At 46.8% G+C, this 1,126,666-nt stretch overlaps 2 protein-coding genes and 1 pseudogene across 7 annotated transcripts; all 3 read left to right on the top strand.

The window, feature by feature from the left end:
• Positions 1-247: 247 nt before the first annotated feature.
• Positions 248-688,173, top strand: LOC147707339 (ribonuclease H1-like). 4 transcript variants are annotated; one of them, XM_086926384.1, is made up of 8 exons: positions 248-442; positions 70,718-70,839; positions 119,706-119,900; positions 180,393-180,492; positions 281,414-281,468; positions 385,343-385,427; positions 600,659-600,783; positions 687,642-688,173. In XM_086926384.1, exons 1-8 carry the CDS (start codon positions 312-314, stop codon positions 687,732-687,734), a joined length of 906 nt encoding a protein of 301 aa, XP_086782510.1. In that variant the 5' UTR covers positions 248-311; the 3' UTR covers positions 687,735-688,173. The 4 variants fall into 4 exon arrangements, with proteins under 4 accessions (XP_086782510.1, XP_086782508.1, XP_086782511.1 ...); XM_086926382.1 differs by lacking the exons at positions 600,659-600,783; positions 687,642-688,173 and adding an exon at positions 422,399-423,463; XM_086926385.1 differs by lacking the exon at positions 119,706-119,900 and having other exon boundaries at positions 257-442.
• LOC147707340 (uncharacterized) lies at positions 306,483-317,197 on the top strand (annotated as a pseudogene). The gene is made up of 2 exons (XR_015296421.1): positions 306,483-306,701; positions 314,848-317,197. The product of XR_015296421.1 is annotated as an uncharacterized LOC147707340 (transcript).
• A 222,450-nt stretch (positions 688,174-910,623) lies between the features above and the next one.
• ADI1 (acireductone dioxygenase 1) lies at positions 910,624-1,070,994 on the top strand. Of its 2 annotated transcripts, XR_015296614.1 has the most exons (5): positions 910,624-910,827; positions 955,066-955,185; positions 970,436-970,615; positions 1,066,187-1,067,968; positions 1,070,803-1,070,994. XR_015296614.1 is itself a non-coding variant. In XM_086926386.1 (4 exons), the coding sequence occupies exons 1-4, from the start codon at positions 910,708-910,710 to the stop codon at positions 987,497-987,499; spliced, it is 540 nt and encodes a 179-aa protein (XP_086782512.1). In that variant the 5' UTR covers positions 910,652-910,707; the 3' UTR covers positions 987,500-989,765. The 2 variants fall into 2 exon arrangements, 1 of the variants encoding a protein (XP_086782512.1); XM_086926386.1 differs by lacking the exons at positions 1,066,187-1,067,968; positions 1,070,803-1,070,994 and adding an exon at positions 987,380-989,765 and having other exon boundaries at positions 910,652-910,827.
• Positions 1,070,995-1,126,666: the final 55,672 nt, after the last annotated feature.

A 1,126,666-nucleotide genomic window follows, 5' to 3' on the forward strand; every position in this document is an offset into this window, starting at 1 on the left:
CTCCGGAGAAGGCCAAGACTCAGGGCGCACACCATTCTGAAACTTGGAACGACATTAGCGCGTCATAGTCACCTGTCCCCATTACTGGTACCCACCTACCCTTCAATACTAGGCAAATATGGCCGATACTGTGTTCAGCGGTTGTGATGTAAATCCTCGACTCAGTGGATCTGGGCGTGCCTAACATGTTGGACCAATCAGCGCCATCTCCGTGGGGGCGGGGCCGTTTTGGATTAACCGGATGTTTAGGCTGGGAGAGAAGGGTAGTAAGAGAAGCGGCTGGGACATGCATGTGCTTGTGATCTTATCCCATGTTGAGTTTCGTTAAGGCTAGACTCAGCTATTGCTCCCTTGTTTGCGGTCTTTCGCGCGTCTCTCTGCTCGGCAGGATGTTTTACTACGCTGTGCGTGCTGGACGGAAGCCCGGGGTGTACAAAAACTGGTGAGAAGGATATAATGTCAGGGTTTCACTTACTTACAAAGTAGAAGTAATTCATATTAAGTGTATGTTAACAACGTAGTAAAATTAACACATTACATCGCAAGAGACCGATGCAAACGATTTTTGAAGTCGAAATGTCTTTTATTTTAGCTGTCTGTTGTGTTACTTTATTACACTGTCTTCCGCCAAAAATTGCTTCTGCTTTAATGTAAGTCCATGGGGAATACATATACCTCTTCCCAGTTTTAAAGTGGCACGCATGCAACACCTTCAACTCAACAATGTGTAACATTAAAGAGTGGTCTGTTTTTGGAAAAATTGCACTGTATCGACTCTTGGGACTTGCTGAGGACAACCAATTAAAAAAATATATATATTTGTTTTAAACACAAAAAAGTGATAAAAGTTCACCATGGGAATTTCCTAAAGCTACCCCAAACGAGCAAGAAACAAGCTTTGGCATAGCCAATAGGTCTCGCTTTTGGGACCTTATAAGTATTTAGCTACGCAGCACAATTTCCTTGGTACAACAACAACTGTTGCATGGCTAAACATTTATAAGGTCCCAAAGGTGAGACCTATTGGCTATGCCAATGCTTGTTAACTTTGTTAATTACCCTCCCTGATCAATTACACACCTGTTTTCTCAGACAGAGCCAAATGACAACAAATATTCGCTTTGAAAAAGTCCGTAGATGCTAACACTATTAAAAAACATTAGCCAAACCACCAATACTATTTCAGAAATGTTTTGTGCATAAGTGAAATCACCCCTTTTGGTCCTACATAAACGTTTCCGTGTCTGCTACTCGATGACATGCTCTTCACCTTTGGGGGAAGGTTTTTAGGTTTCACCTATTATCATTCGCTTGCGAATGTAATAGGCGAAAATTCAAGTGCTCGATCGACTCGTCAAACCACTGCGGTTTCTTCACAGTGCATGTGAGTCACGTGACCACAAAAGCGGGTCACATGACCACACAAGCACGCGCATCTCCCTAATCTCCTGCCACACTTCTCCCCTCACTCGCATTCCTGCCCCCCCCCCCCCACCGGGCTCTCCTGCCCCCATCCAGCTTCCCTCTGGCATGCTACCAGTTCACAATGTTTCCTTTCCCACTAACTATATTTGACGGGCGGCCATGTATCCGGTTTCAGGTATTCATTGTATTTATTTATTTTTTGGCTAAGCATTATTTCATTTAGGTCAGCAGTTTCCCTGGATTTAATGGCGCTGCTCAGACTCTTCGTTTTCCCCGACGCCGACATTTTTCGGGCTGCTGTGTTGTCATCTACCCTGACCCGGCGCGCCAATTTTTGTGTCAGTCTTTCAACATGCGCAATCAAACGTCTGCAAGAAAGTTTCTATGGGGCGCAGGATCTTTCATATCCCCTGTGCACGAGGCGTTTCTGGGCCAGCCTTCCCTATCGCCCGAGTCCCCTCTGCAAAGATCAGAGCTGCTCCGCGCGGCAGCGGCATGCATTAAACATTGTGATTTGTTTGAGCTGAAAGTTTAGTCATTTTTTGTCATTTGCTTCTTGGGATTTGTATATATTTACAGCTGTGTGCGTTTAATGGCGGCATGCCTTCTTTTCACAGATGGCCAGTAAAAGAGTTCTTAGAGGCGCTCTGCTACATTTGTCACCGTGCCACTGCTCGCAGCTAATGAGTGCCCACGCATGGTACAGAGTGATTATGGCGCATGCATGTGGGAATGATTCTCTAACAAATGCTATCTTTCAATTTCGAAAGTGAAAAAGGAAATCTGTTTTAGCGGGCCATACACGTTGTATTTGTTGCTGCCTGTGCTGGTGGTGTTTGCAAGGTCATTCATGAACAGAATGGAGTTTACATCTCATCTTCTTGTGTGTTGTTGGTCCCTGTTTGGCTGCACACACTGATACAGCCCTCAGATGCATGGCATAGCTCCTGTGCAAACACACTTTGAGTGCTGACTTTCAAGAACCTCTCTCCCTCTTATCACATGCTTTACAATCAGCCATAAATACCGTTCAGTTGTCTGCAGAAGAATCCGAAAGACCTCTGGGTCACAGTTTTACGATACCAAAGAGACAATCTGCTTGTCATCCTTCTGAAGCATTTGAGATCAGAACAAATTGTACCTGGAAAGAAAGGACCATGACAGTGTGCGGCCTCAGTTGGCCAATTTGTACCCAGTCCAGGCGGCGTTGGCTCCTGTGGCTTCGTCCCCGTGTGTAGTCGAAGGTCAAAGGAAGGCGTCTAAGAGACATGTAATGAGACGCCTCTGATGCACAATGATGGGGGGCACGCCTGGTTTGCATGCTTCAACTTGCTATTAGAATTGGCTGGGTCGCAGATATGGTTTCTCACAGATATTACAATGCTCGTGACTATGTGTTAACACACTCAGTAAATTCAATTCATGCATCAGTCGTGATGTTAGTGCTGTGGGCAGGTATTTCTATCGCTTTTCAGTCAGTGCAGCAAGTGCTGTAAAGGTACTTTAAAGAGCGTATGGCGAGACAAAGCATGGGTGTGAATCATCTGAGAATAAACGTGACATCATCATGGTGGGCCTTCCTAGCGCTAAACGTAGGGACATATATATCAGTGGCCTAGCAGGTAGAGAGGCTGGGGTCCAGGGCTCCGAGAGTCCCACTACACCACAATCATATGATGGGGTCCATTTGCCTTCTATGTATTATGCCCCATGCCACCCTTGCTCTGTCACTAGCCATTAAACCTTCGAAGCGCTTGAGCATAATGTGATGTAGCGTGAAATGCCATCATATAACATTTCTTCTTTTGCATAGTCATTTAAAGGGCAGCCTGTGACAACAATGTGAATCGGAACCTTGTTCCACAGCATGCCATTCTGCAGAGCATACACACATAAAAACACAATGTAATCAATAAAGGGCCAAAAATAAGAAGCATTTATTTTAAAGATTCATATATCGCCTGTGGGCGGACTGTTATTTCATATAAACAGCGATCTTCGATAAGCAGGAGAAAAGTGCATGGCTGAGGGGTGTCTAATACATTGTTTCTACATTCTTTCGCTACTCCAGCACCAAAACAAAAAAATCCTGCTGATAAATCGCTATAACATTATAAATATTGTTTCATCTTCTTTGGTGGTTTCTGCAAGTTGGATAGTTGGACTTGGAAGAGTAAAACTCTTTTTGTTTTGCTTATTTCTTTTTATTGGTACAGTAGAAGAGTTTGGAAAAGAATCAGCCAAAAGTGGTTTAACTTGTGCTTTGTCAGGTCATAGTCTTCCTCCATGTATCAAACATTTTCCTGTGCTAAACAGCTGCACAGCTGCTATGTTCGAAAACGGATGTGGGAGCAAGTGAGCAGCCTCTGCTTGCTGCCTACATTAAAGATATATAATTATGTATATGCAGACTGAATACATAGCAGTCACTAAATTCCTCCCAAACCCTCACAAAAAGCCAGCCCCAGATTGCATGCATTGGTCTTGCCTGAATGTGCGTCTGTCGTTGAAAGGGTTTCATTGCCTTTGCACAAGATCTTCTTGTGGGCTTATCGGAGAGGAACTGCTGCAGCTCCTCGTGCCTTACTCAGAAAGGTTGGCCCTTATAGCTTTTGCCAGCTATGGAGGTGGTGGTTACAGTCAGCAGTCATATATTGTTGAGTTGTTCATTCTGATTAAGGGTTCTCACCTCTGCCCTGTCCACTTGCCTTGGGATGTGCTTACATGTATGTTTGTAGATGAATCAGGGAAAATGGACTATCGGTGTTCCTGGGGGAGAGTAGTAAACAATACTTCCACTCCAGGGCACGTGGGCTGCCTTCTGGAAAACCATTTGGAACCTTTAGGGAAACTACGCTTGCAGTATTCAGGTTTTTGGGCTTATGTGTCCATTGGTCATCTGGGGTGAGGTGTCCTCTCTCGACAGTCACTTCAGGTCATCTTATTTACTTAAGTGTTATTAGAGGTATATACTCCAAACCCACAGTGTTCATAAATTTTAATGTGCTGATGTTCACCAAAGGATTTCTCACTATAAACAAAAAATGGCTTCTTGCCTTATTTTGGCCATTGATTGCTCCCTGATATGCTTTGTCCTGAATGTCCCCACAAGGTGGATCTTTTTATGGGCTATTGTCTTCATCTAGTTTGCCAGGAGACTGCCCTGAACTTTAACCAATAGTGTACATTTGGTGGGACCGTCCAACTGATGCCCTGGTGTGAATAACTATGCTTCTAAGAATACCGTAAGGGAACTCTCCCATTACTGGATCAGTCTAGTACGTTATTTTCAATAGTATTTTGAAATAGGCAGCCTGTCTGAACTGGGTAAGGAATACTGCAGTTTCTGCTGAGTATTGCATGGGTGAAAGGATGTTAGCTGATGAGTTTTTAATCCATGCCACATTTTCTGAATGACCACATCTAATGATTTGTGTACTTTTTTTAATGTGGGTATCAAGAAAATGTGCCACGGTTACAGTCATTTCATTTCAACGTGGCACCCCTTGTTAAGCATGTCGTGGGGTGCTTCTAGGATGCCCACGGCTGTGACTAATTTCCCTGGCAGTATCTTGGCCTATGCTCAGTTATTTTATCTGCTATGACACTTTAACGCCTTATTGAAGAACAGATGTATCTCATGGGCTAGTACTTGGAGCATGGGTGTTATATAAGGGTCATGGGGCAATTTCAATGCCATTGTCGTATGTCTTTAACTGTATGACTGGAAGGTTGTCTGCATTTGCACTCCCTAGCAATAATGGAAGGGGCGATATTTTATACCTATAGTTGTGGCTTCCTCTCCCGCTGTCACTAGCCACGAATGGATTACAAGGCCTTTGAGGGACTATAACTGATGGCACGACTTTCATTGACCAGTTGCAGAAGGCAGCATATGCAATCAGTGTGCACCACGTCACAACCGTCTCACTTTTATCTACTTTTGTAGGATCTCAAAGCTATTATTAGGTTTACTGCAGATAGTGTTTTTTATTCTAGAACTGAGCAGTTTGATGAGGATTAAGATTGTAGTGTGGGGTTAAGTGTCATGTGATGTCACTTCATGTGTTGCTACCAGTGATCAAGCGTGTGTGATATCCGTTCAGCTCCCCATGCGACTGTGGTGACGTGGTGAACGCGACTTCCAGACGAGCACGCAAGTATTATTTAGGCTGCTTGCAGAGCATCAGCACCGACATTGGAACCACGAGTCTAGGGTTCCTCTTGTAACTGCTGAGAGCATCTATTCATCAGTTGAACTGATTTCAAATGCAGTGACTTGCAAAATACCACATATTCTTCCTGGCTTGTTTATTTGCACCTGTAACTTGCGTATTTGGGGGATAGCGCCAATCCTTTGGTAATGACTATCTCAGGGTAGTAACTGTGATAAATGCACGGGAGTAGGTCGATGCTTAATCGAGTTGTATCATCCTTATGAGCTGTGCACGCCGGTGGACAGATGTGCTGGCCGCCGTCTTTCATTCTCAGGGGGGTTCATGAAGACAGAGCAGACATTCCCAACATTTATTTTATCAGAGATACAGCTTGGTAGTCATCTGAGGAAGGGCTTCTTGGTTTTCCCGCTCGTTTTCATGAACACTTTCAAACAATCTGAAACTGACCCTAGTTGCCCTCCTGAACCTTCAGGTGCTGCCCTGGAAAGGCTCTCCGCTGTGCCTCTCTTAACACTCATTCGCCAAAGCTCCATGGTGAACAAATCCTGCTGCAAGCTCTCGGGCCTTTCTTTTCTTAAACCCAAAATATTCTCAACCGCGTGACTCCACCTAGCAATAAAAAAAATAACTGTGAAGCAAAACGTCCCATTTTAATCTCCGCATCTGAATCCTCAGAAGGTCCGAGTCACAGCTGTGAAACAAAGGAGCGCGATCAGCGAAGGACGTTTTCCGAGCGCAGTTCCATTTCTCTTGCTCTCTGACAGGCTTGTAAAACAAGCACTGGCGTTGCAAATAGGTTTCGCATTTGGAAAGTTGGAGCTATTGGTTTTGTAAATGACATTTTATATTTATATATTGTTATTGACAATGCCAATAACGATATATAAATATAAAATGTCATTTACAAAACCAATAGCTCCAACTTTCCAAATGCGAAACCTATTGGCAACGCCAGTGCTTGTTTGTTGTTGTTGTAAATCTCTCTAGTTTTCATTAATCTGAAATCTGGGGAAGAGCTACTTTCCAAAAAAGCATTTAATTTGCTTAAGGTACAACAGCAGTGATGACACTGAGGATCAAGCACAGAGAGAAAGAGGGGTGCACCCCATGACTCCCCTTTTTTCGCTGAAGTGCTTCGGAGGTCTCCATGTTTATGAAAATTGATTTTCGCATATGGACTCAGGTCCTCAGTGGAGCTTGCCGCGCAGGGCGTTCCAGAGGTCTTGTGGTGAAGAGGGTACTGCTCCCTGCCCATGTGCATGCAAGTCTATATATTTTAGGAGGGTGTTCCCAGGAGGCTCCTTTGGCGGGCTCACGTTCTCGAAGGAGGCCGAGCTGTGGCCCTTGCCATCCTCGGCGCAGGGCAGTGTGCGGCTGCACGGGCGGTACTCGACCCTGGTGAAGGTGCTGAGGCCAGAGCCCTGGCCTGGCAGCCAGGCAGGGGGTCACAACAGGTCAGTGTCTCCAAACGTCAGATGGAGCGGGTTGGGGAAAGCAACATATATTTCCGGTGCACTCCGTGTACATTGCTTATGTTGAGACCTCATACGAATTTCACTATCTTTGTGGTGATGTCAAAAGTAGAAACGTGACTGATAGGAGAAGGTTTCTTAACAAAGGCCTGTTTAAAGGAAGGAGGCACCTTTCTAGGCACATTAGGGTCAGGGCCCCTTTAAGGATGCTGGGTTATAAATACAGGCCAGGCGGGCGGGACTCACCTTAGCTCTGGCGGAATGGATTCAGCTGAGATGGTGAGAGCATGTCAAAAGAGGCCTGTCTTCCCGCTGCTGTGAGAGGGCCATTAATGATTTCGTATTCCATTGTTGTTTGTATAGTGCTTACTACCGGAGACGAGGCGCTGACTGCCTGTCCCCAGCTGTGGAAGACCTGTTGCTGCTTTCTGCCCTAACGCTGCGTGCGTCAATGCAGAAAACGCCCTTCTTCTGACCCCTGAGGGTGGCTTGTCTCTCCTACCCTCACCCCTTGTGACCCTGCACATCTGTGGCACCGGATTCCTCTTTGCCTCGGGCCGATCCTACAGTCGCTTGTGGGCATGGCATTTTTTAAATTCCTGCATAGATTTATCCTCTTCTGCCCACGATTTTTAATTTATGGCGGTCAGTAGCACTGTTTGATGTAGGAAAGGGTACTGAGCTTTTCACCTTCCACCTGGAGTGCAAGCAGTTGGCGGGTCTCGCCACAACACTACCTGCCTAGCCAGGCCACCCGCCCCCAATAAACCTTTCGTGGCGTGGAATCATCGCTTTCCCAGGCTGCCCCGCGAGTCTGGGCCTAGTAAGCTGACGCGAAGTGCTCCTGAGCCCTGAATCCCATATTCCCTCATCCCCTCGGCGCGATGCCCACCAGATCTCGGACTCCTCGGCTACCTTGTGTTGTGTAACTTGCATGAAATAGTTCAGTAACGTGAATAAAAACAACCTGAAATAGCTGTTAACATACTAAATGTCGGTGCTGCGGCTGCACGGAAGTAACTTGTATGGTACAGGCGTGAACAGCAGCAGGCCCGACGAGGCCCTCGGGTGCAAGTACAAAATGTAATTGAAGGTTCCTTGGCCTACGAGCCCTCGCTGTGCGCTCTTCGGTTAATGTATTATTTTGCCCCGAATACCTCTTTCTGTGCTTGGAGAACTCAATCGTCACGCATTGAATATTCCTGTTATGGCTGGTGGGGGGTTTGCACCCCGTGGTTTGAGGGGCCCATAGCTTCTAGTTCACTGGGCAACATCGATTAAACGTCACCTGATAACCCGAGGACGCAGTAACGCTTCTTCGGCCCTGGGGTAGTTTATTTTCTAAAAGCAGGGCGTTCATCTTGCCAAGCTTTAACAAGCGCTCGCCAGCCAGCCACGGTTTATTTTTGCATCTCACTTTAAAGTGAAAGCCAGATGCAAACATAAACACGCCGCAGAGCTTGTCTTTATGGGGCCATGTGTTTGAAACACATGGCCCCATAAAGATAACAAAGCGTTTACGACCAACGCAGATCAGACGAGCCCGTCCAAATGGGCCGTCTGAAAAAGAGAAAAGAATACATCACCAAGAGCTCATTCCCAATGGCTAACCACCGTTTAGCATAAACTGTGACGCCGGCCATTGGGAAAGAGGCTTAAAGCCAGATACTCAAAGCTACTAAAAAAACAATCTCGCCAGCGAGGCTGCGCATGTGCGAAGCCCGCGCAGCCCACGCAGGCGAGACCTAAAAAGGAGGCATGAATCACTTATTTCAGCAGGGAGAATACAGGTAACTTAATCCCCAAAACTGTAGTTACAATTCCAAAACTGGCTTTGAAAGCACACACCAGATACACGGCCTATTGGAAAATGAGATAAATATGACCGCCAAGTGCAAAAATTATTCAGATCGGAAACTGTATGAAGGTGAATTAAACATAGATATGCTGAAGGTAGTAGTAGTCTTTAGAGTGTCTCAGTCAGTCGTTTTTCCTTCACACCACTTCATTCTGTCACTCAATCACTTATATATTTTTTTCTGCCATGTTTCTCCAATACTCCATCTGTATATTTGGCACGTTATCTCCTGTCACTTCATCACTATCTTTCATTCTGTCCTTCAGTAGGTGCTTTTTAGTTCACCACCTACTAGGACCTGAGAATGCATTCTGCCCATGGCTTGTGCTTTGTGGTTTGTAACTCATGTTTTCTGGCTTTATTTGCTTTACAAGCAGTCACAAGTGAAGTTACCTTGCAGGCACTAGGGCAATTCTTTGACTGGTGCTGTGGCACAGTGGCCAAAACGTCTAGGAAGTCCACTGAACACCGATTATTTTTATATTTTACTACTAAACAAGCAGTCACAAGTGCAGTTACCTAGTAGGCACTCTGGCTATGATTTGGATGGTGCAGCAGGTGCAATGGCACAGGGGCCAAAAGGTCTAGGAATCCCATTGTACACAGATTGTTGCTATATGTTACTACTAAAAAAGTAGTCACAAGTGCAATTACTTTGGTGGTAATAGTACCATGATTTGAATGAATGATGCAGCAGGTGCACTGGCACAAGGGTCAAAAGCTTCTAGTAAGCCCACTGAACACTAATTATTGCTATATTTTACTATTAAACATGCAGCCAGGGGTGCTTTTTTATGTTCTTTGTAGACATTGCACCCAAAGTAACACACAGCCTAAAGCATCACTGTAATAAAAGCCGTAACCTGCTGGACTTTTCTGTCTACCTACACCTTCTGTTTCATTCAGCGCATTTATATAGCACATATCGCAGTTTTTGGATGGACCTAAAATGCTTCTGAATGTAGACACACTTAACACATTGGCAAGGGCATTCTCCATCCTATAACATTAGCACTTCTTCGGGGGGTGTGAAATTTAATAAAATATCTACTTGTGTTTGGGGCAGGTTGCTTCATAAAACCACTTGTCCCTTTGGTGCCATGAAGTGTGGCGATAAATTATGACAGCAATGTCATTAAATAAGAGCTCTAATATAGCCTCTCTGATTATGGCAGGGCTCCTACCATAGTAGTGTTTGAATACTTGCAATCCCCTTATGTTGACACGTTTCTGCAGATCTATATACTGGGGCTGAAGTTAGTGGTAAGCAATAGTTCTAGGGTTAGAATGCCCTTTTGATTCTGTGCAAACCTACTAACTTGCATGTTTAAGGGTTTTCAACAACTCTTCTCTAATCTTTTCCCATACTGAGAAATGTTGGAAATTTACTCCTGACAATATCGGACTTAAATATTCTTCCAGAATGAGGGAAAAAGTGGTGGAAGGGAAAGTAAACTTGAAAATACTCAGATTTTCGCATGAGCAAATCTACACATGCACATTTGCTCATGCTAAAATGCAGTTCTCAAATATTTTCTACAAATACTATTTCTTGCCCTACTTGTGTCAATTCTTGGGAATTCACGAAAACTGAATAGTTGCACGTAATACAAGGACATATACAATGGGTGCACGTTTGAGACTTTCTTTAACCACATCGCTGCTGTGGTTATTTTTCCCCTGTGCTGGAAATTATTATTCTGCTGCTTTCATGACGAGCTCAGCTCGTCATCAGCACAGCTCAACTGTGCCTCATGACGAGCTGAGCTCGTCATGAGCATGGAAGGGGTTAATAATATGGCCCCTAATTTGGTCTTGCGTTGACCGTGACCTTTTCCCCACTGTGAGAGACAGCATTCTGCTCTTTCACAGGGAGCATATCAGCAGACATAGTAGTTTTGTTCAGTGCCAGTAACTACTGTGGCAGTGTGTGCTTTTTGAGACCCCAAATTCTTTTAGCTTACACCAATGTTTGTTATAATGGTGAGGGTCTGGCAGCTCCCACACCAATAGGGATTTACAAAAACCATGCCAAAACAAGTGACCCATTGCCAAAACTAAAAATCTGACCAATTTCAGACCTACTGGCATTGCCGATGCTTGTTTATTTTTGTTTCCCATAATCTTATTGAAAGTGGTTACACTGATTTTTCCATTATGAATATTTTTGGGAAATACTAGAATGCATCTACACCTTACTAAATGATGCTGCAAAGAAATGGTACCTGAAATTGTACAGTAGGTTAATACTTTTTTTTCCTCCTGCTTTCATTTTTCTATGAACAATTTATTTGGAAAGTAAAGACTCATCAGTGTTGCTTTCAAGCTTCTGCATATATTTGCATCAAATCAGAGAGCATTCTGGGAACATTATACACATCCTCATATTGCTAAACATTGAAAACCTCTGTACACATGTTTATACTGGAACCACTGTCAGTAGTACAGTCAGAGTTTACAACATTTACCTTGAGTGCTCACCCTAATAAGAAAGGCTTTCAATTAATGAACCATAAATACAAGTTTCAACCGCATTAACATAGGGACAAAAATATTAACTTAAGTGCATACAGTGCCCTTCCCTGATCCATGATGTGTTACTGCAAACTGGCAGCTTGTGCTACAGGGGGTTGGGCCTACTTGTCCCTAGGACAAAACACATATGAAAACTTGTTGCCCTTGACCCCAAAACTATAGTACTACGTTGTATTGAAAAAGCAAACAGTTTTATGGAATGCAAGATGTGGAATGTGTACGAGACTGCATTCTGGCATGACTTCTGAGTTCTTGTATTTAGTGGCATTTATACCATCGCTGTTGAGAAATCACTGTGTTTTTAGCTGTAAAGGACATTAGTATAGGATCTAGAATGGACCAGTTTCAAAGTTAGTTTTTGATTACTGGTAGGTGTGAGACTTGTCAGGACTCGCCCACTTGAAGTCTCAAAGGTAGTTATACTTAAAGTCCTATCACCTAATGTCAACATCTATTTTGCAACTTTACAAGACCTCAAGTCCTAGGGTAAGTCCTTTGACCCACCTCACACTGTCCAAGAAGGACAAGGCAGCGTCCTCTCAAAGAATCAGATGTTCCTTTGAGTGTTTTTAGGTTTCGCTGGGGGACGGAGCTGTAAAGCTCCGCCTCCAGAGAAATCTGTAGTTTCTAGTATGAGTGCCTTGAACACGCCCCTCTGTCTCATTGGCTAGCTCCATAAATGGAGGCTAGCCATTGGAACAGAGAGGCGTCCGTCATGGCTGGACCAGATTCGGGGGCGTTCCCGAGAATCTTTGGCTTTTGGCTACGTCATGATACGTCAGCCAAAAGCCGGGAAAGCCCCCGAATCTGGTCCGGCCGGGCCGTGCTTGCTGCTGTCCTGCCTTACTCTGTGTCCCTCCTCCCGCCGCCCCCCCTCCTCGCTGTCCTGTGCACGTTTCCCGCCGGCCGTCCGTGTCCCCTTCCCCTCCCACAGAAGTTTAACAACCCTTGTGTCCCATTGTCTTTGCAGCATTCCCTCCCCTCCCACAGCAGATTCCCGAGCCGCAGCTGATCCCCGCTCTCCCCGCCTCCCTCTCCCCTCCCACAGCAGATCCCCGCCTCCCGAGCCGCAGCTGATCCCGATGTTTCGGAAAATGTGTGCAAGCGGAAGAAGTGCAGGTGAGTGCCCATTCCTGCTTCCCGCTGTCTGTGTGCCGTTCCCGCCCCCCCCTCTTCCCGCTGTCCGTGTGTGGTTCCCGCCCCCCCCCCTCCCGTTGTCCGTGTGCGGTTCCCGCCCCCCCCCCCCCCCTCCCGCTGCCGCAGCTCCCGGAGCCCCGAAATTCCTCACCTCCCACTCGGATGGGACTGTCAGGCAGGCTCCGCCAGGCGTCTCCGCTCCTCCGCCTCTCTCTGTCTGTGGGCCCCAACTGGGTCTACGGCGGGGCCTACCCTGCGACTCCTCTTCGTCCCGGTGTAGGGCTCAGGTAAGATCCTGGATCAGAGTTAGGAACCCTCCCGGAGCCCGCTGTCGCAGGCCGTTTCCAGCATCCGTGGGCCACTCTACCGGGGCATTGCTCACCACAGCCATTATCTTTTTCTCTGCGAACCTTGGTTAGATGCAATCACCGTTTGTTGTGGGTTTCGGTACCAGTGCTTTACTATCCTCTTCCCGTCAGAATGTATCCGGCCGCCATCTTGTTTGGCTTTAAAATTCTGGTCACCCTAGCCAGAATGCAAATGGAAGCCCTAAATGAGCATCTCGCCCGTCCACTTGGCTTCAGAGAGTTGGCGGCAGGCGCTGAGAAAGTAAAAGCAGAGGGCTCGCGCTGATTGGTCACGTCAGGAGGACGTTCACGAGGGCAGGCATGGGCGCAGCCGCGTAAATTCGATCTGCAGAGCGTGTGTTTGTTCAAGGGTGTCAAACGCAGCCCTTCGGTCCCCGGTGATCTTTGTATTCGCGCGCAGATACGCTATCTCATTCGTCTCCTCCTGTTCAGTCATTTCCTCCCGCCCCAACCATTTGTCATGTTCACCTCAACTGCGCGGTGTAAGACATCTTCGTTATATCAGTTACTGTGTTTGCCATATCTGATCAGCGTGATTGATCATTGCTCCAGCCACAGGTTGGTAATAAGCTGGTTTGAGAGACTCCCACATTTCCCATAGGGCAAAACGGGCATGACAGCATTATAAACTGGCCATTTATCAAGCTGTTCGCGCCGGTCATGGTCTGAGCATTGCTAGGCAGGCCGGCCTCCCAGCTCGCTGGAGCAGCCCCGAGCACGCCTGGGCGGCCGGGCAGATTGCTGCGTCATGGATTCATAACGATTGGACATCCGAGCTGAAGTAAGAGCACATAATCGAAGTAAAACCGAGCAAGACAAACATATTTTGATAGTGGAGTTATTTGTTTGTGCTGAGATCGGCTGAATATCTGTTCTTTGATTGCCTGCTGGGAACATTTCACTCCAGTGTTGTATTAGGTTGAAGCGAGTTACAGCTTAATTTGTGCCGGGGTTGCCGGTGGTAGGCACTAGGACTCGTTTCTTTAAGCACTGTGACTTATTTTTCTTCACACTTGGACCTAGAGCAACAGATGCAATCAGAAGAGGGGATGATAAGGAGAAAGATGGGAAAACCGTGGCAAATGAGAACATATGAAAGAGAAAATAGAAAAAAGAGGCAAGAAGTGGAGGGGGTGGTAGAAAGAGTCATGAGGTGGAATCAAGACTAGCCAGCATTAGCGCTCTTCCACCCGAGCAATTCTGTAGCACCAGCTACAGAATCTTAAGAAAAACTTTGGGCGCCTGCACTTACTTACTTATTTATTTATTTTTGTAAATCAAGCAATGAACGAGCTCATGCACGACCCACTGTAAACCGTGCAGGTGTATTTTATTCTTTCACATTCAAAGGGGATTTCTTGTTTACCAAGCTTTATGAAGCTATAAGTGGGGAAACCTAGTTGATCTCTGGTACAGTCATCACATTGACGAAGAGTAAATTTAATATAATCTGAGAAGAATTTTGAGCAGGATCGGCAGTTTCTGTATATGCTTCCTGATGCTTCCATCGCTGCTCACCACTCATTACAGAACACTGAGTGGCACGTCCCATACCCGTGTTCAACCCCTTTCTCTTCCAATTTAGTATCCGTTCTCCCCTTCTATTTTCTTGATTTTACCTCTTGTCTTGTAGACTTGCAAGTATGGGTGTTTGTCCAATGTTGATAAGCGCAGGGTATTATCACAGCATCCACTGTGGGCATAGAAATATTGCTAGACAATCCATTGTGAGTGTGTCATTCCCGCAACTCCTCCTTACACATTTGAGTATCACCTTACTCCATCCAGTATGGCAAGTAACTCTTGCCATCCAGTATGGCAAGTAACTCTTGCCATTCCATCCAAATCAGTTACATGGGTGTTATTACAGCCTTCAGTGCTTATAAGAATTGATTTATAGTCAATTGTAGCTGAATGACTACATCTCTATCAGCTAACGGAGCCATTATCTATTGCTTTACTTGGGGCCAGCATCATATTATGTTAATGAATGGAAGCCACCTTATAGCAATATACTAAAGGTGCACATGATTGCAACTAAAAGTCTCAAATATGGCTCCTTAATTAGGAAGGGGGAGCACCTAAATAGCAAAATGTCATTTTTCCTGAGCCTCTGGAATACTTGCATTGGAGCCAAGGCCGGACATACCTTTTATTCCATCAGGCATTTCCTCAGTTCAGCTGGAGGCAGGTTTTGAAAGGCCATGACCACTTCTTGTGCATCTGTCACTTTCCATAGCTCCATAAGGTTAATTAAAGAGGGCACAGGATGGCTTCAAGAGAGAAAAAAGAGAGGGAGGGGAGGGAAAGAAAGCGAGAAAGTGATCCGAGAGGGAGAAGAAAGAGAGGAAGGAAGGAGAAAGAATGGATGGATGTAAAGAGAGAGAGTTATTGAGAAGACAAAGGGAGAGGGGCTGGTTTGAACATTATTACCAGGGCTGATTTTGGTTCCCAGCTTGGCCTTGATTATAGCTGGCTAAATAATCCATTGTGAGATTGTTACCATTGTTATACGCACAAATGGGGCATGTCACTATTGCTTTACAGTCCATTACAGATGTAGGAATTTTGATATATCATCCATTGTACGTTTGTGATCTTTTTGCTTTATATGGAGGGCATTTCATTATTGCAATACTGCTCACTACAGACCTGTGTCTAGTGCTTCACCATACATTGTGCTAAGAGGCCATTTTAACAGCCCCTTTTAGGTCTTATCCAGAGTCAGCTATAGCTATCTCACCAGCCTCATGTTAAAACATCAGAATAAAAACTACATGCAAATATTCATACTCAGGGGGTTTCAGTCAGCTCTCTACATCCTTTGGTCTATTCAAGCATTCACATTTGCTTCTGCCCGCCACAGCACACAGCATGGAGCAGTGACCTTCCCACTTCATTCAATGGCTCGCTTGCACTGTGCTTGTACACATAAATGGGAAACGTTTACCACGCAACACAGCATAACGCAGTAGTTTACAACGCGCTTGTTCCAACGACTGCGTTGTTACCACGCATGTCATTACATCGCAAGTCGTTTCAACAACTTTCTTTAAGGGCATGCAACACCAAGGAATGTGTTGGATTTTAAATCCAACACCTTCCCTGCTGTTCTGCAAACTGGAGTAGGAATAGTAATTAACACTATTCCTAAGTCCAGCGAGCCCTCAGAACAAGTCATTGAAACAACTTGCGATGTAATGACATGCTTAGTAATGTGGTCGTTGTAACGACCGCATTGTAAACTACCGTGTTGTCAAAGCACACGTTGTAACATGCTATATTCCATATAAACATAGTCTCCTGAAAGGTGTGCACTTCTGTACCAGAGCTACTGTGTTTGGAGTGCTAGGCCGCTCCTTTTTTGTTATATGTTTTTATGTTTGCATTTGTTTTGCATGCTGCATGTTTGCAAAAAATAATTAAAAAAAATTGGGGGCCTGGAAAAGTTATACCAATTGGCTTTACCAATGCTTGTTTAGGATGAGCTTATTTCCATACTGTCCATTGTGGGAGAGTGATTTCTGCCACCCTCAGGGTTCACATGAATATTGACCTAATTGTTGAGGATGTCTGAATATTGAATTACCCGCAGATCTATACTTTGGAATGTACCATTCGGCCCTTTCTGCATAAATTAATATCCCTCTTGAGAGGTCTACCATTATGTACATATGTTGACCACATGAGTTTTCAAGTTCTCATACATAGGCATCATGATGAGAGTGACATTTTTAGGTCTCGCCTACCAGATAGAGCAAGCTGTCTCTCTGTGAAAAAATTAATGACAAGGTACAGTGGGCTTAGAGCCAACCCATTGCTTACCATTAGTTGACTTTATTATCACTCTCATATGCCTACTATCTATTTGTTAGCTTATGTAAGCATACCTTTATGTTCATGTGTTTGTTCGTCTCCTTGAGCATAACATTGTTACGTGTGTCTTATTACTTGTGTCCTTCCACTGCTTACTTTTCAGGCACTACTTTTTAGGTTTCGCCTGGGGCACGGAGCTTTAGCTCCGCCCCCAGAGAAATCTTATGTCTCTTACAGTGTACTCTTAGTCCCGCCCTCTGTTCCATTGGCTAGCTCCATAAATGGAGGCTAGCCATTGGAACAGAGATCTGTCCGTCAAGGCCGGACCAGATTCGGGGGCGTTCCCGAGATTTTTTCCATGGGCGGAGTTTCGTTTTTTCCCGTTCCCTCCCCTTTCACTGAAAGTGATTTGTTTCTGGAGCTCGGGTCAGATGCGCTGTCCATTCCCGCCCCCCTCCGTGTGCCTCCCCGCCCCCCTCCCGCTGTCCGTGTGCTTTCCCACCCCCCCTCCCGCTGTCCGTGTCCTCGTAGGTGCTTGTTAAGATTTATCGTTTAAATGTTCATTTACATAATCATTCTTTCAATGGCTCAACCTATGTTTTGGTTTCCCACCTCAAGCGTCTCATGGCTCTCCCGGACGTCTTTATGAGTGACAGTTGCCCTGGCCTATCAGCGTACTGAAAATCTCTGCGCACACTAATCATGGAAAGGGAAGTGGCTGCTGGGCGGGGCTTGGGTGCGTCATGCTAGGTAAGGGCAGTTCCTGCTGGAAGGCTTGCTCTGCTCCCACGGTGCTTTGCCCGGGACTTGCACCGCACTTAGAGCTTCTGGCAGCACGGGAGCAGCGGCGGACATGACACAGGCCGGGTCCGAGCTGCTGCCCGACGGCTTCGAAGATGAGATAGATTCCGTAATCCCGCGGTCTCCTGTGCCCGCCCAAGGGTCTGCTGCTCTCAGGCTCTTCGGTGACGCTGGGAACGACCGGCTGGACTTTAAGCTGGCGGCTGCTGTGCTATCCCCGGGAGGATGTGGGGGCTCCGGGAGTAACGAGGAAGAAGTGTCTGAGGTGAGCAACCCCTTGATATGGCTGGGCCAGAGGCGGTCTCTCTTTCGGGCCTGCCCCCCAACACCGGGCACTGCCCCCTGCATTAGTTACCACCCACCCCTCACTCCAAGGGCAGTCATGGAAAGGGAAGTGACTGCTGGGCGGGGCTTGCGTGCGTCATGCTAGGTGAGGGCAGTTCCTGCTGGAAGGCTTGCTCTGCTCCCACGGTGCTTTACCCGGGACTTGCACCGCACTTAGGGCTTCTGGCAGCGCGGGAGCAGCGGTGGACATGACACAGGCCGGGTCCGAGCTGCTGCCCGACGGCTTCGAAGATGAGATAGATTCCATAATCCTGCGGTCTCCTGTGCCCGCCCAAGGGTCTGCTGCTCTCAGGCTCTTCGGTGACGCTGGGAACGACCGGCTGGACTTTAAGCTGGCGGCTGCTGTGCTATCCCCGGGAGGATGTGGGGGCTCCGGGAGTGACGAGGAAGAAGTGTCTGAGGTGAGCAACCCCTTGATATGCCTGGGCCAGAGGCGGTCTCTCTTTCGGGCCTGCCCCCCCGACACCGGGCACTGCCCCCTGCATTAGTTACCACCCACCCCTCACTCCAAGGGCAGCCATGACCTGTTTACAGCATTGAGCACACAGTCCTAATCCCTTCAATAACATTGAGTACATCATCTCCTTAGGCCACTGCCACCATACACTGTGTTGTGACCCTCACATCTGTCACACCAGTTACAGTTGTGACCCTTCCCAAAATCACCGCTCACTCCCCACTGGCACCCACTTCCACCAGGACCTCCTCAGGATTCAGCAGTCATCCACCTGGGCATGATTGCAGTGACTACAGCCAGGCACGATTTGCAACTCTACACCTCTTACTCAATATTGCGTAAAGCCACACACCCCTAATTTAACTCTGGGCACAGCTCTCCTGATCACAGTTGCACAGCATGTAGCCACAATACTCCGACATAACATTGCTCTTTTCTGCACGCACGTTAATTACTCATGTCATACCAGATACAACTACAGGTACAACTGTGGCCGTTGATCTCGCATACAACAGAGCACTGACCTCTGACACCGTGTGTGGTTCTTTCTCACCTTAAAACTGGCACTTGATTGTCACCACACAGCAGTAAAAGCATCTGTGCAGAGCTACTCCCCAGTCTCTCTACCCTTACTTGGTACAGTTCTAATCACTCCGTCTACTTCACCTGGCACAGCTCGTTGACATAGGGTATGGAACTTGTTCCTGCTAAATCAGGCACAACTGTGACCCTTTATTCAGTCCTCCAAACCATTCAGGTATTGGTTTCTGGCACAGGAATGAGCTTTACCCACTGGATTTGCCCAGGACAGCAACCCTCTTTTAATTGTTAATCATTGGTGCCTTGTTGGTTTGTGGTTGATGGAGACTTAAGTTAAATATCCAGTGTTGTTTCCATGGAATGACTTGTGAACAATACAAACCGTCTTAAATTGTGAGTTTTCTTTAATTGGTGTGTTGTGAAGGCATGTGTAGTGTTATGTGATTGCTGCATTGTGGGCTGTGTGGGCTGTGAGAGCTGTGTGGGCTGTGAGAGCTGTGTGGGCTGTGAGAGCTGTGTGGGCTGTGAGAGCTGTGTGGGCTGTGAGAGCTGTGTGGGCTGTGAGAGCTGTGTGGGCTGTGAGAGCTGTGTGGGCTGTGAGAGCTGTGTGGGCTGTGAGAGCTGTGTGGGCTGTGAGAGCTGTGTGGGCTGTGAGAGCTGTGTGGGCTGTGAGAGCTGTGTGGGCTGTGAGAGCTGTGTGGGCTGTGAGAGCTGTGTGGGCTGTGAGAGCTGTGTGGGCTGTGAGAGCTGTGTGGGCTGTGAGAGCTGTGTGGGCTGTGAGAGCTGTGTGGGCTGTGAGGGCTGTGAGAGCCGTGTGGGCTGTGAGAGCCGTGTGGGCTGTGAGAGCCGTGTGGGCTGTGAGAGCCGTGTGGGCTGTGAGAGCCGTGTGGGCTGTGAGAGCCGTGTGGGCTGTGAGAGCCGTGTGGGCTGTGAGAGCCGTGTGGGCTGTGAGAGCCGTGTGGGCTGTGAGAGCTGTGTGGGCTGTGAGAGCTGTGTGGGCTGTGTGGGCTGTGAGAGCTGTGTGGGCTGTGAGAGCTGTGTGGGCTGTGAGAGCTGTGTGGGCTGTGAGAGCTGTGTGGGCTGTGAGAGCTGTGTGGGCTGTGAGAGCTGTGTGGGCTGTGAGAGCTGTGTGGGCTGTGAGAGCTGTGTGGGCTGTGAGAGCTGTGTGGGCTGTGAGAGCTGTGTGGGCTGTGAGAGCTGTGTGGGCTGTGAGAGCTGTGTGGGCTGTGAGAGCTGTGTGGGCTGTGTGGGCTGTGAGAGCTGTGTGGGCTGTGTGGGCTGTGAGAGCTGTGTGGGCTGTGAGAGCTGTGTGGGCTGTGAGAGCTGTGAGAGCTGTGTGGGCTGTGAGAGCTGTGTGGGCTGTGAGAGCTGTGTGGGCTGTGAGAGCTGTGTGGGACGTGTGGGCTGTGAGAGCTGAGCAAGCTGTGTGGGCTGAGAGAGCTGTTGGCAATGTAAATAACAATGCCATTTATTTATAAGTAAACAAAAAAAAAAGAAATGTCACGAGCAATGCCAATAGCTCTAACTTTTCCAAAGGCGAAACCATTGCATTGTAAATGCTTGTTTTTATTTTTCATCCATCATTATTTGTCACCATTATAATCCTTGCAGAATACCACAACACTGCATCGTGGTACAATTGTACAAACTTTTCTCATATGTGAGACATCTTGTGCCTCTCTGCTCTGTAAATCGGAACCCTGTTGCTGTGCTTCAGTTTCCTGAGAATCACTGCCTTGCTTGTCACACTCTTCTCTTCAATAAAGTCTCTGCACTGAAGTGCTTGTTTGAATCTGTCTCTTCTCCAGAAAGTACACTAAACAGGAAACATGCTCCGACCATATATGTGAAGGTTTCACCATCCTGAATATAGGATACTCTCAGAATCCTCATACTGCCAGAGAGGACCTGGGCTTCAGAATCTCCCACTTTTGTATCCAACTGCAGAGTGAAGTAAATTACATAAGCTTTTATAGAAGCGTAGAAACTTTCACCTTGAGCAGATCATTTTATCAGAAGATTCACTTAATCCACGTTGCACGTTGTCCACCGTCTGTAATTAATTTCCGTTCTATATTGCATAGTCTTGCCTAAACTGATTTACTGAATCATTAACAACAATTTCTGCCTGAGAGACTGCTTCCTGTCCGTTCTTGTCACAAGAAGGGTTCTGACTTCAATTTTAATGGGTAAGTTGAGGTTTTTTGAAAATTGGTTTCATTTGTAAAAGACAAACCGACATGTTAAATTCTCCTGCACCACTTTGTCTTCTTTTTCCTAATGCATACAATTATTTTGTCCACACATGGAGGTGCTTCAGTTGAGGCCACTCATTGTCTATGCTACTATTTGATGCATTCACAAATCAAGCTAAGGACACCAACTTACTATTTAGCGTCTTATTCAATTTTTCCACATGTGTAGTTTTTTAAATGTAAGTTTTATATTTTGCTTATTTATGTATACATATATTTTAATCTGTTAATATTTAATTTTCTAAATAGTCGCATACTCCATGGTTAAAACCGTTGGTCTTGAGAATTGCTGTAGCAACTTTACGTGCAAGTACTCTGTTGATTTCTCGAAATGTTAGTTTAAATAAATCCAGATTATAGTCCTGGTCCAGTGCTTAGGTTGCTAGTTGAGGATCAACACGTTTGCTCTCCGCTTGATCGCATTGTGTAAGACTTGGACAAATGAATTAATCTCAGTGTCCCTCAATTCCATTGATTGCTAGAATTCTGACAATTTGTTTTTTGAGTGGAGTTTTATATTGCACAAACTAGAACCAAAGGTATCGGAGCTGTGTACATGATCACCGGTTACGTTAGACAACACATTCATTTTTGTTAGGCATGGGGAGATTGAGTGAATTGACCAGAATCACAGAATGTTTAACGTCCCTGCCGAGACTCGAACCCGGTTCCCCAACTCCTAGGTCGATCGCCATAGCAGTTAGGCCATATTCTCTCCACAATGTATTACCTGCATTTTATTCTTATTATCCATGCATTAACACCCTTCTTGCTATTCTCTCTTCCCGGTCTCTGTCCTTCTCGTTTGCTCTTGCGCTCTGTATGGCGCATAACATTTATGCCCCTGCTTAAGCCTCCTCACCACAGTGGAACACAGCAAGGCCCGCTCTCTCTGGTAAATTCTCCCATCTCTGTGCAATGGGAGCATGCTTGCCTCTGACAGTACAGAAGAACTCTGTGGAGTGGGAGAGGGATGCGGGTGTGCCAGTTCTTCCACTACAGGCAGCGTCTCTGCTATCTAAAACGTTGCACAATGGCTGATGAGTCTCTCTCATAAGTGGACAGTACCTTAGAGAGCTCACAGATGTCGGAGAGGTTGGGCCAGGATAGATATGATCATGAACTGAATGTTCATTAGATAGCCGTCTTTGATTTCAGCCAGCACCTCCCTCCCTCCTGATTCTTGAGTCCTGAAGGGCCAGAGCAGAGGCCCCATCACAGAAAACGTTTTGTGCGCAACCTGTACAGTGCTCTGTCTTCCTCATCTGAATTTCTCCTTTAGTCTAGTGAGGCTTTTGCTCCAGCTTCCGTTTTTCTGGGCTAAGTCTGTCAGGCACACAAACCTTTCCCTTGTTTGGAGCTTTGCCTCGGTGTGCATGTTCAGTCTTGCTTTTCTCACATTGTCTATTGGAATATCATCTGTACTCTTGTTACAGTTGCTATTTGGGATAGTGCTCATCAAAATACAGAAACCTGACGGCATGTTTAATATTTGTATGAGATCTCAGTTGGTAACCTCCCATGAGATTCACCTTTATGGTAGTACAGTGGTGTTCTACCACTAGATCTTCCATGGGCTAGGGATATAGCCTTGCGGGTCATCTTCAGTTACTGTTTCTTTCCTTTGGAGCACCCATCTGTTTTCATTTTCAGTTTTTAACTATAATTTGGAGGAGGATGTTCCTGATAATCTTCCCATAGATGGGTATATTTGAGATAATAATTTCAATAATTCCGCTGTCTGATTTAGAAAGATTGCAACGAGTATCTGGCATATGGCCAGAGAGTTGAGTCCTGCTTAATGTGGTGTTTTTTTGGGGGGGGTAACTAGTTTTGTTTGCTTTCAATATAACAGCCAAGGACATTTAGTTTACATTGCATTTGCTGCAGTTGTTATTTTGTATGACATTTCTCAGTCTTCATAAACAGCATAAGTATTTAACGTGTGTCTCTCTTAATATTACTAAGAATTATTTCAACACTTATCTGGATGTTTCCAAAATTTGACTCGAAGATAGACTGCAAGAGAGTCGCCTCACTCTGCCTTTGATTGTTTAAGCACCTCTGGTAGTACATCTAGGGACGGGGTGCAGTTTATGGTGGTGTAAACCGTAACGAAGATGCTACCCCATGTAGTGCATTGCTGTGTTGTCCATACAGCTCCTAACAAAGGCACATAGTCCTTATTCTGTGCTTCTCTTGTGGGTTTGTGTTTGAGCAGCGAGTATGGATACACTGAGTCTAGCTGGTATATGTTTAAACACAACCCTAAAAAGGATATCAATGCGTTTGATTGGACATTTTCCCATGACAGCATTTTTGATGGTTTATAGTCTGTCTGTATTTTCAGAGAAGTCCAACCCTCCAATGCCCCCCCCCCCCCCCATCCCTCCCCCCCACCCGCCTGCAAAACGTACTGTCTTGGAAGTCACACAAAACAACACTTCCTGGCTCTCAGTAAAAGTACTCTTTCCTGGCAGTAGATGGGTTTCTTACGGTCTGCATTCCCAACATAGGGAATTTCAGCTTATCCAACAAGTCTAATTGATTGAATCTAATTAAAGGTCTTTGTTATGGAATGGGCTCTGCACATGTAGGAGTGACTGTAATACACTTTCTGCAGAAGTGGTCTTTGTGGTCTTTAATGTCAAACAAACGAAGTAGTACGCTTTACAGTGCAAAACCTGTCCACAAATAAAGCATTCTACAATTGTGGTACCACTGCTCCCCATCTCCAAATCAAATACTATAGTATGATATGATGTTTGTCTGTTTTCTCCAGTAGTTAAATATAAATAAATATTGTTAGCTGAGCTGGTTAAATTGTTTATTTTATGTTGGTGTGGCCAAAACAGCAGGTCACGGCTCGCATATTTGCTATAGCTTGATATTGACATAGGCACTTGCTGAGGTGGGCGCACGTTTCCAATTCTAATGCCACTTTAGGCTTTAAATAATGGTTTTAAATTATGGTACACCATTGATGAGGGAACTCAGTGGGCTTTGAGTGGCAGGACTTGTTTAATTGAACCGTACTCCTTATATGATGCTGTTTAGTGTTAAAAATGTATGTCAAAACTTACCTGAAGGTTAGAGTCCACATGATCAGTAAAGTCTTGCTCTGGTACAGGATTTGTATCTCACCTGCACAGTCTAAGCTAGATTGCAAGTAATCCAGAAATGTATTCTGTGTTTGGCTGATTACTGAAGGTTGACAAACGCATGGCAGAGGCAGATCCTCTAGGAATTAGTGATTTACAACAAATTGGCAGTTTTGGAAAAGGCCAGTGCTTTTTACACAAGTGCCCGTGAAAAAAAAAAAAATATATATATATACACGTTTGCCTCCTTTTATTTGCCTAGCAATCACCGCTAGGCCAATAAAAGGAGGGTAAGCAGGTAGGCAAGCAAGGTGTTCGTTTATTTACTTCTTGTCGCCTACCTACCTGCTCCCTCTCCGTACTATGCAATGCCATTTCGTTGAAAACTGCCACCCACATGAGAAGAGGACTTTCTGACCCTGCACCGGACTGGAGGAGAGACAGAAGACTGCTCTGAGACCAGGACAGAAGATAAGGTAGGTCATTACCACGGTCTCCTGCAGTATGCTCTGACTCCTGCCTGTGCGCCCCTTTCCATTTCCTCACCCAGCCTTCAGGGCATCTAAGGTGTGGATATGTAAGGGAGCATGGACTTGTATGGTCCAGCTGCCAATGTGGCAGGTGGAGGTTTGTAAGGTGGGGAGTAAGGGATAGACGGGACCAAAAAAAGAGGATTTTGCCCGCTGCCCATGGTGCGCATAGCGGTCCCTGGGTGGCTATATGAAAGTAGCACAGGGACCGCCGCCCACAAGGCATGTGATGGGCAGCGGTTAACAGATACGATAAAGGACGTTCCTTAGTTTAGTATATCAGTCTAAGTCTCCCTTTTAGGGGTATGAATACTTCCGCTTATTATCGTTTATTCGGACATGAAGCCTCACTACTAGGGTCCAAACACAGATCAATAACAGTCCCCACTACAAACATACAATGTCACTATTCCTATTTATGTGGTTCCTAGTTGAAAAACACAATATACTACTAAACAAAAATGCAATAAACAAAAATGTAGTTCTAAGTACGTCAGTAGAGCTCTGCACAAAGACAGATATTACTTAAAAACATAACATTTTATTATAAAAAAGAGGGATTAGCCTCCACATATTAAAAAAAATAATAAATACATTTCATATAAAGGAAAATCAAACAGTCGACGCAGCTTTTCGGTGATTTCAAGATGTAACACCTTCAGGACGGTTATCTTTACAAAACACACTTTTCAATTAATCACAGGCTCCACATAATGACCTACACTACATTGTAATATTATTACAAGCATTGGAAATGCAACAGGTCTCGCAGCATTAGAGTTAGTGCTTTTAGAATTGTTTATGGGTTTTTTTGTAAATCTTTAGCATTTTTGTTTCCTGTAGCCAATGCTAAAGAATTAAAAAAAAAAAGCCATAAACATTTCTAAAAGCTCTAACTCAAATGCTCCGAGACCTATTGCACTGTGTGAGGGTGAGGGGTTGAGTGAGGGTGGGTGAGGGTGGGTGAGGGTGGGTGAGGGTGGGTGAGGGTGGGTGAGGGTGAGTGAGGGTGAGTGAGGGTGAGTGAGGGTGAGTGAGAGTGAGGGTGAGTGAGGGTGAGGGTGAGTGAGGGTGAGGGTGAGTGAGGGTGAGGGTGAGTGAGGGTGAGGGTGAGTGAGGGTGAGGGTGAGGGTGAGGGTGAGTGAGGGTGAGGGTGAGTGAGGGTGAGGGTGAGTGAGGGTGAGGGTGAGTGAGGGTGAGTGAGGGGTTGAGGGTGAGTGAGGGTGAGGGTGAGTTAGGGTGAGGGGTTGAGGGTGAGTGAGGGTGAGGGGTTGAGGGTGAGTGAGGATGAGTGAGAGAGGGTGAGTGAGGGTTTGAGGGTGAGTGAGGGTGAGTGAGAGTGAGGGTGAGGGGTTGAGGGTGAGTGAGGGTGAGGGTGAGTGAGGGGTTGAGGGTGAGGGGGTGAGGGTGAGTGAGGGGTTGAGGGTGAGGGGGTGAGGGGTTGAGGGTGAGTGAGGGTGAGGGGGAGTGAGGAGTGAGAGTGAGGGTGAGTGAGGGGTTGAGGGTGAGTGAGGGTGAGGGTGAGGGGTTGAGGGTGAGTGAGGAGTTGAGGGTGAGGGTGAGTGAAGGGCGCCAAAGGGATTGGGGGGATGGGGCACCAACGCAGGCAGCCACAGAAGACCCGGCGTAAGGGGTAAGCACACAACATATCAAACTGAATTTTAGAAGACGGCCATATGAAGGGACCCTTGCTTCTTTTGCGCCCCTTGCACTGCACCTGCTGAGCTGTTGATAGCTTCACCCCGAAAGTGTTTCATGTAAGCATATTTTATGCCTGCATTTGTTTAAATGCTAAATTAAAAAAATGACTGCCAAAGAATAAAAAACTCGTTTGTTGGATAGTGTAACTATTTAAAATATAAAACAGCGTATAGGCCAGAATACATCTCCTATAAACCCAGCGTGGTTTTAAAGAGCAGCCCTCTCACGGGTTAATAGCGCACGAGCTGCCTCGATCTGACGATGAAATGCCAGAGCTATTTTCACCCTCCTCGGCAGGAATATGCCTCGGGGGAGGGGGTAGTGAGAGCGTCTGGGCTGTGCTGACTGCAAACCTCTGCCAGATTTTTAGAAGCGATTTGCATCGGAAATTCTTTTCAAAATATCCTTCTAGCGTTAAAAGTGTGCCTGGAAGCGTGCAACACAAGTTTAGTTTTGGCGTTTTAATAATCCAACTGAGAGAAACCGGCACAACGATGATCGTAATTTCTCCGTCTCACGTAAACATGCGTTTGAGGACAGCCTTAGCTCGAAATTACAACATTACCCGGCACATTTGCAGTGTTTCGTTACCTTCCGGTAGCTTCGAGGTGCTAAGTGCAGTATTGTAACAACTTTAAACTATTCTTTTAGTCACCAGTCGCTGACGTGTAAACATTGTAACTTTAAAAAACGTACACTCACGACGTTGGGATCATTGCAGATGTATTTTACATCTTACATGATCTGTGGGACCCAAGAAACGACCCGTACGTTATTAAAACTGCGTTCTTGACACATTGGAAGAAGGGCTGCTGAAGGAAAGGCCTAGCAGTAAGAAGCCTGTCTCTTTTCTCCTCGCAGAATGGCTCCTGCTCGCCAGAGCCGCACAAAGATAATCACTCAGGAAGTGTTTCGGCCAATCCGTTGACGTTTCACATCCGCACACATGGGAGCAGCCTATGTACGACGAGCTTCTATCAGCAGGCCTGATCATCAAGCCGAAGTGCCAAGCCCTTTCTGTCTGAGAACAGAGTCTGGCCTCCATGTTTTCTAAGTATTGACATAACACTCTTTTAACAATGCATCCACAGAGGTAAGCGTTTTATTTTTTCGTATTTGCTCAGAAATATGTGAATTGTATCGGCAGGAGAGAAAGAAAACAAGACGGACGGACGGAAGAGAGGGGAGGGGGGAGGAGAAATGCGACACGGCGGGAAGGGGAGGGGGCGGAGCGGGTTAAATTAAACAAACAGGACGGACGGAGGGGAGGGGGGAGGAGAAATACGACACGGCGGGAAGGGGAGGGGGCGGAGCGGGTAAACAAAGACGGACGTGCCCGCGCTTTTAAGCTCAATGCGCATGCGCATAGAGCTTAAAAGTCACGGGCACTGCAAGGAATCGCCACGATTCCTTGCAGTGTGGATAAAGAGCGGATAAGTGCCAATACTCTCGCCTTGCTCGATGCGCATGCGCATCGACAGGCGAGACCTAAAAAACAAATGGGCAAACCCAAAATGCCCTACACATGCTTCTTGATCTGGTAATTGATTGACTATACAAGAAATCACAGAATTGCATACATGATCTATTCTTCAACATCAATTGTATTCAGAGATGATCATTATACATATCATTCTACCACTGTGTTCATCATTGCTAGGTGAAGTCATACTAGCATTAATTTAATAATGTGCTCTCAAGCCAGTGAGGACCAATAAAAGATATAGCTCTAGTCTTGACTTGTAATCAGGCTTTAGTTTAAAAACCCACAAGTCCGCTTTATAGTTAGCGTTGTTGCCGGTCCCGTTTTGGATAAAATACAGTAACCTATCAAAAACATAAGTGAACAGCACCAACTCTTGTATTGACATTCTTGATAATACTCATTAGTTGTATAACTGTACATTTCAACATCTATGTGTCATATCACGTACCTGCTATATAACAGTCAAAAGCGATATATATGCTGTACGTGGGGTGGCCGCTGTATATAATATCTGGATATGCACATCACAACGAAATAGACAGAAATAAAGAGCTTTTGTAAATATTGACAGATCGCTCACAATCTCATCAGTGATTCATACTCAATGACCAGTATCTTAGTGAAAATCAAAAAGATTCATATAGTCCTTACTCTTATCATTAAGGATTTTATCCAGGTATGTGGTATTTATCTTCTTCTTGGTGATAATGATTACACCTCCTTGAGAAATTCCACACTGTCTTGACCTCTTTTAATCATTAAGGGTCTATAAAGGAAATATGTAACCTTTGTTTTAGTATTAGTAGAACTCTAAATCTTTTCTTACTATATTTATCGAGTCATTTTGATCTCCTCTATTTAGTATGAGTTTTCTCCTAAAATTAGAAATTGAAATGTGCGCTGTACTAAAACTCACCGATAATAAGGTTAAAAGTGTTCTTAGTCGGATTAACCCCAGAATATCACACCCGTATCTCCCTATGTTTATTTTGATTTTCAGGCATTTATTCAGCATTCTTACTTTCTGGTGCGTATAAGACGCATGGAGTATAAGACGCATGGTATCCTTCACTGCAATAGACATCACGGTAAAGTTGTCCCTCTAGTCTTTTAAGGAATATGGGTTGCTGTCATTATTGTGTGAATCCCCGAATCCTACTCTTACCTCTTAGTTTAGCATATTGCAGCCTAAAGTTTCCCTTTTAGAGGTATGGATATTACCGCTTATTATAGTTTATCCGGGCATGAAGCCTCACTACTAGGGGGCTAAAATTATTAACGCGGTTAACAGAGACGATAAAGGACGTTCCTCTTCCGTACCTTCAAACAAACTGAAGGCCTCCCTGCCATCATCCATGTTCAGCTTCCGGGGTCAGGATATGGAGCCATATTTGATACAAGCCTATTTATGTATGAATGCATCCGGGGTCAAAGGTCGAGCATGGTGTTTTTTTACATTAAACAAAATTATTTGTTACTTGCCTGGCATATATTTTTTTTGATAGAAGTCATTATTTATTTAGTATTTCTATCTATTATACTCTTGACATTATTTTACCAATGTTATTCGGCGTCTATTAAGTTACCGCTGATGTTACAGGACTGCAGTTGTCGGCCATCTTGGAGTGGACTATCTGTTTCATTACTATATACTTGGTTTTGTTGCTGGTATCTATGGTATATATGCGGCCTACAGCCATATTTCGGTCCTGTTAAAAAAATATGACTGTTTCATTGCTATATCCTTTATTTTATTGCTAATATAAACAGTATAGCTGCATCCTACAAGCATATTTCGGTCCCGTTTAGGACATATAATCCTAATATGTTGGCCATCTTGGGACGGGATGCCTACCCCTTACTAGTATCGTCTTTTTAAGGAAAAGTTACAATGTATTAACAAATCTTGTATGAATATTATTTATCAATGTTTCAGGGGTCAGAAGATACTTTAGTACAGCTAGCCGACTCCCGTAAATAATTGGCACACACATTCATTAAAAAAATGTTTTAGAAGTTAAAAAATGAACCTCATCTTAGCGTAATGCGCTTAATTTATTTTGGGCATTAGAGACATTTATTAAATCCTGCTTTACGATCAGCAGGCATATTCTTTGCAATCATGTGCTACTTCCTATAAACCTAATGGTAAAGAATTAATGCTAACTCTACTAATAGATACAGGTTACACGGGCTAGATTCCTCCCCGTGTACAGCTTTGTAAATGTATGACTAAAGCATAAATGTGTACTTAAAGTCATCTATGACTTCTTATACTTGTCTAAATGGGATTGTGTCGAGATACTACCCCTACATCTTATTTACTACTACTTAGTTTTACTATCTTTCTCAACACACAGCGGTTGAAATTATATATTTTTTTATATATCATCTCAGAACACCAATGAGTTAGGAGCAAAATACCTCACTACTCTGAGCCTTAGTGAGGGCCCAAACTCAAATCAAATCTAGTAACAAATCAGTTTTTCCCAATCTTCCTTACTATTTAATCCCTTGCGGAATGTATTAAATTGCGACATGAAGACTGTTCTCTCTTTTTTTTTCTTTAGAGTGTAGTCCCCTCCTCTGTAACTCATAGTGACAGACTCTATCACGCACCAAGTAAGATCTTCCACTCTGTTTTTCTTTCTCCCAATGCTCCACCAGTGGTGCAGACTTTTTAGACAATCTAGGGGCCGATCTGTGCTCGTTTATTCTCGCTCTGACCTCTCTCGAGGTCTCTCCTATATATCCCAGTTCACAGGGACATCTAATGTGATATAATAGATTTTTAGATCAACAGTTGAAAAAGTCTTTGAATTTATAGGCATGGCCATTGAGAGTGATCTCGGAGCCTTTGATGATATATTTACAAATGCTGCAGCATGCAAATGTACCTTTGGGAAGGGGAGTGTTCATAATCCCAGTTTGTTGGGGTATACTTTGATTGCTAAAGATCTTCACTGGACAGTTTCTTATTGTTCTATTGCGTCTGAAAGAACATTGGTTTGGGTAAAACAACATTATTATTATTATTCGTCACTAAATGGCAATTTCTATTCACTATATTTTTAATCTTGTTACTTGTATTGCTGTGATTAGTAACAAAAATCAAGGGTAAATTCTCCGGGCCATTCTTTGTACTGTTCTCAAAAAAAGATTCCTTATTGAAATACTTTTCTCTCTTGTAAGCTCGTCTCATGAGTCTCTTAGGATAACCCCTATCAATGAATCTGAGTCATGTTTATCATAATCTATGTTGCTAGTACAATTTCTTCTCAACCTAAGAAATTGTCCATAGGGGATATTATCCTTTTGACACGTTGGGTGATAGCTATTGTAGTGCAGCATGGTATTTCTATCAGTAGGTTTGGTAAAAAATTCTACCTTCAAAATACCATCTACATGTTTAATCACTTTGTCTAGAAACTCACACTAATTTCTATTTATAGAAGAAGTGAAGTGTAGATTCTTATCTCCCAGATTGAGCCATTTTATGAAAACCGTAAGGTCCTCTTCTTTTCCTGTCCAGATAAAAAACACGTCATCCATGTAACGTGAGTAATGTTTTCAAAAAAGGGCGCCAAGGGATTAAAAATGTGCCTATCTTCAAAATTCGCCACATTAAGGCAGGCCAGACTGGGAGCACAGGTGGCTCCCATGCTGGTCCCCTTCACTTTTCTAAAGAATACATTTTCAAATAGGAAGATGTTGTTCTTATGGATAAATGTTACACAATCCACTATAAAGGTTGCATGTAGTGAAAGATCTTGTTCATCCACCCTCAATAACTCCTCCACCATTTCAATGGTACTATCTTGGGGAATGTTAGTGTATAGTGCCTCGATGTCTAAGGTCACTAGTAATTGAGTTGATGGATTAAAAGCTAATTGCTTAACCTTTTGTATCATGGAGGTCGTGTCTTTGATATAAGCTTTTTGTTGGGTAACTAGCTGTTGTAGAAATAAATCTGCATATTTGCTTAGGGGTTCTGTCATCGAGTTAATACTTGAGACGATCGGTCTCATTGGCGGATCAAGGATATTTTTATGGATCTTAGGTAACCCATAGAGGGCAGGTATTGTTTATCTTTCTTTAAAAAAACTATACTAGTCTTGACAAATGACGCCTTCATCTCTAGCTATTTTCAGCATATTATTAATAGTTTTTAGGTCTCGTGACCTATCAATGCGCATGCGCATTGATAGAGAAGCGAGACTATAGGGCTTTAAACAAACTTTAACTAACTGGGCGATTTGGTGCTGTGCCAAAAAAGTGCAAGCGCATTGACCTAAAATGCGCGTGCACATCACCAAATCGCCGTCTGTTCCCTCAGCCGCACTCCAGGCCCCTGCTGCTTTCACACCCTCTCCCCGCTCCGCCCCCTCCCCTGCCCGCCGTGTCGCATTTCTCCCCTCCCCCCCCCCCCCCCCCCCCCCCCCCTTCTCAGACTGTGATCTTGGCCCGATGCCGGCTACGGCTCATTTTTGGTCTGCTGGCAGCGTTCTCTGTTTATAGTCCCAATTCCACTGAAGCTGCCCTGTCCTGCTGCAAGTATCTGTGTGAAGCTGTGACGTTTCCCTTTCCTTCAACGGGTGCAGCTAGTGTGTCATTGGTTTTCCCCGGCAGCGCCATAACTGAAGAATACGTTTCAACAGCTTAGTTAGCCGTTAACTCTGTGATAATGCTGATGTGTCCAACGTTCACGGTTTGATGGCAACAGTTTGATCATTGTTACTACTTGCCTTCCCTCCGTCGCTCGGCCCCCTCCCCTGCCTGCCGTACGTGATCTACCAAGACTTCAAACAGACAAAGTGTCACAACTATATAGGTTAATGCCGGCCGTGCTTTCAGTTTCACGGCCGGCCGCCGTGAAAGCATTTTCTTTTAACTTGTTTACGATGGCGCTTTCCAAAATGGCCCAATGGTAAATATGTTTATAAGGGGTGACGTCCGACGACACCTTCAAGCCGGCTCCATATTGCTGTGACACGAGCGTTTAATTATTGCTTTAAATAACGTGCAGTTTTGCATTTCTGTAGAATGTAAACAAAAATGAATTTCTTCTGCGCACTGGATAATCATATCAACTGTATTTGAAGAATGCTAGGCAATAGTTTAATTTCTAGATAAGTTAATGTAAATTATCAGGAATATAGGCGTTGAATTGAGTGTCCGCAGAGGATGCTTGTTCTTGTATGCTCTTTGGCGCTCAGTTTATCGACACCGTGAAGCTGAAAAGCTGAGTTAGCCCCCCCAGGCTTTGAAGTCGTGACTGCACACAAGAGAGGTTTTAACTTGCTGACACAGTTTCCAGCCTTTTTTGTATGCTTTACCAGTGTTTTGTTAATTATTTGGGTTCTATAAATAATGTCATGTCTTAAAACACACAAACATATATATAGTGGAATTCATTGTAGAACGATCACAGCCTCCCGTCCTCTCCACCCCTGTCCCTCCTCCTTGATGCGGCCACCCCACCCCACCCGTTCCTTTCCCATCCCACATCAAAGATTTCCTAATTGCAGTGGGGCCATGGGGACAAGCTCCAGTGATTTCCCCTGGTTCCCCAGTAAACACGCACCGGCCCTGCCCTGGTGTTGCCAAGTGTGAAACTCCGACCTCTTCTCTGAAACCTCTCTCTGTGTCGAAGGCAAACTTTAACCGAGTGGATCCTTTCCAGGGAGGGTCGAGGTCCGACCCCAGAGGCTCCCAGGTAAAGAACACTCGTATCTGGCAGGCTGCCATGCCCTCCTGGTCGGTCAACGACCTCGAGAGTGAATGACAAAGACTCAGGGCAAACATTATAAATATATAGCAATCTTTGCGATACACCTGGTGAGGCAAAGAAAATACGCAGAGTTCAATAAACCCCACCCACCACTGCTCCTTCTGGAAGGTAACTAACTATTTGTGAAATAAAGCAACCAACAAAACCCGGAGCACACCTCAAACTACCCAGTACAGAGTGAGAGTTTGAAAGCTTACATGTCAGCCAGATACTCTGAACACATTCTCATCTGGTGAGTCTCGTTCGCTGCCCATCTTACCTGGACCCCAAAACATAAAAGAACAAAACCCAGGCTGATATCATTTCAGCAGTAAAACATACCATAACAAAACACAGCACAACACGACACAACCTAGACTAACACAACATAATACAGCCTAGCCTAACACAACATAATACAGCCTAGCCTAACACAACATAACAGAGCCTAGCCTAACACAACATAATACAGCCTAGCCTAACACAACATAACACAGACTAGCCTAACACGACATAACACAGCCTAGCCTAACACATCATGACATAAGAGATATGTTCAGATGGCATTATAAGTAGAGCTGGAAATAAAAGAAAATATAAATAGCTGTAAGTTTAGAAATCGTGCTTTGATCGCAAATATAGGGAGTGACGAATGGATGCTGGTACTTTCGTACATTTGCTGCTGGAGGACGTTGGCCCTGAGGGCTCTGTTGGTGGGGTGCTGTGTTCAGAGACTGTTAATTCATTACTAACAAATGGCAAACGCTTGGTTATCAGACAGTAAACAAATGCTGGAGGGCATGCGTCTTTCCCGTAAGAAGTATGTGTTGGAAGAGGTAGCAGGTTGGTGTTAGGGAGGATGAAAACGTTTACAGGATGTCCCTAGACGGTGCCTGCTGCTATGTGTCTTACATTGGGTGCCCTCTGCTCTCTTCTCTGTATTCTAAAAGCGTCCAGAACATCGCAGTACCCAATGCATAGCTAAACCTTAACTATAAAGCAAAAAAAAAAGTACCATAGTACCACAGTGGTGGAAAAAAGGATACAATTTTTTTGAAAGTGGTGCAATCAGACAATGTGCATAAGCTCCTTCTCTGTGTAACTCCTGCAGAAAGCGCACACACTTATGGTATTTTTTTCACCTACATACTGCTTATTAAACAAAAGTTTGCTGGGATTGCGTTAATATCATTGAGCACACACCTGTTTTAGAAGTTACACGCTGCCCGCGGTTACACGCTACCTGCGGCGGAGTGTCCAGCAGTGTGCCCCCTCTTTTGCATTTTCTGTTTTCCAAAGGCGCCCACAACACCGCAGGAGCTAATGCAGTACTAACGTTTAACTACACAGTAAAAAGTAGCGTAATACCACCCAGGTGGGGAAAAAAATAACTACGTGAAGTAACAAACATGTACTGAACAGGATGGACGGAGTGTACAGCGTTGGTCAGGTGTTTGTGGGGCTGTCTTAAACATGGTTTTATGGATAGACATAATTTTGTAATGTGCACAAGCCCTTTCTGTCTGTAAGTCCTGGCAAACAGTGCATAGACCTATCTATTCTCTTTTACCCAATTACTCCCTATTAAACAAAACATTTAGCGTGATGTGCCTAGATCGTGCTTGTTATAATTTGGCACAGTTGAGTAAAGTTGGTTGGTTTGTGATTACCTGTGTAGCCTATTTAACTATAAAAGAAGTAGGGGCTTGCACAGTTGTGACTTGGAAAGATTCCCACTTACCATTTTAAAAGATATATATTTTTAGGTCTTGCTTACTGACTGATTTAGTTGTCTGTTGGCAGACAGACCTGTTGTATCCAGTATAGATTTAGAGTGGGCTTTGTGTCAGCCCCCTGCTTAAGAATCATTGGCTTTCATGGGGGGTGGGCTGCCACCCCACGCATGAGCAAGTGCCCCTCCTCCCCCGAGGAAAAATGGAACAGTCTTTCTGCCCTCTCCCCCAAAGGGGACAGAAACCCCTCTAGACACCAGAGGGAAACAAGCGTTTGCAATGCAACGGGCCTCGCATTTTTATATGCGTTGTCTCTATGGCCTAGTTTGTAATCACATATCTTTTGTTTACCAACAACGAACTCCCATTGCTCTGTCATCTGTGTGTGCATTTTGTGCCATAGTGGCATAGTTAGGTCTCACATTACTAAAAATTACAGCTATTGGTGTTGCATTATTATAAGCCATTAAGATTTTTCATATCAATACATGTAAGACAGGGGAATACTAAACATCTAGCTTTAATAATGCTATAGGTGTCACATTTGCTAATTCTATAAATATTGGCATTTACAATAACAAAATAAATACATTTGCTATTATAAAAACATAAACATAATTCAAAAAATTATTACATTTACAAGACCAATAGCTCCAACTTTTCTAATGCGAGACCTATTGCATTTCCAATGCTTGTTGATAAAGTAGTCCATGCCTCTTCCTGGCTGTAGCTTGTTCATCCCAGGGTGCTCCGTCCATACGCAAGCCCAGTCTCTCTCACATACATACACCCTTTTCCACAACTAGCGCACCAAAAGTAAGTACCCCCAGGATTGGAAGTTTGCTCTTAAAGCGAGCTTTTCTTTTTCAGCCCAGCTCCATCCTGCTCAGTAATAGAGTTTAACAGGATCAATTAACAAAACAAACTCCTCTGAAACAGTCATCTTCATAATTCTAATTGTTTGACCAGAAGAGAGATCATACGAGCTCAATATAATTTGTTTTGATAAAAAGAGAGACTCAATGAAGCGAACCATTAAAAGCACAGCCTCATACAGTGGCAAGTATAACATGGAGGGTGGTGGAGAGACAAGGCACAAGGTTATGAGGAGTTCAGAAGTGTAACATTTCAGAAGTTTGGAAAGACTTCACACAAAGATAGTGTGATAATGTATACTGTAAGAGAGCACATGATGAACAGAGTGGGCATTTCTCTAAACAGTGCTTGGATAAGAGGTGTAAGCATAACGTTCATTGTTGTCAGACTTACTCATTTATTTACAACGGTGATTTCACACCTTTTCTCTAGTGAGAGCTAATTCTGATCAGTGAAAATCGTTGTGAGCCACTGAAGGCCAAGCCACTCGCACAATGTGTTTTTCCAGACTCTCTCCTCCCCACCTCCTACCTAATTTAATTGAATTTAAGCCTAATGGCCATAGAGCCAAAGACTACGTTTTGAACAAATTACTTTGACAAGGGGCACTATGACAGTGCTGCCATGTGTGTCCGTGAGAGCGTAGTCTTTGGGGCTGTATGAACATGTGTGCAAATGAATGGGATATATGTGTTTGGGTGCATGAGTGTATATATCATGTGTATTTGTGGCACAGGACATAACTTTCTCCATATGTGGCACTGTTACATGTATAACACAAACATACGACCATTTTTTTTTAAATTGGAGAAATTTAAAATGCAGAAAAATGTTCTGCAAAAAATGTTCATAATATGAAACCTTTGTCTGCACTTTAAATTTCTCCCACTTAAAATAAATGTCTGTATTTTTCTGTTATAAAAATGACACCATGTCTCCCAGTCACTGGGAGCGAGATACCTGCTGTGTGTAAATGTAACGCTTTGAAATGGTTTGAAAATGAAACTGAAGAGTTAACTTTGTTTAAATGGATTCGGTAAAACTCACCTTTTTACATTTTCTCCCATTTCAAAGTGTTGTGTTTACAGACAGCAGGCATCTTGCACCCAGTGGCCTGTAGACACGGTGCCCAATAAAAAAGCACTGACGCAGCCAGTATTGACTGCGTTGTAACACTTTTGTTTTCCACTTTCGGCCATGCTGTAGAGCATCCAGCTGCTGTACAACATGGCTTAAAAAATTGACAATGTCAATAGATCTTGCATAGGCAATAGGATAGGGTGTCTAGGTGTGGCAGGTCCCTGACGCTTAGTCGAACAACCAAGACTTGAGGGCCATTTGGAACTCCAAAAGTGAGGTGATGGTCCGGATGTGCATGGGGAGTCTGTTCCAGGTCTTTGCTGCAATGTGGCAAAAGGATCACTGAAATAATATCTAGGTACATAATATCGACCAGCAAGAATATCGTTGAAAAAATATCGACAGTCAAAATATCGAGTTTCTATCTACAAACAGGTAAGTACATAAATATCGAGTTAAAAATATCGTTTACTAAAATATAGTTTTAAAAAATATCGACTTTACTAAAAACAATGTTAAATTAAATTAATTACTAAAATAAACTTAAATACTTAAATTAACTTATAATAATAAAAAAAATAATTTTTTATTTCATATTTGTTAAAACATATATAGTAACAAAATATAATTAAATAATAGCCAATATTACTACCGTACAATAACAAAAGTGTAAAAATTACTATTCCCACTCCAAAGAGTGCAAGCGTAGGGAAAGCGTTGGATAGCGTAGGGGTTAAAATTACTATTCCCACTCCAGTGGTTGCAACAGTAGGGAAAACGTTGGATAGCGTAGAGGTAAAATTTACTATTCCCACTCCAAAGAGTGCAACAGCAGGGAAAGCGTTGGATAGCGTAAGGGTAAAAATTACTATTCCCACTCCAGTGGGTGCAACAGTCGGGAAAGCGTTGGATAGCGTAGGGGTTAAAATTACTATTCCCACTCCAATGGGTGCAACAGTAGGGAAAGCGTTGGATAGCGTAGGGGTTAAAATTACTATTCCCACTCCAGTGGGTGCAACACCACTGAGTCCGCCCTGACTGTCGTCACCAATAACATCCGTGCTAAGGTCGACAGTGGCCAGGCTACACTTCTGGTCCTGCTCGACCTTACTGCCGCTTTTGACACCCTATCCCCCTCCATCTTAGTTGAACGGCTCAAGGAGATAGGAGTGGACGGACCTGCACCCAGTCTCTTAAAATCTTTCCTGGATGGCCGTGCACAGAGGGTCAAGCTGGGTGACTTTTTTTCCCTAGCCAAGCCTGTGCAGTGCGGGGTGCCTCAGGGTTCGTCCCTGAGCCCCACGCTCTTTAACATTTACGTTACACCTCTTGCCAGGCTTGTAAGATCGTTTGGGCTAGAAGTTCTCTCCTATGCTGAAGACACTCCGATTATGGTCTCCCTTTCTCAAACGGTTGAAATTACATCTCGAAACTTCAGGAATTGCTTGGAAGCAGTTGCAAACTGGATGGTGAGGAATTCCCTTAAATTGAATGGGGAAAAAAACGGATGTGTTGATCTTCGGAGGCAAGGAGGAGATCTGGTCAATGAACTGGTGGCCTCCCTCCTTAGGAACCTGTCCATTGCCCTCTCAATCTGCCCGGAACCTAGGCGTCATTTTTTTATACCAAACTCGCCTTTCAAAAACAAGTCAGCAGAACGACCTCTACCTGCTGTGGTGTTCTCAGAACCTTGAGGAGATTAGTTCATTATCTTTCCACCAATGCCCGTAAATTGGTTACGACGGCCCTAATCTCCTCAAGGCTAGACTATTGTAATTCGCTGTACCTGGGACTTAACAAATCCCAGATACGGCGTTTGCAAACAGTTCAAAACTCAGCAGCTCGGTTTGTCACTGATGCCCCGAAACTCGCCTCAGCCACTCTTATTAGGAAGGACCTTCACTGGCTTCCTATCCAGGCCAGAATAGAGTTCAAGGTTTTATGTCTCACCCATCGTGCCTTGCACGGGCTTGGCTCTGAAGACATTAAACCCCTGGTAACCCCGTATGTCCCCGGCAGGGCACTTCGTTCAGCCAATAAACACCTTTTGTTTGTTCCTAAAACCAGCAAAGCCAGATGGGGCGACAGAGCCTTCAGCTCTTGTGCTCCTAAAATTTGGAAAACTCTTCCTGCTGAGATTAAGGAATTTACCTCCCACCCCCTCTTCCGAAAGGCTTTGAAGACTTGGCTCTTCAGGCAGGCCTACCACTGATCTTCCCTCCAGTCTTCCACCATACAGCTCTTCATTCCATCTCTAGCGCCTTGACGCCCTTGGGCAAAGTAGCACTCTACAAATTCTCCCTCAACTCAACTCAACAGTAAGGAAAGCGTTGGATAGCGTAGGGGTTAAAATTACTATTCCCACTCCAAAGAGTGCAACAGTAGGGAAAGCGTTGGATAGCGTAGGGGTAAAAATTACTATTCCCACTCCAGTGGGTGCAACAGTAGGGAAAGCGTTGGATAGCGTAAGGGTTAAAATTACTATTCCCACTCCAGAGAATACATTAGGGAAAGTAAATACTTCATATATTATTTAATAATTTAAAAATGAATATCAATAATTAATTAAAAATAAATAAATTGTATATAATGATAATTAATATATTACAATTACTAATTAACAATAATTATTTCAATTGATCACCTATTAATACAAATTAATTAAACATTAACAATTATTTAATAATTAAAAATTATTTACCAATTATTCCCAATTAAATACATTTATATAAATTTAATTATTTAATTAATAAATTACTTCCCACCCTTTTCCCTATAAACCCACAACCCGCTACAGAAAATAAATTAGTAACATTTACATAATTACCAATTAATTAATTAAAATTAATTACCAATTCAAATTTAATTAACAAATATAAATTAACAATTAATTAAAAATTACTATCAATAATTAAATTTACATATTTAATTAATAATTAAATTACTTCCCACCCTATTCCCCTATAAACCCACAACCCGCTACAGAATTAAATTACGCAATAATTATAAAAACAAAATTCATTAATTAAAATTAATTATAACATAAATACACACTTTTCACACATATTAAAACAATAAAATACACTATAAAAAATTAGATATTATTAAAAAATCGATATTTTTAACGATCTATATTATATACTTCAATATTTTAACTTTCTATATTTTTAACACTCGATATTAAATCACTTACCTTAAAAACTATATTTTGGTTATCTACATTCTGTCCTGTCGATATTTTGTTCAGTCTATATTTACTACTCGATATTATGTCCAATCGATTTTTTGGAGTCGATATTATGTCTGTGCACCGTGGCAAAAGGAGCGTCCTCCTCTTTTCTTATTTGGTAGATGCAGAAGATATGGGAAAGTGAAAGGGAGGCGGAGCTTAGTCTTCTCGACGTTTGGTAGAAGTTCAGGCTGTGGTTATTGTAGGCAGGTCCTTGGTTGTGTAGAGCCCTGCATGCGTGGGTCAGCAGCTTGAATTAGCATATCTTCTGTACGGGGAGTGAGTGGAGTTGCCTGAGGTGGGGTGGGGTGTGATGTGGGTTCGTCGGGGAAGGCCGAGGATGAGTCCGGCTGTGGCTTTCTCTATGGTCTGATGTCTCTATAGGAGTTGTGCATCGATTTCTTACATAGAGGGCCTTGCTGTAGTCCAGTCGACTGATGAGGGCTTGTCATGGTGCGTCTCGTGTGTAGGGGTAGCCACTTGAAGATCTTACATAGCATGCGCATAGTGAGGAAGCAGGTGGAGGAGATGGCAATAATCCGTGATTTCATGGTGAGTTTGTTGTCCATGATGATTCTCAAATATCTGGCGTGGTTGGAGGGAGTGGGTGTTTACCCTAGGTCTGATGGCCACCAGGAGTCGTTCCATGTGTTGCTGCTGTTGCTAAATATAAGTACTTCCGTCTTTTCTGTGTTCAGCCTTCCAGTCTGCAATGTTTGTCCTACTTCTGTGATAGTTGGTTCTGGTGGGGTCGTCTGAGTGAGAGAATGAGTTTGGTGTCATCTGTAAAACAAATTCTATTGAGACTGTGGGATCTGACAATGTTGGCCTGCGTAGTCCTATATACATTGAAGAGTGTGGGGCTGAGGGATGAGCCTTGGACGATATCAAAGGTGATCTCCTTGGGTTCATAGGTGAAATGAGGGAGGTGGATCCTCTGGGTTCTTCTGATGAGAAAGGAGGCAATACATCTGAGTGTGTCCCCTTGGATGCTGATTTGGTGGAGTCTTTTTTTCTGCGTGTGGTGGAATATGGTGTCGAAGGCTGCTGAGAGGTCGAGGAGGATCAAAGCTGCTGACCCTCCTCTGTCTAGGAGGGTTCGGATGTCGTCCGTGGCTGTGATCAGGGCGGTTTCGATGCTGTGATTGCTGCGGAAGCCGAATTGGGAGGCATCAAGTAGCTGGTTCTGTTCCGGGTGTGTCATGAGTTGATCTTTTCTAGTACCTTCAATGGGAATGGGGATAGGGAGATTAACCGGTAGGTTTTGAATTTGCTGGGATCACAAAGGGTTTTTGGAGTAGTGGTCTGATTTTGGCGTGTAACCAGGCATCGGGAAATGCTGCAGTAGTGTTGGAGGTGTTGAGTAGGGTGGTGAGTTCCTGGCTAATCTTTTTGTTTCCGAGGTTGAAGATGTGGCGCGGGCATGGGTCTGTAGGAGCTCCTGAATGTAGGAATCTAGCTCTGTTTATACTATACCAAAGTGACTTATAGTGTGCACAGAGTCCAGTGGAACCTCAAAGGTAGGCAGAGGTAAAGTTACATAGCACCTCACTCTCTATTTGTGGTAGTATGGGCGAGCAGTAAGGCAGTATCAGAGGACAGTGTTAAGCATTTGTTGTACACACTCAGTCAGCAATGAACTCGCAGACTGAACTTCAGATCAATTGTTTTTGTATGAAAATATTCTTTTAGTTATTTTATTTTCTAGAACCAAGCAAGCCTGGCACAGGTGAGCAATAAATAGTTTACACTAGTAATGCAGTTTGTAAAACAGTTTGAATTGTAATGGCAAATGCACTTTGTTTTGACTTACAGTATGGTTGCAGAGAAATGCAATACTTTGTAAATACAGTACATAGACTTGAATGGTCTTTTCAGTAAAATACCAGGTAAGTTACTTTTCAGTTTACTTTTCTTACGCAGAATAGTATACCTGGATACTACTCTGGGACATTTCCTGTAAACAGGTAAGTAAAATCATTTTGGTTAGTTAGTACAGTTTTAAAAAAAAATTCTTTAGGTTTTCAAACTCCACACTTAAGAACTTTACCAAGAAAATCAGTAAATGTTATCCTATGGAGGAAAATAGTGTTACTGCTTTTAGGCTAAGTATTTGGTAGTGGGAGTTGAGGTTCTGGGGGTAGGCTCAGGGGTCCCCCAGGGTCAGGGATGCACTCTTGTTACAGCCTCAGCGGCACTAGGGCAGCTGGGTGCAGAGTGCTGGGGCCCAGTGTTATTAAATGGGGGATAGGGGGCCACCGGTTGGTGGCGGCTGGCGAGGAGGCCACAAGGTTGTGGGAGCTAAGCTCCTGGTGCTAGGCTCAGGGCAAACAGGAATCCGGTTTAGCACAAAGTGCACCCATAGCGGCGCAGGGGCGGCTGGGTGCAGGAGGCTGTTTTGGTGTTGGGTGCCCTGTTGTTCTCAATGGGAATTTCTAGTTTTGTTTTTTTAGCTGCAGGCTTGGTCCAGGAAGACTTCCGGGAGGAACCAACAGCTGGGCAGATAAGTTGGAGGGCTCTGGGACGTAGGTGCAACTCTGGTTCCTTTCTCCATGGCACAGGGCGGCTGGATTTCACCTTAACGGGCCACTCGCGGTTGGGGGTTCTCCATGCAGAGGCTGCAGACTACGTCGGGAGTCCTGGAGGGGTCAACCCACGTTGGACTCAGAATCTGGAGCGCTGGGGGACTTCTCTGTGATCGGTGGGCCACTCTAACTCGGGCTGTAGGCGACTGGTGCAGTGGTGGTTCCAGGCGTCTGGTTTCCTTTTCCTCTGCAGGGTTCGGAGTCTTTCTTTGGTGTTTCTTCTGAACAGATCTGCTGTTCACAGGAGATCCGGTCTCTGCTGCAGGCAGTCGGTCCTCCCAGGAGTTCTGGAGGTTGCTGGCTGCAAGACAAGACTATTTGTGGCACAGGATCTCTGGAAACTGCAGACGGATAGGGAGGGCTGGGGTCAAGTCTGATGTTCTCTGCAGTCTCCTTTGCTGGGAGTCTTCTTTCGTCCTTTTTTTCTTAGGTTATGGGAATCTGCATTCTTGGTTCAGGGCTGCCCCCTAAATACTGTATTTAGGAGGCGTTTTAGGGGTATCGAGGTCAGAAACCAATGGGCTACTCACCTTAGGGTGATTACACCCTGGGTGTGCTCACCCTACCTGGAGGAGTGAGCACAATTCCTAATCCTGATTGGGGAGTGCTTGCCATCTGCAAGATGGCAGCCACTGAAGAGAGGGCTTCACCTCACCTCCCCCACCTGAGGGGTGGAGTTGGCAGAGGTGGTCACACTTCCTGCTCTGGCTAGTTTTTGCCGCCTGTCTTCCTGCTGAAAAGGAGGAAGGCAGGAAGGGGGCCTGCTCCTGATGTCAGGAGAGGCTGAAGGACGCATTACAGAGGCTACCAGGCCTTTGAAGCTCCCCTGCCACAGATGGCTCTCCTTGGCCTAGGGGAGGTGTGGACACCTTCGCCCAGGAAATGCTTTGTTTCTGGGCTCAGGGATCGAAGGCTCCAACCCTAGGGGTCCAGAAACATGTTTCATTGTGGCAGGCTGGAGTGTACCAGTCAGGAAACCCACGAGAGGCTGGTTGTTTTTCAGGGGGCATCTCGAAGATGCCCCCTGTTTGCAATTTTCATTAAATCCCACACTGGCATCAGTGTGGGTTTAATATGCTGAGAAGTTTGATACCAAACTTCCCAGTTTTCAGTGTAGCCATTGTGGTGCTGTGGAGTTCGTAATGACAAACTCCCAGCACCATATACTCTTAATGGCAGCACTGTCTAAGAATGGACTTAGACACTGTAGGGGTACCGGGCTCATGCACCTGTACCCTCGCCACTGGTATAGGGCATCCAGTTAGAGGTGTGACTGATCTAAGTCATCAATGGGTTGTAGGCATGGCACACAGGGATTAGTGCCATGTCGAGACTTCACTTTGTTCTGCACCAAAACACACAGCCTTCAGAGGCTGTATGTGTGTATATCTAATGGCACAGGGCTTTTAAAGGTGGCACAATAAGTGCTGCAGCCCTCAGAGGTCTTCCCTGGTCACTGTGCCCTGGCTACCTGTGGTACCATTTACCAGGGACTGACCTGCAGCTAGCGATGCCAATTGAGTTAGTTTTAGGGAAAGAACAACAGCCCTGGGAACCTGATTGGCAGGTATCCTGGGCACATCAAGTCAAAGTGCATCAGTAGGCTGGCAAAAAGGGAGGAGGGAGTTTTTTTTTTTACTGCAACAGAAACCAACTTTCCTACACTGAGTGGATGAATTTCATGGTGCAGGTGGGGTCCTGGGTGGAGAGGATGTTCTAGGTGGTCAGTGTGTGCTTTGGGTCTGTGTATGGTGGTAGCGTAGCTGTCAAGGAAGTCCGAAGGTGTGGGTTGGGGTTCGAAGTTTCTGTATAAGGATGCAATCTTTTTGTGGAATGGAAGAAGTGGGCGAGGTTGTCGCATTGCTCCTGTGAGGGTATGCTGTTTTTGCTGGCAGTCAGGTTGGAGAATTCCTTAACAATGTTGAAAAGTTCCTTGGTGTTGTTGGCACGGCTTTCATTGCATTCTGCAAGGGTCTTCTGTCTTCTTTGTTGCCCTCAGCAGGGGGTGTTAGGTGTGGAGGGAGGTCTTGAAGGCTGCCCTGTCTGAGGTCCTTGCTGGTGGCCGATCTCTTCTCCAAATGTTTACTGTCTCGTTTCACTGTTCTGAGTTCTTGGGTGTACCAGCTGGCCATTTTGGGGGATTTTCTCTGGATGTTGCTCTCGATGGGGACAATGCTTTCTGCACAATTGTTGATCCAGGCGTTTTCACTCTCTGTTCAAGGTTGGTTGTGGTAGTAGGGTTGAAGGTGGTGAGGGCGTTCATTCTTCTGGTCTCTGAAATTTTGTTGGTCATCTTGGGGGTGGCGGTGCTGGAGCTGGAGATGTTTTTGGGAACGATGGAGAGGATATAAAGCTGTAAGTGGCTATGTAGTGTAGTTCCTATATTCCCAATAGGCTCTGCGCATTGTAATAACATAAACAGCAGTGTCGACGTAGGACTGAGGTCATCTAGGTCTCTACTGACTATGTTAGACTTAATTAGTTTTGCCAGCTAGCTCAGAGGTCACTAGAAACTTTCTCGAATGAATAGGGAGGGGTTAACCTCCCTGATTTAGACAAGAAGGGATTAGCTTCTGACAACCATATAACATGACAACTTTGCTCCCCTAGAATAAGGAGTGTATCTCCAGAGTTGTGTGAAAACAATAGACAGCTATTTCACTCCGTCAATCGTGCATGCTTAGTTTCACCAGAGTGCAGAGAAATAGAGAGACGGGCGTTTTCAATAAAAGGTGTTATTTTATTGAGCAGTCTTCTTTCTCATGCAAGAGAAATGAATTGCCACAATTGCAATACTTATCATGAAGTAAAGTGCGTACAGTAAAAGGAGTATTATGAAATAATACTGTAAAAGCATTGATATGGTTTCTTAGCCATATGATACTTTAAAATGGATAAAATATTTACATACACAAAAACATTGACTAACTAACTCAACTGGTGCTTCTAAGATATGCCTACCCCGGTGTACCTGACCTAAGCCTAATACGTGGGAAGGAGTAAGTAAGTTGCAGTTTTTTTTCCAGAACAAAATTTTATTATGTTGTTGATGAATTACATATGGGACACTGTCCCCCGAGAAACCGGAGGACCAGTGAGCAAATAATGAGTCATCGTATACAGTTAGTTCAATCAACATTTGGATATAAAATAGCCCTCCCGACCTCCCTCCCCCTACCCTCCTTCCCGGGTCCCACCCCCATCCCCGCACAGTGTCTACATAGTCCAAGAGCAAAAGTTATCAAATCACAAACAGTGTGTACTCCTTTTCACCCGGGTTCATCAAGTAATTGTTCTACATCAACGTCCTGTTGCGCAGGTGGTTCCAGCCACAGCCCTCTATAGTTCGCCCATTGCTTCCATATCTTAAAATGTTTCCGGGGGGAAGCCCCTGGCCTCGAATACCGGGCGCTCCAGTCCCATGCAAAAGTCTAACCCCCTCCTCCACACTTCCAGCAAGGGGGCCCTGGGGTCCTTCCAGGCTCGAGCTATATCTCTTTTGGCCACTGTAAGTCCCAGGACTAGTAGGTAGCGTTTATATATGTTTCCTCCCACCTGCTCCATAATATGCAGAAGGCCCAGCTGAGGCGAGCGGGGAAGGTCCCAGCCCAGCACCTCAGACAAGCAATTCCTTACACCCATCCAAAACCTCGACAGCTTCTCACATGACCATACCGTGTGTATAAATGTGCCCACCGCACGCTCGCACCGCAAGCACTCGGGGCAGGCAATCAAACCAGCCCTCCACAGTCGGTCCCTGGTATAATCGTCCCTATGTAGGTATTTGAATTGAATGAAACGTAAGCGCACGGCTATTGCTGCTCCTCTCGAAGCTTCCAGGGCTTCCCTCCAGTCCTCCTCCTCAAAGGCCCCCATGTCTCCCTCCCACACAGAGCGCAATTTACCTAATGAAGGGGAGCAATGTGTGACCAGGGTCTGATATGTTAGAAATTTTCTTTTCCTCCAGTTCCCCATAAACACCTTAGCCTCAAGGGGGCTGAATTCGGGCAGTGAGTCCAGGCCTACCAGGGAGGGGGATAGGGCGTGTCGCAGCTGCAGGTACCTAAAAAAAATTGGGTTTGAGGCATATCGTATTCTTCTCTCAATGCTTGAAATGACTTGAGGGTCGTGCCTTTCATGACGTGCCCCAATGCCGAAATGCCGATGGCATCCCAGCCCCGGAACCCTTGCAAGGACGCTAGGGCCGGCAGTTGTCCGTTCTGCCACAGCGGAGTCTCTCTTGTTAATTTATTCCACCACCCCATGCGGCGTAGAGCTCCACGCCACACTCGGAAGATCACCTGGGTAACCATGGGAAGCCTCTTTCTGACGGTCGCCGAATACAAGATGGTATGTAGTGTATCCGGATCCATCATGTATCTCTCAAGGCCATAGGCCGGATCACCCCGGTCCCCAAACCACCATTCGCTCAGCACCAGCAAGTGGGACGCTTGGTAGTAGGACAAGATGTCTGATGTTGCTAGGCCCCCACAATACATGGAGAGAAAGCAGGTACGGAGTGCCACTCTCGCCACCCTTCTGGCCCAGAGAAACTGGCTTAGCGCCGAATTCACTTGTCGAAACCACTGCGGCGCTATGGGATATGGGTGATTTTGCAGCTGATATAGGAGGCGCGGGAGGGCCACCATCTTAAATATTGCCGAGCGACCATATACGTTTAGGGGCATTCTGGACCATGTTTTCATATCAGATCGCACACGGTCACAGACAGGCACCACATTGCGTGCCCATGCTACTCCAGGTACATCGATCAAGAAGACGCCCAGGTATTTAATACCGCCAGCCACCTCCTGCAGCGCTGACGCCCAAGGTCCCCTCCTCTCACGTCCCCCCAGCACCTACAGCGTGGATTTCCGTACGTTTAAGTGTAAGCCTGATACCTCCCCGAATATATGCATTATCTCAAGGACTCTAGGCCCTGACCTATTTATGTCGGTAAGAAAGAAGAGGACGTCGTCAGCGTAGAGTGCAATACGATCAGACGGTCCCATCTCCCATTCAAGTCCCCGCAACTGCGCGTCCATCCGCACCCACGCCGCCAACGGTTCCATGGCCAATGCGAACAAATAGGGTGAGAGAGGGCAGCCCTGCCTGGTACGCCGGCCGATAGAGAAGGGGTCCGACACCGCTCCCGCCACTCTCACAGATGCCGTCAGATCTGTGTACAGCAACTGTCAGTATGAGAGAAAGCGAGGCCCAAGATTCAGGCGGGACAGGAGCGCTCGGAGATAGACCAAGCTAATTGAGTCAAATGCTCTATCTATGTCGGCCAGAAGGAGGGCCGCCGGGATCCCGGCAGCCCGGGCCGCCTCCACTATCACCTGCGCGTGTCGCATGTTGTGTCTCATCGCCCTATGGGGCATAAACCCGGCTTGATCAGGGTGGACTAAATCTGTAATATAAAGGAGGAGACGGTTGGCCAGGGCTTTCGCCAAAATATTTGCTTCAAAGTTTAGGAAGGATATTGGCCTATATGAGGAATGATTTTCGGGGGGCCTCCCGGGCTTACAGAAGACCACGATTTCAGCATGTCGCCAGTCCGCCGGAAGGTGACCACGCTCCCTGGCCGCCTCTAATGCTCTTCTATAACGCACCCCCAGCTGGAGATGAAAAGTCTTCATGAATTCACAGGGGAACCCATTAGGACCAGGGGCCTTCCCAGTGTTCAGCTCCCCAAGCACCGTACCCAGGTCCTCCAGTGATATAGGGAGCTCCAGCCGGTCGCGACCCTCATCCGGAGGTCTGCCAAGAATTTGTCTACGTCCTCTGCTGTGAGAACTTCTTGGGGGGCATACAGGGCCGCATAATACTGTGCAAAGCTGGCTGCCAAGTCCTCCGGGGCCGTCATAGGGTCCCCCATCTCATCGCGAAGTCCTGGCAGGGACTGCGCCTGGAAGGCATTCTGGCAGAGTCTGTAGAGCATGGTACTGGATTTATCTCCCCACTGATAAATTCTACTCTGCGTGGCCAACCACAGCTGGCGCGCCTCGTTCAGTAACGGGGACGTATAAGATTTCTGCGCCAGCAGCAGCTGCCCGACGGCCTCAGCCGTGTCCCCAGCACTACTCTCCCCCTCCAAATCCCGGACCCGCCCTGCTGCCTCCTCTATGTCCTTCTTACGGGTCCTGCGGGCTCCCGCACACCAGGCAATATCAACTCCCCGGATCACGGGTTTTAAAGCTTCCCACAGGGTAACAGCATCAGTTTCTGGCCTATCGTTGCCATCCCAGTATTGAGATAGGGCCTCTCGTATATGCGATTGGTAGCTGTCTTGTTGCAGGTGCCACGTAGACAGGCGCCATCTAAAGGGCTGCCGCTTCTTATCTAATTGTAGGTTTAGTGCCACAGGGCAGTGGTCCGATATGCCACGTGGGAGTGTAGACGTAGAGGCTACCCTCCCTATCCAGGTAGAAAGAATGAACAGATAATCCAGTCTGGAAAGGACCGGTGTACAGCAGAGACATAGGAGTATTCACGGCCATGGGTATGCTGGTACCGCCATGTATCAATCCATCCCATTCCCTGCACCATGCCGCTCAGTTTAGTGGGGGTGTTTGCTATAGGCCCGTTTGCTATAGGCCCCCCTCCGGGCCTATGTCGGTCCACTCGTCCATTCATCACATCATTCCAGTCGCCACCCACAATCGCCAGCACATTCGGGATATCAGCCCATACCTCAAACAACTTTTCAATGAGTGCCTCCTGCAATGGGGGTGGGGCGTACACGCTACCAAAGACCATCGGCTCATCCCCCACCATACCTTTAACGAACACAAATCTACCATGGGCATCAATCCATTGCGTTTCATGTACATAGGGGAGTCTGCGATGCACTAGGACTGCCACCCCTTGAGACTCTCTCACAAAACCCGCATGAAACACTTGTTGATAGCCATACCGCTGCAAGCTGAGGGTTTTAGTGCCTTGGAGATGCGTCTCCTGCAAGAGGAGGACATCCGCCTGTTCCCTCTTCCCTAGCCGCAATACCGCCCCTCGTTTTATTTTATCGAGCATTCCCCGGACTTTCCAACTCACCACCCTCAATAACGCTTGTGGAGGGCCTGTTCCCTGGACGTCAGCCATCATCGATGGGAAGGAAAAGCAATGTTCTGGGCTTTTGGAGCCACACACATACATACATTTGCAGCCGAAGTCGCGCAGACACTGTGTCAAAACTAACTACCCCCCCCCGATCACACCCCTAGCTCTCCCTCTCCCCCCATCCTGCACAACTGCACCCACAACACCCCCCCCCCTACCTCCCCATTGTTAACTACCCCCAAAACACCCCCTCCTCCCCCCACCCCATACCTCAGCAACATTGAAGTACCTGTCGCGGTATAGATCGTCGCCGGCCCCCAACGGGAGGTCCGGGACCCACTATCCCAATGGATCCCCAAGAACTACCCACTCAGTCCCAACTTACCCCCCACTAACAAACCCTTCCGAACTGAGGGGCTGAGTTCGCCCTCCCTATGTCATCCCCCAATCCGCGCTCCCAAACCACAAAGTTACTTGTTCAGCTGAAGTCTCAAACAGCAATCTGCAAAAGTTGTCCATGCTCAGGAGGAGTGTAGTCTCCTCCCCGGATCATGATCTGAAGTCCGCCACACACCTCGGAGGCTATGATGCCGGATTTTGGGAGTCTGTAGCCTCAGTGGCCTCTGCAACTCAATTCCTGTCCAGGAAAATACTTCTTCTGAGTGTTGAAGAATTGGGTCTTGGACTGAAAAACCACACGCAGGCGGTCTGGGTAAAGCAAAGCATACTGGATATTTAAGCCCCGCAGTCGCGCCTTGGCCTCGGTTAAGGATTGGCGCTGTTGCTGTACCAGTCTGGTATAGTCTGGAAATATCAGGATTTTGTGATTTTCAAACAGCAGAGGCTCCTTCATGCGCGCTTTCCGCAGGATCGTGTCTCGGTCGTGATAGTTGAGTAGCTTGGCTATCCCTGGTCTGGGACGTGCTCCAACGGGCGGCTTTTGGATCAGTGCTCGGTGCGCACGTTCTATAATAAAACAGCGCAATAGGGATTCCGGAGGGAGACAACCTTTCCAGCCAGCGAGTCAGGAAGGCCTCCATGTCGCCCTTCTCACAGCCCTCCGGAAATCCCACAAAGCGTAGATTGTTTCTTTGAGCACGCCCTTCTGCATCCTCAGCCCGCAGGGCAAGGCCCTTCTGGATCCCCTCCATGTTGGCCACTCTCTTTTTCAGGGTCGCCACATCGTCTTCTACTCCCGTGATCTTTGTCTCCGCTTCTGTAATGCGAGCCACCGCGTTGCGCAGGTCTTGGCGCAGTAATGTAACGTTGGCTCCAACCGCCCCAATTTTTGCGTCTAGCATGTCTCTGGATTGAGTTATCGCCGCCATGAGGGCGGCGTTGTCGGGGCCGGATGTTGGAGGGCCCCTCGCCGCTCCGGCACTCCCGGTCGGCCCCGTAAACTTGTCTATCGTGCCTTGCTTCGAAGTGTGCCCACTGTTGCCACCCCACGTCATGGCGGCCTGTGAATACAGGTACTGGGTCCAGGGCGTCACAGGAGTAGTGATCGGGGTATGGGTGTCTACCCCCAGGCCAGTTTGCGTGGCCGCCTGTGTCGTTTAGCCTCCCCGCGCCAGCGGCACCGCAATGGATTAGCACCCTCTTCCAACCCAAGGCCGGCAGGTGCGCTACGGTCAGTGCCGGGGTTGCGTTGATCTCACCGTCTTGTAGGCTTCACTTCAAGGGCCCCACCACCAGTCCGCCGAGGACCATCATCATGGGGCCAGGCTACGGAATGCAGTCTGTCACGGGGGTAGCTCGCCTCCGCTTCCGAGCACCACCGCGTTGCCGCCCATGGTCGCCCACTTCACGACCGGCCAGCAAGTTCCCGGCCCCCCACCTTAGGGTGATCTCTTTAGTGGCCTCACAGTGTCGCTGAACCGGGGGGAGACCCCAGCACGCCGCGCAGGAAGCACCGTCTGAACGCGGCGGGCAGCCTCAGCCGAGGTTCCTCTCCCCCCGTGCATTAAGCGCCAGGGTTATTTGTCAAGTTCCATTAGGGGGCATGGGGGAAAACGGGGGGAGAGGTGTTCTGCTGCACTCACAGACCAGCCGCGTCCCCCGGTCCGATTCGACGGCCGAATGGGGCTTGTTCAGTCTCTGCCGCCACCTCACCTCGTCAGCACTGAAGGTTGGGGCAATGCAGCCGCGTCGCCAGCCACTGCGCCTTTCCCCCGCCGTGTCGTGAAGCACACTGCGATTGTTCAGGCACCTGAAGTGCCGGGGCGCCCCCTGCTCCTTTGCTATGCCGGCAGCGCCACACTTCCGCCTGGCGGTGTTAAACTCGAGGTCCCGGCTTTTCACGTGTCAGCAGGCCGCACCACCTCGGAACCCGGACCTCCGCCCAGCAGTCGACTTCAGCTTCCAAATTGCAGTCGGGGCACCGCAGCCGGTTCCGACAGCTAAATACTCTGATTAGGGCGTCTTAGGGTCGGGGAGACGCAGGATTCTCGCCGGATATCTGGTCGGCGGGACGGAGCTCGCTTAGGCTGCGTCTGCCATGCTCGCCGCCTTAGCCACGCCCCCAGTAAGTTGCAGTTTTAAGTTGAGTTGGGTTTTTTGCCAAGAATCTGAATCAAGAATTCTCTCTAAGGTTTTAGTCAGCTACGTACCTTGGTTATAGAATGAAGGAGGTCTTGTATCTCGTTTCGCAGGACTCGATCTCCCAGTAACCCGCAAGGATGACTGGAAACACCGGAGCTGGATTTCTCGGCGTGAGAAAAGGCAGCTTCTCCAGTGTGTCAAAGGGGAGGGGCGGCTTCCTTCGGCTCTCGCATCAGCTGGGCTTCGGATAAGTAGATAGCCGCTCTGCTCCACACCACCGTGTGTTTGCTTAAGGCAAGTGTTGGTATATTTATACCTGGATGGTGCCGTGTTTGACGTAAGGTTGGACATAAGACGTCAATAAAAGATGTCACTAAGAACTGACTGTTCCTTTAGTGCTCGCAGGAGTTCAATTACAAATCAAAACAAAGACATGGGGAATTCCCAGGTTGCTGAAGGTTTGGTGTGTCAAAAGAACTCGTTGTGCTCTCTAGGAATCTAAGGAAGTAGCCTTGCCGTATTTGGGCTGCGTGGGCTATGACTGAATATGGGTAAGATTCGTATGCCTTCATTAGGACATGATTTATCATGACCGCATAAGGGCATGAATCAGGAATATTTAATTAGGGTCCTAGATACATTCACAACAGCTAAGGGCATGCTAGAAGGGAGTCCCATGCTCATTTCCACTGTAATCAAGCTGCAATCGGCTGAAGAGCCCCAGTCAGGGAGAAACTGGTCTTGGGTTGCTTGTGTTCCGGTTCAGGGACAACCTGGCCTGACCGTTCAGGTTGACTGTTCTATTGGAGCCGGGTCAAGATTGATTTGCATATGGCTGGATCTAAACTGAAGTTACATGTTGGGCATAAGAATGCTGGATTGTAATGCTACCTGTGTGATTGCCAGTAGTTAGACTTATTGCAAGCATCCCTTCCATTGCCTTTTGAGTGTTTGATGTAATGCACTGATTGGCCAGTGCTCTGTCCACCCACGGCTGTGTGTGATTATCAATTTCTAGGCCATTAAGAGTGTCATGTAAATCTCACTAATTCTTAAGCCACTAAAAATGCATGAAACATCCAAACTTTATTGCTGTCCCAGACAGCCCCACATTTGTAAAGTTTTTTTCATTCATTATGCTCCTTGAAAGGAGTTAAAATCCATGCAATTGTCTTTGGGTGAATCTCTAGTGCTTTTTGGATCGAATGTGTTGAACCAGGAAGGGTTTGTTTTATGTATTAGTCAACTGAGATTGGTTTTTATTTTGAGCAAACGGTTTTTCATTATATTTTTATATTGAGACACAGAAGTCTTGACCAGGCACCTAAATAAAATATTAACACTCAGTTGTAATGAGAAGTAATGTTAAGAATATTTTAAGTACTATTGTCCTGGTGACAACTATCATACTGAAAGTATTAACAGTTGTGCAGGAAACTACTGCTACTGTCTCATTTCATGCCCAAACGTGGTAAGGAGGAATTGGGGCTCTGCCTCTTTCTAGGCATTGTATTACTGTAAATACTAGGTTATCTGATTGTAAACTTTGCAGAGAATGTATAATTCCCCAGCAATCATGACAAAGTTTCAATTCTAGTAAGGAGGATTTTGTTAATTTCTTTTGTCCCAAACTTCAGCAGCAGTGAAAGTATCTTAAATAAAACCATTATTCTCACGAGAACAACAAGAATCACTGAGAAGCATACTAAAAAATACATTTCCCAAAACGGTGTGTATCAAGCTCCATCCAGTCTGGGCCACCACCCTCCTTAACAGCTACAACTTTGTCTAAAAGGTCCTCTTTTCTTCAAACGGCGACGCAGATAATTTGATTCCAAGTCATGAATCCTGTTTGGCCCCGGAGTGTTCTAAAATGAACTAATTCAGTAGACTGGCCTCAAAAGTTAAATTCATCAAAGCTAGAAAAGCAGATCTACATTAATACCTCATAGCCAAAGAGATACTTGGACCCTATTCTGTACATTGGGTAAGAAAACGCTGCCAAGAAGCCAGGTGGGATAATCCTCACCTCTGTGTCCTTAATAAATAGAATGTAAAATTTCCTAGCCATCACGACAGACCGTTTCAATTCTGTATCTGGACCAGAGGCAAAGATTGTGCGACTTTAAAGCTTACTTGTCACCTGAGAATCCACTACCGACCTAAAATAGAATTGCTTCAAGATAGATTCGGCAGACCACCAATTTGCTGCAAGCATAATCTCTCCCCATCTACCTCCACGTGCAAAGGCCATCTATGCCATTGCGCCTCTTGGTGAATCTGCACCAAAACATGCCATATCAGTGCCCTTTTCACACATAATCCGGTGGACTCGCCTATCAGTTATTAGGAAATAAATTTGTCTCATAGGGTTTCTTAATGGAAATTAGGAGTTGGCTTTCCTCTGTAGGGTGGAATTCTGCCATCTTCTCCTTGTAAGCTTTTAGGAAATTTACAACATAAAGTTTAGGAGGGTCCAGAAAAGAAAGGTAAGTAATTGTCTTGGTATTGGACTTCGTTTTCCTTGGGAGCACAAAGGTCACCCCATTCGGGATAAACATCCTGCCGGACACATCCAAGTCCCTCAAATCAGTAGGAAAATTAACATTGAAAATTTCTTTGTATGCTCCTTACTAGACCGGAGCTTAATCGAGGCTCATGCTACGAAAAGATTGAGGACCACATTAATGTCCCATAAAATGAGTACTTGGGCTTCAGAGGTCTGGAAAGATTAACTCCTCACATCAGCTTGAAGTCCAAGGGATGTTTTTACAAGGCGGACCATTCCAGGGGCAAATGATCCACCAAGATACCAGAACTAGCAGATTTGCCCAAGCTCTTCTATGATAGATCAGTCAGGAATTTCACAATGTGAACAAGTCCTACCTCATAGGATCCAAACCATGTCCCAGAACCAGCTAGACTAAGATCCGCATGTGGAACATTAGTGTTTGCTGGTATTGTCAACCCAAACCCTGCAGATAAAGAAGACCCCTGCTTATTATAAAACACCTGGAATTGATCAGTATCACCTGAAATCCTCCACGCCATGAGGCATTAAGACCTTTTCCATAATTCAGATCGTCCAGGTATCCAGAATTCCAATCATCCGCCATACTGGGAAAACCTGTGAGATGCTCTGCTGGCACTGAAATTACACTGACTAGGCAGTAATGCCAGAAATCTTTGGTCAACGCCGCCAGTGCCATGGACTTAGCACTGCTCAGTCTGTTGATGTAGCAGACTACAGTTATGTTGTCCAACTGTAATAGAACCCTGAATGCAGACAGCCTCTTTGCCTGAGATTTCACCATGAAGGATCCTGTCAAAAGCTCAAAGCAGTTGATATTCAGATCCAATTCCTCTGCTTGTTGAAACATCACAACACCCGGTGCCCCAGCCCAAACCTTTTGCGTCACTCTATAAGGAGGTCCAGGGCATTGCCAAAAATCACTTTGCTATTCAAGGCCTCCACGTTGTAGAGCCACCACTGCATCTCTATCCAGGCCTCTTCTGAAAAGTGAACCAGTTTGGCATACCCAAGCCCCCTCCGAAGTTGGGCAGCCTTCAACCTCTAATGCAGCGGACGAGGGAAAAGTGCCTGGACTTAGGTCAGGAGACCCACGAGGTACACAAGCTTGCACAGCAAGATTTGGTGCAGAGAATCCCACAGTGTTTTCATGATTGCCAGTATCTTGACTCTTCGGAGATGTAAAGAGGCAAAGGTTGTCGTGATCATGAAAAAGGCTCCCTGTTTTCAGTTTTTACTGATTTTACAGATAAATACAGACATAAAATATGTATTTTCTCGTTTGTGTTTATTTTTAAATGTGGATAAAAACGGAAATTGGGTTTCTTTTTGAGTAATTCTCAGTACTGTCTGCCCTGACTGCCAGTCCAATAGCTGTTTGGACTGATAGGAAAGGGGGCTAAAAAAGAAAGGACTTTTAGTTAAGAGGCTTTAACAGCAGTAGATATGCACAAGGTTGATACTGAAATCTGCAAATTTTCTTATGAATGCATTGATTTATCTTCTGTGGGTGTTTACAGCATTGAAACTAAGTAGGCATTCAAACATGAGTGCTTATTTACAGTTTAAATGAATGTTGAAATATACTCATTTCAGCTTAATTTTGCCACAAAACCCAGCATAAATATGGATAAATACAGCTAAAATTAGCACAAAATAAATATGGATAAATACAGATGGAAATGTCAAAAAAATAAATACCCTAAAACCGGTAGCCCTAATCATGAATCCCCAAAAGTTCATGAATTGGTGCTCAAAAAACTGAGACCAAGACGCGTAGTAATTGTGATCCCCAGATAGGGCTGCAGCCATTCTTGTATCTGAACCAAAAGAACCAGGTCGTCTAGATACACAAACAGCCTTTCTCCTTGAGCCTCAAAGAATTCTGCCACTGGTCTTCTGAGGTCGCTGAATCGCCAAAACTCTGAGCATACCTGACCCCACCGCAGGAAGTGGTAGTGAGGATATAATACAAGCAAGTTCGGCATCTTCTCAATCAAGCTCGACCATCTATCAATCTGCTGAAGATTGTCCCTAAGTAGATGGCGCCTCTCTTTTTTGAAATGATGATATATCAGCCAACCATTAAAAGCCTTTAGGCTGATTACTGGCTGAAATCCTTTCTCCTTGTTCACCACCAGGTAAGGTTTGCTAAGCAGCCTACTGTAATGGCGAAGAAGACTTGACAATGGCTACCTTCATCTCAACATTTGCATTCTCCACTATTTATTCATTTTCAAAAACAGTAGACTAGGGCAGTGCTCTTGGCTTGGTGCACACTAGAAATCTATTTGCAACCTCATTTACCCCTGCTCGACCCAGGCATCTTGTTTGAAAGCCCTCCAGACTGAGAACAAGCTTGCTAGTCTCCCCCTAGCCCTAAGATATTAAATAAGGCTTACCTGTAACCCCTCCTAGAGCATTACTTGCTCCTCCACAGCCTTGACTTCCTCCAGAGGGGGAGAAAACACTGAACCTAGAGCGGTGCTCTAGTTGGCAGGATCTTCTGGATGATTGGCCTCTATGGAAGCCTTGAGAAAACTAACTTTTGGCCAAGTGCCCCATACTTCTTCCATCCCAGGCAATCATCCTAAGCATAAACACTTGTCTCATGGCAGACTTCACTTTATCCAGGGAAGCAAAAGTCGTGGCAAATCAACTTATTTAGGAAGGGTTCTGCAAATAGTCTCCCATCAGTGGCTCCACCAGCCTCCAATCTCACTACCTGCCTGTGACAGGGTGAGTTCCCCCGGGGGAGGAACCGAACTCAGAACTGGACTGGTGGTCCGCCACCCCCCTCTTACCTGCTTCCCTTCCCTCTCAACAGCCCCCTGATTACCACCCCGACTGGGATATCACAGAATCTGAGTCCTGTTGGCCGAACGAGAAACCCCGGGTACAAGGCCCCTTTAAGTCTGATCCCTCGGAAGGCCTGGCTCCGCCCATCTCCTGCGTCACGAGCACTTCAAAAGAAGGCTGGAACCAGGAAGCGAAGGACGGCGTTTCCCTGGAGGATCAAGGAGTCAGCTGTAGCGGAGAGCGTGGAGTGTACTGAGGAGGAGAGCGTGAGGAGAAAGAAGCGTTCGAGACTGGAGAGACCGGAGCTGCGTTGCAAAAGCCAGGAGGGCAACCTATCCACGCTTCGCCACGCTCCCACGGGAGGAGCGTGGCTCCAACAGGTACGGGGCAGAGTGGTGGGCTGGGTGGGACGCCGGGTCCAACCTCCTGATTAGTCAACTGTATAGCCCCGTGTATAGTCATTAATCCCCTCCCCTTTTCCTCACGAGCACTCTACCACTCACGGACTGTGTATACTGCACCATTGCACTGGTTTCCCTCACTCCCGGTCAGGGACAGCCACTTGGAAGAAGTTAAGAAAGCGGGTAAAGTGAGAGTTGCCTCCACCCACCACCAGGAGTAAATTTGGAAAAGCAAAAATTATTAATTAGGGAGTCCGCTAGGAGAAAACTCCAGATGTAGGTCTGTAGTGTACACTGAGCTACTGTTGGAGGGACGCAAGTACAAGCTAGTATCCCACCACTGATCACCAATTATCTTAGACCTGGAGTTACCAGTCTACATCGGGTAGCATAACACAGAGTGGCAAGGCCTATCCCCAGAGCAATTGTGTAGTACCTGCGTCACACTCCCACAGTAAGACAGCGCCCATCCACGAAAAATGACACTACACCAGTTTTAGAAAAATACGAATGGTTTATAAAAGAAATCTCTGGTCTCTTTTTGACTCGCAGTAAGGAAGTACATTATCACAGGAAATATTTCTACATTGGTATTCTTTTACATTCACAAAGCTTTACATTCCTTTCATTGAATTCATTTCCCCTTTAGATTGGAAGAATTTTCACAGAAACCCTGTTACCTTAACTTCTCAATACTAGAACCACAATTTACGTGAGCTAAACAGCCAGAATGACACTTTCCTGGAAGGAAATCAATTTGTACATTACCCTCGGAACTGCTAGGCAACAATAGCTGGAAATTACAGATGTGCGAAAAATAGGTCCCTCAATGGCGTAATTGTAAACTGTATTAGGCAGCTGCTTATCTAAAAGGAGACAGGTAGGTTATTTCAACATTACACTTAGCCAAGGAGTTTTCTCTATGCTCACATGAGTTGGCCTGAATACTCTAATAACATTTTCCTGCTCAGCGATAGCCTCCATATACCGTTTACACTATCTCCTGCATTAGTTCTTTGACCTGACTTCTCGCAATTGTTGCCCACACTTATACTTGAGTTCTCCCCTTCTACTTGCAACCCACTTGTTGTAAGGTAGTCTTTAGGCTGAACCAGTTCGGGGCTTAAGGGACACTGTCCGGAAAGCAATTAGTCAAGTTCAGTTAGAACGCAGGTTGAAGCATCTCTGCGTAGGTTATTATCACCGTCAATACTCTGGGCTTGGATGCGTTTTCTCTCACCGCCCACACCAAATTAGATTCCCCAGCTTACTTTGGTCAATGGCACTGTCCTCCGGTTTCTCGTCAGCGCTCTCTCTCCGGCTCTTCCGTCAGGTGTGGTTTTAGCTCCCTGCTGTCTTGACGCGCCACACTTCACCAGGCAGAAATCGTACGTACTTTCCTCTGCTGCCCTGGGGTGTCCGATATAGCTTCCGCGATGCTCTTCCGACTGGCTTCCCTCACGCAGGACTCAGCCTCCGCCCGGCCTCCTCAGCGTCCGTCGGCTCCTTCCACTGCTGCCGCCGGCTTCTCACGCCAAAGCTCCGCCCTAGTACTGCCTCTCCCTCGACGTCACCGCAGACTCTCCTTCCGAGGTCAGGATACCTCCGCTGACCTCCTGCTGCACTTGCCGGTCCTCGCTCTCTCACACAGCGGGGGAACCAGCGTCAAAGGGAACACCGCTGCACAGAAGGATCGGCTGTCTGGCAAAAAAACGACCTTCTCTCGGTGAGTTCCGCTTCTCTTGCACAGCTTGTCCACAGAGCCTTCGGCTCACAGCGCGGCCGATTAATTCTTTACTAGCAGGATTGGGGAAGTTTCTGTTTCCACTGTTGCGATGAGGCTCCTCACAGCAACGCAAACTCGTTTAACCAGGCAGTATGATTTCAAAGGGGGTATCTTGGAACTAGTTATGGTTCCCCATGGCAGGGCTCGGTCAACAGAAGAGGGGTCACGTCAATATAGAAGTGCAGCTGGCCCACAGGGCAATCTAACTCCTCTTAATGTGCCTTCCTCCTCACTAAGTTGCCTCACTCCTTTCCAGTTCCACCCCACAACCTCTGGTCACTCTTCTAAAATGGCCGCCCTGACACTGGCCTTTTATAGACTGGCCTCAGGCTTTCAGAACCATCTGGAATGTTCTAGAGCTTTTCCCTTCCACTCCTATGGCGCCAGTGCCTGAGGTAAAAATAGGTGACAGTTACAAGACACCATTTTGTGAGTCGTATGTATTCAGTTCTCTTGTGTGGGCAACTAGGCCTAAAAAAATAAGAGGGGCAAGGTAGAACCTAACCCCAAGGACAACACCAAAAAAAAATTCTAGTAGACATAAAGAATAGAAAATTTAGGAGGCAGAAAGGAACAAAATAAATAAATAATAGGAAGGACCACCCAAAGGGCTGACAGATCTAACACCCGTGTATAGTCGTTAATCCCCTCCCCTTTTCCTCACGAGCACTCTACCACTCACGGACTGTGTATACTGCACCTTTGCACTGGTTTCCCTCACTCCCAGTCCTACTTAAGTGTTTTGGTCCCATACCACGATCTAACACCACCCTCTCTCTCCCTTTCTCCCTACTACCTCGGAACCGGAGGGAACGTGCTGACCACGGAACAAGCTGGAGCCAGCCCAGAAGTCTACCTTTGACCCGGCCGCCTTTGCAAGAGAGAGGATTACAAGCCGCAGAAGGAAGTCTTATATGCAAATAAGGCCTTCGCTTAAAACCTATTTCTCGAAGTCCGAGTGTCTGTCTACGGCCCCTTCCTCCCATTCACCGGGTGTGTTAGACTCTAGTTCTACGTCCCTCCCCAACCTGGGACACTGCCCTAACCTATTTTCATTTTTAATCCAGAGGGAACATCTGTACTGTACTCAGTGCAGGGTTTGCAGTTGGCATTGCCTACGAGACAAACTGCAGCCAACTAGATAAGATCTCTGGGCAATGATATTCCCTGTCACTATGGCTTCCTCTGCTATATCTTACATTTTTATGAGAGAACCTGCCCTTCTTGGGATCCTTCAAAAATTCGGAGAGGAAAGGGGCATTTTATCATTGATTTCCAGTCTGGCTGCACCTTCCCCCTCAAAAGAAGTGTTGGACTTGGCCCTCCTGGCAGATTCACCCCTGAAGTTTTTGTTTGTTATATGTAACCTGGGGATGGTGATTCCCACTCTGAGTGCGTGTGGTGAGAGAGACCTGCCCTTCCATAGGAATGCATGGGGAATGTATGTGTCCCTGGTAGTTCCAGATGCGTAGGGTGTGCAGGGTCGAGTCTGGTATGTGTGAACTCGTGAGATTGAATGCTGCGCAACGGTATATGCGGTATGATTGTGTCCAGTGCAGAAGCGCCACTTTTAGAAGTTGGCATATTTGTGTAATGTGTGTCTGGTGTGTGATTGGCTGAGGCTGGCTGGTGAGCCTGGCTCCAAGAGTCTGGGAGGGTCTGCCCCGGTGGTGAATGGAGTGTTTAGCATGCTGATGTGAGGGGAAGAGTGAGCCTGGGCCTGTTTGTGGATTGACTGTCTGGTTTGAGGGTCCTGAATGAGGCTGGGTTTTCCCCACACAATGCTGGCTCCACCCCCTGGGGTGCGTCTGATGTCCCTAGCCTGGCCAGTGAAAAGAATTCCCCATAACCAGTTCTAGCTGGTTCTCCCCCTGCCTGCCCCCTTAGACAAAGAATGTTGTGTATATAAAGGGTGCTGTGACACTCTGAAAATGTTCTTGTTCCCAACTTGAATCTACCAGGGGTGTGCTGCTGCTTGGGCTCAGGGGAAGGCTTGCCTCCCTGGGCCCTGCCCTGCTCCTGGACATCTGATGGACTTTCCTTTCTAGGAGCTGCTGTGCTCCACCTGAGGTCCTGGATTCCTTATGGACTTTGCTGTCTTTCTGTGCACCTAGCGCTTGGGAGCGCTTTCCTTTGACCCCCAGCGCTTGGGAGAGCTGTTCCTCCTACCTAGCGCTTGGGAGCGCTGGTTCTTGCCCTCTAGCGCTTGGGAGCGCTTTATCCCTGATACGAGCGCTGGGAGCGCTTTATTCATCAAGCCGGTGCCCACCCGGCATTGCCCCGTGCTCGTGAAGGTCCCCGAGCCCCCAGCAAGTGCCTACCTCGCTTATCCCTTCCATTGCCGGAATTTCGAGGGAGCCCACCCCTCGCTACCTCCCCGAGTTCACCGCCGCAGCCCGGAGTCCGCTGTGGAGGCGCTGCGCTCGCCTCCCTATCCAGTGCCGCCCTGCCTTTGGCGGCCCCGGAGAAAGTATTGCCGCACATCTATTGGTTCTGACCGCCGGGACTCCTGCTGCGTCATTGCTGGGCCGCGCAGGGATTGGCCCGACCGTGAGAGCTTCCCCACCCGCACCCGGAAGTCCCGGGAGCCCTGCCACCTCGTCAGAGCAGAAAGAAGAAAGGGAAGAACAGGTAGCGGCGGAAGCCTACTCCGTGCTCCTGCATTGCCACCAGATGCCGCCGAACTCCCCCGGGGCTCCCGAGATTGAGGGAGAGCCCCGCCAAGCAAGAGACCAGCGGAGCTGAGGAGACCAGCGCGCCGATCCGGTGAGTGCCGAGAGGGAGAGGGTGCGTCGGGGCACATTGCCGGTGCCCGCCCCTTCTCTTCAGTGAAGCCCTTGATGCGTGCAGAGGCCCGTGGGGCCTCCCCTGATTGCGAGTCCCCCGAGAGGGACTCTACCAAGCCCCCCCCGTTATTCACGAGCCCGAGAGGCCCAAGGGCACCCTGGGTGTTTCCCGAGCCTCGCATTGTTTTAAAAAGCCACGAGGGGCTCGAGGCCCTAATTGTCCCCAGAGCCCCGGAGCTCTAGGAGGTCCCCTAGTAAAATCGAGTCCCACAGGAAGGACTCCAACGTTGGCCGCATCATCTACAGCTGCCCAGCACTTCGTGGGCAGCTGCCACGTGTAGGTTCGTTCCTGGCTACTTGTTAGCTGTCGAGACATTGGGTGTCCTTAGCCCAGAGAGGCCAGTTGGCCTGTTGAAAGTATTGGCCAATGTTAAATTTACTTCTTGAGTTATTCTGTATTTCCTCCCTGCAGGTGCTTCAAATGCGTTACGTGCCTTGCTAATTTTCCCTTCTTGAATCCCCTTGCCTCATGTATGTACTGCTGGTTAGAATGAGTTCTAATGCTAGTTCTGTGAAGCTTCCAGTTGTTATATGTTCAAAATGCCCATTCCATCAAGTGCATATTCCTAGCAGTGGACCCTTGGCCCTGCCCTGTACATAGTCCCTTGTAAATCCTGCCCGTGCCTCTGGCACCTTGTAAAGTATGTGTTCCTATGTGTCCTTTTTAATACAAAGACTATTTTCATATATACCTTGTGTGGAGTTCCTTTTGTGGGGGCCATGGATGTTGTTGCTGGTGGGTGCGTGCGCAAATACTTAACCTACATAGCCTCCGAGTTTAGCCTTGCTGTTCCCGCCACGTTACCTAGAGGGTGAGCAGGGATTATCTTTGCGTGTAACCCCCTTGCCCTGACTTGGGAGTGGTGACCTCTGACTGACCTTGGCGCAAGCCCTCGCCGGCCAGGGATCCCATTTCTCACAAGAAGGATGCAGGCATCCTACTTTCAGCTCGCCTCTGATCTCCTTGTTAGGTTTTCTTTTCTTTCTCCAACCTCTGTGCCACATATTGCCCCGGTTACTTACCGGTAATCTTCATTACTCCAAGTATAGTCTTCCTCGCCACATGAGTTACATAGTGAGCTTCAGCTCCACACCAGAACCCTCCAAAGCAAAAAGTTAGCCTCCCATGCCTCCCATCCCTTCCCAAGATGGCTGACCCATTACCACCTGACCTCTATAAGAGGCGGGCCGGCCCAACCCATCAGCCTGAAACAACCAAGCACAAACATGAAGCCGATAGCCAGACAGGGAGGGAGGGATGGGAACTCATGTGGCGAGGAAGACTATACTCTGAGTAATGAAGATTACCGGTAAGTAACCGGGGCATTACCACCTCGTTAGTCTTCCTCGCCACATGACTTATATAGTGAGCATATACCAAAGCCAAGCAGCTTCATGGAAAACTCACAAGAAACCAACAGATCAGAAGGGGATGTCCACAAAGAGGGCAAACCCAACAGACCAGGATGAGTGGAAGGACCACCCAGGAGAGAGGCCACCACGAGCAGGAGAACCAACCCGGGACCGAAGACACCGGGAAGGCCGAAAAACAAACCGGACCCCAGAGACACCAAGTGCCGCCAGGAAAACCGCCCCAATCGAAGGAAGGCAGAGACAGGCACGGGACCGGACCGCACGGAGCCAAAAGGGCAACAGCAACCAGGGACAGAACAGGAAAAGGGCAGGCCCGACCAACACACCAGGGCAGCCCAACAGGCAGCACAAAGCGAGAGGGGAGCAAAAGGCCAAAGAGAGGAACCGAACGAACCGAGGACATCCCCACCACAGCGACCTAGCAAAAAAAACACCAGTGGAAAGAGACAACCAGTCCGCCCAACACAGCAAAACCGCAAGGGCGGCCACAACCCGCGAAAGAGCCGAACCAGAAAAACTGGGAAGCGGCACCAGAGCCATCCCACAGACAGGCAAGAGCCGGAAGAATGAAAAAGGGAGCCGAAAAGAAACATCAGGGGAACAACCCCCGACACAAAAGGACCCCCGGAAAGGACCGCGACTTCAATGAGAGAACCCAGGCAGGCACCAGGGAAAACGAACCCAGGAAGGAGCCGGACACGCCACCGAAGAGACCCGGAGGAGAACCAACCGGGCAAAGGCGAAAAAACGAAAACCCACAGGCCTGCCCACGGCCAGAAGGGAGAAGAAGAGGCAGAAGCAGCCAACCGGCCAGGGACGGAAACACCCCGCACAGTGACCAAGAAAACCGGCCCAGTGGAAACACAAGAAGTGTGCGAGCTGCCGAAGAGAGCACCGAGGCGACCAATCAAACAGCCAGCCCACAACCAGGCCCAGCCCAGCGATACAAAGAAGAACCGACTGACACAGGAGCGCGGCAGCAACACACCAAAGGCGCGAAGAACCGAAGGGCAGGGCGAAGACGAGTCCGAGCCACGACAAGAAACCCAGGGAGCCACCAGAGCCAACAGGACCGGGACCCCAAAACCAGGGGAAAGAAAACGAGGAACACCCACAACGGAAGCGCAGGGCCCCGCCAGGATGCCCCACAGCACCGCCAGAAACAAAAACCAGCAAGGGAAAGAGAAAGCAGGGGCAGGACACAAAACCCGCGCCCCAAGAGGCAAAACAAGGACCAAGAGTAGCAGGGTCCAAGCCAACAACCGCCGACAGCAGACGGAGACGCACCCAGGGGAGCAAAAAAGGGACCCCAGGAAGCGCAAAACCGGGAGCCCGGACAAGAAGGCCGAAGAGCCAAAACCGGAGACTCCCGAACCAGGCACCAAAACGGCCCGACCCGATGAGAACAAGAGCACGCAGGGCCAGAAAGGCCGGAGCCAAAAAATTACCCAGGCAAGGACAGCACCAATGTGCAATGTCAACAGGGGCGAACCCCGCACACACCCCGGAGCACGAGGCAGGGGACAAACCCACCAGAAATGCAACCAACAAGCCCTAGCAAGGCAGGGGAAAAACCCCAGAGAAGCCAAGGAACGGCAAAAAAACGCCCACAGGGAAAACCACCGACCCAGCACAGACCGGGAACCCAAGCATGCACCCAGGAAGGCAACACCAACACATGGGAAGTAGGCAACCAGCCATACCAGGCGACAGAGGAGGAACGGCCGGGGGCAAAAAGAACTAAGGAAGGGCCAGATCAAAACACGACCAGAGGAAGGCCCCATCAAGGCAGCTCGACACAGAAGGGCCAGCGAGACCACCAAAAAACCACCCCGCAACAAAACAGGGAAGAACGCACACCCCACCAGAGAGGGGCGTCGAACCCCCGGACCAAGCAGAGCAACCGAAAAGCCACAGCCCCCGGAAACGAAGCCAAAAGCAATAAGTCCAGAAAAGCTTGACAGCACCGAAAGGACACGAACCTACGCCCCAAAAGAGGCAGAGGCACCAGAGACACAGAACCAACCAAAGAGACACAGCCCCATGGCAGGAAGAAAGCACACCCCAACAAGGGGGAAACCTAAACCGAAACCCCGGCAAGCCAAGAAAGCACCACCCAAAGCAGAGCACCACAGCCCCATGGGCAGGAGCAGGGCAGCCCTAGACCCGACAACCGGAGCGGGCAGGCAGAAGAGGAAAAAGAGGGGGGCGCAGGAGTCACCCGCCAAGACAGAGCGGACCCCAGAGACGGACAGACCAGGCCAACCGCAGGCCGGCCAAAGCAGACACACTCCGGAAACACCCGAGGATGGCCACGAAGGAACAGGTCTTATCTCAACGGCAGGAACAGGAGACCCGAGGAAATAAGGGAACGCAGGCCAGCAAGGCAGGAAGGAGACGGGGACACACAGCAAACAACGAAGCCGAGACCCTGCAAACCAACACCACAAGTGCCGACTAACCGAACGTGTCAACGAAACCCAAGCCAAACAGAGACCCAAAGGGACCAGCCGAGGGCAACAGAAACACAACGTGCATGGCCAAAGCGCACGCAAACCGTTGAACAGACGGCCAATGCCACCCAACTCAATGGAACCCACATCAACAACCTCAGAAGGATGAAAAGGCCGAGCGGACCCGCCGGAAGCCGAAGCAACAGACAAGAGACCGTACACAGGCCATTCGAACAGGATGCAGGAGTACACCGAATAATTCGAGAATGTACCAACGAAGGATACACAAAGCAACAACAGGAACCGACCCCAGCCCGGGCAAACCACCGAGACCACAGGCACAAAAAAAAGAACAATGACGGACCAAGCCCCACTCCAGGAAGGGCACAGGATCCAATGCCCCAGCGTGCAGCCCCCCGTACCAGTGGGGCAAAACAAAACAAGCCCTGCATAGCGCTCAAAACCACCACGTGTGAGACAGAAGCACCGACCCGCAGAGAATAAGCCACACCACGTAGCATGGATGGACGAGGGGTCGAGGCCAGAACCAATGCAGGAAGAACATGTCCGCGAAGACTGCCACAGCGCCAAAGCGTACTGACATTGAAGGGCCCATGCAGCACGAATACAGGCGGAGAAACACATGGCTCAGAAGACGAAGCCAGAATATCAACGCAAGAGGGACACGAACCGAAGATAAAAAAACGAATCCGAACCATAGACAAGCACAGGGCCAGACTGGCATACAAGGGCATAAGGCAGCGCCCAAAGGGCAGGTCCGACAAGCCAGAAAAGGGGACACACACAGTCCGTATGCGGGCCAACAGCACGGCCCAAGTGGCATATACTGGTGACATCCCGGAAACACAGAAAGAGTGCGTCACTGCAAGGCCACACCAGACACAGCGTACAACAAGAGCCGCCCTACAGCCAACACAATCGCCAATGGATGGCCCACATGTAAATGTAAATGTAAATGTATAGGCATTTATATAGCGCACTACTTACCCGGAGGGTCCCAAGGCGCTTCGACCGCTGCGAAACCCTTCCTGGCTTTCCTGAGAGATCGTCCCTTAATGGGTATCTCCAGGGTGAGACCAGGCATCCCCGGCGGTCTAGTGGGGCCGTTAGTGAAGATGAGGCAAGCTAATGCCCAGAGTTGCCGAGTGTGATCGCTGATCAGAGTGGGCACCGAGGCGAGAGAATTATCGAGTCCGCTGACCCTGGTCCAGAAACCTGCCGCGCCGGGAATCGAACCCTGGTCCCGGGCCGTCCTCTGCTCTCGGGTCTGCCGCCTCTAACCAGTGAGCCACACTACTTCACAAGTGAGCCACACTACTTCACATCACGGAGACGTAGACATCGATTGCAGATGAACGCATCAACAACACACAACTGACAAAGAACATACGAAAGAAAATAAAGAGTATGCAAGTGATAAACCACATATTCAACCAAGCCGCCTGAACGGGGACCCGAACCCAGGGCCCTCAGAGTAAAAGACTGACGCCCTACCGACTGAGCCATCCAGGCTCTGGGAAAAGCGAATGCAGTAGAAGCGAGAGGCCCCAACAGAACCCAAACACAGGCACTGAGCAAGTCAAAAAGACCAGGGAAACCGACCCGCTGCACAGAGCGCATGCGCGAGAGCAAGACACCCACGGTCGGCCCAAGGAAAAGAAGAGACCGCGGCCCCCAACGGACGCGCAGAACAAAAAAAACAGGCTGATGGGTTGGGCCGGCCCGCCTCTTATAGAGGTCAGGTGGTAATGGGTCGGCCATCTTGGGAAGGGATGGGAGGCTAACTTTTTGTTTCGGAGGGTTCTGGTGTGGAGCTGAAGCTCACTATGTAACTCATGTGGCGAGGAAGACTAACGAGGAGGTAATGAACAGCTCTGAGGACCTGGAGTGATAGAGATCATCTGGCTCCAACATATCCGATTCCACAGGGGAGTGCCAGGTTTGAAGTTTTGAGTTACAAGGTGAAACATGCTGCCATGGGCATCTGGGTCCTGCTTCCTCATCACAGGTCCCTTCTTCCGAACTTGAGTCAAACAAAAACTCCTCCTCAATCAATCGGGTTAGAGCCACAACAGCATCTGGTACAGAGTAGGATATCTGTGGGGCATGAGAGTTTGAGAAAAGCATCTGGCAGATGCTCATGAGATGTGATCTCTGGCTAGATTTGATTTCACTCATATCTTCTTAGGGTCCAATGAATAAATGTGAGCCATCTTGGGTTCAGGGTTTGAGGAAATCTGATGGTCTTCTCCCCCTATGAAGAGGTTCAGGATATGACTCTGCGAGTTTCGGCGACTGTCTGCCCTGGGGCTGCAAGTGGGCTTATACTCCCCTCCTAATAGACATAACAGTGCCTCCTTGAGGGAGCCATCCAGAAAGTAGGGATCCTAAATGAGTTCCTCAAATAGATCCTCATTGAAAAAACAGTCTTATTCAGAGCACGAATAAGGACACTCAGTCCTTAACTGATCATTTATGAGAATATGGACACTGCAATGTTTTCAGTGGGAGATATAAATAAAATCTCTTAAGTACTGACAGTAGAAGCACTGATACAGCTTTACGATGCCGCCACTTGGGTTCAGCAGGTGACAAACCTTGCATCTGACTGTTGTCGAAGAATATCTGCTGACGTTTACTTTACTAGTTGAAGTGATCTAGACAGTAAGCTGCACTGCCGTATGATATGAAAATTGAGCTCCAACTGGTGTATTCACAAAGAAAATCCCTAATGGCAGCGCAGTGAGCAATGTTCGACCACTCAGCGTTGCGAGGCAAGTTTATTCCTGTGTAAGAGCGGCACCAGTCCAAGCCCGATCTTCTGCACCCCCAGACGGTGTGAATACTGCACCGTGGTACACAGATGTAGCTTCCCGCTAAACCAAACCACAATGGGAAGGAGGAATAAGCATGTGCCCAAATTACACCATTCCTGAGAAATACTTCACTTGCTCCGAGAGCAGGAAGAAAAGAGGGACCTCGGGTTAAGTGGTTAGTATGTCGGAGGGTGTTGGACTCCTGATTGAGGAGGCTTGATGCAGTTTGTTTTGGGATGCATAGCTTTTAGCCAGTTTCTCACTGATACTTTCAATGCTGCTGGAGTTTGGAATTAAAGAAATTAATGCATAATCCTCTCCTCTGGCCCTGACATAGAAGTGCTGTTCTTTCTAACAACAAAAATGGTTCTTTCAAAGTCACAGGCTGTAATGAATATCTTTCCAATAAGTAAAGATCTTGTAAAGTTGGCGATCAGTTTGACTGTTCATATGAAAGAAGATTTTATTTATCACACTACTTTAAGCAGAGTTTCCTGCGTTAACAATACATTTTCAATTTTGAGATGTCCTGAAGTGTACTGATTGGATTTGGTAAAAGAGTGGATTGCGGAAGGTACGGTCACAAAATGTACATGATTCCGGGGAGTCTTTCCAGACGAGTACATTTTGGGAACTGCTTATAGAAAGACTGTTATTTGACATGCTACTTGCTCTTGTATAGGTTCCTTCATGTACAAATGTTTGAGTGGTTCAAAGAAGCAGTAGTTGGTAGACGAATAGTTAGCAGCACTCAACAGGGTAACTGGTATTCATGCTCTCTAAATATGAAGTACTTCTGTTGTGTTTCAGGGACGAATGCAAGGCACAGGTTGATAAATTTCCTTCTGCAAGGTATAAAAAGTTTGCTTCAGAAGAAGATGCTTGGGCCTTTGTGGGAATCGAACAAAACCCCCGACCTGCTGCGCAACCAGGTAATTTTCTAAAAGTAACTGCTTTTTTAATTGAAGTCATACAAAAAGAGAACCGCATATTTGTTTCATATATCCTCTTATTTATTAGTATTTGCATTTCACTACATAATGTATACATCAAATAATTTGAGTCTTTCAAACAGCTCTGCTGTAAAAAGGAGGACCAGTACACAGGGTTCAGAGAACAACTATATTATTTTTTTCAAAACCCTTGAGTCGTTCTCGGAAGGGAACATTTGTGTTAGTATGAATCTTGTCTATATATACCCGACCTATTAAGAACAGACGTACTGCTTAGGCCTGCTATATTGTTTCCCAATGTCTTTATAAACATGCAGAATGGTGCTAGATTTTCTCAAATTTATTTGGATAACAGCTAATTTTTCTGTGCCATATAATAACCACATTTTAGACCACCACATATTAATCGAAGGTGTGATGTAACTTCAAAGTGTGGGTGACAGTGATCCAAGCTGTTTTCAGCATGTGGGAAAGTAATTTTCCTTGCTTGTGTGTTGATATTTTGATTCATCCTCTGTCTTTCCAAAAAGCAATGCGAGTGTAAGAGTCCTGCTTCCAAAATGTTTGTATTTTCGTACAGGACTGCAAACTTTGAGCAATTCCCTCGATCATCGGCACGTCTGGGAGGTGCCAATCATTGCATGCGAACATACTGGGGTTACGTTCCACCTAAAAACGCTCATTTACACAAAGTAAAATGGGTAGCAGAAAAAGGCCTGACATTGTTGCCCCCAAGGACAGGCCATCACTATATTCGGATGTTATTCAGCGTAGAAACATTTTAGCAGATGGGGAAACTCCTATATATTGCTTATGTAGAGTCCCTGTGTTTTCACGCAAATCTAGGTCTTTCGCATCTTCCTAGATCAAAATTAAATTAAGATAGAGTAAGATACGAAATAATTGGTTTTCTACAACTTGTATGTGAACTGTAGGGGCCAGATGTACGACCATTGGATTTAGCACCTTGCAATTTGCGACAAATTGCAAGTTGCGAGGCACTAAATCCAATGTACAACAGTGTCGGAGACACTGTTAGCGATTCTCAATGGGGTCACAAAATGCGAGCTCATCAATATTCATGAGCCACTGGCAATTTGCGACCCCATTGGGAATGGCCAGCCTCACAGGGATGGTGGCCTGCTGGGGTCAGAAGACCACCATGTCTGTGACTGCTTTTCAATAAAGCAGTTTTTTTTAAAATTCATCCCCTTTTCCTTAATAGAAAACGGGATGCATTTAAAAAAGAAAACATTTTACGTTTTAGTTTAATTTTTTAAGGGCAGGTAGTAGTTCCTGGGACTACTGCCTGTCCTTAAAAAATATTTTCCCCTGCTTTCACAAAGGGGAAGTGGGCCCCTGGCTTTACCACCCTTCTGAGAAGGGTGGTAAACGGCGACTGTTTTCCGACCGCAATTGCGGTTGCAAAAGAGTCGTGCATACCTGGTGGACTCGCTATTAGGAAGGGACGCCCTCAGAACGCCCCTTCCTAATAGCAACTCGCTATTCCTATTTTGCGAGTTGCAAATAATTAGCGACTTGCAAAATGGAAATAGTATATGGGCAACTCGTTTTTTGCAGTCGCAAGGGGTCTGAAACACCTGTGACCGCAAAAAACGGTTGTACATTTGGCCTCAAATAAGCAATGAGTTAATTTACCCATTTGCTAAAAAGATTTTGCACCTGATTTGTAGACAATGCTTTTAACCACAATTAGTCTTCTTTTTCTAGCTTTAGTTAAGTGTTCCATTTGGTTGTGTTTTTTTTTTTTTAAATGAAAGATTGGTAGGTTGTTTTTCCCAGTACCTTTCCAGTTTCTTTGTCCCACCCAGAGGGGCATTTGATTATATTTATAAACAGCTTAATCTGTCATTTCTGAGTCGGCAAGGGGAGGCTTGTGAGTTTACCATTTTCATATGTCACCTAGTGTACCTTAACTGTCATGAAACCAATTGCTGAACACTCTTTTCTGAATAACCGAGGGTTGAATCTGGATTATGTAGTATAGATGAGGGATATTTCTTTAGCACACCTCTTTAGACCGCTGTGTTCCTGTGATATACCAAAGTTTTGGTCAATCGCAGTTATTTGTCATCTTTAATTCATGTTGGCAGCCAGGCAAATACATGTATTGATAGTTTTTGCCATTAATACTCCAAGTTTCTTGCTGCTTGAATTTTAAGTTGCATTAGTGTTAACAGTTGCGTGGCCTGTACATATCCCTCAATATTAGAAAAGGCTCAGACTCCTTTTATGAAGTGTTGCATTAGAAACCCTAGGAGCGTTATGTCCCGAGGCGAGGGCTGCTTGAATACATTTTTGTTGTTGGAACTTCAGCACTACAGCAGCCTATGGAGCAGCCTCGGGTTGCAATTCATTTTGATGCCGTTAATTCGGTGAAAACAAAGAGATTTCGAGTTTATTCAACCCATCTGTATAAATCTTTATATAGGTTGTTTAAAACGAGACGGATATTTGACTTCTATAATTCAACAGGTGTATTAGGAAACTTAATTAATCTATCGAATTTGACGATATAATGAGGTCATGAAATTGCATTGTGCCTTCCATTTTCTCTGTATTAATTGAAATGCCCACTCCCATAAACTTAGAATAATTGACCTTGAACCCTGATACTTTTTTTTTTGTAGAAAACAGATTTTATTAGTCAAATTGCATATAACGGTCAGCACCCTTCAAGCCAGGGGCAACTGCAACAGCATTTCAGAGCATCTACAACAGCAAAGGACTTCGTTTCATATTCTTTCATCCCCCCCCCCCCCCCCCCATAAGCAACTGCCCCGTGTGCTGGAGCATAAAGCAGTTACCCACCCCATCCCCAACTCTCCAATCCCCCAACCCCCCCCCCCCCCCCCCCACTCCCCCCAAACACCCCCCCACAGTCACACAAGTCCACAGTTCCATGTTCACAATTATGCATAGTAGATACATACAGAAAAGCACCCAAGGTCCCTTCCATCACCCCCTCTGTCCGCTCCTACATGTCCATACATAGCCTTCCATCTAACCTGGCAACAAGGGCTTTTCCATCACAGGATGATCTAGCCACAGACCACGATACTCTGCCCACCGGTTCCAGATTTTATAGTGTTTGTGCAGGCACCCCCTGGCCACAAATATGGGCTGCTCCAGGCCCATGCAAAAATCAAGGCCATTTTTCCAGACCGCAACTGATGGAGCTCCCGTTGCCTTCCAAACTTGTACAATATCTCGCTTTGCTAAGGTAAGCCCCAACAACAAGAGGTGTCTTTTATATATGTTGCCCCCCACCCCCTCCATCACATGTAATAGTGTCAACTGTGGTGTGCAGGTGAGCACCCAGCGCAGAACCTCCGAGAAGCACGCAAATACCCCCCTCTAATGATGTACAGTGCCATATCGTGTGAATAAATGTGCCTTCCGCCTGATCACAGTGCAAACATACCGGTGAGGAGATCATCCCCGCCCGCCTTAAGCGCGTTCTAGTAAAGTAGACCCTGTGGAGGTACTTAAATTGGACTGGGCGAAGTCACATTGCGATAGCCGCCCCATGCGGGCACGCCAGGGCTTCCACCCAGTCCTCTTCTTCCAACTCGCCAACATCAGCCTCCCAATCCCCTGGAGCTTCTGAATTGTGGAGGAGCAATGGATCACCATGGTTTGGTATATACGCGATATCTTGTTTTCTCCTAAGGCCTCCTTAAAGAGTTTGGCCTCAATAGGGCTGAACTCTGGAATGCTCTCCAGGCCCTGCAGACTAGGGGTAAGCGCGTGCCGCAGCTGCATATACTTATAGAACTGTGTCAGATGCAATTGATACTCCTCCTGAAGGTCCCGAAAGGATTTAAGAGTTGTATCGGCCACTACATCACCCAGTGTGGATATGCCGATGGCATCCCACCCTCTAAGTCCAGGTAGAACCGCCTACTGGGGCAGCCGCCCATTGTTCCGTAAGGGGGTTTCCCGTGTCAAAACACCCCACCAACCCATGCGCCGGAGCGCCTGTTTCCAAATCATGAACACCACCCTAGTAGCCGGCGGCAGTGCGTTACGCAACCTAGCCGAGTACAGTATTGTGTGCAGCGTGTGTTGACCCTATTAGACAACGCTCCAGCACGTAAGCTGGGTCCCCTCTGTTGCTGTACCACCAGTCGTTGAGGACCAGCAGGTGCGAAGCCTGATAGTACGAGAGGAGGTCCGATGAAGCCAATCCCCAACTGTAAGTAGAGAGGAAGCAAGTATGCACTGCCTCCGCACCCTCCCATAGGAACTGCCCTAACACAGAGTTTACCATTCGGAACCATCGAGCTGGGATCGGATATGGGTGGTTCTGTATTTGATATAGAAGGTGGGGAAACGCCACCATTTTAAAAATTGCCGATCTATCGAACAGCGTCAAGGGCATGCGAGACCAGCACTTAATATCTACCTGCACCCTCTTCCACACTGGTGCCACTTTACGCTCCCAGGCCACTGTTGGTACTTCCGAGCGCACCACCCCAGTTACATCAATCCCCCAGCCGCCGACTGGACCTTGGATGTCCACGATCCCACCCCCGTCTGCCCACCCAGGACCTATAGTGTAGATTTGCAGGGATTCGTGTAGAGACCCAACGTCTCCCCAAAGATCTGCATAATACGCAGCAGCCGTGGACCTGTTCTATCTAGGGCCGTTAAAAAGAAGAGAACAACATCAGCGTATAGCGCTATTCTATCGGAGAGACCCATGGCCCTCTCAAACCCATGCACCTGAGCATCTATGCGGACCCAAGCCGCCAGGGGCTCCATAGCTAGATCAAATGGATACGGCGACAGGGGGCAGCCCTGACGCGTGCTCCTCCGAATCTCAAAGGCAGAGGAGACCGCGCCCGCAACCCTGACCGTTGCTGTTAGGCCAGTGTATAACAATTTTATGTATGAAAGGAATCGCGGGCCCAGGTTGAGTTTAGGCCTCAGGGCAAACAGGTAAACCCAGCTCAGAGAATCGAACGCCCTATCCATGTCAGCTAAAAGTAAAGCTGCTGGTTCCCCTAGTTGCCGGATCGCCGCAACTGCCACCTGCACCCTTCTGATGTTATGTCGAGTAGCCCTCTGGGGCATAAATCCCGCATGGTTGGGGTGGATCAAGGAAGCTATGTGTGGCAACAGCCGATTGGCCAACGACTTTGCCAAAACCTTGGCTTCCACATTTAAAAGGGAAATGGGGCAGTAGGACGCGTGGCTCTCCGGTGGGCGCCCGGGTTTATGGAACACCACTACCTCCGCATGTCTCCAGTCCAGAGGAAGCACCCCCTTGTCCCAGTTAACCTCCACCACAGCCCTGTAATGTCGGGCCAGCTGCAAGTTGTAGCAACAGAAAAACTCGCTCGGGAACCCGTTTGGTCCATGCGCCTTCCCTTAACTCAGTTCCCCCAAAGCCGCCCCCAGTTCCTCCTCCGATAGGGACTGTAAGCGGGATAGAGGAACGCGCAGATACTGGTAAAGGTTTTAAACAGGCCTTCATTGGTTTCTTCCGTCTGAGGCTTTGTCTATAGTATGGTAACATGGCTTTGGGGTCTTTGTCTGGGGTTGCCTGTCCTCTCAAAAAGGATCTTCCTTTCTTCTTCCACTCCAGGGTGATCCTGAGTCAGCCGCCGGTCCGGAAAGCAAGTAAAATAAAAGAAAAGGACTTGGTTTCAGTCGGTTGACTTGCGCAGTCAATACTAGGGAAGGGGAGTGAGGGAGCACACAGTGCACAAACTAGTCAAAACAAAACAAGCAACTGGTAACGGTTGTCGCGTGCCAAAAAGTGCTCAGGGGAAGGGGTGGTGAGTGGGTATTGCCGGAGTGAGTTTTACGGGAATTTGAATCCCTTCCTCCCTGCCCACCCCGAGACTTGCGGCCGTACCTGGGTGAGCCACACCTCTCCTGACGAGTGGCTGGGCGATACGTGGTAACATTGGCCTCCTGGCTCTGCCGTCTGGTGCAGGGTTCCGTCTCTTCCGGATTCCTTCGTCGGACCTTCATCGGCTCGTCCCGCAGCTTCTCCGCACTCTCCTGCTCTTGCTCGCGTCGGGTCCGCCTCCTCCTCCGTTCTTCCGGGTTTTGGAGCCTCTCAAACCATGACGTCCCAGTGGGCGGGGTCTTCCGAGAACTCAGCCCAATTAAAGTAACACGGTCCCGATTCCTCTGGCGGTCGAAAGAGGGTTGTTCCTGCTGTGTTTCGGGTTGCTGTGAGGAAAGAGGTAAGACCGGCATAGTCCTGTCAATTAAGTCGGTGTTTTCTAAGGTCCCGGACTGGCCGCTCCTGGGACATACCACCCCCACTGGATTCTCCCGATTGGGGAGAGGAAACCGAGAAAGGTAGACCGCATTGGCATTATTTGTTCCCTTCCGATGGCATACAGTGAACGAAAAGGGTTGCAATGATCAGAACCATCTCATGACCCGTGGATTCGGGGAGATGTTCTGGCTCATCCACTTAATGGGGGTGTGATCTGAATAGAGCGTAAAAGTATGACCTTCCAAATAATATCTTAGCTTGTCCACTGGCCACTTTATCACGAGAAACTCCTTCTCAATGGTTGGGTATTTTAACTACCGAGGAAATAATTTCCTACTTATGTAAAGTATAGGGTGTTCCACCCCCTCAGGAGTTAGCTGGCAAAGGACCGACCCCATCCCGTACTCGGATGCATCCGTGTGTAGCAGGAAGGGACGTGTAAAGTCGGGAGGTGTTAATACCGGACTGCTGGTGATGGCTCGGTTGAGTGTATTAAACGCATTCCACATGGCAGGGGTAGGGGAGTGGTAGGTTGTATTTTTGGACTCTTTTTTTTTTTTTTTTTTTTTTTTTTTTAGGGCGTCTGTTAGAGGGGCTGCTATTTCTGAGAAAGCCGGGATGAATCGGCGATAACAGCCAATAAGACCTAGGAAGGACCTCATTTCTTTGTTGTTCTGGGGAAAGGGTGTTTCAGCAATTACTCGTACCTTCTTTATTTGGGTTTCAATGACGCCATGTCCCAGATATTTCATCTTCTGATAGCCAATGCGTGATTTTTTTGAGTTGATGTGTCGGCCAGCTTTTTCCAAGGAACCGAGGACGGTTTGAAGGTGCTTCATATGACTCTCCCAAGGTGGACTGAAGATTATGATGTCATCTATATATGCTGAACTAAACGATTGGTGTTCCCGTAGTACCTCGTTCATAAGGCGCTGAAACGTTGCAGGTGCCCCGTGCAGGCCGAAGGGGTGTACGTTGAACTCATGGAGCCCGTCGGGTGTTACAAAGGCTGTCTTTTTCCTGTCCTCTTCTCTTGAAAGGCACTTGCCAGTAGCCTTTCGTCAAGTCTAATGTGCTGATATATTGGGCTTCTCCAAGTTTCTCTATGAGCTCATCGATGTGGGTTATCGGGTAAGCATCAAAAGCGGAGATATGGTTCAGGGCCCTAAAGTCCATACAAAACCTGGTGCTACCATCGGGTTTAGGAACCATCCCTATTGGCGAGGACCATTCGCTCCTGGATGGTCTGATCATCCCCCAGACGCAACATCTCCTGTACCTCTCTACGTACATCCGCTCTTTTGGCAGCTGGTATCCGATGTGGCTTCTGATTTACCACAGCCCCGTCGGTGTTTCTATTCGATGTTCCACTACATTGGTTTTCCCTGGCAGATCGGAGAATAAGGGGGAAAAAGGGCACAGGGTGGTCTGTATATCTTCTTGTTCTTCTTTTCTTAGCTCCTCATTGATAACCAACATCTCTAGCGTTGACGTACAGGAAGGCTTTGTGGGTACGACAAGAGGAGAGCTCGTGGGTATAGGGGAACAGGGGGTATATCCTGAGCTCCAAGACAAGTATTGTAGTCCATCAGTTCAATTCAATAAAACGATTAGTCATCATTTCATCTTGATTTATTTCAGTCTTCTTCAAACGAACACACACTAGCCGCCAACACGTGTTTCGTCTTGGTGTGGTAACCAAACGACTTCTTCACGGCTAAAAAATTACAATACACATGATCACAGAGGTGTAAATCCAAAACAAATTATTAATTTGAGTAAAACTCAAACTTACTGGAAATAAATGTTACATGTAAAACCACAGTACCCATAAAAAATTCACAGCAACAGAGTGGCCTGGGTATGACGTCAAAATATTAGTCAATCATATTGTGACCTCACCCCCTAGTTGTTAACACGGTCAATACACCTATAAGGCATCAGCAGTAACAGTGTTATCGTAATTTACAAAATCGTAATACCTCAAAATTGGATCAAACATCCTATCTTCTAAGAGGTAATACCATTATAATTGCCAGTTAGAGTATTGGACCACTGAAGTGTAAAACAAGGTGAGAGGACTAGAAATACTAAATCACGTGACCGAAACGGCATGCAAAGATTAGTGATGTAATAAGTAAACCACAAACGTGAGTATGTAAGCATGATACCATCGACCCATACATTTTATAAAGAAACAGGTCAGACATTCAATTATAGAATCAGAAGTGCTAAATGTGCAAATAGTGATCCGAACCACATAGAGAAGTGAAACAGAACCAATTAAAGATGGAGTAATAAGAAAAACTCAAAAACGAAGGGCTCACCCAAGGCTAGATTCAGTATGTCAAGATGCATAAACAGTGGGCCTTCATGAATACACACCAAAGACACCAGAGCAGACTGGGGCAGAGAAAATGCAAAAACGGAAATCTAAATTGTATCTTTCCTCACATATTGTGCAAAATAGTACACAACATGAACTATTCAATTACCAATGAAAACCATATCTAATCCGTACAAGCGTTAAAGACTCACTGTTAATGTATAAATTCCAATTATAGTACAAGGATTCAGTATTCTTTCAATTTGTGATGTCGGTCTCCAATCTTCCAATATTCTCAAATATCAAACACCAGCCTTGTCGTGTGAAGGCGTTCCATAATAAAACCAATATTACAAGCGTCCTATAAAAACACAACATATGGTGATCACATATAGTTGTCCGTATTTCATGATCCTCAAATCACCCCAAAGTAACTATACAGAAATAAAAAAGAAACACGCCCGAGACAGTGGGCATATTGGGACACCCATGATTACGATATTAACTTTCAATATAAAAATGTAAATAATACACCCTTAGTGCAAGCTATTACTACGGGGCAACCAATTATGCATAAGGTGCAAGATAGATTAAATTCTCAGTTAAGTGAGCCGCGGGGTAAGCAATATTAAAAATATAACTCCCCTCCGAGTACGGGGAAGGCAAATTACAACTTTTCGGGTATCGGCGGTTTGCATCCGCACCATATTGAATTACTCTTTAAAAGCAGGTTTACATGGTAATAAACATAAAAGATGGACTAACGGAGTCCTCGAAGGTTGGTCAAGGCATGTATAGTTAATGTAGCAACCATCTTGTAGTATGGGTGCTGAAGCCAATATCCGTATCAGTGTATCTTTGTTATATCATTTTAAGTCTATATTTAATTGATAATTGACTGAAAATAAACAGTTAGATTAAGATAAAATCGTAACATGATCACCAGTTCCTATTTCTGTCTGAGACTACAAAGATCACATACTCGCTAGAAGTTTAAAGTGCACAGGAATAATACTACTACTGCGCTTCAAAACCCCACGGATAGTATCCCAGTCGCTCATGATTAAATTCTAAACGCCTCGACAAATCCCGATGTATCCTATCAACTCATAAAGGTTGACAGTGATTCAAAGTTCTAAATTCAGTCTAGAATTCTATCATAATATACCGGTCGCATTATGCTGCAAGATACCTAGCGTTGTAAGAATATAAGTTGGAAGGGAAAGCAAAAGAGAAGAGTAGCCAAAAGTGTATATGTTGTCGATATATAGCTAGATCAAAGCACAAAAGGAAGAGTAGAAATCCCAACAGTGTTACCCCCCACCTGTGAGAGGACATTGAGAACATTTTGTTAATTTAAGCTATTACACAAAACAAATTTACATAAGAGTACGGAATCCATAGATTTTTAACTGGCAAGATATAATTTTCAAGCATGTTTCTTGTCTTGTACATCATAGCATTAAACATATTTGTTTATAGGTAATACAATCGCTCAGATTCTGAGTCCTTTCAATTTTCCAAGCTATATATTCTAAGTTTATTCATAATAGTCAAACTTTAGAAGTATTCACTACTTGGTAACCATAAACTCTATCCGTTAATGGACAGTAGATATCAAGATGACATTCATACGATTACTGCAGATAAAATAGAGTTCATATTTGTATCCAAAAAGAGATTTCCTTAAATTATCATCACATGTTCATAGTTAGATGTAAACAAGTGAAAGTGGGTGGTGTGGCACTCTGTTTTTTAATTCTAGTTCAATTCAATCCTAGAATGACTCAGGTGCTGACCGGTTTGCTCCCTCTGACCGTTGGGGAGTTAGATGTAAAACATCCTAGTGATTGATCAGGCTAGAAAGGTATTGCATTTCATCATCAAAATTTAAACCCCTCTCCACCGCATGAACCCGCATGATCCAGCGTGCTTCCTGTTGCCTCAATTTCAATTCACGGTTCCCACGCCTGTCATCCCTAGAAACTGTTTTTATACCATGAAATGACATTGTTAAATGGTCAGTCTGAGACGTACAATTTAAAGCATGTGCTGCTATAGGAACTTTGTCATCCCTATTTTTGAGAGCTCTAAAATGTTCAGCAACCCTGTCCTTAAGTCTCCTGATGTTACTTCCTATGTAAACCTTATTACATTTGCATAGGATGGCATAAATAATATAGGTGGTGTTACAATCTATGTGTGTCCTGATGTGGTAGGTCCCAGAATCATTATACTCAAAAGAACTGGTGCCATGAAGGGACAGTCTGCACATACTACAATTACCACATCTGAAGGAACCCTTATTTAAGGTATTCAGCCATGATGGTTTGCGATTGATCTTGGGGTAAATAGGACTGATCATATTTCTAATTGTTACACCCCTACGGTAGGTAATCGATGGGTGGGATAGTATATGTTCTTTTAAGGAGAGATCCGAGGTAAGCATGAACCAATATTTCTTTAGAATCTGATAAATCTGTGTAGACCAAATATTATAGCCTGTGATAAGTCTTATTGGATTCTTTGGTTCAGTAGACTTGGATTTATGTTGAAGCGTATCAGTTCTTTTTAGTTTCAAGGCTCTGTTTTTAGCCCTATGTACCACATGTCTGTAACCTCTTGACAAAAATCTACTCTCAATGTCAGAAGCACATATCAAAAATTCAGTATCCTCGCTACAGTTACGTTGCGCTCTGTAAAGTTCACCGTAGGGGATTGCATTGATTTGAGATTTCGGATGTGAGCTGCTGCCATGTAGCACAGCGTTACAGGAGGTCTCCTTCCTGAATAGTTTGCTACATAATCTGCCATCATGTACATATAATGTTAAGTCAAGAAATGCTATTTCCGTTCTACTGTAATTGATGGTAGAAGGTCATATTATATGTGTTACTGTTCATATATGAGAAAAAGTCCAAGAGTTGTGTTTCGCTACCGGTCCAAATAAACAGGAGATCGTCAATATACCTTCCATAGTAATTAATGTATGGATGCCAGCGGGAACCACCTGGGCCCCAGATATGCACCGTCTCCATCCACCCCATATAGAGGCAGGCAAAAGACGGCGCAAATCTGGAACCCATGGCTACCCCGCATTTCTGGCGATACCATCTGTCATTAAAGAGGAAAACATTGTTATCAAGAATGAGTTTAGACATTGCCAACAACATGTTTGTATGATCTTAAAGTTCCACTGGTCTTCTGTATAGGAAATACTCTAGTCCTAGAATACCCTCATGTCCAATGTTGGTAAATAATTGTCAGATATCCATAGTGACCAGAATCATTTCTGATTCCCAGTTGAAATCATGTAGGATGTTTAGAACATCCTTTGTGTCTCTAATGTAAGACGCCAAACCCACTACATAAGGCTGTAAATAAATATCCACGAACTCTGCCAATTTTTCGGTTGGCCCTCCTACACCTGATACTATAGGCCTCCCAGGGGGACAGGTAGCATCTTTGTGCACCTTCAGTAGGGTGTAAAGGCATGGATAACGTGGATGAACTAATGTGAGATATTTATATTCATCATCAGTTAAAATAGTTTCATGGTGGCATTGTTTCAAATAGTCATTGATTTTCGTTATAAAGGAAAAGATTGGATTAAATGGTAATTCAGCATACCAGACTTCGTTGTTTAGTTGACTGAGAATCTCCTGATCGTATTTAGACTTATCCATAACGACAACATTTCCTCCCTTGTCAGCCTCTTTGACTACAAGGGAGGAATCCTCTGTCAGTGCTTTAAGTGCCGATGTTTCACGTGAGGTCAGGTTATTAACATGTGGTGTTAATTTTGATTTCTTAATCTTACCCTCTATTAAATTGAGTTCTTGAATAATGATTTTAGGCAACACATCTATATTATTGCTACTAGCTAGATGTGGAGTGCATTTAGATTTACTTTTCAGTCCACTATCTTCGCAAAAATTTGTACAATAGTCTAGTTCTTGCAAGACCTGTTGTAGCGTACCAGGATCGTTCTCATTCTCTGTAATGGAGAGTAATAATTTTGTTGCTTGAACATCATGAATAGTCACATCCCCACATACTTTTTTAGAAGATTGATTTCTATCAACACCATTTGCTGCAAAAAACTTTTTTTATTTTAATTGTCTGATGAACTTATAGACATCGATCTTGACATCAATTACATCACATTTACCCGTAGGGCAGAAATTCAAACCTTTTTTAAGTGCTGACATAGTATCTTGAGGGAGATCCCTATTTGATAAGTTAATTATCTGGATATCATTGGTGGTATTCATCTCCCCTGGTTCGCCTTCCAAGATCTGGTCTGATACTGTGTTCTTTCGCTTGCATTTGCGGCCGCCCCTTTTACCTCTCTTGGACCTGCAGTTCCTTCCCCCCCCCCTTTGATCCCGCTGTCTCGAATCGCCAATCCTAATGCGTTGTACCTCCTTTAAAAAAGAGGAAGAAGAGGATATGCCCCCAGCCGTTGGATCTTTACTTGCATTGCTTGCCCCTTCATCTTCACTAACAGATATATTGCTGGATGAAACAGTATTGAGACTGCTGGTTGATGACATCTTTTTATCCTTGCTAAGTGTATCGCTGTTGACCAGTGCATCGAATCGCTTAGCAAAGGTAATGAATGAATGACTACTCATTTATATAGCGCGTGGTTACCCGGAGGCATCCCAGCCCTGCAGTGGTCCCATTCATCCCGCGAGAGATTACAGAAATAGGAAGGTTTTTAGCATTTTCCTAAACCTAGGATGGTTCTCCGCCATCCGATTAGGGTCCGGCAGGTTGTTCCAAAGTTTGGCTGACTGGACAGAAAAACGTCTGCCACCCATGCGGCTTCTCCTTATTCGTGGGACTGCCAGAAAGTTCTTACTGCTAGATCTAAGGGTCCTATTGGTTTGGTAAGGGCGAAACATAGGTTGAGTTAGACCAGGTCCTGTCTTAGTCAAGGCTTTATGGACTATCGTCATAGCCTTAAATTCGACCCTTTGTTGTATTGGCAACCAATGGAGTTGCCGAAGAGCTGGTTTGGCAGAAGTTCTACGTGATATCTTTAAAAGCATCCGGGCTGCACAATTCAGTACAGTCTGTAGAACCCTGAGTGTCCCTAATGGTGCCCCTAAATATACTGCGTTTGCATAGTCCAGGCGCGTTAAGATTAGGGCCTGGACTAATATCCGCCTTGCTTCGAACGGAAGCAGTCCAATGATTTTTCTAAGAGATCTCATCAGGGCATAGCAGGTTGCTGCTACCTTCTGAGCTTGCACCAAAAAGTTAAGTGCTGGGTCCAACCAAACCCCTAGACTTTTGATTTTCTTTTTGGGGGAAGGGGGATGACCCAAAATAGTAGGCCACCATCCGTCCACCGCGGAGGGAGCATCATGCCCAAGATCATGATAAAAACCCTGCCTGTGGTGTAGTCAAGTTCGTCACGTTTAATTTTACCTGCTTTTGGAGGAGGAGCTACGCAACAACCAAGATGGCCGCATAGGCTCCCGGCTCCGCCGACCTCCGTCTGCTGCTTGATGATCCTGCCAGATATCCTGATTTTACGCCCGAACCCCGTGTGGATGAACTGTTGCTGAATCTGACGGTGCGGTCCCGAGAATTTTATCGCCCAGATTGTGGAGTTGTCGTGTTTAAGATCTCGACCTAACCCAGCTTCTGAGCCAGGGCCTAGAGTACTTGCCCAGCCGGGTTGCAGTTGAAAAACATCGGCCATGGGACTCAGACAGGTCTCTTGCAGTGGAGGTTATCCTGGCCTGTTCTTGGTGGCGAGCGTCTGGTCGGTTTTATACAGAGTGGTGATAGGCTTTGTCTGTGGCTGTGGGGGGAGTCCCCGTCCCCGGCGACCCGGTCGCCACCCCCCGGGTCTGCTGGGCCGGGGCCCTTGCTCGCAGTGGCGTACTGCTGGCCGATGGTGCGCCCTCCGTTGCCGTCCGCTCTGCTCTTTCCTCTTCTCCCGGAGAGACCCGGCTCTTTGAGGAACCCGCCCATGCTTGGAACCGAGCGAATGGAGGCGGATCGGACGAACTGTGCGCCGTCTTTGAGGACCGCGGTGGCCGCCATCGGGGCACTTCAATTGCATCTGGAGACCAATATCCATAAAATGATCGCTGGTGACATCGTAACTGGGCGACCGAGCCTGGGCTCTGTTCTACTGCATGACTTTCAACAAACTGATTCTCCCACAATGCCCGTAGTAAAGGAGGATGGAGACCCCGTGCGTGATAAAGTTTTGACGCCATTGACCTGTTTACAGAATACTTGCGGAATTGTTTCTCTGGGGGTATCGCTGCATGTACCATCGTAGCCGATTATTGTGGAGCTACCTGGTTCTTCACTCCTTGAGACTACGACTAGTAAAAACCTAAAGTCACTACCGTCCCTTCCCGCCCTTGTAGTTCTTTTACATCTACGGAGGAAAGGATATCTGGACTGCATGTTGGTGAGGGAGATCTTACCGGTGGGAGATGCTCGCAGAGACTCGATGTGTTCGACTGGTCTCATATTAATCTTAATTGAACTTCCTATGAACTTTGACTCTCCTGGGGCAGTGATGGTGTTACCGGACAGTCCGCATGAAAGATCGGAGAGGTCAAGGATGAGACTGTTGGTCTGGGTCTGATTTCGGGGCTTTAGAATATAAGGGATTCGCTAACGTAATGCTTGCGGGAGGTTGGGCAGTGTTCAACGTCTCCCCTGTCTGGCATAATATTTTTGAGTACTCTGTGGTCTTAGGACAGGGGTTGTTCGTTTCAGGTGGGGGGGAAAGGTGACCGGGAGTTTGTATGACATTCTCCTCCTCCATTCTTCTTTTACTTTTTGTAGTTTAGTTAGTCGGGGTGACAGGCACGCTGCTAGTTGGGGTTAGGCGAAAGCCACATGCAGGGGTGCATGGTGGGGGGATGGGTCTATAGTTTTGTTAGTTAGTTTAGTTTTTATGGTTTCTTTATCTCACGCTTTCCTTTCGCTCTCCTTTCATAACGTTGGGGTATTATCCTGATCTCGTATGTATTCCAGTATCTGGTAACCGTAATTCTTTTTCTAGCCTGGCGTAAATGGGTGGGCGGGGTCTGTGTGCGGGCGACTGCATTCGGTTATTGATTGCTTTGTCGTACATCCTTTTTTGTGCTTGCTAGCGCAGGCGTCTCGGTCGTTCCCTTTAAATTGATTTGTGATTATTCTATTTTTGTACCTGCTCGCTTTATTATAGTGTTTAAATGTACGGCACCAGATATGTCTGTTTCTTTTTCCTTGCTTTTTAGGTTGGGGGGGGGGGGTTAAACATACAATGAAACCTTCGTCTTATCCTGTAACGTGTTGTGAGTTCAATACAATGTTTATCCTGATTTTCTGCCGGACCTCAGGGTTGTCGGCTGAAGAGCTGTGTCATTTGATAATATAGTGGGTCTTATTCTTGTGTTGCGGCCGGCCCCTGCGGTTGTTGGCCTGTGCTTGTAATTTTATTGAACTGCTTAATGTCTTCCTCATATTTGTCTAAAATCTGATTCAGAATTTCATAATTCTTTTTGGTCCCTTCCACCTTCTGTAAATCTGCTTTCTCCTTTTCCAAACTGTTGACCTCCTGAATGGTCTTGGTAACTTTTCTTTCAGAATTTTCTATAAGTAAATTCATCGCCCTCATAGAATTATCTGTTAGTTCTTTTTCCCAAATTAGAAGAAGATCCTCCTCCAGATCACCGAACGTGGGAAAAAGTTGCGAGCGGAGCCCACGTGTAATTCTATCTAGTCTTTGGTATTCCTTAAGTGTAGCTCCGGCCCACCATTTACTAATCTCTTGTTTCTTCAGGCGTTCCAATCTTATGAATTTGGATTTTAACCCATCATTTAATTTGGTTGTGCCTTGGGCCACGGCTTTGTTAACCGAAGCGCCAGCATTTAGACTTTTAAACAAATCATCAGCCACTTTGTTGCGGTCGTTTCTAGAACACATCTTGAATAATAATTGGCACAATTGCCAGTAACTCCCCTGCTGCACACTCAAATTTGAACAACAGAAAAGACAGGTGAGTAAGTGTTAATTGCGGTGGGAAGAAACAAAGGTAAACCTTAAAAATTTGTTGACCTCTAAGGATAAGATCCTGGTCACCCTCCACGGATCAAACACTGTGATTCAAGATGAAACACAGATGTAAAACAGAAAAACAAGGGGTATATCCTGAGCTCCAATACAAGTATTATAGTCCATCAGTTCAATTCAATAAGACGATTAGTCATCATTTCATCTTGATTTATTTCAGTCTTCTTCAAACGAACACACACTAGCCGCCAACACGTGTTTCGTCTTGGTGTGATAACCAAACGACTTCTTCAGGGCTAAAAAATTACTATACACATGATCACAGAGGTGTAAATCCAAAACAAATTATTAATTTGAGTAAAACTCAAACTTACAAAAGATAAATGTTACATGTAAAACCACAGTACCCATAAAAAATTCTCAGCAACACAGAGTAGCCTGGGTATGGAGTCAAAATATTAGTCAATCATATTGTGACCTCACCCCCTAGTTTTTAACACGGTCAATACACCTATAAGGCATCAGCTCTAACAGTGTTATCGTAATTTACAAAATCGTAACACCTCAAATTTGGATCAAACATCCTATCTTGAATGTCTGACCTGTTTCTTTATAAAATGTATGGGTCGATGGTATCATGCTTATATACTCACGTTTGTGGTTTACTTATTACATCACTAATCTTTGCATGCCGTTTCGGTCACGTGATTTAGTATTTTTAGTCCTCTCACCTTGTTTTACACTCCGGTGGTCCAATAATCTAACTGTCAATTGTAAAGGTATTCCCTCTTTGAAGATAGGATGTTTGATCCAATTTTGAGGTATTCAGATTTTGTAAATTACGATAACACTGTTACTGCTGATGCCTTATAGGTGTATTGACCGTGTTAACAACTAGGGCGTGAGGTGACAATATGATTGAGTAATACTTTGACTCCATACCCAGGCCACTCTGTGTTGCTGTGAATTTTTTATGGGTACTGTGGTTTTACATGTAACATTTATCTTCAGTAAGTTTGAGTTTTACTCAAATTAATAATTTGTTTTGGATTTGCACCTCTGTGATCATGTGTATTGTAATTTTTTAGCCCTGAAGAAGTCGTTGGTTACCACACCAAGACGAAACACGTGTTGGCGGCTAGTGTGTGTTCGTTTGAAGAAGACTGAAATAAATCAAGATGAAATAATCGTCTTATTGAATTGAACTGATGGACTATAATACTTGTCTTGCAGCTCAGGATATACCCCTTGTTTTTCTGTTTTACATCTGTGTTTCATCTTGAATCACAGTGTTTGATCCGTGGAGGGTGACCAGGATCTTATCCTTAGAGCTCAACACATTTTTAAGGTTTACCTGTGTTTCTTCCCAGCGCAATTAACACTCACTCACCTGTCTTTTCTGTTGCTCTTGGGTATAGGACTTATCCACTTTTTCAAAGAGTTGATGTGATAGATTTGGTTTTTCTGGGTGGAGAGCTGGATTTTATAGCTTGTCTTTCCCACTGTTCCAGTCACCTTGTAGGGTCCCATCCATTCTGATTGGAATTTTTTTGTACTGGAGGGAAGTACGACTAGAGGAAGATGTTGTCAGGTGGCCCGCTGGCGACACCCGATCACCTGATGGCGGTGTCAATGCCCCCTTGTCGGCAGTACTGGCTATAATAGGCCCTCCTTTTGTTGGTCCGAGGAAGGCTGTTTTGCCGGAATTGATATGCTGGGGCCTTGCATTGTGCCCTTTTTGCAATCCTTCTATCAGAGAGAATACTATTTCAGAAAGAGCTGACCGTTTATCGATGATAGGCCCACAGCCCACAGCTAGTAAGACTAGCCCACAGATAGTAAGACTAGAGCCCAATCCCCCACTTCTAGTTTCCTCCATCGTTTCCCTTTGTCGTAGATGTTCTTTTGTTTCTCTTGGTTTTTCGCCAAGCTGGAGTAGGCCAGTTCTCTTATCTTACTTGGTTGGTTTTTTAAGGATTGGCTGTATTCCAAGACCGTGCGGTCTTCTCCGGCTTCTTCGGTTTCCCAGGCCTCTTTAGTCATCTCAAGGAGTGTTCTTGGTTGCAGGCCATACAATAATTCAAATGATGAACACCCGAGACTGTTTTGGGTTTGTCCCCTGATGACATAAAGGGCTAAGGGTAGTATGCGGTCCCACTCTGTCCCGTTTACTGATAGCATCTTCCTGAGATGAACGTGAGAGTGCCGTTGTAGCGCTCAACAAGTCCGTCAGTTTGCGGGTGATATGCTGATGTTTTAATGTGACGGAGGTCTAGCATCTTACAAACTTCCCGCATCAACCGGGAGACGAAGGGTGTTCCCTGGTCAGTTAGGATTTCCTGCAGGAACCCTACCCGGGAGAATAGTTCGATCAACTTCTCAGCTATGACTCAGGATGTTGGGGTTTTCAGGAGGAAGGCTTCGGGGAACCGGGTGGCATAATCTACGATGACCAATGCGTACAGGTTACCCCTCTGGGTTCTAGGTAGGGGCCCTATCAAGTCCATTCCCACCCTTTCAAATGGGGTGCCTATTATTGGATGGGGTTGTAGGGGAACGGCGGGTGGACGGTGTGCATGTCGTTGACAGACATTACAGGATTGGCAATGGGTCTTGATGTCCTTATAAATACCAGGCCAGTAAAAATGTTTAAATATGTTCTGGGTTGTTTTTTCGCTCCCTATGTGTCTGGCCAATAAATGTGTATGTGCATAAAACATGATCTGTTCTCTGAAACAGACTGGTATGAGAAGCTGATGGGGGGGCCTCCTTGTCTGTATAGGAGCCCTTCTTTAATAAGAAAACGGGGAAATTTGGGGTGTGACATGAGCCTGTTCCCACGCATTGAAGAGAGAGTTGTTGTTAGCCTGCGCAAACTTAAAGCTTCTATCAGTGGCCCAGCGTTAAGGGGAAAGCAAAGCTGGTACAGAGGGGGAGATGAGGATTTTCTTGCGGTTTTGGTGCGCAGTTAGTTGGAGGGTGTTAGTGAACAAACCTATGAAGTTGGGGTTGTTTGTCCCTATTATTTCCTCAGGGAGAGTCTCAAGTACCCCCACCTTCACAGTATTGATTGTTTCCTCGTCGACTATGTCTTCATCGACGACGTCGTCGGCACACTCTCCGTCGACACTGTCGTCGACGACCCCTTCTTCGACGGACCTTTCGTCGTCGACCTTCCCACTGACGAGCCCGTCGACGGGACCAATTGGATTTTGGGCTTCATTTTCGTCGTCGACGGAGCCACCGTCGACGAAGTCTTTGTCGTAGAGGACTTGGAACTCCTCTCTGAAGAATGTGAGGAGGGTTTTTTGAAGGCTGGGTCTGTCTTCTCACCCTTAGGAGGCGAAACCAGTTCTGCCTTATCCGTCCCACTGTGGTGGGGGGGGGACTTCCTGAACCCCGGCCATCAGACTCTCTGGGGGTCTTCTTTGAAGCCTTTGAGGGGCGCCCAACAGAGGAAGATGGGGAACCTCTACCCCTTTTCACTGACCTTTTTGAGGAAGCAAATGAAGAAGATTCCTCCTCATCACTGGAAACTCCATGTTTCCTTTCCTTCTGCTTCTGCAGCCATCTAAGCAGTCTTCCAGCACGATCTCTCAAGGTCTTGGTGGAGAGAGCGTGGCAAATCTTGCAGTCCTCTGCCTTGTGATCTGGATAAAGGCAGTAGATGCAATCCTTATGTTTGTCCTCCACAAACAGCCTTTTCTTTCCACAGGTGGAACAGGGCTTGAAAAGGGCTTTCTTTTTCTCAACCACAGACATCTTGAAGAAAAAGAGTTTTCTGAAGTAATCAGAAGAAATTCCTGAAGAAATAACTGTAGAAATCTACTAGAAAGAGATGAAAATAGAGCAGAGCTCAATGGAGACTCCCTAGCACAACGTGCGGTAGAAAATCTGAGGCTCTGAGGTTCCTTCAGGAAGGTTCCAGGGGTGAGGCTCTTCTGATTGGCTGATGCCTAGAGTTTGGTCTCTTTTACAAAAAGAGGCTGATATGCTACAAAAGGGAATGAGGCCTAGGCCTTTCCTTTCTCTTTTGTACCTACTACTATGGTATTTTTTATTACCGAGACTTCCATTCCGACGACGGGGAATGATACAAAGCATGGGAATCTATGAAAGTTACCAATACTGGGGAACCAAAGTTACAGGTAAGTAACTTGTTTTCGTACCCCCACCTTCACAGTATAGGCCCTTGCCCAGTCATGTCTAGAGTAATGTGGGCTACGGGATACTCTTATATCCCCATGGACACACTTAATATACACCCATGTATTGGGGAGGATCTGGTTTGCCCTGACGAATACCTCTTTTATGACAGTGTTTGCAGCCTGAATCCAGCAGCGCCCTAACTTCTTCCCCGTTTACCCTTACGCTCACATGATATTCTCCTCCCAGTTCTGCTGAGTATAGAACAGTCTTAGGGAGATATCCCACTTCCATGGGCTCTTCCGGCGTCTTTCTTTGAGGGCATAGTTGGGCGATGTGGCCCCATGTTCCACATACAAAACATTGTGGCCCCCTGAAGCTGGGTATCTCTGGTTTATGAGGACGGGGCTGGTACGACTCTCTGCTCGGTCTGGGTTTCTTTTCCGTTCTAGGTGCGACTCCTCTGGTGGGTTTGTCTGGTTCGGAAGGGGGTAACTGTGGTTGAGCTCTCGCGAATGTTACCGCCATCTCTACTGCTTGTTCTGTTAGGCCGGGATGCTGCCGCAGCCATTTCTGGGTGTTGTTTGGTAGTGCCTCCAAGAACTGCTCCAAATAGATTGTGTCCATTATCTCTTCCTTGGAGAACCCTGTCGGGGTGAGCCATTTGTTAGCCGCCCATCAGGAAACAAGACAGACTAGCCTCCATGCCATTAGTGTGAGAAGTTGGCCTGATATGCAGTGCTCACTATTCTAGTGATCACTATGTATCAGTCCAAACGACCCTTATTGATGATTGGCTGTAGGTCAACCTTTTAGACCAGCTATCCTAGTAGCATGGACAAGAGCAGTCTTTAGGCTAAACTCTAGAGGGCATGTTAAGCCAGCTGTTATACCATCACATATACCCCTTGAACACCAAGTGAAAGGACACCACACAAGTTGTTATGAAAATAAAAGGATATTTATTTAGAACACAACAGCCCTGGACTCTTTATGAGGACAGGGCGCTAAGCACAATACAAAGCTCTTAAAGAAATTCTGAAAGTCGCACAATTTACACAAATGCCCGAGGGGCACGGAAAACCATATACTACAAAAGTGGAATGCGAAATTACTAGCAGGTAAGTACTACTCTCAAAGACTTTAGAAACGCTAGGCCTACAATGCTGAACCCTTGGATTAGAAGCAGGAGGCCTAGGGACGTCGTGTGCAGAGTGGAAACTCTCACGCGTAATGCGGGATAAAGTCTATGGTTGCTAGAATTTACAAAGTTAGTGTTCTCGGGCGAACCCGACTAGGTGAGTCAAAAACTAAAGTGGATCTAGACACTTAGAGAGTTGGTCTACGCTGGAGCACCGTGGTACTCAGTTTACCTAGCCCAGGGGCTGCGGCTGCATAGGGTTCAAGTGTCGTCGGGTTTCTTCGTTGACGAACCAGGAGCCTGAAGTGGAAGTTGCTGGCAGGCGACCAGTGAAGATGTTCCGGGCCGATCCAAGGACTGGATCAGCTGAAGAGGGTACCTGTAAGCAGAGGGGACCAAGTTCTGAATCACTAACCAGTGATTAGATGGGCACCAGGATGGCACCGGATGAAGTCACCTCGACCAGGTAAGTGGGCGACGCTGGGCTCTGCAGTCTCTCGGACCAGGAGGCGTTGTCGGCGACCAGGATGGAGGTGCGAGCTGTCCCACGAAGGTATCTGCTGTCGGCGATGCTGGACCCAGGATTGGGGCAACAACTCTTGGCAAATGCAAGCCCACGCGGTGGACTCAAAATGGCGTCTGGAGTGGACCAGGAGGGTGCGGGGTACTCCTCTGTTGGAGGGTGGCAAGGGCCAGCCTGGAGCAACCAGACCAGCGATGGAAGTGTCGTCGTTCGTCGTCAATAGGGCTACAAGCCAGCAGGCAAGTGGCCGGACAACGCGGTGAGCAGCAAAGAGCAGAAGGGCCCCACGCAGATCTCGTGGATGCTGGGGGGCTGGACTTCGGTGCTGGAGCTGCTCAGGGTTAGGTCTTCTCAAACCCCAAAGCACTCACTCGAGGATCCCTCGGCGGTCGTGCTGGATAAGCGTCGTGCAGTTCTGAAGATGGCCGGTCCCTCGAGGTCTCGTCACACCCACGGATCTCAGCTGGGCTGATGATGTAGGTAGAGGTCAGAGGTGCCAGGGAAGCCAGGTCTCGTCGTGCTGGTCGGTCAGATTCCGGAGGAAGGACGTGCAGCAAACCGCAGTGTTCTTAGTTGGTGCCCGCAGATGCAGGGTGACTACTCCTTAGTCACAAGGGAGAAATCTTGAGAAGAAGTCTTGAGTTCCTTTCGTAGAAAGTAGTTTCAGGATTCAAAGATGATCTAATTTGGAAGGGTCCCCGCTCCCACCTTTATACTAAAGAAAGGGGCTGGTACGGGACTAGGTCCTGCCCATGGGTGGGACCAGGAAGGGGGGTGGTTACACCCCTCTCCCATGCCGGACTTTCCCCAGCTCAGGGGCTGGTGTGCCCCTGGAACTGGTTCAAACTGGCAGATGCACAGTGAGCACCGGGGTGCCACTTGCAGTCACCTTCCTATTCAGCCCTGCCTACCTTGGATACACAAAACCCTGTCTGGGATGGTGCTAGCACCGCCCCTGACAGGAAACCCTTTGTCCAAGCTCCCCTCGCTGGAAGGACTCCCAGCTGCAGGGGGTCAGACTTGTGTCTGTGGTGGCAGCATCCATTTTGTGATGTTGAGGCTCGAGTTAACTTTAACCGGGGTTCACAATTACATACATGTCGTTTCCCTCTAGAAGGGTGGAATGCTAACCCCGTCGCCAGAATTGGCGAGGGGTTAGTATTCCAATTCGTATGACACCTTACTCGACATGTTTTGATAAAGCGATACCAAAGATAGCAAATAACCGCGAGGATTATAATGCACTTAAGAGTATATGGTACGCGTTATCATGGAACAGCTATTAGGACTTGGTTCCGCAAGCTGCAGACGGCTCAGCTCATGCCAGAGCACCATCTCACATAATTCCAAGCACTCTGCCTTCAGGATTGTTAAGGCCTGCCATAGGAGTGACTGATAGGAATCTATGTGTCTATTTTAGGGTTAGATATAGGTATACTATATCTAAAGCAAAGGGTGATTACACCACCTTGCCCCAGCTGTCGTGCAGCCAGTTGTGTCAGATTTAGATGGCCATCCAGGGGTGGCATAATACATGCTGCAGCCCCTGGTAGGCCCTGGGTACACCTATGCCCTGAGTTACAGGGTCTGATAAGGTGGCCCAGTACCAATTGGTAAATGCACCTAAGGTACACGTGTCAATTTAGTGAGAGAACAGCAAGGCTGTGGGTCTGATTAGCAGGCCCACAGCCAGAGAAGTCGTAAACCAGTGAAGCAAAAAGCAAAAATCTGGGGTGATCATAGGATTGCAGACCCTACTCTCCTACAATTAGTTCACAGAGATAAAGCAGGCAGGCACATATCTGAGCAGTTAGGCAGGTCTCCTAGGAGTCCCGATATAGAACAGGCAAACACACCGCCCAGCAGGTCGCATAGGTAGAACACAGAGGCACTCGTTTCAACAAATCACGGAGATACAGCAGGCAGGTAATCCTCACAGCAGTACATGTAAGTAGAGCAAGCAGCTTCGCGCCTATCATTTTACAGATATAAAACAGACAGGCACGCTCCCAGAAGGTCGCAGAAACAGGGCGGATATGCGCACACTCCCAGAAGTTCACAATGGCAGAGCAGGCAGAGACACACCCCAGCATTTCACAGCGGCAGAACAGACAGGCACACACTCCCAGCAGCGCACATAAGTAGTGCTTGCAGGCACGCATCTTTAGCAGTGCACAGAGGTACGGCATGCAGGCGTACACCCCCAGCAGTGCACAGAGGTACAGGCGTACAGCATGCAGGCGTACACCCCCAGCAGTGCACAGAGGTACAGCATGCAGACACAGTCCCCCAGCAGCTCACAGCGGCAGAGCAGGCAGGCATAAACATATCTTAACAGCGCACATAGGTAGTGCTTGCAGGTACGCATCCCTAGCATTGCACAGAGGAATGGCATGCAGGTGCACACACACATACCCAGCACTGCATAGAGGTACATCACGCGGGCACACCCCAGCCGTACAGCGATACAGCATTCAGACGCACACCCCCAGCAGTGCACAGAGGGAGACCATGCAGGCGCACACTCCCAGCAGTGCACAGAAGTTGAGAAAGTACGCAGGCTCACCCCCTGAAATGCACAACGCCCCCCCCGCCCCCAAGAAGTGCACGCTGGCACCCCCGCAGCAGAGCAGAGATGAGGCATGCATGCAGGCGCACACCCCCAGCAGTGCACAGAAGTAGAAAATGCACGCACGCTCACCCCCAGAAGTGCACGCTGGCACCTCCCAGCAGAGCAGAGATGAGGCATGCATGCAGGCTCACCCACCCCCAGAAGTGCATGCAGGCACCCCCCCCCCAGCAGTGCACTGAGGTACATCAGGTAGGCGTGCAGAGCGGAGATAAGGCAAGCATGCAGACACACCTCAGCAATGCACAGAGGTACTGCACGCAGGCACCCTCCCCTCCCCCACAAGTGCACTCAGGCACCCCTCAGCAGCACGGAGACGAGGCAAGCATGCAGGCGCACACCCCCCATCGGCGCACAGAAGTAGAGAATGCATGCAGGCACTCCCCTCCTCCCCCCAGTAGTGCGCGCAGGCACCTCCCAGCAGAGCGCAGACGAGGCACGTATGCATGCAGGCAGCACTCCCCGCCGGCGGGTGCACTGGGCTCTCCGGGGCTGCCTTTGGGCAGGAGTGCTTCGGGCACCAGCTCTCCCTCAGAGTAGGAGCCCCCGGCCGTGCCGTTGCATAGCAGCGCCCTCCGGCCGCCATTGGCTCCCGCCGGGGCAGAGGGCATGGAGGGGGTCCGCTCTGCCAGGGTGGATGAGGTGGAGGAGGATGCGGAGGAGCCGGGCAAGAGAGGACCTGAGGGAAGAGCACAAAACTGACATGGCACTCCCGGATTTTTTGTAATTGTGTGACACACTCGCACGGCGAAACCACGCCGCCGCCGTGACCTGCTGCCCCCACCCTTCCCCATGCGCAATCAACCTAGTGTTCATGAAGATTTGATGAGTCTTGTTGTATAATTTTGCAACGGTCCATGCCGTTTTTGTCATGTTTGTTTCAAATGTCAATACAGATATATAAAAAATAAAAAAAAACATTTAGAATGCATTTACTTTAATTTGTTGAATAGCACAACTCAATCCAATGTAGGGTATCAGGGTGTTTTACACTACACATATATTATACAGAGAATGAATAATACAAGTGTGTAAATCAATGTACAGAAAACATTACGCAAGACTACAAGAAGTCGCATGTCACCCATTATGGTAGTATTCTGTGTTAAGAATGACTGGTCTTGAGAAACACAATGTCGGGATTTAGATCATAACACAGTGGTTAGCGGTGTCTGTATTTAATAAGGCTTATATACTTTTCAAAGGAACCCTTTTTAGAAACCTTAGGATAATTAAAGGTATAGAAAACAATAAGGTTCTAAACCTTTGTCTTTCAGTTTGCAAGCAGCTCTATGATGCTGGTACATTGCACACTATGCTTTATTAGACGAACTATAATTTATTAACTCAAAAACAGAAAGCTCTTCAAAAGCAGTAAACCACTGAGCTAACTAAATAAAATACAAATCTGTGATCTGCATGCCAGAGTTTGTTCTTTGCAGTAGACACATTAACACTGTTACATTATGAGTCAAAACTGTGACTCTACAAAGCCCAGATCTCTACATCGAGTGCATTACCACTAGGGTTCGGCACACAAAGATCTCAACACATGTGCCTTAAAACTAAGACGTTTTCAAATGCTGCGCGTTTGTGACCCATTAAATAAACCAGAACAGATTTACTGTCACACTTAACCTTGTCGCCAAATTATTTACGGTAGAGTTTAACAAAAGAAATCTTTATGAATTGACTGTCATACTACACTTTTCATGACTCTCGAGACTCAACCGCCTTACTGCTATCATAACTTGCCCCCCAATTTATGAAATATCGAAAAACATTTCCAGCACTGGCCTATGCACTAAAACATACAACCCTTAGAACTTGTGCAGTAAAATGAACCGATCACAGGGCCAGTGGATTAAAGCCCATCACGTCTACGCCTTATGGGGTAATCCATCATCACAAAATTCAACATATTGAGATGAAGGGAACCAGTGCCAGGGTCTTTTAGTAGAACTTATCACATCTACAGACTACAGTCAATGTATTAAAGTCTTCACCACTGATAGAAAGCACAACTCAAGAGTCTGCTCATGAAATACACCATCCCAGATGACTAGACAACGCATCATAATCCGGTGAATGACTATACTGGTCAAAATTGTTTTTATTTTTGCAATTGTTGTCGCTCTCGCCTCAAAAAATCCATATTCCGTACAAAGTCAATGGGAAAATGTGTACACTATTTCGGACATCAAACCTTCGGCTTTGAAAATGTAAAACGCTGACTACTATACACTAAACAGCCGACGCACAAAACACTCTATTCTTCTAGAAGCCAACGTCCAATCATATGCGGGTTATCAAATATGCCGATGCCCACTGTTAGAAAAACACACTTTTGCTGTACCTTTTAAGACCAGGCAGACTGCATGCACTATACATAGACAGGCAATTGAGAAGAACAGTACATCACGTGCAGTACACACGTATCAAATTATAGGGATTGACTTACTTTTTAAACATACTGGCGGCCGCGAAATGGCCACGGGTGCTGAGGGGCGGAGAACGCCCCGGCTCAGTGGGGCTGGGGGGAAAGGAACGGGAGTGCAGCAATTGAGGCGCAGTGATAAATGCACCCCACTCCCTTCACAAGCACATGAAGCGTCTGCTCTTCGAACAAGCCGGATGTCACCCGCTTTACGGCAGTCTTCAGCAACAAGCCGAGGTGCCGTGACAGCGGGGGGGGGGGGGCGGGAACGGACAGCGGGATGGGGGCGGGAACGGGCACACGGAGAGCGGGGGGGGGGGGGACAGGAACGGGCACACGGACAGCGGGAGGGGGGGGCGGGGCGGAACATCGTGAACCCACCCCTGAAAGCGACACTTCCAAAATGGCGAAATCGAAGCTTTAAAAAAAAAATAAATAAACACACCCACAGCCGCATGACGTGGGCAAAAGCCTAAAATTCTCGTGAACGCCCACGAATTTGCTCCGGCATTGACGGACAGATCTCTGTTCCAATGGCTAGCCTCCATTTATGGAGCTAGCCAATGGAACAGGGGGCGGGACTACACACACATACTCTAGACAAAAGATTTTGCCTGCGCGAAATGCTGCTTGCCCAGCTTTCGAAACCTAGAAACAGGAAGGGGGAGGTAGAGTAAATAAGAAGGATTCTTACTCCACAGATGTACTTGTATAAACAAAAGGAATCCAACTTAAGGTATAGGGGAAGTGTTCACCACAGTGGTGTGGGAGCACTTGGTGTTTTGTAAAATACCACTCACACACCAAAAGGCCCCTTGGTGTCATGCTTCAACATAGGGGTCTTCACACCCCTCTAACGGAATGCGGCGTGCTACGACCTACGATTACGCAGGAGCACTTTTTTTGGTTTTGACTGTGTGGTGCATGTGGTGCATGTGGGATATTTTATGTGAGTGGTGGGACGTGGTGAAAAAAGTACCTGGCCTGTGGGTATATATCTAAAAAAATGTATTCTTAACCCCGGCTGATACTGTTAAAAGAAGTGCAGTGTGAGGTGGATTCTGTTGTGTTAATGGACAGTACCTCGTGTGTGCGTCGACATGTTTCGGAGACAGAGCTCCTTCTTCTGGACGGGGGCACAACTTCCCCACCATACTAACTTTTCACTAGTATTATTACAAAAATTTATTAATGTTAATAACAAAAAGTGAAAAAGGAAAATATCTATGTGTATAGTAATAAAGGCTACAATGTGCCTACAGCGGTATTACTCGGGTGCAATGCCTGAGAAAAGAAAAAGAACAAAATGTAATGGTTACCCATGTACTGGGTAGTTCAGACAGGTACAATCACCTGGAACCTAACCATGCGCTTTTATAAGCCCTGTAAAGGAAAGACACTGACAAAACACACAACATAGAAACATACTCTAGTAATGTAATGGAAGCTTTTGTCATACTTGTCAAGTATTGCTTGCTTCATGAGCATTCGGAACGTCTGGTGTGTGATTGCTAATATGCAAACTAAGTAAGAAACGTTTCAGGTATTAGTATGGTTCCTTACTTGCTTTCTAGGTCTTAGAAATGCTTGTTTGCACACTTTATACTCACAAACTCGGGATGAGTTATTCTCCGTCTTACCCCACACGCTGCTCCGCCGAAGTGAGGACAGCTCAGGGCGATCGGTATTTATACCCTGTTCTCTGTTAATTGTTTGCCTCGTTAGCGGAACAGAAGTTGGTAAATGCGCAAAAAAGGGTTTTCCGCCTTTAATTGAGCCCAAATGATGTTAATTGAATCATTGCAAGCCGCTGTATGGGACGTCCGAACGGACTCGGTAAGTATTTCGGCCACCTTTTGATGGTGTGAGAGCTGTGCGCCTGCGTACTGCTCTACCGCTTCTTGGTGCATTATCAGTATGGCGCATGCGCGTAGCTGTACATGCTGTCACCCGCGCATGCGTATAGTTCTTGAAATATAAACTGGAGAATGGAGACTCGTAAGTATTCAGCCCCGTTTGATGGTGTGAGAGCTGTGCGCTTATGTACTGCTCTACCGCTTCTTGGTGCGTTATCAGTATGGCGCATGCGCGTTGGTGTACATGGTGTCCCACGCGCATGCGTCTAGTTCCGAAAATATAACCTGGAGATTGGAGACTCGTTTAGAGATTGAATAAATGATTTTGTCAGACATAACCCTGAAAAACGAGGAGAAAGTCATCATGTGCAAAAGTACTTGTGAATCAAACACTAGGACACATTGTTGGGTAGAAATGAAGTCATAATTCCCAGGATACTAATGCCCAGCCGAGTGAGATTGCAGTACTGATTAGCCCCTATCAAAGTACTTTCTAAAGTTGGGGCGTACGTTTGTTAATCAATCTATGTGTTGGCTATATGTAAAATATATGTAAAATGAGGGGCATCGTGAGATCAGTTAGTAGGACAGGTGTCCCCAGGGAACATCATCGTTCAGACCCGTAATGTGGGTTCCCAGACGAACAACCTTCTTTGTTCTTTGTGAAAAAGGCCCACATCTGATGGCAGTTGTTCAATCACTGTCCACCTTAAATCATTGACGCAGTGTTGAGCATTGATACATGTAATAATATGTTCGAGGCATGTAAGCTTTAGATCACATGCTTTGCATACTACTGCCATCTAGTGTTGGGTTCGGATGTTTGTAAGTTGTTTTTCTTCGAAGAAGTCTTTCCAGTCACAAGCTAGCCTTTCGGTGACAATCTAACACTGGAGTCGATGCCCATGCACATTGTTTTTTTCCGCCATCGGGTTTGGACGTGAATTGCTGCGCTCTGATTCGACATTGTTTCTCCGGTTTCCCTCGGTGCGCAAGACACTCATCCTCGACGTTATTATTTTCGATTGCGTAATCCCCTTCTCCGCGTATCGTATTTACTGCAAAAGACCCTCTTTCGATCAGGTAGCTCGTGGAAGGCTGTTGGGCCTACCCGCTTCTGTAGATGGAACTGACTTCATTTAAATATTGGCATCAGTGCCATGCGAATTGTCCGCATACTGACTGACACGAACTGTGCAACCTGTGCTTGTCTCCGGAGCACAGCGAACAGGACTGCGACGCATGTAAGGCGTTCCGATCGAAGAAAACACTTTGCGCCCGTCGGGCTCAACTTCTCGACATGCAGAGGCAACACACAAGTTTCATTCTGGACCTCTTCAGAGAAGAATTTAAACAAAAGGCCGGAGACGCCATGGAGCCAAGGAGGACCAAGACCCCGATTTCCCTCTCAGGCTACAGCTTCGAGGGGGACTAAGACAACCCGCAAGGGCAGCATACAGGGAGTACAGATCTTCCCTTGTCCCAAAGTCCACCTCCTGCCCAAGAAAAAGAATCTGGTCCAATCCCCGCCTCCGGACCACAGTCGGCACCAAGAACATGTTTTTGACGCCCCGCCCTCTGGCTTGGCACCGAAATGTATCCAAAAACCTTCTGGCTCCGAACAGAGCAGTTAAAAAATGGGCACGGAGCCGAAAGTTTCGGGATTGAAGTCAAAGACCGACTCTGCCCCACCCCCTTCGAAGCTGAAAACTTCTTTGGATCGAAATCGGTGGCATCTAAAGCCTCTGCATCCAAAACACCGGCGCCGAAGGCATCGGCACCGAAACAAACGGATGGAACTATTCCATCCACAGAGCAACATTTCGATGCTCTTCCCTCCAAACCGGTTCTGAAACAGTGCAAGCTATATATTCACCCAACAACTGAACATATTACCACAAAGTTGACAATAAAACGCAAACCCGAGACCAAAGAGGTCTACCACATTCCTTTAAAAAGGAAAAATGTTGGTACTGATCCTTCTCCTCCTCTTCCATCGCCTCGTTCTCCTCAGTTTCAACCATTACTAATTTCACCTGGGCACTCACCACCTCATACACCTGAAGATCAAGATGATGGGGCTGGGGACAATGAGCCAATACCTGCAAACTCCTGGCCAGATTACAACACCAATTCCCCCACAGGGAATGATCCTGATCTGTACCCTACCAAGCCTTCTCCACCGGATGATAGTGTAGGATACATGGAACTGTTGGGGAGAGTTGCTAACTGCCATGGGGTTCAGCTGCATAAGGAATCCCTGGAAGAGGATTTCATTTTCATGACTCTTAGTAGTACATAAGTCCTTGCACAAACTCCCCATGCTCAAGGGTATGATCAGACACGTAGACGATATTTTTAATGATCCCGTCAGGGCACGTATCCTCATTCCTAGGGTAGACAAAAAATATAAGCCGCCACCTTCAGATCCAGCATGCATACGGGTCAGTTACCATTTAATTCCTTGGTAGTTTCCAACGCACACAAAAGGGAAAATTCACAAACAGGAGATGCTCCTCCCCCAGACAAAGAATCTAAGCTGCTAGACGCTAAAGGGAAAAGAGCAGCCTCCCAGGCTGCGAACTTTTGGTACATCTCCACTAAACAAGCACTGTTAGCTAGATATGACAGGGCGCATTGGGATGACATGGAGCAGTTGCTCAAATTTCTACCTTTGAGCACAAGTCCAAGGCGCAAGACCTAGTGCAGGAGGGACTGCTCATTTCGAAAAATTCTATCCGGTGTGCCCTAGACGCTGCAGACACTTCAGCCAGAGCTGTCCACACCAGCGTCCTTTTAAGAAGGCATGCCTGGTTACTTATTTCAGGATACAAACCAGAGGTTCAAACTTCTATGCTGAACACACCATTTGACAAGGAACACCTCTTGGGCCCTGTGGTAGATTCCTCACAAGAAAAAATGAATAACACAGAAGTGGCCATATCTATGGGATCCCTTCAGTTAACCCCAGGACGTGGTTCCTTTCAGCCTCCTTTTACTGCAGTGGGTCCAAAAATACCTCCTCAGATAATTCCACCACCACCTACAAAGGCAACAATCAACCCTCTGCCTCTAAGGGTTACTTCAGAGGGGGTTACAGAGGAAACAATGGCAAAGATCGAGGTCCGGGTTGCGAACCTGACAGTACATCCCCCTCCCATCAAAGGCCCAGCATCGGGCGGGCTTTAGCAGGGTGCTTCTTGTGGAACGCTGCCACCAATCACAGAGCGTGCACTCCCGAAGCAGGTTCCCACGACTGCTCCTCAGGGCCATAGCCCTTACACGCCACCAGATACCACAACTTGCCCCTGCACCACTTCGAGTCACATATCCCTTCCACTTCGTATTCAGTCTACGCGTCCACCACCACCGGACTCGGGACCTTCCGCCTGACAGACGTTGAAGGCTTGAGCAGCGAAACATGGAATACCGGGTGGATACGCAAATGAGAAAGTAGGCGCAGCCGCACATTCACCGGGCTGACACATTCCGTGATGCGGTACGGACCCACGTAGCTCGGGTGGAATACGCTGTGTTTCCGGAAGCGCAGGTTCTTGATTGACACCCAGACATGATCCCAAACCCGGTACAGCGGCCCCGGCCTCCGGTGTTTATTGGCGAAGACCTTGTATGCCTCCTTGGCTTTGTGCATGTTCTTTCGCAGGTGCAGGAGAGTGCCTTTCATGTGAGCCACCCTCCGGGTCGCCTCTGGTGGACCGTGGATTTGTGTCGGATGCAGGAACGGCAGAAACCACAGATGCTGTCCTTAGTTGCTGTAGAACGGGGATGCCTTTGTTGAGCTGTGCGAGGCGTTGTTGTACGCGACTTTAGCAAGCCACAAGAGATCAACCCATTCCTCCTTGCCCTGGTCCACAAAAAACCGCAGGTATTTCTTAAGGGACTGGTTGAGACGCTCCGTTTTACCGTCCGTATGTGGATGGTAGCTTGTGGAGAGCGCAGTGCGGACGTGGAGGGAAGAACACCACGCCTTCCAGAACTGTGCTGTGAATTGAGAACCCCTTTCGGATACAATCACGCTTGGCAGTCCGTGCAGCTGTACCACATGCTTCAATAGCAGCTTGGCCAGTTGTCCTGCAGAAGGCACTTGCCTACAAGCCACGAAATGCCCCACCTTGGTGAGGTAGTCCACAACCACCAGGATCGCGGTACAGCCTTGATCCAACGGTAGCCCCACTATGAAGACCAACGAAATGTTCTCCCATGGCCTTGAGGGTGTTGGAAGTGGTTGCAACAGACCCTGAGGGCGGCGATGATCGGATTTCACAGAGGCACAGGTATCACATTCCTTAACCCATTCCGTAGCATCCGCTCGTAAGGAAGGCCACCAGAACTGCCTGGAGAGGTATTCAATCGTTTTTTCCACCCCTGGATGACCCGCACTGGGTGCCTCGTAACACCAGCGTAAAGCCAGCTTCTGCAGATGCAGGGTGGGAACCAACAGCTGTTGTCCGTGGAGGGGTATCCCATCCTTCACCTGCCATTCCCTGTGGCATCGCAGCCAGGTCTTCATGTAAAGGACTGGGCTCCCCGTTGCACTCCTTGTAGTAAAGCGGCCTATTGTATTGCCCCCAACACCTTGGCAGGGTGAATGATGGGACCAATCGTCGAGGAGGGATGTGTTGCTCGGTCTGATTGACGCGACAGTGCGTCTGCTTTCCTGTTCTCCGCTCCCGGTCTATAGGATATATTGAAATGAAACCCAGAGAAGAACAGCATCCACCGCAACTGGCGGGGAGTGAGGAGTCTAGCTGCTGTCATGTATTGGAGGTTCCGGTAGTCCGTGAACACCGTCACCACATGCCTAGCTCCCATCAACAGATGCCTCCATTCTGTGAACGCCTCCTTTATGGCCAGGAGCTCCTTGTCTGAGATGTGGTAGTTTCTCTCGGCATCATTCAGCTTTCGCGACATGAAAGCCACCGGGTGCAGCACGCCTGTAGATGCACGTCCCTGGGACAAAACGGCCCCTACAGCCACAGCTGAAGCGTCCGCCTCCACGATGTAGGGTTGTTCCGGGTCCGGGTGTGCGAGGATTGGAGCCGTTATGAAAGCCTGCTTCAGTTCCTGGGAGGCTGCTTGTACATCAGAGGACCAAAGAAAAGGCTGTGCCTTACGTAGTAGCTGAGTGATCGGAGCAACGAGACCAGAGAAACCTTCGCTAAATCTCCTGTAAAAGTTGGCAAAGCCGATGAAGCACTGCACATTCCTAACACACTGTGGAGCCGGCCAGTCTTTCACCGCCTTGATCTTCCTCTCTGCCATCTCCTGCCCGTCTGGGCATAGCATCACTCCCAAGAACTCCACCGTTGTGACGTGGAAATCGCACTTGGTGAGTTTACAGAACAGCTGGTTCTCTTGCAGGATCTTCAGGACTGTCGACACGTGCCCAACGTGGGCTTCCACTGTATCCGAATATATCAGGATGTCGTCTATGCACACCACTACATAGACGTCCAATATCTCCCTTAGCACATCGTTCAAAAAGTACTGGAACGCAGCAGGGGCGTTACAGAGCCCAAAGGGCATCACCAGGTACTCGAAGAAACTGTATCTCGTCTTGAACGCTGTCTTCCACTCGTCCCCTGTCCGCATGCGAACCAGGTGATACGCTTCCTTGAGGTCGAGCTTAGTGTAAATCCTAGCTGTCTTTACTTGCTCTAGTAGGACGTTGATGAGCGGAAGGGGATAACGGTTCTTGACCGTGATGGCGTTGAGGGCCCTGTAGTCCACACAAGCGTGCAGCTCCCCGTTGGCCTTTGGGATGAAAAAGAGGGGGGATGCCGCCGGAGACTTGAAAGGCCTGATGAACCCCAGGTCCAGCAGTTTGTCCAGATATGAGCGTAGGTGGAGGTTCTTGGTTTCGGTTAGAGCGTATAAACGCCCATTTGGTACACACGCTCCTGGTACCAAGTCGATTTGGCAATTGTACTGCTGATGTGGGGGTAGCACCTCTGCCTGGACTTCATCAAATACACTTTGATACACATGGTACTCGGCCGAAAGGCTCTCCGTCTTTTCTGCTGCCGTGGCGACTTCCTGGAACGGGGCTTGTGTGTGCCTTCCCATGTTCAGTAATAGCCCGCAATGCCGTAGACAAAAAGGTGAATCCAGGACGACCTCTCTGGTGATTCAGTCTATCGATGTATTGTGTTTTTGTAGCCAGGGCAAGCCCTGGATGACTCCGTACTGTGGGGCTCGTATGATGCCGAAGTCTATCGCTTCTTGGTGTCTTCCCTTGTACCTGACTTGTAGCTCTCTTGTGTGTTGGCCGATCGGTCCTGAGACCAGTTTGCGCCCATCCACGGCGTACACGTCTTCCGGTACTTCCTTCCGTAACAGGCAAATGCCCAGGCGACGTGCCTCCTCCGTATCCATGAACAGGCCCGTGGCCCCTGAATCGATCATAGCCGCCGAAACCTATTCGTTCTGCACCAGCAGTTTCAGGGGGATGAAGAGGTGCCGTTGGTTCAGTGGGTTTAGTGTTGAGCAGTGAAGGGATGTAACTGCGACTCCGAGAAGCCCCTTCTCTATTCCGGGAGTCCTTTAGTTTTCCAACTGGGGGTCTACCACCGCTGTGACTAGCCTTCCAGAACAGAATCTACTGGCCTTAGGTTTCGCCGGACATTCGTGCACGAAGTGGCCTTTCTTCCCGCAGTACAGGCAAAGGCTCTGTTTGCGACGGGATTCCTTCTCCATGGCGGTAAGACTGGCTCTGGCTCTGATGGCTCCTATATCCATCTGTTCAGGCCCCTGAGATGGAGAGGCCTCGGACAACCCTAGATGGCTTCTCACAAGCGGGGTTTTGTCCCCCTTTTTATGGACGCTGCGTCGCTCACCCATCCGGTGCTCCAGCCGCAAGGCCAGACCGATCAGACCCTCACATGTATCCGGCTGGGGGTCTATTTGCGCGATGACGTCTTTCAGCTCATCGCTTAGTCCCTGGTGGAAGAGCGATACCCTCTTGGAGTCAGGCCAGTTGGTTTCCGCTACCAGGCATCTGAAAGCGTTCAGGTAATGTAGCAGCTCCTGGCTGCCCTGTCGTAGCTCCAATAGTTCGCTATCTGCCGTGTAGGAGTCGGCCCTGCGATCGAACACCTTAATGAACGCCACCCGGAACGCTTCCCAATCGTGCAGGAGAGCATCGTCTCTGCTCACAAAAGGCACAGCCCACTGAGCAGCATCTCCTGCCAAGTAGGAGATCATGAATGCGACTTTGGCTTGGTTGGTGGGGAAGGACTTGGGTTTGCACGAGAAGTGCAACGCCACTTGTGTCAGAAACACCTGCACTTTGCTCCGGCGTTGCCAACGGGATGGAAACCGGCATTTCTACTACCAGCGCTGCTGGTGTGGTGGTGTGTTCAGCCCCTGCACCAAACGGGTTCCTTTGGCTCCCATACATTCGTGCCCTGAGATCCGCGGTTTCTTGACGTGATGCGTCCAGCTCGGCTCTGACTGCAGCCAAAGCCACCAGTACATCCTCCATTGTGGCCATTGCGTGATCAAGCCGACCAGGAAGACGATTGTTTATAGGTCGGATATTATGTGAACCTCTGGGTCTTCAGGGTCGACCTGATGCGGGTGAGGACCTACACAGAAAGACTCGCATGAGTTCTTTACGCGCTTCCAAGCTACGCGTATAGCACGCACAAACACGCAGCAAACCTTTGCGTAAAGAAATGGTGGGATGTTTAACGGCACATCCAAGAAAGAGCGTAAATCCTATAAAGCCACAGAAAGGAAACTTAAGGTCAACTATACCCTTTACCGGTCAGCAACTTCTTCGCGGAACTCCTCCTTGGCCGACAGTGCCGAGCGAACCGTAGGGACCAACCGTCCTCCGCAAGAGCACCCGTCCCGGTAGCTCACCAACGGAGGGCACCGTGCAAAGAAACGGCCGACAATGCCTCTCGAGTCCCGCTTGCTGCGGTAGGGTTAAGGTCAAGCTGCAGGGTTGGGGAGCCCACGGTTAATGTCGCCAATGAGAACCCCCTATAAACGTCTCTTATGGTAATCTGCGTGGGAGGGCAGCTAACAGTCCTCGCTGCTCCTTTATACCCCCTTTGCAGTAGTCAGGCAGCCACTGGGGTGCTCCTCGCAGGGTAGAACGCTCCGCGAGCGTAGCGTGTGGAAAGGTTCCTGGAAGTGATTCAAGGGTCCAAACAAAAAAAGGGGAGACGAGCGCTGGCCGTGCGCTTCTCCCGAGGAAAGCGAGTCTCTGCTAGCTTCCGGCAATATCCGACGGCATTCCTCCCTGGCGGCTGTCCATTTAAAAATTCTTTTTTTTTTTTATAAAGTTCAACAGATTTTATTGAATATTACACATGTACCACAGCTGCGTGCCTACAACCCGGGGGCCGGCAGCGTATATCAAAAGGAACAATCTTCAATGAGACACAGCCCATCCGCTGACATCCCGGGGGTCCGGCGGCGAATTAGGAAAAGGCATCCCAAGTGGACGCTGTACATGATGGATGAAGATGACATAGCATTTCCAGTTGAACTTTGTTTTTGTTTTTTTCCAGTTAACCAATAAGGTAAAAACAAAAATAGCAGCACAGGCATGTAGACAATCTAACAGAGCAATCAGCATGCAGTTTCTCAGATACCAAATACCTCTTCCTGGAAACTGTTCAACACAGCAAGTGTAGCAGAGCAGACATAAAGAAAGGGAAAGTGGTCAGCGTGCGCGGGCCATCCACTCATCCACGTAACCCTCTCGCATCTAAGAACTTCCTACACGTATGATTCAGCCTCCAGAAGCGTATCGGGGTCAGCCGCAGGAGCCACCTCCACTGAGCCATCCCACTCATCAGTAGTCACAGCAGTCTCAACAGGCACTTCAATATGAACCGCACCCTCCAGTACTGGCGCCCAGAAGTTCTTAGGTCTATTCTTGGGAGGCATCAGGTCACTATAGAGCTCAGTCTGGGTGCAGCAATAAACCAGTTCCCGCTTCCACACTCGCACCGTAGGCGGGGGGCCTCTCATCCAGGCCCTGGCAATACAACGCTTGGCCATCAGAAGCGCCATATCCACAATACGTCGCTGGGAGGAGCGCAAGGGTTTGGAGTAGCCCAGGAGAGCCAGTAAGGGTTCCGGGGTTAGTGTCAATTTAACCGTTTTATTAATCTCAGCAAAGACCAATTGCCAAAAAGAAAAGACCGTGGGACATGACCATGCAACGTGGAGGAGATCTGCCAGAGGGGTCCTGCACCTCTCACACTTCTGGGATTAGCGGAGCCCATATCTATGAAGCCTCTCCGGAGCCCATATCTATGAAGCCTCTCCCTCGTATAGTATGTCCTGTACAGGAATTTAAAATGCATGAGCCTATGGCGACCATGAAGAGATTTTGCGGACGCTGGCGCAGCAATAGCCCCAGAGGTCCTCTGTCATTTCGGTGGCCAGGTCATGCTGCCAGGCCAATCGTGGCTTGGTTTAATACGCATACAGCTCTGTCTGGGCTATCCGATAAAGATTGGAATTCAATCATAGTGGAGTCTTGGCCGTGACCACATAATCAAAGGCAGTGACCGTCACCGGCTCCGCCATATCCGGCACCAGAAATTCACGCAAAGTGCTACGCACCCTATGGAACTGGAAGGGGGGGTCCTTCACAGCGTTATTCACCTCGGCCCACATCCGCGCCGTGCCTCCAGAGAACAAGTCACCCATAGTATGGATGCCGTTCCAGTGCCCGAATCACTCCTTTTTCCCTACAGGGACTCAACCAGTAGCACCGGTATGCAACTCTTACCACCAATTTTTTACCACGCATACCATTACCACGCAGAACCCTTCACCACGCATACCTTTACCACGCATTACACTACAACTCACATACCATTACAACGTAAGTATAGGTAAGTATATCATTTAATTTTATATATAGGTTTTAGGGCTGGGTTTTGGGGTACAGGGGTATTTTTAGGTTTTAGGGCTGGGTTTGGGTTTTGGGGTACAGGGGTATTTTTAGGTTTTAGGGCTGGGTTTGGGTTTTGGGGTACAGGGGTATTTTTAGGTTTTAGGACTGGGTTTGGGTTTTGGGGTACAGGGGTATTTTTAGGTTTTAGGGCTGGGTTTGGGTTTTGGGGTACAGGGGTATTTTAGGTTTTAGGGCTAGGTTTGGGTTTTGGGGTACAGGGGTATTTTTAGGTTTTAGGGCTGGGTTTGTTTTTTGGGGTACAGGGGTATTGGGTTTTAGGGCTGGGTTTGGGTTTTGGGGTACAGGGGTATTTTTAGGTTTCAGGGCTGGGTTTGGGTTTTGGGGTACAGGGGTATTAGGTTTTAGGGCTAGGTTTGGGTTTTGGGGTACAGGGGTATTTTTAGGTTTTAGGGCTAGGTTTGGGTTTTGGGGTACGGGGTATTTTTAGGTTTATGGGCTGGGTTTGGGTTTTGGGGTACAGGGGTATTAGGGTTGGGTTTGGGTTTTGGGGTACAGGGGTATTAGGTTTTAGGGCTGGGTTTAGGTTTTGGGGTACAGGGGTATTTTTAGGTTTATGGGCTGGGTTTGGGTTTTGGGGTACAGGGGGGTATTTTTAGGTTTTAGGGCTGGTTTTGGGGTAGAGGGGTATTTTTAGGTTTTAGGGTTGGGATTGGGTTTTGGGGTACAGGGGTATTTTTAACATATTTACAAATAATAAAATTTAAATTATTTTTATTAATTAAATTATTTAATAATTAAATAATAAATAATTAAATATAATAATTAAAACAAAATTATTTACATTATATATATATATATATATAAATATCATATACTTACCTATACTTACGTTGTAATGGTATGCGTTGTAATAGTATCTGCGTTGTAGTGTTTTGCGTTGTAAAGGTTTTCGTTGTAACATGACCTGCGTTGTAAAAAATGTGTGGTAATGGTATGCGTGCTAAAAGTACGCGTGGTAACGTCATATATCCAGTAGCACCACGCAAGATTCGCGCTCGGGGAGTATAGTAGTGAACACGCCTAGGCGTTCGCCATGAAGTGCCAGGCGTGGGTAACCGACAGCAAGGAGTCGACCAGACCAGTGCGGTGATCCCGAGCCTGTGTTAGCAGGGCCGCAGAGGGGTCAGGTCAGCGACAATCCGTTCAATACGGACGTAAGGGGCGTCCTGTGGGCCGTGGATCCACAAGTAAGCATGAGCAGCCTGCGCTGCACGATAATAGAGCTCCAAGTCCGGGGCGTTGAGCCCACCCGCCGCATATGGTCGTAGTCGAATATGCCACGAGACCCTGGATTGTTTACCCGCCCAAGCAAGTCTCACTAGCAGCGATTGGAGCCTGCGGAAGAACTGAACAGACAGGACCATAGGGATAGTATTGAATAGAAAAAGAAAATGCGGGAGTACCACCATCTTCATTAAGGCGATGCGCCCCAAGAGAGACGGCGGAAGAGAAATCCATCTCTCCACATCATCCTCCAACTTCGAAACCGCGCAGCCGTAATTTTCCCGGAGAACGATCCCCGAATCAGTATGGAGCCGGATGCCAAGGTATCGCACCGCCTTGGTAGACCACTGTAGTGGAAACTCAGGCTCAAACTGCACCGTAGCCGCTGTAAGCAGAAACATAATCGACTTCGTCCAGTTCACCCGGATGCCAGAAAGAGCGCCAAACAGGACCACCTCTCGCAATACCGGGGAAAGATTATTCTCGGGGTCTCGAACGTAAAGAAGCGTATCGTCCGCGTAAGTAGAAACAATGAGCTTATACGTAGGGAAGCGGATACCCCGATGTCCATGGTACTCACAAAGGGCGCAGGCAAGGGGCTCAGCCACCAAAGTGTAAAGTATCGGGGAGAGCGGGCATCCTTGTCTCGTGCCCCTGCCAACTTCAATGGGACCAGAGGTCAGAGGAACAATAAGGGTCCGGGCCCTCGGTTTGGTGTACAGGACCGACAATAGCTGCAGGAAGTGAAGGCCAAGACCCATCCTGCGAAGAACATGATGTAGAAAAGTCCACTCAACAGAACCAAATGCCTTCTCCATATCTAAAAATACGGCCACAGCCGACACGTCTGGACGAGTATGTTGAAAATCGGCAAAGACGTCCTAATGTTGTAAACAAGATTGCGTGTGGGGACAAAACCAGACTGCTCTAGGGCCACTGGGTCGTGACCAGAGGATGTAAACAGTTCGAAAGCACTTTAGCAAAGATCTTCGTATCTATGTTCATCAGGGAGAGTGGGCGATACGAGGCACAGTCATTCAGGTCCTTGCCCAGTTTAAGGATTGCCACAATTATAGCCTCACGCATGGAGGGTGGCATAGAGCCTGAATTGGCCATATCATCGAACAGGCAGAGCAGATGAGAAAGCAGCAAATCAGAGAAAGCCTTATAGAAAGCCACCGTAAGGCCATCGCTGCCCGGGGCGCTACCACCCCTCATGGAGGACGGGGCTAACACCACCTCCTCTCTTTCAAAGGGGCGGGCCATACAATTACGGTCCATATCAGATAGCAACGGAAGTTCTATGTGTGACAGGTAGTCCACTATACCTTCCTCCAGAGCGGGTCCTCTGGAGGCATACAAAGCCTCGTAGTAGTCCCTAAAGCGCTCAGTTATCTCGTTGTTAGAGAGGGGGAGCCCGGAGTCGCCAGATCTCATTATCGGAACGGAAGAGCGCTACCTGCCCCGCTTAGCCAAGCGGGCCAGCACTGCGCCCGGACGCTCACCCTCACAGTAAGTCCTGGCAACGGCATACTTCCCTAAGTATTTAATTAACAAATCCACCTCGTCGTTGTACTCCTGGAGGGTCCCAGCGATCTCTCGGTCAACAGAGCTGTCGCCAGACCAGAGGCGCAGCTCCTCCAGGTCCCGAAGTTTCCGCTCCAAGAGGTCAAGGCGGCCCCTGATCGACTTTAACACGCCTCCTTGCTTAGAGATAGTAACTCATCTAGCATAAAGTTTAAACGCTTCCCAAACCGACTGGAACGAATCAACAGAGCCCACATTGGTCTCGAAGAAAATCTCCAGCCCCGTAAGGAGTTCCTCCTTGAAGAGGGGGTCGAGCAGAGAATAAGGGGGAAAACGGCAGGAAAAAGGCGGTATCCGTCGTACTGGCACCGAGCAGGAGAGCAGTAAAGGCGAATTGTCCGAGTAGGTCCGCGGTAGGATCTCGCAAGATCGCACGTCCCGCAGGTAAGCAGAGGAAACAAACCAGTAGTCTATCCTCGTGTGAATATTATGAGGAGCTGAGTAGTGTGTGAACCCTCCCTGCAATGGGTACCTATGTCGCCAGACATCAAGCAGATCGAGATTAGTCAATTGTGTAGCTAGTGTGCGTGCAGAGGCCGAAGGCATCTGGGACGGGCCATCCGACCTGTCCAGCGCTGGACATAGTCAGGTTAAAATCACCTCCCCAAAAAACAATCCTGTCTGCAAGCGCATATACCTTCTGAGCCAGTGTCATGTAAAATTCAGGAAGATCAAAATTGGGACCATATGTGTTCACTATACACATGTCAAGACATTTGCCAAAACAGGTTGTAATCGTGAATCGTCCCTCGCTATCAGTGGTCGCAGGCGTCCAAGCGAGGGAGGACTTAGGAATAAACCAAGTGAGGACCCCCCGGGCGCGAGTAATAAAACCTGCAGCATGGTTATTATCACGGAGCCCTCTATAACCAAGGATAGGACTATGTGCCGTTAGGTGTGTCTCCTGCAAGATCGCAATGTCTACCCTGTGCTTCGCTAAATACTGGAGAACTCTAAGGACCTTGCGATGGTCATTTAAGCCCCGCACATTCCATGTCCGGAATCGCAGTGTATCAGGAGTCGTCACCCCACCTGTCCTCTCCCCTGCCATATGGGCATAAAATAAATCACATCTGTCGCATACTGCTTAGCAACTTGTAAGATTGCACGTCCATCGCTGTCATCCTCACCAGTTGATACACATGCCTCAAACAACAATCGCTCCGCACCGCAAAGCAACAAAAAAGTCTCTGAAACAGAACAATCCCATCCCCCCCACCCACGCTTGCCCAACCCCAACTAAGCCGCTTTCATCCATCCACCCCAACAAGCAGCCCCCCTCCCCATGCATCCCCCAGCACCACAACAGTCACAGACAGGCTGCAACCTGCTGTCATTTATGCTGTGTCCGATGCGCGACGCGCACGGCTTCCTGAGTAATGTAGTTCTTGGCGGCATTGATGCTGTTTGTTCTCCGTGCCGCCGGTCGCATGGCACAGGTTCGGGGCTGTGGCAAGCGCTGGTCGCCTGGCTTCGGTATCAGGTGGGGGGGGGGGGGGGGGTCCAGTTTGCGAACCTGACACAAACAGTGCAAGGCCTGTGGAGTCAACATTAAAAATCTCTCCACATAAACCCTCTAGGGCTGCTAGCAGTCTTTAAAGCGCTGAAAGCATTTCAGACTCACCTGTTTGGCAAAGCTGTCCTAGTTTGTACAGACATGACAGCTATGTTTTACATACAGAGACAGCAAATACACAAATGGGAACTTCACCCTCAAGTTCTCCTCCCATACTTGCAAAGTTGGGGAGTTCCTTAAATAGATTTTTTTGCCACACACCAAAATGCAAAAAATGCTTAAACTTCGCATCCAGGTACCCACACCTGCTGTCCAAAGGCAATGCACTGTGGATGAACTGGTCAGGGATATTTGCCTACGCTTTTCCGCCTCACCCACTCATTCCATTAGAGGTTTGGAAACTCAGGCAAACCTCCCTCATACTGATCCTAGTATCTCCCACATTGACCCGTCAACCGTGGTTCACAGCCCTGTTGGAGGTATCACTAGTTCCACATCACAAGCTGCACCTCGCATCCTGTCTCCTCACACACAGCCATGTAGAATCAGACACCCAGATCCCAAACAACTGAATCTCGCGATCTGGCTCCTGAAGTCATAGTTTGGTTATCTAATACCAGACTGTATTCACATCATCAGAGGGGCTTGAAGGCCTACTACAAAAGCATGTTATGCAGCCAAATGGAAACATTTTGTTATCTATTGCAATAACCACAACATCCACCCTCTTGATGCTTCAATATAAAAAATATCATTTGTTACCTGTTACACTTGCAGCAGTCAGGATTATCTTACACTTCTATCTGACTAGATCTTGCTGCAAGAGCTGCGTGTCTACAAAATAGGCAGCATTTATCGGTTTTCAGAGTTCCAGTAATCAAAGCTTTCATGGAAGGACTCAAGAGTTCTACCACCAAGTCTTCCAACAGTCCTCACAAGATTAATGGGCCCACCGTTTGAACCCAAGCATAAATGTGAGCCACAGTTTCTCTCCAGGAAAACTGCCTTCCTCATTGCAATCACTGCACTGAGGAGAGTTGGTGAACTACAGGCACTAACTATACAAGAACCCTTTTTCCAACTTCACAGAGATAAAGTGGTTCTTCGTACTAACCCCAAATTTCTACCTAAGGTAGTATATGCCTTTCACATCAATCAGTCAGTTGAATTACCGGGATTCTTCCCTCAACCTGATTCTGGCAGAATGAGCTCTACACACCTTAGATGTCAGAAGACCCCTTTTATGTTACATTGAAAGAACAAAATCATTTCGTAAGACTAAATAACTTTTCGTTGCTTTTGCACTACCACACAAGGGCAATCCCATATCCAAGTCGGGTATTGCCAGATGGATTGTTTAATGCATTCAAACTTGTTATGCAAAAGCAAAGAGGACGTTAATAATACCCCCTAGAGCGCATCCCACTTGAAAAATAGGTGCTACTATTGCTTTCGAAGGAAACATGCCCTTAGTTGACATTTGTAAAGCTGCAACATGGTTTACACCGCACACATTCACCAAACACTATTGTGTAGATGTGTTAGCGAGACAACAAGCTAATTTGGGACAGGCAGTACTTAGAACACTATTTCAGACAATTACAACAGCTACAGGTTAGTCACCGCTTTGGGAGAATACAGCTGTATAATCTATGCAAAGCATGTGATCTACAGCTCACATGCCTCGAACGGACTGCTTACCCAGTAAGCATCTGTTCTTGGCATGTAGAGTTGCAGATTCACATGCGCCCACTCTCCTCCCCGGGTACCTGTACCTGTTGCAATTCTCTCTCTTACTCTATATACAAATGCATGGACATATCTATTCTCACCCTCAGCAGGAAAACAATCTAACAAAGGAGTTGATGCCCATGCGCACTATCACCGAAGGGAGGAGTCACCTACCTCGTGACTGGAAAGACTTCTTCGAAGAAAAGCGACTTGCAAACATCTGGACCCAACACTAGACAACAGGAGTAAGCAAAGCATGTGACTCTACAGCTCTACATGGCAAGAACAGATGCTTACTGGGTAAGTAACATTATCCTTACTCTGTGATGGACCTCACTGTCTAACTCTTTTTTGAGAAGATCGCCAAGTTCTCCCAAACATTCGACCCTTGGCACACTGAGCTGAACCTCCTCGACCAGCCGGACTCCACCACCAAACAGAAGATCAACAATTGGAGACCCCTCTCGAACATAAACACCACCAGCCTGATGAAAACCATCCACTCAGGAGCCCCCACTTAATCTACAACCTAGGAAACCGCATATTCTCTCTTGCTGTCACCGCAATCATCTACTCTTCCCTAACCTCTGCCACATTCCCAGAAAACTGGAAAATGCAAGTCACCGCCCTGTTAAACAGTCACTGGACCCAAACACCCTCGGCAACGACAGACCCATCTCACTCCTATCTGGAGAAAGCCCTCATACTTCAACTCTGTGACCATCTAGAGCGCCACAATATCCTCAACAGATCTCAATTAAGCTACCGCCCAACCACAGCACTGAAACCGTCCTTGTCACAGCCACCGATGACATCAGAAGCATCCTTGACTGAAAAAAAAACAGCCAACCTGATTCTCCTCCCTTCTCTGCATCCTTAGACACAGTCTCCCACAAAACAATCATCAGAAGACTTCACATTCTGGTCATCCATGGGCCAGCCCTTCAGTGGATAGCCTCCTTCCTCACAGAAAGAACACAATGCGTGATCCTACCACCCTACACCTCAGAACTCCAAACTCTCATCTGTAGGGTTCCTCAAGGCTCCCACCTCTGCACATGCTTTTCAGTGTAAACATGGCACCCCTCGAAGGCCTTTTCAGATTGCACATCATAAGCATAATCTTATACGACAAAGACGTTCAGCCCATTTTCTCCCTAACTGACCGATCCAACACCACCAAAACCAACTACACCCAACTGCATGAGCAACGTTGCATCATGGATGAGTAATATCTGCCTTCAGCTCAAGTCCTACAAAACAAAAGTCTTGATTTTCGGAAACAACCACTCCCCCTGGCATGCCTCATGGCAGCCATCTGAAATGGGCTCCCTACCCACCCCTACTGATCATGTCAAGGACGTTGGGTTCATCCTAAATACCAACCTCACCCTGAATAAACAGATCAACGCTGCCTTCTCATCATCTTGTGACTGATATGCAACAACTTCAAATGGATCCTATGAACACCAGACTAACTTTCACCCAAACTCTAATCACAAGCACACTCTAATCTGGAAATGACCTGTGCACTGGAATCATAGTCCTTGTCCTACGCTGATTCCAAACCACTCGGAAAATCTCTGCCAGACTTATTTTGGACATTCCACGAAACTGCCACAGCACCTCAACACATTCCATTGGCTCCCAGTCCAGAAAAGATGTAATACAAGCTGCACACGTAGGTCTACCGAGTCCTACACAAATTCAGACCAGCATACTTCATCCACTACCAACCCACCAAGCACCTTATTTCGGTCTTCTAGGCTTACACATGAACCCCCTGCATCAAGAATACCAGATGTGTGGGACGATCCTTCTCGCACCTTGCAGCCAAAGCCTGGAACGACTTCCCTGTACACCTCACAACCACCTCCCCCTTCATGGACTTCCGAAAGAAGCTCAAGACCTGAGTCTTCCTGAAAAAACATGCATGATGCCATCCGCCCTCCTTTCTTGGGCCCTCGCCCTACTTCGCGCCTGGGCACCTTCGCAGGTGATTACCTGCACTTTACAAATCCACAGAACATAATTTGGTAAATTTAAAAAAATCATTATCAAGAGTGGAGTGAAGTATGCTTTTGACCTATTCGACTGGCCTCTATCCATGAATCAGTGAAAATGGTTTGGTCCAAGCTTTTTTTCAAAGCGGAGTGAGGACGGTTAATGAGGCTGGTACTCCTCCATTTGCATAGTAGAGCCTGCTATTGTTGTGTAGTTCATACTAATCCGAGGGACCTGCACATTTGTTGGACAACATAAACTTTGGGTGAGGTGCCTAGACTGATTCCTAGCACCCACGCAGGATATGTTGGCTACCGACCAGCTAGTTCACAGTGCAACCGTAAGCCCCCTAACTACCAGGGAGCAAATGGTTTCTAGCAACCACTGAACATGATTACCCTGACTCCTCGGGATCGTGGAAACAGATCAGAACCCTTTGCTCGGTCACTCGTGCATACTTGTGCTCTGAGAAGTATACAGAGAATACACGCTGGGACGTTTTCAACAGATTTATCGAACCAGCGTTATTCTTGTATAAAATATATGTGCTTGGATGATCAGTAGAAAGAGGCAGATGCAAGGTATTACAAGCTCCAAAAGAGTAAATAGTTGATACAGTTCTACCATGGTACTCAAACAGTGTTTCTATGCAGGAATACAAACAAGGCAGTAATCTGGCGTACTCCTACTATGCAACCCCTACTCAGAGTGAACCTAGAGTGTGTGTAGGTGTGAAGCCAAGAATCCCCCTAAGGGACAATCCGACCCCATTACCAGGCTGGAGAGAATTTAGGAGCCCGTACTGGTCACAAACTGGACTCCCCTCAAGGAGATGTGTGGTGAAGTCTCAGCAGGCAGGGAAACTGTCATCTGAAGTGCCTCCTCTGCTAATCTTTGGGATGCTCATTATTTATAATAGAAAGCATTCTTGTGACGTGCGTATAGATTAGCAATGGTATTGTAGATAGCCCTGTTGCCCCGTGGATGAAGTTAGAATATTTGAACTAGCTGTGTAAATAAAGTAGTTTCAGAGAAAGTAATCAAACATTGTTGTGCAATCAAATATGTGCAAAAGATCACAGCAGAAAAGTTGTTGTGCAAAATTAGGACAATGTAAGAAAAATGTGTAGACCCGTCCTTGGGCCTACCCCGAGCACATAATACTAATTACTGTGCTGTGGCAGGATTTCTAAATGGGGCACACAAGCAAGAAAGCTTGGTATATTCCCTCTTTACCCACTTAAATTCAGCCCTTGACCCACAAAAGGGTGGTTGTGCAGGAGCGTCTTGAAGTAGCCTTTTGAGTGGTGTATTTTGCAGTTTACTATAGTATTCTTTATTTTTCTAAGCTGTTTTTTTTTAATTGAATGCAAACGTATTGACTTTGACTTGAGTAGATTTAACATTCATTAATGAGTTATTAAATTGTACAGAAACACTTTTTCAATTTGTGTTCAGTTCAAGAAACAAATGATGTTCACCTGCCTGTAAAATGTGAAAAGAAGGATATAAAAATTGAAAAGTCCAGTCCAAAGAAGAGAACACATGGCCAGATTTCATCTTTACCTGAAGTGCAATCCGAACCGAAACGTCCTCGGTGCATCAAACTTTGTGATGTACCACAGCTTGATGAGAATAAGTTTACTTACATGGGTATGTATTAATGGCTTTTGTTTCACATCAAAATGCCCACTCGAAGCCTTTGTTACACTTGTAATTAAAAAAGTAGAACTTTGATAATGCTGCACAAACAAATTACAAAATGTTAGTTTAGGAAGTCAAATAATGTATTTATGTAATTTACCCTATATGTAATTTAGAATGACAGACCATATGCGTAACAAGTGCATAATTTCACAATGGGAACATCTTTCCGTCCTCACAAAACTTTGTAAATCAAACTGGTTGGTAAGTGTGGCATAGAATGAATGTAGATTCAGCAGAGAATGGGATAGTGTAAATAAGAATTCGCTTTACAGCATCTTGTAGAATTGCAGACTGATGACTCTAATGTTGCAATAGCATGTTCAGTTCCTGGAATGATGGCTCACTGCTCATTTCCAAAAAAATGCAAAGCACATTGCACTGAATGCTTCAAGGATGTGGAATCTAATAACATATCTACTTGTCCATGGAATGGGTAGCTTCATAAATCTACTTGTCTCAGCGAGTTCACAGAGCAAGGAAAGCCTTCAGTCGCCTCCAGCGCCGATAATCCACACAGCAAACAACAGGTATCCAATGAGGAAACGGACTCCACGTTCTTTTGGCAGAATGCAGGGGGGCGTGTCCACCAGGGAGAGCGGCACCAGGTGATTCCGGTGAGTGGATGAACAGGGACTCTTGGGAAACCGAGTCCTGCTCTCAACACGCTCGCAGCCCTGTGGTGGTGATGCCCTCTGCAAATGATGCCGGTCAGCACAGCACAGTAGCGCGAAGCGGGACCCGCGGAGCGGGTCCGGCGAGATGTAGCGTCTTTCTGTGGGTCTTTTTGTGCCTCAGCGAGTTCACAGAGCAAGGAAAGCCTTCAGTCGCCTCCAGCGCCGATAATCCACACAGCAAACAACAGGTATCCCTTAGCAAACAACAGGTAAAAAAGACCCACAGAAAGACGCTACATCTCGCCGGACCCGCTCCGCGGGTCCCGCTTCGCGCTACTGTGCTGTGCTGACCGGCATCATTTGCAGAGGGCATCACCACCACAGGGCTGCGAGTGTGTTGAGAGCAGGACTCTGTTTCCCAAGAGTCCCTGCTCATCCACTCACCGGAATCACCTGGTGACGCTCTCCCTGGTGGACACGCCCCCTTCACCACCCTGTCCATATTACTCCAGTTACACTCCCGCAGCGCGGGAAGCGCCCGGGAGAAGGGCGGGCCCTCTGAGGCCCTCAGAGGCACGAGAAGGCTAGGCTAGGCCAGTCCTCCAACATCTGGGTTTGCACATATTGTATTGTCCTCTATGACCTATTTGTGAAAAGTTATAGAATTTTTGCGCTACCTACATAGACTCTGTAGATATAGACTGCTTGAAATAGGTTTAGTTTATGAAATTTAGATCTGTCTGTGATGATGACAAAGAAATTAAGGTCTGGGAGAATACTGGTAGGAAGATCAAGCTCAAAAACCAGATCGAATCCCCTCCGAAATAAACTTAGTCAGGCCACTAATCTGAAAAGCACCTGCCAGCTTTTCAATCTCTGGGATAAGGGCAAGAACAAAGCCATAGGGGTGGACACTAAGGTAATGGACACTAAGGATTCTGGAGCTATCCATTTGGACATTGTACCCAATACCTTGCGAGAGATGCCTGAAATTAGCAAGGTAATTGTGGACAATAGTTCAGTGGCAACAAGAGTAGCTCCATTATCCTCCGAGTGTGGTTTCTCTCCTCCCCTATTCTCCACAATGAAAAACAAAATCGATCTTGTACCTGAGGTAGTTATATAAACAAAAAAAGACATAGAACAAGATAACTTGCATACCGGGATAATTCCACATGATGATGCCCTCCAGACAGTAAATATATCACTAACAAAAGTGTCTTTTAACAATGGGCTGTCTCCAATGATTCTGGATAAAGACCTATGTCAAAGGTATCTAGAGACTGATCCGGCCAAAGCCGAGATAGACCAGAATACCCCGGTAATGTCGAATCATGCTGGCTTACATCTTTACAGCAGTACCCCTTCCAAGTCCTCACACTCAAATTTTTCCACGAGTCCAAATTTAAATTTGACCGGGATAAATGCACTTCAATGTAAGGGAACTGACAAACCTTTTTCTGATTCCCTCCATATACTAGAACACTTACTGTCGTCTATCTTACAACTACTGGAAAAATTTGTGGGGGGATCTGACTGCGTACTTGACACAGTGACCCGAATTTTAAAAGTCTTGCTGGGGATTCAAAAAGAGAAGGATGCAGTCCCGAAGGAGATGTCCTCTTCCTCTTTAGATCTAGATGAGGTAGGAATAAAAGATCAATCACTAGCAGTTAACAATGTTACAAATGGAGAACATGAGGATGTAAAAACAAGTGCTATCCAGCCTTCCCCTACCCCAAACTGTTCTTTAGTTAACGACTCTGAAATTAAAGTTCATGGGGAACTCCCGCTAAAAACTGGGAATGACCTCTTCCCTATTTTTAAGAAACAACAAGGAGAAGGGGACAGAGAGGCGGACGCTATCCCGGAAGAGAATAGCAATAAAGGGAAGTTTGAGATAATAAAAAAGACCGGAACGAATAAGAGGAAATTACTGAGACGGATAGAAAAAAATAGGCGGAGGAAAATCCTCTTTAGAAATCATCTAAATTCCCCCATACAGAACGAGGTATATCAAATTCAGGTGGCAGCTGAAAAAGATAAAAACCCAGAAAATAAGACTACTAAAGAAAATATCGCCCCTCCGCCTCTGATTACTCCTGCATTACTACCTATTCCCACCCCCCTTCCATCATTAACAACCGATATAAATACCCTTTGTCACCAAGTTTCCAACAACAGGGATATAATTGGGCCTAAAAATCTAACATGTTCAGGACAGGAGCAAAATCCTCTCGGCCAAGTAGCTCCATTACTTAACCCCCTTGCAACATCTTTCCTGGGAGCAGCCGCAAGAGGTGTGTCTTCAACAGAATCTAAGGAGAAAAATATAGACACCATATGGGTAGAATTTTCTCCACTTTTTGATGCTGAATGCATCCTGAATAGATCCCTCCTGCTTAAATATTTTCAAGAATCTGCCAACCTGAAACTCATACAATCAGCTGATCTAGATAGGGTTCAATTATTAAAATCAGAAGTAGGGACGATAACCAGGGTGAAGTTTCATTCTAAGTTAGTAGCCAATTTAATTCTGCAACGCTCAGAAGATCTGCAGAGCAGAGGAATAGATGTAATTCCGGTGTTAGGGCATTCCAGACAAAACAATGTTCCCAAATTCCAAACTCAACAGAAGCCCCCCTTTTCTTTGCTGCAAGCAGCAACAGGTAATATAAATAAGGTGGGAGAGATCACAGAGTTAAAGATATGTAAGTCTAAGGATTCCCGTGTAGTATCCTATGTTAACTCTACCTTGCTTTCTCATCAATCTGCTATTGGAGAGGAAAATGCCCAATGGAACTGGCTTCCCAGAGTTCTCGCTGAAAAATCCTTAAGTCAACAACTATCTAATCCGCACCTTTAGCAAAGAATTATCTATAATTTCCTGGAATGCAGCCGGTTTAAAAAATAGTCCGGAGAAAATAGCATTCCTTTTGTCCCTAGAGGCAAATATAATATGCCTCCAGGAGACATGGTGTACAGATAATATTCAAATAGGGAAAGACTATTATGTATTGGAAGGTAGCGCTACTCCAAATAAAAAAGGACACGCCAGCGGGGGTGTAGCTTGCCTCTTATCAAACCGAAAAAACTGGGACTACGAACATTTTATGGACCCGAGTAACCTCTTTCAGGTCGTAATTTTATTTGTCTCTAATCCCACAGCTGGTAATTGTCTGGCTCTGATAAATGCTTATATACCTCCAGAAGCTGGTTTTAACGCAATCTTAAAAAAGGTCTTCCTTCTTATTCAGAATATTAGGGAGAAAGATCCAAGAACGGTTATAATTCTAGTTGGGGACATGAACTGCAAGATCTCCACCTCTAGCTTAACCTTATTCTGTGACAAAATAAGAGAAGAAACTCTCCATATTCCTCGAGCAACATTCCCTGAAAATATGAAAACAAATAAACGTGGCAAACTATTACTAAATGAGTTGGCAGAAACGGATGGGATTATTGCAAATGGGAGACTCCCTTCGGATTCCCCAGCTAATTTCACGCATAAATCCTACCAAGGGGAATCAATTCTTGATTATGTAATACTGGGGACCCAATCATTTGAGTTGCTGAAGGACATCAATGTGATCGATACACCGTTAAGTGACCATAGAATCCTTTTCTTCTCGATAAATGTAAAGTCTTCTAAATGTGATCAGTGGTCTCTGAATAGTGATCAAACAAACTTTGGTACTAAATCAGGAAGGTGCTACTGGAATGCAAGGGCACATCGAAATTTGGAAGCAATGCTCGATGTAGCAATATCAGAGCTTCCTTCCTGGTACGGCTATGAAATTGAAAATTTCTCCCTGTTTTTGAAGTCGGTGATAACAGGGGCAAAAAAGCTGAATAAGAAAAAGTCCATTGGTATATTCCCCTGCCCTCTGAGACTGCTCAACATAGAAATCAATAAATTAGTAAGGGCCCAATATTTAAATAGAACAGGTGTTATAGCACAACAAATAACAATGCTAAAAAGGAAAAGGAGAAGGCTTTTAGCCTCACTACGTAAAGAAAAGGAGGATGCGATCTGGGTAAAAATAAGAGAAGCTGCTATTAACGGGGAAATTAGGCAATTTTGGTCCCTTATAGGTGAGGGGTGCGGACTGAGAACAAGCCCTCTACCCATCCCTATTGAGGAACAAATATGGAGGTATTTTGTCTCTAACCTTTATGCAAGCAATAATACTGTTTCCCCAAGAATGTCCAGCTGAAATGAGTTTACCTTTAGAGCCTTTTACTGAAAAGGACATAGACTTAGCTATCGGGGAAATGAGGCGTTCAGGGGCTATGGGCCCAGATGAATTGTCCATTAACGTACTAAAACAGAACAGGGCTAAATGGAGTACGCTTCTCTGCCCAATTTTTAACATTTGTTTACTAAGAGGTAAGGTCTTACCCTCCTGGAAGGGAAGTATCCTGGTTCCATTGTTTAAAAAGGGAGATCGTCTATCCCCTCAGAACTACCGCCAGATTGCATTGCTGGATGCAATCGGCAAAGTTTTTACAAGATGTATGCTCAAACGAATAAACGCATGGGTGGAGTCTTCAAATATTCTTCCACTCGAGCAGACAGGCTTTAGGAAAAACCACGGGACCATGGACAACTTAACCGCCCTCCAGGTAATAATCGACAAATACATTGGAGCCAGAAAGGGGAGAGTCTATGCGGCATTCATAGATTTCTCCACGGCCTTTGATAAAGTCGACCGACAAGTATTGTGGAGAAAACTACATGCCTTGGGAATGCCTCATAGACTCCTACGTTTGGTACAGGATCTGCATGATAACACGTGGTGCAAAGTGCTGTTGGGGGGAGGAAGGGGCCTATCCCAGCTCATTCCATCGGCGAATGGCCTTAAACAGGGCTGTCTTTTAGCTCCCCTCTTATTTTCTTTTTACGTTAGCGATCTCCCCCTTACTATATCTGCATGTGAAGGAATTGCGCCACGCCTGGGAGACAGACATATCTCTTGTTTAATGTATGCGGACGATATATTAATTTTAGACCTTACCCCAAAAGGTCTCAACAACCGTCTGCACTCATTATACACTTTCTCCGAAGAGCATTTCCTGAAAATAAACATCTCCAAAAGCAAGATAATGTGTATGGAGGGGCGGAAAAAATTGAAGTTGGAGCACATTAGCTGGGAGGCCAAAAACTAGAAAGAGTAAAAACTTATGTATTCCTGGGCAAGGTTGTTAACAGCAACTTGAGCAACAAATCCCACATAGAAAATAGCTCCCGTAAGGCAAAGTCTCAGGGAAATGGCTTAAGAGCATTGTACAAATCAACCGGCAAAAGACATTTTGTTCACCTGCTGGAGGCTTTCCGGGCAAAAGTCCCCCCAACTCTGCTTTACGGCGTAGAATTAATCGACTCAGCCGAATGGGGCTTCTTGGACACTATCGAGGGCATCCTCTTGAGAAGCCTAACTTCGGTTAATAATAATTGCAGTGCAGCAGCCCTTCGCTTAGAATTTGATCTAAGAAGTAGCTGGGCACAGGGCCTAGCAGGAGTTATTCGCTGGGTTATCTGTTTAATCAAAGGAAAGTCAGCCACTCTAAGATCCCTAATTACAAAAGAGTTGATGGGCCCCCTAAAAGAGCATTCGACTCTTATAAAGAATTATAGGAAGGCCATTACACTCTTGGACTTGGAGGAAGCTACTCTTTTAGACCTTTCCATGCACCAACTAAAACTAACATTAAAACAAGCCACATGGAAGCTAAGCTATGAAAGGGATCGCAACTTGATTATACAAAAGAAGGGGGCTACGCAAGCTGTTGATTCTTGTTTATTTAGACAAATACAACCTTACGTTTCCTGGAACATACCCCACGGTTTACGCCGTTTTTGGCTACTTCTTAGACAGGATCTCCTTCCCCTGAATAAGTTGTTGGCCAAATGGCATGGCATATCTAATGTATGTAACTTCTGCAATGTCTCAGTTCAAGACTCTATGCACGTCCTGCTAGTTTGTCCAGCATTAATGGCTTATCGCCGTCTCTGGGTAAAGCCCGTATGTGTCCAGTTTGGTATCTTATCTGCAAGATCCCTGATAGATGCAATGTTTAGTCCTCCAAATGAAATTTTTTGCAACAGAATCTTTAACTTCTTTAAATGTTTTTTAGAATTGTATTAGATGAATGGTATGTTAATTCTGAATATTTTTTGCTAGTATAAGTTGTTTATATACGGTTACATTTTATCATATTTTGTTTGTTATTATGTAATATGTGGATCTCCACGGAGTTCCAAAATCATATTTAAATAAATAAAAATAAAAAAATAAAAAAAATACTTGTCCTGTAAAGAAAATAAAATTCACTCGTCCCTTTGGTGTCCTGTAGCGCGATAACAAATTGTGGCTGCAATCTCATTATATAAGAGCTCCAATAATAATCTCTCTGATTATGCCACGCATTGAATGTTAGCGGTTCTCTTATTTTTCCACCTTTCTGGGGCTAGAGTATCGGTAAGCAATAGTTCCAGGCTTGAAATAATCTTTTGGGTCCTATTTAACTACTAACTTTGCATGATTTATGATTTTTCACCAGCTCTTCTTTAATCTTTTCCCATATTGAGAAAGGTAGGAAATTTACTCCCAATAATAGCAGAAGTAAACCGTCTTCAGGTATGGGGAAAAAAGTGGTTGACTGGAAAGTGAACTTGTAAATATCCTACAGATTTTCGCGTTAGCAAATATACAAATGCATATTTACTCGTGCTAAAATGCAGTTTCACAAACCTTTTCTGGGAGTACAATTTCCTGGCCTGCTTCTGTTAATTCTTTTGAATTCATGAAATCTGCATTAATACCAGGACATATACCATGGGTGCACTTTTGTGGCTTTCTGAACGAATAGGTCTCTTATTAAGTCCGGTGTTAACTAAGACTTTTGTGTTTATCTATCGTCTGGCTTTACTATGAGTGACCACATTCAGCTCATTCATAAGGAGCATATCTACATACCAAGTAGTTTTGTTGAGCGCCAGAAACTACTGCGACAGTATGTGCTTTTTGAGACCAAATGCGATTTTTGTCAGTGTTTGTTACAATGTTGAGGGCCTGGCAGCTCCCAGAACTAGAACGTTTTACAAAAAATTGTCAAAGCAAAAAATGTATTCACAAAACAAAAATTCTGTGACCACCAGTGTCAGACCTATTTGCTTAGCCAATTGTTTCTTTTTGTTTCCCATAATCTCAATTATGAGGTTTTTTTTCGCAGTAGCCCTTTGGGCGTGGCTCACTGGCTGGTAGGTCTTTCAGTATGTCTCCAAGGCCTTGTCCTCCTTCTGCGGTGGGCGCCGGCTCCCCCCGGGTCAGGTGCCCCCGCCTGGCGCCTCTCTACCCGCCGTTTGCCGGCGCGGAGGCGACTAGGGCCCAAATGACAGCCTACGCTGCGGCACTGCAGGCTTCATTGGTCTGTGGATCCCTTGTGCGGGGACTTAAGCGGCGTCGCCCGCGGCTCCGGCGCCCTGGTCTGTGGATCCCTTGCGCGGGGACTTAAGCGGCGTCGCCCGCGGCTCCGGCGCCCAATGTTTCGGCTTCAGGTTGTAGGAGGGTGGCGTCGTCGAGGTGTAGTCCTTCGGGGCTTCCCTCGTCGATGCCTAGCGTCCCTGCCTCGCCGCAAATCCCTACAAGGCTCCCTGTGGTGTCGCAGGTGATCTGCGGGACTCCGGGTTTGTCCCCGAGTCCCTCTTGATTCTCTGAGCAGGCGGCTGCCTCACCAGAGGTCGAGCCGGCGCGGTTTCATCACCGGGAGCCTTCCTCCCCCCTCTCGGTCCACGGCGCGGGCGGCTGCCCCGTCTGATGTCGGGCCGGCGCCGTTTGTGCGCCGCGCCTTCGCCGGTCCGGCGTCTGCTTCGCCCCATTCTCCTGGAGGGCACGTGGTGGCAGGAGTCGGCCCGGCGCCACGTAGGCTCACTCCGGCACCGGTCAATGCTGATCAGGCGTCGATGGCGGACTCCACGGAGCCACGCTGGCGCCGGGTTCTGGATTAATCTCCTGAGGTACCTTCTTCTCCTGAGGTCTGTCACTTGCTGGTGTGTTCCTCCCCGGAGACAGGGCGCCGTGTAGTTGCCATTTCACCGGCATCTTCCAGGGAAGGCTCTTCGCCATCCCCACGGCCTAAATCCTCGAACCCTTACTTCCGTGGCTCGCGGCTGGCTTCTCCACTGGCAGCTCCGCCCTCCCCTGGGGCCCCTCCAGTTCCCCATTCCTCTGTGGATCCTCCTATATGCCAAGGCTGGCTGCTTCCCCCTGGACTTTGGGAGGGGCGGTTCAGTCTGCAACTGTCACCCACGGAGAAATTACTTTTACCTCCGTGGCGTTCTACTGAGGCCAGTGTTGCCTTTGTTCGGGCTATTTCCATGGCAGCTGGTATTTGTAGGAAATGGAGTGACAGGTTCACCCATCCTCAGGACAACCTCTTGGAGATTCTCCACCAGGGCTCTGGTGGACGGGAGTTGTTCCTTCCCTTTGAAGTGTCACTCCATAATTCTCTTATGGAGGCTTTGGGGCGCCCTGCCACAGGCGATCCGGTGCCTCAGACACTACTGCACCGTCATCATCCTGCTCCCCACAACCCGGTCTATCATTCTTTCCACCCTTCTACTCAAGGCGCTCTACTGCTCAATGCCTTTCCATGTTTGCCTGTGGTGTTGTTCTCTCTGTCTCGGGAGGCCCGGTGGTTAGATTCATGGGACGTAATGTTTTTGCTACTTCCAGTGCTGCCTTGAGGGCGCTTAACAATTTGTGTGTGCTGACCAGGGCTGCTTCTAGCCTGTGGGATTCTGTGAGTCCCTTCTTTCTCATGTCTCTCATGAGGGGGCCCCTGCTGATCTGCGGGGCCATGTGTTGGATGGTAGAGAGTTGGCCGCATTTATTCTTCGGACGGCTTTGGATGTTGCACATGCTGTTGGCCGTGCTATGGCCACTTCTGTGGCTCTTCGTCGCTATGCTTGACTACGCGATGCTGTTTTCCTTGAAAATATTAGAGAGCGTCTGGTCGACCTCCCTTTTTACGATGTCCTGTTGTTTAGTATTCATGCAGACTCCGCCATTCAGCATCTTCTTGCGGGGCTCCGTCCTCCTCCTCCTCAGTAGGTTGGTTTGCTGATCTCCGGGGCTTGGTGGGAGACGTTATCCCACTTGCTCCTGATATTTGGTTTTTGGGGGCTGTTAAACTTTCTGTGAGGGATACTGTGCCCTCGGAGTCCTTGGTTGGCCCGTTCTTCTGTTGGCTGCTGGTTCAGCCCCTTTTTTTGTACAAATGTGTTTTCTGGCTGACTACTAAGCCTTCTGTAGTTTGTGCCGCAGGTCTATGATTTTGCCCTCTGATGCGGGATTGTTTTTTCCTAAGAGTGGTTCCTATGCTTTCTTGGGACGGGTCTTACCCTATGTGGGGTATATGTAGCTATCCTATATCTCTGTCTTATGCAGGGAGGGTGTGGACTCCCCCCTCGGGGGTTCATCGCCCTTCCTGTTGTTGCTGTATTACGAAGGTGCTGTCTTTGGTCCTTACTGGGGCGTGGCTTGGCCATCTACGGCGTTGCGCCGCAGTGTTTTGCCCCTTCCTGCCGTTTGGTCTGGGCCTTTGTCTGGTGTTTCTGAGGGCAGAGTTTCCTGTGTTGACGGCCTGGTCCGTCCTACTTGTTACTCCTCTCATATTCTAGCTGCTCTCACTACTGAGTGGATCGGTTCTGTCCAGGGCGGTCCCCTTTAGGGATTGTTCGGGACGGTTTACTAGCCTTGCCCTTGTTCTGAGGCTGACGTGGTCCGGGCGTTTAGTTTCATGGCGTTGTCAGCAGCTGGCTGCCCCTGCCTGTTCTTCTGTTCTGTGTCCGGCGGCCTTGGCTTGGGCCCTGGCGCTCCTGTTTTTTGTCCTATGGGCCATTGTGAGATCTTGTTCTTATTCTTCTGCCTGCCTTATTGCTGAGGCGCTGTTCTGTCTTAACTTCAAGCTGTGAGGGGCTCAGCTGCCCTCTTCACTGGGTTGTGTCCCAGTGGAGGGCTTTGCTGTTCTTCTGCCCCTTCTCCTTGGAGACTTCAGGTGGCACTTCTTCCTCTGCGTTGTCTGTACCTTGGGGCTTCCAGTGGAGGTCTCTGGTACGTTGACTGGGCTTGAGGTGGTCTGGCCTCCTTCGTATTACCCTTGCTTCTGCTGGTGAAGGCTGGGTTGCTTCTTTGTTATGACACATCCCCTGTGGGGCTGGTTTTCCTCCACAATGCTGAGGTTCTCTTCAGCTCAGGGCCTGTGACTCATCCACTGTTGCGGTGGACTGGGCTATTTTTCCCTGTCCCCATGACTGGTCCCCTGTTGGGGGTCTTGTGCTCTTCTGAGTTGGAGTGGTCCTCTCGCAGACCCTCCTCCCCTTTGGGTATTGCTAGGGTATCTATTGTGCGTCTGCGGCTAGTACTCTCTATCAGATGTATGAGTTACTTCCCTTCGGTAACGATGTATCTGGTAGAGACGATTCTAGCCGCAGATTCCTTCACAACCCACCCTTCCTCCACGTTTCTGCGAGGACCCTTCTCGGTCTTTTGTACTCGCCTGTTCTGCTAGTGCCTTTTTCTTACTCCCGCCCTAGATGGATGCTGTCCTTGTTGCTCCATTCTTTCCTTTCTGGTGATTGGTGGGCGAATGCTTGTGTACTTCTGCGCCCATGCATTTGATCTCCAATGTAGGGTTTGTTCTGTCATGCTTCCTTGTGTTGCTTACACTTCTGACTTCTACAGTCCTTGGGGTGGAGGTCCCCTGGCTGGGCCTCGACCCGCAGTTCCTTTTGGGAGAACCCCCCTCCCTTGCTGGTGTTGTTGGGGGATGACTTGTCATTGATCTTCCATCCTGGCCTGGAACCCTACTGGCTCTGGGCGGTGGTTGCAACCTTCTTCGTCTGCTGTGTCCTTTCTTTTTCATATGCTTTCTTCCTCCAGGGAGGCTGTTAAGTTGGTTGCAAGCTTGCTTGCAACCAGTAGTAGCTGTACTCTATTCTTTCATTTCATGACTTAGTGCCTTGGTACCTGGCACTATTCTGGATGGTGCTGTTCCTCACCATTCGTTTCTTTCCCTTCTGTATAGCTGGGTCTTGGCACACTGTTCCAGTGTTTGTGATGGCTTCACGTTGTGGCGCGGAAAAATTATCTAAAGAAAACTGACGTAGGCGCGCCAGTGTGGGACTTATGTATCCTCGCTGATGTCACGAACGCGGACGACGGCAGGGCGGAGTCACTTGGTGCCGTCCCCCCGGTGCGCAAGAATGCTGTGGCAGAAAAGTTTTCCAGATCCAGTCTCATGCCTGGGGGTAATTCTACGTTAAGGAATCTGCGGCTAGAATCGTCTCTACCAGATACATCGTTACTGAAGGTAAGTAACTCCTACTTTATTTCCACACCCAACAGCAGTGCTTTTTAGACCTACAAATGCTTAGACTAGTGTGGTGTAAACCTTCAGCATATACTAAGCAAGTACAGTACGGGCAGCAGGGCAACCTACATAAACACATACTTTCCTTCTAGACACAGCAAAGTTATCACAGGTAACACAAGGTTCCCTTACACACTGAAGAAGTACAGACGCATGCTGGTGGAGTACAATGTATTTCATTGCTTCATGTTGACAAAAACATTGAATCTTGTCTGAACGAGGACCTGTGTGGTAAAGATTAAATGCTAGTAGTAAACACTATAATGTTCTACGTGTAAGTAAATTATTTTTCTTTTAGTACATTATGAAAATACATTGCTTGTCTTTGTGTACATGGCTCATTTGTGTTTTGTCAAGCAGTGAAGTATGTGTGCTGCAGTAGAAGTGCTACATCAGCTGAATTATAACAATCACTGCTGTTACAAAATCTACACCAGTCACTGTCAGCAGGACTGTGTTAGGTCAGTCAGCATTCGTTGGTACAAGACTTGCATCGGGCAACAATTTGGTCAATGAATTTCCTCCACATTTGTTCCAGAGCCCTCCTTCAAACTCCTACTTTGAATGTTGGTTGTGCCTTGCTCGGTTCCCTGGTTATACCAACCATTTTTGCTTCAAATATTTTTGACCCAAGCAAAATCCCACACATATATTTAGACTCCATAGTAGAATGCTTCAACAGTGTCTAGAAGAAGTACATGCATGTGATAAAGCTACTGCAACAGGGCTATACTGTAACACCTGGCCAAGCTCTTGCTCACTGAATTCACTCTGAAAAGGACAAGGAAGGTGTCTTCTGCAGTATCGCCTCCATTTAAAATACACTGGACTGGAGGCATTGTGCCTATACGATAGGAGATGTTGAAAGTCGATTAATGAATTCTAAGACTAACTCCCTTTTTAATGTTGTCCAAACATATTTATTGGTTAAGCACCCTAAAGGGCATGCTACTTAAAGTAGCATATTTCATGCAGGGTTAAAGAAACGATCATATCACACCATCCTGATGGAACTCTACTGTTTCCCTTGCTTGCCCCCACCATCTTCAAAATTGACTGCATCATTTACAATGCCATCATGCATCAGCACCTGCGCATATTTAGCTGACAAACTGTTTATCTACTGAGACGCTTTTCACACTGGCTGCCATAAAATCATTAATTGGAGGTAGAGATGTGGAAAAAAAAAGACGACAGGCCTTCTCCATCTTTGCACAAGGATCTGGAATAATACCCCAATACAGGATCGCCTCAAACATGCTTCAGTTTAGGAAAGACCTAAAAATGCACCTTTTTTTATTTATAAAAACTAGTCAACCACACCGGGGATCCCCTGGTGGTTCTTAGAGACCAATGGACTGCTGATGGATTGATCCTAGATGATGAAGACTGGAGGGAGGCTGGGGCCCCTCCAAGGGCAGTTGCAATTCAAATGAGACTCCTGCTGGTTCAATTGAAGATCCTTCACCGCTGCTACGTTACTGGCCCACGAATGGTACGAATGGGTTTGGCTGTGAGCGATGGGTGCAAGAGGTGTGCTAAAAATTAACCTCTCCCAATTAAATATAATGCAAATGTAATCCCACCACGGAGTACCATACTGAGCCCTCATTTTCAGAATGGGCAGCATTGCAGACTATTCCCTCTGAAGAAAGGAATGGCCCGGTGATGTGAATTATGAGCTGATCAACAAGTGAAAGGAGGGCAGGATGTGGTGAATGTTGTAATTAAGCTGGTTATTTTTGACTTCTTCAAACATAACTGCGCCCACCTCACTCTTCCAGCCCCTAGCTTTCCCAAAAGTGGCTCCAATACAAGGCACAAAAAAAATGGAAGCACGAAAACCTGTCCACATGCCTTCGGTTTAGAGGGGATTTGCTATTGCAGTTTGTTTTGAGAAAGTATAATAAAAATACATCTCTTTTCTTTAAAAAACCATACAAATGAAGCTATGAAAACTACTATAAAGTATAGGTTCAGCCAATTTCAAAGTATACTGGAAAAGGATAATCAAACAGTAGGCATAGGGTTGAGAACATTGTAGAATGTATATATACAGCAAGCGAAGTTAGTGGGCCAAGGTCTATAGGAATCTAAAAGTTTCTCTCATTTTTATAAAGCGACCTAGTTCTTCAGCAGTATTCATGTTGCCCGTAGTGAAGAGTGGGTCTACAGTATTTATTCTACTAGATTCACAAATTTGATTAGGTCTAAATTATACTAAAACATAGAAATCCTATTTGTGATCACTACCAGCCACAGTAACATTAGGTTCTGTTATGAATAATTGAGTAAGCTATTTGGCTTACAAGTATGAACTAAAATCAAGTTGAAAGAGTGCAATCAAACTTTCTCCAAAACCGAGTATAGTTTCATTAAAAAGGCTTTTATGCTTTCCTTGCAACAAATTTCTTATTACTTTGCTTGATTATGAGGGAGACTGTTATGTTAAGCTATTACTCCATAAAGTAGAGCTTTAGGCAGTGTTTAATCTTTTATTTTTCTCAGACTGTTTTCCAACATAATTTCAGAATTACTGCAGTGTTTTTAATTCTAGAATCCTGTTTGGGCCTCAGAAGCGCGGCATAGGTCCAGTTTCGCCTAGAATTTAATTTACATAGTGTGCAGCCATACTATTCATAACATTTCATGTTTATGACATCAGACATGTATAAACTATTTTACTGTGAGCAACCAATTTGCTAAGAGGAAACCGAGGTAAACATTATGGGGAGGGGTAGGGTAAAGAGGGGTGGGAATGAAGGGCAAACGAGGAGGTTTCACTATCTCGCAATACAATTCCTATTCGCCGTGAGTAAGTTACCATCTTCACAATGAAAGTCAGACATCACTAAGTACACCTCATTATATACACAATCGAACAGCACAGAATTTGATAGTATAATATGTGTAAATGCAAACCCAGCATATTATAACCTAAGTGATCATTCAGCTATTTCTGCCGTGAGTCTTTCTTCAGGGTATGATCTTTTGAGATTCTCCAGTTGCCTGTATCCAGTTGAATGAGTCTATCTTTTATTCTTTCATTTGTTCCAAAAGTTAATCTGACTGTTATCCTTCGTATTTTTCTCAACTTGTGTCCCCAAAGGGGTGTCTTTTTGGCTTTTTTCATTCTGAATCCCTCCCATTTCCCTTGAAGGACCATCGATTGAGCCAGTCCATGCTGCCTCTGCTCCCAAAAAAGCCACATTTTTCTTTCGGCCATAAACTTCAATTTAACATAAAAGAACATCACGTATTTGAGGTATTTACTTTGAAGTCTCTTTTGCCTGCATAAAGTTCGAAAATCGGAGCACTTTGGAGTTCTCATATTCAATGGACTCCGGTCTCATAGCCACATGAAAGATACCATCTTGTTCCCAATAATAGTTTGGGGGTGGGGGAGAGGGGGGTGGGAGTGGTAGCTGGAAAGAGATTTATTACATGTGGGCTCTCTTCCCAAAGAAAAATGATAATCATTTTGATTTGAGCACTACTTTAATCCAGTCTTCCAGAAAGAGTCCATGGCTGGTCCTTTGAGTTTTCAAGAATTAGAAAGAAGTGCACATTGTTGCGTCTTGGTCTGATTTCGGTAGATTTCAGGTGCTATCGTATCACCAAAGCATCTTTTATCAACTGTTTTACATAGCCTTCAAGTTGCTTGGTTTCAGATGCTGCCTCTAAAAGATCCCTTTTAATAGTCTTGTTTCTCTCGTTTATTGTTTTTAAAGACTACCTGAAGCGGTTTTATTTCACTGTTAACTGTAGATGGTCATCCCGGCATAGACCGGTAATAAAAGAGAAGCCTGAGAGAAAATGAGCTATGACGCTTTAACAATGATGGCTGCAGCTAGAAAAATGTGAATGACAAAATTATTTTAGTATGTGTGTGAATACCAAAACCAGTACCAGAAAACCCATTACAGTCAAAATACGTTGGCATCAGGTTACAGAGTAAATTGGGAAGGTGTTTACCCAGGTCCTTATGTCATGAACAAGTTTGGTCAAATGGGTGGTAATAACACTGCCATAGACACAGGGATGGTTCAGAGACCCAGATCTCTATTTGTATTACCTATGTGCCCAAGCACACACTCCCCACTATTGGTATCACTCTCCTGAATATATACCACACTTAGCAGTCGAATCGGATGACACACACCCCTTTCTGCTCACTTCTATTCTGACGCAAAAGAGAACAAGTATCCCTCACTCAAAGACCAACACTGTAAAGTTCACAACAGTGGCTTGACAGACTCTTAGCACCTGGGCCCAAAAGTCACAGCTCCCGGCACCTGCTCTTCCCCTCACGCACCATATGGACTTATCAGTCACACATGACACCGGGACCCTGACCCTATTAAAAGATATCGCCCGCCAAACAATGGGAGATGTGTTCCCATGCAGGTCCATTATATCACTCCTAGAGTTTTCCTCTGGACAACCACAAACCCCTCTCCTTCATTTTACATACTTTTGTCAGCAGGGAGCTATGAAAAAGCTATACCCGTCCTTTCCTGCAGAGCCCGCCACTCTTGGATCCCTCCAAGCTATGCTTACCAGCTCCCCTCGTAAACACCTTACTGTACAATGCAACTGCAGTGGATGACAAACGGTGCCCAGCCCGTGGCGTTAAGTGCACAAATTGTGGGATTGTTGGACACTTCCTAAAAGTTTGCTATAGACGTAGTGCAAACAAAGTGAAGGTGGTCTAGTGCGACGAGACAACCAGACGAGATACACCTGAGGTCAACGATGAAAACATGTTCATATTGAACATAGAAGAGGAGTGCTTCACAAGTGTAGATGCTGAGAAGAAAACAAGAACTAAGAAGCCGGTATGCGAGATGACAATAGGGGGAATTGAAATCAGCATTGTGGCGGACTCAGGGTCATGTACACAATAGTAAATAATGAGGTATGGAAGGAGAAGTTTGCACCCCAGTTAGGTAAACACTTGGATAAAGCAGATATCGTAATAAGGACATTCACAGGTGCGCCTATCGAGGTGTGTGGATACAGAAAGTTGAATTTTACATACAAAGGAAGAGAATCGGTTTGCAAACTCTATATGTCAGCGGTGGGACCCTCTGTCTTGGGCTGGATGGACCAAGGAGACCTGGGAATAAAACTTGATCACAGCAAGGCTGACCCAGTCCTAGTTGTACACGATAGTGAAAGTTACAGCAAACCTTGTTGGAAAAATTTCCAAGTGTCTTCAATGGTAAGATAGGGACACTCAAGGGGTATACACACAAAATAGTAGTTAAAAGTGGTTCCATTCCAGCAATGCACAAAGTGTGCAACTTGCCGTTTTCCATGAAGGAGCAATTGGACAAACTTCCTAAGGAAGGTGTAATAGAACGAGTCGAGGCCTCTGAATGGGTAGCTCCATTAGTCGTGGCAAAACGGCCCAATGGCACTTTGAGACTGTGCATAGATTTGCACGATCTAAATAAAAACATTGTTGTGGAACAGTATCCCTTGCCAAGGATCAACGAAATGCTGGCCAAGCCAAAGGGGTGAAGTGATTTTCGACCATAGATTTGAAATCCGCGTATCACCAGGTTCCCCTCCACCATGAGAGCAAGAAACTTACCACATTTGTAACACATTTTGGGTGTTACCGTTTCAACAGAGTCCCTTTTGGATTAGCGTCTGCGGCCGCAATATTTCCGAGACTAATGCAGAACATTTTCGCAGACATCCTGGACCTGTTGACGTTCCAAGATGACATTCTCATCATGGAAAAAACCAGGCAGGAACATGATAAGAAGGTAAATCGAGTTCTGGAAACACTTGCAACTAAGGGCTTGACGGCGGAGTACGAGAAGTGCGGATTTGCCTGCTGCAAAGTTAATTACCTGGGTCACGAAATAACAGGCGAAGGAGTTTTCCCCAAAAAGGAACTTTTGGAAGCAATCAACGATGCACCTGAGCCAAAGAACAAGGAAGAGCTGTGATTCTTCCTAGGATTGGTTGAATTCTATGCAAAATTTGTAAAGAATTTCTCCCACAAGACTTACCCTCTAAGACAGTTAATAAAAACCAGTAACAAGTTTCTATGGGATGATGACTGCCAAATAATCTTTAATGCTTTAAAGAAGGACCTGTGCTCAACCGTCCCATTGCAAGGTTTTGACCCAATGTTACAGAATATAATTACGACGGATGCTAGCTGCAGGGGTTTGGGGGCAGTTCTAAACCAGAGAGATGCTAAAGGTAATGAATGTACTATTGCCTTTGCCTCGCGCTCCTTGACACCGAGTGAAGAGAAATTTTCAGTCATCGAGCGCGAGGTGCTGGCATGTATATGGGCCCTTGAACACTTCCGGCAGTTTGTTTGGGGCGGCAAAAGGTTGTTCTACGCAGCGACCATACGCCGTTGACTAAGGTATTTACTACCTAGGGATTGTACACTGCATCACCAAGGCTTGCACGTTTGTCAATGAGACTGCTTCAACATAACTATGATGTAGAGCAGCGTTTCCCAAACTGTGGTCCGCGGACTCCCAGGGGTCCGCGACACATTCCCAGGGGGTCCGCAGGACTTTATTGCCTACTGTCCTTGTCAAAAACGAAACGCCCATGCGCCCTCACAGCACTTAAGAGGTGTGAATGTTGCTTGCGCCAGGGTGTTAAGATACAATACAATGCAGCAACACCACAGTGGCCAATCACCATTCCGCTTTTGGTGCAAGCTAAAGGATTGCCCTTATTTTACTATTTGCTTCTGCCCGTCACCCAAAGCAGTACATGCGTTTCCTCCTCTGTTTGTGGCCAGGCCCAGGGTATTTTGCATATGTCCCCATTTGTGCTGAAAGTGAAGCACAGCTGTGCCTCGTCTGCCGAGACTGAAGAGCATTAGAGGCTGGAGCACCTCGAACGGGCAGGAGGACGTGTTTGGAACTTCATGTAAGGGTTTCACTGTTGTGTACGTATTTACAGTAAAAACGCACGCTCGCCTTTGGGACCTTATAAGTCAGGGTTAGTCCTGCAGCACATTACCAAGTTACGCTACGTTAGACGAGATTAATGCACTTTTGATAACGTACTGATGTCTTCAGGTTTAGTAATGGCAGCTGCAGCGTGGCCTAGCAGGTCACATTATCATTCAATCACCCAGCTCTCAATACCGAGGTATTCCAGCCTCCTAATCGGCCTGATGGGAATCTGGTTATTTTAAATACGAGCGCCAGGATGAAGATGAGCAGAGCTGTAGTCACTACAAATAGCATCATGGGACGGCATGTTTGTATATTTATGCAAGGGAGTTAGGCTAAGTGACTGTAATAACTAAAGGGAATAATTGCTGTTTAAGTCTAAGAGGAGCACTTGCAAAAGGCAGCAAGATGTTTTATGCTTCAACTGTTTGAAGGTTTACTGGTCTGAACCTGGAGGAACCAGTGGCTAGGGTCTTCAGGGAACTACGAGCTGCCCCTGTGTAAAACACCTATTTGTGTATACCTGAATGGTTGTGGTATATGCTCCCTTATCAGGACCACTTAATAGACCCTGACTTCGAAGAAAAGGCACCGTAAAACATTTAAAGTGGGCCCCCCAGCCTTCATCAAGAGGAAGCTAGAAGAACCAAGCAATGTCATAGTCAGTAGGTCCGGCACTGTCTGCGAGTCTTGTTTGTCATTGCTTATTTTGTTCTCTGCAAAACTTTGTTAGGGGGCTACCGGGGGACAAGTCAATATTAAAAAATCTTTGGTTGGAGACTTTTGTGTCAAGAAATACACATGTATTAGAGTCCCTGGAAATAAGTACTATGTGCAAATTACAGCGTGAGATTAGCTAAAGTGGGCTGGCACACTTACTTGTGAATAGCAGAACTGTCCAAAAAAAGTATTACTACAACCAAAATCTTTGCAAATGCGAGACCTAGAAGGCATTAAAGACTGCAAGAAAGAGGGGGGGGAGAAAAGTGAGAGGTAAGTAAGTATTATGAAAGAAGGTCGACTTTGTCAATAGACGGAAAGGTGGGCGAGTAGTGTCTGGGGAGAAGGGAAACAAGGGCATAAAGGGACAAAGGGTGAACAGAAGAAGATAATGACGCACAATCACGGCCGAATTTCAGTGTAATTTTGAGTGACATTCAAATACTATGAGTGACACTTCAAGCATTCAAAGGTTATCACAAGCACTTACCTACTTTAAACTGCATCAGTGTGAGTTCCTGGCGCTAGGCTCCAGCCTCAGGCCATTCCTTCTGCAGTGCACACCAGGCGCGCAACGCCCATTGGGCTCAAAGTGCTTAAGTCCCCACCTCCCCTGTTGTGTGTGGCAGCCCTGGCAGAGCCCGCTTCCCGGGCTTACACACAGCCGCACCCAAGTACTTCACAGGTCTTTAAAAAACTATTTGCTTGTTAATGAGGCCGAGGTGCAGCACCATCCTTCCCATTAAAAAGTTTTGATTTTTGCATATTTTTCAATATATAATAATAAAAGCTTAAGTAATGGAAACATTTATTTGGTGTGTACTTGTTTGTGTATTTTTTGCGAATTACTGTTTTAATTTTTTGAAATTTAAATTGTACAAATTGCTTGGGGGTCCCCGGCTTTCAGTAGTGACTCAGTGGGGGTCCTCAGGAGTCAAAAGTTTGGGAACCACTGATGTAGAGTATGTCCCTGGGTTAAAGAATGTAGTTGCGGACTTTTTAAGTCGCATGCCACTACCTGGATGTGAAAAACATGATGAGTGCGAGGGAGTGAGTGTCACCAGTGAGAGAGAAGAATTGGAGGGAATCTCTCTCGGGGAATTGAACTCTGAACAGGTGAAGGATGTGACGTTATGTGAAGAGATTGAGATGATAAGAAAAGGATGGAGTGCAAAGAATACCTTACCTAAAACCTTTCTGGGAGGTGAAGCACAAACTCTCCCATGAAGATGGGTTGTTGTTAAGGGGGGGAAAGTAGTACCTCGAAAAACACTGAGAAGAAGAATGCTTGACATGTGCCACTAAGGGCATCTGGGAATTGCAAAAACAAAGAATAGGGTGAAAAACAGTTACTGGTGGCCTGGTGTAAGTCTAGAAGTTGAAAGGGTGGTCAGGGACTGCACCTCATGCCTCAACTCTGATAAGACGCAAGTGACCTTTAGACCACCATTACAACCCTTACCCTGTCCTACCATGCGATGGGAAAGAGTATGGGTGGACATCATGGGGCATGTAATGGACGATGGAGAACAAGTGTACGTAGTGGTACTTATCGACCACTTCTCCAAATGGCCTGAGATAAAAATTTTGACACAACTAGATTCAGGCAATGTGGTGAATTCCTTGATAAAGTTTTCACACGGGAGGGTCTCCCCAAAACTATTGTCAGTGATAATGGCCCACAATTTACCTCTGACATCTTTAAGAGCTACATTCTGAGAAACCGTTTGTCACAAAACAACCTCAGTTTACCACCCTACAGGAAACGGGGCAGTGGAGAGGTTTAATAGAGTTATTAAAGGAATTGTACAACTAGCTAAAGGCAATTAAAAGAAATGGAAACTAGAAGTGTCCAAAATGGTATGGGCGTATCGAATCACACCATGTAATACCACTGGTCACAGCCCGTTCGAACTGATGCGGGGCAGTACTCCTTTGTGCAAGGAGAATGTAGGTTGGGTCAAAGCAGCGAAAAGAGTGATCTGGTCTAATGAGCTGGTTGTTGATAAATTGAAAACAGCACAAGCCAGCTGTAAGGAAAGGTATGACTTGAAACACGGGTGCAGACCAGTCAAGCTTGAGGTTGGGAACATGGTGAGGGTGAAGAGAAGCGGACACATTAGCAAAGGCAGTAATAGATACACCGAGCCCCTTACTGTACGTGAGGTGTACTGTAATTCAGCCTTGCTTAGCGATGGCAAAGTGTGGCACTTCAGTCACTGTGTAAAAACTCAACTGATAAGCCTGACAACAAGACCCATGACCATACACAGGGTTACAACAGAGTGTTTACTGAATGGTCTGATGAGGAGATGGAATGTGAGCTTCAAACATGCAACCCAGCAGGGCAATCGACTCGTGAGCTTGGCGATACTTTTCGTAGACACAGTGAGCCGTTTGACTCGGGCACTGGTAGGGCTAGTAGAAGGTTACCACCCACACCTGTGTCAAACCATGTTTCTAACCATGCTACCAGCAGGACAGGAAGGAGGTTATTGCCACCTGTAAAATTGTCAGATTATGTTTGCGAATAACTTTGCAATGTGCCTCCAGTTCATCCCTTTTGTTCTCCGCAGTGGTCTCCTCCTATCTTACCTCTATCTATCTATCTATCTATCTATCTATATCTCTCTCTCTCGCCTTTCTCCCCCTCTATCCTGTTCTTCCCGTATGGAGGAGGATGTGTTGTGATTGCGTGTTGTCCCTTCTAGGACACCGTACTCGTGTCGCCTACGTCACCAGCTGTAATTTTTGGAATGTTGACAGATGACAGCTGGTGGCAGGCTGTTAAGATGTGTACGCTCCGTTCCCACGAAGCATGTTTTGGTGCTCATTTTAATAAAGAAGAATACTTACTTCTACCCTGACTAAGTTATTTATGCAACAGAGCGGGAACTCTGGAGCGACAGTGAGCAAGTGGTGAGCCCAGCTGATCCATCCGACAACCGGCGGAGGACCTGGAGAACTGGTCAGAACCGTAACCGCAACCAGCACAGTTAGAGTGATGCATCACAACCGGGAGAAGTCGTTCTGAGGTCCGTTAGGAGCAACCAAGCCAGTCCGGGATCTATACACAGAGGGCGAGAGGAGCAATGCAACAAACAGGCTGCTGAAGCACAGGTGAGCTCCCGGCTGCACAGCGGGGGGAGCGATCGCTCTCTGCTTGAGTGGCGCCCGGCTTGGGCTTGCAAAGGAGGCTGGGCCCATTCTTCTGCGGCTGGGGAGCGGAAGCTGAAGGCGCACAAGGCCTGACGCCCCCAGGAACGAGGGCAGCAATAAACTGTGAGTGGCTGCCTAAGAGATGACCTAATGAAAGGAGAGTATTGGAAGGATTTGCTTGCGGGGCCACCGGATGCATAACAAACCAATGTGAAAATGGCGTGAGGGCACAGTGCCAACAAGAGGGAGAAAAGAGCGCCTGCCTGCTTCAGGGAGGTGGTAGAAAGTAATGAGAGCCTGCAAAGGGGGCAGAAGGAGCTACGAAGGCCCCGGGATGTCAATGGGCCTGAACAGTATTGCGATCTGGAGGTCATCTTGGAGAGGGCCAGGGCCTTGGTGGCCCTAAAAGGCGAACAATGGATGGACGAGCACATAGAGGGACCAGGGAAGAATAAAAAAAGATCAGGGCTGGCGCCAGTACCTCCCCAAGGCCTGGCAAGAAGGGCTTGCCGCCAAAGCGGCGGACCCATCACAACCCGGCATGAGGGGATCAAGGAAGGGGCGAAAGCCTCCTGCCTCAGCTTCAGGCTAAGGACCAACTGGCTCCAGGCCAGGAGTTGGTGGACAAGCGATACCAAAGGGGATGATGGACAGAGCGTTTGAGCAAATCAAACACTCACCCCCCCCAGCCAACTGATCTGGGTTTAATCCATTATCATTCTTTAGCTCACTCCACCACCCCAGTTCAGACATGGCCATATGCAAATCAGTCTTTGACCCTGTGCCTCATGGGAACAGTCCAGCCTGAACTGCCAAGCCATGTCTTCCCTGGACCGTAAACAAGCATCCTGGGACTGGTTTCTGGCTAATCAGCCGTCAACATCCAGGCTAGCTTGAATCCAGTGGCAAAGGGAGCAAGGGACCCACGTCTGGGCATACCCTGCCAACTTATGGCGAACAAGCGATACCAAAGGGGATGATGGACGGAGCGTGTGAGAAAATCAAACACTCACCTCCAGTCAACTGACCTGGGTTTAATCCATCATCATTCTTTAGCTCACTCCACCAGTTGGTGGACGATACAAGAGCGGTCGAGCGAGACCAGAGGCAAGGGGAAGCGGACACGGAGAATGGCAGCCGCGAGGATTAAGTGTCTGTGGCCAACATGGCGACCCCCAGGGAACCACGCAGCATGTCACGATCCAATGAAGACGACAGCGATGGTGAGAGCCAAGCGTAAGGGGAAGCCACGCACAAAGGGACAGGGGTAAAACAGTGCTAATGAGGATTGGCGGGGACAAATAGTCAACTTCGGCACACAGGTTCATACGTGACGCAGACCCCTTGGGTCCCACTGCCCCACTTGGCAACATACCAGATAGCAGGCCAAAATTCGTTCAGTGGGAAGCTTGGGGACAAGTACCGCCTCATCCAGGGGCTTGGGGGCCATGGTGGACATGGCCACTGCCAGAAGCTTCTGCTGGCGGGGAACCTAGGATAGGAGCAAGTTGCACCAGATACATAGTAAAGCGGGCTAATTTTCTTCATCTGGCCTAGTCATCCCCCCTGTCAGCCACTTCTGGACTGAGGTAATAGATGACCTCAAAGTTATGGTGTCGAGGTTGGTCCACCATACGCCACAGCTCAGCCTTCTAGGTCATATTAAACCGATTCAAACCTCAAATCGGCGTTTTGTGGCGGCAGCATTGTTGCCCGCAAAGCGAAAAGTGGCTATGAATGGGGGCAGAAATGTATCCGTAAGTTAGAACGCTGGATTCAAGATATGGTACATTGAAAAGAGCAATTAAAACTTTTTTTTCTGAGGAATTACCATCATTATCACTCCCAAAAGAAATTTGGAGCCCGTCCACAACCTATCTGTTATCCTCCTCGGAAGCGCCATAATTGATTGATATATGCCCTACTGTACTGATATTAACGGGAGGACTGGATATGTGGGTTGTATACTAAATGATTATGTGACCATGTTGAGCTGTATATGTGACATGTACTAACATTCCTTCCAGCTGCCTCTGTGAATGTGAGTTCAATGAATAAAACTTGATAAATAAAAGTTTTAAAAGAAAAAAATACGTTTGGTGCCAAAAATTGCCAGTGCGCAGCAGTCTGGCTAGAGCTCCTCACTGTACAAACTGCTAATGTGTCCAGTTTCAGGATGACACGATTCTTGACTTTTGGCAGTAGGCTCAGTGGTGTCCAAGCCTGATGCTGAAACCTATTTCTCTTCTAGTTTGTGTGCTCTTTACTCTGTTTCTTCCTCATCATTGAGCTCTTGCGATTTTTTTTCTCCCCCTTGTTCAGTGCACTAGTTCGTTTCACCTTCTGTTACATCCTTTATTTGTTCCTCCTTGTTTTTTCCACGTTTATCTTTCCCTTAATAAAAAGCCAAACACAAGGTGTCAATAGGTTCTCTGGGTGCTCCTCTCGGTTCCAAGAGTTACTCTTTCTGATTTTACTTTTCAGGAGCCGCGATGTATGCCTGCTTGTAGGTCAATATACTTTCGGATGGACTTTAATTACTGTGCAACTTTCAGTGGATCTTTATTACATTAGCAAAAGTAATTAAGTAATTGGCCTCTAATGCCTATAATAGACTCGCACTTCTTTATCCCACTTCGGTTCGTCACACTAGTCCCTACCTGTCATACCAGGAGAGTCTCAATCCAACGTGAAATCGGCCCCAGCGATTCTTGTTCCTTGGTGCTGTTCTCAAGCTCCATCTCCCTCAAGTCTTCCTTGATGTCGCCTCGATCTTCAGGGCCGCTCCCGACTCTCTCCCCTCTGAAGGGCCGGTGGCTCAGCTGCAGATTGCACGTGGCACCTCCACTCTGTCACTTGCTCTTGAGACCCCCGTGCCTCCTGTCGGTGGCATCCAGTCTGGAAGGCTCCTCTTTCAATGGTTGATCAACTGTGCCGCATCAGGTAGGCGACACTGACCGAGACCACACCACTTGGCACTAGAAAAAGCAATCTGCAGCGCCAACTGCGTATCGAACAGCCCTGTGTATTTCCCTCACTTCATCGCCTGTTTCTGGACTGTTTGTTATTGAGACTCCTCATACGACGGCCCCCAGACTCTTCTTCAGGATTCTTTGTCCCACTACACTCCTCTGTAACTACCAACAGATACACTTTGTTTATAAACGCTGTAAGTGCACTTGAATGTAGAGGACTCATAATGGTCCTAGTACATAATAAAAAAGCGAATAGTGGCACATCGTGCTGTCATGCTTAATTATAAGATCTCTATGGATCTCCTTAAATTGTATTCCATCCTGCAAGTGATAAAAGATGATGTATTGCTTTGCTCTGTTTGCTGTTTGACATTTGGTAATGGAGCATTGTAAAGGAATAGCACAAATCCAAAGACAGAGGGCCACCAAGTATCTGCATCTCTATGGTAATGAAATGCCGATGGTTTAATTTTAAGTCACTTTGGATTTGTTGTGTTTCTTGTTTTGTGTGGCAGTGAAGACGCTAGATCATAATCTGCGGTCACGTCATGGTCACTTCTTGCCCGTTAAAAACATCTAGCAGTTCAAGCTCCCTGGTGGTGTTTCCGGGATTGAGGTACTAGAGAGACCCTGCCCCCTCGGTTATAGGTATGGTTGGCTGTGTACCTTTCTCCCCCACAATCCGAGTGGAAGTGGATAATTCTCTGCTACCAACGTGATGTTTAGAATTTACTGTAGTATATTTTAAAGGTGTGCTGACTAATCGTATTTTCCTCACCTGTGCTGTATTACTGATAGTACCACAAGGATGCTGTGGGCATTTGCACCCATTTCTTGCGCCCAAGGGTACTTTGATTTTATTGTACGTTATCAAAAACAGTGGTCCTTGACTCAATTCAATTCCGAGATTTACTCACGCTAATATTCATTAGTTCCTTAGTTTGAGCCTACATTAAATTGCTCCTTGAATAAAATCCAAAATTATTTATGTTAATACAGGACCCAACAAAAATTATATATTTCTAGTAAAATTAATACATTTTATTTTTACCAAGCATGTATGTCCTTTTGTACTTCAAAGGTTCAAAACAGTTTTTACAATATTTACAATATTTAGGTACGAAATTCAGGGTGCTCATAGGAACGTGCATAAAAGTAGTGCCCAGGAATTGACACGTGTGATTGAAAGAAGGTAGAAAAGAAGGAATTAGTGACAATGTTTTAAAAAACAATACTTGTTCGGTAATTTCAAGCAGTATCAGCTTGTCCACATACAAAATTCAACGCCTAGTGTTTAAGAATCTGATTCATTTATTTTACACGTTGTCACACTAGGGTTCTTAGTGGTCCAAGGGGGTTCAGTAGCGGTGTCGACGTTTCGACCCGACTTAATGCTTATGGGTTAATTGATAGCCTCTGCTTGCGGGTCTTCTTCAGGACAAGGGAGCACCCTCCGTACCTGACGAGTTAAGTTCCTAGGGTTAAGAATAAATAGTATAAGGGTCCTGTATGTGGGATGGTTGCTCATGTTTAACAGTTCGATCAGGAATAGACCATTGAGCCGGCTACGACGTGTGCTGGAATTGGGAAAGCCATTAAGAGCAAAAACTAGAGGTAAGACGGAGTTTTAAACTCGCTGGAATCAGTCTATAAGATATCGCTATTGACAGGATACCAATTGCTAACAAGGGGAGATTAATAAACGTTGGCCATATCTCTCGTTTTAATTGCAGTGACCTAATCGGCACAGTTTGAACAGACCCCAAAAGTCAGAGTAAGTGTACTCAGTACACATTTTATATGTCCAGATAATATGGTGATGGTAATATGTGGGGTGACTTAGTAACTCTCTTATTACAGATGAGTCAACTGATCCCAACTCCACAAAAGGATTTTCTCCCATAAAAACTTAATGACTAGTAGATGGATATCACAACCATTAAAATTGGGTAAGTGATGATCAACCTAATGAATTATTCCACCATGTGGTGTATATAATCGGTAAATACAGGTTTTAATTGTAATTATTGCACACAGATTAACCCTTATGGTGCAAGCAATCTCTGGGACATGGAATCATAGATCCCTGGTCGGATATTGAACACGACGACCTCCTGAATTACCATCCGGGTGAGTCCATCTTACAACTGTTAAACATGAGCAACCATCCCACATACAGGACCCTTATACTAATTATTCTTAACCCTAGGAACGTAACTTGTCAGGTACGGAGGGTGCTCCCTTGTCCTGAAGAAGACCCGCAAGCAGAGGCTATCAATTAACCCATAAGCATTAAGTCTGGTCGAAACGTCAACACCACTACTGAACCCCCTTGGACCACTAAGAACCCTAGTCTGACAATGTGTAAAATAAATGAATCAGATTCTTAAACACTAGGCGTTGAATTTTGTATGTGGACAAGCTGATACTGCTTGAAATTACCGAACTAGTATTATTTTTTAAAACATTGTCACTAATTCCTTCTTTTCTCCCTTATTTCAATCACACACGTCAATTCTTGGGCACTACTTTTATGCACGTTCCTATGAGCACCCTGAATTGCGTACCTAAATATTGTAAAAACTGTGTTTTGAACCTTTTTTTTTTTTAAACCTTTATTTGGAGACAAGCAGGTACAAGGGAAGTGTACATTCAAAACATACAATCACATTCGGCTATTACAGTGGTACGTCAGTGCCTAGAAAGCATACAAAAAATATATAAGGAGACACGAGGAAGTACAGGGCAGGGCATCAGTCAAAACAAGGAGCAACAACGAAATGTGCAGGAGATAGTAAAATACAATGATCCAGCATGGGCAGGCGAGCCAATAAGACAATGCAATATAAATACAGTACAATAGCGGAGAACACGTGAGCCAGAGGGGACACAAGTATGAGGAGCACAGGAAAGAAGGGTGCCGCATAGGGATACAATCTGGATTCCCGATAAAATACCTGTCCGAAGGGAGACTCCCACCCCTCAATAGCTCGCAGGAAAAGGAGACAGTCAGCCCCCCCCCCGATATCGGAAGAACAGCAGGTGTCGTGTAAAATCCCAGCCCATCACATTGTCATCAACCTATCCCCTCACGGTCCTCAGGTTCAGAATCAGAGTCCCGCGCAGCCCTGGTCAGGAGGTACACCTGGAGCGGACTCCAAAAATCCTTTGGTCTGCATCGAACAGGCATCAAGTCAGAATAGATATTATACTGATCCTGACAGTAAATGAGGTCAGTCACCCAGTCTTGAAAGCGCGGCACCCTACCACGACCCCAGCAACAAGCAACCCTACGCTTAGCCAACAACAGGGCCACGTCAACAAATCTACGGTGAGAGGCAGGTACGTCCTTAGAGAAGCCAAGTAACATCACTAAGGGGTCAAACGCCACCCCATCCTCCGCCATAACCTGCAGGGCTTCATGAACCTGAGTCCAATATTCCAAAACCCCCGCACAGCTCCAAGCCAAATGCAAAAAGTCAGCGCCTTCCGCCCGACACCTAGCACACCTGTCATCCTCCGCCAGATGAAACCGCAGTTTCCTCGCCGGGGTATAGTAGTACCTCTGAACAAACTTGTAATGGATAATTTTAAGGCGACAACTAGAAGAGACATTGGCCGTGAGCCCGCAACAATATTTCCACTGCTCGTCTGTAATAGGAGCACCCAATTCGGCAGCCCACTGCTCGCGCACCCGATTGGTCGGGACCAATCGCTGTCGGCGAATAGCCCCGTATAACTTCGACACCAGGTGTCGCCCATCTGAAACCAGCAGCACATGGAGGGGGAGGGTTACCCCAGGCTCCGAAGGGTAGTCCGGTAGCAGAGCACGCATGCCCTGCCGCAGGCGGACAAAGTAGAACAGGTCCAGAGGGGAGCAAGCAGCCGAACCGAAGAAATGAGCCTGCGTACGGAAGGCACCTTCATGAAACAAGTCGCCCCACGTGAGGATACCTAGCCGCTTGCACATTCGCTGAAACCCCGTCTCCAACAACAGCGACAGATCCGGATGATAAGACAGTGGCAAGGCCGGCGAGTAGAGAAAGGAAACGCCTAGCAAATGAGCCATCCGCTTCCAAGCATCCACCGTGCATGTCACCGTCGTGCGGGGCGTTTCCACATCTGACACCTTGCCCAAAACCATCCCCTCCAGTGGGAGCGGGTGGGCGACCCAATGCTCAGCAGCAATCTGGGGCATGAACGGCGTGGGGCGCATCCAATGATAGGCATAATGCGCCTGAGCGCTGAGATAATAAAGTTCAAAGTCAGGGACGTCGAAACCGCCATCAGCATAAGGCAACGTAAGGGTAGCCCAGGCCACCCGTGGCTGCTTGCCCCCCCAGAACAATCGCAGAAGCTCAGAACGAAGTCTACGAAAGAAATAAGCACCAGGATGATATGGGAGGTTTTGAAAGAGATAAAGAAAGCGGGGCAGAACTACCATCTTGATAAGAGACGCCCTACCGGCCATGGAGAGAGGTAAAGACATCCACCTGGTGACATCATCCGCCAGTTTAGTAATGGCCACACCATAGTTGAGCCGAACCGCGTCTCCCCTATCCAAGGATACGACAATACCGAGATATCGCAACTCCGAGTCACACCATTCCAGAGGGTAGTCAAGGGGAAACCTGGCCACCGCAGCTGTGAGGGGGAAAAATTGAGATTTCCGCCAGTTGATATGAACCCCGGAGACACCTCCAAAAGCGACCAGCTCCCGCAGGAGCGAATTAAGGTTGTTCTCAGGGTCCTTGACATAGAGTGTGACATCATCGGCGTATAAAGAAATGCCGACCTGCCGCTGAAGACAATTAAAGGCACTCTGCTGATGAAACTGACGTATCCTACAGGCTAGCGGCTCAATGGCGATAGCAAACAAGAGGGGTGAGAGGGGGCAACCCTGTCGGGTCCCTCTCGTGAGAGGGAACGAGGGGGACAGCACCCCATTCACTACTACCCTCGCCATCGGATCAGTATATAAAAGCTTAACCCAAGAGATGAAAATCCTGGGGAAACCCATCCGACAAAGAACATCAATAAGATAGCCCCACTCAACAGAGTCAAACGCCTTAGTGGCATCAAGAAAGATAGCGGCAACCGGGACAGTGGGATCGATGGTCGACACAAGCGAAAACAAAGTGCGAAGATTGTGAGAGGTGGCGCGGCCGGGCACAAATCCCGACTGATCAGGCAACACGATAACGGGCATGAGTTCGGCTAATCTCACCGCCAAGACCTTCGCGAGAATTTTAACATCGCAGTTGAGCAATGAGAGGGGCCTGTAGGAGCCCACATCCAGTGGATCCTTACCCGGCTTGAGCAGCGACGTGATGGCGACTTCCCGCATGGAGCCCGGTAGGCGTCCCTCCTCCAGAGACTCCTCAAACACCTCACGGAGCACAGGGGCCATGATGTCAATATAACACTTATAAAATTCAGCAGGAAGGCCATCCAGCCCGGCGGCCTTCCCATTAGAAAGAGACATGATGGCATTCCTGACCTCCTCCACCTCTAGGGGCCTGCCTAAGAACTCCCGATGACCATCCGATAGCCAACAAAGCGCCAACTCATCGAGGAAGCCATCCTTATCGAGTCTCACCCGTCTGCTGTGTCGTGTAAAGGTGTGCATAGTGATCAATAAAAGTGCGCTGAATCTCCGAAGTGTCTCGACAGCGAGTGCCATCCGGAGACACCAATTCCAACACGTCCGACCCATGCCTAGGACGTCTAGTAAGGGCAGCGAGGACCTTACCGGGTCGCTCCCCTTCGCAGTATCGCCTCGACGTCCAGTATTTCCCCCTATGCTTAGCCTCTCGAGCAGCCTCCTCCTCATACTCGGAGAGCTTAGTGCGGAACTGTGCCAAAAGAGCGGGGTCCGAATTCACCTGCATCCTGCGCTCCAAGTCTCGCAAATCAGCCTCCAACCTCTCGAGGGTCCGAACAATCAGACGGAGTACTCCACAACTTTTAGAAATAGTGACACCCCGGATCGTAACCTTGAATGCCTCCCAAATGACCTCAATGCTTTCCACAGAGCCCTTGTTTCTAGGGAAGAACGCCTCCACCTCCGCACCGAGTTCCTCCTTGAACACCGGGTCAAGCAAAGCAGTCGGAAACAAACGCCAAGGCGGGCGCGGCCTGTGTAACCCGGGGACGGACAAATCAACCTTCACCGGACAGTGATCTGAATACGTCCGAGCCAGATGTGTAGCCCCCCTTAGGCCAGCCATCAACCCTCTAGAGAGAAATACATAGTCCAGTCTTGCCCATGAGCGAGCATGTGTGGTGTAATGAGTGCCCTCCCTAGTGGCAGGGTGGGTGTACCTCCAGCTGTCAACCATCCCAGCCTCCTCCACTATCCCCCGCAGCACATCCCTAGCCTGTACATTGTACTGAGGGCTACCCTCCGATCTGTCCAACTGGGCCTGAAATGCAAAATTAAAATCACCCCCCCACACAATGTGAGTAGCATCCACTGCAAGGACATGACCCCACAGAGTGACAAAAAAGATTGGCGTATCAACATTGGGAGCATAGCAATTAACAAAGAGTATAGTGTTCTGCCCAAGCCGTCCCCACAGCAGCACATAGCGCCCCTCAGGGTCCCCCATAGATCCAAGTTCCTGAAATGCAAGCGACCTCTTAACAAGGATGACAACCCCGTGAGCATAAGAAGAATATGAAGCAAACCCCCTGGCCGCAGCCCACCTCCCGCCGAAAGTGGGGGAGGGAGCGGGGCGCAGATGCGTCTCCTGGAGAAAAGCAACATGAATAGCATGCCTGTCCAAATACTGGATCACACTGCGACACTTCCTGGCATCATTAAGGCCCCGTACATTCCAGGACAAAATCGAGATCTGATCTACAACAGCAGTCGACATCACATAAAGTAAGGGCCCCACGGGACCCTATGACCAAATACAGGGCATCCAACCACCAGCAACAGCCAACGATAGGTCCATGCCCCAGGGCACGGGCAGACCCCCACATACACTCCATACATTTCCCAGTCATCTCCAAAACAACCAAACAAGAACACAACAACTCCCCCCCCAACCGACCCATCCATGCAGCAAGCACTCAGGACAGACTACGCGCCACGCGCCGCCAAGCCATCCCACACGGCCCACATCTCGCACACGTGCTACGCTCGCAGAGTGCGCCCCGGCACGTGGCAGCCTAAAATGGCGGCCGGCGCACTCGGGCCCAAAATGGACGGGAGCACGGGTCCCAGAACCCGTCCCGTAAGATAGGAAAGTGGAACAGCCTGGATAGCGGGCGCCACGACATTTCCGTGCACTCAAACAACAGTAGCAGCTACCAAAGCGAACCAGAAGTCCCAGGCAAACAGACATGGACAGCTTCATCCCCCCCCCCATCCACCCACCTGACACCTCCCCAACTATCAGGCCACGTACACCCCCCCCCCCATCCCTCAACACACATCCAGTCAACCAACATAGGACTAGAATCCAAACAAAAGGTAAACATGGGGCACACCCTCCGGGGAACCTTCCAGAGGTGCACGACGCCACTCCCTCACGCCACGCCAGTGTCCGCGCCAACGAGTATCAGGCGGCCCCAGGCGCAGCGCGGGGGGGGTGGGTGCCCAGAGCGCGACATCCCATAACACCATTGTAAGGGTACTAAGCACAAACCAAAACTCTTACAAAAATACTTAAGTTAGCACAGTATATACAAATGCCCGAGGGGCACGGAAAACCATATACTCTGAAAGTGGAATGCGAAATTCCTAGCAGGTAAGTACAGTATTAATAGCTTTTGGAATCGCTAGGACTTGACTAGGGAATCGTTAGATTATGTCTAGGAGGCCTAGGGGACTCGGGTGCAGTGTGTGCACTCTCACGCGAGATGCGGGACAAAAGTCTATGGTAGCTAGGAATTAGAAAGTTAGTGTTCTCGGGCATTTGTATATACTGTGCTAACTTAAGTATTTTTGTAAGAGTTTTGGTTTGTGCTTAGTACCCTGTCCTCATAAAGAGTACAGGGCTGTTGTGATCTTTAAATAAATAACTGTTTATTTTCATAACACTTGCGTGGTGTCCTTTCACTGGGTATTCAAGGGGTATATGTGTGGTAAACAGCTGGCTTAACACGCCCTCTCGAGTCTTTAGCCTTAGACTGCTCGTATCCATGCTACTAGGATAGCTGGTCTATAAGGTTGACTTACAACCAATCATCAATAAGGGTTGCTGGACTGATACATAGTGGGCACTAGAATAGTGACCACTGCATATCAGGCCACCTTCTCACAACCATCCTGCGGTGCCACCCCAACCCCACAAAAATAGCAAAACGCACTCACTCATCACAATACAGACACGACCCACGCATCAGCAAAAAAATCAAAAACGGACAATAGCTAGGCCGCAAATACTGAGAAGGAAGCCAGCAGGTCTCAATACAAAAGATACATGTCCACAATACTCCAAAAACCGGTAAGAAGATAGACAAAGTCACCAGAATCAGGCGACCTCCTCCTCAGCAGCCGAATGTTCACCCTCCGGATCTCGATCGTCACCACGATCCGCAGCAGCGCGCTCGCGCTGGAGGCGCTTCGCAAAGTCCTCAGCATGCTGTGGGTTGGTGAAAAAATGTTGTTTAGCCTGATGCGTCACTCTAAGTTTAGCCGGATAAAGCAAGGCATAGTCCACTTGAAGGTCCCGAAGCTTCCTTTTCACCCCCAAGAACTTCCGACGCTGGTCCTGCACCATCGGTGTGAAGTCGGGGTACATGGTGAAAGACACCCCTTCGAAGGAGAGAGCCCTGTTAGTGCGGGCAGCCTGAAGAGCAGCGTCTCGATCACGATAATTCAAGAGGCGCGCAATGATGGGACGCGGTGCAGCCCCAGAGGCCGGACGAGGTCCCAACGTCCGATGCGCTCTCTCGACGATGAACTGGGACGAGAAAACTTCCGTCCCAATGGCGCCCACCAGTAGCCTCTCCACATAAGTCTCCATCTTGCCCACATTCGTGGACTCCGGTACACCTACAATGCGCACGTTGTTGCGCCTACTCCTCGCCTCCAACTCCTCGTTCTTGGCGGCAATGACACGCAAGATATTGTCCATTCTCGCCAGTTGGGTGGTATGGGTGGCCGCCGTGTCATCATGGTCCGAAATGCGCTGTTCTGCCGCCGTCAAGCGCTCCTCATGCACGTCCAATTTCTGAACGACCGCATCCATGCGCGACGATATCTTGTCCACTTTGTCCACTATAGTGGCGAACCCCTGCCTCATCTCCTGCATCATTTGGGCGAAGTCCGGTGGAGGTGGGTGCGGGACACTCTCAGCGACATTCGGGGGGGGGGGACCGCGAAGTCCCAGCTTCCTGGAGCGAACGCGCCCCACGCCTGGCCCCTCCAGAGTCAAAGGACAGTTTGGACTGTTTAGTGTCCGGCTTCCCCATAACGGTGGTACAGTAGGGGAACGAGGCAAATGGGAGTCAGGATACAGGTCGGACAAGGGTCCCGGCCAAGCAGAAAGCAGCTCGAATCGTGGGGGCACGAGCAGGCCAGCACGCCCCGCCACTCCCAACGACGAGCAATGGCCGTCTTCGTTCCCAGCCCAAGGGGGCAAACCCTCAGAATCCAAGTATAAAATCCGTTGCGCCTCCGTGGGCGATGGTATCTGGACAGGCAGATGAGAGAGCCGAGAGATAAGTCCGACAACAAGGAAGAGCCAAGCGTCTCGCCCGGCCAGCGATCGGGCCTGGTGGAGAAGGGCGGAGCTAGGCCTACACCCCACGTGCAGAGCCCCGGACTGGCATGAACAGTGACGCCGGGCAAGAGGGCACCAGACTTCCAGAGCGCGAGTCGGAGAAACCTGGGACCCTCGTAACTTCGGCCAGCAACCTTCGAATGGCTCAGGAGTTGGACCGTGGGTGGACAGCCGATATCCCAACCGAACCGTGGGGTCAGTTCAGGGCGCAGCGATGGTAATCAGGATACCTAGGCGGATAATAGCTCCGGGCAGCGGGAGCCTCACGACAGTGCGGCCATTCCGCAGTGCGCCCTCTAGCGCTCCCTGTTTTGAACCTTTGAAGTACAAAAGGACATACATGCTTGGTAAAAATGAAATGTATAAATTTTCCTTGAAATATATAATTTTTGTTGGGTCCTGTATTTACATAAATAATTTTGGTTTTTATTCAAGGAGCAATTTAATGTAGGCTCAAACTAAGGAACTAATGAATATTAGCGTGAGTAAATCTCGGAATTGAATTGAGTCAAGGACCACTGTTTTTGATAACGCACTGTACCCAGGTCCAGGACCGTTTTTGGGTCACCCCATTCTTGATATTGATTTTATTGTATGCGCCACAGATGCTTATAAAGCCACTTCCATGATTTAGATTTCACCACTGCACATATTGTGCCTGTATAATGACCAGGGGGCATTCCTTAGTTTGCATGGGGGCATGGCCACATGGAAAGAAGGTGTCCTATGCCATTGTGCCTGCACCATTTTACAACTCGGTGGCAAAGAAGTTGTCAACTGGTGCACTGACCGAAGGTACCCCTTGCAAGGGTGGAAAGCCAGTCCTATGGGCCATTCCCTCCCAACCCCATCATCCTGCCAGGAGTCACCCCTCTTTAAACAAAGGCTGGTTTCCCCCTGTCGGACACTGCGCAGCAGTTTCAAACTGGTCTTTTGTTTCACCAATGCATTCTCCTCAGTGCAGGCAAGGACTGTTGGAGTATACATCTGCACTAATTATTTTATAGCATAATCAGGCACACTGTCTCCAACTGCGTCGGCTGCACTAGGAAGGGTGTGCAGTGGCTTTAACTGGGACAGTGCATCTGGATGACCATTCTGGCACTAGACCTCTGTAGCTTAAGACAGAAGTTTTACTTGTGCGAATTATCATGCACCTTTTCTCCTGCTTCTGTTTTATAGACTATGCTTGGCTGCTTTTATGATCCTCAAGAAAGACTCTAAAGGTCTGAACTAATGGATATCATTAGCAGGCAGACTACATCAAGTTTTGCACTAAGTTACCCTACCCAATTCGAAAGGGTGAAACTAAGTGTCTATACTGGTATGGACCCAATCATGCTAAGTTCTAAAACGTATTACATTCTCACACTATACTAAATGCTAATCCGATATGGAACTGTTTTCTATCCACATCACACGTTAGATTAATTACACACCCTTCCTGAAAAGCAACCTGAATCTGGGAAGTTTTACATTAGAATTTCGTGATTTATTGAAAGCTTGGAAGTATAAGAGTCTGCCCCATTAACAGGGCCATTTACCGACACTATCCATCTCATGAAAGCATCCTGTAAACTCTTTACGAGTTAAATCAGTGTTCTGTCTTTACTCCTCAGACTCCCCTAATCCAGGAGTCACAAAATTGAGTTTCTTCTCATGTGCACAGACTTTTCACAGTAATTTTTAACGCTTTGCCCAAATAGTTTAGTGCCTTCTTCTGCACACAAGCTTGTTCTGTAATTTGTTGCACTTAAGATCTACTATAATCTGTTGCGCTTTTTCCTAAAATCTACTGCACTGTCCAAAATATTTCCCAGTGATATATCATTATCAGTTGCTAATGGTGGTGACTAATATACCAAGTATGCTATAACTGGGATACTTATTTTTTGGAAATACCTGCCTCTGGAATAACGTTTTGTATGGTCACCTTAGCAGCTCTCTTTTGTTTCTTTCTAGACATAAAGTATGGTGCAGTTGATCTGTTCAGCTTCCCAAGCTATTGCGCCTCAGCATATAATGCAAGGAAAATGTTGGTATTGATTCAGTAATTGTTGAGGGTCTGAATCTAGGGATACACCGTTTTAATTTTTGTACGTCACCTACGTCCAAGCAGAACCAAATGCACGTTTCAAAAATCAATTAATAAAGCTGCTAACTAAAGGAAACCTAAAGTTCTAGTTCCTTTCCTGGACACCCAAGTGGAATCTTTAGCCAGACCTGATCAAGATAGAATAGAAATCTTTTTTTTGTTTGGTGGAACAATCTTCAGTACTTTTAAATCTCCAGGACTTGCGAGCTTGCTGAGATGAAAGAGGTAGCTCAGAAAAGGTAGTCTTTCAAATGCGTCTTTATTATTTTTAAGGGAGCAGGATCTAAATTTACTGAGTTCTCCTGAGCAACGGTTTCCAACTCTGTGATGAGGATTGCTATTACGTTCTACCAACTCAGTGCAGGACTGTGCACAAGGCCACATGTCTGTTCTGTAGTTGAAGTGCAAGTAAAATCACTGCCTGAATGTTTGTATCTACATTTCAATTGTAAGCAGAAAAGGTAGGCGCCAACCCTTCAAAATATTGCCATATCAGCCAAGTTCTTCTTTGAGGAAGTTACTCAGCCCCAGGTCACTCTTCTGTTAAGTCTTGAGGCCTGTCTTGCTCTCTCCTGTTGTATATTGTGTGCCCTCTGTCAGCATTTCTACCTTCTGATAAAGGTATTCAGCCCTCCTTCAGGCTGTTTAAAAGCACGGACCAGCATGTGAGCAGAACTTCACAAACGTTTCTTTATTTCTTTTCTTATTATTATGTTTCCCTGCCTTAACTCATGTGAGTGCCTCAAACATAGGAGTTGTATCAGTTTAATATGTAATGGCCAAATTAGTTTTTCTGTAGAACTTGACAAAGAAATTACTCCGAGGATACTATAAAAGATCCTACAGAGGAAATAATTCCTGAGGCGGAGGTGGTTTCACTGAATCATCAGCTGCAGCCAAGAAGCCTTGCCTTACCTGTCATTCCCCCACTCATATTACACCTGTCGGGGTAAGACACCAAAAGTGCTTTCCCACAATGTGGACTATTACCTCCGACCAGTAGGTGTTGGATATTATACATGTTTATTGCTTGGGGCTCACTTCAACTTCTCCAAACAGTCCACCCCACACACACAGACTGTCAACATACCATTAACAGCTGCTTAAACAGGAAGTAAGAACACTTCTTCAAAAGGGAGAAATGGATCATGTGCCACTAAACCAATAGGGCACAGGTGTTTACTCCATTTACTTTCTCATTCCCAAAAAGGATGATTCTCTCAGGCCAATCCTAACAGGTACATTCTCTCAGAGGACTTCGATATGGTCACTTTACAAGATGTAATTCCACAGCTACAACAAGGCAACTTCATGTCTGCATTGGACCTAAAGGACGTCTACTTTCACATTCCAGTTCACCCAGCACATCCACAGTACCTCAGGTTTGTATTGCACGGAAAACACTTTCAATTCAAAGTAGATCCATTCGGGGGTCACTACAACCCTGAATGTGTTCACCAAATGTCTAGCAGTAGTAGCAGCTCATCTACACAGAAAAAACATAGTTTTTCACATATCTGGGCGATTGGCTCATCAAAAGTTCATACTATCAGAGCTGTTTTCAACACGCTCAAACTACTATAAACCTACTCCATCGTCTAGGTTTCACAGTCAATGCAATCAAGTACCACTTGCATCTATTTCAAATACAACCTTCACTCAGAGCCATCCTCAGTTCTGAAACGGAGATAGCTTACCTAAATATGGCAAGGATTCAGTCCTTTCAAACACTTATCCCACAGTTTCAGCCTCATCAACCGGTAAAAGTAAAAACAGTAATGCGCCTCCTAGGCACCAAGGCATCATGTACAGCCATAGTATCTTATGCCAGACTCAATATGTGCCCTTTGCAAGAATGCTTAGCGCATCAATGATCTCAAGTTACCACTCGCAGCGGCAAGGGAATTCAAACAATCTTCTAAATGGATGTCCTTTCCTAGATACAGTTCCGCAGAGGACCATAACGGACTCCTCACTCACAGGTTGGGGAGCACACTCGTTGGAGATGACTGTTCAGGGCCACTGGACACTCAGTCAGACTCATCTCCATGTCAATCGCTTAGAGCTGCTAGCTATTCATCTAGCACTGAAAGCGTTCCTTCCACACCGCACAGGCGAAGTAATTCTCATTAAAACAGACATGATTACCATTTATTATTTTTATCTATCTTAGCACAGGCCACCTGGAGGTATGCTCTGACACAACTTTCACCAATTAGCAAAGTACATACCGGTAGTAGCTAATGACTTTGCAGATCTCCTCAGCAGGAGACTACAACAAGTTTGGATTGGGAGCTCTACCCACAAGCCCTCCACCTATTCTTTCAATAATGTGCTTGCCCAGACATGAACCTTTGCCACCGCAGAAAATGCCAAATGCCTGGACTTCACCTCCAGGTTCCGATACATGCTATAAAACATAAAATATTACTTACCTAGTAAGCATGTGTTTGTTTCATCTAGTGGTGTAGATTTAAATGTGCCCACCTCCTCCCCAGGCACCTTTGTTGGTTGCAGTTACCTACATTAAACATTACACTATTATTGCATGGTCATCTCAGTCTGATACATCATCATTCACACTCCATCCTCAGCCGCCAAGCGGAAAACGATCTAGCACTGGAGTAGAGGACCATGCGCATTGCAAGCAAGGAGTCACTACACCTTGTGACTCCAAATAATTTTTTGATGAAAAACATTTACACATTTCCGAGCCCAACGCTAGATGGAGAATTCACATGCCAAGCATGTGAATCTCTAGCACTACATGCCACACACAGATGCTTACTTGGTAAATAACATTTTCCTTATTCATGCTTGTTTGTTTTGTAGTTTCCCTTTGCAATCAATGACCCTTGAGATCAATTGTCTTATGTTCCCTTTCTAGGAGCATGCTTGTTGTTTAGCCAACTTTTGGCCCACTGTACAATTTTTGTCATCCGGTCAAATACTTGTCAAGTCTACCACACTGTTCATTGTACATATGTTTTTTAGGTCCCACCTAGCGGGGCTGCGCACATGCGTAGCTCGCTCGGCGATATTTATTGTCTATGAGGAGTGTCAGTGCCCCTCATTTCCAATGGCCGGTGCCCCTCATTTCCAATGGCAGGCGTTGCCGTTTATGCTAAACAGTGGCCAGCTATTGGAGATGAGCTATCTGTGTTGCCTCCCTTTGGCTTTTTGGGACGGCCCACCTGAACTGGCTCGCCTACATTACGGCTGTCGTAAGCGATTTCTTATCTTTATGGGGCCATGTGTTTAAACACATGGCCCCATAAAGACAATAGATCCTCATACTCAGGCTGCATCCAGTCCTGATGGGCCTCCCAAAAGGAGACAGGGCACCGCGTGTTTATTTTTGCATCGTGCTTTCGCTGAAAGTGAAAGCGTGATGCAAATATAAACAGCGCTATTGTGAGCGCTTGTTCACTAAGCCCAGGGAGACAGCTCTCCACACCATCCCTTCTTTGCTCAGAGAAGTGTTTCTCATAGTGTCTGTGCTTTGACACTACCATGCCACCTTTGTGTTTGCCCCACATCTCTTTAGTGTTCCCGGAGTGTCATTTGTATGGCAGGAAAATGGGCCGCTGCATGGGCTGGAAGTACAAGCATGTCCATCACGTACCCTGCCAGAGTGCTGGAAGGGGTCTTAGGGGCAGATTTCTGTAGGCATGGCGCTCTCACCCACGTCTATGAAACGCAATGCTTCTGCGATAGGACCGCGCAGCCATGTTGGAAGAGGGAGACACAAACGTGTTACTGATGGAGTCTGGGGCACTCCTGCCGAAATCCTTATCGTGCATTTACCTCTTTCCAGCTCCTAGCCTGCCCTTCCTTAGACGAGCGGCGTTATCACCTGGCGAGGCCTGGCGAGAACTGCAGCAGCACAAAAGAATAATATTGCATAACACGCCTTGAAGTCACTCATTCGGACTCTGTGCGCATGGCTGCTTATACACAATCTCAGAGCCATACTGAAACTGGGTACGTGGGAACAGTGGGCGCATCGCCGTTCATAATAATAACAACAACAATTTATACAGTGCGCTTTACAACTCAAAAAAGCTCTGAGAGCGTAAATAACTGTTGGGATTAGCAAGTTTGATGCAAACTTCAGAAGGATTAAGCGCGGAGTCTGCCCGCAGGCACCAATGTACATGATTGCAGTAGGCTCTCATGTAAGTCTATGCTTAAGGCCTGCACTGAGCTGCTGACAAGCGGACACGGGTGACACTAATCGCCACGGGGGGTGGTGGAGGAAGTGGTGGCGGGGGTGTCACTAGTAGTTAGCCTCAGCCCGCAGAAAGCCTCACCTCTCGTCCTTCCTTAAGGGGCTGGCATGCCAGCGGCACGGGTCAGCCTGCACCTAGGGCATGGCCAGAGACCGCTGGTGCATCGAGGGAAGGGGCTTCAACGAGCATCTCGGGGGCACACGGGGGCATGTGACGCAGGCTGTATGAATACACTGCACCCCACAAACACCAAAGGGAGGCAGGAGCGGCTCCAAAGAGCAGCCTGCAGTGACCTCTGTGTACTACTCAGAGAGCGAAGGGTGCGCACACCTCACACACAGTCCATCTGAAGTACTCTCTCCCAGCAGCCCCCATCCTTGAAGCTGGGTGGTTCGAAGGGGCTAGTAGGACCAGGGACGGCCACGCCTAGTGATGGCAGTCACCGCTCATCTCCAGGTAATGCCAGTGCAAGAGCACCAGTGGTAGAAGTGGGTTGGATCGGAAGGGCACGGCGTTCCCTTACTATTTAAATGCAACACAGTCCGTTACCCTACTTCTGTATTTTAAAAATGCGTCCCAGGACGGCAGGCAATTGTCCGAATTTAAACAATATTGCGTGATCGTCTAGCCCTGTGTTTTGCACATTAAGGAAGGCGTCTGCAGTTGCCACAACCTCCTCCCTCTTCTCCACTGAATCTGGGGCAGGTGCCTGGAAAGCAACACTGTAGGAGTAATTAACCAGCACGCGACAACAACGGCAACCTTTGGTGGCCACTACAGTGTGATTTACACCTAATTTAGCGAGGCGGCCCCCTGCCTGCCCCCACTGTGACCTACAATAGTCACATCAGGATGCATTTTAGGCACCACACGACCTCATCTGCCCTTTATTTTCGGCTCACACAGACTGACGACGCCACACAGAAAGGAAAAACACTCCAGTGTAGAATTCCTGGTAGACTATGCCCAAACCTAGGCACTTTAAAAAAACAAGCATTTACAATGCAATTGGTCTCGCATTTTCTAAACTTTGATGTATTGGTATTGTAAATGACAATACCTTATTGCAGGTTTTTTTAAACGTAAATAAAAGGCATTGTCTTTTACACTCAATAAACAAACGAGAGGTACCTGGTCAAATTGCTTAACTAAGAGTTGTGTCGTGCCAAGGAGACCACTACACCAAACTGACCTCCCAATGACAATACTCGGTTAGAAAAAGTCCCATCAGCCCACCCTTATTGGTGGAGTGTCGTCATGTGGGATATGGACCATGAACCAAGATTTTCTCCTAATGCATCTAGTAATGATGCAGAGGTAGGTTCTGGAAGGTGGTCTTCTTAACCCAAGTATTGCCGAGGTAGGACCAATGGGGTGCAGTGCTAGTGAAAACAACAGATAAGGGTGATTTTAAAATTGGCTCCTGTGACAAAAAATATGTTTATTCAGCATTGTCCAGGGTCAAGGGTAAAAACAACGCCTATAGTTTTAAAAAATGACTATATCACGGCGTAGTGCGTAGTGGTCGACATGTTTCAGCTCATAGGACAACTGGTCCGAGCTTTCTTCAGGACCTAGAGATGTTTATGCATCTGCACTATTAGAGACACGTGGTGTGATTAACATATTGGATTAGTCCTACCGGATCTTTGAGCCCAAAGTTTTCCTTGGTAGTCATCCAATTAGTCCGGATTTTCCTAAATGAAAAGTGAGAGGCAATTGGTGAAGAAGTGGCACTTCAAAGAAGACACAACACAACTAAAAATAAGCAATGGCTGCAAAAGACTTTTCTCAGCCCTTCAGAAACTGCATATGTCTTCTGATTTGTAAACAAAATAGCTACACATAGCTCGTAGATTTATGTTCTACTCACCCAGCAATCTCTGGGAAAGCGCCTCACCTCACCCGGCACCCACTCGGGAAAGAAGGAGGCCCCGCTCTGTTAGGAATGGAAAAGTATAATGACCTCTAATGAACTAATCTATTGAGGTACAGAGTATATGTGCTCAACTTGTCCATATATATGTATTTAAACACTAACTTGCGTCTACACTTCTTTTTTAAAGATAGAACTGAATCTCCAGACAGCAGCAGTGATGAACCCAGGAATACCGGGTTGCGACCAAAATCCACCTTCACCCCCCTGAGTCATCAAGTGCCATCACTTGTAACCACATTCGAACAAGCAGTCAGACATGAGGTTTCACTAATACAAGACATGGAGTCCACAACCTTCAACAATTTCTCCAAAGCAGAAAGACAAGCCGTCACTAGTCTTACTAAAGATCCCACTATCATTATAAAACCGGCGGATAAAGGGGGTGCGACGGTAGTGTTAGACATGGTCCAATACCGACAAGAATGTCTTAGACAACTGGACATTCAGCAATTCTATCGCCGCCTGACTGAAGACCCCACTCCCCGCCTCTTGTTAACGATCAAAAATCTGGTAGATGAAGGATTGAATGAAGGTTGGATTACATCGCAGGAGGCAAGATTTTTGGTAACAGAGAACCCTGTAACTCCTGGGTTCTACTGTTTACCCAAGATCCACAAGGCCACTAGACCACCCCCGGGACGTCCCATTATCTCCGGGATCGGCTCCCTATTGGAACCTTTGTCCACTTTTGTGGACGTTTTTCTTAGACCTCTGGTCAAGAAAATGCCCACATATTTGGAAGACACTGCCGATGTACTACGCCTACTACCCAACATCGAGTTTAATGTGGAGACCGACATATTAGCCAGCTTTGATGTCGAGTCTCTTTATACCTGCATACCTCAACAGGAAACCCTTGACACCATCAGACATCTTCTATCACTAGAAGAATTAGATAGCATCACTCCTGTTAATTTCATTCTTGCATGCGCAGAACTAGCTATGAAAGAAAACTTCTTTAAATTTGAGGACCAACTATTCCTTCAGATCTCAGGGACCTCAATGGGGAGCGTTTTCGCCCCCAGCCTCGCCAACCTCTATGTCCATCAATTTGAGCAAGATCTTGTCCTCCACCATAGCAACCCCTTTTTCCACCAAGTGGTGCTATGGAGGAGATATATAGACGATATATTGATGGTATGGCGAGGGACTGAGAATGAGATCGAGTCCTTTCACCAATGGCTGAACGACCGGAACCAGTTTCTGAAATTCACATTAGAGCATAGCCGTGTCAGACTCGCATTCCTAGACCTGTCTATTTTTCCTGAGGCTGGTAGCCTACAAAGTGAACTATATACCAAGCCAATGGCGAGAAATTCTCTGCTTCTTTTCAACAGCCACCATCCACGATCGTTGAAAGAAAATCTTCCCGTGGGTCAATTTCTCAGAGTGAGAAGAAATTGTTCATCCCTAACACTATTTAACCAACATGCTGAGACCCTTTCAAAACAACTAAAGGAACGGGAATATCCTAAACACCTGGTAAAAAGGGCATGGAAAAGGACCTCCAACAACAACCGAGAGGCACTGTTGGATAGACGTCCTCCTAAACCACCTCTTGAGAGACTCACATTTGTGAGTACCTTCAACACACAATCCAACAGACTCCAGAAAGCAGTGCGTAAACACTGGGGGATTCTCAACACCACCAATGCCAACATCCCCTTACCACTCTTCTCATTTAAAAGAGCCCAAAGCTTACGTGACACATTGGTCCATACAAGACCAAGGTTACAAACCACTGCAGTACCAACTACCTTATGGAACCTTCCACCTGTCACGGGGCATCACCCATGTGGCTCTTGTAGTGTCTGTCCCCAGACTAGCAAAACCAACACCATCGATTTGGGTACGGGGAGGACTTGGGTACTCAAAAAACACACTAACTGCAACACAGAGAACGTGATATATATGATCACCTGCCCTTGTTCCCTCAGATATATTGGCTACACAACCCGGAAAATCAAAATCAGGATTGGTGAGCATAAGAGCACTATCAGGCGACACAAACAGGCAACCAAACTGACCAACCACTTCTTAAGCACCAAACACACAGCAGAAGACATGAGATGGGTGGTCTTAGAACACCCATACATTCCCACTCACATAAATGACATCTCCAAATTCCTTTTCAAAAAGGAGCAGAAATGGGTATTTCAGCTACAAAGCGATTCCAAGGGGCTCAACGACGACATCCCATGGTCATCTTTATAGTAAACCATGGCTATGTTCACAGCACATGACCTACCGTTGAGCAATTATGTGTAAGGACCTTCTCCACCTCTCTTTATTGGTATTTTCCCTATTTAGGATTGCCTTACACAGCACCCTCTTCTGTCTGTACAAATATACCTAGTTCATGTCCAAGGTGCCCATTGGTGTCACTATCTGGCCATGTAGTGTTAATAACACTAGGTGAGGCTCTGGTTGTATAACCCTATCTGAGTAAGCATCTCATGAGGATTAACATCTCTTGTATATTTTTCCTCTACACATCTAACTTTCGTCGTACTACAGAGTAAACAGTGCCAGACACGCACTCTTTTCATCTCAAATGCGCATCATAACGCTAGCGCGATCTTTGCACGCACATCATTATATCCAAGCTTGGCGCTGCTGTAATAGTAAACACACGATCGGTGTGAGTTACCTGCGCATGCGCAGAGCGACCAAATCGGCGCTCGCGCGTGCAGATTCTAAATCCTTTCGGCACACACGCATGCGTCTGTACATGTCCTGACACAGCGCTATATTCTTAGTGCATGCGCAGGAACATCTCTTTAGAGCGCTAATCTTCAGCGCGTGCGCGCTTACATTCCAGTATCTTGTAATAGCGCTAAACCTTAGCGCATGCGCGTCTTACCCCAGCTTCCACTCTTAACACTGGCCGGATAGTTAAGACCAATTGGGCGGTCATTTTCATGAAAAAAACGCTGTTTTTTCGCGCGTTTTTTACAAAAATTAACCAATTAGAGGGTGTATTTAACCCAGCTTCCCACAGTTGATATCACCTTCACTCCCACTCGGACGCTGGCCACAGGGGAACCGATGGACAGGTATGGATTCAGCTGACCATGATATTCTGGAATTTGTAGTACTAAGCTGTGTCATTATCTAAATTAACTTGCAACTGTGCAGCTGACTGGATGCTAGTCTGTTAGTCTTACTGCCATTAAATTAGCCTTTTGTGCTCCCTCCTATTTTTCTGCATGAGGGTTCAGCTTAAATCTATAGCCCACCCATAGAACCCATTTTTTACATTAAGTTCTATTCCCTAGCCAAGTCACCTACCATGTTTCTTTGTCTGGGTTGAGTCTCTTTTTAGTCAACTAGTTTTAAGTTAGTGTTTAAATACATATATATGGACAAGTTGAGCACATATACTCTGTTCAATAGATTAGTTCATTAGAGGTCATTATACTTTTCCATTCCTAACAGAGCGGGCCTCCTTCTTTCCCGAGTGGGTGCCGGGTGAGGTGAGGCGCTTTCCCAGAGATTGCTGGGTGAGTAGAACATAAATCTACGAGCTATGTGTAGCTATTTTGTTTACAAATCAGAAGACATATGCAGTTTCTGAAGGGCTGAGAAAAGTCTTTTGCAGCCATTGCTTATTTTTAGTTGTGTTGTGTCTTCTTTGAAGTGCCACTTCTTCACCAATTGCCTCTCACTTTTCATTTAGGAAAATCCGGACTAATTGGATGACTACCAAGGAAAACTTTGGGCTCAAAGATCCGGTAGGACTAATCCAATATGTTAATCACACCACGTGTCTCTAATAGTGCAGATGCATAAACATCTCTAGGTCCTGAAGAAAGCTCGGACCAGTTGTCCTATGAGCTGAAACATGTCGACCACTACGCACTACGCCGTGATATAGTCATTTTTTAAAACTATAGGCGTTGTTTTTACCCTTGACCCTGGACAATGCTGAATAAACATATTTTTTGTCACAGGAGCCAATTTTAAAATCACCCTTATCTGTTGTTTTCACTAGCACTGCACCCCATTGGTCCTACCTCGGCAATACTTGGGTTAAGAAGACCACCTTCCAGAACCTACCTCTGCATCATTACTAGATGCATTAGGAGAAAATCTTGGTTCATGGTCCATATCCCACATGACGACACTCCACCAATAATGGTGGGCTGATGGGACTTTTTCTAACCGAGTATTGTCATTGGGAGGTCAGTTTGGTGTAGTGGTCTCCTTGGCACGACACAACTCTTAGTTAAGCAATTTGACCAGGTACCTCTCGTTTGTTTATTGAGTTGATGAAAGGGGTTTGAGTTACCGTGGTCATTAAACTTTCCCCAGTTGACCCCCCACCCTCTTTTTTCAGTATTGTCTTTTACACTGCCAATAGCTCAAAATCTTGTGAATGCGAGACCTATTGCTTTGCAAATGCTTGTAAAGTTTGATAAAATCTACAAGTTATCGATTATGTGGGGTCACGGTCAACTACATTACTACTCAATCCAGTTCCTTTTTTTCTGGCTACTAGTAGTATGTGATTGTGCTGGTGTGGTGATTTCCCTCATAATTATGAATATGCTGTACTTGCATAATATACAGCTGTGACCCAAAACTATTTTGTTTCTAGCTCGAGCTGATGTGAGAATCGTAAGAGAAAGCGCCCAATGTGGTGTTGCAAAGTATTAGACATATATTGGAAAGCTTAACCAATCAACCTTAGTTAATGATTGCAGTGATTATATTACACTGGTACTAATGAGGGGAAATGTACGCTCTGGCAGTATTCATTAGTGTTAAAATAGCATGGGGGCGTGGCTAAGGCGGCGAACATGGCGGACGCAGCCTAAGTGAGCTCCGTCCCGCCGACCAGCTATCCGGCGATAATCCTTCGTCTCCCCAACCCCAAGATACCCAAAACCAACATATTTGGCTGTCGGAACTGGCTGCGGTGCTCCGTCTACACTTTGAGCGCTGTGGCCGGCTGCTGGGCGGAGGCTTGAGCTCTGGGGTGGTGCGGCCTGCTGCCACGCGCAAAGCCGGGACCTCGAGTTTGGAGTCGCGGGACGGGGGTGTGGCGGAGGAGCGGTGGCCGGCCCCGCACTTCCGGAGCCTCAGCGGACACGGTGTGCTGTACGACACGGCAAGGGACTGGTGCAGAGGCCGACGGCGCGGCTGTAGGGGGCCCGCTCTCCAGTGCCGGCTAGGTGAGGGGTACGACAGCATTTGGCCGAGCCCCACTAGGCGGTCGAATCGGACCGGGGGGACGCGACTGGCCTGTGGGGCAATGGAACACCCCTCCCCCAGTATTTCCCCCCCTGTCTCCTACTAGATCTCGGCAGCTAACCCCAGCGCTTGCTGAGGGGGGGGGGGGCGAGACATCTGACTGAGGCCGACCGCCGGCGCTTCCTACGCGGCATTCTGGGGTCTTTCCCCCCCCCGGTTCAAGGACACTGTGAGGCCATTGAAGAGACTCTCCTGAGGCGAGGGGCCGAGAATCTGCCAGCCGGTCGTTGAGTGGTGACCGCGGGTGGCAGCGGGCTGGTACACGGAGGTCGGGGCGAGCTACGCCAGCAACAGACTGCATCCTGTGGCCTGGCCCCGCGGTGATGGTCCTCGGAGGCGTGGTGGTGGGGCCCCTGAGGTGAAACCCACAGAACGGTGCGGTCTATACTGCCCCGGCCCTGATAGTGGCCCATCTGCCGGACTTGGGTTGGAGGGGGGAGCGAACCCATCAAGGTGCCACTGGTGAGAGGAGGTGATACGACGCCGGCGGACACGCTAACTGATCTAGGGGTGAACATCTATACCCCGATCACTACTCCCGTGACGCCCTGGACCTAGTACCTATATCTACAGGCAGCCATGACGAGGGGTAGCAACAGTGGGCACACTTCTAAGCAAGGCCCGATAGACAAATTCACGGGGCCGCCTTGTGGTGCCTGTGCAGCCGGGGGCCCACCTACATCTGTCCCCGATAATGCCGCCCTCATGGCGGAGATAACTCAATCCAGGGACATGCTAGATGCTAAAATAGGGGCGATTGGAGCCGACGTTACATTATTGCACCAGGATCTGCGCAACGCTGTGGCTCGCATTACTGAAGCGGAGACAAGACTTACTGGAGTGAAAGACGATGTCGCGACTCTAAAAAAGAAGGTGGCCAACATGGAGGGGATCCAGAGGGGCCTAGCTCTGAGGGCTGAGGATGCAGAAGGGCGTGCTCGGAGGAACAATGTACGCTTTGTGGGATTTCCGGAGGGCTGTGAGAAGGGCGACATGGAGGCCTTCCTGACCCGCTGGCTGGAGGGTGGATCCCTCCGGAATCCCTATTGCGCTGTTTTATTGTAGAACGTGCGCACCGAGCGCTGACCCAGAAGCCGCCGGTGGGGGAACGCCCTAGACCAGTGATAGCCAAGCTGCTCAACTATCACGACCGCGACACGATCCTGCGGCAAGCACACACGAAGGAGCCTCTGCTGTTTGAAAACCACAAAATCCTGATCTTTCCGGACTATACCAAGTTGGTACAGCGACAACGCCAATCCTTCACCGAGGCCAAGGCGCGACTGCGGGGCCTAAATATCCAGTATGCTTTGCTTTATCCGGCCCGCCTGCGGGTGGTGTTCCAGTCCAAGACCCAATTCTTTAACACCCCAGAAGAAGTCTTTGCCTGGACGACGAGACGGTCCGGATCAGGGTGCACACTCCCCCGGGTCGGGATTCGGACACATCCTCCACTACTGGGCCCCCTCGGACCCCACGACGGTCGCGTAGCAGAAGTAATTGGAGATCGCGTCCTAAGAAGAATCCTCCTTCGGAGACTAGCGCGGCGGGGGCCGCTGAGGCTACAGACTCATAATATCCGGCATCTTAGTCACTGCGTTGGGTGGCGAACTTTTAACCAGGATCCGGGGAGGAAAATACGCTCTTCCTGAACATGGACAACTTTTGCGGAATGCAGTTTGAGACTTCAGCTATACAAGTAACTTTGTGGTTTGGGGATCCGGGTTGGGTGACGACATAGGGAGGGCGGACTCAACCCCTCAGTTCGGAAGGGTTTGTTGGTGGGGGGTAGGTTGGGACTGTGTGGGTAGTTTTTGGGGATCCATTGGGATAGTGGGTCCCGGACCTCCCGTTGGGGGCCGGCGACAATCTATACCGGGACAGGTACTTCAATGTTGCTGAGGTATGGGGTGGGGGGAGGAGGGATTGTTCTGAGGGTAGTTAGCAGTGGGGTGGTAGAGGGGGAGTGTGTTGTGGGTGTGGGTGGGCAGGGTGGGGGGCGGGAGAGGGATATGGATGCGGTTGGGGTTGTAGTTAGTCTTGACACAGTGTCTGCATGAGTTCGATTGCGAATGTCTGAGTGTGTGTGGCTCCAACAGCCCAGGACCTTGCTTTTTCTTCCCATTGATGATGGCTGACGTCCGGAGTACAGGCCCTTCACAGGTGCTACTGCGGGTGGTGAATTGGAATGTCCAGGGAATGCTCGATAAAATTAAAAGAGGGGCGGTATTACGGCACGGGAAGAGGGAACGGGCGGATGCCCTTCTTTTGCAAGAGACGCATCTTCAGGGCACGAAAATCCTTAGCTTGCAGCGGTATGGCTATCAACAAGTATTTCATGCAGGATTTGTGAGGGGGTCTCGAGGGGTGGCGGTACTGGTACATCGCAGACTCCCCTATGTACATGAGACGCAATGGTAGATTCGTGTTTGTTAAAGGTATGGTTGGGGATGAGCCGATGGTGTTTGGTAGCGTGTATGCCCCCCCCCCCCCCCCCTCACCCCCCCCCCCCCCCCCCCCCATTGCAAGAGGCACTTGTTGAAAGGTTGTTTGGGATATGGGCCGATATTCCAAATGTATTGGCCATTGTGGGTGGTGACTGGAATGATGTGATGAACGGACGGATGGACCGACATAGGCCCGGAGGGGGGCCTATAGCAGACACCCCCACTAAATTGAGCAGCATGGTGCAGGGGATGGGATGGATTGATGCATGGCGGTACCAACATACCCATAGCAGGGAGTACTCCTATGTCTCCGCTGTGCACCTGTCTTTTTCCAGACTAGATTACCTGTTTGTTCCTTCTAGCTGGATAGAGAGGGTGGCCTCCACGTCCATACTCCCGCGTGGCCTGTCGGATCACTCCCCTGTGGCGTTAGACCTACAATTAGATAGGAGGCGACAGCCCTTTAGATGGCGCCTGTCTACGTGGCACCTGCAACAAGATAGGTTCGAGGCATGTGGGCTCCTGAATTCATATCTGTGCATAGATCGCCGCCTAGTGTTGGGTCAGGATGATTGCACATTGTTGTCCTGGAAGAGTCTTCGAAGTATCACGAGATAGGTGGCTCCTCCCCTGGACTACAGTGCGCATGGGCATCGACTCCATCCTCAGATTGTTTTTTTCCACCATTGGTTCGGATGTCTTTGAATTCCCTCTTGTCGGAATCTATAAAAAACTTACTTGAGACCAAAAGGTCTTTAGTCTAATACGCCGGTATAGTCTTGCGTTCGGTCTTAGCTCTTCCAGCTCGGTCCCGAGCCGTATTCCCTACACCCGCGTGCTTTCGACGCGGAAGGCCCAGTCGATGCTTCAGACCCTGTCGACGCTTCAGACCCTATCGACCGCTCATCATGGACCGTAGACCACCCGGTGTGCAACAAGTGTCTGTCGCAGGACCATGATGAAGCCAAGTGTATGGCTTGTTCCCGCTTCAGGTCCAAGAAGACGCTTAAGCTTCGACGAGCTGCGCGCCAGGAGGCCCAGCATGCTGCACAGGCGCCTGTGGACATCTTCAATGCAGGGGATGTCGAGGAAGAATCTATCCAGGACATTAGTGAGTCGAACCCTGCATCGGACGTCGACTACGGCTACGACGCTGATGCTGAGATGTTCGAGGCCGAAGAAGTCGTCGACTAGGTAGTAGACGACGACGGGGCCCTCTGGGCCATGGAGGATAGCTCGGACGAAGAGCTTCCTCAAACTGACTCTGGGGCCGTGCCAATTCATAAGGCTCAGGTCGAGGGATCGCCATTAGGCCTTACCCAAGATCTTACAATGGTTTCTACGGCCCCGCCTTCGGGCTCGGCCACGGACATTGCTGCTGAGCCGCACCCTGGCAAATCGAAACAGAAAGTCAAACCTACGGTCTCGACACAAGAACTTGCGCAGGTGCCGTCCTCGACACCGAAAGTGCGCATCGCTTTGGTCGGATCCAAGGCCTCGGAGCCCTCGGCGCCGAAGAAGCAGAAGGGTGCTGTCGAGCCGAAGGCTCAAGTCAAGGGCGTCGAGACAAAGTCTGCCGCGCCGAAGACAAAAGTCAAAAGTCAAGGTGGTCGAGCCGAGCGCGTCGGCGCCGAAGACAGTCTGCACCGGCAAGGGACTCGGTGACCCGAAGAAAGGACTACATGACCCGAAGGTTCTCGTGACTCCGCGTCAACAAGACAGGGCCAAAAGCGGCGCACCCCGAGAGTCTACTCCTGGTGAGGCCTCAAAGGATTCTGTCGAACCGGCGCGTCCATCCGCCGCTTTCACCAAGAAGGTGACGGACTCCCTACAGCGCATCAGGGACAAGAAATTATCGGTCGGACCAAAGGATCCTCCGCCTCCGAAGCCGGTTGAGAAACCTCATAAGGCGTCCACGCCAATTCATTTTACGGCGCCGAAGGCTTTCGCTCCTAAGGCGGTCGCCACCGTCCCCGAGAAGGTTTCCTCGGCATCGAAGTCGTCAACAGTGGTCCCCGGCCCACTGCCTCGACGACCTTCAGTGGACGAGCATCAGGGACACTTCATTGATGCCGGAACGGGCAGGCTTTCCCTCCACAAGCGGAAAATTGCCCCAGAACGTCCAATGGAGTCCTACAAGATTCCTCAAGAAAAAGGACTCTGCTTTCACTCCTGTCTTGGTGGAACCACTTTCTCCACAGACTCATAATGTTTCGCCCACTTACTCTGATGTGGACGCTGGGGAGGGCGATGATGAGGATGAGTACAGCTATCCTGTCTATACAGACCCTGAGGATACCAACGAACCCTGGGCCGCTGGTGCTGACCCGGGTGATCCTCAATCAGGACAAGACCCTCAACTATTTTCTGAGAAAACGTCTCCTACAGAAGACTTTGCAGCTTTCAATGCCCTCATTGAATGGGCAGCTAACAATCACAACGTCCAGCTCCATGCTGACCCTGTTGATGTCGACTTCCTTTTTGATACCTTCTCAGTCTCTGAGAGAACTGTCAAGATTCTGCCTATGCTGAAAGGTGTTTTGAAACATGCTGGCGATATCTTTAAAGAGCCTACCAGGGCGAGGGTTATAAACCCTAGGATTGAAAAGAAATATAAGTCAGCGCCTACTGATCCTACCTACATCAAAGGACAGTTGCCCCTGGACTCCCTTGTCGTCTTGAATGCCCGGAAGAGAGCTAATTCTCAGACTACGGGTTCTGCTCCTCCCCCAGACAAAGAATCTAAGGTCTTTGAGGCATCGGGGAAGAGGGTAGCAGCACAGGCAGCCAACATCTGGCGCATTTCGAATACACAAGCGCTTCTGGCAAGGTATGACAGGGCACACTATGACACACTGGAGACCCTGTTGCAGCACCTGCCTGATGAATACAAGGAGGCAGCGGAGATGCTTATCCAGGAAGGGAAGCTGATCTCTAATGCTTCGATTAAGTGCGCTCTGGACACGACTGACACCGCAGCCAGGGCCGTCAATACTAGTGTTATGCTACGACGACATGCCTGGCTGAGAATCTCTGGATTTAAGCCGGAAATACAAACCACCATCCTTAATCAAACAGTGAATCCAGATCGGCTGTTTGGCCCGAGGTTGACACCACCTTAGAAAAAATTAAAAAGGACACGGAAACTGCTAAATCCATGGGTGCCTTACAGTCCCAGCAGTTTCGGGGTGGGTCTTTTCGTCGCTCAAGCACTAGAGGCGTTTCCAGGGGCCAGCTCTCCCAATCCACGCAGTACTACAAAGGCAACACTCAGTCCACATACACCAACAAGAGTCGAGGTGGATATCGTGGTAACAGCGCCAAGGGCAGAGGTCGTGGAAACAACTCCTCCAGATCCTCTGCCACCAACAAACAGTGACGCCTTGTCACTGCCCCCTGACCACACAACACCGGTCGGGGGAGACTCCAGCAGTTCCTGCCAGTCTGGAAAACCATCACCACAGACAGGTGGGTCAGAAAACTTATACAATACGGTTATTGTCTGGAGTTAACATCCACTCCACCCAACATACCCCCAAGACACCGTCCTATGTCTGCTGAGCATTTGCATTTATTGCAGCCGGGGGTCATCGTCATGCTGCAAAAAGGAGCAATAGAGCTCGTGCCTGTGCAGGAAAGAGGCACAGGGGTCTTCTCCCTGTACTTCTTAATACCAAAAAAGGACGGGTCCCTCAGGCCCATCCTGGACCTCAGGCCACTCAACCACTACATCCTGTCGGAGCACTTCCATATGCTGACCCTGCAGCAAGTGCTCCCGTTGCTCAGTCAGGGGGATTTTCTCGCAACTTTAGACCTAAAGGATGCGTACTTTCACATTCCACTGCACCCTTCACACAGGAAGTACCTCCGGTTCACCATCCAAAACCAGCACTACCAGTGCAAGGTTTTGCCTTTCGGAGTCACCACGGCACCCAGGGTGTTTACTAAGTGCCTGGCGACAGTGGCGGCGCACCTAAGGAGACAGAACATCCATGTCTACCCTTATCTGGACGACTGGCTCATACAGGCGAAGTCAGCCCAGCAGTGTGCCGCCCATATGTCCCACACCATTCACCTCCTTCACGATCTGGGATTCTCACTGAATTACCCAAAATCCCACCTCCAACCCGCCCACATACGGCAGTATCTGGGTGCAACCATAAACACTCTGGCGGCCACAGCACAGCCGAATTCAGTGAGGGCCCGCAGCATTCAATCGCTGATACAGAAGTTCAGACCTCAGCACTCGCTTCCAGCACGAGTGTTCATGCAGTTGATAGGCATGATGGCCTCCTGCATCTCCATAGTCCCGCAGGCGAGACTACATATGCGTCCGCTTCAGGAGTGCTTGACACGTCAGTGGACTCAGGCTCATGGGCAGTTGAAAGACCTAGTGTTGGTGAGCGGTCGGGCATACAACTCTCTGCATTGGTGGAATCCACGAAACCTTTGCAAGGGCCGACCGTTCCAAGAGCCTGTGCCACAGATCATCCTGACGACGGACGCTTCTCTCCAGGGATGGGGAGCTCATGTACTCCATTTCACTGTGCAGGGACTATGGACACCACAGCAAAGGAAGATGCACATCAATGTTCTGGAACTGATGGCGATCTTCATGGCACTAAAAGCCTTCAAAGTACATCTGTGCAACAAGGTCGTGTTGATCCGGACGGACAACATGACGGCCATGTACTACATTCAAAAGCAGGGAGGGACACACTCTCCACAGCTGTCTCATCTGGCTCAGAGCATGTGGAAGTGGGCCATTCAGAGGAACATCTTCCTCATGGCAGAACACCTCCCAGGCAAGGACAATCAGATGGCGGACCTGCTCAGCAGGTACAGCCACCAAATGCACGAGTGGGAGATACACCCATCAGTACTCCAACCGTACTTCCAAAGATGGGGTCATCCAGAGATAGACCTGTTCGCCACAAGGGAGAAAGCAAAATGCCAAAGCTTCGCTGCCAGGTTCCCACACCCACAGTCGCAGGGCAATGCGATATGGATGAACTGGTCAGGCAAATTTGCGTATGCTTTTCCCCCAGCACCTCTGATACCGCTGGTGGCACGCAAGCTCAGGCAGCACTCGATGACTCTCATCCTGGTTGCTTCAACGTGGGCTCGCCAACCATGGTACACCACGTTTCTGGAACTGTCCGTGGTACCGCATCAGAGGCTACGCCTCACACCCAGCCTTCTGACGCAGAGCCATGGCGCCATTCAGCATCCAGATCCGCAACAGCTCAACCTGGCGATCTGGCTCCTGAGGTCTTAGAATTTGGCTACCTCAACTTGCCTCCTGACTGTATGGATATCATCCGGGAGGCGAGGAAGCCCACCACAAGAGCATGCTATGCGGCAAAGTGGAAGCGGTTTGTCATTTATTGTGCAGACCACAACATTAACCCGCTAGATGCATCTATTCAGAACATCATTTGTTATCTTTTCCATTTGTACAAATGAAGGGTAGCTGGATGATGGATGAGGTGAAAGATGGATGAGGGGAAGGATAAATGGATGGAAAGGATAAATGGATGGAAAGGATAAATGGATGGAAAGGATAAATGGATGGAAAGGATAAATGGATGGAAAGGATAAATGGATGGAAAGGATAAATGGATGGAAAGGATGGATGATGGATGAAATGAAGGATGATGGATGAAATGAGTGATGGATGATGGAAGAAATGAGGGATGGATGAGGGGGAGGATGGATGGATGGATGGATGGATGGATAGATGGATGGATGGATGGATGAGGGGGAGGATGGATGGATGGATGATGAGGGGATGGATGGATGGATGTATGAGGGGGTGGGTGAAAGGATGGATTATGAGGGGAAGGGTGGATGATGAGGGGGTGGGGGAAAGGATGGATGGATGGATGGATGGATGGATGGATGATGAGGGAAAGGATGGATGGATGATGGGGTGGGTGAAAGGATGGATGGATGATGAGGGGAAGGATGGATGGATGGATGAGGGGAAGGAAGGATGGATGGATGGATGGATGATGAGGGGAAGGATGGATGGATGGATGGATGGATGGATGGATGATGAGGGGAAGGATGGATGGATGGATGATGAGTGGGTGGGTAAAAGGATGGATGGATGGAGAGTTTGTGGGTGAAAGGATGGATGATGAGTGGGTGGGTGGGTGAAAGGTGGATGGATGAGTGGGTAGGTGGAGGGTAGGTGGGTGAAAGGATGGATGAGAGTATGGGTGGATGTTGGGTGGATGGTGGGTGGGTGGAGGGTGGGTGGGTGGATGATGGGTGGGTGGGTGAGTGAAATGATGGATGGATTGTTAAGTGCTAGGGTGAATGAATGGACGTATGAGTGAAAGGGTGGATGTAAGGATGGATGAGAAGAGTGAAATGGAGGGTAGATGGACAAAAGGAAGAATAGATGTGTGAAGGAGTGAAATGATAGATAGATGGATGAGTGATAAGGTCAATGTATGGGTTCATGAGTGGATGAGTAGATGGATGGGTGGGTGGGTGGATGGATGGATGAATGGAAGGAAGGATGGCTAAGTGAAAGGGTCGATGGAGAGAGAAAGGGAGAATGGATGGATGACTAAAAGAGTGGATGGGTGGAAGGATTAGTAAGTGAAAGGATGGCTGGATTGGTGAAAGGGTAAGTGGCTGGATGGATGAGTGACTGGATGGATGGGATGAAGAGTGGATGGATAAGTGTACAGATGGATATGGTGAAAGGGTGGATGGATGGATGGATGGATAATGGATGGATGAGTGAAAGGATGGATGAAAGGATGGATGAGTGAAATGATAGATGGAAGGATACATGATGGATAGGTTTGCAAATGGTTGAATATGTTTGGAAATGATTGGGCTTACTTATATACTATTCAGCAACCTTGGATGTGCCTGTAAAACTTACCTATTGTCCTGAAGTTTTGTTCTGAATTTTGACCTCCTGACCTGAATTTGTGTCCTGAATTCTGACCCTTTGTCCTGAATTTTTACACTCATAGTCCTGAATTTGCACCAATGCCAGTTGGTCACCCTAGTTCAACCTGTTGTGCTGTTTCCCAAACGGACCGAGCATCGACACCACCTGTTCCTCGCGCTGTTTCAGTGAAAAGGTGTTAAACGCTATAAGGAGGCAGACATGCGCTTTACTGAAAATACACCAAGCACCCTAGCAAAATTGGGGAAATTTACGAGCCTCATTTGCCTCTCTCATTGAAGCCAAGATAAGAGATAACAATCACTGGCAACATAACCCAGGCCAAGCACTTAGCAGAGCCACTATCTGATACTGATAATCTCAATGGACATATGCTGCACTCTACACTGTGATGCGGCCGTGTTAAGGTGACAGAATACATCTGCTACTGACCCTCACCCGTTGAGTGTAGGGGCGCCCCAGCAGCCATGACAAAACACCATAGGGTGCAGAGTCATTAGCAACCCAAGCCCTCACAGCAGGGAGACGTACTAGTGTGCACATGACCCCATACCTCTACCTTTAAAAACCTCTGATACTGCTTTTATCGGAATTATTCTGGCCATTTTTTTCTGTTTCACACCAATAAAACATTACAGTTGTCATTGTTTTTAATTCCCTGCAATTCTATTTCGGCTGTATTGGCTGTTTTATTTGAATTTTAAATGCAATGCATAGCTCTTAGACATGTAATGGTTTGAATTAATTGAAATAAACTAAAAAAGTATAGAAAATCATTTTTTTTTTTTCGAACTTTACGCAAGCAACCCTATTGGCAATAGAAATACCCATCAAAAAATTGCTTCCAAGACATGGAATCGTTTCTGCCAAGCTATATCCCGCACACCTACGGATTGGCTACAAAGAGCAGATCTTCACACCACAAATATCTAATATCAAAATTCCTGAAAATAGGTCGAACATCAGCACCAACATTTTTAAGTAAACAACGACATGAACAGCGGCACTAATTGATAAAATAGTGCTGTGGCACTCGTTTATAGAATAAAAACAAGCTTTGAAAATGCAATAGGTCTCGCCCTTGATTAAGTTAAGGCCATTTGCTTTGCTAATAGTATTGTATAGCAAAGCAAATGGCTTTAACTTAATCAAAGACGAGACCTATTGCATTTTTAATGCTTGTTCTCCTTAGTTATCTGTTGAGTTTTGGTCTGTGCACTACATTCGTTTCATACTCCTATTTATTGAGCGTGGCTTCCAGCACATGTGACCGAGCAGTCATTCTTGGATTTACAAATATTTCCCATCTAATATTTGGGCTTCTTAGTAAATGTCTTGGGATCGAAGTTGTTTGGATCCAGCTACTTATTATCCTTCAATTGACCAATATGAATTATTTAGGAAGCAATTTGTTGGGGAATTTATATTTTGTTTTGGGGATTTATAGGGCTGTTGGCGCTTCAGCAGCTGCCTCTAAGGCATTTCCAGGTAACCATGAAGAGTTTTTTTGGTGCACCCCCCAAACCTAAAACGTCTCCTTTAAGACTGAGTGTGAGGAAATTCCAGACAAGTGAGCAAGTAAATGGAAATATCCTTGCCAGACCTTTTGTGATTCACTGGGCTAATGACCAGCAGGTTATGGTAGGACTCAGTCTTGAGCATTTGATTAGATAAGGGAAAATAAACCTGCTGTGATAGCCAAGGCTATGTTGGTGGACAAAATTGTTCACAATGGAGTTTGTTCCAAAGTGCCTCAGGTCACCCTCCGGAAGCCAGTGAAGAAACGTCATGATAGGTGCTATGAACATGCTGCTTAAGACCGAAAAACAGGTTGAAGACCTGTTTGTGTATATATAGCTTGCTGTATTCTAGAAGCTGTTTTGAATATTTTGGATTGGTACTTTAACACAAGTATTGTATATTTATTTGCTTGAATTTTCTTTACAGGAGACTCCACAGTGGTGTATACAGATGGGTGCTGTTCAAGTAATGGAAAATCAAAGGCTCGGGCTGGAATTGGTGTCTATTGGGGACGTGGTCACCGTCTGTAAGTAATTCGTAATTCTCAACTTTCTATTTGTCAGACTAAGTTCTTTTTGTATATAAGTGCTGCATGTTTACATTCTTTTGTCTTTCATAATTACTTATTGTTTAGCTTATGTCCAGGGCCAGTGGAAATATGCTGCAATGCAGAGCCATTATATCGTCGGGGGTTAGCTGAAATTTGGGAAAAGGTAAAATCGGTTTCTGCAGCATTTTGTGCAGTTAGAGCATATTTGTAACACATTATGTGCTCTTAATAGGGTGTCTTATTATTCCTATGCATTTACACATATATACCATATACAACACTAAATGGTTTGAGATCTGTGAATACTTTTGTCCTGCTTTGAAAAAACGTGTCCTGCTTTTAGACACAGGGAAGTGTATTTTACTGTACACAAAAAATATACATAGCCGATACATGAGATTTTTGCAGTTTTCAAAGCAATTATACTGGTGACCATTCAGGGATCCAATGTTAATGAGGTTTAGCACATGCAGATTTTATTAATTGTCTTAAGAATCGATTTCCATAAACCTTGATCAATAAGATGTGATCCCCGCATCTCTTAATGTGTGTGTATATATAGTTCTGTAGTAGGGGATCTCTGTGTATAGTCATAATCTAGTGAATAGTCCCGCCCATGTGCGTGGACCCCGGCAATCAAAAATAATCTCTTAAGTTGTCAAATCATGCAAAAACTGCAAAGACACTTAAGAGAGAATTTAAAGACAAATAATGCAGCCTATATCCACAGGCTACAATGTCCAGTACTTCAACTAGCAATTCCACCAAATAACACCACACATAATACAGCCAGCCCAGTTTCTACCATAGAGAAACTTGCCTCCACCATTAAAAAGACTCTGGAATGATAGAGAGGAAGGCATGGACAGACAAGCCCCATAGGCTGCCATTATGTGGCTTAAATAGGATACTGTACCTTTAAGAGAGCCTTCTAGAACTTTCTCCCAGTATCCCAGAATGCATAGCAGGTCCCTCTACTTTCAGTTCTTTTTTCCGGCTTCTGCTTACAGGACCCTGGCATTGAGCTCTCCCTTGTTTCAAGGGTTTATTGGATATTTTGGCACTTTTGTGTTTTAAAAGTGTTTCAGTTTACTTTCTTGGTGCTCTCTTTCTCTTTTGTGTGCTGGTTCAGGCGTTTTAGGGCTCTAAAATGCCTGGTCTTTTTGATAAGTGTCCAGCATGTGGGAGGAAGAAGGCCAAGAGTGATCCCCACGATGTCTGCATCGTCTGCCTCCCTGAAGATCATGTACCTGAGTACTGTGTCATCTGCCAGCAGTTTACTGCTCGGACTCTGAGGGACAGGTTGAAGATTAGGCTTTCTGGCCTTGAGGAGAGGCGTCTGCAGGTTGCAGGTGGGTCTGGGCAGGCTGGGAAGGTTCCCTCTGCCTCTGCTGAGGCCTCTGGGGGGCTCCCCAGAGGCAGGAAGTCCAGCAAACGGTCCCGGTCTCCGTCGACGTCGATTGCATCGACGACAACGTCGAGAGGGATGACGGCGGTGTGCTCCCCTTCTCCCCGGGGCTCCGGGTTGAGACGGCGTGACGACTCGACGTCGAAGGGCCTGGAGAGGTCGCCGTCGAAGCCACCGTCGACGTCATCGTCGATGTCAAGGTCTTCCTATCGATGTCGGAGACGAAGTGACAAGCATCGGCGCTCGCCGTCGAGGCGACACCGCCGATCGCCGTCGAAGCACCGGTCGACGTCGAGGGGCTCCTCGACGTCGAGAGCATCAAGACGGAGGAATCGACGCTCGTCGTCGAGGACGGAACGTTCAATGTCGCGGAGGCGGCGTACGACGTCACGGAGGAAGAGGTCGACGTCGCGGGGACGGCGTTCGACGTCGAAGAAGAGGAGGTCGATGTCGCGGAGGCGGCGTTCGACGCCGGAGTCGCGGAGGCGACGTTCGACGCTGGAAAAGCGACGCTCAGCGTCTAGAAGGAAAAGGTCGGCGTCTAGGAGTCGTTCTGCCTCTCCAAAACGGCGCAAAAGGGATTCTGGTCCCAAAAGCCACACTGCCTCTAGTGGAGGACGCAAGAGGAAGCGATCACCTGCTGATGGGGCTGGATCGCAGCCCCCTTCGCCTAAGGGGTCGCCGGGCTCGGCGTACTCAGAGGTGTACACGCCATCTCGGCCTAGGTCGCCACCTCCGCCTGTACCTAAAGAGGATCCTCCACCCAACCCTCCGCTTCCATCAGGAGACCCTCCGCCTCCAGTTCCTCCGCATGGGCCCGCCCCTCGGTCGGTGGTTCCTTCGCGGAGGTCCACTTCGTTGCCTTCTCTACCTGTACCTCCTAAGGGGACCCCGAAACCTAAACCCCGAGAGGAACCAAGGAAGACCCCACCACGGAAACTGGTGGAGCGGCCACAGGCTGGCAGGTCTCACTCTCGCTCTGGGAGGAGGGAGAGATCGAGACACAGATCCTCCACGCGGTCGAGACGCCGCCATAGGAGGCGCCACTCTCGCTCTCGTACAAGGTCCTCTGGTACCAGGGACTATTCTCCGACCTTGTCGGGGTCACCAGACACGAGGGTGTCCCCGATTGATGACCTGGTGGCGTTCCATGATGTCCTTTTGAGGGGCGCTGCGAAGTTGGGCATATTCTTGACGGTGCCTACCCCTAAGACTTCAGTCATTTTTGAGACATTGCATCAGAAACACCTGTCTCGTCCACTCCTGCCTCTGGTGCCGGGCCTGGAGGAACCGGCTATGGCCCTTTTTCTCACCCCTGCGGTGACGAAGGCGGCTCCATCGAGGTTGCTGAAAAAGTACCGGGCTCCCGATTCGGATCCGGTCTTTCTGAGGGCGGAACCCCCTCCGGACTCTGTAATTGTGACAGCGGCCCGCAAACAACATGCCACCACCCCGTCATCCACGGTTCCCCCAGATAAGGAGTCCAGATGGATGGATTCGGCAGGGAGGAAAGTGTGTGGAACATCCGCTACCTCCATGAAAGCTGCGAGTGCCACGGCGCTGTTGGGCCGCTACGACCGCGCCTTCTGGGACTCCCTCGAGCAGTTTGCGGAGCACTTACCTCGCGAGAAGCGCGAGGACTTCCAGAAAGTTCTGAATGAAGGGATGCTGGTGGCGAACCGGATTATCAGCGCTGCAGCGGACTCTTCCCTGTTGGCTGCTCATGGGTTTTGCCATGGAGTCAACCAACGACGTCACGCCTGGCTCCGTCTTACGTCCCTGAAACCGGACGCACAGCAGAGGGTAGCCAACCTGCCATTCTCCGGCGAGACCCTCTTCGGGAAGCATGCGGACGATGAGATGGCCCGCATGAAGGCGGAGGCCGAGACGCTCACGGCTGTGGGCCTGGAGAAGCCTAAAGATACGAAGAAGACGTACCGCCCTTTCCAACAGCGGTTCGGTGGGCAAGGCAGAGGACGTGGCCAGGCTTCGGGACAGTCGCAACATCAACAACAGTTCCGCCAGAAGGGCAGAGGAGGCCAGCAGTCTGCTCCGGCGCCCAAGGGCCAGGCTGGGTCTAGGCCCTAGGAACCTACTTCCCCCGGATCTGTTACCCACTCCGGTAGGGGGAAGCATTCCATTTTTTCTGGCAGAGTGGAGAAAAATTACTCAGGACAAGTGGGTGCTGAATATTGTTTGCAATGGATACAGTCTTCGATTCACAAGCCTGCCTCCAGCGATCCCTCCGGTCAGCTCGCAGTTTCAGCTGCACGAGCTTCATGCGGAAGCGGATATCCTGTTAAGGAAAAGGGCGATAGAAGACGTACCTCTGTCTCAGAGAGGAAGAGGTCTGTACTCCCGTTTCTTCCTGGTTCGCAAGGAGGACAAGAACGAGTTCAGGCCCATTCTGGACTTGCGACAGGCAAACAAATGGATTCGCAGGGAAAAGTTTTGCATGCTGTCGTTGCATCAGATTTATTCTCAGTTGCAACAGGGAGACTGGCTATGTGCTATAGACCTACAGGATGCTTACTTCCATGTGCCCATTGCACACAAACACAGGAAGTTCCTGCGGTTCCAAGTCGGCGCCAATCATGATCAATACACAGTACTCCCATTCGGACTGAAGTCTGCGCCGAGAACATTCTCGAAGTGCATGGCGGTGGTAGCAGCCCACCTGAGGAAGAACAAGGTGTTTGTCTACCCGTACCTGGACGATTGGTTGATCAAGGCATCCTCCTTCTCGGAAGCGCGAGCACACTTCCAGAAGACGTGCGTTCTCTTGAACAAGCTGGGGTTGCACATCAACATGGCCAAGTCTGTCCCGACTCCGGTCCAATGCATACAGTACTTGGGAGCCTCCATCAATACGCTGTCAGCAAGCGTGTCTCCTTAGGAAGAGCGACGATTATCTCTCCTTCGGAAGGCTCAGGCTCTTATGACGACTCCATCTACAACAGTGAGGACGGTGTCTTCTCTACTGGGATCGATGGCCTCTTGTATCTTCCTGACGCCACACGCACGACTGCACATGAGACCGCTGCAGGAGTGCTTGGAAGACCAGTGGGATCAGAGGAAAGGATCCTGGGACGACAGGATACGACTGTCTCTGCATGCTCTTCAGTCTCTGAAGTGGTGGTGTTCGGCGGAGAATCTCCTGAGAGGGGTTCCCTTCCACAAGGACATTCCCTCGCAGACTGTCGTGACGGATGCGTCTCTCCTGGGATGGGGAGCGCATTCCGGGAACCTACAGATTCAAGGAACGTGGTCGCCGACGGAGGCCACGTATCACATCAGTTTCCTGGAACTCAGAGCTGTTCACTTGGCACTGAAGGCCTTTCTTCCGTCCTTCCAGACCAACTCCCTGCTTGTACAGACGGTCAATACTACCACGATGTACTACCTCAACAAGCAGGGGGGCTCGAGATCACGCACTCTGTCACAGGAGGCGAAGGCGATCTGGCACTGGCTCCTAGCCAGAGGATTGACGATAACGGCTACCCATCTGCCAGGTGTGCAGAATGTTCAGGCAGACGCACTGAGCAGGCTGGTTCAGGAAAACCACGAATGGGTCATAAACGACGAAGTACTAGGAGAAGTCTTCACAAGGTGGGGAACTCCCGACGTAGATTTGTTCACCACCGCCGAAAACAGCAAGTGCAGAGACTTCGCCTCCAGGTACTACTAGCAGGGGACGCTGAGGAATGCGTTATGGATCAACTGGACGAACAGCTTTCTGTACGCCTTTCCTCCCATTCCCCTGATTCCGGCGGTGCTCATCAAGCTGGCCCGGTCCAGGGCTCGGATGATACTCATTGCCCCGGAGTGGCCCAGGCAGTGGTGGTTCACGGACCTGCTTCACCGGTCTTTCCTTCCTCACATTCGGCTGCCGTGCAGGCCGGACCTTCTCACGAAGTTCGGGGGACGGATGTTACACCCTAACCTCTCGTCTTTGAGTTTGGCGGCATGGCTCCTGAGATAGTGCAATATGGCCATCTGAATCTGCCCGAGGATTGCATGGACATACTGAAGGAGTCTAAGAGGCCTTCCACTCGGACTTCATATGCTTACAAGTGGGAGAGGTTTTGTATCTGGTGCCAGTCTAAGAACCATGACCCTACGACCTGCAACGAAGATGTCCTCCTTCCTTACCTTTTACATTTGGCGCAGTCTGGCCTTAATGTTCATTCCATTAAGGTTCATCTTGCTGCATTGACTGCCTACAGTAAATGCCCTTCACAGACTTCCTTTTTCCAGATCCCTGTGATCAAAGATTTTCTGGAAGGATTGAAGAAAGTATTCACTCCTGTCAGGCTTCCTTCGCCTTCATGGGAATTGAATGTGGTGCTGTCCAGATTGATGAAGGAGCCTTTTGAACCTATTCATAAGGCTTCGTTGCAGCACCTGTCCTGGAAGGCGGCGTTCCTCGTGGCCATTACATCGGCCCGCAGGGTGAGTGAAATTCAGGCGTTGTGTTGTACTGAACCTTATACTGTCTTTCATGCTGCTAAGGTTGTTATGCGTACTCACCCTCAATTTCTTCCCAAGGTTATTTCTGATTTTCATGTCAACCAGACCATAACTTTGCCTACGTTTTTTCAGAATTCTTCGTCTCCAGCGGAAAGGTCTCTCCATTCCCTGGATGTTAGGAGGGTGTTGAAATGTTATCTGGATAAAACCAAAGATATTCGTAGGTCTGACCAATTGTTTATTAATTATGGATCAGTCAGGACGGGTCTTGCTACCTCTAAGCAGTCCATCTCTAGGTGGATTGTGTCCTGCATACACAATTAGGTTACCAAAAGGCTAATAAGACCTTAGGAGGTAAGCCTAAGGCTCATTCCACCAGGGGCAAAGCTGCCACGAAGGCCTTGCTCCGTAACGTGCCGATTGCTGAAATCTGCAAGGCAGCCACTTGGAAGTCGGTCCATAACTTTGCTAAGCATTACTGTCTGGACACTGATGCCAGAGCAGATGCTCAGGTTGGGTAGGCTTCGCTGCGGAACTTGTTCGCACAGTAGTGGCGTTATTTTCTTTCTCCACCGCCGCTTTGGTGTGGGGATGGGCTTGTCATTCTATTCACTAGATTATGACTATACACAGAGATCCCCTACTACAGAAGGAGTAGTTTCTGTCCTGTAACTCCAGTTCTGTAGTAGGGGTATCTCTGTTATAGTCATAAGCGCCCGCCCTCCTCCCCGGTGGAGATATATATTCATGTAAGGAATGCTACAGGTCTGGCGTGCTACGCCTGTCAAAAAGAACTGAAAGTAGAGGGACCTGCTATGCATTCTGGGATACTGGGAGAAAGTTCTAGAAGGCTCTCTTAAAGGCACAGTATCCTATTTAAGCCACATAATGGCAGCCTATGGGGCTTGTCTGTCCATGCCTTCCTCTCTATCATTCCAGAGTCTTTTTAATGGTGGAGGCAAGTTTCTCTATGGTAGAAACTGGGCTGGCTGTATTATGTGTGGTGTTATTTGGTGGAATTTCTAGTTGAAGTACTGGACTTTGTAGCCTGTGGATATAGGCTGCATTATTTGTCTTTAAATTCTCTCTTAAGTGTCTTTGCAGTTTCTGCATGATTTGACAACTTAAGAGATTATTTTTGATTGCCGGGGTCCACGCACATGGGCGGGACTATTCACTAGATTATGACTATAACAGAGATACCCCTACTACAGAACTGGAGTTACAGGACAGAAACTACTCCTTAATTACATTTCCTTATCAAAATTGCAGTTAGTTGCTGCTCTTCCCCTGTAAAGGTGGAGCACTCATGAAGTCACAGCTCTCACACTAGTGGTTACATCTGCAAAACAACCAACATTCCCTCAGAAGCATGGCACGGTAGGTTTGACACGTTTAAGCTTTGTGCAGGTGGCTAGCATGAGGCACCAGTGTTTCAACTGGAATGTCTGCTGAACAGTTTTTGTCGATTATTGGTGGTGTTTGAGATTTAAGTAAGAGCAGCTCAACACCCATGCTGTGCTGGTCAGGTCTACTGGAGGTACTGGAACCAGAATCTACTTTTCACTCGTAACCTGTTTTTAATGGAGTTACATTGGTGATATATATATATATACTGGGCAATTTTATTATTTATCAGTTAATTGGAAATCAACAATTGCTTTGAAATCACTCTAAAGTTATATGGTAGCTGATTTTATTGGTATTTTCAGTCCGCTATATTTCTCTGTCCTTTCGATTACATACAGAATGTTCGCAAGTATAAATATGCATTGGCAAAATCAACAGGTCCTGGTGTTCAATGACTTAAAGCCTTTTGGCTTTGCTAAATCATCATCATCAAGAAAGCTTTATTCGACTGTTACAAGTTTACAATCATAAAAGCACAAATAAAAAAAAGTGTACATTACTTCAAAAAAAGGAGTTACGGAACAGCAGCAGTATTATAAGGCAAACACGTTCATAAATAGAATTCATACAAAAAAATTTAAAAATCTTAAAAAAAAAAAAGTTAAAATTCATCTGTAATAGTTAGACTTTTCCTTAAACGGAGTACTCTTTAGAAATATAGCAAGCCTCCATACTACATGTTAGTTATCCAACAGCTGGAGTTTTAAAAAAGCAGGGCGACCTTGTCGTAGCCCCTGGGTTTTTAAGAGTGGAATTAACCACACTTTCCTTAACTCTGAATAAAATTTGCAAAAGAGAACGGAGATAATGGTCGACTGACATGATTGGTTATCGCAAGGGCATGATGGAAGCTGTCTCGACCAATCATTCATTTTAGGCCATGCCACCAATCTGTGAAAACATATTAAACCTGAATCTGGCCAATAACATTCTATCATACGTTACAAGAACATATGACAAATATGGCTCCATTCAAAATGTAGTTGAAATAGATTGGTGTTGGTTAACGGTGGGCTTCAAAAGTTCACCAGACAGTCTGACATCTTCCAGCATACAAAGCACCTCCCTTTTTAGGTCTCGCCTGACTCATCGCTTGCAATGGTATGACCAGACCTTAAGTAAAAGGGGCTTCAAGAAATGCTACCCAAAAATGCGCTGGCTAGAGCTTGCAGTGCATGTGAGCGGGAGCGGGAGCGTGCGCACCACTCTCATGCTTCCCCCGCAATCACTTTCCCTGCTGGCATCCCCCCTCCCTTCTCGCCCAGTCCTTCTTGTTTGAGTCTGTCTTGCCCTTTGCCCTCTTCCTTCCTCCTCCATTTGTCCTGGCGCCTCCATTTCTCACCCCGCTTGGCTGCACCTCTTGACACCTCCCGGCTCCTGCTCATATCTCTGCTGTAACGCGTTAGACCCACAATGGGTATTCACCGATTCATCGCTTTCCTGCCTCTTAGACTTCGAGTTCCAGCGCTTAAAAGCCTCTTTTCCCCCCCAACGCCGTCTTGTCAGGCCTCCATCGCGTTCTTTCTATTGTCATTGTTATGACTCCATGGCGTCTTTCCACATAGGTGTTCTTTCAGTCAGAATCTCTGCCTCCAGTTTTTCCCCATCCTCCGAGTCTACTTTACGGATTGCAAAACTCACCGATATTAGCTTTTTTCGTCAGCCAAATGGAGAATGCTATGCAGACAGCACGTCATGCCAGCCTTGCTGGCTTCTGAGCACTATCCTTTCAATATCAAACTGTGGAACCCTGAACCTTGAATGTGTTGTTTCTCGTTTGCTTCCTTTCGTCTTTGTTTCACTTATTTGTGAGCTCGGGCACTGCTTTTGGCTGCCCACGAATGACAATGTAAATGTGGTGCCCGTAAGGTGACCACCTCACTCCAGATCACTGCAGACACGGTCTTCCTACAAATCATTGATTTCCTGTTTGCTAGTCTAATTAGTTGCAGACCGCACACATTCCTGGATGAAAGGTCAACTCAGCCCTTCATCCTTCCGAGGTCTTGTATTTACGGTGATTGGTAAAAACAAAAACTGAATATATGCAAGCAGTAGCCATAAACAACCAGGACGAAATTAGGGTTCTCTAAACAGACGTCTACTTTTTCTTGTTTAATCTTTATATTGTTATGTTTGCTATGGGCCTATTCCTGATAAGCATGAAACACCAATACAAAGAGTTATTTAAAAAAAAAAAAAATGAAAGAACAAAAACCTTGGCATTACGTACTCTATCAAAACACGTTAATGTAATGGTCATTCTATTTTCTTGGAGGACTCCACTTCTGGTCCGTTTGACAGTCTTCCTATTAGCCCTGGATATGGCCTAACGTCCAGAGCTGCCGATTTTGGAACTGGGGAGCCAGGTTCGAGTCTGGGCGTCTGCTAACATCCTATGATTTTGGGCAAATCACTTAACCTCCCTGGGCCAACCAAAACCAGCATTTGCAAGGCAATAGGTCTCACATTTGCGAGACTTTGAGCTACTTGTATTGTAAATGACAAACCTTTTTTCTATGTGTTGGTTTTGAAAACATAAATAAAAGGCATTGTCATTTATAATGCCAATAGCTTAAAATTTCGCAAATGTAAGACCAATTGCATTGCAAATGCTTGTATTGCAGTTTTATTTAGGGTGAACTTGAGCACTGTCTTCCCCTGCTTACTACTCTGCCTGCCACATTGGGTTCTGGTGTGCCCCTCTTTCAGGGAAGAGGCAGCACCACGCTGCGTGTTCCGAACCTAATAAAATCCATTTGTTCAACAGTATAGATTGTCACGTTGTGCGAGGGGCCTTTGATCGCTGTAGCAATGTTTGGCTAGAGGTGGTCTTCCTCGCTCCCGTTTTGTGTGGCTGCAGTTCAAAATGGGTCAATGCCTACCTCATACCTTTTACCCACCTCCCTTTTCTGTACACAAGCTCCCTTGAGTGTGGACTGCAGAGATTGGCGCAGAGACTGAAATATAGGGAATGTTGACTAGTATTTTTTTTGTTGCAGTTTTATATAGCACGAACTTGAGCCAAAGGTATCGGAGCCCTTTACATATGCACCAGTTGCAATACAGATGGACACCCACTCCACAGCTCTGGCTCCCTGTACATTGATGTAATCTTGTTTCTTGCAGCACGAGAGTGCTCTCTCTAGTTATGTAATCAGAATGCTTTTGGAGTAGTAGTGTCTACAGTTACAATAGAGAAAAATAAAGTAGTCTGCCATCTGAGTAAGTGCCCCACTCACCACTCAGCATATTTCCAGCAATAACTGCCTGGTAGATACTGTTGCCATATGTGCACTACTGCCCAGTGGTGTAATAATGCTTGAGGGGGCCCTCCTGCAAACTACATGGAGGGGCTCCCCTCTGGGCTCACTCAGGGACTCTCTGGCCAGGTTATTGTGCTAAGGGGGCCCCCCGCACTGCAGGGGCTGCGGGGGGCTTTGTTAGGCAACTGCCACTGCTTCTTTTCACCAAGGCATAGATTCCAATCCTGACACATTACTATTGCTTGCCATAACACTGAGGTAAGTTCATATTATCCACTAAGTTACTTACTTTACTTTCGGAGCATGTCCCGTACAATGCACTGGAGAGGAAGAAACAGACCGAGGACTGCCTCATTGTTGGACATCATGGAGAGATGCCACAACAGTCATAGTGAACTAGCCTTTAACTTTACATGACTATGAGCTTATGTGCAGCGTATTGTTGCTGCTACCTGAAAGGTCCGGCTCTGACCTTTCAGGTAGCAGCAACACCTGTTCCCACAGCTATGGCTCTATTCTATGGTGTAGTTTCTGCTCAAAAAAGGTGTTTGGTGTACTACCGACCTTGAGGAATCTTTATTTAGTAGTCCACTTTTCTTCCCTCCTGTTTTTAAAGCAAACTATAAAGCACAGTGTTTGCTGTCATTTTGGAACTGTTAGAGAGAGTGGATCAGTTCTACTGGTTGTGCAGTTATTATTAAATTGCTGAAACACAGCTGGGTTCACAAGTACAGAAAGACAAAGCCTCATACTTCTGCCAAACTCACAGGAAATTGTAGGAAAGCACTACAAGCAAGGCAGCATTAAAGCACGTTTACTGCTGAGTCAGCTGTCCAGACCGTTGGTATATGCACTCTACTCTGCATTACAGTAGACGGAAACCAACATTTGCAATTTCAATAGCTCTCGCCTTTGGGACCTTGTAAGTGTTTAACCATGCAACGGTTGGTGTTGTTGCACCAAGGATATTGTGCTCCATAACTAAATACTTATAAGGTCCCAAAAGCGAGACCTATTGGCTATGTCAATGCATGTTATGGTTTCCCTTGAAATCATCTGTAAGGAGCTTGGATCAGTAAAATATTCTGGGTGCCCTAAGTCGTTCATGAAATCATGAACAAATCTAACCCATGGTTGGATTTTTAAGGCACCGTCAAATTTAAGACAATCGGCAAGAATATCTGTTTAACTGTGTCTGCTCCTTAATCCACATACTATGCCACGAGTATCGGTTCTATTTTAGACCAGAAATAAAGGGGAGACCCAGTTCTTCATGGCAAACAAAAGGTGATGTGCTAGGGGGGGACAGATAATATAAATCTTAGAAAAGAATTCTCAACTTGTTGCAGCTGCATGGTATTTGCTAGCCCCCACACCCCAGCTCCGTACAATGTGGAAGTGATACAATTTGATTTGTAGATTTGTATCAACTCCCCAGGAGGTTTCTGGCCCAATTTCTTAGAAAATGTTACCAGGGCGTTCGATGACCGAATAAACATAAGTATTTTGGCAATTATAGTTTGAGCCCACGATTCGTTTTGATTCAACAATACACCCAAATACGAAAAGCTCTTAGATGAGGTTAGCTTCTGCCCCTCTACAAAGTTATCTTTCGCTCTCCCAGACCCTCGGCCACATCTCATTACATATGTCTTAGAAATGTTAATACTGGTCCTAAATCCTTCATAAACACAGAGAATCCATTAAGGACCCTTTGGAGAGCAATTTGGGTTCTTGCCAACATAACTGCGTCATCCGCATAAAGGAGTGCAGGAATAGGTCGGCCTGCAACTTGGGGGAAGTCAAGTGTAGATCTTACTAATGCTTCCCCTAGCCTGTTGGTATACAAGTTGAAAAGAAAGTGGGACAGCACGCAACCCTGTCTCACCCCCCTTTTAACGGGAAAAGTAGCTGTACGTTCACCCCCTGTTCCAAAACGCACACTAGCTGACGCCCTACTATAAAGGTTCCTTAGGAAAAAAATAATTTCGGGGTTTACTCTCAGATCCTCAAGGACCTCCCACAGTCTTGCATGTTTCACAGAATCAAAAGCCGCGGTTAAGTCTACAAAGACCATGTACAATCTGCACATTTTTGCCTTGGTATACTTTCCTATAAGCAGGGCCAGATGTAAACACTGCTTCTTGGTTCCAAGCCCCTTTTGAAAACCTTATTGTAGGTCTGTTAAAATATTATTTTCTTCTGCCCAATCCTGCAGGCGCTCTAAAATCACGCGTCCCACCACTTTCACCATTGAATCTAGTAAGAAGATTGGTCTATAGCAACCTTGATTATGGCGATCCCCTTTTTTAAAAAAATGAGAACTATTAGTGACACTCCCCAAGTTTCAGGTACTTGAGTTTGACAACTGGCATTAATGACCTGTGTTATAATGGGCCCCATTACGAAATATTAAATTTAAACCGGTCTACTGGGATGCCGTCCGGACCGGGTGCTTTTCCAGTCTTACTCAAATGCAAATCTCTATTCACTTCCTCTAAGGTGAGATTTAAATTGACATTCGAGTAATTACTTGAATAAATTATCATCAGATACAATACATGAAGTGCAATGTCATTATATACCTGTGAGAAATACCTAATCCATTCCTCCTCTGAGATAGCAATTGCTATTAATTGGCCATCCGGAGTGGATAGGAATGTTGTCTTCAGGGCCCTCCAAAAAGCTGCACTATCTTTCAATACTGATGCTGTGTGTAGGGCTTCCCAAGCTTCATCTCTCAAAGTATTCTTTCTTTCCTTTATTGCCTGTCTATATTCCAATCTTGCAGATCTGAAGTTACTCGTTATTCTAGGTTGCCTGTGTAATTCCACTTTCAGATTGGAATATGCTTGGGTACATCTTGAATTAAACCAGCCTGAGTCCTTATGTTTCTTACGGTATTGTGCTGATAATAATTTCCTAAGCGCATTCGATATTTCGACATAGGATGCTACGATACTTGCACTAGGTGCTGACTCAGAGAGGCAGACCTCAATCGCTGACTTACAATTTACCACAAGGTATCTAGTTATTTCTACGGGGTCCACCTTTGACCATTTTAGTGTGTAACCATTAGTTTTATCTAATTTTAATTTGCTCGTGTCCTCTCTGTCCTTATTAATCTTGGAGACTTTTTTTAAGGGCAAAGTAACTATCAAGCAAAGCGGAAAATGATCACTCGAGGGATTCTGGTCAACCTCAAAGCAAAGTAATCTAAAAGCATAGTTGTATGAAACTAATATGTAATCAATTGTAGAAATTGGTATAGGTATAGGGCATTATTACTTGGGGCTCCATAAGCTCATTTACAAAGCCTAATTCGTTTGTAACTAAAAATTCATTCAACAACTCTACCGCTGGGGAATGACAAAAATCAGTTGTAGGAGTACCTTCTTCATATATATGGCCACATAGTCTGTTATCCTCCGTGGGGCACATAGTACGGTTAAAATCACCCATCATTATTATCATTACATCTGCTGGGCTAACATTACAGATTTAATTTAAATCCTCACTTAAATTTCTAAAGACCTGACAGAGTTCATCAACTGAAATAATGTTATTATAAAAATTTACCAATACTACACATTGTTCCGTACTTATAAACACTTTAATTATCTGATAAAACTGTTCCTCAAAAATGCCTGTATTTTGGTAATTTCTAGTTTGTTGGAGATGTACATGCTCAGGCCACCCTTAAGCCTACCCCCAAGGCCCTTCGCGGCCAGTGTGTTAAGTTTTTAAAACCATTAATATGGAATGAATCGTTAGACCAGGTTTCCTGTAGGCCTATTATATCTCTATTTTGAATACATTTATACCATGCTGGGTTATCTATTTTTTACCGCAACCCAGCAATATTCCATGAAATAATGTCACAAGTGGGCACGTCACTATTCTGTAGTGGTTGGGGTGGGGCAAACCTACAATTATTAATTACACCAGAACAGGTCAAATTTAGTGTTTTCACCTCTAAATCGTAATCCCTTTGTGCAAACAGTAATCCCTTTGTGCAAACACCTCATTACTGGAATCTAGGCCCCTCACTTGCTCACACCCTACTCTCTGCTAGTTACTGACATCAGACCCCTTGTCGCTTATCTCCAATGGTGATGTATCCTCACCACTGGCCGTTCCTGGCCCAGGATTCTCGGCCAGGCGGTGAGCCCCAAGAGTCAGTCAATCAATATCACCCAAGGAGCTTAAAGCATCACATCAATTGCTAATTGGAATAGGGAATCTTTGTTGAACACCCCCTAGCGAGTTCTCTATCTCTTTGGGGTATTGTAAGCACCTGGGTGGTTGGTAAAAGAAACCCAGAGGTAGGATGGTTATCCCCCTAGGAATGATAGGTCTCGATCCAGCTCTCTTCAGTATGGTTTGAATCGTATTAGGTGATCTAAATGTTAACACTATGCAATATCCAGGCATAGATTTGCTAGATCTTCCTACCAAGGCAATTCTTCTAGCCATCTTGAACTCCGCAAATAATGTGTTAGTAATACCCGTCTATATCCCCAGGAAGTGAAGGGACTTGTTTCTCAACGTTGTCCAATACTCCACTTTACCAAATGGTAGTGGGGGAACGTTCACTATGACAACAGTATATGGAGTTGCTTCTGGGGGAAGATGCAAATTCTTGGTTTCCGATAAACCTTCCGGCCTCGATGTTGCGTGCCCTGTCATATTTACGGGCTTATCCTTACCTAGTTGTACTTGCATGTCTGTCATTGCGACCGTCTGCGTGAAATAGTTTGCCGCCTTCCTTCTCCCTGATGATATGCCCTGTCTAACATGAGTTGCCTGGGATTGATTTTGGGAGGGGTATGGTACACTCTCTCTCAACAACTTTGGCCTTATCAGGGTTTTTGAAATATTCAGATTTAATTGTGTCTGCTGCTGATGGACAAACCCACTTTCGCGATTATCTACGAGTTGGCTACTTGACATAGCTCTTTTTGTACTAGGTTGCGCTACTTGCGTACTGCAGCTGCACACCGTGGTAGTAGTGTTCGTTAAACTCTCTTATGTTATCGACCTGCTTTCAATTTGTGTAAGCATTTGTTTTAGTGTGTTAAGCAGGGTCCCTACAGTAGATTCTAGTTTTTTCCAAAATTCCTCCCGCCCATTGTCTGCCTGAAGACCTAGACGGTCGTGAGCACTCTGGGTTAAGGTCTGCTCCTGATAAGGTACCTTTCCACTGGCTTACTCTTACAAACCTGTCCTTTTGCAGTTTGTCTTGGTTTGTTTATACCCTGCCCGTTCCTGTTTTTAGATGGGGGAGTAAGACTACCACAATCAATGGATTTTGCCTTTTGGCCTCTGGTGGTCAAATTCAGCCTGGGCCTTTTGTTACTGGTCTCTAGGGCCTCAGATGAAACAACATCCTTCATATCGGACACTATCAGCTGGGGCGCTGACGTCGAACGCGGAAGCCGCGAGCGGAGAGATACATCGAGTGCCAAACATCTAGCAGACACCCGGCAGGCAGGATTACGAATGAACATCCCCCTGACAATCATTTTTTTTTTTTTTTTTTTTTTGTGTAAGACATTTATTGCACATTGTCATAGAAATAGTACAAGCATATCGCCTACAACCTTATAAGGCCGGCTGTCCATGTAACCAAAGAACCGAAACAGAAGGTCGTCCATACACAGCCCATCAGCCGACAACCATAGGTCCGGCGGCGCAGTTTCTGTGCTGTTGTAGGCTTATTATTTGACAATGCATCAGTATGGTATATATGCTCTGTCAGTCTCACGTTTTTCAGTTTTTTTTTCCCCTCAGAACCCCCGTAACCTAGGGGAGTGACATAACATCAAAACAGTAACCCCCTTAATACTCAAATTACTGTGTCACAACATTCTCCCCCCCTCATTGCCCCATCATGTATCTCACAGAGTAATAGATGACCTGTAGTAAGTGTGTGCTCAGCACGTTTCATCAGAAGCCACTGACACCAGGTATTGTCTGAAAGTTTCCCAATAGTCTCTGTGGCGGGACCCCATAGGCAGCTCCTCCTCGTACGTGACCAAAGTATCTCTGCAATAGGTCAAGTCCTCTAGCCAGTTTTTCACCTTTGGTTTCCGCTTACTGTTCCAATGTAAGGATATTCTCCTCTTCGCCATCAGTAGTGCGACCATACACAGTTTGCGTCGCCTCGCTCTCAATTGTGGCACCAACCCCAGTAGGCAAATTTTAGCTGTGCATGGTAAAGTGGCCCCCAAGATAGTGTTGATAGTCTGTACCACCTGATCCCAGTATTGTGCCACCGCATCACAATGCCAAGCCAAGTGTAGGAAATCTGCGTGTTCCTGACCGCACCTAGTACAGTTGGAGTTATCCCTCAGACCATATCTATATAGTCTTTCAGGCGTATGGTACATGTGGTGTAAATATTTATAATGGATCAGTCTAAGATTTCCATTTGGTGTCAGCATCCCCGTTAGCATGCAGGAAGCCTCCCATTCCTCTTCTGTGAGGGTGTCCCCCAGTGCTGTGCTCCATTTTTCCCTGGCTTTTGTAGCGTTACCCCCGAAGCTAGTTTGCGCGCTGCGGTACAGTCGAGACACCAAGTGAGATGCCGAGGGGGTGGTGAGGACGAGTTTCAGCGGTTCAAGTGTTTGTGGTTCTGCTGGGAATGTCTGAAAATGTTCTTTCACCGCCCTCTGCAATCTGTAATAGTTGAAACTAAACAACAGGGTTGGATTTTGGATGTATGTCAGTTTGTCTAGCGTTATAAATTGACCATCTTTATTCAAATCGCCTAGGGTATCTATGCCAGCACTTTTAAGAAGATCCATTCCCACCTGTTCTTGTGTGACAGATAGTGCCGGGTGGTGAGCTAAGGGGAGTGTTGGGGCGTAGATTGGTGTGCATTGTGCCTTCCTACTTAGTGTCCTCCATGCTTCTACCGTGGTGTTCACTGGGTAATGTCGTGGTCGTGTAACCTGGGACGTTTATGTGTTAGAATACATGACAGTGGGATGGGATCAGCGTCCCCTTTTTCTACCGCTACATGCGTTAAAAACGGAATCTCATGAAACCAATAATGCGCGAATTGCGCCTGCACGCACAGATAGTACAGGTAAATGTCTGGCACCTTGAAACCCCCTTTTGCGTATGGCAGTGTCAGAGTTTGTAGTTCTAGCCGAGCTTGCTTCCCCGCCCAAATTAAGGTGAGCATGAGGGATTTTATGTTACGAAACACCTCCGCCGGGGGCTTGATAGGTATGTTATTGAAGAGATATAAGAATTTAGGCAGGAGTACCATTTTCACTATGGCGAGTCTGTCTGCAAGTGATAACGGTAGCCCAATCCATCTCTTGACCTTATCCTCTAGCGCCGATATGGTTCTCCCGTAATTGGTGCGGATGACCAGTTCCGGGTCTCTGTGGAACCAAATGCCCAAGTATCTCGTCGGCTCTTCTTGCCATTCCAAGGGGTAGTCTAGCACCATGGGCTGGGTACCATCCGTCAGTGGGAGTATGAGGGATTTGCTCCAATTGATGTGGAGACCGGAATAATGGCCGAATTTAATGTATTCCCGCAGTAGCGGGTTGAGATTCGTCTCTGGGTTTTTTACGTAGAGGACCATGTCGTCAGCGTACAAAGCTATGTGTATGGGCCGCGTGGGTAGCTGAATAGCTGAATAGTGGTGGTGTTGCCGTATTTTACACGCCAAAGGCTCCAGTATGAGGGCAAACAGCATTGGCGATAGAGGGCATCCCTGTCTAGTGCCACGCTTGATGTCTATTGGGGCTGATAGATGTTTGTTCACCCTTATGCGTGCTGTCAGGCCCGAGTACAACATTGTGATCCAGCCAATGAACAATGGCGGGAATCCCATTCGGATTAGGACCGCGAGGAGAAAGGGCCAGTCAATAGTATCGAATGCCTTGGCCGCATCCAATAAAACTGCAACCGCCTTTATGGTTGGGGCCAAGTAGTGTGCCAGGGCAAAGAGGGTGTGAGTGTTGTGGGTGGTCGACCTATCTGGAATGAAACCAGCCTGGTCCGGCCTTATTAGTAGCGGCATGAGCGGTTTTAGTCTGTCCGCTAAAATGCTCGCTAATATTTTAGTGTCCACGTTGATTAACGAGAGGGGGAGGTAGGAGTCACAGCTCTCTTCGTCTTTGCCTGGCTTCAGGAGAGCGATGATCAACGCCTCTCTCATTGATGGAGGAAGCGTTTGGGCCTCGTGCGCGGTTTCATACAAATTCACCAAATGTGGCGCTAGTGTGTTGGCATATGTTTTGTAAAATTCTATGACGAAACCATCCGGTCCCGGCGCTTTGCCGTTAGGAAGTCTTTTGATGGTATCTATAACTTCTTGTGTCGTGATAGGCCGTGCTAAATAGTTTCTGTGGCCGTCTGCCAGCCAGGCGATCTCCACGTCAGCCATGTATTCCAATATCTCCTCCCGCGGTATTTGTGTCCTTGCCTCGTACAGTGCCCCATAGGTATCTCTGAATTCTCCCATAATGGTCTGGATATCATGTGCGCGTGTGCCATCTTTAGTTCGTATCGCCGTTATGTGCTGTGGTGCCCTGCCTGAGCAAATCTTTTCCGCTAGCGCGTTGCCCGGCCGTCCCCCTTCCCCATATCTCCTAGCCATTGTTCTCTTGAAGATGTATTTTAGTTCATCGTCAGCAAATGTGTTGTATTTCGATAGTAGTACCTGAATGTCACTCAGTAGTGCTGTGTCGCCAGTGTTTGTGTATCGCTGCTCCAGTTCCTGAATCATCTCCTCCCTCCTCTTTAGCTGGTGACGGATGTCTTTTAGTATTCCCGAGGATGTGCTAATGCAGACGCCCCGTATCGTCGCTTTAAATGCTTCCCACAGGAGGCACGGGTCCTCCGTAGTGGGGGAATTCAGCTCAAAATAGTCTGTGATCGCTTTCATGACAGTGTCAACATATAGCGGATCACTCAAGGCCTGCGCATTAAATCGCCAGGTGTAGGGCGGTGGGACATAGTGTGGGATTCGTAACCTTAGGAGCACTGGGCCGTGGTCTGATAGCGTTCTCGGGAGATGTGTTATCTGCTCTACCCATGTGATAATATCCTGCGTGGCCAACCAATAGTCCAACTTGGACCAGCTCCTATTCGCCGCATTAACGTGTGTGGCTACCTGTTCCCCTGGGTGCAGTATCCTCCACACATCGCTTACATGTAAATCAGACATCGCATCTAGTAGCATTTCCCTTGCTTTGGTATGTTGCTCAAGTGTGTGTGGAGCTCTGTCGAGCCCGTCGTGGAGTGTGACGTTAAAGTCCCCCCCCCCATATTATATTGTCCGCCTGAATATCCGCTATTCTGTGCCATATCTTTTCGAAAAAACCTGCATCATCTACATTCGGGCCATAGACATTCACTAGTGCCATTAATTAATTAATTAATTGTGGGTTTATATAGCGCTAGGATAGACTCCCGGAGGAGTATCTCCGCGCTTCGACCGCTGCGAAACCCTTCCTGGCTTCCCTGAGAGAAGGTCCCTTAATGGGTATGTTCAGGGTGAGACCAGGCATCCCCGGCGGTCTGGTGGGGCCGTTAGTGCAGATGAGGCAAGCTTATGCCCAGAGTTGCCGAGTGTGATCGCTGATCAGAGTGGGCACCGAGGCGAGAGAATTATCGAGTCCGCTGACCCTGGTCCAGAAACCTGCCGCGTCGGGAATCGAACCCTGGTCCCGGGCCGTCCTCTGCTCTCGGGTCTGCCGCCTCTAACCGGTGAGCCACACTACTGCACATTCTTTGCTGCCTCACCTCGCCCACCACTATTACATATCGTCCCCCTGTGTCGGTGTACACGTCTTTGATTTTAGTGAGTCCCCTTCTTTATTAAGATACTGACGCCCCGTGAGTACGTCGAGTAGTATGAGCCAGCGGTGGATTCCGCCCATTTGTTCCCCAGCCTGGAAGTAGTAGTGGGTGCCATGTGCGTTTCTTGTAGAAATGCCACATCTACTTTAAGCCTGTCAAAGTATGCAAACATTTGTCTTATCTTTCTGGGATTCCCTAGTCCCCTGACATTCCATGTTAGAAAGTTGAGTGAGTCAAAACGTGCCATTACCATGAGGTCGGTTGAAAGCTTATGCCGTGCGAGCTGTGTGGCCTTCTGTCAAATAGTGCTCTTTTAACATTATCTTTACAGGCAACAAGCGAGGTCGCAATGTTTCTCAGACACAGTGTGAACATATGAACCATACTCAGCTTCCCTGCCCCCCCCTCCACCCACTTCAGCACCCAAACTTTACCAAAGCCATTCCCCCCCGAATTTCAAAACTGTAATCAAACTTGTTTTGGGGTACACCCTCCTGAGGGTGTCGCCCGAAGCACACATCTCCACCCACATAGTGGATGTGGACGGGTGCGGTTTTACACAATGACAGTGTCGAATTTGTACACCCTCCTCTTCCCCTCCCGTCCCCCCACATGTGTGTAGGACAATCCGTACTTCCCCTGTTTCCCGTCGTGGTTTCAAGCACTCATATACATTGCCACCCGCCCCAGAGTCAGTGTTTCGGGACTACACAAAGGTGGCGCATTTAGTATAGTTGCTGTCCGCACGCCCTGATGCAATCATCACATGGTCCTTGTGTGTGGGCCCATCCACAATGCTCCCCAAGTGTACTCACTGCGTTACTGCCAGACATGGCCCCCTCCTAACGTTCGTCTGCAGCAACGTCTGCACCCTCGTGGAGTGCAAATCATAGTCTTGTGCCAAAGGAATCGTCCGTTTCCAGCAGCCATCTCTGAAAAAAAACAGTTCAGTAATCCGCATAGGTTCGCCATTCGCGTTGTCAGTCGTTGTCGCTCATTCTGCCTGCATTCTCCCGTTCCTTTCGGCGTTTGGTAAGGATTCTGACGTAATCTTGCGCAGCTTGCACCGTCGTGAGTACCACCGGCTTGCCATCTGCTAGGATTTTGAGTTTTGCTGGGTATAGCATCGCATACCCGATTTCCAGCTCTCGAAGTTTCTTTTTCACGGGAGCGAACTCCTTTCGCGCCTGCTGCACCGCCATGGTATGGTCAGGGTGAAACTCCAGCGTGTTGCCCTGATGGTTGATAGCGCCTTTTTCCCTTGCCAGTCGAAGTATAGTATCCCTGTCTCTGTAGTTAAGTACCCTGGCAATGATTATTCGAGGTGTAGCCCCTGGTTTTGGAGTGGGGGCCAGGGAACGATGCGCGCGTTCGATCAGGAAAACCTCGGAGAAGCTCCCAGCGCCGAATATATCCTTCAGCATGTTCTCCACGTACGTCTCCATCCTGCCGGTGTTGGTGGATTCCGGCAGGCCCGAGATGCGCACGTTGTTTCGGCGTGACCTCGCTTCCTGGTCCTCCACCTTCGCTTTCAGGGTTTCCAGGGTCTTTTCGATGGCACTGCATGTTTTCGTGGTGTCTTTGGAGTGATCTTCCACCGCGGAGATCCGTTGTTCTGCCTCCACCAGTCTCTCCTCGTGGTTTTCCAGTTTGGCCGTCAGGGTGTCCACCCGTGCCACGACGTTGTCCATTTTGTTATTCATATCCTGGAGGCTCTGTTGTATAGCCCGTAGTACCGTCTCCATGCTGGCGCCGTCCCCCAGTACCTGCTCTCCGTCCGCCTCTGAAGCAGCTCCTGTTTTCGTCGCTTGCTTCTTGGTTTCGAAGGGCAGTTTCGATTGCTGCTTGTCAGGTTTCCCCATGGCACCAGGAGATACAGCAGGGCTAACAACCTGTGGGCTCGTTGGGGTCGCTGGCTTGATCGCCGTCCGTCTGCGCCGTAGTTGTGCTCCGACCACCCCCAGCGCCGTGGGTCTATTCATTGGATGGTTCGCCTAGCCTCATACTTGCTCAGCACGGCGTTCGGTGCGAGTGTGCCCTGTGTGCCCTGCGTTGTTGTAGCTGCTGTGGGATCTTGTCACCGCTGGGGTACCCCCTGTTGTGTGGGCATGGACCTGTGGGAGACGGTGGTCCTGTTTCGCGCCTTTCGAGTCAGCAAGCGGCAGTGCCTCAGAGCCTCACACTGCGCCACGCTTTCCGGTTCACCCCCTGCTGCTCTGCTCTCCTTTTTACTATTGCTTGCATGCAGTTCAGCGTGTCTACACCGGATCCCACACTGTGCCAATGTTATAGGGCGCCGTCAGCGTCTTTTGCGGGTTCGCCGATTGTGCGTGTCACTGCCGCCGCCATTTTGGCCGCCCTGGAACGCATATGCTCCGCTGCGATATCCCCACGCAGATCAAGCATTTCGTACCTGATTTTCGCCGGCGCTTAGTGCACGTTGTGGACCGGTTAGGTTCCGTTCCGTCTTGAGAGCCGCTGGGGGCGATACCGGTCATTCGTGTCCGTGGTCGCTACAATCGCGCTCCGCCATTTTGGATAGCCTTGCAGCGTGGTGCGGTTTTCCGCCGATTTCTCCTCCGTGCCTCACTCCATCTGGCTGTTACTCCTACATCACGGAGTCGGGGCTTTTAGACGTCCATTCAGCCACTTTGCGCAGTATTTGGGGTAGGTTAGGGGCCAAGGGTGACGATTTTACCGCTCCCGTCCGGCGGAGCCGACTCAGCAGCCAGCCATCCCGCAGTGCGCCCTCCATCCCCCTGACAATCATGATTTAATCGCGCTATCTCCATCTGTAAGCACCGGGCATCACCTTTAAAAAATCTGAATCATCTGAGGACACTTCTACCGCAAGAAATACAGAACTACAGTGCCCCCGAGAGAGATAATACAGTCGCTCCGTCAAGGCTACATGTCAGTACAGGACAGTTTTCCAGTCCAGGTCCTGAGAACCCCTTAAAAAACACGTGGGTTCTCTATGTTGGAACGAGATTCAGGAAGGGCATATCAGGACTGTAAATGCAGACAAAGTCTACCTGAGTTTTGACCCTTGGATTTAGAAGGTTCCTGTGGAGTTGTGGGTTGGGCGGACCGGAATAACAGGCTGGGAGGCCGGATGTAATGAGCTATGGTTTCGGATTTTATTCAGGGGTAAGGCACACAGTAGTATTCCACAGAGGTATAGGGGAGGAAGTCCGGAGAGAACGTCGTGACGGGTGGGTTCTGTTGTAGGGTTGATGTCTTTGTCCCGGGTACTCTGTAGGTTGTTGTCATCAGATGACGGTCGGTTGATGGGTCTCCTCGGAGATATGTAAGAGAGAGAACAAATTGGGGTTAGTCCGGTCCGATGAGGACTATCGAGTACTGTCACCTTCACCGAGAGTGAGTTGGCCAGGAAAGGAAACGTGTGGGAGGGGAGGTGGGAAGGGTAGAGGGGGATAAGGTCAATTGCAAGCGGGAGGGGTATAGTGGTTGGGGTGTCCGGGTCAGTGCAAGGATAGTGATATATACAAGGTGCTCGTGATACTTCGTTTATCTATACTGACAGTGCAGGGTGCTCGTGACGCTCTATGTACAGGCTTTACAGGTATTTACACTATATTTACAAAGGGACACGGAGAAAGGATAGAGTGTACTCACGTGCCCCGCCGCAACTCTCATCCGAGTTGCGGCCGCTCTCCAGCCACCTCCGGAGGTCGCCACCAGTCCTCCGACCACAGGTCTTCTTCCTCCTCCTGCTCTCTGCTTTCCGCCTTCTCTACGATCTCCTCTCCTCTTCCGCTCTCCGTCGGGGGTTCCGCGCCGTTCGCTTTCTCCTGCCACGAGTCCGCTGGGCTGAACGAGGTCTTGACTGCTCTCCCGTCTTTTCTATGTTCCTGGTGGAGCGTAGTTGACGCACTTCCGCTTCCGGATGGTTCGGGTTCCGGGTCACCAGTAGGGACTTCACTTCCGGTTTCCGGTTTGCCGGGTTCCGGGTCGTCAATGGTTAGCGGATCCTGTGGGTGAAGAGAGGAATTCCGATGACCTAGGGATGCTGTTTGTGCCGGCGTGGGGGTGGGAGACCCCTGTCGGTTCCGCCCTTCTGATGAGGTAGGGACCCCTGATTTTCCACAGTTCCAGCATAGTCAAGCAAGCAGGCCAGCTAAAAAACTGAACGGCCCCTTGCTTGTTTTATATCAGGACTGGTGCCTCAAACATTGAGTGAAGATAGGCATCTTCTGTCTGTGTTTTTGTATATATGGTGTAAATGTAAATTTGTCTCATTTATAGTGTTCGTAAAATTTGTGTTGTGAATATTGTATTTTATGTGAATTTTGCTACTGAAATGGTACAAATGTTCGGACATATATGAATGTTTTTTTGAAAATGAAGGACTAAGTAAAAATTACTAAATGAAAAGTGTGTCCGCTTAGATCTATTGGATAAGTGGTACTTGATTAGGTTTTTACCAACAATCTACCTGGCCATTTGTTTTGCTGTTTCAACTTAGAGTGGTCTAGGCCGGTTAGTATATAGACCCAAGCCTTCTTTGGTTTTCTCGGGGTTATACATAAAGCACTGCTCTGAGACCTGTTTACTACCGGGGAAGTTGCTACAGGACAAACTGGGGGATATTGAGGTTCCAGCGAGGGCCTACGCTTGATAAGCTGTATTTCATGAATTAGCGCTGTCTGTGCCGTGGTTAAAAACGCATCTAAAGTTCCCACTCCCCCTGCCCAGTAAGGGATTTTTGCCTGTTCATACTTGATTGCAATCCCTCCACTATAACTTGCATATACAAGTACAGCACTACTCAGTTTGTTACCACCAATAGAATGTCAATACCCCGCCCGGCCTCCACCAATCCTGGTCTCAAACGGGTTCAAACTGATGAGTTACTGCCTCGGTATATATGGTCCCAGACAGAAGAGATAAGTCACTTGACACAGTACCTTGCTTTTGGGCTGTAGATTGTATATGGCACAGTCTGGCAAGTCGGTGTAAGGAGGGTGGCCCTGCCTCTTCCTGGCGATGACCGGCAAGGACGGGCACGCCCTTGGCCCGGGTGCGCCCGCACGTGTCCCTCAAAGCGGGAGCTGCGGTTGCCTTTATGCGCCTCCGGGCACATATGATTGACGGCCCCTCTGGGCGCGAAAGGTGTCAGCAGCAGCAGGGCAGTGTGGGGGCTAAAGTCCCTCCTCCAACCAAGGTGTTTGCGGTTCCCGCGAAGCGGGAGCAGCGGATGCCTTTTTGCGCCTCCGGGCGCAGATGATTGACAGCGCCTCCTGGCACGAAAGGTGTCGGCAGCAGCAGGGCAGTGTGGGGGCTGAAGTCCCCCCTCCAACCAAGGTGTTTGCTAAATATTTTGCAGAAGCTGCTCTGCATTGCCTGCAAAGCCAGTTATCCGATCTCTTGCTCCTGTACCGATAAAGGTTTCTCCCTACACCAAAAAGCAAACGACGGGAAGCGTAGAAGAAAAAGCTGCAATACTCTCCAAAAAGAAGTTGAGGAATCTACTTATTTTAACCATCACACAGCAAGTTATCTATTGCTACCAGATCACATTGTTCTGAGCTTCCAGTGACTACGGGACCAAAATCTACTCTCTTCAACCTTCCTGGTGCTGTATGTATTCTTGCCTTAAACTACAGCTGCAAAAGTGCATTTTCTGACAAAGTTACACTTATAAATATATAAATTGATAACCACGCAAAGGCAATACCTAAAACATCACTATGAATGCAAGCTATAGCTGACCCCCTGGAAAAGTTCTTTTTTTCTCTTTTTTTTTTTTTAAACAAGTCTCCATTTGGTATTTTATAATTGAAAAACATTTCCCCAAAATATAACGAGCAAGTGTAGTAAAATAGTCAGATTGACCTTCGCTCACCTTTCTCCTAAATTTGCTTTGTAGGTCCTGTTAGATCTTACTAATTCCTCAGTATTGTTTATCATTAAGGCCTTCCTGTTATTGGTTGGCCAATGCCCAAGTACGGCATTCAGCTTCAGCAGGCAATCTAGAAGTGCCACCTGACTCTCAAATTAATTAATCAAATAACCTGGGGATTGCGACCAGAGAATCACCTACATATGCTAGGATAACATACACAAAAAAGAGGTTAGAATTAAAGACCTTGTACCACTGTAACTCTCATTTATGGATCTCCTGTTATCCAGCAGGGTAAGGTTTCCAGTATTGGTGTAAAGATCAGTGGTGATGGTATCCCTGCCTTGCCACCTCTTTATCCCAAAATAAGCCAATAATTCTATGTTTAAATGTCTGTCATATCACACTTAACTGGACAAGATATATACAGGCTGAGTCAGGTGCCCTATTTTGGCAGGCAGGCTGCCTGCGCTTAGCTCTCCAGCACGACAACAGTCCCTCTACCTTAACAACGACCACCATAAAGACATATATTGGCTTTACCAATATCTTGACCCCCCCCCATAACATGTCTATGTATTAAAATGGGAGAGGGAACTGATTATTGAGAGATGAAACAACAATTTTGGGTGGGGCATGTGCAGAGAGCGGCTCCATCATTGTTCTGTATCCGCGACAAGGAGAACGCATACAAACTATTAAACTGTTGGTATCTTAAACCGGTTAGACTTGTTTGGATTTGTGTTGGAAGGGATGTGGAGAAGGAGGCACCTTTTTACACACTTGATGGTCATGCCCATCGATCCACACATTCTGAGTGGAGATTCAGTGCACGTACAGGCCATCACAAATGTTTAACTACCGCTAGATCCAGTTATGATCTTCTTAGGTAACCCGGGGGCAGATAGAATTCTTCCAACGACGACCCCTCCGGCTGATTATTTTCTCACCTACTCTTACCGGAATGTGGAAACTGCCACCACCTCCTTCTTAAAAACGTGGTAGCAAAGGGTTGGTCTATCTACACCATGGAAAAATTGACCATCATCCATGGCAGAGTGGCTAAATTTGACGTTACAGGGCTCCCATCCACTATCTACGTTAAGCATTTGCAGCGGTTAGGAGGGCTACATATGACAATGTCTAAAACACTAAGCACATGTGACATACACATAATGTTCTCCTCTGTCCCTGAAGAAGGTTCTGCATAACCGTAACTTCTCCGTCAATGATCAGCTTGACATTTGTTGCTTTCTTTTCCCTTTCCTTTTCCTCCTTCTCCCCCTGTTTCCTCCCTGTGGGATGGTTTGAGGTGATACTGGGAGACTTTTTTCCAGTGCCCAACTCGGGCGAGATCTTGCTTCAAATTAACTTTATCATTATAACCAGGTGTATGCAATCTGCGTTTCCCATTGTCATTGAATAAGGTTTATTGTTCCTAGTGGCACTTTATTGTGTGTTATGCCACTTGTTTTCTTTCGAAAATTCAAAATGAAATTGTTTAAAGAAATAAGTCTATTCGATCAGTATGTAACCATCTCACCCAGCTCTGTAAACTAGAGTAGAAATTACTATTCCGACGAATGCCAAATCCTTTATTGGTATCCTACAATATTATTGAGAAGGGTATGTGTTCTGCATGGGCATTACTAAAAATCCTTCTGTGTTCAGCCTAGTTGAATACTGCAACATTAAACCAACCTGGTCCTGGTGTACTAGAGTAGAGGTCAACTCACCAGCCTTTGTACTGTATCTACCTCTCCTTCAACAATGCAGTTGTTTAGTAGGACGAGCTTTCCACCTCGGATTTTTTTTTCTTCTTTAGGCAACAATGCTATAGCCACCATTCTCAATGCTTGCTCAGTGTTCTCACTACCTGATCTGCTGATGTATCTTTCCGCAGTTTTTATTGTGGCGTTCTACACTGGTAGACCATTAGACCCTAGTGTCCTAATCATCTGCAGTTGAGCTAATGTTTCCTGTGCTTCTTTTGTTATCTCTTTAGTAGTCCATGTCTTGCAAGTGTAACAGTGGAATGTCTTTTAGAAATAGTTTGGTAAGTTTGTTATCTTTCCTGTTTTTGGAGGCATCTATGTCCCTGTAATAGTCTGCAAATATGTTTTGGGGTATCTTTATTTTGTGACTTTCCCTTTTTGTTTTAATTAAACTAGTCTATCGCTCGTTCCTGCTCAACCTGTCTCTTGTAATTTGTTCAGGGATCAAATTTGTTGCACTCTGACTGCCACTACTAGGGTCTTGTGTTGTTCTCTTTACTTCTGTACCTTTTTTTTTAATGATCTACCTGTGTTTAAGGAAACCCATCGAATACCTAAATAAAATGCACAACTGCCTCCTGCACACTTGTTTTAGATCTCATCCATAATTCTGGGTATTTCAGATATCATGAATTTAACATCCATATGTCCCTGTTCCCCAGGTTTTCTCATCTTCATGTGAATGGTCTGATTGCCCCCTCATCTGGAAATCCATTCATGCACCCCTCGAACAAAGAATAATTCCATTTTGGAGATAGTCAAGTGTGCCCCAGTGAAAAATATTGTCTTTCCTTCTTGTGTCTCAATCAACACCATAAATCTTTTAGTTCCACTGCATCATGAAATCTCCTTGGCTTTGTTGATCCGTGTACAACCTTTTACTGTCTGGCTTGATTACTCTCACTTTTCATCTATAACTGCATTTTAGTTTAATGGCTACTTGTCACCCCTTACCAAGTGGACAGTTGGTTTCTCTGCTAGTAACTGTGAGAAGTTGGCCCGATATGCAGCGTTCGCTATTCTAGCGACCGCTATGTATCGTTCCAAACGACCCTTATGATGTTTGGTTGTAAGTCAACCTATAGACCAGCTATCCTAGTAGCGTGGATACGAGCAGTCTAAGGCTAAAGACTCGAGAGGGCGTGTTAAGCCAGCCGTTTACCACACATGTACCCCTTGAACACCAAGTGAAAGGACACCACACAAGTGTTATGAAAATAAACAGGAGGGCACCGGTTGGCCGTCACCTCGACTAGGTGAGTGGGCGACGCTAGGCTCTGCAGTCTCACGGACCAGGAGGCGTTGTTGGCGACCCGGATGGAGGTGCGAGCTGTCCCACGAAGGATGATGCGGTCGGCGTCGCTGGGCCCAGGATTGGGGCAACAAGCCTTGGCAGATTTCAGGGCCACGTGGTGGGCCTAAAATGGCGTCTTGAGGGGACCAGGAGGGTCCGGGGTGCTTCTCTCAAAGATAGAAGCAAGGGCCAGTCTGGAGCAACCAGACCAGCAGCGTTGGTTGTCGGATGTCGTCACAGGAGGGCACAAGCCAGCGGCTAGTGACCGGACAACGTGTTGAGCAGCGAGCAGAGGGGCCCCACGCAGATCGTGGAGATGCTGGGAGACTGCACTTCGGTGCTGGAGCGGCTCAGGGTCGGGGCTTCTCGGACCCCAGAGCACTCACCAGGGAATTACTTCGATGGTCGTGCTGGTTAAGAGCGTGCAGGTTTTGATGATGGCTGGTCCCTCGAGGTCTCGTCGCACCCACCGACCACAGCTGAGCTGATGACGTGGGTAGAGGTCAGAGGTGCCAGGGAAGCCGGTTCTCGTCGAGCTGGGCCGTCGGATTCCTTGAGGAAGGACTTGCAGCAAACCGCAGAGTTCTTAGATGGTGCCCGCTGATGCAGGGTGACTACTCCTTAGTCACAAGGGAGAAATCTTGAGAAGAGTCTCGAATGTCCTTTCGTAGAAAGTAGTTCTTGATTCAAAGATGATCTAATTTGGAAGGGTCCCCGCTCCGGCCTTTATCCTAAAGAAAGGGGTGGGTACATGACTAGGTCCAGCCCTAAGGGTGGGACCAGGAAGGGGGGTAGTTACACCCCTCTCCCCTGCCGGACTTTCCCCAGGCCAGGGCTGGCGCCCCTGGAACTGGTTCTGACCGGCAGATGCGTAGTGAGCACCGGGGTGCCACTCCGCAGTCACCTTCTCGCAAAAGCCCTACCTACCCAGAATACACAAACCCTGTCTGGGACGGTGCGAACACCGCCCTTGACAGGAAACCCTTTGTCCAAGCGCTCCTCGCTGGAAGGACTCCCAGCAGCAGGAGGTCAGACTCGTGTCTGTGGTGGCAGCATCCATTTTGTGGAGCTGAGGCTTTAGTTAACTTTAACCGGGGTTCACAGTTACGTACATGTCGTATCCCTCTAGAAGGGCGGAATGCTAACCTCGCCGCCAGAATTGGTGACGGGGCAGCATCCCGATTCGTATGACACCTTACTCGACATGTCTTGATAACGCGACACCGAAGTTACCGATGTGGTACGCGTTATCATGGAACAGCCATTGGGTCTTTGTTCCGCAAGCTGCAACCGGGCTCGGCTCGGGCCAGAACCTAGTTCACACGAGCCCACGCACTCTGCCTTCAGGATTGTCAAGGCCTGCCATAGGAGTGACTGATAGGAACTCGGGCGTCCATTGTACGGTTAGATATAGGGCTACTATACCTAAAGCAAAGGGTGGTTACACGGCTTTGCCCCAGCTGTCATGCAGCCAGTTGTGTCAAATTTAGGAGGCCAGCCGGGGGTGGCATAATACATGCTGCAGCCCCTGGCGGCCCTGGGTACACCTATGCCCTGCGTTACGGGGTCTGATAAGGTGGCCCAGTACCAATTGGTAAATGCACCTAGGGTACATGTCGTAATTTAGAAAGCGAACAGCCAGGCTGTGGGTCTGATTGGCAGGCCCACAGCCAGAGAAAGTCGTAAACCAGTGAAACAAAAGCAAAAAATCTGGGTGATCATGGGATTGCAGACCCTACTCTCCTACATGACCCCCCCCCCCCCCCCCCAAACGTTGGGACAATAAGCTAACCTTGATCAGGTGAGTCTTCTTGTTCTAAGTGGAAATATCTGGAGAGCCCATCGGCATTGCCATGATCAGTGCCAGGTCTATGTTCCACTGTAAAGTCCATCCCCTGTAGGGAAATGGACCACCTAAGCAGTTTGGGGTTTTCACCCTTCATCTGATTTAGCCACAAGAGGGGCTTATGGTCGGTCTGAATCTTGAAGTGAGTGCCAAACAAGTATGGCCTCAGCTTCTTCAGGGCCCAAACCACAGCAAAGGCCTCCCTCTCAATGGCTGACCAATTCTTCTCTCTAGGGGTCAGCCTTCTGCTTATAAAAGCAATGGGCTGGTCTTGACCATCAAAATTCAGCTGAGAAAGAACAGCTCCCACACCCAACTCAGAAGCATCTGTTTGGACAATGAATGGCTTGGAGTAGTCCGGACTCTTAAGGATAGGCGCTGTGCACATGGCCTGCTTTAGGTCATCGAATGCTTTTTGACAGCCTGCTGTCCACTGAACCTTTTTTGGCATTTTCTTACTTGTCAGTTCATTTAATGGTGTCACAATGGAACCATAGTTCCTGACAAACTTTCGGTAGTAACCAGTCAGGCCCAAGAAAGCTCAAACCTGAGTCTGGGTGGTTGGAGGAGCCCAGTCCCTGATTGACTGTATTTTGCTCTCCAGTGGCTGAACCTGGCCTCCACCTACAAGGTGGCCCAGGTATACAACCTGTGTCTGCCCTATCTGGCACTTGGTGGCCTTGATAGTGAGGCCTGCTGCTTGCAGAGCCTCTAACGCTTTCCGCAGGTGGACCAGGTGATCCTCCCAGGTGGAGCTAAAGACAGCAATATCATCTAGATACGCTGCACAGAAGTCATCCAGCCCAGTAAGGACTTGATTCACCAACCTTTGGAAGGTGGCAGGTGCATTTTTCAGACCAAAGGGCATCACCACGAACTGATAATGCCCACCAGGGGTAGAAAATGCGGTCTTAGGCTTGGCGTCCTCAGCTAACCTGATTTGCCAATACCCAGCTGTCAGGTCAAACGTACTTAGGTAGTTGGCCGAAGCCAATCTATCGATAAGCTCGTCTGCCCTTGGTATTGGGTGGGCGTCAGTCTTAGTTACTGCATTGAGACCCCTGTAGTCTACGCAGAACCTCATCTCTTTCTTACCGCCCGGGGTGTGAGGTTTCGGCACTAGAACTACGGGACTAGCCCAAGGGCTATCCGAGGGTTCAATGACTCCCAGCTCCAACATTTTCTGCACTTCACTCTTGATGCAGTCTCTAACGTGATCAGGCTGCCGGTAGATTTTACTCTTGACGGGCAAGCTGTCACCAGTGTCAACCTCATGGGTGCACCAATCGGTCTGACTGGGTGTTAGAGAGAACATATGTCTGAAAGACTGAAGAACCTGTTTACAGTCTCTCTGTTGATGTTCGGAGAGGCTGCCACAAAAGACAACACCATCTACCGATCCATCGTCAGGATTCTGAGTGAGCAGGTCGGGGAGAGGGTCACTCTCCTCCTCCTGTCCCTCATCTAGGGCCATGAGCAAACTCATGTCCTTCCTGTCGACATATGCCTTGAGCCTGTTGACATGAAGCACCCTGTGGGGGCTCCGGGGAGTTCCCAGGTCGACCAGGTAGGTGACCTCTCCCTTTTTCTCCAGGATGGTGTAGGGCCCGGACCATTTGTCCTTGAGTGCTGCTGGGGCCACTGGCTCCAACACCCACACCTTCTGTCCGGGCTGGTAAACAGTCAAGACAGCCTTTTGGTCATGCCAAGCTTTTTGGAGTTCTTGGCTGGCCCTAAGGTTTTCGGATGCCTTCTCCATGTATTCAGCCATCCGCGAGCGGAGGCCAAGCACATAGTCCACTATGTTGGTTGCAGGCTTTTTGAGAGGTCTCTCCCATCCTTCCTTCACCAAACACAGGGGTCCTCTTACAGGATGCCCGTACAAAAGTTCAAAAGGGCTGTAGCCAACCCCCTTCTGTGGGACTTCTCTGTAAGCGAATAAAAGGCAGGGGATCAGGACGTCCCATCTACGCCGAAGCTTTTCAGGTAGTCCATGAATCATCCCTTTTAGGGTCCTGTTGAATCTCTCAACAAGCCCATTGCATTGTGGATGATAGGGTGTAGTGAACTTGTAGTTGACACCACATTCCTTCCACATAGCAGTTAAGTAGCTCGACATAAAGTTTGCACCTCTGTCGGAGACGACCTCCTTAGGGAAGCCCACCCTGGAGAATACTCCAACTAGGGCTCTTGCCACAACAGGTGCTGTAGTGGTCCTAAGGGGAATAGCTTCGGGATACCTGGTGGCATGATCCACTACCACCAGTATAAACTTGTGCCCTGATGCTGTTGGTGGTTCCATGGGACCGACGATGTCAATCCCCACCCGTTCAAAGGGCACCCCCACCACAGGCATTGGTATAAGGGGGGCCTTTGTTGTGCCACCTGACTTACCACTGGCTTGGCAAGTGACACAGGAGCGGCAAAACTCCTTGGTATCCTCGTTCATATGAGGCCAGTGAAAGTGTGAGACAAGCCTGTCCCACGTCTTCGTCTGGCCTAAGTGACCTGCTAAGGGAATCTCATGGGCCAAGGTAAGGAGGAAACCTCGCTGAGACAAGGGTACAACCAGCCTCCTGGTCATGCCAGGCTTGGGGTCTCTTGACTCAGTGTACAGGAGTCCATCTTCCCAGTATACCTTGTGGGTACCTGTGGCGTTCCCAGCAGCCTCAGCAGCAGCCTGCTGTCTGAGGGGTTCAAGAGAAGGGCAGTCTAACTGGTCCTTCCCCAGGTCTTCCCTTGAGGGTCCCCCTGAACCCAAGAATTCAACTTGATCAAGTTCGAACTCTCTCGGCTCAGTTTCCCTCAATTCCTGTAGGTCAGCCTCCTCTGAGACTTGATCCACGACCTGGGGCAAGGGGGAAGGCGCAGCCTTAACCCTACCGCTCTTTTTCTTGGGAGGTGTCTGGTCCGTTGTTCCAGGATCCAGCACCTGTTCAGTGGGGCATTTCCTGACCTGTGACCTGGTCACAGCGAACACATGTGCTGGCAAGCCTAACATTTCCATGTGAGTCCGGTGCTCCACTTCTGACCATTGTGATGACTCCAAATCATTGCCCAACAAACAGTCCACTGGGAGGTCTGAACTAACTACAACCTTCTTTTGGCCAGTTACCCCTCCCCAGGAGAAAGCTACAATTGCCATACTGTGATTGGTAGTGACATTGCTTGCATTGGTCACCAGGAATTCTGTACCTGGCATGATCTGTCCAGGGTCCACAAAGTTAGGTGTCACCATGGTGACACTGGCACAAGTGTCCCTATAGGCCTGAGCCATTTTTCCATTTATGAAAGGTGTCTGTCTGTATTTGCCCAAAGTATTGGGACTTACGTCAGGGGACATATCCACATCCCCTGTACTGACAAGGACAGCCTGAGTGAGTGTACCAACTAAGTTGTCACGCCCCTCAGAACCCAGGGTTAACCCTACTAAACCCTTGGGAGGTGCATTACCACTGCTGGCTGTACTAGGGGGCACAGGTGCCTTGGGGGTTGCAGTGGCAGGAGTCTGCCCTCCTCCTTTCTTGGTGCACTCACTAAACCAGTGAGATTTACTTTTGCAGTACTGGCACCATCTTTTGGATTGGCCTTCTTTCTTCTTTTGGGGAGCCTGACCCCCACCCTCTTTGGGTTGTTGGGGACCTGTCGAAGACTTCTGGTCATTTTGTTCCCCCTTACAATCTTTACCCTTCTGGTCTGCTTTCTTCTGACCACCTTGATTCTGGCCCTGGTTCTGTTTAACTCTTGTACGAACCCATCTGTCTGCCTTCTTTCCCATTTCTTGGGGAGAGGTCAGATCCGAGTCGACAAGATGCTGATGCAACAACTGGTTCTGACAATTGTTTAAAATTTGTTCTCTCATCATCAAATTATACAGTCCTTGGTAATCAGTAACCTTACTGCCCAGCAACCAGCCCTCAAAAGCCTTAGTGGCACAATCGACAAAGTCAGACCAATCTTGAGACTGCGTTTTCTGGGTATCCCTGAACAGCACCCTGTACTGCTCAGTGGTTAGGCCAAACCCTTCAACCAGTGTATTCTTCAAGACGTCGTAATTATTAGCATCCTCTACCCTTGTGGTGAGGAGCTTGTCTCTTCCTTTACCTTCAAAGGAGAGCCACAAGATAGCTGCCCACTGACTCTGGGGAACTCCTTGCACAGTGCAGGCCCTCTCCAAAGCAGTAATCCATTTGTGGATGTCGTCCCCTTGTTTAAAGGGGGGCACTATCTTACCAAGGTGTTTTGTATCAAAACTCCTTTCCCTATTACTAGGTACAATGCTGCCACCAGTGGGGACTACCCCACTTAACTGTTGCTCTCTAGCAAAGGCAAGCCTTTCTTTGGCCAGGGCAAGTTCTTCCCTTTCAATCCTCAGATTAGCTGCCCTTTCCTTAGCTTCGTACACTCTCCGCTGAGGGGACGTCATCCCTCTTTGAGAAGAGTTGTGAGAGCCATTGGTTTGAAGGGATCTGCCAGAGTCTCTTGACAGAGATCTGGCTCGTCCATTCCCAATGTTAAGCTGACCTGATAGTGGCCCCAGGGGTCCCCCAGTACCACTGTCATGTTTGCTTAAGTTGGACCTGCTTAGTCTACCGACTTCTACCTGTCCCTTATCCGCCTCATCCCCAGAGGGATCCTCATTCTCATCATCCTCTACATCTTCAGTCTCAGTTGAGAGGTGGATGAGGTCAGGATCGTCTCTGGTTCCCTCAAGGGGAGGCATGTCTCCTTCTGGATTAGAAGAGCTAAGAAGGGTCTCAGCTTTTCTGGCATCATAAGTCTCCAAGAGACCAATCAGAAAGGAAGTTGTGGGGTTAGACCCCTGCTTGATCTTCCTGGAGTGACACACTTGTCTTAACTCCTTGAAGCTCAGCACAGTATATCTTGAAGGGATGCCCTGTGGAGGGTCAGCTGACACAAGGGGAGACTCAGAGTTTCCTCCTTTGTCCGACATACTGTTTCTAGTGTGGTGTAAGTGATGCACCTACCTACACTATGTGTTTACCTACTGATCCCTTGCTAAGAGTTGCAGCCAAGGTGTGCTAGGCCTTGAGGAGCTGCAACAGCTGGTTCAGTAGAACTCAGAGTATTCTAAGCTTAGTTATATGTACTAACAGTACTTATGTGATCTTTCAACAAGATATCCTTAGGATACGTGTGGTAAAACAACAGCAAGCTCAAATCCCAACCGCTGCTCACCAATGTGAGAAGTTGGCCCGATATGCAGCGTTCGCTATTCTAGCGACCGCTATGTATCGTTCCAAACGACCCTTATGATGTTTGGTTGTAAGTCAACCTATAGACCAGCTATCCTAGTAGCGTGGATACGAGCAGTCTAAGGCTAAAGACTCGAGAGGGCATGTTAAGCCAGCCGTTTACCACACATGTACCCCTTGAACACCAAGTGAAAGGACACCACACAAGTGTTATGAAAATAAACAGGATATTTATTAAGATTCACAACAGCCCTGTACTCTTTATGAGGACAGGGTACTAAGCACAAACCAAATCTCTTAGGAAAATACTTCAAGCGCACAATTAAAGCAAGTGTCCGAGGACACGGAAAGTTTAGAAGTCTCGGGCGGACCCGATAAGGCAAGTCGGAAGCGAGGGACTCAGGACCCTAGAGTAAAGAGGCTATGCAGGCACCGAAATGCCGAGTTACCTAGCCACAAGGGCTGCGGCTGCACAAGTCTTACAGGCGTCGGGGTCTTCGCTGACGAGCCAGGAGCCGGACGAAAAGGAGTTGCTGGCCGGCGACCAGTGATGAATAGTTCGTAGAGATCCAAGCCTGGATCAGAGATCGTTGATACCTGAAAGCAGAGGGGACCAAGTTCGTACTACTAGCCAGTAGTCAGAGGGTACCAGGAGGGCACCGGTTGGCCGTCACCTCGACTAGGTGAGTGGGCGACGCTAGGCTCTGCAGTCTCACGGACCAGGAGGCGTTGTTGGCGACCCGGATGGAGGTGCGAGCTGTCCCACGAAGGATGATGCGGTCGGCGTCGCTGGGCCCAGGATTGGGGCAACAAGCCTTGGCAGATTTCAGGGCCACGTGGTGGGCCTAAAATGGCGTCTTGAGGGGACCAGGAGGGTCCGGGGTGCTTCTCTCAAAGATAGAAGCAAGGGCCAGTCTGGAGCAACCAGACCAGCAGCGTTGGTTGTCGGATGTCGTCACAGGAGGGCACAAGCCAGCGGCTAGTGACCGGACAACGTGTTGAGCAGCGAGCAGAGGGGCCCCACGCAGATCGTGGAGATGCTGGGAGACTGCACTTCGGTGCTGGAGCGGCTCAGGGTCGGGGCTTCTCGGACCCCAGAGCACTCACCAGGGAATTACTTCGATGGTCGTGCTGGTTAAGAGCGTGCAGGTTTTGATGATGGCCGGTCCCTCGAGGTCTCGTCGCACCCACCGACCACAGCTGAGCTGATGACGTGGGTAGAGGTCAGAGGTGCCAGGGAAGCCGGTTCTCGTCGAGCTGGGCCGTCTGATTCCTTGAGGAAGGACTTGCAGCAAACCGCAGAGTTCTTAGATGGTGCCCGCTGATGCAGGGTGACTACTCCTTAGTCACAAGGGAGAAATCTTGAGAAGAGTCTCGAATGTCCTTTCGTAGAAAGTAGTTCTTGATTCAAAGATGATCTAATTTGGAAGGGTCCCCGCTCCGGCCTTTATCCTAAAGAAAGGGGTGGGTACATGACTAGGTCCAGCCCTAAGGGTGGGACCAGTAAGGGGGGTAGTTACACCCCTCTCCCCTGCCGGACTTTCCCCAGGCCAGGGCTGGCGCCCCTGGAACTGGTTCTGACCGGCAGATGCGTAGTGAGCACCGGGGTGCCACTCCGCAGTCACCTTCTCGCAAAAGCCCTACCTACCCAGAATACACAAACCCTGTCTGGGACGGTGCGAACACCGCCCTTGACAGGTAACCCTTTGTCCAAGCGCTCCTCGCTGGAAGGACTCCCAGCAGCAGGAGGTCAGACTCGTGTCTGTGGTGGCAGCATCCATTTTGTGGAGCTGAGGCTTTAGTTAACTTTAACCGGGGTTCACAGTTACGTACATGTCGTGTCCCTCTAGAAGGGCGGAATGCTAACCTCGCCGCCAGAATTGGTGACGGGGCAGCATCCCGATTCGTATGACACCTTACTCGACATGTCTTGATAACGCGACACCGAAGTTACCGATGTGGTACGCGTTATCATGGAACAGCCATTGGGTCTTTGTTCCGCAAGCTGCAACCGGGCTCGGCTCGGGCCAGAACCTAGTTCACACGAGCCCACGCACTCTGCCTTCAGGATTGTCAAGGCCTGCCATAGGAGTGACTGATAGGAACTCGGGCGTCCATTGTACGGTTAGATATAGGGCTACTATACCTAAAGCAAAGGGTGGTTACACGGCTTTGCCCCAGCTGTCATGCAGCCAGTTGTGTCAAATTTAGGAGGCCAGCCGGGGGTGGCATAATACATGCTGCAGCCCCTGGCGGCCCTGGCTACACCTATGCCCTGCGTTACGGGGTCTGATAAGGTGGCCCAGTACCAATTGGTAAATGCACCTAGGGTACATGTCGTAATTTAGAAAGAGAACAGCCAGGCTGTGGGTCTGATTGGCAGGCCCACAGCCAGAGAAAGTCGTAAACCAGTGAAACAAAAGCAAAAAATCTGGGTGATCATGGGATTGCAGACCCTACTCTCCTACAGTAACCATACCAGTTAAGCCATTACAATGTTAAAAAATGTTGGTATGCATATATTCGAATAATTGTCTACTTCTAAACTCTTAACCATACGTCCCATCATTTAAGCATCAGATGGATCTTCTTGTGTCTTTTTCCTTTCCTAGGACCATTGGTTACCTCGTCTGTCTCATATCTCATGAAACAGGTGCTATCAATTTATAGTTGAACCTTCCCAAAAATTGGTAACTGTTCCCCACTAAGTGAGGCTTACGCCATCTGAGTAACTGTATTATTGTAACCATTTTACTATAGGCCCATATTTATTAATGAAACATAGATGTTTCTGCTGTTTCATTTCCTCATCATCCATTATTACCTACGCATGTGCACCTTAGTAGTCCACTTCCCCATGTCGTCTTCGATGTCGCTTGTAATTGTTGATTGGTCTTAGCACCTTTTCTCCCTTGCACAGGGCTAATCTATTATTGTACTTCTCCCTCCCTCCCCTTTCAGTGCTTCTCTTTTCCTGCCTGCATGTCTCATTTTTATTTTGCAGCTCAGTTCTGAGCCTCTAAAGGACATTCTGGTTTGAAATATCAATGTATATTTGAGCTGCAGATCAGTTAATTTCCTTGTCAACCTCTTGAAGGTGCTCCATACTTTCTGCAAAGAAGGAACATCTCCGTTGGCTTGATCAAACTTTAGATGTCATAGCTTCCTTGCACCTCGTTATATTTATTCCTGTCCTGGTGATTAAGATTGTGAACTATTATTGAACTTTTGGGAGCACATGGTGGGGGGAGGCTTCGATTGCTAACGACCTGGGTTCTTTATGCTTTATGTATCACTTAAATATTTAACTCCAATCTTAGAAAATCAGAACCATTGCTTCCATGTCTTTTCTAAATATTTTCCTTCTCAGCTTTCCGAGACCATCAACACTTATATGTTATTTATTCAAGACCTTCTGTCTACGAATGTACTTTCGGAGAATCTTAACCCTTCCATAGAGCTGTTAAGGGCACCATCTTGTTCTACTATCCTTTATCTGCAGAAGAGATTCAATTTTCTGCCTCTGTGAAAATTGAGTTGGGTCTTTCTCTTTTACTGAGCCAAACGTCATTTTAAGCATAGCTCTGAACTGGCTTTTAACAGGAAGCTCTTTGAGTACCTCATGCTCTACACTTTTCTTTAGGGATGTGCAGGTCTTTTATTCCACTGGGCATTTCCCTGGTACACTGAAGCCCTTGGAGGATAGTAGTGAAAGTCCAGGGCTGCTCCTGGTGCTTTGCCACTTTCCTCATCTCCCGAGGTAACTTGTAGCAGGCACAGGATGCTACAGAGAGAGAGATGGAAAGAGGGGGGAAGGTTGAGGCAAAGAAATCAGGGAGGGCAAGGAGAGAGCAGATGGGATGATGGAATGAGTAAGGTAGCACAAGGAAATGAAGAGAGCGAAGCTAGTTTGATCATGTTTTGCCATGGCTGCTTTTAGTTCCCTAGTCCAGCCCTGTTTCCTTCCCCCTTTGTCCTACTTCTCCCAACCTTTTTCGTTTTTTTGTGCATTTTCCCACTTTGGGTTGTTTTTACCATTGCTTTCTGCTTAACTTAGTGCAAATACCCACATGTGCACCTGCTCTTGTCATGTACAAATGCTCTTTTATATGAGGGAGCTTCATTCCTATGTGGCTAAGACGTACCGGTCTCCTACATCAGTATTTTCGCTTACACCTTTAGTTTAGAGCCCAAAGTCAGTGCCTCCTCTTATATCTCATAACTTCGCTTCTGTGTTACACTGCACAGTGCATCTGTCACCTCTTGAGACCCAGAAGTAGACCTCTAAGTTCCTTTGGCTTTCTTTTCTCAGAAGGGCCCATTACTAATAGAGCTCTGTAGCTTTCTCCAACGACTCACTGCCTCTCCTGGTGCCTCAATCCTCTTTCTGTCTCCTCAAAATCACATTCATGGGGCTGCATCCATGGCACTAAAATAACTGCATCCTCCTCAAACCACAGGTGTTCAGATTCTTACCCACTAATGCTTCATTTTCACTCTTGTATGGCCCTTACTACCATTCGTCTCAACTAAGAGTAGTTACTGCCTACGCCAACAGCAATTAATACGCTAACTTTCCTTTTCCGGGTACTCTAGGTTTTCTGTTTGTGCCTCCTAGTGCCATTTAAAAGTTGTCGAGAGCCTACCGTTTATGCCACCTTTGGTCCACTTCGGTGGTGGGTTTAGCCTCTCCCTTGCTGTTTTCATCACTGTCTTCAGCTTTCTGGAGATGCTGTCACCCCTCAGATCAGTCTCCATAATAACTTGTTTTCTTATGTACAGCACTTCATTGGGTTGTAGTGTATGGTAATTACTTGTTCGAGGCATATGAGCTGTAGATCATATGCTTTAGTATAGATCGCCATCTGGTGTTGGGTCCGGATGTTTGCACTTTGTTTTTCTTCGAAGAAGTTATTCCAGTCACCAGGGAGGTGTCTTCTCCTTTCGGTGATAGTGTGCATCGACTCCATCCCCAGATTGTTTTTCTCCGCCATCGGGTTTGATGTGTATTGTGACGCTTCGGTTCGGTATCGTTCTCAAACTTCTTGGACGCACAATCCTCTATGGTATTGTCTTCGATCGCTGTTTCCCATTCGTCACGCATAGTTTCAATTGAGAAAACCTTTGATTGGGGAAACTTGAGGCGGGCCGTTGGGCCTACCTGTGCTGACCGCGCTAGCAGTCGATTGAACTGACTCCATTTAATCTATGTCCCGGGTGTTGTGCTAAGTTTCCATCCACCGATTTGCCTGAGGTCTGCAACCTCTGCCTATCCTCTGAACCCAACGAAAAGGACTGTGAGACATGTTGATCGTTCCAATCGAAAAAGACAATTTGTGATTGTGGGCTCAATACCACGAGATGCAACACCACAGCGGCTCCGTTCTGGACATCTTCGGTGAAGATTCCGATATCCACCACCCAGCTGAAGGAGCTGAGGAACAGCTCTGTGTCCAAAGCAGACTCCTACATGGAAGAAGAACAGTACATCACTCCGGGTCAGCGTACCGTGAGTACTAACTCCCCTGAATCCAGTGAACATAAGACAAAGGTTCTGATACCTCCTTTGCCTTCGGGCTCAGGTTGGCACAGATACAAAGTTTCAGACTCCCGCCCTCCAGACTGGCTAAGAAACATAAAGAGAAACCTTCCAGCTCGGGCTGAAGCCAGCCCCATTCTGGTGCCAAACCAACACCTTCGGCACCGAAACATAAGTCAAAGCATACACCTGCACCCAAGACTACACCTTTTGCACCGAAGACTCAGGATCCAAAGTCCCCCGTACCTAAAGGGTTGGAGCCGAAATCCTCCACACCTACAGGTTCGGAGCAAAAACTTCCAGCACCAAAACATTTGGAGCTGAACTCAGTAACACCGAAAGGCTCGGAGCCGAAGCCTGCCAAGCACAAAGACTCTCAGCCAAAACCTTCCACACCAAAAGGGTTGGAGCCGTAACCTTCGGCACCGAAATTGACACATAAAGAAAAGGACACTCCAGCCAAAGAGCCTCAGTCCGATGATCCACCTTTGGATCCTAAACAAAAAAGACTTGTCATTAACCCTCAAACAGGTCATATTCATGCCATTCTTCCCAAGAAACGGAAGATTGATCTCTCAGAGGACCCTCCTAAACCTCTCAAAAAGACCAGGAGTAATAGCCCTTCTCCCTCTTACATTACATCTCCTTCTAATCCTAGTTTGCTTATCTCACCAGCAAATTCACCACCACCTCCTCTTTCACCTACCACACAGGAAGATGATTATGGGGATGGGGATGGAGATACAGACGGAGAACAGGACATACCACAAGATCAAATTATACCACAAGGCACTGACCCTTGGTAAAATTATGACAAGGAACCAGATGCAGATAACAACCCTGACCTGCATCCCTCTAAACCCTCTCTGCCTGATGATAACATTGGATACGTTCAGCTCATTAATAGAGCTGCCCAATATCACAGGTAGGAACTCCATTAAGAGCCTTTCGATGAGGACTTCCTCGTTGAAACACTTACCTATTCACAAAAATCTACTCATGCTTTACCTATGCTAAAAGGCATGTTAAAGCACACAGATGAAGTATTCCAAGACCCAGTTAGAGCAAGCATATCACACCCAGAGTAGACCAGTGTAACAACAGGATAATTTGCCCTATTTGGATTAGTGATGACTAGTAGTCCACTGCCATCTCAGTATATTGCTATGAATCCTTTATTTCAGCCTATTTGTAGGGTTTAGCCTATTGGCTTTGGCATGCCATCTCAGTATATTGCTATGAATCCTTTATTTCAGCCTATTTGTAGGGTTTGCCTATTGGCTTTGGCATGCCATCTCATTATATTGCTATGAATCCTTTATTTCAGCCTATTTGTAGGGTTTGCCTATTGGCTTTTGCATGATTCTATGCCTATTTTGCCTCTTTTCGGGCCTAAAGGCCTAAACTAGAGAGCAGCCCTCTTGTCTTCCTGTCTCAGTTGTCTGAGGCGTTCTTAGGTCAGAAGTGCTATTTAGAGTTGAGTTGTTATTTCACTAGTTAGGAACCGGTGAGGACCGGCCCTTATCAAAGCAATGTGTTTTTCCTCGGGCTTTAGACGCAACCACAGCCGGCCACTGTGGGATCGAAGGGAGCGCGGGGCTTGGGACAGGAATTCGGTGGGAGGCCGGGTGCTTGCTGGAAATTTCCATGAGCAGAGAGCCTCCCATATTATCAGAGAACAGAAGAGCAGAGTGGTCAGATGGTTTTTGGAACTGAAGAGAACGGTCAGTTGTTCTTTGGAGTTGAAGCAGTCGGAAATGATCTTTGGAGTTGGAACTGTCAGCTGGAGCTGGCAGTTTGTCAGAATGTATTGAAGCAGTTGCCAGTCAGATGGAAGAGTTGGAGCTGCCAGTTGGAGCTTTTGGAGCAGTTGAACCAGTGGAGTGAAGTTAGCACGTTGGTGATGTGTGTGTGTGTGTGTGTGTGTGTGTGTGTGTGTGTGTGTGTGTGTGTGTGTGTGTGTGTGTGTGTGTGTGTGTGTGTGTGTGTGTGTGTGTGTGTGTGTGTGTGTGTGTGTGTGTGTGTGTGTGTGTGTGTGTGTGTGTGTGTGTGTGTGTGTGTGTGTGTGTGTGTGTGTGTGTGTGTGTGTGTGTGTGTGTGTGTGTGTGTGTGTGTGTGTGTGTGTGTGTGTGTGTGTGTGTGTGTGTGTGTGTGTGTGTGTGTGTGTGTGTGTGTGTGTGTGTGTGTGTGTGTGTGTGTGTGTGTGTGTGTGTGTGTGTGTGTGTGTGTGTGTGTGTGTGTGTTTGTGTGAGAGATCTGTTCACAATTAATCACTTTTCTTTCAGCTATCTATTTGTATGCCACGATTAACCATCTGTTCGAGGCATATGGGCTGCAGATGGTACATTATGAATAGATCGCCATCTGGTGTTGGGCTCGGATGATTGCACTTTGTTTTTCTCTTGGAGAGTCTTTTGTATCTTGGTGACTCCTCCTTTGGTTGGTAGTGCGTAGTACACTGTAACAGTAAGCACATCAACCCTCTGGACGCATCCACTAAACAGATCATTTGCTATTTACTACACTTGCAGCAATGTAACCTAGCATATACCTCTATCAGGGTTCATCTAGCAGCCATAGCGGCGTACCTACAAAACAGGCAACATCTTTCCCTGTTTAAAGTACCAGCAATTAAAGCTTTCATGGAGGGACTCAAGAGTCATTCCACCAAGACGACCACCTTCCCCAGTCTGGAATCTCAACATAGTACTTACCAGACTAATGGGGCCACCATTTGAACCTATGCATAGGTGTGAAATACAATTCCTCAAATGGAAGGTGGCCTTCCTTACAGCTATCACGTCACTTAGAAGAGTAAGTGAGTTGCAGGCTTTTACGATTCAAGAACCATTCATGCAGTTACACCAAAATAAAGTGGTTCTTAGAACAAACCCAAAATTCCTACCAAAGGTAATTTCTGCATTCCACATCAATCAGTCAGTGGAATTACCGGTTTTCTTTCCAAAACCACAAACAGTAGCGGAAAGGGCCCTACATACATTGGATGTCAGAAGGGCAATATTGTACTATATAGAAAAAACACAAACTTTCCGAAAGACAAAACCGCTATTTGTTGCGTTTTCTCCTACACATAAGGGCAATCCCATCTCTAAAGCGGGCATTGCCAGATGGATTGTAAAATGTATTTAAATATGCTACTTAAAAGCAAAGAGAACATTAACTGTTCCTCCTAGAGCTCACTCTACACGTAAACATTGGAGCATCTATGGCATTTTTGGGAAACATTCCACTAGATGACATATGCAAAGCAGCTACCTGGGTTACACCGCACACCTTCACAAAGCACTATTGTGTAGATGTGCACACAACACAACAAGCTAGAGTGGGACAAGCTGTATTAAAGACTTTATTTCAGACAGTTGCAACAGACACGGGCGACCACCGCTAGGGAGAGAACTGCTGTATAGTCTATTAATAATGTACCATCTGCAGCCCATATGCCTCGAACGGAATATGCTACTTACCAGTATGCATCTGTTCTTGGCATAGAGGGCTGCAGAGTGGTACATGCCCTCCCAGCCTCCCCGGAAACCTGTGTCTGTTCCAACATGATCTTATTTAGATACACTTACATGGGCATTCCTATCTGTATTCTATCATACTACTCCATCTAACCCTGCTATGGCAAAACAATCTAAGGATGGAGCCGATGCCCATGCGCACTACCAACCAAAGGAGGAGTCACCAAGATACAAAAGACTCCAAGAGAAAAACAAAGTGCAATCATCCGAGCCCAACACCAGATGGCGATCTATTCATAATGTACCACTCTGCAGCCCTCTATGCCAAGAACAGATGCATACTGGTAAGTAGCATATTCCTTACTTTTCAGTTCTTTATATAAATGTATGTGTTGATTGAATTCTATCATTGCGCTATATAGTGCATTAGTCGTTTAGATCCTTGTAATTTTGTCATTGTAATAAAAAGACCCCAGTTTGCAATCCTGTTTGTTTATGGTCTCTGAGAGAGAGTAAAGGGTTCCTTTTTGACCAGATGCTGATGTATAGATGGCTGGGAGACACCTCCACTTGCAGGTAACTGTTGATAACTAGGTACACTACTCAGGTTCAGGGATGGATGCAATCTCCTAAGCAGGAATGCCCAAATTGTTGATAGAGCTACCCCACATAGCATAGACAGTCGTGAGACTATAAAGAGATCATCGGGTGACGTTAAAGATAAGATGAAGATAAAGATATCGTCGGGTGACGTTAAAGACATCGTCGGGTGACGTTAAAGACATCGTCGAGTGACGTTAAAGGCATCGTCGGGTGACGTTAAAGGCATCGTCGGGTGACGTTAAAGGCATCGTCGGGTGACGTTAAAGGCATCGTCGGGTGACGTTAAAGGCATCGTCGGGTGACGTTAAAGATCTCGTCGGGTGACGTTAAAGAATATAAGATGAGGTAATTCTACGATAAGATATGGAATTCCTTAGATGTTAGTAGTATGTTTGACTACATAGGCTTGTAAATAGCTTTTTTTTCATTTTCTCAGGTGAGTATTCTAGATATCTTGTAAATAGTGGCCTGAGAAGAGTGTTGTTACGTGACGACTGGGTTAGCCACGGTTGGTGAGCTGCCTGTCCTGAGAATCCGGTCATTACAACAAGAAATAAAAACCCACTCCTACCGATCCTGCTTTCATCAAAGGTCAGTTGCCTTTGGACTCTCTTGTAGTCTCTAATACTTACAAGAGAGCTAACTCCCAGACTACAGGTGAGGCACCCCCTCCTGACAATGAGTCCAAACTCATTGATGCCTCAGGTAAGAGAGTAGCTACACAGGTGGCAAATTATTGGCGTATTACAAACACTCTGGCTCTACTAGCACGCTACGATAGGGCTCATTACGATGAGTTAGAACAGCTAATGCAACACTTACCTGATCAGTACAAAGCAAAGGCTAATGACCTAATCCAGGAAGGCAAACTCATCACTAACACTTCCATTAAATGTGCACTTGATGCAGCAGACACAGCAGCTCGTGCAATAAATAGTAGCATGCTACTGCGCAGACACGCATGGCTTAGGATCTCAGGATTTAAACAAGAGGTACAATCCTCCATACTTAATCAACCCTTTGATAAGGAACCTCTTTTCTGACCATTTGTCGATACCTCGCTCGAAAAAATGAAAAAAAGACACTGAGGTCGCAAAGTCTATGGGGTCTTTACAGTTACCTACTAACAGGGGTTCCTTTCGCCGTTCCTTTTACAGGGTTGGATCAAAGATTGCATCCACAGAGAATCCCTCTACCTCTTACAAAGGGACTAATGAATCCACCTCCCCAGTGGCGATTTTAGAGGAAATTATAGAGGGAACAATAATAGGGGAAGAGGCAAGGGCAACTCCACCCTCACTTCCCCGCAAACAAACAGTGACTTCCCTCCACTACCCCCGATCATTCCACATCTGTCGGGGGACGTCTCGTTCAATTTCTGCCTGTCTGTAACACGATCACCTCAGACAAATGGGTCCTACAAATGATCCAGTATGGTTATTACCTAGAGCTTACAAACACTCCCCCAACTATTCTTCAAAAACCACGTACAATGTCACCAGAACGTCTCATTCTCCTAAAACAAGAGGTTCTTTTGCTATCGGAGAAACATCCAATAAAACCAGTTACATTTTAGCATCAAGGGACAGGAGAATACTCCCTGTACTTCCTAATCCCCAAAAAGGACGTCTCTCTCAGGCCTATATTAGACCTCATACAGCTGAATCTCTACATTCAATCAGACACATGGTCATGCTCCAACAGATGCTTCCACTACTTCAACAGGGCGACTTTCTATTCACTCTGGATTTAAAGGACGCCTACTTTCATATTCCCATTCACCCGACTCACAAAACATATCTCTGGTTCATGGTGGCTGGACAACATTACCAATTCAAAGTTCTCCCGTTCGGGGTAACTCCAACACCCAGAATTTTCACTAAGTGTCTGGCAGGAGTCGCAGCTCATTTAAGCAGACCACACATTCACGTCTTCCCTTACCTGGAAGACTGGCTAATAAAAGCCATCACAACACAGCTGTATACATCATACTTACAACACAGGTCAGCTGCTTCACGACTTAAGATTCACTGTACACCTCACCAAGTTTCACCTCCAGCCATCCAACATGCAACAGTACCTAGGAGCCAGCATAGACATTTGCAAAGCTGTAGCATACCCCAACCCAGTCAGGATATGCAACATGAAAAATCTGAAATCCCAATTTCAACCTCCACGCTTATTACCAGCCCGAGTGTTCATGCAGTTGATAGGCATGATGGCCTCTTGCATTATCATCGTTCCTTATGCAAGACTTCGAATGCATCCCCTGCAGGAATGCTTAACTTGTCAGTGGAACCAGGCTCAAGGTCAGTTAAAAGATCTGGTGTTGGTGGAAGGCTTCACCCATCGCTGTCTGCAGTGGTGGAATACACAAAACCTTTTCAAAGGGCGGCATTCGTCTACCCGGTTCCACAAATAGTGCTAACAGCAGACACATCGCTCACTGGTTGGGGAGCTCACCTTCAAAAACATACCATTCAGGGCTTGTGGACCCTACAATAAAAACAACTCCACATAAATCACTTGGAGCGACTATCAATTTTTCTAGCGTTGAAAGCCTTTAAACTTCATCTAATAGGCAAAGCTGTCCTAGTTCGTACAGACCACATGACAGCAATTTACAATATACAAAAACAGGGGGAACACACACTCTACAGCTTTCACAACTAGCTCAAGGCATATGGAGATGGGCTATTCCGCAAAAAATATATCTCCTTGCATAACACCTCCCAGGAGTAGACAACCAAATTGCAGATCTGCTCAGTCACCAAAGACAACAGATTCATGAATGGGAACTACATACTCAAGTTCTCCTCCCATTCTTCCAGATATGGGGCTACCCAGAAATAGATCTCTTCACCACACACCTCAATGCAAAATGTACAAACTTCGCCTCCAGGTATCCTCGCCCATCGTCCAAAGGCAATGTGCTATGGTTGAATTGGTCAGAACAATTTGCTTATGCTTTTCTACCTGTCCCTCTAATCCATTATTGGTTCGGAAGCTCAAACAACATTCCCTACCAATGATCCTAGTTGCTCCCACATAATTATTTTTATTTATTTGAGTTTTATATAACGTTGGCTAGACCCAGGGGTATCGAAGCGCTTTACATAAGGAACAGCGAGTTACAAAGTAAAGAAAAAACTGTGTTGCACAATAACATTAGTTAGAATAAAATAGCAGAAAATATAGAACTGTCCAAAGGGGTTAGAAGGTAGGGGGGAAGGAAAAAGTGGAGGAAAAGGATTGGACGAAGTAGAAAAAGCAGGGAGGCTCCAAGGGGACCAAAAGACAACAGGAACAATCGAAAAGGGGGATCAATAGAAATAACGTCAGGAGGCGTGGTGACTGAAAAGGAAAGGAGGGAGACCAAAGGCGTGGAGGTCAGGACAGGGTAAAGGAATTGTCGGAGGACAAAGGGCTTAGTCCAGCAGCAAGTGAGGCAGGCTAATCCTCCGAGATGGATAACCCGGGAAATGGGCACCGATTGCAAAGTCACAAAATGGCGGGGCAACGCACAAGATCAAACTCGGAAAATAACAAGGGTGCTGGAATTACAGAGCAGAGTAGGGGGGCAGTCACAGGAGCAAGGAGGGAAAGGGATTGAGGGATCGCCGAAACACAAACGGTCATTTAGGTTTAAAGCATTTTATTAAGCATTTACAAAAAGAAATTAGAGACAGTCGTAGCTTAAGTCAGTGCAAGGATACAACCATACAGGAGCGCAACCAGTGCGTAGAAGTTCTGCCATAAGAATGTCCATTAAGGCATGGTATCTGGTGCGTATGCTACAACAACAATCTCAGCTAAAAGAGAAAAAAAAAACCACACCCCTACCAATAACCCCCCCTCCCTCCCCGTCCCCTGAACCCCCGTCCACCCTCCCCCCGTACAGTACTAAGTTCGCTCTCCCGCAGCACCTCCCACAAATCATCCTCCCTTCACTGCCGACCATAACGCCAAACTCAGCGGGCAGTGGGGTCTGTTTGCGTCGTTAATCTCAATAGGCGGAGATAACGAGGGCATGTAAGTTCTCTAAACTCTGTCACAAGTAGTGAGTGAAACGGCTGCCACAGGTCAACAAACTGCTCCACCTCCCCCGCTACCATGAGAGACAACTTCTCCATCCCTAGAACATGCCACAATCTGTGAAGCCAGCCTGTAGTAGAGGGAAGTGTGGTGGTGCGCCAATGAATGAGTATGTTTTGAACAGCCGAACCCAGTGCGATCGCTATCTGCCGACCCCTACGAGACTTCAAAGGGTACATCAGTCCGTTGGGCAAGCCCAACAGGACGTATGCGGGGAAGCGCTATATCGAAACAGGAGTCAATCTCGTCCAAGACATCTTTCCAATAGGAGTGCAGCAGAGGGCAGTCCCACAAAATATGTGTAAGTGTGCCTATCTGCCCACAAGCCCGCCAGCAAGTGTTCTCAATGTTACGGTTCATTTCATGTAGTCTCTCCGGCGTGTAGTACCAATATGTGGATACCTTAGTGAATGTCTCCGTGAGACCTGTGTGGTACGCCGAATGTCGTGCCCGGTAAGAAATGTGGTCCCATTCTGTGTGACTCAAGGCCCTCCACAATTCCCTTTCCCAGCGTTCCCTACCAGGGTTGTAGATATGAGAGGAAGAGGGCTGCAAAAACGTATAAAGGTCCGAAATGAGTTGCTTATCAGAGGCGCGTGTCACCAGCCATTTCTCATACGGTCGAAGCATCCTGTCTGCCGATTCGCGCAGCTGGGGCTGGAGCGCCCAATGGCGCACCTGCATGTACCGCATCCTCTCCGCCTCAGGCAATTGGTAGTCTCGCCTGAAATCTTGAAACGGAATGACGCCTTCTGGGGTGTACATATGAAACAGCGTGCTGCAGCCTGCAGTCCGCCTTCGCCCGAAAGCCCCTAGTTCCATCCCCGGATGAAAGTCAAGTTTTCCAACCAGAGGTGTGAATGGCGAGGGAAAAGTAGTGAGATCGTGCGTGACAGAAGTTGCGTCCCACACTCTCATCGGAACTCGCGTGACAAAGGACACATACAGATTGGGGGGGCGGTGAGCTCTGCGTAAGAAGGGTACCTCCTGCAAGGTCCGGCCCGCGACCGCTTGATCCTGAAAAAGCCAGTGCTTATCTGACTCCCATTTACTCCACTCTACCAGGTATCGCAATTGCACCGCCTGAAAGTACTTGCGTAAGTCCGGAATGCCCAGGCCCCGGCTTCAGGGGCCAGCGTGGATAAGGCTCTTTTGAGTCTGGGTTTACGACCTTGCCAGATGAAGCGGGCAATGTCCGCTTGAGTCTGCTGAACCCACCCTTTCGGCGGCTGCAGCGGTAGAGCTCGGAACAGGTATAGCACCTGCGGCAGTAGAGTCATCTTCACTGCAGCTATTCGGCCTAACCAGGACAGCGTTCCTCTACTCCAGCGATTCAGTTCTTCCCTGATTTTTTTACTCAGGGCTGCGTAATTGGCGGTCACCATAGCAGGTAGGGTGGGCGCCAGTAGAATGCCCAGGTATGGCACCAGGTCCGTAGACCAGTGCATGGGGAAGAGATCCTGCAATTCAGTTCTAGTGGCCGCAGTCAGCGAAACATCAAGGGCCGCTGACTTCCCCATACTCATCTTAAAGCCCGCGACAGCAGCGAAGTCCTCTAGCTCCGCGATACACGCTGGAAGTGCCCTCCTCGGATCTGCGAGCGTCAGTATAATGTCATCTGCATAGAGGCTAATGGTGTGTGTGTATTTCCCCATCTTTATGCCGGCCGCGTTCGCGTTTTGGCGTATCCGTTGGGCAAGGGGCTCCATATAGAGCGCGAAGAGCAGCGGAGACAGAGGGCACCCCTGTCTGGTATCCCGCTCTATCGCAAATCTCTGAGCGCTACAGCCATTAACCCGCACCACCGCAGAAGGAAATCTATAACCGTTGAGCACCAAAGTGCGGAATTTCTCTCCTATGCTCGCTTTCAAAAGAACCTTCTCCAAGTACGGCCAATGTACCCGATCGAAGGCCTTCTCCGCATCGACCGACAGCAGCATTATCTCCCCTGGAATCCGGGAGGCCTTCTCTATGATATTAACCACTCTCTTGGTATTGTCCACCGTTTGCCTCCCCGAGACAAATCCCGCCTGATCCGGGTCTATCAAACCCGGCAGATGAGGTGCCAAACGGGCTGCCAAGATCCCGGTGTATAACTTGAGGTCGATATTCAAAAGCGATATCGGTCTATACGAACTACATTGAGTCCGGTCCTTTCCCGGTTTGGGGATGACAGACACCGTAGCTTGGAGCAAATCCGGAGGGATAGCGCCAGGGGCGGAGAACGAGTTAAAAAGGCGCGTGAGGATAGGTGCTAACACAGGACAAAATGTTTTATAGAAGAGGGACGTGTAGCCATCCGGACCTGGAGCCTTCCCGTGCTTAAGCCTGGAAATGGCTGTAATCACCTCCTCAACCCGGAAATCACGTTCCAGATGCTCCGCTTGTTCCGTGGTGAGGGAGAGAAAAGCCACCGAATCCAGATATTCCACCTCTGCCTGCTCCGATGGGGGCTCGCCTGCATACAGGTCTGCATAGAATCGGCGGAAACCTTCAGCGATCTGGCTATCTTCTGTAGCGGTCTCTCCAGCAGAGATCGACAACTCTTTCACTAAGTGTCGTTGATGCGCCACTCTGATCTTATGCGCTAGAAGTCGGCCACACTTATCGCCGCCTGTGTAGTATGCGTGTTTCAAACGCAACGCCGCATATTCCGCTCTGTCCATGTCTAATGCTGACAGGAGTTTCCTCTCTGCCTTAAGTTGCCTCCATACTCTGGGAGCCCCTGTTCTCTGGTGTACCAATTCCAGCTCACGTACCTTGCGGGTGAGCTCATCCCTTTTTTGCTGCCGTTCCTTATTCTCCCCGGAGGAGATAGCAATGAATTCTCCTCGGATCACCGCCTTCAGAGCTGCCCACTGTGTCGCCTGGGTAGTATCAGCATTATCATTGTGCGTCTGATAGTCACGGATCGAGTCCTGTATGTGCTTCACCACCGTTTTCTTATGCAGGAGTGTATCCCTAAGGCGCCAAACCCCACGGGAAGGGGACATCTCGGGCAGCCGAAACGTACCCCTGACTGGGGCATGGTCCGACAATGAAAGAACCCCTATTTCAGAGTTCGTGGCCAGATCCCAGACTGGCCCCGTGACCAGAAGGTGGTCCAGGCGCGCATACGTTTTGTGTGTGTTTGAATAGTAGGAGTAGTCACGGGTGGTGGGGTGAAGGCGACGCCAGAGATCGTGGAGATCCAGGTCGGCCAATTGGGATCTACCCACCTGCGAGATTTCCCCTGTCTGAGGGCGCCTCTCCGCTGACCTGTCCAAAGACGAATCAAAGACCATATTCAGATCTCCCCCTATGATTATGTGCCTGTCCGGGGTGGCCGTAATGTCCACCAGGGCCGAACTAAGAAAACGTTCTTGGCGGTCGTTTGGGCTGTATATCGACCCCACCTTGAACCCCAAGCCACCCAACTTCACTCTGTATGCTAGTAGCCTCCCCTTCTGTTCCGCTAATTTATGTAAGACCTCTCCCTTGAATGTTTTGGACACCAGGATCGCTACCCCCGCTGTTTTGGTGGTACTGGAAGAGAAAAACTGTGTTGGGAATTTGTGGGACCGCATCCTCTGACAGTCTCGGGCCAAGAGGTGTGTCTCCTGTAAAAGACAAATATCAGCATTCGTGTTTTCAAGTAACGATAGCACTGCCCTCCTCTTTACATGATTATTCAATCCTTTCACATTAAGAGTAACGACCTTAAAATCGGTCATCGATGTGGGTAGAAGTGAAGCTCATTCCATGGGTCACGGCCCCGAATGGGCAGTTCCAACTCAAGTAGTGTGCGGAAGTGATGTAGAAGCCAAGCTAATGCAACTAAAGTACTGTACGGTCCCCACCCCTGTTCCCCCAACTTCCCGTGAACAACCCCAAAACTGCCCGTCCCACCCCACCCCACCCCCTTCTCCCTCTCCCCTGCAACAAACCAGTCACCCCAACCATCAGTCTCTTCCCTTCAACGCCTCCCTTCCTTGCCCTCGCAGGCTGCCCTCTCAATGTCTCAGGAACACTGCCAACCCCCCCCCCCCCCCCCCCCTACCCCCCCTGGCAACAACCCCTCAAACCTCATAGTCCCAGTCCGGCTCCAAATGGAACAAGTCAAGTCCGGCCACTACGTCTCCCCCGCTGACCCCCCAGTCCCCGGTGCAGCAATAGAAACTATGCAAGAAAGGTGATCTCCCCCCGGAATCAACCTAGGCCACATATCAGGCTGTGAGGGCCACTGAACTTGGTGCCCCACCCCTGCCCTCCCTCACTGTAGGTGAAGCTGGTCTGGAGCCCTGTCTAGAACCTCGCCGTCGCGGGATATGCTGCCAGCCATCCCTGGTCATCCTCCGCCTTTGAGTTGCCTGCTCTCCCTCCTCCGCCATATCAATGCCCAGCACTTCACACGTGTCTCTGAGCGAGCGAAGCTGATGCAGCGTCCCATTCCAACGAAAAATGATGCGGAATGGGTGCCCCCACGAGTACGATGTTTTCTTTTCCCGTAGAAAATCCGTGGCCACCTTGAATGCACGTCGTTTCCTGAGAGTAATCGCTGAGAGGTCCTGGAAGAGGGCCACCGGGTAATCCCTTATCTGCAAAGGTTCCCGCTTCCTTGCCTCTCGGAGGATACGTTCCTTAAGCGCGTAGTCAGGCAGGAAGGCAAGAATGTCCGGCGGCGGGGCTGGAGGATTCCGAACCTGGCCCACCCTGTGGGCCCTATCGATCTGAATCGGAAACGCCGCATCCTCTCCCAGGATCTCTCTAAACAACACCTGGAGAAACCCAGCCACATCCGCACCTTCCTCCTTGGATGGCATTCCCCGGACCCGTATGTTTCGCCGGGATCTGTTCTCGAGGTCCTCGTTATGTGCCTGGAGGTCCAATTGTTGGTCATGTAACCGCAGGACTTCCTGTTGCAGATGAGCAATTTCTTCATCTCGAGAGTGTCCAGCAGTCTCCATTGTAGACACTCGTTCTCCGAGGCTGTCCACCTCACGTCGCACCTCTGACTTCCCCCGCTACCTCTTGCTTCAGCGTGTGGAAGTCCTCACGCAGGGAGTTGAAGAGGGTCTCCAAGAAGGACCTGGTGATGAGGACTTCTCCTCACTCCGCTCCCCGCGCGGCTCCGGATGTGCCCGGGGAGCTGGGCCCCTTCTCTACTCTCGGTTGTCCCCTGGCCAACAGCTCTGGGAGGGTTCGATCTCTTTTCTTTCCACGTTGCCCTGCCATTGCGTTCCCCACACTGCCGTCGCTCCTCACGCAGGTACGCTGCTACGGTCACCCGCCTGCAGTGCTGCAGATCTCCGGCCTGCACCAATATCCGCAACCTTGGGTGTGTTAGAGAGATAGCACTTCTACTCTGATCCGTTTCAGTGTAGGCCGTCGGGCCCTTGATAGTCGTGGCTTCACCACCGGGGCTCCGCCCAACCAACAAGTCTCCCTCCTTTCTGAAGGCCTCCGGTATGCTTCGGGGTTCACAGTACCCCTATCAGGGTTCCGCTACTTCTCCTCGGCTGTGGGGTTGAACCAGGGGCCCCTCAACCGCACCGGACCATCAATCTATGGCGCAGAGGAGGCCACGAGAGTCACGCCAATGCTGGTGGGTTGGGGGGGCGAAGGACCAGTCCAGTGGTCAGCCGAGCCGCTGCAATCCCGCTGCACCCTCATCAAAGTCCAGACCTCCCTCCCCGGTGAAGCGCTGTCTGCCGGTCCTCAGCGGAGCCCGCTGTCCACCTCGAGCCACCCCACCTCCAGGTCACGCGGGGGGCCGCCACCACCTCCGGGGCTCACCTCTGTCGATACCGGGTCCGTCGCAGGAGCTACCTGGTCCCGATCTCTGGTTCCCGTTTCACCGGAAGCATAGGCCGCAGTACCGGCCTCGAGTAGGCGCCCTCCGGTTTTGTCGCCCTTCCACTCCGGGCCGCTGCAGGGCAGTTTCCTCACTCAGCTCCGCGACCCCTGCTTCTCATCGGCAAGGCCCACACTCCGCCTCCGCTCTTCCGGTCTCACCGGGCCTCTCGACCGCTTCACCTCGGCCCTAGGCTCGCGCCCGAAGCTGGCGCAGACACAGGCCGCCGCGCACCTCGGTGCCGCCTCACACTGGTCGCTGTTTCCACCTCTCCGCCAGCCGCTCCGTTCGCGGGCCCTGTACAGGTGGCTCCGGTGATCAGTCCTAGCAGGCCCCCAGCCAGTCAGCGGAGGAAGGACGCAGTCCCCGTCCTCGCTTCGGCTCTTGGGCTGACAAGACTCCTCCCCGCTCCGGCCCACTTCGGGCGCAGTAACACAGCGGGGACAACCAGCGGCAATCCAAGCCACCTCAGCAGGCAATTCTGCCGTTTCTTCAGTCTACTTGCTGCCACACGGTGCTCAGCGTCCCCGGCCCCCACTAGAAGCGCCGGGGGGTGGGGGGTGATCGCGCTGCTTAGAGGCACCCGGACGGTCGGGAGCGGAGGAGCTCGCAGGGGACACGTCCTCTCACTCCGCCATCTCGGCCACGCCCCCACAAACGGTCATTTAGACTGGCAAACGCTCAGGGTTTCTGGGGAAGCAGAGTCGTTCAGGCTGCACGCTGAATGTCTGGGGAAATCCGCCTGGGTGCCAGGGGCAGCGGTCGCAAACCAAGGTATACCGAAACACAGTCCGGGAGGGCACGCCCCCTTGGCTCAGAATGCAAAGAAAAGCCCGGGGCGTCACGCCGTAGTGCCGATATTATCCCCGCAACTGCACCCCATACCTGGCAATAAGACTCGCTGGTCCGGGTCGTCCCCCGGTAGGCGTAGCAGGAGGGCAGGCCATGAGGGAAGCGGCAGTAGTCGAAACTGGAATGCATCGGGTGGGGAGACCTCATCCCAGTTCTTTAACAGCAAGCCGGAGAAAACGCCCCAAGGCATCAGCACCACTGAGAGTGGAGACCGACAATGGCCGGTTATCACCATAGCGCCAGTAGGCAGGGGGAGGAAAGGCAACAGCAGCAGAAAAAACGCAAAGCAACTATGCCAGATGCCCGGCTGGGAAGGTGACGACCAGGGCGGTGTGCCAGCGCCAATCTCCCCTCAGCCGACGATGCAGCTCCACCGGTCATCGGCCATGCCTCTCTGGCTCTGCAGGTCAGGGAAATGCCTCAGATCCAGAAGTCAGAATCCAGAATCCAAAGAGCTCAAACCAGATGGCAGCAGTCCGTGTACGATCCTGGTGAGTAAAGAGGGTTCAGGGGGTGAAGATTAGGGGATTTTCGCCCAAAAAGGCAACCTCTGGCCAGGAGCTCCTGGACTGAGCCCCTCACCTGTCTACCACCTTGAATGCTTTTGACTGCTCTTGAATGCTGAACAACCACATTTCACAGCCGTGTTGGAACTATCAGTAGTTCCTCACAAAAAACTGCACCTCTCCCCTAAGCTTCTCACTCAGAACCATGGAGAGATTAGACATCCCGATCCCAGTCATCTCAACCTTGCGATCTGGCACCTGAACTCTTAGAGTGTGGCTACCTCATTCTTCAGCCAGACTGTATGAAAATCATTAAAGTCAATCAATCAATCAATCAAAACACTTAACCTACTAGTTACTAGAGTTAACTAGTAGGTCGAGGAATCTCAATATTATCCTAATAGAGAATGCAGATAGAAAAATCAAAAAATTACTCATGGAAATATAAACTATAGAAGACGAGATTAAGGCACTTAATTCTCCAGAAGCTACAATGAAAAACTATGCAGTTTTGGATGAAATATTGGCTGAATTACAGACAGATATTAAGAGAAGGAAAGCTAAAAAATTAAAAAGAGATGAGAATGACTATCGTACAGGCCGTATATTTACGTTTGAACGTCGATTCGATCATTTAATGAATAAAACTCCACACCCCAAGAAGAAGGGTGAGACCTCGAGCACTAGTGACCCCTATTCCTCCTCAAGTAATATTTCCACGAGTGAAAATGAAGATTTAGTTGATACCACAGGTGCAACAGCAGGAGGCAATAATAATTTTTTTTTAGTACGTCGGATAAGGTTTGGAAACGGACGAGACCCAGGGAACGTAAGACCAGGAGAGGAACCAGAGGCAAAGGGAGAAACAAGAATAAGACAAGGCATGAGGACTCTGTCATGGAAGAATCAGTAGAGAATGTATCTGACACCAATGCAATTGAGATTGTTAATCTTTCTTCACTTACTTTGACAGTGGATATGGTTTCTTTGCTCAAAAAAGGTTTGAGTTTTTGTCCAGCTAATAAAATTGATTGGAACCTAGCAAAAATTGATCTGTATAAATTTGCAAGGATGTTGAAAATAAAAAAGCACTTTACAAACCATCCTAAATTACCAAGTACTGTGAATAAACCTGACCTTAGCAACCTCTCAATTCAAGAGGTACAAGACACTAAACTGTTATTGTCACTTACAGAGAGTGAGGAAGACCCATTAACTATGTCACAATTACTTATAGATCTAGAGATTAATCCGATCACTATAGAGAGTGGTTTAAAAAATAAATCACGTTGGACCCCACAGTTATCCTCGGGCAATGTAATTGATGCCTTCTTTAAGGCAGTCAACCTAGATATTGATAGGTTTATTAATAAAGACATCAGACATAATAATAGGTATCCCAAATGTAACAACTTGACAACCCAAGAACGCATAGCGTTGAAGACTTTAACACCAGACCCCAATATAGTTATCAAAATGGCAGATAAAGGAGGGAACATAGTTATTCAGAATACTTTGGATTATGAAAATGAAGTCTTCGCACAACTGAACAACAGTCAATATTATGAGAAGGTGACCTCTAATCCGCTAGTTTCTGTAATACCTTTGATTAATGAGAAATTGAAAACTTGGTATGACAAATCCTTGCTGGACTTTGATGAATATATGTATTTGAAAATTACATCACCTCGCTCTCCCTGTCTGTACTGCTTACCTAAAATTCATAAAAACAGAGACCGACCTCCTGGGAGACCAATTATCTCAGGTATTAATGGACCAACTGAAAGAATATCACATTATATAGAGATATACTTAAGACCATTTGTCCATAATTTACCTTCACATATCAAAGATATGAGACATGTACTTAATCTCATGAATGATATAACATGGTATAATGATCTCGTTCTAGTGACATTAGACGTTGTCTCCCTGTATAGTAACATTGATCATGATTTGGGGATAGCAGCTTGTAAGGGTGGGTCAGGAACGGGCTGTACACGGTGTTTGGGTAAAGCGGGTTTTATTTTTACATACAACTTCTTTTTACGAAAAGTTAGTCTCTCTTTAGCAAACTCTGCAGAATCCGTGGTGTCGGCTGGGGTGAATTCTCTCTTCTAGGCTGTCTTGGTCTGGACGGCGCTTCTCCCACCGGGCCTCTCTCGCAGTGTGTACCGGGAGACAAATAAACCAAAGAAAAGGACCAATTACTTTCTCGTCCTCTACGTTTTCAACTCCAGGGGTATCAGGGAGTGAGGGACATCTTCTAGTGCTCAGGCTTTACCGCTTTCTAGTGCTTTGACGTGAGGAAAGGTAACTTTACAGGGTAAGGGGTGTGCAGGGAAACTAGGAGGTAGAGGGTCTTTTAACTGCGGGTAGATAACCCCGCCGTCCCACCCAGCTCGAGAACCTGTCCCGTACCTGTCGTAGCCACACTCCTCCCTCGGGAGTGTGGCACGGCGCAGCGCGGTCTCGTTGGCCTCCTGGCTCGTCTTCTTCGGCAAGCAGCGCTTCGCCTTCCCCAGCTTCGTCTACTTCTCGTCCTGGCTTGGCGTTCTCCTCTTCTCCTTCCCGGCGTTCTTCCTCCGCGTCTTCTTCTCCTCGGCACACTCCAAGTTCGGTGACGTCACACGCCGACTTCCAAAGTTCCGGGTCTTTATCCAATGCGAGGAAGGATACGTCACGGTGGGCTGTCCTTGCATCCAGGTCGGACTGCCAGTTAAAGGGGCCTGCTTGCAATTCATCTGAGGGTATTCGCCACGAACAGGGCTCGTCCTGTGAGGAAGGATTAAGTAACTCTTCAGCATTGAAAGACCACCAGTCCATTTCCTTGTCGCTGCCCTGATTACCAGTCACCTGGTTACACAGCTAAAGAAACTTTTCTGAGAAAAGGACCAGCTGAACAATATGATCACACTATGATGTTACTTGAAATGACAAGATTGGTCCTTGAGAATAACTACTTTATTTTTAGGGATAAGTGGTACAGACAGAGACATGGAAATCCGATGGGTTCCAGGTTCGCTCCGTCTTTTGCCAACCTATTTATGGGCTGGTTTGAGGCGGAGTGGATTTGGGGCCCTAAAGGCAGCAAATGGATCGACCACCTGTACTACTGGGGTCGATTACAAGAATGTTTTGACCATCTTAATAATAATCAAGTATACATGACATTTAAAACTGAATACAGTTTTGAGAAGTTTACTTTCCTTGATGTAGAACTATTCATCAATAATGATAGATTATGCAGCAGGATGTTTCGTAAAACTACTAGTTGCAATGCAATACTATCAGCGGAAAGTTGTCACCCATCATGTCAGATTAATTCCATTCCATATGGAGAAATGTTAAGAGCACGTAGAAACTGCTCAGATGATGTGGACTTTGAGAGTAACTTGGCTGATATGAACAAAAGGTTTAAAGCTCGAGGCTACTTGGAAAAGGTCATAGATAGAGCCTCAAAAAGAGCCAGAAATGTGGCACTATTAGATACTCTGAAATCCAAACCGAGTCCCAGTAAGCCTAAAGATGACAAGGAATTGGTGAGATTGGTAACTAATTATGGAGAAGGAAGTTACCAGTTATATGGGATTTTGAAGAAATATTGGCATTTGTTATTAAGTGATCCAGATATCAAGGGGATGTTGAATGACAGACCCAATATTACATATAGGAAGGGTAAGGCACTATCCAGTAAACTTTGCCCTAGCTATCAGTGTACCAGATAAATCCTCTTGGCTAGGACGCCAACCGCAAGGTTTCTTCCATTGCGGTAATTGTAGTTCGTGCAGATGGGCCATTAAAAGGATTAAGGAATTTAACCACAACCAAATGGGGCTCTTTAAAATCAACTCTTTCATTACCTGTGAGACTACGTATGTAGTCTATGTGATTGTATGTTCTTGTACTAAAATCTGTGTCGGTAGCACTACTAGGAGACTACGTGATAGGATGATAGAACACTTCAGAGCACTTAAAAATGGATATACAAGATACACCATAGCAGCACATTTTATTCAAACTCAAAATGAAAGGATGAAACATCAGTTCCATTACCATGGTATTGACGCAGTAAATGTAGACAAGAGGGGAGGGGATAGAACCCTCCAGTTAAGACACAGAGAATGTATGTGGATCATGAAGCTTAGGGCCGTAGAAGAGGGTCTCAATTTAGATTCAGAATTACAATATTTCTTGGGTCACTGATTATGAAATATTACACTACGAAGTTACTGTACTTATATAAGAATCATTTTTGATGTATACTCCTTGGGCCCATATTATAAGAAGTTTGTATATAACTAGTGAAGATCTACTATCACCTTGTTAATGGTATATCCTAAGAGTGACAATTTTGTATTTCTGATTTTTATCTGTAAATTGTTGCTGATGAATTTATATATGCTTGAAATGTAAACTTTGTTCATGCAACTATAGGGGATATAATTTGTTATAGATTTGAGGAATTTCTTTCTCACTTTGTCACTATTTCCTCTATTATCTGGTCATTGGATATTTGGGTGCTTGACTCGACTAATATGCCTTACACTTTTGGTATATTTTCATAATTAGTCCTTTACTTCCTAGACTTGACTCTACCTAACTTTACTCCGTGCCATATTACTTTATTGATAATATAAATCCCTCCCTGTCCATTAGACCCACCAGTAGCACAGAGCATAGGAGGACGCTCAACGTATACGTTGATAAAGGTTCAAAACTGTTATACGATGATCCTGTTTTAAGATCTGAATTTTTCTAATTCTTTTATTTCAATGATAAAGCAATAGGAAGAATTAATAATATTTTGATTTTATTTATAACTAAATTCCCCGTGAAAAGAGAAGGGAATATAGGATAATATATGTAAATACAACGTCGAGAAAATCGGACCGTTACCTATTGAGAGGTCGTATTTAGGGCTGGTGCCTTAGAGAAGATTAATTTGTATAAAACAGGTGTTTTTGATATACACAACCTGACAATTGGAGTTTATTTGAGATTCTAGACACACTCAAGGATAATTGCACATTACAATATGGCGCTCATGTATGCTGCGGTATAAATTGACATACAAACATGGGGACCGCGCTGCACGCCCGATTCCGAAACGGAGGATACTCTACGTTGCTCTGGTGAGTTAAGATCGTCAGTGGACGGTTTACCTGTAGTTTATAAACTACGAGTTACTAGATAAGTTTAACACATGTTATTGATATTTGTCGTGATCAGGATAGTCACGACAATTAAACTGATATTGTAATTTTGATTTCGAATGATAATGAACGTATTTAAATAAGCTCTATTTTTGTTAATTTTCTTACCTCCCATCATTTCTTCTTTATTACGATCTCCCGGTATCACCGAACAGGTCCTCTTCAGATGTGGAAATAGTGGGTGAGTACCCGTTGTGGGTTTATATATACAGGTGATATCATTCACTTTATGGGAGTTAGCTGATTATATTTATCTTCATTATTCCCAGGCCAGTTATGACAAAGATCTAGCCTGAGGTAAGACTGTTTGTTATATATTAGGTATAGATATGGAACACTGGATAGCTAATACTTAGTCCGAACCTTATAAAATATTGCTCTCTCTCACTCAGACCGTGTTAACTTTACTGAAATATTTCATTATCCACACTATCGTGAGATATATCAGAATAACAGAAAGAGACGACCTGGTAAGGTTGATTTATAGGGAGAGCTTAAATAAGCGTTTATATGTTTGTTGTTAGATTATTACTGACATACCGAATTTTCTGCTGCAGGTTATTATTACCATACGTGCAGCTAGGAGTTGACTTTAATTCGTATCACCTTGGGGAATTGACTAATGAGGAGATGAATATATATTATTGATGAGTGAAGATGGTCATTATATTATCGGACTATATGTGGCGTGATTAATAAAGTGGGGTATTGTAGTTGAACTAGAATGACTACTGATCACCTTTATTTTACTATTTAAAGGACAGGATGACCGTACTATTAGTCTAAAGGATGAGAAGAATCTTCTGTGACGCTATTTCATTTACATTTTGAGGTGATTACAATCACATTTTAACTAGATCTTGGGCAATATGGTGTGCACAAGGGTGGCCCTATGACCTTGGTGGCGTAATACACTTTCTTTTATATTCCTCTCAAAACACTGGTACTTACTAGGTGTATTTTTACTATTCCTATTTACCTTTGGTTAGTACACTAATAACAATAGTATACTGATGTATATTTATTTGATGTTTATAATGCAGCCCTGATTAAGTCATTGACCGTTATATCGGGCCAGACGAAACACGTGTTGGCTGTTAATTGACTGTATTGGAATTTGACACACCAATCAACAAAAGCTAAAAAGAATAAAGAAGAATACTACAATCAAACATACAGTTGCGGACATTAACTTTGCATTTTGATTTTGGACACATTGAATTTTCTGACCAGGATTGGAGGAATGATTACTGTCCATTTTTGACTAGTCACTTATGGTCATAACAAGATTATTATAAATTTGTTTGTTATTATAATTTTGTGATTTGAGATTCTATTGTCAGTTGAACCTATACTTGGTCTACTTTAACTTAGATTTTTGGAGCGCAGGTGAGATCCCCCATTGTATAGCAGCATTTGTCTTGTGTTTTGAGTGCCCGCTGTCAAAGCTTTTATGGAAGAACTCAAAGGAATCATTCCTCCTAGACTCCCACCTTCCCCAGGGCGGAATCTTAATATAGTTCTTACAAGACTAATGGGTCTACCATTTGAACCGTTACACAAATGTAACCTACAATTTATCACCTTGAAAGTAGCCTTCCTTCTAGCCATCACATCTCTTAGAAGAGTTGGTGAGCTTCAGGCAGTAACCATACAAGAACCATTTTTGCAAATACACCAAAACAAAGTGGTACTTAGGACTAATCCCAACTTTTTACCCAAAGTAGTCTCCGCCTTCCATATCAACCAGTCTGTTGAGTTACCCGTGTCCTTACCTCAACCAGACTCCATGGCAGAGTGTGCTCTTCACACACTAGATGTCAAAAGAGCCATACTATTTATATTGAGAGAACTAAACCCTTTAGGAAAATAAAACAACTTTTTGTATTGCTTTTGAATGACCGCATAAAGGCAGTCCCATATCAAAAGCAAGTATTGCACGGGGGCGTGTCTAGCCACCTAAGATAGCGGTCGTGAACTGGTAGAGCTCCGGACCTGTGGGGGGCTTTAGTCATCCTGTACCGTTGTCCCTGACCGTTCCTCGACTGGGGACATCATTATTGAGGCACCGGAGTCCCCAGCCTCGCGGAGTGCCTTGAATGTGCCCCAAGACCGTGAAAAAACAGAGACCTGACCTGGGGCCTACCCGCCACTGACACGGGCGAAGGCCGGGACCTGCGGTAAGGAGCGGGCCCGCGCGCGGCGCAGACAACCCTGTGCGCTGCTGCAGAGAGCCCAAATTGAGTCAGGGGGCACCGGGACTCCATCACCCTCCGGTGGCTCCATGTAACTGAAGAGATCTGCGCTGCAGAGGAACGTGCACGCCACGCGGCGGACCCCTGTGAGCTGACTGTGGGCCACCACACGGTCTAGTGGCAGTGGTGCCCCGGGGGCTCCCGGCAGGAGAGTGGAGCCGACGCGCCTGGAGAATCCATCGTTGAATGGTGCATTGAGTGTTGCGCCACTTTTTCTCCCGCTGGACAGTATGCCTTGCTCACTGTGTCTGGCTGTCTGCTGGGATGCACTGCGTGGTTTTTCCCCTGAGACTCGAGGCCCGGTGGGGCCAGGACAATGCAAATGCCTGTGGAGTGCCCCGGGAATATAATAACGTACATAGGATGGTTCTGCATTGTAAATGCAGTGGACTTCCTCCCCCTCCACAGTGAAGGGTATTACCTAGCCTGATGTATTAGAATTAATGACGTTAACCCTTGCAGCATTGCGACAGAATAGTGGTTGTCTTCCTGAGTGGCGCATACCCCACTGATATTGAGCGACAGAGGAGGCTGAGAGGAGGCTGAGAGGGACTCCACTGTGTGTGTGTTGCATAGTTCGGTGCACACGCAGGAAAGGACACGACCGGTCGCAATCAATCGGTGCTTTCGCCCACTAGGAGTCACTACGCCACTAACTGTCGATACTGGGCCTTAGGACCTACATCGGCCTTCCTGTTGCCGTGTCCTGCTACCAGTCCACCCTGTTGAACACATATGTGAGGATGGAAGTCATGTGCTTTGGCTCCAGTCAGCTCAGCCACTTCAATTCATCATCACAGGGCACAGACCGGTTCCCTAAATTGGCTCTCGTCAACTTCAGAACTCACACCAGAGCAAAGGCGGAGCCGGCCCATCACGAGAACAACAACGTCGTGACCAGGAAGGGGCCCTGGCTGTGGCCGGTGCTTTCCGAGAGGACTCAAAAAAATATCTACGGACTCGGAGGACATTACCCTGAATTCAGACTATGAACACAGCAGAACTCTCTTCCCCACAATTACGCCCCGGGCAGCAGACGACATTATTGATAACTAAAAACTAAAGGCGAATCTGCAATGACTATGGAAATATTATTTGGTACTCGCACTCCCGGACAGCACAGCCTCCTAATCTTTGAGCCCATCATATCCTTTTTTTTATTTTTGTAAATGTGAACATACTGTCATAGCCTGAGTATTAACATGGACATTGCGAATTGTTTGTTGCAGTGATACATATTGATCACCTCTGTCGATATATGAATAAGGCTCTGTTTGTGCGGGGACTCCGGCTATCTCGTTCCAATGTGTCTTTGACATATCTAATTGTAACACCCCCCCCCCCACGCAGGGTTCCGTAGAGCCGCCAAGTTGTGGATCTTTCTACGACTAAGGGCGGCAGCCTCCCTGCTAGCGTATGCACCGTTATCTGTTATGTAATTCTTGAGCGTTACTGTTGGGCCCAGCGTAGTTCGGGCGCTGAGCCAGGTTTTGTTACTGTTTTGGGGAAAGGGGACTCCTGGTCGAGATCGGTCTACTGGATCCATGTAAGCTGGAGCTCCACAATTCACACGGGGACATGCCCAGAACAGTTAATACTCTAGGGTCTTACAACCTAGAGTCTCGAGCTAGGAGAGGAGCGAAGCTTTCCAAATCGTGTTTGAAGCTGTGAGAGTCTGTCTCTTGCTGGAATCTGTTATCTCCCTTCCTGCAGTATAACAACTCCCTATGGGCGCAGTGAAGACCTTTGGCCAAATTCAGGAGCGCACACTCCTTCCCCCTACCCGCTGCCGTGTTCCTGGTGGGCCTAATCCGTCTTGCAGCTTTACCTCCACATACCCAGGATTCGGGCTTGTCGTGAAGCACCCGGCCTCTGAAGCTGACCCTGTATGCTGGTCGTCTGAGCCCCGCACGGGGGAGAAGTAAGGAGCGCAGCCACATCCCCCAGTCCCGCTACCGTGATCCTGTGATGCCGGGAACAGAGGGTCCGATTCGCCCCTTCTGTCCTGCCCCAAGGAGGAAAATCACAGCCCCCGCCCGGGTTGGAGCACTGAAACTGAAGCGCTGCACACGTCTTTAGGCGCTAGGGTCGATCCACTTTGTGATACTGCCACACAGCTCTTCAGAGCACACTGCGGATGCGAAGCACTGGAGGGAGAATGACACCGTAGGAGCAGAATTCGTCCTAGATCGCAGTAAACAGAGCTGATCCAGAATGGGACCTCCGTTGGAGCTTTGCTGCCCCTTCAACTGTAGGGGAAGTACTCAGCTGGCGAGGGACATCACGGACACACAGAGGGATCAAAGGGTCTTTGGAGCAAGGTGAGCCTTTCCCCCCTTAACCAGACTCTTCACACCGAGCCACACAGAACTTGCAGCCCCAGATGAAGCTGCAGCATAACTCTGCATTGGGGCAAGACACATTTCATTTAAATATTGGAGTCATCTTCAAGCACACAGGAAGTAGAGCGCTCCATTTCTCACCACTTTATATTTATTTTTATTATCTATTGGCAGCATCGGCTGTGTGTTACCAAAACTACAAAATGGCGGCCCACATGATTACCTTTACTGTGGGGTCCACCTCCAACTTGCGCTTGCTCTAGGGAAAGTAAAACTTCGAGCCCAGTTGAAAGCTAACAAAAATAACTGAAAAAGGACCAAAAAACCCCAATAAGAGACACAGAAATTGAAATAAGAATTGTTCTACACAGCCCGATTAATGGAAATAGACACAGGACTACTCTGATGGATATAATGTCCATTCCAAGGAGGTGGCCATCTTGGACTGTCTCCATCTCTATCTATACAGATAGTCTGGCTCTAATGCTGCCAAGTTGGAATCTGGCGGTCTAAAAAGGGCCGAAAATCAAAAGGCAGGTGTCCTTGAGCGAACAGCTGCTACCTGGGCCCTAACTACTGCAGATGCTGGAAACATCTGCGTATTCGAAAGCTACAGATGTTCACACTGGCAATGAGTTGAACTTGAAGATCGATCACTATCCCTGCCTCAATGCGCTCTTCCCTTATCCTCACACTCTCTCCTTCCCTACCCCCCCACTACTTTCTCTCCTCCTCTAATGTATTGCTAACTGTTTGATTTAATGTTTACTTGTTGTTCTTTTTCTGGTATATTGTTGAACCACATTGTTGCGCTTCCTTTCGTCTCCCCTATCGTCTCCTCCCGCATCCTCCCTCTATTTAGGTCTCTCCCTCCCTCCTCTCTCAATGTATTGAGACCGAACTATTTTGTCTGATGCCCGATGGAGCTACCTCGTTTAGCTATAAGGGAGATGGGCCGTGGATTCCCTCCTTGGTCGTCACCTTCCCAGTCGGTCTTTAGACAGACTTCTTTTCATCTCTACGGTTGTCTCTTCATTTATCCTTTCCCTCCTCCCCTATCCCCCACTACTCTCTCTCTCTTTTCTCTCCTCCCCTAATGTATTGCTGATTGTTTGATATATTGTTTACTTGTTGATCTTTTTCTGGTATATTGTTGAACCACATGGTTGCATTTCCTTTCGTCTCTCCTGTCGTCTCCTACCGCATCCTCCCTCATTTTATGTCTTTCCTTCACTCCTCTCTCAATGTATTGAGACTGAACTATTTTCTCCGATGCCCGATTGAGCAACTTGGTTTAGCTATAGGGGAGATGGGCCGTGGACTTGCTCCTTGGTCGTCACCTACCCAGTCGGTCATTAGGCAGACTTCTTTTCGTCTCCCCTTATTGTCTCTTCCCTATCTCCTATCCCCTCTCCCCATAATATCTCCCCATGCCTGCTACTCAGCCTATCCCCCTGTCCTTTGTGCCCTTTGACTAGGCACTCATCCTCCCCTTGTTGGGGAAAGATCCAATATTTATACTCTGGAGTCTCAGCGAACCCGCTGAGTGAGTCCACTGCGCCAAGGGAGCCACTCACACTTGAGGTATGGTATGGCACCCCTTGCCAAAGCACTCCCTCTCCCTTTTTTGGGGAAGGATCCAGTGTGTAGGCCTTGGAGTCTCAGAGACCCCTCTGAGAGAGTCCACTGCCTAAAGGGAGCCTCTGGCAACAGAGATAGGGAAGTGATACCACTTCCCCTGGGATCACAGCTTACTGGACTTTGGACGTTGCCTTGACTCGTCTACCGGTTTGTGTCCCCGTCACCCTTCCTCTCCTCTTCCCATGCTGTCTCTCACCCTCCCCTCCTCCTTACCGCCTTCATTATCTGTCTACTTCCCCTGCTCCAACCCCCCCTCCCCTGAATCTCTTACCTTGCCTGCTGTACCCCTTACTTATTTGTGCTTATTGTTTATCTTGACCCTACATTTAACTATGTTGTCATGCTCTAAGAACTGTGTAACCTTTGTAACGATGTAACCTGTAACTATGATCTGATGCTCATGCAAAGCGGTCTGATACCTCAGGGTCTAGCCAGCGCTATATAAAACTTTTTAAAATTAAAAAAAAAAAAACATGGGTTGGGGCGATTCAGAAACGTCATTGCATACATGCATATCTCCTTAGGTGTAAGGCAAATGTAGCTTTTCTGCAGGAATCCCATTTGACTGAGTCTAAAACACAAACACACAAAAAATGGAGGGGACAGATTTACCCTACTAACTATTCTGCATTTGCAATGGGAACGACCATTTGGATACCTCACAGGGTTCCATTTCTTGAACTGGAGCGCCGAGTTGATGACCAAGGGAGATGCATACTATTGAAGGGTGCACTAGATGGTTCCCCAGTAGTCCTCGGCAGCGTTTGTGCCCTTACCTCTGACCAGGACCGCTTCCTACATCGACTGGGAGCGGCATTGATAGACTGGGATGGTATGCCCTGGGTGCTGGGAGGAGATTGGAACGCTGTATTGGACACTACTCTAGACAGATCACATCCTCCCATTCATGGCACGAGCGCTAGCAAACTGGCCGAACTGTTCACCACTTGGGCTGACGGATGGGTACTCTGACGCATGGCGATGCCTACACCCTACTCATAAAGAATACTCCTTTTATTCTCCAGTACATAGTCTCCACTTCAGAATCAATAGATTCCTCTGCTCTAGATCAAGTATCCCTCAGGTTCCAGTCCACATACCTAGCAAAAACCTTCTCAGATCATAACCCACTAGGGCTCACACTTAACTGGGTTAATGTGCCCACCACAGTGCCCACCTTGAAGTTGCACCCGCAATTACTAGAAGATGCCCCATTTCGTACAATCCTGTCCACTACTATAACTAACTATCTAGCTGAAAATTGGAACACAGCCTCCTCTAACCTAATCGAGTGGGACGCCCTGAAAGTGGTGATAAGGGGGGCATTGATAGGACAGTTGGTGGTGGCGCGACAGGAGACACACCTGCGTTTACTGAGTCGAACAACAAATGGACACTCTTGAACAAGTGGCAGTGACAGACCCTGGGTAAAAAGAAGCATTGCAGTCTGCCCATATAGAGCTCCCTGAAACCCTAGAGACACTGCGAACAATAGACCATAGAGCATTCCTACAATGCATTCACTCAGAAGCGGACAGGTCCGGTACATTGCTGGCTCGCATAGTTAGGGATAGACCCGATCCGCCAATAACTAGAATCCGTACACCTGCGGGACATATAGCCCATACCCAACGTGAAATAAACGCAGCCTTTTATGATCACCATAATGCGCTTTACGCACCACCTCCTCCTGTGGAGGGCTCCTCTATAGCAGAGTTTCTACAGGATCTCCCCATTCCGGTAATCCCCAAAGATGTACAAAAGGACCTAGATGGCCCCATAACCCAGCAGGAAATCTGAACGGCGATTAAGGGTCTGAACCGTAACGAGGCACCGGGGATGGATGGTCTACCAGTTGAATTCTACCATACATACTTAGAGACCTTAGTACCCACATTAGAGTCAGTATACCAAGTTGCCTTTGAGATGGGTCGTTTACCACATTCCACCATGCAAGCATTGGTCACATCGATACCCAAACCAGGACGCGATGGCTTAGAACTGTCTAATTATAGACCTCTTTCCTTATTAGCGACTGAATATAAGATTTTAAGTAAGGCCCTTGCAAATCGTATACAGCCCTATCTTAATACACTCATACACAGTGACCAATGCGGTTTCTTGCCGAACCGTAGCACATCCCTTAATATCAGATGGTTACACTAAGTCATGAAGGCCACTCCACAGGTTTACCAGTCTGCGGGATGCATAGCACTAGACCTTAGACAGGCCTTTGATTCCCTCTCCTGGGACTTTGTTTGCGGCTCTACAACGCTTTGTATTCCCGGACACATACCTCAAATGGGTACGCTTATTATACACATCCACCACAGCCAGAGTACGTACAGGCTGTTACATCTCAGACCAATATAAGATCCATAGGGGAACAAGACCGGGATGCCCGCAATCCCCCCTGCTGTTTGTTCTCACACTGGAGCTCCTAGCTATAGCCCTTCGAAGATCAGCGGACCGGCTGGGCATCCCTATTGATGGTGCGAACCATCTAATTTCCATTTACGCAGACGACATTCTCTTGTATCTGTGGGACCTGACAGCTGACAATGCCCCTATTCCCGAGGTGTTTGCGAATTTTGAACGTCTCTCGGGTTTAGCTATAAACCCTGGAATATCTACTGCCTATTTCTTCCAGGAAACACTAAACCCACATAACCTGCAGTTTGGGGACTTCAGCCTACCGGTAGCCTCCACTACCTTCAAATATTTAGGCATTCAGGTCTACAGAACGCAGACGGATCAAATTGAAAGCAACTTAGTGCAGGCTATTATGGCCCTTCGTGCTAGTGTGGTTTTTTGGTCCTCTCTGCCGCTATCGGTAATGGGGCGGATCGCCATCTCGAAAATGGTGATGCTCCCACACCTACTATACTATTTTGTGAACTTGCCCGTTGTTATTCCACAGTCCATTTTCAACACACTGAATACTATATTGGTGAACCTTATTTGGGACGCAGGCCGCAGGCGACTGAGCCTGCGGAAGCTCCAACTGGAGACCCCGAGTGGCGGCCTAGGAGTTCATGACTTCAGGGCCTACTATTCCGCCAGTCAGCTCCAGTGGTTATTGTACTGGACTGCTGGGAGGAATTTACAGGAAATTGGGTACACACCTCGAGAGATACACCGGGGCGTGCTGTTCTCGCTACTATTGACTAAAGCCAAGATTCCCCTAGATAGCCCCCCATACTGAAGACTGCACTAATATACTGGAGGAAGGCATTATTATATACCTCCTTGGCGACCCCTTACGCCATGAACATACCCCTCTTATGCATTTCCACATCACAAGGCAGACTCACAAGGGCCAGGATGCAAGACTGGATAGACGAGGGGTGGAGGACATTGGAGAGTTCTTCGGGGATGGTACCATGCTTGATCATGACTTCTTCCTTCAGGCTACAAGCGCCTCCCCATGCCTCTACTTACTATACGCCGCAGTGTCTCATTACATTAGGAACACTTGGGTCCCACAGCGTAGTGAAACCCTCACAACATGGCCTGGTACACCTCTTATACTACATGGGAAATGGGGGGGCACTTGGCTCGTTGGTTATATACCAGTATCCGGACACATGTAGCAATTACACTCACGTCCCTTAGAGTGCCCTGGTCTGAGGATTCTAATATTGAAATCACTGAAAAGGCCTGGAAATGCATACTAGAACACCCCAAATAAGTTTCACGTAACGCAAAACTAATGTTTATCCAGACGATGGTCCTTCATAGATCGTACCTCACCCCAAAGAGGATTCATCAAATGTTCCCAGACTCCTCACACTGCTGCCCCCGCTGTAAAGAAGATGAGGCGGACTTCTTTCATATGCTATGGTCCTGCCCCTGCCTTCGAGACTACTGGGTGGGAATCCGTCCCTCTCTGAGTGAAGTCACGCAAATCCCGGTCTCGGATGACGCTCTGAACTGTCTCATGGGTCTCCGTAGACGCACTAAGGTACAGAAAGTACGATTGAGGTTTTTAGTCTTGGCCCTCATTCTAGCTGTAAGAGCCCTCACCATGAGGTGGAAGTCCCCCAGATGTCCCGTAGTATCAACTTGGCAAGCCGACATTCTTCAGTGGGGGAAGGTGAAGCTCTTCGCAGGGAAGAAGAGAGGGGACTGAGAAAGCAATCTATCTCGATGGACTGGGAGATTATGCTGATGGCACTGGAATCACTTGACCTATTACTTCCACAGGGTACCTTAACCCCATAACATATAAAGTCGCTCTCTAACCCTTTGTCTTCGGGTTCCGAGACCCTGGCACTTGCCATATAACCCAAGGGCACTAAAGTCCTCCCAGGGTCCTGCCTATAACGTACTACTTTAATTATGGCGACAGCCAAATTCAGACAGACCAGGAGTCTGGATTAGGTGGGTTAGGGAGGGAAGGAATACTGTTGAACAAGTTTCGATTGATAATCTGAAATGTAAAGGCTTTATGTTGACCGGAATTGTGAAACAATTGACAGTTATTTTACTCGGTCAGTTTTGTGCAGATTACTTTAACCAAAGTGCAGAGAATAGAGAGACGGGCGTTTTCAATAAAAGGTATTATTTATTGAACAGTCTTTCTTCTCATGCAAGAGAAATGAATTGCCACAATCGCAATACTAGTCATTATAAAAAGTGCGTACAGTAAAATGAGGATTGCGAAATAATACTGTAAAAGCATTGATATGGTTTCTTAGCCATACAATAGTTAAAATGAATAAAATATATACATTCATATATACATTCAGCTAACGTACTCAACTGGTGCTTTTAACTACGCCTACCCCAGTGTACCGGACCTAAGCCTAATACGTGGGAGGGAGTAAGTAAGTAGCAGTTTTAGTTAAGTTGGTTTTAACAAGGTTTGCTTCAAGAATTCTCTCTAAGGGTTTAGTCAACACCATACCTCTGGAACAGAATGTTGGAGGTCTTGTATCTCCTTCCAGGACTCGATATCCCAGTCACTCGCAAGAGTGGGCTGGAAACGCCAGAGCTGGATTTTCTCGGCAGGAGAAAAGACAGCGTCTCTCTCAGCGCGCTGAGGAGGAGGAGGGGCAGCGTCCGTGGGCAGCTTGCATCTGCTGGGCTCTGTAAGGGACAGCTGTTCTGCTCCTGTGTTCACCACACCATCGCTATCATCGATGTTGTTGAGGCAGCGTTTGCTTAAGGCAACGTTGGTAATATTTATACCTGAAAGGTGCCTTGTTTGACGTAAGTTTTTGGACATAAGACGTCAATAAAGATGTCACTAGGAAGTGATCGTCTCTCAGTGCTCATTAGAGTTCTATTACTAATCAAAACATAGCAAGCGGGGCTTTCCCAGGTTGCTGAGTTTTATCTTGTTGAAGAACTCTGAGTGTAATCTAGGAATCTTAGATAGTGGCTTCTGCTTTGTCATTTGCTCTAATGAGCTGCAGAGGAAGAGATTCTGAAATGTGGCTCTGATCGTGTTAGGCCAGGGACGAGTTTCTGAAGTATCACTCTTGATCGTTTATGCCATTATAGGGGTATAAAGGGATTATAGCCGTATAGGGGCATAAGGTCACAGTATTGATCGGGGTCCTAGATTAGAATGCGACACCCACTCCACGAATTTATGTCCATCAAATTACTAAAATCTATAGCAAAAAGATGCATGTGTAACATTACCCACCCCAAAATACATATTTGCATTTGAAATGGCGTATTTTGAAATACATGGAAATATTGGTACCGTACGTCTTTTAAGCATAGAAATCATTCAAAATTATAGCATATGTAATCAGTGAACGATTTTGCTAAAAAATTGCACATGAAATATCTCTTTATACAGAAAAGAAGGGCGAGATAATTTCATCACATATAAATGCATTTGCTGTAACATGTGCTAGAGGCTGATGTAACGTTATTATGTCTCTAGATTTACCTAAAAATAGAAGTTTCTGTTCTTTATGAATAGGTCTACTTTAAGCAAAGAATTTCGTGCCATAAAAAGGTAAATATTTTGAAAAAGTGTTCAATTAAAAAAAAAAATTTTTTTTTGGTGAACTGGGGAATAGAGTTCCAACATTTTTTCAGTAGTTTTTGTTGATCAAGACTGAAGGCCGAATTCAGAGTTCATGGGAACGCTGTGTGTCTGAATGCTTTTCTAAAATTATTGTTTCTGTTCGGGGCAGAACATCATATCAGACAGGCTCTCAAAGAATTGGTCTACAAAATCAGGTGACAGTTCGACCAAGTTCGATAGTGCTGTAACTTGCCAGGTGTGAGAATGATTGCTATCATCAAAGTCTGGATCAGCAATGCTCACAGAAGGTCGTACCTGGGTGATGTTGCTTTTATTTCTCGCTCCACTGTTACCACCTAGTCGTAGCACAGGAGTCTCAACGAATGCCGTCATCAGGATTGGTAGCCGCTGGGGATAACACACTGCGTGAGCCGTTACAGGACTTAGCAAAGTATCGATATCCATTGGTACTGCTGATGGAAGTGCAAGACAATGTCCAACACGCACTCATCTCCGCATAGCATACATCGAAGCACAGGTAAGATGCAGGTCTGCCATATAGGTCTGAATGAAAGAAACCAGGTCATGTTCAGATCTCTCAGCCTGGCCAATCCAAGGACTCTAGTTATTCGGTCCCGGTAGCGTATTGCTAGGATCGTTTATTCCATTCCTGCCGGAGTCATGTCTGAGTTTTGGCTTACCATATCGGAGCAGGAGGGTCAAAAATAAAATGCCTGCTACAAGTCCCAAAATCAGGTCTATGCCGCCAAAGACTGAATGGACAAAATTGGGAATGATTCCCAGAATTGCTTTGAATGGTGTTAACAGTCCCGTAAAAATGGTCTTAAATACGCCTGGGATGCCTATGGCACTAGACATGTTAAGAATTTGGCTAAGCATTTCTGTGAAATGCACGGGGTAAATTGTTGATAAAAGGTCATGTATCTCCGAAGCCGTCCTTGCAACTTGGAGATCATACGTCTCTTTTGATGACGTGATAGGCACTGTTGTCTGCAAAAGCACAGACTTCATTCTGCTTAAAGTATCAATTCGTATAGAAGAGAAATTCAAATGAGGCCATATGGGAGTCTCTTTGTCTCCAGGGCCGTTTGGAAACAATGCTTGCATACAGCATTTGACCATGGAAGTTACGCTTACGAGATATGCTTTCCCTGGCAAAAGGCCACAACAGCTGTGATCCGTTATTAGAATGTAACTCCCCTTCGAGAGCTGCTTAAAGAAAGGCTCTATCTGCGTTGCAGGTGTGACATGTTGGTGGCATGAAAGGTTGTTAGAATTTCCTTCACAGGCTCCGTGTAAATTAATACCTTGGCACAAAAGTATACCGCTTAGTGAATGTTTGCAGTATTCACCACTAAGAAATACATTTTTGTTGCTGTCACTGTAGCATGTGTGTGTGTGTATGGTAATTTCCATGCTGACTTAATGTACCCTTTACCCAATCGTTCATTTTGGCCAGTAGGTATGTATTCAAGGCAATTTTTAAATCGGAAAGTTGTTATCGGAATTGTGATAATCCTGTGTATTATCCATTCAATGACAGGACTTTCTGACATTGTCAATGGTAATCTCTCACGTTTTTCGATGCTCCGGATTGTATAGTCTGCTGCTTTCTGTGCGAAGCTGATTTGTTTATCAGTAAGGTTAAAGATGGAAAACTATGACGTTGTGTTGATTAAACGCCAAGGCACATAGCCTGAAAGAAGATTTTGCAGCGTCCAGCCTAACTGTACAATAGAACGCAATTGTGACTGGCCATGCTGTAACATTAGCAAGTCTTTGTCTATTATATCTATGGCAGATGATACAATATTGTCCAGCGAATATATTCTGGAGGACAGTCATTAACCCATTGTCCACTACAGAAAGTGATTTTTCCAAATTAATACGATCAATTTCTCTTATTTTTTCAGCTGTTTCAATTTGTGTTATTTTCCAAGCCTCGTTGTAAGCCGCATATATACTGGTCGCTATGAAGCGCTTTTGACGCTGTTTGCGTGGTCCCAGAATGAAATCGCGCAAATCAACACCATTTTTAAGTAAAGATAAGTGTTGCTTAATTTCAGCCAGTGTGGATGATTCTAGCCATTCAAGGCACAGCTTCCATACACTGTATGTTGTTACTATCCCTGGATGTTGTCTCTGGGAGTATCTAGGGTCTGCTCTGGTCATTTTTAACCCCTGTGTTTTATTCAGGAATCTATCTTGACAGTTGTTTGTGTCAGTAGGCCAGATTAACCACTTTTTCCAATCAGGATGTGTTCTGTTTAGATGTAAAATTTTGGATACGTCTATTTCAATATCTGTTGTTGCATTATCAGGTATTGGCTTTGGAATAGACGGTTTGTTAAGGTCTTTGATCTTAGCTAGGCCAAGACAGGTTGTTTGTTGAATTGTGTCATTTAAGAACATTATTTGCTCTGGGATCATGCAGGCTCGAAATAGTGCTTCTAGGCCTTGTACCCGCCACTCTTTTGTACCGCAGATGGTTTTTGTTTCAATGTTATTTCTCCAATAATCAAAACCAAATGTCATCATTTTTTCAAAAAATGCTTCTGAATATATCAATTTAGTATTTGTCAGCATAGTTTTCAACCCTGTTTTATCCAACAGTTTATAATAAAACGTTTCTGCATCACTGGCGTTAAACCCTGAGAAGTACTGAAATTTCTCATAGAATGTTTTAGAACTGCTTTTAGGTGGAGTAGCACAATGTTCCCATTGGTTATACTTTAAAACATTTCTAGGTTGTGCAGATTTATGCAAGTAATGATCACCATAATGTGAGAAGCAGTACATCTGTTCATAACTAGACGAACCTTGTAAATAATCATGATCTGTAAATCTTGCTGACAACACTAAATCAGACATCATATTATTAATACTTCCAAAATCCCAATCATCAGAAAATGTACTTGGTTTTACAAAGTCACTTAAGGAAACCTTGAATTGATGAGGATATTTAAGGATTTCGACCGGACCATATATTTCATAGTCAGTTTTGTCCCATACTACCCCATCGGGTATTGGAATGGCTGTGACATTTACTGTTGACAGTTCTCTCTTCTTCACGTGGGATGATCTATGTGGTTTGAGGACTAAGTTGATGTTCTGACTTGCTGTGTCCCTTGAACTGTATTTTCCCTCAATTAATTTTCCCAAACATAGTACCATGATGAGCCAAAGCAGGAGGAAAAATATACCTAGACCAAACCAGAACTCTAACCATGGAGAAACAAGATAAATTTCCTTGAGTTGATGAAAGCGTTCCGTTGCTTTTTCTTTAAAAGTCTTTTTTGTTTCTGGCGTCACTTTGGGGTCGTTTTGATCTTCAGAAAAGTTATCGAAGTTGATGAAGTAGCCAGAGGCAGTTCTGTCAATTGCTGGGATTGTTCTCTCAATTTGTCTTTCGGTAGCACATTCTGATGCCACATCATTGTAGACTGGTGTTTCATGACGAACTGTTTGAATCTGTGTTTCAAGAGGCACGAGTTCCATGGCATTATTGCATAGTCCCCCTCTGTGCACTGCAGGGTAATCAAATGTGATTAGTCTTTCAGTTTGAACCTCTTGAATAGTGCAAGTTTGGGTATTCTGTTATTTCTCGGGAGTCCACTGGACCTAGTGTTGATTATAGGCCACATGCTTGTGGTTTTACCAGGTTGATTGATACAACTCTGTTCTCCTTTTTACCAGCAAGGGGCGGTAGTACTACTGATCTTGTTCCGTTGATTGCTAAGACAGGTACTGCTTTTCTGTAAGAAGGCCCAAATTCCTTCTTCACCGCTATTTTTTCTCTGACTAGATCCGCAAACTTTGGAATCCAGACAGGCCTTGCTGGGGCTGGTGGTGCCTCGTCGGTGGTAGCTGGCTGTTGCTTTAACTTTATGTTGCTTAAGGATTTTCTTGTTTCATTCAAGTCCTGTAAAACAGCCAAACGGTCTTTGATGTCAAAGTCTGTATTCTTATCTTTTACCACTGATACCTGACTATCTAAGTCTTGAATGTGCATTCTCGTTCCGAACAATAGTTCGTATGGGCTGAAACCTTTTAGAGAATTTCTTGGCAAATTGTTAAGACTTAACTGGACACTTATTAAATGTTTGACCCACCCATCACCCGAACCGAATACCTTCGCTGTTATAGTTTGCTTTATGTCCCGGTTTTTTCTTTCTACCACACTGTTCCCTTCGGGGTGTGACGGACAAGAATACCGCAAGCCAACTCCCATGCTGGCCATGGCCTCCTTATAAGCTCGAGAGCTGAAAGCAGGACCCTGGTCAGAATGGAACATGGCAATTGCGTATGTGCCGATAAAGACTCGCAGATCTTTTATAACCGTTCTAGCGTCAGCCGAGCGCTGGGGCCACATTTTTTAAGTGGATTTTGTCTTAATAATTAATAGGATGCTGGATGGCATGAAGGCAACATTATGCTGTTTCTAATTGGTAGCCGGGCAACAGACTGGACCAGTTCACTACTGCGATCCCTGTCACAATTGGGACAGTTCTTTACATATATTTGATGTTGCACGCTCATTCCTGGCCACCAGTATACTGATTGTAATTCAGTGTGAGATTCCTTGATCTTTTTGTGCCTAGGACCCAATCCCATGTGTGCGTCTGCTATTAAAAATATTCTCCTGTTCATGTTTGGAATCATCCTATCCCCCACTCCAGGGATTCGTGCAAAAGGAACGGAGTTTGCATCAATTACGTATGCATAATTGAGTGGATAGTTCACGGGTAGCGCTGCACAGTCGCCTTTTACGGACGTTTTGACTGCTAGCATGTTTTCCCCGTCTATGTATTTTTCTGAACGCATTTTTGTGGCTACGGAAGCCGGTTTAGTTGCTTCTGCTGTGGCTGTATTAGCCAATGAATTCCCTGCAACGTGAACGCCATCACGTTGATGACTCAGAGTGCATCACATGAGTCTTTTGTAGTTCTTTCTGTAAAAGAGCTACCTGTTTCCAAATCATTTTTTGCTTTATTGTGGCACCTGTGTCATCTTTGTAATCATTTTTAATCCAGCTCTGCAACCTATTATTGTAAGAGTTGACGCAAAAATGCGAATCGCACACGATTAGTGTCGGGAATTCACGTTCTGCATTTTCAAGCGCTATCTTTAAAGATCTGATTTCAGCTCTCTGAGCCGAACAGTTTCTTACTGATTCAGTTTTTGTTATTTTCGGTCTGAATTTACCGCACAACCAGCGACCTTTAACAATCGCACAGGCTGCATCATAGGATACGTTCTCTACGTTGAAATGCTGTACAAATCTATCTGTATAGATTATACAGGCGTACTGTGGGAGAGGCAGAAGTTCGATTGGCAGAGGATATTCTTCTTCATATTTTAAATCATTTAGTTCTTCGAATTGCGGGGCGTAATAGTATTTCACATCTTCCGCTCCAAGAGAATCTACATACTGTATCCATGTTGGATCCAGTGACACTGTAGGCAGGTTTACTGGGCTGAATAGCGCCTCGAAGGCGGATTCCGCTGTGAGGATATTGATCCTTCTGCCATGTGCTAGTTCTCGTTCATTCGCTAATGCAGTTTCTACTGCTTTCACAGTATTTTCTGTTGGACTGAATGTTTTTTCTGCTTGTGTGTACAAGTGAGATTTAATTGAAATTGGTACCTTTTCTCCCTCATTAGAGGTCAGGTACGTGAATCCGCATCTTCCTGGGATTACTCGGATTACAAGATTGCGTGTGTTGTCATGTGTACCTAATTTTGTTTTTGCTAACATGTCTGTTTGCAGTGATCTCAAAATTTCTGTGTGTTTTTGAGTCCAGTTGATTGGTTTAAAATCAAGTTTAATTAGTTCGTAGAGAGGTTTAACCCTCTCTGCGAAATTTAGAATGTAAGTTCTACCGAAATTCAGGAAGCCTAGAATCGATTGTAAGTTCTTCAGCGTTTTCGGTGCTTGGAGTACAGCGCACTTCTCTAAGAAGTGGTCCGCTAGGCTTTTTCCTTCACTTGATAATTCGTATCCTAAAAATAATACTGTCAGATGGGCAATTCGAGACTTTTTAAAGTTGAATTTGTAACCCTCTGCTGTGAACCCAAGTATAATGGTTATCACCCTTTTCAAGTGAGTCTCCAAGTCGTCGTCTGTTAGATAGATATCATCTACGTAAGATAATGCCTCATCATACATTTGTAGTAACTCTGTTACTCTGGCTGAGAATAGTCCTGGGCTGTTCTTGAATCCCTGTGGGAGCCTACAGAAATTTTTCTGAGACCCCATTACTGAGAAAGCGGTCAAATACCTGCTTTCTGGTGCAATATTTTGACAAAAGAAACCATTAGATATGTCTAATGTTGTTTTATATTTTTTACGAACTATGTTATTCATTAGTGCAGCACTATGCGAATTTTGTACTGCAAATGTTTTGCAACATGCGTTAAGGTGTCTGTAGTCCAAAACTAGACGATATGAATTGTCTGGTTTGGAGACAGGAAACAAAGGATTGTTCATTTGAGAGGTGCATGTTTCAATCACCCCCTGGTATTCAAGTTGATCTAAAATCTCCCTGACCTGTTTTTTAGCTTCTTGCTTAATTGGGTACTGCCTTTGTGCAGTCGGTTGACTTTTTAACTGGATTTTGTGAGGAGGAGAGTCCTCATCCCATCCTACATGATTTTTATATAATGCTGGTGCCTGGGCTACTGCCCATTTCCTTGCATATGTATACTTTTTGTGAATCGGAATGTGATTCGAGAAGGCAGGCATAATCATTTCTTCGCCACGAGGGCACTCCCTGACAAACTCTGGGGGCCAGTCTTTTCAGCTAACAGAATGTCATAGCCTTTTGAGAGTTTATCCCAAAATAGACCCTTCATTTTCCTAGTCTTATCACCCTCTATACGCAGTGTTATTTCGTATATCTTATGAGGTTCGCTTACTCTGGTGTCGGCAGTTTCTAGCTGGGTGTATTCATTTGTGTCCACTGTCTCCAGATGACTCATCAGGATCTTGCGAGCTATACTGATTTCTGCTGCACTGTCTAACATTGTCTGTGCCCACTCCCCGTTTTTCAACTGTGTCCTCAGTATTCTCGGCATGTTCGATTACTCTAATAATGGCTACCTTCTTTTTCGGAAATTGTAACTTTTTACTTTGAGCAGGTTCCTTGTCTTTGGACTTGGTGTGCTCTCCTGGGTCTGACCGTCCTCTTCTTTCCGATTTCTGCGAAAAAGATCGAGAGGGACGTGTATCAATACTTTGATATCTATCAGGCTTCTTCAAATTATCCCTATTTCTAAGGTTATATCTTTTCTCAGAGGGCTCCCTCTGGGGAGACTGATGTTCTCGAGTCGGAGTTCTTTCCCTCCGTCGAGGAGACCATTCTCTGGACTGGAAAACTTTTTCTTTGGGGAGTGGATTGTTTATTTCCATCCCAGCTCTTTTTGGGAGTATTTGAATTATTTTTAATAAAGAATTTTTCAGGATTTTCGAGCAGTTGGGGCTTTACTGGTTTTCCACCCAAGCTGTCTCTACCTAGTTCTTCATAGCATTTTTCTATGATTCTGTCAAGCTCAATTGGTTGATCTGTTATATCTGTTTCCTTCAACTTCTGGCGGATCGCCACAGATGCTGCTTCTCCTTTTATATTGGCTAGTAATATAGCCGAGACCTGCTTGAAGTCTTTCAGTAATTTCATACCAAGAGTTAAAGCAGGTTCTGGACCGTATTCATTCTGAATCTGTTTTAGCACATCTGGTATTACCGCTATTGACGGAACACCATGTGTTTTCATGTAAATGGAAGCAAAGACTGTACCCCAAGTGTCAGTCCTCCACGTGTGGTGCGACCCCCATTGGAAGGCAGATGGTCAAAATTCTGTGTTTCTCAATCGGGGTAGTATTTGGAAATACTGCCTCTATTTGAGTAATTTTCTGCGCTAACCAGAAAGGAATTTGTTCCTGTTTTATGGGTGTTTTACCAAGACATGATTGTATGTTCTGTGGTGTAATTTTATTTGTGTTCCCCTGATGAGGGGTCAGCTGTGGTACATTAACATCTGTTTGGACTGTTGCAGTCCGCATTACATATTGGACTAATTGTCTATGTATTTTAATTAATGTTTTTAGCTGTGCTAACAGCTCTTCTCTTGACATTTTTGCAATGTCCGGATGTGGTGTGTAGCTGGCTAGAACCGGCCACGTTGCTCCTGGTCTACCTAGTGGACCGAGCCTGGTAATATGATCATTATGTTTTAGGGCGTCTTTAAACCAGAGCAGATGCTCTTGGAATTTTAATGGGATTTCAATCTCCTCGAAAGGAGCGTACTCTTCCGGTGGATCCCCTATTTTGTAATAGTGGGGCTCGTGTGTTGCGGCGTTCGCCGCTGGAAATTTTATCCATGAATAGAATACCTCTGTCTGCCGATATTCGTGTGCCTCTATCACGAAGACGACTGTGCCACCTTGTGTGGTCAGTCCATTTTCTATAAGTTTTGACGTTATAGATTTTCTTAAATGTGCCGGGATGATTATTGCACCCGGTTCAGAAGTACTGTCGGGACCCTGCTCAGTCGCATTTACTGCGGGTGCAGCGGTTCCGTTTTCTCCTGGCATTGTATAAATGCAAGGTTCGCAGAGCGGGTCTCCAAGGAGACCAAGATTAGGTGCACAATATTTTGGAACACTGTATCCTTCAACGTTGAATAAACCAGAGCTTTACATAGGAATCTCTTCCTACTAAGTTCGGGCGGATTTTAACCTTTCACCCACTCCAGACGTCTATTGGAGTATTTACGGTAAAAAGGGGTCTGTGTGAAAAATGCACGACTGAGTTACTCTAACGTCTTGCGTTAGTTTTATTGCCTTACCAAATGTTGGGCGCCATGTAGTGTAGTTCCTATTTTCCCAATAGGCCCTGCGCATTGGAATAACATAAACAGTAGTATCGACGTAGAAGTGCGGGTCTTCCAGGTCTCTACTGACTATGCTAAACTTAATTGGGGTTGTTACCAACTAGCTCAGAGGTCACTGGAAACTTTCTTGACTGAATAGGAAGTGATCAGCTTCCCTGGTACAGACAAGAAGGGATTCAGTTTTCCAACAACCGCATAAACATGACAACTTTGCTCCTTAGAATAAGAGTCAATCTCTAGAGTCGTGTGAAACAATAGACAGTTATTTTACTCAGTCAGTTTTGTGCAGATTACTTTCACCAAAGTGCAGAGAATAGAGAGACGGGCGTTTTCAATAAAAGGTATTATTTATTGAACAGTCTTTCTTCTCATGCACGAGAAATGAATTGCCACAATTGCAAGACTAGTCATTATAAAAAGTGCGTACAGTAAAATGAGGATTGCGAAATAATACTGTAAAAGCATTGATATGGTTTCTTAGCCATACAATGGTTAAAATGAATAAAATATATACATTCATATATACATTCAGCTAACGTACTCAACTGGTGCTTTTAACTACGCCTACCCCAGTGTACCGGACCTAAGCCTAATACGTGGGAGGGAGTAAGTAAGTAGCAGTTTTAGTTAAGTTGGTTTTGCCAAGGTTTGCTTCAAGAATTCTCTCTAAGGGTTTAGTCAACACCATACCTCTGGAATAGACTGTTGGAGGTCTTGTATCTCCTTCCAGGACTCGATATCCCAGTCACTCGCAAGAGTGGTCTGGAAACGCCGGAGCTGGATTTTCTCGCCAGGAGAAATGAAAGCGTCTCTCTCAGCGCGTCGAGGAGGAGGAGGGGCAGCGTCCGTGGGCAGCTTGCATCTGCTGGGCTCTGTAAAGGGCAGCTGTTCTGCTCCTGTGTTCACCACACCATCGCTATCATCGATGTCGTTAAGGCAGCGTTTGCTTAAGGCAACGTTGGTAATATTTATACCTGAAAGGTGCCTTGTTTGACGTACGTTTTTGGACATAAGACGTCAATAAAGATGTCACTAGGAAGTGATCGTCTCTCAGTACTCATTAGAGTTCTATTACTAATCAAAACATAGCAAGCGGGGCTTTCCCAGGTTGCTGAGTTTTATCTTGTTGAAGAACTCTGAGTGTAATCTAGGAATCTTAGATAGTGGCTTCTGCTGTGTCATTTGCTCTAATGAGCTGCAGAGGAAGAGATTCTGAAATGTGGCTCTGATCTTGTTAGGCCAGAAACGAGTTTCTGAAATATCACTCTTGATCGTTTATGCCATTATAGGGGTATAAAGGGATTATAGCCGTATAGGGGCATAAGGTCACAGTATTGATCGGGGTCCTAGATTAGAACGCGACAACACCCCCTCTCTGTTTACGGTAAGGTGTATATTCTCGAATGCCTGACTATCCACAACAAACCATTCTACTTTCGCTCTCAATGACTTTTACAGGATTGTGAGTGGTGACTTGAAAATGAACTAAGCCCAAATAAACCCCCTTTTCCAAAGCATTGTATAGTTGACACGCACGTGTGAGAGTGTGTACTCATATACAACAGAATGGGTAACATATGTGCCTGTAACACTTTACATGTGATATCAATGCATAGCGTGGTTGCAAGTGGGTTTGGTCAGACTTTTTAGCTATAACCATATGTCGAATAATTGCAGATTTTTGCTACGATCTACAGTGGGGTGGATATTTTCCTGACCAGCTGGTATAAGAGGACATGGCTGGTTTAGGGTAATAATTCCACTCTATACAATAATGGAGATGAGAATGGTCCAGATTAGTTTTTAAGTGAGGCTTGTTTTTCAACTCGACAGTTTCTATAAAGATGTCCAACACTGGTGCGGTGACCGAGTGGTGAACCCTGATGAATCTTCCATAAAATTTATCGGGCAGTGAAACATGTCTGTTACAGGTAGTGGTATGCGACAGTAAGCTACCAGCCTTTTTATTTCACCAGTACACACCAGAGTTAGTAATAAAGTTGTACAATTGGTGTGTCTGTTGATTTTGTCACACCAGGGAGCTATTTTTCTAGCTTCTTGTTCAGCTCTTTTCTGTACGCACCTTTTGCTTTTGACACTGTCTTCTTCTTGGAAAAGGAATGGCAACCGATGATGAGAAAGGGGCATAGAATTGGTAACATCTGCCAAGTTCCCAGAGGGTTGTTCGCCCGTGAGGTGCCTTCCTCTCCACCACACATTTTTTCACTTATTTATTATTTTTTGAGTGTGGGTGGATGGACTGTCTCCGTGGGGCAGACCGCATTGGACATGTCGAGTTGAACCTTGCCCGGAATCTCCTGTTTTAAGTGACAAACAGTGGTTTGTTGTGGACAGTCAGGCATTAGAGAATATACACCTTACCGTAAACAGAGAGGGGGTGTGTCTGGATTTAGACAGTATATCTTCCAGACAACTTTGTACTCATGTCTACTAGACGTGTGCTAATCAACGTCCAGGGTACAAGGATCTTTTTGTATTGAATTTGACTGAGTGGAGGGCGATCCCAATGGTACCTCGTTTTCCCTCTTAACTCCTTTGTGATATTATATGTGCTTCAAGATGCAACCAGAACGTACACTATTCCCTGGCAATAGAGCACCTATGTAGGCTTCTGGCTTCTTCCCCCCCTGAAAGGTTGTGCTTTTCGTTTTTGCCCAATTTAGAAGGTCTCAGTGCTATGTAGCAAGTGCAGGTGGCTAAGCGGATTCCCACTTGACAGTAATGGCCAGCTTAGCACTTAGAAGTACAATATTGAGGAAACTGTTCTTTGGCCACTTAAAGATTCCCAATTAACAGGCTTCACATGATACCAATCTGGGTACTCCCGTTAGGTCTGCCAAATGCTGAAGAAGGTCTGACTAGAGGGGTGCTAATTTGGGAAAAGCCCCTCATTTGGTGGCAGAAATGTGCCTATTGGATCTCACAAGGGAACAGTGTGTGTTGGCTGCAAGAATAAAAGATTGATTTTTGTCAGAGAGGTAAAATCTGTTAAGGATGTAGAATTGTATTCCATGAAAACCAGCATTGCGTGATTCATAGATTTCCGAGGGCTTTGAGCCATTGTTTTTTCATGTAATGCTCTTAGGAACAATAAACACAAAAGGTATCAAAGGGTCTACAGAGAGTGCCTGGAGTGAAATTTTTATAGGCTGCCTATGACTTTTTAACATTGGTGGAGTGAGTCACACCAGAATAAAATTGTTTCAGGACTTCCTCACCCAATTTTAAACACACTTTTTTCTCTCACGTTTGATTTTTCTGCAATGCAACTTTAGTCACCCTCACACTCAGATTGGTAGGATTCCATTGACATCTAGCCAAGCAGATGAGGGTCATTTTCATCTCTTCCTCATTTTGCAGGGACAGGAGTTCCACCTTTGGGTCAAAATAAGAATCCCAAATGATGAAGGGCGGATCTGTGTGGTGACTGATGGATATCTTCTTGACCGGTCCCCCTCCCTTTGAGGTTAGGTGACCCATCTAGGAGATTAGAATAGACGTAGTGTTCACATTAGGTGGTTCTTTCACTCCAGGCACTCTCTGTAGACCCTTTGATACCTTTTGTGTTTATTAGTCATACGAGGGAACGTGTCAAAGCTTGGTCTTTAAACTCCCTGGGGCCACAAACCCACCGTATTGTTATTAATGCTCTTAGGAACTCCATGTTCTAGGCATGTGTAGATGTGAGCAAAAGCTATTAACAACAAAAGAGAGCCTACAATTGTGAATTGTTAAACGACAGTATGTCTCAAGTGAGGAACAACAACACAGTGAATAAATTAAATTAAGTGGTCAAAAAACAAGGACCAAAGTGAAGAAGAAGAAATCATTTTCTAAAACAACCCTCACTCACCCTAGTGGTGACATGCTTCATCATGGGGTTCAGTCACAGATGGGGCCGACTATCCCCACCTGTTTGCTTTGACGCCTGCAAATGCAGCGGAGCAGATATGTGTGAAAAGAAGTGGTGCGTGTGATCAGTGACAGGAAAGTGTATTAAAAGATCACAGCTGTGCCTCAACAAACTTTATTAGGGGCCAGTTGTTCATAGTAAAAACAGTGAAGTTACTGGGATTTATATTAGAATTCCAGTGACTGTGTGGGTGGTCAACATGTTTCTGCTGGTTAACGCCATTTTAGCTCAGTTTTCATCAGGACCAAGAAAACAAAAGAAACCGTCCTACGGGGGTCCACGCACGCTAAGGCGTGCCCACACCGTTAGGACTATAGAGAAAAGACAAGGAATTTATACTCTCCTCTTTACACTCACGGTTTTACCCGTCGTCAATGTTCCTGCTAATCGTCAGGATGTACTCTGTAAAATGATCAGAAAACAGACATATGTATTAGATGTATCCTTTATAGTTAATTGACCAGCTAAGTAAATCTTATTCCAGATACTCTATTTCTTGCCCATTCAAATAATTTGGCAAATATAGACGCTATTTTGGCAAATGCACACGCTATTCTGAATCTACATAGCATCTCAACTCCAGTGGAGGCATGTATCTTTTTGATTCGAAATTTATGAGTTCGAGGCATGTGGGCTGCTGAATTCATATCTGTGCATAGATCGCTGCCTAGTGTTGGGTCCGGATGATTGCACATTGTTGTCCTGGAAGAGTCTTCGAAGTATCACGAGATAGGTGGCTCCTCCCCTGGACTACAGTGCGCATGGGCATCGACTCCATCCCCAGATTGTTTTTTTCCGCCATTGGGTTCGGATGTGTTTAGGTTCCCTCTGTCGGAATCGATAGTTGTTTAACTTACTTTGCTCGAGATCAAAAGGTCTTTAGGACTCGCGTCGGTATCGTCTATCGTTCGGGTTCGTTTGTTTCATCGGCTCCGAACCAACTCTGCCCTTCCTCGTGCTCTCGGCGCGGACGGGCCTACACGACGCTCCAACCTACATTCATCATGGAACGAAGTCCATTTAAACGGTGCCCGGTGTGTGCCTCGAAGTACCCACATATCGACGTGCACCCGGTGTGCAATAAGTGCTTGTCGCCGGACCACGACGAGGCCAAGTGTATGGCCTGCTCCAAGTTCCGGTCGAAGAAGACACTCAAGCTCCGCCGAGCTGCGCGACTGCAGGCCCAGCGATCGGCACCCCCTCCGGCAGACATCTTCGGCACGGAGGATGTCGGCGACGACACTATCCAGGATATCACTGAATCTAACCCGGCGTCGGAGGTCGAGGAAGACTACGACGCGGAAGACGAGGATTTCGATGAAGTCGTCGAGGAGGTAGGGGACGACGACGGGGCCCTTGCCACCGTAGAGGATAGCTCGGACGAGGAGCTTCCTCACACTGACTCCGGGGCCAGCCACCATTCTAAGGCCCAGGCCGAGGGATCGCCTTCGGGCCTTACCCAAAGCCTTGATTCCCGCCCCACGGCTCCGCCTTCCGACTCGGCCACGGACATTGCTACGGCACCACTCACGGTACAAAAACCGAAAGTGAAACTATCGGTCTCGACGCCAGACGTATCGAAACCGAAAGCGCTAGTCGCGCAGGTCGGGTCGAAGACTTAGGAGTCCTCGGCGCCGAAGAAATCCAAGATTTCCGTCGAGCTCAAGGGCCACGCCAAAATGGCCGACCCGAAGACTACGGTATCGAAGCCGAAGGTTAAAACGGCCGACGCGACTGCATCGGCGCCGAAGATGGTCGACACACTTAAGAGTCGCATCGATACCAAGAAGGCCGAAGACCATAAGAAGGCCACTCTCAACACGAAGAAGCGGCAGGACGACCCCAAGTCTCTCACTGCCCCGCTTCCACTCGACAAGGCCAAGGGGGCAACTGCGTCGGCTCCGAAGACTGCGTCGTTGGTCACCATCCCAAAACCAGCTTCAGAAGACTCTCTCGAGCCGGTGCGTCCCTCCGCCTCGTTCACTAAGAAGGTCACGGAGTCCCTTCAACGTATTAGGGAGGGGCCGCAGCAGTCGAGCCGAAGGACCCTGTGCCGCCCAAGCCTCTTCAGAAACCGGCAAAGACTCAAACGCCGATTCTGTTCACGTTGCCGCTCAAGACGGCGCCAAAAGCTTTCACTGCAAAACCTGGGGCCGGAGTGCCCGTAAAGTTATCTTCGGCGCCGAAGGCATCGTTGGTGGTTCCAAACCCACGGCACCAACCGCTGGCAGAAGAAGAGCGTCAAGAAGTGATCATCGACGCCAACACAGGCAAGCTCTCTCTCCTTAAAAGGAAGATCACCCCTGAAACACCATTGGAGCATTTCCAAGTTCCACTTAAGAAAAAGATGGACTCTGCTGGTGCCTCTGCCTCTATGGAGCCTGTGTCACCACAAGCCCATGAACTTTCACCCACTCATTCTAATGTGGAGGAGGGTGATGGCAACGACGAGGATGAGTATTCCTATCCAGTATACTCAGACCCAGAAGATGTAACTGAACCGTGGTCTGCTGGTGGCGATCCTGGGGACCCGCATTCAGGGCAGGAGCCTCAGCTTTTTTCAGCCAAGACTTCCCCAACAGAAGACTCTGCAGCTTTCAATGCTCTAATTGAAAGAGCGGCAGCCAATCATGACGTCGATCTCCATGCTGACCCAGTAGACGTCGATTTTCTTTTTGACACCTTTTCAGTCGCTGAAAAAACTGTAAAGTCTTTGCCAATGTTAAAAGGGGTGTTGAAGCATGCGCCAGAAGTCTTCAAGGAGCCCACCCGAGCAAGAGTCATCAACCCTCGTATCGACAAAAAGTACAAGGCAGCGCCCACTGATCCTACTTACATCAAAGGACAGTTGCCTCTGGATTCCCTGGTTGTCTCCAATGCACGCAAAAGAGCCAACTCACAGACTACGGGTGATGCTCCTCCCCCAGACAAGGAATCAAAAGTATTTGAGGCTTCGGGGAAAAGGGTGGCTGGGCAGGCAGCCAACATATGGCGCATATCAAACACACAAGCGCTACTGGCGCGTTATGACAGGGCACACTATGACACTCTAGAGACCCTTCTACAGCACTTACCCTATCAATATAAAGAAGCAGCAGAAATGTTGATACAGGAGGGGAAGCTTATCACCAATGCTTCAATTAAGTGCGCTCTGGATGTGGCTGACACCGCCTCAAGAGCAATCAACACTAGCGTGCTACTTCGTAGACATGCATGGCTCAGGATATCCGGTTTCAAACCAGACATTCAAACTACCATCTTGAACCAAACAGTCAACCCAGACCACCTGTTTGGCCCAGAGGTTGATACCACCCTCGAGAAGATGAAGGACACCGACACTGCGAAGTCTATGGGTGCCTTGCAGTCCCAGCAGTTTCGGGGTGGGTCCTTTCGTCGCTCCAATAATAGAGGCACCTCGAGGGGTCAACTGTCACAGTCGACGCAATTCTACAAGAGCAACACCCAACCTTCCTATACCAACAAGGGTCGGGGTGGATACCGTGGCAACAACGTCAAAGGCAGAGGATGTGGAAATAACAGCTCCAGGTCCTCCACCGCCAACAAACAGTGACGCCTTGTCACTGCCCCCCGACCACGCAACACCGGTCGGGGGGAGACTCCAGCAGTTCCTGCCCGCGTGGAAGTCCATCACCACGGACAGGTGGGTCAGATCTCTTATCCAATACGGTTATTGTCTGAAGCTCACATCCACTCTACCCAACATACCCCCAAAGAGCCGTCCTATGTCCTGCGAGCACTTGCACTTGTTGCAGCAGGAAGTCAACGTCATGCTGCAAAAAGGAGCAATAGAGCTCGTGCCCCTGCAGGAAAGAGGTACAGGAGTTTACTCCCTGTACTTTCTGATTCCAAAGAAGGACGGATCCCTCAGGCCCATCCTAGACCTCAGACCTCTCAACTTTTACATTCTGTCAGAACATTTCCATATGCTCACGCTGCAGCAGGTTCTCCCACTGCTTCGGCAGGGGGACTTCCTAGCAACTCTGGACCTCAAGGATGCGTACTTTCACATTCCACTGCATCCTTCACACAGAAAGTACCTCAGGTTCACCATTCAAAACCAGCACTACCAGTTCAAGGTTTTGCCTTTTGGGGTCACCACAGCGCCCAGGGTTTTCCCAAAGTGCCTGGCGACGGTGGCGGCGCATCTGAGATGTCAAAACATCCACGTCTACCCCTATCTGGACGACTGGCTCATTCAGGCGAAGTCGGCCCAGCAGTGCGCCAACCACGTGTCCTACACCATTCACCTTCTGCACGATCTGGGGTTCTCACTGAATTATCCAAAATCCCATCTCCAGCCCGCCCACATACGGCAGTATCTGGGTGCGACCATAAACACTCTGGCGGCCACAGAGCAGCCGAATTCAGTGAGTCAACAGCATTCATTCGCTGATCCAAAGATTCAGACCTCAACACTCGCTTCCAGCAAGAGTGTTCATGCAGTTGATAGGCATGATGGTCTCCTGCATCTCCATAGTCCCACACACGAGACTACATATGCGTCCGCTTCAGGAGTGCTTAGCACGTCAGTGGACTCAGGCTCACGGGCAGTTAAAAGACCTAGTGTTGGTGAGCGGTCGGGCATACAACTCTCTGCATTGGTGGAATCCACTAAACCTTTGCAAGGGCCGACCGTTTCAAGAGCCTGTGCCGCAGATTGTCCTGACAACGGACGCTTCTCTCCAGGGATGGGGAGCGCATGTACTCCAATACACTGTGCAGGGACTATGGACACTACAGCAGAAGAAGATGCACATCAATGTACTGGAACTGATGGCGATCTTCATGGCCTTAAAGGCATTCAAAGTACATCTGTGCAACAAGGTCGTGTTGATCCGGACGGACAACATGACGGCCATGTACTACATTCAGAAACAGGGAGGCACTCACTCTCCACAGCTGTCTCATCTGGCTCAGAGCATGTGGAAGTGGGCCATTCAGAGGAACATTTTCCTCATGGCAGAACATCTCCCAGGCAAGGACAATCAAATGGCGGACCTGCTCAGCAGGCACAGCCACCAAATGCACGAGTTGGAGATACATCCATCAGTACTCCAACCGTACTTCCACAGGTGGGGTCATTCAGAAATCGACCTGTTCGCCACAAGGGAGAACGCAAAATGCCAAAGCTTCGCCGCCAGATTCCCACACCCGCAATCGCAGGGCAATGCGATATGGATGAACTGGTCAGGCAGATTTGCGTACGCTTTTCCCCCAGCACCTCTGATACCGCTGGTGGTGCGCAAGCTCAGGCAGCACTCGATGACCCTCATCCTAGTTGCTCCAACGTGGGCTCGCCAACCATGGTACACCACGTTTCTGGAACTTTCCGTGATACCGCATCAGAGGCTTCATCTCACACCCAGCCTTCTGACGCAGAGCCATGGCGACATTCAGCAACCAGATCCGCAACAGCTCAACCTGGCGATCTGGCTCCTGAAGTCCTAGAATTCGGCTACCTCAACCTTCCTCCCAATTGCATGGACATCATTCGGGAGGCTAGAAAGCCCACTACTAGAGCATGTTATGCGGCAACATGGAAGCGGTTTTTCATCTATTGCGCAAACCACAACATTGATCCGTTAGATGCTTCTATTCAGAACATCATCTGTTACCTGTTCCATCTATACAGGTGTAATCTGGCATATACTTCCATTCGCATTCACCTGTCTGCAATGGCCGCATACCTCCAAAATAGACAGCACCTTTCACTTTTCAAGGTGCCTGCCATTAAAGCTTTTCTGGAAGGCCTCAAAAGAGTCATTCCGCCACGGACCCCACCAGCTCCTGAATGGAACCTCAATGTGGTTCTTACAAGACTGATGGGTCCTCACTTTGAGCCACTACATTCCTGCGAACTTCAGTTCTTGACATGGAAAGTGGCTTTCCTTGTAGCAATTACATCGCTACGGAGGGTTAGTGAACTGCAAGCCCTCACAATCCAAGAGCCTTTCTTCCAAGTTCATTCAAACAGGGTAGTGCTACGCACTAACCCGAAGTTTCTACCCAAGGTTGTGTCTCAGTTCCACATCAACCAAACCATTGAGTTCCCGGTGTTCATTCAAAATCCAGAGTCACTGGCGGAGCGGATGCTCCACACCCTTGACGTTAAGCGGGCCCTGATGTATTACATTGATAGGACCAAGGATTTTAGAAAGACTAAGCAGCTTTTTGTTGCCTTTGCGCCACATCACAAAGGTAACCCTATTTCCAAGGCTGGTATTGCTAGGTGGAACGTGAAATGTATTCAAATCTGCTATGCTAAGGCAAAACGCACTCTTACCATTCCACCAAGAGCCCACTCCACCAGAAAGTTGGGGGCCTCTATGGCTTTCCTTGGAAACATTCCATTAGAGCATTACTGTGTAGACGTGCACTCCAAACAGCAGGCAGCTGTAGGGCAGGCTGTTCTCAAGACACTTTTCCAGACTGCTGCAGCTGGCACGGGCGGCCGCCGCTAATGGAGGGACTGCTATGTATTCTATGCACAGATATGAATTCAGCAGCCCACATGCCTCGAACTGCAAATGCTACTTACCAGTATGCATCTGTTCTTGGCATGTAGGGCTGCTGACATTCATATCGCCCGCCCTCCTCCACGGCGCCTGTAGCAGCTGCAGTGTTCACATTTCATTTCATGGCATGGTCATCATTCACTGAGTTTCACTCCATCTTGGCCACAATGGCTAAAAAACAATCTGGGGATGGAGTCGATGCCCATGCGCACTGTAGTCCGGGGGAGGAGCCACCTATCTCGTGATACTTCGAAGACTCTTCCAGGACAACAATGTGCAATCATCCGGACCCAACACTAGGCGGCGATCCATGCACAGATATGAATGTCAGCAGCCCTACATGCCAAGAACAGATGCATACTGGTAAGTAGCATTTGCATTACAATACCAGCTATGCATACCATAAAAATCTAGTCCTCAAAGCCGACTTTCGAAGGCCACAGAGGCCAGATACCAGACAGAGGTAGAGCAGACTTAGTCATTTCTAATGCACTTACGGTGCTTGCAAAATCAGCATGCCTCATGGGCTCGCAGTGTTCGGCATATTTTCACTTCCAGCTCCGTCTGATAAAAAACCCAAACAGAACGTCTTAAAAAGAGCGAGTGATTATCGCTACGATTTTAGTATGCCTGATGTGAGGACTGCCCTTCCGTGAAGCGAGGCACATTCTCACAGAAACATTGCGCATAGACTTACTATGTGCCGGAAGACTCGCCGCCAGAAACCTGTTTTTTCTCTCTACTGCAGCCCGGATCTTCCCATACGGGCTGTCTTCCTGGTTTTTAAAGTTCCGTGTTTTGGCGCATTAGCGCGTCATCGGTCATGTGATCATGACGGTGTCACGTGATCGCGGTATTAATACATGCAATATTTCGTTGTATCAGATGTTTGAAAAATCGATTGTTTAATTAGATATAGATCAGCCGATCTAATAATAGTATCATTTGTCACTCTAGACATTGAAATGAATATTTTATATCAAACCCTTTGTAGCGAGAATACACTTCCGGTATTTTCAGATCGGAAGACTAGACCGCTAACCCATTGACAGTGGTAAAGTTGAATTTTAGTGATTCCTGCAAGGTGTTTAATGCGTACTATGGTGTCACAAAGTTGATAACTTTATAAGCTGACAATGATGTGAAAGGATTCAAATTCAGAAATTTAAATAAATGATCATGTAAATTATTTAATTTCTTGAGATAAAGAAATATTATGATCAGAAGAATCAGAGGAGTTATTTGAGTACACTTCCCCACGGGATATCATCATTTAGTCCCACCTGGTGAGATGCTAAACGATGAACCCATCTCTGTTCCTGTTAAAATAGTCTTTGCTCGTTCCCACTCTGTAAATGTTCAATTACTGTCCAGTGGAAATTATCGGGGGAATGTTTATGGTCTAGAAAGTGTGTGGTCATCTTGGTGTTACTCTTGCCACATCGTATATTGCTCCTATGTTCGCATATACGGAGTTTGACCATTCTCTTTGTCATCCCCACGTATTTTAAACCACATGGGCAGGTTATTAAATAAACAACATTCGTTGTATTACAGTTAGTGTGGCTTCTTTGTTCCCAGATATTATTGGGTTCCAAGGTCAGTGTTTTTGAGCTGCTTGTAAAGGGACAAACACTACAGCTGCCGCACGGGTAGTGGCCCACTACCGGTGGTAGACCCCACAAATTTAGGACGCTTCTAATCGGTTCTGGTGTTTTACGGGGGCGTGTATGTACCAAAGCATCTTATAGGCTTTTTGCTCTTTAGTAAGAGAACATAGGTTTGTCCCAATTACAGGTGTTGGATGTGAGAATCCTCCAATGTTTGTTAATACTACGAGCCACCACATTCGAGGCTGTGTTAAATGTTGTTACGCAAGTAAGTGGTACTTCCTTATTCTCAACTGGGGGCTTATATTCCAAGAGGGAATCTCGATTCTGATTTCGAGCCCTTTTGTAGCTTTTTGTTAAGAGATGTTTAGGGTACCCCCGGATTTGCATCTTCTCAGTGAGATCTCTGGCGTGTGCCTTGTAGTCTTGAACATCAGAGCAGTTTCTCCGGATGCGGAGGTACTGCCCAAATGGCAGATTCTCCCTCAGTAGTCAAGGAGGGAAACTGGTGTAATGTAACAGATTGTTTTTGTCGGTGGGTTTGTAGTGGGTTTTAGTTTTTAACTCGTTGGCAACCCTTGTAATGGTAACATCCAGAAACACTACCGACGACTCATTGTACTCGTGTGTAAATTTGAGATTTGAATCACAGTTATTGATCCAGGTGAAAAAAGAAACCAAAGTTTCTTCATTTCCTCTCCAAATCAAAAGCACATCATCTATGTACCTTTGCCATAGAATGATGTTTTCACAGAATGGGATATCAGGGGGTAAAATGTGTTGCTTTTCAAAATTAAATACATACAAACCCGCTACACTGGGGGCAAAGGTGCTGCCCATAGGAGTACCAGTAGCTTGTAAATATAACCGGTCTTCATATTGAAAGAAATTTCTTTTAAGGGCCAGAGAGGCACATTCAACCACAAAGGATTTTGATGTGTTATAATCCCACATGCTGGTTTCTAATGTGTGGGCAATTACCTCAATGGTTGCATCTTGCGGAATGCAAGTATAAAGGCTTTCAATATCTAGTGTAGCCAAAAAACATTGTCCATCAGGCAAATTAACAGATTCCAACATAGCTAATAAGCTTTTGGTGTCCTTGATGTACGTACTAGTGGTTTCAACTATGGGTCTTGAGAAGAAATCACAGTATTTAGACAGGGGCTTAAGCAAAGAGCCCAAACCGGAGACAATTGGTCTCCCTGGTGGTGGTAGAATCCCTTTATGTGTTTTCGGGAGACTATAAAAATATGGAATTTTACCCTCTGATGTTGTTAGAAAGTCAGCTTCCTGTTAGGTGATCAAGCCTTCATGTTCAGCTACCATTACAAGTTCCGCTATTTCAGATTTTAAACTCTCAGACGGATCCTCTCTTAGTAGAACGTAGTTGGTCTCATTACTCAACAAGCGTCTACATTCTTGGTCATAGGCATTCTTGTGTTGAATGACAACACCTCCCCCTTTATCTGCACTTTTTATTACAATGTCAGTATTCTTCTGCAAAGTTTGTATGGCCTTAAATTCACCCGCTGTTAGATTTTTGTAAGGATTTGGGGGTGCCATGGATTTAATTTCTTTGACCACGGCTTGTTCGAAAGCCAGTATTTCTGGTGCAACACTGTGTGGGGTGGGGGTTGAAGGTAGATTTTAGTCTAAAATTCGTGTCCTCCTGTGTCCTCTGCATTGAGTCTGTTGCTTGTCTCTCAAAAAAACTCTTGAGTCTTAATTTTCGAAAAAAATCAGTTAATTCACAACGTAGTCTAAAGATATCAAGGCTTGGGGTTGGGACAAACCCAAGACCCTTTTCAAGAATTCTTTTCTCATCCTCTGTTAGGATTACATTAGTCAGATTGGAAACTATACTTTCTGGTTGCTTGGGCCTGCTCTCTGGTCCGCAGTCTTGCTTCTCGTGTTGTCGCCCACTGAGTCCGTCTGATCCCAATGGACCCGATTGTGCCCCTTTCGTTTTCCCCTTGTACCCCGACGCCTCCCTAAAAAAGGAGGTTGGAACATTGGGGGCTGATAGAAAGGAGGTTGCATGTGGCCAAAGGGCTGATTCCAACCCATCATTGGAGGAAAAGGAGTCTGAGGGGGAAATGCATTTTGAAAGCGTGGACCATTTTGTTGGTATGACTGCCAATTCGGATTAAACATACCTCTACCCCTTCCTTTATTCCTCCTATTAGCACTCCCAGTACTAGAGCCACTCGATTGAGAATCATCAGAGGTATCAGAATTGTAACCCGCTTTCGTTGGTGGGGTATAATCAGCTACCGAGTAAGGATATACCTTCTCATATGCCCATTTTTTAAGGTCTTTCTGCAATTTCTGTCCCTTCGACTGGGCTAAATTTTCTTTATAATCATTCAGCTCTTTACTTAGATCATCCAATCTTTTCTTGTAACCCATCAGGGTTGCTTTAAAGTGTGCTTCGGTGGTTTGTATTTTTAATTGGATGGCCTCCGATAGTCGCAGAGCAGTTATGATTATAAGGATCGGCCAATCCCTGGTGCAGTGCCAGGCTATTTGCGCCCATTCCTTACGGAAAACTGCATCCTCCAGAAAAATTCTTGGAGCGTTGGTCACCAATAATCCTTTGGGTGCTGTATTTTTCAATAAATATTGCTTTAGCATCGTACCATTTAAGATTGCTCTGATACGGCTTCTTTTTAATTCACCCAATTTGTCCCACTCCGTTGTTTAGGAGATAGTTTGAGATATAGAGGCGTCTGCGAATAAATTTGCATCTCCTAGGAGCGCATCAACCTCTTCTCTACTGTAGGAAAGACCCTCTTTAATCTAGCTTTTGATGGGGAACATCTTTTTGGCACACAGGTGGATACTTTATCAGGAAAATGAAACTGCGAAAGCAATGGGTGTCCTTTAGACCCCTTCTCTTTGCGGGTCCTTTCGCTACTCATCATACTGTGGAGGTTCCAATACCACTTCACCTGAAGCCTCCACATCATACCAGTGACCACAAGCCCAAAACGCCTCTTCCAGGGGTTATTTTCGAGGCTCCTGCAGAGGAAACCATTCAAAGGGCAGGTTTAAATGGGGATCCCCCAAAGGATCTGCCACCACCAATAAGCCCGAGCTTACCTCTCATTCCCCCGATCATTAAACACCAGCTGGGGGTCATCTACAAGGTTTCTTTCCCGCTTGGCGGAACATCACCACCGACCAGTGGGTGTTTGATATTATACAGCATAGTTATGGTCTGAAGCTCACATCCACACATCCCAGTATTCCACCTCACAAACACAAACTCTCTGCACAATACCTGAAGTTTCTCAGGGAAGAGGTTCAAGTGCTCCTCCAAAAAGGAGCCATAAAACCTGTCCCTCACCATCAACAGGGTATGGAAGTTTACTCGCTACACTTCATTTTCAAAATGAATGATAGCACCACTTACTTCTGCTGCCTATTTTGGCTAGTTACTGTCTTCCTGCAGAATGTCAAGAGTAGCCCTTGCACTTTTCCATCTTTTGATGTTGCCCAGCTCCAACAATGTATGAATCTTCACTGTGTTTCATCAACAAGGGATCTCCGTTCCCTTTAGTAACTCACTTACCTCCTTCCATATTTGTGGAACTGCACTGTTTGTTGCCTTGGATAACATTTACCAATTCCTGCTACTTTCCTGTATTTATGGTACTGAGTGTCCCTTGCTTTCCTAGATTACACGTTATTGTAAGCTGTTTTGTAGGCACCCTGTGTTTCTTGTAGTTTAGCTGGTGGTCTTCTTATTTACAGTTTACAGCCTGTTTTCCATTTAGAACCGGTCTCTTTGTACTTTGATTGGATTCATTCTCCGTTTATTTGGGTTTCTTTATTGCTTCTTTTTCTGTTGTCTTGTATTTCTCTCTACTTATCTCTGCCGTATTCACCTTTTGAACAGTCACCTGAGCAGTATTTCTACCCGTACAAAGGCAGAAGATGATTGGTTTCCTCATGGATAGGGAGTGCTAGAATGGTTGCTACTGGGCATATCATATACAAGAAAGAACAGGGCTTCTATTCCACCGAAGTGTCATGAGTAGATTTCTGCAGAAAGAATTATTTAAGATGGTACCCCTCCACAATCTACTTTGTGAACTTTAGGAGCACGACCAATTGGTTTTAGTAGAACTCCAAAATGTTTACTTTTACATCACCAATCAAAACATGTCACCGAAAATATAGATAATTAATAGCATTCAACACTACTGTTTATCGTTCCTCTTTGTAGCGTTCGCCAACCCTAAGATTTATTCTATTTATTTATTTAAAGTTTTATAAAGCGCATAGCTGCCCCAGTGACGGGGCGTCCCAGCGCTAACTAAGCCATGGCTGAAACACTTCCAATGGAAAAGGGGCCTAAGCTAGAAAGAGCCAGGTCTTTAACGCCTTACGGAAAGCCAGATGGTTGGTTCTGGAGTCCTAATCGGGGTTGGAAGAGAGTTCCAGAGGCGTGCGCCGAGTATTTGAAGATCGTTACAGTAGAAGTTACTCTCCTCCACAAGCAAGGAATTAATGTGCAAAATGGTGCATACATCCCAGAAAATAGTGCTTCACCCCTTTGCATGAATTGGGATTTTCAATCACATAAAGCAAGCCCTTAATGATCTTTTCAAGGAGAATGCAATTTATAGTTGTGGTACCTATACATTTATATGTGACCTTGTTGGCTCAGGATAACATTTGGTACATTCCCTTCTGTCTGGATTGTATTAAGACAGCCAGGTCTCTGCTGAGGCTTTGACCTCGTCCGTTTTTCCGTAGAGCATGCATGTCTGCTTTTATAAAGGACCCTTTCAGTGGAATCAGCTGCTTAAATGAAATTAGTTCAACAACCCGTCCAGCAGTGTTGGAATGCCTTCTGAGTTGGCTAACTGACTACATTAGTGATAAGGAAATAGTTTGGGACCGTTTGCCTAAGACGCATAGTTTCTAAGTGGGTTACCGAGCCCAATAACCCAATACTATTAAATGAGATTGCTTATCCCTTGCTTATTTTAGATGGCTGTTAGTGATGATCTGTGGTTTGTTTCTTCAATATAGAATCCGACAAACGAAATCTGATTGTTTTCCATGCCTATCTATGTGCTAGTTGCAATTTTAAAAGCAATATTCACTTTCAGAGGAAAATATGCATTTACATATGGGCATTGTTTTTGTTTTTTTGCAGCAATGTTGGCGATAGACTCGATGGAAGACAAACTAACCAAAGAGCAGAAATACAGGTACAATTCCATTTTGTCAACTCATGGTTCTCTGGGTTGATGTGTATGGAAATTACTTTGGGAGTGCATTTATACATTGCATGGTTAATATTTTTGCATTAAATATAACATTTCCTAGCGCCGATAATGGAAAGTTAAAATATATGGGAGGACACAGAGGCAGGGATTATGTTCTTCTTTCTCCACTTTATTTATACAGCAGACATAAAACAAAATAATGAAATCATTTACATTTCCCATAAACCATTGTGAAAGGAAACTAGAGGTATTAATTAAGTGCCTGAGGTTGCAGTGAACTGCAGATGCTTGTGCGGTCCCTTCTGTGATATTAATACTGCTGGTGCACATAAAACCATAGGAGGAGCTCGCTCCTTCTACATGCACTTTTTTACACGTTTTTCACTTTCAAGTCCCTAGGTCAGGGTGAGCCTTAGAGTGCGCATACCACCAGGGTTTAGTTCACTTTTGTCCTGATTAATGCCTGGTAAATTCACACTGTTTCAAGGTAGAAACATGTTGACTGAATATTAATCTATTGGAAATAACCAAACAATTTATTTGGACTATTTTCCACACTGTTTTTAATCTGTCCAAGTGATCAAATAATAAAACATTTTTTTGAGACACTTAAGATTTTTTTTTATCATCACTATCACTTCTAAATCACTCACTTCACGTCTATTTCACAAAAACCTGCTCCGCAGTAGATCTGGTGTTGAAGCACACTGGGGAGGCACTCTTCCTCTCCAGTGGGGCCCTATGATGAAGCATGTCACCAACCAGGGTGGTGAGTGAGGGCTTTCTATACTGACCTGACTGGGGTCATATACTCATTGTTTTTTGCTCCATTTGTATTCAAGCTGTGTTTTTGGACAATCTTTTTTTTAAATAAGTATAACCGGGGACTAAGAGGGTTTCCTCATTCTCCCTACCTCTCTTTTTGTTGTTGGGTGCAGGTAAAACACCAGCGCTATCTTCAGTGGTTGTTCCCTCATTTGCATGAGCCACCCCATTTGCCTCTGCGCCAGCGCCAAATTGCAGATCTGGGTGCAGGGGCAAAGAGCTCTCAAGAGGCACACTGACAGTGTGCCATCTAAAAAGTGGAGCACTGTGAAGTGGTGATGATAGAAATTAACAGCCAGTCAGGAGGTTAGAGAACCAGTAGGTTTATTGTAAGATCCAAGTCAAAGAGACCTCATCCTTCAGAGTCCAGGAGAAACTGTCCTTGGGTTTGAGGCTAAACATTCTCATATAAACACATTCTACAATAGAAGCATGAGAGAGTGCATGAGCCACAGAATGTTAACACACCAATATCATTTCATGTCTTCATCACATTCTTTTTTTTCACACCAACTATTCCGCATAAAATCAATCACACATTGTAGGCAGGCATCATCCCTCAGACCAGTAAGCCACTCTTCTTCAGTTATGACACCTTCAGTTACTACACAAACCCTAATATCTTCTGAAGGATCTTCACCCATAAAGAAGTCTTCATCTTCAGGTTCATCAAATGAATCTCCACACAGTCTTGACAAACAATCTGCCAAAATATTGCTGGAACCAGGTAAATAGGAAACAGAAAATTCAAAATCTTGCAATGCTACCACCCATTTCCTTATCCTGTGTGAAACGCAATCAATGCCATTTTCCCCAAAAACTTCCTTTAGAGGTTTGTGGTCAGACACAACAGTAAACCGTTTACACCACAAGAATGTTTTCAGTTTGCGGGTCGCCCAATATACTGCCAAGGCCTCTTTTTCCACTACAGAGTAATTACACTTGGCTCCCCTTAGAGGTCTTGAAATAAAAAGAATGGTGTTATCAATTTCTTCACCTTTCTACAAAAGGACTGCACCTATGCCCTTGTTACTCGCGTCAGTCATTATATAGGAATCTTTACTGGGGTCAAAACTCGAAAGACTCTGAGCGTGATTAAGACAATCTTTGATCAAGTCAAATTCCTCGCTGCAAAGTTTATCCCAAATAAATTATTTACCTTTTTTTTTAGCAAAGCTCTCATCCTCTCGGTTTTCTGGGCAAAACCAGGGACAAACTTATTGTAGAATTCAGCCATGCCAAGAAACGTAACTAACTCGTCCCTGTTTACAGGATATTTGAGACTATTGATTGCCTCAACTAGAGAAGGCTTAGGTTTAATTCCAGACCCAGACACCAAATGCCCAAGATATTCTATAACTTTCACATCAAATGTTCCCTTGCCCAGTCTGAGCGGGAGACCTGCCTCCTCTAACCTGGACAAAACCTTGTGTACTTTAGGATCATGCTCTTCCTAATGCCCTCCATGCACCAATACATCATCCTAATATATCTTCAACCCCTGAAGGCCAACCAAGATGCTCTCCATAACCCTTTGAAACACGGAGTTGGCCGAAATCAAACCGAACGGCATTCTAAGAAACGTAAACGTGCCGAACGGGGTAATAAATGCTGTAAAATCTTAGCAAGAGGGATGTTACCTGACCTGATGATAGGCCGATAATAGATCCAGAGTGGTGAAATGCGTAGCCACATCCAACGAAGACAACATCTCAGCTATGTTGGGAAGTGGATAATGATCTACAACCACAGCTTTATTAAGCTCTCTCATGTCTATGCATAATCTTGGCTCTCTGTTGGCTTTTCGGGCCATAACGACCGGAGAAACCCACTCTGTGCCCTCAACTACTTGTATGACACCATTAGACAAAAGTTTGTCTAATTCTAACTTCATTTTGTCTCTAACTAAAAGAGGAACATTCCTGACTTTTGCTACTTTTGGTACCGAAGCAACCTTCAACTTAATAAGATGTAGATTTTTCTTGAAACAACCAAGTTTCTTATCAAACACACTTGGAAATTTTGTAATCCACTCACCACATTCTGCAACTACATCAATCTTTGAAATATCTCTCAAACATACAGAAGGGACCTGATCGGGATCAAGGTAGACTCCAAGATCTTGTTGATGTGCCCAACTGATAAGTGAGTCTCCTTTCATGGACACATAAATCTTCCCTGCTGTGATCCTTCCTTTAAAATCTATAGTACCCATAAAGTATCCCCAAAGATTTATTATTTGACCACCATAACCTCTGGGAATAATGTCTGGTTTAAATAGCTTAACCTTGTTCTAAAGATTCTTAGAAAAGAAAGTTTTGGGCACCAGTGTAATTTTGGCTCCTGAGTCAAAAAGCATGTCAACATCAGTCATTAATAAAAACTTTTTCTATAGGACCTTCAGTTTTGGGATTAGTGACTTGACATATCACAGATTCTTCCTCACCTTGATCGTATATATCAACTTCCCTTATCTTTTTCTGAATCCTGCTGGACCTACAACACTTAGAGAGGTGCCCCTTTCTCTTACAGATAGAACAAGTTGCTTTCCATCCAGGACACTCTTTAGAATTCGCCAAATACCCCATATTTCCACACCTGAAACACTTGAAAGTGGAAGGTTTGGCATTAGATACTGAGGCGTTAATGTTGGCAGCACTCTCTGGATTGGAGACTTTATATGGGATGACCGAAGTAGACGTTTTAATCTCTTTAACTTCAGTAGAGTTCTTTTTCTCATCAGAGACATTCTTGCGAATAGTTTCTGCACATGTATTTGAATATGACTTCTTGTAAGGAAGGATTATCCTTTCGACACAAACTATCTTTTGCTTTTTCTAAAGAAGAACCTAACATGAGCTGGTCTCGGAGACGCTCTTCCAAATTGATTCCAAAAGAACAAGTAGAAGCAAGTTTACGAAGCGATGTGACATATTGTTCTACAGATTCATCTTGTCTTTGAACTCTTTTCCCAAAAAGAAATCGCTCTAAAACCCTGCTCATCTTGGGAAGATAATGTATGTCCATTTTTTTATACATATTTCGTATTCATTAAGGGAACCACCTTCCGCATTAGAAAGTTCAGGAAGATTTTCAAACAAATTTCGCCCCTCTGAACCAAGGCAGTGCATAAATAAAGAGGCTTTTCTCTCCGCGCTCTAAAGAGGTGCCACACACCTTTGCATAATGAGCAAAGACTTTTCTCCATTTGAGCCAGGGTATCGTTGGATAACCAGGCTCAGAGAGAAAAAACGGTGGAGCTGTAACATTTTGCATTGTGAAAATAAAAACACGACAAGCCTAAGGTTCCCTAAAATAAAAACAAAAGAATCAGAAAAGAATGTGTATAAAGAAATAACACTAAAAATGAGTAAAACAAGAAAACCGAAAGTATACCCTTGAGATAGTTAACCTTCTTAAAATGTGAAAAAACTACTTGCACATTTTCTTTGAACGAAGCAATGATTAGAGTAGATACAACATGTGTGCACCAAGATAACACACCTCAAACAAGTTATTGCATTGTAATAAAATTACATGAACAGTATTGAAATGTCTGATCTACAATATGCTGGGTAGATCAGCGAGACAGGATTAGAGTACCTTACAGGGTTGCCAGAAGACAGCAAACACAAATTGGTTGTGCCGATAAACGAAGTGATGTTTTTCTGATCAGTATGAAAGAAAAAGGCTGCGAAAATCAGCGGCGCTTCTCAAAAGAAGACCAGGATCAGAGTCGAGATATTTGAACTCTCCGCGAGTTAAATAAAAGCAGGGAATAAAATGATCATCTTTGCTGATCAGTGCAGTGAACTTTTGCTGACCAGCGTCCAAGAAAAGGCTGTGCCGATCAGCGACGCTGTGTAGGCTTGCAAAGGAGATCCAAGATGGCGCTTTTGAACGTAGCGCGATGACGGAGACGTCCGGTATTGACGAGAAGACGCTGCGGGATGACGTTGTTCAAAGGAGAGTTCTTCGGAGAAGAAGAAGTCGGGAAACAGACAAAGATTCCAGGAGATGCGTCACAACGATGGTGGCAGTGCGGGCGCAGAACCTTGTCACGAGGAGTTTCAAGGTGAGAATTCTAAAATATCCAACGTCGGTACACAATGACTTCTTTTGAAAGTCCAGTCTTCCTCCTTTTTAAAGCTGCAAACCTTTCCTTTCCACACGGGAGAGAAAGCGAATGCTTGTAGAAGCGGCAGTAAACCATAAAAATTAAAAACAATATTTTTTTTGGGTGAAAGTTCCTTCTAAGATATTCTTCTCTCCAGGATACTGTTTAAATAACAGCTGTAAGGATCCAAACTCTAGTACTCCGAGTGAAGGAGATAAGAAGCAAGTCAGTGTGACTTATTAGAAGCGGAAGATTTAAACTTGCACAAAGAGATTGAGTTGAGGTCTCTTGCTGTGGGTGTCTCGCTGTGGGTGAGATCCAGTTAAAAAGTCGCCAAATGAACTAGTGATGATAGAAATTAACAGCCAGTCAGGAGGTTAGAGAACCAGTAAGATCCAAGTCAAAGAGACTTCATCCTTCAGAGTCCAGGAGAAACTGTCCTTGAGTTTGGGGCTAAACATTCTCATTTTTTTTTTTTTTTTAAATATATTTTTATTGCAGGAATCAGTAAATCGTTACATAATCGACCAGCATTATAGCACAAGCAAAATCAATGAGATACAACCCTCCGTCCCCCCGCCGTAAGTTTCTTACACAGCCAGTCGGCCCACAACCCTGGGGGCGGGCGGCGAAATTCAATGGGGGTTCAGAAGGATGTCGAAGCTGGTCCGGATGATCCACTGTCCGTCATCTGCTTTTCCAAACAAGCCTATAAACCCAGAAAGAAAAACCCCACCCACAAAACGCTACAAACCAAAGAAAACCCCACCCAACCCCGCCATCAGCGCCCGGTAAAAACCGCAACAGGATCTGCTAAGGGACCCATGGGGAAAGCAACAGGTCTGAAAATGTAATCGTTTATCGGGACATGGGGCGAGCCGCTTCCTCACCTTCAGAGTCGCTGGGGGCGCAATAATCCCTAAGGGCCTGTACTAACGTCTCCCACTCCAACGCTGCCTCCTGCGCCTTCTCATTACGCTGCCTCCAAGCTAACTGGTATCTTAGCGTGCTCTCCCCCGCCGCCCACTTCAGGAGTTCGCTGTGCCATCGGCTCCCTGTCGGACCAACTCGTGCCTTCCAGTTCCTGGTCACCTCTCGTTTAGCAAGGAGTAGCCCTAAGTCGATGAATTTGCTGGATATTTTGTTCTTGGGGGTATGAGGGAACCAGTGCAGGAGTCCCACCGCCGCGTCAAACGATAAGGACCTCCCCGTCACCTCCTCCAGGGTCTTCCCCACTTCTACCCAGTAGGATGACAATCCCGGGCAGGCCCACAGCATGTGGAGAAGGTCCGCCTCCTGGGCCGGGCACCTGGGGCAGTCCGCCGCATTCGTAGCAAAATATCGCCTGATTTTCACCGGGGTCAGATATGCTCTATGGAGTACGTAATAGTGGACCAGATGAAAGCGGGTGTGGCGTGTGCCCTTCCAGGCTCGCCGCACCAGCTGGGACCAGGTCGTCTCCGGGATCTCCTTGCCAATGTCCTCCTCCCAGCGGTTTCTCAAAGTAGTGGGGGGAGCCAGCCCCTCGTTGATCAGTCTGCCGTAAAGGCAAGTGACCGCCCTCACCGTGCCCGCAGACATCATCACGTATTGGCACACCGGAGATAAAGTGGGTTCCTCCTGCCCGCTTTTCCAGTGCGCCTGGATCGCTCGGAGAAGGGCGGAGTGCAGCAGAAAGTCGCCGCGGGGGATCTCGAAGCGATCAATGAGCTCCTGAAAGGGCAAGAGCGCCCCATCCTCATACAGGTCTCCCATTAGCTGTAAGCCGGTGTCTTCCCAGTTCGCCAATCGTGACCAATCGCCGCCATGGGGCAAGGCCGTCAGCATCCCCAAAGGTATTTCGGGCGCATACGGTGTTCTCAGATGGCCCCGGGCGTGAGCTTGGTTCCAACACAGGCGAACGGTCCGCTCCTCCAGCGACAAGTCCCGTAGGGTCAAACGTTGTCGCAGCGCTATGAAGGAGAGAACATGCCTGGCCATACCCGTCCCCCTCCTGTCTTCTGGGCCCCGGAATTCCCGGGCTATCTCCTGGGTGAAGGTCTGGAGCTGCGCCGCTAAATAATACTTTTCAAAGTCCGGCACCGCAAGCCCACCCTCATCCTTCGGCCTCATCAGGGTCTTGAGGGCCACCCGTCGGCGGCCCGAGCCCCAGAGGAATCTGACTATCATTGATCGTAGTAGTCGAAACGTGGCCGGTGGGACCCAAATCGGTAGTGTCCGGAAATAATATAACAACCGGGGAAGCGCCACCATTTTAAGCAAAGCAATCCGCCCTGCCACCGAGAGCGGTAGCGTGGCCCAGAAGTCCATACAGCCTCGAAGTGCTCGAGTGCTGCGGGCAATGTTCCCATCTAGAAGGTCGGATGGTTCGTGATAGACGTACACCCCCAGGTACTTAAAGCAGTCGGGTTCCCATCTAATCTCCCTACTTAGAGTAGGGGCGGGGGTGCCCTTGCGAACCGGGAAAAGACAGGTCTTAGTCCAATTCACCCGGAGGCCCGAGACCTCCCCAAACTCCGTGAGCGCCGTCGCAGCTCCATGTAGGGCGGCGAGCGGGTCCTCTAAGAAGAGCAGCAGGCCGTCTGCATACAGCGAAATGTAGTGCGGGCCCGAAGGAGTCCACAGGCCCGTATAATGGGTTCCCGACCGGAGATGCAACGCGAGTGGCTCCACCGCCAGCGCAAAGAGGAGTGGGGATAACGAACATCCCTGCCTCGTGCCCCGTTCCACTGGATATTGTGAGGAAATCAGTGGTCCCGCCCGAACCCTGGCCGATGCAGAGGCATAGAGAACCGTGGTCCATCTGATGAAGCCCTCACCGAGGCCGAACCTCCGTAGCACAGTGCAAAGGTAGTCCCATTCCAGGCTGTCAAAAGCCTTCTCTAGGTCTACCGATAAGACAACCGGGCACGGGGCATCCACAAGCGGCTCCCCTAGCAAGCGGAACAACCTGCGAATGTTCATGGTCGTGTTACGCCTAGGGATAAAGCCAGCTTGGTCCTCATGCACCAGGGAGCTCATGTGTCCCAGCAGCCTCGAGGCCAAGATACTGCTCAGTATTTTATAGTCAACCGTCAGCATTGATAAGGGACGGTAAGACCCCGGGTCGGACGAGTCCCTTCCGGGCTTGAGGAGTGGAACCACCAACGCCTCGCACATCGAGCTCGGGAGTCGCCCGAGCCTCTTCGCCTCTCTGTAGACTACCAATAACCTAGGGGCTAGGAGGTCAACATAAGCTGCATAAAACTCCACAGGAAGGCCGTCCAGGCCCGGGGTCTCATTCCTCGCCATCCTTTTAATGGCGCTACGGATCTCTCCCAGTTCTATGTCGGACTCCAGGGCTTTCGCCACATCCTGCTCCACTGTTCGGAGCTCCAGTGGCCGTAAATAATTATCGAGCAGGTCAGGGTTTCAGGCTGAGCGACTGCGATACAAACGTCCATAATATTGCCGGTAGCAGCTCAGAATCTCAGGCTGAGTGTACACCTCGGTTCCGTCTGCCGTGCGCATAGATGTCGTCAATGAGGACTGACGCGTAGGGTTGGCCAGCCATGCCAGCAACGCGCTCGATCTATCCCCCTCTGCGATGGACCGAACCGTATAGGCCTTGTAGTCAAAACAGCGAAGCCGTTCGACCTCCGCCGCCACCGCCTCCTTCGCCTCCGCCGTGCGTACCTGTAATTCAGGGCGCCCGGGGCGGCGAATTTCCAGCTCGCGGAGTTTCCGGTCCGCTGCATCTAGGTCGGCGAGGATAACTCGCCTCATGCCTACCTTTTTAGAAATACAGTAACCCCTCACCACCACCTTAAAAGCGTCCCACTCTAACGCTCTCGTGCTCGCGGTGCCCCCGTTGGACGCAAAGTACTCTGAGACCTTATCACCTAGGTCCGCCCTGAAAACACTGTCCTCAAGGATCTCAGGCCGTAATTTCCAGGTGGGCACCGCAGGCGCCCCGGGGAACCAACGAAGGTCCAGCAGGAGGGGGTTATGGTCTGATATGGTTCTGGTCAAATATTCAGACCGGACTGCTGCCGAAACCAGTTCGGGCGAGCCAAGAAATCCGTCCAGTCTAACGTGCAACTCATGGAGGCTCAAAGTAGGAATAGTCCCTAGATGTGGGGTGTTGCGCCCTCCAGATATCCGTTAGACCCCAGTGGGTCTGCCAGTCCCTACGACCCTTAGCCATGCGACGAACCGGAGAATCGGGAAGGGGTGGATGCGAGCGGTCAGTGTCTACATCCACTACTGAGTTGAAATCTCCGCCGAGCAGAAGGGGCCCGGAGAAGAAGTGGGCCAACGAGCCCGATAACCTGGAAAGGAAGGCAGTCTGGTCTATATTAGGAGCGTACACACAGCAAACGTTTAAGTCCCTCCCTCCCAAAGTGCCCGAGATAGCCACATAACGCCCCTCTGGATCTATCACTGTTTCCGTGACCTGGAAGGGAACCCCAGCTCTAACCCAAATCAGCGCCCCTCTGGCATACGCGGAGTACGAAGTGCAAAAGACCTGCCCCCTCCATCTACGCTGTAGCGCCGCCCCTTCCGCCTTGTTCAGATGGGTCTCCTGCAGCAGCGCCATTTGTACCCCCCTACGCACTAAATAAGCGTGGACTTTGTGGCGCCTGGACATAGTATGGAGCCCCCGCACGTTCCAAGTAACATATTTCAGATTAGCAACATCAGCCATTGTCCCATAATGTTCTCGCAAAGTCTCCCCATCTGGGTCCCAACAAAGAAAGGATATCAATCATCTCAGCACTGATGGCGGCCATTTTCCCCAACCAAAACTGAACAACCCAAGAATGAACAAAACCCCCATCCACCCTCCCCAGAACAGGACCCAAATAGCACCATCTAGTTCCCATCCAAACCATACCCATCAACAACCCACTAACCCCTACTAATCCTGCGGTCGCCACCGTAGGAAGGCCTTAAGGGCCAGGTGCGGGCCGGGCGGAGGCAGTGGGCCCTCGACGCTCAGGCTACCAGGGCTAAAGCAAGCCCAAAACAGTGCCAAAAACCCTCGGGGCAAAAACAGGGCACCCCACCCTCCCTGCCCCGGGAGTCAACAGCAATCGTCGGCACCCGCCACCCCCCTGCCGGGCCCCCTCCCAAAATGGAGTAGCTCCCCCCTTTACCCCTGTCCATCCAGAAGGTCTTCCACCGATTTCGGTGTGATCACCGGTGTATGGACGCTATCAGTCACCGATTCCTCGGAGTCCGTTGGTGCCCCCTCGTCACCAGGGTCTGCTTCCTCCTCAATGGCATCGTCCCGTGAGCCAAATAGCGCAGATAACACCTCCAGCACTCCCCTCCGCTCCGTCGATGTCTCTGCAGTTGAGGGCCCCCCCGAGCGGCCACGGCGACTCCGAATCCTCCTGGATCGCCGTCTCTGCTCCGGCTCCGCCGCCTGCTGGGATGAGGAGCCAAAGCCATCTTTCCCTGCTCTATAGAGTTCGAGCCAGGCACAGACATCCTCCGGGGTATCAAAGAATTGAGTTTTGTCATCGACAATTATGCGGAGCCTTGCAGGATAGAGGAGCGAGTACTGGATGCCCTCGCTCCTGAGCTCGCGCTTGACCGCCAGGAAGGAAAACCGTCTGCGTTGAGTTTCGTAGGTGTAATCCGGGAAGATGTTCACCTGGCTGTTCGCCACTTTGAATGGACCATTATGTCTGGCGGCATTGAGGATGAAGTCTCTGTCCCTAAAGTGCAATAACCGCGCCACCACTGGTCTCGGGGCACGTCCCTGCTGCGGTGGCCTCGCCGGGACTCTATGGGCACGCTCCAGGGTGTGGAAGGAGGATAGACCCTCCGGGGCCACCGTGTCACGGAGCCAGGCCTCCAAGTAGGCCACCATGTCGCCATCCTCAATCTTTTCCGGCAGGCCCACCACGCGGATGTTGTTCCTCCTGTTGCGGCCTTCCGCATCCTCCGCTCTCTGCTCCAGGGCCGTAATCCGGGATAAAGCATCCTTCATAGTCTCATCCAAGGTTCGCTGCGCCGGCTCCAAGGTTTTCACCGAGCTCTCCACTTCCTTGACCCGGTCCGAAAGTTTGCCGTGGTCCGCTCTAAGGAGACCTAGGCTCGTCGCTACTTGGGCAATGTCCTGCTGAAGGGCCGAGCGCGTGGTCGCTATCGCCTCCAAGACACGGTCAAATTGCTGTTGCATCGATGCACCACCAGAACTCTCTGGGTCCCCACGTTCCTCTTTGTCCTGGGTCTCCGAGTCTGAGGCGGCTGGGGTAGTCCCCTTGGCTCCTCTAGGTTTCCCCATGTCGCCGGGAGCACACCGTGCGGGTCCAGGAGCAGGCGTCTCCGAGTGCAGGCTCCGGCTAAGACTCTCCTGGTTGCTGGGCCTCAAGTCGAGTGCCGGAGATCTCCGTCTCCAGGGCCTGTTGGAACTTCTCCGCTTCGGCTCGCGCCACCACCACGTCGTCCGAGGGCACCGAGGAGGAGGCGGAGACAGCCGCCGCCAGGTCGGGCAGGCCCGCACGGCCGATAAAGTCCCGGGGCGAGGGTCACCAACTCCACCGGACGATTTGCGGCGCCAGAGGGTTGCGCCTCCCATGGAAGGGGGTCGGCCAGGAAAAGGTAGCTAAGTGCGGTGTCGTGAGTGGGGCCACCACCGGGAACTCCAGACGTCCGCGTGCGGGATCCACTATAGCGTGGGCATCCGCCCAGTCACCCATCCGAGTGCAATCCTCGTTGAAAAAGTCCGATCTGACCGATATCCAGAACACAGATCACTGGGAGATGGCAGAGCCGGGGGTGTGCCGCCGCCGGCGATGCCCCTCCAGCCTAATGGATCCGGCCAGGGGGACAATGAAGTCCGGGCGCCATGTTGGGTCGCACTCCGCAACTCCGCAAACTTCGATTTTTCGCCGGGTCACCACTCGTTCAGACCTCGCCAAGGGCCCCGGCAGGTCTCCGTCGGGCCGGTCAGCAGAATGCGGGGGCTGGGGTGCCCCGCGGCCTCCGATTTACAGGATAATCACAGGCTCAGTCCCGGAGGCGAGCTCTCAGGCGACCATCTCCATCGGCGCCCAAGCCACGCCCCTCGGGGCTAAACATTCTCATATAAACACATTCTACAATAGAAGCACGAGAGAGTGCATGAGCCACAGAATGTTAACACAAGGAAAACCTAGTCCACAGACTAGGACACTACACACTGTTAGTGTGCCCCCAAGAGCAGCCCTCTGAAGGGAGAAAAAGCCCCCCACCCCGACATTCCCTCGCAGGCGGGTGCAGTCAGTGACAGCACCCGCCTGCAAAGGAATGTCTATCCCCCTTTGAAAGTGCAGGCAGGTTAACGCCTGCACTGTGAAAGTACAGCCGCTTTGTGTTTTCACAGACATGCTCTGCCCGCAGGGCAGCACGAGTTTGCGGCTGCCCTGGGGGCAGCTCATCCTTTGTAATAGGACCCACTATCACTTATCTTGTGCCTGGCACAGCTATTTTAAGTAGCGCTGGGCGCAAACAGGGAAAGTGGACCTTTTACATAGTAGGGCTTCAGGAACTTCAACCAATCTCATTCCCTCAAGTCCTTTATACTCTGTCATTCTTCTCTATGACCCTCTTTTCTCAAGCAACTGTTTCCTATATCTCTGTACTTCTCATTGTTGTTTGGAAGTCTCACTCCCTGCAATGATAAAAACACACACCAATTTCACATCCCTACATAATCAGTCAGTGTCACGCCAAGAATATCAAACATGCTTCATATAGAAAAGTTCGGACAGCACATTATTCATTAAAATTAATCTATTTAAGTAGTATAACCTGATACTTATGATGTATGAGGATTTGTTGCAGCAACCTTTCTTTTCCTCTCCCTGTATGTCCCCTAAAGAATGGGCAGGGTGCAAACCTGCATGATCGTTGGGTGAGAAAATCCTCACCTAGAACTGAAGTTTTATGTTACGAAAGCTAGGAAGTTTTACATTCTATCATGACAGTACACCTTGCTTCAACAGGTTGCCTTCCTAGTGGGTCTAATAACGTCCTTGATACAAGCCTTCTTTCCCATCTTTAATTGGGAAGAAGGGAGAATCTAACTGAATTAGCTTCATGCAGGTGGCCACAGGGGTTGGCACTGCCCCTACAGTGTTTCTGGAAGCCTTTGGAGGGTAAGAAGTTTCAGAATCTGGTTTTATCTAGCCAATGGCCCGTCAAGTGCCTTGGCCTCTTGGTGGGGTTTGAGAGAAGAAGCAGCTGGTCAGGCGCCCTCTTCCAAGATCGGCCCATTCGAAAACCTTTGGGGCGAAGATTTTCTTCATGGAGGCTTCAGCCTTCTCTAGTAATGCGAAGGTGGAAAGAAACTACATAATAAATAGGTCCCCAATTTGCCCTCTTGTGCTATTGCACCTGCCTCTGGGGTCGCAAAGTCCCCAAGTTTTAAGTCCAACTTTGTCAGAAAAGATTGTTGTAGCTGTAGATAAGGCACAGTTCGCATTATCCAATAAAGTGACAGCTCTTTAGGCCCACCCCAACAACACCTCAGGAGTAATCAAGGAACCAGACTGCTCGGTCTCCTTGACCATATCCAGAATTTTGGTAAGGGGCCCAGTAGTATCCAACAATTTGTCCTGGCTTGACCTCCAAATATGGTTGGTGCCTTTCTTCAGCTCCCTAATGTATTTCCTAAGCAATGTGGCCATCCTCGTATCAATTTCGGGTGTCATGGCTGCCTTCCCCTCCAGAGACTGGTAGGGGCACTCTGCCCAAATTTGGTCTGAAGCATCTTTCTACACAGGTTTTCAAAGGTGACTCGCCATATAGGTCTTAACTTTTTCTGCAAGAAACCATTCGGAGGAGTTTGGGTCTATTTGATCCTCTGGTTCAAACATGTCAGAAACATTGTTCCTACCACATTGTGGGGTATGCTCTGATTTTTGGGATTGTACTTCCCAGGTCAGGGGCCAGGGTCTAGAAGGGTCTGATTCCCAACCAGAGTCTACTTTAGTCAATCCGGTCTGTGGTGTAAGAAAGTGAAATAGGGTCACCCGAGATGTTGGGATCCGACCCAGAGAATCCCTCGTCTAGGCCTTCATGCATAGGAAACGTGGGACAGCAAGGCCCATTTCAGCCTATCAAAGGCATACATCTCTACACCCTGCTCATGTCTCCTTTTTATGTCTCGCCTAGCGTTGCAGCACGCGTGTGCTGCTCGCTCTGCGAGACATATTGTGGATGAGGAGATTTGAGAAAGGGACTAGAAGCCCTGCCCCTCATTTTCATTGGCCAGCGTCATCGTTTATGGAAAACTCAGGCCTTTGATTGAAACTGAGCCTTTTTGGTTGCTGGCCTTTTTCCTTTTCATCCAGCCCCTCCGGACTGGATCGTCTGCTTTTCGGCTGTCGTGAAGCAATTTCTTATCTTTAGGAGGCCATCAGTTTTTAATTAGCGTGGCGTTAGCGCAGTCGCTTTCACTTTCGTGATTATTCACATAGGGCTGGGCGTGTTTCAGTGGGAACGGGTTTATGATGCTTTTAAAGTGTACGGGGCTCAGCTTACATTTCCTGCTCCTTGGTCACTTCAGCCGCCAGTTCCTTAGTGCAGTTGCTTTCACTTTCGTGATTATTCACTTAGGACCGGGCGTGTTTCATTGAGGACGAGTTTATAATGCTTTTAAAGTGTACGGGGCTCAGCTTACATTTCCTGCTCCTTAGCCACTTCAACCGCCAGTTCCTTCCTGGAGCACGTGCGGGTCTCGGACAGGGCGAAGGCTGGCGGCAGCACAACCCCCCTCTGCGCGCAGGTCTCTGGTGACAGACAGGAGCAGGAGCTGAGCATGGTTGCACAGAGCCATGCTAGGGGCTGATTGGTGCTGGGTTCAGTCCTGGGATGAGCACGCGCATTTCGATGACTGGATTCTTTCTCGGATGTTTTGTGTCCTTTTCACTGGGTGCATATGTTGCTGAAACTTGTGCTTGCCACTGTTATTGTTGCTGCACAAACAGTGTGACTTTAATAGTTACATGTTTGTACCTAAAACATTTTTTCAGTGTATCATTTGTAAGTAACGTTGACTTTTCAGTTGAGGGCTTGTCCTGGTGGCAGATGTCATAAAACATTGAATGCTCGATTTAAATAGTGCAGCGGGATTCATATCGTAATGTTTAGAATAGGGGCGCGAGCCAAGGACGGAATGGAAAACAGACAAAACATTCCTACTTGACAGAATAGGGGGCATAGTTAAAGTCCCAGCATCGTCTCAACAAAACGTGATAATTTTCCCGGACTAATACAAGGTTGTGCAAATTAGAACCAATCAGTCCCTTAATAAAGTGGAAAAGACAAAGCTAAAAAAAATATGGTCAACATGTTTCTGCTTTAAGAGCATTACTCCGCTCAGCATTCGTCATGACCAGGTATGAAATTTTTTTATACCGCTCACTGATCAGAGCACGCTAAAGCGCTCGGACCCAGTGGTGGTAGTAAGGACCAATACGACCTGTAATTGTCGAAGCTCCTTTAGGAAATTCTTCCTCAGTTTGAACACACTCCTTATTGTAGGAGAAACGGTAATAATTATATATCGTCAGGTGGTGTGCCCCATGGGCATAGCGGCGGGAGGAATTCTTCACGTTTGGCTCTTTGTCTCCAAACGGCTCCCCGCTGAATAACCTACACGCGGCCACGTCCGCCGCCCGTATAAGGAGTGTGTTCAAACTGAGGAAGAATTTCCTAAAGGAGCTTCGACAATTACAGGTCGTATTGGTCCTTACTACCACCACTGGGTCCGAGCGCTTTAGCGTGCTCTGATCAGTGAGCGGTATAAACATTTTTCATACCTGGTCCTGACGAATGCTGAGCGGAGTAATGCTCTTAAAGCAGAAACATGTTGACCATATTTTTTTAGCTTTGTCTTTTCCACTTTATTAAGGGACTGATTGGTTCTAATTTGCACAACCTTGTATTAGTCCGGGAAAATTATCACGTTTTCTAAACACTGTTTTTAATAGAGTTAGAGCTACCCTCCTATTAAACTAATTTTGAGGAGTAGTCCACACTCTTTTTAATTCACTTTCACCTTCTCTAGCTAATAATGGGAACCCAATGAAGACAACTGGCTACCAGTGTTTCACTGGGGCCTGAGGGTTCTTTTTAGCTAGTTCTTTGAGCATGTGCACTCTATCTTCTCCCACTGATAATAACATTCTCTTCTGCAAGTTCAGTAGTGCCTGAATAAATTCTTTTCTTGCCTACTGAGTTGGATGTTTGTATTAACACTCTCTTGTTGTTTGAAATATTGATTTGATGAGGGGCATGGGAGTGTTGATTTCGATCCTTACTCTCTTGTTGATTGAACCATTATCAGACTGGCCCGTCTTGCCAGTGCTGTGTAGCACACCTAAAGGAACTGCGTCGAGAAATTCAACAAAATTGGTGACAAACCCGGGATAGAAACATTATCAAAATAAGGGCCCTGCTGTGGCCTCTTTGGGGTCAAGATTGCTCATTCTGCTCACTCGTTTGCAGAAAAGGCCACTTTCTTGGAAGCAAGCAGAGTTCCCATTATTATAACCCTCAGTTTAGCTGCAAATGTATTCTAACAACACATATAACAATACCTCCCTGACCCCACTCCTAATCATTGCCTTCCCCACAGAGAGAGGATGTGACTTAATGGCCAGAGTGGCATCTTTGAAGCTCCGGAACCCAGTTCGAGTCTAGCGAGAGGCTCAAACATCCTGTGATTCTGGGAAAATCACTTAATCTACCCGAGCCTACAAAATGGATGCGTTCGTCTGTAACGTAACTGGTGCTCATGTAAAGCGCGCTGATAACTTTGGGCCGAGTTTGCGCTATATAAAAGTGCAAAAAAGTCTACTCTTCTACCCCTTTTACAATTTAATATCACTTTAAATACATTTAAAAAACAAAACTTGGGGGCTTGGCCAAGGTGGCGGCAGAGTAGGACGTTCTTTCCAGTCCCTCCAGCGCCGCCTGAAGAAAGCTTTGTCTATCGCCCCTTCTGATGCCCATCTGCGCTGGCCGCGGGGGTCTGCTGTCCCCCCCCCCCCTCACACTTCGTAATCTAGAGGGGTCTCTATTTTTGCGCTCCGGGGCTGCTCTCTGCCCATTCTAGACGGCCTGGCCCCGATTCGGCGGAGGCCCGGTGGATCTGGCTAACTGGGGCTGCGGGGGCCGCCTACTGCTCTGTGTCCCCCCTGTGGTGCCCCGGTTGGTTGGTGGGGCGCCTGCCGACACGACAAGAGCTGCGGAGTACTAGATTGAGCGGCGGATCCGGGAGTGGAGCAGTGGCACGGTGGGAGCGTTGACAGGCCCGGGTAGTGGCCCCCATTTTGACACTCCGAGGCCCTGGGCTGCGTGAGGAGGTGAGCGGGACCCGGCAGCGGCCGCGACCTGGTGCAGTGAGGCCCAGCAGTCCCGGTTATGTAACGGCGGCTGTTGAACCCCCTGGTGACCGTCTAAGTACTCCTGGGACGCTGAGGTGCGAGCCGAGGAACGGGGGCCAGTGAACCACGAGGTGAGGAGCGGAGGGAGGGCTGGTGTGGGGCCGTGATCTCAGTCCACGGACGGTGGGAGGCCTAGCGGACCGTGGGTGAGTAGAACCTTGCTCCCTTCAATGAAGCTCTAGCGCTGTGATGGTGACTGGGACGCCCTGTGGGCCCTCCTCAACTGCCTGAGAGAGGGGCGGCTCTATGTGTGTGGGAGCAACATGGTGCATCTTCCCGGAGAGACTGTAGCAGCGAGGCCTGCAGGGCGGGGGCGGGTGCTGGCGCCCCTCTTCTAGGGTGAACAGCGCGTGAGCCTTGCTTGCATTGCTGGGGCCTGAGAGCCTGCGGGGAGTGGGAGGCCTACCATCAGCCCGGGGGTCAGTGGGCGCTGCCTCCGCATCAGGGTTTGAGCCCCGCTTTGGATGAGAGCTACGGGCGGAGTGCGGAGAGGGACAGCTGCCATGAGTGGGGCCTAGAGTTCTTCCACTGTTCGGACGTGCTGGGGGCGGCGTGTGGAGAGCCTCGGCCGCCTGCTCGGTCCGTACATTGGCAGACGGCGGTTTAGTGCAGCCCAGCAGCGGGAGATGACGTTGTCGTGGGGGGCTCCGCTGCGGATGCTGTGGAGTGCCCCCCCCCCTCGCATTCGGCTGTGCCTGCTGTCAGGATTCCCAGTTGTGCCCTCCCCTACTTGATGAGCCAATACCACTGTCCTGAAATATATGGAGCCTCTAAAGGACTGGGTGGGGGCCCGACCATGCTGTCTTTCTTTCTTCCGAACGGCCACGTGGTCTGCATAGTGTTGTGGCGAGAGGAACTATTGTCTGGGCTGGCGTTTGTGCCCTGACATGAGGGGGCTCCAGCTGTGCCCCCAAGGGACTGATTGCACCTTTGCCCTGTATTCAATTTCAATCTTTATTATGCTTTGGAACTCGTTAGAGGTCCACATAAAGAAAAAGTACAATACAAAATACCATTCTCAGTGAAAGTAGGCAAATCATAGCAATGACAATTACTGGAACACAGAGTGACACATTATTAAGCATGCCGGTCTTCAAAAAATTTCTAAAAAACATTTAAAAAAGTTAAAAATATGAAAACAAAATCTCTCATTGGGGGGGATTATATAAAGCATACATAAAGGAATTCACATTTAGAATACCCATTTGCAAACATACTTGTCTTATCCACTTACTGCGATGAGAACGCAACGCTGGGCATATCAAAAGTACATGTATTCGGTCTTGGGTAGAGAGATGACAAAAATTGCAAATTGCAGATACTCCGTGCCATTTAGACAAAAGATTATTTAGGGGTAACAAATCTTGTCTCAATAAAAACCAAAATCTCCTAATACCATGAGGTAAGTTCCAAGTGGCGTAAGGTTGGGCGGATTTTCTTGCAAATGAATCAGTAAGAAGATTGACACCCTTCTTATCAAAAGTAGCAGTAAAGTCTAGTCTAAAACTAAGGTCCCAAGTGGCTTCCTTCAGGACAGACTTTAACTGGGATGCAGATAAAGAAAAGAGAGTACTCTTCCAATTGCAAGAGGGATACAGCCTTTCTAAAGTTGCTAACAATCAAGGAGTGTTCCCCTAAACCTCCCAATAATTCAGTCCTTAAGAGGAACCTCATAGTCCCCTCTTCTCCTCTGGCTATGCTTGCGACCCAGCGCACCACAGCTGCCAAGCCTTGCACCCAGCTGCTGCGCAGACCGAACTCAAGTCTGCAGGCTGCCACGGAGCTGGCGGAACTGACTGAAGAAATACTTCTTAGCAATTTCCCCTCCACCTTATTTAAGAAATCCCAGTGCTTTATATCAATTAATTCTAAACCATATAGAAGGGTGGATGGGACCTTTGCCCTAAAGACCTCCAGTAAATGAGAAAAATGCCTTTTTCCCAGTGCCGAGTACAGTGAATTTAGACTTCTTCCTTGAGCTAATGCCTTTCGGACACTGTTGTCGGTGTGGGATTTGGCACTTAAATTATCACAAATTACTTTTCCAAGAAAAACATAATTCTTTACAACCTCCAGTTTGTCATCTCCCACAGACCAGGAAAAATTCCTGAATTTATGTTTTTTCCGGCCTGTGATGCACATAATTTTACTCTTACTTGCATTAATTTTTAGGAAATGAACAACTGCATACTCATGTAGAGCAAGGAGGCGTTTGGCAAGACCTTTGGGCATAAGATCCATTATTATGATATCATCCGCATATAACATACATGAGATGTGTTTTCCGCCCAGAATTGGAGCTATACCATCGCAAGAGGAGAGAGAGGCGGGTAAATCAGCAATATATAACGAAAAGAGTAACGGGGCAAGTAAACAACCTTGCTTAAGACCATTGCAAGAAGGAATAATCTTAGAAAGCCCCCTGTCTCCTCCTTGCAACACCTGGCACCAGGTGTCTGTATGCAACAGCCGAATCATATCTAATAGATATGTCGGCATTCTCATAGCCGCGAGCTTTCTCCACAGCAGTGGACGGTCAACCTTGTCAAATGCTGTGGAGAAATCTATAAAGGCCACATAGACTCTTCCGCCACGTACCCCTATGTATTTATCAGTAATTGTCTGAAGAGCGGAAAGATTGTCCAGCGTTCCGTGGCCCTTACGAAAGCCTACTTGTTCTAGGGGAAGGATTTGTTTTAGCGCCACCCAATCATTAATTAGTGATAATAGACATTTACAAAACACTTTCCCGATAGCGTCTAGAAGAGCTATTTGGCGATAATTGATAGGCAAATTCCTATCACCCTTTTTAAATAGCGGAACCAGAATACTCCCCTTCCAGGATGCTGGAATATATTTTTTAAGGTAACAAATCCTAAAAAGAGGAAATAGGATTTTGCTCCAGGATACTGGATTTTGTTTTAAGACTGATATCGGGAGTTCATCAGGACCCATGGCACCTGAAGAACGCATGTCTTATAGCTAATTCTATGGATAGTACTGAGGGGTATTCAGTTATGGGGGTAGTATTTTCCTCAATTCCCCTAAGTTGCACAAGCCGATCATTTTTTGCATACAGACTTAAGATGTAATTAACCCAGGTTTGTTCGGAGATAGGAATTGGAGATGGGCGCACTCTAGAACCACATCCTTCCCCAATAAGGGTCCAGAATTGTCTAGCGTTCCCATGGACAGCGGCTTCTCGCAATCCAATCCATAACATGTCCTCTTTTTCTCTTTTCATTTTTTTCTTTAACCTGCTCCGCCTCCTTTTAAGAAGGGATATTTTCTGTGATCTTTCTACCGCACCACATATATATTGTTCCCTCACCAATTTATTTATTTCCTTATTAAGGGAAACAACCGCTTTTGGGAGGATGTTTTTTTTCCTAGTTAGGTTCGATTTTTTAACAGCAGAAATGACCTCCTTTATAAAAACATCAAAAGAGCACTGTTCCACCCCCTGTCAATTATTTAAATTGGACACAGTTTTTTCAAGAAGGGGTTCTAGATCCTTCATGGCTTTATAATCCCAAAAACATCTTCCTGTTTTTTGAAAGGAGACCACCTCCCTATCCAACACCCAGGTATCAGAATTCGGAGGCACTACAGAGAGCGTTAGTACCATAACATTATGGTCACTAAGGCTAGTGTCCATGACCACCAAATCCCTTAACAAGGGGAAAATAGGTTGGTCAACAATTATATAGTCTAAAATTGATTTGCTGTTGAAGGAGCTATGGGTATAGTTTGCAGGGACATCAGAAGGAAGCCTACCATTAACTATGAGTCCCTCCGTACTATATAATTCTTCCAGCAGCAATTTGCCCCTTTTGTTTGTTTTTATTTTATCCGGAAAAATGGCTTGGGGTATCAATAAAACCTCCTCTTTTTCTTTATTCCTAAATAATTCTAGACTATAATTGGACACTTTACAATTTAAGTCGCCAACTAACAAAAAATTAGAGAGAGGGGTTGTTTTTTTAATTTGTCTAATAAAAGTAAAAATTTGCTTCATCAAGGTGTTAAAAGGATCACCAGGCGGAATATAGGCATTTATTATAACTAAAGAGTGACTCTCCCCAATTTTGTCTAAGTTGGAGAGGGTCACAGCCTGAAAAAGGTTGCTGGGATCTGTATAATGAGAAAAACTCCACTTTATTGTATTTGATAAAAGACAGGCAATTCCCCCTTTTGCATGACCTCTGCTAGAGGGGGTTGCCGCCACCTCCAATACATAATAATCCTTCACTATATTCAATTTATCAGTACACCAAGTTTCCTGAATGCAGATTATATTAGCATTCAAGGAAAAAAGATATGACAATTTTTCAGGATTATTATTGATGCCAGCTGCATTCCAGGAGATGACAGAAAAACTATTGCTAAAGGTGAGAGAACAATCTAGGGTTGTCCGTCACCTTAGTCACCAGGGCACCGGGTAACCAGTTCCATTGCTGATCATTTTCAGATAAACCTCTGTTTATTGTTATAGGGGAGAGAATGGGATGCGTTACTATCCTTTTAGTTTTTGACACTCGAATTTTTAAGTCATCAAAAGGTTGAGAGAGACCAACCGAACTCAATCCCCTAAGAAGACCATTCGCCATGTGATTATCTCCACTAATGGCGGTAAATGGCACCACATCAATCCCCTGGCTCTGAAAAAGTTCAGCTTTATTTAATATTAGATTTACTATCAAATTTGAGTAAAATCTTACCCTAGTAAATGACGTGGACCCTGATCCCAATACTGTTACTAGGTCAATGTCGCTAGATTTGATTAGATTCAGTCCCTCAATAACCTTACAACATTTCAACAGAAAAGATCTGTTCAGACTTAAATCATTATCAAATAATGGGACAAAGTCCAAAAACAAAGAATCAGTACAGAGTTCCGTGGATTTATGAACGGTGTTTTGGCCCACAATTGCCCCCTCTATCCGGGTCTGGAAAGAAGGTGCAGAAGGATTTAAAGAAGTGGTAGCCACCAAGGTGGAACGTCTTTCTTCTTCAACTAAACGGTGGGGCAAAGATTTTTCTTTTCCTATACCCTGATCAGTTAGATTTAATTTAGAGCAGTTCATAATAGTTTCATCAGAATCAAGGGAGCGCCCCAAAGAATCAGAGGATGGCCTAATTGGATCAAGCTTCAGAAATACCTTATCCTTGTCCTTGTTATCTTCAACCTCCACAGAGGGGGACTTAAAGGAAACTTTGGGATTCTCAAAGAGAATTTGTCTCTGCCTCCTTTTTTGGAATCTGCGGAGAGCCTTCCTCTTTTTCCCCCCCTTGGGTTTTACCTGTTTTTCCGCTTTTTCCTCCAATTCCAACCCCTTAGATTCGAGATCGAAAATAGGGTATACTGCCACTTCGGCAATAACATTAGGAATTACCAAATTATTTTCCTCAGCAACAATACCTGGGATGGAATCACTTATACAATTATAAGCGGAGGATTTCAAATTAGGACACACGTCCTTCACTACAGGAGCCACCGGCGTATTCTCAATCACCAGGCAAGATGTATTAGCCCGAACATTAATGGGAGGTATTAAAGTGGGAGGATCAGAGCCACAACTCCTTTCACAGGTCTTTGTTAATAAAACCTTTAAAATTTGGGTAACAGAGTCCAGTACGCAATCCGAGCTACCCACGAATTTATTAAGTAGCGTAAGAATTGAGGATAGCAACTGTTCCAAAGAAAGTAAATATTCAGATATAGGTTTCTCTGAACATTTCAGGCTAGGATCATTGATGACCTCAATCCCGGTTATATTGAGCAATGGACTTGAAGACATGTTTGTTTTAAATGAAAGATCTTGCGAGTTGAGAGAAGGAGTACTACTAAAAAGATGGAGGCCAGAAGGAGTTGCGCCCATAGGAGACTTTACAACTTCTGATAATGCCCTAGGGACATCACCCAAATAACGTTTGCACAGCACAGGGTCAATAATCAGGGGCTGTGATTCTTCATTTATATCCTCCCTCAGCTTAGTGAAGGACGAGGACCCGTTGTGCAAAACATTTACAGAAGTTAATAAAGTCTTAGAGTTACTGGGATTAACTTGACTGGAAATTAAGCATTTCTCATTCTCCAGGAGTACAGAAGTCGTAGATGAAATATCCCCAGAAATACATGGGCTTAGACCAGGAGTTCCCAGTTCCACCACCTTCTTTTGGCAAGCCAAAGATGTGATAGGGGTTGAGACCAGGGAGGAGCTTTTATCAGAGACAATATCTTCCTGGGAAACACCATCTAACGCTTTCTCCCAGAGCTGGAAAATCTGGGTTTGACCTTTCAACTGAATCGTTGAAATATTCTTATTTCGAAGGGGGTTTGATCTAGTCTTAGCTGTAGATCTTCCCCCCAACACTCTTCCAGATCTCAACTTTTTGGCAGTCATACTATAACAAGGATCGAACTATAATAAAGTGGGGAATATAAGATGCCAATACACAAGTAATAAATAAGAAAAAAATAGATACTATCTAATCACACAAGCAAACAATCATAGGCAAGAATAAAGTCACTCGATAAACAGCAGTTGCCTACTTTAACACGCATTCAATGGGATTAATCGAAAATAATATCTCTGTTTAAAAGAAAATTAGGTAGTGGGCCCAGCCCAGCCTACTTCAGCCCACTGAGGGCCACAGAGGGCCCGCCCTTGTCCCGGGCTTCTCCCGGCGCGCTCCCGCGCGCTCCCGCTTTGCGGTACCAAGTAAGAAAATATAGCTGGGCTGAGGTGTGGGAGGAGCCAGCAGGGAGAGCGGGTCAGCTGGTGAAGAGGCCGAGGGTAAGGCGCTCCTGGGACTGGAAGTCCTGCGCCTCCCCTCGCTCGCAGCCCTGCTTTCCCCAACACCTCAGAAGCCCAAGCGCTAGAGTTTCCAAAGCGCTATGCCGGAAAGTGCAGGCGAAGCGGGTTCCACAACTAGTGAAGGCTTAAAAACCGAACAGCCGTCAGGAAGAGCGAGTCCTTGATGCTCGCAGTCCGAAACGCCTTCAATGAAAAAGAAATCAGCAGGTGAGCAATCAACCAAGGCAGCTGACGAGCAGGCTTTAGCTGCGCTGAGGTGTGGGAGGAGCCAGCAGGGAGAGCGGGTCAGCTGGTGAAGAGGCCGAGGGTAAGGCGCTCCTGGGACTGGAAGTCCTGCGCCTCCCCTCGCTCGCAGCCCTGCTTTCCCCAACACCTCAGAAGCCCAAGCGCTAGAGTTTCCAAAGCGCTATGCCGGAAAGTGCAGGCGAAGCGGGTTCCACAACTAGTGAAGGCTTAAAAACCGAACAGCCGTCAGGAAGAGCGAGTCCTTGATGCTCGCAGTCCGAAACGCCTTCAATGAAAAAGAAATCAGCAGGTGAGCAATCAACCTTTGCCCTGTATGCGCGCTGCTGTGCACGGGTTCTTGCCTGAGGTACGATATCGTCTGCTAGCAACCGGAGGGATAAACCCTTATCGACCTGCTTCAGAAGACGACGGATCAAGCTGCCTCTCAGCCAGATGACAAATCCCTACGACCTGAGGACTACGAGCTCCCGGCAACCAAAGCTTTCATGATAGAGCTGTTTTCTGCCATAAAGAGGACATCTCGGAGCTTCGTTCACAGCTCTCCTCAGACTTACGCAAGATGCGGAGCAATGTAGATGCCATCGGGGAGCGGGTGGCGACATTGGAGGAGCATGACCTGGGAGCTGCGGATGAAATCCACCAACTCCAGCAAGATGTCCTAGGGCTCACGGAACAAAACCTAGATCTCCAGGCCCACGCTGAGGATTGGGAGAACCGGTCCCGGCGGAACAATATTCGAATCTGGGCGGTTCCGTGGAAGGGGAGGGAGATAGCCTGCGTGAGTACGTTGGTGCGCTTTTCCGACAGATCCTTGGTGACGAGGAGGATCAAGAAATCCAGATGGACCGTGTCCACCGTGTTGGCTTACCGCTCGGTGCTAGGGCCCCTCCCACTGATATATTGGTGTGTGTCCACGACTTCCAGATCAAAGAGAAGATTCTCCGGAAGACCCGTGAACTTAACCCCATACAATTTCAGGGCCATCAACCAGCGCTTTTCCAGGACTTGCAGCCTCCAGCCTTGTCAAGCGTAGGGACATAAACCCATCACTAATCACCTTCGTGAGCAAGGCATCCCCTACTTGTGGGGCCACCCTTTTTGGCTTATCTTCAAAATAATGGCAAGCTTATACAGGTTAATTCACTGGATACTGCCTTTGAGATCTTGGGGCTGGAGCGGTCCGCCCCTCCGCCTGGGGGCGTCGGATCTCCTGCTAGACAGAGCAGGCGCTCCACCGAATGGCAGCGCGTTGGGAAGTCCCCTCCGCCTGTGAAACCAGATGTGTCTGCAAGTCTGCTGGAGAGGGAGGCTGCTGTTACCTCTGTTGGGCTGATGACCGACAACTCAGGGGTTTCTTCAGGTCTACAAGACTGGCATTAGTTGGGTCTTTATCCGGCGCCTGAGGCAGGTTGTTATCTGATGAGAAGTTGTTGATTATCTCAGTGTTTGTAAGATAAAGTATCCTGTATTGGGAACGAGAAGTGTTACACGATGGCGCCATGTTCCCCTGCTAGTTGGAAAAACCACAGTTGATGGACAGAATGCAGAACAATGTCATACATTCACACCAGTACAGAGATCTGGACCTAAATCTATCATTATTTTGCACTCCACACCACCCCAGTTCAGACATGGCTATATGCAAATCAGTCTGACCCTGTGCCTCATGGGAACAGTCCAGCCTGAACTGCCAAGCCATGCCTTCCCTGGACCGGAAACAAGCTTCCGAGGACCGGTTTCTGGCATTTCAGCCGTCTTCAGCCCGGCTTGCTTGAATCCAGTGGTGTGGAGTGCATGGGACTCACGTTCTGCATTCTGTCCATCAACTGTGGTTTTTGCATTTGTCACCCCGAGTGGGATGGGTATGCTCAGACGTGAATCCCATGCACTCCACACAACTGGATTCAAGCAAGCCGGGCTGAAGACGGCTGGAATGCCAGAAACAGGTCCTCAGAAGCTTCCCCCTGCTTGCACTGCCCATGTGGCCAGACACTGGTGTTCCGAAGACATTTCTCCTTCCCTTTTCTCTTTTCCTACCTTCCCTGTTTGGTCCTGAGCTCTTTTTCTGTTACCAGAAGCCTCTCCCTGAGGTACTCTCCCAACATTACTTTCTCTTCACCCCTTGCCTTTCCACCATTCCTCCTAAACCCCCATCACCCCTACCAGGTGTGTCTTGTTCCCTAGTACCCTCAAGTGTTCCCCATGAAACAATTTAGGCTATACCCACAGGATCAAACCCCTCCTATACCCTGCTCCACAGAATGTGGAGATTTCTCTGTGTTCCTCCTTCCTTGCCTAGATTCCCCATCCTTGCACCCCCTCCATTGCCTCTTTGGCAAGGACCATGCCCACATTCTGTGTCGACCCACACTGGTCCTTTACCATCAACCTATTTTTTTAAACCAGAGATCATTTTTTTTTATTTTACAAACACAAGTGATTGCAAATGCCTTATTGAAATGATAAGATTAGCCCTGGATAAAGTAGAGGGAAGCCCCTGTCAGGGTGGCATTGGCACTGCCGTGCTGGGTGCAGCACTCCAGGCTCTCTCCAGTTAGTCACCACAGGGCTCTGCCCCCCAACACACACTTTTATTATAAAAAATATTTTTACTTTAATAAGTGCTGCACGGTCTTCTCAGACACCGCGCTGTGCAATGCAATAGGTGTTGCTTTTAGTATTGTAAATAACAATGCAGTTTAATTTTTTTAAAGACATTGCCATTTACAATGTCAATAGCTCAAAATTATGTCATTGCAAAAGCTATTGCATTGTATATGCTTTTTCTAGCTGTTTTGTGGATGGTTTCTCTTGTCTCCCTATATTTCGGAGGGGGCATAGGTCCATTGGCTCTTGTAGCCCTAAGTAAAAGGAATCGGGGAAAAACCAATTGCATGCTTTCACTCCCAGCAGCTCAGTGTGGGAGGCAATTGCATGATGGATGTAGGCATCTACTGCCTCGTAGAATTCATCATCCAGAAGAAGGACAGACAGATTCCTCCTCAGCGTAGGAGCCTTCTGCCCTTGACAAGGTAGCAATAGCTGTGGTACTATGTGACATCAACACTGTAAGTAATAACCGAAAATAACCAAAAGAGCTGTCACACTTAAATGAAGGCTGCTGGAGCAGCGAAGAAAGAGGGGTTGTAGAGAAGGCTAACAGAGCATAAAGGAATTGAGGGATTGTGATTGGTTTAAGTTACTGGTTTCTTTTACTGATAGTCTATCGAAAAGATAGTTTTGTGATTGTTTTTTGAAGGCTACTGTACAAGTAAAGTGGATAAAGAACAACATAATCCTGACATCCGTCCTGACATAGAAATAAGTATCGAAGTCAGAGTGAGTCTGTATATGAACATTTGTTTCATCAGAATCAACTGGTGGTACTTCTGTCGTTGATTTGGTAAGGGTATTATAAAATTCCAATATGGAATTGTGAGATGGGTACACTGCTAGCTTTTTTAAAAAAAAATTATTTAAGAAAGGTGTGCTTTAAAGGCAACTCTGAAGTTTTCAGTTAGCTGACTCATTTGTGACAAAACTTGCTGTAGCCCCTGGCAAATTCAGTGTTGAGTTTCTCTCTTTTTCCAAAATAAGGCTTTCGTAAAATGTTTAAACCAACAAGTCTCCTGATGTCGTTCACTATTACTATTTTCATTTAGATATCGATTTGCTCATTTATTGCCACCTAATTTTTCACATTTCGGTTGATACCCTTGGCCATTTTCCGAAGCTTCATCTGATATGCAATTTAACTTTTTGTGAAGTGTGCAGCAAGCAGCACGAAAGTGTACTTCTGAATGGCTATCCTGAAGTTGATTGTCTGGAGAAGAAAGTGGAGGATATAGGTAAAAGGAGTTATTGGCTTGCTTGATAGAAAAAGGATTGTTAGGAGAGGAATATCTTCACATTCCACCATTAAAATGTGATTGTTAATGGTTTCAGTTAATCTGACCTCCCAAAGCATTGGACCTAGAACAACCGTTTCTTCCCTTCCTGAATTTGGATTTTTTTGTGGTTGGAGTGAGGAGGAAATTAGCCTAGCTGGATGTGAGGATCATGACTGGGAGATACTTTTGGAAGCATGTACCGAAGTTGATTGCAGGTGCTTCAGTGCCTCTTTGCTGGTGAGGAGTCATCAAGTGTGTATGATGGCTATTGTTTGGAGACAAATAGAGACTTTTCGTAGTATTCTCATTTTTGACAGTGTATTGCTTTTTTTTATTGCACTTGCGGAAATCCACTGATAAAGAAGGCAAGATGATGGCCCATTTTAGTGCTGCTCCATGATTTGCTGAAAAATTGGTCATTTAACAGTGATTCACAGATGTAAACCTGTGGGGATGATAATTATTATGGGCACTTCACTGCCACCTCTCTTCCCCCTTGGAAAAATACAGATCTCATCTAGTTCGATTTGTTTTTTTTGTTGCTTTATGGTGCCATTATAGCTACAGGATTATAAGTCCCAGAATGTAAGGAAAACAAGCCTCAATTAGCTAATTATGTGTCACATGAGAACCTTGGAGCGCAGTTTCTTTCATGGCTATTCTAGGATTTTGAAATATTCACTATCTTTTGAAACACTTTTTTAAATATGTTTTTTTTTATAGGTTTGTGGAACATGGCTGGGTAGTTCTCCTATATTGTCTGTTTTGTTATTGTGATCCTTCAACATCCAATGTAGGTGCTGATATTTAGTTTTGTTTTTATATCTGGGGCTGTCCCAATTTTACGGAGGAAGTACAGGAGATGGTAAAAAGAAAGGAAGGCGAATGGGACTAAGTAAAGATGGAAAGCAGAAAGAAATATTGAACATGAATATAAGGAAAGACTGAGAGTTCAAAAGACACCTGAAAACAATGGACAGAACAATAGATGGAAAACTGAATGAGAGGAGAATGAAAAGGGAGGAAAGAAATAAACAAAGTAGGAAATAAAGATGAGAAAAACGAAGGAATCAATCACAGAAAGATATTAGTCAACTCTGGTAAATGTGCAGTTTTTCGCCACCTTCTGTTCAAATCATGCTATAAAAATGCATCATTTTGAAGCTTTTTCCTCTGGGCAACAATGTGTAATATCTCCTCCATAGAAAGGGTCTGGTTCACTCACATTGCTCGGACATTTCGTTTCATGTTTGTAGGAAGCTGGCTCTGTATATACTATCATACAAACAAAGAGAGAGAAAGGGAGTTAGTTGTGCAGCTACTCTTGGTCCCCTTAACTAAAATCAATAAACAAAAGAAGAGTGATTCCAAATAGAAAATATTGCCTGAGGAGTCCGAGTGTTTTAAGAAGAACCCTCACTCACCAACCTTGTTGGTGACATGCTTCATCATTGGGTTCCCACCCGAGGGGCCGAGTGCCTCTCGGGTGTGCTACGACGCCTGATTACAGCAGAGCAGGTTGGTTGGACAGTGCAGGGAGTGAGAAATATCGTGGAGTTTAAAATTACCTTTACTTATTCCTAAAAAGTTTTAATAGTTGAGAAGTAAGGTAAGCTTAAAAGGTGATAAGTGTGGATGTTACAACTGGCTTTATTGGCCAAAGACATCCAAAGTGAATCAATAGGGGCCAGTCTACATGTTTCAGCCTCCTCCTGCAGTTTGCAAGGCTTTCGTCAGGACCAGGAGAGCCACGGGGATATGAACGCACGAAGGTGCACCCTCACCTGTGGCCGGTTTTACCGTAGACTTACGGTTTTGGAGCCTTCAGTGTTTTCTGAAGGAAAAAGCATCTGAAAGAAAAAGCACAGATCAAAGTACTTACGCCATTAGTTGCGTTTGACCAAGGTGCTATAACGGAAAGGATGCAGTGACACACATGTTCTACTATGTGCTATACATCTGTTGACTCAACCGGCTGCGATACCTCTCGTGACGGTCGTAACATGTATAAATTAGAGCACTATTCATTCATTCGGCTTGGGTAATGTGTATTTGCACCCAATCATGCGTACATTCAGCAATTTTGTTTATGTACCATGTTGAAGCACAATTCAGAAACCACTCGTGGGCGTTGTGTGGTTTAGCTAATCTCACTGAGATTAAGAGGGGATGGTAATAAACCAAAGTCAAGGCGGTGGGGACTCGAGAACAATAAAAACATGTGGGAGAAATATTGAAGCAAGGCTTACTTAGTAGTAGAAAGGGTGGTGCACCATGGATCCCGGCGGGGGGCGGTGGACTATTGTCACACACTAAAATTGAGGTTGAACAGTATGTTAGATACAAGTTGGACTAGCAGTAAGTACAGAGAATACCTTGATAGCAGAAGTGTCCAGTTGGGAATACTCACTACGCCAAATCCAAGCGCCCACTCTACACCTGGTAACAACCCCGTGGATGTAGGGGAGTACCTGACGGTCGTCTTTATGCTGCATCATCACGCGATGCGTGACCCTGTGCACGTGATCATGTCAAACTTGGGGTTGCCGTGATCTCGGAAAGAAAGCTGTAGCGCTAACCTTTTTGGCATGTAGTCAATTTAGAGCTTTATTAGGGGCTTCCTGTGCTGTATGTGAATTCCTACAACATCTCGAGTTTAGCATAAAGAAAGTGTGTGTGTGGGGGGGGGGGGTAATTCCATTGGCGAGGAGTCTATTGTGTGCTTTATTCAGCTCAAGTGTACAGAATTTAATGGCTACGAGCACAATGGTGCTGTGTATGAAAATATTCTCTTGTGAGTATTTGAACAGGGAAGTGCACACATTGATCAATTTGGGAGCGATGTCTGGGATAAAAAAAAATCCTGTATGTGGAAGTTGGTATTTAACAAATCCGTGGGAATCCCCACATGGAATGGAGCGTAATCATTATTAAGTGGTTGTCACATGTCCAGTCAATCTCTCATTGCCCAAAACCTGTAATTTTAGATGTGTTGCCCGCAAACTTAAGGTAAACCATTGTGAAATAATCAGTTTAAGGGCATGGTGGAATCAATGCATGGGTGGGTGCTTGGTAGTGGTATCAAGTTACCTATTGGTAAAATCAGCAGGGGATCTCCGTACAGCCGGGGCTAGTACCAAAGGAGAGGTATCCAGAAGGGAGTAGTTGGATCCCCTTATTTGCGCATAACAGAATTCCATGGGATATTATCATTAAGCCCATGTTGGTGTGGAAAGCCTATAAATCCAGGGCTGTTCTTTCTCGAACAAGAATTTGGAGGTGGATTTAACCTGTTCGATTATGGTCCATTTCATATCGTTGGTTGTATAGTTGTTCTGCAGGAAATGTTCTGTCTTGCGAGTAGTGTTTTTCTCAAATCGGATGTTGCTCTTGTGCTCGCAAATGCGCTGCTTCACTTTCCTTGTGGTCATCCCCAGGTATCTGAGGGCGCAGGGACAAGTGATCAGGTATACCACATTAGTGGAATTACAATTTGTGTGTGATCTTTGCGTTCAGGTTTTGTTGGGCTCAAGGTCCAAGTGTTGAGTAAGGCATGTCAAGTGACACACACTTCAATTCCCACATGGAAAATGCCCTATCACGCCGGGGAGTCCCCGTGTATTCACGAATGAGGGGTTATGGTTGCGGTCAGTAGTTCTGGGACGGGTGGAGACCAGGGAGTCCTTCAGGGCTTCTGGCCCTCTTGAAAGAAAAAAGAAGCTTCTCCCATTTCCTGTTGTTGGTCTGTCTCCAGTGCTTGTTAATTGATTTAGAGACTGAATTTGTTGCCGTGCTAACAGTGGTAACTCAGGTCAAAGGGATTTCCTTTGTGTCTTTAGAAGTGTCTTCCAAGAGGGAATCCCGGGGTTGGTTTCTGGCTCGTTTCTGACTTCTGTTCAGAATTGTGACTGGATATCTGCGGTTCTTCCGTTTAGCAGTTAAATCCTTGGCTTGGGTTTGGTGGTCCTCAAGTTTACTGCAATTTCTTCTTAAACTGAGGTATTGTCCGTAAGGCAGATTTTCTCTCCGTGCTCTGGGGTGGAAACTGGAGAACTCTACTAAGTAGTTCTTGGCAGTAGGTTTTCTTTTTTTAATAAATTTATATAGCGCGTAAATCACCGATAGGTCTCATAGCGCTTGCAGAAATTCTTGAGAAGATTGGGGTAGGAGGTTGACCGGGGTCTAAAAGAGCCATGTTTTCAGATTCTTGCGGAATGTTTTGTGGTATGTAGTATGTTCTGGTCTCGAGTTTGCCGTTTTCTTTGGCGATGGTTACATCCAAGAAGATAATTTCTTTTTTGTTGCAGGAATGGGTAAACTTCAAATTGGTGTCCCGAGTGTTGAACCATTACAGAAAGTCCTTAAGTGTCTGTTAAGTTCCTTGACAAATAACAAGGACGTCATCAATGTATCCCTTCCAAAAAGAGATACATGTGACAAAGGGTTGCTGGGGTCTAAGATGTATTTTTGTTCAAAATCATGGACATACAACCCTGCCACACAGGGGGCAAAAGTGTTGCCCATTGAAGACCCTGCGGTTTGTAGGAACAACTCACCCTCATACTCCAAAAAGTTTTGCAGCGTGAATCTTTCTGGATTCACTATGCTGTGCATTATTCCGCGGTCTAGTGGTTGGGTCCGGAATTGTAGTCTTTGCTTAATTTATTTGTAGTCCAGGTGGACATCAACGTCTCACCTTCTGGTGTACTTCCTGTGACGTCGGCACACTTCCTGCGGAAGCTCCCACCTTTGGGCGCCATCTTCAGATTCTGTTTCCCGCCGTTGGGTATGGATCTTCACTGAGGCGCTCCAGAGTTTTCGGAGAAAAGAATACGAAAAAGACGAATTTTACACTGAAAAGTTAGGAGAAGATACTGAGGAACAAGATCACCAAGCCGGGATTACGAAGAAGGAGGAGAACTTCAAGATCTTCGACATCCAACGGAGAATGCGCACGCAGGGGGCCCCCTGAGCGCAGGAATGGACAAAACACCTTTTAAATTCTGCCGTAACTGCCACCACAAATACGCGTAGAAGGACCAGCACCCGGTCTGCAAACTCTGCCTGCCGGTCAACCATGAGAGCACGGATTTCAACGCCTGCTCCGCCCTCACCCCGAAGACACTCAGGGTTAGAGAGAGACAAAGAAGAGCCAACTACACCATGCAAGGAAAAGGCCAACCTCCATTGCTTCAGGACCTGGGCCTCTCCAGCGATGAAGAGGACAACAAAGCCGAGGGACCAGATGACTACACGGTCGTGGAGACCGATTAGAAAACATCTAAAGAGGTAGGAGAGACGTCGACCCCTAACCCCCGACAGACTGTCGAAAGCCTGAGTCTGACTCTGGAAAAACAGATTCTAAGTCCTCGAAGGGAGCACTGGTGCCGAAAATCTCGACGGCCGCATCTGCATCCAAGGACAAACAGTCCAGCGGATCCTTCGAAAAGGACTCCCAAGCGGCGAAGACCGGTGAAAAGCCAAGGTCGTCAAAGCACGTCCCCGAAAAGGACTGCTCGACTTCGAAGGAGAAGGAGCCGAAGGTTGCTTCGACGTCGACCACTACGTCGAAGAGATCGGCCGAAACGCTTGACGCCGAACATGCCGCCGAGATGGAGAGAAAAAAGAGAAGGCTCGAGGCCGAAATGGAGACCATCCTGCAAAGGAAGAGAGAGTTCGACAAGAAAATGAAAAGGTTCACGATTCCGTCGAAACCGCCGATGACGATGGTAGAAATAGTAGAGGGAGAGGAGTTTGACGCCGAAGAACCGCCGAAAACTCCCGAGCCCCAGGAACACCTAGAGGAAGAGTGCCTATACTATGAGGAAGAAGAAGACGATGAACAGAGAACATGTTTCGGCTCGGCATCCTCAATGGCACAGCACCTGGATTGGCAGGACCTCGACGCCGAAAACCCGGAAGAGGCCGTGGGGACGTATCCTTCGAGGCATTCGACGCCAGATGACATTCGGGCCTATAACATGGTCATCAGGAACACAGCAGTGACTTATGGAGTCAAGCTGGAGGAGGAAAAACCAAAGGCATGCTTCCTCTTAGGGACCCTGCTCCCCACTCAAACAAGGAGTCAATTCCTCCCCATGCTTCAGAGTGTCATGGACCAAGGGAGGGAGGCGTTCAAAGACCCAGCGATCTGCAGGTCTGTCACGCCTAGGACGGAGAAGAAATACAAGCACTTCTCGAAGGACCCTCCCTACATCCAGGGATCCAACACGGCGGACTCCATTATTGCTGCAACAGTCAGGAAAAGGGCAAACGTCCCACCAACATCAGGCCCACCACCAGACAAAGAAAGTAGGAGGATGGACCTAAATGGGACGAAAATAGAGAGGAATGCAGCGGTACACTGGCACATGGTGAACTCCAATGCCCTACTAAACAGACACCAGTACCAGCATTTGGACGAGGTCGAACTGTTGCTCAAGTACCTCCCCGAGCAATACCAACAAAGAGCATCACACCTGATGGAGGAAGGAAAAAATATAGCAAATTCTTGCCTGAAAACAGCCTTGGATGGGGCTGACACATCCAGCAGGCTTATGATGATAGGAATCACAGAAAGAAGGCATGCCTGGCTCAGGATCTCAGACTTCAAGCCTGAAGTACAGAACAACATTCTGAGCACCCCTTTCAATAGAGAAACACTTTTCGAGGCACCGGTGGATGAAAAACTCACCCAGCTCAAGAAAGAAAATGAAACTGCAAGGTCCATGGGGGCCTTACAATTCAGAGGGATGAGAAGGGGTACCCAGACACGGAGACCAAACGGAAGGGGAGGAAACCAGCGGGGAACGTCACACCAGACATTCCAGCAGGCCCACCAGGGCGACAATCAAGCACAGCAGGGACAGCAAAAACAAACCTGGCAGTACCAGCCTCGGGGCCAGTCCTTTTGCGGGAGGGCGAATGGACGAGGGCAAACAAGAAGAGGGGCCAGCAACCCACCTCAAAGTGACTCCGTCCGGCAAAGTGTGCCCACCCACACGAGCCCTCCGAGGGTGGAGCACAACAAGGTCAACAAGAGAGGGTTACACGGACCAAACATCAACAAACATGTAACACCGGTAGGAGGCAGGCTAAGACATTTCTTCCAGGAATGGAAGAAGATAATTACAGACAAATGGATACTCAACATCATACAGTTTGGATACAGCATAGAACTGGAAAAGAAACCACCGAACAGAAAACCAAAAAGGAAGTCGCATTCAGGAAAAGAACTAGTGCTACTCCTAGAGGAAGCACAAGAACTCCTCCAAACGGAAGCCATCGAACCAGTTCCATTCAGAGAAAGGAACAAGCGAGTGTACTGAAACTATTTCCTAGTACCAAAAGTGGACGGAACGCTAAGACCCATCCTGGATCTAAGGTTCCTAAACAAATACATAAAGACACAAAAATCCAAAATAACATCCCTACAAGAGGTCATTCCTCAGATAAGGGACGGAGACTTCATGTCCACCTTAAACCTTCAAGATGCCTACCTGCACATTCCCATGAATAGGCAGCACACACCTCTACTAAGATTTACCATCAACAAAGAACACTACCAGTTCACAGCCCTAGCCTTCCGATTAAAATCCGCACCAAGGATCTTCACCAAATATCTCGCGGCCGTGGCAGCATACCTGTGGAGGGAAGGGATTCATGTATACCCTTACTTCGACGACTGGCTTATAAAAGCAAGTTCTCACAGGGCATGCAAGGAACACGCACAGCGAGTCACAGAAACGCTGACAGACCTGGGATTCTCCATACACTGGGGGAAATCCTCAATGGAACCAGAGCAAGTGAAGATCTTCCTGGGTACACATATCAACACCATACAGAGCAAGGTGTTCCCCAGCGACAAGAGAACACTGGCCCTGCTGAAGGAGACACGCCACTACCAGAAGGGGCGAGCTCTGACAGTGAGGACAGCGAGCAAGATCATGGGGATGATGGCGTCCTGCATACACCTGGTCCCCAATATACAGCTCCATATGAGACCAATCCAGGAATGGCTGCAACAACAATGGTCACAAGCTACAGGAAGTTGGGAAGATCTAGTGGTTGTAACACACGCAGTGCAGGAGGAGATAACGTGGTGGAACAAGGAGAGCATAACAAAACCGAAGCATTTAACACCACCACCCCCAATGGTGACCTTCACCACAGGCGCATCCCAGATGGGATGGGGAGCACACATGAACAAGCTCAAGGTGAGGGGTCTGTAGACTCCAGCAGATGCGGTCAGACACATCAACTACCTGGAACTGAAGACAGTGTTCCTCGCCCTGAAGGCCTTCCAAAAACAACTGTACAACCAGAGAGTGTTGATACAAACAGACAACACAACAACGATGTTCTACATCAACAAACAGGGAGGAACACAATCAGTCCCACTATCCAACCTAGTACAGGAAATATGGAGATGGGCTTTCCCACTCAAAATAGATCTGCTAGCCATACACCTACCACGGAAGGACAATGTGGAAGCAGAGTGGCTCAGCAGACAGACATCAGCATCCCACGAGTGGGAGCTCAATGCAAAGGAATCGCAAAAGCTATTCAGGAGGTATGGAACACCGACGATACACCTATTTGCAACACACCAGTATGCAAAATGCCGATACTTTGCATCCAGGAAACCAGGGGAATGATCTCAGGGGAATGCCCTATGGATAAACTGGTCGAAAACATTTGCCTATGCTTTTTCCCCGATACCACTGATACACAGGTTACTCACCAAGTGCAGAACTGGAAACATGACACTGATCCTGGTGGCACCACAGTGGGCAAGGCAGACCTGGTACTCACAAATAGAAATGGCACAGGGACCACCCCACAAGTTCGGGGAAAGAAAAGACTTACTCTCCATGCAGAACGGAGAAGTAATACACCCAGAGCCAGAGAGCCTCAGCCTAGCTGCATGGCTCCTGAAGACATAGTTTGCACACCCAAGGCTACTGGAGAGCACCCTGCGGGTGCTACGAGAGGCAAGGAGACCTACCACACGAAGGTGCTATGTGGCAAAATGGAAGAGGTTCACACAATGGGGCAGCAAGAAAAAACTACACAAGAAGATGACAAGGAATCAAAGCTGCTAAGATATCTCACACACCTGCTGAAAGCAAAACTAAGTTCATCCTCGCTAAGAGTACACCTAGCAACGATTGTAGCCTACACAAGAGGAGAGACCGGAAAGAGCTTCTTTACATCACAAGTAGTAAAGAGATTCCTGGAAGGGGCAAAAAGGATGGCACCACCTAAGAGGATGCCGCCACCGGCATGGAACCTCAATTTAGTCCCAACAGATAAAAAAATCCCAGCTGGCCTCCGCCAAGAGGTTGTTGATGACTTTTATTGTGTCATCTTATGTGATGCTGGTGCACAGACTCTCGATATCGAGAGTAACTAGAATCATAGAGTCTTCATCCACTGGCAGCTCCTGTAGCATTTTGAGTAGGCATTTGGTGTCCTTTTAGGTAGGTCTGGGTTTGTTGTATGAGAGGTTTTAGAAAGAAGTCACAAAAGCGAAACATGGGTTCCAACAGTGACCCGATCCTTGAGACAATTAGATGACCAGGGGTAGGGGTCCTGTTTTTATGTGTTTTGGGTAGAGTGTAAAAATATGGGGTTTTGTTGTCCCCTGCTGTTAGGAAATCTGCCTTGTGTTTAGTGATGTGGCCATTGGTTTCTGCGTAATCAGCCAGGTTTTTAATCTTGTTTCTTTAATTCTGTAGTGGGGTCATTACTGAGAGGAGTGTAATTGTTATGGTCATTTAAAAACACGCCTACATTCTTGTTGGTAGTCAGATTTATCCTGTGTGACCACCCCTCCCCCTTTGTCCGCTGGTTTGATCACAATAGTTGTCTTGTCTCGTAAATGTTGTAGGGCCTTTGTCTCTTCCTTACTTAAGTTCTTAAAGCTACCCTTGTCCTCAACTGCTTCTATGTCATTGAATACTGATCGCCAACATCGGACTCCGACAACTCGTCACAACACCCACCCACTCCGCCGGCCACACAGTCGACCCCATCTTCTCAGCAAGCCCCCACGTCTTCTTCAACCGCACCACCGAACTCCACTGGACCGACCACCGCTGCATCCACTTCACCTTCCGGAAACCCACCACACATCACCGCAGAAGCCTTGCCGCCGCTGGAGCAAGGTCACCGAGGACCAGCTAACCACCGCCCTCGCCCTGAACCCAACCGCAGACCCGACCAACCCGGACGCCACAGCCCGCAGCCTCAGGCAATGTATCGATGACTGCGCCAACACCCTCGCCCCGCTCAAGAAGCCCCCCAACACCCACACCAGCAAAAGCGCCAGCTGGTTTATCAAAGACCTCCAGGCCTCCAAGCGAACATGCCGGAAACTAAAAAAACACTGGATCCGTGAACGAACACCGGAAAGCTACACAGCCCACAAGAACGCCCCCCCGCAGACACCACCACCTCATCAGATCCGCCAAAAGGACCTCCTTCACAGACTGCCTAGACAACAACGCACACAACAGCAAAGAGCTCTTCAGCATCGTGAAGGAACTCTCCAACCCCAGCTCCAGCACCAACGACATCCCACCGTCACAAGACCTGTGCTACTCGCAGGCCACCTTCTTCCAAAGGAAGATCGCAGACATCCACGACCGCTTCAACACCGTCACCACCCCGGCAACCGCCGAGACCCCCGCTCCCACGACCACCAACCCCCTGTCCGCCTGAACCAACATCAACAACGACGACGCCATCAAGATCATGAACACCATCCACTCTGGATCCCCGGAAGACCCCTGCCTACACCACATCTTCGACAAAGCCAGCAGCACCATCACACCCCATCTCCGGAAAACCTTCGACATTTCCTTCGAGACAGCGACCTTCCTGGAGAGCTGGAAGCACGCAGAGATGATCGCCTTACTCAAGAAACCCAAGACAGACCGAAGGACCTTAAGAACTTCCGAACCATCTCCCTGCTCCCGGCAAAGGTCATCGAAAAGGACGTCAACAAACAACTGACCAGCTTCCTCGAAGAGAACAGCATCCTTGACCCATCCTAGTCCGGGTTCCGCAGCAACACAGCACCGAAACTGCCCTCATCTCCGCCACCGACGACATCAGGACCCTGCTGGACAACGGAGAAAGTCCGGCCCTCATACTCCTGGACCTGTCCGCTGCCTTCGATACGGTCTGCCACGCACACTAAGAACACGCCTCCACGACGCCTCGAATGGACCACCTCTTTCCTCTCCGGCAGAACTCAGAGCGTCCGCCTCCCCCCTCTTCCGCTCCGAAGCCACCGAGATCATCTGCGGCGTACCCCAAGGCTCATCCCTCAGCCTAACGTTCAACGTCTACATGCCACAACTTGCCCACGTCGCACGACGGCACAACCTCAACATCATCTCCTACGCTGACGACACCCAGCTGATCCCCTCCATCACCAAAGACCCCCACACCAGAAAAACCAACCTCAATGAAGGCCGTCGCCAACTGGATTAGAAACAGCCGACTGAAGCTAAACTCAGACAAGACGGAGGTCCTCATCCTCGGACCCACCCCCTTGGCCTAGGACGACTCCTGGAGGCCAACTGCACTAGGAGCCCCCCCTACATCCACCGACCACGCACGCAGCTTAGGGGTCATCCTCAACTCCACCCTCTCCATGACAAAGCAGGTCAACGCAGTCTCCTCCTCCTGCTTCAACACCCTCCGCATGCTCCGCAGAATCTTAAAGTGGATCCCCACCGAAACCAGAAGGATGGTCACCCAGGCCCTCCTCCGCAGTAGACTGGACTATGGCAGCGCACTCTACGCAGGAGCCCCGGCCAAACTCCTCAAATGGCTTCAACGCATCCAGAATGCCTCCACACGCCTGATCATCAACATCACTCGCCGCAGCCACATCACACCCCACCTGAGAGACCTGCACTGGCTACCCATCAATTAAAGGATAACCTTCAAACTCTTCACTCACGCACACAAGACACTCTACGACACCAGACCAGCTTACCTCAACAGCAAACTCCGCCTCTACACGCCCACCAGCCAGCTCCGCTCCGCAGACCACGCCCTCGCCACCGACCCCCACATCCCAAGAGTGACCACCGACGGCAGATCATTCCCACCTCGCCGCCAAGACATGGAACACCTTCCCCATCCGCCTGCGGCAGACTGAAGACCTCCTAACCTTCAGGAGACTCCTCAAAACCTGGCTCTTCGAACGGTAGCAGCGTTCATACCCCCTCCCTCCCCCCACGCCTTGAGACCCTCACAGGTATGTAGTGCACTTTACAAATGCCATGATTGATGATTTATTGATTGATTGAATACTGCCTGCTCAAATGTGAGAATCTCTATAGGTGTGGTATATGGAGGAGGGCAAAACGTGGATTTCAAACGTAGGCCAGTCTCTCCCGTAGGATTGGTGTCCTCCCTGACTTCTGGTTTCTCAAACTAAGCCTTAAATTTCAATTTCCTAAAGAATTCAGATAACTCACAATGCAAGTTACATTTATCGAGGCAGGCAGCTGGTACAAAGCCCAAACCTCGATTGAGTACTTTTTTCCCTCTGTGGGTGTGAGGGTCATAGAGAACAGATTGGTAATCGGACTCTCTGGTTGCTTGTGCCTGCCTGTTGTTCCCGTGATTTGCTGTGGGTGATGCTCCCTCCTGGGTCATCTTCCTCCCAATGAACTTGGTTCACCCCTCTTCTCCTTCCTCTGCCTCTCCCTAAAAAAGGCAGTCTATATGTGTTTAGGTGGAAAGGAGGTGGTTGTGGGTCATGTAACCCGGCTGGATTCCAGCCCATCATAGGGTACTGATGGTGGGGGTGGAACTGATTCAGGAAACCTCCAAGTCCCGGTGCAGGGTACTGGGGCCACTTCTGTTGTGCGTTATATCTGTTCCTGTCCTTTTGTCTGGATTTCGAGCTGCCTCCACTGGACCCACTGTTGGTGGAAGAATCATCCTCAGAGATGTCTGAGTTGTAGGTGCTTTTAGTGGGGGAGCATAGTCTGGACTAGCATAGGGATACATTTTATCAAAGGAAAAACGTTTCAGATCCTTCTGAAACTTCAAAATCTCAGACTGTGTTAAGTTCTCCTTATACTCATTGATCTTTGTTCAGCTCGTCCAACTTTTTTTTTAAATGAAGTGATGGTAGTTTTAAAGTGGGGTTCAGTGAGCAGAACACCAGCATCGTATCTGAAAGTCTCAATGCTGTTTTGATTATGAGAACGAGCCAGTCACGTGTACAAAGCCATGCGATCTGGGCCCACTCCTTCCTTAAAGTGATGTCTTCCAAGAAGATGTGGTGGCATTTGTTACTAGTAGGTCTTTAGGTGCTGTGCTGTTCCAGAGGTATTCCATTAGTATTGTGCTGTGTAGGATGGTTCTAATCCTCGTGCGTTTCTGCTCAGTCAATTTCTCCCATTCAGTTGTCTGGGAAATAATCTGAGCTATGCTAGGATCAGCAAAAATTGAGGGTCCTGCTAGAATAGCATCCACCTCCTCGTCCTTGAAAGTTAAGCCCTGGTTCTCCCCCATGTTTGTGTTCCAAATGGTCAATGGTTGAGTTCACCTCAGGGGAAAGGACTTTCGCAGCTGTGCGCTGCCTCAATCATACAAACAAAGAGTGAGAAAGGGAGTTAGTTGTGGAGCCACTCTCAGCCCCCTTAACACAAATCAATAAACAAAAGAAGAGTGATACCAAATGGAAATATTGCCTGAGCGGTCACAGTGTGTGTTAAGAAGAACCCTCACTCACCAATCTAGTTGGTGACATGCTTCATCATAGGGTTCCCACCCAAGGGGCCGTGTGCCTCTTGGGTGTGCTACTACGGTTGGACAGCGCAGGGATTCCAGGGGCTCCCCTATTACCACGGTGTCCCTGATCAGGTTGTTACCAGGTGTCGAGTGGGTGCTTGGATTGGCGTAGTGAATATTCCCAACTGGATGCTTCTGCTATCAAGGTATTCTCTGTACTTACCGTTGGTCCAACTTGTATCTAACATACTGTTTTAACCTTCATTTTAGTGTGGGACAATAGTCCACCGCGCCCCGCCGGGACCCATGGTAACACCCTTTCTATTACTAAGTAGGCCTTGTTCTAGATTTCTCCCACATGTTTTATTGTTCTGGAGTCCCCACCGACTTGGCTTTGGTTTATTACCATCCCTCTTAATCTCCGTGAGATTAGCGAAACCACACAATGCCCTCGAGTGGTTTCTGAATTGTACATCAACATGGCACACAAACAAAACTGCTTAATGTAAGCATGATTGGGTGGAAATACACATTACCCTAGCCGAATGAATGAATAGTACTCTAATTTATGCACGTTACGACCGTCAAGAGAGGCATCGCAGCCGGTTGAGTCCACAGATGTATAGCTCCTAGTAGAACATGTGTGTCACTGCATCCTTTCCGTTAAAGCACCATGGTCAAACGGAACTAATGGCGTATGTACTTTCATGTGTGCTTTTTAATTCAGATGCTTTCCCCTTCAGACAATACTGAAGGCTCGAAAACCGTAAATCTACAGAAAATCCGGCAACAGGTGAGGGTACACCTTAACGCGTGCATACCACAGTAGTTCTCCTGGTCCTGATGAAAGCCTCACAAACTGCATGAGGAGGCTGAAACATGTAGGCAGGCCGCTATTGGTTCACTTTGGTTGTCTTTAGCAAATAAAGCCAGTTGTAAGATCCATACTTATCGCCTTTTAATCTTACCTTACTTCTCCACTATTAAAACTTTTGAGGAATAAGTAAAGGTAATTTTATACTCCACAATATTTCTCACTCCCTGCACTGTCCAACCAACCTGCTCCGCTGTAATCCGGTGTCGTAGCACACTCGAGAGGCACTCAGCCCTTCGGGTGGGAACCCTATGATGAAGCATGTCACCAACTATGTTGGTGAGTGAGGGTTCTTCTTAAAACACACTCTGTGATTCCTCAGGCAATATTTTCCATTTGGAATCCCTCTTCTTTTGTTTATTGATCTGTATATACAATTCCAAAGTGGGGTATCGTGTGCACAGAGTCCAGTGGATCCCCAAAGGTAGGCAGAGATTAAGTAAGATAGCACCTCACTCTTTATTTTTGGTAGTGTGGTCGAGCAGTAAGGCAGTATCAGAGGACATTGTTAAACATTTGTTGTACACTCTGTCAGCAAATGAATCCACACACTCAGACTGAACTTCAGACCAATTGTTTTTGTATCAAAAATATTATTTATTTTATTTCCTAGAACCAACCAAGCCTGGCACAGGTTAGTGATAAGTACTTTGCAGTAAATATACAGAATGCAACACAGTTTGGTTTGGAAGTGTACATGTACTTTGATTTGATTACAGTAGTGTTAATGATAATGCAATGCTTTTCAGAATACATGTACTTTGAATGGGACTTTCAGAAAGATTACAGGTAAGTTACTTTTGGATTACTTTTCTTACTCTGAGTACTATACCTGAATACTACTCTGGGACATTTCCTGTAAACATGAATGTAAAATCGTTTTTGTTAAATAGTATCATTTTAAAGAATGTCTTTAGGTTTTCAAACTTCACACAAACTTTTCACAGAAAAATAGTCAATGTTATCCCATGGAGGAAAATAGTGTTATCGGTTTTGAGGTAAGTATTTGGTAGTGGCAGTTGAGGTTCAGGGGGTAGACTCAGGGGTCCCCCAGGGTCAAGGATGCACTCTAGTAACACCCTCAGCGCCACTCAGGTGGCCAGGTGCAGAGAGCTGAGGTCAAATGTTATCCAATAGGGGAAAGGGCGCCTCTGGTTGGTTGCTGCTGACAAGCAAGCAACTTGGCTGTGGGAGTAAAGCTCCTGGACTTAAGCCCGGGCAAATGGGAAACAAAGTAGCATCAAAGGTGCATCCTCAGCAGCACTAGGGCGGCCGGGAGCAGGGTGCTGTTTCAACGTTTGGTGCCCGGTGCTGTTTCAACGTCGGGTGCCCTGTTGTTTTCAATGTGGATCCTCAGGTTTGCAAAGGCACTGCAGGCTTGGGGACGAAGGTCTTCTGGGCGCGACCACCACTTTGAGAGGTAAGTTAGGGGTTGGTTAGGCACCGTCGGTTTGAGCACCAAAGGCCATGGGGAGTCGGGTGCAGGGGTGCCTTTTGGGGTTGGATCTTCTTACCAGCTCCTAGTCACGGTTGGGAGGACCTTCTGGATTTAGGCTGCAGGTGTTGGCTGGAGGCAAGTCAGGGGTCGCCAGATCTCACGTCAGGATCGCCAGTGTGACCTCCTTGTGGTGTTTGCCCACTCAAGCTCGGGCCATGAACGGCGGGTGCAGAGTGGGGCGGATTTGCAGTGTGTCTGGCCAAAGCCAGATAGTGCAGATGAACAAATCCGGTGTTCACGGGAGACAAAGTCTTTGGGGTTGAAGGCAAGCATGTCCCCCGGGGGTTTTTGAGGTTGCTGGCTGCAGGACACACCGGGATTTCGCAGGAGCAGGTTCGAGGTAGAAACAGACCGGTAGGGATAGGGCCAAGTCAGTGGGCGTCTTCCTCTTGTTAGCTGCTGAACGGCTGTTTGGTCCTTCTTTTTCTTGTAGTTTCTTATTGTCTGAGGGAGCACGGTTCAGGGGTGCCCCTAAATAGATTTTAGGGGTCTTACAGGTAGGTAAAAAGGCAGGGACCAATGGCTCCCTTCCCTGGGTTGGGTACACCCCCTATTATGCCCCCTCCAGCAGGAGGGGCCATGAGCCTGTCCCTGGTTAGCTGAGTCCCCCCATCTGCAAGATGGCGGGAAACAAGAGTTGTGCTTCACCTCGCCTCCCCCAACTGAGGGGTGGAGTTGGCAGAGGTAACCACACCACTCTTCCTCACTTGGTTTTCTCGCCGGTTCTCCCACCCAAAGTGGGGGTCAGAACCAGCGGGGACCAGTAGCTGAGAGCAGCAAGGGGTCTGGGAAAGCTCACAAAGGCGGCATGCCTTTCAAGTTTCTCCTTGGTGAATCCTGCCCGTCCTGGGAGAGGGTCCCAGAATGTCCTTTGTATCCGGCAACAGGGGGTCCAGAAACATATCTTGTGGTGGCAGCTGAAAGCAGCCACTCAGCCTGGACACTAGTGGTAGGTTAGTTTTCAGGGGGCATTTCTAAGATGCCCTCTGTGTGCATTTTTCATTAAATCCCACACTGGCATCAGTGTGGGTTTAATGTGCTGACTCATTCAATACCAAATTTCTGTTTTCAGTGTAGCCATTATGGTGCTGTGGAGTTCGTAATGACAAACTCCCAGCACCATGTACTCTTAATGGCAGTACTGCACTTACAATGTCTAAAGAATGGCCTTAGACACTGTAGGGGTACAGGGCTCATGCACCTGTACCCTCACCACTGATATAGTGCACCCACCTAGAGAGGTAACTGATCTGTGCCAGGGCAGTGGTTGTAGATATGGCACACAGATGTGTGCCATGTCGACTCTTCACTTTGTTCTGCACCAAAACACGCAGCCTGCAAAGGCAGTGTGTGAGTGTTAGGGTACTGGACCTCTAAGGATATCACAATAAGTGCTGCAGCCCTCAGAGGCCTTCTCTTTTCACAGTGCCCTGGGCCAGAGATGCAAATTGGGTTTAGGCTTCAATGCAGTTTTAGGGAAGTAGATCAGCAAAAAGTGGGGGCAACCATGAGGAAAAAAGGGCACTTTCTCACTATGTTGCTCAAAGCGGGGGGTATTCTTATGGCTACTCCCTTGTCGTGACTGCCCTGCTCCAGGAGACCCTTTATTACTTTCTTTCCATCCTTCTCCTGAAAGCCTGGTCTGGCTCCTCACTACAATTGACTGGTACCCTCGGGAGAGTGTCCCCTCAGACATAGTCATAATGCTTGGAGACCAGAGGGAAATAGACCTTTTCTGCGAAGAGCACAGCTTTGAAGTCTCTGACCTTACGCTTCTTTGTAACATGCTACTCCCATGTTCCATGGCTCAGATGGGGACTCCTCACATACCAGAAAAGATGAGGGCACACTTCCAAGATGTGGGGCAGGATTGCCAGAATGCATCACAACACATAATAAAATCTGGACTGGAGACTCGGACCCACCCCCTCAGCCTGGGACAACTCCTGGTGGCCGACCACACTGGGAACAGCACCAACACCCACCGACCGTGCACGCAACCTAGGATTCATCCTCGACTCCTCCCTCTCCATGTCTAAACAGGTCAACGCAGTCTCCTCCTCCTGCTACAACACCCTCCGCATGCTTCGCAGGATCTACAAGTGGATCCCGACCGAAATAAGAAGAACGGTGACACAGGCCCTCGTCAGCAGCAGACTGGACTACGGAAACGCACTCTACGCAGGAATCCCAGCCAAACCCCTACAACGACTAAAACGCGTCCAAAACGCCTCCGCCCCACTGATCGTCAACGTCCGCAGCCACATCACCCCCCTCCTGAGAGACCTACACTGGCTCCCAGTCGACAAGAGGATCCCCTTCAAGCTCCTCACCCACGCACACAAAGCACTCGACAACGCCGGACCAGCCTACCTGAACAGCAGACTCAGCTTCCACACCCCCACCCGCCAGCTCCGCCAGCTTCACCCTCGCCACTGTCCCCCGCATCCAAAGAACGACCTCCGGCGGCAGATCCTTCTCCTACCTCGCCGCCAAGACCTGGAACACACTCCCTACACACATACGGCAGACCCAAGACCTTCTCGCCTTCAGAAAACTCCTCAAGACCTGGCTCTTCGAGCAGTAGCAGCACCCCTCCCCTCAGCGTCTTGAGACCCTCACGGGTAAGTAGCGCGCTTTTCAAGTACTCTGATTGATTGATTGCTGACTCAGTGGCTCGATCTGTGGTTACCTCTTTCTCGATCAGCAGGCATGTTCGGATCCATGCATCCAACTTTTCTTCTGATGTTTAGACAAACCTCCTGGACCTCCCATTTGACAGCGTATGTTTGTTCGGAGATCAGCTAGATCCATCGTTGGTGAGGTTCAGGGCCAGCAAAGCTGCAATCTGCTCCTTGGGACTTCTTTTGCTGACACCTATGAGGGATTATCACCAATTGAATTGTTTTTGTGGCTTCAAGAGGATTTTTCTTAAAACTGCATCAGCCCTACCAACCCAAATCCCAACAGCAGCACATCCTGCTGGTCAAGCACTATAGAGCAGAGGTCTTGTGTGGGGCATGCCCCCCTGTGGGACCATGGAAGTGTTCCCAGTGGGGAGCTAATGGATCTGCAATTACATGTAAATGAAGATAACCGGAAAGTGCGAAAGGTATTTTCTAGGCTGTCTTAATTTATATGCAGCAGTTAAAGCCCATCAAAAACATGTGAGGACGGTAGTACTGAGTGGCATGATGCAGGGTCAGTGAGTGTGAAGTGGGGGTCAAAGAAAAAAATCAGCATTTTTTCACCTTTGCATATAAAAACATGAACGTACCTCAAATGAAAAATAAATGCAGGTTAAGCTAATTTTTTTTTTGATAACCAACTTTACTGGCATTTTTAGAAATAACAACAACTTAGACACAACACCATACTTGATATATAAGGCATTGCAACATATTTACAAGTGATTTCTCCATTCTGTTCGTGTGAAGTATCAGTCCACCCGTACCACAGACAATCAAGCCATCAGCCACAACTATTTGCCCCATACACGTTCATGCTTAGCTGGGCCTTCCCCTTTCACTTCGTAGATGTTTTTTTCTAGGGTGCCGCACCAGTCTACGCCCCTGCACCATTTGGTTAGGAAGGGAGACGTGGAGTCCTTCCAAGCTGCTTCTATATCTCTTTTGGCTACAAGAGTGGCTGTCCCCAGCAATAATTTATTAGCCCGGGAGCCATCCAGTCCCTCCATCGCCTCCAGAAGAAGGACCCAAGGATTGAGGGGGACCTTCCACCCCAGCACTTCACTCAACTTGGCCACAATGGATGCCCAGTATTTGGCGAGGACGACACAGGACCAGAGCATGTGATAGAGGTTGGCTGCTTCTGCTTTACAGCGTGGACAGTGTAGGGTCGGGAGGAAGCCTGCCCTGTGGAGCCGCACTGGGGTAAGATATGCACAATTAAGTTAGTAGATCTAAATAAGGCGGAGCCTAGTGGAGATTGTGCGTGTCCTATGGGCCATCAGGGCATCTCTCTAGTCTGGCTTCTCAGGACGACCACACCATCAGTCCCAACGGGCCTTGAGAGGTTCTAGTGTGGATGGGGTATTGTTGATCAGAGAGATTTGGTATATTCGCCCCCTTTCCCAGGTTCCCCATAAGAACTTTGGCCTCTAAGGGGCTGAATTCAGAGACAGTTGTGTGGTCAGGGCGTGCCGCAGCTAAAAGCTAGCGAAAGAATTGGACAGAGTGCAAGGAATATGTCTGCTGGAGGACGTGGAAGGAGGACCGGTGTTCCACCTTCCAGATATCACGCAAATATGTTATGCCAATTAAATCCCATTTCTGGAACCCTAGTAATATTGCGCCCTCCTGCAACCAGGTGCCATGCCAAAACGATGTCTGCAGTGTGAGTTTGGTGTCCGAAGGAACGTGGCGCCAGGAGGACTGTGCGGGTAACTGCAGGTAAGGTGCGTAAAATTGTGATTCTGTGAAGTATGGCTTGGATTTGGGAGAATCAGAGGCTCTCCAGCTCTTGGTGGTAGGTTGGGTCTGACCATCCACCACTGAACCAGTCGTGGAAAGACAAGTAACTAGATAGTACAAGAATGGGTTTGTCATCCCCATACCCCCGTTGTAAGCGGGTCGTTGACACATTGTGAGGGCCAGACGTGATCTTGCAACGCCCTAGAGTAAGATCAGGATTACCCTGTTCAGGTCACGGAACCAGCTGCAAGGGAGAGGCAGCAGAAGATTTTGAAATGGTGTACAAAAGAGGGGGAGAACAACCATCTTAAAAAGTGAGACTCTGCCCAGGGGATTCAGCGTAAGGGTCTGCCAGCGGTGGTGGTCATCCTTGACACGCTTGAGGAGTGAGGTGAGATTAAGGGACCAGGCCAATTCCGGAAGGAGTGCCACCCAGATACTGAGATATTTGAATGAGAGCCTACGCAGGGGAATGATAGTTTGCCAATACAAGAAGGGTGGGGGTGCACTGCTAGATTATATGAAATCCTTATAGGTTATTAAAAGATGGTTTGATCTTTTGAAGGGATGGGTGCACTCTCAGGTGGCGTTACCGTCTGACGCCTATGAATATCTAGAACAAGTTTTATGCGCATAAGAAATGCGTGTACATCCCTGGGAGAGGCACTCCGGGGTGGATCAAAGTAACTGATTCCAATGTTCTTAGAAAAATCCTTTTATTTTTAGATGATTATCATTGGTAGTTTCTTCGTGATATTGTCGTCATATCAACAAAGTTAGTGGGTTAGATCAACATTTTAGCTGTTGGATGAGAACTCCGATGCATTTCGGGCGGAGCGCCCCTTGTCAAGGAGAGCTGAACGAAGGGGAGACAAGCCGAAATTAGGGTGAAACTTCTGCCTTATTCCCAAATGTTACGTGTTAAACGCATAGTCTCCGACGAAAACTTTCTCGACATCAGGATCAAAGAAATGCACGATCGCTTTAAAGATAGAGGCTACCCTGAAAGCATCCTAGAGGACGCCAAAACTCGAGTCGCAAACATCAGTAGGCACGAAAGCCTCACTGAAAAAGTCAAACAAACTGACCAAAGCATGGTATTGGTGTCTAAATTCTCCACGGCAAGCACAACATTTAAAAGAATCATCCTCAACCACTGGCCCATTTTACAAATGGAACCCGATTTCAGGGACATCTTTCAAACTCCTCCATTGTTCGCATATACTCGCAACAACAACATCAAGGAAATCCTTTCCAAAAAGAACCCCACTCCCAAAGATCACAAAGGAACATTGCCGTGCATGAAATGCAACAACTGCAATTGCATTATCACAGGTAACACCATGAGACACCCTATGAAAGGCCATCCCGTCAAACTACACGTTAACGCAACTTGCGACTCCACCAACCTGATCTATGCCATTAAATGCCCCTGCGGTAAACTGTATGTGGGCAAGACTGAAAGAAAAATCAAAGTGCGTATAAATGAGCACAAATCTAACATTCGAACAAGGCACGAGAAATCCAACGTCGCTACCCATTTCCACGAATTTCATCACACCATTGCCCAACTTTGATTTATAGTACTGGAAATGATTACAAAAACTGAAGGCACTGACAATCGCAAATTCCTCCTTAAAAGGGAACTTGAATGGATGTATTGTCTACAGACACTGAAGCCACACGGACTCAACGATCGTGTTGAATTTAGTTATTTATAAAGCTGATTTTGTGCCATACATCTACTGACAAACATACGGCATTGCTCTTTATGTTTTCTTGTATTTATGTTTTTATTTTTTTCAACTGGGGTCTTTAACTCTCCGACCTTTCCAACATGGCCGCCTTTCCATTTCGCATCCCACCCCTTTTCTATGTTCATCCCACACACCATCCGTGAGTCCGTCCTTAACCTCCACGCCCACTTATTGATATTCACGCTCTCTTCCCGGTTTCCTCACTCAGAACCGAACTACTCGTTGACTGACCCAGCGCACCGTGGCGCTTTAACTCTGAAGTAATTTTTTCTTTTACCGAGTAGGTTGCTAACTGCGCACCGCGTGTAACTTTGTTACTCTTAGTCACGCTATGTAACTTGGACACGTCTTTCACACTCGGCATATTTTGTCAATCACGCTCCCGCATTACTCCATGATCCTGTAACTCTCCCCTCACCCGTGTTTATCTTCTTAACCCACCATGCGATTTACCGTTCACAATCCACATTTAATCCTCTGGCACTATTTTTTCCCGTTTTTTTACACCCCGTACTAATATGGTGTACATTAGATTCACCCTCTGCATCTCCCTCACCCTAATTTTGGCTCGTCTCCCCTTCTTTCAGCTCTCCTTGACAAAGGGCGCGCCGCCCGAAATGCATCAGAGTTCTCATCCAACAGCTAAAATGTTGATCTAACCCACTAACTTTGTTGATATGACGACAATATCACGAAGAAACTACCAATGATAATCATCTAAAAATAAAAGGATTTTTTCTAAGAACATTGGAATCAGTTACTTTGATCCACCCCGGAGTGCCTCTCCCAGGGATGTACACGCATTTCTTATGCGCACACAACTTGTTCTAGTTTGCCAATACACCCATTCCCTAGAAACATGGAGATGAACCACCGTGGATTTTGCCGGATTGAGACGTAGTCCAAACGCCTTCTCGAACAAATGGAGGATATGGAGAGCCCTTAGTCCCGACAGGACCTGGTCCGACATATAGAGGAGGACGTCGTCGTCATATAAGGCAATCAGGTCTTCTTGGGACCCCTGCCAGCGCCAATCCTGGATCAGGTCATCATTCCGGATGCGACATGCCAAGTGCTCAGTTGCGAAGGCGAATAAGAGGGGAAAGCGGGTATGGCTAAACTAATTTAAAGAAAATCTACTATTTTAACTTATGAAACCTCATTTGACTAATGTGGTCACTGCAGATGTCTTGGTGTGTGACCAGAGAATCACAGAATTAAATCCGGATAGGTGCAGTGAGGAATCGTGACTTGATTATAGGGCTACAAATACTTGTCACCATGAAGCTGAGTGACTCAATTATTGAAAACTTCAGTGGCTCCAAAGCAGCCTTTGTATTTAGTGATTAACCATTGCAGGTTTAATTTTTAATGCTCTATTACAGTACATCCCACCCCTCGTGAGTGGGCATTAGACCCCTGTTATGGCAGTATTTCAATGGAAAAGGACATGGGATGCATTTTCCTTGCTAGCATTAGGGCCCACGTCCCTATTGTGTACCAAACATATCCCCCACTCAAGCCCATGTGGATACTTCCCTGGAATTCTTTGACATCCCTATGGAGGACTCCTTCAATCTTTTTGCCCAAAGTGTGTCTTCAGGATCTCCCTTAGGCCCTCTCCCACATAAAATCTGGAAATCATTTGGCCAAGAAACCTTTTCCTGGCTGTGGCAGATTTGCTGTCAGTCTATGGAGGAAGGAGAGGTGCCAGAGGCATGGAAGCAAGCAGTGGTGACACCCCTGCTAAAAAAAAACTTCTCTGGATCCCACAACTCCTGCGAATTTCAGACCCATATCCCTCCTGCCCTAGCCCATCAAAATACTGGAAAAGACAGTTAGTAAAATCCTGTCATGTTATCTGGAAGACTATCTGTTGCTGGACAAGGACCAATTTGGTTTTCGTCCAGGACACGGCACTGAAACCACCTTGACATCAGTAATTGACAACCTCCGAATGCGTGCTGACAATGGGAACTCCTCTGTTCTAGTATTACTAGACATGTCAGCCGCATTTGATACGGTGAGTCACACATTGCTAGTGGAAAGATTGAAAAGTATAGGGGTTAAAGGACGGGCCCTGTAGTGGCTTCAATCCTACCTGTCAGGAAGACAACAGGCTGTGTCCATGAGGCCATTTTCTTCTGATAAAACTATAATACATCATGGAGTACCACAGGGCTCGGCGATCAGCCCCATCCTCTTCAATATATACCTGCGCCCCCTGTTCCCCATTATTGCATATGCATATGACACTTAACTGGTGTTCTCTCTGGAAGGGAAACAAGCAATGTCCATGGATACCTTTCAGGAGTGCATGCACCAGACCGCTGGTTGGCTTAGGAAAAACACACTACAGTTTTATGGGGGGGGGGGCGCAAACAGAGGTGTTGGTCTGCCCGGCTACTAGAGTATCGCACCCTCTGCCGACATAGTTCAGGCTTACTTCTGAGGATGAACCTTTGTCTCCTGTCAAAACGGTGCATTACTTGGGTGTCTGGCTGGATGGAAACCTCCAAATGGAATCACAGGCCAATAAAACCATCAGGCCAATAAAACCATCAGCCGCCGAGCCGCCCCAGTCCCCCTTCCCGCCACAGACCTTTGTCAGACCTCCGTCGACCCCGCCCCCCTCCTGCCCATTGGCCGGCCGCCCCGCCCCACCCAGCTGACCCGCCCTCCCGGCTCCTTCTTAAGGGGACCGAGCGCAGGGACAGGGAGTGATCGCTGAGCCTGTCCCAGGCAAGGTCACCCCACTCCGCTGCTCCTGTCCGCTGCTCTGCTGCCTCGCTGCCGCCTCCTGGTACTCCCCCCCCCCCCCACCCTCTGCTGCCTCGTTGCTGGCTCCAGTGCCGCCTCTGTGTTTTTCCCCCGTGTTAGCCTCGTTGTCCTTTGTGATTAGCCTTTTTGCCTCCTGTGCTGCCTTTTACCTTTTGTGTCGTCTTTTGCCCCCTGTAGTAGTCTTGCCTCCACTGCCCCCTGCTCCCCCCTCTGCTTCCCTCCCCCTACCTTGGGTGCCGCTCCCTGCCGCCGAGCCGCCCCAGTCCCCCTTCCCGCCACAGACCTCCGTCGACCCCGCCCCCCTCCTGCCCATTGGCCGCCCCGCTCCCGCCACCCAGCTGACCCGCCCTCCCGGCTCCTTCTTATGACTCCCCCAGAGCGACCGCGCAGCGGACGCGCGCAGCGGGAGCACCGAAGGTGCGCCAAAGGTAAGCCTGTCTGTGCCCGTCCGCGCCTGGAACGCGCCCAGCGCCAAGACCCCTGGCCCCCGCAGACCCCAGCCCACCCGTCGGATGTACGCCGCCGCCACCCTCATCGCACTCAACACCGGCCGCATCCCGGGTTGCTACCGAGCCACCCCAAGACGCACCCACGGACCCTTCAGCTGCCACTCCTGCAAGTTCACCTGCATCCGGACCTGCACTGCACCAGCGCCCACCCAGCCGAACACCAGCAGCAACCACCTGAAGTGCATCCTGCTCAACACCCGCTCCGTCCACAGACACGCCGTCCAACTCTGGAACCTGCTCGACACCACATCTCCAGACGTTGCCTTCCTCACGGAAACATGGATGAACGCCTCCTCAGGGCCCGACATCGCCATCGCCATCCCGGGGGGCTACAAGATCACCCGGAGAGACCGCGCCAACCAGACGGGAGGAGGCATCGCCATCATCCACAGGAACACCATCCGCATCACGACCAACACTGACGACACCCTGTCAGCCGCCGAACACCTGCACTTCCAGATCCACACAGACCCCAAGACCACCCTCAGAGGCACCCTGATCTACCGACCCCCGGGACCATGCACACAATTCAGCGAAGACATCGCCGGCTTCATCAGCCCGCATGCCCTCCCCTCCGCCGACTACATCCTCATCGGGGACCTCAACTTCCACCTAGAGAACAACAACGACCGCAACACCACCACCCTGCTTGACAACCTCGCCAACCTCGGACTCAAGCAGCTGGTGACCCACCACTACGCCGGACACACACTCGACCCCGTCTTCTCATCCAGCAAGGACATCGCCTTCAGCCACGCCACCGGACTCCACTGGACGGACCACAGCTGCGTCCACTTCAGCTTCAGAAGGACCACGATCTACCACCACCAGCAACAGGTTGCACGAAGAAGCTGGAACAAGATCACGGCCGACCAACTCGCCACATCCCTGAGCCAGCACCCTCCCGCCAGCTCAACGAACCCCAGCCAGGCCGCCGACAACCTCACGAAGTGGATCAGCAACTGCGCAGACGACCTCGCCCCACTGAGGACCCCGTCCAGCAGACCCGGCAGCAAGAAGGCACCATGGTTCACCGACTAACTCAAGAGCTCCAAGAAGAACTGCCGAGCCCTCGAGAGAGCCTGGAGAAGAGACCCAACACCGGACAACATGACCACCCTCAAGCTCGCCACCCGAAAGCACCATCAACTGATCCACGCCACCAAGAAATACAGCATTCAAGGAGCGGCTGGACAACCACGCACACAACACCAAGGAACTCTTCAACATCGTGAAAGAGCTCTCCAACCCCAACGCCTGAAACAACGACATCACCCCATCGCAAGACCTCTCCAACTCCCTCGCCTCCTACTTCCACGACAAGATCGCTGACATACACAACAGCTTCAGCACACAAACAACGCTCCCCACGACCGCACCAACGCCTCCCACCACCACCCTCAGCGCCTGGACCCCGATCAGCACCGAAGACACCATCCGCACGATGAACTCGATCCACTCCGGATCTCCGACCGACCCCTGCCCTCACCACGTCTTCAACAAGGCCGACGCTGTCATCGCACCCCACCTGCGGAACATCATCAACACCTCCTCTGACACCGCCTCCTTTCCTGAGAGCTGGAAGCACGCCTAACTCAGCGCTCTACGAAAGAAACCAACAGCGGACCCCACCGAACTCAAAAACTACCGCCCCATCTCGCCCCTCCCGTTTCCAGCCAAAGTCAACGAGAAGACCGTCAACAAGCAACTGGCCGCCTTCCTCGACACGAATGGATCCCTCGACCCCTCACAGTCGGGCTTCAGGGCCAACCACAGCACCGAGACCGCCCTCATCGATGCCACCGATGACATCCGCGCCCTGCTCGACAATGGAGAAACAGCGGCCCTCATCCTCCTAGACCTCTCCGCAGCATTTGACACTGTCTGCCACCGCACCCTAGTGCAGCGCCTCAGCAACGTTGGAATCCAGGAGAAGGTACTGGAGTGGATCATCTCCTTCCTCGCTGGAAGGACATAGAGTCCGCCTACCCCCGTTCAGGTCAGAGGCCACCGAAGTCATCTGCGGCGTTCCTCAGGGCTCCTCGCTCAGCCCCACCCTCTTCAATGTCTACATGAGCCCCCTTGTGGCCATCGCACGCCAAAACAACCTCAACATCATCTCCTACGCCGACGACACACAGCTGATCCTCTCCCTTACCAACGACCCCGCCACCGCCAGAGCCAACCTACACGAAGGGATGAAAGACGTAGCCGAGTGGATGATGACCAGCCGCCTGAAACTGAACTCAGACAAGACGGACGTCCTCATCCTGGGCTCCTCGCCCTCCGCCTGGGACGACTCCTGGTGGCCCCCCTCCCTGGGCACCGCACCCAAACCGACAGACCACGCACGCAACCTGGGCTTCATCCTGGACTCCTCCCTCTCCATGACCAGACAAGTCAACGCCGTCTCCTCGTCGTGTTTCAACATCCTGCGCATGCTACGCAAGATCTTCTGGTGGATCCCCACCGAGACCAGGAAGACGGTCACCCAGGCCCTAGTCACCAGCCGTCTGGACTGCGGCACCGCCCTCTTCGCCGGAACAACCGCCAAGCTCCAGAAGAGACTCCAGCGAATCCAGAACGCCTCAGCGAGACTCATCCTCGACATCCCCAGACACAGCCACATCTCCGGACACCTGAGAGACCTGCACTGGCTCCCGGTCTACAAGAGAATCACCTTCCGGCTCCTCACCCACGTACACAAAGCTCTACACAACCAAGGCCCGAGTTACCTCAACAGCCGCCTCAACTTCTACGCTCCCACACGCCAGCTCCGATCGACCAGCCACGCCCTCGCCGCTGTCCCCCGCATCCGAAGAGCCACAACAGGATGTATGTATGTATAGGCATTTATATAGCGCACTACTTACCCGTAGGGTCCCAAGGCGCTTCGACCGCTGCGAAACCCTTCCTGGCTTCCCTGAGAGATGGTCCCTTAGTGGGTATCTCCAGGGTGAGACCAGGCATCCCCGGCGGTCTGGTGGGGCCGTTAGTGAAGATGAGGCAAGCTAATGCCCAGAGTTGCCGAGTGTGATCGCTGATCAGAGTGGGCACCGAGGCGAGAGAATTATCGAGTCCGCTGACCCTGGTCCAGAAACCTGCCGCGCCGGGAATCGAACCCTGGTCCCGGGCCGTCCTCTGCTCTCGGGTCTGCCGCCTCTAACCAGTGAGCCACACTACTTCACTAAGGGTGGAAGGTCCTTCTCCCACCTGGCAGCCAAGACCTGGAACTCCCTCCTGACCCACCTCCGCCTGACCCAAGACCACCTTGCCTTCAGGAAGCAGCTCAAGACCTGGCTGTTCGAGCAGTAGCGGACCCCCCTCCCCAAGCGCCTTGAGACCCTCCGGGTGAGTAGTGCGCGATATAAATGTCTTTGATTGATTGATTGAGTATCTGCCTCTCCTTGCTACGCATGCTACGGAAGATTCTCCCACTACTTCCAAACGATAATCGCTCCTTGGTAGTAAGTAGACTGGATTATTGTAACTCTCTATATTTAGATGCACAGCAATATATTGTGCAGGGGCTGCAGACAGTCCAGTCTATGGCCGCAAAGTTGGTGCTTAACAGACAGCGTAGGTCCTCTACAGCTATGGCTTTGAGTGATCTTCATTGGCTACCCATTAAGGAGAGAATTTGTTTTAAATCTCTCTGTATTGTTTACAAAGCGGTTCACCGTTTGGGACCTGTTCCTCTACTAGAGAGGTTCACCTGATATAACCCCAGGCGGCAACTTCGATCCTCTAATGCTAACTTGATAACGGCTACTAAATTTAAGAAATCTAGGTTGGGGGGGCAGAGCCTTTGGTGTGGTGACTGCGCGCCTATGGAATGAGCTGCCTCAGAACCTTAGACAGATCAATTCGCTGACCTGTTTTAGGAAGAGTCTGAAAACCTGGCTGTTCCCTAGGAGCGAATACTAGATCGTATCTCTAACAGCTGTTTCCATTGTTATACTGGCTTCTTCGATCTAAGCGCCAGGATACCCTTAGGGTGACAGTCATGCGCTATATAAGCACCTTCTTTCATTTCATTTCATTTCAAGCTACCCTTTAGACTGGACCTTCTCTCCGAGTTGAGTGAATGGTTCTGCATCGTAGGATCTTCATTGATGGTCCTAAACCTTGAATAATTCCCTGCTGCATGCACGGACCTCGGATACCTTATTCAATATATGTAGAATATCCAGGAAAAAGATTTCCATAGTATTTATCACTGATAGACATTTTTCATTCATTTGTAGTGTAGACTGTCAGTTATATTTTCCTGGAGCATACAGGTAAAGAATGCAAGAGGCAGAAAAAGAGGCAGAAAAAGGACTGTGCCAGAAAGCCTAGAATGCAAAGGAAAAAAACCCAGACTGATATGAAAGTACAAAATGTGAACTGTACCTTTAAGAATCCCAAATGGGCCCCATTCCACAATGCCCTGCAGTGGCAGTTTGCCTTTGAAAGTCAGTTCTTTTTTCTGGCTATTTCTGACAGGATCACCTTTACCACTCTTTTAAAATACAACTTTGCTTTTCAAAGTCTTTTTTTCTTGACATTTGACCATCTCTTCTGTCAAGTGAATTACTTTTGTAGTTTTTTCGAAGGCATATCCTGCCTAAAATTCTTCATAAAGTGCCCTTCCTGTGGCAGAAAGAAAGCTTCCTCAGATGCACACAAGGTTTGTATGGTATCTATCTCCTCAACACCTCCCAAAAGATTGTGACATTTGCAGTAAAGTGTTGAAAAGGATACTTAAAAATAGAGAAGGCATCAAAATTTGTGGTTGGATGGAGGGTCTGAAAGCAGACAAAGGAGAAAATAGGGGGAACATTGACAAGGTCGTCCTTTCTTCATTCCTCTCAGAAAAGGCACAAGACTGATAAATACTCACTTAAGAGGAGATCTAAATTTAAAAGAATCTCATTCTCACCACCACCCTCTGCATCATCCTGCATATACATCGATGCTGAGAAGCCTACTACCATCGTGCTTGCTTTCGAAAGGCCAGCTCAATGTCGATGACGCACCGCCACCATTCGACATCCTTATCGACTGCAAAATTTACCTTAACGCCGAAAACAGGTATGCCCGCCTTCTTGCTCAGCGCCAGGATCTACTGCAAGACCTCGATTGACGTGTCTTTCTCATACTTTGCATCACAGTCTTATCATTCGATGTCAAGATCCCACCACTCTTCGGCGTCGAAACACTCACATACCATGTCTCTCCTCCAAGATCCCCAGTGCTATCTAAGAGACAGCATAGGACATCAAACACCCCTCTCTCAACGTCAAACATCATTCAGATGGAGCTCTTTGCGCTTTTCTTGCTGGTCTGGTTCACCCAAGCATATGGATCCTTTCTCGCCGGAGCAGTATGTAGGTCTTCCACCAATATATCCTGTTATTCCTCCTTCTGATCTTCAGGTTCCTTTAGAGCCTCTTAGTATTTCTTCTGTGCAATGGCACTCAATAGCTACGTCAATGTTACCTTGCAGCAAATGGAAAGCTCCTTCACCTATAAAATCTCCCATGAGAGCTAGAGCTCCGAGCCGCCCACTATTCCCGTCTGCTTCATCACAGACAGGATCACCAGATTCCTCTTCTTCTTGTACACCAAATCCGCCTCGCTGCCTGTCTTTTCCTGTTGGTGATCTTGTCTCTTTTCAGGATGCCTAGCCAGAGGAGCCTGTAAGCTCAACATCCAAGATGATACCCAACCTCTTTATCGCTTATACTGGAAACTCTCCAACCTAGAGCTACACCAAGGACTCCTTTACCTCTCCTTCCAGGCCCCATAGACATCATGCTGAAAACGTTTCTGATTTCAGCCACTGTTAAATCTGCAACTCTGAGGCTATTAAAGAATTACAAGCCTCCTCTTCAGGATCTAGACCTACTCAAAGCTGATCCTAAACCAGACTCTGTAATTTTCTCAGCAGTTTGCAGGTTTCGGCTCCTGAGACCACTGCTCCACCTGACCAAGAAATCAAACGTATGGATGCATTTGGAAAGATGTGTGGTACAAAATCTTAACATTAACACAATGCCAATTCAGCAGCACTATTGGGCAGATATCAGGAGATTTGAGAAGGAATTAAGGTGTTCATACCTGATCTACCAGTTAACAGACAACAGGGTTATATAGAAAAAAACAGAGAGAGCTCAAACCAATCCGTCAGCACTGCAGTTGACTCTATTGATCTGTCCACTACTGCCTTTTGCCATGGCATTTCCCTGAGACATACGTTCTCGTTGAGAATTTCATCTTTAAAACCAGACACACAACTGAAGATAGCTAATCTGCCTTTTTCCCCTATCCTCCTCTTTGAACAGCACATGGAACAGAAATGTTACGTATGAGAAATGAAGTGGAAACGCTTAAGATAGTGTGTTTAGAAGAACAGAAAAAAATCTTCAAACAATTCAAACCTAAAGACAAACTCCTAGGTGGCCTTGCCAATAGCAACAGCAACAGAGACAACTTCAACAATCTTTTCATAGTCGATACCAAAACGAAGATCTTCACACAAACCCTCACAAAGCAAGGGAAAAGTTCTCAACCAAAGCAAGGGAGAGGATGTGGCCTAATGGCTAGAGCGGTCGACCTCAGAACTGGGGAACCAGGTTTGAGTCTCGGCAGGGATGCTCAACACCCTGTGATTCTCTGCAAATCACTTAATCTCCCCGTGCCTAACAAAAAAATTAATGTGTCAGTCTGTGACTCAACTAGTGCGGAGGAAGAGCGCTCTGATACCTCCGGGTCTAGTTTGCGCTATATAAAACAAAAAAATAAATAAATAAAGCACTGATGATCACATACTCTCGCTGCAGTTACCCACTCCAGTAGGAGGACCGGTAAAGTCTCATTGGGAAGAGTGGACAAAAATTACAACGGGCAAATGGGTCCTAAATAATAATAATAATAATAATAATAATAATAATAAAAACATGTATTAAGCGCCTGATTACACTAAGACATTGCGTCTCCGCGCTAGGATGCATTCCCACCTGAAATTAAACATAGATCACCTCATACTAAGGGGCAAGGACAGGGAGGGAGGGCGCTGAGTTAATACTAAACTACAGGAAACAAATAGGTCTTAAGTTTTTGTCGGAACCTCGTTTCCGACGGTTCCATACAAAGCTCAACAGGGATATTGTTCCATATGCTTACTAGCCAAGAATCTAAAAGAATGCCCCCCCCCCCCCCCCCCCCCCCCCATCCGTACTTTGTAGATGCGGGGAACCGAGAACTGCATACTACCCATAGATCTCAAAAGGCGTTTAGGACGATATATGGCTAGCAACCTATGGAGATCAGTCGGGCCCTTTCTGTGTGCAATCCGATGACTTATGCACATGGTCTTGAACCGGATGCGTTCCCGCATGGGGAGCCAGTGCAAGGTCTGTAATGCACATTTCCCCGAGGACTTCCTCAGCAACTTTAAAACCAGCCTGGCCGCGCATTTTGAACACATTGCAGCTGGTTCAGGCCCTTATTGCTAAGGCCACAGAGCAGGGAATTCCCATAGTCAAGATGGGACGTGACCAAGGCATGTACTAATTTTTCCTAGCTGTGATAGGTAGGAGATCCAAGATTTTGCGCAGGACCTTCAATATGCCATAGCATTTCCCCGCTATCTTGGCAATATGTTGGGAATAAGAAAGATTGGAGTCCAAAAGAACACACAGGTTCTTCACTATATTTGAGGGGACAGATGTAGGACCCAATTCCGTGGGCCACCATGCAGATGTCCAAATAGATGGAGAAGAACCAATCACCAGATGTTCGGTATTATTGCCATTAAGGCAGAGGCAATTGATATTCATCCATGCTGCGAGTGATACAAGACAGGCATAGAAATTATCCACCGTATCTACTGGGTTGTGGGAAAGAGTAACCACCAGTTGCGTATCATCCACATAAGATAAATTAAATAAATTTAAATTTCGCGGTACTTATATAGCGCACGGCTACCCCTGACGGGGTGTCCCGGCGCTTTTTGCATTGGGAACCCGTCCTGGCCTTTCCCTGTGAGATAGCCCCTACAGGGCATCCCCAAGGTGAAAGCCAGGCATCCCGCCGCGGGGGGCCGTTGTGGAGATTAAGCAAGCTAATGCCCAGAGTTGCAGAGTGAGAACCCATGACTAGAGCAGGCACCGAAGCGAGAATTATCGAGTCCGTGGACGTTTTGAGCTCAAGACCCTGCCGCGACGGGAATTGAACCCTGGTCCCGGGTCTGACCTCAGCTTCTGGGTCTGCCTGCTCTACACCGTGAGCCACACTTCTCCACATGTCCACCCGTAGGATTCCATCATCCTAGCCAGGGGTTCCATATATAGATTAAACAACGTAGGGCTCAAAATAGAGCCCTGCGGGACCCCTTGTTTCAAAATTCTAGGCGTGGACCTAAAGGGGGGACAGTGTATTTGGAATTTTCTGTCCGCCAGAAAGGAGACCATCCATTCATAGGCTGGCCCGTCAATCCCCAACTCGCTCAGACAGGCCAGAAGTCTAGAGTGCGACACGGTATCAACTGCCGCACTTAGGTCCAGCAATATTAAAGTGGCGGTCTGTCCTTCATCTACTTTCTGACGGAGCAGTTCTGTAGAAAAGAGGAGGGCTATCTCTGTGGAATGTTTGGCCCTAAAATCAAATTGGGAGGGATGTAGGAGATGATTGTCCTCCACAAATTTGACCAACTGGTTATTCACCAATTTTTCCACCACTTTGGCACAGAATGGTAGAAGAGAAATGGGCCGGAGGTTATCCAATTGGGAAATATTCAGGTTAGCCTTCTTTTTAATAGGGACTACCTGTGCCAGTTTCCATTCCTCCGGTACATGTCTTTATTGAAAGGAGAGAGTAGCCAAATTGCCAATGTACTTCCATAGGAGATTAACATGCTCCCGCAGAATTTTAGGCTGAACCACGTCCATAGGAGATCCTGACTGGATACTCATAATTAGCTTGATCAGTTCCTCCTCCGGAGGCACCATGAATTCCTTAAGATATGCTTTCTTTGTGGGCTTTTGTCCGTTATCCCGCACAGAACTTACTTCGGTTGAACTTTGCTGAAAGGACATATATATCAGTTCCACTTTGCTTACAAAATGATCTGCGATTGATTCGCATATCTCAGTGGAATAGAGATCTTTAGTCTCTATCCTTGTAAGCACCGTGAGTTCCTTATAAATTAAAAAGAGCTCTTTGGAGGAGTTTTCGGCAGATTCGATCCTCTCTTGGATAAATTTTCTTTTAGCCTTATTAATCCACTCATGGTACTCCTTCAAACTGTTCCTCTATAACTCTTTCCGAACATTGTCATAGTCTTTGCGCCACAGGCGTTCCAGTCTTTTACATCTGTCTTTAGCAGCGGGCAATTCATCGTTATACCAAGGGGCAGACCTAGTCTTGCGTACTGGGGCTTTTTGGGTCCATGGGGCCACCTTGTCTAAGGCCTTAGATATCCATTCTTCATACTCCTTCCACGCATCCTTAAAAAATTTACTAACCGGCGGCCTGCATTAACATAAATTCGAATGCCTTCTGGGTGAATTTTTTCTAGTTCCTGCTTTTAGGATGGGTGGGACTCTTACATATTTCTCTTACAGACGTGTCTGTTATAATGAGTGGGATATGATAATGATCAGACCACATAATCCTAATAGGAGTAAGCACACTCACCCCATTCCAGTTAGCAAATATGAGATCTAAAAGATGACCCGCCTGATGGGTTGGCACCTCACCTAAAAGTGTAAGCATCAGTGATTTTAGAGAGACAATCATAGATTGTGCCTCAGTACAATTAACATCCTCTAAGTGTAGGTTAAAATCACCTAATATGAGGAATTTCTTGTAACGTAGGGCCTGTTGAACAATCAATTCCAGTAGGCTCTCAGCAAACTGTTTAGCGCTGCCCGGGGGGGCGGTATAAGAGATAACCCATAATAGTACATTCGGGGATACCTTGATGGAGAAGAGGCCGGCTTCACAATTACTAATTTTTATGTTCTCTAATGAGCACACACGCTTAGTATTGTACACCATTGCAATGCCCCCCCTCTTTGGACCCCCCTGTCAGGAACCACAGGATAGCCATCCTTAGTACTCCTAAATTCTATGCTCGGAGACGTCCCTTGGTCAAATCCAATAAGGTAGGGGTCTGGTTTCCTTATTCCCCAGTCAGGACCTCCTCCCAAGATGGCCGCTGCAAAGGCCGTCTTGCTCTCAGCAGAGTTAGTGCAGTCTAGAGTATTTGAAACGTTCGCGCGTTGCAAACTGCGCACTTCAATAACGTTCCGTTCCGAGTCAGTCATAGTTTGCCGTTTCTCCTTGTCAACTTTCTGTGATAAGGAAAAAATGGAGTTTTGGAAGCAGAGAGTAAATTCAGAGTAATTCATAGTCAGTGACTTTGGGTTCTGTCAGAGTTAATACTCTATTTCGACTCTGAATAGGAATTCTGCAGAGGGTGCTGTGGAGTATCTTTGAGAATATTTCTCCTCAGTGTGTCCGACAGCTTCGTCCTCAAGACTTGAGACGTCGAATTCGTCGTCCTACTCTACTAGCTTCAGCGAAGAACTGGAAGAATCCTCCGTTTTGCTAGAAGCCGTGAGTGAAAACCAAACTGCCAGCAGAGACAGTAAGACATGCGCACCTGCGCTTAAGAGATGTACAATATTCCCCTTGTTGACTCCTTATTGTGCTTACCCTGGCTTTCCCTTCCTCTTACCCTCCCTTGAACCTTTTTGCGCGCTTCTTATGGACCTCTGGAGTTTGGACCAGATATTGTTGCTTTGAACTGCCGAATCCAAGGAACCCCAGTATCAAGGAATCTGCAGGAGAGCATTCCGGTATAGAGGTTAAGACTTAGTATTAGCAAAAGATAGAATACATAAAACTATATTAGATAAAGCCTATACCCTATTCCTTTTCTATTCCAGCTCTACGCTCCCTGTAGCAAGTACTATCAATAAAAGAGAAGCATTGCCCTGAGAATTCCTGGTAGGATCAGCTTCAGTTGTTTCATAGAAATCCAGTAGTAGAGAAGATTGTGTTCTTATGTTCCCTTGTTCTGTGCATTAGGTATCCCAAAAGATTGGTTGCAGAGAATCTACACTTTCCTGTGACGACCCAGAGGATACCAGCGATTGTCAAGGTTTTCTCTTTTCTGTCCACTTCCCCTTTTCCCCCTTGCTAGTTAATCAGCTTCTAAAGTGGAGGCACTGGGAGGTGGGCAATTGGGACCAGCATCCATACTGCTCCTGCCAAGGTTCTGGAGACTTCTGACAGATTGAAGTGCCCACGTTAATCACTTCGCCTGGGCAGTATGGCTGAAGGAATGGACTTAAAGTCTTTAGGTAACATTCTGGAAGGCATCCAAAGGGAAATCCTAGCGGTCAGGGACGAAAATAAATATTTTAAACCGGAGTTAGTGGCCTCTCGTCAAGAGACGAGAGTGTTAGCACAGAAGGTGGAGGATTTGACCTTGGGGAATCCTGTTGAAAATCTTTCAAGTCCCAGTACTAGTCTTCCACCCTCAGACCCCAAGGCGGTAGCACAGGTCATTCATTCAGTCTCTCCGTTAATTCCTCTGGCCGCTCCTGAAAGGTTTTCGGGAGATCCCCAAAAGGCGCAGATTTTTTTGACCCAGTGTTCTTTACACTTTGTGTTGTCCTACCCTTTTTCCCCGATGTGCAGTCTAGGGTGGCCTTTATCCTATCTTACCTAAGTGGGGATGCAGCTATTTGGGCTATGCCCTTAGTTAGTAGGGATGATCCCTTATTAAGTGATTTTGCCAAGTTCAAGTGTGAATTCCTTAGAATTTTTGACAGGAGAAGGATTTCCCAGGCTACCGATAACGAGCTCTTAGAATTGCGCCAAGGTTCCAAGTATTTAATCACTTATCTTACCCAATTCCATAAACTCATTTTGGAGACTAATTGGCCTGAGGAAAAGAGAACCGCCCTGTTCTATCGGGGACTAGGAGATGAGATCAGAGACGTTTTAGCACAAGTTCCGAATCGTCCCACAGAGTTGACGGCCATGGTTGATCTAGTGTTAGAATTAGATTTTAGAAATTCGGAGCGTAAAGGAGAAAAGAAGAAGGATTGGAAAATAAATTTCCCTCGATTTGATCGGATGCAAAGTGAGAAGTGAACTGGAGTCCAGAATGAAGGTGAACCCATGCAAATAGGGGCCGTGAGAGATCCTTTAAGTCAAGAGGAGAAGGAGCAGCGACGTCAGAAGAAATTGTGTCTTTACTGTGGAGGCGCCGGCCATTTTGTGAAAGAATGCCCCAAGCGTCCAAAGACTCCGTTGAAGGGAAATGATTCGAGCCATCAGTAGGCGGAGTCGCTCTGGTGGTAACGGATGGCAAGACGGCTCCTGCACCTCATTTAATCTTGAATACATTACAGACCATGACCCCGCATGTGATTTTGCACATGACTATCAAGTTTCGAGAACATCATATTACTGGAGTTGCCATTATGTTAGATTCTGGAGCGACTGTCAATTTTTGCGACATTAAATATGCTCGCAGAATGGGCATACAAGCCATTCGGAAAGAGAAAAAAGAACCAGTACGTGCCGTAGATGGTACCTATTTATCTTCAGGACCCATCACTAGCCACACGGAGGAATTAGAGTTGGTTCAAGCCGATGGCCACAGAGAGCTGTTGCAATTCAACTTGATTGATGCCCCACAGTTCCAGTTGATTCTGGGACTGCCTTGGCTAGCCACGCACAATCCCACTGTTGACTGGGAAAAGCGTACAGTGAGTATGCAATCTGATTATTGTCGGGATCATTGTTACCAGTCTGAAAGAAGCACACCAGAACCTTCAGTAGCATTGTTGTTATCCTTTGGGGGACAATCCATTGGAGTCATTCATACTGGAGGGATTCCGAAAGAATATCAAGACTACAAGGAAGTATTCAGTGAACAAGAAGCAGAAGTATTACCACCTCATCGGGTATATGACTGTACCATTGATCTGGAGCCTGGAGCTAGTCTTCCGTGCAGTCAAATTTATGCCTTGACGGAGGCGGAGAATGTTCATTTGGAAAAATACTTGGATCGTTATTTGGCTAACGGGTTCATTCGACCATCGCAATCACCAGTATCCTCACTGCTCTTTTTTATACCCAAGAAGCAGGAAGGAAGTTTGAGGACATGCATCGATTATAGAGCATTGAACCAAGTTACCATCAAGAATCGCTATCCTTTACCCCTGATCTCAGTGTTATTGGATCAAATCAAGGAAGCTCAAGTGTTCACTAAACTCTATTTGCGTGGCGCCTACCACCTTATTCGCATGAAAGAAGGGCACGAATGGAAGACAGCTTTACGCACCAAATTCGGACTTTACGAATATTGTGTAATGCCCTTCGGGTTGTGTAACGCGCCTGCAATGTTCCAACACTTTATAAACGATGTGATGGGAGATCTTATTGACAAGATTGCCATCATTTATTTGGATGACATTTTGATTTATTCTAAGAATGTTCAAGATCATCCCAATCATGTTCGAGAAGTGTTGGAGAGATTGCAAACTCACCGGTTATTTGTGAAATTGGAAAAGTGTATCTTCCATGCTACCAAGGTTGAATTTTTTGGGATTTGTCCTTTCCCCTAACGGAATTACAATGGATCCTGGAAAGGTGCAAGCGGTGAAAACTTGGCCGTCTCCCCAGAACGTCAAGGAAATTCAGAGATTCCTGGGATTTGCAAATTTCTATTGACGCTTTATCCAGGGGTTTTCGCAGTTAATTGCACCAATTACTCGCTTGTTGAGGAAAGGGATCAAATTTGAGTGGTCCACGGAGGCCGAACAAGCTTTCCTTGATCTCAAGGGTCAATTTGTGACGGCTCCCATTCTCTTGCATGCCGATCCTGAAGAACCCTTCTTTGTGGAGGCGGATGCTTCCGATCAAGCCATTGGAGGAGTTCTTTCACAGCGTCATCGCAAAACTGGACAACTTCACCCGGTGGCTTATCGCTCCAGAAAATTGAATGCGGCAGAATTAAATTACACAATCGCCGAAAAGGGACTGTTAGCAGTAAAAGATGCATTCGAAGACTGGTGATATTATCTGTTGGGTGCTAAACACACAGTCACGGTGTTCACGGATCACAAGAATCTTCAGTTTCTCAAGTCTGCCAAGGCTCTTACTCATCGACAATTACGGTGGTCACTTTACTTTGCAGATTTCAATTTTGTGATCACGTATCGCCCAGGGACCAAGAATGGCAAAGCAGATGCTTTATCCCGCCTGCATACAGAAGACTCTGAACACTCAGTAGATCCTCGGCCAATCATTCCAGAAGACAAGATTGTATGTACCATCTCTTTAGAAAACTTTCATGAGGAAGTCCGGAAGAGTTTATCTGAGGAAGAAATTCAGCAGTGGGTCCTTCAAGGTGAAGAAAGGCGTTTACATCAGCAATTACCCTATTTTAAGGAAGCCTTATATCTACCTACACCAACATTCTAGCAGAAGGCCTAACAAAGTTGTCATGATCACCCTCTGGCAGGACACAAAGGAATAGCTAAGACCTTGGATCTGGTGCAACGATATTTTTGGTGGCCTGGGTTGTCCTCTCATGTCAAACAATATGTGCAATCTTGTGAATTATGTGCCAGGGGTAAATCTACTAGACAAGCCCCTCAGGGATTTTTACAGCCACTTCCAACGCCAAAACATCCATGGCATACCATTTCCATGGATTTCATTGTAGATCTACCCTTGAGTAAAGGTTTTGACACCATTTTGGTGATTGTGGATACTTTCACCAAGATGAGCCACTTTATTCCTATGTCAGGCACACCCACAGCCCCGGAGCTAGCTAGAATTTTTGGAGAAAATATAGTGAACATTCATGGAATTCCAAAGGTAATAGTATCCGACTGAGGCCCTCAGTTCATTTCTCATTTCTGGCAGGCTTACCTTAAGGGGTTAGGAATTGAGAGTAGACTATCTACCAGCTATCATCCAGAATCAGATGGTCAGACGGAAAGAGTCAATCAGGAGTTAGAACAGTACCTCCGTTTGTTCCTTATTGATCAGGGTGGAGAGTGGTCAGAAAGGCTGTGGATGGCCGAGTTTGCTTGTAATAACGCCAGGAGTACTTCCACAGGTTACTCCCCGTTTTACTTGAACTTCGGTCGTCATCCAAACCATTTGGTTACTAGAGAAGATCTGGAGGTGCCTGCAGTTCAAAATTTGATGACGGATTTACTATCCCTTCATAAATCTGCAGAGCAAAATTTACTTTAGTCCAAAAGTACATATAAAAGTTGTGCTGATCGTCGTCGACGGGCAGCTCCGGAGTATCAAGTGGGAGATCATGTGTGGTTATCCACTAAGAATTTGCATTTGAAGGGGAACAGAAAGTTTCAATCAAGATTTGTGGGTCCGTATTCTATTGTGAAGGTGTTGGGGCCAGTCGCAGTGAAGTTGAAATTACCAGCTAAGTTAGGTATCCACCCAGTCTTTCATGTATCTATATTGAAGAAAACTAGATCCCAAACGAGGCTGAGTAAACCCCCAGATCCACTAGAAATTCAAGGACACTCTGAATATGAAGTTAAAGACATACTTGATTCCAAGTTAAAAAGAGGAAAACTTTTTTATCTGGTAGACTGGAAGGGGTATGGCCCAGAGGAGAGATCTTGGGAACCTGTGTCTAACATTCATGCCCCACAGTTACTACAAAGATTTCATTCACAGAAACCATTCAAACGAGGACCGATAAATCGGTCTTTGAGAGGGGGTAGTGTTAGGAACCACAGGATAGCCATCCTTAGTACTCCTAAATTCTATGCTCTGAGACGTCCCTTGGTCAAATCCAATAAGGTAGGGGTCTGGTTTCTTTATTCCCTAGTCAGAACCTCCTCCCAAGATGGCCGCTGCAAAGGCTGTCTTGCTCTCAGCAGAGTTAGTGCAGTCTAGAGTATTTGGAATGTTCGCGCGTTGCAAACTGCGCACTTCAATAACGTTCCGTTCCGAGTCAGTCATAGTTTGCCGTTTCTCCTCGTCAACTTTCTGTGATAAGGAAAAAACTGAGTTTTGGAAGCATAGAGTAAATTCAGAGTAATTCATAGTCGGTGACTTTGGGTTCTGTCAGAGTTAATACTCCATTTAGACTCTGAATAGGAATTCTGCAGAGGGTGCTGTGGAGTATCTTTGAGAATATTTCTCCTCAGTGTGTCTGACAGCTTCGTCCTCAAGACTTTAGTGAGACGTCAAATTTGTCGTCCTACTCTACTGAGCTTCAGCGAAGAACTGGAAGAATCCTCCGTTTTGCTAGAAGCCGTGAGTGAAAACCAAACTGCCAGCAGAGACAGTAAGACATGCGCACCTGCGCTTAAGAGATGTACAATCTTCCCCTTGTTGACTCCTTATTGCGCTTACCCTGGCTTTCCCTTCCTCTTACCCTCCCTTGAACCTTTTTGCGCGCTTCTTATGGACCTCTGGAGTTTGGACCAGATATTGTTGCTTTGAACTGCCGAATCCAAGGAACCCCAGTATCAAGGAATCTGCAGGAGAGCATTCAGGTATAGAGAGTAAGACTTGGTATTAGCAAAAGATAGAATACATAAAAGTATATCAGATAAAGCCTCTACCCTATTCCTTTTCTATTCCAGCTCTACGCTCTCTGTAGCAAGTACTATCAATAGAAGAAAAGCATTGCCCTGAGAATTCCTGGTAGGATCAGCTTCAGTTGTTTCATAGAAATCCAGTAGTAGAGCAGATTGTGTTCTTATGTTCCTTTGTTCTGTGCATTAGGTATCCCAAAAGATTGGTTGCAGAGAACCTACACTTTCCTGTGCCGACCCAGAGGATACCAGAGATTGTCAAGGTTTTCTCTTCTCTGTCCACTTCCCCTTTTCCCCCTTGCTAGTGAATCTGCTTCTAAAGCGGAGGCACTGGGAGGTGGGCAATTGGGACCAGCATCCATACTGCTCCTGCGAAGGTTCTGGAGACTTCTGGTCACGTGCGGATTTGGTCGCGCGCATGCTCACGGCGCCAGCGTCTCCGCCGTGCGCCGATGACTGCTCTCTCACTGTTTTTTTTACCATCAGTTGCTTCAGACACACGAGGAAAAGTTGAAGTTGCACTGCGCGGCCGCCGGTTCTGGTCAGTATATGGCTCGTATTTCAGTCGCTGACCCCTCATACCCCCGGGAGCCTGTCTGCACTCCCTCTCCAAGAGCTTCAGTGGTGCTCCGAATTCGCTCATGAACCGGCAGCACCAGGGTCCGACCTCCATACTCATCCGTCTGTGCCTCTGTAACCGCACCATCGTCACTCCCGCGCCCTCTCTGAGCTCCACGGATCCACCCAGCCTCAGTCCTCCTCACCCTTGAGCAGCTCTGCAGCCCCAGGTCCGTTGAGCCTGCTCCAGCCTGGGAAACCCTCCTCGGCCCTGCTCTCCTCCTCCAAAGTCTTGCGCTACCTCTGCAGCCCCAGAGCTTCTGTTGGACCCCTCTATACTCTGTGGCGTCAATTGTTATGTGGCCCTTTATTGCTACTTGGGAAATGCTCCTTTTGCATCAGGTTACACCTGTGAACTCTTGGTATCTCTGTACACAGCTTCTTGCTGCTCTGTGCAGTGGTATTTTAATTTGTGTTTGACTGCTATTTCTAAATATATTTGCCAGTGTATTTAAGTGGTTCCTCCGATTGTGTCACTCTGTGCATGCTGCTCCCTATAACTTGTACTATTTATTCATGTAAGTGATTTCTGATAGGCCGATCATTCCAGTTACTGAGCACATCGAAACTAATGGGCTACCTTATCGACAGTTTTAAAGTCTATTTAAATGAACAAAAAACTTCAAGAACCAGTGCCTGAATTAGAAATAGATTTTGCTGGTTACTTTCTCTAAAAAAAAAAGTTACCTCTGGATGGAGTAAATACTCTAGAAAACATGAAAAAGTTCAAAGCGGAATTAGGCTATAGCTAATAGTTGGAAAGCCAGAGGGCACTTGTTATATTTCTGGACGTCATTTAGGTGTCATAGAAGACCTCTGATCAACCACTTGCGACCCCTGACACATTATCCGCGACCCCAGTAAACCAAAATAATTGGTTAACAAGCAGTGTTGGAATGGCTTGGGCACCTGGGCTTCTTGATTATTACTGCTCAGTTAGCTAAGCTACTTTTCTATCAGAACCTTCTCAATTTTGGGGCGATACGAGCCATAATAAGCCTCAGTTCACGTCTTTTTCCTCTCTGCGATTGCCAGTCTAGGTAGTGTAGGGACATGGAAAAGAGGTGCACAGACAGTACCAGAAGACTAAATCAAGCGGCATGTGTTAGAGGGAAACTTCCAATCTGCTTTGAAATGTTTAACAGGATTGCAGGTGGGGCAGGAGGAGGAAAAAGGGGGAGGTGTGTGCAAACTGCAAGCAACGTGCAGATCTTGGCATCTCCGAGCCACACCAGTTTCAAGGGTTGCACTTTTTAAGATGCCCATGACTTCAGCTCACACATAACTATGAAAATGAATATAATGTCTGTCGAAATATCACAAGCTGCATGCACCTCACTGGGATACAGTAGTTCAAACAGCGGTTACTTGGAGTCTCTGACAATATTCGGGAGCTGACTGATTTAATGTCTTATATACAAATTGCATGAAAGCTGCATTTTGAGTCCACTAAAATTAGATTGAAAAGGGCAAATGTGTGAAATCACGTAAGGTAACACTTTCATGCATAGCATGCCAGTGCTCATGCCTGAGGAATATTTGCAATCCCATGGTCTCAGATAAATGCTAAGTTCCAATGTGGTCTTGTATCTTAGTGCAGTCACTTCACGATAAAAAATGAATGCATTTTTCAGTCTAACGCTAACCATTTCAGAAATTAGACATAGCTCCCTGGAGTAGTAATATCGCACTTTTTATTGCTTTATAACCCATTGAATGAGACCTTTCCATTTCTGTACAATTCTGAAGGGGCATGTCCCTGCTAATTATATTAGCAAACTCATACTTCATGCTTCGGCTGTATTGTTGTTCTACATAATGAATTTTTCCACACCTCAGAGTAGAGCACAGTCTATTGTCCTTGCTTTGTAGAGAAGTCAAATAAAGAAAGTATTTTACAGAGTCACTATTTACCGCTGTCTGATTTATAGATGTCGATACAAAGCTGCAACAAGACCTGCCGAACCTTCCTTTGGACGACAGAACCTGCTCTCTTTTTCTGCTGCATGTTGTGATAGTTGACAGTGGTCACCAGAGGCAACCCTTTCCATGTCCGAATCTGTCTTACGTGGAAACCTACATCATCCTGACAGCTCATTACGTAACATACCACTTTACATTTCTGAGTGTCATTGGTAGAGTTTTTACCAGTCCTCACAGCATGTAAAATTAGGAAGCCTGTTTCTTCCTGCAGTGCATGTTGTCTGCTTCTGAGTGCATTCATAGGTGAAGGTAAAGTGGGATTTGTAGCATTATTTTTGTGTTAAGTGTTTAATGTATCCCTGCAACAGTTAGATCTTCTGGTAGTAATTTCCCATCCACTTACATGATGGCACTTGCTGTGATTTAGTTTTGTTACAATGTCCAACAGTGCCGCTTCCAATTCTGTAATCGGCTCGCAGAGCCATATGATGTCACTTTCTATCATGTCATTACAGGGATCGAAGGGCACATGCCAGTTTAGCTACCTCTGGCATTTTGGTAAATCGAGGTCCATAGTTATATTCTTAAACGTTAAGAACAATGGCCTCAAAGCTAAGGCTTCACCATATGGAAAAAAGTTGCGTCTGCTGTCAAGATCCCCAAAAACATGCAAGGCCAAACTCAAAAGCTTTTTCTGTGGTTGCGTATTACTCCTGCCTAATCATGCATAGGTCAGGAGTGAGTAAGACAACTCCTGAAGGAAATACAGCTTTTAGAAACACGTCCTTGGGGAAGAGATGCATCCTAGTGCTTACTGGCTATGAGGAAATGTTAGATTCAATTCAGTCTTTCCCCCTTAATCACTAAGGTCCTCCTTCCTAGTATTTCTGTGTGGGTGGCTCTGTATGTATGTGTGTGTGGGTGGCTTTGTGTGTGTGACTCGCTTTGTGTGGGTGTAAATGCAATAGGTCATGCATTTGCGAGCGATTCAGCTATTGGCAATGTAAATGACAATGCCATTTATTTATGTTTTTTAAAAAAAAAAGTCATGAGCAATGCCAATAGCTCTACCTTTAATAATGCCGAGACCATTGCATTGTAAATGCTTGTTTAAAAGAGCAACAGTTTACTAGGAACATAGTAAGTTGGTCCCCCCCTTAGAGTTCACCAAAGCTAATGACTGGTCAAAATGACATATACTGCATTTCTGCGCCATATTATCAGGTAGCAGACTATAAGTACATGCGGTGTTAGGTGTAGGGCGAAGGTAGATCGGTTGGTCTCTAGTATAGCTTCTACTTCCTACCATTTCACCAGGCCGCGTTCGGGCGCAGACGGGCTTGCCTTGTGCGCGCCTGCTACTCTCTACATTTCACCAGTGCCCCACCACCAGCCCCTCCACAACACACCATAATGGCCCATTTGCACAATCTCAAGCTAGAAACCTCTATACTACTGCATAAAAAAGCCATAGAGTTTGTTCCACTACAACAGAAGAGTTTATTCGAGATACTTCTTGGGCAAGAAGAAAAATTACCTACACCAGTTTCAGCCAATCCTGGACCTATTGTTCCTCAACAAACTTATAAAGAGAGAGAAGTTGAGGATGTTTTTGCTGCACCAAATGCTCCCGCACTTGGTTCTGTGCACTAGATCTACAGAATGCGTATTTTCATATTCTCATACTTTCGCGTCACAAACAATTTCTCAAAATTCCAGTGGGCTCTTACCACTTTCAATACGTGGTGCTACCCTTTGGTTTCAAATCAGCACCACAAACCTTTTCCAAATGTATGGCAGTGGTTGCAGCTCAACTAATAAAACAAGTTATTTTCGTATATCTATACCTGGATGACTGGCTCATCAGGGCAGAGTCTTTTAAAAAAGCAAAGGAGGACTATTCCACTACATTTCCTTTCTTGGCAAAACTAGGTTTCCAGGTCAGTCCACAGAAGTCCATTGCAACACGCTACAGTGCCTCACATTTCTAGGAGCTACTCTGCACAATTCAAAAGAAAGTGTGTATCCTTCGGAGGAGAGTGTTTTCAGTTCAAATGAAATGTTCCCAAATTCTACAACAGACCAGTCCCACGGTTCGAAAGGTAGTGTCTCTACTAATATCGATGGCGTCCTGCATCAATTTTGTACCAAACGCTTTCCTGTACATGAGACCTCTACAGGCATGTCTGGAATATCAATGGTCTCAAAGAACAGGTCTTTGGGAAGATGGAATTCTCCTGACATAAATGCAATCCCTTACATGGTGGACCAACTCGAACAATCTGCTGACGAGGGTTCCATTTCAAAAACTAACCACCATCTCAGACAATACTCACAGGTGCATCACTAACAGGATGGAGTGCCCACATGAAGATCTGACCATCCAAGGTCTAGGATCTCAAAAAGAGAAGAAATGCCACATAAATCTTCTAGAACTGAAAGCAGTGTTACTGGACCTCAAAGCTTTTCTTCCATCTCTGCAATCGAAGGACCTCATGATTTAAACAGACAACACGACCACAATGCTTTACATCAACAAACAGGGTGGAAGAAGGTCCAGGCAGTTGTCTTATGGGTATGGTGAGAAGACTCTCCATTAGAGCCGTTCACATCCCTGGAGTTCTAAACATGGAAGCAGATTTCCTCAGCCGCTTCAATGAAGAAAACCAAATTTGGTCCTCAATTATGAAGTCGTAGATGCGGTCTTCCAAGAATGGGGCACCCCAACTCTGGATCTGTTCGCTTCCACCCTAAACTCAAAATGCCAAGACTTTGCATCCAGTGCTCCCGAACCGAAGTCTCTGGGCAATGCCGTTTTGATATGCAGGTCGACTCCATTTGTCTATGCCTTTCTGCCAATTCCACTAATTCGGAGTATGATCCAAAGGCTTCTGAGATCACGCATCATAATGATCCTCATAGCTCTGGACTTTCCGAGACAATGGTGGTACACCGACCTACTCCACTAATCTATAACACTACCACAAGTGTCTCCCGCTCAGATCAGACCTTCTCTCCAAATATCAGGGTAGAATTCTCCATCCTTCAATCCAATCATTGAATTTGGCAGCATAGCTCCTGAGGTCATCCAGTACGGACATCTAAATCTTCCAAAAGATTGCATGAACATTCTTAAAAGCGTAGTAAGCCCATGTGAAAGGGTGCTTCACAACTTTAAGTGGAAACTCTTCTGCATATGGTGGTATGATCTCACGGCTTGCCAAGTCTGGCCTACAGCTGTTCTTTATAAGAGTTCACTTAGCAGCTATCACTGCATATCCTAAATCTCCAACACAAGAATCTTTTTCAAGATTCTAGTCCGGGAAAAGGTTTTTCCTCCCCTCGGAAACCCCTCTCCTCCTTGGTACTGGAATATAGTGCTATCCAAATTAATGGGTCCGTCCTTTGAGCCTATTCATAGTGCATCGCTGCAACACTCATCATGGAAAACAGCCTTTTTGGTTACAATTACCCCTGCTCGTATAGTCATTGAATTGCAAGCTCTATCTTCTTTAGAACCCTTTACAGTTTTTCACCACAATAGTTTTTTTTTTACATACACACCCACCTTTTTTGCCCAAGGTAGTCTCAGATTTCAATCTCATTCTGTCACTCCACCTACCTTTTTTCCAAATCCTACTTCTGCAGTGGAGAGAACATTACACTAACTGGAACTTAAGACACCTTCGTTTTTACTTGGATCAAAACTATTAGAAAATCTGCTCAACTTCTCATAAATTATGGGGCCACGAGGCAAGGTTTACCTACCTCAGAGCATTCCATAGCAAGGTTGATAATTTCAAACATTATCCTATGTTACCAGATTGCCAATAAGCCTTTACCAGACAAACCTAGGGCACACTCAACAAGAGGAAAAGCTGGAACCACAGCTTGGGTGAGGCAAGTACCTATTCAGGACATTTGCAGGGCAGCAACTTGGAGTTCTGAGCACTCATTCACAAAGCATTACTGTTCAGAATCGGATACTCAAGCCGACTCTAAGTTTAGGCAAGAGACTTTAAGAAACTTCTCCAAATAGGTTTTTCTTGTCTTTCTAGTCTATTCTACTCCTTGTTCATGACAAACCTCCCTTGTGCGATCTTTACGGTCTCACAGGAGACACAGACACACACACACACATGCACACCCACACACGCACAGACGCACACACATACACGCACACACATACACGCACACACATACAGAGACACACAGACACACACACAGAGACACACAGACACACACACCCAGACACACACCCAGGCACAAACACACACACAGATGCACACACATACACACATACACGCACACACATACAGAGACACGCAGACACACATACTCCCATACAGAGACGCACACTCCCATACAGAGACGCACACTCCCATACAGAGACGCACACTCCCATACAGAGACGCACACTCCCATACAGAGACGCACACTCCCATACAGAGACGCACACTCCCATACAGAGACGCACACTCCCATACAGAGACGCACACTCCCATACAGAGACGCACACTCCCATACAGAGACGCACACACGGAGAGACACATTCTCTGTCTCTCTCTCTCTCTCTGTTATGCGCTATACAGAGTTTGAACTTGCTATTATATTCAAGGTTTATGACTAGCAATGAAGATCCAATGATGCAGAAAGAAAAGTTGCACACCTGTAGATATAGTTCTGAGAGTGGTGGCCTGGCCAAATGTTTGCGACTGTCAAGAATGCGAAGTCTCCAACCTTCTGTGCGTTGGAGTTCCTGAAAAAGCTCTCTCTAGGAGATGCATTTCAGCTGGAGTTGATCAGGGAACTCCTGTACGCCTTTCTTCCTCTGCCTCAAGTTCTCTAGAAAATCAAGAACGACTGGGCCAAAGTCAGACTAACGGGTACAGATTGGTCCAGGACTGCATGGTACTCAGATCTTCTAGACATGCGTGCCTGTCCTGGATCTGGACCCCGTTTCAGGAGGATCTCATGTCGCAGCAGGGCACGTTACTGCACCCGAACCTGCACAATATGCACCTCCATGCATGAAGATTGATTGGTGATAGTTGATTGTATTTGATCAAGTTCTGAAGTTGGGCTTGTCATCCTGGTTGCTTCTGCAAAGTCTGTCTATGCAGGGTGCTGGGACAAGTTTGTAGCCTGATGTGGCACCCGTAATACTGCTACATTACAGTCCAAACTGTTGTATATCGTATTATTTGTTTAATGTCTGGTCCAGCAAGGAGTTGAGGTGGGCACTGATAAAGGTTATCTATTTGGCCTTTTGCGCTTTCTATGATTTCTGCACCAACTGTCCTTGTTCATATCACCTACTGTGATGAGGTTTCAAAAAGGTTTGAACTATTTGTTTCCTCCAAAACACTTTATAATGCTTCAGTGGAATCGTAATGGCATACCCAGACGTGGGTCCCTAGCTCACTTTGCCACTGGATTAAACCTAGCCTGGCTGATGAGGGGTTTAACCCCGAAACTGGACCCAGGATGCTTGTGTCCAGTTCAGGGAAGACCTGGCTTGGCAGTTCGTGCTGGACTGTTCCCATGAGGCACAGGGTCAAGACTGATTTGCTTATAGCTGGGTCTGAACTGAGGTGGCAATGTGAGCCATATAACGAGGATGGATGAACCCCAGCTCTGTGACTGGGGGTGAGTGTTTGAAAAGGTTCAGAGCTCTGTCCATCATCTCCTTGTGTTTGTTGTACTAATTTAGTTCGCACTTTGCTCATGCGGACGCCAATTGAACAAGTGCCCAACTGTTAGTATGCTATGTCTTCTGACTCCGAAGACGGTAGTCCTGGTCACAGTAACTTATGCTTGCCACACCACTGAACATCAAGCTTTCTCATTGCAGCTGCCTTACATCACCTTTTCCCCAGATACATTTGTGTTGAAGACCAGGGTGTCCTTTTTTTACTAAACCGAGTGATTGCTTTTCATGTTGGGCAATACATCACTGTCCCAAAGCTTCTTTCTCAGCTTTACCCCTCTAGAGAGGAGGAGAGACTGCATCATTTGAATCCCAAAAGCATTTCAAGGTTCTGCATCAATCGCACCAAAGACCATTGGGTGGAGGATCAACTCTTTTTGACGTTCTCTGGGACAAAGTAAGGCAAGTCAGGACAGAAACGGACTCTTGCTGTGGATAGTCCTCTACATTAAGCAGAACCTCCAGGATTTCGCGGTTCGCCGCGAAATCAGCACTTTTGTATAAATGCCGCGATTTTTACAAAAGTGCGTGCGAAATGGACCCAAGTTCATTAATAATGAAAAGTAGACAAGCTGGCCAGAAAGAGCTATGTTACCAACCATGAGATGGAGCACCCCACCTTCAGCAGAACTGGCTGGCAGAATAACGAAAAAGTTGCATTTTGAAATAATTCAGAAATAGCATACGATATGCCTTCTCATACACAGCAGCCAAGAAATGCATGCATAAGAAGGGTCACAAGAACAATACGAGGGATACAGATGACCGCTTTTAAATTGAATCTCGGCATAGGCCTGTCACCACTACCACCAGTTCCTCATAATGCAAATGTAACTCCACCTCTAAAGGATAATACGTTTGGGAAAAAGAAATGTGGAGGATCCTTGACATTAAGAGGCATGTTATATTACAAGACCTTCAAATGTTTCGACAAATACATAACAAATTACAAGTAGATGAGCATAAAAGATTAAGGATCTGATTTAATTCTTTGCAGCATTCAATTACAATTGCTAGGCAGTCCCTCCTACCAGTAAAGGTCTGACTTCCTGCAGAGCTGCTTCGGGTTATGATGAACTCAGTTACAAACTGCAGGTGTAGTATTGGCCACACAGTTAGATCTTGTATTGGGATAAGCAAACGGAGCACACTTGTGCATTTCTCTCACGTATGCGGAAGTATTTCCATTGAATCTTTCTTTACAAGTTCTTAGACCTCAGTTTGCAGAACCTGCATCTGATCCCTTCTGAATCTTTCTTGTACTGATGGTATTGAAGTTTTTTTCTCTTTTGTTAAAAACTGAATACAATACCCATGTCGTAATAAATGCAGCATCCATTTGTCTCTTATGAACTCCTAGATGCAGAGGAAGTCCCGTATTACCCCTCTATAATGATTGTGGGTGCTGGGCAACAGAGTCATTTGGATGGCTGTCAGGCTCCTCTTCAAGAAGCCCTACCCCTAGACTAGCTCCTGCCTTGAGAAAATACGTTTTACTGTTGGGGTTACTGATACTGTGCATTGCAGGTGTACTGACTTCCTATAAGTTTGAGGAATGCAAAGTAGCTTACCCTGCCTTAGTCTCTCTGGGATGCCGCCTCTTTGAAGGGAAGGTTTGAAAATTTGCAGACACCCCATGGCGTTCGCTGTGGTTCTCCTAATGGACCCTATTGTCTGATCAACTCTGTTCCATATCCCAGATTGCCTATTTCAAAGGAGAATAATCTGCTAAAACACTTTCCATTGATTTAAGGCTGAGAATGAATGATTATGAGTAAAATAATGTGCAGCAAAAATGCAGCTAAATTTCCATATTTGTGCTGCTAAATTTGCTAATCCATGGCGCTATATCCTGGGGGGTCTGATTAAGTTCTGCTGGCCAAGAATCAGCCTCTGGGGGGATTGAAGGCCCATGCCACCAGGACCAAGGCTGTTGCCACTGTGCAAGCAGGTGTAGTGCCTGTCCTTAGCATCTGTTATGCTGTGACATGGGTGTCAGTACACATTTCACTAAGCACTCCTGCCTTTGCAGTCAGGGCCACAGGGATGGGTATTTTACCTGTTTGGTCTTATCCATTCCACAGACCGCCACCTTAGAAGGTACTTCTTTGGTATCTACTCTAAAGGTGAGGCATCCTTGGTTAGAAGCTTTCATCAGAAGAACAAGTTAACTTTGGTAATGTTCTTCTTGTGGTTACTCTGTCCAACTGCATATTCCTCACAACCCTCCCCCATCACTCCCACGTTATGTTGCATGGTTTCTTTTCAAATTTAACAAGGTACCAATTTAAGAATTGAAACACTGGTACCTCTGAGCATTATTAGGCTCGGTGCCTGAAGAGCACAGACAAAGGTGGTGCTTATATGCTGCTCCATCATAACTTCTGGGGCGGAACAAAGGCATCACGGAGCCAAATGGCATGACCTATTGGCATGCAGGATCAGTCTTCTGAAACCAGTCTGGTGCCTGGGAGTTTTCTAAAGGTGAGGAATCTGGGATTAGATAGTTACCACCAGAAAAAAGCTTTACCAAAGGTAAGCAACTTGTTAATTATTAGCTTTCTGCCACTCATTAGGCATTCTAAGTGCATCTCTGCTTTGATGGTATGCAACTTTGTCAAACTTAATGCCAAAATTGCTGAAGTTGTTTTTTCTTCCTGCTTTACTATAGCTTCTTTTGATATGTGTCCAATGTCTCATTTGGTCTTTCTCAATTTCTTTTAATAGCCTTGGTTTCATACTCAATGTATACCTGCATTGTCTCTAAAGTTTATTTTCATATTTATAGCATTCATAGGAATAAACCCTTTTTTTCCCCTTGGCTTGATTGTCCAGGCTTTGGTTATCTCTGGTCTAATTTATAGCTGTGCCCTGTATGTTGGTTTGCTCAATATTGTAACAGCACCATTTTGGGTTGTTCAGAATTCTTTCTGCAATTGCTATGTGTCCTTCCCTATTAATGAGTCATGTCTTCATATTTCTTTCAACTCTGTTACCAATGGTTTTTTTTGGTTTCTGGCTTTATTATCTCTGTTCTGTATGAAAGATTTAGACCAGCTTTCAACTCCATTTATTTCCCTTTTCCCAGCTTAACAATCTTTTACCTGTTCTTCAGTTTCCTTTAGCTTCTTTTCAATTACTTTCCTCTTATTTTTTTAGATAATTGTATAGCGAGGTCCCAGTCCAATATGTGGTTATTTTCTTCATAGATGTAAATGTTTTTTTTATTTAAATATAAAAGGCTACTTACTTCTTACCGCAGATCCTTCACGTTGTGAATAATCTGCAGGTGTTAAACTTGATCCGTAATCTTTTAGGTCAGCTCTCCTGCATGTCGCTAAGTGGCAGTGTGCAGTATTGCACCAACAGTGTTCTGGTGTGGTCGTTATAAGCAGAGTCACATACTAATGCCAACCATTTGTGCTGATAAAATTATAGGGTTCAAGCCGTGCAGGGCCTATCGCATACAAATGTCCATGACGGACCCTCGCAAAGCCTGTCTATGGTGCCTAGGGTCGAATCACAACTCCAAGTCCTGTGCCGACTTCATCCGGATGCATTCAAAAGCCATACAGGAACGCAAAGCCAAACTCTACGTCACAGGGTTTCCGTTCTCTCACAGAACTGCGCATAGAGATCTAGAACCTCAGTGAGTTAGGATGATCCAAAACTCATCTCAGTATCAGAAATCCCCTTACCTAGCTAGCTACAGTGTCTCATGGCTCATTATGGAATGATCCATGTCTTAGACAAACCAGAACATGAACTTTAGAATACCTCAGGAATCGTGGAACACATGAACACTCTTTCGTTATATAATCATTTCAAACCAAAACTGAGAGTCAAAGAACACAAGTGCAAGTTTGAAATATTTATTATTCAATGCAAAGTTCTCAAACGCAGTATCTTGTATAATACCAAAATGCAGATTATAAAAATCAGAGTCAGCAGCATAGTCACTAATCCATAGTAAGCAAAAGGTGCTAGCATGTTATAATGCAAAATCTATAGAAATCTATATCACCTATATTTCGCGCACCCTATCTAGCATATTATTTTATATCTAAGAAGGTCTCATTCGGGCTTTAGCAGGGCGGCCCCATACCTCTCAATGTCAGTAGGAGCAGATCACATCAACAGCTACCCGCTCTCTTCATGCGCAGCACCAAGTGTCTACGTTCATTCCGTGTAACTCTATCTTAAACCCCCGTAGAGCCCAAAATGTTGGCATCAACATTATTTGTGTTATGTCTAATGTGGTGCGAGGATCAGGCCTCCCAGCAACCTTGTGTTAGGTTAATCTTAGAGTGTGCAGCTCTCAGTGTGCAGACAGTTGTACCAAGCAAAGCTGATAGCATAGAAATAACATATTATTCTCAAATAAACCACCTCACCGCTTCTAGGGTGAAAGCGACAACAACAAGTATGTGTCGTGTGCAAAACTGAAGCCGAAGGAAAAAAGGCTGTTTAAACATGTAATGCACTCATGCTAACTTAACGCAATATATGTAACGAAGTATCCATATGACACCCCCCCATTGGTCCGAGCACCGTCAAACATAAGGGAAAAGGCAATACTAAATCAGATATAAAAATTGAAAGCAAAGTTCAATAATCTTGAGCTAAAATAAGCTAAAAATGTGTATGAATGAATATGTATGAATGCCTACAGTGGCCTCAAGTCTAAAAATAAAAACAAAACTTTCGAACCAAAAGTTATCCGCCAGGTCTCAAAAATATGAAATGTAGGACCAGGCCGCATCAATTCAAATGTCTGTAAGAGAAAAAACAAGGCACTTATCCGATATCCAAAGTCATGTGCCACATTGACGTTATCCTCAGCGACATCACGTGATTGAACTCTCCATCAGCTGAACACAGTCCATCCCTCCAATTCAGCGAGGGGAAAGTCATATTTCACAACAAAGCACTCCTCCCAGGCATGTCATGATTGGAAAGTATATGCAAAGAAAGTTGCAACAGCCTCCAGTATGAAATCACTGCCATCATCCGAAAATAGTTCAGCAATCCAATTCAGCAATGGGAAAGAACATACATGCTCCTCCAGCATCGGATCCTCCTGTAACGTCAGAGGACAACTCGGTGGGTTCACCAGATCGCTGTGTGTCAGAAAGGCATCCGCCGCTGCAGAGATCTCCCATTGGCCCAGAACTCCATTCATCGCTGCCAAGGCCATAACTCTTTCGCCAGAACAGATCAGCTCGTGAGCCACCACGGGACGCATTAGCTGATCAAAATCGACGTCAGGAGCAGTCCTCAAGCATAGGCACAAATCAATGGCCCAATCGAACTCGCAGCTCAGGCAGTGAAACACAGGTTGGACACACGTGAAGTCGGTGAACCGAAATGACAATCTATAGGCCGTGCTTAATGCTGCAAGCGGCAATGTTCCATAGTAATTGAGCATCCGATTACGGCACAGTGTCAGGAGGCGTTGAACGGCTTCTTGTGCAGGATGGGCATCCATGTTTTATGAAGAAAAACACCAATAAAATGCCAGCGGCTACAGCCAGCAACACAGGTAGTCCGCCAAACAAACTCGAAAAAATAGAGTGGAAAAACGTGGGAATGATACCAAAAACTTTTTCAAACGTAGTCACGAGGCCACTGCTTACCAATTTAAAAAAATGTGCGAGCCCAGTCGTGGAAGAAGCATTAAAAATCTGGTGCACTAGCTCACAGAAATGAAACGGCAAATCAGTATTTAAAAGCGCCTGCACCTCTGTGCGGGTGTTAGCTATGTGAAGGACATAAGTTTCCCGGGCCGAACTCAGGGTCACTTGTTTTTGAGACAAAAGGGCCCTTATTCTGCTTAAACCATTGAACTTCGCTTCCAAGGTTGGAATCCGTGGCCAGATGGAGACATCTGAAGACCCATGCGTGGGTGGGTATAGAACATTCTTGCAACACACCACACGCTCTGATACAGTTACCACATAAGCCACACCAATTAATAACCCACAACATAACTCGTTGTTTAAAAGCAAATAACTACCATTAGCCAATAATGTATATGTGGGAACCACTGCTGGAACTGGCGTGCCCTTTAAAACGCATGCTAAATTTGGGCGGTCCTGATTACAAGAACCGTGTAACTGAATGTGTCTGCATATTAATGAATGGTCAGGTGACTGTGTGCATTCCTCACCATTAAGATTCACTTCTTTTCCATCCTTCAGACATCTGTATGTGTATGGTAAGGACCATGCCTCATGTAGGAATGCATTGCCTAGTGGTTCATAACGTCCTATAGCAATATACCGCATACAGTTAGTAAATTTATATAAGGGAAATGGTAATGTAATCAATCCATGAATAAGCCACGTGGCAGTAGTGGTTTCAGCAACAGAGAAAGGTAAGGATTCTAGCTTCTCAATATGTAACATAGAAAATGAAGCATCACGCATTGAAAGCATGCGCTGTTTTTCAGTCAGATTAAAAGGGGCGAAAAGGGATGAAACGTTCAATGAGGTCCAGGGAACTCGACCAGCCTTAAGTGTCTGTAAGGTCCAGGCAAACTGCATTACAGAACGCAATTGATTCTGACCATGGTATAACGTGGACACTTCATCATGTACAATATCAACAACAGAAGAAACAATATTATCCAATGTGTAAATTCTGGAAGAAAGCATGTTAATACTGTTATCGACCACTGCAAGCACTTTTTCTAAATTTGCTTGATCAATAGCCCTCAGGCGTTTAGCTGCCTCAACTTGTGAAAATTTCCAAATTTCATTGTAAACAGCATAAATAAAGCGTTTAGATCTACCCCTAGCCGGGCCTTTCATAAAATCATTCAGGTCTATATTCTCATTCAAACGTGACAGATGCAGTTTAACTGCAGCCAAAGTGGAATGTTGCAACCAGGTCTGACACAATTTGCCTACTGAATAAGTAGTAACTGTGTGATCTGTTTCAAAACGGGGATCCGGCCTGATGTGTTTAAAACCTTCAGACAAACCCAAAAAACGACGTTGGCAAGAATCAGAGCTTCTTTGCCACAAAAGCCACCCCTCTGGATCAAAACTGGAAATATTAAAGGAGGAATTGTGCAATAGGTCTCGCATCTCACTTATGGACAATGTAGTGAAATTATTCCAACCTGAATATTCTTCCAAATCAGGGATGGTTGGTGCATTTAATTTTTTAGATGTAGCCAATCCAAAACATGTTGTCTGGGAAATAGTAGAATTTAAAAACAACATGTGATTCGGGATGAGACATGCACGATGCAAAGCCTCAGTGCCTTGTACCTGCCAATCTTTGGTACCCCAAACCGATTTAAGGTCAATAGCTTCCTTCCATAACTCATAGCCCTCTACAGCTAACCTGTCAAGAAAGGACTTTGAATCCAGCAATTTTGTATCGGTAAGTCTAACCTTGGACATGAATTTCTGTTTCACTTTAAAATAAAACGACTCGGGATTTGATTGATTAAAATCTGTAAAATATAAGTATTTTCCTAGAAATGTACTCGAGCTTCCTTGCAAAGGCGCAGGACAATGTTCCCACTGTGTGTAGTTTACCGGAACCCTCACGGAACTCGTTTTGTGTAAGAAATGATTCCCATAATGTTGATAGCAAAACAAATCACCATAATTAACAGAATCCAAGTACAAATCCTCAGCATCAAAGGCCGCATAATATTTCAAATCAGAGAACAATGCTTCTACGGCCTGAAGATCCCAATCATCCGAACGAATATTTTGCTTAATCACATCTCCCATGTTTACTCTAAGTACATTAGGAACATTAATAACTTCTGTGGGGCCATGTATCTGAAACCTAACCGCATCCCACACAATCCCATCAAGGACAGGCCAAGCAGTAATCTCTACTGAATGTAAGTCTCTCTTTAGTCTGTGTGCTGAATGTGAGGAGGAAAGAGGGGCCAATGTTCCATTAAGGTACCGAATTCCTGTTCTTTCTTTCACATAATGGCCATCGATCAGGCGGAAAAAATAAAACACAAAACCAATTGACATAAAAAGATAAAATGAAAATAGCATCAGCCAAATGTATGTCCAAGGTGGAATTAAAAAATGTTTTTTAAACAACGTGGCATATTTTGCAATAGTCGATGGTTTCTTTGAAAGTTCCGAATCAGAGTCAAAAGAGAATCTGGATTGGTTAGCCAAACGAGCTTGTAAATCGGACATAGATAAATCAGCAGGATCTGCATAGGTCACCTCATCAATGTTAGTAACAGGAATAGTATTTAATAAAGGACTTGATATAGCAGGCATTTCGAGGGACACCTCCTGATCTGCACCAGATGTAATAGCCAGCCTCACCATGGAAGGACAGGATACAGCCGGTGTCATACTATGAAGAATCGGCCACCCTGTGTGTCTTGACATTGTCAATAGAAATAAATCTGTTTTCTTTACGACCTGGAAGTGGTGGTAAAATGACTGTTCTTGTGCCCTTCACTCCAAGGACTCGAACCGGCGCTCGATATGAGGGACCAAACTCTTTCTTGTTATCGATCTTCTCTCGAACCAGTTCTCCAACTTGGGGTAGCCAGCCAACTACCGGGATCTGCAACGCATCATCCGACGTGGAGGGCAAGTGTTCCTTTGCAAGACTGTCTCTGGTCTTTTGTAGATCCTGTAAAACATTGCAATGTTCATCTACGTCAAAGGCCGCGGCCTGGGCCTGGCAGTCTGCACCATCGAGGTCAGGGACGTACATCTTGATACCAAAGAGCATTTCGTATGGGGTCCGCCCACCCAGAGACCTTCTAGGGAGATTATTAAGCGCACGCTGCACGCCATAGAGGTGGGTCAGCCAGTTTCTACCAGTGCCTATAACACGGGCTGTCAAAGATTGCTTTAAGTCGCGGTTCATTCTTTCTACTACAGAATTGCCCTCAGGCCTGTAGGGACTTGAAAACTTCACCTGTACTCCCAACGAAACCATAGCATCCTTATACGCCTTAGAGGCGAAAGCCGGACCCCGGTCCGAATGGAAAGCACCACAAGCAAAGATTCCCACAAAGACACGCAAATCCTTAATGACAGTTCGCGAATCAGCGCTTCGATGCGGCCATACCCATACAAAGCGTGTGCATGAGTCAACTGCTACTAAGATGTATTTATACGCAGTATCAGAAGAAAAAGGACCGCAGTGATCCAAATAAACACAACCAAGTGGTTTATTAGAGATGTACAACTGTGTCTGAGGCGGACGCGCAGCAGTAGAAGGCTTGATCTGCTGACAAATGTCACACATAAGGACATAATCGCGCGTCTGTTTGTACAGTCCCCGCCACCAGAACCTCTGTTGTAGCTGAGATACAGTGGCTGAGACGCCCGCATGCGCAGACGCCACACCTTCATGAGCCGCTGTAATCAGAGAAGCTCTGCGATCCGAGTTGGGAACTAGACGCTCTCCAACTTCAGGAATTTTCACATAAGGAACCTTATCGGGACTTAAGTGGTATGTGTACTTCGAAGGGAACCCCGCAGGATATTTACCTCCCTTCTCCGTGGCAGCAACAGCCGCCAAGATGTCATCATCTATTCTGCTTTTGGACCTCGTGACTGCTGCAACTAAGTATTTTGATACCGCTGACTTCGCTGCTTCATCAGCAAGCGAGTTGCCAACAGCGTGGACCCCCACGCGCTGGTGGCCAAGAGTATGAATCACAAACACGAGCGGCAGTTTCTCTTTAAGTTCCGCCACTCGGACCCAGATCATTTTATGTTTTATTGTGCTACCCTTGGAATCACGAAAATCATTCTGAATCCAAAAGAACAAGTTCTCATTGTAAGACTGGACACAGTAGTAAGAATCACTTACGATTAAAGTCGTCACACAAGGATCAGCGTACTCCAATGCGAGCATAAGAGCACGAAGCTCAGCTAATTGTGCGGTGCAGTCCCCTAGTGTTTGCGTGTGCACAACACTGGACTTGAACTCATCGTTCACCATGGCACCGACTACAATGGCGCAAGCGGAAACGTAGGCATGTTTAGAGCCATGCGCAACCTGCGCCGAACCATCCGTGTAAATGATACAATGGAAATCCTCCAACGGCCGCATTGCTAAAGGAGCAGGATGAACAAATTCATACTGTAAATACTCCTGCGACCGTAAAGCGGCGTCAAAAATAAACGTGACATCCTGAGATGTCAAGGATGTAGCCCACTGAATCCACCGAGGGTGCAAAGCTTTAGAATTCGGTACACTGGCTTTCGTGACCGCCTCCAAGGCAGGACACGGGGTAACCACCAACATGCGCTTTCCCTGCGACAGGGCACGTTCCTTAAGAATTGCCATCTGCACAGCCGTTAAAACTTTCTCCACAGTGGAAAAACGCAGTTCAGCCGAAGTGTACAAGTGTGACTTGTAAGCAATAGGTACAGTATCCCCTTCATTAAAAGTCAGGTACGTGAAACCCACCGTCCCAGGGATAATTCTTATCACCAGGTTGGTCTGGTTATCACGAGTCTGTAAGTAGTCAGAAGCGAGCATATCAGCCTGCAAGGACTGCAGAATGGCTGAATGCTCAGGCAGCCAGCATGATTTGGAAAAAGATGGTTGTACCAAGGCATATAAAGGCTTGATACGCTGGGCATATTCCGGAATGTATGTCCTCCCGAAATTTAAAAAACCCAGTAAAGACTGTAATTTTTTCAGCGTTGTCGGAGAGCGCAACTGCGCGCATTTCTCCAGGAATTGAGGAGCCAACCCCTTTCCTTCGTGGTTAAGTTCATAACCCAGAAACAACACTGTGTACTCCGCAATGTGTGATTTTGCAAAGTTAAACTTGTAACCCATGTCTGCAAAGTTACAAATTATGCTGTTTACTCGACACAGATGCACCCAAAGTTCGTCGTCTGTGAGATAAATGTCATCCACATACGAACATGCAACTGGATCGAAACTCTCCAAAAGAGAGACTATGCGGGCGGAAAACACTCCAGGACTATTTTTATATCCCATTGGGAGTCGTTTAAACATTTTTTGTACGCCGCTGCACGTAAAACTGGTCCATTGGGAACTTAGACCATCTAATCTATGTGCATAAAAACCATTGGAAATGTCAAGCGTGGTTTTGAACCGTTTACGCTCAAGACTATTTACTAGGGCAGAGCCGTGAGTATTCTGTACTGCACAGTTACGGCAATGCGAGTTCAAATGCCGGTAATCCAAAACCAGACGATATGAGCCGTCCGGCTTGTTAACAGTAAAAAGGGGATTATTCATTGGTGACACACACGTTTCAATTACACCTTGATATTCCAATTGTTCAAGGATAGCCGCGACCGAAGCTTTAGCTTCACGCCGTATGGGATACTGGGGTTGTGGCTGCGGCTGTGACCGTAAAGGAATCTCATGGCTAGGGGACAATTTATCCCAGCCACACTGATTTCGGTACACAGCCGGCGCAAGCGCCAGAGCCCACTCTTCTGCAAAATGCAGCGTTTCCACTCTCGATACAGTGTGCGCGAAACTGGGGAGGATCACCTCCTCCCCTCGCGGAGCTGCGAGAACAAAAGGTGGGGGCCAGTCAGCCTCCGAAAGCAAAATGTCATACGTATCCGAAAGATTTTCCCAAAATACCCCTTTTACAGTTCGCTGCATGTCACCTTCAATTAACAGGACAATTTCAAAAAGTCTTTCAGGGGGAGCAACATGTGTATCAGCTGTTTAAATCACAATAAAAGTCTCAGTCGCTGTCACCTTCAACAGTGGACGGAGGGCCTCTCTCACTATGGTAATCTCCGCCGCGCTGTCCAGCAAGGTCAGAGCCCACGTCAGATTCCGAAGCCGCGTTCTCACTATCTGGGGCATATCGATGCGCCGTTAAGGCTGCGACTTTCTTCTTGGCAAACTGCGGTCTCTTTGGCGTAGAGTCGTCCCGCTGATCCCCTTCACTTCGCGTGCGGGGCTGGCCACGTCCTTGCTGGCCACCCCTGCCCCTGCCGCCCCCTCCACCACCGGTTGACGGAGCCGATGAGTCCTGAAAGGAACGAGGAGAGCGTTGGTCAGAAGCCTGAAATCTCTCAGGCGATTTAATCGTCGCGCGATCGCGCAAATCATAAACTCGATCTGACTGCGCAGGCTGCGAAGGCGTAGGACTAGAAACCTGTGTCTGCTGTTGTTGTTGCTTACCCTGATTCTGCTTTTTAGGCCAATTTTGTTTTTTGGACTTGGGTTGTCCACCCGTTTCCGAAGACTGTCCCTGGGGCTGCTTCTTCTCTTTTTCAGAAAAAGCTTTTAAACCCTTAGAAGTGCGGCCAACCATTTTATAAGCCGCCACAATAATTCTTGCCAGCTGACGGGGTTTCTCGGCATCGGGAATTAACGCCAGAGCATTGGCCACCTGAAAGTTCACTGCATCCCCCTTGACATTTGCAAGGATAAGACCGCAAACCGTCTCAAACGAGCCGCTCAGGCGCATACCCAATTCAACCGCCGACTCTGGTCCGTGATCATCCTGAACACGTTTAAGGACCGCAGAAAGGTTTGACACAGACGGGGTGCCATAGCACCTCGAGTAAACCGCTGCAAAAGTCTTACCCCATGTTTCACAGTCAGCAAGTTCAGGGGCTAAATCTTTCGGTAAACTAAGCGTAAGAATCCGGTGTTTTTCACCCGGAGTCGTATTAGGAAACACAGCCTCCAGCTGGTCGAATTTCTCGGCAAGCCAGTAAGGAAAATCATCCTTATTCTCTGGCTTTCTGCCCATAACGGAATTCACCAAGACAGGACTGATTTTCAAACCAGCCTGTTCTGCCCGAAGCTGCGCACCTGCGGGGGCTGCGCCATGAATATTACGACCAATGTAATGAACAAGCGCTCTAATCACTCCAACCGCGACATCATGAAGACGCCGCAGGTCACCTGTAGGAGAGTAGGGTCTGCAATCCTATGATCACCCAGATTTTTTGCTTTTGTTTCACTGGTTTACGACTTTCTCTGGCTGTGGGCCTGCCAATCAGACCCACAGCCTGGCTGTTCTCTCTCTAAATTACCTCCTGTACCCTAGGTGCAACTACCAATTGGTACTGGGCCACCTTATCAGACCCTGTAACTCAGGGCATAGGTGTACCCAGGGCTGCCAGGGGCTGCAGCATGTATTATGCCACCCCTGGCTGGCCTCCTAAATTTGACACAACTGGCTGCATGACAGCTGGGGCAAAGTCGTGTAATCACCCTTTGCTGTAGGTGTAGTATACCTATACCTAACCCTAAAATGGACACACAGATTCCTATCAGTCACTCCTATGGCAGGCCTTGACAATCCTGAAGGCAGAGTGCTTGGAATCGTGTGAGATGGTGCTCTGGCATGAGCTGAGCCTGTCTGCAGCTTGCGGAACCAAGTCCTAATAGCTGTTCCATGATATCGCATACCATATACTCTTAAGTGCATTATAATCCTCGCGGTTAAATGCTAACTTTGGTATTGCTTTATCAAAACATGTCGAGTAAGGTGTCATACGAATTGGAATACTAACCCCTCGCCAATTCTGGCGACGGGGTTAGCATTCCACCCTTCTAGAGGGACACGACATGTACGTAACTGTGAACCCCGGTTAAAGTTAACTGAAGCCTCAGCTCCACAAAATGGATGCTGCCACCACAGACACGAGTCTGACCCCCTGCAGCTGGGAGTCCTTCCAGTGAGGGGAGCCTGGACAAAGGGTTTCCTGTCAGGGGCGGTGCTAGCACCGTCCCAGACATGGTTTTGTGTATCCTGGGTAGGCAGGGCTTTACAGGAAGGTGACTGCTGAGTGGCACCCCGGTGCTCACTACGCATAGGCCGGTCTGAACCAGTTCCAGGGGCACACCAGCCCCTGGCCTGGGGAAGTCCGGCATGGCTGAGGGGTGTAACCACCCCCCACCTAGTCCCACCCATAGGCAGGACCTAGTCACCGGGTCAGCCCCTTTTTTTAGTATAAAGATAGGAGCGGGCCCCCTGTTCAAATTAGATCATCTTTGGAATCAAGATACCACTTTCTTCGAAAGGACTTCACGATTTCTTCTTCAAGATTCTCCCTTGTGGCTAAGGAGTAGTCACCCTGCATCAAGCGGGCACCATCCTAAAGAACACTGCGGTCTGCTGCAAGTCCTTCATCACGAATCCGACGACCCAGCTCGACGAGACCCGGCTTCCCTGGCACCTCTGACCTCTACTCACCTCTACAGCCCAGCTGAGAACCGTGAGTGCGACGAGACCTCGAGGGACCGACGATCGCCAAGACTGCACGACATCTTTACTGCAAGCCCACTGTGTCCTCCACTGGTGAGTGCTTTGGGGTCCGAGAAGCCCCAACCCTGCGCAGCTCCAGCACCCAAGATCAGCCTCCCTGCATCTCCACGATCGGCGTGGGGCCCTTCTGCTGTTTGCTGTGCACCGCGTTGTTTGGCTACTAGCCGGCTGGCTTGTGGCCTTCTGAACGACGCCCAACGACTTCACGACTGCTGGTCTGGTTGCTCCAGGCTGGCCCTTGCTTCCTTCTTCAAGAGAGGCACCCCGGACCCTCCTGGTCCACTCCAGACGCCATTTTAGGTCCACCGCGTGGGCTTGAATTTGCCAAGGCTTTGTTGCCCAATCCTGGGTCCAGCGACGCCGACAGCTTCTATCTTCGTGGGACAGCTCGATCCTCCATCCTGGTCGCCGACAACGCCTCCTGGTCCGTGAGATCTTCGAGTCAAGCGTCACCCACTCACCTTGTCGAGGTGGCTACCATCCGGTGCCCTCCTGGTGCCCACTGACTACTGGCTAGTAGTCTCGAACTTGGTCCCCTCTGCTTTCAGGTGTCATCTATCTTCAAGATCCAGGCTTGGATCCGACTGAACTTTCTTCACTGGTCACCGGCCAGCATCTTTTCTTCCGGCTCCTGGTCCGTCTACGAGGATTCCCGACGTCTCTTCAGACCTATGCAGCTGCAGCCCCTGGGCTAGGTAACTTCGGCATTTCGGTGCCCCAGCATAGCCTCACTATCCAAGGGTCAGAATCTACTTTCGTTTTCTCCCTACCAGGTCGGGTTCACCCGAGAACACTAACTTTCTAATTCCTAGCTACCATAGACTTTTGTCCGCATCTCGCGTGAGAGTGCACACACTGCACCCGAGTCCCCTAGGCCTCCTAGAAGTAATCTAACGATTCCCTAGTCAAGTCCTAGCGATTCCAAAAGCTATTAGTACTGTACTTACCTGCTAGGAATTTCGCATTCCACTTTCAGAGTATATGGTTTTCCGTGCCCCTCGGGCATTTGTATATACTGTGCTAACTTAAGTATTTTTGTAAGAGTTTTGGTTTGTGCTTAGTACCCTGTCCTCATAAAGAGTACAGGGCTGTTGTGATCTTTAAATAAATAACTGTTATTTTCATAACACTTGTGTGGTGTCCTTTCACTTGGTATTCAAGGGGTATATGTGTGGTAAACAGCTGGCTTAACACGCCCTCTCGAGTCTTTAGCCTTAGACTGCTCGTATCCACGCTACTAGGATAGCTGGTCTATAAGGTTGACTTACAACACATTACAAGTGGCGCGATTAGGATGAGGAGTAAATCCACCCAAAGCGGGCCAATTTGTGCCCGGAATGGACAAAGGACCTAACCTCGGAGCCGTTAAAGAATGGGGTAGGGCGCCACCAAACCAAACTCCGTGCTGCCAAGCGTCGATAGGTACTTCCAGTGCCCTGTACGGAGCATAAGCCGCCGGTACATCCGAGGCAGTGTATGAATGGAAGACACCCGAATTAGCGTCCACTGCCGGAAATGTCACCCAGGAATAAAACAATTCGTACGGGTACGCATGTTCCGCACTCACCACTAGAACCACAGCCAAGCCTTCCGCAGGTACATTATATGCCCGCAAGTGGTCGCGAACCGCGACGCGGCTATGCTGCGCTATGTCCACGGCCATGTTAGCACAGGAAGTGAAAAGAGACAAAGAGCAGTTTGTAGCACAACTGGGTAGTAATTCAAAGAAACCGTTTTTAGAAGAATTCAAGCTTGAAAAGACCTATATAAAAAATAGGTAGGTTTTTCCGACACCACCGTTTACCGGAAACGGGAATGAAGGTGTCAAGGTATGAATGATATACTACTCGAGTGTCATGTTTAAGGCCAACAACGTACGGGCGCCATGTAGCAGGGTTTCCGTTCTCTCACAGAACTGTGCATAGAGATCTAGAACCTCAGTGAGTTAGGATGATCCAAAACTCATCTCAGTATCAGAAATCCCCTTACCTAGCTAGCTACAGTGTCTCATGGCTCATTATGGAATGATCCATGTCTTAGACAAACCAGAACATGAACTTTAGAATACCTCCGGAATCGTGGAACACATGAACACTCTTTCGTTATATAATCATTTCAAACCAAAACTGAGAGTCAAAGAACACAAGTGCAAGTTTGAAATATTTATTATTCAATGCAAAGTTCTCAAACGCAGTATCTTGTATAATACCAAAATGCAGATTATAAAAATCAGTCAGCAGCATAGTCACTAATCCATAGTAAGCAAAAGGTGCTAGCATGTTATAATGCAAAATCTATAGAAATCTATATCACCTATATTTCGCGCACCCTATCTAGCATATTATTTTATATCTAAGAAGGTCTCATTTGGGCTTTAGCAGGGCGGCCCCATACCTCTCAATGTCAGTAGGAGCAGATCACATCAACAGCTACCCGCTCTCTTCATGCGCAGCACCAAGTGTCTACGTTCATTCCGTGTAACTCTATCTTAAACCCGCGTAGAGCCCAAAATGTTGGCATCAACATTATTTGTGTTATGTCTAATGTGGTGCGAGGATCAGGCCTCCCAGCAACCTTGTGTTAGGTTAATCTTAGAGTGTGCAGCTCTCAGTGTGCAGACAGTTGTACCAAGCAAAGCTGATAGCATAGAAATAACATATTATTCTCAAATAAACCACCTCACCGCTTCTAGGGTGAAAGCGACAACAACAAGTATGTGTCGTGCGCAAAACTGAAGCCGAAGGAAAAAAGGGTGTTTAAACATGTAATGCACTCATGCTAACTTAACGCAATATATGTAACGAAGTATCCATATGACAAGCAGAAGACGACTCCACGAGGTGACCGGTCGAAGTGAAAACCAAGGTGTTGTTCCAGCTTCAGGTCTTCATCACGGTCGGAGTCTTTGGATGAGTCTATGAAAAAAACATAAGAAATCTAAGCGGGAAACAACCCCTTCCTCTTATTCTTGTACACAAGAGTGTGTCAGGAGCTCATTGTGATTCCTGGTCTCTCTCTCCATCGGAACAGATTCTGAGTCTGGTCCCAACGGACCTGAGTTCCCAAATCCATTGTTGACTTTGATGCCTAGCCCTTACCACCACTTGGTAGGGCACAGGCTATGTAATTTATTTTTAGCGCAGACCCTGAAAATAATAACTATGATTAGGCGGGCAGTTAAGTTCAATAATATGAGCAATACTATTGGTATTAAGAGCTGTTAGGCTCTACAGGACACACAATACTGACATAGTGTCTCCTATGGGTCTGCTTATACGAGTTTATAATAGCGAAAATACCTAACTGAGAAACTAGGATCTGCTCGATCCACAGCCAAAAGGACCAAAATAGACAGTCCGTGAGAATCTGGCAGCAAAAATAAAAAATATTAAAATGAAATACCTGGAACTTGTAAAGACAACCTACACAGTTGGGGGACCATAGCCAGCAGGTAACCCATGACTCTTCTGCCCAACTCTAAAATGTAATTATATTCTGTACAGCCAAGTTTTTAGATCCTTTCTGAAATATAAATGCAGTAATATTTACGCAGTGTAATAGGGAAGGTATTCCATAATTTTTGTCCACCGCCACTGAAAAAGCACTCCCACATGAACAGGCTTGCGGGAATTTGGGAACTAATAGAAAAGAGACATCCAGTTATCAGAGTGTCCTTCTCTGGATATAGATATTACATTTCTTCCTTAATTATAATGGACCAGAACTGTGTATGCTCAATGAAAAATTTATAAAGGCTTAAAAGTAATCATTTTAGCAACAGGAAGCCAGTATAGCACGTGCTGTGCCGAATAAGAAAAAGTATGCCAGGGCTGGCCAGAGCATAGCTTGGCTGCTATGTTTGAATGTGTTGGAACATTATTTGTGCAGCCTGGGTGGGCTCCCACTGAGCCTCTGTTGCCATTTAAGGAGGCGCTTACTGACATTCTTCTGGGCTCCTGGGCCAAGTCTTGTTCTGGGCCACACCTCAATAGACAGGTTGCTTGTTGCCTGTGCCCATTGTCTGGTGATAGGGAATTTGGTGCTCCACATCCTATTGTGGAGAAACCGGTGATACAAAATTCCACTAGTAGGGTCAACTGTAATGCTTTTTCTACTACTCCTGACCGCGAGTCCTAAGGAATAAAGATATTTGGTAAAATAATTTTCTTCTCCAGGAGCCTTGATCTCAGATTGGTCAATGCCATTGGCTCCTTTTCCACTATTCCCATGCCTTTGTGATACAATGGTTCAAATTTTACCAGCTGTGACTTTCTTTCATGCGTGCTATCCAGGACAACCACAATGTCCCAAAATATGAGCGGGCTCAGGACTGGACATCACTGATTACATAGGATGTGCCGTGGGCACCAGAGTGGCTCTCCGACGTCACACCTGGATGAGGTCCACAGGCTACTACGAAGCATCCAGGCATCTTTAATGGACATGCCTTAAACGTTTTACCTTTTTTTGGGTAAAGCAGACTCAGCTCTGTAGCGTTTTGAAGAGAGTAGGGCCACGTCACGTTCCTTGGAACTTTCTGCTTCCACCAGCAATTTCAAACTCTTCCTGGTTATGTTAGAAGTTTCCTGTCCGTCTATGCCAAACCCCTTCTCCAGCACATCCGGCTCTTCAGTTCTCTGTTGGCCGAGGTCATGGTTCCCAGATACCACAAGGATAGCAGGGACAGAATGGGGGGAGACTTTAACAGTTTAATTGTGCATCTAGACCGGTCTCACCCCCCACTATGAGATTCCCTGACAGCACGTGCATAGCAGGCATTCAGCAACTGGGGACATTGATGGGGACTGTTCAGAATCCTTCATACTAGGGACAGGAATTATTCTTACTTTTCGGCGGTACATGAGCTCCACGCGAGATTAGATGCTTTCCTTTGCAATGCAGACATACAAAGTCTAGTACACACTGCAGAATATTTATCGCTGACAATTTCAGATCATAACCCACCGATATTAAGTCTTAAGTGGGCGTGCTCTAGACCAGCGTTACCTACCTGGAGACTCCACCCAGACGTCCTTTAAGATCAGGTGTTTCGAGGCAGAAAAGCACAATACCTCACAGATAATGGCGGGATGGCTTCTTCCCTACAGACAGAGTGGGACACCTTTTAGGTGATACTGCGAGGCCAATGTATAGCAGAAACCACAGGGGTCAGGGGTACAAACATCAGGGAGGTTGATGAGGCAGAAAAGACTCTGAGGGTTAGAGCGCTGATGCCCAGGACACCAAGAACTCCAGCAGACAGTTCATGAGATTAAAGAGGAGGTAGCGAAACAGGCAGAGAGGCTCGGGTGCTTTGATTATTAACATTATCTAGAGCGAATGCATGCAGAGAGGGACAAATCACTGGCCATTCTGGCACGGTTGGCAAATCGCAAAGGCAAGGGTTCCCCAATGGTGGAGTTGGATGACGAAGAGTGCATCAGACAATATACATAGGGAAAGAGGAATGATATCTTTGCTAAGTACTCTGCTGGGCTATATAAGAGCTCGGCACAGAATGACGGCCCGAGAATATTTGGAGGGGCTAAGGTTATGGCGCCTAGATCCAGAAGAGACTGAAGAGTTAGGGTTGGACGTTACACTGCTGGAGGTGCGGGCAGCCATCAAACATATGGCATATAATAAGATGTTGCGCACTGACGGATTGCTGGCGGAGTTCTATGCCACATACTTGGAGAACTAGCCCCGAGATAAATCTTGCTATATGCGGTAGCCTGAGAAACAGGGATGTTGCCGGAAAGTACCAGAAAGCCCTTATAGTTCTGGTGCTGAAGACCGGAAAACCTGCCCATTATCACACGGCCTACAGGCTATTATCCATGTTGAACATGGATTACAAGATGTTGGCAACCTAACTTTTACCACACATGCCGACATTGGTTTACCCGGATCAGGCCAGATTTATACCGGGGCAGAACACCGCCATAAACATACGGCGACTCCTAATTGTTATGGATGCAAAGGACTACAGTAGGCCAGAAGCAGCGTTGTTCACTGTATACATTGAGAAGGCCTTCAATAACCTTGAATGGCACTTCTCTATGAAGTAATGGCCGCAATGTTCCTAGGAGGGTTTTTATTGGCATTAGTAAATCTGCTCTACACAAACCTAACGAGTAGGGTGCGTATGGGGAAGACTATTTCCCTGCGACAGGCAGTGGAGCGGAGCACCATCCTGGGGCACCCACTATCCCCTCTGCTGTTTGCCCTTGCTATAGACCACTGGGTTGCCGGGTAAGAAAATGGCAGTACTACAGAGGTTTGATGATTAGAGAGACACGCTACCACATAGCCCTGTATGCAGATGACCTACCGCTGTTCCTCCGAGATACGACAACGGATCTCGAAAAGACACAGTCCATGCTGGAACAATTTGGTAGGATACCCTGCCTCAAGGTCAACAGGCTGAAATCGAAGTTGTTCCCTGTGAAACCTAACAGACCCCCACCAGCCGATCTGGGTGGACTTCATTGGGATCCCAGCTGTTTGACATACCTAAGGGTAAAAGTGTATCATGGTCCCGCTGAGGCAATGTGGGTGGAACAATACGCTCTATTCGATCCTCTATGGACTTCTTGAAGTTTCTGTCGAGGGGCGAGTAGCCATACTGAAGATGGTGGTGCTTCTACGGATACTGTACTTCTTGGAACGCTTCTGGTGTGTATTCCCCGAGCGATATTCAGAGACCTGGATCCGATGAATATATCCTTCATATGGGGAGCGGGCCACAATGCTGCGAGCCACAACAGAGGGTCAGTTTGCTGTTCCGGATTTTGAAGCATATTACATAGCAGCTCAACTTAACTGGATGATCCAGTGGCTAGGTGCTGGGAGGAATCCGGACAGAGTGCAGCACCCATTTGCGCCAACCGCCCGATACTTGCGAAAACATTGATGGCGCAGAGGAGCTCTGCGGGTACCCAACTGAAATCAAGGTGGTGATGCGATGCTGGGTAAGGTATTTGAGACGTGCTTGTAGCCGAGTACTCTACTCTCCTGATCTACCCATAACCCTGCTCCGACATCTCCTACAGGGGACGCTGGACGAGACTAGAGGCGTGGGAGGAGGCGGGAATGAGGGTAATGGGAGATCTCTATTGTGACTCTGAACTGCTCCACTGCGAACAACACAGAATATGACCTGCCAGGAGGTAACTTCCTAATGCACAGCGCTCTCACACTGGCAGTGCGGAAGCACTGGGGTACGGGCAGTACAGTACCCCAAGTGCTTGATGGCTGTCGATATGTCGCACTCTTGGCAGGGAAGATCAAAACGGTTTCCTGCCTCTATAGGGCAAATCGTCAGGATGTACAGAAACGCTTAGAGCGGCTACGGTTGCAGTGGAAGGAGGACTAGGGAAGGCCGGTCCCTGAAACGGACTGGGAGATTATAGTGGGGAGGACTCCAAATGTTTCCAGGAACACGTGGTTCAAAGGAATAAACTATTATGTTCTCCATAGGGCATACCTTATCCTGATGCGAATTAGAAGATATTTTGGAGTAAAAACAGCAACTTGCCCTAGATGTGGGAAAAAGGAACCACATATATACAAATGGTTTGAATTTGCCCTACTCTGCGCACGTACTGGGAGGAGATTCAGCACGTAATAGGAGATATCATTGATAGAGAGATACCACAAATTCCAGGACACTATTTGCGAGGATGGTTTCCGCATACAGCCAAAACAAAAATGCCCGGGAAATTCCAGGACCTGGCCTATGTCCTGGTTAAACGGGAGATCACTAGGAATTGGAAAGCACCAGGCGGACCGGGAGTAGGAGCATGGAAAAAGGAACTTCAAAAATGGGCGGAGGCGGAAGAGAGATTACTGCTTGGAGAAGTGAGACAAGGCATCAGCAAAATAGACAGGGTAAGAGCATGGGAACGACTAATAGGAGAACTGGCAGCCAATGGGCATGAAGAGGAGAGGGCAGAACCATTGCAGCCCATAACTCCTGACTGGGGAGAGGGGGGACAAGGCTAGACAGAATAGAGGACAGCCTGCAAGAGGACATTAACTCTGCTATATGTGTAACCACAGTGACAGAGGACATGAAGAGGCCCATGCCACGCGAACACTGACCGCCTAGACAATTATCCAGAAGCGAGTGCAACTCAAGGGGGGTAGAGGGAAGGGAAGAGTTTCTATTATTTTGTACACAAACTATTTTATTTAAAGGCAGTACTACATGTAAAATACTGAATATGTAAAGTGTGATATACAAATCGTAGTCAATAAAATCTGGTTTGAAAAAAATAAACAAGGGTAGCAGGGACAGCATGCTGCTCAGTTCTCCACCCCTCTAGCAACTACAACTGCAAACCCCAATTAGTGTGTCCTTGCTAGCACAGTCAAGCTGTCAGAGTCTGGATCCTTTTTCCTCCAGCGGCTGAGAGAGGACCAACCTTCCATCTTACACCAAGAATTGCAGACCCTTTTGGGCAAATGAGACATAGAGAGGGTTCAAGACTCTTAAGTCGGAACTGGGTTTTACTCTTGCTACTTCCTTGTGTCAAAGAAGGATGAGGACTTTCTTCCTATTTAGGTTCTTGCTCTCTCAACGCCTTTCTGTGGAATGACAAATTCAAGATTGTCAAGCTAGCCCAGGTCCTGTCTGCCCCAGAAACTGGATGATGACATTGGACCTGCAGTTCACAGTTGGCCTGGAGCATTTTCAGTTTGAAGTGCTTCCTTTTGTCCTCACTAGAGCCCCTTGATGTTCACAAAAGTGATGGTTGTGGTCGCAGCAAACCTTTGGAGGTCAGGGTTATCCTACCTCGACAACTTGCTGCTGAAGGCTACCTCATCCCAGGAAGTTGCCAACCACCTCCAGACGACGATAAACCTCCTAACATTGTTTAGGTTCACCATCAATGTGCCAAGTCACACCTGACTCCTTTGCAGACATTCTTGTTCATTGTACCTATTCGGTCTATGGCAGAGAGTCCAGGAAATTCAGACTTGATCCTAATAGAGTCAGCTACTGACCTGGATATCAGTGCAGATGTCTCTGAGTCTGCTCGGATTGTTGGTCCCCCTGCATCTTCCTGGCCAAGCATACCGGCTGTCACGTGTGGGCTCTGCTGTAGGATCTTAAATCCCAGTGGGTACAGCACTATGATAAGCTGTTTGATTATATTCAGATGTCGGAGAAGACTACAAAAGAGCTGCAATGATGGCTGCTGGACCATGAGTGGGTCAGTGGCATACAGTTCTCCCTACACCATCCAGATTTGGCAGTGCAGATTGATGCATGACGTCTGGGTTGCAGAGGCCATTTGAGAGCGGTGGAGATCAGATGTCTCTGGTCTCCAACTGAGGGCCGATTCCAAATCAGGTTGTTGGAGTTGAGGGTAATTTGCAGGGTGTTGAAGACCTTTCTGCCCTCTATCAAAGGTAGGCTGGCGCAGGTGCTCATGGACATCACTACCTCCGTGTGGTATTTCAACAGAGAGGATGGAGTGGGTCCTTGGGCCCTGTGAGTCAGGTCATGTGAGTTGTTATGCTTCTGGAATCAGCTGAACCACCAGGGATTTTTTTCTGTTGGTGAACCGGCTAGCTGGATCGTTGAATGCCAGGGTGGAACAGCTCAGCCGCTGATGCTTAGTGAATCACAAATCCTACATGCCCATACCAGCTACCTGCAATTCACAGTGAGCCAGGATAATTTTCAGTTTCCTGTGCTCCCCTTTGCCATCACCAGTACCCTTTGGGTTTTCACTGAAGTGATGGCGATTGTCGCACCACATCTACAGTGGTTGAGGTTACCGGTCTTTCCCTACCTTGATTACTGGCTGTTGTAGTCTGACTAGCCACAGAATGTTGTTAACAAGCTCCAGATAATGGCTAACCTAATATTGTTAAGAGTTCACTATAACAAGGTGAAGCCACACCTGAATTTGCAGATGCTACTTTTCATCCAAGTCTTTCAACTGAGCCATTCTGGACTCTGGTATGGTTTCCTGCCTTTCCCCTCAAACGGAGAGGCAGGAAAATCAGGCTATAATTCGGATGTTTCAGCCGGTCTACTGGATCTCTGTGTGGATGTCACTGAATCTGCTGGGATTCCTGGCTTCCTACACCATGATAGTGCCCCATGCCAGATGGCTCATGCAGGACCTTGGGAGGTACTGCTTTTGCATCTGCTCACAAGATGGGGAATCTGTGGTTAGAAGTATCCATCAAGAAAAGAAGTTACTTACCTTCCGTAGCAAACGTTCTGGTTGATTCTCTAACTGCAGATTACTCTCTGACACACTCTCCTCCCTGTTCTGTGCATTGTTTACTTTAACACCAAAAAAAGACCCAATCTAGAGATCTGCACAGTGGCCATACCAATTTGCTGATGGGCTCTGTGCCTCAGGGCTCCGGCAGCCTAGAAAGCAATGGATGTCCGTGCACATGGAGGCCGCTTATAGCCAGCTCCTCTGTGACTTCCAAAGTGGAACAATATCGCACAGAGCCACACAATTCGACGAGTGGCATGCAGGAGAACTGCTCTGAAACTTTTTGGATCCTATATGGCGCCTGTGGATTATTTACAAGGTAAGGAATCTACAGCTAGCTATGGTATCCACCAAAAATATCATTACTGAAAGTAAGTAACTTGTTATTTTGCAACAGCACACTTACCTTGACCTTGTCATTTATTTGTTGTGTAACCATTTTCCCATTTTGTGATATTGTTACTTTGTGTATAACACTTTATTTTTATAATGAATAAAAGGCACCTCACCCAGAATTTATGTAATTTGTCTTACTGCTTTCCATTATTTATTCTTTATAGGCTGCTTGCAGAGCAATAGAACAGGCAAAGAGCCAAAACATCAGCAAACTTGTCCTGTACACGGATAGTAAATTCACCATTAATGGTGAGTTCATTTATACAATCCAAATCTTTGATGCTATATATGAAAAGTATTGCCTCTAAATATTGTACATTTCATGTACTTTAAGGAATGGTAATGACTGGCAGTTCATGTGGGTAAACATTTAAGCATAAAATCCATAACTGTAGTTTTTATATTTGTGCGTAAAGTTGTTTTATTTTCACTGATGAGACGTTTTGTGAATAATAATCATAATTCCATCATTCAATACTCCCCTTTGGGTGTTTTTTTGCTAAGTCAATATTGTATGATCTGTGTGCTAAAGCCTAAAGCTGCAGCCTCTCCTGCCCCTGGAGGAACTGGAACAGCTTTTTAGGTCTGATGCTAGCTAAGACTGTTTGACTTTATTAACTCCTTGCATGCTGATGAGGAGCTCAGCTCGTCGTGCAGCGCGGTGGCCGTGTGCTGGTGACGAGCTCAGCTCCTCATGGCCTCCGCGGAACGCCCACGCGGGGATAATTACCCCGCTGTGCTGGGCGTTCCATTGAGCGGGCGTGGCCATGACAGGCTCAGCTCGTCATCAGCACACGGCCACCGTGCTGCATGATGAGCCGAGCTAGTCATCAGCACCGCGGCGCCGCGCGGGCCCCCCTCCCCACCGCACCGTGGGGGAATTAACCCCGCAGCAATGGGGTTAAAACCATATGTATAATATGCTTTCTTGTAGGTGTTTTGGTCAGACCTATTAGTCCATTGGTCTGTTGTGCCATTCACATTTTCAGGTCTCTGCTAGTCAGCACTTGCGCTGTCTCGTAGAGACATGTTGCGTCTACTTTGTGGGCTTCAGCCCGCCCATTAGCTTCCTACTTGCTGGGTCCATTGTTGCTCTGATATTTTTTTCTCCCCATTTGTCCATGGCATGCATGCATCATGCCTCTTCCTGTGATAAGCCCTCCCCGAGAGCATGGACCTATTACTATTATCCTTCCTTAGCTGCCATTTTAGCAACCCTATTGAAACAACTTTTTCCCTTAATTTGGAGCATTTGAGAGAGGCGCTCGTGGTTTGCCTGGCTCCGAGGTATACAGGGCTGTAAATCTTGTTATCTTGTCACATTTGTTGTGCATTCAAACACCGAGATCTAGTGTCAAACGCTGTTTCATCTGCGGACTGCTCTCCTATACAATTTCTACTTCCTGTGTTCTGCTCCTGGCTCTCTCACCCCTTTCACCGTTACCTGAGCCCGCAGTGCTTGTGCACCTCACAAAGCGCATGACAACTGAAGACCGAGATCAAATGTTAGATGCTATCTCATCTGCTAACTTTTCTCATATACCCGGACACTAAACAAAGCATGGCACGAGGCTGCAAAAAAAAAAAAAGGAACAAAACTCATGCGGCTCTCCCCATCGTAGCGGGAGAGTGAGCCGTTCCTACCATATTCACTGCTTTCTCAGGAATTTGCCCTGTAATTCCTTGCGGAGCCTTGCTGTTTGAACATTTGTGGCCCATATTTCTGCTTGTGGTGGTCCCAGGACGAGGGGACTACCACATTTCAAGTCAGCATAACACAGCATTTCCTTTAAATGTACTTTTGGAGTCCTCACCCTAAGTTTGGGGGGACTCCAAAATTATCACATCCCTTGGATTTCAATTTCTTTTCAAACTTTCCCACGGCTGTAGCTTTTGCTCTAAAGCCGGGAGTGTTTAGGCCTTTAGAGGCTATGTGTATGGTAAGATTTAATTAGTCCTGGAAGGCATGAAAATGCACAAATGTAATGTTAATGTTGTTGTGCTCCCCTGGGGCTGACTATATGGTTGCATGCAATGCTTTTTTAATGTGATGCCATCTAGGGCTGCTTTTAGCATTGCAACTTTGATATCAAACCCATGAAAGAATACACAAACTCAAGGTTTATTCCTGATGCATGCTTTATGGCGTAACCGTAATGATTGTGAATGTTTAATTGAGTATCACAATAGCACTTCCTGTTACGGAAAGCTGTGGAGAGCTGTTTGTTGGACCTCGGTGCTCGGAACTCGGTCCGTGGTGTTCGGTGTTGAAATTGTGGCAGAGCCAGGGTGTAGATGACGGTTTAAGCATCCCAGAGCGACACGAAGGTCCTAACACTAGGACTAGGTACGGCTTGCAGAGGCCCCACGAGGTGCCCCCGCCGCACCCGCTTTCCTCTCCTCGCTTTGGACAACTTTTTTGCGGCTCCACCTTCCAACTTCACATTCCAGCGGCCCATGAGCGGAGCGGAGACAGGTTGCAGCTGGCACACGCAGCCGGTTTAGTCGGCCAGCTGGAGGGAAGCAGGTGAAAGGACATCTGTGGCAAGTGGGTGAGGGGTCGGCTTGTTGCAGTGCTGTAGCTTTTCTCCTTTTCAAGGAGAAAAGTGCAGGAGCACTGCACAAGGAGAGTGAAAGGGGGCTTGTGGGCTAGTGGTGCAAGCGGAGACTGCTTGTTGCCCTCCCCTCATTATCTGCCCCTTGCTCTCTTTGTCTGCGCAGTTGGCAGTACCTATGAAGAAGCTGACTAGTATCAGTCTCAACGGAAACAGGAGATAGGGTAGCTCTAATTGAACTCTAGTTGGACTAATTGAATTAAACTAAAAGGAACTACAAGGAAAAAGGAAAACAAGGATACACGTAGAACACGCTTTGACCAGGCGAAGGGAAAGTTTCCGGAATCTCTGGCATTGACCGGTTTTCCAGCACTACTCGTTGCATCCTGACACCGATCCTGATTCGGTGTTTTTCGAGTTGACGGATGGCTGGCTGGTTGGTTGCAGTGAGCGAGTGAGAGAGGACGAGGAGGACTCTTCGCTGCTCACCGTTGTTTTTTCTGCCGTTCCTCTGCTCTTCAAGTAAGGCTTATACTGGATCTATACAGCTTGTCTTTTTCCTGTGGCGAACCAGGGGCCTGAAGAGACGCCCAGTACGGGTGAACGTTGTTTGCTGTTGGCCCTCTTCTGTGGTTTGTTGCCCCATTTGAAGCGGGGGTGTTCTCATTGTCGTATTATAAAAAAAAATAAAGTAAGAGGGGAGTGGCTACTGGAAGAATATACTGTAGTTTCTATAAAGACTTCTGTGGCATTAGGTATTGGCAACTACTAGAGGTTCCGTGGTAACTAATTAAGGGCAGGAGACAGCAACTAACACATAAGATACTGCATTTTAATTTGTGGACGGTTCCTCTTCATATACAGTTCACTGCTTTTACATCTTGACATTAAAAGGACTGTAACTAGCCTACAACAAATATATAAGAAAAAGTGTACAACAAATATAATTGAGACTGGTTCCCTATGCAGATTTATTTCTTGAGCAGGCCTTAAATAAAAATGACGGCAAGAAAACTTAGGTTGGGACGATTGCTTGTGGGTTGGATCTGTGCAAAAACTAAATCAAATCCCTTACGTAACAAGGTTATTTCAGGCATGCTGTCGAAAGGAAAAAGTCAATTATTTGGTCTATAGAAAAGGGGAAAGGAAAAATCTTCAAGTTGAAACAAATACCTCGACCATTTGAAATGGGGGGGAATAATGTGATCAGGAGTTATGATATAATAGTTAATACTGTCACTGGTATGGTTGAGGCCATTGAGTCACATACTATTGATAGTAAGCATGGAGGAGAGCCCCTAGAATGCCAGAGGCATCCAGTTCGGTGCCCTGAGGCCCTGATTGGCTCTCCAATCCTACTGTTATCTGTAGGATTTACCTTACCATCTCCCAAGATGGCAGATGGAATTCCACACAGAACATCACATGTAAACATAGAAGAGCCCATTGGTCCTTACTTAATTGAGGCCCAAAATAAAGATTTTACTCTCCCCGATTTGGATTTAGAGTTTTGCAGGAGGTATATTTCTCATGATACTGGCAAGATCACGGATCTAGCAAATACCCCAGCAATATCAGTTCCTGTAGGACTGAAATTATACAGTGGTACCCCCTCTAATAAATCTAATTATTCACTTCTGCAATCACAGGATGTAATAGTCTCAGATTAATTAATATCCTTTACATTTACTATCCTCTACCCTAAAGCTGCTCGAAAAATTTGTAGGAGGTTCTGTATGTTGGAAACTCAAATATTAAAGGTATTGTTAAAAAGTAATCAGGCGAGGGAGACTAGTCCAAGTGTACATACTGAACAAGTAGAAGCGAAAGTAAAGGAGGAAGAAGTTCTAGAGAATATGCTTGATGGACTAGTAGGCAATCAATTTGTACTGCTCACGATGGCAATCCCTAAAATGATAAGATAATGGAAAAAGTTGTGATATTAGAGAAGACCTCTGAACTTATACCTGAACCCATACAAGTTGTCTCTGATTCAGCTCAAAAAGTAAAAAGCTTGGGGGGCTCACCCAGAAGGATAGATCGGGAAGCATTTCCTATTTTTAAAACCCAGTTAAATGGTGAGAAAGACTATGTTTTGGAAAAAATGGGAGAAAAGAATAGAGGGAAAAAGATGAAATCAATACGAAGATTCTCAAAAAAGAAGCAAAGGAGAATTTGTTTTGAAGAAAACATTGAGGTTTTAGTTAGTACTAACATCCTCTTAACCCCTGCAAAATACATCCCAATATATGAAGTTGGAAAATGAAATTGATTTTGTGAACAATCAGAATAAAGAATTAATAACCGAGCCGATAGTAGCCTAGGAGGCCTCCTTCTCGAACATTCTGTACTCCACAGGAGATTGTGTTAATACCGTAGTAGAGGGGCCTCCATTACCTATAACAGTGGAGCAGTCAGGGCAGTTAGCCATTTCCATCATTACTTAACCCACTGGCTATCCCCTTCCCTGACACCGTAAAAATGAGAGGTAAATCCGAAATAACTGGTGCTGAACATTTCTGGGAAAATATGGACACACTACGTTTAGATTTTATTCCTCTGTTTTATGCAGATTTAATATTAAATAGGACTTCATTACTTAAATGTCTTTCGGAGATCGAAAGTTTGGAACTTATACAATGTAGTGATATAACCCTAGTCTCCATCTTAAATACAGAAGTTAGTTATAAGTCGAGGGTAAGGTTTAATTCCAAAATTATTGCATATCTTATATTACAATGGTCAGAAGGCCTTCAAAGCAGGGGGATTGATGTTATTCCATTCTTTGAGATACCCCGAAATAGAGCCCTCGACAATCGGTCTCTGTCAATTCAATCACATTCAGACAGTATTTTCTTTGCATGAAACTGAGGAACTAAAAAATGTTATTAATAAAAATGTTAGAGAAGTGAAACTTGGAGAATGCCCCCTCCATTCTTTTAAATGGAACTCTAAAGAAGAGAGTCCAAAATTGAATTGGTTACCTAGTGTACTATTGAGCAGTAAACCTCTACAAGAGCCATCCTTCTAGCGATTAACTAAAAATTATATCCTGGAAGCTGCAGGAATAAAGAATAGTAGGGAGAAGTTACTACATTTAAGTACGTTCGATGCAAACGTAATCTGTCTTCAGGAGACCTGGTGCACAGAGGAACTGATATGTAGGGATTATCTCACTTTAGATTGTAAAGCAACCCCATCCAGGAGGGGACATGCAAAGGGAGGGGTGGCTTACCTTCTGTCTAATAAGGTAAAAAGGAATTATGATTACTATAAATATCCTAGTAATCTTTTTCTGGCAGTAAGGTTGTGCAATCTTAATAGTAACGTAAAAAGTCCACCACTAATGTTAATAAATGTCTATATTCCGCCAGATGCCTCTTTTGATCTCTTAAAGGCTGTCTTTTCCTTCATTAATAAAAGCTAATGATGTAGAACTTCCCCCTCATATAGTTCAGGTAGGAGATCTGAATTGTAAATTCTCTAACTCTACTTTGGATAGATTCTGAAATAAAAAAAAAAGAAGAATCCATGCAGATTCCACAAGCTCGCTTTCCACAAAATATAAGAACTAATCAGAGAGGGAAATGTTTGCTGATGAATTAATGAAGGTTGATGGCATTATAGTAAATGGAGGATTTCCAGCTGACACACCAGCAACTTTTACTTGTAAAACCTATAGTGGAGAATCTATTTTAGACTATGTGGTTGTGGGAAGTTCCTCCTTTTTCTTATTAAAAGACCTAAAGGTTTTAATTCTTTCTGTAGTGACCATAAATTGCTAACTCTTTCTATAAATTTAAATTTGTTTTTGCATGATTCATGGGCATTAGATGGTGAATCTGTTAGTTTTTCTAAGAAAACAGGGAGATGTCATTGGGATGACAAGGCCATCTTAGGCCTTGATTGTATCTTAGAGATCACCTTAGAGAAATTGCCTAGTTGGACTGGAACACAAATTGCAAGTTTTAATACATTCATAAATTAAGCGATAGAAATTGCGAAGAAGATAAACCAAAGAAAAAGCATTAAAGTACTCTTCCGGAGTGGGACCTACCTGGACGCGCTCTATCGGAAGGGTAGACGTAGATTGCCCCGCTGCCTCAGACAGCTGCAGTGGTGGGAGCCTGGAGGAAGGCGTAAAAATGGCTAGGTTGGGAAGCGAAACTCGCGGCTCAGACTCCGCTATGGGTCGGGGACTATCTTCCCGAAGTGACTAAACTGAAGGGCCTCGGCAGGTGGAGACTGATAGGTATTGACGTGCTCGGAGACCTCTGGAAAAGAGTAGATGTGCTAGAGTTCGCTGCTTTGCAGGAGGAATTCCAGATGGGAGGAGGGGAGTTCCTACACTATCCGCAAGTCCGGCATGCGGTCCTGCAGCATCTCCAGAGGGGGGGATCAGCTACCAGAATATGCCCCACTAGAAGACAGATTGCTGCTGGACCTGATGATAGATAAGGCCATCTCACTCACATACAAGAAGCTCATTAATAACATCCCTGATCCCCTGGAACTGATCCGAGAAAAATGGGAGTCTGATGTAGGGCTGTTGGAGGAGGATGACTGGCAGGAGGCGCTACAGAGCCCTAGGGAAGTAGCAATCCGGGCACGGTTTAGATTGGTCCAACTGCGCATCCTGCACCACTCTTAAACTCCCCGCACAACGCAATATCGTATTGGTTATGCTGACTCTAGGTTCTGTCTGCGAGGTTGTGGGGAGGAGGGCTCCTTTTTCCACATCCTTTGGGACTGCGCCAGGATCCGGGCATACTGGTCTAACCTGGCTGCCATAATGTCTTAGGTGATTGGGGTGGAGGTCCCGATGGAGGCCAAATGGCATATCTTAGGAGTTACGAATGACATCACCTGGCCGAAATAGGATAAGATCTGGCTGGCGCTGGCAAGCATGGTCGCCAAGAGAAACATAGCCCGCCTGTGGGGTAGCGATCTCCTACCGACTGTGGAAGAATGGGAACATGACCTGGATTGGTGCCAAAGGACGGAAAGAGTGGTTTATAAGAGCAGGGGGTGTCCTAGGAAATGGGAAGAGATATGGGGGGCGTGGAGGAGGTATAGAGGGGGAGTGATGGACACCCAGGCTGCCTCATTACAACCCTGAGGCTTTTTTATGACTTCTGAACTGTCTCTGTTGAATCATGATGTTCATATTGATTGGTATGCATTTGTCTGCTATATGCATGTCCACCTACCATTACGTGCAATGTATAATGCCATTTTCATGAGAGCCTATATTCTGAATAACTCTTCCGACTCCTCCTGCCATTAAATCTTGAAATAAATAAAATAGTTGGGGAACATTACTTAAATTACTCCTTGGAAAGATATTATAGAATATCACTATCACTATTCAAAAGGAGAAGGACCCGGGTAAAGGTTAAGTTAAGAAAAGAGAGGGAAGAAAACCTTCGGATTACACTGAGAGAAGCAGCCTTTAAAGGCCAGGTAAAAATCTTATGGTCTTATCAGGGAGGGATGTGGAGCTAGATCTCGATCACTTCCTGTGGCCATTTAAGAACGTAAATGGGTTAGCTTTATTCAGGATTTATATGCAGATAATGCAATGGCAATTAAGTACATTGCACCGAAGGAAGATCCCTCTTTGTATGGATCGCCTTTTGAAAAAGAAATAGAAATGGCGATCAGGGGGATGCGTTCCTCAGCTGCAATGGGCTGGATGAATTACCAATCACAGTTCTAAAACAAAATGGTATACTGTGGGGTAAAATTCTTTACCCAGTGTTCAAGTATTGCTATGAAAACAACATGGTTCCCCCCTCTTGGAAGGGGAGGTATAATAATCCCTCTGTACAAGTAAGGAGATCGAGACCTTCCTCACAACTATCGTCAAATTGCCCTCCTTGAGGTAGTGGGTAAAGTTTTTGCTAAATGCCTCTTGACTCAAATTAATGACTGGCTGGATGCGGTTAAAATGTTACAGTTGGAGCAAACCGGGTTTAGGACAAAACATGGAACAATTGATAACCTAACTGTGCTACAGGTGATAAATGAAAAATTTTAAAATCAGAGGAGGAAGGGTGTATATAGCCTTTATGGATTTCTCTGCAGCATTCTACAAAGTAGATTGTCTCCTGCTGTGGAGAAAACTTTTAGGTTTGGGTACGCCGGTCACCCTCTTGTAGTTAGTTTGTGCTCTCCATACGGATACTTGGTGCAAAGTCCTAATGGGAGGGGAAAGAGGTCTCTCACAAGCCATCCCTACTGCAAATGCCCTAAAACAAGGATGTTTATTGGCTCCCCTACTTTTCTCCCTATATATTTTTGATCTTCCTCACATTTTGGCCCAAAGTGAGGGCATTGCCCCGTTATTGGGGGGATAACCGATTGTGTGTCTACTTTAGGCAGACAACATAATATTGGATCTAACACCTAGGGGATTAAATAGTAGTCTGCAGGCACTTCATGAATTTGCAAAATCGTGTGTATGCGCAGAAGGAAAAAGTTGCAGAACAGGAATTTTGTATGGTCTGTGGGTGGCCAAAAATTGGAACTTGTAAAATCTTACACTTTTTTGGAAAAATAGTGTGTAGCAACCTAAGTGACAAAGCCCATATAGAAAATGACATTTGTAAAGCTACTACGCAGGGGAAAAGCTTGGGCTCCCTTTACAAATCTACTGGAAAAAGACATTGTACACTTTTATCGGAGGTGTTTCATGCAAAAATCCCTGCTTCGCTCTTGTATGGTATTGAATTGCTCACTGTAGAGAAATGGGGTTTCTTAAATACAACAGAAGGCCGAATTTTAAGGAGCATAGCCTCAGTTAACTTTGTTTGTCCTGTGGCTGCCCTCAGGTTATAATTTGGTTTAAGAAGTAGTTGGGTACCGTGTCTTGCGGTAATAGTGCGCTGGGTTGTAAGCCTGGTAAAGGGTGATCCTGGTACATTAAGATTTATAATTCAGAAAGAAATATTAGAACATTTAATAGAACAGTCTTTAAGTTTTAGAAATGTAAGACTGCGGTTGATTTGCTGCAATTGGATGAGTCTCTACACCCTATTGTCATATCAATTAAGGGCCACTTTGAAACAGGCCACTAGGGAATTAAGTTTCACAAGGGATAGGAAAGCTTGCATTTTAAAGAGACATCTCCACCCAGCCATTGACTCATGTATGATAAATAAAATACAGGCCTATATTTCCTGGAACCTGCCTCATGGAGTGCAACGCTTTTGGCTATTATTGAGGCAGGGTATTAAATACTGTACTGTCTAAATGGTATGGTTCTTCCCCGATCTGTAATTTGTGTAATAATATCATTCAGGATGTTAATCGTTTATTTATTTGCCCCGGTTTATTATTGTCGGCGTACATGGATGAGACCAATTTGTTTACAATTATCCATTCTCTCTGCCTCTGCGCTAATTGATTTTATTTATGAGCCACCAAATGAAATGTTCCGTCATAGGATTTTCAACTTTTTAAAGTGTTGCGTAAATTTGTATCAAGGCTCATAACATGAAGGAAGCAATTGTTAACTTTGGTTTTTAACCCGTCGTTATACAACACTAAGGGCATAAATGATATTTTAGTTCTTTTTTTATTGTAGAAAATATTATAATGTTTATATTTAGAGATTTTTACTGTCGGCTCTCACTTAGGGTTGTAGAAATTATGTTGGATAAAAATTCATATATGTTGTTGGTCTTTCAGTTAATGTGGATCTCTATGGATTTCCGAGATTATAAATAAAATGAACTTGAACTGGAGTATCACGATAGTGACAATGATTTCTGCAAAAGTAATGTGTTTAGTACAAAATAAATGATTGAAATCACTTGGGATATTTGGGGGACCCCTCTAGGGGGTCACTAGTGATTACCCAATGTCATCTATGGTATGTTTTATCTGCTAATGTACATATTTTTTAAATTACTTCATAGTATTAAGTAAGTGTGTGTGTAATAAATGTAGTTCTCCTTTTTCTGAAGAAAAAGTACTGACTGAACAATCAGTTATTGGGTGTTATTATTACATGCCAGTGAGTGGTGATTACTAGCCCACATCACCTCTCTTGAGTAGGCCTTCGAATGCTCCGCTTAGCTACCCTATGTGAGTCAAGTGCTACAGTGGTGGTTTGGTTCCCAGTGAGGACAATTGTGAACAAATCTTTAGACAAGCCTGACTGCTCTGCGCCACGCTACCAGTGGGTGAGCACAGGTTATCTTTTAGAGTGTATCTAGCTAACCCTGAGTAGAGTGGTGGTTCTTGCCTTACCTGGGTACATACCTCCACAGGTTTCCAACCAGGAATCCTATTTCTAACTTTCTAGCAACCATCATAAATTAGCTATTGAGGGTCAACATACCTCATACAGAACTTTGTATATAACATGGATATCAACATTTCAGAGCAGTTTGGAGAATGAAAGCCACAAAAGCAGATCTTTGAACACAGCAACCTCACAGGAAGTGACCATTACATTGTCTTTGAGTCCGTGACCTCACATAACCTTTGACCAAGTAACCACAGGAATGGACATCACATGGTCTTTGTGAGATAACTTACACCCTCATTACATGTGGTAGACCAGTCCACTGAGTCATAATTAGTTGGGTGTGATAAATACCACCCAGTGGATTTTTCATACCATGTTTGTAAAACACATTTTAAAAACAGGAGCCAGTCAAAAGTCCTTAGCTAAAAGAAATTCTCATTACCAAGCCTAAACCTATTGGCTTTATCTGAATGAAACACGTTAGTTATAGATTCCTTACCTTAGAATTACCCCAGGCATCAGACTGGATCCGGAAAGCATTTTCGTCAGCAGTACCTCTGCGCGTCGGAAGGTGGTGTCGGTCGGCTTCACGTCCGTTGTTGGTGTCGTGGTCGCTGGAATATCCTCGCGGTAGCTACTTAGATGAAACCCTCACGTGCTGACGTAAGTTCTTTCTTTTTCCCTGCCAGCCAACGCAGATCCGGGAAGAGCGGTACCTCCAGTCTCTTCTTGACAGATTCGTTCTTCGACGACTTCTCGACTGTCGGCCGACCTAATGAGGGACGCGGGTGGTGCATCTCCTGTGGCTCTGCGTGCGGAGCCGGAAGAGTAGACTCCGCGTTTCCCTCCCTTTCCTGGACCCGGAGCGACACCCGTCCAGCTTCTTACGTTCTGAGGCAATGCACGTCATCTTTAGGCTGCCCATACCCGCTGGCACGCCTTCAGGCCCCCTGGACTCGGTTGTGGTGCCTAGGCCTTTGCTGACGCCCAGGCGCCGCAGGCTCCCCTTGGATCGAGGCCTGGATCCAGATCAGCGCCTGTTGACCTGATTACACTTCCTCCCACATCACTACCGCGTTCGATGCCGGTCGGCCACCCGGCCAGCATCGACCCCGGCCTCCATCCCGACATGGACCCTGAGCAGGACCAGCAGCGTTTGACGCCGGATCCAGCACCGAGAGGGGTTTTGATGCCCTTGCTCACTCCTGGGGCACCTTTTCAACCAGAATAGCGCTCAGAGGATGAGGAGGAGGACTGGGAGGGGTCAGGTGACCCTCTAGCGGACCAGTTAGACAGTGAACAGAACTAGGGAGCGGAACTGGGGGATGCCAGTGGTTTGGACACCTCCACTGACCTTGGCATGTTGTCTCCTCCTACCGTGGCTACAGAGGAGGGAGCGTCATACGCAGTGGTGTTGCGTAGGGTGGCCGAGGCTCTCAACCTCAAGCTTCCTACGGTGGCGGTCAGGACTAACCTCCTGACAGAGGTGCTTCAACCGGCTGCAAGCTCTTTGGAGCCCTTGCTACCGTTTAATGAGGTCCTCACCGACGTCCTTTTGGGCACGTGGCCCAGGCCCAACACAGGGGCTCCCGTGGACAGGATGATTGCCCTACGCCACTGCCCGGCTCTGGGCAACCCTGCTTTCCTTTCCCAACACTTCACCCCGGATAGCTTGGTGGTCCAAGCCTTCACTCCCAAAAGTACCTTCCCTACTGCTCCACCCGAAAGGGAATCCAAGAAGCTGGACTATCTTAAAAAGAAAATGTTCTCTTCCACCAGCTTAGGACTGAGGCCCGTCCGTAAACACTGCATGTCTCTTGGGCCGGTATTCCCACTCGGTGTGGGATACTGTTTTGCAGGTGCTGCCTCAGTATCTGGAGGAGGCCCGGGCAGTGCTCTCCCAGGCTGTTGCTGCTGCTAGTGATGCGGCATAGTTTACGCTATGTTGTGGGCTGGACACCGCCGACTCTCTGGGCAGAACCATTTCGACATCGGTAATGCTTCGTCGCTACGCCTGAATGAGGTCGACTGGTTTTTCAGGGGATGTCCAGAACACCTTGATGGTCATTCCCTTTGATGGCCATCACCTTTTTCGCAACAAAGTAGACAACGCTATAGAGCGGTTCAAGGACTCACGGGTTACGGCCAAGTCCTTGGGCCTCTCCACCCCGCCCTGCACAGTCTGTTTCTCCAGTATTAGGGTGTCTTTCATAGATTCACATGCTTGAATATTCCCCGTCGTCGAAGTGGGAGTCCCACGGTAAATAAAATAGCAATAACATACCAATAACATATGTATGTAAATACATAACACATAAAATAATACTAGAAAAATACATAGTAAATACTCAAAACAATTCCTACATAGGAATACATGGTAGAGAGAGAAAACACTTGTAACATATTCCTGTCATTATGTTAGTCCAAACTACAGCCAATCAGGCGCCAGCACCCTTCCAGAACCTTCTCCTCAGAGCTCAGACCCTCAGATTTTCTACCGCACGTCGTGTGAAGGGAGTCTTCCTGAGCTCTGCTCAGTTTTCTCAATTTCTTCAAGTTTTCCAGTCTTCTCAGCATGTCTTCAAGTAAGAAGTCTTTATTTAGACCTTGTTCTTCTTGTGGGAAATTGCGTCTTTACTCTGAAGACCCCCAAAAGAATTGCATTTATTGTCTTTATCCCGACCATGAGGTTGGTAAATGCAAGTTTTACAGGATATTCTCTACAAAGACTCTTAAGGACAGAGAAGGCCGTCTCCTCATTTGGCTTCAGAGACTCAAAGATAAGGATTCGGCACTGTCGGATGCAGAAAGTTTGCTATCTGGACCTTCTAAAGCAGCCTCCAAGCGTAGTAGTGTGCAGGATATGCCTTCTCCTTTTCTGAAAAGGAAGAAACTTTCCCTGTCTGTCGCTCCTGCGGTGTCTTCACCACCTCCTACTACCTCTCCGCCCACGATACCTGGCTCTCAGGCGTCTTCTGCTGCCTCTCATCATGTTTCTGTTCCGAAACATGTCTCATCGTCGACGGGAGCGTCGACGATCGTCCCGGCGACGAGATCTGCAGTCTCCGGATCGTCAACGGCGACGACAACATCAGCCTCTGGATCGTCGTTGACGGCAACGTCGACGTCTTCCATGTCGACTAAGGTATCGCTTAGCTTGAAGACTGTCTCATCGACGATACCTATTGCCTCGTCGTCGATGAAGAAATCTGCTTCGTCGTCAGCAAAAGCGTCCTCAACGAAAGTTCACAAGAAATCTTTGTCGGTCCTGTCGACGACCACTCCGTCGACGACCACTCCGTCGATGGCGGCTTCATCAACGCCGACGACTTTGTCGACGAACTTACCGTCTACTATGGTTTCGTCGACGGCGGCTCAGTCTACGGTGGATCATTCTGCAGCGACTTCGTCGACGCCTCTGCCATCGTCGTCGACGGCACCGTCAACTGTGGTTCCTTCATTTGCATCATTGCCTTTGGTGCCCTTGTCTTCCACCGGTCTGGCTCTTCCGCCGCCGACCCCTTGCACCATCGTCATCAGCGGCCAGTTGACCAGCTATCCATCCCAGATCCACAGCCTCCATCGCCCATGTGTGCCACGGGCTCTGAGCAGGACTCTGACTCTGACAATGATGTGGGTGATCCCTTCAGAGTGGCACGCAGTCCTTCGGATTTGATTATCAAGTGCCAGGATTATGGTGGTGATGATGACGACCAGTGTTCTCAGGCAGAGGAACATTCTGTTCAGGTTCCAACTGCGACACTGCCTTTGTCGCTGATCTCAAATCTCCAACATATGTTGGATGACTACAACCGGCGTTTCCCGCCCTCCCCACAGGGTTCGCCTGTGCCTCATGTGCCTGCGGCTGCAGCAGCTCTTGTCACTGTTATCCATCCCAGATCCACAGCCTCCATCGCCCATGTGTGCCACGGGCTCTGAGCAGGACTCTGACTCTGACAATGATGTGGGTGATTCCTTCAGAGTGGCACGCAGTCCTTCGGATTTGATTATCAAGTGCCAGGATTATGGTGATGATGATGATGACGACCAGTGTTCTCAGGCAGAGGAACATTCTGTTCAGGTTCCAACTGCGACACTGCCCTTTGTCGCTGATCTCAAATCTCCAACATATGTTGGATGACTACAACCGGCGTTTCCCGCCCTCTCCACAGGGTTCGCCTGTGCCTCATGTGCCTGCGGCTGCGGCAGCTCTTGTCACTGTTCCACCACCACAGCCCACCAACGCCTTCTCCACAAGTTCAGACCTCAGTGAAAATACACACTACGGTGTAACCTGTTGATGATGACAACGTCATTCCAGAACGGGAAGATGGAGAAGTTCACAATGATGATGATGACGATGACGATGATGACGATGACGATGACGACGACACCGACACCCACATGGCGAAGTGGGACGACTACCAAATCCAGACGCCTTCCCCCATTTCCGGTGGAGCCCGGGGATTCGCCTCCGGTGGACATTGCAAGTTTCCATCAGCTGATGGATAGAGCGGCCCAGCGCTTCAAGCTGCCAAGAGCCCAGAGGGAGGAGGACTGTTTCCTCTGATTTTTAAAATCAACCATTTAAGCAAGTCCACACTATACCCATCATAGATTTTATATGGACTGAAGGGGTGAAATTAATGCAAACTCCAAATTCACTACCAGCACAACTGCCTAGCCTTGAGAAAAAATACAAGGCGCCCATCGGTACTCCAGCGAGCCTTGTTGCTCATCCAAAGCCTGACTCAGTGGTCACTCAAGCTACACAACGTCGTTCCCGTAATACGACATCTCCAATTACGGCTCCTCCGGATCGAGAGGGTCGTCGCCTGGACGCTATTGGAAGCAAATTCTCCACTATGGCATCCACTACGGTGAGGGCGGCTAATGCTTTAGCCATCTTAGGCCGCTACGACCGCCAGATGTGGTCGGACTTGTCTGTCCTGGTGGCCCTCATCCCTGATGCTTCCAAGACAGAAGCCTTAAAGATTCTGCAGGACGGAGCGAGGACATCGGAGGATTTTTTTTTTTTATTATTAATTTTTATTCAGAAAACCTCATAGACATCGTTTCAGACCAATACAGGCATGGGCCTACAACCTCTCGGGCCGGCCGCTAGATAGAATCAAAACCTTGCAAAGCAAAAATAACACAGCTCAGCATCTCTAGGGCCGGAGTCATAGTAAATCGAAAAAGCAGGATTTACATGTAAGCGTGTCCACGAAATATCAGGATTTGAGAGGATTCAATTTTTTAATATGGGAAGAAGGATCCAATGACATACAATCAAGCAAAGTCTTATTCGAAGCAAGTCGTGGAACAGGATATTTGCCTTCTATATAAGCGTGATTAAAAAGTTGCCTTGAACGTGCAAATCAGAATATGCCAGCTTACAATAACTACGCGCTAACTCGATGTCCTACTCGTAGGATCAACAAACATTGTAAGAAAAACGCAAGCGCATATTGCAAGATTCTGTCTCAAAAAGATCAAGACTTGACCCCCATCTGAGTGAAGGTATATAAGAAACAAACAAAGAAAATACGAAGAGAAAAAGAAAAAATTAAAGGCCATAGAAACGAAGGAGAAACTGAAACAAACCCCATCCCCCAATCCCACACCCTGCATACCAGCAGAAGGCTACGGCCCATCCCCCCCTATAGGCATGCCTGTCACCCCAACAACTGAAACCCCATTTACGAGAAAAAGGAGGAGGACCCTTGCACCCGCCCCCATCCCACCGCATCCCAGAAGAGAATGTAAGCTCCCCGAAAAGGAAGCAGTCATCATCATGTGTCCATCTCACTCCCCCCCACAATCACAATAACGAGCCAAGTCCTGCATCACCACCGGAATCACCAACTCAGTAAAACAATCATGTAATGCTCATCCCTGGCCAGTTCGAGCAAGAGTAAGCAAACTCTCCAACCCAACAGTTCCACAGGCAGACGAGCCTGGTGACCAAACTTGCTTCTTAGGAGCCACCCAGGTGTTCAGCGGAGGCAGAAGAACAGTGACAAGACCGCTGCGCCAGTAGCCACTTTCCAATAGTGCGAGGACCCAGCGTTGCTGTTTGGTGGCGAGCACATATGTCGGAAAATCAAAAGGAATGTCAGTCGTGCAAATCCGTCCGGCAAGCTCACTGTTCTCAAAATCCAGCACTTTACGCCCCAGGGAGTCCACGGTGACCAATAACTGAGCGTTGACAGGCGCCCGACCTATCATACTCCCATTTGCGCCCCCATGTCCCATTTCAGGAACGATAGACGCCAGTGAGTCATGGAGGGCCAACAATCTACAGCTCAGGGAGGAATGAAAATCATTGACAGCCAAAAGGACATCTCTGTGTGTACTCCCTTTCTCCGCTGTCAGCGATTGCAATGCTCCTCGCCCCTGGGGACCCCCCATGCAAGACAGTAAACATCGTATCAGGCATCCGGGGTCGCATTGTCACCTGGTAGTCTAGATTGGGGTTAGAGCGGAACCATTTAGAACCCTCATTAGTACAGCGTCACCAACCTCTTACACGCCACTTCCGGGGGAAGGCTCCATGTTCCGACACCGGCCACGGCCGGCGGACGATCACACTGAGGGCCAGGTCGCCCTGGGCAGCCCACCAAAGAAGACCGATGTGGGCGGCAGGACTGTCCCTGGACCTCCAGTGCTGAGAAAAACAGCCAAATGCGTGCTGTGAGGCTCTGGGCACTCGCATCGTACTCCGCTCGTGTCCGCCAGCAAAATTGCGCACGCTGTGACTTCCGTCGGGGTCCACCGGTCCTCTCTGCTCGGCCGCGGCCGCTGTTGTTCAATTCCTCTCCGGCCACGTCACAGCTCGAGGTCCCAGATTACAGCTGGCACAGGCCACAATCTTTGCGTCGACGTTTCTCAGCCATCCGAGGTGACCGCGACCTCGGAGTTACACAGTCGGGCATCGCGCCACCTTAGCTATGCGGGGGCATGGTGCAGACACAGGATCAATGTCAGGATGTTAGGGAGGGAGAGGGCGAGCGGCGGAGCCGGGCTCCTAAGCTGCCATTTTGGACGCCGTCTTGGCTCCTTCTCCTCAGGAAATTTTTGATTGCGCAGTTGACATTGCGTGAACCGGCTTTCGTCAGCTTGCTGGGGCAGCGGTCTTGCGGAGGCAGGGTGGTTACGGTCCACCTCTTTCCGCCAGGAAGTACAAGCGAAAATCCTTGATATGCCGTATGACGGTGAGTCGCTTTTTGGGGCGCATGTAGATGAGGCATTACAGTCCATTAAGAAGGACACTGATACTTCTCGCTCATTGGGGACTTTACAGTTTCGGAAGCAGCCTTTTCGTGGTGCACGCGGACGCGGCACCTCCTCAACTTTTCGTGGAGGAAACACTCAATATCGCTCCTACCACCAAGGTAATCAACGTTACTCATCCAACCAACAGCAGTCCACCCGACAGCAGTCGTCCAAATCCTACAGGGGAAAATCCTCATATAGAGGATCCACTCCCAAACGACAATGACTTGTGTATCCCCCCCCAGTGATGGAGGTCGATTCTCCCTGTTCTTTTCTCAGTGGTCCTCCATCACCCCGGACCAACGGGTTCTGGACATTGTGGCAAAGGACCATGCTCTAAAGTTCATCAAGATTCCTCCTCCCACTCCACTGTCTGGCCCGCCTCCTCCCTACCTCAAGGAGCTTTTCCATCAAGTTCGTCTTCTAATTCAAAAAGGTGCCATCGAAGGGGTTCCAAAGTCTCAGAGGGGAAAGGGTTTCTATTCCCGTTTTTCCTAATACTCAAGAAGACGGGAGACTGGCGACCGATCCTGGATTTGCGAGCACTCAACAGGTATCTCAAGAGCCAATCCTTCCGCATGCTTACACTAGTAGAGATCTTGCGTCTTCTCTACATGGGCGTCTTCATGACCTCCATTGACCTTCATGATGCTTACTTCCAATTCTCCAAAGGCATCGGAAGTACTTGCGCTTCCGGGTGGGACGGAGAGACTTTCAGTTCAAGGTGTTGCCTTTCGGCCTCCGGTCCGCCCCTCGTGTCTTCACGAAAGTATTGGCTCCAGTAGTGGCTTACCTGCGTCTCCAGGGCGTCCAAATTTTTCCATATCTGGGCGACTGCCTTCTCAAGTCACAGTCTCTCAAACAGCTGCTTCAAGACACTCGTCTTTGTCAGGACATGTTTCGATCTCTCGGCCTAGCTATCAATGCCGACAAGTCCCAGGTCGAACCGGCTCCCCGCAGAATTTTCTGGGAGCCACTTTAGACACAATGCTTACAAAGGCATTCGTGTCCCAAGAGCGTCAACAAAAAATCCTCCGCTTGGTGTCTCTGATTCGGGCAAAACTGTCAGTTTCAGTCCGGATCTTAGTCATTTCTAGGGATGGCATCGTCTTGTATTGCACTAATCCCAAATTGCAGACTACGGACTCGCCCCATTCAGGAGGAATTGGATGTACAGGGGCGTCAGGTCAACGGTTCTTTCAACAACCTCGTTGGTGTCAGCGCTCACATGAGAACAGCGCTCCAGGGGTGGGCGCAACCATCCAACCTTGCGACAGGGACTTATTTCTTCTTCACCACTCCAGAACTCACACTAACAACGGACGCCTCCTTAGAAGGCTGGGGTGCTCACCTTTAAGGCCTCTCCATCAAGGGCAAATGGTCTCTGCTTCAGTGTTCTTGGCACATCAACAGGCTGGAGTTGATGGCCATTTTTCTGGCACTCAAGTCGTTCCATCCTGTGATTCAAGGGGAATCGGTGCTCATTCAGACGGACAATACCACCAGTATGCACTATGTCAACAAGCAGGGCGGAACCAGGTCTCCACTCTTGTCTCGGCTGGCTCAGTCGATCTGGGATTGGGCAATCCGTCATCAAGTTACCCTGACGGCAGTACATCTGCCGGGCGTCTCCAACCTCCTAGCAAATTCCCTCAGCAGGTCCACGTCGTCGACCCATGAGTGGGAGTTGCATCAACCAACTCTCGACCTCGTTTTTCAACGGTGGGGTCGTCCGTCTCTGGATCTCTTTGCAACCCCAGAGAACCGGAAATGCCCATCCTACGCAAGTTGGCATCCCCACCAAGGGTCGTGCAGGAATGCCCATTTGATGAATTGGTGCGATCTATTCGCCTATGCTTTTCCTCCGATCCCGTTGTTGCCTTCTGTGCTGTGGAAGATGTGGAGGCAGCCCTGCCTCATTCTCCTGATCGCCCCAGATGGCCTCAACAGGCGTGGTTCTCGGAGTTGCTTCTTCTGTCCCTGTGCGAGCCCATCCTCCTCTATCCTCGACCGGACCTCCTCACGATGGACAAGGGTCAGATTTGCCATCCGAACCCCTCCTCTCTACAATTGTCGGCCTGGAACCTGAGCACTTTGAAGTTGCGCATTTAAATATCTCACCGGAATGCAAAGACATTCTCGCTCAGGCCAGAGCTCTGTCTACCATTAAGACTTACAAGCTCAAATGGAGGAGGTTCTGTCATTGGTGCGCGGCTACTAATATCCATCCTATCCATTCCACTACAGACCAGCTACTTCCGTTCTTTTTGTACCTGGCTCAATCAGGGCTTTCCCATGCTACTTTGAGAGTTTTCTTGGCGGCAATCTCTCGTTTCCGGCAGGATGGCTCCTCCTCTCTCTGCTCTTCCAGAGTTATTCGTTAGTTTTTCAAACGGCTGTTCCGTAAGTTCCCACCTCTTCGGCATCCGCCTCCCACTTGGCATCTCAATGTCGTCTTGGCCCAACTAATAAAGTCGCGATTCAAGCCTATCCATAGGGCGGACTTAAAGTTTCTGACCTGGAAGGTAGCCAATCTCCTTGATCTGACATCATCTCGCCGCGTGAGTGATCTTCACGCTTTCACTATTAAACCTCCTTTTCTCCAATTCAAACCTGACTGTGTGGTGCTTCGCACCAACCTAACTTTTCTGCCAAAGGTGCCTACGGACTTCCATCTAAATGAACCTGTTTTCTTAAAGACTTTCTTTGCCGATCCTCAATCTCCGGCAGAGCAATTATTTCACTCTTTGGACATCAAATGATGCCTTAAATTTTACATCAACAGGACAGCCCCTTTTCGCAGTCCGATCAACTATGTATTGCCTATGGACGCATGCGTAAAGGGCGCCCTGTTACCAAGCCAACTATTGCACGTTGGATTTCTTCAGCCATTGTCTTCTGCCATCAGCAAGCCTTTACAATCTTCAGTGAGGGCTCATTCCACCAGGGCAATGTCATCCTCTACCGCCCAGTTTGCTGGTGTGCCGCTTCATCAGATCTGCCGAGCAGCCACGTGGTCCAACAGGCACACGTTCACGAAGTACTACTGCCTGGATGCCATCAACGAGGCGGATACAGCAGTGGGACAGCCAATACTTCGTCATCTTTTTAACTATGGTGAGCCTCTGTCTTCCCTCCTCCACTATAGTTTTATATGATTGCTATCAGTACTTACATGACTGTATTATTGTCTCATTGATTTTCTCCATGCTGTTACTTAACAATCGGGCCTCTTCGGCTGTTACTGCTCTCTATTCTATTCAAGCATGTGAATCTATGAAAGACACCCTAATACTGGAGAAGAACAATTGTTACCTACCTGTAAACCGGTGGTTCTCCAGTATTGGTGTCTTTCATAGATTCACATGCGACCGACCAACCTCCCCTCAGAGGCTCACTTCTCCTCATCGACTCTTTTGTCACTCTTGTGCTACGAAAATCTGAGGGTCTGAGTTCTGAGGAGAAGGTTCTGGAAGGGTGCTGGCGACTGATTGGCTGTAGTTTGGACTAACATAATGACAGGAATATGTTACAAGTGTTTTCTCTCTCTACCATGTATTCCTATGTAGGAATTGTTTTGAGTATTTACTATGTATTTTTCTAGTATTATTTTATGTGTTATGTATTTACATACATATGTTATTGGTATGTTATTGCTATTTTATTTACCGTGGGATGCCCACTTCAACGACTGGGAATATTCAAGCATGTGAATCTATGAAAGACACCAATACTGGAGAACCACCGGTTTACAGATAAGTAACAATTGTTCTTTTCACCCCTTTTGTGGCTACGGAATGGGTGCCCCGCTACGTCCCGCCTAGAGCCACAGGCCGCAGCAAGTTACCAACCTTCGCGTGGCAGGGGACACGGGAACATCGGTCGTGGTTCCGGGGGCCAGCGGGCAGGCCAGTCCACCAACCCCCCTAGTCTGACCTTTCAGACCCATCAAAATCCAGTGAGTGGCAGGATTCCCCATCACCTCCCCCACTGGGGCATCATCACGTCGGACAGGTGGGTTTTGCAAATAGTCCGAAGGGCCTACTCCCTCCCCTTCGAGACTACCCCTCCAGCCATGCCACAGAGATATCACCGCATGTCGGAATATTATCTGGCCCTTCTCCAACAGGAAGTTACAGCTCTCCTAGCCAAGGGAGCCATCAAGAGCGCTCCTGTCCCAGAAGTAGGTCATGGTTGCTATTCACATTACTTTCTGGTCCCCAAGAAGGACAAGGGCCTGCGTCCTATCTTGGATCTCAGGGACATCAACCAGGTTCTTTCTGCCCTCAACCCGGCAGACTGGATGGTAGGGTTGGACTGCGCTTATTTTGACATCCCCTTCCTGCCTTCCCACCGGCGCTACCAGCGGTTCACGGTAAGCCACATGCCTTTTCCGTTTACTGTGATCCCCTTTGTCTCACCAGCACCCCTCGGGTGTGCATGAAAGTGATGGCGGTGGTCGCAGCTAATCTGCGCAGATCAGGGGTTTCAGTCTTCCCCCTATCTCGACGACTGGCTGTTGAAAGTGAGCTCGCCCCAGGCAGTCGTCTCCCACCTCCAGACTACAGCCGACCTCCTGCATTAGTTGGGGTTCTCCCTCAATGTGCCAAAGTCTCACCTGATTCCCTCTCAGAAGCTCCTCTTCATCGGAGCGGTTCTGGACATGACGCAGTTTCGGGTCTATCCTCCCGAACAGCGAGTCTGGGATATACAGGCTAAGATTCCGATCTTTCAGCCTCTATCCCAGGTTTCAGACAGAATGACCCTGAGGCTGCTGGGCTTCTTGGCCCCCTGCTTCCTGCATGTCGATCATGCTAGGTGGCATATACGGGCTCTGCAGTGGGACCTGCAGTTCCAGTGGGCGCAGCCTCTGGGGAACCTGTCTGATTGCGTCCAGATCTAAGAGGGCACTGCACGACAATTGCAGTGGTGGCTCACGAACCTGGATTAGGTCAACGGCAGGGCCCTCTCCCTTCCCCAAACAGACCACACAATGTGACGGACGTGTCCCTTCTGGGATGGGGCGGCTACATTGGGAGGCGGAGATCAACCTTCAGGAGCTCTGGGCGATTAGTCTTGCACTGAAAGCATTCCTTCCCTCTGTCTGGGGAAGGGTAGTGCAGGTGTTCACGGACAACACCACCGCCATGTGGTACTTCAACAAACAGGGCGGGTGGGGTTGTAGACCCTATGTCAGGAGGCCCTCCGCCTCTGGACATGGCTGGAACATCAGGGCATATCCCTGGTGGTTCAACACATGGCAGGTTCTCTGAGCGCCACGGCGGATGAACTCAGCCGCAGGTGCATGATGGATAACGAATGGCGTCTTCACTCAACGGTGGTGCAAGGCTTCTTTCAACAGTGGGGAGAGCCTTGGTTAGATCCATTAGCCACCGAATAGAACGCGCAATGTCAGCAATCCACGCGTTGGAATTTCCAAGGCGGCACTCGCTAGGTGACAATTCAGAAACTAGCTAGCATAGAAAATGGCTATTTGTCACTTAACCTGTCTGCAGAGAGATTAGACAATCAAAATTGCTGTGTGCATTAGGAAGAGTGTGCTCCCAGGTGATGTGGGGGCAGAGGTGGCCTCGAACTCTCACACTCACGCAGATCAGTCTTTCTTCTTGTCAGCATTGTAATGTTCACTGATAAGGACATGCGTACAGACGAGGCACTGTCTGGCATTGGTGTGGAATGAAAAGGAAAACATACATAATGCAGATTCTGCCATCGCACATCAACTAGTGCCCCCGATGAAAGTGGCCACTCTGTGTCCTAGCCACTCATATACGTGTGGAGTTCTTCTGGTGTGCAAAGGGCCCCCTCTGTAGAAGTAAATATACAGTTGGAAATGGTGCTGCGGATGAGTGGATGTCTCGCAAAGTGACTCGCTGCAAAATGTATCAAACTAGAATTAGAAGCAAGATTTTTCACAGCGACACTGGCTAAAGTGTGCAGCAAGACACATTGGAGTTAGCTAAGAAAAATTGAGATTGGTAGGTATGCGATGGAAAAACACTGTTGCATCCACATCTACATTGTTGGTAGCTGTGTACGCCAGTGATCCATTGTATTATGGAAAATGTACTGGCTGTTGAGTTGACCGTGTGTACACTTCTCTCTGTGCCTTTTGTTTCTAGTGGGAAGGCTGAGCCTGCGATGACCACAATACAAAATGATGAGTCAAAAATGTAGGAGCGATTACATTTTCAAAACTTCACGTTTTGAAAGTGATTGTCTTTGGAATGATATGTTTATCACTATTTTGAGAAGGTCGTTACTTGGTTGCAAATGTGTACAGCTCTTCACTAGTAGTTGAAAACTTGAAAAAACAGCAGTAGATGGTTAATGTAGGTTTGAAACTGGGGACTAATAAAATAACTTGGTGCTCAAGTGCACCCCCTGCATAGACGTGAGGACAAATGTGACTGCTGCAACGGAGGTTGTAGTGGCTTTGAGAAATGGAGATAATGCACCTTAAAAGCAACCAGGTATGTAAATACTCCAGAGCATCAACTTGCTCTCACCTCACAACATATTTGTTTTAATCCAATTAGTTTATTTTCTAGCTTTCTTGAGATTGTAAGCTTGCACTTGCAATTGGAAGTGCAGAATCACTAGATGGAGATCAAATTATTCATCCCACATAAGCAATGTGACTATGTTGAATGGCTACATTGCACAAGTGAATGCAGTCGTCAATGGCATAAGCTACATATAAAGACTGTCAATCAATCGTATTCAATTCAGCTAAAATATTACCACATAAGAGTTTTCATTTCCGTGAGGTAAACACAATACTTAATTAGGGGTCCAATCCAAACGTTTTCTTTTTTCCCAAATCTTGGGTTCAGTAATGGTTTACTAAATTCTCTGTTAAAACATTTCCAGTCTTATACTTGACTGTATCCCAAGGGATTCTACTATTTACAGTTGCTTTGGCTAGAAAGAGCTGAAAGGAAAAGCCTGGTTTGCTGATTTTTCTGGAAACCGGAACTCAAGCCATCGATCTACCTGCCACCATTTAAATCCAAGGTCATTATTTCTTCATGCGGGGTGCTCCAGGGGTTCTCCTTGAGCCCACTCTTTTTAATGTTTATGTGGCACCGCTAGCTAAAATTGGTAGGGGCCATGGATTTGAAAAACTGTGTTATGCCGATGACAGACCGCTTGTGGTGGAAAACTATCAACCCGAATTAGATTCTGTGAATGCCTGAGAGTGGTTGCTCTCTGGATGCAGCGGAGTTATCTCCAATTTAATGTGAGTATGTACCCACAGAGACCAACCCTATAAGCCAGCAGTTAGGGTACATCTATAATGATAATTGCAAACTCCAGTGGGACTCTTTTTCTATGGTAGTAACTACAAAAAATAAATTAGAGGTACCTTGACTGAAACAACCTAATCAATCGTAGTAAATACAATATGCAGGTCTTTATTGTAGAAACACAATTCTTTTTATATATATTTTACATCCCATTGGCAAAAAAAATACATAAATTGTGTAATGTCACGAAGTGCCGATGACGCGGTGTAGTTGATGTCCCTGGTCATAAATTTAGGAGATTGGTGTCTAAAAGACTTGTGATTGGAAACAGGACTGGGGCTCAATCATTTAATGTTGCTTTTTAACTGTGTACAATCACATGTGCACGTGCACTTCACCTTCATTGCATTGTCTGCACTTATTACACAATTTATGCCTGTGATTTTTGCCCACATGATGTCAAAACATATGGGCTAAAGGTTTACGTCTCAGTCTAAAACCCAATCAAAGCCAAATAATGGCCCTAAGGATTTAATACTTTATTTTGTATTCTGCAACAGTTAAGAACTTCTTTTACTGTTCTCAAATAGCAACCCCAAACAACACACATTGATCAGTCGAGTCTAGACAACTCAATCTCACAATGGCACATAAAAAGTAGGAAACATCACATAGAAGGTGATCATTAGGAAGTAGCTGCAGATACAGAAGTGCCGGACGTACTTGCTTAAAGTTCAGGGGCTTTCTAGGCACAGTAAAATATTTATGAAACATTTCAAAATGTAAGGTGTCCTTCAGAGACATTGTCGCAGCCGCAGGGCAACATGGTGCCAGTATGGAACCAGCCACTGGGAGATACCAGAAGATGGTGTACCAAATTTAACCTGAACACGGCCAAAGCAAATCTGTCCCTCCCTTCTGAAACCTGTGCTAAATATGGCTCTGGGCCCTGAACTGTTTTCAAACACATTTTGTGGAACCTCATGCAAAGCGCTCTGATACCTCCGGGTCTAGCCAGCGCTATATAAAACTCTTAAATAAATAAAAATAGATGACGTGACTGGCTCAAGAAAAAAAGTTCTAACTCTTCTCAATTCTAAGAGATGGCGAGTGGGGTTTCAGAAATGTCTGCCCGGCATAGGTTGGTGAAAACGGTCTTCACATACGTGAACCAAGAAATTCTTTTTGCTTGGTCAAGGGACAGGCAGTCTGAAAAGGTCTGTCTGTTTAACTTGAGTCCCTCTCTAGTCCAAATCTTAATCCAGCACATCAAAGGACTATGAGCTACTATATCTGCTACATATCTTAATCCAAGCTCCTCCTGGACAGAGAAGGCCAGGACGCTGCACCAGCCTTCTTAAAAATAGTTTTTGGGTGGACTGTATTTTGTCAGACTTCACATTCCCCCATTCCTCGCTACCATATAGGACCTACCAAATATATTTAGCCCGATAGATCTTGAGTTAAGTAAGTGGCAACCAAGACCCCAACCTAATCGCTAAGCTGGTCACAACCCAGTGGCCTTCAAGAGTTCACATTTTCCTCCCATTGTCTAGGGGCTTCTAATTTTGATTTACATCAAATAACACACCTAGATAGGAGAAGGCCAAGACTTTAGCTAGGGTGTGATTGGCAACCTTAAATGTCTTCGAATTAGTGGACCAACTACCTTGACATACAATTTTGTCAAATTTACTGCCTAAACCAGGCTACCCATAAAGGGAACAGATTTGTCCAATAGTAACTCCAACCCCACGGCAGTACCGGCTAAGATAAACTGCATCATCTGCAAATAATACCAGAAGTGATCTCATTCCCACTCTCTGACTGGAGGGAGAGAAGAGCTTGCTCAAGACCACTAATGTAGAGTGCGAATAGGAAGAGAGGGTGCAGTCTGTGCCTTGCAAGAACTGCATTAATGCCAAGGTCCCAGAATGCTGGTTTGATAGTAAAGCCACAATATTCGAATCAACCCCATCCCCACAAGCAGCACTCCCAACTTCACCCAGTTAACACCATCAAAGGCTGGCGTAAGGTCCATGAATGCCAAGTGGAGAGATTCCGGCTGAGCGACCATGTACTTCCAGCTTGTCCAAAAAGAACGCCAACTGTTTAGAGGTACTGTTCTCTGCAGTACAGACCTTCCGATTAAGGACCCCCATGTGACTAACAACCTTCTTGAACAATTAACCTCTAAGTGTAAAGCATGATACTTATTTAGTTATTGGAGATTTTAACTTGCACTTTGAAAAGAAAGGCGAGGATGAGGTATGTAAACAATTGGAGAATGACATGAGTATACTTGAACTCAAGCAATGGATTAGTGGCCCTACACATAGTGCAGGCCATACACTACATCTTGTGATGTGATGTGAAAATGCACTTATATAGCGCACTACCACTCCAAGGAGTATTTTGGCGCTTCAAAACCTTATTACAGTACGCAGCAGAGTATCCATGGCAAACCTAACAGTCTGCGGGGGGATCAGATTAACGCTAAGCATCCAGAATCTGATAATGAATATATCCATGTTTTTAATAGTTTTCTGAAGATTTGCTCTGTTGCAGATTGACGCAGGGATGGAGGCAATTTGTTCCATGCCTTGGCGCCAATAACTGCTATGGATTTTCTTCCTCTGGTCATCATCCTAAACCTGGGAACATGAAGCAGATTTGCAGTAGATGACCTGAGTGCTCTTGCCGGATGGTATGGTCTAAAGTACTTACGCAGATACAATGGGCCTTGATTTTGGAAAGCTCTGTATGTAATGTTAAGAACCTTAAACAGGATGCGCTTATGTACTGGAAGCCAGTGTAAGGCATCCAAGGCTGCCGAGGACTTTCTGGGCAGTCTAAGGACTAACCTGGCAGCTGCATGCTGGACCATTTGAAGTCTGTGCAGGGCCGATTTATTCAGCCCTGCATACAGACTATTGCAGTAATCCAGCCTGGATGTTATTAATGCTACAGCAACTGTGCGTCTGGCACTCATAGGAAGAAGGTCAAAAAACTTTCTGAGACCTCTAATGATATTAAAACAGACCCCTGCTACTTCTTTGGCTTGTTGGTTAAAAGACAAGGTACTGTCGAATTCAATGCCCAGGTTTGGTGCTGCATTAATAGTTTTGGGGGGGGGCTTCTACTTTTTCGGGCCACCAATCTTGTGGAGAAAAACAGTTGTTAAGACTAAAAGGCACGATCTCTGTTTTAGCAGAATTACATTTTAAGTGGTTGTCATCCACTCAAAAGTTGCTGCCAAGCATTCTCTTAATGTCATTTCCACATTAGATTGATTTTTGTCCAGTATCAGGACCAACTGAGTGTCATCCGCATAGGCAATTGTGCTGATGTTAAAAGAAGAAACTAGTTTTAACAGGGGGACCATATATATGTTAAACAAGGTGGGGCTCAGGCTTGAGCCCTGTGGAACCCCTGTTATCATAGTTTTTTCTTCAGAGCAGAATTTACCCAGCATAACGATCTGACGCCTGTGCGCCAGGTAGTTTTTAAACCATTAGAGCACGGTTCCTGCTATGCCTGCCGTAGCAAGGCGATGTAAAAGAATAGCATGGGAAACAGTGTCGAATGCTGCAGAGAGATCTAATAGGATCAGGACAGCCATCTTTCCCTGATCCAGTGCAGCACGAATGGTTTCGGTGGATGACAGATGTGCAGATTCGGTCGAGTGGTGGGTCCTGAAACCTGCTTGACATGGGTGCAAGATGTCATTTTCGTCCAGAAATGCTGTCCGTTTATTGACAAATGTTTCTGTGATATTACAAATGGCGGGAAGAAGAGAAATGGGACATAGATTGGACAGGGTTGTAGGGTCCTGTATAGCCTTTTTTTGCAATGGTCTCACTGCCTCCACCTTCCATTGTAGGGGAATCTCCCCTGATTGGAGGGACGAGTTAATGATGGAATTTATGCAGGGATTGACCTCATAAATTATAGATTTAAGCAAAACAGGGGGGCAGGGGTCAAAAGGCGATCCTGATTTAAGGGCAGATATTCCCTGAAGGGAATCTTTTAAGTGGTCCATTTCATCCTCAAGCTCTTCTTTCTCAAATTGGGGAAAGTCTTTAGTGAGGATGTCTATTTCTTGGGTTAAGTAGATGGCTATATCATTACACAGGGTCTGGGAGGGGGGGGGTCTCTTGGGTTAGACATTTGGGCTTAGTGAAGCTATTAACCTCATAGATGCTATTAAACATTCCTCCCCAGTGCTGCGCTGTCCATTGGAACTAGTGCTGAATGGACGTCCAATGGTCGTGCGCAGCACTGGGGAGGTAGTGCTGCCGTCGGCCAATGCACCGAGGCAGCACTTAAGGGGTTAACGATTTTAAAAATGTCTTTTTGTTTGTTGTTTGATGCTTCAATGCGGGCGGTAAAATATTTAATGTTTGCAGTTTTAACAGAGGCACAATATGATCTCCTAGCACTCTTATATATCTCTTTTGCTTTATTTTCGTAACACCGTCGCCATTTTCGCTCTAAAAGTCTAACTTCCCCCAATTGCTCTTTGAGTTTGCCTGAGTACCAGGGAGCAGATAGTTTCCTTTTTCCTCTGGTGCCAGTTCTCTGTGTTTTTTGATCTTATTCCCGATCTCTGTCACCCAGCTCTCAAATCTCTGATAGTCCATCGTGGTGTTCCCTGAGAGAGTTGGTTTACTCTCCTTGGCCCATCTACCTAGGTCAGGGTGCTCCACAATTTTCCCCCAACTTGGTAGGGTTCTTCCCTTATTATCTGCCTCTTTAGAAGTCTTCTCATTCCCCTTTAATGCAATGTTAAATTTGATATAGAAATGATCTGTCCGAACTTGTGGTGCGGGGCTTTTAACCGTCATTTCATCAGATCTTCTATTCTCCAATATTGAAACTATTACAATTTTGGACACATTTCCACTAATTTGGTTGGGCCATTTTTTTGTTGCGTTCTTAGTCACTCTTCGTAATGATCAAAATAATTTGTTAGACTCTTCTTCTATCCTGAAGAGACCCTGGAGTCGCAAAACTGAGGAAACTTTCTCCAGTCATGTAATTCTTTCCTGGAATTATAAGGAGAAACCTTTCTGTAAACAGATTGAATCTTCAAATGTGGCTATTAATTTCACTAGATAAATGTGCTCCTTTGGATGTCAATAAATCCTTTAGAAGCCAGCCTTCTGAAAAAATAGTCCACTGTGGAACTCAAAATAACTAAAATGAAATGCAAAAACCTTGAACAGAAGTGGAGGTTTTCGAGAAATAATACAGATCATCTAAAATATAAACGACAACTGAATTAATATCCTAAAGCTCTTAGGGGAGTTAAGAAGGATTATTTTATTAAAATAGTTGAGGAAAACAGCAGTTCCACCAAATAATTATTTTAAATTGTGAAAGAACTTGCTCAGCCAACTTGTTTATCTCAATCAGTTCCCCCTACTGAAGCTCTCTGTGAAGCAATCGGAAATTACTGCACTGATAAATGTTGAAATGATATATTCATCTTTCAAGGCCCAACCACCTCTAGAGGAATCTCTTTGGTTTTCTATGCGACCTAACCCAGATGGTACCACCCTTCTGGGAGTCTTTGAACATGTCATGGAAGAAAAAGCCTTAAAGTTGATGAAGGAGGTCAAATCCGGTTCACCTTTGGATCCGTGCCAGAATTTTTTTTACTCTTCGTTAGCCGCAACACTAGCCCGCATTTTACTCAGATTTGCAGAGGCAACTTATCCTAATGTTCGAAATAAAGCGGCACTTACCCCCAGCCATAAAACCTAAAATCGATATGTCAATACTTTCCAATTACCAGCCGATATCGCTTCTTCCATGTCTGTCAAATATTCTGAAAAAATTTATGAATAGGCAGCAAAGTTTTTTAGAATATAACAATTCATTAGATCCTTCACAGTCTGGTTTCAAAGCTAAAAATAGTACAGAGTGTACATCGTTAGCTGCACTGGATTAAACTAGGTTAGTAATTGATCAGGGCAAGGCCGCTGCCCTGGTCCTACTAGATCTTTCGTCTGCATTTGATACTGTCTCACACAGTATGCTGATTGACAAACATTTTGATATTGGCACATATTCTAAAGTACTTCAATTGTTTGGTTCTGTTTTTTAAAGCATAGATCATTCACAGTTCAGCTGAGCACGCTTAGATCCTGTTCTCACATATCTGAGTGGGGAGTTCCATAAGGCTCTTCTTTAAGTCTTGCTCATTTTAATGTTTATGTGGCTCCACTAGCTAAAAATGTGTAGGAATGGAGCTTTATGGACTACACTTTTGCTGATGAAACACAGTTGATTATTTCTCTTGGTATGAAACAAATTGAAATCCGAGGCAATCTACATAAATGCCTCACCGAAGTGGCAGGATGGATCACCAATCATTGTCTAAAACGTAATGTAGACAAAACTGAGATCCTGCTTTCCGGTGGAGCACACTTGATTTGGGATGCCTCCTGGTCGCCAGACTCTGGTGGACATGCCTACCCCCAAAAAAAGCTGAAAACATTCTCGGAATCCTTATCGATGATTCCCTTTCTATGCAAGAACATGTCAAAGTGACCTGCAGGAAAATGTTTTGGCATTCTCAAACTATTGATTCCCCTTCATAAAAGCAGTACAATAGCCGCCGTAGATCACGAGGGCAGCGTCCCCAACCAGGTAGCAGCATTCAGGACTGGTTCCACATTTTCCATGAACAAGTTGGATGGGATCCCATCAGGTCCAGGAGCTTTATTGCACAAGAGCTTGCAAATGCCCTGAGAGACTTCATATAATGTGGAAACCACCCTGTCTCTATTCCTACTCCTGTCCCTTCCAGCACCATCAGACCCAAAAGTATAATACCTTGGAAATGGTCAATCCATTGTTAATCAGAGAAATTATAAATTACTGGTCCAGGTACCTCTGCAAGACCAGGCCTATTTATTACCCTCCAAAAAAGAGAGCGATCTCTAAGGTCACAAGCCTCGCCTAGCTCCTCCTCAGCATTTTCCCGCAAGATGGTTTTAAGTTTGGCCAAGACCTTTTTGTATGCCAACATACAAGAGGCGGCCAAGACTGTTTGTGGGAACCTGCTTAAGAGCTGCCTTCAAACAACTGAGGCTCCAGGAGCAATCCTGGTCAAACCATTTAGGATCCCGCAAGCGAGCTCTTGTCACCAGAGCCATCAGTAATGCTAATGCATTCTGAGCAATATCGGCAAATGCTGACGGAACAGCCCTGTGCAGGTTCAAGAGTTCAGTTAAGTGGCTAACATATGCTCTCCATGCCACTGGAGTCAAGCTATCCCGGCTGATGAGGGCTGAAAAACCCAAAACTGGTCCTAGGATGCTTGTTTCCAGTCCAGGGAGGACCTGGCCTGGCACTTCAGGCTGGACTGTTCCCATTGGGCGCAGGGTTCAGACTGATTGGCATATGACTGGGTCCAAACTGGAATGTCATGGGGAGCAAAAAAGTGATGGATGTAGGCCCAGATCTCTGTACTGGGGTAAATGTATGACGGTGTTCTGCATTCTGTCCATCAATTGTTCCTTTTACATTTAACTTATGCTTCCAGCGTGAGAAAAGGGACGCCTTCATTTGCAACACCTCCTCCTGGCACCATTTGAGTCTCCTACCTTGATCAACAAGGGAGAGCCCCCTTTGCACCTCGCCACAGGTACTCCTTCAATGACCAAAAACGGGGTTGTAATCACTAAAAGGGCTCTGAGTTACATCAAAATTAGAAACAAGCAAAAGCAATGGAGCTGAGAGAAATATAAACTCTACGATGAAACTATCTTCCCTCTCTTTGAGTGATGGAAGAATGAGTGGATGAGGGGAGCAAACTAGCTTCTCTAGTGTGAAAACAAGGTTGTGAGTACCTAAAATGGAGTTAAGCTCCCAACCCACCTTGGTGTGAGCCATATGGAGTCCCTCATCCAACGTGCATTTGAACTTGGCTTACGCTGACGGGCTGTCACATAGTGACAATTAAAGTCCACAGATGGTATTATCATTTCCCTTCCAAGACCATACTCCATCAGAGAATCGATGACGGAGCCTAAACATTGGAGGCTAGACACCCCAGCAGAACCTGCCTTTGCATTGTAAAAGTTAACAAATACAATTGTGATAAAGCCACGAATGGATATCTTCTGACCCTGCATCATATGCCCGCCCCAATCCAGATCCTTTACATACCCACATAATTACACATAATTACACTGCAATAAAAGTTATCAAGCCCCCACTAGCCCTCCCCGCCACCGAAGGCACAGCGTGGGAAAAATAGTTCTTATATCCTTCTAAAAGAAGGTGTTTTTCCCCTCCCGGGACTCCTGAAGGCAAATGATCTGGTAAGACAAACTGCACCCAATTCAGGTCATGAAATGTGGCAGATAATCCTGAAGATGAGAGTAGGGTACTTAGTCACATGACTCAAGGTCACTCAGAGAAGCAAATCCGTTCCATAAACCCAGGGTTGGGGGCTTCAGCCTGGCCGAAGGTAAGCTACCCCTGGAATCCCTCCCCTGCCACATCTGGTGCCCCAAAGAATGGCAGACCTTATTGGGCTTGTAAATCCTAGAGGGAGTGCTTGAATACTTGTTGATCATGGGGTGAGCTCAGGGTGGCCAGGACACAGGCAGCAATGGTAGGTTTATTAAAATTTACCTCAACGCAGTACTCTGCCCATAGTTTACTGACTGGTCCTAACCAGCTAACCTTCTGGACCATATTAATAGAGGGAAAAATCTCCATACCACTGTTTGAGTGCAGGTTTAGCCGGAGAGCCACTTTTTATTTTTTACTCTTCATAGGCTTCGGATCAGAATTGGCCCATTGGGGAAAGCTACGTCATTAGGGGGCACACTGGGTCTACCTGATAAGGCTAGGTCAGAGGGGCTGGTTGTGGCTGGTAGGGTGTCTGGCCCTGGCTGGGTAACCACAGCCCTTTTCCCCTCTTCCAGGATAATCAAGACTCTAGGTTCAATCTGAGTTAGCCTGGCAGGATGGGGTCTAATTTTGTGTCCAGAAACAGCCATTAACTCAGAGTTCATATCATACTTGGAGGGGACTAACTGTGGGGGATAGCATCACAACGGTTCAGTTTGTGTACCTGCGCTGATTAAAATGCTCCTTGGTTTAGGCACCACCCCCGCCCACATCTCCTCTGCTTACACCTGGGGCTGACAATGGGCCTTTCAGAGCATGGGTTCCTGGTTTAGATCGTCAGACCCTGATGAACCACCCTGGTCTCCTTCCATCTCTCAGGGGTTGCTTATAACACCTGACTCCACCACCCAGTGAGAACATCGAAAAAACAGGGGTACCAGGGAGGGCAAGGTGAGACAGAGGGAATGTCATCCCTAGTTAAGGACAACCTTCTCTTGGCCAGCTCAATCTCCTTGGAGACAACCCCAGCAGCTTGAGTAAAAAACAAGCCTGCAATAGTGGAAACACTTGTAGCGACATGCAGTGACCTGAATAAAACAGCACGCGCTTTTCTCTTCCTCCTGATCACAACAGTCAAAGTGCAATGCTAGTGTGAGGGAGAGTCCATTATGCCAATCCTAAAATCAAATTCACTGATGAACCCTAATTATCAGCAGTATACAAGAGAGCAACACAACCCCCCCCCCCCGCCCCCACACCGATAGCACCATGCAAACAAGTTATATGCTGAAATCTTTATTTTTTTAATCAAAAAAAGCCCCCAACACTAGAGCTCCTTCACATCCTGGTATATGTCACAGCTACTCCACACCCAGTTCCGGGAGAGAGCAATAGGCCGTAGAACGTGTGTCACCCAATCATGGCCACAGTCCATGATAAATACACCAGTCCAAGGCGACAAAAAGAAAGCCCAAGCAACAGCCGGGGAGAAATAAATGTACCTTTTACGCACAGCAAATGTACAGGGGAGTAGTAGACGAACCTGATGGCAGCAGACAGATCTGCCAAGGGGGGTGCCCGCGCCCCACCTCTTCCTGGCGCAGGACGGGCCCGACCTTTGTGGGACTCCCACCACACGCTTTCAATCGCTAATGCCCGTCAGGTGCATGTAGGGCCTCCTCCTCTGGCGCTTTCAATCGCTAATGCCCGTCAGGTGCATGTAGGGCCTCCTCCTCTGGCTGCACAAACTTGGGGCGCCTGGGACAAATGAAGATCCCTTTTCACCATTTCAAACCTGCCCTAATAGAATGCTTCTTTTTGGCTAATATTCATGAATGCTGTACCTGGGTCTGAATGATTTTCTTGAAAACTATTTTACCACCATCTCCCTTTTTTTAAAACACAAACTATGATTGACGGGGACCAATAATAGTATGCATACTTCACAAGATTAGGTGCATTAGTTGTGACGGCCACACACTGATCTAGATAAATTAGATGAAAAATGATTAAGGGGAACCCTGTCCGGCACAGTAGCTTTCCCGGAGTGTCTCATTTATATAGCCTTTGGCACCTCAAACAGTAGGAAGAGCACATTCTTTCTAGGTGCTCATGAATGTTCTTCCACATGTATATCTCCTTTTTCATTATAAATGCCAGAAAAGTATATGACCCAGTGCTCTACTTTGATTCTCATTTCTAAAATAAAGTGACAGGCATTCGGAACGGATTAGCATTTATAATTCTTCAAAAAGGACAGTGAAACTTATCAGGGCACACGCCTTTGGCAGATGCTCCCAGACCTTAGCCCTGTTAATTAACCGCTTGCTTGAACTCTTATACATGAAATGACGTCATCTTAGTTTAGAAGGGAACCCTTTACTGCACAACATAACTTTTCGTTTACTTTACTACAGAATTTATCAACACATTTGTTGATGTAAAGTTAGACCACTTTATCATAGGGCCTTTCAGTGCACCAGAAATAGTTACCCAAGTTGAATTGAAGGCAATCAAAACCCGCATATGCTCAATCTCCTCCTCTAAACACTAATATATATTCTGGAAGAAAGCTACCTTCTAGCTTTAACATTCCGTCGGGATCCAGAGTACCCCATCTTAACCTTAAATCACCATTAGTCATGGTTTCTACTCGTGGAATAATAGTTGCTTCATGAATTGCACCTAATAGCCAATACTCAAATGTTTGTGGCCACTAATTTGGATATAATTGTGTAATCTGAAATCCTGCCCAGCTCATATAATGTGACTAAAGCATAGTTGATAATGCTAGAACAATTGCTAACAGATTAAATTGGTAATAACTTCTGATGCAGATAATTGCGATTAGCATTCATTAAATTCAATTTTTTAATACATTGTATAAAGCCTCCATTCGAGTATCAACTTTCCTGTGCTCGGCATTGAAAGTAGCTGTAGAATTGTTGGAAGAATCTGAAACCAAAATTATAACGCAAGATGACCCAATGGTAGCATGCATCTGTCTCACTGAGATCCTCTAACACTTTCTGTATATGAAGGAATTTTATTAAAAAATATGTAGAATTGCTTCTCCTTTTGTACATCCACATGGCCCATACAATCTGGCAAAATACTTTGATGCCCTTTGCCCCAAAATGCTTTAAAGCACACTTCTGTCCCATGAACAATTGCCCGTCTTCATTGTTTGTGTAATTGGTAACACTGTATGTCTCAGATGGACATTCAAAGTGTACTGCAAATCCTGTATTGATCACCAGCTACTACTGCTGCTTTCTCATTTAACATGTGCACAGTGTCAACAAAAATATGATTTCGTAGTCTAAAGTCATTCAACATCATGTCTCACAACTGTGATATAGTATCATGCCAGGCGTAGTGTGGTTTTTGCCTTTCTTTGATATGCAACATATGTACTTTATGTTTGAGTCACATCATGTACCACTGTTGTGTGCCCTGACAAATGTTTGCATGTCCCCTCCATAGGGCAAAGTTCTGAGAACCAGAATGTGCCTTCCTTGGGCACAAGTGAAAGGGACACTCAACTGATGGCCACACTACAGAATACCATCAGTGAAGAGGAACTAGATGATGGGGATGAAGATCAGACAGACTGTAAGGTGGAGGGCCAGAACCCCAGCCTAGTGAAGGTGAAAGATGAAGCCTCCCATGGGAATGTGCAAACTGGCGTGGGGACCTACGGAGGAGATGAGATTGATGAACGTTCCCTGGATTACTGCCATAGCACAGTTCCTGCACATTTAAGACATTCTTGTCGTGCACCTGTGAATGTGATAAAAGGGCAAGTTGGAGGTGGCCTTGTGCCCTGTACTTCTTTAACCTCTGGGACACCACAGCACAGGGCACAGGAAAGTACTTCTACACATGTTTGGGGGAAGGGTGCAGAATCTCTGCTGGGGGAACACAGACAACAGCAGTCTCTCAATGAATCCTTTGAAGGGGATGAAATGACAAAGCATGAGGAAATGCTTCAGGCTGTGAACTCCATTGCTCAGGGCCAGTTGCAGTTAATTGCTGTGGTTAAGGAAATGAGCAGCACCTTCCATAAGAGTGCCAAAATGCAAACTGAACAGATCAGGGAGATGATCAGTGTGATGCATGCTCAGACCAATGCCATTCATCAGTCCCTGAGCTCAAAGGTCCCCTCTTGTAGCCCCATTAGCAGTGTAGTAACACCACATAGTGAGACTTTCCACCCACCCAAAACAAATTCATTAGGACCTGGCCCATTCACTGCCCCCTTAAGTGCTTTGCACACATCTCTACAACAGGCTCCTACACCAGGTGGATCCGTTATAAATTCCCGTCCACAAACTCTGTCCCCAGAGCATAGACGGAGCAGCCCAAGAATTTGGCTTCAGAGCAAGAAACCGCATCCGAGTGGACAATAATGATGTCCACTTAAACACTACCTGACAGTTCCTTCTTAAGGCTTTTGTATTTGTATTTTACCGTTACTATGTGATAACCCTGTTACCCTTTTAATGCCACCCTCCATTGTTGTGATACGGATTAAAAATATTTTTTCTAGCCATGCCGCATGTGTTTTTTTGTTTGTAGTAACATGCCATATGACTTCATGGTGGCTAACACTACTGCTGTATAATACGTGTATTTGTTAAGTTGTATGACTGTCAGTAGCTGGTAACCAGCCTCTGGTTGCGTCTATTACAAAAAGGTACCAAGTTACTATTGACAAATTGGCCTCCCATGCAGCCTCAGCTGAAAAAGTGCATGTGTTAGGTTTATTTAAATGTGTGAAAGGTCTGTTGGGTTAACTGGGTTTGGAGACATTTTAGACTTTCCTGAAGAGATGTGTTATTTCTCTAAAGCAGACATCTAGAGGAGTTACTGGGAGTTTGTCACTGTCCAAATGGTAACCCAGTATACCAGTATAGAGGAACTTTAACATCAGAATTCCTAGATGTAAAATATTGTTCTTACTATGAGTCTACCATTGATGAAATCCCTCCTCCCTTGGCTTGCTTGTAAATTGGACATCCAGTTCAGATTTAAGACTCTACCAATGAAGCAGTTCTGTAGTAAGTGGACATCGGATTCTGGTTGAGGATACCTTTGCCCGCATGTCTGTAGGCAGTCAAAACTATTACCCACATATTATTTTTCTGTCCGATGTATCGTACCCAGAGAGCAGAATTGGTGGTTCCACAATGCAGGAATTTGGGCACCAGACACCACATAGACATTTCGAATTTTTTTAATTGTTTTTATATATACTCAATTTATTTGTTTTATCTTTTTATAACAACAGTACAGCAAACATACATTACAACAGCTAAAAGCACGGGCCCCACGTGATAGACCTGTCCTGCTAGATTTCTCTTTACTCCAGGGTCGTTATTCAGTTCACTAATGTCCATCAACACTTTTCCTCCTGCTACTTTCTATCTCGTGGCAAGGGTGACCAAATCTATCCCTGTTCTTATGATAATTTCCCCTATGTTCACCCCCAAATTCTTATCCCATTCTCCCTATATTTTTTTCACATTTTTTCATGCATCCACGCACTTAATAAATTTCCCTTTCCATCCCTTTTCCAAATTCCATACCAGTTATCCAGTTTTGATGTGTTGGACCCCTGCACCCCAGCTCTGCACAGTGTCACTCTTCACGACTAGACAGCTAATGTATATCAGTTGCTTTGATATCCTAAGTAGTCATTTGGGTCCCATACCCCCAGAAGTGCCTGCTTTGGCGTTAAATCCAATGGTAACCCTGCTGCTGCCTGCAGTGATGTTCCTGTCGCCTCTCTGTACCTATTTTGTACAGTAGAGTGTGCGTATATTGTACTCTGTCTATAATCTTTATCTAAATCAATCTAAAACCCTTTATTGCCACCAGTGCAGGGCATTCCAATACCACTCCCCAGTCATCTTCCTCTGTAAGGTCCTCAGGGAGATAAGGTGTTTCTCATGAATGTGCCGTAGGTTAAGGAGATACATTTTTTTGGCAACTCGCCCATCCAGAAGTGTGGACTCCAGGGGAATGGGGGTGGGGGGCTGAGGGTAGGAGTCTTGTGTTTTCTCTCCCATTGACACACATTCCTTAAGGATGTGGCGTAGTCTAGCATAGTTTAGCCAATGTTTTTCTAACATCTTTTATTTATTTGTTAAGTGTACAAAGGGGACCACTCCATTGGCGTCCCACACATCAACCAAGTGGGATAATCAATCCCATCCCAGTCCTGAAACCCCTGTAATATAGACAGTGGCTGAAGTCTGGAGCCCTCCCACAGCGATATTTTAGGACTAAGTCGGTGCTGCCAGCCCATTTCCCTGATTAAAGTTTTCCATATGTGCACCACTGTCTGTTTTGCCAGTAGGTGCTATTTTTACTACTTACAGTGAGATGCAAGTAGCTCTGCATTCCCATTTCTGCCCTATTGATTTTAAAGGCCGGGCCCTCCCAGTCTGTGTAAGCTCAGTTGTTCACTACACTGACTTGTGCGGCCTCATAATATTTTCATATATTTGGCAGGGCAATACCCCAATCATATTTTGACAGTGGGAGAACTCTCAGGGCTCTCCGGGTTTGAACTCCTGAGCAGAGTTCAGACCACTGTGTCTCGCCTGGCAAAATCCCCCCTCTTGAATTTTGTATGGGCTATTTTGAAGGATATATGAAAGCCTCGGGAGTGCCACCATTTTGAGCATCGCCACACTCCCCAATAATGAAATTGGTAGTGATTGCCAATGTTTCACTTCCTGTTCTAATCATTTGAGCTGGGGTTCTTGGTTAGCCTCATAGAATGTGTCTTAAGTCTGGGTTATCCAGAGATCCAGATATTTAAATCCTGAAGTTTCCACCCTTAATGGTAGGGATAGCACTTTCCTCCCACCCCTAAAATATTATATTATGTTTTGTAGAGATGTTCTTTTTCTATTTCTTTTTACCATATTTTTAACCTTTTAACGGTTTACCTGCAGGAACATGTGCAATGACTTCCATGCATTACCAGGTGCACCATCATGGTTTTAAGCATTTGTTACTCTTGAATGCGCGTAAGACTTTAATATGAGTCTATCTAAGACCTTTCACTGAGATGAAATAACAGAGCAAGAACTATAATTGGGCAGTCCCAACACTGAACACAAGAGATTAGACTAAAAGACCTTGTTGTTCCAAAGCTATTTCCTTAGTACAAGCTCTGGAATCTATTGGTTAAGCAATTCTTAATGGGCGATATCTGCAAGACTCTTCTCCAGAATGAACTCATTACACCAAGTTCTCAAATTCTATTTTAGATTATATGCTAGTATCTCTTCTGCTCATACAACAAGTGGTATCTTTCAGAATACAGAAGACAACTAAAAGTGATCACAACAGATAATACAAATTAAGGCTGAAAATTCTTTCCATCAAAAAGCGCCTTTTATTCCCGGAGAACTTATAACAATCAACTATAGGAAGCTGATATGGTCGTAAGATACACAAGCAAGAATAAAAGATGCAGCAGAAACTATAGTCAATGAAATTTTCAATAAGGACCTATCAAATCCAATAGTAAAATGGTCAAATTTCACTGAAAAGTTAACTTCTAATCACCAAATAATTAGGAACGTAAAGTTGACCAGCAATAAATACAACTTGCATGACCAAAGGAGAATCAACATATGTGTACATTGCCATGCAATTAAAACACAGCGGAATCGACTAAGATTAGTTAGATTTCCCTTGAATGAAGAATACAACAGAACTTTTAATGTTATAAATAAAAACTACAGAAGGTCAGTATGGAAAGAAAGAATGAGGAGAAAAACCTTTTTGGGCGCAAGTTCTATTTCTTTTCAAGAAAAGAAATATAAGAGATGTCTGGCAATTGATTAACAGCTTAAACTGATCATCATCTTGAGCAACCAGCTGAGATGTTCCAGAAGATATGTGGGCAAAATATGTGACAGCCCATTTTAAACGCTCTCCTCTCTCTCTATAGAGCAATCTAATGAGAAAATAATACAACGGAACATACAAATTTCGGATTTACGGAGGATCAAATCAAAAAAGTAATACAAATAAGTAGGAATGATGGGACACCTAGACCGAATGGGCTGCCTCAAGCACTTGTTAAATCAGGTATATAATTTTTGTCAAATTAGCTAGTTTAGGTATACTACTACGCATTGCTGCAGGAGACTGTTCCTGACTCATAGAGGGGAGCGATAATAAACCCAATTATTAAGGAGGGTAATAGGCAACAGCCGGAGAATAATTGCCTAATTATCCTGCAAGATGTTGAGGCTAAATATTTAGTAAATTTGCTTCTTACTGAGTTACTAGAATGGTCGAATGATAACAACATTGTCCCTCCTAACCAAATGGAGTTTTTCAAATCTCAAGGTACAGAAACCAACCTGCTGGCGGTATCAATAATAATGGATAAAATGAAAAATAAGAACCAGCAACTTTTTGTGCTATGTGTATTACAGGGCTGCTTCTGACTCAGTGAATCAAAATCTCCTATGGCATGAGTTATCCCTTTGGGGTATACCGCCTTCTTGCTTAAAGGCAATACAGCTACTTGGGTAAGAGTAGGAGATGGAACTAGCCTATCAAAGAAAATTGAGACAAAGCAGGGCCTAAAGCAGGCTGAGTCCTTGCACCATAACTATTGAATCTATTTCTAGCAGATCTCTCGACCGTTCCAGATAGTTAATTCCCACAATCCAAATTAGGGCTCTATGCCCATATCTAATCTTCTATATGCAAATTATGTCATACTATTGAGTCAGACAAAAATTGGTTTACAGAGACTTATAAAGTAACCTTTCATGTATTCCACAAGAAATTATTTGACAGTCCATTTAAAAAAAGAAATAAATATGCGAATTAGCAGGAAAATAAAGAAGTAATGGTACTTAGGAAAAAATTAGGTGGAGAAGATAACTACATATAAATATCTTGGGGTTCTTTTTGATCATCGTGCAACCTTTAAACCACATAAAATAGACCTGAAAGAACCGCTATATAGACTTATTGCATTTTACAAAGAATCCTAGAAGGTCCCAGCTATGCACCACTATTGAAAGCGATTGCAGCAAGGCTGTTACCAGCTATTTCATATGGTAGTGAAGTTCTCCGTGGCAGGATACAGCTCTCTTAAATTTGATCCTCTCCAACGTATAATTAATAAAATAACAAAGAAAGTATCTGTTTTAAAGGATAAGGAGAAATTAGCCATTGGAGCCCATGCCTGGTCAGTAATTAATGACTATGAAAACCTTAAACTTCAACCATACTTAGAATCTGGCTGGTCCAGATAATTGACTTTATGCAGTACCATTTACGCAAACCCTGGGGAGAAGAAAATGAATGGACTAAGGCATCTACAAGAACATGCTGCAAACTTTGCAATAAAGGGCTTGAGAATATCGTCCACAATGAGAGAGAGAATGTGTGTGTGTGTATGCATGTATGTCCAGGATTGATAAAAGAAAGAACATTTTTTAAAACTTCTATTTTAATGACCAGGGAATTCGTACCTGCAGGCAAGCTGTCATTGGGACACGTAATACTTGGATCGATCTGAAGAGATGTAATGTAATGTAATGTCACACTTATATAGCGCTACTATCACTCCAAGGAGCATCTTGGCGCTCAAGACCAACCCATCTGGAATAGGTTGGTGGACTGGAGGCAACTCAGAACACATTACAAACTTTACACCAGTGCCCTACAGGCCGCGTTGGTGAGGGAGAAAATCCATGTCTTCAGGGATTTCCTAAAGTGACTCTCCTTCGACATAAGCCGAAGCTGGGGTGGCAGTTTGTTCCAGGCCATAGAGCCTAAGACAAAGAGAGATTCCCACCCTTTAGTGGCCAATCTAAATCTGGGGGTTACCAAAAGATTTTGATTTGCGGACCTCAAGCAACGTGCTGGCAGATAGCGTTTAAAGCCATTAGACAAGTATCTGGGTCCTTGTGACTGGAAGGCTCTAAAGGTGATAACAAGGACCTTAAATAAGACACGCTTGTGAATAGGTAACCAATGTAGGGTCTTGAGCGCGGCCGAAGCCGATGACCTTCTTGGCCAGCGAAGTACTAGACGGGCAGCAGCATGCTGGACTAGCTGCAGCCTGTGGAGCACTGCTTTGTTGGTACCTGCGTACAGGCTGTTGCAGTAGTCCAGTCTAGATGTTATCAATGCTACTGCCACCGTCTTATTTTTATATGTAATTGGTTCCTTGCTGTCACACTATAAATACCCTTCACGCTTGAATCGAAGTAATGGCATTTGAATTAATTTTGGGGTATCCTTCTAATAACTCTTTGCATTATGCACTTTCTCTCTGGCACTATATTGATGTTGAAGTATGTCACTTACCAAAAAATGATGCTTTGAAATTGACTTTTTAATCGATCTGCCTACTTTTTTTTTAATAGTGTTAATGATTAATGACTCCTGTTTATACTGAGATGTTGGTTTGTTATTAAATTAAATTCAAATACTCTTGAATATTTTTAACTTGGCTCTTCTTGGTTTATTCATGGGTGCTCAATGAGGCTTCGAGTTAGGATAATTTCCTGGGACATTTATCAGTGTTCCGCTTTGGGGAAAATGTAACCAGTGGAAAATCTGTGGATGATCGTGTTTACTTTGAAGATTAGAGGCGGGCGTGGGTCTTTTAGAACCCTTGTGTTCTTGTTTCAGGTGATTGGGTGAAATTGGGAGCAGTCTCTAAATTTCGATAGGTGTATTGGGGAGGTGTTTCGGGCAAGTATTGAGCCTTATTTTAGATTTGATGTGGTAATTTGTGAATGAGATTTTAGAACAAAAGAGGTTTACATGGTTGTAGAGAAAGTTGTGATGCGGATCAAGCAGCTAGTTTTTTTATCTTGTGAAAGTCTGGAGTTATTTGCTTGGGAATTTGGCTTTCAATGTACTGTCAAAGTGAAATGTGTTTTGGCTTTTTTTTATACTGCAGTAGTCTGGGCTCACTTCTTTTATTTGTTTGAGGTAAAGTTTCCTGCAATTCAATTCAAGGACCCTCTTTTCATATGATTTTTCTCAAGTCCGTGTTGCACAAGTTTTTAGTTTTCTCTTGTTCTTATGGTAGCAGGTGATAGGCACCAGGGTGTTGAAATCTTTAGTGAGCGTTCTAATAGGTGTGTTGATGCTATATGATATTGATTAGGAGTTTGATATTCGTTTGGGGCGGGTATTTATTTTTAATGTGTCAGATGTTTTTCTTAGAGTTCCTTCCGTGGACTTGAGTTAGCAAGGGTTGAGAAAATTGTTTTTGTGTTCAATCTATGTCGAATATTATATTATCGATTACTGCAATGGCCTTTTCCTAAATGCCCAGGAAAAAGTCTTGAACAAATTGCAGTCAGCCCAAAACGCAGCAGCCAGAATATTGTCAGGCACCCCCAAGTACAAATCTATTTCCTCGGTAATACGTCAGCTCCACTGGTTGTCAATTAGGAATCAAATTAAATTTAAAGCACCATGTATTGCATACAGAGCACTAATCAACTCTGGCCCTGCATTCCTAAAGAACTCATTATGCCTGTACACCCCTAAAAGAACACTGCGTTCCTCCTTAAACCGACTCTTAACTGTCTTACGGACTAAGAAATCATCATGGGGAGACAGATGTTTCTCAGTGGCCACGGCCAAACTGTGGAATACCTTGCACCCTTACATCAAGGCCAGTCCCTTCCTTCTTACTTTTAGGAAGCTACTAAAAACATGGCTCTTTAACCAGTAAGCAACTATTCCATCAGCCCTGCTCTGTCTTTCAGCGCCGAGACACCTCCGGGTATTTGCGCGCTATATAAATTTCACAAATAAAATAAATAAATAAATAGTAGCTGCAGCATTGCTGAGTTTTTTTGTGATCATGCTCTGGTGCTCTGTGTATTAGGAAAAATTTAAACGGCCACGTTTGGGGTAAAGTTTCATTTAAAAAGGAGGGCTTCATTCACAATCTGCAGCGCATGTGGCGCTCGCTCTGCGAGGGCTATTGTGATCAAAAGGGGACTTGAAGCCCCGCCCATCATTTTCATTGGGTCGGGTCAGCGTTTATGCTAAACGCTGGCTTCCCATTGAAAGGATACTTCTTGGTTACCGCCCTGTCTCCCTTTTGGACGGCTCATCTGGACTGATTCGTCTGCTTCACGGCTGTCGTGAAGCAATTTTTTTATCTATAGGGGGCGTGTAGTGAGGATCACATCTACGAAGTCTTGTTTTCCCAGCTTGTTTGATTCGCCTTTGTCAAAGGCTTCCACGTGTTTATTTTTGCATCGTGCTTTCACTTGAAGTGAAAGCGCGATGCAAATATAAACAAGCGGCTGCCTTGGCTGGAGCGCGGTCCGCTAACTTCAGCGGACGCGCTTGGTTTATGCATGTGTTTTCCGAAGCAAAGCTGTGGGCTGCTACAAGGCAATCAAGGAAGTTGGGCTTGTGCTCCTAGTGTGTCATGGCTGCCAAGGTCTTGTTTTCTCCTCTCCACAAACCTCCGTCAAAGCGGGTGACTGGAGCGTGTGAAAAATGCGTGTGTGCAGCGGAGGGGAAGGCATTGTGCGCCGGGCTCTGCTGCTGAAGCTGCATGGGAGGCGGGAGCGTCAGGGTGCCGGCGGCTTGCTGCTGCTGGAGCCGGGGCACGGGGGGCTGCGTGCATGGCTGCGACCGGGGCCATGAGTTGCCACCCGGAGTTCTGCCTGCTGCTGCTACTACTCTGTGCCCGGCACATAGGGACAGGAGCTGGGCTGCTGCTACCGTCCACAGCTACCAGTATGTGCAGGACACCCTGACCTCCGCGGGACACCAGCAGCCCCAGTCTGCCGCCCCCACCTCCACGTGCATAGAGTTCTTACCCTTGTACCGCTGACCCCTGGCAGCCCCTATGTGGTGCCCCCAGTGTTGTACAAAAGGGGGTGCTGATGGACAGAGCATCTGAATCAATCAAACACTCACACCTAGTCAAAAGATCTGGGTTGACTGGGTGTGAGTGTTTGATTGGTTCAGATGGTCCGTCCATCAGCACCCCCTTTTGTACCGCTTTTTGGCCGCCATAAGTGTGGCAGGGTATGCTCAGACGTGAGTCCCTTGCTCACTTTGCCACTGGATTCAAGCAAGCCGGGCTGAAGATGGCTGGAATGCCAGAAACCGGTCCTCGTAAGCTTGTTTCCGGTCCAGGGAAGGCATGGCTTTGCAGTTTGGGCTGGACTGTTCCCATGAGGCACAGGGTCAGACTGATTTGCATATAGCCATGTCTGAACTGGGGTGGCAGAGTGGACTAAAGAAAGGTGATGGATCAAACCCAGATCTTTTGACTGGGTGTGAGTGTTTGATTGGTTCAGTTGCTCCGTCCATCACCACCCCCTTTTGTACCGCACAGTGTTGACACAGGCAGACTCGCACATCCAACTGTGGCGGCCACAGTGTGTGGTGTCCCCAGTACTGAGAGACTGCCCTAATCCTTGCAGACAGGCAGACCCGTGTATCACTGTACCCTCTCTTGGAGGCAGCCACTGTGTGCTGCCACACACTTGGGTTATTAAGCCGTGCCTGCGCACAGCCTGAGCCCCAGTTTCCCCTGTGTGCTACTTCACATCTCTGACCTCACAAGTCCCAGTTTCCTGCCCCACACATTTAACATAGGCATTCTGTCTGTTCAGCTTAACGCCTCTATCACAAGTTGCCCAGCCCTCTGACAAGGCAACCCCAGTTCAGGTATCCATTTTCTCCTGCCCCACACTCTGACTGGGAGCCCATACCCGCACATAGCTCGGAAAGACCTCTGTGTCCCCTGCACTCCTTGTGCTCAGATTACAGACTGGCTAGATTAGGCTGGCCTCTGACGTGAAGCACCAGGCAGCTCCCATGTGTACAGCCCTCCCCCAGAAATCTTTGGCAAAACCCCCACGCGCCGCTGGACAGGCATCATGATGGTTTAAGGGTTGAATCAAAAACTTATCAACAAGAGTCCAGTATGTACCACAAAACAAGTATTAACACACCATTAGTGTGCACCCCCCTTTGTAGTCAGATGTGGCGCCCCTGCAAGTGCTCCCCCGTTATATCTAGCACAGTCTGCACACACTTATTTTACAGCGGGCAGCACACTTATTGCACACGCAGCTTCAGTTACTCGTAACAAGGACTAATTTAAATTCACTTCTGTGTGACAAGCCACTGTGCAGCAGCGTCCAGCGAGTCCTTTCACAGTCAGTGTTCTGAATCCTCAGATCACCTTTGAATAGCCCACTTTCACTGCGAGTCTCCCTGCCTCGCACCGTCACTATGATGAGACCTCGAATCACCTCTGTATTACTCTGCCAGTGTTCAGCAGCCTCAAATCACTACACAGCATGATGCCTTAAAGTACCATCAGTCACTGTGTGCAGCCACACAGCGACTGCAAATACAGCCACTGCAGCAACCTTAGATTCATTGTGCACCATGTAGTCACTGGGCAGCACCGCAGAAAATCCCCATGCATTGCACAGTCACTCACTGTGCAGCAGCTTTAGATTGCCGCTTCGTTACACAGTCCTTTTGCAGCAGCATCGGATTACCCCTGCATCCCACATTTACTGTGCATCAGCCTCGTATTACCCGTGCAAATCACTTTCACTGTACATCAGCCACAGATTATCCAAGTATCATACATTCACTGCATCAGCCTTGGATAACCCCTGCATGGTTCATCTGAACTAGGCTGTGCCAGCGGCCCCTATGTCTGCTTGTGGTGGCACAGAGCAGAGTGCCCAAGGTGGTATTTGGAGGCATTCGGCGCCCTCTCTCCTGCTGCTCCATTTATGGGGACATCCGAGGTCTCAGCCCAGAGAGTGGGTCCATGTTTGAGTGATTTGTTGGGGGCGGGAAGGGGTTGTTGTGCCTACCCACCTCCGATCTGCACACTTCATCCTGGCTCTCTTCTCTGCATCTTAGTGTGTACGTGATTACATGTGTGCACGTGTTCTGTTGTGCCTCGAGTTGCTTGTCTGTTTGTGTCTGTGTACGTATAAAACTATGTCTGTTTACCCTTATGTAGGTGGCAGTGCCTATGCGGTGTGTACACCTGTGTGTATGTCTTTGTGTGTTTGGGTATATGGTCACATGTCTGTGTGTATGTAATGTCTATGTAGAAGTATCTGTGTGTGCCCATGGTCATGTGTCTGCATGCCTCTGCACATGTTTTTGAGTGAATTTGGCTCTGTAGTTGTGTGTATAAACCAGTATTAATGTGTGTGTGTATGTTTTAGTCAGTGTGTCTCTGCGTGTTTTCTTTGTGTGCCTGTGTATGCATTCATGTATGTGTGTCTGTGAGAGCTGGACTGAGCGCATGGAGTGTGTCTATGTGCATCTGAGGTACTAAGGTTGTTGTATGTGCATGTGCATGTGATGCCTGTTGTGCATGTGATGTCTGTTGTGCGTGACTGGTGAATAGAACATACAGGGCAGCATTAAGCCGATCCCTCCTCATTGATTGTATCTTTCTCCTTTGTTGCACCTGCGTCAAATGTATACATCATCTGCAAAGGCTGCCTGCATACAGTGAATGTCTGCAGTTCAACTCTGTTGTCCATAATTGGACTCTAAATAGCGTTTACCATGGATACGTGTACATTGACCAGTTACTTTAACATGGCCCTAGTTTTACTGTATAGTTGCTAGAAAAGCTTATAATATGGTATAGCACGCACCTTTTTCTTTAGATAATTACTCCACTGCAGACACAACAAAGCCATTTACAATACGAGACCTAATGCATTGCAAATGCTTGTTTATTATTGAATTAGTAACATGGTTAGTATTTCTTTGTTGAACAGCGGTTAAAGTGCCTGCTCTTTTGTCTTTTTCTGGTGTTTTGGGCAGATAGGATGTTGTAGCAGATAGTTAAACTAATAATTCCTCTGCACTAAGAGTGGGGGAGGGTTCCTACCGTTTAGATGTTTGGGCTGTGGAAGCTTGCGTGGAAATGTAAACTTTTTGAGTAGGTTATATTTGGACTTCGATGGCTGTCCTTGGTGCGATTTTACCAGTATGTCGCGTTAGCGGACTCGGGAGCATTTTGTGAAGATGTGGAGAGACGGTATGTAATGACAGGTAGGGTTGTTTTGAGAGGCTCAGGTGCATGTCGTTGGAAGCCGGCTCTGTATATGCTATATCAAAAAGAGGTATAGTGTTCACAGAGTCCAGTGGTACCCCAAAGGTAGGCAAAGGTAAAAGTAGATAGCACCTTACTCCCGATTTGTGGTAGTGTGGGCGAGCACGAATACTCAGAGTAGTGTTAAGCATTTGTTGTACACACTCAGGCAGCAAATGATGTCACACACTCAAAGACTGAACTCAGCCCAATTTGTTTGTATAAAAAAAATATTATTTAATTACATTTATTTTCTAGAACCAAGCAAGCCTGGCACAGGTAAGTGTAAATTATACGTTTCAAGGCAAGCTGAACAATACAAGCAAATTAAATGAAAATGACTTTGTTACAGGTATGTAAATACAGTGGAAATTACTGGTTCGAGGCATATGAGCTGCATATTGTACACCGTGCATAGATCGCCATTTGGTGATGGGCTCGGATGCTTGCACCTTGTTGTTGTCTTGGAAGAGTCTTTTGTAGTCACGAGATAGGTGACTCCTCCTTTGGACGATAGTGCGCATGGGCATTGACTCCATCCTTAGATTGTTTTTTTCCGCCATCGGGTTCAGATGTAACTTCTGCACTCCGGTTCGGCACCATGTTCTCCAAACCTTTTCGACGTGAAAACTATCTTAAGCTCGACGGTATTGTTTTCGATCGCGTGGTCTTCGATGTGCTCCTCAAATCCTCTATTCCGGTCGTCGCCACGGGCCGCTGGGCCTATCAACGCCATTTGGGCCTACGGCTCATGAAAAGGACTTCATTTAAAAAATTCCCCCAGTGTGGAACTAAATTCCCCCACAGGGACCACCACAAGGTCTGTAACCTGTGTCTCTCTCCTTAGCACGACGAGAATAATTGCCAGGCCTACGATCCAAAAAGACCATCCGTGATCGCCGGGCCCGCAACACATCATGGCGCAACGAGCAGCTCCGGTACTGGTGGACATCTTCGATGAAGGCCCTGATGGCCCGGAGGAGGATTCTGAGGATCTGGAAATTGTGTCCAAAGCAGACAACTCAGACTCAGACGACCACATCACTCCTGGTCAACGAGTGAGTACAATTGCCCCTACCCCAACCTCACCTGAAAGAAAGAAGGCCTTGGTCAAGACTTTGCCTGCTGGCCCCAGTCGCAACTAAATTCAAGCTTCAGAAGCCCCGCGGCCGGGCCGGGCTCCGAAGATAAGGGACAAGCCTTCCGGCGGCTCAGGACCGAGCAAGCCGCATGTCAGGGTTCCACAGGCACCATCGAAACCGAAGCCGGGCGTGCAACCTACTCCCAAAAAGACGCCTGCACCGACTACCTCGGCACCGAAAGAAAAGGCATTGGATCCGAAACCAAAACATTCAGAACCGAAAAAGATTCCTGCCACCACATCAAAGCCGAAGGACCCAAAACCACTTCCCAAGGCTCCAGAGCAGAAATCCAAAACTCGCTCGGACCCGAAGAAATCAGCGCCGAAAGCGTTTACCGGAGAGGCGTCTGGTTTTCTTACCAGCTCGGTCACGGTTTGGGGGGGGGGGGTGCTCCAGAAAGCGACTGCTGGCCTCATTTGGTGATTTAAGGCAAGTCAGAGATAAACAGATCTCAGGTCAGGATCGCAGAGGAGGCCTCCTCGTGGTGTTGGGCCACTCGAACTTGGGCCATGGGCGTCTGGTGCATAGTGGTGCAGACTCTCGGTTTTGGCTAGAGTCTGTGTATGAGCAAATCCCGTGCTCACGAGAGACAGTCTTGGGTTTGGAAGGCAGGGTAGGTCCTTTGGGTTTCTGAGGAGGTTTGCTGCATGATACCCCGGGATATCGCTGTAGCTGGTTCGAAGTGGGGGCAGGCAGGGCTGGGGCCACGTCAGTGGGCATCCTCCTCTTCTTAGTTTCAGCACAGCTTCTTCAGTCCTTCTTCTCTTCTTGTCGATTCTTGTCTCAGGAGGCAAGGTTCAGGGTTTCCCCTAAATACTAGATTTAGGGGCGTTACAGGTAAGTAAAGGTTGGGTTTCCCCTAAATACTAGATTTAGGGGCGTTACAGGTAAGTAAAGGTTGGGTCCAATTGGTCCCTTCCTTAGGGTGAGTACACCCCATATTATGCCACCCTCTAGTGGGAGGGGGCATATGTCTCACTCTGGTTGGCTGGGTCCCCTCATGTGCAAGATGGCGGGGACTGAGAGTTGTGCTTCACCTCCCCCCCCCCCCCACCTGAGGGGTGGGGTTGGCAAAGGTGGGCACACCTCCCTTCCTCACTTGGTTTTCCTGCCAATTCTCCCGCCCAAAGTGGGGTTCAGAACCGGTGGGGGGCAGTTACTGGAAGCAGCAAAGGCCTGGGTTAATTCACAATGGCGGCAAACCTTTTAAGCTTCCCCTTCATGGACCCTGCCCATCCTGGAGGAGGAGGCTTGGCACCTCGTCCCAGGATGTGCATTGTTTCAGACCCCCGAGAGCAGCAGGCTCTCAGCCCAGGGGTCCAGAAACCTGTTTGGTGGTGGCAGCTTGTGAACAGCCACGGCCTAGACACTAGAGTTAAGTCGTTTATTCAGGGGGCATCTCGGAGTGCATTTTTCATTGTTTAAATCCTATACTGGCATCAGTGTTGATTTAATGTGCTGAGAAGTTTGATACCAAACTTCACAGTTTTCAGTAAAGCCATCATAGTGCTGTGGAGTTGGTAATGAGACACTCCCAGCACCATATACTCTTAATGGCAGTGCTGCACTTAGAATATCTAAGAATTGGTTTAGACACATTAGGGGTACAGGGGTACGGGGCTCATGCTCCTATACCCTTACCACTGGTTTTGTTCACCCAGCTAGAGGGGTGGCTGACCTACGCCAATGCAATGGGTTGTAGGCATGGCACACAGGGATGTGTGCCATGTTAACTCTTCACTTTGTTCTGCACCAAGACTCACAGCCTGCAATGGCAGTGTGTGTGTTTTTGTGTGAGAAAAGGTACAGGACCTCCTAGGGCGGCACAATAAGTGCTGCAGCCCTTAGAGGTCTTCCCTTGCCACAGTGCCCTTGGTATCTATAATACCATTTACAAGGGACTGACATGTGGCCAGAGTTATATTTAATTGCAGTTTTAGGGAAAGAACATAGGCCCTGGCTACCTGTTTGGCAGGAACCTAGGGCATACTCAGTCAAAGTACATCAGCAGTTTAGCAAAAAGTGGGGGCAACCATGCAGAAAGAGGGCACTTTCTTACACATATGTTGTCTTCGTCTAATAATCTTCTCTTTGGGTTACCCAATGTGGTTCCAGTAAGCTTTAATTTTACGCAGTTTACCGATTTCCATTGGAACACGTGGTGTCTTTTTGATGGCTTGTTATTGGTGTTTGCAAAGCTTGCTCAAAGGGTTGTGCATCAGCTCTTGAGTGGGTGGTGCTAATGAGGGAATTGGGGTTTGCAGTTTGCCCAACGCTTTTTAATGTTTACATGAGCCCCTTGCTGAGATCGTCCGCCCCTTTGGGATAAAAATAATCCCCTATGCGGATGATACTCAGCTAGTGGTGGCTCTGAGTCACTCTTATACTGAGCCTAACAAACTCAGGGATTGCTTAGAAGCAGTGACCTCATGGATGACTTCTTCAAGTCTCAAACTAATCGGAGACAAGACCGAGCTGATGCTACTAGGCCATCCCCCCACCCCCAACATCGACTCCCTATGGCCTACCTGCCTTGGACTTCCCCCCATGCCCAAGGATTCAATCAAGAGCCTGGGCATCTGGCTGGACAAGTCCCTCAATTTCAACCACCAAGCAGCCAAACTCTCAGCCACCTGCTTTGGCCTACTCAGGCTCATTTGAAAAATCATCCCCCTACTATCCTTTCAAGCTAGACAGATCATGATCCAGGGTCTAATCTTGTCCCGTTTGGACTTCGGGAATTCTCTCTACCTAGGGGCCCCACAGGCCACCTTAAATAAGCTACAAGTCATCCAGAACTGTGCAACATGTACCCTGCCCCAAATCCCCTGTCGCACCTCAGTTAAAACCGAACTCAGAAAGCTCCATTGGCTCCCTGTTAGGGAAAGAATCCTATTAAAGAGCCTGCGCATCGCCCACCGAGCCTTCTGGAAATCGGGCGCCACCATCAATCCTTCTCTAGTCACCCACTACCAACCGAACAGACAGCTTAGATCGACCTCCTCATACCTCCTCACAGTTCCCAGAATCAAGAGAGTCAGAAGTGGGGGACACTCTTTTTGTCACAACACGGCCAAACTCTGGAACTCCCTTCCTCTCCACCTGCGCTCAGAACACAATCTTCTTTCCTTCCGAAAACAGCTTAAAAGCCAACTCAGACTAGGCTCCGCTCTTCTACGAGCGTTTGTCCGCAGCGCTAGCATGCCTCAGGGTAGCTACCACGCTTTACAAATGTTATTTTCATTTAATTTCTTTTCATTGCATGTCAAAGGTTTTGCAAAGTTGGTTTGAGGAAGAGTTGGTGGATATTAGAGTCTAACTTGCATTAGTCAGGAATGCTCAAAGTTAAAAAGAAGGGGTTTCAGAGTTGTTTCTTGGTGTGTGCGATTATTGTAACTGAGCTTCACAGAGCAGTGAGCGAAAAGATGTGTTGTAGAGTTAATTGAGTGAGGTTAGGAGTTTGTGTCTTTGAGTTTCAGCATTGCTGTTTTTTTTGTTTGTATTATTTGGCAGCTTAGATTGCTTTGAATAGTCTATGTGCGCACATTAGAATGAGAGGGTATCATTTTTGCCTCTTTGTCGATGTGTAATTCATTATTAAATGGTAGTAGTGATGGTAGTATTGAGGCTTTTTCCTGGTGGGGGATGACTTTGGGTTGCTAGTGGTTAAGTAGGACAAAGATGTAGCATGAGAGTTAACATTGTTGGTGATGGGTGTGGCACAGTGTGTTGATGGCAACCTGTAATTGGATAGGTTTGTATTTTTTTCTTTTGCATGGCATGTGATGCTTGCCCTGCTTGAGGGGTGCAAGGGGGTGTAATGCAAAATGTCTCTGGCATGTGGGACTTATTTTGAGGGAGAAGAAATAGAGAGTGATTGAAGCTGAGCTGCTGTTGCTTATACAACATCAGAGGTTGATACCTTTCTTTGTGGATGTGCTAGTATTTGGCATGTCTAAATGTTGGTGTGGTAATCTCGGGGCATATTTTTGTATCAGTGCACTCGGATTTCTATGCATTCTTATAATGTGCATGCAAGTCATCATCTTGTGTGTCAGTAATTATGTCTCTCATGGAGGTTGATTTCCTCTATTGATTGAATAGTCTTTCGGGTTGCGTTTGTGATAAGTGCTGCAAAATGTCTCTTATGATCATGTTTGACACGCTTTGGCGTTTGAATCTGTTCCTCGGATAGTTCTCTTTAAAGTATTAGCTGATATGAGAAGGTGTGGTTGATTAAAATGTGGAGCATTCTGACAGTTATGTAGATTCCTTGGGAGATGCAGTAAAGAGAGGCCTTGTAAATCTGGAAGTTTTAGTTACATAGCGTTTGATTGTTCATTGGTTTCGATAGTAGGTGTTGAGATTTAGGTGAGTTTCTGTCCAGGTTTAGCAGTTTGCTTTATGGAGGAGTGATTGAAAGCCTGTTTGAATACACAAATGAGTTATTAATCCACTTGAAGGGCTAGATTTTTTTTTTTTTTGTAATCTCCTTGGATTGCAGGGTGTCACATCTAATGCTCTGTCAGTCGTCAAACCTTTTCTAGTTTTCCACAGATTCCATTTTCCTAAACAAAGTATTCTGAAAAGCTCATCTGAAATGGTCTAGCAGTTTTGTTGTCTTACCAAACTATATCACACTATTTCACTCTCTTCTGCAGCACCATCATGTCTATACACAGCAAATAGTCCAATGCAATACGACTGGACTGGCGCACCCTTTTGACCATTGAACGTGTTACGAAAGGTGTCGTTGTTCGCACAGTAAACCCATAGTCTCACCAACATGAATGAGCCAACCTGATAGGTATTAGTCTGCACCTTGCACCACTTCAGTAGTACCAAAACGAATTCTCAATGCGCTGATACAACCTGATGTACTAAAGGGAAACTGTTCTGCATGTTAATGAAATATACTTTTTGAATTTTGAAGAGACTTTATCATATTTTTACACTTTTGCTACAAGATGTCTTGCAGATGTTCCTAAAGTTATGCTGTGCAGGACTCCCTAGTCACTTATTTCCTTTCACATCAATTAACCTTTAAATAAAGACTTGCCTGTTTATTTAACATGTTTTTATGGTTCAGTGCTTAGTCGATGGGCTTTTTCCTTGTCCGTTTACGAGGGATCCAAGTTGAGTGGGACTCATATGAGGGCGTAATAACATAAAGCATACCCCCAGAGAGTACCAAAAAAAGATCTACTTCCCCGTAGCAAGTCTGTCATTGTGCGTTATAAGGCTAAGAAGTGAAAATAGTCTTAGCACAGTCAGGCTGTTTGTCTATAATATTGACTGGTGTAATGACAAGATTTACAAAATAATTGTTACAGTGATATGGTTTTAATGTTGTTGTTTATTTATTTTTGCCCATAATTTTGTTATTGGATAAGAAAATTATGTTCTGAAGAATGAAATGTGTAACCTCGAATGCATTAAGTATGAATAAGTGTTGTTTAAAGGTTATTGCAATAAGGTATAACTGTCAAAGTAAGATATAATGACTAAACTGGAGGCTAGGTGATTTCTATTTTTATAGTCAATGTAAACAGCAGATAAGTGCTGAAGTGGACCTGGGAGTCGCATGTAAAGGTCAGGAGGGCCTCATGCGGTCCCTGGGCCTTACTTTGAGTATCAATGGTATAGGCCATTAAGAGCATACAGGTCTCTACAAAAGAGATGGGTTGCTGTCCCCACTATTTCCTCATGCCAAAGAAGAACGGAGGCCTTTGTTCTGTTTTGGATCTTTGTCCTCAAATTGCTTCCGGAAGGACAAATTCAAAATGCTTACTTTGGCCCAAGTCCTATCTGCCCTGGATCTGGTCAACTAGATGGTTGCCTAAGGCCTGCAGGAGCCATACTTTTATATTCTTGTACTGTGGTCCCACAAATTTCACTTGTGTATCAAGTTCGCCCAGAATAATTTCAAGCATTCTGCACTCCACTTTGGCTTTACTTGCACCCCTTGGTTGTTCTCTAAAGTGATAGTAGTGGCTGCTGTCAATCTTCAGAGGTTGGGAGTACCAGTTTTCCTCTACCTCGACGACTAGCTGTTGAAAGAGGATTTGCCACAGTTAGTCAAGGACCTCCTCCAGGTGACGGCGAGCTTCCTGAAATTGTTGGGGTTCTTGATCGATGAGCCAAAGTGGCACCTGGTCTTATAGAAGCTGTTCTGTTCATGGTGCAGTTCAGGACCTTCATTCTGTCCCAAAGAATCCTGGACATTCAGGTTGTGAACCCAGTATTTCAGCCTGGGTCCTGGATCCCTGTGAGAGTAGCTCTGAGGCTTCTGGGCCTCTTGCCCTCATGCATTTTGCTTGTTGTATTCGTTGGGTGGCATATGCAGTCTTTGCAGTAGGATCTGAAGTCTTATTTACCTCAATGCTCCCACATAACACACACACACTATACAAGCATGAACAACGCCTACACTCCCACCGTATACCACACAGCATAGTGAACCCTCAGGTCAACTCCCATTTACAGGCTTATTCTCAACACATGATCGCTCAGCAAACACACAACCGAAATATGAGACCTGAGCAGCGACGCACCGACATCCTGTTTACCAGAGAGATGTGGTAGCAGTAAACAAAATCTTCTCCAAAGTATAAATATGAAAAGACTACGTTTATGATAAAATTGTACCATTCATCAGACCAGTGTTAATAATTCTTTTTTTTTTTTATTTTTTTTTTTATAAACAAATTTCTATTGATTTCAACAGAAAGATACCAGCCAATCATCAAGGTTCCATGATAACAAATGGATGTGTACAATAGTCTGGGCAATCTAAAGGTAAAGTACATGTAAATCAAAAGGACAGCATCTGGAGAATCCCCTACAAAACTAAACCAAGCCCCCCAACCACTTCCCCCCAAAACCTACGGTACCTCTTGGGGCAACCACGCGCTGCATACATTGTTTTTTCCTATGCAGTGCACCAGTCTACCCCGGCCCGCCATTTCCCCACAGTGGGAAGTTCAGGACTTTTCCAAACAGAGGCTATATCTCTCTTGGCCACCGCTATTGCTGTAGTGTAAAACAATTTTTTATATCTGGGCCCATCCAACCAGTCTGTGATGCCCAGGATCGCATGCTTCGGGTTGTGAGGAATCTCTCACCCCAGCACCTCTGTGAGTTCCATCTCAATGTCTCCCCAAAATCGCACAGGCGGGGGTCGGCTGGAACTCCGCTCAGTGCAGACGTGCCGGTGTCAAATAGGCAGCATGTAAGAAGTAGAGCTGGATCATACGCAGTCTGGCAGAGGCCGTGACTGTCCTAGGTGCCATAAGGGCGTCGCACCAGTCCTCCTCTTCCAGGGAGCCCACCCATTCCTCCCATTGGGACCGCAACTGCTCAAGTGAGGTGGGGGTATTGGTAAAGATAGATGCGGGAGGTGCCCCCCCTTCCCAGGTCCCCCAGCATGATTTGCTCCTCAGGCGGGCTGTCGTCCGGTAGACGTGTGCCAGTCGTGAGGTGCACCTGAAGGGCGTTACGCAGCTGTAAATATCTGTAAAACTGAGAGTGATGTAAGGAATATCTTGCCTGAAGGTCCTGGAAGGAGCGCATATGATCAACCACCCAAACGTCGCCCAGCTGTGAGATTCCTATCAGGTCCCACGACCAGAAGCCCTGTAGCCCGTTGACTTCCATGAGGCAGTTCCCCTGCCACAAGGTTGTGCATTGGATTAGAGTGCGGGTCTATTTGGTGTGGTGGAGCGCATCCAGCCTTGCCAGGAACGCAGAACGAGTCATTTCGGGCACACGAGACGGGACAGGTCCCCATACATCATCGATTGGAGGATGGACAAACCCAATTCATTGAGTTCCAACCTGTATGCCGGATCAGACCAACCCCCGTTGAACCAGTCATGCAGCACAAGCAATAAAAATCTAGGTATAAATGGGTCTTCCCTAGACCCCCGTCAAAGGAAGGTAGCTGGCAGATGCCCAGGGCCAATCAGGACATGCCCCTCCCCCAAAGGAATTTGGAAGGCAGGCTGTCAAGCTCCCGGAACCACGCTCTCGGAAAATTAAGGGAAGCATGTAAAGGAATCTCGGCAGAATCATCATTTTAAAAAGCGCTACTCTACCCATGGGATTCAGAGACAGTGGCTGCCATTTCAACAGATCATTCCTAACCAGCTTCACCGGGGGAGTGACATTAAGAGCTCAATGTGCAAAGACACCCATATCCCTAATTACTTAAACGACTGACGGCGAAGCTGTATGGTGGACTGCCACTCAAAACACTCTGGCGATGTGGAGGGGGACCAAGACCGACTTACCCGGATAAAGCCAGAGGCTTGCTTGAAAGACCGAAGGATCCGTAGACAGTGAGGACCCGAACTCATGGGATCTGCCAGACAAATCAGGACATCCTCCACGTAGAGGGCGATTTTGTCTGCTTCTATATTGGGCTATTCCCAACCCTGCACCTGTCGGCTAGAGCCTATCAGGACTGCCAGGAGCTTTATCACCAGTGCAAAGAGCAGGGGAGAGAGGAGGCAGTCCTGCCTCGTTCCCCTACAGATCTGGAAGGGTTCGTATAGAACCCCATTCACCAGGACACTAGCCTTCGGGTGAGCATACAATACGCGGGCGAGAACACTAAAGCGGGGTCTGAAGCTATCACCGCCAGGACGTCGTCCAAAAACCCCAATCCACCGAATCGAAGGCTTTCGCACAGTCTACCAGGAGAAGTGTGAGGTAGTGGGTGAGTAAATTACAGTGGGCCAGGGACGAGTGGAGCCTCCGAGGACAGTGACGGGTACCACGGGATGTCTGAGAGTGACCGGGAGGGAGTCCGGGCCATATAGAGCTGGCGATAATACCGAGCAAAGGCCTGGGCCATGCCGGCAGAGGAGTTACATACTGAGCCATCTTGATCTATGATTTCGGAGATTATACGGTTCGCTCTGGGATATGTGGCCAATCTGTGGAGGAGGGAGCCGTTCTTATCTCCCCATCCGTACACCCTAGCAATAGAAGAGCGTCAGAGGAGTTTAGCCGCATCCATCGGCAGTTGCTGAATCTCTTCGCATATGTGGGCGAGGAGTCTCACATCTGAGGCGTCAGGGTTCAGGGCGGTGGACCGTTCAAGGCGTAAGGCCTGTGCCTCACGTGAAGTGAGCTGGTCCAGCTGCGCACGCCGTTGGGCTATGAGTTGCCCCTTGTCCACTCCACGGATCGTAGCCTTGCCAGCCTCCCACAGAGTACCCAGCGACGACACCGACCCCTCATTGGTTTGGAAGTAATGTTGGAGTTCCTGTCCTACCACTTTCTGGAAGCCCTTGTCTTGGAGGAACCATGCATTCAACCTCCAGGTCTGACGCATTGAGGCAGGAGGGGGGCCCATAGTGAGCATCACCGGAGAGTGGTCGGATATACCCCGCAGAAGGCAGTCGGTCGAGGTAATGTAAATGATGTCTATACGCGCGCGCGCGCGTGTGTGTGGTGTGCGGCTGAAGTGAGTGAATTGCCTGGATCGCGGTTGCCGCGTACGCCATGCATCACGAAGACTTAGGGATTCGGCCTAGCTTGCTAAGTACTTCACATGCGCCAGTCTGCCGCAGGAGGGGATCCCAGTCGTATCCAGATCAGTGGAAGGGACCGCGTTGAAGTCTCCCCTCCCCCCACCCCCAGGAAAATGGAGTCCGGGGGCAAGGAGGCCAGGATTCCGACGGCTGCGCCAAGGGTCACGGCCAGCCGCGCTGGAGGGGAGTATAATGACACCAAGTTAAGGGGTATGCCGTTCAGAGTGCCAGACAGGGCCATGAAGGTGCCCTGGTGCCCTGGTCGTCATGAATGACACGTTTCCACGAAAGGAAGGGAGCATTGTACCAGGATCCCAACCCCACGGGATCCACGTGCAAAGCCAGAGTGCCAGACCTTGTCATACCCATAGAGTGTTTATTGATATTTTTTTTATATACACAGCGTTAATTTTTTGGGGTTATTTTTTTGGGGGGGGGGGGGACAAATGTAATATTTAACAATGATGAACACATGTACAATTTGTGAGCAGTTCCATCACAAATGAGCCAAATCCTCACAATGAAAACAAAGACTTTTAAGCACTAAACTCATGCATGTGGTGCCACAGTACTTTTCACACACACGGCAGCACATTGTGTCCTCTTTATTCAGTCAGTTTTCTACCATCTCCTACCCCCTCACTCTTTTTTTCATAATAATTTATATTTCAGACCAGTAATTGAAGAATGTTGTGAGCCTTCTATACATGCTTTCTCATTGAGTGCAGGTTGGATGGCAACTGCCACAGAACAATATATATATATATATATATATATATATATATATATATATATATATATATATATATATATATATATATATTCCGCCACTCCACTTCGCAAGCAGGACGCAGGCGCTCTCTTCTCCCGAAGAGACACATGGAGCACAGACCCAAGTAAGTGGAAAAATCGTCGGTTTATTGAGCTGTTTACTCAGTCGGCCATTACGCGTTTCGGTACTGACGTACCTTGATCACATGACACAGTAAATGGTCACCTGGTTTCTTATATACCAACATTTACATTTTTTTCTCTTTTGTTAGTGATGCAATTTAAAGTGACCGTGCTCTAATAACGACAAATCTGTACATTGGTTGTTATAACAATAGTCGGCTCCATGTTGCATTTTAGCGCGCATTTCATGTCGGTATAAATACCATAAGATACATTTACATAGTACCGTATTTTCCGGCGTATAGGACGACCCGGCGTATAAGACGACCCCCTACTTTCATTGACAGACTGTAGGTTTAATGCTATATTCGCCGTATAAGACGACCCCCACTTCCTAACGTCCTACAGTCCACTTTCTATCTCCATGGACTGAGATCATGTGGTACTGACGCTCCTCTCCTTCCGATGAGCGTAAGAATTACGGAAGGAGAGAGAGATCAGCACACGTGGAGGAGCGCCTCGTCTGCCTGGGGGATGTGCAGCTGCAGTCTAGGTAGGGCTCACGGCGCCATTTGTTTTACCGTACTTTAAACCTTGCGCAGCGTTTGAGTTGCCTCTGGCTGGCGACGGGCTGTAACTGTACAAGTACGGTACCGGTAATTTATTTTCAAGACCGCCGACGGGCTGATTTTGTGTTGTTGCACAGTGCAACCATCGCCTACGTTCTTTGTTGTTGTGCTGGAGTTCCCTAAGCGCCACCATTTTCAACTGAGGAGCGGTCTGACACCTTCGGGTGAAGTCCGCGCTATGTGAAATAAACCGCCAATTTTTGTATCCGGCGTATAAGACGACCCCCGACTTCCCAGAAAATTTTAAGGGGTTAAAAGGTCGTCTTATATGCCGGAAAATACGGTAATATATACATGTTCACTTCATATTTACATGTGTTCTTGTGCAAAATTTGCAATAAAGTGCATTTGATCACGGTATAAATACCCTTGAGCAGATCCCTAAAGAGTGTTATAAATATATAAATAAATTAATATATATACATTTCTTAAAAAACTCAATTTCTTTACAGCTCTATCACACTTTATACAGAACGTGCAAATTCGCATGTGCAAAATAATGCTTCTTCACATTTTCATATTACATATGTGTAGTATCTTTGAGATTGATTTGTCGGAGCCACTTGTATACTCAGGACAGATTATAATGTGGTTTAAAAGATCCTATTCAGAAGCCTCTGATAAGGATGGTTTTAAAAGAAGAAAAAGTGTTGTTGTGTAAACCCTGATGACAGAAAAAAGAAAAGAAAACTCCCTGAAAAAGTGTTGCAACATACAATTCATAATTTTTTATGTCTATGAATTGTTTTTTTTAAAAACCGTTACCAATAAAAGCTTTTTTATTTTCTATTTCTTGTTTTATGTTGAGGCTATGTTTGTCGTGACACACTAAATTTTATTTGGGCTTACCAGGGGATTTGTTTGTGGGTATATGTTTTTATTCTGTTTGTTTTAATATATTCCGTTTTGACAATATCATTACTACATACTTCTTGACTGTTCTTATAGGCTCGTATACAGATCTTCAGTTATATTAAGCCCATATGGTTGTTTAGAATCTAGCTTTAATATATAGCTAGTTTCCAGCCTTCTTAATTTTTCATCCCGATCTCCCCCTCTCTTGCTTGGGGGTATTGTGTCAATGAGGTAGTATTTAAGTAATTTGACATCTCCCTGGTGTTTTTCATTAAAATGGCGGGCAACTGGGTAACACTGGTCTTTGTTTTTAATTGCACGTATATGTTGCAATATTCTTTTATGTCCCTGCAATTTTGTGCTTCCCACATATCTTAAATTGCAGGGACACTCGAGGATATAGACCACATATTCCGTTTTACACGTTAGCATATGTTTGATTTGTTGGTCACCTTTCCCAAATGCTAGTGTAAAACTCTTTTTGTTCACACCATTTAAGCAAGCTTTACACGTTTGACATTTGTAGAAACCTTGTCTCTGGTTGAGCCAGTTCTTTTTAGGGATTTCTATTGGATTGTTCACTACTAATCTGTCTCTCATGTTTGGTGCTCTTCTGTGAGTGACTGTTGGTTTGTTTGGTAAATGTGGACCTAATATTGGGTCATTCTTTACCAATGGCCAATTTTTTCGGATGATTCGGCCAATTTCTTTATTTTGTTTGTTGTAGCTTACAATCATTCTGAAATCGTCATCTTGTGGTATCTCATTTTTTGATACTTTCGTGTTTGTCTTTGCTAAGGCTGTTTCTAAAAGGGAACTTCTGTCTACCTCGTTGCTTTTTGTTATTGCCTTTTCAATGCATGTTTTTGAATACCCTCGTTCTAAAAATCTGTTCTTACTTGATTCTTGTGCTTTAGATAGTTCTTCTGGTGTGCTACATATGCGTTTAATTCGTAACATTTCACCATATGGAATGCTTTCTATTAGATGTTTCGGGTGATGGCTGGTTGCGTGTAAAATGGAGTTTACAGCTGTTGGCTTTCTGTGTATTCTTGTCTCCATGTTGCCATTCTCTATGTAGACCTCTACATCTAGGAATGTTACTTTTGTGGGGCTAATATCTGCAGTAAAGTTCAAGTTGATGTCATTTTGGTTAAGCTTATCGATGAATGTTTCAGCCTCTGATTTAGTGCCTCGCCATATAATAAACAAATCATCGATATATCTCCACCAACATTTTACATGGTCACTCAGTATGTTAATGAAGTTACGATGGAGAATCAATTCCTCCCACCCCCCCTTATGGAGACAGGCGTAGCTAGGGGAGAAACTAGCTCCCATAGCTACGCCTCTTATCTGTTGGTACAGGCTATGTTGGAAGAGAAAGATGTTGTTGTATAAACAAAATTCCATCATATCTAATAACATTTTGCTGTGTTCAGCATAAACAGTGTCCCTTTGATTTAGATAGAATTGTGTAGCCCGCAAGCCATCTCTGTGACTGATGCTCGTATATAACGAGGTGATGTCCATTGTTATCAACAGGAAATCTGATTGCCACTTTATATCTTTTATTTTGGCCAAGAAATCTCCTGTGTCTCTCAGATATGAGGGTAAATGTTGGACATGTTCTTGTAGAAAGTGGTCGATATATTGCGACATGTGTTCTGTTAGGCTGTTTATTGCAGAAATGATCGGCCTGCCAGGTGGATTTAGATTGTTCTTATGAAGCTTTGGTATGAAATATAGCACCGGTGTTGTTGGGGTGTTATTTTTCAAAAATAGAAATTCCTCTTTATTTATCAAACCTTTGCTTTTCCACGCAAGTAGCTTGGCATACAGTTTTTCATTTGTTAGTTTCAAAATATTTTGGTCACATCTGCGGTAACAGTCCTGATCCATCAGTTGCTTCTGGGCTTCTAGTAAATAGTCTGTTTTTTTCCAGATAACTAGATTGCCTCCTTTATCAGCATTTCTTATCACCACTTGTCTATTTTTAGATAGTTTGCTCATTAGTTGTTTATATCTTTTCTCCATATTTCTTTTCTTCCTGTTTTTTGGTTTGTTTATAGCCATGTTAAGGTTTTTCAATTCTTTCGTGATTTGTTCATGGTAGATGTCTATCCCATCTCTTGGCATTATTGGGACAAACTTTGATCGAGGTTTGAAATTAGTGGTACAAGTTTTATTCATTTCTGTTACATTTTCTGACTCAGTATGTAATTCACCGTCTTGTGTTTGTGTCATTTCCATTTCCGCCAATTCCTCAATAAATTGTCTTTCTTGGGTATTAAACATTAGATCTCTTACATTTTGTTCATTTTGTTCATTTGTCAAAGGTGTTTCGGGTATTGGTATTTCTTTTCCGCTTCTTATTAGATGGTGTTTTCGCAGTTTTAATTTCCTTATCCCTTTGTAAATATCCATTCGCGTTTTTGCGTAGTCAAAGGTACTTTCAGGGGCAAAGGACAGACCCAAAGACAGGAGTTGTAATTCAGCCGTGTTTAAAGTTATGTCCGATAGGTTCGTGACTGTGATGTTATTCATTGCTGTTAACGCTGTCATTGCGTTGGGGGATTCTATTTTCGATTCCACCTGCGCGTTTGATATCTCCTTGTCGGTTCTCCTTTTCCTTGCCCATCTCCTTTCTCTTCGTTTGCGGCTTTGGCTTTTGATTTTCCCGGCGGTTTTGATGTTTGGCGCTTTGGCCGAAGGATTTGTTTTTGTTCCTCGACTAAAAAATCAAGCTCTTCCACCATTGTTATGTTAGTTGGTACTCGTCCAGATCTTATGTCAGTCACTTTCGATTGCCGAGCTTAAGCTAGAGGTTGATGATCCTCCCTGAATGTCCTGTCGGGAGTCTTTATTCGCCCCTCTTATGCCACTGAACTTTGAGATTTTCATGTTTTCATACTTTTTGGCAAAAGTGAAAATTCTGCCACACTCATAATCGTTTTTGCCTCGGTGATACTTGTACGTTTTGCGCTCTCTTATTTTTTCTTCCTCTTTTTGAAGCCTGTTAGTCATTTCTTGTCTTAATTTAGTTGCTTCGTCTGTTTGTCCCATATTTTTTATTTCTTCATTCAAGTCATCTATTTTTTCTTGTAGTTTTGCGCGGTCCAATTCCGCGTACTTAACCAAAATTATCATCAACTTTCTCGATGACTCCAGATTGGCCTGCGCCCATTCTCTGAGCATGTTTGGGTCGGGGGTCTCATAACTGGGTGCCAGGAGGATACGCAGACCCCTTGGTACTCGTTTTACATCCAGATATCTTTGTAATGACCTTCCCTCCCACCATTTACTTTGCTCCTGTTTGCACATTTTCTCCAGTGCCCGAAATTTATCCTTTAGTGTGTCACTTTTAGCGTTTGATGTCCCAGGTGCATTCTGGGATTTGGTGTTTAATCGCGGCGTCACAGCTTCATCAAACATTTCCACCGCTTTAGCCTCTCGATCTTTTAACGTGTCTGACGACATTGTAACAGCTCTTGTAATTTGCCGAGTTTGGCGTTTGATCACTACCGTTTCTGAGTGTTCGTTGTGTCCAAACACTACGGTCGCGTGACGACGCTCACTTTCCTCGTCACCCAACTTGTTGATGCCGTGCTTTGTTTGTTCTTACCTTCAGCTTTTCGCCGGCACGTCTCGCGTCCTCCGACCCGGGACTTCCGCTACTCCGCTTACTCCGTAAGAGACTTGCTGCACGTGTGGCACCGTTGGGGGGCTTTCCGTAGATTTGTAATCCTCCAGGATAACTTGTGGTTTTTTCTGTCCGTTGCCAGACGCCTCCTCTGTACTCCGGAAAAAGCCCTTTCTGTTTTAGGCGAGGGGTCTGTGTAATACCGGTAAAGGAAGGACACCGGTCATCAATATTTCCGCCACTCCACTTCGCAAGCAGGACGCAGGCGCTCTCTTCTCCCGAAGAGACACATGGAGCACAGACCCAAGTAAGTGGAAAAATCGTCGGTTTATTGAGCTGTTTACTCAGTCGGCCATTACGCGTTTCGGTACTGACGTACCTTGATCACATGACACAGTAAATGGTCACCTGGTTTCTTATATACCAACATTTACATTTTTTTCTCTTTTGTTAGTGATGCAATTTAAAGTGACAGTGCTCTAATAACGACAAATCTGTACATTGGTTGTTATAACAATAGTCGGCTCCATGTTGCATTTTAGCGCGCATTTCATGTCGGTATAAATAAGATATATATATATATATATATATATATATATATATATATATATATATATATATATATAATTTTTTTTTATATATATGTATATCTAAAGGTTGATGGAAGAATAAATGGGTAAATAAGTGTCTAAATGTTTTTTTTTGTAAAATTGATTGTATAACTGACTTATTAAATATATCTTAGTGAATACATGTATTAGCGAGTAATGTTTAAATATGTAAATATGTGTATCAGTGTCTCAATTTGGGTATAAGTGGCTGCATGGGTTAGTGAGTAGCTACATGAGTGTCTATATGGGTTATTAGTTGGTTTTTTGAGTATCAGAATGAGTGTCTGTATGGTTTGATGGGGGTTTTAGCGCACAGATACATGAATGACTGACTCACTGTTTGTATGTGTTTTGAAGACAGCATGTGTGCAGGACTATGGGTGGATGAGTGTGTGTATGGGTGTGTTAGTGAGTGAATGACTGCCTCAATAGTGTCTTTATGAGTAAGTACATATGTGAGTATTGATTTTTTTTTTTTTAAATATATTTTTATTGCAGGAATTAGCCAAAGTTACATGACAGATCAGCGATATAGCTTCAGTGGAAAAGAAAAACAACCAATCCCCCAAGAGGAAACACCTTGTATACACAGCCATTCAGCCCACAACCCGAGGGTCGGGCGGCGTCTGCTATAAAAACGCATATGGGGATCCGGTATATTGCTGAGACTGATCCGGATAAACGAGCGACCTTCATCTGCTTTTCTAAATCAACCTAAAAGAACAAACCCCCCCCCCCCCCCCAACACCCACTCCACCCAATCCCTCCCCCCACCCAGCTCCGTCATCAGTGTGTTGTATGTGCAAAAAGAGCTTATGGGAAGAACCCTGAAGTAACTGCGTAGAGATCAGTGTTATGGACGCCTAACGGGACTCAGGTTGTGCTGCGTCATCACTCTCAGAATCGCTGGAAGCGCTGTAATCTCGCAGGGCCTGCACTAGCGTCTCCCATTCCAATGCGGCTTCCAGCGCCCTCTCATTCTGCTGTCGCCTCGCCAGCTGGTAGCGCAATGTGCTCTCCCCTGTGGCCCATTTCAGGAGTTTGTTGTGCCATTTAGCTCCCGCTGGACCAACTCTCGCCTTCCAATGTCTGGTTATCTCCCTTTTAGCAAGAAGAAGCCCTAGGTCGACAAATTTACTTGAGATTTTATTTTTAGGGGTATGAGGGAACCAATGTAGGATCGCGACCGCCGCGTCGAAAGTCAAGGCTCTCCCAGTGACTCCATTGAGGGTGTCCTTTATCATGAGCCAGTAGGAGGACAGCGCTGGGCAAGACCACAGCATGTGAATAAGGTCTGCCGCGGGTGCTCGGCATCTGGGACAAGCCGCCGTGTCTGCGGCGAAGTATTGTTGGATTTTCGCCGGAGTCAGGTAGGCCCTGCGAAGTATATAAAAATGTACCAATTGAAACCGGGCGTGGCGCGTGCCTTTCCAGGCTCGACGCATCAGTTGTGCCCACGCGGGTCCGGTATATCTTTCCCTATGTCGGCTTCCCATCGGTTCCGCAGTATGGCAAGCGGGGGCAGACCCTCATTAATTAATCTGTTATATAAACACGTGACTGCCTTGACCGTCCCCGCGGACATCATGACATATTGGCACACTGATGATGTTGGGGGCTCCTCCATACCCCTCTTCCAGTGCGTCTGAATTGCCCTGATTATAGCTGTATGAAGGAGGAAGTCGCCTCGGGGGACGTCAAAGCGGTCCAGAATCTCCTGGAAGGGCAGTAGCACCCCATCCTCATAAAGATCTCCCACCAACTGCAACCCTGCATCTTCCCAATGCCTTAAGCGCGACCAGTCTCCACCGTGCGGCAAGGCCGTTAACATTCCCAATGGAATCTCCAGGGCATACGGGAGTTTCAGCTCCCCCCGGGCGTGGGCCCGATTCCAGCACAGCCGTACATATGTGAGTATTGATGTATATAAGTAAGGATATTTGACAGTGACAGATTGGAAGAGTTCCTGTATAAATAAGTATGTGTTTCTATAACTAATTGTTTAAGAGAGTAAGTATGTGTACGTTTCTGTAGAAATAAGTGTAGTGGTGTGTGTAGAGCTGTATATGCAAGTAAATGGATGTTTGATGTTTATTTGCATGTGTGAGTATATGTGTGAATAACTCTATGTATAAATGTAGGTGTGTAACAGGATGTATAGGTGTATGAGTACATATGATGAGTGAGTACATGTATGAGTGACTATATAGAACTATTTGTGAATGAGTAGATCTGTATGTAGATTTTGGAATTACTGAATAGGTTGTTCTAACTGGTATTGGTATCTCCATTTTTTTGAAAATGTTAGGTTCTATTTTTGAATGTGTGTATCAAAGGTTATATTCGGGTGAGAGGAGGTCTGCCACAAGGATGATCTCATCAGTTATGTCAATTGAGATGTCATCAGTGATGTCATGAGTGATGTCACTGACCATGTCATGAGTGATGATAACGGGTGAATTTCAATGGTTTTGTATGAGTGAAATGCCCAGCTAACTATAACGTGTGAAACCTATTTTTTTTCAGTGAATTTCGAAGGTTTTTTAAATGCTAATTCCTAACTATAACGTGGCTGAAACGTATGTTTTTTTCAGTGAATTTCGAAGGTTTTTTAAATGCTAATTCATAACTATAACATGGCTGAAACCTATGGTTTTTTCAGTGAATTTCAAAGGTTTTGTAAATGATAAATTTTAAATGTATTAATTGTTATTTTTTTTATACTAATTTACTACATTGTTTTAAAGTATTTTTAGATATTTAATTTTTTTAATTACATTACATATTTTTAATATAAATTGAAAAAAATGTTTTTAAAAATATTGAAATTGTAATATATATTTTTTTAATATTTTAAACAAATTTTTAAATAAATATTTTTTTAATTTATATATATTTTATATAGCAGGCAATGATATCATATGGAAGGAAATTCAAGTTACTGGTAAGTACAGATAAATTTACTTTTCAGGAATAGTAGTGAGCTGAAAGATGCAGCACTGAGGTATCTCCTGATAACAGGTGAGTAAATTAGAATTCGTTGTTAGACTGATTTTTGAGGAATATTTTTAAGTTCCAAAACTCCACACTTTATTTATTTATTTTTAATATTTATAAAGCGCAGCAAATACCCTTGGGCGTCTTGGCGCTAATAAATCATTTGTTTACATACGGAGCATGATGCTTTGGACCGGATGAAGAAGCAAGCTGGCAAGGTGATATAGTTATTGAATAAACAACCAGGTCTTCAGGAGTTTACGGAACTGAAGGAGAGTGGTGCTTTGCCTGATGTTGAGCGGCAAGGTGTTCCAGAGTCTGGGTGCCGCCACCAGAAACCGACGGTCTCCCCAGGTAACGGTTTTGGTGCGAGGTACAACCAATTGATGAAGAGTGGCTGATCGTAAAGCTCTGGTGGGTTTGTGGAGTTGCAATTGTTCCTTGAGAAAGTGTGGTCCTTGATTGTTGAGAGCTTTAAACACAATGCAGAGGGATTTAAAGTGAATTCTTTTTTGTACAGTGAGCCAGTGAAAGTCTGTTATATTTTTGGAGATGGATTCGAACTTTGTTTTACCTGAAAGCAGGCGTGCCGCTGCGTTTTGTATTGTTTGTAGTTTTGTGATTACTCTAGTTTGAGCATTAAGAAATAGCCCATTGCAATAGTCCAGGGATGAGAGGACAAGGGCAGTGACTAGTGTCTTAATGGCAGAATCAGGGAGAAAAGGACGTATCTTCCTGATCATTTTTAATTTCAGGTGTGCCGTAGACACTGTTTTATTAGCATGGTCCAGAAAAATGAGACCGTCATCGAAGATGACTCCGAGGTTCCTAACCTTGGTAGTAGGTGTGGGAGGGGTACCAAAGGTTTCAGGCCACCAACTGGTTGGCCAGGCTGGTGACAGGGGTCCAAAAATGAGTACCTCGGTCTTTTCTGAATTTAACTCTAGGCAGTTGGTAGCCATCCATTCTCCTATGTCTAGGAGCCCCTTCTTAAATTTATCGGCTATTTGTTCTCCGTTCCCTTTGATTGCCAACACTAGTTGGGTGTCGTCGGCATAGGAAGTTAGGCTCATCCCATGTGCCTTGATGGTATTGGCAAGGTCCGACACATAGATGTTAAAAAGTGTCGGACTCAGGGATGAGCCTTGGGGAACTCCACAGGGAGCGGAGAGTTGGGCCGATTGAAAGGGACCTAGAATGACAGCTTGTGTTCTTTTGTCAAGGAAGGACGCAATTAGGTCTTTGGCAGTGTGGCCAATGCCACATCCCTGGACACGGTCGACCAAGGTGTTGTGGTCGACCGTGTCGAAGGCCGCCGATAGATCTAGCAGAACCAGTATGGCAGTGCCACCTTGGTCTCTGATTACCCTGATGTCGTCGGCGGCTTTGATCAGGGCTGTTTCTGTGCCATGGTGTTTCCTGAACCCAAACTGCGTGCTGTCAAGGAGCTGGTGTTTTTCGATAAATTCAGAAATCTGGATGTTCATGATTTTTTCGGTCACTTTTGCCATAAAAGGGAGGCTAGCAATGGGACGATAGTTTTTTAGCTCACTTTTGTCTAGGGAGGGTTTTTTTAACAGGGGTTTTAGTAGGGTGTTTTTGAGGGAATCCGGGTAATTGCCTGACAAAAGAATCAAATTGCAGACCTGCGTGATTGCTGGTATGATAGAGTCCATGACCGGTCGAAGTACGGAGAGAGGGCAGGGGTCCAAAGAAGATCCTGATTTGATGGTGGATAATATATTTTTTATTTGGTCAGGGGTGACTGGTTGAAAAGTGAGAAACATATTAGCTGAGGAAATAGTAGGTGTAGTTACAATTGGAGATGATTTGGTGGAGAAAGCCTGGTAAATATCATCTACTTTAGTGAAAAAAAAGGAAGCAAGAGAGTCACACATAAGTTGCGACGGAGGGGGGGTAAGGTCGGGGGAATTCCCTGAAAGTGCTTTGGTGATTTGGAAAAGTTGTTTACTGGAGTTCTTAGCTCTCTCAATTTGGTCACTGTAATATTGTTTTTTGGCTTTTGCTATCATGACTTTGTAAAGTGCCAGGGCTTCCTTGTAGACTAGTCTACTGGCAGTGTCGTAGTCTTTTCTCCAATTTCGTTCCTTGCTACGATTAATCTGTTTTTGTGCCCTTAGTTGTTCGTTATACCAGGGGGCTGTAGGTTTAGATCTATTTTTGGAGTGTTCTTTGGAGGGGGCAGATTGATCCGTAGCCTGGCTCAACCAGTCGTAGAGTTGCTGGAGAGCTAAGTTAGGGTCCGAGGCAAACGCAGGACGGGTTTGTTCCAATATAAGTTGCAGTTCATCATGATTTATGTTTTTCCAGTCTTTAAAAGACTGTTTGGGCGTGGGACATGGATTGATGCTGGCCAGGTTATTGATGGGTATATTTGCGAAAATTGCAAAATGGTCAGTCCACGTCATAGGGAGGATGTTGGTAATTTGTAGGCCTTCTAAATTAGAAAAGATGGGGTCCAGGATATGGCCCGCTTGATGAGTGGAGGACGTTATAAGTTGTCTTAGCCCTAGGGTATCTAAATCAGAGATGAGGGCAGCGGAGTCGGTAAGGTGACCTTGATCTAGGTGGAAGTTTAGGTCACCTAGAACCGTAAAGGTGCTTTCCGTTGCTACCGATTCCATCATGGTGTTAATGCTGGATAGGAAAGCCGTCTTGGATCCTGGAGGGCGATATATTAGTATTCCCTTAAAATTAAACAAAGGGGAAACGTTAATGGCAAATTGCATAGCCTCACAGGAGGTTGATGGAGTGGAGGTTGTTCTGACAGGATACAAGTCTCTGGCAATAATGGCCAGCCCACCCCCTCTTTGTTTGGGCCTATCCTGGCAGTGGGCTTTATATCCCTCTGGGACTGCTATGACTAGGTCTGGCTGTGAAGTGTCATCCGTCCAGGTTTCAGTAATAAACAGTATATCTAATTTAAAATCAGTTATTAGATCGTGGATTTCCTGCCTATGCTTACAGAGAGAGCGCGCATTTATGAGGGCTATTGAGATTGCAGCTCCCAACTCCTGTTTTGTAGTAGTGCTTTTGCTGTTGGAGGTTATGAGAGGAATGGTATCATAACAGCAGGGACAGGAGGTGGCGGAATCCTTGTGGATCTCCGAAGGATTAATGTCTAAGCAATTGGCCATGATGGGTGGTCGAAGCGCGAGTAGGCTTTGGCTGGAAAATGTCTTAATAGTTCCAGACAAATTTTGGGCAGGGGTTGTGGCCCTGGGCCCGGTCCCGGCGCGGACGGGCGCAGACGGGCTTGCCTCCGGCGCGCCTCCGGCGCGCCGCCGGCGCGCCCGCTGCGCCCGCCCGCTGCGCGGTCGGGAAGATGTGTTGCTTTTATGCATGGGGCAAGAGGGAGGGCGTGAGGTTTCGAATCACTGCACCGCCACCCTTCCCTCACTCAAGATGTCTGCTGAGGTGGGTGGGGTGATGTGTCAGCGCGTGTGAGCAGCGCTGTGAAACTGTCAAGCCAGTCTGCAGCCTCGGCGCGACGCTGATCTCGAACCGAGGTGAGGGCTGGGCAAGTAAACACGGACTGTTTAAAATCACTACCAAATGTTAAAAACGAAAATAATGTTCACTTGAAAGAATTTCCAAGTGAAACAAGTCAATGTTAGCCTATGGAAGGAAATTCAAGTTACTGTAACTACGATTAGAATTACTTTTCATGATCAGTAGTGGGCTGAAAGATGCAGCACTGAGGTCTCTCCTGATAACAGGTGAGTAAATCTGAATTCGTAGTTCGGCTGATTTTAGAGGAATATTTGTACGTTTCAAAAATAGACACCTTGAAACTTTTCTGGTGACAACCACACAATAGATTCCAATGGAAGGAAATACAAGTTACTGGTAAGTATGCTTAGATTTACTTTTCAGGGTCCAGTACGGACCCTGAAAAGTAAATCTAAGCATACTTACCATCAGGGCTCAAAGATGCAGCACTGATGTCTCTCATGATAACAGGTGAGTATATCGGAATTTGTAGTTCCGCTGATTTTAGAGGAATATTGTGCTCAATAGTGAAGGAAGGGGCAGGGCCTGAGGTGACATGTGTGCAAACACGCCCTGTGACGCGTTTTAGATTGGGGAATTAATTCCTCTTCAATCCTGAGGTCCCCTGTGAGCCAACTAGCCCACCAGGTACCCCCAGTATGAGCCAGGGAGCTGTGTTGCAGAGAGGTGTTCAGAGGGCACACCCCATTTTTACAACACGCTGCAACGCAGCTCCGTGGCGCTTAATGGAGGTACCAGTTAAACTAGTTGGCCCCTAGGGGACTAGTTGGCCCCTAGGGAACCTCTGGATTGAAGAGGAATTAATTCCCCAACTTAAAACGCGCCACAGGGCATGTTTGCACACATTTCACCTCAAGCCCCGCCCCCTACCTTCACCACTGTGCAAACGCGCCCCGTAGCGCGTTCTAAGTTGGGGGATTAAGTCCCCTTACATACTGGGGGTCCCTGGAGGCCAACTAACCCACCAGGAACCTCCGGTATGCGCCAGGGGGCTGCGTTGCAGAGAGGTGTAAAAAGGGGCATTGCCTCATTTTGGGGGGGGGGGGGATCGGCAGTGTACGCGTACCTTGCGATTTTTTCCCAAAAAAGAAAATCATCTTTTTTTGGGCCTTGGGGGTCTTTGTGGGACCCCCAGAGCAGGCCTAGGGGGTCAGGGTGTTTCTACCCTGCCTCCTTTTCTTAATTTTCACCTTTGTTTCCCTGTTTTCTTGTGACTCGGTTCTACAGAGGCACAAGATGGCTGCCAACACTTCCTGGTTTGGAGTGTTGACAGACAGTTGACAGCCAATCAGCATGAAGCTCGCGCTCGTAATTGAACGGATCTCTGTACGGGTGTAGAACTCCGTCTCTAGATATCGCTATGATTTTACTTTTAATTTTCTCAAACTACTGAACGGATTTACACCAGTTACTCTTTACCTCCCTGCCAAATTTGGTGTAATTCCGTTCAGCCGTTCAGGCTGTAGCCCTGGGTAAAGGTACCTATGGAAAATTGCATGGGGGGAAACACGTTTTGGGATTCCCCTTTTTTCTTGGCCCCCACTTGACGAATCACCCCCAAACTTTCAGGGAAGGAGCGGAACCGAGCAGGCCATTTTCTTGGAGAAATTCACGAAGATTCGTCCACCAGCAACAAAGTTATTCCAAATAGAATGTTGTGGATTTCCTATGGAAACTAGGTCCTAACTATAACTACCTACTAGCGACCGCCAGTAGGTAATATATATATATATCTATACTACTATTATAAAGGAAGAACTTTGAGGCGGGTAAACTCTGGAACCACAGTGCCAATCCACACACCCGATACATCGTTGGAATCCTCAGGGTGTGCAGATGGACATAGGCTATATAAAGTAAAAAAATACATTATATTTAAAAAATTTACATTATAAAAAAAGTAGTCCCCTCGAAGTAGCGCCGGCCGCGACCTGCTTGAAGACGTCAGGAGCACGGGGAGGAGCGGCGGACATGGCACGGGGGAGGAGCGGTGACGAGCGGTGGACTGAAGAGCGACGGCTGAGGTAAGGCAGCGGGGGTCGGGGCAGGCGGGGAGACGGGGTGATGTAAGGCTCCACACTACCACGATCACGCTCATTAGTTTTACCTCAAACACAGCTCAGGAAGTTGAACTGCAGAGTGCCAGCGTTTCACTGTTTCAGCTTTAAGGGTTTAGGTTGACACGCGGGCATTATGTTACCATGCTGGAATCTCGGCACGCCGAGCTCCGTCAAGGGTAAACCCCGCTCAAAGAGACCCCACAGGTGAAAGTGATCCATCAACCTCGGAGCCGTGTTTAAATGCGCCCTCTTTTCGTGGTACTTTTCATGTGGATGGGGAAAGCAAACAGCCCGAAGCGCACTGCTGTGACTGTCATATGTCGCCTTTTTAAGGCTCCGGGGGACAATGTCGGGGCAGGCGGGGGACCGGGCGGGGATGGGGACACATGGAAATGGTAATTTCCAGGCGAAGGCTGGAGTAATAGCTGCAATACAGTGAGACGGTTTTACATTATAGTGCACTGCTGTGACTATCATATGTCGCCGTTTTAAGGCTCCAGGGGACAATGTCGGGGCAGGCGGGGGCCCGAAATGCTGAACAATGTCTGGGCAGGCGGGGGTCGGGGAAGCCTGATTGCTCCCGGACAAGGTCGGGACGGGCTGCTAGTATGTGTGTGTGTGTATATATATATATATATATATATATATATATATATATATATATATATATATATATATATATATATATATATATATATATATATATTTTGCACTGTGTACAGTACTTTATGTAAATACTATTTGCACATTTGCACGAACTAACATCGTATTCATGACAATTTGATCTGTCTAAATTGATTGTAGATACTGATATATTTGTAAATTTTGATACCCGTTTTTTAACACATTTTTAACACTCTTTTCTACACTTTTGATACTACTTTTACCTTTCATGACATCGATTGCCTATATGTATTTATGACCTATTTTAATTCAGGGCTCTGAATTTAGTTATATTTGCTGATTTGGCTTCCGTTGTTTGGTCACGAGTGAGAGGCTGCAAGTTGGAACTGTGCCATACTTGAATGACAGCATTTCAGAGGAATGTAAAATATAAACGGGCTCAGCAAACATGACCCATTGGAGGGGAACAACATTTTCCAAAAAATGAACTTTTAAAAGGTCATGCACGAGGCAGCACCTACTGGAAGGTAATGAATTACTCTGATGGGGACTACAAATCCTAGCATGCTTGGAGGGAGTGACGTAAACAGCAAGGCTCACTGGGAGTGTAAAAGGAGGCCAAGTTCATGCAAAGGTCCATGATTAAGAGGCAGGAGCCTTGAAACGCGTCGGACGGAAATGAAATGCCAAGATGAATGCTGTTGCTCGTTTTCTCATTTAAATAAACTCTAGACAATCATAATCTGTCCCTGAAACTAGCAGAGCTCAATGAGCTTAAGAATAACTTGTCCTCGTTAATGGAGAAACGAGTTTTGCAAAAATGGGAGACAAGCAAACTCTCATTTCCAGTATGGTGAGGGAGCGGGAAGGTTGTTGGCCTGGAAAGTTAAATCAGACCGGGTTCGGAATAATATCGCCTCAGTAACATCGGATAAGGGTACCTTCACCAGTGACGCTGAAATTAGAGAGACCTTTAAATCATTCTTCCAGTCAATATATCAGGGAAATCTTAATATCAATACCAACGATATTAGCAACTGGTTCGAGGGTATTTCCCTTCCCTCTCTGTCAATAGAACAGAGCAAATCTTTGGAAGAGGAAATAAGTCTTGCCGAGGTAGAACAGGCCATAAAAGGTTCTAAAGGGGGAAAGGCGGCAGGAACCGACAGGTTACCGAGCGAGGTATACAAACATCTGATCTCCTAGATATCCCCAATTCTAACAGTTTTGTTTAACCAAATATTGAGGGAAGGGGTAGCACCGCCAGCCTCCTGGGATAAAGCCACTATAACGCTTATTCTAAAGCCAGGGAAGCCCCCTTCCGACTGTGGCTCATATCGGCCTATCTCAATCTTAAATGCCGACTATAAAATCTTTGCCACTATATTAGCCAAGCGGCTTGGCCAGGTTGCCCCTAATATACTTCATTTGAACCAAAAAGGGTTTATAAAAGGGAGACAACTAAATGAGCTTACATACAAGTTAATTGGATCTATCGATGTGGCGATAAAGGAGACTCTCCCTTTGTCTGTTCTGACGTTGGACGCCACCAAGGCCTTCGACAGGGTAAATTGGTTATACCTGTCGGAGGCCTTGAGGGGGTTCAACGTTGGCGAAAGATTTCGTAGGGCAATAGATCTGTTATATAGAAGTCCTTCTGCTTCAATTTTGATCAATGGGGGCCTTACAGCGCCATTCGATATAACCAGAGGAACCCGGCAGGGTTGTCCCTTGTCTCCTCTCCTTTTTGATTTATACATAGAACCTTTTGCACAAACTTTAAGAGACAGCACACTTATTAAACCTTTTATTTTTTGTGAGTGGGAAAAAAAGGTGGCACTCTATGCCGACGACATAATGATTTTCACGTCAGACATTAATACAGCCTATCCAGAAGCGATAGATCTTGCTCTTAAATTTGGGAAAGTTTCTGGATACGAAGTTAATACTTCTAAGACAGAATCCATGACCTGGAATGCAGTCTTGGATACGGTTAACGAGTCATCTAGACCTCATTTACGTTACTTAGGGGTAAATATAGTTAAAGACATTGATCGAATCGCTTCATTAAACTTTTCTACAATAGCAGCACAGTGTCGTAAAAACATGAGGGATTGGTCGCATCTTCCACTTACCATCCTAGGCAAAGTTAATCTAGTAAAAATATGTATCTTACCTAAGGTTTCCTTTTTATTCAATTCAATCCCACTCTTTTTTGATCCCAAATTCATTTCTAAACTACAAAGTGCGATTTCAACTTTCATTTGGAACAGTAAAAACCCAAGAATTTCCTGGAAGAAAATACGACGCCACAGAGGGAAGGGAGGGCTAGCGGGACCGGATCTTCAGATCTATGCGTGGGCTTTTCAGCTCACACACACTCACATGTTGCTAAAAGTGCCAGCAGCAACAGGGGTAGGCCAAAAGTTCTCTATGCTATTGAACTCGAAGGGTATTGGACAGAGCAGTTTCTTGTTTAAATTTGGAGACCCAAATTTAAAAAAATAAATAAAACTAAAGACCTTAAAGGGGATAGCTACTACATGGTATAGAATGAGGCAGGCAATTAAACTAGGTTATTATTCAGAGAGAACTCCAATATGGGATTTACCATCTCCCCCAGCCTGGGCAGAAGATACATTAACCCAACCATTAAGAGTAGCTGGCATCAACACCTGGGATGATTTGTTTATGGACGGTATACTACTACCTTGGGACTACTTAATAAATAAGGTGGGGCCAAATTTGTCCAGATTCAAATTTATACAAATTTCAAGCTGGTCCCAAATATATAATACACAGACATCCCGAAATAGCAGTTTACCTATTGGAGCCATCAGTGATTTAGTAACGTGTCTGCTAGATAGCCCCCCTGCAAAAAAAGAAATATCCTTGTGGTACAAGAAGATCATGGAGGAAATAGATGGTAACTTTTGCCTCCCAGTAACATTATGGGCCGACGCACTGCCGGATGTAGATTTGGAGGAGCTTTGGTTAGCTTCATGTGAAGCACTGTGGGACCTGGTGAAGCCAGCCTGGCTGCGTCGGAATCACATCTTCACTATTGACAGGGCCTATTATTCTCCTTTGAGACTGTCAAAATTTTCATCGACAGGTCCGGTTTCGTGCCCAAGATGTCAAATGGTCGCCGCATCTGATATTCATATGTTTTATGAATTCCCAGAAATTACATCATACTGGGAGTCAATAGGAAATGATTTATCCCTGGCTTTGGGTTCTCATCTTTCCATAGATCTTGCACTTGTCATTTTTGGCCTGAAGAACAAAGTACGGAATGCAGCTTCAAACCTCATATTCTACTCCATCTTGGCAGCCCGTAGAGAAATCTGTAGGCATTGGAAGGATGCCCAGCCTCCCACAATTCACGGATGGCGAACCTCGGTGCTCCAGATCTCTAAATTAGATCTAGCTAGAGGTGGAAATCCAAGTCGAAGAGCTTTTTGGTTACAGTTGGCACGGTCATGTTGAGCCTGGGGTTTTTTTTTTTTTTTCCCCAGGAGTCCTATGATTAATGCGAGCATTGCCAACCATTGTTTTTAATAAGGAACAAATGCGGCTACGGTGTCACGGGCACTATCTTCCAACGAACAGCCCTATATGGGAATTTCCAGGTCTGTGTGAATGAACTGATGGGATTTGGCCTTCACTCCCCCTAACTAAGATTTCCCTCCCAGCTTACGCTGAGACGGTACTAATGCACAGCCGGTTCTTCCTATCTCTGTGGCATATTACAGATTAGATAGATTGGAGCTATGCACGCAAATGAGGATATAAAACAAAACCGAAAAAAAAAAAACAACACACACCACTGAACCCCATCTTCACCACAAGCGACAGCATCAAAAACAGCTCCACCACCCAGCTCACCTGGGCTGACCACGCCATATCATCCACTTCCAAATCAACACACCTCAAGTTAACACCCCTACCATGTTCAGCACCCCAAGCTGTAGCTAGAGCAAAATTACAAAAGTAGACTGCTTCAGCGTCCTCTGCACTGATCAGCTTAGATCCATAGGCATCCTCGACAAGGACATCAACAACCGGATCAAAACTGCGTGAGCTCCCTCATGCACACCAAACCCAACAAGCATAGTAGATAAATCAAGCAGGCCAGCTGGTTCCCAGAATACCTCTGAGACACCAAAACAGCTGTCAACAGCTAGAAAAGAAAGACAGATCTACCTACAAGCTTGTACTCAGATCCTGTCACCAGAAAATTAGAGGCAGCAAGAAAAAAGCACTAGTGGACTGCATCGAAGGATGCTCCAACAGCTGCAAGGAGATCTTATTGATTGTCAAGGATTCCGCCTCGCTCTCCGCCACTGTAAACGCTGCTGTCTCCCATCAACTCTGTAACAACCAATCCATCTTCTTCTACAGCAAAATCACAAACATCTACACTAACTTGCACACCAACCCAACCCCAGAGAGCTTATTGCTGACCTACCCACCACCAACCAAGACTGCCACCTGATCGAATGGATAATCTTAACCAGAAACGAGACGGCGGCAATCATCTGGACCATCCAGTCACTGGCCCCAATGGAACCATGCCCCAGAACCACATCTACAACCTGGGAATATTGACAATCCGCACCACCCTGACCCACATCACCTCCATTACGTCCGCCACTTTCCCAGATGAATGGAAACTTGCTGAAATCAACTGTTATGTACCCCAATCTAGGCCTAGTTAGCTACATGACGTTTTACCTGCATTTCTCTCACCTTGCTCTGCATAATGGTTCTAGCACTGACCTTTTACCCAGTTATGTGCTAAATAAATGTCGATCGGTTTCCTTGAAACTACCCTAATTTATTATGCATGAGGATTCTTAGAAAAGTCCCTGCACATGACATACTTAACGGGATTAACATACTCTGACCAAAAGTTATGGCCATTTTCATCCTAGGGCAAAAGAAATACTTTGCATAATTGCACATATTGATTTAGGCTCATTTACATAATCGTACCAACAACATATCGATTGTCTAAGGAACCTAAGGCTATCTTTATGGTATAAAAGAGCCATATCAAGATTAGAGAGGCAGAGGAGAAGCTTCCATGCTACTAGACGCTGAGGTCCCGGCCTGCGGGTGTCTGACTCTGACCTAGAAGGGGTCCTTCATTCTCTCCCATCAGGTTATGGGCTTGACTCTTTCCTAGGGGATTCTTGGCTTTACCCTTGCATACATACTAGGTACACTTGGGTAGGGTTGCATCATAGGAGTATGCCTGATTACTGTATATGCCTGCCCATGTTCACTTTTTTAGCACCATGGTAGAATTCTACCTTTTATTTACTCTATTGATCCTTGTAATATTATACATGTGTTTCTGTCGAATGGTTGTCGCAGAAAACATGTTTTATACTTGGATGACGCTGGTTCAATAAATGCTTTTTGAAAAGGTCCCCATCGTTTATTCTGTGCATCTTTCTGAGACTAAGTAAGCAAGATTTACTGAGCAAAAAGTACTGTACTATGTTCACGTTCTCCGACGGATCAAGGGTTGTCATGTTCGATAGTTGCCAGAAACTATATGCTCCTTGGTAAGGTTAGGGGGCTTATGGTGGCATTGTGGGCTAGCTGGTCTAATAGGCTAACATATCCTTTGCGGGTGTCTGGAAACAGTATGGACACCAATCCCTTAGTTTATGTGGTCTAAATACACAGATTCTATGTAGTTTAGGAACTACACTACACAACGTCCGCCTAAAGAAGCCCATAGCCACCCTGAATCAACTGAGCAACATCCCAGCCATCCCCTTGCTCCCCCGTCCAGCCAAAATGATTTGGAAGGCCATTGACAACTCACAACCCACCTCGACCTTCCTCTTCGAGACAACACACAATCAGGATTCAGAAAGAACCACAGCATCGAAACAGCACTCATTGCGACCACTGACAGCATTCTAAACACCCGCGGAGAAACAGCAGCCCTCATCCTGCTTGACCTTCCTTCTGCCTTCAATCAATCAATCAATCAGTGACACTTATAAAGCGCGCTACATACCCGTGGGGTCTCAAGGCGCTGGGGGGGGGGGGAGCCGCTACTGCTCGAACAGCCAGGTCTTCAGCTTCTTCCTGAAGGAGAGGTGGTCTTGGGTCAGGCGCAGGTCGGTCGGGAGGGAGTTCCAGGTCTTTGCGGCCAGGTGGGAGAAGGACCTTCCTCCTGTAGTCGCTCTTCGGATGCGGGGGACGGCGGCGAGGGCGTGGTTGGCTGATCGGAGGTGGCGTTTGGGAGCGTAGAAGTTGACTCGGCTGTTGAGGTAGCTCGGGCCTTGGTCGTGTAGGGCTTTGTGTGCGTGGGTGAGGAGGCGGAAGGTGATTCTTTTGTTGACGGGGAGCCAGTGAAGGTCTCGCAGATGTCCGGAGATGTGGCTGGTTCGTGGGATGTCGAGGATGAGTCTGGCTGAGGCGTTCTGGATCCGCTGGAGTCTCTTCTGGAGCTTGGCGGTGGTCCCGGCGTAGAGGGCGTTGCCGTAGTCCAGTCGGCTGGTGACGAGGGCCTGGGTGACGGTCTTCCTGGTCTCGGTGGGGATCCACCGGAAGATCTTCCGTAGCATGCGTAGGATGTTGAAGCATGCCGAGGAGACGTTGTTGACTTGCCTGGTCATGGAGAGGGAGGAGTCCAGGATGAAGCCCAGGTTGCGTGCATGGTCTGTCGGTTTGGGTGCGGTGCCCAGGGCGGGAGGCCACCAGGAGTCGTCCCAGGCGGAGGGAGAGGAGCCCAGGATGAGGACCTCCGTCTTGTCCGAGTTCAGTTTCAGGCGGCTGGTCGTCATCCACTCGGCTACCTCTTTCATCCCTTCGTGCAGGTTGGCTCTGGCGGCGGCGGGGTCGTTGGTCAGGGAGAGGATCAGCTGGGTGTCGTCGGCGTAGGAGATTATGCTGAGGTTGTGTTTGCGTACGATGGCCGCGAGGGGGCTCATGTAGACGTTGAAGAGGGTGGGGCTCAGAGATGATCCTTGGGGGACGCCGCAGATGACTTCGGTGGCCTCTGACTTGTACGGTGGTAGGCGGACTCTCTGTGTTCTCCCGTCGAGGAAGGAGGTGATCCACTCCAGCGCCTTGTCCTGGATTCCGACGTTGCTGAGGCGCCGTACTAGGGTGCGGTGGCAGACCGTGTCGAATGCCGCGGAGAGGTCTAGGAGGATGAGGGCCGCTGTTTCTCCATTGTCCATCAGGGCTCGGATGTCGTCGGTGGCGGCGATGAGGGCGGTCTCGGTGCTGTGGTTGGCTCGGAAGCCGGACTGTGAGGAGTCGAGGGATCCGTTCGTCTCGAGGAAAGCGGCCATCTGCTTGTTGACGGTCTTCTCGATGACTTTGGCTGGAAACGGGAGGAGCGAGATGGGGCGGTAATTCTTGAGGTCGGTGGGGTCCGCTGTTGGTTTCTTGAGTAGGGCGCTGAGTTCGGCGTGTTTCCAGCTCTCGGGGAAGATGGTGGTGTCGAGGGATGTGTTGATGATGTCTCGCAGGTGGGGTGCGATGACAGCGTCGGCTTTGTTGAAGACGTGGTGAGGGCAGGGGTCGGTCGGTGATCCGGAGTGGATGGAGTTCATCGTGCGGATGGTGTCTTCGGTGCTGATCGGGGTCCAGGCGCGGAGGGTGGTGGTGGGGGGTGGTTGTTCGGTCATGGTGTGCGTTGGTTGGTTGTTGAAGCTGTTGTGTATGTCCGCGATCTTGTTGTGGAAGTATGAAGCCAGGGAGTTGCAGAGTTGCCTTCAGCACTGTCTCCCCCAATACCCTCATCGGAAGTCTCCACAAGATTGGCGTACAAGGATCTGCTCTCAAATGGATCTGTTCTTCCTCACAAGAAGAACCCAAAGGGACAAGCTGCCACTCTCCACATCAGAGACCAAGAAACTGGTATGTGGGGTCCCACAAGGATTGCTCCTCAGCCCCACTCTTTTCAACATATACATGATGCTGCTCGCCAACATCATCCGATCCCAAGACATCGCCATCATCTCCTATGCAGATTGCACCAACTCATTCTCTCCCTGACGGACAAGTCAAACACCACTGGAACCAACTTCAACAACTGCATGACCATGGTAGCGGACTGGATGCCAACCAACTGCGTGAAACTACACTCCGACAAGATTGGAATACTGGTCTTCATGAACAAAACCTCCCCATGGGATTCCACCTGGTTGCCATCAGAGTTAGGACCAACACCCACAGACCATGCAAGAAATCTAGAGATCATCCCAGATGACCAGCTTAACATGACTGCTCAAGTCAGAGAATGTGCACCTCCTGCTTCCACATCCTGCACATGCTGTGAAAGACCTTCAAATGGTTGCCTCAAAACACCAGACGGACCGTCACACAAGCACTCATCACCAGCAGACTCTGTACGCCAGAATCTCCAAGTAACTCCTACACAGACTCCAGACCATCCAGAACGCAGCTGCAAGACTCCTACCTGACCTCCCATTTTTTTTATTTTGTGGTGACGCCCTCGTCAACCCACGTCTGTAATACAGTCAGTGTTCAGTCCCGATCGTGTAGGGATACCCAGTAACAGAATTGTAGGAGCATGCGGTGTCGTCCAACCAGTGTATCTCACTGCATTTTTCCAGTAAGTAATGGCTATCTTTAGCAAGTGGGGTGTTGGTCGGTAAGGGGGCCTGAGGTAGTAAGAGTCTGTGGAAAACCCCCTTGTCCCTATCCCATAATGACATATCCAGCTCTTGCAAATTACGCCTGCAAGCCAATACGCTAGCCACTGCAATTGGCCAGCATAGCAATACGCTTTCAAATTCGGAACTCTCATTCCCCCCTTGCTTCGTACTCAATTGTAATTTCGCTAGGCTTATACGCCTGCGCCCTGTGCCCCATAGTAGGTCTATCATCAGAGAGTTCAATACTTAAAAAATTCTTGAGGGGACTAGTATAGGTAGATTGGTAAAATAATAAAGTAGCCGCAGCGGTAGCACCATTTTAGTGATGGTTACTCTGCCCTCCATTGATAGGGGCAGCAAAACCCAGAATTGGATTTGAGATTTGAGAGCATTGATTGCGCGTGTCAAGTTGCCATCTAGGAGGTCCGTGGCAGTGCGATAGATCTGTATACCGAGGTATTTAGAGGTGTTGGGCGCTATGTGGAAGGTCCAGGGGCCGAAGATAAAGTGACTGCTTCTCGCCGAATTATCAAAGAAATATACATACGACTTGACAGCATTAATAGCCAGGCCAGAAAGGTCCTGGAATGACTCAAAGATGGAGGGTATCAGGTGTGGATCTACGTCCATGTCCTTGATCTAAAGAATAAGATAATCCGCATATGCGGAGACAGTGTGAGATACACGACCCCTCACTATTCCCCTACAGCCTGCAAAAGAATGGAGTCTGTGTAGAAGCGGTTCCAGCTCTAGGATAAACAACAATGGGGACAAAGGGCAGCCCTGTCTTGTTCCCCGGGCCACTGTGTATTGCCTCGATATATTTGCTGACCCGGGCGCTTGCGCAGTGAAGTTCGTGTACAGCAGGCTCACCCACGCAATATATTCATCAGGGAAACCAAATCGTGCGAGGGCATATAACATATAGTTCCAACGCAAAGAGTCTAATGCCTGCCTCAAATCAAGTGATATGCAACCTTCCTTAGTACCCGTGTCAAGTGTGCCCAACATGACCTGGTGCAGACATCTGATAAGTGCCGTGTTCCTACCAGGCACAAATCCACATTGATCAGTGTGTGTTAGCGTGGGGATAAACTGACAAAGGCGAGTGGCCAATAACTAACTCAGAATTTTATAATCCAGGTTAAGGATTGATAAGGGCATATAACTCTAAATGAGCACTCTATCCCTCCCAGGCTTTAGCAAAGAAACCACTAGCGCTTGCAGTGAAGTAGTGGGGAGCCCACCTCCCTCCAATGACTTGTGATATATTCACTTTAAATGAGGAGTCAACCAGTCGGAATATACAGCGTAAAACTCGACCGGTAGGCCATCATTCCCCGGGTTTTTATTACGCGGCAAAGCTTTAATCGCCTGTCTGATTTCGGCCCCTGTTATTGGCCGTGCTAATTAATCGCGCTGTTGTTGTGTGAGCTGCGGTAAGCCTAGTCCGTGGAAGAAGGGTTCAAAATCAGTGTTGGCAAGTTCTGGCAATGGACCATAGAGGTGCTCATAATAGTCCCTAAACGGGGTATTAATGTCTATTTGCGTGTTTACCACAATACTTTCCCTATTGCGAATTTACAATATGGGTGTGGGCGAGGGAAGTTTTCGGACCAACCGTGCCAATAACGGCCCTGACCTGTCAGCCTGTGTGTGTTGCTTCTGCGTCTACAGTCGGTGATCAACAATGGGTAGCTCTTCAAGTAATTCTACGTACTAAATGTTAGCCTCCCGTAATTGCGTCATGTGCTCATTTGTGCCTGAAGCCTCCCCTTCCAACGCAGCCAAGCTACCCTCTACCTCCGCTATTCGTTCCATCAGAGCTAGTCAAACCCCAGTCTTAGTGCTAATTGCCACTCCCCTGATGACCGTTTAAAAGGCATCCCATTCCATCTGGCGAGTACTAGAAGTCCCCATGTTTTCTGAGAAATAATGTGCAATCGCCTCCGAGAGGACATCACAGAAGACTGGGTTCTCCAACAACATGGGCTGTAATTTCCAAGTCGATAGGAGTTGGAACCTTGCCCCACCGTAGTGTTAATTCCATCGGATTGTGAACCAATAGGGTTTTGCCCATATAGAGCACAGAAGTAACGGTCCCCATCAGAGTTCAGGAGCAGAGGAACTGATCTATCCTAGTGTGTAGTCTGTGTGGTGGTGAGTAAAAAGAATATTCCCTGTGTCATGGATGTTTTACTCGCCATGCATTATGAATTTTCCATCCCTCTGTCCACCCTTTTGAGTGCTTCAGCAATTTCTTTGCTTACCGTAGCGTGTAGTGGGGGGTGAGACCTGTCTAAGTCAACGTTTAATTCCGCATTAAAGTCACCCCCTAGCACCCAGGGGTATTCGGCCCAGTCTGTCAGTGCTATACTCAGTGTAGCCAAATATTTATCCTGGTCGATATTCGGTGCATATATACCACCCATAACCACATGAGCCCCATCCAACAAGCCATGAAGTATCACATATCTGCCGTTGACATCTATTTTCTTCTCTAGAAGCCTAAAAGGAACATTATTCCGCACCCACACCGCCGCTCCCCTGGAGAAAGCTGAGTAACTTGTGGCAAACTGTTGCCCCCTCCATTTCTTCTGCAGCTTGGCAGCCACAGCAGCATTAAGATGAGTTTCCTGCAGGTAAGCAATAGCAACCTTCCTTCTATTAAGTTGTGCCAGGATACGGTGTCTTTTATGAATAGAACCCATGCCCCTCGCGTTCCAGGTGCAGTAGGTGTACTTATTATGTGCTGCCATCATGGGGCAGACAGTGTAGTTGCCATGTGACATGTGGAGACTGAATTCCTGTAAACATGGACTGCCTATAAGTGGAGCGTGTGAAAACATATGAATACCCCAATACTAGGTTCCCCCATAAAATATCAGAGGACCAAACCTGAAACAGAAATCCAACATGGATTATGAACAAGACCTGCCATATCGCAATCGCCTGGGGGGAGAAGGCCTGAACTGCGACAGTTCGTATAAACAACACAATGCCCATTTGAAACTGTCTCGGTTACATTTACATATTTCCCTATATAGCTTCTTCACTCCGGACCCACTCGAGCAGCCACCCTCAGTAATATACATTGTATAACCCCTTTATACGTTATCGCTCCCAGATATCATGGAACGCAGCATTAGAAGTCTCTGGCAATCTGAGCTGTAATCGAAGGGAATAGCATTATGCTAGTCTGAGTCAGAGCGCACTGTGTCCGCATCCGATAAGTGCACCGCAGCTTGGGCATCGTGAGCAGCCAACGCTGCCGCCGTCAGTAGTGCATCCTTTTGGCTGTTTGTGATCTGTTCCAATGTTGGGCCAGTGTCCATATTGTTCCCACAACTGTCATGTCCCGGTCCAGGTATCCCAGTAGCTCGTATCGGGGAGGCCCAGCGTAGCTGTCCTGATGGAAGTGAGGTCTGAGTGGTCTCCGGAGTAAAAGTTATTTCAAGCCAGTCCGCTGCTTCCTCTGGGTGTTCAAAGAAATATGATTTTTGACCGTAAACTACTTTCAGCCGCGCTGGGAAAAGCAATGCATATTTCAAGTTGCGTGCAAATAGGTTCTTCTTGACTCCTAGAAAACTAGCTCTGGCCTTCTGGACTGCCGGGGTAAAATCTGGGTAGAGAGAGATTGTCTTGTTCTCAAAGCGTACGGGAACATTCTCTCTGGCTGCCCGTAGGATTGTGTCACTGTCCTTGTAATGTAGTATGCTTGCTATCAGCGGGCGGGGTGATGCACCCGGCTGAGGAGGTCTGAGAGGTACCCGGTGCGCCCTTTCAAAGCTGTACAGGGGTGTGAGGCCCTCTTTCGCCACATGGTCCCTTAACCACTCCTCTACAAACTGCATGGGGTTAGATCCCTCACTTCGCTCCGGTATTCCAAGTATGCGGACGTTATTGCGCCAGGACCTCCCTTGCGCATCATCCACTCTGTTCTGTAAAGCCCTCAGTTGACGTTGGAATTGTTCCAGTTGAGTAGAATGCATGGTCTGTTGGGGTATTAGATCGTCCAGCGCCAGTTTCTTCGATTTGACCTTATCTGCAAGTTTTTTATGGTCCGCTTGCAATAAACCAAGATTGGTAGACAATGTTTCCATTCGCGCCTCCAGTGCCGTCCATGAGTCACGTATTTCCTTCAGGATTAGATCCAGCTTGGCATCATGGGGGTCCGTCCCAGTGGGTGGTATCACATCATTGTCAGAGGCGTTGGAGGGGTCACTACCTAATGCAAGCTGTCCTTCTCCATCTGCGGCTGTATCTGCTTGTTTTTTGTTTTTGGGGTGCGCCCCATTGTGCCACGACGTCCACCCGTCCGTTTCTGCTCCAGGATGTTCACTTGGGGGGGCCACCAGGGCACGTCTGTGTACAACAGTATGCTCACAGTAGGCACAGGACAGCTGCGCGAGCAAACTATTCCCGCAGGCGTAAGTTCGGCTATGCACCACACTCCCAGCCACACACCAGCCATCAACTACCAGCGTTCACCTCTAGGAATGCTGTTCACCGCATCAACAGTAGGTGTCAGAGCAGTCCCAACAGTGGTAGGGTCACGGTACCCTCTGTCTGGATTCAGGCGTGTCTCCAGTGGTGGAGGGCGTCAATTTCGCTGGCATGTGTTGTCGGTAATCACAAGGGCAGTGGGTGCAATCGTCCAAAAGTACCCCTCATATTAGTGCAATACGTAGGTCTCCATATTGGATGTCCAATGCATGTCACACTAGGTTGGTATAGTGTGCGCAGAATGCCCCAGGGTGTCTCCTCGTAGATCGCAGCCTCCCGCCATCAGCGGAGAACACAGCCAGCCCAGTGTAGAAGCGTAGGGTCCCACTCGGGCTCATTCACAACCTCTCCCCTGTAGGCTCGCTCTATAAGTGCCAGATCACAGCTCAGTTGAGGGGGCGCCCGCAGGTCCAGCGCTCTGCAGCAGTAATACTTGCTACGATCGTTCACTAACTCAAAGCGGCGCCTCCTGTAGTCTCCTTCCTCTGCGCCATTCAGAGTCTCAATCTGCTGCATCTGCCATTTTGAATCCTGTGGCTGTCAGCAGGGTTCAGCAAACAGGCAGACAAGCATCCGCTATAGGTGCCCCCGCCTCTTCGCAGAACCAGGACAGTGTCCGTAGATCGGCCATCAATGCCTCCCACAATTACCCGATTCACGGCAGGAGTCGAGGTATCTAGCGAGCTCTCCTCGAATCGCATGTGGCTCCACCCCTCGTCTCTCTTCAATGCCGGTGCCGTCCAGGAGCAGCACACGATCAAATTAGGGATCTGCGAGGATTACAGCATTCAAAATGCAGCTGCCGGGTCCAGAAGCATTTTGCTACAGGAATATGGGTGACCCAATCGAGCAGGTCCGGAGAAATGCAGGATATTTTAGCGTATTGTCAGGGCAGAGAACGGAGCTCTTTCAGCTTACGTTCTCCATGCCCGGCAGTTGGCCACGCCCCCCCATACCTGACCTCCCATGTCGCACCTCAGGAAGCTTCACTCTCTGGCTCCTCATTCACAAGCGCATCCAATTCAGACTTCTCCTTCACACATGCAAAGCCTTACACAAGACATGACAAGAATGCCTGAAAAGCTACATACACTTTTGCCTACCCACCAGACACCTACGCTCTGCCTCACTCTCTCTTGCACAAGTCACGCATCCTCAAAAGCAAAACTGGAAGTCGCGCATTCTCTTACATCGCACCCAAGACATGGAAAGACCTCCACATCAGAACCTCCTCACTTCTTGATTCCTGCAAGAAGCTGAAGACCTGGCTCTTCATATAAACACTTTGGGAACCACACACCTTGCCCAAGCACCTGGATCCCCCCTTGGGTGCTTAGTGCGCTAAACAAATCAACATAACATAACTTAACATTGGGCCCAGCACCAAGGAAATCTGTTGAATGTTATCCATGTTTCTAAAGAAACTTCACAAGAAGTGCAATGGTGTCTGTTCGACCGCACCCTAACCATTGACAGAACCTGCTCCATTGTCCCTCAGAGCGGACAGTGGTGACTAATGAGTCCCTGGTGGGCGGGTGGGCAGAGGAGATCAAAAGGCTCTACTCTCTGGCAGAATCCAGCTCCACATAAATCTGTTAGAATTCCGGGCCATTTGTTCTGCGATCAAAGGTCTGCCTACAGTCCATCGAAGGCTGGTGCAGGTTCTCTTGGACAACACCACTGTTGTATTGTACTACAACAAGCAGGGCCGAGTGAGGTTTTTTATCCTGTTCCGTGAGGGAGGCATTTCACCCCAAGAGATGAGCATCAGGGCATTTCCCTGATTGTGACCTACCTGGCAGGATCTTTGAATGGCAGGGAGAACAAGCTCAGGCAGCGGCACCTGCCAGATTAAAAATGTTTTTTACATCCCAACATGGTGCAGGACCTCTTTCCACAGTGGGGAGAGCCCTAGCAAGATCCATTTGCCACAGTCGAGTATTTTCAGTGTCAACGCTTCTGCGCATTAGAGCTCACAAGAGCATTTTCTTTGAGATGCATTCAGACTACAGTATAGTAAGGTACTCCTGTATGTCTTTCACTTACTGCCTCCTCTGCACCGAGGTCTGAACAAGATCAAGAACAACCGGCCCCAAGTCATTCTATTAGCTCCAGATTAGGCTTGGAGAGTGTGGTACCTGAAATTTCTGGACATGAACATTTGTCCTCTAATCAGGCTACCAAAGCATGAGGATCTTCTGTCACAGCAGAAAGAAAGGATTCTTCCACCTGAGGTTGTCATCCTTGTATCCGTCTATGCTGGACACTGGGACCGAAGTATGGCTTGGTGTAAAGTCTGTAACCCCGAACAAGCCAAACTGTGTTTTGTCTTTGGCTCAGGAATGTAAAGGTTATTTGTTGGCCCTTTCAGCTTTTTGCATTTGCCAGACCAACTTCTTTTAAATTACCTTTTGGGAGGCATTTTAGTAAAGATTTGACACATGTTTTCTCCCAAGTGGTTTGTGATGCCAAAGTAGGGTTTCAGTTTGGTCCTGATTTTCTTTGTGTACCCCCTTCAGGTCTATACACAGCTCCTTGCTTTTTCTTCTCATTATCAAAGCAGTCTTTCTCATTGCAATCCCTTAAGCTCAGTGCATGAGTGAGCGCTAGGCTGTTATCGGTGCAACTGACCTACACTACCTTTTTCCCAGATAAACTGTTGTTGAGGCCCAAGAATGCTTTCTTGCTGAAAGTTGTGAAACCATTTCACATTGGGAAATCCATTACCCTTCTAGCGTTCTTTCCTCCATCTCTTCTCTCAAAGGAAGAAGAGAGACTCTATTGACTAGATACCAAGAGAAATGCTGAGTTTTTATATTGATCACACCAAAGGCCATCAAGTTGACGATCAGCTATTCGTGAGATTCTCCAAAGCAAAGAAAGCAAAGGTGGTACAGAATGGGTATTCTATTTAACTGCAGATTCTTCACTGCCCTCCCACCTCCCCGTTCTGTCTAGTGGCCTATTTTTGGCATTCAAAAAGGCCTCAAATTGGAGATCTGCCCACTGGTTCTCTGCATCGGTGGGTCGTCTGAACAAAAGAAACACAAAGTTGGATGGAATGCGGAATAAATCAAACTTTCACCCCCAGTGAAGAATTAAAGGTTAAACCCATCTTTCTTTCAGTCTCAACCCTGTGCCTCATTGTCCAGCCCAAACTACCTAGCCAGCTCCTCCTTGGACCAGAAACAAGAATCCTGGCACAAGTTTCGGGGTATCACCCCTCATCAACCAGGCTAGCTTGAATCCAGTGGTGTGGAACCTGAGCCCTTTTTTAGGGCGAGCTGACGTAGCTTGCAATGCGAAGCATTGCAAGCTGTCAGCGAAGACAACTAATGTTGCCCGTATTTGGGAGAGTGGACACGAGAGGGGCACGAGCGCAGACGCGGATTTCACCTCGTGGGCGCGCACGTCGCCTTGCCCCTCTCGTGTCTCATTCCCTGCGCAAACACACTCCACAGTCACGCATGCGCACATACCCAGCCACACACACTGCATACACACACTGCATACACACACGCAGACCCACGCGCACACACGCAGACCCACACAGACACATTCGAACAGACACACACGCGTACACCCCCCTCCCCTCCCACTCACCGGGGTCTTTCGGCGTGTTCCGTGTCTTCATCTCAGCGCTGGTCGGAGTCGGCCGGCTTCACTGCTTCCTCGGCGGCGGCGGGCGGAACTTCCTGCTGGATTGCAGGCCCCGCCCCCGTCTCGGCCAAAAGTGCCTGACTTCCGGTTTTCACGGAGCAGGGCTGCGGCGGTGATTTCTTTTGGGGGCAACAGCGGTAGGCACCCTCGAATTCGCAATGCAATATTAGTATTGGCAAAAATGTGTAACGAGTCGCCACAATAATATATATATTTTTTTTTTGCTAGCAGACGTCCAGTGGATTTTTGCACGACAGACCTAGAAGGTAGGGGTTAGCCATGATTTTCATTCAGGCAAGTGGTAGGTTATGAAAACAAACGACCTGTCGTATTCGTCAGAGGCTATTTTCAGGCTTTCACATTCGTCAGGTAGCCATTGCGCTGGAATGTATTCTTCCCGCAAATGTGAATCTGTTTTTTTGATAAAACATTCCATGCAGTAATAATCCCCAGACTTACTTTGAAAAGATTCGCAGAACTATATGCTCTTTGTGTTAGATGCCTTTGTTGGGAAGGGTTTTTGGGTTTCATGCAGGTGAATCAGTTCTAAGGTCAAAAGGGCAAAGTGTCTCATACCCAGATGGCTCACAGTTAATCTAACTCATCGGCCATTTGTGTTTCAGAGATAAGTGTTCGAAAGAATGCGGCCTTCTGAGCATCACATCATTATTGAACACCTTTGTACACACAGAGAGGATAAATAGTACAGCACTTGAATAGTTTCTGTTTGTTTGCAGAATATTCAGTTACTGTTAACACTATATATAGCAAGTTTTACTTTTCAGAATTGGTATACATGGTTCTGCTTTTCAGAAGTAATGCACTAAAATATTATGTGGGAAACGCCATTTGCCATTTTTCAGATTCCGCTCGTGTGCATTTTTTGTTTATCGAATTGTTTATTTTCATTTTCTTTTTCTGCAGTTCCCAAACTCTTTCATTTGACTGATTTGCTGGTGTGGTTCTAAAGCTTTTACCTTCTCCCCTACTCGCTCTTGCAATAATGCCACTAGATTAAAAAACGGGTTTTATTTTCCCTGCCAGAGTACTAATCTTTGCACCTAAAACAAGACTACAAGCTAAATAAAGATTTGTTTTTACAATTTTTATTACCAAGTATTTTCCAGGCTTATTACTGCGTTTCGGCTATATTTTTCAACAAAGCAGTGTTTTTTATCCATTCCAGGGAAGCATTCAGAAAAGCAAAGAAGGCAGTCAAAAATAATGGCGAACAAATAAGTTAATGTAATAGTCCATTACTTTCATAAGAAACATGTAACTGATCCTAAACGCTTTTTAGCACTTATGGGGAAAAAGGGCCAGTAACTGTGAGGTCTTATGGCTGGTGACTGGGGGTGGAGTGCAAACATTGTTTCTTTTAAAGCAATAGTCTACCTTCTGGAGCCAATCCTAATGTTTGTTTGCCTATAATGTTATTACACTCATTAAATAGATAGTTTCTATTTTAACATGTCTTAAAATTTAAGAAGCAAATCGAGTTGTGAATTATAGATTGGAATACAAATTGAGGGAGATCAGTGACACATGTCCGTATCAGTTTACATTATACAGGCTTCCAATATAGCCATGATGGTGACTTTACATTATGCGCAAAGGATGTAGTGTCTACAAGTTTCATCAAACAGAATCCTAAGAGTAGGTCAGCACACCTGTAAACAAAGAATGCTGTGGTGTCCGAGTACTCCCGGGGCATTTAAAAATAAATACAAATTCTAACTCCTATATTAGAGCAATAAAAGAGTGTTTCTTTAATTAAAATCGCATAAAAACCACTGAATTAATCAAAAGAATACATTTATACATTTCATAAAATCATTTAAACACATATTTCACTATTTCATACACATAAAAAAACATACAAACAAATTTGACAAGAGAAAACACAAGTTTAGACTCCTAAGTTAGTCATTGGCCAGGACATATCATCTAAATCTGTGCATACATGGTCTAGTCAAACTTCTATTTGTCAAGTATTACGACCATATGCCCTTAAAGATTGTCATTTACAAAGCGTCACCAATACCACTCATTGCCACATAATTACACGCCACATAATTACACTCTACTGATTAGACTGCGCTCAATGCAACATACACTCCAAATACAGTTCAGTGCCACATAATTACACACCACATAATTACACTGCACTCAATGCAACATACACTCCAAATACAACTCAGTGCCACATAATTACACACCACATAATTACACTGCACTCAATGCAACATACACTCCAAATACAACTCAGTGCCACATAATTACACGCCACATAATTACACTGCACTCAATGCAAAATGCACTCCAAATACCACTCAGTGCCACATAATTACACTGCACTCAACATCTAAGTTACGTAAATACAACACATATTGCATTACAAATGCTAGAGGTGTCACATTTGCGAAAGTTAAAACTATTGGCATTGTAAATGACAAAGCTATTAATTTTGGTATTTTCAAAACCAAGAGATAAATATAAAATTTGTCATTTACAATACCAACAGCTCAAACTTTCCTAATGCGAGACCTATTGCATTGCAAATGCTTGTTGATCATTGTGCTGTGTGTCATCTGAGGGCGCAGTGCGATGATCCTAGATAAGAGGAGTTGGGTTGCCCAAGAAGGTATGGAGACCATGCAGCGCTGCTTAGTCTGCTCTAGAAGCATTTGCAGGCTTGTGTTTCTGTTGCTGAGGCGGGACCCCCTGAAGTGAGCTTTTGTGCTCTGTCGCACTTGCCAGGTTGGGCAGCCAATGCTGGGTCATGAAGCGCTGGTGAATAGTAACTGATCTTTTTTGGATAGTCAGCTGCCTGCCCAGTGGAGAACAATGTGATATTGGTGGGGATGCCAAACTGTATATTTCAGGAAACTGTACTTGACCACCCTCTGCCTACATGTCTGATCCACTATTAAATACTGTTTGTGTCTCCTCGATGGCTAATGGCGGACTGTATCCACTGGCATTTCCACTATTGTTGCACTAGACAGTGCCATCATAGGCACATCGTCTTTAAAGCTAGCCAGTATTTGATTTTGGGCTCTGTGCCTGATCGTCTGAAAAGGACCAAGGTGTGCCTGTGGGTGATTAATTCAGTGTCATGCCAGCAAGGGATCACAACATTAAGTGTGTCATGGAAGTTATAAGGCACAGTTTACGAACAATTGATGGGAAAATAGACATGTCTACAATATGGATAGATTGTATATCTGAGCGACTTGACAAACAGGTTTTCAGGATTGATCTTGCTGAACGCTGCATTTCAGATTTTGAGTTGTGCTGCAGAGCCACCAACATCTGGATTGCAGGCATATAGGAAACCAACGATACAGAGACCTTTGTAAAGACCTTCCTTTCTGATTTATTTGGTAAGAATATGTTCTCGACTCTCTTTATTGTTGTGTGTGCACACAGGTCTCTCGTGCCAAGGCTGTTGCCTGAAACATCACTGCATCCTATAATCCCCTATCTTCTAAATTGTGGGGACAGTGATCACAGACCTAAGACTTGCCCATGAAAATTACTATCTTAATTATGATGTGGCAACTCTTGTGCCATTTCCAGTCTTTAGAGCTACCATGCAGAGGCTCTTAAATCATTCACAAGAGTCAAGAAAAAATTGCGGTCTTTAAATGTATTATTACTGTTATATGTCATGTTATACTTTGATCAATCAATCAGTGTATTAATAAAGCGCAATACTTACCCGTGTGGGTCTCAAGGCGCTGAGAGGAAGGGTGTGCCGCTACTGCTCGAAGAGACAGGTCTTGAAGAGTCTTCTGAAGGTGAGTAGGTCTTGGGTCTCCCGTAGGTGGGTAGGGAGGGTGTTCCAGGTCGTGGCCGCGAGGAAGTAGAAGGATCTGCCGCCAGAGGTAGTTCGTTGGATGCGTGGGACCGCGACGAGGGCGAGGCTGGCAGAGCGGAGCTGGCGAGTGGGGGTGTAGAAGTTGAATCGCCGTTGAGGTAGGCTGGTCCGGTGTTGTGGAGGGCTTTGTGTGACTGGGTCAGTAGCTTGAAGGCGATCCTCTTTTCGACGGGAGCCAGTGTAGCTCTCTCAGGTGAGGGGTGATGTGGCTGTGGCGAGGGACGTTGAGGGTCAGTCTGGGGGAGGTGTTTTGAATGCGTTGCAGTCGTCGTAGGTGCTTTGCCGGGATGCCTGCATAGAGTGCGTTGCCGTAGTCCAGTCTGCTGCTGATGAGGGTCTTGGTGACCGTTTTTCTTGTTTCGGTGGGGATCCACTTGTAGATCCTGCGAAGCATGCGGAGGGTGTTGGAGCAGGAGGAGGATACGGCATTGACCTGCTTGGACATGGAGAGGGAGGAGTCGAGGATGAATCCTAGGTTGCGTGCGTGGTCGGTGGGTGTCGGTGCAGTTCCCAGCGTGGTCGGCCACCAGGAGTCGTCCCAGGCTGAGGGGGTGGTTCTGAGGATGAGGACCTCTATCTTGTCCGAGTGCAGCTTCAGTCGGCTGTTCCTCATCCATTCGGCGACGACCTTCATTCCCTCGAGGTTGGTTTTGGCGGTGTGCGGGTCTTTGGTGAGGGAGATGATCAGCTGGGTGTCGTCGGCGTAGGAGATGATATTGAGGTCATGCTGGCGGGCGACATGTGCAAGGGGGCCATGTAGACGTTTAACATTGTTGGGCTGAGGAATGATGCTTGGGGTACGCCGCTGATGTTGGTGGCTTCGGAGCGGAAGGGGGGAAAGGTGGACGCTCTGGGTTCTGCCGGAGAGGAAGGATGTGATCCAGTCCAGGGCCTTCTCTTGGATTCCGGCTTCTTGGAGGCGTGTCTTTAGTGTGCGGTGGCAGACCGTGTTGAAGGATGCCGACAGGTCCAGGAGGAGAGGGCTGATGTTTCGTTGTTGTCGAGTTGGACCCTGATGTTGTCTGTGGCGGCGATGAGGGCTGTCTCGGTGTTGTGGTTTCTTTGCAATCCGGACTGGGATGGGTCTAGGATTGTTGTTGTCCTTGAGGAAGCGGGTCAATTGCATGTTGATGACTTCCTCGATGACCTTCGCCGGGAACGGGAGCAGGGAGATGGGCCGGAAATTCTTCAGGTCCTTGGGGTCCGCCTTTGGTTTCTTATGAAGGGCATTGATCTTGGCGTGCTTCCATCTTTCCGGGAATGTTGGTGTCTCGAGGGAGATGTTGATTACTTTCCGTAGTTGAGGTGCAATGGTTGAGTCTGCTTTGTTGAATATGTGGTGTGGGCAGGGGTCTGACGGTGAGCCTGAGTGGATGGAGTTCATGATCTTGCGTGTTTCGTTAACGTTGGTCCAGGAGGTCAGGCGGTTAGTGCTGGTGAAGTTAGCAGGGGGGGTGGGGTCTGGCGTTGTCGGGGCGGTTGAGATGTTGAAGCTGTCATGGATATCAGCGATCTTGCGATGGAAGAAGGTGGCCAGCGAGTTGCACAGTTCTTGTGAGGGCAGGATGTCGCTGATGTTGGCCCTGGGGTTGGAGAGTTCTTTCACGATGCTGAAGAGTTCTTTGCTGTCGTGAGCATTGTTGTCCAGGCGGGTTTTGAAAGACGATCTCTTGGCTGATCTGATGTGCTGGTGATGTCTGCGGGTGGCGTTCTTGTGGGCTGCGTGGCTGTCCAGTGTTCGTTCGTGGAGCCATTTCTTCTCCAGTTTCCGGCATGTTCTTTTGGATGTCTAGAGCTCTTTGGTGAACCAGGTGGCTTTCTTGCTGGTGAGGCTGTTGGAGGGTTTCTTGAGCGGGGCGAGGGTGTTGGCGCATTTGTCTATCCATTGTCTGAAGCTGTGGGCGGCGGTGTCTGGGTCGGTGGGGTTGGTGGCTGGTTTCTGGGCGAGGGAAGTGGCTAGCTGGTCTTTGGAGACTTTGCTCCAGCAGCGGCAGGGGGGTTGTTGGGTGCGATGGTGCGTGGTGGGCTTCTTGTAGGTGAAATGGACGCAGCTGTGGTCGGTCCAGTGGAGTTCGGTGATGCAGTCGAAGGAGACGTGTGTGCTTGTGGAGAAGATTGGTTCAAGCGCGTGGCCGGCGGTGTGGGTGGGTGCGATGACTAGTTGTTTGAGGCTGAGGTTGTCGATCGGGGTGGCGATGTTGGCATCGTTGTTCTCGAGGTGGCAGTTCAGGTCCTCGAGGAGGATGTAGTCCGTGGAATAGAGTGTGTGGGTGCTGGCGTGGTCGGCGATGGGGTTGCTGAACTGTGGGTGGGATCCGGGGGGTCTGTAGATGAGGGTTCCCCTGAGGGTGGTGTTGGGGTCGGTGTGGATCCGGACGTTCAGGTGTTCGGCGGTGCTGAGGGTATCGTCTGAGTGTGTGGAGACCTTGAGGGAGGATTTGTGGACAATGGCAATTCCTCCTCCGATTCCGGTGGTGCGTTCCACCAGGTCTCGTTCAAGAAGGCGACGTCTGGGGCAGAGGTGTCGAGCAGGTCCCAGAGCTTGATGTTGTGTTTGTGTGCGGAGCGGGTGTTCAGGAGTATGCAGTGGAGATGGATGGGTTCTTTCTTTGGTGGATTGGCGGTTCTGTCATAAGTGACGCTGGATTTGCTGTAGGTAAAAGGTCCATGGGTGCGTTTCGGGGTGGCCTGGAAGCAGGTGGGGTGTCGTCCGGCGTTGAGTGCAAGGAGAGTGCTGGCGTCGTATCTGAGTCTGGCGTCGTGGCATATGCGGGTCCAGGGGGTCAGGCACTGGGCGCGGTCCGGGCGCAGTCCAGGCGCAGACTGGCTTGCCTCTGACGCGGCCGCCATTTAAGGCAGGGAGGGAGGGAGGAGCTGCTGGGAGGCAGGAGCGTACCCGGGCCTCAGATGAGCAGCAGCGGGAAAATGGGCAGAGGGTACAGAGGAGGGAGGAACAGAACGCGAGGGCAGAAAGGCAAAGAGCAGGTGCAGACAAATACAGAATATACCAAAATGCACAGATAGTCAAAAAACTGTGGCAACAATGGGAACAAATATAGGGTCAGGCGGCAGTCAGCACGATCAGGGGCACAGCAGGATCGAACTAGCGATCAGCAGCAGCTAGGGGGCGCAGGCAGGTGGAGCTGTGCCGCAGTAGGGGAGTGACCTGGCCTGACCTTGATCGATTTAGGTTCTCAGTGGACGCCAAAACCCATATATTTGGCGATCCACAAGCAGCAGCTTTGTTAACTAAATACCATGCTAAGTGTGGACCAACATTGCTCTCCAGTGTGGAGAGCTGTGAAGACAACGTTGGCATGACTGACATGAATAATGATTAACATTCCTTTTTAGGTATCCTCTTTATAAGCTGTTGTGTTGTGTGTCTGACGTTCTCATTGCTGGGCTCCTTGCTTGATTTCCTAGGAGAGGGGTGTAATGCTGTTGTGACCGTTATATTCACGGCGGCTCTGGCGATGAAGCTGGAACCATGCCCTGGGCTCCTATATTTCCATCTCTTTCCTGGGGTATAGTTTAGTCCTTTTGGATGTTGCTACTCTTCTTTTTGGGTGGAGCTATTTTGTATGCTGGCCCGCCTGCACTTCTAATTGAGTGGCCACCACTACTTATTTGTAGTAGGTGGCAAGGTTGGCCTTTTGGCTTGTTCCAAATTTGTCATCTGTTAATGGTGTTATCTCTGTAAATGTATTCTTTTTTTTGGAGGTGGAGATCAGATTCACTACTTGTTCTGTACTGCAATGTTGTAGTGGTTGGTGGGGTGGTTCACATGCAGCACAGGTTTACTTATTATGCACTACTGCATGCACTTTCGCAGTGTTCTTAAATTCTCTGCTCATTCACTTACTTATCACCACACACTTGGTCCGATGGCGAGACTGCAGTGAGGTTAAGCAATTTGAATGCTGATCTAGATGTGCATGGTCTGAATGACCCATATAAGGTGAAGAAGCTATCTGCCTATTTAAACACTCATTAGGTTGATATAGCCTTCATGGCGGCTCTGGCGATGAAGATGGAAAGATGCCATGGGCTCCTATATTTCCATCTCTTTCCTGGGGTATAGTTTAGTCCTTTTGAATGTTGCTCCTCTTCTTTTTGGGTGGAGCTATTTTGTATGCCGGCCGGCCTGCACTTCTAATTGAGTGGCCGCCACTACTTAATTGTAGTAGGTGGCAAGGTTGGCCTTCTAGCTTGTTCTAAATTTGTCATCTGTTAAAGGTGTTATCTCTGTAAATGTATTCTTTTTTTTTTGAGGTACAGATGAGATTCACTACTTGTTCTGTACTGAAGTGTTGTAGTGGTTGGTGAGGCTGGTGGGGTGGTTCACATGCAGCACAAGTTTACTTATTGTGCACTACTGCATGCACTTTCGCAGTGTTCTTAAAATCTCTGCTCATTCACTTACTTATCACCACACACTTGGTCCGATGGCGAGACTGCAGCGAGGTTAAGCAATTTGAATGCTGATCTAGAATGTGCATGGTCTGAATGACCCATGTAAAAAGGTGAAGCTTGATATAACCTTCTTACAGTAGCCACACATGACTTCTAATATGGAAAGGCCAAGACTGTATGAATAGTAGTACAGTACTCGTAAAAAAGGGGTTATTTTCTAGAGGGGAAAGTGTTTTCCTCTGTTCTCCTTCAGGGGGAGATGAAAGGATTATTGGTAACATTTATTAATTACTATGATCCTAACTTTGATTGACCCCACTTCTATACTGATCTCCGCTCTCTTTACCAAAGCCTGGATTCCCAGATCGAATTATCAATTAATCAGTGGGTCTTGTAGGGTGCAATTTGTTACACCGGCGAGGGGTTTCCAGGTGATGGGTGATTGTGCGATCCTCAGTCGGTGAGGTGCTGATAGAAAAGCCAGGTCTTGAGCAATGGGGGATGCCGCATATGATGTCTTTGGGTGTGGAGGAGAACGGTGGTAGGTGGATCCTCTGTGTTCGGCTGGGTAGGAAGGCGGAGATCAAGTCCCATCCCAAGCCCTCTGCGTCTCTCTATCAAACTACTTTCACCGGGGATCTCTTGGTTGAAAGTAGTCTGAAAGAGAGTCGCAGAGGGCTTGGGATGGGAAGCTTGTGTTCTCAGTGGCGGAAGGGCAGGAGAATTTTCGGACCATGATAAGTTCCTTGGTGTGGTTGGCACTCGCCTCAAAGTGGGTGGTGAGGGCTTCTTTCTTGGTTTTTCTGGGCTGGTGGTGGTAGTTGTTGAGGACGGTCCTGAAGGAGTCAAGGTTGGCGGTGATCTTGTTGAAGCGCCATTGTCTCTCCAGTTTTTCAGTGACACTTGCGAGTCAATAGTTCTGGTGTGAACCGGCTTGCTTGGCGGGTCTTCTGCTGTTAGTGTTCTTCCAGGGGGCGATGGTATTAGCGGTCCAGGAAATCCCGCTGGAGAAGTATTGGACGTCTGGCTCGATGGAATCAGTATGAACCGGTCTTGCTTAATTAAGGGCGGCAGTTCAGAAGGGTTTGGTGACTTTGCTCTAGTTACTTTGAGGGAGGGATTGGTGTTCAGTCAGGAGTTCTAACGGGTTGTCGATGGAGAATTGAACAATGCTGTCGTCTGTCCAGGTCAGCTCGATGGTGTGGGAGAACTTGCTGTGGTCGTTGGTGGAGATTGGTGGAGAAGATGGGGTCCAGGGTGTGTCCAGCACTGTGCGTGGGGGTGGTAACAAGTTGTGAGGGGACAATGATGCTCATATTTTCGAGAAGCGGTGGAGCTGGTGTTGTTTGGGTCCTCTAGGGTGCAGTTCAGGTCTCCCAGGAAGATTTAGTGGTTGGAATCTATAGCCAGGGGCGCAATGAAGTCCAGGATGGTGCTACAGGAACTGGAGCGGGGACCTGGCTGTCTGTAGGCGAGGGTTCCTTTGATGGTCATTTTGGTGTTGGGTTTTATCTGGAAGTTGAGGCGTTTCATGATCCGTGTTGCGTCGTCATCCAGAATCTTTTGGATGATGGCGATGCCTCTGCTGGGTCTGTGGGATCGGTCGCAGTGGATCATCTTATATTTGTGGGGTGTAGCGGTGGCTATGTGTGGTGCAGACACGGGGTGAGCCAGGTTTCATTGTTGAATATCACGTTGGGGGTGAGGGTGGATATGGTGTCCCAGATGTTTGTGCCGTTCTAGCAGAGGGATCTGATGAGTAGCACGCAGTGGAGCTGTTGTCTCTTGTAAGTGTTTGTTGCTGATTGGAGGATGTGGGGGTTCTAGCAGGAGAAGCGGCAGGTGAAGGGTCCTTTGGAGGAGAGGCGTTGCTACAGTTGTCTCATGGCTTGTGTTTGAGATTTCTGATTTCTTTGGCAGAACAACAGCGTTGGGCTGAAGATCCAGAGGTTCTGGCACTGGGCGCGGGACACGCGCAGACAGACACAGATAGGCCTGCGTTTGGCGTGCAAGTGGTGTGGCCTTACAGCGGCCTCCATTAAGTAGCCCTCAGATGTGGGGGGGTAGTCAGTGAGGCGGGAGGGCAGGGGCTGAGTGGGTAGGCGCGACCAGGCTTGAACTGCTGCTGCTCAGCTGGAGGGCCAGGAGTGGTCTCTCTGTACTGTGGCAGTGGCGGGGGAAGTGGCTGACCAGGTCAGATGAGGGGTCTATGTATGTGGTGTTGACTTGAACACTACTCTTATTATTGATCTGGGTTCCAGGGGGTTATTTCTCATAATGGAACAGAATGACCTGGTTGACATTCGTAGACGTCGGCTGCAGGAATCACCTAGCTACTCACGTTTTGGCCATCATTACACAATTGTACTCCTGCATGGTCTTTTAACCTGTCACACGACATGTTTGCAGTTGGGTGCGCATTTGGTCTACTCTCATGAACTCTTTCAGACTGTGCCATGGTGGTTTTATATTTGGAATTTCCACTGTGGACTCCGCGGGTATGTCTTCAGCAGTTTCCTGCAGGTGCCTCACTTGTTTCGGTTTTCAAAACTGAAGTAATACTATAGTGGAATATTTTCACAACAGTGTGGGTTGAATCTTAATTTATATTCTGGCTATGTAATCTGATATTCTCTGGTAGCCTCATATTAACCTAGAATGTATGGAGAGACAGATTTCAGGGATTGGACCTGCCCCGTGCATCGTCGGTGTTAGTTTATTAGGTGAGAGTCACATGAGGCCAAATACTTCGAGAAATGTGCATTAGGCATGACCTGTAGGTAAGGACAGCAGCTGAGTAAGAAACAGCCTAGGGTGTTGAAACACAGGTGGGATTTCGATGACAGCAAAGCCATTGAAGCTGCCAAACAGTTTATGCAGTACGATGCCTCTAGTATTTTGGCCCAGTTAATGGAATTTTGTGAACGACCCTTCGACTCTGGTATCCTACTCCTATGTCAGTTTTATAGCATTTTGATACATTTGGCCATGGCATGGCTGAATGATGGAGAGTGGGAAGACTTACTACCAATCACAGTGAACAAAATTAAAAGGTAGTGAGTGAGATGCTGTATTACCTTGGCCGAATGATTTTTCAACAATATTTTATAAAAACGTATTGAGTTTTTGGCTCTGCGTATTTTAATCACAGCTCCTGTCCACCATCACTTAGGGAAGTGCTGATCAGTACACTATTAAAACAGTGCAAGCCGCAGCACTCGTATGCATCGTAAAGGCCCCTATTTTTACTCAATATCAACACAAAAATCTTGGATTTTAGCTAATTGTCTTTTCCCGTTAATGCCCGGACTGTTACATGACCAGGCTGGTTTTGTTCCTGGTGATTCAAGTCTGTTCAGTTTACACTTATTTATTGTCTCTGACTCCGTTTTATCCACACATGGAAGCAGAATGTGTTTGATTCGTTGGAGTGGAGAGATATGCTGGGTTTCCTGGAGAGGCTGGGGGGTACTCTTTTCCTGGGTGTTGTCGTTTATGCACACCCATTTGCTAGAGTCAGACTTAATGGGAACCTGTCGGACCCATCGGCCAATGAACTGGATCCCTGACAGTTCTGCTATCTTTCCCCATTGTTGTATGCTCTTGACTACTGCGCTGTTAGCACACACGATGCCACATCATTCTTAGAAGGGCATTACATTCTTGGGCCAGCCTACAATAATGTCGGTATATGTGATGGACCAGGATAGCAATCTTTTAAAGCAAACACAAGGAGTTGATGGACGGAGCGCTGAAACTTTTCAGACACTCCGCCCCAGTCACAGATCTGGGTTGAATCCATCATCGTTCTTTAGCTCGTTTCGCCACCCTAGTTCAGAGACAGCTATATGCAAATCAGCCTTGACCCTGTGCCTCATGAGAACAGGCCAGCCCGAACTGCCAAGCCATGTCTTCCCTGGACCGGAAACAAGAATTCTGGGACTGGTTTTGGGGTAACACGCCTCATCAGCCAGGCTAGCATGAATCCAGTGTCAAAGTGAGCAAGGGACCCACGTCTGGGTAAACCCTGCCAACTTAGGGCGAACACAGCAAACAGCAGGCGATGATGGACGGAGCTCTGAAACTTTTCAGACATTCACCCCTAGTCACAAATCTGGGTTGAATCCATCTGAGTTCTTTAGCTCACTTCGCAATTCAGCACTCCATCCATCATCTCATTGTGTTTGCTTTGTTCGCCCTAAGCATGGCAGGTGAATGCCCAGAAGTGAGAGAAAAGCTAGTGTTTCTTTGCATAAATGTATCTTATGTCTATTTACGGCAAGTCTGTTATAGATGCAACCTACTGTAGGCACCACCTGCAGCTACTCGCCCACTAGTGCACCGAATATTAATTTAACACTGAAGTTTGAGACCGCTCCACTGTTGGGTGTCTTTGATGTTTTCAGGCCTCTAGCCTATTCCCAATTTATGGAAACTGTTGCTACTTTGGTGCTGGACTGGAAACTGGGTTTTTTAAATTCATTTTATTGCACAAGTATGAGATACAAAACGCCATGTAGCAACAGTGGGCAAAACATTCTGGCAAATTTCAAAATAGTCCAAATGCACCTCCCCTTTAGGTCTCGCTTAGGCAGCGCTTGCATTGTCTCTTCGAGACATGCTGTATCTAGGATATGGGCTTTAAAAAACACCCATCTTTTTCATTGGTTCCCGTTTCTGTCCTTTAGAAATGCTGGTTTTCATTCGTGAATAATTATTCTATTTACTAGTGCAATTAAACATTGGTTGAATCATTTGCTTGCGGTCGCTTTATCTCCCCCATGCCTGCCCCAACACTGCTTCAGTTGCTTCATATCCCTCAATCTCCCTGTGCCTCCCCCATCCCACAACTCTGCTTATAGGCCCCCACCCTCCATCTGAGGCCACTCCTATTTTGCTTGTTTTTTTGTTACTTTACAAACACTTTTATTTATATAGCGCACCTAGCCATGGGATTGGGGAAATTAAACAGCCCATTATCACAGGATGTTGAGCCTGACAGCAGACTCGAACATAGATCCCCAGCTCACCAGTTGGCAGATCTCACCCCTGCACCATATCCTTTGCCTAGCAATGTTTCAGGATGCAGGATCAAATATGGCTAAAAGAGGTCCAAAGGGAGATCTATTGACAGCCTGTAATACTGCACCCTCACATCACTGCTTGTTTTAACATGGAGTTAGAACTGCCATTTTCACTCACACCACTACGGCACCATTGTAGGTGTACTGCATAAAAAAACACAACAGAGATTTTTACTGTATTAAGGTGGGACGGGCATATCTATTGCATAGGTAAAAAAGTTGGCATTTAAAATGCCAATAGCTCCAACTACAACAAATGCAAGACCTATTGTATTTCCAATGCTTGTTTTGCATGCAGAGTGGAATGGAATCTCATATGCTGCACCGTAGGTGGGAATAAAAAAAGTTTAAAGCCCAACAGGTTTACTTAAATGAGCACAGAGGGCAGGCGGGAAATCTGTTTATTTGAATTGCATTAAAGCAAATGTTTTGCCGGACTCTTGATTGTTCTCTTCAAAGCTACTTTCCCAGCAGGGAAGCCTATGCGTAGCACCTGCCCACAGCCTCCTTCTAGTGCTCGTCGCGCAGGTGGTACACTCCGCTTTCCCTGCTGTGAAACCTTATTTCATGTGCTCTCAGGGGTCGAGTGCTCTGCCTGTGACTGTGCTGGATGGGATCACGCATTCCTCGCTCCTTACATTCCTCCCTGCACAGATGAAGTCTTATGCTGGATGGCGTCCTCCCTCATTCCACATTTTTTCAACATCTGGGGAAGCAGATAGATGAAACACCGGAGTGAATTTGGCGAAATTGGCTGCAGGTTCACATCTGCTTACTGCGTGTTTAAAAACAGGGAATTTGCCTACCCACCATTTGGTTACCATGCAGAATATCTCACCTACCTTGCTTAACTCATTTACAGTCCTGGAAATCACTTCTTCCATAATTATAAGTTGGTAACGTTCTTGAATGTGTTGGTTATTGCTTGAGGATGAGTTGTAAACCGGAATGGTAGAAACTGCCTTTATAGGTCCCACTTAAGAGGAGTGTTTTGCTGAGGGGAAAAATCCTGTATTTCAGGGAGTCTTTTAGGGAGCTTTTGCCTAGGGTGCACAGATACTGGTTTACTGACATGTAAAGTAATATATATATATATATATATATATATATATATATATATATATATATATATATATATATATATAATTTTTTTTTGCAATACAATTTTTATTGGGTTGAAATCTCAATAAAACATCATATCAGAAAATTAATATCAGACAGAATCGTCGGCACACCACAGGGTAGGCACTGAGTGAAGTTCATTGTCCATCAGGAGAATATTTTCACATGCGCAGGTAGCTTCTGGCAGTAGTGTCAGTGCAAACCAAGTGTGGATGTTTGAACAAAACCCCCTAAGCGATTCCCCCCCCCCCCCCCCAACCCTCTACAAACTACCCCAACTATACCTCCCTCCTTCCTCTCTCAATACATCCCCCCCCAGGCCTGTCCTAGTGTATCCCTGCTGGAATGTAAATGGGCCTACTACTCTGGTCGTACCTAGCAATGGATACTATGTGGTATGAATCGACTCACTTTACACGAAGGGGCAGCAGTTTCTCATCCGGACAAGACGAGGTTTCCTGCGACCACCTTGATACACTATAGTGGGTGTGTCCCAGGGCTATTTGTGGGGCCTCCTCATCCGCGGGAAGTGTGAGTTCCATGACCAATCTTTCCCAGGCTCTCGCCCTCTAACGCCTGTTATCAAGTAATATACTCATGATGTTGGTCTCAAGACATTTGCATCATAAGATAAAGCTCAATGTTATATTGCTTATGTTTCATTCAATCCATTTTCCAATTCTCCAGCATTGGATCTTTCATAGATTCACATGCTTTACTAATACACCATTGTCAGACTGGGAGCCACTGATGTTGAACAGCTGTCTTTCTGCTGCGACATGTAACATTGAACATTTCCATAGAACACATACAGCTTAGATACCAAAGCTGGAGAACTGCAGTTACAGGTAAGTAATTTTTTTCTTCTTCAGCATTGGATCTTTTCATTGATTCACTTGCCTTAATACAGATTATCAAAGCAACCCACAGTTAGCATTAAGAAACAGTAGCTTTTCCCTAAGTAACCAATAATTAAAGTTGAAATAGGATACCATAAATTATACATTGATTTGTTTCTCTAAGCTGAACAGACTTTTATTTAGTTTCTATAATTTTTACTTGACCTGCCCCAACACAAAGGCCCACCCATTAAATACATGTATGTGAAAAAAAATGAATGTCACCCTCGGAATTCTCAATAATTAGAGAACTCTAGTGAAATAATTAGAGAAATTAGAGAATTTTGTATCTGTCAGTAGTCTGCCCACATCAACGTCCGATTTGTCTTAAACATTCCTACTACTCTGCAGTACACCACAGTTTGAGTCTTTTTTGAGTTACGGTGTCTTAGGAGTGTGTGAAGTGTTGTGGGAGTCAGGGGTCAGTGTCTGCACATCTCCACCTCTACCTGACCAATTGGGCAGGTTAGGATTTGACCTATACATTAAGTTTGAAACAATTGGTAAAACGTGAGGTGTCCCACGTGTTGCACGCCCTTAGGACGTCATTTCTGTGTCACTCTGCAATATTAGCAGGTTTTGAACTTACCTCCAATTTGGGGAGAAATCACAGTGGGAGATCTGGGGATTACGCCTCAGCAGTTTTGGTACGTATAAAGCATTGTTTCCAGCAGTACCTCGCTGTGTGCCGTTGGGAACATTATGTGGATCCAATGACCTCTTCAGCACAGATGCACATGAGGTATTTAGGCTCTTCCGCGTGGAAGTTTGCAAACCACCTAGCCATCGCTCCTTCCCCTCACCCCATTAGTGCGGCCCCATCGATTAATACCTTTCACGATCTCTGTTTCTTGTTCGTATTAAGCAATTTGCAGATTCTGCAGAAAAATGCTGCATCTACATGTACCACACATCATTTTTTTTGCTGCATGTACATTTGTGTGAAAACGTTCTTGGGGAGTTTCACCGGTATTGTAAAATAGTACAGGAAGTGCAGCAGTGCAGTAGTTTTTCTGGGGCAATCTACTCCTTAGTGAAAATAGGAGCTTCTTCAATAGTTAAATGGATTCTTTGGTCCTCAAAATCACTTTGGATATATTCTCTTATAAGATTTCTGTACCACCATGAACTACATGGACCGTAGCCACCTGGAGGTAGGCGGTTTCCCTCTTAAGAGCAGGGCAGACAAGCCCAAGCCATCTCGGGGAGTTTGCTGGTGCAAATATAATATACATGACTTGCTATTCTTTACCTGCAGAGCAGATATTCTGCTGCAGTGCTAAATAAACATCAGGGCCATTAGAGTTGCACCCTCGTTACAGAGGTATAGCAAAGCACCATTGGCATATGTGGAAATTATATGTGGGTGGCTGCTGATTGTCATTCTGTTCATGTCTTTCCTTCCTGACCATTTATACCATAGGTTTCATGGCCGTGGCAGACAGGAGTGGCAATAGTGAGTATCCATGTCTCACCCCTACTCCACCCCTCATAAGTTATAGATGAATCTACTATTGAGCACCTGGGCCATTTGGTGGGAACAGCAGCCGCATCCTTTCCCTAATTTGAAAGCCAGACATGTGGGGATGTCAAAACTTAGATTGTCTGATCGCTAAGACTTTACCAAGGGTTTTGCAGCCTTGGTTCAGCGTTATATTGAATAATAAGCCATTTCAAGTGGGTACCAGAGTGGCTTTGGGGGCAGCAGTGGTTTCTTCGTGAGGGCGGCGGACCATCGCCACCGCCACTGCAGCCGCACTAAACATGAAAAATAAAATAGCAATGAAATGCTGCCAGCCTGCCCCCAGCCTATTGGCAGCATAGCAGACTGGAGTAGCCTGGTTTGCTGGACGCTCCAAAGTAGTCATGTCAGTTTGGCCGGCCAAAGTGACATGCACAATTTGAATCTCTCCACCTAGCTGTCTTACACAGCTGGGTGGACACCAAGCACATACATACAAGGCCTGAAAGAGCGTCCAGCCAGCCTTCTCCATCCAATCCTGGTGCTTCTCTCCTGCTGGTTAACAGCTTGAGAGTAGCGCTAGGATTGTTTAAGGAAATTGCGTGAAGGCTGGAGCTTGCAGAGCAGACATAACAGGGACCGGAGCAAGGAGTATGTCGAACGTGCAGCCAGCAAAGTAAGTGACTATCTTTTTTTAATTATTTGCCACTCCCCTTGCTTGCATGCACACACCCACCCTCCCACCACTAAGTTGCCTGCCTCACCTATCCATGTACTTGCCAGACAACCTTGCTTTGGCAGGCACATCTGTTATTGTCTGCCTGATGGTGCAGAGTAAGGTCTCTGCTAAGTTTGTCGCAAAGTACATTTTTAATAGGTTTGGGACAAGGAAATTATGGTAGGTTGCGTTAAATTCAGTTGAGAGACCATTACAGCCTGTTGTCTTACAACTAGCCTGGTCTCTGATGCCTGTTTTATTATTCCAACTGAGGGAGGGATGCCAAGCTGTGTATTAAACTTCCAGGGTGGTGCAATTAACCTGAGTCAAATTTTGCTGTTCAAAATCAGTAGTACATTGGAGCCTGTTTCTTTCTTCTTGAGTAGCATAACTCAAATTGAGAAATAGTAAAATGTATTTGCCTGTGAACTGAAGATCTTCTTTCACGGCGATCTCGAGGACGATCTTCCCTGCGAGGCAGTAGTCATTTTCAACAAGACAATGCCTCTTCCAGGTGTTTTCATCACAGATCTCCTGTCCGCATTCTGGGATCCTGAGGTATCACCAGCATAACTTGATTTTCAGTTCCCATGATGGCAGTATCCTCATGCCTTCCTACCAGGCAGTTTGAGGTCCTCCCAGCACCCTGGGTTTTGCATTGCTGACAATGTTTTCTAGGTAATCCATCCATTTGCTGAGCTTGGCCACTATGGTGCTCATCGCAGTTTCGGAACTTGATGTGGTCCTCCCAAAATTGCTTCTTCATCCAGTGCATTTATCAAGTGCAGAAACATTATTCTTCTTCCTGGATGTACACTCAGTGGCGTCACTAGGGTTGGTGTCACCCGGTGCGGGTATCTCATGGTGTCACCCCCTCACGACTTACCGCATGGACCTCCTTCGCTCCGAGTCCGCCAGTCGACACAGATGGCAAATAACGGGACCATACAGAATCCTTAGTAACGTTTGTAAATGTAGTTCCTATATTTACAAAGGCCATAGAAGAAAAATTTAATTCAACAAGGTCGGAGGTAAAAGATTGTAAGCTGTACTCTTATGGCATCCCTATCACAAGCTTCCACCTCATGGTACCACAGAACAATGTAAGCTTCCTCGTGAAGCTTGAGTGGTGACATAGTACCATGAGGAGGAAGCTTGCGAGTTTCCCAGAGTACTGAAATGAGGATGACCACCACAGCATTTTCATGAAAAGTTACGGCTGGCCAATCAGAACGTCCATTACGGTACCATACCAGGTTTTGCAGTACCCCATTGGCTGACTGCTCCCTTAGCAAGTATTTTTTTTATTTTTAGTGCATAACAGTCTAGACATATCACTAACTTTTCTGAAAAATGTACCCCTTCATAAGCACACCAAGGACTTATTTCAACAAATATTTCTTAAAACTACTAAACAGATTTACCATAAGTAATAGCTTTCTTTCTGAGTAAAATCCTAACTTCTGCCAAGTTGTTTTTACTTTTTTCAGAATAGTTTCCAATGGGAATTAAAATGGAAAATCGTTGTTTTTAGACTTGCCTTTTTTTTTTCTTGTACCACGTTTTTACAGATCAGTGGGAAACTTTCTAAGAAAGAGCCAAAGCAAGGGAGCTTGTTTTTTTGGGTACATTTTGTGCAGTCACACATAAATGTAGCGAACACCAGCTGTCATGCCTGCCGACTGGGTTGGCAGGCAGAAGACGGACGTGGTTGGCAAAATCCCGATATCCCCTACATAGCGCATGTGCAAGAATCTGCGCATGTGTCTGGAACTGTGATAGGGATTTAATCCCGCCTCTCTTACCCGTAAACGCTTTGCGTTTAGCCAGGTTCCAGCTTCCTCGTTCCGGGTCACGGTGGTTTGGCGACCGAGGAATATAGGATTGTGGCGTCTCAGCTTTGCCTCCTGTTATTGAAGTATCTTGAAGAGCGGTGTTTGTTGTGAGTAACACTGCTCATTTCTATGTAATTTATCACTACCTGTATTACGCTAGAGCTTCATCTAGCATGTTGTTCCGTTTCGTTTTCTCGAGGCTCATTTGTGAAGTCTTCATTTCCGGTGATGTGATCTATATGATTCTGTCGTGTTTGGGCTAACGGCAGCATTTTGGTAATTCCTGAAGTTAAGGAATCAATCCTCAAGTCCAACGGGCATTTATTGTTATAGTCTGTGATGCTGAACAGACTCTCAACTCCTAATTACTAATAGAGCGTTTTTTGAATATGGAGATGGAGTATCCTATGTAGCGCTAAGTTCCTTGAAGAATTCTTTTATTGTTTCGCTTATCTGTTCACAAGGTGAGCCATAGAGATAGGCATACGATATTTGTTATTGCCCTCACTACCACAACTAATTCCTGTTCTCTATTTATAGAGTCATAGGTTCATCATATTGCAAACACTCTTCGTATGCACGTGTTTTTACAAAACAAAGAGAGACAAGAAAAGAAAGATACACAAGGTGCATAAAGGTATGTCTGAATAGAGAGATAGACACTATAGGAGAGCATAGGTAGGGATTAGTATTAATGATATGTTCTTTCTTTATGCAGCATTGGTGTTCTGAAGCATTGCAAGAATCCTGACCTTAGTGAAGACTGAAGACTTCTGGAAAGGGGCGACCATTCGGTCCCCCCGAACGTATGGCGGAGTACCACGATCCCCCCGGGAAGCCATCTTGGGCGGGAGGCGAGTCTCGGCTGGTATGCCCGTAGCGGCGTAGCCGGGGCGCGCCTTTTTCCCGCCCTGGAGTGGGCTGGCCTAGACACTGACGCGGCAGGCCACGCCCTTGGGGCAGGCAGGGGCGGGTTTACGCCCGCCCTGAAGACGGATAAAAGGAGCAACAAGCCAAGAAAGCATCCTCTTGTTCCTGTGCTCTGAAGCTGCACCTCCTCGCTGCACGTGAGCTCGAGACGGAACGAAGAGCCAATTTTGAGCGTGGTAATCTTTCTTTTTTGTCTTACAGATACTTTGTCTGAGAATGCCCAAGAAAGTCGGAAAGCGAGTTACTACCGATCAGATGCTCCGTATGCTCATGAAAGAAGTAACCGATCTGAAGAAGCAGATGGCGGCTAAAGACGGGGAAGGGGGACCGAAACGACCTTTGTCGGGAGCAGCTCCCGGAGGGAAAGGCAAGAGGTCCAGAAGGGGGGCATCTGGGGGGGACACCCCGGTTCCCGATACCCCACTTGAAAAGCCAACTCCAGTGCCGAGGGAGGGGAATCCGATTCCCGTGGTGGTCACTCCTGTGTCCGGGGAGGATATGCCTCCTGAGTTAGCAGCACAATTGGCAGCGTGGTTGGGGAAAGATAGCGAGGGCGCCACGGCTGACGACGCACGGGTGTTAATGAAACAACTGCGTGAAACTAGGGAGGTGGTGAAGGCACCATCGCCAGTTACCCCGCTGCCTCCGGCGGTGGAAAAAGCAACAGGATCAGGTCCAGCGGCAGATGCAGCTTCTGGTTCAGGTAAGCGGCCATTGCCGATTGCGAGGGAAGGGTCTGCACCTTCACGAAGGGAAAAGGTGGGTCAGCATGTTCCTCTGGCAATTAAGGAAAAGATGTGGGCAGATGAGTATGTAAACATTTTCTCTTTGCTTACCGACCATTATGAGATGGAGCATGTTAAGAGCCAAAAGGAGCTCATGCATCCGAGTGTTTGGCGCGCAAAAATGGCCGCCTTTAAGGTTGACGAAAACATTGGCACTTGGGGCAGGGCATGGGGAATCTTTACCTCCATCATGGGCGAACGTAGGCCCGAGTTACTGACCGAATTGCCTATTTATCAGTCACGGATCATGGAGTATTATGGATCATATGGGGGCAATCAGTGGTTCTGTTACGATAATTTTTTTAGAAAAGCGAAAGAACACGACAAAAACTTGACTTGGAATTGTTACGACTCTGTTTCATGGTCAAAAATGGAGAGTACAGGTATGTTGAAGGTACCATTGGTAGGGAGTAGCGGGGGTGAATCCTCCCGGCAATATGCTGGGACACCCTTTCGATCGGGTACAGGTAACGACTACCACTCGAAGCCGAACGGCAACGCAGGTAAAAGGGGGATTTGTTGGAATTTTAACAGGGGTAAATGTACGAGGCCCCAGGGGTCATGCAAGTTTAGACACGAATGTGGAGGGTGTGGGCAGCCATCCCATCCTGAGTCCATGTGCAGAGCCAAAACGGGTGATAACGGTGGTAGGGGAAGCGCCAAACAGGTCTGAAATGGTCCGAGGGGCGCCTTTACCTACTCCGATTGATTCCATGGCAATGATTCCTTGGCTCAACGAATACCCGGATCATGCTTCCGCTGGGGTGTTGCGGAACGGGTTTTCATATGGTTTCCGCATCCCAGTGGGGGATTTTCAGGGTGTAGCAAAATGTAAGAACCAACTGTCGGTCCTGCAACATACGACCGTGGTACAGGAAAAGATTGGGAAGGAGGTTACTCGAGGTCGAGTCGCCGGTCCATTTGATGTGCCACCATGTGCTAACTTTGTTTGTTCCCCTTTGGGGGTGGTCCCCAAGAAGGACCCGGGTGAGTTTCGGCTGATACATAATTTATCAGCCCCACGTGGTCTGTCCGTGAATGATGCGATAGACCCGGAAGTGTGTTCGGTGCGGTACGCATCTTTTGATGAGGCCGTTGCCATGTTGAATCGCCTAGGGCCCGGTGCGCTGATGGCAAAATCTGATATTGAGTCAGCGTTCCGGTTGCTCCCGGTACACCCAGACGATCAGCGTCTCCTTGGTTTTATGTTTCAGGGTCACTATTACATGGATAGATGTATGCCAATGGGATGCTCTATATCTTGTGCCTATTTTGAAAAGTTCAGTTGTTTTCTGCAATGGGTCTTCACAAAGAAGACGGGTTTTCAACATGTTATGCATTATCTCGATGACTTTTTGTTTCTGGGGGCAGCCGGGGATCCAGAATGTGGACAGGCTTTGAATGAATTTTGTGTCTTAATGAAGCATTTTGGTGTGCCATTGGCACCAGGTAAGACTGTGGGTCCCTCGACTTGCCTCGAGTTCCTAGGGATCGAGCTCGACTCAGAGGAAGGTTGTTTTCGATTACCAAGAGAAAAGGTGTTAAGATTCAGGGCATCCCTGGAAACGTGTATTAGTGAGTCTAAGGTCAAACTGCATCAATTACAACAATTGGTGGGCCAGCTGAATTTTGCCCCGAGGGTAATGCCGATGGCCCGCCCCTTTTCCCGCTCGATCGCTCAGGCCATGGTCGGCCTGAAGGAGGGTCATCATCGCACGAGGCTATCGGCAGAGGTTCGCCAGGACATGCGCATTTGGTTGGCATTTCTGGCGGAGTTCAATGGTCGAATCGTCTGGAATAAACCGGCGGTGTCCTCCGAAGAACTGGGGCTGTGGACAGATTCGGCTGGGAGCATTGGTTTTGGTGCCATATTCGGCACACAATGGTCGGCTCAAAAATGGCCGTTATGGTGGCATGAGTGTGGGCTGACAAGTAACATTGCCTTTCTTGAACTTTTTCCCATTCTGGTGGCCCTGAAAACTTGGCCTGAGGGATTCAGAGATCACTCTGTGGTGTTTTGGTCTGATAACATGACCGTGGTTGAGTGTATCAATAGCCAGGCAGCACGATGCAAATGGATTCTGAGATTGCTCAAAGAAATTGTGTTATTATGTATGCAATTGAACGTGCTATTTAAGGCAAGACATGTGCCGGGGGTAATGAATCAAGCGGCTGATGCGCTTTCTCGTTTTCGTATGCAGGCCTTCTGGTGTTTTCTGCCCACAGCGGACCCGGTGGCGGCACCCTTTCCCGAAGCTCTCTGGTCTCTCGGTGCCCCGAACTACAGATCCTCGTTGGAGAGAGTTTAGCACCCAGGACGAGGAAGGCATATGAAGGGGCGTTCCGATCCTATTGGGCCTTTTTGGGGACTGCTAGGGGAGAGCTTTGGGGCCAGGAAGAGCTAGTGGTAAAATTTCTGCTGTCCTTACATCGGGCAGGCAAATCAGTGGCTACGGCCCAGAGGCATCGGGCCGCCATTTCCTTTATGGCAAGGGCTCATGGGATCCAGGACCCGACTGCGTCTTTCGTTGTGCAAAAAGCGCTACGTGGGTGGCAACGCCTTGAGGGTCGCAGAGTAGATGAAAGGCGCCCGATAGGTCTGGGTAGGTTGGCCCTGTTATTTTCTGTACTTCCTGCAACGTGTTCATCCCAGTATGAAACAGTGTTATTCCGAGCCGCTTTTGTGCTAGCATTCCATGGGGCTATGCGGGTAAGCGAACTAGTGGCGAAGAACAAGCAGGATGCCATGGGGGGACTGTGCCGAGAGCACGTTCAGGTCAGGGGGGAGACAATGACTGTCTCGTTTGTCAGGTCCAAGACCGATCAGGGTGCGATTGGGGACTGCATAATCATACAAAGGATTCCCGGGTCTCCCATGTGCCCTGTGGTGTGCGTGGAGGAATATTTAGCACAAAGGGTGGCATCATGGGGGGGGACCTTGTTGAGACACGCTGACGCCACCCCACTGACGAGGTTTCAGTTCCAGCGGGTGCTTGCGATGTCGATTTCGGCCGCGGGCTTGAACCCCGGCGAGTTTGGGACCCATTCCTTTCGGATAGGGGCTGCTACAGAGGCTACAGCCAGGGGTCTGAGTGTTGAACAAGTAAAACGTGTGGGGCGTTGGTCCTCGAACTGTTATAAGAGGTATGTGCGGTTGCACATGTTGTGAAGCTGTAATGATGTACTCACGCTTCTTGTTTTTGTTTGGTTTTCAGTTGCGCGAGCCTGCGAGGCGGGGCGGACTGTGCAGTCGACCAGACACCGGGGGGCCAGCGGTCAGACATCACCGGCTGTGAAAAAGGAGGTGTGGGTCGTGGGCCACTCATACGTGAGGCGTGCCGCGGACGTATTCAAAGCAGGTGACATGATTCACGTGGCTGGGGAATACGGGTACAGTGTGTCTTTCTACGGAAAGGGCGGGCTCTGTATTGACCAGTTTCAATCATTTTTCGAGGGTTTGTTAGGGCGGACGAGGTCACCGCCGTCTGTAGTCATAGTACATCTTGGGGGCAACGATTTGGTGACCACTGGTAGACGACTTCTTCTTGAGGGGATGCTTTCCACTGTAAGTTGGTTAGCGAGAAGAGTTCCAGGGTGCACAATTGCATGGTCCCATATGATTCCACGGAAAGTGTGGCGGGGGGCTATTTCGGTTTCTGCTCTGAATCATTCAGTAAGGAAAATTAATAATAAAATGAGTAGATTGTTCCGTTCAAGTACACTGCATTCTGTGTCGCATGGTTGTATTAAAGGGGACAGTATGTATTTGGGGGATGGTGTTCATTTGTCCCGGATGGGGAACGAGTTACTCATAGGAGACCTGATAGCTTGGCTAAAGACTTTATGACATGACCTTTAGGCAGGAGTGCTGTGGGGGGTCCGGATAGCCGGTCAACTATCCGGCCTGTGGCGGTAAGGTCATGATCGGTGAGCAGTAATTGGAAGATCCCTATGGGTGGGCGTCACCCATTACGGATGGGAGCGCTCGAGGGAGGTGGTCATTGGCCCCTCAACGGGGAGGCGGTCCCTTCTAAGGATGGGCCGCCGAAAAGAAAGGAAAGGCGGTCAAGGCCCCTTCCTGGGTAGGAGGGGCTACAGCCCCCTCCTGGGGAATTTCCCGGGGCCAGGACATCTGCGACGGCAGATGTGGTAAGTTGTGTGGGGTTTGGGAGGGGGTTTACGCTACCTTCTAGACACCTCACACGAGTCCTCGGACGACCTTTAAATGGCGTCGAGTTTATTGGGGCCCCCGTCAAGTCAAGGGAAATTGGTAGATGCACGTGAGGTACACCTCTGTGCGGTCGCCCCTCACAAGTGAGGGGGATATTTCTGGTTTAGGGATCTGACACCGGTTACGACCTTGCCGTTGGCCCTTAAACGTTAGGATGTACAATTTCAAGTTAAATGTTTTGTAGGATGTTAGTTCGGCTAGGTGAACCTTTGTATTAGAGAATATGTTAAGGTTAGCCAAACATCGCAATGTGGAAATGAAATTGTACATAATATGAAACTGTTATTTTAATGTTTTAATTTTGTTTCATATTTTAATAAATACGGCCGGGAGGGTCACTCCCTCCCGTCTTCCAAAAGTTCAGAACCGTTTCCGGTTTCCCATTCCTTGGGGATTGTGTTGAGAGGGGGTGGCGGGTATCTCAGCCATATTGTTTTCCCCTTCAACCCTCGTTATGTTTCCCTCTTTCCCCCTGGTCACCATAGGATAAACCAGTTTGCAATCTGACATCTGGTGGTGACAGGGTGAGGTTGGGACCTATCTTCTTCTCCGTGACACTCCTGAGACAACCAGGTGAGAGCACGACACCAGCTCTGAAATAAGTCCTGATTAGAGATCGCTCGCCTTGACGCTCCTTGACACGTCTCTTTTAACCTGAAGCACTGCGTGTGTGTGTGACTGTCTGTTCTCTTGGGCCGGCCTTCCTTCGGGACTGTCTCTGGGAATAATGTGATTGATTGCGATCAGAAGATAATCTGATTGTTTGCCTGCACTGCCACATTTTAACTTCATTGAGAGTTCATCATAAATGATATTTCTCTCTCTCACCGTGACCGATTGCCTCCGGATTCAAGAAGTCAGTCCCACTGTGAAATTTGAAGGGGAGACGACCGTGCTGAGCGCTCCGCTCGCGATCTCAAAGAAGATGATGGTGACCGTGACTTCACATTAATTCTTTATTCTAGCAGCGCACCCACACCGCACGCACTCCCCTGCGCTGCCGTCTCGTCTCCTCCCTGGCGCGTGACCCCGACGCGTCAGAGGAGCACAGCGCGCAGGGGCTGTCCCAGGGCCGTCATTGGTAGCGCTAAAGATTGACGGCCCTGGGACCCACAAACTGGGTACGCCGCCCCGCGCATCCGCATCGCACCAGGCCCAGCATCATCACATCGACATAACCACCGGTGCGTGCATGGCGACGTGCTGCAGTGCACACTCACTGCACTGACTGCAGAGTGTATTTTAATTTTGTAAGCAGGTGCCGGCGCAACTGCGCATCGTGGCGTGCGCTTGTGGCGGCACTACAAATAAAAAGCAGAGCAGAGAGAGGTGAGGGCGGTGAGGCTCAGGCTGCACACCACTGTGCAGTGCAGAGCGAGAGCGAGCCAGCGAGCGCAGTGTAACTACCAGATTGGTGTCACCCCATGATGGGGTGACACCCGGTGCGGTCCGCACCCCCTTAGTGACGCCACTGTGTACACTGTTTTAACTCCTCCAGCATATTCTCCATAGTAGATGCCTTGAGTATGAACCAAGTTTCTTTTCAAACAGAAGCACCTCGTCTTTACTGTACAAGAGAAGCTAAGCATGGGTCCTCTGATTTATGGTCTCCATGGCATGTTGAATAGCGAAGGCCTATGCGGTGTAAAAAAACAAAACTACCTTTTATTGTTGGGCCTTGCTGTTTACTCTCCTTTGGAGGTATCTTAAAGTAAAGACCACCGTCAGTGTTGTGTGCATGTCACTTAGAAAGAACTGGCCTACCATTGTAGAACCAGCCTGTGACCTGCTGCGTTTCACATAGATAGAGCGGAACTCTGTCAGGCAGCCACACAGATCCTCCAGATCAGCCGATCTAGGCTCCCACATCATGTCTTCCGGTAACACTCACAGGAAGCCCCTGCTGCACACTAACAATGAGGGCCCCTTTGACAGAGCCTAGTTAACTGTAGGGCTTCTACATACAACAGAGGACTTGTCTGTTTGAACACCAACAGTTGAGCAACACCTGCATTTCCTCCATAAAGAACCAATGCCTTCAATCTCAGGCCTGATGTGGACTGGTTCTGACTTGATGCCATATTGTCCTGGCACTGTAAGCTGAATTTGCTACCCCTCCAACCCCCTTGGATTCAACCCTGCTCATGCTATTGACTATCCTCAACCTAGCAACACAAGCTGTGTCCGACCATTGGCCCTTCCAGCTAAACCTCCCCTTCATCACCCTCGAAATAAGAGTTTTTGCCAATGTCCAAGTCTTCTAAGGTTTTTTATCCCCTGATTTTTATTCTCGGTCTTTAAAAAATATGAAGCAAACACAAAGAGATGATGGACGGAACTCACCCCCAGTCACAGATCTAGGATGAATCCATCATCGTTCCTTAGCTCACTTCGCCACCTCAGTTCAGACACAGCTATATGCAAATCAGTCTTGGCCCTGTGCCTCATGGGAACAGGCCAGCACGAATTGCCAAGCCATGTCTTCCCTGGACTGGAAACAAACATCTTGGGACCGGTTTTGGGGTACCACCCCTCATCAGCCAGGCTAGCTTGAATCCAGTTGCAAGGTGAGCAAGGACCCACGTCTGGGCATACCCTGCCAACTTAGGGCGAATAAAGCAAACGCACGGTGATGGACAGAGCACTGACATTTTTCAGACTCTCACCCCCAGGGTATGCCAGTAATTTCCAGCTATTATCACATTACTCAGACTTATTTATGCATATTTAAATATGTTAAAAATAGACTTTAGTACACCATCCTTAAAATATAGTGTATTACAGTGTATTTCTAATGTTTTAACTTTTGTATTTTTTGGTACCATGGTACTTTCGAGGTATTATTTTTCCTTCCCTATTACCGCTTTACTAAAATAGTAGGTAGGGGAAAAATACCACACCTAATACCTAGATATGAAAACATAACGCAGAATACAGGCAAACTGTACCTGAAAACAAGATGGCTGCTTTTAACTTTCATGAAGGCAGTCATTAGGCAATCACCTAATGAATTGTCATCACTATGCACTATACACCAAGGTATTGTTGCGAAATATTGTGAAACTTTGTGAAAATATAGAGACATTAGATATCACAAAGGTAAAATGTCTTCTAGCTTTAAACATACTTACACCTCCCAAAAGAATCATCCGCTCACCAAAATGTTACATCCTGCCAAATTTCATGTAAATCCGTTGAGCCATTTTGTGCGGTAAATAAAATGCAAAAGTCTATGTAAAATGCATGGAAGTGCAAGTGTGTTGTGAGACTTCCTTTTTTCTATGCACTCCCTTGACCAAACGGCACAAAACTTTCAATTCTCCAACAATGTAATGGGTACAACAGGTCTACAAAGTTTCACAGAGATTTGTTAAATGGGCACAAAATTATTAAGGGTCAAGTATCCGAGAAATTCCTATTTCTGTGAACCCTAACTATAACTACAGAGTGGCTACTGCCACTATATGTGTCTTTGTGTGTGTGTGTATGTATATATACATATATAACGGATCTTCATGCTCAAAACCGCACTGAATTTTCGCAACGATCTTCAGACAGTCAAATCTCTAGCCAATCCACCAAAGCGACCGCTGCAACTCCTTTCAAGAACAAATCCAAGTTCAATCCCATCATGCCACGAGATGGAATCGACATTTATAATGAAAATGTGATTAATGAACTGAAAAAACTGAATCACAAAACCTGCACTATGAAAAACAAAATATCCAGACGCAATAGAACGTATGACAATCTGGTGGCCAAAATACAACAAAACAATCAGATTCTCATCCGAAATTCGGATAAAGGAGGCAATGTGGTATTATGGGATAAAAACCAATATATGACTGAAGCCATGTCCCAACTCAACGATCGCAAATGTTACAAAATTAGCAGTGCTTTGGCAGTCAAAGAGACTTCTAATTCATTCTATTTGAAGCTTCTAGCTTGGAAAAGTGCTGGCCTAATTACAAAGGACGAATACCTGTACATGAAAATTGATTATCCTACCATCCCCAACATTTACTTTATTCCAAAAGTTCACAAAGACCCTCTGCATCCTCCCGGAAGGCCCATCATTTCCGGTAGGAATAGTTTGTTGGAACACACTTCGTACTACATTGACTTTTTTTTACAGGACTGTGTAACCGGATTGGCCTCCTACCTAAGAGACACCAGTGATTTTCTTGATAAAATCAAGGACTTTGTTTGGGATCCTGGGTTTCTTTTACTTACTTTGGATGTATCATCCCTTTATACCTGTATAGATCATAAAGATGGTATAAGAGCTTTGGATTACTTTCTCACCAAGAACAGACCCACTTCCCCTGAACACAGCAATATGCTGTTAGATATGGTGACTTTTTGTTTACATCATAATATGTTCATCTTTAATCAAACTTTCTACCAACAAATGAGGGGGGTGGCAATGAGGGCCAGCTTCTCCCACAGCTATGCCTGCATCTTTATGGGCTGGTGGGAGGAGCTGGTCCTGAAGGGCACACTAGGTGAATGGTACCATAAACATGTCAAAATGTATTACAGGTACATTGATGACCTTATCTTTGTCTGGAATGGCACCAGGGAAGAGGCCCAGGAGTGGGTTAACCTCTTGAACACTAATAATATCAATTTGGATTTTACCTGTACCATGAGTCATACCAGCATTCATTTTCTAGACATAGAATTATACATTTCTGACAACACATTGGAAACCAAGCTCTACAGAAAGGAGACAGCTGGTAATTCCATCTTACATTATACCAGTTTCCATCCCAAACACCTTATTCGCAGCATCCCCTATGGGGAAATGTTGCGAATAAAAAGGATTTGCAGCAATCCGACCGATTTGGTGATGGCACAAAATGAATGTAAGGAGAGATTCCTCGCCAGAGGATACCCTATCCATATCATTCAAACAGCCATTAACAAAACTGCGGAACTGGACAGAACCCTCCTCCTTGTTCCTAAAACAACCAAAAACCCCACCCATATCTGAATCTATCAAATCACCAGAGTCCAGTACGGTCAGACTCATTGTGCCCTATAGTGCCCAAAAAGGTGCGATAAACAAAATCATTAATCAAAACTGGGCCCTCATTCGCTCTGACCCAGTAATAGGCCACACCATGCCAGCCAAGCCCAGTATCACCTATAAGAGAGCTACTTCTCTGCACAACAGCCTGGTATCTAACTGTCCTGAAGTTACACCGTCCAAAGATTGGCTGAAAACCTCACGGGGGTTCACAAAATGTAATTCTTGTAAAGCATGTACTTACGGTATCAACAAAACCAGTTACCGTACAGCCTTCAGTAGTAAAGAAATTAAAATCTCCAAATCCCTCCACTGCAAAACTGAGTCCGCCATTTACATCTTGGAATGTACATGTCCCTTACGGTACGTGGGAAGTACCAAATTACCAGCTAATGTAAGGATATTGCAGCATATTAGGGCAATCACCAACTCTGATCCTACCTACCCAGTGGCGAGACATTTTCGGGAGGTCCACAATAACAACTTAATGGATCTCAAGTACTATGTCATAGACACGATTCCAAAAACCAAACAGGGAGGTGATCGTGAGCAAAAAATGCGCAAGTTGGAGACAAGGTATATCCTGAACTTCAACAGCAAAAGCCCTGGAGGTCTAAATAACACTGAAGATTTACATACCTGTCTATGATTACTACCATTTCACTGAGCCCCCCTGGAAGTGATTATTTTCTTTCCTCTCCCCTGACATTTTGATAACCTACCCCTTGCGTCCTTTCCCTCCCTGTTTTCCTTGTGATTTACTGTTCACAGATCAAACTTTCTAGCTAGATCATCTTGTCAGACGGCATGCAAATACTGTAAAAACCAAATTCTTTGGCGTTTTGTCCTATGTGGCTGCCTTTTGCTTCTCCTAAACCACAACCCTCATATTGGGGTTGTTTTTTATACATTTGCACTTTATTCACTTTCGGCACCCAATTGCACTTTAATCAATATTTTCCCTAAACCACCAACTGTTTCTGACTATGGGTCATCACACACCCATGAGGGTTTCTTATAATATAGTATACTCGGACATACTACAATCAAGCATTTATGCTAAAATCATGTTATGACCTACAAGCTTTAACCGTTGTGTATATTTAGCAAGGACCCCCTGAAAGTATGAATCATATGATTCCTAGGTCAGGGAAAGCAATGTATATGTAAAGTAACAACCTAGGCAATCAACATTATTGAATATCTTATTGATAAAGGGTAATAAACAATTGGCTACAACTGGCTAAAAGACATCATATTTTATTCATTAATTAAAACAGTAAACATTTCATTCATATAACACAAAATTAAAAATCACACAGTATTGTATCATAAGTAACAGTCAAAAATTAGTGAACAGTAGACAATAAATTCTTAATCTAGAAAGGATGAGTGGCGAAATTATATGACTCTACGCGCGTTTCAGCGGCCAGCGCCTTCTTCCTGGAGTAGCCACGTAATATCTACAAAAATAAAAATGTATATCAAACTCACATATTCATACAGTTTAATAAAGATGCAATCTGACATCTAAAGGTTTGTCTTTTAGCAGTCGTTGTTTAACAAAACATGCATGATTTTAAGAAGCAATCCAATTTACATTTTCCTCTATTGTTGTCATTTCCTTATATTGTTCTGGATGGTGAGGGGAACCAAAAATTCAATAATGATAGGTGGGGAAATTAACATGGATATCTGTCAATTCCACTAAGACAAATGAGAATATTTCAGGTTCATGTGTTTAATATAGATTATTACTGGGTCAGATTCAGTAATTGATCCTTCCGATACACAAAAGGGGTTTCTGTATTGAATTAAAAAATACAGGGATAGATATATGATAAAAACTGACATTATTATCTTTCATCTATTAAAAGTTAGTGCATCTTGCAGTACTTATAATATCTCGTATCTTGTTAGGTAGGTACTTACTCCTAGAGATAATTCCTCTTTAAAGAAACGACCAAGTTAAGATGTCTGCTTCTTTTTATGATTTCTTTAGCGTCAGGAGTCGCCTAAGCTACAAAGAGGGGAGGAGGGGAGAGGTAATATTAAGTATTAATTTTTGAGTAATCTAGTTATCATTGGTGTTTGAGGGGATCTTTTTTGGGGGAATTTTACCTCGATAATGTAAAGAACGGATATTGAACGTCCGCCACCGGAACCCTTAATGTGATTTCGAGTTCTGTAGAGTTCCCAACTTAGCTTTTCTCAAGGTATCCTGGGAAGCTAGCTTTCAAGAGATACATATAAAAGGGGAGATAAGAAGATATTCCTTTCTTCAATGGTGGTAGTAGATACAGGGTTTCTCATGAGCTTAAGACAACTGGAATTCCATTATTTGTAGTTGGCTTTGGTCTTACCTATTTATAGTTATGCTGTTCTCATACTCTTTCGGATGTATTCTTCAATTTTTAAAAAGTAATCAGTCGGCAAGGTTTTAGTCTATGGAACTTCCTCTTTGCCTATAAAAGAGGAGTCAATACAGCGATTAATTATCCATCTTCTATCTTGTAGAGTCTAACTATCTAAATATATTATTTGGCCATCTTACCTATAGGCATGATTTTCTTTTGCTTCAGATATTGCGATGAAATAATGTGAGAGATTTTAGAAATGCTGGATAAAAGGATGGTGTTTAAAAGATCTCCCTGCCTGTGAAAGAAAATTAGAAAAAAATATAAGGTAGAAGAATATATTCTCTATTATTAGGTATGATTGGAATGGGACTTATTTAAGGGGCTTGAATCAGTTCCAAGGCTTACCTGAGGATAGTCGGCAGGGCTCTGTATGTCCGGTGGCGGGTTAATTCGATACGGCAACTGCGAGCGCGGGAAAGTGATGAACCGACGCTAGTTTGAAGCTCTGGTATATATACCTGACTTGATTGGTTCAGATTGTTGTCACCTGTGTTGAGTTCTGTTGATAGAGGAGCGGCGATATCCTCGCGGAGTTAACATTGTGTTCACGGAGTTTTGCATCAACCTCCCTGATTGGTGGATTATCTATGCAGAGTTTAGGCTTTCTTCTGACGATTGGTTGACATCCATTCACTAATTTTTATATATATAAATAGATCGTATTTTATACATGGTATTCGCCCTTTTTCCATGCATTTGCGGATTTTTAAAATGCCATTACTAGTTGATGGATTGTATATGTACAATTTTACCTGCCCTCTAATGATTTAATGATTTCCGTTCGCCGGTTTTATTTTTGAAAACTAACCGTATTTTAAATATAATATTGGCATTTTGTGTCAATAGTATATTATTATATTTCATTTGTACTAGGGGCATATTATTGTGTTGTCCTGGTATAAGGGGGCGGTAATCTCATCATTTAGTTATCAGTGCAGTTGCGGAATTTTGACTCGACTTCACTGAATGGCGAATTTCGTGTGCGGAGTTTTGTATGGGCTCTTGCGATAGGATAGAACCCATGTGTTAAGCTTTATATAGATCTTAATCCGGACCTGATATTTATACTATATATAGATGACATATTTTCTTACAATGATGTTATAAAACATATAGACGGAACTTTAAGTCAGGTTCTAGAATAGAAGATCTTTATTACCGGAACATTATAAGAACCCCAATGATTGGAGACTCAACATTTACAGATAAAGAGGATGAGAGATAACCAATATGTATTTTCAGTAGTCTTTGATTTCGATATCTTTAGAAAAGTTAAAAAACTTGTGCATTTTTATATATAAGAAATAGGGGGATTTATTTATTTATCATTTAATTTGATTGACACTTATTATCTCAACTCTTGCTAATGAGACAGCAATTTACAAGAAATCTCTTGAGGAGAGATATAAAGAGCAGAAGTTATTATTATTCTTATGGACTTGGTGTTTTCTATTTTCTGGGTGTGTTGTTGCATATATGGGGTCATGATCTAAGGATTTAGTAGACAATTCGAGTCTCTTAATTCAGAAGTCTAGAGATATTTGACAAGGGGTATGTGTATACAGTTAGTGTGTACAGTATTCATTTTTCAGCAAATAGCGTGCTCCCACGGTATTTCATTATTTAAACCTTGACGAAAGGTATTAAAAACAAAAATCCAGAAAACCTCTCTTTTCTTTCGGATAGTAGTGCCTCCTTTGGAGTCTGCAGTGTGGATTTTCTCTAAGATCCTTTGAGGATCGCTATTTGCTGAAAAATGAATACTGTACACACTAACTGTATACACATACCCCTTGTCAAATATCTCTAGACTTCTGAATTAAGAGACTCGAATTGTCGAACAAGTCCATAAGAATAGTAATAACTTCTGCTCTTTATATCTCTCCTCAAGAGATTTCTTGTAAATTGCTGTCTCATTAGCAAGAGTTGAGATAATAAGCGTCAATCAAATTAAATGATAAATAAATAAATCCCCCTATTTCTTATATATAAAAATGCACAAGTTTTTTAACTTTTCTAAAGATATCGAAATCAAAGACTACTGAAAATACATATTGGTTATCTCTCATCCTCTTTATCTGTAAATGTTGAGTCTCCAATCATTGGGGTTCTTATAATGTTCCGGTAATAAAGATCTTCTATTCTAGAACCTGACTTAAAGTTCCGTCTATATGTTTTATAACATCATTGTAAGAAAATATGTCATCTATATATATAGTATAAATATCAGGTCCGGATTACGATCTATATAAAGCTTAACACATGGGTTCTATCCTATCGCAAGAGCCCATACAAAACTCCGCACACGAAATTTGCCATTCAGTGAAGTCGAGTCAAAATTCCGCAACTGCACTGATAACTAAATGATGAGATTACCGCCCCCTTATACCAGGACAACACAATAATATGCCCCTAGTACAAATGAAATATAATAATATACTATTGACACAAAATGCCAATATTATATTTAAAATGCGGTTAGTTTTCAAAAATAAAACCAGCGAACGGAAATCATTAAATCATTAGAGGGCAGGTAAAATTGTACATATACAATCCATCAACTAGTAATGGCATTTTAAAAATCCGCAAATGCATGGAAAAAGGGCGAATACCATGTATAAAATACGATCTATTTATATATATAAAAATTAGTGAATGGATGTCAACCAATCGTCAGAAGAAAGCCTAAACTCTGCATAGATAATCCACCAATCAGGGAGGTTGATGCAAAACTCCGTGAACACAATGTTAACTCCGCGAGGATATCGCCGCTCCTCTATCAACAGAACTCAACACAGGTGACAACAATCTGAACCAATCAAGTCAGGTATATATACCAGAGCTTCAAACTAGCGTCGGTTCATCACTTTCCCGCACTCGCAGTTGCCGTATCGAATTAACCCGCCACCGGACATACAGAGCCCTGCCGACTATCCTCAGGTAAGCCTTGGAACTGATTCAAGCCCCTTAAATAAGTCCCATTCCAATCATACCTAATAATAGAGAATATATTCTTCTACCTTATATTTTTTTCTAATTTTCTTTCACAGGCAGGCAGATCTTTTAAACACCATCCTTTTATCCAGCATTTCTAAAATCTCTCACATTATTTCATCGCAATATCTGAAGCAAAAGAAAATCGTGCCTATAGGTAAGATGGCCAAATAATATATTTAGATAGTTAGACTGTACAAGATAGAAGATGGATAATTAATCGCTGTATTGACTCCTCTTTTATAGGCAAAGAGGAAGTTCCATAGACTAAAACCTTGCCGACTGATTACTTTTTAAAAATTGAAGAATACATCCGAAAGAGTATGAGAACAGCATAACTATAAATAGGTAAGACCAAAGCCAACTACAAATAATGGAATTCCAGTTGTCTTAAGCTCATGAGAAACCCTGTATCTACTACCACCATTGAAGAAAGGAATATCTTCTTATCTCCCCTTTTAGATGTATCTCTTGAAAGCTAGCTTCCCAGGATACCTTGAGAAAAGCTAAGTTGGGAACTCTACAGAACTCGAAATCACATTAAGGGTTCCGGTGGCGGACGTTCAATATCCGTTCTTTACATTATCGAGGTAAAATTCCCCAAAAAAAGATCCCCTCAAACACCAATGATAACTAGATTACTCAAAAATTAATACTTAATATTACCTCTCCCATCCTCCCCTCTTTGTAGCTTAGGCGACTCCTGACGCTAAAGAAATCATAAAAAGAAGCAGACATCTTAACTTGGTCGTTTCTTTAAAGAGGAATTATCTCTAGGAGTAAGTACCTACCTAACAAGATACGAGATATTATAAGTACTGCAAGATGCACTAACTTTTAATAGATGAAAGATAATAATGTCAGTTTTTATCCTATATCTATCCCTGTATTTTTTAATTCAATACAGAAACCCCTTTTGTGTATCGGAAGGATCAATTACTGAATCTGACCCAGTAATAATCTATATTAAACACATGAACCTGAAATATTCTCATTTGTCTTAGTGGAATTGACAGATATCCATGTTAATTTCCCCACCTATCATTATTGAATTTTTGGTTCCCCTCGCCATCCAGAACAATATAAGGAAATGACAACAATAGAGGAAAATGTAAATTGGATTGCTTCTTAAAATCATGCATGTTTTGTTAAACAACGACTGCTAAAAGACAAACCTTTAGATGTCAGATTGCATCTTTATTAAACTGTATGAATATGTGAGTTTGATATACATTTTTATTTTTGTAGATATTACGTGGCTACTCCAGGAAGAAGGCGCTGGCCGCCGAAACGCGCGTAGAGTCATATAATTTCGCCACTCATCCTTTCTAGATTAAGAATTTATTGTCTACTGTTCACTAATTTTTAACTGTTGTTACTTATGATACAATACTGTGTGATTTTTAATTTTGTGTTATATGAATGAAATGTTTACTGTTTTAATTAATGAATAAAATATGAGGTCTTTTAGCCAGTTGTAGCCAATTGTTTATTACCCTTTATCAATAAGATATTCAATAATGTTGATTGCCTAGGTTGTTACTTTACATCTACAAGCTTTAACCGTCGGGCTAAAATATCTGTGTAAATCTATTTTTGTATGAATAAAACTATTTTTATAAGAGGTACTCCTATATTTCTATATGCACTTGATTAATTTTTCCTTAAATTCAATGTTGTGCAACGGTCTAGGTATTTATACTGTTATTGATGCATTTATGCTATGAGTTTTGTTTCTTGTAAATCTCGATTGTTAATAACCTTGGTCATTATATGTATCTTTCACTAAGACTCCTTCAAATCAGTTGGTGAATGCGTTTGCTTTTAATAGCTTCTTTTTTTTGTAAAGCAAGTCTTTTTTCAAAAGAAGGAAAATATGTTGTATTTCACTTTTTCTTTATGTCTATCACTTTCACAGTCACGTGCATAGGGTGCTAGCTGTCTTAATGGTCCATTCAATGTTTGAACGTTGTCATGTGATCAAGCCACTCCGGTGGTGAAACGCGTTATGGCTGACTAACGAGAAATAAACGCTACTGCTTGCACTCAATCTGGGCTTGTGTCTGCTTTTCGTTGCATGCTGGAGACAACACGCTACATCCGATTTCCTCAAGCGGCTCTTGATATATATATATATTATATATATATATATATATATATATATATATATATATATATATATATATTGTCCCGACCACCAGCTCCTCTCCTGACAGGGTCGGTGCGAGTTCCGGGCATCGGGACCCGGTTTGTAAATAAAAGAAGATCCAGCTATTCGCCAGCAGAAAAGAAGCCTTTTGGTTTGTGAAGAAGAGCGCTCGCTCGAAACGCGTCGCCACTAATACACCTTTTGAAAAACGAATCCTGGTGTGCGAGTCTTCTTTCCTGCTGGCGAATTACTAGCTGGATCTTCTTTTATTATCACCTCCTTTGCTTGCGTTACTGCTGCCTCCACCAGAACAGAGGGCGACGACGCGCCCTCTGTTCTGGCGGAGGCAGCAGTAATGCAAGCAAAGGAGGTGAAGTGTTTGCTGCCTCTCCCCTCGTGCTATTTATTGGGATAAGCTGGAGAAAGCTATTTGCGATATTGCCGTATGCTGTCCTGAATCTGTAGCAAAAAGAGTGAAGTCGGAATTGAGACACTAATCACTGACATAGGAGGCTTTTGTTACTTCGCATCGAGGAAGAGGGAAAGTCAGCGAGGAAGTGATATTGTCTTGTGTATATCCAGCACACGACTGCTGACGGTTGGTGAAACGGAGTGTGGCACATTCCGTGGTAATATATATAATGTCGCTCGAGAAAATGAAAGAAAGAGAAGAGGCAGCTCTATCAGTCTTTGATGACCCAAAAGCGAGCACCTATAAAAATGGTGGCTCGAGTGTACCCGGCAAGCAGAAAACATCGGATGTCATGGCCCGCTTAAAACACTTAGAAAAACTGAAGCGGGGAGAACTATCTAAATGGTGGGAATCAAAATCGCTCCAGAAGTATCTGGAAGTCTGTAGGATTCCAAGGGGCTTGAGGATACTTGTGGCCCCCACCTAAGAGGACCCAAACCCAAATATGCTTCGAAAGTGGGCGGACAATAACCAAGAGTCATCGAGCAGAATTCTCGGGATACTGATAAAGTATGTAGAGATTGGTCGCATAAAAATGTTGGAGGAAAACAAACAAATTAATGAGATGTTGGATAAAGAAGCCAACCAAGAAGTGATATCTAAATATAAAAAAGAGATGTCTGACAGACTTAAGAAATTTGAGAAGTCCATTAAAGAGAGAAAAACCCAGACGTTCCAACGAGATAAAGGGGACTACGAACGTGGGCAGATCTACACGTTCGCAATAAAGTTTGAACATTTTCGGAGACTAAAAATGACTAACAGTGCCAAAATGTCAAAAGAAGCACAATCGGGCCTGAGCAGTATTCAAAGCTCTGAGATGGAAACTTGGGCGGACGAAGGACAAAGTACTGCAAATCTGGATAGATTTCCTTCTGTAATCAAAGAGTTTGTTTTTTACAGGAAGAACGAAGATTTAATCTTCACCCAAGAGCCCCAATGAATTGCGCAAAACCACCAAGGGGAAAAGGCAAAGGCGCCAGAGGCGCAAAGGGGCCAAACAACGAAAACTAAAGGATAGCAGTAAGGAATTGCAGTCCGTATTAACAAAGAATACCAATGAGACATCCAATTTGGCCAACACACAATTGTCTTCAGAAGAAGAGAACATTTTGAATCTAGGTTTATCCTTCTGTCAAGTAGCGGAATTTAATTATGTCCAGACAAGGCTTGACTTTTTTAAATATACTAGGCTACTGAAACTCAAGAAACATTTTGCGATCAATCAAAGAGCACAAAGTGGTGATTTGACCACAGGAGCAGGTGAGGCTTTACCTGGAACGCTGCAGGTCAATTATATGGATTTAATGCTTGAAATTCGGCAAATGACATCCGGAGTAGAACTATTAGAGAACGATGGAGATGGTATGACTAATGATCAGATCAATTCATTGGCATTGGAGGAAGGAATTGAGATTGATGCGAGTGAAGCAACTACTTTCAGACAGAGTTCCTGGTATATTCCTACAACAGCAAGAGATGCCATTGATGTATATAATGATTTGGTGATCAATGATCTTAAGAACCTAGAGAAATGCACAAGTGTGAATAATAAAAAACTAACTAAGCAAGAAAAAGAACAGACTGCCCTAATTACTAAATTGAAAAAAGACGAGAATTGTCTTGTACCTAATGCAGACAAAGGTGGAAATGTGGTGTTGTGGGACAAGAAAAAATATCTTTATGAGGCATATAAAGAGTTAAATAACAAGAAGTGTTACTCGAGAATAACATCGGATACAATTCTGAGTTGTGATTGGTATGGGCAAGAGATGCTCACTAAAGAGGAGTACAAGTTCTTGAAAATTATCAACCCAGTTACACCTGTTTTTTTATCTATTACCGAAAGTGCAGAAGGACATTCTCAATCCCCCAGGTAGGCAGATTATTTCCGCCATTGGGAGTGGTCTAGAGAATACCTCCAAATTTGTTGATTCCTTCCTAAATCCTTTAGTTAGATTGCTCCCTTCCTTTATACAGGATACCGGTGTCTTTCTGAAAATGATTTATGATCTATCTTGGGAGGAAGATTTACTGCTAGCAACTATTGATGTCACCACGTTATACACAAGCATTAAGCATAGTGACGGATTGAATGCCGTAAGACACTTTTTGTGAAAATGGGGAGATAGGTCCTGTGACGTGGGGTCAGCTGGACAAAGTGCCGACCCTACAGTTCGTTTTCGGAAGCTCATGGATTTGAGCAACAAATCAGTCTTATTTCTAGATTTGTTCGGTATAATTTATTTATACCCTTTACTTTTTCATTTGTTCAAAATTAGAATTTGATTTTGTGTGAGAAAGACACTACATTTGGACATTACACATATACAAAATTCTTAACAATACACATACAAACACTAGTACATTCAATGAACATTACATAAACATTGCACCATTGTTATGCAGCAAATATTCAATCTTTGCATTATATTTCATCACATATTTAAAGGATAAAGTCACGTTCGAAAGGAAAAGAAAACAAAATTGATGAAGACAACTAGATTTGACTAGGCGTATTGGTCAATGTTCTAGTCAATCCAAGCATTAATTAACTCCTTTTTGCCAACAGTTAATTTGCTTCTTTCTGCCGACGCGTTTCGAACTCGTTATCTCATTTTACGGGTTCTCATCAGGGCTTTATCACTTGTTATCTTTGATACAATTTGTAGCAGTTTTTCGGGGTTCACTCTGTATCTTTGTCTGTGTTCAAGGTTCTTTTTAATGGGGTCGTTTCTATCTCTGTGTCACTTTTCTTAGTTGTGTCGACACGGCAAGAATGTATTTTTATGCGTCTGTCGCAAGTTCGTGGATGCCCACAGGGTTCCTATACATCTCAGTATACCGAACAAATCTAGAAATAAGACTGATTTGTTGCTCAAATCCATGAGCTTCCGAAAACGAACTGTAGGGTCGGCACTTTGTTTCTTATAAAGTAAGACACTTTTTGGGCAGCAGAACAATTAAACTTTGGTCACATACCCAAATGCTCCTGTCTATGGTCTCCATCTGCCTAAAAAATATTTTGTTATCTTCAATGATGAGTTATTTCATCAAACATGTGGTACTGCAATGGGCACCTGCTTCGCCCCCAGCTATGCGAATCTGCATATGGGCTGGTGGGAGGAGCAGGTGGTCCGGAAGCAGTACCAAGCGGAATGGGACCACAATATTCTTCACTGGAGTCACTATATAGACAACCTTTTCATTGTATGGAAACTCACAACAACATCCCTTAATGCTTTTATCTCCAAATTGCAAGTTAACGATCTGAATCTTAGATTCACTAGTACAGTCAGTACAGAGTCCGTTAATTTATTGGATTTAACTATCTATATTAAGGATTGTAAGGTACACACCAAGCTTTTTAGGAAGGAGACGGCTGGGAACACATTGCTTCATGCAAGTAGTTTCATCCGACAAATTTGGTGAACAGTATTCCGTATGGAGAATGCTTAATGGGTATTACGCAATTGTAGTGAACCAGAAGTTAAGGATAAAGAAATTATGAAATTGAAGAATCTATTCTGCTTAAGTACATCAATAGAGAGAGTGAAGAAGCAAACAAGGGAAGAAGTCCTTTTTAAGGTGAAAGATAAAAAGAATACTAAGAATGAGTGTAGATTATTCACAGACTACAATAAACTCCATGGTCCAGTTAGAAAAATCATAACGAAACATTAGCATGTGATTAAGAATGAGCCGATATTAGGAGCACTAATTCCTAAAAGACCTCTGATTACTTTCCGTAGGGCAAGATCTTTTAAACAGATGTTAGTAAGTAACACTTTGACCAAAAAGAAAAGTACAGCTAGTTGTTCGTGGTTAACACGTAAAGATGGCTTTTTAAGATGTACAAAATGTAAAGCGTGCGAACATGGTATGAATGTCTCGACATACAAACCTGGGTTATCAAAAAGAGTAAAGAAAATCAAGGGACAATACAATTGCAAAACTGAATTTGCCATTTATGTTTTAAGGTGTGCATGCAATTTACAATTCGTTGGTAGCACTATTCTACCTGTGCACAAACGCATCTTGCAACACCTTAGAGCAATTAAGAATGGGGACAGGACGTACCCAGTAGCACGCCACTTCGAAAGTTTTCACAACAAGGATGTTCGGAGTTTGGTGTACTCCGTGTTTGATGCCCCACCACCCCACCCCCCCTCCCCCCACCCGAGTACAAGAGGGGGATAGAACAAAGAAACTACGGAAACTATAATCTTGGTACATTGTTGAACTAAACTCTAAAGGCCCTGCTGGTTTGAATATAGAAGAGGACTTATATACTCATTTGTAGAAATAGAGGGGACAGGTACTGATTAATTGTAGATGTTTATGCTTTAAATTTAGACTTGTAAATAGATTGCTGCGTAGAATCTTTCTTTCTATTTTAGTTTTCGTGCAACCTCACTTGGTTTTATCCTTCTTTTTTGTTTATTGTAGTATGCTACACTAAGTGATGAGCCAAGATTCTATTGCCCACTTGGGCTATATTTTCTCGTGTAATGCATTTGGTATAGAAGTGCTGTGAACCCACTTTTAACTGTTCGCCCACTGGGGCTAAATTATAGTGTTTCATGGACAAGGCACTTTTGTTAGAAGGGACAAATTAATTATTGAATTATTTTTGTTTTAGCCAGAAACCGAAGCGCACTTTGGGATGTATGAATTTTTACTCAAGGTGTTTGAGAATCTTCTACCAAGTTCGCAATGATATTAGTGGTCTTGGACATAAGAAGAGTGTAAATAATTTACGAACTGTACTAGCTGGGTAAAAGTAAAAAGCATGTATTTGAAAGTTGCAATTGTACAAATGTTTCCTGACTTGTAAAAGAACTGCAAGTCTGTTGTTGAGTTCTATCACTGTGTAGTCTCAAGTGCTTTTTGTTAATAGAAAACTTTATTTGTGAACAAGCCTGCTGGGACAGGCGAAACGGGTTTAAGAGCGACATTAAATATTGATTTATATCACCACATGACGTCGTCTTTCCTCATGTTTTATGGGGTTGAGGTTGGATATGGATATATATATATATATATAATCCGATCCACTGAATTAAGACAAGCCCACAGTTCACCTGAAAGAGTTCTTTATTCGGCAGGCACAGAGGTCATATATAGTCGCCAGTAGGTATATATAGTTAGGATTTTTTTTCCTATGGGATTTCTGAAAATTCTATGTCAAATAACTTTGGCGTTTGTGGACGGAATTGGCTGAAATTTTCAGGAAAATGGCACATTTTGTTTCAGAGCAGCCCCTGAAAATTTGGGGGGGTTTCGTCAAGGGGGGGCCGAGAAAAAAGGGGGGTCCCAAAACGCGGTTTTCCCATTCATTTTTCCATAGGGCGGTTGGAATCACTTAGATCGAACGGCTGAATGGATTTACACGAAACTTGTCAAAATTGTAGATATGGTTTGCCCGACGTGCCTTTGCTATGTCTCAATATAATTGCTCCAGTGGATTTTGAGAAATTTACGTTTTAAAAAACAGATATATCTGTGACAGCGCTCCGGTTAGCGTACCTGACGCGTAACGGAACTTCGCGAGGAGAAGCGGATTGACTCCCCGGTGACTGTGAACATTCTAAACAGTTCGGAGCGGCCGCCATCTTGTGTCTCTGTAGGATCGAGACACAAGAGGTGGCAAAAACAAAGGGGGAAATGAGCATAAGGGGGCAGAGTACATCCTCCCTGACCCCCTACGTTTGATGAGGGGGCTTTAAAAGGGCCCCGCGGGGCAAAAATAAATACATTTTATCATCGTTTTTTTGCGGGGGGAGCGCTCGGTACGCGCACCGGGAAGCGGTCCGGGGAGCGTGATATAGGGAAAATAGAATGAAGGAATGTTCAAATAATGTATGTTTATTGATTGTTCTTTTTTTTTATTTTTTTTTATTTTTTATTTAAGTACCAACATGTAGGTACCAATGCAGAGTCTAAAAATAAATATACACCGTTTCCGTTAGATATCTTGCATGTTGTTTCAGAAGTTATTGTGGTATATGGAATTCATAGCATAGTCTGTGAGGAAAGCGGAAAGAATATGGAGCCAGGAGATGATAAAGAGATGTTAAATACACATTGGAGATAAAATAGTGGGAGAAAGGAAGTAACTATGAGCAATAGTGGGAGAAAGGAAGTAACTATGAGCAAACTTACTTTGTAACACAAAAAAGTTGCACAGTATATTTAAAGTCTGACTTTACATTATAATCAATTTGGTACTAGTTTAAAAAATACATATAAAAATGAATAATGTCTCAAACAATTTTTGAATTATTAAATATACATTTATTTTTCAGATTCTTTTTCAAAATTTAACAGAACTTCTAATATTTGATTGTCAGAAATGTCCTCATTTTCAAACAGGAAATCTACTGATTGTACACATTGAAGTAGTTCATAGTCCCGTGATTCATCCATGAATTCTGAATCATTGGGTTCAATAACTTTATCATTGTTGGTTTCCAGAACAATTTCGATGGAATTTTTTTGCTCTCCTTACATTTTTGTGCTGTAATTTGCATTTTAAAAAAATATATCAGTAGAGATAGGGCACTGTTGGGTTTAAGTTCAAACAGGTACTTTGGTTTTTTTTAACAGTGATTTTATCTTTGGGCAGTGTATGGTATCAGAGTGGAAGTAAAAATATAAAAAAGTGTATGTGATAAAGCATAAGTAAATTCATAATTATACAAGACAAACCTAACTCCATCCATAACTATAACAGAGAAGTCTATCTTATTCTATAAGTATTACAGAGGGATAATATATGACTATCAGAAAATGTTTTCCAAATTAACTTAAAGTGCCCAACGTTCTACAGTTTTTAAAATAACATCTTACCTTTCAAAAAGAAGTTTAAGTTGTTAGTGGAAATGCACTTGAAATGTACTTCAGGAAGTAGTAGTCAAAATGGCTGTGTTTCTCTCTCTTTCTTTATATATATTCAGGTACATAACCAATCAAATGTCATGAAATAATAGAAGATAATGAAAGTAGCATTTTAATTAGTTGTCAATTCTAACACTTCATCAGTGTTTTTGTTATGTAATTTACCTCAGGATATTTAGTCAGGCCTACAGCATAATTTTCTCAATGGAATTCCATCAAATTTGGGTAAATGGTAGGGACTGCTATGTAGTAGGGCCTATTCTATATTTGATGAAAGTGTCTCCAGTGGTTTTTCTGTAAATTACTTTCCCACCTTTTTTTAGCGAGCGCTCACCGGTGCGCGCCCCGGTACGCGAACCGGCAGCGTTACGGGAGTCCTCCATTTTGTGTATCGAAAGAATTGAGACACAAGATGGAGGACAAACAATGTTCGGAATGGGTAGAAGGGGGCACGGTAGACACTTTGTGACCCTCTAGGTTTTCTGAGGGGGGCTTAGGATGCTCATATAGGCAAAAAAAAAAAAAATTAAATAATCGCGTGGGAAGCGCCCGGTACGCGCACCGGTAAGCGAACCGGGGAGCGTACTTTGGTGAAAAAAAGAAAAAAAAAAGTTAGAAAAAGATAAACGTTTTGAATGATCAGAGGTAGGGTAGCTATGAAAAGAGCTATTGGGTTCTGTGGCTAATTTAGGTACCTACAAGTAGGTTCCAATGCACAGTTTTAAATTCAGGAGGAATATTCTATTCCCCTCATCGGAGAAGTGCACACCATCTCCTCTGTAGATGTCTTGCATGTTGTAACACAAGTTATTGTTGTATATTAAACCCATTGTAAATTCTCTCATGTAAGCAGAAACAGATTTATTCACATGTTTCCGTGCTTTCTCAAATTGTGGAAAAAATTGGTTGGACCACTTCCATTTCTGTCATTGGCATATATTGGAATATACCAAGGCAGTTGGGGAAAAAGTGTCATCAATTGATCAAAGGTGTCCTTTAAAAGCATTTCCAGACCAACCCCAGTCATAGTCCCAAAATCAATTCCCCAAAGTGCACTATTAAGAGGTTAGGGTTTGGCAGATGCATAAAAAAATTATATTAAAAACATATAAAATATATTTTTCATTTAAAAGAATAATACATTTAACAGCTTTTGATATTTGCTATAAAAAAACATTGAAATTCACTGAAAAAACCATAGGTTATAGACCATATATAGTTAGGAATTAGCATTTACAAAACCTTGAAAATTCACTGAAAAAACCATAGGTTATAGACCATATATAGTTAGGGATTAGCATTTACAAAATCTTATTTTACTCACACAAAACTATTGAAATTCACATATATAGTTAGTTGCACTAACTATATATCGCGCACCCGCAATCCACTGCTGATGATGTCACATATTACATCATTCATGACATGGTCATATATATATATATATATATTCCTTCCGGAAACACTGGGACCCTTGAGAAGAGGCACACTTGCCAGCAGAGCGTACCAGCAATAAACACAACCAAAAGTCCAACACTGTGTGTGCTCTCAGGAAAAATCTGAATCCACGACCTGAAATCTTGGCAGAAGCGTTTATTTACACAAAAAAAGCTTCTGCCGAGATTTCAGGTCCTGGATTCAGATTTTTCCTGAGAGCACACACAGTGTTGGACTTTTGGTTATATATATATATATATATATATATATATATATATATATATATATATCTTATATATTTTTATTACCTACTGGCGGTCGTCAGTAGGTAGTTATAGTTAGAACCTATTTTCCATAGGAAATCCGCAACATTCTTTTTGGATTAACTTTAGCGCCGGTTGACAAATCTTCACAAAATTTTCAAAACTGGTGGGGCGCTCCGGTCTGCTCCTATCCTGAAAGTCTTGGGGTGATTCGTGAAGCGGGGGGCTGAGAAAAAAGGGGGTCCCGAAACGTGTTTTCCCCCTGCATTTTTCCATAGGAACCGTTCATCGTGGCCGTTCGGGCTGAACAGAATTACACCAAATTTGGCAAAGTGGTAGGCCTTGGTTCAGACACGTGCCTTTTGCTTAAATGGTGTAAGTCCGTTCAGTAGTTCTTATTAAAATTAAAAGTACATATATATCTATGGCCTCGGTGGATCCACACATCTTGCGCGCACTGTAAGTGCACCATCCCGATCACGCGCTGAATGCTGATTGGCTGTCAAGTGGTTGCCAACATTCGAAACCAAGAAGTGTTGGCAGCCATTTTGTGCCTCGGTAGAAGCAAGGATCTAGAAATTAGTGGAACAAGTATTCAAAACTTATAAAGAGGGAAGGCAAGAAATATTTTGACACCCTAGACCTGCTTAGGGGGTCCTACAAGGACCCTAGGTCCCAAAAAAAAAATGTTGGTTGAAAAAAAAGAGAAATGTGCGGTGGGTGCATGGATCCGCTGTAAAAAAAATAAAACCGAAGCGTGGGCTCCTTTGCTTGTTTAAAAATTAGCTATATGGGAAGGACAAATTCCGGTGTCTAAACTATTGCATTTGAAGCGGGGGCTTAGAAAAAGGGGGGGTTCCAAAACTTGTTTTCCCCATGCAATTTGCCATAGGAACCGTTCGTTGCGGCTACAGCCTGAACTGCTGAACGGAATTATACCAAATTTGGCAAAGAGGTAGTTCTCGGTTCAGACTCGGGCCTTTTGCCTAAATGGTGTAGATCTGTTCAGTACGGCCTCGGTGGATCCGCGCATCTTGAGCGCAACATCCCGATCACGCGCTAATTGACTGTCAAGTGGTCGTCAACATTCGAAACCAGGAAGTGTTGGCAGCCATTTTGTGCCTCGGTAGAAGTGAGGATCTAGAATTTAGTGGAACAAGTGTTCAAAATGTATAAATGGGGCAGGTAAGAAATATTTTGACCCTCTAGACCTGCTAAAGGGGTCCCACTAAAACCCCTAGGGCCCGGAAAAAAAAAAAAATTGTTGAAAAAACGGACAGATGTGCACTGGGTCCATGGATCCGCCATAATAAAAATAAAAACGAAGCGCGGGCTCCTGTGGTTGTTTCAAAATGAGCTACCTTGGAGGGCCAAATCCCGGGGTCTAAAATATTACATTTGATGGGGATTCCAAGGGGCCCTGTAGGACGGGGGTCGCCATTCCTGGGTGCTACAAAATAAATGGGTGAGGCAGCTCAAAGGTCTGCCTAAGCCCCGGGGATTACTATCCTCCGGGGCTTTTTATATTTTGGGAGGGGGGGCCGCGAGGTCTGCATTCTGGAGCAGTCGAAAGCCTTGGGGAACACCACCCCCCAGGAGCGACTTTTGCTGTGTCTTGGGGCGTCTACCCCGGGACACTGCTGTTTGCTATGGCAGGGCGGGAGTCGAGGTTCCCTCTGTATCATAGCAAACTTGAGGGCATATTAACAAGTGCCATTTTGCCGCAATTTTTTTAAAAAGCCAAAAATGCTCTGAAAATTATATTGCCCGTTTTACTAGGCGACGCTAAGATTGTTAGCAGCCGGTTTGCTAACGGCTCGCCTCGTATCTCCAATGAGTTGCAATGTACGCGTTCCCAGTGGCAAGGTAGGTGTTCCTATGACAGTACAACATGGAAGAGACCCCCATAAACAGAGAGTAGGTTTTCGTGTTCTTTCTTTCAAAATTCAAACCAAGTTTGCTATGGCAGGACGGAAGCCTCCGCTTTCACCGTGCCATAGGAAACAGCAGTGTTGAAAAAATCTTCCGGTAAGACACAAGGATTTTGAAGTCCATTATAGCCGTTTAAGCTGTAGTTTACTGCTGTTAAAGCGGCGATCATTTTAATGCCGTCCTTGTAAATATGCCCCTAAGTTTTGTAATGTCGACAATCCCGTCTCCCATTTAAATAGGCATGAAGTATTTAGTCAAGTGCACACTGTGAATCGTGAAGCAACACAGTCTAATTGTGATCGATAAAGAATTGCCCATTGTTGATTACAGAGTAGGTAAATTATACATGGGGGGTTTGTAACGTCAGTGGCTATTCCTCCAGCCCTGTTTTGAGGTTAATTCGAAGTGGTGTGTAGTTCTTTTGCTCGTAATGTACATAGGGACAGATTTACAAGTCCCTTGCTCCACCATTGCATCACTTTTAACATGGGGAAAGTGGTGCAAAGGGCTTGTAAATCTGCTCCACAGTGTTCTGTCATCTTAGTTTGCTTTCCCCTCTGTCATGTAGAGGATCCTGGGTAAAGATAACGGTTTCTGTACAGCCAGTACCTTTCAACCCTACCCCCAAACTTCTTACTGCCTGTTACCATAGAAACAGTTCATGGAAGACTTAAGTGAGCACACAGGTCACAAGTTCACCACACAATGTTGCTAATCCAAACAGTAACTGTGCTGGAGTTTTTTTAAATTTTCATAGGAAACGGTAATCGCAGCTACAGACTCGGGTAAAGAGTTAGCCTCAGTATTCTACTTCTAGTTATAAACATCATTTGTACTTTTTATTGTTAAATGGTCTAAGCATATGATTATCACACTAAATAATAGTGAAATGTCAGAAAAAGAAGATGTGTAAACTTATGTTTATTAACTTTTATTACAACAAAAATAAATAACTAGAAACTTAACTTTAACATAACAATATAATAAACAAAATGTGAGGAGGGTAGGTAACCTGCAAAACAAAAATGAAAAGAAGGGTTTAAAATTAGATCGATGTGACTGAATGAGGTCAAAGATCACAAATTAATATAGCACTAGGCAATATTTGGTTATTTACACGTCTGCAGTGTGCCTGATACATCTCACCCCTCTCATAGGCCAGCGTTGAAGAGGTGTCTGTAGGGAAGGGCCTACTGCGTCAGATCTACAGAATGATCCAGCAGGTCTTTAAAATGATTCAGAAATGAGACAGAAATAGGTGAGAGATCAAGTCATTTTTTTTTTTTTTGAGACCAACGGTCCCAGATTTTATTTAATTTCACAAATCAAAACGTAGAACAAGCCAATAGATCATACAATGTCATATAAACGACAGTCATTACCCAGTCGGTAACATTTTCGACATTTCGGTCGTATATAGGTGAAAATAAACAGTAGCCAGGGAAGATGCATTAGTCCGCAATTCTCAGTCTCAGGAGAAATCTTAGGTTGCAGTGCCTGCAGCGTATGTCACTGCAGAAGGGCCAAAGTGTTCATGATAGTCAACAGCAGTTGTTCCAGGCTGTGTTCCCTGGGTGGCACGGACGATGTCAGAGACAGGAATCACATCCCACATTACCATATGGGATACAGGGCTATAGTCGTGTGATCATGGCAGTATTTAATAAACATTGAAGAAAAGTTAAATGGAACGGGAGAGATCAACATCATCATGAGCGCAGCAGAAACAATGCCAACTGCCAATCAAGAGAATAAAGTAGAAAAATAAATAAATAAATAAATAATAGGGAAATAACGGAAGTAGGAGGGAAAACACATCAACAACAATCGGACTAGTGTTTGGGTGTACAGCAGTGTATCAGTGACACTAATGTTTTATGTAACGCTGTATGTGGACAGTGTGGGGACGGGAATGGTCGTGGATTGAGGATCGCTGCGGCCATGTGGCGGTAGGTGGGAATAATAGCAAGCAGACTTTGTTGGGCGTTACCCCAGCGGCCGGGGGGGCAGGGGGGAGAGGTATGTCGGGGAGGGGGGGGAAGCAACAGGGGGGGGAGAGGTCTGACTCCGGAAATGTAAGGATGACGGGTCTATCACCGCTCCATAACTAAGCGTTCATGTGATACCAGCCTGGATACAAGCCTGATGGTATGCAGTCAGAGTAGTGTCCCACTCTTGGGCAATTGGGTACATTCGAAGTCTCGCCGTCTCCTCTCTGTGTAATGTCACGCTCTCTGCGCTAGCCCAGTTGGCAAATGAGCGACGCCAGTCCACCGGTCGCGGGGGGCATTATTTTCCAGCGTTTTGTGATGAGCCGCTTGGCTGTAATGATTCCCAGAAACGTGCCTGCAGTTTGGTCTGCTTGGTCCTCTTGTAGAGCCCCAGTAGGCATGCCTCCCACGTCTTAGGAAGAGTGTCGCCCGTGGCTGCCGCTAATGTGTCAGTGACCGCCGACCAATACACGGTAAGGTGAGGGCAACTCCAGAGTGCATGTAGCAGATCCGAGTTCAGGAGTCCGCACCTGGGGAACGCTGAAGAGGCAAGGCCGAAGTAGCGATTTAGTTTGTCCGGGGACAAATACGCGCGGTGTATTATGTAATATTGGATGATCTTAAATCTCGCATTACGAGGAATGTTCCTTGTGCCAGCCAGCACTGCGGCCCATTGTTTGTCCGACCATTCACTACCCCGGTCGGCCGTCCACTTCTCTCTGTCGTTGGGAGGAGAACTGAGTATGATGGTGCAGCGCCAGTGCACCAGATGGGAACCATCGCCCATCACATGCAGGTACTGTATTAACATATGTGTGGTCGGTTCCTGAGTCAGATCCCCCCCACGTCCCCGTCAGCACTCGGAGAAGCTTAGCGTGTGTCAGGAACTGCCCCGCCGGCAGATCTGTGTCGGCGGTCAGAGTCTCAAAGGACAGTAGCTCCCCATCACTATATGTCACCTAGACTGTCCAAGTCCGCCGCAGTCCAACTGCCTAGCACGGATGAGGACATCACGCCACTCCCCCAGGGGGTCCCCAGCAGCGGCAGGTTCGGGGCATACGGCACCGTGCCTTTAGTAAGTCAGGCTTCGCACAAAGCACTGTCTTGCGACAGCTAAGTAGATCTGGTCGGGAGGCCGGCCCGCGTCAGGGGGTGGAAGAGCGTTAGCACCTGAGTCAGGGTCAGGGTAGTGTCTTCCGTGGCCGTGTCCATCAGGTTCCTGCCACTAAGCCAGGGGTACTCATAGTACGGCCCGCGGGCCGTCAGCGGCCCGGCAAGCCTTCCCTGGCGGCCCGCGGACCTTGCAGACAATTTACCCATGGTTAAAATAAAAAAAAATAAGTGTGTCTGCAAACAGTGCGTGCCGAGACTTTGCTGCTCTGTGGCTCTGTGGGGGCCCGGCATTCCAGTCTTAGTCCGATCGGAGCTGCAGGGGCGCCAAGAGGTGGAATAAGAAAAAAGCCTCATTAACATAGGAATGGTCTTTTAACGACCTGTGAAGTGCTCGGGTGCGGCTCTGATGAAACCTGATTGACAGTTACCTTGGGCTGCCTAAGGCTGATGCTGGAGTGCGTTCAAATGGGGTGGGGGTCTAGGTGTGTGAGACCCCCGAGGCCAGGGCTGGGACTTTGCTTAATTCTGCCGATCTCTGAAGTGCTCCGTCGAAATACTTTCAGCTTTATAAGTGAAATCGAGTTAAAAGTGAAATCGAAAATCATACTGCCATTGTGCGGCGTTGTGACAAGAGTCTTTTGAGTTAATCATATACCCTTAAGGGAGCATCCCTAATGCACTCTATCATCAGTGCGCGCGCTCTGCATTCAATGCCTTGTTGTAAAATTGCATAAACAAGGCCTCCGTTTAATCCTGACTGTGGGTGTCCCTGCTGATCCAGATCTCGTGTGACATTCCCGGGGAACAGGGGGTTAAAACAGAGGCTGTTTGTAGCAGAGAGCCTCTCCAGCTCTTGCCTGAGCGCTGCGCTACTCCGAGGCCCGGCTGACGACATCGAGTGATGTGCACTTTTCACAAGTGCATCTGTACGGTGACCCCGTTCCTCAGCAACAGCACCCCACATGGCCTGCCAGGTAATCTTGTACATGGCATCCGCGTGCAGCCAGGGAGGGAGGGAAAGGAGGGAGGGAGTTAAAGGGAGGCAGACAGAGGGAGAGGGAGGGAGGAAAAGGGAGACAGAAAGAGGAAGGCAGAGCAAGGGAAACAGAGAAAGGGAGAGGGAGACGTACAGAGGGAGGGAGAAAGACGGAGACAGACAGAGGGAGGGAGACAGACAGATGGAGGGAGGAGGGAGTGGGAGGGCGACAGAGGGAGGAGGGTGACAGTGAGGAGGGAGACACGAGTGAGGAGGGAGACACGAGTGAGGAGGGAGACAGAGTGAGGAGGGAGACAGAGAGGGAAAGAGAGAGAGGGAGACAGAGAGGGAGAGGTAAGGAGAGAGAGACAGACTGAGTGAGAGAGGGAGACAGAGAGAGAGGGAAACAAAGAGAGAGAGAGGGGGACAGAGAGATAAAGGGACTGAGGCAGTCGGAGTGAGTGAGACAGGCAATCAGGGAGACAAAGAGAGAGGGAGTTAGAGGGAGTGAGACAGTCTGAGGGAGAGTGAGACAGGTAGGGAGACAGTGGGAGGGAGACAAACAGAGGGAGGGAGACAGATAGATGGAAACAGACAGAGGTCGACTGACAGATAGACAGAATGAGGAGGGAAGCAGAGGGAGGAGAGGGACAGAGGAAGGGAGACAAAGAGAGGGAGACAGACAGAGGGAGACAAAGAGAACGAGAGGGAAGGAGACAGAGAAAGGGAGAGGGAGGGAGACAAAGAGGGGAGAGGGTTGCAGGGAGGGAGACAGAGAAAGGGAGAGGGAGGGTGACAGAGAAAGGGAGAGGACGACAGAGAAAGGGAGACGGAGGGTGACAGAGAAAGGGAGAGAAAGACAGAAAGGGAGACGGAGGGAGACAGAGAAAGGGAGAGGAAGACAGAGAAAAGGAGACAGAGGGTGACAGAGAAAGGGAGAGGAAGACAGAGAAAGGGAGACAGAGGGTGACAGAGAAAGGGAGAGGAAGACAGAGAAAGGGAGACAGAGGGAGACTGAGAAAGGAAGAGGAAGACAGAGGAAGGGAGACAGAGGGTGAGAGAGAAAGGGAGAGGACAACAGAGAAAGGGAGAGGAAAACAGAGAAAGGGAGACAAAGAGAGGGAGAGGTTTGGAGAGACAGACAGAGAGAGAGAGAGAGAGAGAGAGGGAGACAGAGAGAGAGAGAAAGAGGGAGTGAGACAGAGTGAGTGAGACAGAGGGAATCAGGAAGAGAGAGACAGATTGAGACAGTCTGAGGGAGAGGGAGAGAGAAAGGGAGAGGGAGAGAGAGAGGGGGAGAGAGGGGGAGGGAGTGTGAGAGAGGGAGAGAGAGGGAGAGAGAGAGGGAGGGGAGAGGGAGAGAGGGAGAGAGAGGGAGAGAGAGGGAGAGATAGGGAGAGAGGGAGAGAGGGAGGGGGAGGGAGAGGGAGAGGGAGAAAGAGAGAGGTATGTGTGTATGCGGGGTCTGGTGGCTCAGTGGATGAAGCCGTCCGCTGCAGGGACCTGTGTTCAACCTCATGGTCACAGTTTTTTTTGTTGCTCTAGCCCCGCCCCCTCCCCCAATGATCCCGCCCCCACTGGTGCGGCCCTCGGACACAACCCATACTGTAAATTTGGCCCCCGAGAGAAAGTTTGTGAGTACCCATGCACTAAGCCAATAGGCAACCCACTGCAGTTGGGCCGCTAGGTAATATAGTTCCTGATTGGGAACCGCCAGGCCTCCAGATTCCGTAGCCGCATAGAGGGTCCTCAATGCCACCCGGGGGCGCCCTTTATTTCAAATCAGGCGCCTGGTGAGGGCTTCCAATCCCTTGAATATACGCGTCGGCACATACACCGGAAGGTTAGCATAAAAGTAGAGGAGCCTGGGGAGCATTATCATCTTTGTCAACGCTACTCGAGCCGGCACATTCAGTGGGAGGGAGTTCTAGAACGTGGCCTGGGCCGATAACGAGGAGATGGCTCTTACGAGGTTGCCCTCTAGGAGATCAACGGGGTCCCGATATATGAGGATCCCTAAGTACCGGAAGACCGTCGGGTGCCACCGAAGCTCCTCGCCCATCATTTGCACTTCACATTGTGGCATAGTTTCACTGAACGCATAGACCCCTGATTTTGACCAGTTGACACGGAGCCCCGACTTATATCCCTGAACACCCGAAAGATGTCTGTGAGTGCCGCAGGTATGCAGGTGAGGTCCCTGACATATAACAGCAAGTCATCGGCATATAGAGACACCGAGTGTGTCTCATCTGCCAGTGGGATGCCCCAGGTGGCTCCGGAGGTCCGGAGCAGCGCTGCCAACGGCTCCATTACGAGCGCGAATATCAGGGGAGAGAGGGGACATCCCTGTCTGGTGCCTTTCCCGATCCTTATTCTGTCAGAAAATAGCCGCCCGGTCCGGACTCGCACCTCGGGCTCTTGGTACAGGAGCTCCACCATCTGGATATAGGCGTCGCCCAGCTCATACTTTTCGAGCACCTGGAGCAGAAAGGGCCATTCCACCGAATCAAACACCTTTTCCAGATAGAGTATTATACACCCTGAGCAACGCCAGTTGGAGATCGCGTAGCGTTGGACTCTAAAGAAGCGATGTATGTTGTAAGACGTGCTGCGGGTGATCACAAAGCCGTTCTGGTCAGAGTGCACCAGTGTGGGAACTAGGGGCGCAAGCCTCCGAGCCAATGTCGCCGCCAAGATCTTGTAGTCTGTATTAAGGAGCGCTAACGGTCTGTACGATCCCAGCTCGCACGCTTCCCTGCCTGGTTTCAGCAGGTGATCACATTGGCCTCGTTCAGAGACGCCGGAAGTTCAGCATCTTCAAATGCCGCCTTGTACACTCTTAACAGTTCCGGTATTAATAACAAGGAATAGGCCTTGTAAAACTCGGCCGGGAGCCTGTCCGGGCCCGGCGCCTTGCCATTAGAGAGGGAAAAAATCACCTCTCGTAGCTCTTCACTAGTAAGATCCGCTCCCAGCTCCGCCTGTTGGGCGCGAGTGGCCGCAGGTAGCTGCAGTGTCGCTAGGTAGTCTGCAATCTCCACCTCAGTGGCTCTCAGTCGTGAGCTGTATAAGGACCTGTAATGTGCTGTGAACGCCTCATGTATCAGTTTTTGAGTGAAGACTTCAGCGCCCTGAGTCGTACGGATCGACAGCACCGACGCCGATTGAGTATCCTGACGTATCAGCCATGATAGGAGTCTGCCTGGCTTGTCACCTGTGTTGTGGGTGCGTGCAGAGTGTGCCGCAAAATTAAGGTTCTTCAGCCTCTCCATCAAAAGGGCGTGATCTGCCCTGGCAGTAATCAACTGGGAGTCATCGCCCTCTACCGCTTCCCGCTCTTTGTCTAGTAAAGTCGCCTCCGCTTTCATCAGATCCTGCTCCACCTGTCCCCGCAGGCCTGCCTGCACACCGAGACAGCTCCCTCGGGTCACTGTCTTAAAGGCGTCCCACTCAATTTTCGGGGACGAGGCAGAGTCGCCATTGTGCTCAAAGTATTGTATTATCCTCCTGGACATCTCCTCTCTGAATGGCGTATCGAGTAAGAGATCCGGCTGCAGGCGCCATGTGGGCACAGGCGGGCGTGGGCGTTTCCACCCGTAATCCAAAGTGTGTGGGTTGTGATCAGAGTGTGTCCGCCCCAGGTAATCTGTTTCTGTCACGTGAGGAATCAAGTCACGGGACATCATATACCTGTCTAATCTGACGTGCAATGAGTGGGCCCCAGAGAAGTAGGAGTATACCCGGGCGTTAGGGTTCCTGACTCGCCAAGCATCCTGCAGGTTCCACTGTGTCGCCCAATCAAGAAGGGCCCTGGAGGTTGCTTGGGGTGGGGCGACAACCGCCGGAGGACACGAGCGATCGAGGGAGACATCTAATACGCTGTTATAATCGCCACCCAATAATAGTTCAGCACCCGCATAAGCATTGGTCTGGGGTTGGAGCCCTCCAGGGGTGGACGGGATGGCACCCGGTGCGCCCTCTCCACTACAAAGTGTGGTGACAGCGTGCCCTCCGGTAACAGGTCGCGGAGCCAGTCCTCCATATGTTCCGCCGCTTCCCTCCGCTCCCAGCGTTCCGGTAGGCCCACTATGCGTATATTGTTCCTCCGGGCACGCCCTTCCGCATCCTCCGCCCTGTCCTCGAGAAACTCCACTCGATTGAGGAGGTCATGTATGTGCTTATCCGTCTGTACCAACTTGGACGAGGCCTCCGCCATAGTCTGTTCCAGGACCGAAGTTCGTTAGGATAGTTTCTTGTGGTCCGCCCTGAGGTGCGTCAAGTCCACTGCCACCTTGTCTATCTTGGTCTCCAGGGATGTACGGGTCAACTGCATGGACTCTTCCAATCGCTCCATGGCCGCCAGCATGGTGTCCAGTTTGGAGGCAGTCTGGTCAGCCTCGGGGTTCTTCGCCATCTTCCCCTTGTTTTGCGCCCCTCCGGTTCCGGTCCTCGCTCTAGTCCCTCCTGACATGGGACTGGTCAGCACTGCAAGGCGGCCGGGACGGCAGGCCTCCACAACCAGCACTGCAGGGTCTTGGGCGTGTTGGTCACGGGGTCCGGCACTCCGTGTCGCCCACTCCGGACGTTGTATAACTGGTGAGGAGATCACAATCCCGCCAGGGCACCCGGGATCCCGCTCAGTGATACCGCCTAGGGAGGGTACAAAGGTTGCGCCGCAGTTGGTGTAGGAGTGTCTGTGCGCTATTGGACGTCGCTTCAGATTGCGCAATGGTGACTCTCCTCCTGGTAGGCCACGTGTAGACTAGTTAATCCAGGCCACACGGCCACTCTGGCTGCCCTTGTTCCTCCGGGTTCGGGAGGATCAGTCTGTCCGGGTGGCACAGGATAACACCAATGGCGGTGCAGGGCGTCGTGTCCCTCGGCGTGGGGTGGATCACGGGGCGCTACGCCTGGGTATTCACGGGATCCGCACCTGCGTAGCCGAGTTCAGCACCCCCGGTGTGCACTGCGCCACCATAAGTACGGCGGAATCGCCTTCCAGCAGGGCTTCACGAGTGTGGCTGTGGCTGTTGCTAAGTGTGGGCCGGGTCCCCGGACTCGGGCCAGGCCCGCCGCTGGCCGGAAACCACCCCAGGGTAGAGAGAGGACAGGGGCCCAGTTCGCTCGAGGGCGCCGCCTCCACCGTCTATGGCAAGGGCTCTCGGGCAGCAGGGTCACTGGTGGCCCCAATCGGTGCGGTGCGGTCCTTTCCTGTGCACCGTGTGGCCCAGCGGGGTGTCCCTGGCACAGCCGACTATGTGGGCCAATTTTCCAGGCCAGAGTGGCCGAGGGTGCCAACTTCGCCACTAAATGTAGGGGCTCCCGGGCAGTGGGGTCGCTTGAGGCACCAGACGCTGTGGTGCGGTCCTGTCCCCCACCCCGTGCAGCCCGGGGGTGGGTGTGCGCGGTGCGGCATACCTCGAAGGGATGGATCCCCGGGCTCGAGTAGCCGGTGCTGCCGGCCAGGTAACTGCAGGGGCTCCCGCCGGCCGGAGGGTCCGTGTCACCGATCTCCCCCAAAGTCTCTCGGGCGGCGGATCAGGCTCCCGGGCACACTCGGTGCGAGTGTGAGCCGGCTGCAGTGGAAAATGCCGGAGAAATGGCCCGTGGTAGGGGTGCTTCACTCGGAGCTCAGCCCGGGCACGTCCGACTACATCGCGTGCTAAGCCACGCCCCTCGTGAGAGATCACGTCATTATGCAGGACAATATCGTTTATTTGCAACGCATTTAATTGGAGGCATTGTATATCTAGGCCGCTCTGCTTACATTTTGTAAATACTGTGTTCAACAGAGCTCACAACTTGAGTTCTGCTTTGTTTCGACACTGCAGACTGTATTAAATTCAACCTTGATTTATTTATCTGCAGAGTGGGCAGCAGCGTCCATAACTTGAAAAGAGAAAGAGAAACAATGTGAGAGGGAGAGAGAGAAAGAGAGAAAAAACAACATTGAAAGTGTTAGAGACAGAAAGTAATAGATGGAGCAGGAGAGGTGGTGTTATTACTGGAGCAAATCTTCGTAGCTCTACTTTTTGCCTACGTTGTGTGTCCAAGCACATGCCGGTTCATAGTGCACCCTCAAGTTTAGTGATCTGAAAGATAGTATAGAGTTAGTAATAGCAGAGTACATACAATTGCACAAGTTTATTTCTGCTTTATGCCTTTAGACACTCAAGATACTGTGTTACATCAACTTCCACTGCATGGTGGTGTCTGTGCGCTCTTTTTCTCTGAGTACTATACCCCCTGCACTCCCACTGCATATCGGTTCGTTCTTATTACTGCATACCCAGCCTGTTGCACCCCATTGACTCCCAGAGTCCGGAGGTGAGTGCTTTTTCTTGCGCACCCAGACTGTTCCAACCTATCCATTCTCACTGCCCGTAGGTAATTGTACATTCCTACGCAGTTAAGCTGCTGCACACTACCCACTCTCTCCGCAAACAGGTGACTTCTCGTTGCTTCGGAAACTAGCTTCTTTGCTCACCTTGTGCCATTGGCGTGAATCAAAGAGAGTCCACCATGTGTCGAAGCAACCTTCTCAGGTGTTGTTACGATGGCCATGCATCATCTCAGAATCCTCAAACGTTGAGCTTTGGAGGTGTTGTGGGGGGGGGGGGGGCAATTTGTAAAACACAACCTGTTTGATAAAAAGGAAGATAAGATTGTGTGTCATTTGTTTATCAAAGAAGAGAGGTAGTGAGAGAGTGACTGAAACGAATACTCGCAGCTCACCTTTCTGTCACTGGTGTATCTTCCACTACGTGCCGGGACATAGTGCACCCTGAAGCTCTATATCTAAATGATAGTAAAAGAAAGATTTTATGATTGGTAATTGTCACTATGTTAATGTGGAGTAGAATAACATCGCCCTTTCACACACCTTCCCTCCCGCATTAAAAATACAACTATTTGTACAGTTCCAATTTGTTTAATGGGCTTCGGTTTATGAACAACTAGCAGCCCGTACCGACGTTGTCTGGGTATGAAATAGAATGTGTGCAATGTGTGTAATAGGCAAGGGAAATGTATTTTAAAATCTCACGGTAGACAACATTTTTAGCTTGAAGTGTCACAATAGGCATGTGTGTGCAGATACTGTGTGTACCTCGGAGTGTGAAGTATTAGCAGATGTCTCTAGTGTGTATGTTCTCCACTTCCGTAGGTAAGCGTGTGTGAAAGTGCATTCAGTTGTAAATTTCGTGTCCCCGCAGGCACGCTGAATCGCGACGTCCCCCACTTGAGGCCCGGCTCCAGTTTTGTTTGATGTTGTGCTTGTGGTTTAAAGTAGTTGATGCAGAGAGTTCAGTGGGTGACAGCACGCGCTGGAGACGCTGCGCGTGTGGGAAAGTGCAGTCAGTTCAAAGGTTAGTGTCCCAGCAGGCACGCTTACTCGCGTCATCCGCCGCCTGAGCCCGGCTCCAGCCCTGGTTTATGTTGTGCGCCTGGTGTCAATTCATTTATGAAGAGAGTTGAGTGTGTAACAGTGTGCAGGAGACGCTGCAGTTAGTGTCCTCGCAGGCACGGTCCTTTATGCAGAGAGTTGACTGGCTGACAGCGCGCAGGATACTGTGCAGTTATTGTCCCCGCAGGCACGATCAGTCGCGTCTGCCCCCGCCTAAGCCCCGGCAATTACTGCGCTCATTGGCCACGCCCCTGCTCCAGCACAATTGCCGCACCCATTGGCCTTGGCCACGCCCCCGCCCAACGCACACGTTTGTTTTCCACACACCCTCAAGGCCCGTTTTTTTGGGGGGATGTGCAGCGCGATTGTTGCCGTTGTCGCGCCCATTGGCCACACCCCTTGGTGCCGTGCAATTGCAATTGCCGCGCCCATTGGCCTTGTTCATCACGCCCCCAGCACAACGCACACGTTTAAGGAACGCTTTTTTTGTCGTCATGCCGCGCCACGCCCACAAGGGACTACTTTGCCGGTAAGGTTCTTTTACATTTCTAATGTATATGGTGGGCAGCTGTATAGCCTTTGTCCGTCTGCTGCAACTGTCCTTTCCAATGTTGTATTGGGTGTTGTGATTGGTGCTGTGGTTCCTGAGATTACCTGCCTCAAAGGTTTGGGCTGTCTCTTTATTATATTAGTATAGATTAGTAGATTAGTAATGTTTTCCATCCGGTTGCGAAAACAAGTGATACGCAGTGATACACGTGGTTTCAATCATCACGAGCGACGGACTTTTGACCGACTATAAACTTTCCTGCTATAGGAAAAAAAATACAAATGCAATAAGATACGGTATATAGGACTGTGTACGCCTAAATCGCTGAGTCGCTTTTTTGTATCCAGTCTGCTGCACCCCATCTACTCCGTCCGCTGCGCACCCAGGCCTCACTGCACACCTTTTCGCAGACAGGGTATGTTCTACATCATGCTGTCCCGCTCTGCCACCATCAAGTCTCCGATTTGGTGCTGAGTCTTGATATCACTATGGCAAAGGACATACTCGTGCACCTATCTTCATCGCAGGTTCCTCACCCGCTCGGTCCTTGCAGTACCACTAACTCAGTGACCAAAGAGGCCACGCACGTGGTAGTGGGCCCTCCTGTTCGGTAGTTCAGGCCTACATGAGGCGTCCGAACCACTAGGACGGGCCATCACAGCGCTTGCGATGGTAGCAACTCTAAAATGGCGTAGAGCACGTGCTCCCCGTCTTTTTTATCGGTAGGGTCACGTGTGTAGTGACGCATGAGCTGGATTGGTCTGGGTGTATACCAGCCATGAGAGAGTGTGTGTGTGCTGTTCTGACAACTAGACCTGGAGGTAAGAAATCAATACAATAAATATCTGGGTCATGTAGCGTTGTTATGTTTTCCTGGTAGCGTAAGCGGAGTGGGCTGCACTGACGTATGCCAGTGCTGCGCGAGGCTGTGAACGATGACTCTGGAGCTATGGGCGTGGTTCCGTTGTGAGCTATATGAGAAATCAACTGATTCGGGTGTCCGTGTTGTAGTGCTGCCATCACCCGGGTCTTAAACGCAAATGTGTCATTATGTTTGTAAAGTCCCACAACATGGCAACATTTAGGTATGGGGTATCACTGACCCTATATTCATCCATAGTTGCACACATAAAAGATGGGGGACATGACGCATTTTTACAAATATGAATGTTGTACATTCAGTGGAGTGTTGTAGCTGTAGCAATACAGGGCTGTGAAAGCTTTAGGTTGCAGTTTTTGGCACATGAAGGGCAGTTAATATATATATATATATATATGTATGTGGTCATTCAGGTATACTGTCGAACTTGGTGCTGGAAATCAGTGTTTGAGGCGCATCCACATCCTGTTATTGTAGAGAATTGACTTAATCTACGCGTGCCTGAAAATGTACTGTAAATATGGTGCTCATGTAAATTGCTGATATAGTTTTGGGTCGACTTCGCCCTATATAAATATGCTAAAAAAACGAGAAATAGCACACTTCTACATTTACTATACACTTTCTTTGAAGTATTGCAGTGATCCAGTTTGTACGTTCGTATTTGTAGAATGAGCGAGAGAAAGTTATATAATAGAAGTTTTTGTTACTGGCAGAGGTAAGATGGTTGCATACGCTGTTTACAGCACAATATAATGTGGTAGGGAGCAGGAGCAGCATTTTACAAACATAATAAGTACACAGACACAGATAGATAGTTGAAGTGGGTATGTGCACGTGTGCTCGACTCCATTTTATTACGTTGCTATTGGTAACAAGTAGAATAGTAATCATGATATCATACACAGATATTCAATCAAAAAAGGTTTATGACTTCTGCTGTAGAAAGGTAGGAACACTATATGTGAAATAATACACAGAAGATTCTATCGTAAAGGGTTCACGAGTTGTGGTGCACTAAGGTAGGGTTGGTTTGTGTGGAGCCTGCAATGATGCATGGTTCAGGCAGAGCGCACAGGTAAGAATGTCTTTTGGCTACTGAATTTTGCATTAATAAGGCCACATGGCAATTATTTATGGTGCACTGAGTTAGTGGTACGTCTGGTGCTCAGCGTGTGCTCACCCTGCGATGATGCGTGGTTCGAGCGGTCTGTACTCAAAGCATTGACTGTTGCATACTGGACTGCATGAACGTTGAGGGAAAAAAAACTACTATTGATGGTTATCAATTGCTCTGCAAACTCGGTCTACTGATTGCTCCCCATGATAAATTAAACTATTGCATTTCACGCAGTGCATTCTAACTTTCTCAAAATGGGGACGTATGTCTGATGGCGATGTTAAAGGTGATGCCTCAGAGGTAATTGGTATTGCGGGTGGTTGAGGTACATTTTGGCTCAGTGTTCTACATTCTTTGTGAGCATAGTTCACATGATGCAGCGATTAAAGGTGCTTGCGCTTACCAGCAGTCCCACAGGAGTATTTTTTGTCTCTGCTTTAAATAAATCAAGGCTGAATTCCCTACAGTCTGTAGTGCAGATCCAACGCTGAATTAAAGTTGTAAACCCTGGTGTCCGCAGCGTAGATCTTAGGCTGGACTGCATTATCTGTAATCACGATTGAAATAAAAGATTAAACATGTATGGAATACATTGCCGAAATGTGTATGTTTCAGGGACATTATATTTCAAGTTGTGACCTGTGCTGTCTGCAGTGTAGACTGCCATTGAGTGTGCCTTTTTCAATTTGCATTTTGTTTTTCAACTAAACCTAGAACTGATATAAAATAAGTTTTTGAAGGAAGGCTACTAAAGGGATATTGTGTATATTTGAGGGGCGGTATACTTCGTTTGGTACTGCACTCTACAAATGATGAATGAAGAGTCAGTTGAATTCTGCCTGAATACGGCCACATGGCGATGAATTATGGTGCACTGAGTTAGAAGTACCTTTGGGACTAAGCGTGTACGTAACCTGCGATGATTCGTGGTCCGGACAGCACGCACTGGTGGTAATGTTTTTTGACTACTGAATTTTGCCTTAATAAAGCCACGTGGCGATTATTTATGGTGTACTGAGTTAGTGGTACGGGGATGTTTAGCTTGTGCTTACCCTCTGATGATGCGTGGTCTGAACGGGCTGCACTCAAAGCATTGACTGTTGCATACTGGATTGCATGCGGCTGGCTAAATTTACTGAATCTTTAGAATTCTTTTTACCTTCCCTGGCCTCTATACTCAATCTTTCCTTTTCTTCGGCCAGTGTCCCGACGGTTTGGAAACAAGCATGGGTCTCCCCCATTATTAAGAAGCCCACCCTAGACCCCTCCAAACTGGAAAATTTCAGACCCATCTTGTTGCTCCCATGGGTGTCTAAACTTGCGGAGGCTCATGTAAACAACGTCCTGTCCCAACATATGGATCAAAATAACATCTTGGACCCATCTCAAAACGGGTTCAGGCCGGGCTACAGTACTGAGTCTGCCCTCCTGTCCACGACTGAACACCTCCAGACAATTCTCGATGCCGGTCAGAGTGCTGGGCTGATTTTGTTAGATCTCAGCGCAGCCTTTGATACGGTTTCTCATAACATCCTGTTAAATCGTCTGGCGGCAGTAGGGATCACCGGTCTTGCCCTGGAATGGTTCCGCTCATTTTTGAAGGACAGATCCTTCCAGGTGTCAGCTCCCCGTTTCTCTCCCAGCCACATTCCATCGGCCAGGGAGTCCCTCAAGGCTCTGCATTTAGCCCATCCCTCTTTAATCTATATGTGCAGCCACTTGCGGCAGTGGCTAAGGAGTGGGACCTAACGATGGTGTCATATGCAGATGACACGCAGCTGGTCATCACTCTCACCGAGGGTCCTTCTACTTCGGCCTCGAGATTTAGGGATGGCCTGGCTGCAGTAGCCCAGTGGATGACAGACAACTGCCTGCAGCTTAATGCAGGCAAGACAGAGGTGCTGCTCCTCGGGAAGAATACCAGCTATTGGAATGAGCACTGGTGGCCCTCTTCATTGGGCACCATTCCACCACCTAAACCTTTGGTCAAAAATCTGGGCGTCTGGATGGACTCCTCGCTTAGCTTCCAGACCCACACAAAAAAAGTGGCAGCTACTTGTGTGGGCCTGCTGAGGAGTCTTAACCCGATACTCTGCTTTTTTGACTCTAAAGTCCGCCAACTCATTGTTCAATCCACAATTCTCTCCCGTTTGAACTATGCCAGTGTTTTACTTCTGGGTGCCAACAAAGTGGAGATAGCGCAATTGCAACGCGTGCAGAACTCTGCGGCAAGAGCCTTGGTAGGGCTTCCCCACAGATGTTTGGTCAGAGCTACCATTCGAAAATTGCATTGGCTGCCCATTGAATCTCGGATTCAGTTCAAAACCCTCACCATGGCATTTAAGATCCTCAAATCCGGATGTCCAGAACTCTTATGCCCGCGTCTAACACCCTACGTCCCACAGCGCAAATTGCGCTCATTAGGCCAGCACCTAGTGACTGTACCCCGTACTAAGCTTTGCCGCATTGGCGGTCGCTCCTTTAGGGTTTTGGGAGCAAAGCTCTGGAATTCTTTGCCACTGAACATTCGTTCTTTGGAAAACCTGTCTGCCTTCCGGAAAGCTATTAAGACCCATCTGTTCCCTTCTCCTTAGGATTTCCTGTCCTTTCCTTCTCGTTCTGTAATATAGCTCCTGTGGTTCTTCAGCGCCGGGACGCCTCTTTGCTGGGGCAGCTGTTGCGCTTAATCAAAATGTTAACATAACATAACATACCATGCGCTTTGAGGGGGAAAAAAACAAACTACTATCGATGGTTATCAATTGTTCTGCAAACTAGGTCTACTGATTGCTCCCCATAACAAATTAAAAGATTGCACTTCACGCAGTGCATTCTAACTTTCTCAAAATGGGTAGGTATGTCTGGTGGCGATGTTGCAGATTGGGATCGTTTGGTTTTCTTAACCGATTATAGTCTCTTACACAATTTGCATCCGTACTAATCTTGAATTGTGAGCCCTACTGTCCGCAGTATAGACCGGAGGCAGTCGTCCGGAAGGACCACAGCCATGTGGCATTGACTTGAGATGTATAGAGTTAGTGGTAGGTGTGGCTCTCAGCATCTATGCAGCCAGCGATGATGCGTGGTGTGGGCCAGCCACACTGGGAGAAAAGTTTTTTGCATAGTGAATTCTGTCTTAAGGCCACTGGGAGCTGACTTGTGGTGCAGTGAGTTAGTGGTACCTGAAGAACTCAGCGTGTGCGCACCCTGCGATGATTCGTGGTTCGGGCGGGTCGCACTTGTACAATGTCTCTTGCCTACTGGAATGCGTCATGTGCAATCGCCATTCCACCTGAATCGTGAGCCCTCACAATGTAGATCGAAGGCAGTAGTCAGCACAGATATTGAGGAATGTTTTTGTCATATCCTTAAACAAAATCTGAGGACATTGAGTACAATTGTCTCTGCCTTAAATAAATCCAGGCTAAATTCAATGCTGTCCGTAGTGTAGATCCAAAGCTGAATTAAAGTTGTGAACCCTGCTGTCCGCACTGTAGATCGAAAGCAGTATTCAGCACAGATATGGACGAATTATTTTTGTCACTTATTTTAACAAAATCGGAACACATACAGTACAATTGTCTCTGCATTAAAAAAAATCAAGGCTGAATTTCCTACTGTCCATAATATAGATGCAAAGCTGAATTCAAGTTGTGAGCCCTGCTGTCCGCAGTGTAGATCGTAGGCAGTAGTCGACACAAACATTGAGAAATGCTGTTTGTCACATCCTTTAACAAATTCTGAACACATACAGTACAATTGTCTCTGCCTTAAATATATCGAGACTGAATTCAATGTTGTCTGTAGTGCTAATGCGCTCCTGGTATCAAGAGGTAAGCTCTGTTGATCGCAGTGTACATTTGAAGGCAGTACTCAGTACGGACATTGAGGAATGTTTTTTGTTACATCCTTTAACAAAATTGTCTCCACCTTACATAAATCAAGGCTAACTTCAATGCTGTCCGTAGTGTAGATCCAAAGCTGAATTCAAGTTGTGAACCCTGTTGTCTGCAGTGTAGATAGAAGGCAGTAGTCGATACAGACATAAGTCTGCTGTGCTGTGGCGCTCATTTAGCAATCGGCCTGTATCGAGGAGGAACGTGCTCATGGCCGTAGCCACGAGGCAGGGTGAGGACCTTCGCTGTGGCAGAGTCTTTTCTCTTTGCAGAAGTGAAGCACGCCCAAGGCGTAGACTAATTATTTATACTCTTACGCTGGAGTTGCATACGTTAGACCAGCCCACTCCTCTTCTGCTTCAAGGGGGGGGGAGAAAACACAGCTACATGACCGAAATATTCCCCAGTATCTTAGATAATATGGTTGCGTCAGGGCGTGGCTTGGATGCCGAGCGGACTGGCGACGTGAGCCCGGAGCTCCGCTCCCGATCCCCGCTTTTATCCTGAAAAACTGCACAAAATCCACCCTAAAGTGAATTATTCGACCACGTAAGGACGCCTGAACAGCAAAGGACCCCCAGGCCACGGACTCGGGGTGCCCACGGCGCTCATCGGCTCGTGAGAAGCACGAAGAAGCGCCGAAGGAGCGATGGCACAAGATGGCGTCGGGAGCTGGCTCTCGAGACCCTTGATGGCAGGGTCCCCTTAGCGGCTCTTTGGGGGGACGGCCTGAGACGAAGGGGTTGTCACCTGAGCCCGCTTGACTATTTCACTGTGTGTGAGCAGGGGAACTTGCCGTACCTACAGCCTGGGTGGGCCGGGTCTCCTACGAACAAAGATTGAGGAGCGTAAGATGGCGGCCGCCCTGGCACCGAGGGGCCGCGGGGGGCTCAGCGCCTGACAGTGGTGCGGGAGGCGAGAACATCCTGGCTCAGAGGCGCACTGGGCGCGCATCCGGACGCATCCTGGGAGAGGCCTTGGACTCCACGACGACGAGGCGAGAAGCGACTCCCCTGAGTTGTCGCCCTACGGAGGGGTCGAAGTGCGGGCCTAGTCGCCGGATCGACACCAGCGAGAGGGAACCGGATTCGGAAGACCAGAGAACTCCGGGACGACATTGACTGGAGCCAACAGAGGCTGCACTGGCGAACTGAACCCCACTCTCCCTGAGGGGTCTGATGGCCTGGGGTCAGGGCTGACTTGAGCCTGTTGGTGACGGAGCGAGGGCTTGGGCTGCCACGCTGATCGGGCTGCGGCACTCCCTGCCGATTTCGAACATTGAATATTTTAGGCGCCCTCCACTGAGTGGCCGAAGAGAGCTCCGAAGTTTCTTCCCCCCCCCCCCCCCCTCCTTTTCTACAGTGAACGAAATGGGGAAACCTAGGGGAAAAGTGGAGGAGGCTGCGATCTCGGGAGCGGCGGAAAGCCCACCACAATCCCCGACGGACCTGCAGCAGCTGCAAAATTGCATCCTGGAAGCCATACAAGCCACCAAGGAAGAGCTACAGCAAGATATTGCCCAAGTGGAGACGGGCCTGGGACTATTGTGAGCTGACCACGACAAACTGAAGGATAGGTTCAAAGCTGCGGAAAACACCCTCAAGGAGATGCTGCCCGGGCACAAGACTATGGAGGGGAGACTATGAGACGCACTGGACCGCATCCAGGCCTTGGAGAGGAGGGCGGAGGATGCCGAAAACCGTAACAGACGCAACAACGTGCGCTTAGTGGGCCTTCCGGAACAGAAAGAGGGGGGCGATATGGTGGGGTACCTCGAACATTGGCTGAGGACGGAGGTGGCACCATAGGGCCTTTCTCCCTTCTTTACGTTGGAACGGGCGCATAGGGTCCCAGCTCGTCCTCCTAAACCAGGCCAATTGCCCCGCCCGATAGTGATAAAATTGCTGCATTACAGGGACCGGGACTGGTTGTTACAACGGGCAAGGGATATGGGTCCTTTCCAAGTGGACAATAGCAGGGTGACGCTTTTCCCTGACTACACGTACGAGACGCAGAAACTACGGGCCTCGTTCCTGTCGCTCAAAAAAGAACTTCGAGCTGAGGGTCTGGCGTATTTACTTTTGTTTCCGGCCAAACTCAGGGTGGTGGTGGACGATAAGGCGCTATTCTTCCACAACTCGGCAGATGCCTGGGCGTGGTGGGACACGTACAAAGCCGGCACCGATGGGGCGAAGCACAGGGCTGAGGACGAACGCACCCAGCAGCCGACTAGAAAATCACAGAGGATCCGGTAGCGCCGACAGCGAGCCAAGAAACCGACGGAATCGCAGACTGAAGGCGAGAGAAAGGTCGCGCTGCAAGCTGTAATGGAACTGTCTGGGACTACGAGATCCAGATCGTGCGACAGCTCGGAGACGTAGGGCCTAGTTACTGGCTCAGAAGCTGAACAATCGGACTTGAACAGTGGTAAGGGCCCCGACGTCACGCCACAGACGTCGGGAGGCATTATGGACAAATGAGACCCTGTGTGCCAGGCTGAACGCCGCTACTGGACTTTGCAGTGTAACGTGTAATTATGGCTAATAATGGACAAGTGAAGTGTATAACCTGGAATGTGAGGGGTCTGCACACGATGGCACGGAGGCATAAAATACATGCATACTTGGTTCGGAGAGGGGTGCAGATTGCGCTACTGCAGGAAACGCATCTGACGAAACAAGAGGGTATAGCGCTACAGAGAAGGTGTAGGGGACAATTATTCCACACCACATATTCCGCATTTGCCAGAGGGGTGTTGATTTGGGTGCGGGCGGGGACTCCTTTTCAAGCCAATAAGCACATCATAGACCCGGAGGGTAGGTTTGTAGCAGTGGAAGGGAAACTGAAAGGCAAGGACATAGCGCTCTGCAGTGTGTATGCGCCTAACATAGACCAGGCGTCCTTTTTCACCAAACTGTCTGGGGCTCTGGCGGGGTTTTTAGCTGGCCCCATTATAATGGGAGGGGATTTCAATTTGGTGACCGATGTGGAACTGGATAGATCTCATCCTCCGCTAGGGACGTCTCCTATGCACCAGCTGGCGAAGCACAGGGTGCATTGGCAGGAGAGTTGGGAACTCCAGGACGCCTGGCGGGTGCACCACCCAACGGTGAGGGATTATTCCTTCTACTCTGGGTTGCACAACCTCCATGTACGCCTAGACACTTTCGTGTGCTCCTCACAGGTGCTACCAGCGGTATCCAACTCGGAATACCTTGTACGCACGATCTCTGACCACAATCCCCTACTGCTGACCCTCAATTGGATGACTGAGACTTCGCGGGTATCGACGTGGCAACTAAGGCCGGACACGCTGGATGACTTGGTGTTCAGGGAGGCGCTGGGGGACCTGGTCATGTGCTACTTCGAGGGGAATGAGGGCACGGCATCGACTAGAGCATATGAGTGGGATGCCTTTAAGACAGTTATCAGGGGCCATTGTATGGGAAAGTACACAGGGGCTCGTAAATTTTTGCTAGACGATCTGGACAGAGCAGAAACAACATTGCGCGCTGCCGAGAAGGAGCGCCCCAACCGCCCGGAGTTACAAGAGACGGTGAATGCTGCCAAAGAAGCGGTGGCTGTGGAGATGGAACGGCTTCGCTGTTTCGACCATAAATCCTACTCAGTAAGGGCGCACGCGGAGGGGGATAAAGCGGGAGTGCTGCTGGCCTGGTTGGCCATCCCTACAAGGCAAAGCCACCCTATTTTAGCCATTGAAGGGGAGGACGGCCTAGTCCGCCACACCCAGGCGGAGATTTTGGAGCGCTTCCGCTCGTACTACGAGACGCTCTACGAGAGCGCGCTCGAGGGGCGGGAGACAGAGATAACCGCTTTCTTGGAGGGCCTGCATCTGCCGCGGTTGGAACCAGAACAGGCGGAGGCTATGGGCAGGAGTATAGAACTGGGCGAGATAAGGATAAGGAGTGCGGTAAAGAAAATGGCCAGAAACAAAACCCCGGGCCTGGATGGGCTTCCGGTCGAATTTTATAGCAAGTATATTGATCTACTCGCCCCAAGGCTTCAGGCGGTGTACAACGAGGCTAAGGCTCGGGGGGGCTGCCTGCTTCCATGTGCGAGGCACTCATGATTCCGCTCCTGAAGCCGGGTAGAGAGAGCAAACATCCAGCCTCCTACAGACCACTGTCCATGTTGACGGTGGACTACAAGATCCTGAGTACCATCTTGGCGACCAGGTTGCTGCAGCACATGACGGTGTTGGTCCACAATGACCAGTCTGGCTTCATTCCAGCGCGCAATACGACTGCTAATATAAGTCGATTGATTCGCCTGCTGGGGGAACAGTGGCCTGCCACGCACACGCCGGTTGTCTTGTCGATCGACATAGAAACAGCATTCGACAGCCTGGAGTGGGAGTACCTATACAAGGTTATGCAACACTTCGGCCTCGGGGACGGGTACATAGGTTGGATGAAAGTCCTATACGCCTCGGCGGTTGCACGGGTGCGGGTGGGTCTCCTTGTGTCGGACCCGTACCCAGTTAGCCGAGGCACCAGGCAGGGATGTTCCCTATCTTCCCTGCTGTTCGCTTTGGCGATCGAGCCTTTCGCAGCGGAAGTCAGGAAGGGGCTCTCCTTCGCGGGCCTGACTTATCGGGGACAACCACACCTTGTCTCGCTATATGCAGACGATCTCCTTCTATATCTAGAAAACCCAAGGGAGGCACTGGAGGGGGCGGAAAGACTACTGGTGGCCTTTGGCCGGTTATCTGGGCTGCGGGTGAATTGGCCTAAGTCGTGCCTATTACCGTTACGTCACGGTGAACAGGAACCCATCATCCGTACACAGTTGGCCTGGGCGCCAGATTGCCTGAATTATCTGGGAGTGTACATATATCACAAGGCTGCGGACCTGCTAGAGGGCAACGTAGGTCGCTGTATACGGGCGCTACGTGGTAATATGACCTTCTGGTCTACTCTCCCGCTATCGGGACGCATATCCCTGGTAAAAATGATAGCCCTGCTGCGCCTTCTCTATTACTCACGCGTGCTGCCGGTATGGATACCTAGATCGGTCTTCCGACAGCTGAGATCATTATTGATCTCCTTCCTTTGGGGTACGGGCAGGCGTAGAATTGCTCTGACAACGCTGATCCGGCCGAAGGATGAGGGGGTATGGCGGTCCCAGACTTTAAACGATACTACCTGGCTGCGCAACTGCAGACCTTCACGCAGGAGGTGGCGCGGGCGTACCGTGGACCGGAGGAGGACAGAGAGGCGGGCACCCCCGCCATGTACTAGCCTTCATCGCCTTACAGCAAAAACTGTTTCTTAGGGATCTGTCGCTGGAAGAGCAGACGTACAGACTCTGCTGGAACCTAGCGCAGAAGCGGGCCGGGGTGCGACGCATGTATGCGCCTGAGATGCCCCTCTGTATGGTAACGGCGCTCCCGCATGGGGGCGATTGGTCGAGGCTACAGGGATGGGAGGAGGCTGGACTGCAGGTACTGGGAGACCTATATGAGGACGGGGAATTGATCCCCTACCAAACGCTGCAAGACCGCTTCGACCTTCCGAAGGGGGACTTTTTAATGCACGCAGCTATAACACGCGCGATGCAGGCACACTGGGAGGAAGGCACTCAAGAGCCCCCGACGTCAATGGCTTGTCAATACACAATGATGGTGGCCGGTACGTACAAAGCAGTGACGTGCCTCTACTTGCGAATGTCACGTGAAACGCTGCAACACCTAACCACGCTGAAGGAGGCTTGGGAGCTGGAACTGGGGATTGAGATCCCCGACACCACCTGGGCACAGATAGTGCGGCGGGCGAGAGAGTACAAGGAACGCCCGTTTTCAGCTGATCCACTTCTATGTACTGCATAGGGCCGATCTCACACCCAGGAGGATTGAAAAGTGCTTCGGAGTGGCGGATCCGGCGTGCCCCAGGTGCAATACAGTGATGGGCGGACCTGGGCCATATGCTCTGGGACTGCGCTCACTTGCGGGACTACTGGAGGGAGGTTATTGAGACCTTGAATACGGTTACTGACCAGGAATTGCAAACCTCCAAGGCTGTGGGCTTATTGCACTGGTTCCGCACACGCCCAAGAACAAAATTTCTAGCAAGTTTGTGGATATGGGTCTGATCTTAGCTAAAAGGGAACTAACGAGGAATTGGAAGTCGAAACGATGCCTAACGCTGCGAAGGTGGATTAACAAGATGCTCAAATATGCTGCGAGCGAGAGCACGCTTAGGTATCAATTGGCCCGCCGCAGATCAGACGATGAAGTGCTGGAAGCGGCCATGGAATGGGAGATGTTAGTGCAGGCACTCAGGGACAGCGCGTTAGAAGAGGAGGACAGCCTCTCTGAGTCGAGTATAGTGGTACCCAATCGCTAACCAGTTCCACATTCCCAACACGACACTATCACTCCTGACTGCACACACACAGGAACTTTGAGGCAGAGCTTAGGCGCAGGGTCAAGCACTTGGGGGGGGGGGTTTAGGTTTAAGTTGGGGTTGGTGGGTAGTCGGGCAGAAGGGGAGGGATTGGGGGGGAGGGATGACTAGAGGGGCGTGGGGGCGAAAATGTTAAAAGCAGGTTCGATTACTCCGAATGAAACAGCAATCATTTGTGTACGATGGCATGCCGGTTGACCCGTTCACTGACGCTGCCCGACCCCTGGGTTGTGGGCTAAATGGCTGTGTATGTCTTACCATTGAAGAAAGTCGGCGAGGCGACGCCCGCGGGGTTGTAATATTGTACATATGTGAATTGCATTTTTTCCTGCAATAAAAACGGTTTTAAAAATAAAAAAAATATGGTTACGCCCACTATGCAGTACACTACACGTATCAATAGTAGATCTAAAGTTTTTGGTTTGTATAGTGAGTTGTGTATAGCATTGTGTACATTATTGTTGATGTGAGAGTTCCTTCCCTTATACATAGCATATATTATTTTGGGAAGGTCCATTGTCCTGTTTTGCGCTGCCTGTGAGGTAGTAGAGGGGGAGGGGTCAGAAGGGGTGGTTGTAGTGGTGGTGGCGCTAGGTCTTGTGATTTTGTTGGGTATTGGAAGTGCATAATTAGTACCTCTATTACATATTTGTCTTTAGATATGGGTGTGAGTTGGATGTAATTCACACAGTACATAGTCGACGTCCTTACACTAGTTAAATGTTGATATTAATTTGATATTGGTAAATGGAACTATGGGCTGTTTTTTTTAGGTAGCATTGTAGATTTGGTTTGTTGAAAGTATGGGAAGTGGTGTTTTTTTTCTACGAGAATGCCTACTTTGTATATTATTAACGTTATTTGTGGTTCTGGTTTGTAGCTATTTTCTTGGAGGGAGGAATGAATTGAAGAGTGGTAATATTTGCACTTTTTACTAGGTTGAGAATGAGATGATAATAAAAAAAAGATAGACAAAAACAGATATGCTTAATGAACATTATAATTAGGAATTATCATTTAAAAAACCTTTGAGATTCACTGAAAAAAACATAGGTTTCAGGCAGTGTTAGACCTGGCACCATTGGCGTCGGTCTCCCTTCCATTTTTGCTGTTGCCTCATGCTGTCCAGTGCCACAGTGCAAGTGCTCCCTATTGTAAAGTGATGTATTAATCAGTGGTTCCATGTTTGGCTATTTGGTTTACTTGTCAGACCGTAGTCTAGTGCACTGAGTGTGCCCAGGGCGTGTACATCCAAATGCTGCTGTGGGGTTGCAGCACTGGTTGTGCCACCCACAGAAGCAGCCTTTTAAAATGTGTCTAAGGTCTGCCATTGCAGAGCCTGCGTGCAGTCTGGTACTGTCATGCTGACTGGGCAAGTGCACCCTCTTGCCAGTCCCTAAACTTTCTCTTTTCTTCATTTCAGTCACCCCTATGGTAGGCCCAAGGGCAGGGTGCATTGTAATTATAAGGTAGGACAAGCCATGATGTGTGTGGTATGTCCTAATAGTGAATTACAGCCATTTTCGTTTTTTCACTATTGCAAGGCTACCTGTTCTCCATAGGCCAGAATGGGCTGTTAGAATTATTACATTTTATAAGCCTAACTGTCTCAGAGAACTGGGTAGAAATTCGAGTTTAGTATGCCTGGACTCAGAATGATAGAATGCATCTTTTAGTGAAGTTGGTTTTAACATTCTGTGTTTGTAAATACCACTTTTAGAAAGAAGGTATTTGCTTGTCTAACCTTTCAAGCCTGCCTCTGCTAGGTTGTGTATTTCTTTGTCTGGTTTTGTGAGTTACAAGGCGGGGGATTCCAAGAGACGGGATGAGTCAGCCCAGTTGTGAATAGAGAGATCTGCATCTAGATGGGAGGGAGGAGTTGCACCTGAACCTTGAATAGGGCTGTGCCTGCCTTCCACAATGCTGGCTCCACCTCCTGGGGAGCGGCTGATGTCTCTGCCCTGCACACTGAAAGAAGAGAAGAAGTCCTTAAACAAAGTGCTCCAGGACTGTACTTGCCTTCCACAATGCTGGCTCCATCTCCTGTGGGGCGTCTGATGTGCCTGCCCTGCACTGTGAAAGGAAAGGAGAAGTCTGGTAAACAGCGTGCCTCAGAACTGGGTTGCGCTGGGCAAAGGCCCCTCTCCCCTCAGAGAACAAAGGATTTTGGGGTATAAATATTGGGACCCTGATCCCAAGAAATTAGATCACTTTTGACTACAAGAAGAAACCTTTACTGAGGAGAAGAAACTGAGAAGAGACTATTCCCAAGCTGAAGTGCTGCTTGGGGGATTTGCCTTCAGTGGTTGCCTTACTGCCAAAGGAAGGAGAAAGGTACTTTGCTTTCAACTTGTGAAGGATCTCTAAGGGCTTGGAAAAGAGCTTGCCTCCTGCTGAAGTCTCAGGGACAACAGACTTCAACCCCCAGCTCCCCAGCGTTCTTTTGGAAGTGCCTGCTGCTGATTTGGGCCTTCTGAGGAACTGCGTTTCACAAGGAGCTGAAAGCGCGACTCATCGAGGAAGAATCGTGTCGCCGTCGCTGTGCCTGCCGTCGCAACTCCGAAGGAGTGTGTCACCGCTGGAACTGTCGCCCTGCACCGCATCGAGAGAAGTGTGCCGCAACGAAGAGGATGCGCTTCGCCGTCGCTGCTGCCGTCGCAACTCCGAAGGAGGGTGTCGGCGCTGTCGCATTGCACCGCATCGAGAGAAGAGTCTCGCATCGAGGTCGGAGCGTGTCGCCGTCGCTGTGCCTGCCGTCGCAACTCCGAAGGAGGGTGTCGCCGCTGGAACTGTCGCACTGCACTGCATCGAAGAAATGCGCCTCACATCCCCAAGAAGCGCGCCGCCGTCGGAGCTGGTGCCGTCGCATCGTGGATGTCGCTGCTGTAGTTGTTGAATCGTGCGGAAGCTTCACGCATCGCGGGAGAAGAGTGTCGCAAGTGGAGCTGCTGCCGTCGCATCGCGGAACAAGGGTGTCGCCGCTGCAGTCCACGCATCGAATCGAGAACTTCTTGCATCCCCGGAGAAGCGTGCCACATCTGGAAGATCTTCAAGTCTTTATTTCTTTGTACTTGAACTTTGCTGCATTTCCCTCGCTGCAACATTGCTTGTCGTGGAAGCGCAACGCAACCTAAGGTACTGTAGTATGGTTTATGGGCCTCTTTTTGCGTGCATGTTAAGTTAGCATGGTTTATTAGAAGTTTAAATGCCATTTTACCTTTTGCTGCTTTTTGCACACAACACTACTTAGCTGTTTTTGCAGTTAGCTTTCACGAAGGTCTATACATGAGAAAAGGTTTGTTTTTCGACATCTCTAGACATACATTGTGCCCCCAGTCTGTACATTGAGTGCTGAGTCTCCAAGGTTATCATAACATATGAGCCTGTTTATCGGCGTGTCCGTGTAACACATTCTAGACAAAACATTTTGGCAGCTGCAAGCAGAGTAGGATTCTGGCGCCTTTATCATAGCACACTTGCCAGAATTGAACACACTTGGAATATTCCAGGCATGCAGAGACTAGCCGGTCCAGATGTAATTTACACTTATTGAGCGGACAGGTAATGGGGTTCCCCAAAACAAGCTCAAGAGACCTTCTATAGTTTTATAATACATAGTTCCTATATAGGAATGGGTGTTTAAACTAGGCGCTTTTATCACCTGTTTGCACTATCATTGTAATATGATTCCTCCTTTTGTATTTTATGGAGTTGTAACCATGCTGACCATATTATTTTTAATCATATGTATGCTTATGTTGACTAAAATACTACGCTTGAGATCACGTTTTTAAAGTAAATATTTTAATCTTACCATGTCTCTTTTTTACTCCTGTTGTGGACTGGTATGAGAGTATAACAAAAGAGTGTTCTCACTTCCCACCATTCCTCAGATGGTCCTAAGTCGCATGTTCTAGGTTGTCTAATCATTGGTTACTTTGCTATAGGACGAAGAGCTAATGTGACACTGATTGCCAGCTGGTTGGGATTTCTAGGTACTGAGTTTCTGGTACACCACAATTCACTAATGTCCTATGTCTCTGTACACCGTTCTGTGTATGAGCCCAAATCCTTGCAACATGGCGCCGCCAACGAGTGTGGTCTTATTGTGAGACACTTGAGTTGTGCTTGTATCAGTCTACGACCCCCTTACTATTGTTTCCAGTTGACGGTGGTGACAAATAAAAAACCTACCTATAGTTACATAGGTTATTTCAAGCTTGATAATTATCAAATGTTTACTGTTTGAATTACTACCCAGTTATGCCTTTATAGTATTGTATTGTACTTCTCTGTTACTGTTTTGATATGGCTGCGGTTGATATCCCATCACACAGTCGTGTGGCTGTGCGAAATCATTTGCAGGAATAACTGGTTTCTTTGGTGGGACGGGCAATGGTTTTTGTGGTCTCAGCTGACTCGGTGTACCAGTTTGAGTTGTATTACTCATGGGTTAAGTTTTCCGCAGTAGATGCGGGTACTGGTGTTTTTTACACTAATATCCCTGCTGATGCTCCTGCAGCTTACGCTCCATATCGGACAGTAGAAATTCCGATTTCGGCTTGGCAGCATGCCGTTTGGTTTAATGGTGCCCTCCCCACGTTTTTACAGTGGTTAGACAAGGGCCGTTGTCCATTCCAGGCGCTACTTGGCTGCTTCCACCCCGCATCCTCAGGCGGATACGATGACAGCTCAACAACTGAGGCCCCTTTATGCCTATTCGGTAGCAGTTATTAGGGGTCTGGTCACTACATTACTCGCAGCTCCCGGGTGGTGCGGCGCATCCGGGTGGCAGTGGCGGTCTCAAACTTAGTTCCGTCTTGGTTAATGCGGTCACGGACAAGCGTCCCCAGGATAAGGAAGAGATGCCTTTTTGGCTTGCCGAAAAATTTAACCAACTGGAAACAGTGTTCCCGAATACTAGTCCTGTTGAGAAACACCGATCCTCACAGTTAGTTTGCAGAAAGACTTAGTGCATGACGTAAATGAGTGTACAACTTGGGGGGGTGATTTTTGCGGCAGTCTATACTAGGTGCTTTGGCACCCCGTCAATGACTGGTCTGCCCTCTGTGATCAAGCGTGTTCAGGAGGAACACAGACCAGAGGCGGCTGTGGAGTTGGGAATACAGCTTGTGGGAGCATTTGATATGGTACGCGATCTTGTCCTTGCAAATGTCAAGGGGGATGCTGTAAGTTTCTAGGTCTCTAATGCTCTGCGCGTAGTCCCTGATGCCGACAAACCCCGTCAGTTACCGAAAATTATTACAGAGGCTTATAAGACTGTGGGCAAACTCAACAAGGGTCATCTGATAAAGATGATCGCCGGAAAGTTCAGAAACAAAATTGTTGTAAAAACAAAAAACATGGAAAGCAGCAGAAACAGGGTTCCCGTCCGGCTTCACCTACACCTGCCCCTGTTGAGCATAATTATGATTTGCGCGACCGCAGTACTATTAAGTCACCTGATAGGTTTCAGGTTCCTGAACAACGTTCTCCTCGCTCTTTGCAGGCAACATCGGTAACAGCCACCGGTGGAGGAGGCGGCGGCAGAAGTCTAGGTGCCCAACAGAGACGTGAGCAGCCTCGTAAGACTGACGGAAAAGGCAAGCAGGACGAGACACCGCGTCAAAGACCCCAGTTTCAGAAGAAGAAAGTTGCTGCTTTAACAGCGAGATATGCCACAGATTGTGAGAACGCAGCTTCGGAATCTGACATGGGCGCTGACGCTGTTGGACAGGGCGGCGGAGATTACCATTGTTCGAGAGTTGCTGCGTCCACTACTGAGGGTGACAGCGACTGACACCTTCGTCGTAGTGGAAACAGCTGACACTAGAGTGGCTCCCTCTGAAAGACTTTATGAAATTGTCCTTGTAATTGAAGGTGACATAGAACATACCATAAAAGGTTTTTTGGGGGAAAATCTAACAATTCCTTATGATATTTTGTTGGCGGAGGTCGATTGGCCCCCACCTTTTGTGTCTTGGCCGCCCCACAAGGGGAGGAGGTGATCCTCCCCGCTTTCGCGCACACAGTGCTGAAGGAGCAGGCGCTGCAGTTTGCAGAAGATTGGGCTAAGGCGCTTGCACCGGTGTTGTACCGTACTCAGTGTGGATGGGACAAATTATCCCCTCGACATGAGATTCCATTGCGTTCGATGCCACAGCCTCAACCCCAATACCCCATACAGCGAGAGGCGAAAGCCTCCGTTTCCGAAAACCTTGAACAATTGGAATATCATGGTGTAATGGAAACGTCTGTGTCTCGGATGAATAACCCACTTTTTACTGTGACCAATCCAGATGGCTTGTACCGTTTGGTATTGGATTACCGCCACTTAAACTCACACTGTCGTACGTGTGCGGTGCAGAATACTCACAGTTCTGCTCTTGTGGATAGTCTAGTGCGTAAATGGTTTAAAACCACACTTTACATATCCAATGGCTTTTTTGCCCATAATTTTCACATGTGGTGGCAAACAGCGCCAATTCCGTCGATTTGGCTATGGGCTACAAAAATAGTCCAGGCGTGTTTGCCGCCCGAATAGTCTCTCTTCTTGAGAGGCTCGACGCAGATGCATGTTCGTATGTGGATGACATTTATCTCACAGACGACGACTTATGGCGCATCTGTGCAGTGTTGACTGCATAATTTGCCGTTTTGCGGACTTTGGTTATAAATTTAACTTTGCGAAATCACACATTGCAGAGTACACAGTGTTGTTCCTGGGCTACGAGCTCAACAATGAAGGTAGAGGTTTGGCTCATCACTTCTTGGAGAAATGCGCACTTTTGCACGCTCCCACAACACTGAAAAAGCTACAATCCTTACTGGGCTTTTTGAATTTCGGACGTACATACATTCCGGAATATGCCCAGTGTATAAAGCCGCTTTCTGCATTGATACAACCTACTTTTTCCAAATCGTGCTGGCTGCCAGAACATTCAGTCATCTTGCAATCTTTGCAGGCTGACCTACTTGAATCTAAATTCTTGTTGACTCTTGATAACCACACCAACCTGGTGATAAGAATCGTGCCAGGGGTGGTGGTTTCATGTATCTCACTTTTAATGAGGGAGACACAGTCCCTATCGCTTACAAGTCACATTTGTACACTTCGGCTGAGTTGCGTTTTTCCATTGTGGAAAAAGTTTTGACAGCAGTGCAGATGGCGATTCTTAAGGAACGTGCACTGTCGCAGGAAAAGAGCATTGTGGTTGTTACTCCATATCCTGCCTTGGAGGCAGTGACTAAGACCAGTGTACCAAATTCCAAGGCTTTGCACCCTCGGTTGATACAATGGGCTACATCCTTGACATCCCCGGATGTAACGTTCATTTTTGATTCCTCTTTGCCGACTCAAGAGTTCTTGCAGTATGAATTTGTTCATCCTGCTCTTCTGACTATGCGCCCACTTGAGGATTTTCATTGTATCATTTACAATGTGGGAAGTGCGCAAGCGGCTACGGGTTCTAGACACGCGTATCTCGCGGCCTGCACAATTGTGGTTGGTACTATGGTGGATGGTGAATTCAAGTCTGATGTCGTGCATACACAGACATTAGGGGACTGTACCACCCAGTTGGCAGAACTGAGTGCTCTGATGCTTGCGTTGGAGTACGCAGACCCCAGTGTGACTACTCTTATTGTGAGTGACTCTTACCACTGTGTACAGTCTTTCAATGACAATCTACCTTTTTGTACTCAAAATGATTATCGTGACTCCAAAGGACGCACAATAAAACATAAAATGATCTGGATTCGAGTGGCTGAGCTCAAAGAACGACTCACACTCGTTTTTGTAATTCATACTCTTGGTCATCAGCGTGTTGGGGTTCACTCTGTGGGCAACTGTCTCGCGGACGAGGTTGCGAAGACAGCAGTAGCAACATTTGCAGTGGCAGCAGTTACACGTTCCAAAAGTAAGATTGATGATGACATCTTGGCAGCTATTGCCACAACTGAGAAGGGAGGTAATAATCCTAAGGGTTTCCCTTTGAAGTACTCATCATTTAAGTCCTGGTAAAGTTCCTTATGTGAGAATTAACAACATTCTTGACAGATTGATTCCCAACCTGGACCGCAGACGGGCTTTGATTACAGCATCCCATGCCGGAATAGCTTCGGCGCATGCCCGCATGTCAGCTACTTTATCTCTCCTCCAGCAACAATATTGGTGGTGGGGTTTGTACAACCAGACACGTGATTTTGTCCTTCAATGTGGCATTTGTTTGCAAATTAAACCTTCTGTTGCACGCCCGCCCCAAACTCAGTTGTACATTTGTAACAAACCACTTGCGTGTGTTTATCTAGATCACTGCGGTCCTTTCTCCTCTGATACTGTGTATAAGTACATCTTAGTAGCAGTTGACTCTTGCACGCGCTTTGTCTGAGTGTGGCCTCAAAGGAACGCTGATGCCCGAACTGTCGTAAGGGATTTGCGTGTCTTTGTGGGAATTTTTGCATGTGGTACCTTCCATTTGGACCAGGGTCCAGCGTTCGTCTCTAAGGCGTACAAGGATGACATGGCTTCATTGGTGGTCCAGGTCAAATTTTCGTCTCCATACCGACCTGAGGGTAATAGTGTTGTGAAGCGAATGAACCGTGACTTAAAGCAATCCTTGACAGCAAAGGTTTTAGGTGCTGGGAGAGACTGGCTTACCCACCTCAATAGCGTACAACGTGCACCAAATAATCTCCCTAGAATGTCTCTGGTTGGGCGGACCCCATAAGAAATGCTCTTTGGCATCAAGATGTTTGTTCCGGACCTTGATGGTCTAGACTTGGCGGCGGGAGCCGCATCCTTTGACGTAGATGAACATTCTAATATTTTGCAGAACCTACAAAAGAACAGAGACCGTCTTGCAAAGGAACACTTGACCTCCACATCTGAAGCTGCGTTGCAGATTCTGGTAGTCGGCTGGCTACCCCAAGTTGGAGAACTGGTCCGAGAGAAGATCGACAACAAAAAAGAATTTGGTCCTTCCTATCGAGCTCCAGTTGCTGTGCTTGGTGTGAAGGGTACAAGAACAGTCATTTTACCCCCTCTTCCTGGGCGAAAGGGAAACCAGTACATTTCAATTGACAATGTCAAAGGACTCAGGGTGGCCGAATCTCTATACTATGACACCTGCGGTTTCGTGTCCAGCAATGGTGCGACACTCTGTTTTGGCCCCGGATCCTGCCATCGGGCCTGAGGTTGCTGTTGAAATGAGTCCACTTACGAATCCTTTATTGAACTTTGGCTCCCCACTCCTCTCCGCACATCATGAAGAGGGACCAGACATTTGTGAATATAACTGCTTGGCCCGTTTTAGATGGGATTGTATGCGATGCTGTAAAGTTCCAGATACATGGTCCCACAGAGGTTATTAATGTTCTCAATGTACTCCGTGGGACGTGGTTAAACAAAATGTTAAAGCTGTAGAGGCTTTATTTACTGATTTGAAAATTATGCTGCTTTCGATGCTGAAGATTTATATTTGGAATCCGCGAATTATGGTGATTTGTACTGTTACCAGCATTTTAGCAACCACTTTCTGCATAAAACTAACTCATTTAGAAATATGGTTAATTACACACAGTGGTAGCATTGTCCTGTGCCAGTAGAAGGCAGCTCGAAAACATTTTTGAAAAAGTTTTCCTATTTTACTGATTTTGAACAATTAAACCCTAATGCATTTTATTTTAAGTTGACTGAAAAGTTCTTTACCAAGGTTAAACTTACCCACACAAAATTACTGTATTCTAATTCCTTTATTGACCAGTTGACTTTGGGGGCTATGAACTGTGGCGAGATACTATTGATCTTAAATCTGTTTGGGGTTCTAAATGTCGGCAAGTGCGAGGCACTGAGGCTTTGCATCGTGTATATCTCATCCCAAACCATATGTTGTTTCTGAATGACACTATTTCACAAACCACCTGCTTTGGATTGGCTACTTCTAAAAAATTAAATGCTCCTCCATTTCCTGATTTGGGTGAATTTCCCCATTGGAATAATTATACCAGTACTTCCCTGAGTGACTTACAGGCACTGTTTAGAAATTCCTCTTTTAATGATTCCAGCATTAATCCCGAAGGCTGGTTGCTATGGCAAAAAAGTGCAGATTCCTGCCAGCACCATTTTCTGGGTTTGACCCCTGGCTATACAGATGTCAGATTTGATCCCTGTTTTCAGACTCACCATTCAGTCACGACCTATTCTGTAGGCAAATTGTACCAGAGTTGGCTCAGACATTCATCCTTAGCGTCTGTCAAGCTACATTTGTCCAAGCTCACTGAAACTGTTGACTTAAATGATTTTGTAAAAGGTCCTGCAGCGGGCAGATCAAAAAGATGGATATATGCTGCTTACAATGAGGTTTGGAAACTGTCGTAAATTGAAGCTGCTTCTATGCTTGGAGCTATTGCTCAGGCCAATTTAGAAAAAGTGCTTGCCGTTGTAGATAAAAGCATTAACACCTTTTCTTCCCGGATTTTCATTCTAAATAATATGGTGTCATCTATGGTTGATATTGTACAAGAAGATTGCACCACGACACCAGATCATTCATTAACATGCAGAAATCTTCAATTGCACGGCTCTTGTAATGTGCTTGCACCGAATTTAGCGTATGTTCTCAAAGGTACTCCAGTTCCGGCCATTACTCAGACATTCATATTGCTTGCTAACTGTAATTATTTATTATTAAATAATAAAGAGTGTTGTGGGATACATGCAGGAATCGCTTATATCGTTACCTTTTCCCAGCGTTTAACTTGCTGCAAGAATGTGCTGTTCCCTCCTCCGCATGGCAGACTTGATGTTTCCATCTGGGCCTCGATTCCGACCTTGGAAGCAGAGTTCAACAAGATGAGCAGAATAAGAGCTCTTTTGTCCCAGAAGGAAGTCCCCTTTACATCTGCGCGTGAGACATTCGTCCTTCACGTTGCAAATACTCATACTGAGGTAAATGCCTTATTAAACACAGACCTGCCCCTGCATTTCGGTGCTTTGATTCACACAAACTTAAATGCCTCGTCGACTACTGGCCTGGCACATTTTTTTAAAGTAATATGCTCTGGCCTTGTGACCTCATTTCAGTCTATATTCGGTGTGATCCCTGCATTTTTTCATTTGATTTTTTCGAGTGTCTTTGGAGGTTTCCCCTTGCTCCTGGCTTTAGGCGCCGGCATTCTGCTGCTGTTTTGTTTACTGTAAAATGTATGCACAGTTTGTGCCCCACGACGTACTGTCCCGGCTGCTCCACCTTGGTAACTGAATGCTAGAATGCTATTTATCGCTGCATTGGCGACGCTAAGTGTGGCGTATGGTTTATCTTTCCGGTTCTCTTTCTTCACTTGCGTGCAGCCTGTTTTCCATTGCCTGGATTGTGATTTTGAATGGGCCGTGGATTTGTGTCTCTGCAACAAGGTGTCTCCTGACCTGGATTTTAATCTACTAATGAGTCCCTTAGTTGCTCATGAAATAGATTGTTCTAGTACCAGGATTATGGCCTGCGCGGTGGCACATGGGGTTCTAGGCAATTGAAACATTTGGACTGCGGCCAATGATTTTCTGGATCGCAGTTATCTTGAAATAAGCCAGAGTTGTCCTCTGATGATGCTAGAGGCTCAGGCAATTGAGGAACATGTATGTTCTTTCCCTTTACTTAATTGGATGGCTGAAATGTTCAGGAATGAAAACAACGACTTCCTATTGGAGGCAGTTGAAACATGGTGCTTACAGGTTGTTAGACTGAATTACGGATGTTATTTGTTTTTGCTTCATAAACACGTGCTGAACTCGTGAATATTTTTAATATTTATGTCTTGATTTTTACTTACAAGTTTGAGGTCTTTTTTACACACCATGGCCATGTGTGATTTTCAATAGCTTGGTTTTTTCATTCCCTATTTTCAAGTTTGGCAATATTTCTGAACTTGGTTCTGTCTCATTCGAACTTCAACTCTGCGTTCTATGAAGTTTGCCCAGATTGCTGTGTGTTGCCCGAACATGGGGGGGAGGGGGGGGGGGGGGGGGGATGGGGGTAGTATGGTTTATGGGCCTCTTTTTGCGTGCATGTTAAGTTAGCATGGCTTATAGAAGTTTAAACGCCATTTTACCTTTTGCTGCTTTTTGCACACAACACTGCTTAGCTGATTTTGCAAAGTTAGCTTTCACGAAGGTCTATACATGAGAAAAGGTTTGTTTTTCGACATCTCTAGACATACATCGTGCTCCCAGTCTGTGCAGTGAGTGCTGAGTCGACAAGATTATCATAACTAATGAGCCTGTTTATCGGCATGTCCGTGTAACACATTCTAGACACAACATTTTGGCAGCTGTAAGCCGAGTAGGATTCTGGCGCCTTTATCATAGCACACTTGCCTGAATTAAACACACTTGGTGATTCTAGGCATGCAGAGAGACTAGCCAGTCCAGATGTAATTTACACATACTGAGCAGACAGGTAATGGGGTCCCCCAAAACAAGCTCAAGAGACCTTCTATAGTTTAATAATGCCATAGTTCCTGTACAGGAAGGGTATTTAAACTAGGCACTTTATCACCTGTTTGCACTATCATTGTAATATGATTCCTCCTTTTGTATTTTATGGAGTTGTAACCAAGCTGACCATATTATTTTTGATCATATGTCTGCTTATGTTAGCAAAAATACTGCGCTTGAGATCACGTCGTTAAAATAAATATTTTAACCTTACCGTGTCTATTTTTTACTCCTGTTGTGGACTAGTATGAGAGTATAACAAAATAGTGTTCTCACTTCCCACCATTCCTGAGATGGTCCTAAGTCGCATGTTCTAGGTTGTCTAATCATTGGTTACTTTGCAATAGGGCGAAGAGTTAATGTGACACGGATTACTAGCTGTTTGGGGTTTCTAGGTACTGAGGTGAGTTTCTGGTACACCACAATTTACTAATGTCCTAGGTCTCTGTACACAGTTCTGTGTATGAGCAGAAATCCTTGCAACAGTACATTGACGCAAAGTGTTGCATCTTAAGAACTGAACTAAACTAAGCTAAACCTACCATCTTAAAGTAACAGTATTGTTTATTTTTGTAGTTTATGCTCTTGTGGTAACTCTATATAAAGTATGCTTATTTTTTATATAAAAACCTTGTGTGGTGTCCATCTGTAGTGTTGTCACTGGGTTTATGTATGTGATCACAAATGATTTACACACTGACTCTGAGATAAGTATGTCTGCTTGTGCCAAGCTACCAAGGGGGTGAGCAGGTGTTATTTTAGGAGTGTAATCCCCTTATCCTGACTAGAGGCAAGGTTCACTATTTGTCACAAGTACCTAACTGTGCCAACTAGAGACCCCAAATTTAACAGGCAGGTTATAATTGGGAATTATAATTTAAAAAACCTTAGAAATTCACTGAAAAAACATAGGTTTCAAGCAGGTTATAGTTAGGAATTATCATTTAAAAAACCTTAGAAATTCATTGAAAAAACCATAGGTTTCAGGGGTGTTATAGTTAGCTGGACATTTCACTCATACAAAACCATTGAAATTCCTCCATTATAGTTAGTTGTACTAACTGTAACTCTCGCACCCGCAATCCACTGGTGATGATGTCACATATTACATCATTCATGACATGGTCAGTGGCATCACTGATGACATCATCCAGTGAATAGGGTTTGGTTTGTTATTTAAGTATGTATTCTATATACACACCAATCTGCATTGAAGAATCAGTGGATATATAAATATCTGGATAGAGGATTTAGTAGCAGTGTAATTGGTTGTTTACTTGAGTAATTTATAGTATCTCACTAAATATATTGGATAGTGACTAAACTGTGTGAATATCTGTATTACGTTGTCAGTAGTTGTGTAAACTGCTGCACCAGTTGGTTACTAGCTCCCTCTCTTCAGTGGTCTTCCTCGGAGGCTCGAGATTTGAGCAAGAAAGGAGCAGTCAGTCAGTGTTTTTGTGGTGGCTCAGAAAAACTTGCACCCTTTACCTCACCTGCCCTGTGCCGAAATTCCAATTCAAAGAAGAAAGTGTAATATATACAAACGAAAGGAGAGGTAAGGCAAGAACTAAAGAAAATAGGAAAGACAAAACCTGGAATGCTTCTTCACAGGTTAGCCTTATATGGCAATTGGGGATCCTGCTTTCTCAATCAGCAGCTCCCCTGGTTTGACAATAGGGATGTGCTTTAGCCCCTCTGGTGTGGGTCTCAAGGTAGTATACCACAGGGCCTCAGGGAAAGAGTGGCGTGAGGGTGACCAGCATTTCATGCAGAGTGCCCGTGATCATGCTTTTGTTCCCCTCCCGTTCCCCTCTATCCCTTCCCGCCACCCTCTGTCTCTTCTCCCTGCTCACACTTCCTGTCATCACTTACCGACTCCACCGCTCTCCTGCATCCTCCAGAGGTTTCCACCACTCCTCACTCCACCGCTCCTCTTCTGCCTCTCCTTCTGCTTCCTCATCTCTGCTTCCGCCTCCTGAGTCTTCCACCCGATCTGCTTCTCTCCTGTACTCTCCATCCGTCCGACTCGCCACTCCTCCTTTCTTCATACAGTCCTTTTTCTCTTGTGGCTTACTGGTACTTCCGGGGTCAGCTCCGCCTTCTACCGCCGTTACATACCAGTGTCTCTCCTCCCCCATGTGAACACATGAAATGGGGGCGGGTTTACCTTCTCGTTTATCCTGATGTTGGGGTTTCGAATCTGGGTCCCTCTCTGCTGTCGGACGTTGGATTGAACAATGTCATCCCGAGGGTTAGGTGGATCCCAGGGTTGGGATGGGGCCCTCTCACCCCCCCTTCCTTTGCTGTCTTTCTAGTAGTGCGCGGTTCCTGGGAATATCTAGACAGAAAGTCTACCTTGACCTGGTCTACCCCTCTTCGATGCTGGATGTGAGACCTATATGGCTGTAGGGCCAGAAACCACCTCAAAACCCTCATCAGGGTGGGCGTGGTCTGTGTATAAAATGAACTCTGGTCCCTCCAGGTAGTACCACAGGGTATCAATGGCCCATTTGATGGTGAGGGTTTCCTTCTCTATGAGAGCATAGTTATTTTCCCTAGGGAACAATTTGTGACTTATTAATAGAATGAAGTGATACCAAAGGGAATTATGGACGGAGCGTATGAGCAAATCAAACACTCAGCCCCAGTCAACTGATCTGGGTTTAATCCATCATCATTCTTTAGATCACTGCACCTCCTCAGTTCAGACATGGCCATATGCAAATCAGTCTGACCCTGTGCCTCATAGGAACAGTCAAGCCCAAACTGCCAAGCCTTGTCTTCCCTGGACTGGAAACCAACATCCTGGGACCGGTTTCTGGCTAATCAGCCGTCATCAGCCAGGCTAGCTTCAATCCAGTGGCAAAGTGAGCAAAATACCCATGTCTGGGCATACCCTGCCAACTTAGGGCGTACATAGCTACACCAAAAGGGGTGATGGACGGAGCGTTTGAGCAAATCAAACACTCACATCCAGTCAACCTATCTGGGTTTAATCCATCATCATTCTTTAGCTCACTCCACCACACCAGTTCAGACATGTCCCTATGCAAATCAGTCTGACCCTGTGGCAGACTGATATGCAGATAGCCACTCATTTGTTGTTTTGTGGTTTGATGACTCCGTCCCGTAACATGTACCCCAGAAAATGGACCATTTGCGCCGCCTGGTGACTTTTGCTGAGCTTGATTTTTAACCTGTGCATCCCAAAGGCCTGTATTACCGCACATAGGTGGTCCTAGTGGAGATCCCATGTATCACTATAGGTGATTATGTCATCTATATAGGCCGCTGAGTACCTTTCATGTGATTGAAGGATTAGGTTCATTGTAAGGTGACGGGGACCCCTGCAACCCGAAAGGCAACACCGTAAATTGGTACAGCCCATCCAGGGTGGAAAAGGCTATCTTCTCTTTATCCTGGTGTCTTAGCGGGATTTGCCAATACCCTTTGCACAAATCCAGGGTGCTGATGTACTTGGTTTTACCCATACGTTAAATCATTTTGTCTACTCTTGTTAGCGGATTGGAGTCAAACTCTGAAATCTTATTGACTTCACGGAAGTCTATGCAGAAACGTACCGAACCGTCCTCCTTCAGTACCAGAACAATGGGCGAGCTCCATTCGCTCACCGATGGCTCAATGATAAACATATGCAGCATTTGCTGGACCTCCTCTCTGATAGGGGCTCCATGTGCCTCTGGTATCCTATAGGGTCTGAGGCATACTATTTTTCCAGGAAATGTTTTTATTATGTGCTCTAACAAGGACGTCTTTCCTGGTGTGAGGGAAAATACCTCTTGTAATGGGTTAAGGGTGACAACCAGGTTCAGTTTCAAATTGGGAGATAGCTCCTTATCTTTAAACTGGTCATACAAAGGGATTTGTCCTAACGACATCCCTACCAATGCTGGATTGGGCCCCTCTCGTTTCTTAAGCAAATTTATGTGGTATATCTGCATTGGGTTCAATACGGTAGGTCACAGGGGTCACCTTTGCAAGCACGGTATAGGGGCCCTGCCACTGGCCTAACAACTTGTGATCAGAGGAAGGTATCATAAGTAATACTAGATCCCCTACTTTGAAGGACCTCTCTTTGGCTTTTTTATCATATTGGACCTTCTGGGCAGTCTGGGCCTCTTCCATGTTGTTTTGGACGATGGTCCGGATTTGACCCAAATTAGTTCTAAGATTGGAGACATATTATACCAAGGGTTTGGTTTTATTTGCTTCGTTCTCCTAGTCTTCGTGAGCCATCTTCATGAGCCATCTCTAATAGAGAACGAGGTTGGTGACCGTATAACAAATCAAATGGGAAATAGCCCGTGCTTTTTTGTACCTTACCTCGGATGGCGAATAATGCTAGGGGCAACATATCCTCCCACTTTCTGGTTTCAGATCCAGGAGTTTCTTCAGGGTGCTCTTTAGGGTAGGGTTGTACTGCTCCACTAAACCGTTCGTTTGTGGATGGTACACGGCTGTTCGGATCTGCTTAATACCAAGCTGGGCACACACTTGCCTCATCAATTTGGAGATGATGGGGGTACCTTAGTCCATTAAGTTTCTTTTGGGAACCCCACCCAGGAAAAGATGTTCACCATGGCTTTGGCAATACAGGTAGCATTTGGGTGAAGTAAGGCTACAGCCTCGGGAAAACGGATGGCATAGTCGACCAAGACCAGCACGTATCTACACCCGCTTCGTGAGGGCAACAAGGGACCTACAATGTCCATGCCTATTCTAACAAAAGGTTCGTCTATGATAGGGAGGGGATGGAGGGGTACGCGTGGAGGTCTATATCCGCTATTCCTCTGCCAAATCGGGCATTTGCGGCAATATGATTTCACCTGCTGATATAGCCCAGGCCAATAGAATTTCTCCAATATTGCTTTTTCATTTTTTTCGTTACTGAAGTGTTCCACCCAAGAGGTAACTGTGTGCTAGATAAAGGACCTTTGCACGGAATGGTTCAGGGACTAATAACCGGGTATGTTGTGTGGGGCCTCCTTTTCTATACAACAACCCATTCTTTACAAAGAAATGGGGACCTACTTGAAAGGGGTCCTCCTGCTCTTTTGCTCTAATCCATGCTTCCCGTAGAACAGGTTCTTCCCTCTGAGCTGCAAGGAAATTCCTGTCCGTTTCCCATGGGTTCTCCTCCTGTAGAACAGGAAAGACGGGGACCGGTTGTCTCTTTTCCTCTCTTCTGTCTCTGGCTCTTCCTGGCCTTGGTGGTAGGCCATTCCGGGTTGTCTTCTCGAGAAAAGGGTGCCGTTTTCCACCTCTTCTCCTCCTCATCCTGTATTTCTTTAAGCAACCTAGGCAGGTTCTGATAATCGTTTCCAATGATTTTTTCGTTCAGGTAATTGTAGCATACGCCCGACCCGTTGAGAGGAAACAGGAGCATCTAGGTGTTGGATGTTTACATTGGCAGTAGGGTATTGCTTTTTATCCCCATGTACGCATTGTATTTTACTCAAACAAAAAGGGGGACAAATGGGGCTGTTTAACGGGGTCCAGCGTACATGCCCTGGAAGTGTACAGAAATAAGGGTACTCTGTTCCCCAAGTGGATGGACAGCAAGTGGAAAGGGCGACAGGAGGGGAATTCTCCTTGTCGGAACTAGAGTCCTCACACACCCAGCAAGCTAGGTGTCATGCTTCATCATATGGACTCGCTCCTCGTCGGGTCGGCGGTGCAATACCCGACGGGCACCCATAAAGGGGTTCTTTAGCGGAGATCTTCTGTTCCTGCCGTATGGTGCTGTGGGAGTGAGGGCCCTAGGCGAAGGTGTAAATGTGACGTGAGTGAATGATATATTAAAAAAGGTTGGATAATCCAGAAAACTGGGGTGGTTATCCACCTTTATTAAAAGTAGAATAGAGCGGCTGCTCGCTGGCCTAATGTTCCAGTGGAGCAATGCTCAGCTCTAGAAAAGTGATCAACATATTTCACGCAATGAGTTTAAAACTAATACTCTACATTTCATCAGGACCTATATACAACAACTATCTACACAGGTGGGCGGAGGAGTTCCTACCTACCGCTATTCTTTAGTGCGAGCACGTAGTCCCGCCAGATCTAGTGGTGACCTGGAAGGAGGATGATAAAAAACACAACAGAAATGAACGTATTGATCTAAGTGCCAAGGTACAGTCATCCTCGCAGCCCGACCCTGGAGTCCATCACGTGAGTGCATTAGTGTATTGTAATGCACTCGAACTACTATGAAAATGTAATCTAAGACATGGTGGGATGCCTCACCTAACTAGAAGATAGCGCTTGTTTCATGTGGTCTTCTCTACTCGTGATTCCTCAGTTGATGGTATCCTGTGGAGTGGGGGATAAAACAGAGCGTAGTGACAGTCGTGACCAGTCGACCCACTCTGGTGATGTAAGGTTGAAGCAGGTCCTAACCGGGTAGTCACAAGTCCCCGGGATCACCCAAACTCTAGCGCAGTGAGCATGTGCACCGGATAACCATCATGAGGTGGCTGGACACTAATGGCACCGGCAGCGGGAAACCCCAAGGGGGGAGAGAGAGATATTCAACAGGTGTTACCTTGTCAAGCCCGGCCACTGCTGCCCTCAACCCAGAGTAGTACTCAGGCCAAGCTGCTGACAGCACCTGGAGCCCGGGAATATATCAGGAGTGAAGCCACCATAAAGGAAGGCACTCACTCAGTCCCACCGAAACACACACCAAACAACAGCACAAGTTATCACTGCGCCTGCAAATTCACCTTTCCATTACGGATGCCAGCCGGAAACCTGACACACGCGCTGAGCCGAGAAGCCGGATAGAGGAGATGCCGGTATTCGGAGTTTAAATATACTGCTCTCCTGTTACCCGCGCTCAGTCAGGGGCAGAAGTCGGAGTGGCGTCACGTCGAGTCACGTGGTGCTCACTGCGTGCAAGCAAGTAATGTGCATCGGTATCCGCTCAGTAGCTGCCATCTTGGAGTGTGTTAAATTAACGTAGGTCAAAAGCGCCCGTAGACGCCAAATATGAGTGGTGTGGGCAGAAGTCAGTGTCAGTAAACTGTCTGTCAGCCAAACCCAAATGGGGCGACTAAATCAATCAAGAGTAAAAGGATAAAACTTAGTATGCACAGCAGGTCATGTCAACAGATAACATTTTAGTAGTACTCATTAGGCAACGTACATCAACAAAAGTACAACGGTGGTCTCTTATACAGGCAACGAATGACAAAGTGGTAGTGAAGCCATTCCGTGTACATGCAAAAGGTGGGCCAGTACATACAATGTTGGTTAATCAAAGTGGATCCCAAGCAGTACAGAAAAAGCAACAACAGACACCGTCTAGCAATGGGGATTAACCTATCCTTTGGTGGTACCAGAGGGTACTCAATGTGGAATCAACCCCTTTCAGGACAGGGTGGCCAATTATCTCTTCGTCAGGACAGCCCAGGGTATATTATCATTAGGGCCAAGTGAGTCCCCATTGTATTGTTACCATCCCATCTGTGTGGCTAATCCCCTGTTGCTTTCTTGGGGTCGTAAGACACCCTGGAGGCACCACTTAGCCACCAAGGCGGAAACGGATTTCCCATTCACCGCCAGCCTACAGTGATAAGGGGGTGGTTTTCCTTCGGAAGGGGAACAGTAGTAATTCTGTACCACTCTGACCTGCATGGGTTCTTCCTTCTGTGGGCTGAATCTTGCTATGTGCCCTATACCATCGCGATTGAAACACTGTGGTCCCGCTAGTGGAGGTCTGAAGATGGGTGGACCAGGGATCCCTGTGACTGATTCTGGTTTCTGCACGGAAGGGGGTCGGGTGGATGATGACCTCCACTACCTCCGGATCTCCAGGGTGGGTCATCACGTCCCCTCTGTGTGCGATCTCGAACAGCTGACTCCAGGGTGAGGCGTGCATGCTGTCGGGCCCACTTCTGGATAGGAGGATGCAGGGACAAGAGGTATTGTTCTAAATATATTTTGGACATTATCTCTTCTTTGGTGGTAGCGGCAGGTTTCAACCAGCGGTCAGCCATGTATTTTACCCTGAAATATAGTGCTCTGTGTCTCTTGCGGCCCTTCCTTCATCTGGCTGAGTCTTATCCTGTATGTCTCGTCATCGACCCCCAATCGCTCCAGTATACACTGTTTAATGTCTGCATACGGGGTTAGTCCTTGCAAATTTACTGCTTGCTAGGTGGCCTGTAGGTCACCGGATAACAATGGACCCAAATACTGTACTCATTTGTCTGCGGGCCAGGCTGCTTGAAGTTGTTAAAAAAATTATCTTGATATTTTCCGCTCATGTACCTCTGCATCACCACAGAGTGAAGAGTTGTAGGCCCCCTGTGATGTCCTAGCGCCTCAGCAAGCTTTTCAATAGCGGCTTCTTGGGTTTGGCTTTGGCCAGTTAATACTTGTTGAAGCTTTCCCCGATCCTCTTCGACCATCGCTAGGAAACGTTCCATGACCTTTTCTAGGCTTCCCTGGCTTTCCGCCATTTTGGTGAAGGCAGCATCCATGTCTCCGGATGAACCGATTTCTGACACCACCTGTGGGAGCGCAGGCTGGATAAATGGACGTGGAGGGTGTATATACTTAATGGTAGCGGTTTTATTAGGGTCAGAGAAGGGTCCAGATATAGGTGGGGTGTTTGTTTCTCTGTCCTTCAGGATTTCCTCCTCTGGCTTCACTGGTCTCGTGTCCTCTGTTTCGCCTTTGCTCCCTCTCTTCAGTGGTCTTCCCCGGAGGCTCGAGATTAGAGAAAGAAAGGAGTGGTCAGTCAGTGATTTTTTTGTGGGGGCACAGAGAAATGTGCACCCTTCACCTCATCCATCCGGGGCCCAAATTCGAATTCAAAGAAGAAAGTGGAATATATATATATATATATACAAACGAAAGGAAGGGTAACACAAGAACTAAAGAAAAAAAGGACACAACCTTGAATACTTCTGCACAGGTTAGCCTGGTATGGCAATTGGGGACCCTGCTTTCTCAATGAGTCCTGCTCTGCTGTCAGATGTTGGATTGAACAATGCCATCCGGAGGGTTAGGTAGATCCCTTGGTTGGGTTGGGGCACTTCCACAGTGGACCAGCACTTGACTGTTGGTGTGTTTACGCTTGGGCTTGGCTGGCGTAGTGCATAAACTGGGGATTGGCTGGCAGTGTGCGTGGTCTGGTGGTGTGTTGGTGGCTGGTAGTCAGTATGTGTATTGATGTGCTTGAGGTGTTTTTGTCATTTGTCTGATATTTGGGTTCTTGGTGGTGCGATTGGTACTTGTGCTGTTGGTATATGAGAGTGATGGGCCCTTGAATGGCATTTTTAAATGTAAATATTGTATTGCACCAATGCAGAAGAAAGTTCCCAGCTCTGCATTGCTGCTGTCTTTCATTGGACGCAATCCAACCATCTGAAATGCAACACCTATAAACCCGAGATCATGTTGCTTGGTAAATATAACACCTTTTCGCCCAGCCGGTGGTAGCCGAATGACATTCTCCCTCCGCCAAACACAGTGTATGAAGTGAGGAATTTCGGAATAAAATTTGATACCTTACTATCTTTCCATCTACAAGCTCTCTCTGTGGCCGGAACACGCTTCCATCTGATAAAGGCTCTTAAAGCGTTTTTTGAACTATTACCGGGTGGAGCCAGAAAAGCAGTGGCAGTAGCTCTAATCACATCTACACTAGACTACTGTAACAGCTTAAACGCAGGAGCCAATAAGTCTGTCTTAAAGAAATTATAGATAGTTCAAAATGTGGCAGCTCGCCTTGTTTTAAACTACCTTGAGGTTCTTCTGCCTCAAAATCTTTACACTGGCTGCACGTACATAGAAGAATTATTTTCAAGATCCTGTTAGGTCCTGGTGACCTAAAAGCTCTGTAAGTGACTGAGTAGTTTAGAACCAGAATCAAACCGTATGTGGCAGAGCGCCAAACTCACCAGCAAATCTCCTCCGCCACCCAGTTTCAGTCTCGTTTCTAAAGGGGGCAAATCAATGGCAGTCCTAGAAACCAAAGCCTGGAACTCTCTACCCATCCATCTCTGGTTCTCTCCAACAGAATTTATTTCAATAGCTAAAACTTTCTTGAACATGAGACCTATTGCATTGCAAATGCTTGTTCTCATTTTTAAAGGAAATGCTTCAGGTTTTACAGGGTTGACTTCTGGTGTGCCGCAGTTTTGTAATAAATACAGATTGTTAGCAATCTAGTTGTTTATTAGAACTCGAGGCAGAGGTTAGGGGCACGGACATGGACAATCGAGGGTGGGGAGGAGGGGACAGATGTAGCAAGTTGACCATGCTGGAGAGGCAGGGGCAACACAATGGACCATGTAGGGGAAGGAAAAGGGGGAGGCAGGTGTAGCATACCAAACTATGCAGGACAGACAAGAGACTCTGTGGCTACACAATGGACAATTGAGGGCAGAAAAGAGAGGCAGTGGCAGCACAACCATACATGCCAATAGACCCGATTTGGGCAGGAGACTCCAGATTTGTCTTAAGCCCAAAAGGGCTTCAGTCTAGCTGTCTCACACCTTAAAAGCTCCTATTTTTTAATGTAAGTTGTAGGACTTTGCCCTTTTTGCAGGGTTAGCCTCAAACGTTTTGCTTCTTCGTCCTACTTTTTCCTGACCTGTGTTTGTTGGCTGTAGTACTCTGGGTACTTTACCACTGCTGATCAGTGCTAAAGTGCATATTATCTCTGGGTAAATTGTGTTAACAATTGGATCTCCCTGATTGACATATTTGATTTACTGGTAAGCCCCTAGTAAAATGCACTGTGTGTGCCAGGGCTTGTAAATGAAATGCTACTAGTGGGCCTGCAGCACCTATTGTGCCACCCACTGAATAGCCCTGGAAAGGAATCTCAGACCTGCCACTGCAGTGTCTGTGCTCAGTTGTTAACTGCCATGTTGACCTGGCAAGTGCACCCACTTGCCAGGCCCTAACCTTACCTTTTCTTATATGTGAGTCGCCCCTAAGGTAGGCCCAAGGTACCCCTGTGGGCAGGGCGGAGTGTATGTGAAAGGTGAGACATGCCCTGATCTGTGTGGCATATCCTGATAGTGAAATACTGCCAAATTCATTTTTCACTATTGAAAGGCTATCTGTCCCATAGGATAGAATGGGTGTTAATTTATAACTTCTCATAAATATAACTTCCCATTGGGACAAGATCGAAAGATGCAGTTTAGTATGCCAGAACTGAGAATATAAAACATTATCTTTTAGTATATATGATTTTTGAAAATACCACTTGCAGAAAGTGGGTATTTTCTGGCTTAGCCATCCTGTGTGCCCCTGCTGTTTTGTGGATTGACTTTCTGGCTTTTAAATGACAGGGGCTGGGGATGTGCATTCTCTCAGACGGTCACGGTTGGGGGGGTGTTGGCGGGGTTGATATGTGTCCTGCCTTTCCTGAATGAGTCAGGGCTGGGCTGAATAGAGCCGGGCCTGAACTCAGAGTCAGGGGTTGACCAGCAGTAGCAGGTTCTGCCAAGGAAATAACAAGGACTTTGCTGTGTCCTCCTGCTTGAGGAAGATCTCCATGGGTTTGAGTAGAGCTTGCCTCCTGTTCTGTAGTCTCAGGAAAACAAAGACTTCACCCCAAGCTCCCCTGACCTTCCTTGCTGGGAGTTGTGACCTGCCAGTAGGTGCCTGTGACTGTGTCTTGCCTCTGGAGGTTCCTGCTTTTGGGAGCTGGAAAAGCAACGCAACTACAAGAAAATCGGCGCACCGCTCTTCTCATGGCTTTTTTTCTGACGCACCACTGTTGTGCGAGAAGAATCTCCACACATCGCAGTATTGCTGTGGGAACCTACACAGCACCTGTCGCCGCTGCATGAACCAACGCATCGAGGGATCACGGCTGAAGGAACAGTCGCAGCCCCGCTCAATGATGCCAAATTGATCGCCGACGCACCCCAGATTTCTACGCATCATACCTGTGCAGCAAGTATTCCCAACGCATCACCCGCGGACCATCACTTCCCCTTACAGACTTGATTCAACGCATTACTTCTGCTGCATGCAGCAGAACTGTCGCATCGCTTCCCCATGGTCTCAGGAACCTATGCATCTCTTTGTGATCTCAACACTTCCCATCTCAGCTGCATCTCTGCCACTGTTTGGCCTTGTGAATTTTGTTGCAACTACAAGTACTTTGAGAGAAATCACGCATCCATAGTTTTCTATGGACCCAGTTGCTTAAAACCTTTTTAAAGTCCTATTCTTAATATTTGTATGTTGGATTTTTGTTGCTTTGGTCTTGTTGAGTTTAGATAGACTTATTTTTTTCTAAACTGATGTGGTGTCCATTTGTGGTGTTATCACTGTATTACTGTATGTTTTGAGTAAAAATACTTTACACATTGCATTTGGGATAAGTCTGTCTGCTCGTGCCAAACTACCCAGGGGGTGAGCAGGGGTTATTTAAAGTGTCTATCCCCCTTACTCTGACTAGAAGCAAGGGTCACTATTTGGAGAAAGTTACCTACCTCTGCCAATTAGAGACCCCTATTTCTGACATAAGTCAATTGTGAAAAACAATTGCCCCGATATTCTTTTCAAAATCTACCTCTTAACAAGATTGAAATGTTGGCAGGTATCGAACTATGGACGTTGAAGGCAAGATTAATGAGGTAGGGACATATGCTCAGACAAATAGAGGTCAGGAGGGAGGTGGCATGGGCACCAAACTTGTCCAATCACCACGTGTTGTGGCAGTGCAGCACATGGAAAGCAATAGGGTCTTGCACACAGACAGCAGAGAGCGGGGGAAGGAGGCAAAAGTAGCAAGCTGACCATACAGGGCAGACAGGAGGGGCAGTTGCAGCTCAACGGACCATGTAAGACTGGAGGAAGGGAATAGGGGCACGCAGATTGACAACAGAGGGATGGGCGGAAGAGGACAGGGCGGGAGAAGCAAGCCTGCCATGCAGGGCAGGCAGGATGGGCACTGAAAGCACAGCATAACATGGAGGCCTAAAGGGATAAGGGCTTACATACTGACGCCCCTCCCACCTTCTCTCTGACATCAGAGAGAAGGTGGGAGGGGGTCAGGGGCAACAAGCTGACCACACATGGAAGATGGGGGGGACAGTGTCAGAACTAAAGACCATCGTGAAAAGGGGGTGGTGATGGACAGAGTATCTGAGTTAAACAGAACACTCATACCCAGTCAACAGATCAGGGCTTGATCCATCACCGTTTTTTAGTTCACTGCACCATCCCAGCTCATAACCTGGCTATATGCAAATTAGTCTGTCCCTGGCCCAGTGCATAATGGGAACAGGGCAGACCAAACTACCAAGCCAATTCTTATACTGGGAAGGAAACAAGCTTCCGGGGACCGGTTTCTGGCATTACAGCCGTCTTCGGCCCGGCTTGCTTGAATCCTGATGGTGCAATGTGCAATCAGCCGACGACGGCTGAAATGCCAGAAACCGGTCCCCCGAAGCTTGTCTCCTTTCTGGTGAAGAATTGGCTTGGTAGTTTGGTCTGCCCTGTTCCCATGATGCACTGGGCCAGGGACAGACTAATTTGCATATAGCCAGGTTCTGAGCTGGGATGGTGCAGTGAGCTAAATAACGGTGATGGATCAAGCCCTGATCTTTGGACTGGGTAAGAGTGGTCTGCTTAATTCAGACACTCTGTTCATCACCACCCCCTTTTCTGAATCGTTTTTGGCCACTATAGGTGTGGCAGGGTATACTCAGACATGAGTCCCTTGCTCACTGCACCATCAGGATTCAAGCAAACCGGGCCGACGACGGCTGAAATGCCAGAAACCGGTCCCCGGAAGCTTGTCTCCTTTCTGGTGAAGAATTGGCTTGGTAGTTTGGTCTGCCCTGTTCCCATGATGCACTGGGCCATGGACAGACACATTTGCATATAGCCAGGTTCTGAGCTGGGATGGTGCAGTGAGCTAAATAACGGTGATGGATCAAGCCCTGATCTTTGAACTGGGTAAGAGTGGTCTGCTTAATTCTGACACTCTGTTCATCACCACCCCCTTTTCAGAACTAAAGACCATGCCGGACTGGTGGGAGGGTTTTTTTGTTTTTTTTAAACTGTTTATTAGCGAATGCGGAGAAAGTAAAGTATCACATTACAGTGGTATGCAATATCAAAAGTTTACAGTCTTTTCTGTTTTCTCCCCAATAGCCCTGCAATCCCACGGCCATGAGGGTTATAATCATCATACAGCAGAACTGCAGTATTCTATACATTTCGATCAATTCACGCCCATTCAACAGTATCCCAACAGACCCCAACAGTTGTTCCCCTCCCTCCCCCTCAGTGACTGGTGGGAGGGTTTGTGAGTGGTAGTACAACATCCATGGATGGCAAGAGGTAGAGGGTAGGGGCATGCACAAAGGACCATGGAGGGCAGAAGGGAGCGGGAGGGGCTGGACACAGACAACAGAGGGCAGAGGAAGCGGCTTTATACCAGATCATGCAGGGCGGGTAGGAGGAGGAGGTGCAACACAACAGAGAGCATGAAGTGCAAAAGGGAGCTGCAGCAAAATGGACCATTAAGGGCAGGAGGGAGGACACAGGGGCATGGAAGGCAGGGGGCAGGTATATGCAGCCATCTGACCATGTTGGGCAGGCAGAAGGGTCAGTGGAAGCGCAACTGAATGCTCAGAGTAGACAGGAGGGGCAGCTGCAGCTCCATGGAACATGGTGGGCAAAAAGGAGGGAACAGGTGCATGCGCACAGACATCAGAGGGCAGGGGGGAGTAGAGTAGGGACAGCAGGGCAGTGACGGGTAATAGTCTCGGGCAATGAAGGGCAGGAGGAGTGCGCAGGAGCAGCGAGCTAATTGGAGCGCAGTGTCATCACATCGGACCATGCAGGGCAGCAGGCAAGTGCATGCACTGGGACAACGTAGAGCAGGGAGGAGGTGGATACGGGCAGTATTCTAACCATGCAGGGCAGGCAGAAAGGGTCATGGAAGAATAAAGGCCATAAGGGCTGGAATGAGAGGGCAGGAGCTTGGACAATTGAGTGCAAGAAGGAGGGTGGGAGGGGCATTACGTTTTGGTGCAGACAGTGCCAGGTCAGGCCATGCATCCAACTCCCCCTCCATGCATTGAGAGGGACATCCTTCTTTACTTTTATAAAGCCCTAGAAAAAAACTGGGAAAACCAAAGGTTAAAGGGATGTTATAGTTGAAAATGTTATACAAAATACCGTTCGAAACCAACAAAATCACTAAAATTCACCCGTGTCTCAAGTGACCTTAACTTGTGCCATGGAGTAACTATAACTTGTTCCCCAGCTATGCTCAGTATTGTCAAGAATGATGGCATTTCAGATGTGATTAGGGATGTTATAAATATAGTCAATGAGTATGTCATAAGTGATTTAATATGCAAGGGTAAAAGCAAGGGGATGGAGTCACCTGGGCCAATTAAAGTTTGGGGAGGGGGGCTGCACCCCTTCCTTTCCCCTTAATATATATGTTTTGGCCCCAGGGGATGAGATTCCAGGACCAGAAGGCCAACCCAACCCTACGCTGCTCATGCCAAAGTCTGTGCCAGATGCTGGCAGCCCGCTGGGGGTTTGGCCACAAGGGTAAACTGTGTCTTGCAGTAGGTATCAGCTCTGCTGCTCCTGGGGGGGGGGGGGGGCTAGTTTCACGTGAAACTAGTTAATTTTGAGAAGCTGTCATGCAGTGGGTTGTACCTGGGTTGGTCCTGGGCTGACTGTCTTAGATTCTTAACTATTGGGAGGTTCGTGAAGCGGCATTCAAGTGATTGCACCTGTGCCCTTCCACAGCTCACGGCGTTACACCCCTGTCATTCTTCATAGATCATAAATTAACACCAGTTGGGTTTGGAAAGTCATCTGCCATTACAAGATGGACTCTAGTTGTTTAATAGGTGACCTCCAATCTGCCTTCTATCTTTAGCTCGTCCTTTACTATTTCCCTCAACAGAAGGAAACCTCTCTAAACTGTTCAGTGCTCCAGCATGCGCTCCAGCTTCCTGTAGAGCTCATTCCCCATCCACCAGACCCCCCCCCCCACAATCCCTTTACTTCATATTATAGACTGACTTTCCTTTCACTGTACATTTAACCTTTGCTGCTTCCTCTCCACTGTACCTCACTGACTTCCACTCTTTCCTCTTCCCTGTGCCTTCCTCACCCCTACCTCCACCATTCCCATTTCCCCTCTTCTACCTGTCCTAGATCTCCCACTATCAATACATGTAACCTCCTCCTATCTTTCCTCTAGCTTGCTCTCATCATCCCATCACTCCATATCCTTAGAACACCCAACTCGCATCTGTTCCCTCTCTGCCTTTAAATGAACACAGCTAGTCTCTGCCTGCCACCTCCACACTCCCCTTAGTCATGCCTGTCCTGTGAACTATTGAGGTACTGAAAAAGGCGGTGGGTAGAATGCTCGAGTTAATCTCAGCCATTAGTAATTACTCTGGATCACATTTCGGCCCATTCTTTCGGCCACTATGCCACTAGTGACAGCAGACAGCCATATGCAAATCGGTCTTGATCCTGCTCCAATAGGAACAGTCTAGCACTAACTGCCAGGCCCAGCTCCCTCTAAATGGGGACACAAGCAGCCAAGACTGGTTTTAACCTATTCGGGCCTCTTCAATCTTGTGTAGGTTGAGTCCTCTTGCACAGTGAACACAGGACCCACATCTGGGCATAAGGTATTCCTTATAGTTTGTGTCCTTGTGAATACTAATCGACACAAACTATAGAAGGTAATTTGAATTAGATGATGGCAGATCTTTGTACTATTATGTGTATGGGTGGGTGTGTCAAAGCGCTGTAACGTTTTCCTGCATTGGGAGGTTGGTTTTCTGTTGCCTGTTCGGAGCAACAATTGATAACAAAACCTGTTACGCACTGCTGTTAGGTTATAAAGGTCTTCCAGACCAGGCTGACAGGGCTCTCTGAGAGCAGGGAAGGTGGTGGAGGAGGGTTAAGTATGGCAGGTGAGGTATTTATTTTTTACATTCGGGTCAGGCGGGAGAGGTCAAATTATGTATGGCTCCCCCATTACTCTTCTGCCCCTGAGTAGCAGTCTAAAGCAGGGGCAGTGGATTTTTAGTGGCCTTGCATAACATAAAACTATAGCCCTATAGAAAGTGAATTACTAGGCTTTTTTTCACCTTGTGAATCTGAGTGACATCTTAGACAACTCAAGCTTCGCTTTTGTTGTCTATTTGATGTCACTAAAAAACACCTTCGTGAAAACATCCCCATAATTCTCTATTACCCATCTATAATTTTATGTATAATATCAGCCATCAAAAGAATAAGGGAACATACTTCTTGTTAAACCTTTTCTTAAACTACATGTTGCAAACTTTGAGTGAGTGCTCTTATCACACAGTTCAGATGTAAGGAATGACTGTTTGCACAGCTACTCTAACCACATCTAAAGGTAGCAAGATGTATGGATGGTAGATCACGGTTGACCAAATTGCAATTCTAGTATACAGTGGTCATATACATACATAATCCTGCACGTTTATGTTTACTTTAATGACAAATTTGTGGATGCACAACAATACCCCATTTGCTACCATTGTAATAGTTAGAAAGGGGACACTAGTGAGGGGTCTTAGAGCATTTGTGAGACAATGCAGGAGCCTTTCTGAAATGACTTGTTTTACTAATCTGACTCAGTCATCATACTGGAGCTAAAACAAATAGACCGAGTTTTAGGTCTCTTTTGCTACAAATTAAGTTTATATCACACAGGAAGATGTGCCAACACATGTTTTGTGACTACTCATGTCGCTTCATCAGGGCCAAAGAATAAATGAATGACAATATATTACAAAGAAGATCGGTTTGTCAATAAAGCCATTAGACACAAACACAAAATGTCCAATACCAGTATTGGGTAGAGAGAAAGGGAAAAACTGAACAAAGCAAAGAGACAAAAAAACATATTTAGAATATAATATAATTAAAATTAATAAGCAGTAAACAATTGAGGCCGTCTCTAAAGTCGTTATGACTCAAAAGTTTGTCTAGAGATCATCCACAGCCCACGACGTACTGCAGAGCGAAAAAGAGAGAAGAACCCCAAGGAAAATAGTAAGAAATCACAAGGAAAAATTGTTCCCTTTCTTTAGTATTGACTCCTCTAGCTGTGTTTTGTATCCCGGGGAGTCTGAACACCATTGTGGATGTGAATATATAGAACGCAGAGCATTAGAAAAGAGATACAAAATGCTGAACCAAGATAAAATAAAATACAGATAGTCACTTTCAGACGAGGTAACTCATTAACAGATGTATTGTGCCAAGTGGCACTATTGGGTACTCGTTGGTGAAACATAGAAAATAAACTATCTGACATATCAGGGTTCTTTAAATGTGCTAACTGTATTGGTTGTGACTTTACTAATGGTAAACAGACAACGTTCTCTCAATGTTTAAGGAACAAGTTACCCTATTGAAGAATTACTGAATTGTAACATTAGGTTTTTTCATATAAGTAATAATTTGTGCCAATCTTAAAATGTATGTTTTCTCTGCTATCCATCGTGTGAGAGATGGAAGGGACATCTAAGAGGATTTAGAAATCCCTCAGAAAAATACCCTATGTCTTTGTATCGGAGGGACTCCATATGTTATAACTTGAAGGAAATGAGATTTGTGACCATTGAAAGCATTAAGCCTCATAGAAGAAGTGGTCGTGGGATCCAAAAGTTACGTGAAAGAGTGAGTATTTTTATTTTTTAACAAGGAGCATACAAATATGGTTTTAACAAAGATGACGAGTTGCATTATCTACTGTTATGATTATGGTCATAAGTAGTCAGGGTAGAATGCGATCTTAGGCTCAGCCTTGAACAGGGCCCTTTTAAGGCAATAAATTGGTATATGAATATGTGGTTTTTAAGGTGCATATGATTTAGATGTACACTGACAGTATTTATGTGATGATACGGGCAATATTATATTGCCTAGCATGCTAGCATTGCGTAAGACGTGTTGAGTTAACTATTGTACGTTTGTGGCAAAAGTTAATTAAGATAGAATAGTCAGAGAAAGACGTGGTAATTGATACTGACTGTTGCTGTAAGTCGAAGGTTAGCCTTCTAGTTACTTGAGATAAAATAATTAATGTTTTTCCAAGGATTTCCTCGGTTTTAAAAAAGCTCACGAGAAAACTGGCAGTTTTCTTTTGTTGATGCAGATCCAGGGTTAGCGCTATAGTTGTTTTTGTGGTTTTTGATTTAGACCTCGGACGGAAGTACATATAGGCCGAAAGAAAGCCTTAAATGGGGACTTTGAGAGAGTTGGGAACAAGGGTGTTTGATTTGGTTCTCATGCGGGCGAGTCTGCTTTCTGTGAAAAATTGCAGATGTCACTTACTAGTATTGTTTGCATATGGATTCTTTGCTGGAGGGCACATTAAGGATGTGTGTTAAGGTTTTTAAACTGCAGCATAGTTACAATTGACAAGTGAAGCGAAGGATGCATATGGATTAGTCAGTAGTGGTTAGTTTAAGAATCGAAGTTTGGAGCCTCAGTATGCGCATTTGTGTTAGCAGTTGAAGACATCAGGTGATGGACATTATACTCATAAGTAAAGAAAATGGTTAATATTCTCTGCAGTACAAAGGCATGGGGGGAATTTTTGTCCAGCCTGATCTGTCTTTTTAATAGATGAAGCATAGCTCCACTATATAGCAGGCTAACAATGCCCTTTTGCAACAAATAGTTCTTTGAGTGCATGTAGAGAGCTATACTATAATAAGTTCGTACAACTCGTACTGATATTTTTTGCATGTTAACATACATTCCCTATGCCTCATTAATGTAGGTTCTTGTACATTTGGGTCACAGTAAAATTACTTTGGATGCATGCATGAAACCGTGAGTTTGTAAAACCGTATATGAATAGATTTTTCAAAATGTTATTGCACATTTTAAATTTAGAAAGTAATGTTGGTTCCTACACCTTTTGTCCATAGCGAATAAACTTTAGTTACATGAGTGAAATGTCAGCTTCTCAATTCTAATTCATCCTGCATATAATTATTTAAGAGGTATGTTTTATATTCTCACGAATTACGAAAAATCTGTATTGATAGGCCACAAGTGATTGAGTACTTGACATGTTCTTTTGCTGCTCTGTTCACCTTTAGATTAATTCATTCCTTATTGAAGTGTTGCTCTAATTGACTTGACAACTGACTATTGTGAAAAAGGTTAGGTATTGGAGCATTGTACTGATATTGACATTTCTATTTTTTTGAAAATATATTCTTTAATTATTAGTAATCAATTCGCTGGGTGTCAGGCTCGCCTTTACCTGTATCTTGTTCTATCTTGATTTAGCAGTTAGTTTCTCTTTTCTATATCGTCTTGCATCTATATAGTCACTTCCACAAGGGTGTTAACTCTACCTGGGCTGAAAGCACCTTTAGAGGAGTCAATAAGTGAATAGTAATTGAAGGGAACTATTTTTCCTGTTGGTTTCTCTCGATTTTTCTTGGAGTTTTCTTTTTTCGCTCTGCGGTACATCAGACTTTGGATGGTCTCTAAATTTAACACATGTTTGGGACATAAGATCTTTAGAGATTACCTAAATTGTTTATTTTTAATTGATTTAATGATATCATATTCAAAATATATTTTTTGTTGATTTTTTGTTCTGTTTTTTCCTTTCTCTCTATCCAATACTTGCTTTGGACATTTTGTGTCTAATGGCCTTAGTGACAAACAGATCTTCTTTGTAGTATATAGTCATTCATTTTATCTTTGGCCCTGATGAAGCGACATTGGTACTTATGAAACACCTTTTGACCCATCTCACAGTGTCATTTAAACTTAATTTGTGGTAAACAAAATTATTCTTAATAAAGATATTAAGACAATTGAGGATTTACATAAGTCTCCAGTGTGGTGCCTACAAAAAAAAGTAACCTCAAACCCTGTTTGTATTTTGTGGAAGGTTGTCGCAGAGTGGAAGGTATGACCATACTCCTTTAGGACGAAACTCTGTGATCCATAGAGCCTAATCTCCCCTCAAGTAGGTTTTTTAGACATACTAGTGCTAATGTCTGTGGTCTTTACTTTGAAAACGCACTCATTGCATAGAGAGAAATACATTTCTAGTAGTCTTTTACATTGGGATGCAAGGCAGCACCAACCTCCTCTGTTTTCTATCTTGCATTTTTGGTTTGTAATTTCACACTTTCTGAGAGCGATCTCCTAAAAGCGCAACCACACTGAGTGTGCAACTTATAGTTAGAAAAAGTTCCACTCTGTCTCCACATAGCAAACACGTAGAGCTCAATTAGACAACTTGGAAGTGGGTGCCTCATATCTGGTTTCCTTTATTTCTTCTGTTCTCAACCGGTTCTTGTACCTAACGTGCTGACTACGACAATCCCTAATGCTGTTCTCCCAACTAATTCCTCCATATAATTTAAAACAATAACTACCCAGTGAAAGTGGTGGTACTAGCTTAGCAGTGCTGTTGCTCCTCTCCTTCTTTTCCTTTACAGAGTAGGGAAGTTTACACTCTTGCTCAGGTGCTGGACCTTCTGATTGAGAAGACCATAGCACTACTCCACAAATGCGCTTTGTAATTGCTCTGCTTGGATGCAGGTTTCTTTGCACACATAGCTTTACCTTGTGGTGCTTGGTGCTGCTAGAAACCCCTCTGTTAAAAGGAGAATAAGCAGTTAAGTTTCTTCTAGTTGCTCTTTCGAGTAGATTATGCACTTCCAGATATGGCATTGAATGAGCAGTGTAGTAGGAGTTCATGTAGATACATGCCAGCCTAGCTTGACTGCTTTTGGTGTATAGAAAAACTGAGAAGAGGCTTTTTCTTTTTTTTACTTCAAATAGGCATTACAATGTTACCCTATTAGTCGCCGTCTTAGTTTTCCCATGACCAATGTCTTTGGTCAGTGACTTACAAGCCTGGACCTGTGTCATACATAGACTAACCTATGGTCTCTTATGAGCCTAAACCTCTTACCCTAAAATACTGATTCTTTGTGACAATAACTTCTGTCAGATCCCTCTATGGGCTCCAGTTGCTTAACTGTTCTACTGATTGCTTCATAAACTAAAGGATTCAAAATGCTAAATGTGCAAATAAAGAATTCTATACAATTCTCAATGAATTTCGTAAACCAAATTGCTTAGCAGCAGTTTATCCCATTACTCAAGAGTTCACAGAGAAACTGACAAATCATAACACGGACAAAGCAGACTCACTGGACTCTTATTTAAAACAGACTAAGCATCAGCACTAACCCTTATACAAAGCTACAATCCACGAATACTCTAACTCAGCCTCTCTGTTCCTTCCAACACATTTCACACAATGAATTTATAGACCTGGTCAAAGCAAGCAGGCCTGCCGGCAACCTTCTTACCCATGTTCCCCTGCAAACCTTCACAACAATCCGTCTAACAATCTCATCTGCCACTCCAGTAAGGAGAATCTTCCACGAACTCCTCAAATACTAGATTATTTCCAGAAGAAATCAAAGTCATTCATACGCCCATTACTGAAGAAAATAAACTTGAACCCGCTGATCCCTACAGACCTAATTCAAATCAACCTTTCCTGGGCAAACTGATAGGAAGAGCAGCTTTCACCCAGATGTCAAAATTCATTGCATGGAATGCCATACTTTCAGACTTCTAGACTGGAGTCTGTCCAGAAAGAGACACAGAATCTGCCCTCCTTGCATTCTGGGAGGACCTGAAGAACACAGTTGACTGCAACAGGTTTGCTGTGCTACTTCTCTTGGACCTCTTGGCTGCCTTTGACAAGGTTGACCATGACACTCCGCTACAAAGACTCTATAAAGCTGGCATAGTGGGGACTGCTGTACACTGGATCAGGTCCTACCTTGGCAACAGAGCTAATGCCATCCATAACCCACCTTTCTCATCCAAACCGTGTTTCACAAAAGTAGGGATACCTCAAGGCTCTATTATCTCGCCCATGCTTTTCAACATCTCCATGAAGTCATTACCTGAACTGATCAATCAATTTCACCTCACGTGCAATAGCTATGCAGATGATATGCAAAGACTCCTTCAACTGCATTGCTCCAAATACATTGGAAACTGTCCAGTTTTCAGTTGTTTCAGAGCCGTGGATCAATGGATGACGTGGAGCCATCTTAAATTGAATGCTTCAAAAACAGAAATACTCAAGTGTGGCGGTTGAAAACACTATGACCCGCTCACCGCATGGCCTGATGATCTGGAAACACAGCCTAAAAAATCAAAGGAAGGAGGAAACCGCGCAAATGCCATGGACTCCAAGCTATCGATGAATGCCCAAGTGGACACACTAGCAAGATTAAGCATTGTTACTATAAAAATCTGTGACACATCTTCCCCCATTTGGGATTGCCAGACAAGGTACATCACCATTGTTTTGTCCAAACTTGATTACGCCAGTAGCCTCTACCACAGATTACCTTCAACGACCATGAAAAGACTACAGCTGATTCAGAACTCGGCGGCCAGACTACTCTTACATATAAAACAGCAAGACCATATCTCCCCTGCATTGGTTACCGGTTGCCAGATGATCCACGTTCAAACTGCTTTGTATCACCCTAAAAGCAATACATAAAAAGGGACCACTCTTCATCAGGAATAAATTCACAAAATACATTCAACAAAGGAATCACCGCTCTAGAGTGGCACTTTGCCTTAAAATCCCATGATACAAGAGAAAAACAAAGGGAGGTGCATTATTCTCTGTTCAAGCACCCAAACTATGGAACTCTTTGCCCCCCCCAATATAAGATCCACAGATAACCACTTTATCTTCTGAAAACTACTCAGAAAATTGGCTCTTCCACGCATAACCATCATACATAAACAGATAGAAATAAACAGCATATCTTTCTGTATATAAGCATTTATTTATACTATATACCTATGTGTATTGCTTTGTATAAACATGTAGAATACTTGTTTATTTTTTTTTAAATATATATAGATATTCATTAGTTCTGCTTAACAAACGTACATATTTCTGATAGTTAAATTATTTTTAACATGTATATATAAGTGACTGCATAAATAAGTAAATCTTTTTTTATCATAAATATATATATATTCCACACATAAAGAATTGTCGTGGCACACTTCTTGGTAGTTTCACAGTTGGTTTATTTCAGATCGTGAAAAACTCCTACGCGCTTAGAACCGTAGTTCCTGTTCACGGCAGTGTTTAACAATTGTCCCTTTTCAGTTTCACTATTTATATCATTACACCCTCATTTTAATTGTGGTGCATGCTGGGCCATGTAGTGTTTGTTTCAATAAACTTTATTGAGCGATGATATTTACGCGCTTTGTGAACAGGAAATACGGTTCGAAACGCGTAGGAATTTTTCACGATCTGAAATAAACCAACTGTGAAACTACCAAGAAGTGTGCTGAGACAATTCTTTTTGTGTGGAATATTGACGAGACACTGCCCTGGTCTTGACGTGGGCACCGACTGATCAGTGCTCCCTCAGCTACAGGACAAATTGAGTTAAAGTAACTAACGGACAGAGGAGAGCCTGGCATGCAGACCCGTGAACCCGACAACAAAGATATGTAAGCTGGCAAGAACAGCCACCAAAGGTATTACCTGCAGAAGCACCAAGATCTTGTAAACCAGCTAACGGGAGACAGAGAAACAAAACGGCACATCACCTCGCAGACACCTGGTAGAGAACCGACGAGCTGGGTCGGAGGACGCAGACACAATCGGGAGTCTCCCAGGTAAGGGAATGCTTGCGAGAGTATGTTGAGCATGCTACAGTAAGGAAAAATGCACGGATATTGGCTACTGTGAGGCCCTGCAACCTCTGAAAACAATCACCTGTCATCAGACGAACCTTTCTTGGTAGTGGCAAACAGATCGTGTTTTGGGGTAAATTAAGTTACTGCCCCTCTCTATGAAAAGAACCCTCAGTGTTTTGAACATTGTCCCAAACAACTGTAAATCAAACAACAAGCAACGTCTAACAAGCGGTGACGAACCCTAGGAGGCGGTGCACGAACAATAATTACTGATGGGAACGTGACGTAAGAATGGAGGAAAGAACAGCCAAAAGAATGACAAAAACAGACAGCATGTTCCAAAGAGGTACGAAAACAACCAAAAATGTGGAGGAGGCTGGCAAGGCAGCACGACCTACGGTGACTACAAGTAAACAGCTTTTCATGCAATTAGAAAAACTAATGCGCAAGGAAATATCTCGAGGGTGGGAAATCATTACCCTAGAGAAAAAAAGTGGAATGCAATATGGTACCGAGAGGGCTCCGCATATTCACGCTCCCAAACCATCCGGACACCAAGCTGTAATGACTGATTTTTCCGCTTCTTCAGGTGTTTCGGTTAGTTATACAAGCAGCCATTACTTATCCATGTCCCTTTCCAGATTACTCTCAAGACACCTCACTTCAGAATACTCACCTGGGAACAAAGAAATAGAACTAACTACAAAAGATGAAAGGAGTCATAGCTCTGAGGGTATGTATAGCAACATCTCCCGACGAACAACGCAAATCTACGCGAGCAACGCACCCTGGTGCGAAATCAACAACGTCTCCTGACGAGCAACGCAAATCTACGCGAGCAACGCACCCTGGTGCGAAATCAGCAACGTCTCCCGACGAACAACGCGCATCTACACGAGCAATACACCCTGGTGTGAATCAGCAACGCCTTACGACGAACGCAAATCTACCCGAGCAACGCACCCTGATGCGAAATCAGCAACGTCTCCCGACGAACAACGCACATCTGCACGAGCAACACCTTCCGGTGAAAAATCAGTACATCCCTTATACGCTATGTTGGGTTGATCTACTTATACTTTTGGCATTCTTGCTTAGGAGCCGATTTCCCTCCCATATCAACAACTAATCGGTAGAGGGGAAATAACACATCCCTCTGTAAGCACTTGGTAAAAAAGGGGCCCGACGTTCCTTTACAAAGGATAAGAACCAAATTCACACTCCAAGGGTCTTTATTACATGATAAGAGTGGTGGCAAGAAAGAAATAATAATGGTTAAACATCAACACACATATACACATAAAACCTGAAAATAAAAGGCAAAATTAGATAGAATTAGATATACATGGAACATCTCACCATAGTGGAGTTCATCTGTGTCTTGAAGAAGGGTCCAACTCTCTCTCTGTCCCTCTCTGGTTGGGACAAGACTCCCTGCTCCACAAGCACAACTGCACGTCTGCACGTGAAGTTTCGTCAGACCATCAAAGCCGCCAGACTGTCGTCTCACAGGCCATCAATTCATCTCCCTCCGCTTGGACCCGCTTTCACTAATATTGAATCGAACCCTTTATCGAAGCTTCTAGAAGAACCCGCCTACCATTCTCACAGGATTCCTGTACCGCCTCGTACCAGGCACACAACAGCAGCTGGCCAAGCGTTTGTTGCGTCTCTGGCACGAAAAGAGCATATTCCACCGATAAGAACCGGTCCGTGCTAGTTTACTGCTAGCAAATAGCACCTCGAACATAAAACATTACCCTTCACCTAGAGAGGCTCAGCAAGATGGTGTCAGAAAAGAGCATGGCTTCGCTCGAGCTTAGGCCCGAAAAGGAGCAAAAATAGTGTAAAATACAGCATAAGGTTGTCAAAGTCTATTGGTAAGCTCTACAAATAGGTGCAGTAAGAGCCAAAACTACATCATATATTGAGATGGTGGTGGGCATTGGTCATAACCACGCCAATCAGAACCGATATCTCAGTCATTACACAAGCCAGAGATGCTTGATGAGTGGGGCAAGAATAAAATGGACTACTCGAGAAATATGATGCTAACCATCAAATCAAAAAGTCATCATAAAGTATGCCTGAAAGGAAGTAGAGGAGCTTCATCAGAGAATATCAGATATTGAGAGCCAAAAAACAGCAACTAACGAAGACAGTGGTGTAATGAAAAAACTTAGAGCTGATATGGAACAGAACTTGGACAAACATGAAGACGAAGTGCAAAATAGGAAACAACGCAAATTCTGCAGGGATGAGGATGATTATGAGTTTGGAACAATCCCCACATTTGCGAGAAGATTTGAAGTCTTCAAACAACAGTGGAACACTAACACGGACCAAGTAACCCGACAAATGAGTGGGTCGGAATCGGACCTGAGTGAGGGGGAGCAGAGACCAATATGCTTGAGAAAGTTCTCTTTTTTAGAGGAGATGAAGCTGCTCTATCAGGAGCAGCAAACACCCCGGGCCAACACAAGAGGTCGCGGGCAGGGACGAACAAGAGCAAGGGGAAGGGGATTCTTTCCCTCAAGAAATCAAGACGAAAAACAAGAAGAGGCACGCGACAAAGGAGGCAGATACAATCTGCGAACCCGAACAGTGGTGAGGATAGGTGTCAACAGCTGGACAACCCCAGATTTAGTCATCAATTTATCGAGATACAATCTAACAAAAGCTGAAATAAAACTCCTCAAAAAAGGACTCTCATTCTGCCCTGAAATACATCAAGACCCTGTTGATACCAAAATAGACCTCTACAAATACATAAGAAAATTAAAACTAAAGAAATTCTTTGCAAAAACTCCACTGAATAGACCATTTGGTCAAGATCCTGACACACAAGTGGAAGACTCAGGTACATACAAAATAGCAGAAGTACCACAGCTTCGAGTTGCATATGAATTGGCGAATGAAACAACAGATTCCCAGATATCCAACACTCAGATTCTGGAAGAAATGGGAATACAAACAGACAGACTAATAGCCACTGGATTAAAAAAGAAATCCAAAGTTTGCCCTGCCCTTCACCCAGGCAACAAGATCGATATTTGTTATGCTCTAGTAATGGGAGATCTTGACAAAATGCAAAATAATGTCACTCAAATGATGAGGAGAATTTAACCAAAAAAGAACGCATGGCAATACAAACTTTCAAGAACAACAACACCATTGAGATCAAACCCGCCGACAAAGGCGGAAACATAGTTGTGATGGAAAAACAGCATTACATAGAGGAGGCCATGCGACAACTAAATGAAACCAGGAACTATAAAGTTTTGTTAAGGAATCCCATCCATGACCTTATGATGGATCTGAGTAAGAAATTAGATTTGTGGCAATCAAAGGGACTGCTAACGGAAGATGAAAAGAAATTTCTAATGGTTGACAATCCAATCACTCCGACATTATACTTTCTTCCGAAAGTCCACAAGACATTGAACAAGCCACCAGGACGGCCGATCATTTCTAGCTGTGTCAGTCTATATGAAAACATCTCAACTTATGTAGACCATTTCATAGCCCCAATTGTTCCTATGCTCAGCTCGTACATAAAGAAGACAGGCGATTTTCTGCGCATACTTATGAATACCCAATGGCAACCCACCTACCTGCTAGTGACAATTGACTTGGTGTCATTGTACACCTCCATTGACCACGAGATAGGGTTACAGGCAATCCGGCACTTTCTCCAACAATGACCAATCAATGAGCTGGAACACTCGAAGATGCTGATCGAGATGATAACGATGTGCTTATATAACAACGTATTCCTTTTTAACAAGAAGAGCTATGAACAGTGTTGCGGTACAGCTATGGGAGTTTCCTTCTCTCCAAGCTATGCTAATCTCATGATGGGGTGGTGGGAGAGGAGCATAGCTTGGAGAGAGGAAAACGACCACCACATGGCAAACGTAGCGCTATGGTTGCGCTTTATCGATGATTTGTTCCTTTTGTGGAAAGGAACATAGTCGGAGTTTCACACCTTCTTTTCAATCCTCAATACTAATGATGTTGGGACTAAGATTCACATCACAGTAAGTGCCAAGGAAATTGAGTTCTTGGATACCAAGGTCTATGTTAAACCCAACAAAATACCAACCACTGTTCACAGAAAGAAAACTGCTACTAACTTAGTTTTCACCCTCAAAATTTAAAAAAGAGCATACCGTATGGGGAACTATTACGAATGGGAAGAAATTGCTCAGAGGATCTGGAAATGGAAAAGAAATTTGCAGAAACCAAAATGCGTTTCTTACAACGTGGATATAAACACACAGATATAAATAGAAGTGAAACTAAGGCAAGGAAAAAAACAAGAGCTGAAACACTGTTGAGCAAAGAAGAAAGAACCGAATACAAAAGAATTGAAAGAGAGACTCAAGCAACCAGCAATCAAACAGCATCAAAGGAAGACCAGCCACGGATGATAATAACTCTCAACAAAGAAAGTTGTTACAAAATCCAAAAGATACTTATGAAATATTGGCACGTACTTCAAAAGGATCCTGACATAGGAATTAACATCGGAAAACGCCCATTAGTCTTGTACTGAAGAGCACCAAACCTTTCAGACCATCTGGTGTGAAGTCATTTTGAAATAAAAAAAACAGAATCCTGGCTCCAAACCAGAAGTAAAGGCTTCACAAAATGTATGACGTGTAAAGCCTGTAAAATAGGCCGCAACATCAAAAGTCTCAAAGATCCGGCAGGAAAGAACTTTGAAATTAGGGACAACATAACTTGTGAATCTTCTTTTGTGGTCTATATGCTGCAATGCTGCTGTGGAAAACAATATATCAGGAGCACGGTATGTCCCCTAAAGAAACGGATATTAAAGCACATTCGTGCCATACAAAATGGGGACCATACCTATGCCATGGCCAAACACATCATCATCCACCAAGGAAAAACTTGGCTAGACGTCAAATACTCCGGCCTGGCAACCATCCCACTGCACGAACGAGGTGGGAATCGGACACAGAAGCTTAGAAGATTGGAGTCGAACCTCATAATGAGATTCAGAACAAAACAACCGTCAGGCTTGAAGGGAGATGAGGAAATGTACGTCCATTTATAGGAGACAGACTGCCAGCCAGACACGGATCAGCAATATCCCAAACCAAGATCATATCCTCTAGAACAAAGAAAGGATAAAAGACAACTGAGAGGACATTGATAACCATCAGAGAATATCCAAATGTGGACATAATGCAAAGACTTCCTTCTTAACATGACCAACGGAAATGACAACAAAAGTATTGTTTATTGCACAACTGTAGAAATAATGGTACGTCATCAATGGCCATATCAATATATATAGATATAGGGCATGTATTCCAGAGGGTGGTAAGTGCACAGCGGGGGCCAAGTGCACTCAGCCCTAGATAAGCCAACAGACACTTAATCACTAGTTACCTACACTATCAATGTAATAGCTACCACAACATTGATCTAATCATTCATGGCGCTGCCATGAATTGAGTAAGCGTTGTTCGTCTAACCTTAGAGAAGCGCAAAGTGTTAGGTAACACAGATATTACCCCGTTGTCTGACACCACCACCATCAGAATGCAGAAGCGCGTAAATATCATTGCTCAATAAAGTTTATTGAAACAAACACTACATGGCCCAGCATGCACCACAATTAAAATGAGGGTGTAATGATCTAAATAGTGAAACTGAAAAGGGACAGGAACTACGGTTTGAAACGCGTAGGAGTTTTTTTTTAACGATCTGAAATAAACCAACTACCAAGAAGTGTGCCGCGACAATTCTTTTTGTGTGGAATATTGACGAGACACTGCCCTGGTCTCGACATGGGCACCGACTGATCAGTGCTCTCTCTGCTACAGGACAAATGGGGTTGAAATATATTTCACATTTCAAAACAAAATCGATGTTACAAACAACTGATCGCGAAACTACAGAAGGATCATAACATCATTGTGAAACAGGCCGATAAGGGCGGAAACGTGGTCCTTTGGCCTAAAGACATGTATCTCCAACAAGCGGAATTACAACTAAATGATACTTCATGTTACCGCAGAAGCAATATCCAGATTGTCAAGAACACGTGGGCTGACCAACATCAGAAACTCGAAGCATGGAGAAGTGCTGGACTGCTTACACATGAGGAGTTCAGATACTTAAAGAAAGATCACCCGGTTATACCCTCATTTTATTTGATCCCAAAGATCCATAAAGATATTGATATACCACCGGGCCGTCCCATCATTTCGGCCATTGACAGCTCTTTGGAACATGTTTCCAAATATATAGACTTCTTCTTACAGAGCCATGTCGAGAATCTCAATTCTTATGTTAGGGATTCTTTTGACTTTCTAGGCAAGATTGAACATTTTGTTTGGGAAGAGAACATGGTACTAATGACTTTGGATGTTTCATCCCTTTATACCTCGATTAGACATGGCGATGGACTCAAGGCCTTGGACTATTATTTAAACAAGGGCTCACCTCAATCGACACACAATAAGATGCTATTGGAAATGACCAGAACTTTTTTATCTTCAATGGCGTAATCTACCATCAGGTTAGAGGTGTGGCGATGGGGGCCTGCTTCTCACCTAGCTACGCGTGTTTACACGTCGGGCTATGGGAGGAGCAGGTCCTAGTCGGCCAACACCATGATTTCATTTCCAACAATATTGTTTTGTATTTGCGTTACATTGATGATATTTTTCTTATTTGGAGAGGCAGTTATGATAGTGCCAAGGCTTTTGTTGATTTGATCAATGTGAATACTGTTAATTTAAATTTTACTTCCAATATGAGTTCCAAATCCATTTGTTTTTTAGATGTCGAGGTATTTGTGGAAGGCACCACCCTAAATACGAGACTCTACAGGAAGCCCAGTGCAGGAAACACTATTTTACACTCTAATAGCCAACATCCGGCCCACTTGATTCGGAGCATTCCTTTTGGAGAAATGCTCCGAATAAAAAGAATCTGCAGTACGGATGCCGAATGTGCGGCTGCACAGGAGGCATGCAGGTTACGTTTCCTGGCTAGGGGCTATTCAACTGAGAATCTCACCAAAGCGATCAGGCGTTCTAATTCAGTTAGCAGACAGGAGGCATTGATTCCTAAAACTAGAAACATCCATTTGGATGTCTCCTTGGCAGGGGAGGTTTAAACTAGTTCCCCACGAGTCATTTTGACATATAATAGTCAACATGGGGCTCTTCGGAAAATCATAAACAATAACTGGAATCTGGTTCGAAGTGATCCAGTGATTGGTCACAATATAGACATCAAGCCAGTATTGACATTCAGAAGATCCCCTTCGATGTCTAAGGCTCTAGTTAGCAATACCTTGGAGCCCAAAGCCTCAAACATTTGGTCAGCACTAAAGAAGGGCTTTAAGGTGTGTCCACAGTGCAAAGCCTGTCGATTTGGCAGCAATAGAACACACTTTAAAAGTCCCTTTCATGAACATCCTATCGCCATTTCCAAGTGGCTTACCTGCAAAACTGATTATGCCATTTATGTGTTGGAGTGTCCGTGTGGGCTTCAATATATGGGCAGTACTAAACTGCCCGCCCACAAACGGATACTCCAACACATACGCGCAATATCGGGGCACGATCAAAATTATCCGGTTGCCAGGCATTTTCAGGATAAACATCTAGGCATTCCTGATAAGCTCCAATTCTTTTTAATTGATTGTGTCGAAGTCTCAAGGAGAGGAGGTGACCGTGAGACCAAACTCCGTCTCCTTGAGACGAGATACATTTTGGAGCTTAATACGAAAAATCCTAATGGCCTTAACGACAGGGAAGATCTCTATACTTGTCTTTAGGATCAATCAGTATGCCCATAAGACCTGTCCGGATTCATTAAGTAATTTGTGTTCCCCACGTGTTGTTTCTATCTTGTATATAATGATGTATAATTTTTAAACAACAAAATTATGTACCTTTTTTAGAAATACTTTTCTATGACTATATTCTCGAATTATCTGTCATAACACTTGCACTTTATTGCTAATTTTGCACTATCACTATAAGCACTTTTCATATTTTTGGCAGACATTGTGACTGGCCCACTTGGGCTCTATTTAGATTGTGTGCAAACGTTGTCTCATGATTTTGGACTGACGCTGCTGTTTTGAATATGAGCATATTATTTCGACTTTTTACACAAACTGGATATTTAGATTTGATACAGAGTAATAGGCCAACGCTTATGTACATAGATACAATTATTTGTCGTGTATATACATTGTTTTTCCACCGGTTTGTGTCTTGTAAATATGCTCTTTCATTTATAAATTGTACATCTGATTTTATTAATTATGAAACAGCACTGAGCAAAAACTAGGTTTTTCATTAGGGCATTCTTTGATTGCACAAACGCAGCGTTTTAATGTAAAGTATGTTTTCCATTTCCATGATACATTTCAATGCACTGTCACTTTAAATGTTCTGCTCACTGTCATGCAGTTTGTCATGTGATCAAGACTTCTCAAAGGCGAAACGCGTCATGGCGGCGCGCTGGCTTTATCGAATTAAACCACCCTTGCACCAGCACCTTTGGTTCGACTCTTTGTTGCTTTTTATCCGGCATTTTTGTCTTCTAAGTGACAAGCTTCGTCATATATATATATATATATATATCTCTAAGTGAAAGTGCAACACTTGAAATCCAGAGTTTATTTAATTCATCTTTAATCTACACATGCTACCTTCCTTTATGCATCTATATGTCTTCCATGTACTTATTGATCTATATCTTTGTTACTTTTGGATCTATATATTTATTACTTTTACATATTTATTACTTTTCTTCCATTTCAGCATATCCAATGCACTACCCTATTTTTCACCCTATACTGCTCTCAATATATCCTCTACCTTAACTCTCTGGCTCATCTCAAACCTCTTTCTACAATTTCCAATGCACTAACTTATTTTTCACCCTATACCTCTATCAATATATCCTTTATCTCCACTGCCTCATTCATTCCAAACCCCATACCACTACTATGATCCTCAAAATACCCCTTTCGAGACTCATCCCTACTCCACTCATTCCAAAGCTCCTCCTACTGCTATGAGCTCCAAAACATACCAAAACAATATTCTAAATCCTTCCCATGTATCCCTCCATTATCCTTTTCAATCCATATAACAGACTTACATATCCACCACTCTAATTTCATAATTCCCTATTCTTATTCACCACTAATCCTTTATGGGTTCCGGAGTAGCGTGCTACTCACCTAAAATGCACTTCAACACCTCATCAGGGGTAGCAAGCGCTCTATAAGTAAAAACCTTTTTACCTCTTCTACCCCTTCGCTGTCCTTCTCAATCCAAATAACTGACTAACATATCCATCACTCAAATTACTTTTATATTTCACTATACCAATTCATCACTAACACTGTATGCATTTCAGAGTAGCAGGCTACTCGCCAAAAAAGCACTTCAACACCCCATCAGGGGTATAAAGCGGTATATAAATGCAAACCTTTTTCCCTTATAGGAAATAGAAAACCTTTTTCCCTCTTCTATCCCTCCACTATCCTTCTCAATCCAAATAACTGGCTAACATCCACCGGTCAAATTACTTTCATATTTTCACTGTACTAATTCAAAAGCGCTTCAACACTCCATCAGGGTAGCAAGCACTATATAAATGCAAACTTTTTTCCCTCTTCTATCCCTCCACTATCCTTCTCAATCTAAATAACTGACAATCATATCCACTGCTCAAATTACTTTCATATTTTCACTATACTAATTAACCACTAATCCTTTATGGGGTCTGGAGTAGCGAGCTACTCGCCAAAAATGTGCTCCGACGCCTTGTCAGGTGTAGTAATCGATATATAAATGCAATACAATACCTCTGCGCCCATACATTAGGCATCCACGGTTGCTTCATGAACTACAACTGGCCCCATACATCAGACATTCAAGGTGTACATTGAAAGCTGGATAATATCCTGAGAACCTGATTAAAAAAGGTTACACTTTTATATTACTTTCCTAAGACGTCCTACTAAGGAACACTGAAAGATTCTAAGAGTATAATACCTCCGTTTTTTTTACAAGGGTTAGGGATCTATTTTACAGGTAAGATGCAGTTTAGTATTTTACACTTATATACGCTCTGTTCATTATCGGGTATGTAAGAAAATGTCTGCAGCACCAGGTCCGAGTTATTAACGAATACAACTTGCATGGGAATGCCCTTATTTTTTTATTAATTTATATAATGTAGTTATTTATTTTAGTTGTATATAGCGCTAGCTAGACCCGAAGGTGTCGGAGCGCTTTACATGGTCGGGAGCGAATCCAGTGGAACAGGAATACAATAAACATATGGGGATAGATACAGTAGATAAAAGTGCTCAGCACAATAACAAACAAGCAAATAGCCAACTATGACATAACTTTCAGTCCTGCGCACAAGATAATAGACCAAGACGAGTAGTCTGAGAATTTAAGCATTTATTGAGGAGAAGGAGGTTTTGGTCCCTTTTGAAGCCAGGGAAGAATGGGTTGCGTCGCAGATCGCAGAGAGTTCCATATGCTCGGAGCATTTCCAGAAAAAGAGCAATACTTGGTAGCATATTTTTTTATAGATTGGGGTGTAGGAGCAAAAGTGTGTTGGAGCTTCTCAGCGATCTAGAAGTCCCTGCTTTCGTAAGTTAGTTTTCTAAGTATTTTGGGGAATGTGACTGGAGGGCTTTGTGGATGATACAGGCAGTCTTGAAAGTACATCATCCTTCAGTAGGAAGCCAGTTGAGGCGCTTGAGAGCAGGAGTGATGTGTTCTAACAGTTTGACATCAGTAATGAGCCGTAGTACCATGTTTAGGACTGATCTCAGTGGTGCGAGGTGAGATTTTGGCGTTCCAGTGAGAATGACATTGCCGTAGTCTAGTTTGGAGAAGACCAGAGATCACACCACAATCTTGAAATCATATGCAGGGATGATTGGTTTGAGCTTTTTTGAGGTGTTTAAGGGCAGAAAGCACTCCTAAAGCACTCCTTTGGCCGAGTTTTTTATGTGTTCTTTCATTGACATGATGTTGTCCAAGCAGAAGCCCAGTGATTTAGCGGAGGTGGATGGAGAGAGAGAGAGAGACAGAGAGAGAGAGAGAGCAATTTAAGGCGCTCCGGTCTCTGATCCATTCGTGAATAGGAAGATGGTTGCATTTGGGGGAGAATAGGACTATTTCTGTTTTGTTGGGGTTTAGCTTAAGGTGATTAGAGTGAAACCAGGAATTAATCTTGTTCAGAGTGACGTTTAAATGTCGAATGTCCCTGGGTGATTTGTTTTTGTGATAAATTGGAGTATCATCTGCATAGAGTTGATATTTGATCTCTGCTTGCTTTAAGATGACCAGGTTCCTTGAAGAGATTGAACTGGGAGGGGGGAGAATAGAGCCCTGTGGCACTCCCAAGGTGAGCCGTGTGGGTTTTGATAGGTTTGAGTTGATTTGTTGCGCACAGTGTCTAAATCCTTAAAAAAAGGAAAATCCTGTTTTAGTTGCAGCAGTAGAGTTTAGTGTAGAGTAACTTGAAAAAAAAGCCAGGTAAAATAAAGAGTGTAAAGATGGGGAATAATTATTTTATCAAGTTTAATCTCTGAATTTCTCACCCTTTTAAAATTATTATACTATACAGGTATAACAAAGTGGGTGAAAAACTGGAAGAAAAATGACTGGAAATTGACCACGGGTAAACCGGTAATTAATAAGGAAGACTTTGAGAAACTCGATGAGCTGGTCCAGGATATAGATGTCACGTGGGTGAGTATTTGAAGTATTTTCTGTTATCTCTGTAGCCCAAGCGATTGGAATTAAAATGCACCATATGTTTAAGGTACTCAGTTGTTTTGCAGTCTCGTAAATTCAATAAAATAAATATAGTTATTTGGATAGACACACACTGGGAGCTTCCTCTGTCACTCGAAAAAAATGGCAGCCTAATATTGAGCTCACTGGCCTTCTTAAGCCCTAGCTCCTAAAAGAGTGGCATTGAATCGCTTAAACTGGTGACAGAGGAGGCCGGAAGACAGTGGCACTGCCAGCACAAAAAATAATGATTAAAATCACCAGTTGGGAACGTGGCAAATCCAGTGAAGCTGACCGCACCCTTCCCACTCACTGGGAATGTGGGCTTCACTACCTTATGAGAAGAGTGGCGTAGGCATGCTGCATGACTGGAAGGTGCCAATTCGTAGCTAGAGCATATAATCTGGGAGCAGTAATTCCAGAATATGCCATGTAGAGGTAACAGGATAACATGCTTGCTTACTTGCACACAGATGGTATTGCCTGTATTAATTTAAATCACGCCCTTGTGTTTGCCCATTCAATCAAGGAATACAATACAACACTTTAAAAAATATTTTGCAGGAGGTTAGTTTTAGCAATTGCTGGACCTGTACGAGCCACATCATAGAATGCGTCATTACTTACTGATAATGGCATTACTCTTAGCCCTACTTCCTCACCTTCCTTCTTAACATGTGAGGTCCTTCGCCTCCCCCCAGACCCACCCCCAACTTATAAAAACACTGCCCGCCTCCTGTACGTAAACAAGCCAAGCCTAGAACTCGGTTTGACTACACCGTAAGGGGGGGTGGGTCCTAGAAGGAAGGGGATGGAGTTGGACTAGGAGAAATGCCATTATTAGTAAGTAGTGGACGCATTACCTCCCATCCCTCCCTCGCCTTCCTTCTTAACATGTGAGGAAATCGCAAGCAGAAACAAAAACGAACAACTGAGTAAAAAAGAACAACATTTCAATAACGTGCCCAATTCACAACACAAAAACACCCTATTCCTTCATAGAGGACCAGACTCTGTGGCCCAGGACATTATCCAAACGTTCCAGACCAGCAATCCGATAGTGGCAGACAAAAGGGGAAGACCAAGTCGCAGCCCTACAGATTTCCACCACAGAGGTACCTTGCAATTCAGCCACAGTTGCCGCCATACTGCAGGTAGAACACCCCTGCACTCCCACAGGATGATCAAACCTCTTTCACCTTGTAAGCCAAAAAGACCGAATCCAGTGACTCAAAGGAGCTGTGGAAGGCTTCTCACCCTTCTTAGCAGGACCAAAGTTAACAAACAAAGCGTCCCACTTCTGGAAGGACTCCACCACGCGAAAATACCATAACAAAGTCCGCCGTATATCCAAACAGTGCAAACAACAGTCTTCAGCCTAGGAAGGATCCGGTCAAAACTCAGGTAAAATCACCTCCTGACTGAGATGAAAAGTTGAATTAACATTAGGGACAAAGGACGGAACCGGAACCAGCACCACCCAGTCCGAAAAGACCTTGCAGAAAAGATACTTACAGGACAAGGCCGTAACTCCCCCAACCTTCTAGCCGAAGTGATGGCGACCAGGAAGCAAGCCTTGAAAGTCAAGAGCTTCAATTCCAGCCCCTCGAGGGGCTCAAAAGGAGGACCCAAAAGGACATCCAAGACCAACTGCAAATTCCAAAAGGGAAAGGATTAAAAAGGCAGAGGAAAAAGGTTCAAACGACCCTGGAAAAATCAGGGCATCTGGCCCCCATCATCCTGCAAATAATGCCAAGAGCCCCGAAAAGCCTGAATGGCTGACCACTGCACCCGCAGACAAGCAACCGACAGACCCAACTGGGCCCCATCCTCCGGAACCGCATAACCAAAAAGAGGTGAGCCACAGTAGGATCCACCTCCTTACGAGCACACCAGGCCGAAAAAGCTCCCCAATGCATAGCATAAGAGAGAAGCATAGAGGATCTACGAGCAGCCTGCAACATCACAGCCAAATGGTCAGGTACTTTTTTTTTGCAAAGTTTTATATAGCGCTGGCTAGACCCAGAGGTATCAGATCGCTTTACATGAAGATCAGCGAGTTACAGGTTACATAGTTATATCAGTTGGATCAGCGAGTTACGGTTACAAAGTTACAACAGTTTGAATCAAATAAAGAGAGGGGAGGTGGGGGGGGGGGGAGACACAAATGGGGAGATGAGGAAGACAATGGCAGATGACCATCTGGGTAGGTGACGGCCAAGGGGCCAGACTCCTCTATAGCTGCATAGGACAGCTCCACCGGGCATCGGCCAAGGTTGCTCAGGCTCCGCTGTAGGTATCTACATCAGTTGAATCAGTGAGTTACAGGATACATAGATACATCAGTTAGCATCAAGAGAATCAGAGAGGAGGGGGAGGGAAGGAGACCAAACGAGGAGACACGGAAAACAATATCAAATGTCCGACTGGGTAGGTGATGGCCGAGGGGCCAGACTGCTCTATAGCTGCACAGGACAGCTCCATCGGGCATCCGCCAAGGTTGTTTGGGCTCCGCAGTAGGTATCCACATCCGTTAAATCCGCAGGTAAGTACAAAACTTTATCCCTTTCTTCCCACGGGGCATCGTCCAAGATCAGACTCATTAGAGGACGTCGGGAGAGATCGAAGGAGGTGGAAAAGGAAATGGCTACCTGGAGGAGGGTGATGTAGAATCGTCTTGCTCAGGGGGGGAATTATGTGCAACCACAAGGCACCAGGCACAAAGGAGGCAGATGGGACGCTGTGCAAGCTGTATGGGATCCTGCTGACATATTGCATCAAATGCTGCTAGAGAGACCAAGTCAGATAAGGTATGACCTCAACATGTGCTGTCACCGGTGGAGCTTTAATGCATGTGTTGTGAGGTCTGTTCCTCTGTTCCCCTCATTGGTGTGTAGCTTTTGTTATTTCACCCTTAGGGAGAGGATTGAACTGCCCTTGTTTTTACTTCTGGGCCCCAGTCTTGTAGTTACTCCGTGCCTCTTTTTATTATCAGCCTTGCACGCCATCTCTGGCACTCGCTGGGTTATTGAAGCCTGTGGTTGTCTCAAACGGCCGACATTTTGAAGTCAGGCAGGTCGCTGGGGGCTTTCTTATTTGTTCAGATGCCGCTGGGGAGCCCTGATCCTGTAGTCCCCTATGCTCTTGGTGACAATGCTCACCAGTTGGCTGTGGCGGCCCCAAAGCTCCTCTCCGTTGTTGTGCTCCGCTCTACGAGGCTCCACCTCCGCCTGTCTTGATGTCAGCGTCCCCCACTTCTTTTTTTTTAGGACTTGTGCCCTGGTTGTGAGGGACTCACTGTACCGCTCTGGGTATTGGGACCCATTTTCATGCTTACATAAGGGCCCCCTGACACACCTGCTCTGCTTGGGCACATGTAGCATCGGCTAACCCTCTGCCACCTTCATTACTTCCTCTGCCTTTCTCCTCCCCAAACCAGCTAAGTTCCACTGTTCAACCGCCATGCCGCCAAGTGTAACTTCCTTAATGTGCCCAGGGCAAAAACTAGAAAAAGCAACGGAGACTGAACCACAGGAAGGACCCACTCCGGACAACAACCCAAGGCCACTGTGGTGCAATCAATACCACCTGCGCCCTTTCCCTCTGTATCCGGACCAGATGAAACAGAGGGAAAGCATAAAGAAGGTCCTGAGGCCAAAGACAAGTCAAGCTGTCGACTCCCCACTCCAAGGGACACCGACCCAGTGAACAAAACAGCTCCACTTTGGCATTCCCCTGGAACGTAAACAGGTCAACCTCCAGGAGGCCCCAACAAACCACCAACTGGCTGAACAAACAGGGAAGCAGGGAGAAATCCTTGGACGATGGAATATCCCTGCTCAAACGATCGGCACAAACATTCTCTACCCCCTAATGTACAGAGCAGACAGTCCCAGAACCCAGCTCTGAGCCCGCAGGAAGATGTTGCTGGCCACCAACTTCAAAGATCGGGACCTGGTCCCCGCCCTCTCAGTTAACTTAGGACTAGACACCAGATTGTCTGTCTGAAACACCACCTTCTGACCCTGCAGAGAGTCCTGAAAATGGAGCAGAGTGAGTCAACTTGCACGTAGCACTCCAGATAAATGACATCCGGGAGTCCCTCAGAGACCATTACCACTGAACCTTCTCCAAACTCAGACAAGACCCCCAACTGGACAGGCTGGCATCTGAAGTTACCACCAGCGGGCCAGGCGTGACAACGAGATCTCAGACAGAAGATGACGGTAAAAGCACCAGGAGAGGTCCTCTCTGATCCAGTCTGTCATCCGCAGCGGAGTCAATCGATCCCGAGTCCCTGGAGACCATCCTGCCAGAATCCAGTTGACTAGGCAAAGAAGGTGAAATCGGGTCCACTGCACAAGAAACACCACAGAAGCCAAATCCCCCTGCATCCTCAACCACTCCACTGCCGGAGGAGCCTCATGGGACATCAAGGCTGAACCTGCATAGTTAAGGAGACCAGGTGCCTTTCGTACAGAGTAACACGGACCTCCAAAGTCTGAAAACGAGCCCCGATGAGGGGGCCAAAGAAGATTTTCCCCAGTTCACCAAAAACATGCATCCCTGAAGAACCTCCAAGACTTTCTCGACCTGAGCGAGCTACAGAGACTCCTCCACTGCATGAATCAAAAGATCATACAAATAGGAATAAAGAAACACCCCTTCCTCATGAAGGATAGCCATGAGGGGAACCAGGCCCCTTCGTAAAGAGAGGACTTGAGGCCGAAGGGAAGAAGACCAAACTGAAAATGGGCGTCTCCTACCTACCGCAAACCTCAGAAATCGCTGAAAGGAGGGTGCGACAGGGACGTGAAGATAAGAGTCCTCGAGATCCAAGGAGGCCCAAAAATCTCCCAGCTGGACCAGTGGAATGAGGGCTTGAATTGTCAACATTCAGAAGTGAACAGTACAAACCCAGGAGTTGACACACTTTAGATCCAGCACAAGCCGAAAACCTCCAGAGACCTTCTGTACTAAGAACAAAATGAAGGAGGCCCCTGTGCCAATTTCTGACACCGGCACCCTGCAAGTGGCCCTTCGAGCAGTTCCAACCTTCGCAGACTGGCGGTCGGTACAGGAGTCAGCCACACACCCGTATTGGGGAAAATGCAGAAAATCGATCTCATAACAATGTTCCACAATGCCCAGGACCCAGCGATCTGACACATCCAGAAGTCAAAGGGAATGAAATGCCTGAGCCTGCCATCCACAGGCATAGATCCTTCCTCTGTGACTCCATCAATAGCTACTTTATTGAAAAGATAATCACAATTAAAACTAGCATCCCCACTGTTGCCGCCCTACTGAATTCCACAGTGGCCTCTCCCAACCCCGCCCAGTATCTCAAGTTCCCCACGCTCACTGAAGAAATCTTCTTCTCTCTTCTTAGGAAAATTAAGTTTGTCTCCCCCCCCCACGATAGCTGCCCCCCCCCATATTAGTCTGGAGATCTTTCTCAACATTCCTATGCCTCCCTTTCTCTTTTGAACAACTCCCTCTCCTCTGGGGTGGCCCCTCTCTCCTTCAAAACAGCTGTAGTTTCACCCATCCTTAAGAAACCTGGAGCAGACCCCGGCACTCCCTCTAACTTCCGCCCAATCTCCCTCCTCCCCTATTTGGGTAAAGTCCTGGAGGCCTTTGTGGTTAACTGTCTGAGCACCTTCGTTGAATATACTCACTTTCTTGATCCTCACCAAGCTGGTTTCAGACCTCAGCATTCCACTGAATCAATTGCCCTGGCCGTTCACGAGGAGCTAAGAAAGGGGGCAGACCAGAACATCTCTCAGGCATTGGTGGTCCTGGATTTGTCGGCGGCATTCAACACCGTCGACCATACCATCCTCCTCGAACGTGTCGATCACGCTGGCATCCGGGGGCTACCACTGAGATGGATCACCTCCTTTCTCCAAGATCGAGTCCAGGCAGTCTCCCTCCCCCCCTTCTCCTCGGTGGGAAAGCGTCTCACCTGTGGAGTCCCGCAGGGCTCCTCGCTCTCACCACTTCTCTTCAATCTTTACATTCGTCCCCTAATCTCGGAGCTTCAGCAAAAATCTGTGACCATCTTCAATTATGCTGACGATCTTCAGCTCATCTTTAACATCTACCCCTCCCCGTCTTCCATCCAAAACGTCCACTCTGTCATGACCTTCATTAGCTCCTGGATGAACCTAAATCAGCTTAAACTCAACCCGACAAGACCGAGTTAGCCCTCATTGGGCCCCATGGTAACCCCTGGAATTCCTCCTTTTGGCCCCTCTCACTTGGCCCCTCTCCCTCCCCTGTTGACTCTGTCAAGAGCTTAGGCATCACCGTTTGCAAGGACCTCTCCATGAGGGCTCAAATCAACTCAGTTGTATCCGTCTGCTTCTTCCATCTGCGTCTCATTCGGAAAATTAGCAGACTCCTCTCCCACGAAGCTCTTGTTCAGGTCACTCAGGGACTAGTCATGTCTCGCATAGACTATGCGAACTCCCTATATGTGGGCATACCTGCATATCAATCCCAACGCCTCCAACTCATCCAGAATCAGGCAGCCAGGCTGATTTATGGCCAACCAAGATCTAGTCACACCAAGACTCTCCTTAAGAAACTTCATTGGCTCCCAGTAGCCCAGCACAGCCTCTTCAAACTTGGCTCCCTAATTCACCAAGCCGTCTCCTCTCCGGGGCCTTCTTTCATTTCCTCTCTCTTACACCGCTATGTTGCCCAACTTGCTTTACGCTCCTCGAACTCTAATCTTCTGACCCCCTGCTCCTTCAGACCTAAGAAACATGGAGGCCTGAGATTCTCTACCTAGGCTCCACTCCTTTGGAACTCCCTCCCCCCAGCACTCCGCCTTCTCCCCTCCTATGCTCACTTCAGAAAATCACTTAAAACTTGGCTCTTCTCATTAGCTCACGGCTAGTTTCGCCCTGCTATGTACCTCTCAGCCCTCCCACTCCAGCGCCAAGAAACCGTAGGTGAACGTGCGCTCTACAAATCCCATTTATCATATCATATCAACTGTGATAGTCAGGGGCCCTTCTCGGCAGACCCTTTAGGAGTAGGAGCAGAATGCTTGGGAAAAAAACTAGTCTGGAATCTTCTCCTCCGGAAAAATTGATGAGACTCGCCCCTTCGGGGACGACCTGGAGGACCTATTCCAAGGTTTGCCAGAAGATGAAGCACCACGTTTATAAGGTAGGGCATGTTTCCGCTCCTTGAAAGCCTTAGAAATCATGGTTGGCAACTGATCCCCAAAGAGAGCTTGACCCTCAAAGGGCAACGTCAGTAAAGCCGTTTTCTTCCCAGGATCAGCCTTCCACTGTCTGAGCCTTAAGGAATGGTGTGCAGCCACCAAAGCCCCAGTGGACAGAGCTGAAGCACGAATAAGACCGTAAGAAATGTCAGCCAGCAGCTTAGCCTGTTGGTCCATGGCCGCCAACAGCTCTGAGCACACTGAACCATCCTGGACCGCCATGGCCAACTTGTTAAAACCCTGCACCAAGGACTGAGCAGAATAAGCAGAAAATAGGCTTGCCCTCAGGGCCAAGTTCTTAGCAGCAAAGGCCTTCTTAAGGCCTGAGTGAACTTTCTTGTCTGTGGCATCAGTCAGGGTACAATCCTCCGGCTGAATGGCAGTCTTACCAATCCGAGTAGCCAGAATTGATTCCAATCGCACAGTGTGGGGCAAGGGGTCATCCCCCTCCAAAAGATATAGTTTCTGGAGAAAGTGAGGGACCTGAACCTTGTTCATCTCCCTCCATTCCCTCATCACCATCTCCTTCACTGAGCCCTGAAAAGGCATGCCCAACTGGGAGGGCTTCACGTGCTTGGAAAAAGGTCCCTTCCATCCTCTCCCTGCTGGAAAGGAGGAAACCCCAAGTTGTGCCGCTCATGAGCCAAAACGTTACACATTTCATCCCTGGAGACATTTTTTCTGCCAGAGGAAGTAGAGGGCCCTTACCTATCTGAAGGGCACAACTCAGCACCGGTATCCACAGTCAGACGCTGGGAAGGACCAACAGGCAAAGGTCGAGCCTGCAGGGTTTTGGAAACGGCCGCCTGCATCGAGCCCTGAACATCCTCACTGGACATGAGATGCACGTCACTCCCATCACGGCCCGGCAACCTAGGTCTCTTTAGAGGGACCAGAGAGCCATCCAAAGAGGAGGACACCCAGTTGTTCCTCTTAAAAACCACTTGCGACCCATGGCAGTAGAATAATCCCCACCAATACAGCAGTCCAGAAATAGCTACAGGGAACTCTAGCAGAAAACCAATAAGGCCAAGCCACAAATATCCCACCCAATCAGGAACAAGCATTTGCAATGCAATAGGTCTCTCATTAGGAAATTTTGAGCTATTGGTATTGTAAATGACAAATATTTTATTTATGTTTTTGTTTTCCCACTGCTTCACAATTATAAATGTTTTACTATAAAAAGTGGGCATGGGGGCTCATTTTCCTTGCTAGCCTTGGGGTAGATGGTGCCCTTGGTGCAAACAAGGGGGGGGACAGCATGCAGTACTCATTTTTCTTTCAGAAAGAGACCGGACCTGTTTCCAGATAGAAGTGCTGGTCCGACATGGTGGGGAAGGAGTGAATGAAGAGGAGATAGCCTGCTTCTCACGGCTACAACCATCATTAGTGCAGCAGGTGGAGTGGATTGGGGCCAGCAGCACTCCAATTATGGGCAGTATTGTTGTTCAGTTCTTGTTTTAGGCTGTTTTTTTTATTTTTATATATGTCTGACCCCTGAAAAGAACTCATGATCCCCACCCCCTGTGATCATCCCGCCTCACCCCACCCCCTTGCCAAATAGTTTTGGAGCGGGGTCCAACAGCAAAATATTTTGCTTAGGGGGCTCAGAGCAAAAAAAAATCCCCTGTGCTAGGGACAGGGATGTCCGCATGAACATACACTGTTGTCGAGTCCACTGTTTAAAAAGCAAGTGGCCAACATTTTAACAAGCTATTCCGTATTTAAATCTGGGTATCTTTTTGAAAACGCAAATATTGGGTGCGGAAAAGCAGTTACCGATTAATGGTATCACCACACATTTGACCACAGTCTTTGAATGTCCAGATTTCTGATTGCCGTTGTCCTGACGGAGGTGGGGTGAGGTGTTTGCCACTACTGTTCTGATTTTAAACTACAAATGGTGCAGGTCATGTGGAATTTGGTGCCTGATGTATCAAATGGTTTAACCCATTCTGCGACTATAGGAAAATGTGTTAGTACATATGGGTCTTGGTACCTATCCCATCTGATTCTGAGTGCCTTGTTAATTGCCAGGCACTTTTACACTTGTAAAATTTGACAGAGTTGGCATGGAAATAAATTCTTGGGTGCACAGGTATGAAATTAAGCTCTAGCTTTGTACTCCTGGCCACTGTGCATAATACACACAGTACTCCCTCCATGGTGTGCTCACTCCCTTCATGGTGTGCTCACTCCCTCCATGGTGTGCTCACTCCCTCCATGGTGTGCTGTCACCCCTAAAACGCACTCACCTTCTGCATCTAAAGGCTTCCTCTCGCCCGGTAATAGATGAGTCTGTGTACACCCCGACATGTGCATACCCTTGTAATCGCTGCTTTAGGGTAACTCTGGAAACTAAAGTATCATTCGTAAGTGACACGTTGTTGGATGATGGTGCGAGCTAATTCTTTATGATCGTTTACACTCCTGTCACCTTTCCTAATACCGATGCTAGGTCTGTGATCACCGTGTAAACGTCAATGTCCCTTTCCATCTTTTGGGCCTGCGAATGGACGCTAACAGTTGACTGCTGCAACCTACTTTTTAGGGCAACATTCCATGAAGTTGGTGTTTGCAACCCTGACCTCACCGAAGCTGTGTGTTTCATTCTGCTAAAGAGAGCAGGTGCTGTTCTGATTGTGCTGGCTTAAGGGGGGGGTTTGCGGGGGGGAGGAGTCTGTTATTGCGAAATCGCATCGGGCCCCTGGCGTCGCCTGATTGTTATCCTATTTCTTTACTGAATTGTGTCATGAAGATTCTAAAGTTCGCGGGTATTCCTAACGGTGCATTATTAACCTATAACGTTATAATGCTAAACGAGCATGTTCAGTACAGACAGTACACTATGCACATTTTGTGGAATGCCCCTTGGCTGTAGCCCCGCGCCAGCAGAACCCTGAGCCTCCAATTGGAGCTGCCCTAATGTGAGCTCTTCCTGTTCCTGCTGTCTAGGACAGGGCATCAGACACACAGCAACCCCTGCCAAGAGATCCAAGTGAAGCATCGTTGCCATGGTAACAGCATGCTACTTTTCACGCAGTCCTGTATGTAGCCCACATTGCACCTATTTTGACGTTTGCAATTTCGAACTACTACTGATCAGCTGTCTTATAAATGATTTGTGCCTTTATCAAACGTTTTAGATAACCCTAAAAAGTAGGATTCTAGTCCTACACTGAGTAGACAGATTGAAGACATTTTCACAACACAGCTCTCTAATACTGGAATTTCAAAAAGTACTCTGTCAATATGAAATTTGGATGCAAAATAACTATCTGGAGCTTAAGTGTACCAAGACAGAGAAAACTATTTTGGTATAAGGGAGAGGCAGGCTGTTCTCACTTTCACCTCCCAAGATGTTAATTCACAACCTACTTGTGACAAGACAATTAACAACAGTATTTCAGTGTAGGAAACAAGACCGTGTATCCCCATGAGAACCAAGCTAAGCAATGATTTTACAGTTAGTTGGGATACAAGTTGCACTCATCAAATGGAAGACCTTGAAGGGGTTGTATGGAGAAACTGCCTGGTCAGATTTTTCGGCTTCACTCTGGCCTTTGAGAAAATGATGCATCCTTATGAGCACAAAAGTAAACTATAATTTGACTCCAAGTCAGATTCATCAATACAACAGGTAATACTGCAAAAAGAAGCTCAATCTTGTGAAGGTGGTCCTGAGATTGGCCAATCTCTCTAGATTTACCCAGTACCAGTGGAAGCCTTAGAAGCACCACTGGCTAGGGAAGAAATTATGGCAGCAATGCTTCTGGCAACGCATAGTATGCTAGAAGGTAATGTGCCGAACACTAATGACCTTCCTAAAGAGTTTTAGCTCACACAACCTGGCTCGTTAAGTCGACCAACTTCTGAGATTGTATACAAAGGCCATGTATGATAGGGGAATCTTTAATCAGTGTTATGTTCAAGCACTGTAAAGACACAAAGGACTCTACGGCATATAGATCCCTCTTGAAGTTAAATACTAAATTGCTGATCAAAGGCTTTGCAAATAGGTCAATGAGGGTAATGGCCGTAAAATGGATTCACAAAATTCTAAACCACGGGTAGCTCAGACATAAAATGTACCAGTTGTGTAATGATACTGGAAAGCTGCATCAGTGTTGCTTGACATTAAAAAGGCTCTTTAGATGGTCAGTTTGCAGTTTTATGCAAATGGTCCATTGTTTGAACTTTAGAAATAATTTTATAGATAAAAGTATTAGGCCCTGTCTCTTTTCAAGAGTAAAAACAAGAAGCATCCGTCGGATACGGGGAGAGAGATGGCGGTGGACATTTGTTGCATTCCACTGGATGATACCCCTTAGGGGCAGTCAGGTGTACTGGGGGTCCTGCTCTTTCTTGCCCGACCGTTATCGCTGCGGGATTAGTCTCCTACATACACCTGAGGCCGAGTCGAGTCCCGATGAGTCTCCATGTAGCTCTTCATGCCATAACTGGTCCCGCACTCAGTAAAGCAATGGTTAATGTATTCCTTTTCAGATAGCTGCTCTTTAGTTTGATTGATCAGTACGTTAATTTAGATAAAATATGCTTTATTGATAGGTCTGTTGTTATTATCATTTATCACCACTTTTTCCTCTTCGGCAAAGCCCGCTCTGCTGCAATATTGAGCAGGCCACATGTATGGATCTTCGCGCCTAATAACGTTGTGCTTAATTGGACACAAAGGACTTAAATACTGCAGATGAGGTTGACCCATGCAATTAGCAGCATCTCCCTCTGTTCCCCCCCCTCAGCATAGATATTTGGAGGCTGTTGAGATATGTGGTGGGCAGGCGGCCGCAACAATGTATGAGAAACTGTCTAATAAGCTAATATGAGATTGTGCATGTGAAATTGTGCTGCGGCAGTAGGAGCATCTAGTTACTCTAATGTCGATCTGATGAGGATTGTGTGCTGATGTTTATATTGCATCCTGCACCTTCTTTGCTTTGCCATGTATTGTAAGGAAATGGAATAACATGAAAAATACCAATAAAGATATTTAAAAAAAAAAAAAGAAGCATCCTATCGGATCAGTGGTATCCGACAAAGGGCACACAACATGGTTGCCACTAGTCCTCATTGCTCTTGGCCCTGCTGCTGTACTCGAGGACAAATTAAGTTTCAGGTTTATGAATCGGGGTGATGACTAGTGTTCTGTCTATATATGCTGATGATATCCATGTCTATTTCTAAAAATCCAGAAAACTGTCCGGCAGCGTCTCAAACTCAGTTTAGCCTAGCGTCTGGACTGAAATCCAATTGGGATAAGTTGACCAAATGTCCACTTGGATGTTTAACTCCGCTAACTCTTGTTCGGCTGCAACACGTGTACTTCAGCTGGAGGACCGACAAATTCAGGTAACTGCGGATAGAAACTAATCATGAGGTGGGACGCTTAATGTGTTATAATATACAGAGTGCCCTGAAAGGACTTACAAAAGTCATACCTTTCTGGATTACCCTTTTTGTATCTGTAATGGATCTTTCAACATTGGCAACAATGTATTAAAAAAATTATACTTTTGACACGAGGTGTGATTAAAAAAATTCTGTGTTGAAATAGGCAGTTTAAGTGGTGTTACTGCGAGAGTAGTATATTTGCAGTCCACGAAATACCAGTTGGGATTGATCTCTTAACCAGGGAAAGTTGAAATGAAACATAAAGACTCATCATTGGGCTTTTTAACTGCTAAGGGTTGTTTAGTCACACCTAGACTCCAACTATTTAAAATCTACATTTGACACTGGGCATTAGCAAATGAGACCTTTTTGGAAACAAACAGATATGAGAGTAGTCTGTCTGAAGACTTCACTCAATTGAAGGAGTATATGCAACTAGTGTTATTTTCCACCAATACCAGACTTCTGTGAGGAGAAGTAAAGGAGGACTTTTGCTGCAAAACCTGATCAGCTAGTGTCTCTTGTGCATGTTATATGTTCTATATTGCATCCAAATTGCTCTCATGTGAAGCTATGGAATAAATTAAGCTGCTGTCAAAACTCCCCATCAAAGGTTCATTGGGTTGATTGGGTGAGCCTTCTCTGATATGGCACATTAACTATTTTTGGGGGGGAAAAGACGTAGAGCAGTGACTCAGCTATATAAAGCACTTTGGAAACGAGTTGCTGTGTGTAGTTATAACTCCAGGTTAGGTGGGCGGAGCAATTCAAGGGGAATGAATGGGACAGAATCATAGGCTTCCCAATGACCATGTCTAGGAATACTAGATTTAAATATATACAGTTCAGTTTCCTACATCCGGTATACCTAACCCACCCCAAGAGGTTGTACCACATTTTCCCCAATGTACCAGACACCTGCCCTACATGTGGGGAGGGTACCTTCTTTCATCTGCTGTGATCATTCTGCAAACAGATATATTGCTGTAAATCTGTTACAGCAGCCTTGGCTGTACTGGCCAACCGGAATAATTTATATGAACTGGTGACTTGCCTCTTGGAGGTAATGGAAAGATCTAAGATGACCAAAGTTTGGTGAAAATTCATTGATGTGTCGATCCTACCGTCTAGTTGTCTTTTATCTAGAAGCTGAAAATCGCCCATACCTCCAGAGGTGACTAGTTGGTTGACTGAAACAGTAAGATGGAGTGAAGCGGAAATCAGTATGGTTAGCAGGCAATGCAGGAAAATGGGCAACACTGACGGCGCAGGCATGGGATATACTTTTGATGCACTTTCCCAAAGGTGACCATTTATATTCATGAAATACTGATAGACATGGAGCACATTGCTAATGTTCCAAAGCATGGAGCACCACCTGCACAATATGATATGCTTCTTGAGCGTGACAGCTGAGTAAACAAGCATTAGTAAAGCAAATTAGTCTCGCCTCTGTAATAGTTATTGGCGTTGCCAATGTCTTTTACCCATGTTTTACAGTGACCTGGCATACTCCAGAATGGCGTACTGTGGAGTGATGTAAAGTAGTACAGTTGTGGATATAAGTAACTAACAACTCAATAGAGGTGGCAGATTGGGTGAAAACCACATAAATAAGGAGCTGTATCTCGGTTTTAAAGATTAGGAAAGCACATTGCACGTCCAGGAATGAGGAAGAACAAAGGCGAGGAAGAACACATGTACTTGGTCCATGCTTCAGGGAGGAGCTAACATAAGAAAGGAAAGGCAGCCTATGGGAGCTAAGAAATCGAAAGACTGAAAATGAGTGTGAAAACAAAAACTCCTAATGGTATGGCTGCGCATGGCTTGTAAGCAGATTGAAATGTATACAATAAGTCTCACAGCATAATGCATGCGCTGTGTAGCCAAGACCTAAAAAGGAGCCTGGGTGAGGGTGTATGATCTGATAATCGTTTACGGATTGTACAGACCGCTGTGGGCATGTGGGAGCCCGTATTAATAAACTGGATTAATTGATTAAAGATGGTTGTGGCTTAGATGGATTGTTTGGGGAATTATGACATCTACTTTAAGACCACTTGATTCCAATTGTTAACAAAAATATATTTGTTATAGAAAAATCTTTATAAATAAAAAGTAAAAAAAGAAAATATATTTGTTAGACATGCCTGAGGATAATTACACTTATCCAACTGCACACGTGCAACCAGTGGCACTTTTTGCTACTAATGAAATGTCACAGAAGATATATAAAAAAAAGAACTATTTAAAAAATGACGACTGATATGGTGTTGACCAAAACATCTTTTCTATGAACAAATGAACAATGTGGTCTAACTACCTTACGATTTCATTATTATTTTTTATTTAAAGTTCTTAAAATTAAATTCATTTTTTGTTTTTGAAATGTATTTTTATACGCTTTTCAACTTTAAATTTATTTAAGCAATGATGCCACAGTGTTAAACAAGACTCCAGTTTTTGGGCACATAAGGATATAGCATAAGTCATTTACATTACTGGTTGGTTTTTCATCATTAGAGTTTGGGGTGTAGAGACAAAGATAATTTGTCAATATCTACGCGGTGTCCTGTAATATGCCTATTTACCAGCGTACACTTTTATGTGTACCAAGTAATCACCCATGCAACCCTTCATGTATCCTTATTCGTTGGGGATATTAGCCTCACTGGGTAAGAATCTGTGGGAGTTGGCCTTTGAACAAACTACAAGCAGTGTAAACTCTAAGAATCTTTTGCAGGAAATGTGTGGGTCCTAGAAGCAAGAAATTGGTCAATATGAAGGCGGGCGAGAGGATCCCACAGTCAACATCTTATTCTATGATTGGATTCATGTATCTTTTGGTAAGGGGATGGAATGAGTTGAGAGCTACTTTTACTAGTATTTTACTTTGTGTTAGGGCGTGATGGCTGTACCTTCTCCCACCTCTTTGACCTTAAGCTCATCACTGCTCTCAGGCAAAATCCCTTCAGCATGTTCCCAGGCATTAGATATTTCAGCCCACAGTCCCGCTATGGGGTGCTGTCAAACTCCTTGAGCTTCTTCGTGAGCTAGGGCTCTCCCTTCTGCTGCCGCCCATTGTGATACATCTTTCATCCAAGTCCCCAATACTGGCCCGGAACCTGATTTTCAACTCATTGCGATTCTTCTTTTAGCCAAGACCAGTGCCAGATTCTATGAACCTTGTGCCTACTTTTTTTTTTTCTAGGGGGGTTTGGATAGTCTCAGCAGGCAGACCTCTACATTGGTGACCAGGGTCCGCTCCAGTACGGTAACAAGGGCAAGCATGACCCCGTTCCTGAAGGGACGTAGTGTCCTGCAGCCCCATTTCATACGCAAAAAATCTATATCTGCCATTTTGCAGCGAGGACAGTGGTGAGGTTCGCCTCCATATGCAATTTTCAACCTATGAGTGGTCATATAAGTCATGTAGAGATAATTGAATTGAGTGTATTTTAATCTAATTATATTTTTTTAGACTTTTTTAGGATAAGCCAGGATTTTAGTCCTTTCAAAATCAGTGAGCTCCCGCTCTGGGGTTGCATCCCCCTTGGAGCGTAATTTGGATAGGTTTTTACTGGTCATATCCAATAATGAGTTATGTAACCACTTCACTAGATGTCTTGCCTTACCCAGAATTAGTAGATGTTGTAATACTACATGTGTTTTAGGTTCTACACGGCTTGCACCCCAGAGTGTTTTAAAAGTGGATTCTAGTGCTCTATAATTGAGGAATTAGCCAGCTGATAGCCCAGAGTCTGCCATTAGATCCACGAACGGGAGTAAAGCTTCCTGGTTATAAAAATCACCTGCCGTTACTAGGCCCACGGCAGTCCAAGCTGTCAATTTAGGGGCCATAAAGAACCTTAGTGGATTCCCATGTGGAAGACCCACCAATGGTAGTGCAGCACCATATAGAGGTGTCCCTGTCGTTTTAGCTATGTATCTCCTCCAACACTGCATCGCCATGGACAACAATAGGGATGGGCGCAGGATTTCCACCACCCGGTTTAGCAATTTTGCCAACAAAACCCACATATGCGGAGAGTAACTCGCCACTCCCAATTCCTCTTCTTAAAAATATATTTATGACAAGTTGTTCAACAATTTAGTGCTTTTAATTATTCCAATATTGTGTTTTAAAAATCAGTGTGCCTGGTAGTACCATTTCAAATGCAGCAACATCTTAATTAGTGTGCTTCCTCAATTCCAGAGTACTTCAATTGGTAGGCAGACTAATCTACTTTGTCAAATCTCTATAAGAAATACTGTAGATGATTGTTGCTCTTTGAAGTCAAAATCATTGGTTAACCGAATAAAACTATTTTTGAGACCCGATTCTTCAATGAATTATCTTGAGTTGTTGCTAGACCCAAAATTACATGACGCACTTTTGGGATGGGCATTTAAAGTCCACCCTCTGTTGGAGTCGTAGGGTTTCAAATAAAATTATGAGAACAAATTCTGGTGTTTCCACATGTAAATGTACTACTATGTATATTGTTTTAGACTGTTAGAGATTTTTAAAATTGCATCATACTTTATCTCCAATCTTTGAAAAGTGTGGCCGTTTCAATCACATAATGCAATTCAGCGTTTGTTTGTTGCATTTGTATATTTTAGGGCCTCGACTCCTGAAAACAGAATACAACATACATTGCCTTATCCAGCATAAGATATGTTTTTTTTGTTTCAGTAGTCACCAAAAATTCCACAGGGCCTGCAGAGATGCATAGAAGCCAGCTGATGTAAATTAGGTTTGTGATATCTGTAGGAAAGTGCCCCTTTTTGTATGGTTACCCACTACTTTTTGCCTGACACATGATGCTCTTTGACTGGTTTTCCCTGGATCCCTGCCAATCAAGTTCCCAGGACCTGTGTTCTTTCCCAAAACTGTACCTTTGTACCTACATTTGGCACATCTCTGGCCACAGGTAAGCCCCTTGTAAAAGGTACCAAGGGCACTGTGAACAGAGAAGGCCTCTAAGGGCTGCAGCCCCCATTGTGCCACCCTTTGAGGCCGGAACCTTAACACCCACATACTGCCATTGCAGGCTGCGTATTTTGGTGCAGAGAAAAGTGAAGTGTCAACATGGCACCCATCCCTGTGTGACATGCCTACAACCCACTGTCTGAGACCTAGGCAATCCACCTCTAGCAGGGTGCACTAGCCTTCAGGTGAGGGTGAGGTGAGGGTACAGTGGTATGATCCCAGTACTCCTACAGTGTCGAAGTCCACTATTAGTCATTATAACTGCAGTAAAACCATAAAGAGAATATGGTCTGGGAGTTTGTCATTACAAACTTTACTAAAACCTGGGAAGTTTGGTAGCAAACTTCTCTGCACATTTGGTACAAATTGTCCCTGCTGTCAGGCTGGCAATTAATGTAAAATGAACTCAGAAGGCCTCTCAGAGATGCCACCTGAAAAACGACCAGCCCTGGTGTGGTTCCTGAATGGCTGTGCACCATTTTCCACCACCAGACAGGTTTCTGGACCCCAGGGTAAAGAGCCTCGGCTCTCTGGGTCCAGAAACAAAGCCCATCCTGGGCAGAGGTGTCTTGCCTCCTCTCCCAGGATGGACTGGGTCCACGAAGTGGAAGCTTCAAAGGCCTGCCGCCTTTGTAAGTGTTCCTGCCTTTTGCTGCCCCCTTTAACTGGCTCCCACCAGTTCTGCGCCTCACTTTGGGAGAATCAGCAGGAAAACCACGCTAGGAGGAGAGGTGTGCCCACCTTTGCCAACCCCATCCCACAGGAGTGTGAGGCGAGGTAAAGCACACATCTCAGTCCCCTCCGTCTTGAAGATGAGGGCAACCAGCCAATTACGGAGTGGCTCATGCTCCCTCCCACTGGAGGGTGGCATAAAAGGGGGTCTACCAACCCCAAGGAAGTGACCCATTGGTCCCGACCTACGCACCCCTTTAATGCCCCTAAATGTAGTATGTAAGGGCACCCCTGAACTTTGCCTCGAGTAAGAAAGAAGGACTGAAGAGCCGTGCTGAACCAGGAAGAAGAGGACACCTACTGACTCTCTCATGAGCACCGGGATTGCACAAACAAAGACTCACTCACAGAATCCGGATCCTGGCTGCTCCGTGATTCTGCACGACTCACTACCCAATGCCCATGGCCCAAGTTCGAGTGGCCCAACACCACAAGGAGGTATCCCCAGTGATATTACACCAGGATCTGGTGATTCCAACCTCACTTAAGCTCCAAGACGACGCCTGCAGCTTCAACATGAATGGTCCCCCGACCACAACCAGAGCTGGTAACAAGACCAGAAATTAGAAGACAGCCATGCACCTGATGCCACACAGCCTAGGGTGGCCCAACCAAATGGTGTCCAGGCATCCCCCAAGAACCCAACTTACCTTTCCAGCCAGTGGTCGCCTTCAGGAAGTCTCCTTGCCCAAGCCTGCACCCTCTTTGCCGAACCGAAGGTCTCCATTGGGATCCACAGGGTCCCCTACATCTTCTTGGCACACTGCACCCGGCGCCCCTGTACTGCTAGTGGTGCAACTCCTGTACTAATTGTTGGCCCCTACAGTGCTGACCTTAACCCCAGGGGCTTTGCCCCCACATCTGAGTGGCCTTCTTGTAAGCAGTACCTGACCAAAGACCCCCTCAGCCCCATTGGTTAACACTGGGCTCCTGCACCTGTCCGCCCCACGGCAGCTGTTGGTGCAACTTGAGTGCCTACCTAGACCTTCGGGAACCTTGGTCCTAACTCCCAAAACCCCCACACGTAAGATGTTTACTTACCTGTGAAACAGATTATCCATTTTTCTCCCTCAGGAATCCATGTTATGAGGTTTGGGGCCTACAATGTTCTATGTATTGAATTGCTGCTTTGTATGAAGGACAAAGTATCTATAACATAGACCAGCAAAGTCTTACTTACCTTGTATTGTGAGATCCTTCGGTGTGGTATCTAGGCATACCACCCCAAGTAGTCGATGTAATCTGAAAGTAATGAAAAAGTATTCTAAAAATAATTACTGTGTAATTTAAACTGCATCTTCAAACCATACCAACCTCCAACTATTGCTAATCCATTGCCAGTTGCATTTCTGAGAGGCACCCCTCATCGCCTACAGATTTTTTAAATGTACTTCAGCTGGGAATAGCTGCCTTGTGCCCGCATCCCTGCCTCTCATCTGGTTCTGGCGTGAAATGGCGGCACTGCCTTGCACTCCCCAATGGCCTACCTGCTGAGCTGCTGCGGTCCTGCTTTTGATTGCGGTGCTTCTCCGGCTGTGAGGCGGTGTGCCCCCTGTGGCGCTGTGGAGCTGTGATCGGGCTGTTCCGGAGGCCGCTGCCCTGCGGTGCTGTGTACTGCTGGAGGTTGAAGCCCTGTGGTTCCCCGCCCATCCAGCTCCCGGTGTGCGGCCGCGATCCCCGGCTGGTGGCGGAGGGGCTGTGATGGAGATCGGAGGGCCCTCTTCTGCTGTTCTTGGCGGCTGCTGCGTGCCTTGGCGGCTGTGCTATCCCCGGCCAGCCGCGGCTGCCGCTCCGCACTTACTCATCATCGCTGAGGTGAGGTGGATGTTCCCCTGAGGCCTGGTCGGCATGCTCTGTTGCCGCCAGGGTTGCTGCATGTCACCGCGCTGCCCCTCAAAGTGATTCTGGGACTTTTGCACTGTGCCTTAAAAGTTTGCCTTCAACCCATCCTCCAATCTGGGGCCGGCAACTCTCTGGGCTTTGCTGCCGCCTGCTGCCGCTCAGCTTTCCGCCTCACTGAATGTTCCAAACGTGGGGCCTGCTGTGTGGGATTATGGACATTGGCGCTAAACGCGTGTGATGAACTTTGGCTTGCCTGGTACCGCGATCTTCAGCCGCACGGTGTGGGTGCTTGCAGAGGGTGGGCCTCACATGGTGCCTACATTTTATTACCCCCATAGTGTGTGCTCCCCTGACGCCTGTCTTGTGCTGTAGTCTTTATCCTGCCCTCGGACTGCTATGACTCTGAGAGGACCGGTCTGTGGACACTTGGCTGTGCTGTGTTGTGGCTTGCATTCTGTGGTTCCTGGTGTTGGCGCCATTACATTGTCCACCACTAAATTTAACCCCCTGGTGTCCTACTTTACAACTACGGGGTTTTGATCAGGACACTCGGGGACATTGGCTGATACCGGCAGGCGCTATCTGACGGTACCTGCTCCCCCTGGGCACGCCTGGCAGCTCTCCTGACTGGCCCTGGGGCTTAAAGACAAGCAAAAAGGCAAGCTTAATTTTGAAGCTAGGAAAAACCCTAAATCTCGTACTCCCAATGCCTCCGACACCAAAACTGACCCTGAACAGGGTTCAGGTGCAAAGCTGGAACGTTTGATGCTGTCCATGCAGCAGTTCCTCCACACCATTGATGCGAAAATTGATAATCTGAACTTGCGTATGGACACTATGGCGTCCAAACTGGACAAACATGGCGCACAGCTTGCCAAGGCTGAACCACACATTTCCACCACTGAGGATCGGGTTGAGGCAGTCAGTACTTCGTGTGCGAGTATGGAAAAGCTCTTAGAAGTCATCAGTGCTAAAAATGAGGACATTGAAGCCAGGTCCCAAAGGAACAACCTTCAAATAACTGGTATTTCGAAGTTGACCAACACCGGGCCCATGGAGCTTTACGTTGAGACGCTTCTCACCTCTCTGTTAGGGGCGGAACATTTTTCGAAAGTACTTATTGTTGAAAGAGCTCATCGCTCCTTAGCTGCCCGGCCCATTCCGGGTGTGCTACCCCGACCTATTATAGCCCGACTGCTGAATTACAGTGATCGGGACACTGCGCTACGTCTGGCGCGGGCGAAGGGCAATCTAAATTATCAGGGAATGAAGGTGGAGCTGTTTCCTGGTTTTACAGTGGCGGTTCTGCAGGCGCGTAGGGAATTCCATACTGTGAAGAAAAAGCTGCAATCGCTGCACATCCAATATGCAATGCTTTACCCTGCCCACCTACGCATTCAACACGACGGGAAGGCCCGCATCTTCTCGCCGCCTAAGCAGGCACTTCAGTACACTAGGCAGCTGGAGCGTCGCTCACCGTGAAAAAGTGGGAGACTCTGATGGCTGAGTGGATGAGCTCGATATCCCTTTGCATTATCTACGGTTCTTTTGTCATACATGTTACTGGTTTTGCTGTCTCCACATGTTAGCTTAGCATGCCTCCATTGATCTGATGTGCAAGTTATATGTACCATCGTGACCTATTATGACTGCCTTGTTTTCTTAATTTACATTGTCTTTGCTGATTAGAATTAACCGATTGTTGGGAAGTATTGCTGGTGATTTGAGGGCCCTCTTTGTAGTTTATACTGTGCGGGGACTCCTTGCTGCTCATGACTCATGCTTTGAATGGCCTAACACTTTCAGTTTCGGCCCACCCTGTACTTCAATCAATCAGAGTACTTGTAAGGCGCGCTACTTACCTGTGAGGGTCTCAAGGCGCTTAGGGGAGGGGGTGCTGCTACTGCTCAAAGAGCCAGGTCTTGAGGAGTCTTCTGAAGGCGAGTAGGTCTTGGGTCTGTCGTAGGTGGGTAGGAAGGGTGTTCCAGGTCTTGGCGGCAAGGCAGGAGAAGGATCTGCCGCCGGAGGTTGTTCGCTGGATGTGGGGGACAGCGGCGAGGGCGAGGCTGGCGGAGTGGAGCTGGCGGGTGGGTGTGTAGAAGCTGAGTCTGCTGTTCAGGTTGGATGGTCCGGCGTTGTGGAGTGCTTTGTGTGCGTGGGTGAGGAGCTTGGAGGTGATCCTCTTATCGACGGGGAGCCAGTGTAGGTCTCTCAGGTGGGGGGTGATGTGGCTGCGGTGGGGGAAGTTAACGATCAGATGGGCGGAGGCATTTTGGATGCGTTGTAGTCGTCGTAGGTGTTTGGCGGGGATTCCTGCGTAGAGTGAGTTGCCGTAGTCCAGTCTGCTGCTGACAAGGGCCTATGCCACCGTTCTTCTTGTTTCGGTCGGGATCCACTTGTAGATCCTGCGGAGCATGAAGACGGTGTTGTAGCAGGAGGAGGAGACCGCGTTGACCTGTTTACACATGGAGAGGGAGGAGTCGAGGATAAATCCTAGGTTGCGTGCATGGTCGGTGGGTGTTGGTGCTGTTCACAGTGCGGTCAGCCACCAGGAGTTGTCCCAGGCTGAGGGGGTGGGTCCTAGGATAAGTACCTCCGTCTTGTCCCAGTTCGGCTTCAGACGGCTGTTCCTCATCCAGTCGGCGACGGCCTTCATTCCCTCTTGGAGGTTGGTTTTTGCGGTGTGCGGGTCCTTGGTGAGGGAGAGGATGAGCTGGACGTCGTCGGCGTAGGAGATGATGTTGAGGCCGTGTTGGACTGAGGGATGAGCCCTGGGGGACGAAGCAGATGATGTTGGTGGCCTCGGATAGGAATGCCGGGAGGCGGATGCTCTGGTTTCTGCCGGAGAGGAAGGACGTGGTCCAGTCAAGGCCCTTCTCTTGGATTCCGGCTTCTAGGAGGCGTGTCTTTAGAGTGCGATGGCAGACCGGGTCGAAGGCGGCTGACAGGTCCAGGAGGATGAGGGCTGATGTTTCGCAGTTGTCTAGTTGGCGCCTGATGTTGTCTGTGGCGGCGATGAGGGCTGTCCCGGTGCTGTGGTTTCGTCTGAACCTGGACTGGGACGAGTCCAAGATGATGTTGTCTTCCAGTTGGCGGGCCAGTTGCATGTTGCCGATTTTCTCGATGACCTTCGCCGGGAACAGGAGCAGGGAGATGGGCCGGAAGTTCTTGAGGCCCTTGTGGTCCGCCTTGGGCTTCTTGAGGAGGGCGTTGATATCGGCGTGTTTCCAGCTTTCCAGGAATGTCACTGTTTCGAAGGAGATGTTGATGACCTTCCGTAGTTGGGGTGCGATGGCAGCGTCTGCTTTGTTAAATACGTGGTGTGGGCACGGGTCTGACGGAGATCCTGAGTGGATGGAGTTCATGACCTTGCGTGTTTCGTCGTCGTTGGACCAGTAGGTTATGCGATTGGCGCTGGTGGTGTTCACAGGGGAGGTGTGGTCTGGCATAGTCGGGCGGTTATGATGTTCAGGCTGTCATTGATGTCAGCGATCTTGCGGTGGGGTTGGAGAGTTCCTTTACGATGCTGAAGAGCGCTTTGCTGTTGTGTGCATTGTTATCCTGGCTGTTTTTGAAGGAGGATCTCTTGGCTAATCTGATGAGGTGGTGATGTCTGCTGGTGGCGTCCTTGTGGGCTGCGCGGTTGTCCGGAGTGCATTCCTGGAACCATATCTTCTCCAGTTTCCAGCAGGCGCGTTTGGAGGTCTGCAGCTCGTCGGAGAACCAGGTGGCTCTCTTGCTGGCGTGGTTGTTGGAGAGTACTTTTGAGCGGGGCGAGGGTGTTGGCACAGTCGTCGATCCACTGTCTCAGGTTGCAGGCTGCGGCGTCTGGGTCAGCTAGTCTTCGGTGACTTTGCTCCAGAAGCGGCGAGGCAGTTGTTTGGTGCGGTGGTGTGTGGTTGGTTTTGAAGGTGAAATGGATGCAGCGGTGGTCGGTCCAGTGGAGTTCGGTGGTGTTGTCAAAGGCGACCTGGGTGCCTGTAGAGAAGATGGGGTCCAGTGTGTGGCCAGCGGTGTGGGTGGGTGTGGAGACAAGTTGTCTGAGGCCGAGGTTATCAAACAGCGTGGCGGTGTTGGCATCGTTGTTGTTCTCGAGGTGGAAGTTCAGGTCCCCGAGGAGGATGTAGTCCGTGGAGGCAAGTGCGTGGGTGCTGGCGAGGTCGGCGATGGAGTCGCTGAATTGAGCTCGGGGTCCGGGTGGTCTGTAGATGAGTTTTCCTCTGAGGGTGGTGTTGGGGTTGGTGTGGATCCGGAAGTGCAGGTGTGCGGCGGTGTTGAGGGTGTCGTCTGCGTGGGTGGCGACCTTGAGGGTGGACTTGTGGACGATGGCTATTCCTCCTCCGATTCCGTTGGCACGATCCCTGCAGGTGATCTTGTAGCCGTCCGGGATGGCTATGGCGATGTCGGGCGCCGAGGAGTCTATCCACCAGGTCTCGGTCAGGAAGGCTACGTCTGGGACGGAGTTGTCGAGCAGATCCCAGAGCTCGACAGCATGTTTGCGTGCGGAGCGGGTGTTGAGGAGTATGCAGCGGAGGTGGTTGGGTCCAGTCCTTGGAGGTTTGGTGGTTCTATCGCAGGTGTGGCAGGAGAAAGGTCCGTGAGTCCGTTTCGGGCGGCTTGGAAGCTGGTGTGGTTTCGGCCGGCGTTGAGTGCGTAGAGGGTGCTGGCATCGTAGCGAAGTCAGGTGTTGTGGCGTTCGCGGGGTTCTGGCGCTGGGCACGGTCCGGGCGCGGCCTTCGGCGCGCCCGCTGCGCAAACTCCATAAGAGCTGGAAAGGGAGGGAGGAGCAGCTGGGAGGCGGGAGCAGGGTGGCCGATGAGGATCAGGGGGCGGGGCCACAGGGACGCAGCCGCGGGAAGGAAGGATCGGGAGACGGCGACAGGCAGCAGGGAGACAGCGGCAGGCAGCAGGAGGAAACGAGGCAGCTGGCGGCTGTGTGGTGGTGTGGGGAGCGACCTGCCTGCGAGCAGGGCCAAGGGTCAAAGTATGAACAATACAGCAGAGTCAACAGTTACCGCAATGCAGCAGGCAGGCTGCAGCAGCCATGAACCCCCAGGCTGGGGGCTCAGCTGCAGTGATGGAGCGCCTGGAGCTCCCGGGGTGAGTGCAGGCCTGTGACCGAGGTCCAGGTCTTACCGGCGCTTCCCCGCAGCGGTCGGCAATTTGTATGGGAGGGGAGGGATGCTCAGCTGGGAGGCGGGAAATGGGCAAGGGCAGGAGGGAGGGCCGCGGGTCAGCAGCAGGGGAAATCCTGGAGAGGGAACAGCGAGGGGAGCGAGAGGCAGTGGGTACAGAGGATGTATGGGTAGAGGAAGAAACACAAGAGAGAGCACAGTAAAAGGGCAAACAGATGCACAGAATGGGCAGGGAAACAAAAACACAGTGAAAGGGGCGAGAAGCACAATTATAACAATACTGCGAAGTCCAGCCTAGCAGGGGGATACACAGTGAGAGGGTGAACAATGAACAGAGTGGACAGGGAATAACGCAGTGAAATGGGAAAGACAAAGCACAATGTGAGCAAGAATTTCAACTATACAGCAGAGTCAACAGTTACCGCTATGCGGCAGGCAGGCTGCAGCAGCCACGAACCCCCAAGCTGGGGGCTCAGCTGCAGTGATGGAGCGCCTGGAGCTGGCGGGAGAGTGCAGGCCTGTGACCGAGGTCCAGGTCTTACCGGCGCAGCGGTCAGCAATTTGTATGGGAGGGGAGGGACGCTCAGCTGGGAGTTGGGTATACGGGCGAGGGCAGGAGGGAGGGGCCACGGTTCAGCAGCAGGGGGAATCCGGGAGAGGGAACAGCGAGGGGAGCGAGAGGCAGTGGGTACAGAGGATGAATGGGTAGAGGAAGAAACGCAAGAGGGAGCACAGTAAAAAGGCAAACAGATTCACAGAATGGGCAGGGGAAACAAAAACCCTAGCACGGGGTGCCAGGGGCCTCTAGCACTTCTCTGAATGGGAAATCCCCACAAAGTTGTTTCCTCTGTTATGGCACATTTCTGTGTCCTGGTTGCATTGTTTTTTGATTGGAGATCCTACTATGTTTTGTCAACTATGCAACGTATTCTGGGATTCTTTTTTCTATGTTCCATTTGGGATTATCACAGCAGGCTTATGCTGCTGGAGTGGGAGGAAAGGGTTGTTCGGGATCACTGTTACGGATTGTACATTAGCAGTACACTGCGGTTACGGTACATTATGGTAGGAGTTTGCATTTAATGGACAGGACATGACCGACTCAAACGCCAAGACGATATCTTGACTTAGTTGGAATGTAAGGGGGCTCAATAATCCTAAAAAAGTGCGCCAGGTGCTTTCCTATCTTGATCGTCACCATATCCGAATTGCTCCCCTACAGGAAACACATCTTACCAAACAGGCGGCGTCAACTGTTGCCACCAGATCGGTTGGGGTACTGCTAGCGGCCTCCTATTCCTGCTATGCTCGGGGGGTAATGATTCTGGTTAAAAAGGCACCCCCTTTGTACCACTCTCCATAGAGGAGGAGGATGGTGGGAGATATATAATAGTGCAGGGGACATTGTACGGTAAGTCTCTGGTGTTAGTTAATGTATACGGTCCCAATATTGATGATCCCGCCTTCTATGACATCCTATGGGGGAAACTCTACAAGCTGTCCCTATCCACTGTTATATGTGGGGGAGATTTTAATGTGACACTGGACCCCACTATGGACAGACTGTCTATGACAGACCTACCTCCCAAGAAGGCAGCAAGTGCGCTGCAGGACAGTATGCTGACTCTGGGGCTTGTGGATGTCTGGCGGTTACGCCATCCTTGTAACAAGCATTTACAATGCAATGGTTTCGCCTTTGGAAAAGTTTGAGCTATTGGCATTGTAAATGACAAAGTTTGTATTTATGTGTTGGTTTAAGAAATAGAGAAGTAAATGGCATTGTTATTTACATTGCCATTTGCTTAATTTCTCTCAAATGTGAGACTTATTGTATCCTACGGACGAGTTTAGCAGACAGCAATTACTACCACACACACACCTAGAGCCACACACACACACAATGCGGCCACACATACACAGACACCCAGAGAAACACACACACACATACACACCCAGAGTCCCCCCCACACACACACACCTAGAGCCACATACACACACCCAGAGCCACACACATACAGACACACATCCAGAGCCACACAAACACACACCCCGAGAGCCATACACACACTCAAAGTCACACATAGACCCAGAGCTACACACACCTAGAGATACACAAACACACACACCCAGAGCCACACAGACATCTAGAGCCACACATACACTTAGAGCCACATACACACACTCAGAGCTAGCCACACATACACACCCATAGCCAGCCACACACACACACACTAAGACTCACACACTCACCCAGAGCCACACACACACATACACTCAGAGCCACACACACACACACCCAGAGCCACACACATATACACACCGAGAGCCACACACACACACACACCCAGAGCCACACACACACATACACCCAGAGCCATACAAACACACATACTCAGAGCTACACACTTACACCTAGAGCCGCACACACACTCAGAGCCACACACACACACTCAGAGCCAGCCACACACACACACCCAGAGCTAGCTACACACACACACACTAAGAGCCACACACACACACACCTAGAGACACACACACACACACCCAGAGACAGCCACACACATACTAAGACCCACACATACCCCCAGAGCTATACACACACACACCCATAGCCACAGACACACACTAGAGCCACACACACACACACTCACTCAGAGCCACACAGACACACACTCACTCAGAGCCACACAGACACACACATCTAGAGCCACAAAAACACACACACACATACCTAGAGCCACACATACAACCTGAGTCACACACACATACCCAGAGCCACTCATACACATACCCCGAGCCAGCCACAAACACACACCTAGAGCCATACACACCCAGAGCTACACATACACTCAGAGCCACACACACTCAGAGCCACACACACACTCAGAGCCACACACACACTCAGAGCCACACACACACCAGAGCCACACACACACATACACACCCAGAGCCACACACATACACACACCCACTGCTTCACACACATACACACCCAGAGCCACACTTGCACCTAGAGCAACGCAAACACACATACCCAGAGCCACACACACACTCAGAGCCACACACACACCCAGAGCTACACACACACACACACACACACACCCATAGCCACACACACCCATAGCCACACACACACACACATGAGACTCAAGCGAGGGGAGAGCTTCTGGTATGTGTTCGCCGGGAGCCCTTCCTCGTGCCCTCAGTATGCAGCCAACCAGAAGAACTACTGGAAGCAGATCGCGTGCGCTTTGAAGAAACAGAAGAACCTGTGTCAAGACCCCAAGGCGGTCTTAAAGTCAAAGGAGTGCAAAAAGGGGCCCAAGGAGGCGCTCCTCAGCTTCTCCAGCTCCAGCCTTATAGAAGCTGCCTCTGGGAAGGAGAAAGTAATTCACCCCGGTAAAAAGCCCTCCCGCCCTTCTAACGCGACTGCTGAGGTGAAGCAGGACGCTGAGACGAGCAGCAAAGAATGCGTGGAAGACGAGAGCGTCGACCAGAAAAAGGTCGCGGAGGAGTACTGCGGGGAGTCGTGGGGCTCGCTCTGCGCATTCTTCTTCTCCATGGTGCAGGATAAAAAGTGCTGAAGAAGTACTAACTTTTCCATAGGCGCCTGTTGGCCCCTGTGTGACGTTTGTGATACTTTCTGCTGCTTGGGTCTCGTTTTTTTTAGACAACTGAATGATGCATTCTGGGACTTGTAATTTCACTTTTAATATCGCATTTATAGACTCAAAATATCCAGCGAGCAAATAATGTAGACTTAAAATCAGGGCAGACATACGATGCCACGTGTGCTATAGGGCGATGTAACAGCTATACTTCTTCACTGGGGAAGTATACTGTGGTTTACTAGCAACTGTGTATTTACTACACAGTACCGTGTGCTATGCGCAGGGTGCTCGATGTAAATACTGTAATTATAAAAACAGAGCTGTGTATTTAAACATCTTTAACAGTCTTGTAAAAAACGTGTTTCTTTTCTATGTTGATATACCGTAAATTTTATTCTGTACATATTTTTTATCTGTGAACACTGGTGCAAAGTGCACAGCCAAATACTTGCTTAGTGTTCTTTGAGCGATTTTTAAAACGGAACAAATTTAATACCTTCAGTGCTATGCACTTGTGTAGTGTCTATGATTTTAATTGGTCAATTAGAATAAACGCTTTTGAGACTCTTTGAAATAAATGCATCGGTGCATTCGTCTTTGGGCGTGGGGTATATGTGGAATGTGTAAATGCTAAATTACAAATGGTTGCGTGGACAAGCGTCACTGGGAGCTCAGTGCTGCATTTTTTAACGAGACCCTGCACGTTGAGATCCGAGCTACCGCGGGCACTTTAGTTTCATTTGAAGACCAATTAGGGAGAGAGTTGCAGCATTCTCACTGCATGTAGTACACCACGGTTCAAATGAATGACCTCTGCTTCTCATGCTCACAGGCAGCTCAGCTGAAAGACGGTCTGGTTGACCAATGCCATTTAAAAGCGTACCCGTACTTAAGAGCATTTCTCGCAGAAAAAAACAACAAATTAAATGTAGTGTTCCTAAATGGTAATTACATTCGCCTCGAGGGTAGGGGCAACATAAAAGCCACTCACACTTAACATTGTATTCGCTTTATTAACATGAGAATCACTTATAAAGTCCCTGTCTCCGGGCGTTCAGCGCGCACTTCTCTCCCACACAGGGTCAAATTGCAGCTTCCGAGTTCCTCACAGCCCTCTGTAGGCAGCCAGGGCTCCATGTTTTAGCCCATTTATTGGGGCGGCCACTTCCTTCATAAACCGCACGTTATGCCGTCATGCACCAGCACATATCCTTTTACCACCTCCTTAGTTCTGGTTACAGGGAGCACCCCACTGGCAGGGACCCACTCACACTGGGACATCAACAATTAGCGCCACAGACTGCCTGATGTGGGCGTGGCGAAAACAGACAACAGCAACAAGACACAGAAATACGTGAAACAAACATGAACAAGTAGACGTCACCAACAGCAGAGCTGACGCTCCCCCCTGGGTCGGTAGGTACTCACACGGGTCAGCGTGAGAGGCACAGCCTTGCAAGCGCTATGTTACACAGTCTAACTAACTACAAAACAAAGCGCTATGTTACAAAGTCCAACTAAATACAAAACAAAGCGCTATGTTACATGGTCTAACTAAATACAAAAGTAAGCGCTATGTTACACAATCTAATTAAATAGAAAACAAAGCGCTATGTTACACAGTCTAGCCAAATAAGAAACAAAGCGCTATGTTACAAAGTTGGGATCTCTCTGGGGGCAGTGGATAAATAGAGCTTCGGATGGGGGCATCCTTTAGAAGGGTTTCTAGCACCGGGAAGGGGCGTGAGATAGAGCCTCGAATCGAGATGCGACATGACTGGGGGGTAAGACCTGGGCCATGGGTGAGGGGAATAATACTTAAAAGAAATCTCAGCCTGTGGAGGAGAAAAACTGTAAGAGTTGGGAGGGTAGAGGAAAGGGCGCATGGCAGAGCTTGTCACTTGAGGCCGTGGTATATGGTTCCAGAAAATCGGGGTTCACCGTAGAGATTTTTGCTTTCGGCAGAAAGGGTAAGACACGCCAGGCCTGGGGTGGCCAGAAACCCTTTCTGATGTTTCATAGTTCTAGAGGGAAAGGTGCTCTGGGAAGAGCAGGGAGTGCACGGACGCAGCCCCTGGTGGCTTGGTTCCCTCGCTGGCTCTGCTGGGGGAATGGGATATGTGCAGATGTGGGTATGAAAAGGTGGCATTGTCCACGCGGCCACGGAATATACGTGCAGTGGGATTTATTGAGCTGTCTTGTGACATCTCGGGTGTTACATAGTTGTGGAGGGGGGCGGATTGTGGTTCGGGGGAGGGTGCTGCCGAGTTCCTAGACTCGGGCTTGTGCTTTCTATTAGAAACTGCAGCTTTCCAAGGGTTCCAGGTCCGTATGCTGGTGTTTTTAGCAGTGCTCGTCATACAGGGGAAAGTGCCAATTCTGAAGCCCCACACACACTCATGCCCGATGTGCCTACCTTCACTTCCAGCAGTTACCCGAGTGGGGAAGCTTGTTTTCCATGCGCAGACTTCCAGCGCTCGCCGTGGCTCCTCTTCTCGCGCTGGGCGGCGGGGGGGGGGGGGGCGGGCACTTCCGGCCGGCCGCGCTGGGATTGGCCGGCCGGCTGAAGAAACCCCCGGGCGGGACGGGATACCAATATTTGTTTGTGAGGACAGGGGGGGGCGGGCGGGAGTTCCTAGACTCGGGCTTGTGCTTTCTATTAGAAACTGCAGCTTTCCAAGGGTTCCAGGTCCGTATGCTGGTGTTTTTAGCAGTGCTCGTCATACAGGGGAAAGTGCCAATTCTGAAGCCCCACACACACTCATGCCCGATGTGCCTACCTTCACTTCCAGCAGTTACCCGAGTGGGGAAGCTTGTTTTCCATGCGCAGCGCAGACTTCCAGCGCTCGCCGTGGCTCCTCTTCTCGCGCGGGGGGGCGGGCACTTCCGGCCGGCCGCGCTGGGATTGGCCGGCCGGCTGAAGAAACCCCCGGGCGGGACGGAATACCAATATTTGTTTGTGAGGACAGGGGGGGGCGGGAGAGGACGAGGGGGGCGGGCGGGAGAGGACGAGGGGGGCGGGAAAGGACACGGACGTCGGGAGGGAGGAGGGAAACGTGGGGACGGCGGGAGGAGGGACACAAGGCAGGACAACAGCAAACACGGCCCGGCCGGACCAGACACGGGGGCGTTCCCGGCGTCGCGTGACGTCGGCAAAAGCCAAAGAATCTCGGGAACGCCCCCGTGTCTGGTCCAGCATTGACGGACGCCTCTCTGTTCCAATGGCTAGCCTCCATTTATGGAGCTAGCCAATGAAGCAGAGAGGCGTCTTCAAGTCACCCATACTAGAAACTACAGATTTCGCTGGAGGAGGAGCCTGACGGCTCCGCCCCCCAGCGAAACCTAAAAAGGAGGATACCTGTCACTCTTATGCTAGTCATGCTTGGTCCCGTATAGATTTCTGGTTGGTGACCCGAGACGCAAATGACTGGATAGTACATTTGAACACTTGCCCAGAACGCTATTGGATCATTCCCCCGCACATCTTCGTATAGCTCTGCCGGCTTCCACTCCCCTCCCCCCCCCCCCCCCCACTCCCCCCTTCCAGTGGCTGCTCCAGCCCTCCTCTTTGCTAGACCTTGTGTTTTGTGAGGGGGTTCGGGAGGCCATTGCTGACTAATTCACACACAACAATGGATCGGTTGATACAGTGGGGACATTATGGGAGGCCTTCAAGGTGACTATACGCGGTGTTTGTATTGGACTTCAAATAGGGGTTCTTCGATCACTCAGGATCACCATGTCTACCCTGGAGTGTGAGTTAAAGGGGTTGAACCAGCAATATGAGAGCTCAGCCGACCCTTCGGTGCTTACACTCATTAAAGAGAAAGTTGCAGAATATAACGAAGTGGCAGACCAGGAGATAAGCCACATGTCCCGGAGAAGTAAGGCCAGATATTATGGGGAAGGTGGCAGACCTGTCAGAGCAATAGCTGCTCGTATTATGGAGCTCAGGGGTAGAGCATACACGGTTAGTTCAATCACAGTTGACGATGACACCCATCACGATACCTCCAATATCTTACAAGCATTTAGCAATTACTACACAGACATGTATGCTTATCGCCCAGCTGCGGATGCAGCAATATTTTAATGATATAGCGCTAGTCTGGCTCTCTCGGGGGCAACAGGAATTCTTAATGCACCCTATCACCCTAGGTGAAATACAAGACGCTATTGCAGCTCTTCCCAATGGTAAATCAGCTGGCACTGACGGTCTCCCATCTGAGTTTTATAAAACTGATGTTGATGTTCTTGACCCTTGCTTACTCCAGGTCTATGAGGAAGCCTAAAATACTCAATGCCTACCTCCAACGTTACGCGAGGCGCTGGTGGTCATGCTCCTCAAGCCTGGCAAACCGTCTTACAGGTGTGAATCCTACCGACCACTGTTCTTAATTAATACAGATGTTAAAATTTTGGCTAAAGTCCTGCTGACCAGACTGCAGCTGCTTCTTCCGGTCATGGTACTACTGGCTCAATCTGGTTTTGCGCCCGCCCGTTCCACCTCCCATAATCTTAGGACGCTATTTGCGGTTATGCACGTCCTGGAACCTACGTTGCCAGCGGTGGCAGTGCTTCTTGATGCCGCCAAGGCCTTTCATTCGGTCTCCTGGTCCTACATGCTTACGATTTTACATTGTATGGGGGTGCCCTTTGTCTTCACCAATGGGATAAAACTGCTCTACACTCGCCCTACTGCACGAGTGAGGGTCAATGGCAACTTATCTAAATTATTCCCTATTCATCGAGGCACACGACATGGCTGCCCGATCTCCCCATTACTATTTACACTTATTCTCGAACCTCTGGCCTGTATCCTGCAGCAACGCTATTCCCAGGCAGCCTTGCGGTTCCTCCAGCGCCCTCTGACAGTTTCCATGTACGCAGACAACATGGTGCTGTATGTGCGGGAGACTGCCCTCCATCTGCCTCCCCTCCTCCGGGAATACATTTGCTTTGAATGGTTCTCCAGACTAGGAATTAATTGGTCCAAATCTGTGATCTTGCCCCTTACGGATTGTACATCTCCCATTGACTTAGACTTTCCCTTGGTGCGGTGTTCTGATACAGTAAAATACTTGGGTGTATGGCTGCACCGAGACCCTGAGGTGGTATTGTGAACCAACTATGGAACAGCAATTAATCGCCTCGAGGAGCAAGTCAACCGCTGGATTAAACTGCCTCTCCTTTGCTGACCGTATAGCGTTAATAAAAATGGTCATACTCCCCCCATCCACCCCCTCCCGCTTTCTGTATTTATTTTTAATTATTCTGATACATTTGTTGCATCACTTTTTTAACTCCCTTTGATCACTTTTAATTACATTAGCGTGCGTGGGGGGGGGGGGGGTAAAGAGCCCCGCCTCAAGTGGGAAACACTCATGCTCCCTTACGAGCAGGGTGGTTGTACAGCACCTGACTTCCATTTATACTATTTGTGCACACAAGCCCACTATGCATACTATTGGCAGCATGACCCCGCCTACATTCCCCATGTGGCGGTCGAGGCTGGAACAGTACACCTCATACCACTCAAGGCCATGATTGTTAACACCCACACAATTTTCGAAAAGGGGGAGTTTGATACAGTTCAGACCACAGTTAAAGCGTGGCAGGAATTGGGTAGGTGGGCACAGAAACTACCACTTTATGCACCCAGTATGCCTCTACTTCATCATACGGGTCTCTCGGTCACCACTGAGGTTGGTGCTCTGCGGACCCTCAAAGACATGAATATGTTGACCATGGGGGATGTGTATCCTGGAGGCCAGTTCATTACCTCGGCATCACTGGTTGCTGAAGGCCCCATCAGTGCTATGCACCTCTTCATTTACACCAGACTGAGGTCGGCCATGCGTGTGCTGTAATCACAGTTTCCTGCTGAGCCCCCACCCTAGAAGCACTGCAACTTTTATACACCACTCTCCCTCTAGGGTGAAACTGTTTACTAGATTGTATCAGATATCACAGAAGGAGGTAGCTACCTCCGATATAGCGGCTTTGAATAAATGGAATGTAGTTTTACCACACACTTTGGCTGAGGACGAGTGGGCGGACTGTTGCCGCCTGACAGGGCACTTAACCGCTAATGGAAATCTGCGAATGGTTCATTTTAGGTATATACATCAGCTATATTATACACCTGCCCAATTGTATAAATATGGTCTGCGAGACTCTGCCGCCTGTAGACGCTGTGGGGCCTGACGCTGATTTTTATCACCTGGCATGGGCTTGTCCCAAGGTGTTCTCGTATTGGGAATCTGTTGTAAAAATGGTATGCCTGATGGTGGAGCTTCCTTTGGATTGTACCCCTCAACTATGTCTCCTAGGTCTTGTTGCCTGTGTCAAGGCCTCCTGCAGAAGATTTGTGGCTATTGCGTTGCTGATGGCCTAGCGGAGGGTCTCTGTGTTGGGAGAGTAGATTAGCCCCTACTACCAAATTATGGCTGCAGGATTTAACCTATTGTCTGGATCAGCTGGTCTTTTATGCTGAAGAGTTGCCTGCACCATCGAGACCACGGGACATTTGGTCTCCCCTCACAACCTACTTGCTGTCTGTGCCCACTTTCTAACCTCCTGTTCTTTCTGGTAATGTGATGGGCATGCCTACTATATGACTAGGTTGCACTGTACTCCCTTGTTCCTGTCCATTCTCCTTATATTCCAAATTAAATGCCTTTTATATGATTTTATGTGTAGTCCTGATCTGCCCCGAATGGATTCTTCATCATTGTGTAATGTATAGATACCGACCTGTATGCCATGTACTGTACCTTCTTGTTGTGTTTGTTTCTTCCTGTTGAAAAATTATCAATAGTAAAAAAAAAAAAAAAATAAAGTTTTACAATTAAAATACATTTTACCTACCTGTACCAAGTCCTGCTCGGTTCTAGAAATAAAATAAAAGTATACCTTTTATATAATTACCCAATTGGTCTGGATTCTGTCTCTGATTGTGTGTAATTAGTCCTTGAATGAGTTAATACAATAAATGCTTAACACACCCTCTGGATAAACCAAACTGCTCTCCCACACTACCACAAAGAGAGCTGTTAGTACTTACCTAATTTAGACTCTGCCCTACCTCTGAGGACTCCCTGGACTCTGTGCACACTATACCTTACCTTGGTATAATATAAACAGAGCCATCTTCCTACAATATCCCGCACTCATCTTCCTCTCTGTATATGCTCTATATTGCATCTAAATTGCTCTCATTTGAAGCTACGAAATAAACTGAGCAGCTGTTAAAACTTCCCTTGAAATGTTCATTAAATTGAGAAGGCAAACAAAATTTAATACGGCTAAGGGTGTGACCTAAGAGGGGATAAGAGCATCACCCTGATCAGACCTGCACCATACCAAACGCTTTCCACATAGTCTTCATTGCAAGTACCACAACCTTCCAACAAAGCACTTCCTGATGGTGTAGCATGCTAGCCATCCGATAATGCACTTTGGTTGTGTGAAATGGGAGTTGAAGGGCTGTACAAATAGGATTACAAGTAGCAATTGTATTCTGATGCCCCAGAAATATGCAGAAGGGGATTCTGTGATCCTCACCCATGACACACAGATGATAGGCTAGGAACCAGCCTGGTATGCTGTGACTTCTAAGGGTTGAAGGCTTGCTTCAGTACATGGAATAGGGTCCGTACTGATGTAGTCGTGTGCCCATTAGTGTCCTTGGTACGAGGAATGCCTGATTGGGTCTAGCCACCAGCTACAGGTGTAGAATATGGGCATTTAGACCTCTCAAGGGACTAATTGCTTTCTTTGTTAGGGAGCATTGGACTGACTGACTTCACCTGTCCATGGATTAGTGTTTGAATATTCTTGCTCTGTATCTCTGCTGAAACAGTGGCAGCGCCACATGCACTTAATACCCCACAGACTAATGTCTTTAGGTTCTCTGTGGTGAAAAGCATGTTGTTGAACAATGTGTTCCCTGGGCAAGTTGTTGAGCACACATCCTGACCAATATATTTCTGGAAGGCTACCTAGGAACTCGCAAACCCACTGACATAGGCAAAACCCCACAACAGAGCACACACCAATTTCCTGTTGATTATTTACATGCAGACTTTGCCGAATACAGGATGGGCAGAGACAGGAGAACAAAGCCTCAGTACTTAATAGGGGGCAGAATGTTGCGGATATTAGCCCATTAGATTTGGAAGCCTCTGTCAGAAATTTGCTGACGGCTGTAAAAATTTGCAAGATTGCCTTCTGAAAATTATACTTACCCTATAAATATGGACTTGAATCTGCCAAAGGCAGACCTAAGGATGTTTTAGACAAAGGTGGATATGAAGAAGGAGGTGACTAAAACTTAAAGAAATTGCTTGAATTGACAAAGCACCCATGTATTTTTCCAAAAGAAGAAAGGTGCAGATGGATACTCTAGCTTCATAGCCATGCCTGTTTTCTTGGTAACCCAGAGAAGTCCAAAAGTCCAAATCTAGTACTGTTCATTGAGTAATGGGTGATGATAATCCTTAATGAAAGAGTAACTCATGTCTTTCTGATCAGTGGACAGAGTCCCTAGAGCTCCCATTCCCCGAATGCGTTTCACTATTGACAGTTTTCTTAATTATAGGATCAGAGATCCTGTCCTACAAGTTATAGTAAAGAAGAGGCCTGATCAGGTATGCAAACCACACAGTATTACTATTGCTGGCCATTATATCAGTTTCCCTGTGGTAGAGAGACTTTGAGATGGTAATCGTAGACCGAGTTGGACCTGAAATACCTTCAATGCTGTTCCTGGATATTTCACTACTAAGGGGTCGACCTGGCACTTTATTAACCCCGAGGAGAAAAGCAACTGGTTGGAATGATGGCCAAGTGACCAACTGAATAGTATTGTTAATTGTAAGATCTGATCACTTTTGATATAAAAGCTTCTACGGATCAACATTTCCAAAGATATGAAGCCTCATAAGGGTTACTTTTAAGGCACAGTCGTTTTCCTGAAATACTTTTAATTTTGGAAACTTCTTGTTGGGGGGGGGGGGGGGGGGATGTTGGAAGGGAAGTATATTCAGGTTATAGTAGATCCTTCATCACAAATGTGGCAAAGTCAAACGTGGAGGTGTCTGAGAAAGTTTAGATTGAGTGAAAGTGAGGCAAAATACACTTTATGCATTGAATTGTTGGGTAGTATGTATGTATGCATTATTTCTAGAGTGCAAACCATGCCAAAAGGCAGCAAAGTGCTGTTCATGGTCAAAGGCAACCTTAAAGTCCACAAGTGATAGGAGAGGAAACTGAGTTCTGGACGGTTAATGCATTGTGATGTAGTGCTCTTTAAAGGGATGATTGTTCAACTCTTTTTACGTTCAAGCAGCATTGGGATGTTTTTCCAGATCCTGGGTGCTCAGATGAAAAATACCTGTTTTGTTTTTTTCTCTTTTACACTTCTTAGCCTACAGTATGATGAAGCCCTGGCTGCAGTTATGCTAAGAACCACCAGAGATGGTGAACTCATCTGCAATATAAGCTGGGGTGCTGATTGTGATGGCTTTGTAAATAATATGGCTGGTTTTGAATATGGTTCAGGGTGGTAAAGGGATCCAATAGGTGCCTGATTGTATGTCTTCAGGCTTTTTATGAAACTTGCTTCGGCATTACATTACTGCCCTCTAGATGCAAGAGTACAAGCGCTTAAACAGCTGTTCTGATATTCCTTTCTGGAAGAGACAGTTTGAGACTCTATTAACCCCTTGCCTGCTTATGACAGAACCACGCCACGGGCGGCGTGGTTCCTTCAAGCGGCTGCTGCTCCGCCCAGGAGGCATTAATTGCCCGCCTGTGCAGGCGAATCGATGAGAACCACGTCATCATGAGCACACGCCGCCCGTGACTCATGAAGGTGTGGTTCCGTCACGAGCATGGCAGTGCCGCGCTCAGTACCTCTCCATCACCTCCCGCTGCGCCTTGGCGAAGTTCGTGCGGCAGCAAAGGGGTTAAAGAGAGAGTTGGTACCATGCATTATTTTTTGGCTCTCATTGATGGAGAGCTTGGTGTCCAAGGTGAATCCAAGTGATTTGGCATTTAGTGGAAGTTGGGGTTCGAAGCCATCAAGGTTCTTGTCATTGAGGCAGTTTAGGACTGTATCTTGTTGTTTGTACTTGGCAAACAATAGGAATCCTGTCTTGGTTTGAGTGAGTTTCACAAAGGCACTGCACATCCAGGTCTGGAGGAAATGTAAGCTGTGTTTGAGGCACTGGATGTCTAAAGCAGAGGAGACTTTCAAGTAGAGTTGTGTATCATTTCCATATTGGTGAATCTTGATGCTATTATCTGTGAGTAGAGCACCTACCAGCTTCATGCAAAGGCTGAAGATGTTAAGAGTGAGTATGTAACACTGAGGGACTTCACATGTGATAGAGACCTTTTGTGACCTGGTGGTGATGAACAAACTTATGTTGGTTGTAAAGGTAGGAGGACAGCCAGTAAAGGACATTGGCTGTAAATCCCATCCCCAACTTGAGGGTACGTATCAGGGTGAGATGGTTGACTGTGTCTAAGGCAGCTGAGAGGTCCAGCAATGTCAGGAGGCAGGGGTCATCTACATCTGTGGTCAAGAGGGCATCATCTAGAATACAATGTGTAAGGTGGCGATCTTCGTTCTGCAGCATGATATGAAACCAGACTGGTAGTTGTTAGCATCGATGTGAAGTTGGAGTTGAACATAGACTGTTTTTTTAAATTACCTTGCCAATAAATGGTAGGTGAGTGATGGTCAGATACTGGGTGAGGTCATCCAGGTCTTGTGTAGCTTTAGGAGGGGAAGGATCTGACCAGAGTTGAGAGCTTCTTGGAAGATACCTTGAGTGAGGGAGGCATTGCCAGCGGTAAGTAGGAGTAAGAGAAAGATCTTTGATAAAGCACAATGGTAAGACATCATCTTCATAAAAAATGATTTTTAGGGACTGGAGTATGTCAGCCTGATGTTAGAAAAAGAGGGCTTTGAAGGCTGTCCATTTCAGGATTCGGTGGGAGGGGTGGTTATGAAACCTGAAAGCAGACTTAATATGGTCTACGTGCTGTCAAATCTGCTGTATTTTGTCACTGAGGAGATTGCTGCCATTTCACTCTTCTATTGAGTGAGATATCGGTGTGTCTGGCGGAGGGGTTGATGCAGTGCTTGCTTGTTTTGAACCCTGTTCTGCTTCTGTTGGTGACTTCATTGTTGATGATGGCATTATACCTTATCTTTGGCTGATGTAATGAGATGTCTGTGTGCTGTGTGGAGTGCCTTCAGAATCAAGGTCCTCTGAAGTTATGTTTTTTCTTGCATTCGCTTTCATGTCTGCGAACAGATAGTTTGTCATCAAGATCTTTAGAATACCAGGGTGCTGAAGGCTTTGACTCGCACTTGCATGTTGTAATCTAGGCATGGGCGTTAACGTAGCTTTCCAAAAAATTGTTGCTGTTTAGAAGTTTGTGTCAACTGGCATGGAGTTTATGGGGTGAGAGATGAGTTGAAGTATAAAGTTGTCAATGGAGAAGTCTTTGAAGAAATTGAAGGTTTGGTCTTCTCTTTTGTGTTGACCTTAGTTTTTGTGGGAGATCGGGTGAGAGTGGTCAGTCCAGTCCAAGGGTATGGGTAGTTTGCATTGGATTATTGGTGATCTTGAATAGATAAGATAGAGGCTGTAGACTTTGGCGTGTGTTGATTGTGTGACACGCTTACCCACATTGAGTGTATCGATGAGGTGGAAGAAGTGTAGTGAGGATACGGTTCTGCCTGCACACATTGCTATGTTAGCATAAGTGCGTTATTTGCTCAAACGCCATTTTGCTGCTTTGCACACAACACTACATGTCTCAGTTTATATAAAGACAAACTGCTGTCTTACTTTCACATGAACGGTCTGTTTTTCACATCTCTAGACTCTCTGTGACATCAAGTCTGCACGAAGTGTTCAAGGTTCAATAAAACTGTATGCTGTTGATGCAGGGTGATCGGCCCGAGCTCTAGACACAACACACACACAGCTGCTCATTTCTGAAACTATGGTGCTTTTAATATTGCATTGCATGCGACTTGCACTTGGAGAAAACCTTTCAATCGACAAAGAGCTGTGCTGATCGGGATGTGATTCACTTCACCTGACTTTGGAGGTATGGGGTTCCCCGTTTTAACCTAGAGATCTTCTATTATTATAATACGTAGCTCCTAGCAAGGGAGGGTGGTACACAAGGCACTATAGACCTGGTTCCACTATCATTATAACATCATTTCTCCCTTTGTTTTTTATGGAATTGTAACAATGCTGATTGTATTGATTTTATGCACTTGGTTGAAATAAACATTTTAAACTATACCGTGTCTCTGATTACTCGCTTTGTGGACTTATGAGAATAAAAACATAATTGTTCTTGATTCCCACTATTCCTGAGAGATCCCGATGTTGCTTGTTCTGTGTTGTCTAATCATTGGTAGCTTCGCTGTAGTACGGAGAACGAATGAGACACTGATGCTAGTCGGATAGGGGTTCGGGGCACTGAGGTGGGTTTTTGGTACAACAGAATACACCGAGGTCCTTGTTTCCTGTGCATAGTTCTGTGCATGTGCAGAATTCCCACAACATGGCGCCCAAGGTGGGGCGCGATTTTGTGGCGATTCTGCGTATGCATAGAAAAATACACCAATGTCCTGGTTTCCTGTGCATAGTTCTATGCATGTGCAGAATCCCCGCAACAGAAGATGTCTATTTTATTTTTCACCCTGCATTGTCTGGGAGGTTGAAGTTACTGAAGAGGGTGATGGGCTGGTCGGATGCATGTTGTGCTGTGAAGGTCTGAGACTTCATTACTGAAGTCCTTCTTCTGCCCTGGAGTTCTTTAGATAAGATAGAAGGTGGGTTGGGGTCCTGGACCATGAGGGAGGTGGGGGGGTAAGGGGTTGGAGATGCGGGAATGTTGCTCGATACTGACATGCTTATTGTATGTTTTTCCTTGCTGCAAAAAAATAAAAATGTATTTTTTTTTTTTAAAGATAGGTGGGACCCTTTATTGCAGAGAGAGGGAAATGGATTGTCATCAGTCCCATGCAGTTGGGTGTTACTTGATTGCATGGAATGCAGGACCAGGAAGACTTATGGATGTCAGCGAGCCCTCCTCCCTTCTTATGTGTGTGGTCCACATGGGGGGCGTGGATAACCGCCAAAGATGGCGGAAGCTTATTCGAGCGGCTCCTCACCGGGGCCTGACATCTCTTCCACACCGACCCATTCTGTAGAGCATCGGCCCAATCTTGCACTATGAACCCATGGTGCGGACCATGGGGCTGCGGAGGAGTGATTCGCCTGCAAATAGAGGCTGGTAGCCAATAAAAGCTGCAGGAAGATAGCACATTACGGCACTCCCGGCTCGCAAGGTCTGCAGGGACAAAGCTGTTGCCTACGCACGACATGCAGGCTGCCGCTGGGAAGTTGCAATGGACCGGGGAACATAGAGCGGCACCCTACACCGGTTGCTGTGAGATTGGCAGAAGAACCGAGACAAAGGCCACATTCCTCGTGTGCAATTGCAGCATCAGTTCACCTCTCCCCCAACTGTGTCCCTGCTGTCTCCGGGGGGGGTAATTGCACCCCCGGACGAAGCGGTGAATGACCTCCCGATCCCAAGTACCTCGGGCAGTTGCCAACGTCGAACCGTCATCTGCACTGAATGTAACTGACAGTGACCAATGGTCGACTGGTGCTGTGGGTGGCCATTTCATTTTAGCAGCTCGGCGAAATGCCCATCTCACCAACAAGTGTGGCCTGAGACTGCCGCAACAAAGATCGAGGTGGTGAGTCTGCAATACCAGACGGGAATCCTAAACAATCACTGACACAATGCAAGAGCTGCGAGTCCAAGCATCATGTCGTCAGCTTACTGCACTGGGCTTCCGCAGCAAGGGATCACGGACAGCACTCTACATATAGCCCCCACTGTGACCCTCACCTGTTACTCGCAACATATCCTGTGCGGGGACGCCTTGCACCTACCTGAGACAGCAGGGTGAGTTTTCGCACTGGAACCTAGGGGATTTTTGTGTGGGGCGAGCATGGGGATGGAGACGCCAGCGGGGCACACACACGCCACAGGCTGACCCATGCGACCGTTTGAATGATTGTGGCCACCTCGCTACATTTCTTCACCAGCGAGATGATTGGGGAAGCAGAGCGTGGTGATGTCTGCGAGGAGTCCTGTGGGCATCCTAAGATCCTGGTGCGGAGCTCCTTGGCCCCCGCACGAAAATGGTGCTTTGATGTCAGAGTTACGCACTGTTGAGGCCCGGTTATCAATTTCTCCTGAGGAGGTGGCAGTGGTTGCACGTCCTCAGCACAGTGTCTAGAGGTGCAGCGGGAAAACACAGGTTGCAGTGCTCCCTAAATTGTACACCTGCTGAGACTGTGTTTGTGAGAGGAATCTGCTGAGAGGCAATACGGAGCACGATAGAGGGACACCTCTGGCCAAACAAGACTGCCGCCCAGGCTTGTGCAGACAATACCAAGCTACAGTCTTGCTGTAGTATTCACCACACAGAACTCTGTTTCTGGCCTGCTCCTAGCGCCCCATTACGATATACCAGGAAACCATATCTAAGCCGAACATTCATACTTCGAGTCTTGCTCGGCCGGCATTGCCTGGCCTAGACTGGTGGAGCTGGACCGTGGTGAACCTGGTACAATACTGCAAGAGGGACCTAGCCACTAATGCCTACCATCGTGCAGTAAAACAGTCCTCAATAGTCTGCAACTCAGTGTACTATACAGTCTAAGATAAAAAATGGCCCGCACCAAGGGAAAGAAGCAAGATACAGGTGAGGCATACGATTGTCAGCATCCTCCATTCCCGGTAGTATACTATCAAAAGAGGCGGCCCGACATCGGACAGCTGTAATCCAGTCAAGCTGGATATGATACTGCAAGAAATTAGAAATTCACGAAAGGCTATGGAAGCACAATTGGGAAAACTGACCACAGAAATTACCCTAATCAGAGCCATCAAAAGAAACTGTCAGACAAGGTAACCACCAATACTGCCATGCTTCAAGAGCTGACACCATGGTGGAAAGAACAAAACAAAACAGTTGAACGTCATGGTACTCCAAGAAAGAATGGAAGATGCTGAGGGGCGCTCGTGCCCCACCAATATATGGATAATAGGCTTGCTTGAACGCAGTGAAGTTCAAAATGCCACTAACTACCTAGAGGACTGGCTCCGAACAATAACGCACCTGGGAGAACTCTCTAAAGCTTTCTGTGTTGAAAGGGCCCATCGAGTCCCCACCAGAAGGAGTGCACCAGGATCCCCTCCTTGACTGATAGTTGCACGTATTCTCAAATATTGGGGCCGGGATCGCATTCTGCAAACTGCCCAAGAAAAAACACCAATTACTCATGAAAACGTGAGAATCTCCCTATTTCCCGATTACACTTCAGGTCCAAAAGAAGCGTGCATCATATCAAAGAATCAAACAACAACTACAATCACTCAATATGAAATATGCCCTCTTATTCCCTGCAAAGCTCAAGATACTTCATGACCAACAAAGCCACTTTTTTGACACACCAGCAGATGCCTGGGAGTGGCTTGAACACACCTTCCCGGAATCGGCAATAGAGTGGACCCATAACCGTGAAAAGGCTCCTGGAAAAGCGAAACAGCCACCTAAACCTCGAGATCCAAACTTACGTAGAAAAGATGAAGATCTAGGACCCACACCCGCACAAATGCTAGATGAGCAATGGTCAGCGATGCTTTCAGCTGCCTCGTTACGTGATTCCCGACAGCGAACGGATGATGAATCCTCTAATGGGACACAGCTCAATCGGAGACAGATCATAGTCAGTTACTTTTCCCCTCAATTACGCCGCGAAGGACTTCCTGACTTAAGATTCAGCGGAAATAACAGATGGCATATAGGTAGCCTGGTCGGGCCACCCCCAACATATCATATCAAGGAACTGCCTGGACACGATGCTAGATACGTAAGTGAACAGAAATGAGATGGCTGTCCCATGTGAAGGTGAGACCCCCCTTTCTTTTAGTAGCGTGGGACCCATAAGGGTAACGTCAGATTGGAGGGGGTGCGGCAGTGACTGTTGCAGCTCCAACTTCTGGCGTCCCGTCCCATTGCTCCCACTGTCTGCCATACTGTGGTGTAAACTAGATACGGACAAATGGTATTGAGACTGATACTTTGTAAATGTATCTTTCATCCGTTTGGCTATCTTACGAGGCAGGGGGTGGGCCCTGGTGGGTTGCATTCACCCCCATGAACAGAGTTTCAGATTCCGATGGCCATGGAAGCACAAGGATGGTTAAGCCACAATTACCCCTTTTGCAATGACACAAATAGCCGGTCTAACTGGGTCTGAGGTTGTTTTTATTGTTTGGTTGAATAACGTTCTGCAGTTGGACCGTGTATTGGGAAGTTTTATAGGGACGCTGACGGGATATGAAAGCCATCCCAAAAGAGTGAAACACCATAGTATTGGGACAGATAGCATTTGTGAGAGAAAAACACATGGCGACAGTTACTCAATATAATTATACTTCATGGAATATAAGAAGCATGGGGTTGTTGCACAAAAGGCATAGGATTCATGCCCAGTTATCTAGACGCAAGGCACAAACAATATTTTTACAGGAAACACATTTATTCTCATCAGAAGCTATTAGATTTCAGAAAAGATGGAGGGGTCAATTATTTAGCACAACGTACTCTGCATTTGCACAAGGAGCAGCAATTTGGGTCCGAGCAGGGATCCTATTTGAAGTGCTCGAAACACGAATTGACAAGGAAGGTCATTATATATTAGTCCGTGGCAAACTGGATGGTATCCCGTTAGTCCTGGGTAGTTTATACATGAGCCAAGAAACATTCTTTAAGCAGGTAGGGGCAGTGTTAGCTGATTGGACCATCTATCCCTGGATTTTGGGGGGGTGATTTAATGCTGTCTTAGACAACAATCTATATATGTCCCACTCTCCGCTCCCTGGAGTGCCCTCCACGAGACTGGCAAAGTCTCTGAGAGAATGGGCCCTGGGCCTGGTCACTGCATGAAGTATGGCATAGTCATAATGAGGGTATGAGAGAGTACTCATTCTGTTCACCAGTACATGACCTACATACTCGTATAGACCACTTCTTCTGTACCCCAGAACTACTCACACAGTTGATGCACACAACATACATAGGAAAAACAATCTCAGATCACAGTGCACTAGAAGCCACTTTCTTCTGGGGGTGGGCTCCCTCACATGGAGGCGAAATCCAACTCTATTAGAGGATGTTGTGTTTCATACTACTATAGCCTCCGTTGTCGGCTCATACTTTACCGCCAATACAGGAACTGCCTCGTCAGTAGAGGTTGAGTGGGAGACATTTGAGGTGGTGCTCTCCAAATCTGCACTCAGATTGACAGTAGGGGCCCGCCAGAACACAGGAAACTTAAACAAGTTGAAGACTCCTTGGCCACGCTGAACGTGAAGCAACCCAAAATGACACAACGAAAACTGACCTTCAGGAATCCTGCATCAAATATGCGGAATTACTAGACCAATTGAGGATACATGATTATCGTACATAAACTCAAAATATACATATGGAGGCAGGCAGAGAGGGCACACTATTGGCCCGGATACGCACGGATACCCACCGTCGACACCAATTCTAGAAATTCACCCACAACAACTCCGGGTGACAACCCAATGAGACATAAACAAAGCCTTTTACCCACATTATAAGGCACTTTACACAGCCCCATTTCCAGTAGACCTGCTGGAGATCAAAGATTTCTTTAGCACAGTTCAAATGCCACAGGTGTCTGCTGACATGCAAGAGCAGTCAGCAGCACCCATTTCAATTGCTGAAATAAATGCGGCAATAAAAGCCCTCCCTGAAAATAAAACCCCTGGATTAGATGGAATGCCGTTGGAACTTTATACCATATTTGCTAGTTCCTAGGCTTGATAAACTGTATCAAGAGGCATTCACAACCGGGTACTTATCCCCAGCGACGGTACAGGCCTTAATAACTTCTCTACCCAAGCCTGGCAAAGATTACGCCAATCTATTCTCTTATAGACCACTCTCGCTCCTAAATACTAAATATAAAATACTCTGTAAGATCCTGGCCGCTCGACCCCAGCCGCTCCTCCCTAAATTAGTCCATTATGATCAATGTGGATTTATAGCTGCGTGCAACACGTCCCTCAACATCCGTAGGCTATGGAGAAGTGTGGCTCAATGATTAGAGCGGCAGACCCTGATGCAGAGGTCTAGTCGGGACCAGGGTTCAATTCCCCGCCTCGGCGGGTCTTGGGCTCAAAATTCCACGGACCTGATAATTCTCGCCTCGGTGCCTATTCCATTCATGGAGTCCCACTCTGCAACTCTGGGCAATAGCTTGCTTAATCTCCACAACGGCCCCCACAACGCTAAGGATGCCTGGCCTCCACCTTGGGGGTGCCCAGGAGTGGACGCCTCGCAGGAAAAGCCAGTATGGGTTCCACAGCGGTATTCATACAAGCGCCTTGAGACCCTTGCGGGTGAGTAGTGCGCTATACACGTATCAATTTACATTACAACGTCATGTTTTTTTGCCCTGAAACTATGCCACGAGCTGGATGTATATCAGTCAAGCATTTCATACCTTCGATTTGGCATACATGTTAAACACTCTGCAGCGATACGGAATTCCACTTGAGTTCATACGCTGGGTAAAAATCCGGTACAGGCCCCCACTGTCCGTGTTAGGACAGAGACACACATCTTGCCGGCATTCACTATACAGAGGGGAATGAGACAGGGCAGCCCTCGTCGTGCTGACTCCATTGCATGGGGGATTGAAATTAACTACATTCATCACACACGAATCCTGGGCACACATACAGCGGTGTGTTTAGAAAACAATCTTGTTACGTAAGTCCATGTAAAAGTTCAATAAAGTTTGCAGAAGAGTTGTTCCTTGTTCTTTTTCATTTAATTCATGTAGAAAGTAATCAGCACAAAAACAACCAGCCAACACGTGTTTCGTCTAGGAGAATACTCCCATGACTTCTTCAGTGCTGAGATACTGGAAACAATAGCAGTGTGATGGAGATGCCGGTGATAATTCCAACCCGGCAGCAGGATTCTGTAGGGTGAGTGGAAACATGCAAGTTCTATGGCGCAGTCTGGTCACAGTAGTATTAGGAATTTTAAGAGGCCACGGATGAATACACAGGTAAGTGTAAGGTATTAGGTGAATCGGGTAGGCATGACAGAATCTTTCCCCAGTTCATGTAAATCCACGTGATATGGGGATAGCAAGTAAAAACACTGGTGTGATGGCTATTGATGCTTCGGGAGTGGCAGGAAGCGTCCTCCATGGCTCGTGTCCAAAACAGCATGTGGACTTACGTAACAAGATTGTTTTCTAAACACACCTCTGTATGTGTGCCCAGGATTCAGGTGTACAATTTGGTTGTAGGTTTTCCTACACTCACATAGGGGTTATAGGGATCTCCCCTACCTGGCTAGCACCATATTTATTTGAACTTTTACTTCACACATACGCAAATATAGCAGAGCGCCACTTCCTCCTATCTACTGAAAACCCTCCCTTTTGAATATACACATTCATCACGCAGTTTCACTGTACGCGGACGACATGATACTATACTCTAGGGATTTGTGCAATAACCAGAACACAGAAGCACAACTTTTCAAACGGTGTGAGCGAATAGCGGGGCTGGCCATCAATCACTATAAATCTTATGCATTTCCCTTTAAGGCAGAGTTGAACAGTCAAGTAATTCCATTTTGGGATCAGGCCATCTCGGTAGCACAGTCCTCCTTCCGGTATCTGGGAGTACAAATATATAGGAAAGCGCAGGACCTTTTAGATGGCAACATAAAAAAGGTTATTTGCTCCCGGTGCACTCAAATCTCATTTTGAAAACATATGTTATTTGTCAATTTGCATATGTTGCGCAGGGCTGTTCACACCAGAGTCATCTGCCGAAGCAAACCAAAGAGAACCATGACAGTAAACAACTTTTTGCAGGATCAACAATACAGTACACATGAGCATTTAATGATAATTCACCCCCAACTCCCACCCACCCACTCCTCCCCCCCCTAAAGATCGCACTAAGCCCACACAATCTTGTCCGCAACCTGAAAAGGAGATCAAGTTGTCCCAATCCAGACCCACACACCCTCCCTGTCCCCCCCTCCTCCCCTCTATAGTGGCCCAGAAGACTCAATCAGGTAGCGAGGGCTCCTCCATTGCGGGGGGCTACAGCCAGAGGCCTCCGCCCATCGTTTCCATATTTTATAGTGTTTACGCGTGCACCCCCTGGCCACAAATATGGGTTGCTCCAGACCCATGCAAAAGTCCAGACCATTCTTCCAGGCAGCCCCCAAGGAGGCCCTCGTCGCCTTCCATGCCTTAGCAATGTCTTGTTTTGCCAGCGTAAGGCCTAGAAGTATGAGATGGTGTTTATAAGCATTGCCACCCACTCCCTCCATGACATGGAGTATCGCCAGCTGTGGTGTGCGTGTAAGCTCCCAGCCCAGGACCTCAGACAGACAGGCGAATACCCCCCTCCAGAAGCAATCCAGCAATGTGCACTGCCATAGCCTGGGTATAAACGTACCCTCAGCCCGTCCACAGTGAAGATACTCTGGGGAAGCAATCAGCCCCGCCGGCCACAGACGTGCCCTAGTGAAGTAGACCCTGTGAAGGTATTTGAACTGGACCAGGCGGAGCCGTACCGCTATGGCCGACCCACGCGGGGCTGCCAGGGCCTCCATCCAATCCTCCTCCAGGTCACCCACATCCGCCTCCCAATCCCCTCGGAGTTTCTGAAGAGTAGGGGAGCAGTATGTAACCAGGGACTGATAAAACGAGAAATCTTCTTTTCCTGCAGATCCCCATAAAGTCTTTATCTTCAATAGGACTAAATTCAGGTACAGACTCAAGGACCTGCAGGCTAGGGGACAGTGTGTGGCGTATCTGCAAAGATAGATAGAATTGTGTCTGGGGCATATGAAAATCCTCCTGAAGATCCCGGAAGGATTTAAGTGTCGTGCCCCACAACACATCACCCATGGTGGAGATACCAATGGCGTCCCATCCCCGAAACCTCGGGAGGGCCGCCAAGTGGGGCAGGCGCCCATTGTTCCATAATGGGGTCTCTCAGGTCAGAACATTCCACCAGCCCATATGCCACAGTGCCAGCCTCCAAACCATGAACACAACCTGTGTGGCTGATGGCAGAGCGCTACGTAGCCACGCTGAGTACAAAAGTGTATGCAGTGTGTGATGTCCCATTAGGCAACATTCCAGTGCGTACGCCGGGTCCCCCATATCGCCATACCACCACTCATTGAGGACCAGCGGATGTGAGGCCTGATAATACGAGAGGAGATCCGGGGATGCCAGACCTCCACAGTAGGTGGATAAAAAAACATGTACGTATAGCCACGCACATCTTCCCCCACGCCCATAGAAAATGCCCCAGCACAGAATTCACTAGAACCATTTAGGCTGGATCGGGTATGGGTGATTCTGCAGCTGGTAAAGAAGTCGGGGGAGTGCTACCATTTTGAAGATTGCCGATCTGCCATACAGTGTCAGGGGCATGCGGGACCAGGACTTAATGTCTGCGCAAACCCGCTCCCACTCATGTGTCAGATTACGCTCCCAGGCAATGACCGGTACATCCGAAAGCACCACTCCTAAATATTTCAAACCACCTATAGCCGACTGGACCGCAGATGCCCACAAGCCCACTCTCATCTGATCTCCTAACGCCCATAGTGTGGATTTGCGGGGGTTCATGTACAGACCCGACGTCTCCCCGAAGATCTGCATGATACGCAGGATCCATGGCCCCGTCCTGTCTATTGCCATCAGAAAGAATAGAACGTCATCTGCATACAGCGCAATTCTATCGGAAAGGCCCGTGGCCCATTCAAATCCCTGTACCTGGGCGTCTATGCACACCTAGGCAACCAAGGGCTCCACGGCCAGGGCTAAGAGATATGGGGACAGGGGACACCCCTGCATCGTGCCTCTCTGAACAGAGAAGGTGGAGGAGGCAGCGCCCGCGACCCGCACTGACGCCGTAAGACCCGTATAAAGGAGTTTCACGTAGGAAAGGAAGCGCGGGCCCCGGGTTGAGTCTATGGAGCAGAGCGAACAGGTATACCAAGCTCAGGGAGTCGAACGCCCTGTCCATGTTTGCCAAGAATAGCGCCGCCCGTTCCACAATTTGTTGAATCGCCACAACCGCCACCAGAGCTCTCCGAATATTGTGCCAGGTTAACCGCTGGGGCATAAACCCCGCCTGATCGGGGTGTACGAGCGATGTGATATGGGGTAATAGGCGATTGGCCAGCACCTTCGCCAGGATTTTGGCCTCCACATTTAAGAGGGAAATGGGGCGTTAGGAGGCATGTTGTTCCCGGGGACGTCCAGCTTTATGAAACACCACCACCTCTGCGTGTCTCCAGTCTTGGGGAAGCACACCCTCATCCCGGGCCTCCTCCCACCACCGCCCGTTAATGCTGGGCCAGCTGCACATTGTACCGACGAAAGAACGCACTCGGAAACCCATTGGGTCCGGGCGCTTCCCCAGGGTTAAGCTCTCCCAGGGCCGATCCCAGTTCCTCATCAGTCAAGGGAGCCTCTAACTGGTCCCGCGCTTTGGGTGGCAGATCTGTAATAAATGTATCAATCGTAGCGGCTGACCGACATTCCAGAGGGCATAAAGATCCGCGTAGTATGCAGCGAAACTCTCAGCAATGGCAGGGGGGTCCGTAATCGGAATTCCCGCTGGGTCGAAAATTCCTGGTAGAGCCTGAGAATGAAACGTTCCTTGACAAAGGTCATGTAACATCTTACTAGACTTGTCCCCCCATTGGTATACTCTACTGCGCGTCGCCAGCCAGACTCGACGTGCCTCGTCCATCAGCCGAGCGGCACACTCCTGCTGGGCCAACAGTGAGCAACCTCACCCCTAGATCACTCCATGCCTCACGATTCTGTCGCTCGAGCATCTCTATGTTCGCCTCAGCGCGAGTCAGCTCCTCTCTACGCTTCCTGCGGGCCACCGCACACCAGGAGATGTTCACCTCTCGCTGAGTGGGCTTCAGCGCCTCCCATAAGGTGGCCCCACTGGAAACTGACCCCACTTTTGCAGACAAATACTGGGCAATGGTTTCACCCAAATGCGCTGTGTATTCCACGTTCTGAAGGTGACACACTGCCATGCGCCACCGAAACGGCTGTCTTCCGCTGCCCGTATACAGGTCTACGAACCGAAAGGCCCCGGGGCAGAATATCTGCTGCCACCACCTAGCTAGCCATCACTCGGGGAACAAAGATATAATCCAGTCTAGAAAAGGATTTATGGACCGCTGAGAGATAGGTGTATCCCTGAGCCGCACCGTGGGTGCGCCGCCAGGTGTCAACCCAGTCTAGCCCCATCACCAGAGAATGTAGTTTTGTAGGAAGAGTGCTCCCATGGCCGCCCCCAACCCTGGTCCTATCCTTTGCTATGTCCATAACATCGTTCCAGTCCCCGCCCACCACAGACAATACATCGGGCATAATGGCCCACAGGGATTGCCGCCTCCTAATAAAAATCCACTGCAAGGGGGAGGGGCATATACACTACCTAAAACGAGAGGGTCCTCACCAACCTTACCCCGAATAAACAAGTAGCGCCCCTGAGTGTCGATCCACTGCTGCTCGTGTGTGTAGGGGACCCTGCAATGTACCAGGATAGCCACACCTCGCGACCCCCTCATAAAACCAGCGTGGAAAACCTGTTGAAACCCATAGCGCTGCAGGCAAAGGGCCTTTGTGCCCATGAGATGTGTCTCCTGTAACAGGAGGATATCAGCCTTCGCCCTCTTCGCGTGTTGGAGAATTGCACCCCGCTTGATCTTGTCTAGGGCCATGTGGACATTCCAGCTCAGGATACGGAGGCTGCTCTGCGTCCCCTGCCCACAGTCAGGTATTCTAGCCATAGTTCAGCATTATTAATGAGCCTCGGTGGTGTGCACACAACCTGTAGTGTAAGTGCGACCTACAACCCTGAACAACCCCCCCAACATACCTCCCACCCCATACCTCAAAAACACTGAAGTATCCATTGCGGCAGGGCTGGTCCCCAATTCCCAACAGGGGATGGGCATTGCCCCAACCAATGGAGAAGTGGAGAAGTGTGGCTCACTGGTTAGAGCAGGCAGACCCTGAAGCAGAGGTCAGACCCGGGACCAGGGTTCAATTCCCGACGCGGCAGGGTCTTGAGCTCAAATGTCCATGGACTCGATAATTCTCGCTTCGGTGCCTGACCTAATCATGGGTTCACACTCTGCAACTCTGGGCATTAAGCTTGCTTAATCTCCACAATGGCCCCCTGCGGCGGGATGCCTGGCTTTCACCTTGGGGATGCCCTGTAGGGGCTATCTCACAGGGAAAAACCAGGACGGGTTCCCAAGGCAAGCGCGGAGATACCCCTTCGGGGGTTGATTCAGGCGCTATATAAGAAACATAATAATAATAATAATAATAATAATGAATCCCCAACTCACAGCCCATAAACGCCTAGCAGGGCTCCCGCCAGCCCAAACCTGACGGTAAGACAAGCCCAGTTCAGGACATCCCAGAAGTCACTAAATGTAGTTCCGCAACACCTCACCAGGATTCTCTGTTAGGCTTCCAATGTTTGGCCACCCCCCCCCGGGAGGAGGCGCCACAGGACGGCGAGTGCTGCAGAGACCGCAATCTTCTGTTGCCCCTCGTCTGTTGAGTACGAGGGCCTACCCGGACCGCATCAATCAAGGATGAGTCTGACTTTCTTCCAGGTGGTGTGTGGGGCCTCACCCGAACAGTTTCGCCCGTCCACTTGTAGGCCGACTGGCATTCTTAGACATGGTAGTGCTACCCCGACTGCTTTATAACTTCCTGAACCTGCCGGTTACAATCCTGGGTGCTATATTTAAGACCCTGAATTCACTGCAACTGATCTTTTATGGGGAACAGGCCGCAGATGGCTTAGCCTAGTTAATCTGCAACTGACGTCAGATGCTGGGGGAATAGGAGCACACAATTTCTATGCGTATTGCTTTGCGAGCCCACTGCAGTGGCTGTCTTACTGGTTATCTTACTGGTTAGCAGGCCGAAACTTATACGAAATCGCGTACACAACCCAAATGATAGACCGTGGCAAATTGCATGCCCTTGTATCCGCAGGCAGAAGTGCCCCAGACGATACACCCCTCATCCTCAAGATTGCGTTGGAATATTGGAAGTGCACTATTAAATACACAGCCCTATCTAGCAGTGATGTACAATGCACAGGACAGATTTTATATGACCCGTTTTAGACTTAATATGTTACATCATCTACTGCCTGTCCCCTCTGGATTTACTCTATCATTGGAGTTGAAGGGTACCTGCGGCTGCGACAGTAGGTCTCCGCAGGATACCCTTCACTTTGTACTGTTATGCTCATTTTATTCAGCCCCCAGACGCAAGTTCTTGGTGGGGATTCTTAAAAAAGCTAAATTTAAACAGGCAAAAGCAGCTCTACTGTTTTTGCAGGAAGCTTCAGATGCTCACACACTGTTTTGTATAATAAGTTTTATCAAGGTGGCTATGAGGTTAAGGAACACAAGAGAAGTAAATGATTGTAATGTCCTGTAACTAGAGACTGATATCAGAACAGTTTTTACATGAATTTAATGCCCCTCCTCTTCTCTTAATCATTTTAATGTGGTTTTTAAATGTTTTTATGTACTTTTATGGTATCTTTTTAAGTGCCGAATAAAGATATTTGATTTGATTTTGATTTGAAATACACAGCCCATACCTCCACCTATGATCTAAATATTCCCATCCTAGGAATACCAGCTAACACAGGGATACTCCCAAAATGCAGGATAACACATTGGACACAAATAAGGAGTTTCTGAGGTCAGAGATCTGTTCGGAGATGGCATGTTCCTAACACAGTGATTTCGTCCATGAACACAGGGTCCCAGGTTCTGTATTCCTAGTACATGCTAACCTAACATACTTCATCAAACACCATTGGGCACCCCATGGGATTGAGCCCACCACAAATGAGCTGTTACATCGAATATATCTCATGGGTACAGAGTGACATCTAATTAGATGGTTTTACAAAGGGATTAGAGCTCACCAACCCACTCCTTTAACTATGGTATGAAATAAGTGGGAAAGGGATTTGCAAAAACAACTTACGGATAAAGAATGGCAGACAGTGCTCGAATATCCCAAATGTGTGTCCCGACACACACGTTTCAAGTTTATACAATATATGGTGTCACTGCAAGCGTACCTGACGCCATACAAATTACATGTGATTTCCCCTAGAATAACAGCTTCCTGCCCCCGTTGCAAAGTACAAGACACTGACTTATTACTTTTGATTTAGAACTGCCCCAGCATTCACAAATATTGGGAATCGGTCACTACCACATTGAAGAGGGTGGCGGGGGACGCAGGTGGTTATTCTGCTGCAACTTCTATACTCTGGCTATATGCTCGTCATAAGGGACCCGAGGTCCAGTTCAAATTTATAGACTTAGCCCTACCTGTAGCAAAAAGAGGAATCTTCTTCTGAAAGTCCAAAGTTCCCCCCAGTCTACAAGGATGGAAGGAGGACATAGAGATGTGGGGATTAGCAGAAAGCAGCGCTCTCAGACGTGAAGAGCGCAGAGGGCTCCGTAAGCGGCCTGTAGCCATGCCGTAGGACCTAATACTAGCATCTTTTTAAGCTTTAGACATAGCTGATCTGCGGACCCCACAATCCCACACCTGACATTGCAACACAGTACGTTACTCTTAGATACCACACTAGACATAGTTATAACCAGCTGTAAAAAGTCATGTCTCGCACACCGACCCTATTGCTAGTACAATAGGAACCAACTGTTGGTGCAGCCCAAAGGCGCTCCTCGGTCTCCTATATGAATATTCAATGGGACACCAGCATCACACTTGAAACCCCTAGATAAAACAGTCAAGGCTGCCCTCTAAGGAGGTACATACATGACCACACCCGTCAGCGTGGAGGGGAGGGGGGTAAGTTAGTTACAGAGCTGTCTGAAACTGTTATAACATATTAATTCCGAAGTTAATTGAATGAGCATTGGCTGCATGATGCCAGGGACTCGCTGACCCCAACAGTGGGATGAGAATCCACATTATTTTGGGATCGCGATGTATCACCAAACTGATGACAGAAGTATAATATGATAAGATGACAGAAGTATAATATTAGCAATCATACCTGGGAAGTGTTCCGCAAGACATTAATGCCATGTAACTGTTTTTTCATGTAAGAAAAGCTGAATAAAATGTGTTAAAAAAAAAAATGTGTGTGGTCCCCAAGATGAATTCAGTAATCTGTGTGAAGAAGTCTGTATAGTATGTGTGAAGATGTTGGGGTGAACCATATTTCTGTGGTGAAGAGGGAGTCAGGTTTCTGGTAGATGATTACGTATGCAATTTCTGGTGTCTAGAGTACTGCAGACTGAGCATTAATGAGCCGGAGTCAGAATGTGCGTTTTGTTTTTTGAGGGTGTGTAGTACTTAGTGGGATGCATATGAAGCTGGGTTTCTTTGTATTGTGATAGTGCTCAATCCTAAAGACTTAAGGAGAAGCATGTCTCTTATTGCCCTGCTTCTCAATTAATTAGAAGGAGAAGGTTCTGGCAAATATGTTGTTTAATACACTCCAGGAAATATTTGAGAAGGCGCTAAACCCAGATCTGCCTGGATTTATATCCTAGAGGTCATACAACTGATTATTCCTCGGCTGTTTAACTGTTTGGCACTTGCCAGGGTGATTTCAGAACTCATTTCACTTCTGTAACTGTCTTTCAAAATGGCATCTGAGTTTGTAGCACTTAAGAAAACTGATTTGATTTGCACATTGCTAGACCACACAAGATAGACCCCTCTAGGCCTCATAATTGCTCATGATGCGGAGTAGAATCAGCTGATTGGTTTCATCTGGACTGGAGCGGCCCACCGATCCTACAGTATTAGCAAGAGATTTTTCACACGCTGCAAGACATGATTGAAAATAGGCTACCACCCAGAAATGGCACTCCTTATCTATGTAAAATAACTCCAAAAAGACCAATAGATGTGTGGATATGGAGCTTTTGCTCGCTAAGCGGTGAGTGACTATGCATTGGTGTAGACTGCTAGCCCAGAGTAAAGATAAGTGGCCTTGGGACTTGGCTTCTTGCAATGACCGTTCAGAAACCTATGCATGCATTCTTTCAGTTCCAGACCCAGAGATATATGGACCTCTTGAGGGCGTACCTTACACAACTGGACCAAGACAGCCCAGATACACAGCCTGTAGCGCCACAAGGGACGGGGGACCTAGAATTATACAACAGACCACCACACACTGACTGATGTCATCTCTTGTGTACATGCTGGGGTAGTTCGTGTTTATCGACTATACGGCTAGGTTAAGGCCAACAACTGCCCTAAAGATACACAATTGATTGCTATGTACCTATGTAGTTGTAATCCTTTTTCTACAAAAAAACATGTAACTGTATGGATATTTTGATGCTGTGTGATATGTTAAAAATTAAGAAAAGTAAAAAAAAGTAAAAAAATAAAAAATTATTTGAGTCTAAAGTATCTGAGTTTGAACTGGTTGCTATACAATGAACCATTAGCAAGTGTGAACGTGAAGGGACAGCTATTCTGTGTCTTTACTTTGACATTGAGTACTAGACAAGGCTACCTTCTGATTAGATTGATGAATCAAGAAGGATTTTTTGATTTTGGAGCTAAGATCGTGTGTACACTGATGACATCACCATGACCTGGCAGATCCTGAATCCATGATAGGTAGGCTAATCCTTGTTTTGCTGATTCAAGAATGCACTTCATAGCTATTCTGAATCTTGGAATGTTGTTGGGTTTTAGGAACATAACTGGGAACTTAGAACATGATGTGGGCTGTAAGAAACATGGAAAGTCAATCAGAGAAGCTCACTGCTTTAAGGCATATTTGATCTGAGAAAAAGTGGAGATCTGTCAGGAAACATAGATTCATTAGAAGAAATACCAAGTTGACGCTGGCTGCAAAGAGCACTAAAATGGCTGAATGGTGCAGATAAGGGGAGAGCAAACCTTGATGAAATGCCTCACGGCTAAATGTCCACTCATGCTCAGATGGCATGAAATAGCAGGAAGCTCAAAAATTAATGGGGATGCCTAAATGCTTACAGTCAGCCCCTTTTAAAAAGCGGCAAATATTTTGTTGGGCAATGAACTCTGGAAAGATCTAATCAAAGCAAACAGGAAATGTCTCGAGGCCAGGGCATAGAATGTGGTTCAGTTGAGATATGAAGAAACTTGGAACTTCAAAAAGCAGGGTGTAGGTGGACGTTCCCTTAAGGCTAGGAGTTAACTCAAGATAAAGAAGCAGCACATTCAGTTTCACAGAGCAAATCTCATTGGCCCAGGTCAAAAAGTCAACATAAGTCTTGAGTTGGCTCCTGCATCAGGAATGACTAGATGGAAAAGTCTTCTGGTAGAATGGGCATGACACATGATCTCAGAGACTGACATGAGGCTACCTCTGTTATGGCTACAACAAATGAACAAGAAGGAACAGCAAAAACAATAAGGTGATGGTTGTAATGCTTGAATTAATCTCAGCCACTGGCAATCTCTCGGGCTGCATCCCAATCCATGATTTGATTTTTTTTGTCCACCATACCACCTCAATTTGGAATTAGCCATATGCACATCAGTTGTGACTCTTTTCCTCATGAGAACAGTCCAGCCCGAAGTGCCAGGCCAGAGGGAAACAGCTGCACAACAAGAAAATCATTGAAAAGAGTCTGAATTATCACACAATTAATCTGGATGCCGTGCAGCTAAAGGAATTGATGTATCACCTGTCTGGAGTGAAAATCAACGCAGCTGCTGTTTCGCTATTGCATTGACCCGCAGCACTTGGATTTTCTCATGCACCTTTGCGTCAAGTTTCCAGCGCATCCCCTCGCTGAAAGGAATCGCCTCCGGAAACCTACGTATTGCTTCTTCTTGCATTAAGGTATTAACACAACACTTCTCCTGTGTGCAGCAGACTTGGCGCATCCACTTCCTTGGTACTCAAGAACCGACGCATCGCTGTGTTTTGAGACGCTTTCCTCCTTTGCGGCTATTTTTCTACTTGAATTTTTTTTATTTCCAAATCAGTTTGATTTTCAAGTATTAAGGCTCCTAACGGATGCATGATAACACAGCCTTAAGCCTACAACCCTAAGAAGGGCCGGCCGCGAAGAATAGAGTCCAGCAGTAGGGCCCAGGGCCCTGTACAGAGAAACAGGGTTTACACAGCGTTTTGCCTACAACCCGCTGTGGCCGGCCGCGTTTAATGCTGTAAGCAGTTGCATCCATCGGAGTTGCAAGTAGCCCATGTGTCACGTTTCATTTATAAAAGGCAATCTGGTAACTAGTCCAACAATTAAAGGCAGCCCAACGGGGCTCCGTATTCATATGCGAAACCAAGAGTGTGAAAGGAGAGAAAGAAGAAAAGAGAGAGATGTACTAGAAAGAGGAGAAGCAAAGAGTGTAGCAGAGACGAAGGGGGTGTACGTCACGGAGGGGGGCAACTGGGGAGAAGGGCTCAACGTGTTGTCTGTGTTTCCAGCAGTGTCTAAGGCAGCAGTCTATCGGGGTTGGGCGGGCCATAGCATCATCGAAGAGGCGCAGGGTCCTGAGCCTGGTGGGCATGTGGCTTGCATGCTCTATACTGCAAAGATAGCTAACTAGAGGCTTCCAGACAGCCCCGAAGCGCGTTGTGCATGCAATCGCGCTGTGAGGAGTTCCATTGTTATAACATGCCAGAGTTTTACAAACCAAGTTGCTATGGGTGGGGCTTCGGTCCTCTTCCAGTATAGGGCTATGAGCTGCCTAGCTGCTCCCAGCATATGGAGCGTCAGAATACAGTCGCTGCGGGTAAGTGCCTTAAGGTTGGCAGGTTTAATGCTAAGTAAGATCGTGCTCGCTTCTTCAGGCAAGGGGAACCCCAGCACTCCCTTTATGTGGCTAAGAACCTCCTTCCAGAAGATGGACAGCACTGGACATCCCCACCAAATATGGACAAAGTCCCCTGATGCAGATCGACACCTCCAGCACAAGGGAGAGACCGCAGGAAACATCTTATGAAGGCGTTGGGGTGTGTAATACCACTGGGTCAAGAGTTTGTAGGCGTTTTCCCGCTGCGGGATACTCGGTATATCTTGGGGATATCTTGCCAGAGTCTATCCCACTGCGGGGGCTCAATATCTGCGCTGATCTCCAGCTGCCATTGGCGTTGGTATGTGTGAGATGGCAAGCTCGTCGGATGCTGCAGAATGTGATAGATCTGGGAAATAGGTCCCTTTAGTCTCCCAAGGGAGCGCGCCAATTTCTCAAAAGGAGTAAATTCTCGCGTGGCTGCCTGCGACATACCCTCCTCAGAGACCCAGTGTCTTAGCTGTGCGTATTGCAATCTCGTCTCCCGCGGTATACGAAATTCGTGCCGGCAATGCTCGAATTTTTTGAGTGTGCCCCCGTCAAATAGGTCGCCGATCACCCTGCAGTCGCCATGTGTCCATTTGTCGAAGGCGCGGGATTGGTGGGCCGGCGGGAAGTGTGGGTCCCCGGCTAAGGGAGTTTGTGGGGATGGGAACATGGTGAGGCCTTTGGCACGGCTACATTGTCCCATATGTCCAAGACTGTCTTCGTGGGAACTGCCATATAGGTACTTCTGGAACGGTCCGTGCGATGCAGCCATGGTAGATCCCAGATGGTTCGCCCCGTCACTACTCGATCCATGTGCAGCCATCCCTTCTCGCTCTGTGACTCCCCACTCCACCACGAAGCGGAGATGAGAGGCCCAATAGTAATGCACCAAGTTAGGACAGGCTAAACCCCCCCCTATCCCGCGGTGACATGAGGAGCTTTTGCGAGAAGCGGGGCCTTTTTCCGCCCCATATAAAGGATGTGAGTTCTCGTTGTAAGCTTCGTATGCAATGAAGTGGGACCGGAGTGGGAAGGCATTGGAATAAATACAGGATTTTGGGGAGGATCAACATCTTGACAGTGTTAAGTCTACCCAGCCATGACAGCATCAGGGGCCTCCACCTCCGCAAGTCTTCGAAGACCGCCATCCGACATTCCCGCCAATTAACCAATGTCCATATGTCCAAGGAGGGGGTGAGCAGGAGGCCCAAATAGCGGACACGGCGCTCGGCCCACTGGTAGGGCGCCGCATCTTTAAGAGCGGGCATTTCTTCATTCGGGATGGCAAGATTAAGGGCCCAGGACTTGTCATGGTTGATCTTGAGGCCAGAGGCGCCCTCGTAGAGACAGAGCACCCTGTGCAAGGCCGGAAGGGATTCCCGGGGACGCGTCAGGGTAAGGATAAGGTCGTCTTCAAAAAGCGCCACCTTGTTGTTCGGACCGCCATGGGCGATGCCATGTATGTCTGGCGCTCGGCGGATCATTTCTGCAAGCGGTTCCACCGCGAGGGCAAACAGCAGGGGCGACAGAGGGCACCCCTGCCTTGTACCCCTGCAGATGGAGAAAGGCGCCGTCAGTGTGCCGTTAACCCGGATTCTAGACTGCGGCCCCACATACGAAGCCATGATCCTCATTATCACCTAAGGGCCCAATCCAAATTTTTGCAGGATCGCCCAAAGGAAGGTCCAGTCCACCCGGTGGAAGGCCTTCTCCGCATCCAGCGACAGAAGACAGGCCGGGATTTTCCATTGGTAAACCTTCCCGACGAGGTGCGCGATCTTGCGCACATTGTCTGTTCCCTGTCGGTCGTGGATAAAGCCGGCCTGATCCGGGTCCACGAGGCCTGGCATACATGGATCGAGGCATTTTGCAAGAAGCTTGGTGTAAATTTTAAGATCCGTATTCAGTAGAGCTATAGGACGGTAGGATGCACAGAGCGTGGGGTCCTTCCCAGGCTTCGGTATCAATGCGATCTCTGCCATACCGATATCGGGGGATGGCCCCATGCTATCCGTAAAGGAGTTAAACATCCTCAGATGAGGCCGGAGTTGGGACTGGAACAGGCGATAAAAGGACAAGGGCAAGCCGGCCGGTCCCGGAGTCTTCCCCAGAGGAATGTCCCTCATTGCTTCCGTAATCTCCTCCTCAAGTATGGGGCCCTCCATAGCCTCCGCACACGCTGGAGACAGCGGCGTCCCTTCATAGCCATTTAGGACGGCCTCTACCGCTTCCGCCTGGGTCGGCTCCCTCTGGTATAGGGCGGCATAGTATTCTTGAAACGCCTCACGCTTGTCCCTCTCCGAGACAGCCCTATTCCCGCCTGAGAGCCGGACATTGGCTATATGGGCCTTGGCCGCCCGAACTCGCAGCCTCCCCGCCAATAAGCGTCCTACCTTGTCCCCTCCCTCAAAGTAATTCTGTTTCAACCGCAGGAGAGAGTGCTCTGCCTTGTTGGTGCGTAGAAGCCTGAGTTGTCCTCGCAGGTTGGCGAGTCGCCTCCTGGATTCCAACGAGGAGTGTTCTTGATCGTGCCTTTCCACCTGTTTTATCTCCTTCGTCAGGCCGTCCTCCAATTTACAAGCCTCGTGCCGCCTCGCAATCGACAAAGAGGTAATGTGGCCCCGGATTGTGGCCTTAAAGGCGTCCCATACCACGGGGAATGGCGTTTCCTGGATGTCGTTATTAGCAAAATAAGTCTATTGCGTCTCGGATGCTTTCCACATCAGCCGAGTCCCGGAGGATACTTGGCGGTTGACGCCAGCGTGCCTCCCTTGCAAGCAAGCGTTCGGGTCCTGCAGTAGCAGCTCGATATGAGCATGGTCAGACAATGAGATATCCGACATAGAGGCCTTCAGCACATCCCGCAGCAAATCATGCGAGATAAAGAGGGGATCTATGTGAGAGTACGACCTGTGCGCGTGGGAGTAAAACGAGTAGTCCCTCAGCCCCGAATTCTGATAGTGCCATGTATCTATTAGCCCCAGTTCTGCTATCTGTGTGCGCAATGCAGCAGACATGGCCCCGGCACTGCTAAACGAGGCGTCGCTGCGGTCTAGTTCCGGGTCCCAGACCAAGTTGAAGTCCCCTCCTAATATCAGCGACGAGTCGTCACACGCAATCTGTTCCCGTAAGAACGTTTGGAGGTATCTATCCTGCATCTGGTTGGGTGCATATATGTTGCATAAAGTAAACTGACGCCGCCCCATTCTTACCGTGACCTTAAGGAAGCGTCCATCTACCCCCCGAATAGGCCCAGATTCCCACCGCCTGAAGCCACTCCTGCACATGTTATGTTATGTTATGTTAAAAACACTTTTATAGCGCGCAGCTGCCCCAGCCAAGGGGCGTCCCGGCGCTTCATAGAAAGTACCCAAACACAACATAGCAGCTGCGGATAGACGCACACAGATCGGAAAAACTAAACTGTGTGAGGGAACAGATGCGTTTTAATGGCCTTCCATTTCACGAATGTAGGGCGGAAGAGAATTCCACAATTTTGCAGCCAGCACCCTGAAGGACCGACCTCCAGCCCTGCAGAGCTTAAACCGTGGAACTACTACCAGATTCTGCCCTAAAGACCTAAGAGGGCGTGAGGGCACATAAGGCACCAAAAGATTATCAAGAATCTGGGGGGAGGCCAACTTGAGGATCTTAAAAGAGAGGCACAAGGTCTTGAAATGAATCCTCTGTGCCATAGGCAGCCAGTGCAACGAACGGATGGTACTATCCACAGAACAGAACCTAGGTAAGCCCACCAGGGCTCTGGCTGCGGCGTTCTGGACACGTTGCATCCGAGCAATCTCGGCCTGATTAGCTCCCAACAGGAGCGAGCTGGCATAATAAAGCCAGGATAAAATAGACGCCTGAATGATCAGCTGCCTGGTGGAGGCATCAAAGAAGCTCAAAATAGGTCTCAACCCTCGTAAGATGCCAAAACAAGTGGCCGCCACTTTTTTAGTGTGGCCACAAAAACTGAGGGCAGGGTCCAACCAAACCCCTAAGTTTTTTACCTCTAGCACAGGAATGGGAGTCACATCTGTAGGAGAGTAGGGTCTGCAATCCTATGATCACCCAGATTTTTCGCTTTTGTTTCACTGGTTTACGACTTTCTCTGGCTGTGGGCCTGCCAATCAGACCCACAGCCTGGCTGTTCTCTTTCTAAATTACCTCATGTACCCTAGGTGCATCTACCAATTGGTACTGGGCCACCTTATCAGACCCTGTAACTCAGGGCATAGGTGTACCCAGGGCTGCCAGGGGCTGCAGCATGTATTATGCCACCCCTGGCTGGCCTCTTAAATTTGACACAACTGGCTGCATGACAGCTGGGGCAAAGTCGTGTAATCACGCTTTGCTGTAGGTGTAGTATACCTATACCTAACCCTAAAATGGACACACAGATTCCTATCAGTCACTCCTATGGCAGGCCTTGACAATCCTGAAGGCAGAGTGCTTGGAATCGTGTGAGATGGTGCTCTGGCATGAGCTGAGCCTGTCTGCAGCTTGCGGAACCAAGTCCTAATAGCTGTTCCATGATATCGCATACCATATACTCTTAAGTGCATTATAATCCTCGCGGTTAAATGCTATCTTTGGTATTGCTTTATCAAAACATGTCGAGTAAGGTGTCATACGAATTGGAATACTAACCCCTCGCCAATTCTGGCGACGGGGTTAGCATTCCACCCTTCTAGAGGGACACGACATGTATGTAACTGTGAACCCCGGTTAAAGTTAACTGAAGCCTCAGCTCCACAAAATGGATGCTGCCACCACAGACACGAGTCTGACCCCCTGCAGCTGGGAGTCCTTCCAGCGAGGGGAGCCTGGACAAAGGGTTTCCTGTCAGGGGCGGTGCTAGCACCGTCCCAGACATGGTTTTGTGTATCCTGGGTAGGCAGGGCTTTACAGGAAGGTGACTGCTGAGTGGCACCCCGGTGCTCACTATGCATAGGCCGGTCTGAACCAGTTCCAGGGGCACACCAGCCCCTGGCCTGGGGAAGTCCGGCATGGCAGAGGGGTGTAACCACCCCCCTCCTGGTCCCACCCATAGGCAGGACCTAGTCACCGGGTCAGCCCCCTTTTTTAGTATAAAGATAGGAGCGGGCCCCCTGTTCAAATTAGATCATCTTTGGAATCAAGATACCACTTTCTTCGAAAGGACTTCACGATTTCTTCTTCAAGATTCTCCCTTGTGGCTAAGGAGTAGTCACCCTGCATCAAGCGGGCACCATCCTAAAGAACACTGCGGTCTGCTGCAAGTCCTTCATCACGAATCCGACGACCCAGCTCGACGAGACCCGGCTTCCCTGGCACCTCTGACCTCTACTCACCTCTACAGCCAAGCTGAGAACCGTGAGTGCGACGAGACCTCAAGGGACCGACGATCGCCAAGACTGCACGACATCTTTACTGCAAGCCCACCGTGTCCTCCACTGGTGAGTGCTTTGGGGTCCGAGAAGCCCCGACCCTGCGCAGCTCCAGCACCCAAGATCAGCCTCCCTGCATCTCCACGATCTGCGTGGGGCCCTTCTGCTGTTTGCTGTGCACCGCGTTGTTTGGCTACTAGCCGGCTGGCTTGTGGCCTTCTGAACGACGCCCAACGACTTCACGACTGCTGGTCTGGTTGCTCCAGGCTGGCCCTTGCTTCCTTCTTCAAGAGAGGCACCCCGGACCCTCCTGGTCCACTCCAGACGCCATTTTAGGTCCACCGCGTGGGCTTGAATTTGCCAAGGCTTTGTTGCCCAATCCTGGGTCCAGCGACGCCGACAGCTTCTAACTTCGTGGGACAGCTCGATCCCCCATCCTGGTCGCCGACAACGCCTCCTGGTCCGCGAGATCTTCGAGCTACAGCGTCACCCACTCACCTTGTCGAGGTGGCTACCATCCGGTGCCCTCCTGGTGCCCACTGACTACTGGCTAGTAGTCTCGAACTTGGTCCCCTCTGCTTTCAGGTGTCATCTATCTTCGAGATCCAGGCTTGGATCCAACTGAACTTTCTTCACTGGTCACCGGCCAGCATCTTTTCTTCCGGCTCCTGGTCCGTCTACGAGGATTCCCGACGTCTTTTCAGACCTATGCAGCTGCAGCCCCTGGGCTAGGTAACTTCGGCATTTCGGTGCCCCAGCATAGCCTCACTATCCAAGGGTCAGAATCTACTTTCGTTTTCTCCCTACCAGGTCGGGTTCGCCCGAGAACACTAACTTTCTAATTCCTAGCTACCATAGACTTTTGTCCCGCATCTCGCGTGAGAGTGCACACACTGCACCCGAGTCCCCTAGGCCTCCTAGAAGTAATCTAACGATTCCCTAGTCAAGTCCTAGCGATTCCAAAAGCTATTAGTACTGTACTTACCTGCTAGTAATTTCGCATTCCACTTTCATAGTATATGGTTTTCCGTGCCCCTCGGGCATTTGTATATACTGTGCTAACTTAAGTATTTTTGTAAGAGTTTTGGTTTGTGCTTAGTACCCTGTCCTCATAAAGAGTACAGGGCTGTTGTGATCTTTAAATAAATAACTGTTTATTTTCATAACACTTGTGTGGTGTCCTTTCACTTGGTATTCAAGGGGTATATGTGTGGTAAACAGCTGGCTTAACGCGCCCTCTCGAGTCTTTAGCCTTAGACTGCTCGTATCCACGCTACTAGGATAGCTGGTCTATAAGGTTGACTTACAACCAATCATCAATAAGGGTTGCTGGACTGATACATAGTGTTCACTAGAATAGTGAGCACTGCATATCAGGCCACCTTCTCACATTGGTGAGCAGCGGTTGGGATTTGAGCTTGCTGTTGTTTTACCACACGTATCCTAAGAATATCTTGTTGAAAGATCACATAAGTACTGTTAGGTACATATAACTAAAGCTTAGAATACTCTGAGTTCTACTGAACCAGCTGTTGTAGCTCCTCAAGGCTTAGCACACCTTGGCTACAACTCTAGCAAGGGACCAGTAGGTAACACATAGTGTAGGCAGGTGCATCACTTACACCACACTAGAAGCAGTATGTCGGTCACAGGAGGAAACACTGAGTCTCCCCTTGTGTCAGTTGACCCTCCACAGGTCATCCCTTCAAGATATACTGCGCTTAGCTTCCATGAGTTACGACAAGTATGTACCTCTAGGAAGATTAAGCAGGGGTCTAACCCCACAACTGCTTTTCTGATTGGTCTCTTAGAGACTCATGATGCAAGGAGGGCTGGTAACCCAGACCCTTCTACTTCAGAAGGCAATATGCCCTCCCTACAGGGACCCTTTGATAACCAGGACCCTCCACATCAGGAAGCAGATGATGCTGATGATGAGGATGATGACTTGGAATCTAAGGGTGAGGCAGATCAGGACCAGGTAGAAGTCGTCAGACTAACCAGGACCAACTTAAGCAGACATGAGAGGGACTCTAGGGGAGCCCTGGGGCCACTCTCAGGTCAGCTTAACATTGGGAATGGACGAGTTAGATCTCTGTCAAGAGGCTCTAGCAGATCCATTCATACCAATGGCTCTCAACATTCCTCTCAGAGGGGAATGACATCTCCTCAGAGGAGAATGTATGTAGCTAAGGAAAAGGCAGCCAATCTGAGGATTGAAAGGGAAGAACTTGCCCTGGCCAAAGAGAGGCTTGCCTTTGCTAGAGAGCAACAATTGAGTGGGACAGTCCCCACTGGTGGCAGCATTGTACCTAGCAATAGGGAAAGGAGTTTTGATACAAAACACCTTGGTAAGATAGTGCCCCCCTTTAAACAAGGGGATGACATCCACAAATGGATTACTGCTTTGGAGAGGGCCTGCACTGTGCAAGGTGTTCCCCCAAGTCAGTGGGCAGCTATCTTGTGGCTCTCCTTTGAAGGTAAAGGAAGAGACAAGCTCCTCACCACAAGGGTAGAGGATGCTAATGATTACCAAGTCTTGAAAAGTGCACTGGTTGATGGGTTTGGCCTAACCACTGAGCAGTACAGGGTGCTGTTCAGGGATACCCAGAAAACTCAGTCTCAAGATTGGGCTGACTTTGTAGATTGTGCCACTAAGGCTTTTGAGGGCTGGTTGCTGGGCAGTAAGGTTACTGATTATAAAGGATTGTACAATTTGATGATGAGAGAGCAAATTTTAAACAATTGTCAGAACCAGTTGTTGCATCAGCATCTTGTTGACTCAGATCTGACCTCTCCCCAAGAATTGGGAAAGAAGGCAGACAGATGGGTTAGAACAAGAGTTAAACAGAACCAGGGCCAGAATCAAGGTGGTCAGAAGAAAGCAGACCAGAAGGGTAAAGATTCAAAAGGGGAACAAAATGACCAGAAGTCTTCGACAGGTCCCCAACAACCCAAAGAGGGTGGGGGTCAGGCTCCCCAAAAGAAGAAAGAAGGCCAATCTAAAAGGTGGTGCCAATACTGTAAAAGTAAAACTCACTGGTTTAGTGAGTGCACCAAGAAAGGAGGAGGGCAGACTCCTGCCACTGCAGCCCCTAAGGCACCTGTGCCCCCTAGTACAGCCAGCAGTGGTAGTGCACCTCCCAAGGGTTTAGTAGGGTTAACCCTGGGTTCTGAGGGGAGTGACAACTTAGTTGGCACCCTCACTCAGGCTGTCCTTGTCAGTACAGGGGATATGGATATGTCCCCTGACATAAGTCCCAATACTTTGGGCAAATACAGACAGACACCTTTCATTAATGGAAAAATGGCTCAGGCCTATAGGGACACTTGTGCCAGTGTCACAATGGTGACACCTAGCTTTGTGGACCCTGGACAGATCATGCCAGGTACAGAATTCCTGGTGACCAATGCAAGCAATGTCACTACCAATCATAGTATGGCAATTGTAGCTTTCTCCTGGGGAGGGGTAACTGGCCAAAAGAAGGTTGTAGTTAGTTCAGACCTCCCAGTGGATTGTTTGTTGGGCAATGATTTGGAGTCATCACAATGGTCAGAAGTGGAGCAGAGGACTCATCTGGAAATGTTAGGCTTGCCAGCACATGTGTTTGCTGTGACCAGGTCACAGGCCAGAAAATGCCCCACTGAACAGGTGCTGGATCCTGGAACAATGGACCAGACACCTTCCAAGAAAAAGAGCAGTAGGGTTAAGGCTGTGCCTTCCCCCTTGCCCCAGGTTGTGGATCAAGTCTCAGAGGAGGCTGACCTGCAGGAATTGAGGGAAACTGAGCCTAGAGAGTTTGAACTTGATCAAGTTGAATTCTTGGGTTCAGGGGGACCCTCAAGGGAAGACCTGGGGAAGGACCAGTTAGACTGCCCTTCTCTTGAACCCCTCAGACAGCAGGCTGCTGCTGAGGCTGCTGGGAACGCCACAGGTACCCACAAGGTATACTGGGAAGATGGACTCCTGTACACTGAGTCAAGAGACCCCAAGCCTGGCATGACCAGGAGGCTGGTTGTACCCTTGTCTCAGAGAGGTTTCCTACTTACCTTGGCCCATGAGATTCCCTTAGCAGGACACTTAGGCCAGACAAAGACTTGGGACAGGCTTGTCTCACACTTTCACTGGCCTCACATGAATGAGGATACCAAGGAGTTTTGTCGCTCCTGTGTCACTTGCCAAGCCAGTGGTAAGTCAGGTGGCACAACAAAGGCCCCCCTTATACCAATGCCTGTGGTGGGGGTGCCCTTTGAAAGAGTGGGGATTGACATTGTTGGTCCAATGGAACCCCAGACAGCATCAGGGCACAAGTTTATACTGGTGGTAGTGGATCATGCCACCAGGTATCCTGAAGCTATTCCACTTAGGACCACCACAGCACCTGTGGTGGCAAGGGCCCTAGTTGGAGTGTTCTCCAGAGTGGGCTTCCCTAAGGAGGTTGTCTCTGACAGAGGTGCAAACTTCATGTCAAGCTACTTAACTGCTATGTGGAAGGAGTGTGGTGTCAATTACAAATTCACTACACCCTATCATCCACAATGCAATGGGCTTGTTGAAAGGTTCAACAGGACCCTAAAAGGGATGATTCATGGACTACCTGAAACACTCAGGCGTAGATGGGATGTCCTGATGCCCTGCCTTCTGTTTGCTTACAGAGAGGTCCCACAAAAGGGGGTTGGCTACAGCCCTTTTGAACTTTTGTATGGGCATCCTGTGAGAGGCCCCTTGTGTTTGGTGAAGGAAGGATGGGAGAGACCTCTCAAAAAGCCTGCAACCAACATAATGGACTATGTACTTGGTCTCCGCTCCAGGATGGCTGAGTATATGGAGAAGGCATCTGAAAACCTTAAGGCCAGTCAAGAACTTCAAAAAGCTTGGCATGACCAAAAGGCTGTCCTGACTGTTTACCAGCCTGGACAGAAGGTGTGGGTGTTGGAGCCAGTGGCCCCAGCAGCACTCAAAGACAAATGGTCTGGGCCCCACACAATTCTTGAGCAAAAGGGAGAGGTCACCTACCTGGTAGACCTTGGAACTCCCAGGAGTCCCCACAGGGTACTCCATGTCAACAGGCTCAAAGCATATGTCGACAGGAAGGACATGAGCTTGCTCATGGCCATAGATGAGGGACAGGAGGAAGAGAGTGACCCTCTCCCAGACCTGCTCACTCAGAATCCTGATGATGGGTCAGTAGATGGTGTTGTCTTTTGTGGCAGCCTCTCTGAACATCAGCAGAAAGACTGTAAACAGGTTCTTCAGTCTTTCAGACATATGTTCTCTCTGACACCCAGTCAGACCAATTGGTGCACCCATGAGGTTGACACTGGTGACAGCCTGCCAGTCAAGAGTAAAATCTACAGGCAGCCTGATCATGTTAGAGACTGCATAAAAACTGAAGTGCAGAAAATGTTGGAATTGGGAGTCATTGAACCCTCAGATAGCCCTTGGGCTAGTCCAGTAGTTCTAGTGCCAAAGCCTCACACCCAAGATGGTAAGAGAGAGATGAGGTTTTGCGTAGACTACAGGGGTCTCAATGCAGTCACTAAGACTGATGCCCATCCAATACCAAGGGCAGATGAACTTATAGATAGATTGGCTTCTGCCAACTACTTAAGTACATTTGACTTAACAGCTGGGTATTGGCAAATCAGGTTAGCTGAGGATGCCAAGCCCAAAACAGCATTTTCAACCCCTGGTGGGCATTATCAATTTGTGGTAATGCCCTTTGGTCTGAAAAATGCACCTGCCACCTTCCAAAGGTTGGTGAATCAAGTCCTTACTGGGCTGGATGACTTCTGTGCAGCATATCTAGATGATATTGCTGTCTTTAGCTCCACCTGGGAGGATCACCTGGTCCACCTGAGGAAAGTGTTAGAGGCTCTGCAAGCAGCAGGCCTCACTATCAAGGCCACCAAGTGCCAGATAGGGCAGACACAGGTTGTATACCTGGGCCACCTTGTAGGTGGAGGCCAGGTTCAGCCACTGGAGAGCAAAATACAGTCAATCAGGGACTGGGCTCCTCCAACCACCCAGACTCAGGTTCGAGCTTTCTTGGGCCTGACTGGATACTACAGAAAGTTTGTCAGGAACTATGGTTCCATTGTGACACCATTAAATGAACTGACAAGTAAGAAAATGCCAAAAAAGGTTCAGTGGACAGCAGGCTGTCAAAAAGCATTCGATGACCTAAAGCAGGCCATGTGCACAGCACCTATCCTTAAGAGTCCAGACTACTCCAAACCATTCATTGTCCAAACAGATGCTTCTGAGTTGGGTGTGGGAGCTGTTCTTTCTCAACTGAATTTTGATGGTCAGGATCAGCCCATTGCTTTTATAAGCAGAAGGCTGACCCCCAGAGAGAAGAATTGGTCAGCTATTGAGAGGGAGGCCTTTGCTGTGGTTTGGGCCCTGAAGAAGCTGAGGCCATACTTGTTTGGCACTCACTTCAAGATTCAGACCGACCATAAGCCCCTCTTGTGGCTAAATCAGATGAAGGGTGAAAACCCCAAACTGCTTAGGTGGTCCATTTCCCTACAGGGGATGGACTTTACAGTGGAACATAGACCTGGTACTGATCATGGCAATGCCGATGGGCTCTCCAGATATTTCCACTTAGAACAAGAAGACTCACCTGGTCAAGGTTAGCTTATTGTCCCAAAGTTTGGGGGGGGGGGTCATGTAGGAGAGTAGGGTCTGCAATCCTATGATCACCCAGATTTTTCGCTTTTGTTTCACTGGTTTACGACTTTCTCTGGCTGTGGGCCTGCCAATCAGACCCACAGCCTGGCTGTTCTCTTTCTAAATTACCTCATGTACCCTAGGTGCATCTACCAATTGGTACTGGGCCACCTTATCAGACCCTGTAACTCAGGGCATAGGTGTACCCAGGGCTGCCAGGGGCTGCAGCATGTATTATGCCACCCCTGGCTGGCCTCTTAAATTTGACACAACTGGCTGCATGACAGCTGGGGCAAAGTCGTGTAATCACGCTTTGCTGTAGGTGTAGTATACCTATACCTAACCCTAAAATGGACACACAGATTCCTATCAGTCACTCCTATGGCAGGCCTTGACAATCCTGAAGGCAGAGTGCTTGGAATCGTGTGAGATGGTGCTCTGGCATGAGCTGAGCCTGTCTGCAGCTTGCGGAACCAAGTCCTAATAGCTGTTCCATGATATCGCATACCATATACTCTTAAGTGCATTATAATCCTCGCGTTTAAATGCTATCTTTGGTATTGCTTTATCAAAACATGTCGAGTAAGGTGTCATACGAATTGGAATACTAACCCCTCGCCAATTCTGGCGACGGGGTTAGCATTCCACCCTTCTAGAGGGACACGACATGTATGTAACTGTGAACCCCGGTTAAAGTTAACTGAAGCCTCAGCTCCACAAAATGGATGCTGCCACCACAGACACGAGTCTGACCCCCTGCAGCTGGGAGTCCTTCCAGCGAGGGGAGCCTGGACAAAGGGTTTCCTGTCAGGGGCGGTGCTAGCACCGTCCCAGACATGGTTTTGTGTATCCTGGGTAGGCAGGGCTTTACAGGAAGGTGACTGCTGAGTGGCACCCCGGTGCTCACTACGCATAGGCCGGTCTGAACCAGTTCCAGGGGCACACCAGCCCCTGGCCTGGGGAAGTCCGGCATGGCAGAGGGGTGTAACCACCCCCCTCCTGGTCCCACCCATAGGCAGGACCTAGTCACCGGGTCAGCCCCCTTTTTTAGTATAAAGATAGGAGCGGGCCCCCTGTTCAAATTAGATCATCTTTGGAATCAAGATACCACTTTCTTCGAAAGGACTTCACGATTTCTTCTTCAAGATTCTCCCTTGTGGCTAAGGAGTAGTCACCCTGCATCAAGCGGGCACCATCCTAAAGAACACTGCGGTCTGCTGCAAGTCCTTCATCACGAATCCGACGACCCAGCTCGACGAGACCCGGCTTCCCTGGCACCTCTGACCTCTACTCACCTCTACAGCCAAGCTGAGAACCGTGAGTGCGACGAGACCTCAAGGGACCGACGATCGCCAAGACTGCACGACATCTTTACTGCAAGCCCACCGTGTCCTCCACTGGTGAGTGCTTTGGGGTCCGAGAAGCCCCGACCCTGCGCAGCTCCAGCACCCAAGATCAGCCTCCCTGCATCTCCACGATCTGCGTGGGGCCCTTCTGCTGTTTGCTGTGCACCGCGTTGTTTGGCTACTAGCCGGCTGGCTTGTGGCCTTCTGAACGACGCCCAACGACTTCACGACTGCTGGTCTGGTTGCTCCAGGCTGGCCCTTGCTTCCTTCTTCAAGAGAGGCACCCCGGACCCTCCTGGTCCACTCCAGACGCCATTTTAGGTCCACCGCGTGGGCTTGAATTTGCCAAGGCTTTGTTGCCCAATCCTGGGTCCAGCGACGCCGACAGCTTCTAACTTCGTGGGACAGCTCGATCCCCCATCCTGGTCGCCGACAACGCCTCCTGGTCCGCGAGATCTTCGAGCTACAGCGTCACCCACTCACCTTGTCGAGGTGGCTACCATCCGGTGCCCTCCTGGTGCCCACTGACTACTGGCTAGTAGTCTCGAACTTGGTCCCCTCTGCTTTCAGGTGTCATCTATCTTCGAGATCCAGGCTTGGATCCAACTGAACTTTCTTCACTGGTCACCGGCCAGCATCTTTTCTTCCGGCTCCTGGTCCGTCTACGAGGATTCCCGACGTCTTTTCAGACCTATGCAGCTGCAGCCCCTGGGCTAGGTAACTTCGGCATTTCGGTGCCCCAGCATAGCCTCACTATCCAAGGGTCAGAATCTACTTTCGTTTTCTCCCTACCAGGTCGGGTTCGCCCGAGAACACTAACTTTCTAATTCCTAGCTACCATAGACTTTTGTCCCGCATCTCGCGTGAGAGTGCACACACTGCACCCGAGTCCCCTAGGCCTCCTAGAAGTAATCTAACGATTCCCTAGTCAAGTCCTAGCGATTCCAAAAGCTATTAGTACTGTACTTACCTGCTAGTAATTTCGCATTTCACTTTCATAGTATATGGTTTTCCGTGCCCCTCGGGCATTTGTATATACTGTGCTAACTTAAGTATTTTTGTAAGAGTTTTAGTTTGTGCTTAGTACCCTGTCCTCATAAAGAGTACAGGGCTGTTGTGATCTTTAAATAAATAACTGTTTATTTTCATAACACTTGTGTGGTGTCCTTTCACTTGGTATTCAAGGGGTATATGTGTGGTAAACAGCTGGCTTAACGCGCCCTCTCGAGTCTTTAGCCTTAGACTGCTCGTATCCACGCTACTAGGATAGCTGGTCTATAAGGTTGACTTACAACCAATCATCAATAAGGGTTGCTGGACTGATACATAGTGTTCACTAGAATAGTGAGCACTGCATATCAGGCCACCTTCTCACAACACCCAACTCAGGGAGGCACCATGTGTCACCCCAAAGATCAGTCCGCTTGCCCACAATCATGACCTCAGTTTTCTTGGCATTTAGCTGGAGACAGTTGGTATTCATCCAGCTAGCCACCGCCAAAAGTCCATTCCGGAATCTGGGGGCGTCAAGGTCTGAGTCACCACTCAGGACGACTTCCAGCTGTGTGTCGTCAGCATACGAGACCATAGTAATGCCCCACTGCTTGACGACAGCCGCCAGCGGTCTCACATAAAGATTGAATAATGTGGGATTCAACGACGAACCCTGCGGCACACCCAGCTCCAACGGATAGGACTTGGACTCATAAGGCGGGGTGACTACTTTAAAGGTTCGCTCGGCAAGGAAGAACCTGAACCAGTCGAGTGCAGTGCCTGATACTCCGGCCTCACCAAGTCGTTGGAGCAGAATCCTGTGCGAGACAGTGTCAAACGCAGCACTGAGATCCAATAATATCAGTGCCGCAGTCTGACCAGAATCAAGCACAGAACAAAGGTGTTCTGTCATAGAGAGCAGTGCCGTCTCAGTGCTGTGACCAGCCCGAAAACCGTTCTGGGATGGATCCAGAATGCCTGCCCTCATAAGATGTTCAGACAGTACCCCGTTCACAAAGGCCTCAGTGATTTTAGCAGCCCAGGGAAGGAGAGAAATCGGGCGATAGCTCTCGAGTTTGAGAGGGTCCAAAGTGGCCTTTTTCAATATAGGTGTCACAACAGCCTGTTTCCATTTAATTGGAACGACACCCGAGGCAAGAGAGAGATTTATAAGGTGGAGCACTGGAGGGAGACAGATGGCCGCAGAGACTTTGAACTGAGGTGGACGCAGAGGATCAATAGGCGAGCCAGATTTTACCTTGCCGACCAACTTAACATTATTGCCACACCCGCTGTTTTATAGTCCGCTGTAGCCCAAAACTGGAGAGGGTATTTAAGGTGTGCCATGCGCTTCATGTCCGCGCGTAGCAGGTGGGTTTCCTGTAGGAATATTATATCAGGGTTCTGCTGGAGGAGGTAGCGCCATGTTTCTCTCCACTTGTTGGGGAAATTTAAGCCCTTAACATTAAGGGTTAGAATCTTTAGGGGTTTAGGCACGCATGCAGTCATGTTTCATAGCATTCGGGCCCCGCTCGTGTCCTCCACCCTCGCCTCAGTAAGGGGATATAAGCAAAAGAGACTTCCCGGTATTCACCCAGCCAAGGAGCTGCCACCGCCTAGTCCCCCCCCCCCCCCCTACCGCACACCGAAGAGGAAAGGCAGGAGAAAGAAAGAGGTAGAGAAGAGTCAGGAGAAAAGCGAGAGATTAAGAGTTCCATTAGCGGCCAATCAGGCCAACTGACAACAGAAGCTACCAAAGGCCAACAGGGCCACATCGTACTGCCCCAATCACAAGGCATCCTCTACCCAAGGGTTCAGATGCATTTCGACATGTCACTCCCTAGGGGCCAGCCAAGGGAGTCTAAAGGTGGTTCAAGAGTTGGTATCATCAGGGCCCCGGTACCCCTGCCACCCAAAGTGGAGACTGGGGCATGTATGCAAGGTGAAGAGCCCAGGATGTAGTCAAGGAGGGGGGGAATTTTCGTCTGCCGGAGCGCAGGCATTTGTGTATAGCACACCGCTGGGTGGACGATCACGTGGTGGGTGGATGTGGCGGCGAACCTTCTCTGTCTCATTCGAGGGATTTATTATGCGCTATAATGTCTTGTTTGGTCTGTGAGGCAGATGCTTCATCTACCGGAGGCGAACGGCGGCGGCGCCGCACAGTAGCCCAGGATGGCCTAGACGGGATCCGTTCTGGACACCGTTGTCGAGAAGGGCTATGTGTTGGCGAGTCTGGTATTTCGAGCAATTGTGCCGCCTCTCGATAAGATCGTAGGACTCGTCGCCGGCCTTCCCACTGGAAGATAAGGGCAAAGGGATGTCCCCACTGGTAGGCGATGCAGAGAGCCCGTAGCTTTTCCGTCACCGGCTTGAAGACTCGTCGTCTGTGCAGGGTGTTAGGCGCCAAGTCTTGAAAGATCTGAATATTGTGGCCCTCGTATTGTAGGTCAGGTTTGTCCCTCGCCGCCTTTAGTATCTCCTCCTTCTCGGTGAAGAAGTGCACCCGCGTCAGTATATCTGGAAGAAGACCCGGTCGTCCCGCGGGTCCGGAGACTCTATGGGCTCGGTCCAGGGGCGGAGGGGAGGCTTCCTCATCCCCCCAGACCTGTGGAGGAGCTGCGCCACATAGGGCATAATGTCCTTCCCCTCTGCTCCAGCAGGGACCCCCCGGATACGGAGGTTATTCTGGCGGCTTCGGTTTTAGAGGTCCTCCTGCTTGACCTACAGCTCTATATTTTGCTCCTTCAGCACCGCCAGGCGTTGCCACAATTGCTCCTGGTCCTCCGTACGGGCGTCCATCATCTTTAGCCTGTCTACTCGGTCGCCAAGGTCGGTTACCTCTCTCCGCAGCTCCTTTACACATGTGAGGACCTCCAAACGTAGAGAGTCTATCTCCAGCTTGAGCTCTGACATGAAGGAGGTCATGAAGGCTTGAGTCACTGGCAGCGCGTCTCCAGCAGCTTGTGATGACCCCTCAGCAGGTGTTGCCGTCCCGGCCTTACCCCACATTGCCAACACCGAGTTATCCCTGGTGGCCTCTGCCGATCCGGCCTTTCCCCCTCTGGATCGTGTCATCGCCAGTGCTGCCGCAGTGGCCGTTAATGTGCTCTGCACCCACCAAGTGTCACTTGCTCAGAGAGTATTCAATGTCACCCCCCATGCTCCAAAAGGCCTAGCCGACAGGGAACAGGGGAGAAGCCAGTGGGTCAAAAGCGTTGACTTTCTCCGTCGCCCAACCCCCCTGGGGCTAACGATATCAGGGGGCCGCTATACAGGTTTCAGTTACCCCCCGCCATGCAGTAGGCGCCTCCCCGGCCTCTAGCTACGGCAAGCAGACAGCACAAGTACAATATAGTGATCCTGCAGGAGAGTCCCGGGGTACACCACCCATCCGATCCCCGTGTCCCTTCCTTACCCTGGATGTTGTCCGCAAGCCACCATGACAGGAGGGGGTGTCTCTGCGCTCCGGGTGCTGTTGTGCAGTCGCTGCCTCACCATAGCAAGCACCGCAGCGCACCGTTAAATCCCACCACAACGAGGCGCAGGGGTTGCTCCGGGCAGGGGAAAAGCTCCAGTCGACGCCGCCCACCCCCACGGGCAGCCTCACTGGTTAGAGCAGGCAGACCCTGAAGCAGAGGTCAGACCCGGGACCAGGGTTCAATTCCCGATGCGGTAGGGTCTTGAGCTCAAATGTCCATGGACTCGATAATTCTCGCTTCGGTGCCTGACCTAATCATGGGTTCACACTCTGCAACTCTGGGCATTAAGCTTGCTTAATCTCCACAACGGCCCCCGCGGCGGGATGCCTGGCTTTCACCTTGGGGATGCCCTGTAGGGGCTATCTCACAGGGAAAAGCCAGGACGGGTTCCCAAGGCAAGCGCGGAGATACCCCTTCGGGGGTCGATTCAGGCGCTATATAAGAAACATAATAATAATAATAATAATAATTGCTGTCTTATCCACTCTTCACCAACCTGCTTCAAGGTCACCTCAAATCCCCAGCTGACCGCCCTGGCTCCACAGTGTCAGTCACCAGAGTGCGGCTGGGCCTGGGTCTCAAAATGGCAGCGCTCGTCCAGGAGGCCTCAAGCGCCTGCCACACCTTCCCAAGGGTCAGTGCGTACCAAGTGGGATATGCCCCAATATGGCGGTGTTCGCCTGTAAGGCCCGGGGGTAGCCCACCACGTTGCGCAGTATTCCGGTCAATCAATCCTCAGTATAGAGCGGTCAGGGGTCAGAGTTCTGGGGCCAGCAGCAGGCAGTCGTTACTCTCTTAGTTATAGTCCTCGACCCCCCTCAGCGTCCTTCCCGTGGAGACCCACCACCAAGGCAGACCCAGCCCGGGTCAATCTCCTCAGTCGGGTCTGCAAGCGGGCCGAAACTCAGGACGCGGGGCAGTCCCGCGCTCAGGCGTCACAAAATGGTGGGCGCCGCTCGCCTAGAAGCTGTATGCGGCCTGACGGCTTACAACTCTGCCACTCCACAGTCAACTCCTCCCCACAAGTGCCCCAACAGCTAGGGCATGTCTCAGTCCTGGGGTCGCGGATCAGTACCCCATTTTCGCTTAAAAAAGGCTTAGAAAGGCGGTGGGGGACCGGAGCTCAGCAGGAGCACGTCTCACCACATCGCCGCCTAAGCCACCTCTACTTGAATTTTGACGCATCAAAGGTACTTTGTGCTAAAATCAACAAATTCATAGATTCTAATGACAGAATTGCTTAAATCTTTAAAAAGTGATATTTTGGGTTATGTATGTTAGATTTTTGTCGTTTTGTTCTTGTTTGGTTTAGATAAAGAACGTTTATTTTTCTAAACTGATGTGGTGTCCATTTTTGTGTTTTCACTGTGTTATTGTGTGTGTTATGTACAAATACTTTACACGTTGCCTCTGGGATAGGCCTGATTGCTCGGGGGTGAGCAGGGGTTATCTTGGGTGTGTAACTCCCTTACCCTGACTAGGAGGAAGTGTCCCTACTTGGACAGGGTGAAAACCACAGCCAACATGAGACCCCCATTTCTAACACACCTATCTCAGGTCATGACAGCCTCCAGACGTGGGTGCTGTAATACACCTGGATGACCCGACAGGTAGGCTGCTGGCCAAATGTCTTGTTTGCAAACTGTTTTCTTTGCATGTTTAAAAAGTCTGCTGGTTTTCCACGGACTGCTGAATACTCGTAGGTTGCTGATTCTCGTCTCCATTCACCAGCAAGAGTTACGTGCCATGAGCATGGAACTGCGGCATCCTCAGCTTACCTACAAAAGCTGAGTGGCCGAAAGATGCCTATGGGGTTAAAAGCCTTTTATTAATCTCTTCAGCATTTCACTTGTCTGTTCGAACCGTGGAAGTGTTCACACAGGAAAAAAGTATGATTATTTGATTCTGTTTGTGTACTAAGTAAATATGGATTTCTATGAAGATTACTGATTGTATTACCAAATAAATTGCATATAATTGTATTTGTTACAGTTCAAGACCGTAGAATGTGCCAGATATTTTGGGTTGGTAGAGGTTGAGCTAATCAACAAGGATCAAACAGTTAAGTGTAGAAGCAAATGGGAATATAATTATAATGATATCGATACCGGTTAATTTCCAAACTGAGAAACTATCAGAAATTATCAAATAAGAGAACCTCTATACTGACCTATCTAATTTCAACATTGGCAAAAGGCTCAAACCCAAAACATCCCCCCATAAACACAATCTTGTCACATGTATTTTCTTTATAAATTAGTATTTTATTATGTATCAAAAAAGTATTTATTTATTTTTATATATGTATTTTCTTCTTTTTGTGCTCTTAAGGTCATAAAATCATACATATGTTAACAAGTTCATATGAGTGAAGTCAATATTCACTTTAACACGTTTACCACGTTGGCAATTCCGCCGCGGTGCGGGCGTTAGATTGGGCGGGGCCGCCGTGGCCAACAGGCGTGCACAGCACTACTGAGGTAGTGCTCGCGACGGCCGACGAATGCATGCAAGGGGTTAAAGACATAAACCACAAAGTTGTGAATACCCCCACAAAGCAACCATCATACCTAAATTCTCACCTATCAAACTCTTTACTCCTACTATCATACATACTGGCAACACCGAAAGTAACATTAAAATACAAAGCGTGTATAGGATCCTATATAACGTTTACATTCTGAAAAAAGACATTCAAGAGTTTGATTAGTCTTCTCGACAGGTTCTCTTCTTATCTGTGTCTCTGGTAGGATTCCCAAGTGTCTTTAAAGTGCATATTGACTTAACTTGTGCCTTTTGTGGACATAACAGGAGTAGCAGCGGGGTCACGATCTGGTGGAGAACCACGCTCCTCCATTCGCATTGTTAATTTTGGAAAACTTCTCGCGTTTCCTGCTTCGCGGGAAATGCTCGCAGCTGGGGGCTCCAGTGCCAGGAAAGGAGGGGAACTACTGCGCCCAAATCCCTCAGGGCAGAGAAACACCCTCCCGCCACGCCTCCCACAGGTGATTAAAACCGGCAGCAGCATCCCGCATCGCGGGAAAACACTTGTGCCTTTTGTGGACATAACAGGAGTAGCAGCGGGGTCCCGATCTGGTGGAGAACCACACTCCTCCATTCGCATTGTTAATTTTGGAAAACTTCTCGTGTTTCCCTCTTCGCGGGAAACGCTGGGGGCTCCAGTGCCAGGAAAGGAGGGGGAACTACTGCGCCCAAATCCCTCAAGGCAGAGAAGCACCCTGCCGCCACGCCTCCCACAGGTGATTAAAATCGTCAGCAGCATCCCGCATCACGGGACGCGCCGGGCGAAGCCCGGGCACGTTTTAGCCCTTCCGAGGCAGTTGGAGTCCGGGCCGGGCCACCCCTCTTACTCGTGCCACCCGTACATATATAACATCAAGCTGAATTGTAAGTACCTGTTGGGTTGTTTGATAACACTGCAAGATGTTGGTACCCGAAAGCAGCAGAAGTAAGGGTGTGAATCAGAGCGGGACCTTAAAGGGGACACTTGACAACTTTATTACTCGGGCTAACTCAGTTATAGATCAAGGGATTATCCTTATGGAGCGAAGGGTTTCACAAGATCTTGCCTTTGCGAAGAGATCATCCAAGGGACATCTTGCTAATGCCCGCACCCCAGAGCCATCTCCACGAACGAACATCTTAGAGGCATCCGTGACAGTTCACAATCCTCCGACCACGCTGGCCCTGGATACCATCTCAATATATGACCAGCTTCAATTACCCACGTCTGCACAAGCTGGTATAGTGTGTAATCATAACTCTCCAGACAGACCGCAGACCAAACAAATGCGAGGGAAGCTACAGGGAGCAATACCGAAGAGGAAGCGGGGGGCAAATGAGCCTGCTGGAGGAAGAAGGCCCAGAGTCACCAAACAATCTAGTAACAGCAATACATTATTATTGGGTTTGAGAAATGTGTCTGTGAACCAGCTAGTGTCACCTGGGAACTCATTGCCGCCTACACCGATTCCGTGCGTATCTAAACCTGCTGGTACAGTTACGGTGTTGGAGGACTTTGATCTCGATAAACTGGGCTCTCTATTAAAGTCTTCTTTTAAATCTTTTGAAGACAGGCTCTTACAAATTGTACTCCGGCTAGCCAAGATCGAGGATGTGACATTGAATATTGCGGCCAATACCAGGCTAATTGGGTTGTCTCCAGGTACTGGCCAACAGAATTCTGTACAGGGGAGGGGGGGAGTGGGGGGGGGGTCGCACGCTATGATTTCATCCCAAGTTACATCTTCTTTAAGGGGGAACATAGCTAAGCCGTTAGCTCCTCTGTTATTACCTGTTGTTATAACTATTGAGGTTGATGCTGCTAAATCCATTGTTAAGCCTATTGAAATTCCCCGGGGCGTACCTGATTCTGATCCACCTAGGAAGCTGAGAGTTGATTTACCCACAGAATCAAGCCTGTACAGAGTTGTTTTAACTGGGGTACCTGAGCTGAGTAATCCTAATAAGGAATCATTTATGTCCCTAAAAAATAAGGCAACTAACGGGCTGAAGAGAAATAGACCCCTCCCTCATATTGTCACTTGCGAAATCCGGAAGGTGCGTAGGGTGCCATGGGTAGGGCACACTGCAAAAAATATACAAGGTGATTGTGTGCTCTTAAACCTCAGGGACCCTCGTATCGTAGGTCATATTTGCAATGGGGCACCTCCCAGTAATGGCTCTTCAATTCAACCTCTCCCATTGTCTTATTTTTACCCCCCCATCTCATAATTTAGATATGGAAGGGGACTGGTCTCTAGTAAGGTGTCGGGGCAGAGGGAGGGGGGCTGTTGATTTGTTCGAGCACCCATGTAGCTTCAGTCAAATACCTACACAAAACCGGTACAGTGGTTTAGAGATGGTGGATTGACTCTTTCTCCCTGGTGATATCCCCCCGGAGTCTCTGACAACGGGAGTATAGTACATCTTGAGAGACCGACCAAGGTGGGAAGTGTTCGAACATCAAGTGCCCCCCTTTTAGTCGTAAGGGATAGTACTGAGGTTATCAATGTTGCCCGCTTTGGAAGTGCAATAGGGGCTCAAGTTCTGGCCCCAGTAGAATCCAAGGTCTTGAATTATAATGTGATTTCCTGGAACATTGCTGGGGTAGCTGGAAAAGTCAAGGATCCAATCTGGATAGCTTTTATAAGATCCTTTTCGGTGATATGCCTGCAAGAGACCTGGCTGGTAGAGAATGATATATTTATAGAAGGCTATAAAAGTTTTTTTGTACCAGCAGAACCGTCACGAAGTGGCAGAGCTAAAGGGGGATTGGCTGTGTACATTGATTTAGCATTGTCCTGTACCGTCAAAATGATACCTACTTGTAATACTAAATGTCCAGGTAGGAATCATTCAAAACAACCACTTTATATTTATCAGTGTCACATGAGTGATCACACAAATCAATAGAGTGACCCAAGGGTTTATATCAAAAATATATTCAATTTATTTTTGATTATGCAATTTAGATTTTTTCTATACACGGAAAAAGTATCAAAACTGGCAACAGACAGACTAACATAACATGTAAACTGAATGCTAGTCTACATACACCTACAGCAAAGTGTGTGGCTACGTACTCTAAACCACAGCAAAGTAAGTATTTACACATAGAAATTCACAAATCAATTTGCACAGTGAATTATACAGTGTATTGCATGTCAGGTGTTAAGCGTCGACGTTTCGGTCCATGCTGGTCAAGTAGATCCGTCGGACCATCTTCAGGACAAAGACGTTGCACAGCAATGTGAGAAATAAAACGCCACTCAGGTCGTTATGTCAAAATGTCGCCACGTAATTTAAACAGCAGCTATGCGCCGGCTCTTCAAAGTCCGTGCTCGTTCACCGGTAACTACTCGAGTAGTTACCGGTGAACGAGCACGGACTTTGAAGAGCCGGCGCATAGCTGCTGTTTAAATTACGTGGCGACATTTTGACATAACGACCTGAGTGGCGTTTTATTTCTCACATTGCTGTGCAACGTCTTTGTCCTGAAGATGGTCCGACGGATCTACTTGACCAGCATGGACCGAAACGTCGACGCTTAACACCTGACATGCAATACACTGTATAATTCACTGTGCAAATTGATTTGTGAATTTCTATGTGTAAATACTTACTTTGCTGTGGTTTAGAGTACGTAGCCACACACTTTGCTGTAGGTGTATGTAGACTAGCATTCAGTTTACATGTTATGTTAGTCTGTCTGTTGCCAGTTTTGATACTTTTTCCGTGTATAGAAAAAATCTAAATTGCATAATCAAAAATAAATTGAATATATTTTTGATATAAACCCTTGGGTCACTCTATTGATTTGTGTGATCACTCATGTGACACTGATAAATATAAAGTGGTTGTTTTGAATGATTCCTACCTGGACATTTAGCTTATCTATCTGATATTACCCAGTCCCGGTGGGATTATTGGGTGGCTCTATTCTATATATTGTTACTTGTAATACTGGCATTCAAGCACTGACGGTTAAAAGAGGGAAGGAAACGTTATCCTTGATTAACTTCCATAACGCTGTAAACCCAAAAGGGGATTGTAGGCTTTCTGATCTGGGCAACTTTGTCAGGAACCGTTGTGAGAGCCTCTCCCATCGAATCCTCATTACAGGGGACTTTAATGTACGCCCTTGTGGGAATCCAAAGAACACTGTAATTGGATCAATGAGTTGTCATAGGTTGAGGGGCCTTCATTTTGAACATATTTGCCGGGGTGATTTGTTGAACCATCTCACAAATGAATTTGACTTAATTCCTGCCATGTCCTTGGTAGATGATTGTATCCTTCAAGTAGTACCTACATATAAAGGCTATACGGGGGGGGATCTTATATTGATCATATTCTTCTCTCTTGTGGCCTCAATACATCTATATTAGGTTTTAAAATTCAGGAGAACCAATACAGTGACCACAACCCAGTTTGTATTTTATTAGGTGGTAACCTTCTAAAACTACGGGAAACCAGGGCTAATGTAAGGTATTCTCAGGACCTAAGGGTGTCTAGGGACTTTGGTGTACACCGGGAAGTCAGGCAGGGCTGTATTTTGGCCCCGTTCCTTTTTAACTTGTATATTAACAATTTGGAGGAGACCCTATTAAATACTGGTGCTGATTACCCTTATGTTGGGCACAAGGAGTTACCTGTTTTATTATACGCGGATGACGCCGTCTTATTGGCTAGCGCCGCAAGAGGGCTTCAATCTTTACTTGAAGCTTTTTATAGCTTTATGAAATCCTGTGATCTATCTATTAACAATACAAAATCCTTTGTAATGCAGGTCGGACAACGTAATAAGAAGCCGTTTTCTTTTCGGGTTAATGAGGAGAAGATCCCTACAACAAAAACCTTCTCATATTTGGGCGTCCTTTTTGATGACCAGCTAAAATGGGGCCCTGCAGTTCAGAGGAAAAGGGGGGAGATAACCCGGGCAAACACAGCCATTTTTAATTTTGCCAGGAAAATGGGCAAACGACCGATTGCTGCACTGTTAAAAATCTACCAGGCTAAGAGTGTGGCGATAGGCTGTTACGGAAGTGAACTCTGGGAGTATGTGGCAGCTAATGACCTCGTGGTGGCAGAAAATAATTTTTGAAACAGCTGTTAGGGGTCCCTAGGGGAACTTCCAACTTAATAGTGCACTAAGAATCTGGTATCCCCTTTCTAAGTGATACCATAGCACTACGACTACTAATTTGTTGGTTTAAAGGCTGGCTAAACAAAGACCTGCCTTTAAATCACCTACTCCTGAGAGAAGCCTTATCCCCGGACAATATGCTTAAAATTCTGTGGCTAAAGTATTTGAAAGACTGTTTTTTTGGTATGGGGCGTCCAGAACTCTTTCTAAGACCAGACTCTATTAGGGCTGCTGACCTAGAGTTTGTGAGGAAAACGTTCTCCCTCTCACAATACTTGATTCGTGAAGAGGTGGAATTAAATAAATGTAGTGTCCGGAAATATGTTATTTTGAAAACTACACCATGTATGGAACCTTATTTATCCTGGCCCATGGCAGGCTTTGAACGCTATCTGTTAACTAGGTTCCGCCTGGACCTTTTCCACCTAATGTTAGCTGTCCCAAAGGGCTACCACCGAGGCCAGTTGCTACCGCCCTGCGGCTGCGACAATGAGTCTCCGCAGGACTTGGTGCACTTTTTATTTATCTGTTATTTTTACGATTTACCTCGGAGGTTTTATCTTAAGCCCCTCCTTAAAAAACTGAACTTCACCCGGTTAGACCTGCACTCTGTTATCTGCAACTGCTAAATCACGAAAGCATTTTATTTGTAATTGGCTTTTTAAAATCAGCCCTAAAATTTAGAAACAGCATGGAGGGTTAATTGCTTAGCACTGCTATTATTACTTTATTCGCCTAACTGTGGTTGTTATTTTTAAACATGTGTTTTTAGATCCTTCTTGTTTTATTGTGAGATTTTATCAAATGTGCTTTTGTGGTTGTTTCTATCTGAATAACCGAATAAAGATTTTGATGATGATGACTTAACTTAATGAACTTGTTAACATATGTATGATTTTATGACCTTAAGAGCACAAAAAGAAGAAAATACATATATAAAAATGAAAAACGACTTTTTTGATACATAATAAAATAATAATTTTGAAATTAGATAGGTCAGTATAGAGATTCTCTCTTATTTATTTGTTGCTTCCCCCTCCTCTTGGACCTGAAAGCAAATAGGGGGTACCTTCCTTCCTACATGCTATCAGAAATTATACCATAACAATGTCACGGTAGTGAAAACATTACTTAATAGCACTCATTTTCTTTCTTGTTTTAAACTTAATTGGTGGAGAAAACCCTCTTTAAAGAATACTATTTTCTTTAACAGATGCATATTCCAGGACACGCAGGATTTGCAGGAAATGAAGAGGCTGACCGACTTGCAAGGGAAGGAGCCAGCAAAAAAATAGAGGACCAGTAACTTTCTATATTAGAAAAGTTACTTAATGTAACACCAGACACACCTGTTTTGCAAGACGGCTTACATAATATTGTAAACCATAATGTAAAATAAGCGGAGTAAAGATGATTCTTGCTTTGTTTTTATTTACCTTTGTGATGCAATTGTCGTATTTATGTCTTATTTTGTAACACATTGGATAACAAGTATCTTCTGTTTGCTTTTTTAATTTGTCAGTTAATAATATATTTCCATTTAATAAACGTTACAACTCTTTGAATCATAAACATTTTTAAAATACACAATATATTAATAAAATGCTGTGCATGTAGGTCTTTTGTGTTCTGTATATCAATAGTTTCCCAGAAAAGCCTTTTGGGTTTTTATGCAGCTATTGACAATTTCTGACAGAACGATTTTGTAAAGTATTTTGTTGCAGATATAAAGGTAAATATACTTAAATGTGTTGGAGTTTGCATTTTGTGCTTTTGACTTTATGGTCTTTGTTTCAAGGATATGGTCTTTTAAAAACTCTCTGTGGTATTCGGGTATAACTGGTCAAAATCCTCCCTAGCTCTATACGTACCATGTGTAGCAGCTTAATATTTGAGCATCAGTGAAGAGGCCACAGAATGCTGCAAATGTTACTTGGTCTAGTTCAGAAGGTAACATCCAACAACAAAAGCCGTTTGTCAACTATTTTTGTTTGTATCAATTATTTATTGGTAGTGGTCGCTAAGCAATAGGTGTGGTTGACTTAAATTGCATGATTTCCCTTGATTACAGCCGCTCTTTCAAAACTGCCACATTTGAATATACTCAACATCCCTACCTCAAACTTTTATTAAATCTTAAAGTAATATCCCATAGAACACCTGCTGTACTGCAAACAACTAATTGTGACATTCGACAAAAGTCCTGTCCACACGTGATGGTAGGTACATATAAGTGTCTGACATCAAAAGCGAAAAAAATTCATAGGGAATGAAACAAGGTACACACAATTGAGTGGTTTCTTTCAAAATGAAATTTATTAGACCTTCCTTTCGTGAAGGATGACATCAAAGAAACAACCAGCCGACACGTGTTTCGTCAAGCGGGCAGTGAACCCGTGACTCTTCAGGACTGGGGGTAGAACAAAAAAACCATGGTACAGTATGGAAATATACATATGAAGCGTTGGATACAAAGAGGTGAATGGCACCGAAAACACCACCTTTGAGTGGAAACCCTATAAAAGTGAAAACGACATATGGAAAATGGCAATGGTGACATCACGCAATTAATAGAATAAAGCCATAGTGTGGTGATTCAAGACTGATAAAATACCAAAAAGGCACTGCGAAGAAAAAAAGATCGAACAACTCAGAACGTAGTGGAACAGAAACACCTGACATAGATACAACTCAGCTAATGCAGCACTATAAGAAAGTGCAAAATTGTGTCGTGGCGCATGAGTAGGTAAAACAATTTGGAATATGACATGAGTGAAAAATAATAGATCATAAATAAGACAGGCATATCATCTGGACGTTCAAACTTTCTAACGTATATACAAATGATGCTAGCATACGGAACCTCAATAAATGCCAGACAATGCTAAAAAAAAGCAAAATTGTCTGTGCGGAGCGATTAATCGTACTAAAGGTCAAGAACCTGAAATTTTGTAGATAGTAAACAATGTACAACCAATTCAGCATGCAGAGTCATTTTAGAGAGTGAACAATCCAATGTGTTTGAAGTCAAGACATTAAAACGGCAGTTTCAATATTATCATGGAGTAGACTGAATAACCGCTAATGAAAATAATTGTGTAAGAAGTGAAGACATTAAAACTGCAGTTTCAATATTAACATCGAGAAGACTGAATAACCGCTACTGAACAAAATGTAGCAAGAAATGTAGAAAGAAAGTAGAGAAAAACTTTGTGTGAGCTAGCGTGCAAGGTAGCGCGGCGGTGGGATGGGCATAAATACCTGTATTACGTCAATTCAAAATTTGCAAACATTCGTGACAAGAATTTTCAATTCTATTAAGGACTAGGAGGCGAGGATTATGCTAGTCTCATTTCTTTATTGAAATGCTCAGCAGCCAAGTAAAAAACCACATTACCCAGAAACACTTGGGTAATAACCATAGAGTCTTGTAGTATAAATAAGCGTACAGACAATCCCACTTCCTCTTTCTTTGGTGAGGAGAATCCAGGAAACAGTAAACAATCCAAAACAGTCAATGCAACAGCAGAGTTCAGTCCATGGAAGTTAACGAAGGGAGACATCCCAAACAGCCGAAGGCAGAAAAACAGGAAACTTCTTCAGAGAAGATAACAGGCACTCCTACGTGGAACCGGAGGCGCATCACTTGGGATCAGAGCCTGAAAAGAGACACAAAGCCGTAATATTCGTCCAAACAAAAATCAGGAACATGTCGAAGTAAGGGTGGGAAAAGAAGACAAAGCAATATAGACTGTTGTAACAGAATAATGCATAAACAATTGTCAGTATCACAATGTACAATCTACGGGTGGGATAATCCTCGCCTCCTAGTCCTTAATAGAATTGAAAATTCTTGTCACAAATGTTTGCAAATTTTGGATTCTATTGCAGGACAGGAGGCTCCGATTATGCTTGTTCAAAGCTCATCCAACACCACAGAAGCAACCGTAGGTACAGGTTTAAAGTAAAAAGTCTTAAACACTGAATCTGTTGACCAATCAGCAGCTTCCATAAGATCCCCCAAGGTGACTCCCAATGAAAAAGCTTTAGAGGCCATGGCTCCACGAGCCGAATGAGCACCAAAAACAGAAACATCAATCCCTGCCTCTCCCATAATCCACCGTACCCAGCGAGCCAACGTAGCAGGAGTAACGGGGCGGAAAGGCTTCAGTAATGCAATCAACAGTTGACCATGCATATCAGAACGAAGAAGCGAAGTACTCACCTCATAAGCCTTAAGGCATTGGACCACACAAAGGTTGGGACGAGCCGGAAAAGAAGGGTAAGAGATAATCTCAGTATCAGTTTTCGTGCGCCGGGAAAGGCGAAATGTAACCCCTTCAGGAGTAAAACTCCGACCAGCAAGATCCAATGCGTGAACGTCTGAAACCCGTTTGCAAGAAAGCAAACACAGCAACATGGTAAGCTTGGCCGAAAGTTGTTTGCGTGATAGCAAGGAATTGACCGACCAGGCTTCTAAAAATCGCAAAACAACCGAAACGTCCCATAAGGCCACATATTTGGGACGCGGAGGAACAGCCATACGAACGCCTTTAAGGACTTTGGACACCAAAGGATGCTCCCCCACAGGTTTACCATCAATAGGAATATGGCCTGCTGAAATAGCAGAGCGGAAATTATTGATAGTACGGTACGCCAAACCAGAAGCTGAATATAAGGAGGCCAAAAAATTGACAATTAAAGAGACATCAGCTGATGTCGGATCAGCTTGCCGTTGAGCGCACCAATCACTCCAACGTTTCCAGGAACCTCTGTAACGCTTGTGGGTAGCTGGGGCCCAGGCGTTGTTGAGGAGTCTGGTAGCGTCCGTTGAAAGGCCTGACACAGCCCACCATTCCCCGAAATCCGCCACGCCAGGAGAAGGAGAGAGCCTGACTGAACCAGGGGATGCGGATTCTGAAGCGGGTCTAACAGGTGATTCCGCTTCTGAGGCAGAAGAAATGGCAATGCGCAAGTCATTTCCAGGAGAACAGGGAACCAAGGTTGAGCCCGCCACAGAGGAGTGATCAGAATCAGCTCCGCCTGAAAACGTGTCACATAGGCCAGAACCCTGGGGATCATCATAAACGGGGGAAACGCATAACACAGGGAGGTCGGCCACGGTTGAAGGAAAGCATCCGTTGCCAGAGCCTCCGGGTCCGGTCTCCAGCTGAAGAACCGGGGAAGTTGGGCATTGAGCCGGGACGCAAAGAGGTCGATCTGACAAGGGCCCCAAATCCGTAGAAGTTGCCAAAACACACACGGATGGAGTCTCCAGTCGCTGAAATCCCTCAGGTACCTGGAGTTCCAATCCGCCACCACATTGCGACAACCCGGAAGGTACTCCGCAAGAACTGTGATCCCGTTGTGTAGACAGTAATGCCAAAACTCCTTGGCGATCTCCGCCAACAACCTCGAACGAGTCCCCCCGAGCTTGTTGATATAATGGACTGCTGATACATTGTCCATCCGGAGAAGTATACAGCAGCGGGACTGAAGTGGAGACAGACATTTGATCGCGAACGATCCCGCTAGCAACTCCAAACAATTGATGTGGAGATAGCGCTCTTGGGGTGACCATCGTCCCCCTGTCGTGACCGAACCGCAGCGGGCTCCCCAGCCCCATTGACTGGCATCCGACTCGATCACAATCTCCGGAGAAGATCCGAAGAGGGCTCTGCCGTTCCAGGCCTCCATGTGATTCAACCACCACGTCATCTCCGACTTCGCCTCCTCCGACAGAGGGATGCGGTCGGAATAGCGAAGGCCCCTCTGAAGATGCTGAATCTTCAAACGCTGCAACGCTCGGTAATGCAGCGGAGCCGGAAATATCGCCTGCAGAGAAGACGCTAAAAGACTGACAACTCGAACTAATGATCTCAACGACACAGTCGGACTCGAGACAACAGACCTCAATTCCCGTTTGATGTAACGAACTTTCTGACGAGGTAGCAGAAGTTGACAAGAGAGGGAATTGATTTGAAACCCCAAGAAATCTTTCACCTGTGTAGGTTGAAGTACAGATTTGGGAACGTTCACTAAAAACCCTAGAGACTGGAGCAGGTCTACGGTCCACCTCAGGTGAGTCATAAGCTTTACCGGACAACCCGCTAACAGGAGGATGTCGTCCAAATAGATGATCAAGCGAACTCCGCGACTGCGGAGAGACTCCACGACCGGACGCAACAGTTTCGTGAAGCACCACGGTGCTGACGAAAGGCCGAATGGAAGAACCTGATATTGATACCATATCCCCAGCCACTGGAATTGAAGAAAACGGCAATGGGGCGGAAAAATCGGAACCGAGAGGTATGCATCTTTGAGGTCTAGACGGACCATCCAATCTCGTTCCCTCAGGAGATCCCTCAAAAGATGGATTCCCTCCATTTTGAAGTGGCGGTAAACCACCCCCGCATTGAAGTCCTTCAGGTTGAGGACCAACCTCGATCCCCCTCCCTTCTTCTCCACAAGGAAGATTGAGCTGGCAAAGCCCTGAGGATGGCGCACCGTCGGCACAATCGCCCCCTTGGCCTCCAGAGACCTGAGTTCCTCTGTGATGAACTCTTGACTTTGGCTTGAGAAATGGAGAGGAAAGGGAAGACGGGACTGACGAACAGGATGATAAAACTCTAGTTTGAAGCCCTGAACCGTCTCCAGCACCCATGCACCCATGCATCGCTGGAGATTGATCGCCAGTTCTCTAGGAAAAGGCGAATCCTGCCCCCCAGAACAACACTGCATGCAGGAAGAATTCTCACCTGAAGTGGCGGAATCGTGGTAGCCGCCGGAGGATCCACCAGCACGTCCTTTTTTAAACTGGCCACGTCCTTTTCTGGAGGGATAGAAGTTCGAACGTGGGGTATATCCCGAATCCTGCTGACCTCCCCGCTGGGACTGGTACCCCTTCTGGGAGGGCTGTTGCTGACCACGGCCGGAGGTACGCCCCCTACTTCTTCCGGCCCTGTTGAAAACCGGACGAAGGGTCCGGCGGAGAGATGCTTGAGCCTTATCCAGGCCGCTGAAGGTATATACAAAGTTGGTCAGCTCTTTCAAAAATGGTTATCCAAAAAGAAGACCCTGAGCCGCAGGACCCGACTCTGAAGTAGCCAATTCTTGCAGTTTAGGGTCCAATTTCAGCAAAATGGACCAGCGCCGCTCAGCAGAGAGCGCACAGTTGGCATTACCCAACTGGCAAATGGCGCGTTGAGCCCAATTAATTAGCTCATCCGGATCCACCATCCGATTAGTACTCTTTGCAAGAAAACCAAGGTCCAACATTTTGGTGAGGGGCCCCAGGAGATCCAAAACCTTGTCCTGGCAAGCCCGCCAGGACCTATCAAGACCCTTTTTGGGGTCTTTCGCAAATTTGCGTAGGTACGTCGTCATGGTGGGATCCACCTCAGGGGTCTCCGCCAGATGATCAGCCAAGTCTGGTCGCGGGCACTCAGACCGGAGACGGGCACGTACCTCCTTTTCAAAGGGCTGACGTATGTGCTGCTGGACGTACTCCGTCACAGCCGGGGAAGGAAGCCAAGCCGTGGACTGGGGGTGGACAATGTCCGCCGGCTCAAACGTAAGGACAGGTGGATGCGACGACGCATCAACAAAATGTTCCTTGCATTTCTTTTTCTTGGGAGGGGGAGGAGCGGGATCCGAGGAAGAGGAGGACTGCAGGTCATCACTTTCATCATCCTCTACAATAGAGGCAGGTTTGGCAGAAGACAAGGACTGTGCCAATTTCTTGAAGACTGAAGCATGTGGATTAGCAGGTGAAGAGGAAGACTTCTTAGCCGCAGGGACCCAACCCTGCTGTTCAGCATATTTAGTCAAGTGCCTTTTGAGAGCCGTGATAGCACGCACCAGTGCTTTATTCATTGAGTGTTGGACTCCACGGTCCAAAGCCTCCACAAGATGCTGCTCCATGGTGTCTGGAGCCTCCTCATCGAATTCTTCATCCTCCTCATAGTAATATTCACTCATGTTTCACAAGTGGTGTGAAAAATATGCCCCCAAATGAGGAATGAAAAGATATAAATAAGCCAAAGGCTCAAGTAAAGGGGGGTGAAAAAACCCTCACAGTAAGCCAAACTGCAGAAAGTACAGGTCAAAAGATGTAGAGAGTGGAGGGAGGGCTTACTGACACCAAAAACGTCACCCTAGGCAAAGCCTATGCCAAATTTTACAACCAGAGTCTTATTCCAGAGACCGGCGTCTACAGGGTCAATCCTGAAGGCTGTGGGCGTGAACGCCGCAGGGGACGTCCCTCAGAAAGAGCTCCGGTGAGGAAACAACACGGAGCGCCGGAAATATCAAAACGCGCATGCGCGTTGCAACCGGCCGCCTACCAGGAAGGAGAGCAGCTCGCGCGAACAGCGCGAGTCTGCCCTGACCCCAAAATCCACTCCACAGCAATAAGAGAACACAGGCACAAAGCGCCCGATCTCAGGGTGGAGATGCCTCGCACCCAGCCGCGCCGCCACCGAAACGGAAACCGAATGGCGAAGGAAAGCACAAGCAGCGCAAGAAGCGCGGAAAACAAAGCGGCAATAAATACCAAGCACAAGCTGCGCAAGCAATACAAAGCGCAAGGCAAACAACAATAGTAAGGTAAGAAGCACTTAACTGGCTGCGGAGCAGCAAAGAAAGAGGAAGTGGGATTGTCTGTACGCTTATTTATACTACAAGACTCTATGGTTATTACCCAAGTGTTTCTGGGTAATGTGGTTTTTTACTTGGCTGCTGAGCATTTCAATAAAGAAATGAGACTAGCATAATCGGAGCCTCCTGTCCTGCAATAGAATTGGTAGAGGTTCTGTGTGGGGAAAAAGAGGGAAGTAAACTATTTAAAGGGCATGGGTCCTGCCAAACCGTAACATCAAGAGTACGGGCGTAGGGCATGTTGCAGGGATCACTCACCGTATGGCCGGTGATAATTCCAACCCGGCAGTCGTGAGGTTAGGTAAATTACCAGAAAAAGCTAGCTCTAGCCAGGACAAAACCGGGAGACGGGCGGGTACATCCGTCAAACCGGATAATCTGTACGGAGTAAAAATGGGAAAGGATTAGCGTGATAGACACGCATCAGAACTGACACGAACTGACACAAAGTGCATGGATAAGGCAGGGGGAGCGAGCTCACCTGTTGGTATGAAAAGGGGGAGACGAGTAGAGTCTTCCTGAGTGCTTGAGGGCGAGTGACGGGCCGGTAACAAAGTTAAGTAGAGAAAGTGGTCGGGAGAATACCAGCAAGCTAGCGTCTGGGACTAGAACGCTAACCTTTGCCGGGTGGATCCCGGAAATGACTGAAACTACCTGGTTCCATGAAAAGTGAGGAGGTTCAATAAGAATGTCGCGGGGAACAGCAAAAACGCTGTTAATTGGGTTGGTATAGGTGATTAGAAGAAGTAAAGGGAGAGGAGAGAAATACGATTTGATTCTAAAGAGAGAATCAAAGCTATGCAGGTAGGAAGTAAGAGAGAAAATATTTTAGACAATGTGTTAATTGCCCAAGCACGAAGCAAAGGCCACAACTCCAGATCATGATCATGAAACGAATATACTAAAATAATTAATGAGTTACATTAAACATGGATAATGAGAAATACAGAAATGAGAATAAAAAGAAGGCGGGGTGCTGCACATTCAACAGTAACATGTACAGTCTAACACTTATCCCAATGTAATCTGTGTAAAATATTTCAGAATGTACTAAATTTTCGAAGTGTAATAACACATGTCAATATCTAAATATGGATGCGCAACAGGAAACAATGTAATCTAAGACATATGTGTCTCAACTCATGCAATCAATATTAAGCTTTAAATAAAGGAAGTGTCAATGAAAATCACGAGTAGCTAGACATTACAGTCATGATTGTTCCCCAATAGTGATTGAGGGAAAAGGAGAGCTCTGAAGGTGGAGAAGCTAGCTTTCCGTCGCTAGCCAAGTTGAAACGCTAATGCAGAACGCATTCATAAACCAATGGTGCAGAAAAGAGGATGGAACGTTATGGATCAGGTACTCAAAAAGTACTGAAGGTCCTGAGCAGAATTTTGGCAATGTCTGACTGAGTGGAGACTTCACTCACAGGAGGTGTTTTCTGCACCATTCACCTCTTTGTAGCCAACGCGTCACATGTATATTTTCCATACTGTACCATGTTTTTTTTGTCCTACCCCCTGCCCTGAAGAGTCACGGGTTCACTGCCCACTTGACAAAACATGTGTTGGCTTGTTGTTTCTTAGATGTCATCCTTCCCGAAAGCAAGGTCTAATACATTTCATTGTGAAAGAAACCACTCAATTGTGTGTACCCTTGTTTCATTCCCTACAAATTATTTTCGCTTTTGATGTCAGACACTTATATGTACCTACCATACCCTGTGCACAGGACTTTTGTTGTTTTTCACTGAGTGGGCCTTCGCCACTCCCTTCAGGGGTTATTGGGGTCTCTTCTGACCTTGTAGCACCGTATCCTTGTTGTTGCCTATTACTAGAACCCACTGCTACCAGACAGTGTGCCATTCTTCCTGTATATGTGAAAACCCTACACAGAACCGTAATTGTGACATTCGCCTTGATGTAACTCCTGCCCTTAAAGAAGTATTTTCTGAAAATACCCACCAATCATTTTTACAGCACTGGTTCGTCAATGATCACTAAAGTAACATATGCCTCAGCTACCTATATTAAGACTATTCAAATGTACTTGTAAATTATCCACTGTACCTTTTCTTGAGCTGGGTCCTATTAAAGTACCAGACGTGAGCAAAACTCACCTATCTTTGCATCTAACCTCAGTGTATCTCTTTCTGGGGTAGTTTGTGGCCAGATTATCTCTCAGCTACACCTCTCTTTCTTTTAGATGGATCGGCAAGTGCTTTTTGGCATTTTTGGGTCTGGGATTTGCTCCTCCTGTAGCTATAAATAGATTGGTACTCGCTACAATCCTCTTTGTATTGAACTTGGCCGGGCCCTGGTATTTTTCCAGGTACAGGTGATTCTGATGTGGCATCCTTCCACTCCTGAGAAACTGTCATGATCTGGCCAGTTAGCAGTAACTGCCCTACCATTCATCAGCAACATTATTGAAAAAGTAATCTATTCTTAACCTCAAGATGACATTAAAACACCAGCCATCTCTTACATTACTACCAGTCTGGCTCTTCAGATCATGCTGCAGCACGGAGATACCCAACCTACAAACCATAATTGTCTTCCTGAACAAAGATAGAGATGACCCATGCTTTTTCCATCAGTCATCCCTTCTTTACTTTTTGTAAGTAAAATATAAATAATTACAGCACATAACAGACAAAAAGAGAGTGAGAGCAGGCATGTGTGGTTGTAGATACACATGATCTGCAAACTCCTGCCTCTTACTTTTGTTCCTGGCTGTTTGAAGTTGTTTTTCTTCGAGGATGTTTGAGCAACAAGACCTGTTGTTGTGACTCCTCCCTTGTCCCAGTGTGCAGCGCCCAACGGTTCCCCTTTAGATTTTTTTTTTCTGCTGTGGGCTTAGACGCTTAGGATGTTGCTCAAAAGTTTCCCCCGCAATGCAGTGGTTTTATTGAATATGCAGGGCTGCATCGGCCAACAGACGCACGCAGCACTAGGGATTTAGTGCTCACGACGGCCGTTGGCCGACGGGCGCATTGAAAGGGTTAAAGCATGGAAAACACGCTGAAAACCTCAACTATGTTTCAGTTCGGGACCTGCAGCTCTGTAGAAGAACAACAATCGCTTGAGACTCTGTGGTGCAATAGCCTCGAGAATGCACCGATGACTGAGAGAAGGAGAGAGCTCCTTTTTTGCTTCTATCCTTGATGCAATGCTAAATACACCTGGTCCAACCACCACAGCGTATGCAACCTGTGCCTTTCCCCTGAAAATAGAGATGACCTGCCAGGCCTGTGCCTCAATCCGCTGCAGAAAAAGCCCCAAAGCAAAAAAAGATAGATGCTGGGCACATTATTAAATGCAACACAAAATCCTCATAATACACTTATTTTAGGCATCAAGAATGTACACGATATTGGAAGTATCCAAGGGGCTCTAGATGAGGATGAGGAAGAATAGGTCAGTCAATCAACATCAAGACTAATTCATCAAGAAGAGGTACAGTTCTTTTCTAAACGTTAAGGCACATAAGAGGTTTCTGATATTCAATCGCCAGCGCACCCTCCAGTGCAGAAGACAAATTAAACGCACCATGCCTCAATGGTGCCAGAAGGTCAGTCTCGAGCCTTCAAACCACCGGCTGCGGAAGGAGAGCACTACTCCCACGGTAGCCTGGTGTCAAGCCCAGAGCCATACCCGAAATAGCCGAAGGCCTCGAAATACGCTTCTCCATAAACAAATTTGGTGTTGAGCTGAGTAAAGGAAACCGACTTTCATCATGGTCCTAAAAGACTGAGTGCAGGTAAGCCATGCTCTACATCAAAACCCCACTGGTGCCCAAGATTCATCCACAAAGATTCAGCCACACCCAGGGTTGAAAGTTGTAACATCCCACATGCCATTCCACAAGTGTCACTTTGCATCCGCGGTTGCCATCAAAGAGTGCACACATTGGATTTCAACACCGAAACCAAGGTCGAAGGCTTCCCCCGACAGACATCATAAATTTCGGAGTTATCAATACTTGAGAGACTAGCAGATTTTCCTCAGAAAACTGAAAAAAAACTTTTATTCATCCTGGTACTGGGAGAATTGTTGCCTAGCCTCCAGCACCAGTCCTACTTAGAATTCCAAAGAAGACGGATTTACATACAGAGGAAGAACCCCACTCACCTCCTCTGTTACCACCATCTACTCCAAAGAGGGTTAGCCACTAGCGTCCGTGCTTCCCACTACTACTGAATACACCTCGACGTCTACGTTCCTCCCCTACCACTGCAGTCTCAACCACAGGATCATCAAGTAGGGGACTCTGACCCAGGAAGCCCTTATTGAGTGGAGGAAACTCTTAGCCATAGGTTGGTAGAGGGGGAAAACTATTGGGAGGATTAGATTGTAGATCCACAAGATGACCCAGGCATTGAGCCATATCATATAAAGCAGTCACCACGGGATGATACCACATCCTAACATGTGATTATACAGAGGGCAGCTTTGCAACATCTGGCATAAATACACACTGAAAAGGATAAGCAGGATTTCGTATTCGAAACACTATAAAAACAGAGAGGTCAGTTAGATACTTGCCTATGCTTTTAAAGGAATGCTAAAAACTATCACAGATACTTTATAAGATCCTGTTCATATGAGAGTAGTAAAGCCTTGCGTAGAGAAAAAGCACAAACCTGCTCCTCAGCAACTGCCCTACATTAGAAGTAATTATACCAGATTTACAAGTTTTCCCCACAAATCGTAACAGACCTTCCACAAAAACTACTGAAGATGCTCTCCTCCATGGAAGGAATCGCAAGGGTAAATAAATGCAGATGGAAAAAGATTGGCTTTCTGAGCAGCCATTCACTGACGCATCACCAACTAAGTGGGGCTGCTAGATGCCACTGGGTGGCCATCTGCTGCTTAAGCACCTTTAAGAAGAATATAAAAATAAAGGGGAATAATTGGTTGCTGAAGGAAACAATCATCATCATAAATATTCTGTGTGCTTTAGATGCAGCAGCCAGGAGTATTAACACTAGTATATTACTCCGACTTAATGCTTGGCTTAAGGTGTCAGGCTTCTGGCCAGTGGTACAATACCACCTCCTAAATGTGCCATTTGATGGGAAGCATTTGTTTGGACTACTGGTTGATCAAATTCTACATTTATTTTTTTATTTAAAGTCTCGGACATTGCTAAATTGACAGGTGCCTTGCTGTCTGCTTCAGCAAAGTCCTTTTTTGGTAGAGGCCATTCACAAAGGGAGTGAAAGTCAACTACGCCCTTACCAATAGTATAAATCAACTTACCAAGAACCTCAGCAATGCAAACCTTTTCAATGAGGTGCCTACAGAGGCAACGGTTGTGGCAGAGGTAAAGGTGGGCCCCACAAGGCCTACTCCGCAACCAAGCAGTGACTCCCCTTCTCTCCCCCACCTCGCGATCACACTACACCTGTTGGGGGGCAGGAATTTACTACTGTCTGTTACAATGGGAAATAATTACATCAGAACGGTGGGTCCGCCGTTGCTCAGGAAGGCTATTGGCACAAATTTCACATGCCCTCTCCCAATATCCCACCTTGTCACCAGAAACTGAGTTCAGATCATCATCAACTCATGGAGGAAGAAATACAGCCACTTCTGTTAAAGGGTGCCTTAGAGCTTGTGCCCACACACCATCAAGGGCAAGAGGTCTAGTCCAGTATTTTCCAATCCTTTTGGAACCACAACCCACTTTTTAGTATAACAAACCTTTGTGACCCACCTAGCTTTAATGGACATGAGGCTGGTGTTTCTTTTTTTTAATGTAACTAAAGCAATGTGTGGTATTGTATATCTGATAGAGACATTTAGCCGCAGATTCCTTACCTTTGAACTTTCAGGCATCAGGCTGGATAGGAAGATTTTTCTTAGCAATACTCCTGCTCGCCGGTAGGTGGCGTCAGTCGACTCCGCATGATGTAGTCAGCATCATGTTCGTCGTCGTGATGTCTGCATCGTCAATATAACCGCCACTACAGCGCGCTGACGTCAGTTCTTTTCTTTCCGCGCCAGCCAGTGCCGATCCGTTGAAGAGAGTTAACCCCTGTCAATTTTTGACAGACTTTTTTCAGCTTTTTGTCGGCTCCTTTTGGTGTGTAGGATGTTATCCAAGAAGACCTCGGGGTTCAAGCCATGTGGCGCCTGTTAACATGCCATGTCAGTTATGGACTCTCACTTAGTGTGTCTTTGGTGCCTGGAGTGCGACCACGACTCAAAGTCGTGCTACGACTGCCAGGCCATGGTGCCAAAAGCTTTGAGGGAGCAGTCACTAAAGCTGCTTGCGGCCCAGCGTCCGGCACCGCGGAGGTCACCTCTTCTGTCTTGATTCAGCTTCAGCAGCGGCAAGAGCAGAGAGTACATCAAGGCTCTGCAAAAATTTCTCTGAGCTCGGAAGAAGATATTTTAGATACTGGTGTAGAGGCTGGAACTGTGGAGGGTGCCCAGGGAAATGCTTTACAAGTGTTACAGTCATCTAAGAGCTCAGGGGTTAGAACTCCCATAGCCAAATTTGGGGAGGAGGAAAGTGAAAAAGACAGCAAGGGGGGAAGAAATCTACACTTGGACACCAATAAATCAAGTATTAACATGGCCCCAGGCAAGCCAAAAGAGTACCCACTTTTTGTAAAAGGAAAAACGCCAATACATGTTTCTCAGGGGACCCCTCTAAGTAGCAAACTAGAATGTCCAGTAAATACGCAACCTTCTGTTATAAACCCCAGACAGGCAGTTCAGCAAAATGGAAGTACGCAGCTGTCTCTCGCTGACCAGAATACATTATTGATGGCAATACAGCTTCAGGGGCAGTCTTCCACTACAATATGGGATATGCAAGGCCAGCAAGAGCAGATCCTGTTAGGACAAGGGGTATCCCCAGGAGATGTCACTATTGAAACAACAGCAAGGGGAGTAGACCACTGTCCCGTGGAATATAAAGACTAAGCTGAACCTTATTTTCGAGGAAATTATAGACGTTGAAGCTACATAAGCTAGTGAAATTGCGTCTTAGCATCAGCGATTGTATAAGATTGAAGAAGTAGGAGGTCGTTTTCCGGTAAGAATACAAGAGGCAGAATTGAGGATCTTGCAGTTGGAGGACCAGATGAGTGTCATGCAGCAACAAGTCACCCTAGCAAGAAAAAGAAAAAACCTCAACTGAAATTAAAATTGATGAATTGGAAAACCACTCACGCCGCTCAAATCTAGTTTTGGTAGGGGTCCCGGAAGGGTGTAAGGGGACACAAGTTCTTCAATGGGTTGAGACATTTATAAAGGAAAATGTGTAAACAGAGCACTCAGGAGATCTCACAATTACACTGGCACATAGAGTCCCGGCTCAGCCATTTCCTAGTTCAAAACTGCCTCAGACAATCTTGGTAAATTTAGCTGATTTCCGTATAAAGGAACTGATCTTAAGAAGAGCTATTCAGAGGAAGCAGTTCCCTACTGAGGAAATACCTTGCTTACGCATCTTCTTAGATATGTCAGCTGCAGCAGCATGTTGCAATAAAGAAATTCTTAAAATAATTACACCTGTTTAAGGCACAGGGGGCACAGTCAGCGGTTGCCCAACAGTCTAAATTAAGAGTGTTGGTAAAAGGCAAATTTCATATGCTTAATAATTTGGATAAAGCCTAGGAATGCTACAGAGGATCTCAATCTGAACATTGAAAAAGGTTGAAGAAGTGAGAGACCTAAATGGGGGGGATTGATGGGTATAACAGAAGCTTGTTTATTGTTCTTTTGATGATTGGAATGGGGGGGTGGGTAGTGTTCCAGGGTGCAATACCATGGCACCCAGAAGGGGTGGTTATCATCTTGAGAGGGGTATTGTGGGCTATTAATCAAAGGAGATTGGCAGTTTTTGTGTTCTGGGGGGTATTGGGTAGCACAGGGAGCTCTTGGGAGGTGGTGTGAGTTTTGGGGAGCACAGGTAGAAAATAATAAGCAGGGTCTTAGGAGATCACATAATCAAGAGAAGAATGGGGATTAAAAAAAGGAAAATAAACGGTTCTTATGGAGATAGGCTATAAGCTAATGCTTTCAATTCCTAAAGATAAATCTTAAAATATTATTGTGTAATGTTAATGGTATATCTAACAAACAAAGGTATGGTGGCTTAATCAGGTGGTTAACTTAATTTTCTCCACAAATGTTATTGCTTCAGGGGAATCACCTTAAAGCAACAAGCCAAAGCTTTTTATCCCTTAATATTATTACAGAAAATATTTTGCCCCAGCTGGGCTGGCTGTGAGGGGGTGGTGGTGTATCTTGGTCACATGTTAGATTGGGAGAATATACAAGTATGTAGTGTTTCTGATGGTAGGTGGATCTGGATTATAACCCTACTAAATGGGAATCCGATTAATTTAGTGAGCTACTATGCCCCGATAATCGACAACCCCAAAACTATCATACAGATTAACGAGGTGGCCATGGGAGCAGAATGCCCTATAATTATGGGAGGTGATTTTAATTTTATACAGGATTTAGTAAGAGATACTTCAAACAAAACCAAGAAACAGCTAAAGCCATGTACCAAGAAACTAATAGATATAATGAAACAGGAGTATCAACTGGTAGACCCATGGCTTAGAGCTCATCCAGAGTTTTCACCTGTTTGTCACAGCGATTGAAATCAGCTTATTGTATATATATTGTTTTATATTTCTCACTCTCTCATCTGTGTTGGCTTTAAAATATGGGCTAAAGCTTTTTTTCTGACCTTTGATTGGTTAGTATTGATTTGGAGGTTGAAACTAGGAGGAGGCAGAGGTCCAGGTGACAGATAGATTCTCACCTTCTTTCTAATGGGCAACAGATATGAGAAAGTACATAGAGGAATTGTTTCTGAAAAATAAGGGCACTGCATACTTTTTTAAGTCTGGGGGAGCCTTTAAGGCAACAATCCGGGTGCAGATTGTGGCATTTACGGCCTCACAAGCTAAAAAACGGGCGAAACTTATACTGGAACTCCAATCTGCAGCTGACAATGTTTTACAGAACAAGACTAGCCTGCTGGGGCACAAAACATGGTAGATAGGCAATTAACAATTAACAAAAGTGGAGCTTGAGTTAAGGGAATTATTTATTCTAGAGAAAATACAGAGTTCATGGCTATAGCAGCATCAGGTCTATAAGGAAAGTCAGATGGTGGAGAATTTCTTTCCTCAGTCTACCAGGGTTGAGCGGCAACGATTATGGAACTGGTTGAACCGAAGACAGGGGCTGTAATCTATGAAAAGAATATGATAGCTAAAATGTTTTTCCAGCATTATAACAACTTATATGCAGCTAAATATATGGCCTCAATTGAGACCATGGGTCATTTTGTTCAGTCTTTAAAACTCCCACAAGTGACAAACATACAGTCACGAGAATTAGTTGTAGATATTACATTATTAGAAATCCAACATGCCCTGGCCGCAATGCCTAGTGGTGAGGCTTGTGGCAATGATGGCTTCCCTACAGAATTCATAAAACTTGTCCAAAGAACTGATTCCTTTTTTTAGTGGAGTTTGTCTTATTTTTTATTTTTTATTCTATAAAAAGTGGTGGGAAGATTCAATAAAATATTAAGGAATAAACAATTATTAGTTTGTCAAGAAGGGGAAGAACCCAAGAGACGTAAATTCATACAGGCTGATAAGCTCACTTAATGCTGAATATGAAATTTTAATGAAAATTTGGGCTAACTGCGTTACTACGATAGCTCAGAAGATAACCCATAGGGATCGGACAAGATTTGTGGCCAACAGGTTGTTGTCATCTAACACAGGCTTTTTAGTCAGAGCACTGGACTTTTTTTAATGTTAATCTGACAACCGCAGTAATAATGATGGTAGATGCGGAAAAAGCATTTGACTTAGTCAACTAGGATGCTCTTTTCTTTGGCCTATAGAGGTTCGGCTTCCCTCTATAGCTTATTAATATGCTTCACCATATATATCAAGGTGCATAGGCAAAGGTTTTTATAAATTAGAATCTAGCAGGAATCGTTGAAATAAACAGGGGAACTCGTCAGCACTGTCCCTTGTCTCCTGTATTATTGCAATTTTTTTATCGAAACATTGGCTGTTCGCATAATGGGCAGTACGGGAATAGAGGCACTGATAGCGGTAATGTCCAAGCTTAAACTATTTGCTGAAGATATAATACTCTATCTAAGGCTAGAAGAAAAAAATATTAAAACTATACTGTCATTTGTGTCTATTACAGGAGACACATTCACGTCAAACCCTCCCCAAAACGTAAGCATAAAAGAAGGGGATTCGCCTACTCTACAGTCTATTCCAACTATTCTTGTGGTGTGGCGGTGCTGGTTAATCAGGGCATTGACTGGAGAGAGAGGGAAGTGCACACAGACCCTAAAGGAAGGTACATCATTCTGTTGGGCTCGCTGGGAGGGGTTCCTATAACGTTAATAGCAATATATGGACCTAACCTTAACTCTCCAAAATTCTTCCAAGATATATGGGCCAAAACTAAAGTGACTGGTTGCACCACAGTTCTATGAGGAGGGGATTTTAATGCAGTATTAAATGATGTCATGGACAGTCAGGGAACGGCGAGGACTCTTCATTCTGCTGCTGGCAGGCCCCTGAATGCCATACTCGAAGATGGGGCCCTTGTTGACGTCTGGCGTTTAAGGAACCCCCTGTCTAGGGAGGGTACCTGCTTCTCTGAGCACCAAAGGCCTGGTCCCAGTTGGACTATTGGCTGGCGTCTCGAGATATGGCAAGCTGGGTCGTGGAGATATCACACTTACCGCGAACGCTGTCAGATCACACCCCATGCCTCCTGCGCCTAGCGCTCCCTGACTCCATGCAGTGAGTGTTTTCCTGGAGACACCCTCCACATGCCTTATTAGATGAGGCTTTTAAGGAAGAAATACGTAATGACATAATTGACTATTTTACTCTTAATACAGGCTCTGTCGAAGCATCTTTGTGGAAAGCATTTAAAGTGGTCATTAGGGGACAATGTATTGCTCGACAGGCAGGGGTGATAAAGCAATTAGGACCACGCGGACTTCAATTGAGGCTCAAATAAAAGATCTTGAAACGCAATTCTATTCTGATGGTACATCTGCTACCTTGGCTCATTTGAAATCCAAACTGCTAGACTATGCCGCAGAGGCACAGAGGGAGGTAAAGTTTCTTGGGAAACATGCAGAGGCGCGTAGATATGGAGAGGGAGACAGACCAGTGCGGACACTCGCCAGCATGATTCGTGCCCCGAGGTCCACTGCTTATATTCCTGAGCAGGTTAAAAAAGGAGGTAGTACTATTAGAGGCCCAGCAGCTATTCTTATTGAGTTTTCCTTGTTCTATTCCCAATTATATACAGCTACACAATCCAGGTGCCCGGGGGGCATGCAGACCTTTCTCACCTCTTTAGAACGGATTTGGTTCAATACCAGACACAGGGAATACATGGACATACCGTTTACTGTGGAGGACGTGGCTAAAGTGATTAAATGTCTGCCCCTGGACAAGGCTCCTGGATCAGACGGGTTGATGACCGCCTTTTATAAAAAAATATGTAGAGGAACTCGTGCCCCGACTTTTGGCGGTTTATGAAGAAGCCCAAACGTCGGGTATATTGCCCCAAACGATACGGGAGGCGATCATTATTACTCTGTTAAAACCTGAGAAGCCTGACACCAAATTAGATTCATATCGCCCTCTGTCACTAAGTAACGTAGACGTTAAGATTTTGGTGAAGTTAATTGCCAATAGGCTACAACCCATGATCCCCCTTATTGCTCATCCAGACAAATCGGTAGCCCCTTTTTTTATTAAATGGATCCGGTTATTATACACTGGACCAAGAGGTCGGATACAAACTAATGGTCTCTTATCTGATTCATTTCCGGTCTCGCGAGGCATGCGTCAGTGGTGCTCCCTGTCCCCCCTGCTCTTTGCCGTTGTGATGGAACTACCAGCTGCACGCATCAGACAGCATCCCACAGCAAGGGGGATAGGGTTCTGTACTAGGAGCCTCCTTATATCACTCTACGCGGATGATGTCACTCTGTACGTTCTGGACCCCGCAAAGAATGTAGATGACATTTTAAGAAAATTCAGTAAATTTGGAGGGTTGGCCAGCATATCCATTAATTGGCTAAATTAGTCATGTTTCCCCTGACAGACCACACTAGGGCTGTAGCTTCTGAGTTCCTGCTGAAGTGGGATGACGAGAAGGTCAAATATTTGGGAATTTGGATAAGCTGTGACTTGCAGGAGGTGTGGAACTTGAATTATGGCCGAGCCATAAATTGGCTGGAAGAGAAGGTTACTCTATGGACTAGACTTCTCTTGCCACTGGCAGGGAGGATCGCCCTGGCAAAAATGGTTGAATTGCCTGCATTTTTTATCTTTTTGTTAATTTGACGATCATACTTACATAACCTTTTTTCAAAATGCTACGCTCTTTGCTGATATCTTTGGTGTGGGCGGGTGGACAAGCTAGAGTATCGTGGGAACTCCCGTCTCTTCCGTTTAACAGGGAGTTCTGGGCGCTCCGGATATGAAACTATATGCACTTTGTGCACAGGCACAATTTCTTCACTACTGGGTTAACCCAACACCATTTCAGCTACATGTGGCGGTGGAGTCGGACGCAGTGGTGCCGGTTCCTCTCCGGGTGGCATTATATCCGACATATCGGTGCCCTGCAGAAGGAATTGACACCTCCGAAACCCTGCGATGGGCTTGGGATGGACTATGGAGGCGAGTAGGAGCCCAGTTATTATATGCCCCTTCCATTCCCTTGGCACAAAACCCCATGTTGCCCAACATCAAGGATGAGATAAGTAAAAAGGTCACCCAGAGTATGAAACTTCATACGTTTGCAGACCTCTACCCGAATGACACATTAAGGGACCCCCAGATTGCAGAAGAGGGTCAGAGGGTGCTGTTCGGAGAGATGTCTCCCTATCACAAACTATGAGCTGCCTGCTGCGCACTGCACAGCAATTTCCCAGCCCCCCACCCCCTTTATCAGCCTTAGAGAACCTACTTCATTCACCATCACCACACAAACCTATAACCCGCCTTTACACACACATGCAAAACACTGCCCCTGTGATGAGGCCTGTAGCACTACTGGGGTGGAACGCAGAACTCTCTCCACCATCTGGAATTAATTTTGCATAACATTTCAACATTCCCAGAAATGACATGCAAGCTTCCTTTTTTTCTAGACAGCGTAGATTTAAGATTTTAGCCACAAATTCTCTCTTGTGAAAAACTCCTGTACTATTGACACTATGACCTAGATATTGGATTTCCTGCTTGCTAAATGCACACTTTAAGTATCAGATGGTTTCTCTGCAAAATGTCTAACACTTGCCTCACTTTGAGATCATGGTCTTGCTCTCTCACTATAGATCAAAATATCGTCCAGGAAACACTTAATACAACTAAAGTTCACAAACACCTTGTGCGTTGAAAAACATCTGCTGCAGACAATAACCTGAAGGGCATACGTATATAGCGGTAGGTTCCAAATGGGGGTATCAATGTTGTGAGATCTTATGAGTCTGGGTGTAACCGTACCTGATGGTATGCCACAGTCAAGTCTAGCGTGGTAAAAACGTTCGCCTCATGTAACAAGGAAATCATGTAAATTATATTGAGCAGGAGAAAGTGATTGACAATCACACACTTATTGAGCACCCTCAGATTCACAAAGTCATATTTCACCTGATTGCTTATGTGCTACAGTTATGGGTGCTACCCATTCGGAACTCTCCACTGGTTCAATGATGCATTCTTCACATAGTTCCCTGAGTTCCTGCATCTCTCATGGATATGGGAATAGGTCTAACTTTGGCTGCCACAGGAGTTACACATTGCTTAAATCTTTTTTGGTAGACATAACGCTTCAAACATCCCATCTCTTTTCTGAACACTCTTGGTAATTCTTTAACAAACTGAACACTTTCATCCATCTTCCTCCCATCTAGACTTTGTATCCCACTCATTCGAACTTCCTTGAAGTAGTCTTCTGTTAGATTAATTGGGGAAGAAGAGTTGGGATTGAGAAGCACTCCCAGAACTCTTTGGTGTGGCCATCTCAGAACACTATTCCCATTCACAGGGACATTTACCTTCCCATGAATCTTGTTAGTTTTCAACTTGACTATAGAAAAAGACTGTTGGAATTTTGTATATTAAATGATCTTGTGATAAGAGGGATTCTCTTAAACCCACCGTAATATTTATAAACTAACTTGGTGCTCACTCACTCAGATTGACCATCTAATGATAGGCTGCTCCTTGGGACGCTCTCTACAAGACGTCAGAGTGAGGAGTGGGGAGGACATCGCCTGTAATTACCATGAAGTGACCCCTTTTGTGAAGATGAAGGTCTGAGAATGCAGAACATCAGGATGACAACAAAATTGCAGGACCCCAAGATCAAGAAGGCATTTGTCTCACAAATCACAAGCATGTTCCAACTATCCGCTGCAGATGCAGTCAATAGGAAAATAGGTCTCTTCAGAACATGTGAGGAGCAGTGAAACATACCTGGGGGCCAAGACAAGGAAGCAGGAGGAAATAATGGATACATCAAGACACATTATAAGCTATTGAGGGTAGCAAAAGGTAAGCTCATGGAGGCAAAATCTGAGAGGCTGCACAAGTACAAGCAACAGTACATAGAAGTAAACAGAGAAGGCAAAATAATGAAAAGAGCAGACAAGCGGGTGTACATTATTAACTTTGACAGCCAAGCAGAGGAGGCAATCAGTAGAGGAGAAATGGGGAAGATCTTCAAGATAACAAAGATAGTCAGTGTGGTAAATCTTGTGCAACATACAACACCTGCATCATGGACAAGCAAGGCGGATTACTGCCAACATAGAAAGTACAGGAAGCATGCTGGGCTGCACACTTCAAAGAACTCTTGTACAGACCAGTATTAACAAGCAAAGCCGACATCCAAGAAGCAGAGACCGACGTGGATGTTAATGCTGACCCACCACAGAAAGTAGAAACTGTCACTGCTATCCATTGTCTCAAGAACTTAAAAGCTCCTGGCCAACCAGAGTGCAGAAATGTTCATGGTGGACCCTGAAACATCCACCAAGATCCTCCAGCCACTGTTTACATCAGTTTGGAGGGGAAAGAAAGTACCAGATGATTGGAACCAAGGCCTTATTCGTAAGATTCCAAAGGAGGGGTCATTAACCAACTGTAACAACTTATGCCATATCACCCTTATGTCAATCCCAAGTAAAACCGTGGCAAAAGTCTTTATACAGTGCCTGGTGTAAGCCAGGGAGGCGTGATTTCAGCATTGCTCTTCAACCTAGTGCTAAAGCATGAGGTTTTGTCAGTCACTTACTAATCAGTCATAAACCCTGCATGCAGGTTGATGTATTGTTGATGTTTACAGAGATATAAAGAGCTGTAGTCAATATAAAGCATTATCAATTATAATTTCTTTTAGTTCAATAAATAAAGATGGCTAAGGTGAGATTAAAAAGTTTTGATTTTCTAATCTTTTTAGTTTCCATTGTTTATTATGGTATTATTGTCCAAGTCTCATCATCAAAGGTTAATATAATCAAACATTCAATATTTGGTAATAAAGTAAATCAATATAGCAAATCAGTAAAGCATTGATATAATAAAATGCAACAAGCATGTTCCATAAAGAAACTTCCTAATTCTAAATAAATTAATATTAAATTGGAGGATTATACGAGTCGGTTCAGATACATTTAAAGGGTCCTGATGAGAGAATCGAGCATAAGTATGAAGCTTTAGCATAATAAGCTGGAAAGTATTCTCAGCTCAAATAACAGCAGATCAAGAAATAAGATAAGATTTCTCATGAAGATATGTCTAAGAAACCTTCGCTCAGACAGTCTGGTATATGGGACACATGCACTGCTCTCAGTCGAAGGAAAAGGTGAGTGTAAAATCTCAATCAATCTGCCTGACTAGTCTAAGAACATTCACTGATATAATGGCACATTTTCTATGTTGCAACATTAATATTCATTCTTCTGCATGTTGACCAATAGGATTTGAGCACGCTCCTGGGAACAGGTTTACTCCCCATCTCCTCACCAGAGTACAATCCTCTTTTAACAAGAGTGTCCTTGAATGCACATGCTTTCTTGTTTTCCAAAAACATCTTCCCATGAATCATCCACTCTGTCTGTATCTTTTGTGGTGAGAAACTTAGTATCAGTCGACTAATACAGCAAATGTCTATTCATTTACTAATAAACAGTAGCTTCCAAAATTGCAACATCTGCAGGAAAGAGAAGATTAATATCTTGCACAACAGTCGTTTAATGTGAAAAACAAGCCTTTTGGTGTTAATATGTCTTCTTATTTATGCATGGCATCTTCGGTTATGTCAAGTTAAGAATCCACGCTACATTTCTATGTTACAGGCCTATAGTTTTTAAGTGTGGATGCCTACTACACTTTTTTTCAATTTAACACAGTTACTTTTTAAACGTAGACTATACACATTTTTTAAATAAAGCATTTTGCCAATAACTGAATTTGTGTCCGCACTAGTCATCGACTGGGTGATGCAATGCACAACTGAAGACCAAGCCAGAGGCATCACATGGGCCTTATTCTCTACAGTGGAGGACCATAACTATGTGGATGACTTAGCCTTGCATTCTCACACACCAGCATAAAAGGCGTCTCACTTCAACATCTACGCCCAACAATTTGGCTTGAACATCAACACGAAGAAATCAGAAGTCATGCCACTGAGCATCTCAAACCCTTCACTAATCAAGGTGGATGGAAAGGACCTAGCCATTGCTAAAAAAGTTTACCTACCTAGGGAGTACTATCAGATGTGACAGAGACAGAGGAGCAGGCAGAGACATCAAGAGTAGACTGAAGAAGGCTAAGAGTGCCTTCAATATGCTAAACAATGTGTGTAGGTTATCTCAGTACAGCACCAACACCATGTTGAGGCATTGCCAGAGCTTCATTGTGTCTACACTCTTGTATGGATTAGAATGCTGGTGGATGATGAAAAGTAACATCATCAAACTGTCAGCCTGCCACACCAGTAACCTAAGAAGAATCTTGAGCATGCACCCCATCATTATGAGGAAAAGATGGAGACAATAGGACACACCATCAGAAGGGAATAAGACTCCATCCCAAGAATAGCTCTCCACTGGACACCTGAAGACAGACAAGGCAGATGATAGACACCTGGCTCAAGGCCATTAGGGAAAAAGACAAAAAGGGACAACTTACTTTCAAAACCACTTTATGGTGTGACATCTAACTACAGGAACTGAAAAGGCATGGCAAACTGAAAAGAGGGATGAAATAGAGATTTCCGCATTTGAAGAAATGTTGGATAATACTGACCTCAAGACCCTGACCTAAATCACAGATGAAATTCACATCAGCGGACACTTAGTATTCAATGCATATAACTCAAACTTGTAATGGGGCACAGTTTTTAAAAAAAGTACAATTGTCTTGAAGAGTCCCTGCTAGAGGGTAGGAGCTTAGATACAAGAATGAAGCAGAAGGTGATACTCGTAGAGTATTTAGGAATAATTCACAAAAGGAATTTGCGACTCTAAAAACTTACTAGAAAGTAGAGGTTGGAACCTTGAAAGAGAGAGAATGGGCAGAGGTGTTGATGTCGGGTGAGGCCATGATTCCACCACCTCTAATATGTGGGCAAAAATTACCCTGGCGGGTGACTGGTAACATTGCTTAAAGTGATTAGCACCGCTGTTGCAAACTACACAATCTGTTTCCTCCATTCTTTTGTAGCACATTATTCAGATCACTTAAAAACTAACTTCCATTTCTCCATGGAATAACAAGGCCTGTAGGCTATGCCACAATATCTGATGTGCTAGCAAAGAGGTTGGTTTTAATGCATCTTACTTGCAAACTTATCAGTAGCCATTAATCACAGGTACCATCACCGTACTGGTCTTTTAAGATATTCTCAAAAGTAAAACCAACTGGCTTGAATTAGCAAATGGGTTGGTTTAGCTCTGCAAAATATGGTCCAAAACAATTACAGAAAGGGTTTTATTAGAGGGTCCAAACTAAAACGAGAAACTGCAGAACCATCAACTGAGAGGACAACCTGAAAATTGGACTGAGACGCAAATTGATCCAGTGGACTGCAATTCTGCCAGAATATTGAGATTTTAATAATGACATGCCACAATATTGTGTCCAAAATATTAACTAGCAGATTATCATAAAGCACAGTTTATATAATTTAGTATAGATTTAACATACTTTAACATCACATTTGCATACCTTGACAATATGTCATTCTGATATGGAGACGGGGAGTTAAGAATGGCAAACCTGGGGGGAGGAGCTTCGCGCGCATCCAAGATGGTCGTGTGAGCACAGGGCTCCCAAAACCCTCTCCGCCTCCCGCATCTATCCTGTCACGAATCCTGATATAGACGACGGGTTCTTCTAGATGTCACCCTGCTGACACGAGATCTCTTTTTAAAAATCGATTTGGCCGCCGGGAACCGGACTTACTCCACCTCGAAACTTCGCGGCCTACATCGATGACCAGCCCGGGACTCGAGTCCCCGAGGTACCCAGGTGGCAATTGAACAACAACGGCCTGAGGGAATCGGCCACTGCCCCTGTGGTACTTTCGGTTTAGTTTTTGGCCTTTGTCTACTGAGACTTGCTGCCTGTTGACATTGCTGGCCTGTGCCTTGCTATTGGTCATACGCTTGTCTTCCACCCTCGTCCCCGGACTCTACCAGTCAGCTCTGCGGGGAGCCGTTCTGACCAGGTCCCAAAAGGCCCTTCGGGGCTCGCTGCTCAATATGGCGGGCAAGCCGGAGAGCGAGAAGCGGGCCACCAAGGGCACGTACCGAGGGGGTACCACCCAATTCAATACTATGGACCGCTTCACTAGCCCAAAAGGATCCCCCGGTGGTGTGGGTAAAGCTCTGGACGAGACTGGAGATGGCTCTCCCGCGACTGAAGAACTGACATTGAGGGACGTTATGGGTGCCATTGCAAGTATGAAGACGTCTATGGGCCAGCAGTACGAGACACTGGCTTCGAAGAGTGACACGGTGGCAATCGACGTTAACTTAATCAGGACTGATCTTGCGAAGACCAATGAGCGGGTCAAGTCCCTGGACATTAAGACTGCCAGTCTCACTACCGATCTCTCCGATCTTCAGACCGAAGTTCGCAATCTCCCATTATCTAACGACTTGTTTGCCCTTCGGCTGGATGATTTCGAAAGCGGGCTAGGCGCAACAATGTGCGTATCATCGGTGTTTCAGAGAAGTCCACTGAACTAACTACAGATCTCCTTGTGGAGGACCTCGTATTGAATCACTTGACACCCAAGGGCCTCAGCAACTTTTTCGCAGTGGAGCGTGCTCACAGAGTCCCCGGTGGGAAGCCTAAGCCGGGTGCCGCTCCGCGGCCTATTATAGCCAGGATCTTCAATTTTCGGGACAGAGACGCTATTCTTCAGGCATCGCAGACCAACGGTCCCACGAAATTCGAAAATGCAATGATCAGTTTCTACCCGGATTTTACACAGGCTGTGCAAAAACAGCGCATGGGATTCATGGGGGTGTAACGGCGACTTAGAGACATGGGACTGAAGTATACCATGCTTTTCCCGGCCCGATTGAGGATTGAGTATGAGGAACGTGTGCTCTTTTTTGACTGACCTGAGGTCGTCGGTGACTGGCTCGATACTTTGCCGACACATCGAGATCACCCGGAACACTCGAGTTATGTTATGTAATGTTATGTTAAATAAAATTTATTGAGCGCACGTACGCCCGTAGGCTTCATGGCGCTATTGGAAGATTTGCAGAGACATTACATATCTACAGAAAGAGGCAGAAGTTAACTATGGGTAGGCTTGCCTAAAGAGCCAAGTTTTGAAAGCATGTCTGAAGGCCAACAGGTCTTCATGAAGTCTCAGTGTCAGTGGCAGAGAGTTCCACAGGGAGGAGGCCAGAAAGTGAAAAGAACCGCCTCCCTGGCGTTGTTTCCTAATACGAGGCACCACTAACAAGTTCTTATGACCTGAGCGAAGAGCACGTGAGGGGATGTACCTAACAAGCAGGCTTCTAATAAATCCAGGGCCCTTGCCTTGTAGAGCCCTAAAAATAATGCATCCAGCTTTAAATGTTGCTCTCTGCGCTACTGGCAACCAGTGGAGACCGGCCAGACCCGGCCTGATGGACTGCCATTTGGGTATCTTACAAATCAGCCTGGCCGCTTGGTTCTGAACCAGTTGTAATCTCTTGAGCTGCCCAGCTGGAAGACCCAAATACAAACTGTTGGAGTAGTCCAGGCGGGACAGCACAAGGGCGATGATAACTTGGATCAGAGCAGGGTAAGTTAATAGGTGGGCAATCTTCCTGATCTTACGAAGTTGAAAGAAGCTTGAAGATACCACCGTCCCTACCTGACTTTTAAGAGAAAGATCTTCGTTAAAAGTAACCCCTAGGCTTTTTACTGTTTGAGACTTGGCTGGAGGATTTCCCATTTCTGGAGGCCAAAAATGTGGCCCCCAGTACAGTTCACTCTTCCCAGGCAAAATCAATTCAGTTTTGCCTGGGTCAAGTTTCAGGTGATTTAGGCTCATCCATCTCTGAATGTGGACCATGGCCTCCCGAAATTCGGTGGCCGCACCAGGGGAGTCCAGACGGAAGATCAGTTGCAAATCATCAGCATAGTTAAAAATTAAAGCTTTAAACTTTCTTAATGAAAACAACAGGGGTCGTAAGTACAAATTAAATAAAAGTGGGGACAGGGATGATCCCTGAGGGACTCCGCATTCATTTTTAATTTTAGGGGCTGTAAAGGTTCCTAATCTCACTGCCTGGGTGCGATCCGAGATAAATGACTTCAGCCATCTCAAGGCCGAGCCTCTAAGGCCCGCCTGTTCGACACGGTCGGCCAAGATGGTGTGGTCGACCGTGTCGAACGCGGCCGACAGGTCAAGAAGTACTAGTGCTTGATGAATGTCCTTGTCCGCGTTGCATCTAAGTGCATTCTGGACCGCCAATGTCACCATCTCGGTAGAATGCCCCGGTCGAAACCCAGCTTGATTAGGTTCTAGATATCCAGTGGTTTCAACGAAGCTAGAGAGACAGCTAGCAGCATGTGCCTCCAGGATCTTTGAAAGGAATGGCAACAAGGATATCGGACGATAATTTGATGGATCATGAGGATCCAGGCCAGGTTTTTTAATCAAGGGAATGAGTAGAGCGTGTTTAAACTCTACAGGTACCTTTCCCTGATCAAGTGAGTCATTAAGCAGAGGAAGGATCCCCTGAGGTATGGATTGCCCTATTTCTGTGAAAATGTGGGGTGGGCAGATGTCGTCGGGTGAGCCAGACTTGACACGTGCCAGGAGAGCAGAGAATGTTTTAGAGTCTATGGCAGGGAAGGCATCTAATGTAGCGGGATTATTAAAAATATCATCCAAAGGAGATGATATAGGAGAGCTTGCAATGTTGCGTTTTATAACTCGAGGGGTGTTGAAGGTGGCTCGGAGGAACAGGAGGAGTGACGCCACACCGGCGTGCGAGCTCTATAGACAGCAGTGGCGCGATGATTCTTTGTGTGCATATATTGGTAATTACTCAGGGGCGGGGGGAATCGGGACTCTTCTTCCTCTAGGGGTTTCTTCTCTTTTTGTAGATTAGTTTAATGGGGCGACAGGCACACTGCAAGTTGGGGTGGCTTTTTGGTCTAACGCAGGGGTGCAGGGGGGAGGGGTGTGTTTTGGGGATTTCTCCGGGGGTGGTGGGGGGTATTTGTTGTTTCTTTGTTTATTTCGAAGCCACACATTGCTGCATATTTCGTTCTTTGTGCCTGTTTCTTTGTTGGGGGGGCATGTCCTCATTTCTGGGATGGGGGGTAGGAGGCTGAGGGTGCTGAGTTGGAATGTCAATGGTCTGGGTGACAGGATAAAGCGGGGGATAGTTTTGCAGTATTTGAAACGTCTCTCCCCGGATATAGTCTTGTTCAGGGAAACACACCTGATAGGGAACACATGCCATGCATTGAATAGACGGGGCTATCGTCTAGTGGCACACTCCAGATTCACTACTGGGTCGAGGGGGACGGGTGTTCTTGTCAGGAGCTCCCTCACTGTACTGGACGATAGGGGCCGATATGCGGCTATCACGGGCCGTTGGGAGGGGAAGACGATCTCCATTTTTTCTGTGTATGTCCCGCCAGGCTTGCAGTCCACGACATTCTCTGATTTGGGAAGGGTGGTTTTGGGTCTCCCCGAAGGTATGCTGGTTGTGGTTGGTGATTTTAACTCGGTTGTTTGTGGTAGGGAAGATCATAGCCCCCCCAGGGATCTCCCGAAATCGCAGTCTTGGCTGGGCAACTTCCTGGACGCACTGGGTCTCGTGGACTGTTGGAGGCAACTGCACCCGGACAGGCACAATATACCTTCTACTCTGGAGCACATGGGAGTCTCTCGAGGCTTGACTATATCCTAGTGCCGGCGGTGCAGATGGTCTCTGTGAGGGAAATTCGACATCTGGCCAGGGGAATCTCAGACCACTCCCCACTCTGGCTTACTATTGATATACAGTTGGGAGCTGAGGGTCGGGTGGCTCCGATTAACCCCTGGCATCTTCGTAATCCTAAAACTAGAGCCGAGGTGGTTAAATGCATGGACTACTATTTTGCTGAGAACCTGGGGTCGGTGTCCTCCTCCATCTCACTATGGGAGGTCTATAAGACTGTGATCCGTAGTCAAACCTTGTCTTTGATCGCCAGTGCGAAGAAAAGCAAGAATGAGGAGGTGGTACATCTGGAGAATGAAATTACTGCTTTGGAAGAAGAATTACAATCTGGGGTTACACATGAGGGGTTGCATGTTCTAGCCCTTAAACAGTCTGACTATAGGGCTCTGGTGACTGATGCGGCCAAGGCAATGAGTCGTGAGCAACAGCGGCGTCTGTATGATGTCGGTGACAAAGCGGGAAAATTGATTGCTTGGTTGGATAAAAGAGATAGATTGAATCGTGTGGTGCCTGTTGTTGAAAGAGTAGATGGGGTGCGGGTTGTCGACCCGGTTGAGATAGTTGGAGTCTTTGCCCAGCACCATCAGAAGGTTTACGCGCCGGTTTCAGACAGACCGGAGGAAGACTCACATTTGCTACTTAGAGATATCACACTGCCTAGCCTGTCGGAGTCGGACAAAGAGCTTATGGAGGCGGAATTTTCCAATGATGAAATATCGCTCGCCATCCACTCCATTCGCTCGGGGAAAGCATCGGGCCCGAATGGCATCCCGATCGAGCTGTATAAGTTGTGTCCCGACAAAATGGTGCCGCATCTTCGTCAAATGTTTCTAGAATTGCGAGATGTCGGATCCCTTCCCCGGGACCAGAGACTGGCGTCCATCGTTATCATTCACAAAGACGGGAAGCCCCGTGACCAATCTACATCGTATAGGCCAATATCGCTTCTAAATGCTGATCCTGGAAGGGTTTCGCAGCGGTCGAAGCGCCTTGGGATCCTCCGGGTAAGTAGTGCGCTATATAAATGCCTATACATACATACATACAGGCCCCACTGACCAGTAACTGGTCCTGGAATCAAAGAGCCTTTAATGTCTGCAGAGGTTGCTCTGCTCCTCTCCCTTCACAGTGTGTCTCTCATCCCAAATCATTTGTGCACACAACATCAAAATCCTCTTCTATGCAGACAACAGGTAGCTCACACTCTCTTTCTCTCTCAGACAAGACCCCCTTCACAAAAAACGAGTTCACCGCCTGACCAAAGTTGCTAACTAGAAGAAAGCCAACAGTCTCAAGCTCAACACCGACAAAACAGAAGTAGTGATCTTTGGCAAGAACACCTCACTATCTGACTCCAACTATTGGCCGGCTGAACTCAGACCCACACCCATGCCAAGAACCTCATATTAATCATCAACAGCAAACTGGACACGACTTCTCAAATCAACGCCGTCATTTCTCCCTGCTTCCACACCCTGACGATGCTTAGGAAATTCTTCGAATGGCTCCAAAGCAACACTAGAAAAACTCATGCTCTACTCATCAGCAAGTTGGACTATGAGAACACCCTCTACTTCAGGATCACCAAGCAACTCACCAGAAGGCTACAAACCATCCCTGCAGCCAGGCTCATCCTCAACCTCCCACACACAACTCATATCACACCACATGTCAGGGAACTACACTAGCTCTTGATACAAAAACGTGCTGAATTCCAACTCCTCACACACACTTTCGTGCTGAATTCCAACTCCTCACACACACTTTCAAGGTACTGAGGACCCCCTTACCTGAACAGCCTCATCTCTTTCCACAAACCACTTCTGCTTCTCAGGACTCCTACTTGCACATAAAGAACCATATTAAGAGGATGGTTGTTCTCATACATCACTACTAATGCAAGGAAGGACCTCCCACTCCACAGCAGAGCTTCTTCCTCGCTTCTTGAATTCCACAAGAAGCAGAAAAGCTGGCTTTTAAATTAGCTAACCTACCATGGAAATGGCTAGGCACAGACACCTACTCAGTGTTAGGATACCCTTGGGGGTGATAGTGCACTTTACAAATACACATACCATATTAGGAATGTGTGGGGGTTGTTGTCCTCACCTCTCCAGCCACTGCGCTTCCAAAATGGAAACTACAGGCCTCCAGTTTATGGTCTATCCACAGGCAAACACATGCATCCCAGCATGCATCACATGCTGTCTGGTGCTAAACACACTCCATGCAGGCCAAGGGTCAGTTAAGTACTTGGCTTCAGAACATTACACAAACTGGCCAGTAGGCCCACCGCAGTGACACAGGTAAAAAGGCCTGTTCCCATTAATGATTCTAAAATGGGTTTGCTGCTACCACTGTGGTCATGTCACTTAACTACAGGTAATGGTATCCTTCTACCTTCATGAGGGTAGCACTTGGCGAGTCACTCCCGGTCTAAGCAGACCGCATTACCATGAAACAGGCTTAGGTCATGGCACACAGTCATGATCAGGGTCCACCCATAGCCAACAATCTGTATCAGGGATCAAGATATTGATGCAGCTGGGCCTGCAGTGCATGTCCATCAGTATGCAGTAAAATCTTTCTCCCAACAAGATGTAATTCAACAAAGGAGTCTCTAACATGAAAGAAATGTCTGCTTAATACCATATGCACCCTCTGTTCCTCTCCAGGGAACACCGTGGGGGGTGGAGGTCACTGTGGCGGCCGAGCTCCACAACTGGCAGACGGCTGACATACATGACAGTGGAAATCTCTTCCGGGAAGGGACCCTCATCTCATACACCACACTGGTCTCTGAGGAGGGGCTCCACTCGGGCCGCTTTCTATTACACCGCTCCCTAATTGCAGCCCCCATGGCCCGTTGAGGTGACTTGACCATAGAGCCTCCCACACATCTCACAGTTCAGTATTTACACATGATGGGTACCAGGGGTCACCTGACTCAGTGGTTTGCCGCCTCCCTTAGGCAACACGCTGCAATTATGCTAGATCCCTTGAAGCTTCACTGGGAAGGGTACTTGGAACATCCTTTCACAGACACTGAGTGGGTGGCAGCCCTAGAGAGCCCCACATGAATACCGCGCAATCAGCGCTTCCACCAGATCCAATTCTTCATATTGCACACAGCACACCTCACCCCAGCTAAAATTAATAAGCACTTCTATTACACAGACCCTGCCGGTCCCAGGTGCCAATTGGTTAACGTCAACCTCTTGCATATGTTGTGGCGCTGCCCTGCTCTTACTGAGTAACGGAAAACAGTAGCCAACGCGTTACTCGCTGGGCTGAACGTGACATTCCCTTTCAATGGGAGACCCACGTTTTGTATCTCTTTAAGAGAGGTAAAAGGTATAAGTTTACATCTCGCTTTCTGGATTTGGGTTTGGCAATCGCAAAGCATCTGATCACTAGGAGATGAAAACATCCTACGCCACTCATGTTATGGCATGGCATCGCTTTTTACTGACCTGGACTAAGGCGGAAAGCATTGCCCTGCAAAGAGATGATTTGCTAGGCCTCCGCAAATTCCCTCTAGCTGCTAGTTGTAACGCAATATTAGCACACCTTCAGAGGTTCAATGCCTTGGATCCAGTAGATTCATCCACTGAGGACGAGCCAGCCATTGTGGCAACATAATTTCAGGGGCGTTCACCCGTCCCTATTGAGTTATGAGGTCTCGTCATTAAAGACTTCGCCCACAACCAGTCGGTGATTACACATTCAGCAAACGTGGCAATTATCTGTTAAAGAAGAATGATGCACATGCGGGGGGGTTGTGGGCAGGTGGGACACCTTGGTGGCATAACACTTACAGTTAACCCTATCCTTTGCCCCTCTTTGTCCTCATTTTATTGTACCCCACTCCCCCTGTGTAGTATTTGTTGAGCAATAATCTTGCACTGTATGCATACACACGTGATGTACATAGGTATCTACACTAGTGTCGGTATTCGCAACTCAGTATAATACACATTTGTTATTCTCGCTTACTGCATTTGAATTGCAATGCCCTACAGATATGAATCGCTGCTCGTTTCGGGACCATTCTAAAGTTCCTCTGTATATGTCACTGTTTTTCTTCACGTTCTTATGTAAAAAACCAATAAACAGATTTACACCAAAAAAAATGAGAGATTCCCCCAAATGCATCAAGCATCCATTTTGCGATTCCTTATTAGCGAAAAATAAGGAATCGCTAATAAGGAATAGCAAAATGCTATGCAAAAACTCGCTAAAAAAATAGTGAATTCTTAAAATTCCTTAATTGCAACTCGCAAATTGTGAGTCACAATTAAGGAATACCTCCCCATTCATGCCTATGGGCCTATAGGCCCATAGGAATGAATGGGAAGACATTCTCAATTTGCGAATAGCACTTAGCTAATCGCAAATTGAGAATGCGATTTCAAGGGTGCAGGGGTGTCCAAAGGACACCCTTTTGCACCCCCTAAAATTGATCTGTGCACATGTGTTGCGCACACACATGCCCTTAGGGCATGTGTGTGCGCAACATGAAACTTTGAAAAATGCACAAAAGTGCATTTTTCAAAGTTTTTGCAAATTACCATGAAGTTGAACTTCATGGTAATTTACCACTCCTATTAGCGAAATCGCAAATTTTTTTACTTTGATGCATTGCATTTAAGAAATCTCAGTTTGAGATTCCTTAAATGCAAGTAATCACAATTTAGCGAATTCTTAATTTGCGATTTTTGCATTTGGGATGATGCATCCCAAATGCAAAAATACCGGTCGCTAAGGGGCAGATTCTGAGAATCTGCCCGTTTGCGAGCAAATTTTACCTTGATGCATCTGGGCCATTGTTGCTTGCTTGGAATTATTGCATCGTTGGTGCTAGTTAAACTGCTCACCACAATGAAAGTAGCACATAAAAATACTAAATGGGCTGTGGAAAGACTCTGTGGCATTGCACTTAGGTAAAGGGGTATTGGGATAAAGTTCAAGATGATCTAGAGCGAACCAAAGGCTTCAGAGTTCTTTCATCAGCCTGTAGGATTTTGTGGGGATGGGTGCCAAATTTGAAATGGCTCTTAAAAAACAGACCAGGAAAATGGTAATGTTGAAGGTTCTAAGGACCAAATACACAGTATTGGGATAAAAGTGTAAAGCAAACTCATTAATGGGTCTGAATTGGTACCTGGGAATCCATCAGTTTCCTACACATCCCCTGGGGAGGTGTAACAAGAAGAAATACCTTTATTTCTCCTTGCTTTTCCTTTTACTATGTGTGCTGCATTCTGCAACATACATAGAGGACAACACCGCTCGTGATTGTTTTTGTGCAGGAAGGTGTACTTTCCTGCACAAAAACAATCCCCCCTACAACGCTGACACCCTTGCAACATGGTGCAAGGGTGTCTTGCATTGGTGCATGGTAGCCCATTGTGCCCCAGCGCAGGGGAAATGGACAGGAATGTACCGTATCTTGTAGATACGGCGCATTCCTGCCCTTTTCTTTTGACGCAGGGCAGCACAGCCGTAAGGCTTGCTGTGCTGCCGTGTGTCAAAATATTGTAAACTAGCGGCCCGGCCCGACGTTGTCTGGGTATGATAGAAATGTCCGCAGTTAGAAAGCGCCCCAGCGATATGTGCCTTTTGCCGTCCTGCCGTGCACATCGTGCCCGGGCTCTGCATCCGCTGATTAAGGCGCAGACGTGTGTGTACCTGCTCTGAAGTTCTGGCCTCACAGTCTGCAAAAGCGGCACAGCCGTCCGGCCGTGCTTATCGTGCCCGGATGTCTTCTGTTTGGCCTCTTCACGCACTTCACGGCACGTACTAAACAACACGGCGTGGTGCACTAAGACGCCACATGCCACGTCAACGTCATCTGACGGCGTACTCAGCCGCCACACATTTCCAACGCAATAGAACGCTATTCTCACGCTCCACGACATACTCAGCCGCCACACATTTCCAACGCGATAGAAAGCTATTCTCACATTCCAAACTTACTCACACGCCAACCTCAGAGCTGGTGCTACTTCCAACGGACTACTTTGTCCCACAACGTGCTTTGTCTCTTCCAAAGTATATGTTGCGCTGGTGTATAGCCTATGTCCATCTGCTTTGTCTCACCTTTCCAATGCTGTATGCGGTGTTCCGGTCGGGGCACTGGTTCCGGAGCTTACCCGCCTCAAAGGTTTGGTCTCTCTTTATAATATTAGTATGGATGAGGGCCTTAGTGCACAATGGTGAATTTTGTTTGCTTTTTCGCAGAGGAGTGTAGCCATCTCACCTTCCGAAATACATTGACAGCTTTTCAGACTATCCATTGGAAGTTGGCAGGGAGTGAGGAGCAAGGCCGGAACCCTCGGGGACACATTGAGATGCCCCACCTCGATCGATCGATAGACAGATGTACTTTTTCCTGTTACCTTCTACCCTTGTAATTGTTGGCCAATGATGAAACATCTTCTTTCACCGTAGGGAAAGAGACGAAGTAAGGGTAACTGAACATTTATCTTGTGACCTAAGACCCATGGGTGTTGGCAAGTATACTGAAATTCTAACAAAAACTATTGACAATAAGCATACTACATGGCAATGGGATAATAAAGTTGATCTCATACGAAAACACAACAAAGCTCAACACACTTTAAACCACATTTCAACCCTGCTACAATTAGCAGTGACATATACCCGATCCCAACATCCAAGGTATAGTGTGATAACTAACTTTCTGACCATGTAAATTGTTTGCCATATACCGTCCTAAAACACAATACAATAAAACACAGAGGGTAGCATGATAGCACACGAACTTCCTACTCACCACAAGCACTTCAGATAACCCAATGAATGCAGGATTTTCCAATTACTAGTAACCAGCAATATCCGGTAGATAGTAAGAAAAACTCTAATAAAAGAGAGAGGGACCCTGAAACCAAAGGGATAGGGTTCCACAATTGACGTAAGTCAGAAAGAAATTCCCTTTGGGCGAATTTACAGTAGTACATAAGTACTCACAAACATACAAAAAGCTACCAAACACCTCACATATCACAAGGAAGCAATGTAAACAGGTGAAACTTACAATATATGTGAAAACACTCTGGAAGTAATTAAAGTATTAAAACAATTTATTAAACATACATTACATCAATTAAAAACTGAAGATTGGGAAACACATAAAAGACGGTACAATAATCAATAAAAACAACATTCAAATAAAAAGGAGTTTACAGGGAAAAAGGATTAAACTCAAACAAAAACCATTAATTTTGAATTTCTCCTTAATTTGTAATCCCAGATTAGCTCCTTGGGCGTCGACGCGTTTCGGCGGTACAATCAATTTAATCCGCCTTCATCAGGACAGTGTATAAACAATGTTTCCCAAATATTTTCTCAAACAGGAGATTGATCTAGCAATGTTTCATAAGGGGTGTTCAGCCTCCTTATCATCAAGTGGAGATATTCGTCCAGCGAATAATTTCCTCTATATGTTCAGAATACAGAAAGTTAAAAGGCTAGGTCAGAAGCACGCGGTAATTTTATGATAGGTTCCGACTTCCACTTCTAAATAAAGCATTTCAAGGAATCGGTAAAACTACAGGTTCAGGGTTTAAGATTCCAGACCAAGGATACTCGCTGCACGAGGTGATTTCCTCTTAGTCAACCCTTTAGCGTGTAGACCATGGACGTCCTGCGTGCTTGTCTTCTCGTCTTCCCGGCTAGCTGATTGCTTTATTTAGAAGTGGAAGTCGGAACCTATCATAAAATTACCGCGTGCTTCTGACCTAGCCTTTTAACTTTCTGTATTCTGAACATATAGAGAAAATTATTCGCTGGACGAATATCTCCACTTGATGATAAGGAGGCTGAATACCCCTTATGAAACATTGCTAGATCAATCTCCTGTTTGAGAAAATATTTGGGAAACATTGTTTATACACTGTCCTGATGAAGGCGGATTAAATTGATTGTACCGCCGAAACGCGTCGACGCCCAAGGAGCTAATCTGGGATTACAAATTAAGGAGAAATTCAAAATTAATGGTTTTTGTTTGAGTTTAATCCTTTTTCCCTGTAAACTCCTTTTTATTTGAATGTTGTTTTTATTGATTATTGTACCGTCTTTTATGTGTTTCCCAATCTTCAGTTTTTAATTGATGTAATGTATGTTTAATAAATTGTTTTAATACTTTAATTACTTCCAGAGTGTTTTCACATATATTGTAAGTTTCACCTGTTTACATTGCTTCCTTGTGATATGTGAGGTGTTTGGTAGCTTTTTGTATGTTTGTGAGTACTTATGTACTACTGTAAATTCGCCCAAAGGGAATTTCTTTCTGACTTACGTCGATAGTAAGAAAAATACAGGGCATCGAGAAGTTGCTAAATAAAAAGGAAAAATAAAATAAAATGTAGCCACGATATGTTTAAATGCCATATTCTTGTGAAATATAAAAAAGGGACATTAGGTGATGAGGGTTTTGGTGAGGATGTTTAAGATGTGAACTTTTCAGTAGTGAAACCTGTGCACCAGTGTTAGAAATTGGGTTTCTGGTTGGCAGAAACCACAATCCTAGTCAGGGTAAGTCAGATACACAACCTAATTTGTTCCGAGCTTACCCTCTGGTAGCTTGGCACAGAATAGTCAGCCTTAAATTAAGAGGTAATGAGTAGAGTATTTCTGCAACACATCAAACAGTAACACAGTGAAAACACCTAAAAAAACTCCAAACTAATTTAGAAAAATAGAGAATAATTTTATCAATAAACAAGATCAAAATGGCTAAATTCCAATCAGTAAAAGTCGAGAAATACATTTTTTTTGGGAACATTTTTATTGTTTTCATCACATCAGCAAGTTGTATCAATCGTATATACGGCTTTTTTGGAACACTTCTTAATACATCAATATATATTTCTGCAAATAATATACATATTCTATCCCTCCGATTGTCTGTCAGTACCACTCCGGTCATCCCCACCTCCCCTCACCCTTCATTCCTCATCCGAGCCATCACTTTCATTGTCCACAGGTGGATCACAAATACCCCCCCTGTAATCATTCCAAGCTCCCCAAATTTTAGACCACTTTCTGGGGCATCCTCTATTAGTAAACACTGCCCGTTCAGTTTTCATAGCCTTATCCATGTTTATGCTCCATGCTGAGAGGGAAGGCACCTCCACCGCGCGAGAAATACATTTTTAAAGATTAAATGCAAAACTAGCACTTAGAAACAGTAAGTACTTCAATTGTTAATTGGTTATGCTGGACCAGGAAAAAGTCAAGAGTTCAGGCTCCCCGCAATGGAGTGTGGCTGGATACAGGACCCATGCAGGGCCCGCTGAGCACAAGTATCTGGATCCTTTCACAGAAAATTAAGTTCCGACAATTTCTTCCATAGGTACTCCATATTTATTTCTTGCATGATAAACCATATTCCATCATGGTAAGACTGTTTCCGGACTCTAAATTACGTCCAATTTTTAGCATGTGCTTATCCAGGCTTTCACTTCAAACATTAGGAGATTCACCATTCCTCATGGCGCAACGTCATATGTTTTTTCAGACCCAATGCATTTCGGGCATTTACTGCCCTTCCTCAGGGGTAATTGATGAAACAAAGCGCATATTAATCACCCATACTTTTAAGAGACTCATAAGTTTCATTAACTTTGTGCAACTTTCGTTGGTGCTATTTAGTGTTCACTAGCATGTATCACATGAAGCAAAACGACATAGAACAATTGTATCGACATGCACATTCTCTCAAGAAAATAAATATATAAATGATGTATCAATATGAACTGGCCAAACCCTTATAACCTCATATCATGCAACATGCTGCTCAACCAATAGTCCCAATAAAAAATGTATAGCGCTGCCATGACTCCAGAAATCGTGTTTCAAAAAATGACTAAATGTGCCTATTCACCTCAAATACCATGAACTGAAACCACTCTAACACTTGTGACGCAGTAGTGAAGCACAAGTTACTTACCTTCGGTAACGATATATCGGTAAGAAACATTAGTTAGTGTTAGATTCCTTACCTTAGAATAGTCTGTAGGCGTCGTCCTAAGGCTCCGCATCAGTCGTCGGCGTCGTGATCGTCGGAATGACGTCGCTGGAGTACTTAGACGGCGCCCTTGCATGCTGACGTCAGTCCTGTACATAGCTTTCCCCACCAGGAATGCAGAGCCATGCAAGAAACCGACAATGGTGCCATGAAACTAGGGCCCTGACAGGATATCATTTCGCAGAACAGGGAGGATGGGTGGGTCGGTAAGGAATCTAACACTAACTAATTTTTCTTACAGATACATTGTTACCAAAGGTAAGTAACTTGTGCACCTGAAAGAAACATGTTAGTGTTAGATTCATTACCTTAGAATAGATACCCCAGCAATACCAACCCCTGTGGTGGGTCTGCGAACCACAATCACACCAGGAAGCCCTGGAGAACTGAACGGCCAAAGAAGCCGTCTCTCCGGACTTGGCTGTCCAAGCAGTAATGCTTGGCAAACGTGTGCAGCGAGGCCCACAAATGTCCTGCAAAGAGACTCCCCGTCCCAAGTCAGTAGCAGCCACCGTGGCTCAAGTGGAATGGGTGCGCAGCCCCACAGGAGGTTAATTTTTAGCCAAGGAATAACAGATCTTGATGGACAACGACCCACTGAGAGATGGTCCGCTTGTGCACCACCTGTCCCTTCTTAGCGCCCACGTAGCCAACAAACAGTTGGTCATCCACCCGGAACTGTTGTGTGCGGTTCAGGTAAAAAGAGAGTGCACGTTTTAGGTCCAGACGGTGGAGCCTCTCTTCCTCTTTCAAGGGATGCGGAAGCGGAAAGAAGGTGGGAAGGTAATGGTCTGGCCGATGTGAAAGGCAGTAACCACCTTAGGTAGAAAAGAAGGACGAGTCCTCAGAACAACTTTGTCCGGATGGACAGAGAGGAAAGGAGGCTTAGAGGAAAGAGCCTGGAGCTCATTCACTTTTGTGGCAGAGGTGATGACAACCAGGAAAGCAGTCTTTATAGTCAGAAGACGTAAAGGACAGTTATGGAGCGGCTCAAAGGGAGCACACATCAGATAAGTTACCACCAGATTCAAGTCCCACTGAGGCAGTACAAAGGGAACAGGAGGAAACATGTGAGTAATGCCTTTCAAGAATCTATTTACATCAGGGGACTTGAAAAGAGAAGGCTGATCAGGAAGCCTCAAGAAGGCTGAAATGGCCGAAAACTATCCTTTGATAGTGCCCAGAGCAGAGCCTTGCTGGGCCAGGGAAAGAAGAAAGAGGAGAACCTCTGAAAGAGCGGCAGAGTGAGGATCCACAGCCTTTGCTGTGCACCATGCCACAAATCTGTTCCATTTGCAGGCGTATACCGTTTTTGTGGAGGGACGCCTGGCTTCCAGAATGGCACCACAGACTTCAGGAGGCAAATCAGATGGCATCGACTGTCGCCGCTCAATCTCCAGGCATGTTGGTGGAGGCTGGACAGGTTCGGTGGAGGACCATCCCCTGTAGCTGCGACAGAAGGTCCTCCTGAAGAGGCAGTCGAATCGGGGAATCGAGTGACATACTGAGTAGCTCGGGATACTAGTATCTTCATGCCCAATCCGGAGCCACAAGGATGACTTGGGCCCGGTCGCGCCTGATATTCTTCAGCACTCTGGGCAGAAGTGGTATAGGTGGAAAAGCGTACAACAGACCGCAACTCGCTTGCAACGAAAAGCGTCTCCTAGCGAGTGCCGCCTTGAAAATTCCAACAAGCAAAACTCATGACATTGCGCGTTCTCTTAGGTGGCGAATAGATCTGACCAAGGCTCTCCCCACTGTTGAAAGAGACCTTGTGCCACGTCCGAGTTCAGACGCCACTCGTGATCCATCATGCATGGACGGCTGAGTTTGTCTGCCCTGGTGTTCAGGGAACCTGCCAGGTGTTGAACCACCAGGGTGATGCCCTGATGTTCCAGCCATGTCCAGAGGCGTAGAGCCTTCTTACACAGGATCCACGACCCCACCCCACCCTGTTTGTTGCAATATCACATGGCGGTGGTTTTGTCCGTGAACACATGCCCTACACTTCCCCGGACAGAGGGAAGGAATGTCTTCAGTGCAAGTCGGATCGCCCGCAGCTCCAGAAGGTTGATATGGAGCCGGGACTCCGCTGGAGATCAGAGGCCTCTGATCTCCGCCTCTCCCATGTGGCCACCCCATCCCAGGAGGGACACATCCGTCACCACTGTGTGCTCCGGTTGGGGAAGGGAGAGGGAGAGGGATCTGCCACTGAGCCAATTGCGGTGCGTGAGCCACCACTGTAACTGTCTTCCAGTGCCCTCCGAGATCAGGACGTGGTCCGACAGGTTGCCCCGATGCTGTGCCCACTGGAACTTCAGGTCCTACTGCAGAGCCTGCATCCGCCACCTGGCATGATGTACCATCAGGATGCCGGATGGCCATCAGTCCCAGAAGCCGTAGGGTCATCCTGACCAAAACTGGGCATAAAGGCTGAAAGATCAGAATCGGAGCCTGAATATCCCACACCCGCTGCTTGGGAGGATAAACCCGAAACTGGGCCAAACCGCTCCAATGAAGAGGAGCTTCTGAGAGGGACTCAGGTGTGACTTTGACACGTTGATGGAGAACCCCAGCGAATGCAGGAGGTCGGCCGTAGTCTGGAGGTGAGAGACGACTGTCTGGGGCGAGCCTGCCTTCAACAACCAGTCGTCGAGATAGGGGAAGACTGGAACCGCTGATCTGCGCAGATGAGCTGCGACCACCGCCATCACTTTCATGTACACCCGAGGGGCACTGGTGAGGCCGAAGGGGAGCACGATAAACTGAAAGTGCTCATGGCCCACCATGAACCGCAGGTAGCGCCGGTGGGCCGGCAGGACGGTAATATGGAAATAGGCATCCTGCAAGTCCAATGCTACCATCCAGTCTCCAGGGTCTAGGGCAGCCAGAACCTGAGCTAAAGTCAGCATCTTGAACTTCTCCTTCCGGAGGAAGGCGTTGACGCTCCTGAGGTCCAAGATAAGGCGCAGGCCCCCTTTGGCCTTCTTGAGAACCAGAAAGTAGTGGGAATAACAACCACGTCCTACTTCTGGCTCAGAAACGCGCTCAAAAGCCCTCTTGGCCAGGAGAGCCGTAACTTCCTCCTACTGGAGTTGCAAGTGATCCCCGACATGCAGTGGTACTGTGGTGGCATGGCTGGAGGGGTCGCCTTAAAGGGGAGTGAGTAGCCCCTTCGGAAGATTTGCAGCACCCACCTGTCCGAAGTGATGGTACGCCAGTGGAGTAGGTGATGGTGAACCCTGCCTCCCACTGGTGTGGAATGGGCCTGAAAGCTCGAACTAGGAAGGCTTTGAGGCGGATGCTGCGGGAGCGGATGTGGACTGACCGGCTCTCTGACCCTCCTACTCCGCCACGGCGGGCTGCACGTCCGCAACCAAGTTGATGTTGGTTCTGTGGCATGTAAATTACATAAAGGAGAAAGTAGATCTGCCCCGTATTTGATCAAGTATAGGCTCAATTAGAGTCCAGACTCTTCAAAAGTCACCCATTTTAGCGCTCACCAATTAATCAAGGCCATATACAATTTAGACAGAGGCACTTTTATAGAAAATATATCATTTTTATTCTTAATTAGTTCATATATTTTTATATATAGCACAATTATACAAACTCGTTTTTTTGAAAAATTTCATGATTATAAGGTAAAAACATATATGTATATACACAACCCGTCAGCCTTCCAGCATTCAAACTTCAACAAATTCATACATCGCATCCAATCATACTCATACAGGGCTCATTCAAACATTCTGCTCAGATGGGATTTGAGGTAAGTTGCTCTGAGAACATCCTGAATATTCCTCTCAGCCATAGGCCGGGGATAGATCGTACAATGTTCAGGGTAGATGGTTTCAACGCCGACGCGCATTTCGGTGCCAGGCCCCAAGATAGGCCGCACCTTCGTCAGGGCAAGAAGGGGTAGGGAGGGGTTGTACTCAACAGTAAAATAGATACTTCTGATATCCAGGCACTCTGTAGAAAAAACACATCTTTTAGTATAGTGTTTAACCCCCATTTCAAACAACATTTTATATTAATATATTCAGTGCTGATCGCATGATAGCTAATCACAGTGAAGGATCCACAAGTACGAGAGACACTCATTGGTTATCTTCATTCTTTTCCTTTTAACACAGTTTTCAATATATAAATACATAGGGGAGCTGGTCCCGTAATACTTTAATACAGTGGTAATATCATACATAGGGGGCATTGGTGAGCTAGAAAAATGGGTGACATACAGGATAAGGCTGAAAAACAAACACTTAATAGTAAACATTCAGGAAATATTCCATATCCGTGCATTGGACCCTCACACACACGCTAATTCATCCGGTGCATTACTATTGTACAGTAAACTTAGCTCATATGAGCATTCATTCATTCATCAATCTTTTGTGTGTATAAATATACACACTTACGTAATCCATCACAGAAAACCTGATTTTTCAGACACTGATTCTTTTAGTGTATTTCTGGACCCCATTGCACATCGCATTTATTTATAAATTGTGGGCGCTACCTGGCATTCAAGAATACTTCTGCGTGTTGAGAGCTGCTAAAGCATATTTCTAAGCTCCATAGCATGTACCATTTATTAATATAACGTTATGATGTTACCTTGGACTCAGATACACCTCAACGTATAGTCTGCTGTAGAGAAATGATAACCAATCTATTTCAATAGATGGCACGTTTTCGGCGCCTTCCTGGGGTCCTATACAAAAGGGAGAATGTCATAACCCAGTGTCAGGTTTACCGCATATTTAACCACTCTTTTTCCTTAGATTTAAACACCTGCCTTCTTACCTAAATATGTGTTTTAGGTGGGCGAGAAGCGGGGTATGGAGACAGGTTCGAATAGGTGGTCGCGTTCTGCCTGAAAACAGAAAAATCAGTTAGAAGCCTCTCCTTTCAATCGATGATTTCTCAAATTCTTGTTACGCCGAAAGGCAAAGATCGGTTTGGTGAGAGTTCCGCAAGATCCGCCAAGCCATAAATTCTCGGTGGCATATTCTGAACGGCATTGAGGGAGAGGGAACTCTCACCAAACCGATCTTTGCCTTTCGGCGTAACAAGAATTTGAGAAATCATCTTGTACAAGGGGCAGTTCGGAGCCAAGTTGGCCCCAAACAATTAGGCATATTTGGCCTACCGCCGGTAAAAGGAAACCACCGATGTGGCAGTTGCCATATATGCCCCAATGCCATTGTGGGCGAATCTCTTAACATCGGACATCGCCAAATAAAACTGAACTCCATGAGCAATTGCCGATCATCCAATATAATCTACGTGATCGTCTGCCCCTGCGGATTGCCATATGTGGGCGAAACCAGTCGGGAATGTAGAACCAGAGTGGGTGAGCATAAAGGAAACGTTCGAAATGAAAGGCAGGGTGCAGCCCTCGTTGCCCACTGGACCAAAATGAAACACACTGAAGATGACATTAGATGGTCCATCTTAGAAAAGATCTGAGAAGTCCCAGGCAAGAACACTACCTGCATTCGGAAAAAGAGGGAGGTCTTCTGGATCTTTTTATTGGATGCGGCAAACACTGGCCTGAATGAGGCATGCCCATGGGAGAACGCAATTTACTGAAACCCCGTCTGCCATCTTAGCACCTTGTAATATCCTACTTGCGACCTATCACATTTAGTCAAATCTAAATAAAAATCCGAATTGTGACGAACTCTGACTTAAATGTTGCCTGCATGTGGAAAAATACGAGTCTACTAAACCCTGCCTGCTACCTCAGCACTTTTTGAAATTAAAAACTAAGATCTGGATTGGCACACTCCATCCCGGGTTTTGCGCAATACCCGAAATCCGACCCAGGTTTTCTTACTTGCATGGATCGCTCATTGTTTGAGCACACCTGAAAAACGTCCGGTACTGATTCCACCCTTTAAAAGGGCGGAAGTGGGGGACTGAGCTGACGCCCACCGGTTGCCGGATGTGAAACGAGGAGGAATCTTTACCGCACCGCCCGTGTAAGTACCCCACGCTGAAGCTCTTTCTGGCTAAACGTTCGAAATCTAGATTAGTCGAAGCGCTTTTGAAGGTGTGGCATTTATTTATTTTATCGAGCCATGCCAATGCCAGAAGCTTCTTCTGGTTAAACGCCTGAAATCTAGAGGAGTCGAAGCTCCCTGAGGATGTGGCATTTACTTACTTTATCGAGCGTGTAGAGTGGAGAGAGCAGCCGTGTTTTTAAATTACCTTTCTGCACACATGTGCGAGGCACCGCGCAGCTTAAACGCTAATCTCCTACTGTGTACTTCTCCCTGTAGATTTTGAGGGCACCTCCCGGTGAAACCGACGCCTGGGCTGTCCTTCTAAGAGAACGCGGATGCGGAGTATGAGCTACCTATTGCCCGAGCACCTTGTCTCATAGAGGATTAAAAGCTATGGGATCTCCTAAACTATAAAACGCTATCTAGAAGGTAACCCACGATTTCTAGTCTCCTATGCTTCCTATCCCAGCGATTGAAAGGAGAGGGTTCTAACTGATTTTTCTGTTTTCAGGCAGAACGCGACCACCTATTCGAACCTGTCTCCATACCCCGCTTCTCGCCCACCTAAAACACATATTTAGGTAAGAAGGCAGGTGTTTAAATCTAAGGAAAAAGAGCGGTTAAATATGCGGTAAACCTGACACTGGGTTATGACATTCTCCCTTTTGTATAGGACCCCAGGAAGGCGCCGAAAACGTGCCATCTATTGAAATAGATTGGTTATCATTTCTCTACAGCAGACTATACGTTGAGGTGTATCTGAGTCCAAGGTAACATCATAACGTTATATTAATAAATGGTACATGCTATGGAGCTTAGAAATATGCTTTAGCAGCTCTCAACACGCAGAAGTATTCTTGAATGCCAGGTAGCGCCCACAATTTATAAATAAATGCGATGTGCAATGGGGTCCAGAAATACACTAAAAGATCAGTGTCTGAAAAATCAGGTTTTCTGTGATGGATTACGTAAGTGTGTATATTTATACACACAAAAGATTGATGAATGAATGAATGCTCATATGAGCTAAGTTTACTGTACAATAGTAATGCACCGGATGAATTAGCGTGTGTGTGAGGGTCCAATGCACGGATATGGAATATTTCCTGAATGTTTACTATTAAGTGTTTGTTTTTCAGCCTTATCCTGTATGTCACCCATTTTTCTAGCTCACCAATGCCCCCAATGTATGATATTACCACTGTATTAAAGTATTACGGGACCAGCTCCCCTATGTATTTATATATTGAAAACTGTGTTAAAAGGAAAAGAATGAAGATAACCAATGAGTGTCTCTCGTACTTGTGGATCCTTCACTGTGATTAGCTATCATGCGATCAGCACTGAATATATTAATATAAAATGTTGTTTGAAATGGGGGTTAAACACTATACTAAAAGATGTGTTTTTTTCTACAGAGTGCCTGGATATCAGAAGTATCTATTTTACTGTTGAGTACAACCCCTCCTTCCCCCTTCTTGCCCTGACGAAGGTGCGGCCTATCTTGGGGCCTGGCACCGAAACGCGCGTCGGCGTTGAAACCATCTACCCTGACATTGTACGATCTATCCCCGGCCTATGGCTGAGAGGAATATTCAGGATGTTCTCAGAGCAACTTACCTCAAATCCCATCTGAGCAGAATGTTTGAATGAGCCCTGTATGAGTATGATTGGATGCGATGTATGAACTTGTTGAAGTTTGAATGCTGGAAGGCTGACGGGTTGTGTATATACATATATGTTTTTACCTTATAATCATGAAATTTTTCAAAAAAACGAGTTTGTATAATTGTGCTATATATAAAAATATATGAACTAATTAAGAATAAAAATGATATATTTTCTATAAAAGTGCCTCTGTCTAAATTGTATATGGCCTTGATTAATTGGTGAGCGCTAAAATGGGTGACTTTTGAAGAGTCTGGACTCTAATTGAGCCTATACTTGATCAAATACGGGGCAGATCTACTTTCTCCTTTATGTAATTTATTGCTCTTTCCCCCGCAGATCTGCCTCACATCCTACCCCCGGGGGGCCCCTCACTTTGTGACTTATTAGGTTCTGTGGCATGTGGCTGAACGAACGTGTGGGTGCCCCACTTCCGAAAGGCCCAAGGACTTGGCCGTAGCCCTGGAGTCTTTAAAGCGCTCCAGCGCGCTATCTGCCTTGTCGCCAAAGAGCCGACGGCCATGAAAGGGCATGTCCATGAGAGTGTTCTGGACATCCCCCGAAAAGTTGGTGGACCTCAGCCAGAAGTGACGACGAATCGCCACCGCCGTTGAAATCGCTCTGCCCAACGAGTCCGTGGTGTCAAGTCCACATCGAATGGAGTATTGTGCTGCATCCCGCCCCTCAGCAAGATCTTGGGCGAGCCGTGTCTTGGCCTCCACCGGACACTGGGGCAGCACGTCCGCCACCGTATCCCACAGAGAGCGGGTGTAACAGCCCAAAAGGCATGCAGTATTAATGGACCGCAACCCTAGACTGACAGAGGAAAAAAGTTTCTTGCCAAACTGTTCCAGCCTTGTGGATTCTCGATCCGGGGGTGTGGTAGGGAATGCGGTTTGGGACGTGGAAGCCTGGATAACCAGGCTCTCAGGGGTGGGATAGGTGGGCAGAAAGCAGGGGTTGCCTGGAGCCGGGTGGTGGCGCTGGGCCACGTTCCGATCCACAGGGGGAACTGTGGTGGGCTTGGAACAAGTGCCCATCAGAACGTCGGTGAGGGCCTCATTAAACGGCAGTATAGGCTCCGATGAGCTCACTGGTGGTTGAAGCACCTCGTGAGGACGTTATTCCTCATGGCCGCTGCAGGGAGCTTGAGGCTCAGGGCCGCGGCTGCCCTGCGCAGCACCACAGCATAAGTTGCCCCCTCCTCCTTAGTCACGGAGGGAGGAGAGAGAAAACCAGTGTCAGGCGAAGTGTCTAGACCACTGGCATCCCCCAGCTCATCTGCCAAGTCGTGACTTAACTGGCACTGCTGTGCCGGAGGGTCCTCAGACTCCTCCCAGTCCTCCCCTTCATCCGTGTCCTGATAAAAAGGCAAAAATGATGGAGCCGGGGCATGGGTTAAAAGCTCACCAGTTGGCGTTGGATACAGTGCCGAGCGGCACCGCTCCAAGCCCGGGCCGGGGCTGAAACTGGGGATGGCGTTGTCTGAGTACGGCTCCGGAGGTGGCACCATGGGGGTCGGCGCCAGCGGAGGAATCGTAAGGTCAACTGGCATCGACTGGGATCCAGTCCTGGATCCCATGGGATCCTGCGATGCTAGGACCAAAGTCGCCGGTGGCGCTGAGGCCAAAGCCGCCGGCAACACAGGGCTAGGGTCCCCATTCGGACCGGCAGGGCCCGAAGGCACACTGTGCGGGTCTCGACGGCGGAAAGAGAGTCCTCATGGCCACAAGGCAGTCTCTGATCTGTGCCGGAGTCACATCGAGTCCAGGGACCGGTGGGTGTGGGGCTTGATACAACTGCGTAGGCCCCGCCAGAGCCACGTGGGAAGTGCCACCCGAACCCTCGGCCAAGTCGCGTGACCGGCGAGGGGAAGTCCAAGAGCGACGATGCTTCTTCAACTTCTTTTCGTCATGCCTTGACTTGGATCCAGACGATCGATGATGACTGCCGGAGCTCGAGGAGCTTACGGGAATGCTCCCGCCTAGCCTTCGACGTCAAGGCCCGGCAGTCGGGGCACGACTTGTCATCGTGGTCGGCCACCAAACAGTAGAGACACCGGCATCACACTGCTTGAAACCGGGCATCCCTACTGGCACCAGGAGTCAAATCGACTCGAAAAAGATAGACAAAAATGTCCCAAAAAGTTAGTAAAAAAATGACTAAGGGTACGTGCTCTTCCCAGATCTGCGCTTGCTTGCACGGAAAAAAGAAGAACTGACGTCAGCGCGTGAGTCGGCATCTAAGTACTTCACCGACGTCATTCCGGCGATCACAACGCCGACGACGGAGGCGGAGCCGCAGGACGACGCCTACCGATACGCAGGGGTACTGTTGACAAAAACTTTCCGGATCCGGTTTGACGCCTGGGGATATTATAAGGTAAGGAATCTAACACTAACGTGTTTCTTTATGATAAACAAATTTAGGAGTATTTCACTACCAGGGTATGTAAAACTTAGAAGTACATGTCCTACTTGTCAAATAGTCTGCACTCTGCCCATGGGCTGTTTGGGGTCTACCTTAAGGGTGGCTTATATTTATTAAGAAGGAAGGGTTTGGCCTGGGAAGTGGGTTCACTTTCCAGGTCAACATGGCAGGCCTGAGACATATTTAAAGGGCTACTTAAGTGGGTGGCACAATCAGTGTTGCAGGCCCACTGGTAGCACTTAATTTACAGGCCCTGGGTACTCTTAGTGCACGTTAATAAGGACCTATAAATAAATTCAATATGCCTGATTTTAAGGGGCGTGGCCTAGCATCTAACATGGCGGAAGCCTTCTAGGCAAGCTCTGGCAGCCTTTTCATAACCCTACCTTATCTTGCTGAATTTTGGCCACCTGTCCCCTGGCACTGTCCTCGGAGTCAAGGGAGATGTACCACCAGGGGATAGGTGGCGGCTAGGGAAAAGACAGCACAGCAGAAGAGAAGTTGTAGGTCGCGTGGCATTAGGCTGTGTGGCTGGGCGGCCCTGGCGAGATTGGCGGCTGTCTCATGCCGTAAGAGGGTCACGGAGCCCGCCGTTGCCACTGACTTTGCCCCAGAGGCTCTAGTAGAAGGCCCGCTGGGTGCCTGGTGCCGGATTACCTGGTACTATTGGCGGCTGCTGGCTACGGAAATTAGACGTTTTGTGCTGGGTCAGCAGCCTTCGGGTAGAAGGCTGCCAGGTGGGCCTTCTGGGCCACGTATGGAGGCGCTGCGGCTGTGTGGGTTGTCGGTGTTGGCCAACTGTGTGTCCAAAGGGAGCAGTAAAGCGGCTGCGGAGAGATTGCAGGCGGAGGCAGATGATCCAACCCACCTCACTGTTGGTGCCCAAATCTGCACAAAAAGGCCCAGCTTGACCGGGAGGGCCAAAAATAATTGCCTGAGACAGATAAGCATGGCTGACAGAGGGCACCTGAAGATCGAACTGGTGCGTCAATGAGGCAATACAGATCCCCGGCAGCGATATGAGGACCCAACTAGAGGGTAGGGGTGGCATGCTTCAGAATGCAGAAGCTGCTGGACCAGGTCTCGTGCGGCTTGCAGTAGGGAGTTGTCCCACTGGTCCGGTCCCGTCAAGTTACTACTTCTGCCCAAGATTTCCCCTTGCTATCCCTGTGGGCCCCCCTATACTGTGGTCAAAAGACCCTGCAGCTCTTGGCAGCTTACTACCTCCCCCCCAGAGAGACCCTTTATTGACACCTTGGGCGGTAAGGAGATCCATGGCCCCACAACTCTTCTACTGTGTCCCTCTTCCTTGCTGCGCCCTGGCAATGACCAAAGATAAACCCTCAGGCACTGCCACTAACAGAGCGCAATGGATCACTTTACTGGAGCTGGTGTGGCAGGTTCTGATACAGGGGATGCACAAGGCAATATACCAACAATGTGGCTTTCCAGAGGGGTGTGAGGACATTGGCAAATTCCTTGGCCATTGGATTACTAATTGGGTCCCAGTGGATTCTTTCTCCTCATGCTTCATTATCAAGCAGGCCCAGAGAGCCTGGGTAAAGAAATCCCCCCGTCCTTTCCGCTCCCCCCAGAGTCAGGCCGCGATCTGTGATCGCCAGGATCCTTCATTGTCACGATCGGGACACCATCCTCAAATTGGCCAGAACCAACGACTCACTGCTATTTCACTCACATTGTATCATGATTTTTCCTCATTATACAAAAATGGTCCGGCGGCGTCAATCTTTCACAGCGGCAAACCAACACCTCCATAATCATACAAAAAACGGTACATGCTCTTATTTCCCACCCGCTGTGAGTGGTCTATAATTCCCGCACCCTGTTCTTTGATACTCCGAGGAGGTGTTCACGTGGGCAGATGAAGCAGTCACGTCAAGCTTCATACCATGCTGTGCCTTGACTCTGATTCATCCTCCAGCAATCAGCGCTGCCAGCAGTACAAACCTAAGGAGAAGCGCTTTAATAGATCCTGCTCTTCAGGTCATTCGAGGTCCCGCACGTAGGAACTTGACGACTCTCATGAGACTTAGGAGATGATTGGCCAAGCCTAATAGACCTACTTAGCCTTCGGGGAAGGTGGCTACATTTGAAAACTTGCATATCTAAGTGTGATATTGGCATACTTTCATTGGCTGCATCTCTGATTGGTGTAATGTCCAGGCCCTCCAGAGAGACTGCATTTTTATGGGGTACATGGGAATCCATTGGACAGGCCTTTAGTCCAGCCCCCTTTGGGGTTGGTCCTGGACTCTTTCCGATACAGGTGCTTCAATGTTATTGAGGTATTGGGAGAGAGGGGTTAAGTTGTAAAGTTGTAAATAACCTGTTTATGGGCAAGTTCGGTGCTCTCCTAACAAATGTCCTGTTCATAGAGTGCTTGCCTCCCCATAGCTTGTACCCAGATGTCTGATGCAATCACCTCAGCCTCCAGGGGGAGGATATACATTGTCATGTGTAATTTCCACGGTGTATTAGCTAAGGAGAAGCAGGGGCAGTGCTTCAGCAGGCCAAACAACTACAGGCAGATATCCTCTTGATGCAGGAGACACATGTCCTTGGGTCTAAGGTTCCCTGCGTGGCTCGATTTAGGTTTACACAGACATTTCACTTGGGCTTTGTAAGAGGCTCATGTGGTGTGGCCATACTTATACACCTCAGAGTGCCCTTCTAGGGTCTAAAGATATGGGTGGAAACACAGAGGAGATTTGTCTTTGTGTTTGGAATGCTATAGGGGGAATCCATCGTTATAGGCTGTGTCTAAGCCCTTACAGTACTCGGCCAAACTTTTGTTGATTGTATTGTGGGTGTCTGGGGATCCTACCCAGGGACTTGGCAGTCATTGGGGGGGCAATTGGATCGACGTTATGTTCCCGGAGCATGATAGATGGCGGGAGATAGGGCTTGAGGGCGATGTACAGAGGCCCCGTTTGAGTTCCATGGCAGAAGTGGTGAGGTGGGTAGACGCGTGGTGGGCCTATCACTCCATAGACACAGGCTTTACATTTTATTCTACAGTGCATGATTAATTTTCGGCTGGATTATTTATTCGTGTCGGCACAGTACATCCAGAGATCCTACCTCGAGGTTTATTGAACCATTCGCCGGTGGCACTGCTGCTCTCAGTGCACTCTTGGCGCCCTCCATTCCACTGGCGGCTATCTCTGTGGCTCGGCTCCATTCCCTATCCAGTGCAACACAAGACAAGGTTGGCCCGCACACCTATTATTTGCCCTGGTCATGGAGCTAGCTGCTTGGGTGAGAATGGATACCCAGGTCAGGCATTTTGAATGGTCCGTAGAAGTGTCAGATCATATAGTATTATACGCAGACCATGCCTTGTGTTTCATTACAGACCTGGCTACTTCCAACCCTCGGATCCTGAGAATAATGCAGGTCTTTGGGGAGACATCAAGCTATATATGAACATTAGCAAATCGATGCTGCTGCCATTTAAAGGATCACTGGATTACCTCACTTGGGCTGCGGAACTGTCTATAGCAGCAGGCGGTTTCCAATACTTGGGTGTGTTACTGGCACACAGCCCAAAGATCTTGGGATCGTAACTTGGCCCCATTGACAGAGAGTGCCAAGAATGAGTTACCAGTGGGCCTGCAGCACTTATTGGTCCAACTACCTCTGACCCTGTATGGCCGCTCTGCCATCTTTAAGATGGGATCCCTGCCCTGCCTTCTATACCATCTACAGAATTACCCCTACCCGGTTCCCCCCACATGGTTCCGACAGATAAATGTAGTCCTGGGTCAGTTTCTATGGGGTGGAGCAGCATCTCGAGTAGCACTACATACCTGCTTCCAATCCTCGTATTGCAGAGGCTTTGCAGCTTCAGATATTCAATCCTACCAAGGGGCTTCGTACTTGCAGGTAGTTAATGACTGGTGGTATTGTCCAAGACACGACCCAGCCTATGGTGTGGAGCGATGGGTGAACCATTCATGATTAAGTTCCTATACAGCAGTACAGCCATGGGCTCCCTCCCTCCCGGCCACCGGGGTGGTGATTCTGGCATGGAGGATGGCGTAGTGCAGTCGCCTTAAGCAGGAAACTCTGCTGTGGCGAAATTCCCTCATTCCTCAGGTGGTGGGCCTGCGGGGCTTCCAGGGCTAGGATCGGATCAGTATTTCTACTCTGAGGGATATGATGCAGGGCATTGTTCTTAAATCGTACCAAGACCTCCAATTTGAATTTTCAAGGCCTCATAGTCAATTCTATAAATACTTGCAGTTGCGCCATGCCTTGACCCCACGCATTTCTAATCTTTCGGCCCTCCCAGATTTCAACCTGCTAGAGGTGAAACTTCATATGGGCAATCTTGACAACCATAAAATAACAAAGATTTATCAATGCCTGGTTACTAATAGCCCCACAACTTTAGATACCCTCCGATTGGCATGGCAAACAGACCTAGGAGAAATAGACGATGATGACTGGGCATAGGTTCTGGAGTCATCCCAGGGGCCTGAGATTTCCCCTAGCCTGTGTCTCATCCAATTTAAAATAGCTTTACAGAGCATACTTTACTAGACACCAGCTATGGCGTAAAGGACTTATTGGCTCCCCGAATTGCCTGCATTGTGAGTCTGATACGATCTTGCATACAGTATGGAGCCGTAGGGTTCTGACCCATTTTCGGAGAGGAGTTGTGTCTTGAAAGGTTGAAGTTCTTGGATGGGATATTCAGATGACCCCGAAACTACTCCTATTGCATAGCATTGAGGGGATAGTTGGTAACAGATACAAGCGTCACTTATTATTTTTAGGTCTTACCCTTGCAAAACAGTATATCACCTGACAGTGAAAAGCCTCAGATCCGCCTTTGTTTCGTGTCGGGAAGAAGGGTATAGACTTCTGTATGGGCCTTGAGGACACAGTGTTTCAGACTCGCGGGTCTCCACAGAAACATCCCAAAATATGGCAGCGCTGGGTGGACTATTGTGGATTTATTTTTGAGCCTATACGCCCAGCAGACTTTCAACAAGAAGCTGAAATTTGACAATATGGTCATGACGATAGCACGAACCCTAATGCTTTATAAACCACACATATGTCAGGATATGGGCTGTGCGTGGGGTGGGCAGGGGAGGCACCGTTGGGTTAATATGTGCATGTTTGTTTCATTACTGCTTTTTCTTTTTTCTTTATTCTTATTGTTTTGCGGTCTTCTCTCTGGGATTTAATGTATCCACGTCTGTTCCTTCGGACCTGAGCAAAAACTCAAAAAAGTCTGTTCTGGAAAAAAAAATTGAATATTCCAATGGTGGTGTAAGTCAATGTTACAATCTTTTAAGCCTAGAGCACGTGCACTTTAGCACTGACTAGCCTTGGTAAAGTGCCCAGATTCCTAAAGCCAGCAAATACGAAGTCAGTAAAAAAAGTAAAAACGGTGGTCTGAAGGCAAAAAGTCAGGGTAAACTGTGGAAAAATAAGCCTTTTTAGGGGATCACTGCTGCAGGGGTTCACCATTATCAGTCCACTGGTCCCTAAACCAACAAGATAGAGATTGGCACAGAGGCTGGAATATAAAAACAAGTTTAATAATCACTCATGAGTTGGACTACATCGATACAGCACCCTCGGGCACTGTATGAGATAGTACAAGGAATACAGAGACCAGGGGCTTTTTATACACACTTTGTTGCTAAATAAGCATGGAGACTCAAAGAGGGGGTACAAGCATGTACAAGAATAACTATCGACTAACATGGGCAGACAAAAACCTCTTACTCAGCAACGTGGGAGGTGACATAGTTTAGCTTAGTCCGTTGAAACAGCCTGACAGTTACATTCTAAGACAGGTGCATTCTAGAAGCTAAGGCATTTCTGAGCATGCACAGTGCTCTCACTCAGTACTGAAGAAGTTAACTACAGTTGATGACTCAAGCAGAATAGGAAGGCAGGCAACAGTGAGGACAGCAGAATCACATGGCTAACATATGGCTAATGCAAATAGATGCCGTAAACAAAATGGCTTCAGCTTATGCTAACAGTAATTCCTGCGATTTCCACAAAACCACGCCAAGGATGCCAGTTATAACAACCAGGAATATTGATAAAGATGTACGATTTGTTTTTAAGAAGGATTTTTTAAGACAAGTTGAATACAGCATTGCGTGCTGGATAGATATCCTTAAATCTCTGGATCTTACTCACTGGTAGGAATTCTTGCACAACACAGCTGACGTTGGGAGAAATTTTGATACATAAGCGTTGCAGATCTACCTTCAGTGTAGAGTGTAGACAATGGAGATGGAACAATTGTCAGAGTGCAGGTGCTGCCATCTTTGTTACTTCATTAAAGTTACAGGGATTACACAAATAACCAGTGTAACAAATATACCACACTCATTCAACAGGAGCATGGTAGGCAGGCAGAATGTGTTCGGTGGAGCATTTTGTAGCACACTACCCAGAGGTTATAGTGAGCGGGATTTATGAGGAACAACATGTCAATACTTTTTAAGTTTTAAGAAGTTTACTAAATCAGTTCCTATACTTCTTGTTGAAAAACAGCCATACTTAAAAAGTAAACTTCGATCTGAGAAGCCTTTAGCTGAAAGAAAAGGCAGGGGTGGCCTGGCAGTGACGCCCAGGGAGGGACAGGAAACTAAAATAGAAGTTTACATTCTCATAAGGGTTCCTGCTACATGAAAGGCACGTAAAGATGTGCAATTGGTTAATCGGCATATGTAAAAGTTGATTGAGAGTTAGTATAGGCTTTATTTCATGGGTTGCTTTAAACTTCATGGTGATCAAGACTTTATTAATTTTTAAAAGAAACCTAAGGGTCCTACCAGCTGACTTCTGGAGTGTTTTTTGTTATGAAAGGCACATATAAAGCATGCATGCCATAGGTACATTCTGATTCACAAAGCTAATTTACACTTTTGAGTAAGTTTAGTACTTTTCAATTTTCATATTCTACACTCTTGAATTAGCTTACATTCTGCTAGTAAAATGGGCAACCACTGGTACTGCAACATCCTCCCATAGAAATCAAGCATTGGCAAAGGCAATAGTTCTTGGCAATCGGAGAGAGCTATAGGCATTGGCAACGTTAATGCATTTGTGTACGGCTCTGGGGCTGCTTTTATTGATATACACAAATGCATCAACATTACCAACACCTATATCTCTCAGCGATTGTAGAGGTATTGGCTGTGTCAAATTTCACACTATATAAAAAGAACGAGTTTGAAGCTGGGGAACCAGGTTCGAGCCTGTGATTCTCTGCAAATCTGCCCGTGCCTTAAAAAATATATATAATGTGCCCTTCTGTAATGTAACTTGTGCTCAAGCAAAGCATTCTGATACCTTGGAGTCGAGTTTGCGCAATACAAATTATGTTAAATTACAAGTCCCTGCACTTTCCAGTCACAAATCAAGCAGGGATAGCGCAGAGGGGGGCGGGGGAGAGCAAGGAAAGAATGAAAGAGGAAGACATTTGCGCAGAGGGGGGCGGGGGAGAGGAGGCGTTCTGGATAAAACAACACACAGCTCACAGTTCGTTTTAACAAGTCCTGCAGTTCTGAAGTCGGCCGCTCCGCACATTAGCCTATCACGCTCTTTCACTATGCTGCATGTCCTGGTGCTGCCAGTCAGGGTGTAGTGAGCACTGGCTAAGCTTTGCATCGTATAGAAGACGCACAGATAATAGCTAAAAGTATTCAGTAAACTCAAAATCAAACTAAGCGATGTGGGCAAGCAAAAGCAACAAAAAGTTCGGGAAAGGCACTCTGATGTAATCAATAAGAAGATGAATTCCTCAAGTTAGATTATATAAGTTACTTTATTAAGATAAGATGTTAAGATATCAAGATAACCCCATCAGGAGCAGCTGTCCTGCTGCTCAGCCCTCACCCAACTGACATTCACAAACCACTAACATTCCATTCATCCAACATTCCACATCACATGCATTCAAGCTGAGCAGCAGGAAGATATAAGATACAACATATCTCCCTTCGTTGGGGAATTTAAACAAATAAAATAAAACATTAACAACATGTCTAGTACAATCGGTCAGTAGATTCAATACATTTTAAACGCAACACAAGTAAAATAAAGTGTGCAATATAATCAATAAACAATATATACCCTCATACTTTGCAATAATCAATAAACAATAGATACCCTCATACTTCGCATCACAACCAATGACACGATCATCAAACAGACAAAATAAGACACATCCTGTCACTTCCCATACTGGTACACGCACACTACAGTCTGAACAGGCATCACATTACTTCCTGAAATAAACAACAATCCTACATTCATATGCCACAAATCATACTAGTGGCCAGACCAGTACAACAGGAAAGACACACAGAAACAAACCTTAACACCATATATGTACAACAGGAAGTAACGTGCACACCTCAGACCAAGAACACGCATACACATAATTCATTCATACACCGGGAAACAACATGCACCCCTCAGACCAGGAACCAGCACTCACATAACTCATTCAAGCGCCGGGAAACAACGTGCACACCACAGACCAAGAACAAGCACTCACATAACTCATTCATGCCCCGGGAAACTACGTGCACACCCAGACCAAGAACAACCACTCACATAACTCATTCATACACCGGGAAACAACGTGCACCCCACAGACCAGGAACCAGCACTCACATAACTCATTCAAGCGCTGGGAAACAATGTGCACACCACAGACCAAGAACAAGCACTCACATAACTCATTCATGCGCCGGGAAACAACGTGCACACCACAGACCAAGAACAAGCACTCACATAATTCATTCATGCGCCGGGAAATAACGTGCACACCTCAGACCAAGAACAAGCAGTCACATAACTCATTCATGCGCCGGGTATCAAACACCACACAATACCCAATAAAGACTGACCATATACAGCATAGTCATCTCATATACAGGGTGACCACATACAACATAGCCCCCACATACAGAAACTAATGAGTTGCCTACCAACTTGACGCAACACACACACACAACATTTGTTGTGGAACAGCTCTGGGTGACCTAAACACCTACAACCAAACAACACTAACAAGGGATGACCACATACACATAGCCCCCTCAAACACAAGCTAATGAGTTGCCTAACATCCTGGCACAACCCACACACAACATTTGTTGTGAGACAGCTCTTGGTGACATAAGCACCTGCTACCAAACTATCCTGGTTGACTATACTGCAGTCATACCAAAGCTAACACAAACAAGAGTGGACTGACAACTTGACCCCACTCTAGAAAAAAAAACACATATAGATGCTACAGTCTGTTGTGCCCAAGTTCTGGGACCTATGTTGCCGACATTGACTCGATTGTCCCCGTCTTCATGCTTTAATAGCATTCATTGTCCCTGGACATTGCTCCCCAACATGGTATACAGGAACCATCGTCTTCATCCTGCTACCTCTGATTTTCAACAGATTCATATGATTACGCTGACCCGCTTCAATTCATGAAATCTTCAAGCAAATCCTGTTACTGTTCGGCTCAGAAACCAGTTTCCCAGAAATTTTCTTAAGAGTTGCACGCGTAGATTCTTTTTCTCAGCAATCGTCAAATGATGTAATCAATAAGAAGATGGATTCTTCAAGTTAGATTATATAAGTTACTTTATTAAGATAAGATGTTAAGATATCAAGATAACCCCATCAGGAGCAGCTGTCCTGCTGCTCAGCCCTCACCCAACTGACATTCACAAACCACTAACATTCCATTCATCCAACATTCCACATCACATGCATTCAAGCTGAGCAGCAGGAAGATATAAGATACAACACACTCCTATAAAAAATTAACTTTGCGATTTGTTCAAAGAAGCCAAAGAAATATAAAAGCAAGCAGATTGCAGACAAAGCTGTAACGGACAAAAACATGCTGCTTTTGTATCAAAGATTTAGAGCTTACCTCACACGCAATAATCAAAGTAGTAAACAAAGCGCTGCACGGCATGTGTAACATATTTGAAAACAATGTCACTGGTGAGAGGAGAAATGCGAGACACGGCCTGGCGGCCGTGAAAGTGAAAACAGTAATGCAGAGCTAAGAAGTGGCTTAACAACCAGAGCAGCCGAGTTTGAAGCTGGGGAACCAGGTTTGAGCCTGTGATTCTCTGCAAATCTGCCCGTGCCTTAAAAAATATATATACTGTGTCCTTCCGTAATGCAACTTGTGCTCATGCAAAGCACTGTGATACCTTGGAGTCGAGTTCGCGCAATACAAATTATGTTACATTACAAGTCCCGGCACTTTCCAGTCACAAATTAAGCATGGATAGCGCAAAGGCGGGGGAGAGCAAGGAAAGAATGAAAAAGGAAGACATTTGCCCAGAGGGGCGCGGGGGAGAGAAGGCATTCTGGATAAAACAAACCACAGCTCACAGTTCGTTTTAACAAGTCCTGCAGTTCTGAAGTCGGCCGCTCCGCACCTTAGCCTATCTCTCTCTTTCACTATGCTGCATGTCCTGGTGCTGCCAGTCAGGGTGTAGTGAGCACTGGCTAAGCTTTGCATAGTATAGAAGACGCACAGATAATAGCTAAAAATATTCAGTAAACTCAAAATCAAACCATGTGATGTGGGCAAGCAAAAGCAACAGAAAGTTCGGGAAAGGCACTCCTATGAAACTTAACTTTGCAAAGTGTTCAAAGAAGCCAAATAAATATAAAAGCAAGCAGATTGCAGACAAAGCTGTAATGGACAAAAACATGCTGCTTTTGTATCAAAGATTTAGAGCTTACCTCACACGCAATAAACAAAGTAGTAAACAAAGCGCAGCACGGCATGTGTAACATATTTGAAAACAATGTCACTGGTGAGAGGAGAAATGCGAGACATGGCCGTGAAAGTGAAAACAGTAATGCAGAGCTAAGGAGTGGAAGGCACCCTCAACACAGCACATGTCTAAACAAGAACATCGCCGAAAGAAAAAAATGCGTCCGGGAAAGGATCCCTTTGAAGTGGCCGTGAAAGTGAAAGCAATTAGGGGGGAAGAGAATTGAGGCCAGTGCGCAATGCGCATGCTGGGGAAGTCTGTGGGAGGGAGTCTGATGGCTTTGATGTGGGGAAATGCACGTGCTTGTGTTCACGTGAACTGTTTGAAATCCGCCCGATGGTTTGAGAACTTTTTTGCCTCCTATAATTCTTGACTATCCATTCCTTGCGGAATGGGATAGGCGAGACCTAAAAACACAAAAACTGTATATTGAATGTGGATTGAGACTTTTGGCACTGTTTTACGGCAATTTCTAGACTTTGATATTGTACATATGGTGGGAATTTTGGAAAGGTTGTTTTGCCCGTGATAAAGTGTCACCAAAAATTAACTGAATTGGCAGAAACATACTGGAAACATGGAAGTGTCAAAGATAAGCAAAGTGAAAGGAAGAGTCCCAGAGCCCCTTTACTTACCAGAAGAAAGGCCCTTGGTCCGCTTAGACTGCCGTTGTCGATATAGTAACACCTGTGGGAGAAAAAAGGAACCACAGGTTAAACTGGACAGGTACCATCAACCAACAAAAATGACAATGGACCGCTGTATTTTTGGCCAGGTAGTCATTGCCCCAACATGCAGGACTAATCAGAGGAAGGAGCTAAAGCAGCTACAGCTACTGCTACTGGCTGCGGCTGAACTCACTCGACTCAGCAGGTGTGAGCTGAGCTGAATTTTTCAAAGAGGATTGGTACTTTTTTGAATATCACAAATACAAAACTAAGACCTAGAGGCTGTTTTAAAATTTTATTTGATTGTGAATTGGAAACTGTATTTGCAAACTGTGTTCCTACCGTGATAGAATCTTTTGTGCAGAGAATATCTTTGTTGGGGGCACCAGGGAAGGTGAGGGCTTAGGCGGTGTATGCGCTCTGGTCTTTTTGTTCGATCTGCCCCTGCTACTAGCTGTGATAGAGCAGATTCCATCTGGAGTCAGGTATTGTTTTATTTTTTGTGCTTCAGACAGACTGCATTTAAATTGACACGCACATTTTGGTGCATGTAAATCACATGGCACATGAAAAATATGAAAATGAGGCCTAGTCAGTCTGAAATGCTTTTGCTGAATTAACATGTGTTTTTTTGCAGTGTAGAGAAAAACTTGTGATTTAAGTGGCTTTTTTAGCTTTGAAGATTAATACAATGTGCTCTCTCTTCCCAGTTCATTTCTTGCAAATCTAGATTCACTATTTCTGTCTTAAGAGAGTTTGGCTTGTTGCATATTTGAATAAAAAAATATTTCAGTTTATAACACCTCTTTTATAATGTGTGTGAATTAATAATGCACCAAACACTACACATGGGGCTAAATGCTTTTTTGCATGAAAAGCTATCTAAAACATTAAAGCATGTATGTATTAACTGTGTGCGCTTTTAAAATGTACACTAATGCATAATAATGCTATGTTGTACATTGTACATTTTTGCATGTGGAGCACACATAATAAGAAAAGCTGCTTTAAAATTAATAGCTTGCTAGGAAATCTGTATAAAGGGTATTAGAATAAGGTAGGGAAACATAATGGCTGATTTACATGAAATTAATACTCTTTTGTGTTGTTGTTTTTTTGGGCCTAAGAAAACATGGCTGCCTGTGAATCCAGCAAGGCTGTGACTTGCATTAAAGAGAAGAGAGCATGCGCCAGGGGCGTAACAAACACCCCCACAGCCCCCGCCGTGGAGAGGGCTCCCAGTCTTCAGTAGGTGAAGGGGGCCCCTTCAGCTCTTTGGCAGAGAGCTGTGTGTCTCACACTCTCTAAAGCAGCTGCTGCAGTCTGCAGTCTACCCTGAGCTCCTCGCGCTGCTGACCTTTGACTGAAGAGAAACAATGTATCAACTTACATTGTTTCTCTTCAGTCAGAGTGCTGCCAGGCCCTGGTAAAGGGATGGGGTGGGTGGGGACCCTCAGAGTTACAGTCCTGGGATGTGCCTTTAGAGGGATCTCTGTAAGTAGGCCTGTTAACCCAGTTATCAGGGACATCTTAAGGAATTTGGGGGACCAGGGGCAAACGGATTTTGGGGGCCCCTGTTCAGAACAGTTTTGAATTCCTGATCCTGTTTCAGCTCAATTATGCCATCTTTGGCCAGGTCACTGAAAATGCACAGACTTACTCATCCAAATTCTAAATGTGTTTATTTCTACAATTCAGGGACAGTGCTTTGTGTTTTCAATATAGTAACACAGCAGAAGCTCACTAATATTGCTGCAAATAATCTCTTGAGACCCCCTCCCATTTCTTATACATGGGGTCTGGTTTTGATCTAAAAGAAAAATATTTATGGATGTTTGATGAAACCTAAACACAGCATTTGTCTGAAAAATCCCCGTAATTGACTCTAGCACATCACCCACATTAAAAATAAATTAAAGGTAAACTGTGTTTAAAAGAATTTGTATAAAAATTAGTCAAAGTCATCAGGGCAAGACTCTACAGAACTGAACTGGCTCTGTAAAGAGGCCACTTCCTGGCATCGAGAGCACTGCACATGTAAGTATTTTCTGCTTCCTGCAGACTGCACTTGACAAAGATTGCACCGTTGCCCCGCCTCCCTGCACACCCCGAGCCCACCCACACCCTGGTGCCTGCACAGCCTGGCAAGCCTCGGACCCTGCACATCAGTGCCCTCCCCAGGTGCAAGCACAACCTGGCAGGCCTCTGAGCCTGTCCAAACCGAATCCAGGAGGCCCACTGGCAGGATCCAGCCCGAGCCATGGTGGGGCCATTGCTGCTGCTGTCCCGGGCCCTGTGTGGCCCCCGCCTGCTCCTCTGCCTGAGGAGCCCCTCTGCTGTCCTGCAGCGCCCCCAGGTAAGCTCTGCTGCTTTGCAAGCATGGGTGTAGTGCTTTGCACCAGCTGAGCTGCTTCAGAGCACTGGTGGGCAAGGGGGAGGGGGAGTTGGCAGTAGTTGAGAGGATAAGCGGAAGGCAGGAGAGAGAAAAGTTTGAGTGTAAAGTAGACATGGCCCCTTCCCTCTCCAATACCTAGCAAGCCCTCCCGACCCTGGCTCTTCGGTACTCTGAAAAATCAGAGGCACAACTAATTCAAATCATGCACACACATGCCCCAGCCTTGCACAAACCTGCATACACACACGTGATCCCACCCATGAATAACTATTTTCATATACCCATGTGTCCAACCCATGAAACCCTACCTGCATGTACCCATGTGTCCCATCCGTGCACCTACTTGCATACATCCACATGTCCCACCCGTGCACCTACCTGCATGTACCCATGTATAGCATCTGTGCACCTACCTGCATGTACCCACGAGTCCCACCCATGAACCCCTACCTGTGACCTCACCTCCAGGCCACGACCTATGGTTCAAATTTATGGTGTGTCCCCTGCCTACAGAGAGCAGGAGACACACTGTGCGCCCCAGGCGTAGCTCCTCCTTCACTCCCGGAAGCGAGAGGTGCTACCCACGCACCCAATGCAAGGCCTTATCAATAACTAGGAAGTGCCTTTGAGGAAAAACGGAAGACGGCCGATTAACCAAAGCCGCCCAGGCACCAGTTGCAGGGGCACCCACGCTCATGCCTCCTCATCATCCACCCGGTTTAATAATCCTACAACCTTCCTGTTACTGGGTCGAAAAGTTGTTCAGAAGACAGCCGTCCAATCGTTGGCCCCTCTGTAGAGCGCACAGAGCAATTGGTCACTATTCCAGTTGCCACTTTGTGTAATGTTTGCGCTGGAGATAAACAACTGCCTAAAGTGTGATAAGGCAAAATAAAATACAGTGTTTATAGGTGAGTGGGTGCGTTGTGTGTTTGATCGATTAAAAGACTCTGAAGATCACTACAGCTTCCACAGGTCCCACAATTTCAGAATTTAAAAAAATCAATCGTAATTATTTACAGCAAAATAATCGTTGTTACTTATTTATCTTGAAGAGCTAACGGTCATTGATAAAGCCATTAGTCCTGGCTGATTTTAGGTTGTCAGTTGTATTACATATATCGATACATGTACAGAAAGCTCAGAGAGGAACCAAAATACCGATTGGTTGGCACATTATCAGAATCACAGAAATGTAGTTTACTTCTTTAAGTGACACCCTTAATTACATAGACCTCCCCCGTTTCAGAGACCCCCGCTTTTTTGCATCCCACATAAAGACCTTGTCAGTGGCATCAAGAAGGCTCCGCATGGGACTGGCTACATCATTCTGTATTAGGCCGGTCCCTACACATTCTTTTGCTGTATCTCGATTCTTGTACGTGAAGTCTTTTATAGCGCTTCGCAACCCACTTAATCAGCTCTAGTTAGGGTGACCAACTGGCATGGGTGCTAATTCAGGACACTGAGTGTAAAAATTCAGGACAAAGGGCCAAAATTCAGGCCAAACATTCAGGACAGGAAGTCGAAATTCAGGACAAAAGGTACCCTTTACAGACACATCAGAGGAAGTTGCGCAAAAGTATATCAGTAAGTAAATCGACAACCACTTAAGTACAAGTGAAAATAAGTTTATATTAGGTTGAGCCAATTGTGCACTTCATGGTTTTTCAGTATACGCAGCTTTGAGCAAATATGCAGGGCTTTTTGTGGTAACAAAACGCCCCCCCCCCCCCCCCTGTCCCCCACCTTTCCAGCTTCCTAGGGAAACGCATGATACCCGGTCCAGCCAGTCCGGCCTTGCAACCACCCTCCAATGGTGCCCCTAATCTCCACAAAGACCCTCTCTCATGTGTATTTAATTTCTTTTATAGTGCTACTCATCCCAAGTAAGTAGGACAGGGTGTTGGGTGCGTTACATCACACACATATTATATAGAGACAATGACTCATATAAATGTGAAAGCCAATGTATAGAAAATGTTACTTAAGATAATGGGGTTACAAGGTGTAATCATTCTTTCATCCATCATTCAATCTTTCACCATTCATTCTGTACGTCCATCTGTGTGCCCATCCATATCAATATTCAACCATTTGCAAACCTATCCATCATCTATCCTTCCATCCATCCATCATTCCACTTCTCTATCCCTCCATCAACCCTTCCACTCATCCATTCCTCGATTCATCCTTTCACCCTATCCATTCATCCATCCATTCACTCATCCATCTAGGCCATACTTTCACTTACTCATTCATCCACCCAGTCACTCATCCTTCCACCCACTCACCCTTTGTCATCCATCCAGCCTCCGTTGCTCTCTCCATCCCCTTTCACTTAGTCATCCATCCTTCCATCCACCCATCCATCTACTCATCCACTCATGAATCCATCTATTGACCCTGTCACTCATACATCCTTTCACTCATCCATCCATCCTTTCTCTCATCCATCCACCCTTTCACTTTGTCACTCATCCATCCATCCATTCTCTCATCCATCCACCCTTTTACTCATTCACTCATCTATCCACCCTTTTGTCCATTTACCCTCCCTTGCACTCACTCACCCAGCCTTCCATCCACCCTTTCACTCATCCTTCCATCCTTTCACTTTTCAATTCATCAATTCTCCCATCAGTTCACTCATCCATCCACCCATTCACTCACCTATCATCCACCATTTTACTCATCCATCTATTTACCCGTCCATCTACCCTTCTACCCATACATCCATGTATTTACCTTCTCTTATCCATCCGTCCACTCCCTTATCCGTCCATCCTTTCTCTCATTATCATTCGCCCTTTCATTCATCAATTCACCCTTTCACTAATCCATCCAGCCATCCCTTAACTTACTCACTTTTTCACATTAAGTATGAGCTGAGCCTTTGTCTGCAGAGTTGCAGACAGAAGGGGCCCATCAAGTGCTTCACCACTGCTGTAGTTCCTAAAGCAAGGGGTGGGATGGGGGAGGGCTCACTATACCTCTGTACATAGGCAATCCAAAAAAGTAGAAGTCATGAGTCATGGATGAAGCACAGTGCCTCTGTGACATAGTGTTGTTTTCAGGGTTTTAAGTGGGATGAAAAAACTGGGGGGGGGGTCTCTCCAAAGGGGGTGTTAAATATAACTATGGGCATGGCTTAAAACAACTAAGCTAAAAATCTGTGCCGCCTGACTGGTAATTTGCTGCTTCTTACATTGCATCCAGATATATCACACAACAACAGAGTTACGCCTACAAGCCAGAACTGTTGGCTTTGTCAATGGTTGTCAGTTGCATAAAATAAAAAAGCAGCAACCATGGCTTTGTTTAATACAACACTGAAAATGCGTCCGTTTTAAAATGATGAGACAGTGAAAGACCCATAACCTTTTTTTTTTTTTAACTTGTTTCACCGCCTTCTTTTCGTGAACCTGATTCTCGTGTAGCAGCATTGGCGTTTTGTGCATTTCTTCAAACTCACTGAATGTCCTGCCCTGGACCGAAACTGCAGGAGGCTCACCACATGCATTAAGAGTACAGACTGTCCCATTGTCATTCTGTATTTGGCAATCAGCCCCATACAGAATGACAATGGATGGATGGGGCTTGCCTTGCACTCAGAGCATAGCTCCTCCCACCAGAAACTCCCAAGCAACTTGAAACCCATCCCTTCCCTCCAGGACACACCCATACCCTGAGGCATATAGCCCTGTGACCTGCCAATCAACAACCTGTACCCAACAAGCACAAGAAGCCGAAACAGGGAGGGAGGGATGGGAACCTGGACTGGGACGGGGAGGGCTACGACTCGGAGTAATGAATATTACCGGTGAGTAACCGGTCATTACCTCCTCGTCAGCCCTCCCCGTCCCAGTCCTAACTACATGAGCAGATACCAAAGCAATAATCGGCTTCACTCAGTAGCAAAAAACAGACTTTATTAAAGCACAGAAAAGTCACACCACTGGAGTAGAACGCAACACAGCGTCCCCAAACCCAGCAGAATCAGTCCCCCCAACCACCAAACGATAATGGGACATAAAGGTGTGCGGTGAACTCCAGGTAGCAGCCCTGCAGATTTCAGCCATGGAAGCCCCCTGAAAACAAGCCCAGGAAGCCGCCACCCCCGAGTCGGAGGCCTCACGGAGGCTGATTGCCGGCTGGCTGTATGATGGATATCGCACACGGAGTTCTGTCTCAATAATTATTTTTGGACGGTCCTGATGTTGCTCAGAGGTCTTCTCCTGCCTGAATTTTGCTTGATTGGTATCTATTGCTGACGTCTCCATTTGCTGACTCTACATCTAGTGTATGAGTTTTAAATACACAGGACTTCCCTGCTAAATAATTAGAACAATCCTTTTACCTTGGATACAAGGAAGAGTATCCTGCTCAACAATTTTTAAGAAACATTCTGTTAAGTGGTCGCTTCCCACTCCTGAAGCTTACTGTCCTGATGATGACCCAGTAAAACAACCTTGGGTTGAAACACCGTTGACGCTTCCAACATGGCCTAAATCCAAGAGGACACTATTGTTTGATTGTACACTGTGTTTATTGCTGTATATATATTTTCCTCTGCCATTGTTTGTTTGTTTTTTGATTTTCTAAATGTTATGTGTTGTCCTATGTTATAGTTGGAGTGTAACTGTTTCAGCGCCTTTTAATTTTCATTAAAATGAAAATTATGTATATCATGTACATGGTCACTCACGATATTATGTTTATGTCAGGCTTTTTCTTTATCTTTTTCTTCTTTTTGTGATTTAATTGTATGGGTATTCAATCACACATTGTATAAGTATAGCTCAAGAGCCACTGTTCAGATAATAGTTATTGTAGCCCCTGGCTCGGGTTCTAGGGTTGCCCCTGTGGTTTGATAACCATCACGGAGGTGAGGCTTCTGGCAAGGGAACAGTGATGTTCCCCAATGCCCAAAACTACGGACAAAAGGCGTCCGTAAAAGGGATCGTCACGGACAACAGACGTGAGATCCAAATTATGGACGGTCCGTTAAATTTACAGACTCTTGGTCACCCTAGCTCTAGTTGAGTCAAGCAGATCACGTTTCTCTGAAAGAAGTATATGCATTCTCTCTTTTTACAGAGCACAAAACGCAAAGCCAACCTGTTAAATGTATATAGATTCTGTCATTTTTTTGTAAAACGTAAGCACACAGCCGGTCTGCTCTTAGTTATTTAGGCTCCGGTCTCCTCTTAGTAATTTAGGCTCTCTCAATACAAAGAAGGGTGTTTGATGTATTTCTTCACTAGCTCTGATATATTGTGCCATTTTGATTATATTCCTAATTAATTTTGTTACAGCACTAGATTGTACCAACTCTGTTTAGGGGAATGAATAACATCTCCAAAAATGTAACATGCTATTGGTTCGAAGGTCAGGACTGTCTGGAGTTTGTCAAACCTGGCATAGCTGACTTGGTGGGGTGTCACATAATTTATTTTTTAAAAGTTTTTATAATTGCAAAGTTTGGCTCTGTTCTCAATATATCTCAGGTATTCAATCCCCTCTTCTTCAGGCCCTTAGGCTGGTATTAATGTAGAGTAAGTTTACAGATAGGCCATGTCAACAGGGGCACACTATTCAGGGCATTCTATTACTTTTACAAAGCATTGTCATTTGGAATCTATCTATCTGGTCAGAATAGAGAAATAAGGCTTTACATTTTACGGATTGTATTTTGTAATAATCTTTGCAATCAAGACAACTGAGGAAAGTTTTTCAGAGCGTACATTGCCAGGACGAATATATTTATTTCACAAAACAGAAAGCGGCTGACACAAGAAGTTTCTGTAAGTAAACAGTTCTTATTGGTATCCTCTTTGCCTTCTGCACTTGATTTTGATCTACCTGCCATGGGTCACAAGGGGAGTGCCATGGGCCGCAAGGGGAGTGCCATTGGTAGCAAGGTGTCGCGAGTGCGATTCCTGGCGACTTCTAAATGATAGTCCATGGCGGCATTCTTCCTCTTGGTACATTTCATTGGCTCCTGCCTCTGATGCAGTGCCCTACTAGGAGCCCCTGTCTCACAATTAAAACTGACCACTAGAAAAGAGCACACGCCCCAACCTCTGGAGGGGCTAAGGGCCTGGATTCTCTAGGACAGTCCAGTTTTTTCACCAGTTGTCCCATTAGATTTCAACACTTTTAGCACATGTCCTGGTTTTCAGAGATGGTCGACCACAGACATAGGGAGGCCTGTTTTATGTGTTTCATGGGCAGTATGGTGGGTCGCTGGCTTGAGAGCTCTTGACTGGCATGGAAAATGGGGGTCCCCCTCCATGTACTTTGCAGGGGGGCCCCCTCAAGTCTCGTTACGCCACTGGCATGCACAGATTGTGCCAGTTTGCCTCAAAACATGAAGGAGTCAAGGCCACTTTGAACTGTGCATTCTTGAGATTGTGCCAATGTACCAGTGTTAGTTAAAGTATCCGTCCAGCCTACGATATGACAGGCAGGAAAATCAGACAGAAACATTTTTCCTAGTAAATGGTGCTGAAAATATAAAATGTATTAATCATTTGCGCTTCTTTTGTTAAAACTAGTATGCTCTAGAATTTAGAATGAGTCAGGATAGTGAGAGATCATGCCATCATTGGCTGACCAATCAGGTACAAGCCTTTTTGAATATGAAACATTTTTGTGTAGTCTGCCAAGAATTAGAGTATAAATAATGACCTCTTTGGAGGCGTAATTGGCTTTTAGCTCAATTGTGCTTTTAAGCTCATTTGGCTTTTGGGTTTTTTGGCTTAGGCTCTGCTTCATTCATATGGGTTAGGTAGGAGAACGTCAAGGGAGGAGATTGTTGAGGGTAGGGATTCCGTCTGAGGAGAGGGGAGGGTTCCCTTGCTCATGTTTTTTTTAGAGAGTCCCGGCACGTCATATTTTTGGCACGGCAGGCCACATTCCTTTAAGGTCTTGTGAAGGGCGGGTTGTTTGCTCTTTTAGACACAGAGATGCAGAGAGTGCAGCTATTTAGGATAGAATTAGATGCTAAACTTTACGTTTATGCTTTGACTAATTAATTAGGTCTGAAAAGATTTATTTGTCTTACGAATTTATTTACTTTATGGGAGATTTTTGCTAACTATTTAATTATTGATTAGCCATGCAAGACTCTTTTTCTTAGAAACTCTTTAAGAGTTTTGACTGACATTGTGCGCCACATTTTCTTTTCTACATGTGATGCTTATATGCAGACTGTAATATGTTCTGTATTAATGCTATTTGTCCTGTTTTCCAAATTCTGTAACCTGATTGATATTTTACTAATGAATAAAGGGTCAGAAAAAAACTTAATTGTTGACTAGAAAATAAAACCCTTTAAAATACTCAACAACTCTCTTCATTGGCTTAAATAATAATTGCATTTTTTTTTATTTTTTTTTATTTTTGGTAAACCTTTATTATATATTAAGCTGATACAGGTATGGGCCTACAACCATCACGGCTGGCCGCTAATACGATTCAGTCAAGACGAGTCAAAATCACAGAAAACTGTAGTCCGCCACCCGCCGGCACAGTACTAAAAATAATTAACATTCGCCCACTGCATGTCTCATGTGTGACAGGATCAAGGAAGGTTTCTTTTAAAATGTTTAAAGAAGAACAGGATCCGGAACCGTATATTCGAGCAATAACAAAATAAGGGATTGTGATACTATAGGATATTCATAGTCAGGAGGACTATAGTTAAGATAATAGCGTCGGTATGTTCTAGTCAGGAGAAGCAATAAATCCTTACACATTACAACATCGTAGCAATCTGATCATCACGCCTCAGAGTCATAGGAACATCTACCCTAATAGAACAGAGGAAGAAATTACAGGAATACACTACCCAGATTCCAGAAAAGAAGGAAAGGGAAGAAAAACAAGGCCATAGAAACAATAAAAGGACAAGACTAAGAGAACCCATCCCCCACCCTGCACTCCTGTAGATGGCTATGGCCTACCCCCCCTAACAGTGTGCCTCTGTCGCCCTAAAAAAAACTAAAACCCCCATAAAGAAACTAATCCAAAAAAGAAAAGAAAAGAAGGGGTACGAGTAGAATGGAGGAAGACCTCCTGGCCAGCTCCCGGCCCCACCCCCCCCCGCGCCTACCCTCAACACCATGATTAATACGAAATTAGATACAATCAGTCCGCAAGAGGGTATAAAAGGATACAGTGTTAGCCCGCCTAGTTACATTGTCAAAATATTTCCAAGACTCAGCCACTTCCATTAGCACATCAGCAGTCCCTGCACAATGAAGTCCTCTCTACCCCTGACCCACTCTATCAACCTCACCAACATGCAATAACCAGTCAGTGTCCGAGGAGATTGTTCCGAAGGAGTCCGGTATCCCGAGTGAAAGGAACAACCAGACATGTAGAGTAGAGCAAACACGGGAATCAAGCCAAACCAAAATGTTCACTAGACGTCGTAGCAGGACTAGACACGGGGCCGTCGGCAGTCGAGTAAAAGTAGTAGATCCATCCCACTGTCGAAGCCTCACCGCAGCATTCGAAGGCTTTACATGGTCATCCGACCCCTTCAGCTTCGTAGGTCTCATGTCCCACGACTTAGACGAGACTCCCGGCGGCCAGCTGGAAGTTGTGGAAGTCGAGTCACTCACAGTCTCCCTAGTTGGTGGGGCTTCAAAAGCGCAGTCCGTCGATGTGGAGGCAGGCCGAGCTGTAGTCGCCCAGAACTCGAATGGCGCCTCCTTCCTCGGGACAGCAGCAATGGCGTCCAGCTTCTCCCCCAGGTTCCGTGAGTCCCGTAACAGGGCAGTGCGGAGGGCGCCGAGGGCCAGAACCAGGTCACCAATCTTCGGCTGTTCGCAATGCGCCCTGTTTTCTGACCGCCTCCCAGCCCCGGTCATTCCATCCCCCCGGGGCAGCCGAAGCCGGGCATCACCGTCACAAACTACCTCTCCATCGGCATCCATCACAGTGGAGGAGTGGGAACAGGTCGCAAACAAAGGAGAGGAGAAGTGCGCGGTGCCACAAGCAGGCCAGGGAAACTGTGCACAATAGTCAGGGCCGCCGACACCTCCCGGCGGGCTCCGCCAGAAACAAGAACACTCTTCTGCACAAGTCGGGGGATTCCCGCAAGGTTCAGGGTAGGGTGGGTCCCACGTCCGATGGCCGCTGCAGTGGGAAACCCTTCTCTTGAAAAGCGGCAGCCCGTATGGTGGTAGGTCGGGACCTCTCCGTGACACCGCCGGCAGCGCCGAGGCACAGAAAAAGGATCTGAGCAAGTTGCACACCCGCTTGGGATAATCATTCAGGCATCACGACTGGTGGTCGCCATGTTGCGTCGGCGGTCAGCGCATCGTCCTACTCCAAGCCCCGGCTCCGGCGCCATTCCAGGCCGCAGCAGTAAACGGATCATATCTCCGGCATCAGAGCAGGTAGGGACCTCGGAGGCACGGGACCGGCGAGCTCTGTCATTCACCCACGTGAAACAGAGATGCGGGCACAGGATGGCGGCCAGGATGAAGGCGCGAGGTGGGAAAGGTTTACGGAGCCGGGAGCCCAAGCGGCCATCTCGGTCGCCGGCCTGGCTCCTCCCCCCAATAATTGCATTTTTGACTGTTCATGTGTATTTAAAGTCTCCTGAAGGTAATACATGGTGTCAAGGGCCCAACACCTTTTCAGCGGTAAATAGAGGTAGCATGAGGGTTTTGCATTGAGAAATTATGAGATGAAATTACCGCTGCATCAGTTTTTGGTAATCAGAGGATGGTCATTATTTATTAGTTTGGTGATTAATGATTATTTATTTCGCCATCAACTACTCAACTAATGGATCATTGACCTTAGGAGGGAAGTAAAGTAATTGCCCAAGTTAGATAAATGTCCAAGTCCTGATTCCTGACTCCAATGCTCAGAACCTGAAGACTGACAAAGCAGTACTGGAAGGTGATGCAAGAAGGTGATTGCTGGAGTGGTGTGAGTATCAATAGGGTTGTAAAATGTTGTTAATGTGCTAGGATGTATTTTTTGAAGTGTTGAAAATATTATGGGTTTTTTGACAGTTGGTGAAATTTTGCTCATTTTGAATTGATGGTGTTATTGATTATATTGGTAATTTCATAGGACAAATTTTTTTTATTATTGATTACATGTTTTAACTCTTCATGTTAAGTAAGTTAGTGTCTTGTTTTATGTTGTCTGGAAACACAGGTACAGTGATACCTGGAAATCCCGGGTAGGAATAGTGGGTGGTAAATGGAAGCCACACTGCTCTGAGGTTACTCGCCTGTTGGAATAACACTGAGAAGCTAGGTAGGGCTGGCAGTGTTAAATAAGGGACTATTTTCTGTGTAAAAGTGTGAGTGATTGATAGCAAAGAGTTCGCTGGCGAAACTTTGGTGTTATATCACCTAGAAAGGGTAACACTGAAGGAGTAGCAAGTTCTTCTAAGCTTAGTGACAGCAAAGAGTTTGCTGGTGAAACTTTGGTGTTATATCACCTAGAAAGGGTAACACTGAAGGAGTAGCAGGTTCTTCTGAGCTTGAGTGAAGGGTAAGCGGAAGGTATCTAACTGCAGTGTTTGAAGAGTAAACAGAAGTTCTTACTTTGTGAAGAGTAAGCAGAATGTGTTACTCACAGTGAAAATAAATTATCCTTTATTTAGTGGAACAGACAGAGTAGGGAATGTTTTTATGTTGTTACTAACAGAATTATTGATTAAGAAAAACTCAGAAAATATTGCAGTAAGATTTTGTGGAGGGTCAGTGGTAGGAGTAAAACTGACTAAAATTGAGACTGATAGCTTTGGAGAAAAGAAATTGTATTGAACTATTGCAAAAATGAAATTGTTTGAAGGTTTAAAGAAGCTGTTCGGAGGTCTAGTGAAAAAATAATTTTTTATTGGCGATTCTCCTGTAGGAACACCTGTGCATTTTATGTCTACCAATTTGGGACAAAATTCATGTATGTGGGTTCACCAATGGTGCAAGATTACTGAAAAAGAGGGTGCTTTGAGGTTTCCAAAAGATGGTATTTTTGAATTGCAAATTATTGACAAATTTAAGGAAAGTGTTATGTGAAATAAAGACACCATCTAAAGCTGCACAATTTGAGGCCTTAAGTATGTGGGAAAAGATAGCAAGAGAGAAAGCAAGTAAGGATAAAAAGGTTAAGCACCAGATGCAGGAGAAGGAAATTAGTGATGATAAAGAGCTTCAAATAAATAATGATTCAGGGGTTGAAATAATGGATGCATTGTTAACTGAGTGTCCACCACTTGATGTGGTTCCCACGAAAAATACTGAAAATAGTGTACTAGTAAGCACTACAGTGGCTACTGCTTCTGTTGAACAGAGAAAAACACAGATTGAGTGAACTGTACAGACATTTCAGATTGACCCATTACCTGTTGATTCAGCACTGACAGTGATACCTTCAGGTCTTACTGCTTCAAATGTGACTGATTCAGTCAAAGAATTGCAAACTGCAGATGCACAGATAATGCCTAGAAAAATGATGACTTTCCCAACTAATATGGTCCCTACTGAAAAGGTTCAAAGAGCTGCAGAAGGAGTGATTATGACAGGGTTTATTTCAGAAACTCAGAATTCACAGATCATTGAACAAAAACTACCCCAGATAAATCAAGCACTAAAAGGTGAAGGAAAAATGGTATTTACAACATTTGCAGCCTAGGATAAAATAAATATATTTGAAATTGGGATTTTTCAAACCTGCTTTGAGGAAGCAGCAGTGATGAAAAAGATAGAGAACATGCACATAGGAGAACAAACTAACCCAGACCCTGAAAAAGAGAAGCAGCTTAATGTTTTAAATTCAGCATTTGAACATGAGGAAAATAACAGTCCCTGCTGTTTAAATAATGAAAATGTGAACCAATGTCAGGAAAAATAATTAATTTCCCTGAGTAAGGAAACAGCTACACGTGCTTTAACTACACATAATGAACTGACAGATTTGTCTCAAAATTATGAAATTGATGTTTCAGGAAACTTTCCATTTCAGAAAAGTTTCAGGGTACATATGGATGATGAAGCAAATGAGAAAATGTGTTCAACAGGAATGCAGTTGCACATTGCAGACATAAAATATATTTTTTAATGCAATGGGTTTGAGAAATTAGGAGACAAGTGGGCAAGAAAACATGAGAAGAAAAAGAAACCACCAAACCTAGCAAGGAAACTGGATAAGGAAAAGAAGCCACCAGATCTAGTTGAGAAAAATAATAAGCAGAATGAGGGAGAAGCTTTTCCTTACTCCCTGAGAGAAATGGTGGGAGAAGTGCATGTTCCTATGTTACAGAATAAAAGTGAACTTACAGCAATTCTGAACACATCCTCACAATTGAGAGACAAACTTATGCTGTGGTACCTACAAGTTGTTGGATTTGATCAAATTTTAAAAGACTTGTACAGGCCTGCCAAGTATCACGCATCGGGGGTGATGCCAACGCATATCAGTGTGGTGTTCCGCAACACCGCACTGAAATGCAGTGTCACACATTTTAATGCCACTGTATGAGTCTCTGCTCTACCAGCACTAAAGTACTAGTGCGCGCACCTGTGACCCGCATCGGCTCTGCTGCTCCCTGCAACCTTGTCTGCCCAGACGCTACCAGCAGTACAGGCTCGTCAGTAAGAGTTAATCTTGTGCCCTCACTGCTGCTACAAATGTATCTTAATAGCTGGCTGCTGCACTGAGATTCCCGCCCGTGGTGCTGGCGCGGCTGGGTCACTCAGACTACAGCCCAAGCCTGACGTCACTGGGCCTAGATAGTCGCTATGCCCAATACCGAGGCAGTAACACCCGCCGGGCGGGGCCTGCCCTCAGTGGTTTCGTGATTTACTGCTGCGGCACCGGAGGGAGATGTGATCTCCGTTGGCTACATTCAATCGACAGCAAGTATCACTCTCACCACGACATGGGGCAGCTTGAAGTGACATGGCTGTAACAGATTGGCATGGCTGCACAGCACTGAACAACCTACACGAGTTCTTATTAAGTTAAGAAATCACAACGCAGTAGTAGGCCTGCAATTAATGAATCGAGGGGCAATGCAGTAGTTGGTGTGCGTGACTGGCACTCCCTGCTGTTTGTTATCCTGCCTAGCCCCAAATCCGTGCTGCTTAAGGCGGGCCCGAGTGGCACCGGGAATCAACTTTAAGCGGGGTCTTCGAATGACTGAAAACTACCGCAGCTAGAAACTCTTGAGGAGAGCTGCCTGCCTGTGGCTCGCTGTGTGCTCGGACACCACTCTGCCGACCTGGCAGCACTCGGGTAAGTCATGCATGCTGCTTAGAGTGCACACCTTTCCAAGAGAAAATTACAGGCCATTCCTTGTTATTTCAAGAGTCTGCAAAGGCCTGGATCTTGTCCTTGACTTATTAGCTAGAGACAAAATCGTATTTTACATTTTAGTCATTAAAAACATGCAATTTCTGCGTTTATTTGTATTAGTCATGGATAAAACATATTTAAACTAACTGCTTTCTATTTATATTTGTGAAGTTTACAGATAAACGGTAAAAATATGTACCAGCTGTCCTTTTGCTTATTTTGGTACTGGCTGGAACACCAACATATCAACCCTATGTTTATTTGATCTCTGCAGCACATACTTAACCGTATTATTTATTAGGATGCAATAAAGTGTAATGACATTTGGGTGTAGAACATTTATGATGTTTGCTTTACCTTTATATCTTCTTGGTACACAAATAGTTTTGTATCAGTATTTTAACCTTGCATTTCACGGTTTCGAAGCAGTTGGAAGATATTTTAGAAGGCTTCTCAGTGACAAAAGGGTGTAATTTGTCATATTTAATTATTTCCATACACTTCATTGCTTCGTTTTACTTGCAGGACACTGTCACACATTTGGCAGGTGAGTGCCACTCACAAGTGCACTGAAACCATGGTAATGTCACACAGTCTGCAGACTTGGCAGCTATGTGTGTGAAGCTCTCTTATACTCCTCTACTTCTCTCAAATCCCCTGAAACTGAGGCCTGGCTGCAGTGACACACAGTCTCCAGGTAGAAACCCCTTTGCATACCCCCTTCTTTCCTCAAACACTGACTCTGGAGCCTGGCTGCAGAAACGTACTGCCTCCATGCAGCATCCCTTTGTAAGGCACTAGGTTAGCACCCTTCCATTTCTGGTGCTTTGTCGCAGTTCCAAGATCTTCTTAGAGTTTATTGTTGCTTCAACGGGTGTAATTCCTGATATTTATATATTTCCCTCGTCTTCAGTGCTTGATTTTGCTTGCGCAAAAGTGTCACTCAAAATCGTTTAATGTCACTCATAATTGCACTGAAATTATGAAAATGTCACACATGAGCAATCCAAAACCTTGGCAGCTATGGTTGTACATTAATTTGGAAATGTTCTTTGACATTGCCATGCAAACTAAATTGTGGTTTGAATCTAAAGTTGTTGTACAAAGGCCAGGTGAGGGGACAATGAAAAGGGTTTGCATAAATGCACCATCATTTTCTGTTGGTATGGAGAAAAATATAGCAGTGATTACTTTCCTGAAGGGCAGAGTGCCAGCAAAGGATGTTGATTGGGTACAGAACACAGGATGGACGTAAAGGGGTTTTGGATTGTGCAGATTCAGGTATGGATGTTGTACTGCTGGAACATGTGTCCTTTTGCCATCTTTATAACAGATTTGAGCATCCGAAGAAGAAATATAAATTTAAACATGATGCTCAAAAACATAGAGAAATGCAGATGCAAAATATTCCAGTTAAGCAAATGCAAATTTCAGTTCAGAAACAGGTACCTATGGCAGGAATTTTTCAAGCACAGATGGTCCCACAAAATATGGAAAATGCTAACATGTATTTAAATAAGTTGTCCAGAGCAAATGGGAATTATTTCCAGAGACAAAATAAGAACCCAGTCCAACAGGTTGCTGTGTTTGAAAATGAGATTTTTAACCCTCACAATTCTTGAATTTACAAAGTCCATTGTGAAGGCAGTGGAAAGTCCAGATTTAGTTGGAGGAGTTTAAAAAAAAGAAATTACAATCCCAATTTTAGAAGAATTTGCACCAAAAATAGGCCCATTTGAGGAACATTGCAAAACTGTTGTCTGTGAGTCAGGCCTAGCAGGAAAACAATTGTTTAGCAAATTAAGCAGCACAAATTACTGTACACCAGATAATGTTCATTTTCAGATTCCTGATGAAGATGTACATTTTAAACTGGACCAACAAGAGACAGCTGTAGCATTATTTTCAGAAAAGACAGTTGAAAAATTACCTTGTGATTTGAAAGAAATAATAAACACAGAAATAAGGGCCCGATGTAGGTGGGGCGTTACCGATCGGTAACGGCCGAAAATACTGATTTTTGGCCCTTACCGATCGGTAAACAGCCATCGAGATGTAGGGAACAAAAAACATAAAGAATCGGAGTGAAAACCGAATCGGAATGAGTACCGAATGGGAAAGAATCCGATACGTACATACCGAAAATCGGATATGTAACGAATCGGAAAAACACCGATTCGGATGCAAAGACCGATTCGGCCCATGTACCGATTCGTTAGTGACACCGAATCGGAAAATCACCGATTCGGTCCATGTACCGATTCGTTAGTGACACCGAATCGGAAAATCACCGATTCGGTCCATGTACCGAATCGTTAGTGACACCGAATCGGAAAATCACCGATTCGGTCCATGTACCGATTCGTTAGTGACACCGAATCGGAAAATCACCGATTCGGTCCATGTACCGAATCGGTAGAAAGACCGATTCGGACATGAGCCGAATCGGAAAACATGCAGATTCGTATGAATCGCCGATCGGGAAATTCCCCGATTCCGACAGTTGGGGAGATGTAGGGAGGCACAGAAACACCGAAATCGGCTCAAAATCGGTAGATTTCACTCGGTATTTACCATGGATTGCAATCAGGTGGTAACCAACTCCAACCCATATAAACAGGCCCAAAATGCATTGCAACTTGCAGGATGGCAGCTTTCTATGTCATTGCGAGGCGGCTACGGCTACAGCAGGAAGGACAGAGGGAATGGCTAAGAAATGAACAGGTCTACAGACAGAGGATAACCCTGTTCATGCTCACAGAGGCAGAGATACTACAGAGATACAGGCTGGACTCTGACACCATACTTGAGCTCATCAGGGATCTCAAGCCATTCTTGGACCACCACACCCCAAGGGCACACGCCATCCCTGCGCACATCCAGGTGCTATGCAGCCTACACCTGCTAGCGTCTGGCAGCTATCAAAGTGGTGTAGCAGCAGCAGGAGGGGTGAGCCAGAGCAGCCTGTCAAGGTTCTTCCACACATTCCTTGACGCCATGATACACAGGATGGACCAATACATCTCTTTCCCTGCAACCCACGCAGAACTGCTACAAACCAAGGCGGACTTCTACCAGATGGCACAATTTCCCCAAATCATCGGTTGCATAGATGGCACGCACATTCCGATTTGCCCACCAGCGGACACCGAATACATATACCGCAATCGCAAGTCTACACACACCATCAACGTGCAGGTGATCTGCAATGCAAAGTGCACCATCACAGACCTGGTAGCAAAATTTCCAGGGAGTACCCATGACTCCTATATTTTCCAACAGAGCGGCATATATGCACGGCTGATGGCTGGCGAATTTGGAGAAGGATACCTCCTAGGTGAGACACATCATCAGACCCCCATAACACATAGTAGCTAGGTGGAATACATGTATGCATGTGTCTAATGTGACCCCTTTCTCTTCCAGGCGACAGTGCATATGCCCTCCGCTCATTCATACTCACCCCCTACCTCAACCCCTCCACACCCAGCCAAAGGAGGTATAACCGGGCCCACATACGCACAAGGAATGTTGTCGAACGGACCTTTGGCATCTGGAAAAGTAGATTCAGATGCCTGCACAAGAGTGGAGGTGCAAGGCAGTATACCCCCATCACCTGCTGCAAGATCATAGGTGTATGTGCAATGTTACACAACCTTGCGGTGAAGAAGGGCACTGAGGTGGAGTTGTCTGACTACGAGGACCATGACGACGACGAAGCTGTGCCACTGACACAGCCAGCTGGGGTGTGTACGCCAAGTGATGGCAGATACAGACGTGAGGAGATTACTGAGAACTATTTCTGAGTGAGGACAGATGCAAAGACAGCAAAATGTTGGTTGTAAAAGACAAATTTTAATACTGTTGCAACACAGTTACAGCACTGATGTGCAACAAAAAATGGTGAATAGGAAATAAAATAAAGTTCCAGGTTCAGGTTGCCTCACCCGCCCTTGTAAGGCTACTTCTTTGCCCGCTTGCCAGACCCACTGGGGTGTCCCTCAGCCCCCTCTGAATGCCCAGCAGCATCAGCGGAGCGCCTGGTGCTCCTACGTGGTTCAGACGCAGTGCTGGCCGGGCTGCTGCGGCTGCTGCTGTACCCAGCATCATCCAGGTCCAGGGCAGGATTGGAGGCGGTGTTTGAAATAATCATGGCCTCCATAGCAGTGGTGATCCGGGCCATCCCCCTTGTGAGCTCAGCCGTATGCTGGCTCAGGCTAGATTCCTGGTTCGCGCTGCGATGGCACAGTTGTGCCGTTGCCGCAGCAAGGCGGCCCATGGCGCGGTTCAGCACCCGGGCATCCCGCCTGCGCACCAGCTCATGCTCCTCCTGTCTGCTAGATGATTGGGTAATGGCAGTGGTCAGCCTGCCTAACCCTGCTGCCACCTCCTTGTTCGATTCCACGAAGGCCTGGAATCCCTTGACCAACTCTCCCATCTGCAGGTTGTGCTGCAGGAGCTGGCGTTGGCAGGCCATCGTGGATCTAGCCTGTTGCCTCTGAATCTTCACCATCTGTCCCTCGAGGCCCAGGAATACACTGCCCTCCCGTGCTGGTGCAGCAGTGGTGGTGATGGTACGGCGCCGGGCACTGCTGCTTCCGGCCTGCTGAGTGGGCTGGGGTGCCACTGGTGGGGGTGTGGTGCTGGCCGGTCCCTGAGCCGCTGCTCCCAGGACAGGTAGTACAGGTGGCAAGGCCATGGTTGTGGCAGGAGCTGGTGTAGGCGGAATGGTGTCCCTTGTAGGGGAGTTCTCTGGGGAGAACTGCAAGGGGGGTGTGCTGGCCATTTGTGGGGAGTTCAGTGCATCGAAGTCTATGACCAGGTCTCCCTCCATACCTAGCCCTAGGGTGTTTCCGTCATCCTCCTCCTCCTCCTGGGCAGCCTGGCTGGTGCTCGGCCCTGCGACTGCAGTGTCAGACGGTGCTGCTCCCTCTGATGTCAATGTTGTTCCGCCTGATGGGGCCCCTAGGTACAAAGAAGCATTTGTAAACTGAGTGCCGATGTATTACAGTCAGTACAATTTCAGCATTCCACATGTCCTTGCATCTCCTTACACTGTGTCACACTGTTTCCTGTCTTGTGATTCTGCACTGCCATGTTTAGCTAACTACTGCTGACTACATGTACCATGATGCTTGTCTCTTGTATGTTGGTGACAGTACTGTGCTGGGGTTTGCCTATGCATTGTGTCTAATGGGGAGGTGTCTGGTGGGGTGTGTCATGATGCGCATGCTTCTTACCTGTAGCTGTAGCTCTCGCAGAGCTGTCCAGGGTCCCGATTCCACTGACACTCTCCCTCTCAATGGTGCTGGAGACCAGTTCCTCCAGCTCGGTGAGGGGTGGCGCCGGGTTCCTGCCTCCTCCAGTGAGTCCAGCCTGCCTCTGTATCTCAGCCATCTTCTTTTTAGTGAGGCTGCGGATGTCGTAGAATCTTTTTTTTAGTTCTTCTACGGACCTGGGGGTGACACCCGCAGCATTCACCTTTTGGGCGATCTCGGCCCAGATCCTCCTCTTGGTGCTGTCTGGCTTGAGGGACAGCTTTCCGAACAGCTGGCGGTGCACCCTCACCACCTCCTCGACCAGCACCTGAAGCTCGGTGGTGGTGAACTTCGGCTTCCTCTTCTGGGAGGACTTCTGGCTTTCGCACTGCTCTGCCATGTTCTACAGTTCTGTTGACAACCTCCTACTCCAACTGCTGCAAACTGTGAGTGTTGAGCTCAGGCTGGCTCTCCAGAACCTTCTTAATTAGCTGCACCTGCCAGGGTTGCCACTCCCTGTTTGGGTGGGGGAGGGGGAGCCACCTCATTGGCTGAATCGGCATTTACCGATTCGGATATTACCGATTCGGTAAAATCCGATTCGGTATTATCCGATTCGGTATTATCCAAATCGGTAAAAGCCGATTCGGTTTCTTCAATGCATTCCTATGGGCTTTTTCGCCATGGGTGTGTTTTCATGGCTACGAATCTATGATTGCCGAATCGGATTTTACAGAATCGGCTTTTACCGATTCGGAGTTGGCCGATTCGGTAATTTCCGATTCGTTGTTAGCCGATTCGGTACTTCCCGAATCGGTCCTTGCCGATTCGGAACGTACCGATTCTCATTACCGATGACTACCGATTCGGTATTCATTCGCTATTTTTTCCCTACATCTCGTTTTCCGATTTCAGAATACCGATTCGGCCCGCCTCGGTATTTTGAATTCGGAAAATCGCGTTTACCTACATCGGGCCCTAAGAGAGTTGACAGAGAAGGATGCCAGATTAATAAAATGTGCAGGACATGTCTTAACAAAATTAGAACCAAATGACATGTATTCAGGAACACATCAGTTGCATACATTTTACCAATAAAAGGATTTTTTATGGAATTGTTCGGAAGTTTATGTAACTTTCTGATCACAGGTTCACAGAAAATAAATGAAAAGAACAGAATAGTGCAGGAGATTAAAAGCATATTTTTTCCATGTTGTCCTGTGGTATCGAAACCAGCCAATATATTTTTTCACATTCCATATGCTGAAGAATGGCTTACTTTTATTGTTTTTTGCAAAGTTCATGTCACAGTGCCATTGCATGAGAATAGTCAGGAGTACTGTCAAAAAGAAGATGAGTACCTGGGACACAACATTGGAAAGGGAGGTAGAAAGGTGTCACCAGAGAGGGTGGAAATAATTTCCAAGATAAATCCACCTCAAATCCATAAACAAGTCAGGAAATATTTGGGAATGGTTAGCTGCTATAGAGAGTGGTTACTAAACCTTTCCCTGGTGGCTAAGCCTTTACTGAGACAGACATACAAGGGTGTGTCTGATCCGCTTCCATTGGACAACAATTGCACAAAAGCATTCCTAGAGTTGAAAGAGAAAAAATGTCGCGCCCCAGCACTAGGAATGAAAGTTTATTTGAAAGAAAATACACCAATTTGCCGTGAGAGGGAGGGCTGCGCTCTCTCATTGCCTATTCAAAAAGATGAAGGTTTTCAAGCGTCTTTGATGTATTTCCCAATGACCTTTGACCCTAACTCTACAGAAATCTCAGCAAATGAATTGGTTTGTGATGAAACTGAATATGAGTGTCTAAATATCATGAAAATATGCATAAAGCCAAAATCAGACTTTAAGGATGAACGCCTGAGTCAGCCCAACAATGTCCATTTTGTAGATGGCCCATATTTGAAAGGTAACAATGACACATTAAAAGCAGCACATGCTGTGCTCCTTATACATTATGTTGTCAAAGCTTCATGGCTTTTAGTAGTTACCTCAGCCCAAAATTCAAATTTGATTGCCCTTACCATAACATGCAGTATATCTGCTCAATTGGGAGTCACTGTTGTCATGGGAGAGAGAAATGCTAATTCAGTTGCACAACATTGTGTTCTGTTAGCATATACATTCAATTGAATCTTCACAGGTGAATTAAAAGAGGCTCAAGAAAATGTTTCAGAAGCAGAACAACAGGGTTGTATCAGAACGGTTTTTGAGGAAAATGACAACTGCATAGTGGCAAATGTGTTATTGCAAAAACTGATGCCCAGGTATAGATTGCTAGTTTCTCTAAAATCAGATCATAATAGGGTCTCATAGATAATGAGTGCAGAACAACAGATTGGACAAGGAATGGATTGTAGCTATCTGCCGGAAGTGTCAAGCATAATAAAGCAACACAATGGCAGCACAGTGTTACCTTTTGCAAAAGACTGTGTTTCAGCATCACCAAAGTGGCTTGGAAATACATATGCAAATGCACTTGTGGAAAACACTGATGAGAACACTAGCCATTGCTGTGTAGATCTGGTTGATGTACAGTGTGCAGTTTCTCACCAGATTGCTGCTGCTACACAAGATCTGCATAATGGATGGTGCAACTACTTTGATCTGAGAGATGCTGGGGAGAAACATCTGAATCTGATCAAAGTGAAAATAAGAGTGAAAGGCCTTGGTTGAAAAAGTGCAAAGGATTGATGGGGCTCTGTCAGAGTTTCTCAGCACCTAAGTAGTCTAATTTGCATGGAAAAAAGGTATAGAATGCCACTCTGTATGAGCCATACTGATGGCAAGCTGATGACAAAGAGCAAGGAAATGCTGAAACTGTCCTGTTGAATTCACCTTTTATTATTTTAGTTACTTATTTTAAAGAAGACTAACAATTCCAAGAAGATACTTACAGAACTCTGCACTAAAACGTTTGATCTTGGCTATATATGATCTGATTACAGACCAGACTTGTGTTTGCCTTAGAAATAGAAGTAACATTTGTATATGTTCAGTTTTGCAATAAAAAAAAGATGTTACCTGTGAAATTAAATATGTGTGATGAATTATAAATCATTTGATTATGATTTGAATCATCAGTAGGGTGGATTGATGGAGCAGATTCCATCTGGAGTCAGGCATAGTTTTATTTTTTTGCTTCAGACAGATTGCATTTAAATTGAGATGCACATTTTGGTGCATGTTAAAACACATGGCACATGAAAAATATGAAAATGAGGCCTAGTCAGTCTGAAATGCTTTTTCTGAATTAACGTGTTTTTTGCAGTGTACAGAAAAACTTGTGATTCAAGTGGCCTTTTTAGCTTTGAAGATTAATAGAATGTGTTCTCTCTTCCCAGTTCATCCCTTGCAAATCTAGATTCACTGTTCCTGTCTTAAGAGACTTTGGCTTGTTGCATATTTGAATAAAACAATATTTCAGTTTATAACGAATCACTGACATAACCTCGACAGACCGAATATCGACTAGACAAAATATTGATTACAAAAATATCGACTCCCAATACTTAAACAAGAAATAACAAATATATCGAAACAACAATATCGATAAAAAAATATCGACTACAACATTATCGACCATCTATATTATCGCATGTATAAAACATCGACCAGCAATCCTTAACATAAAACACCGTCAAAATATCGACCATCACTATATAGAATAATATAATATCGAAAATTAAATATTATCGACTTTACAAAATACATACAAAATGCGCTTTCTAATTTAAAAAACATATTATACACCTCACAAATATACATAATATATTTTTTAAAAAGGATGCTATGCTATGCTATGGGCACTTATAATGCTCACAGATGCTCCAGCAAAGGAGCGTCCCGGCGCACGACAAGGTAGAACACAGCACCGCTAATGCAGAGAATTGAGAAAGGGGCACAGCTACAGGACAACATTAAAATAAGAAAGTTTTAATGGCCTTACGGAACAGCAAGAGATCCTCCAACAGACGGATCTCTACAGGGAGAGAGTTCCAAATAGCCGCCGCTCTCACTCGAAAAGATCGGCCCCCAGCTCGGCTAAGCTTAAACCGGGGGACCACAGCGAGAGCTTGGCCAAAGGATCTAAGAGAGCGGGTCAGAGTATAGAGGGACAAGAGGTTGGTAAGGATCTGGGGAGCAGAACCTTTCAAGATTTTAAAGGCCAGACATAAGTCCTTAAAATGAATTCTCATCTTGACCGGCAGCCAGTGCAAGGATCGTAGAGTGTTAGAAATGGAGCAAAACCTGGGCAGGCCAACTACCGCTCTGGCTGCAGCGTTTTGAACACGCTGCAGGCGGGTGATTTCTGCCTGGTTGGCCCCCATCAGAAGAGAGCTGGCGTAATCAAGCCGGGAGATCACCGTCGCCTGAATCACCAACTGCCTGGTCGAGGCATCAAAAAATTTGAGGACCGGTCTTAAGCCCCGAAGAACACCAAAACAGCAGGCCGCAGTTCTCTTTGTATGGCCAACAAAGCTGAGGGTGGGGTCCAGCCAAACTCCCAGGTTTTTTAATTCCGTGACCGGAGACAGGGACGGCCCAAGTTCCGGAGGCCACCACCTGTCCCCCCAGAGTTCCGCTTTCTTACCGACAATCATGATTTCAGTCTTTTTTGCGTTAAGTTGGAGACAGTTGGCATTCATCCAACCAGCCACCGCCCTCAGTCCACTCTGAAACCTAGGGGCATCCCGCTCCACATTCCCGCTGATAGTAACCGCTAGCTGAGTGTCGTCAGCATATGAGACATAGTCATGCCCCACTGCTTGACGACATCAGCCAGCGGTCTCACGTATAGATTGAATAACGTGGGACTCAGCGAGGATCCCTGCGGAACCCCCATGGCCAGAGGATGGAATTTGGACTGGTGAGGAGGAATGGCCACGCAAAAAGAGCGATTGTCGAGAAAGGAGCTGAACCACTGCAGAGCGAGCCCACCGATGCCAATCTCCTCCAGGCGATGCAGAAGAATACGGTGAGAGACGGTGTCAAAGGCGGCGCTAAGATCTAATAATACAAGCGCCGCCGTCTGACCTGCATCCAACACCGCACGCAAATGCTCCGCCATGGCGAGAAGGGCTGTCTCCGTGCTGTGACCAGCACGGAAACCGTTCTGCGTGGGGTCCAGGACATTGGCCTGAGTAAGATGGTCTGAAAGGGCCAGATTGACGTGTGCCTCCGCAACTTTCACCGGCCAGGGGAGCAATGAAATAGGATGGTAGTTCTCCGGTTTTAATGGGTCCAATGAAGGCTTCCTCAGGATTGGAGAAACCACCGCCTGCTTCCATTTGGCTGGAACCGTGCCCGAGGCCAGTGAAAGGTTGATCAGGGAGCACATCGTGGAGCGAACCAGAAAAGACTGGTCTCAGAGAAGGGCAGGTCTTAACGGATCCGAAGGAGAGCCGGACTTGATTTGCTGGGCCAGTTTGTTGAACCCCTCAGGAAGTAGCGGGGGAAGAGAGTGCAGAATGGTATGGCCTTGAGTGCAATCTGGGGCTCCTGGAGATGGTCCAATACTAGGGAAAGCCTGATAGATAGTCTGGACTTTCTCTAGAAAAAAGGATGCCAAGGCCTCGCAGTGGGAGGTGGAACAGGCTTCCGGGGAGGAGATCCTTTTCGCCAAAAGATCTTTAAGGACTTTAAAGATGGTTTTAGACGGGTTCGGACTGCTGCGAAATTCCAAGGAATAGAACGCTGCGCGAGCTCTACAAATGGCTCGATGGTAAAGCTTAACAGAGGCAAGATACGCGGCTTTCTTGTCAGCCTCGTAGGACTTGCGCCATTGTCTTTCCGCTCGTCTACTGGTACCTTTCAAAGCACGTAAGGTACTATCATACCATGGGCTCGACTCTCTAGGGCTAAATTTGCTCAAGGTACTGGGAATCAGAGAGTCGAGCGCCTTGGTAATCCACCAGCAGAAATGGTCGTAGCCCGTTTCCACGTTATCTAATAGGCCTAACGGCTCTTCAGCCAGGATACGGTGCAGGTCCTCCAGTCTGAGTTTATTCCAATGCTGTCTAGGAATCAGTCTGGCAGGCGGAATAGAAGGAGTCTCAGGCAGAGGGTACCTAAAGGACTCTAGAAAATGATCCGTCCACCCTAATGGGGAAATGGTCAAGGTGTAGGCTTCAACTAAATTTGTAAAAAAAGGGTCCAGGACATGTCCCCCTACATGGGTGGGCTGGGATACATGTTGGACTAGCTGGAGGGCCTCCAGGTCAGCTAGGATACTGCTAACAGCCGGGATGTTCTGGTTGTCAAAGTGAAGATTTAGATCTCCCAAGATGGAAAAATTGGCACAGCCAATAGCTAACGAGCTGACGGCGTCAGGGAAAGCTTCCCTAAACGCTACATCGCTGCCCGGAGGTCGATAAACAACCATCCCAGAAAGCGAGAACTGAGGGCTGATTGAGATCTTAAAGGAAGCACTTTCGCACCCAGTAATGTTAAGTCCATTCCAGCTACAAGTGTAACTGGACCTGACTGCGAGGGCAATGCCGCCGCCTCTGGTAGGCCGGTTCAAAGTGTACATAGAGCACTCAGGGGGGCAGGCCAGATTGATAATAGCCACATCCACCTCCTGAAGCCAGGTTCCGTGATGGCGAGTATGTCGGGAGACTCGTCCGTAATAAGGTCGTGAATGGCTTGGTGATGTTTCACCAGGGACCAGGCATTCAGATTCAACACCCGAAGCATACGCACAGAGCGGTTGCTCCGAGGGGCAGATGTCATAGCCCTTTGGCGGATGGTAGCGGGTGAATCAAGCGACCCTCTCTTGCAGGCACAATGGTAAGGGCCGCATCGAGGATGTAATGGTGCCAGGTCACACCTCGGGACTGTCTGCCCAATGGACCAAAGGGTCTCTCTAGAATAGGAAATCATCACTACACCAAGAAGAGAGCTTACCAAGAAAAGAAATGAACCGCGGCGCCCCGCACATCCTTAGCGGGGACGGGCGCAGACAGGCAGGACTCTGGCACGACTCCGGCCACGCGACGGCACCCTTACTGTGCGTCCCCGCTGCGCGGGGGGGAGCGACTTTAAGTAGGCGTCCCGCGATGCTGCCAGAACGCTAGAACGCTCGAAATGGCGCTCGCCGATGGTCCGATTCCTCACCCAAGATGGCGCCCACAGAACACCAGCCCCGGGAACCGGATCCGCCCAAGTGGCGGTGGGTAAACAGAATTATGTGCGGTAAGAGGGCTCCCCGAAAAAAGCAGGGTGAAAGCACGAAATTAAAATAACACAAATAGCAAAACTAGGAAATTTAAAATAAGCGCGAGCAGCCACGTGGTACCTTGTCCAGGCTACCTGATGACCAGGGACCGCCTTAAGTAGGCATCCCGCGATGCTGCCAGAGCGCTAGAACGCTCGAAATGGCGCTCGCCAATGGTCCGAGTCCTCACCCAAGATGGCGCCCACAGAACACCAGCCCCGGGAACCGGATCCGCCCAAGTGGTGGTGGGTAAACAGAATTATGTGCGGTAAGAGGGCTCCCTGATAAAAGCAGGGTGAAAGCACAAAATTAAAATAACACAAATAGCAAAACTAGGAAATTTAAAATAGGCGCGAGCGCAGCAGCGAGCAGCCACGTGGTACCTTGTCCAGGCTACCTGATGACCAGGGACCGCCTTAAGTAGGCGTCCCGCGATGCTGCCAGAGCGCTAGAACGCTCGAAATGGCGCTCGCCGATGGTCCGAGTCCTCACCCAAGATGGCGGCCACAGAACACCAGCCCCGGGAACCGGATCCGCCCAAGTGGCGGTGGGTAAACAGAATTATGTGCGGTAAGAGGGCTCCCCGATAAAAGCAGGGTGAAAGCACGAAATTAAAATAACACAAATAGCAAAACTAGGAAATTTAAAATAAGCGCGAGCGCAGCAGCGAGCAGCCGCGTGGTACTACATATAATAAACTACATATGATAAACATTTCTAAAATAAAAAAAAACATTCACATCAAATATACATTTTAGAATACATATACAACATTGCAAATAATAAAACATTGCTTAATACACATAATAAATATTCTTTCTCTTTAAATATAAAAAAACGCCATTAAACATTGAAAAAAATTGCTTTACCCATAAAAAAACATTAATTGGCGTCCCCCATTTAAGGAAAACAATTACCAAAACAAGTAAAAAAATTCAAATAAACCAATAAGAACAAGGTATCAAAGGGGATAACCAATGAACTTTCAGAAACAATTTAACACACCCTATAAAAAGAAAAATTACACCTGCTAAAATCGCAATCTATAACACCAAAAAAAAGGAAGGAGAAACTCTGCCACTTTGCTGAAAGAAAACGGATTTACTTCTACCAAAAAGCAGCTACACCTATCTAAAGTAAGTACTACCACCTTTATATCTTTATAAAACGTAAATCTAAAACTTCAAACCGGTATTTAGAAAACAAATAACTGAAACATCTCTTTTATTCCTACTCTATTTTCTACAGATAAAAATAAATCATTGAAAAACTGCACAACATCAACACTTCAAAGAAAAAATATAAAAAGTAGGTATCTAATCTAAAAAATGACTAAAAACCTTAATAAATAGAAAACTAAGGACAAACTAGGTAGCAGAGCAAAACAAAAGAAACATTAAGAAATATACATTCTTGTAACACATCTTCTCCATCTTAACAGGTACAGAAGAAATACAGCAAAAAGAATATTCGAAGAAAACCAACAACTGAATTCAACAAAGAAATAAACTGGTAAATAATTAACGTGCAAATCAATGTTATTATAATACTTAATACTTAATTTGAAAACTTTTCTAATAATGTAATGTTTAATTTCTCCTAGCACCAAAAAGCAAATATGACTGAAGGAGCAAAATTTGTGTATTCTCAAAAAGGCAAAATGTTTCTATGTTACATGGGATATGTATACACTCAAGAGAAACAGAAAGATATGAAAGTTTTTTGGAAATGCACTAAATACTATTCTAACAAATGTTATGGGAGAGCTATAACTCTGGAAACTACTGTAACTTATACTAAGGAACATAACCACCCACCCAATGTTACAGAAATAGAGATTAGAGAAGTGCTTGATTCCCTTGAAGAAGCTAGCACTACTAGTGATATACCAACAACTACTATTCTAAAACAGCAATTAAGTGCTCTACCCCAACATGCCTCTAGCCAACTACCAAGTATAGATTGCCTTAAAAGAACCATAGCTAGACAAAAAAGAGCTACAGCAACTACTCCTCCCACACCTAAAACTTTTGAAGAAGTGCAATTTCCCCCTGAACTCTGTGTAACTCATAATAATGAACCATTTATACTATATGACAACAACTCAAAAGATAAAAGAATAATACTGTGTGCCACTGGAGACAACATGACTAAACTAAACCAATGCCAAACTTGGATGATGGATGGTACTTTTGCAGTATGTCCTAAACCTTTTTACCAATTGTACACTATCCATGGTCATTTCCAAAATGCTAATATTCCATTCCTATATGCCCTCCTAACAAACAAACAACAAACTACCTACCAATAAATCCTAAGCAAAGTCAAACAACTAACTAATGACTCTTTCCCACAAAACATTATCATTGATTTCGAAAAAGCAATGGCGACATCTACAGAAATCTACATTAAGGGCTCCATTAGGATGACGGGTGGTGGCACCACTGCGGTGATGGTGGGGCGGAAAAACGATTCAGAAAAGGGGGTGGTGATGGACAGAGTATCTGAATTAAACAGAACACTCATACCCAGTCAACAGATCAGGGCTTGATCCATCACCGTTTTTTAGCTCACTGCACCATCCCAGCTAAGAACCTGGCTACATGCAAATTAGTCTGTCCCTGGCCCAGTGCATCATGGGAACAGGGCAGACCAAACTACCAAGCCAATTCTTATACTGGGAAGGAAACAAGCTTCCGAGGACCGGTTTCTGGCATTACAGCCGTCTTCGGCCCGGCTTGCTTGAATCCTGATGGTGCAATGAGCAAGGGACTCACATCCGAGTATACCCTTCCAAGCTTATGGTGGACAAAACGATTCAGAAAAGGGGGTGGTGATGGACAGAGTATCTGAATTAAACAGAACACTCATACCCAGTCAACAGATCAGGGCTTGATCCATCACTGTTTTTTAGCTCACTGCACCATCCCAGCTCAGAACCTGGCTACATGCAAATTAGTCTGTCCCTGGCCCAGTGCATCATGGGAACAGGGCAGACCAAACTACCAAGCCAATTCTTATACTGAGAAGGAAACAAGCTTCCGGGGACCGGTTTCTGGCATTACAGCCATCTTCGGCCCGGCTTGCTTGAATCCTGATGGTGCAATGAGCAAGGGACTCACATCTGAGTATACCCTTCCACGCTTATGGTGGACAAAACGATTCAGAAAAGGGGGTGGTGATGGACAGAGTATCTGAATTAAACAGAACACTCATACCCAGTCAACAGATCAGGGCTTGATCCATCATTCTTTTTTAGCTGACTGCACCATCCCCGCTCAGAACCTGGCTACATGCAAATTAGTCTGTCCCTGGCCCAGTGCATCATGGGAACAGGGCAGACCAAACTACCAAGCCAATTCTTATACTGGGAAGAAAACAAGCTTCCAGGGACCGGTTTCTGGCATTACAGCCGTCTTCGGCCCGGCTTGCTTGAATCCTGATGGTGCAATGAGCAAGGGACTCACATCTGAGTATACCCTTCCACGGTTATGGCAGAGAAAGCGATTCAGAAAAGGGGGTGGTGATGGACAGAGTATCTGAATTAGGCAGAACACTCATACCCAGTCAACAGATCAGGGCTTGATCCATCACCGTTTTTTAGCTCACTGCACCATCCCAGCTCAGAACCTGGCTACATGCAAATTAGTCTGTCCCTGGCCCAGTGCATCATGGGAACAGGGCAGACCAAACTACCAAGCCAATTCTTTTACTGGAAAGGAAACAAGCTTCTGGGGACCGGTTTCTGGCATTACAGCCATCTTCGGCCCGGCTTGCTTGAATCCTGATGGTGCAGTGAGCAAGGGACTCATGTCTGAGCATACCCTTCCACGCTTATGGTGGACAAAACGATTCAGAAAAGGGGGTGGTGATGGACAGAATATCTGAATTAAGCAGAACACTCATACCCAGTCAACAGATCAGGGCTTGATCCATCACCGTTTTTTAGCTCACTGCACCATCCCAGCTCAGAACCTGGCTACATGCAAATTAGTCTGTCCCTGGCCCAGTGCATCATGGGAACAGGGCAGACCAAACTACCAAGCCAATTCTTATACTGGGAAGGAAACAAGCTTCCCTTGCTTACTGCACCATCAGGATTCAAGCAAGCCGGGACGAAGAAGGCTGTAATGCCAGAAACCGGTCCCCGGAAGCTTGTTTCCTTTCCAGTAAAAGAATTGGCTTGGTAGTTTGATCTGCCCTGTTCCCATGATGCACTGGGCCAGGCACAGACTAATTTGCATGTAGCCAGGTTCTGAGCTGGGATGGTGCAGTGAGCCAAAAAACGGTGATGGATCAAGCCCTGATCTGTTGACTGGGTAGGAGTGTTCTGCTTAATTCAGATATTCTGTCCATCACCACCCCCTTTTCTGAATCGTTTTGTCCACCATAAGCGTGGAAGGGTATGCTCAGACATGAGTCCCTTGCTCACTGCACCATCAGGATTTAAGCAAGCCGGGCCGAAGATGGCTGTAATGCCAGAAACCGGTCCCCGGAAGCTTGTTTCCTTTCCAGTAAAAGAATTGGCTTGGTAGTTTGGTCTGCCCTGTTCCCATGATGCACTGGGCCAGGGACAGACTAATTTACATGTAGCCAGGTTCTGAGCTGGGATGGTGCAGTGAGCTAAAAAACGGTGATGGATCAAGCCCTGATCTGTTGACTGGGTAGGAGTGTTCTGCTTAATTCAGATACTCTGTCCATCACCACCCCCTTTTCTGAAACGTTTTGTCCACCATAAGCGTGGAAGGGTATGCTCAGACATGAGTCCCTTGCTCACTGCACCATCAGGATTCAAGCAAGCCGGGCCGAAGACGGCTGTAATGCCAGAAACCGGTCCCCGGAAGCTTGTTCCTTTTCCAGTAAAAGAATTGGCTTGGTAGTTTGGTCTGCCCTGTTTCCATGATGCACTGGGTCAGGGACAGACTAATTTGCATGTAGCCAGGTTCTGAGCGGGGATGGTGCAGTCAGCTAAAAAACAGTGATGGATCAAGCCCTGATCTGTTGACTGGGTAGGAGTGTTCTGCTTAATTCAGATACTCTGTCCATCACCACCCCCTTTTCTGAATCGGGGCGGAAAAACAGCATTTACCGCCCGCGAGCAACGGAACTCATGTCCACAACATTAGGATAGGTAAACACAGGTCATTTCCCGTCCGCCGCGGGTGGGAGAGGTTGGAGGGGTGCCCTTCCACTTTTTTGGTACATGAAATGGCTTCCCTGTCTTGGGGTTGTTGGGAAGTGGTGATGGCACAATAGGCACACACACCAACTGTCCCACATCAGGGGCAGACACTGGCACTCCCTCTGGTGATGTGCTTGATCCTGCAGAACGCTTTGGCTGGCTACGCCTCTGGACCACCTTACCCTCTCCGGAAGGTGTACCCCCTACAGTGCCCACCTTCCTACTTCCCCCAGGGGTGGTGTCTACAGTGCCATCCTGTCCCTTTATGCCAGGGCTGGTCACAACACTGCCCTCCTTTCCCTTGATCACTGGCCTGGACTCAACACTGCCCTCCTTACCCTTGATCACTGGCCTGGACCCAACACTGCCCTCCTTTCCCTTGATCACTGGCCTGGACCCAACACTGGCCTCCTTTCCCTTGATCACTGGCCTGGACCCAACACTGGCCTCCTTTCTCTTGATCACTGGCCTGGACACAACACTGGCCTCCTTTCCCTTAATCACTGGGCTGGTCACAACAGGGCTCCCCTCTGCCTCAATGACTGGGCTGGTCACAACAGGGCTCTCCTCTGCCTCAATGACTGGGCTGGTCACAACAGGGCTCTCCTCCACCTTCCTCGATGTACTGTGTTTTGGGGTTGATGTGGCGGGTGGTTGTGTCCCTCTGCTCCCCCCAGGTGTACTCATAATATGCCACACATCCTCTGTGGGCATAGGAGAGTCAATTACTGGAGATGCCTCTGCATCAAATGAGCCTGATGTCTGGCACAATGATATTCTGGCATTGCTCTTCTGTGACTTTTCCTTGTCTGTGCATATTGGGGGGCCCTGCTCTTCTTCGGGGATGGAGTCTGTGGACGTGATTGTTTTGTTTGGGACTGACGTGTGCTCCTAGTGTTGTATCTTGTAGGTGATGTAGGTGCCAAGTGGTGACTGTGATCTGATGTGGCCACTGAATGGCTGGTCGTTACAGGCACATGAGCTTCAATGGGAGCATGTGCCTGTTGGAGGGCTGACGTGACTGTGGCTGACAATGCCTGGACTGTACGTGTAGCCCACCCACGTCAGAGTGTATGCCCTCCATGAATGCAATCACCTGGCCTAATTTGTTATTGTGTGCACTGAAGGCATTGAGCAGGGCGATCTGGCCCACGCAAATTTGGCGCAGGACCTCAACGCACTCTGCACTGAGGGCAGCAGGGGGGACAGGTGCAGGGGCAGCAGTGCCATGTGTGAATGTCACTCTTCCCCTCTTAGTAACACGGATACGGCCAGCACCAGAGGAAGTGGATGGGAGGCTGGGCACTGGCCGCTGGTTGTCAGATGCAGCAGCAGACTCCCCATCCCCTGTGCCTGCTAACATGGATGCATCACCGCTGGCATCAGATGAAGTGGTACTCTGTCTCTCAGCCACGGATTCCTCCTGCATACTCCTGTGACCCTCAGAAGCGCTGTTTTGCTCACTGTCACTTGGCTCAGTCTCACTAGGCTCCGCTGCCGCTGTCGTGCTGGTCTCGCCACCACTTGTCTCCGGATCATGTTCCGCCGTGGTGTCTTGCGATTCTGCATTAGTGAGAGAAACAGGGTCGTGTAAGTGTCATCATCTGGTCACACAATTACAGATCAATGCAGCACTGTACAGGCCTTGGGCTACATGGTAATCATCACACCCTGCAATCACTATGCAGCTACACACCATATAGTCCACAACAGTGCCTGTCATGCCGACAAACTGCCTGTAGTGAGGCATGTCGATGCCAAACAGCACAACACCCTGCCAGTGGATGGAGTGCCCCCACCCCACATAGACCTGCCCCATGGACATGATGTGGCCACAACACTCATCACCACTGACAGCCATACATTGAACCAGAGGGGACCACACAAACCTGTACTCACTTCACATGCCAACCAGGCCACAGCAAGCACCATGTGCCAATCTGTGTTCACATTGTCGTCGGATGTGTGGTCCTCAGAAATAATGGTGCATGCAAAGTAGACAGACATGGAGTTGTAGAAGCTCAGTATTTAACTGTGAAAATAAAAAGATCAATGACAACAGTGAAATAAACAATTCGCTCTCAGCACATTTGTTTGCAAGATTTATTGGGAACCCAATCAGAATGCAATCACAATGCAATATACGTGCAGCACGGAGACCTCAGCAAAGCTTACTGAGTGCCCGATTGGCATGACAGTGCAGAGACATTTTATAGGCAGAGAACTCTACCGGATGGGCATCATAGCATACGTAACCTAGATCAGAATATGTCCTGCTGGACCAATCAATGAAGGACGATTGTGGCATGATACCCTTTTAAGGCTCGAAGTGTGTCTATACCCTAGTGTTGCTGCCCACGTGTCATCTACAAGAGGAGATTTGGGTTTTCCCCTAAAGGTGAAATCTGTGTCTCTGGTATACGTGGACTTGGCACGTGCGTACGTGATCGGCCAGGCCTGCAGGTCATGTCGACATGATTTACTGAAAATGTGCGGTTTCGCAATAGCTAGCTGAAAGCCGGAAGCTGGCATTTTTATTCTCGGAAAAGCCTTGCGTTGATTGCACGTTGCAGCTGACTGAGACTGACTGACACACAAAATGGAGCGTGCAACCATTTTGTGGATTTCTGCTGGTGTCTTTCTTTAGTAGTTCAAAGAAGACTATAGGCCTGAAAACATATGTATTTGGTTTCATATAAATGTCTGCTTCGTCATCCCCAAATCTGACACTAAATCATATGTTAATCAGAAGTCATCCATCCTTATCATCTCCTGTCCCTCATCCTCATCCTTATGTGTGTGGTGTGGTGAATCACCTTTCCTGAATATGCAGTTGGCACAGGAGCTGGAAATTGCTGCACAACAAGATGGGCATATTTTTATCAGAAGGCACAGTGTCAAAAAGGCTGCTACCACTATTATAATTGCCTCAAGTATCCAAGAGCCCCAGTCTGTGAACCAGTTCATCACATCTTCCTATAGGCCACCTGTGTGTGTACCGTGGGCCTCATCTCTAATGTCTTTAATCTTTTTTATAGCTTTGATTATATTCTCACTGTTATCCGGAATAAATACACAGCACTGGCTCTGAGCCAGGGAAGATGCTGGGGAAGATGCCTCATGGAGGACGGAACAGACTCCTCCCTCCTTGGCCAGAATGATATCGAGAGCATTCCTGTTTTGTATTACGACAGCCCTCATGGAGGTGAGCTCTTCTGTTATATTTCCTAAGGCATCAGTGGTAGAGTCTGCTAGATCCTCAATCATCCTGGATAACTGGTGTATCCTTTCTGAGGTATAGATATTGCCTAGTACTGGGAACATTGCCCCAACACCTGTTAACCCGTGGTCTACCCATGCGGCCGTTCTCTTGGCCCTAACCAGTGTCAACTCTGTCTTTTCTGCTGGCACTAATTTTGTGAAGTGGGTAATCTGTGGGATTATGGATGCCATGTAGCAACTTCCATACCATCCTGGGGGCAGGTAGAAGTATGCCCATGGACCACAGACAAAGAAAAGGCCCTTGTAACCTACCAGCCCTGGTGACGGCTTGTCACGACTCCTAACTCGAGTTAGTCTGGTTGTGTGGCTACAGCTGCTCATTCCCATGTAAATCTGGGGAACTGCATTTGTGGGTAGTATGCCTTTTATCTTGTTTATCCTGTCCTCACAGTCAAATAAACCCTGCTCTCCTTGAGCAACTTCCTCGAAGGTGCATCCAAATGAAATGCACTCCTTCCAGTTGTCTTTGGACAGCAGTTCCGAAAAAGTGCATGTTCTTGTAGCTCCTTTCGGAAAAACCGGTACTCTTTTTGGTGTTACTACTTCATCGTTGAGGATGCAGGATGGGGCTGAAACTTCCCCCACTCTGAACCTTGGTATTTTCAAGTGGCCTGTTTCTATGTCATTCCAGCCTGCTCGGCCTTTCCATTCTTCATTTCTAGAAGCCCTGTCAAATCCTTTTAGCATCTCTAAGTCTCCCTTAGTTGGCTGCATATTCATACAAGGGATCCTCTTAGATTTGAGAGGAGGGTCTGTTATTTTTCTGCTGTAGCTATAGCCACTGCTACCGCTGGGATCAACAGTCAGTATTTCAGATGAGGGTGTACCTATTGATACTGACACAGACGTGCTGTGTTGACTTTGTAACATGTCTCGCAACAGGACACAGCCTACATATTTGGATACTGGCAGTACGTTGTACTTCAAACTATGTGTGGCGTCTGTGGGTAGGTGTGTGCAAACATAGCAGTCAGATATATTCAAAATTGTCACATACAGTTTCAGCATTTCTATGTACTGGTTCCCTTCGTATGTATCCCATAATCCTTCTTGGTCCCCTTTATTCACATCCACCCCCACATCAGTAATGTTCATTGTCATATTTTGTTCATAGTCTCTTGGGGTTTTTGTTGGCTCAGTGCCATCACTACCATCCCCCACCCTTCCATTAAGATGTGGTATTTCAAGCTCAGCTGAATACACTATTATTATTGCTGGTACTGGTAACAATATTGCAAGAATCACTGCTCTCCAGTTACATGTGTGTCTTTCAGTGGACTGCATGACTCTGTACAAACATTTCCCTTCCCTATGCTATGCAATCTTCTTGTGAATAGGCCCTAAGTTTATTCTTGGTCCACTCGGGCTTGTGAATAGGCCCTAATTTTGATCTTCTTCCTCTTGGCGCTATGCTAGCTGACCCTTAGAGTCAAGCATTTAACCACTGTTCTTCTCTTGTTTTTAATGCCTCGAATAGGTCTAGGACCAGTGACCTCTGTTGCAAAAACGGCACAATGGATAATGTTCAAGGTTTTGAATAATGCCAGAACCAGTACTTTCTATCGCAAAAATGGCACCATTGAGAATGTCAAAACGTAGGTTGGTTAATTCTTGCTCAGGGACTTGCTCTTGGCCAGTTGGAAAGGCAATGTCATTAAAAATTAATCTTATTAGCTCACTGAGCAATAGTGGCCTCGGGCAAGTAATGTTAGAGTTGCAGTTATGTCTCTTCCTGGGCACAAAATGGTTAATTGTATCCTGGACCGTTGTCCACAGGCTTGTATTGACACAGATCGAAGTCTGTCTGTCCGGAGCATTTGCATTTAGCCAGCAGTCCGTTAATCATTAGTCAACTTGTTCATGTTTCTGTTTGCTGTAGGAGCGAAGGTTGTATCCTCGGCTAGGCTCTGCTGCTGGTATCTGAATCGGTGGGTTCCTTTCTCCGTCCCTGGGCGTCACTTTTTTCGTGTGGGACGCGTGAATCCACGAAGTTAGACCATCACATTTCACTGCTGTAGCCGTTGTAAGAATGACCTGCCTTGGCCCCCTCCATCTTGGCTGCAAGCAATTCCTCCGTGTGTGGGCCTTGACCCAAATCCAGTCCCCGGGTTTCAGATTGTGGGCTGGTGGCGTAGCGGCCTCTGGAAGGGACTTCTGCACCTGACATTGGAGGTACCGTAAAACGTCTGTTAACTTTTTACAGTAACACAATAATAAGTCATCGCTTATTGACAGTGGGGCTGTGGACATATTTCCTGGTATAAACATGGGCCTGCCAAATAGAATTTCATGTGGACTAAGCTTCGTTACTCTGTCTGGTGTACATCTCATTGCTAGTAATGCTAAGGGCAGCGCATCTACCCATGAGAGGTCCGTTGACACGCAAATCTTAGCTATCTTATTTTTCAAAACTCCATTTTTCCTTTCGACTGTGCCTGCTGCTAGGGCATGGTAAGCACAATGCAACTTTTGTTGTATGGCTAATTCCTTGCATAGTCCCTTTATAACATTGGAAATGAATGCAGGCCCATTGTCGGACGCCAGGAGGGAGGGTACCCCAAACCTTGGCAGTAGATCCTTAAGTAGACACTTGGCCACGCTCTGTGCATCACAATGTTTGGCGGGGTAGGCCTCTGTCCATTTGCTAAACATACAAACAATGACCAAAACATATTTATATGACTGGGTGGGGGCATGTCTATAAAATCAAGCTGAAGGCTTTCAAATGGCCCATGAGGAGGTGGGAAGTGGCCAGGCACAGTTGGTGTACCATTTCCTGTATTGTGTTGTGCACAGACAGAGCATTGCTTGCAAAGCCTTTCTGCTGTCTGGCAAAATTTTGAGTTATACCAACACTGGGAAAATAATCTGATCATACCATCACGTCCCACATGTGAGGGTCCATGGAACAATCTGCTCATTGAAGGGAGCATGGTGGAAGGCAAGCATATCCTGCCATTAGGTCCTACCCATAGTCCCTCCTTTGTTTGTGTGCATCCCTGTTGCTCCCACTCCTCTTTTTCCTGGTTAGCTGTATTCTTCTGAATATGTATTGGGTCAAAATGTAGTGAACCACTATCCTCTTTTGTGTCTGTCCTGTTGTCTACTAATTGTACCATTGCTCGCTGGCAGCCTGTAAGCGCTATTCTCTTTGCTTCTTGGTCAATGAAAGCATTGCCTCTGGAGATGGGGTCTTTTGATGAAGTGTGGGCAGCACATTTTATTATGGCCACTTTGAAAGGTAGTAGCAGCGCTTGGAGGAGGTCACAAATCAATTGTGCATGATGTATCTGCTGGCCTGCTGATGTAAGGAACCCCCTCATTGACCTTAACTGGCCAAAATCATGGACCACCCCAAAGGCGTACTGGCTGTCTGTGTATATATTTACTTTCTTTACTTTAGCCCATGCACATGCTCTGGTAAGTGCCACGAGTTCGGCTGCCTGTGCACTTTTTGCTGCTGTCAGTCTCCCTCCTTCCAATAATTCAGTAGCTGTGCCTACCGCATAGGATGCTTGTAATACTCCTGTGTCATCTCTTAAGCATGACCCATCTACAAATAAATCTCCTTGAGCATCTGGGAGTGGTGTATCTTTAAGGTCTGGGCGTATCTTAGTATGCCTATCTATGGCCAAGGCACAATCATGAAAGGAATCATCTGAATCAAAATCCTCCAGCTCATGTTCAGTTGGTAACAAGCATGCAGGGTTCAAAGTGGTACATCTCTTGATGATAATGTGCGGTGTCAAGAGTACCAACTCATAGCTGGTGAGGTGTGCATTGGTGAGGTGCTGTGTCTTAGCGGATATGAGAAGTGTGTCCACAGCATGTGGAACGTGTAGTACTAGTGTGTGTCCTAATACTAAGTTGTCTGACTGTTCCACGGCAAGTGCTGTGGCTGCTACCGCTTTCAGACACAGTGGGAGCCCTGCAGCCACTGGGTCTAGTGTGGCAGAATAATATGCCACGGGGCGGTAGAAATCTCCATGTTTCTGATCCAAGACACCCATTGAACACCCACCCTTCTCGTGGCAAAACAAGTGAAAATCATTGCCATAATCTGGTATGCCTAGCACTGGTGCTTCCTTCAATCCTCTTTTCAGCTCACTGAAGGCTGTCTCGCATTCTTGTGACCAGGGTACAGTGTCAGGTATGCCTTTGTGTGTCAGTGCCTGTAGGGGTTTCGCAATGAGAGAGAAATTCAGTATCCAGTGACGATAATATCCTGCAACCCCTAGGAACGCCCTAACTTCCTTCTGAGTACGGGGTCTGGGAAAATGTGTTATTGTCGAGATTCTGTCTGGCAACAGTTTTCTTGTTCCTTCTGTCAACTTATGGCCTAAGTATTTCACAGAGGTGAGGCAAAACTGTAACTTCTTTGGGGAGACTTTGTATCCATTTAGTGCTAAGTGGCATAGGACAGCGATGGTGTCCTTTACACAAGCCTCCTTTGAAGGCGAGGCCAATAGTAAATCGTCAATATACTGGATAAGTGTGGACCCCTCCTTCAGTACCAGGGAGTCTAAATCTGTTTTTAGGGCATGTGTGAAAATGGATGGTGATTCTGTATAGCCCTGCACCAGCCTTTTCCAGCAAAACCTCTTCTGTCTAAAACTAAAGGAGAAGAAATGTTGACTGTCAGGGTGCAAGGGGATGGTAAAGAAGGCGGAGCTAAGATCCATCACGGTGAAGGTGGTAGCTGACACAGGTATATTAGATAGTATTGTTGCTGGGTTTGGGACCACTGGGAAAGATGCCAACACTATTTTGTTCAATTCTCTCAGGTCTTGAGTGAATCTGTAGACAGGGGCCCCGTTCTGACCCTTGGAGGCTTTCTTCACTGGGAGAATTGGGGTGTTACATTGACTGTATTGAATCACTCTTAAAATTCCTTGCTTCAGGAGGTCTTGCATCACTGGTGCGATGCCTTCCTCCCCCTCTTTGGAGATCTTGTATTGTGGCACTCTTGGGAGAATTGCCCCTGGCTTCAGTTTTATCTGTACCGGCGGGTAGTTCAATACCCGCCCTACGTCATTGGCACTTGCTGCCCAGACCTCAGGCGGCATACAATGGCGTAGTTCTGGTGGTATTTTGGTGTCTGTGCATTTCATGAAGGCCTGTACCATCAGGCCATTTGCCTTGCTCTCCAGAAGGACTCCTGCTGGTGAGCAGTGTATGGTGCATTGCAATTTGCATAACAAATCTCTCCCCTGCAAATTCACGGGGCAAAACCTGCTAAAAATAAACTGGTGGTGCACTGTTATTGTGTCTACTACAAACTGTAGTGGCTCAGTAAGGTATTCTGTAATAGGTTGGCCAGTCATGCCTACTGCGGTTATCGTAGTCCTAGAAAGTGGAGCTTCAGGCGTTGTTAGTACCTTCAGCATTGATCTTTGAGCTCCTGTGTCAATTAGAAATGGAACAACCCTGCCCAATATCTCTCCCTCTACATATGGTCCGGATTAATCTACTGCTATTGCTGGTGCTATTACGCAGTTTCCCACTTTCAGGCATCCCTAGAATGATGCTGGGGGTGGGGGTGGGGGCCAGTCAGTCATTACTGGAGTCCATCCTTCCCCCCCCTGCCCATTGCTGCTGGGACTCATTTTCCTGTTGCGGGTTGTCTCGGTACCCTGTGTGCCGAGTGTGGTTGGCGTGCTGGTGTCTGCCCTCTTGCCCGCTGTTCTGTTTGTACCTACTGTCCTCATTTCTTTTCTTTAATATTGGACAATCTGCTTTCCAATGATTGGGGTCCTTACAATAGAAGCATGCTGTTCCTTGTGGTGGCAAGGAGGTTGATCTGCGGGGTAAGGAAGGTGTCCTACCGGCCTGCTGTCTTCCTATGCCTCGCGCCCCCCTCTACTCCTTTCCCTACCCATGTTATTGCTGTAAAACCGTTCTTGTGCTACCATTAACCTCACTTTTTCTTTCTTTAATTTTTCTGTCTCCATCGCCTGCGCACTAGACTGGAAATCTGAGCAGTACTTGGCCGCCGAAAGCACCTTCTCTATTGGCTCTTGTTGCCAGCAGACAAAAGAAGTCTGCAAGTGTGTTCTGATGGGTGGTGTGAGGCCTTGTACAAATGTAGTTACCAGGGCTGGCCTTGCATCTCCCATAGGATATTTCAATCCACTGTTCTGCCTATACACTTGCAGGAGGCGGTCAAAGTATGTATTCACACTTTCATCTTTCTCCTGTTTGGTACTTGTAATTTTGCTTCAATCAACCCTATCTTCAGGTACCTTCTCCTTCAAGTGTTCTACCACTTTTTTGTATAACTCCTCTACTTCTGGGCCTGGCGTCCCTCCTTTGCCCCTCTTTGGTTCCACATCTGGCCAATCAACCTTTCTTTTACAATCTTTCCAAAGGTCCTTTGGGATGATGATATTGAATAACGTGTCGAGGTCCCTCCATAATAAACCTCCTAACGCTGCCATTCTACTAAGCTCTTCATACCATCTTCGTGGTTCATCTCTTAGTCTGGGAAAGTCTCTGCTGAAAGTGCTAATGTCCTGCCTTGACCATGGGACATAAACATATGCTAAATCATTTGGCGCGTTGCCAGGTGGTGGTGGTATCTCTCGTAGGGGCATGATAAGTGATGGGACCTCTGTTGTCGTAGAGTTGCCTGTTGTGTTGGCTGTGGTGATGGAGTGGGCAAGAGAGTGAGCTACGTCAATTACTGCACATGTGTGTATTAGCTGCTTCCATTGTTGTAATTTATCTATAGCATATTTAAGCGTGTCCTGCAACTTAGACTCCTCCCATGTTATTAAATCTGAGTCTGTGAATCCGAACTTCCCTACTTCCCAATCATATTTTTCTGGTAGTTGGGCACGACTACCTGTGGTTGTCTGGGCGTCGGCTTGCTTAGCATATGCTAAGTGGGCCTGGGGTGCTTTGTTCATTAACTCTGCTCGTGCTAAGGACAGTGTTTTCTCTAAGTACCTCCTATTCTGTGATTGTATAAAGGAATCCACTGTTAGTGAGTCCTCCACGAGCCGCTGTAGTAATGCTTGACAATTTAAAGAATCGCTCTTTAACATCAATTTTGGTGAGTTTGGATTGGATGCAGAAGCTCCTCCCACCATTCCCCCCAAACTTCCTCTTCTTTTGCTCTCTGGAGCTGACTCTGTTTCTACCTAGCACTGCTCTAGTGTTGAAATGTCGTGTTCAGTGTGATGGACATATGTAAATGCATCCCATATTAGTGAGTGCCACTGTTGCTGGCTGAATGAGTCATTCTGTGATTCATCCTCAAATAATTGCTGCCACGGTCTGTCTATTAGTTTTGGTATTTTAACCTGTTTCTTAACACATTCTCTGAGAATACTATGTTTCTTCTCGTTGTAGTCTGAAGCGGCTTTGACCGCTGTTTCTCTCATTAGTTTCAGAGTTCCCAGGTCTTGGATAGACTCCAATTCCGGTCTCGCAACCTTATCTTTCAATGCTCTGTGTACAAAGGTTATGGCTGCCTCTCGTTCCCCGGGAGTTAGCTCAGTGTGTTCTGGCTCAGGTGCATGCAGCGGCGAATCACCACCCAGGCATCCCAAGAGAATATCTTCTAAGAGTTGGTCTTCCACCCCTGACCCACCTTCTACCTTCTCCTCTTCTTTAACTTGGACGCATGGGAATGCGCCTACTGTGTCTAACTGACCTTTTCTCCATCTGCCCTCCAGTTTTGCCTGTAATACTTTCTTTTTAATTTCCATAAGTTCACTGTGGACCTTTGATTTGACTGTGCTTGTTGAACGCATCTCGCTTAACACAAAGTCCCAATTATGGAAAGCCTCCCACTCCAAACTTCTAATCTTCTTTCCCTTTATATTTAACATCTGGCGCAAGTATGACAGTTTTGCCATGTCATATGTGCCATTACATGGGAACTGGAGATCTGTATTTTTAGATGTGAGATCATGCCACCTGTGTGTATTCATAATTGAGCTTAGGCCTCTTTTTATAGCCACATTATATGCAGGTGAGTTCTTGGGTGGGGCTGGCTGAGCCATATATAAATTCTTTTTACTATTGATGTTTCCCATGGTTGAGTCGTGTGTAGCAGCTAGTCCTAAACGCCTTACAAATAACTGTTCAAGTATACCAGACAGATAGGTTGCAGGGTAGATTTCAACACGGTAACATGTGACAAAATAGGTTGACAGAAATACTTCACATATATATTTCAGCCGCACAGTATTTGCAAGAGGGCAACAAGTAAGCCATACATCAATCACCCCAACAGGTCACGTAGTGCCAATTCACCAAAGCATTTTCACAAGGAAGAAAGAAGCCAGATCCTGGTTTGTTTGTTTGATCCTTGACGGCCCGTGAAACAAGTAAGATAGGAAAACAGACCCTGTCTGTGGCTGTGCCACAGGGTGCTGACATTCAACAATAGAGCAATAGTGGTGAATTGTTTCGTGCAGTTCAGACAATCACATAAAACATCTAGGACAAATACTGGGGATCCTACGCCGCAGCGCTGTAGAAAAAACCCATTGTGCAGAGAATGTGTGTGGCTCTGCTGTACTTAACCCCAAAGGAGTGAGGGGAATAACAGAAATTCTATTTAAGGTTTTAGAAATTTAGAGAGGTGCACTTTAACCTGTCTTTCCAGCCAGTCCCTTTCAGAGGCCAGAGAGTATTATGGGCGGGAGTACTTATTTGGCAACGTTGGTACACAATAAAAAAATGCAATGAAACCTATAATGATGGAGAAAAGAAACACTGGTGTACCAAGCTTCACACCCCCCTCTTCGTGCCGAGGAGAACCCCTAGGCACAAACCTAGAACCACTCTGGCCCCTAGGTGGACGTCTCCAGGGGGAGGGTGGAGGTGGAACCCAGGCAGGGTGACAGGCGTCAGCCAAAGATCCAGGAGCGCCCGGGGCGTTCCTCATAAATGCCAAAATATTAGGCCAGCGGCGCGTGGGCGCTGGACCCAAGTCAGAGCTCATGAGAAAAAAATAAAATCACGATCAACAAATACACAGTAGAAACAAAATCTAGTTGCCAACCTGGCCACTTGTATCGTGATACCTAACAGGCACAAACACTATGTGCCAATCTGGGGAGCGAAACTGCCACACCCTAAAACGGCGAGCTACCTGCTACCACCCACAGGGGAGCAAAAACTGCCACAGCTCAACAATGAGGGGCCAACTGCTACAACCCAATACCGGAGGATTAAAATCCCCCCCCAAGTGTACTCACCGGGCTTCGTCCAGTTTGTTAGAGCATACCAACGTCCGCTGCACCCAATGGAAATGGTCTGGCGAGGGTATCCCGCATACCAGCGGCCGGTGACTCTCTGCGGCGGGGGAGGGGTGCAGACCTTCGCCCTCAATGGCTGGCCAAGGGCCCACTGATACCGAAATCACCAAAGAGTTACTGCCGGCCAGGAATCCTGCAGAAGCTCGCCGTCACAAGCCAGGGAAAGCAGGGGACCAAGGCCAGACCCTATAGAATAAAAAAATGTATGTGATAAAAGGCAGCGGACTTCAGGTAGCAGTGACAGTGGCGAACACACGCCCGTGGCACAGGAACTAAGAAAGATCAACAGCACAGAGAACGAGAGAAAGAGAGAGAGAGAGCTAGACAGGAGTTACCTCCTGGGCCGTGTGGTGACAAAAACAAACATAAACCATCAGAGCCAGGAACAGCAGAATGAATAAAGCGATCAGAAAAGGAACCACGAAAGACACGGAGTCTGAACAAGCCGTGTAAATATCCCCAGGACACAGGCACACTTGGCCAGACATAGAGAGTCAAGAATAAGAAGAGGCAGAAGAGGCAGAAGCACAACACAAGCGTGCCGAGAGCGAAAAGAGCAGGACAACACCAAAGACAACAGAGAGGCCACAAACAGACCATCCACCGGATCCGACCCCCTCCAGCAACCAACCAGACCGGGGAGAGATAAACAAACAGAACGTTATCACCTCAAATCCCCGCCCTCGGAAGGGTGCCAAAGGGTCCGATCACCAGTGTCCGCTCCGTCGGTGTAGCCAGTCAGTTGTAATGGGTCCGCATTCTCCACCAAATGTAGAAGCTCAGTATTTAACTGTGAAAATACAAAGATCAATGACAACAGTGAAATAAACAATTCGCTCTCCGCACATTTGTTTGCAAGATTTATTGGGAACCCAATCAGAATGCAATCACAATGCAATATACGTGCAGCACGGAGACCTCAGCAAAGCTTACTGAGTGCCCGATTGGCATGACAGTGCAGAGACATTTTATAGGCAGAGAACTCTACCGGATGGGCATCATAGCATACGTAACCTAGATCACAATATGTCCTGCTGGACCAATCAATGAAGGGCGATTGTGGCATGATACCCTTTTAAGGCTCGAAGTGTGTCTATACCCTAGTGTTGCTGCCCATGTGTCATCTACAAGAGCAGATTTGGGTTTTCCCCTAAAGGTGAAATCTGTGTCTCTGGTATACGTGGACTTGGCACGTGCGTACCTGACCGGCCAGGCCTGCAGGTCATGTCGACATGATTTACTGAAAATGTGCGGTTTCGCAATAGCTAGCTGAAAGCTGGGAGCTGGCATGTTTATTCTCGGAAAAGCCTTGCGTTGCTTGCACGTTGCAGCTGACTGAGACTGACTGACACACAAAATGGAGCGTGTGACCATTTTGTGGATTTCTGCTGGTGTCTTTCTTTAGTAGTTCAAAGAAGACTATAGGCCTGAAAACATATGTATTTGGTATCATATAAATGTCTGCTTCGTCAGAGTCACACTCATGAAGTGGACACTGCAGTTCGGCACAATATGGACTCCCCACACCATCCCAATGAAGAGTGACCATGTGGCCACAATAAATCTGTCACGGATTGAGGACTGCATGCAGGAGCAGCGCAGTAAGGCCATGGTGGGCCAATGCCTCATACAGGCACACATCACAGTCGCCACTCACATCACACATCACAGCATGGCAACACACGCACATCACATGTGTCACCGCTGCCACAGGCCCTGTACACATGCATCCACTCCCAGACACACTATCCCTCCCCAGATACTTACCATCTCTGTCTTGCAGCTGATTCCCCTTCAGACGTGCAGCCAGGTCTGGATTGGCACTGCCAGTATGCGTCCCATCTGCGGAGTCATGGTTTGCTGTGTCAAACGCCCTGTGCGTGGTAGCATTCCCAAGGTCATCTCTGCCACTTGCTTAGCCAGCTGGCTGATGTCGTCCCACCTCTTGTGACAGTGTGTGTGTCGTCTGTTTGATACCCCCAGGGCTCGCACCTTTGCTGCTATGGCCCTCCACACGGCCTTACGTTGGTGTGCCTTGAGCTGCCGGTATGAGAGTTAAGAAGGGCAAAATAACATTTATGAAATGTGAAAAGTCAGCATCTATCAGTACAGCAGCCAGACACTGACTCGGGACTCACAGTAACCTCCCTCCCTCCATAACTGGGGGTACCCTCACGAGGGAACTCAGCTTGACATAAACATTAGTGAATGCATGCACACATTGTGGTTCCTAAACTCAATGACATTCACACAACTGCATGATGCCTCAACACAAATGCATCGGCAGCAGTGTGTAAATCAGTAATTGTAGAGGGCACTGATGGGGCATATCTAATATTCAGTGTGCAGCCACTGTAGCAGGTGAGTCTGTTGATGTACATCGTTTGGTAGTGCTGCCGCTGAACCTACTCTGTGGGTCACACTGACTCTGACTACAGGGGCACCCACAAATGTCCTCACAAGCATTCACTGTCCTGCCATCTAAAAGGACAACAACCGTTGGTTCTGTATGGACGACAATGTAACACACCCCACTCACACATACGAGTACAGGGCTAGGAAAGAGTTACATAGCAACATACACACTCCCTCGAGGTGGATACAGCTTGTCTGTCAGTGTCTGTCATCACCCCGCATCCCCAATCATATAATGCAGCATCACCACTACACGTCTCACACCACCCTGCCCTACAGCTCCCTTCATGGTGACTAAACACAACATTGGGCCCACCAAACAGCCGTGGGTACTGTGCCAGCACCTCGTCCACAAGGACATCAAGCTCCTCACTCGTGAATTGGCTGGCACGGATCTTATCTGTTCTTGACATCCCTGTGGATATGGCAGACCTGTGGCGGAAGTGAGTTGTGAGGGCTCCGAGACAGCAGGCTCTTGGGGCAGCAGCAGGACAGGGTCCCCGGCAGCAGGCACTTGGGGCAGCAGCAGGACAGGAACCCAGGCAGCAGGCTCTTGGGGCAGCAGCAGGACAGGGTCCCAAGCAGCAGGCTCCTGGGGCAGCAGCAGGACAGGGTCCCAGGCAGCAGGCTCTGTGAGCAGTGGAAATGTGAGGCTCACACCCACAGATTTATAGCCCCCTGGGGTCGTTTGGAAGGTCAAAAGCTGCTACAATTGGTTGTCCGGGTCTGCATTGTTCAAAAGCAACCAATGACCGCCTCCGCGGTAGCGGAGCACACCTTCCGCGATTTTCAAATATGCATCATGCCACAGCCATCATCGCTGCCATTGGCCACATGCAATGCTCCAAGGCTGTGACGCACCGCGGGTGCCCGGGAAGCGCTACCGCGATGGTGAATCATTCAAAAGCATCCAATGACCGCCTCCGCGGTAGTGGAGCACACCTTCCGCGATTTTCAAATATGCATCATGCCACCGCCATCATCGCTGCCATTGGCCGCATGCAATGCTCCAAGGCTGTGACAAACCGCGGGTGCCCGGGAAGCGCTACCGCGATGGTGCATCATTCAAAAGCTTCCAATGACCGCCTCCGCGGTAGCGGAGCACACCTTCCACGATTTTCAAATATGCATCATGCCACCGCCATCATCGCTGCCATTGGCTGCATGCAATGACCCATGGCGATGATGCACCGCCGGGGCCCGGCGGTAGGTACCGCGACTCATGCGGAGGAGCATTCCCACCGCCATATACACATGTCCTCATGCCAATGGCTACCTTGTCTGGGGAGATGGTGGTGCTGGGGTCACACCGTCGGGGCCCGGCGGTAGGTACCCCCATTTTCGTACCCATTGGTGTGTATGTCAATCAAGGACACTGTATCAGCACCCTGCAGCAACATGGAGAAGGGGACATCATTGTACACACGATGCCACACAGCCATGTCATCCACAGGTGGACGCACGTTCAGTGTGAGTCACTTTGGCCTGTGGTTCAGACATTTTAGTGACACATTTGATGGCTGATGATGATTGACAGACTTCAGCTGTTGTAAATCATGTCATTACGTAGAATGAGTTGATGGTCAATGCAGACCTTGAACTGGCTGGTGGCACCGCATTGTATCGGACCAGACTTCTGCTATCACAACTGCTCATGCACACAACCGGAAGTGTTCCTGCTACTGTGATCATTGTGTTGATGAATGTGTACTGACTTTACATGATGCCTTGAGGTGTGGCAGGTACAGCAGATGTGTATGATAGACATTGTAAGTCACAATACCTTGGCGGGTCTTGCTGCACCCCTGTCTGCACATGTGAATTGTTCATCCATTATATCCGCATTCACAGTCCCAGATGTGTGTGTGGCACTTGTGTATTGTCACTGGAGAGGCGTGCCGTCTATGTGTAGCTATTGGCCAGCCATGTAACCTGAAGTGCCATGCATCTCTCTGGCACTCGTTGTTTTCCCATGACATCATTGGTGTTTTGTGCTATGCCCATCTCATGATGCTTGTCACTGACATTTTCATTTCACTCCTCAACTAGGAGGAGGCCGGATCTCCTATGCCAACTAACAGTGCTGGAGGACATGCAGAATGAGGCAATCATCAGGAAATTCAGGGTGGACAGACCAACATTGAAGATCTTGTGTGATCTATTGGAGCCCCACCTGCTGCCTCGCCGTCACTATCCTACGGCATTCACACCCACCTACAAGGTGATGGCAGCACTCCACTTTTTTGCAATTGGTTCCTTCCAGGAGGAACAGCATGGTGCCACGGATGATGGAGAATCTGCATCCCGAACGTGCCTGGATTGTGGGTGAGTATCACTACTGCTATGGCGTGCTGTGTGTCACTTGCTGCACTCTGGCTGTACAACATTGCAATGTGTGATTGTCATTCACAAGTGACTCAGCATATCCCAGTCGCCCATGGCTGTTTAGCCCACTCCGGAATCCCCAGACACCAGCAGACAACCGCTACAATGAGGCCCATGGCAGGACACGACGGGTGATCGAGCGGACTTTCGGCCTGCTGAAGTCAAGGTTCAGGTGCCTTGACAGGACCGGAGGCGCACTGGCATATTTGCCTGGGAAGGTGTGCAAGATCTTTGTGGCATGCTGTATGCTGCACAACCGGGCCATCCACAGGGGTGTCCCCCTGCTCCTGGATGATGGTGATGAACCAGGGCCACCACCTGCTCAGGGACCTCAATCCAGTGATGAGGACAGTGGAGAGGAGCAAGGAGTTGACGTGCGCCAACAGCTCATTGAACGCTACTTCACTTGAAGGTGGCTGACGAGGTACAACGTTTACATTGTCTGGTGTTGTTGCTCTTGTTATGAATAGCTATGCGCGGATGTAACCGATAGGCACATGTTCTGTCACCCATGTGTGTTATTTGTGAAATTGACGTTCAGTGCCGAGATGTATATTGGACTGTATTTGTGCACATCTGCTAGACATTGTGTAATATGCCTGTGATGTCTTGGATATTTTTAGTGCTGTGATCTGTGTGTTGCCACAATGAGACCAGTGACTGTTGTTCTGTTGTGTCTCCCTAGGTGCTACAGAGGGTTCCTGCCCTGCATACTGTACATCATTTGTACACATCATGGACATTATCAACAATGTAAATACTGGACTAGATAAATCACTACAAAAAATATTGTGCTTCAAGGTATTTTATTTTGGGAGTGGAGATGTGATTGGTGCTGTAATATTTACATGAAGGTGTGGAATGAGCAGCGAGTTGACAGTCCTGTTCAATGAGATGCTAGAGTAGATACCACATGGATGTGGTGACCCAGTCCAACAGAGAGGTGCCTTTGCCAGGGCAATGTGGGGAAAGATAGTCCAAACAGTGAATGCAGTTGGGAAGAGGGTTGTCTTCACGGCTGGCTCTGTGACTGGCGTGTGGTAGGTGCTTTGCCTCCAGAGACTCCCAGGCTTTTCTTCGGACGCCCCCTAGATCTTTTGGGCAGTGGGGGGCCTGCTGAATGGCCAGCGGCGTCAGGGGACTCGTCCCTCTCTGTTGGCGCAGGGGAGGATGGTGCACTTTCATCCTGCGGTGCAACAGAAGGGGACGGAGGTGGTGGTTGGTACACAGGCTTGTCCCTCTGCAACGCCACTTGCTGGCCCATGAGGCCCACCATCTGTCCCAGACAGTTATCGATGGACCTCATCAGCAGGATGAGCTCCCTCAAAAGTTCATGAGACCGGCCACTTTGTCCCTGGACCTCTTGGTAGGCCTCCACAACTCTGATGAAGTGGTCCAGGGATGGCGTCCACTCCTCCCGAGGTCTGGTGGTGACCCTGGCCCTCCCACGTGCTCTGCTGCCACGGACCTCTTCCCTCGCCACTGGGGGGCCACGCACTCTATCCCTGCCCTCCACAGCTGTTGGTGTGGATGGTCATTCCTAGGGACAGGGAGGGTGCTGCTGGTGGTACTGGTGGTCCTGGTGGTGTTTGTGGCAGTGGCAGTGGTGGCTGTGGTGGTTGCGGTGGTAGAGGCCGTGCCTGCAGGGGTCTGCAGCGTTGTAGTGGCAGCAGAGGTGGTGGTGGTGGTGAGGATGGGGGCCTGGGACCTCTGGGTCTGTGGCACACCAGATGTGCCGGGCTGGAGCTCATTATCCAAACTGTCCTGGGAGGCCACACCTGAGAGTCCATGTGCCGGGGGTGGAGACTGGCTCTGCTTGTCATTGGTGTGGTCCTCAGCAGTGAGTTCTTCGTCACCTGTGGAGTAGATGGGGAGTGGTCAGTGTTTGTGTCATCTGCGTATCATCATCTGTCTGTACACTACTTACATATGCATTCATCAGTAGTACTAATCATGGCAACACCGTGTAACATTTCATAGTGCCGAGGGACATCATGGAGTCATACATGTTGATTGTCAATGCTTTGGGTTCTATTGTTGTAGGTTTTCTGGATGCAGGTCACACACACACACTTCATGCGAATTTACTGTAGATACGTGCCTGTTAGGTGACTGTGCAGGATGCAATGTCTGAGATATGCTCCTGGGTGGGGGAGGCCTCCATGCTGCTGGGGTGTGGGACAGGGGGAATGATGGGAGTTGTAGTGCAGACATCCCTCCCTCCCTCCCTCCCACACACACCCTCTCAGTGAAGATGGCTACCAACCTGTAAGTCTGTTTGTTAAACTGTGCAATGGCTGACACATGTTCCTGGGTGGGGGAGGCCTCCATGCTGCTGGGGTGTGGGACGGGGGGAATGGTGGGAGTAGTGATACAGGCCTCCCACCCCACAAAAAGGCTCCAATACAAGATGGCTACCAACCTGTAAGTCTGTTTGTTAAACTGTACAATGGCTGACACATGCTCCTGGGTGGGGGAGGCCTCCATGCTGCTGGGGTGTGAGCCAGGGGGAATGGTGGGAGTTGTAGTGCATGCCTTCCTCCCTCCCTCCCACACCCTCTCAGTGAAAATGGATACCAACCTGTAGGTCTGTTTGTTAAACTGTGCAATGGCTGAGACATGCTCCTGGGCGGGGGAGGCCTCCATGATGCTGGGGTGTGGGACAGGGGGAATGGTGGGAGTTGTACTGCAGGCTTCCCTCCCTCTCTCCCTCCCTCCCACACCCTCTCAGTGAAGATGGCTACCAACCTGTAAGTCTATTTGTTAAACTGTGCAATGGCTGACACATGCTCCTGGGTGGGGCAGGCCTCCATGCTGCTGGGGTGTGGGACAGGGGGAATGGTGGGAGTTGTAGTGCAGGCCTCCCTCCCTCCCTCCCTCCCTCCCACACACACCCTCTCAGTGAAGATGGCTACCAACCTGTAAGTCTGTTTGTTAAACTGTGCAATGACTGACACATGCTCCTGGGTGGGGGAGGCCTCCATGCTGCTGGGGTGTGGGACAGGGGGAATGGTGGTAGTTGTAGGCCAGGCCTCCCTCCCTCCCTCCCTCCCACACCCTCTCAGTGAAGATGGCTACCAACCTGTAAGTCTGTTTGTTAAACTGTGCAATGGCTGACACATGCTCCTGGGTGGGGGAGGCCTCCATGCTGCTGGGGTGTGGGACAGGGGGAATGGTGGGAGTAGTGATACAGGCCTCCCACCCCACAAAAAAGCTCCAATACAAGATGGCTACCAACCTGTAAGTCTGTTTGTTAAACTGTGCAATGGCTGACACATGCTCCTGGGTGGGGGAGGCCTCCATGCTGCTGGGGTGTGGGCCAGGGGGAATGGTGGGAGTTGTAGTGCAGGCCTCCCTCCCTCCCACACCCTCTCAGTGAAGATGGCTACCAACCTGTAGGTCTGTTTGTTAAGCTGTGCAATGGCTGAGACATGCTCCTGGGTGGGGGAGACCTCCATGCTGCTGGGGTGTGGGACAGGGGGAATGGTGGGAGTTGTAGTGCAGGCCTCCCTTCCTCCCTCCCACACACACCCTCTCAGTGAAGATGGCTACCAACCTGTAAGTCTGTTTGTTAAACTGTGCAATGGCTGACACATGCTCCTGGGTGGGGGAGGCCTCCATGCTGCTGAGGTGTGGGACAGGGGCTATGGTGTGAGTTGTTGTACAGACCTCCCTCCCCCATACAGGCCTCCTCAGCAGGATGGCTGGCTACATGTTGGGTGGGGATAGACAGTGTAATGGTGTTTGTGTATTGCAAGGTAGTAATTGGCATTGTGGTGGTTGTCATTTGTCTGTACTTACCAGCCTCCGCTCCCCCGGCTACTCTTGTTTGACTCTCAGGTAGCAGTATGGCAAGCACCTTCTCCTCCCATGGTGTGAAGGTCTTCGGTGGGATGGGAGGGCCACTGCCAGTCTGGTTAGCCAGCGTCCAGTTCTTGCTCCTCCTCTCCTTGACAACCCTCTTGAGATCATACCACCGCTTCTGGATCTCCTTCTTGGATCTTGGGGTTGCCCCTACTGCATTCACCCTTTGGACTATCCTTTCCCACAATTGTGTCCTGGTGGCTAATGGTGTCTGTTGGACCAGGCTACCAAATAGTTGTGACTCTACTCTCACAATCTCGTTGACCATGACTGTCAACTCACCCTCGGTGAATTTGGGCATTTTTGGTGCTGTCATGGTGTGTGGGGGTTGAGGTGTTTGTGGGTGCAGGGGTGTGTGGGTGCAGGGGTGGTGGGGATGTGTGAGGTGGGTTGTGTGATGGGGGTTTGTTTGTGAAGGTGTGATGGTAGTGTTGATGGTGGTGGTGGGTGGGTGTGTGTGCTTTGCTCTATAGTCTCTCCTGTCAGGTGTGGTGTATGGCCTTCTCTTCTGGAGTGATGCAAAGGATTGTGGTCAGTGAAGGGGGTGGCTTTGTACTCATCTGTTTGGGTGTGTCCAATTGGATTTAGGTTGTCAGGTGTGTTGTGGGAGTGGTCCTGTGGTTTTGTCTTTAATTTTACTAATTTATATTTATGCGTATGTGTGTTGTATATTTTGGGGGCAGTGCTACTTTGTTCATGGGATTTTGGCATCACTGAGGTGTTTTCACATCGACCTCCATATTTTTCATGTTTGTCCACTGCAGTGGCTTTGCTGCTGCTTGACCGCCATTTCTCCCATTCACTCCTGGGTGCGACCGCGCCGGTCAGTGTCGGCGTTTCCGACCGCGACACCCTCGGGGATATCGTAATTTACCGTGCAGTGTGTCCGCTTTCCATGCGGTGGGATGTGCCTTATCCACTGCTTATCCAACCGCCGCGGTCAATTTGCCGTCTCCGCCCGCGTCGGGCGGATTTGCTTGGCCCGCTACCGCCGCGGTCGGTCTTTTGTGGCGGTTGATCCTAATTTGGGGGATGGTATTTCCGCTGTCCTGTCGGGCGGTTGTTTTCTGCATCCATGGCGGTCGGGGTGGTTTTCCGCCAGCAAACTTACCTTCTCCAACGCGACGCAGCATCCAACCGCAAGATGTTCCAGTACCAAATCAAACAAAATAACATTACGCGGTTAAAAAATAGTCCCTGTATAACTGAAAAGCCTATTTATTTTCTATTTTCTTACACTTAAAAATTTAAAATATAGGCTTACATTATATATTATTTCTCCTAATAATTTTTTTAAATAATTATAAATATACATTTATTTAAAAAAATTATTTACAAAATTATTTAATGAAGTATGAAAAAGAAAATGTTATTTATATGTACACTTTGTAATTAATTATAATGTTGAAATTACTTTTATCATTCACCTTCTGCTAAACCTTATGCTTATAACTATGTTTATGTGATTATAAAATGTATGTACAATTTAAAATTAATTTCTAATTATTTACTTTTGTAAACATTTATATTTTCAATATTAATTTTATTAATTTATAAAATAAATATTATCATTTTGTAACCAACAAAAATGTTACTATTTTGAGATCTGTAAAAAATGTATCTATCAATGATTTGTACTATAAAATACTAAAAAATGTATGTACAACAAATATAACAATTATTTGCAACATGTTTACTGTTAAAATATTTCTATTTTGTATGTGATTTAAAATAATTGTTAAGAAATAAATTGTACACTATGTAATTATATTTGTTATAAAAATTGACGTTTGCAATATATGTAAATTAACATAAAAATAATTCATTGCAATTTATGAATGTTTTTAATATACAAATATTTACTTGCAATTTTTTTTAACTATTCACTTACAAAATTAAACTGAAAATAAAAACTTTTCCTCTAATTCCCATTTCTTTTTACATCTTAATAAACAGTTTGTAAATGTTTTCACTTAAACATGTGTGTGTCTCCTTTTTAAAGTAAACCCATATAAATTACTATTCCCACTCCACCAAGTATAAACTCAGGAAAGGTGCTGGACAGTAAACCCATATAAATTACTATTCCCACTCCACCAAGTATAAACTCAGTGAAGGTGCAGGACAGTAAACCCATATAAATTACTATTCCCACTCCACCAAGTATTAACTCAGGGAAGGTGCTGGACAGTAAACCCATATAAATTACTATTCCCACTCCACCAAGTATAAACTCTACGAAGGTGCTGGACAGTAAACCCATATACATTACTATTCCCACTCCACCAAGTATAAACTCAGGGAAGGTGCTGGACATTCAACCCACATAAATTACTATTCCCACTCCACCAAGTATAAACTCAGTGAAGGTGCTGGACAGTAAACCCATATCAATTACTATTCCCACTCCACCAAATAAAAACTCATTAAAGATACTGTACACTAAAACCATATAGCTTACAAAAATTCTACAAAACACTCCCATTAATTTAAAATTTTCATACAATATAACATGTAAAATGTTATTACAAAGTTACATTTAATATTTATAAAGTCAGGGAAGGTGCTGGACAGTAAACCCCATATAAATTACTATTCCCACTCCACCAAGTATAAACTCAGGGAAGGTGCTGGACAGTAAACCCATTTAAATTACTATTCCCACTCCACCAAGTATAAACTCAGGGTAGGTGCTGGACATTCAACCCATATAAATTACTATTCCCACTCCACCAAGTATAAAGTCTGGGAAGGTGCTGGACAGTAAACCCATATAAATTACTATTCCCACTCCACCAGGTATAAACTCAGGGAAGGTGCTGGACATTCAACCCATATAAATTAATATTCCCACTCCACCAAGTATAAAGTCTGGGAAGATGCTGGACAGTAACCCCATATAAATTACTATTCCCACTCCACCAAGTACACACTCAGGGAAGGTGCTGGACATTCAACCCATATAAGTTACTATTCCCACTCCACCAAGTATAAAGTCTGGGAAAGTGCTGGACAGTAAACCCATGTAAACTACTTTTCCCACTCCACCAAGTATAAACTCAGGGAAGGTGCTGGACATTCAACCCATATACATTAATATTCCCACTCCACCAAGTATAAAGTCTGGGAATGTGCTGGACAGTAAACCCATATACATTACTATTCCCACTCCACCAAGTATAAACTCAGGGAAGGTGCTGGACATTCAACCCATATAAATTAATATTCCCACTCCACCAAGTATAAACTCTGGGAAGGTGCTGGACAGTAAACCCATATACATTACTATTCCCACTCCACCAAGTATATACTCAGGGAAGGTGCTGGACATTCAACCCACATAAATTACTATTCCCACTCCACCAAGTATAAACTCAGTGAAGGTGCTGGACAGTAAACCCATATCAATTACTATTCCCACTCCACCAAATAAAAACTCATTAAAGATACTGGACACTAAAACCATATAGCTTACAAAAATTCTACAAAACACTCCCAATAATTTAAAATTTTCATACAATATAACATATAAAATTTCATTACAAAGTTACATTTAATATTTTTAAATATTTTCTAATTTAAAAATAATAATTTCGAACTAATTTCGATTTTGTTTTCAAATATCAAAATTTAAATGAAAAATTAAATTTTATCTCCTCATTATTTTACAAAAAAATTCTAAGTTGTTAAAAATAAATCTATTTATTTTTTAAATTAACTTCTAATTATTTTCTAAATTTAAATAAACATTTTCACATAAATGTATAAATTATTCTCTACATTTAAATTATTAATTTTAAAATAATTTCGAAATTAATTTCAAATTAATTTAGAAATTTCAATAAATAATTTCACAATAATTTCGAAATCAATTTCTAAAAAAATTCTAAATATAAATAAATAATTTAAAATTATTTTCGAAATTTAATATATAAATATTTTAAAACACTTCCCACCCTTTTCCCCTATAAACACACAACCCGCTACTAAAACATTAATTTTTACTAAATTTTACAATTATTATACATTTATTTGAAATAATTTCTATATATTTTAAAACACTTTCCACCCTATTCCCTTAAAAACCCACAACCCGCTCCTAAATTATTTTATTATTTTTTAACTACATATTTATTATTTTTTTTAAATTATTTATAAATTTTATTACATTAAATAACAGACATAAACAAAATTTTACAAAAATAAATTAAAAGTACTACATTATTAACATTCTACATTCCACAAATCGATATTCTAACAGTCGATATTTTCTCTTTCGATATTCTGACACTCTATATTTTGACATTCGATATTTTTTACATATACAAAAACTCGATATTTTCTACACTCGATATAAACTTCTCGATATTCTATACTTCGATATTTTTTAAAACACTTAAAAATCGATAAAATTACCATCGATAATACTTACCTCAATATTACTGCCATGTCAATATTCTGCAGTTGATATTCTGTCCAGTCGATAAAAAAAACTCGATATTTAGACTAAACACCGTTTATAACACCTCTTTTATAATGTGTGTGAATTAATAATGCACCAAACACTACACATGGGACTAAATGCTTTTTTGCATGAAAAGCTATCTAAAACATTAAAGAATGTATGTATTAACTGTGTGCGCTTTCAAAATTTACACTAATGCATAATAATGCTATGTTGTACATTGCACACTTTTGCATGTGGACCACAAATAATAAGAAAAGCTGCTTCAAAATTAATAGCTTGCTAGGAAATATTTATAAAGGGTATTAGTATAAGGGAGGGAAACATAATGGCTGATTTACATGAAATTAATACTCTTTTGTTTTTTTATTTTTTGGGCCTAAGAAAACATGGCTGCCTGTGAATCCAGCAAGGCTGTGACTTGCATTAAAGAAAAAAGAGCATGCACAGATTGTGCCAGTTTGCCTTAAAACATGAAGGAGTCAAGGCCACTTTGATGTGTGCATTCTTGTGATTGTGCCAATGTACCAGTGTTAGTTAAAGTATCCTTCCAGCCTACAATATGACAGGAAGGAAAATCAGACAGAAACATTTTTCCTAGTAAATGTTGCTAAACATATAAAATGTATTAATCATTTGTGCTTCTTTTGTTAAAACTGTATGCTCTAGAATTTAGAATGAGTCAGGTAGTGAGAAATCATGCCATCATTAGCTGACCAATTAGGTATAAGCCTTTTTGAATATGAAACATTTTTGTGTAGCCTGCTAAGAATTAGAGTATAAATAATTACCTCTTTGGAGGCGTGGTTGGCTTTTAGCTCAATTGTGCTTTTAGGCTCATTTGGCTTTTGGGTTTTTTGGCTTAGGCTCTGCTTCATTCATATGGGTTAGGTAGGAGAACGTCGCAGGAGGAGATTGCTGAGGGTAGAGATTGCGTCCGAGACGAGGGGAGGGTTCCCTTGCTCATTTATTTTTTCAGTCATATTTTTGGCACAGCAGGCCACATTCCTTTAAGGTCTTGTGAAGGGTGGGCTGTTTGCTCTTTTAGACACAGAGATGCAGCTGGTTAGGATAGAATTAGATGCTAAACTTTAAGTTTATGCTTTGACTAATTAATTTCGTCTGAAAAGATGTATTTGTCTTATGCATTTATTTCTCTTTATGGGAGATTTTTGCACACTATTTAATTATTGTTTAGCCATGCAAGACTCTTTTTTTAGAAACTCTTTAAGAGTTTTGACTGACATTTTGCGCCACATTTTCTTTTCTACATCTGATGCTTATATGCAGACTAATATGTTCTGTATTAATGCTATTTTTCCTCTTTTCCAAATTCTGTAACCTGATTGATATTTTACTAATGAATTAAGGGTCAGAGAAAAACTTAACTTTTGACTAGAAAATAAAACCCTTTAAAATAATCAACAACTCTCTTCATTGGCTTAAATAATAATTGCATTTTTGACTGTTCATGTTTATTTAAAGTCTCCTGAAGGTAATACATGGTGTCAAGGGCCCAACACCTTTTCAGCGGTAAATAGAGGTAGTATGAGGGTTTTACATTGAGAACTTACCAGATGAAATTACCGCTGCATCAGCTGCTGTAGAACTCACTTGACTCAGCTGGTGTGAGCTGAGCTGAGTGAAGTTTTTTTTAAGGGGATTGGTACTTTTTAAATATCACAAATACAAAGCTAAGACCTAGCCGCTGCTTTAAAATTGAATTTGATTGTGAATTGAAAACTGTAATTGCAAACTGTGCTCCTACCGTGATCGGATAATATCTTCGTTGGGGGCACCAGGGGAAATGAGGGCTTGGGCGGTGTATGAGCTCTAGTGTTTTTGTCTGGTCTGCCTCAAAATGGAGGTTGCCGGACAGTCGAGCAGCAGGCGTTTATTTATTTATTTCTTTTTATTTATTATGAAGCTTATAAAGCGCACAGCTACCCCCGGCGGGGGTGTCCCGGCGCTACAGACTGCAAGCAAGAGAGAAATGAGCTGGTTATGAGATGGTAAACAGCCAGGTTTTCAGTTTGCTTCGGAACAAAGGCTCCGAATCAATGAACCTAAGATCAATAGGGAGGCTGTTCCAAAGTTTAGCTGTTACTACGCTGAACGCGCTGCCACCACTCCTGGCACAACGGAATCTGGGTACCACCAGGAGGCGCAGCCTGTTCGATCTCAGAGATCTGACAGAATGGGACAGTTTGAGTCTCTGGGGCGCTGAAGGCAAGCCCGTCTGTGCCCATCCGCACCCATCCGGGCCCAGGGATGCTGCTCCTTTTCCCCAAGGTAGGATTCATTACTCATCAAACTCACTACAAACACTCCGTAGCCCACCAGCGGCCTACTGCTCACACAGCGTGGACCCCATCCGAGGACCCTAGGTGTGTATGAATTGTAGATGGTCCCTGTCGGGCCTCAATCATGTCCACCCTGACCATCCTGACTGCCTGCCAACTTCATCAAGGGGTAGAGGGGCCTAATTAATCGTCGCTCCTTGGCCGCCCACAAATATGAAATATTTGAGCTGCTATCCGACCACTGGCTTGATATGTTATTTCTCACAGAAACCTGTCTGTCAGAGGACTTTGGACTCGATGTTATCCAGGCATTAAGCCCTGACTTCCACATTGAAAGGTTGGATAGGCAGGATAAAAACAGAGGGGGGCTTAGAATCATTTATAGGGAGTCATTGAATTGTCACACTGCACAACTTAAGGTTGCTAAGTGTGAGAGGATGTTCTTTTCACTAACTTTACGTTCTACCTTATCCCTTTCTGGGATTCTTATTTATAGACCCCAGGACCTTACTCACAGTTCCTCCAAGCTATGCCAGAAGTGGTTGCAGAACTAGCTTTCAATAAAGGTAATTTCCTAATATTAGGGGATTTTAACCTACACCGAAATGAAGCAAAGGATAGTGCTTCTAAAATACTTTTACAGGGCATGGACTCTCTACCGCTTATACAGCTGGTGGATGGCCCCACACATGAGAAGGGCCATACCATTCATTTAGTGCTCAGCTACAACAACATACTTCAGCTTCAGACCCCCTTGCACGTAATCTGGTGAGACTGGTTTATGATCCCTTTAGGCTCCCAATACCCTCTTCTATTCCATCGCCACTTTTGCAAGGCGACTTGACCGCATCTAGCACAAGTTAAATGACGGTAGGAACATGCCCTGGAAGCCGTATCACCAGACCTCTCAGCGTATGCCACAAGGGCTGCCATGCAGTTCAACCAATGGATCACTAACTCACTTGATAAAGTCCACCCAAGTAGTGTGAGAAAAGTTGCAAATAGGGTTCATAAATCCCCCAGGTTCAACTCTCATTTACTGTCCCTGAAAAAGGAAGGCAAATGGATGTAGAGTGTAGGCAAGATGGCGGCCGCGTGAACTGAGTGGGTGTCACTCCCCGACCAGCGCTTCAGTGTTCGAGGTCCATATGAGAGAGAAGGAGGCTATGGATATGAGGGATTAATGGCCTAATAACAGCGGATTAATTGTGGATTGCAGGTCGGAAAAGAAACCTATGTTCGGTGACTGGGAGAAGCAGAAGCCCTGGCTGCGGTCTGTCCGGCTTGCAGTAACGGTGTTCCGCAGCCGCGCTCACCTGTGGACGTGGCGGGCGTGGTTAGCGAAGAAGCCTCAGAAGGACTCGGACTCGGACGGCGGTTCGCAAAACATCATGCTGCCTCGTAAGGACGGGAACTTACCCGTGTTGAACATCAAAGCTGTGGGAGCAGCACCGGCTACTGTGACGGCTGGAGCGAGAAAGATGCCTGTTACGGAGGAGAAGCCGGAGAAATCAGAGAAACTTGCAAAAATTGATAAAGCGGTGGATAAGCCCGGGGCTAAAGTTGTGGCGGTGAGTTCAAAGAAAGGAAACCTGGTTAAAGGGAAAGCCGCCGAGAAAACGCAGCCCCCATGTATAACGAATGAAGAGGCAGGGAGCAAAAACGAGGGATTGCCGGGGAGCGCCACACAGGCGATGGAGCGTTTTGGGCGAGGAAAAACACTTATTGCCCCAGGGATGTTTGCCGGGAAGCCCTCAGTTACAAAAACAGTGACTAAATCCCCTCTCAGCGCTATAAATGTTGCCGGCGCCTTTAATGACAGGAAGTTGCCTGAGAAAAATAGAAATTAGGGTAAAACTGAAACTGACATTGTGGCAACTACGGACGGTGGTGACAAAGCTGAAATCAACCCAACTCCTGAGGCTTCGCCGGTGGTGGACACTGGCATAGGAGGGGACTCTGAAAAAAGAATGCAAGGTGTAGAGATAGACTTGGATACTGCTTCTGTTTTCCAAACTCCGGTAGGAGGGAGGCTTGATATGGGATCGGCGTCTGGTAGTATACCGGATGCACAGGATGGAGACAGCTTCTTTTCCTTAGCTGAGGAATCGGATATAGGATGCACCACAGACTCCCAAAATGAAGAGGTTATCTCGGGTGAAGAGAGTGGGAGTCCCAAAACCACTGCGGATACCTTGAAAAGGGCCACACCTCATCATAATAAAACCAGGAAGATACCCTCGGCTAGCTTAAAAAAAAGAGGTGAGAGTGGTGGCTCTGAGACCAGCAATAACTTACAGTGGGACTATTCCGTAACCACAACTTGCCTTGCAGGCTCGGGTGGGCTAAGAGAACAGGAAGTGGACCAGGGGGGTCCCGGTGATGAAATAAACTTACCTCCATCAAATACCATGATCTATGCCATGCTCAAATCCATACAAACCCAAGCACGATTAGAGCATAAAAGAACCCAGTTGGCAACGATGAAAATACAAGGGGCTGTTCAGAGGTTATAGCCAGGACAGCCACCCTGGAGGAACGAATCGTCGGGCTGGAGGCTGGACTAGAAAATGCAGAATTAAAGACTACGGCTAATGATGAAAGGCTTACGGATATAATGTGGAAATTGGAGGACTCTGAAAACCGGCTCCGTAGGAACAACCTACGTCTTTTAGGGATTGCAGAAAAAATGGAGGGGGATGACATCAGAGGGTTCGTATTGAGGCTATTCAAATCTGCATTTCCTGAGCTTTCTTATTTGTGTTGGGAAACCGAGATACAGAGAGTGTATTGATTGCCTCTAACGATGAAAAAAAATCCAGGCCCTAAAGCCAAACCCTGTGCAATATTGATTTTTTTGGGTAACTTTTTGTTGAGACAAGCCATTTTTGAAAAGGCACGACCGGATGCAAGAAAATCTGCGGAGGGCCAGACTTTCTTTGTGCGGCCCGATTTTTGCCACACAACAGTGGAAAGGAGGTGGCGGCTTTGCCAGCTGGTCACCCCTTTCCAAAAAAAAGGGTCTAATGTAATATAATGTAATCTGTTTTATATAGCGCATGGTTACCCGGAGGCATCCCAGTGCTGCACCAGAGTCAAGCTCGAGAGGGGAAAGGAAAACAGAGGATCAAATGGGGAAAAGGAAGGTTTGCAAGAGCTTCTGAAAACGCAAATGGCAGAGTTTCGAAGGGAGGGAATTCCATAGTGAGGCCGCATTCACGGAGAAGCGGCGGCCTCCTGTGCGTGCTTTCCTAAATCTTGGCACTCTCGCCAAGCATTCATTATCAGAGCGGAGAGGCCTATTAGCCTTGTAGTGCATCACTAGACTCTTCATAATAGGGGGTCCTTTACCTTGAAAATGTTTATGGGTGATACATAAAGATTTAAACTTAATCCTTTCACGTATCGGGAGCCAGTGGAGCGATTTGAGTGCTGGTTTTGCTGACGTCCTAGCTGAAGTACCCATCAGTAGCCTAGCTGCGGCATTTTTAGTCTGTTGCAGCTTATTGATGGTAGCTTCAGGGGCCCCCAGAAAAATTGCATTGCTATAATCTAGTCTGGACAAAACTAGTCCTTGTACTAGTAACTTCCTGGAGTGCTGCGGGAGGAGAGGGAGGGCTTTCCAGGCAGACCGAAGAAAACCGAAGCAAGTTCCTGCCGTTTTTTTGCTTGTGTTTTAAACGATAGATCCTGCTCCAGCCAAACCCCTAAGCTTTTAATTTCTTTTTTTGGGCTGGGGGGATCCCCCAGACAAGCAGGCCAGATGGTGGTGGAAATTGGAGTCACCTTGTGACCAAGTAACATGATTTCAGTTTTCGACCCGTTTAATTTAAGGGAGGATTCACACATCCAGGCATGTATTTTCGTCAGGCATAGACGAAGATTGTCAGGGCATTGATCAAGTTGGGATAGTGAGACGACAAGTTGGGTGTCGTCTTCATAACTTACAATTTTGATCCCAAACGGGACGACCATATCCTCCAGGGGGGGCCATATACACATTAAACAATGTGGGGTTTAAGGATGAGCCCTGCGGCACACCGCACTGGAGGGGGATTGAGGCAGAACGTGAGTTACCTTCCCAAACTGGAAAGGTGCGATTATTCAGGAATGATGTTAGCCATGTCAGTGCAGACTCCCTTATTCCCATCACAGCCAGGCGCTGGATAAGGATACGGTGATTAACCGTATCGAAGGCTGCACTAAGATCCAGGAGGATCACTGCCACTGATCCTCCCGAATCCAGGATGCACCTTGCCTCCTCGATGACAGAGAGGAGGGCTGTATCCGTGCCCTGGCCGGGGCGGAATCCAGTTTGAGAGCTCCGTAGAAGCTCATTAGACTCCAGCAAGTGGGAGAGTTGGTGGTTCACCAATCTTTCTGTGATCTTACGAAGTCCTGGGAGTAATGAGATCGGCCTAAAATTTGCCAGCTCCAGTGGGTCGAGATGTGGTTTCTTTAAAAGGGCCTTCACAATGGCCCCTTTCCAGCTGGGCGGAACAATGCCCTGGGAAAGAGAGGTGTTAATGAGTTCAGTTGCCGGTATAGCAATGGTAGTGGCAATCTGTTTAAGAAACCGCATAGGGACCGGGTCACTAGGGGAACCGCTTTTAATAACGGCTAGAGCTTTGAGAAATTCCTCAACTGAGACTAGGTTGAAAGCATTGAGCTGAGGACCCACAGCCGGGAGCCGGCTGCCAGCATTGGCATGGTTATCCAATTGGGGCAGGGTAGTTAAGATGATTTTAATTTTTGAGTCAAAATATTTGGCAAATTCATTACATTTGACTTCTGACGTGTCTTGAGACGACGGGTGATCAGGGACCTTCAATAATTCTTTGACAATCCGATAAGTTTCTCTGGTAGAGTTAGAGGAACTTTTAATTCTTTCGTCAAAGAATGCTGTCTTGGCATTTCTAAGGGCAACTTTATACGCTCTAATAGCAGCACGGTATGCGTCTTTATTAGCATTGTCCCAATCTTTTCTCCAGGTACGCTCAAGCTTCTTACAGCCTTTCCTTAAAATTCTGAGCTCGAATGTATACCAGGGGGCAGAGCCTACTCTCCCAATCTTTTTTCCCATTCTTTTTTTTTGGCAAGATTAAATCTAATGTGCTCGTAAGCCAGTTTTTAGTTAGTGTCTGCTACAACGGGGTCTGTAGCGTGGGGAGGAGTGGAATGTTCAAGTGTGCAAATCCAATTTTCAACAGAGAGCTTGGACCAAGCACTCTCAAAAGTGCATATGCTGAGGGTTTGAGGTAGTTTGAGCCAGGAGAAGGGGACCAGAAAATGATCTGACCAGGGGAGGGGAAAGGGGGGGGCTAGCCTGAAGTGACCGAAAGTTGGTGAAAACCGGGTCAAGAAGATGGCCTTTATTATGCGTGGCACCCGAATTCACTAATTGGAGCTCATATGATCTAAAATCAAGTTGGAGGTCCTTCGTCACTCTATCTAGGGGGTCGTTAAAATGGAGATCGAGGTCCCCTAGAATGGTAAAGTTGGGGGTGGAGGATGCCTGGACAGTGACTGTTTCCAGAAGAGAGTTAACAAAATGACTGGAGCTCGGAGGAGCTTCGCGGGCAAGCAAGATGGCCGCGTAAGCTCGGAGCTCCGGAGACCCTCCGACCCTCCGCATAAATCCTGGAAGAAATCCTGATCCACGGTGGTGGATTCTAGTTGGCGAATGGTCGTAGACACGGGATCCACTTTCCGTTTCCAAATCCGACACTCCTTGACGCAGTTACGTCGTGTGGAAATTCGGTGCCAGGGGCGCACCATTGTCCCGGGGATGGCCGACGGCTGTGATGACGCAGGGCATGATCGATATGCTGAGTGAGCGCCTCCTGTCTCAGCTGGCGGACCGCACGTAGCTGCGGAGTGGCCTATTGCTGACTGGACATTTGTGGTAGCTACGCTCCGCGTTCGCTTGAGTGCTTGAAGTGATCTCGGAGTACTACCCTTTGTTCTGCCTAGATCCAACGTGGCTGGCAGGGGTGATTCTGATAGAACGGCGAACCGGGCCAGCAGGAAGACGGTCCAACCTCAGACCAACAAGATCGACCGGTAAGCCCAGCAAAGGACCTCGCCAACTGTTGCCGCTCAATCCAAAGACTCCCTACGTGCGGGCTCGCCCGACGGGTCGGAGCCCACGCTCCGTGACATCATGGGGGCTATCGCTGGCATCAGAACAGAGATACACAAACAGCACAAGGTCCTGGCGCACAAAGTGGACACCCTGGCGATCGACCTCAACTTGATTAGGGCCGACCTTCGCAAAACAAACGATAGAGTGAAATCGCTCGATATTAAAACTGCCAGCCTCACGACCGATGTCTCGGACCTGCAAACGGAGGTCCGTAATCTGCGGTCGGTCAATGACCTGTTCTCAAGGCGGCTGGAGAACTTTGAGGGACGTGCCAGGCGGCAGAATGTGCGCATTATTGGGGTACCGGAGGGTGCGGAGGACTCGGCCGCCGACCTCTTTGTCGAGGACCTGATCAAGACTCATCTGGCCCCGGCGGGCCTCAGCCACTTCTTCTCGGTCGAGCGGGCCCACAGAATACTGGGTGGTCCTCCGAAGACGGGCGTCGCACCGAGACCCATCATCGCCCGCCTATTCAACTTTAGAGATCGAGATGCGATCCTGCAGGCTTCGAGGCAACATGGGCCCCTCAAGTTCCAGAACCCGGATGTTAACTTTTACCCGGACTTTACTAGGACTGTTCAGAGACAGCGCCAAAGTTTTGCGGGAGTGAAGCGGCGCCTCAGAGACTTGGGGCTGAAATACTCCATGATGTTCCCCGCTAAACTGCATATTGAACGCGATGGCCGCGCTCTGTTTTTCGACATGCCTGAGACTGCGAGTGACTGGCTGGACACTTTGCCGCACCGACGCGAGGAACAGGAGGAACATTCCGAAGGTGCCTCTGGAGGCCCCGATCATCAGGAGTAGTACTCATCACACTAACTTTGTCGGTTGGTGTGCCTGTTGCTTATGACCTATAATGCCAAGCTGTTGCACTTTATTGGGTCTACCCTTTTTCTTCCATGGAGGGTGGCGGGGGGGACTACGTGATCTCCTTTCTCCTCTAGGGTCTTCTTGTAGCTTAGTTTATGGGGCGACAGGCACACTGCTGGTTGGGGGGCTTTTTAGTCTACTGCAGGGGTGCAGGGTGGGGGGTGGTGTGAGGGTTGGTTTCGTGTGTTTTCTTTGTTTCTCTCTCCCTTCTCTTAGGCAATGTATTGTATGCTCTGATTCGTTTAATGCATTGGTGGGGTCTTTTGGGGTCGGCGAAGGCTTGAGGTATGACGATGGGGGGTAGGAAATTGAAAGTCCTGTGTTGGAATGTTAATGGCTTGGGTGATCGTATTAAGAGAGGGGTGGTATTGCAACTGTTCAAAAGACATATGCCTGATGTTGTTCTGTTACAGGAGACACACTTGGTGGGGAATACGTGCCGTGCGCTCAACAGGAAAGGTTTCAAGATGGTGGCATATTCAGGGTTCTCTTCGGGGTCCCGGGGGGCGGGTGTTATGGTGCGCACGTCTCTCCACTTCGAGATTGACTCCACTATCGTGGACGAGAGGGGGCGGTATGCTGCCGTCACGGGGCGGTGGGAGGGGCGTGCCTTGATTCTGGTTTCGGTTTATGTTCCCCCGGGGCTGCAAAACAACACTTTTCAGGACCTTGGAAGCGCCATTTTGAACCTGCCTGCGGGGTTGCTTATTGTGGGGGGTGACTTTAATTTGGTTTGCTCCGGGACCTTGGACAGACATCCGCCTAGAGACCTCTGTAGTTCGCAATTATGGCTGCCCGACTTTCTTGATACTATGGGGTTGGTCGACTGCTGGAGACTCCTGCATCCCACCCAAAGCCAATACTCATTTCATTCTGGAGCACATGGTAGCCTCTCGAGAATAGATTATGTCCTTGCCTTGGCTGCCCACGCGCCGGCGATCTCGGAGGCCCGCCTGTTGGCGAGGGGCATCTCGGACCATTCCCCGGTGTGGGTGTCCTTCGATTTCCACATTGTGGTTGCCGAGCGGCCTGTGGTGGTCAACCCGTGGTACTTTCGGAATCCAAAGACGCGTGGACTCTTGGCCAAGGCTATTGAGTTCTATTTTACTGACAATGATGGGTCGGTTACATCAGCCACCACCTTATGGGAGGCGTTTAAGGCGGTCTTGTGAGGTGAGGCCTTTGCCCTCATAGCGGACGTCCGCAGAAATAGAGACGCCGACATGGTGCGCATTGAGGCTGAGATTATGGAGCTGGACTCTCAATTGGAGGCGGGTCCCACGCCTGAGCTGCTCCATACCCTCTCTCTTAAGCAACTGGAATACCGCGATCTTGCCTCCGACGCTGCTATCTTCATGGGTAGAGAACAACAGGGTAGGATTTATGATGTCGGTGACAAGGCGGGCAAGCTCCTAGCTTGGCTTGATAAGAAGGAGAGAGCCAGTCGCGTAGTTCCGGAGGTGTTGGGGGACGACGGTTTGCTGGTCACTGACCCGAGGGCAATCGTTGAGTCGTTCTCGGACTACTTTCGGGGCATTTACTCCTCGGTCTCGGACCGGTCTGAGGCTGACTCGTGCGCTCTCCTGGCAGATATTGATCTCCCGTGCCTGTCGGAGGCAGACCGTGACGATCTGGACAGGGACATTACTGCGGATGAGGTTGCCCTCGCCATTCGCTCCCTAAGGTCTGGCAAGGCGCCTGGCCCCAATGGTATTCCTGTGGAACTTTATAAAATCAAACCGGAAGTAGTTTCCCCGCACTTGCGGAACATGTTCCTGGAGGCGCAGGAGGCAGGCATGCTTCCCCACGACCAGAGGTTAGCCACCATCGTGGTTATCCATAAGGAAGGGAAGCCAAGAGATTTGTGCCGATCGTATCGCCCCATTTCTCTGTTAAACGCGGAGCCTAAGATTCTAGCCAAAATGCTCGCCAACCGACTGATTGGCGTCATCGGCGACTTAGTGCACCCGGACCAATCGGGCTTTATTCCACACCGCAACACTGCTCTTAACCTTCGGAGACTTCACGGAGCCCTGGCTAGGGCCCACATGCTTGAGGAGCCGGCTGTCCTGGTGTCGTTGGATGCCACGATGGCTTTTGACTCCCTTGAATGGAGTTACCTGTGGGCAGTGTTGGCGAAGCTCGGCTTCGGTCCGGAATTCGTAGGGTGGGTCAAACTTCTATACGCCAGTCCGTTGGCTAATGTAGCGGTCAATGGTCGAGTTTCGGCACCCTTTGTTCTTCAGAGGGGCACCAGGCAGGGCTGTCCTCTGTCGCCCCTCTTGTTCGCACTTGCACTCGAACCATTGGCGGCCTGGCTACGCAACCACCCTGACATACATGGCATCCGATGGTCCCCTGACTTCGAGGACCGGGTGTCATTATATGCAGATGACATCCTTCTGTATCTCACTTCCCCTTGCAAGTCTCTCATTGTGGCCTGCGACGTGCTTCGACTTTTTGGTCAGTACTCCAGCTTGGTTATTAACTGGTCAAAGTCGCATTTGTATGTCCTGAAAGGGGGGACGCCTCGCCTCCCGAGAGGCTGTGGCATACAGGTGGCGAGACGGGGATTCAAATACTTGGGGATTTACATCTCCACTGACCCTAAAGCGCGCTATGAGAATAATTTGCTTCCCCCTCTTCTTCGCCTCCGGCGGGACGTGGAGGGATGGTGTAAACTTCCGCTTTCTCTGCTTGGGCGCGCGGCGCTGTTCAAGATGATGTCCTTGCCCAGATTTCTCTACGCCTTGCAAAACACTCAGGACCCAGTCCCGGCCTGATACTTTGGTGAGATTGAGAGCTTGCAACGTGCCCTACTTTGGGATGGTCGGCCCCGCATTGCTATCACGAAGCTTACGCTCCCGTGATATGATGGAAGGATAGCGCTGCCTGACGTGCGAAGATATTACTGGGCCTCCCAGTTGGCAGCCATTAATCATGGCCTATATGGACCAGTGGATAATCCGGGGTACGCCATGGATCGGTGGCTCCTGGGTGGCGGGAAATATCATAGGGCACTGTACACGAGGTCTCTTGATAGGCGGATGTCTGGACCAACGAAAACTGCTGTACACATCTGGAGAGCGATCACAAAGGCACAGGGGTGGAAAGACAGGCTTACAAAGGTGACCCCACTCTATGATTCTGACATACTGGGTAAACTATGGCACACTAAAGGCTTTGATAAGTGGGACTTGATCGGCATTTCCAGGGTGGAGGACATGCTGCTGCGAGGGGAGGTAAAGTCTTTTGCCCAACTACAGACAGAGTTTCAGCTGGGTGGGACGGAATATTTCCGGTACGCTCAGCTGAGACATGCACTATTGTCTGCCATGCCGGAGGGTGAGGTGACTCCCGACAGTTCTCCCTTGGAGGATAGAGTACTGGATGGCCACATGCCGGACAGTGCCATCTCCTTGACATATAAGAAGCTGATCAATGTTCGCACAGATCTCCTCCTGGGGGTGAGAGATCAGTGGGTGAGGGACGGGATAGAGATTGACGACGAAGACTAGCAGTGTGCTGTGTCATCCCCCAAGGAGGTCGCTATTTCCTCCCGTCTTCGGTTGGTGCAGCTAAAGATCTTGCACAGAGTCTATGTCACTGGCCCCAGGCTTATACATATGGGACACTCTGCTGATGGCCTCTGTAGGCGTGGTTGTGGTGCTCTCGACACCTTCATGCACATCATTTGGGAATGCAATGCTATAGCTTCCTATTGGAGGCGAGTGCACATGATTATGAGCGAGGTGACCGGGGTGGAAGTACATGCGGAGGCCCGAAGATGCCTCTTGAATATCTGGGGCCCGACAGATTATAACATTGCCCGGACTCAATGGGTGACCCTTGGGAATATGGTTGCGAAACGGGACATTGCACAGATGTGGCGAGCAACAACAGCCCCGAAGGTGGGCCAGTGGAAGGCCAATATGGATTGGTGTATGTTCCGGGAAAAGACCGTATATGTTGCCAGGGGTAAACCTAAAAAATGGCAGAAACTGTGGGGGGCTTGGAATGAGTACAGGGGTGACATCTGCGTACCTCCAGAACCCGCTCCACAGGAAGAACACTTGTCCTCATAGCCCGCGATTCCAACTGACGGTTCGATATCTTTGTTATCCTGTGCTTCCTTCTCCCACCGTTCTTAGTATCTCTATTGTTCTGATTATCACTGTGGTCATTGTGCTTGACCGGCTCCTAGACTAAGCCTCACTGTACATTGGTTTCATTGCCTTCTTTCTTAGCGCCCGTTTCGGCGCCTCTTTCTGTATCTTTCCTTCTTTCTTCTTTGTTACAAAAAATTGAAAAACTTAACCTTCATTCGTTCTGACATACTGTTTCTTGCACTTTGATTTACTGCATTCCGATTTGCTGCCTAGCCTCCGGGATGTAAGGCTGAATAGCTGTGTGCACTATTAGAAAATAAAGGTTTTAAAAATTAAAAAAAAAAAAAAAATGACTGGAGTTCCCTGAGAAAGAGGTGATAGAAGATATTTAGAAATAGAAGTGGCAGCTTTCAGACTCCAGGACGCTGCCGTCCTTCACTCTGCAGACGAAATGATCTTTATACAGTATGGCCAGACCGCCCCCTTTACCAGAGGGCCTGGTCTGAGAATGAATTAAAAACCCCGTGGGAGAGCACGAACAATATCGGCCTCTGAGTTGGAAGTTAACCACGTTTCGGTAAGAAACAAAATGTCTAAATAGTGGTCCTGTAGCATAAAATTAATCTCCAGAGAGTGCTTGGGAAGTGACCTGCAATTCAATAGGGCAATGCACAAATGAGTAGAGGCTGGAAGATTAAGATTAAATTCCCCAGAATGGGGGCTACAGAGATCACAATGAGTAAAAGAGTCTTCCTGCTTATGTACATAGTGGCAGCGGGTATTCTTGGGGGGTCTCAGTAGGAGAAGGTCACTCCGTGAGTAAATAATATGACCGTCAGCAAAAACGGGCGTAGATTCTGGCCCTAGGCCCGGCTGGGCACGGACGGACACAGACGGGCTTGCCTCTTGCGCGCCATCGGCCCGCCCGCTGCGCGGACCGGAAGTGCCGTTCATTTTAAAGTGGGAGGCCCCAAATCGGCGTAGCACTAGAGCGCTGCCCCGCTCCTTACACAAGATGGCGCCCGATGTCTGCGCCTGGGGGGGAGAGGACCGTGAGCCTATCGAGCCCTAAATCGGCTCGGGAATGATGGCAGAAGTCCCAGGAGAGGAGAGCAACCAAGAAGGTGGAGTGCAGTCCAATAAGGGGTGAGAAATACACAATAAAGACTTTGTGTGTTTAAAAATGCGGCAAGAATAAAATGACTGAAACTGGCACTATATTTTCAGGGTGGGTGTCCTAGCTCACGGCTTCCGCCTCAAGAGCGCTAATTCTGGCTATTACCTGCTTGCTTCCAACGAGTCCAATTTGTAGTGCGAGGCCCCAAATCGGCCGTAGCACTAGAGCGTTGCCCTGCTCCTCACAAAGATGGCGCCCGATGTCTGCGCCTGGGGGGAGAGGACGGTGAGCCTATCGAGCCCTAAATCGGCTCGGGAATGATGGCAGAAGTCCCAGGAGGGGACAGCAACCAAGAAGGTGGAGTGCAGTCCAATAAGTGGTGAGAAATGCAAAATAAAGACTTTGTGTGTTTAAAAATGCGGCGAGAATAAAATGACTGAAACTGGCACTATATTTTCAGGGTGGGTGTCCTAGCTCCCGGCTTCTGCCTCAGGAGCGCTAATTCTGGCTTGGGGAGTTACATCGGGTGGCCACCATGGGCAAAGCAGACGCAAAGCAACCCAGAATAACATTTGAAAACAAGAGAACCAACAGGCAACCTGACCAAGACCCAGGTACTCAAGGTGCGACTGGAGGGGATGTCATGTCGGAGGAAAGGGAAGAAGACCTGTGGTCACTCATGCTTGAAATGTGTTCCAGTCTACGGAGCATAGACGCTAAACTGGACACCCTGACCTCACAATTAGAAACGGTGAAAACGCAGGTCACAACACACAAAACGCGTCTAGATGGATTGGAAAACAGGCAGGTCGGGTTTCACGAATTCCACCAAGAAACAAAAGAACAACTCCTAAACATGGACAAACTCCTAATGGTCATAAGGGCAAAGAACGATGACCTTGAAGCGTGCTCAAGGAGGAACAACCTTAGACTCACGGGGATTCTGGAGACCACGGCCATGCCTAAAATGGAGATCTTTGTTGCGGACCTACTCCACGAACTTTTTGACCCGCACCTCTCTCCGGTCTTCGCGGTGGAGAGGGCACATGGGCGCTGGGCCCAAAGCCGCCAGTTGGGGGCACACCCAGGCCCATCCTGGCCAAAATCTTGAATTATCAAGACAGGGTAAATATCCCATTGTTCATGTTTGCCTGCTTCAATGGTGGGCATGGGGGGGGGGTTCTACACAACCTATTTGGAGGGTTGGAGTGGGTGGGGGGTGGTACAGGGTTAGTTTGGTTTCTTTGTTCTGGTCCGCACAACCTCTGCTCCCTGTGGTCTCAAACTTGGAGCTCCATATTGGTTCGGGGAGAAGTGCGAACTATGTTTTTATAGGATTTCTGCTACCATACAGCCAGTGAGGATTAATGTGCTAACTTGGAACATTAGAGGTCTGAATGATAACAGGAAAGCCAGACTTATGCATGCTTATCTGACACGGCACAAGATAGACATATGTTTTATACAGGAAACACATTTGAATGTTACACCATCACCTAGACTCAGGCATGCGCAATGGGCGACAATACACTCTGCTATTTATTCCAATTACGTGCGTGGGGTGGCCATATTGAGACGCAAAAATCTGGATAGGAAAGACATAGAGGTTCACATAGATATATATAATCCTCCATGGCCTCTTGGGGGGTAGACGAGTTGTCCTGGTGGTCATATACGGACCGAATGTCGACTCCCCAAGGTTCTTTAGAGATGTCTGGTCTCGAGTTGTAGAGACACAATGCGACTCAATAATATAGGGGGGGGATTTTAACGCAGTGCTAAATGAGCACCTAGACAGGCAGGGCTCACCACACCCACTGCATCCCCAAGCGGGAGCGGCTTTGACAGACCTGATTTCTGAGGGGGCATTGGTAGATTTCTGGAGAGATAGGCACCCGTTAAAGCGGGAGGGAACCTGTATTACAACGCAACATGCTGCATGGTCACGCCTAGACTTTTTGCTGGTGTCCTCTGAAGTGGCATCCTGGGTGACACACACTTCTCACCTGGCATGTTCCCTATCTGACCACACCCCATGCTTGCTTACACTGACGCCACCTGATGCACCAACATGCGCGTTCAGCTGGAGACTGCCGCCTCAGGCGCTGTTGAACGAGGCATTTAAAGAGGAAATCAGGAAGGATGTGATTGAGTACTTCGACCTCAATCCCGGTGCGGTCCCATCAGAGGCCATTTTATGGGATGCCTTTAAGGTGGTGATTCGAGGGAAATGCATTGCCAGGCAGGCGGGGGTCCTAAAAGCACTGAGGGGAGCTCTGACACAGCTGGAACTCCAGATCAAAGACTTAGAGGAGCGCTTCTGTTCGGAGGCGAGCCCAGCACTGGCAGCCGCGCTGAAGAGCAAGCTTTTAAAGTTTGCTGAGGAGGCCCAGAGGGAGCTGAAATTCCTAGGGAAGCATGCTGAAGCCATGCGTTATGGGGAGGGTGACAGGCTAGGTCGCACACTTGCTAATATGATCAGACGCTCTAATTCCAATGCATTCATCCATAGTATTTATACACCTGATGGGGAGGTAGTTACAGGACACGAGGGTGTCCTACGGGAATTTGCTTCGTTCTATACTTCTCTATACACTGCCACCCAATCGATCCAATCTGAAAACTTGCAGGAATTCCTAGATTCTATAGCCCTTGTTTGGTTTAATGACGCACACAGACGATATATAGACTTACCCATAACAATTGAAGATGTCAAGCAGGTGATTTAGGGCCTGATGTAGGTGCCCTAATACCAGTCGGAAACGGCCGAATTCGGCCGTTTCGACCGGTATTACGTTTTCCAGATGTAGGGAATGCATTTACAGAATCGGTATTTTACCGATTCTGTATTTACCGATTCGGAAAAATTACCGAATCGGTAAATACAGACTCGGTAAAATACCGATTCTGTAAATGCAGATGTAGCTGGCACATGTCAGAGTGCCACAGGGCTTTAAGAAGCGGTATTTTACCACCCAATTCTATTGGGTAGTAAAATACTGAATACAGGTGTGCATGCACATCTGTGCATGCACACCTGTGCAATGTGACATACAGACATGCCCTTAGGGCATGTCTGTGTGCCACATGGCACACAAGTCCGAAATTGGGGTGCTAGAGGGTGTCAAAGTGACACCCCCTGCACCCTTGCAAAAATCGGAATTTACCGAATCGGTAAATACCGATTCGGTATTCCACATTGATTCTTATGGGCTTCAAGGCCCATAGGAATCAATGGGGGATACCGATTCGGTATTTACAGAATCGGTAAATACCGAATCTTACCGATTCGGTATTTACCGATTATGAATTACCTACATTTCCCCCCTCTAATTTACCACTTCTTAAATACCGAATCGGTATGATTCGGTATTTAAGAAGTGGTAAATTAGAATTACCTACATCGGGCCCTAAGAGCCTACCCCTGAGTAAGGCTCCCGGTCTTGACGGCCTGACAACGTCCTTTTATAAAAGTTACAGCGATGAACTGGCCCCCCGTTTAATTGCCGTATATAGGGCCTGATTAGGATCTCGGTTTTCCCGCATCCTCCGGGCCGCGGAAGCCACCGCCGGCCCTGAGGATGCGGGAAAACCGCAGCGGAGGCACAGAAGACCCACCGCCAAATTAGGATGGCGATGGGTCTCAAAATCCGTCCGCTGCTTTTCCGCCGAGGTCGCCTTTCGACCGCGGCGGAAAAGCTCTAACATGGCTGGCAGTGTCTGTCAGACACCGCCAGCCATATTAGGATAGCGGAAAACATTTGATTTTCCATGGCGGTTTTTCCACTGTGGAAAAGCATACAGATATTGCCTTCGGGGGCCCGTTGCGGGCCCCTTTGGTGATGGGGGGGCGTGGGGGGGTGCACATGGGGGGTACCTATGGTACCCCCCTGCATTTGCGTGGACAAAGCGGCGGGCACCACGCGGTTCCTGCTGCTTTGTGCACGCAAATGCCGTGCATGCTTTTTTAACATTGCGGCAGGTGCAGCTTGGAGCTGCACCCGCCGCAATGTTAAAGATTGAGGATGTGACCGCCACCCTGGCGGTCACATCCTAATCTGTACAGAGGGACCTCCGCAGCCCCTGCGGACGGTCCCTCCTACTCTATGGTGGCGGACGGACTCAGGTCCGTCCACCATCATAATCGGCGCCTTAATGAGGCGTTGGAAACTGGCACCCTGCCCCCCTCAATGCGCGAGACGCTCATAATGACTTTGCTTAAACCAGATAAGGACGAAAAAGAACTCGATTCATATCGCCCACTTTCACTGATCAATGTGGACGTGAAAATTTATGCCAAGTTCCTTGCCAATTGTCTTCAGCCCCTACTGCCTATGGTGGCCCTCCCAGATCAGTCCGGGTTCATCCCTGGGCGAGCGACATCGCATAATTTGCAAACGCTATTCTCTGTTCTCCATTATTTGCACCCAAGCGTGAAGGCGGCCGCTATTTTTTTAGACGCTACAAAAGCGTTCGACTCGCTAGAATGGCCATACCTCTTCTGAATCCTGGTCTGCATGGGATTCAGCCCCTTATTCATCACTCGCATAAAGCTGCTTTACGAACAACCCCAAGCTTGTGTGTGTGTCAATGGTCTGATTTCTGATTGCTTTCCCATGACTAGGGGATGAGGCAGGGCTGTCCCCTTTCACCCCTCCTATTCGCGATTGCGATGGAACCACTTGCGGCCAGAGTTCGGCAGCATCACACGGCTCGGGGAATTGGGTTCAGCTCTAGAAGCCTTTGGATTTCCATGTACGCCGATGATGTCACACTGTATATCCTTAACCCATCAGACAACCTTGACCCAGTACTCCGCGATTTTATTCGCTTCGGGGGTATCTCTGGTATCACCATAAATTGGAAGAAATCTGTGATATTCCTGCTCACTGATGGTACTCCTGATGTGCTTTCGGAATACCCATTACGATGGGAAGCTGATGAAGTAAAATACTTGGGAGTGTGGCTGAGTCGCTGTTTGCAGGACATATGGAACCTGAATTTTGGACGGGCTATGGACTGGCTGGAATCTAGAGTGGCCATATGGTCCACATTGCCAATATCCATCACTGGGAGAATAGCATTGTTGAAAATGGTAGTCTTGCCTAAATTCCTGTATTTGTTTACTAATGTACCCATCCCCCTTACACAGCATTTTATAAAGCCCTACGAACACAGATGTTTTCATTGGTATGGGCTGGTGGGCAAGCTAGGGCCTCCTGGGATCTTCTGACGCTCCCGCTCAGGCAGGGCGGCCTCGGAGCTCCGGACATGCCACTGTATGCATTGTGTGCACAGGCTCAATTTCTCCACTTCTGGATGTATCCCACTCTGTATCAGCCACATGTTGCGGTGGAGATGGATGTGGTTGCACCCACCCCTCTGAAAGTAGCCCTCTACAAAAAAGCACCACTGCCCCGGCAGGACGTCGATACTGCCGACCTGTTGAGATGGGTCTGGAGGGAACTCCAGAGGCGTGCCAATGTCCCAATATTGTATGCTCCCTCTATACCGTTGCGGGACAATCCCATGCTACCATACCTGGAGCAAGGTGTTGGAAATAGGAGGATCGCAGCTGTTAACATTTGCTGATTTGCATCCAGATGGCACCTTCAGGCCACTATCGGCAGACACGGAGGACCAGGAAACATCCTTTGCTGAGCAGTTTGCCTATGATAAAATAAAAGCTGCCTGCCGTGCGTTATGGGGGGGTTTCCCTGAAGCTCCCCCGACGTTGCACGCACTGGAGGCCGTTTTGGCCAGGGCTTCCCCTAAGAAGTTAGATACTCGGTTATATACCGCCATGCAGGAACAGAACCCCATTACACAACCCAAATCCTTACAACTTTGGAACGTGGAATTAGACCCTCCCATGTCAGAGGAGCAATGGAATTACTGATGTAAACAATTGACAGAACTCTTCCCCAATTATAAACTTAGGCTTGTGCACTTCAAATTCCTGCATCGTTATTATAGAACCCCTATTAGTCGTTACAGAATGGGGCTGCGCGAGGATGAACGCTGCTGGAGGTGCGTGCATGAGCCTGCTTCGTTTTTGCATATGGCGTGGGACTGTCAGTCACTTGCACAATACTGGGCGGACGTATTCTTGGCAGTAAACCAGATGGTTGAGCGCAATGACGAGCCGTCACCACACTTGGGCCTCCTGGGACTAGAGCAACATACTCTACCCCGGCGGCGAAAATTACATGCTCTCCTACTCCTATATGTGTGCAGGCAAATTGCACTTAAATGAGGCAGGAAGAGAATAATTCCATCAACAAGAGAGTAAGGGTCAGAAGAAAACACTCTCATGCCTCTTATGAATCCATAACTCAAACAACAGGAGAGTGTTAATATACACAACAGACAAAGTGAGCTAGCCAAATTCTGTTCAAAACGCTACTGAACTGTTAGACGTGGCTGTTATTTTCAGTTGGAAAAATAGAGTGCACGTGTTCAAAGATCTAGCTAAAAGGACCCTCAGCCCCCAGTGGAACACTGGTAGCCAGTTGTCTTCATTGGGTCCTCCTTTTTGCTAGGAAGGTTAATGTGAGTTTAAAAAGAGTATGCACTACTCCTCAAAGTTAATTTAATAAGAGGGTAGCTCTAACTCTATTAAAAACAGTGATTGAAAAACATAGTTATTTTTCTGGACTACTATAGGTTGTGCAAGTCTGAACCAACTAGTCCCATTAGTAAAGTGAAAAAAATATATAAAACACGGTCAACATGTTTCTGCCTATTAAGCCAAATTCGCTCGGCATTCATCAGGACCAGGAAAACAATATCACTCGCTGTTCGGGGCACGCTAAAGTGCTCAGATACAGGGAGTAATGACACTGAATGATACGACCTGTAGTTTGTCGAGGCTCCTTGTGGGAAAGTCTTCCCCGAGGTTCTATAAGCTCCTTCTTATAGGAGAAACGATAGGATCTGTAGGGGTAAATAGAAAAAAGAAAAAAGAAAAAACAGGAATGTCCAAATTATGAACCTTAAATGTTTGCATCTACCCTATTAGAACTCTAATCATGTGCACATAATTATTAATACCAAATAGTGTCTAAACTACAAGAAAAGAAGGAAAATTATCCCTTCAGATCAAAAAGGAGAAACCACGCTGTAGGTGGATCCAATATTCAGTTAATGTTGCAGACAAAGGCTTTTCATTATCCTTTCAAGCATTAGATACCAACATAAAGAAAGTGATTGCCTTAAAAACAGTGCTCATTCAAACCGAATAGGTTTGAAAACTTGAATTGATTACACCAAAAAATATACACCTTTGCAAGTAGCATACAGAGCGCAAAACACTCCAAAATGGGGAAGCTAAGCTGGACACTTACATTTTATTTTTTGATAATGAGCCCCATGGGCATTGCGGCAGGAGGAAATCTTCACGTTTGGGCGCTAACAAAAAATGCAACGAAAACGCGTTACTACGTGTTTCCAAAGCCGGTAGTAGTGAAATAATAAGTCTTAAGTCCCGTATGGACTGGAGAGAGACTTACTTGTTACCAAACGGCTCCCTGCTGAAACACCTACACGCGGCCACTTCCGCCGCCCGTATCGACCAACGCGGTAGTGAAGCCGTGTAGGAAATAAACACCGAAAACGCGCAATGCGTCTGGGACGGTGGCGCCGATCACGTGACCAAACGATCGCGTCATATTTTTAAAGGGGCCAGTTTGTTTACAAGCACAGTACAGAGCGATCTTTGCAGGAAGGGGGAACCATGAGGAAAAAGCCTCAAAGAACACAACGGAACAGCGTAATTACGTTGTGTAGATAATTATTAATGTTGGATTCTGTGCCCCGAACAGCGAGTGATATTGTTTTCCTGGTCCTGACGAATGCCGAGCGAATTTGGCTTAATAGGCAGAAACATGTTGACCGTGTTTTATATATTTTTTTCACTTTACTAATGGGACTAGTTGGTTCAAACTTGCACAACCTATAGTAGTCCAGAAAAATAACTATGTTTTTCAATCACTGTTTTTAATAGAGTTAGAGCTACCCTCTTATTAAATTAACTTTGAGGAGTAGTGCATACTCTTTTTAAACTCACATTCACCTTCCTAGCAAAAAGGAGGACCCAATGAAGACAACTGGCTACCAGTGTTCCACTGGGACCTGAGGGTCCTTTTAGCTAGATCTTTGAACACGTGCACTCTATTTTTCCAACTGAAAATAACATCAGCAGGAAGAGAATACCCACCTTTACTGAATGGTTGTCGGATGTCACCTATGGCCACACTCAACTGGGGGTGAATTGGGAGCTGATGCCACCAACTTCTCGGCCTAAAGACATATGGGAACCGTTTGTACAGTGGTCCAATAGCAGGGCACATTCTCCAATTGTCACGGCACTTCGTGACTCTTCCAATGGATCAGACTAGTAACGGGTAGAGGGAGGTTTTGCTAGCCATCCCATTTTCATATCGACCGGGATGCGGGAATTTGTAACGCTGTATTGGGTATGTCAGATCCCCGCTGATATATATGTCTGAATGCTGTGTTTTTTCACTTGTTCTTTCCAGTCATTAGATCCGTACGGAATGCATGGTTGCAATTTTAATCGACCTCCACTATTTCTCGCTCTCTGTATTATCCTTAGTGCTTGTATCTCCCCACCCTCTGAAGATCGCCATATTGCAGGGTTGTTCAATGCGGTACCGACTGTTAAGTTAGTTGTTAATTCCGTAATTCAGCTGGCGTTATTATATGATGTACAATTGCAATCTGATATATGCTGCCTATTGTGTATTATGGAAAATCAATAAACAAATTATATAAAAAAAATTCAGGTATTTTCTTCGGAAGTCCAAGCTGAAAGCTATTTAAAGGAACTAACTGATCGTTAATGGACTTTAGTCTCAGCTTGGCACGAGATTGTACAGTTTGCTTTATTTACCTTTTTTTTTTTGGTCAGTGTTGGCCACCAAAAGTCTACCTGATCAGAACCCATAACTTCCTCAGTTTTCTTTTCTTGTTTTAATGAGAAAGTGAGAAAAGGGGACGGGATTGGGGGAGTTTGAGGGTGAAGGGGCCGCTTTTGGTGTTGGATTATCAGGTCCGCTCAGCCTGGTATCGGTTTGTGTTATAGCTGGGGTCTGTATTCCCTCAGGATGTTTTTTGCTGTTATGTATTTTTATCTCTCTCTTCTCTCTCTTTTTGGTGTCTATATTGTCAAGAGGTGACCAGGTGACACTCAGGAATGTGGGAGGCATCGCAAGGGTCTGAGGACCTTTTTTGCCTGTTTGTTGGGTAAGGGGGGTAGGGTGGGTTATGTTATGTTATGTTATTATAATTTGTAGAGCACACGTTTACCCGTGGGTGTCTTGGCGCTATGGACAGGCGAGGAGGTCTGCACTGATGGCTAGTTCTGGAATAGCCAGGTCTTCAAGCCCTTCCGAAAGCCGATAAGAGAGGAAGAATTTCTGAGCTCAAGAGTGAGCGAGTTCCAAAGTTTGGAGGTGTAAAAATGAAAACTACTCCCACCCCATTGCACAGTGCAGATTTTTGGTACCTGGAGAAGTTTAGAGCCCGAGGACCGGAGATTCCTGGTGGGTTCGTACCAGGAAAACAGATTTTGAAAAAAGATCAGCCCTTTATTGTTAAGGGCCTTATAGGCTAGGGACAGAGCCTTGAATTTGATCCGTTGCTCCACCCAAAGCCAGTGCAACTTGCGGATTTCGGCGGTGACTGAGTGGGTTCTGGGGATATTGAGAAGCAGTCTAGCGGCTGAGTTCTGAACACTTTGGAGTTTTTTGAGACATTGTTTTTGGGCATTTCCTAATAATCCGTTGCAATAGTCCAGTTTGGACTGGATCAAGGCTGTAACAACAGTTTTTCTGGCGTCTACTGGAATGTATGGGAGAATTTTCCTGATCTTTTTGATAAGAAAGTGGCTTGCTGACACAGTAGCATTGGTGTGATGAATTAAAGAAAGTTTAGGATCCAGTCACACCCCGAAGTTCTTAACTCTTTCCGCCGGACTAGGGGGTTCATCCATCTCCACTGGCCACCAAAGGTTGCCCCAACATGGTTGAACATTGTCAAAGGTCAAGATCTCTGTTTTAGAAGAGTTTAATTTGAGGCAATGGGTGTTCATCCAATGATTGACAGTTCGCATGCAAGTTTGAAATTGTGCAGCGGGAGATGATTCTTTAGTTTGTACTATTAAGGCAATCTGAGTGTCGTCTGCATAGGACGTGAGGCAGAACCCAAAGTTCTGAATTAGTGGGGCCAGCTCTGAGACATACAAGTTAAAAAGCGAAGGGAACAGGGACGAGCCCTGAGGCCCTCCACAAGGGAGGGTGTATGTGTCCGAACAGTAGGCATCCAACTCAACCATGAGTCTTCTGTCTTTGAGGAAGGAGGATAACAGAGCAAATGATGTGCCCCTGATCCCTATTCTCTCGAGCCGCTCATGCAAGAGAGAATGGTCAACCGTATCAAACATGGCTGACAGATCGAGGTGTATGAGCATGGCTGTGCCGCCCCGATCCATCGCCATCCTGATCTCTTCTGTAGCTTTAATCAGTGCTGTCTCCGTACTATGCTCATGGCGAAAGCCAAACTGAGATGGATCCAGCAAGTTGTTGTCATTAATGAATTGAGTCAATTGAGAATTCATGATTTTATCAATTATTTTGGCTGGTAGAGGAAGCCTGGCAATGGGGCGATAATTATTAGGGACAGTGGGCTCCAGTGGGAGTTCAGGGTGGGGAAGTCACTACACGGTAAGGGGAGGTTTGTTTTGGGGCTTGCTTTTGGGAAGAGGATAGCTCAGAGAGGGAGAGCACAATTTTCTGTTGGGATTTTTTTCGGAACGATTTCTCATTGGAGATGGCTAATATTAGGATAGCATCTATCAATACTTGCGTGTTGAATGACCCAGTTAAACGGCGTAGGATTAGAGAAGATCTCCGATTCTTGCGGGCAGATATTATTTGCCTTCAAGAGACGCACATCGAAGCTAGCCGTCACAAACTTCTTGAGCTTGAGGGTTTTCAGCTGTTCTGGACTAAACTGGAGGCAAAGACTAAAGGGGTAGCTGTTTTGGCCCTCCGGGGGATGGTGAATATAATTCGTTCTTCTGCTGATGTGTATGGTCGTTGGGTCATTCTTCATGGTAATTTTCAAAATAAAGTTTTTACACTCTGTTCGGTCTATGGTCCGGTACTGGACGACCCAGAACTGTTTAACTGGCTTAATCTTGAGCTGGTCGGTTGGCCTGCTCCGTTTATACTATGTGGCGATTTTAATATTAATATAATTGTGAGCTCGCCAATCGCCCAGACTTAGTGTATCCTGGTCGGAAACCTAAAGTCTATAGGTCCCTGAGGCAAATGCAAGGATTACACGGTTTGATAGATATGTGGGATTTTTCCATGAGAAATGACCCGGGGTTTACTTTTTTTCAGCACCGCGCAAAACCCATTCTAGGTTACATTATTTTTTTATCTCTCCATTCCTGGTACAAGGCTCTAATATAACTAGATATCCGAGAGTAATGTCGGCCCACAACCCGCTTGTACTTGAGGTTAATATACAGCCCAGGGCAAAAAAACAGACTCATGGACCTTTAATGGATCACAAGATTTCTGAATGAAAACATAGGCAGTACTAATATACAGAATGTATGGGATACACTTAAAGCCGGTATTAGGGGAGAGACTACTCGATTTGTATGGGAAAGCTGGACAAAGATAAAAGCAAAACTACAGGAGTTATATAGAGACCTTGAAGAGGCTGAGATTAATCTGACCAGGGTCTTGTCGGGGTGGGGAAGGTGAATCTGCACAAACTCAGATAATAATTGCTAAGTCAGCCATAACAGAAATTTCACAGGCTAAAGCGGCGGGCAAATTTTTAGCTTGGCGCTCTAAACTTTAGGAGAATAACAAAAGAGCTGGACATATGCTAGCTGTTAGAACAAGAGAAAAAGAGTCTGCCACGTGTATTGAAAGTATTATGGATCCAGAAGTTGGGTTAGTTACTGAAGAAGGGGCTATAGCTTTAGCTTTTCAGAAATGTTATCAAAATGTATATAATGAAGATATTAGTGATAATGATGTGGTTCAGGCAGAAATCCAAGGATATCTTAAGGAAGTTGAGGTAGGGGTTTTATCATCGGAAGAGTTGGATAGGTTAGATGTTGAAATTAAAGTTGACGAGTTATGGCTAGCTATAGATTCCCTTCCTAGTGGTAAGGCTGTAGGGCCAGATTATATACCGGGGGAATTTTATACGTTTTTTCGATCTCAGCTCACTCCCGTTATGCTCGAGATGTTTTTTCGACTGGTTCAAAAAGGCGATACGCCTCCTGACTCTTGGAGGAGGGCTAGGATTGTTACATTTTTAAAGAAAGGCAAGATACTATTGGACACTGGGTCCTATAGACCAATCACATTAATCAACAGCGATATCAAAATGTATTAAAAAATTCTTGCAAATCGACTGGCTGGGGTAATTAAAAAGTTGGTTTCTCCCCAGCAACACAGCTTTGTGCCAGGCCGTGAAACTATCGAACATATTCGCCGTACAATTGCGTTGTTCGATTATATCAAGTTTACAGGAGACCCTATGGCTTTAATTCTGCTTGATGCGGAGAAAGCCTTCGATAGGGTCTCCTGGCCTTTTTTATGGGCTACATTGAGGCATTACGGTCTTGGGGAGAGATTTATTCGAGCTATTCAGAGCATGTATACTCAACCAACAGCTCAAGTTTCGGTTATGGGAATTCAATCGGCAACAATAAATATACTCAGAGGAACAAGGCAGGGTTGTCCTTGCTCCCCTTTATTGTTTGCGATTTATAAAATTTTTATAATGTATTAATCCGTCTGGTGCGGGCCAAGGGCGGGGACACCAAAATTCTTGGCTATGCTGATGATTTAGCCATTTTGACTGACTCCCCGAAGGCAGCGTTGCAAAAAATGCAAATAATTACATCACAGTTTGGTGCGATATCTGGTTATCATTTAAACAAAACAAAAACTCAAATAATATGTAACAATAAAATCAATCTGGCGGACCCGCGTGTAGTTAGTAAGTCCTCATTGGAGATGGCTAATATTAGGATAGCATCTATCAATACTTGCGGGTTGAATGACCCAGTTAAACGGCGTACGATTAGAGAAGATCTCCGATTCTTGCGGGCAGATATTATTTGCCTTCAAGAGACGCACATCGAAGCTAGCCGTCACAAACTTCTTGAGCTTGAGGGTTTTCAGCTGATCTGGACTAAACTGGAGGCAAAGACTAAAGGGGTAGCTGTTTTGGCCCTCCGGGGGATGGTGAATATGATTCGTTCTTCTGCTGATGTGTATGGTCGTTGGGTCATTCTTCATGGTAATTTTCTAAATAAAGTTTTTACACTCTGTTCGGTCTATGGTCCGGTACTGGAGGACCCAGAACTGTTTAACTGGCTTAATCTTGAGCTGGTCGGTTGGCCTGCTCCGTTTATACTATGTGGCGATTTTAATATTAATATAATTGTGAGCTCGCCAATCGCCCAGACTTAGTGTATCCTGGTCGGAAACCTAAAGTCTATAGGTCCCTGAGGCAAATGCAAGGATTACACGGTTTGATAGATATGTGGGATTTTTCCATGAGAAATGACCCGGGGTTTACTTTTTTTCAGCACCGCGCAAAACCCATTCTAGGTTACATAATTTTTTTATCTCTCCATTCCTGGTACAAGGCTCTAATATAACTAGATATCCGAGAGTAATGTCGGACCACAACCCGCTTGTACTTGAGGTTAATATACAGCCCAGGGCAAAAAAACAGACTCATGGACCTTTAATGGATCACAAGATTTCTGAATGAAAACATAGGCAGTACTAATATACAGAATGTATGGGATACACTTAAAGCCGGTATTAGGGGAGAGACTACTCAATTTGTATGGGAAAGCCGGACAAAGATAAAAGCAAAACTACAGGAGTTATATAGAGACCTTGAAGAGGCTGAGATTAATCTGACCAGGGTCTTGTCGGGGGTGGGGAAGGTGAATCTGCACAAACTCAGGTAATAATTGCTAAGTCAGCCATAACAGAAATTTCACAGGCTAAAGCGGCGGGCAAATTTTTAGCTTGGCGCTCTAAAGTTTACAAGAATAACAAAAGAGCTGGACATATGCTAGCTGTTAGAACGAGAGAAAAAGAGTCTGCCACGTGTATTGAAAGTATTATGGATCCAGAAGTTGGGTTAGTTACTGAAGAAGGGGCTATAGCTTTAGCTTTTCAGAAATGTTATCAAAATGTATATAATGAAGATATTAGCGATAATGATGTGGTTCAGGCAGAAATCCAAGGATATCTTAAGGAAGTTGAGGTAGGGGTTTTATCATCGGAAGAGTTGGATAGGTTAGATGTTGAAATTAAAGTTGACGAGTTATGGCTAGCTATAGATTCCCTTCCTAGTGGTAAGGCTGTAGGGCCAGATTATATACCGGGAGAATTTTATAAGTTTTTTCGATCTCAGCTCACTCCCGTTATGCTCGAGATGTTTCGACTGGTTCAAAAAGGCGATAAGCCTCCTGACTCTTGGAGGAGGGCTAGGATTGTTAAATTTTTAAAGAAAGGCAAGATACTATTGGACACTGGGTCCTCTAGACCAATCACATTAATCAACAGCGATATCAAAATTTATTAAAAAATTCTTGCAAATCGACTGGCTGGGGTAATTAAAAAGTTGGTTTCTCCCCAGCAACACAGCTTTGTGCCAGGCCGTGAAACTATCGAACATATTCGCCGTACAATTGCGTTGTTCGATTATATCAAGTTTACAGGAGACCCTATGGCTTTAATTCTGCTTGATGCGGAGAAAGCCTTCAATAGGGTCTCCTGGCCTTTTTTATGGGCTACATTGAGGCATTACGGTCTTGGGGAGAGATTTATTCGAGCTATTCAGAGCATGTATACTCAACCAACAGCTCAAGTTTCGGTTATGGGAATTCAATCGGCAACAATAAATATACTCAGAGGAACAAGGCAGGGTTGTCCCTGCTCCCCTTTATTGTTTGCGATTCATAAAATTTTTATAATGTATTAATCCGTCTGGTGTGGGCCAAGGGCGGGGACACCAAAATTCTTGGCTATGCTGATGATTTAGCCATTTTGACTGACTCCCCGAAGGCAGCGTTGCAAGAAATTCAAATATTTACATCACAGTTTGGTGCGATATCATATCTGGTTATCATTTAAACAAAACAAAAACTCAAATAATATCTAACAATAAAATCAATCTGGCGGACCCGCGTGTAGTTAGTAAGTCCAAATATTTGGGGATAGAGATTAGCTCTAAACCTGAGGAGGTGGTAGAGATCAACTTGAATCCCTTGATACGTAAACTAGAGGTTGATGCTCGCCGAATTAACAATCTACAATTGACGTTGATGGGCAGATGCAACGTTATAAAAATGATTTTTCTACCCAAGATTTTATATTTTCTCAGAGCTATCCCTTTGTTGATTGATCAAACTTGGTTTAAAAAGATAGATCGGAATACTTCTTGGTTTTTATGGGCCGGTAAATGCTCAAGAAGGGCTTTGAAATTTATGACTCTGCCCAGAGAGAGGGGGGGCTGGACTGTACCCAATTTTCAGGTATATTATTGGTCTATAACGTTGAGGCAGATTGTTGATTTATTGGATATAGGAGGTGTGGATCGTTCTGACACTTCAATTTATCATTTAATTTACGGGTAAGAGGCTCGGGGACTTTTGTTTAGACATATTGATTTTGCCTATTTTAAGCGGGTAGGTTTAAGGTCCTACTTGGAGCCTTCAAAGTTTGGACGACAGTTCGGAAAATGTTTAATATCGGTAGAATCCGCTTATATTCTCCTGTTGCAGGGAATACTCTCCTCCCAGAATTTTTTCGGGATGGTTACTTCAAAGAGTGGTCAGCTCAAAGGGTTAATGTAATAGGGGATATTATTTCTGAGTCCGGGCTTATGACCTTCGAAACCATAAAACAGTAATTTGGGATAGGCAAAAGGCAATTTTTCAAATTCTTACAGATCAGAGATTTCTTCGGCAAAAGAACTGTGACCTGGGCTCGTATCCCGTTAGTTGAATCGATCAATGGGAACCAATCAACCATATCCACTATATATAAATTGGTAAATGCTAAGAAAAGTGATGATTTAACTAAGCATTTTAATCGTTGGCAGGTGGGGTTACATGCGGAACAAGGTGTCTGTGAGGATTCTCTAGTTTATAGTCAATCTGCTACTATTTCTGCTAACCTCCAGGTTCAATGTTTTAAGACTTGGCTAAATTTGTATATAACCCCTTCTCGTATTTATAAACGGGGTGGGGCGGTGGGGGTAAACTGTTCCAGATGTGGGAAACTCATGGCTGACAGTATTCATATGTTTGCCACTTGCCCCTCTTTGGTTCAACTGCTAAATAAAATAGAACAGCGCCTGGGACAAGTTTTATGCTATACAGTATTATTGACACCTCAGGTTATTATGTTGGGTATAGCTGATCAAAACATGGCCGATCCGGACCGAAAGTTTCTTTTTGTCACTATGGCTGTGTTGAGACTATGTTTAGCTACAGCTTGGCTTTACCCGGTTTCCCCGACTTCACATGAATGGTTTAGTAAATTTCTAAATGTATATAAATGGGAAATATCTGTATTTAAGAGAAGAGAAGCTAGGGCCCGGATGGAGAGTGAACAGATTTGGGGCTCCTTAACTAATTGGTTGAATTCTGAACATTAAGGTCCAATGTAGCCTGATAAGATTGAATTATGTATGCATATCCTTGTTTTTCTCTTCGAATGATTAACTCTATTTATTTATAATTGTTCTTTTCGCCCTGTAGTGATCCACCTGGGGTGGGTGGGGGGTTGGTGAGGGTATACATCTGAAAAATAGGACCTATGGCATGGCTGTATGTTAAGTTGCTTATGTTTTCTTTCTTTTATGTATGATTTCTGCATATGTCATATCTCCTAATAAAAAATTAAAAGCAAAAAACAAAAAAAAGCAAATGGATGTAGAGCAAATGGAGAAAGTACTTTGATGATGTAAGTGAAGCAAACTACAGGAAAGTAATTAGGTTATACCACTCTGAAATGAAAAAGGCTCAAGCCACTTTCTATGACACCAAAATCACTAATGTCGCCAACTCCCCCAAAGTAATTTTTAGGATCCTCAAAGACATTATAGTACCACCCACAGCCTGCCCAAAGGAGAATACCTCTGTTAAGCACAGTAATGACCTGGCACACTACTTTCAGGGAAAAGTAGTGAACATATATTCCTCTTTTCCGGAGAAGACCGGGACTGGTCGCTCTGGTAAGTTCGACGCAAGGGACCGCTCCCTCAACACATCCCCAATTGCACCAACAAGGGGACACCTATCATCATTGCCTCAACTCACAAGGGACCTGGTTATTGAGCTGTTAGGTATGGTAGAGTCAGGCTCACTCTCTGGATCCAGGCCCCCATCATATCCTTCAAAAAGGAGTAGACTGCATTGTCCCTGTGCTCACAAGGCTGCTAAACTCCTTTCTCTTAAATGGGGAGGATCCGCAATCGTGGTAGCATGCCATAGTTACACCACTCCTGAAGAAACCCTCCCTCTACCCCCTCTGTCTGAACAACTACAAGCCCATCTCTCTGTTCTCATGAGTCACCTAGCACCTGGAAAAACATGTCAACAGAAATCTATTTGCCTTTCTGGAATCACAGGAAGTACTCCACCCTACTCAGATGGGGTTAAGACCACAACACAGCACAGAATATGCTCTGTTGGCAGTGATCGCAGAATTAAGAAAACTCCTAGATCGGGGCAGCTCTGCAGCATTTTCCTCCTTGACTTAAGTGCTTCCTTTGATACTGTTGACCATACAATCCTAATTCAGAGACCCCTGGATTGGCTTTCCTCCTTCCTAAAGGATCAGTCCTTTCAGGTCCTTGATCAATCACACTAGTCGACCAGTCTTCCACTCAGCTCCGGAGAGCCCCAGGGCCCCTCCCTGAGTCCCACTCTCTTTAAAGTGTATATGCTCCCTTTTGCCAATCTGGTGCAATCGTTTGGAATGTCACTGGTGTCCTATTCTGAAAACACCCAGCTGGTCATGTCAGTTTTACCTGATCAGACTACAAACCACCTATCCCTTCCCCGTCCCTTCAAGCAGTAGCCAGGTGGATGGCTAGCTGCAAACTAAAATTCAAAGAAGAAAAAACATAAATCATGGTGTTGGACAATAACCCTTTGGGCAATCTCCCGAGATCCAATCAAGACTGCCTAAGTAAGCTACCAACCCCCACAGGACCAATAAAGAGCCTGGGAGTATGGCTTGACCCTAAACTTATGATGAAACACCAGGCCAGGAAAACCTCAGCTAGCTGTTATAGCACCTAGAGGCTACTGAGGAAAGTTCTTAAGCTCCTTCCTCTCTTAGCCAGGAGAATTATTGTCTAGGCTCTTGTACTAGGATGCCTAGACAATGGAAATGCCTTATGCCCCTGCTCAACATCTTATGTGGTAAAGAGATTGCAGACTGTACGGAATGGGGTGGCTCAACTCCTCACAGACACACATAGATACCAGCCAGGCACCACAGCTCTTAGGTGTGATGTGGTCACGCTATTTCCAGCAACCCGGAAGGGGTAGCGGTGGACCACCTGTTGTATATATAGCACGTGATAGCTGTTTGAATATTGGCGGTGGGGCTTATTCACTAAATAAAAGGATCTTGGTGTGGACAGGTTATGGAACTGTCTATTTCCTGGCTACTGGTTTACTTTCGACCTGGACATAACATTTCTGGCGACAAAGGTGGGATCCCTGTTGTTCTTTCCTGTTGTTTCATGGATTCTGGACTTTTTTTTGTTGTTGGCGGTGTCCTCGTGCCTGTGGTGCCAGTGGAAGCCTTGCTGCGTGTTCGGGGTTTCCTGAGTGTTGCTGTTTGGCTGCCCTGGCTGTTCCTGGGGGCGTGGTCAGCTACTAACAACGTGCAGTGTGCTGCTGCGGACCAGTTGGTTTGCGGTATTGCGGGGGGTGTTCTATTGCTGCCCTGTGATACGAGTGAGAGCAAGAAAACTCCCTGACTGCTCTCATTTTTGTTGGCTGCTCATTTCTGATGCCTGGCAGTTCGTGGCAGTTGGTGGTATCCTGCTGCGTGTGGAGTTTGCTGCTGGTGCTCCATGGTCTGGGTCGTCTTTTGAGGTGAGAGGTACATCTCTCTCTTTTGCCCGTGCCTGGATCCTGGTGCTGGGGATGTTTGGGACCTGGACTTAGTTTTATTTTGTCGTCGGGATTTTGAGGACCATATCTTTGGTCTTGGGGCTGGCGCCTGCGTGGTGTGCCCTGAGCTGTGTTTCATTGGGTCATCACGTCGACTATTCCTCCGGTGGAGCATTTTTGGTTGGATGGTACTCCATCTGCTCAGGTAGCCCACTGGAAGGAGAGGGTGGACCGCTTAGAGATCTATTTTGATGCTATTGATCTGGTGGAGGAACAGAAGTGCCCGATGTTGCTGCATTTGGGAGGGGCGGCCATTCACCGTTTGGGGCGGTCAGTGGTGGAATGTGGACCACCACATACTTATAATACCTTGAAGCAAGCTCTTACTGCCCACTTTGAGCCACTGGCCAATCCAGATTATGAGAGGTTCTTGTTGCGTCAGGCTCGGCAGTTGCCTGATGACTCTGTGGACATTTTCTATGCCAGTTTGCATGAATTAGCCAGCACCAGCATGTTGCCTGATGCTGTGGATAAGATCAGGGCCCAGTTTATTCATGGCTGCTATTCCAGTAAACTATGTGAAGCAATCCTGCAGGTGCCAGGGATGCCTATGGCTGATATGTTGACCCATGGCAGGTCTAAAGAACTTTCAAAGGTTAGAGAAGCTCATATGGAGGTCGCTCTTCAACACGTGGTAAAGGTGGAGCCAGTGAATGCCATTCGGCCTGAGTCCCTGACAAACAAAGACTGCCAAATCGGGGAAGGATGGACCGACCCCGGCTTTGTTATGGCTGTGGGGGTCCTTTTCTTCATAAGGGGACGTGTCCTGCCATTGGGAAGAGGTGCTCTAATTGCAATAGGCTTAACCATTTTGCAAAGGTGTGTCGCTCTGCCCCTGCACAAAGTTCTGTTCCCATGCCATCTGCACAGGTGTATGTAGCTGCTCCGTTGCCGGCAGAGGGAGACATGGATGACGATGAGCTTAAGGGGACTGTACATGTCCTCCATGCCTGAGGGTTCAGTACGAAGAGGTCTTCCTACATGGTGTGTGATGGTGGACGGTCACCCAGTGCCTGCTTTGATTGACACAGGTGCTTCAATAAATGTGATGGCCAAATCGATGATGATGACACTACCAACTGCTCCTGTTTTGAGTTCAACCACTACAAAGGTTTTTGCTTATGGAGCCTCTGACCTACTTCCTTTTAGCTGATGTTTTTAATGCTGCGGTGGCACATGGTTCTCATGCAATGAAGACATGGATATATGTCACGAAAGGTGGTCAAGAGATGTTGTTGAGTTGCCAGACAGCAGAGGGCTTAGAGTTGGTCACTTTTGCTTTGCCCGTGCATCAATAAACGGTGGATGATTTGCTGGTCCAGTTCTCACCGTTGTTGAATGGAATTGGCTGTTTGAAAGGTCGTATGATCAAGCTGCACATTGATGACTCCGTCCAGCCCGTGGTGTTACGTCACAGGAGAGTGGCGTTCCATCTTCAGCCGAAAGTGGAAGCAGAGCTGGTGAAACTGGAGAAGGCAGATACCTATTGTGGTGGCTCGTAAGCCTAAGCAGCCTGGTGAGGTCCGCATTTGTGTGGATATGCGGTTGCCTAATCTTGGGATTAAACATGAACGGCACCTCATCCCTACTGTGTACGATATCGTGGTGGAGGTGAGTGGGTCACAGTGGTTTTCCAAGGTGGACCTTCGTGCTGGTTACCACCAGTTGATACTTGACCCTGCTTCCCATGTGATCACCACGTTATCTACACATGTGGATTTGTGGAGGTATAAGCGGTTGAGTTTTGGGATTTCCAGGTCTACGGAAGTCTTCCAGGACACGATCCATGGGGTTCTTTCTGGACTGGATGGTGTGATCAATGTCAGTGAATACATTTTGGTGCATGCACCCACATTGGATGGGCATTCCAGTCGTCTTAAGAATGTGTATCAGCGGCTGCTGGATCATGGACTTACGCTACATAAAGAGAAATGCAAGTTTTTGAAGACTGACATCTCGTTTTTTGGATATCGCTTTTCGCACGATGGTGTGTCCCCTGACCCTTTGAAAGTGTGTGATATTCATCCTGCTCCTGCTCCTGTTAATGTGTCTCGTGTGCGGAGTTTCATGGGAATGGAGAACTATTGTGGTCGTTTTAGCCGTAATTTGACTGATTTGACAGCTCCTTTGCGGGAAATCCAACGTTTCATGGAACTGGGGTCCAGAACAGGAATCTGCTTTTCAAGCCGCGAAGCAGGCCCTCTATGCTGATATCACTCTGGTGTATTTTAATCCTGCACTGGACTCTGAATTATCCGTAGATGCTAGTCCCGGTGGCCTGGGGGCTGTGCTTCCTCAGCGGCAGAGCAATGGAGAGTTGGCTCCAGTAGCGTATGCCAGTCGTGCATTGATACTGGGGGTGTCATCATTTTCATTAGTATCTTTATGGCCAGCCGTTTGTTGTGCATACGGACCATAAGCCGCTCATTCCTTTGTTCATGGGCTCATCTTCTAAACCTCCCCCTCGAATGGAGAAATGGATCCTGCAGTTGCAGGATTATTGTTTTACGGTGGTGTTTCGTCCTGGGACTTTGAATCCTACTGACTACCTTTCCCGGCATTTCAGTCCTGCTACTCCCGGTGAGAAATATGCTGCTGAGTATACTGAGGAGTATGTGCGTCTGGTGGTTAGCGTTCCAGGCCTCTTCCTATTTCTTTGGAGGAGATTTTGGAGCCCACGAAACAGGATGGGTGTCTCCAGCTTTGTCTTTCTGCAGTGGGTACCTGGAAATGGAACGGACTCATGGATTCTGCAAGGTGTCATACTGAGAATGCTAGGTCGACCTTGGAATCTCTTTTTAACATCCGGGATTAACTGGTTATATCCCCGGAGGGGTGCTTCATGAGAGGTCCACAGCTGGTGATTCCTGCCTGTCTCCAGCAGAGGGTGGTGGATTGTGCTCATTTGGCTCACCAAGGGGTTGTGAAAACCAAGTCCAGATTGCGATGTAAAGTATGGTTTCCATAATTGGATGCCTTGGTAGAGAGTACTGTATCGCGTTGTGCGCTTTGTCAGGCTGCTGGGTCTGGTGACTCTCCGGCTCCCATTCTTACGGCAGCGGGCAAGTGCTGATTTTGGATGCTTACCAGATGGGCGACATATGCTGGTGGTTATTGATGACTTTTCTAAATACCCTGAGGTTGAGCTATTGGACACTACTACGGCTTGTCGCACTATTCCCTTGTTTGATAAGATCATGACGGCACCTGGTTTGATTTCTGAGTTACATACTGATAATAGTCCTCCTTTTTCCAGCCATGACTTTGCGAACTATCTACAATCTAAGGGCGTTCGCCATCGAAGAATCTCCCCTGGGGGGCGTGGCTTGGACGCCGATGTAATCGGCAGCGGGACTCCGGGGCTCCTCCGTAACCGCCCCTCGCAACTATACATCCTGACCCCGGTCACCGGACCCCTGGCCCCCACCTGGCATCGGAAGGTCTGGGGAGCATAGGGGGCGAAAACTGGGAGAGCTAGGTGGCCCCGAGACCCCCGCAGCCGACCGTTTCTTCCCCCGGAGCGATTGGCGCGCTGCTGGCGCAAAATGGCGGCTGCAGTCTCGGCCCGAGCTGCCTGATGCCGGCGGGCAGCCAAAGGAAGAAGGCTCGCTGGAGTGGCGGACCCGGCGGCACCTGGTGCGGAGCGCCCTGCACCTAATCTGAGGTGGGGAGAGCGGGCTGGCCAGGAGGACTGGAGGCGCCCTGGAGTGATGAATTCGCGGGCCGCCTGACCTCAAGATGGCGGCGCCCGCATGAGTGCCCCGGACCCCGGACTCCTGGCCTGATACATTGGGGGGCCCACGGTCCTCCCCCCCCTCATGGAGGGGTCTCCCGGACTCTGAAGCGGGAGCAGCGGCGGACCCTGTGCTGAGAGGGGCACGACGACCGGGGCCGCTGGCTGAGAGCTGATTGGGACGGAGGGCCTGTCGCGGGCGGCCTGGGGGACGCCTTCAAGGGTGGCCTACAGGTGGCTGTCTCGGACCACCCCCCTGAGTTCTCTGGTGTCCCAGGGCCTGCGGTGCCGGCATTGACTGCTCCGCGGAGTACCCCCAGGCGGGGGAACACCCAGGGGCCTCCTCTTTCTCCCCACTCTTGGCGGGGCCCGCGCTGGACTTGTGTTGAGTGGCCTGGACCTCCGGGGGGCAGCTCCTCGAGGCGAACTATACCTCCTGCTATCCGCGAGCCGGATTCCCCACTCTTTTGCCGATTGCTGAGGCGGATGGCCCAGGAGCCCTCCCTGAGGAGCCTGGTTGAGACATCCTCCCTGCGCTGACCTTGCCCCTGCATCCACTATCCGGGGAGAGGAAGTGCTCTTGACCACGAGAGACGAGGAGAGGCGGACCTGGTGCCGGGGGCTCCCCTGCGGAAGCGACTGAGGACTGACGGGCCCGGTGCACTGAACCTGAGTGGGGGACTTGTGGCAGAAACTCACCGCAAGATGGTCTGGGGGGCCCGAAAAAAGGGATTTGAGGTGCTGAGGCCCGATGACCCGGGTCACACGAGGACGGAGGGCGAGGAGGCATCTGGTTCTGGGGGCATGGCCCCGCCAAGGGACTCCTCCCTGAGTGACATTATGCAGGCCATTGTGGCGTCGCGGGAGGCCCTGGAGAAGCGAATGGACACCATTGGCACTGACCTGTCCCTTTTGAGGGATGACCACCGGAAGCTGAAGGAGCGAGTTACGACCACGGAGGCGAACATGAAAGACATTCCAGGTGACGTGGAAGCCCTGAAGGCTTCATTGGCGGAGGTGGCGCAGAAAGTTCGGGTGCTGGAACTCAGGGCCGAGGACAGTAAGGGACGCTCCAGACGTAACAACCTCCGCCTTGTGGGAGTCCCGGAGAGGGAAGAAGGCCACGACGCAGTGGCCTTCTTGGAACGCTGGTTGCGAACGGAGGTGGCGCCGGAGGGGCTCTCCCCATTCTTTGCTCTGGAGCGCGCCCACAGAGTCCCGTCGCGCCCGCCTAGGGTCGGGAGTCCACCTCGTCCGATGGTGGCGCGCCTGCTACACTACCGGGATCGGGACCACATTCTCCAAGCGGCTATGGCCCTGCCGAATCTATGCATTGGTAACAGCAAGGTCATGATTTTCCCGGACTTCACCAGGGACGTTCAGCGTCAACGATCATCCTTCCTGGCGGTCAAGCGGAAGCTGAGAGCTTTGCAACTGCCCTATGCTATGTTGTTTCCGGCCCGCCTCAAGGTCGTTGCTGGCGGGAGCACTCATTTCTTCCTTACGCCGCAGGAGGCTTGGGACTGGATATAGACCAGGGGGACGGCTGATGGAAACACCCCTGCTGCGACCACGCCTAGACGCTGATCTCCTGCATTGACACCGACGCGACTGCCTGGCTCCCCCACTGGATGGGAGCAGGAGAGAAACAAGGCGGTGCTGGCGGTGGCGGCCATCAGCCAAGGGGAGGTCAGCCCCTCCAGTAACGGCTCGGAACACTCAAAGAATGCTGAACTGAGTCCGGGCTCCAGCAGCACTACTGGCCTCTCTCGAGACGGATCTCCCGGTGGTTACCCCGCAGACGGCATCTTTGGCTGAAGCGGCTGTGAGGTCATGGGACACGCTACATCACGGTATTGGGTCACGGGGAGAGTACGGCTTACTATTGCGGGGGTGGCAGGGGTCAGCTGGCTTCTGTTGCTCATAACTGTACTGTTGCGGGGTGGTTTAGACTGGGTGGACTTTTGGATGCTTAGGAGGGGGGGGAGGCTCCGGTCCTAACTGACATTGACGTTCCACATAGCCTAGCCTACTCTTGTTGATTGTCACTTGTTTTGCAGAGTTTGGGTGGGGTTACCACATTGGTTGTCTGTCCTGGGGAGAGGGAGTTGGGTAGAACTGTTTGATATTGGGCGTGAGGGACGGGGGTGGGTTCTGGACGTGTCAGAGGCTCCCATGGGGGACTAAGTGGGCTACAATGTGTACTGCCATGGGACCCGACTTAGGATACAAATGTCTCACGTGGAATGTGAGGGGGATGCACACCATGCATAGACGCCACAAGATCCACGCATTCTTATTTTGGCGGGGCATACATGTGGCCTTCCTCCAGGAAACGCATCTATTAGCGCAGGTAGGGAAAGCACTGCAGCGTAGCAGGTGTATCACACTGATTACTCGGCCTATGCCAGAGGAGTGGTCATCTGGATAAGGGCGGGGGTACCCTTTCAATGCACGCAACAGCTTATTGACCTAGAGGGGAGATATGTAGTGGTGAGGGGCAGACTAGATGGGAGGGACCTCACGCTGGGATGCATATATGCACCGAATGTGGACCAACCTGCCTTCTTCTCCTTGCTGTCCCGCACATTGGCACCGTTCTTAATGAGCTCCCTACTCCTTGGAGGGGACTTTAATTGTGTAACTGACACTGCCCTGGACCGGTCACATCCCCCTTTATTAAATGCACCGGCGAGCAGACTGGTGTAGGAAGGTACATCCTGACTATGGTTGCTCCCAACTTTTTGCCCTGTGTTTTAGCTGGTTTTGGACATAGTCGACCTGGGACCCTGCCAATCAGGACCCCAGGCCTACTGCTCTCTCTTTAAAATGGATTCCATGTACCCTAGGTACATTTCCAATTGGTACTGGGCCACCTTATCAGACCCTGTAACTCAGGGCATAGGTGTACCCAGGGCTGCCAGGGGCTGCAGCATGTATTATGCCACCCCTGGCTGGCCTCCTAAATTTGACACAACTGGCTGCATGACAGCTGGGGCGAAGTCGTGTAATCACACTTTGCTTTAGATATAGTAGCTCTATATCTAACCATACAATGGACACCCGAGTTCCTATCAGTCACTCCTATGGCAGGCCTTGACAATCCTGAAGGCAGAGTGCATGGGCTCGTGTGAACTAGGTTCTGGCCCGAGCCGAGCCCGGTTGCAGCTTGCGGAATCAAGACCCAATGGCTGTTCCATGATAACGCGTACCACATCGGTAACTTCGGTGTTGCGTTATCAAGACATGTCGAGTAAGGTGTCATACGAATCGGGATGCTGCCCTCTCACCAACTCTGGCGACGAGGTTAGCATTCCGCCCTTCTAGAGGGACACGACATGTACGTAACTGTGAACCCCGGTTAAAGTTAACTAAAGCCTCAGCTCCACAAAATGGATGCTGCCACCACAGACACGAGTCTGACCTCCTGCTGCTGGGAGTCCTTCCAGCGAGGAGAGCTTGGACAAAGGGTTTCCTGTCAAGGGCGGTGTTCGCACCGTCCCAGACAGGGTTTGTGTATTCTGGGTAGGTAGGGCTTTTGCGAGAAGGTGACTGCGGAGTGGCACCCCGGTGCTCACTACGCATCTGCCGGTCAGAACCAGTTCCAGGGGCGCCAGCCCTGGCCTGGGGAAAGTCCGGCAGGGGAGAGGGGTGTAACTACCTCCCTTCCTGGTCCCACCCTTAGGGCAGGACCTAGTCAAGTACCCACCCCTTTCTTTAGAATAAAGGCCGGAGCGGGGACCCTTCCAAATTAGATCATCTTTGAATAAAGAATACTTTCTACGAAAGGACTTCGAGACTCTTCTCAAGATTTCTCCCTTGTGACTAAGGAGTAGTCACCCTGCATCAGCGGGCACCACCTAAGAACTCTGCAGTTTGCTGTAAGTCCTTCCTCAAGGAATCCGACGGCCCAGCTCGACGAGAACCGGCTTCCCTGGCACCTCTGACCTCTACCCACGTCATCAGCTCAGCTGTGATCTGGGGGTGCGACGAGACCTCGAGGGACCGGCCATCATCAGAACCTGCACGCTCTTAACCAGCATGACCTTCGAAGCAATTCCCTGGTGAGTACTCTGGGGTCCGAGAAGCCCCGACCCTGAGCCGCTCCAGCACCGAAGTGCAGTCTCCCAGCATCTCCACGATCTGCGTGGGGCCCTTCTGCTCGCTGCTCAGCACGTTGTCTGGTCACTAGCCGCTGGCTTGTGCCCTTCTGTGACGACATCCGACAATCAACACTGCTAGTCTGGTTGCTCCAGACTGGCCCTTGCTTCCATCTTTGAGAGAAGTACCCCGGACCCTCCTGGTCCACTCAAGACGCCATCTTAGGCCCACCACGTGGCCCTGAGATCTGCCAAGGCTTGTTGCCCCATCCTGGGCCCAGCGACGCCGACAGCATCATCCTTCGTGGGACAGCTCGCACCTCCGCCGTGGTCGCCGACAACGCCTCCTGGTCCGTGAGACTGCAGAGCCTAGCGTCGCCCACTCACCTGGTCGAGGTGACGGCCAACCGGTGCCATCCTGGTACCCTCTGACTACTGGCTAGTAGTACGAACTTGGTCCCCTCTGCTTTCAGGTATCAACAATCTCTGATCCAGGCTTGGATCCCTACGAACTATTCATCACTGGTCGCCGGCCAGCAACTCCTTTTCTTCCGGCTCCTGGCTCGTCAGCGAAGACCCCGACGCCTGTAAGACTTGTGCAGCCGCAGCCCTCGTGGCTAGGTAACTCGGCATTTCGGTGCCTGCATAGCCTCTTTACTCTAGGGTCCCGAGTCCCTCGCTTCCGACTTGCCTTATCGGGTCCGCCCGAGACCTTAAACTTTCCGTGTCCTCGGACACTTGTTTTAATTGTGCACTTGAAGTATTTTCCTAAGACATTTGGTTTGTGCTTAGTACCCTGTCCTCATAAAGAGTCCAGGGCTGTTGTGAATCTTAATAAATATCCTGTTTATTTTCATAACACTTGTGTGGTGTCCTTTCACTGGGTGTTCAAGGGGTACATGTGTGGTAAACAGCTGGCTTAACGCGCCCTCTCGAGTCTTTAGCCTTAGACTGCTCGTATCCACGCTACTAGGATAGCTGGTCTATAGGTTGACTTACAACCAAACACCATAAGGGTCGTTGGAACGATACATAGCGGTCGCTAGAATAGCGAACGTTGCATATCGGGCCAACTTCTCACATTGGTGAGCAGCGGTTGGGATTTGAGCTTGCTGTTGTTTTACCACACGTATCCTAAGAATATCTTGTTGAAAGATCGCATAAGTACTGTTAGTACATATAACCAAAGCTTAGAATACTCTGAGTTCTACTGAACCAGCTGTTGTAGCTCCTCAAGGCTTAGCACACCTTGGCTGCAACTCTTAGCAAGGGAACAGTAGGTAAACACGTAGTGTAGGTAGGTGCATCACTTACACCACACTAGAAACAGTATGTCGGACAAAGGAGGAAACGCTGAGTCTCCCCTTGTGTCAGTTGACCCTCCACAGGTCATCCCTTCAAGATATACTGTGCTGAGCTTCAAGGAGTTAAGACAGGTGTGTCACTCCCGGAAGATCAAGCAGGGGTCTAACCCCACCACGTCCTTTCTGATTGGTCTCTTGGAGACTTATGATGCCAGGAAAGCTGAGACCCGTCTTAGCTCTTCTAATCCAGAAGGAGACATGCCTCCCCTCGAGGGAACCAGAGACGATCCTGACCTCATCCACCTCGCAACTGAGAACGAAGATGTGGAGGATGATGAGGATGAGGATCCCTCTGGGGATGAGGCAGATAAGGGACAGGTAGAAGTCGTCAGACTAAGCAGGTCCAACTTAAGCAAACATGATAGCGGTACTGGGGGACCCCTGGGGCCACTATCAGGTCAGCTTAACATTGGGAATGGACGAGCCCGATCTCTGTCAAGAGACTCTGGCAGATCCCTTCAAACCAATGGCTCTCGCAACTCTTCTCAGAGAGGGATGACGTCCCCTCAGCGGAGAGTGTACGAAGCTAAGGAAAGGGCAGCTAATCTGAGGATCGAAAGGGAAGAACTTGCCCTGGCCAAAGAAAGGCTTGCCTTTGCTAGAGAGCAACAGTTAAGTGGGGTAGTCCCCACTGGTGGCAGCATTGTACCTAGCAATAGGGAAAGGAGTTTTGATACAAAGCACCTGAATAAGATAGTGCCCCCCTTTAAAGAAGGGGATGACATCCACAAATGGATTACTGCTTTGGAGAGAGCCTGCACTGTGCAGGGTGTTCCCCAAAGTCAGTGGGCAGCTATCTTGTGGCTCTCCTTTGATGGTAAAGGTAGAGATAAGCTCCTCACCACAAGGGTGGAGGATGCTAACAATTACAAAATCTTGAAGAATACACTGGTTGATGGGTTTGGTTTAACCACTGAACAATACAGGATGCTGTTCAGAGACACCCAGAAAACTCAGTCTCAAGATTGGACTGACTTTGTTGATTGTGCCACTAAGGCTTTTGAAGGCTGGCTACTGGGTAGTAAGGTTACTGATTTTAAAGGATTGTATAATCTAATTATGAGGGAGCAAATCTTAAATAATTGTCAGATCCAGTTATTACATCAGCACCTGGTAGACTCTGATCTGACCTCTCCACAGGAATTGGGTAAGAGGGCAGACAAATGGGTCAGAACCAGGGTTAGGCCTAAAAATCAGGGTGGTGACCAGAAAAAGGAATCAACCAAGCCTCAAGAGAAGGGTGTGGATAAATCCACAGAGAAGACTTCCCAAGGGCCCCAAAACTCCAACAAGGGTGGTGGGTCCCAGAACACTCCTTCAGAACAGAAGAAACCTTATTGCCATACCTGTAAACAGGTGGGCCATTACAAAAGTGATGCCAAGTGCCCTAAAAATAGCAATAAGGAAAACATACCCCCAAGTAACACTCCCAGACCTCCTGTTACCACTAGTGGTAATCCCCCAGGTGGTGGGAGTGCCCCCAAGAATGTGGTGGGCATTACTTTGGGCAATCAGGAGGACTATGGCCTAGCCAGGTTCCCTGACCACACTCTTGTCTGTGAGACTGGCATGGGGTTTGCCAACTTCCCTACTGGACCCCACATTTTGGGAAAGTATAGACAAGAAGTTTTAGTGAATGGTCAGAAAGTTGAGGCATTCAGAGACACAGGGGCCAGCCTCACCATGGTGAGTGACCATCTGGTCCCCTCTGCTCAACTGACCCCTGGTTTTACTTATCAGGTGACAGACATTCATGGAGTGAAGAGAAGGCATCCCATGGCAGTAGTCAAGCTCAGCTGGGGTAATGTCACAGGGCCCATGAGAGTGGCAGTGACAGATAACCTACCTGTAGATTGCTTACTGGGGAATGACCTGGAACTCTCAGCATGGGCTGAGGTGGAGCAAGAAACTCACTCCAGAATGATAGGCCTATCCAGACAGGGTAGTGGGGCAGTAATAGCTACAGCCCCAGTCCAAGCACCATTCCTCCCTGAAAAGGTTGGAAGGGCAGTGGTAGCCACTGCCCAGGCTCAGACAGACTTTCCAGAACAGGATAGGAGGGCTGTGACAGTCACAGCCCAAACACAAACTGAGTGCCCTCCTGAAAAGGTTGGCAAGGTTGAAATGGTCTCAGCCTCTACTCAAACAGATAGTGAGGTTGTGAAGCCTGAAACAATGGATCACTCCACTCAAACAGAGAGCATTGAGGAGGAAGAAGAGTCTTCCCCCTCCCAGACACTAGGTGAGAGCCAGCCTCCTCAGGGAACTGACTCTACCCCTGTTGAAGGAACTGCCCCAGAGGTAGTCAGGCCTAGCCTGGCAGAGCCCCTGATGGCAGTGGACCCTTCCCAGGTGGGACCCAGTCTGGAGCAGGTATCCTGCACCTCTCTACCCTGCCTCAGTCAGCCCAGGGCTGAAGAGATCAGGGAGGCCAATGGTGGACCCCAAAGGGCCCCCTGTCCAAAAGAACCACTTAATCAGCAGATTAGGGTCACTGAAGCTGGTAAACCTAGCCAAGTGAAAATAAGTCAGACTCCTGAGGGATCCCCCTTAAAAGTAGTTAGGGACCTCCCACAGCTGGACACTGTTGGGCACAGCCAAACATGGGGCCTAAAAACCCCAGACCTGACCTGTCCCTCCAGTAAGCCAAACAGAGGGACTCAGCCTCCAGCTTTAGGTAGCCAGAGGCTGACCCTGAGAGCTCAGTGCATCTCAGCTAAAGAAAGAAAGGCACACATGATGAATGGTGATTGGAGGAAGTTGAGCCCAAAGGTAGAGGAGCCTCACTTCAGTACTCCATCCCAGCATCAGCCTTCTTCTTTCCCAAGACACACCAAAGGCAGAGATTCCCTATGGTGGAGACCCTCGGATACCCTTAGGGTGAGGGGTTGCCTAGTGGACCATGACACAGGGGGAAACCAAGCCACAGCTGGTCCTTCCTTATATGGCCACTTAGGTAATAGAGGCTTACCTGGACAAGGATAGCCTTATCTCCTTTCGTTTGGGGGGGGGTTGTGTAGGAAGGTACATCCTGACTATGGTTGCTCCCAACTTTTTGCCCTGTGTTTTAGCTGGTTTTGGACATAGTCGACCTGGGACCCTGCCAATCAGGACCCCAGGCCTACTGCTCTCTCTTTAAAATGGATTCCATGTACCCTAGGTACATTTCCAATTGGTACTGGGCCACCTTATCAGACCCTGTAACTCAGGGCATAGGTGTACCCAGGGCTGCCAGGGGCTGCAGCATGTATTATGCCACCCCTGGCTGGCCTCCTAAATTTGACACAACTGGCTGCATGACAGCTGGGGCGAAGTCGTGTAATCACACTTTGCTTTAGATATAGTAGCTCTATATCTAACCATACAATGGACACCCGAGTTCCTATCAGTCACTCCTATGGCAGGCCTTGACAATCCTGAAGGCAGAGTGCATGGGCTCGTGTGAACTAGGTTCTGGCCCGAGCCGAGCCCGGTTGCAGCTTGCGGAATCAAGACCCAATGGCTGTTCCATGATAACGCGTACCACATCGGTAACTTCGGTGTCGCGTTATCAAGACATGTCGAGTAAGGTGTCATACGAATCGGGATGCTGCCCTCTCACCAACTCTGGCGACGAGGTTAGCATTCCGCCCTTCTAGAGGGACACGACATGTACGTAACTGTGAACCCCGGTTAAAGTTAACTAAAGCCTCAGCTCCACAAAATGGATGCTGCCACCACAGACACGAGTCTGACCTCCTGCTGCTGGGAGTCCTTCCAGCGAGGAGAGCTTGGACAAAGGGTTTCCTGTCAAGGGTGGTGTTCGCACCGTCCCAGACAGGGTTTGTGTATTCTGGGTAGGTAGGGCTTTTGCGAGAAGGTGACTGCGGAGTGGCACCCCGGTGCTCACTACGCATCTGCCGGTCAGAACCAGTTCCAGGGGCGCCAGCCCTGGCCTGGGGAAAGTCCGGCAGGGGAGAGGGGTGTAACTACCTCCCTTCCTGGTCCCACCCTTAGGGCAGGACCTAGTCATGTACCCACCCCTTTCTTTAGAATAAAGGCCGGAGCGGGGACCCTTCCAAATTAGATCATCTTTGAATCAAGAATACTTTCTACGAAAGGACTTCGAGACTCTTCTCAAGATTTCTCCCTTGTGACTAAGGAGTAGTCACCCTGCATCAGCGGGCACCACCTAAGAACTCTGCGGTTTGCTGTAAGTCCTTCCTCAAGGAATCCGACGGCCCAGCTCGACGAGAACCGGCTTCCCTGGCACCTCTGACCTCTACCCACGTCATCAGCTCAGCTGTGATCTGTGGGTGCGACGAGACCTCGAGGGACCGGCCATCATCAGAACCTGCACGCTCTTAACCAGCACGACCTTCGAAGCAATTCCCTGGTGAGTGCTCTGGGGTCCGAGAAGCCCCGACCCTGAGCCGCTCCAGCACCGAAGTGCAGTCTCCCATCATCTCCACGATCTGCGTGGGGCCCTTCTGCTCGCTGCTCAGCACGTTGTCTGGTCACTAGCCGCTGGCTTGTGCCCTTCTGTGACGACATCCGACAATCAACACTGCTAGTCTGGTTGCTCCAGACTGGCCCTTGCTTCCATCTTTGAGAGAAGTACCCCGGACCCTCCTGGTCCACTCAAGACGCCATCTTAGGCCCACCACGTGGCCCTGAGATCTGCCAAGGCTTGTTGCCCCATCCTGGGCCCAGCGACGCCGACAGCATCATCCTTCGTGGGACAGCTCGCACCTCCGCCGTGGTCGCCGACAACGCCTCCTGGTCCGTGAGACTGCAGAGCCTAGCGTCGCCCACTCACCTGGTCGAGGTGACGGCCAACCGGTGCCATCCTGGTACCCTCTGACTACTGGCTAGTAGTACGAACTTGGTCCCCTCTGCTTTCAGGTATCAACAATCTCTGATCCAGGCTTGGATCCCTACGAACTATTCATCACTGGTCGCCGGCCAGCAACTCCTTTTCTTCCGGCTCCTGGCTCGTCAGCGAAGACCCCGACGCCTGTAAGACTTGTGCAGCCGCAGCCCTCGTGGCTAGGTAACTCGGCATTTTGGTGCCTGCATAGCCTCTTTACTCTAGGGTCCCGAGTCCCTCGCTTCCGACTTGCCTTATCGGGTCCGCCCGAGACCTTAAACTTTCCGTGTCCTCGGACACTTGTTTTAATTGTGCACTTGAAGTATTTTCCTAAGAGATTTGGTTTGTGCTTAGTACCCTGTCCTCATAAAGAGTCCAGGGCTGTTGTGAATCTTAATAAATATCCTGTTTATTTTCATAACACTTGTGTGGTGTCCTTTCACTGGGTGTTCAAGGGGTACATGTGTGGTAAACAGCTGGCTTAACGCGCCCTCTCGAGTCTTTAGCCTTAGACTGCTCGTATCCACGCTACTAGGATAGCTGGTCTATAGGTTGACTTACAACCAAACACCATAGGGGTCGTTGGAACGATACATAGCGGTCGCTAGAATAGCGAACGTTGCATATCGGGCCAACTTCTCACAACTGGCGCTTGCGCGTTTCGACTGGCAGCGGCGTTGGGGGCTAATTGATACTTGGAGGGCCCACCACCCGTCGGACAGGGACTACTCCTTCTTTTCCTCCCTTCACGAACTTCACGTCCGCATAGACGCCTTCATGTGCTCCCCGGTAGTGCACGGTGAACTATCCCATAGCGAATACCTAACGCGCACGATTTCCGACCACAACCCGTTGCTGATGCACCTGCGATGGTCACAGTACCGCCCACGCATCCACCTGGAAACTTCGCCCGGAGGCGCTAGACGATCAAGTCTTCCGGACCACGATAGCCACGGATATAGAGTTGTATTTTCGGGATAACGCGGAGACTGCGGGATCGGCACAATCGAGTGGGATGCCCTTAAACAGTGGTGCGGGGACATTGCAATGCGATGGGATCGGGGGTGCGGAAGACCCTGCTCGGCGCAATTAACCAGGAGGACGCGAAGCTACGCTCGCTGGAGAAAGACCGACCTGAGCGACCAAACATTCAGGAGGTTCTCCTTGAGGCGAGGGAGTCGGTGGCGGCGACGGTGGAGCGCCTCAGGTGCTTCGATCACAAAGCCTACCTTAGACGTGCGCATTTGGAACGGGACAAATCCGGGGCGCTCTTGGCCTGGCTGGCCAATCCGGCTCGCCGCAGTTCGGTTATCCTCGAACTCAGAGATCATGCGGGAGAGGCGCGGTTCGACCAACAGGGGATAAATGAGTTATTCCATGACTTTCACACAGAGCTCTATAGCAGCCGGGTGCTTCCGCAGGAAGCTGAATTCCAGTGCTTCCTGGAGGGACTGGATCTACCGGAATTGGATGAGGAGACAGCAAAACCTCTAGGGGCCAAGATTGATGAAAGGGAGGTGACAGTCCCCATCAAGAGTATGGCGCGGAACAAAACACCGGGCGCTGATGGCCTACCGGCGGAGTTCTACCACAACTACGCCGACCTCCTAGCACCCCGACTGGCATGGCTCTACAATGAGGCTAAGCGGCTGGGCAGCCTACCGAAGACCACTGGTGAGGCGCTCATTGTCCCCCTACTGAAACCTGGCAAGCCACCTTGGGACAGGTCGGCGTACTGCCCGCTGTCCATACTTAACCTGGACTACAAGATCGTAAGCAAGATCTTGGCAACGCGCCTACTTCCCCACATGACCACTCTGATCCACGTGGACCAATCGGGCTTTATCCCGACCCGCAACACCGCGCTTAATATACGACGCCTACTCCACGTTCTGGAGGCTGACACCTACGAGGTGGACGAGGCAGCGGTGTTCGCTGTAGATATGGAAAAGGCTTTTGACAGCCTTGAATGGCCGTATCTTTTCCATGTTATGGGCACCATGGGATTGGGTACGGATTTTGTGAGCTGGAAGGCTCTATTATACAAGAACGCTACGGCGAGAGTCAGAACGGGAGGTGTAATATCGGAGGCTTGCGTAGTAGGGAGAGGCACGCGTCAGGGTTGCCCACTCTCGCCCCTGTTGTTCGCCATAGCGGTAGAACCGTTAGCGGCGCGTGCCCGTTTGGGACGAGCATATCAGGGATTGGACGTGTATGGGCAGGTGCATCATATCGCATTAGATGCTGATGACCTCCTACTGTTTCTGGCGGACACTGCGACCTCCCTGCGGGGAGCCAAGGCTCTGCTTCAGGCGCTGAGCAGAGTGTCCGGCCTCAGAGTGAACTGGGCGAAATCGTACCTGGTCCCGACTAGGGCGCGCGGGCCATATCCGCACTCTTCGGAAGGGGTGACCTGGGAAGAGAGGAGCCTGCGTTACCTGGGCACTTCGATCTACCATACTAACATAGACATTCTAGAGGGCAACATCGGATCTGCAATCCGACTCACCAAAACGAACTTTGACTTCTGGGGTACGCTCCCCTTTTCCCTGGCGGGAAGGGTGGCACTCCTTAAGATGGTGATGCTGCCTCGGCTGCTCTACTTTTTTTCGGGCCCTTCCGGTCTGGATCCCGGCGAGCTACTTCCGTCGGCTGCGGTCCATGGTGACCGGCTTCCTGTGGGGCTCGGGTAGGCGCAGGGTGGCGCTGTCCACACTTCTGCGGCCTCGAGCTGAGGGGGGACTAGCGCTGCCGGACTACGAGCTGTACTACCTGGCGGCCCAGCTGCAGTGGTTGACACAGTGGGCAGCGAGGGCCACGAGGGAGGAGGGCGGATCTGAGGAGCTGTTGGGGCCGGTACAGGTGGTCTCCCGGATCATACTGGGCCTGCCGATGGGAGACCTCCATCTTACCCAAGAATTTGCGACGGTTCGGAAGTGCTTGAATAGATATCTGCGGAGAGGCCACATTGCAGTGCCGTATGCACCGGAGATCCCGCTCAAATTCTGCAGGGCGCTCCCGCATGGGTGCTCATGGCACCGGCTAGAGAACTGGGAGGACCAGGGACTGGCGACCATTGGGGATCTCTATGACAACGGGGCTCTCATGCCTTTCGACCTACTGCGGGATCGCTTCGAGCTGCCGGGGGGGGGGGAATTCCTCCTTCATGCGGCACTGGGGCACGGCCCCGCCACGGGACTCCTCCCTGAGTGACATTATGCAGGCCATTGTGGCGTCGCGGGAGGCCCTGGAGAAGCGAATGGACACCATTGGCACTGACCTGTCCCTTTTGAGGGATGACCACCGGAAGCTGAAGGAGCGAGTTACGACCACGGAGGCGAACATGAAAGACATTCCAGGTGACGTGGCAGCCCTGAAGGCTTCATTGGCGGAGGTGGCGCAGAAAGTTCGGGTGCTGGAACTCAGGGCCGAGGACAGTAAGGGACGCTCCAGACGTAACAACCTCCGCCTTGTGGGAGTCCCGGAGAGGGAAGAAGGCCACGACGCAGTGGCCTTCTTGGAACGCTGGTTGCGAACGGAGGTGGCGCCGGAGGGGCTCTCCCCATTCTTTGCTCTGGAGCGCGCCCACAGAGTCCCGTCGCGCCCGCCTAGGGTCGGGGGTCCACCTCGTCCGATGGTGGTGCGCCTGCTACACTACCGGGATCGGGACCACATTCTCCAAGCGGCTACGGCCCTGCCGAATCTACGCATTGGTAACAGCAAGGTCATGATTTTCCCGGACTTCACCAGGGACGTTCAGCGTCAACGATCATCCTTCCTGGCGGTCAAGCGGAAGCTGAGAGCTTTGCAACTGCCCTATGCTATGTTGTTTCCGGCCCGCCTCAAGGTCGTTGCTGGCGGGAGCACTCATTTCTTCCTTACGCTGCAGGAGGCTTGGGACTGGATATAGACCAGGGGGACGGCTGATGGAAACACCCCTGCTGCGACCACGCCTAGACGCTGATCTCCTGCATTGACACCGACGCGACGGCCTGGCTCCCCCACTGGATGGGAGCAGGAGAGAAACAAGGCGGTGCTGGCGGTGGCGGCCATCAGCCAAGGGGAGGTCAGCCCCTCCAGTAACGGCTCGGAACACTCAAAGAATGCTGAACTGAGTCCGGGCTCCAGCAGCGCTACTGGCCTCTCTCGAGACGGATCTCCCGGTGGTTACCCCGCAGACGGCATCTTTGGCTGAAGCGGCTGTGAGGTCATGGGACACGCTACAACACGGTATTGGGTCACGGGGAGAGTACGGCTTACTATTGAGGGGGTGGCAGGGGTCAGATGGCTTCTGTTGCTCATAACTGTACTGTTGCGGGGTGGTTTAGACTGGGTGGACTTTTGGATGCTTAGGAGGGGGGGGGAGGCTCCGGTCCTAACTGACATTGACGTTCCACATAGCCTAGCCTACTCTTGTTGATTGTCACTTGTTTTGCAGAGTTTGGGTGGGGTTACCACATTGGTTGTCTGTCCTGGGGAGAGGGAGTTGGGTAGAACTGTTTGATATTGGGCGTGAGGGACGGGGGGTGGGTTCTGGACGTGTCAGAGGCTCCCATGGTGGACTAAGTGGGCTACAATGTGTACTGCCATGGGACCCGACTTAGGATACAAATGTCTCACGTGGAATGTGAGGGGGATGCACACCATGCATAGACGCCACAAGATCCACGCATTCTTATTTTGGCGGGGCATACATGTGGCCTTCCTCCAGGAAACGCATCTATTAGCGCAGGTAGGGAAAGCACTGCAGCGTAGCAGGTGTATCACACTGATTACTCGGCCTATGCCAGAGGAGTGGTCATCTGGATAAGGGCGGGGGTACCCTTTTCAATGCGCGCAACAGCTTATTGACCTAGAGGGGAGATATGTAGTGGTGAGGGGCAGACTAGATGGGAGGGACCTCACGCTGGGATGCATATATGCACCGAATGTGGACCAACCTGCCTTCTTCTCCTTGCTGTCCCGCACATTGGCACCGTTCTTAATGAGCTCCCTACTCCTTGGAGGGGACTTTAATTGTGTAACTGACACTGCCCTGGACCGGTCACATCCCCCTTTATTAAATGCACCAGCGAGCAGACTGGCGCTTGCGCGTTTCGACTGGCAGCGGCGTTGGGGGCTAATTGATACTTGGAGGGCCCACCACCCGTCGGACAGGGACTACTCCTTCTTTTCCTCCCTTCACGAACTTCACGTCCGCATAGACGCCTTCATGTGCTCCCCGGTAGTGCACGGTGAACTATCCCATAGCGAATACCTAACGCGCACGATTTCCGACCACAACCCGTTGCTGATGCACCTGCGATGGTCACAGTACCGCCCACGCATCCACCTGGAAACTTCGCCCGGAGGCGCTAGACGATCAAGTCTTCCGGACCACGATAGCCACGGATATAGAGTCGTATTTTCGGGATAACGCGGAGACTGCGGGATCGGCACAATCGAGTGGGATGCCCTTAAATCAGTGGTGCGGGGACATTGCAATGCGATGGGATCGGGGGCGCGGAAGACCCTGCTCGGCGCAATTAACCAGGAGGACGCGAAGCTACGCTCGCTGGAGAAAGACCGACCTGAGCGACCAAACATTCAGGAGGTTCTCCTTGAGGCGAGGGAGTCGGTGGCGGCGACGGTGGAGCGCCTCAGGTGTTTCGATCACAAAGCCTACCTTAGACGTGCGCATTTGGAACTGGACAAATCCGGGACGCTCTTGGCCTGGCTGGCCAATCCGGCTCGCCGCAGTTCGGTTATCCTCGAACTCAGAGATCATGCGGGAGAGGCGCGGTTCGACCAACAGGGGATAAATGAGTTATTCCATGACTTTTACACAGAGCTCTATAGCAGCCGGGTGCTTCCGCAGGAAGCTGAATTCCAGGGCTTCCTGGAGGGACTGGATCTACCGGAATTGGATGAGGAGACGGCAAAACCTCTAGGGGCCAAGATTGATGAAAGGGAGGTGACAGTCCCCATCAAGAGTATGGCGCGGAACAAAACACCGGGCGCTGATGGCCTACCGGCGGAGTTCTACCACAACTACGCCGACCTCCTAGCACCCCGACTGGCATGGCTCTACAATGAGGCTAAGCGGCTGGGCAGCCTACCGAAGACCACTGGTGAGGCGCTCATTGTCCCCCTACTGAAACCTGGCAAGCCACCTTGGGACAGGTCGGCGTACTGCCCGCTGTCCATGCTTAACCTGGACTACAAGATCGTGAGCAAGATCTTGGCAACGCGCCTACTTCCCCACATGACCACTCTGATCCACGTGGACCAATCGGGCTTTATCCCGACCCGCAACACCGCGCTTAATATACGACGCCTACGTTCTGGAGGCTGACACCTACGAGGTGGACGAGGCAGCGGTGTTCGCTGTAGATATGGAAAAGGCTTTTGACAGCCTTGAATGGCCGTATCTTTTCCATGTTATGGGCACCATGGGATTGGGTACGGATTTTGTGAGCTGGAAGGCTCTATTATACAGGAACGCTACGGCGAGAGTCAGAACGGGAGGTGTAATATCGGAGGCTTGCGTAGTAGGGAGAGGCACGCGTCAGGGTTGCCCACTCTCGCCCCTGTTGTTCGCCATAGCGGTAGAACCGTTAGCGGACCGTGCCCGTTTGGGACGAGCATATCAGGGATTGGACGTGTATGGGCAGGTGCATCATATCGCATTAGATGCTGATGACCTCCTACTGTTTCTGGCGGACACTGCGACCTCCCTGCGGGGAGCCAAGGCTCTGCTTCAGGCACTGAGCAGAGTGTCCGGCCTCAGAGTGAACTGGGCGAAATCGTACCTGTTCCCGACTAGGGCACGCGGGCCATATCCGCACTCTTCGGAAGGGGTGACCTGGGAAGAGAGGAGCCTTCGTTACCTGGGCACTTCGATCTACCATACTAACATAGACATTCTAGAGGGCAACATCGGATCTGCAATCCGACTCACCAAAACGAACTTTGACTTCTGGGGTACGCTCCCCCTTTCCCTGGCGGGAAGGGTGGCACTCCTTAAGATGGTGATGCTGCCTCGGCTGCTCTACTTTTTTTCGGGCCCTTCCGGTCTGGATCCCGGCGAGCTACTTCCGTCGGCTGCGGTCCATGGTGACCGGCTTCCTGTGGGGCTCGGGTAGGCGCAGGGTGGCGCTGTCCACACTTCTGCGGCCTCGAGCTGAGGGGGGACTAGCGCTGCCGGACTACGAGCTGTACTACCTGGCGGCCCAGCTGCAGTGGTTGACACAGTGGGCAGCGAGGGCCACGAGGGAGGAGGGCGGATCTGATGAGCTGTTGGGGCCGGTACAGGTGGTCTCCCGGATCATACTGGGCCTGCCGATGGGAGACCTCCATCTTACCCAAGAATTTGCGACGGTTCGGAAGTGCTGGAATAGATATCTGCGGAGAGGCCACATTGCAGTGCCGTATGCACCGGAGATCCCACTCAAATTCTGCAGGGCGCTCCCGCATGGGTGCTCATGGCACCGGCTAGAGAACTGGGAGGACCAGGGACTGGCGACCATTGGGGATCTCTATGACAACGGGGCTCTCATGCCTTTCGACCTACTGCGGGATCGCTTCGAGCTGCCGGGGGGGGGGGGGGGAATTCCTCCTTCATGCGGCACTGACTGCGGCGATCCGTAAACACTGGAAGATGGGCTTGGGGGAGCCTCCGCTGGCCATGGGTTGTCAATACGTAGTGATGGCCGCGGGAACGGTTAAGGCTATAACGTGCCTCTATAAATGCATGACTGAGGAGGCTCAGTCCCAGCTAGCAGCTCTGAAGGCGAAATGGGAGGCAGACTTAACGACGGAGATCCCTGACACGGCGTGGTCTGGCATAGTTGAACGGGCCTGGAAAGGGACGCGCAATGCAAGGTTTCAGCTGGTGCATTTTTACATCCTACACAGAGCGTACCTGACCTCTGACAAGCTCCATAGGTACTTTCCGACACACTCAGAAGCCTGTCCACGCTGTCCGGCAGAGGTGGCTGATTTTCAGCACATGTTCTGGTCCTGCCCGGCACTGGGCTCCTTTTGGCGGGGGTGGTGGAGACACTGCGGGAGGTCACTGAGAGGGATTTGCAACCCACAATGGCACACTGCGTCCTACACTGGTTCCCGCGCACATCGAAAAACAAAATCACTAGTAAATTCCTAGACCTAGGTCTGCTGCTAGCGAAGCGAACCATAACGTCCCAATGGAAGGCGAATAGGGGGCCCACAGTGGAGAGGTGGCGAGCGAAGCTTACTAAATGGGCCAGCTGTGAAGGAGAGATACGTCTGCAACTGGCACTCAGGGCAGGCTCTGATACTGCTTTGGAGCGGGCCCGGGCCTGGGGGCGGTTGGTACTAGAACTCACATCACCGGCCTCTGACAGCGAGGACTCCCCCGCAGGCAGCCCTGGGCCTTAGACACTATGGCTTGGATGGGTGCTCGGGCCAGATCCTTCCTGGGATCGCCCCGCGCCCCACGTGCTGACTCCACTTTCCTACGGCTTAATTATGATTGTCGGGCTCGAACCTGCTGTGCCTGTGGAGAAATCAGGCTTGCTCTTGTGGACCTCTGACACGCCAGGCGGGAGGGATGAGGGAGGGGGGTAGGATAGGGGGATAGGGAGGTAAGGGATGATGGGGTTTAGGGGGGGGGGATTGGGCGGAGGGTGGAAAGTTGTTTGTTGGTGTTCAATGCTCTCTGGAACAGGTGCGGGAGGAATGGGATGGTTAGAAACACAGCCAATCGAAGAATCAACCCTTTATGACCTCAGGCCATTGGAGAGGCTGAGCGTTTTATGAGTACCCTTAATAAAGCTATCAGGATGGCTGTTGCCGACCAACAAGATCTGGACTGTGCTATATTTATGTTTCTGAGGGAATATCGGATGACCCCTGACTCAACTACGAAAGTCAGTCCGATGTCCTTATGCATGAATCGGCCTATGGGTGATTTCATCTCTCAGATGGAGGCAGTGTCTGCCAAACATGCAGTTGTAGCTGATGAGTTACGGAATCAAAAGCAAAACAATGATAAGGTGACTTTCAGGAGTGGAGCTAGACCCAGAACTTTTAAGGTGGGTGATGCTGTGATGGTGAGGAATTAGCACCCAAAGGGGAAGTTTAGTTTGCCTTTTGAGCCTGAGCCATGGATTGTTCAGTCTGCTCATGGGACTAAAGTTACTGGGGTGAGGAAGGGATTGAGCATTTCCCAGAATATGTAATTTTTTAAAACCTACTGGGCTCCTGTTGATGCTCAGGTGAATGACCATATGGCACCGTCGGATGCTGGGTCTCTGGTTTCTGATGATGAGTTCACAGATGGGAGTCCGTTTCCTGTTCCGGTACTGGACCATGACCGTCCAGGGAGGGATCATGCAGTGGCTGGACAGTGTGGTGTATCTCCATCTACCATACCCTCTTGTGTGGCTCCAGAGCGTGTTCTGCTGCCCCCATCTGATGAATGCCAAGTGCCTGATTCTGGCTTCCAGCGAAGGGGTGTTGAGAAATACCAGCTGCGGCCATGTCCTGCCAGGACTGCCGTGTTAGACTAAGTTTTCCTTATTAGAACTTTTGTACCACGAATGTAAGATGCTGACTTCATCGCTGACTAGTATGTACATGAATTCCTGCTGCAATAAAAATTCTTTAAAAAAAAAAAAAATCGAAGAATCACCCCTTTATGTACTCAGGCCATTGGAGAGGCTGAGCGTTTTATGAGTACCCTTAGTAAAGCTATTAGGATTGCTGTTGCCGACCGACAAGATCTGGACTGTGCTATATTTATGTTTCTGAGGGAATATCGGATGACCCCTGACTCAACTACGAAAGTCAGTCCGATGTCCTTATGCATGAATCGGCCTATGGGTGATTTCATCCCTCAGATGGAGGCAGTGTCTGCCAAGCATGCAGTTGTAGCTGATGAGCTACGGAATCGAAAGCAAAACATTGGTAAGGTGACTTTCAGGCGCGGAGCTAGACCCAGTACTTTTAATGTGGGTGATGCTGTGATGGTGAGGAATCGGCACCCAAAGGGGAAGTTTAGTTTGCCTTTTGAGCCTGAGTCATGGATTGTTCAGTCTGTTCATGGGACTAAAGTTACTGGGGTGAGGAAGGGATTGAGCATTTCCCAGAATATGTAATTTTTTAAAACCTACTGGGCTCCTGTTGATGCTCATGTGAATGACCATATGGCACCGTCGGATACTGGGTCTCTGGTTTCTGATGATGAGTTCACAGATGGGAATCAGTTTCCTGTTCCAGTGCTGGACCATGACCGTCCAGGGAGGGATCACGCAGTGCCTGGACGGTGTGGTGTATCTCAATCTACCATACCCTCTTGTGTGGCTCCAGAGCGTGTTCTGCTGTCCCCATCTGATGAATGTCAAGTGTCTGATTCTGGCTTCCAGCGAAGGGGTGTTGAGAGATACCAGCTGCGGCCATGTCCTGCCAGGACTACGCGTCTACAGAACTGCACAGAATGGCACAGGTGTAGTTGCACAGATTTGCATATACACAGGTATTCGTTATTTACCACCAACTAATAGTTGGTGGTAAATAACGAATCCTTAAAGCCCTGTGGCACTGTTTACACCACCACCACCACATCCACCACCACCATATCCCCCAGATCCACCACCACCACATCTATATGTGTGTGGCTCTGTGTGTAGGTGCAAATGCAATGTTCTTGGATTTTTGTCACAATAAAATACACTGAACATAATCTTCACAAAAGTTATTTACAAACGTTTAAGCTATTGCCATTATAAATTACAATAACTTTTATTTAAGTATTAATTATTTACAAAATTAAAAGCCATTGTTATTTGTAATATCAATACATCTAAGTCACGTAAATACAACACACATTGCATTACAAATGCTATAGGGGTCGCATTTGCAAAAGTTAAAACTATTGACATTGTAACTGACAAAGCTATTAATTTTGCTACTTTCAAAACCAACACATAAATAAAAAAAGTGTCATTTACAATACCAATAGCTCAAACTTTTCTAATGCGAGACCTATTGCATTTCCAATGCTTGTTTAACTATTCCAGCCTTGATGAAGTCTCTGTGGGAGACGAAACACGTGTTGGCGATGTTTATGCTGGGAAAACTTGTCTTTTTATGAAATCTGAATAAAGGAGAAAATATAAAATAACGCTATCTGAAGAGGACCTTTTCTTGACTCTACATTGGATCACTAATTTGCCCTTATGCTGTTTAAATTTTGTGTCGTCTTGTAAATTTTACTGGTGACAACAGTATATTTGTTCACTTGTGCAATATACAGATAAAGACTAAAGGAACCTTAATCATTTGGAGTGCTGTAATTAGAACCTCACCTCCTCAAAACAGTATTTCCGGTTGTACACTCTTGTATACCGATATAGCACCTCTAGGTAGTAGGTGCTTTGAGGTTCTGGAGCACCCAGTACATACAAGTACATAATCTGACCTTGTCTATTTACATACGCGTTTCTACCTATCTGTATAATCAAATAACATGTTCTAATGAATGTTGCGGACTTTTCCATTCTGGACACTACTACCTTTCTTGTTAAGTTTTAAAAGGAGACAGTGAAACTGAAAGTACGGCCGGCCGGCCGGGAATAATTAGGGGGTGAGAAAGTGCTGGGAGGGCTGCCTTTGATGTGGTAATGCGAGGCAGGCAGGCAGGCGGCTGGTGGCATTTTGCACGTGCTTTTTAGGGCTTGCGCTGCGCAATGACCTAAAAAGCACATGCACTGCAAGGAAACACCAGTAGAATCGCCAGTGGTGGTTAAACTCTGGATAAGCCACAATAGAGCTTCGCCAGCTATGCGCAGAAGCGCATCAGCAGGCGAGCCGCTAAAAAAGACCCAGGATACCAACTTTATACATACCGCTCTTTCTTTCCCAAGATTCCTGGCAGTGCTATACTAAGGGAGAACACCTAAAGAGAAGGAAAGATAAACCAACATCAGTCATACCCCACCAAAGGACGATAGAATCAACACCCTTCCAAGACCCATAAAAACCGTATTCTTTATTGTACCAACAATTCATATCAAAATTCTGAAACCTACACAGCCTGCATGTCTTTAACAGCGATGGTGGGTATTATCCACCCGCTGCCCTCATTGTGCACAAGCCTGTCATACTTCTTCGAGGAACAGATCCTGAAAGTAGAAGTCAAAATATACTTTTATTTGAAAAAAATCATAAAAGGATGGATAACCATCATAAAACGCAGTGCTTTATGTTATGTTATGTTATGTTAGTAGTTTTTATAAGGCGCACAGCTGCCCCAGCCAAGGGGCGTCCCAGCGCCTGATCAGGTACCACAACACAACAAATCGATGCTGGTAAGGAGAGGAAGGAATCAGTCAGCGATTGGGAACAAAAAAGTTTTTATGGCGCGCCTAAAGGAAGTAAGGCTGTTCAAGGCTCGAATATGGACAGGGAGAGAATTCCATAATCCTGCCGCCAATACTCGAAAGGAGCGACCTCCCATCCTACTCAGTCTAAACCGTGTATTGACCGCCAGATGGAGAAATTCCGATCTAAGAGACCGCGTAGGAACATAGGGGGAAACAAGCTTAGCGAGGGCTGGAGGAGAGGAAAGCTTCAAGATTTTAAATGTCAGGCAGAGGCCTTAAATTTAATTCTCTGTCTGACCGGCAGCCAGTGGAGAGAGGTCAAAACTGCAGAGACAGAGCACTGTCTAGGAAGGCCAACGATGGCTCGTGCCGCGGCATTCTGCACCCTTTGCAATCTAGTAGCCTCCGCCTGATTCACTCCGAGCAGCAGCGCACTCCCATAGTCCAGCCGAGAAAGAATGGAGGCTTGGACCACCAGTTGCCGAGTAGGGGGGTCGAAGAATTTGAGGACCGGTCTCAGCCCTCGCAGAATACCATAACAGGTAGCTGCAACCTTCTTCGTGTGGCTGGTGAAGGAGAGTGTAGGATCCAGCCAGACCCCCAAGTTCCTAACTTCGGCAGCTGGGATGGGAGTCACCCCCAATTCTGGGGGCCACCACTGGTCTCCCCAGAGCTCCGCCTGCTTTCCTAAGATCAGGACCTCGGTTTTTTGGGCATTTAACTGCAGACAGTTAGTACGCATCCAATTTGCCACGGCTATGAGTCCTGCACGAAATCTGGGAGCGTTCACCTCGGGATCACCGCTGAGTGTCACCGCCAGCTGCGTGTCGTCGGCATACGATGTCATGGTTAGGCCACATTGTCTGACGACTGCAGCCAGCGGTTTCACATATAGGTTGAACAAAGTGGGGCTCAACGCAGAGCCCTGCGGAACCCCCAGCCCCAGTGGATGGAAAGAGGACTGACAAGGTGGAATAGCCACTTTAAAAAACCGGTCCGAGAGGAAAGAGCGAAACCATTGGAGAGCAGTCCCCTCAATTCCCACTCCCTCCAAGCGCCGGATCAGAATGTCGTGAGACACCGTGTCAAACGCGGCGCTCAGATCTAACAGGAGGAGCGCCGCTGTCTGCCCAGCATCCAGCACCATTCGCAAGTGCTCGGTCATAAAGAGCAGTGCAGTTTCGGTGCTGTGTTGTGCACGAAAACCATTCTGGCTCTGGTCTAGAATGTTATTTCGAGAAAGGTGGGCGGACAAGATGGAGTTCACGTGTGCCTCAGTAACCTTGGCGGTCCAGGGCAGGAGGGAGATGGGACGGTAGTTTTCTGGTAATAGGGGGTCAAGGTTAGGCTTCTTTAAAATTGGGCTGACCACTGCCTGCTTCCAGGAAGAAGGGACCACACCCGATGTGAGCGATAGATTGATCAGATCCAGTATAGGCTCACGACATAAGGGAGGAAGAAGTCTGAATAACTCTGGCTTCAGCGGATCTAATGGAGAACCGGATTTAATTTTGAGGCTCAGAGTATCGAAGGCCTCGTCAGATATTACTGGCAGGGAGGACAGGGTTTCATGAACCGTAGCCATCACACCAGTTTGCTCAGCATCGGGCACAGATGACATAAATCCTCGGTAGATCGCCTGCACTTTCTCCACGAAAAAGGATGCCAGACTTTCACAGTGAGAGTCCGTGCAGATTTCCACCGAGGTGGCCCGTTTCCCCATAAGGTCTTTAAGAACCTTAAAGATTAATTTAGACGGGTTGGGGCTATTCTGAAACTCGAAAGCATAGTGTGCGGCCCGGGTTTGACAGATTGCTCTGTGATAGATCTTAAGCTGGGCAAAATAAAAGATTTCAAGGTGGGATCAAAGGATTTCCTCCACGCCCTCTCAGCTTGCCGGCACGTTCTCTTTAGCTCGGCAAGAGTATCATTATACCATGGGCTGGGAACTTTAGCATGGCATTTCGACCAGCGCATCGGTATAAGAGAGTCAAGGGCGGCTAGGACCCAGTTACGAAACTGCTCGTATCCTTGTTCCACATTCAGTAGATTGCCCAGGGGCTGCGCCTCCAAGATCTTATAAAACTCCTCCAGTTTGAGCTTATGCCAATTTCTTTTTTGGATCAGTCTGTCCACAGGTTTAAATTGTGGGTCATTTATAGGACATGAAACTTTAACCAGCAGATGATCAGTCCAGCCTACCACCATCGGGTCAGAGACCCTAGCCCGCTCCAGTGTGGTAAAGAAGGGGTCAAGGATATGACCTCCTATGTGGGCAGGGGAGGTAACTAGTTGGATCATTTGCATGGCTTCAAGGTCCGCTAGCAAGGTATTAATAGGTGCTGATGACCTCTGATCAAAATGGATATTGAGGTCGCCTACGATGTTAAAATTGGCACATCTCGGAGCTAAAGAGCTGACCACGTCAGCAAGAGCGGCCTTGAAGACAGTGTCGTTCCCTGGCGGGCGGTAAATAAGCATACCGCTAAGTGTAAACTGATGACTGAAGGCTACCTTAAAAGAAGCGCTCTCACACGCTGGTAAGTCAAGAGCTTTCCATTCAGCCGGGAAGCAGGATTTTATCACCATAGCTATGCCACCCCCTCTAGAAGTGCGGTTAAGAGTGAACACTGTGTAGTTGGAAGGGAATGCCAGATTGATTATTGCAGTGTCCGCATCCTGAAGCCAAGTCTCAGTGAGGAAAATGAGGTCAGGAGAGTCCTTTTCGATCATGTCACGTACTTTAGAATATACATTTTTAAAAACCTAAAAAGACATAAGGTCGATGTCGCAATAAGGAGATGCTTATTATTTTAAAAATAATGACGAATATAACAATGCATTTGGGAAAAATCTGCTAATTAGTTGGCTGCTTGGCAGAGTCGCATTTTGCCAGTTCTTTTGCTGCGATTTTCCATAGTGTTATGGCTCTGCAGGACAGGGGAATTGACACCCTCCGAGACATTTAATGACCGCTGCTCCACATGTTCTTATTTGTTCCTCCCTTAGAGCCTCCCGGAGGGTGGATTTTCGGGCTTCCAATAAAAAAGAGCAAGTACATAGAAAATGTAGTAGTGACTCTTCCCCTTGACCACAGAGACGACACTCCTTGGATGGCCATATTTGTTTCCATTTTGGGGTCAAATCCTTTGAGGGGAAAGACCCCATGCGTATCAAAGTCAGATAATGTTTTTCTGATGGGAAAATTTTTCCAACAGGTATTGTTGCGGCTTTAGCTTCTGGTAATCCTTTATCACAGCCCAGGCATGATGTTTTTTTGCAAAGGACGTTTTATCAGTTAATTAAGAGGTCCGTTTGATAGCGTTATTGACTACGATTTTAAATCCGGAGTAGGTTGTGAGGGTGAGCCAAGCATCCTCTAACTGTAATGCCGACAAGGAATCCTTCAGGGCTGCTGTGGTTGAGTTAGCTAGGCTCTTTTGGTTTTCAATCTTGACCCAACAATAGTGGGCTAGGGTGTTATCTTCTGCTTCCCTCATCCTCCAGTAGTATTTTACTAGGGCGCCTTGTCTGGCCATAATCTGATTTTTTAGACCATATTCTAGGCGGATTTGTGCCTGTGAGGTGTGTAGCGGAATTGAAAACAGTCTCTTAAATAATATAGATTGTGCTGTATTTAAGACTGTTGCAGTACAAAAGGGGGTGGTGATGGAGGGAGCATCTGAATCAATCAAAAACTCACACCCAGTCAAAAGATCTGGGTTTAATCCATCACCGTTCTTTAGCCCACTCTGCCACCCCAGTTCAGACATGGCTATATGCAAATCAGTCTGACCCTGTGCCTAATGGGAACAGTCCAGCCCGAACTGCCAAGCCATGTCTTCCCTGGACCGGAAACTAGGACTAGGACGGTATTTAGGACTGTGGCGTCTTTAGTATTCAGAATTTCTGAGCCGTATGAAATGGAAGGTAAAAATTTTGCAGCAATCACTTTAAGCAGGTGGGCGGTGGAGCATCCTATAAGGTTTTTCCTTAGGGTTTTTAAAGCGAACAACAGTTGTTTGGCTTTCATGCGACCTTGGTCCAAGTGTGATTTGAAGTTAAGCTTACAATCTAGCTGGAAGCCCAGGTATTTATAGCACATAACCCTAGTCAATTGATGCTCACCCAATTTCCAGGAAAAAGTTTGACTTTTGTTTTTTTTATGATTAATCGTGAGTTGGTTCGAGATGGCATAGTCTCCTAATTCTGTAATCAGTTTCTGTAGGCCTATATGAGTTTGTGCTAGCAGGACGATGTCATTGACATATTGGACGCAAGGGATCGTTCTTTTTCCCAATTTTGGAGGGTGGGCTTGGTTTAACCTGAGGCGCTTATCGAGGTCGGAGGAGTAAATGTTACATAGGCAGGGTGCCAGTACGCAACCCTGTTTTAGCCCATTGGATGTTGGAATTTTGCCAGTTACACTAGCCCATCTCCTTTCTTGATTCGTACCCAGGTGTGTGAGTATAGATTGATGGTGGTCATCAGGAGTCTTGGCGGAACCCCCCAGTCTTGCATTTTTGCCCATAAGTTGGCTCTTGAAACTTTATCGAAAGCTGCTTTTAGGTCGATAAAGCAGGCGTACAAGGGCCTAGATTTTGCAAATGACTGATTGGCTATGAGAGTAACCGCTGAAATATTGGTGAGGATGCCCATCCCTGCCCAAAATCCAGTTTGCGTGTAAGGTATTAAGTTTGATCTGCTGACCCAAGCCTCTAGCTCAACCAAAAGATTAGATGAGTATAGTTTCGACGCCACATCTATCAATGCGATTAATCTGTAATTGGAAGGATTCGAGCGGGAACCCGACTTGTGGATTGGGTTAAGGATACTTCCTCTCCAGGACTCAGGAATCAAACCGTTATGGCTTTGTTAAAAAGGGGAGTCAGGAGGCGAGACCAAAATGGAGGGTCATGCCGAAACAGGGCATTTGGTAGTCCATGGGGCCTGGAGCTCCCTCAGGTTTTAAGTTTTTTATTATCTTTAGTACTTTTTCAGCAGAAAATGACTCTAAGTCTTGAGACGGTTCATGGGTCAGCGTATTGTTGGCTTGTCCTCCGCCGCCGGCCCCATTTGCTGTTATTGTTCCGTTATTCGGGGCAATCGGAGATCGAGTTTCATTCTATAGGTGTTCGATGTGGGCTCTCCAAGTTGTATCCATTACATCCGAGTTATGATGTCGATTCCTGCCGTTAGTTAACTGATTAAACGCTTGGAGTCCCTTAGTTTACATGCATAGAGAAGTTTTGCCCAGATATGTTCATTGTACTCTTTTTCTGGCCAATCTTATGTCCCTATTGTGCTCCTTTCTTGCTTTTGCAATTATAATCAGGATTCCCTGGTGGTGTTCTGGTCCCCATGATCGTAATTGTCTGATGTACTTATTTGATTGTCGTTTTTGTTTCCTCAAGCGTTTGGTGTACGAGGCTGCCCCCTTTAAATTTCCTGCTTTATGGCCATGGACATGCTTGGAAAATGTGTTATTTATGACATGGATGAAGGACTCCCAGGCCTTTATGCTCAGTGTTTCTAGATTAGATCTTTCCAAGAGGCTGGAGTATATACATGTGATATCCTCAATGTTTTCCTTTTTCCAGCAGAGGCGTTTTAAGTTATAACATTGGGTTAAAGAAGACATCGCCTTTGGTTTCTCGGGAAGTACGAAACGTCCTAATAAAGTGAACGATTGTGGTTGATGATCGCTTTCTGCCCTATTTTTTATTTGAAAGTTCTCAATGTATGGGAAAAGGTCGTAATCCGTAAACATGTAGTCGATGGTTGAGCATGATTTTTGGGTGACCCTTGTATGTGCTGGGGGCCGATCTGTTGGGCTTTGACCATTGAGCACTTGCATTGAGAGATCATTCAGGCGAGCTGCGCATCTCTTACCGAGGGAGACCTATCGATTGGAGGCTAATATGGCCTCTGTTGTGTCCTTATTGCTGTTGTGTTGTAAATTCATGTTGAAGTCGCCCGACAGTGTGATGTTAGCATCTGGGTAGGCTAGTTTTAGTGTTATTAGAGATGTGATTAGTTGTTCGATTCTTAAGCTCTTTTGCTTCGATTCCGGGTGGAAGTAGATGTTGAGTATAAGGTGAATGTGGAGCAACAAGGCATTTAATTTGACACATAACATCCAAGAACAGTCTAGGTCTATTATCGAAGAGTGCCATGGGATTTCTGTTGAAATAACGGTGGAGAGGCCTCCTTTTTTTCTTCCGTATTTAGTGGCTCTTTTAGCCAGATTCTGAAATTCTTTATACCCATTATTGGAGAAGGGCTTTTCTGCCATGATTCTTGAAAAAGGAGAATATTGTATTGTGTTATGAAATCCATGAAGTCGGGACTTTCTAGTTTTGTGTGCAGGCCGTGCACGTTCCAAGAACATATATTGCAACCTTGGTATGTGTGTGAAGCTGTTGGGGTTATTAATGCATTTCCAGTGGGTGTAACTGCCGTACTCAGGTGCCGGGAACCCGAGGGCTTGCTGGCTTCAGGATGGTCAAAAGTGATGGTGATTTTCCTGACCAAGCACTCTTTCTTCTTTGTAAGGCTGCGTAGATCTGGGCCTATTGCCCCTTTTAACAGACACATTGAGTGAGGTGGTTGTTGTAATGGACTGGGATAACAGGAAGGGACTATCTTTTTTAGCTCGATGCCCCATTTGACAAACGTGTCCTTCTGCTGCCAGATCTGTTTGATAGGAGTATTATTGGTGAATGTGGCAATTGTTAATTCTTGACCCGTGGGACTCGAGTTTTGTTTGAACTCAATGCTTTCGATATCATTGGAATTGATATGGCTCAAGGGGGGGAGAGCTTTAAATAAATTGAGCAGTGCAGTTCTGTTGAGGAAGTCATGCACTCCCCTTGAGAAATATTGGGGGTTAAAAACCGATTTATTATTGTTTGGCGTGTCGTGCGGCCACTCTTTTACAGAGGTCCTTCTGATTTCATTCTTCGCCACCTTGGGCTCTGGGAAAATCGGAAATAAATCTCGGAATTCCGGAGTATTTCTTTGTAAATGAATTTCACCTCCCCTATTTGTTTCTGAATTACTGCCTACACTTGGGCCAATTTCCTGGGTCAAGGTAGCCTCCCCCAGTCTTGTTTCCCTTGTGGTCGTTGAGGTGCACTTTACTGTTGATTGTGTGGCCTGAGTTTTTAGATTGTTTTTCACCATACTTGCTGCAGGTTTGAATAAACTATATATTTTTTCTGGCGGAGGTCGCTCCCTTGAGTTGAGAAGTGAAGTACTTTGCATGACTAGCGGCATAGGAGGTGAAGTCGATTGCTCTTTGGGCCTGGCTGAATCAATGCTATTTTGTGGTACTTTGTCATCTTCAGGAAAGTATATCCTTTGTTTCCAGATGTGTCTGAGACCTCGGATATGCAACAAATTGCAAGCTCAACCCCCATGGCTCCTTCTCAGAATTCCTCCATATAACCCTCAAGGATTTTATGACTGAAATCCTGAGATGCAAATCAGGCTCTCCAGAGGATCCCTGCCCTCCCCAGCTTTTTAGATCTTTGTCCCATCTGCTGAAACAGGCACTTTACAAGATCTGGAATACATCGCTAAAAACCGGCATCTTTCTGGGTATCTGGGAACAAGCATTCTTATTACATTTACTGTAAAAATCTAATTCGGATCCAGCTGTGCCCAGCAATTTTCACCCTATCTCCCTATTGCAGGCTCCTGCAAAAATGCTAAAGAAACTGCCACAACGTCAGTTAGCCAAGGATAATGAGACCATTGACCTATTGCATGACTCTCAATATGGATTCCGGATGGGTTACAGCACTTAGACATCTTTGACTGTAGTGGCAGAATCTATGAGAATGACTGTGGATGCTGGCACCTCTGCTATTCTAGTTTTATTAGACCTATCAGCTGCATTCGACACAGTAGCACAGTCAATCTTACTGGATAGATTAAATCAACTGGGTATCTGTAGGGTGGCACTGTCTTGGATTCGGTCCTATCTTAAACACCACACTCAACAGGTATATCTGTGATCTTTTCAATCTACAGCTAAACCCTTACGGTATGGAGTGCCTTAGGGCTCCGCTTTGAGTACACTGCTTTTTAGGATTAAATATTTTTATTGAGCATGTAAAGACAGGATGGATACAAAACAGCCATATAGATCCCTCTTGCGCTGTGGAGCGACGTGCGAAGTAAAGCATTGAATGGAGGGTACAGCACCTTTCTCAGTTACCTGGGACAATTATACACAGCAAGCCGCCTACAACCCAGATTGGGCCGGCCGCGTAGAAAAACAGGGGGAATTGCAAACTTGTCCGGGCAGTGCCACCCGCTCCCCCAAGTGGAAAAACAAGGGTAAGAACCTGTGATTCGAAGCACATCAAGCCCCAAACCAAGTCGCCACTCCCCACTTCTAAAGTTTACCAAGTCCGCCAGGTGTCTGTGCATCCATGTCTGTGACATACAATTGAACCACGCACCCCACCCAACCCCAACAGCCACTCCCACGTAAAAACCCAACCTACCACCCCCCACCGCACCCGACCCCGAGACAGCCCCAATAGATCCCCTACCTCCCCCTCCCTCCCACCCATCCCGTAGGTGGTCCATGGTCCGCTCATCCACCTTTCTCCTGCACCTCTGCTACTTTCGGATGGGCCCTCCTTGTCCCCCTGCCTGGTCTGTATCCGTTAACCGCAACAGTCTCAAATACCTCGGGCATGAGACTTCCACAAATTCGGACGACAAGAGAGACAAGAATGGTTTCCAAAGCTCCGTGTACCTAGCTCCTTCACCCGCTTTAACTAAGGAGAGCCTCTCCATGCCCAGCACTGTCCAGAGGCGGTGGAACCAACCCAGGCGCGTAGGGATCTGCGCCGACAGCCAATGCGCCAATATATTCAGCATTGCCGACCCCAATGCGATGGCTATCAAGCGGCCCCTTCTAGACTTCAGTGGATAAGTCAGGGCGTTAGGCAGCCCTAGAATGACATACGCCAGGAAGCAGGGAATGTCTGTCTCAAAATGGGCATCCACATCGCTCAGGACCTGACGCCAGTATTCCTGCAACAACTCGCATTCCCAAAGAATGTGCGTTAGTGTCCCCAGCTGACCACAGCCCGCCAATATAGCGGATCCTTACTACTATCCATCTCATATAGGCGCGCCGGAGTGTAATACCAATAGGTCGCCACTATCGTGAGCTTGTCCATGAGCCCTATATGGTAGGCCGAGTGTCGCGCTCTGTGATATATCCCATCCCATTTCTTGTGTGAGAGAGTTCTCCCCAATTCTCGCTCCCACCGCGCCCTACTCGCGCTGTACGTGTACTTGTGTTGGAGCATGAGTGTTTTATATAGGTCTGAAATCAGTTGCTTGTCAGACTTCCGGGAAATCAGCCAGCGCTGAAAGTCTGTCATCTTTCTGTCTGCAGTGGATCTGATCGCGGGGTTCAGGGCCCAGTGTCTGACCTGGAAGTATCTGAGCCTTTCAGACTCTGGGAGTCCATACTCCTGACGCAGCTGTAGGAAGGGGACAATCCCCTCCGGACCGTACATATGGCAGAGCGCCCTGCAGCCCGCCGGCTTCCAGCGCTCGAAGGCCTTCTTATCCATCCCCGGCTGGAAGTCAGGGTTGTCAAGGATAGGAGTGAGCGGTGAGGGCAAAGTGGTAAGACCAAGCGCGGCTCCCACCCGGTCCCATATCTCAAGCGGGACACGTGTGATGAATGATGCGTAAAGATTGGGGGGCCTATGAATACGTGCATGAACGGGATCTCCTGCAGGGTCCCGGCCTGGTCCTGAAACAACCAGTGCTTCCCGGATTCCCAGCGGACCCACTCCGCCAAAAAGCGTAGCTGTGATGCCTGGAAGTATGGTACCAGGTCTGGGATGCCTATCCCGCCTTGTTCCGGGGCAAGCATCACTATCTGAGCCTTCATGCGGGGTTTCCTCCCGTTCCAAATAAATTGTGAAAGCTCTGACTGTGTTTGCTTGATCCACCCCCTGGGAGGGGTGAAAGGTATTGTGCGGAAGGTGTACGTACACTGCTTTTTAATATCTACAATATCTACATGGGGCCTCTCACAACTCTTATTGCATCTCAGGGGGTGAAAGTAGTCTTCCATGCAGATGATACCCAGCTGGTGTTTTTGTTCAAAGAACATTCCGAGGCCACCTTTCCAAGATTCAAGGAGTGCCTGAAGGACATTTCCAAATGGATGAACAGCAACTGTCAAAAACTAAATGCAGATAAGACGGAAGTCCTGTTCTTCAGTCAGCCATCTCCACCCCTTGCTGATCTTTGGTGGCCAGTAGAACTGGGCTCACCACCGGTCCCGACAAAGACAGCAAGGAATCTAGGCATCAAATGGGAAATGGATTTGTCTTTTTCGGCTCAAGTTCTTCAGATCTCCTCAGCTTGCTTTGGAAAGCTGAGAATCTTAAAAAAATTCCTCTACTTATTGCCGGAAGACAGCCGTAGGATCATAGTCCATGCAATGGTGACTTCGCGCTTGGACAATGCCAATAGTCTATGTTTGGGGTTGCCAGCCTACCTGATTTACAGACTCTAGATGGTGCAGAATGCAGCGGCAAGACAAATTTGTCAGGTACCTTTCCACCATCAGATCTCTCCTCACTTGAGGCAGCTACACTCGCTCCCAGTAGCTAAGAGGATAGAATGCAAGGCTCTGACCTTGGCTTTCCAAGTTGTTCGTAACTTGGGCCCAGGTTACCTTAGGCTTAAGCTCAGTTTGATAATAAGCAGAAATGGGGATTATGTAATTTCAATTCCTCTGATACTAGGGATCTTTTGTTTTTACTATTAAGTCCTGCCACGTTCCAAGCTAGACATTTAATTAAATGCATTTGACTGTCAGTTGATATACTGCGCCCCTTTTCAAGTATCCGAATAATAAAGCTTGTATTCTTGAGTCTCTAAGAGCGAACAATAATACCACAAAAAAACAATAAATTGCGAACTTTATCAAATAGTTCCCCTTGTCTTCCTGCACACAGATTTTACTAAAGTATCCCCCCCTAACTCCCCTTGCCCCCATCTTGCGGAGAAACAGTCCCTCCCCCTCCCCCCCCTGGCTCTCGCCCCAGCCGGGGAAGAACCACCCCCCAGTGAATGCTGCCGGTAGTGAGGCAGCGCGTGTGGTAACGCACCCTGTGTCATTCTCACCCCCCTCTCCACCCCCTCCCCCCTCCTAAAGCAGATTTCGTTATACGTGCTAAGAAAGTGTCATAAGTCTTTTTCTTTTCTCATTTTCAATTCCCCCCCCCCCCTCTAGCTTCGTGGATTTATAGAATTATGCCCCCCAAACTCCCATTAGTTAACTTTTTCGTCAGTCTTCATTCTGATGTTCTGAGATCAGTCTTCATTCTGATGTTAAATTATTTCTTTGCCTCGCTCTGGCTAGGAATAATACTGGAAAGATAATTCTCTGCTTCCTTAACATCATTGAAAGTGTGAGTTCGCCCATTTCTTGTAACCTTTAGACGAGCAGGCTCTTGGAGAAATACTTGCCCACCATGGGCCTTAATTGGATCCATCAGTTTACGAAACTGCCATCTCTTATCCATGGTTTCCCTGCTGAGATCAGAGCGTGCAAAAAGCGAAAACTCTCCTACAACTACTGGGGAGTTGGGGAGAGCTCTCTGCCAAACCGCTTGGCGTAGAAGAAAGTTACCGAAATAAATTAGAAAGGGACGTGGGAATTGGTTTTCTCTATTCTTCTGAAACAGAGGTAAGCGATGAGCCCTTTGGATTTGCGTGTCCCAGTCCCAATCTGACAGGTCCGGAAAAGCCTTCTGAAGGACCCCTACAATGTAGGCTCTAGGATCTGAGCCCTCTGATCTCTCGGGAATGCCAAAGAGTCTTAGGTTAGAGCGCCTCTGGCGATTCTCCAAGTCCTCAACCTTTAGCCGTAGTACCTTCAGCTGGTCATCATGTTTTTCCATTGTTCCTACCATTTTGGTGTTTGTCTCCTCCACTTGTACCACCCGCTCCTGTAGCTCAATAGTTTCTTGAGAGACCCCTCCAATTTTAGCGGTGAGATCTTGTAGAACAGATTGCATCTTGTTATTGTCTTCTCTGAGTTGGAGAAAGTATTCCTGCGCTTCTGTCCGTTGATTACTCAATTGGTTACTCAGAATCATGAGTATCTCATCTAGGGGGGAAATACTAGCTTCCCCACTTCTTGTGCCCGTTGCAGGAGAAACTGAAGCAGAGCCCAAGGATGTCACCATTATAGAAGAGGAGCTTGCTGTTGCCTGGGAGGGCGGTTGACTGGCTGATGGCAAATTATTAGCTTCATCTAATAATGTTAGCTCCAAGTTGCTAGGTGACCCATTAGCCTGCTCTAGAGGTTGTAGCTCTTCCACCTCGTCCCCCAAGGATATGATACTTTTCTCCGGGGAGATCGTGGTTGATAGAGGGTCGGTAGGGCTTCCCCCTGATAGCCTCAATGTCATAGTTTTAACCAAACCCTTTGCTACAATCCAGTTTCTAAGCGGGCTTTTCTCTAAGACATGCTTCTTCAGGGGAAAGTTATTAGTTATCTTTTGTTTAAGTCGTTTGGAGATAGCGCCAGCCTTGCTGCTTTTCTTTGCTTTGAATTTGCCCTTAGTTTTATTCTTAGAAGCGCACCCCCCTGTTAATAGATCCGTTGACCTATCTTCTTCTGTCTCTGATTCAGCCTCGTAGTCCTCATAGGAATCCAACTCAGCATCAGCTGGGGTCAACGTGCTTGCTATATTCTCTGTTAATCCCCCGAGCTTATCACCCGGATCTTCTGGTATCACCTCTAGGTTACTTATGATGAGATCGTCGGGGGTTGGGTTGGGTAGGTTGGGTAGATTAGGTATATCGAGTTGTGACTCAGGAAGCATCTGCGGTGCTTTGCCCATATTCAATTCTGATACTTCTAGTGTCATGATACGCAGGGGGCCGGGATTAATAAGAGTTTTTTTTAGTTAGAATCAGCCCCTTGGTTACTTAAGGTCGTAAGTGTTTTTTTAGGATCTTGAGGAGCTGACTCTTCGGCCCCCCCCCCCTGCTTTTGCCTGGATTTTTGTCCCGGTTTTATCCGTTTTAGAAGTTAAGCCCTTAGTCTGTGACCCGGTAAAAATTGGTGGCCTCATTACCTGTTTGACAGTGCTCGTTGTAGACTTCCCTTCCACTGCTGAGGCCGAAGCTGCTGGGGCGGAAACTGAAGCAGGGGGCTTACTGCTTCCCGGTAGGTGGGTCTCGGAGGTCTCAGAGGTCTCACAAGTTTGCAGAGTGGCGGCGGCTGCAGTTGAAACTGCCGCTGAAGAAGCAATGGAATCAGCAGTTGATGCAGTTGATGAAGGGGTGGCAGCCATGATTGAAGCAGTCTATGCTATAGCTGCTGTCGTGGTCGCAGCCGCTACCGCCGCTACCGCCTGTTTACTGTTCCGTGTCTGGCGTGGCGGCATCTGTGAAGGGTTCTTCGGAGACATCCTTCGGGTCCCGCGCACTCCGGCAATCACTCGCCGGCCGATGAAGGGACCAGAGCAGCCGATCCCGGAGTTACTGATCCGTGCTCCAAACAGCTGCCGTAGCAACCAAGCAGCTTCGAAGAGTAAAAGCATCAGTTGGTTAAGCCAAAGAAACCGCCGTGATAAGCCGACTCTATATCCTCAGCAAATTTCGTTCTGCTTCGTTTTCATTAAAGTCCCTCATTCCGTGCAAGGTCTAGGAAGGAGAGAGTGGAGAGCGGAGCACACAGGTGAGTCAACCGGCACGGACCCTCACTCCGCCATTTTGGATCCGCCCCTCCTGTTAGTATCAGAAACCCATATCATATGGAAAGATAGGAAAATTCTAAACCAATTGGGGTATGAGGTTTTGGCTTGTTCCACTTTTGAGAATCCTACAAGAGGAGTTGCCATTCTTAAGGACAAACGACTCAGGGCAGATGTACTTCAAACTGCCCATGACAAGGATGGCAGATGGGCCATAGTGCAAATTAATTACGCTAATACTAAGTATGTTCTATGCGCAGTCTACGGCCCAAATGTAGATGATTCAAAACACTTTGATCAATTAAATGTGAAACTTTTGGGCTGGGAGGGGGAAATCATCATAATGGGGGATTTTAATTGTATTATGGACTACAAAATTGACACTACTAACCCGAATGCTCATCAAAGGATGCACAAAACCAGATCGTCCATAATAGATATATGTCGGACACATAATATTAAAGATGCTTGGAGATACTTGCACCCATCAGTGCCTGGCTTTACATACTATTCTGCACCCCATAAGACGTGCACTAGAATAGATCTGGCTCTAATCAGCGATAAACTATTACAGGCCGGCTCTATGATTCTTACCCCCCGGATAACATCAGATCACAATGCACTTATAATAACATTTGATACACGAAGCATGTGGACACCACCCAGGCCTTTTTCTTTTCCAAGACACTTACTTTCAGACTTAAATTTTGTGACGCAACTTAAAACCCATCTCAACGAATTTATAACCATTAATAGAAACTCAACTGGGTGCTGCATGGTATGGGACTCTTGCAAGGCAAGTATTAGAGGGTTCACTCAAGCCTATGTTTTTAGGCAAAATGCAGAACTGAAGCAATATAAGCTCACATTACTAGATAGTATAATTAAACTGGAAGACTCACTCGTCAAAGCACTACAGCATAATTCCGCAGCGGCTATGGAAATCAACCTAAAACTTAATACATTGAAAACGAACATCAAAACCAACTTCATTAGGAAAAACAGTGCTAGGATCCACAAATTTAAAATAGCTCAATATGAGGGTGGAGACAAAATCGGTAAAGTCCTAGCCTATAAAGTAGCAGAAGACAGAGCAGATACTTTAATTTCTAAAATCCGAGGACAAGGGAACAAAACATATAATCAGCCACAAGACATACTTAATCAATTCGCTGAATATTACCAAAACTTATACACCCCAGAAAATCCCGCCGATACAGAATTAATCGAGGAATATGTTGAAGAACATCCAATGAGTACAGGGAACGTTTTAGGCTTGGGTGCACTCTCTAATGCCATATCACTGAATGAACTACAACAGGCTATCAACTCGTTACCAACAGGGAAAGCGGCAGGAGAGGACACAATACCTCTGGAACTTTATAAAATTTGCGGCCTAGAATTAGAACAACTATTATTGGAAGTAATACAATCGATTGGACCAAACGGAGCGGCTCCTAAATCCTGGAACAGGACAAAAATAATCTTTTTTTTAAAGAAAGGGAAACCTAAGGAAGAGAGAGGGTCATATCGACCCATCTCTCTGGTAAATACTGACGCAAAAATATTCGCTAAAATCATGGCAAATAGATTAGCCCCATTTATGCCCATTTTTGTCAACCCACAACAACATGGCTTTATTTTTGGGCGAGATACAACAGCGCACGTTAACATGGCAATCACAGCGTTCGACATCGTGGAGGTTAAATCCACTCCACTCGGCATGATATTATTAGACGCCGAAAAGGCTTTTGACCGAGTGGGGTGGACTTATATCTGGTGTGCACTATCTAAAATGGGACTCGGGGGAAACTTTTTGAAGGTTATAAAGGCACTTTATGACAAACCTACTGCTTGCATCAGCTATGGGGGCTTGACCTCATCAGAATTCCCTATTATGCCTCTCTCTCCTCTTTTATTTGCCCTTTCACTAGAACCCTTTTTACTTGCCCTCCACCTTCAAAATTTGATTATCCCATTTAGTTCCAGCTTACAGGAGTTGAAAGTGACAGCTTACGCTTACGCTGACGACATTGCCGTATATACTACGGACATTGCTAAAGCATTAAAAGGAATTTACCTCGAGGCTGAGAAATTCGGGAAGGTGTCAGGCTACAAGCTTAACACTCAGAAGACGCAAGTTTTGTCGAATTATTCCCCAACTGTCCCTATACCCGAGATTTGCATAGAGGCCACATATCTAGGGGTTAAACTAACAGCTAGACTACAAAACATTAATAATATAAACTATAATGATTTGACTAAAAAAAACACCCTTATTTTGAAAAAATTGAACAAATTGCCCTTAAATATGATTAGTAGAATCAACCTTATTAAAATGAAAGTCTTACCAAAATTTGTATACTTATTTCGCTCCATTCCGCTGGCACTAAATAATACATTTTTCCAACACCTAGACGGGCTCCTGAACAGCTTTATATGGGGCTACAAAAGGGCCAGAAGGCCACTAAAAATAATGAAAAACAATTTAAACAAAGGAGGACTGAATGTCCCAGATTTCAAACTATATTTTTGGTCCTCATTCTTTACTCGCATACGCTCACTATTACATGGAGACATAACTCTTTTTTTTCACTCTTTTATGCTGAAACAAGATTCCCTGCTTTTCCTGTTCAGAATCAATGATCCGAACTACTACAAAAGGGTAAAATTCAAGACTGCCAGAGATATCGTTAGGATTTGGATTAATATACTAAAATTTTGCAAAACAAATTTCTATCATCCAAAACTTCCTCTGTGGGGTAACCCTGGTCTTCCGGCTATCTTTACAGATCCTATCACTAACAGCTGGTCATCTTTTGGGATTAAGACTCTGGAGGATCTATACGGCTCGCAGGGGTTTTTAGAATTTAATACACTTAAGCAGCTATATGACCTACCGGAAACTTCAAGGTTTAAATACATGCAGATTCATGACTATTTGATTAATAATAAGAAGATACAAAATATTTCTGACTGCGATATCTGGACATGCCTATATTCAAATAAGAACAAATCAGTTATTAGCGAATTTTATAAAATACTCAGCCTCTTTAGAACTAACGATAGTGATAAACTGGCGGCAAAATGGAGTACCCAGTTAAACCTAAATATTACTCCTAACCAGATAGAGCACTCCCTTACCAATATAAATAATCTTGTACGATCATCTAGCCTCCGGCTACAACAATACAGAACGACATGCATGTTATATTACACACCGGAAAGAATCACCAAATGGTCCTCTAACCCCTCTTATAGTAGCCGTACCAAATGCCCTAAGTGCTCGCTGGAAGCAGCTAATTTAGCTCATATTTTGTATTCCTGCCCCAAACTTAAGAACTTTTGGGACGATATACTAAGCGTACTAAGACTAAAAAATATTCCGTATCCCACCATTACGGCTGCTTCGGTCCTACTAGACCTTAACACCTCTTTAGCCTCACACTCATCTCTAATTACCATACTTCTTTCATGCGCTAAACTTACTCTGGCTAGGGCTTGGATAGACTCAGAACCACAGACGGTTTGGAAGTGGTGGAGTGTAGTAACAGAAATATACGCTATGGAGCTAGCTTTAGCAAATCTCAGGGGAACACGCTCATTGATTAAGTTTAATAGAATTTGGGGTTCTTTTTTAGATTAAAAACTTTACATTGCTATAATTTTGTATGATTCTTAAGTCTCCTTGGTTTAATTCTACAAAGGGAACTTCTCTCTCACTGTGTTTTATTTCATAATTACTTTGTCTCTTGCAATTATAATTTACTGGTTTTTAATATGTACCTTTTTTTTATATACTTGTCTATGAACTTTTGCTGTTTTTTGCTTTATTTTTGTCTTCCTGCACATTAATAAAAAATATTTAAAAAAAAAAAAAGGCTTAGGCTCAGTCTGTATCGACAGGAACGGACACTGTGATCTAACTATCAATATCTGCTCCCTGTTCTGCACTTTGCGTAGTCTCGACTAGGAGGAAGACTTGCGGTCAGAGCCTCCAGACTCTGGAACTCATTACCATCTCATTTGCACCATATAGAGTCTGAACATGATTTCAGGAAGACCATAAAAACCTGTTTTTTCAGTCAGATGTAGAGTTTAGATGGTTGGCTATAGCGTCGCCTGCAAACTCTGCACGTTGCTGGGACACCCTTATTTGAGGTAGCAGTGCGCTCTACAAATCATTATTGTATTGTATTGTATTATCTCCGCCTAGCCCTTCTAAAGTTATGCTGCCAAAATACAATTAAATGCCACATACTACACCATTTACTGACACGCTTGAACAGGGTCCAGTGCGCTGTTGATACTTCTACCTGCCATGAGCTAGATGAAACCAAAGTGGGAGTGTAGACATCGTAGAGAGGGACTTGGACACAACGCACACCCAGTGATAAAGTTAGACATTGAAAAAATTCCTCAGTCAACATTAATAGCCTAGAAATAAAAGAGGGGAAGTGAGCATGGGAAGCAGAGATGCATCGATGTAGGAGAAGGACTAAAACCACATAGTTCTACCAAAGAACTAGAATGTTGACAATTTAAATGTACGACACAACAAAAGTGGCTGTCATTGGTTGTCATGTTTATCTAGAAGAATAGCAGACAAATTCACGCTATTACCTATAGAGCAAGCTGTATTCTTAGGAAATACAGTTTTGTTTAAAGCAACCCAGGATATTCAGTATGAGCAGGCAGTAGATAACAACAAACTACCAACACTGGTGATGTGGTTTTCAACGTAGCTTTAATTCATCGTGTGTGAAGCACTTCTCCAAATCATTTTAAGATTCACTCATGCACTCAGCTAGCAACAATACATGTGCTAGGAATACAGGCATTCAGACACTCCCAAGAATGTCTAGTGAGTGAAGCAAGCGCTCCAGACTCAACAAAAAACAAAAGCGCCGCTCTTTGTTTATTCATTGAATATGCTCATAAAATGTGCATCGGAGCACGGAGTGGCTGAAAACATAAGCGCTTGGGTTAAGCACTGAAAGCAAATAAAAAAATGCACATAGGAGCGCGTGGCTGAAAACAGAAGTGCTTGTGTTAAGTGCCAAAAACAAATAACAAAAATGCACATCGGAGCGAGGTGCACCTCAAAACACAAGCAATTGTGTTAAGTGATGAAAACAAACAGAAAAAGTAGTCCCTAAACACTATTCTAAAATCGGAGAAGTGAATGAATGGTAGTATTTGGTCCCTGCTCTCGGGAGAGGGCTAGAGACAGGAAGAGGCTTGATGCATGCATGCCATTACAAATGAGGAGAAACATTAGAAGATCGATAATGGAGCCAGCAAATAAGAAGCTTATGGGCGGGCTGAAGTAGCCAAAGTACATACAACATGTCTTTCTTTGAGACCACACATGTGTGCTGTCTGAAGCCAAGACCGAAAAATGGAGGTTGGGAGTTAAAATAAAACCTCATAGGCTATAAAGGTAAACTAAATTAAATGATTTAAAATAGTTTGAATTTTAATAGAAAAATATATAGAATAGCATATATTTATTATTTGCTTCTAAAATAGTTTATAAACCTCATTCAAAATTTAAATAATAATGTCACAATTTGTGAGACATTGGAACATTCTTTATTATTCAAAATAGGTTTTTAGGATAGGTTATGATTAAATATTAATTGTGTACTATTTTTAATCATTTAAAGAAATATATATATATTTTTTTCAGAACAAAATTGATTGCAGTACTGACAAAGTACATATGGGACACCGTCCCGCAACACATCGAAGGACCAGCGAGCAAAGTATGATACATCACATGTAGTCAGTTCAAGCAGTAATTGGTTATAAAGCGACCCCCCCAACTACCAACTCCCTACCATCCCACCCGGGTGCCACCCTTAACCCCACACAGTGTCTACATAGTCTCAAGACACAAATTAATAAATCACCAATAGTGCGTGCTCCTTTTCACCCAAGGCCCATTAGTTAAAGTTCTTCTCCAACGTCTTGGGACGCAGTTGGCTCCAGCCACAGCCCTCTATAGTCCGCCCATCTTTTCCATATCTTAAAATGCTTCCGGGGGCAGCCCCTGGCTTCAAATACTGGACGCTCCAGCCCCATGCAAAAGTCTAATCCCCTTCTCCACACTTCCAGCAAGGGGGCCCTGGGGTCTTTCCAGGCCCGAGCTATATCTCGTTTGGCCACTGTAAGGCCCAAAACTAATAGATGGCGTTTGTACATGTTGCCTCCCACCTGTTCCATGATATGTAGAAGGCCGAGCTGTGGCGATCGGGGGAGGTCCCAGCCCAACACCTCAGACAAGCAATCCCATACACCCATCCAGAACCTCGACAGCTTCGCACACGACCATACAGTGTGAATAAATGTACCCACCGCCCGTTCGCATCTCAAGCACTCAGGGGAGGCAATCAAACCAGCCCTCCACAGTCAGTCTCTGGTATAGTAGGCCCTATGCAACTATTTAAATTGTATAAAACGTAGACGCACCGATATGGCCGCTCCCCTCGGGGCTTCCAGGGCCTCCCTCCAGTCCTCCTCTTCGAGAGCTCCAACATCTCCCTCCCACACAGAGCGTAGTCTATCAAGGGAGGAGGAGCAGTGCGTAACTAGGGTCTGATATATGTTAGAAATTTTCTTTTCCTCCAATTCCCCCATAAACACCTTAGCCTTTAGGGGGCTGAATTCAGGCAATGACTCTAAGCCTACCAGAGAGGGGGACAAGGCATGGCGCAGCTGCAAGTACTTGAAAAATTGGGTTCTAGGCATAGCATATTCCTCACTCATGGCTTGGAATGACTTGAGGGTAGCGCCCTTCGTGACGTGTCCTAGTGTTGAGATGCCGATGGCGTCCCAGCCCCTGAACCCTTGTAGGGATGCCAGTGCCGGCAGTTGCCCGTTCTGCCACAGTGGAGTCTCCCTCGTCAACCTGTTCCACCACCCCATGCGGCGCAGAGCCGCACGCCATACTCGGAAAACCACCTGGGTAACCACAGGGAGCTTCTTCCTGACAGTCGCTGAGTACAAGATGGTATGTAGCGGGTTCGGATCCATCATGTATCGCTCAAGGGCATAGGCCGGATCATTCCGGTCCCCATACCACCACTCATTAAGCACCAGCAAGTGAGACGCCTGATAGTATGACAAAATGTCTGAGGTGGCCAGGCCCCCGCAGTACGTGGACAGGAAGCAAGTGCGAAGAGCCACCCTCGCCACTCCCCCTGCCCAGAGAAATTGACTCAGCGCAGTGTTCACCTGGCGAAACCACTGCGGCGCTATGGGATATGGGTGATTTTGCAGTTGGTATAGGAGGCGCGGGAGGGCCACCATTTTAAATATTGCCGAGCGGCCATAAATATTTAGGGGCATTCTGGACCAAGTTTTCATGTCCGACCGTACTCTGTCCCAAACGGGCACCACATTGCGCGCCCATGCCACACCTGGAACATCTGTAAGAAAGACGCCCAGGTATTTAATTCCGTCAGCCACGTCAGGACTCTAGGCCCAGACCTATTGATGGCCGTAAGGAAGAAGAGGACGTTGTCAGCGTACAGTGCAATGCGATCGGACGGACCCATATCCCACTCAAGTCCCCGCAGCTGCGCGTCTATCCGCACCCACGCCGCCAAGGGCTCCATGGCCAGTGCAAATAAGTAGCCCTGCCTGGTGCCCCGTCCGATGGAGAAGGGTTCCGACACCGCCCCCGCCACTCGCACAGACGCCGTCAGGTCCGTGTAAAGCAGCCGTAGGTACGAGAGAAAGCGAGGCCCAAGATTGAGACGGGACAGAAGTGCCCGGAGGTACACCCAGCTTAGAGAGTCGAATGCCCTATCTATGTCAGCCAGTAGGAGCGCCACCGGGATCCCAGCGGCTCGGGCCGCCTCCACCACCACCTGCGCGCGGCGAATATTGTACCTCGTCGCCCTATGGGGCATAAACCCTACCTGATTAGGGTGAACTAAGTCAGTGATATAGGGAAGGAGGCGGTTGGCCACGGCCTTTGCCAATATCTTCGCTTCAAAATTTAAAAGGGAAATCGGCCTGTATGAGGAATGGTGTTCGGGGGCCTCCCGGGTTTACAGAAGACAACAATTTCGGCATGTTGCCAATCCGCTGGGAGGCGACCTCGCTCCCTGGCTGCCTCCAACGCCAATCTATACCGCACCTCCAGTTGGAGATGGAAAGTTTTCATGAATTCACATGGGAACCCGTTAGGTCTCGGGGCTTTGCCAGTGTTCAACTCCCCAAGTGCCGTACCCAACTCCTCCAACGACAGGGGAAGTTCCAGCCGATCGCGACCCTCATCCGAGAGCGCACGCGGCGGAAGATCCGCCAAGAATTTGTCAACGTCCTCCGCGGGGAGGACCTCCTGGGGGGCATACAGGGCCGCGTAGTACTGTGCGAAGCTGGCCACTAGGTCTTCCGGGGCCGACACCGGGTCCCCCCGCTCATCCCGAATACCCGGCAGGGCCTGAGCCCGGAAGGTGTGCTGGCAGAGTCTGTAGAGCATGGTGCTAGATTTATCCCCCCACTGGTAGATTCTACTCTGCGTGGCCAGCCACAGCTGGCGCTCCTCGTTCAGTAACAGGGATGTATAGGATTGCTGTGATAACAATAGCTGCCCCACTGCCTCGTCTGTGTCGCCTGTACTGCATTCTCTCTCCAGATCCCAAACCCGCCTCGCTGCCTCCTCTACATCTTTCTTATGGGTCCTGCGGGCCCCCGCACACCAAGCGATATCTACACCCCGGAGCACAGGTTTCAGAGCTTCCCACTGGGCGACGGCATCTGTTTCAGGCCTATCATTCTCCTCCCAGTAATTAGATATGGCTTCTCGAATATGTGATTGATAGCGATCTTGTTGCAGGTGCCACGTAGACAGGCGCCATCGGAAGGGCTGTCGCCTTTTGTCTAGAGAAAGGTCTAGCATCACAGGGGAGTGGTCCGAGATACCATGAGGGATCACAGACGTGGAAGCAACTCTCGCTATCCAGGGGGACGGCACAAACAGGTAGTCTAATCTGGAGAAGGACTTGTGCACAGCAGAAACATAGGAGTATTTGCGGCTCAGAGTATGCTGGTATCGCCATGAGTCAACCCAAACCATTCCCTGTGCCAGGCTGCTAAGTTTCGTTGGAGCGTCTGCCGGGATCCCCCCTCCGGGCCTATATCGATCCACTCGTCCATCCATTACGTCATTCCAATCTCCACCCACAATCGCCAGCACATTCGGAATGTCGGCCCACACCTCAAACAGCTTCTCAATGAGCGCTTCTTGCAATGGGGGCGGGGCGTACACACTACCAAAGACCATCGGCTCGTCCCCAACCATACCCTTAACAAACACAAATCTACCATGGGCATCAATCCATTGCGTCTCATGTACATAAGAGAGCCTGCGATGCACCAGAACCGCCACCCCTCGGGACCCTCTCACAAAGCCCGCATGAAACACTTGTTGGTAGCCATACCACTGTAAGCTGAGGGTTTTGGTGCCCTGGAGGTGCGTCTCCTGCAAGAGGAGAACGTCAGCCCGTTCCCTTTTCCCCAGCCGCAGCACCGCCCCACGCTTTATATTATCTAGTATCCCACGGACATTCCAACTCACCACTCGTAACAACGCCTGCGGAAGGCCTGGTCCCTGAACGTCAGCCATTGTCAATGGGGAGGAAAAGCAAAAGCCTGGGCTCTCGGAGCCACACACACATACATTTCAATTGCCGAACTCGCGCAGACACTGTGACAAACCTAACTACCCCCCCAACCGCCCTCCTCCCCCTCTCCCACCGCCCGCCCCACCCAACAACACCCACAACCCCCCCTCCCCTCCCCCACTCCAACTGCCCTCAGAACACCCCCTCCTCCCCCCACCCCAAGAAATATATATTTAATTTAACATTATATACTATGGGGTTTAATTTTTAGTCCCTGCGTCCGTTATTTTCTATTGGAGGGAGTTGGAGTACTAGTGGTTGGTCATGTGTAGTGCTGAACTTACTACAAGAGTGTTTGTTACTACAAAAGTGTAAGTTACGACAAAAGAGCAGTTAGTGAAAAAGTACTACAAAGTATAGTTTGTGAATCAGGTCCTAATTCTTTTTGCACATTTTTCTGTAGCCTATCTTATAATGTATATAATGCAATTTTAAAGTAATGATTTACATATTCACAGTGCTTTCTGCCACAGGCTGGGATCTTTTGGCACTACAAATACACAAGTCACTTATCCCCACTCCATCAACCAGAATTCCGTTATGTGAATCTCTAGTTACATGGAAAGGAATCTGTAGTGATTGCGATAACTAAGTGAACTTTCCTAACGTTAAAGAGTGAATTTCCTACCGATTAGTTTAACTTGCATTTATTTTTTATGTAAGGTGTGTGCATTATTTTATATGCATTTTCCCTAGTTGATTAACCAAGTAAATAGTTACTTAATATTTTGTTGGTTTTAGCCACATCTTTGACCACTCTCTACATTCACCGACCCAGCCGCCATTGCACTCAGAATCACTGATTCAATTGTGTATTTTTTATGCATTTCAATTACTGACCATGTCCCAAATATATGACTGAGGCACGGTGTGGACAGGTACTGGCATTTACAAACTGCACCTTTTTTCATTGCAATGGCACTAAATTACCATCAGACACGCAGTTGTACTGCTCACCCTATATGTCACACAAACAATAATGTGAGGAAATAGGGTTTCCACACATTTATTATTTAATTATTACACTAGTAAAGTGTCATGGTTTGAGCCTATTAAGATCTTTGTTATCACACTTCAGAAACAAATGGGTCTCATCTGTACTTTCCTTGCTGATGCTGTTTGAAATATTTATATAGCTCATTTATAAGTATTTAAATGTAGTTGTGTGTTAGAAAATATTTGCTATCCTAGGCTTTCATGCATCCTTTAATGCAGGAAGATTGTCACATCCTTTGGTTGACACAATTCCCTCTCATTTCGCAGTCAGAGGAAGGACAGGGAAACACTAATTTTTATGTTAAAAGAAAAGCAGTAATTTGTTAGAAAGTATTCCCTAATGTTTGCCTTCTGTCTTTGAATGCAAAGCAAATGCAACAAGATTAATAATATTGGCAATGCCAAAAGGTTTGACTTGTGAATGGTCTGTCAAGCAAGAACTACAAATCCATGTAGGTTAATGGCTGTACTCCTCCCATCTGTGTTCTTGCCAGAGAAAAACGTCATAAATTGTCTTGGTATCTAAGACACCCCCTTACATTACAATGGCATGTGTGTGCCCCTGAAAGTTCCAGCTCAAGCAGCTGGATAAACAATATGATAAAAAGTGTGTGGCGGGCAAGCACTTTTTTTGTGGAAGCATTCTTCTGCCCAATCAATACGTGCTCTTGGCTCTCAACGTAGGGGGTGGAGCCAAGACCCCTGTCCCGGTGAATCTCACATAATTAACAAAATGTTTATTCTGAACACCTGCAAGGTTGTTTTGGTAGGTGCAGCCCCTGGGGACAGAGGCCATCAAGAAGGCATCCCTACTTTAATACATTATCAGCCTTGCTTTTTTCATAATCATAGGGTGTCTGCCCAGTACTGGAAATAGACAAAGAAATGATGAGCGTTGCAGTGCAGGAAAAAAATAGTTGCATCCAGCCACTCACATGCAAGTTATGTATTAAAAAAAAATAAAACATATTTTTATCATACCTTTTGAGTAGAAATAAAATCGGGCATTACTGCGTTTATGGCTGCATATTCAGACATATCCAATTAGGGGAGTGCTCACCCAGATGGGGAAAAAAGAGCAGCACAATAGAAGGGAAAAAAGTCATAGACGGGGCAGCCGGCACGGCTCGCGGGTTTGGGGGTGGGCGCATCAGGGGTGGGTGCGTTGGGTGCGGCCGTGGACAGCATTAAAAAAAAAATACATAAAACTTACCTTGCCGCTGCTGCTGGGTCCCGTGTCTTCTTTCCTGCTCGATGGTGTCCAACTCCAGGTCCAAACAGGAAGCTGGCCGCCAGGCTCCCACCCCTAGGTCAATGAGCGCAGTGGGCTGCAGGGATGGGGATGTTCTTAAAGCCTGCATGGAGGACTGGGGAGTGTGCATGACAGGTTTGGGCGCCCAAGAGGGCTGACCAAACAGTCATGGAGCACTCAGGATTGGGCGAACCAGTCCTCTACTGCCTTTCTCTGTGAACAGAGCAGCTCCGCCCACCGGCAAAAAAACATAGTATGGTAATAACTAAATGTTTTTGGTTCTCGCACTGCGAGACAGCAGTGGGGCGATGCTCCTCCACCATAGTGGACGAGCCGCCACTGGGCATAGAATGTCCCTACAACCTGACACAACAGCACCACACTCCAATTGAATTCCGAATCCGTAATCAAGGTAGCCTCGATCCCGACCGTAGAGGGTATAAGGGAAGAAATGGGCTCCAAGAAGACAATACATGTGGGAAGGGGAAGATCAACAAAACACTAGGAATCTGCTCGGGTGCACTGGAGGCCAGTGAGAACCAGGACGCCCTGAAAAATAATCATGAAAAGGATCCCAAATCCTGATATACTTATTAAAAATAGGTTTAACCTCATCTGAAGCATTTAGGCAGCAACATTGTATATTTCCTCTCAAAAGTGTTGGGCCGACACATAACTTCACCAAATGTGCAACATGTTCCCTACGAGCCACAGCCCCTCCACAACATTGGGGAAGAATTGGTCTACATCTTATTAAACCCAGATCGGGTAAGATAGGACCTGAACTAATAATTTTTACTATTCTTCCCTGTTCTGAACACGGGTGAGCGTGGGTACCCTTTCAAACAATTTGTGACAAGCTTTCTTTGGGAGGACATGGTTCCCTCGCCCAACGCAGAGTGCCTGTCTATCTCATGGCGCCCAATCCCTTATATTGCCTTTGAACTTTTATCTTCTCCTGTACCCTTTATCTGCACATTAGTGGTCCAAAGGCAGATCTGGGCATAGCAAAAAGCACCTGCTCCCCAATGCCAAATGAACACTTACAGACTGTCAAGATGAGAGCAAGGCCTCTGTTATTTTGATACCACAATGTGCAAAGTCCATCGAACCCCCAGGTATATATACACTTTAACCATATGTGCTGAAGTAAAATATGAATGTTGCACTACAAGTGTCAACAGGGAAGGGAATGTTGCTGGCCCTGTATGTTTTAACCGCCATCATCTAATAACTAAAAGTACCAGACAAAAAGTGTAACAATGAAGATGATGGAGGCCTATGTCCCGGACGCATCACAAAAGAGAAGGTCTGTCCCTTTGCCTGCCAGATAGCTAGAGAATCGGTCATTGTCAATCACACAACATGACCACCATCTTGTATCGCTCAACATCCAAAATCCAGAATTGCCAATTGACAGTTCAAAGGACAAAAGGACATTGATAAAAAGATCTCCTGCAGGGACAAAGCTACCAGTAGTACAGGAGGTGCGGAGACATCATATCTCAGGGGAGTGAGACGCCCACTTCACACCAAATTGTCTATTTTTGCACTACTAAACTAGAGGGTTCAGGCCCGAATTCCTTGCTTGCATTAGGCGACATGGAGCTCTTGCTATGCTACTGGTCTCAAGACTCTAGTGGGCCTTTACCAGGCAGTCTAGGTGAAATCCATTAACATGAAATGAATCAGTGTTAGAACTTTAGTCAGTACCAGTACTGGGAGAGACTGAAACGAGTAGAGAGAATGCAGAAGAAATTCATCTTGTTATGCTATGTGTATTTGTAAAATGCACTATCACCTGTGATAGGGACCTGGTGTTGAGCAGGTGTGTGTTCTTATCCCTGCCTATGGTAGGTTGGTTAATTGAAAAGCCAGTCTTCTTATAGAATTCAAGACGAGAAGGGGAGGCTCTGAAGTGGAGTGGGAGTCCGTCCCACACTTTATGCGTGGTGTTAGAGAATGAATGTCTTCTGACTTGTTCTGTGTATGCATGGGATGTGAGCAACTAAGAATCCTGCAGAGCGGAGGAATCTGGGTGGTTAGCGGAAGGAGATGTGACTGTTCATGTAGGTGGGGCTGAAGCTGTGTAGTGCCTTGAATGTTTGTATGAGGAGTTTGAAATGAGTGGAGATTTCTGAGTTGTGGGTTGATATGAGTTCTGTGTGGGAGGATGAGAATGAGTCTTGTTTCCATGTTCTGGATGGGTTGTAGTTCTCTAGTGAATTGCTTGTGATCCCAGCATTGAGGGTGTTCCCATAGTTCAACTTACTAGTGACTAGGACATGAGTGACAGCTTGTTTAGTGTTGCTTGGGAGCCATTTGAAGATCTCCCTCAGCATCGTCAGGTTTGGACCAGGATGCAGTGACGGCTTTGACTTGTGCGGTCATGCTGTTTAGATTTTTTCTCCATTTGCACTCCAGTTGTTTGCAGTGGCGTTTGGTCATTTTTAGTTCATTTGTGTACCAACTGGCCTGTGCCTGTTCTCTTGCCATTGGGTTGTGCTTGAGGGCAGCCAGGATGTTGGTACATGCGGTGATCCAGGTGTTGGTGTTCTTGCTGGCTTTGTGCATGTTCTGGTAGGCTCAGAGACGGAAGCTCACTTCTCTTCTGTGATGCTTTTCCAGCTGCGACAGCAGGTTCCGGTGGAGGTAGGTCTGTGGTAGTGCAGGATGGATATAATGAAACTGATCAGACCATGGTTTGTCTAGATTATTGTTGCTGGCTTGTCAACTGTGATGTTGCTGATACAGGAGAAAATCAGGTTCTATAGATGTTTGTCGGTGTAGGTGAGTTTGGTGAATGTGCAAGATGAAGGCAAGGTTACCGAGGAAGATGAAGGGGCTGGTGTTGATGAGCAGGGGTGGAACAAAGTCTGTGATGTTGCTGGCAAAATTGGTGTAGGTCCTGGTGGTCTGTATACCAGTGTTTCACCTAGAAAAAAAGTTGGCTGTGATGAGTATCTTGAACGTGAGGTGATCCAAGTAGCTGGTGGGGATGTCCATGTAGGGGTGAAGCTCATGGTATCTTTGATTATGGCTTGTGCTGACGGTGTACCTAGCGATCTTATATTGGACAGACATGGCTGTAGCAATGACTAATGCAGGTGATGGGTCTAGCCATGTTTTTGGCTTAACACATAATCATCCCAAGCCCCAATATTTACAACCTGGCCAAAATACAAATGCCCTTATAAATGAACTCCAAAAGGCAGCGAAATGACAGTGGAGAAGGGAGAAATGAATGGGCTCAAGTTCACTGCCAGTCATTACAATTTATGGCAGTCTCTGGAAAACCCAAACTTTAACTACAAGGATCTTAATACTTTTATCACTCAAATACGTATAGTCCCTTTAATTCTTCATAATGTATTTTAAGCATTCAACGTGATGGAATTTTCCCAGTTCACTGATCAGGTGATGCAGAGAGGTAACAATTTTGTTCAGGAAACACAACTGTGCCTGCTTGATTGCCTGTAGTCTGCTGAACTGGATTTTAAGTATCAGAGGATCCATAACAACATCAACAAGCATTTGCAATGCAATAGGTCTCGCATTAGAAAAGCTTGAGCTACTGTTATTGTAAATGACACATTTTTTATTTATGTGTTGGTTTTGAAAATAGCTAAATCAGTAGCTTTGTCATTTACATTGCCAATAGTTATAACTTTCGCAAATGTGACACCTATAGCATTTGTAATGCAATATGTGTTGTATTTACGTGACTTAGATGTATTGATATTACAAAAAACAATGGCTTTTAATTTTTTTAAACAATTAATACTTAAATAAAAGTTCTTTATAATGGCAATAGCTTAAAGTTTTGTAAATAACTTTTGTGAAGATTATGTTCAGTATATTTTATTGTGACGAAAATCCAAGAACAGAAGTGAAATATTAACATCTTTTTGTGACATTTGTAATAAAGCTTAAAACATTGAGAGAACATATTTGAACCAGTTGTTGTTGAATGGTTGCACAGATTGATGCTGTGGTGGCGCTGAGTGATGTTGTGGTGGCGATGAGTGATGCTTTGGCATTCAGTCATGCTGTGGTAGCGCATAGTGATGTTGTGGTGCCCCTGAGTGATGCTGTGGTCATGCTGAGTGATGCTTTGGTGATGCGACAGAGTGCGATAGATAGAGTGAGGGCGATAGATAGAAAGAGTGAGCAGATAGATAGATAGAGGGAGGGCGATAGATAGAGGGAGGGCGATAGATAGAGAGAGGGCGATAGAAAGATAGATAGATAGATAGATAGATAGATAGATAGATAGATAGATAGATAGATAGATAGATAGATAGATAGATAGATAGAGTGATGGCGATAGATAGAGTGAGTGCGATAGATAGAGTGAGGGCGTTAGAGAGACAGATAGAGTGAGGGCGATAGATAGATAGACAGATAGATTGAGTGAGGGCGATAGACATATAGATAGATAGAACGTGGGTGATAGATAGATAGAGTGAGGGCGATAGATAGATAGAGTGCGATAGATAGAGTGAGGGCGATAGATAGTGTGAGAGCGATAGATAGAGTGAGGGCGATAAATAGATAGAGTGAGTGCGATATATAGAGGGCAGGAGGGCGACAGATAGAGGGAGGGCAATAGATAGATAGAGTGAGGGCGATAGATAGATAGATAGATAGATAGATAGATAGATAGATAGATAGATAGATAGATAGATAGATAGATAGATAGAGTGATGGCGATAGATAGAGTGAGTGCGATAGATAGACAGATAGAGTGAAGGCAATAGATAGATAGACAGATAGATTTAGTGAGGGCGATAGACATATAGATAGATAGAGTGAGGGCGATAGATAGAGGGCGATAGATAGATAGATAGAGTGAGGGCAATAGATAGATAGAGTGCGATAGATAGAGTGAGGGCGATAGATAGAGTGCGATAGATAGAGTGAGGGCGATAAATAGATAGAGTGAGGGTGATAGATAGAGTGAGGGTGATAGAGTGAGGGGGATAGATAGAGTGAGGGCGATGGATAGATAGATTGATAGAGTGAGGGGCGATAAATAGATTAATAGAGTGAGGGGCGATAGATAGATAGATTGATAAGGTGAGGGCGATAGATAGATAGAGTGAGGGCGATAGATAGATAGAGTGAGGGTGATAGATAGATAGATAGATAGATAGATAGATAGATAGATAGATAGATAGATAGAGTGAGGGGCGATAGATAGATATAGTGATGGCGATAGATAGATAGAGTGAGGGCGATAGATAGATAGATAGACAGAGTGAGTGCGATAGATAGATAGATAGATAGATAGATAGATAGATAGATAGATAGATAGATAGATAGATAGATAGATAGATGTGTGTGTGGTTTTGTGTGTGTGGTTGTGTGTGTGGTTGTGTTTTGTGGTTGTCTGTGTGGGGTTGTGTGTGTGGGGGCTGTGTGTGTGGGGGGTTGTCTGTGTGTGGGGGGGGGTTGAATTATCATTTAACTTGCAAGTGATACAAACAAAGTAAGCCATGCACGAGTGATTAACGAATGCTGATATTTTTAAGCCCACAGCAAATGTTACTTTGCCCAGTGGGAGAATATATATATATATTTTTTTAATTGACAGAGTGCGCAAACCACAGAGTGAATTGGCAATAAAAATGAATCCAAGAGCGAGCTGTGCACGAGTGGATAAGTAAACCTGATATTTTTAGGCACACATCTAATGGTACTTTGCCAGTGGGAGAATAAAAAAGTAAAAATAAATTGTGCGCAAACCACAGAGTCAATGGCCAATAAAACAAGTGGATAGATAGAGTGAGGGCGATAGATAGTTAGATTGATAGAGTGAGGGGCGATAGATAGATAGATTGATAGAGTGAGGGCGATAGATAGAGTGAGGGCGATAGATAGAGTGAGGGCGTAGTCAAGTTGGAAAGGGACTCCCAGCTCATAAGTTGTGAGTCTTTACAAAGATCACCCCACACGGCAATACCAGCTAGTTTAAGCGGCTCACACTGGTGATCCCGAAGACAGTCAGGGGTGCCAGGGGAGTCCCAAATCGGGTACGATATTCTCAAAACTCTCCTGATGTTCCCCCAATTCCTAAGAGCAGCTAACAAGATCTTGAGCCGGACCTTTTTGTAAAATTTGGGTTCACCAAATTTATAAAGAAAAAAGTCCTGTCCCTGCGGTACATCGTGCTACAATGCCCTGCCAGGAAGAATCTAATTTATTGGTTAATATTCTAAAATTCTTAAAGTGGAAGTCATGACAATAGGAAAGTAAAGCGGGTAAAGCCAAACCCCCTAGCTTCAACCCTCTCCTTAATTTTTTCCATGCAATTCTAGGGGTTTTGGTAGCCCATATGAAGGGGCCAATTTTGCCTTGGAGGGTAGCGAGATCCTTAAAATAAAAAGACAAAGGAATTGTATTAAACAAAAAAGTTATTTTAGGCAAAATTATCATTTTTACGAGATTAACTCGCCCGTATATATTCAGTGGCAGATTCCCCCATCTCAGTAATAACTTACAAACCTCCTTAGATACCTTCTCCCAACTGATCTTAGGTATATCTGTCAGTTTCTGGGCTAGATGGATCCCCAAATACCTCATCTGTCCCTTTGCCCCCTGTATGGTATACGAGCAATTCCACCCCATTATTTGGTTTTCTCTCGGTTGATCTTATAACCAGAGATTTTACCGAATTCCTCAGCTAGTTCAAACAACGAGGTATCGCATCGACATGATTGGAGGTATACATAAGAAGGTCAGTCATCCGCATATAAGGCGGTCTTAAGTTCCAAATCTGCCATTCTGAAAGGCTTAATACTGTGATCTGCTCTGAGTGCAAAAACAAAGGGTTCAATATATACATTAAATAATAAAGGTGACAGGGGACAACCCTGCCTGGTTCCTCTAAAAATGCTAAACCATTCCGTTAATGCACCATTGACTAAAACATTTACTCTGGGGTTCAAATAAAAAGATTTAACAGCTTCAACAAAATTTATTGGAAATCCAAACTTATTCATAGTCTCCCAAAGATACCCCCAGTTCACCTGATCAAAAGCCTTAGCGGCGTCAATTGCGACGATAGTGAGTGGCAACTTTTTCTCGTCTGCAAAGTCTATAGCTGCAATAGCTTGAAAGGTGAGCTCATTGAGCACCCTTCTGGGTATAAACCCCCTCTGATCGGGGTGTATGATGGTTTTAATAATTTTAGCCATCCTAGTAGCCATTATCCCCGAAAAAAAATTAAGATCAGAATTTAACAGCGAAATTGGTCTATATGATTCGATTTTTTGGGGGTCTTTATTCTGTTTAAGAATTAATTAAACTGTTGCTTCAGACCATGAAGGTTATTCCTATGGGCTTGCATTTCAAACCTCTCCATATCCATCTGTAGGGACAGATTCTGGGCTTTTATGGTGTCTATATCTATAGAGTTGCCCTTAACCGATTCTGATAGTGATTTGACCTCAAGTTCAAGTGTCCCGGTGCGTGTACAAATGTCATCTAGTTTTGATTCAAGGGCCTCGCAGTTATCGTGAATCCTTTCCTGATTAGCCTCAGATATCTCGATTTTGGTCAGCAGGTTCCCCCCTTAATGCCTGCAACAGGGAACCTAACCCATCCATATCAGCGTTTACTCTGCCTGATGCTTGCGCAGCGGTATTCATATGAGGTTTTTTTGGGAATAGCATGCCTAAAGGACTGCTTTCCATACTGCCCTCAATGGTTACCGATGATTGCAAAACCTGAGGGGCTTGTGGGGATGAAATGGCAACAGATGAGGAAGGGGCCATAGTGGTGATATCAGCGCTAGCAGCGGCATTGTTAGGACTACTAAGGGAGTCCATAACGATTGCCCTATCTACCGCTCCTATACTCTTCTCTAGACCTAACATATTCTCATGGGGAGAAAAAAGATTTTCGAGTGTGATAGGAGGGGCACTACAATGCAAGGCTGAGGCTGAGACTGACTCCGTAGACCCTAATAATCCCACTGCCTGCTCCATAATTTTAAAGTAGGTCTTGAGGGACAGGGTGCTTTTTTGGGAAGGGTGAATCACTTTGGGACCTTTTGATTTTTTAATGTACCCAGTCTTCACAGCTTTCTTTTTGCGTGGAGTTGTTGGGGCCACACCACCTAGCCCCTCCGTGAGATCCAGGACGCCCTTTTTTTTCAGTTCTTGCCGTGACCGCAGTTGATATCTATTATTGCAAGGGCGAGATAGCCCCTTCTGAGAATCCTGCGTAGGCACCTCTTCTCTGCCTACACTCTCTCTGGGTCCAGACTGGAGGCCAAGACCCCCTGCTTCTTCTGAAGATCCTTGAAGGTTTGCTGCACCCCCTCCCTCCCTTCTCAAGGGAATAGTTTGATCAGTAAAAAAAAAACTAAATCCATACAATCTCCCACCCACCCTGTTTGTAACCACCTTACCGGAGCTGTGCAGACTGTACAGGCAGTACAAGCTAAGGGGGGGCGCTGAAAGGGAAAGAATGCCAGCCACTGCGGGAAATCTCTACACACCAACCCCCGGAAACTAACTCTCGCCGCCACCGTCCTAGCTCGAATCCAAAGCCGGGTCCGACGCTCTCTGCAGCCGTCATGCGCCGTGAGTCCGGGCGCCAGTTCCACCTCCCGACCCATCCGCGGCTTCTCGGTCCTAGAGTCCTCCTCCACTGCCGCAATCTCAGCCGCCGTCCGATCGGGAGAAAAGAGAGAAAAGGAAGACAGCTCAACTCCCCGCCATTCACCGAAACCAAACGAGGTCCCCCGCTCTTACCGGGTACGTTTTATTCAGTGCTCCATCCGTTATCATCGTGCCGCCATATAGGTGCTGGTGCTGCGCTGCGCTGTTGTCAATGGCAGCACAAGATTAACCCTAATAACCAGCAATAACCCTTGAATTAACCACTAACCTTGAGCTCCAGGCAGCAGTAAAGCTCCTGAACGCCTCCTCGGGGTTACCGTATTTTCCGGCGTATAAGACGACTTTTTAACCCCTTAAAATGTTCTGGAAAGTCGGGGGTCGTCTTATACGCCGGATGCTAAATTTGAAGGAATGTTTTCATGTGTTTTTACATAGCGCGGACTGCACCCGAAGGTGTCAGACTGCTTCTGCATTATATAAAAATGGGCTGATGTGAGCAACAATAACAATGGACAAATTACAAAAGCAAACATTAAGTTACATGGATCAAAAGTGACAATAGCGAGCAACCAAAATACATGAGGTAGCAATCGGTACATTCCTGGAGAAAAAGTGATAAGTGTGCAGGTTACAAAAGCATACAAAGCATACAAAGCATACAAAGTACGAGCCAAAATAAAATAAAATACATTCTCAAAATGGCTATGCAGGACTGCGTTGGACTGCACTGGAAGTGGGGGTAGTCTTATACGGCGAGTATAGCACAAAACCTACATTTTATTAAGCAAAGTAGGGGGTCGTCTTATACGCCGGGTCGTCTTATACGCCGTAAAATACGGTAGTAAGCGCTAAATCAATGCAATTATAACACAATACACAAGGCCTTCCTCTGGCGGTGGGTGCTATTGTGTGTTTTTGTTGATTTTTTTTTTAAAGCTGGAGGAGGAACATGGCGGCGGGTTAACGCCGGTCGCGGGTGCTCAGCGCCACAATTATGAGAGGCCTCGTCAAGAATAACTACAGGAAATGAAAACACAATGTGCCTGGAGACAGAATAGAGTGATTGTCTTGATAAAGATGGTGTTATAAGGAACAAACCATCGAAACGCGTCGACGCATCCCAAAGTACAATCTGATGAATAACACTCTTTCCTAAATACAAATTGTTTGAATGTATTAGAAATTGTGTCCCAAATATTGTGATTTATGTGATGTATTTGGATAATCTTCTTGTCATTAGTTGAAAAAATCTTTTTTTTTTAAACGTTTTTATTTATTGTGCAATTTCCAGTTTTTTTATGGTTAATCAATGAAATTTTAATAAATGATTTATTTTGGATATAATGTTTTTGTGCATTGTATATTTTGATTTCTGCATTGTGGGTTTAGGGAAAACCTTTCTTCCTTGGTAGTTTACCTCATTTCCCTTGATCTTTTAAGGGGTACCTCTCACTATTTTTTGATTCTACCCAAGACCAACCAGCTCAATACCGTTTGATATTGTGTCCCTTTTGCCTGCGTTGTTTTGATTCTATGGCCTGCTATTTTTTGCCAGGAGGTTCTTTAGTCTTTGTAAATTTGTCATATATATTTATATTTTTGTTTGTACATTCTGTGCTTGCTGTGTTTGATATTGTGTTCCTTTTGCCTGCGTTATTTTGATTCTATGGCCTGCTACTTTTGCTTTGTGTAATGTTTGTATTCTCCCCCACAGGACACTCTGACACATGTAGGTGTAAGTAACTCCGTTTATTATCCTTTACAAGCAAGATACAAGCTAAGGGCGCCGAGCGTCTAACTGTGTACCGCTCCGGTCGCCAACTGCCGTTTCCTATGTTCGCGCCTTTTACTTTTGCTCTCTCGCGCATGCGCGTCTATCCCGCTCTAGTCTACGGCGTCACGCGTCATCACGTGTACGCCGGTAGACTAGAGCGCACACCACATATCTCCCCCCTTTACCAAACACAAAGTAAAACATTTCCCCCCCAACTATAAGTGTCCTCCAACTGTGAACATAGTCTATGTGGGGCGCCAGGGGGGTCGGCACCAAGCTAGTGTCCGTCCATCACAAAGTCACTATAACGAGAGGGCACCACAACTGCCCTTCCGCTGCGGGTGTGTCTTACCGGCATGTTCTCTCTCGCCTCCGTCTCTCCACGGGACACCCCAGCTTCTCTCATGTCTGTTCCCTGCTCCGCATTCGCCTGTATTCCTCCTCCGTCAGTCGGCCTGGCTCTCAGGACAACTTCTTCATTGTCCTCACCTGCACCTTCCCCTTGGTTGTCTGTGCCGAACTCAGAAAGAGGTCTAACCTCCTGGTGATCCATGCATCTTTCGACTTCCTCGGCCTTGGGCCAGACTAGTATTTTGTTGACTCTGGCCATGCGGTCTTGCGACCAGACCTTGCCATCACTGAGGAGAGCCGCCCTGCCACGCACCTCCTTGACTTGTAGCGGCTGGCTGAATTTGCTTTCGCCCTTCTTCTGTAGGGTGGGGAGTTTGATCCTAACCCACTCCCCTTCTTCCAGCGCCGTTTCCTTCGTGCTGCGTCTCTTGTTGTAGTGTGCTGCGTAGATCTTCTGGGCCTTCTCCAGATTGTGCTGCACCACGGCTGGGGACCACTTGCTGGTGATGGTCTTCTCCCTCCATGCCACGTTGTCCCGGGTGAAGGGATGCCGTCCTCTTAACACTTGGAACGGACTATACCCCACTACAGAGGGCGTTATCCGGTAGGCCCAAATCATGTTCATCATTTCCACCTCCCAGTCCTTTCCTTGCGATATGGCTGCCTGGATGGAGCCCATGAGCACTCTATTGAACCTTTCGACTTGGCCGTTGCAGGCTGGATGGTACACGGCAGTGTGTCTCACCTCGATCCCGTTTCTCTTCATGTATCTTCCCCACTTGTCCGACACAAATTGCGGACCATTGTCGCTGAGGATTGTTTTGGGAATTCCTTCTCTGAGGAACACCCCAGTTAGGAACTTCAAGATCGTGTCTGTGTCCATCGATTCTTGTATGTCCACTTCTGGCCACTTAGAATACTTGTCTATTAACACACAGATGTACTTATTTACTCCTCTACTGTCCAGGACAGGCCCCAGGATATCTATGGCCACATCCTCCCAAGGGCCATGCGGGGTGTCGAACTTCCCCAGTGCAGGTCGGAGTGGGCGGAGCACCTTGTCCGCTCCTTGGCACTGTCCGCACTCCCGCACTTGTCTCTCGATGTGGGCATCCATTCCTGGCCACCAATACATCTGTTTGACCAACGCCTTGGTTTTCACTATGCCCAGATGCCCCTCGTGGAGCACTTTCAGCAGTCGGGGTATCAGAGTCACTGGGGGCACCACTCTCTCTCCTCTGTACAAGAATATCCCCGAGTCACTCAGGGACAATTCTTCTCTCATCTCATAGAAACGTCGGACACCCTCCGTTAGCTTCTTCTTGTCCGGCCACCCCAACGTGAGATGTCTCCTTACTTCCATCTTCTCCTCATCGAGCTCGTAAGCCGCCTGCCATTCCTGCGCACTGATGGATGACTCATGATCCTCCATGCTGGCGACCATCTCCTCTGTGTCCGGAGTCTCTCCCGGCGCCTCTTCCATGGCTGACGCCCGGCTGAGGTAATCAGCTACCCTGTTCTGCGTACCTGGAAGGTATTCTACGTCGTACGTATAATCTAGCAACTTCAGGGTCATTTTTGCTATTCTCGGGGTGGCTGTGTCATGACCTGATGACGTCAAAACTTTGATGAGTGGCTTGTGATCCGTCTGGAGTCTGAATCTCGTGCCCCATATGAACTGACGAAATTTGCTCAACGCCCACGTGACCGCCAGCATCTCCTTTTCAATCACGCTGTACCTCTGTTCCGTCGGGGACAGCGCCCGGGATGCGAAACTGATGGTTTCTTTTGTTCCGTCCTCCCTTTCCTGCGCTAAGACAGCCCCCAAGCCCTTGTCGCTTGCGTCTGTCGTTACCATAGTCTTGCCTGTGGGGACATACCCCTGCAGTGGGATGGCATGGCTGATACAGTCTTTAATTGACTCAAATTCGGCCTGGGCCTCCTTATCCCATTCGAATTTTGTATTGTGCCTGGTCAGTTGTCTCATCCTGTACGTTCTCGTGGCAAAATGTCTGACAAACTTGCTGTAATACTCGGCCATTCCCAGGAATGACCGCACTTCCTCTTTGGTAGTTGGGGCTTTGGCGTCCTTTATTGCCTTCACATTTTGCTCCTTCGGCGAGATACCATGCGTTCCTATCTCGTGCCCTAGGTAGGTCACTGAGCGAGACCCAATTCTGCACTTGCTCCACTCCGCCGTCATTCCTTTGCCTTGCAGCACTCCCAGCACTTGATGTAGTTTCTTGTCGTGATCGCGTTTGTCGGAGCCCATCACTAGGATGTCGTCTTGGAAGTATTGCACTCCCGAGATGTCCTTAAACAACTTATGCATCAGCTTTTGGAAAACGGCCGCAGCGGATGCCAGGCCGAAGGGCATTCTCCTGAATTGGTAGCATCCAAAGGGCGTTATGAAGGCTGTGTACTTCCTGCTCGACGGGTGGAGTTCTATCTGGTAGTATGCAGACGTGAGGTCTATGGTGGAAAAGTGGGTAATGCCTTTTGTCCTTGCTAGCATCTCCTCTATTCTGGGGAGCGGGAACCTCTCCACTATGAGGTTTTTGTTAAGCTCCCTCAGGTCCACACAGAGCCGGACCTTACCATTGGGCTTTTTTACTACTACCAAGGGCGATAGCCATTCTGCACTGTCCACTGGCTCGATGATATCCAGTTCTTCCAACTTTCGTAGTTCCTGGCGCACTGCCTCACTTGTGGATATCGGTATGTTCCGGATCTTATGCACTACTGGTACTGCTCCCTCCTTAAGGACCATTTTATGCACGAATTTGTCCAGTTTGCCAACCGTGCCCTCAAAAACTTTGGGGTATGCTGCTTTCCAGTCTTCCTCCCTCGAGAGGGGCCATTCGTCTGTTAGCAGGATCTGTTCTTTCCCTCCAGGATTGAGTATTATGCCGAGGGCACCTGCGTCTCTCCATCCTAGGACGGATGGGCCCTTTTCCGCTACATACAGGGTGCACGTGGCTGACCTTCCTCTGAATTCGAACTCCAAGTCCCTGCATCCTACCAGTGGAATGGAATCCTCGGTATACGAGATGGGTCTGATGTCCGGCGGCTCCAGGTCGGGTCCTAAGACTGGCGCGAAATCCTCTTCCCATATCGATCTTTGCACTATGGTCCATGGGGACCCAGAATCCACGGCCACATATACTTTGACGCCCCCGATGCGCATGTCGGTGCGGGGCTTATCCCTTCGCTTCCCGGATACGTCCAGCACTTGATCCTCTATGCATAGCACCAGGTCGTCTTCTTCCTGGTCCTCTTCTTCACTTACGTTGGCTGTGGCCGCGTCGATGCACTTGACCGTGGACTTCGTCCCTTTCTTTCGGCAGACCTTTTCAAAGTGACCGGTCAACCCGCAGAAGGAGCACCTGGCGCGAAACGCGGGGCAACGCCTGTCCTGGGCCGCGTGCGCTGCACTGCCACATCGGTAGCACGCAAATTTCGTTCCCTGGCTGGGGCGAGGCATCTGCTTCCCAGACCCTCTTGTGTCCTTCTTCGGGTCTCCGTAGGTGCTTTTGGGCTTGCTGGATTGTGGCGCCTCATCAATTTTGTTGATCATCTGTCTCGGCCCGCTTTCTCTTTTTGCCGCGTCTGCGCCTCTCTTCGACATTTCCGCCTTCTTGACCATCGCCACAACTTCTTTCAGGGTTGTTTCATTCATCGCCCATAGCTTGTCTTGGACTGCTCTGCTGGTGGTGTGCATCACTATTTGGTCTTTGATGTATTCATCCTGCAGGTTCCCATACCTACACGTGATTGCTAGCCGGCGGAGAGCTGCCACATAGTCATCAATGGATTCTCCTGCCTCTTGTTTTCTCTGTTGGAAGTTATAGCGGTCTATCGAGACGCAAACTGCTGGGCGGTAATGGCTGTCCAGGTCGTCCAGTGCGTTCACAAAGACGTCCGTCTCCGCTGCACCCCTCTCTTTGGGCACCAGGTTCTTAAACACCCTGACCCCTTCTGGGCCTAAGTTGTGGAGCAACAGCCTCTTTTTTCTTTCCGGCTTGTATTCCCCTTCGCTCTCATCTTCCAGGGCTTCAATGTAATTGAGGAAATATTCCTTCCAGTCTTCCCATTTTAGTTGGGGTTCACCTGGCCTGGTTAGGAACGGGACTGGTGCCATTAGGGCTGACGCCTGATTCGCCATTCTGGCTTCGCCTCTAGGTCCTCCTTCCTGGGCCCTTTGGGTAGGTTCACCGGACGCTCCTGCGCTCACTGCCGTGTCACCTTGACCCCTTGGGCTACCTGGGGTATTGTCCCTCGTAGTGTGCGCTGTCTGCGCTGTCCTCCCCCCTTCCTCTGACTTGGGGGTGTCTCCCTTGGTTGCCAGGTTGCTGCCTGGGGGCTCCTGGGGTCTTGGGCCACACTAACCTGGCTAGTGAGGTTGGTGTTTTGTTCCTGGCCGTGCTGCTGCGCTGCTGCTACGCCCTTGCTCTTCCTTGCAGGTCCTGTGCCTTCACTGGCTCGTGGGTGTGGGCTGTGGGGGGTTTTAATTTCCTTGCCGTCGTCCCTGCACCTGGTGGTGTCCGGATCCCAGCCTCGTTGCCACTGTAATGTTTGTATTCTCCCCCACAGGACACTCTGACACATGTAGGTGTAAGTAACTCCGTTTATTATCCTTTACAAGCAAGATACAAGCTAAGGGCGCCGAGCGTCTAACTGTGTACCGCTCCGGTCGCCAACTGCCGTTTCCTATGTTCGCGCCTTTTACTTTTGCTCTCTCGCGCATGCGCGTCTATCCCGCTCTAGTCTACGGCGTCACGCGTCATCACGTGTACGCCGGTAGACTAGAGCGCACACCACACTTTGTTCCATTCCTGTAACAGTTCTCTCATGTAACGTAACTGGTTCTATTGTACAGTGCTCTGACACCTTCGGGCAAAGTCCGCGCTTTATAAAAATGCATTAAATAAATAAATACAATAAATAAATCTAGTCAATGTGATTGTTGCCTTTCCAGTTTCTAAACTAGCTAATGCCTTGAAGTCCCTACTTGCAATGTCAGTTGTCCTCACCACCAGTTTACTATTAATATTCGAATGTCTTGATGTAACAAAGTAGATTGGCCAATTCACTTATTTGTCAAATTTAGGAGCACAAAATTAATTTTAAAGCGTGCAGAAAAACCTCACTGATATACATTCTAGTGCCTTACAACTACGCACCAAACGTAACAATATTGTGCATATGGCTCTCTCTCATTTAAAATACATGGAATTTGTATTCGTGAATCTTGTAGAGCTCATGGTTAGAAGAAACGAACTATCGCGCAATCTAGTCTAGTGATATTATCCAATGTTAAACATAGAACCCGGCGGTTAAGATTTTTCTGGACAATTATTTCGATGACAACTCCACATATCCCGGCGAATTTGGTGTTTGTTGTTCCAACTTTGTCACACTTGGAATTACGACACCAGCTGGGAGAGCTTGGTGTGTTGGCGGCTCCTCCCTATGAGGGGAGGGGGGGGGGGGGGGGGGCTGAAAGCAGCTCTACTCCTCCTTTGCCTTGTGACTCAGCCTTTTATTTGCATACGCAGAGCGAGGCTCCTCCCCATTTGAGGCGGGCTAGAAGTAGCTCTACTCCTCCTTTGCCTTGTGACTCACGCTTATAATTACATACACAGAGCTGCAAATATGGTGGAAGCGTGGTACATGGACGAGTCCTCGGAGGACCAGCGGCAGCCGCATCAGTTGCAGCCCAACCGGTCTGTGAGCATCGGTGAATTGGAGCAGCTAGGTGTCTTGTACTGGAAGGTAAGGGCCACGGTATGCCGAGCTGGGGGCTGTTGGGGTGGAAGCCGGTGGTCACCGGAGTCACTCACTGTACGGGACAGCAATGTGTAAAGAAGCTGTGCTAGGGTGACCAGGCGTCCCGGATTTGACCGGACAGTCCCGGTTTTCGCCAGCTGTCCCAGCAGATTTCAGGAAATTAAGCTCATGTCCCGGTTTTTAGAGAGGGTCGTCTGAAAACGATGGGAGGTGTCTTTTTATGTTTTCCAAACCTGGGCAAATTATCAGCTGTTATACGAAAGCAGTTTAATTAACAGGCAAGCTACTAACTTTAAAAATGGCATTTACTGTAAGTTCTTACTGCCTGTTCTGTAATTCCCTGATAAGGAGCACGATCATTCTGTGCGCTGGGTTGAAGTAAAATTGTAGTCCTTCTATTTTTGGTAAATGTTCTGGTTTTTGGCTTTAAAATTCTAGTCACCCTAAGCTGTGCACGCTTGCGGATACCAATTTTGAAGCAAACCATATAGAAGCTCCTCAGTGGCCACTGGCCAGTGTAATAACTTCCTCCTGTAAGTCCTTTCTTTGCAACTGCTTGCACTCGTTTCCATAACTTGACACTGGCTCAAATCACGGCAAAATACACGCATTTGGAGTTCTTTCTTTCGTTCTTGTTCATCAACTGTCTCATATGTTCTGCTGTATTTTTTTATTTTGGAAAAAGTCATGTGCATGTAAGGTGAGTTGTAGCATCCCACAGTTTAGCACACTGCCATCAGTCAAAGCAATCTCATTTAGAAATGAAGTAAGTTTTTTCTACTGAAGCCGCCTTTTTCGCCTGATCGAGACCACCTTCCCGATCACAAAAACATACTCCCAGTAACCCCTAAAGTTAATTTCCTCTCTCAACCACACTAAAGTGGCAGTGTTGTTCTAGTTATCCTATGTATGAAGCGGTTTGTGTCATGCGTGCGTTTTTAGAGGTACTCTTGTCTTGGGGCTCAGTGTCTAGCAGTGAGGATGAACCAGCTGCGGATGTGAGAGGAGTACAAATTATGGGGTCGATTACGATCGCGGACGGACTTGCGTCTGTCCGCGACCCCAGAGCAGGAGGGAACCTCCGCATGGCATGCGGAGTTCCCTCCTGTGCAATCAGGATGTGACCGCCACCCTGGCGGTCACATCCTCTATTTTTAACATTGCCGCGGGCGCAGCTTCAAGCTGCACCCGCGGCAATGTTAAAAAGGCACGCATTGCATTTGCATGCAGAAAGAGGCAGGCACCGCGCGGTGCCTGCCGCTTTCTGCATGCAAATGCAAGGGGGTACCATAGGTACCCCCCATGTGCACCCCCCACCCCCCCCTTCACCTAGGGGGCCCGCAACGGGCCCCCGCAGTGAAGTTCCGTATGCTTTTCCGCGGCGGAAAACCCGCCGTGGAAAAGCATACTTTACTGGCCATCCGTGTCTGTAAGACACCGTCACCATATTAGAGCTTTTCCGCCGCGGTTGTAATCCGACCGCGGCGGAAAAGCTGCGGACGGAAACCAGGACCCACCAGCCATCCTAATCTGGCGGTGGGTCTTTGGTCAGTCCGCTGCGGATTTTCCGCATCCTCTGGGCCGGCGGTGGCTTCCGCCGGCCCCGAGGATGAAGAAAATCCGCTATCATAATGACCCCCTAAATTTGTATTTAGGACTGAAACTTGCAGGAAGCTACAGAGCACAGTGCTTAACCAGAGGGTCAGCCGGACCCTGTGTGTAAGCACATCACAAACAAGCATTTGCAATGTAATAGGTCTCGTATTACTGACAGTGTGAGCTATTGGCGTTGCTAATAATAATGCAATGTCAATAGCTCAAACTTTATGTAATGCGAGACCTATTGGATTGCAAATGCTTGTTTGTATAGTACCCAGTATGATCCAGGTGGTCCTGAAAGTCATGGCCAAGGACAGAATGGGACGCGGTGTGGAGGAAATGTTTTCTTCTATAACAATCCAAGAGCAGCATGCTGCTGGTTGTCTTGGAGGAGACCAAAGGTTGGAGGAATCCATTTGAAAAAGACACAGAAGGGAGATGCGCCTGTCTGTGCCATAGATGCCAAAGTTTCTAGGTCTAGATATCAATATATATATACTCCAGTTAAGGTTTTTCTTTGCGTTCTGGGATTTCTAGTCCTAGGTTTATGATTAGGTACAAATGACTTCAAGTTCCAGAATGCAAATAAAAATCCTGAAATGGAGCATCTAGTCATTCATTCACCTGGGAATCTACGTGTGACTGTTCTGAGCAGAGGTCCAGGCGGGATATTAGTTTTAGGCAGCTCCATTTGCTTTTCAAAACTGCAGTGGAAGTGCACTCCTGGGATGCCCTAGAAACAAGGCATTAGGGAGTGGGTGAGGGGAAGAGTCTATTTTTTTTTTTATCCTTAAAACTGTAGAGCGGGCTTTTCCACTGCGAGCCTCTCAGCTGTGGTCCAAGCGAGAGGGTGAGCTGCAGCAGCTCCTTTTTTACCTTAAAATACCAGATTAGTCAGGCTCTAGGGTAGCAATCTGATGTGTGCAGGTCCCAGCCTGAATAGGTCATTCAGGATGTTTTTTTTTCTTCACTTTTCATTATATTATGGAATTGGTGCCTTTATCATCAGATTATTAAATGAGGGCTTCAGATCCCAGCATGCAAAGAACGAAACCCGGACTGGTTGTGCTATTCATGTTCCTATCTGGAGGAACTTGAGCGCTCTGTTGGGAACCTGAGTCATAGCATGTTGGTAAGAGTCAAAATGCTGGGGGCTCAATTTTTTCATATAACTGCAGAGGAGGAGGATTTTACTGCCATTGGATTAATGACCCAAGAAAGAGAGGGAAGAGGTGCTTTAATGTTGGAAAACTGTTGAGGGGCCAACTGCAAGGGTTCTTTATCATGGACCATTCCAAGTAACTGCTATGCACCGTCATTCCACGCAACAGTACTGCACTTTACGGCACTTGTGCTGCTCCACTCTACGCAACCCCATGCCGCTCTATGCATCGCCACTCATTGCCACTCTATGCCACACCCCTCTTCTTCCATAACACTACACTTTTCTCAACTTTCGAACACTTTACTCCACGCCCCTTTTCACCAATAACTTTCAACTATACTGAATAGCTCCCACACTAGAGTACAACATAGCTAAAACATATTAACAAAGCGATGGAAAGACCTATTGGCTATGCCAATGCTTGTATTTCTAGTGCAAGAGTTGTTAAATTTGTAGTCTCCGAGCAGTACACCCATTAGCTTGCCTGGCCCACTTGTCTTGACTTCAAATATTGTCATTTCTCTTAGCTCCTGACGACTTTCCTCTGTGGGGATACTTCCATCCTCTTGCTGCATGATCCTGTGCTGCCTTCACTCTATTTGTTCTTGCGTTGAATAATTAGCCCAACCCTTCCAGGGCCTTCAACCTCAGTATCTTTGTGTAGCTCTTGCTTACAGCCTTTAGCTGTCTGTGGCCAAAAGACTTTGTTGACCATACCAAAAACCGACAGCGGGCTGTTTGCCAGTTCATTGCTTGCCATTGGTTGACTTTCTTGTAATATCATTTGCTTACTTCTGAGGCAATTATTTTCTTTCCTCTTATGTTTGTCTCTCCCCTCGAGTATAGCTTTATTATCCCCCCCCGAATTGGATTTCTTTTATGGCTTAAATCCTGTTTGTCACATCTTCCACAAGTTAACAATTCTTGCTGTTCGAGGTGACCCCTCCACAACCTGAGTAAACAGAGCAACTTTTAAACCCAATTAAAGAAAAGGAAAAAAAGAGAAGAAAAGAACATCACTCCCCTTCCCCTGTACCCGTATCTGTGCAGTGTGAGGTGTCTAGGGTTTTGGCAATGGGTTGCTTTCAGATGCTCTTCTCACCTCCACTGAATCTAGATCAGTGAGCTGTTATAATCACAAGTAACGGGGACAGGTCAGTTCTCTGACTTCCTGAGTTAATGGAGCTATGAAGGGATGCCATGTGGTTCTAAATGTGTCACCTCTAGATGTGAGCGTAAGGGTGAGTTTCTCCATCCCCAGCAGGCCAGAGGCGTTGTAACCAAACTGCATGAATCGGAGTGGTGGTCGACCCCAAAAGTGCTATAATAGTCTGATGAGCGCCCCCCAACGCTACACTTATCTGGCGGCCCCTGCGTGATGAGGGAGGGTATGTGAGAGGGTTTGGGAGGCCAAGCAGGATACACAATGGGAATCTGGGGAGGTGGGTGGAGAAGTGGGTATCAATTTTGTCTACTACCGAGGACCAGAACTCTGCTATTTTCGGCCAGTCCCAGAGTATGTGGGTGAGCGTGCCCTTCGTCCTGTACTGGCGCTAGCCATTATAACTGGGGGCTGGGTTCCCCTGGGGGAGTCACACTGGCGTTGGGTACCAATAAGAACTGAATTTTGATGGTGGTTTCAGTGTTTGATAAATTGTATGTGGTGTGCCTCGCTCTGTGGAATATGTCAAGCCACTCTTTCGGAGAGAGCTGGTGTCCCAATTCTATTTCCCAGCGTTTCTGAGCTGGGAATTTGTCTTTGGTCAGCGGAGGCTGAAGAAAAGCATAAAGTTCGAGAGAAGGTGTTTGTGTCACTGTTTGCCTAAGAGGCACCTCTCATAAGGTGTCAGTAATTGTTCTGCTCCCTGTCGAATTGATGGGTGCATTAGCCGATGTCTAATTTGGAGGTATTTGAAACGTTCACCCTCTGGGATGGTGTAGCCTTTCATTATGGTGTTAAAGGTGATAGGGCCACCTCAGTCAAAGAAGTGCCCTGCTGCTCTTACAGGTTGCTTCACGCCTTGCCCAGAACTACAGCCCGGTACCAGGTGTAAAGCCAGAGTTGTCTATAATCTGTGTAAGGGAGGAAGGAAGGGTAGTTCATCTCCCCCCCCCCCCCAAATGTGCACACGTCCCACACCTTCAATCAGGAGTTTGGATAAGTGAAATGTAAAGGCTATGTGCTCGGTGCGCCCGCAAGAGGAATGGGACTTTCTCCAACGAGGTACCTGCCAGAGCTCTGTCCATGGACAGCCAGTGTTTCTCTGACTTTGCCGTGGACCATTCCACTAGGTATCAAAGCTGGGGTGCTTGGTAATACCGGAGCAAACAAGGTATTCCGAGACCGCCTTCTGCTGAGAGGAGCTAGCTACGCTCTGTACTCATTCTGGGCTGCTTGTCCACCCAGATAAAGTGATTAAAGTGCAGCCTGTAGGGCCATGATCGTTCCTGCCGAGGAGGTCATGGTAAGGGCCTGGAATAACAAGAGAATCCTGGGCAACGTAGTCCTCTTTAGGGCCGTAACTCGACCCAGCAAGGACAGTGGGTAGTGCCGCCATTGGTCCAATTTGGTACGCACCCGTTTCATCAGTGCTCTGTAATTTAGGACATTCATTCTTTCTTGTGTCAGGCAGAGCTGGACTCCTAGGTATGCGATGGACTCGGTTGGCGAGCAAATTTTGTATGACCTATACTGCAGGAGGCAGAACCATGAGGTTGAGAGCCTGGGACTTACGGAGGTTCATTCTGAACCCAGACACTGCTCCGAACACCTCTAGCTCTTTTAGAAAATGCGGAAGACTCTCCCAGGGATTGTCTAGCATGACCATTACATCATCTGCCTATAGACTCCTACCCACCCAGGGGGATCCCCTGAATCTTGGTGTGATCTCTCACTCACTGCGTGAAAGGCTCCATGCAAAGAGCGAATAGGAGAGGGGAGAGAGGGAAACCTGTTGCATGCCCGTAATATTGGGAAGTATTCAGAGCCATGTCCATTCACCTGCACCGAGGCCACCGGAGACTCATAGCCGCTGAGAACCCAGGGTCGGAATCTCTCCCTGAATCCAAAAGGCATCAGTGTCTCATTCAGGAATAGCCAGTGGACCCGGTCGAAGGCCTTCTCCACGTTCACTGATAACATACTGGACCCTTCCCTACGGTGAGCTTTGTCTATGATGTGTAGGAGCCTTTTGGTATTGATCGCGCATTTTCTTTGCGGGACAAATCCTGCTTGTTCGGCGCTTATGAGGCCCTGAATGAGGAGGTTAAGGCGGGATGCGAGGATTCTGGTGAACCGTTTTGCATCCACATTCAGAAGTGAGATAGGAGGATAATTAGCGCACAAGCTTTTCTTTCCCAGGCTCGGGGATAACAACTATAGTTGCCTTGAGCATCAGCAGTCGAGAGGGCTATCAGCTCCCCCCCCTAATGACCACTTTCAGCACATCCCAGAGGATAGGGGTGGGCATGTCAAGGTGGCCATTAATATCCAGATAGTTGTTTATGGCTTTTATTAATCTGCTTGACAACTTCTGGTCGCTGCAGTAGTGTTTCCCGAAGCCTCCAGTGCCATTGCATATCCCTCTGAGGGTAGGGAATCTCGAGAATGAGTGCTGGGTGGTTGGACAGGGCTCTTGGCTCCAGCTCCACTTAGCGGCACAATTGCGGGAGGTCGCAGGTTCCTAGGAAGAAATCTAGTTAGGCATGATTTGTGAGCATGTGAAAAGAATGTGTAATCGTGAGTGTGGGGTTGGAATGCCCTCCATAGATCTGTCAGCCCCACCTCCCTCTTCCAGGCATGTCCTTCCACTGACCGTGTCCAGCCACCTCCCTCCCTAAATACAGATTGGTCCATATTCTTGTCGAAGACTATGTTGTAGTCGTCCCCCACTAGAACTAGTCCGTCTTGCAATGCGAGTACTTCAGCCAGTGCCTTGCAGATAAAAGGCTCCTGGCTGTCATTAGGTGTGTAAAAGGAGCCCAGAGTCTGTGTCTGGGTGTCCACTTGTATTTGGTGGACCAGAAGGCAGCCTTTGAGTTCGATAAGCTTAGGGCGTATCAAACCATGGAATTTGTGGGAAAATAGGATTGACACCCCAGCTGTTTTGCTTCCATATTAGGAGAATAGTTGTTGCAGGAAGGCTTTGTATTTGAGACTGTGAGAGTCGCTTGCAAAGAGGTGGGTCTCCTGAAGGAGACCATTATCCACCTGTTGTGCTCTAAGTACAAGAGAACAGTTCTTTGTTTGACTGGGTTGTTAAGTTCCTTAATGTTTAAGGAGATCATTTTAAGGATGATCACCTGGCCTCATGATATATGTGTGCAGTTCAGCTAAGAGCCAGTGACCTGTCCCCCTGTCTCTCAGGCTGTACTAAATTGTGGATTGAGTGCCCAGGGAATGGGAGTTGCTGAGGCGTAGCCATCCCTGATGTTGAGACCCCCAATAGTGCAGTCGATTGGTACATGTAACGCAAACATATAGAAACAAGAAACATGAACAAAGTCTCCGGAATGAATGGGCCGATCGAGGTGACCCAGGCTTTCTGGCGAGAGGAACAAAAGGTGGGGTACTCTCCTTGGTGGCCATATATCTTTGTGAGGGGGGGGGGGGGTGGTTCTTTGGCCCCGGATAACATCTGATGTACATCCCCGCTGTGGTTGAGGCGGACTCCAATGTTTCAGTCAGTATTTCCCTGCACCCGATCCCCGTCCAGGCTCTCTAGAACCGCCTTTCTTTCTTGTGCCATCAGCTCTGGGTCCGGTTTCAAGGGACTTCCGCCCCAGCCGCAACTTTTGGCTAGTCCTAGCTCCTGTCTTCGCCGCGCCTCCCACGGGTTCCTCTGGCTGCTTGATTCGGAGGAGGTCACGAGCCACTCTGATGGAGCGTAGTTGATGGATTTTCCCTTCGCAGGTGAAGACTAGGCGAAAAGGATGCCCCCACGTGTATAGGGGGTTGTGCTCTCGGAGGTAGGTAATCACTTGGCATAACTTCCTCCATTTCTGCAGCGTGATCGCTGAGTGGTCCTGGAATAATTGAAGCGGGTCGCCACAGAAGTGTATCGGTTTGGAATCTCTAGCTTTGTGAAGGATGCGCTCTTTTAGGGGAAAATTGTGTACACAGGCCAAGATGTTCGGAGCCCGGGAGGGCCCACTCCCTGAACTCTATTGAGGCAGATGTCAGATGCCTGCGTGTCTCCTAGGATCTGGGCGAAGATTAGCAGTAATGTACTCCTCATTTCCGGCTTCTGCGGACTCTGGGGCTTTCTGATCCTGATATTGTTGCGTCTTGATCTATTTTTGAGGGCTTCGGCATATGCCTGAAGATCTATCTGCTGATCTGTGAGGCAGATTAGTTCCTGTCTGAGCTGCTCAAGTTCCTCAACGCTGGTGATCTTGTGGGTCTCCAGGGCTCCCACTCTATCCCCAAAGTCTGAGATCTCCTTCCTAACTCCTTGCAGATTCTGCGCCCTATCCCTCTTACTCTGCAGATCTTCTCTAAGGGTCGTGAACAAGGTAATATATCTGGTGATAATCAACCAGTTATGAGAGGTGTTCTGATTTTGACTATTTTAATACAAAAGGCAAAACATTCGCCTTTTATGAACAAGGCACTTTCTTACCATTGTGTTACATGACGACATGAATAATCTGTGTCACCAGTCAAATTGATGTGCAAATCATGTATTTATGTTGCTTTCTCCCTCTCTTTTTTCTCCTTTTCCTTTACAGAGACCGCAATAGGTCAATATTTTTGGTATTCATTGCAAATTACCATGCTTCATTCGGGCCAGCTCATGCCCTGAAGCCCAAACAGTCAGCCTATTTTTGCTGCATTGTTTGTAGGACAGTAGGCATACCTCTGTCGAACTGAGCTATTAGTAGTAGGGATCACTATATGGTCCTGATGAGTAAGCAGTAGGGAACTGCTTACAAAACATGTCGACTAGGTAGCAAGCTATTGCTCTACCTCACAATCCCCTTTTTAACGTTCCCAGCTAGAGAAGTGAATAAAATATATTTTTCTACCAAGCCAGGGAACTTTTTACTTTTTTGTATCTTTTCTTGCACTCACTTGTTAGGTCCCTACACTTTCACTGACAGTTCGAATGTTCTTTTAGGAAGGGTGATGGGCTCATTGATCCTGCTTGCGTTAGCCTTAATAACTTTATTTTTTTTATCCACAACTTTATCATTATTTGTATATTTAGATATCTGAGCGCGTGCCGTATTTTGGTCTATATGTTGAAGCCTACAAGTACGCCCCTGGTCATTTGAGTTTATTTTTATCGGCGTTCTTATTTTATCCCTATTGTCTGGATTATTTGTGATTGGCCTTTGGTTGGTGTTGTCGCCTACGTCTTGTTTTATATCCTCATTGATTGTGTTATTTTGGGTTCGCGTATCTTGGTTTACTAAATTGGCCTCGGGTATTTGGTTTTCGTCTGACTGGTGAATCGTGACTATTCGATTTACACGGGCCTCTTGTCCTAAAACCCTTTCATCGACCTCAACGTGAGTTTTATCTTTGTCCTGGGGTTGTGTGTTTTTTTTATTTTGAGTGTTCAGGTTTTTACTTCCTTGTATCTGCTTTGGTTTTGCTGATAAGGGACAGATTGATAATTCAGTGATCGAGCTGCTTCCATTCTCTGTATTTAGCTGAGCTGATTGGTCTTGGGACTTGTCTGTATGCTTAGAAACGATGACTTCAGTGACCAATTTCTCTTTCTTTGAATTGGTTTGGCGGAAGATAGGATACGTATGAGTACTTGGCGATGGTTGCATTTTAAGCTGTGCCCTCCCTTTCCTGGCGCGCTTTCTTTCTCTTTTTGTTAACTTTGTTTTTGTGTTGACAGTTATAATTTTTGTGTCATCTATTTGGCCGGCTTTCTGGTCTGAATTTTCTTCAATTATCATATTTATCTCTTGTTCCAGGTCGCTGTTTTGGTTAAGGTCTCTTGATTTTTTTGGACTCCCAATTTCCACTTCGGCCTTCTTTTCCCCACTGGGACTCAGATTATTTTTATTTTGTTTTGTTACAACTGACGACTGTACTGCCCCTAATATGTCTTTTAATATTTCCGGTAGGTTTGCCAAATTGTCCACTAGTTTGCCACATACACAGCTTGGTTTGTTTGTCTCTGTGTAGGGGCCCTTATCAACCCTCCTCGATAGCAGGGTTGCCATGTGGTCCAGCCTGGTATTAATTCCTGAAATGTGACCAGCAATAAGGTTTATTAGGTCGATTTGAAAGTCCATTTTATCAGACTGAAAATTCAAAGCCTTAATTGCCTGGTCCAAGGTGTTTAATAGTGTTTTGCTCCATGGGGCCTTATGGAGCTCTCTGGGCGGTATTTCCTGGATATCTGACTCTTCTTCTGACCTACTCATGGATGATATAGTAATTGGTGATGCTAGGTTTAGATTTCCTTTTGACCATCTTTTACTTTTTTCTTGCCTTTTGTCCCATTTATTGGGGTTGTCATCCGAATGGAGTATAAGTATTGGAGTAGATTCCAACCTTTCATTGCCACTTGGTCCTGGTCTTCTTCTAGTGTTTGTTTTGCTTTCAGGGCTTGATTATTTTTTAGATATTCTTCTAACTGAGATTGAGTTTGTTTTTCTATCTCTATTTGTCTGTCCAGACATATATCGTCAGGTAGGGAAAGAGAGGATGGCCATGTGTCCTGTGTGGTAATGGGTCCAGCCCTCATTTTGTTTCCCATTATTGATTTTTCCTTGTCCTGGTCTTCATCCACAATCTTTATTTTCTTGTCTTTTTCAGGCGTTTGAGGGTCATTCGTGTTTATCTGGGCTAGTACTACAATGGATTTGCAAGTGCCAGAATTACTCTTCTGCTTAGCAACAGTCCGAGAGGTTTGTATCTGGTTTATTGTTTTATTTGTTGGACTGTTCTCAATGTAGAATTTTTGCACTTCTTGCACTTCTTTTTTATTTTCCTTCATGCTGTTTAATTGCAGCTGCTCATTCTCTTTTATCCTTGATGCTGGTGATATTGGGCTGGGAAGGAGGGCTTGTTCCTGCGTTTGCCCGTAGATGACAGCCATGGGGTCCTTTAGGTAAAAGAATTTCTGAATTCCAATATTGTTTTGTTTTGGGCTGTTTATTGCTGGATCAGGTGCTGACACTAGTCTCTCTCTTTGTTGTGAGACCTTCCTCTTTTTTTCTACCAGTCTTTAGTGTGGCTTGGTTTGTATCTTCTTCGTTTCTATGTAACCTTACACTTATATCCTGCCGCACTTTCCCGGATCTCATTCTTTCCGGCTTGTTTAACAAGGTCCGTCAGGTTACGTGTTCCCGGCTCTCCTGGTATTTATTTTCTTTTTTCTCTGATTTGGGGGATTCTTCTTCTTTTTCCGTGCCACTCCTCTGGTCTACTTTAATTACAGGGCCTCCCAAGACCCTCACAGTGCTGATGCGGCTCGGGTCCTGAGGTTACACTCCGAGCCCTGCTTCTCCCGCTTTTTGTCACTGGTGTCGCTAGTATCCGTAAATACCGATCCGCACCACCTCCTGCTCTACTTCCCGCACTCCTACCTGCTCCTCCTCCCAAGCCCGTCCGCTCCCTCTAACTCCTGCCGTGACTCCGCTCCCTGCCGAGCCACCACCTCGGCTTTCAACAACCCTGGTTTGGGGTGTGGCACCAGGAGTTGGGGGGCGGCTAGGTCAAGAACGAATGGAGTCGTAGCAGCTGCCGGCAGGGAGGGACAGTGATGTGACGTTGCGTAATATGGCGGAATATGGCAGTATATGGCGGTATATGGCGGGGTGACAGCTCTTTCTGGCGTTACAAAGCGCTATAGCATCAAGTCTCGCTTTGCGCTCTATAAAACAGACTCGCCTGAGGTTCCTGTGTTTGAATGTGTTTAAATATGTTTAAATGTCACTCTGTCAGTCTGCCGCTGCTATTAATCAGCTTTTGTCAGGTGCTCCTCTCCTCAGTGATAGTGATAGTTAATCTGCTGCAGTAGGCAGTGCTAGGCAATAGTAAACAATCTTAAAAAATACGCTTTTTAGCGCAATCGCGCTGCTTGCCAAGGCTGACTCCTCTCACCCAATGTCCAATGTCCTGCTGCTTGGCGAAGCCCTGCCCCACAAGGTAGAGGAGCCTGATGTAGCTGGGAGAAGTGCCTGCTGTAATCGGTGGCCCGTCGATAGTCCGCCCCCGCCTGGCTCCGCAGACACCCGCGGACCCCCGTGGGCACTCTCCGCGATCCGAAGATGCCGGGAAACGCTGATCCGGAGTTGCCTGGAAACACCTTGAAACGCCTTGAAACGCTGATCGGGTCCGTTTGCTCCGTCGGCCCCGGCGGTACTCCGCCTCCTCAGCTCTCGGCACCTATCCTTGGTTCTCCTTAGTTCACGGCTCCCCAGAAGCTCACTCAGGCGGCCGCCTCTGCCACTATCTTACAATGCGCCGAGCATCGGGCTTCTAGAAGGGGCCGGAGTCTCAATCACGAGCGGGGGCTTTTTGCCGCGTTTGCCTGGTATATTTGGCCGATGGCGGCTGGGTGGCGTTTCACACAGCTTCGGCCTCGCCTCGCCTCGCCTCGCCTCACCTCGCCTCGTCACTCGTTACTCGCTACTGCTCTCTGCTGCACAGCTGGAAGCAATACCCTCGTTACTCGCTACACTGAAACGAATTGCAGGAGATTTTAATAGCAACCTAACAAAAGACGATAAAATAACTCATGATCTCGAAGATCTGGCTCTCTCCATTCTGAACAAAAAAGAAAACGGGGGAAGGGTCATACCCATAACATTCATATGCGGAACTCGGAGGTCATCAATAGATTTCGCAATAGTAAGCAACAACTTGACACCGATGGTAAGCTCTTTCTTGGTGGAGCAACGCATAGAAAGCGATCATCTCCCTTTAATTACAAAAATAAAGATTTTGGCCAACAAGACCGAAAAACTAAAGACCATTTCTCAGGATACGGAAAAATTCAATCTACGGAAACTGAAATGGGGCGGAAAGGAGATAAAACCAACTATGGACCATTTAAAAAAAGAATTACTCACACTAACACCGGCGGAAAAAGAAAATCCGATAAAAACATGGGAACATCTATGTGAGGCCTTAACCAGAAACCCCCCAACCACTAAACAGAGTATGAGAAGGTATGATACTGGGAAGAAGCCTTGGTATAATATTACCTTGCGAGAGGAAAAAAGGAAAATTACACGTGAAGTCCGGAAGCAGGTAGCAGCAATAAAAAGTGGAAAAATACCAGAGAGGGTGAAATTAAAAGCCATGCGGAAAAAATATAAGATTCTGCTGAGTAACGCAAAAAAATCATACCAAGCCGAAATGTGGACTAAATTACTAATTGTCGGAAACCAAAAAAATGCCCGATCATTTTGGGGTATCATTAATAAACTGACAAAGGCCAATTATTTAAAGCAGGAGGCAGGGCTTGGAGAAAGTAAGTGGATCCAGCACATCAAAAACATGTTTATTGATAGGGAGGATGGTCAAAAGTGGCACTGTAAAACAGAGTGCGAAATATGCGCTAGAAACTCTGAACATGCGGGAAAAATTCTGGGAACACGAAACATGCCAGCGGAAGAAACAAAGAAGCCATCTTTGGACGGCAAAAATAGGAATATAGGGAAACTTCTCAACAACCCCACCATGATATCAGAAAAACCAGAAGAAACACTATCAGACACACTAGTAACAGCTGGCGAGCTAAAATTAATAATAAAACGCCTGAAAAAAGAGGGCGCAGCAGGTCCCAATGGGCTTCCAAACGCCATCTTCAAACATTCCCCTGAGTTCTGGGCAGAATACTTAACACCACTCTTTAATTCAATCTACAGACAGAACAAGCCGCCTAAGTCCTGGAACGGGAGTATAATCCATCCCATTTTCAAACAAGGTGATCATAACGAGCCGGGGAACTATAGGCTGATATCGCTGATGGACGTTGAGGCAAAACTATATGGGTCGTGCCTATTGTCACACCTGCAAGACTGGATGGAAGACACAAATATCATACCTATGTTCCAAACGGGTTTCCTGCCAAGGACCGGTACATTAACAAACCTGACAACTCTGGCTCTCCTGAAGGACAAAGCAGTAACAAAGAAGACGAGATTGTATGCTTGTTTTATAGATCTGCGAGCAGCTTTTGACAGGGTGAACCGAACCCGACTATGGGACAAATTAAGATCATGGGGCCTTCCGAAGAACTTGTTGGAAGCAATAATAAGCATGTATAGTGACACTTGGGCACGAGTCAAACTCGGACACGGTAGCAGTATCACGGCGAGAATTGATACACAACAGGGCCTAAAACAAGGCTGTGTATTGGCCCCAAGCCTATTTAATCTGTATATGGCAGACATCGTCAGTCACATGCAGGTTGGGGAAGGACACCCACCGTACTTGTCAAAAAACCCAATTCCCTTCCTGCAGTATGCTGACGATATTGTTGTTTTGAGCCAAACCCCAATAGGCCTGCAAAGGATGATCAACAATCTGGTCACCTACTTGGAACACGAAGGCATGGAACTGAATAAAGATAAAACCAAAGTGGTTCGCATCGTAGACCAGAAAAAACCAACATTCGTATGGTACGCAAACAGCACCCCAATAAAGGAGGAAGTTTCATATAAGTACCTAGGTCTGAAACTGGGGCGAGGCCCAACGAACAAGGAGCATAAACTTAACTTGAAGGCAAAAGCACATTCCCTGATCTATGCATACCGGCAATTACAAAATAAATTGAGATGCCCAAATTACACACACCTGCTGAAAGTGATAAAAGCGCAAACCTTACCTACCTTGTCTTACGCATTGGCGACCTGGTGTGGCAAAGAGGCGGGGCTGTTAAATAGCCTACAAACAAAGATATATAAGGCAGCTTTAAACCTCCCATAATCTACATCACCAGCACAGGTTCGCTTGGAATTTGGCCTGCTGAACCAGAAGTTTCGCAGCATGGGTACGTTTGTAAAACTCTGTCATGAAGTACGCATGTCAGAAGAAGGCTCACTAGACAACCTGTGTTGGAAAGAAATCGACATCCAGCAGAAACAGCACGTGCCTCACAGTTGGGGAGATTTCCTGTCTCAATCCTTGACCTGCATAGGAATCGACTCAACATGGGATTTGATGCCAGATAGAACTAACTTTGATAAAATTACTAACAATGCGGTCAAATGGAAATCCTACCTGGAAGACAAGTCAAGCACCGCAAAACGACGACATGGGTGGACAGTGATAAACTCTTATTCCGGGATAAAGCCACAGCCGTATTTAGAAAGTCATTTTAATATGCAAATAAAACAAAGATACATAGAACATCGGCTGGGCCTACAGTTTTCAAAGGACTTGTTACCATCCTGGAAAGGTAGTTACACCAACCTTAATTGTCGCCTATGCGGATATCAAAATGAAACATTAACTCATCTGCTATGTGCTTGCCCAGCTCTTATAGACCTAAGGAGACGGCTTTTAAAGAACATTTTTAATAACCTGAATATTCGAACATACAGGTAGGCAGTAATTCGATGGCTAGATGGATCATCTCCTATGTTAGCTTGTAGGGGGGTTAAATATATGAGGGAAGTACAATCTCTTTTACAACAAGTGGACGCAGGAAAACACGGTGAATAGGAAGTGCACACTTGAAAACTATAGCCAAAAAAGAAATGTGCAATCAAAATGAAATTTTTATATTGTATTCATTGTACGGACTATTGATTTTACCTTGTGAACAATTGAGCACATTATTTATTAACTTTTATTGTTCACTTCAGATGTATGTTGTAATGGGGTATTTTAACAAGCACATTGTGCTCTCATCTTTCTATTCCTAAGAGAGAGCCGAGTACCTCACCAAATAAAAATATCATAAAAATGATCACCTCTTCACATTGATAGAATCCCATTGTTTATACAATTCTGCTAGGAGGGTGATTCTATCAGTACCTCTACGCTTCCTCCCTTGTTTTGGAACGTGAACAAGGTCCCCAGGCAGGATCAGGTGATCGGTGCCTCCTCCTCATCCGCATTCTCAAAGGGTAGGGGAGCCGATGAAAGGCTCGGGCAGTCCGAGGCAGGAGTCTTGGTTTGCATGTCCCTCAGTGAGCGGTCCTTCTTAGCCCAGGGGCCGTGATATCTCTGTCTGTCGTGCGATTGTCTTTGGCTCTGCGCTATAAGGGCAGGAAAGTCTCTTCCACAGTGGTCTCGAAATCTGCATGGCTGGGGATCCTGCCTGCCTCCCACATCCAAGAGGGCGCAGTATCTTAATCGTTGGTGTGCGGCTTTCAGTGGAGGGGAACACAACCCAGGTGACTGACCCCCCCCACCCTCTCTGGAGTCACAGGAATCTATGTGTTGCCTCGGCCAGGTAGGGAAGTATGGCCAGGACTCTAGCCACTCTACTGGGCACCTCTTGGCCACATAGGCCACCCCTTAGGTGCCTAGGTTTGCGAGTGCTGGTCAGCCTGTCTTCCCCCACCTCGCCCTGTACCTCACTCGCCTTTTGTACTCAGGATATTGCTCTCAGGGACTTCGTCGCTCGCTCCTGGTCTCTCTTAGAGGAGGGCTCCCCCTGCCTACGTCGCGTTCTCTTTCCTGATTCTCTCAGGACCTCTTTCCTGGTTGGGCCCTGGCTGTGAACCCCGTATCTTGGACATTCAAGGGGGCCGGGCCACTCTCACTATGTATGTGTCTCGGTGTCTGTCTCTCCTCACGGTCTTTCGGGCAACGCGGCCTAGTTTGTCTGCCTGTTTGCTTTAATGGGCCTTCTGGGCTCGGTCCCAGCAGCCAAGGGGAACACTGGTTTCGGGAGTCACAGAGCGATGGATCCACCCCTTCAGGAGCGGGGGTGTCGAATTTACGGTGTTTCGAAGGGGATGGAGCAGAGGGACAAAATGCGTGTCCACTCACTCTGCCATCTTGGCCATGCCCCCAATTGATTTCTTTTATCCTTCTGTTGTTTGGTAACTCATTTTGTCAACCGGCAGACCATGGGAATGCGTGTGTTTCCTTGCTCTTTCCCCAACCTCCCCCACCCCCTTGCCTCCCTGTGCTGCTCCCCATCACACCCCATCTCTTGTTCTTTGTGATGCACTTCATGCCTTAAAACTCAATCTTAACACAGTAACGGGTATATGTTTTTGAAAGGTTTGGACTAAAAAGCTGACTTTGAGTTGGCTTTGTTTTATTTCCTGCGTTCTACATGTTGCATCAAAACCTGCACCTTGGCACATAAAAGGAACTTTTGTGGTGCTGGGAGAAGGGCGGACTTGTGAACTCACTTAGCTTGCATTTGAGGCTGAAGGTGTATTTTCCATGCCTGAAAGGAAGATATTGCTTCATGTGGAGGCCCATAATCTGCTCCTTGGGATGCCACCAATAGCTTCTAGTATTTGGCTTTTGGTTCAATTGAGAGCCCTCTGGAAAGTAAATTAGGCCTTGGAATGCATTTTCCTTTCAATTCTGGCTCTTCTTTTTAATTTCTGTGGATTGTTTTTTTTTTTTAAACCTTTATTTGGAGACAAGCAGGGAAAAGGGAAGTGCATACACAATACATACAGTCACATATGGCCATTACAGTGATACGTCAGAACCAAAAAATGAGATACAAGCAAGGGCAAGATCGCAGACCAGCCAAGACACGGAGCAAAAACGGAATGTACAGTGCAAATTAGAGAGCAATGATCCAGCATGTACAGGCAAGCCAATTAGACAATACAGTATGGACACATTCTGTTAGCGTATAGCATATAAAACAAAGGAGACTTAGACAAAAGGGACACATAAAATAAAGATACCTTACAGGGACACGATCTCATTTCCTAGCCACACACTTGTCGTAAAGGGAACCCCAACCCCCAAGAGCTCGCATGTAGAGGAGACAACCCAGCCTCTCCCCCGATACTAGGAGATCAGCAGGTGTAACATAAAATCCCAGCCCACAATGTTGCCATTAACCAATCCCTTCACGGTCCCCAAGTTCAGAATCAGAGTCCTGCACAGCTCTGGTCAGGAGGTACACCTGGAGCGGACTCCAAAAGTCCTTCGGTCTGCATCGGACAGGCATCAAGTCAGCGTAGACATTGTATTGATCCTGACAGTATATGAGGTCAGTCACCCAATCCTGAAAGCGCGGCACTCTGCCACGACCCCAGCAACAAGCAACCCTACGCTTAGCCAGCAGCAAGGCCACATCAACAAATCTACGGTGAGAGGCAGGCACGTCCTTAGAGTAGCCCAGCAACATCACTAAGGGGCCAAATGCCACCCCATCTTCCGCCATAATCTGCAGGGCTTCATGAACCTGAGTCCAATATTCCAGCACCCCCGCGCAGCTCCAAGCCAAGTGCAGAAAGTCAGCGCCTTCCGCACGACACCTAGCACACCTGTCATCCTCCGCTAAATGAAACCGTAGTTTCCTCGCCGGGGTATAATAGTACCTCTGAACAAACTTGTAATGGATAATTTTAAGGCGACAACTAGAGGAAACATTGGCCGTGAGCCCACAGCAGTACTTCCATTGCTCATCGGTAATAGGGGCTCCCAACTCAGCAACCCATTGCTCGCGCACCCGATTGGCTGGGACCGAACGCTGTCTGCGAATAGCCCCGTATAATTTCGACACCAGGTGTCGCCCATCTGAAACCAAAAGCACGTGGAGGGGGAGGGTAACCCCAGGCTCCGAAGGGAAATCCGGTAGCAGAGCACGCATGCCCTGCCGTAAGCGGATAAAGTAGAACAGCTCCAGAGGGGAGCAAGCAGCCACTCCGAAGAAATGAGCCTGCGCGCGGAAGGCACCTTCATGAAACAAGTCGCCCCACGTGAGGATACCGAGCCGTCGACACATTCGTTGAAACCCCGTTTCCAACAACAGCGACAAATCAGGATGATAAGACAGAGGCAAGGTCGGCGAATAGAGAAAGGAAACGCCCAGCAATTGAGCCACACGTTTCCAAGCATCCACCGTGCACGTCACCGTCGTGCGAGGCGTCTCCACATCCGACACCTTGCCCAATACCATCCCCTCCAGAGGGAGCGGGTGGGCAACCCAATGTTCAGCAGCAAGTTGGGGCATAAACGGCGTGGGGCGCATCCAGTGATAAGCGTAATGCGCCTGAGCGCTAAGATAATACAGCTCAAAGTCAGGGACGTCGAAACCGCCATCAGCATAGGGCAACGTAAGGGTAGCCCAAGCCACCCGCGGCTGCTTGCCCCCCCAGAACAATCGTATGAGCTCGGAGCGAAGTCTGCGAAAAAAATAAGCACCAGGATGATACGGAAGGTTTTGAAAGAGGTAAAGAAAGCGGGGCAAAACTACCATCTTGATAAGGGACGCCCTACCGGCCATGGAGAGAGGCAAGGACATCCACCTAGTGACGTCATCTGCAAGCTTAGTAATAGCCACTCCATAATTAAACCGAACCAATTCTTCTCTATCCAAGGACACGACAATGCCGAGATATCGCAACTCCGAATCACACCATTCCAGAGGATAGTCAAGGGGAAACCTAGCTACAGCAGCAGTGAGGGGGAAAAGCTGAGACTTCCGCCAGTTGATATGGACACCGGAGAAACCTCCAAAAGCGACCAGCTCCCGTAAGAGCGAATTAAGGTTGTTCTCAGGGTCTTTAACATAGAGTGTTACATCGTCGGCGTATAAAGAAATACCGACCTGCCGCTGAAGACAATTAAAGGCGCTCTGCTGGTGAAATTGACGAATCCTGCAGGCCAGCGGCTCAATGGCTATCGCAAACAAGAGGGGCGAGAGGGGGCATCCCTGTCGGGTCCCTCTCGTGAGAGGGAACGAGGGGGACAACACCCTATTCACCACCACCCTCGCCATCGGATCAGTATATAAGAGCTTAACCCATGAGATGAAGATCCTGGGGAAGCCCATCCGACAGAGAACATCAATAAGATAGCCCCACTCAACAGAGTCAAACGCCTTAGTGGCATCAAGAAAGATAGCGGCAACCGGGACAGTAGGAGCAATGGTCGACACAAGCGAAAACAAGGTGCGAAGATTGTGGGAGGTAGCACGGCCGGGCACAAATCCCGACTGATCGGGCAAGACAATAACGGGCATGAGCTCGGCTAGTCTGACTGCCAAGACCTTCGCGAGAATTTTAACATCACAATTGAGCAATGAGAGGGGCCTATAGGAACCCACATCCAGCGGATCCTTACCCGGCTTGAGCAGCGACGTAATGGCGACCTCACGCATGGAGCCCGGCAGACGCCCCTCCTCCAGGGACTCCTCAAAAACCTCACGGAGAACAGGGGCCATGGTGTCCACGTAACACTTGTAAAATTCAGCAGGAAGGCCATCCAGACCGGCGGCCTTCCCATTAGACAAAGACATGATGGCATTCCTGACCTCCTCCACCTCCAGGGGCCTGCCTAAGAACTCTCGATGGCCATCCGATAACCAACAAAGTGCCAGCTCATCAAGAAATCCACCATACCGAGTCTCACCCGTCTGCTGCGTTGTGTAAAGGTGCGCATAATGGTCAATAAAAGTACGCTGAATCTCCGAAGTGTCCCGACAGCGAGTGCCATCCGGTGACACCAATTCCAACACCTCCGACCCATGCCTTGGATGTCTAGTAAGGGCAGCGAGGACCTTACCGGGCCTCTCCCCTTCACAGTATCGCCTCGCCGTCCAGTATTTCCCCCTATGCTTAGCCTCTCTAGCAGCCTCCTCCTCGTACTCGGAGAGTTTAGTACGGAACTGCACCAGAAGATCGGGATCAGAGTCAACCTGCATCCTGCGTTCTAAATCCCGCAAGTCAGCTTCCAAGGTCTCGAGGGTCCGAACAATCAGACGAAGTACACTACAGCTTTTAGAAATAGTGACACCCCGGATCGTAACCTTGAACGCCTCCCATATAACCTCGACGCTGTCCACAGAGCCCTTGTTTCTAGGGAAGAACGCCTCTACCTCCACACCAAGCTCCTCCTTGAACACCGGATCAAGCAAAGCAGTTGGAAATAGACGCCAAGGTGGGCGCGGCCTATGCAGCCCGGGGACGGATAGAACAACCTTCACCGGACAGTGATCAGAGTACGTCCGAGCCAGATGTGTAGCCTCCCGTAGGCCAGCTACCAACCCTCTAGAGAGAAACACATAGTCCAGTCTCGCCCATGAACGAGCATGTGTGGTATAATGAGTGCCCTCCTTGGTGGCAGGGTGGGTGTACCTCCAGCTGTCGACCAACCCAGCCTCCTCCACAATTCCACGCAACACTTCTCTAGCCTGTACATTATACTGAGGACTCCCCTCCGATCTGTCCGACTGGGCATGGAATGCAAAATTGAAATCCCCCCCCCACACAATGTAAGTGGCATCCACAGCAAGAACATGACCCCACAAAGTGACAAAAAAGATTGGCGTATCGACATTAGGAGCATAGCAATTAACAAACAGTACAGTGTTCTGCCCAAGCCACCCCCACAATAGCACATAGCGCCCCTCAGGGTCCCCCACAAATCCCAGTTCCTGAAATGCGAGCGATCTTTTAACAAGGATGACAACCCCTCGAGCATAGGAGGAATAGGAAGCAAACCTCCTGGCCGCAGCCCACCGCCCGCCAAAGTTGGGGGAAGGAGCGGGACGCAGATGCGTCTCCTGGAGGAGAGCAACATGAATAGCATGCCTGTCCAGATATTGGATCACACTGCGACATTTCCTGGCATCATTAAGTCCCCGTACATTCCAGGACAGAATCGATATCTGATCTATAACAGCAGTCGACATTACCCAGTGTCAGGGCCCCACGGGACCCAATAAGCAAATACAGGACATCCAACTACCAGCAACAGCCAGCGACAGGTCCACACCCCAGGGCGCGGACACCCCCCCACATACACTCCACACATTCCCCAGCCATCTCCGAACCGATCAACCAAAACCTCAACGACCCCCCCCCCCAGCCAAACCATCCATGCAACAAGCACTCAAAACATACTGCGCGCCGCACGCTGCCAATCCAGCTTACGCGACCCACACCTCGCATACGCGCTACTCTCGCAAAGCGCCCTACGTCACGTGGCAGCCTAAGATGGCGGCCGGTGCACTCGGGCCCACAGCGGACGGGAGCACAGGCCCCAGGATCAGTACCGTCAGATAAAGAAGTGGACCAGCCCAAACAGCGGGCACGATGCCACACCTGTGTACACAGACAACAGCAGCACCTCTCATACCGACCCACGAGTCCCGGGCAAACAAACATGGACAGCTTCATTCCCGCCCCACCCACCCACCTGATACCACCCCAACTATCAGGCCATACGCACCCCCGCCCCCCCGTTCCCCAACACACATCCAGTCAAACAACAAAGGACCAGACTCCAAACCAAAGGTACAAATGGGGCACACCCTCCGGGGAACCTTCCAGAGGTGCACGATACCACTCCCTCACGCCACGCCAGTGTCCGAGCGAACGAGCGTCAAACGGCCCCAGGCGCAGCGCGGGGGGTGGGTGCCCAGAGCGCGACACCAGATAGCACCAACCTGCAGTGCCATACCGACCCCAAGAAACAAAAAAAACGCACCCACTCATCTCAATAAGGACATGACCCCAGCCCCAACAAAAGTAAAAGCGGGCAATAGGTAGGCTGCAAATGCGGAGAAAGAAGGCAGTAGAAGTCAATATAAAAGGAAACCGTCCAGAATACTCCAAAAATAATAAAAGGAGAGACAAAGACCAAAGTCACCACAATCAGGCGACCTCCTCCTCAGCCGCCGAATGCTCATCCTCAGGATCTCGATCGCCTCCACGATCCGCAGCTGCTCGCTCGCGCTGGAGGCGCTTCGCAAAGTCCTCAGCATGCTGTGGGTTGGTGAAAAAATGTTGTTTAGCCTGGTGCGTCACCCTAAGTTTGGCAGGATACAGCAAGGCGTAGTCCACTTGTAGATCCCGAAGTTTCCTTTTCACCCCCAGGAACTTACGACGCTGGTCCTGTACCATCGGCGTGAAGTCGGGGTACATGGTAAAAGACACCCCTTCGAAGGAGAGGGCCCTATTAGTGCGGGCAGCCTGCAGGGCGGCGTCGCGGTCACGATAGTTCAAAAGGCGCGCAATGATGGGGCGCGGCGCAGCCCCAGAGGCCGGCCGGGGTCCCAGTGTCCGATGCGCTCTCTCAACGATGAACTGAGATGAAAACGCTGCCGCCCCAATGGCGCCCACCAGTAGCCTCTCCACATAAGTCTCCATTTTGCCCACATTTGTGGACTCCGGCACACCTATGATGCGGACGTTGTTGCGCCTACTCCTCGCCTCCAACTCCTCATTCTTAGCGGCAATGACGCGCAAGATATTGTCCATTCTCGCCAGTTGGGTGGTATGGGTGGCCGCCGTGTCGTCGTGGTCCGAAATGCGCTGTTCCGCCGCAGTCAATCGCTCCTCATGCACGTCCAGCTTCTGGACGACCGCATCCATGCGCGACGATATTTTGTCCACCTTGTCCACGATCGTGGCAAACCCCTGCCTCATCTCCTGCATCATTTGGGTAAAGTCCGGTGGCGGTGGTTGCGGGACACTATCAGTGGCATTTGGGGGGGGGGGGACCGCGAAGTCCCGGCTTCCTGGACCAAACGCGTCCCCCGCCTAGCCCCTCCAGAGTCAAAGGACAATTTGGATTGTTTAGTGTCCGGCTTCCCCATAGTGGTGCGCTAGCGATGCAATGGGGGACCAAGGCAAATAGGAGTCAGGATACAGTTCGGACAAAGGGTACGGCCAAAAAAGCCCGAATCGTGGGGGCACGAGCAGGCCAGCGCGCCCCGCCACTCCCAACGACGAGAAAATGGCCGTCTCCGCTTCCAGATCAAAGGGGCGAGCCCCCAAAAGGCAAGAAGAGGATCCGCTGCGGCTCCGTGAGCAATGGTACCCGGGCAGGCAGATGTAGGATCCAAGGGATCAGTCCGACAGCAAGGGAAAACCAAACGGTCTGCCCGGGTAGCGAGCAGGCCCGGTGGAGAGGGGCGGAGCAAGGCCTACACCCCACGTGCAGAGCCCCGGACTGGCATGAACGATGATACCGGGCCAAGGGGCATCAGACCTCCAGAGCGCAAGTCGGGGAAACTTGGGATCCTCGTAACTTCGGCCAGCAACCTCCGAATGGCCCAGGAGTTGGACCGTGGGTGGTCAGTCGATATCCCAGTAGATCTGTGGGGTCAGATCAGGGCGCAGCGATGGTAATCAGGATCCCTAGGCGGATAATAGCTCCGGGCAGCGGGAGCCTCACGACAGTGCGGCCATTCCGCAGTGCGCCCTCTAGCGCCCCAATTTCTGTGGATTGTTTCCTGCGTGGAACAGTTTTGAAAAAGAAACTATGCTGTTTGGAAAGAACAAAAATATTAAATTCAATGTATATTTTCGAGAGAGCTTAACATTTGTGGTTGCTTTTCATCCAGTATTTTTATTATTATTAGTATTATTATTATTATTATTATTATTATTATTTTGTATTAATATTACTATATTATATTAGTTATTTATTATTGTAGTTATGTATTATTATTATTATTATTATTATTATTATTATTACTATTACTTTTTTATTTTATACTTTTTGTATTTCAAACACTGTTTTACATCCAAGTATTGACAAAGGCGATCACTTGACACTCCCGTTAAACATGTGAGATCTATTAGTTTTCCCAGTTCTTATTTATAAGTGGGAAGGGAGGGCATTCGGCAGCCCTGTCGCTTGCTCTTGCCACCTGGGGGCTGAAGAAGGATGCAGACCACTTCTCTCCAACCCGTGCCAGCTTTCCTCTGACTCCAGTTGATTCTTTTCCCCCTTTACTGAGCTCTGTCTCTTTTCCTTCGGGTCTGATTGCACAAGTTCATAAAGGTGCTGGCGCTAGCTTGTGCCCTCTGCCTTGTGTCCGGTAGCTTCTCTTCTGGGTTTCATCCAAGAACATGCCTTTTTTTCCACCTGGCTGTTAGCCCCAGAGCTTAGGAGAACACACTGAGCCAGCTTCCCTGCTAGCCATGCCCCATCAGTCTTTATCCCCTTCGATGCTCATGACGAGCTCAGCTCGTCATGAGGTACACCTCTCGTACACTCATGACGAGCTGAGCTCGTCATGAACAATGGGCAATAATGATGGTCAGCGCACAGGGTAAATCTGCACCGCACCGATGGTGTTAAATAACAAATTTACCAACTGAACCATTGCTACAATTATGTCATTGTTGCTCTGTAGTTGCCATTTAACATTATAGTGCAAGGAGTTGATTAAGAAACACTTTTCTGTCACTCATTAGGTGTGAAATATACTCCTGATGGAAAGTATAAGTTCGAATATTACATCTTTGTTCTCGCTGTCAAACTCAATATTGGTTAAAGTACTCCCTGCAGTACATTACAAGGATATTGAAAGTCCCAGAGGATATAGCGGAACAAGGCTGAGTTCCTTTTATAAGGTTAGGGAACTCAGAGGAAACTTAAAATATCCTTCTTGTGTACGGCAGGGGAATACTTTAAGCCATGTTAGAACATTGGAATGTTGGGAGCTCCATTGAAAACAGTAGAGTGCTCTTGGCTTCTGATGGCCAGTAGAAGCCTGGAGCTCCAACATTCCAATGCTGTCCTTCATAGCTGTTGCTGTGAACAATGGCCTCACAGACCCAGATGCGATTTCAGTCCCCTCAGTCTTAGAGAGGCCTTTGTTTTATTTGCTCGAACGTTGTGCCCTCTTGTGGCAGAATGTTCTAGTAGCCTTATAGGCCTTCGTAGCTGGGCTGTGCCGGCATTAAACTTGTGCTTCCTTGTTTAACGCTGGAGCAGGCCTTTAATGGCCAGGTTAGGCTGCTACAGTGGGCTATATAATACATGGTCACGCCAGCACCTTTCGTACAAACCACTTAAATCCTTGTTGTGTAGCAAATATGAAGAATAAAAAGAGAATTTCTAGCACAAAATGAAGCGCATCAAAAAAGCTGTTGGATATTCGTTGCACAAAAAGACATTAATATTCGAGTCAGTTTAATACATGCCAGATTAATTTTTTTAAAGCTGCAGCAGCTTTAAATATGTAGAAACATGCATAAATGTTCTAACTTTTCTATAATTGCCTGAGGAGTTGAAACAATAAAATATTGCCAATAAACATCTCCTTTCCGCTTGTCACTGTAAGCTAGAAAAAGCTGAGTAGAAGAAAGTAAAGCAAAGTTTAGCTGCTTTAATTATGCTCCTTGACCTAACTTTTCCCTCGCTTTTGGCTCTGGCAGAAGGCATTTTAGTGTCAGAAACCAACTATTATAAGTTATTTTAGAAGGGTTCTGATGTCACTTTTTATAATGGGCGACTGGATGCGTCACAAGTCGTCTATTTTATATATAGAATTATAGATGGGTAACTGTGTTATGGTGATGTTTTTCACTAAGAGGTTCTTAGTGGCATGATGTCACTCAGAACCCAAGTTGAATACTATCCCCTTAATTAGCTCTTTAACCATCTATAATTTTGTTGGAAACTGACCCTCAAATCCCCTACCTCCTGGCTTTCAACTGCTACGTAGATGTAAAGAAGTAATGTGGAGCCATACATAACATGCCCTCTACTCCCTATCCCAAATGGAAGGAAAAAAAACTGCCCTTTTGTCACCCACCCCAACCACTCTGTTCCCTTCCTTACCTCTTCTTCAGAAACTGTGCTCCCTTTATTCCAGTGCTCTCATAGAGCCCAGCCAAAGCAGCTGGAATTCATTTATGATGTAGCAACAGTGATTTATAAGATATGTAACCCAATGTTGCTACCTCACATCGGTGAATTATCACATTTAGAATGTGACATTTACGCTAGTGAATGTCAGTGATAGCCATATGTAACTAAGAAATTAGAGATGGAGTTTATATAGGAATTGCAGAATCCCTTGAGTTATAAGTTCTTAAAACTGTCTGTGCTACTTAGCAGTTTTAAAAGGTGGTATACTATTTGTTTGAAAATAGATGTAAACCGCTCTGCTTAAGGGTGATATCCCCCGCCCCCCTCCTGGTTTTACAATATGTTAAACTTTTCCAAGCATGAGAATGTAGTGAGGCAAGTTTGTTTTAAACGTAAACATGTCAAATGTGGGGGGGGGTGTGGCCAGGCGCCAGCGAAGATGGCTGCCTGACTCAAGAGCTCCGCGGACCCGAGCCTTCACCCCGCACAAATCCGATGATTCCTATACTCCCTTGGCAGCGCTGACTCGGCGTGAGGCAGAGGAGTACATTGACCCAACTCCGGCCCCGCTGCCTGCCGCTGGTGCCGTGCTGCGTCCTTGTCACCCGGGACTGGCTGGGAGCGCTGATGCGGTGCGGGCGGCCCAACACATCAGGCGAGGCCCCAGCTTAGTGGCCTAGTTGGGACGTGCGGAGCCTGACTCGGCACACATTGAAGCATACAGCCTGCATCTTGGGGGCCCAAAAGTGAAGCGCTGCTGGTGTGGGGCCACAGAACCTGACTCTGCACTGAAGCTGGACCCCAGTGCCAACGGTGGGAGCCAATGTGGAGATCGGCCAGAGGGCACATGAGGAATGCGGCCCGGAGCGTGTGTGGCCTGGTGAGGAGCATGGAGGCTGGGCAGTGACCTCTGCCCGGGACAAGACGGAGGGCAGCGGAACAGGGCCCAGTAGGGGGCGGCGCCCACGGGCCCAGAGGGGGCCGGCAATAGCGCTGGGGCCCCACGGAAGACGAGTGGAAGGCCTGGAGGGCTCGAAAATGTGCAGTGATGACCAGACAGGGAGGCCCTGACAGCTCCTCGCACCAGGTGAATTAACCTCTTCGCTGGGGACAGCGGTAGCCGCCAGGCAGGGTGGTAAGGACATCGCTGGAGCCCCAACCGGGTAGGAGGTTGGCTGGAAGGCATTGGTGCCAGTGGCCTACACATCCCGACGAGACTGCGGCCTATGCGACAGTGCCGTGGGTGGAAGCGAAGTGTGACGCTTGCAGGGACGTGGCAGAGAGCTTGAAGGATAGACAACTAACAGCCGGGGGCCCAGAACGGTGGTGCGGGGGCCCGCCTGGTAACTCAGCGACCTGAGTGAGAGTACGAGGGAGACGGTGAGACCCTAGTGGTGTGCCAGGTACCACCGGTGGCTATAGACGATATTCCCGGACAGGCATGTGCATGCTACGTGACGGTGGCTGACCACATGGGAACACAGCCACCATGAGGCCCAAACAAACTACGACTACACAGTATAACAAATTGGATAAATACACGGTCCAGATGGGGACGCCACAGGCGGAGGGCGCTGCAAGTGACCAGTCCGGCCCGAAAGAACCGTCGCTGGCCGCCGCAGGCGGAGGGTGCTGCATGTGAACAGTCCGGCCCCAAAAAACTGTCGCTGGCCTCCATCATGGCGGCCATACAGTCACTTGGCGCCAACTTGGAGACGAAAATCGACAAGGTCTCCATCGAGGTCAACCTTCTCAGAGCCGACCTCAGTAAAACTTCGGAAAAGACTAAAGCCAATGAAGCTGATATTCAGGAGCTACAGACGTCCACCAACGCCCTGGAACATCGTGTCAATGATCTTGTACACCAACACCGCCAAGTGGCGCTGAGGCTGGAGGACCAAGAAGGGAGGGCCCAGAGAAGTAATATCCGCGTAGTAGGCGTACCGGAGGATTTGGAGGGGCCCAGTGTGGAACTTGATCTGGAGGACCCGATCATCAATCACCTAAAGCCTAAACGCCTGTCCAACATATTCACCATAGAACGGCACACCGTGCACCTATTCCTAAACCTAAACCAGGGGCGCCGCCATGGACAATAATTGCAAAAATTCTGAATTATAGGGTTAGAGATGCCATCTTGCAGACAGCCAGGCAAGCGGGGGACCTGCACTATGAAAATGCCACTATTCGTTTTTTCCCGGACTTCACCCTTCAGGTACAGCAAGAGAGGCGTTCCTTTGCAGGCGTGAAGGCAGCACTGAGGGCAAGAGGCATCAAATATATGATGTTTTTTCCTGCCAAGCTCAAAATCCTTGTTTGGGGCAAATCCTGGTTCTTCACTTCACCTTCGGACATGCAGGATTGGATTGACTGGGAGTCGTCAAAAGCTCCGGACCGGGTCGGTGGTGAGAGCTGGTGAGAGCTGGAGAGATCAACAAGCTGCGTCCCCGGAGTTGACGGCCGGGAGGTCAGATGTGTATCGACAGAGTCCACATTCTTGGAGGTCGAGGTCTGTGAGTCCACGTTGGGGGACACTTCGAGAGGCGGCCGATCATTGAGGGTTACGGACCTGCTACTGTGGACCTCTACATACCGTATATTAGTGTGGGATGTGATGTTTGGGTGTGGGTCATTCTCTCTCTCTCTCTAGTGAACCCTAGGTGGGGGGGGGTAGAGGGCGATATTGCCTCCTACAGGAATAGGGGCCATGCTCTGCCTGGCATACTTTGTTGATGGCCCTCCCCTCTCCTCTTTGACTATGTGGCCCACATAGTCCCACGATGGGCTGGAACATTACTTAACTGGGTGAGGCGCAGACTCCAAATGGATATTACTTAACCTGTATGGAGTGTAGGATTTCGTGGAACACTGTTACTGTATATGGGGGGGGCATGGGTGGCGGCTGGAGCCGGCGCACGCTCCTCTTGGAGAAGGTTTATCGGGAAGGGAAGAGGGGGAATTTTTGTTTTTCTTCCAATTCCAGGTTGGGTATCGGGCGAAAGGCGCTCTGCTAATTGGGGATGTGGGTAGTTCGAAGCCTACGGAGCTAGGAAGCAGGGTGGGAGGTTTGTTGCAGTTGGGGGGGGGGGGGGGGGGGGGGGGGCAAGAAGATGGGGGGTAGGCAGGGATGGTCACACAGAGGAAGGTTGGGGGATGGGTTGTTCAGGTCACACCGCGGTAGGGCATGTATTCTAGAACAGCAAAGCAGGAAGCACAGGAATGAACTGGCTAGCAACAGTGTCCATGGCTACGATGTGGGATAAAAATCTTAATCTAATTAGCTGGAACGGCAATGGTCTTGGAGACAAACTTAAACGGAGTATTGTGCTACAGTTTGTGAAGAGACTACCGGATGTAGTCTTACTTGAAGAGACGCACGTGAGGGGTAACAGGTGGGCTAAACAGATGGGGGTACACATTGGTAGCGCATGCCGGTTTTACTTCAGGGTCTCGAGGGGTAGGCATTCTGATGCGACGTAACTTTCCCATGGTAGTATACCGTACAGAAGTAGATCCCCTGGGGCACTTTGCGGCGATTTCGGGGAAATGGGAGGGTCGCAGACTCAATTTAGTGACGGTCTATATTCCATCAGGTCTCCAAACGCAATCCTATCATGATCTGGGTGAGATTTTACTGTCCCTCCTGGAGGGGCTCCTCCTGGTAGGTGGCGACTTCAATGCGGTTGTCTCTGGACAGATGGATAGGCAGCCGGCTAGAGACATAGGGGCAGGGCAAAGGTGGCTCCCCAACCTCCTGGAGGCGTTCGGACTTGTGGATCTCTGACGCCTACTTCTCCAGACACAAAAACAATATACTTTCCTATCAGGCCCAATGCACCTAGAAGCGTCGATCCGTGAGGTCACTCACCTGGCGCAAGGCATTTCGGATCAGAAAGTAGGGAGCTCGGTAGCCTGCCTCTGGATCAGCGAATAGCTACCATTGTTGCTGTTCCCAAGGTGGGGAAACCTAAAGAGTCTTCTGCCTCGTATAGGCTGATATCATTGCTCAATGTAGAACCGAAACTCTTGCCCAAGGTCCTGGCCAACAGGATCAAACCGGTCCTCCATATCCTAGTGCACCCGGACCAATCTGGCTGTATGCCTCACCGCAATACGGCACTGAACCTAAGACTTCTCCATGGGGTGCTGGGTTGCTGCCACCGGTTACGCAGAGATGCAGTGGTGGTGTCCTTAGACGCAGCGATGGCTTTCGACACACTTGAATGGTCGTACATGATGGCAGTACTTCGAAAGTTGGGTTCCGGCTCTGACTTTCTTAGCGGGGTGCAGCTCCTTTATACAGACCCGTTAGCTCAAGTCGTTGTCAATAATAAAATCTGAGATCTTCCAACTGGAGAAGGGAACGAGGCATGGATGCCCCCTCTCACCTCTGCTCTTTGCTCTGGCTCTCGAACTATTGGCAGCGTGGGTGAGGCAGACCCCCTCTCTGCAGGGGATACGGTGGACTGACGGTTAGGAAGATAGGATTTCACCTTATGCGGATGACATCCTAATGTAACTTACGGCGCCGCACTAGATATCTTTCGGAGTTTTGGGAAGTACTCCGGTTACAGTATTAACTGGGGGAAATCTCTCATTTATGTCTTGCACGGACCTCCTCCACAGACACCGGCTGATTGCCCGATCCAAATAGTCAGCGACGGCTTTACATACCTAGGCTATACATCTCAAAAGACAGTGCCGCGAGGTACGAGCGGAACCTCCTGCCACCCTTCCAGCGGCTCCAAAGAGATGCCGCAATATGGAAGAACCTCCCTCGCTGCTTGGCCGGGCTGCCCTATTTAAAATGATGGCGCTGCCACGATTCCTATATGCCCTCCAAAACCACCCGGACCTAGTCCCGCAAAAATATTTTGCTGCTATTGAGGCAACCCAGAGGGACCTTCTTTGGACTGGTACAACTCGTATCTCCCTCCAGAAGCTCACGTTGGGCTGGTTTGATGGGGGGATAGCACTCCCGGACATTAGGAAATACTACTGGGCGGCGCATCTCTCGGCCGTTAATCAGGGGACATACTGTGCAGGGAGTGACCCGGGGTACGAGATGGACAAATGGCTTCTCTCAGGGGGAAACTTCGAGGCAGCTCTCTACTCCAGACCGGGAAGGTACTGATTGACGGGGCCAACCAAACACTCTGTCCAGCTGTGGCATAGTACACAAGAAATTGAGCTGGGCTGGCAGACTTACCCAGGCAACCCCCTATGGGCTTCAGAGAAGCTAGGCACCCTTAGCCGCACGAAAGGATTCAGAAACTGGGATCTCATAGGCATTCCTCAGATCAAGGATTTATGGGGCCCAGAGGGAGTACTCACATTCGATACCCTTAAACACACGTATGATCTTGCCCGAACGGAACACTTCCGCTACATGCAGGCCCGACATGCACTGCAGGCCAATATTCCTCCTGGGACACAACTCCCAGAGTCCTCGCCACTAGAAGATAGATTGCTAGATGGCCACCTCCCGGAGAAGGCCATATCGCCGGCATACAAAAAGCTCATTAACCCTACCCCGGATCCATTACTAGCCCTTAGAGAGAAGTGGGAGGCAGACTGACTCGAGATTGACGATGAGGAATGGCGCGAGGCGCTGTCGTCCCCCAGGGAAATAGCAATGTCAGCCAAACTGCGACTGATTCAATTGAAGATCCTACACAGAGTATACATCTCTGGCACCAGGCTGGTCTTGATGGGGCTCAAAATTCTATCTCATTTCTAAACCTCCAAGGCCAAACTAAATAACACAACACAAATTTCTAACTGCTCTTTTATGTTCTCATTAATTAGAAAAGGGTTTTTTGGTTCTCAAACCCATACTTATATACAAAAACAAACAAACACATATATGTACATCACTTTTCACACACATATATATATATATATATATATATATATATATATATATATATATATATATATATATATATATATATACACATTAGCACATTAACGTTTTTTATCTTTTTCATATGTTCTAGCCCAAATTTTTGAAAGAAGGATGCTTTATAAACATAAAGCCAAGCATTCCTATAAACAAGATCTACCAAACAGAATGAAAAGGAGCCAATAAGGTCGATGTTCTTTCAACCTCTCTAATTCTAGTCCTCCTTATGGATTTTATTTATACAACGTAGATTTTTTTTGGCTGGTGTCTTCTTATAAGTGTGGATGCGTTTCAGCCCATTGATTACGGGCCTCATCAGGACAAGGGCTTATAGAAATCCGTCTATGGAATCAAAAAATCATATATAACTATATTGCATTACGCTCTTTTTATTCTTTAGATACTCCCGAGAAGAAGCGCCACATTTACGTTTGTCCCGTGATTTCAACACGGTGCAGTGTGGTTCTCTTCCACATGATAAGAAAGCCCGCTTTTGAGATAGCCGCTCTTGTTTTGTAGGCGCCACTGAAATGGTTGATGCCTAGTCAGGATATTGGTGTCTAGTGCAACGGGGCGTGATCTAAAAGTGTTAGTGCCAAATGCCAGACCCCAGTGACCCAGGATGCCATTGACTCCGAGCCAGTAATCCAGTCTGGACCAAGATTTGTGTACGGCTGAGGTTAAGGTGCCTTCCCTGGTATGTGGATGTTTATCTCTCCAGATGTCTCTCATATGGAAAGTGTGCATAATGTCCTGAAACACTTCGATCCTATTGTTTCCCCTGCCACGCTGTGTTTGCGCTTCTGTCCATGTCTGGGTCTAAATATGTGTTCATGTCACTCCCCCATATCACCAAATCATTATGTATCTGGAATAGTTTGGTTTTAAGGCACTGATAAAAATCGGGGTTATCAATGTGAGGACCATATGTGTTAATGATGTCGAGTACTGTCCCCGCCAGATTGACCTGCACCAATGTGAAGCGTCCCAGTTGATCTAAGTCCGTTGACAACAGTTTGAAGGGTGTTCCTTTCTTGCCCAATATCATTACCGTAGGTTACAGCGCCGAGAGGTTCTCATTTTTGGCCCTGATGACCTCCAGGAATTTTTCCATTTCCTGACAATTATCCGTCATGGCATGCGCTTCATCCTCCACAGCTGAGATTTGGCATTCTGCCGTTGTGAGTCTCTCGCCCTGTTTATCCAGTGTTGCTTGCATTTTTTCCATCCTGAGGGACAGATTGTCGCTTTTTTCCATCGATGGCTTGTACGCTCTGCTGCATTGCTAGTAGCGTTGCCTTCAGCAGGGCGGGCTGTGCCTGCTGCTCGTCGATCTCCGTGCCTGAGTGCGCCCCGGCTGGGCGACTTGTCCGGCGGGATTCAAAGGACAGTTTTGTCTGCTGCTTGTCCAACTTGCCCATGGCGAAGGCAGATGGGTATTCGTAGCTCCTACGTCACAGTCCAAAGCACTGTAATCGTTGCGTCGGACCGCTTGATTCCCTATGCACTGCACCGCAGCTCTACGCAGTCAAGTCCCAACACATAAGACAGACCGCCGTGCTCATGCCTCACACCGTCCGCGGGGGTCTCTGTGTCCTGCGCGCCTCACTTTGCTCACTCTTATGTCCACAGGGGTCGTAAACTGGGCTAAGAGATAGGCTGCAGGCACAAGGCCTATGTGCGGAGGTAGCCATTACAATACAATGCACTACACGCCGTTAGTCTGTTAGTCTACTCACGCCATGTGTGGAAACCAGGGTCTTATCTGCTTCTGCCAGTTAGGTTGCCACTGTTTTCCCCCCTGTACTGGCGACTGTTTCAGAGCCACTCTGTCATGAAACCTTCCCAAGGATGCACCCCACGCAGCTATGGCTCGCTAAGTTCGCTCTGCAGCCGGGACCTGCAAGCGCTCCTCTGCTGTTCGCACTTTCCAGAAGGTAGAGGTCTCCTTAGCACAGCATCGGAATACTGGCCCCCACGAGCTCCAAGTTCCACACGTGCGCGTCCCAACTGGGTCCCACATGTCCGCTATATCCGTTGTCAGACCCGTCCCAGCACCGAGTGCCACCGCACACACAGCCAAAGTTCAGAGGCTCATACAGTACTCACACGTTGTTGTCGTGCGGGGACCTTTGCAGCACAGGCCCCCGTTCCTCTGAGCCTAGCCCACGCAAGTGACACCAGGACTGGCGCACCTGCAGGCCACACAATCATCAAGGCAGCAGCACTTTATGAGGTCGCAATGTCATCCCACAATTACACCGCAGCAGCAGGGCACCCTGCAGCCACCAGTGTTGGCTGCCCAACAGCTATATCCAGCCCCTTGCCTTATGTTGCTGAGGATCGAAGCGCGCCGCTGGGGCGCCCTGGTGCGCACCTGCCACGGCTCTCTGTTCAGTCCGACCGCACTCCAGTACATTCGGCGCACCACCGCAGTATCTGTCCGCACCCGCAGGTAGTGCACGCAATTCACCTGGCTCGCTAGTTCGGGACAGCATTGTCCACTGCACCGTTGGCTACCCGGTGCGTCTGCCTTCGCTGAGTTGCAGAGTCAATAAGCCGCCATCTTAGGAACCTTCGAGGCCGCAGTACCCGGGAACTCACCAGGCAGAATTTCGGGCTAACAATGCCTCTGCTCGCCCCTGCTGTACACGAGGGGGGTCCCACTCCGGATCTGCAATTAAACACTGTTGGTTTGGTGGTCCGATGGGCTATTTCTCCGCACCTATTGGAAGGATTGTGGGCCCGGCCAGCAGAGCCTCCCTACAGTGCGGCCATCTTGCTCCAGGCTATCTAACACCCCCAAGATTAAAGTTAAAAGCCTTTTTTCTTAAAGCTGTGCCTAACTGACTTTCAGCTTGACATATTGGAGCCCTTTGCTGTGATTTATTTTTTATTTACCCTACTTTTACATAACGAAGGCCTCAATCCATCACAATAGATCAATTCACAAGAAGAAGATGGGGATATATCTAAAAGTTATGTCACCATGAGCAGGGCCTCTTGAATGATGCGATTGTGCGGCCACTGCGATTTTGGTATATTTATAGATTTGCCACATAATCTGCAGAATAAAAGAAATGTTTGCTTCAAGCTCAAACGGTTCAAAAGTTACAAAAAATGCAGCAGCACGTGTTGGCGCTCAGTGTAAGGCCCTTTAAAAAGCTAGACTGCTCAAAATATTCTATTGCTATATTTGAGTGTTAAACTGGTACTAAGGAGATGCAACCAATGCCCAGACAGTGTTGCCAAGTTTAAAACAAAGTACAGTTGTTACAAAATGTGACGTATTATGCTGCATAATTTACGCAACCCTGCCGCATAATTTGGCCCTCTCCTGCCACATAATTCCAGTGGTCTGACAATGAGCTATGGTCCTTTTATTGTAACCATCTGCTAAATACTTTGAGCGTAATATTGTCTTCATATATAATAAAAATAAAAAAGATTAATATGGAAATCATAATGTCTTTCATAAATCAAGACCTAAATATTTTTGTATGTTTTCAATATCCTCTGTAAAGCAAGATTTACATTGTCAAATATATAAGTAATGTTATTGCTCAAGTCCTTCGACACAACACTTGTGTGTGTCAGAAATGTCCCTCCTCAGTCCACAGCAATACGAAAAGTTGCTTTGAAGAGCTCCAGGCCAACATTAAATTAACATTGGCCCATTTCTCTCAGAACCGCAAGTAGCCGTTCGCAGACTTTATTGCTGCAGTTACTTTAAGAGTTAGAGTTTGAAGCCAAAAAACGGGCATTGGCAAAGCCAAAACGTTTTTTTGCATATGCAAGATCCATTGCCTTTGGCAATGATTCTTAGACATGTGAAGTATCCGTGAAGAAATGAAGTAGTCGGCTCAGGATAACGTGGTAAGTTATGATTTATTGTAAATGATAGATCGAGATAACAGGAGCCCACGCCAACCGCTGCACAGGAAACACCGGAATACCTAGGCATAGGATTCCACATTCCAGAGCATGCGATGTGACGAGCGCAGCATGAAGCACGAGGATACAACACATCCTCCTTACTAGAAAAGAAAAGATTTAACCTGGACATATAATACATAAAAGCAAATTAATAAGTGCAGAATTCATAACATTGAGAACATTTTGAAAGATGAGGATTATACACCAACAACGTAATCTTTATGCCATAAAGGAGCTTTCCTCTGACGGGAAAAACTTGAATGAGGAGTGTGCATGGGAAGGGGCTGAAGAGAACGTGGGAAAACAGGAGGGTGATGAGCATTGGAACTAGAAGAAGAGGACCTTGAATGGTTGGAAGAACCGGAACTGCTAGAAACACCGGAATACCTAGGCATAGGATTCCACATTCCAGAGCATGCGATGTGACGAGCGCAGCATGAAGCACGAGGATACAACAACATGTTTCTGTGCAACATGACTTAAAGTAAAGGATAAAAAGTGCCATGACGCAGTTTGAGTTGATCGCGTCCGAGAGCTATTATTTTCTTTACTTTCTTCAGGCTGCTGTGCAACCTGTCTAAAATCATTGACCAAGCTAATAGATCTCGCAAAAGCTCACAATTTATTTACAAACTCATAGCATCCATCTAGCATCAATTTATCAGCCAAACATTACATTTTATTATACAAAAACACATTCAATCTACACTTCCTATCCACCCACACTTCTGTAGAACAAAGAAAAAAATACTCTTGCAAAAGCGAGATCTATTTGCTTCGCCATTGCTCGTTTCCTTTTGTCTATCTGAACAATTGAGCAAGTCATAGGGGAGCTCGAAGTACACTGGGAGGATATAATGCTTTTTGGACAAGATTAACCCCAGAACCCGAGTCATATTACTAATTCATGTTAGCTTCTGTAATCTGATGTTTTATAGTCAAACAGGCAAACAGTTTACATGCTTGATGGTCTTTTCATTATTGATAACACATCCTCTTAAAAGAAGGGTCGTGGGGCGTGGCCAAGATGGCGGGCTGAGAGGTCGCACTCGCCGAGAGCTCCCGGACCCCTGAAATCCTGCTCCGCTCGTAACCGCTGATTCCCCCCCGGATCACGCGGTGACTGAGCCTGGAGCCCCCGGTAGAGGTGTGGATCGATTGTTGAGCCTTGTTTGCCACGTTGGGGGTGAGATCCTGTCCGGAATAGCCTGGGTCGGAGCCCGCTGAGCGGCCTGTGTGTGAGCCGGGAGCCGCGAGACCTCCGGGCTCCGGAACCTGACGGAGCGCTCTGCCGCCTGTGCGAGGCCCGCTGAAGTGCCTGTGCTGTCGGAGTGGGAGTCGACGGCGACTTCGCGAGCGAAGCAGAGCCGGCCAGCGGCGGATGCAGGGAGCGGAGTTGAGCGGAGGAGATAGGCGGAGGCGGAGCCGGCATCGAACTGCTACGCTGGTCCGTGGTTTGAAGGGGCTCGTCCTGAGAGGTCGCTCCGGCCGGTCGTTGGTGGTGGAGTAGTGGCATTGTGCTCTTGGAGCAGATCTTTCCCCGGGATTGCTGACCCCGGCGACCATCGCCTCGTGAGTCTGCCTACCGGCTGGATTTCTCGCTACCCGAGCAGAGGATAGGCCTTCCATCTTGGGCGTTGGCCTATTGATACTACAGGGTGGCCATTTTGTGAACTCCGGCCTGGCGGCTCGGCCTTCCTAGTGCTCTCTGTGTGGCGCTGCCCCCGTCTGGTGTATAGCTGCGACGGCACGGCTGCCCTCTTTGCCGGACGGAAAACCTCGACGTCCCCTACACAGCTGAAATGTCGAACGCTAGAGGACAGAGAAGGGGTGACCGGACCTTGCCGGACATGCTGGGGCGCGGCGCCCTGCGTAGTGGAGGAACTCAGCCTGCCACGACCTCCCCGGCCCCGGCCAGGGGTGCAGATGGCGGAGAGCCCCCGGTGACAAGATCATTTCTTGAGTCGCTCTTCAGTTCCCTGCGGGAGGACTTTCAAACGCTGAAGCGTGAAGTGGCCGGGGAGGTCCGTGAAGTACGGAGAGAGATGGACTCCCTGGGGGAGCGTGTCAACACCGTGGAGGAAGCTGGCCACTCTAGAGACGGGGAGATCACCCATTTGCAGCAGGAGGTCCTGCGGCTGCGGGAACAACAGATTGAATTGCAAGCCCACGCCGAGGACCTCGAAAATCGATCCAGGCGGAATAACATCAGGGTCCGTGGCGTGCCGTCCGGCGAGGAGGGTGAAGACATGTCTGCATACCTGGTGGCCCTCTTTCGTGCAATTCTGGGGGAGTCGGAAGACTTTCGGATCCGTATAGACCGGGCACATCGGGTGGGTCGCCCCCGCAGAGCCACGGCGCCCGCCACAGACATTCTGGCCTTCCTCCCGGACTTCCCCCTGAAGGAGCGGATCCTCCGCGAAGCGCGTGGGCAGCAGCCTTTCCGCTTCCGAGACCACCCTGTGGCCCTGTATCAGGATTTATCTACGGTCACGCTGCAAAAGAGAAAATCGTTCAAGATCGCTACCGACTTCCTCCGGGAGCAAGGGACACAGTACTCTTGGGGGCATCCTTTCCGCCTGATTTTTCGATGGAACGGTACTTTGCACCAGCTCCGGTCCCTCCAGGATGTTTGCGCGGTGTTGGGCCTCACAGCATCTGATACGGACACCCCGGCACCGCGTCGTAGACTAAGCACTCGTGACGGATGGCAGCAGGTGGGAGAGAGGAGCTCTCCACCGTCGGAGCGACCGGGCTCGCCCACGATCCGGGCGGACATGGCGGCCGCCATCCAGGAGGCCTCCAGAGTGGCAGCGAATGGCAAAGTGGCCCTGACGGCCTGAACTTACTCCGTGGGGAGTCTGCTCTAGCTTTTTCTTCTAGCAAGTGCGGGGATTCAGGGGGAGGGCGGGGAGGAATGGCGAGTGCTGGAGGTGGTGACTGGACGTCCACTAGACTGATTTACCACGGCCTTGTCTGATAAGGACCGGACTGGGACAATGTCTTTTTTGCAAAGTTTGAGAAGTGGGGTACGGGAACGGGACCGGCGGGGGGATGTTTTGAATTTGGGGACTAGCGGGGGGGTTTGTTGTTGGGAATGGTGTGGATTTGGATGTGTGGGGTCCCGTGGGGGAGGGGGGGGCTTTTCCAGTTGCGGGGTGTTGGGGTTCGGGGACTGTACTGTGCCATGGGGATGTTTGTAGTTGCTCTGTGCTGAGGCCTCGTGTGGTGACTTCCATGTTTGCCTGCTGGGCTCTGCTTCTTGATGTGTGCTCCACTGATTCCCCTCCTTGATGGCTCGTAAAGTGATCACTCTAAATGTGAAAGGGCTGAATAACCCGGTTAAAAGGCGGGCTGTGTTATCCTTGTTGGAGAACTCCCAGGCGGATGTCTGCCTGCTGCAGGAGACCCATTTGCTGGCTAAGGACTGCTCTAGGATGCGTACCCCCAAGTTCCCCACGCAGCTGTTCTCCTCTAGCGCCTCAAACGGCAGGGGTGGCGATCCTGTTCTCTAGGGGGTTCAGGGGAGAGGTCTTGCACAAAGTAGCGGAACAGAAAGGGAGACTTCTGGCATATAGGATCAGGGTGGGGGGTTTAGTACTGACTGTTGGCACTATCTACAGCCCCAATGACCACCAGGACCAATTCTTGCACAGGGCACTAGAGGACGTGGCGTCCACCTCTGATAGGCACATAGTATTAGGGGGTGATTTGAATCTAGTTTTCGATGCGGCAATGGACAGGTCTGTGCAGCGGCGCCACCAGTTGGGTGAGCTTTCGGGCTCGATTCGCACTCGACTTGAGGAGCTGGACTTGCATGACATGTGGCGCCACCTTCACCCCACCACCCGCGCATACTCCTACTTCTCACATGCTCACAGGTCCTATGCGCGACTGGACCATCTACTTGTGTCGGGTCCAATGCTCCTTTTGGCTTCGAACGCAGATATGGGGGTCCTCTCTCTTTCCGACCACGCGCCGGTGGAGGGTGCTTTCACTCTGCCACCGGTGGTTCGGCCGAGAGGGGTCTGGCGGCTCCGAGACACGCTATTGCATAGGCGGTCGACAGTGGACCAGATCCGCGCGGCCATTTTGGATTTCCAGAGTGTGAACGATAACACCTCTCGCGCGACACAGTGGGCAGCCCTGAAGGCTGTGCTCCGGGGCGAATTTATAGCTATCTCCTCGGCTGAGAATAAGGATCGACAGCTCAAGAGGTATGAGCTTACCCGGCAGGTGAGGGAGCTGGAACAGGTTCATCATAGGACGGGGGCCCCCAGGGTTTGGAGGCAGCTGAAGGCAGCCAGGAAACTTTTGGCTGCCCTGGACATGGACCGGGCGGAGTATGCGATGCTCCGCCTGAAACACAAGTATTACACGGGGGGAGATCGGTGCGGGCGGCTCTTGGCCAACAAACTCAGGGTGCAGCACCAACAGCACCGAGTGAAGGAACTGGTTGACTCGGCCGGAGGTTTGGTCACGGCTGATGAGCAAATAGCAGACGTCTTTCGCAGCTTTTACGCTGCCCTCTACACTGGAGAGACCTCCTCTGCCCAGGCTGAGGTGGACTATCTAGAATCGGTGCCGCTCCCTTCGTTAACGCCAGATCAGGCTCAGTATCTGGAACGAGACATCCGTGTCGAGGAGGTGATCACGGCGATATCCCGGCTCAAACCGGGCAAGGCCCCAGGACCGGATGGCTTTATCCCTCTGTTTTATAAGACCTTCTGTCAGGAGTTGGCGCCTCTGCTGACCCGCCTCTTCAACACCTTTGCGGAGCCGGGTGCCATCCCCTCCGAATTTCTTCAGGCCACGGTCTCCGTGATCCCGAAACCGGGCAAGGACAGGACCGCCTGTGGGTCTTACCGCCCTATCTCGCTGCTGAACACGGATTTGAAAGTGTTCACCAGCATATTAGCGGCACGTCTGGCACTGCATCTCCCGGGCATGGTTGATTCAGATCAAGCGGGCTTTGTGCCTGGCAGGCAAACAGTAGACAATACAAAGAGGGTGACCCACATTCTTGAGAAGGCCTCCAGGATCCTAGGGGAGAGGATGCTCCTGTCCATTGACGCGGAGAAGGCTTTCGACAGGGTGCACTGGCCCTACCTAGAGAAGGTCCTGGGCAAGTTCGGGATAGGTGAGAAGTTCCGTCATCTGATCTTCAATTGTTACCGGTTCCCATCTGCAGTGGTCCGAGTGAACGGAGGCAGCTCTCGGCCCTTTCCCATTGAACGGGGTACGAGACAGGGGTGCCCACTGTCCCCTTTGCTCTTTGCCCTATACATGGAGCCATTTGCTCAAAGGGTTAGGCAGAACCCCGACATTGTCGGAGTCAAGATGGGTGAATTCCATCATGCGATTAGCCTGTACGCAGATGATGTCATTCTGACATTGGACGACCCGCGGAGATCGCTACCGGCTTGCATTGCGGAATTGGACCTATTCACCGAAGTGGAGGGCTTCAAGGTGAACTTAGGGAAGTCAGCCGCCCTTGACATTTCGCTTGCTAGCGCCACCAGATCAGAACTACAGAGGCTTTACCCTCTGAGCTGGTCCAAGGACCGGATTCCATACTTAGGGATCCTGTTAGCGCCTTCCCTCCCGGCGATGGTCACGGCCAATTATGCGGCTTTGGGCACGAAAATCAGAGAGGAACTTGGCCGGTGGGATAAGGGCACGTTGTCGCTGCTAGGCAGGGTGGCCGCGGTGAAGATGACCCTCCTGCCTCAGGTGCTTTACCTCTTCAGGGCGTTGCCGCTCCAGCCCCCCGCGGGGTGGCTCGCGGAGACCCAGTCGGCCATCGCACGGTTTGTATGGCAGGGCCGTAGGCCGCGGATTAAGAGGAGCATCGCTACGCTGGCGCCCGACTCTGGAGGGCTGGGGATACCGGACTTGCGGAAATATTTCCAGGCCGCCCAACTCCGCTATCTGGTGGAATGGAGCCGGTGGGAGTCTGATAAGCACTGGCTGTTCCAGGACCAGGCGGTGGCGGGTAGGACGCTACAGGAAGTACCATTCTTGAAGCGGGCCCATCGACCCCCTAACCTCTACGCGTCTTTGGTGACGCGGGTCCCGCTTCGGACGTGGGACTCGGTGGCCGTTAGGCATGAGCTTACTACCTTCCCCTCTCCCTTTACGCCGCTCATTGGCAACCCGGACTTCGGCCCCGGGATGGAGCACGGTGCTTATGAGCGCTGGCGGGCGGCCCGCTGCTGCACCTTGAATCATTTGTACAGCCCTGAGGGAGTTGTCCCCTTCCAGGATTTGCGGCGGGATTACGGCCTCCCAGAGGCGGAGCGCATGCGATACATGCAGGTGCGTCACTGGGCACTCCAACCCCAGGTGCGCGATACGGCAAACCGGGAGATCACGGTGTATGAGCGCTGGTTAATCACTCGCACGCCGGACGCTAAACTGATCTCAGATCTGTATAAAATGCTGCAGCCCCCCTCCTTTCATGTTCACAACCCTGGTCGGGAACGATGGGAGCGGGAGCTCGGGCGAGTGTTGAGCCACAAGGAATGGGAACACATCTCCTTCCGCGCACGCCACTCGGCCTATCACACGGGTCTTACGGAGACCTTCACCAAAATCTCGACCTATTGGTACCGCACCCCGGAGAAACTGCACGAGATGGACAGGGCAATACCAGGGACGTGCTGGCGCAACTGTGGCAATACTGGTACACTTACACACATACTGTGGGAATGCCCCCTTCTGGCTCCTTATTGGGAGGAGGTCCTGGGTGAGGTGGACAAATGTTTTGGGATAGAGCTGCCGAGGTTCCCTGCCTATGTTCTACTGGGATTGCCAAATGGGTTGATGTATCCCCTCAGGTCCAGGAGGGGTAGACAGATTGCGATTGCTCTGGGGTCAGCGGTGCAAAATATTCTCATACATTGGCGCTCTACCACACTTCCCTCTGTAGTTGGCTGGCTGCATAGATTATGGCATGTCCTTGGAATGGAGAAGATGTCCTTAGTAGCCCTGGGAGACACTGATACTTTTGAGGAACTGTGGGCACCCTTTCATAGCCTGTTGTGCTCTGAGTTTCGGGAGATTACCTGTCCCAGATATCTTAGGTTGCTACGGCTGACGCCGCCACCGGACCCGCCTGTCTGATCGGACGGGGCTGGCATTGTATAGCGGGGATTACTGGAGGGTCGATATGAAGAGAGAGTTGATGGTAATGGCACAGTACAGGGGGTGGGTTGGGGTATGGTAGTTGGGGGGGTTCTGTATGGTTAGGTAGGTTTTTGGAGCGGGGATGCTTCTCCACCCTTCCCCCCCCCTTTTTTTCCCCCTCCCCCCCCCTTATTTTCTTTTTCTTTGCCCCCCCTATTTTTCTCTTCCTCTCCCCTCCCCCGTCCTTCCTTCCCCCCCCCTCGTTATTTGTATGTGACCACAGGCGCGAAAGCTGTGTTCCTGAGTCGAAAGAAGCCTATTGAAAAGATGTAACTGCTTTGCTGTATTTGCTGTATCATACGCACCGATTGTGCGGATCCTGTGGTTTATCTTTTTTTCTTACCCTGTTGTTTCCTACCCCACCCTGCTTCAATAAAATACTTTAAACATAAAAGAAGGGTCTATTTCAGATGTTCCCATTGTAAGTTTCCAGGAGAAACCTGGAAGCTGCTCACTTCTTTGCATGACATGCCAATCCTATGTTTAATCTGTTTACCACTGAAACTTTGTAGCTACAGTAGGGTTACCACTTTTTCCATGTAGGCAATTTCTGTGTTCTAAACGTCACTTTAATTCCCAAAAACATATCATGTATTGAAAAGCTTAGCAGGGTAGAGGCCCACAGAGGAGTTGTAGCCACTACATTGAGTATTCGGTGTCATTGAATAGATGTTAATCCTTTCTCAACTAAAGGCTACTATGGTGTATATCAGTAATTGTTTTTCCTTCATTTCATTTTAGTTAGATGCAGATCATCATGAAACTGACCCAGAGCTGGCAAGGATCCGCAAAGAGAGGAATTACTCCTGGATGGATATCATAACTATTCATAAAGATCTGCTGCCTAATTATGAAGAAAAGGTAATTTTATAGGAATGAGACCAGTTTGAAAATGTGAGACTATTGAACGTTGCTGATAAAAAGGGCAGCTTCAGATTGAAACTTGAATGTAAGTAATTAGGTGCACTGCCAGATTAAAACAATATGGACATACTTGTACATCCTGTACCCCATTCCTCCACGCAATTGGTTTGTTCCTGGTGGGAGTCGGGAGATAAAGTGTACAAATAATTCTCATTAAGTTTGTCAGCCTGGGAGCATTACATTCCTGCCTGTAATTGGGTGCCACCCCCACATCTGCCAGACCATTCCAAACAGAGTAATAAATGTTTTTTTTTTCAGTTATTCATGTTTTTGATAATCTCAAATTCCTTCCCAATGGGTTCTTCAGAGGGGGAAATTATGGTTCCCTTGTCTGCTTCCTTTCTGCTGGGGTTACCTTTTTATGTTGAAATCAGAAGTTGTGTGGTTTCGGACTCCTGCCGTTCACTTTACTAGCTCCCACCGGTTTTGTCTAATGTACCTGCTGGGCCAGCATTCAATGCCCTTGTACGATTTGACCTCACCAGAACTGCATGAAGAGGACTCTTTCTAGTGTTCATATCCAGAAACTTTTGAGATTTGCAGACGAGGAATTAAATAAATTCAACATTGATGGATCACTTAAGTTTCCAGTTGGACCTCACATTGGGGTATGCCTTGTTTTAAAGATAGTATGGTTTTACACTGTGTCACCAGGCACCCAGTTTTACACCGTAGCTTACTGTTGGACTTAAACCTAGAATTTCACTGCCAGACGTGTGCCCTAGGGGTTATTTCAGCCTTTACTGGAATTCTGCTATAGCTCTTAGTAGAGGCTTTGTTTTTGTCCTACTGTGGCGGCTGTTACCTTAGTGAATGTAGTCCTTCAGGGTAGGTATGTGTGCTGCAGGGAGGAGGCATTCTCTTTCTGGTGTTTAAAAGGAGCAGGATGAATTAATCCTTCTGAGCCTCTCCATTGGAAAGCAAATCTCTGGTCATAGAGTATGCACAGACCATCCCAGCCGTGTTGGTGAACCAGTCCACAGTCTTGCTCCTCTTTCCACATCTGCATGTTTAACTTTCAGGAGTAGGGAATTTAGGCCAGCTCACAGTGCGTGGCAGAAAGCTGATTAAGTAGGAAGATCTTGAACCCCTAGTTAAGGATCCCCTGTGGATTCTTCTGCCAACCTAAATGATAGAGCCTCTCTTACTCTGGGACACAGCCCTAGACTTACTAGAGCTGCTCTACCCCGATGATCGCCTGCTGGTGACGTGCAGCTTTCGTTCAGGTAGATGAATGAGAGCAAGTGGAGTGTGGGGAGCAGGAGCTGCTGCATGAATGTGACTGCATCGGTGTGAATCCACCATGTCTGCTGATGGCGGGGGCGCTGCTACACTTAAAACCCATCAGTGGTGACTATGTCATGGCTGGTGGACCGGAGGCAGATCCTGACAGTCCATGACTGGTGTCATGGTGTTTAAACTATTTTTGCAGGGGATAGCAGGGTGAGCAAGTTGCTCTCAGCCTCTGCAAGTATGTCCAAAGACTCTGGGATAGCTAAAGTAGTCCCTCTCACACTCCAGGTCTCCTCTGGTCGTTATGCTTAATTTTCTACAACAAAGCCTCCGTGTATCTATTCTGCTCAATTTGTGTTCCTGGGATCGGCTTGGTGCAGCCTATTCGAGTATCCCTCAAAGCAGGAGGATAGAAATGTAATCAATAGCAAGTACCCTGTCTCAGGAAAGAGCTGAAATCGCAACTTGCAGGGTTAAGGACCATACTGTGGTCTGGATTATTATCCAGTGTCTCACTGCCTTTCCCCGCCTGATGGCCCATATATAGTAGCTCTTGACCAATACCTGTGATAGCACGGAGTTGGGGCACAATTTAAATAATATGATTCAACCTTTTTTTACCATCAGTTCCAAGGTTAAGCTTTGTTTCTGTGCTGGCTTATGAGTGTTACTCGCTTCAGGTGATTGATCTTTGCCCCATGTTAAGAATCCAGAGCTATTTCATCATCGTATCAAAATGATCATCCTAAATCTAGTGAGAGTTTAAATTAGTTTTAAAAGTTTATTTTTCATTAAGACTTTAGTATCTTTTTTTGTTCTGTTTATTCAGATTAATTGATAGATTCAAGTAAGTTTACAGAAATCTTATGAAAATATGGTTAGAACAAATCCTCAAATACTGCATCAAGCATGTTTCATAAAGGACAAATACCCTATTCTAGAGGAACACAATTTAAGAGTTATTAGAACTCATGAAGAGTCCAAGTTCAAAGGAAAAGAGTGAGACAAAGAGAGGATAATGTTCAAAATCCAATTAAAGCAGTTGAACTTCCCATTAGGGTAGTTCATGAAACTCGGCCGAGATAAAACAGTTTGAGCAAATAAAGCACACAGATGGAGTGGCAATCTGTAAAAAGGCAAACGATAAGCAGCAGCGTTAGCCAAAGCTGTCCGTCAAGGAAATAAAATGGGTGTCTGGGAAAACCTGCTTGGAATGAGTTGATCTACAATAGGAACACACATTCGGGTCCAATCAGGCAGCAGCATTCGTTGAGCTCGAGTTCAGCTTTTCTTTCCCACAAAGTAACATGCGGCGCACAAAGTTGTATCTCAGAGTTTGTCACAAACATCTTGCATATGTAGATTCTTGATTCATAAGTCTCATTTCCCCGTAGGCATCGAACACAGTTTAACCGTCTATTGTTAAATGTTCCATTGCGTGAACAATGAACCATGCTAAAGAAGATCAATATCAACTTGCAAAAAATACGGTTAAGTAATGCGTTTCATTAAAATGAACACAAAACACGGTTTTAAAATATGCAACTATTCTATTCAAACATTACGTGAAATATAGGGTAAATAGTAAGTTTTAATCATTACAATCAAATGTTTCTTAGCAAAATGTAATAAATGTGTTAAACCAGAACATTCTGCAGTTACGATGACTATTGCCAAGCATGTCACATTAAGGCCAGGTCTCTAAATTCCATTCTTCACATTTCAACATTGGAGAGTTCACTTCTGACTAAAGAAAAACTTGCATTTTAGCATTGCGGTAGCCTATATTAATAACTATGTCTGCATAGTGCAGTCTGCTAATTTAAAATGCTTGTCCTTTCATCTTTAATGTGTAGGTATAGGAACTGGCAAAGGTCATTCATGAATTATCCAATGAGATAGATGAGATTAAACACAACTTGGAGTCTCGGATGGACAAGGTAGATTGGGACAAATCACTTGAAGACATCAATACAAAATTAGACAAATATTCTAAAGAGCTACAGGAAGGCAAACTACGAAAGTTTAAACGAGATACGTTAGACTATAAATTGAACGAGGTCTATACATGGGCTGAAGTCTATGCCCAGGGAAGAACATACCCTAAGAAAAAAGTAGTTACTACATCGGAGTAAAGCCTAGTTTCTGATAGTGATTTGAATACCAACAGACCTTCTGCACAGACCCAAATAGTTGAAGTTCAAACACCATCAAACTTAACTTCAACTGATTCATCAAAAACAGCAGGTACCAGCCAGTCTTTTTTAGCCCAGGTAGGGGATTCAAGTCAACCACCAGGGAAACAACAAAAAAAAACCACCTGGACAAAAACAAGGAGAAAAGGTAGAAGGAGCTCGCACAAGGAGCATGAGATAAATTTGGTCTTGGAACATTTCTAAAACCCAACTTACCAAAGAAGAACTGAGAGTCTTAGTGGTTTAGGGTTTGTTCCCACCTATGATACCAACAAACTTGAGAGTGAGGTCGCTTTCTACAAATTCATGCGTGTCCTGAAATTCAAACATTTTTTTACCAATGTCGTTCCACCTCAAACTGACAAAGAGGAACCAGAATTCTTGGAATTTAAACCAAAATCAAAATTTCAAGCACCAATATCACATAAAATTCTTGATGCGTTTGAAAATTCAGTCATCAATGATTTAGAAAGCCTAAAAATGAGGAAATCCAAAAGGAAGAACCTATCTGTATATGATAGGTCCATTGTTAGAGGACTTCAAGAGAACCAAAGCATCTTGATACAGAAAGCGGATAAAGGTGGAGCCATAATAGTGATGGATAGATCTATGTACAATCAAAAAGTGGATGAACACGTGGGAGATACTTCCACCTATTTTGAACTTGACAATGATCCAATTGGAGATCTACAAATCGCTCTCAGTGAAATTCTGACAAAAGCCCATGAATTAGGCCATATTTCGACCACGACCAAACAATTTCTCACAGTACAATATCCTAGAAGACCGCGCCTCTATATGCTCCCCAAGGTGCACAAATATCTACAAAATCCACCCATGCGTCCCATCGTGACTGGATGTGGCACAATTTTTGAACCACTTGGTCAATACGTTGACAAATGCCTTCAGCCATTTGTTCAGAAATGGCCGTCGTATATAAAAGACACCAATGATTTTCTCCTGACGTTGAAAGAAATTAAGTTGACAAGTCTAACCTTGGTTTGTACAAACGACGTGAAGTCGTTGTACACTTCTATCCCTCATCAATCCGGTTTGGAAGCCGTGGAGTGGGCCCTGCTACAACAACCATCCGTTAAAGCGGAGAGAGTTTTTATTTTGGAACTTTTACATTTTTGTTTGTATCATAGTTACTTCCAATGGTCCTCCAGATTTTTTTCTACAACAGAATGGAACATCCATGGGATTTGCCGGGGCCCCGGCATACGCCAATACCTTTATGGCAAAATTTGAAGCTGACTATATTTACAACAATAGTGTCTGGAATGAACATGCGATTTTATATCGGAGGTTTAAAGATGATATCTTTGTACTGTGGTCTGGAACAAAGGAAAGTTTAGAACTTGAAATTGAAAGACTGAACCATTGTTCAGAGAACATTGAATTCACACATGCCATCAGTGACAAAGAATTGCCATTTCTAGATGTCATGATCAAAATTCAAGATTTGCAAATTGAAACGAAAGTATTCAGAAAAGACACAGATGTGAATAATTCATTACTTTTTCAAAGCTTTCATCCGCAGAATCTAAAAAATAATCTACCTGTGTTGAGGAAATATAAATTTTATGGTCAAGTTGTGTTCCCTAGCGTGTACCCCACCGTCTCCATGTACCAGCTTAAAGTGCATGTAACTTCCCTCCTGTGCCAGCTATGAAGACGCAAATACATTTGCGTCCAACGTTAACATGTCCTCTTTCAGACCCACCCTGAATGGGTTGAATAGTCCGTTCCTAAGTATGCTATGCCAACGTCTTTTTGCAGTGTACCTTACACGTTTTTCAGCTCTGGCAAAGTAGGCCCTGAATTTCTGCCATCGAGCTTTTTTTCTGGCTTCTGACTCTGAAAGCCTCAGCCCAGGCTGTCTCTGTACCCGTGAACTCTGACTTACTTCCAGCGCGGCCCACCGCACTTAGTTCAGCCTGCTGCCTGCCAAGACTGACTACAACCTTCAAATTATCTGTTCCGCTCCTCGAAAATACATTCCTGCCTACTAGTTTAAGTAAACATCCCCCAGCTGCAGAGCCGAAGGGCCGGCCCGTCTCCGTGCAAGTGATTCATAGCCTCTGTTACCATGCTCCCATGGAAGGCCCATGCCCCCTCGCTTCTCATGCAGACACTTAGGCGCTTATACACGCACTCACAGTCAGTATAGAATAGCTTCTGCCCCAGAGACCTTTTCCGTTCAGATAATATGGTTCCCAAACATCAGATATCAGATATGATAGAAGTACAAGTTGATCTGACATGCCAGACTTCTGTCTCTTTCCGTCAGTGTAAATGTCAAGCCCCCTGCACCCTCCAGTTTCACGTCAATCACACGTCATGCAGCTGCGCGCGCATCCAAGCCTCCGATTTCTGCTGACATTGCAACATTTCTGTTTAGTGCCACCCCCATATGACACCTACCTGTGACGTTTCTAGCGCACACCTGTAGTTCACGCCTAGTCCACGCCTTCTGATTACGTACTAGTAACACGTGGATGCTGTTATCTTGTCTCCCCTCAGCTGTTACGCCTCCTATATTGGTTTCTATGATGTAAATTAAGTATATAAGCTATGTATTGTCAATAAAATATTGCTCTATCCCTTCCTGAACCCTTTGTGGTTGCAGGAACCTGATATCCAGTTCCGGAACGATTCCTTTTTAAGGAATAAAACCCCTAAGAACTCTAACACCACGGACTCTGTTTCTTTCTTTCCGATTGAGTTATTATTGATTAAGTACTTACCTGCATAGAAATTAAGACGGTAAATTAAATATTTACGACAGTGTCACAGTACATGCGGATAAAAAGAATATGTTCACAAGAGGAGGAATTAAAAAAGAATCTCATTTTACAACATCGAAGATATAAAGAAAGAGGATATCCTGACGACATTCTGCTAAAAGCTAAAAATCGGATAGAGACATATAGCAGGGATAATCTTTTGACACAGAAACCCAAGAAAATAATGGATAGACATGTTTTTGTTTCAAAATTCTCAACCTCATCACAGAAATTGAAGAACATCATAAACAAACATTGGGATCTTCTAAAGAATGAAGCGGATTTCAATGGGATCTTCGCCAATAAGCCTATTTTCGCCTACACGAGATCAAAGAATCTTAAAGAATTATTGATGACTCCCATAAGAGAGATAGAAGTGACCCACAGAGGAATGAGGAAATGTCACAATTGTGTTCATTGTTCAAATGTAATTGAAGGGAAGATGTTGCGTCACCCGCAAACAGGAAAGGAAGTGAAACTACACTATAACGGGGATTGTAATTCCGCAAACCTAATATACAACATAAAGTGTCCCTGTGGAAAAATCTACACAGGTAAAACAGAGAGAAAATTATAAACGAGAATATCAGAACACAACAGTACAATAAGAAATAAAAATGTGAAGAGTAATTTGGCGAAACACTGGAATGAGAATAATCACAGCATAGCCCAAATCAGGTTTTCCATTTTGGAAGTTGTGAAACCATACGAGGGGGTAGATCTAACCAGATCCCTCCTCCAAAGAGAAATACACTGGATAAGGTACCTTGTCACACAAGAACCTAAGGGATTGAATGATAAAGTTGATCTATCTTGCTATATATGAGATTTTTCACCTTTAATCTGCATAAGATCGATGCATGCATTTTGTAATTGTGTAATTCTGTATTTAATGGTCAGTACTTTGAGGAAGTTGGCTACATCATTTTCTTTATACTCACTAGTGAGTTCTTTTGAGCACATCTTTTCATACTTTCATTTGCACCTCGCTGAAAAAAAACCCTTTCAAGATGGCGCCTGCGGTTTTGTTAGTTCACCAGTCTGTTGTTAGTTTCTAGTATCCCTCGTGGCTTTGTAACCAGCATCGTAGCGGCTGGCTGTTGCGGCTGGTTGTAAACCTAGCAAAAGACTTTGTGCAGGAACGGGAGAGCGAGCTTTTACACGGAACTGTTGTTCTTATTCAGAGGTGAGCGTCAGGTATATTTTGTTTTGGCATATGGGATCAGTATAGTAGCGCTGAGGGGTTATAGAACCCGGATTATAGTGCAGTTACGGGAGAGCGAGTTTGTACTCGGAACTGTTGTTCTCACTCAAGGTGAGCGTTAGGCGCATTCTGTTTGGTAAATGGAACGAGTAGAGTAGCGCTGAGGGGTTAGAGAACCTGGATTATAGTAAGATTCTGGTTTATACATTCACAGGAGGAGAGTGAGGCACGAGGGTGCAGAAGATTAGTTTCTTAGCAAAAACAGTTGATCCCAAGGTAAGGAGATCCATCCGGTATCATACTGTGTAAATACATTGAAGCACACTTGAGTTGGAGCGTGTGTTTACAATGACTTAATTTTCCCTTGACTTAGATCGGATGAGCCTGCTTCATAGCAACATCAGTGAGTTTGTCCCTCTTTCGTTTCTTTCACACACACAGTGGTGTTGGCATTTGGGTTTCATGATTTTAAAAAGGTTGCCTACTAAACTATTGTGAATATTTAAGCTCTGTACTATGAGATTTTTGATGTTCTGTAGATATTTTTCTGTTTATTAATTGATAATTACATTCAGTCCACAGGCCCCTGACGAAGAGCTCATAGAGCTTGAAATACATTGGGCATAAAAGACAAGTCGTCTACATCAAAGTTTTGAATTTCGTTTTTCATGATTTTATGTATCTGGATTTTGTGTATCTGCTCAATTATGTGTTGAATGTAAAAAACACTCAATTAGAATTGTAAAATGTTAGGATTGATTTTCAATTGAATGTTTCTTTGATAAACAATTTTTGAAGCTCGTCTGAGCTAAAAATCACAAGTGAGTGAAGTGTTTATAAATGTGTTTAAAAAACAGCGGTGTTCTCTTCAGTGAACCGCAATAGCAACAGTGCGCAGAGGTTAAGTGTTCCTCACACTTAAGATAAGGTTTTCAAGTTTAGGCACGGTTAGGACAAACGTGCCACCTCGGCAGCACGCTTGTACAAAGTAAGATAAAAATTTAAAAGCAGTTGAGTTTTTATACTGAAAATTAGAGTGCTCCTCTCATCTTTGATACGACCATCATGGTTATAACATACTAACAGAAATTACCAAGAGGCAGATATCAGCATTTTGATCCGAAGAACATGAATTCAATACTAAGCTTACTATCTGTTTATGGCCATAGTCACCATTCCAACATCCAAAGAAACCTTAAAAGTCCTCCAATCTCAAGCAAGATGGGGGTATCCAAAAGCCATCAGTAGCAGTCTCTGAGGTGATGGCCACATGTACAATGGGGAATCCAGTGTAGAGCGTGGGTAATAAGTGCTTAGTGTGGATTCCCTGTTTTTTATGGAATGTAAGGCCATGGGAACTGTATTCTCAATTCATGCTACTTCAAGAACCAAACATGTGTGCATGCCAGGAAATTTAGTGACCATATCAAAACCTGCACTGTAGCTGGATAGAAGTTGTTTTTGATGAGATGCAAAAAGAAATATAGTTAATTTCCTGAGGAAGTTTGGATTTATTAAGATGTGGATGGAATAGTGCTAAAATGTTAAAACAAGGAAGATGTGACAAAGGGATAAATCAATAGTACAATAGTATTAGTTTGGAATGACTGAGAAAAACCCTAGACAACTGATATGTTGGAGGCAGGTTGGGGTGACGAACAGACTGCAGACTGGAGTAATTGTAGACGTGGGAGGAGGATGAACTGTAGTAGAAAAACAGATGTGGGTGGCATAGTTGGAAACCTACATCTAATTGAAGTCCGTATGAATTCACAGATATTTGCCAAACAGTGTGAGCTTATCTACGCATACCAACATGTTTTCAATCATTTTCACTGAGGAAAAACCAAGGTTGCAGAAACTCTATAGTTAAGAAAAGGGATTTCTTTTTAAAAACCTTAGAAATTCACTGAAAATCCAAAGGTTACAGAGACATTATAGTTAGGCTGACATTAATACTCGTACGAAACCAGAGAAATTCAGTATTTCTAGTTTGCTGAGCTTTTATGAATTAATCCCTGGAGAGGTGGTGGTCCCCGGGGTCTACAACGGACCCCCTCAACGATTGTATTTGTGCTCTGGTGAGGTGGCGGTCCCCGGGAAAGGGGGGGGGTTCCCCGGGAGGCCCCCCATATTATATAGGTGGCGCTCCCTGGGGCCGGGGGTCCTTGAGGATCACAACACAGAAGCCGCGGACGAGGGAGGATGCGAGGATTGATAGCCCAGGAATGCAAGTTTCTTTTACCCCTCGTCCTGACCGGCTCATGGGGCACTGACCCCTTTCTTTTTCAGCTCATGATACAGAAATACTGACAGGGCTATAACTAGAATTACTTCAATACCACATAGGTATTGTACTTTTATTCTTTACTTGTATATACACTTGCACATTTTGATGGCAACCGTAGTGCGTGACAGAGGGATCTAACTCCGTCCTGACGAAGAGGCATGCAAGACCTCGAAAGATGTTGACATCACCAGGAGAACTAGCTCATTGTTAGCTTTGTTTTTCTCCGACGCACATCCTTTTTTTAATAATACCAGCCTATGACCAATAAAACGTTTTTGTTACCATAAGGCCAGGTATTTTTTAATCTCACTTTTTCATTAACCCCTGACCCTACTTGTGCACTCACTCAAATACACCTCACATAGCACTTACAATATTTAAGTGCTCCAGCGTAGTCGCTAGTCGTAGCACGCCCTGTCCCTCAGTGGGGCGGGAAGACCCCGATGATGAAGCATGACACCAAGGGCCCTTTTGGTGTGTGAGGGGTATTTTAACAAATACTGTGTATGCCTCTTAAACCTTGGCTCACAAATGACCTCTTAGAGGTGGATCTTGTTGTTTGATACCATTGACTGGAGGAGGGTCATCCACTTTGATGCTTTCTAGCACCACCTCTTCACTCCCCCCTTTTTGATTTTTGTTTGGTCCTTGAGGCCCTCCACATAATTTGAATTCGTGCCTGGGAGGTGGCGGTCCCCGGGGCTTTGATAAGCCCAAGGATTGAGGTCCCGTGCGCCCCTCTCCTATATTTAGAGTATGCCCACAGGACCTGGCCCACCCGGGGGTTATTGTAAAGCAAGTGCGGGCGTGCCTTTTTCCCCCACAAATTTGCGATAATTGTGACAATTCCTTGTTGGGATGAAATGGGAGATAATCATGCATCCGATTCCACTCAGGATAAGAATCTAGTGGGAAGGAGGTAGGAATTGGGGTAGAATTTGCAACTACCCTTATTTGAGAGCAGATTACTGTAATATTTATTCACAACAATCGTATTGGGAAAATACAAAAATATATATTCTACATTTCTTTTTCTCATTAAATTCCTTTGACTCTGATAACGTTATCATGTCTATGTGTAACTCTATTATGGAAGAAGATTATATTCCTGTTCTATCTCGTTAGTCACATTTGACGAGGGTAGATCAATGGAGGGAGGTAGAGGCTGAAGTCAAAGACCGGAATACCAGATGACCTTACAGGCAATAGTGCCTGTTTGGCAGAAAAGCTCCAGGTGTAATCTTTTCCAGCTATATTTTGTCAACTTCTGCAATGTAAAAAAAAACAAGCATTTGCAATGCATTTGTGAGAGTTTGAGCTATTGACACAGTAAATGATGATGCCTTTTATTTGAGTTTACAAAACCTGCAGGCGATGCGTAAACACTGCTTGCAGGTTTTGTGAACACATAAGTAAAAGGCATTGTCATTTACAATGTCAATAGCTCAAACTCTTACAAATGCGAGACCGTAAGCAAAGGATATTCAAAGCTAAAGCGCGGGTAGCTTAAGATGTTGAAAACTAAAGCCGGTTGTCCCGATTGTCACAAAAGTAAACAAATAGCATAAATGGGCAGCTGCACAGTTTTTTTTATCTATTTACTTTTGTTACAATGGCAGAACACATGCTTTAGTTTTGAACATCTTAAGCTAAAGCACGGGTGCAGCGATTGCTTCAAAAGTAAACCAATAGAAAAAAGTTGCATTTTATTTCTATTTGTTTACTTTAAAACAATTACAGCACCCACACTTTAGCTTAAGATGTTTAAAGGTAAAGTGTTTTGGCTGACTGACGCAGACAATTGGGAGAAACGCCTTCTCTCCGGCAGGGTGGAGGCCCAGACACTGCAGGAGGCACTGATGGAGGGCAGGGGACCGAGACATATGGCTGGCATCTGGCATCTGTTTGCCGAGAAAGTCTTATGGAAAGCCACCTGTCACTGGGAGCTTTCGATCTGAATACTGGCACCCTTTATTGACATGGGAAGGTATGTCCTTTCAACCCTGGTGGGAGGGAGGCTGCAAAGTTGTAACCAACCTTTTTCCCAATGAGACATGTATTACGTAGGAACAGGCAGAAGAGAGCTTTGGCCTTGGGCAGGGCCAATTCCTACACTATCAGGTACTCCAGGAGGGGGTGAAGATCACCTGGCCACAGTACCCGGACATTCCACCTCTGACACAAACTCTGGATATCCTGCTCAAGTGTGATGCCGGTCGCAAATTAATCTCTCTCCTCTATAAAGCTATGAAACAGGATTCCGCCCCCAACCCCTGGTACCGCCGTCCAGGGCTGCCTGGGAGAGGTATCTAGCCGTTCTGCTGGATGAGAAACAATGGTCACACATAAGCTTCCTCACACGCACTATCTTGTAATGCCAGATTTAAACTAACACACTTTAACTTCTTGCATTGCACCTACCTAACCCAGGTATCCTTTTTTTTTTTATTTTTATTTTTTATTTATTTTTATTGCATAATCACAGGGAGCCATTAACAGTCAATCAGAAATTTCAGTTATGCATCACAGTCGGCGCTTCTCACAGCCGGATGAAGGATACACGGCCATTTAGCCCACATCCCGGAGGTTGGGCGGCAAGTATCATTAGAGCGCTACAATTACCACGTAGAACACAAATATGAGCATTCAATAGGCGTTCCGAGTTTCTGCTTTTTTGTTCTTTTCGTTGAAAACACCCCCCACCCCCCTAATTAACCGTAAACACTAGGTTCATACCTTCAAATATACATATACGAAAAAATTGCAGCAGTTACACTTCTTTTCCCCCCGCCTCCCACCAGTGCCAGTCAAAGTCTTTCACAGTTCAGGGTCCAAAGTTGCAGGTGACTCACGGCACCCAGTAGGTTCAGTATGGTTCATCGTACCCTTTTGTAGAGATGTCTCGTTTGTCCCCGTGTCACGTCCCGTACCCACCCTCGGAAGCCCTTTCTACAGCCCCCCCGTCCAGCCCATGATAGTGTCGGCACTTTGACCAAACTCTACAGAATTTTTTCGGGCATCCCCTGGCCTTATAGGTAACCCTCTCAGCTGCCATATAGAGGTCCAATCCTCTCCTCCACTCCTCCAGATCTGGGGGTTCCGGCGCCCCCCAGTGTTTTGCAATGTCTCTTTTGGCAACAACCAGTGCAAGGATCAGAAAAGTAACCCCGGTATCCTTAAACTTCATTTCATGTGACCGGGGGAATAGATGCCCTAAATGTGGCTCAAAGCAAGTGGGCTTTATACACTTGGCCTGGGAGTGTTTGGTGGTCAGGCAGTATTGGGCGGATGTGGTGGGTGGGATTACTGCGGCCACAGGTCTTCGGGTGAAGCCAGAATCCTTGAGTTGTCTACTTGCATCGGTTCGGAAGGCTAAGGAAACTCCCATATAAGCTCCTACAATTAATGCTAGTGCAAGCTAGGCATAGGGTAGTTATAACTTGGATGGGGCAGAGGGGCCCGGAAGTGCCCATTGGCTCAAAGATGTTCTAGAGTGGTCCCTAGTTGAAGAAGCCCGTATGAAACTCACTCGTAGGGACGAGAAGCTACAAATGGACCTAATAGTTTGACGTGAAATGTGCACCTCTGGGTTGACGGAGGGGGAGCCCTCCACCCAGGATACACCGACAGTGTGTAAAGTGGGTCAGATGTAGACGATGGCCCTAACTATGATGAGGAGCGAGAGGATCAATCTCAGTAATATGCACCCTGAGAGCCAGTGGTATATCCCATGCTTCTGCCTCACTGTATTATCCTTACGAACTACTATGTTCCCCCATTATGCCTTTTTGCCCCCGATGCTATCACTAAGTATCGACGCTATGCCTCTATATGCGGTATCATTGTCAATTTGTTTTTGCATTTGTAAAATGAAAAATAAAGTTAAAAAATAAAAGCTAAAGCATGGGTGCCACCATTGTAAAAAAAAAAAAAAATAAGAAAAAGAAAGGGATGCGGCTGCGTTCGGCCAGCATATAACAACACAAAAGCGCAGCCGCTATTCTTGCTGAGGCGTGCTGTGCTGGATAAATGATTTTAAAAACTGTTGAGGGACAAACCTATTTAAGAAAATAGTCCCCGGAGGCTGTAATGAAAGCCTACTGAGTAACCAGTGTAGCAGGGGGGTGTCCTCATTGGAGGTTACAAGAAGAGAATAGGCAGTACTAAGGAGGGACTACTAAGCCTATTGACCAAGGAATAGCCACCATTAACAAACGGGAGACAATTAAAAAGATGAGTGGAAAGTGGGCGGAGCTTTATGCCCTTATTCTGAATACTGCAACAAATGAAGGGCCGAATGCTGAATGATTCAAACTTTCTCCCCCAGGCAAGAGATCTGGGTTAAATCCATCGTTCTTTTGCCCACTACACGACCCCAGTTTTGACCCAGCCATAAGCAAATCAGTGACTCATGGGAACAGTGTAGACCGAACTGCCAAGCCAGGTCCTCCCTGGGCAGGAAACGAGCATCCTGGGACCGGTTTCGGGGTTTCCAGTTGCAGACGACCTGTTCCCAAAGTTTTGCAAATTTTTGTGTGCTATTTTTGTAGGCTAATTTTTATGCTGGTCAGTTGCACTTTTTTACATATACATACTAAGTTGGGCAGGGTATTGGTATTTTTACGTCTGGCGTTCGCCAAGACCTTTTGATTGTACTAAAATTATATATACTATATTTAGTTACAAGTGCTTTTAGCTAAACCGCTTCATCCATTGGTCTGTTGATGTCTCATTCACATTTTTCTTCTGCTCTATGCAGCAGGGGGCAGTGGGTAAGCGCAGTGGGTAAGCCCACTTCAACCATAGGCTAACTTCACCGTCAGTGATGGCCTTCTGCTGTTTTAGTTTTAGTACATCCACATACAAAGTAATTCCCTTTAGTGGCAGACTGGAATGGAAATGTGTGATTTGTGGGACCAAAATATATTTTTGCCTTCAGCTGAATTTTTTTACTATATTGGTTAAGAACAGATCACTCCCCCTATAAGTTTTACAAAACCCATTACAAAACAAACATTGGCGAAGGCAAAATGCTGGCAACCAAAGCCTAACCTGTTGGCTTTGTCAATTCTCGTTGTATTTGTACGGTTGTGATTCATGAGGTTTTAGAATCTCTTACCCTATGTGATATTATTTTATGGTTAACTTCACACTGAACCAGGATTTGTATAGAATTTCTTGATGTCTGGATACTGCATGTTGAAGGTTTGCTGCAGGGAGAGAGCTATATGAAACTGTCAGTTTAAAACTGATTATTACATGTCAGTACTGTTTAATCAAAAGAACATTTACCATTTGAACAGATTTTGAAGAAACATCACAATGATTAACAATAGCTGCCCAAGGACTATTAAAAAAAACTATTCTAGCAAATTTGAAAAACATTAATATTGTTGCATGGTTTAGTTTGGAAAAAACATTTTAAGTATCATTTCAGTTAAAAACAAATAAATAATTATTTTCTCTTCCCTTAAAGATCAAGCATTTTTACGAAGAACACTTGCACTTGGATGATGAAATTCGCTATATTATTGACGGAAGTGGGTATTTCGATGTCCGAGACAAAGTTGACAAATGGATTCGAATCGCCATGGAGAAAGGCGATATGATAACTCTCCCTGCAGGCATTTATCATCGGTTTACATTGGACGAAAAGGTATATATATATATATATATAAAAGTCTTTCAGCAGTGGGCCAGGTTCACAAAGATTTTTGTTATGGGTAGATGTGCCTTACTCTTGTATTTGTCATGGCTTTAATCTGAATTTTACAAGAACTCCTGACTTCTAAGCCTGAGTCATTAAGTTAAATCCATCAACGGAGATCTCCACATATATAGATTTAGGTATATGCCTTGGCGTTATTCTCTGCCCCAATGCAGTTCAATCACAACAAGTTGTGATTTAGAATATGTACATCTAGTAGTAGGAATACATTGCCCCACCCCTTTGATTGACTAAGTGGGAATGCGTATGTAAAATTCTGTGATTTACTTTCTGGTCCTATTTTAGGTGTACATCAGCTAAGCCTTGTTCTTCATAGCATAGGGTACGCTATGGAGAACAAACAATTTAAAAGCATGGGGAAATAGTCATCCCTTGAAGAAAATAAAACCCACCTGACAAACCTTTCTAATAGAAGCACCTAAATGAAGTACAAGCGTGCAAAATTTGCGCAATTTCTATTTGCATATATATATATATATATGTGAACTTTTGGACATTTACACAATTATGCATCATCAGAATCTTCATTCGGTTGATCAAAGCAACCATAAAAGAACAAAGTGCATTACAATAACCTCATGTAAATAAGACACATAAAAATAGCATAAAAAGTAGAATAAAAACAGGGCAAAAAACACAATGTTGAGTACATACACGTTTATCAATCCGGCCTCAAACATCTAGATGCCAAAGCTGCATGTAAAAAATAACTCTTAAAAGTTGATAATACGTGGGCATTGGGGGGCAATTGTAAGTACAAAAGGGTTGAATTAACTTGATTAAGATTCAAAATCCTTAACAATGGTAGCAAAAATCTCTTTCAAGGCCACAAATGGTGATGACAAAATATAACAAAATGAAGTGTGGCCTGCGGATACTTGTTGTTGCAGCCACATGGCAACCTGTATTCAGAATCCACGCAGCCACTAGGAGTGGCCAATAGATCGTGTAATTGGTTAAAACAAAACCTGGTCAAGAGAAACTGGTCTCGCCTACAAGTATGAATATCAAGGAGAGAGGTAGGGAGAGTATATGACACTCTTGTTCCCCGGTCAAATATCAATAAACAAAAGAAGAGTGTCTGGGAGGAGGATAAGCCATTCTGGGAGCACAATAACAACCACACTAGGATGTTTAGGAAGGCCCTCACTCACCACCTAGTGAAGACATGCTTCATCATCGGGCCCCACCAAAGAGACCGAATGTCTCTTTGGTGTGCTGCAACGCCAGGATTACTGCGGAGCTGGTTGGTGAGTTTAGGGCGTGTTGAGTGGAAATTAACATATAGTGAGTGATGAGGGTATTTTAAAATTGTCAGTAGTGTATCTGAAGTAATTTTATTAAATGATCACTAAAGACAAAAAGTATAAAATATAAGTGAGGATCCAGTCCACTTTTAATTGAGTGGTGGGATCCTAGAGAGTAGTCAACATGTTTCTTGCCATCGAAACGGTGTTAATTTACCCGGCAATTCGTCAGGACTGGGTGTGATAAACCCTGGCGGTATGGGCACTCTAAGGCCCACCCTTACCTAGGGACGTGAGATGTGAAAATTATAAAAAATGGTGGGTGGAAAAAAGTGCAAAAAAATTAGGAATAATTGATTAATTTCTAATTACTCCTGCTTTAGGAGGCTTCTACTGATCGTTTCTGCACCTGAAAGATAAAGGGACAGAGACACATAGATAGAACAAGACAAACATTTAGAATTACTCCTTGTTGTCATCAGTCTTGTGGTGAAAATGGTGCTCCAAACGTGAAAGACACTCTAGCTGTGGAAAAATAGCGCTATGTTTAACACCGCCTGGTAGCCATGGGTTCGCAAGAGCTAGGAGAGGTGTGGTGTACTATTTGTGGTACAGGCTAGTAGTGACTAAGGGATAAAACAGGTGAAAATCTTCATGGAAGATCGTCAGCTTAGCGATCAAATTAAAAGATATATACAGATAGTGATCAAGTTAAAATTGTCTCACTTTTAAGGTGTTGGGAATAAACACCATGGGTCTCAGGAGGGGGGTGGGAGCGTATTCGGCACACCCTATATCATGGCATAACATAAGAAAAACAAAACCGGCATCAGAATTATGACAACCCCTTTTGGCAGGCGGGGCGCGATCAATACTTAGCTTGTTGCAGGCAAATTGCTCCTACTTATGCCCTCGACGCTCGGCACCCGTAGTGTACCTACGTCGCCCTCGAACCGGACCCCGGACCCCGAAGATGATTGATTTTAAAACAACGAACCGAACCCGCTCAAAAAGTCAGAAAGGATCAATCTATTGAGCATGAGATGCTGACTAGTCCCAACTTATACTCAGCAGAGCAGGGGTCTGAGAGCCACTCAGTCTACAAGAAATCTAATATCGGGCTCAGCATGTACAGACCAAGATTGGGTGCATTGTGGGACTTGAACCAATAGTCTTAAAAACTAGCTTTATTTTTTTGATAAACAAATTTTTATTGTTTTGAAACCCATAAAACGTGTCAGCAAATGCACAGAAATCCTTAAGACAATTACAATCATGTAGGCAATGCATCTCGCGAACACAAACTCCATAAAAAGTAAACAGGTAAGATATGAAGACATTTTAATCGGAACCCACCACCGTAACCACCCACTTCCCCCACACCCTCCGGTATTTTTTCCCGCAATCCTTTGCCATGTACAGGACTTTCTCCTGGGTCGCACACCAGTCTAGTCCCCTGCGCCACCTCCTAAGGTCAGGGGGATCAGCACACTTCCAAGCTGCCGCTATGTCTCGTTTGGCTACAATCATAGCTGTATTAAAGAATAACTTGTCATCTCTGGACTCGTCCAGCCCAACCGTGATTCCGAGTAATGAGTGATGGGGATCATGGGGTACCTCCCAACCCAGCACCCCTGTGAGTTCCGCTTCAATAGCCCCTCAGAATTTCCACTGGCGGGGGCACAACCAAACCACATGAAAGAAGTCAGCCGGGGCATGAGTGCATCTCGGACAGGAGGCATCCGTGCGCAGGCCTGCTCGATTAAGGCGTAAGGGAGTGACGTACACAGCGTGCAAGAAGTACAGCTGAACCAAGTTTGGCGGAAGCGGTGACTGTCCTGGGGGCCAAAAGAGCATTGCACAAGTCCACCTCATGGAGTGGGCCCACCCATTCCACCCACTGTTCACTCAGCTTCTCCAAGGAGGTGGGGGTGTTATTGACCAAGGAGCGGTATATTCAGGAGATGCCCCCTGTGCCTAAGTCTCCCATCATTGTCTGAGCCTCAGTGGGGCTAAATTCGGGGAGCCTCGTGTCATCCCTGTTGTGCGTGTGGAGGGCATGTCGCACGCACTTGTAGAATTGGGACAAATGTAAGGAGTAGCGAGTTTGGAACTCTTAAAAAGAAAGCATATGGCCTTTAACCCATACATCCCCGAGCTGTGAGATGCTGATAAGGTCCCATGTTTTAAATTCCTGAAGCTCACTAACCTCCCGGAGCCAGGCCCCTTGCCAGAGGGGCCTACATTGGGTCAGCTTTCGCGCCCAACCAGTGTGGCGCAGCAAGGCCCGCCAGGCCAGGAGGACGGAGCGTGCCACATCCGGCAGTCTGGATGGAATGGGCACCCCATACATCATAGCTTGGATTTGGGGAAAACCCAAATCACTCATCTCAAGCCTGTAGGCCGGGTCCGCCCAGCCCCCATTGAACAAGTTGTGGACCACCAGGAGACGCACAGCCAAAAAGTAGATCTATAGATGTATCAACCCCATGCCACCATCAAAGGAGGGACTCCGGCATGCAGACAAAGCCAGGCGCGCCCTCCCTCCACTCCAAAGGAACTTGGTAGCTAAACTGTCTAGTTCCCGGAACCAGTTCCTATGAAAGCAGAAGGGGACATTTTGAAGGACAAAGAAACCTGGGTAGGGTCATCATTTTAAACAATGCCACCCTCCCCAGGGGGTTCAGAGGTAACGCTTTCCACTTGTGGAGGTCTTCCTTTGCCTTCTTAACCAATGAAGCCACATTGAGGGACCAGCCCTGCTCGGGAAGGAGGGTAATCCCTATCCCCAAATATTTAAAGGATTGACGCCGAAGTGGTATGGTGGACTGCCAATCAAAGCAATCCCATGATAAATGCAGAGGGACCAGAACTGATTTCCCATGGTTCAGCCTCAAACCTGAGGCCTGCTCAAAAAAATGCAAGATCTGGAGGCAATGTGGTCCCATGGAAGCTGGTTCAGCCAGGAAGACCAGGACGTCGTCTCCATATAAAGCAATCTTGTCAGTTTCCGTACTAGGTCATTCCCATCCATCCCATACAATCGTCAGCCTGCATTAGGGAAGCCAAAGGCTCCATCACCAGGGCGTAGAGCAATGGGGAAAGAGGGCAACCCTGCCTAGTGCCCCTGGCTATGGGAAAGGCCTCAGACAGCACTCAAGTCAAGTTCATAAAGCTTTATTCGATTTTTACAATCGTAAAAGCAATGTGCAAAAAAAGGCAGATACATCAAAATCCCACTTTAAAAACATGTATCCAGTATAAAATTTATGCACATCCCCTTGAGTAAAATACAAGAAATAAAACCATTAAAACAGGTTAAAAAGATAAAACATTAAGATCTGTGCACATACCACATCATAAAAAGTTATTATTTCTAATATCAAGGACACTGTGCAATTAAGCGAGCCTAAGATCCATGCCCAACCTAGAAATTTCGCCATAGCTAATGGAATGGGTAGTGAGGTGTCAGTACGCAGAATGCGTTCAGCCTCCGCCGCCGCCCTTGTGCCTAGGAGTCTACAGATTGGTGTCAACCAGGCCCGACGCGGGCCAGCGTAGGCATCACAAACCAAGAGAATATGTGCTGTAGACTCAATAATGGCACTGCACTCCGGACACCTAGTTAGCGGTTGAGATGACCATTTCATCGTAAAAGATCTTACTGGGAGTGTCCCCACCCTGTACAATCCTTGGGTTTGGTAATTGCATCCCAGTATGATTCCAACCTCGGGGCGACTTTATGATCCATAAACCAGCTGGCAAGGGAAGTAGACACTTGTTGCCTTGTATTTTGTTCGCCATTAGTATGGGGTCGGGGAGGGCTGGACAGCTGGGAGGCGGGATCGGGGAGGAGAGCTGGATTGGGCCGGCCGCGCTGGTTGTGCGGGGGGTAGGGGCCGCGGGGGCAGCGGTTTGCGTGGAAGCTGGCAGGGAAAGGAGGGAAAGGGAGGATAAAGGAGAAAAGGGGTAAAGTGAAAACAAAGCAGAAAAGTGCAGAAATGTAGAAAAGTGCACAAAGGAGGCTGAAATGGAGGGTAGAAAAACGAGTGAAAAAACAAGTAAACGACAGAGTGATAGAAAGGAGACAGAGGTCCACTGGACCACCAGGGATGAGGCGCAGGTAAACCTGCGGGTGGAGGAGGGCCTTGATCACCAGCACTCGAGAGTGCAAGTGCCGGGGCAGGCCTCACTTTATGGTGGAGCTGCGAGGGTGGGAGAGCAATTTCACTGACCATGAGTTTTTGCTCCTGCACAGTTAATATCATCAGCACAGCAGTACAGGTAGCAACAGGTAAGACCAGACAGTCGGAAGAATTTGTTTCCTGGTCTGGACCTTGTGTAACATAACTGGTGCTCATGTTAGTTAGGGGCAAGGACACTTGCAGGGTAATTTACATGACGCAGCTTAATTTACATGACTCATTGTAAACTAAGTGGCAAGCGCTCCAATACTTCTGTCGGATTCACTCTATAATAAAACTTTCAAAAAAAGACTTTGTGATTCCGTGCTCTCTGACGCCTGATCTGCAGCAAGCTAGCAATCAATTAGTTCAGGGCTGGCTCAGTATCTGAGCCAGGCACAGGTCTTCTGAGTATTCCTGCACCTAGATGCTGACATGCAAAACAAAGGTTCTGATTACACATCCGGTGGAGCGGGACTGCCACATGCAACAGTTCCACTGTGCCTGATTAGGAGTGGGTTTTTCCTTTTATGGGAACCAGACCGGATTCTTCCGATCTGTAATTCCCCTTTCCAGGGGCTTTAATTTGTCATTGACAGCACTGCATCAGATTTGACATGTAAATGTGTGTGCAAATAGGATCTTTCTCTCCCCCCCCCCCCCCCCCCCCCACTTGCCTTACCCCCCCCCCCCTTCCACCCCCCCTCTCACCGTCCAACACCTAATAAGGGGCGAAGTGGTGAAAGTCCAGATTTCGTGTCTGGCAATAACATGAGTCTTGGGGTTGATCCTTGCCCTTTTTCTTTTATCTGAGCAGCACTTGGTGTACTAAACGTCACAGATAGGAGAAATTAATCGCATACTGCGCAGGACTCGCACCACAGATGGGCTGTTCTGTGATGTCCTTGCCTGCCCAAGAACGCGCCAGCCTGCCTGGGTCTGGCCACTTATATAATGAGGGCCAGAGAGACACAGGGGAGCTATGCAGTAAAAGGACTGGGAACCAACACCACGAGGTGGGGTCTGGCACTTGGAAAAGCACGGACTCAAAGCATGCTTTACATAGTTGTGGGCGGCATGACGGGTAGGTGACGACCGGGTGGGATCGTGTGGGTGGGGTTGCGAGTGTTTGGGTTAGGTGGGAGGCAGGAGGGGTTAAAAAATAAAACGTACCTTTCCCCGAGTCCCACGTTTTCCTGCTGCTGCAGCTCTCCTCCTCAGACATTAAGATGCCACCCATAGGCAGCCTCCCTCCCCTCCGCCAATCACAACGCTGCAATGGCAGCATTGTGATTGGTGCGGCACAGCAGAGAGCGCCCCAGCTGGGAGCCTAATCGGAGGTCCTTTTCTCTATGTAGACTACATGCAGCCTACATTGAGAAAAGGGAGAGTGCGCATGACCGCTTTGGTTGACCCTAGGCCGACCAAAGCAGTCAAGGCTCACAACATTGGGCAAGCCACTTCCCCCTGCCCTTGAGCGGGACCGCCCACAACCAGGCACTTCAGCTTTCTCGCAGTGCGAGAAGAAGAAACATAAAATGGTAGTTTTATCACTCTATGTTTCTGCTTCTTGCAGTGGGGCCACGCCCCTGTTGAGGAGCCGCCACTGGTTGTTTTGCAGCTCAGATTTGATGTAGATTCACAAGCGGCCGTTACCTTGAAAAGAAGAAGAAAATATCTTAAAATCTGTATGTGCAGACGATGACCACAGTAGCAGAAAAAGGATGATCTGAATGAGGTACTTCATCGCGAGTTTAAGATTGATTTGATCATAAGCAGGCATTTATCTTGCCACCAGTTACCCACAGTTTTATAAAACAAGTTGCGTTTTCAGAGCCCAGCCACTAAATTATGTAATATACACAGGACGTGAATTAACAGACAAGCTCTGCAACCATGGTTACAGGTAAGTAACTTTTCCATTGTTGAATATTGGTCAAAAAGCAGTTTAAATGATGTTTTGGAGATATACCCATGTGTAGGCTCTGAGAAATTCAGACCTTACGAATGGTAGCTGGTCAGCTACATGGGCTCATTTAATATTTGCAAATGCCTTTCATGTCCGTGCGCTTTTATTGTAGAGCTGCACGAGTGATCTTTGGATTTTCGGATTCGTAGTGTAATAATTAACAGCATGGCAAATATGTTCGGCGCAGGTCTGCCTGAAATGATACAATGTAGCCTTTACTGCATGGCTGGTATACAAGAGCGTGGTGGGCGGTTCCCCGTAGAAAAAAAGAAAAGAAAAGGATGCCATCGCATTGAGCAGCTCGCCAGTCACTGCCTGGCTACTTCATAAAGCAAAGGTCAGAGTGTGCTTTTGTACCCAATTTCCTTTTTTATGGCGTGTGCCAGCGAAGAATCTATTCACCCTTGTGATAAAAGCCTGTGATATACTGCTGTAACTGTTAAGTGGTATTCTGTTAGTTATTTCCTGTGGTTCAAGGGGTGGTTCTGCAACTATTTACTATATTTCCAGGGAACAGGTGGGAGTAAAGAAGGGAGTAGATGGCCCTAGTGTGCTGCAGGGTCCACCCATTGTACATAATTTTCGTGCTGCTGGCTTGGAAGATAAGAGAAGACAAGAGAAGGGCCTGAGCTTGAGTTAGTTCCGACTGAAAGTGATGAATGCTGCAGCCTCTAATAGGCGAAGAGACTCGAATAGTCTGAGAAACGAGTTGTTGCAACTACTCCTAGTCTCTTCGCCCCAGGCTCGAGGATACTGTCCCATCCAAGTCATGGGCTCCACTACAAGGTCTCTCACTGTTTGGATCCTGCCTTGTGATCACTGCCTACCTCCATGGCTCACCCACCTGAGAGAGATGGAGGCAAGACCTCGCCATTAAAAGAAAGGGTTCGACCAGGTCCATTGAAGACAGCATTGTTCTTTGATGCTACAGTATTTTCCAGATGTGTATGTGTAGAGCACTGCTGCTCATCCCATTCACTAAGCAAAACCAAAGGGGATGATGGAGGGAGAGCTTGAGCAATGCAAACACTCGCCACCAGTCAACCGATCTGGGTTTAATCCATCATCATTCTTTAGCTCACTCCGCCACCACAGTTCAGACATGGCCGTTTGCAAATCAGTCTGACCTTGTGCCTCATGGGAAGTAGCTCCAGCTCGAACTGCCAAGCCATGTTTTCCCTGGACCAGAAGCCAGCATCCTGGGACCGGTTTCGTGTTCATAACCCTCATCAGCCAGGCTATCTTGAATCCAGTGGCAAAGTGAGCAAGGGACCCACGTCTGGGCATACCCTGCCAACTTAGGGCGAACAAAGCAAAACCAAAGGGGATGATGGACGGCAGGGGCTGCTCCTCCTAAAGAACGGAGTGTTGCCCCACCTGCTGTGAGCGCAGCAGGCAAACACAAATAAATAAAAAGGCATAATTATGCTATTGTATTTTGCCACCAGCTCGCCCTGTGTACAGCCAATGCGTGAGGACAGGGCCGGGGCTGAAGCCTGCAATTGCAGGATGAGTGCTGCCCCTTTATGTGCGCATGTCAGGTTAGCCAGCTGTCTTGCTACAGCCAGCCCGACATGCACACTGTAGACCTAACCATCCCAGAGCTGTGGAACATCCAGTGGATTGCTGTTACGGCCCCCAGCCTCAAAGTGAGCGCTGGGTTAGCCTGCTTCCACCAATGCCGGAGCTGCTCTCATGCTGAAAACCGCATTAGAGCAGCTGCAGGATTAGTTAGATTTGTGTTCCACTGAGCAGGAAGGAAGTTCTTCCATTCCTGCACGTGGGTGCCTGAGAAGTGCTGCACCTGGGGAGTTGCATGGTCAGTTTGGCGCCATCACGCCTAACCATATTTTAGTACTGCTAGTCGCCACTGTTCACTGGACGAGTACGTATTGAAGACCGTACTATCCTCTAGCACTAGCAATAAGACAAGTTGTCCCTGTTTTATTTTAAAAACCAAAAAGAGTATATTGTTTTTTGGTGAGTTTTTATATAGCGCAAAATAGACCCGAAGATATCGGGTATCAGAGCTCTTTACATAGCACCAGTTTTGTTACATGAGGACAGTCTTAAAAGTCTGTAAAATGTCACGGGGATCTGTGGAAAGCATGTTGTAGGCATTCCAGATGGCTAGTAGGATGCATTGTGAGCGGACCTGCTTGTGTTGTGCTGCAAGCATTCTCTCCCCTCTTGTAGTGCCTCTGCTTGAGCCTAAAGAGCTCTTATTCGGCCTGTGTGGTATTGAGGCTGTGTAGGTCGTACTTAGCCTTGAGCTTTCTAAGGGGTGTGGTAGTTAGGGACGCACAGTATGCTGTAGTCTGTCGGTCTGTGATATTGGTCAGTCCACATCAGTCATCCTCATGGCTCCTCTTAAAGGCCACTGAGTCATGCATCAAGTGGCCTCTGACGTATGGCTTCCCAGCTGCCTACAGTACTTGAGTTCAGGAGACTGAACCCTCATTTTCCTCCAAGTATTGACGTAAATAGGATTCCTGACGCAATCATCTGGAGTCCTATATTGGGATATATTCATGTGTCTGCATTGATACCAAGGTCTAAGTCTTGGGTAATCCAGTCATGGTCAGACGTGTTATTCGTGGTTCTAAATGTCTCCTCTAGATTGCGGGATAAAGACTGCTGCTATCTCGAAGTAATCTGGGTACCATGGACACAGGGTGTGAAAAGTGTAGTCCCTTTCTCGCGGGTGCGGTAAGCACCAGGGTTCATTCAGGATGTGGTCACTTAGAATGTTAGATAATATAAATCTATCCTTGGAATGTGTAACACTGGGGTTCCTAGACTTATCAAGGTGTGGGTCAAGGGGCAAATTCTAGTCACTCCATCATAAGTTTGCACTTGCAGAAGGAGTGGAGAAGTCTGGGTAAGATGGTGAGAAGATCTGATTTGTCACACACTGGGGCATATATGGAGCCAATATGCAAGGTTTCATGACCAATCTTAAGTTTTGCAAAAAACGATCATCCCTGTTGGTTTTTCCTCGTTTGGAGTGGGCCTGATACAAGGGATTAATGAATGAACCACTACTCCCTTCCTGTGTTCTAAGGAGGTGGTGGGGGTGTGGCGTTTTCGAGACCTGCTAGCCTGTACCACAGTGCCCACCTATTCCCTTCTCTGTTTGATGTGTTCATCTTTTAAGTGGGTTTCCTGGATAAACGCTACTTTGGGCATTGGGATTTGATATACAATAGAATTTTCTTCTGTTTAATAAAGTGTGTCCTGGCATTGACGTTAAGGGGCACTATCCATAGAGGAAGCAGGGAGTCGGGCATGTGGGCTATCTGATCAGATCTCAAGTGAGGTAAGGAGACACCGATGCGGGTGTGCAGAGGGGGTGATGTCAATATATATGCACTTAGTTGCAAAGTAACAGCACTATAAACGTAGGAGGAACAAACTAACCCAGTTTTGGTAGTAGGGTGGCTGAGTGGTCCGTTATTCCCTTCCCAACTCGAAAGAAGGGGATCAGTTCACCTGTGATACTGAGGTGAAACTATGGGCTCCTACTTCTGACCGGGGGACCGGCAACTGTATGGCGAGTTGATCATCTAATCCCACTAAATGTGGTCTCTTAATCATTAACCTCTTCGCTGCGGCGAATATTCCGCCGCAGTGCTAAGGCGGGGGGCCGCGCGGCACGCCCATGCTGGTGACGGAACCGCTCCGTCACCAGCCTCGGTTTAGCTGTGCTGATGACGGAGTGGTTCCGTCATGGCCCCGCCCGCTCAATAGAACGCGCCGCGCAGGCGCGAAATCAGCGCCGCGCAGGGGCGTCGGGCGGGCCATGACGGAACCGCTCCGTCATCAGCACAGCGCTACCGCGGCTGATGACGGAGCGGTTCCGTCTTCAGCACGTAAAGAGTGAAGTACCCCAATCTCCTGAGAGGACCTGTGTCCAATAAGTAACAAACATAATAAACCATAATTCACCACATACAAAGCGGAAACGGAGAAAGGAGTACATTACAACTACAGAAGCGCTGTGGCGTTCAGCAGTTCACTGGGTTCTATCTTACAGACAAGGAAGCATATTAAATAATGCTGAATTTCTAAGGTGGGTCAACCCATAGGAGGTGGGTGCAGGTCGGCTCCATTCATGTACTACATAAGTGAAAGCAGCTTGAAGCAGGTGGATTAGGCCCCTCAACAGGCACAATCTTTATGAAGGTTTCAACTGTGATCGAGAATTCTCCCTTGGTGTCCCATGACTTTTTGTTGAGTATTTCCCTATCCCTGATGGCCACCTTGATTGATTGGATTTTTATAGAACACGAACAATTACTGGGAGGTGTTTCTGTGCTAAAGGAGGAAGGACAGAAGAATAAAATTAGATTTTAGTGAAAAGCCTGGTTTTAAAAGCTTGTGGAAACTAAAGAGAGAAGGGACTGATTTTAATTACCAAAGGAAGCTTGTTCAATTTTGAGATGTGCACACCAAAAAACTCCTGCTTCCCCCCAGGAAGAGAGCTTCTAGGGAGGCTCCACCAAATTCATCGCTGAACTAGACCTAAGGGTTCTGTTGGCAACACACCTTCTAAGTTTTGCCCTTAGAGAGGCTGGACCTTGACCCTGTAGAGCTTTATATGCTATGCAAAGCACTTTAAAGATACATCTTTGCTGAACAGGTAGACAATGTAGTCAGTGCCTCTGGAGGCTTTTGTGGGCGGAGATGGGGTTCTTGCACGGCCATTGCTGGATCCCTGGAGGGAGGCGGACATTCAGACTCTGGGGTCCCTCTTTAGGGACAGTGCGCTGGTGGCATATGAAACACGGGTTACAGAAGATGGGCTCCCGCCTGGAGGGTTTCTCCTGCACTGAGCCATAGTGGCAAAAATGCCAGCCCGCTGGGGGGGACATGTCCTCAGAGCCTGCACAACACTTAACCATGCAGTACCTGCACGTCATGGGGAGGGGCAGACACCTGGTGCGTTGGTTTGCGGGGTCGTTAAGGGTGCACACAGCGATTAGTCTGACTCCGTTAAGAGTTAAGTGGGAACGCGACCTGGGCAGGCAACTGACAGATAAGGAATGGGACAGAGTTCTTAAGGGCCCGGTGCCCATCCCCAGAAACCTGCGCTTCCGCCAGATACAGCTATATGTTATCCACAGGGCCTACCTCACGCCTGCGCTTATCAACAGATATTTCCAGCGCACGGATGCGACTTGTCCCAGATGTGGGGAACCCGACGCGGGGGTCCTACACATACTGTGGAGCTGCCCCAAGCTCGGCTCCTACTGGAGCGTGATTGGTGAGCAACTCCGCGAATGTACTGAGCGCATCATACCCCTTGACTGGCCGGAGTATATTCTGCATTCATTCAGGAGACCGCCCAAAGATAAGGTGACTTCCAGATTCCTGGACCTAGGGATGGTGGTAGCTACACGACTGCTCACGAGGCGTTGGAAGGCGAGCGACCCGCCCAATGTGCAGGCGTGGACCTCATCCTTTCAGGCGTGGGCCCGAGCGGAGTTGACGGCCTTGCGCAGGGAGGAAACGGTGGGGCTCCGCATGACACCAATGGCAGACCGCTGGCATGATTGACAGTATCAAAAGCTGCCGTCAAATCAATAAGGATGAGGTCAGCACTGCCCCCACCATCAACTGTAGCCCTGACCATTTGTGGCTACAATAAAAGCCGATTCCATAGAGGGCCCACTGCGGAACCCAAATTGAGAATCATCCAGCAATCGATTACCATTCCGGAAAGCAGATAATTGAAGATTAATTTCTTTCTCTAATATCTTCCCAGGGAAAGGCAGTCTGGATATCGGTCTAAAGCCGTTCGGGTCAAGGGAGAGCAAGTTGGCTTTCTTAAGCAACTGAAGAATAGAGGTGGTTTTCCAAGCTTTTGGAAAGACCCTGTCTTAAGGACTGTGTTAAAGATGGGCATCAGTTGGGCAGCAACCAGATCAGTAATGAGATATAAGATTTTTGGAGGACAAGAATTATGAGGGGAGCCTGATTTGGTTGAGAGAATCAATTGTCTAACTCGGTCTACTGAGAGAGAAGTAAACTCGGAGAACGACTGCTTAATAACATCCCTAAGACAACTATTATTCCCCGAAAGTTGTGTTGTAGTTATCGAGGTGAACTTATTTAAGGTGTCTTCCACTTTATTCAGAAAGATGCCAAGGTGGTCACAGAAATCCTAATTATTGTTTTCCAAACTCAGAGCCGCTGGTGAGGAGAGTTTGGAAACCACTTGAAAGAGGGCCTTGAACGAGCTGCTAGCTGCTTCAATAGAATTGATGAAGTACTTAAATTTTTCCTTCAATCTGAGGTTCCGTGACGATTTGAACCCGTGTTTTCAGCATTGTCGCAAATACATAATTTTGGTATCAGCGAACCGCAAATGGTCCATTAGCATATCCTGGTGTTTTCGCTATACTACGAGTAAGAGTACTCCTGTTACAAACACATTTCTGATCTACCCATGGCATCCATCTTAGATTATGGCAGCCATTTTGTGTTTCTTGCCCTCACATAGACAATGGACACGCAATGACCTCTGATTACTTCATTTCGATTAAGGACACGTAGGCTTTAGCCGGAGATTCACCTCTCTAGTGACACGTCCCCCTCGAACAGAACACGCCATGGCTGCATGACTCGACAGAAGCTGCCTCCTCTGCCCGAGGCCAGTCCTGCTATACTGGTTCTCGTGTTCGTTGGCCTGATCATGATTAGGCGGCCGAAACTGGTAGCCTTGCCCATTTACGACCCACAAACATCTCTTATCCTGCTTTTCTATCTTCTGCACCTGGCTCTGCTCCTTTCCTTCTCGGCCTTTATTAGGGGGAGGTAACGAAATTTACGATGAGGCGGTCCGGGTCTTGAATGAAAAGTTGACATGAGATTATGATGGAAAAGTGGGAACCCCTCGTTCGTAATGTTTTGACATCAGATATTGTCAACGATTCCTGTGCAACACCAAATATTTATTGTTTAGGACACAAAGGTTTTGGGAATGTATTACATGTAAAGAATTTGCCTCAAGCTCAAATTTTAGTATATAAGGAGCAACCCTCTTTGTACAAATCGAACAGGCTCCTAGACACTGCCCATGTGTAGTTTCTGTGACTTCTGTGTCCCTGCAGTAATAAACCTTTGGTCTTTGACGCCACCATCGAGAAGCCCGTGTTTCTGTTTATTTGTGCACCGAGACAGGTAGAACTCCGGGGTCTTCGGGTGTTATCCCTGACACCTCTGGACGTAACCAAAAAGTCCAGAACTCCAAATATAAGCTTTTTATAATCTGACGGCAGCAATTTATATTTTTCGTTTTCGCTATTGTAATTTTCCCTCCATATTTCTTTCTTGTTTCCTGCAGGCTTTCCTTGCAGCCCGGAGCACTTCCCACACCCACTGGGAATTATGTTTGCTTCTCCTAGATAGGGACTTTTTGGGTGGAGTCAGCCCATCAATTGCTCCAGATAGCCATAAGGCGTAATTTGAACCTGTTTCATCAGGAGCGTCAGACTTTAAGGGTGGAGATTTTGGAAAGAACCGAATTAAGAGCCTGGGCATCAACCTGATTCCAAGCCCAGGAATACATCAACTTCCCAGGAGCCTTCTCAGGGGAAATATTATGACGAACAAGGAATTCTCAACTAACTGCACTGTGATCAGACCACATCACTGGTAAAATAGCAAAGTTAGTGTAGAGATTATAATTGGGAAACATTCCATCTAAGGTTCGGCCAGCACGGTGTGTTGGCCCAGCCACACTTCCAAATGGTGCTTAACCAAAGACCTTGCCTTGATTAAAACCTATTTTGGTGGGATGATCACCTGACCTGTGTCCGAAGGAACAGAGCCCAAGGGCCCTTCATGCCCAAGCAGAGGGGTGAAGATAAACTTGCAAGCAGGGCATGTATTCAATAACGGATCAGATCCCTGTGGGAACATTTTAGGGCAGGTCAGGTCAGGTTTTTACTTGAAACATTTAGTGTCAACAGCTTAGTTCTATAATAATTCTTCCACGCTACGTCTTCGCCATTAAACCAAGCACCTTGGGTGACTCTGTCCAGTCTGTGGCATTCGTCTGGGGCATCAACTCTGTTATCCTCTGGCATCTCCGCTAGTGGAAGGGCGTGGTTCTTGAGTATTCATGTCAGAAGTATCTATGTCAAGTGTCTAAGCATCTAGTAATTTCTCTAGGCCTTCCGGCTGATTGTATTAGCTTGTTCAACAGTAATTAATATCACAGCAGGTTCCAGGAGACCATAGCATACATATGTCTCATGTCTCATGTCTCCTTTCTGTAGTCGAGGCAGCAATGCCAGAACTGTTTCCTTTTATGGTTAGGGTAATGGTAGAAATCCGCTGATCCAAATATGGATTGGTTTTCAAGCTGATAGGGACCATGCTTCCGTGCTGCTAGGATAATCTGGTGCACCTGTTGATGCAGAAGGAGATAAATAAATACTTGCCCGTTTATTTAACATTTTTTTATGAATATTAGTGCTTAGCAAGTAAACAGCAGCTGGCGCTGTTGTTCACCAAGGGGGCTGCATGAAAAGGTCAAGAGGGCTGCAAGTGGCCTCCGGGATGTACTTTGAATATCACTGCCTGAAATTATGGGCCCTTATCTCAGATGACCATTCCGGTAATCTATCCAAGCGGGTTTCTATGTCCTTCACCCTGGCATCCCTGGTGTCTTATCGATGATGGAAGGAAGCAATATCAGTTTTGCGGGATTGCACCTCCGATGCCGTTTAGATACTGCATCATTTATGGATCCCATGGAGACCTTGATGTCTGATAGTTCGTGGTAGATGGTTTCACCGATTCTCTACTTTGGAACCGGATTTCAGACATTCTCCTGTAACAGCTTTCTAGCTAAGTAAAGAATGTTCTTGTGTTTTACCTCCCTCTCCCTATGATTGAATTCAATATTTCTTCATCCGAATGGCTTAGACGTTTGCAGTTTTTGTCACTGATTTAAGGAGTTCCCTTTATTGCACCAGACTTACATTTAAGTTTTAAGTCGGTGATGGTGACTTAAGCAGGCAAACGTACTATTGCTATTACTGCGAAGTTATAGTTCTCGCTCATACAACTTGACTCTTGCAGTGACAAATTGATTGCCCTGCTTGCTGAAGTATTTTCAACGGATTGTGTTAGAGGAATATATTGACAAAATAAGCTTGTGATACTTTATAATCATCTTCACTATATTAAAGCACAGTTTCATTCGCTTTGTTATAGCCAGATATACATTTTTGTCACAAAAAACCTTTGAACTGCTAACAAGGTTTCCTTTTATTCACAGAATTATGTGAAAGCGATGAGGCTATTCGTTGGCGATCCAGTGTGGACACCATACAACCGTCCAGCTGACCATTTTGAAGCTCGTGAAAAATACGTACACACTCTTACACAGATGGGTTAATTGTCCTGCCTGAAGAATCATCAAAAATAAATGCAGACACTATAATTCTTAATTGCCTCTCGTCTGTTTCGACTCTTTTCTAATTTCATAGACCATACTCTAGAAGCATACAGAATAGACTATGTTCTAAACACATTTTATCTTGTCTATATTAAAATACAATATAATATCTGTAAATCTTAGGAGGAGGTGTTCTTAATAAATTCTTGGTGAGGGTGTCAGCCGGGCAGAAAAGTGGCCTCAGATGCTAGGCTCTTGACCATAAGCTTCCTTGTGGATTTACAAAGGAAGCGATGCTGCATTGGATGAATCCTTTCTGTGTGAGGTGGATGTGAACTGAGCACTTCCACACCTCCCCTTCTCCCCCCGCCATGCGTGTTTAGACTCACAAAAATAGTCCTGGTTGCCGGAGGAAGAGCTGCTTTCGAGTCTGCATTCATGAAGGCCAAGTAGAAGCAGTTCAGAATCAGTGGCTGGGAAGACTAAGAACAATCTTAAGAGTTCTTGTGAGTGCTCACTGGATATATAGCTGATAAAAAGCACCTTCAGAGCTATATCCTCCCCTCTTCAGCTTATCGTTTTCTATCAATCCCAAGAGAGGAATCTCTGCAGCCCTGGTAAGGTTCAAAATGCCTTGAAGGAAGTGGAAACAAGGATTGAATTTTTCAAAACCAGTGAGTGTAGCAAATCTTAACACAAGGCAAGAGAGAAACTCCCCACATGGACACTCCAGCAAATCCTGATTTAATCAACCGGGAGCAAACATGGCAGCAACGGAATGGGTTCGCTGAGAAAGCATCAGCTAGGAGTTCTAGTATAAGTTGCCCTGAAGCTAAAATGGAGGCGAAAACATTTAGGTTAAGCAGTGCCGAGGTAACAATCCAAGCAGTAGACTCAAGAAGTGTGTAGAATCTGCTAGGGAGGATGTAATTTGATCCTAAAAAGAGTCCAGAACATTTCAGACCTCCTCATCCAAACAACAAAATTCAGTTAGGAGGCAATACGGTGCAGCGCAAAAACAGCCTCACTGCAGAAACAATTACACTGTTCATTTGTTGAATACCGCAGGAGCATCTGAGGCTTCCAGTGAAAGACCCAAGCCAGGTACCTGAAGAGTCTAAAGAGAATTCAAAGTACCTATCGAAACGCAACGAGGACCATAAAGTAATGTCACTCCTATTGGGCTCAGAATGGGAAGAGCTGCAGCCATGAAAGTGGTGAGTTTTGCAGGAAAAAACCTTGTTTAGGAGATCATTCCCTAGAGACTTAGAAAGGCAAAAGTAGACCAGAATTGAACAGACCAATCTTGGAGTTACCTTTTGTGACTGAGGTGTTTGTGTATGTATACACTGATTGGAGTAATCTGAGCGTTTTCAGACTTGGTAGAAAACCAACGCTTTACGTAGAGGTCTTGTTTGATATGTCAGCTGTTAGAATTAGTCATATAGGTTTTTGTGGTTTTTGATTTGGCTAGTAGGCCATTCTATGCATCTTAGATGTGTGGGAATGGTTAAAAAAGATGTATGTGGAAGGGGGAATGTGATACCACAAGGAGCTCTTTGCGATCTCCTCTCTCCTGCCTTCGCCCTTTCCACGGTTGGGAAGGGAAGATTTCAGAAGTAAAGTGTTACAGTTCAGTACATTACTAAACGCAAACTAGACTAGGTCGAGAAAGACAAAGTGCCTTTAATGTTAAGTGTACAGAATTATACGAGCCATGCCCTTTTTTGTGCAAAGGTTCTGTCTTACTGCTTTATAAGGTTTTCATTAAAATGCGATTTTATATTAACACATTTTTATAAAGTCGTGCTGATTAGTTGAACGTTTCAGTTCTGATTTTACCACCCTTAGACAGCTGTCTTCCATCTCATTTGCATTTAGTTTTGGTAGGGATTAGAGATGTATAGGCTAACCACCCCGTCTGAAATTATTACAAAAAATACTGTATTCATAATGAGACCCAGGAATTCTGGCTATGTCTCTGTCATGGTGTAAATATGCAACAATAAGCGACTTCTTGCAGAGTTTTTAAATAAAAACAGACAAGATAACTAGGTCCCATATTCCTCATGTAGTGCTATAAAATAAGCGCTGTACTTTACTTGCATACATTTGCATTCGGTATTATCCTTTGAAAATTGATTTTGTTGGTATACATGTCTGTGCCTCCTGCTCAAAGTGAATGGCTTAATTGAGTGATGGTCAATGTGAATATCTGGGTACATTTATAATGCTATTGAAAGCAAATAAAACAAGAATTTGCGCATCTTGTTGTTGTGACTTTTATATAAAGGAAAGCTTTTATCCATGCTTAATTAATCACTGAAAATAACACATTACTCAAAAAAATACTTCTAAATAACCACTTTAACTCAGCGTTGTGCTTAGCCTAAACTGCACTTTTGTAAAGTAATTGCCAGGGTCCTGTGTATTTGTTCCGTGCACACAACAGCCATGCTTCCATTTACTATCTGGGGTGCAATATACATGGGGTTGAAGCGCCTATGGCTCAATAGGAAGCGATCCTGGAAAGTTGCTCTGTCCCACTTTTGACTGAGATTGCTGATCTACAACTTCAACAATCCTTTGAATAGTTACTTATTTTTCTTTTGAATAAATTGTTTGAAATTGGATTGGTCCAAGGCTGTGAGGGCACTCAGCTTTTCTGTTAGGGATTTTTGATAACAGTCCTACAAGTAGAAGCAATAGGTAATGAAATTACATTATTGAAGAGACCTTCCTAACACGACCTTCAGCATCCAAATCTCCAGCTGCCATCTTCACAGCTCTCCTTAAGAGCCCCACCACATTCTAGCACATTCTAGAGCAAGAAGATATCAGTCCATGCCGAAAATACACCACAGCCTTTTTCTTGCAATTAAACAAAAATCAAAGATAAAATGACTATCAATACAAGGTGAACACATTTAAACATAATCACCCAAAATTGACTGGTTATGAAGATCGTGCTGATGACGGCACCAGTTAACTTAAAGCATGTGCAGAAAGATCTAAAGGAAACTCTGGCAACCACCCACTTCGCAGTGCTCTTGACATCTGGCTGACCCCATCAAATGAATTGCTACCCACTACTTGGCTCACACCTTGATTCTCATTTTGAGTCCTCTGACGGTCCACAGTCTTCTCACTCAAAGAGCCATCCATGCTATGTTTGTGATGCATTGTATCTGGATCTTTACCTGTGTACATCATCACTTCCTATCCTACATTCTGCCAATAATTGGGGAGTCTAAACCGACATTCACAGAAAAGCCAATTTGTTTTATGTGTTCCGAGTGGTAGATGCAACATTGCTGTTGCCCACAACTACAGATGACGATCCCAGAATCACACCTCGAAGCAGGTTTATGGAGCAAAGGTGATTCCATCCAATTGCCACAGCAGCCGCTGAGGCAGGTGTTGTTACCCATAAGTGATCTGCAGAGCCACTGTTCACATCACTAGGAGCTGAAGCGTCCCAGGGTGGCTCTAAGAATGCATTCTTCATCAATGGAATAGGCTGGGGACAATACACATGGGCCTTTATAGGATCCATCAGTACTTCAATGCCTGGTGGTGCAACCAATTCTGATCCGAGATCTATTTCCTGGATGCATTCATGGCTGCAAAGCAGACTGCGGAAGGTTGTATGCAATCAAGCCAGACGGGCCTGAAGGATAAGAAACAATTCTTGTTCACTTCTTGGAGCCGAGGTGTGCCAAAGCAGTATACCATACGTTCACGGCAATGCAGCACCATCAGTGCCATCACCATTCTGGGTTGAATTGGGATGTCCATTGCAGAGCAGAAAAATCAAAAACCGAATTCCCGCCACAAGTAACAGGACAAGCGGGAGCCCCAAAAACGCTTCTCAACACGGAGTGTAAAAAAGATGGTACAGGTTCCCCTCAATTTGAGGTTAATCCCACAACTTGTTGGTTTGTTTTTTGCATCTATTAATTTTTACACTGGATTTTAACTTTCACGTCCTCTGGTAAGGGTGGGGCTTAGCGCGCCCACACCGCCGGGGTACACTCCTCACGGTCCTGAAGAAAGCCCAGTAAACCACACATAACGGGCAGAAAAATGTCGACCCCACTTTAAGTGGAAATACCCAAAACATTATTTGGTACTTGCCCAACACCTACTTTTAACCATGTCTGGTTGACCACTGAATAAAGTTTATGCGTGGTACACTACCTAGACATTTTTAAACTCACATTTTTTCACACCACTGTCACGAAAAAAACAGCTCCGCAGTATCCTGGCGTTGTAGCACACCAGGGAGGCATTCGGCTTCTCCTGGTGGGCCCGATGATGAAGCATGCCACCACCCAGGGTGGTGAGTGAGGGCTTTCTTGTAAATTCCAATGTGATTTACTACGGTTCACTTATCCTTCGTACTTGTGCTTACACACTTACTACGTATGACACTCTTTTGTTGTTTGATAAAGATTTACCTGGGGGACTGAGACTGTCCCGTATTTTTCCCTCTCTCTCCTATTGTTGAAACTTACAAAGCAGCGTGCAGCTGTGAGAGTTGGAAAGCAAGTCGGTACATATTAAGAGATCACACCTCTCTACTCTGTACCAACACCATCTTCTTTTAACAATGGCGAGCTATGGACTTGCATACTCTGAAGCGGAGGTGGATGCCTTACTCGCAGATCCGAATCTTTTTTCGGATCCAGCCATATCACAAACTATTTCCCACACTTTCGAATGGGAGAAACTAACTGAACAGAAGCGCGACCAAATTAGGACAATACTACATGGGACAATATTAAAACAATACCTAACAACTAATACTGCCCCGAGAGGACTCCTTGTAACGAATGCCCCACGCATATCCCTCAATGATGCCCCTTTCCGCAAAGAATGGGCAATGATAGCATGGCACTGCACTCGTGATTGGTTAGTTTTAATCATAAAAACAGCACTGTGCCTGTCTGAGGCACTAATGGTGAAATCCAACTAACCGAGTCACATTTCAAAACAATTATAACAGGATACAAAAAAAAGTTAGACAAAATTAACAAAGAACTGACTGAATATAAGGATTACTTGATGCAATCCAAGGTTACCAAATTTCAAAAAGATCTAAAAAAATTTGAATTCAGCAAGGTGTATCCCTACTCAGATCCTGAGTATACACCACCACGTAGAGACTCCAATAAATCGGATGACTCTGACAGCAATTCGTCTAACAGTAGTCTGTCCAGCGACCACAGCCAGAAACAGAAACGAAGACGAGGGGGTAGAGGCAGGTCCAACTACTACAACCAACAAACTAGGTGGCCACCATATGGAATACCAGGAAATGGCCCACCCGCACTTCTTTCAACAACAACCCCTTTCCCGTTGATGGGTTGGAATCCATACATGCAGCCCCACTTTCCCCAGAACCAACATCAGATGCCTTTTTTAGAGAGGGGCGGGAGGGGAAGAGGAAGGAGAAGAGTCAACAACCAAGTCACCTGGGAAACTGAGGACCCAGTGGGGAATCACACCCGCAGCAAAACATTGACACCAAGCACAAGTGCCCAGGGAGTCTAGTAACCAACCTATCAAGCAAGACACTGAACCCAGTGGAAGTCAAGGTCCTAGAGAAGGGCCTCAGATTTGTCCCCACAGCCAGACCAGACAAATTTAAACTCCACTGTGAGCTATCGGATTTCTTTAGAAAACTGAAATTGAAATCATTTTTCGAGTCGAAAGAAAACTCTACGATGGATCCCTCTAAATTTGACACCAACCTGAGAGTAAAATCTACCTTTGTACCTCCTCCTTACTCAATTCCAGCTGAAATAACAGCATTTGAGCAGGCGGTTTTTAATGATATAGAATCCCTGCAAACACCAACACCTTTCAAGAACTTCTCCGCCTTGGAATACAAAGCCCTCGAGGACTTGCAGAACAATAAAGAAATTACCATCAAGCCAGCTGATAAGGGGGGTGGCATAGTGATCCAGAATACATCGGATTATGACAGTGTGTCTGAACCTCCTGAGCAATAGAACAAATTACACTCCCCTCACAACAGACCCGACATCAGAACTAAAGTCACGCATCCTTGACTTGGTCAAGGCAGCAGAAGAGAATGAACACATCTCCAGACATGAGGCGGCATTTCTCATGGCAGGTGAGAATACAATACCGTATTTCTACACCCTGCCAAAGACCCATAAGAATGTAACTCCATCTCCGGCCAGACCTATTGTTTCAGGGATAGGGTCACTCCTTGAACCCCTCTCGGTGTTCTGTGACCACTACCTTAAATCTCTAATACAGAACACCTCAACTTACCTCAAAGATACAAAAAACATGCTGCAATTGCTGGAACAATTTACCTTTGTGGAAGGCTCCATTATCCTTGTTACACTAGACATTGAGAGTCTATATACAAACATCCCTCGGGATGACACTCTCAGAGTCCTAGGGACAGCTTTGGACTCAATTGTTTGAGAGTACACAACACCCAAAGATTTTATACTACAATGTGCTACCATTGCCCTGAAACAAAATTACTTTGAATACAAAGGAAAGCTATACCTCCAGAGCACTGGGACTTCAATGGGCAGTTCTTTCGCTCCTAGCGTAGCCGGACTGTACGTCCATGATTTCGAATCCAAGTACATCCTGCCCACCAGTAATCAGTTCTCCTCCTCCATAGGACTATGGAGGAGGTACATTGATGACATTCTCCTTATCTGGAAGGGCGATGAAACAACCCTAGAAGAATTCTTTGCCTGGATCAACACCTTAGATCCCTATCTGAAATTCACTCACTGTATCAGCAAGGAGGCAGTGGTATTCCTGGATGTGGTTATCACAGTAAGTGGTACAGTGCTAACCACCAGAACTCACTACAAACCGACAGCGAAAAATAACCTGTTGGAATTTTCCAGTTTCCATCCAAGACCACTCAGGGAGAACCTTCCCTATGGCCAGTATCTTAGGATACGGAGAAACTGTAGTGATATCAGGGACTACAGGACCCAAGCAACTGACCTCACCCAGAGATTAAAATCAAGAGGATATCCCGCTAAAATTCTAGATAAAGGGAATAAACGTGCAAGGAACCAGCCACGAGAAGCGATATTAGAGGACACCATCAGAGAACCCAGAGACATACCACTCACGTGTGTTACTACATACAGCTGTCTATCAGACGCAATGAAAAAATCAGTCAACAAACATTGGAAGATCATCACCAGCAACAAAAGAACCTGGGAGAAACTGCTCTTTTCCTTTAAAAAGGGCAGGAGTCTGAAGGACTTCTTGGTACATACACGGCCAAAAAACAGAATCGTTAAGCTTTTCAAATGAGAGATCCATGACAAGTGCTTGGGGTTTACCCCCAATAATCGGACACTATCTGTGCTCAAATTTTAGTGTGTGCCATCTAACGACACACACTAAAGAACATTCCCTGGAACCAGGAAGAACATGGACACAGAGAACACATACAAATTGCAATTCCATCAACGTGGTCTATCTCATCACGTGCCCCTGCCAAAAAAGATATGTGGGAATGGCCACTTGCATAATCAAACAGCGCATTTGCGAACACCGCAGTAACATCAGGTGTCGCAAAGTAACAACTAAAATGAGCGAACATTTCCTCCAGCAAAACCATACCCCTAATGATCTCCACTGGACTATTATTGAACAGATCTCCACTGAGAGAAAGACCGCCAGTGTCCTTTTTGAAAAAGAACAACGCTGGGTGTACAGATTGGGTACACATCTCAATGGTTTAAACGATCTGATCCCTTGGCCATCAGTACTAAAACGTTAAATACACTGGTGTTGGCTAATCAATCAATCACAGCCTTTATATAGCGCACTACTCACCCAGAGGGTCTCAAGGCGCTAGGGGAGGGGCGTCCGCTACTGCTCGAACAGCCAGGTCTTGAGTTGCTTCCTGAAGGTGAGGTGGTCCTTGGTCAGGCGGAGGTGGGTCGGGAGGGAGTTCCAAGTCTTGGCGGCGAGGTAGGAGAAGGACCATCCCCCTGTGGTGGCTCTTCGGATGCGGGGGACGGCGGCGAGGGCGTGGACGGTCGATCGAAGCTGGCATTTGGGAGCGTAGAAGTTGAGGCGGCTGTTGAGGTATCCTGGGCCTTGGTTGTGTAGGGCTTTGTGTGCATGGGTGAGGAGACGGAAGGTGATTCTCTTGTTGACCGGGAGCCAGTGCAGGTCTCAGGTGTCCGGAGATGTGGCTGCGCCGGGGGATGTCCAGGATGAGTCGTGCTGAGGAGTTCTGGATCCGCTGGAGTCTCTTCTGGAGTTTGGCAGTGGTCCCGGCGTTGAGGGAGTTGCCGTAGTCCAGACGGCTGGTGACGAGGGCCTGGGTGACCGACTTCCTGGTCTCGGTGGGGATCCACGATAAGATCTTACGTAGCATGCGCAGGATGTTGAAGCACGACGGGGAGACGGCGTTGACTTGTCTGGTCATGGAGAGGGAGGAGTCCAGGATGAAGCCCAGGTTGCGTGCGTGGTCTGTTGATTTGGGTGCGTTGCCTAGGGCGGGGGGCCACCAGGAGTCGTCCCAGGCGGAGGGTGAAGATCCCAGGATGAGGACTTCCGTCTTGTCCGAGTTCAGTTTCAGGCGGCTGTTCTTCATCCATTCGGCTACCTCTTTCATTCCTTCGTGAAGGTTGGCTCTGGTGGTGGCGGGGTCGTTGGTGAGGGAGAGGATCAGCTGGGTGTCGTCGGCGTAGGAGATGATGTTGAGGTTGTGTTGGCGTGCGATGGCCGCAAGGGGGCTCATGTAGACATTGAAGAGGGTGGGACTGAGCGAGGAGCCTTGAGGAACGCCGCAGATGACTTTGGTGGCTTCTGATCTGAACGGGGGGAGGCGGACTCTCTGTGTCCTTCCGGCGAGGAAAGAGATGATCCACTCCAGTGCCTTCTCCTGGATTCCGACGTTGCTGAGGCGCTGCACTAGTGTACGGTGGCAGACAGTGTCGAAGGCCGCGGAGAGGTCTAGGAGGATGAGGGCTGCTGTTTCTCTGTTGTCAAGCAGGGCTCGGATGTCATCGGTGGCTGCGATCAGGGTGGTCTCGGTGCTGTGGTTGGCCCGAAAGCCAGACTGCGAGAGGTCGAGGGATCCGTTTGTCTCGAGGAAGGCGGCCAGCTGCTTGTTGACGGTCTTCTCGATGACTTTTGCAGGGAACGGGAGCAGCGAGATGGGGCGGTAGTTTTTGAGGTCGGTGGGGTCGGCTGATGGCTTCTTTAGTAGAGCGCTGAGTTCGGCGTGCTTCCAGCTCTCCGGGAAGGTGGCGGTGTCGAAGGAAGTGTTGATGATGTCCTGCAGGTGGGGTGCGATGACCGCGTCGGCCTTGTTGAAGACGTGGTGAGGGCAGGGGTCGGTCGGAGATCCGGAGTGGATGGAGTTCATTGTGCGGACGGTGTCTTCGGTGCTGATCGGGGTCCAGGCGCGGAGGGTGGTGGTGGTGGGGGGCGGTGGTTCGTTCGTGGCGTGCGTCGGTTGAGTGCTGAAGCTGTTGTGTATGTCCGCGATCTTGTTGTGGAAGTAGGAGACGAGGGAGTTGCAGAGGTCTTGCGACGGGGTGATGTTGTTGTTTCCGGCGTTGGGGTTGGAGCAATGCTGCCATATCAACTCCCATAGAACATCTCCTGTTCTGCTCCCTATAGAACATCCCTTGTTCTGCTAGCCACACTTTTGTGCTATGTGACCAATAGTCATTTAAACACCACTGCTTATGATGACTATTTATTTAACTCGTGTATGTGTGTATACACATGTGTAAATATTTCTATGTAGTAATATTTACAATGTCCTTTTTTAAATGCTTTTTTCAAATACTTTTCGGTCCATTTTCATAACAAATGCCACATCTGCTCTTAACCGAGCTTTTCCCATTCTTTTCATTTGTGAAACTAATAAAGTTTTATAATTATCATCTTACTCGAGCCCAACCAAGTTTGGGCTTCAAGCCTCAACTTCACCTCGCGAGGTGAATGGAGATTTCTCCGCCTATGACGCAGCGCGAGGAAGCTTTAGTTCCAAGCCTCACTCATTGCTGCGTTCTGATTGGACCAAAGCAAGGAACCTCACCCGCCGGCTCTCTACTTTAGCGTTTTTTCATGCAACGGGTGCCATCCACGAGTACCGGTTGAGGGAGATCCCAGGTGCTGAGCGGGTGCCAGGCGTTGCAGGCGTAAGACTCTTTCCTCTCACCAGTATTCAGTTAAGTGCATTGCTATGCCGCCGGCAACTACTTATGCCGCATTTGTGATTTACTGTCCCCCATTACAGGGTGTGCCATTGTCTCCTCCACCCCCCCTCCCGAGACCTATGGGGTGTGGATCTTTTATCTAACAAGTGAGAAATTCTTACTACATGTTATAAAATCCACTGGGCTAATTTAGAAGTTTTGATGTAAATACATTACCACTGGCCCTGCATTTTGACCCATTGATCGCTAACCACGAGTGCTGTTCTACAAGCCGCTTGAACAACCGGCCATACTTCCTTGTCAGAGTGCATGTCCACACGTCTGTTTGGTATCCAGACCAGTGTTTTCCTGCACAAATGTACCTCCTATGACACTATGGTCACGCATATTGACTAGCCCTAACACATTTACTCAGAGATCGATCTTGCAGAAAACTCAATAGACAGATCCTATTAACTAAGTGTCTTTTTACTTGTGTGTATGTCTTCTCTCTCCAGACTATACAGGTTCCTCTCAATTTGAGGTAAATCCCACAACTTGTTGGTTTGTTTTTTGCACCTATTAATTTTTACACTGGATTTTAACTTTCACGTCCTCTGGTAAGGGTGGGCCTTAGCGCGCCCACACCGCCGGGGTACACTCCTCACGGTCCTGAAGAAAGCCAAGTAAACCACACATGACTGGCAGAAACATGTCGACCCCACTTTAAGTGGAAATACCCAAAACATTATTTGGTAATTTCCCAACACATACTTTTAACCATGTCAGGTTGACCACTGAATAAAGTTTTTGCGTGGTACACTACCTAGACATTTTTAAACTCACATTTTTTCACACCACTGTCACGAAAAAAACAGCTCCGCAGTATCCTGGCGTTCTAGCACACCAGGGAGGCATTCGACTTCTCTTGGTGGGCCCGATGATGAAGTATGTCACCACCCAGGGTGGTGAGTGAGGGCTTTCTTGTAAATTCCAATGTGATTTACTAAGGTTCACTTATCCTTCATATTTGTGCTTACACACTTACTACGCATGACACTCTTTGGTTGTTTGATAAAGATTTACCCGGGGGACTGAGTGTCCCGTTTTTTCCCTCTCTCTCCTATTGTTGAAACAGTATTTATGAAGCCTCCACAAACCCAACGAGGTACTGTAGCAATTAGATGCCACTGAGGAATATAAATTGCTTCACTAAATGGGACAGACTGAGCAAAGAGTTAATGTAACCAACCCCTGGCGCGGACCATTGGATTATGAGGCAGGAGAGTGACAAATTATGTGGCAGGGTTGACTAAATTGTGCGTCTTGAAAAAGCAAATTTTGAGGCATACTGCTGCACATTTATTGACAGTATTGCCTCATTATTTTGTCTCTTTAACATTTGTTAACACTGTTTAAACATAAGTTGCATCTCATTGGTAGTGGTTTAATACTTTCATTTAGAAATAAGCAACCGAATGTTCCATAGATGACGTGAGGGTTATGTCTCCCCCTTATGACATTGGGACTATACACAAGGGCAAGGGGGGGGTGAGGGTTAGTCTGTTTATTTTTTTCTATCTTTTAGGTTCTGGTTTTAGGATTGTTATGTGGATAACTGTTTGCTTCACATAACCAATAATGCTCAGTTGTTACTATTATTGCTATCATCCTGAAATCCTCCTTACTTATTTGTTTTCAATTAGAGCCAGCAAAACATATTTCTTGTTCGAGTATATCCAGCATGCCGACCCCAAAACAAATAACATGCATTTCATCTGTGTTGAATTTGAAATTCCTGTTTATTTTTTCATGTTTGCAGAGCTTAAGCAGGGGAATGTGATGTTCTGTATTAAACTGAGGCTCCTACATTATACTGATTGTGTAACTTTACCCAAAATCAATTACGTTCATTGGGGGGGAAAAATCAACAGAACGGTGACCATTCAACCTTTGCAAAGGGCCTTCCACTGTAAATAACACATGAGTGAATGAATGACAAAGTTTATAAAGCGCGCAGCTACTCCCGAAGCAGTGTCCCGGCGCTGCAGATTCACAGACTCCTGAGCAGAGATAATAAATGATTATAGGTTGCCAAAAAGCCAAGTTTTTAACATCTTTTTAAAACTCAAAAGGTCCTGGGCAAGTCTAATAGGCAACAGCAGCTTGTTTCAAGCCTGTGCCCCAAATCGGCTAAAAGACTTGCCACCTTTGCATGCTAACCGCACCTTGGGAACACATACATATGCTCCCAAAGTTGATCTTAAAGCCCTTTTAGTGACATACCAGTCAACTCTTCCTCTAAGGTAGATGGGACCCCTGCCATGGAGGGCCTTAAAAAATATTACTAGCGCCTTAAACAATATCCTCTCTCCCGTAGGAAGCCAGTGGAGGGATCTAAGATGCGGTGCCATGTGGACCCTGGGTTTTAAGCGAAGGATCGCCATGGCTACGGCATTCTGTACCACCTGCAAGCGTCTTAAAAGCCCTTCTTGTAGACCTAGACGGAGGACATTACTGTAGTCTAGTCTCGAAGTAATCAGCGCCTGGTCTTCCTACATTCTACCAGCAAGAGAGGAAGGAACTTCCTTACCATCCGGAGTAGGCCCATGCAGGTCCCCACCAGAGTCTGAACTTGGGGTCTGAGAGAGATAGCATCATCCATTCTGATTCCTAAGTTTCTCACTGTAAATTGAGCAACATTGGGGGGTGAAATTCAACCAGCCGCCAGCGGCCCCAGTCCTGGTCTGTGGGTGGTCTGAAGAAGACAATTTCAGATTTGTTCGAGGTACACTTTAGCTGGTTTTCCTCTAGCCAGTAGAACACATCCAAAAGGCAGGTTCTGATTGTATCTATATCAAACTCGCTTCCTTTTTCACAAGAGAAAACCAACTGTTTGTCATTCGCATATGAAATAATCTTTTATCTATGTGCTTCTACCAGAGTTGCCAATAGAGCTAGATAAAGATTAAACACTGTTGGACTGAGACACAAGCACTGTGGCACCCCTACTTGAAAGCTGGGCACAGCAGATGAAAAAGGGGGTTTCCAGATCACTTGCTCTCTGTCACCCAGGTAGGAGGTTAGCTAGGCTAAGGTTGTTCCAACAAAAGAATATACCTATTCAGAACCCACAACGGTCACGCCAGACTACTAAACACGAGCAATTCGGTGTAATACCGGGAATGGGTATATTCTTTAAAAGTGTCATATTATACCGAAGACAGGGATTCAACTCCGACCCTATTTTGGGAAGGGAGCTTATTGCAGCATACCTGATGTTACGCATTAAGGACCACGTCCCCCGTGTCCACAATTTCGAGGAAAGGACTAGATTACATACGAACATTGCACTAAAAGGTCCTGATTTCAAGTATAAAGATTTGGTCCTCTATCATTGGACTTATGTAAAATATACCCTCTTTTGAGGTTGGACCATTCAATTAGGAATGCCACTGACTACCCACTTACAACAGGGGTGTATTACTATATAGGACCCTGACACTAGGACAGAGCCAAAAAGTCTTACAGTCTTGATAAAGATGGAGTGACCATTTTTCCATCGAAACGCGTCGACGCATCCTCTACGTACAATTCAAGACACCAGTACTGTTCGAGCTACTGCAATCATTGAGAGACGGTGCTCGGCTCATCCAGAGACAGCGCAAATCTTCTTTTTCAAGGGATTGACCTCAGGCTTCCCTCCAGGGTGCCATAATTACCTCCTGTGATTCCAGACCCCCTGTCAACCCCCCCCCCCCCTTTCCCTGTCTTGATAAAGACCCGCCGTGACCACCAGCTGGGGCACTTAAGGGTCGAAACGTCGACGCACAACATTGGTCAAGAAACCTCCGGGAACAGGCGCAATAATCATCTGTGTCCCTGGAGCATTTACTCAGAACTCTGACCTCCAAAACTAAAACTTTGCATTCCAAAGCCCCCCCCCCGTACTTATCTATGTACAATATTGTATAAATTTGTAAAGAAGTGTCACTGAATTTGTTTCACTATTCACTTTGTTCACCAACAGTCACTCTTCACATGTTATTAACAGTTATTGAATTTGATATGGAATGAAGAAATTTCAGTGTATTACAATGGTGACTTTTTTATACATAAAAAGCTTGAGCTAAATCTGTTCTCAGAGAGGTGTATTTGAATGTAATTGACTATCGTTCTTTTCAATAATTTATGAGCTAACATAGCCTTTACTTAAAGCAATTTGTTCAGCCACCCGACAGAACTATCTTTTGTTTATTCGCACACACCCAGGTTCTGAGGGACACCGGGTTACCCCTTTTTGTTAAACCAGTACCCTAATAGCAGCACAAATTATACAGTGTGCGATATTGAGAGTGTCACTAGGACATCGAGTGTACTAACTGTACTGCACAATTGTTAATGTCTTACTTTGTTTCTGTCCTTCCATGTGATTATGCGGGTCATAATCGTTAATGTCTGGTTTTGAACTGTATTTGAATTACATTATTCTGTTGAATTTTTTTAAGTGATTCCTATTGATTTTATATACCTTGTTTGTCATTGTATTTTTATATGATTGTATATTTTTATTATATATGGAATAAATCTTATGTTCTTTTTATACATTTAGTTGTATTTGTATGATTGATGATCATACGGTTTTAGAATATATGTAGATCAAGGGGACCTAACTTTTTCGGCCTTTGGGTGTACCCATATGAAAATTAAAATCTCCTAATATTAGAAGGTGTTTGTATCTAGATGCAAGTCCTGAGATACAGTCCTGTAGAGACCCCAAAAAATTACCAGGTGTACCTGGCGGCCTGTAGATCAGTATCCCAGCAAAGCAATATTGTGCTGATAGATTACAGCAAAAACCCAGACATTCAGTGCCTAGCCTGTCCGCTAGGCCAAGGGGTGCACACTCAATATTTTCCTGAAAGATAACTGCAATGCTGCCACCCCTTCCTTTCTCCCGGCCCTTCCTGATGATTCTATAATTTACAGGGATGGTCATGGCTAACGTAGGATTTGAAAATTCAGACAGCCAGGTTTCCTTAAAAAATAGGAAATCGGGCTGTTTCTCTGTTAGTAATTCAAATATTTGTTCTGCATGTTTCTGTAGCGAGCGTGTGTTTAGAAGTAGCTCCTTGATCTGCTTTCCTCCCTCCTTTGCACCCACCTGTGCCTTCCCAGGCACAGCCTCTGCTTGTGTAAGATTAGGAGAGTGAGGCGCCGACCAGTAGCAGCCCAGACAGTGTGTTGTAAACTCCCTGTCCCATGGAATACCTTTATTCGTACATGAAGCAGCTGAACGTAGATAAGGCAAAGTCTCCCTCCCATAGTATTTGTAACTGGCATCAGGGGACCGTGGGGCAGCACTACCCGCCTTGGCCGCTTCCGAGATGCTGACGGGCGCAGACAGGCTTGCCTTAGGCGTGTCTGCGGCGTGCCCTCTAAAGCCGCGCAGCGACCCCGTTTTTAGGTTTCGCCTGGCGTCCGCTGCGCAGCAACGTTCGCGCAGGCGAAAACTTCTGTGAAGAGTATGGTGCCTTTGTCACGCCTCTCACTTCCATTGGCTAGCTCCATAAATGGAGGCTAGCCATTGGAAGTGAGATCTGTCTGTCATGGTTCGAGGCGATTCGTGGACGTTCCGGCGATGTTTTTCTCATCCCACCCCTTTGCGATCGTCATGCGGCGGTGGGCGGTTGTTTATTTTTATTGTTTTTCAAGCTTTGTTTTCGCCATTTTTAAAGTGTCGTTTTCAAGGGTGGGTTGCACGATGTCCCGCTCTCCGTTCCCGCCCACCCTCCCGCTGTTAGTGTGCCCGTTCCTGCCCCCCCCTCCCGCTGTTCGTGTGCCCGTTCCCGCCCCCCCTCCTGCTGTCCGTTCCCACCCCCCCCTCCCGCTGTCCGTGCTCCGTGTGACTGCTATTGTCGGCGGTTACTTCCCTGGCTGTTCGTTTGTTTGGAGATTGCATTAGTGCTGTACTCTTAATTCCATCTCAGGGACAGCATAGGTCTATGTTCGTTTATTTACGTTCTTTTTTCGGAATCTGTGTTTCCGAGGTTATTAGCCTTTCCTGTACTCTTCCCGCGCCCTTGTGCTCTGCCCGGCGGCTGGGGTTTGCTCCGCCGTCCGGCTGGGCACAGCCAGCCACTCTTCCCCCGCCCTTGTTCCAACCTTCAGTGACCTATCCATTCCTGCACTAGGAGAAGGAAAGACAAAAAATAAGGGGACACACTTCACTCTAATTTGGAACCCAAACATTCCTTTCCTTCAGTCTGGCCTCTGCCCATCATTCTTCACAACATACAAGGTCTCAGGCTATTTCTGAAGGGGACAGAGGAACATTCAACGTGAAACAGACAGCGCTGCACATCACGCAGACAACATCACTGTTGCACTGCACTGAGTCATTTTCACTGCAGTACTCGGGCAGTGTGATCCTAACAGCAGCACTGCACATTCACCCTCAGAACTCTACGGGGTAACACGGTGCAGCTCTACAGAGAGCATGCATGCTCGTGGGCCCGATTCCGGCAGGATGCTATCGATTTTTGGAGCAAAAAAATGCTTTTCTTTAGGCTGTCTCCCGCCTGAACAGCATCTGTTTCAATAGAAGTGAAAGGGGTAAATCCATGCTCCCGATTGTGTTTTTAGACTCTCCCAACTCCCTCCTCTAAAGTGTTGGCCTGTATGCACAGAGTGACTGTCACTGTAGCAATGCACATGGTGACACTGACTCAGTGCAGCACTGCAGACTATGCCCTCACTGCATCACTCGACGGGGATCTCACTGCAGCATTAGAGAGACCTCACTGCAGCACTGTAGAGTCTGGCCCTCACTGCAGGGCTGAACAGCGTCCCTCCAGTATACCAAGACACCCTCACAGCAGCACTGCACAGAGTGACAATCATTATTACTGCACTGGAGAGGCCTCACTGCAGAACTGTAGAGTCTGACCCTCACTGCAGGGCTGCACGGCGTCCCTCGAGTATACCAAGACACCCTCACCGCAGCACTGCACAGAGTGACAGTCATTGTTACTGCACTGGAGAGACCTCACTGCAGAACTGTAGAGCCTGACCCTCACTGCAGGGCTGAACAGCATCCCTCAAGTATACCAAGACCCCCTCCACAGCAGCACTGCACAGAGGGAGCGCCATTATTACTGCACTGGAGAGACCTCACTGTAGAGCGTGACCCTCACTGCAGTACTACACAAAGAAGCGCTTAATGGAGAAATGCACAGAATAATCCTCATTACCACACTACAAACAGTACCCCCCTCAGCAGCACTGCACTAGAGGGCAACACTGCAAGGTGATAATCATTACATCACTGCCCAGACCGACTCTAATTACAGCACTGCATACTGTGGCCTCCTCTGCAGCACTGCACACTGTCTCCTCCTCTGCAGCACTGCACACTGTCGCCTCCTCTGCAGCACTGCACACTGTCTCCTCCTCTGCAGCACTGCACACTGTGGCCTCCTCTGCAGCACTGCACACTGTCTTCTCCTCTGCAGCACTGCACACTGTAGCCTCCTCTGCAGCACTGCATATTCACCCTCACTGCAGAAATGTGTGTGTGTGGCTGGCTCTGGGTGTGGTGTGTGTGGCTGGCTCTGGGTGTGTTTGTGTGGCTCTGGGTCTGTGTGTGTGTGTGTGCTAGTAATTGCTGTCTGCTGAGCTCGTCCGTAGGGTACAATAGGTCTCACATTTGCAAGAGATTAAGCTAATGGAAATGTAAATGACAATGCCATTTATTTATCTGTTTTCAAAACCAACACATAAATACAAATTTTGTCATTTACAATGCCAATAGCTCAAACTTTTCCAAAGGCGAAACCATTGCATTGTAATTGCTTGTTATACATGCATTAACTAGAGCATGCAATGATCAGCATCAAATTCAAATACAATAGGATTACGGGCAAAGCAGGTTAAAAAGATAAGAATTTACATTTTTGGCAGCGAGCACCAGGTAAGATGCTAGAATACCCAAGTGCATTTTTAGTTTCTTTTGAGCTGTTTGAGCTAGAAACTCATTTTTTATGTTAACATTTGCAGATTATGCAGTAGATGATGGATTGCGGCAAATCCATAATAATGCAAAAAAAGTTGCCATAGCATAATCACATAATTCCAGTGGCCCTGTCCTTGACTTGGAGGTCAGTGAACAGCACCAAGTACAGAGAGTAGGCTATGCAGGTTACCCTCTTAGCAGCGGATGAAATTCTAACTTAAAACAGGTGACAACCTAAATTAGGCACTGGCAGCACTCTCCTGTGTTATGTTCCTAACTGCCTCCCATCCCAACCACTCCTCTTAATGCACGTCATCTTTGTAGCCGTAAAAACCGTACTCACTTTTATTTTTATCTGAATATTGTTAACTTTTGGGAAAGCAAACTGTAATTTATTTCACAAATGTAATTTTATTTCCTGAATGAGGGACTACATGCACGGTAGCTAAATGTATTTTATTACCAAAACATTAGAGAGCATGAGAACAGCATGGGGGCAAGGAGGTTTGTACTTTCTGAGATTTTTGTGGCAGTTATAGCAGCCGAAGAATTGTATTTGTGCTTCAAGCAGCAATGGTTTGTGGTTCAGAGTAAAGTCATTTCTTTTTTCGTTACCAAGGGTGGTTCCTCTGGAATTGACTGGGAAAGAAAATATGTTTACGAATTGAGACAGTTTTTAACTTTTAAGTGCACACTCTATTAGTGTTTTGAAAGTTATGGAAGACTGAATGGATATGAGCTTACTGCAGGCAATGTTTTTTAATAACGGGGAAATCAACAGTAAAACCCGACTCACCGCACCACAAAACAGGCCCAAAACAGCTAACAGATTGGCTTAATCACAGGCCTGTCAGGCCAGCCCATTGGGCGCTTCCTCACTGCCCTATCGGCCAGTCCAACCCTAGTTGCTCTTGTAAATGCAGGTAGTTCTATGCCCTTTTTATTGCAAAATGCAAGATCAGCCTTTGCTTCTGTAGCAATACATTATTATGTTCAAACCTCTAAGCAGGCTGTGCAAGCAAATTGGTAATGTAATTAATACCGGTGTGCCAGCTGCATGTCTGTTTGCAATGTTGATGGTGTATTATACAGTGATAGAATTATCAATTTAATGGTTATTTGTTTGGACATTACATCGGATATGAGACTTGCTGTGTCTGTTTAACAATAAATAAAATACTAAGGCCCAGATTCTCAAAACAGTTAGCATCAGGTTTGCGTTACTTTTCTAATGAAACGCGACACTAAGCCCGTTTTGGGATTTACAAACCAAGCAAATAAATATTTGCATTGGTTTGTATAGAAAAGTAACACAAAGCAGTGCAAAATGCTGCTTTGCATTACTTTGCGTTAAGGGGGTGTTACGTGGGTGGTACATGGGCGTTCCCATGCTATTTAATACTAAGCCCTATTCACTAACATAAATGGAAAGGATTAGTGCCAAAAATTAATGTCTCTGAAAAGCAGAAGATCAACTGAGACATTTTTACATTTCTCCATGCTTTTTCAATTTTGCAACGCATGCAGCACTGTGCAGGACACATAAAAAGCTGGAAAACCTTTTAGACATGTCTAGGTATAGTATTTTGTACAGGAAGGGTATCCTTCCTGTACAAAACCTATGCTAGACTCAGGCACACGCATCTTAGCACTATGGCGCCTAGGTGTGTTCCTGGCACACGGCTGCTCAAATCCGCACCGGCGCTAGGGAGAGGGGAGGAGAGCGCCATTTCTCTGTGAATATGGTGCTCTCCTGCTCTCTCCATGTCATGCAACATAGTGTAGTCTCTTACGAGGCTGTGCTGCATTCCATGACATCTTTGGGAATCTGGCCCTAAAAATGAGTTGCAAGACATCAGATACTCACTGTGCCCAGCCTGTGGCACATTTGCTTGAGAAACCAACACCGTGCTTAATTTCATTGGGTCTGAAAAGAGTTTGTCTTTGATCTTAGCAAGACTTTTTCAAGCTAAAAGTACAGTATCAAGCTTTACTGTGTAGTGTAATGTTAGAACCATACCACCTGCAACCCTTTGACCACAACCATTTTTGTTTTATTAACCTAAAACTTAGATGTTAATTGGTAACTTAAGTAATATCACTTTGTATAATGTAATTATAGTAAAAGGGTGCTTAATGTTACTTCTGCTACTACTGGCATTTTGGCAAGGTCCTGTATTAAACAGTGTGAGTTAACAGCAAGTGAGATTCTTGAAACAACAGTAGTCAGAGAACACTCCATCGACCAATGGTAAACAGATTAAAGTGTTAGACTATCTATAGGTTGAAAAGAAAACTACAATTTTGTGATTTTAGGGATCTTTAGAATTATTTTAATTGTGTTGGAAGGTTGTTATTTTCAACAATCTTTATTGTAACCCTGTTAGACCAAAGGCAGGACTTGAGGCCAAGTAGTGTTCGATTAGCTTCAGTGACAGACAAGGTGGTTATTGTCTCTAAAGTATGCCATATTTGGCCATGAACATTTTTTATAAAATCATAAAGATGTATGAATGAAAACTGTGCTGGAAGTGGCTTAACGAAACTTGAGGGGGGCCCCCCTGCCAGGTTCGTGGAGGGGCCCCTCTGGACTCTATCAGGAGCTCTTCGGCAGAAGAGCTGTGCTGAGGGGGGCTGCAGGGGTCTGTGTTACGCCCTTGTGTGATGGGAATATGTGCTGGTGCTTATTTAGTCTATTAAACTTAGTTCAAAGGTCTCACGTATGTGCAGATTAGTGGAAAGGATTTGGTAAAGTAGAACTAAGACGTTACAGAGTAGTTTTTATTATACATGTATTAACAACCTTTAGGCTGATTCTAAGTACTATCAAATTTGGTAATGGGAACAGAAGAAAACATTAAAATAGTAATTTCCCAAGAACCGATCATTTAGCAAAATGGGGAGGCCTTTATTGTTTGGGTTTAGATACCCGCACTATTGTGCTACTAAACGTTTGAAGGCTCCTGTGAAGGTTTGTTGTACAGCATTTGGTACCCAAATTGAACCAATGACAAAGAGACAAAGGAATCATGACAGGAAATTGAGATTTGGACACCAAATCTGCCAGTGGTTAGTCGCTGAATCTGTGCTTGATACTGTTGCTTATTTTTCTCTCCTAGGGCCTGAGACACTTTTTCCAGTGGAATACCAGTTATTTGTTTTGTACAGCTATGTCTTCATGTGGGACAGAACATCAGCCAAGGACTTGGTGAAGCTGGACCATGTCTCAGTCTGCAGAGCCATGCACTGTCTCCAAGTTAAGGTTTGCACCCATATTTTTAGCCTAAATCTGTGTCTCCTTAATTATTTGAAGCACTTGGGAGGAGCTTGCCTCGATTGAAGATGGCCACGTAGAAACAAGAGCTCCGCGAGCCATCAGCGCCACAATTGAACGATCCAGCCATTTAACTGCCATTGCACACTAAACCCGACCAAGAAATGTCCATGTGCAGCAGATTAAGATTTGAGCCCGACTGTGCGCGTCTGCAGGTGGCGACGAAGAGTGAGACGTTATCAAGCTCCTCCTGACTCCGGGCAAATGCCCTGTCTGTGAGCCGAACCTGGAGCTGTGAGCTCGCACTGAAGAGCGACGGCGCTGCGACCGGCGTTGTGACCCGCCTGGAGCCGTGACTATCTGCCTGGACCCACCGGAGGTGAGCTCCACGAGGGGCTGCGACTGCTGGCCTGACGCGGACTGTGTATTGTACGTGCAACTGGGTGGGAGCGGAGTGAAGAGACAACAGGTTCTCCCTGCTCCCCTGCTGGTTGCAACACGCTGCTTTTTCATGGCGAGTGCTGCTGCGGCGGTTGGAGGTCTGCATGAACCTGGGGATGCGGGAGCCTTGCTGTTATGGCTGGATTTTCTGAGTAGGTGGGATCAGCCCCTAGGGGCCCCTCCAACCCAGCCAGAACGTAATCACATCCCTCCTCAGGACCAACTATCCAGGCACCTGGTACCTACCTGAGGATGGGGAACTCGCAATATACAAGCTCATATTATTAAAAACACCACTAAATCTATAGGGATACTAAGAATACTCACTGATTACTAGGGATATCCATACCCTACACCACACTTATATTCACATCAGTTGGTCTCGCGGCCACTCAGACCCAGACCGGTCTACCCTAGGGCAGATATGACACACAATCCGGTGCGTCTACACATGGGCCTGCAGAACCCAATGCTCCCTTTTCCAAACTGTTTGCAATCCTGCAAAACTACACGCTAGTTCAACCTCCTAGCGCTCTCACTTATTCAAGCCACAATCCTGTGGGTATCGGCACTGGTAATCCTCCCCAGTGTTCTCACTAACGCCGTATATCAACGACGACCACATTCCTATGAACACCTATACATATATATATATTGGGAAGTCTCTTCACTAAAGGTCTGCTACTACAATAATATTATGGGATGGTGTACTAACTTAGTCCCTTAGTTGCAAGTCTCCTCTCTCCCTCACTATTACTTACCTGATCAGGGGTAGCATCTGTTCAAACAGCAATACCTACCAGGAAAGATTACCCTCACTGTATGGGGACAAAGATATACACACTATGTGATTGAGTTATTTCTTGATTTAAGCGCTCCTACTCCCTTCTGATCCATCAGTGGCTCAACAGCAACTGGCTAGAAGCCAGGATAACTTTATCATAAAAGAACTCATGCACACTAATTCACTAATTAATGGGGGTCATTTATTAGTACAATATAAACCTTTACACAGAACTGACAAAGACTATAGGTAGAACACACCGCTGAAAGGGAAGGATTAAACATAACAGGAACACTCCGCTGAAAGGGAAAGGATTAGTTAGACATCCTAGGGAATAAGAACAAGATTAAGGTGTTGTAAGTGTAACTAATTCAGACTACCTCACCTATTAGAAGGAAGATTTCTCTCTCTGCCTCTGGTGGGATTAGGGCTCTCTCTGCCTCTGGTGGGATTAGGGCTCTCTCTGTCTCTCCCTCCTTCACCACATCACCACGCCTCTGGTTCAGTTGCTCCAGCTGACAGCCTTCTTTGATGCTCTCTGCACTGCTTTCTCTCTCCTCATCTTCAGCAATCGTCTGCCTTCTTTCTCCATTCAAGAACTGCACTCTATTCTGCAGCTCCAGCAGACATTCTCTCTCTCTCTCCAAGCTGTTCTGAGCTCCCAGCTGTTCTGAGCTCCCAGCTGTTCTGTGCTCCAAGCTGTTCTGAGCTCCAAGCTGACTGAGCTCCCAGCTGTTCTGTGCTCCAAGCTGTTCTGAGCACCACGCTGAACTACACACCACGCTGGACTGAACTCCAAACTGAACTGAACACTCCTCCTCTCCTGTAGCTCACTAATATGGAAGCTTGTCCTTTCATGGAAAGTTACGGCCAGTAACCTGCCGCCCACCAAATTCTTGTACCTCCCCGTACCAAGGACACGTTCCCAGCTGGCCAGCCTGAAGTTGTGTCTTCGGAGTGGAGAAAAATACATTCCTTCGATAGGGGCCAGCCCGAGCCGGTTCTCTCCAAGCGAACAACAGCCTTAACTATAAACTTTGCCTTTGCCCTGAAAAGCCTCTCAGCTTCATCAAGATGGAGTCCCTCTAGCTCTAGGCCTGTAGGCCTGAAAGGGGTGAAATGCTCCTTAGCTCTGTCAGAATACCTACATAAACCATACCAATGTGTCTAATATGTCAAAGCCAATAGGCAATAGACAGGTTAAAGTCAAGAATAAAGGCATATTAAGCAGCTATCCTCTTCTAGGTCTGGAAAAAGGGCTTAAAAGGGCCAACACAGGCTAAGAATACCTATACTAGATGCGAGCAAGATTAATGATCTATATCACTGCTAAATAAAGCCAAAAACTCTGCCATTACACTTGCTCAGCTGAAGGACGTGTGCGAGCTACAGTGAAGAACATGGGAGAGCTGCAGGGCTGCACCACGCTGGGCGCGGAGCCCATGAACCATAGCCTACTGTGTTGCCCCGACACTACCATAGCCACATACAGCCAGGCAGATCGCTCCCCATGCCACCACACGGCCGCCAGCTGCCTCGTACCTGTTCCATACCACCCACCTGTTTTCCCGCTCCTTCCCGCCATTGCGTCACTTCGGCCCGCCCCCCCTGCTCCCCATTGGACACCCCACTCCCGCCTCCCAGCTGCTCCTCCCTCCCCCTGCCCCTCTTAAGGAGGCCGGGCAGTGGCGTAGGAGCGACCTCTGACCCTGCTCGCAGGCCGGTCTATGCCCATGCCACCACACGGCGCCAGCTGCCTCGTACCTGCTCCCTGCCGCCCGCCTGTTTTCCTGCCGTTTCCTGCTCCTTACCGCCGCTGCGTGCCTGCAGCCCCGTCCCCTGCTCCCAATTGGACACCCCGCTCCTGCCTCCCAGCTGCTCCTCCCTCCCTATCCCCCTGTTATGGAAGCTGCACAGCAGCCGCGCCGCTGGCACGCCGGAGGCGCGCCAAAGGCAAGCTCGTTTGTGCCTGTACTGCGCCCAGCGCCAGAACCCCTGGACCCCGCGAACGCCACAAAACCAAACTCTGCTACTGTAGTGTAGTTCCTATTTTCCCTATAGGCCCTGCGCATTGGAATAACAAACAGCAGAGTAGACGTAGGACTGCGGTCTTCTAGGTCTCTACTGACTATGTTAGACTTAATTTAGGTTTGCGCCAGCTAGCTCAGAGGTCACTGGAAACTTTCTTGACTGAATAGGAAGTGATCAGCTTCCCTGGCTCAGACAAGAAGGGATTCGGCTTCCGACAACCGCATAAACATGACAACTTTGCTCCTCAGAATAAGAGTCAATCTCTAGAGTCGTGTGAAACAATAGACAGCTATTTCACTCAGTCAGTTGTGCAGATTTACTTTCACCAGAGTGCAGAGAATGGAGAGACGGGCGTTTTCAATAAAAGATATTATTTATTGAGCAATCTTCCTTCTCATGCAAGAGAAATGAATTGCCACAATTGCAAGACTTGTTATTATGAAAAGTGCGTACAGTAAAAGGAGTATTACGAAATAATACTGTAAAAGCAATGATATGGTTTCTTAGCCATAAGATAGTTCAAATGAATAAAATATATACATTCATATATACATTGGCTATCGACCTCAACCGGTGCTTCTAACTACGCCTACCCCGCCCGGTGTACCTGACCTAAGCCTAATACATGGGAGGGAGTAAGTAAGTAGCAATTTAAGTGTGGCTCAATGGTTAGAGCGGGCAGACCTCGATGCAGAGCTCTGGCCAGGGACTAGGGTTCGATTCCTGCCTCGGCGGGTCTCGGGCTCATTAATTCCCCTGACCGGATATTCTCGCCTCGGTGCCAATTCTGATCATGGGTCCCACGCTGCAACTCTGGGCAATAGCTTGCTTAGTCTCCACAACGGCCCCCACAACGCGAGGGATGCCTGGTCTGCACCATGGGGGTGCCCAGGAGTGGACACTTCACAGGGAAAGCCAGGAAGGGTTCCCTTGCAGTATTCGTACAAGCGCCGGGAAACCCACAGCGGGTAGCTGTGCGCTATACAAGTACAAAAACATTTACTTTTACATTTAAGTTAAGTTGGTTTTGCCAAGAGTTTGTTTCAAGAATTCTCTCTAAGGGTTTAGTCAGCACCGTACCTCTGGAATAGAATGTAGGAGGTCTGGTATCTCCTTCTTAGGACCCGATATCCCAGTCACCCGCAAGGGTAGGCTGGAAACTCCGTAGCTGGATTTTCTCGGCAGGAGAATTGACAGCGTCTTTCTCAGCGCGTCAAGGAGGAGGGGCAGCGTCCATAGGCTTCTCGCATCTGCTGGGCTCCCCGCAGGGGGACAGCTGTTCTGCTCCAGTATTCACCACCACTGTGTGCTTGCTTAAGGCAACGTTGGTCTATTTATACCTGAAAGGTGCCGAGTTTGACGTAAGTTTTTGGACATAAGACGTCAATAAAGATGTCACTAAGAACTGGTCGTTCTTACAGTGCTCGCAGGAGTTCTATTACTAATCAAAACAAAGCAAGCGGGGCTTTCCCAGGTTGCTGGGGGTTTGGTATGTCGAAAGAACTCGGTGTGCTATCTAGGAATCTAAGGAAGTGGCTTCTGCTGTGTCATGGACTGTCATGGACTGCAGAGGCGAGTTACTAAAATATGGCTCTGATTCTTATGCCATTACAGGGATATGTATTGATTATAGCCGTATAGGGGCATGAGGTCACAATATTGATCGGGGTCCTAGATAAAACACATCACCCACTCCACGAATTTATGTCCATCAAATTACTAAAAACTAAAGCAATAAGAAGCACGTGTATTCCTACCCACCCCAAAATACATTTTGCATTTGAAATGGTGTATATGAAATACATGAAAACGAATAGGTACTGTACGTTATCAAGCATAGTAATCATTCAAAAAATATTGCATATGTATTCAGTTGAACGATTTTGCGAAGAATTACACATGAAATGTCTCTAAATACAGAAAAGAAGGGCGAGACTATTTCATCACATATAAATACAATTGCTGTAAAATGCGCTAGAGGCTGAGGTTATATTTTGTCTCTAGATCTACTAAAAATAGAAGCTCTGTTCTTTATGAATAGTTCTACTTTAAGCAAAGTACGTGTGCCAGAAAAAAGGTAAATATTTTGGAAATTGTGGAAAAAAATAATTTCATGGTGAGCGGGGAGAAAAAATAGTTCAAAACGCTTTTCAGTAGCTTTTGTTTATCAAAGCTGAAGGCCGAATTCAGAGTTCATGGGAACGCTGTGTGCCGGATTGTTTTTCCAAAAGTTATTGTTTCTGTTCAGGGGAGAACATCATTTCAGACAGGCTCGCAAAGAATTGGTCTACATATTCAGGTGACAGTTCGACCAAGTTCGATAATGCTGTAACTTGGCAGTTGTGAGAATGATTGCTATCATCGATTTCAGGATCAGCAATGCTCACAGAAGGTCGTACCTGGGTGATGTTGCTTTCATTTCTAGCTTCACTGCCACCACCTAGTCGTAGCACAGGAGTCTCAACGAATGCCGTCATCAGGATTGGTAACCGCTGGGGACAACACGATGCGTGAGCCGTTACCGGACTTAGCAAAGTATCGACGTCCATAGGTACTGCTGATTGTAGTGCAAGACAGGTGTCTAACATGCATTCCTCTCCGCATAGCATATATCGAAGCACAGGTAAGATGCAGGTCTGCCATATAGGTCTGAATGAAAGAAACCAGGTCATATTCAGATCTCTTAGCCGGGCTATCCCAAGGACTTTAGTTATGTGGTCCCGGTAGCGTATTGCTAGGATCGTTTCTTCTATCCTTGCCGGAGTCATGTCTGCGTTTTGGTTTGCCATATCGGAGCAGGAGAGTCAAAAATAAAATACCTGCTACGAGTCCCAAAAGTAGTGGTAGGCCGCAAAAGTTCGAATGGACAAAATTGGGAAAGATGCCCAGGACTGCTTCAAATGGTGTTAACGGTCCCGAAAAAATTGTCTTAAATACATTCGAGATACCACTCGCATTCGACATATTTAGGATTTGGCTGAGCATTTCTGTGAAATGCACAGGGCAATTTGTTGATAAAAGTGTATGTATCTCTGCAGTTGTCCTTACAACTTGGAGATCATACGTCTCTTTTGATGACGTGATGGGCACTGTTGTCTGCAAAAGCACAGACTTCATTCTGCTTAAAGTATCAATTTGTATAGAAGAGATATTCAAAGGAGGCCAAATCGGAGCCACTGAGTCTCCAGGGCCATTTGGATACAATGCTTGCATACAGCAAGTGACCATGGAACTGACGCTTAAGAGATAGGCTTTCCCTGGCACCAAGCCACAACAGCTGTGATCCGTTATTAGAACGTAACTCCTGTTAGAAAGTTGCCTAAAGAATGGCTCTATTTGTGCTGCAGGTGTGCCGTGCTGGTGGCATGAAAGGTTATTCGAAGTACCCTCACAGGCCCCATGCAAGTTAATACCTTGGCACAAAAGTATATCGCTTAGTGAATGTTTACACTCATTACCACTAAGAAATACATTTTTGTTGTTGTCACTATAGCATGTGTGTGTATAAGGTAATTTGCATGATGACTTAATGTATCCTTTACCCAACTTTTCATACTGGCCTGCCGGTATATACTCAAGGCAATTTTTAAACTGGAAAGTTGTTATCGTAATTGTGATAATCCCGTGTATTATCCATTCAATGACAGGTCTTTCTGACATTGTCAATGGTAATCTCTCAAGTTTTTGATGCTCAGGATTGTATAGTCTGCTCCTTTCTGTGCCAAAATGATTTGCTTATCAGTAAGGTTAAAGATAGAAAACAATGACGTTGTGTTGATTAAACGCCATGTCACATAGCCTGAACGGAGATTTTGCAACGTTCAGCCTCGCTGTACTATAGAACGTAATTGGGACTGGCCATGTTGTAACATTAGCAAGTCCTGGTCTATAATATCAATTGCAGATGATACAATACTGTCCAGTGAATATATTCTGGAGGACAGAGTCATTAACCCATTGTCCACAACAGAAAGTGATTTTTCCAAATTAATACGATCAATTTCTTGTATTTTCTCGTCTGTTTCAATTTGAGTTTCTTTCCATGCCTCGTTGTATGCAGCATATATGCTGGCCGCTATGAAACGTTTTTGACGCTGTTTACGTGGTCCCATTATGAAATCGCGCAAATCAGCACCATCTTTTAGTAAAGACAAGTGTTGCTTAATTTGTGCCAGTGTGGATGTTTGTAGCCATTCAAGGCATAGTTTCCATACACTGTAAGTTGTTACTATCCCTGGATGTTGTCTCTGGGAGTATCTAGGGTCTGGTCTGGTCCTTTTTAACCCCTGTAATTTGTTCAGAAATCTATCTTGACAGTTATTCGTGTCTGTAGGCCAGATTAACCACTTTTTCCAATCGGGATGTGTTCTGTTTTCATTTAAAATTTGGGATACGTCTACTTCAATATCTGTGGTTGCATTATCAGGTATTGGCTTTGGAATAGACGGTTTGTTAAGGTCTTTAATCTTGGCTAGGCCAAGACAGGTTGTTTGTTGAATTGTTTCATTCAAGAACATTTGTTCTGGGATCATGCAGGCTCGAAATAATGCTTCTAGGCCTTGTACCTGCCAATCTTTTGTACCCCAGATGGTTTTTGTTTCAAAATTATTTTTCCAGAAATCAAAACCACATGTAATCATTTTTTCATAAAATGCTTCTGAATATATCAATTTAGTATTTGTCAGCATGGTTTTTGTCCCTGTTTTATCCAACAGTTTATAAGAAAATGTTTCTGCATTACTTGTGTTAAACCCTGAGAAGTATTGGAATTTCTCATAGAATGTTTTTGAACTGCTTTTAGGTGGAGTAGCACAATGTTCCCATTGGTTATATTTAAAAACATTTCTAGGTTGAACAGATTTATGTAAATAGTGGTCTGCATAATGTGTAAAACAGTACATCTGTTCATAATTAGATGAACCTTGCAAATAATCATGTTCTGTAAATTTTGCTGATAAAACTAAATCCAACATCATATCATTTATACTTTTAAAGTCCCAATCATCAGAGAATGTACTTGGTTTTACAAAGTCACTTAATGAAACAATTCAATTGGTGAGGATATTTCAAGAGCTCGACTGGGCCATATATTTCATAGTCTGTCTTGTCCCAAACTACCCCGCCGGGTATTGGAATGGCTGTGACATTTACAGATGATAGTTCTTCTCGATGTGAGATGGTTTGTGAGGCTTCAGAATAAGTTGATGTTCTGACTTGCTGTGTCCATTGAACTGTAATAAATTTTCCTAAAAATTAAAACTAAAATTAGGCATAGTAGGAGTATAGGTACCCATGATACAATCCAATGATCAATCAATGGTGCATTTAGATATGCTTCTTTGACTTGATGAAAGAGTTCTGTTGCTTTTTCTTTAAAAGTCTTTGTTTCTGGCGTCACTTCAGGGTCGCTTTGATCTTCAGAAAAGTTGTCGAAATTGATGAAGCAGCCAGATGCAGTTCTGTCGATTGTTGGAATTGTTTTCTCAATTTGCCTTTCATTAGCACATTCTGATGCTACATCATTGTAGACTGGTATTTCATGACAAACTGTTTCAATTTGGGTTCCAAGAGGCACAAGTTCCATGGCATTTCTGCATAGTCATTTTTTTATTCACTGCAGGTTTTTCAAATGTGATTAGTCTTTCAGTTTGAACCTCTTGGATACTAGCAAATTTGGGTATTCTGTTACTTCTTGGGAGTCCACTGGGCCTGCTATTGATTATAGGCCACATGATTGTGGTTTTACCAGGTCGATTGATACAACTCTGTTCTCCTTTTTACCAGCAAGGGGCGGTAGTACTACTGATCTTGTTCGGTTGATTGCTAAGACAGGTACTGCTTTTCTGTAAGAAGGCCCAAATTCCTTCTTCACCGCTATTTTTTCTCTGACCAGATCCCCAATCTTTAGAATCCAGACAGGTCTTGCTGGGACAGGTGGTGTGTCTTCAGTGGTGGTTGGCTGTTGCTTTAACTTTATGTTGCTCAGGGCTTTTCTTGCTTCATTTAAGTCCTGTAAAACAGCCAAACGATCTTTGATGTCAAAGTCTTTTTTCTTATCTTCTACCACTGAAGCAAGACTATCTAAGTCCTGAACATACATTCTAGTTCCGAACAATAGTTCGTACGGTCTGAAACCTTGTAGAGAATTTCTTGGCAAGTTGTTAAGACTACGTTGGACACTTGTTAAATGTTGGACCCACCCATCACCCGAACCGAATACCTTTGCCATTATAGATTGCTTTATGTCTCGGTTTTTTTCTTTCCACTACCCCGTTTCCCTCACAGTGGAAGGGACAAGAGAACCGCAATCCAATGCCCATGATGGTCATGGCCTCCTTATAAGCTTTAGAGCTAAAAGAAGGAACCTGGTCAGAATGAAGCATGGCAATTGCGTATGTGCCGATAAAGCCTCGCAAATCTTTTATAACAGTTCTGGCGTCAGCCGAGCGCTGGGGCCACATTTTTTAAGTGAATGTAGTCTAAAATAATTAATAGGACGCTGGATTGCATGTGTAGATAGCCCTATGCTACCTTCAGAAATGTCCATGGCATTACTCCGCTTGATTCGTTACTGCGGTCTCTGTCGCAGTCTAGACAGCTCTTTACAAATTTATAATGGTGCAGGCTCATCCCCGGCCACCAATATTCTGATTGTAATTCAGTCAGAGATTCCTTCATCTGTTTGTGCCTTGGACCTTCACCCATGTGTGCGTCTGCTATTAATAAGATTCTCCGATTCGTGTTTGGAATTACCCTATCCCCCACTCCAGGGATTAGAGCAAAAGGAACGGAGTTCGCATCAATTACGTATGTATAATTGAGTGGATAGTTCACAGGTAGTGCTGCACAGTTGCCTTTTGAAGACGTTGTTTTTACCGCCAGCATGGTTTCCCCGTCTATGTATTTTTCTGAACGCTTTTTTGTGGCTACGGATGCCGGTTTAGTTGCTTCCGCTGCGGCTGAATTAGCCAATGAATTCCCTGCAACATGAACGCCATCACGTTGATGACTCAGAGTGTGTATCACGTGAGTCTTTTGTAGTTCTTTCTGAAAAAGAACTACTTGTTTCCAAAGCATTTTATGCTTGATTGTGGCACCTGTGTCGTCTTTGTAATCATTTTGAACCCAGTTCTGCAAATCATTATTGTAAGAATTGAGGCAAAAATGCAAATCGCACACGATTAGTGTCGGGAATTCACGTTCGGCATTTTCAAGCGCCATCTTTAAAGATCTGATTTCAGCTCGCTGAGCCGAACATTTTCTCAGTGATTCAGTTTTTGTTATTTTTGGTCTGAATTTACCGCAGAGCCAGCGACCTTTAACAATCGCACAGGCTGCATCGTAGGATTTATCTTCTACATTGTAATGCTGTACAAATCTGTCTGTATAGATTATACAGGAGTACTGTTCTAGAGGGAGAATTTCGATTGGCAGAGGATATTCTTTTTCATATTTTAAATCATTCAGTTTTTTCATGTTCGGTACGAAATAGTATTTCACGTCTTCTGCACCAAGAGAATTTTTCCACTGTATCCATTTTGGATCGAGTGCCACTGTTTTTAGATTTACTGTCTGAATAGCGCCTCGAAGGCTGATTCTGCTGTGAAAACAGTTATTCTTTTGCCTTGGGCTAGAGCTCGTTCTCTTGCTACAGCAGTTTGAACTGCCTTTACAGTATTTTCTGTGAGACTGAATGTTTTTTCTGCTTGTGTACAAATGTGATTTGTAAGCTATTGGTACTGTTTCTCCCTCATTAGAGGTCAGGTATGTGACTCCGCATCTTCCTGGGATGACCCGGATTACAAGGTTGCGTGTATTGTCACGTGTTTCTAATTTTGTTTTAGCTAACATGTCTGTTTGCAGTGATCTCAAAATTTCTGTGTGTTTTTGAGTCCAGTTGATTGGTTGTTTAAAATCAGGTTTTATTAATTCGTAGAGAGGTTTAATCCTCTCTGCATAGTTTAAAATGTAAGTTCTTCCGAAACTCAGCAAGCCTAGAATCGATTGTAAGTTCTTCAGCTTTTTCGGTGCTTGGAGTACAGTGCACTTCTCTAAGAAGTTGTCCGCTAGGCATTTTCCTTCACTTGATAATTCGTATCCTAAAAATAAGACTGTTAGATGGGCAATTCTTGATTTTTTTTTTAAAGTTGAATTTGTAACCCTCTGCTGCGAACCCAAGTATTATGGTGTTCACTCTTTTTAAGTGAGTATCCAAGTCGTCGTCTGTCAGATAGATGTCATCGACATAAGATAATGCCTCATCATCATACATTTGTAGTAACTCTGTTACTCTGGCTGAGAATAGTCCTGGGCTGTTCTTGAATCCCTGTGGGAGCCTACAGAAATTTTTCTGTGACCCCATTATTCAGAAAGCGTTCAAGTACCTGCTTTCTGGTGCAATATTTTGACAAAAGAACCCATTAGATATGTCTAATGTTGTTTTGTATTTTTTGCGAACTATGTTATTCATTAGTGCAGCACTATGCGAATTTTGTACTGCAAATGTTTTGCAACATGAGTTAAGGTGTCTAGTCCAAGACTAGACGATACGATTCGTCCGGTTTGGAGACAGGAAACAAAGGATTGTTCATTTGAGAGGTACATGTTTCAATTACCCCGTGGTATTCAAGTTGATCTAAAATCTCCCTGACCTGTTTTTTAGCTTCTTGCTTAATTGGGTACTGCCTTTGTGCAGTTGGTTGACATTTTAACTGGATTTTGTGAGGAGGAGAGTCCTCATCCAATCTTACATGATTTTTATATAATGCTGGTGTCTGGGCTACTGCCCATTTCCTTGCATATATATATTTAGTGTGAATTGGAATGTGATTTGAGAAGGCAGGCATAATCATTTCTTCGCCATGAGGGCACTCCCTGACAAACTCTGGGGGCCAATCTTTCTCAGCTAACAGGATGTTATAGCCTTTTGAGAGGTTATCCCAAAATAGACCCCTTATTTTTCTAGTCTTATCTCCCTCTATACGCAGTGTTATTTCGTATATCTTATGAGGTGTCTGCAGTTTCTACTTGAATGTATTCATTCGTGTCCACTGTCTCCAGATGACTCATCAGGATCTTGCGAGCTATGCTGATTTCTGCTGCACTGTCTAGCATTGTCTGTGCCCACTCTCCGTTTTTCAACTGTGTCCTCAGTATTCTCGGCATGTTCGATTACTCTAATACTGGCTACCTTCTTCCTTGGAAATTGTAATTTTTTTACTTTGAGCAGGTTCCTTGTCTTTGGACTTGGTGTGCTCTTCCCTTGGGTCTGACCGTCCTCTTCTTTCCGATTTCTGCGAAAAAGATCGAGAGGGACGTGTATCAATACTTTGATATCTATCAGGCTTTTTCAAGTTATCCCTATTTCTAAGGTTATATCTTTTCTCAGAGGGCTCCCTCTGGGGAGACTGGTGTTCTTGATTCGGAGTTCTTTCCCTCCGCCAAGGAGACCTTCCTCTGGACTGGAAAACTTTTTCTTTGGGAGTGGATTGTTTATTTCCATCCCAGCTCTTTTTAGGAGTGTTTAGATTATTTTTAATAAATAATTTTTGAGGATTTTCAAGTAGTTGAGGTTTTACTGGTTTCCCACCCAAACTATCTCTACCTAATTCTTCATAGCATTTTTCTATGATTCTGGCAAGCTCAATTGATTGATCTGTTATATCTGTTTCTTTCAATTTCTGGCGGATCGCCACAGATGCTGCTTCTCCTTTTATGTTGGCTAGTAATATAGCCGAGACCTGCTTGAAGTCTTTCAGTAATTTCATACCAAGAGTTAAAGCAGGTTCTGGACCGTATTCATTCTGAATTTGTTTTAGCACATCTGGTATTACCGCCATGGACGGAACACCATGTGTTTTTGTGTAAATGGAAGCAAAGACTGTACCCCAAGTGTCACAGTCCTTCACATGTGGTGCGACCCCCATTGGAAGGCAGATAGTCAGAATTCTGTGTTTCTCAATAGGGGTAGTATTCGGGAATACTGCCTTTATTGGAGTAATTTTCTGTGCTAACCAGAAAGGAATTTGTTCCCTTTTTGCGGGAGTTTTTCCAAGACATGATTGTATGTTTTGTGGTGTAATTTTATTTGTGTTCCCCTGATGAGGGGTTAGCTGTGGAATATTAACAGCTGTTTGGACTGTTGCAGTCCGCATTACATATTGGACTAACTGTCTGTGTATTTTAATTAATAATTTTAGCTGTGCTAAAAGTTCTTATTTTGACATTTTTTCAATGTCTGGACGTTGCTCCTGGTCTACCTAGTGGACCGAGCCTGGTAATGTGATCATTATGTTTTAGGGCGCCTTTAAACCAGAGCAGGTGCTCTTGGTATTTTAATGGGATTTCAATCTCCTCGAAAGGAGCGTACTCTTCCGGTGGTTCCTCTATTTTGTAATAGTGGAACTCGTGTGTTGTAGCCTTTGCCGCTGGAAAGTTTATCCAAGAATAGAATACCTCTGTCTGCCGATATTCGTGTGCCTCTATCACGAAAATGACTGTACCACCTCACGATGTCAGTCCGTTTTCTATAAGTTTTAAAGTTATAGTTTTTCTTATGTTGACCGGAATGAGGATTGCATCCCGGTCATTCTGTAGGAGACTCGTGTCGTCCTCCATTAGTTGATTTGCTAATATAGTAGCATCCCTTTCTTCATCACCCATTTTACTGTCAGAAAGGTTTTTCTTGTTGCAGATCAGGTTTTCAAGGAAACAAAGATTAGGTGCACAATATTTTGGAACACTATATCCTTCAACGTTGACTAAACCAGAAGCTCTACATAGGAATCTCTTCCTACTAAGTTCCGGCGGATTTTAACCTTTCAACCACTCCAGATGTCTATTGGAGTATTTACGGGAGAAAGGGTCTGTGTGAAAAGGCACGACTGAGTTACTCTAACGTCTTGCGTTAGTTTTATCGCCTTACCAAACGTTGGGTGCCATGTAGTGTAGTTCCTATTTTCCCTATAGGTCCTGCGCATTGGAATAACATAAACAGCAGTGTAGACGTAGGACTGCGGTCTTCTAGGTCTCTACTGACTATGTTAGACTTAATTTAGTGCGCCAGCTAGCTCGGAGGTCACTGGAAACTTTCTTGACTGAATAGGAAGTGATAAGCTTCCCTGGCTCAGACAAGAAGGGATTCAGCTTCCAACAACCGCATAAACATGACAACTTGCTCCTCAGAATAAGAGTCAATCTCTAGAGTCGTGTGAAACAATAGACAGCTATTTCACTCAGTCAGTTGTGCAGATTTACATTCACCAGAGTGCAGAGAATGGAGAGACGGGCGTTTTCAATAAAAGATATTATTTATTGAGCAGTCTTCCTTCTCATGCAAGAGAAATGAATTGCCACAATTGCAAGACTTGTTATTATGAAAAGTGCGTACAGTAAAAGGAGTATTACGAAATATTACTGTAAAAGCAATGATATGGTTTCTTATCCATAAGATAGTTAAAATGAATAAAATATATACATTCATATATACATTGGCTAACTACCTCAACCGGTGCTTCTAACTACGCCTACCCCGCCCCGGTGTACCTGACCTAAGCCTAATACATGGGAGGGAGTAAGTAAGTAGCAATTTAAGTTAAGTTGGTTTTGCCAAGAGTTTGTTTCAAGAATTCTCTCTAAGGGTTTAGTCAGCACCGTACCTCTGGAATAGAATGTAGGAGGTTTGGTATCTCCTTCTTAAGACCTGATATCCCAGTCACCCGCAAGGGTAGGCTGGAAACGCCGGAGCTGAATTTTCTCGGCAGGAGAAAAGACAGCGTCTTTCTCAGCGCGTCAAGGAGGAGGGGCAGCGTCCGTGGGCTTCTCGCATCTGCTGGGCTCTCTGCAAGGGGACAGCTGTTCTGCTCCAGTATTCACCACCACCGTGTGCTTGCTTAAGGCAACGTTGGTATATTTATACCTGAAAGGTGCAGAGTTTGACGTAAGTTTTTGGACATAAGACGTCAATAAAGATGTCACTAAGAACTGGTCGTTCTTACAGTGCTCGCAGGAGTTACTAATCAAAACAAAGCAAGCGGGGCTTTCCCAGGTTGCTGGAGGTTTGGTATGTCGAAAGAACTCTGTATGCTATCTAGGAATCTAAGGAAGTGGCTTCTGCTGTGTCATGGACTGTCATGGACTGCAGAGGCGAGTTACTAAAATACGGCTCTGATTCTTATGCCATTATAGGGATATGTATTGATTATAGCCGTATAGGGGCATGAGGTCACAATATTGATCGGGTCCTAGATAAAACACATCACTACGACGCCAGCACCCTCTACGCACTCCATGCCGGCCGAAACCACACCTGCTTCCAAGCCGCCCCGAAACGGACTCCTGGACCTTTCTCCTGCCACACCTGCAGCTTCACCTGCGACAGAGCCACCAAACCTCCAAGGACTGGACCCAACCACCGCCTCTGCATACTCCTCAAAACCCGCTCCGCACGCAAACACACCGTCGCGCTTTGGGATTTGCTCGACACCTCCGCCCCAGACGTGGCCTTCCTGACCGAGACCTGGTGGAACGACTCCTCGGCGCCCGACATCTCCATAGCCATCCTGGACCGCTACAAGATCACCCGCAGGGATCGTGCCAACGGAATCGGAGGAGGAATAGCCATCGTCCACAAGTCCATCCTCCAGGTCGCCACCCACGCAGACGATACCCTCAACACCGCCGAACACCTGCACTTCTAGATCCACACCGACCCCAACACCACCCTCAGAGGAACACTCATCTACAGACCCCCCTGAACCCCAAGCTCAATTCAGCGACTCCATCGCCGACCTCGCCAGCACCCACGCACTCGCCTCCACGGACTACATCCTCCTCAGGGACCTGAATTTCCACCTCGAGAACAACAACGACGCCAACTCCGCCACCCTGATCGAAAACTCGCCACGCTCTGCCTCAGACAACTAGTCACCGCACCCACCCACGCTGCTGGCAACACGCTGGACCCCGTCTTCTCCACAGGCATTCACATCACCTTTGACCACACCACCGAACTCCACTGGACCGACCACTGCTGCATCCATTTCACCTTCAATAAACCAACCACGCACGACCGCACCCCCCAGCTACCTCGCTGCTGCTGGAGCAGTCTTTGAAGACCAGCTGATCACCACCCTTGCCCAAAACCGACCCCACCAACCCAGGCACCACAGCCCGCAACATCAGACAGTGGATCGACGACTGCGCCAACACCCTCGCCCCACTCAAGAAACCCTCCAACAACCACGCCAGCAAGAGAGCCACCTGTTTCACTGATAAGCTGCAGACCTCCAAACGCGCATGCCGGAAACTGGAGAAGATATGGCTCCACGAACGCACTCCGGACATCCACGCAGCCCACAAGGATGCCACCCGCAGACATCACCACCTCATCAGATTAGTCAAGAGATCCTCCTTGAAAGACCGCCTGGATAACAACGCACACGACAGCAAAGCGCTTTTCAGCATCGCAAAGGAACTCTCCAACCCCAGCGCCAGCGCCAACAACATACCGCCCTCACAAGAACTGTGCAACTCACTGGCCATCTTCTTCCACCGCAAGATCACTGACATCCATGACAGCTTCAACACCATGACTGCCCTGACTATGCCAGACTCCACCTCCCCTGTGAACAGCACCAACCGCCTGACCTCCTGGTCCAACGACGACGAGACACGCAAGGTCATGAACTTCATCCACTCAGGATCTCCGTCAGACCCGTGCCCACACCACGTATTCAACAAAGCAGACGCTGCCATCGCACCCTAACTACGGAAAGTCATCCACATCTCCTTCGAAACAGCGACACTCCCTGAAAGCTGGAAACACTCCGAAATCAATGCCCTCCTCAAGAAACCCAAGGTGGACCCCAAGGACCTCAAGAACTTCTGGCCCATCTCCCTGCTCCCGTTCCCGGCGAAGGTCATCGAGAAAATCGTCAACAGGCAAATGACCCGCCACCTGGAAGACAACAACATCTTGGACCCGTCCCAGTCCGGGTTTAGACGAAACCACAGCACGAGACAGCCCTCATCGCCGCCACAGATGACATCAGGCGCCAACTAGACAACTGCGAAACATCAGCCCTCATTCTCCTGGACCTGTCAGCCTCCTTCGACACGGTCTGCCATCGCACTCTAAAGACACGCCTCCTAGAGGCCGGAATCCAAGAGAAGGCACTTGACTGGACCACGTCTTCCTCTCCGTCAGAACCCAGAGCGTCCGCCTCCCGCCCTTCCGATCTGAGGCCACCAACATCATCTGCGGCGTCCCCCAGGGCTCATCCCGACACTGTTCAACGTCTACATGGCCCCCTTCGCACAAGTGGCCCGCCAACACGACCTCAATATCATCTCCTATGCTGACGACACCCAGCTCATCCTCTCCCTCACCAAGGACCTGCACACCGCCAAAACCAACCTCTACGAGGGAATGAAGGCCGTCGCCGACTGGATGAGGAACAGCCGTCTGAAGCTGAACTCGGACAAGACAGAGGTACTCATCCTCGGACCCACCCCCTCAGCCTGGGATGACTCCTGGTGGCCGACCACACTGGGAACAGCACCGACACCCACCGACCATGCACGCAACCTAGGATTCCTCCTCGACTCCTCCCTCTCCATGTCTAAACAGCTCCTCTGCATGCTCCGCAGGATCTACAAGTGGATCCCGACCGAAACAAGAAGAACGGTGACACAGGCCCTCGTCAGCAGCAGACTGGACTACGGCAATGCACTCTACGCAGGAATCCCAGCCAAACACTTCGATGACTACAACGCATCCAAAACGCCTCGGCCCGACTGATCGTCAACGTCCTCTGCCGCAACCACATCATCCCCCCACTTGAGAGACCTACACTGGCTCCCCGTCCACAAGAGGATCACCTTCAAGCTCCTCACCCACGCACACAAAGCACTCCCAACGCCGGACCAGCCTACCTGAACAGCAGACACAGCTTCTACACCACCAGCTCTGCTCCGCCAAACTCGCCACTGTTCCCCGTATCCAACGAACAACCTCCGGTGGCAGATCCTTCTCCTATCTAGCCGCCAAGACTTGGAACACCCTCCCTACCCACCTATGTCAGACCCAAGACCTACTCGCCTTCAGAAGACTCCTCAAGACCTGGCTTTTCGAGCAGTAGCGGCACCCCCTCTCCTCAGCGCCTTGAGACCCTCACGGGTAAGTATCGCGCTTTACAAGTACTCTGATTAATTGATTGATTGCTGCTGCTTGTGGAGGGCCTACTGGGGTGAAACAGAGGGGGCAGCTACCTTGGTAGTTTTATTTAACACCAGTTTGCGACCATAAGAGCAGCGGATGGTGAGAGTCCCCGCTGGTGATCTCCCCCGCTTCCAGGTGCCCCCCGGGCGAGGAACAGCACTACTGCTTAGCCATCTGACGGTATTACTTTGCTCAGGAGGGGGCGATATGTACTGAAAATCAGATTTTTTAGTGGCACTCCCCTGTGACTATACAGATGGTGCCCTGTACACAGCCATGTCTCCTGACTCTGCAGTCGCATGCACTCTGCCACAATCAGACTTGGTTATAACTGGACGCTGGCTGCGTGGGGTATCTATTCTATCACAAGCGCGACTGGAATACTAGCGGGCACGTGCTAAATGGACCCTTGAGCTGATTGGTGGTATCCTCTTTTGCGCCTTCAGACCTGTGCTCCTGACTTGCGCACATAGTTGCTGAAAGCATGGGTCGAGTAGATAAAATGCAAACGAAGTGGCCTTTTGATGCCAAAGCCACTAGACAAAAGGAACCTGACGGTGCATGCTCTGCGGATATTAGAACTGAGGAGCCGGAGGAGGAGGCTGGTGATGTTCGACAGATGTTCGCCACAATCCAGAAGAGCCTAACGAATATGGATGGAAAAATAGACTTGTTAGTCTATCAAATGGATAGAATGACCGAGCGGCTCGATAAGCAGGCAAAGCGCCAATATGGCGGAAAGGCGCATTACGGAGGTCGAAGAAGCCCAAACCACATCGGACCAAGTGCAGAGGCAGATGGCTAAAACCAGATCAGACCTGCAGGATAAAACAGAAGACTTGGAGGTTCGTTTGCACCGGTGTAACTTGCGCATCATAAGCCTGCCGGAGACGACCTCTATGGGTAAAGTAGAGCACTTCACTGAAATGCTTCTGATTACTCTACTAGGCAGGGAGGTCTTTTTAGACATGATTGTGGTGGAGAGGGCACATCGCTCACTGGGGCAGAGACCGGCGCCGAGTGCCACGCCGCGCCCTGTTATAGCTAAGCTCCTGAATTATCGCAACCGAGACTCTGCGTTGAGGCGCGCTAGAGAACTAGGAGAACTCCAATATGAGGGCTCAACCATCTCCCTCTATCTTGACTTCACGCCAGAGTGCAGGAGGCGCGCCACCAATTCAACCCCCTCAAACGACAACTCTGGGATCATAACATATCCTATGCCATCCTCTATCCTGCCAAGCTGAAAGTCACCATGGATGGCTCTTCGCGCATCTTCACGGACCCGAAGCTGTTGCAGAAAGCTCTAAAGGACTTGCTCAAGAAGACGAGGAAGGTATTGACACATGATAGAGCGCCGGCAGCAGAGGCGGAAGAGAGAGGCAGCTCTCTAGAGAACAATGACTAAGACACTGACTGTTGGTCTCATTTTCCACTTAAACTATTGTATTTGTGCTTCAAGCAGCAATGGTTTGTGCTTCAGAGTAAAGTCATTTATTTTTCCGTTACCAAGGGTGGTTCCTCTCTGGATTTGACTGGGAAAGAAAATATGTTTACCAATAGAGGCAGTTTTTAACTTGTAAGGGCACACTCTATTAGTGTTTTGCAATTTATGGAAGACTGTATGGATATGAGCTTGCTGCAGGCAATGGTTTTTAATATCAGGGAAATCTATAGTAAAACCCGACCCACCACACCATAAAGCAGGCCCAAAACAGCCAACAGATTGGCTTAATCACATGCCTACCCATTGGGCGCTTCCTGACTGCCCTCTCGGCCAGTCCAACCCTAGTTGCTCTTGTAAATGCAGGTAGTTATATGTCCATATTATTGCAAAATGCAAGATCAGCCTTTGCTTCTGTAGCAATACATTATTATGGTCAAACCTCTAAGCAGGCTGTGCAAGCAAATTGATAATGTAATTAATACCTGTGTGCTAGCTGCATGCCTGTTTGCAATGTTGATTGTGTATTATACAGCGATAGAATTATCAATTTAATGGTCATTTGTTTGGACATTACACCGGATATGAGAGTTGCTGTGTGTCTGTTTAACAATAAATAATATACTAAGGCCTAGTTCCTCAAACAGTTAGCGTCAGGTTTGCGTTAATGTTCCTGGGTTGATGGTTCCCGGAGACGCTTGGTGCCTGGATGCTTTTCACTCTTGTTGATACTGGACTGCAGCTGATCGAGGACAGAAGGCCTTTACCTGTGAACACTAACCACAAGTTACTAGTTCTGATCTGTAATGTTGGTTGAATACCAGTATTGCAAAAGGGGTAGTGCACACCCTGTGGCTATGTTTTGGAACTAGGAGATTGGAGAAATCACCTATCTATCCTTTCCTCTTCTGTTATTATACATTGCAGTTATGCGCAATCATGTTTATAGATGGTTAAATGGTATGTTATTATTTAATTCTATATATGTGGATCTGCTGATGGCTTCGCTATGGCGCTTCGGTAACATCTGCCCCTGCGTGTTACACACTATATAGATAATCAGTGGGTTATTTTCTTGGGGGGGGAGGCGGAGAAACTTCACGATGCACAGTTGGGGGAGGCATGGTGTGGGAGGTGGGTGGGAGGGCAGTATGTTTGTGATTGTTTTTGCTTTGGTTTTTGTTCCTATTTCTTTTGGTTACACTCCACATGCAATTGCGTACACTGACCATGATACCCCATCCCACGAGTCTAACAGGGTACTACGCGTGCCTGACTTGCTCCATGCGATATCGGGGCTGCAGCCCTAACTGCCAACTCTCTCATGCCACTATGACGCAATTATAGTTAATGAGTACTGACCTGTGGAACGTCAGAGGCCTTAATGATCAACGTAAAACCAGAAAGGTCATGTATTATCTCAAAAGACACAATGTGGATTTGGCACTCCTCCAAGAGATGCACATCCCGATGTCGGATCTCCCACCACTCAGAAGTAGCATAAGAGGCACGTTCCATGCGGCAGGATTCACCTCACATGCCCGAGGGGTACTGACGTGGATCAACCCTGCATCCAAACTCCCCCTTGAGGAATTACATACAGGTGCAAATGGCTGTTACGTGACATCTAGATGTAGAGGACTGAGCATAGATTATCTACTAGTAAATGTATATGGCCCTAACTTTGATTGCCCGCAATTTTACTCTGAACTCCTAAGGATTGCTAGACTTTTGCCTGATGCACTACAGATCTGGGGGGGGGGGGGGAGGGGGGGGGACTCTAGTTGCACACTACACCCTGACCTTGACCGCTCTAGAGGTCTGCCAAGACGCCGCATGCAAGCAGCAGAAGTTATATTAGACACGCTCACAGAGTTAAACATGTTTGATGGCTGGCGTTATCGATCATCCCTACCTGGGGGATTCATGCACTACTCTGCACCCCACAACCTGCACACCGAATAGATTACTGGTTTCTCTCACGGACCCTACAGCACTTTTTTCGGGATTGTGAGGTGTTCCCCGAACCCACTCTGATCATTCTCTTGTGCTCCTAGTCTTGATTGCCTCACTTAAAAGGCCACCCCGTATACATGGTGCTCCCCCCTTATGCATTATTAGATAAGCTATTTAGAGCTGAGATGCAGGAGGCTATGGAAACCTTCTTTGAGACAAATATAGGATCTGTCCCTCACTTCACCATGGTCTGGGAAACGTTCAAGGTTTATGTACGGGGCGAGGCGATATCTAAACACTCTGGCGTGCTCAAATCAATTAGAGACTGTCTGAAGTGCTTGGAGCAAACGCTAGCAGATCTAGAGAGACCTACACAGACCAGAGCTGATCCCACACTGCACGACACACTCAAAGATACACTAGAAGAATACCACGCAGAGGCAGATAGGGAAGTGAAATTCATGGGCAAATATGCGACAGCCAGGGTATATGGAGAGGGAGAGCATCCAGGTGCCACCCTAGCTAATCTTCTAAAAGGACATAGAGCCGCTTCACATCCCATAAGTTTGTCCACAGATGACGGGACAGTGCTAACTGACCCTGAAGAAGTGGCTGATTGCTTCAGAGAATATTATACGACTCTCTATCAATCCAAATCTAATGTTGCACAATCTGACATCCTTGAATACTTGGGATGCATCAAACTGCCATGGCTATTAGATGGTCATAGAGAATATCTGATGCGCTCCCTTGAGACGTGGGAAATTAAAGCAGCTATCTCTACGATGCCAGCAAGCAGTTCGCCAGGGCAGGACGGCCTTACGGTGGGGTTCTATAAAGCGTTTCAGGACTTCCTGGTGCCGCATTTGCGATCTTGGTTTGAAGAAATGGCAGAGGAGGGCATGATTCCCCCCACAATGAGAGAAGCGCTCGTAGTAGTCCTATTGAAACCTGGCAAACCTCCAAATTACTGCTCGTCCTATCGTCCGCTCTCTCTACTGAATGTTGACACCAAGATATTTGCAAAGGTTCTAGCAAATAGACTAGCCCCATGAATGCCTACCTTGATGGGAATAGAACAATCTGGCTTTATTCCAGAAGGCACTCTTACATACAACCTCCGCACAGTATTTGGCGCCATACAGCACACTGCTTCGGATAAAAAAGTAGCAGCGATATTTTTAGATGCTGAAAAAGCATTTGATTCAGTAGAATGGAGATTCATGATGGTGACCCTGGAGCAAATGGGGATGGGGAGCGTTTATTTAAGTGTAATTAACACACACACACACACCAATCACCCAGCGGCTAGAGTGAAGGTGGACGACGCGGTCACGACCCCACTGGAAAAATCCAGAGGTACCAGACCGGGTTGCCCCCTATCGCCATTATTATATGCCTTTGTGGCTGAACCATTGACATGTGCTCTGCGAGAGTACCATAGCCATAGGGGGATAGGATTCACGAATTACAATCCTATTTTCTCTACGTACGCTGATGACACTCTTCTGTATAATAGAGACCCGGCCACCAACGTGTCTCCTGTGCTGCGTAAAATAGTGCATTTCAGGCCTTACAATAAACTTGTCAAAATCAATGATATTCTTTGACTCCAGCAACTACCCCAGAGGAATTGGATTTCCAGCTGCAGTGGACTGATGACCCTGTGCGGTACTTGGGGAAAGAGATACACACTGACCCAGAAGTTGTGTTCCGAGAGAACTATGGCCGCAAAGTAGCAAAGCTAGAGATTGACATTGCGCGCTGGATTCGCCTCCCCTTTCCCTATGCGGCAGAATCTCATTATTGAAAATGGCGGTTCATCAAACATACCCGTTCATTGTTAATTAAACTGGCTTGGGCCAATAAGTAACCCCGCCCCTCCTGGAAACTACTGGTCCCTGACTTATTCGATGGGCGGGTTGGGAGCACCGCATCTTGATCTATATTATCGGACAGGCCAAGCCTCACATGCCTATTATTGGCTACACCAGCAGCCTTCCCCTCAGCACCTGCACATAGAGCGCATAACACAGGCTCCAGTGAATTTAGCGACCGCTCTGCACCACCCGCCTAGCAGAACTACTGCTATCCTGGATTCAATAAACGCTACAGTTCATGCATGGCACAACCTTATCAACAGACAGGCGGCAACCTTATTAGACCCACTACTAGCACTACTAGGTTACTCCAAGAAGATACAGAAACCCATTAGGCGTCTAGTGGACATGGCACTCCTAGTTGCCAAACGTGTCTTGGCGATGCACTGGTCCAGGGGCCCCCTCCCCACGCTTAAACAATGGACTAGTGACATGCTATATTGCAACACGCAAACAGAAGCATACAGTGAGCTCCTTCCCCCTTGGAATTGACCGAATAATTTTTAGAGACTCTATGCCACATACACCGCGACTAAAGCCACAATACTAACTACAACACCCATAATGGCAGCAGGTGATCCGATTACACAATAAACCTAGCTACAGTATCAGGAAATGTGAGTTACATGTTAACAAAATATCTGCTCGGGGATGCTAGACTGTTAAACCTTTGACTTTGCTGTCCCACGAGAGATACACTAATTCGGTTGTGCAGTCTTGCTGGCTCTGGTTGCTGGTAGGGATTCGTCAATGTGGAGGTGCATCAGTCAACCTATGTTCGGATTGAGTGATTATGTGGATCTTTTTTTTTTTTAAAACCTTTATTACAAGAAAAGTAATACAAATACTGACCTACAACCACTGGGGCCGGTCAGTAGCAGTAAATATCGAAATCAAAAAAGGTACACAGCTCATCAGCCGACAACCCGTGGGTCCGGCAGCGATATTATATGCCAATGCGATGATCCAGTGATGGTAAGAGAATAAATGAAAGGCTTCACATTTTACATTTTTTAAGAAAACCAAACATACCAACAAAAATCCGAGGTAATATCTATAATATAAGTGGCTGTCTCAGATAGCAGGGAGAGCGACCCAGATAAAAACTGATGTGAGAAAGGATAAGGAGTCCCAAGGAGGGAAGAGGGGGTCGAGAGTAAGCAAGCAAGCCATATACAATAGGATATGGGTGTGTGGAATGCGCGGTCACTGGGACAGGGGAATATCAGTGGTTTCTACAAAAGGGGGGGTGCAGATCTCTCCACGATACGAATTCCATTGACCTCATATCCTCCCCCATTTTTTAGGTCTACCACGGGCGATGTATACAGTTTTTTTCTCTAAACATGCATCAGTCCATGTTTTCCTTCCACGTTGAAACCAGAGGTGACCTTTGAGACCCCCACAGCTGGGCTATGTCCCTTTTCGCTATCATGTTGCCGAGGGTGGCCCATTGAGTCTGCGCAACGCTGTAATCATTCGGCTCCCAAACGTTCAACAGGTACCTTCTGGCCTCAGGCAATAATGAAACACCCGTAACCTCCTCCATAACAGCATGAACACGTCTCCAGTACACCACAACGTCCGGACATTCCCACAAAAAATGGAGAAAAGTAGCAAGCATACCGCAGCCGCGTCTACACAACCCATCCACAGAGTAACCCATACTCATCAGGCGTGGACCCGTGACATACACACGGTGTAAAATCTTCAATTGCACCAGCCGGAGACGCGCCGGAATCGCGACCTCCTTAGGGGATGATATCGCGGCCTGCCAATCGTCATCATCCAACTCCAGCCCATCACCAGTCCAGGCCCCACGAAGCTGTACAAGAAGATCCGAGCGGTCATTGATAAGCTTTTTATAGATGAGAGAGATGGTACTATCAGGGACATACCCGTCAAGCACTCTGTCTTCCAGGGGAGAGGACTCTGGGATAGCGGTACCGGCCGGGAAGACCGATTCAAGTGTGTGGCGAATCTGCAGATAACGGAAGTGCTCCCTATCGGACAGTGTATATTCTCGTTGGAGTTCCGCGAAGGTTTTGATCCTATCCTTGACCCAGAGGTCTCCAACCCTGCTGATGCCAATAAGATCCCATTTGTCAAATCCCTTCGTCGTCCAAAGACTGCCCAGTCTCTCCGCCGCGTAAAGCGGGGTGGCTCTGGTCAGCTTGTCCGTCCATCCCGTGGCAGCAGTCGCACTACCCCACATTCGTACCGCAACCCCGGTGGGTCCGGTAAGATGTTTCCAAGCCGATCTAGAATAGAGCGCCCTATTATAATCGCCTCCCGGTAGCTGCCTTTTATCCATACCGAATGCCGGATTCGGGACCGGACCATACATTGCATGGTTGACTGCACTTAGTTGGGATGCCCAGTAGTATCGTCTTATATCGGGCAGCGCTATGCCGCCGTCGTACCAGGGCAGAGTCAATTTCGCCAGTGCAATGCGAGGTCGCCCGCCCCACACCAGCTTCCTCTGGAGGCCCTCAATCTCACGGAAATAACTGGCAGGAACCAAGTCAAGCGTATTTTGGAGGGCATACAGGAATCGGGGGAGAGACATCATCTTAAACAGAGCCGCTCTCCCTACCGGGGACAGCGGCAAACCACACCACGCCGTGACGTCCAATCGAAGCCGGCGTAGTGACGGAAGCAAATTCCTCTCATACCGTACGGCTGAGTCTAAGGAAATGTAAATCCCCAAAGACTTAAAGCCGTCGTGCGATACCGGTATTGGACAGACACGGGGCAACAGGGGCAGTTCTTCAGTAAGCGGGTAGATGCAGGACTTGGCCCAATTGATAGTCAAACCAGAGTTCCTCCCGAAGGAGCTTAACACGTCGAACAACACTCCTAATGACTTACGAGGGGAAGTGAGGTATAACAAAATATCATTAGCGTACAACGATATACGGTCCTCAAAATCAGAGGACCAACTAATGCCTTTAAGCGATGGCTCCCACCGAAGCCACGCGGCAAGGGGTTCAAGCGCGAAGAGGAGCGGTGCCAACGGGCAGCCCTGTTGTGTGCCTCTTCCGAGGACGAAAGGCTCCGAGGCCCTACCATTGACCACCACTTGGGCCAGTGGTTGTTCATAGAGAAGTCTAACCCACCCGATAAAGTTTGGGCCAAAACCAAATTTTGCGAGGGCCGCCCACAAATAACGCCATTCTATCGTGTCGAAGGCCATCTAGGCATCCAAAGAAACCAAGATGGCCGACTCACGAAGTGACACCGCCCTTGCCAGCACGCCATGAAGGCGGCGAAGATTGAGAGCAGTATTGCGATGAGGAATGAACCCAGACTGATCTGGGTGTATCAAATCACTGATCACTGTAATCAGACAATTTGCCAAAATTTTGGGCTCAACGTTCAAACGCGAGATCGGCCTGTATGACGAACATTGGTCACGGGGCTTCCCGTCTTGTGGATGACTACAATGGACGCCAGTCTCTGATCCCGGGGAAGGGTTCCAAGATCTCGCGATTCCAGAAACGTTTGGCGAAGGTGCGGCGCCAACTTGTCTGGACACAATTTGTACAGCTCTATCGAGATGCCATTCGGGCCGGAGGCCTTCCCCGAGCGAAGGGAGCGGATAGCAAGCGCGATTTAATCAGTGGAAAAATCCACCTCCATAAGCTCCCTGTCTGACTCCGAAAGGCTAGGCAACGCGATATCCCTAAGTAGCAAATGTGAATCCTCCTCCGGCCTGTCCAAGACCGGCGCGTAAACCTTCTGAAAGTGCTGAGCAAAGACCGCGACTATGTCAACCGGGTCCACAACCCGCGCACCGTCCTCTCTTTCCACAACAGGCACCACCCGATTCAACCTTTCTCTCTTATCCAACCACACAATCAACTTCCCCGCCTTGTCACCAACATCATACAAACGCCCCTGCTGCTCACGACTCATCATCCTGGCCGCATCCGTCACCAGAGCTCTGTAATCGGCCTGTTTAAGGGCCAAAACATGCAGCCCCTCAGATGTAACCCCAGATTCCAACTCTTCTTCCAAAGCTGTGATTTCATTCTCCAAACACACCACTTCCTCGTTCTTGCTTTTCTTCGCGCTAGCAATCAGGGACAGGGTTTGACCCCGGATAACTGTCTTATAGTCCTCCCACAAGGAGATGGAGGAGGACACAGACCCCACGTTCTCGGCAAAGTAATGATCCATACATTTAACCACCACTGCCCTAGTTTTCGGATTACGTAGATGCCAGGGATTAATTGGAGCAACCCGGCCCTCAGTACCCAGCTGCACATTAATTGTGAGCCAAAGAGGGGAGTGATCCGAGATCCCTTTAGCTAGATGTCGAATTTCCCTCACAGAGACCATCTGCACTGCTGGTACTAGGATATAATCAAGCCTCGAGAGATTCCCATGCGCTCCCGAATAAAAGGTATATTGTGCCTGTCCAGGGTGCAGTTGCCTCCAGCAATCCACTAAACCCAGCGTATCAAGGAAGTTGCCCAACCATAACTGTGACCTCAAAAGAGTCCTGGGGGGCTACGATCCTCGCTGCCACAAACAATCGAGCTAAAGCCCCCACCAACAACCAACATACCCTCAGGGAAGCTCAAAACCACCCTACCCAAATCAGAGAACGTGGTGGACTGTAAACCCGGCGGGACATATACAGAGAGTATGGAGACCGTCTTCCCCTCCCAGCGGCCCGTAATGGCCACATATCTGCCTCTATCATCCAGCACAGTATTATCTATCTCCAGCGGGAGGGAACTCCTAACCAGGACGCCCGCCCCCCTCGACCCAGTAGTAAATCCTGAATGTGCCACCAGACGATACCCCCTTCTATTCAATGCATGGCAAGCATTCCCTATCGGATGTGTCTCCTGCAGCAACACTATTTCCAGTGAAAGACGCTTCAAATATTGCAAAACTATCCCCCGCTTGATCCTATCACCCAGACCATTAACATTCCAACTCAGCCCCCTACCCCCATTCCAGAAACGTGAACTGTGCTCCCCCCACAAAAAAGCAGGCACAATGGACAAAGTATGCAGCGAAATAGAGCCTCGGCGTAAATAAGGAAACAAAGAGCCCCCCCCCTCCTCCCCCCACCCCCAGGAAAGTCCCTAGAACACACACCCACACCCTGCACCCCTGCGTTAGACCCGAGAGCCACCCCAACTTGCAGTCTGCCTGTCGCCCCATTAAACTAATCTACAAAAAGAGAGAAAGAACCCCCTAGAGGAGGAAGAATCCCGAGCCCTCCCACCCCCGGGTAATAAACGATTTATGTACATGGGAATAATCAAACCCCCGCCGTAAGTCCCTATAGTTGGCACACCGGTAGGGCCTCACTCCACTTGTTCCTCCAGGCCACCTTCAGCACCTTTTGATTGTTCCGGTCGGTTACGGTGTGCCGGCAGAGTATCAAGCCAGTCACTGACAACCTCCGGGCGGTCAAAAAAGAGTGCACGCTCCTCGTATTCGATCCTCAATCGAGCCGGGAAAAGCATGGCGTACTTTAGTCCCATGTCTCTAAGACGCCGTTTCACCCCCGGTAAAGCCCATGCGTTGATTTTGCACCGCTTGCGTAAAGTCTGGATAAAAACTGATCGACGCATTGTCAAACTTTGTGGGTCCATTGGTGCGTGATGCTTGCAGGATACCGTCTCTGTCCCGGAAATTAAAAACCCTGGCTATGATAGGTCTTGGTGCGGCGCCCAGTTTAGGCCTTTCAGCCTAAAACTCTGTGGGCGCGCTCCACAGTGAAAAAGTTGCTGAGGCCCTTAGGCGCTAGATGATGCAGCACAAGGTCCTCCACCAAAAGATCAGTAGATAATTCCGAGGAGTTTTCTGGAACACCAATAATGCGAACGTTGTTGCGCCGGGCCCGGCTCTCGAAGTCATCCAGCCGACGGGCAAAAAAGTCGTTTGAAGTCCGGAGATTACGAACTTCCGCCTGAAGGTCCGAGACATCGGTAGTGAGACTTGCAATCTTAATGTCCAGCGACTTGACCCGCTCGTTGGTCTTTGCGAGATCCGTCCTGATGAGGTTGACTTCAATCGCCACAGTGTCTATCTTGGAAGCCAGGGTCTCATACTGTTGACCCATCGAGGTCTTCACACTGGCAATGGCACCCATGACATCCCGCAATGTCAAGTCTTCAGTTGCAGGAGAGCCATCCAAGACTTTACCCACTCCACCAGGGGATCCCTTCGGGCGGGTGAAGCGATCAATAGTATTGGTATGGGCGACACCCCCTCGGAATGTGCCCCTGGTGGCCCGCTTCTCACTCTCCGACCTGCCCGCTATGTTGGGTAGCGAGCCCAGCCGGGTCGTTTGAGATCTGGTGAGAATGGCTCTCCGCAGAACCAACTTGTGAAATCAGGGATGAGGGCGAGAGGCAGGAGAAAGGCCTGGGGCCGGCAGCAAGGCACAGGCCAGCAGTGTCAACAGACAGCAAGTCGCAGCAGATGGTGACCAAAAACGAAACCGAAAGTACCACAGGGGCGACGGTCGGATCTTAGTGCCCGTTGTTGTTCAATTGCCACCTTGGTACTTCGAAGACTCGAGTCCGCGGATAATCGTCGATGTAGGCCTCTAAGTTTCAAGATGCAGAGAGTCCGGTTCCCGGCGGCCAAATTGATTTTTAAAAGAAGATATCTTGTCAGCAGGGCGCCAGCTAGTAGAACCTGTCGTCAGAGTCAGGATATGTGGCAGGATAAATGCGGGAGGCAGAAAGGGTCTCGGGAGCCCTGCGCTCACGCGTCCATCTTGGATCCGCACGAAGCTCCTCCGATTATGTGGATCTTGGGTTTTATTATACATGTAAGTGGAAACTGTTCCCTTCTTTTGGTTATTTTTTCTTTTGCATTCTTAATCCCTTCTTTTTTTTATCATCCTCATTTTTATGATTTGTATGTATTGAATTATTGAAATGGTAAATAAAATAATTAAAAATATATATATATATATATATATATGTATATATATATTCTAAGCCCTCATGGATGTTTAATTCCCGAACCCCAATTTCTTCCATGGAAATGCACCTTAATTTTCAAGTGATCTCATTAAATTGATTGAATTGATACAGAAGTGTTTTATCATATATTATTGTATTGTAGCATTTGTCCAGCAAACAATAACCCCCAGGAGGCCCCAAAGTGTTTTCTGGATGTTTGAGTAAGAACTTCGTTGTAGTGTGGCATAACTAGCAGAATGTTTGTTTGCACTGACCTAAATGTATTATGTTTGGTGTCATAAGTGAGGTTGAAGGTGTGCTCCAATTGAGATGTAGTCAGTCTGTAAGCATTTATGCATGGAAGTGAATGTGAGTGAGAAATGGCACATTGGGTTGCCTCCACCTCCTGTTACATCCTGTCACATGCACCTGATGGATTGTTTGCTATGGAGCAGTTAGTTCTTTGCTTTTTGGTGATCTTGACAATTGTTGATTATCATTTGACCAGAGCTTGAGATCTTCTGAAATTGAACAAATAGTGGAGTTACATCATTTCTTCAATGGATTCCACACTGGTAGATCTTAAATATTCCATTGTTTAAGTCCAGAGACACCTAGAGGTGACAGGCCAGCCTACAAATTAATTTAAATATGTTTGCCTCCCTATGACGACTGAGAGGGTGACTGGAAATAAATCAAAACACACATTAAGCACTTGGTAGCTTCTAGACAACATTTGCTTGTTGGAGATTTTTTGCATGTCGGCGCACCTGAGCTGCACAAACATTTTTCTTTGCTGCACACAGAGAAACAAAATTAAGAGGGAACATTGGTCACCACCCTCAGATGTTCTGTTTGTACATATCACTGATCAGGCCTATTGATCCTAAATTCTATGGTATTACCCAGGAATCTAGATTGGCACCTATTTGTGTCTGTCGTACATACCACCTATCCCTTCCAATTGGGATCTAATGAATTAAAAAGAACCATTTTGTTTCATGGTATCTAGTGTTTCCTCACTGAAGTGTGTTAAGTGTTGCCAATTCTCGAAACGCGAGAATGCGGGAATACGCTGTGTTCAAATCCTTATTTTTGATATACCAAGGCATGAAGTTTGTTCCACTGTTTTGTTCAGGAAAATCATTTGATGTGGTATGAGGCACGCTCTTAATAAAGCCTCTGTTCCCTGAGCTTGCCAATCTTTTGTTCCCAGACAGATTTTGTGTTTATGGTGTCTTTCCAGAAGTCTAAACCTGGTGTAGACAGTTGGGTAATAAAGGAAGAAGAGTATATCAACTTGGTGTTTGTAAGCATATTTTTCTTTGCACATGTAAGTGCAAGCCTGTAATAATTCGAGGCTGGATCTGATGTATCAAAGCCTGAAAAATAACCAACATTTTGTTCAAAAGTCTTTGAACTACCTTACGGCAGTGTTCCCATTGTGTGTAAATATAAACCGCGTGCGGGGTATTAGCTTTGCGTAGAAAATGGTGACCATAATGCCGAAAACAGGAAATTTCTCCATAATTACATGTACTATCACACAATTAATCATTAGAAAATGCAGCTTATTGCTCTAGATCTGTAAGCAAATTATGGGCAGTTTCAATCTCCCAATCAACACAGAAAGTACTAGAGGTGATGGCATTTGAAGAAATTCTGAACAAATAAGTAATTTGCAAAAGTTGAGTAGGACTATACACATCATACAATACACTGTCCAATACAATTCCTTCAGGAACTGGAACTGCTGTAATGTTCACCAGTCACAGGTCCCTCAGTTCATGGTGCGATGATGCGTGTGGTTTAAGAACCAAGTTCACAAGTTGTACTGCAGAGCGTTCTGGGAGAAAGTGCCATTATGAAGTAGGAAAAAGACAGTCACTACACCAATCCAAAGTACCAGGAAAAGTAATCCAATTGTAATCCAGGGAGGTATACAGGGAACAACAAAGTAAGTTTTTTTTCAGCCAATGATGGCATACATCCGTAGCTTGAACGCGAGAGATGGTGATGGCAGTTACGGTTCACTGGGATCCGTTGAGATATCGTCATTATGTACGAAGTACCTAGACTCCGTCCGGTCTATTCTCGGAAGCTCAGCAGGTTTTGTAGTACTGGTGGATGACTATCTATGGCATGTTCACATAGATGTCGTCAGTTTTTCAAATTGAAATTTCTGTAATTGTTGATTTTACAGTTGTTTCAACAGTGAGAAGTATCATTTCATTTTTGTTTACAGCTTCTCTTTGGGGAGTGGAGTCTTCAGTCATTATTAAAGCTTCCATCGGAACTCACTGTACAGTAGTGAGAAGAGTGCAGCAGCTACCCAGGAGCCCACGTAGCCTACTGTTGAGAATCAGCCACATAGTGTGGTTTGAGCCGATCAATTGAGACAAACCTTTTGTCTCAGCGAACATCAAGGAGCGGAAGAAGTACAATTCTGGTACCATCAGCAGCCAGGACAGGTATAGGCCCAAATTATTTTTTGTCCACTCTCCCCAATCTTCAGGGCCCAGGCAGGCCTTGCTGGAACTACCTTCAATTCTCCAGTGGTGGTGCGTTTTACTTGGACTTTGCTTTGTAAAGCCTGGAATTAATTGAGTTCCTGTAAAACAGCCAAATGTTCATTGATGTCAATTGGTGTTTCAGCCACCACTGTGCTGACACTATCTAGGTCAGGTACCCACGTTCTCACCCCAAACAGGAGTTCATAAGGTGTACGACACCCTAAGGATTTTTTTGGGCATGTTGTTAAGTGCCCTCTGGACACCATATAGGTGATTGATCCAAATGCCACCTATGCCTAACGGTTAAGCATTGCTTTAAGTCACCGTTTTTCCTGTCAACCACTGAATTTCCTTTGGAATGGTGGGGGGGAGGAGTAACGCAAGACAACACCCACACTTCCCATGGCTTCTTTGTAAGCCAGAGAGCTAAATGCTGGATGCTGGTCGGAATGTAGTGTGACAATTGTGTATGTCTAGATAAAGACTTGCAAATCCTTTATACAGTTCGAGATTCAGCAGAGTCCTGTGGCCAAACCCACAGGAATCTAGAGCATGAATCCACTGCCACCAAGATGTATTTGTAAGCCCCATCTGATTGTGAGGGGCTGCAGTGGTCCAAATAAACACAAGACAAAGGCTTGTCTGAGATCAGTAGACGTGTCTGTGCTGGATGTGCTATGGTAGAACGTTTCATCTGCTGGCAGATGTCTCATTTAAGGACAAAGTCCTTGGTCTGTTTTGATAGACCTGGAAACCAATAGCTGTGCTTCAGTAATGAAACTGTAGTAGTAATACCTGCGTGAGTGGAACCCGAACCCTCATGTGATGCTAGTATTGGTCCTAATCTGCAATCAATGTTTGGTATTACTCTATCCCCCACTCCTGGAATTTGAGTGTATGGAATAGTTTGTGCATCTTAACTTGTAGGAGTACTTAAGTGACAAGCCTTTTGGCAGGGCTGTTCCATTGCGTGTTGCATTAACTGCCACCATAGTTGTTCCGTCTATCCTCCTACTTCAGTGAGTTAATGCAGTAACGGCAGCAGTACGAACTGTTGCCTTGGAGGCTTCATCCGCCATTAAATTTCCTTCAGCGTGAATGCCAACACTTTGAGGACTCAATGTATGAATGACATGAGCCTGTGGCAGGCCTCCTTTCAGCTTTGCCACTTGTTCCCAAGGCATCTTGTTTTTTACTGTACAACGTTTAGAATCCCTAAATCCATTCTGACCCTAAATGTAAATATTCGTTATAGGGCTGGATATAGTATTGGGGAATTCATGATCAGTATTTTGTAGTGCCGGTAGCAGAGCTTTTAGTTCAGCCAGCTGTGCCTTACAGTCCGCTAGGGACTGAGTACGTATTGTTCCAGGATTGATTTTTCTGTCATGCATGTGCCCTTTTACAATTGCGCAGACCACAGAATATTTCTGTTTTTTGTTCCAACGGTTTGCTGGGCAGAACCATCGGTATAAAATATCGATCTAGAGGTATAATTTAATTCGCCAGACGATATTATTGTGCAGAAATTTTTGTGTTTGTAATGTAGAGTCAAAACTGTAATCTACGTCTGTTACAGTGTGAGAGTTAGCCCATTGAATCCATTGTGGATGTAATGCTTTAGCATTTGGGATGCTTGCTTTTGTAGCAGCCTCTAGGGCTGGTACAGGGGTCATGCCAATTATGTGTTTCCCCTGCACCAATGCTCTCTTTCTCACTACAGTACAAAAGAGGGTGGTGATGGACGGAGCATCTGAACCAATCAAACACTCACACCCAGTCAACAGATCTGGGTTTGATCCATCACCATGCTTTAGCCCACTCTGCCACCCCAGTTCAGACATGGCCATATGCAAATCCGTCTGACCCTGTGCCTCATGGGAACAGTCCAGCCCGAACCGCCAAGCCATGCCTTCCCTAGACCGGACTCAAGCTTCCTAGGACCGGTTTCTGGCATTTCAGCCGTCTTCAGCCAGGCTTGCTTGAATCCAGTGGCAAAGTGAGCAAGGGACTCACGTCTGAGCATACCCTGCCAACTTATGGCGAACAAAGCGGTACAAAAGGGGGTGGTGATGGACTGGGGTGGCTAAGTGAGCCAAAGAATGGTGATGGATTAAACCTAGATCAGTTGACTGGGGGTGAGTGTTTGATTTGCTCATACGCTCCGTCCATCATTTCCTTTTGTATTGCTCTTTCTCACTACAGCAGTCTTTACCGCTGCGAGTGACTTCTCAGTTGGTGCAACACTCATTTCAGGGTTCGTGTACAAATGTGATTTGTATGCAATAGGAACTGTATCTCCTTCATTGAAAGTGATAATGGGTACCCAGTTGGTCCAGCGATTACGTGGATCACCAGGTTAGTTGTGTAACACGTGTTGGTAAATGCTTAGAAGCTATCATAGCACCTTGTTCAGAACGCAGAATATCTGTGTTTTATTATTTATTTGTTTTCCAAGACCTTTATTGTAGCAAAGTCATAACATTACACAGCCGGCAGCCTACAACCCTGGGGCCGTCTGCAAAGGTGGAATCCACAATTATAGCGCATTTTACATAGATACATAGTCACAAACAGTCGGAGCGGCAATGTAAAGCATACAGTCGGGTCTTGTAACGGTATTTGTGCTTTTTGTAGGAACTATAGGCCGTAACCAACAGACCTAGGTACAACTTTGAACTGGAGACCATTACCCCTGCAGTAAAAAGAAAAGATTAGTGCAATTCAAGAAACAGCGGCACGCGCCGGTAACCAGCGCTCACATGAATGATGGCAATTGTGAAAGACATATCACCCAGGCGGTAGCTCAGGGACCCCCTGATCCTCCTCATCAGACTGACTTGCAGCCAGGAAGTCAGTGAGATAACACCAAAAGTCCTTAGGTCTGGACGTCGCCGGGAGGCCCTCCTCATAGGTCCTGAGCCTATCTCTGCAGCTGGCCATGTCCCCTAGCCATCTGGCTATAGTTGGTTTCTTGGAGCAATTCCAGCATAGAGCTACTTGTCTCTTGGCCATCAGCAGTGCAACAACACAGAACTTATGTTTAACAGCCTTAAATTGGGTCGTTATTCCCAGAAGACCCATTCGTATAGAGCATAGTAAGTCGGAGTTCAGCATGGCAGACAAAGTGTTGAAAACCTCACTCCAGTAATTCTGAATCGCTGCGCACGACCAGGCCAGGTGCAGGAAGTCAGCCCCCTCCCTCCCGCATCGTTTACACTGGTCGACATCTAACAATCAATATTTGTGCATTGGTTGGTGTAAGAATTTGAAAGGTATATTACGGAGATTGCCGTTGGGGGTAAGGATCTGGTTTAGTGCGCATGCCTGCTGCCGTTCCTGTTCCGTGAGCGGATCGTCAAGTACCATGTCCCATCGCCCCTTGGCTTTGGCCGTAGAGTAAGGCAAGTCTGCCTGAGCTGAGGAGTACAGTCGTGATACCATATGGGAGGTGTTTGGGGATGTAATTATCAGTTGTAGGGGAGACAGAGAATCTGGTTCCTGTGGGGAAAGTGGGGTAGTGTTCCCTTAACGCCCGTTTCAGCCTGTAGTATGTAAATGTGAACAACAGGGACTTATTCTGTACGTACGTCAAATCGTCTATTTCTATATATTCCCCCTCACAGAATAAATCGCCTAGCGTGGATATGCCCACCCGTTGCAGCAAAGACATGCCCACCGATTCCCCAGTGACCGATAGGGCCTGATGATGTGCCAACGGTAGAGATGGGGCAAACAATGGTGTTTTATGTGTTAAATGACTCAATTTGTTCCAAGCTTTGATGGTAGTATCTACCGGGTTGATATCCTGGGAGTGAAGGGGCGGGCGCTTATGGGTGAGCATGGAAGTGAGGGGTATTGGCGCCGCATCATCTTTTTCAATAGCTGTGTGCGTGAGGTAGGGAACCTCGTGAAACCAGTAGGCAGCAAATTGGGCCTGTGCGCAAAGGTAATGTAATAAAAAATCTGGGACACCAAAGCCTCCCTTGATATACGGGAGCGACAATGTCTGTAGATCGATACGCGCCTGTTTACCCGCCCATATGAGCTGTAGCATAAGCGTTTTTATGCGACGGAATACCTCGCTAGGGGGGGTGATCGGAATGTTATTGAACAGGTACAGGAATTTGGGCAAGACATTCATTTTGACCATCGCAATGCGATCAGCCAGGGACAGAGGGAGCTGAATCCAGCGTCGGATTTTATCTTCCAACGTGGAAATGACAGTTCCATAGTTCTCCCTAATCACCACCTCCGGGTCTCGATGAAACATGACCCCCAGATAGCGAACAGGGTCCGTCTGCCAAACCAATGGATAGTCCGTGTTTATAGGTTCAGCCATATCAGTCAGGGGGATAATGTAGGATTTCGTCCAGTTGATGGCAAGTCCGGAGTGACCCTCAAACTTCACGTATTCCCGTAGAAGCGGGTTTAAATTTGTGGCCGGATCGCGCACATATAAGAGCATGTCATCTGCGTATAATGATATGTGAAGGGTTCTGTCAGTAAAACGCAGGGACGAGGATTTGTATTTCTGCCTGATCCTACACGCAAGCGGCTCGAGGGCAAGGGCAAATAGTAGGGGGGACAGGGGGCAACCCTGTCTCGTGCCACGTTCTATAGGGAAATCACCGGACACATAACCATTCACTCGCACCCTGGCGCCCGGGTTGGTGTAGAGTAGGCGTACCCATTGCACAAATCTTTTAGGGAAACCCATTCTGTGAAGTATATTGATCAGATAGCTCCATTCCACTGAATCGAACGCCTTTGCAGCGTCCAGCATGACAGCTACTGCCCTCGTGGAAGGCTGTAGGTAGTGGGATAATGCAAATAGTGTCCTAGTATTGTGCGCTGTGGAGCGAGTGGGGATAAATCCCGACTGGTCAGGGAGCACTAGGTTAGTCATTAGGGTAGTGAGTCTAACAGCTAGGATTTTGGCTAGTATTTTAGAGTAGGCGTTTATAAGCGATAAGGGCCTGTAGGAATCACACAGTTTGGGGTCTTTGTGGGGTTTTAACAGCGTGATGATCACAGCTTCCCTAAGTGTGGGCGGTAGTTCTCCCTGATCGAACGCTGCACCAAGTGAAGTAGTGAAGTAGTGTGGCTCACTGGTTAGAGGCGGCAGACCCGAGAGCAGAGGACGGCCCGGGACCAGGGTTCGATTCCCGGCGCGGCAGGTTTCTGGACCAGGGTCAGCGGACTCGATAATTCTCTCGCCTAGGTGCCCACTCTGATCAGCGATCACACTCGGCAACTCTGGGCATTAGCTTGCCTCATCTTCACTAACGGCCCCACCAGACCGCCGGGGATGCCTGGTCTCACCCTGGAGATACCCATTAAGGGACCATCTGTCAGGGAAGCCAGGAAGGGTTTCGCAGCGGTCGAAGCGCCTTGGGACCCTCCGGGTAAGTAGTGCGCTATATAAATGCCTATACATACATACACCAAACATCGCCACCAGGTGCGGGGCTAGAATCTCCACATAATGTTTATAAAACTCATTGGTGAAGCCGTCTGGCCCAGGCGATTTATTGTTTGGTAGAGATTTAATTATTTCCCTCACCTCCTCGACTGTGATGGGGCAGCCAGATACTCCCTTTGAGAGTCGGACAACCAGGCGATGGCCACGTCCTCCAGGTAGCTAAAGATTTCATCAGGGGATGCTATAGAACGGGAGGTGTAGAGTGCACTATATGCATCAACGAAACAGGACAGTATGTCAGCGGCCTGCGTCTTATAGTCCCCCATAGCGGACCGTATGTGCAAGACAGTGTTTCGCTTTCTGCCCTCGCAAATTTTAGACGCCAGAACCTCCCCATGCCTTCTGCCCTCTCCAAAAGCTCTAGCAGAGGTACGCTTGTCTAAGTATTTGATTTCGTCCTCAACGTAAGTGCTATGTTCTGTGTGCAACAAACGTAGTTCGCTCAATAAGGAGATGTCCTGCGAGGCTTCGAAAGCCGTTTCTAGCTCCCTCATTTGCTTTTCTCGACTAGTGATCTGGTGCCGTATATCTCGTAGTGTGCCTACCGTAGTGCTGATACAGACCCCGCGGATCGTGGCTTTAAAAGCCTCCCAAAGCAGGCAAGGGTCGTCTGACGACGGCTCATTCAGTTGGAAGTAGTCCACGATGGCCGTGTGTATAGCGTGATCATAATTTGTGTCAGTCAACGCTCTAGAGTTAACTATCCCGAACTACTGCCTGCCCCCTTTCCAATGGAGATTTATCGAGAGTAGGACAGGGTTGTGATCGGAAAGTGTTCTGGGTAGGATACTTACATCTGTGGCCCAGAGTGCGACGTCTGTCGAGGCGAGCCAGTAATCCAGGCGCGACCAACTGTTATGGACCGCCGATATGTGTGTGGCACCAGCGGTAACCGGGAACTTAAGTCTCCAGATATCAGTAAGAGTGAGATCGCGCATTAAGTGGTGTAGTTGCAGTTTGGCCTGTTTGTGTGGTTCGTTCGAGTTTGGTGACCTATCCAGCTCGTCATTCAAAGCTATATTCCAGTCCCCACCACAGATGATATGTGCACCCCGAAAGTCTTGAAGTCGAACCCACAAGTCCCGAATAGATTCGGGTGCGTCTACATTAGGACCATATACATTCAGTAGTACAATTTTTTGGCCGCGCAGTATGCCTTTGACAATAATGAATCTACCCTCAGGATCAGCAGTCGTCCCCAAATGTTGGAAGTTCGTGCCTTTCCTTATCAGGGTAATCACCCCTCTAGAGTAAGACGAGTAGTGTGAAGCGTAAGAGGATTCAGCCCAGCGAGCGCCCAAGGTAAGTTTAGAATTGGGAGCGATGTGGGTTTCCTGTATTAAAGCGATATCGACCTCCCACCTTGTCAAGTAAGAGAATATCTGTCTTATCTTTTTAGGTTGTGTGAACCCCCTGACGTTCCAAGGGAGAAGGCGCAGTTGTGTTTTGTGTCTATTAGTGTTCACAGTAGTCATAACTCATCAGCAATATAGCAGACATTGCCATGAACATACAGCACAATGGTGTGGAGCGCAAGAAACCAGGGACGTGCCGGTGCATGGACAAAGAGCGCTTAAATGACAAGATAACAACATAGTAGTATTTTAGAGCAATTGGTCTCAAAACAGTAACAAAACACCCCTCCCACCCACCCCCACCCACTCCAGCACCCCAAACCTGCCGAAGCCACAGACCCCAGGAACAAGCAGCCCATAAACTACGAGGACATAAGGAGTTCCCCATCCCAAGTAACTTTGCGGGGAACACCCTTTTGGAGGACCGCCGGGGGCACAACTCAACACCCGATTGCACGGGCGTGCACGTCTCTAATGCATCTAAATTTGTACAAATAATACTGTATGTACCAGTTCGCATCAGACCAAAACTTTAGTCCCATCGGGAGGCCAACAAGCATAGCCTCCCCAGCACCCCACCTCCCCCCCAGTGACCTCGCTATTAATTGCGATCAGGGCTGAGTTAGTAAGCGACTTGGCCTTCAATCAAATGTAGTAGTCAGCAGAACAACAACCGCATCTTTGGGCCCATGTATCGCAGCTCTTCAATGAACGGATGGTCGGGAGATGGCATGATTAACAAATAAAACATATGCAAGGCTCTAGCCGCCACCAATTTGGCCAGAGGAAAAATAACAGAGCAAGCGCGTGAAGGGCTTAATGGCTACCATGCTTACACATGAAATTGTGCAGAAGTAAAATACCTGGCAGCATATTACAAGGCCCAAAGAGGAGCAGATGGGACCCTAGGCAAACCGTCCACAAGAACGTGAAATAAAGTACAACAGAATATGCAGAGCTCGGAATAAAGTTACTGTCAATGGCTAGCTCTGTGGCAATGTCTATCGCACTTATGTGCAATGGTGAGTCAATGAAGTAAGAGTCAATGGTCAAACAATGGTGAATATGGGCACATACCCGTTACAGGTTCGATATAGGTACAATAAGTCTGGGTGAGCGTAACAGGCTCAAACAATAGGGTACATTACCATCTCGATCCGGGGTCACCTTCCGCCAAACTCGGGCTGTTGAACACTTTCAATTCTGTACGCTTGTGTTACCTTCTATTGAACAGGTATAATCAGTGTTAGGCTGGCAGTGACTAGCAGGGATCAAGCGGTGTGTAGATTACCATCTCAATCAGAATCCGCATTTTGTTCATCTCGTGCTGTCTTTTTCTCCTGCTTCTTTGCGTTTTTTACAAACTCCATTGCTGCCTTAGGATTCGACAAAATGACAGGTTTTCCTTCCCACGTAACCCTGAGTCTGGCTGGATACAACATGGCGTAGACAATATTCAACTCACGCAATTTTGCCTTCGCCGAAGCAAATTCTTTCCGCGCCTGCTGAACAGCGACTGTGTGATCAGGGTAAAATTCCAGCTTGTTCCCCTGGTGCGTTATTTGGCCCTTCTCACGTGCAAGGCGGAGGATGGTGTCTCTGTCACGGTAGTTCAAAATGAGCGCAACTATCGGCCTGGGAGTCGCGCCCGGGGGAGGCCGTGGCGCGAGAGACCTGTGAGCTCTTTCAACAATGAAGACTGAAGACCGAGCCTCCGTGCCGAATAAATCCTTGCATAGTTGTTCAACATAGAGTTCCATGCGCCCAGTGTTGGTTGTCTCCGGAACCCCCGTGATGGGTACATTATTGCGCCTGGAACGCGCTTCCAACTCTTCCTCCTTTGCACGTATCACTTTGAGCACTCTGTCCATCCCATTACATTTCGTCGTGGTGGCTCTAGATTCGTCCTCGACCTCCGAGATCCGCACCTCGGCCGCATCCAGCCGTTCCCCATGTTTCTCGAGTTTGTCTGCCATGCCATCCATTCTGCAAGTCAAATGATCGAGCTTGCCATTGATAACCTGTAAGTTAGACTGAATGGCGAGGAGAATCTTCTCCATGTTGTTGCTGGCGGGCATGTCAGGCGGTCCCCCACCGCCATAGCCTCCCCGCCTTTAGTGGGCTTCTTTGATTCAAAGCTCAATTTCGGTTGCTGCTTCTCCGGTCTCACCATCCCTCCTCGCGACGCAAGCTGGGTCTTGGCAGTCTGTCGTGTGGATCTCGTTGATGCGGTGAGCGACCCCGTTGTGGCTAGGAATGTTCTTGCCAGGCGGAGCTGAGGGGTGCGAACTCGGCCACGCGGTGATGTGGTGGCTTCTCCAACTCCCCCACCACCTAGCTGAAAAACTATGGCTTGTGAGCCACACACACGCAGCCTCGAGGTGGCGGAAGAAAGGTGCAGCGGGGATATCAGCTCGCGGTGATAGACCAAGCCCTCGCAATGGTAGTACGCAAGTAGCGAGTTAGGGACCCTGGCCCGCCAGGCAGGTCAATGGAGACAAGCAGATACAGCACAATTGTGAAGTCTCCCAGCTGGATCTCCCCTGGTTTTTTACACCTTGCGTGTCGCCATCAAAGCGCCCCCCTTGGGGTGAGTTCCACCTCTCAGCGCCCAATGCGTGCAATAGTGCGCTATCTCACCCCCTCGTGGGATGCAGTCGCCTCAGCAGGGTGTCTCTGGTTAGTGCAGTCTCCGCGAGGCGGGCTTGCCGTGACAGGAGTTCGCTTCGCGCTCCCTCACGCTTAGGAATTGGGCGCATTGATATAGGTGGCGAGCTCGGGACACGCCAGCAGCAGACCCGCTGTTATGAAAGACTCATGAGTGATAAAGCGCGTGGGGGCGACACCTCGATCCACCGACTCGCGGTCACCACCGCCACTCACCGGGCCTCACGTTGTCCGATGGGGTTACTTGAGTCTCCGCAGCCTGGGCGCCGCCATCTTGTCGCCTCCAGGTCTCGGGGGGCTCGGCTAAAGCTCGAATCCCAATCACACCCTCCACGCTCCGCACAGGCGTGAGACTGCACTTCACCTCACGCGTCCTGTTTCACCACTTCGCCGCACTGTCAGATGGCCGTGACCTCGATGAGGGTCCCGGAGGCAGACTGTCGGTTCATCGGATGGCCGCCATCTTGACCGTGGCTCTCGCTCGCGGGTGTATTTTGCAAATATCACTCGCTGCTATCCTGATAAACAAGCGCAGAGCCCCACATCTGTTGCTCTGTGTGTTCCGATCCACGATACCGTAATTCTGGGACGTGTCCGGCCAGTGTAGTTGTGTGTTTTACTGCAGGATGTCGGACGTCCGGCCGAGCTGCGGTATCACACAGCCATTCCGCTGTGCGCCCCCTAGCGCCTCCCGAATATCTGTTTGTTCATGTGTCCAATTCTGTAGTAAAAAATCTGGTTCAATTAAGTCATAGAAAGGTTTTACTCTTTCTGCATAATCCAAAATGTGTGTCCTGCCAAAATTAAAAAATCTTAAAATGGATTGTAGACTCTTCAGAGTCGTTGGAAGTTGGAGCATTGCACATTTTTCTAAAAACTTGCCGTCCGGCTTTTTCCTTCACTTGACAACTTGTACCTAGTAATAGGACACTGAGGTGGGCAATTTTAGATTTTTTTTTTTTAATTGAATTTGTAACACAGGTGAGCAAACCCAAGGATTATGTGGTTCACTCCAAACAAGTGTTCAATTAATTCATTGTCTGTCAGATAGATGTCATCTACATAAGACAGTGCCTCCTCATCAAAATTTTGAAGTAACTCTGTTACCCAGGCTTTAAACAACCCGGAGCTATTCTTACACCCCTGGGGTAATCCACAAAATTGGCATTGTGAACCTAGCGCTGAGAATGCTGCCAAATACCATCTCCCAGGCGCTATATTTTGGCAGAAAAATTCATTTGAGATGTCTTTTCCACAGAATGTTATTCTTTAGTGCAACACTCTTCGGGTTTCATTACCGGAAACGAGGGATTGTTCATAGATGAGCTGCAATTCTTAATCACACCCTGGTACTCAAATTGATCTAGGATCTCCCTAACTTGTTTCTTTGCTTTATGCTTTATTGGGTATTGTCTCTTTGGTTGCGGAATTGATTAGAAATGTGATTTTGTGATGAGGTGGCGCATTATCCCAACCAGCATGATTGCAGTAAAGTGCAGGAGGTAGTGCTAATGCCCACTCCTGCGCTTATGAATTTTTAACTGATTCTGGTACGAGGTTGGAGAAAGCAGGTAAAATAACTTACTCCCCCGTTGAGCAATCCACGACTAAATCGGGTGTCCAATCTTTTTCGGCCAAAAGAATGTTGTAACTATAGGTCAGGTTCTCCATAAAGAGACCCTTTACTTGCCTGGGTATGACCCCCTCCATTTGGAGCATTATTTGCTATAAACTATGTGGGACACTTACATCTGGTGTTTCCACTGTGATATGCTCACTCAGCCCTACTGCATACAGATAATCCACCAGGTTCTGGCGACCTATTGTGACTTCTGCAGCGCTGTCTTCTGCCCATTTCCTGTTCAGAAGGAGAGTCCTCAGTAGCATGAGCATTTCTAACTTTAATCCCTGCTACCTTCTTTTTAAACTGAGGTTTTGAAGTCTTTTGTTTATGTTCCTGTTTAATGATGTAGTTCAAAGTGTGATGTGTCTCCCTTTTTGGCTTGACTTGCTCTTCCGATCGGTGTTCTGACCGTCCGTTTTTTCGGATGACTCCTGAAAGGAATGAGAGAAACGTGTATCAGTATCCGGATACTTGGCAGGCTTCCTAATATTGTCACGGTTTATCAAATTGTATTTTCTCTCAGTGTGTTCCTGTTGATGAACCTCCCGCTGCGACTGCGTTTTGTTTTGTTTCTTTTTTTGTTCTCCCATTTCTTCTTTGAAGAATCTGGTGCTTGCTTAGAGTTATCCTTTTCAGAATTCCTCTTAACTATTGATTCCCAAGTCTATCTCCCAGATTATCTCTCCTAGTGAAGCATATGTTTCTTCGATAATCTTAGCCAATTCTTGCTCCTGCTGTGCAGGAGTGAATTCCCTCAGGTGTTGGCGCATAGCTTCCGCTGCTTCCCCTCTTTTTATGTTACTTAACCTAATGGCAGAAATTTTCATCCCCAGATCTAGTGCAGGTTCTGACCCGTACTCCATTTGTATTTGTTTCAGTACGTCTGTTATAACTGCTATCAAAGGGGTACCATGTGTTCTGCTATAAATGGCAGCGAAGATTGTACCCCAAGTGACACAATCTTCTATCAGGGGAGATATCCCCATTGCAAGCACATTTTTTAGTATTCTGTGTTTTTCCTTCGGGCCCATATGGGTAAAAAACGCTTCAAGCTGTGCTGTTTTCTGTGCTATCCAGAACGGGATTTGCTCCCGACTGGTGTGAATCTTTCACATAATGGTGCTCAGTGTTTGGGCGGCTAATCCCTGTAGTAGCCAATTGAGGTTGCGCAGCCTGAGCAGGTTGGACTGTCAATGTTCTCATTCTGTATTGTGTGAGATTTCTGTAAATGTTTACTAAATCTCCGTAGCATGTACGCATTCCTGCTGCTGCTAGAGCAGCAATATCTGGATGCAGTGTATAGGAAGCTTAGACCAGCCAAGTCGCTCCTTCCCTGCTGAATAGACTGAGTCTCACGTTTATTTTGGTATAGGGGTAGGGCGCCTTTAAACCAGTTAATATGCTCCAAATAATTTAAATGGACTTTTATTTTCTACATATGGGAAATATTCCTCAGGTTGTTCATCTTCAATGTAAGTGTGAAACAACTGTGTAAGTGCATCTGCAGGCGGGAATTAAACCCAAGTAGAATACCTCTGTTCTGAATGCTTTACGTGGCTCACCCATAAAGGTAACATATTGCTGGGAGGCCATGTTGTAAAAGTTTCATATTAACTGCCTGTCTGCAATTTTCTGGAATATTTAAAACCAATACCTGCTCTTCAATGTCGTCGGCTTGTTTGGTCATTGTCAGAGAAGTAGGATTTAGTTCAACTTTTTATAGAGACATGGTATGCACAATGAGGGAACTTGTAATCCTCAAAGCTTCAATAACCTATAGCAGTACATAGGGTATACCTACTCATCTGAGATGGATTTATTTCCCTTCCCACTTCGGTCAGACCAGCTAGCTCTCTGTGCGACCGTAAGCCAACCTAATTTACCAGGAAGCAAATGCTTTCTGGCAACCAATGGACATGACAACCCTGACCCCTCCTGTATTGTGAAAACAATACAGAACCTTTCACTCAGTCACTCGTGCTCACTTGGTCTCAGAGAAGTATATAGAGAATACATAGTAGGTCGTTTTCAATATATTTATTGAACCAATGTTATTTTTGTTTAGAATACATGTGCTGCAATGATTAATAGAGAGAAGCAGATACAAGTGATTGCCAGCACCAAAAGCGTGCATAGTAGATATATTTCTACCATGGTGCTAAGACAATGTATATATGCTGGCATTTATAACAAGAAAAAACGGTGATGGATCAAGCCCTGATCTCTTGACTGGGTAGGAGTATTCTGCATCATTCAGAAACTCTGTCCATCACCTTTTCCAAAATTGATTTTATCCACACTATGTGTGGGAGGGTATACTCAGACGTGAGTCCCTAGCTCATTGCACCATCAGGATTCAAGCAAGCCGGGCCGACGAGGCTGAAATGCCAGAAACCGGTCCCCGGTAGCTTGTCTCCTTTCCAGTATAAGAATTGGCTTGGTAGTTTGGTTTGCCCTGTTCCCATCATGCACTGGGACAGGAACAGACTAATTTGCATATAGCCAGGTTCTGAAGCTGGGATGGTGCAGTGAGCTAAAAAACGGTGATGGATCAAGCCCTGATCTCTTGACTGGGTAGGAGTATTCTGCATCATTCAGAAACTCTGTCCATCACCTTTTCCAAAATTGGCATTTATAACAAGACCATAATCAAAAGCATTCCTACTCCAAGTATACCTAGAGTTGGTGTAGGTGTAGAGCCAAGAATCCCCCCAAGGGATGATCCAACCCCATTACCTGGTGGGAGAGAATGAAGGACCCCGTCTTGGTCACAAAGTGGACACCCCTCACGAGATGTCAGACCGCTGTGTGGGGAGTTCTCAGCATGCATGGACCTCTGGTGTCAGCTGGAGTGCCTTCTCTATCGGAATGCTCATCTTTTATGCCAGAAAGCAGCCTGTCAATGTGTGTATAGATAAGGGATGCTACGGAAATGTTGATGCCCTGTTGCCCCATGTATGAAAACAGAGATGACATTTGTACATAGTGCGAAAAGAGACCTTGTACATGATGTTCAGAGCATTGTGATAATGTTGTAGGAAGCTAGATGTGTAAACAAGTTTAGTTTCTGGGAAACTAATCCAGCATTCTCGCTTATGCAAATATGTGCAAAAGGTTACAGCTGAAAAATAGGACAATGTAAGAAATAAGCTGCTTCGCTACATGGGTCTAACTCTGGAATATAACTGTGTCACTTGCCTGATACTCTCATCTTAGAAACCTTCTCTTCCCATCAAAGAGACATTACGTGGAAAAATTACTTTGAGAGTAATAACATTTAGAAAGAGACTTGGAAAAGAGTGTGTTTTACTGGGCCTTATAAGACTAAGGAGTGGAAAAGGAGGGCCCTGAAGTAGGCCTGCCTGGACATATGGGTCCAGCTCTAGGGGTGGGCGAGACAACAAATTAACAGGAAAAGCCAATACAGTTGAGCCAAATGTTTGGCTTGGTTCAAAGACCCTGGCAACATGCCAAGCCTTGGAAAAGTTTGCATTGTAACTTGTACCACATATTGCATGGAAAATCTTTGTTTAAAAAAGTGCTTTTCTTTAACATGCAGGAGTGATTCAACACAGTACATTACATTATTATCCTGCCTAGAAAGGCATTTATTAAAAGTGATATCTATATTTTGTAAATCAACAGAAACATTCATGCCCTCCACACCTGCTCAAAGCTTTTTGTGAAGTAAAAGACAATTCTGTTGTCATGTGCGCCCTACTTGTGGCTTGGATTCTTAGTGCAGATGAAGCACCATTATAGTATATTAAATCAAACAGAAAATGTTTTTTTACAGTGCACATCGTGAACACATGAATATGGAGGTGCCCGCTTCTGTGATGATGAAAAAGAAGGTGCAGGGAAATAAAGATTTGGCTATGATCACAAGATTTGGTCAAGCAGGGAAGCCAGGATTTATCCCAGGTTTTCTATTTTCACATTGTGCAATTTACCCACTAGATGGGTATCTCATTATCCTGTTTTGCATTACAGATTAACCCCTTGCCCACAGCCGGAATTCCGCTCCTGTGCGGCACATTCTGATCGTGGGCCTGGTCATCAGCACACGAGCACTGTGTGCCATGACGTCTCCCGGCCCTCATCAGCATGGAAGGGGTTAATGCTTTATCTTTCATACTTGGCATATGATGTTACAGCCTGGGCAGCAGGCAGAAGCCAAATGAAAAACTAGGCTTGTTTTGGGTGTGAGGGTTTAAGAGGATCTTTCACCTCTATCCAGCTCTACTAGAAGGTGGCCCTGTGTCTTCAGAAGTAGGCCTCTATTGTCCCCAGATCCTCCGAGTTCCCCACACCCCTTCGTGGGAGGTACATTGCCAGTCAGCCCCTTCTACCACATATAGGAGTACAGTTTATTTATTTTTATATGTCCTTCATTTCACTCTTACAGCTGGCTCTCTACCTCTCCCTCACGTGCAGTATCGTAGGTACATCACTGACCTCTGGTTTGGTTTTCCCTTACTTTGTGTTTTTAAGTAATGTTGTCTGCAGAGCTACAGACAGAAAAGGCTCATTAGTATGTGTCAACAACACCCCTACTTCAGCTGTGAAAGCGGTGTGGGGCGGTGGGGGCGTTTGATGCCACTGCCTGGAGGCATTTTATTATTGAGTGACATTGTGGTTTTTGCAAATGCCTTAAAGTTTCAAAGGCAACCTGTATCTGGTGAAAGGATTAAGATACTCTGCTGTTGCACTTGGGTGGATGCATCATGTATAAATATATGCTGGCGGCCTATAACCTCTTGGAACTTCTCATGTATTGCCATGCTCACCTGTTGCTACTAGATGGACCCAAGGCCATCCATCTACCTGCCTATGTCCATGCAATACTTTACCTAAGCAGATCTATTCGGGCTGCCTGTAACAGATTAACTCCTTTAGATCGCTTGTCATCACTGCTGATTGGACTCAAGATTATTTGCCATGGCTAGAAGCATACTGCAAGTTAATCAAAAATGGATAGGACACTTGTAACCACTTTGCCAGGAGATATATATTGTAAAACCCTCATAAACGCCATGTTTATCGAAGTAGCGGTTTATCTTGTTCTCCGCCCCACACTAGCGTTGTGGCAATAGTCATAGGGTTAGACAACTTGTGCTTTTGCCAGCCTCACCCGAGGCAATCTCTGGTGTATCGTGGCAGTATCCAGAGAAAAAAATAAAAAGTTTTTAAACCCACTGGTAAGTTGTCATGAAAGATAAAAATAGTCTCCAATCAACAAATTGGTCTTTATTAACGTCGTTGGACAACTATGGTAAAATAATAAATGGGTATGCTCTAAGGACTGAGTTAAGGGTCCTCAGCATATCACTTTAATGGGATACGTCGACATGTTTCAGCTCACTGGGCCTGTAGGTCTATGGAGCCTTCGTCAGGACATGAAAACACACAAATAAAATACTTTCACTATTTGTGAAGTAAATGGGTAACTAGAAACTTAGTAGTCTTACCCACTGTGGTGCAGCATTCACCACCTCTATTTAGGGTGAGTATGTTGCAAACCTAGAACTTGCTTCAATTATACTCCCTCAGAGGGATTGGACAATTAGTCCCAGGCCGCGTGGGAAACTGATTCCGCGTCTTGTGCTGGTGCTGCCCTCTGGACGGTCCAGAGGGCAGATATGCTGAGGACCCTTAACTCAGTCCCTAGAGCATACCCATTTATTATTTTACCATAGTTGTCCAACTACGTTAATAAAGACCAATTTGTTGATTGGAGACTATTTGTTCGAGGCATATGGGCTGCAGATGGTACATTATGAATAGATCGCCATCTGGTGTTGGGCTCGGATGATTGCACTTTGTTTTTCTCTTGGAGAGTCTTTTGTCTCTTGGTGACTCCTCCCTTGGTTGGTAGTGCGCATGGGCATCGGCTCCATCCTTAGATTGTTTTTTTCCGCCATCGGGTTCGGATGAAGATCGAGACGCTCCAGATCAACTTCAGAAGAAAGTGATTTTCGGCGCGTATTCCCTTTCCAATTCGACGGTATTGTTATTCGAACGCGTTCATTTCCATTCCGACGCGTTACAAATTCAAAATAGAAGAGAAAAACTTGGATCTACGTCGAAGAACAGGAGGCCTTTCTCGACGCAGTCAAGCCCGGAGTCCATGGAAAGGACTCCATTCAAAAAATTTCCAACGTGTGGTGCTAAGTTCCCACACAAGGACCTACACGAGGTGTGCAACCTCTGTCTATCGCCTGAACACGAATCCAGGGACTGCGAAGCCTGCGCAGCATTCTCCTCCAAGCTAACGATTAGAAATCGTCGAGCTCGAAGACACGAGGTTTCCAGAATGCAGGCGGAAGAGATCCCGGAGCTGTTCGGGGACGAACAAATCGAGGAAGAAGAGGACCAGTCGGGGTCGGAAGGGGACCAGTCGGAGGTTGAAGAACTCATCGAGCAACAAACCGTGAGTGACGACGTCCCCTTATCGAAAAACCGACCCCGTGCGGTAACGACCCCGCCCTCGGGCCCGGTCAAACCGCTGAAAAAAGTTTCCGACGCCCCGCCCTCGGGCCCGGCAACGAAACCGAAACTGAAACCGAAACACTCGGACTCCCACCATGTCGGATCCGAGAAAAGGGCGACATCGACTTCGGCACCGAGGCTACATACAAAGGAGAGCTCGGTATCGAAACATTCCATGTCGAAACATAAATATGACTTATCGCCCAAGAGACACTCGATACCAAGAAAGTCGGAATCGAGCAAACGTTCGGTGTCGAAAACAACAAGATCTGACGATCGAAAACAAAAGCACCTCTCGGAACCAGGACCCTCGGTACCGATTCAGGAGCAACAGACAGATCCCAAACAAAAGATCTTGTTTATTGATCCACAAACTGGGAAAGTGGTCACGAAGAAGAGAAAGAGTGAACAGTCAGAAGATAAACCTCTTCCTTCAAAAAAGAGAACAATGGGGACGAATATAACTCCTCCTGCTTCTCCTCGTCCTAGAGTAACACCCTCTTCTCCTATTCCTCACAATAGGCCAAATATTCCTACACCTTCCACACCAAGACCAGCTACACCTCAGTCAGATGTAGACAGTGATCTAGGGGAGGGAGAACCTCAAGGGGATGACGAAACTATCCCAGATGAGGAGGATCCATGGGAAAATTATGATGTAGGGTCAGATGAGGACAACGACCCAGAGCTATATCCCTCAAAGCCTTCACCACCTGATGATAACACAGGTTTTGTGCAGCTCATTAATAGGGCAGCAAAATATCATAAGGTAGATATACATACAGAACCTCAAATAGAGGATTTCTTGTTAGAGACTCTACCTAATGCACAGAGAACATCAGGTACTCTTCCTATGTTGAAGGGTCTTCTTACTCACACAGATGAAATATTCGAAAACCCAGTGAGAGCCAGGGTGTTAAACCCAAGAATTGATAAAAAATACAAAGCGGCTCCAAAGGACCCAATATTTATTAGAGGGCATGTACCGCTAGACTCGCTGGTGGTCTCAAACGCTCGTAAAAGAGCAAACTCATTATCTACAGGAGACACTCCTCCACCAGATAAAGAGTCGAAGTTAATAGATGCATCAGGTAAAAGAGTAGCATCACAGGCAGCGAATAGCTGGCGTATAGCCAATACACAAGCACTACTCGCACGTTACGACAGGGCACATTACGATGAGTTAGAAAAACTTCTTACACATTTCCCAAAGGAACATCAGAAGAAGGCAGACCAATTAATACAGGAAGGTAAAATAATAACAAATACTTCCATTAAATGTGCATTAGACGCAGCAGACACTGCAGCAAGATCGATTAACACTAGTGTCATGCTAAGAAGGCACGCATGGCTTAGAATCTCAGGATTCAAACAAGAGGTACAAACAGCCCTACTGAACAAACCATTTGATCAGAAGACATTGTTTGGTTCAAGCACAGACGAGACATTAGAAAAAATGAAGAAAGATACGGAAACGGCTAAGTCAATGGGAGCATTGCAACAGCCAACACACAGAGGTTCCTTTCGTAGATCCACCTATAGAGGGGGCTCAAAGAACACAGGAACGAATCAGCAATCCACATCTTTCACACCAACATCACCCAGAGGTAATTCAAGAGGCAGTTACAGAGGTAACAACAATAAGGGAAGAGGCCGCGGAAATAATAACAACCGCAACGCCTCAACACCAAAACAGTGACTTCATAGAACTCCCCCCAGACCACATAACACCGGTCGGGGGACGTCTATCACAGTTCCTACCTGTCTGGGAAAACATCACGTCAGACAAGTGGGTGAGACAAATTATCCAACATGGTTATTGCCTAGAACTCACAGCTACCCCACCAAACATCCCCCCCAAACAGCGTCCAATGAGTCAGGATCATCTGACATTGTTAAGAGAAGAAGTGCTAGCACTTCTACAAAAGCATGCAATAGAGAAGGTCCCAAAAGATCAACAGGGCACAGGAGTATACTCTCTATACTTCCTGATCCCCAAAAAGGACGGGTCCCTACGACCAATATTAGACCTCAGACCTCTCAATGCTTACATAAATTCGGAGCACTTCCACATGGTCACGCTCCAACAAGTACTCCCTTTACTGAAGAAAGGGGACTTTCTTTCTACACTGGATCTAAAAGACGCTTACTTTCATATCCCAATTCACAAAGCCCACAGAAAATACCTAAGGTTTGTGTTAGAAGGACAACACTATCAGTTCAAAGTCCTTCCATTCGGTGTCACAACAGCACCGAGAGTTTTCACAAAATGCCTAGCTGTGGTGGCAGCACACCTAAGAAGACAACAAATACATGTCTTCCCATACTTGGACGATTGGCTAATAAAGGCCAAGTCAAAGGAAGAATGTCTTCACAACACACAGAAGACAATTCAATTGCTGCACCACCTAGGGTTCACGGTGAACTACAAAAAATCACACCTGCAACCAAACCAGATTCAGCAATACCTGGGGGCTACAGTAGACACAGAAAAGGCAATAGCATACCCCAACCCAATCAGAGTACAGACAATGGTCGGGTTAATACAAAGATTTCAACCACAACACTCACTACCAGCACGAGTGTTTATGCAACTATTAGGCATGATGTCCTCCTGCATACTGCTAATACCACATGCCAGACTACAAATGCGCCCACTACAAGAGTGTCTAGCGACACAGTGGAATCAGGCTCAAGGTCAGATTACAGATCTGGTGTTGGTAGACGACCGGACGTATCGCTCTCTGAAGTGGTGGAACACAGAAAACATTTCCAAGGGACGGTCGTTCCTAGAGCCAATTCCACAAGTGATAATAACAGCGGACGCATCGCTCTCCGGATGGGGAGCGCATATGGACAGATACACAGTACAGGGGAAGTGGAGTGTGCAGCAAAAGAAACTGCACATCAACTACCTAGAGCTATTAGCAATATTTCTAGCACTAAAAGCTTTCCAAATGCAAATAACAGGCAAAGCAGTCCTGATCAGAACAGACAACATGACTGCAATGTATTATATTCAAAAACAGGGGGGGGGACACACTCTCTCCAACTGTCCAGACTAGCACAGGACATATGGAGATGGGCCATTCCTCAAAAGATCTACCTGTTAGCGGAACACCTACCAGGAGTTCAAAATCAAATAGCAGACATCCTAAGCAGACAGTCAGAACAAGTACACGAATGGGAGCTGCACGACCAAATACTACAGCCATTCTTCCAAAAATGGGGGCAACCAGAGATAGATCTGTTTGCCAATCATCAGAATGCAAAATGCAAAGAATTCGCATCCAGGTACCCACACCAAAGGTCCCAGGGCAATGCACTGTGGATAAATTGGTCCAACAGATTTGCTTACGCGTTCCCTCCTCTACCACTAATTCCATTACTGGTTCGGAAACTGCAACAACATTCAATGACAATGATACTAGTGGCACCCACGTGGGCAAGACAGCCGTGGTTCACCACGCTGCTACAACTCTCACAAGTACCACATCAAAAGCTAAGGTTATTACCCATGCATCTTACACAGAACCATGGAGAAATAATGCACCCAGATCCCAAACAACTGAACCTAGCGATCTGGCTCCTGAGGTCATAGAGTTTGGGTATTTAGATTTACCACCAGAATGCATGGAAATCATTAAACAAGCAAGACGTCCTACCACCAGAGCATGCTATGCAGCAAAATGGAAGAGGTTTGCTATACACTGTAACAGTAAGCACATCAACCCTCTGGACGCATCCACTAAACAAATCATTTGCTATTTGTTACACTTACAGCAATGTAACCTAGCATATACCTCTATCAGAGTTCATCTCGCAGCCATAGCGGCGTACCTACAAAACAGGCAACATCTGTCACTGTTCAGAGTACCAGCAATTAAAGCTTTCATGGAAGGACTCAAAAGAGTCATTCCACCAAGAAGACCACCTTCCCCAGTCTGGAATCTCAACATAGTGCTTACCAGACTAATGGGGCCACCATTTTAACCTATGCATAGGTGTGAAATACAATTCCTCACATGGAAGGTAGCCTTCCTCATAGCTATCACGTCACTTAGAAGAGTAAGTGAACTGCAGGCTTTTACGATTCAAGAACCATTTATGCAGCTACACCAAAATAAAGTGGTTCTTAGAACAAACCCAAAATTCTTACCGAAGGTTATGTCAGCATTCCACATCAATCAGTCAGTGGAATTACCGGTTTTCTTTCCAAAACCACAAACAGTAGCTGAAAGAGCCCTACATACACTGGATGTTAGAAGGGCCATATTGTACTATATAGAAAGAACACAAACTTTCAGAAAGACAAAACAGCTATTTGTTGCGTTTTCTCCCACACATAAAGGCAATCCCATCTCCAAAGCGGGCATTGCCAGATGGATTGTAAAATGCATTCAAATATGCTATTTAAAGGCAAAGAGAACATTAACTGTTCCTCCTAGAGCTCACTCTACACGTAAACTAGGAGCATCTATGGCATTTCTGGGAAACATTCCACTAGATGACATATGCAAAGCGGCTACCTGGGTTACACCGCACACCTTCACAAAACACTATTGTGTAGATGTGCACACAACACAACAAGCTAGAGTGGGACAAGCAGTATTAAAAACATTGTTTCAGACAGTTGCAACAGACACGGGCGACCACCGCTAGGGAGAGAACTGCTATATAGTCTATTCATAATGTACCATCTGCAGCCCATATGCCTCGAACGGAATATGCTACTTACCAGTATGCATCTGTTCTTGGCATAGAGGGCTGCAGAGTGGTACATGCCCTCCCAGCCTCCCCGGAAACCTGTGTCTGTTCCAACATTATCTTATTTAGATACACTTACATGGGCACTCTTATCTGTATTCTACTATACTACTCCATCTAACCCTACTATGGCAAAACAATCTAAGGATGGAGCCGATGCCCATGCGCACTACCAACCAAGGGAGGAGTCACCAAGAGACAAAAGACTCTCCAAGAGAAAAACAAAGTGCAATCATCCGAGCCCAACACCAGATGGCGATCTATTCATAATGTACCACTCTGCAGCCCTCTATGCCAAGAACAGATGCATACTGGTAAGTAGCATATTCCTTATCTTTCATGACAACTTACCAGTGGGTTTAAAAACGTTTTTTTTTTTCCTCTGGATACTGCCACGATACACCAGAGATTGCCTCGGGTGAGGCTGGCAAAAGCACGAGTTGTCTAACCCTATGACTATTGCCACAACGCTAGTGTGGGGCGGAGAACAAGATAAACCGCTACTTCGATAAACACGGCGTTTATGAGGGTTTTACAATATATATCTCCTGGCAAAGTGGTTACAAGTGTCCTATCCATTTTTGATTAACTTGTGGTATGTTCTGGGGAACTGATAGGACAATCATTCCTCTTCCCTCCTTTTGATAAACACGTTAGAAGCATACTGTTCAGGCCTGTTGGGTGTTCATCTGTCAATCTGGGGGGTTATATAGAGCTATACCCTGACTGCTGTACACTAGCATGTAGTGGATTGCTCATCTGTTGTAGTCAGGTGGATCCAAAGGTAGCCTCCTCAATGATTCGCAATAAATGTATGTAATTTGCACATATGCCATCTTGTTCTCCTCTGCTTTCTATTAAACATCTACTTGCAATGACCTAATAAAACATAAGAGTATCACTCTGATCACTTCTGCACAACACTGAAACACTTCCCATGTAGGCCACACTGCAATGTACCACTCGTATAACAAGCTCCTCAAACTGGATCATTTTGGAAACCATTGGCAGATAAAATGCCAGATATTGTATTGTGACAGGAAAGACTCCAGACAAATGGATTGCTTGTTAGAAGAAAAAAATCCACCATAGATGGTAATGAACAAACATACTTTAGACAGTTTCAGTCCCCATGACCATACAGAGATGTATGAAGCTCAACAAGGCTACAGAAGGCAAATGTATAATGCCTTGGATTGAGGGAGAGAGTTGAAATGGGTGCTATATATCACATATTCAAATAATTGCCTAAGCAGCACTGTGCCCTCGTTAGAAGATTCATAATTCAAGATTTTATTTTAAATCCAAGTGTGACTTATGGCACGTTTTCCATGAAAGATCTGGGTCTGTTCTGTATATCCAGATAATTTCATGATACCAAAGCTATCCATGGCTGTATTTGTATACTGCTTATTGAGTAATTTTCTAGTCTCCAATCGCACACTTCAGGAATTGTTTTTTTGTTAAACTTTTTTTATCATTGTCTAGGCACTATAATGTATTTTCAATAACTTTTTATTTTGTTTTTAAGGTGCTTGACCTGTGGTATTTTGACCTGATATTTCAGTAACATTTTTAACTAATCAATGTTTCCTTTGATTTTTTTTCCTTCCAGTTGCATCTAATCCTAGCTCTGGCATCATGGACAGATTCGACATTCGGAGAGGTTCTTTATACCCCAGTCGCAATCCCTCGTGTTGTAATCCAAGTCCTGTACCAGCACCCCCCATGGACGTTGAAAATAAAGAAAAATGTATGCTCACCTAAATCATGGTACTGCTGTGGATAAAGACCTTATTGACATTGAAAATCATCTCAGCAGCAATGCTATTGATCTGAATAGAGATAAACCATCCCAACCATTCCTTAAATCTTACCCATGAACTAGATTTGGCGACCATGAGAGGGCATTCAGCTCGGACTGGTACAAAACTCGACCATGGATGGAGTACTCCATTAGTCTAGATGCTTGCTTTTGTTTTCCATGTTGTGTGATTACTAATGGGGGGGGGGGGAATTATAAGGATACAGTTTTTACTGTAACTGGTTTCAGTAACTGGAAAAGTGTGCTAGCATCCTATAAAGATTTTGCTAAACATGTGGCCATAGTAACACACACACACACACGCTAAACTAGCTCTAGCAGAGGCATTTAAGAGAGGGGGAAGAGGAGATACAATTGCCTTGTTATTAGATACGAAAGTAAGAGAATATACTTGATATTACTTAAAAAGCATTGGAGAATTCATTCAACTTCTTGTTGTTAATGAGCTCCCTCTGCGTGGCGATACAGAAGATGTTTTAGATTCAACAAGTGGATTCTTTCTAAAGCTTTTCCAATACACTGAAAAAAGAGATAAAAAGCTAGCAGGAATTTTACATTAAATTCCCCTAAATGTAAAATATACATCCAAAACAAAGTAATAGATACTTTAACTGGCATGGTTCTCTCAAGTAAAAAAGCAGTATAAAAGTTGTGATTCAAAAATAATTCATATTAAAAGCGATTGCACCCTTGGATAAATGTAACATTGAACATTTGTCCCTCGTGGTGCGTTTTGTGAACAAAGCCAAACCTGGGTCTTTTACAGATGGAACAATTGGATGCTGAATATATAGCTGGCTGGATTTTGAGCCACTTGGTTAACTGTGATTTCAAACCAGAAAACATTTTAAGTCTGTGCTAAGAAGGAGCATCTGTAATGAGTGGATGCAATGGTGGTTGTTCCGGCTGTGATACAGAGAAGATTAAATACATATATTCCATACATACACTGTTACAATCATCAGCTTCATCTTGTTGTTATACATGCCATTTCAGAGTGAACCAAGGGCAAAGCAATTCATTGATCTACGTAAGATGCTGTACAAGTTCTTTCATCGTCATTAGGTGAGCTAACAATATAATGGACTGACTCTCAAACGTCTTCTTGAAATTCCATGGACTAGCCATTGTGAGATTACAAAATGTGTGGTTGAAAACATTGACACAATTTCTATCAGACATATATCATGATGACAACGCTACATCTGAGTTGAAGGCAGAAGCTTATGGTGTGTTACCTCATATTGAAAGGGAACATTTTCATGGTATTGGGAATTTTTACCAGATCTACTTTTAGCTTTAAAACCTGCTAATGCTGTGTTTCAGACACAGCACACATATTTGGCTCTTGAAGGAAGTTGTGCAGTCCACACTTAGTGCCCTGAAACCAATGCATGCAGATCCAATGTTGTCTTCCAAAGACTGCTCTTCTGTTGACTTGTTAGACAAAACCAAACATGTTAATCATGGACCAAAAAGGAGGATACTCAACTGCCGATTTGCAGATTTAGTGGTACTTGCAACAGTTGGCAATCTGCAGATGACTTTCTTTTCTCATTGGCAAGTGCTCAGGCAGTTGTAATCACAAAGAAGGGGCGAGGGTCAAAGACAATTTATACTCCGCCACCCGAGACCCCCGAGAGAACACTAGTGTACTCACGAAAGGGGTGGGAAGAGTAAATAATAATACCGTATATACTAATATGGTAAAGAATAGAGTCAGCCCCAATAGGGCAAATCGCTCTATTTGGAAAAACTGCCCTCACTCACATACCTAGGTATGTGACATGCTTCATCATTGGGCCTGCTTACAATACGCCCTAGTGTACCCCACACAGGACGGAGCATAAGGGAGGGGGAAAAAATAATAAATTCCACTTAACACAACATATAGTCAAACAGACTAGACAGACACAACACTTAACACATCCACTGTGGTGAAAATAGTGCAAACACCTTGTGTTTTCAAAACCGAAAAGTGCGACAAAGAAATAGTGCAGTATAGGGAGTGATTTAAGACTGATTAAAGGTGTCAACTAGAAAAACAACTTTATTAAACGTTACTTGGCACCTCTACCAGGATTAAAAAGATGAAAAAACAGAGGATGGGAAATGCCTTCAGGTGATAATTAGGAACCTCAAGGCTTCCCTCCTACCACTGCCAGAGTCAACATGTTTCGACCGCTCTTGATGCGCCTGTATGGTCACTCCGGTCTTCGTCAGGACCGTCGCATTCGGTTTCTCTCGGGGTCCCCCCGTAATCTGGGGGAAAGTTATTACCCCTACAGGGGGGTAGGTCCAAGAAATCCTTACCAATCCTGTATAATCTATGGAGAGTGTCCCCTTAAGTGCGGGAAAACAATCACTGTGGCAAAAAAAGAAGAACAGAGGGGGCGGATGAGAACCCTTATGTATATCCCCCCATTCCAACTTTCAATAATGTACTAAGTTTACCATTAAGTGGTGTGTCTGATGATTTTTAGAAAGCCCCAGATGCATGGTCGTGCATAGGCTACTTTAATAACAACCTTGAGAATCCCTATATAGTCTGAGAATCTTAGGCATGCATCCCTTATAGTAAACCATTTAACTGTCTTGGTGCAGACAGCTTTCCCAAGTACTTAGAAACACTATATACAGTACAAAAACCGATTCCAACCAACAGCAACCAAAACTGTTGTAATGTCCCCACTGTAGGTGTAACACCCAGTCAATTAACTTACCGAGTTTATGTGTTACAAACACTCGCACTGGTGTCCGGTGTACAGGACTCCAGAGAACACAATCTGCAAATAAACATATAGAGGGAACAATGAGGTGAAAAGTATATGTCCCTCTTATATGTCAAACACTCTCTTGTGTTCTATTCCAGTATAGTTGTCATCTTATTAACGAGTGGAGAAAAGGCCTATGCCAGGAGCGATCCCCACTCGCAACTCCGCGCTAAAATTGCCCTCGTCAAACCGTAAAAAACGCTTATGTCAGAAGCGTTCACCCATCCAAACACGTACACTCACGATTGCCCTCATCAGTTTAAAAGCAGCCGCTTATGCCTGTAGCGATTATCCCCTTCCTCCTAGTGAGAACCCCACGATACCGTTCTGAAGGCTTGTCCTCCGCAAGTCTGGTATGACCCGTGGCACCGCGTAGATGGAATACGCGGTGGTGCACCCGCCTACTTGTTGATCTGGGATGCACTCGCGTCCCACGTGACCACGTCTACGGACGTCTTCGCGTCTCCCGCGTGTGCGCCGAGGATCATGGGGAATGTAGTTTCACACACCCATAGCACACTAAGCCCCGGGTTCGCGGCTGCTATGGGAACAGAGAAAGGCATTTTTATTAGAGTAGCGTGATATTGAGAAAAAAAATGTCCTGATAATACCCTTGGTAATAAGACATGAATTTTCTCAAATAAGGTGATAATGGCCACTCACATTACCCAAATAATGGCATAAAAGATGTAAAAGAAAATCCAAAATACTTCTAAGGAAGTCAGAATACATTCAGAAAATTGACAAGTGAGTCCCTAAGGAAGAGTGTGTAGTTATTGCGTGCACTCCCCTTAGTGGTATCCCATGCCTCCGCTCTTATACATCTGGTTAAACCTATATAGGGGTTCCAATAAGGGAGAATACACACAATGGTGTAACCCTCTGGACAGATCCAACACCCTCTTCGTCTTTCATGATTCAACATAGGTCTTAGAGAGGACGCTCCAGTCAGTTCTAAAGAGCGCTTTAACATATTCAGAGAGCCCTATAAGGATTTTTCTGGGATATCTAGATCCCTCTAGTACTGAAGCCAACCCTGTTGCTGGGACTGACAGGTTCTAATGTTGGGGTATCAATAGCTTAATCTCTGTATTCGGAGCTATTGCCTACTTAAAGCTTGCCATGGAATATCATCATTCAGTCCTACCAGGTGACTTTTTAATCGATATACCCATCTTTGCTCCCTCCGGAGTAATAGATTTTGGTCGTCTACTTGGTATCTCCCCAGTTGAATTTTTTCTATAACAGTCCACTCCAGGTCATCTATACCATGTCCCTTTTCCTGGAAGTGGGCTGTAAGACGGGTATTGGTCTTTCCGCACCTGATGGTACTGCGGTGTTCAGTGATTCTCACACGTACCTTCCTACTAGTCATCCCTATATACATTAAATGACAAGGGCATGTGATCAAGTATATTACCCCCTGGGAATTAGTTGGTATGAGTTTGTTGTTCCCAGGGGGTACGAAGGCCTAGATCTACGGTTTTTGAATTACGTGTGAGGTGGCAAACGCTACATGACCCACACCTCGTGTGGCCAGTCAGTTTAGGTAGACCTGGTAGTATGTTGGTCTCCTTTGCTCCCCCCAGCTCCCTGGGTCTGGTGTGTACCAGTAAATCCACAAGTGCTCAGGCAGCCCATCTTGATCATTCAGGACAGAACAAAGGCTTAAATGGAGAATAGATTCACCCAGAAGAACATTGAACGTATCAAAGCCATCTCTATCTTGATTACCCCATCACCTCATTTTTTCGAGTGTGCACCCCTTCTAGACCTAAATAATGTAATCAAAGCTACTCTTGCAGCAGAGCCAACTGTTACAAAAACATTCCGCCTGATTCATGAAAAACGGGATTTGCGATTTGCGACTCTGTAATAGCGAAAAAATGCGAATCGCTATTGAGAAATCGCAAATCTGAATTCATGAAGATTAGCGATAAAAAAATGCGATTCGCACGCGGGCGCAAATTCCGTTAGCGATTACCGATAATCGCAGAAAAATCGCTATTTCCGGCTACCCGCGCCGGGATTGCGAACTCGCAAATAGCGATATCGCTATTTGCGATATCGCAAACTCGCGAGATCGGGAAAACGGGAAGTCTCATTTCGAGCACAGTGATGAGATCACAACCAGGAAGCAGCCAGTTCCCACCCCCATTCACCACAGTGAGGCAGACCTCGAGGGAGCAAGTGGGAGAGCTGCTGCTATTCTGGTGATTTGTACACATCTACTACATTGCTGCCATGTCAGAGGAACCTGTTCCTGGCCCCAGCAACACCTCAGGGCGGAAAAGGAAGCTCAAATTTTCTGAGCAGGAGCTCGAACATTTGATTGAAGGGGTGGTGGCCAACCACGACAAACTCTTTGGTAAAGACTCCAGGAGGGTCCCGGAGCAAGAAAAACGGAGGATCTGGCAGGGGATTGCCTCCACTGTCAACTCCGTGGGAGTGGCCGATAGGTCACTAGAGGAGCTGAAAAAACGATGGTACGACCTCCGAGGTTGTGCCAAAGAGAAGGTGGCGGAGCGCCTTGGAGAGTCGTCGGGCACTGGAGGTGGCGGACCTACAGTCCCTCCCAACACAGCCATGGAGGACTAGGTGGAGGACACCCTTGAGAGGGAGGCGTGCATTGGCTTCACACGTCTCGACTCATCCTGCACCACCCAAGACACCCAAGGTAAGTGGCATGCGGCTGCAACCCTGTCCCCTATGAATGTCCATGACCAAATAGGCTCCCCTAATGTCCCATAGGCATGCCATTGTTGCACATCAGGGAATGCCCTGAAGCATTGTGGGAGATGTAGTGTGGCCACAATGTAGTAGTACCACAATGCAGCCAGACAGGTTCCAAAGTACGCAAAGCCACAGCCATTCAGGGAATGTCACCCAGCATGCATGTAGCAACTGCACGTCTGCCAGATACATGAAACTAATGATCGTCCACTTACCCTCACAGGTGGCGGCGAAAGCAGCGACAGTGAAAGGCTGCAAATTGATGAGGAGGTCCAGGAGGAGGAGGTGCCACCACCAACCCAGGCACCAGCCCCTGCCGCTGCAACAACACCAGCAGCCAGGTCCACCAGCAGTGTTCCCCCTGCGACTGGTGCACCACCTACAGCCGCAGCCAGGCCAGCTACTATGGTGCCCCCTGCAACTGCCGCACCACCTAGAGCCGCAGCCAGGCCAGCTACTATTGTGCCCCCTGCGACTGGTGCACCACCTGGAGCCGCAGCCAGGCCAGCTACTATTGTGCCCCCTGCAACTGCCGCACCACCTAGAGCCACAGCCAGGCCAGCTACTATTGTGCCCCCTGCAACTGCCGCACCACCTAGAGCCGCTGCCAGGCCAGCGACTATTGAGCCCCCTGCATCTGGCGCACCACCTGGAGCCGCAGCCAGGCCAGCGACTAGTGTGCCTCCAGTCCCTGCCGCACCATCATCGCCTGCTGTGACACCACCAGCAGCTGTTGCTACAACATCTGGGCCCGCGACAGTTGCGACACAGCGGCCAGCCACAGTGTCAGGCCAGCAGAGCAGGCGTGGCAGGTCTCGCCAGCACACCACTTCAGCAAGCAGGAGGGGCAATGGACAGGGGCTGGCGCGTTTGAGCGTCGAAAGACGCATGTTGAGAATCGATCAGAGCCAGGCACGACAGCAAGGTGCCATTCAGCTCCAGCTCCACAAGATTGGGCGCAATGTGGCCGGAGTCGCTGACCGCATGGACCGCATGACGGCGGCCATGGCAGGTATGGGGGACCGCATGGACAACATGACTGCAGCCATGGCAGGTGTGGCTGAGGGAATGGCCCGCATGACTGCAGCCATGGAGGCCAACACTGCTGCGATGACCACACAGCGCAGTGCAGCACGCCGCCGCCACCATCAGCTCATGAGCCGGCTGGCCTCCTACAGCAGGTCGAATTATGTTGCTGCCAATGCAACTTCACAGTTGTCGCGGCGGTCACTAGCACAGCAGCACCAACTTGTCCAGTGCTGTGAGGACATGACCAGGGTCCTGGAGCACCTGACCACGGCGGTTACGGCACTACACCCTCCTGCTATACCTGCCACTATTGGGGGTGATGATGTTAGTGAGGGGGCATCCAGCATCAGCAGCCACTCAGCCTCACAAATCCCGCCACTCAGCCGCAGCACCAGGCCCACGCCAGGTCCAGAAGCCCCGGAAGACTATGCGCCTCAGAGGCGCTTGGGCGGAACGCGCAGGAGGCGCACTTGAGTACATTAGACAATAACAGGCACAGGCTGACTTTAAGCCTGCCCTGTCCTTTGACACTGCAGTATGCAGTAATACTGTTAGTGGAAGATAGTTGAACTGGTACCTTTTTTGTGATTTAAACAAATACATTTATTTTGCTACACACATTAGCGTTGTGTCATTATTACATTTTGCATGCATTATTGATTTGTGGGGTGATGGAAGAGGGTGCACTAGAAACTGTTCACTGTGATGTGGTTGCGACGTCTGTGGCCTTCAGCTGGGTTCTCCCCGCGTGCATGGCGTGTATGTGCAAGTGGCCGGTTGTCCCCTTCAGATTCACTGCCAGAGATGTCAACAGGTATCCGGCGCTTGGTTGCAATGTTATGTAGTATTGCGCAGACAGCCACAATGCGGCAGCACACTGCAGGACTGTAATACATGGCCCCACCTGTCTTGTGCAGTATGCGGAACCTGCTCTTGAGCAGGCCAAATGTCCTTTCTATGCAATTCCTTGTCCGTATGTGTGCAATATTGTAGCGCCGTTGCTGGGGTGTAGCAGGGTTGAGGTATGGGGTCAGGAGGTATTCACGGAGGGTGTAGCCACTGTCACCTGAATGAGAGGAGCAGATGGTGATTGCCTGTGCTGCGCTGTTACTTCTTAGCAATGTGACATTGTCGACAAAGTGTCCTTACCAAGTAGGTGTCCTTCCCCAAACTCTCCCCTGACCAGTCGTGTGCGGAGGCCGCTGTGCCGGAATATGAAGGAGTCATGGGCTCTCCCTGGGTACTGTGCGACAATGTCAGTGATGTATGTCTTAGCATTGCAGACCATCTGGATGTTGAGGGAGTGGTAGGACTTTCTATTGCGGAACATATACTCCGTGGCAGCTGGTGGGCAGATGGCGACGTGGGTACAGTATATGCATCCGAGTACATGTGGAAAATGGGCTACATTGTAGAATTGTAGCTTGGTCATGTCCAATTCCTGTTGGCTGGCGGGGAATTTGATGTGACGGTGTAGCTGGGTGAGCATGGCGTCAACAAAAGTGTGGAGGCAGCGTGACATGGTGGGCTGGGATATCCCCCCAGCAGCCGCTACTATCTCCTGGAAACTCTCAGAGGCCAGGAGGTGCAGGCTACACAATACCTGCACATGTGTAGGCACCGCATTGGTACGGCTTGTTGGGTGCTGCATCAGGGGGTCAAGGTCCTGTATTAGCTGCATTATCATTTCCCCATTCAGCCTGTATTTTGCATATATCTGCTCTCTGGTTTGGCCCAGCAAGGTGACCCGCTGGCGGAAAATCCTGTCCTGGATCCTGCGTCTCCACCGTGCTAATCGCTGTATCCTACGACGCCTCACCACCATGTACATTCCTGGCATTGTGGAACTCCTTATGCTGCTGCTGATGATTGTCCTTATGTGCGATTGGTCAGGCCTGAACCTGTTGGTGATTGGCCAACGTTTTTTTAAAAGTAATTTTTCCATGGCTTTTATGGTTACCACCTGCTTTGAGTTGTCCTTAATTTGCGCGGCGCTAACTGCGATTTTTGAGTTTTTCGCTATTAGCGATTTTTCTTGAATAGCGATTGCGATTGTATAGCGAATTCGCTATTTATTTCGCAGAATCCGTGGTTTGTCGCATTTTCCGATTCGCTAATGCTCTCCTACCGGGATTCTGCGAATATAATATCGAATTTGCTATTATGTGTTTGCGAGTTCGCAATTTTGATGTTGAATGCCGATTACGGAAATTGCGCCCGCAATTGCATTTTCGCAGCGATTGCGGGCGCAATTTTTTCTTCATGAATCAGGCTGTAAGTTACTAAAAGAAAAAAGTCACAGATGGTGCAGATGTTGCCACATTTTGTAAACGGGTGCATGATTTCGCTGAAACTTTCCCAGCACTTCATGAAATGTATGTATATTCCCTGGTTATAGGTGTTTCAACCGCAGCCTGTGAGAGCGCCTTTTCAAACCTATCCCATGTCCTCACACCTTTTTGGCGCACAATGAATCCAGATCAGAAATAGAATTGTACTATTTTTACATGAGAAGGAGTTCACGGCAAACCTATGTGTGGATAAGTTTGTAAGGGAGTTTTCAAAGAACAACAGAAGGTTACCTCTATAACTGCAACTGCTAGTTTTGCAATTGTCAGGCGTGAAAACTGCTGGCAGTTTTCAACAAACATTTGCAATGCAATAGGTCTTGCATTTGTGAAAGTTAGAGCTCTTGGTGTTGAAAATTATAATGTGGAGTATTCAGTACCTGCATTCTGATGCTTCGGAATGTATGTGTCGCTATGTAGTTACTGTTGCCTAGTCTCTTGGAAGGTTTAATCGCATTTGTCCTTAACTGCTGAGCCTGGTGGACCTTTAACTTTGCTCCACGACCGTGTAATCAATAAAACCTCTAATCTAAATCCCCTCCGCCTTAATCACTACAAACATTTTGACGACCCCTGTTTGCAGCATTTCTTCAGTGGATTTTATTTTCAAAGAGGAGAACGCCCTGGAGAACATTTCTTCAAGTCTGCTTCTGCATAAAATACCTTGGAGAAAAACTGAACGCTAATCGTCATCTACCTAGCTGGCTCTCTACTTCGTGAATCTACAACTGCCTTTCGGAGAAGATTCAGCTGACTGGTAGGGCGTATGCGCTTTTTCTTGTTTGACTGTCCTCTACATTTTAGCTCTTCTCAGTATTTTAGGCTCAGCTGTTTTGTAGTGTAATTCTTACACTTTGCGCTCCATAAGTGCGCAAAACTTGGCTTTGGGACATTTATTTTCTAAAACAAAGTACTTGTTTATTATTAAACAAGTAACTGCCACTCACCGTTTGCGCTGCTCCTAGCAACTCTGGAATGTGAGGACTTCAATCGGAGTTCTTCTCCTCCATTATCGCCTCTGTCTCCGTGTTCCAGTGACCCCACTCTTCACGTTTATCACGTGATGACCTCTCGCATGAGCGGCCACTTTAAAGTTTCTTCTTATGCGTTCCACTGCCATAGCTACGGTGTAGCTTGCGTTTCATTTATCCTGTGTGAACTCTTCACCGTTATGCATCACGCCGTGTTGCGCACACCTTACCTTGTTCTTCAGTGTGCTTCACGTCGTGCTTCATGCGGTGATGTACACACCTTACTGTATTTCAACAATTTTCTTCATGTCAACAGTGCTCTTCACATCCCGAGGTGATGCGCACACCCTACAGTGTTTCTTCAGTCTAATCCAAGCTGTGCCTCACGAGGTGATGAAAGACAACAATGGGGGTTCTGGCTTAAGCGCAGTAAGGCTGCGCCAATCTGAAAGTCAACAAACAGGATGCCAATACTGCGCGTTGGGTAAAGGCTTGAAAAAGATTGAGTACGAAATCCTCAATTCCAAAGACCACTCTTTCAGTCTAACTTCTACACAATACTTCTTTTTATTTTTTGTTATGTTTTTTATTTCTTATTTTTGTTTTTGAAATTTTGACAAAAATTGTTTTGCACAGGGAGGGACTTGGGGGACAATTATAATGACGTACAAAATGACTGGGAATGAGTCACATAATTTGTCACAGCTCAAATACAATATAATCACATGTCATTATTCGAAACATTTAGTGAAAACATGTAACATTAAATGGACAACACAAAGTGCACTTGGAAACATATACACACAAGACTAGACAATTTTGTTAGACGGTGACAAAATGGTGAAAAATAGAAGAAATGAAGATGTGTAAACCGAATGTAAATGCCCTGTATTGATAAAGTTTTTTGGAAACAGGTGCAGATACTTCTAATCAATAGAACAATTGCTATTGTGTGTTTTCAAACAATAGACCATCAGCAAATTAAATTTTAGATACAATGATCACAAGATTGGTCTATTAAGAGGTCTCAGCAAATTGAATTCTAAGTACAATGCTCAAAACATTGATCTATTGAGAGGTCGACGCGTTTCGAATCCCCTAAAGTGCTGGGATTCTCATCAGGACCGTGTAGGTTCAATCTAGAAAGATAAATAACATTCAGTCAGTCATACTATCCAGCAACTCTCAACTTCAATCAGTCGCACACACTCAGTTCATACCTGAACTTGTCTTTTTTAGGGGTCGGTCTCCCGAGGGTATAAATGAATTGGCTGTAAAAAGAGGGGTGCCTCATTAATGGTCGTATGTTTCTCAAGAGTATTGTAAAATCAGCCTTGTTATAGATCGCAGTACTTACATTGGCAGACAATGTAGGGAAATACTCGGTTGTTACTTTCCAAGTTATGATCAGTTTCTTCTGTCATGTAAGGACGGTTCTATAATGAGAAATAATGAAAACGTGCGGGTTTTATTATTTGCGCATGTCAATCTTACATACCAGTGAAAGTCGTGTTGTTATGTATTACACGAACTCAGGAAGCGGGATCTGAATTGGAGTTCAAAGAAAACGCGTAGGTTTTTCCGTTGTTTAAACGTGTAAACCTTGTACACGAGTAAAAGCGCGGTTATTACATGTTACACAAGACTTGTAGGAAGAGATTGTATGAGCGAGCTCTCAAATGGAATAGAGATATCTTCTGAAAGGATGCGGTCGATCGTGCATACTGCAACTTCAGATTTTTTGCTGCATGGTTTAAAAAAAGTTTAGACACTAACTCCTCAATGTTTACGTTGGTTCTCCCATTCAGTAAATGTTCAGCATTCAAGTCTTACCGGTCTTACTCGCTTTAGTCTCCTCCACAGACGTCTGAGTTCTCTGTTCGAACGCGTTACAATGGTTCCGGTTAACCCGGTTCTTGTAAGGATTAGTTCCTGGTTGGCGGAATTGTGGGTAATGTAGTTCAGTCCATTCTGTATTCGATCGTGTTTAGCACGACCTGCATGAAGCGCATGTGATTCAATGACTCATTCTAGGTACACTTATTGGATTAAAGATGACTATTGAATGTTGGCGATTATGATATATGAAACATGTTTGAAGCAGACCCCAAGGATTTAAATCGGATTGAAGTGTAAGGTGATTACGATTGAAGTTTACTCTTGGGAGACCTGAAATCTATATTCATAGATTGTAAAGTTCGGACATTTCATTTAAGCCCCGAGTAGCAGAATTGAATTTCAGAATAAGCATTGCTTCTCATTGCTTCAATTTGGCCTCTAGATCCCCACCTCTCTGGTCATGCTCTACCTTCGAGATCACAGTCCATCTGAAATCAAGATCTCCATGTGATTCATCAATCCAGTGTTGCACTAGAGGTGCTGTGGTGATTTTTTTCTTTAATCTTGATTTGTGTTGAGAAATCCTCTGTCTGACTTCTTGGTTAGTTTTACCTATGTACAATTTTGCACATGGACAAAGGATGGCGTAAATTAAGTTCCTTGATTTGCAATTTGTAAAGATGTTATGTTTCCATGAAATTCCTTCATGTTGGAATACGTTTCCTTCAATAGTGGAGTTGCAGCAAAGGCATGTCCCACATTTTTTATGTCCCGTGACTGGGGGTAAATTGACAAAATCAAGTAATGTGGGAGCCTTCTTTCCAGGGACTGCTGCTCGTATGATTTGGTTGGCAATGCTCTTATCCTTTTTGAAGGCAAAGAGTGGTGCAGCTTTCAGCTGTGTATCAACATCCTTGATTAGATGCCAGTTTTGGTGAATGACTTTTTTGAGAAAGTTGGATGATGCACAAAAAGTAGTAACACACACTTTGCGTTCTAGATCTTTCTTTTCTTTCTTTTTCAGAAGTTCATCACGTGGTGTCCACCACGCCCGTTTTATTGCTTGTTTGACCAATTTTGATGGATAGCCACGGTCTAAAAGTCTCTCCATTAGCAAGTTTGCATGGTGCATATACTCGTCCTTGAATGAACAATTTCTTCGTATACGGAGAAATTGACCAAAAGGTAAATTTTCCTTCAAACTTCGTGGATGATTACTTGAGTAATGCAAAGCTTTGTTACGGTCAGTTTCTTTTCTAAAGAGAGTGGTGACCAATTGTCCATTGGTGCAATAAACTTCGACATCTAGAAAAGAGAGTCTTGTGTGAGATGATTGAATGCTGAATTTGATGTCCCTTGTGCGGCTATTAACCCATCCATGGAAGTCAGAGAGTTGTTCGCTTGTGCCAGACCACGTGAAAAAGATGTAGTCAATAAAACAAACCCATCCCCCTATCCATTGCAGGAAAGGGTTGTTGTTATGGACGTATCTGTCCTCATATTCACTCATAAAGAGGATGGCAAGCTCCGGGGCAAAAGGACAGCCCATGGCTACTCCTTTTATTTGGAGAAAGAAATCGTCATGAAATTTAAAATAGTTCTTGGTCAAAGCCATCTTAGCCAGTTCAACAATAAAATCTGTAGGTATTCTTACTGGATGGTCCCTTTTGTCCAAGAAAATTTCCACCACTTCCAAAGCCTGATCCTGAGGGATTTGGGTATATAGTGAAACTATATCCATGCTGACTAACAAATCCTGGCCTTCGGTAAATGGTAATTGATGTAATTTGTTCAAAAAATCAGTGGTGTCTCTCAAGAAGGATTTGACAGTCACTGTGAAGGGTTTTAAGAAGAAGTCAATACATTTAGAAACTGGCTCGAAGAGTGAAACACACCTTACTAATAGTTTATAAATGTGCATTATGCAATGATGCGCACACACTATTTCGTGTTGGCATTCAGCTTTTGTCATTTTGCATAACAAATATTTCCTTCAAGTCGGTGATGTGCACACCCCATATCTACCTTTACCGAAGTCTAAATTGATGCACACACTTTGTTATATCAGTAACCTTGTATATTCTGGAAAATAAAAAAAAAATTAAAAATTCTTGTATTACAAGCAACCTAATTTTATCTTTTGTGGCTAATTGTTGTGTGCACACACTTATTGCTATTTGCGTATTTTACAAATAAGCTTTCTTCAGTAATCTAAATCCTGATATAATTGTTGATTTATTTCTCCACCATGCAATGTGTAAACCCTCCTCCCTGGATTCCCCTGGTGAACCTCCTGTTCTATGGCAAAAGTGGTTTAATGCTTTTGAAACTTATTTAGGAGCTATTGGAGCAACAAGATATACTGGAGAAAGAAAAAAATGTTTGTTACTTCACTCAATGGGTTTTGAGGGTTGGTCATTTTTCAAACACCTACCTGAGTTTACTCCTGAAGAAAGCGATGACTTGGACGGATTCCTACAAAGTGTATTGAAACTGAAGAAAAGATTTGATAAACAACCCAGCCTTATTGTCCTAAGACACAAGTTTTTTAAATGGAAACTAACGGAAGATAAAGATGTTGACATGTATGTTTCTTCATTGAGATGTCTTGCTTCAGTTTGCAAGTTTGAAAACTTCACTGACCAACTAATTAGAGACCAATTCGTTTGTCAATGCAAAGAAAAGTGCACCTGACAGAAATTGTTACCTTTAACTGATCCCACACTTGACGAGACCTTAAGAATTGCAAAAAGCATTGAAGTATCTTTGAGCTCGTTAAAAGAACTTGAAGATAAAACTGTTGATAGAGTCAACGATGGTGTTAATGCTATCAAGGGTGGGAAAACTACTTTTTCGAAGGCTAAAACTGTTGTTCCTAAAATTCAACCCAAATCTAACAAATCTGAGGGATCTAATTCTAATCTCTGATTAGATGTGGTAACCCCCCTCATAGCAAGAATAGCAGATGTTCCGCCATATGTCACTTGTAACTACTGCAAGAGGGTTGGTCATTTTGCTAAGGTCTGCCTTAAAAGAAAAAGTGTTAAAAAGCCAGTAGCATGTATCGTAGAATCTGATAGCGAAAGTGACTCAGAGAAGATCTCTGTAATTAGAGAGGAGAGTGAGGAACATATAAGTGTAGGCTCATCTGTCGAAGCCGTAGAAGGTGATCCGCCGGATTGTCGAGATCTAATGTCGATATTGGTGTTGGAGAAAAGATTCTTCCTCTACTGGTATATTCAGGTTCCAGGATCACAATGATAACAAAGAAACTTGGGGCAACTCTATTGATCTGTCCCCTCCAGATCGCTCTCCGGTTTCATACGAGGTGCAAAAGATTGATTTGTTAGGATTTTTTGAAGACGTAATGTATTTTCAAGGTAGATGTATTAAGGGATAAATGTATGTGGCTGTTAAGGGACTCCACATCCTTGGGTGGTTTCACCAAGGTTTCTTTGGAATGATGTTGAAGCCCGGGACCCGGGAACAGGTCTTGGTTGTAGAATGTGGTGATGACATCAAACAAAAGTGGAAGGGAAAATATCCTTCTGTTTTTGGAGACCGCTTAGGTTGTGTCAAAGGGTTTAAGCACAGGATTGTTGTTATACATGGTGCGACCCCTGTTAAGCACAAACTTAGGGGTCTACCGTTTAGCGTTGGATCAGAATTGGAGAAGGAACTTAAAGAATTATACTCCAAGGGCATCATAGAACCTACAGAGTCCTCTTTGTGGCTTTCTCCCTTGGTGGTTACACGGAAGAAAAATTGCCAACTTAGGGTCTATGTGGACTTAAGGTCCCTTAATAAAGAAATTTGGGTGGATTCCCATCCGTTGCCCAAAATCTCTGATCTTTTTGCTGCCACCAAGGGAGCAAAATGTTTCTCCAAACTCGATCTAGCGAGTGCTTACCATCAGGTTGAACTCCACCCCGAATCTAAGCATCTCACAGCTTTTGTTTCCCCCTTAGGGACTTCCGAGTATCGCAGGATGCCCTTTGGCTTGGCCTCCGAGGCATCCGTTTTTCAGAGGATAATGAATAACATTCTTTGAGATTTGAACTCAGTTTTGGTGTTCCAAGATGATGTCCTTGGTTTTGGGAAGGACAGTGCCACCCATTACGGGACTTTTGATAAAGTGTTGTCCTTGTTCAAGGAGCATGGGATTGTACTCAAATATGAAAAATGTGAACTCTCCTGCGATAAGGTTGAGTACCCTTGGTCACGTGGTGTCAAAGGATGGTGTGAGCCCAAAGCCAGGTTTATTGGAAGCCATTTCTAACGCTCCCGCTGATAAGTCGGGTGTTAAATCATTGCTAGGTCTTTGTGAATATTATTCAAAGTTTGTTCCCAATTTCGCCACGATTGTATGGCCCATAAGCTCAATCTTAAAGAAAGGTGTAGTGCTTGATTGGGATGAGGAGTGTGTGAGTGCACTGGATTGTGTGAAATCTTCTTTGAGTTCTTGCAAGGATCTTAAGCCTTTTGACCCTTCTCACGAATGCTACATAACGCAAGTCAAGTGGGTTTAGGAGGGATTTTGACACAGCAGGTTGACGGTAGTGAACACACTATTTCTTTTGCCTCTTGCGTCCTGAGAGGGGCGGAACATCAGTATTCTGTCATAGAAAAGGAGTTATTGGCATGTTGTTGGGCAATAGAAAAGTTTCGCCCCTACATGTGGGGTGAACATTTTACTCTTCTCACTGACCACTAGCCCCTGGTAAGCATTGTAGGAGATGGTATGAGTAAGTGCTCCACTCCCAGGATACTTAGAATGGTTACTAGACTATTACAGTTTCATTTTGATATTAAACACATCGCTGGTGGTAAAAATTTTAGAGCCGATTTCCTTTCCAGATTTCCTGTTAGTGAAAACGAACAGGATAACGTAAAAACTTATGACCTTATTGATGAGGATCGTTTTGTTGCTGCCCTTGATATTCCTCAACATTAGGTGGGTTCTGGAGAAAAGTGGAGATCAGCTTTTCTTTCTGATTCTATTCTTCAGGATCTCAGTGCTTTTGTTACAAAGGGTTGGGCACGTGAGAAGGGTCTCTCTCTTTTGCTTCAACCTTTGTGTAATATTAGCCAAGAGTTGTCTCTTGAAGATGGGTTATTGATAAGGGGTGAAAAACTCATTCCCCCTTTTTCCCTTAGGTCTGGAATTTTGAAACGTGTGCTTAAAGGACATCTTGGTGTCACCCTTATGAAGCGCCGTCTTCGTGACGCTTTCTGGTGGCCTTCCATGGATATGGATGTCGAGAACATGGTCAAGGAGTGCTGTGTTTGCAGTTCTTCTGATAAGTCCCTAAAATTGTCCACACCTCTGTTAAATCCTGTCGAGTGTCCGGACAGGCCCTGGGCAAAGGTAGGGATTGATATACAAGGACCTTATGATGTGTTGTGTGGTCCTTAGAAGTATATCCTAATACTAATTGATTATGCATCCAAATGGCCAGAAATGAAGTTGGTGAGAGAGGCTAGTACTAAACCTGTCATTGACTTTCTTACGGAAGTGTTTTTGAGAGAAGGCTTTCCAGAGTCTTTGGTTTCTGACAATGGTAAACAGTTCGTAAGTAGTGAATTTCAAGTTTTCCCTCTCTTCTATTTGTGTTAAACACGTCAATAGCTAACTTTACCATCCCCAGGCTAATGGGCTTGTGGAGAGGATGAACCGAGTGATTGGGGATTGTGTGAAGTGGGCCAAGATGGGACATCACAATGTCAGACGAGCTCTTGATGATATGATGTGGTTTTACAGAACAACACTGCACTCACCACTAAAGTTGCTCCTTTTGTCTTTGAGGGGAAGAAATGCTAATACATTGTTTAGACCAGGGTGGATGTCCAAATTGCTTAAGGCTGCAAAAAGTATTGATGATCTGATGGATAGAGTCAAAGAGAATTTGACCTGCTCACAATCTAAGCAAAATAGTTGGTTTGATACAAAAAGGGGTGTCAAAATGTCTTTTCTCAATGTTGGCGATTTGGTTAAAATCAAGTCTCCTCTGTATGCTAAGAAAGGGGAGAGCAAATTTAGCAAAGAGCAGCGTGTTCTAAACGTTTATGGTAATGCTGTGCAAATTGAAGGTGGACACTGGTGGAACCTTAACAAAGTCTCCAAAGTTTTACATAAGTCTGAACCTAACTCTTCTCAAGAGAATTTGAACCTTCCGAAATCTTCTAACTCAGTGGAAGGTCAGGTTGGTTGTGATTCTCAGGAGAAGTTGTGTGTTAGGAAGAGTTTGAGAAAGTGTTCTTTGCCTATGCGTTACAGATAATTTTTTGCTATAGATAAGTTTTTATTAATGTGTTCTTTGCATATTCGCTACAGATACGTTTTATAAAGGTTATTGTACAAATTACATTAGCAACACGAGTAAAATTTACAGAAATGGTTTGTATAAAGTTATTGTATGTTCTCTACATATTAATCTATAGTTTTTATTCATTATTAGTTTACTTTTGTCTGCTTTGTTTTGTTCAGGAAGAAGAGGAGGTATGTAGTATTCAGTACCTTCATTCTGATGCTTTGGAATGTATGTTTTACTAGGTAGTTACTGTTGCCTATTCTCTTGGAATGTTTAATCACATTTGTCCTTAACTGCTGAACCTGGTGGAGCTTTACCTTCGCTCCACGAACGTGTAATCAATAAAACCTCTAAGTAATCTAAATCGCCTCCGCCTTAATCACTACATAATGTTTTTTTTACTTTTGTCTTTGTGTATGGAGTGGAGTGATGATATTTGCATAGTACTATTGTCCCCTCTGAGTGCTCTCCTTGCCAGTCCTCTAACCCTTATCTGATTAAAGACACGCAAACGTTGACTGCATTAGAAGTGATATCATGGCTGTATAGTCCTCCCTGCAAAAAAAGCAGGCAAGATCTAAATATAGGAGAGTTGCCAAAATTAATATCCCAGAAATTAACTTCCTGTTCTCTAGTTAAACAAGGTGAAAAGAAAAAGAAAGTAACAGGGAAAAATCAGACGAGAAAGATTTCCAAGGGGGAGCCCACTAGGAAAAAATTGGGTGCACACAATATTGTCAGCTTTGATCAACTGCGTGAGCAGATAAACTCTATACTTAAGTTATGCTCCGGGACATTTGGAAAACAAATCCATTTAGAGGAAAAGATCGAGGAAGTAATTACTGCTCAAGAAACCCTCATAAGAAGAGTAGGCACTTTGGAAGAGAAGGGGATTTTCAAGGGTTCCCAAGGGTCACATTTTACACTGTAAACAAAGCACATGCTAATCCACAGAGACAAGAGTTAAAACACACAATAGCCCTGACACATCACCACCATCTGGGCTACCACTTCATAAACAAATGGCTTGAGACTCACGGGACACTAATTACAGGCCACCCAAAGGTCCCAGTGGCCCCAATCAAAATAATATACGTCCTCATATTCCACCGGAGTGTACCCCTTATAAAATAGTTTTGGAAAATGTTCCCCCACTGCGGCAGGCACAATATGAACCTTATGGATCCCTAGTAAATAAGGTCTCTTTTTGGCCGGAAAAGAAACTCAAAACTGGTCCCACGATTATCTAGGGAAACAATCTCTACAAGAACAAGAGTTAACTGGGTGGGCTCAGCACCGAAGTCATCTTATGGGGACTGTATAGTTGTCAACTTTAGGAATCTGTGTCTGTTTAATAATCTCTTTTAAAGCCTTGCAAAAAATATTTCCTATGGTGAAGGTGTTAGAGCACAACCTATAGGTTTCTTCTACCAACCAAAAGCCCCACACCGTTAGGTCATGTAATTAGCCTACCGCAACCTGATCCTAAAAAAGACAAATTCGCCTTCCTGAGACCGGCAAATTATCTCCCTCCATCAAACAGCTTTAAAGTCCTGTCAGAATTGGAAGCACAAGACTGACAGTTACTGAACTTAGAGGGCAAAGAAATTTTACAGTAGGATTCTACTGCATTACTGTCGTCATTTCAACCTGCGACAAATATACGACAAGAGGGTTTTAGTAGTGTCTCATAGAACATTACGGGTCTTCAGTCCAAGATCGATAATCCTGACTGGAGAATTTTTCTTGACCTATATCAAATTGTTTGTTGCCAAGAGACCTGGGCAGTGGACCCTCTGCATGTTGACAGACTTGCCTCGTATTATATACCAGTGTCCCCATCCAGAGCGGGCCGAGCAAAAGGGGGCTTATTCCCCTTTATATCAGTGGCATTGACAGATATTTCAATAAGAGAATTGTGTAAATCCCAATATTAACATCTGCTTTTAATTAGTATGCCAGTCATTTGATCTGCTGTTAATTATTATTAAAATATTTTTGATCCAACTGTGACAAACATTGTAGATGATCTCGAGGAAGTTATAACCAAAGCCCAGAAATATCATAGAAGGAATCTGCAAATAATTTGGGTCGTGGATTTTAATATCGGAACCTGTGATTCCAGGGTCCAGTAATCTTGTGGTATTTGTGATGAGAGGGATCAGTCCTTGAACCATTTTAAACATACGCCGTATTGGGATACATTGAATAGAGTTGCCATTGCTAAGGATCTGAAATCCACACAAGACCTGGATGTGGTTATCTTCCCCTCATCCTGATTCCAACATACGTGGCCCCCTCATCGTCTTCGACTATTGACCACATTTTAATCAGCAAAGACCTAGTGCAATTCTTTAAGGGATGTGTAGTTAAGGCAAGTTGTATTAGTCACCATTATCCCATTGTCTTAACTTTAAACCTACTTGTAGCCAAAGAAAAGGACAAGAAAATACAGCATAGGGCAGTATATAATAGAAATAGGGGCATTAGTATTAAATGGGAAAGTTTGATAAGGTGGCCTTTCTTAAAGACCTTATAAAAAATAACACGGCTGATATTGAGACAGTACTCTCAGATTCCGCCTCTCCTTGAATGTCATAGTGACCTTCACAAATCTAAATGGCCTCATGGCAGATAAATTAACTAAACGTAATAGAAAAGCCCCTGAACACCGAAGGTGGTTCAATATGATCTGCTCTGAAGCACATAAGGCGTTATGGTTGCCTTAAAAAATACCCCGATGAATAAGGATGAAATAATAAAAGCAGGGAAAGATTACAAAAAGGCAATTGGGGAAAGGAAACGGTTCCTGAAGAATAAGGCCTGGGAAGATCTAAAAATGGCATCAGCCATAAAGACTCGTGCTTTCTGGGAGGTGGTAAACTCAATTTCTATGTCTGGGGATGAAACGCCCAAAATAGATACCAAAGTACCAGCTGAAGACTGGGTTAACCATTTTTTGTAAAAAAATAAATTCTCCGGAGCCAAGGATCGTAAACCGATTGTGGGCCTTAGAAATTCCATGTGATATAAGATCTGTCTAGGCCCTAAGCAATTCAATAGAGGTGAGTGAGGTACTGTTAGTAATAGAAAATAGTTGCCCAGAGAAAGCCCCAGGCCCAGATAGAATTCCTGTGGACCTATACTAGTATTTACCAGATTGCTGGGCCCCTTTGATCACAAATGTATTAAAAGCTGCAATAGTGGGCCCACTAGTCAAGACCTGGCAAGAAGCCATTCTAGTGCAGATTTTTAAAAAGGGGGATAAAATACAACCTCATTGCGATCGCCAAATTTCCCTGCTCGATAGTTCAGTTAAAATCTTTGGCAGGGTAATTTTGGCCCAATTAGAACTTTGGGCGCCGGTACATCAGGCGCTCTCAATCTATCAATTTGGATTCTGGCCAGGACTTGGAACTGTGGAACAAACTCTAAAACTGGCATTAATTGTCCAAAAGTACACCAAAGCACACAATGGCTGTGTTCATCTAGCCTTTATGGACCTAACCTGTGCTTTTGACACAGTGAACCGCAGTCAACTATGGTCCATAGTGTTACAAAGAGGGATTGATGGAGCAAATATTACCTTGCTCAGTAGGCTTCATGAACACACCTCGGCTTCAGTATGCTATAGTAGTAAGAAAGATTTGACCGTAGGCTTCCTCTCTGATATAGGGATAAGACAGGGCTGCGACCTGGCCCCATTACTCTTTTTACTATATATTAACTGGCTAGGAGACCATCTATGTAAGGTTGGAAAGGACATCTCAAGATGTAACGTGCTAAATCCCCGTTCTCATATATGCTGATGATGCTGTCTTAATAGCCAAGACAGCAAAAGGCTTACAAATACTGCTAGATTCATTTAATGTTTTTATGAACAATCTAGGGCTAAAAGTTAACCATATAAAATCCTTTATTATGAAATGTGGGCCAAAAAAAGCCAAAATGAGAAAATGTTTATTGGGGGGTGAGGAAATTGAGTAAGTTCCACATTTTACTTATCTGGGGGGTACCATTGATGCTGATTTTAATTGGAAACCTGTTTTAAATATTACATTTATGCAATTTCAGAAATCGATCAAAGCTATTTTTAGATTTGCTAAAAGACTGGGACATAAACCAACTAAGGAGATGTTATGTATTTATAAGAGAAAAAGCCTTTCTTTAGTAACTTTTTGGGCCGGTTGCGGGGACATGTAAATTGTAAATCACTTCAAATAATAGAGAATACTTTTCCAAGAAGACTTCTCTCAGTGACCAAGAGTTCCTCTGTTTCTTTTGTCATGAGGAAGTTATTTGAAAGACTATATTGCGATACAACCACTGTTGCTTTGGTTAAAAACTTTGAAGAACCCAGAGGCTACTCTATGCAGAACAATACTGGCAGACTGCATGAAGCTGGATAATAGCTCAGACATACCTTGACTAAGGTATGGCAAAAAGAGTTTTGCCAAAAATGGGTGTTACAGAATATTACACAAACCACGACACACTACAAAATATATCGTCTGCCATATTAAGTTTCTTTTTTGGCAGGAAGGCCCTATATAGAATGTGACTGGTCAGCCAGAGCTTCTCTCTCAACCACAAAGAGAACCTGCCCTGTATCTACAAATTGACTTAAATTACAGAAGGAAATGTTTGTTGACAAGGCTGCGTTTAAAAACTGTACATTTCTTAGTTGCTTTCCCTATCCAAGGCCCGTGGTTTGCTTCACTCCCTGTCTGTCGGTGTGACAGTTGCTCACCTCAAAGCACTACGCACTTGATTCTTTTCTGTAGATTATTATTATTTTTTTTAAAACCTTTATTGTACACTTTTGAATAGAAAAACACAGCACATGGCCTACAACCCCATGGGCCGGCCGCGTCATTTGTAGTCGTTCATCCAGACCTACGGATTAAAACACAGCCCTTTAGCCGACAACCCTGGGGACCGGCGGCGTACATTCTGTAAGTGAACCTGTTTGCAATTAGTTCTCGATTCGGGTAGATCGAAGGTAACATTTTTATTTTTAAAATTAACTTGTAACTGGGTTCTAGATAACACACTTTCACGTTGGTTGTCACTATGTTCATGTTGTTACGCAGCATAGGTATGTACGTGTACGGAGCCGGAGATGTGAAGTATTCTGTGTGTAGTGGTGTAGCACAGTGATGTCTACTTAGACCCTAAATCCCTCTATCCTCTATCTAGATCTCTTCCTCCTCCTCATCTGAACTAATGTTATCTTCTTCTGACAGTGGGTCACACAGGTCTCCTCTGTATGCATTCCATGCTGACCATACATTGTTCCATTTACGGGGACACGCTCTAGTCACATACACCACCCACTCTATCAACATCAGTATGTCCATGTTTTTGCTCCATTGTGCCAGTGTGGGTAGTTCTGATGCGCCCCATTTTTGTGCGATATCTCGTTTCGCTACCATTATGGCTAGTGTGCCCCATATGTGCCCGTGCCTTGATAAGTCGGTCGGTTCCCATATATTCAGTATACATTTACGTGGTTCTGGCACTAGGGAGACTTTGAGAGTTTGTGAGAGAGTGCGCATCACTTGACGCCAGTATTCAGCTATGAGTGGGCAGTCCCAAATTGTATGGAGGAACGTACCTTCCTCGCCACATCCGCGCAGGCAATATGGGTGTGGTGCCCTATGTAGTTTATGGAGCATGGTTCTAGTATAATATATACGGTGCAGTATTTTAAGTTGCACTAATCTGAATTTAGCCAAGATTCCCACCTCCCTTGGGGATGCCAGTGCCTCTTTCCATTCTGAGTCATCAATATCACCAAGCTCTTCCGCCCATCTCTCTCGTAATATTAGTGTAGGGTATGTTAGGTTATTGATTAGCTTTCGATATGTGAGTGAAGTTGCACCATGTGGCATATAATCCGTGAGCAATCAGTCCTCCAACGGTGAGGATTCTGGGACATCAGTGTCTGTTGGTATAGCCTGTAATAATGCATGTCTGATTTGGACATATCTGTAAGTTTCGTTTGGCCCCAGGTCATATTGTTGCTGGAGTACGGTGAATGGGATCACAGTACCATTTTCCCACAAATTTCCCACCGTTGAAATGCCAATGCTGTCCCGCTGTGCAAATCCTTTACTCTGTCGCAAACGCCCTAGCGCTTTCGTATCCCAGAGCGGGGTAAGTTTAGTAATCTTCCCCTTCCAGCCCAATTTTGCCTGTGCCGTATGCCACAGCGTGGCCGTGTGTCTCGTGGGTCCTATCAACTTCGCCGCCTGGTGTCTGTTATAAAGTACTGAGAGCATGCTGTTGGTTCCTAATTGAGCCCTGTCGGACCTATAAGCAGGGTCTTCCCTTGGTGCGTGGATCCACTGGTTCACTATTTTGAGCTGCGCAGCCCAATAATATAACTGTAGATTTGGTAGCGCAATCCCCCCTCATACCAGCTTCTGTTCAATTTGATGTGTGCAATGCGTGCCGGACGGTTACCCCACAATAAGTTAGAAACTAACGCTGTGACCTGTTGGAAGTACCGCGACGCGACCGGATGTGGGGTGTTATCCAGGGCGTAAAGGAATCTCGGGAGCACCATCATTTTATAGAGAGCTGCTCGACCAAGAAGGGTCAGTGGTAGGGCTGCCCAGTGTTTCACGTCAGTACGTAGTCGTTCCAGGGGTGGCTTTAGATTCTTGTCGAAGAATTCCACAGTATTGTCGGTAATATATATGCCAAGATACTTAAAGGAGCTAGATGCTAGCACAAGCGGGCAATCCGCCGTCAGTGAGGGTCGTGGTCCCTTCATAACATATATCACCGATTTTGACCAGTTGAGCGTATACCCCGACGTTTTCCCGTGGGCATCACAGATCGTGAGGAGCGCTGGAATGCCCCTGTCTGGATCTGTCAGGTATATTAACATATTGTCCGCGTTGAGCGACACACAGTCCTCCCATCCCTCTTTCCAACTAAGCCCTTTCAGTAAAGGCGTTGACCGAATTAACGTAGCCAGTGGCTCCAAGACCAAGGCAAAGAGCAAGGGGGACAGGGGACAGCCATGACTGGTTCCCCTCGCCAATGGAAATGTGTGTGAGATGTGGCTATTAGTGGTGACGTGAGCGACTGGGTTGGCGTATAGGAGACAGATCCAGGCAATGTATTTAGGGCCAAAGCCCATATGGGACAAGACTGCAAACAGATATTCCCATTCCACCATGTCGAATGCCATTTTGGCATCTAACGAAAGGATCACCGCCGATTCTGCCAACGAAGGGGCGCGCGCCAAGATCCTGTGTACACGCCTGAGGTTTAGGGTCGTGCTCCTGTTCGGCATAAAGCCTGACTGATCAGGGTGTATCAACTGTGGGAGATGGTTCATAAGTCTATTAGCTAACAGTTTTGCGAGAATTTTTGCTTCTGCGTTGAGAAGGGAAATCGGGCGATATGATGAGCAATCTGCCGGGGGTCTACCGGGTTTCGGTATAGCTACGATCGTTGCGGTGCGCAGTTCCAGCGGGAGCTCCTCCCCTGTCAGGCTCTCATTGTACATCGCCAGCAGTGGCCTGCTGAGTTTATCAGACATGAGCTTGTACCATTCTATGGGGATCCCGTTCGGGCCCAGAGCTTTCCCCGATTGTATCGCAAGGATCGCCTTTTGTATTTCTTCCACTGTTAGGTCCGCTTCCAGATCTTGGACCGCCTACGGTGGGAGCGTCGGGACTGTTATGTGACTGAGCGAATCCAACGCCGCTCGGCCCGCGACCTCCATTTCTGGGGTATACACTGCCTCGAAGTGGTCTGCTAGTGTATGTATTATGTCCTCTGGATGTGACTGCAGCTGCCCCTCACTGGTGTATAATTGCTGTATGCCCCTGCTACTCCCTCCTCTTTTGTCCAACCACGCTAGAATTTTCCCTGCCTTGTCCCCAATATCATAAATTCTGTGGGTCGTGCTATTGTTATCTTCAATTGCGTGCCTCTTTAGATGGTCTTGGTAAAGCTGTTGGCGCAGTTTCAATGTGTGTGCAGAGTCCGCCGTAGGGTCCGCCATATGATCCAGGTTCGCTGTGTGAAGCGCCAATTGCCTGTCCTTGCAGGACTGTCTAATAGGCCTCCATAGGATCGAGGTAGAGGTCACCGACAGCTCATTTTCAGCAAAGTAAAAGGTGGTTGCCGACTTAAGATCTTTCCTGATTATTGAGACTTTTAAAAAATTGGGGTATATAGGATATATTCTTTTTTGAGATTTCTCCCTACTAGAGAGGGTCAGCACCACCGGGGAGTGGTCCGATATGCCCCTGGGTTGTATATCTATGGTGTCTACGTCGCTCAAGCCGTTACCAAGCATCAAGAAGTGATCTATACGGGACAAACTATTGTGAACTGGTGAGTGATAGGTATATTGCTTTGCTGTGGGGTGTTTGTGTCTCCAGATATCCGCTATACCCATCGCTTCCAAAAAGCCCGGGAAATTGGAAGATCCGGATGTACGCGTTTGCACGGGGAGTGTCTAGTGTTGGATCTACTATTGAGTTAAATTCTCCCCCAATGATGTTGTCCCCCATCGGGAGGTTCAGTAGAAACTCTCCCAGCCCTGGCAGCGCAATGGATTGGAGGGCTGGTGGTATATAGACAGATACTATATTTAGTAGTCGGCCTTCCCATTGTCCGTGGATAGCCGCAAAGCGGCCCTGCTCGTCCACCTTATGTTGCAGAATAATGAAGGGTGAGGTCTTTTTCACCAGGATACCTGTCCCTCTCGAGCCAGAGGTAAACTCCGAATGTGCAGCCATTTTATAGCCCCGTCTATCTAGTGCTTGGCACGCCTTTCCTGTAAGGTGAGTTTCTTGAAGTAAAACTATAGCTGGGCCCTGACGTTTCACTGCTTGTAAAACCAGCCCTCTCTTTATTTTATCTCTCAGCCCCCTTACATTCCAGGTAAGTATTTTAAGAGGGGGGATTGTGGTGTGGGGCGTTGTGCCGTCAATGTCGGCGGATTGTGAGTGATGTGCCATCATGAGATGTTGTGGGTGCGCCTTGCCTGTCTATCGTCATCACTGTGACATATTTGCTGTCTCGGTGGATTGGACATGTATTACATTTGACATAGTGTGTCTCAACGTGTGGATCTCGAACCAAAACAATCAAACTCGCCCCACCCCCCAACCTCCCTCCCTGCTCCACGGACATAGAACCGCCTGCCTCCCCAACTTGGCAGAGTGCTCTACCCTTCTCCAACCCATTGTACTTGCTTGCCGGGGTGAGAAGTCTCATGCTAGCGGCGGCGTTCACCATCACGGCTTCACCCGGTCCAGAGTCCCAGGGCAACCTGTCCGCCACATGAGATGAGTGTCTCTGTGAGTTTGTCGTATTCAGGAGTCTGGGTGCTGTTTGCCGTCGTCGGAGCCCGCTTCAGATGTCTGTTCCAAAGTTCCTCATCCCGATGCCTGTGTTTCAGTGGGTGTTCTGTGCTATGGTGTCGGTGGCCCTTGTTATTGCTGCGAGGTGCCCCTACTTGTCGCCAGCCCTCTAGCCAGTCCTGAGCAATCTCAGGCGTGTCGAAAAACCAGGTTTTCCCGTCAGCGACAACTCGCAGTCAGCCATGAACAGCATGGAATAAGGCAATTCCTTTGCTTTTAGTGCTCTCTTGACTTCAAAGAAAGTGTTCCGGCGCCGGGCCACCTCTGCTGTATAGTCTGGAAAGAAGGCAAGCGTTGAATTTTGGATCTCGATGGGAGGCGAGACTCTTGCTGCTTGAAGTATTACATCCCTATCTCTGAAGTTAAACAGTCGGGCCAGTACTGGACGCGGTGTGGCCCCCGGCTTTGGAGCTCCACCGGGCACCCTGTGCGCTCTTTCTACCTAAAAGAATTGCGACAGTCCTTTAGGTTGCAACTTAGTCTTTATTAGATCTTCAACATAGAGGTCCATTGCTCTTTTTCCTTCCGATTCTGGCACTCCTAGAATTCGCACGTTGTTCCGCCTTGAGCGTCCCTCCTGATCGTCCAGTTTCTCCTGCAGCTTTTTAGTCTCTGTTTCCATGCGTTCCATGGCAAGCTGTAGCTCCGAGGTGTCCTCCACTAACGATTTCGTGACTACTTCCACCTGTGCCACCCGTTCCGACATTTTATGAAGGTCTGCCCATAGTAAATTGACGTCGGTGGATATCGACCCCACTATTGTCTGTACATTGGAGAGTTTCTTCATGATATCCTCCAGTGTCACTTTCTTAGCCCCTTCATTGTCTTGGCCTTTCCCAGCGGAGGCGCGTCCCTCTGTTTGTGGCAGGCTGTTTTTCTCAAAAGCGTATTTCTGTAGTCTGGCTTGCGTCGACGTGTTCCGCTGTCCTCTGCCTGCCATGGCACCCGCTTACACTGTGTTACAGGGAGTGAGCCACTCCGCATCCGCACTGCCTTTTATAGTTCGTTTGCGACCCCTGGTGCACCGCGCCAGTTGAAAGAGGCCCTCAGTGGGGCGATATTATGTCATCACAAGTCCACCGATCCAATGTCGTGGCGCTTCAGGGTTACGCCGGTTTTTGCACTGCCAGGGGCTAGTTTCCGCAAGGAGGGGGCTCTTGGCTAATTAAGGCCGTTGTTGGATTGCGTGTATTTACAGCGTTTTTGGCGGTTAATCTGTTGTATTGTAGCTGGTGTCTCGTTCCCTGGGCCGTAACAATTCTCCCAGGGGGTCACTGCGTCAATCGCCCCTCTGACCCTCTTACTTCCGCGTCAAACAGATCACCCCTCTTCTGGTGTGTGTCGGTCCCTCGTCGTGCCCCGCAGGATGTGGTTGGCGCCAACTGTCCAGGCTGTGTTGGTGGGCCTGTCCAGTCTTGGCTATAGAAGGGTCTTGTATCCCTTAAACTTCTCGTGCGTCAAATGCCTGTGGCTGTGTAGGGCCCGCTCAGTCGCCAACATTAACCAGTGGGGGGGGGGGAGCGCCTCTTCCGTCGCGGTAAGGGGTTCAATGCGGTGTGTCACCTGTTTGTTGCCATCTTTGGGCCCGCCGCCATTGTATTATAGCGGGACAGGGTTTAGCGCTTTGTGTCACGGCAGTGTCTCAGTCTCAGGGAGGAGCGAACCACTCGTTATTTCTGCTCCAGGGCTGATGCTACGGTGTATTGATATTTCGACTCCGATCTGTTTTTAAATTGTCCCCCTCAGCGTTCGCACAGTTAGGTGAGCCTCTCCTCTACACTTCTCCTGTGTAGGTTATTGATTGCATGGTGTGTTCGTTCTCCTCTCCTCCCCTGTCCCAGGGTGTGAGAAGTTGGCCTGGTATATAATGCTCACTAATTCTAGTGATCACTTTGTACCATGCCAAGCAACCCTTATGATGATGGTTGTAATTCAACCTTGTAGACCAGTTATCCTAGTGGTAACGTGGACAAAGCAGTCTTAGGCTAAACTCTGAAAGGCATGTGAAGCCAGCTGTTATACCATACACAACCCCCTTGAATACCAAATGAAAGGGACACCACACAGATATATATTGAAAATATATATTGATTTATTAACTATTAAATCCCCTGGACTCTTTATGAGCACAGAAGCACAAGCGTAAAATCACAAGACAGTTTAAAATACACAAAAGTTGCACAATCTGGATGAGCCCTAGGGGCCACCTAAACCATATACTAAGAAAGTGGTATAAGAGATACCAATAGGAAAGTGAAGAGGCCTAGGGCCTTGGGAATCGCTGGAGCTATTCGAGACTGGAGTTAACTAAGTCGGGAAAGGCCCACGGGACTCGGGTGCAGTGTTCAAAGTGCACGCACTTCTCAATACAAAGTCTATGGTGCGTAAAAAGCACAAAGTTAGAAAGTTAGGAACCTTCCGAGTGACCTACGGAGCTGAAACTTAAAACACAGGCCCTTGGGATGTGTACCAGTGCAGGAGCACCGGCGGAGCTGAGTTACCTCACCCACAGGAAGCGGGTGCACAGGGTCGAAGATGTGTCGGGTTTCGTCACGCTGGTCGATGGTGCTTGGAGCTGAAGATGCTGCAGGCGGCTCGATGAGAAGAGTTCCGGTGGATCCAAGGGTGGATCTGAAGAGTTGAAGACCTGAAAGCAGAGGGGACAGTGTTCAAAGTCACTAGCCAGTGACTACCGTGGAACCAGAGTGGAACCAGGCGATGTCGGGTGCAAACAGGCGTTGTCGGGTAGCTTCTTTCTGCAGCCACGTGGATACCCGGGGTCGAGGACGTCCAGGAGTCGGTCACGAGCTGTCCCACGTAGGCTTCTCGCTGTTGGCGGTGTCGGCGACCTGATCGGAGCAAACAGGCCTTGGCAAATGCAAGCCACGCAGGAGTTGAAAGATGCTGTTCACTCGGACCAGCAAGGTCAGAGCGAGTGCTCCTTTTCACAGGAGCTTGGGTAGGTCTGGAGCAACCAGACCTGCTGTTTAAATCTTCGGGTTCGTCGCCAAGATGGCCGCTGGCCGCGTGGCTAGTGGCCGGGATGGCGCGTCGAGTGGCACAATGCAAAAGGGCCCCACGCAGATCGTGGAGATGCTGGAGGGCTGATCTTCGGTGCAAGGGCTGCTCGGTGGTGGGGGTTCTCAATCCCCAAAGCACAGCGTCGAGGATGCCTCAGAAGCTGCGCAGTCAGCTTTTCGAGTGTCTTTCAAGAGGTCCGGTCCCACGTCACTCGGTGCCTCCACGGGTCCCTTCTTCGCAGGGACTGTGGATCGGGCTCTGAGAGGTCTGGGAGTCTGGTTCTTGTCGGGCTCTGGGCTCGGTCTCCGGCGGGAGGCGGCGGCAAAGCAGACGTCGAGTTGCTGGTTGGTACCTGTGTTCACAGGGTGGTCACTCCTTGGCCACAAGGGAGATTCTTCTTCAGTCTTCTGTGCAGCAGAATGTCGAAGTCCAGTCTTCTTCTTAGTTTTAAGTTGATTTCGGGATGATCTGCTGTGCAATGGCACTGCTCCCCCTCTTATTCCCAAACTGGGGGTGGATCACCTACTAGGTCCCTCCTCTGGGAGGAACCAGGAAGGGGGGCGGTTACACCCCCTTTCCTTTGTCCAGCTCCGCGCCAGGACTGGGGCTGGAAGGCCCCAGGACCGGTTTGGACTGGCCTATGCACGGGGACACCTTGTGTGCCCCGGGCATGTCTGATTCTATTCAGCCCTGTCCTACCCAATACACAAAATCCTGTCTGGGGTGGTGCTCGCACCTCCCAAGGCAGGAAACCCTTTGTCCAGGCCACCATCTGCCGAGTTTCGGTCAGCAGCAGGAGGCCAGACTTGTGTCTGTGGTGGCAGCGTCCATTTTGTGAAGCTGAGGCTCTGTTTAACTTTAACCGGGGTTAAGGCTACGCACATGTCGTGTCCCTCTAGAAGGGTGGAATGCTATCCCCGTCGCCAGAATTGGCGAGGGGATAGTATTCCAATTCGTATGACACCTTACTCGACATGTTTTGATAAAGCCAAACCAAAGATAGCATTTAACCGCGAGGATTATAATGCACTTAAGAGTATATGGTATGGCAATATCCCGGAACAGCTTAGGGAGTGGTTCCCGACAGCTGCAGACAGGCTCAGCTCATGCTAGAGCACCATCTCACATAATTCCAAGCACTCTGCCTCCAGGATTGATGAGGCCTTCCATAGGAGTGGCTGATAGGAACATATGTGTCCAGTTTAGGGTTAGGCACAGACATACTGTACCTAAGTAAGAGGTGATTACACCAACTTACCCCAGCTGAGTGATCAGCCAGTTGTGTCAAATATGGAGGCCAGGCCAGGGGTGGCACAATACATGCTGCAGCCCCTGGCAGGCCTTGGCTACACCTATGCCCTGGGTACCTATGGTACACTGTTACAGGGGCCTATAAGGTGAACCAATTCCAATTGTGTTATGCACCTAAGGTACATGGAGTCCATTTTAAGGAGAGAGCAATCAGCCTGGGGCCCTGAATAGCAGGATCCCAGGCCAACTAAGTCAAAAACCAGCTAAACACCAGGCAAAAAGTTTGGGGGTAACCATAGTCAGATATCCACCTTCCTAAATAACCCCCCCCCCAAACGAAAGGAGATAAGGCTATCCTTGACCAGGTAAGCCTATATTGCCTAAGTGGCCATATAAGGAAGTACCAGCTCTGGCTTGGTAACCCCCTGTCTCATGGTCCACTAAGCAATCCCTCACCCTAAGGGTATCTGAGGGTCTCCACCATAGGGAATCTCTACCTGTGGTGTGTCTTTGCAAAGTCAAAGGCTGGTGTTGGGATGGAGTACTGAAGTGAGTTTCCTCTGTAGGGCTCAGCTTCCTCCAATCACTCTCCACCATGTGTGCCTTTCTTTCTCTGACTGAGTTGCACTGTGCTCTCAGGGTCAACCTCTGGCTACCTAAAGCTGGAGGCTGGGTACCTCTGTTTGGCTTACTGGAGGGACAGGTCAGGTTTGGGCCCTTAGGGTCCCAGGTTTGGCTGTGCCCAACAATATCCATCTGGGGGAGGTCCCTAACTACTTTTAAGGGGGATCCCTCAGGAGTTTTTAAAGCTTGCACCTCACTAGGGCTACTAGTATCGGTGCCCCTAATCTGCTGATGGGGGTGCTTTATTTGACAGGGGGCCCTTTGGGTCTCACTGTCCTTCTTGTCCTCTGCAGCCCTGGGCTGAGTAAGGCAAGGTAGAGAGGGGCAGGTTACCTGCTCCAGACTGGGTCCCTCCTGAGAAGGGTCCACTGCCATCAGAGGTTCTGTCAGGCCAGGCCTAACAACCTCTGGGACAGTTCCTTCATCAGGGGTAAGATCAGTTCCCTGAGGAGGCTGATCCTTTCTTAAAGTCTGGTGAGGGGGAGATTTCTCTTCCTCCTCCATGCTCTCTGTTTGGGTGGAGTGATCCATCATTTCAGGCTTCACTACCCATGTATCTGTTTGAGTTTGGGCTGTGGCCATCACAGCCCCACCAACCTTTTCAGGAGGAGACTCAGTTTGGGTATGGGCTGTTACTAGTACAGCCCTGCTACTCTTTCCAGGAGGGAAGTTATCTAAAGATGGGGCTGAGGTTTGCTCAGCCCTCCCAACCTTTTCAGGAAGGACATCTTGAATTGGGGCTGTAGCCATTACAGCCCCACTAACCTTTCCATGGAGATTTACCATTCTAGAATGGGTTTGCTGTTCAACCTCAGCCCAGGCTGAGATTTCCAAATCATTACCCAGTAGGCAATCTACAGGCAAGTTTGCTGACACTGCCACTCTCTTTGGGCCAGTGACACCTCCCCAGCTAAGATTGACTACTGCCATGGGATGATTGGTTTCTATGCCATCAATGTTTGTCACCTGATATCTGGCATCAGGTAAAAGTTGCCTTGAGGGGACTAGACATTCAGCCACCATGGTGATGCTAGCCCCTGTGTCTCTGAAGGCCTCAACTTTCAAACCATTGATGAGGGGCTCCTGTCTATACTTGCTCAAAGTGTTTGGGCAAGCTGTGAAATTGGCAAACCCCATGCCAGTCTCATAGACAAGAGTATCTGAGTTAGGGGACCTGGATAGGCCAGAGTCCACCTGTCCTCCAAAAGTAAACCCACCCAAATTCTTGGGGGTGCTCCCACCACCTGGGGGACCACTGCTAACAGTGACAGGAGGTGTTGGAGCCTTACCTGGAGGTATATTCTCCTTATTGCCATTCTTGGGACAACAGCTATCTGTTTTGTAATGCCCCACCTGTTTACAGGTATGACAATAAGGCTTTTTCTGGGATGTAGAAGTGTCTTGGGACCCACCCCCATTCTTGGAGTTTTGGGGCCCTGGGGAAGTCTTTTCCTTACTTTTATCCCCACCCTTCTCTTGAGGCTTGGTAGTCTCTTTCTTTTGGTCACCACCCTGGTTCTTAGGCCTGATCCTGGTTCTGACCCATTTGTCTGCCCTCCTACCCAATTCTTGTGGGGAGGTCAGATCAGAGTCAACCAGGTGCTGATGTAGAAGCTGATTTTGACAATTACTTAAGATTTGCTCTCTCATAATTAAATTATACAATCCTGTATAGTCAGTAACCTTACTTCCCAGCAACCAGCCCTCCAGAGCCTTAGTGGCACACTCAACAAATTCAGACCAGTCCTGAGTCTGTGTCTTCTGGGTGTCTCTGAACATTAACCTGTACTGTTCAGTGGTTAAGCCCAACCCATCAATCAGAGCACTCTTCAGGACCATGTAGTTTCTAGAATCCTCATCACTAACTGTGAGGAGTCTGTCTCTGCCTCTACCTTCAAAGGAGAGCCACAAGATTGCTGCCCACTGCTCCTGAGGGATCTGCTGTACCATGCAGGCTCTCTCAAGTGCAGTCATCCATTTGTGGATATCATCCCCAGCTTTGTAGGGGGGCACAATCTTACTCAGGTTTCTTGTATCAAAGGACCTGTCTTTATCCATCTGGATATTGCTGCCACCAGTGGATCCTAATCCACTCTCTCTAGGCTGTCTTGCTCTAGCAAGTTTCTCCTTGGCCAGGGCAACCTCTAACTCTTGCCTCTGGATCCTAAGCTCAGCCTCTCTCATCTTGGCCTCATGTTCCCTTCTCTGAGGGCTAGTCATCTCCTTTCTGGAGTGACCATGAGAGCCTCTAGAGACATGGGAGGTATTGGATTCACCTGAGTGATGCCTCCTCCTCCTATGGCCCTGGTTAAGTCCACCTGGGGGTCTGAATGGGTTGTTACCTGATTCATTCCCAAGTTGACTTAAGTTAGCCTGGTTCAGTCTACTGACCAGCACCTGACTATCTCTGTCATCATCTGACTCACTGCTTTCTACCTCCTCCTCCTCTTCTTCTTCCTCTTCCTCTACATCTACTTGAGGAGCTCCAGTGGTGGAGGCTTCCTCATCTACTAGGATGATGGGGGCAGGGGTGTCTACAGTGTCATCCTCTGAAGGATGGCCTCCTTCAGCATCCCCTGTGGGGTTTGCCTTAGAGGGCTTTAGAGTCTCAGACTGGTCTAAGAGCTCTCTTAGGTGGTCTGTAGTAGGGGAAGGCCCTGTCTTCAGACCCCTTAAGACACAAAGCTGTCTTAATTCCTTAAAGGAAAAAATAGCAAATTTGGATGGTGCCCTTGGAGGGTCACTCTCAACAGGAGTAAGTCCACTGGACCCCTCTGCTCCAGACATTGCTCTAGTGTGGGTGGATGTGTTGCAATCTACCTACACTGGTGTTTACCTACTAAACCTATCTAGTAGTTGTAGCTAGGGTGTGCTACTCCCTTTGCTCTACAACAACTAAGTTCAGTAGAACTTAAGTATACTAGTCTTGTTTTATATGTACCTAGCAGGTACCTGTATGATCTTTCAAATGATAATCTCAAAGATTGTAATGGTAAAACAACAGCAAGCTCAGATCCCAATCCGCTGCTCACCAATGTGAGAAGTTGGCCTGGTATATAATGCTCACTAATTCTAGTGATCACTTTGTACCATGCCAAGCAACCCTTATGATGATGGTTGTAATTCAACCTTGTAGACCAGTTATCCTAGTGGTAACGTGGACAAAGCAGTCTTAGGCTAAACTCTGAAAGGCATGTGAAGCCAGCTGTTATACCATACACAACCCCCTTGAATACCAAATGAAAGGGACACCACACAGATATATATTGAAAATATATATTGATTTATTAACTATTAAATCCCCTGGACTCTTTATGAGCACAGAAGCACAAGCGTAAAATCACAAGACAGTTTAAAATACACAAAAGTTGCACAATATGGATGAGCCCTAGGGGCCACCTAAACCATATACTAAGAAAGTGGTATAAGAGATACCAATAGGAAAGTGAAGAGGCCTAGGGCCTTGGGAATCGCTGGAGCTATTCGAGACTGGAGTTAACTAAGTCGGGAAAGGCCCACGGGACTCGGGTGCAGTGTTCAAAGTGCACGCACTTCTCAATACAAAGTCTATGGTGCGTAAAAAGCACAAAGTTAGAAAGTTAGGAACCTTCCGAGTGACCTACGGAGCTGAAACTTAAAACACAGGCCCTTGGGATGTGTACCAGTGCAGGAGCACCGGCGGAGCTGAGTTACCTCACCCACAGGAAGCGGGTGCACAGGGTCGAAGATGTGTCGGGTTTCGTCACGCTGGTCGATGGTGCTTGGAGCTGAAGATGCTGCAGGCGGCTCGATGAGAAGAGTTCCGGTGGATCCAAGGGTGGATCTGAAGAGTTGAAGACCTGAAAGCAGAGGGGACAGTGTTCAAAGTCACTAGCCAGTGACTACCGTGGAACCAGAGTGGAACCAGGCGATGTCGGGTGCAAACAGGCGTTGTCGGGTGCAAACAGGCGTTGTCGGGTAGCTTCTTTCTGCAGCCACGTGGATACCCGGGGTCGAGGACGTCCAGGAGTCGGTCACGAGCTGTCCCACGTAGGCTTCTCGCTGTTGGCGGTGTCGGCGACCTGATCGGAGCAAACAGGCCTTGGCAAATGCAAGCCACGCAGGAGTTGAAAGATGCTGTTCACTCGGACCAGCAAGGTCAGAGCGAGTGCTCCTTTTCACAGGAGCTTGGGTAGGTCTGGAGCAACCAGACCTGCTGTTTAAATCTTCGGGTTCGTCGCCAAGATGGCCGCTGGCCGCGTGGCTAGTGGCCGGGATGGCGCGTCGAGTGGCACAATGCAAAAGGGCCCCACGCAGATCGTGGAGATGCTGGAGGGCTGATCTTCGGTGCAAGGGCTGCTCGGTGGTGGGGGTTCTCAATCCCCAAAGCACAGCGTCGAGGATGCCTCAGAAGCTGCGCAGTCAGCTTTTCGAGTGTCTTTCAAGAGGTCCGGTCCCACGTCACTCGGTGCCTCCACGGGTCCCTTCTTCGCAGGGACTGTGGATCGGGCTCTGAGAGGTCTGGGAGTCTGGTTCTTGTCGGGCTCTGGGCTCGGTCTCCGGCGGGAGGCGGCGGCAAAGCAGACGTCGAGTTGCTGGTTGGTACCTGTGTTCACAGGGTGGTCACTCCTTGGCCACAAGGGAGATTCTTCTTCAGTCTTCTGTGCAGCAGAATGTCGAAGTCCAGTCTTCTTCTTAGTTTTAAGTTGATTTCGGGATGATCTGCTGTGCAATGGCACTGCTCCCCCTCTTATTCCCAAACTGGGGGTGGATCACCTACTAGGTCCCTCCTCTGGGAGGAACCAGGAAGGGGGGCGGTTACACCCCCTTTCCTTTGTCCAGCTCCGCGCCAGGACTGGGGCTGGAAGGCCCCAGGACCGGTTTGGACTGGCCTATGCACGGGGACACCTTGTGTGCCCCGGGCATGTCTGATTCTATTCAGCCCTGTCCTACCCAATACACAAAATCCTGTCTGGGGTGGTGCTCGCACCTCCCAAGGCAGGAAACCCTTTGTCCAGGCCACCATCTGCCGAGTTTCGGTCAGCAGCAGGAGGCCAGACTTGTGTCTGTGGTGGCAGCGTCCATTTTGTGAAGCTGAGGCTCTGTTTAACTTTAACCGGGGTTAAGGCTACGCACATGTCGTGTCCCTCTAGAAGGGTGGAATGCTATCCCCGTCGCCAGAATTGGCGAGGGGATAGTATTCCAATTCGTATGACACCTTACTCGACATGTTTTGATAAAGCCAAACCAAAGATAGCATTTAACCGCGAGGATTATAATGCACTTAAGAGTATATGGTATGGCAATATCCCGGAACAGCTTAGGGAGTGGTTCCCGACAGCTGCAGACAGGCTCAGCTCATGCTAGAGCACCATCTCACATATTTCCAAGCACTCTGCCTCCAGGATTGATGAGGCCTTCCATAGGAGTGGCTGATAGGAACATATGTGTCCAGTTTAGGGTTAGGCACAGACATACTGTACCTAAGTAAGAGGTGATTACACCAACTTACCCCAGCTGAGTGATCAGCCAGTTGTGTCAAATATGGAGGCCAGGCCAGGGGTGGCACAATACATGCTGCAGCCCCTGGCAGGCCTTGGCTACACCTATGCCCTGGGTACCTATGGTACACTGTTACAGGGGCCTATAAGGTGAACCAATTCCAATTGTGTTATGCACCTAAGGTACATGGAGTCCATTTTAAGGAGAGAGCAATCAGCCTGGGGCCCTGAATAGCAGGATCCCAGGCCAACTAAGTCAAAAACCAGCTAAACACCAGGCAAAAAGTTTGGGGGTAACCATAGTCAGATATCCACCTTCCTACACAGGGTATGTGCAATAGAGGCCTATGCAGGCGTAATGGCAGCAGGGCGCCACTTACCCCCGCACGGCTGTTCCGGTTGCCTTGTTCGGAGTTGCTCTGAGTCCGCGGTTGGTATGCTGCGTTCCGAGTGCTGTGTTGTTCGTCACCTCGCAGGACTGGGCCTCACCATTTACGCACCGCTGCAGGAGGAGTCTCGTGCCTCCGCTGATTCATTACATTAGGGATCGCTCTGGTGCCTCGGTCTGCCCCCTGTGTCGTTGCTTCGGCGCCGGTGGTACCTCACTTCAGGCCTGGTTTTTCGCGGCTCCGCTACTGCCAAACTCCGTCTCCGCACCTCCGGGCTTTGGTCAACTTCCGCTTTCCGCGGCCGCCCACCTCTCACTTCCGCCTGGGCCTGGGATCACTCAAGGCCGGTGGTGCCTATCTGGTGGTAGGCCGCTTTCCAGTGCTGCGTGTTTTCTCCGGTTTCCAGTGTCGGATTTTCATCGGATTTGGGTCGGACGGTGCAGACTGCCCTCCAACCTCGGGATCCACCACCTGGGTCGAACTTGGGCCGGATAAATGTTCGGATTACTGGTAATTGCCGCGTCGCTCACAGAGCTCCTTCACTAAGCAGCCACCATGCTTCGCTGCTAGCCACGCCCCCCCCCCTTTTCTGTAGATTTTACACCCCCCCAGAGGTAGCAGTTTATTCGCCCACTATTACTTGCCGCAAGGATTAGGAATTATAAACTGGTAATGGAGTTTCTACTCTCCCTAGGAATTTTAAATTATCTTTTTACTGTTTTTAAGATTTGTAGCACATATTGATCATTTTAAGTTGTGTAAATGTTGTGTATGTGGACTTGCTCTCTTTTAAATGAAATTATGTGTGCACTCTGTTATGGCTCTTTTAGAGTCGAAATAAAGTATTCTTGACTTGACTTGAACTAACATATCGTATGGGTTGCTTGCTCAGCACTTAAAAGGTTCCTGGTGATTTTTTGTAGCACTGAGGGTGAGGGAAGAGGTAGTGGCACTTGGAGCAGAAGGAAGAAACAAAACAAGGGATGGTACTAGCAGAACAACTAGAATCATGTGGCACTGGAAAACCATACAAAGCAGCAGGCTGTCACCGTATCCAGCAAACAAGTGCAAATTACACAACAGTTGAAGGCAAATTATGCAGCATATCATACAATTAAAGGCAAATTAATTGCCCACATTTTGAGACATTGCTTTATGGGAATATTGCCTAATTCTAAAGCAAAAGTGACCTCAACACTACAGAAAAATCCTGGGTTTCTTAGAAAAAAACTTTAAATATTAAATAGTTTCCATTTAAATCGTTATTCACATACAATGAATGTGTTTTTGTACCATGCAAGTAAGCAAAGCAATACCATTTTAGAAGCACTGATCTTTCTACCTCAGAGAGGAAAACAACAAACACAATGTTGCACTCGCCAGAAAACAAGCCTAGAAGTCATGCTTATCGCGGCCCATGAAGTTAATATAAAATCGGGTGCCATGCTCAAACTTAAAGCCTGGTGATGGAGGCATTGTTGAGTGTGTGTTGATTGCATCTGGCGAGCCGCCCATAACAAAAGAAATGCCCGGCCGACCTTCTCGAACATGAAGCATGCCTCAAGTCGGTCGAGCCAATCTTTGTGAAAATATCATGTGCAGCCGCCATTGTTAATAACACGTCCGCCATTGGTAATAAAAATGAATCACTGTAGCCATTGTTAAAGTGAAAGTGCACGTGGTGTAGTTCAAATACAAACAAGAAGTGGCTGCCATTGCTGAAGCTGGCATTCCGCGAGTGCTGTGTGAATTAATTAAGCATATAGGGGCATATTATCAAGGGGGTTTATCTCCGCTTTTTTGGCTTTAAAAGCCAAGAAAGCGGAGATAAAATTATCTCCCTATTACCAAGCTGTCGCTAACACCAGTTAGTGACAGCTAATAGGAGATAGCGACCATCTTGGGCCCCGCTTTCCATGTCAGTGATATTTATCACTAATGACATGCAAAGTGGGCGTGCCAAGATGTTAGCTACTGGAAACAGTCCCTAACATCGCTATCTCCTATTACCAACTTTTGGAGATATTCGCGCTAAGCGCGAATATCTCCAAAAGCTAACACCTGCCCTGAGCAGTTCTTAGCCATGTTATCCAATGGGAGGTGGATAACATGGCTAAGAGCATTTGCTCGATAATGCATGAATATCGCTGACTTTTCAGCGATATTCATGCATTGCGGCCGTTTTTTATCGCATTTGCGATAAACCTTGCTAATAGCAAGGTTTATCTGCGATAAAAATTGCCGATGTGCGGCGATAATTTTTGTCTCTAAACAAGTTAGAGACAAAAATTATCGCTAGTTGTTGGTAATATGCCCCATAGTTCTCACCAACAGCTAGTGAAATTAGAGTAAGGACATATGTAAGAGGGGCTGTCCGTAAGGGAGGTAACAATAGGAGAGAGGGAGATAATAAGGAGTGACTACTAAGCCTATTGACGAATCAAAAGCCCTCATTTACAAAGGACAGGAAGAGGAGCCAATTGTAAAGATGGGCAGAGCCTAATCCCCATATACTGAATACTATATGTCTAGAAGGGACAGCGCAAGCGCTGCCTAGGCGAGACCTAAAAATACTTCTATTTCATTTTTTTCAAATGTGTTCACTTTTTCAAAAAATTTGTATCTATGAAAGTACATCGCATAAGGACAACAAGAATAAGTGTTGGACAAATAGCAACGAGTAATAGCCAGCCTTTCTAGCGCAATGATGTCAAGGCTTTAGTGCGGTAATAGGGACCTCCTTAATCTTGAACTATTATAATATGCTTGGCATTCAAGTACTTGTGTTGAAGCCTGGCTTGCTTGAATTTGATATGCACTCCACCATATGCTGTTTATTTTTCAGAATTCTCCCAAAAATGTGTTTCTACCTCAAGTGGATCAAAAGTTGTTAAGAAAACCACCAAAAATGTGGTATTGCGCAGTGGCAGAACATTTGAAAACATTATCTGATGACCTTTCATATGCTGTATTTGGGTGTTAAAGTGGTCATAATGAGGTGCCTTGACAGTATTAATAAGTGTTATGTCAAAATAATGACCTAATGCTATGATAGATTGTGCCACAACTTGATCCCGCAAAGAAATACATGACAAGTGTTATAATTCCACTCATAAATGCAATGAACAAAATTACTTTAACAGTTACTTGAGTTGAACCAACAGCAATCAAAACACTGGATGTGGGAGATTGCAAAGCCTTAGCGTTTGGAACCAATCTATATGACAAATGAACAATGAAGGAGTGACCAGGTAGCAACTTGACAAATGTCCTGAAGAGATGCTCCCCTCCAATTTTGCTCAAGCAGCCGCCATCCACTGATAGATAGACCTTGAATAGAACCAGGTAAGTTAACTCGCTGTGCCTCACAAGCCAAAGCAATTGCAGAATTGAGCTAATGACTAATGTTGGAGTAAGACGATTTTAGACCCTTTTTGAAAACTCCACAAACAGACGATGATATATAGTTTGCTGATTGAGAGACAAACATTTGTACTGCTGTGAATATATCCAAAAGATGGAGTGAAATTTGTGGCGATTTACATATCTCACATGTATTTTCAAAAAGAATCTATGTAGGCCTGACCATTAAAGCTCGGGTGGCAGGAGCGTCTAAGAGCAATGTGCAAAGCTGATGAGAAGTATACAATATCTAATTGTTTGTAGGGATTCCTTGGCCAGGGTGTGAGTGCCACTGGTCGGATTCCAGAATTAGGCTGGGATGAGCCACAGCTGATAAGGTTCTCCAAGGCTGTGTGTCATGGAGCTTGTTTTCAAACACACAAAATTCATGGGAAAAAGGATTGTAAATGGTCTTAACCGACGGTAATTGCTCCGGGTAGCTTCCAACCAATCAATGTTCACCCACGTTGCCACGCTAGACTGTTGCTTGCATTATGCAAATCAGTACTGACCCAGCACTTCATGTCCTTTGAGAGGTCAGGGCAGGCTAATATTTAGAGACAGGTAAGTGGAGATAGCTCGTAAGGACACAATCAACCAATTATAGTTTCGCAATTGGACCAGATACAGTCTTAAGAGATGCGTCTTTAGGAGTGGTTGAAGGGTAGCTTTAGTCCTGATGAATGCATGAGTTCTAGAGGAGAGTGGCAGTTACAGAGAAAGACTGATGCAGTCCTTGGGAAGTTCTGCACTCGTGCATTTCCAGGTTAAGAATGTTTTTATAAGGTTTCTCATGACAACAGATAGCTTCAGAATAGCCAGGAAGAGTGAAGAGTTTAAGTGGATTTCTTGGTGGAGGGGTAGAGAGCTCGGTTGGTGATACTCTGGCACGCCTGGGGGGGTGGGGGGTCCGGGCAAGGGTAGGGGGTGGTCAGGGGGGATCCTAGACGAGGGTAGCGGGGTAGGTGGGGATGAGGGTGTTACGGGGGAGGGGGGGGTTTATGCAAGGAGGGTGTACAGTGACTCTTGGTTCAAACTGGACTTGGGACATGGGAGAGGGAGTGATAGGGCCCAAAAAGCAGCTCTCCCATTTCCCACCCACCTGGTGGCTACAGCCATATTCAGAACGCTCCAGCGCAGTTTCTTTATACCCGTGACTTTGCCGCTCGACCTCCGGGGTGTGAGCTAAATGGCTGTGTGATACAAGGGTGAGGGAGCGGCGCTTTCACTGAGCTCCAAGGGGAATGGATTAATTCTACTGTATGCCTTTCTGATTTTGCTGCAATAAAAAGATATTTACAAAAAAAAAAAAAAAAAAAAAAAGAGTTTAAGTGGATTTCTCAGCAAAAATTTGAATCTAGCCTTGATTGGGAACTAATATAGCTCAATTAAGAAGGGAGTTCATGGTGTCGAATTTCCATGAGAAAGCGAAAAATCTGATTATCACGTAAAACAGATTTTACAGGCAGAAGGCAAGACGGAGATATGCCAGTGACAGCACCATTGTCGAAGTCCAGGTGTTGCAGAACTAGTATGAGCTACAGTTTTTAAAAGAGCAGGGGCAAAAATGGCTTCGTTTTTTTCGGAGCCTGGAGACACAAGTTTGCCATTTTAATTACCCTATTTATGTGGGATCCTAAATAAGGAGGCATCAATCATGATTCATGAGACGAAACAGAGGGGGAGAGAGAAGCCAGCCATGTTTAGTTGCTTCAGCAGATCGGTATTAAAGGTTTTTGTTGTGTTTTGGAGAAAACAAGTTGAAATTGTTCTTTTTGGGATTGAGGGTGAAGAAATGTTCTGACTCTAGGAAGCTGGCTCTGTATATGATGTTGCTACTAGGTGGTAGAAACATGCACAGAGTCCAGGGGTTCCCCAAAAAACTACAGGGCTCAATGTAAAACCCAAAGTGCTCTATTAGTGGTAGTGTGAGCGAGCAGTCTTAGGCCTAACACAGAGAAGTGTAAGATATTTATTGCACAACAGTGAATAATAATAGACACACAACCCAAAGAGGAGATCCAGAACAATTTTAGAAAATTATACTTTGTACTTTATTTTAAGACCAAGATCTTTGTAATAAGGTAAGTACATTTTTAATTAAAAAATCTTTGCACTTTGAAAAATCGACACAGAATATTTTCAGAATAGTTCAATGTTATCCCATGGGGAAAACAGTATCTGGCAGTATCTGTTAGGTCTGCACAAATGACTTAATTTGTCCTTCACTGGGAACCAAACACCCCATTGTAGCATTGCAGAGCAATCTAAGGCTTACTCAAGGGAGGTGGTGTGAGGTAGTAATCGCCATTTACCGGTACATCTGCAAATCAATATAATTTACATATCAATTTTGTATAGACAATACAATTATGGCATTATACATGACAGTTGATAACCCATGTTATAGAACCAGTGTACTATTAGTTGGAGTAGCGTTGTGATTGTTAGACATCAACTGTAACTTGTATAAAACATAACATTTTTACCCTTCCCTTCAAGTCGTTTTACAGGATATCTGCACATCACCAAAAGCATCATGTTTGTTGTTCCTTCACTTCATTGTATTAACCCGGCCACCCATCCTGTCTTTATATGGTATGGATTTAGTCCTGTATGTCTGCCAATGTCCGTAGTTTGTAATCCACATGATTATTCCTGGTGTTATGGGGGCTGAATGTATATACGGGGAATGGGGGTGGGGAGGTGAAGAGGGAAGTGTTGTGGGGAGGAGGGTGGAAGGAATGGAGAGGTTGTGGAGAAGAAAGGGAGTGGGGGAAAAAGAGGAGGGAAAAGGGATAATGTTGCACCCGCAAGTACACTTAGGATCTATTAGTTGAGGACTGGTCTCCACTCCCCTCTCTGTGCCCTTTGTGTTACCTTCTATTGCCTACCCCTCATCGCTCTCGGGAGTGTCCGTCATTTACTCCGAGCGCTCTTGCTGAGCCGAGCGGAAATCTAATAATATCGAGTTCCATGCTGCCGCTATTGGTTGCTTACGCAGACCCATCACGTCTTCGCGATGGAGCACTATGCTTTCCACCTGTGCCCAGCACATCAAGGACTGATACCAGGCTTTCGCCGCTGTGGGGATAGGAGACTTTTAGCGACGCATGAGCAGGTGCTTGGCCACTATGAGGCATAAGTCTACGTATCTAGATGTTACTTTGTATTTTTAGGGTCTTTGGTATAGTCCTAGTATACACAGTTCCCATGACCAGTCTAAGGTTTGTTCCGTGCACTGAGTTAAGCAGCTGTTTGAAGGGCTGTGCATGACCACAGCATATGGAGCAGATCTGAGCCTGTTTCGTCAAAGTATTTGATTATACGTTCCGGCGTCATATAGGCTCTGTGGGTTGTATAATATTGAATGAGTTGAAATCTGGCTTTTCGAGGGAATCTTATGGGAATCCCAAGTATATTTTCCCTTTCGCATTTCGTGGTGGGCCTCTGCAAGTCTGCATCCCAATGAGCGCAGAGTGAAAGTAACTCCGGTGCCCTGTGGGTTCTGAGGGATTCCGCGAACCACATGGTAAGATGGCGGCCTGAGCCCAGCTCAAGTAAATACTGTATAGCGAGATGAGTGACACGCTTCTGTGCCACATCACCCGAAGATGCGCTTAGTGTACGTGTCAGTGCAGTGTACAACAGGAACTGATCTTGTGGCCGGCCTGTACGTTTGGCTAGTTCCCCAAATTGGATGAGCTGCCCATCAGTACAGATCCCCTAATGTTTGTATGCCCGCTTCCTCCCAACGAATGAGTTCTATGCTGGATACTTCCTAATGCCTCCTGGTCGTACCCTGTATAGGTACAGATGGCACATATGGTGCTATTTGGTGTGTGAGGCAAAGACTGCGCAGGTAGCATTGATACGCCACCTGTACCAAGAGTTGTGTGGATGCGCTACACGCCCTATTGGGATGAAACAGTGTCACTATCTAAGGGTGAGTGAGCCCAGGCGCCTGTGTTTCTGTATCGTCGAGCTGGCGTGCGCCCAGCCATCGCGCCACCCACTGAAGTTGTGCCGCCGGATAATATTACTCCATGTTAGGCAGCGAAAGGCCTCCCCGGGTGGTCGGCTGATACATTTTAGTCATTGATACTCTACTACACATCTTGTGCCAGAAAAACTGTTGCATGTCTATCTCCAGACTTTTAAAAAACGGTGGTTTAAGGTGTTTGGGGTAGATTTGTGAAATAATAAAGGAGGCGTGGCAGGACCACCATTTTTAGCAGCGCAATACTGCTCATGACCGCAAACGGTAAGGTATTCCAGAAGGTCGCCTGCGCCGGCACAGCCTTGATGAAGTTGCCCTCAAGGAGGTCTTGCGAGTCCCTATAGATAAGATCCCAAGGTATCAGAAACCTGTCAGTTGCCAATGCACAGATTTACCATTAATGATTAACTGCGGGTCGGGGGTAGATTCTGCAAAGGGAAACAGACACAACTTTTCCCAGTTTACTCTCAGTCCGGACACTGAAGGAAACTCTCCAACGTGAGCTTAATCGCTGTATATGATCGCCCAACATCCGTGCGGTAAATCAGCAGTTCATCTGCATATAATGAGACTGCATGCATGCCGTCTCCTACTGGGATTCCCCATTCATCTTGCGCGAAATGTCTCAGCCAATGGTTCAATGGCCAGCGCAAATAACAATGGGGAGAGTGGACAGTCTTGCCTTGTGCCGCATTCTATGGAGACGAGCTCCAATACATATGGACCTGTCTTTACTCTGGCAATTGGGCGTGTGTATAGTAACTTGGCGAGACCCAGAAACACCTCTCCCAACCCATAACTCTGCAGCACAGCAAATAAGAAACCCCCACTACAGGGTGTCAAATGCCTTCTCCAGTTTCAGCACTGAGCATCCAGCATGCGCCCAGCTGTCACTGGAGTAATGTGCCACATAAAAAAAGTGTTGCAAATTTAGTGACGTGTTGCGCACAGGCACAAACCCATTTTGATCTGCGTGCAATCGTTGCAGTACCAACGGGGCCAATCTATTTGCTAGTATTTTTGCCAGCACCTTATAGTCTGCATAAAGCAGCGTCAGCGGGCGATATGAACCTAACTATTCTGCATCCCTGTTGGGATTTGAGCAGAGACACCAGGAGGGACTCACAGAGCGTGCCCGGAAGCGTGCCTGCTACTTGTGCATACTTGTACATTTCGAGAAGCAGCGGTGCCAAGGCCTGCTGGTAAACTTTGTAATATTCGGCTGGGTACCCATCAGGACCCGGCGCTTTGTTCGTGGCTAACGAGCATATGGCCTCTTGCACTTCCAATAGCGTCAGCGACTCACTCAGCTCATCTCTCTGCTGTTACCCTTTTGATTTGGTGCAGGATTAAGGGGGTGAGAAAGGAGTCTATTTCCGTTGGTGTTGCGCGATTCAACGATTGGTATAATCCGGTATAATATGCGGTGAACTCACCGCACCACAGGTACACACGCATGGTCTTGGCAGATCATATGCCCCAGCAATCTCCCTGCTCTATCCGCTGCTGCATGTGTGCATGCGGCATGTGTTGCATAATTCAGATAGCGCAGGCTCTCTAGTACTTCAGCATGTTGTTTACTCAGCATGTCTATGTCTTGTTGCACATCGTTATCCCCCACTAATTCAGCCTCAGGTCGGGCCAGGACGTCGATACGTGTCACTTCCTCATCTAGTTGTTTCCTGATGCTCCAACTCAATCCCATACAAAACCCTCTAACTCCTGCCTTTCCTGCATCCCATAGAGTGCCTGTATCTGCAACTGACCCCTCATTGTTTTCAAAAAATGTGTATCGCTGTGCCTACTGCTTCTCTGAATGGGGTCCTCTAATGCCAGAGGCTGGAGCCTCCATATAGGGGTGGTGGGTCCCCCATCTTCACCTTGCAGTGTCATAAAATGAGGGTTATGAACGAAGTGTACTTTACCAAGGTAGTCCGCACTCAGGCATTTCGCTAATATCAGCGTACTTGCAACAAAGCGATCAATGAGTACATGGAGCCTGTGTTGGTGTGAATAATGCGAGTACAGCCGCACCTGTGGGTTAAGGGCCCTCCATACATCTGGTAAATCCCAGCGGCGTAGGCACTCCCCTAGGTTCCTAGCGTTGGATGTTGCTGCCATCTGTGGCAGTGGTGGAAATGACCTATCAAGTGTTGTGTCTAAAACCATGTTGAAGTCGCCCCCCCATACAGCCAGGGGACTTCACACAAGCGTGAGAGAAGGTCTGACAGTGTGTGCCAAAATGTACCCTGCTCCGTGTTGGGGGTGTATATGGATCCCAACACCACATGCATCCCATTGAGGCGGGCCCTTGCAAGTACGTATCTGCCATATGTGTCTATTTCAGTCTCTTCAAACATAAACTGGGTGCCTGGTCATATCCAAATTAGGACCCCCATGGCGTAGGCAGAGTATCCTGTGGCCAGTATCTGACTTTTCTATCTCTGTTGCAACTTGCAAATTTCTGGCTGTGAAATGTGTGTTTCTTGCAGGAGCGCCACCTGAGCGGCATGTCGCTTAAGGTACGCATATATTTCATACCTGCGGGCTGGTGTGTAGGTTCCCCCTTACGTTCTAGGCATGTTTGTAGGCGGCATGTGGCATGATGATAGGTTAATACGCTATGTGGGTGGCTGGCTGTGTGAAGGATACAGTATCGATATGCTGAATTTCTAATGAATGCTGTGTATGTGTATGTGTAGGCATTTATATAGCGCACTGCTACCCGTAGGCGTCCTGGCGCTTCGACCGCCGCGAAACCCTTCCTGGCTTCCCTGAGAGATGGTCCCTTAATGGGTATCTCCAGGGTGAGGCCAGGCATCCCCGGCGGTCTGGGGGGCCGTTAGTGAAGATGAGGCAAGCTAATGCCCAGAGTTGCCGAGTGTGATCGCTGATCAGAGTGGGCACCGAGGCGAGAGAATTATCGAGTCCGCTGACCCTGGTCCAGAAACCTGCCGCGCCGGGAATCGAACCCTGGTCCCAGGCCGTCCTCTGCTCTCGGGTCTGCCGCCTCTAACCAGTGAGCCACACTACTTCACTCACTTCACTTCACTTCACTGCTAAGCGCATCTGTGATGTAAATTGGTGTAGGGGTTCACTAACTCGAACAGGGGTTGTGGGAAAGAACCTCATGAGGCTCAACTAGGATGGAGCAGAGCAACAACGTACACCTGCCCAAACTATCAATAGTGCCAAACGGCAACTCACATCAACGTTTGCCGTGTTGAACTTGCTAAGAGGTGGGGTGGGCTAAAGCTAGCAGTGAATAGGATATGCGTACTCGGGCTTGCTTTGTGCATGTGAAGATTTGCGCTATGTTGTGCCTTATGCCATGTGCCAGTGGACCGCAACCCGAGGCGCGCGCACATCTGCGCTGGCCTAGCCATACATCATACTTTAAGCAGTGCATTAGAACACCACATGCGCAGGCTGTGCACGGAACGCATGTATCCCATAAGCGGGTACTTTTACAATCTCATACTTGCAGGTCCACAGGTTGCACTCTATAGCTACATTAAGTTATCTGCAGTTTGAGGTGTTACAACTGGGACTGACTGAGTCCTCGTGAACCGGCCACACAGCTTGCGAGCTATCGTCGCTCAGCGACTGTTCACAGGAGGCATCTGCATCTCTGTTTTTCCGCCAGTCTCTCAAATCTGCTACTTCCTGCAATGTGTTTCTTCTTTCCTATGGCACTTGCTCACAGTTGGAGGCAGTTGTTGATTGCATTTGTGGGTCCACCGCACGTATGTGATGCTTGGCGCGGCGACCCCTGCGGGTGCCTGTCTGCTTTTCCACGTCGCTTTGTCGTTGGCTCAGGGAGGTGTGATGTCCTCTGGTTTCGAGCCAGTCCCACGCATCTTCCTCTTTGTTTTAGAAAGGAGTTGAGCAATCCGCAACTACTCCCAGCCGGGCCAGAAATATGAGGGATTACTTCAGATTCAAGTGACGCATTCGATGTTTGACAGTGAGGAAAGCACACCCAGGGCATAGTCTGAGAAGAAGAGAACTTGTGAGATGTCCATCTTAATCGATTCCAGTTTTCTGTCTTACCGGAGCACTGTATCTGTCTTTAAAGTTCATGAGGCGAAACAGGAAAGGTTGCAGGCCAGCTCCCGGTGGCGGGCGACTCAATTGTACTCTGTGCGCTCTCTCCATTGCAAAGAAAGAAGAGAGCGTGCCTGTAGGCATCAAGGTCTCCAACCATTTTTCAGTGTACGCAACTGCATATCAGCCTTCTGTGCCTTCCGGCAATCCCACTACGCACACATTGTTCCTCCGTGAATGGCCTTCTGCATCATCTATTCTGCGCTCCAGGAAGTGGAGTCTAGTTGTGAGAGCGCGGACTTCCGCTGTCATCTACCAAGCCTCTGGGGCAATCTCCTTTACGTCCTTCTCTAATTCACTGACCTCCCTGTCAATTTTCTATGGTCAGCATGTAGGAGAGTGACTTCCGACATAACCTTATGGATGCGGCTTTCCAGAGAAGTGCAGGTCTGCGTCAACGCTTCGCCAATTTGTGTCACTGCCTGTAGCACAGAGTCTATTTTTGATTCCAGGTTGGAATGTCTCGATGTGCCTGTCATTTCAGATTCCTGGTCGGATTGAGTCAGGCCCGACATCGATCGCATGGACATTGCACCCACACCTGCGCGCTGCCTACCCATTCCGCTAGGGTACAATGACCGTTGTATGTGGAGACAGCATAGTTCTCTGTGTTTCCCAGCACTTTTCCGTGTTGCAGGGGGGCACCATATGTGATTAAACAAGTGGACGTGCGTCAGTCCGAGCATAGCTGGGTATGTGTAGGGTCTGCCACAGGTTGCTTGCCAATCTAGCCTGACTAGGCTTCTTGGGTCTCCTTGACTACACCCCAGGCACTGCTCACTGGGCCTCCTCACAAGCCTGCGCGTTTCTTTATCTCACTCCTCCATATGCTTGCAGGCGTGTACCGAGCTATTGACAGCCAGGGACTTATGTTGTACACTGTGTGCATGTGTAGGTTGCTTGTGGGGCCGACACAAAGGCCTCGCTCTGCCTGACCTGTTTTGGTGATTAGTTGTGGTGGAGGTCTTGGTGTGACAATCCGGGTCTGTACGTTCCCACTCCGGTCACTTTGCTGTCTACCCAGGGCCCTTATCTCCACACACTTGCTTCTCTAAGCTGCAACGCCATGCAAAGCTGTGATTAGGCTGCAGGATTGTCTTTCCGCCATGCTTCACATCCTCGGGGCTCCAGGGTCAAGCGGGGGGCCCTCAACCCGTCTCCGTAGGCAGAGAGGAGTCAGCCTCTATGTGCCCTCAAATGTAGGCAGCGACAATGTAACCCTCTACACACCTCGCCAGAGGCGCCCGTACCCTGTACTGAAAGTGTTCACTCATGCGGGTTGTGCGGCTCCCCTCGCCGCCTGGGGCGCTCCACTCCACCCTGGTTGCACGTAGCATGCTCAGTGGGGCCAATATCTCACCGCTCCTGTGTGGTATAGGGCCGATCCCAGCTCACCTCTCGGTGCCTGCCAGTCGCTTCACACAGCAATGAAGTGCCGCGTCTCCGATCTGTGCGGCTCTGTTTGGCTACAGCCTCAGCAGTCACGCGTCCCCAGCGACGCTCGGCTCCTAGCTCAGCCCTACAGCTGCAGCATGGCACAGGTGACCATTTCTCAGCCAGAAAGGCCCCCAGCTCCTCCAAAGTGCTCTGCACGCACACACAGGCACTGAAATCCCAGCGGGCTGGTTTTGGTGTCCGGATGGCACTGTTCTACACAGGATAACTGTCGGATTTGAGGGCCGGGAGACGGAACCTTGTTAGAGTGTGTCCGCCATCTTGACTGGCTAGCCATGCCCCCCCACTGCATCCTGCACACTCTTATGCAGAATTTGAATTAAACATCAATGACACTTAACACTGTTCAGAAATAGAACAGTTTGTCTTAAACCTGCACAGTCTGCTAAGCCAACCTTTTGACCTGGCACAGATATCACACAGTATTCATAATGTGTTTTGCCATGAAGATTCCTTAGAGAATATACTTATCTAAAGTCAATATATATCCAGTTCAATACTCCCAGTAATAACAGCATCACACCTCCCTTCTTACCAACCCATAAGTATGCAGTACATCACTCAATGTCCGACATTGGAGCTTCTGATACATTACAATTCTTCTGCCACAATTTTACGAAGTCCATAGCACTCTTAGGGTTCATAAAAATCTTTTGTTTGCCATCCAGCTCCACTCTTAAATGGGCTGGATATAACATTGCATAGGGAATCTTCTTGGTTTGCAATTTCTCTTTTACCGGGAAAAATTCCCACCTCGCTGCCTGGACGGCAGGAGTGAAGTCTGGGTAGAACTCGATTGCACTGCCATTGTAGCCAATTTTTTTATTTTCTATTGCCAGGCGGAGTATCGTGTCCCTATCCCGATAGTTGAAAAGCCGGGCAATCACCGTCCGTGGCAGGGCCCCCGGGACTGGGAATGCCACTAATTATCTGTGTTAACACCATACACAGGGTCTGGGCTTACTGGCAATAAGGACAAGCCTCACCAGAACAATAATAAACCGAAAGGGGTACCAATATTGCCACGTTACTTATGAGCTGGATCCCGGGTGATCGCTCGAATCACTGAATTAAGCAGTAATTCTCAAAGAAACATATTTCAGAATGAATCAATTTTGTTTTATTTTTAACTTAAATGCATGTATCTAATCAATATGCATCTTTTTTGTTTTTTTCTTTTTCAATTAGAAAACATTTCTTTTAGTTCCACATTATAAATCACCATGAACACAAATTAAACAACTGACAATACAAAAAAATGTTTTGACAAAAAATCACAACTTGCAGTCACCATTCATACCACACAAAATATCATAATTCGATATATTACAATTATTTACAATTCTATACAATGTCACAATTAGAAAACAAACAAAGCATTGGAAATAAACAAGTCCACAATGTTGTTATTTTTAGAGATAATCAAGGGTTCCTAATGCTGAATAGAAGAGGTCTACGCGTTTAGATAACCCCTGGTTGTGGGGAAATCTCTTCAGGACCAAATGCCTGCGAATGGAGAACGAAATTGGGTCAGGTGGGTGGACAAAACCAACTCCTTGCAACGCTACAGTGGGGATAGAGAAAACTAATCATACCTCTCAGTTACTGGCTTCACTTTTGTGGTTGTAACTGTGGACAAAAAATGAGGTGGTTTTAAGCCTCTGAAGTGAAAACGCCAGAGGGGCATTCATTCAGTCTTAACGAAAACATTCACTCGTGATTACTTACATCGTCTTACGCCTACTGCGGCTGTTTATTTAACTGGAGGAAAATTCGGGTGGAAGTGGATAACTGGGGGGTAAAAAACAGGGATGGTTTTAGGATTTTGTAGGAAAAGCTCGTTTCCATTGTCGTAATGGTTTGTACAAAGCGACTTACTGATAATTGAGTAGCGCAGGGGGTTCACGGGTATCTCAGTCCGCATAGAGCGAATTAACAGCGTGCTCCGGTCTCCTGAAAGGGAAAGGGAGCTGGTGTCAGGTAACCAGATTGGTTGTAAAGATCGCCTTTCTTGCGATGTTTCTCTCACATGTAATCTTGTTTACCTGTTTGCGTCGTGTCCGCCGTATCACTCGGGGGGTCTGCGCTCAACGGTCTCTGTTCGTCAGTCCAGTAACCGGCACCATCCAGTCGGTAACCTTGATCTCGCGTTCGGTGATTTAACTCACTTCCTGGTTCCCCGGGGATTATGGGGATTGTAGTTTGGTGGTCCGTTGTCAAGGAAACGGGCCGCGTTTTGAGTTTGGATGTGCGAGGCCGTGGTTCACAGTCTGTGTGGGAAACAGAAGTCTGAATCTCGGTATTTACAGATTTGCTTAACAAATCACAGGCGATACAGCTCGGAGAGTTCATTAAGGCCATTTGTTGCCGAATTGAATTTGACTATCAGCATGGCTTCAGTGTGTGACAATTTTTCTTCAATGTCACCACCTCTGGGGTCTTTCTCAATTTTAGCAATTACTGTCCATCTTAGTTCGTCAACGGTGTGTTTGTGATTCACCCAATGGTTTACCAGTGGGGCCGTTATCACATTCTTTTTAATGCGTGATTTGTGCTGGGTAATGCGACATCTCACCTCCTGACTTGTTTTTCCGATGTACAGTTTGTCACAGGGGCATTTGATCCCATAAATGACGTACTTCGATTTACAATTTGTAAATTTTTCATGTTTCCAGGATATCTGTTTATGTTGAAACAGATTTCCTTCCTCTGTACTTGCACAGCAGATACAAGAGCCACATCTGTGATGACCTTGGATCGGTGGTAATCCTAGCATAGTGCTGATTGTTGTTATATTCGGTTTAAGTGCTGCTCGAACCAGGTGATTGGCTACGCTTTGGTCCTTTTTGAAGGCAAATAATGGCTTGTCTTTAAGTGTCTCGTCTATATTTTCCACTAAATGCCAGTTTTGTAAAATGGTTTTTTTGAAGACATTTGAGTTTGGGCAGAATGTAGAGACGCAGACCATCCTGTTTTGGGTAGGTTTAACCTTATTTGTTAATAGTGTATCTCGAGGGATCCACCATACTCTCTTCATTGTTCTTCTAAGAAGTTTAATGGGGTAGCCTCTTTGTGATAGTTTTTCAATCAAGTTCGCAGCATGTAGCATATATTCGTCCTTAAAGTGGCAGTTTCTCTTGATCCGCAAGTACTGTGAAAATGGGAGATTCTCTCTCAAATTGCGCGGGTGGCTGCTGTTAAAGTGCAATGCCTTGTTTCTGTCCGTCAATTTTTTGTATAGTGTTGTGACCAGACCATCATCAGTCGGATACACTTCTACATCGAGGAATGCCATTTTTATTTTGGAGTAGTTGATGGTGAATTTGATTTCCTCCGTTCTTGCATTTAGCCAATGATGAAATTCCTTCAAATCCTCTTCCGTCCCTTTCCAAGTCATAAAAACATCGTCGATGTATCGACTCCAACTTGTGATTTTATCTTTGAATGGGTTTGACTGGTACACAAACTTCTCTTCAAATAACGACATAAAAAGTATAGCTAATTCCGGTGCAAAGGGGCATCCCATGGCTACCCTACTTGTCTGGAAAAAGAATTCTCCGTTGAAATTGAAGTAGTTCTTCTCTAATGCCAGTGTTGCTAATTGCATAATGAACTCCGTTGGTACCCTGGTAGGTCTTGGTCGTTGGTCTAGGTAAAACTGTATTGCATCCAGACCATCACTCTGGGGGATCTGGGTGTACAGTGAGCATACATCTATGGTGACTAAGAAGTCTTTCTTCTGGTTAAATGGAATGGTCGAGAGTTTATTAATGAAATCCGTTGTGTCTCGAAGGAATGATTTCACTTCTGTCATAAAAGGTTTCAAGAAAAAATCTACAAACTTGGACACTGGTTCGAATAGTGACTCGCATCCGGAGACGATTGGTCTACCGGGGGGATTTTTTTCGTCTTTGTGAATCTTTGGCAAGACATAAAACAAAGGTATTCGTGGAGTGTTGCATTTAAGGTATTCGAATTCCTTCTTTCCAATTATTCCTTCTGCTAAACCTTTTTCCAGAATTGGGTTGAGTTGTTGTTGCAATTCTGTAGTGGGGTTCTTGTTTATTTTCCTGTAGCATCTGGCATTATCAAGTTGGCTCATTACTTCTTTTTTATAGTTTTCTATGTCCCATATGACAATGGCACCTCCCTTGTCCGCCTGTTTTATTATAACTGAAGTGTCTTTTTTGAGATTTTCTAAAGCCCGTTTTTCATCCTGTGAGATGTTGAATTTGGTCCAATTTCTTCCCTCTTCCATTTTGGTTATTGCTGATATGATTGTTTTTTCAAAAGTGATAATTTCTTTAGCGATTTTATTCGCTGGTGGACAAAATTTAGATTTTCTCTTCAATCCGGTAACCTCTAATGGTAGATTTACTGGTGTTTGGGCGAAGAAGGATTTTAGTTTGATTTTGCGACAGAATTCGAGGGCCTCCATTTTGAGTTTAACAAAGTTGGTGTGTCTCCTGGGGACAAAGGAAAGACCTTTTTCTAGTATACTTATTTCCTACGAGGTGAGAATTTTGTTTGACAGATTGAAGATCGGAGAAACTACCAGTTCTTGTAGTTCTGCCTCCGTGTTGACATTTCCCATGGCTGATTGTACCGTGGGCGCGCTCGATTTACCGGTTGGCCTCTTCCTAAAAAAGGACCTGAGGAGGGTCCTGGTTGTTGTTGAAAGGCTCCTCTTTTATTTCCACCTCTCCTTTGGTTGTTACTGTCACTGTCACTATTGCTTGATGCCGATGAGGTGTCTGAGAAGGAAATAAATGTATTAGTCGATCGTCCTTGGTATTCTCCTAGGAATCTCCTTGACTCCACTCTAGAGTAAAAATCCGTTTGTAGGTAAGGGTACGTTCTTTCAAAGTTAAAGTTTTTCTTGTCCTTTTGGAACTGATTTTCTTTCTGTTTAATTGTGTAGTCTTTAAATTCCAAAATGTCCTTTTCAACTTTCTCAAGTAATGTTTTTGCGTCCGGGATAAGTTGGTTAGTTTGTATCTCACTTTCCAGAGTTTTGATCTCTTCTAGTTGTTGTAACGAGATTCTTTGTGCTGTCTCAACCGTTAAGACCATGAGATCTCGGCTACACTTGGTCTCTATAAAACTGTATCCTTTTTTGTAAATGGGGTCGTCAGTGAATATCACGGGGATATTTTTGATCTGTAGTCCTCCTGGTATTGTGCCAGCTCGCAGATGCTGGAGGAGGTAATGACCATGAAGGTCCGTGCGAATTTGTTTTTTCTTAAGTCTCAAGAGTTTCTCTGTCTCGTTTTGGTTCCTGGCAGTTGTGCTTAATGTAGCTGAAGCGAAGGGAGGGGGTTTTGCCAAAAGGTTTTTTATATGTTCCTCATTATAGGCAAATGTTTGCTCTTCAGACATACTGTGCTAATTTCACTTGCACAAAAAAACAATCAATAAATCAACAAAACTAAAAACAACATGCAACACAACAGGGCTTAGGTCAGACCTCAGTCAATTCCTCCAAATGGGGCCTAAGAACGACCTCGCAGAAAGGCTTCTGCTAAAGTATTAACACCATACACAGGGTCTGGGCTTACTGGCAATAAGGACAAGCCTCACCAGAACAATAATAAACCGAAAGGGGTACCAATATTGCCACGTTACTTATGAGCTGGATCCCGGGTGATCGCTCGAATCACTGAATTAAGCAGTAATTCTAAAAGAAACATATTTCAGAATGAATCAATTTTGTTTTATTTTTAACTTAAATGCATGTATCTAATCAATATGCATCTTTTTTGTTTTTTTCTTTTTCAATTAGAAAACATTTCTTTTAGTTCCACATTATAAATCACCATGAACACAAATTAAACAACTGACAATACAAAAAAATGTTTTGACAAAAAATCACAACTTGCAGTCACCATTCATACCACACAAAATATCATAATTCGATATATTACAATTATTTACAATTCTATACAATGTCACAATTAGAAAACAAACAAAGAATTGGAAATAAACAAGTCCACAATGTTGTTATTTTTAGAGATAATCAAGGGTTCCTAATGCTGAATAGAAGAGGTCTACGCGTTTAGATAACCCCTGGTTGTGGGGAAATCTCTTCAGGACCAAATGCCTGCGAATGGAGAACGAAATTGGGTCAGGTGGGTGGACAAAACCAACTCCTTGCAACGCTACAGTGGGGATAGAGAAAACTAATCATACCTCTCAGTTGCTGGCTTCACTTTTGTGGTTGTAACTGTGGACAAAAAATGAGGTGGTTTTAAGCCTCTGAAGTGAAAACGCCAGAGGGGCATTCATTCAGTCTTAACGAAAACATTCACTCGTGATTACTTACATCGTCTTACGCCTACTGCGGCTGTTTATTTAACTGGAGGAAAATTCGGGTGGAAGTGGATAACTGGGGGGTAAAAAACAGGGATGGTTTTAGGATTTTGTAGGAAAAGCTCGTTTCCATTGTCGTAATGGTTTGTACAAAGCGACTTACTGATAATTGAGTAGCGCAGGGGGTTCACGGGTATCTCAGTCCGCATAGAGCGAATTAACAGCGTGCTCCGGTCTCCTGAAAGGGAAAGGGAGCTGGTGTCAGGTAACCAGATTGGTTGTAAAGATCGCCTTTCTTGCGATGTTTCTCTCACATGTAATCTTGTTTACCTGTTTGCGTCGTGTCCGCCGTATCACTCGGGGGGTCTGCGCTCAACGGTCTCTGTTCGTCAGTCCAGTAACCGGCACCATCCAGTCGGTAACCTTGATCTCGCGTTCGGTGATTTAACTCACTTCCTGGTTCCCCGGGGATTATGGGATAGGGCCGATCCCAGCTCACCTCTCAGTGCCTGCCAGTCGCTTCACACAGCAATGAAGTGCCGCGTCTCCGATCTGTGCGGCTCTGTTTGGCTACAGCCTCAGCAGTCACGCGTCCCCAGCGACGCTCGGCTCCTAGCTCAGCCCTACAGCTGCAGCATGGCACAGGTGACCATTTCTCAGCCAGAAAGGCCCCCAGCTCCTCCAAAGTGCTCTGCACGCACACACAGGCACTGAAATCCCAGCGGGCTGGTTTTGGTGTCCGGATGGCACTGTTCTACACAGGATAACTGTCGGATTTGAGGGCCGGGAGACGGAACCTTGTTAGAGTGTGTCCGCCATCTTGACTGGCTAGCCATGCCCCCCCCACTGCATCCTGCACACTCTTATGCAGAATTTGAATTAAACATCAATGACACTTAACACTGTTCAGAAATAGAACAGTTTGTCTTAAACCTGCACAGTCTGCTAAGCCAACCTTTTGACCTGGCACAGATATCACACAGTATTCATAATGTGTTTTGCCATGAAGATTCCTTAGAGAATATACTTATCTAAAGTCAATATATATCCAGTTCAATACTCCCAGTAATAACAGCATCACACCTCCCTTCTTACCAACCCATAAGTATGCAGTACATCACTCAATGTCCGACATTGGAGCTTCTGATACATTACAATTCTTCTGCCACAATTTTACGAAGTCCATAGCACTCTTAGGGTTCATAAAAATCTTTTGTTTGCCATCCAGCTCCACTCTTAAATGGGCTGGATATAACATTGCATAGGGAATCTTCTTGGTTTGCAATTTCTCTTTTACCGGGAAAAATTCCCACCTCGCTGCCTGGACGGCAGGAGTGAAGTCTGGGTAGAACTCGATTGCACTGCCATTGTAGCCAATTTTTTTATTTTCTATTGCCAGGCGGAGTATCGTGTCCCTATCCCGATAGTTGAAAAGCCGGGCAATCACCGTCCGTGGCAGGGCCCCCGGGACTGGGAATGCCACTAATTTTCTGTGAGCACGTTCCACCAGAATCACTGCAGAAAGGTCCTTGAACTAAACACCTCCATAATCATTTTTCCAATGTAGACCTCCATCTTGCCTGTGTTGTAAGAGTCAGGCAGCCCAAGAATGTGAGATTACTGCGACGAGATCTGGCTTTAAGATCTTCATTATTTGCTTGAATTACCGCAAGCAATTTCTCTAGGTCTAGGCTTTCCAATACAACTGACTGCAAGTGTCCTCTGTAGTGGATATGTGCTGTTCCGCTTCACCTATTCGTGCCCCCTGCTTATCCAGCCTAGTGGCGAAATGGTCCATTAGCATATTTAGGGCATCAATTTTGCTGTCGATTGACTACAAACTGATTTACATTCCCATTAATGTCATCTCCAGAGCGGTGGGGTTTTTCTCTGAGAATTCCTACTCCGAATCTTATAGAGCATGTTGCTGGGACCTGGATGGTGTCTGAGCCTTAAAGCTTAGGTGCGACTGCTGTTTGTCCATTTTACCCATCTTAAACAAGAGCTATAGCGCTCACAGCTGCACACTATGAAGGTGCCGTATGCAATTTGACGACAGAGCAACTTGCGATCTATGCCCCTCACAAATTGTGGCTCCCTCCAGCGCAGCCCCTGGCAAGCTTGCTTAGACACAGCCGCTAATCCCAGCAGCGCCCTCCGCCTCTAGAGACTCTCCTAGTTGGATATAGCCTTACGCAGCTTCTAATTTTCTCGGGCCCTACGTCCCACAGGACTGTCCAGACTATACAAGCCTGCGCTGTAGCTTCGGTGTATGCTGCCCCTATTTAACGGGTATTCTCACACGGCAGCCAAACACACTTTCAGATCCATTGCTACCTCATGTACCTCCGGGCGATCAAGCCATACTTGCTCATGGGAAGCGATTTCCCGCCCCTTGATGTAAGGAATTGCAGACTGACGGGCTCCACCAGTCACCTGTCTTTTTTGTGGCTACTGGCCAGGACTCCACTATTGCTACTTAGTACGTGTTGCGATATTTATACAGCCTGCTCATTTCAGCATGATGAACTGCTGCCGCCACTCCTGCCCTAGGTCACCGCCACAGCAGTGTCTTACTGGGCAGCCCCCAGCTCCACTCCCACAGGGTATGCTCCGCACTGCTTATGAAATGAAGCCGCTGATCCCCCTCAGTACTCTCCTCAGCACAGGTGTCTCACCGCCAGCCAGTGGGGGCTCCGAGCAGCTCTGCATACGCTCCGCAGCCGCCATCTTAACTCTCGTCCCTGGTGGCCGCCATCTTGTCTCTATTACATGTGTGTCATCCCTGCAGCCTGCTACCTCAGCACCATTAAATGTTGAGTGGCTCCAGTC

This window comes from Lissotriton vulgaris, chromosome 6 (assembly GCF_964263255.1).
Source record: "Lissotriton vulgaris chromosome 6, aLisVul1.2, whole genome shotgun sequence".
NCBI classification, from domain to species: Eukaryota; Metazoa; Chordata; class Amphibia; order Caudata; family Salamandridae; genus Lissotriton; species Lissotriton vulgaris.

Excerpts from the sequence above, each read along its gene's own strand:
- LOC147707339 (XM_086926382.1), top strand. The coding sequence starts at position 312 with ATGTTGAGTTTCGTTAAGGCTAGACTCAGCTATTGCTCCCTTGTTTGC. Across the intron at positions 119,901-180,392 it reads GAATAAGTTTACTTACATGG|GAGACTCCACAGTGGTGTAT; the intron begins GTATGTATTAAT and ends TTTTCTTTACAG. Across the intron at positions 281,469-385,342 it reads ACCAAAGAGCAGAAATACAG|GCTGCTTGCAGAGCAATAGA; the intron begins GTACAATTCCAT and ends TATTCTTTATAG.
- ADI1 (XM_086926386.1), top strand. The coding sequence starts at position 910,708 with ATGGTGGAAGCGTGGTACATGGACGAGTCCTCGGAGGACCAGCGGCAG. Across the intron at positions 955,186-970,435 it reads TGCCTAATTATGAAGAAAAG|ATCAAGCATTTTTACGAAGA; the intron begins GTAATTTTATAG and ends CTTCCCTTAAAG. Across the intron at positions 970,616-987,379 it reads GGTTTACATTGGACGAAAAG|AATTATGTGAAAGCGATGAG; the intron begins GTATATATATAT and ends TTTTATTCACAG.